Source organism: Schistocerca americana, chromosome 1 (assembly GCF_021461395.2).
Source record: "Schistocerca americana isolate TAMUIC-IGC-003095 chromosome 1, iqSchAmer2.1, whole genome shotgun sequence".
Classification (NCBI taxonomy): Eukaryota; Metazoa; Arthropoda; class Insecta; order Orthoptera; family Acrididae; genus Schistocerca; species Schistocerca americana.
In genome coordinates, this window is record NC_060119.1 from 551803950 (window position 1) to 552957382 (window position 1153433).

The 1153433-nt window shown below is 42.7% G+C and overlaps 1 protein-coding gene, 2 long non-coding RNA genes and 2 pseudogenes across 4 annotated transcripts; 3 read left to right on the plus strand and 2 right to left on the minus strand.

Annotated features, from left to right (window-relative positions):
• The first annotated feature begins 2735 nt into the window (after positions 1-2735).
• On the plus strand, positions 2736-2853 carry LOC124559852 (annotated as a pseudogene).
• Positions 2854-332468: 329615 nt separating this feature from the next.
• On the plus strand, positions 332469-915499 carry LOC124606087 (cGMP-dependent protein kinase, isozyme 1). Of its 2 annotated transcripts, none has more exons than XM_047138062.1 (12): positions 332469-332715; positions 807996-808201; positions 816772-816914; positions 823474-823611; positions 823700-823869; positions 831154-831514; positions 837988-838204; positions 840849-841080; positions 843194-843357; positions 856736-856921; positions 857014-857080; positions 913204-915499. In XM_047138062.1, exons 2-12 carry the CDS (start codon positions 808068-808070, stop codon positions 913297-913299), a joined length of 1908 nt encoding a protein of 635 aa, XP_046994018.1. In that variant the 5' UTR covers positions 332469-332715; positions 807996-808067; the 3' UTR covers positions 913300-915499. The 2 variants fall into 2 exon arrangements, with proteins under 2 accessions (XP_046994018.1, XP_046994012.1); XM_047138056.1 differs by lacking the exon at positions 332469-332715 and adding an exon at positions 356161-356220.
• On the minus strand, positions 860257-869537 carry LOC124606104. The gene is made up of 2 exons (XR_006978695.1): positions 869483-869537; positions 860257-861715 (listed from the first exon to the last, which is right to left on the minus strand). It is a non-coding gene; the product is annotated as an uncharacterized LOC124606104 (long non-coding RNA).
• A 52106-nt stretch (positions 915500-967605) lies between the features above and the next one.
• On the minus strand, positions 967606-1027129 carry LOC124547624. The gene is made up of 3 exons (XR_006967694.1): positions 1027002-1027129; positions 989382-989494; positions 967606-967854 (listed from the first exon to the last, which is right to left on the minus strand). It is a non-coding gene; the product is annotated as an uncharacterized LOC124547624 (long non-coding RNA).
• Positions 1009468-1009585, plus strand: LOC124558928 (annotated as a pseudogene).
• Positions 1027130-1153433: the final 126304 nt, after the last annotated feature.

Genomic DNA, 1153433 nt, shown 5'->3' on the forward strand with positions numbered 1-1153433 from the left:
ACGTGATGGTACGAATTTCTCCTCCTTACACGACGCGTCACAACAACGTTTCACCAGGCATCGCCGGTCAACTGCTGTTTGTGTATGAGAAATCGGTTGGAAACTTTCCTCATGTCAGCACGTTGTAGGTGTCGCCACCGGCGCCAACCTTGTGTGAATGCTCTGAAAAGCTAATCATTTGCATATCGCAGCATCTTCTTCCTGTCGGTTAACTTTCGCGTCTGTAGCACGTCATCTTCGTGGTGTAGCAATTTTAATAGCCAGTAGTGTATCTACGGTGAAAAATCGCAAAACTCGCGTAAGTCGCAGAATATAGAAGTAGCACTGAATGCATCCGAAGGGGTACAAGTTATGAATTCGTTAACTGTGATTCTTAATTGCAACAAATGGAAACTAAGAGTTACAATTGCACAAAAGTAGCTTCATGGAAATCACCGATATCGCAAAATCGCAGTGTAGCCCATTGCTAGCTGCGCTGTGGCCGCCGCCACCTGTTGGGCTAGGCGCCGGCGCGGCCGCGCCTGGGGAGCAGCCGTGACGTCACGGCGAGCAATCGCCGCCAATTGGCGCGGATGTGGCGGCGGGTCAGCGCTCACAGCCCACGCGGCGCCGAGCTGTCGCCCGCCGAAGGCAACCGAGGCTCATCTGTGCGTCAGCACCTCTCCTCAGTCGTGCGCCTCCACCTAATACAGCTGAACGACAAGAAGTTTTCTTAATAATTGCTCGACGCATGCTGAAACACTGCACAATGCACACAAACGGTATTGTCCCGTTCACGATTGGAGAGACTCCCCGCTCTACACTACAAGTTCACATCCACATCTACACCCACAGCTAAATCTACAAGCTTACTTTGCAATTTAACATAAGAGGGGATGTACGCGAAAGCGACGGAAATGGTGAAATTTTTTATTGGATCTTCATTTACTACGAGGGTCGTTCAATAAGTAATGCATCAAATTTTTTTCTCAGAACATATTTACTGCTAGGAGCCATAATTTAGTGACAATATACATCAACATGTCTTGTCCATCTCCTATTTTTCTACATAGTCTCCATCACATTCTATGGCCGAACGCCAACGTTGTGGAAGGGCATGTATTTCCTGCCGGTAAAAGCCCTTGTCCTGTAGGCGTAGCCATGTTTTCAGTGTAAGACATACTTTCGTCATCTTCAAAGTGTATTCTCTGTAAAGAATATTTAAGCAGCCCAAAGAGATGGAAGTCCGAGGGTGCGAGATCTGGAGTGTAGGGTGGATGAGGAAATGATGTCCAACACAATTTGGTGAATTGTTCCGGGATTTTCAGACTTGTGTGTGGGCGTGCATTTCGTGTAGGAGCAAGATTTCAGCTGGATTCTTGTCTGATCGAACAAGTCGGAAACGGTTCTTGAGTATATTCAGAGTCTTCATGTATGTCTATGAACTGATGGTTGACCCTTTTGGCATCACATCCATGAAATGACGCTATCACAATCCCAGAAGACTGTCACCATGACTTTTCCGGCAAAGGTGGTTGTCTGGAATTTCTTCTTTTGTGGTGAATGAGGATGATGCCACTCCATGGACTGCCTTTTTGTTACCGGCGCAAAGTGGTGCATCCAGCTTTCGTCCCCCGTAACGATCCATCACAGAAAGGCCTCTCCGTCAGTCTCAAAACGCTTCAACAATTCAGATGAAATGGACTTCCTTTGAATCTTGTGGTCCGCTGTGAGCATTCGTGGAACCCATAGTGAGCACCTCTTTGAATATCCGAGAGTTTGGATCATTTCAGACGCACTTCCAATGCTGACCGGCAACTATAGAGCCAACTGTCGAGTTGTGATGCGCCGGTCGGCACGAATAATGGCATCCGCACGATTCAGCATGTCTGGAGCAGTGGCTGTGACTGGACGTCCCGAGCGTGGCTGATAATGGAGCTCTGTTTCCGCATTTCCTGAGGCTGCAACTTTCTTTACCATCGTCCAGCTGTACTATCAACTTCAGCATCGCCATACACTGCAACAAACGTTTATGGATGTTCACCATAGTTTCTTTTTCTGCACACAAGAATTCAATATCAGCACGCTGCTTGTAACGTGAGTCGAATGCGGACGCCATTTTGACGCTGTACTACGGCTCTGCCACCTGCCATAACGGTTCGAAACTTCACCAGCGCACAGAACATCAAATGTAAAGAAACATTAATGACGTGTGTCTATGTATATAAATGGCTTTTTAAAAAAATCAGGGGTGTTATTTATTGAACGACCCTAGTACATGGTACTGAAATTTCAATACCTGATTTTGCGTTCCATTTCCATTCCCAAGTGTGATAAAAATAATAATTTACAAAACCCTGCCCAGGGCCATGCTCTTTTATTGTTCTGTATTACCTCATATTATTTATTCCTGTGGTGTTTTCTTGTAGTTTTATGCAGTCGCAATGTGGGGACTATTTCTGTGTTTAGCATATCCAGAACTTCTACAAAAGTGTGTGCATGGAAAAACTAAGAATCCCAATGAAAGTTACAACTCTCAGATAGCATAACCGTGCCCGAAGACAACATTTGTTTCCACAACTCCTGATGAAGTTGCAACGTATGGTGTTTGTTTAGTTTTTAACTGTGCTAATCTTAGCAGCCTACGGACTCTACAGAGTTTGGATTTGATCCAGGAGCTTTCACCAGCATGCAGTTAGTCAAAACTATACTGAAAGATTCTGTGGAAGGGATTTTCATTTACTATAATAGTAAGGGTCAACGGCCTTGCCGCAGTGGTAACACTGGTTCTCAACAGATCACCGAAGTTAAGCACTGTCGGGCTGGGCTAGCACTTAGATGGGTGACCATCCGGTCTGCCGAGCGCTGTTGGCAAGCGGGGTGCACTCAGCCCTTGCGAGGCAAACTGAGGAGCTACTTGATTGAGAAGTAGCGGCTCCGGTCTCGGAAACTGAGATACGGCCGGCAGAACGGTGTGCTGACCACATTCCCCTCCATATCCGCATCCAGTGACGCCTGTGGGCTGAGGATGACACGGCGGCCGGTCGGTACCGTTGGACTTTCATGGCCTGTTTGGGAGGAGGAGATAATAGTAAGGAATTTATGTAAGAGAAAAGCCCTAAGATTCGGTAAATTTTTTTTGCAGAAATTAGGAGGGCAGTAAAAATCTACCTGAAGAAGATATTAATATTCCGTTCCACAGATATTTGTTATAATGTTATACCAAAGTTTCTGAAAAGTACATTAATTTCGTTCTGAGAGATTTTTGAAAAAAGGAATATTTGTACTCACCTTGTTGAAGAAATTTCAACTCTTTGTTATTAAAAACATATATCTTCAATAAGCATAAAGACGTATGTGTGTATCCATATAACACTCCTTAACAACTGTTGCATGGGAGCTTAATTAAAAAAATATATACAATAAAAGTAATTTTAGTAGCTGTGTGTCCGGTTACGAAGTCTGTAACCGGTTGGCCCTGACTAGTATTAGTACGCAACCTGACTGCATAAAATAACAATAAAGAATGAAAGGAAATTTCCGTTAACACAATTGATCAATTAAGTCCCCTGCAACTATAAAAGCTACGAAACAACAAAGCACAAGTGTAACTGTTCTGTGTGTGGTAGTGTGGTTCAACGTACATGTATCTGGCACGGTTCTTCCTCAATACAAGAAATTTTAAACACCATTTACAATGAACTACTTGAAAAACCACAAATACTATAATTGCACATAAAAACCAGAATTACAAGTCTAATACATGAACACGAGCCAGATGCTTTTTTGACTGAACTTGTGACCAAGATGCATTATTATTTAGGAAATTTGAATTAAATTTTTTTTTGTTACCTTCATATATTGACGAAAAATACACTGTGATCATTGCAACATCTTCCATATATACATTACACCAACCGAACAGCATCACTCTCTCGCCCAACAGAACAATAACTGCACACGACATGCTCTCAACTAGTACTGCTCTCGACATCCCCTCAACAAGCACTTCCAACGGCAACCTCTGAACTACCACTGCCCTAAACATTCTCTGAACAACTACTGCGCCAGTGAAGGCGGCAGAATAATACTCTTTGTCGCAATCTCTGGCGCTGTGACTCAGTGTCGCCACCTTTCATATGCCCCTCCTCCACGGGCTAGAATTTGATCGTATTTTTGCCAGCATTGGTGGTGAAAATTCCACCAAATTCGTAAAAAAAATACAGACAAAAATAAAAGATGATGTTAATAAGTAAATATCACATAACTAAATAAATTTTGGCTTTGCACTGACCCTTCAATAACATAATGTATAAAATACAGCAAGGAATACAAATGCTTGCATACATGTGATTTTACATAATAGTTTACACAAATATTATTCAATCATTGGCACCAGCAATGACGAATAGGTGCAGGTAAGAGTCTCATAACATTTCATAAACAGTAAATACACAAAAAATCAGTTTATGCAAATATTCACGTAAAATCTTTTCAGTAGTTCAATAAACAAGTAGCACTCCTCAGAGTAGTTGACAGTTCCAACAGTAGCACCCAGCAATGGTCAACAGGTGCAGTCTCATAACATTTCATCAGCCGTACTTAAACAGTTCCAACAGTGGCACCCAGCAATGGCGAGCAGGCGCCAAGTTACATCATCTCAGTAGAAGCAGTTCCATCAGTGGCACCCAACAATGTTGAGCAGGTGCAAACAGCAACAAGTGACATCATTTCAGTAGAAGCAGTTCCATCAGTGGCACCCAACAATGTTGAGCAGGTGCAAACAGCAACAAGTGACATTATCTCAGTAGAAGCAGTTCCATCAGTTGCACCCAGTAATGTTGAGCAGGTGCAGACAGTAACAAGTGACATCATTTCAGTAGAAGCAGTTCCATCAGTGGCACCCAGTAATGCTGAACAGGTACAGACAGCAACAAGTAACATTATTTCAGTAGAAGCAGTTCCATCAGTGGCACCCAGTAATGTTGACAGGTGCAGACAGCAAAAAGTGACATCATTTCAGTAGAAGCAGTTCTAACAGTGGCACCCAGCAATGTTGAACAGGTGCAGGTAACAGTCCATAATATTCACTATCAATAATTAAACATTTCATCAGAGTTCATCAGCAGTAATTAAACATTTCCAAGTGGCACCCATCAATGTTGAACAAGTGCAGGTAACAGTCCATAATATTCACTATCACTAATTAAACAATTCATCAGAGTTCATTACCAGAAATTAAACATTTTCAAGTGGCACCCACCGATGTTAATATGTGTAAGCACGAACAACAGTTTGAATGCACACACAATTGCTTTTACAAAATTATTATCAATGCTCTTACACTAAACATACAAATTATAATAAACACACAAATAATATCAGATAATTGTCATATTAATTATTACAAATACACAAATATCAGTAAACCTATAATATTTATGGGTGTCAGTGCAAGCCACAACAAACAAGTAAAATAATATTTAGGAGGTAGGTCGGTAGCAATTATTTGGGATTAGGAAAGGAAAACACACAAAACACACTCACTCATCTTTCATCCACATATTAAGTACTACCGTGTAATTGAATTGTGTTAATTGTGTAAATGCAATTCTGTCAAAATTTGATGTTCAACATGTGTATAAAGTAGTAGTGGTAACAGTGTATAACAGTCAATAATAGTTTGTTACACCAATGTATGCCAAGCCAAATCAAAATTTACGGTTGCTGAACAACTGTCAGTGTGCCAAGATATGCAAAAACTTCCTCTCTCCAAAAAAAAGTATATACTGCTTATTGATTTAACAAAGTGTGTGTGTAGACAATCTTCCTTCCACTTGAGTGTTCTAGTCTTCCATCTTCATCCTCCTTGTTCCATATAAACCAACAAAACAAAACAAAAAATATGCTCCTCACTTACTTTACCTCTTATCCACCCAAACTCCAATAATCATCAGCATCACATAATCTTAATACATCAATAATACCTCTTACGTCGATACATATAAACCTTATCATCAATATCATTGACCTTACCTCTTGTCCACCAAAACTCCAATAATCATCAACTTCACACAATCTCAATACCTCAATAATACCTCTTCAATACGTCGATACATATAAACCTTATCACCAATATCATTTCACTTCCATAACAACTCTTTCCTCTAGTCAGTCTCCTCGAACAAGTACAGATAAAATCCTAGTGCAGACTTCAATTCATCATCCCATACAATCCGAAGACACAATGTCCACACACAACCTCTGTGTAATCCACCTGACCCAAATCTTCTACTCATTATGAATAATAAAATACATTTTGGTTACCTTGTCCATCATAAAATAAAAGAAATGCATACATGACCTCTAACAGCCTTTAGTTTGAATAACTTTCAGTAAGTAAGTACGAGTACGGAGTGTGAATGAATATATCGTAATATTTCACAGTGTGTACACCACTTCAAGAATCATGGCAAAACAGAAGCAAACATGGGGAGTATTTCTTGGGTCAAGTGTCACTTGCTATTTCAATTGCTCACGAAGAATGCAGTGTAATAACTGTCAATGGTCTAAACCTAGTGATGGTATTTTATGTCGTTAGCTTCCTTTCTATTAGCATAAATTTATACAGCTTCCATAAAACCTCCAGCTCATGTGACTTCAATGAAGTTTCTTGTACCAATGTCGTTCGTAGAATTATAGCAGTTCATTTTCTCATCTTAAAATATAAAGCACTGAGCGTAAGCAGAACATGCAATAGCGAGTAAATATACCAGTAGAGAACAGAATGTTAACAAATGGATGTAGCACAATCCCTACAACGAGGCTCTCCAAACGAACAATCTATAATTAATACCATAGTGTGACATAAACTCCATGATCGTACACAGTATATCAGCATTTCTATATACCAAATTAAAGAGTAGTTATGACAACAAAACAAAAATGTGTAAATATGCGATCCATACGCAAAGCAGCAAATATATATCTTACATAATAAACAGGTCATTAGCATCATATCAGCATAAGCAAATAAATGTTCATATGTAATCTTAATAAGTAAACATGAAGGCGCAAGCAGATAAATCACAAAGTATGACTTTCGTACGTAACCATATCAGCACGACTAATCAGGTGACAATTATAATTTAAATAAATAAGCACAGCAGGCACATAATAAAAAAATATGACATCAGTGAAAAAGCAGAGCAGCCAAGCGATGCATAATATACATAAGTAACAACCCTGTTCATTAATCAATCATTGTCAAAATCAGTCAACACAAAGTACAAATCACGTAATCGCGAGCAGGAAATTACGTCTAAAGTACGTACCTAAGTGGAAATATGTTACCTGAAAAATAAACTCAATTAATAGTTACCTTTTTAGTTTATTACTTTCTTCTTCGAAATTACATTCTTCCTGAAATTTTCTCGATAGCAAGTCCTCTTAACGTCGGACACACAGAAAATTTACCTGAAGTTCATAAATTTTTTTATACAACTGTATCCTGAAAAAAAACTGAACGTTAATAACATAATTTATCAAGTCACTATAGCTTTGTACTGAATTTAATCAGAGAAATTAGACTGTGTATTTGTTTACGGCTGTCAATGCATTCGCACTGAGCGCTCGATCAGCTGTAGGTATGCGTGACGTTGGAAGTAATTGTTTGCGGTCAACGACTGGCTTGTGCGGCGCGCAGACTTGACTGTTGCTTTGAGTATGTGCCGCCGCGGTATCCTTGTATTCTCTGCCTGTTTACGTATAACTGCTAGTTTCTCAAAAAGTATGTCATTCCACAAAAATTTTAACGTTCGATATATGATGTATTCTCTTAGAGCGCCGAGATTTAAGAGTTTCTACTTCGACAGTGTTATCATGAATAATTTTGCGAACTCTATATGGACCGTTATGAAGCAGAAAAATTTGCGACACAAGCCTTTTCCTTTGTGAGACAAACGATGAGACTTAATTAACACATTTTGACCAACTGACAAAGTTTTTAAACGACCAGGACGTTTAGCTGATTTCTCTCTTCTAGCAGTCGCAGATGCAATATTTGTAGAGCCAGGTTGACAACTTCAGAATGCCGCAGTTTCCGTGTAGGCGGAAAAGGAACGATTTCAGAAATGCGATTTGTCGGTGCTTTATTTTTTAATGTCAATATAGGCGGTAAAGATGTCGAATCATTAGGGAGTTCATTCAGAATGTTTTGAAAAATATGAAGATGCTGATCCCACGTTCTGTGATTCTGATGACAATAAAGACGACTCAATTTATTGATTTCCTTCATCCATCTCTCTGAAGCATTAGATTGAGGGTGAAAAAGTGAAATGAAAATTGGTTTAATCTTACGACGCCGTAGAGTACGAAGCCAAATTTTAGAGCGAAACTGTGATCCATTTTCTGACATAACTTTATCAACATGACCCACTTCTTTAAGAAAATGTTTGATGAAAGCATTAGATACTGAATGAGCTGTTGCTTCCGTAAAGGTGTAAAACACACATATTTTGATGTCAATTCCACTGCTACCAAAATGTACGCAAAACCATTAGTAGAACGAACCACTGGACCGAACAAATCGACTGCAGCCATCTCTTTTAATTTCGCTGGAATGATAGGAAACAACGGTGCTCTGTGAGAAATAATTGGCGGCTTAGCCTTTTGACATAATTTGCATTTAGCAAGAACAAATCGAATACGTTTTTCCGTATTACTGAAGTAGAAATTTTCTCGTAATTTATGAAAGCATTTCCTGGGACCAAAGTATGCATAACTGAAATGTGTATTCCAAATCAATTTATTAACCCACTCATCAGGAATACAAACTAACCAAACAGAGTTTTCAACCGATTTTCGTTTAAAAATAATATCATTGCGAACTAAATAATAGTGTCTAATCGCTACGCTTTCCTTTCTCCTCCACTTCTCCTTAATGTCCTTCCAGATTGGATCCTTGTTTTGCTCCTTAGCGATGTCCTGGAGCGAAGACGAAATAAAGTTTTCAAACGCAACACCTTGAATATACATCAAACAATAATTGTTTTCTTTGCAGTCCTCCTCAGCACTTTGTTTCAAACCCATAGGTGCACGTGATAAAGCATCGGCAACAATATTTGAAGAACCCTGTATGTAAACAATACTAAAATCAAATTCCTGTAGGTACAACGCCCATCGTGACAATCTGCCGTGAGTTAATTTTGTTGACATAAGAAATTCAAGAGCTCGATGATCGGTGTAAACCTTAGTATGTCTGCCATACAAATATATGCGAAATTTTGTGAAAGCCCATACAACAGCCAAAGCTTCAAGTTCCGTAATCGAATAATTCTTTTCTGATTTAGAGAGAACACGGCTTCCAAGTGCAATAGTTTTCTTTACTACAACGCCGTTTTCTTCTATCTCTTGAAATAAGTGTGCACCTAGGCCTTTGTATGATGAGTCCGTCGCCAAACAAAAATCTTTAGATAAACCCGGATGTGAAAGAAGTGGAGCTGCAACTAAAGCATTACGAAGTTGTTCAAATTCTAACTGAGCTTCCTCATACCAACACCAATTATAATTCTTTCCAGATAGTTCACATAAACGAGGTGTGGCCAAATTGTCCAATCTAACAAAGCGTGTAAGAAAATTGCAGACACCAAGGAAATTACGAACATCACGTTTTGTAGTAGGAACAGCATAATTACGAATAGCATATAGTTTCTCTGGATCTGGAAGAATACCTTCTGTAGAAATAATATGACCAAGAAATTTCACCTGAGAACGACCAAATTCAGATTTTTCCAAGTTCACTGTAATGCCAACTCTTGCAAAGATACGTAACAATGAATCCAAAATTTTGTTGTGCTCACTCCAAGAATGTTTAGCAATAAGAATATCGTCAACCTATGAAGTAATATTGTCACGAAGATGAACAGGTAAAATTTCGTTTAAACTACGAATGAATGCTGCTGAAGATACAGTAAGTCCAAACGGTAATCGAAATTGATAACAGTTACCAAAGGCTAAAAAGGCAGTGTATTTTCTACAATCAGGGTGGAGTTCTATTTGCCAAAAACCTGCGTGCATATCAATTGTGGATAAAACTTTAATTCCATGGAAATGTTGAAGAACTTCATCTAGATTTTGTGGACGGTCAGTTTCAGGAATGATGATATTATTTATCTGTCTGGAATCCAGAACCAAATGAACTGACCCATCCTTTTTAAGAACGACGTGTAATGGGCTGGTATAAGGACTGACTGCTGGCTCAATAATGCCTTGATCTAACCTGTATTGAAGTTCACTCTTAACCTTGTCTCTACAAGCCAAACGAATAGCGTACGTTTTTCCTCGAAATGGTGTGTGTTATTTTACTTTAAATAAATATTGTAAGCCTTGTATAGTTCCTGTATGATGACTAAATACTGTAGCATGTGAAGTCAAAATTTGGTGTAATTCTTCTCTTTGCAACGTCATCTGGCACTTCAGCTTTGTTAATCTTTTCAATTATTAATTCTTCACTATTAATTATATCATCTATCGCGTCTCTGTATCTATTGTCGTTGTCATGAATGAACACATTGTCGTCATAATGCTCGACGAAAACATCAGAAGTAAGAAACCTTAAACATTTTGTGTCTGATTCAGATTTCGTTAAACACTCGAAAAATTTCAAACATCTCGGCATTCCGGCAACAGTCAAGTTCACACTTCCTTCCTTAAAGTTTAAAATTGCCTTATGTGTGTTAAGAAACTTCATACCGAATATAATTTGTGTACTGAGTAATGGAACAATAATAAAATTAGCAGAAAATTCATATCCTTGGCAAATGAAATTTAAGTTGGTCTGTTGTTTGACTTCCACAAATTTTCCAGAAATAGCTCCTCGAATTGTAGTTTTAGAAACAGGTAACACAGGACAAGCAATAGTTCTTACACATATACGAAAAACTGATTCACTAATAACATTCAATAGGCTCCCAGAATCTAAAACCGTAGTGAACTTATTCTTACCCACACATACTTCAATAACAGGATGTAAAAATACGTCTACATTATTTTCCTTTTCGTCTAGCAAAATGTCTCTCATGTCTTCCAGGCGTACGTAGTGTAAAGTCGTAGTGTCATTACTTTCTGAAACGTCTCTATTGCTGCCAGAAGACGAAGCTACAAGTCATTGTCGATTGTTTGCGTCACGTCTTTGATTATTCGCGTCATTTCGCGGATCAATTTCTACGATTTGCACTTGTCTCTCTGAATTTCTGTCACGTGGAGGATGCCAATTAGGTCCCTCCTGTCTGTTACATGTAAATTCTTGGTTGTATCTTTTATTAAAATTTCTATTTTCCTGTCTATCTGCATGACTACTTGTTGTGTAATTTCGACTGTCACTTCTGAAATTATTGTTATATCTACTACCCTGGTTATTTCTGTAGTAAGAATTTCTATTATTGTATGAATAATTTCTGTCTTGATGATACCGATTACTGTTTCCGTATGACTGATCATTCCGGTAGGAATTTCCGTTATTATAATTGTCTGTGTAATTTCTGTTAGAACGTCTGTTATTGTCATTTGGCTGGTATCTATTGTCCTGTCTGTTTCGTCTGTCATTCTCAAAATTACCGCTATAACGTCCGTTCCGATCATTTTCCCTTTTCTCTGAAAATATATTTTGATTACCGTTACTGAAAAAATTACAAGAAGATCCGTCGTCGTTGTCATACTCAAGTTCTTGTAGCAAAGTCTTAAAAGTTTCAATGTCGTCTTTACATCTTCCGGCTAAAGCAATGTGTCTTATCGATTGTGGCAGCTTAGTTAAACAAATGCTATAAGGGTTGGAAAGGAATTGATTCTTTCGAATCATGTTTTAAAAGTATTCTGCCAGCGTGCGGAACTCAGACTGTTTAAAATTAAGCTGCATAATAAGACTATGTTTGACTCTGTCTTGCGTGTTTTCGGACCAATATGCCGATAGAAATTCATGATAAAAATCATTTAAATTATTACAATCTCTAATAAGTGCGTGCATCCGCGTCGCCGGTTCGTTTTCTAAATATCCACACATAAATTCCAGTTTGTGACTTAGTGGCCAATTTGGTGGAAGTGCGTACATAAATTGATCTAACCATGCACATGGATGTATGTCATTCTTAGAATTACGGAAGATCTTAAATTTCCGAACAGTCAAAAAGTGTTTATAGTCAAAGTTTTCGCCTCGTGGCGACAAAGACCTACCGCGTCTGTCCCAGTCCCAATGTCGATTATTGTCAAGTTCGCGCGCCTGGCGCTCTCTTGTTGCATCTCGTAAATGAAATAAATTATTTTCTTCAAAACCCGCTGCTATCTGTGATTCTAAATTTCTTCTACTGTCTTTTCCTACGATTTCGCTTTCAATTTGTTTAACTTGCTTTCGTAACGCCTCAAATTCCCTTTTAACGCGTTCATTAAATTTTCCTTGATTTTCAACATGTTTATTTATGTTCTGGTACTCTTCTGTTTCTGCAAATAGCAATGGAGCTGTATCATCTGAATCTCTGTCCCCATTTAAACCAAGACTTGTCAATTTATCTGAAATCTCCTCAACTCTTTCCGATAAGTCACCTACTTGTTCTTTCTGTTTATTTACGTATTCCGTAAGTGTCACGACTCAGGTTTCAATATTGACACATTTAGTAGATAACTGTTCATATTGTTGTGTTAGGTTATTTATTCTGTCATTTGGTACGGATTCCTCGATTCTTTCAAATTTTTCTTCCTTATCGTGTGCACATTGTAAATTTAACTCTGAAAATTTTTGTACTATCACGCGATCTCTTTCTTCCTGTTCTCTATCCTGTTCCTTTTGTCTAATTTCTATTGAAATTAATCTATTATAGTCAGAATTCAAAATCGGTTGTACTTCTTGTCTAATTTCTTTCTTTAATTCATCTTTCATGTTTTTGAAACATGTCTCTATTCGTGAGTCTAACCGAGTTTCCATTGTTCCCATATCAGTTTTAATTGTTCCTATTTGTGAGTCTAACCGTGATCCCAAATTAAATTTGCACTCATCAACTGCTCCATATTAACTGGTTCGAAATTCTTTTCACCCCTAGCATTTCCTGTAAAACTAACTTCCTTCGTCATAGCAGTAAAGCTATCTGTGTTCGATACTATTCCAGAATCTTCTGTCGTTAATATCGTATTCTGAAAATTTTTTGATTGTGAAAAATTTTGAACTAGTTCCGGACTATTTTCCCGGCTTATTAAATTGTTTTCTATTTCATTATTCATCATACTGATCTCCTGTGTTGGCGAGTTCGCCATGTTAACAATTTCGTCATTCTGACTATCCATCATTTTTGCCTTTTTCATCGATCGCGTAATCATTTACAAAACATACAAAACTCGTCACTATACGAAAATTACACACAATATAACACTTTATCACCAACAATACCATCCACACGAAATGCTTCCCGACAAACGCGATTAACGTGCAATTAAAATCTTCATAATTGTACAAAATTATGAAACCCGTATACGAGACATCAAAAATTAAATTCTGCAAAAATACCATTACAAGAATGACAAGACAACTACAAATGTTGACTTACCAAATCTACACATGCAATATAGACTACAATTACTAAACTACAAATTACTACAACAATACTACTGTCTGCTATTTTTACTGTCAAATGAATTCCAAGGGACGATCCGAAGTAGCGGTCGCCACGTGCATGAGGGCTTAGTTATTAAATGAAAATAATTTTAGTAGCTGTGTGTCCGGTTACGAAGTCTCGTAACCGGTTGGCCCCGACTAGTATTAGTACGCAACCTGACTGCATAAAATAACAATAAAGAATGAAAGGAAATTTCCGTTAACACAATTGATTAATTAAGTCCCCTGCAACTATAAAAGCTGCGAAACAACAAAGCACTAGTGTAACTGTTCTGTGTGTGGTAGTGTGGTTCAACGTACATGTATCTGGCACGGTTCTTCCTCAATACGACAAGAAATTTTAAAAACCATTTACAATGAACTACTTGAAAAACCACAAATACTATAATTGCACATAGAAACCAGAATTACAAGTCTAATACATGAACACGAGCCAGATGCTTTTTTGACTGAACTTGTGACCAAGATGCATTATTATTTAGGAAATTTGAATTAAATTTTTTTTTTGTTACCTTCATATATTGACGAAAAATACACTGTGATCATTGCAACATCTTCCATATATACATTACACCAACCGAATAGCATCTACTCTCTCGCCCAACAGAACAATAACTGCACACGACATGCTCTCAACTAGTATTGCTCTCGACATCCTCTCAACGAGCACTGCCCACGGCAACCTCTGTACTACCACTGCCCTAAACATTCTCTGAACAACTACTGCGCCAGTGAAGGCGGCAGAATAATACTCTTTGGCGCAATCTCTGGCGCTGTGACTCAGTGTAAGCCACCTTTCACTGTGCCTTGAAAACTTCTGACTTTCTAAGATTTTTTTAAAGTATTGCAACTTCACCTGCGTCTCCCCTCAATTGCACGGCAGACGGTTCATCTAACAGCTTTCGGACTATTTCCCTACCGTTCCACTCGTGGGAACTCTAACACATCTTTCGTAACAATGGTCATTTATTCCTATGTCAGTGGGAATCAACAAAATATTTTCGCATTCGCAGGAGAAAGTTGGTGCTTGAAATTTCCTGAAAAGATCACCACGTAATAAAAAAAAAAACGCTTTTATTTGGATGACTGGAACCTGATTTTAATGGATTAACTTTAGTACTCTTGTCCAGTTATACGACGAAACATGCGAACTGAAACTTTGTCGATTCAACTGAATACCTTGGAATCCAATTGCGAACGACTTAAATTGGAACGATCACACAGAAATTACTGCATGGAAGGCAAACCAGATACTTCATTTTATGGGGAGAACTCTTAGAAGATGTAACAAATCTACTGAAGAAACTGCCTACATTACGCTTGTTCGTTCTCTTGTAGAGAATTTCTGCGCGATATGGAATACTTATCAGATACGATTGACTGGGGACATCACTCTTTTTATTGTTCATGGTCGATTGCCACTTTTAGCATCATGCAGACGTCTTGTGGAAATAGTATTGTAATTGGTACTGATCATCTGGCGATTTTTGCTTGGTCGTAAACGACAGCGACATCTGCAAACAATGTGAAATGACTGCTTAGATTGTCTCTCCATATCGTTAGGAACAGCAGAGGGCCTATAACATCCCTGAGGAACGCTAGATATCACTTCTATTTCACTTGATGGCTTTCCATCAGTTGCTACGAACTATTACACCTTTCTGAGAGGAAATAACGAATCCAGTTGCACAACTGCGACGATATGTAGGCATGCAATTTGATCAAGAGCCGCTTGTGTGGAACGGCGTCAAAAGTGTGACCTTGCAACTTTCCAGTCATTAGGTACGGATCTTTCATCGAGCAAGCCGTTGTGAATGACTGCTAAAATGGAGCTGTTTCGTAAGTGCACTCCGGAAGGAACCTAACTGAATTACAATCTGGAAAGAAAGACCTTTATTAAGAGACTTAAGTTTCTTCGGTGCACTGAGGTTGTCAGCTTACAAGTTACTCGTGTTGGCAGCTATTATTGATTCGAATTCTGGAATATCTGCTGCATCTTCTTTGGTGGAGGAACTCCGGAAAACCTTATTTAGTAACTCTGTTTAGCTCACCGTCGTCGGTAACATTACCATTGCTGTCGCACAGTGAAGCTGAGCTGTTCTGAAACTGCACCTTTTATCTTACCTGCATTACACAACTGTCTATACATAGCGATTTAGTATGTGCAAAAACATATTGAGGAAGAGGTTTATTGAGAAAGAGGTTTCCATCAGAAAAAGCACAAGCAGTGATAGTCATCATAGTTGTGTAAGACTTCACACGCCATTATTTGGCCTACTTAAATAACATTTTACCCAGAAGCAAACTAAAAAACGTATGAAGCAATTATTGTTAAGCTACCAGAGGAACACTAATTAGCATGATTGCCTTTCTTATAACTTTTTTGTTACGAGGAGTTGAAAAACAGTACATATTTTTTAAATACAGATCTACATACACTCCTGGAAATTGAAATAAGAACACCGTGAATTCATTGTCCCAGGAAGGGGAAACTTTATTGACACATTCCTGGGGTCAGATACATCACATGATCACACTGACAGAACCACAGGCACATAGACACAGGCAACAGAGCATGCACAATGTCGGCACTAGTACAGTGTACATCCACCTTTCGCAGCAATGCAGGCTCCTATTCTCCCATGGAGACGATCTTAGAGATGCTGGATGTAGTCCTGTGGAACGGCTTGCCATGCCATTTCCACCTGGCGCCTCAGTTGGACCAGCGTTCGTGCTGGACGTGCAGACCGCGTGAGACGACGCTTCATCCACGCCCAAACACGCTCAATGGGGGACAGATCCGGAGATCTTGCTGGCCAGGGTAGTTGACTTACACCTTCTAGAGCACGTTGGGTGGCACGGGATACATGCGGACGTGCATTGTCCTGTTGGAACAGCAAGTTCCCTTGCCGGTCTAGGAATGGTAGAACGATGGGTTCGATGACGGTTTGGATGTACCGTGCACTATTCAGCGTCCCCTCGACGATCACCAGTGGTGTACGGCCAGTGTAGGAGATCGCTCCCCACACCATGATGCCGGGTGTTGGCCCTGTGTGCCTCGGTCGTATGCAGTCCTGATTGTGGCGCTCACCTGCACGGCGCCAAACACGCATACGATCATCATTGGCACGAAGGCAGAAGCGACTCTCATCGCTGAAGACGACACGTCTCCATTCGTCCCTCCATTCACGCCTGTCACGACAGCACTGGAGGCGGGCTGCACGATGTTGGGGCGTGAGCGGAAGACGGCCTAACGGTGTGCGGGACCGTAGCCCAGCTTCATGGAGACGGTTGCGAATGGTCCTCGCCGATACCCCAGGAGCAACAGTGTCCCTAATTTGCTGGGAAGTGGCGGTGCGGTCCCCTACGGCACTGCGTAGGATCCTACGGTCTTGGCGTGCATCCGTGCGTCGCTGCGGTCCGGTCCCAGGTCGACGGGCACGTGCACCTTCCGCCAACCACTGGCGACAACATCGATGTACTGTGGAGACCTCACGCCCCACGTGTTGAGCAATTCGGCGGTACGTCCACCCGGCCTCCCGCATGCCCACTATACGCCCTCGCTCAAAGTCCGTCAACTGCACATACGGTTCACGTCCACGCTGTCGTGGCATGCTACCAGTGTTAAAGACTGCGATGGAGCTCCGTATGTCACGGCAAACTGGCTGACACTGACGGCGGCGGTGCACAAATGCTGCGCAGCTAGCGCCATTCGACGGCCAACACCGCGGTTCCTGGTGTGTCCGCTGTGCCGTGCGTGTGATCATTGCTTGTACAGCCCTCTCGCAGTGTCCGGAGCAAGTATGGTGGGTCTGACACACCGGTGTCAATGTGTTCTTTTTTCCATTTCCAGGAGTGTATTTGCTTCGCTAGTCCAGTGCCTCTGACGTCCTGTTCAGAGATCCATCACACTGTACAGTTCACGTGACGTGACGTCAGTAGAAACATGACACACCTAAGGGACCCAGAGTAACATTACACGTCCACTTTCTCGAGTTGACAGTAGGAAAACGGAAACACACGAAAACTGGATTCCAGTCATATGTGTCCTGCTAACTTACAGTAGTTGGAAAAAAATGTTTAAACAGTGCAAGAAGTGCACGCTTGTACATAAATGCAGACGATAGCCAAGCCTGCATGTTGCGCTGTTGTATTTGAGCTGCAGCGGCGCTTACGAAACACCCTCGAAACGTTGCAAGTGTAAGTCGTGATCAGCAGTGTTCTGTCCAGTCTTCAGCGCATTATATCGGAGCTAAGCGGATTCGAACGTTGGCAGATTGTTGGTTCTTGTATGGCGCTTCCGTAAGCAAAGGAGCCGAAGTGTTTGATGTTTCTTGAAGATTTATATCGCTCAGAGGGAAAGCGGGGAAAAAAAATCATCCGCTGAGTCACAACGCGGTCGAAAGAGTGCGTTGAGCATTGTGACGAACAATAAGAGGACAACAGCTACAAAAATCACTGCAGAACTGAATGTCGCTCTCGCGAACCCTGCCAGCACCAAAATGACACGAAGGGACCTCCATAAGCCGGGAACAGGAGGGCTAACTGAAAGTCTAAAATTACTCGTCGGTGAAGCAAATGCCTCTAATAGGAAAACGTTGCTCCGGAGCCATAAAATTTGGGGTGTGCTGTAATGTAAGAAAGTAATTTGATCGGATGAGTCTTGCTAGGTGGCGCAATGGTTAGCACACTGGACTCGCTTCCGGCAGGACGACGGTTCAAACCCGCGTCCGGCCATCCCGATTTAGGTTTTCCGTGAGTTTCCTAAATCGCTTCAGGCAAATGCCGGGATGGTTCCTATGAAATGGCACGGCCGACTTCCTTCCCCATCGTTCCCTAATCCAATAGGACCGATGACCTCACTGTTTGGTTCCTTCCCCCAAATCAACCAGACAACCAATCTTGATTCACTCTATTTCCAAATTCTGGCTGACATTACGCCCCAAAAGCAAAACATGACGAGGGTTCGGTGATGACTGGGTATTTCGTGGACACTATCACTACTCTACAAGATCGCGTTACTGCCAAGGATTATACGACCAGTTTGGCTAAAAACTCCGTCCCATGGTAGAATGTTAGTTCCCGAATGGTGATGCTGAGTTCCAAGCGGTTAAGGCACCTGTTCACAGAGTTCGCATCGTCCAGAAATGGTTTCCTGGGCGCGAGGAATAATTGTTGAATCTCTCCTGGCCACAATAGCCACCACATCTCAATACTGTGGAGCCTTTGTGGCCTACTTACGAGGAAAGGGTGCCTAATCACTATACACCTTCATCATCATTAGCTGAACTTGCCACTGTTGTGCGGGAAAGAATGGGATTACATTCCTTTTACAACCATGTAGAACCTGTATTTGTACATTCCGAGACGACTGGAAGTAGTATTGAATGCCAACAGTTTCCCGACACCGGATTACAAACGGTGTTTTATTGTGTTTCTGGTGTTTCTTGTGGAATCCAGCAGAGAGCTGCTTTGGACAGTCTAATAACTATCTCATGTGTATAAGTCCCATTCGTTTTCATTTCCTTTTCATCGCAGTCATTATTAAATGTCTCACTCCTACTCCACCCCAGTCTGTTTCCTCACTCAACCAACTCCACCTTATTCCGTTATACAGGATGTTGGAAAAAGTGTGGTACGCACAGAAGGCAGTGTTAAAGTCGGAAAAAACTGCGTCAGATTACTTACGGAAAGAAACACCTGTTCATTTGTTAAAAGTTCATGGCACTATATACTTCGCTGAATCGTATATAAACGTCATTTCTATTGGATAAACGGAGACTTGTACAACTAGTGGTCCAACTGAGATCTGAAAGAGTCTACTTATGGTTGTACAACAGCACTGAAAATATCTTCGGGATAACATTGGTTAAATCTGAGATCTCAATTTTTTATTCTGTTGGAGAACAGACTGCACTATGTCAGCAAATTGTGTGTAAGATATTGAGGTGTACGGTATGGACATTTGATGTACCTACAGTCGACTACAAGACCCGCAAACAAGTTGTGAGCTTTCTGTTCACGTTATCGGTATGTCGTGCCTTTTCTTCTGCAGTTGGCTCTCTTTCAACTGTAGTACGGTTACTGCGGGTGATCAGGCATTGTTTGAGTCAAAAGTGTGGAGCGTGTCGAGTCCGGCGTCGGAATGCGTGGTACGATCGTGTTAACTACATTAAAGTGGTTACAAGGCATTTAGTTAACAGTGAAGTGACGAAATGATATAGCGACTGATTAACGCTGAATATACCTTATCTCGATGATTTCCTATGACTTGAAGAAATATCACTGGTAATAGACTCACGTGTATGAAAGAACATTGGTCTCAACAGTGTGCTATAAAAGTTAGAAATCATAGTGACTGATATTTGATTATAAATTCGAAAAGAGTTGTGAAGCGTGAACTGTTATCTTTCAGTATTTTCCCAGTCGTTAATAAACAGTGCATACTGCAAATGCAAAATGGCTCAAACTTGAAGAATATACTTATTCAAATTCCAAAGAAAACAGGTTCTGACAGGTGTGAATATTACTGAACTATAAGTTAGGTTGCAATATAATAACACGAATTCCTTTCAAAAGAATGGGAAAACTGGTAACAGCCAATCTCGGAGAAGATCATTTTGGATTCCGGAGAAATGTAGGAATGCGCTAGGCAATAGTGACTCGTACGACTTACCTTATAAGATAGGTTATGGAAAGGCAAACCTACGTTTATAGCATTTGTAGACTTAGGGAAAGATTTTGACAATGTTGACTGGTGTACTCGCTTTCAAATTATGAGCAGGTATAAAATACAAGGAGACTTGTACAGAAACCAGACGTCAGTTATAAGAGTCGAGTGGCATAAAAGGGAATCAGTGATTGAGAGGGGAGTAAGATAGGTTCGTGGCCTATTGCCGAATTTATTGAATTTGTACATGAAGCAAGCTGTGAAGGTAGGAATTGAAGTTGAGTGGGAAGAAATAAAAATTGTGAGGTTTGCCGATGACGTTTGAGTCTCTCAGAGACAGCAAAGGACTTGGAAGAGCAGTTGAACGGAAGGGAGGATATAAGATGGGCATCACCAAATGCAAAACAAGAATAATGGAATGAGTAGAATTAAATCAGGTGATGATGAGGAAACTAGATTAGGAAGTATCAGATGAGTTTTGTTCAAAATGGCTCTGAGCACTATGGGACTTGCTGAGTCTATGGTCATCAGTCCCCTAGAACTTAGAACTACTTAAACCTAACTAACCTAAGGACATCACACAACACCCAGTCATCACGAGGCAGAGAAAATCCCTGACACCGCCGGGAGTCGAACCCGGGAACCCGGGCGCGGGAAGCGAGAACGCTACCGCACGACCACGAGCTGCGGACTGAGTTTTTTTATTTGGGTAGAAAATAACTGAAGATAGCCGAAGTGGAGAGAATATAAAATGTAGACTGGCAATAGCAAAAAATGCTTTTCTGAAGAAGAGAAATTTTGTGAACCTCGGATATTTGTTTTAAGTGTTAGGAAGTCTTGTCTGACAGTATCTGTATTGCGCGTAGCCAAGTATGGAAGTGAAAAACTACGATAAACAGTTTAGACAAGAAGAGAATAGGAGCATCTGAAATATTGTTCTACAGAAGAATGATATAGATTAGATGAACAGATCACGTGACTAACGAGGATGTACAAATATAATTGGGGAGAAAAGAAATTTATGGCGCAACCTGACTAGAAGAGGGGATCGGTTGATAGGACAATTCTGAGACATCAAGGGGTCACCAATTTGGTAAATGAGGGAAGAGTGAAGGGTGAAAATCATAAAGAGAGATAAGGAGATGAATATAATAAGCAGATTCAGAAAGATTTTTGCTTCACTAGTTATTTGGAGATGAAGAGGCTTGCACAGGATACACTATTATGGAGAGCTGCGTCAAACCAGTCTTCGGGCTGAAGATCACAACAACAACAACAACAACAACAACCCGCATCAATTTTGCGGTACCATCTCATGGGACCAAACTGCTGAGGTCGTCGGTCCGTAAGCTTACGCACTACTTAATCTAACTTAAACTATCTTACTCTAAGGACAACACACCAACCCATGCACGAGGGAGGACTCGAACCTGCGGCGGGGGGAGCCGCCCGGACCGTGACAAGACTCCCTAGACCGCGCGCTACCCCGCACGGCCAACTCGAATTAATGACTTTAAGCATACTAATATTGGTTAGTAGCTCTGCTACTAATTAAACACTTTTGTTACCGAAAATTAATTAATTTGTGAGAGCAGTTTACACGTAGAGAGCTTAAAAAGTAAATAATGGATTCCAGAAAAAAAATTGTTACGCTGTTTACGATTATTGAAGTAACATTGTGGTGCACGTTGCTGCAATCTGTTTGTAGCCGAGAGAAGCGTCATTTGTTTGTGCTGAGCGGCTGTGAAGCTATCTGGAGTGAGGGCAGAACTGGGATCTAGACGGAGGCGGGATGTGAGAGGCTTCGTGAGGCGGGTCGCACCGATGCCGAGGCGGGCCACACCCGCGTCTCCGCTCGCGACACGGCGCGGCAGGGCGAAGCGAGTCGCGGCCAAATATTTACGCCTTGCCGCGCGCCCGCTATCGGGAGACCAGCAAAGTGCCAGCCAAACACTCTCAGAAGCGACCCGTAAACACCTCGCCCACCCACGTATAAATGCTACTGTGGTAAAGCCCCGCAAATGTGCGACACCTTTAGACAGCGTGCCACATCTCCGCCTCCGTTAATATTCATCCACTCGCACTCACACTATTTTTCTTGTGTCTCAATGTATTTATAAGCGCACCATCGTAATTGTTAGTCATACCCGTAAAAGAACACACTAGGCGCTTTGAGGCGCTGTAAATGACGCAGGGCGCTTTGAGGCGCTGTAAATGACGCAGAACTGGTACCAGGCAGTCTACATCTATATCTACATTTATACTCCGCAAGCCACCCAACGGTGTGTGGCGGAGGGCACTTACGTGCCACTGTCGTTACCCCCCCTTCCTGTTCCAGTCGCATATGGTTCGCGGGAAGAACGACTGCCGGAAAGCCTCCGTGCGCGCTCGAATCTCTCTAATTTTACATTCGTGATCTCCTCGGGAGGTATAAGTAGGGGGAAATAATATATTCGGTACCTCATCCAGAAACGCACCCTCTCGAAACCTGGACAGCAAGCTACACCGCGATGCAGAGCGCCCCTCTTGCAGAGTCTGCCACTTGAGTTTACTAAACATCCCCCTAACGCTATCACGCTTACCAAATATCCCTGTGACGAAACGCGCCGCTCTTCATTCGATCTTCTCTATCTCCTCTGTCAACCCGACCTGGTACGGATCCCACACTGATGAGCAATACTCAAGTACAGATCGAACGAGTGTTTCCTAAGCCCCCTCCTTTGTTGATGGACTACATTTTCTAAGGACTCTCCCAATGAATCTCAACCTGGCACCCACCTTACCAACAATTAGTTTTATATGATCATTCCACTTCAAATCGTTCCGTACGCATACTCCCATATATTTTACAGAAGTAACTGCTACCAGGGTTTGTTCCGCTATCATATGGTTCAAATGGCTCTGAGCACTATGGGACTTAACTTCTGAGGTCACCAGTCCCCTAGAACTTAGAGCTACTTAAACCTAACTAACCTAAGGACATCACACACATCCATGCCCGAGGCAGGATTCGAACCTGCGACCGTAGCGGACGCGCGGTTCCAGACTGTAGCGCCTAGAACCGCTCGGCCACTCCGACCGGCGCTATCATGTAATCATACAATGAAGGATCCTTCTTTCTATGTATTCGCAATACATTACATTTGTCTATGTTAAGGGTCAGTTGCCACTCCCTGCACCAAGTGCCTATCCGCTGCAGATCTTCCTGCATTTCGCTGCAATTTTCTAATGCTGCAGCTTCTCTGTATACTACAGCATCATCCGCGAAAAGCCGCATGGAACTTCCGACACTTATTTACTGAGTCATTTATATATATTGTGAAAAGCAGTGGTCCCATAACACTCCCCAGTGGCACACCAGAGGTTACTTTAACGTCTATAGACGTCTCTCCATTGAGAACAACATAATGTGTTCTGTTTGCTAAAAACTCTTCAATCCAGCCACACAGCTGGTCTGATATTCTGTAGGCTCTTACTCTGTTTATCAGACGACAGTGTGGAACTGTATCGAACGCCTTCCGCAAGCCAAGGAAAATGGCATCTACCTGGGAGCCTGTATCTAATATTTTCTGGGTCTCATGAACAAATAAAGCGAGTTGGGTCTTACACGATCGCTGTTTCCGGAATCCATGTTGATTCCTACAGAGTAGATTCTGGGTTTCCAGAAATGACATGACACGCGAGCAAAAAACATGCTCTAAAATTCTACAACAGATCGATGTCAGAGATATAGGCCTATAGTTTTGCGCATCTGCTCGACGGCCCTTCTTGAAAACTGGGACTACCTGTACTCTTCTCCAATCATTTGGAACCCTCCGTTCCTCTAGAGACTTGCGGCACACGGCTGTTAGAAGGGGGGCAAGTTCTTTCGCGTACTCTGTGTAGAATCGAACTGGTATCCCGTCAGGTCCAGTCGACTTTCCTCTGTTGAGTAATTCCAGTTGCTTTTCTATTCCTTGGATACTTTTTTCGATGTCAGCCATTTTTTCGTTCCTGCGGTGATTTAGAGAAGGAACTCCAGTGCGGTCTTCCTCTGTGAAACAACTTTGGAAAAATGTGTTTAGTATTTCAGCTTTACGCGTGTCATCCTCTGTTTCAATGCCACTGTTCACGTACACTGATGAGCCAAAACATGATGACGACTGCCCACCGCGAGGTGGAATGCCTCCTGGTTGTGGTGCGGTCACGTGACGCAGTAAGGAAGGAGTGTAAGCGGAAGAGAGATGAAATGGCAGTCACTATAACGAAGGTACGTGCCGCAAATGCGGTAATCCACTGAGATAAGCGGTTTTGGCTAAGGGCACATTGTTGTGGGGCTGCAGCTGGAACGGAGAATCTCTGAAACGGCTAAGCTGGTCGCCTGTTGGCGTACTAACGTCATGAGCACCCGTGGGAAGTGGTCGAAGGATGGTGAAGTAACGAGTAGGCCACATGATATTGGAGGACGCCGTCTCATCACAAAAAGTAGAGGTCGGGGGATCCCTCATTGTGCAATCCAGGGTAGAAAGCGCTCTGTGGCTGATATGACGACAGAGTACAATGATGGCGTAGGCGCAAGTGTTTCGGACCACACCGTTCGAAGGCCATTGTTGAACATGGAGCTCCACATACGTCACACGGCCCCTATCTGCTCCTGTGTTGACCCAGCGACATCGTCAGTTATGACTGCAGTGGGCACAGTATCACAGATTTCACGTGGATCGATAGTAATGTGTCGCCTGTCGAATGAATCGCATTTCTTGTTACACCAGATCGATGGTTGCGTCCTTACACGCCATAATCCAGACGGATGGCAGCACAAAACACGCACCGTGGCACAGATGCAGGCCGGTGAGGCCAGAATCGTGCTATGGGGTACACTGAGTAGGGCTTCCATGGGATCTGTGGTGGTAATAGAAGGCATCACGACAGCAGTGAACTATGTGAACATTATCGCGGACCACCTGCATCGTTGCATGATTGAAGGCTTCTCCTATGGCGGTGACTTCGAATGGTTCAAATGGCTCTAAGCACTATGGGACTGAAGATCTGAGGTCATCAGTCTCATAGACTTAGAAACTACTTAAACCTAACTAACCTAAGGACATCACATACATCCATGCCCGAGGAAGGATTCGAACCTGCGACCGTAGCAGCAGAGTGGTTCCGTACCGAAGCGCCTAGAACCACTCGGCCACAATGGCCGGCGCGATGACTTCTTCCAGCAGGTTAACTGCCCGTGTTGCAATACCAGAATCGTGCTACAGTGGTCTGAGGGGCATTGTAGTGAACTCAAAATGATATCTTAGCCATAAAATGTGTTCTGTGCTGGTTGAAACACACATCAGGCGCTAGCTGCCTCCCCGTAAAGAACCATCCCTTAATTTGCCGGAATTGCTTGGCCTTAGCGCAGACGTTTGGTGCCACATACTTTTCGAATCCTGTCAAGGACGTATAGATTCCATGCCATACAGAATATCTGTTGTAGTGTGTTTGAAAAGTGGAACAACACGCTATTAAACAGGTAGTCATAATGGTTTGGCTCACCGGTGAAAGTCGTGGTAGTGCACTGCTGTTTATGTCAGTCGACTGTATGGAATGAGTATCAATAAAATGGAGCTACGTGGAGACATGACAGTATGGTAGAAAGGAAAAGTAATTTTTCTAAGGTGCTTAAGCAGCCAGGTGGCAGCATGTCAAGACAGATTGTATAGGCGTGAAGCGTCCATTATATAGAGACAGCAGGTCATAAAATTTTATAGGCGAAAATGGCGACTAAAAACATTGTTTGCTGATCTCAGAACCTTGTGATGACGCCAAAACTCTTGCCGTATGTTCAATAGTCTAATAAAACTACATTTACGCCCCAATTTGGATATTATGTCCGGTTTTTACGGGTAACTTTGAACTTGTTGATCTCGATAACGGAAAATGATATGGAAAAAGTTTCAAGGTTAAAATTTGCCATGAATATAAATTATAGAAGTGGCCATCCCCACATTGATTCTTTTGGTACCCACAAATCATGATTTTTCGGGATTTTCTCAGGAACCGCCCTTGAACAGAAGCTGCTTTTATAAGCCGTCTAAGGCCCACCTTGGACTAAACCTAATGCAAAAGAACCATCTGATTTGCTCATTTCGTCTTGGTGGGAGGAAGTGTGTAGTGTTTGACCCTGTACTGTAAGTTGGTTATAGTACGCCCGTTCTTGCGATGGGTATGCGAAGAACCGCTATGCGGAACGCTCCGTATCTCTACGATCAATACAACTGCAGATATGACACCCTGAACAATTGCATTTTCGTGCGACTGTTTCGAAGATACTGGTACTGTGCACTGTCGTGCACTGACCGAGAACACAGTCAAAACAGTAGAAATCAACAATAAATTCATAGAAGCAATTCGTGACTTTTTGCTTTTAATTATGTTGAAGACAATGGTTGCATGTACCGTGAAAAAAAGAAACACGTGAATAAAAATGGTTTAAAGTGCTTTTGACATACAAATAGCGCTACCCTTAATATTAAAACCAGTAAATATGGGATCCAACAGCACAGGATATAATCCTATTTGGCGATACTTATTTAGTTACATGCTCCATAGATCATTTAAACGATTCTTTTTTTAGAAATGATGTCGAACGACTCATATGGTTAGTATTAACATTAGTGAACACATAATTGTTTTTGCTCTAATCATGCAACTAGACTATTTTTTTTTTTGCTGACTACCACTTTTTAAGTACAAATTCCTCAGTGGAACAGGCGAAAAACCAAGCTTTATTTCAGTGAAGGAAAACGCGTACAAATTCCTCAGTGAAACAGAGGTAGTTGTCCAGGATTTTAAATTGGATTTTTTAAAAATTGGATTTAAAACTTGCTTCGCTACCTTTCATACATTTTATATTATAGAGCAACTGATCAAAACTTTTTGTTGCTGCATTTTGAACTCCTGTCTGAGCCACTGACAGCGTTAACAGTGGATAATAAAGGTCATTTTTTCCTGTAGTGTTATAGGAGTTAACATCACTGTTCTTCTCAAACTGTGATAGATGATTAATGATGAATTTCGTTAGTGAATACATGTATTGTCACGGCATAATTAAAATGCTTAGCTCGTTGTAGACGTACCTGCATGACGTCCGTAGGGGAGCGCCACGGCCTACTCTTACTGGTTTCTTGTGTGCCGTCAGTACTTCCGTCCTAAGTGCTGAGTTACCCCAGAACATTATTCCGCTCGACATTAATGAGTGGAAGTACGAAAATATGTCAGGAGATTGATACTTTTGTTTACAAGATTAGCAATTATACGAAGTAGCTGTTCTTAATTGTTCGAGAAGCTCAGTAAATAAGCTTCTTCCAGTTCAGGTTTTCATCAATACGTACACCCATATATTTCGAGCGTTGTACCCTACTTACTGGCTCCTGCTCATGTGCTACATCAATTGTTGCTACGACTTTATTTGTTGTTCAGAACTTAATGTGGGGAGTCTTTCCAAATTTTGGAAGAGTACATTCTCAGAGAACCACTTAATTATTATTTGGAAAATATCATTTACCAAGTCTTCTGTTGCTTTCTCTCTAATTAGATTTATTGTAACATTAGAATCGTCTGCAAAAAGTACCAGTTTTGTTTGATGGATGTTAAGTTGAAGGTCATTCACGTACACCAGGTGTACACAGGTATGAAACCGGAATTTGGTTGCAATAATCACACGTCTGTTGTTTGAAACTAATAAACAATATTTTATTCAAAATAATCTCAATTGTTATTTATACATTTCTCCCACCTTACCGGCAGGCTATGAATTCCACGCCAAAAAAACAATTTTTCTTTTGAAGCGAACCAGTTAGCGAACCATTTTCGTGCATTTTCATACGAATTGAAGTGTTACTCAGCGAGAGCGTGTCCTAGTGATGCAAATAGACGATAATAGGACGGAGCCAGGTCTAGAGAATAAGCCGCATGCCCTAGCATTTCCCTACTGAACACCTCGATCGTTTTTCTGTGTGCGATGGGGCGTTATCGTGGAGCGACGTGACTTTGTGTTGCCTTTTTCCATATTACGACCGTTTTTCACGTACTATTCGATTTAAATCGATCATTTGGTTTTGGTAGCGATCAGTGCCGACGGTTTTATCAGGTTTTAGCAGTTCATAATAAGTGACACCCTTCTGATCCCACCAAACACAAAGCATTGTCTTCTTTCTAATGCGATTTGGTGTTGCAGTGGATGTCCATGGTTTGGCTGGACTCACCCATGATTTACTACGCTTAGGATTCTCAAATATATGCATTTTTATCATCTGCCAGAATTCGATGGAGAAAGTACTTTCTTTTGTATCTGGTTCAAAAAATGGTTCAAATAGCTCTGAGTACTATGGGACTTAACTGCTGAGATCATCAGTCCCCTAGAACTTAGAACCTTTTTATACCTAACTAACCTAAGGACAACACACACATCCATGCCCGAGGCAGGATTCGAATCTGCGACCGTAGCGGTCGCGCGGTTCCAGACTGTAGCGCCTAGAACCGCTCGGCCACCCAGCCGGCTTGTATCTGGCGATCAGCATTTCTCAACTGGTCTTTCGATTTGCTTGCTGTCTTTCATTCAGTTCATGCGGAATGCATTTTCCCACTTTCTGCACCTTTCCCATAGCTTTCAATCGAAGAGAAACGGCTTTCTGCGAGACATTCAGTTGTTCCGCGAGTTCCTGCTGAGTTTGAGTATCATCTTCATCCAATAAGGCCTGCAGTTCCTTGTCTTTGAACTTTGTCTGTGGTTTCCGGTGCTCGTCGTTTCTCACGTCAAAATTACCATTTTTAAATTTTTTTAACCACTCGAAACACTGTTTTTTCCCAATAGCATGTTCGCTAAAGCTTCGACAAGCATTCGATGCGATTATGCAGCAGTTTTCTTCAAATGATAACATAAAACCAATGCTGTCCGCAAACTGTAGTTCGTAGGCACAAAACTCGACGTGTTTACGAGTTTGAAACAGATGCCGATGTATGGAACTTGGGTTACTGTGTGCTGACATTCGTCTTCAGCCTTTACAGGCAGCAGATGGCGCTGCATACGCGATCTCAAGGGCTCTACACTGACGCCTAGCACCATCTATAGAGGAATTCCGGTTTAATAGTTCTACATCTGGTGTAAGGAATAGGAGTGGACCCAAAATTGAACCCTGCAGGATTACCTTTGTGATTCTTTTTTTTGCCCCAGTCACTAATTATTCAGCACAGCTTTTTGCATTTCCTTGTCAGGTACGATCCAACCATCTGTGCATAAAGCTTATAACACTTCGGTCCGTTACTGCTATACCATAACCTTAAAGTTGGAGGCAGGTCGTGAACTAAATCTATCTTGTTAAAGCAATTATGTTATAAAGCAACAGAGCAGTGTTACCCTCTGAGAGGAATTTTGTTATGTTGACCGTGTTGTACCTAACGGAGGAGAGTTATTGGAAATGAAAGTCAGAATTACGTAAATATTTAAACAGTAACAAACAATATTTTACCTACCTACACTGTTCAAAGAATAATGAAAACGGTCGCTAGCCTAATTAGGCATGAGAATGATTGGCATTCTTGTTCAAGAAAATAAGTATGAGTAACTTTAACAGACAAACACAACATATACTTTGCCACACGCGAGTGCAATGAACTCTGACACATGCATATGTTAATGTTAAGTTTGGAGTTGACAAATAGAGCAGAACAAAATATTTGCATAAATATAACAGATAACGGTACACACTACTATCTTCAGGGCTTAGTCACATTGAATGGTCTTTATAACATTACTATTAATATTCACTATAGAATCATAAATTGGACATAGGTTCAGTATTACTTTTCAAACATTTCCCTAGCTGACATAACATTGTAAATGTAGTTCACTGCAAAATTATGAACTGGTCACAGGTTAATTCTCTCTGAGCTAAATACTTTTCTATTTAGAATGAAAGTTAAATGGAATTCACTAAGAGGTTACTTCTCACTGTCTTTTGGATAAAAGTTATTACTGTTTTCATAGGTATAGGTCTTTCAAATTATTGTTATTTATCAAGAGCATAAAGGATAAACTATGGATCCTATTACACTGTTAATATGCACTTTCAATACACAAGGGAAGCAAGTACTTAGCAAGCATGAGTATATAACTTTCCACAATTGCAGTTTTCAACTTTTACTACAGTGAGACACAAAATTGACATATTTGTAAGATACTGACTCACCTTTTGCGATTTACAACAGGCAACAAAGTGATCATTTACTAAGCAAAACTTTATAAGCCTCAGTTTTAAGAACTTTTAATTTTGAAGTTGGCGACAACAACACACTAATATACAGTTTTAATAGAAAAATTATTTTCAGTAAGCTCTCTTGCCACATTAACTTTAACTTTCATTTTACTATGTTCAAGAGGCATTAATTAGTTAAAACACTAGGCTTTAATGTTCTTTCAATAAGGACACTCGATAATCACTTTAGTTCAAACAGAGAGGAGCCTGAGAGGTGTTATGATAAGGAAAAAAATCGAGGTAGGTACATAAATTCAGTTATAAATTACCTTATATTTGAGCACACTAACACATCCAATAAGTTGATCCTTCACTGTACATTACTATAGTGTTCCATTACAGTGATTGTGCAATGTGGTGGCGATTGCATGTTGGTAGATGGATTTTCAGGTAGAATTGCTGGACTCTGTCATTTCTTGGTGGTGATGATAGATACCAATTTCAGAATAGTTCCAGCTCTTTATCCATCCATTCGAGGGATTGGAAAGCGTCAGGAAAAGCCTCTCTCGGAGCCAGCACAATATACAACTTTTACATGGGCAGTTCACAGTTTGGTAGCTCGTCCCTGACTAACTCTTGGGTCCACCTTTTCTACCTAGGCCAACCACAACTTGCGCGCGCTACTCAGTTCCGTTCCCGAGGGGAACCACAATACCATTTACATACAAAATAACTAAGAACCCTAAGTGAAGGTCAGCAGTTTACATAACAGCAAACAAACATTTTAAATAAAACAGAAAATTTGCATATATTGGTAGTTCTACACAAAATTATTGAAATCAAATCATTTAGTTTTAAAGATAACCAAAGAACTTATATGACAAAGACAAAACATATAATTTGCTCATATTGTAAGACGTCAAAGTTGTTACAAAGAAAGGAGTATACAATTTTGTGTTATTGATTCAAAAAATGGTTCAAATGGCTCTGAGCACTATGGCACTCAACTGCTGTGGTCATAAGTTCCCTAGAACTTAGAACTACTTAAACCTAACTAACCTAAGGACATCACACACATCCATGCCCGAGGCAGGATTCGAACCTGCGACCGTAGCGGTCGTGCGGTTCCAGACTGTAGCGCCTTTAACCGCTCGGCCACTCTGGCCGGCTGTTATCGATTCAATCAAACACATTTACAGAAGCTCAACGATGTAACATTAAATAAAACAAAAGGCAAATTAAATCAGTAGAGCTATAGAGCTATGGTGTTACAAGCTGAGTATCAGTTTCCATAAAACTTGAGGTTTTCTAAGAGAGTTCGTGATCTACACAATCGACGGCCTTGGAGAGATCACGAAAAAACAACTGGCCATATATTATTTTTTAAGGTTGGTACTATTTGATAAGTGAATATATATAAAGAGGATTCTCGGATGAGGAAACTTTCTGCACTCCAAGCTAATGCATAATCGGACAGATCCCTCTACATGAAGCAAAACTCTGGTGTATCTGATTCTGATTCTCGTGCCTGGGAATGTTCCGCTACGTGAAATCCTACTACTTTGTGACGTGACTTGAGCAAACTTTCTGCAATCCAAGTTTATGCCTAATCGGACAGATTCCTCTACATGAAGCAAAACTCCGGTGTATCTGATTCTGCTTCTCGTGCCTGGGAATGTTCCACTACGTGAAATTCTACTGCTTTGTGACTTGACGTACCTCGACCGGCTCCACGCCCACGAGCACGCCCGCTTTCACGCCACGTGTGACGAACTGCGCGCCGCAGCCAGCGGGCCCTGGTGACGTCGCACGGTGCCCCGGGCTGTGACCCCATCGCCGGTCGCTCCCACGGCCACGCCGACCCGCGTCACCGCCTCTCGCAGCCTCCTAGTCTGTAGTCTCCACCCGTCCATTGACACCGACACTCCCGATTCCACTGGCTCCGACAGATGAGCGTTTCCTATCACTGGGTATACTGGGTGAGTACTCGCGTGCACTAACTGAAGTCGTACCCTACTGTCGTCTGCGAGCTGTAGTAGCAACGTATGACAGGGTAGCAAAACTAGATCATACTACTGACAGAAAACTACCTGTGTTTTCTTTAACGTTTAGCCAATATCACTTTCCTGGGCTGCGCAATACACACTGCACATTACTTTCTGTTTAAAAAAATAGTCTGGGCGTCGTTCCAGGCAAAACCCACGTAGATTTTTGGTATGATGCTCTTTTCGGCGCAGATCTTATTACGCTTGGCATCACGAGGGTCGATTTGTTTCACTAAAACAACGAGAGAAAAAGTAGTTTAGCACAAAACGGTCTTTTATATTTTCTAAATATTTGATTCTCACATTTATACATTTTTCCTTGCATTAGAGCAATTTTTTGTAGAGGCCCTGAGTGGTGCTCCCTAGAAATCACATAGTGCTTGGTACCAGAATTTTCATAGGCTGACGAAGAGTGGGACATGGACAAAGGGGTATCAAATTGACAAGCGTGAATTTTTGGCTTTGCAAAGAAAGATTTTAATTGCTTATAAGTAACCAGACCAATTAATAAAAACATGATTAGGATTTGGGGGAACATAACATGAGGCATTTTTTTCCGAATTTTCCTAGGCAAACGAAGAGTCAGAAATGTACAGCTGGAGTACCAATTTGACTAGCATCAGATCTAGTGTCAAAAATGTTTAATTGATTGAAAGTGCTCACGGTATGAGTGAAATATTTCACGAACATCTACAGCTATCTGTTTAAATAAAGTGTCAAAGAGTTCATTTCTTCACGGTCTAGGTATTTTAGGGATAAAAAGTTGGTTGATATGGAAATTGTGGAATTCTTTCTTTCGGTTGAAAAAATAAAATGAATATTAACAACGAAGAAAAGAACAGCAATCAATCGAAATCTGTCGTCTTCATTGCAGCAGATCTATATTTCAACTGTTACGTTGTTATCTTCAGCGCGTATAACAACAGGCGACATTAGTCCAAGGTGTCACGTAGTAAATAATATTGACTAATGTAGAGCATACAAGAGGCTAACGTGAGCTAATGTGATAAAACGACGAGGATGTGCAGCAGGTTGTTAAAGAATTTTTCACACAGCAGGTCACTGTGTCTTACCAAATGGGTGTCTTCAACGTCATGCGGCGGTGGGATAACTGACACAGTGCGTTTTACATGGCGCCCATTTGCAGGTTGTTAACGAAGGTACGAGCATATGGAATAATTTAGCAGATATGTGAGTGGCTCGAACACTTCTTAATAGAACCCAGTATGTTGTCCTCGACATCGAGCGTTCGTCGGAGACAAGGATATCGCCAGGAGTGCCCCAGGGAAGTGGCATCGGATCCAACTTGTTTTCTATATGCGAACAGAGTGGGCAGCAATTTGCGGTTATTTGCTGATGATGCTGTGGTGCACGGTAAGGTCTCGACGTTGAGTGACTGTAGGGAGATACAAGACGACTTAGACAAATTTTACGGTTGGTGTGATGAATGGCAGCAAGCCCTAAATGTGCAAATTTGTATATCAATGCGGATGAGTAGGAAGATTAAATCTGTAATGTTCGGATACAGTATTACTAGTGTCCTGCTTGACTCAGTCAAGTCGTTTAAATATTTGGATGAAACGTTGAAAAACTATACGAGATGGAACGAGCATGTGAGAACTGTGGTAGGAGAGGCGAATGGTAAACATCAGTTTATTGGGAGGATTTTATGAAAGAGTGGTTCAGTTGTGGAGGAGACCACATATAGGACGCTGGTGCGACCTATTCTTGAGTACTGCTCGAGTGTTTGGGATCCGTACCAGGTCGGACTGAAGGAAGACATCGAAGCAATTCAGAGGCGGGCTGCCAGATTTGTTACCGGTAGGTTCGAACAAAGCGTAAACGCTACGGAGATGCTTCAGAAACTCAAATGGGAATCCCGGGAGGGAAGGCGCGTTTTTCTTTTTTTCGAGAAACGCTATTGAGAAAATTTTGAGAACCGGCATTTGAAGCTGACTGCCGAAGGATTCTACTGCCGTCAATACACACTGTGCGTAAGGACCTCGAAGACAAGATACGAGAAATGGGCTCATGCGGAGGCATATATGTGTAGTTCTTTTTCCTTCGCTCTGTTTGCGAATGGAACAGGAAAGGAAATTAATTGTAGTGGTGCAGGGTTCCCTCCACCACGCACCGTATGGTGTATCTATGCAGATGTAAATTTGAATGTAGATGTAGAATGCTCACGGCGAATGAGCATGATTGGCATACCGGCTCCGGACTCTACGGAATTCGAACGGAAACAATTTGATCGTCCCTTACATTTCATACTGAAAACAGTGTCGGATCCTAACCACACATTCGCAGTTATCTCGCAAACAACTTTTTTGTGGATCTGTCTTTATTGGAACTTTTCAAAAAAAAAAAAATGGTTCAAATGGCTCTGAGCACTATGGGACTCAACTGCTGAGGTCATTAGTCCCCTAGAACTTAGAACTAGTTAAACCTAACTAACCTAAGGACATCACAAACATCTATGCCCGAGGCAGGATTCGAACCTACGACCGTAGCGGTCTTGCGGTTCCAGACTGCAGCGCCTTTAACCGCACGGCCACTTCGGCCGGCCGGAACTTTTCCACTTATGTTATTGAATACCATTGGCCTTACCAATTTTCGCTGGATATAGTGACGCACTGTGTATCCAAGTTACGTCTTCTGTTACGAAGGTGTATATGGATGATGCCGTTGTATTTTGTGACCTTCTCCTTACACCAATCTATTTTTGGGCTTCGATCTAATGCGCGGAATCCATTAGCAGCAGATTCTTTCAACAAATAACGGGCCACGCAAAATCGAATGTTCTACAATTTTTATGTGCCCAAGAATGCCACTCTGTCAAGTCATGTCAGAAAAACAGGCGTTTCTGGTCGATCTTAAAAAAATTCTTCTGTGACGGGAAGACGATCACTACAAATTTCTGCAAACTAGCTGTAAACAATTTGAATGATATTTCCGTCATTTGACTATACAAACCATTTGACTATACAAACTTTTTTATTTTATATTACTATCATGATTTCGGCCTTAAGCCATTATCAAATACAACACTAAGAATTTTTTTATACGAATGCATAGATGTGAGAGGGGCCAAAATTTAACATCAATATGCCATTTCAATGTCAGATCAAAAATTATCAAAATTAAATTGGGTATAATTAGACTTTAAGTGAAGTAATCGTAAGGATCTATTGAACTGGGTGACCAGGCGTGTAGACCTGTACAGATTCACCGAACCGTATGGCAGACAGGTAGCAAACATGTTTACCAGCCATAAAACAAAAAAGCCATAGAATGAACATCGCTTTAGTCAACATGGCCTGAAAATATGTTGTAGAAGCTACTGGCTGACTGGTGGTCATAGATGAACAGCATAGGTTTTAAGTCAATGTTGCATACGGGCATAATGTCGTTGGAAGAACTGTGTTATCTATGAATACCTATGTAAATATATCTCTGGAAGAGTAGTGTCGTCTGTGAATACAAGGTGTAAACAATATGCTTGTTGGACGAAAATATGACCTCATGCTGAAACGAGTACCCTACTGGTTTAAATGAGAAACACCCAACATCAGCTATAACCGCGGCAGAACGCAATCATCTGTCGAATCTTACTATAAAGTGGGACTATGTGTCATACATAAACACGGTACAGACAGTTAGGAAATTATGCCATTAAAATATTATGTGTTGTAGCCATTGTGTTATAGAAATACAATGCATGAAGTATAAGGTATTAAATGCAGAATTCATATAATGATAGGATGTTTATAAATATGGAGTGAGGTGTGTGTGTGAGGCGGGGGGGTTGGGGGGGGGGGGTAGCGGGATGGGAGAGTGGGAGAGGGAGGCGGAGGGGGGGGGGGGGGTGTGGAATAGGCGGTCCAAATGGCTCTGAGCACTATGGGACTTAACATCTGAGACCATCAGTCCCCTAGACTTAGAACTACTTAAATCTAACTAACCTAAGGACATCACACACATCCATGCCGGAGGCAGTATTCGAACCTGCGAAAAGCGCCTAGAACCGCTCGGCCGGCGGGGGTGGAATAGAGTCGCGAATAAAGCGTGTGGGAGTGGTGCTAGGGACCTGGAGAAAAAGTTGTCAATGTGATAACTGATCAGCCATTATAACGTGGTGACGTGCAATCAACGATGAAATGATTGAGAAGAAACCAGGTAAGTGGTGGAAAAGATGGAAGTGTAATGGAACCTAACGATTGGTGTGGGAGTATTTGATAATCCTCTGTTGAGGATGTAAAATTAACACTAGGCAGTGGAGTATGGGGGAGGAAAATAGGGGAGGGAGGAAAAAAAGTAAGGGAGGTAAAGTGAGACTATATGAAGTGAGCTTGTGTATTAGCAAATATATACCACATACCATGTTACACAGGCATAGTGTATACATCAGTCTCTTTGATTACGTATGTGTGAATTTCTAAGGGACCAAACCGCTGAAATCATCGCTCCCTAGACTTACACACTTTTTAAATAACTTTCACTAAGAACAACACACCCACCTATGCCCGAGGGCGGACTCGAACCTTCGGCGGGAGGCTCCGCGCAATCGGTGACATGGCGCTTCTAACCGCATGGCTCTTAGGTTATATTGTACAATTAGTGAAAGTACACAATAAGTTAAAGGATTAAAGTTATTTTAATTAAACTAATTACAAAATTTACTAGTTAATGAAGAGATTAAACTCGTATTATGCAGACCAGCAATCGAAAAATAAATTACTGTCGGAAGGACTGACCCATCACATAGGAAAGTCAAAATAACCTTCGGTGAAATTGAAAGAAAGTGTGGTAACTTTAAGCGTGCAACAGGAATTCCGCGGTTAAATACAGAGGGGAGAGCGGATAGGTTGAAAGAGTACATTGTAGGCCTCTATGAAGTCGAAGATTTGTCTGATGTGATAGAAGAAGAAACAGGAAATCGATTTAGAAGGGACAGCGGATCCAGTATTAGAATCAGAATTTAAGAGAGCTTTCGAAGACTTAAATTCAAATAAGGCAGAAGGGATAGACAGCATTCCATCAGAATTTCTATAATCAATGGGGGAAAGGTAACACAACGACTATTCACATTGGTGTGGAGAATGTATGAGTCTGGCAACATATCGTCTGACTTTCGGAAAAACATAATGCACACAATTCCGAAGACTACAAGAGCTGACAAGTGTGAAAATTATCGCACAATCAGCTTAAGCTGAAGCTGCTGAAAAGAATAATATACAGTACAATGGAACAGAGAATTGAGGCGGTGTTAGTTGAAGAGTGTTAGATCAGAATCAATTTGGCTTCAGGAAAGGTAAAGACACGAGTATTTGTATGGGGTGTAGCCATGTATGGAAGTGAAACATGGACGATAAATAGTTTGGACAAGAAGAGAATAGAAGCTTTCGAAATGTGGTGCTACAGAAGAACGCTGAAAATTTGATGGGTAGATCACGTAACTAATGAGGAGGTATTGAATAGAATATGGGAGAAGAGGAGTTTGTGGCACAACTTTACAAGAAGAAGGGACCGGTTGGTAGGGCATATTATGAGGCATCAAGGGATCACCAATTTAGCATTGGAGGGCAGCGTGGAGGGTAAAAATCGTAGAGGGAGACCAAGAGATGAATACACTAAGCAGATTCAGAAGGAGGTAGGTTGCAGTAAGTACTGGGAGATGAAGAAGCTTGCACAGGGTAAAGTAGCATGGAGAGCTGCATCAAACAAGTCTCAGGACTGAAGACCACCACAACAACAACAACAACAACAACAACAAAGACAGGAGAGAGGCAGTTCTGACATTATGGTTGATAATGGAAGCAAGACTAAAGAAATATGAAGACACGTTCATAGGATTTGTCGACCCGGAAAAATCGTTCGACAGTGTAAAATGGTGCAAGATGTTCGATATTCTGAGAAAGATATGGGTAAGCTATAGGGAGAGTCGGGTAATATATAATATATATAGAACCAAGAGGGAATAATAAGAGTGGACGACCAAGAACGAAGTGCTCGGATTAAAAAGGGTGTAAGACGGGGATGTAGTTAACTGTGCGTTGAAGAAGCAATGATGGAAATAAAAGAAAGGTTCAGGAGTGGAATTAAAATTTAAGGTGAAAGGATATCAATGATGCGATTCGCTGATGACTTTTCTGTCCTCAGTGAAAATGAAGAGAAATTACTTGATCTGCTGAAAGGAAAAACACAGATTATGGAGTGAGAATAAATCGAAGAAAGACGAAAGTAATGAGAAGTAGCAGAAATGAGAACAACTAGAAACTTAACATCAGGATGATGGTCACGAAGTAGATGAAGTTAAGAAATTCTGCTTCCTAGGCAGAAAAATAAACAACGACGGACAGACAAGGAGGACCTCAAAAGCAGAAAGCAGACTAACACTGGCAGAAAGAGCATTCCTGGGCAAGAGAAGTCTACTACTATCAAACATAGAGCTTAATTTGAGGAAGAAATTTCTGAAAATGTACGTTTGGAGCACAGCATTCTACGATAGTGAAACATGGACTGTGGAAAAACTGGAACAGAAGAGATTCGAAGCATTTGAAATGTAGTGCAACAGACGGGTGTTGAAAATTAAGTGGACTGATAAGGTAAGGAATGAGGAGGTTCTGCTCAGAATCGGAGAGGAAAGGAATATGTGGAATCACTAATAAGGAGAAGGGACAGGATGGTAAGACGCCTGTTGATACATCAGGGACTGGAAATGAGCGTTTGGCGTCATTGGCCGGGGGGCCCCTTGCAGGGCGGGTCCGGCCGCCTTGGTGCAGGTCTTATTACATTCGACGCCACATTAGGCGACCTACGACCCGGATGATGATAACACAACACCCAGTCCCTGAGCGGAGAAAATCCCCGATCCAGCCGGGAATCGAGTCCGGGCCCGTAGGACGGCAATCCGTCCGGCTGACCACTCAGCTATCGGGGCGGACATCAGGGAATAACGGTGCTTGGAGTATTAACGAGCGTGTTGTCCGCGTGTAGAACGGGGAAACCGCGGTATCTGTTTGAGTCTGACCGACGGCAGGTTGTGATGGCTCAGAGGCTCGGCACGAGCTTTTCGGAAACTGCACGAGTTATCGGATATTCGAAGAGTGCTGTGATGAGTGTCTTCGAGACGTTACGGAACCAAAGTGAAACCATGGCCAGACGTCGTGGGTCTGGGTGGACGCCCCGCGTTACACAGACTTCGGACGTCGTGGGCTGGGCAGACTGGTAAAAGAGAGCAGGCGACGACCTGTGGCGGAGCTAGCATCAGACTTTAATGCTGGGCAGAGTACAAGCATATCTCAACGCACAGTGCGCGAATACCCCTAACGTTGGGCCTCCGCGGCCAGCGACTCACGCATGTGCCATTGTTAACAACACGACTTCGTCATCTACTACTGAAGTGGCCATGTGACCATCGCCACTGGACGTTGGAGCAGTGACATTGCGTTGCATGGTCAGATGAGTCCTGATACCATCTCCATCATGCCGATGGAAGGCCACGGATCCACCGTCTTCCAGGGGAACAGCTCCTCGACACCTGTACTGCGGAACTGCTCCATTATGCTCTGGGAAACATTCACGTGCGTATCCTTGGGCATAGTGGAGCTAGTGCAAGGAACCTTGACAGCCAAGGAGTATCGTACACTGGTTACAGACCACGTTCACCTCTTCGTGACGATCATGTTTCCCGACAGCAGAGGCATTTTTCAGTAAGATAGTGTGCCATGTCACAAGGCCAGGAGTGTGATTGAGTGGTTTGAGGAACACAGTGGCGAGCTGCAATTGATTTACTGGCCCCCAAACTCGCCAGATCTGAACCCGACCGAACACATCTGCGATGTGTTTGAACGTGGCGTCAGAGCTTACCGCCACCCTCCCCGGAATTTACGGGAACGGGGTGACTTGTGTGTGCAGACGTAGTGCCAACTCCCTGCAGAGGCCTGCCAACATATCATTGCTGCCATGCCACGGCGCGTCACCGCTGTTATCCTTACCAGAGATGGGCATACCGTGTATGGGGATAATTCCATTGCAGAAAGCTAGACAAGAAAATGGTTTTCTCATTTTAAGGAGCATCGTTTTGACATTAGTGGCTCTCCACGTTCAGTAAGACCCTCGGAGTTTGATGAAGACTTTTTAAACCAATTAATCCACAATGATCCACGTCACTGCACTCGAGAAAGAGCTGGTTGATCAGTGTATAATTGATGAGATGCAATAGCAAATAGAGGTGAGTACTAAGGTGCACAGGCTGTTGTGGGAACAATAGACTTTTATGTTCATACTGTGTCTCAGATGACAATAAGTGAAAGAAAAATTAAAGACGACCTAATTCATGTGTTGACATGGGCTTATAGTCCACAAATGTCACATTTTTGCTGATGGAAAAGCCAAAAGCTAATAAAGTCAGTGAGAGTATTTTACAATTTAAACAGTATTTTCCGCACATAATTGATTACCACAGTACGAAGCATGGTTATCAGGTTAAGGCTATTGCAAAACTGTATAAAATCGTCTAACAAAAATCTTCTTGAGAACTCTAATTACTTTTGGCCCTAACGGCTACGTTTGTGAACCGTGACTGTGTTAGATAATTATTTAGTTGTAATTTCTGCTAACAGTCAATTTTTTATTTCTTGTTTTATTTTTAATCCAACATAATACAACGCGTTTCGAACATGTTTTGTTCTTCTTCAGGCGTTTATACATACATACAGAAAAATGTTACTTAAAAATAAACTGTTGTAAACTAGATTAAACTAGAACTCTTTGCCAATTGTTTGTTACTGTAGTGGCTGGTGTGGAATTTGGGGGGGGGGGGGGAGGGGGGGAGGAGGGAGGCAGTGGATGGACAGAAATCGGAATCAGTGATGTCTTCTGCTGGTTTTTTTTCCTTCTGGTTGAGTATATATGATATAACATCCTGTATAGGATGCAGATAGTTTTGCATCAGTGGTGTGTTACGAAAATAGCGTCAAAGGCTTTTATATGACAGTTTATCACTTACGATTTCATCACGTTGCAGCTTCACCTGCACCACAGGTGTGATGGTGGAGCTGTTGATTAACATTACACTATTGCACATTGTATTTTGTCAGTGCTTTCTGACGTAATTCTCTGCACAAATTGCTTCGACGTACATGTAAACATTATGCACACAACACAAGATGGCGGACTTGTAGCATGTGAGTCAGTATCGATTATCGAGGTTTTGTATCGATATTCTTGGTACTGATAGATTTGTAGTCCTTCTATCCCTAGATACCGTAAACATTAACAACAGTACACCTGTAGATGAAACAGTTGAGATAGTAAGAATGAACCTATTGAGAAGCAAGATAATGAGCAAACCAGAAATCATAGAACTTACAGATGTACTTAATTTAGTACTCTCGTATAATTACTTCTCTTTTAACAATAAAATTTACAAGCAGGGCCTAGGACTATCAATGGGAAGAACTCTCAGTGGCCTAATAGCTGAAATATTTATCAAACATATAGAAAGTAAAATACTGACACTAAATGATAACATCACAAGCAAAATTAAATTCTATAAGAGACATGTAAATGACGTCCTCATTCTTTTTGATCGCACAGATGATGAAGTGACAAACCTTTTTAACAAATTCAATAGCCTACATAAAAACATTCAATTCAGCCTTGAACAGGAAGGAAACAACACCATACCTTTTCTTGACATAAAAATATCAAAACAGAACCAAAAGTTAGCTTTTCGAGTTTACAGAAAACCTACTGGCACTGACACCACTATACCAAACTCCTCTACACATCCCCCCTCACACAAAAAAGCTGCTTATAGATCAATGCTGTACAGAGCACACAAATGTCCACTTCAACATACAGAACTCCAACAAGAAATAGAAACCATAACATATTCTGCAATAAACAATGGATATGACCCTTCTCTAATTAGTACCATGTCACATCAGATAAAATAAAAACCGAACAAACGACATCAAACTACACTCACAACTGACAGTGCCCCAGAAGTCAAATATGTAAAAATGCCATATCTTGGGACAGTATCCGACAAATTAGCAAGACTATTTAAAAACATAGAAGAAAAACTCAGCTTCAGTACCAACAACAACCTAAGTAGGAGGCTTATTCGCAATATAAAACCACCAGATACTAGTCTTGATGCATCTGGCATTTACAAAATTACCTGCAGCCAATGTAATAAATATTATATCGGCCAAACAGGCAGAAATTTCGGAACTCGATTCAAAGAACATTTAGACTGCTACAGGCTTGATAAATGTAACAAATCAACAGTAGTACCTCACATTAAAAACACAGGCCATCCTTTGAAAATCGAAGACAATCTGAAAATTTTACACAAAATAGGAAATAGTAAAAGAATCGATACCATGGAAGAAATGGAAATTTTCATTCAGAATACAAAGCATGGAGAAAACATTCTCAGTGAGATAACAGAAATCAAAAACTCAAAATTCTTCAACAGTCTTAAGCCAGTTCTAGCTCAATCATTTCAAGATGTGTCAATGTAAATAAAGGACTAAAAATCTGTCAGTACCAAGAATATCGATACAAAACCTCGATAATCGATACTGACTGACATGCTAATGTCCGCCATCTCGTGTTAGTTGCATAATGTTTACATGTATGTCGAAGCAATTTGCGCAGTGAATTACGTCGGAAATCAGCGACAAAATACAATGTGCAATAGTGTAATGTTAATCAACAGCTCCGCCATTACACCAGTGAAGCCGCCGGAGTGGCCGTGCGGTTCTAGGCGCTGGAGTCTGAAGCCGAGCGACCGCTACGGTCGCAGGTTCGAATCCTGCCTCGGGCATGGATGTGTGTGATGTCCTTAGGTTAGTTAGGTTTAATTAGTTCTAAGTTCTAGGCGACTGATGACCTCAGAACCATTTGAACCATTTTTGTACACCAGTGATGCAAGAGAAGCTGCAAGGTGATGAAATCGTAAATCATATCAAAGCCTTTGACGCTATTTTCGTAACACACAACTGATGCAAAACTATTTGCATCCTATACAGGCTGTGATATCATACATAATCAACTACAAGGAAAAAAACCAGCAGAAAACATCACTGATTTCGATTTCTGGCCATCCACTGCCCCCCTCCTCCCCCCTCTCCAAATGCCACACCAGCCGCTACAGTAACAAACAATGGACAAAGAGTTCTAGGTTTCTCTAGTTAAGGTGCTTTATTTTTAAGTAACATTTCTCTGTATGTATGTATGTATAAACGCCTGAAGATGAACAGAACATGTTCGAAACGCTTTGCATTATGATTAAACACAAAACAGAAAATAAAAAAGGGATTGGTAGCAGAAATAACAAATAAATAATAGAAACATAAGTGTTTCGTAAAACTGTTTCCTTAGATATTCACTCTCAGCGAACGCTTCGGCCAATTTATGAGTTGTCATTATTCTAACAATAGTAAAGACAAATTTCAGAACAAAACAATCTTATAGCGCAGTTGTGTGTCGTTGGTACAAACTTGAACGGCAAGCCTCGTGGCGGCGGCAGCGCGGTCGATTGCGCGGAGCCATTCATGCGGCGCTCCCGCGCCCGCGGCCGGCCTTGATCCTTAATGTAGCGCCAGCCGGCTGCTGACACTTGTGACTTAGTGTTAGCACCACCAGTCGAGACGCCCGGCCGCTAATTGCCTGCTGTAGCCGCCACCCAGCCACAATCCTATTCTCTGCTGTTGCGGACTGCCGTCTTTAACAGTGCTCGCTCACTGTAACGTCTAATCGATTCGCGACCTACTCCAATTAATTGCGCGTCTCTAATTCATTAACCCTATCTACAGCGTGCTAATGCGCGAATGGAGGAAACCAGTCTTCATTATCATTAACGCAATGAAGTTTTTCAGAGCTGCAACTTCACGTTGGGAATGTACACGGTCCAGTCACATTAATATGACCATATGGCAAAAATCTGAATAACCACTTTTTTCAGCTCGGACATACAGGAAGGGACTGAGTGAGGTTCTGAAAGGTACCAACAGGATTGAGGAGCTGTGCTGACTCCAGTGTCACGGCCATCTGCGCTGGGTTCTCGCTTGAGCATCCATGACGCGGACAGTACAATTGAGATGCACACACGCATTCTCCAATACAGCATTAATAGTGTCCTGCTTGACACAATCACGTCGTTTAAATATCTGGCGTAACGTATCAAAATGATATGTAATGGAACGAGCCTGTGAGGATTTTGATAGAGAAGCGAATGATTGACTTCTATGTATTGGGAGAATTTTAGGAAAATGTGGCTCATCTCTACAGGAGACCCACAGTGGACGCCAGAGTAACACATTGGGATTGAAGGAAGACATCGGCGCAGTTCAGAAGCGGGCTGCTAGACTTGTTACCAGTGGGATCGAAAACCACGCAAGTGTTACATAGATGCTTAGGGAATTCAAATGGTAATAACTGAAGGGAAGGCGACGTTCTCTTCGAGCAACGCAAATTTTGAAAATTTAGAGAACCGGCATTTGAGGCTGATTGCAGAACGATCCTTCTGCTGTCAACATACATTTCGCACAAGGACCACAAACATAAACCACGAGATAACAAGGCTAATACGAAGACTAATATATAGTCGTTTTTGTCTCGCTCTGTCTGCGAGTACAACAGGACAGGAAATGACTAGTAGCGGTACAGGATACACTCCGCCACGCACCATGCGGTTGCATGCCGATTAGGTATGTGGATGCAGATGCGGATGTACATGCTTCATGTAAAATTTTTAATTAATTTTAAAAGCAGTCATTCGCTTGAAGTTGTTTTACATTTGTGGGTGGAAGGTTTCAGGTATTCCATAACAGAATGCTGTGGGTTGAGTCGATGTTTCCGATAATGCCGGCCGCGGTGGTCTAGCGGTTCAGGCGCTCAGTCCGGAACCGCGCGACTGCTACGGTCGCAGGTTCGAATCCTGCCTCGGGCATGGATGTGTGTGATGTCCTTAGGTTAGTTAGGTTTAAGTAGTTCTAAGTTCTAGGGGACTGATGACCACCGATGTTAAGTCCCATAGTGCTCAGAGCCATTTGAACCATTTTTTTTGATTTCCGATAATACATTGGAAAAGAACTCAAAATATCAGTCATGTGCACAACATTTCTCCCACTGCCGAAAACGAATTTTTTTGAATTATCAGTCTTCTGACTGGTTTGATGCGGCCCGCCACGAGTTCCTGCCCTGTGCCAACTTCTTCATCTCAGAGTAGCACACGCAACCTACGTTCTCAATTATGTATTCCAGTCTGTGTCTTCCTCTACAGTTTTTGCCATTTACAGCTCCCTGTAGAACCATGTCTTAACAGGCGTCCTATCGTTATATCCCTTCTCCTTGTCAGTGTTTTCCACATATTTCTTTCCTCTCTGATTCTGTGCAGGAGCTCCACACTTCTTACCTTATCAGTACACTTAATTTTCAGCACTCGTCTGTAGCATCGCATCTCAAATGCTTCGATTCTCCTCTGTTCCGGTTTTCTCACAGTGCAAGCTTCACTACCATACAGTCCTGCGCTCCAAACGTTTACTCTCAGAAATTTCTCCTTCAAATTAAGGCATAAATTTGATTCTAGTAGACCTATCTTGGCCAGGAATGTCCTTTTCGTCAGTGCTAATCTGCTTTTCATGTCCTCATTGCTCCGTCCGTCATTGGTTATTTTGCTGCCTAGGTAGCAGAATTCCGTAACTTCATGTACTTCGTGACCATCAGTCCTGATGGTCTCGCTGTTCTCATGTCAGCTACTTCTCATTACCTTCGTCTTTCTTCGATTTCCTCTCAGTCCATAGTCTGTACTCATTGGACAGTTTATTCCATTCAGAAGATAATTTAATTCTTTTTCTCTTTTACTCAGGATAGCAACGTCATCAGTCAATCGTATCATTGATATCCTTCCACCTTGAATTTTAATTCCACTCCTGAACGTTCCTTTTATTTCCGTCATTGCTTCTTTGATGTACAGATTGAACATAGGGGTGAAAGACTTACACCCTTTTTAATACGAGTGCTCCTTTCTTGGTCGTCCACTTTTATTATCCCCTCTTGGCTGTTGTACGTATTGTATATTACCCGTCTTTCCTTATAGCGTACCCGTATTTTTTCTCAGAATTTCGAACATCTTGCATAATTTTATATCGTGGAACGCTATTCTAGATCAACAAATCCTATGAACGTGTCTTGATATTTCTTTAGTCTTGCTTCCATTATAAACTGCAATGTCAGAATTGCCTCTCTCGTGCTTTTACCTTTCCTAAAGCAAACTGATCATCATCTAGCGCATCCTCAATTTTCTTTTCCATTCTTCTGTATATTATTCTTGTCAGCAACTTGGATGCATGAGCTATTAAGCTGATCGTACGATAATTCTTGTAGTTATCAGCCCTTGCAGTTTTCGAAATTGTGTGGGTGATGGTTTTCTGAAAGTCAGATGATATGTCGTCAGACTCATACATTCCACACACCACCTTGAGTAGTCGTTTTGTTGCCACTTCACCCAATGATTTTAGAAATTCTGATGGAATGTTATCTATCCCTTCCGCCTTAGTTGATCGTAAGTCCTCCAAAACTCTTTTAAATTCTGATGCTAATACTGGATCCCTCATCTCTTCTAAATCGACTCCTGTTTCTTCTTCGATCATATCAAACAAATCTTTCCCCTCATAGTGGCCTTCAGTATACTGTTTCCATATATCGGCTCTCTCCTCTGCATTTAACAGGGGATTTCCTATTGCACTCTTAATGTTACCACCCTTGCTTTAATTTCACCGAACGTTTTTTTTTTTTTTTTTTTACTTTCCTATGTGTTGAGTCACTGCTTCCGACAATCATTTCTTTTTCGATTTCTTCACATTTCTCATGCAGCCATTTCGTCTTAGCTTCCCTGTACTTCCTATTTATTTCATTCCTCATCGACTTGTAATTCTGAATTTCCCTGAACAGATTTGTACTTCCTTCTTTCTTCGATCAACTGCAGTATTTCATCTGTTACCCACGGTTTCTTCGTTGTTACCTTCTTTGTACCTGTAAAACAAATAATCTCTCGATATTCCACTTCGTCAATGGGCTTTGACATTTTTTCTGCTTTTGAAGTGACTTATTGCGGTACTCTCGCGCTGGGATTGTAATGTATACCATGACTGAAGATACGTATCTGGAAACAAACAAAAATTAGTTACGTTACTTTACTTTTTCGAGATAATTACTTTTTTCCGAGGTAATAATTGAAAGCGGCCACAATAAATTATGAGAAGTACTAAAAACATGGGAGTATTAGATCATCTCATTTACCAGATACGGAATCTATTTTCTGACCAAGAAACTACGGTGAGAATTCTAAGTGGAGCAACTAAATAGCTCAAAATTCAGAAAAGAGTACGACAAGTCTGTATTTTGTCATTTATTGAATCTGTCTGGAGAGCTTATTTTGAGAAATGATGGATTAGACGAAGAGGAAACTGGAAGTAAAATAACTTAGATAAAAGTAATAACCTTAGATATGCGGGCGACACTATCCTGATGATGGAATGTGAAGAAGGTTTTAAGATCCTCTAACTGAAGGTGAAAAAAGAATATGCAAATGCTGAATGTAAGAAAACGAAAATTATGGCCGCTACACCTATCACTTCATGGCATGCAAATGAAGAAGCATTGGAGGTAGTTTCTATTTCCATCTATCTCGGCTTACATATTTCTGCTGATAGTAACTGCAGGCACAAAATCAGGAGACTCTTGTTACTTGATAGGAAGACAATTGCCAACCGTAACAATGTTTTAGGGAGTACAGAGAGAAAATTAACAACAAAGATCGTTATAGTAGGGTCTATGGTCTTCGCGTTGCGATTTACAGATGAAAGGCCTTGATTGCAAGGAAGGCTGAACGTTGTAGAATAGACTCCTTCGAACTGTGGTGTTGGAGGAAACGCATTGAGTTCCATGGGCTGCAAAGAGAACGAATAGATCGCTATTACAACAATTTAAAGCAGACTGCTCCTTCGAAGGTCTGATAATGAAACTGAAACTGACATACTTTGGGCACACCACGAGAAGACGTGATTCGCTGGAAAAGACCTTAATGCTTGGGAATATGGTAGGTATTGTGAACAATAAGGAGAGATGGGCTGCAGAATGGTGCAGCAACTGCTGTCGTAGGAAAGTTGCGCAGCAGCAGAAATGATTAGAGAACAAACACAGTAACAGAGGATTTACCAAACTTGTGTTTCTCCTGATGTTTGAAGTCTCATTAGGTGTCCATGCTGATGAGAATTTTAAATTGGAAGAAATACATTTTGGTACTCCTAAAACAACTTAGTTCAGCCAAATTTGCACTTAGCGTCATAGGAAAGTTTCGGGAGAGAGAAATCAGTAAGTTGACATATTTTTCTTATTATCATTCAGTAATGTCATATGGAATAATGTTCTGGGGTAACTCATCTTTAACAAAAGAAGGCCTTCATTGCCCAAAAACGTGCTGTAAGAGTAATATGTGGTGCTCACCCGCGATCATCTTGTAGACATCTGCTTAAGGAGTTGGGCATTCTGACAACCGCTTCACAGTATATTTACTCCCTTCACAGTCCATTAACGCCACATTTCGCCGCACTGTCACACCGGATACGCTCGTCGTACGTCCCGCATTGATTTTTGCTGTTATTTCACGCAGGAACAATGGTGTGCATAATTAATATACTAGAAGAAAAAATGACATTCGTTACTGAACATTAAGGTTGTCTTTATCACAGAAAGGAGTGCACAACGCTGCAACAGATATTTTTGAATACTTGCCTGGTGATGTAAAATGTCTAATAGACAGCAAGGTAAAATTTGAAAGTAAATTGAAAAAGTTTCTCCTTGAAACTCTTTCTGTTCCGTAGAAGAATTTCTTTGTTTGTAATGGGTAAAAGATGGTGGGTAGGAATCGCTAACTCAGTATGTATATTTTGTTTTTATTTCGGGGAAAAATAATTATGTGGTGATAGGCTACAGGCTCTAAGCCCTATGGGACTTAACACCTGAAGTCATCAGTCCCCTAGACTTAGAACTACTTAAACCTGACTAACCTAAGGACATCACACACATCCATGCCAGAGGCAGGATTCGAACCCGTGACCGTAGCAGCAGCGCGGTTCCGGACTAAAACGCCTAGAACCGCTCGGCCGCAACGGCTGGCAATTATATGGTGATGTTTAGAGTACAAATAGATGTACACATTAATTTGCAATATGAATGTAAAAGACTCGTTCCACATCATGACGATTTATCGTGCAAATGATCCACGGAACATGAAAGTAACTAAGTAACTAATGGAAAGAAATAAAGTACAGCCCGTACGATAGCAAAAAGGGTGAGGCTGCCTGAAGTAAAGCACGAATGATAGCGTCGCAACCGCAACTAGACAACGTCTCCATATCATCACATAGCGGAAAGGCTCCGCGTGCGAGTGGGCTATGTGGCTACCTCCGACAGTCCTATACCTTGGCGGCAGAAGGTGGTCAGGGTCCAGAGCTGCTGGAGGCATGGTCCAGCGGTCGTGCACCTTTGTGTTCGCTGGATCCCGCATGACGCTATCGGTGTCTGACGGAAACTTGCAGTTCCGCTGCCAACTTTGAGACGCCCGTGGGATGGTGTCTACATATGGTACCATAGAAAGCACAAGGGGAATAGGGCGGTAACAGATGAGATGTACTGATGGCGTCACAGAAGTAATGGATTACAACTTGGAAAGTCTTCGGGAGATAGTGCAGAACAGAAAGAATTGGCCTGTTTGAGTCTTGCGCGACTCGTTTTCGTGCCGTTTATTACTTGATCTTGTCTTTGCGGTACCGCCGTCCCGTTTCTTATTCGATTCACTAGCGTCACGAAGTTGCTGGCCTGCCTGCCCGTCAGTGGCAGCAGCAGCGCTATCGATAAGAGCACTGTCGTACTATCTTTGGAGCGACCCCTAGAATTTCCGGGTCGTGGTGTGCGGTGATTTCAGTCGGGATGGAGCTCCAGTGAGGTCTGCACAGCCAGTACTCGCTCGACCGCTGGGGACACACATGCACTGTTCGACCGTTGGTTAGTCGTTCGTCGGTCGTATCATCGGGCGAATTGTATTTGGTCTTCCGATCGCTTCTAGGCCGCTTCAATTGATAATCTTGCGGGACTTCGGTTAGTTGCTTCTTTGTGCAGAGATGTCGGGTGGCCAATGGGTCGGTGTTCCTTCTGCATGGTTGGGTCGCAGCCAGTGTGCCCGGGTCGCCGTGTCTCCAACAAGGGAGTCGGGATGGAGCTGCAGTGAGCTCCGGACAGCCAAGACTATCCCGACCGTTGCCGACACACATAACTTGAGTGGGGACGACCTTGGTTGGTCGTTCGGTCGGTTGTCTCATCTGACGACGTGTATTTGTTCGCCGACCGCTTGTGGAAACTCAGCGTGTGTCGACTTGTGACTGGTGCTTGTTGTTCCACAGTGATTGACTTTAGAATTGTCGCAGTTCTAGGTGCAAGCGTTTACGTGGAACTGTGTGTAGCTTGTGTGATTTCCACTGAGCAGTTATGAATGCTGTCTGGGTACTGGAGTAGGCAGTCGGTCGCTTGGAACAGAGCAGCGAGTGTGTGCTTCCTCGCCGTGTTGATGCTGTCCGGCACGGCGTGTAGTTCGACAGCCTCTGTGTTTGTTCATATTTTTGAGTGGTTATTGTGCCTTGGCTGTATTTAGACGCCAATATTTGAAGACGTAGTGCTGCTGATATCTTCGTCCTCGCTGACATTTCCCGTTGTCGTGCCATTGGTCGGGCGGAAGGGGATTGATTAGGTTGTTGGTCGGTCCTTCAGCCATCCCTGCATCAGGTTACCGTCCGATTATTTAATCTTACTTGGCTGCCTGTCTCACCTAACCTTACGTTAGAGCTACCTCCTCAGGCCGACCCTTGGAACACTTCTGAGCACTACTGTTCTGTTGGTTTTCAGCCGCCTACTAATTTAGTTTGTTTTAAAATAAGGCCTTCAGCCGACTTAAGCTGAACTTTCAAGATTGATTGGTTTAAAACTATTTTAAAAACGGAGATTTTGCTCTATTTGAAATCTTTGTTATTCAGGCCTTAAGCCTTCAGTTCCTTGATGTTCAGTATGTGGCCTTCAGCAGAGTTTTTATGTAAATATTTTTAAGATAAGGTCTTTAACCGTCTTAAATTAAAATTTGAAAATTCACTTTTTTAAAACCTTTTTAAATTTTCTTCGCTATTGCAAATTCTTGTTATCCAGGCCTTAAGCCTCCGTTCTTCTGTGTCTAGTTTGTGGCCTTCAGCTGAGTATTTATGTAATTTTTTTTTAAGTAAGGCCTTCAGCCGCGTGTGTTCCTTAAAGTTCTTGTAATAACTTGTGTTTGGGCTTTCAACCATATTGTTTTGAAACCTTTTTAAGGGCATGTGTGATTAAGTGTTTTTAGAAAAATAAAGTTTGAGTGTTTTGTGCAACTGACAGCAACTGATTCTGACCTCTTTCCACAGTCACAACCTGATCCGATCGGTCCTGCGAATCCAGATTTCACTGTTTAATAGCCGGCCGGTGTGGCCGTGCGGTTCTAGGCGCTTCAGTCTGGAACCGCGTGACCGCTACGGTGGCAGGTTCGAATCCTGCCTAGGGCATGGATGTGTGTGATGTCCTTAGGTTAGTTAGGTTTAAGTAGTTCTTAGTTCTAGGGAACTGATGACCACAGATGTTAAATTCCATAGTGCTCAGAGCCATTTGAACCAAGCCACTGTTTAATAGCTGAAGTTAATGACCAGCCCTCGTAAGTGGAAATTGGACTGTAAAAGTTAATGGAGTGGTATATCCTTCACGACTATCCAGGAGACAATATGCCACCGGGAAACAGTGGGTCATCATCCTCAAAGTGTGCTCAAGATTTAATTTTTGCTGGGGGAAAGCGTTTACATTGTAGCTACAAATTGCGGGACCTGAATGTAGGATGCGTCCTCGTTGCGAGTATTTACAGGCTCCGCGAAAGCAATCCGTTTCAAGGGATCGCGTGGCGCTGAGTAGGGGCTGCAGCCCAACCCCCTCCACTGGTGGCAATGGCGGTGGCAGGCCACGCGTGTTCAACCGCCGTAAGCGGCTCGGCGATACCGCCACTGCGTTGGTCAGTAGTGTTCTCAGCGCACGGTTCGCTGCGGGCTCGCGCCCTGCTTCACACAACGCCGCAGTGTACGGTTTGGCGCAGGGTCGGATCGAAGCCAGCCGGCAATCGTGCCTCACCGACGTAACGTCAAGTTACGCAAAGCAGGGTAACGACCTGCTCAAAATACACTGCTGGCCATTAAAATAGCTACACCAAGAACAAATGCAGATATTAAACGGGTACTCATTGGACGAATATATTATTCTAGAACTGACATGTGATTACATTTTCACGCAATTCGGGTGCATTGTAGTTGTTGTGGTCTTCAGTCCTGAGACTGGTTTGATGCAGCTCTCCATGCTACTCTATCCTGTGCAAGCTTCTTCATCTCCCAGTACCTACTGCAGCCTACATCCTTCTGAATCTGCTTAGTGTATTCATCTCTTGGTCTCCCTCCACGATTTTTACCCTACACGCTGCCCTCCAATACTAAATTGGTGATCCCTCGACGTCTCAGAACATGTCCTACCAAACGATCCCTTCTTCTAGTCAGATTGTGCCACAAGCTCCTCTTCTCCCCAATTCTATTCAATACCTCCTCATTAGTTATGTGATCTGCCCATCTAATCTTCAGCATTCTTCTGTAGCACCACCTTTCGAAAGCTTCTATTCTCTTCTTGTCCAAACTATTTATCGTCCATGTTTCACTTCCATACATGGCTACACTCCATACAAACACTTTCAGAAATGTCTTCCTGACACTTAAATCTGTACTCGATGTTAACAAATTTTTCTTCTTCAGAAACGCTTTCCTTGCCATTGCCAGTATACATTTTATATCCTCTCTACTCCGACCATCATCAGTTATTTTGCTCCCCAAATAGCAAAACTCCTTTACTACTTTAAGTGTCTCATTTCCAAATCTAATTCCCTCAGCATCACCCGACTTAATTCGACTACATTCCATTATCCTCGTTTTGCTTTTGTTGATGTTCATCTTATACCCTCCTTTCAAGACACTGTCCATTCCGTTCAACTGCTCTTCCAGGTCCTTTGCTATCTCTGACAGAATTACAATGTCATCGGCAAACCTCAAAGTTTTTATTTCTTCTCCATGGATTTTAATACCTACTCCGAACTTTTGTTTTGTTTCCTTTATTGCTTGCTCAATATACAGATTGAATAACATCGGGGAGAGGCTACAACCCTGTCTCACTCCCTTCCCAACCACTGCTTCTCTTTCATGTCCCTCAACTCTTATAATTGCCATCTGCTTTCTGTACAAATTGTAAATAGCCTTTCGCTCCCTATATTTTACCCCTGTCAGCTTCAGTATTTGAAAGAGTATTCCAGTCAACATTGTCAAAAGCTTTCTCTAAGTCTACAATTATAGCAACGTAGGTTTGCCTTTCCTTAATCTTTCTTCTAAGATAAGTCGTAGGGTCAGTATTGCCTCACGTGTTCCAACATTTCGACGGAATCCAAACTGATCTTCCCCGAGGTCGGCTTCTATCAGTTTTTCCATTCGCCTGTAAAGAATTCGCGTTAGTATTTTGCAGCTGTGACTTATTAAACTGATAGCCGGCCGTTGCGGCCGAGCGGCTCTAGGCGCTTCAGTCCGGAACCACGCTGCCGCTACGGTCGCAGGTTCGAATCCTGCCTTGGGCATGGATGTGTGTGATGTCCTTAGGTTTAAGTAGTTCTATGTCTAGGGGACTAATGACCTCAGATGTTAAGTCCCATGGTGCTCAGAGCCATTTGAGCCATTATTAAACTGATAGTTCGGTAATTTTCACATCTGTCAACACCTGTTTTCTTTGGGATTGGAATTATTATATTCTTCTTGAAGTCTGAGGGTATTTCGCCTGTCTCATACATCTTGCTTACCAGATGGTAGAGTTTTGTCAGGACTGGCTCTTCCAAGGCTGTCAGTATTTCTAATGGAATGTTGTCTACTGCTGGGGCCTTGTTTCGACTCAGGTCTTTCAGTGCTCTGTCAAACTCCTCACCCAGTATCATATCTCCCATTTCATCTTCATCTACATCCTCTTCCATTTCCATAATATTGTCCTCAAGTACATCGCCATTGTATAGACCCTCTATATACTCCTTCCACCTTTCTGCTTTCCCTTCTTTGCTTAGAAGTGGGTTTCCATCAAAGCTCTTGATATTCATGCAAGTGGTTCTCCTTTCTCCAAAGGTCTCTTTAATTTACCTGTACGCAGTATCTATCTTACCCCTAGTGAAATAAGCCTCTACATCCTTACATTTGTCCTCTAGCCATCCCTGCTTAGCCATTTTGCACTTCATGTCGATATCATTTTTGAGACGTTTGTATTCCTTTTTGCCTGCTTAATTTACTGCATTTGTATATCTCCTCCTTTCATCAATTAAATTCAATATTTCTTCTGTTACCCAAGGGTCTCTACTAGCCCTCGTCTTTTTACCTATTTGATCCTCTTCTGCCTTCACTATTTCATCCCTCAAAGTTACCCTTTCTTCTTCTACTGTATTTCTTTCCCCCATTCCTGTCAATTGTCCCCCTATGCTCTCCTTGAAACTCTGTACAACCTCTGGTTCTTTCAGTTTATCCAGGTCCCATCTCCTTAAATTCCCACCTTTTTGCAGTTTCTTCAGTTTTAATCTACAGTTCATAACCAATAGATTGTGGTCAGAGTCCACATCTGCCCCTGGAAATGTCTTACAATTTAAAACCTGGTTCCTAATCTCTGTCTTACCATTATATAATCTATCTGATACATTTTAGTATTTCCAGGGTTCTTCCATGTATACAACCTTCTTTCATAATTCTTAAACCAAGTGTTAGCTATGATTAAGTTATGCTCTGCGCAAAATTCTACCAGACGGCTTCCTCTTTCATTTCTTACCCGCAATCCATATTCACCTACTATGTTTCCTTCTCTCCCTTTTCCTACGCTTGAATTCCAGTCACCCATGACTACTAAATTTTCGTCTCCCTTCACTACCTGAATAATTTCTTTTATCTCATCATGCATTTCATCAATTTCTTCGTCATCTGCAGAGCTAGTTGGCATATAAACTTATACTACTGTAGTAGGCGTGGGCTTCGTGTCTATCTTGGCCACAATAATGCGTTCACTATGCTGTTTGTAGTAGCTTACCCGTACTCCTATTTTTTTTATTAATTATCAAACCTACTCCTGCATTACCCCTATTTGATTTTGTATTTATAACCCTGTATTCACCTGACCAAAAGTCTTGTTCCTCCTGCCACCGAACTTCATTAATTCCCACTATATCTAACTTTAACTTATCCATTTCCGTTTTTAAATTTTGTAACCTACCTGCTCGATTAAGGGATCTGACATTCCACGCTCCGATGCGTAGAACGCCAGTTTTCTGTCTCCTGATAACAACGTGCTCCTGAGTAGTCCCCGCCCGGAGACCCGAATGGGGGACTATTTTACCTCCGGAATATTTTACCCAAGAGGACGCCATCATCATTTAGTCATACAGTAAAGCTGCATGCCCTCGGGAAAAATTTCGGCTGTAGTTTCCTCTTGTTTTCACCCGTTCGCAGTACCAGAACAGCAAGGCTATTTTGGTTAGCGTTACAAGGCCAGATCAGTCAATCATCCAGACTGTTTCCCCTCTTCAGGAACCACACGTTTGTCTGGCCTCTCAACAGATACCCCTCCGTTGTGGTTGCACCTAGGTACGGCCATCTGTATCGTTGAGGCACGCAAGCCTCCCCACCAACGCCAAGATCCGTAGTTCATGGGTGCATAGATCCTGAGAAATCAGTACCCAGAACAACCACCTCTGGCCGCAATAACGGCCTTGATACGTCTGAGCATTGAGTCAAACAGAACTTGGATGGCGTGTACATGTACAGCTGCCCATGCAGCTTTAACACGATACCACGGGTCTTCAAGAGTAGTGACTGGCGTATTGTGACGAGCCAGTTGCTCGGCCACCATTGACCAGAGGTTTTCAGTTGGTGAGAGATCTGGAGAATGTGCTGGCCAGGGCATCAGTGGAACATTTTCTGTATCCAGACAAGCCCGTACAGGATCTGCAACATGCGGTCGTGCATTATCCTGCTGAAATGTAGGGTTTCGCAGGGATCGAATGAAGGGTAGAGCCACGGGTCGTAAAACATCTGAAATGTAACGTCCACTGTTCAAAGTGCCGTCAATGCGAACAAGAGGTGACCGAGACGTGTAACCAATGGCACCCCATACCATCACACCGGGTGATGCGCCAGTATGGCGATGACGAATACACGCTTCCAATGTGCGTTCACCGCGATGTGGCCAAACACAGATGCGACCACCATGATGCTGTGAACAGAACCTGGATTCAGCCGAAAAAATAACGTTTTGGCATTTGTGGACCCAGGTTCGTCGTTGAGTACGCCATCATAGGCGCTCCTGTCTGTGATGGAGCGTCAAGGGTAACCGCAGCCATGGTCTCCGAGCTGATAGTCCATGCTGCTGCAAACGTCGTCGAACTGTTCGTGCGGATGGTTGTTGTCCTGCAAACGTCCCCATCTGTTGACTCAGGTATCGAGACGTGGCTGCACGATCCTTTACAGCCATGCGGATAAGATGCCTGTCATCTCGACTGCTAGTGATACGAGGCCGTTGGGAACCAGGACGGCGTTCCGTATTACCCTCGTGAACCGACCGATTCCATATTCTGCTAACAGTCATTGTATCTCGACCAACGCGAGCAGCAATGTCGCGATACGGTAAACCGGAATCGCGATAGGCGATTTATCAAAGTTGGAAACGAGATGGTACGCATTTCTCCTCCTTACACGAGGCGTCACAACAACGTTTCACCAGGCAACGCTGGTCAACTGCTGTTTGTGTATGAGAAATTGGTTGGAAACTTTCCTGATGTCAGCACGTTTTAGGTGTCGCCATTGGCGCCAACCTTGTGTGAATGCTAATTGCATATCACAGCATCTTCTTCCTCTCGGTTAAATTTCGCGTCTGCATCACGTCATCTTGGTGGTGTAGTAATTTTAAAGGCCAGTAGTGTACATGTACTGCTCTGTTCGTACTCTGGTGCACTTGTGATGTTACCACTTTGGATGTCAGAAAGAGCTGTAGCGGGTGAACTAACCGATAATCAGGTGGCTCCCCATAGAATGACGTGAATTTAACTACAGATATTACGCAACGAGTAAGTTAATGGATATAATTTATTAATCAGGAGTGACCCTAGTGGTCGTGAAACATAAGTGCAGTAACTTGTAGAGCGCTGGGTGGTCACACGGCCTGGCACCAGTCTCTATTGCTGCAAGGTCCAGCTCAGTGACAAAGGGGAATGCATTAAGTTAATGAAATTAATACCTATGTCATACAGAAAATTACCTTTCGTTTGATATGCATCTCGAGTTGATTAAATTGTTATTTCAGCAGTCGCCATAATTAATCCTGAATTATCGCTACAAGACTAATTTTGCCCGGCGATCTGAGTCATCTTCGGCTTGCCTAACCACCCGACTACGGGCTTGTGGGGCGGAACACGTTTTCTGGGTCCAATTTGATTAATTCTACAAAATCGCAACGTGGCAGAGGCTATCCAGTCGTTAGTTTCAAATTCAGGCCGTGGCTACTTGCCGCGCAAGAACAGAAGAGTGGCCGCCGTTTTGGCTGAAGTTTCCGCCTCTTCAGCAGTCGCAACCCCTGGGCTTTTGTTTCTGACCGCTGCACAGGTGAGGTAAAGGTAACCACAGCGCTTGTTAGGTTGGCTATACGGCCCTCCTCTAGTCGGCCTCTTGTCCTCTCCTCGGCCACAAAAGCATCTAGAGACGCCATGATAGCGACAGTTGTGACTATTTGATCGAGTTGAACAGAGTCGTACAGCTACAACGGTCGTCAGTTCCGCACCAGCCACCATCTTAGCGTCAGCGAGCATGCTCCGTGCATAATTTGCCGCCATGGACCGTTCCGCTCGCGAAGTTGTAGGCACTTACATTCATCCCCGAGTTTACGTTAGGTAGAGTTTCCAGTTATGCCGCCAGTCGTTCAACACGCTATAGACCGGATTCTATTTAAGATCATACTGGACTACTTGTTTGAAGTGCCCTGTCCGGGCTTCTGTTAACTTTCACGCTAGTGAGGAAAGTACTCCACGTTTTCTCTCCTGACACTATTCATAGTTCAAGAGCTGGACCCTTTTAGTTCATAAACTTGTTGTAGCTGGGATTCACAGTCATAAATTTTTTTTTGAATTACATCATCTTTACGCCAGTGACTGTTATAAGTTTTTATTACACTATTGCAATTTCGGCCTTAGGCCTTTAACAAGTGCTACTGAAAAATACAGAATGTTTAAAAAATTATTTTACAGATTCGTTATGTATCTCGACGTTGTGCCGATTATACAAGAAATTGTAACTATGTAGCCATGTTACTTACATATTGTGGCTTTAAGCCATGTTAACGTAATGTAAGCTGACATATTCGTATGTCGTTGTCAATACTGTTAAATTCACTCGTGACGTTGTTACACAGTGGGCAAAAAAGAATACCTACAGTTATGTATAACGATGTTTAACCCTTATGTGTGTAATTCGACGTATAATCCTCACATTTATTCATGATGTTTTAAATATAAGTCACATAATATTTTATGCACAACGATGTATAACCCTTGTGTATGTAATTCGATGTGTAATTCTCACGTTTATATATGATGGTTTAAGAATAAGTTACCTAAGACTTTATAGCAGACTCAAAATTGTGCAACGAGGCTATACTCTTTGTTTCCTAGTACAGTCGTTGGACTGCAATGGCGCTCCACACATAGCAAAACAATATATGTAATCCGTTTACGCGCCAAAACGGTTGTTGGTAGCCTGCAAACAGTAGTCTGCAGCTGTGATCTAATGCATTTGTGACTAGTAATGGTTTAACGAACATGTGCACTTACAGATTATGTTGTTTTACGGTGTTTGAATACGTGTGCTCGCACTGTGTAACAACGTCACGAGTGTATTTAACGGTATTGACAACGACATACAAAATGTTTGTGCGTCGTGTCAACGGTTTGTAGTGTGGATTGTCATCGAGTGTGAACGGCTTCATGTTTTTTATGTTCATGTGTCTACTGTTTTTTCCCCGCCGTTTTGTTCCAACTCATGTGTCTTCTCTGTTTTACCATTGTAAACTCTTGGGCTGAAGAGCGGCGTATTGTGCTGCTGCCAGCCTACCTGTTTTTATACGGGCATTAAAATCACAATAAAGAAAAAAAAAGACATACAAAACGTACGGAACCTTATTACAGCAAAGAAACGCCGGGACTGGCGCCAGACCTGTACGCGACTCGACGCCAACTCCTCCAAGTACTGGTCCGCCTTCCATCGCCTTACTGGTTCCCATTCCGCACCCCCTTTTCCATAACGATTGCCCCTTTCCTGACAACCTCAGGAAGGCCAATCACTTCGCTTCCCACCTTTCCTAGGTCTTCTCCATCCCTGATGATCCCCAATTTGATTATTCTCTTTTCCCCACCGTCACGAAACGCGCCGATACCTCGGTCGCTCCACTTGCTCCTGGTCTCCAGTACTTGGGGCAGTTGCCCCCCGCCAACATCAACACTCCGATCACAGCACAAGACATTAAACTTATCAAAATGGTTCAAATGGCTGTGAGCACTATGGGACTCAACATCTTAGGTCATAAGTCCCCTAGAACTTAGAACTACTTAACCCTAACTAACCTAAGGACATCACACACACCCATGCCCGAGGCAGGATTTGAACCTGCGACCGTAGCAGTCCCGCGGTTCCGGACTGCAGCGCCAGAACCGCACGGCCACCGCGGCCAGCATTAAACTTATCCTCCAGTCCAAATGCAACACGGCCCCTGGTCACGGCTGTGTCACCTACTGCCACCTTAGAGAAAGCCCCTTCTCCTTCCTGACCGTCCTTGCCCATCTTAATACCGTCATCCTCTTTACTGGCTTCTACACCGACCTGTGGAAGACTTCCCGCAACCTCTTATTCCTCAAACTCAACAAACCCGCTTCTGTCGCCTCTTCCCATCGTCCCATCTGCCTCACCTCTGTCTTCAGTAAGGTCTTCGAATCCATCCTCTCCTATCGTATCCATCAACACCTTAATCAACACCACCTCCTCCCCCTTACCCAGTGTGGCTTCCGACTCTCCTTCTCTGCCGAAGACCAACTCCTTAACCTCGTTCATCTTCTTCCAGCTTAACTGCCGTTGCTCAGCCATTTTTTTGTTTCCCTCGGCCTCCAAAATGGCATCCTGGTCTCCTCTCTAAAACTCCAAACCTACGCCATGTCTATCAGTTTTGTCCATCTGGTTGCTTCCTTCCTCTCACGCCGTCCTTCCTATGTCACCCTCCACAACACCAACTCCCGTATCTTTCATCCCACTGCTGGTGTCCCCCAGGGCTCCGTCCTCTCCCATCTCTTGTACATCACTGATATGCGCAATCCTCCCCCACCTGTCCACCTTCTCCAGTATACTGATGACACTGCCTTCCTGGCCCTCTATCCTACCCTTCAATGGTACCAACGCACCCTCCAAACCCACCTTGACCAGTTCATCACTTGGTGTAATCAGTGGTTCAGTGGTTCCTTCATCTCAAATCCTCCAAAACCCAGGCAATCATCATTGGCCACACCACCCGCTCCTTCTGTCTCCATGATTTCTACCTCACCATTTACGGTCCTCCCCCACCCTGAGATACCTTGGCCTCACCCTCGACTGTCACCTCACCTGGACCCCTCACCTCCTGATCATCTAGCAGAAAGCCCATTCCTTCCTCCACCTCCTGAAATTCCGGTCTGCCCAGACATGGGGATTACATCCTTCCATCATCCTTCGTACCCACAAATCCCTCATCTGTCCTATACTCTGTTACACCATCGTTGTTAGAATGAGGTAGTCTGGAAAGTGAATTCCTAACAAAGATCTCTCCTTACATTTAATCATTGATAAACGGCGTAATAGAAGGCAACATCAGAATTTTTAATTTTTGCTTTTAGTTGCTATATACACCCTGTACAGAGTCCAAATATAAAAGTACTAACAAAATCGCTTCATACTTTTAACCAGCTATCCTACACTCAATACGCTAAAATAATCCACCCATACATCTGTCTACCTATTTTCTTCTTCTGTCTATCTTATATTCTATTCTACAGGTATATAAACTGAAGTCATGCCGCGGTTGTGTCTGTACGTCCACGCTAATCTTAGGAAGTACTGTAAGCATTTTGATACGGTTTTCACTAATAAAGTAGATGGACAAATTTCGAAGAATGTTCGTGTACATAATTTATAAATATTTCGTGCTTACTGGCTGACCTATGATAAACTTAAGTCCCTCACCGGTGTGAAAACGATGCCATAGCCGTCCAATGGTGAGTGGCAGAGTTTGCAATCATGGTAACTCGCACGACCTGGGACTATTAAATCACAGACTGCGCTTGGGTCCGATGTAACGTAGCAGAGGGTGCTTCGTAACACTATTAAGTAGCGAAGGATGCTCTGTGTCGGTGTTTGGAGGCAGAGGCTACTTTGTACCAATGTTTTACGGCGAAGGTTGCCCTGTACGGAAGTTGTATGGCAGAGGGTGCTTCGTACTATAGTCGCGTGCAAAGGGTTCTTCTTATCGATGTTTCTTCGTCAGAGGATGCTTTATATCATAGTGGTGTAGCAAAGGGTGCACCCTACCCCTGTTTCACGGCAGAAGGTTGTTTATGGCAATGTTTTGTGGTGGAGGTTGCGTCTGGCCATTGCCATGTGGCATAAGGTGCTCCCTATCACTGATGTTAGCCAAGAGTGCTCCATGCCGACGTTGCTTGGTTAAGGTTGCTTCGTACCAGTGTTGTGTGACAGAGTACTCTGTAAGATGTTTCATGGCGAATGTTGCTCCGTACTGATTGTGTGTAGCATGTTGCATGGCAGAAGGTGTTATGTATGGATGTTGTGTGGAAGAGGATGTTTTATTCCAATGTCTCATGGCAGAGGGGGCATCATGCAGATGTTGCTTGGCAGACAGTCTTTCTTAGCGGTGTTACAAAGGGAAGTGCGGGAGAAATTGAAGCAGAAAATAAAGCTCAGATCTGGCATCAGAGTCGGGCAGCCAGCAAAGTCGCCGTAGCTCACGCTCAACTCTATTGCAGGTTGGCAGGCCTGGTGGCGCAGTAGCTCGCAGCTCATATCATATCACTCCAAACGCCAAGTAAATATGGAACAGATAACATTTGTGCCTCCTGAAAACTTTATTCCAATGCACTGCTTAAATTGTTTAAGTTATGTGAAGGTGATGATATTAAGTTACCTAACGTAGTTCTCAGAAGTTTAGTCATAGCTCTATGCAGTGGCTACCAACAAAATTATCACTACGTCAGACAAGTCGTCTGGATGTAGATATTTAGTGGAATTGATGTCGCTTGTGTATATACCTCTGCCCGCCCGGCTAGCCGCGCGGTCTAACGCGCTGCTTCCCGAGCGAGAAGTCGTGCTAGTCCCTGGCACTAATCCGTCTGGCGGATTAGTGTCGAGGTCCCGTGTGCCGGTCAGCCTGAGGATGGTTTTTAAGGCGGTTTTCCACCTGCCTCGGTGAATGCGGGCTGGTTCCCCTTATTCCGCCTCAGTTACACAATGTCAGTGGCTGCTGCGCAAACACTGTCTCCGCATATGTGTACACCATAATTACTCTACCACGCAAACATTTGGGGTTACACTCGTCTGGTATGAGACGTTGCTGGCGGGGGGGGGGGGGGGGGGGGGGGGGCTGAACTGCACAGTGACCTCGGATTCGGAGTGGGGCAGTGGTGGAGTGGGTGGACGCCTGTGGCCTGTTGTGGGAAGCCTCTCTGTCGTTTCTACATCCCCAGTTCATTACGCAAATATACACAATATATACCTCGCCTCCCTATGTGCCCAACTCATCTGCCTACATCTCTCTGTCCATCCCCTCCCCTCTTACTGTCCATCTCGTCCTGCACCCTTTCTCTCTGTCCATCTCCTCTTTACCCCTCTCTCTCACCATCTTCTCCTCTGTCTGTCTGAACCTTCCTTCAAGATATGCACGTGTAGCCCTTGTAAAAGACATGCCTGTTGTGAAGGGCAGCCTACATAGCAGGGGCTGACAATAAGCGACGTTTTTGTCCACCTCAAGGCTCGTACTGGAGCTAGGAGTTTACAATCCTAAGTAGTGATATTTGTTAAGTTTGCTGCCTGTGTGCCAAATTTAGCTGAAATCGATCCACGTGTTTGGTGGGAGATTGTACATATCTATACAAACCACCATATATACATACACTCATGTTCAGAAAAAACAGAACCACTTGAACGACTTGAGACAGGACGTTAATATTCCCAGGACATATACATTAGTATGTTCTGAAGAAATGTTTAGCATTTGAAACATGTGAGCCCTCAGGTTCAAGGTCAACTTCGATATCACAGCGCAACACCATCTACTGGTAAAACGTGCCTGCGGCTCTCGTCCTTATAAATTGAAGGTAGTGGATCAGTTTGTCCTGAGGAGACATGCAGGATGTCTCGTAGACGTATGCATGAACCATACCGTTACATCAGTGAGTCTGAAAGGGGGCGCATTATTGGCATGAGAGAATGTGATGCATCCATCTGGGAAACTGCTGCTCATGTGGTACGAAGTTACTTGGCACTACAACTGGTGTGTGAACAATGATTCAGAGAAGGCCACAGAACGCAACGAGATGGGTCATTTCGTACCACTCATACCATCTACTAAGAAGATCGACACCTCATATCAATGGCACTGCAGGACAGATTCGCGTCCTTATCGGCTCTGGCGCAACAGTAGAACAGTGTAACACACCGTACACTATCAGGGGTGACAGCCTGTCACAGCTTATTATGGCATGGGCTACCTGCACATTGCCCAGTTTTCTGCCTACCTTTGATGAATGTGCAGAAGCATGCTATATGGCAGTTGCGTATGAAACGACGTCACTGGAGACAGGAATGCCATCAGATAGTGTTTTCGGACGAATACAGGTTCTATTTGTTTGAAAATGATGGCCGCATTTTGTTTCGCCACATACAGGGGGAGCGGCATTATAGTGGCTGATTCGCACAAGACGTACAGAGCCAGCTCAAGGCACCATGGTGTGGGGGGCTATTGGGTACAACAACAAATCACAGTTGGTGCATGTCCAGGGCATTGTGACCAGTGTGACCTATTGGAATAACGTCGTGCAACCGTAGCCATACTCTTTCTGCACAACACCCCAGACGCTATTTTTCACCAAGGTAATGCACGACCACATATTGCTGTGTGAACACTTCCCTTCTTGGTGTCACAGGATATGGCCCGCCACATCTCACCAGACTTGTCGCCAGTCAAAAATGTGTGGAATATGATGAAACGACAAGTTCAGCGCTGTGAGCAATGGCAATCATCGCAGATGAACTTTGCAACCAGGTGAATGGAGAACAGACTGCTATACCAGGGCCCAAGGCGGATCCTACTAGGCAACGGGACACATACCGGACGGAGGTGACTGAAATGCTAATTGTTTCTGCAGAACGTATTAATAACATGCCCTGTGAACATAAACGTTCTATCTCTAGACGTTTTTTCTGAACATGAGTATATATATATATATATATATATATATATATATATATATATATATATATATATATATATATATATACTCACTAGCAGAAAATTATGAAGTCTACACATGAGTTTCAAGGTGTGTTATTCTTGGAGGAGAATGAAAAAGAAGAAAAAGAAAATGCAGAAAACTTGTCACCATCAAGGCCAGCTGCCGTGCGTTGTTCACCGTGCCATGGTGCAGTTATCCGCTGCAGCAGTACTTTGAGCCTGGTTGATCGCCCCACCGCAAACTGGGCGTATCGACTGAGAGAATTTCACACGGCTTCTGGGGCGGGCGCTGTGTGTGTGGGACCACACGCGGGCTGAACGCTGAGCAGGCGGCCGCTTCAGGCGTGAGTTATGCCTCCTCCAACGCGTCTGAAAAATAGCCCGTTGGTCGGCGCTTGCGTACAAAAAGATCTCGTCTCTGACGCTTCCCAGGACACCATCTGTTATGCTTCTTGTCATTTTTAGTGCATCATTCACAGCAACATAAATTTCTGAAAAATACGACGTCTTGACGAAGTACAATTGTTTTGCTCTTTTCCTACAGCTTGAGATCTTCCTACGTTTCGTTTGTAAGTTTTACAAAAGACTACTATTCAATGTAAGTTTTATGCTTTAGCTTTCCTATCAGTGTAAATGTCTAAGAGTAACTTTTCAATCCTTACAATACTACTAGTGTAACATCTCAACTGTATTAACTTTTCAAAAGAGAGTTTTTACTTTTGCATCTTAGTGAAACCTTTAGACTTTAATCTAATGATGCAAATGATATAATTTTATGCTGACTAGTGGCTGTTTCTAACCATTAATTATTGTACTGCGCGTAATACTTCTGCTTTTAAAAGACGTACGACATTATTACGTACATTATATGCAATGCGTATGAAAATATGTATCTTGACTTAATTTGTATTACTGTATACACTTTATACGCAATCTGAATATCTAGATCTCTAACGTAAAAAATTTACACAACCATTGAACCAAATAACGTCAGAAAGTATTTCAGATCAGCTACAGTTTCACTGAATGTAATCTGAGCAGACAATCGCTGTCCCCTCAATACACAAAAAATTGTTGAATTCTGATAATAATTATCACTTTGGCTTACCTATGCGACAACGGATAATCAACTATGCCATTCAGTCGCATTTCTAAAAAGAATCACGCTCCTTTGCCATTAATTCAATAAGTCTTGCCATGTGCAAAGCAGAAGAGATACTCGCCAGCTTAATACGCATTTAACAGGCAGATCTCCCGAACTGCAACCGAGCCCGAATTATTTTCTTTCTAAACTTTTAAACAGCAGATGGGGTGTGGAGGCTCATTTCAATTTTGTATTCATTAGCAGAAGTTAAAAGATATGAACACACCTACATCACTGAACATTGCTATTAGCAAGTAGTCGAAATTCGGAAATAAACGGTCATGTCATGTGACAGCCAGAGCGAGAGCACCAGCAGCAGCGAGTACTGTTTGTATAAAGCGTTTTTGTACTTATTTGCTGCGCTTAGCTTTTAAATAGTTTTTCTGGGAAAACCTAGCGTAGTTTTCGCGTCTCGTATTTCAGTGAGTGTTTCTTGATTATCAGAGTAGCTCATCAGAAGATTATCTTGGGAATTTGTCACCGTATAGAGTAGGGTAAACATAGTCATGTGTAGGGACTGTGGTTGTTGTGAGCGGACGCAAGGAGAATTGGCCACTCTTCGGGGGCAGGTGGAGGCTTTGTCTGTTAGGCTCATCGAGCTCGAGGCGCAGGCGTCGGCTCGTAGTGGCGTTGGGGCAACTGTGGTGAGACCTATGCCTACTTCGGTGGCCTTGGAATCACATGGAACCCCTGATGTCGCTGCGTCTTCCGGCAGTGAGCATCTTACCGGTCAGCCATCACTCCAGGGTGAATGGCGGACAGTGGTGGGCTCGCGCGTGCCGAAAGGCAAAGGTGGGATCTGGCCGCGTGGCAGCTGCCTTACCCCTTTCCAACAGGTACGGGGTGCTTCCTAGTGGTGATGACATCGTTTCCGAGCCACCACAGGATGCCTCGCCTGTTGGGCCAGTGGCCGATTCTCCGGCAAGGTCCCGACAGTCACAGAGGGCGGGCCTATTAGTTATAGGGAGCTCCAACGTTAGGCGGGTTATGGAGCCCCTCAGGAAAATAGCGGGTAGGTCGGGGAAGAATGCCAGTGTGCACTCGGTGTGCTTGCCGGGGGGTCTCGTCCGTAATGTGGAGGAGGCCCTTCCGGCAGCTATTGAACGCACTGGGTGTGACCGGCTGCAGATAGTAGCACATGTCGGAACGAATGACGCCTGCCGCTTGGGTTCTGAGGCCATCCTTGGTTCCTTCCGGCGGCTGGCTGATTTGGTGAAGACAACCAGCATCGCACGCGGAGTGCAAGCTGAGCTTAATATCTGCAGCATAGTGCCCAGAGTCGATCGCGGTCCTCTGGTTTGGAGCCGTGTGGAGGGTCTAAACCAGAGGCTCAGACGACTCTGCGACTATAATGGTTGCAAATTCATCGACCTCCGTTATTGGGTGGAGAACTGTAGGGCCCCCCTAGACAGGTCAGGCGTGCACTACACACCGGAAGCAGCTACTAGGGTAGCAGAGTACGTGTGGCGTGCACACGGGGGTTTTTTTAGGTTAGAGGGACCCCCCCTTGGGCGAAACGATAAAATACCTGACGGCTTACCAGAGAGGACATTATCATCGTTGATAAAGAACGTCCGTCCTCAGAGACCAAAAACAGAAAAAGTTAACGTAATATTGGTAAACTGCAGGAGTATCCAGGGCAAGGTTCCTGAATTAGTATCTCTTATTGAAGGAAATAGTGCGCATATAGTATTAGGAACGGAAAGTTGGTTAAAACCGGAAGTGAACAGTAACGAAATCCTAGACACAGAATGGAATATATACCGCAAGGATAGGATAAACGCCAATGGTGGAGGAGTATTTATAGCAGTAAAGAATTCAATAATATCCAGTGAAGTTATTAGCGAATGCGAATGTGAAATAATCTGGGTTAAGTATCAAAGGTGGGTCAGATATGATAGTCGGATGCTTCTATAGACCACCTGCATCAGCAACCGTAGTAGTTGAGCGCCTCAGAGAGAACCTGCAGAACGTCGTGAAGAAGTTTCGTGATCATACTATTGTAATAGGGGGAGACTTCAATCTACCAGGTATAGAATGGGATAGTGACACAATCAGAACTGGAGCCAGGGACAGAGACTCTTGTGACATTATCCTGACTGCCTTGTCCGAGAATTACTTCGAGCAGATAGTTAGAGAACCAACTCGTGAAGCTAACGTTTTAGACCTCATAGCAACAAATAGACCGGAACTTTTCGACTCCGTGAATGTAGAAGAGGGTATCAGTGATCATAAGTCAGTGGTTGCATCAATGACTACAAGTGTAATACGAAATGCCAAGAAAGGAAGGAAAATATATTTGCTTAACAAGAGTGATAGGGCACAAATCGCAGAATATCTGAGTGACCACCATCAAACGTTCATTTCTGAGGAAGAGGATGTGGAACAAAAATGGAAAAAATTCAGAAACATCGTCCAGTACGCCTTAGATAAGTTCGTACCGACTAAGGTCCAAAGCGAGGGGAAAGATCCACCGTGGTATAACAATCATGTACGAAAGGTACTACGGAAACAAAGAAAGCTTCATCATAGGTTTAAGAGTAGTCGAATCATAGCTGATAAGGAAAAGCTGAACGAAGCGAAAAAGAGCGTAAAGAGAGCAATGAGAGAAGCATTCAACGAATTCGAACATAAAACATTGGCAAACAATCTAAACAAGAACCCTAAAAAGTTTTGGTCATATGTAAAATCGGTAAGCGGATCTAAATCCCCTATTCAGTCACTCGTTGACCACGATGGCACCGAAACAGAGGACGACCGAAGAAAGGCAGAAATACTGAATTCAGTGTTCCGAAACTGTTTCACTGCGGAAAATCGTAACACGGTCCCTGACTTCAGCCGTCGCACGGACGCCAAAATGGAAAATATTGAAATAAACGATATCGGAATTGAAAAACAACTGCTATCACTTAGTAGCGGAAAAGCATCCGGACCAGACGAGATACCCTTAAGATTCTACAGTGATTATGCTAAAGAACTTGCCCCCTTTCTATCAGCAATTTATCGTAGATCGCTGGAAGAACGTAAAGTACCTAGCGACTGGAAGAAAGCGCAGGTCGTTTCCATTTTCAAGAAGGGTCATAAATCAGATGCGAATAATTATAGGCCTATTTCGCTTACGTCAATCTGTTGTAGAATAATGGAACATGTTTTGTGTTCTCGTATTATGACGTTCTTAGATAATACAAATCTCCTTCATCATAACCAACATGGATTCCGCAAACAGAGATCATGTGAAACTCAGCTCGCCCTATTCGCCCAAGAAATTCACAGTGCCGTAGACACTGGCGAGCAGATTGATGCCGTATTCCTGGACTTCAGGAAGGCATTTGATACGGTTCCGCACTTACGTTTAGTGAAAAAAATACGAGCTTACGGAATATCGGACCAGGTTTGTGATTGGATTCAGGATTTCCTAGAAGAAAGAACACAACATGTCATTCTTAACGGTTCAAAATCTGCAGATGTAGAGGTAATTTCGGGAGTACCGCAGGGAAGCGTGATAGGACCTTTATTGTTTACAATATACATAAATGACTTAGTTGACAACATCGGTAGCTCCGTGAGGCTATTTGCAGATGACACGGTTGTCTACAAGAAAGTAGCAACATCAGAAGACTCGTACGTACTCCAGGAGGACCTGCAGAGGATTAATGCATGGTGCGACAGCTGGCAGCTTTCCCTAAACGTAGATAAATGTAATATAATGCGCATACATAGGAGCAGAAATCCATTCCAGTACGATTATGCCATAGGTGGTAAATCTTTGGAAGCGGTAACGACCGTAAAATACTTAGGAGTTACTATCCGGAGCGATCTGAAGTGGAATGATCACATAAAACAAATAGTGGGAAAAGCAGGCGCCAGGTTGAGATTCATAGGAAGAATTCTAAGAAAATGTGACTCATCGACGAAAGAAGTAGCTTACAAAACGCTTGTTCGTCCGATTCTTGAGTATTGCTCATCAGTATGGGACCCTTACCAGGTTGGATTAATAGAAGAGATAGACATGATCCAGCGAAAAGCAGCGCGATTCGTCATGGGGACATTTAGTCAGCGCGAGAGCGTTACGGAGATGCTGAACAAGCTCCAGTGGCGGACACTTCCAGAAAGGCGTTACGCAATACGGAGAGGTTTATTATCGAAATTACGAGAGAGCACATTCCGGGAAGAGATGGGCAACATATTACTACCGCCCACATATATCTCGCGTAATGATCACAACGAAAAGATCCGAGAAATTAGAGCAAATACGGAGACTTACAAGCAGTCGTTCTTCCCACGCACAATTCGTGAATGGAACAGGGAAGGGGGGATCAGATAGTGGTACAATAAGTACCCTCCGCCACACACCGTAAGGTGGCTCGCGGAGTATAGATGTAGATGTAGATGTAGAAATTCACAAGGTTATCTCTTTAGGCAAAACTTACACGAAGATTTACATTCACTATTCAAAAATAAAACTAGGCAAACAGTGTCGTATTCGTTTCCTGAGTCCAAGCATTTTCACGAGAATGAAACAAGAGTACAGTAATATACAAACAATGCGTGTTATGAAAAATTACGAAGTAAAACTGAAATTACTCTCTAAACATGACAGCCCATATTTTGCAAAGCTAGCACATCTGGCTGGATAATACCTTCTTTGATAAATTCCAGATTACAGCAACAGTATTCTGAAATCAGGCCCCCACACCAGCACACACACATCTGTTTCAGCCAACGCTATATACCCAGGTCTCTCGGACTGATTACTTAATAACAACATAAACTTTGGAATCCAATAAGTCTCCTTTATACGCGTAGTCAGGATAGTCAGGAAAAAAAGTTTATTGTGGTAAATATCGCATACAAAACTGCCACTTCCCATACTGCAACAACCATTCAAGTTTACGAATAGAGAGCCTCTATCAGAAGATTCTCAAATTGACAAGTGCCGTAGATCTACTGATCTTATGGTCGCTTGCTGTACAGGGTTAAGGGTACACGAATCCATTTTCTATTTGAGGTGATTTGTCTTCATAATTAATACACAAACACGACACCTTGCACCTGCTTCACTCAGTTTCATCAACACATCCCTACTAATATTATAAACGCGAAGGTAACTTTCTCTCTTACGTTTTTACGACTAAATCGCTGAGCCGATGTTCATGAAATTTGGCGTGAGATAGCTTGAACACTTATATTTATTGATTTAAAACATATGACGCAAATTAAGGAAAAATGTTTACTCTTTGAAAAATCTATTTACTCCTTCACTTTTAAACTTTACCGTATTTGTGAAAATGCTGTGTTCTGCGTAATATGATTCTACGTGATCAATATAATGCTTATTCAGTTGTCAACGTGTTTAATCCATACTTTCCACATTAATACCAGTATTATTAATTGCGAAAGTAATTCTGTTACGATTTCACATATCAGCCGAATATTCCTCATTCAGTGACATAAGCTGCAACTTAATGATGGAGAAATACTTTTGAATCTGTGTATAACTACAGCTTACTCCGCTCAAAACAAGAGAATATAAATACATATTCCATGCATGAGAAGAATATATTTCATTTATTGTCTGTTATTATTATAACAGGCTCTTCCCTTGACACGTAACAACTTTGTAGGGAGCTTAATGCTTCGCACAGTCTTACACTACACTCGTTTTATAAAACATAACTTTCCTGTAAATGTAATTACTTTTGCTTCCGAAGCGAATGTGTTGAATATTCTTCCCGTTTGTGGTTCAGATGCAGGAACAGTTGTGGAATTGGTTTCTTCTCTACTGGGAAACAGTTTTATTGATTTGTTCTTTTATTATCACGGCTGTGTGGTTTTTCCTTCAGATAAAGTTGTGGTATCTTAACCGTGCTTTAAATAACGTAGCTAATGTATTTCATACAAGTTTTCTACGTTCCGCATTCATTGATTTGACTGGACGAGGAGTGAAGGAAACTTCACTTTTTCGAGTTGATATACGACGCCTTTCTGCAAAAGGTCAGGTCTTCTGCTGTTTACTAGCAATTTCTTAGCTCTTAAAGAAAACTACGTCCTCCAGTAAATATCTCTAGGTCACAAGATAATCATAAATAAGCTGTTGTGCAATGTAGCGGTTCACACCTCCTAGGGTGTCAACTGCGGGTCCGTGATACAGATATTACTGTCGGTTTCAGTGTAACGACACTCTTTCCGACAGTTCCACTTTCTGATTCACCGGAACAGTGAAGTTCAACAATAGTTTCGTAGAACTTGTTAGGCACAGCCCGCCATCTGCCCATTTTCTATTCGTCGGAAAACATTATGAAGGAACCGATGAAGTGGTGATGGGTAGTCCGTTATCGTCTTATCGTAGCGAACATATACATGGAACACTTTGGTGAAAGGCCTTAGAAACTGTCAAGTTGAAACCAACCTCTGTCGTTACGTGGACGACACATTTGTAGTGTGACCATATGGAATGCGAAAGCTTCAGGAGGTCCTGGAACATTTAAACTCTACATCCATCGTCAACAAAATTCACGATGTAATTTGGAAAAGGACAACTAGCCTTCCTCGACGTATTCAAATGTTTCAAATGGCTCTGAGCACTATGGGACTCAACTGCTGAGGTCATTAGTCCCCTAGAACTTAGAACTAGTTAAACCTAACTAACCTAAGGACATCACAAACGTCCATGCCCGAGGCAGGATTCGAACCTGCGACCGTAGCGGTCTTGCGGTTCCAGACTGCAGCGCCTTTAACCGCACGGCCACTTCAGCCGGCCCTCGACGTATTAGTTAGTCAAAGTATACAAAGTGACATCGTAATGATGTTGGAAATTTTCAGGTGTGATGGAGAACCGTAAAAGCTTTGAGGCAAAGGACCCTGATCAGGACACGACCAATTCGAAAATTATAAGCGAAAATTGTTCTATTATCTATGACCGTAGAATACATGTACCGGTACTGTTGTTGCTAAGGCGGCATGGAAGGCAGCTTACGTAGGTGGTAAGTACGGACGAAAAAAAAAAAGGGGAAAGAAGTCTAATAAATATGGGCTCTAAAATGTATATCTTAAGAACGCTCTACTGCTGCAGGCTCTTTGATTTCATAGTTTTCGAGAAGGTAGTATGGGCCAAAACATGAGAAAAAAGTCCTGTAAATATGGGATTTAAAGTGGATGCCTTAAGAGCTAAGGACACTTCTTTTCAGTAGAAGAGATGTGTTTCACAGTATCGAAGATGAACAATGCGCGTAGTTCTTAAGGTGTCCATGTTAGATCCAGCGTTTGTTAGAATCTTTTATTTTTTTTGCGTCGTCAGTCTTCTGATTGGTTTGATGGACCCTCCACGAATTCCTCTCCTGTGCTAACCTCTTCATCTCAGAGTAGCACTTGCAACTTACGTCCTCTACTATTTGCTGAATGTATTCCAATCTCTGTCTTCCTCTACAGCTCCCTCTAGTACCACGGAAGGTATTCCGTGATGTCTTAACAGATGTCCTACCATCCTGTCTCTTCTCATTGTCAGAGTTTTCCACATATTCCTTTCCTCTCCGATTCTGCGCAGAACCTCCTCTTTCCTACCCTAACAGCCCACCTAATTTTCAACATTCGTCTGTAGAATCACATCTCAAATTCTTCGTATTTCTTCTATTCCGGTTTTCCCACAGTCCCTGTTTCACTACCATACAATGATGGGTCCAAACCAACATTCTAAGAAATTTATTCCTCAAATTAAGGCCTATGTTTGATAATAGTAGATCCCTCTTGGCTAGGAATGCCCTTCTGACAATGCTAGTCTGCTTTTGATGTCCTCCTTGCTTCTTCCGTCATTGGTTATTTTGCTGCGTAAATAGTAGAATTCCTTCACTTTATCTACCTGGTGACCATCAGTCGTGATGTTAAGTTTCTTGCTGTTCTCATTTCTGCTCCTTCTTATCACTTTCGTCTGTCTTCAATTTACTCTCTATCCATGTTCTGTACCCATTAGACTGATTCAGTGGATCATGTAATTCTTCTTCACTTTTACTCAGTATAGAAATATCATCAGCGAATCGTATCACTGATATCCCTTCACCTTGAATTTTAATTTCACTCCTGAACCTTTCTTTTACTTCCATCATTGCTTCTTCGATGTACAGATTGAACAGTAGGTACGAAAGGCTACATCCCTGTATTACACTCTTTTTAATCCGAGCACTTCGTCATTGGTCGTCCACTCTTACTACTCCCTTTTGGCTCTTGTACATATTGTACTGTGTATTCACCTTCTCTCCCTATAGCTTGCCTTGTTTTCTGAAAATTTCGGATATCTTGAACCATTTTACATTGTCGAACGCTTTTTTGAGGCCAAAAAACCTATGAAGGTGTTTTGATTTTTCTTTAGTCTTCCATTATCAACCGCAACGTCAGAATTGTCTTTTAGGTGCCATCACCTTTTCTGAAGCCCAACTGATCGTCATCTAACATATTCTCAGTTTTCTTTTCCGTTCTTCTGAATATTACTCTTGTCAGCGTGAATTGTTAAGCTGCTTGTGCGATAATTCTCGCACTTGTCAGCTCTTGCAATCTTCGGAATAGTGTGCATCATTTTTTCCGGAAGTCAGGTGATATATAGAGAGACTCATACATTCTACACACAAATGTGAATAATTGTTTTGTCGCCATTTCCCCTAATGATTTCAGAAATTCTGATGAAATGTTATGTATTCCTTCTGCCCCTTTTGATCTGAAGCCCTCCAAAGCTCTCTTAAATTCTGATTCTGTTACTGGACCCCCAATCTCTTTTAAATCGATTCCATGCTCTTTACTACCACATCCGAAAGTTTCCTACCCTACAGTCTTAGCATCAACAGCACAGGTACATGAATTCCACGATAAGAGTTATCAAACAAATGTCGCTTATAATTTTCGATTTGGTCGCTTCTGGATCAGTGTCCATTACCTCAGATTGACACAATTACCTTTTTTCATCATCGTGAAAATTTGTAACATCATCACGGAATCACCCTGTATGTAGAAAACTTATGCACGCTGATACCTTATTTGCACTTCTCGAGCCATCACATTACTTCACAAAGAAATTCCGAGGCCCACGAGAAAGACAGGCCGTGGCCTGTACGACACAACACGTGACTCTACAGGTCTCACGAGTACGAGGAGCCACCTCCGGTGCGGAGCGAGTCATTTCAGATGAGTTTAACAATTATTAACTACGCTTTTAAATGCATGGGAGATCTCTGCAGCACATGACGGAGTTAAGGGCTTTAGAGGGCACCTTTTCGTTGACATACTGATTTCCCATAGGACTTGCACTGAGTCTCGAGCATCCGTGATGTTTGGCTGGCGAGCCTATTAGTGTGACGTCACAAGTTCGTTGCGGAGCCCGTATTTCTCGTGGGCCCCACAAATTCGGTACTAAAGATTCTGGTCCACACATCCCATACAGTTTCAGACAAGGTTAGTCTCGCCGAATAATTACAACATCTAGCGTTCTGAAGGAATGTGTACTTAGATCGTCAAACTGAACGTGCGATGCAGTCGAAATCAAGAGCGCCTGAGAAAGCTGTTGAGACTGAGGTCGAGGAAGAAAAGCCAAAACTTGCTGTCTATGGTGCGCTGGCGCAGTGTCTAGAAAGATACGGAAACATGGCATACAGTGTACGCTGATCAGCCAGAACATATAACCGCCAACCTAGTATCGATATAAACCCGTCCAGACGATAGCACCGTCATCTGGTGAGGAATGACTGCCGTTCAGATACACGCACGGTGCATGTTCTGTCCATGTGTAGAATGGGGAAGGCGCGCGACATAACTGATTTTGACCAAGGCAGATTGTGACGGCCCAGAGGCTCGGCACGAGAATTTCAGAAACTGCACGACTTGTAGGGTATTTGAGGAGTGTTGTGGTGAGTGCCCTAAACACGTGGAGAAAAGAAGGTGAAACCACGTTCAGACATAGATGGGTTGGACGACGTCGCCTCATTATAGATGTCGGACGTCGTGGGCTGGGCAGATTGGTGAAACAGGACATGCGGCAAACTGTGGTGGAACTGACATGAGAATTTAAACCTGGGCAGAGTACAAGCGTGTCTGAGCACACAGTACAGCAAACACTCCCAACGATGGGCCCCTGCAGCCGACGACCCACGCACGTGCCAATGTTAACACCGTGACATGGGCATTTACAACCGAAAGAGACACGTGACCATCAGCACTGGACCACGGGTGGAGTGGCGAGACTTGCATGGTCTGCTAATTCTCGATACTTTCTTCTTCATGCCGATGGGAGGGCGCGAATCTGGGATTAGCTCCTTGATATCTGTGTTATTGGGACGGAGACAAGCTGGCGGCGACTCCATTATGGCGGGCCGCTGTGGCCCTAGAAGTTCTAGGCGCTTCAGTCCGGAACCGCGCGACGGCTACGGTCGCAGGTTCGAATCCTGCCTCGGGCATGGATGTGTGTGATGTCCTTAGGTTAGTTAGGTTTAAGTAGTTCTAAGTTCCAGCGGACGGATGACCTCAGATGTTAAGTCACATAGTGCTCAGAGCCATTTGAACCATTTTGAACGACTCCATTATGCTCTGGGGAACATTCATGTGGACACCCATGGGTCCAGTGTAGCTAGTGCAATGCACCAGAACGGTCAAGGAATATCGTACACTGATTACAGACCACGTACACCCTTTCGTGACGATCATGTTTTCAGACGGCGGTGGCGTTTTTCAAGAAGATAATGCTCCATCTCACAAGGCTAGGAGTTGTTCGGGAAACACAGTGGCGAGTTCCAGTTGATGTGCTGCCCCCTAACTCGACAGATCTGAACCCGAGCGAACTCGTCTGGGACATGATCGATCGTGGCGTAGGATCGTACGGGAATTATGTGGCTTGTGTGTGGAGATGTAGTGCCAACTCCCACCAGCGACCTACCAAGGCCACATTGCTTCTATGACAAGAGGCGTCGTCGCTGTTGATCCGTGTAGAAAGTGGACATACCGGCTGTTAGGTAGGTAGTCATAATGGTCTGGCTGACCAATGTATTTCGGTCCCATAAAATAAGATAAAAAGTTCCCTTTGTAATGTTCAAAACGATCTAGGTCTGCGAAATCCTATTGCATATCGCATTCCATGTGAATGTGGCATGTTTTATGTGGGGCAGATTATCAGAACAGTCGAAGAGAGATGCAAAGAACGTCAGCGACACAGTCGACTAAAAGAACCGAGCAAATGAGCTGTTGCCAAGCACCTCCTCGGCTACAATCCTGAACCGAAGTACGATGAGACCAGTATGGTGGCGCAAGCGACAGGTTTCCGAGACAGCGTAATTAAGAAGTTAATCGAAATAAAGCTGTCAGGGCCCGTAATAAAGAGGGACGGCGGTTTCACTTTAAATAACGCCTTGGGGCCTGCACTCGAATTATTAAAATCTCGTCGTCCATCACATCCAGCAGAGTTGGACGACGTTGGAAGAATTTGCGAGCTCTGAAAAACAAAGAAGATCGAATGGCGTAGTGGGTCCCGGGAATGTAACACGGTTATAAAGAGCGGTGGGAGACCAACAATAATATTAATTAGTTTACTCGAGTTGAGCAAGAAGGGACGATCTAGTGATTACTTAGAAGAAGAATAACTTCGTAGCAGAGATCGCTATAAAAAATTATAAAATAATAAAAAGAACTTTATTGTATGTAACTGGAAATTCAATGGCAGGATTTTGTATGTAGCTGGCACATGATGTTTGTAATGACCTTTATGAAGATCTGAAGATGGTAACAGTTTTACCGAAACCGGTTATCTACAACAAAGTTTTTTATAGCGATTTCGGTTAAGCAATTTTTCTCCTCTGAAGGCAATAGTACTAGTTCACAGTCTGGTTGGAGTCCAGGCAGCATCTGTAGAAGACCCCTAGGTCGGCCTTCTAAATATTGTGCATAAGAGAGAAATAACGGCTCGGCGGAACACCCGGAAGCACACGACTGCTACGAGTTGGGAACGGGTTTTTATGTGCTAGAAATTTTTACTATATTTTATTGTTTACCTAGGAAAAATATACAAAATATGCATAAAATGCAAAAATGTTTTGTTTCAGTATTACAAAACTGTAACAGTTATATTAAAAAATCACTTCCCAGTCATGCTGACTCAGTGTTGGATAGTAACAACTCGCTGTTGCATGAACCACGGAGACACTCTTCAAGTTTTCCATCACAAACCGATGTTGGTTCTCGAAACAATGCACGATGTTGGGAGAAGGACCTACGAATATTTCATGACAGTCTTGCCTGTTTCATCAAAGGAATGTCACTGGCACACACATTTTCAATTTCACCATGTACTTCCCTTCCCAAACGCTTGGCAGTTTTATGAAAACCATATTTTTTTTCGAACATATTTTTAAATTTATTTTTGATACCTTCCAGTTTTGGGCCTTTGAGTCAATTAATTTTTTTTCAACTTTGTCAGTCAACAAGCTGGTTGATATTTCTAATTTTTTGATAGAGTGAAACATAAAATTCAAATTTTATAGATATATAAGGGAATTCATTTTTTAATGTACTCTCGCTGAGTAAGTTCTGAAGAATGTTAAGAAAGCGTCATCCTTATTTAGTTCATCAATCAACCATTTAAAATTTTCGAAATTGTTTGCATAATACACTGCTACTTCCACCCACGTCCCTCACCGAGTGACTACGGGTCCATGCGGAACAGCAAGACCTAGAATTTTTACTCTGAACAGCTGTTGGCTCTTTCACAAACTAAGTCAAATTTCCTATCAAAAGGTCCTGCTCATTTTTTAGGAGCAATAGTTTGCAAGTAGCGAGCTAAAGAATATGAAAATCTCGCGTGTGGGTTTTGAAGTCCATATACAATATTGCGCCATGCATAAAATGACATCGGTAAGGACAGCTGTATAAAGTTTCGTAGACGAGAGCTTCATGTATCAGTCCTGCATATCCTGATATGAAAGCACTGCTCTTAATTTTGATACCTTTGTAGGAAATCCTTTTCAAACAATTAAGGTATATCAGTCGACGCACAAGGTCAAAATGCTTCTATCCTGATAACTGGTTTTACTTAAAACATGATGTTTTAATTACTGTTAATTAATTAAACATCAATAAAGATACCTCTATAACACTCACAAGTATGGAACTGATTTTTAGCTAAATCAATATTTTTTCTTGCTTATAAATAAAAAACCGTAACTAAGACAAATTCTCGAAGCAGAACACTTCAGTCGTATACAAAATTCCATTTCACATAAAAACACTTATTTTGTAATATTTTGTCCAAATAAATATTGTAAGAAATTTTGCTGAAAACGAATTAATTTTCCCCTTTCTTTGTTATAATTTTTAAATTTAACAAAAAGAATCTCATGCATTGTCATATTGTGAGAAAGTGTTTGAATGAAATTCATTCGTAAATATATCGCGTATCCCTTATTTATGATGTGGAAAAAAATTGAAAATTTGTGGTAAGTTCCCACGTGACCAAACAGCTGAGGTCATCGGTCCCTTGGCTTTACACTACTTAATATAACTTAAACTAACTTACGCTAACGACAAAACACACACACACACACACACACACACACACACACACACACACACACACACACCCATGCCCGAGGGAGGACTGGAACGTCCGACGGGGGGAACCGTACGAACCGTGGCAAGGCGCCTGGGACCACGCGGCTGTGATGTCGACGGTTGACGCAATGTACACAACAGTCTTCAGACATTGCCCTCGTGTTCTTTAAGGCAAAGCGTTAATGCAGTAAGGTATCTTAAGTAAAGATATTGGGGGTATAAATGTGGAAAATAAAGTCAAGTTTTCGTTCTCATTTGCAACAATATGTTTCTAAATTTTGTGGAAACTTTACAAGTGATGGAAGAATTCCATTCTGTCAAAAATGTGGGAAATCAGTATTTGGAGACGAGGGTTGTCAGGTATTGATGCATTTAGCAGGTAATATACATTGAATGGGCGCTTCATGTACAACTTCTAGATAAGTTCTTTAGGTGAAGCGGTTTCTTCTTCACATACCCTCGTTTCAAAAACTTCCATATAATAAGCAGATATATCCAACACTATTGTTTCGTCTGATATTTCCGTATATAAACTGAGAAGTCCAATCGCTCAGAAATTTTCTGAAGAAATACAGAAATATTGAAACACCAGAAGAATCAACATTATGAAAATTGTATCTTCCTGCCTGTATTGAATAAATGGTAACAGAGATCTCTACTCTGATCGTGAAAATAAAAACAAAATGCGTAAGAACTATGGAATTGTCTCCAAGGGGTGTTTTCTATTAGCACGTAAAATGTCGGCGTCGAATCGTGTAACAATGGCTCGCTTTTTCAATTAATCTCTGCTGTTGTTATGGCTGAATGGAGTGAAATTTGACAGTGTTTTACTCTTACTTCCGTATGCTGCGCCATATATGAAGAAGGCAGCCGAAGGCATTTGTGTAAGCTTCTCAGACATGATATGCGAAACTTGTGTAGTACTTGTTTGCGTAAAGAGTGAGCAGATTCGTACGTTGTATCGTGGAGTGAACAAATTGATCTCAAGTGGCAGAAAGTTAAATTTTATATTGTGATACGTTTTCGCAAGAGACCACGGATTTCGAATTATTCGAGAAAGCGTACAAAATTGACCTTCGAACACACCTCCATACTCACATTCATCCCTCCCCACTCAGGATTTCTAGCATGTTGTTGGTGTCTCTCGCTCCTACTACTGCAGAAAAATTTCGGACTACACGAACTGTTCCTGATGATCGACCTTTTCTGGTCTGTATTGATAACGGCTAATACGCCACCAGCGTAGTCGGCTATTCCCTTAACATTACTAATTTAAACGTACTCGTGGGTGTAATGGAAAAAAATCCCGATAAGTGCCAGTAGAACTCGCGCACAGAGAATTCCATACAAACTTAAATTATGTATATGGATAGTCCACCCATCAGGGAATCGAGAATCTCGGCGATTTTTTGTACACTATAGATATTGATAGAGGTAAGATATACGTCTACCCATTCCTGGGGAAAAGGGGTCTTAACTGTAGGTCACACAGACAATCGGAAAATAAATAGCAATAAAATTATTTTGTTTGTGTGATATAATTACATATTAACAATTTTCGTTTTTTTCCTTTACTTTTGCTGTTAAACCTTGCTGCTGGCACGATTTCACGATTCTACGCCAATGGGAACTGCCATATAGGTTTTGATTAGTGACTTTGCGAGTATCAAAATGTATGACGTAAATGGCCGTTTCATTTGCTTGCATTGACTTAAAAGCTTAAATTTTTACCCCGCTGAGGGACCGTATAGCTCAATGCGTGGCAAAAATTTCAGGCTGATACGTGTAAAAGTTCCTGAGTAAAAGGGTTTTTAACAGCAGGAGAGATAGATAGACGGGCAACAAAGTGATCCTATAAGGGTTCCGTTTTTACCTCCTGAAGTACGAAACCTTAAAAAACGACTTTTGTAAACGTTAAAGTAAACCTAATTACGTCGACAGTTCGATCCAAACTTAACACTTACAAGCACTTTAGTTTCGTAGTCAGAAAAACTGACAAATACAACGATGTAATTGCTTATTTTATGCTGTTAAAATAAAAAAAAACTGTTAGGTAAAATTGACACATACGACAATTATACAATTTTTAAATGCTCCATTAAGCCGGTGGCGTAATGAGGTCTGTTAATGAAGACCAAAGGAGGTCGAACGTGTGAAATAATTCACGCAGTCGCAAATTTTTGTGCTGTGGTAGGAAGGAGTGCCATGAACATACTAGGAATGCTGACTGGTGGGGCTGAGTGTGGCAGTGGGAGTGCGTTTGAAGGTCACTTGCGTACGTTTTTCTTGAATAACTCGAAAACTACTGCTTTTAATGAAATTTAACTACATTACGTTTCCTAAAAACAGGCCCTGTTCATTTATTTCTCTAAGACCAATAGTTTGCTCGTAGCGAGTTGGCAGAACAATTAGAAAATGCAACAGGTCTACTAAACAGACTGCTTACTCCACTCTTGTCCGTCTCTTCTGGAGTACTGCTGGAGTATTGCTGGAGTGTGGGATCTATGTTGGATGGGGCTGACGGAGGACATAGAAAAAGTTCAAAGAAGGACAACTCGTTTTGTATTGTCGCGAAATAGGGGAAAGAGTGCCACGAACATGTTACGTGAATTCAGGAGGCAATCATTAAAACAAAGGAGTTTTTCTTTGTGGCAGCATCTTTTCAAAAAATTACAGTTACCAACTTTCTCCGATTGCAAAAATATTCTGTTGGCGCCCTCCTATGTCGGGAGAAACGATCGTCATAATATAATAAGAAAAATCAGAGCTCACACGAAAAGATTTAAGTGTTGGTTTTTCCCGTACGCTCCTGGAGAGTGGAACCGTAGAGAAGTGGCTTAAAGGTGGTTCGATGAACCCTCTGCCAGGTGCTTAATTGAGAACTGCAGAATAATCATGTAGATGTAGAAAGCTATGCTGAGTTCTTGCATCTGTCCCAGTTCGCCCATTCCCTGACGATCGGAATACTTTAACTTTGCCGGCGGGTGTGGCCGAGCAGTTCTAGGCGCTTCAGTCCGGAAATGGTTCAAATGGCTCTGAGCACTATGGGACTCAACTTCTGAGGTCATTAGTCCCCTAGAACTTAGAACTAGTTAAACCTAACTAACCTAAGGACACCACACACATCCATGCCCGAGGCAGGATTCGAACCTGCGACCGTAGCGGTCTTGCGGTTCCAGACTGCAGCGCCTAGAACAGCACGGCCACTACGGCCGGCAGTCCGGAACCGCGGTGCTGCTACGGTCGCAGGTGCCTCGGGCATGGATGTGTGTAATGTCCTTTGGTTAGTTAGGTTTAAGTAGTTCTAAGTCTAGGGGACTGATGACCTCAGATATTAAGTCTCATAGTGCTTAGAGCCATTTGAACCATTACTATAACTTTAACTCTCTATACGAGCTCTCTCTTACCTTGTGTGATCCCTACACGAGACATACGGTCTGAACCTGACCTCCACATATAAAACTTCGGAGATGTTCAGGGATATTTTCTAAGTATTTCGGTATAACGATCACGTGGCTTTCACTGTCTCATTATACCATATCAATATAAAAAATGGTTCAAATGGCTCTGAGCACTATGGGACTGAACTTCTGAGGTCATCAGTCCCCTAGAACTTAGAAGTACTGAAACCTAACTAACCTAAGGACATCACACACATCCATGCCCGAGGCAGGATTCGAACCTGCGACCGTTGCGGTCGCGCGTTTCCAGACTGTAGCGCCTAGAACCGCTCGGCCACTCCGGCCGACCCATATCAATATAATTATGAGTTATGCGGTTGCCGCAGTTGCCTTTGTTTGTGTGAAAACACCTTCACATCAGTGGAAAAACTGTAATATTCAATTATAATATGCAGCTCAAAAGACAATGTAATGCAATAACACTCAGAGGGAACGGTGACGTGGAGACAGTGCAGGTAAGTCGATATGCTGCTGTTCCATTGAATTCGGTGCACCGTTTCACGAACTGCACGTCAGCTATCCCTTCAACGGGAAATCTATCCATACTGTTACATACCACTGTTAACGTACAGACGGCACTGCCGTTATAGACAAACCGGAGGCAGAACTGAGCGGGACTGAATTGAAGTCTGAAGGCTAAGAGTAAAGTGGGCATCACCGGCGACAATAGCAAGTATCGGGAGTGAGAAGAACAACTTTTATTTCCAAACAAGACACACAGTGCATACCGCCGACGTTTGAATTAGTATGTGAAGATATTTTCATTGCAATACTACGATAAATGAGGGTAAGAAATCAATTGAAACGCAGATACTCTTGACGAGCCGCCCCTCGGAGGCCACGTTGGCCTTGTAGCAGAATATTCAGAAAATAACCTTAATCGACCTTTCTTTGTCACAGGAATTCTGATTATGCTGTACGTCTCGCACACACATCGTACGAATAAGATAGGAGAGGTTAGGGCTCCTACATTGACACATAATCATTTTTCCTTCGCTCGACACGTGAAATGAATAGATCGGACAATCAAAAATATTGATACGAAATACCTCCAACACTACTGTACGGCAGCCTGCCTACCATATTTGTAGATGACTTAGTAGATTAGACTGTGGTATTATATAAATCTGTTTTATTAAATTAATTATAGACGTGCCACTTCTGTCTTCTAACAGATTCCAGCTGCCGTGATTCTACTGTGATGATTTCAATGAGTTTGAAAATAATTAAATAAATGTGTATGGAACACTTAAAGTAAGTAATTTCAGTAGACAAGGTGAAAGTGTAGAACGTAAATTTTTGACAAGAGTGGCAGAGTTGAGATTATTGGCTAGCCGAACTATAATACTGTACAAAACACAAGATAAAAAATTAAAGAAGTCTGTTATCTCGAAAGCAGAAACAGGTCGTAGCATTTGCATTTTCAAAATCGGAGGACTGTGGAAGCAAACAGTGGAACTCTACGAGTGTAGCATAGCTGAGTTTAGAAGAAAAATAGGAAAAGATAGGACTGGAAGCAAGAGACAGGTAACATTACAGAACGTACTACAAGATATAGTCTTCTAAATGGAGAGGCAATAAGCATATGGAGTCTGTTACTAAAAATAGTAGCAGTTCAGTGGTGTGTTTGCATTCAGGAATAGTAAGCTTGGATCTGGAGTAAGCAATGAAAAGTAGACAAAGCTTAGGATATTTCAAATGTTACTAAGGACATTCAGTGCTGTGTATGAAATATGTTTACATTAGATAGGGTGCAATTTTCGAACAGAAACAAACTAGCTTTAAATTAAAATCCTTCAAAATTAAAGCATTAAAATTATGTTACAGTAGCAGATAGATTTCAGCAAGAGACTCTTTATTTGTGTTCATTTACTCTGTCCTAAAGAGTGTCAGCAAGAGCTCTGAACGCCCTGTCAGCTCCCGTATAAAGTAGTCTGCTGCGGCATAGTAAGATGTATTCCCACTCTTGGCAGCAGAGTGGAGGACTCTTTCCAAGTAGCAGTCTGCGAGTTAAACGCTCCTCGCCTGCAGAACGACGTATCAGCCAAGACATGAACGCGCTGTGCGACAGGCGACAAAGTGCATCCGTAAGGCCGCCACATTACTCTGCGGCAGCAGACACAGTGTTTCAAAACACAGTCACAGCGGCTCGGTTGTTTCTTTTGCGAATTTCATTCTGTTACTCTTACTTAATGAGCCTCTACATTATAAACGAGACAACTCCCCGACTCTCTGCCAAAATCGCTTTACGATGTATTCTGAGCATACCATTTAATTTTGGCACTGCATCAGTTAGGCAACGAGAGGGAGATTTTTCTAAAATTAGAGGTTTTTGCTGGGAATAATATGTGTATAGGCAAGGAATACTGGTACTTGTCATACGCCGTCTTCATGCAATCAAAAACATTTATGCATTTTGACATCTTCTTCAGTCACACGTTTCGCAGCTACGACTCCATTATGAAGGACTGTCTATATCTGCATATATGCTCTACAAACAACCTTACGACGTGTATCGGAAGGTATTTTGTGCACCACTATCAGTTCCCCGTTTTCCTGTTCAAGTTGCGTATCGTTCGCGGGAAGAACGTCTGCTGCTGAGCCTCCGTGAGGGCTCGAATCTCTCTAATTTTATCTTAATGGCCTTTTCGAGAAATATAAGTAGGAGGATGCCACATATTGGTTGACTCTTCTAGGAAAGTACGCTCTCCAAACTTTAAAAGAGGCCAGACCGTGATGCAGAACGCCTCTCCTACAGCGTCTGCCACACGAGTTGGCTGAGTATCTCCGAGACGATTTCGTGCCTGTTAAATTAACCTGCAACGAAATGTGCTGATCTCCTTTGGATCCTCTCCATTCTCATTACCATTCCACAATGTACGACCTGCTATATAACAACAGGCAGCAGATATTTCTCGAGAAATAAATAAACAAATAAATATAATTCCTATCTTCAGAGTGTTTCAAAATCTCACCGAAAAATTTCGAGGGGATGTAGAAGCTGTCTAGAGGAACGATATGAGGGTAGGATCCCGTGTTTGCAAAAGTCAGTCAACGACGCTATAGAACGTCGAAATTACACACACCAGAAGAAGTTTTGCATCATCTCGGATCCGAGAGTTCCGGAACCTGACAGAAATTGAAATAGAGATCATCATAAACATAATTTCCACCCTTTTTATTGCTCATGAAAACCACACTTTGCATGTTGTACCACCATACAGAGAGATCTTCAGTGGTGGTGGTCAAGATTGCTGTACGCACCGGTGCCTCTAACACCCAGTAGGGCGTCCACTTGCATTGATTCATGCCTGTACTCGTCGTGACGTACTATCCACAAGTTCATCAAGGCAGAGTGTCCCACTCCTCAACGGCGATTTGGCGATTGGCGGCTCACGTCGTTCATAAACAGCCCTTTACAATCTGTCCCAGGAATGTTCGATAGCGTTCATATCTAGAGCACATGCTGGCCACTCTAGTCGAGCGATGTCGTTATTTTGAAGGAAGTCATTCACATGATGTGCACGATGGGGGCACGAATTGTCGTCCATGACGACGAAAGCTTCACCAATACGCTGCCGATAAGGTTGCACTATCGGTCAGAGGATGGCAGCCGTTTTGGCGCCTTGCATGACCAACAGCGGCGTACGTCGGCCTCACATTATACCACCCTAAAACAGCAGGGAACCTCCACCTTGCGACACTCGCTGGAGAGTGTGTCTAAGGCGCTCAGCCTGATCGGGTTACTTCCAAATACGTCTCCGACGATTGTCGGGTTGAGGGCATATGCGACCACCATCGGCAAAGAGAACGTGATGCAAATCCTGAGCGGTCCAATCGCCATGTTGTTGGGCCCATCTGTACCGCGCTGCGTGGTGTCATGGCAGCAAAGATTGATCTCGCCATGGGCGTCGGGAGTGAAGTTGCGCATCATGCAGCATATTGCGCTCGGTTTGAGTCGTAACACGACGTCCTGTGGCTGCACGGAAAGCATTATTCAACATGGTGGCGTTGCTGCCAGTGTTCCTCCGAGCCATAATCCGAAGGAAGCGGTCATGCACTGCAGTAGTAGCCCTTGGGCGGCCTGAGCGAGGCATTTCATCGACAGTTCCTGTCTCTCTGTATCTCCTCCATGTCCTCATCGCTTTGGTTCACTACGAGACGCCTGCACACTTCCGTTGTTGAGAGCCCTTCCTGGCACAAAGTAACAATACGGATGCGATCGAACCACGATATTGACCGTCTAGGCATGGTTGAACTAAAGTCAACACGAGCCGTGTACCTCTTTTCTGGTGGAATGACTGGAACTGATAGGCTGTCTAATAGGCGCTGCTCATGCATGGTTGTTTACAGCTTTGGATGGGTTTAGTGACATCTCTGAACTGTCAAATAATATCCACAGTCAGCGTGTATCTTCAAGAGTTCTGGGAAATGGGGTGATGGAAAACTTCTTTTGATGAGTGTATATGGGCCGATGTGCTTGAGGACAATATTATGGAAATGGAAGAGGATGTAGATGAAGATGAAATGGGAGATATGACACTGCTTGAAGAGTCTGACAGAGCACTGAAAGACCTAAGTCGAAACAAGGCCCCGGGAGTAGACAACATTCCATTACAACTACTGATAGCCTTAGGAGAGCCAGCCCTGACAAAACTCTACCATCTGGTGAGCAAGATGTATGAGACAGACAAAATACCCTCATACTTCAAGAAGAAAATGATAATCCTAATCCCAAAGAAAGCAGGTGTTGACAGATGTGAAAATTACCGAACTGTCAGTTTAATAAGTAACGCTGCAAAATACTAACATGAATTCTTTACAGACGAATGGAAAAACTGGTAGAACCCGACCTCGGGGAAGATCAGTTTGGATTCCGTAGAAATGTTGGAACACGTGAGGCAATACTGACCCTACGACTTATCTTAGGAGGTAGATTAAGAAAAGGCAAACCTAAGTTTCTAGCATTTGTAGACTTAGAGAAAGCTTTTGACAATGTTGACTAGAATACTCTCTTTCAAATTCTGAAGGTGGCACGGGTAAAATACAGGAAGCGTAAGGCTATTTACAATTTTAACAGAAACCAGATGGCAGTTATAAGAGTCGAGGGGTATGAAAGAGAAGCAAATAAGTTCCGTTTCTATCCACGGCAGCGCTACGATCGCAGTTCCGAGAATGCGCGGCAGTTACTCTGACTCAAGGAGAAGACATGTACGCCATTTTCAGATCACTGCTGTTGACGTGTGCTTTGTAGTGCTTCTTTATAATGTCAGCCGTAATTGAAAATTCCGCTGCGTGTGAAATCAGATCTGTGATTCGTTTTCTAAATTCAAAGAAATTTAAACCAAAGGAAATTCATCGTCAAATCTGCGAGGTTTACGGACAAAATGCTATGAGTGATTCAATGGTTAGAAGATGGGTGAGACTGTTCAATGAAGGACGTGATCATTTGCGCGATGAAGAACGAAGTGGACGCCCGTCCGTGGCTACTGATGAACTGTTTCACACAGTTGAAGGGAAGATTAATCACAACCTTAAGTTTACACGTAGTGCTCTTGCTATGGAAGTTCCGCAAATCTCACGATCACTAATTCATGAAATTGTTGCTGAAAAGCTGAAATTTCGTAAACTTTGCTCACGTTGTGTAGTCAAAATTCTTACTGAACAACACAAAAAAGAACGGATGGGAAATGCACTTCAGTTTTTGACACACTACAATGAAGAAGACGATGGTTTTCTTTCTCGGATAGTCAAGGGGGATGAAACTTGGGTATCGTACGACACCCCTGAAACAAAATGGCAATCAATGGAATGGGGGCACACTTCATCCCCAACGAAGGTTAAGCCTAAGCAAATCTTCACACCTTCAAATGTCATGTGCACCGTTTTTTGGGACAGAAAAGGCATTTTGCTGATTGATTTTTTAGCACGAGGCCAAACAATCAATGCACATGGTTACTGCGAAACCATAAAGAAATTGCGCCGCGCAGTACAGAACAAACGCCGAGGATTACAGTCAAAAGGTGTTTTTTTTTTTTTTTCACGATAATGCCCGACCTCACACGGCGAATGTGACCAAACAACTATTACTGGAATTTCACTGTAACGCGTTTGATCATCCTCCGTACAGCCCGAACCTCGCTCCTAGCGACTTTCTTCTTACACCTAAAATTTGTCCTTGGTGGTCAGTACTTCAACGATGATGACGAGCTGAAAGATTATGTGACGACATGGTTGAATACACAGGCGGCTACTTTCTATGAAGAAGGCATACAAAAACTTGTGCCACGCTATGACAATTGCCTACAAAATTTCGGAAGCTATGTAGAAGAGTAGTTTAACAGTTGCAGATTTTTGTACAATAAATATTTTTTGTGTATCTGTACACGTTTGTTTTATATAACCAAACGGAACTTACTTTGTGGACATAGCTCGCACATACATAAAGGGTGATTAAGCTGCCCCTACGACTGTCATATTACGCAACCCGCAAGGTTATATCTGACCACGCGCGAGATTTTCTCATATTCTCTCGATCCCTATAAGCAAATTACTAGTTCTACACAAAAATGGCAGGACCTTTTTTTGTAGGAAATATAATGTAGTTAAATTTTAAACGGGGATACGTTTTCGCTGAAGGCCATGGTTTTCGAGTTATTCAAGAAAAACTTATATAACTGACTATCAAACGCACTTCCATCCCACAATGATACTTTACCAGTCAGGTTTTCTAGTACGTTGTTCGTGGCACTATTCTCGATAAACAACGTTTTTTGGTCTTCATTGAGTGGCCTTATTACGCCACTGACGTAGTCAAGGATTCACAATTTGTGAAAGTGACGTTTGTGTAAATTTTACCTAACATTTTAGTGAATAATATAATAAATTACATCGCTCTATTCGCGAGACCTTCTGACTACGAAAGTATTGTGCTTGTAAGGGCTAAATTTGGATCGATTAGTCAACGTAATTAGTTTTAGGGTAACGTTTACAAAAATGTACTTTCTTTTATTCCTCTCACGGGCACATTTAAATTAGTAATGTTAACAAAATAGCCGACTATGCTAGCGGCGTAATATCCCAATCAGCAGAGACCGAAAGAAGGTCGAATACAGGGAATATCGCGTGTAGTCGTCAATTTTTGTACAATGGTAGGATGGAGTGCCAGGAGTAACATTCTAGAAATCCTGACTGAGTGTAGGGCCGGAGGTATCTCTCAAGGTCAATTTGTACATGTTGCTTAAATAGCCGGAAAACAGTGACCTTCAGCGAAGACATACACCGGTAAAAAATTTAATTACATTGAATTTCCTATAAAAAAAGTCCTGTTCATTTTTTCTATAAGATTAAGAGTTTGCGTCTAGAAAGAAAATCTCACGTGTTGTCGGATATAACACCGCGGGCTACACAAAACGACAGCGGCCGGGGCAGCTGAATCACCCAGTATACAGGTGTCGGCCCATATGTTGTTGTTGTTGTTGTTGTGGTCTTCAGTCCAGAGACAGGTTTGATGCAGCTCTCCATGCTACTCTATCCTGTGCAAGCTTCTTCATCTTCCAGTATCTACTGCAACCTTCTGAATCAGCTTAGTGAATTCATCTCTTGGTCTCCCTCTACGATTTTTACCCTCCACGCTGCCCTCCAGTACTAAATTGGTGATCCCTTGATGCCTTAGAACATGTCCTACCAAGCGATCCCTTCTTCTAGTCAAATTGTGCCTCAAATTTCTCTTCTCCCCAATTCTATTCAATACCTCCTCATCAGTTATGTGATATACCCATTTAATCTTCATCATTCTTCTGTAGCAAAACATTTCGAAAGCTTCCATTCTCATCTTGTCTAAACTGTTTATCGTCCAGTTTTCACTTCCGTACATGGCTACACTCCATACAAATACTTTCAGAAACGACTTCCTGACACTTAAATCTATACTCGACGTTAACAAATTTCTCTTCTTCAGAAATGCTTTCGTTGGCATTGCCAGTCTACATTCTATATCCTCTCTACTTCGACCACATCAGTTATTTTCCTTCCCAAATAGCAATACTCATTCAGTACTTTAAGTGTCTCATTTCCTAATCTAATTCCCTCTGCATCACCCGATTTAATTCGACTACATTCCATTATACTCGTTTTTCTTTTGTTGATGTTCATCTTACACCCTGCTTTCAAGCCACTGTCCATTCGGTTCAGCTGCTCTTCCAGGTCCTTTGCTGTCTCTGACAGAATTACAATGTCATCGGTGAACCTCAAGGTTTTTATTTCTTCTCCGTGGATTTTAATATCTACTCCGAATTTTTCTTTTGTTTCCTTTACTGCTTGCTCAATACACAGATTGAATAACATAGGGGATAGGCTACAGCCCTGTCTCACTCCCTTCCCCTCTTTGGTCCATACTACCACCCCTGAAAGTTACCTCCCGTACAAACTTCAGTATCGGTATACTTATTCGAGAGGAGGAGGAGATTAGTTCAAATGGCTCTGAGCACTATGGGACTCAACTACTGAGGTCATTAGTCCCCTAGAACTTAGAACTAGTTAAACCCAACTAACCTAAGGACATCACAAACATCCATGCCCGAGGCAGGATTCGAACCTGCGACCGTAGCGGTCTTGCGGTTCCAGACTGCAGCGCCTTTAACCGCACGGCCACTTCGGCCGGCAGGAGATTAGTGTTTAAAGTCCCGTCGACAGTGAGGTCATTAGAGACGGAGCACAAGCTCGGAGTAGAGAAGGATGGGGACGGAAATAGGTCGTGCTCTTTCAGAAGAAGCATCCCGGAATTTTCATGAACCTATGTAGGGAAATTACGGAAAACCTAAATCAGGATGGCCGGACGCGAGTTTGAACCGACGTCCTCCTGAATGCGAGTCCAGTGTACTAACCACTAAGCCACCTCACTCGGTATATAACTTTCGACACGTTCGTTTCGAGACCAGGGTCGCTTACCTCAAATTGATTCATTTATCTTTCTCCATCTTTGAAAGTTTTTAGCATCGTGACGGAGTCATCCTATAGATAGATACATATTCAGGCACCGGCACCTTTAACTTTGATGCTCTGTTGGGCGACGTTTCTGAACATGGGTTCCTATCCTCGCTTTGTTCCTCGAGACACTTACATTCCCTCGAAGTTTGTCAGTATACCCTCTACATTGACTGTATTGACGTTTTTGGACATTACATTTGATCCAGTTTATCACCCGGCAGAAAATGAAAGCGATATTACGAGAAATGCGTGTCAGACGAGATTAATAAACAATAACTTAGTAGTTATCTAATCTGATGGGTCGAAACATAAACGATCACTATTCATTACGAGACTGAATGCCACTTGGCTGACGCTCAGGTTAAGTGAAGTAGGATTAGGGAAGTATACAGGGTGAAAGTTATTTAACTCTGGGAGAGTGCACAGGACACCAGAACAAATATTTTTCTCTAATGTCATAAATTCCGCTCAAAAGTTTTTAATCCAGTAGAGGGGCTATTCGCCCTTCTGTTGTAATGACTGTTGTTGCAACGTTTTCTGTTGTACCGGCAGAGTGCGTACTTCGCTCTTCAGTACCAAGAGTAGTTTCAGATTCGCATGTAGTTGTACGTCTTGACCCAGCAGAGAATTTGTTTGTTAATAGAGCGATACAGCTGGGATGAGTACACTCACATGATTAGTGCTAACTACGCGGCGAACCACAATGGACGAGCACACAGCGGGTTGATCAACAACGATACCACAACGCCGTTCTCCGCATCATGCGACGTTTATTGCTGTATGCATGAGGCCGGTTCATTCAGCAGATTAATCCGTGACAGCGCGGTTTTCTCTGGCGTCCTCACGCTCAAGTTGAATATATCTGTATGCTATTTCAGATTATTTCATTTGATTATGTTTCACTGAGAAAATAAAAATAATGAAAGGAAGAATTGCGTAGATATATTGTTTTTCAGGTCCAGATAATTATGTCTTGTCACTCCGACCTGAACTCCCACTCCACTGGACAGGGACGAAGTCGCACACACAGACTGTACAATTTGAGGAAGCTGTCTTGAAGCATTTGGAGCAAAATCCTTCTATCGGTACTTGTACAACAGCGTGTAACACGGGGACGAATCAGACCGACGTAAGAAATGTCTTTCATGAGCAGTTGTTACATCCATTTCCAGGGCCGTACCGAGGACAGGGCGCAAGCGGACTGGGGGCGTAAATACTGACGGAAAATGACCCACAGTGTCTGAAGGACCTAGTTCAGGTCGGAGGTGGTTTTCTGACGTTTTGAAGACGTGTTTTCATACCATGTGTTGTCCGCCCCCGGTAGCTGAGTGATGCCGGCACGGTAACTCAGCGTGTTCGGTCAGAGGGTTAGCTGCCCTCTGTAATAAAAAAAAACTGAGTAAATGGGTCAACGAGGAACTGAAATGGGTGTCTTGCGACGTCTGCATAGAGCAGATGCAACGAACGAAAACGAACAAAATGAAAAAAAAAGTGGTCAGCGCGACAGACTGTCAATCCTAAGGGCCCGGGTTCGATTCCCGGCTGGGTCAGTGATTTTCTCCGCTCAGGGACTGGGTTTTGTGTTGTCCTAATCATCATCGTTTCATCCCCATCGACGCGGAAGCCGCCGACGTGGCGTCAAATCGAAAGACTTGCACCAGGCGAGCGGTCTACCCGACGGGAGGCCCTCGTCACACGCCATTTATTTATTTATACCATGTGTTGCGCCCAGTGATTCAAGTTACTGTGTGCATGAAACAAGATGTTAATTTCAAAGTTTTCAGAGATAAACTATTGCCCTATCTTCTACATCTTATTGATTCCCGTATTCAAAGACAACAATAGCTTTGCTCACGGGACTGCCTGCACGCACATATCACTGGCTTGACAAGGACACAGCTACTCTTTTTGCACATCTACTGACCCGCTAGACCACCCGAACGTAATCGTACAGAAAATGCCCAGAACGATTTGGATCATTGACTGAATCGTTTCTGCAGTTCTGTAGCTGTGAAGGGTCTCATCATCAATGAGGAGCCGGCCGTTGTGGCCGAGCTGTTCTAGGCGCTTCAGTCCGGAACCGCACTGCTGCTACGGTCGCAGGTTCGAATCCTGCCTCGGGCATGGATGTGTGTACTGTCCTTAGGTTAGTTAGGTTTAAGTAGTTCTAAGACTAGGGGAATGATAACCTCAGATGTTAAGTCCCATAGTGCTCAGAGCCATTTGAAACATCACTGAGGGGTATCGGCTGTACGTTGTATACCTGGAGAAACTTGTGCACTCCCTCGCTCGCCGAAATGAGGCAACTATCAAGACTAGAGAGTGCGTTACACAGTATTAGCTTCATCTGTGCTGGAGGCGACCAATTTTCTCGGTGTGCCTGCATACTGTAAAGTGAGCGTTGTTTATGTTACAGTATGAGATTGTCGTTACAACACGATTCAACAGCGGGGCTTCAGTCGCAGATTCTTAGGCTTCACAGCAAAGGCCAAAGTGATTAATTTGTGAGCCCACTGCAGACTGCAGTGCAGCCACATTACTAGAGCACTGCTTCAGAGTGATTTAGCTGCGGGTCGACGAACGCAGACGGAGCGGCAAGCGGCCGGGAACTACAAAGACTGGCGAGACGTCGGCGCGACATGTCGCCTGGCAGCCGCAGCGACACTTGTCGCCCTGAGCCGCCGCCCGTCACTGGCGCCGCCGCGCCGTCTGGCGAGGCGGGCGGCCAGCGTGGGCGTGGGCGGCGCCCCTCCCCCCTCTCCCCCTCCGCTGACCCATCGCGACGGATGCGCCGCACCTGGCCGCGGTCCGGCCGCGCTCTATTTCTGTCCGTCGCTGCCCGGCCCGCTGTATGCGACGCCGTATTTCTGCGTGGCCTCCACCCCACGGCATTTAATTAGGCGCTTCCCGCCGCACCGCGGCTACGGGCGCTGGCGAGGAGGTACTCGCCAACTCGCGGAGGTCAACGCCCGCCTGCGCTACGTATCGCGGCGGTCGAAGTCGTAAGGCACCACTCGAACGAACGTCAGATGGAAGTCGCTGCGTACTGCGATGGTGTACTCTGACGTCGCAAAAGTGAAAGTTCCTAACATAGTTTCGGACCTCCTTTTGCCCTGCGTAATGCAGCAAATCGACTCTGACATAGACTCCCCTGCAGAAATACTTGAGACATGCTCTCTCTACAGCCGTCCATAATTGTTAAAGTGTTACCAGTGCAGGATTTTGTGCTCGAATTCACCTCTCGATTATGTTCCATACATGTTCGATGGGAGCCATGTCGGGCGATCTGGGTGGCCAAATCATTCGCTGTAGTTGTCCTGAATGTTTTTCAGAACAACTGCGAACAGTTGTGTCCCGCTGATGCGGCGCATTGCCATCCATGCAAATGCCCTCCGGGTACCCGAACATAACCGTTTCCAGTACGATCTTTTCAGTTGGACCAGGGAGTCCAGTTCATTACATGTAAACACAGCCCACGCTATTTTGAGCCACCACCAGCTTACCCAATGCCATGTTGACAACCTCGGTCCGTAGGTTCGTGGGATCTGCGCCACACTCGAACCCTACCATCGTCCGTTACCCACTGAAATCGGGATGTTTTCACCACGCAACTGTTTTGCAGTCGTCTCGGGTCTAGCCGATATGGTCACGATCCCAGGAGAGGTGCTGCAGGCGACGTCGTGCTGTTAGCAGAGGCACTCGCGTATGTCGACTGCTGCCATAGCCCATTAACGCCAAATTTCACCGGACTGTCCTAACGGATACATTCGTCGTTCATCCCACATTGATTTCTTCGGTTATTTCACGTATTGTTGCTTGTCTGTTACTACTGACAACTCTACGTAAACGTCGCTGCTCGCTACCGTTAAGAGGAGGCCATCGATCAGTACGATGTTCACGGTGAGAGGTAATGCCTGAAATCTGGTATTTTCGACACCCTCTTGACGCCGTAGATCTCGGAGTATTGAGCTCCCTAACGATTTTCCGAAATGGAAACTACCATTAAGCTCTCAAAGTCTGGTAATTCCTATCTTGCGACCATAACCACGTCGGAAATCTTGTCACACGAATCACCTGAATGCAAATGACAGCCGCGTCAATGCGCTGCCCTTTTATACCTCGTATACGCGATGCTACCGCCATTGTACATGTGCATATTGCTACCCCGCGATTTCTGTCATCTCAGTGTCATTTACGTCTGGGATTCCGGTTTTGAAGTGCCGTTACTGTATTGTCCTAGTGTGTACAGATTTTGTAACCTGCGAAATTCAGCGTAACGAGATGTTCAACTCATACCTACAGATCTGTGCCCTGATACGCAACACCTTAAACTCTTTGCGCAGGGTGGGCGAGAAGCCACCGTACACCCTAGTATCTAATGCTTACTGATTTCATTTGTTTCACTTATTTACATATTAAATGTTCAATATGTTGTTATGTTCCCCATAATGCTGTAGTCACATTTCAATATGCCTCCATGTTCTTTTTGGCATGTTTTTGAGTATTTCTGGTGTCATAGTGCGAAGTGCAGCCTCAATAGGATAGCGTAGTTTTTAGTTTTGTAGCAAAATGACATGCAGATACATGCGCTTAATGACTCCCCATTACGTGTTCTGAGGTGTGATGAGGTCAGGATTTATTGGTGGCCATTTCAAGGGAGCTGGCATTGCTGATGAGCCACGACCTATCCATCGTCCTGGAAAGTGTTCATTTACGAACTCGTGCTCTTCAACAGCGTATTGAGGAGGCGCTTCGTCTTGCTCTAATGATATGCGTTCCGTGAGGCAGCTTTCTTCAAGGTGAGGTATAAACCATGTTTGTAATATGTGTAAATAATGTGCTCCATTCATATTCCCGTCAATAAACCACGATCCAAGCAGATGTTGTGATGTCATCGCTGCCCGTATCATTATAGGAGACGGCTTCTTTTCTAATTCTACTGTGTCATGAGGGCTGTACTTGACCCAAATGACAATATTTCTAGCACGTTAGCTGCGATAAATGACACATTAACCTGAAAGCGCAACCTCGGCGCGGTTCTCTGCATTTCGAAATTGAGTTAACAAAGCATGGTATGGTAACATGCGCTCATTCCGCTCTGTACACGATAACTCGTTTACGAACGTCGGCAGAAAGGGTCTGACCGTGGTCTCTCTTCATGTGACCTCGCACTGTTGTCCTAGGTGCACCGAGTAACGAAGCCCGTTTACGTGTCGACTTCCTAGGAGATTGGAAACTGGAAATTTGTGGTAAGGGCGTATGGGACCAAACTGCTGAGGTCGTCGGTCTCTAAGCTCACACACTATTTAATCTAACTTAAACTAACTTACACTAAGGGGAGACTCGAACTTCCGACGGGGGGAGCCGCGCGGACAGTTACAAGACGCCTCAGACCGCGCTCCTAGGAGATTGTTCGATCGAAGTAGAGACTCTGGAAAGTATTTCTTCCCGTTTCTTCTTCCTTCCACAGCACGGCCTCTCTTTAACACTGCCACAAGCAAAAACACGTTTTCCCAATCCAGAAGTGTTACCTATCGCGGTGGAGACTTATTGAATCTTTCCTGGAATGCTCCTACGATCTGTCTCATTGTCTGCTCTGTGTATTGTCGTTTGTGCATCTACACACTTGTCACTGACCGCTCCTCAGTAATGTAACTATGGCGTCTTACATCTGCTGCGGGAACAGATTAAAACGCGACTGCGACTGCGAAATGATGTAAACATGAATTCCAATTAATGATAGGAAGTAACACAGCTAGCAACTTGGCTAACAAACGTTTTGTCCTAACGAGGCTTACAGGGTTAGTGAGACTTCTCGTCCACCCTGTATAACCTCTGCAACAACATCCACAGGAAATAATAAAATGTCAAGGTCGCCACTGGATCCTAACCCTTCATAACAATGTTAGGATAGGACCGTTTTCGTTACAATAGTCACGCCCTATCTGCAACACTATTAGTATCTTCCACCAGTGATGCCCACTTAAACGACTAGGCCACAAACCGTTACTTGACAGTGAAAAACAATGCCACTGGAGCAAAGTAATGTAACTATGACGTCTTACATCTGCCGCGGTTACAGATTAAATGCCGACTACGATGTAAACATAAATTCCAAGAAATCATGAGAAGTAACATAGCTAGCAACTTGGATACCAAACGTTTGGTCCTAACGGGGCTCATAGGGTTAGTGGGACTTCTCGTCCACGCTGTATAACTTCTGCAACAACATCCGCAGGAAATAATAAAATGCCATTATTATACACCCTATACTCACGCCTATCTGTCTGCTCACGAGTTGAAGAAGTCTGGAACGTCTGTCACTCACGTCGTCACAAAAAGAAGTGCGGTTCACCAGCGGTACTGTCTCCACATTGGTTTGCACAACGAGTGTTAGTGCCAGCCTATCAGGGGCCAGCACCTCTTTCCACATCACTACACCTTTTAATATCATTCTATAGAAGCTGTCGCTTTGAAAAAGTTATTAATCTCCATATGGGAACACGTCCTCTCTACATATATGCCTCGAACATTTTAATTATTATTTATAGTAGGCAGAACGTACGCAATTTAAATGCAGGGCTGTGTTTAGTTGATCCGTTTTCCGTAGGACTTCGCCAAGTTAGGCTCGCAAGAAAGGATAGATCGTTTCCTGTGGCACTGCGGGCCATCTGGCGCTAAATCATCAACGCATTCCACCATGCAGCATACCTACCGCCGTTTTACAAAGGGATATTGTGTTCCCCCAAGCCCTTGCCAAGTCTATCGGGGCTGTTTCTACAGACATTCGCCCTCGTGTCAACTTTCTTCGTTTCCACAGGACCTAAAATTAAACTATCTGTCTCCATATTGTCCGTTTTGCACGAGAGACAGGCTGGTCAGAATCGACTTCTATGCGCGTCACGTGCCTGTGTGTGAATCGGCCACAAATCACAGATGGATCAGTGACGTTAATGATATATTTTTGCATCCGTACTGTGCAAACCTCTATGAAGTGGATGGCAGAGGATACTTTCCATTGTAGATTGCCAGTAAAGTTCCTTCCTGTTACACACCACTTAAGGAGCGCAGGGAAAATAACTTTAAACAGTTGTGAGCTCGCTACAGCTAGTCTAATCTCGTCTTCGGGTCCCTACAGGAGCGATACATACGAAGTTGTATATTCATTAATTTCTCGCTCAAAACTGGTTGTTGAAACTTTGTAAGTAGGGTTCAAGCTCTGCCAGTTCAATTTTTCCATTGTATCTGTACTCTTGTGAAAATGGAAAGCTAAGATCATATAGCGACAGCCACATCAATAGAAAATGTGATATACAAGTTTCAGGAGATCTAGTCAGACCGTCGTCACATGTTAAAAGAATTAATAAAACAGAGGATGAGTCAACAACTAAAAACACTTTAAAACCTCCGTCCTTGTAAATTGGACAGGAGTCCTGACTCCATATAAATTGTCAACAATTGTTATGCCATTCGTTCATCGTCGCCTGAAATGTCTCGTGAAAAGGCTCTAATGACCAAGCCGTTAAGCACGAAACAATTTTAAATCGATTAATCCATCCAGTATCTCCGTACCGGTCCCCAGTGGGTCAAACAAACATATGACCGAGCTCTCCTTATTTGTATACTTTCAATATTCCTTCTTACTCCTATTTGGTAAGGGTCCCACATATTCGAGCAGTATTCCAGGATGGAACCTACGAGTGTTTTATAAGCTATCTCCTTTATAAACAGATTGCATTTTCCTAATATGCTGCCAATATGCTTAAGTATGCCTCCATGTTTACCAACGATTGAGTATATGTGATCATCCCACTTCACATTTCTATAAATATTTATACCCAGATGTTTTTATGAGTTGATCGATATCATTTGACACAAATGTTATTGTAGTCACGCGTTACTATGTTTTTTCATCTTATGAAGTGTACAGTTTTACATTTCCGAGCAGCTAAAGCAAGTTGCAGTACTTTGGTTAATCAGCTTACTGCGGCACCTCTGGTGTACTATTTCTGCATTGGGTCGCGACTATTAGGAGTAGTCGTTGTTTGCACGTCAGTGTCGAAACTGTGTGTGTTGTGAGAGCTGTCTGCTGTGCATTTGACACCCGAATTATGAAAACCAAGGAAATGGTAATGCAACGGGCTGCAAAGACGGCAGCGATCTCAAGCTAAGCCACTATCTCCTCACAGCTACTGTCGCTGCATGCGATATGCGGTAGTTCCATTGCATTCAACCATATTCGCCGTCTCGCTTTGCTGTACTGCTGCGAGACTTCGTCGGCGGTACTTGGCAATAGGTGACAGCCGTGGGAACGTCTCTTGCAGATACCAGTAAAATTTCGAACTTGATCACGCTTTGCGATTAGCTGTTCAAAAAATGGTTCAAATGGCTCTGAGCACTATGGGACTTAACATCTGAGGTCATCAGTCCAATAGAACTTAGAACTACCTAAACCTATGTTATGTTATGTTAACCGGGGACCTAGAAACGACGGAGAGGCTCCGTCCCCGCCGCAGCCGCAGTGGTCCACAACCCCACGACGACTACCGTAGTCCACTTCATCCCACCGCAGTCCCACACCGAACCCAGGGTTATTGTGCGGTTCGGCCCCCGGTGGACCCCCAGGGAACGTCTCACACCAGACGAGTGTAACCCCTATTTTTGCATGGTAGAGTAATGGTGATGTGCGCGTACGAGGAGAACTTGTTTGCGCAGCAATCGCCGACATAGTATAGCTGAGGCAGAATATGGGGAACCAGCCCGCATTTGCCAAGGCAGATGGAAAACCGCCTAAAAACCATCCACAGACTGGCCGGCTCACCGGACCTCGACACAAATCCGCCGGCCGCATTCGTGCCGGGGACCGGCGCTCCTTCCCGCGCGGAAAGCCGTGCGTTGGACCGCACGGCCAACCCAGCGGCCACTTAAACCAAACTAACCTAAGCACATCACACACATCCATGCCCGAGGCAGTATTCGAACCTGCGACCGCAACGGTCGCGCGGTGCCAGACTGAAGCACCTAGAACCGCTCGGCCACGGCGGCCGGCGCTGCGATTAGCTGTGACTGATTACATCCTGTGATAGACACTGGACTTGAACGTCTACAGAGAAGGGCAGTACGAGTGTCACAGGTTTGTTTGACTCGTGGGAGGAGTTTGGCACGGAGATGCTGAAAGAACTGGACTGTCACACTCTTGTAGATAGACATAAACTTTACCTAGAAACCCTTCTTGCAAAGTTTCAAGAACTCACTTTAAATGATGACTCTAGAAACATACTGAACCCCTACGTAGGGATCATGAAGATTAGATAAATTACAGCACGCTCAAAGATATTTAAATATTTATTCTTCCCGCGATTCATATGTGAATGGAACGGACAACGCTCTACAAATTGGTACAATGGGGCGTACCCTGTGCCACAGACTTCAGTGGTTTGCACAGTATAGATGTAGCTCTGGAATTTCTGGAACTTAAACTGACAATTCGTTCTACTTCATATATTTTCTTATAGGCTTCAGTTTTTTTCTTGGACACTACGACTCGGTGATTTAAATTGTATTAATACTTTCATTTCATAGCATATATAAGCTATGACTGTAAAAGTGTTTATGCATTTTGGTATGTTACGGAAATAATCGCATATAACACTGCTTGTTCGTAAATTTTATCTGAGATTTTTCCTCATAAAACTGTGATATTTATTTACTGCTAGGTAATAAACTGAAGCAGATTTACATTCCAAGAACGTCGACATGGTGCTTGAAAATGGTGTTGTACCTCCCATATGCGTCGGCGATGAACAGAAGACATAAAGTGTTGTGACTAAAGACACATTCCCGTGCAAGCGCACTCGCGTGAGTGGCGTGCTGACACACTGAACTGTCGATGCGAAAGCAGCATTTTCAGACCGTTTTACACGACCAACTTTCTGGTCAAAATAGACTACTTGTGATAGTGACCGTTGCATGCCTGTGTGTAAATCAGCCACCAACCACGTCATGCGGTTCTAAAATCCTGAGTACGGTGTAGACCGCATATGTGCATAGACAGGAGATGCGGTCATCTAGTAACATCGGAAGTTAACCTATACCCTTCGCGCTCACTCCTGTTATAGAAACGGATTTTATCCATTCTTAATCCTCATTAACACGTTTTTATTAGCTCGTTTTCTTGTCTGTCTGTTTGCTACAAATTTTTCAGAGCTCAGAAATCAGTACTAACTATTTCTCTTGTCGGTCTGTTTGGTACAGTTACGGGTAGGGGCAAAAGAAGTTAGTAATAGCTGACATCTCGGCTACATTGCATCTGTGCTGTGTGTGTAGTATCGGAATGCTTTCAAGGCTGTATCCGACTAGACTGGCACAACTAAGCAGAGAAATATTGGGCAAGAGGAGATGAAAAGGGGTGGAGGGCAAATGGTTCAAATGGCTCTGAGCACTATGGGACTCAACTGCTTAGGTCATTAGTCCCCTAGAACTTAGAACTAGTTAAACCTAACTAACCTAAGGACATCACAAACATCCATGCCCGAGGCAGGATTCGAACCTGCGACCGTAGCGGTCCTGCGGTTCCAGACTGCAGCGCCTTTAACCGCACGGCCACTTCGACCGGCGGGGTGGAGGGGGTTGAGGTGGGAAAAGAGATGATCTGTGCAATATATGTGACATATGCATACAGGGGGAAATACATGAGTATTTCACGCGCACAAGACTAAATGAATTTTTAATATGATATGTTTTTAAATTGGACTAAAAGGTATAAAATAATTTTCCTTGCTCCAAAAAATAGTACTGAAAATTTATGCTTACAAGTTTTTAACAGCTCTGACAATACTTGTAAGATTTATAACGAATACAGTGCATACAACTGATAACAATTAGGAGGTGAACTATTCATGCATCAGTTATGTATATAATGCGCTGCACATTTTTCGTTATAAATCGTGCAAGCATTGTCAAAGCTATTAAAAATTCACACGCTCAAATTTTCAGGACTGCCTGTATGGGAGTATTAATCTGCATGGGGCTAGGAAAAATTATTTTATAGTTTTCAGCCGGATTTAATAACCTATTAGATTTAAAATTTAATTTCATTTAAATATTTACTTCATGTTTTGCCGTATCTTCGTCACACCTAGCAAAGGTTGTACCACGACGCGGTATTTTCCTGGTAGTGTTCTCTCACAAGAGAGATCAAATATCTGGAACCATTTCCAGGATCAAGAAAAAGCTTACACTGTGCATTAATATAATGTAAATAGAAAAAGTGCTTCAACAGTGAAAACGCCAGACCTATTGAAAGTGAATAATAATTGTCGATACTATTTGGTACTTAGAAAGAACTCAAACGATAAAGTAAAAGTGTGCTATTTACTGTTTTCGAAATAATGTCTGATGTGTTTGTATCCACATATTTTTTCGAGAATGCAAATACCGAAATCAGAAATGAATGTAAGCGTTATAGAACAATACTTTTTCTAATGCCATAAAAATAGAAACACTGCTGGAAACAAAAGTTGGGAGGCTACGGGAGAACAGCGCAACGGCCTAAAGAATGTACGATCGGAGACGGGCAGCGGGATGTAGGCGTCAGCTCGGTAGCACCTGTTACCCGTCTGTTAACAGCACGGCAGCGATGCCTATCGCGAAGTGACGGAACCGATTACAGTTCTCGGCTCGCACAACTCAGAAGACGGACGACTTTCCTACGGCCAGAGATTCACCGAGTTTATTTAAAGACCAACTCGCCGTCCCACAATGCTCATTTACCTTCTGTGGCTTCATGCCAGATTTCGAAGTCAACTTGTCGGACAGAGTTTTTATTTGGCTTGCGCAACGTTAAAGATGCCTTCATACGAAGTTAATGTCGCAGGGACATTATTTGTTTAAATGAGTGGCTTCTCGTCAGATGCCGGTCCACAGAGCAAGATGGCCTCACTGGTTAGGACACCAAACCTTAAGGAACTAGAGCCATGTTTTGGAAGAACAGGGATCAGAATAGGGTACAGTCATTCATATTTAGTTTTAGGTACCCCAGAACTCCATCACGGCGACTTCTGGGTTGTTTTGTTCGAAAAGGACGCTCTGTTCTCTTTCCCTATCCCTGTCCTTACCGAGCTTCGTATTCTCCTCTGATGATCTTGTCTTCAACGGAACTTAAACCTAATCCTTCCCCATTTTTCTTTATTATGAGTTGACCGTCTCTGTAAGTGGAATCCTACTTTGTGCAATAGCTGTGTAGCGCGTAGATAACGTATTAACTCGTGATTTTTAATCTTATGCTTATAAAATTAGTTGCGTTTAGCATTTGTTGTTGTTCTTTTGATTCCTCAGACGATTAAAGATCGAACACTAAAATATTCGTGGTAAGGCTTGCGGAAAATATAAGTTGGGTTACATATCTTACGGTTAATGAGATATACCCCAGAAAATGATGAAAGCTGAAGGAATTATTCGAATAGGACGGAAATCGGTAGATGTGGTGTACATGTAAAGATAAACAAATGGTTACAATTTCAGGTAAACTCTATGATTTATTCAAGAGAACGAGCTTCACAAATTGAGCAAGTCAGTAACGCGTTGATCCACCTCTGGTCCTTATGCAAACTGTTATTCGGCTTGGCGTTGATTGACAGAGTTCTTGGGTGTCCCCCTAAGGGACATCTTGCCGAATTCTGTCCAACTGATTCGTTAGATCGTCAAAATTGGGAGATGGTCGGGCCTGTTGGTATCCCACTGCTGTCTGGGGCGTCTCTATCACGCCTTCGCTTGTCGTCGGGGCTCAGTTCGAAGCGGGACTCATCGCTGAAGACAATTCTGCTCCAGTCAATGAGATTTGAGGCAGAAGACGTGTCTGGAGATGCCCCAGACAGTAGTGGGATTTTAGCGATGTAACGCATCAATGGGACAAAATTTGCATATATGCCTCAGGACGACATACAACAACTCCAGCAATCAGTGGCAACCCGAATAACAGCTTGCATAAAGGCCAGAGATAGACCGACGCATTACTGGCTTGCTCAATTTGTGAAGCTCTTTCTCTTGACTAAATTATCCAATTCTTCTGAAATTGTAATCATTTGTTTATCTGCTCATGTACATCGTATCTGCCGATTTCCTTCCCATTTGGACAATTCCTTTGTGTTGCGTCGTTTCTTTCGTTTTAGAGTGTATTTTACAGGTCAGTTTTATTTTACCTGCGCTGTGTTAATAATTGTAAAAATAAATGCATTATTACTCGTAAGATAGACGTAATGAGAGCGAGATTGGTTGGTTGGTTTGGGGAAGGAGACCAGACAGCGTGGTCATCGGTCTCATCGGATTAGGGAAGGAAGTCGGCCGTGCCCTTTCAGAGGAACCATCCCGGCATTTGCCTGGAGTGATTTAGGGAAATCACGGAAAACCTAAATCAGGATGGCCGGACGCGGGATTGAACCGTCGTCCTCCCGAATGCGAGTCCAGTGTCTAACCACTGCGCCACCTCGCTCGGTGAGAGCGAGAGTACAAAGTGCTAACTGCATGCTGTTACCCACACAGGCGAATAAGTGTTCGCATTGAGTTGAGCAACAGTTGCCTCGAGAATTTCTTAAGCAGAAGTCATAGAGAGGACTTCATACAGCTTCGTAGTACGTACTGCCGTCAAGTCGCCATTAATTATGTTTGTCACACTGAATCCAGTCATCATCAAAATCATATTCGCATCCGAAGCGAATGTATTCGGGTTTCCTTCTCATCGTTATCCTTCCGTTTCTGTTCGAGTACACTATTCATCGGTGGTGAGGAGAGGATTTACGATTTTTAGCCTCTCTGCTTGCTTCTGTAGCTTGATGGCGGTTTTGGCAGAATGCATGTCAGAAATAAACGTGTGCGCTTGACAATGCTAGCGGCACTGAACCCTTGCACGCAGATGGAAGTGCTCAAAATGGCTTTCAGCACTATGGGACTTAACATCTGAGGTCATCAGTCCCCTAGAATTTAAAACTACTTAAACCTATCTAACCTAAGGACATCACACACATCCATGCCCGAGGCAGGTTTCGAACCTGCGACCGAAGCGGTCGCGCGGTTCCAGACTGAAGTGTCTAGAACCGCTCGGCCACTCCGGCCGGCAGTGGAAGTGCCTGGCGGGGCTTTCTTCCCTGCACCACTGTCTCCAAGCGTGTTATTATATTCGATGATCTGAACAGCAGTTTTATCTCTTGCTGCTGAACGAGAAAGAGCATAATCCTCCTCCAAATAAATGTCAGGATCGTATGGGAATATTCCCGTTACTTTAAACGTTATTGCTGCCTTTTCTATCACTGCTGTCGGGCGGTAGGCACCTCTGCATAAACTAGTTCCACGTTTATGATGTGTTGCTAAACCCAGATTTGCAGATATTTTACCTAGGCCTTAACACCTTTAGAAAACACGCTCTTAAAATGGTCCAAACTACTGTATCTGAGAGTTGACGCTTAAGACTTGAATGTGGAGATAATGTCAGCAAGGTTATAATCTTCAAAACAGAATATTTCTTCTCATGTTCAGTGGTATCTATGGTAATCCGTTATCAGAAATGCTGGATCCCCGCTTAAGGATTTCGTGTGCTTCTCGTACTACTGTAGACGCTGTATGAATTAGTCAGTATTCCTAACTCACATATCGTGAAATATGTGCGAGAGTTTCCGACGGCAGATCTTAGTACAAATCATATTCCTCCGTTTCCTAGGAAACATCAGTGCCAGAGGAATTCGAGAAACAGTGGAACTGGTACAGCAGACTGACGTGATCCTATCACCACGTTGACCAGAAGAAACTTTACAAACAATTGGTTTCATCCGCTCGGAATAAACATTAGAACAGGGTTTAATTTTTTTTCCATAATAGATGCTGTTGATATCTGTGACTGCTCCTTTAAAGTGTACTGACGAAGAAAATCCGCTACAATCATAATTATTGAAGGTGATTTATTTCAGGCATGACCATTTTCGGGCCTACGTACATCTTCAGATGACTACATTCAGTTTCATCTTAACGCATTCAATGTTCCGGTTAAACATAAGTCGAGTGTCCAAATGATAAAACATAGCCTATTTGACTCCAGTCATTTGAAGCACCATATTTCTATTTTCACACATTAATTACATGTAAACTGCTATAAACAGCGGACAATATGTGAACGTGTTTTCGTCTGAATATGGCCATACGTACAATAGCGACCGTGTTTTAATTAAACGGGATTTTGTTGCGACTGGTAGCGGATTTTGTTCAACATTACGCTTCATTAGGGGGGAAAGATCGACCTATGTAAATACCTGTTCTAGTGCTAAAGATATTACTATAATCTTCACAGGCTGAGGTAAGAATAACAAGATTTTTCTTTATAGCGATCTGTTTGTTCTGATACTGCAATACAAATATTATATGCTTATTGTCCCCTGCTGTCTGAAAAATGTTGACACTTAAGCACAAAGAAATTTGTATGTTACTGAAACTGACTGCATTTTTTAATGGAATCAGACTGAATTTATTAACTGAACCTGACTGAATTTAATGTTACTCATAGGTTTGCGACATGTGAACAAGACTGACATTCCCCCATCGTTTTCATCGTATCAAGCAGTCTCTTGCAACGCCTGTAACAGCAAATACGTCGTTGCGCTGCTCTTCCATTTCATTCAGTGAACGCTTACAAGAGGTGCACATCGGCTAATTCCACTTCAGTAAACCTATCCATATTGCTGTCTGTCACTGTTAACATAGAACTAATACCTTGGAAAAAACAAATCCGAGGTGACACCATTTAATAGTGATTGCAAAGTTGAATGCGAAGAGTACTGTTGCTGCGCGGCCTGGGCGCCTTGTCACGGTCCGCGCGGCTGCCCCCGTCGGAGGTTCGAGTCCTCCCTCGGGCATGAGTGTGTGTGTCGTCGTTTGCGCAAGTTAGGTTACGTTAGATTAAGCAGTGTGTAGGCTTAGGGACCGATGACCTCAGCAGTTTGGTCCCATAAGCCCTAACCACAAATTTCCCAAGTTCTATTGCTATTACTCTTGTCAACAAGAGTGAATGGAATGAGTTTGCTTCCAAACAAGACACGCAGAGCTTACCGTTGACATCCGCAATATTGGAAAATCAAAGTGAAAGGTAAACGGGGTTTGAAATCAACGGAAACGGCCCTCTGGGGACCACGGGCCAAAATACTCACAAAATATTGGCGAATATCTGCGAAATCTTGCATGTCGATTTAGGTAAGTTTTATGCATTTGATTAACAGATTACAATATGTGTCTTGACAATAACTAACAGATAACGCTTTGCAATGAATGTGTGGTTTTTCTTTAACTTGGGTGTTGGATGCAACATTACCCATGCCACTTTTCTGCAGCGTTTTCTAATGGAAACTATATTTCTGCCTGAGATTAAGCCCATTCCTTGTTTTTCAAGGCGTCTCATTGAATAACATGCAACAAAATCAAATTTACTCATCATATTAACGAAAAAATACGAGTACTAACGTAAACATATTGCCTTTTGTCGGATAAACTGTATATAATCTCGAGACAATCTTGACCGATTTACTTATAATTTTTGCATGATACTCTATATTCAGAGATCAAATTACGCCGTTGTTACCAAAAATCTCGAAAAGTTCTCGACCCAATTTTCTTCAAATTTCTATTTTTTAGCAAAAATGTCGAACATTTATTGACCAGTTCACTTCAAATTTTTACACGATACTCTAATTAACATTCGGGAGTTCACACGCTGCAAACTGTTTCAAAAAAGAATGTACAGTTTTTGTTATAGAAAGAAAATGCTGTGCTGTACTCTGCTAGAAAATGTACATTTTTGTTTTCTTTCCCACAGTCAGTTTTAATAAGATTTCAAGGCCCTTAAACCATTAGACAAATTGTTTCTTCCATATATATTCTCATTAATGTATTTATAAACAAAAATTGTATACACAACAATGTGTTGTTTTTTTCCTCCCTCCCAGTCTGTTTTCACAGGAAACAGGAAAGTTTTATTTATAGCTTATCGGCATATAATTAGAATAATACTACGGTATCTTTAACTAGCGCTAACAATAAACAAGGCCCAAGATCAGAGAGAGGGAGAAAGAGGAGATGGACTGGGGGAGGGGGGGAGGAAATGGATGTGGAGAGGTGGAATGAGGAGATAGACAGAGAGAGAGAGAGAGAAAGGGAGAGGGATCAGGCGGTGATGGAGAGAGAAGAGGGGAGGAGATGATTTACAGGGACAGGGTGTAAGTGGCCACTGCGGGCCCGCCTCTCACTGTGTCTGTAGTGCCCCATCAGCAACGGTGGCCACACTGGCAGCCTGTGCTGCTCCGGGCATCGACGCGCGGTCTGTGTGCAGCACACTGTTCTTGGTGCAGACAAGCCCCTTCCTTGACTCAAGGAATGTGTCATGCCTGTACGATGTTGCAGACCCAAATGAACAATAAGTGTGTCCTTCCGAGGGCTAGTCGCATAGTGTCTCTGAAATCCTGCATTGCCTTTAGAATGGTGCTTCTGAATCTATCGATTCAATATTCGCATAGTAGTCGTAGGATCACGACCACTGTTAGCAGCAATAAAACAGAATGGTGAACTGCCCCTGCCGAGTTCCAATACTAGCTGGTAGGCGTCTATCTTTCGCAGTGGATAAGATGATCCTCTCACAAAGAACTAATATTCAACCGCGATTTCTGAATCGGAAACCCACTGCCTCATCTTTTTGTATATACAGAATGTAAATGGTATTACACCCACCTACTTTGTACAGTTGCAACGAATTGCTAAATATTTACATAATGCAGCTTTTAGTACGCTAAAAGCCAATTGGACTTTAGTTGCATGTCTGTCGCCTGCCAACCTGTGCACTTCGAACATTCTTGCTCTTTTTTTTTTTTTTTGGTAGGTGCAGAAAAAGTTCTTTATTACCTGAATGTGTGATTATACGCAATGTCATTAAATTTGTATGGAAAGAGACAAAAAGGGAAATAAATATTATTGAAAACTGTGCTGCCGATGGCTGCACGACCCCCACTAGCTAATGAAAACGCTCAATGAAGAGAATAAAGCATAGCTACAAGTACTTCCCAAGGCTTCACCGATTTGTAAGAACGCGAAAGGAGGAGAAAAAAATTTTATTTCTGGACTGTAGTGCTGAACAAATTGACACACAATTTTCACTGGCGTGGAAACTGACATACGGCCGGGAGAATGGTGTGCTGACCACATGCCCCTCCATATCCGCATCGAGTGACGCCTGTGACCTGAGGATGACACGGCGGCCGATCGGTACCGTTGGGCCTTCATGGCCTGTTCGGGAGAAGTTTAGTTTAGTTCTTTGTTTTATTTTGCAGTATCGTAGTAAGAGACGCTGTGCACTACGCAACAGTTTTGTACCACTGTTTAGTTTTTTGAGGTTTTCTTCTGAAAGCACATGGTTGAACCTGTTTTCTGTACTCCGGTGAGAAACCGTTGACTTAGAATGGCTATATTTGTCGAATTATTGCTCGTACTGATGTATCCTGTTAGTACGATAATCTACAGAATTGCTAACCGTAGCTTAAAAGTTTCGCAAGATATGTAGAATGGGAGCATATATTCTTCACCTGATTACAATAATCGATTTCTAAGGAAGTATGCCAGATATCGCTACGCGGTTTGTTGAAACTGGTAGGTTAACTCATATGGTTTGTTATGGCTATGTTGTCGCACGTGTTCCTTTGTCGTCTCAAGAACGTCTAAGCGAAAATCAGTTTCTCTGCACGTCTTTGCTAACATGTCTTCTGTCACTGTCTCCACAGGATCTCATCTTCGTGTCCCTCAAGCTGGGAAAAGTGGCAAGGCTGAAGTGTTCTCACTTTTTATGCTGAGTAGCAACAGAAAGAAATACATAGAAATGAGCGATTATAATCTACAGCTATTGAAGTATAATAGCCAGCAGTTTTAACTATTTTAAACAGTTCAGTTTTCACAATGTGGGAAAATGGCCACTTTGCCTGACATGTGTGGGCAAAGTGGCTACTTAGTTTTACACTCAGAAACAAGGGAGAAAAACTGTTTTAACGGAGAACTAGATTATTTTGTAGTGAAACACGGTTCTAAAAATTTATTTATACTTTTCAGAAATAAAAGTCAAAATGTGTTCCTCAACTCGTGTACAGGGTTCATAGGCACAAAGGAAGCACAACTGACGCTTAATCCCCTGCGTGTCTGACCTTGAATTTGAAAGATTTTCTTTGCAGTACATGCACTCTGTGCCGTAATTGTTGTTGTCAAGGGTTCTTCTAGGGTTGTTTTTTCTGCTCTTCACAATTTCCATTTTACTGCCTTTCTTCTCTTCAGCTGCTTTCATTTTTTCCTTCACTTTATTTTCTTTTTATTCTCTTTCTTAATTTGCAGCTTGTAAGTCACTCCTATAAGGAGGTGATGTAAATATTGCCGTGGAGTCGTTCCTTTGGCCACTGTAATTACATTTTATCTCCACAGAAAGTGGCCAGAAGTCACCACTGAGATGGCCACTTTACCTGCATTGACGCCACTACACAAAGCTGTATATCCCTCTAATAGCGTGACTGAGCTTTCAATAACTAAAGTAGAATATTGGGTCCAAGATAAGATATTTTGAACACAATTCCATTAAAAGACATAAGTCACATTCTCTCTCCACAATCAATACACAAACTGACACCTTACATCAGGATAATTAAAATCCATAAAAAATATCATAATTCGGAGGAGCAGCACAACAAATGGGTTAGACTTCATGGTATGATTGTTTCCTCCAGGAAAAATAAGTTAAGGTATTTCCTTTGTGATGCTAGCACCTCATAGGTCCTGCAACCCCCGTAACCACTTTTCCTGACTTGGGCACTTTGCCCAGCTTTTCCCTAATGAACAATTCATTCTTTGCATACCCCCCCCCCCAAAAAAAAAACATTTGCGAGTTGTTATATGTGGTGAACGTGGTAGCGATGGTGTTGGACTATATCTACCAATCCATTTTTCGAAAAAGGTTTATCCAAGAAATAGCGAACAAATAACCCTCCAGTGCATCACTGAAACATCTTGTTGAAACACTACACATGGTTGACATTCCTGTAAAGTAGCTGCGAGAGTACATGTAAAAGTGTATCTATAAAAACCTGATGAGTTAAGATAAAGTTAGCAAAAGAACTGCCTAGGCATCTGAAGTGCATCCATAAAAAATTTTGTCAGTTAAGCTACCATTTGCAGCAAACTGCATAGCTGTATCTAGCATAGGTCCATAGAAATGAATTTTTGTTCTCAGGGAGAGACTAAATGCTCACCCTGTATGTTTGTGTATAGGTTTCAGCTGCTGACCTGCACCTCCCCTACCACGCGGAGCCCCCACCATTAGCGTTGTCCCCCCCCCCCCCCCCCTCACCGAGTGCGCCGTCTGCGCAAGTACGGGCCGCGTTATTCTGTGCGCACTCCGCACTCCACCTGCTGTGCGGCCTCTCTAGCAGAGCGTCTTTGGCGGTGTGTGGCGGAGCGCCTCGCTATCTGGCACGTCAGCCCTGTCCCTCCCTGCTGCCTCTGTCACCGCTTATCGCGCCCAGTCCTCTCGAAGCCCATTAGGGCAGCGGACTGGCTTGGCGGCGCGCCCAGTTCCCAAATGATCACCGCTGGCGACGCATCACGTAGCTGCTTGTGGCCGAACCATGTCCAGTCTCCCTGTATGGTTTTCGCTATGTTATTGGTCGCAGTAAATGCTTAAAACCTTTCCACAGTAGCCATGTGTGTGAAAGTGTCGCTTCTGGAATGGAGACATGTGTCATCCCGGAAATTTTATTTGTCATTATCGGTGTGTGGGAAATGTACGACTTAACCTGTTGACACGACTCATTACGATATCATAGGTGACAGTCACGTACCAACCCTTTAAAGTCTTTTAAGACATACAGACAAGTCATCAAATAATATATATGAATAAACGAACTGGCTGGACAACCCATTGCGATAGCCTTGTGTGTTAAAGCGCTGTTTGTGTGACAGGGAGGTGCGCCAGATCTTGATCGAAGTCGTCCCATGGATTAATGACGAGGATCTGTGTGTCGGCCAGCCTGAATGTGGTTTTCAGGCGCTTTCTAACAACCCACTAGGTCAATATTGAGCTGGCAGCCAAGACCCACCTCACGCACACGAACTGCAAACATTTAGAAACCTTTTGCTTACGTAACATGAACAACAAACACTACATGCAAGCAGTTGTGGTATGCAATTCCGTCCCGGGAAGGGGAACGGGGTAGTAATAGGAAAGGAATTTGGCTCCCCTTTAAATTAACCATACCAAATGCGTAATATAACTGTACCAATCCTGAGATGATGTGTGAGAAAGCCACAGGAAAAAGATGAAAAATGCAGTAAACGTTTTTCCCTCAAACATGTTCATATACACTGCCGACGTCACAATGCATCCAGAACAGGGACGGCCAAAAATTCAGCTCACTTGGTAAACCCACTCGCCTTGTCTAGTTCTCGCCCTGAATCCTGTGACTTAGCGTTGGCAGACGCAGGCTCACTATACTCGGATAGGGCGCTGGCCTGCAGTGCACCCCAACTATCCGTCCATAAGTCTGACAGTCCAGACTAACAAGCCTAGTTCTAGTTCACCCTAACAGCGCAGTTAGTTCAGACTGTGCCCTAGCGCTCGGCCCGGACGCCGCATTTCCCCGACCGCCAAGCCACGCTGTCTGAGCATGAGAAGACAGAAACTGTGACTCCGACACATTTCAGTGGCAATGCGGTTGCAGTGCGTTCGACTTTGCTTTATATTTCACATTTCTGAACAACATAGATAAAAAACAAATTTTCAGTATTACTTAATTATTTTTAGTGTGCTGAAAACATAATTTTTATCTGGAACACACTGTAGCGTACTGCCAATACTGACAGTTTTCAAAGATTTTTGCACTGAGGTTGCCATGTAATCGTGACTTGTTCAGTTTGATAATCGAAAAAACATCTTTCACACAAAAATATTGTAGCACTTAAGCAACCTGCTTATGGAGATGTGAACCGCTATCAGAGCGAAGCAGTGCAGCTGTCCTGGACAGTTTTAACGTTGAAGGGATTCTTCTTTCTAATGGAAATGACATTACACATCAGTCAGTTACACATGCATTTACACAGGAGCACATTCAACTGACATGGCAAACGGCCTCGAAAACAGATGTAAGATTGACAGTGTCCTCAGAATGTTTAGGTAACTATCCTTGTAATTCTTTCAAGGCCACAATGAATTTTTCAAATCTCGCGTTTTCTCCAGTGAGATTAAGGAAATGAACTGTGTGTGTCAGAATGTGTCTCCTCAACAACGCGATTTTCTTTTTAAAATCATCCAGGAGGCCTCACATGCGACGCATGCGCTTCCTCCTAAAGGTGTCCTGGCAACTTACATGTTCCCACCAATGGCGCTTCCACCTCGAGAGCAGAGGACCACCACCTGGTGGTCACTTAGCTGGTGGGCGCGGCGCCTTCTTCTGCCTCCTCTCCTCGGAGCTGATGGTGAGGAGAGCCCTAGGATGCCTGGAGACAACCACCTACAATGGTGTCCCAGACCCCAGGTGAATGATGTCGTCCAAGGCTGAGAACCATGTGGCAGAGCACGGCAGTCCCCCGAGGTGTCTTCAGACTGCCTTGTCGACTGCACGTGTTGGTGCTGGGCGCTGCAGCCCCAGTGGAGATTGGGGTCCCTCCAGCAGCGACTCAACAGCGCGCGGACAACACTGCTAGCGATGCATCGATTGCTCAAATGCGAGAGCCACCACATACTCCCGCACCATGGTCTTGTGCATTACCAAACTCCTTCTGCCCTTTATGGCGTCCAGGGTATGACGCGGGAACAGGGTCAGCATTCACGGCTGATACATAAGAACTTTGAGTCGCTAGCATATAGGAATGTTGCCTCTGCCAGGGCGTGCTCCCACAACTCCTCCTTTGCCCACCGAGCTCTCTTCCTTTCACATTCACCGGCTCTGGGTGTGCCTTGCAGTGATGTTGATCGAGGCCGTTCTTGGTCTGGCATGTCGGCAGGTTCTGCAATGGAACCACAGCTCTCCGTCCTCTTCTATTGCAGGGATGGTTGGTGGGCTGGGAGTCGGGATAGTTGGGCCATGACTTTCAGTGGAAAGCCCGTTACCCGTATTTTCTTTACTGATGCTTCCAACAAATAAGGGATTAAGAGATGGAGGGCTGGTAACCACTCCAACGCCTCCAGTGTGGACTTCCACTCAGCTCGCTGGCTCTAAAAAGAGCCAGCATATCAGCGGTCTCTTGAGAAGGGGGGACGCCGCAGGTGAGTAAAGGCTAAGAGGGCTAGGCCCATGTATTGTGCAGCATTCATGCAGGACTATAATCACAGGAAGACGCCTCACTGTAGCAGCATGGTCGTGAGAAGACTGTACTTCGGGAAGCAAAAATCCGCTGCCAACTGATAGCCACAGTTTCGCTGCCTAAGAGAGTCATAGTTACTCCGCAATGCTGTTGTGCTGACGCACTTGGCTGCCTTAAGAAGGGACAGCTACGATGATGCATTTGGCTATTTTAGCCACCTTTATTCACAACCAAGTGAATAATACATAAATAAAAACAGATATTAGCTAATGGGCCAACGCCTCCTCCCTCCCCTCCCATGGGGGAGTTTACATGGGGCGCCAGCTACTTGTTGTAACTGCAAAATAAAATAATCACATGTTGATTCAAATTACAACCAGAAAGATATATAGATAAGAAAAGAAAAGAAACAATAGTATAATTTAGCAAAACGAAAATGGAAGCCAGTATTGCTCCTGAGTATTGAAACCCTAAGAGTCTGAGCAAACTAAACAAGACTGGCTGCCTAGCTTCCTCCATCCTGAACATCAGCCTGTGGACAGTCATTCTTTCGAAGAAGTTACACAGCCACTTGAGGAATTGGTAGGCAGATGAGGGCACCCTTAAGCCCCCCCCCCCCCCCAGCTCAGTGTCCCCGTGAATAAACCAATGCTTCTCAGTGCCGGCGGAAAGCTCCTGACTGATAGGACATTATACTTTGCTGCCTTCTGTCGGTGGCACCAGACGGTGTCGAGTGGGTCGCTGACGATCTGCATGTCGATGACGAGCGCTATGCCTTCCTTCGGCGCCATGATGTCAGGCTGTGGACTCCCTCTGGTGTACAGAGATGGGGCTCGATGGAGACGTCAAACCCCCACTGTGCCAGCCCACATGTGATGTGCTTCACGACAGTGTCACACACGAGCTCTGCTGGTAAGCCTGCAACTCTGGAAGATGAGGTTTGCTGTCTCAACGGCGTTGGACCTTGCACCCAACTTCTTCTCCCTGTCACGGCCACCCTTCCTACAGGCTTTAGATGGTAAGGCAGCCCAACAGAAGTGACTGGTGTTCTTGATCCATCGGTATTGTCCAGGTGCCTCAAAGACAGCAAAGCAGCTCTGTTCAAGGTGACAAGCAGGCGCATGGCCAACATCTCCCAAACTGTGCAGACATCTTCAGCAGATGGCTGTCTCATATTACGTGACACTCAAGCACCTCCACTTCGTGCTGCACATTCCCCGGGCCTGCGTCGATGACCTGCTCTGGTCACAGAAGGCCCAAACTTCAGCAAGGCAAGGACTCTGTTATGCCTCAGAATCGGCCACATCCAGCGGGCAAGCAGGTTTCTGAGCCCACTCTGGGCTATAGGAGTGTGAAAATAGCCAAGGAAATGTCTGTTGGGAGGCAGAACCATCTCCTCACCGCAGCCTGAATACAGATGTTCATGGGTTTGAGGGCGCCAATGTGGGGTGCGGCTGAAGGCAAGCCCTTGGTAAAGGTCTGGCAGAAGTACATCTCAGAGTGTGCAGAGCGGCAGCTTAGACTTCAGCAGCAGATGGAGTCCACAGTGGAAGGTGGCTTTGCCATAAAGAGGTCCCACCAGAAGTCCACCAACCCACTGATGTTTTGCGGTCAGTGGAGCAGGATGCTGTCCTGGAGGTCTCGCATGCAATGTGTGAGGTTCCTCCTGAAGGCATCCTGGCATCTTGCGTATTCCCACCAAGAGAGCTTTCGCCACGAGGCGGGCCACTTAGTAGGTGTCCAGGGTACGATCCGGGACAGGGGCAGCAGCTCTTGGTTAGCAAATAAGAACTTTGAGTCGCTGGCACAGAGGAACCTTTCCTCTGCCCCGACGAGCTCACGAGACACCTCCTCCACTCATCGAGCTCTCTTCCTCTCTCTACAATGATTGCCGCGTTCGCCGCCTCCAAGTTTCCCCTGTGGTGATGCTGACCAACGCCGTGCTTGGTCCGAAAAGCGCGTCGACAAGTGCACCACTGGACCCGCGACTCCATGTCTTCAAGTGCAGCGACGGTTGTTGAGCTGGAAGTCGGGATAGTTGGGGCGGGACTTTCAGTGGAAAGCTCTGTACCCATATTTTCTTCTCTGCTTTTCCGATCTGATAGTGGTTAAGCGATGGAGGGCTAGTAACTCTTCAAAGCCCTTGGTGCGGACTTCCACTCAGCTTACTGGATCTAAAAAGAGACAGCTTGGCTAAGAGGGCTAGGCCCATGTATTGCACATTCTCACCCAGTAGCTACAGCCCGAGGGAGAAGCCTCACAGCTGCAGTCCGGTCACGATAAGACTGTACTTCACGAGAAGCAAGTCCGCCCGCAACCGATACGCCGCTACTTGTCGTCGGATGTGACGAGTTATTTGGCTACCGTAAGTGATACGTGCTTTGCCGAGGCATTTGACTACTTTAAGATATAGGGAGAATATGACGAGGCAACTCGCTACTTTCTTTAAGAGTGTATTACGAGACATTATGGACCTTTAAGAGAGTGGAGATGTGATGAGGCATCTTCAAACCTGCATAGCCAGAGAAATAATAGGTGTAGACCACTGTGTTTTTCACCAATCGACAGAGTTCATGATTGTGCTTTCCGCGATGTACAATATGTTACGTTTCGTGTACGGATGGTCCCGCCATTCGCAAAACAAAAAAATCGTCAAAACAGCAAATCCAATTTTGAAAAGTGCCACGAGCGCACGTCACGTTCGTTGCGGGCCGATTGTCGCGTCTCCCCTACTGCGTGATACAAAGAAAGTTTTTCGATAACCTCCATTAATGCTATGAGGTACGGATCTCATACTGCACAGCAGTATTCCACAAGAGGGTGGACTAGCTTAGTGTAGGCAGTCTCTTTAGCGGATTTGTTGCATCTTCTAAGGGTTCTGCCAAAAAAGAATGTAGACTTTGGTTGACATTACTCACAGCATTATCTATACCATCGTTCCAATTTAAGTATGCGTTTGTGTATACGGTCTGTTACTCCATTTTCAACATAGTACAATACATATAAACATTTAAATTCCTTAAAAGTCGTGTAAGCCTTTAATATTTTACTGCTTTCCATTTTCATGTCACATATCGACAGGAATGCATCATTAGGAATTCCGGCGTAATCTTTAATATTTCTAACTTGGTATTGAATGTGCCAATATTACAAAAATAAGATGTACAGCTTCACATTTACAACTTCTACAAAGACGCAAGACTTACAAGCTTCTAGTTATGCTAGTTTCCTTTCAATTGAAATTACTGATTCAATATTCTATCACATTATGTGTTGTTCCCTGCAGATAAATCCGAAAGATCTCCTTTCTCCTCCGCATGATGCCTGAATGTTCCAGCGTTTGTAATTTCATACGCTTTCTTTGCCTGTATGCTTCCATTTTACTAAGTTTGTCCACATTAGTTTCTTTTAATGTGTGTCAGGGCGCTGATGACCTCGACGTTGAGCGTCCGTAAGTCCCAACACACACACACACACACACACACACACACACACACACACACAGCCCGAATTAAGACAGCTAGCTACTGGCTACTTCAGCTACGTTATACCGGGCACACATACAGTAATAATGATATAAGCTGATCAACATAAACCTCTGGTGATACTGTGTCAGACTGTAACATAGTAATAAATGTTTTGGAATTTTTAAAATTTTCAAATTGTTACAATATCTGTTTGCATTTGTTTTATGTAGTAACATAACGCGCAATTGAGGCAGACATGAGGTACACCCTACGGCATATAAGAGATAAAGAAAAATTGTGCCCTTTGTGTATATAATCTGTTACTGTCTTTTGTTAACGCAGTAAGCTTTTGTTAAACCTTCTTCAGAAGGTTGTAACTGTCGCATTGTTTGCAGTAGTTATAACCTTCTGAAGGAGGGCACCAGGTGGCAGAAATCGGTAAATAAAATAAAATTTCTTTTGTGAAACTGTTTGCTAATTATTTCAACAAACATAAATTTAGTTGCTGACGTTGGAAAAAATATTATATCACTCGAATTTCATTTTATATAATGACTGGCCTGCCCCATTAAGTGACCTGGAGTAATTTTTTGTATTTCTTACTAGGTACTGAAAATTCCAATACGACACATGATGCACGGGATTCGAATTTTTAAATTTTCAATAAGTCTCATAATTATGATTTTCTAGACACGCTAGTATCGTTTGATCTGTTGGCACTGCTTCAATAGTACATATGTGGATAAGTATTTTTGTGGGTTTTATGCAGGTAATTCCGATAAAACTACTTTTCCTTCACATGATACTTGAAGTTTCAAACTAGGGGCAGTAACAGCCAGACTTGAGACAGCTAACTGCTGGTATCATTTATTCCAATATCATTTATTCCAACTGTATTTCATCTGCTGCGTATTTTGTATACGTATTGTTATAGACACGGAAGTTACCACCTTAAATTTTGGCGGATAACTTGTCAAAACGTAATATACAGCAAATATAATGTATATACAATCATTTTGTTATTGTACCATATATTCTATCGATTTGTGTTCCATTGCTCTGCTTGACACGCTTAAGGTAACGAACGTGACGTGCTAGTTAATGCTGGGCCACAATCTTACGTAGTAACATCGACTGCCCATACATATCGTTCTAGAAATCTTTGGCTACACCGTAACAGCTACTCCTGTGTTACGATATGGCTGATTTCTGGATGCGTGTTGCTAATGATGTAATCTAGAGCACTGTATGATTGTATTTATGCTACACACTGACGTGTTGTCGGCTCCAGTGTTTGAATAATATGAGAGAATTTGTGATAATCACATTAGCAGATCAGTATAGTTTTTTGTCATTGAGCAATGGAGCAACGGTCATTGTTGATGGTAACTGGCAGTCTTCCTGTTGCATCTCATATGCATCTAAAAAGAATGCAGTGATTTCAAAATATACTTGGCTCCTGAAGTTTTTACCATTTACGACCCATAGTAATTTAACACCACCATTAGCTCTGTGGGACCTGTATCTGACAGAAGCGAGAGCAACAGATTCACAGTTCGGAAACAATAGCCAGATCATATGTAGTTGGTGCTTCCTCAAAATGATAGCAAGTCACTGTAAATGATCCACAAATAATCTCAAGGACTCGCTTTGCTTATAGCAGAATGAAGTCAGTAGCTGAACGAGAACAGCATTCGGCACATAGCGTCCCTTCAGCGTGATCTGCTGATCTCGTAGTTCAAGCTAGCTTTTCTGAAACAAATATAAAGAAATTATACATCATATACCACTTAATAATTGTGGGGAGAACATTTCCTTTTAAATCAAATATGAATATAACCCGTTTTTGACTTGTTCTTATTGTTGTGGTCTTTATTCCTGAGACTGGTTTGATGCAGCTCTCCATGCTGCTCTATCCTGTGCGAGCCTCCTCATCTCCCAGTACCTACTGCAACCTACATCCTTCTGAATCATCTGCTTACTGCATTCATCTCTTGGTCTCCCTCTACATTTTTACCCGCGCACTTCCCTCCAGTACTAAGCTGGTGATCCTATGATGTCTCAGAATGTGTTCTATCAAACGATCCCTTCTTTTGGTCAAGTTGTGCCACAAATTCCTTGTATCACCAATTTCATTCAGTTCCTCCTCATTACTTACGTGATATACCCATCTAACCTTCAACATTCGTTTGTAGCACCACATTTCGAAAGCGTCTGTTCTCTTTTTGTCTTAACTGTTTATCATCTGTATTTTACTTCCATACATAACTACACTCCAGACAGATACTTTCAGAAAAGACTTTCTAACACTTAAATCTTTGTTCGATGTTAACAAATTTCTCTTCTTCAGAAACGCTTTTCTTGCCATTGCCAGTCTACATTTTATATCCTCTCCACTTCGACCATCATCACTTATTTTGCTGCCCAAATAGCAAAACTCATCTTCTACTTTAAGTGTCTCGTTTTCTAATCTGATTCCCTTAGCATCAGCAGATTTAATTCGATTACATTCCATTACCCTTGTTTTGCTTTTGTTGATGTTCATTTTATATCCTCCTCTCAAGACATTTCGTTCAACTACTCTTTCAAGTCCTTTGCTGTCTCTGACAGAATTACAATGTCATCAGCAAACTTCAAAGCTTTTATTTCTTTTCCCTGAACTTTCGTTCTTAATCCAAACGTCTCTTTGGCTCCCTTTACTCTTTGCTCAATATACAGATTGAATAGCATCGGGGATAGACTACATCCCTGTCTCACTCCCTTCTCAACCGCTGTATCCCTTTCATGTCCCTCGGCTGCTATAACTTCCGTCTTGTTACTGTACAAGTTGTGAATAGGCTTTCGCTCCCTGTATTTTACCCCTGCTATCTTTAGAATTTCCCAAAGAATATTCCAGTCAACATCGTCAAAGGCTTTCTCTAAGTCTACAAATGTTATAAACGTAGATTTGCCTTTCCTTAACCTATCTTCTAGGATAGTTCGTAAGGTCAGTATTGCCTCGCATGTTCTTACATTTCTCCGGAACCCAAAATGATCTTCCCTGAGGCCGACTTCTGTCAGTTTTTCTATTCTTCTGTAAAGAATTCTTGTTAGTATTTTGGAGCCATGAATTATTAAACTGGTAATTTTCACACTTGTCAGCTACTGCTTTCTTTGGAATTGGAATTATTGAAGTCCTCTTATGGTCTGAGGGTTCTTCGCCTGTCTGATACATCTTGTAAAACAGATGGAAGAGGATTGTCATGGCTGGCTCTCCCGAGGCCATCAGTAGTCCTGACGGATTATTTCTACTCTCGTAGTCATGTTTAGACTGAGAATTTTCGTATCTGATTATGAATCAGATAATCTTTAATATTTGGTTATAAATCAAAACCAACTCTACTATAAGACTTACATAAAACACATCTGCTAAGTTCAATGGAGACAAGAGAAAAAAGTACCGTTTGTCGAGAGGAGCTTCGCTCCTCACTTCTTCGTTATAAAACATTTGAAAACACAATTCCTCCGATTCCTTTCTCTTATATCATTGATCTGAATCCACAGTTCATGCACATTTTATTTCATTTTTCATTGAGAAGATGATATATGTTTACACGAGATGTTGCATGTAGACAGGCAATGTATAAACCAATGTCATCATTTTTGTGGATGTACTTCAGGTTCTTGAAAACTAACAGTCGACATCAACTAACAGCATTGACGACAAATGTATTACCAGCCTGTTTAGACCATATTTTCTTTCTTAAAGCAAAATTACTGATGATTAATCACCGCTGGACATGTAATGTGACAATTTACTCCACCAGTCCAAAAACTTTTGAGACTGGAGTAATAAAGAAGCAGAGAAATGTTGAGATTCTGGTTTTAATGCTTCAGATGCTCTACTCGTTCATAGTCTCCTCCCACATGAGTACAACGAAGAGAAAGTTCGTGCAACCATGTGAAACTGTCATAAACGTCCTTGTATGGTATGTTGTTTTAACATGCGCGTCATGTTGGCTTGGATATCGGCTATGTCCTCAGATTCCTGACCCTTCGTGTGAATTACTGCATTTTGTCATTTTCCAGTAGCTTCGAATTGATAACATCAAGTATCGGCAATCAGGAAGATTTTATTCCAGCAAAGTATTGTCCACCGAGCGAGGTGGTGCAGTGGTTAGACACTGGACTCGCATTCGGGAGGACGACGGCTCAATCCCGTGTCCGGCCATCCTGATTTAGGTTTTCCGTGATTTCCCTAAATCGCTCCAGGCAAATGCCGGGACGGTTCCTTTCAAAGGGCACGGCCGACTTCCTTCCCCGTCCTTCCCTAAACCGATGAGACCGATGACCTCGCTGTCTGGTCTCCTTCCCCAAACCAACCAACCAAAGTATTGTCCACGTTTCGCATTTTAATCAAGTCAGGGCAGACGTCTGCGCGTCGTTGTTTTCGTTCGGGAGACGAGGTGTGCTGGCCAAGCTTCGAACGCACTTTCTCTTTTTGAAAACATCCTGGGGAATGTCTCGAGCACTTGATTTAGAGACACCGCTTCACTGCGATTTGCGACACGACAAAGTTGCCGCGCGACGGCCACACGTCCACTACTTAACACTGCCTGCTCACAGCGGACTGCTTCAATGCACATCCGTTGCTTATAGTTTTTAGTTCAAACTACTATCTTGTTTACTGCGCTGACAAAACGCATATACGCCAGGAATAAAAGCAGTCTCGGAACTTTTCGGATTGGCGGTGTACAGCAGGCTGATGGTTTCATTTACTGCTGTCATTCATTCTATTAGAGGGTGCTGTCGAGTTTTTCTTTTTTTTCTGAACGTGTCCGGTTTCGGATGTCCCCTACCACGTTTTAAGTCAGTGAAAGACTTATCTGTGCTGGGATGCCATGCCAGGACGGGGATCGCCGAAGCAAAAAGGTGCCGTGAAACACGAACTGTGCCTTTACTCCAGTCTGATCTTCCAGCTGCCGGACAGTAACCAGATACTACAGTGACCGCCTCACTAGAGACACTCGGCAGTGTGCTATTTTAAGAACTGTGCCGCCGGAGTCCCCTTACAAAGCTTTATGCAGTGACACAAACGAGGTAATTTTGAAAGTCCACACGTAATTGCACAGAGCACTCACTTAGCCGGATTTATGACAGCAGAGGAGATTTTTTTTGACAGGTTTGACCGCTGCATGTCATCCTGGGAAGAGGAAAAGAAGCCTGTCTTAAAGAATCAGAGTGAATTTAGCATAAACTCGAATCGTGTGAAACAACAGTTTGTTCCATTGATGCACGGCATCTTGCACACGGTAGCTGCAAATGAATCGATAACACGTATATTATCGATATGTATTTGCTGCTAGGTTATCTGTAGGTATTCGACATTGTGGATTATCGATAGGTATTCCACATTGTAGAGCAGGGCACAAGGAAGCCTTTGGTAACTCACAGGCCTGATTCGCATACCTACTTAAGCTCGCGGGTCTCCTTATCACGTGACACGACTGCAGCGCTCCTAGCACATAAAGTCAAAACTACAGCGAAAAAAAAAAAAAGGGAGGACTCGAATCTCCGCCGGGACCAGCCGCACAGTCCATGACTACAGCGTCCATGATATTAGTGCTTATGGACTAAGTCACAGACATGAATGGCACCGCTTTCCCGATATGCTACACCAGAAAATCGCACCTGAAAAGATGCGTTTTTCAGAGTACATTCATTTCATGGCCATCCCATTTCATATGTTTACATTTACCTATTCGTCGTGAACGTTGCTTCTTTATTTAAGGCGTTTTATAATAGCTGACTTAATAACCTCCATGGCTAAATTCTGCAATTTCGTTATCAAAGATGATGATTTTATTTTGTGGGGCGCTCAACGGCGTGGTTATCAGTGCCCGTACAAACTCCCAAGCTTTACATATTTCAGTCTCGCCCTTTCCTAGATGATGATGAAATGATGAGGACAATGCAAAGATACAGTACCTGTACGAAGAGAGTCCCCCACCCGTACGGGAATCGAACCAGGGACCCCGTGATCCCGAGGCATCCACGCTAACCATTAGACCACGAGCCGTGGATTCCGTTACCAAAGGAACAATGTTCAAAACATGGAAGTAAATGTATACTTCTCTTATTTGCTAATGCTAATAAGAGAAAGAATAGAAAAACTAAACATGGTAATGAGGTAGACAATTCTAGTTGACAGCAGTCAGTAGTAAATTTGCGATTTTCGGCCACAGGCAGGTCGTGTTGTTCAAATCGATCTGCGGTGAAATGACATTTTGCATCTGCAGAGTAAGCAAAACTTTCACTCGTCTGTGTTATGAGCTGCAAACGGGGCTCTTGGGAAATTCGGGCCCCGCAAAGAACTTGTGACGTTACACTGTTTGTCTTGCCCGACATACATCGCGAAAGCTCGGCTGCGTCCGGGGCCAGGCGGAAAAACCAGATGTCAGTGAGAAGATATCCACCGCATTCCTTAACTTCGTCATCGATAGGTATTCAACACTGCACCACATCGTCGACTACTGATCAAGATAGAATCGTACGGATTATCTTCGCAGATATGTCAGTGTTTCAACGAATGTTTGACTAATAACGCCCTTGACAATGTAACAGACCACGAATGTTCTACAGAAACGAGAGTAACATAGGCTGCGCCCCGAGCAAGCGTAATGGGACCTTTATGGTTGTCGATATTAATTCATGACAGAGGGCCCGCAGCATTACGAGATTGTTTTTCCTGGCAACGCTATTAACTACAGGAAAATTTTTCCGTTCGATGATAGTAAGAAAATTCGGAAAGCTCTGTAAAATGAAATGCAGCTCTTTTCGATGATAAGACACGCAATGTAATCCCCATAAGAGAGAGGAGTAACCCGATAGTATTCGATTACAAGATTACTGACTAACATTTAAAGCACGCCACTTTATTTAAATGCTAGGGGTAATTATAAGAACCGTTGCGAAATGGGATGAACACTTAAAATTATTGCTGCGGAAAGGCGAATGGAAGACTCGCGAGGAACTTCGCCAACTTGACTTCATAATTTAAGGAGGAAAGAGCACACTTGCAGGACATTAGCGCCACCAATCGATGCCCCGCGAAAATTTGGGCATAATTATGATAGTGTGCAGTTACTAGTTTATGAAAGTACAGCTTTTAATCTTCAGCGCGCACTGGTTGTGTGTCACTCGCTCCGCCCCACTGCAGCCACCTAATGCCCGAGCGCGACCGTTTCTTTCTCGCCCACGGGCATTCTCCTTGGATCCGTCACCTCTACAGGTATCACACAAGTAGGCACGCTCCAGTGACACCAGAAACATTTTTCATGACTATATCTGTAACATCGAATAGAGCAGATGAGGGAAACAACAGCAACGAAGGAGTGTATGAAATATTTTGTACTGTACTGGTTTTCCATCTAGCCTTACGGAAGCGCAGCCAGGAGTTACTAAGCTTATTGCATGACAGTGGTCTTGGAATCAGTTTGAAAAAATTTCCAAATGCGAAACACACACTCAGCGCTAGAGACATTGTTAATAGTTGTGATACAAAGTGTATTTGCAGGATCAAAAATCTTTTTAAAAGTTATTTTCCGCTTACATCCGCTAATTTTATACATATTCGTTTGTTACTGGGCAGTTTTGACGCAAGTCCGGTTATTACGCAGCAATAAACAAATAGAAAATTAAATAAAATCAAGCAAACATCTTAACAGCCCATCCTAGCTACATAGCAATATCATTGTATACGCTGAACAGGGCGTCCAAGGACGAATGGTCAATATCCATGGATATGACAGGAACGATCAGTCGAAGCTAGAAAGTGTGGTAAGCATGGGCTCTAAAATGCATAGCTTAAGAGCTATGAGCACCTGTTCAGTAGAAGAGGTGTGCTTCACAGCAACGAGGATGAACAAATGCTAAATTTCTTAAGGTATAAGCATTCGAGTCAATGTTTACTGGGCATTTCTTTCTTGTTTGGGTCCATTCTACCACGTCTCAAAATAAGGGAAGCAAATAATTTGCAGAAGAAAAATAGTTCGAATGGCTCTGAGCATTATGGGACAACATCTGAGGTCATCAGTCCCCTAGACTTAGAACTACTTAAACCTAACTAACCTAAGGACATCACACACATACATGCCCGACGCAGGATTCGTACCTGCGACCGTAGCAGCAGCGCGGTTCCGGACTGAACCGCCTAGAACCGCTCTGCCACAACTACCGGTTACAGAAGAAGAGATTTGCTTCAGAAAACGGAAGATGAAGAGGTGTTTAAACTCTTAAAGTATGTATTTTAGAGCCCATGTTTACTAGACTTTCTTGCTTCGAATGAGCGTTGCTGTCATGTCCCTGAGTATTCACTATTCCTCCTGGGACACCATGCATGCTCACAACAACATCATACTAGGGGCGCTATATAGATAATGCTACACATTTTTGTCTCAGCCAGTTTCGATTGATAATGTGCGGAATCTCCTGCGGAACATCGTGGAATATTCCCGATATAGAACCTACAGTTTCATGAAGTTGCGATAAGTCGCGACGCTATACGTAGCCTTCAAACTGGCGTCTTTAGCAGATGTGCGTTCGAAGCAAAGAGCTGTCATTGAGTTTCTTGTGGCGGGAAACAAGGACATTGCAGATTCTCATAGCCGCTTGGAGAATGTCTACGAAGACCTGTCAGTGAACAAATGCACGTTGAGTCGTTGTGCGGGGCGTCCCTCATCATCGCAACAAGGTCGCATAGACGTGTCCGATCACTCGCGTGCCGGCCCGCTGCACAAAACCGTGACTCCTGCGATGTTGGAACGTGCGGACACCATCATTCGAAGTGATCAGCGGATCACAATCACACACTTTGCTGCTCAACTGGACGTCTCTTCTGGTAGTGCTGACACACTCGTCCGCCATTTGAGGTACTCAAAAGTGTGTGCCCGATGGTTCTCCGCGCCAAACAGAAGACCATACAGACTTGCATGTAGAGCGACTATTTAAAGTTATTGATGATACGCACAACCGTTTCATTGTGCTCCATATTCAGGCCAGCGACAGAAACGATATCTTTACCAAGTAGTAAAACATTATGACCACTTGCCTAATAACGCACTGGTCCACCTCTGGAAAGCGCTGGAGCAGCGTTTCAGCGTGGCATGGATTCGCCGCGGCCTTAACAGGATTCCGGAGTCTTATGACACTAGATTTCTATGTGCAGGTCACAAATTACAGGAAATTACGAGCCGGAGATTTGTAGGCGCAGTTCTGGTGCCCTATAGCTTCCTATGTGTGTGTACCACCGGGTACAGGTCAGACAAATTTGGTGGTCAGTATACCCCTGAACTATCATGCTCCCCAAAACACTGTAGCACGATGCGAATCTTGCGTTTTTTTTTGTTTTTTTTTTTGTTTTGTTTTTTTGTTTTTGAGTCACCAGTCTTCTGACTAGTTTGATGCAGCTCGCCGAGAATTCCTCTCGTGTGCTACCCTTTTATATCAGAGTAGCAATTGCTTTCTAAGTCCTCAGTTATTTGCTGGACAATTCCAGTTTCTGTCTTCCCCTTCAGTTTTTATGCTCTACTGCTCCCTCCAGTACCATGGAAGTTATTCCCTGATGTCTTAACAGATGTTGTATCATCCTGTCCCCTCTTCTTGTCAATGTTTTCCTTATATTCCTTTCCTCATATTCTCCGGAGAACCTACTCATTCCTTATACATAATTTTCAACATTCTTCTGTAGCACCACATCTCGGTTTTGCGACAGTCCATGTTTCACTACCATACAATTCTGTGCTCGAAAGGTACATTCTCAGACATTTTTTCCTCAAATTAAGACCTTTGCTTGATACTAGTAGACCTCTCTTGGTCAGGAATACCCTTTTTGCCATTCCTGATCTGCTTTTTATGTCCTCCTTTCCCCGCCTGTCGTAGATTATTTTGCTACCTAGGTATCGGAATTTCTTGGCGTCGTCTACTTCACGATTCCCATTTCTGATGTTAAGTTTCTCGCTGTTATCATCTTTGCTATTTCTCATTATTTTCGTCTTTCTTCGATTTACTATCAGTCCATATTCTATACTCATTAGACTGTTCATTCCATTCAACAGAGCCGGCCGGGGTGGCCGAGCGGTTCTATGCGCTTCAGTCTGGAACCGCGCTACCGCTAAGGTCGCAGGTTCGAATCCCGCCTCGGGCATAGATGTGTGTGATGTCCTTAGGTTAGTTAGGTTTAAGTAGTTCTAAGTTCTAGGGGACTGATGACCTCAGAAGTTAAGTCCCATAGTGCTCAGAGCCATTTGAACTATTCAACGGATGCGGTAATTATTTTTCACTTTCTCTAAGACTAACAATGTCATCAACGATTCTTATCGTTGATATCTTTTCGCCTCGAATTTTAACCACACTTTTATTTCCATCATTGCTTCTTCGATGTATAGATTGAACAGTAGGTGTGAAAGGCTGCACACCCTATCGTACATCATTTTCAATCCGGGCACTTCGTTCTTTGTCATTAATTCTTATTATTCCCTCTTGATTCTTATATGTGTTATATATTATCCGTCTTTCGCTGTAGGTTACCCCTTTTTCCTCAGAATTTCGAACATCTTGCACCTCTTACATTGTGAAACGCTTTTCCCACATTGACAATTCCTATGAACGTGTCTTGAGTTTTCTTCAGTCTTGCTGGCTCTTTTGCGTAAGGGACTGTTATCATGCTGGAAGATGCCACCGCTGTCGGGGCAGACACCAAGCAGGAAGGAATGCAGGTGATCGACTATAACGTTCACGTAGTTGACAGCTGTCATGGTGCCTTCGATTACTAGCATAGATCCCACGAAAGAACAGCTGAATGAATGTTCTCATTCTGAGTGAACTGAAGGGCCACATGTTTAATTGTTAAGAACCATTCAACATCCACGATCGAATACTTTTTTTTATTATTTAAGACAACCGGTTTCAACGGACTATACTGTCATCTTGGGAAATATTTATGTTGCAAAACATTTTACGCTGACTTCATGCACTAGATGTGAAGTCGTTGAAAATAGCATATTATACAAGGTTTGTCATCGCTGAAATATTTAAACATAAAGCACCTTGTGCAACAGGCCATGTCCATATACATATTGCTCACAGTTGCTTGTTGCATCATACAAACAGGTACACAATAGCACAACTGTCTACATATGCTGGCCATATTCTGAAGAGTTCGAATCGCAGCTCAGTCTCCCGCATAATACAATACAGGGTAAGGTGACACGTTTCCACTGATCCACGGTCCAATCTAGATGATCGCGTGCCCACTGCAGTGGTAACTGAGTGTGTCGCAGGGTCCACATGGAGACACATAGGAGTCGGGGTCCTCTGCTGCAGAGCTGTGCTGAACGGTACGATCCGTAACATTTGTGGTGGTAGCAGCACTGTACTCTGTAGTCAGACCTGCCACAGATCGCAACCTATCCCTCTGTACAGGACAGGCGGGCGTCCGCCCTCCGTGCTCTGTCATTAGGCGTGGTCGTTCAGCAACTTGTCGCCTACTCGTGGTTTCGCTGTCTTACAGCTGCTTCCCGAACTCACGAACAGTCGATCAGATTTGCCGAGATGCTGACTCCTTAGGCGCTGGGCGTCGCAATCTGCGCTTCATCCAAGTCCCTAAAATCGGGTTTTTCTACGAGCAGAAATTTTCTGTTGCGCAGTACGCAATGCGCTCGGCGTAGTGCATCGTCCTCTACGCAGTGACAAAACAGGACAGAGCGCAATGCGTAACAGGCCAGCTGGTTCTGGACGCGTCTAATGCGTTTTATGCTGCGTACTAGTGAAGCAATTGATGCAGTTCAGGCCGGCCGAAGTGGCCGTGCGGTTAAAGGCGCTGCAGTCTGGAACCGCAAGACCGCTACGGTCGCAGGTTCGAATCCTGCCTCGGGCATGGATGTTTGTGATGTCCTTAGGTTAGTTAGGTTTAACTAGTTCTAAGTTCTAGGGGACTAATGACCTCAGCAGTTGAGTCCCATAGTGCTCAGAGCCATTTTTGATGCAGTTCTGGAATAAGCTCGTAAGAAAAATAGTTTCAAAGGGTGCTAAAAAGCTACAATTGCGTTGCAGTGTCGGGAAGATGACCTGTTAATCGACGCACTGTCAAAAATATTGTGCTGAGTGTTTTTCTTCTCTTCGCATAAGTCGGGAACAAATCGTGCTCTTCTTCATCGTCCATTACATGTATTACAAGTATAAGTATTGGCAAAAGACCGAGTTTCCTTTCCTCCCGCGCAACCCATCATTATGGTACGGTATACTAATCCTTTCGTTATAGAAACAACACTTTGTTTGAACACTCTTCCCATGCAGCACATATGGAGTCAATAGGTAGTACGTTAGTGGTTTCATTTTCTGGAGAAAAACCAATGCGCAACGCATTTAAGCTCTGCGTTCCTGTGCCGGCCAGAGTGGCCATGCGGTTCTAGGCGCTACAGTCCGGAACCGCGCGACTACGGTCGCGGGTTCGAATCCTGCCTCGGGCATGGATGTGTGTGATATGCTTAGGTTAGTTAGGTTTAAGTAGTTCTAAGTTCTAGGGGACCACAGCAGTTAAGTCCCATAGTGCTCAGAGCCATTTGAACCATTTTGCGTCCCTGTGCCGTTCACGCATCGCAAAATCCCTGCTTCTAGAAAAACGCATCTTTATTCTTGCTGCCCGTATCGTCGCCAGAATGATTCGTCATTCGTCTCTACTTTGCTTATACAGGTTGTTTCACAGCTATTATTACAGTCTTCCACAGGTGATAGAAGGGATTCTACACTAAACTCCGTCCGAACTGTACCGGCCGGCCGCCGTGTCATCCTCAACCCACAGGGGTCAACGGTCGCCGATATAGAGGAGCTAGGGGGTCAGCACACTGCTTTCCCGGCCGTTGTCACTTTTCGTGACCGGGACAGCTACTTCCCAACCAAGTAGCTCCTCAACTGGCCTCAAAAGGGCCGAGTGCACCTCGTTTGCCAACAGTGCTCGGCAGACCGGACGGTCGTCCATGCTAGTGGGAGCCCTGTTCGACTGCGCTTAACTTCAGAAGCGAACAGGTGTGACCACTGTGGCAAGGCCGTTGGCCATACAGTGGTCTCAGTAGATAAAATTTTGACATGGAACCTGTGTCCGGAAATGCGCCGTACGGATGTAAAATAAGTTTGAAGATTGAATCACTTTAAAACTTGACGCTTTATGGTAGGCCTACTCACTGAGAGGAGGGCGTCGTCGTGTGTCCCTGTTGTAAGTATGACATCTCATACCATTTTTGTCCGAGCAGAACGGTTACTCGAAACTGGTACTTTAGCAAGTGGGACGGTTGGCTGTGGTTGACCTCGGAACAGATTTTATGGAGCGGGTGTGAGATAGGATGCTTAGTACAGGGTGTTTCAAAAATGACCGGTATATTTGAAACAGCAATAAAAACTAAACGAGCAGCGATAGAAATACACCGTTTGTTGCAATATGCTTGGGACAACAGTACATTTGCAGGCAGACAAACTTTCGATATTACAGTAGTTACAATTTTCAACAACAGATGGCGCTGCGGTCTGGGAAACTCTATAGTACGATATTTTCCACATATCCACCATGCGTAGCAATAATATGGCGTAGTCTTTGAATGAAATTACCCGAAACCTTTGACAACGTGTCTGGCGGAATGGCTTCACATGCAGATGAGATGTACTGCTTCAGCTGTTCAATTGTTTCTGGATTCTGGCGGTACACCTGGTCTTTCAAGTGTCCCCACAGAAAGAAGTCACAGGGGTTCATGTCTGGCGAATAGGGAGGCCAATCCACGCCGCCTCCTGTATGTTTCGGATAGCACAAAGCAATCACAAGATCATCGAAATGTTCATTCAGGAAATTAAAGACGTCGGCCGTGCGATGTGGCCGGGCACCATCTTGCATAAACCACGAGGTGTTCGCAGTGTCGTCTAAGGCAGTTTGTACCGCCACAAATTCACGAAGAATGTCCAGATAGCGTGATGCAGTAATCGTTTCGGATCTGAAAACTGGGCCAATGATTCCTTTGGAAGAAATGGCGGCCCAGACCAGTACTTTTTGAGGATGCAGGGACGATGGGACTGCAACATGGCGCTTTTCGGTTCCCCATATGCGCCAGTTCTGTTTATTGACGAAGCCGTCCAGGTAAAAATAAGCTTCGTCAATAAATCAAATGCTGCCCACATGCATATCGCCGTCATCAATCCTGTGCACTACATCGTTAGCGAATGTCTCTCGTGCAGCAATGGTAGCGGCGCTGAGGGGTTGCTGCGTTTGAATTTTGTATGGATAGAGGTGTAAACTCTGGCACATGAGACGATACGTGGACGTTGGCGTCATTTGGACCGCAACTGCAACACGGCGAACGGAAACCCGAGGCCGCTGTTGGATCACCTGCTGCACTAGCTGCGCGTTGCCCTCTGTGGTTGCCGTACGCGGTCGCCCTACCTTTCCAGCACGTTCATCCGTCCCGTTGCCAGTCCATTGAAATTTTTCTAACAGATCCTTTATTGTATCGCTTTTCGGTCTTTTGGTTACATTAAACCTCCGTTGAAAACTTCGTCTTGTTGCAACAACACTGTGTTCTAGGCGGTGGAATTCCAACACCAGAAAAATCCTCTGTTCTAAGGAATAAACCATGTTGTCTACAGCACACTTGCACGTTGTGAACAGCACACGCTTACAGCAGAAAGACGACGTACAGAATGGCGCACCCACAGACTGCGTTGTCTTCTATATCTTTCACATCACATGCAGCGCCATCTGTTGTTGAAAATTGTAACTACTGTAATTTCGAAAGTTTGTCTGCCTGCAAATGTACTGTTGTCCCAAACATATTGCAACAAACGGTGTATTTCTATCGCTGCTCGTTTAGTTTTTATTGCCGTTTCAAATATACCGGTCATTTTTGAAACACCCTGTAGATACATCCTGTGCAGGGAACGGCATGATCGCGGCCCACAGCACAGGCCAGAGAACAGTGTGAGCGCTCTGTGTGAACTGTGAAGCGAGAGATTGGAAAATTATCCGACCTCCGAACTTATCCTGCACCCAAACGGATATAGTTCCCTTTTAGAAACTTGATCTGCTGAATCCCCCCTAAAATACCTAGAAGCCTTTAATAGGAATCGCGTAACACCCTGCATACTTTCCGCGGTATCGGCCGCTATCCGGTCGGTCGCACTTTCGAATAAGCGCGGCTCCAGTTACGCCGCCGCGTTTCCTACAGCCGCCACCGCAGCTCGAGGGCGCTGCCATAAACGATTACGCTGCTGCCGATGAGATGCAAGCACTCGCTCTTTGAAGCTACATTGGCGGATATACTTAAGTTTCAACATTCATGCACTTTCCCCATTCTGTGTGTTTGCCAGTTGGATAACATTTACAGACTTTCATACAGAGTGGCGCAGGAAATGTGTTACCAATTGTTTCTTTCACAATTTATGACGCACATTAGATATCCCGCTGGGATCTCTGCAACAGTACCAGAAGATCTTGGAAAAACAAATGAGTTACGAAATGACGTGTAATTCACGATACTGCCGCCAGGAGACTAGTAAGCAGCAATGGCTCACAATGGAAGACTGACGACACAGCAACGATCGGTAATTGTGTTACTTTTTCGTGAAACGAAAAGCCTTGTTGTGACTCAGAGGCGTTTGCGACAACAATTTAACACACGATGGGTCCCTTGCAAGAAGACCATCCACAGGTTGTACGATAAATTTGTACAGGAAGGAACAGTATTGGAAGCGAAGCGACCTCGGCCTAAGCCTGTTTGTTCGCCGGAGAATATTAAGCGGTACGAGTTGCTGTACAGAGAAGTCCCGGGAAATCGTGTAGAAAGGCAGCAGTGCAACTGGGAATATCCAGACTCTCCGTTCAACGCATTGTTAAAAGTGACCTCCATATGTACCCATCCAAGATGACCTGTGCACAGAAGCTCACTGAAGAACACAAGCAGCAGAGACTACAGTTTGCTCAGTGGGTGGAGGATAGGGGAGAACTCTCAACAACGTTTGGTTTTCAGACGTGGCGCATCTTCATTTACACGGTGTGGTTAACAAACAAAATGTACGCTTTTGGGCCACTGAAAACCCACAAGTGCTTCATGAACGACAGGATTACAGTCTGGGCAGCCATTTCCAGTCACGGACTTATTGGACCCTTTTTCTTTGAAGAAACTGTGAACAGCGAGCGTTATTTGAGCATGCTTCGCAATAGCTTCATTCCACAGCTTCTTGTTACTGCCTTGCGCTTCAACACGCAGTGGTTCATGCAAGATGGAGCAAGGCCACATACTGCAAACACTGTGTTGGAGTTTTTACACGAGCATTTGGACATGCCGATCATTTCATTCAAGTTTCCAGGTCGCTTGAATGACGGACAAAATTGGCCCCCCAATAGTCCAGACCTCAATCCATGTGACTTTTTTCTTTGGGGGTACCTAAAGGAAAAAATTTTCCAAGAACGTCCACGTGATTTAATGGAGCTCAGAAACTTATTCATCAAGTAGTTGCCAGGGCTCGACGTCATCTGTATAGATATTATATTGAAGAGTGACAGATTTATAAATATTTTGTATCTACGCATATTTCTATAGTCAAAGCTGCTGTTAACAACTGAGGTTGCATGGTTGAGCTACGTTTTATCTCTACTATTTGATATTAAATGTAGAATAAATGAACTTCTGAATTCTCTATCCATGGGCAGTATCCGTTCCTTGCTCCTGCATGCACTAAAGAACTACACTGCATGCAAGGAAGTTACAAAACTTACCTTACCGCCCACGTGCCCGCAAAGCCACTACGCGACTTAGAATCATGCGACGGGATACGGGCAACGGCCACAATTTTGTGTTGTGCTTGCTGACATAATTAGCACTGCGAGCACTCACGCAGACATTCAAATACTTATTGAGGATGTTCTATTAACGAAACCTATCGAACGCACACGGGGTATTTGACGGAAAAAAATACTAACGCCGACTTCTTGGTTTCACAAATTCTGGAATACCTGTGAAAACACTCTTGCTTATTTGATAGTTCCTTAATGCTGTATCAAGCACACTATGTATCCCCAAAGTAATTAAACAGTGTCTGGAAAGCGTCAAAAGCGCAGCAAGCCCTTTTCCATTCATATTCGGAGAAATAAGGAGACTCGAACTAAAATATCGTTTAACTTCCTTCCCCGTAAAAAACCGATCCGTCAGCAACGCTCCAGTAGATAAGGGGACGGACAAAAATGAGGAAACACGGCGAGGAATGCATGCTCGAACATAAATGTAGATGTTAGCCAAGCCAGGAGGTTACGCTGTTGTATTTGACCACGAACGCGTTGTTAAGTGTCAGTGGCGGTCGTAACAGCCGTCCGTTTAGTTGAAGATTCATTACGTCGGAGTTCAGTGAATTACAACGCGGGCAGATTGTTGTTACTCGTATGGTGGGTGCTTGCGTTACTGACGGTGCCGAAGTGTTTGGTGTTTCAGAAGGCGCCGTGTTGAAGGTTTATGCTGCATACAGTGTAAGCGGAAAAAAATAATCCTCTAAGCGTTGAGTGATCCTGGCAGACAGTTATTGAAGAGGATTACGATAAAAAGTAAGACGACAAAATGTGCAAATGTCGCTGCAGAACTGAATGTCGTCCTCGCGAACCATGTCAGCACCAAAATAGCAAGAAGGGAGCTCCATAAGCGGGGAACTGCAAGATGAAATGTAATTCCAGAATCACTCATCAGCGATGCAAATGTCCGCCACAGGAAAACGTGGTGCAGAAGCTATCAGACTTGGACTATGGAGCAGTGGAATAATATCATTTGGTCGGATGAATCTTGTTTCACATTGTTTACAACTTCCGGTCGAGTTGATGTCCCAAGAGCGCAACATGACCGGGGGGGGGGGGGGGCGGTCTGGGATAATTTTGGCAGCCACATAGTGCAAATCCATGAGCCCTACGGTTACTTTCCCCCGGCAAATCACAGTCACGAGATCTCAATATTGTTGAGCCTTTGTGGTCTGCTTTGGGGAGAAGGGTGCGTAAAATTGTCTGCTCTTATCATCGTTACCTCAACTTGCCACTGTTCTTTTTGGAGGAAGTATGGTATACCATTCCATTCGAAAACCATACAGGACCTGTGTTTATCCATTTCGAGACGACTGGAAGCTATTTTGAATGCCAACGGGTTTCCTCCACAGCTCTAGGCTTGGTAATCTGTTGTGTTTTTGGTGTTTTCATATTTTTGTCAGCGCCTGCATGAATTCGAAGAGGAGCGAGGTGACCCACGGTTAACCGGAACACAACGTTACCTGAGATCTTCGGCTTTTTCCTGGCTGAATAGCTGCACCGTGAACTCGTGGAATATGCCAGCATACTGTGGGAGGAATACAGCTCATACCGCTTGTCCAGAATCCTGTGCTGAAGTTGTCATTCCACTTTTCAATGGCTTGCGACAGCACCATCGCACCAATTACCACGTGGGATAAAGAGGAAACTGAGATTCTTCTAGTCAGCTTTGACTAGTGACTTAGTGAACATGCAGAAAGTGTTGTGTAGAACATGGCGACTATAACATTAAATCGTTGGCGATGTTTTCAAGTATAAATAATACAGACGGTTTTGATAGCTTCATTTTATGTTCTTAGGAATTTCAGAAAGTATGTTACATACGTCATCTCACGCTAAGATCATTCAGCAATAAGAGTGGCGCATTGTCAGAAGATAGTATAATTATGTTCTGGGTTTCCTGCGGAAACAGTTCTGCTGCGGTGTGTCCAATACGTCGACCACAGCGTGGAAGTGAAACGTCGCAGCAGCTGGAAGTGTACTCCAAAGTGAAGTAAGCGGGACAGTATGACTCTAGCGGACAAAATGTCTAAATTGCGCACAGATTCACCGCAAAATTCTGGCGATATGTGGACCAAATACAATGTCGCGCACAGCAGTCGCCAAATGGTGCTAACAGCTTGATCAAGATCTCACAGGCGTGGGTGGTACTGACCGCACTACGCAATTTCTATCCGTTCCGCATGCTGAAGCAACATCTGGAGGGAGAGATATTTTCCGACGATGAGAATGTTTACGCAGCGGTCCTCCATTGGCTCTGTGGCTAAGGACTGAATTTCTGTCGTCGAGGATCTGATTGCTAAAACGTTACGATCATTGTTTACAGAGACTTGGTGGCTATCTTAAAAAGTAGTGTCTTGTATCCGTTCACTTTGAAGTGTAGTGCAGCATTCAGTAAAAGTTACTTAGCCTAACTTCTTTTCTGAAGTCCCTCGTGGAGGAATTACAATTATTGTGATCAATCACACATAAAGAAAAGAATCATTTCTGGAAATAAAACGAACCGAGAATAGTAAATACAAGTTTTACAGCTGTTATGGGTATAAGAACGCATGATACGAAATAGAAAAGAAATATTTGTAGCAAATAAATCTTGGCTAGCGTCGTAAAATACACTTTCGCTTCATACCTCAAGTATAGAGAGCGATACATGGTTACGAATAAATGTAACAATCACAGACAAATCTAAACGGCTATCACGTAAGAACTTTAAGCATTCATTGGAAAGATCATAAATAGACACCCTTAAAAAAGCCGTGCAGCTCTATTGGAAACTACTGCAGACGGTACAAAATTTTAAAAAAATATATTTATCGCATAGAAAAAAGTCTAATAAACCGACTAAATTCGCTGCCAAGTCCCTCCAAAACAGAAGAAACAATTTCTCATACACAGCAGAGATAAAAAACATAATGTCTCTGGAAATCAACGGAAATATAGCAATGATATACAATTCAAAACACGCACCGGGAATTTACGCCACATCAGCCGTGATCAAAGCGGTCGGTGAGTATCGCAGATTCCTCTTGATCACCACAGCATTCTCCTCAGCGAGCATTTCCGGGACAGCACAATTTTTATTCGTGTGCTAATCGCACGACTGCCAAATCCAGGTGTTTACAAGGAGACCCAACAATTTCGACGACTTGCGGCGCATTAAGTGGGGGTCACTACAAAGTAACTCCTGTGACATCATTTAGGTCACTACGCTTCCGTTTTTCAAAAAAAAATCTAAGTTCATAGCGCAGAATATGTTTCGGACGAAGTAACATCGTTACAACACTCTAAAATTAGAAAATTTTATTCATTTATCTCAGTCCCGCAACCTCATAGTTCTGAGAAATGGAAGTGTAGGGGAAGTTGCCCCAGTGATGGACACAAAAGCCGTTTTGCACTTTTATAAGAATCTTATGAACGAATTACAATGAAACTGTTCCGGTGAAAATATACGACATGAACACTGAAAAAAACACAAAAATTAATAAAAAAATCGTTTTAATCTCACAAAGTACAATTTAAAAACATGTTTAAAATTACCCTGTTTCCAACGCAATACACAGCCTGAAAAACTAAACGCTTCAAATGTGAGTACAAAAGTAAAATTAAATAGTACAGTAATATTGACGATGTTGTAGTTCATTGCTCTCTGTTCAGACCCTGTTCTCTTTGAAAGGTAGTACAATGAGCACATCGTATGGAAAATTCGGAAAGCCGCTTCATGAAACCCAGAAAAAATTTATTCCAATTTTTGTGTGCTAGTTGACCTGGCATGACAACTTCAAATTATCAGCAGAAATTTCTTCTAACGAACCCTTGGAGACAGAAAGGAGCCCTGCAGCTTCCCTAATGCTAGGTTACACTGCTAACATGCCATTTTACATTGTTCCCTCAACCCATTTTGATTTATTTGAAACTGTCTTTCTGACAATAACCCCTAAAAAAAGCCAGAATCGGAATATTTGTCTGTAGAACTGATTCTCTGTCCGGAAGGAAAGAGATGAGGGTTTAATATTCCGTCGACAGTGAGGTCACTAGAGGAGGAAACGAGCTCGGGTTGTTCAGGAAATCGGCCGTGATCTTTCAGCGGAACCATCCCGGCATTTTTCTGGAGCGGTTTAGGAAAACCACTGGAAACCTATATCTGGATGGCCGGACGCGAACGTAAACAGTTGTCCTATATCTACACCTACGTGGATACTCTGCAAATCATATTTAAACGCCTGGCAAAGGGTTAATTGAACGACTTTCACAAAAATTCTCTATTATTCCAATCTCGAACAGCACGCGGGAAAAACGAACACCTAAATATTTCGGTGCGAGCTCTGGTTTCCTCTATTTTCTTATGATGATCGTTTCTCCCTATGTAGGTCGGCGACAGCAAAATACTTTCGCATTCGGAGGAGAAAATTGGAGATTGAAATTTCGTGAGAAGATTTGCCACAACGAGAAACGCCTTCTTTTAATGATGCCCACCACAAGTCCTGTGTCATTTCAGTGACACTCTCGTGTATGCGTGATTAGTGTGCTATCCGCGACTCTGTTCGTGGTCGCGCGCAAGAGCAGTGTCCGAGGCTGCGTCAGCACAGCCGTCTTTTCCCTAACAAAGGTTTGTTATCTCATGCTTAATTCATTAAAATTTTGATAAGCAGTATATTTGTTTCGTTAAACTTACAAAAGAGCGTCTAAAATTCCTATGAAGATTATCTGTGTACCACTAGTAACGGTGGATGCTCACTTAACGACAGTTTTCTCACCACTGACAAGGAAAAAAGAAAAGTGGCAAGAGAAGCGCAAGTCATTCCCGTTTTCAAGAAGAGTCATCGAACAGACACACGGAACTATAGACCTATATTGCTGACGTCAGTACATGAGATCCGTGGCCCGAGAGGAATACGGGTCCAGTAACGAACTTCTGACGTCACAATAATCAGCTTGTCCGCCATACTTCGCGACCGCTCGGCTCCGTAATATGTGGTATGTGATTTATTCATCTCATTACGTACAATTTTCAAATCTGTTGATTTGATGTACAGGAGACATGTCAAGATTTACAAAAAGAAACTTTTTCTCTTTTTTAAGAGCAATATAAAAGTTTTCATTATATTTTACATGTCTAAGTTACAGTTTCACAAGTACATAAAATAATACATGTAATTGAATCCTTGTATTCAGCCTGTGAAACTGTCCTCAATGAATTCTTCGACAGAATAATAACACTTTTCCACCAGAAGAGTAAAGAACAAAGCTCCATCTTAAATATATCACTATTTCTTACTTTATTGACAGTTTTTAGCCCCATATACTCTTGCGTTTGCGCATAAAGTTTTAAACGATGTGTTGGAAGCTTGAAATTATCTTTGTGGCGAGTGCTGTAGTTGTGGTCAAAACGGAAAGTGCCTAGTGTACGTTGAATTTTATATAAGAACATCACCACTTCATATATGTAAAGTGAGGGGATAGATAGTATTTTTAAATTTTTTACATTGGTCGACAGGTTTCCCGTTTTTTTGAAACTCACATGTTTCTAATTACTTTCTTTTGTAATACTGGGAGCCTAGTGACATTTGTGAATTTCCCCAGAAGATTATGCCAAAACGAATGACTGACTCAAAGCAGCAGTGATAAACTCTTTCTGGTATCCATGTTTGTGGCAACCGTGCAGGGTCCATGCGAAATCAATATGTCAATGAAAACGTACACACGTCGTGTGCTATCAAAAGCTTGCAATCCGTTAAACGCTCAGTCAGGAATCATTGAATTCGCCTGAAACAGTTAATTGTCCTATGCTTGAGACGGGCAATACGGCCTGTCTTTCTCATGGGCCTCGACGAGATCCAGAAGGGAGTAAATATCGGCGCCCCTGTTAATGCCGTACTGCTTGACTTCCGGAAGGTGTTCGATACAGTTACGCTCTGCCACCCAATGAACAAAATACATATATACTGAATACCAGGCGAGCTTTGTGACTGAAGAGTTCCTTGTAAATAGAAACAGCGTGTTATTCTTAAGGGAGAGAAATCCTCAGACATAAAAATCACTTCGGGCGTACAAGGGGGCATTATAGGACCATTACTGTTTACTTTAGATGCAAACGACCACGTGAATAACGCTGAAAGCTGCATGAGGCTTTTCGCGGATGATCTGCTGTACACACATAAGTTGTGGAAAATTGTAACAAATGCAGGCGAGCCTGCAGAGGCTCGATTCTTAGCGCCGGGGTTGGCAGTTGATCCTCAGCATAAACAAATATACAGTTTTGCTCAAAAATGGGAGAAAAGACTTGCTATTTTACGGTTACACGATTGGCCAACAATCAACAGTTACTTCCATTAAATACCAGTATTTGGGAATATGCGTACAGATTGATTTAAACTTGAACGATCGTACAAAACTAATCGTAGGAAAGGTAGATGCTGCACTAAGATTCATTGGAGAGTCATCAGGAAGTGTATTCCAGTCTCAAAGGAGTTACAAAGCCTTCAGTCGATCGATACTAGAATGTTGCTTGCCTCTCTGTGCTCCTAACCCATAGGACTGAAAGGGGAAACAGAAAAGATCGACAGAAGAGTCGAGAATTTCGTCACAGAACCCTTTAGTAAGCGTGAAAACGTCACGAATCAGCTCTTACAACTCCAGTGGCAAGCACTAGAACAGACGCTTTGTGCATCACAGGGCGGTTTAGTGTTAAGGTTTCAAGAGCTGTGTTCCTAGAACATTCGACCTAATGAAACGGATCGCATACTGCGCGCGTTAAAATTTATATTTATTCCAATTACGTGACCAGGTTAATAGAATTTTAATGACAAATGGTGCTGGGAAGTCGAACGATCTATAGGCGAGGGCAGTTTTGAGAGTACTGCGTGCTGCCGTCTACAGCAAGCACTACGATAAGAGGCAGCGCCCGAACGATCTATAGGCGAGGGCAGTTTTGAGAGTACTGCGTGCTGCCGTCTACAGCAAGCGCTACGATAAGAGGCAGCGCCCGGATGTCCACGCTGAAGAAAATGAATGCAGTGTGGAAACGCTATATGTTCAGTTGTTGTCTCAATTCTATCGAGTCACGACTGATGAGCCAGGCCAATGCTATTTTAACTGTTACTGGATTGTCAGGGTGTTTAATTCAAGTAAGTCGGGGATACTGCCGTGCATAGGCTGCATATTTACCCAAAATATAGGGACTTTACTGCAGAATTCTTGCTCTTCTGATTGATAAAGTTGGAGGGATGAAAGTTTTTGAAGTGACCGCAGTGAAATTTGATCATTAATTGGAGCTCTCTGTACGGAAAGATGTTATTTTGAGCGAAATTGATAACTTGAATTAATTGTGAATTATGCATTCTTTGGAAAAGCTGCAAGCTTGGTGGGTGCTGCACTTTGAGTAGTCATGTGTAGGTGCGATCTCGAACTCTAAACCTCACACAGTGTGATAAAGAGAATCTTGTTAGGGCTTATCAACTATTGAATACAGTAATTTAGGCCCTTCTGTGTGATTCGGCCCTGTAGTTGAATGGTCCCTTAATATGCCAATAAAAAAAAGAAAAACTGGTACTGCCAAGGATTTTTCATTGGTGGGAGGACTGGGACGAGTTGCACTAAGCCAATTACATTTTTATACACACGAGTTATGACTTCCTAAAAAGAATATATTTTAGCCAGTGCACAGGTATTGGCCGCTACGTACAAGACCAGCACCGTAAGTATCACGTAATTATAGGTTACTTCAAAAGAAATGCCTTAAATACTGTTTGTGTATTATGTAGTGCGACGGTGCTTCTGGTTCGACTATATTGAATACATACACAGGATTGTAGCGTCAATGGATCCAGGTTTATCTCGGCGGCGGGAGAATCAGATATATTGAGCAATCTCAGCCGGCAAACATTAGAAGAAACGATGGTAGAACGTCACGAAAACGACGTATATTAACCGTCACTGAAGTGAGAATTTGGTCTCTGTTTACTGATTTCGTAGCTACCATGAAGTCAAGATGTAATCAAAAAACAGTTGACACGGACATTGGCGTCCGCACAAAATATACTCATAGAGAGAAGGGGTGAGGAAAGACTCTAAAAATTTTAATTTTTTGCATAAATGAGTTGTTCAGTTTCGAGAGATGTCTTATCACAAGATGTGACACAAACAAGAACTGATGGTGATCCACTAGTTTCTAGAAGTTTATGAGAAGTCTGTAGTGAATAGAAGCCTCCCCCCTTCCCAAACCCCTCCTTACAGACGCCTATGGACACAAAACAGTGTTAGGATTCTTTGTGCATTCCATCCACGAGAACAAAATAATACTATCCCCCCCCCCTCCCGCCCTCCATCCGATGAACCGTGATTTACAAAATATTATTGTAGATGTGAATGTATTTGTAGAAGCGGTACTGTGAGGTCACTTAGCTACGATTTATATTTTATTGTGTACCAGCAAGATCGGTTTAACGTTGTTATTGTGTGACCTGTTAACACCCTTCCTCCTTCCTGCAACTATTAGCTGAACCATGCCTGACGGGCTCATAACGCGTGCTTCACTCTAGCGGCAGGGTGATAAACTGGGTTGGGTAAGCGGGTAGCCACCGCCAACGTCGCTATCTGGCGGTGGGGCGGGTAACTCGCTCGTTGCGTCAACAGGTGGTCTCTTCCGCAAGATTTACGATCTGTTTTCGATCGCGGTAATCCTGCGTTAGTAGCGTCAGCTGTGCATTAAAACTTCTTACATCATCCTGTAGCCGCTTTTCTAGAGATATTTCGGTATATCAGTTAATGAGTACTATTTGAATGATGGTATAAGACGCAATATCCCGCAAAGAGGGTGATTGTCGTGTGGTATGACCTTTGGATATTGACGTGATTGTCCCAGACTCAGTGGCAGCGATTGCTACAGCACTGTAAAAAAGCCATGCGCTATTGCAGAAACGGGCTGCTGGAGAAAAAGAAATTAATGCACTTGAAAAGTGTTGTGGGACTACGCAGAAGAACTCTACAAATAGGAACGCATGGTTGCCAGCATTAAAGACTGATTGAATAAATGATTGAAGAAGGTAGCCCAGAACCCTGGTATGTGCAATTTTTTAAATGAATTAGTTTTTGCATTACAACCCATCTATATAATGCAGCCAAGACACGGCTATGTGCCACAATGGTTAGTTTAGTTCATACATTCATCACAAGATAGAAGCTTTGCTATGTTGCTCATCGGTTTACCCAGAAGTCTGCTCAGCACCAATAGCTGATTCGAGAAACGAAGAGTCATGGTTCGGGCGCCTTGCATGTAAATGGTGTTGAAACTGCGTAGAAAATAAGAAAGATACTGGATGTAAGTTAATGTGCAGAAGAAACTAATAATTAGTGGCAAAGCATACATAACACCTACAGATGAGCAGAAACCAGAAAAAAAAGCCACCGGGTTTACAGGTAACATATATAACCTGGAATCTGAACGCATTTGTTGTTCTTGCATAATATTTCGCTTAAATTTTTGATATGAAACAGTTATTTCTATATTATTTTATACTTAGATCTGTACATCTTCATATAGGTTGCATACAAGTGTAGATAAAATGCAGTACTTTGTTACCTCAACATAAAGAAAACTCCTTTAATAAATTTTATACACGTGATTATACTACCCAGAACACATACCTGAAGGGGTTAACGGGAAGTATATCACTGTAGCGGAGAAGACGTGGTACATACACTGCGTCAGAAGACATTCGACGATTGTCTGTGGGTACATACTGTGTATCAGACGGCGAAAGAAATAGTGTACAGGTATGCCGGCAGACGTTTATAGACATTTTTACAGTATCTAGAAGCGCTTCAGAAACTCTAGCCTCGAGAAAAAGGAATGGAGGAATAGTATTTGAAGAAATAGGAGGGAAGTTCGCTAAGAGAAACAAACTTTCCATCGAGGTTATAGAGAGCGTTAAACAACACTTAAATAACGTAGCAGAGCGGGGTGTCACTACTTGCGTGCTAAATCTATGAAGGAGAACCTTAGCGCAAGACTCCATATCCAGAGCTTGTACCAATATTTCAAACAGACTTATATTTCAGTCAGTGTTGCATATAGAGATTATGCCAAAGTTTTTCAGGAAGAGTTTCCCAATCTTTCATTCGGGATACAACGTTGCTAATTTGTGATCAGCTTCAGAGTGAAACAAAATGTTGCAAATCCACTCCAGAATCGAAAATATTAAAAAAATAAGCTTGAACAACAACACAGGAAATCCGAAAAGGCAAAGAAACTCCTTAAAGTGAAACCTTAAAATCTCAGATGGCTGATAGCAACGGAAGTGGAGCGTGGATAGACCTGTAGCAGGTTTTATCTGTTCCGACACTTGTACATTCTGATACGTTTCATAACGGCGTGTTATCATACTATAATTTTGTGTCCATGGGTGTGATTTTAATAAAGGCTATATATGCTTCTGCCATGAACTTACCGCAGGCCGAGGAGGGAATGGGAGTACTAAACAGTATAGACCTAAAAGTAAATGGTACTATGGAGTGACAATTGCGCAGTACAGATTAAAAACAGAATGACGATCTTGTGTCACTTGGAATCTTTGACATCACTGTCGAATAGTTCTTAGTATCTGGCTATAGCTACTCTTTGTGCGATGGGTACTTCGAAGAGGAGGAGGCTGTGCAAAGCGAGACCTGCATGATACTGCACGATCTGCTAAATATTCTAACAAATTTGAAGTCGTTGATTCAACTGAAAAAAATCGTCGATATTCAGTCTGATATAACTCTGTGACAACGAATAAGTTTCAGATACAAAACGTAACGATGGTACGCTTCTCAGTAATGAATCACAGAGTCGTGGCGGCAGCGAATTAGAAACTTGGAAAAATGTTAATATTCTGAAAAGAGAGTGGAGGTTTCTGACATCACAAACGTAATATTCAACGCAGTTGACCATTTATGAGAACTTGTGTCATACTAATGTGGGAAGATTTGTATTTTGAGCTCGTTTCAAATAGTGGGCTGTTGGTAAGACTTCACTACCTTTAACCCTTAGCTGATTTCTGAGTAAGAGGGTACAGGCACTTAGCTACGTTTAGTGTTTCTGAGTCAAAAAATTCATACTGCCTATCTGGCATGTAATATCAGTAATTAAACATAGTAATCTAACTGCAATTGCCCTTCTGTTTAGTGTACATTATATTTAACAATAAAATTTAAAATGAAAATTCCTGTGATAGGTTTTTTAATATAACTCCTAACCAACTTTTTGTCACTTTGAAGATTTTTTCGCCTTACACTGTTCAATTATTACTACGACTGAAATGTAATTTTGGAAGTAATAAAAAAGAACAGGATAATACAGATTCTGAAAATAGTTATGCTGTAAACATAAAAACAAAATGAACCACAGTGAAAAGAATCGCTAGGAGAGACAAGGCTAGGAGAGACTGGGCTAAGTCGACGAGTGGGGTAAGTTGATTACTCACTCAGTCTAAGTCCATACTTAGAGATACCATCGTACTACGGACGCTGCCAATGCTTCAACAAGTGAGGCACTACAGTCTCTCACAGTGAAACCGCTGCCGCCAGTTCAATGCGTATCAGATGGCTCTCGTTTACGTTTTATATTTTTATTTTATTTTTTAAATCTTTATTTTATAATTACTAAGACATTAGGCATAAGCTAGAGTCTTTGATTCATAATCAAAACGTCTTCGGTTCCGGTTTCGAATGCCGCTGCTGCTTAAATTTTGATTAATAGTCAGTATTGGCGGCCGAAGACTTCCGGCATAAGAAGTTACCCACATTCTGCCAACGGCCTTGTCAGAGGGGGCAGAGGAGCAGACAAAGGATCAGGTCACTCTCTTGTCCTAGGGTTGGGAAACTGCCCCTAAAGGCAGAAGAATCAGCAATGATCAACCGCATGAGGATGCAGAAGACATTAAAGACACGTAACGTGTTTCGACAGGACATGTGGCCTGTAATTGAAGAAGTATCATGATGATCTCTCCATTGGCAAAAGATTCCGGAATAGTCCCCCATTCAGATCTCCGGGAGGGGACTGCCAAGGGGGAGGTTACCATGAGAAAAAAGATTGAATAATCAACGAAAGGATAACGTTCTACGAGGAATAGGCTAACCACTGGTTAGTTTGGAGTGCGCGTTGTGCGTCGCCATTTTATTCCTCGGTTAGTTATTCCTGGAATAGCATTGATATCGAGTTAAGTTGGCAACAACTGAAGAGCACTCTGGGTATTTTCGCCTACGTCATTTCATATTTATGTAGTCGTCGTCTGCAGAAATATTTGTCAAACGTGAGTGATAAACGTTCCAGATCGCAAAACTTCTCGCTTGAGTATACGTTTAGGCAGGTAGATACTGTGAATGAGTTCAAGAGTATATGGCAGTCTTATTCAGTGAAAATATTGGTGCAAAACGTTTAAATAAATTGGTAGGGTACATATATGCATAACTTCCGATCATGAGTTTGGTTAAATGATCAGGTATTTGTTACCTGACCAGTGAGATCTCTCTAGATTTACAAATAAAGTACACGAAAAAATATATGCAACAATTACCATTGACAAACAACTTCACATAGGCCGACGAAACAGCTACAGTAGACGTACGATTATTACTGTTACTATTATTATTATTTAAAAAAAGAAACAAATAAATATTAAGCACAGAAAAGGTAGCAGAGGCTGTAGATTGGTGCCCCATATATGTAATGCAAGTTCCAAAAACACACGATTTGATCAAGTTATCACAGAAGCACGCCACAGTCAGATTCAGATGCAACATTTCTACACGGTAATATTCCATCAAATTTAGCTGTAGGGTAGACGATGGATTAAAGAACTGAAGTGCAAGGAGACACATAAATAGAAGCAACTGTGAAATGCGGTCTGCTTTGTGAAATAGTTGACCTTTATAGTCTTTTACATGTTACAACATGGACATCGCGGAGATTGATTTGACTGAAGTTGTGCATCCACTTTTTCAATTCTTGGACATATATAAATCATGTTTCTGTCATGTGATGATTATTAATTACATTGAGGGTAAATATAAAGAATATGATGCCAACATTTAGATTAAGCATCCATTATCTTTTCTATAATCTTGGGGTGGAAATGTGCATACGGCACATACCAAACTGGAGGCTGCTGTTATTATATCTCGTCATAAATGGTTGAGAAACTGTTTCATACATAATTCTGTGTTATGCAATCATCTCTAGCAGCTGTATGTAATCTGGGAGGGGAAGTAACCAGTGGCCTGCCACCATCACTGTGTTCTTCCTTCTTTTCTTATCAGCTTAGAATTGTCAGATTTGTTTTCAGAATAAAAATACCTGTTCTTAAATGTGAAAGAATTAGCAGAGTTGCAGCTGGTGCTGCTTCAGAAGTACTTTGACAAGAACTAGAGAAGGGAGAAAGAACCGTATTGGTTAAGAAAGCATCATAAAGCTCAAAATTAGGATCAGTAAATAAAAACTAATACAAATGATTTCAGAATAAAACATATTAATCCATATACATTTGTTTATTTTATTTTATTTTAATTACATCAGAGAATTGAAACAATTAAAAAACTGTCTCTTGTGCATGTTGTTCAATGTGATACATATCCTTTTAATAATCATGCTGGCTGTCCCCTTGCTAATACCAATAAAGTCTGCAATGGACAGAAAGAAAACATTAGAGGCAAAATATTTGAGTGTCTGTAGTAGCTGGTTCATTGGCAGAACAGGCATTTCTAAAAGAAAGAAAAGAATGACATGAGACAATTCAAGAGAAATTAAAAAACACATTTTGCAGCCATGCCTTCCACTGTCATGATTATTTAGATCCAATAACTAAAGATTCGTGTTAACTGAATGAAAAGTACTTATGTTCTTGTCACACAGAGATAATTACGATAAATATGTATGTGGTTATGTGGATAATACTAGTAACTGAGAAATTTAACAGTTAGCTGCTATCCTATTAATTTTACTGTGTTAAATTTAGCTTGAGTAAACACAAATAATTAACATGTTTATGGGAATAATGCTAGTTGATGGACTATTTTGTTGATCTGAACCATTCACTAAAAGATGGAAAGCTATTGTCCCAATGGGATATAAGAATTAACAATACTTTCTGATATAGATTTGGCTAAGCGAACTATGGACTTTTTGCTACATTAAACAATCACAATAAACCATCAATTTCAGAACAAAGGTGCTTTACACAAGTACAATATAAGATATTTCCACATTCTCATGAACACTTCAGCCAAAACATCGTCATCACTCCTATACATCTATCACTATTCCTACCATCTTGAAAACTTATTTCTCGGCTAAGTTCACAAACCGGCCAGGTATCGCCGGTTAAGTTATCCCGAGTTCACTTTCCAGCTACTCTCCAGCTAGCTCCAGCTTCGTACAACGAGTTTCTCATGCTATTCCGAGAATAGCGCTTAACCGGCTGTTAACCGGAAAGTGTACAACCGGCTCTGAATGGCGCTGATGCATAAATTAAGCATGTAAACAATTGCAGCCACTAGAGCGCTCTGAAAATCTTTTCAAACACTCTTTTTCTTCACATATAAAATTACAAATGTTTTTAATGTAAATAGTTCTTTAACGGCATAACATTTGAGAGCTATACCAATATTTTAGTGATAAGTGTTTTTGAATTGTAACCACAACTATGAAATACATCACAGGCACCAGTCCATCCCTTACCTTATATAAAGGTCCTCCCTATATGCTCGCACATGTATCACATAGTCCTATAAATATTGTGTGTACTGCATTTAATATGACAAGTTGTGCTCATATTATACAGTACCTTGTAACTGAATTATACATACATTAAGGTTAAAAATTGTATGTGTGCACACCTTATGTTATATGATTCTATACGGTTAACATTTAAATTAGCATGTGTGTATCTTATTCACATTATACTATAACCCGCACAATTTGCCCATGAGAGTTAAGTCAGAAGTATCCATACATGTAATTTTATTTTTTAATGTGTTGATATTGTGCAGTCTAAGTTGTCTGCATTTTCCTTATCTTACACAGACTGCATAATTCATACAGTTTGTTCATGTAAAGTATGTCATAAGTGTTTGCATATGTGACTTTATGTTTTGAAGTACATACATTAATGTACCATATTTTACCCAGTTTTCATAACTAATACTGGGTACTCATATAGTTTATGTCAGATGTGATACATATGGGACTTTATATTTATAAAAATGTATCCCTATCTTAAGTCATCTGTGTAACCAGGTAATAATGTCGTAACTTTTTATAATTCGTTGAAATGGTAATATATGGAAAAGCTTGAATAACATTTTGCCCTATGATATTTTTACAACAACATATATGTGTTATATTCCTGTTTATGATGAAATAAAAAGAACTGTTTATTTTTATGATGAAGAGTAATATAGCTTCATAAAATGCTGTTTTGAACTCTAGAGTGCAATATAACGTTTATCTAGCTAGAATAGTTTTAGAAACTACACAGATTTCCAATGAAAGGAATGCTGAAGCGTTCAGATATGAGGTGGTGTGGTCTCTTATATGGCATTTTTTAAGTACAGTTCTATAGTGAAATCAGGCATTGTGATGTTGAACAGCTGTACATCAGTACCTTGCCACTCAATAAATTACAGTTCCATATACATAGTACACCAATATCATTATGTTATAGTTATGCACCACCCAGTTTCGGATAATCATATGATATATATTGTGACCAGGTTTGAGTGTCCATGCTATAAACCTTCCTCCTCTGCCTGACCCCTCTTCCGTGTGCTCTCCTCCTCCTTCACCCGCCCCCCACCCCCCACACTCAAACTCCCCACGTGGCTTAATGTATACATAGCCAGTTCTCAGGTTCAGTGCTGAAATTATATATATGCATGTCCCCCCTCCTCCATCTTTCAGGACTAATGTTACATGTTCTGTGTCTTGTAATAGTATTCAACAGTCTAGGTATATTGTGACAATATTAAAAAGATTGTAAAAAATAGGTGGTGTTGGAGGTATAAACTTATTAATATACTATAACATAAACACTAATATCTGACTTAGTAATGTATATGATGAATAAACCTTTTTGATGTAAATTACGAAAATATATAAACAATTAACACATAAAAATCAGCGTAGTTCTCAAATTTTATGCTGTTAAAGAACTATTTATATTAAAAAAATTCTTTTGTAATTCTGTGTAGAAAGAAAGGGAAAGCATGAGCAGATTTTCAGAATACCTACATAAAACCCCTCTAGGAGATGAAATTATTGACATGCTTGCTAAATCTTTGCATCAACGCTGTTCAGTTGCGTTATGTATTTCGAATGAGAGTATTCTGAGGTCTGCTTCATTCGTCGTGTAAATGTAGACCTCGGCATAAATGTGCAATTCTACTACATTTTGTGAATTTTAGCAACTGACAAGGATCAATGGAGCACAACATATGCTGACATGCCAAGTTCCACAAGGAACATTTTAGTTGTGTACACCTTACTTGTGACAAAGCCATTTCTAATTTTGTTCTTGACAAACTTCTGTGCAATGTGCCATGTACTCTCCACCAAAATGTTAACATGGCATGAGTAATGAGTGCGCCATGGAACATTACATACAACAAAAAAGTGTTTCAATGTATGCAAATGTACAGTTGCCATTTCCTCATTTATACTGTCTTAACAAAAATAATGATGGTAGATGTAGTATAAGCATAATGCTACGGATTCGAAGATGTCGTTCTTATCTATCGAATCTGGGTCAACAATAAATAATTTTGATCGGGATATTGGCTATAAAAATTTCTGTAAAGTACATACAGATTACTCCTTCATGTTTCTAATTATGACAAACTTCAATTCAAATAACAAAGAAAAACTTCCAAAGAAAGTATCGTGCAGGGTCCTGATACGATGTGCGCTACGTTGATATTCCAGACCAGCCACAAGGCTGAATAGTGTGTTCTAAATGTTACACGTGGTGGGAAGAGGATAGCTCAAACTTCGAATGAGGAAAGTTTGTATCTGATTTTTGTTGATGGAAAAACACGGATCTAGAGGTATATTAATTTGCAGTGGAGTAATCCGTTCATTAAATACTATTCAGTAATACATACATATCAATATTTAATTGATTAATATACTGGGCAAGTCATCGCAAGAATAAAAATGTATTCAATTTTTATCAGTATTGTCGTCTTGCTCCAAAGCTTTTGCATTTGTTTTTCAATTTGGCTAAATAACTGTGATTGTATTAAAATAAAAATTTAGGGAACTGTGAACAATACATTGTTAATAACAGCAAACAAAATCAAGCAATACCTATTCCAACGGTGAATTTATTAAAAACGCCTCGGTCTTCCTTACTAAAAACATTAAATGGAAACACCAACTAAAATACTCAAAATTAGCCTTTGGCACGCTATGTCTGGAAGAGGTCATCGCATTGTATTCCAGCTAAGAAGTTATTAGCGGAGTTTGCATCTTGCGAAGCCTTGTCCCAAACCTACGGGCTGCAGCAGTGCGCGACTGGTACTGACATCTTAATTAGCGTTGGAATCAAACTTACAGTTCCACCTACGGAAGATTACACAGTATTTACTTCGGAATGAGATATGCCTTTCTGCGATTACTCATTTTACATTAACGTAGGTTTTAACCGAAAACAGCGGTTGATTTCCGCTACAGTAACCTCAACAAACCCAACAAAGTTTCAGTAGAGCAATTTTCTCGTTAATTAATGAGGAGAACCCAGCTGTTTTAAAATCACTGTTAAGAATGTGACGAGGCTTCAGGGAACAAAAAGCAATGACTAACACAAGGGCAACGGTGATCATGGCCATGTCTCCATTCCACAGATTCACTCAGTTGATAACATTAGAGATAACCCAGAGTTGGTTATAGCATCACAGAGCCTCCGGAAAACCCATACAATATTTTTTTTCTGACAAGACTTTTCCCAGCTCCCACTACTGCCATAACCTGATTTTCTTTGTTGAAATACTTATAAATTTGTTCTAGGTTTCCTGTTACCTGGCTAAGACTAGAATCTGATTTCACAAATGCTGTGACCTGGTACCCTATACCCAGTTTCTTCCCCTCTCATAATGCCATCTACCAGAACAACTCTTGCCCGCATCTCGTGGTCGTGCGGTAGCGTTCTCGCTTCCCACGCCCGGGTTCCCGGGTTCGATTCCCGGCGGGGTCAGGGATTTTCTCTGCCTCGTGATGGCTGGGTGTTGTGTGATGTCCTTAGGTTAGTTAGGTTTAAGTAGTTCTAAGTTCTAGGGGACTGATGACCATAGATGTTAAGTCCCATAGTGCTCAGAGCCATTTGAACCATTTTTGAACAACTCTTGTTTTCTGTTCTGTTTCCCGCTCCTCTTACATGTAAATTTCTTATCATTGTTCTGCTACACCATACACTATGCTATATCTTTATAAGGCTCTCCCTTCTCTAACTCCGGTAGCAATCAAAATTTATCATTTACTGAATTTCGAATTTGCTAACGAAATTTCACTTTCTCCCCGTTCAACTGTCATAATTCAACTTTTGCGCATTCTAACTCTGTGTGAAGCGCACAAATCTTTGCCTACTGTACCTCGATTTTCTGGTCTTTCGGGCATAGTCTACAATTACAGGGAAGAGCATCATTGACCACACCATTCACCTTCCCACTGAGATCGGTCCAATGAAACCATAATCTACAACTTTCGCCAGACACTCCTTGTTTAACTAATCTGCGGCAACATCCACACTTATTACATATGGCTGATTGATTTCATAAAGCTTGAAGCTCTATATAATGAAATAGATTTATATTAGTAATTTCGTAACATTCTCGCGCGTAAAATTAGTGCTAAAGTTATGAATGAGTGTTCGGGAAAAAATAAACTTTTTACAACATTTTAGCTTATTTAACTCCTATACTAATCTGTCTACATTTAAATTATATTTATAACAACAAGAAACGTTGAAAAGTAGCTTCTAGTCTCTTATATATGTAATTATTTGCGACAGCAGATTTCACACTGATCTCTCGTGTGGATTGTCGCCTGCTGTGTAAGGAACAGTCAGCTTGGATTTTGAAATTGAAGATGACGTATAGGAGTTGTAGGGACTCGGGAACATGGGAATTTAGAAGCCTACCTATTACACGAAAAGACGTTAGCAGGAGACGGGAAGCGATGAACGGCAGCACTGGACTACTGCATCAGATCAGTCGTACCACTGGTGAAAAAAGAGTTGTTTCCTGATTATTGGCAACTGAGATTCTTGTACAGACCTTTTTCTCCCTCCGATTCATCCTTTTTCTTTTTCCTCCTCGTCTAATTCTCTCCCTCTCTCCCCTCTTTTCTCCTCCCTCTCCTCATTCCGCTTTAGCATTGTTACTGCCCCATTTCTCCCCCTCTTTTCCATTCGTTTCCAGCCCCTCTCTTTCTCTCTTATCTTTCTTCCTTCTCTTCCTGTCGCCCGTCTCTCGCCGCCTCACTTTCGCGTCTCTTCTCTCCATATTTACATTCGAGCACACTTCCCCCCTCCTTTTTGTTCTCTCACCTCCTCTTCACCCACTCTCTCTCTCTCTCTCTCTCTCTCTCTCTCTCTGTGTGTGTGTGTGTGTGTGTGTGTGTATGGGTCTGTGTGTGTGTATGTGTATGTGTGTGTGTCGTTTAGGCGGAAGTGTGTGTGCTTTTCTAGGATACAGATGTTGTGGGTTTCTTTAAGGAGCTGTAATAGATGGATACGAATTGTATCCAAGCATTAGCGTATAAGTGAAACAGTTTTGATGACATACTTTTTGAGATCTCGCAGCAGACACAAGACACACAAATTTCAGGCACAATTTCTGTTACAGCGACAGTAATTTGGACTTGAAGGATGTTGGGCGGCCTCTGCTTGTGCCTGCGCTCCGTAAGTTGTCTCCGTGTCTCGTTCCTCACGCTGGTAGTTTCTGCGTAGCGCCAATAACAGGGCGGTGTCGGTGGCTTTAATGTAGTTCTAGACTAGAACGTTACAGCTGTGTTCTTGTAACTGGACTGGAGGTCCCAGTTTCACGGTATCTGGTGAATGTCGAAGGCACTCTCACATCGACTGCACCAGTGGGTCTCGTAATGTAAGGCTGTGGTTACCATGTGATGGGTAGGCAGTCACACTCCTTGCTGTTTGGCGTTTGTCATGTGGTACTGCAGCGTTGTCAGATCTGCTGTCAGCTACTGCGTCTCTAACGGCACAGAGGTGCAGTGGGTCAGTTCAAAAGTGCTGTTATACGTGTAGCTATACCGGAGCAATGACAACATCGTCCGCCGTTACGTGTAATGAGAACTATATGCGCATGTTTAGGCTATCTCTTTGGCAACGTCCGGCGGGAATTGTGGATTTTTAAGTGACATAAATTCTGGTAACTGATTATTTAATAGTTTGTTTGTCAAGAGCAACTTTGTGTTGTCACAATCATTTCCTATCGAGATCACAGATCTAGAATCTTAGCAGTTATAAGGGAGTGGCACGGACCATTGTCGAGAGTAACCGTTTTTCTGGAATTAAAAGGTTCTCAAAGCAATTTAAAAGTGTGTCATGATCGATTTTTTTGTGTTACCCGATCGTTTTGTTCGAGATGAATTGTAGTGGACAGCCTGGAACAGAGCTATGGCGTGTACGAACTCGTAAGGGAATACTACTACTGTCACCAGTAAGGAGAGCCGTATTTTCTCTCTTGCGATCAGTGTAATCCCTAACCTTTGGTAAGAGTATTTGGTCAGCTGTTATCCTTGTTTAGTCGATCCAAAATATCACCACGAAGTTAATCTCTCTCATTTCACGTAAAAATCTACATCACCATGCGGCTTAGTCCGCTCTTACCACTAACATGTTACAGCCTGAAATATCTTTGAATTTCTTATCGAAATTTTTGAGACAAAGTCGGAACTACAATTTACGGTTTAGAAGAAGTCATATTTTTGTACCTCCAATAGGTGCTGAAAAAACATATCTTTGATTGCTACCAGTCTGGATCGCAAATATTTTCATCAGACAACATAAAATTGCTGTAGCAGCCCTAGTATATGGTAACACATTTACTATGGCGTCATGATTATTGAAGATTGCAGCGTGGTAAATGGAAGTGGGCAGTGCACTTAGATTTTATTCTCTACTAAAGAGACGTAGGTTCGTTTCTTCCATTACTAACAATACAATAACAGTGATGTACGCAGGCTGCAATTATAATTTATGTTGCCTGACGATGATGCTTCGACAGAAACTGAGAGCAAATAATGTTTTATCAGCAGCAGTTCGGCGATATATACACTATTGGCCCTTAAAATTGCTACACCAAGAAGAAATGCAGATGATAAACGGGTATTCATTGGACAAATATATTATACTAGAACTGACATGTGAGTACATTTTCACGCAGTTTGGGTGCATAGATCCTGAGAAATCAGTACCCAGAACAACCACCCCTGGCCGTAATAACGGCCTTGATACGCCAGGGCATTGAGTCAAACAGAGCTTGGATGGCGTGTACAGGTACAGCTGCCGATGCAGCTTCAACACGGTGCCACAGTTCATCAAGAGTAGTGACTGGCGCATTGTGACGAGCCAGTTGCTCGGCCACCATTGACCAGACGTTTTCAGTTGGTGAGATTTGGAGAATGTGCTGGCCAGGGCAGCAGTCGAACATTTTCTGTATCCACAAAAGCCCGTACAGGACCTGCAACATGCGGTCGTGCATTATCCTGCTGAAATGTAGGGTTTCGCAGGGATAGAATGAAAGGTAGAGCCACGGGTAGTAACACATCTGAACCGTAACGTCCACTGTTCAAAGTGCAGTAAATGCGAACAAGAGGTGACCGAGACGTGTAACCAATGGCACCCCATACCATCACGCCGGGTGATACGCCAGTATGGGGATGACGAATACACGCTTCCAATGTGCGATCACCGCGATGTCTCCAAACACGGATGCGACCATCATGATGCTGTAAACAGAACCTGGATTCATCCGAAAAAATGACGTTTTGCCATTCGTGCACCCAGGCTCGTCGTTGAGTACACCATGGCAGGCGCTCCTGTCTGTGATGCAGCGTCAAGGGTAACCGCAGCCATGGTCTCCGAGCTGATAGTCCATGCTGCTGCAAACGTCGTCGAACTGTTCGTGCAGATGGTTGTTGTCTTGCAAACGACCTGTCTGTTGACTCAGGGATCGAAACGTGGCTCCACGATCCGTTACAGCCATGTGGATAAGATGCCTGTCATCTCGACTGCTAGTGATACGAGGCTGTTGGGATCCAGCACGGCGTTCCGTATTACCCTCCTGAACGCACCGATTCCATATTCTGCTAACAGTCATTGTATCTCGACCAACGCGAGCAGCAATGTCGCGATACGATGAACCGCAATCGCGATAGGCTACAATCCGACCTTTATCAAAGTCGGAAACGTGATGGTACGCATTTCTCCTTCTTACACGAGGCATCACAACAACGTTTTAGCAGGTAACGCCGGTCAACTGTTGTTTGTGTATGAGAAATCGGTTGGAAACTTTCCTCATCTCAGCACATTGTAGGTGTCGCCACCGGCGCCAATCTTGTGTGAATGCTCTGAAAAGCTAATCATTTGCATATCACAGTATCTTCTAACCGTCGGTTAAATTTCGCGTCTGTAGCACGTCAACTTCGTGGTGTAGCAATTTTAATGGCCAGTAATGTAAATATATAAGGGTATGTATAAATATTTGTGAGCTGTGCAACATCTGCACAAAATGTATTTACTGTTTGATGCTCTCAAAACGTTCCGTTCCACGCAAAGTGACACGAAGCTTATCTGAAGTATTCTGCTTTCTGCGATGCTAAGAGCTGTATACCTGACGCCGAATCTCGTCTTGTGTGACAGGATGCAAACTTTCATGAAGAGTTTATTACAAATCTGTCACAGCTGCAGTACATGTGATGCCCAGGTGAAGTATATACATCTGTTGTGTGCATGGGGACGTGTCTCATCTTACCGGGTTTATCGTTCCACGGTCACTGCTTCACTGCCTCCCTTCGGGTACAATAAAAGACGCAGTCACTCAAGATGTCTCCTCCACGGCTGCTATTCGCGTGAGTACTTCGGGGAAGTCACTCCATTTTCCAGTTCCCTCTCAAAGTATGGTCGCACACATCACACGAATTGATACGATTGTTCTTAAGCGCAGTTCCTTGTCTGGGTATTGTTGTTTTTGAATTGCAGACTCCTGCTCTTTTCATCATACAGGGTGTACCAAATGATTTTCGCAACTTTGATAAAGCATATTTCAATAATGGGGGTAGATAGAAAGGTGCGGTTTGGGGAATAGTGTTCACACGCACCTCAAGTTTTGTCTTTTTTGGTTTTGTGGTTACTTTTTGACGAAAATAGCCATCCTCCAGCCGATGGCACAGTGTGTGGAACAATTGACACAGACCAAACCCGACACCCAAGTCCAGTGGATCTTGCGGACGCGTCGCAGAAGCATACCACCATCGCGTCAGAGCATTAGACAGTGGTACACAAGGTTCGAAGAATCCGAAAGTGTCATAAAGAGGCCATTCTATGCCGGACTACGGTGGAATGTTACTTAGATATCCCTCGCGCTGCAGATGGGGCACACATCAAACTATGTTTAAACGGCTACCAACGTTTTAGGTGTGTTTAAAAGTTGTGCCACATACCGCACCTTTCTGTCTATCTCGATTTGTTAAATACGCGTGATCAAAGATGTAAAGGTCATTTTGGGACACCCTGTATATCTCGACAAATATGATTACTGCGTAAAAATCAGCATCAGAAACAACCAAGTTGTTATAACACACAACACAGGTAACAGTAGTAGCATGTGTCGTACAGGGCACTGCTTTTATAATTTTATTTAATAGACTCACACATCCACATCACAACAACAGATAATAAACACAATTTATAAATAATTGTAATGCATTCACTCTTGTGTTTTGACTATGGAAGCTGTTAGTGTACAACTTCTGCTTCTTATGAAGCTTCTTTGTCTACGACCCTCGGAATTTACACATGCCTAGGAGGCACTAGGAGACTAACATATTTCATTCTTCAGAATAACTTACATCCAGGTATTTTCTGAATATGAATTGTTACTTTGATCAACTGTTCTTTTCTTGATACAACTCAGGAAGTCTGTGGTGAGTATTTGTTTGCCTTTTTGCAACTTTGAAACGTATAATATTATCTTGCAGCCATTTATTGCCTCATTTTTGGTGCTAGAATGAGACGAGTCTTCTGTTTTTAACACAGCCTGTGTCCGAATGTCGCAAACTTTATTCTTTGCATTATTGCTGATTTATTTTGATACCGTCACCACTTCTTCAAGTCTTCACCACAGACAAACTCGACGCACCATGCTAACTGACTCCCTGCCGTGGCAGTATGTCAACGATGAACATTCTATACTTTCGCTGAGAGCTCTGATTGGAAAAAATTGGTTCGAAGAGTCAAGTGCGAAATAATAAGTAATTTTAATTATACAATAGTGTGATTTGATTAATACAACAGTAAACATTCGTGAACGTGACATGAGAAACGTTGTTGACCTGAAACTTGCTGAAACATTAAAATTGAATGCCTGATTGGAACTCGAACACTGAATCTCGCCTTTCGCTGGCAATGTTCTTACCACCTGAACTATCCGGCACGACGTACAACCCGTCCTCAACGCTTCCCTTCTGCGGATTCTGCACCTCTCTACCTACACTTCATATCTTTCTGGACTAGCAGTGCCGGAAGAAAGGACGCTGCCGAGCATTAAATTTATTCCCAGAACGTTATTGTTCCACTCTGCAGTGGACTGTCCACTGTTTGGTAAACGTGAGGGAATAGGAGCAACTCGCCGGTGCCTGACTAGCTCATTTGACAGAACATTGCCTGCGAAATACTGTTTCGAACTCTGATGTGGTGTGCCGTTGCTATAATCGAGGAACTTCAAAACAGTGCACACTCTGCTATAGAGCCAAAGATTTATTTTGGACTGTTCACCACCTCACTGTTGCCAACTTTGTTTTATTATTTTGTTACAAGGATCCACATTCTACATATATCTACGAGCTCTATATGTAATTCTTCCACAGCGCAAATTTACGTATATGCCACAGCGCGAATTTACATATATGCCATTATGCGGCTAGATCTATTGCTTCTCACAGCTCGACTTCCAGGATATATACGATACGATATTGCAGTGCCTGTGTTATTCTGAATTACGATGCTACGATGCATAGTTCCTTTGGATAGGCATATATGTCCAAAGGAACTTTGCATCGTAATTCAGAATAACACAGGCGCTGCAATATCGTATTTATCCGCCGACACCGGTCAAGCGACTATCGAGTAAAATATCTCACTGGCACGGGAATATATATAATGTACAGGGCTATTACAAATGATTGAAGCGATTTCATAAATTCATTGTAGTTCCATTCATTGACATATGGTCACGACACACTACAGATACGTAGAAAAACTCATAAAGTTTTGTTCGGCTGAAGCCGCACTTCAGGTTTCTGCCGCCAGAGCGCTCGAGAGCGCAGTGAGACAAAACGGCGACAGGAGCCGAGAAAGGGTATGTCGTGCTTGAAATGCACTCACATCAATCAGTCATAACAGTGCAACGACACTTCAGGACGAAGTTCAACAAAGATCCACCAACTGCTAACTCCATTCGGCGATGGTATGCGCAGTTTAAAGCTTCTGGATGCCTCTGTAAGGGGAAATCAACGGGTCGGCCTGCAGTGAGCGAAGAAACGGTTGAACGCGTGCGGGCAAGTTTCACGCGTAGCCCGAGGAAGTCGACGAATAAAGAAAGCAGGGAGCTAAACGGACCACAGCCGACGGTTTGGAAAATCTTACGGAAAAGGCTAAAGCAGAAGCCTTACCGTTTACAATTGCTACAAGCCCTGACACCCGATGACAAAGTCAAACGCTTTGAATTTTCGGCGCGGTTGCAACAGCTCATGGAAGAGGATGCGTTCAGTGCGAAACCTGTTTTCAGTGATGAAGCAACATTTTTTCTTAATGGTGAAGTGAACAGACACAATGTGCGAATCTGGGCGGTAGAGAATCTTAACGCATTCGTGCAGCAAATTCGAAATTCACCAAAAGTTAACGTGTTTTGTCCAATCTCACGGTTTAAAGTTTACGGCCCCTTTTTCTTCTGCGAAAAAAACGTTACAGGACACGTGTATCTGGACATGCTGGAAAATTGGCTCATGCTACAACTGGAGACCGACAGCGCCGACTTCATCTTTCAACAGGATGGTGCTCCACCGCACTTCCATCATGATGTTCGGCATTTCTTAAACAGGAGATTGGAAAACCGATGGATCGGTCGTGGTGGAGATCATGATCAGCAGTTCATGTCATGGCCTCCACGCTCTCCCGACTTAACCCCATGCGATTTCTTTCTGTGGGGTTATGTGAAAGATTCAGTGTTTAAACCTCCTCTACCAAGAAACGTGCCAGAACTGCGAGCTCGCATCAACGATGCTTTCGAACTCATTGATGGGGACATGCTGCGCCGAATGTGGGAGGAACTTGGTTATCGGCTTGATGTCTGCCGAATCACTAAAGGGGCACATATCGAACATTTGTGAATGCCTAAAAAAACTTTTTGAGTTTCTGTATGTGTGTGCAAAGCATTGTGAAAATATCTCAAATAATAAAGTTATTGTAGAGCTATGAAATCGCTTCAATCATTTGTAATACCCTGTTATGTACAAGTACAAGTTGTAGACTCATGGTTGAGATATAGGGAAGTTTGCTCTGGCCGCTCACGATAAGTGGGAAATTAGGGTTCGATTCCCAGTCCGGCACAAATTTTCATTGTCGTTTTTCCAATCTACAGTTGATGGTTATCCACATTCGCAACTGCGAATGTATTTAACGTACCGAGGATGTATTTCCATCAGTGGTCATCCTAGCAGTGCCACACTTTTTTGGTCTGCTAAACCGACCGAATGCGCAGCAAGAGACAATATATGGAAAGACTTGAGATGTCATCGTACTTTAGCACCTGACAAAAAAATGAAAGCTCCCAGAATGCTCAGACGGATGTGTACTTTCATACACGTACACAATATGGGCGGGTATATGGAGAACGGTGTTGCAATTCTCTGTGAGATGTAGAGCGGTCTCGAGAGTGATTGTTGCCAGGCCTGGTGTAAGGGGCGTAAACAGTGTCAAATGTTGAGTGGTCACTGCGAAGGATACAGAGATGTCACGGACTCACCTTAGACAGCTTTATCAGCACCTGACAGAAACTGAAAGAGGTATGCTCTTGGCTGGCTGATCGAATCGAGCAATATCCAAGTTTGTTGGGTATGCGAGCGTGATAGGATCCCCACGTTGGACTGCACGGGAACGGGAGTGGAGGCACACTTGCCGCCAAGGTTCCAGTCTACCAGATCTACCAGCCACTATGGAGAATCGCCGTACTGAGCACCGAGCACATCTGCCATCCAACAACAAGCAGTCGCCCCCTGCATTGTTTTGTGTTATCACTCACCATTGGTTTAAGACTTACAGCACCCGGACCAGAGAAGTACTGTGCTATGCGCAGGTCGCCGTTAACACCGCAATACAAATGGCTGCGTATGGAGAGGTGCCGTGACGAGTTGTGATTCTGCATTTTCCCGGATGACCGTTGTCGGCGAGTATGGCGGTGACCTTGAATGAAAGTCCAAGCTTCCAATGTTTCGGAGAGGCACCGCGGTGTTACTGCCAGCATCACGACGCGGTGAGCTATCGGATGTGACTTCAGATCACGGCTGGCAGTGATTGAGGGAACTCTGATGGCACAACGGTACGTACCGGACATCTTGCGACCTCATGTATTACGTTTAAAGGGTGAGGATAGTGACATTTTTCAACACGGCAATACTCGTCCACACATGGCACGCTCATTTATGAGCAGTATGCGTAATGTTGAGGTAGTCCCGTGGCCAGTGAGATCTCCTTAACTGTCCCCAGTAGGAAGTAGGTGGGAGCAGTCTGACGTCATCTCTGTCTCGGTGACAGTATCTGGGCTATCAAGGACCATTTACAACGGTTGTAGGGGCAGACTTGTTTTATGAGAGGATACACCAACTGTATGACACCATTCTCTATCGAATCAGTGCACGTATCCAGGCCAGGGAGAGTCCAACGTGGTAGTGTGAATTCATACTATAATCAGAGAAATAACATCACCTACCCTCTCAACACGTAACAATGATCATTTATCCCTATGTGGGTCAGCGATAACAAAATATTTTCACATGCGGAGGAGAAAGTTGGTGATTGAAATATCATCAAAAGATCTCGGCGCAACTAAAAACGCCTTTGTTTTAATGTTTGCCACTCCAACACTCGTCGTACTCTCTCTTCCCTATTTGGTAATAAAACAAATCGAGCTGTCCTTCTTTGGACTCCGTCGTTGTTCTCCTTCTGTCCTATCTGATATGGATCCCACACCGCGCAGCTGTATTCCAGAAGAGGTCGGACAAGCGTGGTGTAGGCAGTCTCCTTAGGAGATCTATTCCTTCTTTTAAGTGTCCCCTCAATAAAACAAAATGTTTGTTCAGCTTTCCCCCCAACATTATTACGCCATACCAGAGTAAAATCTTATTTAATTTCAGATTTAGATGAGATAAAAACTTTTCGTGTAACATATAAATACTGTTGAAAAATAAAGAATATTTTAAAAAATCTCTTGTGTTTTAATTTTGGAATAAATAATGTACGTTAGACATATATAGAAGTTAAAAAGTTTACAATAAGATATTGTTAAACAACCATTTACGCAAGTGGGACACAATGAAATCGATAAAGATAGTTTCAGAGGCGAAAGTGGCAGCAATGCTGGTTAATACCAAATTAGTACGTATTTTATCCTAAAATCAACATTACAATAAACATAAGATACTCGGCAAATTCAGTTATTAAAATGAAAATATTAATTGCAGGCGATATAAAACAGTCTGATACACTTCGGAGACGTTAAAAAAATGGTTCAAATGGCTCTGAGCACTATGGGACTTAACATCTGTGGTCATCAGTCCCCTAGAACTTAGAACTACTTAAACCTAACTAACCTAAGGACATCACACACATCCATGCCCGAGGCAGGACCCTAGCTCGGAGATGTCTGCTAGTGTATGTTGCTGAGGTACATTATGAATGCAGTTTTCTCAGAGATTCACCTAGCTGATTAGAATTAGATTAATTACGGGTTATCCTTATGTTGCAAAAATACTATTTAGAGCTCTACTCCTAGGGTGTATCCAGACACATAGCGTCTGGAAACATCTATGGGTTACGTATTTTCACGTGTAGAAAGTAATTTTTAGTGGAGGGTATGGTAATTCCTCGGTTTTGTCTCTCTTAATGGTATAATAACGAATCTACATGGCACATCATTCATTCACAATGCATGTAATATCTCCCTGCCCTCTTGTTCTCAATCAATACTCGCTCACTCCACGTGCCACGAAAGTCGCTTGTGTCCATTGAACTGATGTGCTTACTAGACACTGACACGTTCATCTTTTCTGATGTAATAAAAAATACAAAAGAGAAAACATCATCGTAAACAATGTCCGCCCCCGGTAGCTGAATGGTCAGCGCGCAGAATGTCAATCCTAAGGGCCCGGATTCGATTCCCTGCTGGGTCGAAAATTTTCTCGGCTCAGGGACTGGGTGTTGTGTTGTCTTAATCATCATCATTTCATCCCCATCGACGCGCAAGTCGCCGAAGTGGAGTCAAGGGGAAAGACTTGCACCCGGCGAACGGTCTACCCGACGGGAAGCCCTAATCACACGACATTTACATTTTATCGTAAACAATTATCACATTTAATTTTGGATAAAGGTAAAATCTGCGAAGCTTATGCAGAGAAAGAGCAGGCTAGCTTAGCTTCGTGTATGAAGCCCTAATGGATCAAACTGAAAAACTGTGGCGGCTCTTCTAGTACCTAGTGATAGCGAACGCCTACGGTTTTGAGAGATGCTGCCTGCAAAGTTGCTATGTGCTGCGTGCTGCGTGCCACCAACGTTTTAGGAACTATGCCCACTGTTCTCTGTAGTTTTGTGAAACTGCAGAGTCGACGGGGAAGTTACTACCGAGATTAATCACACGATTGTATCTTATTGTACAGTTTCCTGTAGCGCGTAAACATTTATTCATTACGACTCTTGAAGACAAACAGAAGCTCCGTTCACAAGTTCGACAGCTATTTCCAAGGTCAACTCCCCTCTTCCTTCATCAAACGATGTGCCTCAGTGGTTAGCACACAGGAGTCGCATTCGCGAGGACGACGATTCGAATCTACGTCGGACCATCGTGATTAAGGCTTCACCTGATTTCCATAAATCGCTCCAGGCGAATGCCAGAAGTATTCCCTTGAAAGGGCATGGCCGATTTCTTCTCCGTCCTTGAACAAATCCGTCTCTAATGGCGGCGATGTGGACTGAACGTTAACTTCCTTCGTTTCTTCGTCTTGTGGCAGGTATAATAGGAGCGCGGAAGTTATCACCGTACTTATGATGGATCGAGTTCAATGATTTCGTATTTCACAGCTACTTGTGCTAGCTCGCTCGATTTTTTTCATGTTATAACAGCCGTAAAAAATAGATGAGTACGAATATCTTTGCGCCTGAGGGCTTCCATATCGCACAAAAACAGGTTTGGTCCCTATCTGTAAAACGTAAGGGTAATTCTGTAATTCATAGTAGTGGCCAATTATAGTCGATGGATTATATACGTGACGGTACGAAAATGAACAACTATCCAAACACCCCCATTTGATGGCTGGACGTAATTATCGACATCACACCATTTAATGTCATTATTAATCACAAAGGTACATTCACGATGTAGATAAAGGGTTTTGTCAGAGGAATTTTCATATAAAAGAGCAGATTACGAATAAACATATAGAGCTTTATTTTGTTACCATGGTCACCATGAATAAATTACAGTTGTAGGAGGACGCCGAAACTTAAGTTGACTGATAAGAAATGAGGAAGTCCTCTGCAGAATCGTAGAGAAAAGTGATGTGAGGGGAATTCCAACTAGAGGGAGTAACGTATCAGGGAAAATAATTTCTGTGTTTCTAGAAGGAGCCGTAGAAGACCAAAATTGTGGGGAAACATATAAATAGGAATATGCACAATAAATAGTTGAGGCTGTTAAGTGTAACTGCCAATCTAAGATGAAGAGATTGTCTGAGGAGAAGAAATCGTGGTGAGTTGCATCAAGCCCATCAGAGGACCAATGAAAAAAATTAAATAGTTTCATATAGGAACACCATAAACTGTTAAAGAATGTAACTTTCACTGGGCGAGTACTTTCGATCGCACTTCCATTCTGGCATGGTATACTTACCTATTTTCAAACTGTCTGATGCAAGGGTTTTTTCGTACTGCGACTTTCGTTTAGTGGATAGCTTCTGCATAAACCATCTGGCCAAAAGTAAAACGTGTTAGGGGACATTAATGTGGGGTGTGTCCACTTTTCACTTTATGACAGCTTCAACTTTGCTGGGGATACTCTCAGTGAGATGTGAGTGTCCATGGAGGAATGGCAGCCCATTCTTCCTCAGGAGCCTAAACCAGAGGAGGTAGTGAAGCTGGACGCTGGGATCTCGAACGAAGTTGAAAAGAGTCTGGTTTATTTATTCAGCCATCTTTCATGTGTTAAATTTATCACATTTTATAGCGTAATTCCCCTTTTTTTCTCGAAAAATGTTCTTCAGGAGGAAGTTATGCAAGTAGTATAGCGGTGCACCTAGGAATAAATAAAGGAAGGGAAACGATGTATTAGGTGGGTAAAAGTTATATTTATGATAATTTGTGTAAAAAGTGTTACCTACCGATATTTACTTTCAATTAACACAAAAGAACTGGATTCGTTCCACGGTTTCATTGTCTCTACAATGAGGAGAGGCAATGCATTGTTTCACATTCTCTTTTGTCTCACTACTGTGTGGCCTCGCTTTCGTCTCTATCATCACTATTTTCAGGCTCATATAGTACATCATCTTCATTTTCAATATTCCACAACATGTCGTCCTCGGGACCGACAATGGCACAAGAAATTCCAGTTTTTTTTTAAAACTCTTCTTAACTATATCGACACTAATTTTCTCTCATGCACGGATTATCCACTCGCACGTGGTCAGTATTGATGGCTTCCTCATCTTGCCTCCTGGACTTAGCTGATGAGATCCCGCCAACATCCATTCTGAATACAGGCGTAGAAGATGTTCCTTAAAAGTTTGCTGACGCTGACACGTACAAGTTGAAGAATGGACGTTAAAATTCCCGGGATGTTGACAGGACGGGACTTCATCTGTTTCATTTTCTTCTTTACAGCTTCCAAAAGGTGACCCCAGGTAGTGACTACGGAAAGAAGGGACTTCTTTTGTAATAATGCCCCTGGACGTCGTCCTCAGACTTTCCCCAACCAATCTACCATCAAATATGCTGTCATCCAGCTCTTTTCCTGAACACGTAAGTGAATTCCATGTGGGATAGCCTTCCTTTTGGAGATGGCATACGGTGGAAGTTTATTGCCGTCTGTTGTAACGTACATCACTGCGCATCTTAGTTTCTCCGCTCCAGTCATCTTCACCAGGACACTTCTTGAGTTAGCTGGAGCAACGTTGGTGTTAAGCGGCATATCAAAGAACACTGGCGCCTGGACAGCATTACCAATCTGAGAGAGCAGCTGTGATATTGCTGTCGCACTTGTAATACGTAACGATGGAACCCGATTATCTTATCTGTAACTTCTGGCACAAAGATGTTCACCTTCGTAGACTCAGATATTGCCGTCTCATAAAACGAATCACCCAACCAATGCTTGCTATGAAATACTTTCTATCAATGTTGAGTGTGGCAGCTATCTCGCGAGCTTTGTGCTGAACCATTTCGTAAGAGACGGCACAACCAGCATTCCGAAGTTCATTGACATAAGCAGTTACACCATTATCAGCTTCGGGATACTTTCATGTTTTAGGCTCACGGCGAGATTTGGAGCTTGCCTTTACAGTCACAATTTTTGTTTTGTTTCCGCCACTACCGTATTGCGTCCGTTTGTATCGGTGTAAGATAAGACATTTAACTTAAATTTTGCCGTGTAGTTTGAATATTTCGACATTATGACGACTTGTAACAAACTGACACAGACATACGTCTGCATCTTCACTTTTCAAATTTACGGTATGTTGTGACACTGTAAATATTTTTATGTCATGTACTGCTGCGTCTATTGTTGCCCATTGTCAAGTATTTGAAGGTCGCTTCAGTAAGAACGAACCAGGAGAGGGAATTATGGGCGATATTAATAAAATAATTTTTAATGATGAAAAATCATACGAGAGGGGAATATGCGAGGGGGGAGCTTATTCGATAAAATAAGTTTTACATTTGGATTATTGTCATGCAGTTCTGCTTTCGTATCGGTAACACATCGATCGATTTCCGAATTTTCTCCGCTACATCGGTTCCATTTGGGTCTTTGCCTGAGGTCTTTCAAGCGAGTTTGGCTCAAACAAACTAGAGAGGACATGGTCGCCTAACTGCGGTAGGCTAGTTTCCGGCCGGCCGCTGAGGACGAGCGGTTCTAGGCGCTTCATTCCGAAACCGCGCTGCTGCTACGATCGCAGGTTCGAATCCTGCCTCGGCTATGGATGTGTGTGATGTCCTTAGGTTAGTTAGGTTTAGGTAATTCTAAGTCTAGGGGACTGCTGACCTCAGATGTTAAGTCTCATAGTGCTTAGAGCCATTTGAACCATTTCTGAGCTAGTTTCCGAAACGAGGAGGTGGCAGTTGTAGTGTGTTTGTTGTTGTTAACGGGCACACAGTGCTGGCCAGAAAGTTGTACTTTATGGACAGACAGCTTCTTGTCTGAAGTATTCTGTCTTGGCACTCGTGTCGAAATGACCGTCGCTACAATAAGATCCACTGAAAGGGGTAGATAGATAGATAGATAAATAAGTATATATATATATATATATATATATATATATATATATATATAGAGGGAGAGAGAGAGAGAGAGAGAGAGAGAGAGAGCGCTATGCACGAATGCAGTAACAGGTTCGTATTGAGGACGTGAGAGAAACAAGCATCTTCTCTGTTTGTCTGCTCAGCAACAAAAGGCAAAGGGTAATTTCTTTTTATGACTTGGCATATTACACTGGAGCGGTGTGGTTGCTTTTGTGTTCTTGCCGAATGAGTAACAGACTGGCACTAACGGCTACGACCAATATTGATGGATCTTGCTCTGTTTATGATCTGAATTTACCTCGTGATAGGCTGTAGTAAGTCGGCACTTCATTCGCCAAATTGACTTTGCACTTCTCATTGCGCTTTCAAACGTGTATTAAGGAATTGGTCTTTGTATGCGAATGGTGAGAACAGCAGGTGTTTGTACGCTAATCCGTAAACTGTGTAAGTCTTTCGTAAATTCTGAAGTGCAGTAATAAATATAAAATTTGTGAAAATCATATATGATAATTTCAAATTGGCACTACTTGCAAATTTAGTTAACTGAAGCATCAGTTTTATCAAAGGGTAGAAGAGAAAAAGCATGGGACATGGAAAATTTTAAAATTATATTCCGAAACCACCTTCTTAAAACAGATCAGGTTTACCTTTTGCAAGTTTCTTCTTGTTATAGTTGGGAGGCGGCGCGCCAACCTCTCACTATAACAACACTGTCAGTAAGGTTAATATTCATATTTTAGATCATGATCTCAGTGTTCCAAACAATGGTTCAGATTGTTCTGAGCACTATGGGACTTAACATCGAGGTCATCAGTCCCCCCAGAACTTAGAACTACTTAAACCTAAGTAACCTAAGTACATTGCACACATCCATGTCCGAGGCAGGATTCGAACCTGCGACCGTAGTGGTCGCGCGGTTCCAGACTGAAGCGCCTAGAACCGCTCGGCCACACCGGCCGGCCATCAGTCTTCCCTATTACTACATCTCGTGTTTGTGGTTGTTGACTTTTTACATGAAGAGATTGTGGGCAGAATGTTCATATAACTGCTTGTGTAACCTGTAGAGAACTTGTACCCGAGGGGCCATGGTGGAAGAAACGGAGAACAGGGAGAAAGATGGATTGTGGGCCATAAATGCTGAGTCCAGCGACCTTGCTGTGTGAGTGATTCTGGGAAGCTGCGCTCTGTGCATCGCACTAGCAGATGGACTTCAGGCCTTCGCACTTCCCTCTTTCCGCTTAGGGTCAGAGCAGGAGGGTGCCAGTTCACAAAACGTTTTACCTGGGCCAGGCAACAGTCCATCGTGCGGTTGGCAAGCTGGTGAAAAGAGGGTGGAGGAAGCCATTTAAGAGAGACTACTGTAATATGAGCTTTTATGCATACCGTGGGAAGGTCACAAAACTCCAAGCATTCTCATGCTGGAAGCTGGGACGACTCAGACAGAGCAGCTGGTGCAGGTGTTTAGTGGAGGCAGCTCCCATGATGAACTCGGCAGGTTCTTTTAGCGAGCAGCAAAAACGACTGCCTGAGAAGCTTAACAGCTTTCTTTCAGGAATTGGAAACGGTCAGCGTGGAAAGATGAGATCTCTCCATAAAAAAGGGACTGTGGTACCGTCTAGGTAGATGGTTTTTGCCGAAACATGGCCATACTTACCATGAAAACGAAGCCTCCCTAATCTAAAATCTTCTTTTTTCAGACAAGAAAGAATTTGAGTCACTGGTTGGTGCCTCTCGGATTATGCAAAGCAGAGGGCTGCTCTCTCTCGGTGTTGTGTTTGGATTGGCTACCAGGCCAACAGATCAGTCGAGAGGGGTGATTCAATTCGTAGAGGTCAGTTCGATTGGTTTGTAGAATATGGAGGCGGTTTTGTTTTTGCTAATTCGGCTCCCGTACCGAGTATTGGTGGAAAGTGATTGTGATTCTTTACCTTTTTTGTCTTTGGTCCGTCCCATGGTAGAGCACTTCAGGCCTTTCGCTGGTGGGTGATACTTGTGGTCTGCAACTTGTGATGGACTAAAAGCCAATGGTAGTTTCCAACTGTACCGGCAGTGGATAGTTGCAAGGGTATCAGATGGATGCAATATTCCTCGACTTCCGGAAAGCGTTTGACTCGGTGCCCCACTGCAGACTCCTAACTAAGGTACGAGCATATGGGATTGGTTCCCAAGTATGCGAGTGTCTCGGAGACTTCTTAAGTAATAGAACCCAGTACGTTATCCTCGATGGTGAGTGTTCATCAGAGGTGGGGGTATCATCTGGAGTGCCCCAGGGAAGTGTGGTAGGTCTGCTGTTGTTTTCTATCTACATAAATGATCTTTTGGATAGGGTGGATAGCAATGTGCGGCTGTTTGCTGATGATGCTGTGGTGTACGGGAAGGTGTCGTCGTTGAGTGACTGTAGGAGGATACAAGATGACTTGGACGGGATTTGTGATTGGTGTAAAGAATGGCAGCTAACTCTAAAAATAGATAAATGTAAATTAATGCAGATGAATAGGAAAAAGAATCCTGTAATGTTTGAATACTCCATTAGTAGTGTAGCGCTTGACACAGTCACGTCGATTAAATATTTGGGCGTAACATTGCAGAGCGATATGAAGTCGGACAAGCATGTAGTGGCAGTTGTGGGGAAGGCGGATAGTCGTCTTCGGTTCATTGGTAGAATTTTGGGAAGATGTGGTTCATCTGTAAAGGAGACCGCTTATAAAACACTAATACGACCTATTCTTGAGTACTGCTCGAGCGTTTGGGATCCCTATCAGGTCGGATTGAGGGAGGACATAGAAGCAATTCAGAGGCGGGCTGCTGGATTTGTTACTGGTAGGTTTGATCATCACGCGAGTGATACGGAAATGCTTCAGGAACTCGGGTGGGAGTCTCTAGAGGAAAGGAGGCGTTCTTTTCGTGAATCGCTACTGAGGAAATTTAGAGAACCAGCATTTGAGGCTGACTGCAGTACAGTTTTACTGCCGCCAACTTACATTTCGCGGAAAGACCACAAAGATAAGATAAGAGAGATTAGGGCTCGTACAGAGGCATATAGGCAGTCATTTTTCCCACGTTCTGTTTGGGAGTGGAACAGGGAGAGAAGATGCGAAGATGCTAGTTGTGGTACGAGGTACCCTCCGCCACGCACCGTATGGTGGATTGCGGAGTATGTATGTAGATGTAGATATAGACCTCGGAGATATCATGTGTCATGAGTGTAAATTTATACGTCCTGAATCGGCCATCTGACAGTTGACAATTCCAGCGCTCGCTGTTAAGCCAGTGAGTCACATTGGGCTGGCCAGATCAGCGAACGGGTGCACCCCACACTGGAAACTGCCGGGATTTCGGGGCTCTGATAGGGAAGTTTCTCGTGTTCTTATAAACAGAGCGCCAGCCCGCGTAGTTTGGAAATTTTCGTCGACGCATCACAACATTACAGCTGCCGCAGCGCGCCGCTCTTCGCCCAATGCGCGCCGTTTTCTGCTGCCGCCAGAGTCAAGGTGAAAGGGTAAAGTATGGCTGCACTGGCGTACCGTTGTTAAATGATATTCACAGCTTCCCGTTGTCCGGTGAACCATAGTTTGTGGTGTACTTGGTCGTTGTTGCTTCAGTTTGAATAGAATTGTGCCTCGCAGTGGATTCATGTAAACAAAGTTAGACTGCGTTGTCAAAGGGATTAATTAAGCGGAGTATTTGTATAGCTTACACCCCAATGAATGCTTTGCCAACGAAGCACCATCTCTTTTCTGATTTGTAGTGGTCATTTTTTGTAAGATTTATCAGCCTGTTGTAGTTATAAAAGTATTAACAAAAAATATGTCATTCTTTTTGTAAACTTAAATACGCCACTGTTCTCATTCATACTCCCTCAACTATTCACTGTTTTTATTTTATTTTGGCAATGCAGGGGTACACCAGCAATTAAAAGTTCAACCTTATTAAGTTAGTAAAATAAACGTCGTTTGACTAGGGCCTCCCGTCGGGTAGACCGGTCGCCGGGCGCAAGTCTTTCGATTTGACGCCACTTCGGCGACTTGCGTGTCGATGGGGATGAAATGATGATGATTAGGACAACACAACACTCAGTCGCTAAGAGGAGAAACTCTCCGACCCAGCCGGGAATCGAACCCGGGCCCTTAGGATTGACATTCGGTCGCGATGACCACTCAGCTACCGGAGGCGGACATTAATTTAGATACTTTATTATTAATTTGAGGTCTGAAAGTGGCCGCAGACATAGGAAACAAAAGTACCATGAGTAGATTCACTATTGTCATATATAAAAATTAAGAGTGTAGATCACGATATGGTTACTGAGGAGATAATACTTTCCTTTATGTAAAGATAATAACAGTTAGCATCACTCACACATTTATTTATAGTTAAAGCAAGCGACGGCTTACATAGTTGTTTACTATGATAATAAAGGATATTTTGATGAAAAATTTTAGAATCATATTTGTTTACATATTGTTGGGAGTCAACTGCTTATCTAGCAACCACAAGAAATGACAAAATTTGCCAAAGGGCTCATTCTCTTATTGCTGAAACAATAGGAGATAGCGATGAAAGACCATTGACTGTAATTATTCTGAAATAGTTTTTCATCACTGTACAAGTCCAACCTTCGTTCGGTTGCACTGTTCCACTGAGGTCACTATTGATCACAGAAAATTTTTAGCTGTGTGGAACAGATTTCTACATAGCACTTAGAGGCACTGGATGCTGGGGATTATTAAATTTCCAACCCATTAACCTCCGATATTGGCGACGCGCCACATTTAATGCCATACATCAATAATGCGTGACGTGAGCGATAATTTTCAATACAAATTGCAGCACGTGAGAAAAAAACAGCACGTGTCTGTCACGGCATGACACAGAATGAGAGTGTCGTCTCGAGTTACGAAAGCACGCAATAAATATTATTCAGAGACAACCAAAGGAAGAAAAACAATTGCCCGCACAGAAACAAATTCTGTCTTTCTTTCACCTTGCCACGTATTCCTCATACCACTATTCCAATAACTAGACATCACCACCAGCGTGGGTTCTTAATTCCCTACTACAGACAGCTCACACTGAGCTTCGTATCAGACATCCTGTTGCTACTACAGAATCCATCTGCATGATTTTGAGATCTTTGTTGTTCATTGATTCAGTTTCCGTTTACAACCATCCGTCGGCGTCACATGATCAGTACACACCTGAAAATGAAACAAACACACGTTCGCGAAATGTGCGTATTCGAATTCCTCTGTTTCTATAAACAGCTTAAGGAACATCGTCTCAGTTATATTACTGGATTCGTGATTTCCTGTCAGAGAGGTCACACTTCGTAGTAATTGACGGAAAGTCATCGAGTAAAACTGAAGTTATTTCTGGCGTTTCTCAAAGTAGTGTTATAGGCTCTCTGCTGTTCCTTGTATATGTACGTGATTTAGGAGACAATCATAGCAACTGTCTTACGTTGTTTGCAGATGATGCTCTCGTTTATCGTCAGTAAAGTCATCAGAAGATCAAAACAAACGGCAAAAACCATTTATAAAAGATATCTGTATGGTGCGAAAACTGGCAATTGATCCTAAATAATATAAGGTGTGGAGCCGTGCACGTGAGTGCTAAAAGGAATCAGTTAAAGCTCAGTTGCACCATAAATAAATCAAATCCAAATGCTGTAAATTCATTTAAATATATAGAAGTTACAATTATGAACAACTTTAACTCGAAAGAAAACATAAAAAATGTTGTGGATGAGGAGAACCAAAGACTACGATTTCTTGGCAGAAGACTTACAAGAAGGAACAGATCTACTAAAGAATTTTGTCCGTCCTCTTTTGGAGCACTGCTGCACGGTGTGGGATCTTTGCCAGATAGGATCAAAGGATTAAATTGAGAAAGTTAAAAAAAGAGTAGCATGTTGTACTGTCGAGAAGTCGATAAATGGGGGAAAGGGTGTCACAGACAAGACACAGGACTTTCTTTTTTTGTCGAGCTGGGTGTCATCAATCATCTGACTGGTTTGGTGGGCCCGCCACGGATTCCTCTCCGGTGCCAACCTCTTCATCTCTTCATCTTATAGTCTCACTTGGAACGATCGTCCTCAATTATTTGCTACATGTATTCCAATCTGTCTTTCTCTGTAGTTTTTGCCCTCTACAGCTCCCTCTACTACCATGGAAGTCGATCGCTGATGTCTTAAAAGATGTCCTATCATCCAATCCCTTCTCCTTGTCAGCGTTTTCCACATACTCCCATCTTCGCAGAATCTGCACAGAACCTGCTTATTCCTTACCATCAGTCCATCTAATTTCCAGCATTCGTCTGTAGGAGCACGTCTCAAATGCTTGGAAGGTTTCCTGTTCCGGTTTTACCACAGTTCATGTTTCACTACCATAGAATGCTAAGCTTCAAATGTACATTCTCAAAAATTTAAGGCCTATGTTTGATACTAGTAGACTTCTCTTGCCCAGGAATGCCCTTTTTGCCAGTGCTAGTCCGCTTTTGATGTCTCTCCGTCCGTTAATGGTTATTTTGCTGCGTATGTAGTAGAATTCCTTAACTTTATCTACTTCGTGACCATCAATCTTGATAAGTTTCTCGCTGTTCTCATTTCTGCTGCCTCCCATTACCTTCGTCTTTCTTCGATTTACTATCAATCCATATTCTGTACTTATTGGCCTGTTCATTCCATTCAGCAGATGACGTAATTCTTCTTTAATTTCACTCAGTATAGTTACGTCATCAGCGAATCGTATCATTCATTTTAATCCAATTCCTAAACCTTCCTTTTATTTCCATCACTGCTTCTTCGAGGTACAGTTTGACCAGTAGGGGCGAAAGACTACGTCACTGTCTTACACCCTTTTTAATCGGAGCACTTCGTTCTTGATCGTCCACTCTTATTATTCCTTCTTGGCTCTTGTACATATTGTACACTGAAGAGCCAAAAGAAACTGGTACACTTGCCTAATATCGTGTAGGGCCCTAACGAGCATCAGAAGTGCCGCAACACGACGTGGTATGGACTCGACTAACGTCTGAAGTGGTGCTGGAGGGAACTGACACCATGAATCCTGTAGGGCTGATCATAAATCACCAAGAGTTCAAGTGGGTGGAGATCTCTTCGGAACAGCAAGCTGCAAGGCATCCCAGATACGCTCAACAATGTTCATGTCGGAGGCGTTTGGTGGCCAGCGAAAGTGTTTAACCCCTTGTCGCCGGTGCTGTGATTGTTGCGTGGTGCGCTGTGGACGAGCGGCAGTACCGCCGGGCCGTGCCGGATGTACGGCGAATTTTTCGCCCTGCCAGCGGCGCTACACTGTCCTGCTTTCACACTCGTAGTGTTATCGCTATTATTGGACTTTATACTACATATTTCTTCGGGAAAATAATTATACAAATCACACATGTTTTTGATAGCTTGTACAAGTAGTCATTGTCGTGAGGTTGTTCGTTATTGGCGAAATGTAAAAACCGCAAGATATGTTGAAATCGGTCTATGGGTAGCAGTTTAGAAAATATTGGTGTATGGATAGTGGCGCATAGGTCAAGCTTCCACCCAAGTCGAGCCTATTGAAACCAGAAATATGAGCGAGGCAGGCCTGCTGCAGCAGTCCACCGGCTGAGCAGCACATTCACTCTCAACTTCTACTGAAGTTCACCGTAGCGAAAGGGTTACATTTGGAAGAGTGTTCCTGGAACCACTCTGTACCAATTCAGGACGTGTGAGGTGTCGCATTGTCCTGATGGAATTGCCTAAGTCCGTCTGAATGCACATTTGACATGAATGGATGCTGGTGATCAAACAGCACACTTACGTATGTGTCACCTGCGAGAGTCGTATCTAGATGTATCAAGGGTCCCATATCACTCTAACTGCACACGTACCACACCTTTACAGAGCTTCCGCTAGCTTCAACATTGCGCTGCTGACATGCAGGATCAATGGATTCATGAGGTTGTCTCCATACCCGTACGCGTCCATCCGCTCGATACAATCTGAAACGAGACTCGTCCGATCAGGCAACACGTTTCCAGTCATCAACAGTCCAATGTCGGTGTTGACGGACCCAGGCAAGGCGTAAAGCATAGCGTCATGTAGTCATCAAGGATACACGAGTGGGCCTTCGGCTCCGAAAGCCCATATCGGTGATGATTCGTTGAATGGTTCGCACGCTGACAATTCTTGATGACCCAGGATTGAAATCTGCAGTAATTTGCGGAAGGGTTGCACTTCCGTCGCTTTGATCGATTCTCTTCAGTCGTCATTGGTCTCGTTCTTGCAGGATCTTTTTCCGGCCGCAGCCATGTCGGAGATTTGATGTTTTATCGGATTCCTGATATTTCACGGTACGTTCGCGAAATGGTCGTAAGGAAAAATCCTCACTTTATCGCCACCTCGGACATGCTGTGTCCCATCGCTCGTGCGCCGACTACAACACCACCTTGAAACTCACTTAAATCTTGATAACCTACCATTGTGACAGCAGTAACCGATGTAATAACTGCGCCAGACGCTTGTTGTCTTATATGGGCGTTGCCGACCGCAGTACCATATTCTGCCTGTTTACATATCTGCATATTTGAATACGTACGCCTATACCAGTTTCTTTGGCTCAATGGTTGAAATGGCTCTGAGCACTATGGGACTTAACTTCTGAGGTCATCAGTCCCCTAGAACTTAGAACTACTTAAACCAAACTAATCTAAGGACATCTGGCACATCCATGCCCGAGGCAGGATTCGAACCTGCTACCGTAGCAGTCGCGCGGTTCCAGACTGGCGCTTCGGTGTATATGACCCGTCTCTCCCTATAGCTTACACCAATTTTTCTCAGAATTTTGAACATCTTGCACCATTTTACATTGTCGGACGCTTTTTCCAGGTCGACAAAGCCTGTGAACGCGTCTTGATTATTTTTACTCTTATTTCCATCATTAACCACATTGCCAGAATTGTCTCTCTGTTGTCTTCACCTTTTCTAAAGCCGCACTGATCGTCATCTAAAACATCCTCAATTTTCTTCTCCATTCTTCTGTATATTACTCTTGTCAGCAACTTGGATGCATGAGCCGTTAAGCTGATTGTGCGATAATTATCTCACTTGCCAGTTGTTGCGGTCTTTTCGTGAGATTCATACGTTGTACACACCAACGTAAATAGTAGTTTTGTGCCGCTTCCCCCAATGATTTCAGAAAATCTGATGGAATGTTTATCCCCTCTGCCTTATTTGATCTTAATTTCTCCAAAGGTCAATTAACTTCTGATTCTAATACTGAATCCCCTCTCTTTTCCAGATTGATTCCTGTATCTTGTTCTATAACATCAGACAAATATTACCCGTCATAGACGCCTTAGATGTGCTCAAAGATTTCCTATCCACCCCTCTATAATTAACAATGGAATTCCCGTTGCACTTTTAATGTTACTGTCCTTGCTTTTAATTTCACCGAAAGTTGCTTTGAATTTCCTATATGCTGAGTCAGTCCTTCCGACAATTATTTCTTTTTAAATTTCTTCACATTTTTCATGCTGCCATTCCGCCTTAGCTTCCTTGCTCTTCCAATTTATTTCATTCCTCAGTGACTTGTGTTTCTGTATACCTTAATTTCTCTGAACGTTTTTGTACTTCCTTCTTTCGTCGACCAATTTCGTCCTGGAAATTGAAATAAGAACACCGTGAATTCATTGTCCCAGGAAGGGGAAACTTTATTGACACATTCCTGGGGTCAGATACATCACATGATCACACTGACAGAACCACAGGCATATAGACACAGGCAACAGCCTGCACAATGTCGGCACTAGTACAGTGTATATCCACCTTTCGCAGCAATGCAGGCTGCTATTCTCCCTTGGAGACGATCGTAGAGATGCTGGATGTAGTCCTCTGGAACGGCTTGCCATGCCATTTCCACCTGGCGCCTCAGTTGGACCAGCGTTCGTGCTGGACGTGCAGACCGCGTGAGACGACGCTTCATCCAGTCCCAATCATGCTCAATGGGGGCAGATCCGGAGATCTTGCTGGCCAGGGTAGTTGACTTACACCTTCTAGAGCACGTTGGGTGGCACGGGATACATGCGGACGTGCATTGTCCTGTTGGAACAGCAAGTTCCCTTGCCGGTCTAGGAATGGTAGAACGATGGGTTCGATGACGGTTTGGATGTACCGTGCACTGTTCAGTGTCCCCTCGACGATCACCAGTGGTGTACGGCCAGTGTAGGAGATCGCTCCCCACACCATGATGCCGGGTGTTGGCCCTGTGTGCCTCGGTCGTATGCAGTCCTGATTGTGGCGCTCACCTGCACGGCGCCAAACACGCATACGACCATCATTGGCACCAAGGCAGAAGCGACTCTCATCGCTGAAGACGACACGTCTCCATTCGTCCCTCCATTCACGCCTGTCGCGACACCACTGGAGGCGGGCTGCACGATGTTGGGGCGTGAGCGGAAGACGGCCTAACGGTGTGCGGGACCGTAGCCCAGCTTCGTGGAGACGGTTGCGAATGGTCCTCGCCGATACCCCAGGAGCAACAGCGTCCCTAATTTGCTGGGAAGTGGCGGTGCGGTCCCCTACGGCACTGCGTAGGATCCTACGGTCTTGGCGTGCATCCGTGCGTCGCTGCGGTCCGGTCCCAGGTCGACGGGCACGTGCACCTTCCGCCGACCACTGGCGACAACATCGATGTACTGTGGAGACCTCACGCCCCACGTGTTGAGCAATTCGGCGGTACGTCCACCCGGCCTCCCGCATGCCCACTATACGCCCTCGCTCAAAGTCCGTCAACTGCACATACGGTTCACGTCCACGCTGTCGCGGCATGCTACCAGTGTTAAAGACTGCGATGGAGCTCCGTATGCCACGGCAAACTGGCTGACACTGACGGCGGCGGTGCACAAATGCTGCGCAGCTAGCGCCATTCGACGGCCAACACCGCGGTTCCTGGTGTGTCCGCTGTGCCGTGCGTGTGATCATTGCTTGTACAGCCCTCTCGCAGTGTCCGGAGCAAGTATGGTGGGTCTGACACACCGGTGTCAATGTGTTCTTTTTTCCATTTCCAGGAGTGTATTTCTTCTGTTACCAATGGTTTCTTCGCAGTTACCTTCTTTGTACATTTGTTTTTGTTTCCGATTTCTGTGATTTACCTTTTTAGAGATGCCCATTCCTCTTAAACTGTACCGCCTACTGACCTATTCCTTTTTGCTGTGTCTATAGCCTTAGAGAACTTCAAGCGTATGTCGTCATTTCTTAGTACTTCTGTATCCCACTTCTGTGCGTATTGATTCTTTCTGTCTAATCTCCTAAACTTCAGCGTACTTTTCATCACTACTACATTGTAATCTGAGTCTAGATGTGCTCCTCGGTACCCCTTACAATTCATTATCTGATTTCGGAATCTCTGTATGATTTTGATGCAATCTAACTGAAGTCTTCCCATATCATCCAGCATTTGCCGAGCATACCTCCTCCTCTTGTAATTCTTGAGCAGAGTATTGGCTATTATTAGCTGAAAGTTATTACAGAACTCAATTAGTCTTTTTCCTCTCTCATTCCTTCTCCCAAGCCCATATTCTCCTGTAACCTTTTTTTCTACTCTTTCCCCTACAACTACATTCCAGTCCCCTACCACTATTAAATTTTCATCTCCCTTTACATACTGTATTACCTTTTCACTATTCACATATACTTTCTCTATCTATTCATCTTTAACTTGAGACGTCAGCCTGTACACGTGGAGTATCGTTGTTGGTGTTGGTTTGCTGTAGACTCTGAAAAGAACAACCCTGTCGTTGAACTGTTCACAGTAACAAACTCTCTGCCATACCTTCCTACTCATAACGAATCTTACTCTCGTTATACCATTTTCCGCTGCTGTTAATATTAGCCCATACTCATCTGAACAGAAATCCTTGTCTTCTCCATTTCACTTGACTGACACCTACTATATCTAGAATGCGCCTTTGCATTTCCCTTTTCTTGCTTCCCTACCCTGCTTAAGCTTGTGACATTCCACGCCACAAGTCGTAGACCGTTATCCTTTCGTTGGTTACACGTGTCGTTAATGCAGTGGTTTCTATTGTCTTCTGTATCCTCATGCCGTTGATCATTGCTTATTCTTCTGCCTTTAGGAGCAGTTTCCCACCCCAAAGACAGTAGAATGCCCTGAATCTCGGCCCGCCCCTCCACCCTCTTTGACAAGGCCGTAAACAGAATGGGGGTGGCTTCTTATGCCGGAAGTCTTCGGCTGCCGATGCTGATTACTAATTAAAACTTAAGCGGTAGCGGATTTCAAACCCGGGACCGAGGGAGTTTCGATTAACAATCGAAGACACTACCCTTGGGTGCACCCACGGGTTTGGGGTGGACATCATTAAAAAAAGCGTTTCGTGTTGCGCCGCAGGTCTTCTCACGGAATTTCAATCACCAACTTTCTCCTCCGAATGCAAAAATATTTTGTTGACAGAGAACTGCACATGGAGAAACGGTCATCATAATAAAATAAGGGAAATCAAATCTCGCAGGGAAAGAAAAATGTGTACGTTTTTTCCACGCGCTGTTCGAGAGTGGGCGGTAGTATAATTAAAATATTATTTTGCAATGATTCTGTCTGGTAACTACGTACACAAAGGGCTACAAACGATATTGCCGAGTCGCAGCAATTGCTTTAAATAACTCGTTTATTCACTTAAGACAACCGCAATGTTCTAGCTTCGTTATATACAGCTTTGACTGAAACATTACTGAGCCTAAACTTACAAAGCACAGTGTCAGTTAAACGTGAAGTATACTCTTTCACCAGAAACTGCACAGAATTGGCCAAGTCGCACATCGTATGCGCCTACGTTTCGTAAAATATACAGAGTTCGAAAACTTCTTCCTGCCTTTCCACCTCGTCCCTCTTCTCACCCAGGAAACAGTTATACATCATATCGCCTATACTCTCTAAGCTCCACGACACACCTGGTTGCCGAAAATTATTATAAGTGTTGAAACGAATGTAACCAAATAGCCGCCCAGAAAGACACAGATATGTCCTCTCACACGATCGGAACGCAACTTTCATCACCCTTTCCGCCAAGAAGTTATTTCGACCCCTGTAGTCGATTTTCTAAAACAAGCGTCAGAAACCGACGACAGCAACAGCAGACTTTTTTTAATACAAAACGAACCCTTAGGTTTAAATACAGTCCAAGATCACGGAGAGAAGCGTGTATTTTTACTGATTAACAATTAATAATAATGTAATTAGTGCGTGCAAAGATATTGGGCCATCATCTGTGCATTGAGATCTACAATTTCATATGCTGAAAGTTATCGTAGCTCAGTGTGTTCAAAAGTTATTAATTTTTAGAATTTTCAGTATTTTGTTGCATTCACATCATTCTGAAAGAGTATCATCTTCATGCACATTTTATGGTTAGATGTCTTTGCTCTTTATGAAACCAACCATTTTACAACTCATCGCATCTTCTTCGTGGGTGTCGTACCGTCCTCCTACCTTTCGATAGATTTTCCTTGGTATCAGGCTTTGATCCATACGTAACAGATGATTTTGCCATTTATTTCTGTACTGCTTGATCTTATCAACTATTCCCAAAACATTGAACTCCTCTCTTCTTTCACTTTTCCTCTCATGGATTTCTGATTTTCACCCAGCCATAGGTCTTATAAGTCTCATTTCTCTCGCTTCAATTCTCTTTAATTGTTTGCTCATCGAAGACCACTCTTCTTAACCACGGAGAAGTAAAGGCACATCCATAGTGTTACAGAATTTAAGCACAGTCTCTTTCCCGGTTTCGTTGAGGAGCGATCTTTTAACTATATCTGATAAGTGGAAGTTCCTTCATAGTTTCTTTTCAGGATCTTTGTCATAAGAATTAGAGATATCACAGCGTAGGTAGTTGAACATATGGACACGTTATTGTCGAGTATGTTTAGGTCTAAAGTGTTGTTTTCTATAAAAGCCATAACTTTATTTTTGGGGGGATATGGTTAAATTATGTTGTTTTGTAAGGAGCATACCGCGCTTTGTGTGTTCTCTTCCGCCGGCCGGGGTGGCCGAGGGGTTCTAGGCGCCACGGCATGGAACCGCGCGAACGCTACGGTCGCAGGTTCGAATCCTGCCTCGGCCATGGACGTGTATGATGTCCTTAGGTTAGTTAGGTTTAAGAAGTTCTAAGTTCTAGGGGACTGATGACCGCAGCAGATTAAAAACTGAGGGTGAAGAATTCTATTTTTCGTGTGAAATTTGCTGTTTTCAAGGATTACAAGTAGATAAAGGCATATTATGCTGACACAGGCAGCATATCAGCTAGTTTTTATTTTTGCTGTAAGCTATGAATCAATTGTGAAGTTTTTGATTCATTGCTGTCGTGATAACTTCCTTCCGTTTTTATTATTTTATAGAAATGACAGACAAATAAGAAGCTTTTATCTAAAACTTGTAGCGTTCTTTTTATTTAACATATATATTTATATTTTTGAGTGGGATCTCTTTTTATTAGCGAAAGGAAAAATGCTCTTCAAAAAAATTCAAATGAACAATTTAGAGAGTAGAAAAAATTTAGCACGTAGCAAGAACAATTACATGGCTATAGTTAAAATTTCAATAATATATTAATCAACTGGGCAATAGTTATGGTCCATTCTATGTATAAGTACACATTCTATGCCGTGTGATCTGTAAGTTGACCCCTTTCATCAATATGATACAAAGACATTAGCAACATTTCAGAAGCAACAGAACATCCTACCAGACATATTTAATAAAGTTCCATTTAAAAACCAAAAATTTAGGCACCACTGCTATGGCAAATCGATATATCGGTTTTATAACTGGTTATCAGTAAAAAATAAAAATATTGTGATAACTGAGACCAAAAAAATACCGAAAAATGCCGGTTATTCGAGGATATAAGATGAACATCAACAAAAGCAGAACGAGGAAAATGGAATGTAGTCGAGTTAACTCGGGTGATGCTGAGGGAATTAGATTAGGGAATGAGAAACTTAAAGTAGTAAAGGAGTTTTGCTATTTGGGGGGCAAAATAACTGATGGTGGTCGAAGTAGAGAGGACATAAAATGTAGACTGGCAATGGCAAGGGAAGCGTTTCTGAAGAAGAGAAATTTGTTAACACCGAGTATAGATTTATGTGTCAGGAAGTCGTTTCTGAGAGTATTTGTATGGAGTGTAGCCATGTACGGAAGTGAAACATGGACGATAAATAGTTTGGACAAGAAGAGAATAGAAGCTTTCGAAATGTGGTGCTACAGAAGAATGCTGAAGATAAGGTGGGTAGATCACGTAACTAATGAGGAGGTATTGAATAGGATTGGGGAGAAGAGGAGTTAGTGGCACGACTTGACTAGAAGAAGGGATCGGTTGGTAGGACATGTTGTGAGGCATCAAGGGATCACAAATTTAGCATTGGAGGGCAGCATGGAAGGTAAAAATCGTAGACGGAGACCAAGAGATGAATACACTAAGCAGATTCAGAAGGATGTAGGTTGCAGTAGGTACTGGGAGATGAAGAAGCTTGCACAGGATAGAGTAGCATGGAGAGCTGCATCAAACCAGTCTCAGGACTGAAGACTACAACAACAATAACAACCGGTTATTGATAACTAATGTGCCGATATAGGTTTTAAGCGGACTGTTTTTCCCATCCCTACTCGGTCCACAACCCGCCCAGTTGTTTCTAAACATGGCTGGTTGATAATGAGGCGTACTGAGTTACCACAAATGCTGACATCCGGAGCGAATCGTAGTCACAGCGTTGTGAATTTATGGAGTGCTTTAGTCGGTGTGGTGCGGACACGGCGTTAGCATCGACCTGCGGGCCGGCAGTGAGATAGGTGTTTATCACTCGCGAGATAGGGGGGGTGCGAGCGTGCGTCGGCGGGAGGCGCGCCGCTGCGGCCGGCCGGTCCGGCCGTGCTCTTGTTTACTGCGCGCTGCCCCTAATTGGCGGCGGGTCGATGTCGCCGCCGCCAATGAGCAGCCGGCGCGGAGGACACAGCCGCGACACGCCGCCAACCGCGCTTCTAACGTCTGACGGCCCCACAGCCAGTCCTGCATGCCAGGTGGTTCGCGCTCTTATTGACGTCTAATACGGTGCACACTAACGAAACTAGCAGAAACTGACACAGATACCGAGAGTGTAGCTGAACGGTACTACCAAACATTCTCTGTACGAGGAAGAAGCAAATAAGCATGATGGACTAGGAATTTGTCAGTGCCTGTAGATATCAGACTAATACCGTGTAACAACACAGCCTCTAAAGCCGTCGGCACACGGACCGTGCATCCGAGCGTTCAGCGTGCGAAGTTTCTATCGTCATAGCGTGGAATAGCACGTTCGGGAGTCCTTCCGAACGTATTATGTCAGATATTCTGAGCGTGCTTCTGAGCGTTGACCAAAGAGATGGCACAACGCCACCTACGTCACACGCACGCCGTCTCCCTTCAGTACAGACTTGTGAGGCGCCATATTGGCATTCATTTCCTACCTATATGTGTATATACCGTTTCTGAGCACCAGCAAATTGAGAATCACTAGAAAACCCGTTAACTGTGTGATTCGTTCCAATACAATAATGAGAAACATCATATTTGTGGCAAAAGAATTATTGTAACTTGCGTATTATGAGAGTGGGCTATTTGAAGGCAGCGACACACCGAAGATCCACTCAAAACGCATTGTTCTTGGTACAATTTGTTATAATTATATTGCAATTAGTAACATATCTACCATTGAGGTTTTCAGCAAGGGGTAGCAAACTACGACTAGATACAAGGAATGTGTTGTTGGTTCAGCGTAATGCGTAGCGTCACCGATCTGTATTTAGTTGTTTGTTGGGGCGGTGCTTCGTGTATTGACACTTCCAATTTTTTTTCCCTAACATTCCCATTTATATTAGGTTCTGATACATTATTATTAGTTTAATATGAGTATATACTATAATATTTGATGTTATGTAAATATAAGTTCACCTCTTTTTGAGGGGTGACTTTATTCGATTGACTTAATCTACTGGACAGCTTGCGCTACTTGTATAAAGATATTTTGCTCCTTTTTCTTTTACGCTTCGTAATTCACATGTTGGAAAGATTCTGCTACTGGGTGGGAACAGTGACCTTGGGGTTTTACTAAAATGTAGGAATCATGAAATAATGTTTATCTTATGCGGAGAAATATTCCAAATTTGTACCGCACTATTTGAAATTGCACTTTTATAACCCTGTGCCCTTATTGACTGGACATGGTACTTCCCTTTTCGTGGACGATGGAGGAAATGTGCGTTTTAATAGAGCTAACGTGGGAATTTTACGCGCCCCCGTTGAGTAAATGGTGTGATTTAAGAACTAGAAACATCCCTCAACTGCCGCTGGAGTGCGTTGCGACCGCGTATACCACGTTGGGGTCCACGTACCGTACGCACAAGTCGCATCGTTCCTGAGCGTTCAGCAGCACGTTGAACTTGGCACGCTCAACGTTAACGTTCGACAGCACAGTCCGTGTGCCGACGGCTTAACCCTGATGATAGCAGCAATTGCGGCGATGGGAACGCGACATACATTATGAAGGCGCCTGCTAATATTTATGTTACTGTAAAAGTAAGATGACTGGTAAGTACTAGAATTAACTGGTGAAACCAAAGACTTACCATCACGGTGTGGTAAAAGTACAAAATTTCTTATTATTTGCATAGATTTCGAACTTGGTAAATCTTGGGATGTACCCATACCTACTGGTAAAACCGTAATCATTTAAAAAAGATCAGCTTAGCAATTTATTGAAATAGTTTGTATTTATTGTAAATTTATGTATTTTAAACATTCTTGCAGTCCAATGTAATTATAATGAGCAACATTCCATATTAGTAAAAATGTTGTAAAAATGTTACCTTGTGAACGTTAATTTTTGTTACAAGGCTGACTGTTGTGACATTTACAATTACCTAATATGGAAGACGATTTACACAAGCCTTTTTTAGTTGAACACTTTTTTAAGCAGTTGCACTTTTTGAACCCTTGTCCTCCAACAACCACTTCAAATGGTTCAAATGGCTCTAAGCACTATGGGACTTAACATCTGAGGTCATCAGTCCCCTAGAACTTAGAACTACTTAAACATAACTAACCTAAGGACATCACACACATCCATGTCCGAGGCAGGATTCGAACCTGCGACCGTAGCAGGCTCGCGGTTCCGGACTGAGGCGCCTGCAACCGCTCGGCCACCGCGGCCGGCGCAACCACCTCCCGTAGACTAATTTCTTATCTTGCTAATTCTTCGACGTTGATAAAATTTTCCTTGCACAATGTGAAGGCTTCTTTCATTTTCTTTGCCTGCAACTGAAGACCTTTTTTGGCAGCTTCTCGGATCCGTTTCACTCTTAACACTGTTGGAAGTTGTCAGCGTCTCGTCACAACCATCAGCTGGTGCCGGTGTCCCGTTGTTAACTGCCGTCAGATCCTGTGTCTATGATGCCGCCTCATCTGCTGCAGCCGCACCTTCTACCTCCGTTCCTTTTGTTCCAGTACTTGATTCACTGGCATCATTTCCTTGGCCGTCCTTTCTTAACTGTCAGAATCGTTTCTTGTGTCAACAAACCTGTCCTCTTTTCCACATGTTTTTTCCTCATAGGTAATCTACTTAATTCCTCCACACGACTTTAATTTTCTGTCTTAAACTAGCTATGTACCCAAAACATTTTACTTGGTCCGAAGTCTTTCCTTCCAATGATATTGTGACTGAACCTCCATATAATTTACGAATTTATGACATCCATAATAATTTTGTGCTAGAACTACAAAGCTTTCGTTTCCAGACACATCACCGCAGAAATTAGTGTTATTACTGCTACGGTATAAAGTGTGGGCTTTACAGCTTTGAAATACTATTGTTGTAATGTGCCTGCAAATATGGATTCTGTAACATGCTGAAAACAACAGATCAAGATCTGCCTTGTGCTGATCGAACACGATTGACCCCCACCTATGTCTTCAGCTCTGTACCGTACAGCCCAACAGATACACCCAATACTCTGCATGCAGCAAGCGGAATAATATCAACAGTAAGGAATAACAACGGTAAGGTCGCCGCAGGATTAGGAACCCAAGAGAAGCAAAGCTACGTAAGGGTAAAATTGCTTTTTGACATAATTGTCATACCCCACCGACAACACATTTCTATTAAATTTTCTGGGGGCTATTTGTATCTAAGACTAATTGTTTGCAGTAAAGTGACTGGGTTACGAGTTGTTCCAGGATAGGGAAATCAACGTCAATGCAGGGTCGTAAGTAATTCACAAAATCTCAGAAATCTTATATAGCATTGTGACTATATCTGTCCATTAGCTGGTGAGTACAGAGGAAGAAGTGCGTCCACAGACCAAGGATTGTTTGACCAGCCCATCAGGGGCTTGTACCTCCTTCAACGATAGTTTAGCTTTCAATGTCGTGTTTAAGTAATATCACTTTCGAAAAAGTGTTTAATTTTTAGAGATTACTTGACGGGGAACTGACTCTCTTTTCCTATGTGTATTGAATTTAGAAACCGATTTTTCTGTTAAACAGGTCATACACAATTTAAACGTAGGGATGTGATTCGTTGCCTCAGTTTTTGGAGGACTCTGGTGTCTTTCAGGTATGCAAACTCACCTCGACCGGAGGGCACTATCCCACAGGCGATCAACAGCCAAGCGTGCATCCACTCTTCGGAAAGATCCGCAGAATACATTCCACCTGCCCGTGACCAAAGAGCTGCTATGTCTCCTGAAACACTTGGTCAGCCTGCCAAGCTAACGTTCAATTCCTATACCTGCCTGCACGTCAGATTTATGCGTAAGGACAGCTCGACATTAAACTTGTCTCCTTACAAATGTGTTCCATTCTATTACACTGCCCGAAAACAATGGATGGAGTTCGCACACGTAAAAAGCATCGGCGGGTATGTAAATTATTGGAGTTGCAATTCCCTGTGAGACCATAGTGCATTAGGGATATTTGTGTTTAGTAATGTTACCAGGTCTAGTAGGGAATATAAGGGGAGTGAACATCGTCAGATGTTGGGTGATCACTGTGGAGGGTACGGAGATAACGCACACTCCTGTGAGACAGCCTTATAAGCAACTGAGTGCGTTTGGAAGTGGTGTAATTGTGAGTCTCCATTTGGTCGGCTGGCCGAATCGCTTAACATCCAAATCTGTGGGGCACGCGGTTCAGAACCCTCCAGACGACCATCGCCGACGGCTATGGCGACGATTTGGGGAGAGATCCCAGCCGTCATATGTTTGGGAGAGGCAGACGTTGTTTCTGGGGTCATTATGTGACTTCAGGTCAAGCCAGGTAGTGATGGTAGGAACACTGGCGGCCAAACCGTACGGGTATCCTGTGTCCTCTTGTGCTACCTCTTACTCCATAGTGTCGTGGTGCCATTTTTCAACACGACAATGCTGGTCCACACACGGCGTGTGTCTCTGAACTGTCTGCGTGATGCTGAGGTATTCTCGTGTGCAACTGTTCCCATATAAGACGTGTGGTACCAGCTCGGATACTATCTCCGTCCCAGTGCCAGTATAGAGAATATCAAGGACCAGCTACAACAGTTGTGGGCCAGATTGCCTCAGGAGAGAAAGCAGTGGCTCTATGACACACTTTTCACTCTATTTATTTCATAGATCCAAGCCAGAATAGGCGTATCGTCACTTTCATATGTGGCCTCCTATTGTCAAGTTCTTCGTAAATTTGATTCGATACTGCAATCACTGAAATAACATCACATACTCACTCAACCCGTGAAGTTTCTTTATATTTCAGTCTCATCTTCTGGATACTTATTTTTTTTTCTCAGGTAGTACATAATCAGTTTCGCTGAGTCAATTGGGTCAACTACACGAACGTCTTTTCATATTGCTAAAATGCTGTACGTTATCGTTGATGCATACATCAACCGTTCGTCTCATTATACCGTGAACTACAGACCCATATCAATGAAGTCGATTTGCAGTAGGATTTTTGAACATATTACTGCGTTCGAACATTCTGAATTACCTCTACGAGGAAGAGATTAGTGTTTAACGGGCCTTCGACAACGAGATCGTTACAGACGGAGCACCATCTCGGATTAGGGAAGGATGGGAAGGAAATCGGCCGTGCCATTTTTCAAAGGAACCATCCGGCATTTGCCTGAAGCAGTTTAGGAAAATCGGGGGAAACATAAATCAGGATGGCTGGACGCGGATTCGAACCGCCGTCCTCCAGAATGCGAGTTCAGTGTGCTGGCCACCGCACCACCTCTTTCGGTTAATTACTTCGAAGGAAACGAATCATTGACAATAGTCAGCAGGGATTCAGAAAATATCATTCTTGTGAATCAAGTAGGCGCTACAGTCTGGAACCGCGCGACTGCCTCGGGCATGGATGTTTTTTTGTGATTTTTTTTTTGTGAATCAACTAGCTCCTTATCTTCACGAAGTAACGAGTGCTATCGATAGGGGATATGAAATTGATTTCATATTTTTTTAGATTTGCAGAAACAGTTTGACACCCTCGTGGCAAGCGACTTCCAATGAAATTGCGTACCTATAAAGTGACGCCGAAGTTGTGCGACTGAATTCATGATTTCGTATCAAAAAGGCCGCAGTTCTAATGTAACTGTCGGAAACCCATTGAGTAGAACAGAAGTAATCTCTGGCATTGCCCAGGGAAGTGTTTTAGGCCATCTGACGTTCCTGAACTGCATAAAGGATTCAGTAGAAAAATGGTTCAAACGGCTCTGAGCACTACGGGACCTAACAGCTGAGGTCATCAGTCCCCTAGAACTTAGAACTACTTAAACCTAAGGACATCACATACATCCATGCCCAAGGCAGGATTCGAGCCTGCGACCGTAGCAGTCGCGCGGTTCCGGACTGAAGCGCCTAGGAACCGGATTTAGTAGACAATTTGAGCAGACCTGTTAGATTATTTACAGATGATGCCCTCATTTGCCGTGTTGTGAAGTCATTCAGATGATCAAAACTGATTGCAAAATGATTTAGACATGATATCTGTATGGCGGGAAAAGTAGCAGTTGACTGTAAATAATGGAAAGTGTGAAGTTTTCCACAGGAATACTAAACGAAATCCGCTAAATTTCCGTTACACGATAAATCACTGAAACCTAAAGGCTGTAAATTCAACTAATTTCTTCAAGATTACAGTTAAGAATAACTTACATTGGAGTGATCACGTAGATAATGTTGTGAGGATAACGAACCAAAGACTGCGATTTATTGGCAGAACACTTAAAAAATGCAACAGGACTACTGAAGAGACTGCTTACATTACGCTTGTCCACCCTAATGTGGAGTATTCCCATGCAGTGTGGGATCCACATGAGATGGGACTGACGGTGGATATCGAAAAAGTTCAGAGAAGGGCAGCTCGTTTTGTATTATCACGAAATAGGGAAGAGTATGTCACGGATATGGTAGGTGAATTGGGGTGGAAATCATTTTTCGTTGCTGCTGGATTTCAAACACCAACTTTCTCCTCCAATTCCGAAAGTATTTTATCGGCGTCCACCTACATATGGAGAAATGATCATCTTAATAAAGTAAGAGAAGTAAGAGCTCGCTCAAGAAGAATTAAGTGCTCGTTTTTTCCACGTGGCGTTCGTTGATGGAATGGGAGAGAAATAGCTCGAAAGTGGTTTGATGAACCCTCTACCAGGCAATTATCTGTCAATGGCGGAGTAATTATGTAGACGTGAATGAGATGCGCTAAAGCATCTTTGGGTGTTGTATATGATTTTGCAGAATAATCTACCTTGGCTGCCAAGCAGGCAAAAACAGCATTACACGCCAAACTTGTACCAAGCTGCGAGAAAGCTCAGAGCTCCCACTTAAGACGAAGTGTTTATTGGAAAAATGGCAGAGTGAGAAAGAGAGAGAGGGTGGGGTGGATGTAGGGGGGGGGGGGGGGGGAGAGGCTGGGGATGATGTAGCTCATTCGTGCCCTAGTGGTCAATGGTCTGCAGGCTGTAGCGACGCATGTCGCTGTTTGTTGGCGGCGCGCAGTGCGGGAGGCGTCCCCCGCCGTAGTCTGAAGCGAGGAGGGCCGGCGCGCTGCAGAGACAACTGCTCTTCGTCTGCCGCGGGTTCAATTCGGCCGCGCGCTGCATGCGGATGAGGCGGGAGTCCCGTAGCGGAGAAGGCAATATACTGTCGTTTGGGGAGCCCCTCTGAATAGCTAAGGCCGGCGACCACTTGCCGGGGACTTGCCGAAGATACTCTTTCGGCCCAGTCAGTTTGCCACAGCCGCATACGCGTACGGGTTCTTGCTGAGTACTAACAAGCTACTGTTACGAATGCTGCAGTTGCGTTGTTTAAATTGTATCGATTTATTTAACGACAGTCAGAAGGAGCAGTCATAGAAAGAAATCGGAAGGTAATAAGAATCAAAGAAGACTTCTCGACTCTCACAAACTATGGCTGGAGACGATGCACAGTGTTGTCACACTCCGAGGAAATGCGTCACTGGATTCCGGTAAGGTGCCACGAATGATATCATCGGAAGTGGTGGTCTAGCTCTGGCGTGGAAAACATCACAAGCTTACTTATACGTGGTACTCATTTGAGACAGTACTTTCTCCAATGCTCTATGTTAATAGTGATGATGACAAGAACCTGTTACTCGTTTCTTGTTTAGTTTCGTCATCGCAATCGTCGTGGTGGTAGTCTCATTATTATAATCATCATCTGTTCAAATCCAGCATTGTATAAACGCCTTCTTTAGAATTTCCCATTAATTATTATTTCCAAGCCCATACATTCCATTTTTTCGTTCCGTTCCTAAATCGTTAAAAACGGAACCCTTATAGGATCACTTTGTTGTCTGTCTGTGCGACTCTTAAAAATCCTTCTCCTAAAGATCCTCAAGTCGAAATTTGTGTCACGTGATAAGGTATAAGTTTTCTTGGCGGTGTAAAACAAGACTGAAGCTTCTACATCAATGTACTCAAAAGATTCAGCCTTTTATGTCATATTTTGACACTCGAAAACTCGCTTAACAAAACCTGCCAAAACCTGTCGGACTAGAATCATGGCATTTAGCAAGAAGAAAGGCTTCACAGTACAAGTAAAGAGAAAAGCTGTTAATCTGCGCTTATATATTTCTTTTTCATTTGTTTTACGACTTCAGAGTTAAAATTAAAAACATCCTCAAGCGTTTTGGAATCCCCGGTACCAATATCTTGGCAGTATGAATGTCGATAACAGGCAAAAATCGTCGAGATTTTCGATTCCCATAATGGATGAACTGTCTGTACACATTACTGAGTTTTTATAAAACCGCTCACACGCACACACATTCTTTAATCTATGGTAAGAAACATTAAAATATTATATCATTACTTTCCTGTAGATAAATAGTTAAATATGCTACATCATTAGCTGCCAATAACCTTTGCACTCTGATGGGTAACTGTTGTCCACATTTCCTCATACCTGTAGTAAATGAGTCCTTTCTTTCTTGAAGACTCGTGAACTAATGGACCATTATTTTACCAGCAGAAACTGATTTTTTAAGAAGCTTTCACCACACGAGTACTTTTTTTACATCTTACTATTCGTTTCCAGAATTTCACCATTCTCCAACCGTGATTACTTTACTTCAGATTATCAGAATACAACAGTGTATTTACACATAAGAAGATGTATGCCTTACATGGAGTCTGACATGAGTACAAAATTGTAGAAGGAATTTGTTGCAGAATGGGAAAATACACGGTGCTTCCGTACAGTTGGGTTGCGTACGACTGAGTGCGCTGGGTACTGCGATGAAAAGGCGATTCCCACTTGCGCTCATTTTATGTAGCAGTTATGTAAACACTGAATTATGAACTAAATGCGTTTTTCTCCCTGTAGTATTACTCTGTATTTTCCGACTCTCTCACTGTCCTAACACAATGTTAAAATCTCTCTATTATATGGTTCAAATGGCTCTGAGCACTATGGGACTTAACATCTATGCTCATCAGTCCCCTAGAACTTAGAACTACTTAAACCTAACTAACGTAAGGACATCATACAACACCCAGTCATCACGAGGCAGAGAAAATCCCTGACCCCGCCGGGAATCGTACCCGGGAACCCGGGCGCGGGAAGCGAGAACGCTACCGCACGACCACGAGCTTCGGACCCTCTCTATTATAGTGCCGTTGATTTTCTCCTCAAATGAAAAAATACCATTCCCTCCTTCACACACGCAAAAAACAACAAAAATTAACAGACATAGGTTGGCAGCATTGTGCTCATAAGCACGACAAGACACGTGAAGAGAACCAGATATTTCACCAAAAATTCATTTCTCCCGTTATGATTCGTAATTGATTGCCAGTTAACCAGTGAAGTGTTTCGTTATCGTATACTTTGGGAAGGAAAACAATACTTTCAACGGCACAGTGTGTTCCAGTTTTCGGTAGTAAGTCTTTGACTTACGGACACATGAAAGGCAACGCAGAAATTGTGATGGCTGTAAGTACTATTTTAATTATATAAAGAACAGAGTGCACTATTTTAAATACACTGAACCGCCAAAGAAACTGGTACAGGCACGAGTATTCAGAGATAAGTAAACGGGCAAACAGTTATCTCCCAGTATGAAAACGGAAAATCTTTCCAAAATTAGCTGATATTAGACGCCGAGCAACTATTCAGTCCGTAATATCAAGATTTAGAGAAAAAAATACTTCTCATTAATAGTGAAGGAAGAGGTCCACCACAGAAGCTAACTCAATGGAACGAAATACATCAATAAGGATGCACAAAAAAGTTCCTAAACTGACAGCTTCCGCTTTGTCTGTGCATGTTAATGATCAATTCTGATGGAAACAACACCTAGGGCTGTTCTCTGTATTTAAGTTGTGCAGGCTGCGGAGCTACGGTAACTAGAAGAAAACTACACATCAGTGAGAAGAGCAAAAAACTGAAACTTTAGTTTGCTCGAGTGCATAAGAGCAAGAACTCAAGTTTCTAGGACAAGCTACTGTTCACAGATGAAAGTAAATTTAACATATTTGTAAATGATGGTAGAAATTTGGTGTGGAGACGACTAAATACTGACTTGGATCCGAGACACGTTAAGCCCAGAGCGAATAACGGTGGTGAAGGAATTATGGTATGGGGATGTACGGCTACATCTGATGTTGGGCAGTTTGCTTTCGATGAAGATAACGTGGATAGATTTCAGTATTTAAATATCCTAAGGGAAAATCCTCGAAAAGATGTTGATAGCTTGGGTTTAGGTACAGATTACTACTTTCAACAAGACTAGGACGCTAAACGTATAGCGGAAATTGCTCGTCTGGGGTTATTGTACCGTACTCCCCATGTTCTCAGGTTTCCGGCTGGGGTTGTCCTCTGATAATGTCCCGTATGTGCTCAATTGGAGACACATCTAGTAACTGAGCAGCCCACGGCAACATATCGGTGCTCTTTAGAGAGTGCTGAGTTACAACAAGCGTTGTCCTGTTGGAAAACATCCACTGGAATGCTGTTCATGAATGACAGCACAACAGATCGAATCAGCAGACTGATGTACAAATTTGCAGTCAGGCTGCATAGGATGGGCTCCTACCGTCATATGAAATGCCACCCGACCGTAACTCAAGGTGTAGGTACAGTATGTCTAGCACGTTAACAGATTGATTGCAGGTCCTGAACTGGCTTACTCCCAACCAACACGTGGCCGTCACTGACACTGCCTTGAACCAGCTTTCATCAGCAAACACAACACACCACCACCATGTTCTCCAATGAACTGTTGCTTCACACCACTGAAGTTACAAACGGCGGTAGTTTGAGGTCAGTGGAACGCACGGTACAGGGCACTTGGCTCGGAACTGCCCTTGAAGTAAACGATTCGTAACAGTTAGTTGTACCACTATGGGGCCAACAAGGCCAATAAGGCAGAAGGGATAGATAACATTCCATCAGAATATCTAAAATCATTGGGGGAAGGGGCAACAAAACGACTATTCACGTTGGTGTGTAGAATATATGAGTCTGGCGATATACCATCTGACTTTCGGAAAAGCATCATCCACACAATTCCGAAGACGGCAAGGGCTGACAAGTGCGAGAATTATCGCACAATCAGCTTAACAGCTCATGCATCGAAGCTGCTTACAAGAATAATATACAGAAGACTGTAAAAGAAAATTGAGAATGCGCTAGGTGACGATCAGTTTGGCTTTAGGAAAAGTAAAGGGACGAGAGAGGCAATTCTGACGTTACGGCTAATAATGGAAGCAAGGCTAAAGAAAAGTCAAGACACTTTCATTGGATTTGTCGACCTGGAAAAAGCGTTCGACAATATAAAATGGTGCAAGCTATTCGAGATTCTGAAAAAAGTAGGGGTAAGCTATAGGGAGAGACGGGTCATATACAATATATACAACAACCAAGAGGGAATAATAAGAGTGGACGATCAAGAACGAAGTGCTCGTATTAAGAAGGGTGTAAGACAAGGCTGTAGCCTTTCGCCCCTACTCTTCAATCTGTACATCGAGGAAGCAATGATGGGAATAAAAGAAAGGTTCAGGAGTGTAATAAAAATACAAGGTGAAAGGATATCAATGATACGATTCGCTGATGACATTGATATTCTGAGTGAAAGTGAAGAAGAATTAAATGATCTGCTGAACGGAATGAACAGTCTAATGAGTACACAGTATGGTTTGAGAGTAAATCGGAGAGAGACGAAAGTAATGAGAAGTAGTAGAAATGAGAACAGCGAGAAACTTAACATCAGGATTGATGGTCACGAAGTCAATGAAGTTAAGGAATTCTGCTACCTAGGCAGTAAAATACCCAATGACGGACGGAGCAAGGAGGACATCAAAAGCAGACTCGCTGTGGCAAAAAAGGCGTTTCTGGGCAAGAGAAGTCTACTAATATCAAATACCGGCCTTAATTTGAGGAAGAAATTTGTGAGGATGTACGCCTGGAGTACAGCATTGTATGGTTGTGAAACATGGACTGTGGGAAAACCGGAACAGAAGAGAATCGAAGCATTGGAGATGTGGTGCTATAGACGAATGTTGAAAATTAGGTGGACTGATAGGGTAAGGAATGAGGAGGTTCTACGCAGAATCGGAGAGGAAAGGAATATGTGGAAAACACTGATAAGGAGAAGGGACAGGATGATAGGACATCTGCTAAGACGTGAGGGAAGGACTTCCATGGTACTAGAGGGAGCTGTAGAGGGCAAAAACTGTAGAGGAAGACAGAGATTGGAATACGTGAAGCAAATAATTGAGGACGTAGGTTGCAAGTGCTACTCTGAGATAAAGAGGTTAGCACAGGAAAGGAATTCGTGGCGGGCCGCATCAAACCAATCAGTAGACTGATGACAAAAAAAAAAAGGGGGGGGGGGGGCAACAGCTGTTCAAATTGCTGCTAGGGATGCAGTACGAAGACCCAGAGCTATACGCCGAAGACGATGGTCCTCCGTCTCGGTAATGCCACGTTGTGGTCCGGAGCACGGTCTTCTTGCGACCGTTCATTCTCATAACTGTCGCTGCCAGCAATCATGTACAGTGGCTATATTTCTGGCCAAGTTCTTCTGCAATATTGGAGAAGGAAAATCCAGCTTCTCGTAGGCCTGTTGCACGACCTCATCAAAACGCAGTGAGGTGTTAATAATGGCGTCTTTGTCGTCTTAAAGGCATTCTTGACTAACATCAACTCGCCACGTCCAATCTGAAATGTAGGTAACGCTCACGACTGTTACAGCTTGTATTTAAAGCGAACGTGATCTGCATCCTTATAGTCGTGTTATCAGCGTGTTTATTATGCGACTGGCCTGAAATCTGAATAGCAATCATCTTTCAGATGTAAAAACAAGCCTACCTACCTTCGTTTCGTCAATGTATTTATATACTTAAAATACCTTAAAAGACTAAAGTGCAACCTGTTTCTTCTTTGTATTGCTCAGTGCGTCGACCAGTTCGCGAGAATGAACACTGCAGAGATCCAACAATTTTGTCAGAATATTTGTGGACCACCGATCAGTCCGCAGCGCTGAGTAATACAAATAAAGGACAATTTAGAAATTTGTGGTAAGGACTATGGGACACAACTCCTGAGATCATCGGTACCTAGGCTTACGCAGTACTTAATCTAACTTTAACTTACGCTAAGGACAAGACACACACCCATACCCGAGGTTGGTTGGTTGGTTTGGGGGATTAAAGGGACCAGACTGCTACGGTCATCGGTCCCCATACCCGAGGGAGGAATCGAACCTCCGCCTGGGGGAGGGACGCGCGAAACCTGACAAGACGCCCCAGACCTCTCTGCTACCCCGCGCGGCCACAAAGTTAACGTTGAAACCTCACCTTAGAAAAATTTATGAATTACTGTGCTGATAAACCTCTTACTTTATTTGCTTTTCAAACAGCTGAGCAGAACTGAAGTACTCAGACATTTCTCTCTTTACTTATTCTGATCAACACTAAACTGACACACAATATTTTTAGCGCAACGCAATCTTACTTTGAAAAATCCGTACAAAAGAATGGCCCTGACTAACATTAAACTATACCTTTCACATATCGCTTACCTCACAAAAATCTTCGTTACTCGAACTACTGCAATACAGCGAGCACCACTACTGCCAGCTAAATAAAAGATTCAAACTACTGAAGGCACTAACTACTGATAGGCATAGTTAGCAAATGAAAGATTTTGATAAAGAACAAACAATGTATTTACCTTAATAGTGTTCTAAAGCCATAATATATAAATCAGTTCATAACGTCCGGTCTTACAAATTTACTCTTTCTGATGGACACACGTCCGGATAATCCGTTCTCAAAACTCCGCCATCTCTCAGCCCACATCCACCACTGCTGGCGGCTCACCTCCAACTGCACAACGCTACGCGCTGTTCACATCCAACTGCCCAACACTACAATGCAAACCAACCACAGACTGCACACAGCACAGTCAGTGATTTTCATACAGAGCGCTACGTGGCGTTACCAACATAAAAACCTAAACAGCCTACCAACAACGTCCTCTGTGCAATCGCTTGATGTGAAACAGCGGAGAATCACGCACTTGAGGGCGAGAGCCGTTTTTCTCGAAACAATAATGAGTTACTTAAGATACCTCAAACAAAACGAAAGCCTACGGCCAGATACGTCGCAAAGGAAAGAAGCGAACTATTGTGGAATGTGTTTCACATTATCAACACCACTGACTTCAAGCTATGCGGAAACGTATCACCATACTGCCGGCTGATGAATCCTAAGATCACCGTAAACGTTGCTTACATGGTGATCTCTCTCTCTCTCTCTCTCTCTCTCTCTCTCTCTCTATTTATACAGAAGCGGTAAGCACAGGAACTGAGAAGAGGGCTCTCTCGTCAGTCCCTGTTGTAATTATAAGGGGGCGTGAAATGAAAATAATAGATATGGGAAAAAGGTCAGCAACGCATTTTTTTTATTTCAACAGTAATCGCCGTAACTGTTAATATTTTTGTACCATTGTCAAGCAAGACGGTCTACGCATCATGAAAAAACGTTTGCAGTTTCCTATGGAACCATAGTTGTACTCAGGCGTACACCACTTCCTCGGAAGCAAATCGTCAGCCACGAATTTCTTCAGGGCTCCAGTGGAAATCGCATCGGGAGAAGTCGGGAATATTGAGCACGTGTAAAGGCGTACAAATTGCCAAGATTCTACATCTACATCGATACTCTGCAAATTAATTACACTTAAGTGGCCGGCAGAGGGTTCATCGAACCACCTTCACGATAATTCCCTATTATTCCACTCTCGAACTGCGTGCGGAAGAAACGAACACCTATGTCTTTCCGAGCGAGCTCTGATTTCCCTTATTTTATTATGACGATCGTCTCTCCTTAAATAGGTCGGCGTCAACAAAATATTTTTACATTCAGAGAAGAAAGTTGCTGATTGAAATTTCGTGAGAAGATCCCGCTGCAACGAGAAACGGCTTTGTTTCAATGATGTCCACCCTAAATCCTGTATCATGTTCGTGACACTCTCTCTTCTATTTCTCAATAGTACAAAAGTGCAGCTTTTCTTTGAACTTTCTTGACGTACTCCGATTACCCTGTCTGGTAAGGATCCCACACGGCGCAGCAGTACTCCAAACGAGCGCGGACCAGCATAGTGTAGGCAGTCTCTTTAATAGATCTGTTTCATCTCCGAAGTGCTTTGCCGAAAAAATTGCAGTTTTTAGTTCGCCTTCCCCACAGCATTTTCTATGTGTTTTTTCCAATTTAAGTTATCCGTAATAGTAATTTCTAGGTATTTAGTTGAATTTACCGCCTTCAGATTTGATTGATTTACCGTGTAACAAAAGTTTAATGAATTCCTTTTAGCACTGATATGGATGACCTCACGCTTTTCATCAAATAATGAATGTGGTGATCCACATGAATCCAGAATGAGGTTTTCACTCTGCAGCGGAGTGTGTGCTGATATGAAGGCAGAAGAAAAGCTGTGAGGACCGGGCGTGCTTCGGTAGCTCAGATGGTAGAACACTTGCCCGCGCGCCCGCATCTCGTGGTCGTGCGGTAGCGTTCTCGCTTTCCACGCCCGGGTTCCCGGGTTCGATTACCGGCGGGGTTAGGGATTTTCTCTGCCTCGTGATGGCTGGGTGTTGTGTGATGTCCTTAGGTTAGTTAGGTTTAAGTAGTTCTAAGTTCTAGGGGACTGATGACCATAGATGTTAAGTCCCATAGTGCTCAGAGCCATTTGAACCATTTTTGAACTTGCCCGCGAAAGACAAAGGTCCCGAGTTCGAGTCTCGGTCGGGCACACAGTTTTAATCTGCCAGGAAGTTTCAGATCCACATGCATGCCAATTACCAATTTTCGCACCATCCAGATATCTTTTCTAAATAGTTTTGCAATTTGTTGTAATCTTTTGATGACATTACTAAATAGACGATAATCGACATCATCATCTGCAAAATACCTAAGACGGCTGCACAGATTGTGTCCTAAATCATTTATGTAGATAAGAAACAGCACAGGGCTTATAACACTAACTGAAAATATTTCATAATCACCAAACTTGATTACAAGTTGCTTGCGTCAAAAGCCTTATGGAACTATAGAAACACTGAATCAGTTTAAAATCCCTTGACAACAGCATTCAACACTTCGTGCGAGTTAAGAGGTGGCTGTGTTTCACAAGAACGATGGTTTCTAAATCTGTGTCGACAGTGTCAATAGACCGTTCTCTTCGAGGTTATTGATGATGTTCGAACACAATATATGTTCCACAATCCTGCTGCATATCGATGTTAGTGGTAAGGGCCTGTAACTTAGTAGATTACTTCTATTGTCTCTCTTGAATATTGGTGTATCCTTTGCAGCTTTCCAGTCTGAGTGCGGATCTTTCGTCGAGAGAGCGATTGTGTATGATTGTTCAGTATGGAGATATTGCATTAGCGTACTCTGAAAGGAACCTAATTCGTATACAGTCTGGAGTGAAAGGTTTCCTTTTATTAAGTGGTTTAAGATTCTTCAATACTCCTAAGGACATCTCCTTCTAACCACTCATGATGGTAGCTGCTCTTGATTCAATTTCTGGAATATTTACTTCGTCTTCTTTAGTGAAGGAATTTTGGATGGCGGTGTTTAGTAATTCTGGTTTAGCAGCACTCTCATCGATGGTACTTTACATACGACGAGGATCTCTTTGGATTTTTTGTGAAGTTGAGACAAAGTTTTGTTATGCAAACTATTACAAGCGCTAAATTTCGAGCTTATGTAAAAGATTGCCAACTTTGGGAATTTTGTGTTCGTTTAAATTTGGCATACGTTTTAGTTGTTTCTACAACACTGTTCTATCCGTTTTGTGTACCAAGGGCATCAGCTCCGTCGTTTGTTAATTTATTTGGTATAAACGTCTCAATTGCTCTCAATACTACTTCTTTGAATCAAAGGCACAGACATTCGTAGACATCGATTTGCTTAGGACGAAGTAGTGCACTCCTGGGTACAATCATTGTTCCATAGGCAACCACAAACATTTTTCCATGAAGGCACTGACCGCCTTATCTCACGGCAGCATAAATTTATTAACATTTATGGCGAATACTTTTGAAATAATATAAGACTAACTTACTTGTCTCCATCTGCCCCGTTTTCGTTTGACTCGCAGTTGTATAATATAGTTTGCAGCTGCTATTAAAACTGAGAGAAACTGGTACGTTCTCAACTAGGACGACTGACTATGGTCATTAACGGACACGGCACACTTTCAGCGGTGAAGCGGACCTCATTTGTCACGCAGAAGAGAATCCTACCGCGAGTGCCCCAAACATTGCCCATGTCATGGGCTCCTCGCGAGTTAACGAGCATTTCGCTCTCATCTAAGTATATGACCGAAAGAGTCAGTTTTCAGGAATTGTGAAACGAACCCAGTCGTCCAGGACCGGATGCCACAAAGGTCGCAGATTCACCAAGAGGTGGAGAAACTCACAGGCGTGTATTGTCTATTGCGGCCTACGCGCTGTAGTGTGCGAGTGAGACTGACGAGAACCTACGTCATAGGGAAACCCAGTGGAAGACTTTGGTTGGAAAGGAGACGCAGCTGTGTTAAATATGGCGGACCTAAGATCAGCCATGAAGGGAAACATTTATGAAAACTATTTAATTCTATAGCGCCCGAATACCTCAAACCACACACACACTGTAGTAATGTGGGAAATCAAGCCACAGTAATTTTAATCTACAATCCTTCATACATTTTATCCCAATAAAACTTGAATACTGGTTATATCTATAATAGTTTAGGATTTACTGATACAGTGAAATTAAAGATCTGAATGCTAAAATCTGAACGCTTTAGTTGATCTTAACGATCGACATTTCATATATAAGCGGATGATTAAAATGACAAATGTTGTAAATATCAACGCTATAACTTTATTTGTTTAAAAGATATAGTAAATTTAAATTATCAGTATTTTCAGTTAAGTATCAGATCATCATTTCCTCCACACAAAACACATTGAACGATGACAGCTTATTGAATCATTAGTTAATAGAATATTTGTTGTAAAGTTTAGTGCATAATAGTTCCTCAGAAAGCACATTGGTGCAAGGCTACTGGCCGTGACATTCAAAGTCAAGAAGGAAATTGTATTGGTTTTAAGTACAAGAATTTAACTATGGATATTATTGTTACTTTATTTAGAACATTAAAGTGGTCAAGCTTTGATTCTTTAAATATGTTAAAATGTAAAATAATGTAGAATAAGCTGTAGCCAATCAGATGGGCGGCTTCAGGAAAGGGAACTTCCCTAGTGAGTTGGGCGATGATGTTAGGCACGCGGGAGACACGGCCGGAGACGGGCAGAGGGACAGTGCTGGTGCAGACGCGAAAGCGGCCAGTTCGGCTGGAGACATCAAAGGGTACAGTTCGGATTGAGACGCGAAAGCGGACAGTCGGTCTTTAGGCAGCTAGGAAGTGAAACGACTTAGAAAACTTCGCATTGTGTGGTATCGCGGGACTTAGTCTCTGAGCGGTGAGCAGCGGTGCACCTGGTGTGAACTCTGACTTTTCGTGTAAATAACGAGGTGGAGTATTGGACGTGTTTGGCGATGACATTGTGAGTGATCGAACTGTGTCTAATGGATATGTGCTCGAGTGTAGCAGAAACTCTAAATAGGACCACTTTTGCTATTAGTTTGCTTTCTGAATACACATTACTCTAACCAAATCACAAAAGTGTGGTCTACATCATTTATAGGTTGTTAATTTAGTTCCCAATATTATTATTACTGTTATTATATGTACCGTTAACTCTGTATTTCGCAAACTTGCCACCAGCCAAGCAATTTAACCAAAGGATCACAAGTGCTTAATTTAGGGCGTGTAATGCGACACATGCGGTTCAACACCTAGACGAGCTTGAGCCAAGACATTTCGACGAAGAGGAACGACATGTGAGCCCCAACATCTTTTTGGATGTTAGCTCGCATCCTTCAGAGCGGACGGGTCAGAGCTCATTATCTCGGATGTGTGTTTTTTACTGTGAAGAAATGGCTCTGAGCACTATGGGACTTAACATATGAGATCATCAGTCCCCTAGAACTTTAAGAACTACTTAAACCGAACTAAACTAAGGACATCACACACGTCCATGCCCAAGGCAGGATTCGAACCTGCGACCATAGTGGTCGCGCGGTTCGAGACTGAAGCGCCTAGAACCGCTCGGCCACCTCGGCCGGCTTACTGTGAAGAGTGAGATTTGAAAATGATCCGATCTTCAAACTTACTTTACACCCAAAGGTTCATTTCCAGGCATGACTTCCTTGTCAAAACTTTATCTACTACGTCGCCTCAACAATCTCTAGAAGTGTGTAATAGCAATTATGAAATGCCCTGTATGACAGCTGATCACCATCGATAGACACACTGAAAATAAATAAGAATAAAACGAAATTATACTTCACTGTTTTGTGAAAAGAGTATTAAAGATTCGTTCAAAAATCGTAGCAGTCGGTAATTGGACTTCCAAAGAAGCGGAGGATTAGCGATTGAAACGTCAGTAAACTTACGTATCGTGTAAATGCTGCGCAGAATTACTGACCCACTGGATGTAGGCCTATGCTGTGGTGCTCGCTTGCCTGCTACTGCGACGTGGGAAGCCACGTACTCCGGAGAGCATTGGATCCCTGAGAAGACTGCCGCTCTGCTATTCTTGGAAGACAGCCAGCCAGCTTTCGCACAGAGAGCAGCGGGCCGGCGGCGACCCAGCTGCGCTGACACCCGCTGTCAAACAGGGGAGGGGCTGTGGCAGGCAGCGGCTTCTCCACTCACTCTCGGCCTCCCATCCGACTACCTCCAACTTTTCGTGTTTCCACTTCTACGAGCGCGTGCTGAAATATAATGCCTCCGAATTTTTTCTTCCGTTCTCAGTATCGGAAGACGCACCTCACGTCGGTCCTGTTGCTCTGTAAACCTTCCGCTTCGCCGATTCAATTTGCAGTCCTCTGCCCCTAGAGGGCTTCGAATTATACCGCGTAATTTGGCGGGCTGTAACGTAACTTCACTGAAACGCCAAAGAAACTTTTATAGGGATGCATATTCAAATACAGACATATGTAAACAGGCAGAATACGGAGCTGCGGTCGGCAACGCTTGTATAAGACAACAAGTGTCTGGTGCAAGTTGTTACATCGATTACTGCGGCTATAATGGCAGGTTGCCAAGATTTAAGTGAGTTTGATCGTGGTGTTACAGTCGGCTCACGAGCGATGGGACACAGCATCTCCGATGTACCGATTTTCACGTACGACTATTTCACTAGTGTACCATGAATATCAGGAATCCGGTAAAACATCAAATCTCCGTCATCGCTGAGGCCTGAAACAAAATCTTGTAAGAACGGAACCAACGACGACTGAAGAGCGTCGTTCCACATGTCAGAAGTACAACCCTTCCGCAAACTGCTGCAGATTTCAATGCTGAGCTAACAACAAGTGTCAGCCTGCGAGCCATTCAACGAAATATCAACGATATGGGCCTTCGGTGTCGAAGGCCCGCTGTTGTACCCTTGATGATTGCACGACACAAAGCTTTACGCCTAGCTTGGGCCTGTCAACACCGACAGTGGACTGTCCATGACTGGAAACATGTTGCCTGATCAGACGAGTCTCGTTTTAAATTGTATCGAGTGGATGGAGGTGTACGGGTATGGAGACAACCTCATGAATACATGGACCCTGCATGTCAGCAGGGCTCTGTTCAAGCTGGTGGAGACTCTGCAATGGAGTGGGGCGTCTGCAGTTGGAGTGATATGGGACCCCTGATACCTCTAGATACTACGGTGAAGGGTGACAGGTACGTAAGCATCCTGTCTCATCACCTACATCCATTCATGTCCATTGTGCATTCCGACGGACTTGGGCAATTCCACTAGGGAAATACGACACCCCTCACATCCAGAATTGCTACAGAGTGGCTCAAGCAACAGTCTTCTGCTTTCAAACACTTCCGCTGGCCACCGAACTCCCCAGACATGACCATTATTGAGCATATATGGGTACTTCTGGTTTCACAATCTTTTCCCCTCTTTCTTAAGGCGCGGGAAGAACTATTGTTTGTATACCGTATGAGCCCTAAATCATCTAATTTTCCGGTCTTGTTCATTTCGTGACAGGTGCGTGGGAGGAAATAGAATGTCGCTCGAATTTTGCTCGAATGTACGCTCTCGTAATTTCAACAATAAAACTTTCTACAGCGTCTCTCTTATAGTGTTTACCATTGTAGTTTGTTGAGTAACTCTCTCGTCCCTACTAAATGATCCCATAACGAAACGCTAGACTCTTCGTTAGATCTTCTATCTCTTCTGTCAATCCAGCCAGCTAATGACACAGACTGATGTGCAATACTCTAAAATCGGTTTTACAAGTTCATAAATAATGTAAATTTGTTCGCATTAAGCCATTTACTTATTTTTAGCCGCGAGGGATTAGTCGAGCGGTCTAAGGCGCTGCAGTCATGGACTGTGCGGCTGGTCCTGGCGGAGGTTCGAGTCCTCCCTCGGGCATGGGTGTGTGTGTTTGTCCTTAGGATAATTTAGGTTAATTAGTGTGTAAGCTTAGGGACTGATGACCTTAGCAGTTAAGTCCCATAAGATTCCACACACATTTGAACATTTGAACTTATTTTTACTGACTACTGCAGCTGTGCTGCCATTCTCAAGTGTCCACAGTACATATCAGATATCACATAATTCAAATACGAAGTATAAAACACACACTAGTCGTTCATTCGACAGAATGGAGAACTTACAGAGTACAACCAGATAAACGTCCATTTTGTGTATAATCTGCGTGCTTGTCTATGTCACCCAGTTGTAGAAGCTGGGCGTGGTAAGCCTAACATACAATGAAAAATTGTGTATTAACATGGTTTTTGTTGCTCTTCCTAAGGAAAATGTCGGAAATTGTGCTTCAGCCTGTCATATATCTCGCATTGTATATTGTGTAAAAAGTTGCAACACAGATGTTTTTATAATTCTTCATTATTCCCATGTCAAGATTAATTTAAACAGCGCCGTTGTCTTTTACACTTGTAATTAACTATGCTATGTGACTTGTTTTCTTAACATCTGGTATTATGCTCGCGACGTACTATAAAGCACCCCGCCACGATTTACTATTTGCATATGAGGTCTACTCTCAGGAAGTACTATAAGGATTTTGACATGGTTTCCGGTAACAGACTGACTCACGAAGGAATTTAACGTATATAATTTATAAATATTTCGCATCCCCGCATTTTGTGTCTGTGTGCGAAGGCTGGTCTCAGCATCTACTGTAAGGATTTTGATACGATTTTCGCAGATAAACTGATTAACAAGGGAGATTTGTGTGTGTAATTTATTCCTGGTACGCCAAACAAGCCTTCCAGCCATAGGCAACCATAGCGCAGGTTGCTACTGTAATTCTAATGTAGTTCAATATTTTATCGCATGTTATTAACCCTTCCGTATACTTACCATTTTTAACTTTATTTAATGGGTGTTTCGTATGTCAGGCCTACCACGCTCTGATTCTAAAATTGTGCCACGCAGACATGCAGATTGTGACCCAAGTATTTTGCCTTAACTGCTAAGGGATGTTAACATCGCTGCCAACATTAGCTACGCAATACTATCGTGCGCCGTAATAATAGACAATTGTTGTGAATAGAGTGCTGATCCGTATGCAGTGTTGTTCGTACTGATTGTTGCTATTATGTACAAAAGTGAGCCAAGAGGCCATACCTAGTCCATGTAGCGGCTCGCCGTCAACTTCTGTGTCACTTCTGTGACTCGTTAACCTACCACATTCTTTATAAGCTCTAATGTGGCTGCTTTGGCAGGAGGAGGCGGGGCTTGTCTCAGCAGCCAATGTGCTGCGAACCGATCCTAAGCTTTCCCTCCCGGCATTCTCCGCCCAAGCGCCAACTAAAAGTCTGAGATCAGTCAATGTAAGTGTAAATATGTCCAGTGGTCACAGATTCTTTTGTGTCATATTTACATAATTTAATACTTTACGCGTGACATATTAGAAATGTTAAGCATAACAGTTATCTTCTGAACATTGTGTGTGTGTGTGTGTGTGTGTGTGTGTGTGTGTGTGTGTGTGTGTGTGTGTGTGTGTGCGCGCGCGATCTTAATAATGCTGACAGCTGATAACAAAAGAGATGATACTGTTGTAAATGTTGTCATTTTTGCTATTTAGGATGGACTAATATGTAGGGCCAAAGCCCTTGCCATAGTGATCGGTTCCCGTCAGATAACCTTGAAATTAAGTTAAGTGCTGTTGTGTTGGCTAGCACTTGGATGGGTCACCGTCAGGGTCTGCCGAGTGCAGTTGGCAATGGGGTGTACTCGGCCCTTGTCAGGCCAATTGAGGAGCTGCTTGGCTCAGAAATAGCGGCACCAGTCACGAAAACTGACTACGACTGGGAGAGCGGTGTGCTGACCACTTGTCTCTGCGTATCCGCATACGGTGACGGCTAAGGGCTGATGATGTCACGGCGGCCGGTCGGTACCGCCGGGCCTCCAATCCTGTTGGGATGGTGTTTATATATATAATGCATGGGGGCTTAATTATCTGTAATGAAAATAATTTTTAATTTTGGTGGCTGTCTGTCCGATTACGCAGTGTCTCGTAAACGGTTGGCCCTGACTAGTATTATTACGCTATCTGACTGCATAGAACAACAACAAAGAATGAAATGTAAATTTTCGTTAACACAATTACTTAATTAAGTCCCCAGCAACTATGAAACCTACGAAACCAAAGCACAAGTATAACTGTTCTGTATGTGGAAGTATGACTCAACGCACATCTGGCACGGTTCTTCTTAAACAAGACAAGAATTTTGAAATACCAATTATACTGACGTGATAAAAGAAAATTAGAAATACTATAATTGCGCAAGAAACCCAGAATTACACTCTAATACAAGAACACACGCCAGATGCTTTGTTGACTGAACCTGTAATGATGCATTATTTAGGACACTGAAATAATGAGAGAGAGAGAAATAAAAAAAATTTTTACCTTAATTTATATTGATGGAAAGCGCTCTAAACATTACAATATCTCCACACCGACTTGCTACTACCACATCTCAACAAGAACTCTTCAGTACCACATCTCAGCAAGCACTCTTTGCTAGCACATCTCAACAAGCACTCTCTGCTACGAGTTCTTAACAAGCACTGACAGCTACGAGTTCTTAACAGGCACTGACTACCACGAGCTCTCCCCAAGCACTGTGTAGGCGGCTTAATAATACTCTTTGGCGCAATCTCTGGCGCAGTGGCTCAGTGTAGCCACCTTTCATATGCCCCTCTTCCACAGGCCAGAATTTGATGGTTTTTTTGCCAGCATTGGTGGTGAAAATACCACCAAATTCGTCCACAAAAATACAGACAAAAACAAAAGATAATATTAATACCTAAATATCACATAATTAGTTAAAATTTTGGCTTTGCACTGACCTTTCAATAACCTACTATATAAAATACAGTAAGCAATACAAGTTCTTTTCATACATGTGACTTTACATAATAGTTCACACAATACACAAAAAAATCAGTTTATACAAATGTTCACATAAAATGCTTTTAATTATTCAAAAAAAAAAAAAAAACAAACAAACAAATAGTTGATAATTCCAGCCCAGCAATGGTCAACAGGTGCGAACACCAACAAGTGACATCATTTTAGTAAAAGCAGTTCCATCTGTGGCACCCAGTAGTGTTGAGCAGGTACACACAGCAACAAGTCACATTATTTCAGTAAAAAAACAGTCCATCAGTGGCACCCAGTAATGTTGAGCAGGTACACACAGCAACAAGTGACATTATTTCAGTAGAAGCAGTTCATCAGTGGCACCCAGTAATGTTGAGCAGGTGCAGACAGCAACAAGTGACATCATTTCAATAAAAGCAGTTCCATCAGTTGCACCCAGCAATGTTGAACAGGTGCAGACACCAACAAGTGACATTATCTCAGTAGAAGCAGTCCATCAATGGCACCCAGCAATGTTGAGCAGGTGCAGACAGCAACAAGTGACATTATTTCAGTAGAATCAGTCCATTAGTGGCACCTAGCAATGTTGAGCTGGTGCAGACACCAACAAGTGACATTATCTCAGTAGAAGCAGTCCATCAGTGGCACCCAGCAATGCTGAGCAGGTGCAGACAGCAACAAGTGACATCATTTCAGCAGAAGCAGTCCATCAGTTGCACCTAGCAATGATGAGCAGGTCCAGAGAGCAGTCCATAATATTCATTATCACTGATCACACTGTTCATCAGAGTTTATTAGCAGAAATCAAACATGTCCTAGTGGCAGCAATCACGTAGAAAAAGTACAAGTAACAGTCCATAATATTTACTATCCTAATCACACAGTTCATCAGCAGAAATTAATCATTTCTAAGTGGCACCCATTATGTTAAAAAAAAGTGCGGGTAACAGTCCATAATATTCACCATCACTAATCAGACAGTTCAAGCATGAACAATAGTTTGAATACACATACAAATGCTTGTACAATGCTCTTACACTAAACATACAAATTCTAATAAACACACAAATGATATCAGATAATTGTCATATTAACTATTACAAATACTCAAATATCAGTAAACCTATAATATTTATGGGTGTCAGTGCAAGCCACTACAAACAAATAAAATAATATTTAGGAGATAGGTGGGTAGGATTAGGAAAGGAAAACACACGAAACACACTCACTCATCTTTCATCCACATTAAGTACTACTGTGTAATAGAATAGTGTTAACTGTGTAAATGCAATTCTGTCAGAATTTGATGTTCATCATGTGTATCAAGTAGTAGTGGCAGCAATGTATAACAGTCAATAATAGTTAGTCAACGTCATAGACATCATGTCAAGACCAATGTTTGCCAAGCTAGATCAAAATGTACTGTTGCTGAACAACTGTCAGTGTGCCAAGATATGCAAATACTTCCTCTCTCTCTCTCTCTCAAAAAAAAAAAAAAAAAAGTGTACTGCTTATTGATTTAACAAGTGTGTGTAGACAATCTTCCTTCTACTTTAGTGTTCTAGTCTGCTATCTTCATCCTCCTTGTTCCATATAGACCAACAAAAAAAAAATATGCTTCTCACTTACTTTACCTCTTATACACCAAAACTCCAATAATCATCAGCATCACATAATCTCAATACTTCAATAATACCTCTTATGTCGATACATATAACTCTTATCATCAATATCATTTACCTTACCTCTTGTCCACAAAAACTCCAATAATCATCAACTTCACACAATCTCAATAATACCTCAATACTACCTCTTCAATACGTCGATACATATAAACCTTATTGCCAATATCATCTCACTTCCATAACAACTCTTTCCTCTAGTCAGTCTCCTCGAACAAGTACAGATAAAATCCTAGTGCAAACTTCAGTTCATCATCCTATACAGTCTGAAGACACATTGTCAACACACAACCTCTGTGTAATCCGCCTGACCCAAATCTTCTACTCATTATGAATTATAAACAACAGAAATGCATCCATGACCTCTAACAGACTTACTTCGAATAACTCTCAGTAATTAAGTACGATTACGGAGTGTGAATGGTCATAATATTTCACAGTGTGTACACCACATCAAGAATTATGGCAAACAGAAGCAAACATGTGGAGTATTTCTTGTGTCAAGTGTCACTTCCTATTTCAATTGCTCACGAAGAATGCAGTGTAATAATTGTTAATGGTCTAAACCTAGTAATGGTATATCATGTCGTTAGCTTCCTTCCTATTAGCATAAATTTATACAGCTTCCATAAAACCTCAGCTCATGTGACTTCTATGAAGTTTCTTGTACTAATGTCGTTCGTCGGATTATAGCAGTTCATTTTCCTATCTTAAAAAATATAAGGCACTGAGCGTAAGCAAAACAAGCAATAGCGAGTAAATATACCAGTAGAGAACAGAATGTCAACAAGTGGATGCAGCACAATTCTTACAACGAGGCTCTGCCAAGCGAACAATCTATAATTAATCCAATAGTGTGACCTAAACTCTATGTTCATACACAGTATATCAGCATTTCTATATACCAAATTAAAGAGTAGTTATGACAACAAACAGAAATGTATAAATATGCAATCCATACGCATAGCAGCAAACAGGTCATTAGCATCATATCAGCATAAGCAAATAAATGTTCATATGTAATCTTAATAGTAAACATGAAGGCACAAGCAGATAAATCACAAAGTATAACTTACATACCTAACCACATCAGCACAATTAATCAGGTGACAATTATAATTTAAATAAATAAGCACAGCAGGCACATAATAAAAGAAAAATATGACATCAGTGAAAAAGCAGTGCAGCCAAGCGATGCATAATATATACAAATAACAACCCAATTCATTAATAATCATTGTCAAAATCAGTTAACGTACGCAAGCACGTCGCTTCACAAGTAAATTCATAGAACATGAAATTAGCACAAAGTATGAATCACGTAATCGCGAGCAGCAAATTACGTCTAAAGTACGTACCTAAGTGGAAATATGTTACCTGAAAAAATAAACTCAATTAATAGTTACCTTTTTAGTTTATTAGTTTCTTCTTCGAAATTACATTCTTCCTGAAAATTTCTCGATAGCAAGTCGTCGTAACGTCGGACACGCACAGAATTTACCTGAAGTTCTTAAATATTTTATACAACCGTATCCTGGAAAATACTAAATGTTAATAACATAATTCATCAAGTCACTATAGCCTTATACTGAATTTAAACGGAGAGATTAGACTGTGTATTTGTTTACGGCTGTCCGTGCATTCGCACTGAGCGCTCGATCAGCTGCAGGCGCGTGACGTAGGAAGCTATTGTTTGCGGTCAACGACTGCCTTGTGCGGCGCGCAGACTTGACTATTGCTTTGAGTATATGCCGCCGCCAAAACACAGCGCGGTATCCTTGTATTCTCTGCATGTTTACATGTAGCTGTTGGTTTCTCGAAAGTATGTCATTCCACAAAAATTTTAACGTTAGATATATGATGTATTCCCTTAGAGCGTCGTGATTTAAGAGTTTCTACTTCGACAGTGTTATCATGAATAATTTTACGAATTCTATATGGACCGTTATAAAGCAGAAAAAATTTGCGACACAAGCCTTTTCCTTTGTGAGACAAACGATGAGACTTAATTATCACCTTCTGACCAACTGACAAGATTTTTGAACGACCAGGACGCTTAGCTGATTTCTCTCTTCTAGCAACCGCAGATGCAATATTTTGCTGAGCCATGTTGACAACTTCAGAATGCCGCAGTTTCCGTGTAGGCGGAAAAGGAACGATTTCAGATATGCGATTTGTCGGTGCTTTGTTTTTTAATATCAATATAGGCGGTAAAGAAGTTGAATCATTAGGAAGTTCATTCAGAATGTTTTGAAAAATATGAAGATACTGATCCCAAGTTCTGTGATTCTGATGACAATAAAGACGACACAATTTATTGATTTCCTTCATCCACCTCTCTGAAGCGTTAAATTGAGGGTGAAAAAGTGAAATGAAAATTGGTTTAATTTTACGACGCTGTAGAGTACGAAGCCAAATTTTAGAACGAAACTGTGATCCATTATCTGACATAACTTTATCAACATGACCAACTTCTTTAAGAAAATGTTTGATGAATGCGTTAGATACTGAACGAGCTGTTGCTTTGCGTAAAGGTGTAAAACACACATATTTTGACGTCAACTCCACTGCTACGAAAATGTACGCAAAACCGTTAGTAGAACGAACCACTGGACCGAACAAATCGACTGCAGCCATCTCCTTTAATTTCGCTGGAATGATAGGAAACAACGGTGCTCTGTGAGAAACTGTTGGCGGCTTAGCCTTTTGACATAATTTGCATTTGGCCAGGACAGATCGAATACGTTTTTCCATATTACTGAAGTAGCAATTTTCTCGTAATTTATGAAAGCATTTTCTGGGACCAAAGTGTGCATAACTGAAATGCGTATACCAAATCAGCTTATTAACCCACTCTTCAGGAATACAAACTAACCAAACAGAGTTGTAGACCAATTTTCGTTTAAAAAGAATGTCATTGCGGACTAAATAATGCTGTCTAATCGCTACGCTTTCCTTTCTCCTCCAACTTCTCCTTAATGTCCTTCCAGATTGGATCCTTATTTTGCTCCTTACCGATGTCCTGGAGCGAAGACGAAATAAAGTTCTCAAACGCAACACCTTGAATATACATCAAACAATAATTGTTTTCTATGCAGTCCTCTTCAGCACTTTGTTTCAAACCCATAGGTGCACGTGATAAAGCATCAGCAACGATATTTGAAGAATCCTGTATGTAAACAATACTAAAATCAAACCCTTGTAGATACAACGCCCATCGTGACAATCTGCCATGAGTTAATTTTGTCGACATAAGAAATTCCAGAGCTCGATGGTCGGTATAAACCTTAGTATGTCTGCCATACAAAAATGTGCGAAATTTTGTAAAAGCCCAAACAACAGCCAAAGCTTCAATTTCCGTAATCGAATAATTCTTTTCTGATTTAGAGAGAACACGACTTCCAAATGCAATAGTCTTTTGTACTACAACGCCGTTTTCTTCTATCTCTTGAAATAAATGTGCCCCTAGGCCTTTGTATGATGAGTCTGTCGCCAAACAAAAATCTTTAGATAAATCCGGATGTGAAAGAAGTGGAGCAGCAACTAAAGCATCACGAAGCTGTTCAAATTCTGACTGAGCTTCCTCATCCCAACACCAATTAGATTTCTTTCCAGATAGTTCACATAAACGAGGTGTGGCCAAATCGTCCAATCTAACAAAGCGTCGAAGAAAATTACAGACACCAAGGAAACTACGAACATCACGTTTTGTGGTAGGATCAGCATAATTGTGAATAGCGTCTAATTTTTCTGGATCAGGAAGAATACCTCCTGTAGAAATAATGTGACCGAGAAATTTCACCTGTGAACGACCAAATTCAGATTTTTCTAAGTTCACTGTAATGCCAACTCTTGCAAAGATATGTAACAATGAATCCAAAATTTTGTTGTGCTCACTCCAAGAATGTTTAGCAATAAGAATATCGTCAACATATGAAGTAATATTGTCACGAAGATAAACAGGTAAAATTTCATTTAAGCTACGAATGAATGCTGCTGAAGATACAGTAAGTCCAAACGGTAATTTCCGAAACTGGTAACAGTTACCAAAGGCTAAAAAGGTAGTGTATTTTCTACAATCAGGGTGGAGTTCTATTTGCCAAAAACTTGCGCGCATATCAGTCGTGGATAAAACTTTAATTCCATGGAAATGTTGAAGAAGTTCATCTAAATTTTGTGGGCGGTCAGTTTCAGGAATGATGATATTATTTATCTGTCTGGAATCCAGAACCAAACGAATTGACCCATCCTTTTTAAGAACAACGTGTAATGGGCTAGTATAAGGACTGACTGCAGGCTCAATAATGCCCTGATCTAACATGTATTGAAGTTCATTCTTAACCTTGTCTCTGTAAGCCAAAGGAATAACGTACGTTTTCCCCCGAAATGGTGTGTGTTCTTTTACTTTAAATAAATAATGTAAGCCTTGTATAGTTCCTGTGTGATGACTAAATACTGTAGCATGTGAAGTCAAAATGTGGTGCAGCTCTTCTCTTGCAACGTCATCTGGCACTTCAGCTTTCTTAACCTATTCATTAATTAATTCTTCGCTATTAATTATATCATCCATCGCGTCTCTGTATCTATTGTCATTGTCATGAATAAACACATTGTCGTCATAATGCTCAACGAAAACATCAGAAGTAAGAAACCTTAAACATTTTGTATCTGATTCTGATCTTGCTAAACACTCGAAAAATTTCAAACATTTCGGCATTCCGGCAACAGTCAAATTCACACTTCCTTCTTTAAAGTTCAAAATTGCCTTATGTGCGTTAAGAAACTCCATACCTAATATAATTTGTGACTGAGTAATGGAACAATAATAAAATTAGCAGAAAATTGGTCTGTTGTTTGACTTCCACACTTTTTCCAGAAATCGCTCCTCGAATTGTAGTTTTAGAAATAGGTAACACAGGACAAGCAATAGTTCTTACACATATACGAAAAACTGATTCACTAATGACATTCAGTGGGCTCCCAGAATCTAAAACTGCAGTGAACTTATTCTTACCCACACATACTTCATTAACAGGATGTAAAAACGCGTCTACATTATTTTCCTTTTCGTCTAACAAAATGTCTCTCATGTCTTCCAGGCGTACGTAGTGTAAAGTCGTAGTGTTATTACTTTCTGAACCGTCTATATTGCTGCCAGAAGCCGAAGCTGCAAGTCATTGTCGATTGTTTGCGTCACGTCTTTGATTATTCGCGTCATTTCGCGGATCAATTTCTACTATTTGCACTTGTCTCTCTGAAGTTCTGTCACGTGGAGGATGCCAATTAAGTCCCTCCAGTCTGTTAGATGCAAATTCTTGGTTGTGTCTGTTATTAAAATTTCTATTTTCCTGTCTGTCTGCATGACTACTCCTTGTATAATTTCTACTGTCACTTCTGAAATTATTGTTGTATCTACTACCCTGGTTATTTCTGTAGTAAGAATTTCTATTACTGTTTGAATAATTTCTGTCTTGATGATACCGATTACTGTTTCCGTATGATTGATCATTCCGGTACGAATTACCGTTATTATAATTGTCTGTGTAATTTCTGTTAGAACGTCTGTTATTGTCATAAGGCTGGTATCTATTGTCCTGTCTGTTACGCCTGTCATTCTCAAAGTTACCCATATAACGCCCGTTCCGATCACTATCTCTTTTCTCTGAAAATCTATTGTAAATACTGTTACTGAAAAAGTTACAAGAAGTCCCGTCGTCGTTGTCATACTCAAGTTCTTGCAACAAAGTCTTAAAAGTCTCGATGTCGTCTTTACATCTTCCGGCTAAAGCAATTTGTCTTATGGATTGTGGCAGCTTAGTTAAAAAAATGCGAATTAATTCAGTCGGGCTATAAGGGTTGGAAAGGAACTGATTCTTTCGAATCATGTCTTCAAAATATTCTGCTGGCGTGCGGAACTCAGACTGTTTAAAATTACGCTGCATAATCAGACTATGCTTGACTCTGTCTTGTGTGTTTTCTGACCAATATGCCGATAGAAATGCATGATAAAAATCATTCAGATTATTACAATCTCTAATGAGTGCGCGCATCCGCGTCGCCGGTTCGTTTGCTAAATATCCACACATAAATTCCAGTTTGTGACTTAGTGGCCAATTTGGTGGAAGTACGTACATAAATTGATCTAACCATGCACATGGATGTATGTCATTCTTAGAATTGCGGAAGATCTTCAATTTCCGAACAGTCAAAAAGTGTTTATAGTCAAAGTTTTCGCCGCGTGGCGACAAAGACCTACCGCGTCTGTCCCAGTCCAAATGTCGATTATTGTAAAGTTCGCGCGCCTGGCGCTCTCTTGTTGCATCCCGTAAATGAAACAAATTATTTTCTTCAAACCCCTCTGGTATCTGCGATTCTAAATTTCCTTTGCCGTCTTTTCCTACGATTTCACCTTCAATTTGTTTGACTTGCTTTCGTAATGCCTCAACTTCCCTTTTAACGCGTTAATTAAATTTTCCCTGGTTTTCAACGTGTTTATTTATGTTCTGATACTCTTCGGTTTCTGCAAATGGCAATGGTGCTGTATCATCTGAATCTCTGCCCCCACTTAAACTAAGACTTGTCAGTTTATCTGAAATCTCCTCAACTCTTTCCGATAAATCACCTATTTGTTCTTTCTGTTTATTTACGTCTTCCGTAAGTGTCGCGACTCGCGTTTCAGTACTAGCACATTTAGTAGTTAACTGTTCATACTGTTGTGTTAGGTTATTTAATCTGTCATTCGGTACGGATTCCTCGAGTCTCTCAAATATTTCTCCCTTATCTTTTGCACGTTGTAAATTTAACTCTGAAAATTTCTGTACTATCACGCGATCTCTTTCTTCCTGTTCTCTATCCTGTTCCCTTTGTCTAATCTCTACTGCAACTAATCTATTATTGTGAGCATTCAAAATCAGTTGTACTACTTCTATGATTTCTTTCTTTAATTCATCTTTCATATTTTTGAAACATGTCCCTATTCGTGAATCTAACCGTGTTTCCAAAGTTCCCATCTCTGTTTTTAATTCAGATCCTAACTGTGATCCAAGTGAGTCTAACCGTGTTTCCATTGTTCCCATATCATTTTTTAATTCAGATCCCAAAGTTCCTATCTCTGTTTTAAATTCAGATCGTAACTGTGATCCCATTGTTCCCATCTCAGTTTTAATTGTTCCTATCTCTGTTTTAAATTCAGGTCGTAACTGTGATTCCACATTTAATATAGCACTCATCAACTGCTCCATAGTAACTGTTTCAAAATTCTTTTCACCCCTAACATTTCCCACGAAACCAGTTTCCTTCGTCATAGCTATTCCAGAATCTTCTGTCGTTAATCCCGGATTCTGAAAATTTTTTGATGGTGAAAAATTTTGAAATGGTTCCGGACTATTTTCCCGTCTTTTTACATTGTTTTCCACTTCATTATCCATCATACTGTTTTCCTCTGTTGGCGAGTTCGCCATGTTAACAATTTCGTCATTCTCACTATCCATCATTTTTGCCTTTTTCATCGATCGCGTAATCATTTACAAAATATACAAAACTCGTCACTATATGAAAATTGCACGCAATGACACTTTATCTCCAACAATACCATTCACTCGAAATGTTTCCCTCAAACACGATTAACGAACAATTGAAATAATTGCACTAAATCGTCAAACGCGTCTACAAGACAACAAATCAAATTCTGAGAAAAAAATACCATTAGAAGAATGACAGTTACCAAATCTACACATGCAAAATAGACTACAATTACTAAACTACAAATTACTACAACAATACTACTGTCTACTATTTTTACAATCAGAAGATTCCAAGGGACGATCCGAAGCAGCGGTCGCCACGTGCATGGGGGCTTAATTATCTATAATGAAAATAATTTTTAATTTTGGTGGCTGTCTGTCCGATTACGCAGTGTCTTGTAAACGGTTGGCCCTGACTAGTATTATTACGCTATCTGACTGCATAGAACAACAACAAAGAATGAAATGTAAATTTTCGTTAACACAATTACTTAATTAAGTCCCCAGCAACTATGAAACCTACGAAACCAAAGCACAAGTATAACTGTTCTGTATGTGGAAGTATGACTCAACGCACATCTGGCACGGTTCTTCTTAAACAAGACAAGAATTTTGAAATACCAATTATACTGACGTGATAAAAGAAAATTAGAAATACTATAATTGCGCAAGAAACCCAGAATTACACTCTAATACAAGAACACACGCCAGATGCTTTGTTGACTGAACCTGTAATGATGCATTATTTAGGACACTGAAATAATGAGAGAGAGAAAAATAAAAAAACTTTTTACCTTCATTTATATTGATGGAAAGCGCTCTAAACGTTACAATATCTCCACACCGACTTGCTACTACCACATCTCAACAAGAACTCTTCAGTACCACATCTCAGCAAGCACTCTTTGCTAGCACATCTCAACAAGCACTCTCTGCTACGAGTTCTTAACAAGCACTGACTACTACGAGTCCTCGGCAGGCACTGACAGCTACGAGTTCTTAACAGGCACTGACTACCACGAGCTCTCCCCAAGCACTGTGTAGGCGGCTTAGTAATACTCTTTGGCGCAATCTCTGGCGCAGTGGCTCAGTGTAGCCACCTTTCAATAATATACTCTTTAATATGTGTATTAAAGAGTATATCTGTCTACATGTAATATTTAAATTATAGTTCATGTGTTACTTTAACCGTTACTTAGACACAGCATGTAACAGATGTAATGCAGCCTGCCGTAACCAAAACTGTGCTATTTTTCCTTCGCTTCTCTCACCTTCTAAAACTCAGTCCCTCCTCCCCCGCCACACACAGCCACTGTTCCATAGTAAAAAGAAGTCATGTGTTGCTTACATATACATTTTTCAACTGTTATCAACATAATTATTATACTTAATGTTTCTAACATGTCATCTTGACTAATTTAATACGAAGTACAGACCACTGAAGATATTTAATACTTACATTTCTGTTCATCTGTGCGACCAAAGATTTCCACTATGCTTTGAGACTTTGTGCAAAGCAATGATTTCGTTTTGGTGTTTTTTCGATATGTTCTCTGTACTTTCTAGAATCAAGACGCCAACATTTCTCCGTTCAATGTTTACGTCGTGTGGTAATGTATGTGATGTAACTCGGCAGTAAAACAAGCCTGTGACTACTAGAGGTTTTTAATTCTTCTTTCTAATTTCACATTTATATTTTCGTTGATCCTTTTCAGCCAAAGTCTTCACAAAACTGACAGAAACAGTTTTCTGCATTTTTTTCTCAATTAGACAGCGCCATAGGTTACCCGAGTGTCGCAAACCATGTATTAATCCACGAAAATCCACCTGACGGAGGTTTAAACCACCTGAAGGTGTGGTGAAAAAAAAAAAAAGAAACATTGACCGGAAACAGCAAACATGTTTCATTCCATAGCAGTGACAGTCATGATAGAGCCTAACCAGAAATTTTGGTATTTAAAGTGTTGAATTTTTCTGAGCCCAATGACAAATCTTTTTCGATAATAGGTAAGTTCGTATTTTATTCAATAAGTGATAGTGTGGAACTGTACTGTGTGACTCCTTGAAGCGAAGGAATGAGAATCTTGTGGGGCACCTTGTCTACGCCGTTATGGTTCTCGTGAAAGAACAGCTGCTAGTTTCACAAGATCTCTGTCTGAACAATACATGTAGATTTTTATAGTAATTATCTTCGTTTTCCACAGACGTTATAATTCTTGAGCATAAAATCGGTTCTACAATTCCACAATATACTGACATCAGCGAAATAGGCCGATAATAACATGCACCTGTCGATGAAATTTCTTGAAAACGGGAATGACCTGCGATTTTTTCACATCGCTGGATACCTTTCATTGATGAACTTACAGGCGATGCCATAACATGTGCAGATAAAGAGTACATGATACGTGTTACGCAGGAACTTTCTGTTCAAAAATGTTCAGATGTGTGTGAAATCTTATGGGACTTCACTGCTAAGGACAAACACACACACCCATGCCCCAGGGAGGACTTGAACCTCCGCCGGGACCAGCCGCACAGTCCAGGAACTTTAGTTATCCAACTTTGGGGACTATGCGAGGCGTTCCATGGACAAAGATGTGCATCTGCTTGTGGACGTATTTAAGCAATTCCGAACCGTATGCCTGGAATTAAATAAACAAGCTGGTTGCAGTCTGCTAATGCAGCGCATGGGATGCGATGTCAAAACCCATACTTTTAACTGATATCTACATGCTGCTGCTCTTCCAGTGTGCGATTCGTGAGAGAATTTTGTCGATGTGTTCATAGACATGTTAGTGTACCTCATAGCTTCTCATTTTGTACTTTTCTAACCAAGCGATTCAAGGTAGAGTGATCATATAAACTTAAGCACAGGGGCGACAGACGCCAGGTTTATTGGGACATTCCCATGAAAGTGTAATTCACAGGAGAGAGAGGTCGCTTACGTAACAATGCTTCGAGGAATTCTAGAGTATCGTTCGTGGTCTGGGACTATTGCCTCTGACGATGATGATGGAGGCAATCATCGAAAGCTTGGAATTTCATCCGAATTTCACGTGGCAAGTAAAGAGAGAACTTTTGATGCAAGGACTCCGCCGTGAAAAACTTCATAGCCTTATTCTTCGCCTCTTACGAAGTTTTTCTAACCAAAGAGATACAAAATACTCAAAGAACAGTTGCTCCTCCTGTATTGTCAATCTACATTTCATGTCACCTTTACTTTTGCTCAAATATCAGTACTTATCTACTACTTCTAGTGTCTCATTTCCTAATCTACTTCCCTTACTGTCGCCAGACATAACGTGACTACACTCCATGAACATTGTTTTATTTTTACGAGGGCGTACTAAAACATAATGCCCCTGAATTTTTTATGTGAAAACTACAGATGCTTTATCAATAAAACGAACATTAATAAAATTCCATATATTTATTCTTCATGTCTAGATATTTTTTCTCAACAGTCACCCTAGCAACTCCCAACGAGAGAGACCAGTTTGTTCATACCGCCACTGTAGGATGTTTGACTTTGTTGACGGAGCCACAACCACACCTATGCTTGCGCCACTTCATTGCAATCAGAATTAAGTCGGGAAAGGGGTTCCTTAAGTTTTAGAAACAAATAAAAATCGGATGGGGCCAAGTCGGGACAGAATGGAGGATGATCGATGACATTGCACCGTAGGCGTCGGATTCTTGTAGATGTTGCAACGCTCGTATGTGGTCTGGCAACACCGTGGTGAAGGAGAGCGCGCTCCATGTGTGGACGAACTCTTGGAATTCTAAAATCGATTACAGCACGCTGTTTATCACGCACCGACATAGTCATATTAACAGCGCTATGTTATACGCTACAATTCGAAGCCCTCTAGCGGCGGAGGGGTACAAATATGCAGACTTAAAGAGTAGAGATATAGAATATTAATAAAGTTTCTCTATTTTAAAATCATTAAGAGTTTTCACATAAAATTTGGAGGTGTAACTTTCAGCATGCCCTCGTATCAACTTTCGTGTTAAACCTCTTTTCACGGTACCACACATTCTGCTTAATTTGTCTTCCGGCTTCTTTGCCGTGTCTAAATCGGTAAATCTTACAGGATTATTTCTTTTTTCTGGATTTCGATTCCCTGTCCTAATTTCTCGTAGCTTTCTTTTCATACCCGCTTAGTGCGCAGATTGAGTAACACCTGGGATAGGCTACAATCTTGTTTCCCTCCCGTGTCAGCTTCTGCCTCCTTTTCGTGCACATCGATTCTTTTAACTACATTCTAGTTTCTGCACAAGTTTTGCTCTATGTAGGTACATGTATGTATGCAAAAAGAAATGAATGCTTAACACCAGATGTGCTAAACGCTTTGTAATACAAACCTATCTGTCTCTCTTCTTTAATGAATCCCACGTCGCTTTTGCACATCTTGTAACTGAGTCCTTTGTCTCTCGATCTTCTTTCTATATACCTCAAAACTGAGAACAGATTACGCCAATAAACAGTGTAGGAATTTGTCTTATGATCTGACAGTTTCTCTTCTATTCCTGAGTAAAAAATTAGAATGGCACGCCGGAAACCTATACACCCGTCGAAGCCGCCCGTGTTATCTTCCAGAATTAAATTCGTCGAGTTTTTCCAACGTCGCAGCACCTCCGCACAGCGAGGGCAGTGTGAAATATTAAAAGCGCGAGCAGTGCTTCACCCACCCCTCTACTGCCAAAGTTTTCAGGCCAATGGCTCTTTATATTCCAGAACTTCCTTTTGTATTCATTATGGTACGCGACATCGTAAAAAGAAATTCAAGAATGTTCTCGTTTCGAAAGTTCAGAAAATGTATTCGTATCATCATTTCCTTTTTAACTGCCATAGTCATGAAAATCAGATAGCGTCCAATATAGAGCCTGTCGATCTTCTGATGTTTTTATCACAGACGAGTATTACTCGCCTCTGCACGTTGGTTGTATATTTACAGTGCAACACAAACAGTTCTTTGAATATCAAATAGAAGTTTCTGTGAAACAAATGCTGCTAATTAGACCGAATATCTAGTTCCAAGTACGTCTGTGAAGTTTTCCTTACTTTGCTGTGAAGCACGAATAAATGTTTCTGCAAGAAAGCGATAAACCGAAGATAAAATAGTTACATTTTTAAGTAAAATATTCTCATTTGCTTACCTAATATACGTTAACGATAGGAAGCATAATTTCTCCGGACTGACTGCGGAAGACTGTGTCTGACGTTAAAAAGCAATTACTTAACGACGTAATGGACTTGCGGATCATTGATATCCCCTAGCAACGTCATCAATTAATAGAAGCCCTATTGCGTCTTAGTTAAAACTGGCCATAGTCCCTGATGAATTTTATTCAAGGCATATTTTTGTGTCTAATATTCCGTCCCATAATGCTGGAGACAGCATGACAGGCTATGAAGATGCAGATAGCAGCTGTCACCGAGAGACTACGACTTAATGTCTGTTAATAGCGTAATCAAATAGTCCGCATAGCTGAGCGTGTTTAAATTTGAAATTGCTATCTGAGTCTTTACAGCCGATGATGATGTATCCAGCATTAACAGACGAAATTCTAGGCGAGAATTACACCTTAGACCATAGACTAATGTCCATAAAACAAATTTCAATAAGAGCACAAATACTGGCCATCAAAGCCTGTACTGTAAAAGCCGTAGGGAGCAGGCTTAAAATACAAGGAGCGAAAGGTTATTATACAGCCTACACACGGTTATAGCCTATCTCAGATATTATTCAATCTGTAAACTGATCGAAGAATAAAGGAAACGGGGGGAGGGGGGGGGCGGGAACTTTGGAAAATAAATTAGAGTTCAGTACAAGAAATACAAGCGTTGAGGCTTGTCTATGACTTTGTAATTCTGTCAGAGACAATAAACGACATGGAAGGACAGAGGGAAACAGAACGGACTGTGTCTTCAAAAGAGGTTGTAAGATGAGACTGGACGAAAGTAAGACAAGGTAATGGAATGCAGTCGAATTAAATCAGGCTACACAGCGGGCATTAGATTAGGAAATGAGATTCTAAAAGTAGAAGACGAGGTTTTCTATTCGCGTAGCCAAATAACTGACGACGACCGAAGTATAAAGGGTATAAAATGCAGATTGCCTGTTGCGACGAAAGCACTTCTGAAAGAGAGTTTATTAGTATATAATATACAGTGCGTTAAGTAATATGGGAAATGGGGGCTTAAAAAGACACAAAAAAGCTCATATGTACACATAGTGAATTTGTTTATTTGCTTACCTGCAGACACTTTTCGTCATTACATGTTTGCTCCGTTTTGTCTTTTTGTTATCAAATTTACAAAAATGGTTCAAATGGCTCTGAGCACTATGGGACTTAACATCTATGGTCATCAGTCCCCTAGAACTTAGAACTACTTAAACCTAACTAACCTAAGGACAGCACACAACACCCAGCCATCACGAGGCAGAGAAAATCCCTGACCCCGCCGGGAATCGAACCCGGGCGTGGGAAGCGAGAACGCTACCGCACGACCACGAGATGCGGGCAAAGTCAAATTTACAGATTGGTTGTGCACATACTACTTGTTTCAAATGTAGTCTTTTGACGGTAAACTGAAATGCTCAAAATGTCTACCATCAGCTCCAACATAAGCTGAATTGTACTCTCTGCTGTCTTCCAGTGTGTGTTGCATCTGCTGAAATCCTCATGCTCCCGGTATTTCATCGCTACGAACATAATAATTTCATGGAGTATAGTCCAATGAACGCTGTCAAAAGCTTTCTCAAAATATACAAACTCTATAAATGTCGGTTTACTTTTATTCTATGGTAAGTCGTTGGGTCAGTATTGCTTCGCATATTCCTACCCTTCTCCGCAATGCAAGCTGATCTCCCCGACGTCAGGTTCTACCACTGTTTCCGTTTTTCTATAAATAAATCGTTTCAGTATTCTGAACCCATGCATTACTGAGCTGATGGTTGGTAGTATTCGCACCTGTCAGCAACTGCCTTCTTTGGAACAGGAATTATTTCATTCTTCTTCAAGTCTGAGGGTAGTCCACCTGCCTCATATACATTGCACATCCGGTAGAATACTCTGAAGGACCTCCTTTCAATCCCATAAATCAGGAAGTGTTTTACCCTCGAATTCCCTCCTCAGTAATTGTTACTGAACTACTATTTTTGAAATTAATGGAAAAAGGAATAACAGTAGCTGCAACTGGCAATACTAATTTGCACAGACATAATAATAAATATTACACAGTATAAATATAAATCATAAATATTACGTGTGGAAATGGTATACTCACGAAGAAAGATGTAATAGTACGCGTTGCATTAATGGAATGTGTACTAATAGCGGAAAGATGAAACTACATTAGTAGTTGAAATGTGTGGCGGAATGTTCTTTCTCAGTTATGTGGATTGTAGGCTATGTGGGACGAACGGGAAATGAAACTTAACGTCTCTTTGACTGCAAGGGCAGATGGAACACGAACTCAAAGTGGACCCAAAACGTTTATAGAAAATTCACACAATCGCAGTATTTATCTTCAGTGATTTAGAAGAACCTTGCAGAAAACTTGAATGGTCTGAGAAGGATTTGAACTGTGCTCCTGTCGAACTAAGTCCACGGTCTTAAACATTGCGTTCCTTCACTTAGAACCCATCGTTAGCTCGTGTCCAGGGAGCGTGTTCCATATTCATGCCGTAGTTGTTATATGAGTCCGTTCAGCTTCTTAACCTCCGCACAAGCAACGTCCTCTTGAAAGCTCCTCCTCTGAAGAAGATTAAGCTACATTACTATCTTACTATTGTACTGAATACAAGAAAAGCCGAACATACATTCATGTGTCTACAGAAAATTCGACTATAGACTACCTAAGGTGCACAAACGAGGCGCAGCGCTGAGTCCAGCTGTCAGCAACAATGGGACGGCAACATAGCAACTGGCTGATGAGAACATGTTGCGAAGTCTGTTCACTACATTCATAATTCATTGGACTTTATAGAATGCCTCAAGAACCTATACATCTCAGAGTCGGATGCAGTCTCTATGTTTATCAAGGTGTCGCTGAAAGATTCATTGGAGCTTATTCCAGAGAAGTTTGACGATGCTTTGATAGACCTATTCATGCATATACTGAACTCTATGTACTTCTTATACCAGCTGGTTACAATCAAAGTGCAACTACTCACTGAAGTCCGGTGTGGACTGTAATTAACGTGTGGCAGCGAAACTTCATAGAAATCCTAATGCGTTAATGCGAAACAGATTAACGCTGGAAAAAATAGTTTCAATTCTGGCCACCAGGTGTGAATCTGGTTCTGTACGCTGTTTGTTTGACGGTATAACATCCACGCCGTCATTTGACAAGTCATAACCTGAGTGAACAGTCTAGCTCTTGAGAATAGAGATCGTGTAATGTTAGTGAAACTGTTTTATACGAACGACAGCAATTAACGTGCTGCAATTAGAGAGTATTGCCGACTGAAACGATGGCGAGAGGCTCGACGTCATTACATGATTTAAAGAAGAGGATAATGAAATTCTAAAACACGGGTGAGCTTGGTGTGGTACGCGGAGGAGGTAGGTGTTGCTGTAACTCACCACGCAACACGTGCCCCGGGTAGTGCTAGTGCTTGTGCAGTGTCAGGAAAATTGCCCATCCCATGGCAACAAGTACGGAAAATTTTGCAGTCTGTATTACTCTGGTACCCATATAAGATCGAATCGCTTCAGCAGCTCAAACTTTGGTATGATCCACTGCAACGTTCTGCATTTGCTCTTCCGTTTCTGATATGGATCGAAGTTGATGACGTGAGGCCGGGCAATATTCCATGGAATGATGAGACATTTTACACTACATGGTAAAATTTGCCCAATTTGGGGTACTGTTAAACCGCGTGTTGTGCACGAAGTGCCATTGCACTCTGCATATGTGACTCTGTAGTGTGGATCCACATGCACTTTTACTCTCGGCCCGTTCTTCTTTGAACAAAACACACCATAGGTCCCGTTAAGCGTCCGTTACGTCTGCTCTTTATCGAGACATTCTTGTATAGGATGTGATTTCTGCTTTGGAAGAGCGCTTTCCTGCTTTGGAAACCACGGTTTTCACGCAAGATGGGGCAACAGCTCACGTCACTTACCCAGTGAAAGCTCTGCTTAATGGAACCTTCCACGGACGTGTTATCTCCAGAGATTTTTCCAGATGCATGGCCTGCAGGATGATCTGAACCCATGTGACTTTTTGCTCCGGGGATGTGTAAAAGAACGAGTTTACCAGGCGCAGGTACGATCTTTACGTGATCTGAAGTCCAGTATACAGGAACACATTATTAGGATTCCATCGAAACTGCTGCGAGCAACTGTTGATCACGTCGTTTTGTGGATGCAGTATATCGTCGACGTCTCCGGTGTTCATGTTAACCAATTGTGTAACCGGCGGTTAACAATAATATCAACATTGTACCTTTCACACCTGTTTGAACTTTTTCCCCATATCGTGTTCCTGATCTAGTACATATAGAAACATTTCTGCACGTCTTTCTTGCATTGATAACGCTAGATTCGCACGTGTTGGCCAAAATTGGAATTAATTTGTAAGTTACACTGCCATCCGATAACTACAGCCGACACTGGACCTCTGTGAGCGGGTGCACTTTAATTATAACCACCTAGTGTGATTGTATGAGTATTACGACTGTAAGGGGCTAAAACGAGAACAAATCTTGGAGAAGAAGACAGAGTGGTAATCGGGCCACAGCCAGAGTCAGCTGGCACTCCGTGGTCACTGGAAGTGACCACACCTGTGTTGTCAGATCACCCATGTCCCCGTCGGGCCAGTCTCCAGGAAGAACAACTCTTTAACTGCTGCCGGTTACGACACCCGATCACTGCCTCTGCTCCAGACTGTTTGTCGCGAGGACAAACTCAGCTACTACCGCGAAGTGAGCAGGAAACAGCTGCATTTAAACCTAACTGAACCAGGAGTGGTCATCGAACAGTCGGGGCAGTTACGTGACGCCCAGTCTGTGACTGACAGTGCTCTGCCGATTATGCAGTCGTTTCTGCCGCCGTCGGGCCTTGAATGCCTGAACGTTGGCTGAGCACCTGGACACTTGGGCAACTCGGCCATGATTCGTCAGGGGATTTGACCTCCCTACGCAGCAGCAGTGACAGCTGGGCGCTTAGGCAGCAACAGAGGCTCTCTTAATGGGGTCGCAGAAACGGAGTATTCACCTCATTCCCCGTCGTTACTTGCAGTTACAAAGTTCCTTAATTGTAAACAAACTGCAATAAAAAAGTGACCGTAGCCCACCAGGGCCTTCTTCTCCTGCATCTGCATCCATCTTCGACGGAGAACCGCAGCTCACACCCAGCCATCACCGCTTCCCGTTATAAGACAGAGGAAGTAGCCATGGGCAGTCACCTCCTTCCGATGAAGAAATTCGAGGATGATCTTAAAAGATATCAAAGAACAAACTCATTTGTTTCTCTAGGTATGTGGATGACAGCTTTATGATTTTTCCCCACGATAGAAACAGCATCAGTGAGTTTTTAGAGCACATACAATCATGTCTCTGAATTTAATTTTCTCATCAAACTGGTGGAGGATGGTCCTCCACCATTCCTGGACGTGCTGGTATATCGGAAATCAGTAGGAATTTGATTAGAAAACCAACATCAGCCGATCTACACCCAGAAGCGAAAAGTTATCGTCAACCAGCATGGAAGAATGCTGTCCTAAAGACCCTGATCCACAGGGAAAGCTCGTTATGAGATGTAGACAGTTTGATGCCATTGATGGAACTTTTTCTCAGAGTGTTCGGCAGAAATGGGTGCACTACTAAGTAGATTGAGAAGGCGATTAACTCACACTCGATCACGCGACGAGAGAGAACAAAATGAGCCCAAGGCTGTGCCTATCTGCCCTGTGCAGTAACTGCCTCTGTCAAAGTCAGCAGCAGAGTGAGAAATTACGTTATCAATTATGTGCCGTGTCCACCAACCAAGATCGTGGAACTAGTGGGGCATGTTAGACATGATCTTGGTTCACGAAAGCCGGGAATATACAGTATACGTTGTCAATATGTTATGGCATATACTGGACAAATAACAAGAACTGTTGACACCAGATACCAAGAACAACAACGCCACACGCGTCTTCAACAGACAACCAAGTTAGCCATCGTTGAACATTTCTTGAAACTTCATCGTGCGATGACCGATTAAGCGACCGGAGTCCTCGCCCAGAGGTACACTTATTGAGACGGCGTAGTGAGGGATATATGCGAGGGTCACTCCAAAAGAAATGCACACTATTTTTGTAAAAATACAGTTTTCATTCTGCATGTGTGAAAGTTTTACAGTGTGTAGATGCATCCTTCCAGCTTGTTTTCAAACTTAGTTCAACCTGTTCCCGTTAGTGGCGCCGTCCACGCATGTCTTCAAGATGGCTGCTAGACTTGACGTTCGTCAGAAGCAACGTGCTGTCATAGAATTCCTGTGCTGTGAAAACGAGACAGTGGCAAACATCCAGAAGAGGTTGAAAAAGGTGTATGGAGATGCTGCTGTCGATCGCAGTACAGTTAATCGGTGGGCAAGCAGGTTACGTGATGAAAGCGGGCACGGTAATATTGAGGATTGTCCTCGCACCGGCAGGCCTCGTACTGCACACACTCCAGACAATGTGCAAAGAGTTAACGAATTGGTGACTGCTGACAGATGCATCACAGTGAACGAATTGTCACGCTACAGCCCGCATCTCGTGGTCGTGCGGTAGCGTTCTCGCTTCCCACGCCCGGGTTCCCGGGTTCGATTCCCGGCGGGGTCAGGGATTTTCTCTGCCTCGTGATGGCTGGGTGTTGTGTGCTGTCCTTAGGTTAGTTAGGTTTAAGTAGTTCTAAGTTCTAGGGGACTGATGACCATAGATGTTAAGTCCCATAGTCCTCAGAGCCATTTGAACCATTTGTCACGCTACATTGGGATGGGGGAAGGAAGTATTTGCAGAATACTGAAAGTGTTGGCGTTAAAAAAGGTTTGTGCCAGACGGGTTCCCAGGATGTTGACAGTGGCTCACAAAGAAACAAGAAAAACGGTATGCAGCGAACTTTTGGAACAGTACGAGAATGGTGGAGATGAATTTCTTGGAAGAATCGTGACAGGTGATGAAACATGGCTCCATCATTTTTCACCAGAGATGAAGAGGCAGTCAATGGAGTGGCATCATGCAAATTCACCCAAGAAAAAAAATTCTAAACCACACCTTCTGCTGGAAAAGTTATGGCAACGGTATTTTTCGATTCCGAAGGACTCTTGCTTGTGGGAATCATGCCAAGTAGAACCACCATGAATTCTGATGCATATGTGACGACACTGAAGAAACTTCAAGCTCGACTGAGTCGTGTTCGACCACATCGGCGAAAGCAGGATGTTTTGCTGTTGCACGACAATGTACGGCCACATGTCAGTCAAGAAACCATGGAAGTGATCACAAAACTCGGATGGACAACACTGAAACTCCCACCTTACAGTCCTGACCTGGCTCCATGTGACTAGCATCTCTTTGGGAAACTGAAAGACTCTCTTCGAGGAACAAGGTTTTAAGATGATGACTCCCTTGTGCAAGCTGCCAAAGAGTGGCTCCAACAGCTTGGCCCAGAATTTTATCGTGCGGGTATACAGGCACTGGTTCCAAGATGGCGTGAGGCAGTTGTGAGGGATGGAAATTATGTGGAGAAATTAAAATATTGTTCCTAAAGGATGTATCTACACACTGTAAAACTTTCAAACATGTAGAATAAAAAATGGATTTAAAAAAAATAGTGTGCGTTTCTTTTGGAGTGACCCTCGTACAATGGCCCCAGAAAGGCATGCTAATCAGTAAGGCTTTACGAGTCCTTCATGTGTATTTTCTCTTACGTCAAATGAAATGCGTTCCCCCGACACCTTGGCAACATAAGAGGATAGCGCTGACAAGTCTGGTACTGCGAGACACAGATATATACCGTGTTTCGAGGCTGTAAGAACATTTACTTACAAGTTGACTGTATTCTCTCATTTTGAGAAGACCGAAGGAACGACCTGTTTTACTTGCTAAAAATATTCAACAGCCATGATCGCATAAATATTTCTTCATTTAAAACAACCGGTATCGACAAAAGTCTGACTAAACCGGCTACTTCAAATAAAGTAATATTTATGCAATCTTGTCTGTTGTACGTTTTTAGCAATTATTTACAAGTTCCGGCGAAACGGGATGATGTTTTAACGAAATAGGATCTATGACAAGACGTCGAATAAATCTTCCTTCTTTTAGCAGCACACATGAATACTAATTTTTGGCCTCGAGTCGGTAAATGGGGACATTATAAATCTTAATAAACTGCAGACTTGGCGTCCACGCTTCTTCACAAAACGGTCACCCCGTTTTATTGAGGTGAGCCACTGCATATTTATCACATTCAGTAGTGCGTTCTCATTTAAAAAAGAGCTGAATCGTAATTAGATAAAGGTCAAAGGAGTCGAGTGGTAAAAGAAAGTTATTGTAAGCTTTAGTGTTATGGAACTGGTGGTGTAGGGAGTGCAATCTTAACAGATATGCGCTGGATTCGGAAAATATTTAACCGTGGCGTAGGGAATTTCTAGACTAAAATTCATTGTGCTCCTTGACTAGGTCGTTCTTTAAATGTATGTCCACACCTCCTATAGTCTTAAGCGTACGCTGAAAGATTTTACAAACAACTTTCTCCTGTCGTGGTCCCTGGCTTGACCTCTTAAGATGTGTGGATGGATTTGAAATTGTTGTACGCTATACGATGTGGTCATCAGTACACTTTCTCAAGATCGTGGTATTGGTGTATGAGTAGTTACCGTTATTAAAACGAAAAACAAAAGCCGAAGTACGATAGCCATAATCATAAAAAATTTCACTTTGATCTGCAGTGTGCGAGCATCTATTCATACCGTTGTCATATGTTAACAGCGTTTATAAGACAGTGGATAACATTAAAATGGCTGGTTGAACGTGGAAGTAATAGGGTAAGCCAATGCCCTAAAACACGATAAGACAATAGTGGTAGTAATTGGGCAGGATGCATTCCCACTGCTATATTTCAGCTGACCCACAACAGAATTATATGAAACTATGTGATGGTGACGTTGACTTGACCTGAACATACGCAATTTTAAAACATTCTGAAGTGCACTAATTTTTTGATACTTACCTAAAAGTGACTTGGAATTCATGGCACATATAATGCAGTATCCATAGTTTACGAGGAGCTGATGCTCGTTGAGGCAACAGATCAATCGATGCGGACCGTGGACAGAGTTTTAGGGCTCTGATACCGTTCGGTAGTAATATTCTCTGACGTGGTGACCATGTTATTCCAGAGACTGTGGGTAGAGAATTTATACGTGCGGGACTTTAATCAGTGGCGCCCTTCTTGTGTTCTAATCGCTCTTTATTAAATTATAAAAAATATACGACAGCTATTTCTCCCATTTTTTTGGTTAATTCGAGTTTTAAAGATTTATTTTACGTTCGCGTACTGTAGCCAGTTTACAATATGGTAGATTCTGGAGGCTAAATACAACTACGACACTAAGGTTAGGAGCATTTGAAAACAATTTTGTTTCTATTGCTCTTCATCCCCTCAAGATATTACTAACTTATTTATGTTTCATAGTTTATCAATCGAGGGCTTAGCAAGGAAAATTATAACGTAATCTTTGTGATGCAGAGTTGTATTTAAAACCGATCATGATTTAGCCATCTACGCTTTACTAATTTCATTAATTTTACTTGTGAATCTGAATTTACACGTAAGATTTGTCAGAGATTATTACCTCAGTTTATTAGCTTTCTAGCAAGTTTTAATCTCTGAGGTAGCCAGACGCTATATAAACGCTTACGTTTTAATGTGAGAATATCAGTTACAAGTGAATCATAATTATCTTCAGATGACAGAACTCAGTATATTGCCCTCAACGGCAAGGTTCATCAGAGACAAGAGCATTATCAGGAGCGCCCCAGGAAAGTGTACAAATGAATGACCTGACAGACAGGGTAAGCAGCAGTCGCGGCTGTTTGCTGATGACGCTGTGGTGTATTGGAAGCTGCCGTCGTTGAGAGACTATAGGATGATACAAGATGACTTAGATAAAATTTCTAGTTGGTGTGATGAATGGCAGCTAACTCTAAATGTAGAAAACTGTAAACTAATGCTGATGACTAAGAAAAAAGCTCTCATAATGTTCTAATGCAGTATTAGTTGTGTGCTGCCTGACATGCTCACGTCGATTAAATATCGAGGAGTAACGTTGCAAATCAATATGAAGTTGAGTGAGCGTGTGAAGACTGTGGTAGGGAAGGCGAACGGTCGACTTTATTGGGAGATTTTTAGGAATGTGTGGTTCAATTCTAAATGAGAGCGCAGTTAGGACACTAGTGTGACCCATTGTTGAGTTATTTTGGAGTGTTTGGCACCGCACCAGGTCGGATTAAAGGAAGATATCGAAGCAATGCAAAGGCGGGCTGTTGTATTTGTTAACGGTAGGTTCGAACAAGATGCAAATATTATGGAGATGCTTCGGGAACTCAAATGGGAATCACTGGGGTGAGGGCGACATTCTTTCCGACGAGCACTGTTGAGAAAATGGAGAGAACCGGCATTTGAGGCTGACTGCAGAACGACTCTACTGGTGCCAACGTGTATTTCGCATAAGGACCATAAAGATTAGATTAGAGAGATAAACGCTGTTACGGAGGCACACAGTCGCTGTGCTCCGCCACCATACATTGCCTGGGCTTGCGGAGTATGTATGTAGATATAGATTTAGATTTAGATGTATATGTAGATGAATTAAATATTATTCTGGACAGTTTTTATAGAAGGAAATGTCCGGTCTGTTGGAGATACGTGTGAACGTTAATTATGTTATCCGAGGACGTGTCCAACAGACACTTCCTGGACGACGGTTAATGGTGGCAGGACAACGGTGCCGACATATGTTTTGTCAAAACCATGTGAGGCTCGCCGGCCGATGTGGCCGAGCGGTTCTAGGCACTTCAGTCTGGAACCGCGCGACCGCTACGGTTGCAGGTTCGAATCCTGCCTCGGGCATGGATGTGTGTGATGTCCTTAAGTTAGTTAGGTTTAACTATTTCTAAGTTCTAGGGGACTAATGACCTGAGCAGTTAAGTCCCATAGTGCTCAGAGCCATTTGAACCATGTAAGGCTCTCTAGTTTTGGGGCGAAGTAAAACAATCTCGCAGTGAAGTAAGCTCACAAACTAAAGGATACAAAAATTACCTTACAGAACGGAGGACAATGACAAGGAAATTAATTCGTCTGAAGGAATGTAGCAAGAATAACCGAATTTTGATAGGAAATAAACGCTTCTTGATGCCATTAGGATGAGCTCCAAGAAAAGTTTAGTTATCCTTTCTTGACTGAGTTTTGTGTTTCATTGGAGAGAAAACAAATTACAAAACTTAATTTTATCCGTAGTGACGATTCTTTGCACCTCTTGTCGTCATATAATTATCTTAGCAATACCGAAAAGTGGCTGATCTCAACAAATTTTGCAAATACGTATTTTTATTTATGTATACGGCCACTTCAAGAGGAAAAAAGTATAAAAAGCAATTCCCTGCTAGTCATTAAGGTAATTTACTACGAAATGTCTGAACTTTCCCCTAACACCTATGCTACCAGCAACACACGCGGCTAGGGCTATCCGGTTTTAATCACATACAGGCTGACGAATGATGTCAGATGTAAAATACATTTAATGTACATTGTTACTAATTTTCTGTATTATTCAAATATTGTTAGTTTTACATTGTAGCGTAGATGAAGCTGGGACGAAGAATTGGGTGCAATATACTTGTGCTCTATCAAGTCGGGAAACTAAGACTACGTAAGCTACAGCACATTCATATCGGGGGAGGTTTTCTTTGCAGTAACTATTAGTCCTAGAGAAGAAATGTGTAGGACCTTCTTTTGTAGGAAATTTAGTGCAGCTTAATTTTCTACTGCGACTGGTTTTCGCTGAATGTTGCTGTTCTCGAGTTAAGGAAAAACGTAAAAAAAAAATGTTCTATCTCGGAAAATATTCGGAATAGGGTATAGGAGTATGTCCATACGCAGTATCACTCCTCCCCCGAAAGCAGTATCACCCCCCCCCCCCCCCCGGTATTTCCTGACTGTATAGTTAGGGAATTTAACTTGTGGCTAGAAAACAGAACGAAGGGAGGAGGAATGCAAGGAAGGGACTTGAGGAGTTTGCGTCCAGTCGACGACGACAGAAAGGAATTGGAGACTTGATAACAAATCCACACCAGTGACGTTTAGCAGCAGTAAAGTGAATTGACCAAAGGATAATTCTTGTGATCTCGTACAAGTGAGTGACGCGTTTGATTCTAACATCTGTTGTTACTAACTTATGTCACATTACGCCTTGTCTAACCACAATATGAACGATAAAGAGTTGCAGTTGGTAGGGTTTCAAGGCTTTGTTCATGTTAACGATGTGTAGGACGGTCTGCGGTTGGAAATATTAAATTCATTTCGTTCAGATAGTATTACAGAACACGTCATTGCTTTGGTGGTCTACAAATACGAACCCCTGTCAGTTATAGGTGCACCTTGACATTTCATGTAGATTATGTGGCTTAGGATTCACTATTGCTTCAACAGTTGGACGTCCGTTTTTCAAATAAGTGCTAACTTAACGTTGTGTGTATGAAGTACGTTACATACTTGTTTTTAGAAGTTCCAGTCACAATATGAAGAAAAATAGGTTCAGCTGCACTAAATCACTTCGCACTACTTTTGCTATCCGACATAACGATCGCCCGACATTACGATGCACGCGACTTTCTATGTTTCGCAACAGACAAAGTAAAATATATCGGTTCAGTACTATACCTTCTCACTTGATCTTTTTTGTATTGTGCCGGTGATTTTCAGAAATTTCTGTGTTTAAGTTGACACTGATGCTCAACACAGAGATCTGCAATAGTCGTTAGAGACCGCAGCACGTAAGAGGAATTGACGCGGTAAGTTATCCGAGTCCCTAAGGTAGTCCACAGTCAAGTACGGCAGCGACCTGGCGGAGGTGTGTAGCAGCGCTAGTGGGCAGTGTAACGGGCCCCAGCAGCAACGGCGGCAGCAGCAGCTGCTGTATTCGCGGGCGCCACCGCTTCCGATCGCGCGTGGCGGGCTTAGCCCGTCGCTCGTGTGAGAGGCCTGCGGACTCGCATAATGGCGCGGATTAGCGTCGTGCGCTGCAGCAAACTCGCAGTCGCGCCCTCTGGGTTAGCGTAACGTCACACAGGGCAGCGGCACACGTCGGCGGAGACGGCCACAGCCTCTCCACCCACCTGACAACTACCTGTCCCCTTGTGCTATTTTCCTTCAACAGTGAGATATTCTCCTGTGGAGATAATAGCACAGAATCGTACAGCTAGGAGCTACACCACTAAGAAGAATGCCAGCGGAAGTTGATGTGGGGAGCGAGAAACACAGACTCTCCCCTCGCTTCCTTCCGCTCAAAGGTCTGTGCTATTCTCCTTCCCTTACAAGTACACTTGATGTAATCAAGTTTGCTTCTAAGCCTTGTTGTGATTCACTGTTTGATGTTTATAGACACCTAGTTCCATTTACTCTTTTTGCACAGCCCCAGCGAGAAAGAGGTAAATTCTAGTTAACAGCAGATATTACGTCCACATTGTGAGCAAGAAACAGAAAAGAAAACTCTATCATTGGCGATGTTTTCACTGAACAAAATAAAACTTATATCGGGGCGAGAAAAGCGGATTTCATTAGCTAGATACCTAACATCAGTACTAATAAACTGATACAGCAGCTACTGATAACCTATACACACAAAAGGAAAATGCGACCGATTTCTTCATTTTGAGAAGCACCAGTACCGTGGGGAGGTGATAGTGTTTAACATATTTTGCGTGACAAAAAAGTAAAGTTCCCACGAAGGGAAAAGGAAGCGAAATGAAACTCCGCAGTTTGAGAGGTTATGTGACATTGTTTCAGTGACAGTAAAATAGTAGAATTTTTAAATAACTTGACAATATAAGACCACTTACCGTAAGAGGTTCCACCGTCTCTTACCGGGATTCATGCACCGATTTCGTTGGTTCAAAATGGTTTGGCTGGCTCTCAGCACTATGGGACTTAACTTCTAAGGTCATCAGTCACCTAGAACTTAGAACTAATTAAACCTAACTAACCTAAGGACATCACACACATCCATGCCCGAGGCAGGATTCGAACCTGCGACCGGAGCGGTCGCGCGGTTCCAGACTGTAGTGCCTAGAACCGCTCGGGCACCCTGGCCGGCGATTTCGTTGGGAATTGTGTCAAAAAGCTGTTGTATCCCCTCGTGAGGCAAGCTGGCCAACAACTGTCGTAACTCGTCTTTGATCTCGTGGATACTGGCAGTGGGACGGAGTAGTTGTGCTAGCTTGTCCCACGCATGTTCCATCAGGAATTATCCTATTGGTAAAGACGACATTTCAGCATCACGCAGACAGTTCACAGATACACGTGCCTGAATGGACTAGTACTGTGGGTGGACAAGTATTGTCGTGAAACTTCCTGGCAGATTAAAACTGTGTGCCCGACCGAGACTCGGGACTGGTCCTGAGTTCGAGTCTCGGTCGGGCATACAGTTTTAATCTGCCAGGAAGTTTCATATCAGCGCACACTCCGCTGCAGAGTGAAAATCTCATTCAAGTATTGTGTTGAAAACTGGCACCATCATATCGTCTTATGAGAGCTAACAAATGAGATCGCCTGATGCCCGTCACGTACCGTTGTGCGGTCGGAGTTCCCTCAATCACTACCACCCGTGACCTGAAGTTATTCCCTATTGTGTATCGTGTATTAAACCGGGGACCTAGGAACGATGGAGAGGCTTCGTCCGACCGTAGCCCTTAGTGGTTCACAACACCACAACAGGCCACATCAGTCCACCTAACCCACCTCCGCCCCACTCTGAGCCCAGGGTTATTGTGCGGTTGGGCCTCCAGTGTCGTATTAGGGCTCTAAATTTGCATCCGACTGCCTAAACACACCTATTTCTTACAATAAACAAAATTCTAAAGGGCAGCCAGTATAATCAAAGAAGCTGTAGAGCGCATATTAAGCTCTAAATAAAAATTAAATTGCACTGTTTCGTAATAAATGAAAACGAAAGTCATTGCAGACTCAAATATTCTCATGATGTAGAAGAAAACTGGACTGCTGAACAAAAAAATCTTGACTACATTCTGAAACCTCAAATCGATCTTTACGCCTTGTAACATGTAACTTTCTTTAACAGAATCAATCAATTATTCTGCCCAAGTGCAACTAAAAGCATTGCATTAGTCAGAAATGGACGCAGTGCTAATACTGACTCTGACAGTCACATGTCGTTCATACTGCAGATACCGTCGGTAGGCTGGTTGTGTAGCAACGCTTGCTTGATCCTTGATTCTTTCATGGCTGCACTGCCTCGTAATTGGTCAGCCGAGTAGTGTGTGCTTCAGAATGTGGTGAATATGTGGGGGCGACGTAGCGAGGTGGAGCAGTGGTTAGCACACTGTACTCGCGTTAGAGAGGACAACAGTTCAAACCCACGTCCGGCCATCCAGATTTAGGTTGTCTATGATTTAGCTAAATCGCTCCAGGCAAATGCCAGGATGGTTCCTTTGAAAGGGCGTGGCCGATTTCCTTCTCCATCCATCCGATTCGTAATAGGGCGTGTGATCACCGTGAACGGTAACGTATGCCTCGCAACGTGCTGTCGTGCGGGTCATGAGTCTGCTTAGGAGTTCTAATGCTGCGGTGTTTCATTCCTCCACCAGCACTCTTGAAACAGCTGCATGTTCGCTGGTGCATGTGCACCTGGAACATGAAATAACAGAAGGAGGATCTTTTAACTTCTGTGGCTGGTAAAAGCTGTACAGTGTACAGGGATTCGAGCCAAGACATTTGCTTATCACGAGAAACATTGTAATAGCCGTGCCATTCAAGCTGGGTGCACGGCCACACGCAAAATTTTAAATTTCCAGTACCATTCCTCCTGTTGATTTTATATGTGCTACATAAGACAGATAAAACATCGCATTCAGATAATCTGATGAGGGGGCCGGATGAGGGCAAGTGAGTTGATGAGATTGAAGAGGCTGACTGTTGCCGACGAGGTAATTACAGATGCAGCGCATACTAGTGTCATGGAAAAAAATGGTACGTAAATTGCCCGTCTCGATTTCAAGGAGACCATCACATCATTTGCCTTCATCGACCTACCAAACCGGGGAAAACCAAAATCTAGACGGTGGGACAGGAATCTGAATTGCCTTGCTACCGATCATAGTACTGAGATCAGTTACTGAAATTTCAGAAGACGCCATTCGTACAATGCAATACAGTAACGCGAAAAGGATAGGCGTTGCACGTGGAAAACTATCAGCAGTTTCATTCTGTATGACGAGCATGGTGACTTCTTGATGATGATTTCTGGTTTGTGGGGCGCTCAACTGCGCGGTCATCAGCGCCCGTACAAATTCCCAACCTTTGCTCAGTCCCAGCTCACCACTTTCATGAATGATGATGAAATGATGAGGACAACACAAACACCTAGTCATCTCGAGGCAGATGAAAATCTCTGACCCCGCCTGGAATCGAACCCGAGACCCCGCGCTCGGGAAGTGAGAACGCGACCGCAAGACCACGAGCTGCCGCACGTAACTTCTTAAATTCATGTCACTCGTAACTTTTCATAATGTAGTGTACACTTCTGGCCATTACAATAGCAGTGTCTGGAAAGATAGAAAATAACGAAGTTTAAGTTATTTTGCGTGTAGATCAGGCCTGGCAAAGTGTGGCCTGCGAGCTATTCGTCTGCAGCAAGTGTTTCCCTCTCCCAGCCCTACTCGCACAGTGTGGTCACGGCCAAGCAGGAGTATATGATGCGACTGTGTCTACAGCGGAGAGGGGCAGCGTCTTCCTTCGACCGCTTCCTGAACGCAACCTAGAGCGGTCTCGGACCTAAACAGGCATCGGTTGAGCTCAGCGATTTATTCGGATTTACTCTCCGTAATATCTATTTATCGCCCAGGTTTTCATATTTGTTGCTACAGTCGCTATAAACGGTTTCGACTCCGGTTGTCACTATGGCTGCTCTGGTTTTTGAGAATGTCGAAAAGAAATAACACTGAAAATCGTATTTTCACTGATGAGAGGGGGATTTAGGATTTTATGTATACAATTTCAGTGAAAATTTCGGACTTTTAATGTGTAAAACGTGCTTGGGTGACAACAAAGGTCGTAATATTGTTCGACATATCGCCTCATTCCACGAAGGAACACAAGGGTGTTACTGCCATGGCGGATGATGTGCTTTTAGTGGATCAGTTAAAAATGGAACTAAGAAAGCTGCGTGAACCATCAAGTCTTACAGAAAAGTGTTTAACTGCACGTATGCGATATGCTCAATATTCGGAAAAGATCAGAAATGCTTCGTTGACGGCATATTCGTGAAAGAATGTGCAATACATACGGGAAAAGCATTTGTTTAGGACTATGTCGCTAATATTTAAGAATAGCTGTGTTGTAATATGATGGTGTAAAAAGTCTACTTTTTGATACGTGTCAAAGTAGGCAACTAAACAATGTAATTACAAACTGTTGGTCGAGAGAACGACTGAACAGATTTCATTCAACAGCTAATTTCTATTCACATAATAATTCACTTCTTTAAGTTGGGTGGAGTGGTCCAGTGAAGGCCATAAAATGTAAATAAATAAATAGAGTACTTTTCTGTGCACGAAGAATTACTTGCTTCAGTTGCATTGCTAGGAAAAATGTTACATTGCTGTAAAAAATGAAAAATGTAACGAAATTTACGCACGTAATATGCTGAGGAAACCCATTACTATTTCGCCGAAGGCTTAAACAGTTTATTGTCAGAATTTGACATGGAATATGGAGATATAATTCTTCACTCTGAAAATAATTGGTTCAGTGCAGGAAACAAAAAAAAAAAAAAAAAATGGCTCTGAGCACTATGGGACTTAACTACTGAGGTCATCAGTCCCCTAGAACTTAGAACTACTTAAACCTAACTAACCTAAGGACATCACACACATTCATGCCCAAGGCAGGATTCGAACCTGCGACCGTAGCAGTGCAGGAAACAGTTCAGTTCCCTTTTCCCTTAGAATTTTTTAAGTTTTTGAGTAAAAAGACATCGTATACTCTGGAATTTGAAAAGAAACTTAATATTTTACTTTTATTTGTCATAATTAGCATTTCTTACACATCGCTTAACTAATCTGAAGGTACATTTGCTTATAGAGAGCTGGTAGTTCTCGCAATCCAGGACGACTGACACACCGTCGCAATTAGCTGGCTCAATTAGCGCCTCGTGTGGAGTACAGCGGACATCATACTCATTAAATTTGTAGGTCATAGAGGGTGTCGAGGGAGGGGAATTTAGGACACAGGGCTGCCACCTCTGGCAGCAACACTGTCTCTAACACGGCTTCGCAGCGGGGTGGACAGGGATTGCATCAGATACATGGGTACGTCATTCTGTGCTGCTTCAACTCCATGCCAGAGTCTGTCAACTGCTGTAGTTGGCGAGTGGAGAAATGCCACACTCTCAGCAGTCAAGCCTATTTTAGCACAGGGTTACGAGGGGCGAATTAAGGGTGAATAACGTGCAGAATGGCAACTTCAAAAATTTATTAATCAAAAACATACATTTGATAAATAAAACATCTTTTATGAAATAAAGTTTATCTGGCCAAAGATCAGCACAAAAAACCTATTAAATAAAAAAACAACTCGTTTAAAATGATTTTAAGAATTAAATAATAAACTGGTATTAAAAGCGATAAAATGGTTTAAAACTCATCCACAATTTGACTATTAAAACAATTTCAATTAGTTAATAAAATAATGTGAAGAAACCAGGTTCAGCGATTCATTGAAAGCAGAATTGAATTTGTGCAATCATAAGAGTATATTAAATGACGCTGAAATTTACTGAGACGGAGTGCGTCCATAGGCCACAAGGTTCAGTGCATAAATTCTGTAGGTCGATCACAACAGATTGCACATTAGCTCTGGTCATATGAAAAACAACAAGTATTAGCCTTCATTAAACAACGATTACAGTCACAATCGTACCAACTGGGACCCGTAACTGTTATATTCCACCACACTAACACACTGACGGAAAAAATGGCAACACTAAAAAAATAATTGATGTAAAATAATGAAGTTTCGGGAATTGTCTAGGTAACATATTCAAGTAATTAACACTGCAAAATCGCAGGTCAATATAGGGGCGAGATAAGCCATTGCCAATGTTAAATGCTGCTAAATAAATAAACGGTGTAACCACTGGAATGTTGAATGCAAGCGTGGAAGCGTGTATGCAATGTGTCGTACAGGTGCCGGATTCATTTATGGTATGGAGTTTCACCCCTGTTGTACCACGTCGGTCAATACACGGACGGTTAATGCTGTTTGTGGATGACTCTTGTTGTCGTCCGATGATGTCTCATATGTGCTGGATTGGAGAGAAATCTGGTGAACGAGCAGGCCGAGACAACATGTCGACACTATGTGCAGCATGTTGCATTAAACGGCGGTATGTGGGCCAGCGTTATATCGTTGGAAAACACCACTTGGAACGCTGTTCAGAAGTGGCAGCAAGACAATTCGAATCACCAGATTAACGTACAAGTTTGCAGTCAGAGTGCTTGGGTAAACTACGAGGGTGGCTCTGCTGTCTTACGAAATCGCACCTCAGACCATAACTCGAGGTGTAGGTCCAGTGTGTCCAGCGAGCAGACAGGTTGGTTGGCGGCCCCCAACTGGCCACCTCATCAACAGCACACGGCCATCATTGGCACCGAGGCAGAAACAACTTTCATCAGAAAACACAACAGACTTATTCCACTCTGCCGGCTCGGACCTGTCCTCGAAGCAATCTGTTTGTGTCAGTTCGTTTGGTCACGGCGGTGGTAATTGCTGCTCAAATTGCTGTTGCAGATTCAGTACGATGCGCCACAGCCGTACGCTGAATACGATGACATTTCCTGTCAATAGTGCCACATGGCCGTTCGGAGTCCAGTCTCCTTGCGGCCGTATATTCTCGAGACCACCGCTGCCAGTAATAATGCAAAGAAGCTACATTCCTTCCAAGTCTCTCTGCAATATCGCGGAAGGAAATTCTGCTTCTCTTAACATACACGTCTCCTTTCAAACTGGGTGAACTGTTGATTATGGCGTCTTCGTCGCTATAAAAGGCATTCTTGACTAACGTCAACCCACTACTTGCAACCTCAAAGGCAACTAACGCTCGCGACCGTTACAACGTGTATTTAAAGCAAACCTCATTTGCGTCATCAAAGCTGCGCTACTAATGCCACTACCATGCAACTGGCGGGAAGTGTGAATAGCCATCCTTCAGATAGAGAAACATGCCTATCAGATTTCGTTTATGTCGCACAATTGCCTCTTGATGATTTAGTTTCTTCCGTCAGTGTACAACGAACCACAGACACTCGCAATAACTCTTGAAAATACAGCAAGAAATTTTCCAATAAGTTTTTCAATTATCCTTATGTAAAATAGTTCCCCCCCTCCCCATTAAATATGAGGAGGCTTGCATGCCTCAGCAATACAGATAGCCATACCGTAGGTGCAACCACAACGGAGGGGTATCTGTTGAGAGACCAGACAAACGTGTGGTTCCTCAAGAGGGGCCTTTTAAGTAGCTGCAGGGGCAACGGTCTGGATGATTGACTAATCTGGCCTTGTAACATTAACCAAACCGGCCTTGCTGTGCTGATACTGTGAACGGCTGAAAGCAAGGGGGAAACTACACCCATAATTTTTCCGAGGGCCTGCAACTTTACTGTATGGTTAAATGATGATGACGTTCTCTTGGGTAAAATATTCCGGAGGTAAAATAGCTCCTCATTCGGATCTCTGGGCGGGGACTACTCAGAAAGACGCGTTATCAGGAGAAAGAAAACTGGCTTTCTACGGATCGGAGCCTGGAATGTCAAATCCCTTAATCGGGCAGGTAGGTTAGAAACTTTAAAAAGGGAAATGGATAGGTTAAAGTTAGATATAGTGGGAATTAGTGAAGTTCGGTGGCAGGTGACACAAGACTACTTGTCGGGTGGATACTGGGCTATAAATACAAAATCAAATAACGCTAATGCAGCAGTAGATCTAATAAAGAATAAAAAAAATAGGAACGCCGATAAGCTTCTACGAACAGCATAGTTAAGCCAAGATAGATACGAAACCCACGCCTACCACAGAAGTACAAGTTTATATGCCAACTAGCTCCACAGATGATGAAGATATTGAAGAAATGTATGATGTGATAAAAGAAATTATTCAAATAATTAAGGGAGACGAAAATTTAAGTCATGGGGGACTGGAATTCAGTAGTAGGGAAAGGAAGAGAAGGAAAAGTAGTAGGTGAATATGGGCTCGGGGTAAGGAATAAAAGAGTAAACCGCCTGGTAGAATATTGCGCAGAGCACAACTTAATCATAGCTGACACTTGGTTTAATAATCATTAAAGAAGGTTATATTCGTAAAAGAGGCTTGGAGACACGGGAAAATTTCAGGCAGATTACATAATGGTTAGACAGAGATTTAGGAACCAGGTTTTAAATTGTAAGACATTTCCAGGGCCAGATGTGGAATCTGATCACAATTTATTGGCTATGAACTGTAGATTAAAACTGAAGAAACTGCAAAAAGATGGGAATTTAAGGAAATTGTACCTGAATATACTGAAAGAATCACAAGTTGTAGAGATTTTCAGACAGAGCATCAAGGAACTATTGACAATAACAGGGTAAAGAAATACTATAGAAGAAGAATGGGTAGCTTCGAGAGATGAAACAGTGAAAGCAGCAGAGGATCAAGTTCAAATGGTTCAAATAGCTCTGAGCACTATGGGACTTAACATCTGAGGTCATCAGTCCCCTAGAACTTAGAACTACTTAAACCTAACTAACCTAAGGACATCAGACACATCCATGCCCGAGGCAGAATTCGAAGCTGTGATCGTAGCAGCAGCGCGGTTCCGGATTGAAGCGCCTAGAACCGCTCGGCCGCAACGGCCGGCGACGATCAAGTATATAACAAGACAAGGGCTCTTAGAAATCCTTGGGTAACAGAAGAGATATTGAATTTAATTGATGAAAGGAGAAAATATAAAAATGCAGTAAATGAAGGAGGCGAAAAGGAATAAAAAGTCTCAAAAATGAGATCGACAGAAAGGGCAAAATGGCTAAGCAGGGATGGCTAGAGGACAAGTGTAAGGATGCAGAGGGAAAATCACTAGGGGTAAGATGGATACTGCCTACAGGAAAATTAAAGAGACCTTTTGAGAAAAGAGAAGCACCAGTATGAATATCAAGAGCGCAGATGGAAAACCAGTCCTAAGGAAAGAAGGGAAAGTAGAAGGAGTATATAGAGGGTCAATACAAGGGCGATGTACTTGAGGACAATATTATGGAAATGGAACAGACGTAGATGAAGATGAAAGGGAGATATGATACTGTGTGAAGAATTTGACAGAGTACTGAAAGACCTAACTCAAAAAAAGGGCCCAGGAGTAGACAAAATTCCATTAGAACTACTGATTGCCTTTGGAAAGCCATCCATGATAAAACTCTACCATCTGGTGAGCAAGACGTATGACACACGTGAAATACCCTCAGATATCGAGAATAATTTAATAGCTCCAATCCCAAAGAAAGCAGGTGTCGACAGGTATGAAAATTACCGAACAATGAGTTTAATAAGTCACGGCTGCAGAATACTAACACGAATTCTTCACAGGTGGAAGAAAAATCTGGTAGAAGACGACCTCGGGGAAGATCAGTTTGGATTCCGTAGGACTGTTGGAACACGCGAGGCAATACTGACCTTACAACTTATCTTTGGGGATATATTAACGAAGGGAAACCTACGTTTCTAGCATTTGTAGACTTAGAGAAAGCTTTTGACAATGTTGCCTGGAATACTCTCTTTCAAATTATGAAGGTGGCAAGGGTAAAATACAGGGAGTGAAAGACTGTCTACAATTTGTACAGAAACGAGATGGCAGTTGTAAGAGTCGAGGGGCATGAAAGGGAAGCAGTGATTGAAAAGGGAGTTAGACAGGTTTATAGACTATCCCAGATGTTATTCAATCTGTATATTGTGCAAAGAAACAAAAGAGAAATTTAAATTTGGAGTAGGAATTAAAATCGAGGGGGGAGAAATAAAAACTTTGAGGCTTGCGGATGACACTGTAATTCTGTCAGATAGAGCAAAGGACCTGAAAGAGCAGCTGAACGGAATGGACAGTGTCTTGATAGGAGAATGAACATCAACAAAAGCAAAACGAGGATAATCGAATGTAGGCGAAATAAATCAGGTGTCGCTGAGAGAATTAGAGTAGGAAATGAGACACTTCAAGCAGCAGATGAGTTTTGCTATCTGGGGAGCAAAATAACTGATGAAGGTCGAAGTACAGAGAGGATATAAAATGTAGACTAGCACTGGTAAGGAAAGCGTTTCTGAAGAAGCAAAATCTGTTAACATCAAGTATAGATTTAAATGTCAAGAAGTCTTTTCTGAAAGTATCTGTGCGGAAGTGAAACATGGACGATAAATAGTTTATACACAAAGAGAATAGAAGCTTTCTAAATGTGTTTCTACAGACGAATGTGTAAGATTAGATGAGTAGATCATGTAACTAATGAGGAGGTACTGAATAGTATTGGGGAGAAGAGGAATTCGTAGCACAACCTGACCAGTACAAGGGATCGGTTGGTAGGACACGTTCTGAGACATCAAGGGATCACCAATTTAGTTCTAGAGGGAAGGATTGAGGGAGACCAAGAGATGAATATACCAAGCAAATTCAGAAGGATATAACCAGCAGTAATTACTGGATGATGAAGAGGTTTGTACAGGATAGAGTAGCATGAAGAGCTACATCAAGCCAGTCTCTGGACTGAACACCACCACAACAATAAAAAGCCGCTACGTGTTAAGATAAATAAACTTTTATAAATTGTTCGAAGATGATATATATTGGTGAAGTATCACTGCATCCAATACCCCTGCACAGCCGACCCTGATACATAGTAAAGTTTTTTTGTTACCGGCTCCACAGGTGGCAGCACGGTAAGGACGATGCGCTTGTAATAGTCCACTGTCCCTCATTCAGCAGCCGAGTTGTGCCTGCTATTTGCATTTCCGCCAACGGCAGCTAACGTCACATTCACTGATAAATCTCACCAAAGAAAAGGAGGTAACGCGCGCATGCCCTGGGTCCAAATACTTATCTGCTGCTGGTACATTTGTAATACACTAGTGTCCAAAATTTTGATAGGTTACGTTTATTTTGCCACAAAACAGCATAAACAGGTGGTGGTAATCTAGAAACAATGCAAAAAATACATAAAGTAAACAACTGCAACATGCATAAAGGTAGACAAAAAAATTTCTTCGGTTTTTTTTTTTCAACTTAACGGGTTTGCACACAAATTCCGACTACTGGTTAATGTGCTGAGTATAGGATGTGACCACCTCTGACAGCAATACGGCCCTGGCAACGATGGGGCGTGCTGTGAGTGCTATCATCAGTCTCATGTTGAGGCAATAACGCCCTTCTTCCTGCAGAACTGCTCGCAGTCTTGGAGAGTGGTTGGTGGATGCTGACGTGACGGAAACCTTCTCCCTAGTTCATACCGGACATGCTCTGTGAATTCAAATCGGGAGAGCGAGCAGGCCACGCCGTGCGTGCAATATGTTCCGTTTCCAAGATAACATCAACCACTATAATCCCTGCCCACACCATTAGGGCTCTTTTTCGATTCGGTTCTTTCCACAATGTTTACGTCCTGAAATCGTGTTCCACGTTCCCTCCAGATGCTTATGCATCTAAAATCACTCTACAGACAAAATCGGGCCTCATCTGTGTAAAGGCCATCGGCCCACTGTTCGACAGTCCGGTTGGCATGTTGATGACTCCACTCTGGACGTTCCCTATTGTGTAGACACGTCAGAGGTAGACATACAGCAGGTCTCTGACAATAAAGGCCACTCTACTGAAGCCTTCTGCACACTGTTTGTCTCGATACAACACGTTCACTGGATGCTGCGAGTTCACACGCCAGTTGCCGTGCAGTACTAAGGCAGTACTGTCGTCCCCTTACAGCCAAATAACGGTCCTCTCTTCTGAAGTCACGGATATTCGACCCAGCACTGGTCTTCGGGATATAGTTTCGGTCTCTACACACTGACGCCACATCCGAGGAACAGCAGGACGATTCACATTAAGCCATCAAGCCAAATCAGTTTGCGACTGTCCTGTTTTCTCTTTTTTTTTTTTTTTTAGGGCTCTTCACCGCAGAGAGTCTGGTAGGCATCTTCTCTGTGCCTTACTGCACCGTCTGTGACTGTATACAGCGATTGTGAATGTGGGCCTACCCGTTAAACGCGACCTCATGTCATAGGTGCCCTGATGTCATCGTTGGCATGGTTGTTAGTTGACCGGTATGCTATGTTCGGTGCAGAACACGATTGTACAGACATCTGGTTGACATTTTATGATTATATCGTGAGTTAGGTACAGAACGGGGAAAATAGCGGTTTATTGCTTTCGTTTTAGATACCAGTGTGTAAGTCTATCTCTGTTTCACGGAACATTTCGTCTGATGAAGCAGTAGTAGCAGTGTGATGAAAGTTTTTAAACAGAGATAGTGGTACTACTATGTGCGGTTGTGCTGAAATGCTGATCATTTGCATAACTGAGCATGTAAGTACAGTTCATGTCAATTTGACTTTTGCTGCACGTAGTCCTGACGGTGCTGCAACTTTAACGGATAGCAGTGTACATAGAAAAGACAAACTCGCAATACTTATTCGAAGTTTATTTCTGTCTGCAGACAGTCGATGCTCGCAGCCGATCGGCACGCTTCTCCTGATCCCCAGGACGGTTTGGCCAGAGCGGCTGTCGAGGTATTTTCGTGCTCTGTCTCCGGGGAACGAGCAGTAATCCCACTCATCCCATCCCTTGATTGCAGCCTTCTGCGCCCCAACCGGATCCCAGACGAGCGCTCCTTTCTCTGTTCACTCTTCATCAAGCCGTGCAGTTCTGGTTTGCTACCTAGATCATTTCTCTAAAGAAACAACTCGCCGCAATATACCTCTTAGCATGTTCGCTCGAGCGCTATGCAGAGGGCAGTTCTATGGAAGCTGCATTCAAATAGAACGGTATGTTTACATCATTCACTCCGCCTTTTTATATCTTTGCCATCGAAATTGGAAGACTTATGTACGCCGGAGACCGCAGACGCCGTGCGTTTAGCGGCTTCGCCACAGTCGGCAGTAACTTCAACATGTGACTGCCGACCACGCGAACTGAGGAAATGGCAGTTAACTGGTCGCAGAGCACGCTGGAGTCCGATCTCTTTTGGCAGCTACCAGGCTAAACGCAAACTGAGACGCGTATAACACGTGTGACGTGACACGACACCACAGCGTGACGCGCACGTTCCGCGCATGTCACGCTGGTCCAACGCAATTGCGACGCGTACACAAAATTCGCACGCGCCGATAGGCAACGCTCCGCGCTGAAAAAAAAACAAAAAAACAAAAAAAGTGTGTCAAATCTTATGGGACTTAATTGCTAAGGAAATCAGTCCCTAAGCTTACACACTACTTAACCTAAATTATCCTAACGACAAACACACACACCCATGCCCGAGGGAGGACTCTAACCTCCGCCTGGACCAGCCGCTCAGTCCATAACTGCAGCGGCTCTAGACCGCTCGGCTAATCCCGCGCGGCGACAGAACCAAAATGCGTGCACCCTGTTACCTTTCACAAACGGTTTTACAGAAACTATTCACTGAAAATATTTAATTTTTGCCTTATTTGTAGCGTTATGTCATCTGCGTGGCGAAGTGCCCATCTCGCTAATGGTCATGCTTATTGTGATATACACATTTTAGTAAGACACTACGCAAAACTCAAAAAGTTTGCAATGAAAAATAGCGGTCGCTATGATTTTGCGTTTGGTGGGTATTACACAATATGTTGCTGCGTATTAAATTTAATTAACATATTCAATTTTTGTTTAGACTTGGGTGGAGGTTTCTATCTCCGATCTCGAGAAAATGGATCCTATGTAGCGCATTCACTCCCGATCTCACGCGCACGGGAATGAAATATTCTTACATGCCTCGTATCTCCTAAACGTGTCTCGGGGCATCGAAACGAGATTCTGGCGAATGATGTCATACGAGGAGGAGAGTACTTTGCCAGGTCGTAAACACACTAAACTTTTATCTATCACGATAGATCAGAAGTTGTACTTCCTATTTTTTTTCATTCTAGTGACTAATTCTTTAAGAGTTATCGACCGATAGTGAGAAAAGAGTTTCCTAGTATGAAAATAAATATGAAATTTCTTCTCTTATATTACCATAAACCGACACAATGAGGTTTTTCGTAAGCTATTGAGCTCTCTGGTCCCCAGTTACTTGTTTAGTTGGTGCAAGTTATATTGTGTTTTGGCAAAACAAGTACTCTCAAACTTCTCAACAAGAGAAATGTGGTCGTCACTCGTAAATGGTGATGCTTCTAACAATAATAAATGGCCAATTATGTTGGAATTTTGGTTGAATCGCAAACCCGTCGTATTTTTAACACTGAGCGACTAGAATGGAAACTTACCAAAGGATTTTATTCCTTTTCTTCGTCTGAGCAGTATCAAGGTAATGACGAGCCTACATTTCAGATGGAATGACACGCACATGTCTGATGATGGTTACTCACCTACGCCTTGCCAAACTGACATGCATGATTCGTCATTGAAATAGTTGTTATTGACAAAAGTAAACTATTTACACGTGGCACAACACAATGGTAAGTGTGTCGTCAGCAGCTGAGAATAATGCGCGCGACAGGAATGCGGAAGCTAGCCAAGCGTGGTTTGTGAGAGGAAGAGTTCACATCGTTCGAAAAACATTGTCATCAAAGATGATCTGCCTTTGTCAGTAATACATTTCAAAAAAATAAATATATCAAATCACCACATTCTTTCACGATATTCACACTTTTGGAATAATACCGACCACTGCTTCATTTTTGTACTTGTTGTGCAATTAGTTTATTAGTGCTGATAGCGTGTATGCAACCACTGAAATGCTTTTTCTCGTCACGACGAGCCGATTAAAACATCGTTATTCGTGAGGGCTTCTCGACTTGTCTCTAGCTTATAGTGGAAATGTGATATCCACATGTACTAAGTACGTCTCTTATTAGACCCATATCCAAATAATGACAGTGAAACTTATGTACTTCATATTTCAGACGCTTTTTAACTGGAGCACAAAGGGGCATACGTGTGGAAATTAAACGTTTTCGACTTTTTGTAACAGATCGTAGAGATACGTCAGCATAACAGGCAGCAAGTGGATAACCTTGTTTTACTTTCCTGCCTTGCTTCTAGATCACATGATTTTACAATATTCCTTACTTCCTTATTCACTACCCTTACTATGAATCGTCTGTCCATTCTCACGATCTGAAAACATTGTGGAGGCAGTGACTAATGGCTCACCGTTATTGAACTGTGCATTGTTCTTGACAAAAGAATAAACAAACCAAAAAAGTATACAGATATATGTAACTGAAAACTATTATGAACTAACGAAAAGATATGGAGCGCTTAAACGGCGAAAAACGAAACACTACCCAGTGACAATGAAACTCAGTATAGCGTAAGGCTGATTTTTCGGATGGGCAATACTTCCGGTGCCCATATGCGCCATGCCGATGTGAGCATACGGCAGGACTACATTCCCCTCCCCGCCTGACCCCTCCCGCAGTGCTCGTGAGGCGCGCGGCGCGAGAAACTGTGCCTCAACCACACAACGCCGCACGACCTGGCGCAGGCGCGTGTCGCGTCCCAGTCGCGTCGCGCCGCAATTTGTGCGGTCCCATTTGAAACTGCGAAGTTACAAAAACGCGCGCTGCGCTGCGCCGCGCCACACGCGCTATACGAGTCTCAATTTGCGCCCAGCCTTTAAAGCCACCGTCTTCCTACCGCTACTGCCACTGGTCTCTGAGTACATCTGTCCTCTCTCCTGGACTGACGAATTCGTCAGCTGATACACTCGGAAACATTTCCTACGAACACCTGTGCTTATTAAAGACCCTAAGAGGTTTCGACTCACGTAAAATCAGTAAGCGATTCGACGTCAACTATCAGTCACTCAGTGGCCGTACTGACAGTGAAAACAAAGATAATAGAAACAAGTCCGAAATGTCAATTCGGTCTTTAACGAAATTGCTTTAGCGCCGAAGGTCGTAGTGCGGTCCCTTGTTTCAATCACAGTACGGGTGCCGATGTGGCAGATGTTATGATAACCGATCGCGGAATAGAAAGCAGTTACAATAGCTTAGTAGTGGAAAGGCACCAGAATCAGACGAAATACCTGTACGATTTTACAATAGTTATGCGGAAGAACTTGCTCCTCCTCTAGCATTAGTTTAATGTAGTTCTCTGGAGCAACGAAGGCTACCTAGCGACTGGAAAAAAGGGCAGACGTAGGAAAGAAGGATACAACCCTAGCCCTAGATCGTTGACGTCAACCTGTTGTAGAATTTTGCTAAATAATTATAACGTTCTTGGAGAACGAAAGTCTTGTCTATAAAGATCAACAAGGATTCCGAAAGATCAGCTCGCTCTGTTCCTCCATGAGATACACAGCGCCGTAGACGACGACGCTCAGGTTAATGCCGTGCTCCTTGACTTCAGGAAGGCATTTAACACACTCCTGAACTACAATTTAGTGAAAGAAAAAAAAACTATTAGCTTACCGAGTATCAGACCAGATACACGACTCAATTGAAGACTTCCTTGCAGACAGAACTCAACGCTTCGCTCTTAACGGAACAAAATGGCAAGATGTAAAGGTAATTTCCGGAGTACCCCAAGGAAGTGTGACAGGGCCGTTACTGTTTACATTGTATGTAAATGATCTAGCAGAAAGCGTCGCAAACTCTTTAAGGCTGTTCGCGGATGGTACGACTGTCTATAAGAAAGTTGCAACGCCAGAAGATAATATCCATTTGCAGACTGATCTACATAGGGTTCATGAATGGTGCAGGGACTGGTAACTGACCTCGAACGTAAATAAATCCAACATACTGCTCATACAGAGGAGAAGAAGTCATCTAATGTACAATGCACTATTGATGGCAAATTGCTGGGAACACTATCTACCATAAAATATGTATGAGTAACTATGCAGACCGACCTTAAGTAGAACGACCGTATCAAACGAACAGTAGGTGAAACAGATGCCAGACAGTCATAGGAAGAAACTTAAGGGAATGTAACTCCTCGGTGAATGAAATAGCTTACATGCGCCTGTTCGACTCTTGAGAAGTGTTTATCAATCTGGAATCTTTACCAGGTGGGAGTGATAAAAGAAAGAGGGGTTCCAACGAAGAGCGGCCTGCTCCGCCACAAGTCCGCGAGAGAGCGTTACAGAGATGGCCAACAAACGCCAGTGGCAGACGCTGCAGCAGAGGCGTTGTGTGTCACGGACATGTTTACTGTACAAATATCTAGAAAGTACTTTCCGGGAAGGGTCGGATAACATATTACTTCCTCCCACAAATATCTCGTTAAACGACCACAACGAGGTAATTCGAGAAATTAAAGCTAATTCATCGGCTTACAGTCATTCTCGTCTGGAGCAGGGAAGAGATGATCAGTTAGTGGTGTTGAAGTGTCCTCCTCCACACACCTTCCGGTGGCTTGTGGAGTACCGATGTAGGTGTAACGTGGGGCATGTCACGTGGAACAGTCCGACCCCTTTTTTTTTGCCAAGTGTCTCTGACTGCAACTTGTCACAGACGCTGAACCTCTGGCACTTCAGCTGTCATTTCCTTCTGCTTCGTTTATTTTCTTGTGAACTTTAAATTTTCCCAGGAACAATGATCCGGCGATTTAAGTTGTATTAAAATGTCTAATAAATACTGTATCTGCAAAACTAATGTTGAACAGAATCCGCTGATAGTCACAATTCAAAGTGAATTATTTAAATCTCGACCGGTTTTTGGCTATGTCCGTATTCAGGTGATTACTCATTCAGCTTCATATCGCCACTTTCATTGTTGGAGATCACTGGAATATCCAAATCGTAATTGCATATTCATCACCAAAGTATTGATTTGAACCAAATTCTAATTTCACATTTATGACCAAAGTAATCATTTATGTTACCATATTCAGACATTAATGTTATTAACTACAGGTGAGACGTGAACTCTCAGAATCCAACGTGTTTACATTCGAATACCGACAGTATGGTGAAATAAGGTTTGTGAATAAATTAAATGTAACTGTAGTTGTCTTGTCCAATACAATAATTGCTTTTGTTATTTCATCTGGTAACGAGCAACTATGATCACATTCTAAGGTCTTTTTTCTGAACTGTTTCCTTTTTCTCCAATATTCTCTTCATCTCTGTACGCAGTTTTCTTTCTTCCAGTCATACATTCCTGTTTTTTTGGAGTCCATTTTAACTGCATACATTTTCATAAAGAAGTTTGACTTACATTTTCCCTTGCGTCATGTTTCAAGCGTCATGTTTTCCTGTCCTGCTTTGCACTTTTCATCTCAGACCGTCACTTACAACCAACTCAGTGTTTTTGTTGTACATTTTCTAATCTCACCCTACGCTTTTTGTCCTCTACTGCTTCCTTTAATAACTTGGAAATTATTCCCTGACGACTTAACACTTTACCGACGGTTCAAATCCGCCTCCAGCCATCCAGATTTTGATTTTTCGTGATATCCTTAAATTGCACCATGCAAATGACGGGATGGTTCCTTTGAAATGGCAACGCCTATTTCCTTCCCCATCCTTGAAACACTCCGAGCCTGTGCTCTGTCCCTAATGACTTCGATATCGACGAGACGTTAAAGCCCAATTTTCCTTCCGTCCTTCACGTAAAACATTTACTATCATGCTGTCCCTTCTTCTAATTATTTATACTGTCTGACAAAGACAGTGAAGCATCCAGAAGACATTGTCCGAAGTCAAAGTAACTTCGTACATGTAGGGACGTACGGAGGGGGTTCAATAAGTAATGCAACACATGTTTTTCTCCGCCAATTTCGGTTGAAAAAATGCAAAGTTTGCTGTAGGACATCGTGGAATATTCCCATCTCAGTCCCTAAAGCCTCATTAAGTTGCTTAACGTCGCGGCGCTATATGTAGCCTTCAAAATGGTGTCTGTAATAGAGGTGCGTCATCGCAGATATTCATAGGTGACTGCAGAGTCTTCAGAGGTCTGGCAGTGAACAAAAGCGTGGTGAATTGTTGGGCGTGGTGTCTGATCATCGCAAAAAGGTCTCGAAAACCTGTCAGATCTCCCTTGTGCCAACCAGCCGCACACACTTGTGACTCCTGCATTGTTGGAACGTGCGGAAACTATCGTTGGAGGTGATCGATGATGACAATCAAACATTTTGCTGCTCAGGTAAACGTGTCTGTTGGTAGTGTAGACACATTCGTCCATTGCGGTACCCAAAGGTGTGTGGCCGCTCCGTTCATCGCCGCGTGATGTAAACCATAAACAGTAACGAAGTACCATCTGGCACTACTCTGAAGAAAGTGAGCACATAGACCGAATACAATACTTCCGTGAGGTTTGCGCTAAAGTTTGATTTTTATCTTCAGTAGGACGATGAAATTTTGAAACGCGTAACACTTAATAAAGTATTGTGCGATCAAGACCTTCATATATTTCAAAGTTGTGTCAAATCTGGATGGTCACCCACCTCTACTATGGAAAGTATTTCTACATCAAGTAATAAACACTACCATTTGTGTCGAATTATTTTCGCCTTACTACGTTGATCGTGACAATTTTTTGTCGAACATTGTCGCAGGCGATGAAACATTGGGTCATCACCTCGAAACGGAAACAAAACGTTAATCCATGTAGAAGCGCCACACCACCTCTCCTCCAAAGAAGAAGTGCGAAGCCCAACCCCAGCGGGTGAAATGGTGACGGGCTTCTGGGACTCAGGCGGCTATTCTGTTTCAAGTCCTCTCTCATGGTGCAACCATCAACTCTGAAGTGTATTGTGCTACCCTCAGGAAACTGAAGAAACGACTTCAGCGTGTTCACCGCCACAAAAACGGAAGCGAACTTCTCCTCCTCCATGACGACAGAAGCTTTTACACAAGTCTACTGACCCGAGAGGAGCTAACAAAACATCATTGGACTGTTCTTACTCATCTACACTACAGCCCTGAACTCGCACCTTCCGACTTCCATCTGTTTGGCCCACTGAAGGATACACTCCTTATTGATGCAGCAAGACGTAGTCTTCGACTTCGACCAGTAGAGCGGTACAATGCGGGCACACAGGCCCTTCCAAGTAAGGTGGTGTAAGGCCGTCGCTTTGACGGAGATAATGTTGAAAAATAGGGGCGTAACATGGCGGATTGGAGTCTTGAACACAACCAGTCTGCTTTTAGGGGAAAGGTGTTGCATTACTAATTGAACACCCTCGTAAATAAGTACAGCTGCAAATCTTTGTGACAGATAGAAACCCTACAAGAATACCCTTGTGTTATTCGTGTTCATTTTTGTTTCCAGGCTTGGTCGAGCAAACGGAGATGCCTCTTACTCGTATGAAACAGCGTTATAGACACATGACAGACTTTGAAATACACCTTATTGTGAATCTCCATTTGGGTGGCAGGTCGAATCGTGTAATGTCCAGATTTGTGCGGCATTCGGATGTGACAGTGGCCCGATGTGAGACTGCATGGAAACGTGAGGGCAGGCACACTCGTTGTCAACGTTCTGGTCCACCACGTCTGAGAAATATAAGGGAGGATCGCTGTATTCTACACCAAGCACATTGTACTGCGCTTGCCATCCGAGAACAAGTAAAGGACTCCTCGTAGCGTTTTGTGTCATCCCATATCACTGGTCGGAAACGCAGCAGTCGGACCAGGCTATTACCGTCGTATGTGTAGCCTGCACTTCACAACACAAACGACTGCCACACTTAGGGCACAAATAAAGGTACACAAAGAAGGCTATCCGATACGCCGCGTAGTGGATGGTAGGAGTAATCCTTTTTATAAGGTAGCTGGCTGCGATTTCTTAAAACGCATTATAAATTCTATAAACAATTTGCTATTAAAAATAGTTTCGAACTTATCAATAAAATCAGAAATACACCAATAAGTGATGAAATGAAATTTGTTTCTCTTGATATCGTCAATTTATACACAAACATACCTATTGATAAAACTGTGCAGGTCATTCAGCGTAATTTAAGGGGACAAATCAAACTTTCTATGAGGGAAGCAGATGAATTCATCGGGTTACTTACCATAATTTTGAAATTTAACTACTTTAAATTTGATGGGGACACTTACTCCCAACAAGACGGTCTCGGTATGGGGAGCTCAATGTCTGGAATGCTCGCTGACATGCTTATTATCTAGAAAACAGATTCTTTTCTGAAAATCCTTCGTTGGCAGACAAAATTGTATACTACTTTAGGTACGTAGATGTCACACTGCTACTAATACGGGGTAACGATGATGTCATCAACAATATAGTAGCTAAATTTAATAACTTGCATCAAACGATTAAATTTACATGTGAGACTGAAACAAATAAATCTATTACTTTTCTAGATCTATCAATTCGGAATGAAAATGGCAAGCACACATTTGGTATCTTTCGCAAAACGACCTGCACTGATGGCGTTATGGATTTCACTTCAAATCTCCGAGTTCAACATAAAAAGGCATTTTTCAATTGTGCTATCAATCGCTTGTTCAAAATATCTTTGTCAAAAGACGAACACGATGATGAAATGGCAACAATAAGACACATTGCAAAAGTGAATAACTATCCACATGACTTTGTAGGTACTATTTATAAGAACACAACTAATAAATACAAAAGTAGGATGACGCTTTACAATAATATGGCTTCTAAAGAAAATACGAAGTTTCTTAGTTTACCTTCTATGGAAAAATGAGTACAAGGATAGCAACTATCTTTAGAAAGTACAATGCGACAGTGTGTTTTGGAACCAAAAATAACTTAGGATGCATTTTGCAACACTCTGTAGATGCAAAGAACATATCTCATACTTCTGGAATTTATAAAATTGATTGCCCAGACTGTAGGGTCTCTTATGTTGGCGAAATAGGAAAAAGGCTGGAAAATAGGTTTGGGGAACACATCGCGTTGGGCAGAAAAGATACCACGGAGAAATCGAGTATAGCTGCTCATTTACTTACAACGAAACATAAGGTGCCGACTTTGACATCTAATGTGAGATTGCTGCACAAATGCGAGAAGGGCAGGTTCCACGACCTCCTAGAAGAGCTGAAGATCTGCCACCACAAGAATGCCAACAACAACCTGATTAATGATCAGGTCGTTATGAAAAATGCACTGTTCTGGGAATTGTTTGAAAACTTGTTGCTAGGAAACAGTGTAAGGTTTCAAGCAGAAAGTAGCGCCTGCCGTCTTTCCAATATGTAGCAACCATTAGCATAATACCGTACGAGTATGATTGTTATAGCATTGAAACTACAGAACTTTCTCCATGATACGTTAGCTTAGATGCATGTAAATCGTTAATAACAGCAATTCAGTGTATTGTTCTTGTTGTATTTATAAGTAAAATCTGTTTGAAGTGACACAGTCTTGTATTCTCTACACCTGTAACGGAATACGAAGTCACACCAACCATCCATCTGGCTGACATTTGGCGCCATCTATGAACTATTCAGTAGATAAGGGGAACAACACACCTGCCTTGATGTTTAAATAAAAAGAAAAAATAATACAAAGATAAAAACATTTAAATCAGATCAATTCTAATAGTTACATATAGCAGGTACCTCCTTGTGTCTTATAAATAATTTAAAAAAAAAGGTTTTACCCATCTGACATTACATATGTGTTTAAAGAATAAAACAACTGACTCACAAGGAGTGAACCTGGAAATTTTCTTATATTTTCTATGTTTACTGGCGAATGTGAAATAAGTCGGACAGCTGTGTAAAGAGTTTTATATATGGTTTATTTTATGTAATTCTCATGCATATTTGAATTTCTTTTAATTTTTTTAAATGCTATATACGTAGTTCATTTAGAGGGCGCAACACAACCAATCGATGTTTTCCCCACACAGCCTACCTTCTTTATTCAGCAGTATTCAAAGAACTGTGACTGACGCCCGAACAACAGGGAACTAACATGCATCGAAATTAGAAAATGTTGCTGTGTAATCTAATATACAGGGTGTTACAAAAAGGTACGGCCAAACTTTCAGGAAACATTCCTCACACACAAATAAAGAAAAGATGTTACGTGGACATGTGTCCGGAAACGCTTAATTTCCATGTTTGAGCTCATTTTAGTTTCATCCACCTACGCTCAATGGAGCACGTTATCATGATTTCATACGGGATACTCTACCTGTGCTGCTAGAACATGTGCCTTTACAAGTACGACACAACATGTGGTTCATGCACGATGGAGCTCCTGCACATTTCAGTCGAAGTGTTCGTACGCTTCTCAACAATAGATTCGGTGACCGATGGATTGGTAGAGGCGGACCAATTCCATGGCCTCCACGCTCTCTTGACCTCAACCCTCTTGACTTTCATTTATGGAGGCATTTGAAAGCTCTTGTCTACGCAACCCAGGTACCAAATGCAGAGACTCTTCGTGCTCGTATTGTGGACGGCTGTGATACAATATGCACATTCTCCAGGGCTGCATCGGAGCATCAGGGATTCCATGCGACGGAGGGTGGATGCATGTATCCTCGCTAACGGAGGACATTTTGAACATTTCCTATAACAAAGTGTTTGAAGTCACGCTGGTACGTTCTGTTGCTGTGTGTTTCCATTCCATGATTAATGTGATTTGAGGAGAAGTAGTAAAATGAGGTATAATATGGAAAGTAAGCGTTTCCGGACACATGTCCACATAACATATTTTCTTTGTGTGTGAGGAATGTTTCCTGAAAGTTTGGCCGTACCTTTTTGTAACGCCCTGTATGAGCAAGCCATAGACGTTATGTCATGAGTTGTAAGATTTTATTGCATCATCTGACCATTTAATTCTTGTATTTTTAGTATTGATAGTGGCTAGGCACTAGCTGAAATCTGGATTTGCGTAATAAAACCTACAAAAAAGGACGGCTGATTGCTGCGCTCTGTAATTTACAAACCACATAACAGTCGCTGAGTGCACCCACCTTTCTAAGGGAAGGTAACCTGACAAACGACTGCGTTTGGAGTGGTGTCGTGAACGGGAAGCACGGAATCTTGATGAATGGCGTCGCATTGTGTTGAACGATAAAGCGCGGTTTTGCACTACCATGGGCGATCACTGTCAGTCAGAATGGTGGCAACCTGGGGTGAGGTCTTCCAAAGTTGTGCAGGCGCGCAGTGGTTTTAAGCCCGGCTTCATGATGTGGGGAACCATCGGATATGGTCCCGGATGATAATGAGGCAACTCTGACAGCAGAACGGTTCTTCACGGACACCCTTAGTCTTAATGTGCTACATCTGACGCTACAGTATCATGATGCCACTTTTGGACAAGATAATGCTCGTCCGCACATGGTATGTGTCTTTATGAACAGTTTGTGTGATGACGAGGTACTCCCATGACCAGCAAACTCTCCCGATCAGCCCCCGATTGAACACGTGTGCTACCAGTTCGTACTTCAACTCTGTGCAAGTGCCAGTACTCAGGATATCAGAGACTAGTTACAACTGTGGGCCAGCTTGCTTCAGGAGTGGACGCAAAAGCTTTATGACACCCATGCTAACCGAATCAGTGCGTTCTTTCAGACAGCGTCTTACTGATAAGTATGCTCAAACCGACAAACTCTTTGTAAATTTGACCCTGTATTGCAGTTTAAATAACATCACACACCCTCTCAACACATGAAGTTTGTTTGTTTCCTCCTCCTTATGTAGGTGCTTCACGTTTTTGTCAGGCAGCCTATACACTCCTGAAGATCTCTCAGAGATCCTCTCCATATCTAACTTATAAGTATACTTAATCTTTAGCGTTCTTGCGCAACACTGCATGCCAAACGCTGGAATTCTCTTTCCTCGACCAATGGTTCACTTCTATACAATGCTGTACTCAATTCGAACCCCATCGTAAATATCTTCCTCGCCTTAGGTTTGATTCTAGTAGACTTCTTTTGATGAGTAATGCTCTTTCTTCCTGTGCTAGTCTGCTTCGACATGGCGTTAATTTGCTTCCTAGGTAACAATACGTCCAACTTCGTTTGCTGCGCTATCCCCAAGTTTTGATATATTTATCGGTAATCTCATTTCTACAATACTCTTGTCTTTCTTCGATTTACTCTTTGTTCGTAATGTGTGGCCGGCCGGTGTGGCCGAGCGGTTCTAGGCTCTTTGGTCTGGAACCGCGCGAACGCTACGGTCGCAGGTTCAATTCCTGCCTCGGGCATGGATGTGTGTGATGTCCTTAGGTTAGCTAGGTTTAAGTAGTTCTATGTTCTAGGGGACTGATGACCTCAGCTGTTAAGTCCCATAGCGCTCAGAGCCATTTGAACCATAATGTGTGCTGAGTGGGCTGTTCATTACATTCATTCTTTCTAAGTCCGTCAATTCTTCATCACTTTGTGAGAGGACAGCGCTGTCATCCCATGCCTATATTACCAGTGGAATGGCTACAGAAAAAATGCCAGAAAACTGAAAAATAATTTGTGGAAGGAAGCAGCGATTTAGCATACAGTCAAACCAACTTTCAGTGAAATTGAAAGCAAAGGCATCAGCACCCTAAGTGTGCAAGGAGAACACCACTGTCAACGCAGAGGACATGCCCGATAGGAGAAACGAGTTCATTGGAGGCATTAACGCAGAAGGCATGTATAGTATTACTTCGAAATTTATAAAATCATTGGGGGAAGTGGTAATCAAGTCGCTATTCACGATTCTTTGTGCACTCTGTGAGCCTGTAGACAACGTCAGATTCTCTGACGTGTATCATCCAAACAATCCCGAAGACAGTAAGGGTAAACAAGAACTATCGCACAATTTGTTGAATGGCGATCACGTTGGCTTTAGAAACTCTAAGGGCCCCGGGGAGGCAGTTCTGATGTTGCACTTTATAATGGAAGCAAGACTGAAGAAAACTCATAGGATTTGTTGACCTACAAAATTGTTAGTCAACGTAAAACTGTGCAAATTCTCAGGAAAATAGGTGTAGTCCATAGGGAAGCACAAGTAATATACAACATGTACAAAAAGAAAGAGAAAAGAGTGTCGATGGAAGACCAAGAACAAAGTCCAAGGATTAAAATGGACGTAGAACAGGTCTGTAGTCTTTGGTCCCTGCTCTTTTCTTTGTTACTAATATGCTGGAGTGTTATAGTACCTTCGTTCTCCTATCCTGTTACCTGACCTGGGGCATAGCCGTGTAGTAGTGACAGGGAGAAATTGTTCTAGCAACATACTGCACCAGAAGCCGTTTCTCGAACTCAGAAACTGGGCCTACTCTAACAGCAATGGCAACAGGCCTCCACAGCAGTAGCGACGACTCATTTAGAAAACTGGCGAATCGCATCTTTGCGCCTGTGGTGCTTTTGCCCTGGCTGTGTGTTGCTCGGACGACGCAGCACTATGTACAATGGGGATGAAATTATCTTGCAAAACCTTCACGTACCGTTCGGCAGTCACTGTGCCATCAAGGAATGTCGCACCGATTATTCTGTGACTGGACGTTGCACACCACACAGTCACCCGTTGAGGCTGAAGAGACTTCTCGACCGTGAAATGTCCGCAGCTCGTGATCTAGGGCTGACGCTACTGCCTCTGGATTACGGGGTCCCGGGTTCGATTAACGAGCGGGTTGGAGTTTTTTTTCTGCCCGGGGATTGGGTGTTTATGTTGTCCTCATCATCTCATCATCATAATTTGTGAAAGTGACTAGATTGGATTGTGAAAAGAAAATGGATTATGTAAAAGGTGAGACTTTGTACGGTCGCTGATGACCGCGCTTTTGAGCGACCAACAAACCAAACATCAACATCAACGACCGTGAAATGCTGATTCGCAGTCCCCCAAATGCGCCAATTTTGGTTGTTGACCCACCCAAATGAAAGTGACCGACAACAACAACAACAACAACAATTCCCATCATGTCCCACGGCCAACCGTGCAGTTTGAACGCCCTACCGCAAACCGCTCAGAAGTTATGACGACTTTATTTCGTATAATTCAATAATTTCACCCTGTACATACTAGCGTTCAACCACTGAGGTTGTGTGTTTGTTATGACACGTCCTGTGACGTAACATTAACACAGTGCCCATCACTATAAAAAAAAATGAAGAGTTTAATAAAATCCCCAGTGTAGTCTTATTTAGACTCAGAATTGCAGTCCACCGAAACAAGTTTTGCTATTGGCGCTCCCCGCTGCGCGCCGGACGACACGCTTGTTACGAACTTTGGACGCTGCCATTCCGGCGGAGCTGCAGTCAGTTGCGCTAGAGACGGACGCATTGTGTGTCGCTTCGTGTCGCCGGCGGCCCCTGTACTGCTGCCGGCTCAACCTCGGCCAACGGCGGACGCTGGTGATGCGATGCGATGCGATGCGGCGTGATGTGAATTCCCCGTCACCGTTCCCAGTCCTGGGGCAGCGGGCGCCCTTTTACCCTGGTCCGCGATATCCGCTGGCGAGCAGAAGGTCTGCCCCGCTACACAAGAGCCCGCATTCCAGACCTCCGCGCACTCTGACGCGATGGCTGTGTCCACCTCTGCCGGCTGAATGCAATAGTCGCTCCCCCCTTTAGTACGGGGCTAGTAATATTTCGCTTCGATCAACGTGTCGCAGTTTCTCTCGGTAATATTTGTGTGAGAGCGTCTGGAGTGGTCAAATGTCACGTGCGTGATCACACAGTATTGCAGAAAGCTAGAAGCGAGAATCATTATAGGGGAAGCAGATATTCGTGTAATAATTTTTTACTCAGGACTTCACCAGCTAACTGAAGAAGTTTACAGCGCAATTTTGAAAGAAGGCCACAAAACTAGTAACATTAAAACCAATTTCAGACGAGCAAATAGAGTTATCCTACGCCACTTTCGTAAATAATTTCCGAAAGATTCGATTATCATTTAAACATTTAAACGCACAAGATATTTCTAAAAACCACGACTACTGTAATTTTCAATGCTATTATTTAAAGGCTACCTAGTTTGTACAATTACTACATAACTTTTTACAAAATATCCATAGTTTGATTAAAAAAGAAGAACACTATTTCTCTCTACATTACAACGTACCACTCAATATAAAGTGTCATATTACTATTTATTCTACACGGTGGTTCCATAACGTTGTTACAGACCTTCAGGGATGATGGAGAAGCGTAAATGTATTAATTTCACTTGAGGAACTCTGGTTCGGAAACGACGGGCTTGAAAGTTGTAAGCGGGAATCGTTCTGATGCCACTGACAATGATACTGTTGTTGCTAAGGTTGTAGGGTAGGTAACTTTCAGATATGATAGTATCAACCAAAATAAGACAAAATATCCAGTAACTATGGGATCTAAAATGCATACCTTAAGAGCTATGGGTACTTGTTCATCTTCTCTACTGTAAAAACGTCCGCTCATAGCTTTTCAGATATGAATTTTAGAGCCCGTGTTTACCACACACTTTTTTATTTCGGTCATCTGACAATTGCCTAACCTACAATCTTAGCAACAACAGTAGACACTCCCCGTTACATAGATATACCTTTAGCTAAAATAAACAGAATCTACTCTTGCTGATACCCCAGATCATGTTAACATAACAACAGAAATGAGTCAACAGTTCATCTGAAGGTTTGTTATTAATTTAAATTTAAATATAAAGGTGCTAGTCATACAGACAGCTGCATCTCTGTTTCATTGACTCCTGGGTATTCATGTTAATGCCAGTCATGATTATATAATTATATATAAAAAGAAAAAATGTCATAAACTGCCTGTATTATACATAATATATAAATAGAAATAAGATATCAGATCACTTGAAGTTTGTTCTTGTAGTAATTTATTTATTTATTTGTGCTCTCATATTATCGCCAGTCTGATTAAAATATTTGCCCTTATATCGACTTTAATTCATGTAAAGAAGAACAAATTACATATCTGTGCAAAGTATGCCTATGCCATATCTTTTGTAAGTAGGCTGTTTAGGTTTTTATGCTGGTAACGCCACGTAGCACTCTGTATGAAAATCACTGGCTGTGCTGTGTGCAGTCTGAGGCTGCTCGGCATTGTTGCAATAGTCGCTATTGTAGCGTTGGGCAGCTGGATGTTAACAGCGCGTAGCGTTGCGCAGTTGGAGGTGAGCCGCCAGCAGTGGTGGATGTGGGGAGAGAGATGGCGGAATTTTGAGAGCGGACTATCTGGACGTGTGTCCATCAGAAAGAGTAAATTTGTAAAATTGGATATCATGGACTGATACACACTCCAGGAAATGGAAAAAAGAACACATTGACACCGGTGTGTCAGACCCACCATACTTGCTCCGGACACTGCGAGAGGGCTGTACAAGCAATGATCACACGCACGGCACAGCGGACACACCAGGAACCGCGGTGTTGGCCGTCGAATGGCGCTAGCTGCGCGGCATTTGTGCACCGCCGCCGTCAGTGTCAGCCAGTTTGCCGTGGCATACGGAGCTCCATCGCAGTCTTTAACACTGGTAGCATGCCGCGACAGCGTGGACGTGAACCGTATGTGCAGTTGACGGACTTTGAGCGAGGGCGTATAGTGGGCATGCGGGAGGCCGGGTGGACGTACCGCCGAATTGCTCAACACGTGGGGCGTGAGGTCTCCACAGTACATCGATGTTGTCGCCAGTGGTCGGCGGAAGGTGCACGTGCCCGTCGACCTGGGACCGGACCGCAGCGACGCACGGATGCACGCCAAGACCGTAGGATCCTACGCAGTGCCGTAGGGGACCGCACCGCCACTTCCCAGCAAATTAGGGACACTGTTGCTCCTGGGGTATCGGCGAGGACCCTTCGCAACCGTCTCCATGAAGCTGGGCTACGGTCCCGCACACCGTTAGGCCGTCTTCCGCTCGCGCCCCAACATCGTGCAGCCCGCCTCCAGTGGTGTCGCGACAGGCGTGAATGGAGGGACGAATGCGACGTGTCGTCTTCAGCGATGAGAGTCGCTTCTGCCTTGGTGCCAATGATGGTCGTATGCGTGTTTGGCGCCGTGCAGGTGAGCGCCACAATCAGGACTGCATACGACCGAGGCACACAGGGCCAACACCCGGCATCATGGTGTGGGGAGCGATCTCCTACACTGGCCGTACACCACTGGTGATCGTCGAGGGGACACTGAATAGTGCACGGTACATCCAAACCGTCATCGAACCCATCGTTCTACCATTCCTAGACCGGCAAGGGAACTTGCTGTTCCAACAGGACAATGCACGTCCGCATGTATCCCGTGCCACCCAACGTGCTCTAGAAGGAGTAAGTCAACTACCCTGGCCAGCAAGATCTCCGGATCTGCCCCCCATTGAGCATGTTTGGGATTGGATGAAGCGTCGTATCACGCGGTCTGCACGTCCAGCACGAACGCTGGTCCAACTGAGGCGCCAGGTGGAAATGGCATGGCACGCCGTTCCACAGGACTACATCCAGCATCTCTACGATCGTCTCCATGGGAGAATAGCAGCCTGCATTGCTGCGAAAGGTGGATATACACTGTACTAGTGCCGACATTGTGCATGCTCTGTTGCCTGTGTCTATGTGCCTGTGGTTCTGTCAGTGTGATCATGTGATGTATCTGACCCCAGGAATGTGTCAATAAAGTTTCCCCTTCCTGGGACAATGAATTCACGGTGTTCTTATTTCAATTTCCAGGAGTGTATATTATGACTTTTGAACACTATTAAGGTAAATACATTGTTTGTTCTTTACCAAAATCTTTCATTTGCTAACTATGCCTATTAGTAGTTAGTGACTTCAGTAGTTAGAATCTTTTATTTACCTGTCAGTATTGGCGCTCGCTGTATTGCAGTAGTTCGAGTAATGAAGATTTTTGTAAGTGATTCATGAAAGGTATAGGTTATTGTTAGTCATGGCCATTCTTTTGAGGGGATTATTAAAAGTCAGACTGCGTTGCGCTAAAAATATTGTGTGCCAGTTTAGTGATTATCAGAATAAGTAAAGTGAGAAATGTCTGAGTACGTTCAGTTTTGCTCAGCTGTTTGAAAATCAAATAACGTAAGAGGTTTATCAGCACAGTAATTCATTAATTTTTCTAAGGGAGCGTTTCACTTTCTGTCAAGATCTTTGTTACAAGCAACAGGTGTAAAGCGCATGCTGGATGCTGGAAAAGTCTCGCTGTCAGAGTGTAAACTAATATAGTTTGTGTGGAAGTGTGTGTGTAGTGATATAACAACTGGAAAACACAATGGAGGCAGACAGATGGACACTAACCGAAAAGGCTGCCTATGCTGTCGCAGTAAGTTAAAAAACTAAATTTGCTTCCATATCGACAGATAAGCTATAGTCATGGCGATACATTAAAGTGTGTTCCATCTTTTTGTCATAGCATTATGCTAGCATTATGCTAGCAATAATGATGTAACTTCCTGAACCCATCTGAAGACGAACCTGAAGAGGTTCGAAAACCGGTTCATGGAATAAAACATAATTATTCAAGAAAGTGACTGGTTGCAGTTTTGTATAACTTATTTACATAAATGAAAGTTTTTTACTTTGGATTTTTTAATTTAATTTTGGTCTTCTCTGATACAAAATTGAGAAAGTACGTGAAATGTCTTTTGTTGCTTTTTATTGCTATATTTCTGTACTTCTCTTATCGCGTGCAGAACTTAGTGCCTTGTGATTAATGGCACTTAAAAGAAAAACATTCTTATTGTCACTTGCAAGCAGTCAAATTCAAATGGCTCTGAGCACTATGGGACTTAACATCTGAAGTCATCAGTCCCCTAGAACTTAGAACTACTTACACCTAACTAACCTAAGGACATCATATACATCAATACCCGATGCAGGATTCGAACCTGCGACCGTACCGGGTCGCGCGGTTCCAGACTGAAGCGCCTAGAACCGCTCGGCCACAGCGGCCGGCTGCAAGCTGTCAGCTCCCTGCTACTTCACTTACAAGGGAACCTCCCCATCGCACTCCCCTCGGATTTAGTTATAAGTTGGCACAGTGGATAGGGCTTGAAAAACTGAACACAGATCAATCGAGAAAACAGGAAGAAGTTGTGTGGAACTATGAAAAAATAAGCAAAATATACAAACTGAGTAGTCCATGCGCAAGATAGGCAACATCGTGGACAATGTGAGCTCAGCAGTGCCGTGGTCCCGTGGTTAGCGAGAGCACCTGCGAAACGAGAGGTCCTTGGTTCAAGACTTCCCTCGAGTGAAAAATTTATTTTCTTTATTTTAGAAAAGTTATGATCTGTCCGTTCATTCATTGACGTCTCTGTTCACTGTAATAAGTTTAGTGTCTGTGTTTTGCGACCGCACCGCAAAACCGTGCGATTAGTAGACGAAAGGACGTACCTCTACAATGGGAACCGAAAACATTTGATCGCAAGGTCATAGGTCAACCGATTCCTCCACAGGAAAACACGTCTGATATATTCTATACGACACTGATGACGGCATGTGCGTCACATGACAGGAATATGTTGTCGACCCACCTAACTTGTACACTTGGCGAATGGGTAAAAAGATTCTTCTACCTTGCCCTATTAAGGTTTTCTTGTGGATGTGATAATCACTCCCAAAAAGTGACGAAAACATTAGAGTTTGTGACAAACTGAAAACAAAAAATTAAACTTTTCACTCGAGGGAAGTCTTGAATCAAGGACCTCTCGCTCCGCAGCTGCTCACACTAACCACGGGACCACAGAACTACTGAGCTCACAGTGTCTTTGATGTTGCCTATCTTGCGCATGGACTACTCGTTTTGTATATTTTGCTTATTTTTTCATAGTTCCACACAACTTCTTCCTGTTTTCTCGATTGATCTGTGTTCAGTTTTTCATGGCCTATCCACTGTGCCAACTTATAACTAAATCTGAGGGGTGTGCGATGGGGAGGTTCCCTTGTTAGAACATTCTTAATAAATTATTTATTTTCTAATTTTTACGATTATTTTTCGCAATGATGGCGTGTGCAGCATAATTCTATGGTCTCAGGAAACCTCAAATTCCTGAGTACCCAGAAATCATGTACAAAAATAAATACATTTTTTTATTCCTCTGAAAAATTTTGGGGTTTGGCTCTTGGAACATTTGACATTTCCAGTTTTCAAATGTTGCACTTGTAGTTGACTACAGTATCACCAGCTAGTTTAGTAAAATATCGCTGCTGTTACTGTTGACATCAATTGTTCGCACAATACAGACCTTCAGTAGTGTACGATGGCAGTCTTTACCATCCTACCTACAAATGGACCGAGTCATTCAAAATGAAGGACAGACTTCAGCAGTTTATTATAGAAAAACTATAAAGGATAGAAATACATTGCGCATGTCACTGGATAGTGCAAGGTTTTAAATTTTGACACAGGTACACTGTTGTTTGTTCGTCGGAACATGACGTCTACACCATAACAGAAATCATTTTGTATGTTGGAATTTGCGCGAAGTCAATCCCTTGTTCAAGTGCAACGTGCATTCCGCCATCGATTCAGCAAGAATCCACCTTTGCACAAGCAGATTTATGACTGGCATGAAAAATTCTTAGAAGTTGGTTGTATATGCAATGGGAAGAGCACTGATCCTTCACGCAGGTCTGATGAAAATGTCGGCCGCATCCGACATGCGTTCACACGGAGCCCTCGGCAGTCCACAAGACGGGCAGCCGAAGAGCTTCAACTTCCACCAACAACGGTGTGGCGTGTTCTGAAACGACAGCTGCATATGAAGCCTTATAATTTGCAGCTGCTGCTGAAATGATGACAATAAGAGAAGGTACGAATTTTGAATTTTGTTTCTCCAGGATATGTGCAGAGGACGCTTTTCCGAACGACTCATACTTTCGAACGAATCGACGTTTGATCTATCGGGTAAAGTAAACCACCATAATGGATGAATTTGGGCATCGCAATATTCTGGCGTCGCCGTCGAACGTGAGACTCACCGAAACTGAATGTGCTTTGTGAGTTCACGGACATTTCTTTTTTGCGAAGGAATCGGTGACAGGAAAATCATACCTGGACATGCTGTAAAATTGGTTGTTTCCTCAACTTTACAAAGATTCTAATGATTTCATTTTTCTGCAAGACAGCGCCCCGCCTCACTTTGTGCTTGATGTGTGGCGTTATCTTAACAACACCATGGCCCATCGTTGGATAGCGAGAAGTGGACAATAAGATCTTGTTCATTGCTTTTGGCCTCTCAGGTAACTACACCTCACACCTTGCCGTTTTTTTTCTGTAAAGGTACCTAAGAGAGTCTTTGTCCCATATGTGGCAGAAACTCTTCAAGAGCTGAGAAATCGAATTATTGAAGCTGTCGATGCAATGAACCTGTTGATTCGTGTGTGGAATGAAATACCGTTTCGTTTCGATGTTTCTCGAGCAATGCATGATGCTCATATTGAGTGTGTGGTATAGCGTCTGTGCGAAGATAAAACTTTTACCTTCCTCTACACACTGTCACGAGCTATGTGTTTCTAGATTTCTTAGTTTCTAATTAACAACTGAAATCAGTTCAATCTTTTTGAATCACCCTGTACTTTCATAAGGTGCAACGGTCGATTTGCGATGTCTTACAAAAAGGAGAAATAGTTTAAAATTTTGATTTTCATTTTCCGTCCAGTATGCTTGGTACTACTTTTGATTCCCCTGTCAAATGTCACGCTTAGAACTCACGACATTCCATCCATTCTTCACCCACGAACCCCACTTATAAGGTTTCATGAACCAGTATTAAATGAAGAATCCAGAAGAACTCATCATCCTCCTAGGTAACGCTCCCGTAGCGACCGAGAATACAAGGTTACACTAATTACAACCTGCACATACACATGTAAGCAGTCATTTTTCTCGCATTCCATATGCGACTGGAACACGAAGAAATATTAACGTGTGGTTCCATGCTAAGCATCCCCTGCCACGCACTTCACAATGGTTTGCTGAGTATCTGTGTAGTTGTAGAAATATGAGCATGGCTTGCAACCAGGTATACGACTCTTAAAGGATGGTGTAGGACATTGCAAAAATTGAGTGATTGATCCTCGTCAGCATGAGGAAACAAACCTTTCGGTATTTTTAACAAAGCCTTCGATGATCGAATCATTCTCGCCACTGCGGCAGTATGTTGTCTGATAACTTCGTTAAATAGCAGCTAAAACTGGAGATTTGTGGTAAAGTCTTATGGGACCAAACTGTTGAGGTAATCGGTCCCTAAGCTTACACACTATTTAATCTAACTTAAACTAACTTACGCTAAGGATGACACACACACCCATGCCCGAAGGAGGACTCGAACCTCCGACGGGGGGAGCCGCAGGGACCTTGACAAGACGGCCTAGACCGCGCGGCTACCCCGAGCGGCAAATAGCGGCTATAAAGGCATATTACTATGACTTGCGTTTCCACGAAACTCTGCTTTAACAGCACAAGATTTTCCAGTCACGTCATGAATCATACAAAGTGTGCCGTTTTTCAGGTAGGCACTTTAATAGAAAAAACTTAACCTTGTGCCTGAAATTAGTTTTACTATCAGACGCCTAAGATGTATACAATGAGACAGTTCTGTTTTATGTCGAATATTGGGTTTCACCTACTTTTTGCGTAACATCATCCCAGCGACGGCTAAGATCAATGGGTTTATTACGATAAACCGATGTAAACCTATAGCAAAACACCACTACCGCACCTATATTGCCTTTAGACTTAACGTGGATGAACCCAATAAGATTTTGAAGCATATACTGTGTTCGAACGTTATGAAATACCTGGAAAACAACCATCTGTTGGTCCTGTGAAACAGAACTAAGTCTTTAGTCACACGAAGTCATGAGTGTTATCGACAAATGTCCTCCAGTTGAATCCATATTTTTAGATTTCTAGAAGGATTTTTATACCATTGCTCACAAGCGACTTCGAATCAAATTGTGTACCTGTGCAGTATCTTCTCAGTGGTGTGTATGACTAGATTCGTGATTTCCTGTCAGAAAAGTCACAGATCGTAATGGGTCCTCTGCTGTTCCTAATCTACATAAATGATTTATCTGATGATCTGAACATCCATCTTAGATTCTTTGCAGATGACGCTGTCGCTTACCCTCTGGTAAAGTCGTGATAACATCAATACGAATTACAAAATTATTTACACAAGGTATCTGTATGGTGGGAATAATAAAAAGTCTGAGGTTCTTCACATTAGTTCTAAACGAAAGTTAAATTTTAGTTACACGTTAAATCACAAAAAATTTAAATGCTGTCGATTCAGCTAAATAGGTAGGGATTACCGTTATGAACAACGCGAACTGGAATAATCACGTACAAGGTGTTGTGCGGAAGGCGAACTAAAGACCGCGTTTTATTGGTGAAACGCTTAGGAAATGTACCAAATCCACTGGTCTTCCTACACTACGCTTGTCCGTCATCTTCTGAAGTCTCGATGAACGGTATTATATCATTACGAGATAGGATTTATGGAGGGGATCGAAAACAGTTCAAAGGAGGATTACTCTTTTTGTATTCTCTTGAAATAGGGAGGAGTGTGTCACGGATATGATACGCATATCTTTAAAACAAATACTTTTTCGTTGTGGCGAGATCTTGTCACGAAATTTCTCATCGGATTTCTTCTTTGAATGCCAAAATATTTTATTGACTGCCATCTACAAAGGGAGAAAACACTATCGCACTAAAATGAGAGAAATCTGAGGACACACGGAAAGATCTATATTTCATTTTTCCAAAGTGCTTTTCAGAGTGGAACGTTCAAGAAGTAGACTGACTTAAGTGGTTTTTGGAACCTCTGTCGAAGAATTAATTGTCATTTACAGGATAGTCACTTAGATGTAAAAGGGATCTCCCTGGTTATTATTTATTTTCGAAATTTTGACCATATTATTACTCGTCTAAGATAATTCAGTGTAAATTTGCTACAAATAAGATATTTTCTTTAGTGCGTACTAACAAGAATTTTGCAATAAGATTACTTCAGGCAATGTTTTTGTTTCAGGAATTAATTCGGCGATCTTAAATTTAGCTTCTTTTCCGTAAACTTATTGCCCCCCGTCCCGCCTGCAAATAACGTATCTCACTTAATTTTGAAAGAATTGGGATGGCTTATTTTCTTAGTGAAAAGTAGCATGCATAAGGATAAAATTTCAATCAACGTATCCTACAGGAATGGAAATGCTGGAGTATTGCAGTTAAGATGTGGATTGTGTATTACTTTTTCTTTCATCTACATCTACATGATTACTCTGCTATTCACAATAAAGTTGTTGGCAGAGGGTTCAATGAACCACATTCAAGCTGTCTCTCTACCGTTCCACTCTTGAACGGCGCGTGGAAAAAACGAGCACTTAAATTTTTCTGCGCGAGCCCTGATTTCTCTTATTTTATCGTGATGATCATTTCTCCCTATGTAGGTAGGTGCCAACATAATGTTTTCGCAATCGCAGGAGAAAACTGGTGATTGAAATTTCATGAGAAGGTCCCGCCGCAACGAAGAACGCCTTTGTTTAAGTGATTGTCACTCCAATTCACGTATCGTGTGTGTGGCACTATGTCTCCTACTTCGCGATAATACAAAACGAGCTGCCCTTTTCTGTACATTTTCGATGTCATCCGTCAGTCCCATCAGATGCGGACCCAATACCGCACAGCAATACTCCAGAATAGGGAGTACATGCGTAGTGTAAGCGGTCTCTTTAGTAGACCTGTTGCACCTTCTAAGTGTTCTGCCAATGAATCGATGTCTTTGGTTGGCTCTACCCACAACATTGTCTATGTGATCGTTCCAATTTAGGGTATACGTAATTGTAGTCCCTAAGTATTTAGCTGAATTTATAGCCTTCAGAATTGTGTGACTTATCACGTAATGGAAATATAGCGGATATCTTTTAGTACTCATGTGAACACACTTTTCTTTATTCAGGGTCAATTGCAACTTTTCGCACCATACAGATATCTTATCAAATCATTTCGTACTTCGTTTGGTCATTTGATGAATGTACAAGACGGTAAATGACAGCATCATCTGCAAATGATCTAATGGGGTTACTCAGATTGTCTTCTATGTCGTTAATACAGATCAGGAGGACCTATAACACTTCCTTGCGGAACGCCGGATATTACTTCTGCTTTAGTCGATGACTTTCCGTCTATTACTAGGAACTTGACCTTTTCGACAGGAAATCACGAATCCAATCTGACAACTGAGGCGATATTCCATAGGCACACAGTTTGGTTAGAAGACGCTTGTGAGGAACGGTGTCTAAGGCCTTCTGGGAATCTAAAAATATGGAATCAATTTTACATCCCATGTCGATAGCACTCATTACTTCACGAGTGTAAAGAGCTAGTTGTTTTTCGCCATAACGATATTTTCTGAATACGTGCTGACTACGTGTCAATAAATCGTCTTCTTCGAGGTACTTCATAATGTTCGAACACAGTGTATGTTCCAAAACCTTACCGCGAATCGACGTTAGTGATATGGACCTGTAATTCATCGGATTACTCCTACTTGCCTTTTTGGGTATTCCATCAGTTTAGGTTGTCTTGCCGTCCACACACAATGGAATATGGTATACAATCCGCCACCTGTGCTGCTCCGAGTTAGATCGCACGATCCGAGAAACAGCACGCTGTGTTTGTGCACGGGGATCCTCAGGGTACGCAGGCGTGAAACGTCGTGCCGACTTGCGCCACGATATCCACGTGCAGTGAATTCATTAGCTGCTGCTTAGCGGGTCTGCTGTGGACCCGTACCAGTCGGGACAACACACAGAGCTCTCGTAATGCCACCGGCGGCGGCTGTTCTCGGTACTTGGCCTGTCAGATGTGGAAGTTCACGCTACATTAATACCTTCCGATAAAGTAAGGACTGATTTCTTAACATTTTCAACTTTAAACTTCAATTACTGTCTCGCTAGTGTACATTCAATGTCATTTAGTGAGTTGGAGATAACGAAAAATCAAAAACCAAGTCACAAAAATACGAGACTGTACTCTTAACCACTGCGCTACTGGCTCTCTCGGTTTTGCGCCGCAATCGCGGACTGAGGAAGTGGTGTCGAAACTTTGACCATCATTTTCTCGGTAACCACTGAGTGTCGGCAGCTAAGCCAGCCTTCTGTCGTCGCGCGAAGTTTCTATTGTGTCGGAATGGGGCCTGTATTGGGTTCGTCTGTGAATTTTCCTCCGGAGCGAAAAGGTGAAATGGTTAGAGTAATCTAGTTCTCGAGAACGCAGATAGCAGGCTGAGATTAGCTGAAAGAATAGCAAGGATGCAAAGAATTTTGCATGTAAAACGGGAGCTCAGTCAAATAATTATAGGAAGATTATGACTTAATATCCGGTGGACGTTAGCGACGAAGCACCAGCTCTGAATGGGTAATGGCAAGCACGAAAATAAACAGTAGAAAATCTCGCCGCCTGCGGTCGCGAATTATCCTGCGTATAACAAGGCGAAAATCCCCATTAATGTACGAGTACAAAATAAATGCCCATTCTTTGGAAGCGGTAACATCCGTCAAGTATCTGTGTGTGACTATTCGAAATGATCCCAAATGGAATGATCAGATTACACAAGTAACGTGTAAGGCGAACTCTAGATTGTGGTTTATTGGTAGAATCCTGAAGTGATGCAGTCCTTCAACAAAGGAAATAGCTTACAATACGTTAGTTCGTCCAGTCTTAGAGTATTGTTCGTTTGTTTGGGACCTTTACCAGTTGGGTCTGACTCAAGAGATTGAGAAGGTCCAAAGAAGAGCGGCAAGATTCGTGACTGGTACATTTAGCCATCGTGAGAGCGTTACAAATCTCATAGAAAGTTTGAAGTGGGACACACTTGCAGCTAGACGGCGCGCTAAACGGAAAGGGCTGCTCACTAAATTCCGAAATCCGATCTTCACCGAGGATGTAGAGCATATATTATTACCACCAACTTTCAAATCGCGCAATGATCACCATTCAAAGATAAGGGAAAGTAGAGCTCGTACTGAGGCGTCCATACTGTCGTTTTCCCTCGCGCGATTCACGAGTGGAACAAAGAAAGGGGGGGGGGGGGGGAATATGACTTTGGCACGAATTGTGCCCTCCTCCACACACCGCTTGGTGGCTAGCGGAGTATATATGTAGAAATGTAAGTCCAGCATGGCTTGCCAAGAAGAGGAACAAAAAGAGGCGTGGAATATCGTCGACGACGTACCGCTGTGCCGAAAGTGTGTCGCCGATCTCAACCGAGGGTTCCTACTATGAAAAATGGCACCCCAGACCACTTCTGGTTGTTGGTCTTATGGTAGGCCAAGGTCATGTTGGTATTCTACTGCTGTCCAGGGCGTCTCCAAACACGTCTTCGGCCGAGAATCTCATTGACTGGAGCAGAATTGTCTTCAGTGATGAGTGCTGCTTCGAAATGAGCCCTGACCACCAGCGAAGACGTGCCGGCATTAGGTCTCACCCCTACCTTCTCCCATCATCTCAAACACCAACGCGACACTACACTACATATACACCGTTACAGCTACCTACACTTACCAGCTACATTAAGGCACATAGTTGACATACTTCGCGGAGGAAGGATGCCTGCGGACGGGAAGGACAGGCAAAACCTTTCCAGTTAAGTGGCTGTACCCGCCCTTCCGGGTCTTCCTGACATTCATGTCATACGACCTTAAATTTTACTACGATAATCTCTACGAAACTGAAGAAACTGCAAAAATGGGAATTTAATGAGATGGGCCCTGGATAAACTGACTACACCAGAGGTTGTAGAGAGTTTGAGGGAGAGCATAAGGGAACAATGGACAGGAATGGGGGAAAGAAGTACAGTAGAATAAGAATGGGTAGCTCTGAGGGATGAATTAGTGAAGGCAGCAGAGGATCAAGCGGGTGAAAAGACGCCGGCTAGTAGAAATCCTTGGGTTTATAGAAGAAATATTGAATTTAATTGATGAAAGAAGAAAATATAAAAATGCAGTAAATGAAGCAGGTAAAAAGGAATACAAACGTCTCAAAAATGAGATCGACAGGAAGTGCAAAATGGCTGATTAAGGATGGCTAGAGGACAAGTGTAAGGATGTAGAGGCTTATCTCACTAGGGGTAAGATAGATACTGCATACAGGAAAATTAAAGAGACTTTGGAGAAAAGAGAACCACTTGTATGAATATCAAGAGCTCAGATGGAAACCCAGTTCTAAGCAAAGAAAGGAAAGCAGAAAGGCGGAAGGAGTATATAGAGGGTCTATACAAGCCCGATGTACTTGAGGACAATATTATAGAAATGGAAGAGGCTGAAGATGAAATGAGAGATACGATACTGCGTGAAGTGTTTGATAGAGCACTGAAAGACCTGAGTCGAAACAAGGCCCCGGGAGTAGACAACATTCCATTAGAACTATTGACGGCCTTGGGAGAGCCAGTCCTGACAAAACTCTACCATCTGGTGAGCAAGATGTATGAGACAGGTGAAATACCCTCAGCCTTCAAGAAGACTATAATAATTCCAATCCCAAAGAAAGCAGGTGTTGACAGATGTTAAAATTACCGAACTATCAGTTTAATAAGTCACAGCTGCAAAATACTAACACGAATTCTTTACAGACGAATGGAAAAACTGGAAGAAGCCGACCTCAGGGAAGATCAGTTTGGATTCCGTTGAAATATTGAAACACGACTTATCTTAGAAGAAAGATTAAGGAAAGGCAAACCTACGTTTCTAGCATTTGTAGACTTAGAGAAAGCTTTTGACAATGTTGACTGGAATACTCTCTTTCAAATTCTAAAGGTGGCAGGGATAAAATACAGGGAGCGAAAGGCTATTTTCAATTCGTACAGAAACCAGATGGCAGTTATAAGGGTCGAGGGGCATGAAAGGGAAGCAGTGGTTGGGAAGGGAGTGAGAGAGGGTTGTAGCCTCTCCCCGATGTTATTCAATCTGTATATTGAGCAAGCAGTAAAGGATACAAAAGAAAAATTGGGAGTAGGTATTAAAATCCACGGAGAAGAAATAAAAACGTTGAGGTTAGCCGATGACATTGTGATTCTGTCAGAGACAGAAAAGAACTTGGAAGAGCAGTTGAACAGAATGGCCAGTTTCTTGAAAGGAGGATATAAGTTGGACATCAACAAAAGCAAAACGAGGATAATGGAATGTAGTCGAATTAAATCGGGTGATGCTGAGGGAGTTAGATTTGGAAATGAGACACTTAAAGCAGTAAAGGAGTTTTGCTATTTGGGGAGCAAAACAAATGATGGTCGAAATAGAGAAGATATAAAAAATGTTGACTGGCAATGGCAAGGAAAGCGTTTCTGAAGAAGAGAAATTTGTTGACATGGAGTATAGATTTAAGTGTCAGGAAGTCTTTTCTGAAAGTATTTGTATGGGGTGTAGGCATGTATGGAAGTGAAACGTGGACGGCTAATAGTTTAGACAAAAAGAGAATAGAAGCTTTCGAAATGTGGTGCTACAGAAGAATGCTGAAGATTAGATGTGTAGATCACATAACTAATGAGGAGGTATTGAACAGAATTGGGGAGAAGAGAAATTCGTGGCACAACTTGACAAGAAGAAGTGATCGGTTGGTAGGACATGTTCTGAGGCATCAAGGGATCACAAATTTAGCATTGGAGGGTAGCGTGGAGGGTAAAAATCGTAGAGGGAGACCAAGAGATGAATACACTTTGCAGATTCAGAAGGATGTAGGATGCAGTAAGTACTGGGAGATGAAGCAGCTTGCACAGAATAGAGTAGCATGGAGAGCTGCATCAAACCAGTCTCAGAACTGAAGACCACTACAATAATAATCTCTGCCCGCACACAACCAGAGTTCCTACTGCTTCTGTTGTTGCCTGCCAAACCCTACCTTGGCTAGCAATATCTCACCCCAGTTGATAACGTTTGCACCTATCTGGGCCGGACCCTCCAACCAGCTCGAGATTTTGATGACCTGACGCGCCACTTCAGCAGAATGACACGATATCCCTCCAGAGGATATCCAACAACTCTATCAGTGCGAAGCGGTATAACTGCTTGCGTAGGGGCAAACACGTTATTGACTTGCTCAATATGTGTTGTTCTCTCTCTTGAACAAATCATCCAATTTTTCTGAAATTGTGATCATTTGTGTGTACATGTACATCACATTTCGTTATTTCCGTCTCATTGGGATAATTCATTCGTTGTGAGTATTACATGTAAAGTGAAATGACTGGATATATCCCATAGCATTAATGCTATCGTAAATACACTCACATCATCTGAGTACGTTACTCACGCTCACACAATTTTTCCACGTTCAACGAAAAGTTCAAGGATGTAACTCATGCGTCTGATCGGTCGCACATTCCTCTGGAATGACCTGCCAACAACGTCCGACCAAAGCACAATGACTACCGACAAGCAAAAGACCAAAGAGAGCACGCTTCTTACAGTTCACTCTTAAATACTTTCTGTGACGTCTCTCACTATTGAAACGAGTTTTAACACTTCAATAGTGACAAGCATTCGAACTTATATAGATTAGTGCCTGCATGTAAGATATACAATATTACACAACTTATTAACAAAATTTACAACGCATGCCTATATATCAGGCTTTACAATGCGAGTAGGAATAACGACACCTAACTTACTGGACAGACATCGATTCTGTAGACAACTAATCGCAACGATGTAGAAAAGTGTTCATTTAATCACTATCGTGGCAACTGAATAAACTGTATACTTGGAAGGAGAGACAGCATTGGTCGTATTTTTTTTTTTTGTTTTATTAACCGCAAAATCGATTTTCCGTCACTTAGTGACCATCTTCAGTGCTGTAATATATAATTTAAATTGGTAGGCACTGGTATCAACAAGCTTACAGTGATCGCTGTAAGCTTGTTGACACCAGTGCCTACCAATTTAAATTATATATTACAGCACTGAAGATGGTCACAAAGTGACCGAAAATCGATTTTGCGGCTAATAAAACAAAAAAATACGACCAATGCTGTCTCTCCTTCCAAGTATACCCATTATCTGGTCGTGGTGCACAGGACACTCCATGGAGTCGCCAATCAATGAATAAACTGTCTTAATAAAGCACAAATAAATGTAACTACGAACTGCAATTAATATTGCCTAATCGAATCTATCATTCATTAACTTCTTTATTCTACTGTAATTCCAATCAAGCGATGAAATAGTTCAATCGTCATTCCTAAAGCAGAGAATCTATTTCTGAATCCAGTTGGCTCTAATCGAACTTAAGTTCCTGGGTAACAATCAGTTTTACACGTATTGACGGCGTCGGCCATAAAGTGCAGGAGTACTTTTTCATATTCAGACTATCAAAAAACTTTTAGATAAGACAAAGTTCAAACTCACAGCTTTAGAATTGTTTAAAATAATGATCAAGTGAAAACTGATTGAATCACAGCCGTATGTGACACAGTAATAATGAGATAACATAATGCGTCTACAATCTTAACTGTGAACAAATTTTGATAGAAATACTTTACCAGATACTTAAATCAGTCTCGATTTTACTTTATACAAAAATTAACCGCTACAAAACAAAAGGAAAACACTGTGGCATTGCTGGAATACGATAGCCAAAAGATCGATACAGAAAATTAACAAAAACAAAGAAAATTAGTTAACATTGTGAAATAGGAACTTAAGTTTTCTGTACATTGTCGGATTCAGTGTTATCAACGTTTTCTTTAACCATTAACTTCAAAAGAGGACTTAATTAAATACGAGCGATACGAACTTCCAGATACCAGACAAAATTTAGATTTAATTTCTTGAAAAGCTGTTGTCCTCAATCTTAACCAAATTAACTATTAATAAATTGACACTACAAGTATAGAGCAATAGATAATGAATCGGATCGTATTACAGATAATAAAGACTTGCGCTGTTGATGACTATAAAATTATGCTTAGGATCGTGCTAGATGTAATAATGACTCGCGTTAATGATGACTATAAAATTATAAATAAGTATCACACTAAAATTATATTGTCGATATCACTCAAAATCTCCTGCAAGCTTTTTAAGAAACTAAAAGTCTGAAACGATTTGGTCCAACAGATTTGAGTTCTGCAGGAGTACATAGTATATCAACAGCGACAACGTTCCATATTTAGAAATTATAATATCTCATCTCCAGATGCAAATAATCATTGTACTTACTGGGTCTAAAAAGAACTCTTCCTTTTATTCCTCTGGAAGCATCTTTCTAAGTAACGACTGCAGTGTGGCCCGTGGAATTTGCAATCTCTCTCGCAGACACGGGAAACTGCTGCACAAATTCGCTGCATAAGATGTAATCATACACTTTTGCCTCAACTCGCAGTTACAGCACCCACCCTGTCAAAGATCAACTACAGTCCAAAGATTTCATTTGAGCAACTGAGAGAGATTCGCTGACTGTACAGAACAAAGTCCCTGTCTTTGCCAGTGTGTCTACTATACAGGTTTCACGAAACTGTTCCTAATCATTTATGATGATACTAGCTGGAAAATCCGACAATGGCCGGGTATTCATTCTGCTAATTTTCTATTTGAAATGAAAGCAAAAAATGAACTTCGTTTGCACTGAAGTATCGAAAATATTTCATTTCCATGTATTTAAAAAAAAAACGCTTTGAAATTACGAAACAGCCCCATAATGAAACATACATAATGTACAAATATATAAATATAATATCAAAGTAAGAAACATGATCCCGAACAGTTTCTGTACGCTGAGCGCGGCTGCTTCGCATATCTTCAACGCGATTTTGTAAACGTTTGTGTGCCAACAACTCTTCCTGGCTCTATAGACAGCTACTGTTTTCACTTACGGCTATCTGTGCTTCCCAGTTGAAAGCTGTGAAACGCACTGTCTGCTATCAAGGATTTCATGCAATTGACTCGACTATACGAGACTTTTCGTAGTAATGAATAAATGTAGTAAAGTTTCATGCATGATGTGTCCATAATTTGCACATCTCATTGTTTACGTCGTCACATCTCATGACCTATGAGTCGTACAATCATATACATTTGTAGGTACATTCAGAGGTATATGTGGATACTGTCTGGAAATGTGTTGAGAATAGAATTAGTAGAACAGAAGTAATAAACTCAAACGTCATGCACAAGGCGGCAGTTATTCACGCATCTCAAACTTATGACGTCATATCTCTTGAACGATGTGTGGTACCATGATATACTCTAGTATGTGCATTTAGCGGCGTATGCGGATACTGTGTGCGAAATTTATTGCGAATACCGTAATTAGCACAGAGGCAATAATTTAAACGTCATGTATGAGGGACAATTTTTCCTGCATCTCATTGTTTACGGCGCCATATCTGCTGAACTATATTATATAGATGGTTCTTACCGCATACAGCTTGTTGCCTAACAGTAAAGGATATGTATACGAAGATTGGTTGAAATCGCTCCCGTGGTTTAGGAGGAGATGTGGAACACACACACACACACACACACACACACACACACACACACACACACATCTTTAAATATGTATGTATTTCAGTAATTAACAAATACATTTTTGGGTACATGTAGTGTTAGTAAAACTGATCATTCATAATATAGAAACAGAAAGTCCCATTTGTGGAAAGAAGTAAAATTATTTTAACCATAATGCTGCTTTGTAGCGTGACGTGTGTCCCACATTTCAAAGATCTCTTCTGACAAGAACAGATTCAAGGAAACGTCCAGACAATGCAGCATGGTTGTCTTTTCGCCTTACTCCCGTAATGGAACTGTCGGCTAGGCGACAGAATGTTGGTGCAAGCTTTACTCGCAGACAAAAGAGCAGAGTTACCGGAGATCCTGATGACGTGCGGCTGCAGCCGGCATGAAAGCACAAGGAAGTGGAGCAGACAATGCAGCACACGGAAACAAGAAAAAATATCACGTGTACCCGTTGCACGCGGCACTCTCTGCCCATCCTTGCTTTGGTAAATTCCACAGAGATTATGGTATAATAGTAAAATCTTAGTTAGGTAATATGACTGTTTATTATTTTTTGCAGATTGCGCACATCTTTCCTTGTAAAACAGTTTCCGAAATTTATTCCATATCGAGTCCAAACAAATAGATAGCTATAAAAGTACACTAATGGCCATTAAAATTGCTACACAACGAAGATGACGTGCTACAGACACGAAACTTAACCGACAGGAAGAAGGTGCTGGAAATGATTACATTTTCAGAGCATTCACACAAGGTTGGCGCCGGTGGCGACACCTACAACCTGCGGACATGAGGAAAGTTTCCAACCGACTTCTCATACACAAACAGCAGTTGACCGGCGTTGCCTGGTGAAACGTCGTTGTGATGCCTCGTGTAAGGAGGAGAAGTGCGTACCATCACGTTTCCGACATTGATAAAGGTCGGATTGTAGCCTATCGCGATTGCGGTTTTCGTATCGCGACATTGCTGCTCGCGTTGGTCGAGATCCAATGACTGTTAGCAGAATATGGAATCGGTGGGTTCAGGAGGGTACTATTGAACGCCGTGCTGGATCCCAACGGCCTCGTATCACTAGCAGTCGAGATGACGGGCATCTTATCCGCATGGCTGTAACGGATCGTGCAGCCACGTCTCGATCCCTGAGTCAACAGATGGGGACGTTTGTAAGACAACAACCATCTGCACGAACAGTTCGACGGCGTTTGCAGCAGCATGGACTATCAGCTCCGGAGACCATGGCTGCGGTTACCCTCGACGCTGCATCACAGACAGGACCGCCTGCGATGGTGCACTCAACGACGAACCTGGGTGCACGAATGGCAAAATGTCATTTTTCCGGATGAATGCAGGTTCTGTTTACAGCATCATGATGGTCGCATCCGTGTTTGGCGATATCGCGGTGAACGCACATTCGTAAGCGCCATACTGGCGTATCACCCGGCGTGATGGTATGGGGTGCCATTGGTTACACGTCTCGGTCACCTCTTGTTCGCATTGACGGCACTTAGAACAGTGGACGTTACATTTCAGATGTGTTACGACCCGTGGCTCTACCCTTCATTCGATCCCTGCGAAACCCTACATTTCAGCAGGATAATGCAGGACCGCATGTTGCAGGTCCTGTACGGGCCTTTCTGGATAAAGAAAATGTTCGACTGCTGCCCTAGCCAGCACATTCTCGAGATCTCTCACCAATGGAAAACGTCTGGTCAATGGTGGCTGAGCAACTGGCTCGTCACAATACGCCAGTCAGTACTCTTGATGAACTGTGGTATCGTGTTGAAGCTGCATGGGCTGCTGTACCTGTACACGCCATCCAAGCTTTGTTTGACTCAATGCCCAGGCGTATCAAGGCCGTTATTACGGCCAGCGGTGGTTGTTCTGGGTACTGATTTCTCAGGATCTATGCACCCAAATTGCGTGAAATTGTAACCACATGTCAGTTGTAGTATAATATATTTGTCCAATGAATACCCGTTTATCATCTACATTTCTTCTTGGAGTAGCAATTTTAATGGACAGTAGTGTATAAATAGTAGCGGAAATTAAGAAATATTGGCTTGCTCACTGTATCGACGGAACAGTCTTATTACAGCAGTGTGGTATACACGAATTAATTCGGCGTTGAAAGGCTTAGCACAACTGTAGCACTCAAATGTTTCGTTTCCTTTCCTTTTTAGGATTTCTCACTTCAACCGATTAAAACGGAACTCTTGTACGTCCGTCTGTCTGTCTGTCTGTTAAGAACGGGCTGAGGTATCAAGTTGAGACATACGTCACATACAAAAGTCTACGGTCCCTTGGCGTTGTAAGAAATTCCAACTTCTAAATCATAACAATCAAAAGATATGGCCGTTTATGGCAGTATTTTGATACTCGCAAACTCACTCATCAAAACCCATTTGGTACTACCTGTTGACCTAGAAACATGAAATTTGGCAAGAAGAAAGATTTCACGGGAAAAGTAAAGGAAACAACCGGAAACTGTTAATCTGTAATTATGTCACAAGAACAAAAATATTTTTTGTCGTTTTTTTATAAATCTGACTTTCTGTCCGTCTGTTAAGACCCCTTCTTCTCAGGAACAGGTAGACTTATAAAGTTCAACTTTATGTTAGGTATGCTTTTCCTTGGCGGTATCAAACATTTAAGCTTCTGAACCAAAGCAAAAAAAAAAAAAAAAAAAAAAAAACCCTTATTTATGTCATGTGTTTTGATTATCGCAAACTTATTCGTTACAACCTACATGGTACGTCCCTTTGTTCTAGAGCAATGAAATTTGGCAAGAAGCAAGGTTTTACAGTACAAGGAAAGGAAAAAAAATCTGAGAACTGTTACTGCGTAATTACATCACAGGAAAAAAGACTTTTTTGCCATTAGAGATTGCATTGCAGTCATCATCCGTCAAAAGCACGTAAATATAAAATGTAAGTTGCAGTCATGGTTTGGTGAATAAATAAAAATATTTTATTAAATCTCCTCCCTCTACACTAAATAAGCTGAAGTCTCCGGCTCGCTTCTTATTATGTGTTCGCGTTAGTCTGAGTAGAGATTTTGATACGGTCTTGGAATTTCCAGGATCGATATACTGCGAGTTCGACATCGAGAGCAGGTCGAGATTCTCGATTTCTGAGTGGATGAACTGGCTATACACCAATTAAGTTTGTATGGAACACTCAGTACACGAGTCCTAGTCGCGCCTGACCAGTTTTTATTTCTTCCTTCCAATGATTTCAATTATAAGCGGCTTACAAAGCTCGTACGGCGTGGTGTTTTGTAGTCGGTGTCTGCGGAGGCGACGAGAAATTAAAGCGAGGCGGCGTAGGATCGCGGCACGCCTGCGCGGCCAGTTTCCCCCCGCGTGCCGGCCTCCGCTGACACGCCGGCGCTGCAGTCTTGTTGCGGACGCGGGTACGAATTGCCGCTACCGACGGACGGATGTTGATGAAGAAAACAAACAGAGCTCACTGCTGTGTGTACCGGCGAGTCGGATCGCTCTTAATTGACTCAATTACCGGCACGGCGAGAGACAAAGAGCCGCGCGAGCATACACAAACGGCCGCGAGATTGCCTGCGGGGGGCCAATCAGGAACCGCGCGGGGGCGTCGACCCGCGAATGGCGCGCCCGAATTACCGGCGGTACGCGCCTTGCGGGTACGCTACAGGGCTTCCTGGCGGCGCGGCCGGCTCTTTTCAAGCGCTGCCCGAGAGCGACAGCGTTCCCCAACACAATAAATCGCTTTCACACCGAAAATAGCGTTATTTGTCTTTAATTTGTAAGTACGGCTTGCGTCCTAATTACTCGGCTAAGCAATCCTATATCAGATTATAATTCGTAACTGTCAGTATTAAAGCAACTGAGTTGTTCGACTGAACATCACTTTTTCTAAACATTTTTTTTGAGCTCAAACAGTGTCGATTACACAAAGTAAGACAACTAAGATGTGGCGATCAACTGCGCAAGGGGTTCAATGTGTCTGCAACCACCTTTCTAAAGCTAAAGCAGGTGTACAAACAGAAATTTTAAGTCCAGTAGCGTGAGTTGTTATCAACATGATGGCCATTTGGAAGCTGTCGTCTTGGATGCCATTCGTGATTTTCAAATTGAAAGAGGGCCATGCGACGTATGATGCAGATTGAGAATTACACCAGAAAAACAATGACGACTTTCATTTGAGCATACTATTTTTTTTACTCTCAAATTATCAGTGGTGTTTCTTTCCTATGGGCGATGTGAAAGCGGATGGAGCCGAATACCTTGAGACAGTCCAGGTAGCAGGAGAGATGAGCACCCGTGTTAGCGCAGGGTTTGCCGCTTAAGCCTTGCATCACATATACTGCTTTCTAATTGGTAGGCACTTCGTTATGATGTATAATGACGACGAGTCAAAACATTATGGTCCCGGTGGAGGTTCGAGTCCTCCCTCGGGCATGGATATGTGTGTTTGTCCTTAGGATAATTTAGGTTAATTAGGGTGCAAGCTTAGGGACTGATGACCTTAGCAGTTAAGTCCCATAAGATTTCACACACTTTTTTTGCTTTTTCGAAACATTATGACCACTGCCCATTACGACGTTGGATGCTACCTGGTGGCGTCGCACACATGACGCGGTAATAATAGTATGTAAGCCGATCAGACACGAACGTGGGATCACCCAAGTGAAAACGTGGGCTGCAAATGGGAAAATGCATTGAGATAAGCGACTCTGACAAAAGACAGATTACTATTACGCAGAGCCTGTCAATAAGTATCTCGAAAATGGCGAAGCTCGTCGAATGTTCACGTGCTGTTGTCGTGAGCATCTACGGAAAGAGGTGGAAGGACAGTGAAACTACCTACCACTAGGCGCTGAATGGTTGGATGTCCATGACTGTTCACAGAACGTGGGGTTCGGAGGCTTGTCGGCTCTGTAAAGTAGGATAGATGGTGATCCGTGTCATCTCTGCCGAAAGAGCACAATGCTGGTGCACGCACAAGTGTTTCAGAGCACACCGTTCATCGTACATTGTTGGTCATGAAGCTCCGCAGTAGACCGCCCGTCCGTGTTCACCTGTTGTCCCAACGACGTCGTCAATCACGATTGCAGTGGGCCCAGGATCGTCGGAATTCGACGTTCGATCAATCGAAACGTGTCGGCTCTTCGGATGAATCACATTTTTGCTACACTAGGTCAATGGTCGTCTCCTTAAACGCCATCACCATGGTGAACGGCGGCTTGAAACGTGCAGCGCACCACGGACGCAGGCTGGCGGGAGCAGTCTTATGCTGTTGTTGTTGTGGTCTTCAGTCCAGACACTAGTTTGATACAGCTCTCCATGCTACTCTATCCCATGCAAGCTTCTTCATCTCCCACTACCTACTGCAACCTACATCCTTCTGAATCTGTTTAGTGTATTCATCTCTTCGTCTCCCTCTACAGTTTTTACGCTCCACGCTGCCCTCCAATACTAAATTGGTGATCCCTTGATGCATCATAACATGCCCTACCAACCGATCCCTTCTTCTAGTCAAGTTGTGCCACAAATTTCTCTCCTTCCCAATTCTGTTCAATACCTCCTCATTAGTTATGTGATCTACCCATCTAATCTTCAGCATCCTTCTGTAGCACCACGTTTCGAAAGCTTCTATTCTCTTTTTGTCTGAACTATTTACCGTCCACGTTTCACTTCCATACATGCCCACACTCCATACAAATACTTTCAGAAAAGACTTCCTGACACTTAAATCTATACTCGATGTTAACAAATTTCTCTTCTTCAGAAACGCTTTCCTTGCCATTACCAGTCTAAATTTTATATCCTCACTACTTCGACCATCATCAGTTATTTTGCTCCACAAATAGCAAAACTCATTTACTACTTTAAGCGTCTCATTTTCTAATCTAATTCACTCAGCATCACCCGATTTAATTCGATGCATTCCATTATCCTCGATTTTATTTTGTTGATGTTCATCTATATCCTCCTTTGAAGACACTGTCCATTCCGTTGAACTGCTCTTCCAAGTCCTTTGGTGTCTCTGACAGAATTACAATGTCATCGGCGAACTTCAAAGTTTTAATTCTTCTCCATGGATTTTAATTCCTACTCCGAATGTTTCTTTTGTTTCCTTTACTGCTTGCTCAATATACAGATTACATAACATCGGGGATACGCTACAGCTCTGTCTCACTCCCTTCCCAACCACTGCTTCCCTTTCATGGCCCTCGACTCTTATAACTGCCATCTGCTTTCTGTACAAATTGTAAATAGCTATGGGAGACATTCTCCTGCCCCTGCCTGGGACCTGTGGTAGTAATCGAAGACATGCTGACAGCGTCGACCCACCTGCACCCTTTCATGCTTGATGTCTTCCAGATGGCGGTTTCATCTTTCAGCAGTATAGCTGTCCGTGTGTCGGAGCTACAGTAACTTGAGGAGCATTATAGTGAATTCACGTTGATGTCTAGATGACCAAATTCGCCTGTAGTAAATCCTATGGAACCCATCTGGGTCGCTATCGGGCGCCATCACCACGTACGCAAATCAGTGGCCCGTTATGTACGCCAAATACATGATCGGAGCGTAGACATCTAATGCCACGTATCTCCACAAACCTACCAACAAACTGTCGAATTTCTGACACGCAAAATCAGTGACGTATTTCTTTCCAAAGTTGCACAGACACGCTATTAAGCACGTGGTCATAAAGTTTTGGCTCTTCAGTGTATGGTTCAAATGGCTCTGAGCACTATGGGACTTAACATCTGAGGTTACCAGTCCCCTAGCTAAACTAAGGACATCACACACATCCTTACCCTAGGCAGGATTCGAACCTGCGACCGTAGCAGTCGCGCGGTTCCGGACTGAAGCGCCTAGAACCGCTCGGCCACCTCGGCCGGCCCTTCAGTGTATATCTATGCCTGTTCCACGATTTCGGAAGCATTGATGTACATTATACTTTAACGATGTCAATAAGATATGAGCCGGGAACATATATATCCAAACAAGAAGCTCTAACATTATCACAATCGCAATCATTTCAGGACGCTTGTCATTCAAACAGGCAGAGAAGTAAGAAACAGTCGAATATTGACAGTAGTAACAGCACACGAGGTAATCCATAAACTGCTTAATATCTCATTAACGAACATTGCTGCACACGAGTATTTGTTAAGGTCGTCGTAGCCGGGTTTCTATCCTTCATGATTCACTAATTCTGCGGGTAAGCGTGCAGAAAACAAAAATACTGTAAGTATCTCGTAAGCGTATGTTGACGTATATTCACTAGGAAAAATTAATCTTTTCTGCTTGAAGTACAAAACAAATTTGAAGGAAAAACTGTGCTGCTTCAGTGCAAAGCTGTGAAAGTATGTTTATTGTGAAAGGATATATGAAAACTACACCCGATGAAATTTCTACTCAGCCAGTAATCTGTATGCATGGAAACTACCTGCTCACTACGTCACAGCCAAAATATCTTACTACCGGAAAAAGGAAAGAGCATCACGAACTGTCTACATAACTATCTACGATATTCTGTATTACATATGGCCACATGGCATTGGTTTTACTTCTTTTACCATTTCTATCCTACTTTTTCTTCATTTGTGGCGCATAATTACATATGCACGTACATGACTACTCTACAATTCACACTTAAGTGCATGGCAGAGGGTTCATCGAACCACTTTCAAGCCATTTCTCTACCGTTCCAATCTCGACCACCAAACGGGGAAAATGAAGACTTAAATTTTTCAGTGGGCGCTCTGATTTCTTGTAATTTATTGCAATGATCAGTTATATGTCGTGCCAAAAAATTATTTTATCATCGGGGAAGAAAGTTGGTGATTAAAATTAGGTGGAAAGATCTCGCCGCAACGGTTTTGCTTTAATGATTGGGTCTCCAACTCCCGTTTCGTCTTAGTGACACTCCTCGCTTATTTAGATATACTACAGAAGAAGCTACCCTTCTTTGGACTTTTTCGATGTCCTTCCCTTATCTGATAAGGATTCCAATACTCTACCAGAGGATGTACAATCGTAGTGTAGGCAGTATCTTTAATAGACTTGTTGTATCTTCCAAGTTTTCTGCCAATAAAACGTAGTCTTTGGTTCGCCTTCCCCACGACATTATCTACACTCCTGGAAATGGAAAAAAGAACACATTGACACCGGTGTGTCAGACCCACCATACTTGCTCCGGACACTGCGAGAGGGCTGTACAAGCAATGATCACACGCACGGCACAGCGGACACACCAGGAACCGCGGTGTTGGCCGTCGAATGGCGCTAGCTGCGCAGCATTTGTGCACCGCCGCCGTCAGTGTCAGCCAGTTTGCTGTGGCATACGGAGCTCCATCGCAGTCTTTAACACTGGTAGCATGCCGCGACAGCGTGGACGTGAACCGTATGTGCAGTTGACGGACTTTGAGCGAGGGCGTATAGTGGGCATGCGGGAGGCCGGGTGGACGTACCGCCGAATTGCTCAACACGTGGGGCGTGAGGTCTCCACAGTACATCGATGTTGTCGCCAGTGGTCGGCGGAAGGTCCACGTGCCCGTCGACCTGGGACCGGACCGCAGCGACGCACGGATGCACGCCAAGACCGTAGGATCCTACGCAGTGCCGTAGGGGACCGCACCGCCACTTCCCAGCAAATTAGGGACACTGTTGCTCCTGGGGTATCGGCGAGGACCATTCGCAACCGTCTCCATGAAGCTGGGCTACGATCCCGCACACCGTTAGGCCGTCTTCCGCTCACGCCCCAACATCGTGCAGCCCGCCTCCAGTGGTGTCGCGACAGGCGTGAATGGAGGGACGAATGGAGACGTGTCGTCTTCAGCGATGAGAGTCGCTTCTGCCTTGGTGCCAATGATGGTCGTATGTGTGTTTGGCGCCGTGCAGGTGAGCGCCACAATCAGGACTGCATACGACCGAGGCATACAGGGCCAACACCCGGCATCATGGTGTGGGGAGCGATCTCCTACACTGGCCGTACACCACTGGTGATCGTCGAGGGGACACTGAATACTGCACGGTACATCCAAACCGTCATCGAACCCATCGTTCTACCATTCCTAGACCGGCAAGGGAACTTGCTGTTCCAACTGGACAATGCACGTCCGCATGTATCCCGTGCCACCCAACGTGCTCTAGAAGGTGTAAGTCAACTACCCTGGCCAGCAAGATCTCCGGATCTGTCCCCCATTGAGCATGTTTGGGACTGGATGAAGCGTCGTCTCACGCGGTCTGCACGTCCAGCACGAACGCTGGTCCAACTGAGGCGCCAGGTGGAAATGGCATGGCAAGCCGTTCCACAGGACTACATCCAGCATCTCTACGATCGTCTCCATGGGAGAATAGCAGCCTGCATTGCTGCGAAAGGTGGATATACACTGTACTAGTGCCGACATTGTGCATGCTCTGTTGCCTGTGTCTATGTGCCTGTGGTTCTGTCAGTGTGATCATGTGATGTATCTGACCCCAGGAATGTGTCAATAAAGTTTCCCCTTCCTGGGACAATGAATTCACGGTGTTCTTATTTCAATTTCCAGGAGTGTATATGATCGTTTCGATTTAACTTGTTAGTAACTCTTAACCCTAGACATTTAGTCGAATTGATAGCCTTAAATTTGCGTGATTTACCAATTCAACAGATTCCTATTACTTCTCACATAGATGTCCTCAAATTTTCACTAATTACGGTTAAAACTGCCTCTTTTCACACCATACAGATATTTTGTTTAAATCAATTTCCAACTGGTTTTGATGTTCTAATGACCTTATTAGACGTTAAATGATGACACTATCTGAAAACAATCGAAAATGGTTACTCACATTTACTCCTAAATCATTTATACAGATTAAAACAGCGGAGGGCCTATAATACTTTCTTGGGTAACGTCAGATTTCACTCTTGTTTTACTGGATGATTTTCCGTCAGTTATTATGAATTGTGACCTTTCTGACAGAAAATCACAAATCCAGTCGCACAGCTGAAACGATACTGCACAGGAACACAATTTGATTATAAGTCGCTTGCGAGGAACGGTATCAAAAGCCTTCTGAAAATAGAGAAATATGGAATCAGTTTGAGATCCCCTGACTATAGCACACTCATTAATTCTTGATAATAAATAGCTAGTTATGGTTGACAAGAACGATTATTCTGCATCCCTGCTGCCTGTGTGTCGTTTTCAGCGAGGTAATTCATTATGTTCGAACACAATGTACGTTCCAAAACCCTACTGCAAATCGACGTCAGTGATATAGATCTGCAGTTCAGAGGATTAGCTACTTCTATTTCCTTTCTTGGGTACTGGCGTGACCTGTGCAAATTTCCAATCTTTAGGAACGGATCTTTCATTGAGCGAGCATTTGTATGTGGTTACCAAATATGGAGCTGTTACGTCAGTATACTCTGAGAGGAACCTAATCTGAACCGGTAGACTTGCTTTTGTCTCTTCCCTTTAGTGGCAGTGACACTAGTAACGTTCCGATGCATATTGCCTTATGTCCCAGCATAAAAAATCGTTATGCTTCGTAAACTAAAAGAAAAAAAACAAGTTTTGTTACATAAGTTATGATAAGTAAGTTGTGATGAATATTCTGTTCTTTTAAAGTGTGTCTTACTTAATATACAATTTTATAATTCTCACGTATCTTCCATTTCGGATTGACGACAGTGGTATGCTGAATTGCCCAGGAGTAATTCTTTCTTACACAATTCTCGAACCAGTGGAAAGAGAAGTGATAGAGGTATTAACGTCAGTGGTGCTGAGAAACAGCTGAAATCGCAAAAGTATAACAACGTTTCGGCAACCGGTGGAATCCCTATTAGATTCTATATAAGATTTCCATCAGAGTTAGCCACTCTTTTAATCACAATCTATCATAGCTTCCTCGAACAAAAAACGGTGCCCAGTGGTTAGGAGAAAGTTTCTACCCGCAAGACGCGTATCAGAAGTGAATCAGAGAACTAACATCCTACAGTCTTGAGATCCATTTGATGCAGAATCTTAGAAAACATTTTGCGCTCAAAAGTAACGAGGTGTCCGTGCCAGACAGCATGGATTTCAAAAAAATTGGCTACGTTAAATGTAACTCGCAGTTTCCTCACATGACATCCTAAAAGCAATGGCAGTCGTACAGATGCAGTATTTCTCGATTTCCGAGAATCATTTGACTCAGTACCGCACTTACACTTACTATCAGCGGTACGACATATGTATAGGATATCAAGCGAAGTTAGTGATTGGACTGAGGATTTTTTGGTAGGGAGGACGCAGCAAGTTATCTTCCATGCAGAGTCATCAGCAGATGTGGAAGTAACTTCGAGTGCGTCCTAGGGAAGTGTGTTGGGAGCCCTTTGTAAATATTGTATAGCAATGAGCTTGCAGACAATATTTCAATAATCTCAGCCTTTTCGCAGACGATGTAGTTATCTATTATGAGGTACTATCTGAAGAAAGCTGCGTAAATATTCAGTTAGATCTTGATAAGATTTGGAAGTGGTGCAAAGACGGGAAATTTTCTTTAAATGTTCAGAGATGTAAAATCGTGTACATCACAAAACGAACACGAAGTTGTATCCTACGATTACAATATCAGCGAGCACAGATGGAATCTATCAACTCATGAAATGGAACGACAACACAGGTCCAGTCGTAAGTAAAGGACGGGGCAGACTTCTGTTCACTGGCAGTATACTACAGAAATCCAGTCAGACTGTATACAAAAGAATCCTACGACCCATCATAGAATACTGCTCAAGTGTGTGGGACCAGTACCAGATAGGGCTAACAGGGGGTATTCAGCGAAAAAGAGAAAGACGGCGTTATTCGTGACAGGGTTGTTTGACCAGTAGGAGAGTGCCAAGGAGATGTTGACGAAACTGAACTGGCAGACGCTTCAAGACGGAGGCGAACTATCCCGAGGAAGCCTAGTTAGTAAGTTTCAGGAACCAGCTTTAAACGATGAATGTAGGAACGTACTACAACACCCCACGTATCGTTCCCGTAGGGATCGCAAGAACAAGTTTAGAATTAATTACTGCTCCCACTGACGTGTTTAAGCTATCATTTTTCCCACGCTCCGAAGGTGAATGGAAAGTGAAGAACATTGATAACTGGTACAAAAGGGAGTACCTTAAACCAAGCACTTCGCAGTGGTTATCAGAGTACGAATGTAGATGTAGAGTTACTACTATAAAAAACAGTTTCCATGTTTTGACTACATATAGAGGACACTCACATTTAACGCTAGGAGTGGGAGGCGAAGAAGCTACGCACAACTCTTGTCACCTAGAAAGGATGAACCAGAACTCCACAGACAAAATTTCGGAGGTTGTTCAGAGCTACTGTCTGAATATTTTGATATAGAGATCCGTGGTCCCCGGTGGCTCGCTACAAAAAATATTCAAATGTGTGTGAAATCTTATGGGACTTAACTGCTAAGGTCATCAGTCCGTAAGCTTACACACTACCTAACTTAAATTATCCTAAGGACAAACACACACACCCAGGCCCGAGGGAGGACTCGAACCTCCGCCGGGACCAGCCGCACAGTCCAAGACTGCAGCGCCTCAGACCGCTCGGCCTATCCTGCGCGGCGGCTCGTTACAAAGTGAAAATGAAATTATTACTTTATTGACTTCTTACCTGGAAAGCTTGTAATACAGAACCCAATAGAAACGTAATAATACAAAAGAGTTTGGTTTTCGTGGGCGCCTATGTACAGATGCAGAACTGTTGTTAATGTCTCTGTCGATCCATTGTGGACATGGGACAGCGGCCGATCAAATATTTAACAATGAAATTCGCCAAACAGCCATGCAGTTGAGATATTATTTGCGTGCGGTGAATAGGACACCATTGTGATATGTTGGCGCAAGACAGTACCTACATTCATATAGAATAATATATTTTCAGAAGGTGGTGCCCCACAGATCACAAATATTTGAGGAACTTTACGATTACAACGAAGAGCTACTGATAAAATTTCATTTTATAACAACCAGTTTCGATCCACACACCATCATTACGTCCATAAAAATCATATGAGGCGATATAAAATTGTTGGCGTCCGACAATGGTCATTATCAATTAAAACAGAGATCAGTTATGCATTCAGGTGTAGTATGCCTCTGTTCCTAACGTTAATGCATACTGCTGATGTAGCGTGAATGAGTGCACTGACGATGTTATTTATATTACTATGTGACAACAGTGACGAATTTGTGGATTTTGTGATCTGATGCCAATTATTTTGTACCACCTGATATTGTGTTGTAAATGCTTTTATGAACCTGATGGTGGTGTGTGATGTGAAACTGGGAGTTAAATAAAAAATAAAAAAAACTGCTCTTTGCGATTATCATGACGATCTTCTTATATAGACTAACTATAACTGTTTCGGTAAGTTGTTATCTAGGCCTAATTTTCGCATTAAACTTTAATATATACTTCTACGTTTCTTGTTTTAACAACAGACATTAGCTACGTGATTATAAGTGAACTTCAAATATTACCTCTATTTTTGTAGAAATAATTTTATTATAATTTTATTAACATTTCCAAAAAACTTCAATTTCTTTCTAGGTACCTCAGTCACCCTGAAACACAGAAAGGATATTATTGTCCGGCAGTCGACCAGCGTTTAATTTATTTTCCACTATTAGACAATCTGGTCACACATGTGCAGCAGAAAACACATCTTTTATAACTGCAGTACGGGGCAACCGTGTTGTACATCAGTACAGCGTAAGAGATAACGACGTTAAAAAAGAAGAATCATATAATTGATTGTAACACTAACGATAAATACTTAAACATTGATGTTGTTGTTGTGGTCTTCAGTCCTGAGACTGGTTTGACGCAGCTCTCCATGCTACTCTATCCCGTGCAAGCTTCTTCATCTCCCAGTACCTACTGCAACCTACGTCCTTCTGAATCTGCTTAGTGTATTCATCTCTTGGTCTCCCTCTACGATTTTTACCCTCCACTCTGCCCTCCAATGCTAAATTTGTGATCCCTTGATGCCTCAAAACATGTCCTACCAACCGATCCCTTCTTCTAGTCAAGTTGTGCCACAAACTTCTCTTCTCCCCAATCCTATTCAATACCTCCTCATTAGTTACATGATCTACCCACCTTATCTTCAGCATTCTTCTGTAGCACCACATTTCGAAAGCTTCTATTCTCTTCTTGTCCAAACTGGTTATCGTCCATGTTTCACTTCCATACATGGCTACACTCCATACAAATAGTTTCAGAAACGACTTCCGGACACTTAAATCTATACTCGATGTTAACAAATATCTCTTCTTCAGAAACGATTTCCTTGCCATTGCCAGTCTACATTTTATATCCTCTCTACTTCGACCATCATCAGTTATTTTACTCCCTAAATAGCAAAACTCCTTTACTACTTTAAGTGTCTCATTTCCTAATCTAATCCCCTCAGCATCACCCGATTTAATTTGACCACATTCCATTATCCTCGTTTTGCTTTTTTTGATGTTCATCTTATATCCTCCTTTCAAGACACTGTCCATTCCGTTCAACTGCTCTTCCAAGTCCTTTGCTGTCTCTGACAGAATTACAATGTCATCGGCAAACCTCAAAGTTTTTACTTCTTCTCCATGAATTTTAATACCTACTCCGAATTTTTCTTTTGTATCCTTTACTGCTTGCTCAATATACAGATTAAATAACATCGGGGAGAGGCTACAACCCTGTCTCACTCCTTTCCCAACCACTGCTTCCCTTTCATGCCCCTCGACGTCGAGGAATAATATGGTCTCCGTCCAGCAGTACATCTGTAAAACCTTGGCCTCTACTGTGGCACTCGTTTTACACTTGTGTTGTTACGGACAATTTTTGCCGTGTAAAGTAACGTTCATCATTCGTCACAAATGCAGGTGTTTCCAAGCTCTACGACACATCTGGGGACGCGTTGGTCTAGCCAGTCACATTAATGTGACCACCTGCCAAAAGCCTGAACAGCCAGCGTTTGCAGGTCGAGGACGCTATGAGACTTGCGGGAAGAGGGGCAATGAGTTTCTGGAAGGTACCGACGGGGACGTGGAGCCACGCTGACTCCAGTGCCGTGGCCGCAGCGATAGGTTTCTCAGTTGGTGTTTCATGTCGCGAACAGCCAAATCGAGGTGGTCCCACCGGTTCTCCACTGGGTTTAAATCCGGAGAGTCTGGTGGCCAGGGGAGTACAGTAAACGCATCCTCTTCTCTTCGAACCACGCACGCGCACTGTGAGCTGTGTGACACGTTGCATTGTCCTGCTGGTAGATGCCATCTTGTCGAGGAAAAACAAACTGCATCTAGGAATGGACATGATCCCCAAGGATAAATGCATATTAGCGTTGATCCATTGCGCCTTCTGAAATGACGAGATCACGCAGGGAATGCCACGAAAACATTCTCAAGACCATAACGCTCCCTCGGCTGCTGCAGGGTGGTTGCTTCCAGACATTACACATCGTATACGCCAACGGCCATTTGTCCGATGGAGCATAAAACGCGATTCATCTGAGAAGGCCAACAGTCGACACTCAGTGGACGTCCAACTTTGGTGATAGTGTGCAAATTCTAGCCTTTGTCGCCGATGATCTGCAGTCAGCGTGGGTGCATGAACCAGGTGCCTGCCCATGTGCAGTAACGTTCGCTGAACGATCCTGGAGGAGATGCTGTTGGTAGCCACTTGGTTCATTTGAGCGGTCAGCTGGTCAACAGTAGCACGTCTATTCACCCGGACACATCTCAGCAGCCGTCGATCATCCCTGTCACCTATGGTCTGTGGTGCACCACATTTGTCTCGACGCTAGTTATGGATAGCGCCATTCTGTCATGCACGGTATACTTTAACCCGGCAGCACTCGAACAGTGCCGGCCGCCGTGGCTCAGTGGTTCTAGGCGCTTCAGTCCGGAACCGCGCTCCTGCTACGGTCGCAGGTTCGAATACTGCCTCGGGAATGAATGTGTGTGATGTCCTTAGTTAGGTTTAAGTAGTTTCTAAGTCTAGGGCACTGATGACCTGAGATATTAAGTCTCATATTGCTTAGAGCCATTTGAACCACTCGAACAGTTTACAAACTTAGCAGTTTCAGAAATGCTTCCATCACCGGACCGAAAGCCAACGATCAAGCCTTTTCGAACTTCAGATAAATCGTTCCGTTTCCACACTACGACAATGACTGCACTATTTATCAGGCCCAGCCGACACGCTTTATATACCGCTCACTGCTAGTGCTAACACCTGCCGTCTGTGAGCGGTTATTCCACGTTAACGTCGAACATAAGACTTGGTCATATTCACGTGTATTGTCCGTGTACCAGGAATGTGCTTAAGTACTTCATGTAGAATTTTTAATCACTTAAGTGACTGTCACAGTAGGGAATAGTGGTGTAAAAATCTTGGAACGCTTTTCGGACTTACCTCTCTATCCGACCCTGTAACAGAAGTATAAGATGAAGTTTTCTGGCAGATTAAAACTGTGTTCCGGACCGAGACACGAACTCGGGACCTTTGCCTTTCGCGGGCAAGTGCTCTACCAACTGAGCTACCCACGCACGACTCACGACCCCTCCTCACAATTTTACTTCCGCCAGTAGATCGTCTCCTACCTTCCAAACTTCACAGAAGTTCTCCTGCGAAACTTGCAGGACTAGCACTACTGGATGAAAGTCTCGGTCCGGCACACCGTTAATCTTCCAGGAAGTTTCAAAATCAGTGCACACTCCACTGCAGAGTGAAAATTTCATTCTAGAAATATAAGATGTTGTTATACTCGATTTTCAAATAATTTCATTAATTTTTTTAATGCTGGAATCTATTTTCAGAAATTAACAAAATTACTGTGCAAAAGTAAGGTTTTCTAAATGCGAAGAAATGTTCCAACACAAAACATGGTCATATACCTAGGAACAAATATTCCGTTGAAATTTAAAAGCGTTGCAATCGATAAAATTTCGTCAGTATTTTTATTTAATCGTATATCTTACATTAATACTGTTCTACAAAGCAGTAGACAGTAAGTGAAGTCAAAGTAAGTAGAAGTACGAGGGAAATTCCATAAATAATGCACAATGAATTTTTAATTATGCGTTTACTTTTTCTTCAATATCTCTTTACAGTCATTCAATACAGTCGTCCTGTTTCTCTATGATTGAGTCCCAACATTTCGGAAGCTGTATTATTCCATCCAGGACAAACATTTCTATTCATGTGTCGAATGGCTCGGGTAACGGTTGTAGCAAACTCTTTCAGAGAACGATAACGACGTCCACACATAGGTTTTTTCATATTCGGGAACGAATCGAAGTCTGGTGGACTCATACCCACGTTGTAGAGAGGAAGCGGCAACACTTCCCATCCATATTCGCGCAATTCTTTGCCCACAACATTGCCGACAAGTGGGCGAGCATTATCGGGGAAAATGAGTATTTTAATCACTTAAGTGGCTGTCAGGGTAGGGAATAGTGTTGTATCTTGGAACGCTTTGCCGACTTTTCTCTCTATCCGACCCTGTAACAGAAGTATAATATATTGTTTTACTCCATTTTCAAATGATTTCATTCATTTCAGCGGCTCAGCCTCTAGCAACTGAGATCGGTTTTTGGGCATTTCTTTGCGATGGTTTTGCATGAATTTACCGTAACACGCTGCTGTTACACAAGTTCCACATGGGACTCTTATCTGTCATGATGATTGCTTGTTGATCACAAACAAAAATCATCATTTGTTTGACTTTGATGGTGTTTTTGGCCTTCCAGGTCTTGGATTATTGTCTACGCGAATACGACCACCAATACAACGATTAACCCAACGTGGAACTATTCTACGGTTCACTGTAAACTCACCACAAACTTCACTTAACTCACTGTAGATTTCTATCGGATTTTTGTTGCATGAAGTTTAGATCTTAGTGTACGACCTGTGGTCTTCAACAGTCACGGTACCCGAGGCCCCTTGTAAAGTCCATTTCTACCTCTTGCCAATCTTATGTTAGAGCACACAGCGAAAACACAAAAACACGTGATTCTTCCTCAAGCTTCCAACTACATCTGACGTAATTTTCATTGCTGATGATTCAAACAATCCGCATTATACCAACCTGAGCGTTATTCATGAGATGTCCCTCATACTATCAAAAACAAATGGAAGCTACGGGAAACAAATACTAATTTTTATTTTCAAGACAAGTGAAACTGTAAACACATGAAGAACCCCAGTTCATCTGTAAATAATACATATTGCATGACAAAAGACCTTCTTCTCCTTTCGAGGTACAACATGATGCACAACCGACGAAGTATGACTGAACCCTCCGCACGCTATATAAGTAAGTCTAGACGTATACAGATCGTTACTTGCCATACAGGGCTGTAATTGAAAAATAACGTTTTCTTTCAAATAGCTGTAACATATTGTACAGCAATTAAATGTATAGAACTCAGAATATTTACAAACGCTGCCCGAAACGCAGCCTCATATCTCACAACAACAAAAACAGTAGAAAATGCTGATGACTGCTTATGGCGATCTCTAGTGTACATTCCTTCTTGCGATTCTAAAATCGGTCACTAGACTGAAGCACCGACAAAAAGCGTCCTGTGTTCCTAGGAACACTGAGCTCAAGGTACAACGATCTTCACTACTGGTATAAAACATTGGTATGTCATACTGATTTGATGTAAAACATTTTTGCATTCCTATTTGCAATGGGCATATGTGGCGAAATTGGGCGGCTGTCTAAACTAAATTACACAAGATTTGGTACGTAGGACCTCCGCGACTGAGAGGCATGGTAATTAATACAGAGAGATCCGCTTCAGTTTTACTTATTATTTATTCAAACCACGACTGGAAGGATTTTAAAATCCCATCTTCATGCTTATGAAATTACTATAAACTCATACATCTGAAGATGGGATTTTAAAATGCCGAAACCGGTCGTGCTTTGAATAAATAATTAGTACAACTAAAGCCGGTCTCTCTGAATTAATTAAATCAAAATAAGTGATACTAATTGGAGCAAAATGTTGTACTTCGAAAATTTCCAAAAGCTGTTCTCCTTCGACAGAAGTTTCAGGCAAATACGATCCGCTGAATATACGTAGAACTGAAGTTCCTGGAAGACGTGGACGAGAGTATCACGCGTCAGAGGGAATTTCCGAACCAAACACGGAAATAAAAAGAAAGGCGACATTCGAAAGACCAAAAAGGAAGCTTTATTTGACAAGAAAATGAAACTACATCCCCTTGGAGATTCATCCGAGCCGACCAATCGTAACTCGAAATTGAGGTGGGCTACGGACGTGGTGAGAGTCGAATCCGCAAACTTCGGAAGCGAGAGCATGTGGCTGGCGTGCGGACGCCCTGAACGCCGCATTTTACGACGGAGGCGGTCGTAAAGCTCCTCCTGCTTTTAGAGGCGAGCGGGCTCCCCCATTCCATAGAGGGTGGCAGCAGACAGCGGGCGTGGGGAACCCGCTGTGGGGAGGGAGCGGCAACTGCTGGCGGTTAGCGGTGAACGTTCCGGAGAGCTGACATTCCCATTTACATAAGATAAAGAAACGCCCAACAAGTGTGTGTTCATGAGTTGCCATTTGTACACCACACCATTTCGCACTGGAGTGACTTGATTATGAAGATTTGTGGATTCAGGTCAGTGACACTGAATCACTAATTGACATTGTTACAGACAAAAACAATAGCACCTGCTGAACGGAGTAGCAAATAATTTACCCAACTTGATAAAAAAAAAGTGAAGCATCAAGAATACCAGGAGGAAACTAAATGAAACTTCGCTAGTTGATAGCGTATGTGATGCTATTTCAATGATTAGCAAATCGAGTCACGTTTGCAAATAACTTGGCAGTATGAGACCCCTTGTCTCTATGAGCTTACACGCCCCCCTCCACCCCACCCCTCTCTCGTGCTTGGATACGTGCACTGATTCGATTGGAAAGGTGTAGATGATGGCACTGGGACGTTGACAACCGAGTTCGTCCCACATGTGTTCTATCAGTAACACGGGAGTATGTCAACATGAGCAGACAACACATAGAGACACGTTTCACGTGTGGACGGGCATTGCCGTTGGAGTATGGCACCATGGCACTGTCGCATGAGCGGTAAAACATGAGGATGGAGGCTGCCTGTGTCCATGCTGCACCATTGCACCATCTTCTCTGTATCACTACTTGTCTTGACTTGAAGTCATACCAAATGGCTCCCCACACTGCAGCGCATCTCCAGAACTTTGCAAAAATGAGACTTCTTCCCTGGTTGCTAGCATCCTGATTGACGATGGTCATTTGTGGTAGTACAGAAAGGTGATTCATCGCTGAACCCAATGCGACACCTTTCATCAGCAGTTCATGCTTTCCGGTGACGGCACTGCTCCAGACGTAACCGTTTCTGTTTTGAACGGCAGCCTATGCATGGAACTGCAGTGCCCTAGTCTTCTGCTGCTATAGTTCAATTCTTTTATCTTGGCGGCTCGCGCATGCCCGCCCAGACGCTGGAGATTGCTGCGTTGCCAGTTGCACACGACGCACGCGCCAATAGAAGCAGCGCCATAGTATAGCATAGTTCGCAAGCTTACGTTAGGGGGGAGCGCGCAGTTCATGAAGTAAAGCCACCACGGCCGCATTAACCCTTTCGCTGCTACAAAGACGTGCTCCCTGTATTCCGCGCTGTGGGCGATTTTGTCACTGCACTGCTCGCCTGTGCAGACACATTGTGTTCCGACTGCTTTGACACTCTTTATCATTCGATTCCACAAAAACTATTTGGCTCAAAAATTAGATTTTTACCTATCTTCTTGACTGATACCTTCCCCCCATAAATGATTTAATTTTGTTTCGATGTTCAACGCAGTTATTATGCAGCATTAAATATAGTAAACCTTTGCACGAAATTTTGAAGAGTTTGCAGAGGTAAAAGTCCATAGAGCATACTTTCCGTATGGTCGATTTTAGTTGCCACAATGTTGAGAATGAAATGTGGACAAGATACCTATATATTTCATTTAATTTAAGTACCACATAAGTGTCGTATGTAATATTAAGAAATATTCCACCTTTCGCGACTGTAACAAAAGTTTTACTTACACTGGGCACGTTTGGCTTTATTTTAAAGTACTTCAATCAATCAAAAGGAAGTAGACAAAATACATTAAACAAAACTGTGGACTTATAAAAACATTAGGACTTGAATATACCGTCTGTCAGTGAAGTGCTCAGAGCTATGTCAAATATAATTTTGTGTGTGGCACACACAAACAGCATTTATTTGCTAAAGCACTGATGAGCCAACACAAACGTTGAATATTGTGCTACCGTAGCACAAAACTACGAAAGGTGGCTTGGCAATGGAGGACACAAAATACAGTCCTCTTATGATGCTTCAAAAGAGAGAAACGCGTCTGGTCTAAATAAGTCGCTTATTACAGTTGCAGAAGAGGGATATATTACCATTGGTAAAACTGCGACTGTGGAACAAAAACAAGAAATAGAACATGAATACCATTGTGTATGTGCCATACCTTTCACCGATGGAAGTGCTTTAAAATAAAGCCAAACGCGCCGTGTGTATATAAAACTTTTATTACAGTCGCGAAAGACGGAATATTTCTCAATATTACATACGACACCTATGTGGCACTTAAATGAGATATTGTTATACAGTAAATATTATATGAAATTTAGGTATCTTGTCCACATTTGATTCTCAACATTGTGGCAACTAAAATCGACCATACGGAAAGTATACGCTATGGACTTTTACCTCTGCAAACTCTTCAAAATTTCGTGCAATGGTTTACTACATTTAATGCTGCACATCAAAACAAAATTAAGTCATTTATGGGGGGGAAGGTATCAGGCAAGAAGACGTGTAAAAATCAAATTTTTTGGCCAAATAGTTTTTGTGAAATCGAATGATAAGTGTGTCAAAGCAGTGGGAACACCATGTGTCTGCACAGGCGAGAAGTGCAGTGATGACAAAATCGCGCACAGCGCGGAATGCGGGGAGCACGTGTCTGCAGCAGCGAAAAAGTTAATGAAGAGGCAAAGCACTAGAAATTTCAATCAAACGAATAAAATTCGTGAAGTAAGGCACTCCAATATTGTTTTTAAATAAAGAAAATATTAAGCACCGCACAAGGTTTGAACTCATAACCATTCACTTGGCAGCCCAACACCTTAACCGTTCCGCTACCTCAGCTCATCGAACAGTGTAACTCCATAATGACTCTAACACCTCACGCAACTACTTATAAACACTGTTGGTATGACTATGAATTAATCACGCTTCGTCGAAGTACAATAGGAAATAAACAATTACCGCTGTTCTTTATTACGAAAAAGCGGTTCGTGAGAGTCATACAAACACCTTTCCTTGCTATCGCCTGAATTAGGAGTCTTATTGCTTGTTTGGTTTAATTAATTAATAGAATATGAAGCAATTGGTATAAAGAATGCTTTTTCCAAACTTTCTGTAAAAGAAAGTCTGCTATCAAGACATTGCTTTTGTTCTATTACTTTATTTATGACTGAACGTTTCTAAAACTGAAGACACTCGTCCGTGCTCTGGACTGCTGTCGAGATCTGGCAACGTCGTTCTCTGTTCATTGGCTGACTGTGTTTTGTGACGTCAGATGCGCAGAACGAACCTAAACTCGGCCGCCAAGATATATGACGCGCACTTTAGTTTCTGACTAATGGTCCAGGACGTTACATAATGTTGCAGGGAGTCCATTACTTATTCTCTGATGGCAGACACAGCTGTGAAGCGGTTAAGATGTGCCGATTAGATGCAGTTGAACAGTACCTTGCCGATGATCAGGCTGCCCTCAGGTTCCCATGTGGTGCAACATGGGACCACTGTCACATTCCAATGCTCCACAGATATGGATATTGCACGATTCGAAAAGCTGGCCAAACGGATACACTCGATAACGTCCTTTTCAAATTCTGTCAGTTTTTGATAAAACTGTCTGACACGAGTGCACGACATCTCCCTGTCCTTTACAATGATCACTCAACAACTGACGCTGTCCATGCCCCTTATATATCTTACCTCGCAACAACACTAAACACGAAAATCTCTAATGTACTCTGTTTGGTGTTCTACGCGTCAATCTCTTACATACCTGCCGATGGTGTGTATGTGTACGAAGTATACTGACATCCGACCAGTCCTTCCAGATGCTTTACTTTTCTTCTCAGGCAGACTATTTAGAAAATAAGTGCACTCTAAAATAAAACCGGAATGAACATGATAGAGATGAACTGAATTCTGTGAGTGCAGTGCACATCACCGGGCATTCACTTACACTGGAATTAACTCCTTCACGGAGTAAAACCAGTAGAATGTGGCAGGTACGGCAGAACCTGCAGATTAAATGATGGCTTATGTGAGTCTCCCCTAAAGAGCAGGCTTCTTGGTCGCAGGGGGAAGGGAGGGGAAGGGGGGAGGGAGGGGCGACGGATCCGTTAAGTCCCATTGGTTGACTACAGTGGCGGGATTGCGGACGAGGGGCCAGCTCAAAAAAATGGCTCTGAGCACTATGGGACTTAACATCTGTGGTCATCAGTCCCCTAGAACTTAGAACTACTTGAACCTAACTAACCTAAGGACATGACACACATCCATGCCCGAGGCAGGATTCGAACCTGCGACCGTAGCAGCCGCGCGGCTCCGGACTGAGCGCCTAGAACCGCTAGACCACCGCTGGCCAGCTCAGGACTGACACACAGTGGGTTCGGCATCGTTCGGAGATGGTATGGTTTTTTTGCAACTCCCTTTCTAGGGATATCGCATGTTGTTCCTATCTGTGGCAAAACCAATAGAATGGACAGAACTACTTAGTGCCTATTTACAACGTTGGTAGAATGACTACCCGGAGTGTATCTCATCGACCTACAGATCAGCAGAACAGGCGCCGAATATTGGCTCAGGAAAGGCAATTTTAAGGCAAATGACTTACAAGAAAGAGCTAAGAAGGTGCTCGATCGGTGCACTGCCAGTACCGGAAGAAAACGTTGTAGTATTCCCACCAGATGTGGGAAAATGAATCACCTAATTCCACCGCCGGGATTGATTCATACGCTGACGGGACCTTATCCAAATCATCTCGATGGATTTAATATAAGAAGTACCGACAGGTTTGGGTATTGATAAACTGCAACACGTGAAAGCGCGATAGTGTCTGAATCAAAGGCTTTCAGTCGATACGAAGACAGGCAGTATAAGAAGTCTCATGCCTGTTGTAATATGATATTTATTTTGTTTACCTTTTGGAGATGAGGTGCTTCCCTTGTAGTACCATAAAGGAAACAATGATATGCCCATTCTACTAGCAATAATTTCAGGATCACTTTCCTGGATTTTAGATCTGAGACAAACAACACCTGCAGGCAGACTTTCACTCAAATATGTTTGTGCAGTATGTTACCAGATAGTGCTTGCATGGCGGGTGTCGTCAAGAACACATGGCTCACAGCACGTGTGAGATAACAGGCAGCAGATCTGCATTTGGTGGCATCCTGGATGGACTGATCCACGTGTCTTTCAGCAGTAACTGCGTTATTATTATTTCTTATGCTGATGACCCATCTTAAGTAGAAATGCCCCTTTTCAATGCAGAAGTAAGGACTCACTCAGTAGAAACGAAGAGCCGGCCGCGGTGGCCGTGCGGTTCTAGGCACTTCAGTCCGGAACCGCGTGACTGCTACGGTCGCAGGTTCGAATCCTGCCTCGGGCATGGATGTGTGTGATGTCCTTAGGTTAGTTAGGTTTAAGTAGTTCTAAGTTCTAGGGGACTGATGACCTCAGATGTTGAGTCCCACAGTGCTCAGAGCCATTTTAACCCATTTAGAAACGAAGATATTTCTCTCTCTCTCTCTCTCTCTCTCTCTCTCTCTCTCTCTCTCTCTTGTCTCCAAAGTTCACTCTAGCCATGTCCTCTCCTTTGACTAGTCATCTCGGTTTCTTTGCCCTGCAAGTAGAACTTTTGTTGCTCTTTAATTACGTTCTTTATTGTCATGCTACAGAAACACACTTTTTAAAATATGTTGTGTCCGAAACTACTTCAGAGCAGTGATTCACTTGGTTGTACCTGCAGAAACTGCAAACTATGTGTCCTGTAGATCGACCATTAAGCGGCTGGCGGATGGGTCGATCTGTTATCGTCTATCGGCCAGTGGAGGCCTCTTCTATACAAGGCCACACTCAAGACCGTGCAGAATGTCAACAGCTCCAATAGAATAGCTCCCGAGAGGAAAGATATCGCTTGTTCACTCACATAGGATTTTACAGCCACATTATGTATCAAAAATTTTTTCAGGTGACTGTCAACTGCATCGATGTATTTGGAGAAATGCATGGTAAACAGTATTTTTCCACTGTTAAGACAATAAAAAATCGAAACCGGTCGTGAATAAATATATTGTAAGGCAGCACAGAGTTTACCACGCGTGTCTCCAAGCACATTATGTAACTGGAGTAGGAACGGGCAAGAAATGTGTCCACACGAACAGTGCAACGATGTCTGGAGCAGCGGTCTGTAATCAAACGAAGTAGTTGGTGGGCACGGTTTTTTTCGCGTTACGTTTCGTACCAAGTCACTAATAACGAAATTGGCCTGAATGACGTTATCGCAGACGGGAACAGAATTGAGGGTCAAGGCTCTAACTTTATGTCTAGTAACGTTATCACCAAAACTAAATTGAATTACGTACCAGAATGTAACGAAATAGTAACCAAGTAGAAATAACGTTATTTGGCCTGAATAATGTTACTGGCTTGTGGTACGGAAATAACCATCACTGGTAACGTTACGCTGTATTCCGTTAGCGTTGTAAATTAAGGGAATGACATTCCAGAACGTAACGCAATAGGGCAACAAAAAAGAAATAGTTATTTGGCCCAAATAACGTTACTGGGCTGTGAAACGGAGGTACTGCCATCGTTGGTAACGTTGCGCTATGTACCGTTCTCATTGTAAATAAATGAAATTCCATTCCTTAAATACAAATAAAATAACTAAACAAGTGCTGCAGGAATATTGCACATGCTATCTCGTACTTATACACTGAAGCGCCAAAGAAACTGGTAAAAGCATACGTATTCAAATACGGAGATATGCAAACAGGCAGAATACGGCGCTGCGCTCGGCTACGCCTATATAAGACAACAATTGTCTGGTGCAGTTGTTAGATCGGTTACTTTTGCTACAATGGCAGGTTATCCAGATTTAAGTGAGTGTGAACGTGGTGTTACAGTCGGCGCACGAGCGATGGGACGCAGCATCTCCGAGGTAGCAATGAAGTGGGGATTTTCCCGTACGACCATTTCAGTTTCACGAGTGTACCATGAATATCGGGAATCCGGTAAAATATCAAATCTCTGACATCGCTTCGGCCGGAAGAAGATCCTGCAAGAACGGGACTCAACGGCGACTGAAGAGGGTTATTCAAGGTGGCAGAAGTGCAGCCTTCCGCAAATTCCTGCAGATTTCAATGCTGGGCCATGAACAAGTGTCAGCGTACGAACCATTCAACGAAACATCGTCGATATGGGCTATCGGAGCCCAAGTCCCACTCGTGTACCCTTGATAACTGCACGGCACAAAGCTTTAAGTCTTGCCTGGGCCCGTCAACGCCGACATTGGACTGTTGATGTCTGAAAACATGTTGCCTGGTCGAACGAGTCTCGTTTCAAATTGTATAGAACGGATTCACGTGTACGCGTATGGAGACAACCTCACGAATCCATGGACCGTGCATGTCAGCAGGGGATGTTCAAGTTGTAGAGGCTCTGTAATGGTGTGGGGCGTGTGCACTTGCAGTGATATGGGACCCCTGATACGTCTAGATACGACTCTGACAGGTGACATGTACGTAAGCATCCTGTCTGATCACGTGCATCCATTCATGTCCATTGTGCATTCCGACGGACTTGGGCAATTCCAGCAGGACAATGCGACACTCCACGTTTCCAAATTTCTACGGCCTGGCTCCAGGAACACTCTTCTGAGCTTAAACACTTCCACTGGCCACCAAAGCCGGCCGGAGTGGCCGAGCGGTTCTAGGTGCTTCAGTCTGGAACCGCGCGACCGCTTCGGTCGCAGGTTCGAATCCTGCCTCGGGCATGGATGTGTGTGATGTCCTTAGGTTAGTTAGGTTTAAGTAGTTCTAAGTTCTAGGGGACTGATGACCACAGATGTTAAATCCCATGGTGCTCAGAGCCATTTTTGAACTGGCCACCAAACTCCCCAGACATGAATATTTTTGAGCATACCTGGGATGCCTTGCGACGTGCTGTTCGGAAGAGGTCTCCAACCCCTAGTACCCTTATGGATTTCTGTACAGCCCTGCAGTATTCATGGTGTGAATTCCCTTCCCTTCAGCACTACTTCAGACATTAGTCGAGTCCGTGCCACGTCGTGTTGTGGCATTTCTGCCTGCTCATGGTGCCCTACAAGATATTACGTAAGTGTATCTCTTTGGCTCTTCAGTATAGTAGCAAAATTCATAGTGGCCAAATAAACGGAATATGGTAATATCTGTATAAACTAATCATACAGTGAAGGCTTTCCAAAGATGATGTTACTGTTGTATTTGATGGATATTCAGAAAGTTCTCTGAACATGAAAAGCTATTGAACTCCAAAACCGAACGATGTACCGGACCTCACGAGAAATTTTCTTTAATGATGGAACGTTATTTGTTGAATCACAGTCCGTTTGTCTTAGCAATCTCAGCAATAAGGAAATTTTATTACACAGCTTGTGCAAAAACTAGACAGTTCTCTTATTGAATCCAGGATTTCGGATGACGATGCAGATGTTGAAATTGTTGCAAAGGCAATAAATGCCTCAAAATTTTATCAGCAAGTGGGTCAAGATGTAGATTTTCTTGTGCTACTTATCGCTCTTGCTCCAGATGACCCAGATATAATCCTGATGAAGGAAGGTAAAGGCAGCATCAGAACAAGGTGTTACAGTTCTAAAGATATAAGTAACTCCTAACTCAATTATGACAGTACTTCAGCCTTGATTGAGAAAGAATAGCTTGAAGCTTTCCAACCGTTCAGCCGGTATCCACAACTTCATAATATTCCACGGATATTCAACGTTCCTGCTTCCTCTCCTGATACCATTGCAAAAGCAAGAGAGGAATATGTACTCTCTCTCTACACAAAAATAGTAGAGAATCCTGATGATAACAACTTAAGGGGGCTAGGACGTCAAACGGGCCGACTTGGAGCAGGAGAGGCATCACAGGACATTTTAATTTGCACTGTCTATACTTTTACAAATAAATTCATAAAACTTTTTCAGCATCACCAGGAAGGATTCAGAATTTACACTCGTAGCAGTGGAAGTTCGAAAATATAACGAAGTAATGTTTTTTTACATGTGAAATTTCATCATTTTTTCACTTACTAATGGCAGCATTTGTTGCTATAGGTACACTTTTCTTCATAAGTAAGAGAGATTTTGCACAGCACACAAACCATACTTAAAGGTGTATGAAACTCTAGAATTTTTCAAATCTATTAAAAACTGTGGTAAAAAATGAGGTAATTAACTATAAAATTTGTGTTTTTCCTAAACATGAAGTTTGAAATGTAACAGCTCATTCATTTTTTCATAAATTAAATAAATTATAGAGTTTCATACACCTGTAAGTATGGTATGTATGGTGTGCAAAATTAATCGAAGAATCTCTCTAACTTATGAAGAAAAGTGTACCTATAGCAACAAGTGCAGCCATTGTAAGTGAAAAAATAATGAAATTTCGCACTTAAAAAAGAAAGTTATTTTGTTATGTTTTCGAACTTCCACTGCAATGAGTGTGAATCCTGAATCCTTCCTGGTGATGCTGATGAAGTTTTATGAACTTATTTGTAAAAGTATAGACACTGGAAATTAAAATGTCGTGTGAAGCCTCTCCTGCTCCAAGTCGGCCCGTTTGACGTCCTACCCCCATTAAATGCCATTCTATTTACATGTTTTAATGTACTTGTGGGTGAGGCAAACAATGCTGTCATACTCTCTCGTTTGTCACTCATTAATGACGCAGGATGCCTTTACTCTTACCGAGTTTACCTGCAAGTTCGGCTGTGGCTGGAGAACAACCTGGATCCTAGAAACTGGGGCTGGAGGGAATCAGACTCATCCCTCTCCCCGATTCACATGAAACGACCAAATGCTCCAGAGAAAGCACTGCTACTGATTTCATGAGTTGCTCTCAAGAAAGTGCAGAAGAAAGTGCGAATGTGTGAAGGCTGACCTACATTGCACAACAATGTGTAAAAAATTTCGTGGACAAAGCTTCACTAATGTGCCTCTCAGTGATTTGACAGAAGATTTGGAGATGGTTTTATGCAAAAAAAAGAAATATTTACAAGCGTTTATTTGTTTGATAGATATTGTGGTATTTTCATTGTGTACTGCTATTTATATGATTGTGAATATGTCACAGGAAAAGTAATTGTTGATTAGTTTTACAGTAATTCTTAATTTCCATGAAAAATTATTTTCATTTCAATAATTTAAGTTGCATAAATCTAAAGCCACTTTTCTCGCAATAACGTGCGAGTGTATGATATATTTTGAATCACGAGAAACGTCGGTATTCGCTATTTTTAACTAACACATGTGACGTTGGGGCTAGAGTGATTCATATATTACATAAATTACTACAATTTATGTACAACAAAACAATTAATTACTGATACTATGTGCAAAAATAGATACAAAAACATTAATATGATGCTGAGACTACTCCTCCCCCCCCCCCCTCCCATTCCTTGCGAGGTCCTACGAATGTACGATACTCCGCTCAGTAACCGCTACGCCGTCACCATAACCAATACCTGCCTTCCAGGGGACCGCACGCCCTTGCAAGTGAATGTGTGAATGTACCTCACCGCACCTAGCACCAGCTCGTGGTAATCAACCTTTCCGAAAATCCCACGGCCGTTCCTAATGATCAGACACGAGCATCTCCCCAATGCGGGAACCTTCCACGCACGGCACTATGGCGACAGGCAACCATTGGCGGCCGTGCATAGTGAATGCGCAATAATGTTACAAATTGTGTCTTCACCGCCCACCTCGGCACCACGCCGACGCCGCCTCGTCGCTCCATGCCCTTCACAAGCCAACCCTCCGTGTGCTGACATCAACCGTTAGCTACATCTGGTCTACGAAAAGTGTTGTCAACTGTTGCGACGCTAAACATAACAAGCAGGAATTATTCTCACCAAAGACCGGCGGTATAAAATCATGTCAAATTGTTTTAATGGTTTGCGCTGTAAATTACGTCGATTAGTACTTTAGAACCCTCCGCAAAGTAGGCTTATTGTATAATCATAAATATTTTATCTAAATGTAATCAACCTTCCATACGGTCGACGCTAAAAAAACATTCTATTTTGACTGGTTTTCTTTTCACAATAACAAATGAGTGTATGAGATACTTGCAAGCATGGGACACCTCAGTTTTGATGGTTATAGCTAACATATAACAAAAATAAATTTTATTTCATCTCAGAGTAGCACTTGCAACCTACACCCTCAATTATTTGTTGGATGTATTCCAATCTCTGTCTTGCTCTACAACTCCCTCTAATACCATGGAAGTTTTCCCTGATGTCGTAACAGATGTCCTATTATCCTGTCCCTTCTCCTTGTCATTGTTTTCCAAATTTTGCTTTTCTCTCCGATTCTGCGCAGAACCTCGTAATTCCTTACTTTATCAGTCCACCTAATTTTCAACATTCGTCTGTAGCATCACATCTCAAACGCTTCGATTCCCTTCTGTTCTGTTTTCCCCACAGTCCATGTTTCACTAACTATGCTCCAAACGCACATTCTCAGAAATTTCATCCTCAAATTAAGGCCTATGATTGATACTAGTATACTTCTCTTGGCCATGAATGCCCTTTTGCCATAGCAAGTCTGCTTTTGATGGCCTCCATGATCCGTCCGCCACTGGTTATTTTGCTGTCTAGGCAGCAGAATTCCTTATCGTCGTCTACATCGTTACCATTAGTCCTCTTCTCATTACTTTCATCTTGCTATGATTTACTCTCAGCCGATATTCTGTACTCATTACACTGTTCCTTCCATTATACAGATCGTGTAATTCTCCTTCACTTTCGCTCAGGAAAGCAATGTCATCAGCGAATAGTATCATTGATATCCTTTCACTCTGAATTTTTAATTCCACTTCTGAAACTTTCTTTCATTTCCATCAATGCTTCTTCGATGTACAAATTCAACGGTATGGACGAAATACTACATTCCCGTCTTACATTCTTTTTAATCCGAGCACTTCGTTCTTGGTCGTCAGTTCTTATTATTCTCTCTTGGCTCTTGTACATATTGTATATTACCCTTCTCTTCCTGTTGTTTACCAAACTTTTTCTCATAATTTCGAACATCTTGCACCATTTTACATTGTCGAACGCCTTTTCCAGGTCGACAATTCCTATTTCATTTTTCTTTAGTCTGGCTTCTACTATCAACTGCAACGACAGCATTGCCTCTCTGGTGTATTTTCCTTTCCTAAACTCGTGCGGAGTGACCGTGCGGTTTTAGGCGCCATGTCACGGATTCCGCTGCACCTCCCGCCGGAGCTTCAAGTCCTCCCTCGGGCATGGGTGTGTGTGTGTTCTTAGCATAAGTCAGTTTAAGTTACGGTATGTTGATGATGAGGAGGACAGGACCAAAAAATTGAAGATGTCAGTTTAAGTTAGTTTAAGTAGTGTGTAGTCTAGGGACAGATGACCTCAGCAGTTTAGTCGCTTCAGAATTCATACTCGTGTGAACATTTTTCTTTCCTAAAGCCAAACTGATCGTCAGCTAAAAGATCCTCAATTCTCTTTTCCATTTTTCTGTACATTATTCTTGTCAGCAATTTGGATGAGTGTGCTGTTAAGCTGATAGTGCGATATATCTCGCACTTTTCGTCTCTTACTGTCTTCGGAATTCGTAAGAGATGGAAAAGAGCCCCCGTGGTACAACAACTGCTGTGGAAGCAAAGGGAACTTCACAGCAAACATAAACATAGCCAAAGCCTTGCAGACAAACAAAAATTACGTGAAGCGAAATGTAGTGTGAGGAGGGCTATGCGAGAGGCGTTCAATGAATTCGAAAGTAAAGTTCTATGTACTGACTTGGTAGAAAATCCTAAGAAATTTTGGTCTTATGTCGAAGCGGTAGGTGGATCAAAACAAAATGTCCAGACACTCTGTGACCAAAACGGTACTGAAACAGAGGATGACAGACTAAAGGCCGAAATACTAAATGTCTTTTGTCAAAGTTGTTTCACAGAGGAAGACTGCACTGTAGTTTCCTCTCTAGATTGTCGCACAGATGACAAAATGGTAGATATCGAAATAGACGACAGAGGGATAAAGAAACAATTAAAATCGCTCAAAAGAGGAAAGACCGCTGGACCTGATGGGATACCAGTCCGATTTTACACAGAGTACATGAAGGAACTTGCCCCCCTTCTTGCAGCGGTGTACCGTAGGTCTCTAGAAGAGCGTAGCGTTCCAAAGAAAAGAGCACAGGTCATCCCCGTTTTTAAGAAGGGACGTCCAACAGATGTGCAGAACTATAGACCTATATCTCTAGCGTCGATCAGTTGTAGAATTTTGGAACACGTATTATGTTCGAGTACAATGACTTTTCTGGAGACTAGAAATCTACTCTGTAGGAATCAGCATGGGTTTCGAAAAAGACAAACGTCTGAAACCCAGCTCACGCTATTCGTCCACGAGACTCAGAGGGCCATAGACACGGGTTCCCAAGTAGATGCCGTGTTTCTTGACTTCCGCAATGCGTTCGATACAGTTCCCCACAGTCGTCTAATGAACAAACTAAGAGCATATGGACTATCAGACCAATTGTGTGATTGGATTGAAGAGTTCGTAGATAACAGAACGCAGCATGTCATTCTCAATGGAGAGAAGTCTTCCGAAGTAAGACTGATTTCAGGTGTGCCGCAGGGGAGTGTCGTAGGACCGTTGCTATTCCCACTATATATAAATGACCTTGTGGATAACATCGGAAGTTCACTGAGGCTTTTTGCGGATGATGCTATGGTACCTCGAGAGGTTGTAACAATGGAAAATTGTACTGAAACGCAGAAGGATCTGCAATGAATTGACGCATGGTGCAGGGAAACATTGTTTTGACAACGTCACGGCTGTCGGATCCAAACATAATGGAGAACGTTTCCGAATTAAAAAGGCCAGATTTTAGAAGTTTAACACATCAGCGCCCGTTACATTATTAGGACGAATACCACGTGGATATTTCTATGCGTCTACGCAATACTTCTTAAGGATGTTACCGGATACCTATTGCCACAAAATGTCACCAAAATGGAATTTACGTTATTTCATTTTATTCTTGGGTTCATAATAAAGGAACCTGAAACCAGCTACACGGGGTAGCCGCGCTGTCTCAGTTGTCTTGTCACGGTCCACGCGGCTGCCCCAGTCGGAGGTTTGAGTCCTCCTTCGAGCATTGGCGTGTGTGTTGTCCGTAGCGTAAGTTAGTTGAAGTTAAATTAAGTAGTGTGTAAGCTTATGGACCGATGACCTAAGCAGTTTGGTCCCATAAGATCTTACCACAAATTTACAAAGTTACAATCTGAAACCCTTAGGAAGTTTGACGGAAGCTTTAGTTTCAAAGAGAATGTCAGCTTACGCCGGCTCCATTGAACAATACGTTGACGTATTTACTTAGAAGAATTCATTTAATACACCGATACTTCTCCAGCTGATAAACTTTTTCCTTCAATGTGCAGTACAAACAAACATGTACTCCAGCTTCACCTCATTACCTGTGTTTTCATTTAGAATAGTTCTTGCACGTAGGTAGGTGACCAGCCCCCGCACCCATTGCCATCTTGCTATAACATCACCGACTGACGCTCAGTTTCAACATTCGTCTGTTCCACCACATCTCAAATGCTTAGATTATCTTCTGTTCCGGTTTCCCCACAGTCCATATTTCACTACCATACAATGCTGTTATTCCTCTTCACTTTCATTCAGGATAGCAATGTCATCAGCGAACCGTATCATTGATATCCTTTCACTCTGAATTTTAATTTCACTCCTGAACCTTTCTTTTATTTCCATCATTGCTTCCTCAATGTACAGAGTGAACAGTAGGGGCGAAAGGCTACATCCTTGTCTTACACCCTTTTTAATACGAGAACTTCGTTCTTGGTCGTCCACTCTTTTTATTCCCTCTTGGCTGTTGAACATTTTGCATATGACCCGTCTCTCCCTATAGGTTACCGTTACTTTTTTCAGAATTTCGAACATCTTGCACCATTTTACAATATCGAACGCATTTTCCAGGTCGACAAATCCTATGAATGCATTTTGATTTTTCTTTAGTCTTGCTTCCATTGCTAAACGCAACGTCAGAATTGCCTCTCTGGTGCCTTTACCTTTCCTAAAGCCAAACTGATCGTCTCTAACGGATCCTCAACTTTCTTTTCTATTCTTCTACGTATCATTTTTCTCAACAACGTGAATGCGTGCACTGATAAGCTGACAGTGTGATAATTTCCAAACTTGTGGGCTCTTGCTGATTTCGGAGTTATGTGGATGATGCTTTTCCGATGGTATGTCGCCAGACTCAGACACCAACCTGAATAGTCGTTGTGTTGCCACTTCTCCCAATGATTTTAGTAATCTGGTGGAATTTTATCCATCCCTTCTGCCTTATTTGACCTTAAGTCCTCCGAAGCTCTTTTAAATTCCGATTCTAATACTGGATCCCCAACTCTTCTAAATCGACTCCTGTTTCTTCTTCTATCACATCAGACAAATCTTCCCCTTCGCAGAGGGCTTCAATGTATTCTTTCCACCTATCCGCTCTCCTCAGCATTTAACAGAGGAATTTCCGTTGCACTCTGAATGTTACCACCCTTGCTTTTAATGTCACCGAAGGTTGTTTTGACTTTCCTGTATGCTGAGTCTGTCCTTCTGACAATCTTGGCAGTCCCCTCTCGGAGATCCGAATGGGGGACTATTATGGAATCTTTTGCCAATGGAGAGATCATCATAACACTTCTTCAGTTACAGGCCCCATGTCCTATGGATACACGTTACGTGTCTTCAATGCAGTGGTTTCCATTGCCTTCTACATCCTCATGTGGTTGATCATTGCTGATTCTTCCGCCTTCGGGGGCAATTTCCTACCCCTAGGACAAGAGAGTGCCCTGAACCTCTGTCCGCTCCTTCGCCCTCTTTGAGAAGGGCGTTGGCAGAATGAGGCTGACTTCTTATGCCGGAAGTCTTCGGCCACCAATACTGATTATTTATCAAAATTTAAGCAGCGGCGGGGTTCGAATCCGGGACAAAAGCCGTTTTGATTATTAATCAAAGACGCTACCCCTATACCATTTATAAGAAAAGCTAAATGGTCCATAAAGACTAATCATAAATGCCGCTGGCTGCCGGATAACATGTTCACTGCATTCACGCACATGACACGCTTTTACACTCTTGTTTCACCCTCTGTAACGCGCTTTGAACCATTTGTTAACTGTGAACACGTTTTGCGAGACTATGGCTAAGTAAGAGAAATGTGTTTTATTTCGTGGATTTAAAAGCGTAGCATTTTGATTGAGTGAAATGTTTGCCTGTAAACGTGGCATGTCACCGATGTTTAACGCAATTTTAATTCCAACCTCGCATTCCCAGAGAAAGCACCGTGGAAATCTCACGAAGCACATCCAAAGAGGCCACAAACATGCTTTTCAAAGGCTACACGAAACATTGAAAAACTAGCCCTACAGAAACGGAGTGGGCATGGAAAGTGTTCTTAATGGCGTCAAGATGCCTGGCTCACAGGTGAAATCTCTGTATCTGCTGTGGGTGGCGGAATACGGACACGAGTTCATTCTTCTGGACAGTGACGCCTTCCAAAAAAACGTACTACCAACGGTTGAAGCCATGCCAGCTTCAGTTAGGTAAGCAGATCTTGACATATGTCCGACAGAAGCTGAAGTGCTAACACCTACAAATTGTGCAGCCCAGAACCAGTTTTCCTGTATTATTGGATAGCCGCCCGGAGTGGCCATGCGGTTCTAGGCGCTTCAGTTTGGAACCGCGCGACCGCTGCGGTCGCAGGTTCGAATCCTGCCTCGGGCATGGATGTGTGTGATGTCCTTAGGTAATTTAGGTTTAAGTAGTTCTAGGTTCTAGGGGACTGATGACCTCAGTAGTTAAGTCCCATAGTACTCGGAGCCATTTCAACCATTTTGTATTATTGAATACAGTCTGTTTTCCGATATTTAGTAGCATGTGGTCTAATGGAGCCGGCAAGGTAGCTCAGCGTGTTCGGTCAGAGAGGTGCTGGCCCTCTGTAATAAAAAAACTGACTAATGGAATCAACGACTCAGACCAAATGCTACGAACATTACCGAAAGAAATAAAAAAATTAATAAAAGTATAGTGTGCGTGATTAATAATCAAAACGTCTTTTGTCTCGGGTTCGAATCCCGCCACCGCTTAAATTTTGGTTAATAATCAGCATTCGCGGCCGAAGAATTCAGGCATAAGAAGTCACCCTCATTCTGCCAACGGCCTTGTCAAAGAGGGCGGAAGAGCGGACAGAGGTTCAGGGTAGTCTCTTGTCTTAGGGGTTGGAAACTGCCCCTACAGGCGGAAGAATCAGTAATGATTAACGGCATGAGGATGCATAGGAAACCATTGCATTGAAGACACATAACGTGTATCCACAGGACATGTGCCCTATAACAGAAAAAGTGTCGTGATGAACTCTTAATTGGCAAAACATTCCGGAAAAGTCCCTGTTTGGATCTCCGTGAGCGGCTGCCAAGGGGAAGAGGACAATGAGGAAAAGATTCAATAAGCAACGAAAAGATAACATTCTAAGAGTCGGGACATGGAATGTCAGAAGTTTGAACGTGGTAGAGAAGCCAGAAAATCTGAAAAGGGAAATGCAACGGATCAATCTGGTGTAGTAGGCGTCAGTGAGGTGAAATGGAAAGAAGAGCAGGATTTCTGGTCAGATGAGTATAGGGTAATATCAACAGCAACAGGTAATGGTAAAACGGGAGTAGGATAGGATAGGAAGGTAGGGCAGAGAGTGTGTTACTGTGAACGATTCAGTGATAGGGTTGTTCTTATAAGAATCGACAGCAAACCAACACCGACAACTATGGTTCAAGTATACATGCCAACGTCACAAGCTGAATATGAAGAGATAGAGAAAGTATATGAGGGTACTGAAAGTGTAATACGGTACATAAAAGTGAAATGAAACTCTAATAGTCATGGGAGACTGGAAGGAAGTTGTAGGCGAAGGAGAAGAAGAAAAGGTTACAGGAGAATATGGAGGTGGAACAATAAGTGAGACAGGAGAAAGATTAATTGCGTTCTGTAATAAATTTCAGCTAGTAATAGCTAATACTCTGTTCAAGAATCACAAGAGGAAGAGGTATACCTGAAAAAGGCTGGGTGATAGGAGGTTTCCGTTGGATTACATCATGGTCAGACAGAGATTCCGAAATCAGATACTAGTTTGTAAGGCGTATCCAGGAGCACATATAAACTCAGATCACAATATAGTAGTGATGAAGAGTCGGCTGAAGTTTAATGCATTAGTCAGGAAGTATCAGTATGTAAAGAAGTGGGATACGGAAGTACTAAGTAATGACGAGATGCGCTTGAAGTTCTCTAAGGCAGTAGATACAGCAATAAGAATAGCTCAGTGGGCAGTACAGTTGAAGAGGAATGGGCATCTCTAAAAAGGGCCATCACAGAAGTTTGAAAGGAAAACATAGGTACAGAGAAGGTAACTGTGAAGAAACCATGGGTAACAGAAGAAATATTTCAGTTTATAGACGAAAGAAGGATGTACAAAAATGTTCAGGGAAATTCAGGGAAACAGAAATACAAATCTGATGAATGAAATAAATAGGAAGTGCACGGAAGCTAAGAGGAAATGTCTGCATGAAAAACGCGATGAAATCGAAAAAGAAATGATTGTCGGGAGGTCTGACTTCAAGCGTATCTCGTCATTACTTAGTATTTCCGCTTTAGGAAAGGTAAAGGCACCAGAGAGGCAATTCTGACGTTGCGTTTAGCAATGGAAGCAAGACTAAAGAAAAATCAAGATGCATTCATAGGATTTGTCGACCTGGAAAATGCGTTCGACAATGTAAAATGGTACAAGATGTTCGAAATTCTGAAAAAAGTAACGGTAAGCTATAGGGAGAGACGGGTCATATGCAAAATGTTCAACAGCCAAGAGGGAATAATAAGAGTGGACAACCAAGAACGAAGTTCTCGTATTAAAAAGGGTGTAAGACAAGGATGTAGCCTTTCGTCCCTACTGTTCACTCTGTACATTGAGGAAGCAATGATGGAAATAAAAGAAAGGTTCAGGAGTGAAATTAAAATTCAGAGTGAAAGGATATCAATGATACGGTTCGCTGATGACATTGCTATCCTGAATGAAAGTGAAGAGGAATAACAGCATTGTATGGTAGTGAAATATGGACTGTGGGGAAACCGGAACAGAAGATAATCTAAGCATTTGAGATGTGGTGGAACAGACGAATGTTGAAACTGAGCGTCAGTCGGTGATGTTATAGCAAGATGGCAATGGGTGCGGGGGCTGGTCACCTACCTACGTGCAAGAACTATTCTAAATGAAAACACAGGTAATGAGGTGAAGCTGGAGTACATGTTTGTTTGTACTGCACTTTGAAGGAAAAAGTTTGTCAGCTGGAGAAGTATCGGTGTATTAAATGAATTCTTCTAAGTAAATACGTCAACGTATTGTTCAATGGAGCCGGCGTAAGCTGACATTCTCTTTGAAACTAAAGCTTCCGTCAAACTTCCTAAGGGTTTCAGATTGTAACTTTGTAAATTTGTGGTAAGATCTTATGGGACCAAACTGCTTAGGTCATCGGTCCATAAGCTTACACACTACTTAATTTAACTTCAACTAACTTACGCTACGGACAACACACACGCCAATGCTCGAGGGAGGACTCAAACCTCCGACTGGGGCAGCCGCGTGGACCGTGACAAGACAACTGAGACAGCGCGGCTACCCCGTGTAGCTGGTTTCAGGTTCCTTTATTATGAACCCAAGAATAAAATGAAATAACGTAAATTCCATTTTGGTGACATTTTGTGGCAATAGGCATCCGGTAACATCCTTAAGAAGTATTGCGTAGACGCGTAGAAATATCCACGCGGTATTCGTCCTAATAATGTAACGGGCGCTGATGTGTTAAACTTCTAAAATCTGGCCTTTTTAATTCGGAAACGTTCTCCATTATGTTTGGATCCGACAGCCGTGATGTTGTCAAAACAGTGTTTACAGGAATTAAAAACAGTATAATAACAAATTGTCATATCTAAATGGGAACATGCAATTAATTTTAAAAGTAGGCAATACGTTTGGGGCCGACTCGATCCGATGCTCTGTCTCATTTAAAGTACACGATAGGACAGCATTGTAATGGAGTATGTAATAAACAGGGTATATAAATAAGTTTTACCTACTGGTAATCTGTAGGTACAGTCCGAAATCAAAAACTTTGATTCGCCGCAAACTTATTCGTAACTGTAAATTTCATGTACAAGATGAGACCTCTTCCTCCGTGCTGCTGATGATTTTGCACGTACACTAGCCAAATCGGTAACTCAAATTAAAAAGGAAACAAACGGATAAAGAATGACCGAATAGCGAATGCGAAAAACGTTTCTGACCCCACACATTGAGGTCAACCTCTAACTAGCGACTGGCACCTGGCATAGGACGCCCTGTCACTGAGTGTGGGTTGAGAAAGGCAGAACTAATCGTCACGGCAAGCAGACAAGGACACGCCCGAAATTTTCCGAGTCCGACCTGATGGAACACGTTGGTCTGTGTCCTACACGGTTGTCCGTGTGCTGGCGAAGACGCCCATTGCTACTAATATTGTCCTTCGTCCGACCGCGCATTGCATCTCTTTATCACCAGGGGCCTATAGGATGAAATTATGTGCACTAAAAAACTGGAGAATGCAAAAGTATGCATGCTTTTCAAAACCTAAATATATGTATTCAAAAACAAAAAAAGACTTATTAAATATTCATAAAATTCATTCATTATAAATCAAAATTTGTAATACATTAATCAACACATAATTCATTATTATGTATCTACGTAACTAATTTCCACTACAATTGCAAAACCTTACTTAGTATGTGTACAAATTATCTGGGAGTAAATACTTCGTATTACAAAAAAAAAAAAAAAAAAAAAAAAAAAATTCAAAACCCAGCCGAACCAAGTGGAGTTTGTGGTAGACAAAACAGACTCGCGGCAGGCTTTTGAGGGGTTCTCCCGTTTCCCTTTGCTTTATTCCAAAAACATGGCTCTGAACACTATGGGACTTAACATCTGATGTCATCAGTCCCCTAGAACTTAGAACTAATTAAACCAGACCAACCTAAGGATATCACACGCATCCATGCTCGAGGTACGATTCGAACCTGCAACCGTAGCGGTCGCGCGGTTCCGGACTGAAGCGCCTAGAACCGCTCGGCCACACCGGCCGGAGCTTTATTCCACCAATTCCTTATCGTCATACCATCACTCGTTCATCCCTCCGTCTCTATTAGCGTTATCAGTAAAAGTGTAGGACGTTCAACTAAAAAATAAGTAAGCAAAAATATTTTTTACCGATGAAAAACTCTCTCAACATCACAGGGTGTTACAGGCCAATACTTAACCATTGCACAACTTTATAGCCAGATATGTGCTTGCTAAGTTTTCCTTATAGAGTTTTACATCATCGCGAAGAAATATTGGTCTGTGATTTCAAACCTCTACTTTTTTAAGTTCTGTGTGACATAAACCTTCCTACGATACATGGTGGTGGGTCATTATCAGTTCTCTTAGCGAGTACAACTCTAATGCATTATACAGCGGGAGTCCTCATGTTTCTATGACATACATAGTAGACGACAATTTACCAAAATTACACTTAAAATAGTTTTCCCTCTAGAACAGGAGCAGGCACGCAAGTTTGAGCCCGCTTGGGCAGCCTGCTTCTTGCTTCCTGCTATCGACCCGTCGGGCATAGCCGCGCAGCACAGGAAAAAAAAAGGTCCAAATGGCTCTGAGCACTATCCGACTTAATTTCTGAGGTCATCAGTCGCCTAGACCTTAGAAATAATTAAACCTAACTAACCTAAGGACATCACACACATCCATGCCCGAGGCAGGATTCGAACCTGCGACAGTAGCGGTCGCTCGGTTCCAGACCGCAGCGCCTAGAACCGCGCAGCACAGGACACAGGAACATGCTCCACATTTTTCCCTTAAAATTTTACAATTTAAAGAGAATAATTACAAAACTGAGTGATATGGTCCAAATTAAATTGCAATGTTAGTTCTTGAGGAAATAGAAAAGAGTTCAAAAAATCTTCGATGTTTGTTCCCTCTCGAATATGACTTGTATGGCGGGTTTATTTTGTAAATCAATTTCATCAACTAACATATTTTATTTAAATAACATTTTTCAAACGTATTTACCGTTCCCAAGATACAGTGATCCAAAAATTTGTATTTTCAAAACAATACTCTAGGTCGATTGTCTAGAAAAACGGCTCGATAAATTTTATTTGGAAAATTTTCCAAATCTACTTTACGAATTGTTCTTAACATCGTTGCAAACAATTTCAAGTTCATTAAAATACTAGTTGTCTAAATATGAAAAAAACATTAGAAAGATTTTGCCACTAGTCACTCCCAGAATAACGTAAGTTCGAGAAGATGTGTGTATTGTTCGTGCACTCATGTTTTTTTTTAACTATATTCATCAGAAAATTTCCTTTGATAATGCTTCTCTAGAAATTTCTTTAAATTTGTGTTATTTTGTTTTCTCAACTGTGTTCGATTCAAATTGAGCTCTTACCAAAACGGATTAATTTGTTACAAGTCCTGAATAACTTTCCAACAGGTTTTGATGAGTTATGAACCCCCGATTGATAGTTATGGATACAGTACCGTTCTGCCTGTACCGCAGGACGGTTCTTGCCGTCAATAACGTTATTCCTTTTGTAGGACCACACTGCATTTCGCTACTTACCGAAATTCATTTCGTTACTGCAATAACGTTACACGGCATAACGTTTCAACCCATAATAACGTTATTCCAGTACCGTTATTTCTTTTCTGTTACCCAATATTGTTACGTTATGTATCGTAGTTCATTTCGTTACTGCAACAACGGTAAACCATATAACGTTTTAATCCATAATAACGTTTTCCGGCACCGCAGGACAACAACGGCACTAGTACAAGTGGAACGTGTAACCGTTTAATTGATAACGGGCCCGTATAACGTTACTGATGTGTTACATAAGTTACGGATCTTCGTCTGAAGCGCTACAGATTCTCACAACGTAATTATTGTTGCAGCTTCACTTGATGAGGCAGCAGAGATATGTGCGACTACAGCAGAGCGGGTATAACATTTCTGAAGTATTTGGACCGGTCGATAAATCCTGTCTTCCCTGTATCTGTGACGTGAAATTTCAACGAGATAACACAAGAACGCATGTTCTTCGTGCTGACCTCCCCAACGCAGTGTGTGCCGGACTGTTGCCTTGGCCACCGAATTCTGCAGATCTCCTAACCACTGAAAGCATACACTGAGGAGCCAAATGTACGCCCAGTTGTTGTACGGCTTCTTGGGCCATCTTATTTAGAAGTGATCCTATTTGGCACGGATTCGACAAATCCTTGCTAGGTTTCCGCAGGTATTTGCCATCAGACTTTTGTGCACAGGTCAAGTAATTTCCGTACATTTTGGAGCGGTGGATTTAAGGTGTGAGGCTGGCCCCAAATAGCATCTAGATGTGATCCACTGGTTTCTGCTCTGGAGACAATGGAAGTCAATAGATCAGCATGAGATCACTATCAGCGTGACTGTCATGCACCTCAAACCACTGAACCACTGTAGCATGACTTTTACCTTGAGATACGAAATTTATTCTGCTGGAATATGCCATTCCTGTAGGGGGGAGGGGGGGGGGGGGGGAAGACATAAAGTACGAAGAAATGCAGGTGGTCTGCGATAATGTTGACGTAATCCACTACTACCAGAAGTCTTATGGAATGTCCAATGAGTATCCCCGAAAGCATAATACTGGTTTAATAATGGCTGAAATTTTTACGATATATTCTTAAAATATCCTAATAACCTTGAAAATTTTCTTGATATCTGTATCTACGTGAAGTCCGATGTGAGGAGAAAATGTTGTTTATAAAGTGACATAGAACAAAGAAATATGCTGTAAAGTGTCCGTTATCATCACAAGGGGTCTGAGTACCGTATGTTGTTGAAATAAAGTACATGCAAAACTTTTTTGCGTGAAAATTCAGCCTGAGGTGTAAAACTGGTTTTGGCTTATTTCAGTTTCACATAAGTAAACTGTCAATATTTTACTGACGCAAACGAGTGATATGCTCTATTGCAGCAGTGAAAAGAAGGGAAACCAGCGGGAAAATGCACCTATCGGAGCACAAAAAGAAGCGAATATGCTATTGTTTAAAAGACTGTGACAGGAAAGTGGAGTACCAGCTGTCACATTCTACCTTCCTCAGCACCTTTAAAAATTTTCCACAAGATTTTTGCATGCGAAGATAATGCGATTTTTATGCTGAGATAGGAGGAGACAATGGCAGTGGAAAAGAGATGGAAATGTAATAAACACTGGAAGATAATAGGCAGCGGTTGCGATGTAGAAATAGTGAAGGAGACAATGACAGTGTGACAAAAAAAAGGGACTCAGAGGCAGTGGACTATAGTTGACAGTGACAGAGCAGTGCTTGGAAAAGAGTGAAGGAGGTAGTGCCAGTGGGACAGGAACAAAGAGAAGGAGAAAGCAGAAGTGGGTGAGAAGATGTGATAATAAGAAACAGAGTCTATGGTAGTGACAACAAGGAAGAAAGATAGCCGGAAGATACAGCATCAGTGGGAATGAATGAATGAGATAGGTAGTAATGGACAGAACAATGGTGATCGTGGCTGTGAGACAGGAGACAGTGATAGGTAGAGAGACACAAAGAGAGAATGTGCATGAGCAGGGCTGAATGAGTAAGTGTTTACGGGCATTTGGGAATACATGGGTATGAGCGACTTAAAAGCGATGGAGAAGTGCTTCAAAATGGTTCAAATGGCTCTAAGCACTATGGGACTTAACATCGGAGGTCATCAGTCCCATAGACTTAGAAATGCTTAAACCTAACTAAACTAAGGACATCTCACAAATCCATGCTCGAGGCAGGATTCGAACCTGGAGAAGAGGGTGTGAGCGAGTTAAGGTAGGGGAGAGTGTGGGAGTGAGAGGTGAACTGCATGTTAAAAAGAGCGCGAATGTGCTCGTTTGTCAAAATTTAAAGTTGACGAGGAAGGCAGAATAAGGCAGCTGGTACCCCAGTTTTCAGTCAGAGTCTTTGAAACCGGAGCATATTCCTCATTGTTTGTGCTCCGATAGGAGCATTTTTCCCGATGGTCCCGTGCACGGAGGTGACGGAGGTCATGGGATGTCTCCCAAAATCGTGTCGGATCTCCTTTTGCCCGGCTTAGTGCAGTAACACGACGTGGCACGGTTCCAAAAGTCATTGGAAGTCACCGCAGAAATGTTGAGCCATGTTGCCTCTATAGCAGTCCATAACTTCGAAAGTGTTGCGAATGCAGGATGTTGTGCACTGACCTCCTCATTATGTGCCATGAATCATCGATGGGATTCATGTCGAGCGATATGAGAGGCTAAATCGTTCGCTTGAACTGTCCAGAATGTTATTAAAACCAATCACGACCAACTGAGGCCCGATAACATGCCAAATTGTCATTCATAGAAATTCCGTCATTGTTTAGGAACATGAAGTCTATGAATGGCTGCAAATGGTGTCCAAGTAGCCTGACAGAACCATTTCCTGTCAATTATTGGTTCAGTGGCTCAGAGGACCCAGTACATTCCGTCTAAACATAGCTCACATCATCATGGAGTCAACACCAGCTTTCACTGTGCCTTGATGACCACTTGGATGTACGGCTTCGTTGGGTCTGTGCTACGCTCGAATCCTACCATCAGCTCTTATCACTTGAAATCGGGACTCGTCTAAACAGGCCACGGTTTATTAGTCGTCTAGTGTCCAAGCAGTATGGTGACAATTCCAGAAGAGGCGATGTCGTGCTGTTAGCAAAGGCAGTCGCACCGGTCATCTGGTGCGTTTTCACGGCACTGTCGTCATACGTCCCACATTGATTTCTGCGGTTATTTCACGCAGTGTTGCTTGCCTGTTAGCGCTGATAGCTCCACGCAAACCCTGCTGCTCTCGGTCGTTAAGTGAAGGCTCTTGGCCACTGCGTTGGCTGAAGCAGGAGGTGATCCCTGAAATTATGGGCACAGTCTTGACCCTATGGATTTCGGAATATTGAATTCCCTAACGATTTCTGATATGCAATGTTCTAGTGTCCAACTACCACTCCGCGTTCAAAGTCTGTTAAATCGCGTCGTGCGGCCATAATCATGTCGGAAGCCTTTTCACATGAATCATCAGAGAACAAATAACAGCTCCACAAATGCACTGCACTTTTATACCTTGTGAATGCTATACTGTATTTGTCCACATCGCCATCCCATTACATTTGACATCCCAGTGTATACGCACAATAAGCAAAATTTCGTTATTTGCTATATTTCGCGGCGTTACAATTTTAATGGACAACAGTGTGTAATTGTACAATGATGGATAGATGAATAAACATCTACATCTACATACATACTCCGCAATCCACCATACGATGCGTGGCGGAAGGTACCTCGTACCACCACTAGCATCTTCTCTCCCTGTTCCACTCCCAAACAGAACAAGGGAAAAATGACTGCCTATATGCCTCTGTACGAGCCCTAATCTCTCTTATCTTGTCTTTGTGGTCTTTCCGTGAAATATAAGTTGGCGACAGTAAAATTGTACTGCAGTCAGCCTCAAATGCTGGTTCTCTAAATTTCCTCAGTAGCGATTCACGAAAAGAGCGCCTCCTTTCCTCCAGAGACTCCCACCCGAGTTCCTCAAGCATTTCCGTAACACTCGCGTGATGATCAAACCTACCAGTAACAAATCTAGCAGCCCACCTCTGAATTGCTTCTATGTCCTCCCTCAATCCGACCTGATAGGGATCCCATACGCTCGAGCAGTACTCAAGGATAGGTCGTATTAGTGTTTTATAAGCGATCTCCTTTTCATATGAACCACATCTTCCCAAAATTCTACCAATGAACCGAAGACGACTATCCACCTTCCCCACAATTGCCATTACATGCTTGTCCCACTTCATATCACTCTGCAATGTGACGCCCAAATATTTAATCGATGTGACTGAGTCAAGCGCTGCACTACTAATGGAGTATTCAAACATTACGGGATTCTTTTTCCTATTCATCTGCATTAATTTACATTTATCTATATTTAGAGTGAGCTGCCATTCTTTACACCAATCACAAATCCTGTCGAAGTCATCTTGTATCCTCCTACAGTCACTCAACGACGACACCGTCCCGTACACCACAGCATCATCAGCAAACAGCCGCAAATTGCTATTCACCCAATCCAAAAGGTCATTTATGTAGATAGAAAACAACAGCGGACCTACCACACTTCCCTGGGGCACTCCAGATGATACCCTGACCTCCGATGAACACTCACCATCGAGGACAACGTACTGGGTTCTATTACTTAAGAAGTCTCCGAGCCACTCACATACTTGGGAACCAAACCCATATGCTCGTACCTTAGTTAGGAGTCTGCAGTGGGGCACCGAGTCAAACGCTTTCCGGAAGTCTAGGAATATGGCATCCGTTTGATACTCTTCGTCCATGGTTCGCAAGATATCAAGTGAAAAAAGGGCGAGTTGCGTTTCGCAGGAGTGATGCTTTCTAAAGCCGTGCTGATGCATGGACAGCAGCTTCTCTGTCTCAAGGAAATTCGTTATATTCGAACTGAGAATATGTTCGTGAATCCTGCAACGAACCGATGTTAAGGATATTAGTCTGTATTTTTGAGGATCCGTCCTTCTACCGTTCTTATATACAGGCGTCACCTGCGCTATTTTCCAGTCGCTCCGGACTTTACGTTGGGCAAGAGATTCAGCTATCTGCATTCGCTGCGTGATATCATGAGGCAGTTGTTGACTGTGTGCGTGTGGCCCGCAGCACCGCGACGGGCCGGATGGCATGGCGAGCGCGCCGCAGCAGCCGCGCCGGCCTCCGGACGAGGGCGAAGACGAGGAGGAGCGCCAGGCGCCCCCGCGTGGCGGCGCTGGCGTCGCCGGCGGCTGTGGCAGCTGCGAGTGCTGCGAGGCGGGCTCAGACGGCCGCGGCCGCTGCTGCGAGCAGCATGCGCTGCTGCCCCACGCCGACGCCGACGCCGACATGGGCAACGGCGCCTCCGGACGCGCTGCCGCCGCAGGGGCCGCCAAGCTCAGCGCCGGCGCCGGCGACCACCTGCGCCGCCTGCACCTGCACCACCAGTCGCCACCGCCGCCGCCGCCGGCCGTCGTCTTCCCGGACGACTACGAGTACCTGCGCGGGCTGGTGCCGCAGCTGAAGCGCGAGATTAAGGAGCTGGAGGGCAAGACCGACTCACTGGGCGCCGAGGTGGTCGACCTGCGCCGACAGCTCGCCACCAAGGAGCAGCAGGTGCTGCGCCTCCAGCGCGAAGTCCACAAGCTCAAGGTAGACGCGCAACTGCCCTCGCTATTATTGCTTCATTCTGGCTTGCCATAAATCTTCCTTTACTGACTGGCTTGTTTTGAAGATCGCGATAGTCCCTCTATGTTACGACACTGATCTTTGGCGTTACCCGAGATCTAGGCTAGACTGAAAGGTGACAGTCGTGAGTTGGTGAATTCAGTGAATGTGTGATGACAGTATTATATACATGCACTAACACTGATTCCTGCTATCTGGCTCTGAGCGTCTTCTTTCTAATCTCCTTCAACCTTTTCGCTTCCCTCCCAGGGGAAAGAATCATACTGTTCTGAAAGATACGATTTTATGAAAATATCCTTTTACGTTCAGTACATAAAACTGCGCCTCTTCTAGGTAAGTACTGGCCACTTTTTCTCCGTACTTTATGTACAATATCATTCACATACTGCAGTTACATTTATGTTGTTGCTTTACGATCTTTACTCCGAAGACTCATTTGATGCAGCTCTTCATGCTATTCTATCGTCTGCAGGCCTCTTCATCTGCAGGCCTTCTGTATCTGTTTACTGTATTCATTCTTGGTCACACCCTGATATTTTATCGGCCCCACCCCTCCCCACATGCACCCAAACTCCTCTCTAATGCTAAATTCTAATACCAAATTCTCCCCAATTCCATTCATTACAACCTCACTGGTTACGTGATGTACTCACTTAATCATCAGCATTCTTCTGTGCTAGCATATTTAAAAAGTTCTAATTCTCTTCGTGTCTAAATTGTTTATCGTCCATATTTCACTTCCATACGTGTCTTCACACTCTAACACTTAAATCTATATTCGATGTTGAAAACTTTCTCTTCTTCTCTCTACATTGCAGTATACATTTACATCTCGCATCAGAACGCCTTCTATCCCACTAAGATCCGATATTTTCAGGTTTTTAATGTATTTGGACTTGTTGCATACGAGAACATCCCCTATATTACCGTGGGGTTATAGGTACTTTCATAGTTAAAATTCGCTTGACTGTGTGACATTTGAGTCTCCACATTGCTTGATAGCTTCATTGGTCAAAGCTCGCCGGCTGATTCGTATTGTTCAATACTTCCCTTTTCTAATTGCCACCATTGAGTGTAGGAATCCAGGGTGGGCTAGTTGATTTACTCCTTTACTGCAGGAACAAAGTCAGTTTCATACGTCTGTCGTACGCGTTTTTTTAATTTTTATTTTTTAGTCCATGTACAACCGGTACCAACCCTCTATAGTCTCGTTGACGTGCCTGAAAAATTGAATGCTGTAAGTACTGCTAGTGATCATACATATCAGTAAGACGCCAGTCTCGAATTCACCGTCTAGAAGGAAGCCAAATGACAAACCCATAACACTTGAAAGCTGTTAGTGCTTCTACTGTTGCTGCTACGGGTGGGAGTAATCTTGTGGTACGTTCGCCAAGCAGAGTCCCACACTCTGAATGATTCCCATTGTCGACCACCTGGTCTGGACCAAATCTTGGGGTAGTAACGGCATTCAGTTTTCGTGGCATGCTATACACGCTGTTTAGGTTACGTATTCTTTAAGTCAATTATACACGGATTAAATACCAAAGTGATTTGCATGACACAGCTGTATGGAGAAGTTAATACTGTTACTGGAATTAATACCTTTCGCAAATATTAGCGAGTCTGATGTTTCACCCATTCATGAAAATATGTCAGTCTCTATGCTGTCATTATCAGAAGACTGAAATGGTCTGGATGAAAGTACATTGCAGCGTGGATGTAAATGAAGTTTTTGGCGCGAAGAAGGCAGCCTAATAAAATTAGAGCCATGTGTAACAGCAAGTTGCGTCATAGAGAATGATACAATGTGGATATAATCCCAAACTAAAGTGACGTGTTTCACAATAACTTTCCTGTACAAGTGCTTCGTCTCTGTTTGAATCGCGGAAGGTTTATATACCACATACATCGGCTGTAATGGATAGTTATGGCCGTGATAAGTGGGTATTTAGGAGGCACCAGCAGTGTCATCATTATTGCTGCCAACTGCCGAAATACGAAGCAACTATATACGAAGGCTTCCGCGGCTATTGTCACATTCAATAATCTTTTTCTGGGTTTTGTGACCGCATAGACAATATATATATAAAACTACAGACGTTTCGGTCCCTGTTGCAAGCGACTTCTTCAGAGTGGTGTTTTTTTTTTTTTTTTTTTTTAATCTGCAGGCATGGCTGTTATCTAATTCTGATGGCTGTTAAGCATAAAGAGAAGGGATGTTAGAAGTCTTTATTGGTGTTTTTATTATTTCTTTTCATTGGTGGAAACCCGACGTTTTGATTGGGGTTTGCATTACTGCTTGTGATTGGTGGGAATTGGCGAATGGAAAACTAGGCGGCAGCTGTGACGTGGCGTTGTGTTTCTGCTTTCTAGCGCCGGCAGAGGCGCGCCAGTACTCTATGTACCTGCGGCCGCTGCGGTCTCTCGCGCACCTGTATGTGTTCCTTCACGTGAGTTATCGTCCCGTAGCGCTGTTATTGCTGACAGCCAAGACGTAGGAAGTCGGTACCCGTCTTCTCTGTTCATGTTGGCCGGAAGGCGCAAGCACTGCTAAAGCAAACTAGAAAGAGTTTCGACACGGCCAGAAGACTCATCCCAGAAGTTCCACAGGCACCAAGAATATATGGTGTTCCGAAGGTCTATAAAGAGCCCATTCCTTTACGATCTACTGTGAGTACAATTAATTCACCAACGTACAGTCTAGCAAAGGAACTGGCTTCAAAGCTCCGACATTTGGTGGGCAACACAAATTCGTACGTTAGAGGCTCCACCCATATTGTGCAGCTTTTAAAAGAAAAATATATCTCGGCAACAGACCCGATGGTTAGCTTCGACGTAAAGTCTTTATTCACAAATGTACCGGTACAAGACACCTTGAACATCTTAGATGAACGTATGGCACCCGATATCTACGATCTAGTGCGCCACTGTTTAACGACCACCTATTTTAGGTGGAAAGGGGAATTTTATGAACAGACAGATGGTGTAGCTATGGGCTCCCCTCTCTTGCTTGTTTGCAGCGGACAACTTTATGGAAGCATTTGAAGAAACAGCGCTCTAGTCCACACAATTACGCCCAGAATGTTGGCTACGGTATGTTGACGATACTTTAGTTATCTGGCCACATGGAGACGAAGAGCTACGAAGTTTCCTCCAACACCACAACCAGCAGCACAACAGAATCCAGTTCACTATGGAGATAGAAAAGAGTGGGGTGCTGCCTTTCCTCGACTTGGAAGTGTACAGAAAACCTGGGCCATAGAGTGTATAGGAAGCCAACCAGTACTGACAGGTACCTTCTTGCCTCCTCCCGTTTTATTTATTTATTTATTTATTTATTTATTTACACGTCAAGTTCCGTAGGACCAAATTGAGGAGCAAATCTCAAAGGTCATGGAACGTGTCAGTACATGAACTTACAACATAAAAGTAATAACAGATAAAAATAAATGTTCGTGAACCTGAAAAAAAGTCAGTCCATAAGTTTAAGTAAACGCTATCAGCAATACAATAAGAATCAGCTTAATTTTTCAAGGAACTCCTCGACAGAATAGAAGGAGTGACCCATGAGGAAACTCTTCAGTTTCGATTTGAATGTGCGTGGATTACTCCTAAGATTTTTGAAATCGAGTGGCAGCTTATTGTAAATGATTGCAGCAGTATACTGCACACCTTTCTGCACAAGAGTTAAGGAAGTCCGATCCAAATGGAGGTTTGATTTCTGCCGAGTATTAACTGAGTGAAAGCTTCTTATTCTTGGAAATAAACTAATATTGGTAACAAGAAACGACAATAAGGAATATACATATTGAGAGGCCAATGTCAAAATACCCAGACTCGTGAACAGAGGTCGACAAGAGGTTCGTGAACTCACACCACTTATTGCCCGAACCGCGCGTTCCTGAGCCAAAAATATCCTTCTAGAATGGGAAGAGTTACCCCAAAACATAATACCATACGACATAAGTGAATGAAAATAAGCAAAGTACTAATTTACGTGTCGAAGTGTCACTCACTTTTGATACCGTTCGAATAGTGAAAATGGCAGTATTAAGTCTTTGAACAAGATGCTGAACGTGGGCTTTCCACGACAGCTTACTATCTATCTGAACACCTAGAAATTTGAACTGTTCAGTTTCACTAATCATATGCTCGTTCTGTGAGATCCTACGCAGAAGAAATCCACTTTGCACACTTTAACCCAGAGGGCTCACAGGATCAGCGATAAGGAACATATAAAAGGTGAACTACAAAACCTCAAGTCCATTTTTGGTGCCAATGGTTATGGAATGAAAAAAATTGATAAAACTGTGGCGACAAGGAATGACGGCAGTAGAGGACAGCAAAAGGAAGCACAAAACATCGCTCTATTACCATATGCTCAAGGTGTCTCTCAACGGGTGGGCAAGATCCTCCACCGCGCAGGCATCAAGCCGATTTTCCGAAGCAGCGACAAAATAGATGATGTTCTTCTCACAACGAGAGATGTAGTTGACAAACTACATGCTGCTGGAATTTACGAAATCAGGTGCGAATGTGGATTAGTGTATGTAGGCGAGACGGGGCGACACATCAGCACACGGATATCTGAACACGAAAGATATATCCGACTAAGGCAGCACACCAGGATAAGTGCGGCAAACAGATTGATTTTGGTGAAGCACGCGTACTGGCGAAACAGCCTCTTACTTTCAGGAGGAAGATTAGAGAGGCAATAGAAATAGCCAAGCGACTGGCCAACATTAACAGAGAAGACGGGTACCGACTTCCGACGTCTTGGCTACCAGCAATAACAGCGCTATGGGACGATAACTCACGTGAAGGAACACATACAAGCGTGTGGGAGACCGCAGCGGCCGCGGGTACATACAGTACTGGCGGGCCTCGGCCGGCGCTAGAAAGCAGGAAAACAACGCCACGTCACAGCTGCCGCCTAGTTTTTCATTCACCGATTTCCACCAATCACAAGCAGTAATGCAAACAACAATCAAAACGTCGTTTCCACCAAAGAAAAGAAACAATAAAAACACAAGTAAAGACTTCTAACATAACCTCCACTTCATCCTTAACAGCCTATCAGAATTAGATAACAGCCATGTGTGCAGGTATATAAGAAACAAAGTTTTCTTATTCAGCAGTAAACAAAAACACCCTGAAGAAGATCGCTTGCAACTGGGACCGAAATGTCGGTAGTTTTATGTATATTGACAGTGCGATCACAAACCCTGAAAATTTTTGTTGAATATGAAGCAACTAATTGTGCCCCAGTCTAGTGAGGTATGTTTAACTTTTATCTATTGGTGTGAAGAAGATTAATTAATGAGGTGCCGATGTATACGCCTCTTTCAGGTTTTCAGGTGGTGTGCAAACAATCTTATGGAAAAAATAACAATGTCTTTTTTATATGCTGCAGTTGAAGCTTGTGTGTGTGTGTGTGTGTGTGTGTGTGTGTGTGTGTGTGTGTGTGTGTGTGTGTGTGCGTGCTCGTGTGATAGTCTGGGAATTTGGATTCTTCAGATTGTAAATGATATTGCCCTGGGCCGTTTGAAAAGGGAAGGTTAAGCAACGTTTGCGTACAGACTACATTCATTTCTGATGTACATGTTGCTTTAATGCGTAGATTCGGAACCCTACTGAAAATAGGGCTGATCGTAAATTATAATCTAGGCTGTCAACTGTCACGTCGCTTCAACGACGCTGTCGATATCCATTACCAAAGTCGTAAGTTGCCCGATTGCTTCCGATGGTTTTATTGACTATTTTGCTTGAATTGTTGCCTCATGTCGTAGTGAAGCGGCATCACAATATTTGTAGACAGCGTTATCGGACAAACTAACTTCTGAGCTACAAGTACCACTTCCATAACCGTATGCTTAACTGAATCTGCCGGCCGCGGTGGTCTAGCGGTTCTAGGCGCTCAGTCCGGAACCGCGCGACTGCTACGGTCGCAGGCTCGAATCCTGCCTCGGGCATGGATGTGTGTGATGTCCTTAGGTTAGTTAGGTTTAAGTAGTTCTAAGTTCTAGGGGACTGATGACCTCAGAAGTTAAGTCCCATAGTGCTCAGAGCCATTTGAACCATTTAACTGAATCTGCTACTTCCACTCTTCGACATAAGTAACTCAATAAATATGCTATAATGAAAAAGGGTGAATTAAACAGTTTCTGAATAACACTCGATTTATTAAGTCTTGAGTACTTAAAGAGGGTCCCTACGTCGACTTAAAAGTCCACTCACTTTATGCGAAGACTATTCACCTTTTCGCTGGAGCTAGCCTTTGCCATTTGATGTTAGTCTCGGTCGCCGAAAAGAAAAATATTCTGACTCATGCTGCGCGATACTAACAAAAGACAGATTCTTCGTGCCCCTGCGGGGTGCCACACCCCGACTCGTACTTGTTCATGAGCTCACCCCTCGGACTAACTGCCTACGCCCCTTTCACGCAGACGTCAAAGGCTCTCTCCACTACCAGGCCAATGCGACATCCCCGCCCACCTGTGATCTCGTGTCTAGCAGACAACGGCAATGGCAGCATTCGATTCATCTTAGTGGTATCGATATCTGCACTCCTACGAAGTACATCTGGCAGCTGCCCGCAATACAGGGAGCAACAGCAGTGACTAACGAATTTCGTTTCTTCACACAGCTGACTTTCTCCCATTCCTCAATTCTGTTTCTTCATCATTTGTAATTCATTGAATTATGAGAGGGGCTGATAATATATGGCATTCTAAATGTCTGCTTCTCATGTGGCGTCGTTCCTGTACACAATCGAGATCTGAACAATAGTGAATGGGATCAATTCGCCTACTTAGAATTTGGCAAAGTATCTAGCCTGCAAATTAAGACGTCAAGGTGGCAAGACGGACTCTTATGGGAAGAACTCGACGCACTTTATAGAACCTCTAAAGGTAGAGACAATTTTACCTACGGACATCATGGTCAGCTTTGACGTGAAGTCACTGTTTACGAACGTGCTAGTAGATGAAACTATCCGCCGCGTCCTTCAGGAGCATGTCCCACCAGACATATGCGACCTGGTTCAGTTCTGCCTGACTTCAACATACTTCAAATGGAAAGGAAAATACTACGAGCAGACAGACGGCGTAGCAATGGGGTCTCCCCTGTCTCCGCTGGTAGCCGACATATTCATGGAAGCCTTTGAAGCAACGGCCCTCGGTTCAGCTCCTTTACGCCCACGTTGCTGGTTCAGATACGTGGACGACGCGTTCGCTATATGGCCTCATGGTGAAGCGGAGCTACACAAGTTTCACGAATATTTGAACAATATGCACAGGAAGATACAGTTCACGCTCGAAGTAGAAAAGAATGGTGCAATTCCATTTTTAGACGTCGAAGTATACAGGAGAACGGAGGGCACACTGGGGCACAGAGTATATCGCAAGCCTACACATACAGACAGGTATCTGCACGTCCAATCCTACCACCAACCAGTGCAGAAGACCTCTGTCATCCGTTCTTTGGTAATCCGTGCGCAGCGCCTAAGTGATGCTCAAAACATCACACCTGAGCTTAAAAGGCTACGCACAACGTTTCTAGCCAATGGCTACAGCCATAAGTCGATCCACACAGGCTTGTCGACGAATACAAGTAAGCAAGATAAGCAAGAAATAGACAAACTGCAACCAGCAGTGCGCTTAAAAAATGGTTCAAATGGCTGAGCACTATGGGACTTAACTTCTGAGGTCATCAGTCCCCTAGAACTTAGAACTACTTAAACCTAACTAACCTAAGGACATCACACACATCCATGCCCGAGGCAGGATTCGAACCTGCGACCGTAGCGGTCGCGCAGTTCCGGACTGTAGCGCCTAGAACCGCTCGGCCACTACGGCCGGCAGTGCGCTTACCTTATGTGAAAATTGTTACTGATCGAATAGGCAAACACCTTCGCCGCGTCGGGGTGCAGCCTGTCTTCTATAGTGGTCGTAGGATCCAGGGCGTGCTAGGCTCCACTAAGGACAAGGTGGATGCATTACACACTGCAGGCGTTTACAAAGTGGATTGCGAATGTGGAGGGGCATACATCGGCGAGACTGGGAGGCCAATAGCAACGTACATTCAGGAACACTAGCGCTATTTTCGTCTAGGGCAACACAACAAATCCGCAGTGACAGAACATCAGCAAGATTATGGAAAAGAAATAAAATTCAACGAAGCCTGTGTGTTGGCCAAGCAGCCAGTTATGACGAAACGCAAAATCAGAGAGGCCATCGAAATACTTAAACTCCCTAATAACATGAACAGGGAGGATGGACTCAGGCTTGCCCCATCTTGGCTGCCAGCAATCAGAGCCCAACAGACCGCAATGTCAACACGAGGCACGGGCACTACCGGCGAGCAACGGCCGCCGCGCGGCCGACGTCCAGCAGTTGGTAAACAGCAGCCAGCTTCTCATTCGATGGTGACCACCAATCATGGCACAAAACACAAGAGCCAATAGACAACAGAGGTTACGTTCTCCCTCCACCGCAATAACATATTAAAATAAAGTTCCCTCTCCTTCTCCCTTAACTGACCAATGAAACTAACTACCTTTTTAAAATTATGACGTAAATGCATGCGCAGTGAACAATAACAACAAAATATAAAGGACCCTGCATAGCTAGAACGCACCATTAGACCCAGAAGAAGGCCGCTGCAACCGTGGCCGAAACGTTGGTTTTTTTCTCCAGCAGCAGCAGCAGCAGCAGCAGTAGTTTTTACATTATGACGCGGTACCATACCCAGAAAACTTTTGTGTCGAGATCTGAACAGTTTGTAGATACTATCTCCGATACTGACTGATAATACAGCATGTCGATTTGCAGGGTTGCTTCGACGTATGAAAATTTCTTCTTAATATTACGTGTGACAGATGTAAACTAAGCGAAACGAGAGAACTTAGGTTCAACAAGAATGTACAGGGGTCAGCCAGAACATCATGACCGCTGCCCACCGCGACGCTGGATGCCGCCTGGTGGCGTTGCGGGCAAGTGACGAGGTAACCAAAGTATGTAAGCGGAGCAGACGCGGAAGGGGGATTACCCCAGCGAAGATAAGGGCTGCAAATGGGGAAATCCATTGAGATAAGGGGCTTTGACAAAGGGCAGATTATTATTACGCAGAGACTGTGAACGAGTATCTCGAAAACGGAGAAGTTGGTCGAATGTTCAGGTGCTACCGTCGCGAGCATCTACGCAAAGAGGTAGGACAGTGAAACTACCACTAGGCGCTAAATGGTTGGATGTCCACGAGTCTTCACAGAACGTGGGGTACGGAGGCTTGCCAGCTCTGTAAAGTACGATATATGCTGCTCTGTGGCATCTGTGCCGAAAGAGGACAATGCTGGTGCACGCACAAGTGTTTCGACTCCGCTCATCGTATATTGTCGAACATGGAGTTCCACACCAGACCACCCGTATGTGTTCACACGTTGACTCAACTACGTCGTCAATTACGGTTGCAGTGGACATGGGACCGTCGGAATTCGACTGTCGATCGATGGAAACGTGTGGGCTCTTCGGGTGAATCACATTTTTGCTACACTAAGTCGATGGTCATCTCCTCAGCCGCCGTCACAGGGGTGAACGGCGGCTCGAAACATGCAGCGCGCCACCAACGCAGGCTCGTGGGAGCAGTAGTATGCTATGGAAGACATTATCCCGCGCTTGTATAGGATCTGTGGTAGTAATGGGAGACACGCTGACAGCTGCGAACCACCAGCATCCTTTCATGATCGATTCTTCCGCTACGGCGATGTCATCTTTCAGCGGTATATCTGTCCGTGTCTCGGAGCCAGAACCATGCAACAGTGGTTTGAGGGTCATTGTAGTGAACTCACGTTGATGTCTTGGAGACCAAGTTCGCCAGTGTAAATCCCATGGAACCCATCTGGGTCGCTATCGAGCGCCATCACCGAGTATGCAAATCAGCGGTCCGTTGTTTACGCGAATTACATGACCTGCGCGTAGACATCTAACGCCACATAGCCCCACAAACCTACCAACAAACTGTCGGATCCCTAGCACGCAGAATCAGTGACGTATTTCGTTCCAAAGACGGACAAACAAGCTATTGAGCAGGTGGTCATAATGTTTTGTCTCATGAGTGTACATCTGATATACGTCAATAATTATTATCAGTGAAACACGAAATATTTTTCCTTGCTCAGTGGACAAGCAACTGAACGAGTCAGAGATTTACAAACTAAATTTGCTAACAATTAACCACGGCAAAACTTTTGCGTGGTTTAGGGAGTACATCCAGTACACCGTTTTCCAACACCGAAAAAATTATTCAGTCAGTGACACAATGGAAACTTTGCAACTCTTTTCCATGATTGGAATAAGAATGACAGTTTGAGCCTGGGGAAAAGCAGCTTCGTTTGGTACCATTAAAATAAAAACTTGAAGTATTAGTGACAAATTTGTAGAAACCTGCACATTTTGCTGACACAGAAGTGGTACGTTGGAATACCTAATAATTCATTATTCATCGTAACTAATCAAATTAATCTAGAAATATTGGTTAGTCCACAGTGCTCGTACAGTGTGCTAATAGCACCTTACTGTCAATAATTAGCATACTGAATAAAATAATTTGTCAAAAGACAATCATGTATAACTTTGACGAGGTGATGTAGCAATACTGATGTAAGCTAGAAGGAGACTGAGTTAATTATTAAGGCAAATAATTTATGACGAAAGATTCACGAGGGTATGATGTATTATCAAATAGGCTTATGAAAATCACAGTGCATTAGCACTACATTCGGTCACCTGTCCTTCGCGTCTCCCAGCTGCTAACATTTGCTAGACGTACTGAGGTATTAATGAGCAAAATAACTTTATCTCTTTGCCCTTTTCGTAATGTAGACAATTAGAAATTAATTTCCTCACACATCCTCATTGGCAGTGTGATCATATATTACATAAAAGCACCCTGTTTTAGAGAGACGACGATGTTAAATATTTCGATGATTGATTGTGTCGTGTAGACGATAGGTACTACGATTAGGTGAAAAGTAATCTTACTTTTTACGTATGAATGCAATGTTTGTGCATCTGAATGTCGTGTTTCAACCTTTGTATTGCTCTCTACGTATAGCAGCATTCTGTGCTTATCGCCGTACATAATAGAAAATGTCCTGCGTGATTCAGTGACTTATCATCGCCCAGCCCAAACCACTGTGAATAGAAACTTGAAATTTGGAGAGGATGTTGGTCCTATACCGCAGGCATCGTTTAAGGAGAGGCTTTTCGAAATTCCACTCCTAAGAGGGCGAAATAGGGGTTAAGGTTTTTGAAAATATTCTGTTATTAAGGCAATTTTGAAGCTAGAGCTAGGAAAATTGGTAGGACTATTTGGTTTCTTGGTAAAAAATTAAAAAATACGTTTTACTGCATTTTTGGAAAATCATCTTCTGCTGCACAGAGTAATCATTACTGTCGATAAAATAGGTATCTCGTTTATATGAGAGTCCATATGCAGGAATATCCGTTCGAGATGAGAGAGTTCAGTACCGAATGTAAGACTGGCGCTAATAACTATACAATGATTTATCCGATTTCTTTATCGCTTTGTTTAACTCGCTATACAAAATTAAATTAAAGTCATTGGATTACTTTAATTATGCAGTGATGGCCAGCCAAAGCGTCACTAACTCTCTTATAGTGTGTAGTTGTTGTGTACATAGTTCTGCGTAGTCAGCGCGTACACAACTTTCCCACTAGAGCGCGCCCCGCTAAGCACAACAGCGCAGGGGCAGCGCTCGTGCGTCTCCGCACTACGAGATGGCGCTGCCTTAGAGATGGACCAAATTCTGCTTCCGCTGATCCGCATATTAATATGTAACGCAGCCAATGAGATTGCTGCTAACGTAGAACCTTTTCATCCTCGCGGATCACACTCGTGCAGTGATACCTGAATGCGCGAGTAATTATAATGAGTGTACAGACCTCCGATTAGTCAGTCTGCATTAGCCTGTACGAGTCTGCATTTGTCTGCACCAGTCTGTACAAGTCTATAGTCTAGTTTCAGTCTGCGCCTAATAACATTACCGTATTCCTGTACATAGCCATGAAGATAAATGTATAGACACTTTGTCAAGTATCAGAGATATGTGAGAATAAGATTAACATACCAAGACCAAAGGAACGTCAGATTGTCAATTGTAAACAGCATCCAGAATCAAGTTACGTAATGTCTATGCTTTTTATTATTTTAATAAATGTGTGTGAAAATTAATCAAGTTCGGTTTAAAGTTGGTCACCGTCAATCTGCTACTCTAAGCATGCAAGTGGCATTTCTACCGTCTGACCTAACGGCAGAAGATAAACACACGACGATAAGACCACGACACATATTGCTGACACTCGCCTACTTCGTCAGAGCGACAAGTCAGATAATCTGATGGTGTGTGTACCGAAGGTCTTACAGTACGCACACCACAGTAGATTTACACATGAGCAGTGGGCGTAACAACACACAAATTCGATGAAAGAGAAAGAAAATCTGTGCTGATATTGCAAGCTACACGAGCAAAGCTGTGGCGCCAAGCTAGTTGTTCAGTATGGAACGAGAAATACGTCATTCGTACATGACCATCCAGCGCCAACAGAAACCTAAGATTATATAATTTATAAGGATGCACAAGTGTAAGCGTTTCTTTTTTTTCTATTTTCGACTTATAAATTTTTCATCACTCAGTTTCCTTGGGACCACGTGAGCCAGAGCTACTTGGTCATCGAACGCGTCAGTACATAGTTTACAGAGTGCTGTTTAGAAAATTTATATAAACAAATAGTTCTATAATTAATAAAACACAAAACAAATTGTATACTAATACATGACACATTACAGTGAAAAGTTCTCAACTACTGCAGCGATCTCATGTACAAAATAGGAGTAGTCCAGGAGGAAACCTTTCAACTTGGATCTGAATGCTTGGGGTTTATCAATCAGCTTTTTCAGCTCTGCTGGAAGGTTATTGAAAATGAAACCCGCTGAGAACTGTACATCTTTGTCTCCACTGCTTAAGGAAGTGTTATCCAAGTGCATATACTTTTTCTGTCTAGTGTTCAATGAAAGAATGTTGTGGTCTCTTCTGACGAGTTAATACTGTCAACAACAATTTCCATTACGGAATATACTGCAGGGACGGCAGAGTTATAATTCCGGGGCACCTGAACGACGGCTTGCACCAAATTCGCGAACTAACACAGTAGATAAGTCTAATCGCCGTTTTTTTTGAGCTAGTAAATTTTTTGGTGAGTGCGCAGAGTTGCCCCAGAGGTATAACATCTTACGAGACAACAGAGTGAAATCAAGCGAAGCCAACAGGTCTACAGACGTTAAAGTAACCTCTGGCGTGCCACAGGGGAGTGTTATGGGACCATTGCTTTTCACAATATATATAAATGACCTAGTAGATAGTGTCGGAAGTTCCATGCGGCTTTTCGCGGATGATGCTGGAGTATACAGAGAAGTTGCAGCATTAGAAAATTGCAGCGAAATGCAGGAAGATCTGCAGCGGATAGGCACTTGGTGCAGGGAGTGGCAACTGAACCTTAACATAAACAAATGTAATGTATTGCGAATACATAGAAAGAAGGATCCTTTATTGTATGATTATAAGATAGCGGAACAAACACTGGTAGCAGTTACTTCTGTAAAATAGCTGGCAGTATGCGTAAGGAACGATTTGAAGTGGAATGATCATATAAAATTAATTGTTGGTAAGGCGGGTGCCAGGTTGAGATTCATTGGGAGAGTCCTTAGAAAATGTAGTCCATCAGCAAAGGAGGTGGCTTACAAAACACTCGTTCGACCTATACTTGAGAATTGCTCATCAGTGTGGGATCCGTACCAGGTCGGGTTGACAGAGGAGATAGAGATCAAGAGAAGAGCGGTGCGTTTCGTCACAGGGTTATTTGGTAAGCGTGATAGCGTTACGGAGATATTTAGCAAACTCAAGTGGCAGACTCTACAAGAGATGCGCTCTGCATCGCGGTGTAGCTTGCTGTCTAGGTTTCGAGAGGGTGCGTTTCTGGATGAGGTATCGAATATATTGCTTCCCCCTGCTTATACCTTCCGAGGAGATCAAGAATGTAAAATTAGAGAGATTCGAGCGCGCACGGAGACTTTCCGGCAGTTGTTCTTCCCGCGAACCACACGCGACTGGAACAGGAAAGGGAGGTAATGAGAGTGGCACGTAAAGTGCCCTCCGCCACACACCGTTGGGTGGCTTGCGGAGTATCAATGTAGATGTAGATTGTGTTTCAGTGTCAGAAACACCAGATCGTACTTACAGAGAAGTTAGCAGCATTCAGTTTCTGCAGATGTTGAACGTGACGCTTCCAAGAAAGTCTTGCATCTACCCTCAGTCCTACGAATTTAAAATGATCGACTTCATTGACTCTTTGAACAACCTTGGACAATAAAATTTCACTTTTATAAGAGTCACTTGCCAGGAACTAAACGTTGCGTTTGATGCAGTTACGCGTTAATCTGTTCTCTGAGGTCCATTTGGTTGGTGCATAAAGTCGCAGCGTTTTTCCATAAGTTTAATAAACACGTGTATATAACAGGGACCTTACTCATCAATAATATCTTCCCGTCCAATACTTCAACAGTCTGCCAACGCTGGGGGAACTCTTCGATTCGGCGCCACCAGAAATCGCGTGGTTCTGAGGCGAAGAACTCGTCGAGCCAAGTTTGGAGCGCATTTTCATCCCTAAAGGAAGTTCCTTGAAGGCCGTTCGACAGAGAAGGGAAAAGGTGAAAATCTGCGGGAGTAAGACCAGCTGAAAGAGGGTGCAGAATTATTTCCAACCCAACTCCTGTGTAGAGTTTTTGGTCAGTCTAGCAGAATGCGGGCGGGCGTTATCGTGGGGTTGTTGTTGTTGTTGTTGTGGTCTTCAGTCCGGAGACTGGTTTGATGCAGCTCTCCATGCTGCTCTATCCTGTGCAAGCTTCTTCATCTCCCAGTACCTACTGCAACCTACATCCTTCTGAATTTGCTTAGTGTATTGATCTCTTGGTCTCCCTCTACGATTTTTACCCTCCACGCTGCCCTCCAATGCTAAATTTGTGATCCCTTGATGCCTCAAAACATGTCCTACCAACCGATCCCTTCTTCTAGTCAAGTTGTGCCACAAACTTCTCTTCTCCCCAATCCTATTCAATACCTCCTCATTAGTTACGTGATCTACCCACCTTATCTTCAGCATTCTTCTGTAGCACCACATTTCGAAAGCTTCTATTCTCTTCTTGTCCAAACTGGTTATCGTCCATGTTTCACTTCCATACATGGCTACACTCCATACAAATACTTTCAGAAACGACTTCCTGACACTTAAATCTATACTCGTTGTTAACAAATTTCTCTTCTTCAGAAACGATTTCCTTGCCATTGCCAGTCTACATTTTATATCCTCTCTACTTCGACCATCATCAGTTATTTTACTCCCTAAATAGCAAAACTCCTTTACTACTTTAAGTGTCTCATTTCCTAATCTAATCCCCTCAGCATCACCCGATTTAATTTGACTACATTCCATTATCCTCGTTTTGCTTTTGTTGATATTCATCTTATATCCTCCTTTCAAGACACTGTCCATTCCGTTCAACTGCTCTTCCAAGTCCTTTGCTGTCTCTGACAGAATTACAATGTCATCGGCGAACCTCAAAGTTTTTATTTCTTCTCCATGGATTTTAATACCTACTCCGAACTTTTCTTTTGTTTCTTTTACTGCTTGCTCAATATACAGATTGAATAACATCGGGGAGAGGCTACAACCCTGCCTCACTCCTTTCCCAACCATAGCTTCCCTTTCATGTCCCTCGACTCTTATAACTGCCATCTGGTTTCTGTACAAATTGTAAATAGCCTTTCGCTCCCTGTATTTTACCCCTGCCACCTTCAGAATTTGAAAGAGAGTATTCCAGTTAACGTTGTCAAAAGCTTTCTCTAAGTCTACAAATGCTAGAAACGTAGGTTTGCCTTTTCTTAATCTTTCTTCTAAGATAAGTCGTAAGGTTAGTATTGCCTCACGTGTTCCAACATTTCTACGGAATCCAAACTGATCTTCCCCGAGGTCCGCTTCTACCAGTTTTTCCATTCGTCTGTAAAGAATTCGCGTTAGTATTTTGCAGCTGTGGGGTAGCATCACTTAACGCAGTCTTCCTGGTCGTGGCTCTTGGACTGTGTCTGCAAGACGTCTCAGTAGCTGACAACAAATGTCAGCAGTGATGGTTACACCTCGGGGAAGCAATTCGTAGTACAGTGCGCAGTCGCTGTTCCACCAGATGTATAACACTATCTTTTGTGGACGCGCGCAGGTTTTTGTACGGAGAATGGCTGCTTTGTTTGGGCTCAGCCATTCCTTTCTTTTCCTTATGTTACCATTAAGACATCATTAGTCTCCATCAGTAACGATAACTGATGACGAGCAAGCGGAGATGCACATATGGCCACCCGCTGATTTTTATGATTTTGGCTTGCGGTGCAGATTCACTCGATTTGTGAACCTTCCCCATTGCATGCAAACGTCGCTCTGTGATGGAATGGCGACATTTCATCACATTCGCGAGTTCTTGAGTAGTCTGACACGGGTCATCGTGGATTAATGCGTTTAAACAATCTTCGGCAAGCCCCGAAGATATTACTAAACGTGGAGAGTCGCTAATATCAAAGCGATGCTCCTTAAGACGAGAAAACCATTTTCCTGCCGTGCTCTGTCCAATGGCACGAACACGGTGCAAATGTTTCTGGCTACCTGCACTGCGGGTACCTCTCTATTAAACTCAAACAGGGGAATACGTCGGAAATGTTCCATTTGCCCACTTGGCTTCCACAGCTCCACTCACAAAATCCAGATGACAAAAGACAATAAGTAGACTCAAATGTCATCAGTAAACTACAAATAAAAAATGGCAATCGATAACTGAAACCACAGCAACCGAAATACCAACCAGTAAAACGAGAACATCACGAATTTATGCGCCAACCTAAGACATTACCTCCATCATTTCCATCAGGTTCCATGTCTTTCACAATAACAGTTGAGTCATCTGCAAAGAGCGAAATCTCTGAGTGACATGTCACGTGTAGTGGTAGGGCCAAGAAAAGAGACCTGTCTCCCCTCCCCCTCCTCCCTTCTCCCTCCCTTCTTTCTCATTCACACACACACACACACACACACACACACACACACATTACTGCAATCAAATTCAAACCTTTTCCCTGATTGTTGACGCTGGAGGGCAACCTTCTGCTTCCTATGATAAGTGAACCATTGTTGACATTTCTCCCTAGTCCATAACGTTCTAACATATGGAGAGGTATTACATGATCCACACCATCAAATGCTTTTCTTAAATCGAAAAAGCACCTACTGTCTTCAATCGGCCGTTCCGTCCTAACTAAAATAGCAGTCGCGTTGTCGGACATTTGCAAGTTTTCTTGACGACTGACGGGTAAGCCTGTGATGTAACGATTGCAGTTTGAGCTCTGAGGACTGTCCCAGCTCTAAAGAGTAAAAACTACATAAATGTTGTACTATGAGACAAGGAAGTTGCTTGAACTGCAAATAACCCATTGCGACTATTGATCTCTGACTTCAAAATCGTTTGACCCCGTTACTTGCAAACGTCGTTTATGCTAGAGATGTCCTTGCTGGTTCACCAAAGTTCTCGACAAAATATTCTTCGAAGCTTGTAATTCACTGGTATGTTGACAAGTGTTTCAATAATTGCATGAGTAGGATTGAAAAGTAAAATGCTGATTGATGTTAGAACTAATCATATACATATATCCTGTAGACTGATTCGTTCCACATCATTTCGACGTTCTCCGTGTTTCTATATAGACGGCTACAGATTTCTTCCAATTTTCTCTGTCCATACATCCGGCTTCGTGTGGCTGCCGTGTCCTGCATCGCACATTAAACACATGCCTGCAAGTTTCCGTAAAGAGTAATTCTCCTTCTTCGACAACCAGTCATAAACTGTGAGCTGTGGTAGACCCCGGCATGGACACATCACGGAAGATTGGGCATTGTTTTGTAGCCCCACAAACGTCAAAAGACAGCTTTTTTCTATGAAACATAAGAGGCGTACAAATATGTCCCCTACTACTCATTCAGGACCTCGTATTCCCTGCGATATTCATTTCCGATAGTTAATTCCTTCTCAAAATATCAAGTGCAGTAACCCTTAACATTTGTGCGCCTGTTAAGCTAAATGTTGGGCACCCAGAGACAAATGCCAATATATTGTCTAGTCAGCGGGAAACTGACCACCAGATGTCTCGAGAGCGGACTCGCGAGTGTAAAAGGAGGCGAGGAGTATTACGTTGGTGGTGGAGGATCAATAACAACAGAATGAGTCAGGAAGAGCTCAGGGGCTCGGAACGTGATTGAGTCACTGGATGCCACTTAATAAATTAGGAATGTTCCAACCCTTTTTAGGCTGCCCAGATCGACTGCTGTTGATGTGATTGTAAAGTGAGAACGCGAAGGAGCAACTACGGGTAAACCCAGACCAGGTAGATCTCATCTACCGACGGACGGTGACGGTCTATCGATGCTAAGGGCGGATTTAAAAATTGGGGAAAAAAACCCGCAGAAGGAACCACTCGTGAGTTCCAGAGTGCTACCACTAACCGCCATAGTGCAATGACTGTGCGTAAAGAGTTAAAAAGAATGGGGTACAGTGGTCGGGCAGCTCCTTATAAGCCACACGTTCTTGTATTCCGTTCTGCGTGGTGCTTGAGGTGTTATAGAGAGGGGCACACGCGCGCCGAACACTGGATGACTGGAAACGAGTGCTTTGGGTTGATGATTCATGCTATGTCCTTTGGTAGTTCGATGGAAGCATTGGGTTTAGCGAATGCGTGGAGAAAGTTACCTGCCACCATGTGTTCGGCCAACAGTGATCTACGGAAAAGATGGTGCTACAGCATGGGGGTGTTTTGCTTGGTTAATGAATGATACAATCGGTGTGCTTAAGGAAACGGTAAGTGAGGAGAGATTTTACAGCACTGTGCGCTGCGCACAGTAGAGGAACAATTTGGGGGCGATAATTGTTTCTAACAGCCTGACTATTCAGCCTGTCATTAAGCACCATCTGTGAAGCAATGGTTTGTGGGTAATAACGTTCCTGAAATGGACTGTGCTGTCCAGAGTTCCGAACGGAATCCAGTGGAAGATTCTTGGATGAATTAGAATTCAACTTCGCTCCAGTCCCCATCTGCAAAATCACTGTCTTCTCTGTTATTGGTTCTTGAGGAAGAATGGGCTGCCATTCCTCTATAGACGATCAGTCACCTCACTGAAAGTGCCTTTAACAGAGTTCAGTCTGTGAGGAGGCGAAAAGTTGATGCACCAGATATTAATGTTTGGACACACCAGATATTAATGTTCACTATTAATTGTCAGGATACTTTTGATCAGATATGGTATTTTTTAATGCTGTAAGTGAATTAAGGGATTCGGAGAAGGCGTCGCTGGTCCACAGTCGGCTCCTCTTCAATAATATCGAATGCCAGGTTCCACTGGACGCATCAATATCCTCAGTGCCTTATTCCGACAGCCCACAGCACAGCAGATAAATCTACATTATATAACGACTCCTTTTCTTACTAGGCTAATTACTGCTTAGCTCTACAGGGCCATTATACTGAAATGTTTCCCTGTCTTTCTATTTGTGTGAGTGACTGTGTGTTCACTGTTGTGGGTAAATACATACAGCGTACACAGGGCGGTGTGTGAAACTGATGGCGATTACAAGCTTCTGCTGTTGTAGAAATCTGCTCCAGATGCTGCAGATACCGTGTTGAGCCGAAAGTGGTAACCAAAATACGGAGAAATATTCTTCGGGGCTCTGTTGCATAGCAATCAGATTGCTTTCAGTTCTGAGAAATGTCCAGTTACTATTGTGGATTTGAATGATCCATGAAGTGACTTCTTTTCCGAAGAAAACATCGAACTATTTCACTAGAACTGAACGCTCCCGTCGGAACTGTTCTCAACTGGTGTTTATTAGTAAATCACAATAGCAGTACATCGCTGGGTGTATAATAAGACGTACCTTCTTGAAATGAACAATATTTTATTGTTCTTTTAACTGATTTCCTTCCATATGCACTTATATTTTACAATGTGAATCAAAAACTCGCAATGGCGTCGATTTTTTACATCACAAGAATGGCTCTCCTCCCCTAAAAAATTACTCTTATCAAGAACAAAAGAACTCTATATCCTAAGAATAATTATGTGAGCGCTGACCGCCACAGAGTAATAAACAATATCTTTGTCTCTCTATCGCACTGTCACAGCAAGTTACGCTGCATGATACATCATAATTAGACAGATTATGCGAAACTGAAACCGCACCTCTCCCCTCGTTGCTACATAAATTATATTAATGATTTTTTTCCATTACCAGGATTCGAACCAGAAGTCTGCGTGAAACGCCGCCTTAGTATCAGGGACGTTACATCGTCCACAAAGATTCGCTCCAGGGCACTGTAATACAAATATTGACGCCACTTTGCCCTGTACTGTAACGGATGTCCTCACCAAACAAGGTCATCAAACGCTGAAGATTACTCTGACCTGCTGTGTTATTAACATACGACTGCACGTTTCAGTCGTGTCAGCTTTGCCACATTCCAATATTTGAATATTTGAGAAGTGTTTCAATTTTGAGCTCGAAGTGATTGCCTCGCTGTGTTTAAATCCAATAGTGGCTGTAGGCCGTGTGTTGTGAATATTTTCTGACCATATAAATTCTCTCTCTCTCTCTCTCTCTGTGTGTATGTGTGTGTGTGTGTGTGTGTGTGTGTGTGTGTGGCGAGAAACACTTCTGCATGGTACTAAAACGCATCCAATTTAAAAATTATTCAATAATTTTTCTAATTGGCTTAGAGAAAATAAATAGCTGCCAGCTATCTAAACTGCATCGATTCCGTATTCCTGGATTTCCGGAAGGCTTTTGACACTGTACTACACAAGCAGCTCGCAGTAAAATTGCGTGCGTGTGGAATATCGTCTCAGTTATGTGACTGGATTTGCGATTTCCTGTCAGAGAGGTCACAGTTTGTAGTAATTGACAGAAAGTCATAGATTAAAACAGAAGTGATTTCAGGCGTTCCCCAAGGGAGTGTTATAGGCCCTTTGCTGTTCCTTATCTATATAAACGACTTGGGAGACAATCTGAGCAGCCGTCTTCGGTTGTTTGCAGATTACGCTGTCGTTTATCGACTAATAAAGTCATCACTAGCTGGCCGGAGTGGCCGAGCGGTTCTCGGCGCTACAGTCTGGAACCGCGAGACCGCTACGGTCGCAGGTTCGAATCCTGCCTCGGGCATGGATGTGTGTGATGTCCTTAGGTTAGTTAGGTTTAAGTGGTTCTAAGTTCTAGGGGACTGATGACCTCAGAAGTTAAGTCCCGTAGTGCTCAAAGCCATTTGAACCAAAGTCATCAGAAGATCAAAACAAACTGCAAAATGATTTAGAAAATATACCTGTATGGTGTGAAAATTGTCAATTGATCCTAAATAACGAAAAGTGTGAGGTCATCCACATGAGTGCTAAAAGGAATTCGTTAAACTTCGGTTACACCATGCATGAGTCAAATCTAAAGGCCGTAAATTCAACTAAATACCTACCAATTACAATTACGAACAACTTAAATTGGAAAGAACACAGAAAATGTTGTGGGGAAGGCTAACCAAAGGATGCGTTTTATTGGTAGAACACTTAGAAAATGTAACAGACCTACTAAGGGGACTGCCTACACCATGCTTGCCCGTCCTCCTTTAGAATACTGTTGCGCGGTGTGGGATCCTTACCAGATAGGACTGACGGAGTACATCGAAAAAGTTCAAAGAAAGGCAGCACGTTTTGTATTATCGCGAAATATGGGAGAGAGTGTCACAGAAATGATACAGGATTTGGGCTGGAAATCATTAAATGGAAGGCGTTTTTCGTTGGACTGAATCTTCTCCAATCACCAACTTTTGTTGACACCGACCTACATAGGGCGGAACGATCACCACGATAAAATAAGGGAAATCAGAGCTCGTACGGGAAAATATAGGTGTTATTCTATCCGCGTGCTATACGAAATTGGAATAATAGAGAATTGTGAAGGTGGTTCGATGAACCCTCTGCCAGGCACTTAAATGTGATTTGTAGAGTATCCATGTAGATGTAGATGTAGATGTCCGTCCAACGCTGCCTCATGGTAGAGACACAGCAATACTACTTTTTTAAGCTGCATCAGTTCGTCCGACAGATGCCTTTACTGGGCTGTGAAGTTAAATATCATTACAAAGAGACCTTGAAAATTATGGACAATATTGCTCTCGATTTCTCCTTCATATAATAGTAACTCCCTTGCGTGTGTACAAATAACAGTGAACACTGGAAATGCATATTTAATTATTTCAGTTTCTTTTCCAAGTTTACGATGATTGCAGAGAGGGGCCGGATTCGGTACTATCTGGTGAAATAATTTCGGAAGACCGAATCAGTGTTTCAGTCTTTTCTCTGTTATCAGTTGCAAGGCAGTGAAACATTATGCGAAAGCTACTTTCGTCCCTAAATTGTGGCCACTGGTGTCTTACTAGAAGACTTTTTTGAGGTAGTTTTTTTTTAATATGTTGGCCTTCGGGTCGTGCCCATTCAGCCATCTCAGTAATGGCAAGACGATGCGATAGTGTATTGGAGACGATTTTCTTACCATTTACGACGATACGACAGTAAGAACAACACAACACCAGTCTCCGAGAGGAGAAGATTTTCGATCCGGCCGGGAATCGAAACAGGGCCCCTTTGGATAGTTTTCAAGATCATAAATGCAATTATTATTCCTCAATTGCAGCTTTACTTCCATTAGTCACTAAATAATTTTACATCACTGTCGCTAGCCGGTGTGGCCGAGCGGTTCTAGGTGCTTCTGTCTGGAACCGCGCGACCGCTATGGTCGCAGGTTCGAATCCTGCCTCGGGCATGGATGTGTGTGATGTCCTTAGGTTAGTTAGGTTTAAGTAGTTGTAAGTTCTAGAGGACTGATGACCTCAGATGTTGAGTCCCATAGTGCTCAGAGCCATTTGAACCATTTGAACATCAGTGTCTCAGCATTATCACCTCGCGGGAGAACATAAAAGGTCGATATAGTCGGACCGTTACAGCCTCACAAGCTATTGGATCCCCGCTCATCTTTTTGAGCGCGCCTTAGCGACTAACGATTTGAAGGACGTATCGACGTGACAGCGGTCAGTGTGCAGTTTGGCTGGCGCGCGCTATCTCAGGAAACTGGACGGACTTCCGCGGCGCGACCGCAAGCTGGCAGCGCGGAGCCTCCGCGCCGGGCCGTAGTCTGCAGCTGTCCGCCGGCCGCCGCGGGATGCACCGCTTCGCCACGTTCGCCGTGCCTGTCTTCCAGCCCTCGCACATGGTACGACACACCGTGCGCCTGCGCCCTCACGCTTTCTTCATGTGATTAAACACAGCGGGAATATTAAGCAAGGGGACAAACTTATTGAGAGTCGTAACACTGCTACCGAAGTGGTAAAGTCACATTAATCTTCAATTGTTCTGGTCGTGTTTTATCTTTCCTGGCTGTGCTGATAACATTTCGGCTCGTCATTGTAAGTACGAGGGTCACTCCAAAAGAAATGCACACTACTTTTCTTTAAAATCTATCTTTTATTCTACACGTTTAAAAGTTGACAGTGTGCAGATACATCTTTCAGGAACAATATTTTCATTTCTCCACATAATTTCCACCTCTCTCAACTGCCTTACGCCATCTTGGAACCAGCGCCTGTATACCCGCACGGTAAAATTCTGGACCAACCTGTTGGAGCCACTGTTTGGCAGCGTGCACAAGGGAGTCATCATCTTCAAACCTTGTTCCACGAAGAGAGTCTTTCAGTTTCCCAAAGAGATGATAGTCACGTGGAGTCTGGTCAGGACTGTAAGGCAGGTGTTTCAGTGATGTCCTTCCGAGTTTTGTGATCGCTTCCATGGTTTTTTGACTGACATGTGGCCGTACACTGTCGTGCAACAGCAGAACATCCTGCTTTTGCCGATGTGGTCGAACACGACTCAGTCGAGCTTGAAGTTTCTTCAGTGTCGTCATATATGCATGAGAATTTATGGTGGTCCACTTGGCATGATGTCTACAAGCAAGAGTCTTTCGGAATCGAAAAACACCGTACCCATAACTTTTCCAGCAGAAGGTGTGGTTTTGAATTTTTTTTTCTTTGTGAATTAGCATGATGCCACTCCATTGATTGCCTCTCCGTCTTTGGTGAAAAATAATGGAGCCATGTTTCATCACCTGTCACAATTCATCCAAGAAATTCATCTCCATCATTCTCGTACTGTTCCAAAAGTTCGCTGCATACCGTTTTTCTTGTTTCTTTGTGAGCCACTGTCAACATCCTGGGAACCCACCTGGCACAACCCTTTTTTAACGCCAACACTTTCAGTATTCTGCAAACACTTCCTTCCCCTATCCCAACGTAGCGTGACAATTCGTTCACTGTGATGCGTCTGTCAGCAGTCACCAATTCGTGAACTGTCTGCACATTGTCTGGAGTGTGTGCAGTACGAGGCCTGCCGCTGCGAGGGCAATCCTCAATATTGCCGTGCCCGCTTTCGTCACGTAACCTGCTTGCCCACCGACTAACTGTACTGCGATCGACAGGAGCATCTCCATACACCTTTTTTAACCTCTTGTGGATGTTTCCCACTGTCTCGTTTTCACAGCACAGGAATTCTATGACAGCACGTTGCTTCTGACGAACGTCAAGTTTAGCAGCCATCTTGAAGACATCCTGTGACGGCGCCAATCACGGGAACAGGTTGAACTAAGTTTGAAAACAAGCGGGAAGGATGTATTTACACACTGTAAAACTTCCACACATGCAGAATGAAAACTGTATTTTTACAAAAATAGTGTGCATTTCTTTTGGAGTGACCCTCGTATATTGTTTTTAATGGTTCGATGAAAAATTTACTCAGGATCGGATGATATTGCAGAACACGAAGGATTTAACTTAGAACAGTTAATTACGCGCAACGAACTTTTTTCAAGCGGGACTATACACTGTGGTAACAAAAGTCGTGGGATAACGATATGCGCATGTACAGATGGCAGTAGTACAGCGTACGCGAGGTGTCAAAGGCGACTGTATTGGCGGAGCTGTAACTTATACTCAGATGATTATGGCCTTGGGATGGGAATTAGCAGATTCTGAACGTGGAACGGTAATTGGAGCTAGACGCATGGGACATTCCATTTCGGAAATCGTTAGGGAATTCATTATTCCGAGAAGAGTGCGCCGAGAATGATACATTTCAGATGTTACCTCTCAGCACGGATAATGTAGTGGCCAACGGCCTGCACTTTAACGACCGAGTGCAGCGCCGTTTGCGTAGAGTTATCAGCACTTACACACAAGCAACACTACTTGAAATAACCGCAGTATTAATGTGCGACTACGACGCTAGTATCCGTTAGGACGGTGCTGCGAAATATGACATTAAGGCGCAGCTTCTCTCGTGGACTCGTTGACCGTATCTGTTGGAGCCTAGACGACTGGAGAACCATGTCCTGGCCAGATGATCCTACTGAAACGATCATTGACTGGAAATTGTTATATTCGGCTACATGGAGACCATTTGCAGCCATTCGTGGACTTCATGATGCCACACAACGATGGAATTTATATGGATGGCAATGCGCCATATCACCGGGCCGCAATTCCTTGCGTTTGATTTGAAGAACGTTCTTTACGGCTCGAGAAAATGATTTGGCCACGCAGATCGCCCGACAAAAATCCCATCGAACATTTATAGGGCGTAATCGAGAGATGAGTTGTTAACGAACTGCTGCACCGGTAACACTTTGGCAATTATGGACGGCTATACAGGGTGGTCAGAAAATGTGTGAAATGCTTGTAGGGATGTTACAGGGCAGGTTGTACTGAGACATAAATGTTAAGAAAGAAATTCCATACGTTGCTCCGTTTCGAGTTATTTTGCATAGAATTTAGCCAATCGGGGCGTCGCGCGCTCACATTCAAGCGGCCTGCCAGGGGCGGTGTTGCCCAACGAGTGTTTTGACTCGTTAGCTGAAACTTGAATTTAAGCGCGCGACGATCTGATTGGCTAACTTCAATGCTAAATAACTCGGAAACGGCGCAACGTATCGCATTTTTTTCTTAACATACGTGTCTCAGTACAATCTGTCCTACAACAACACGACAAGCGTTTCAGACATTTTCTGACCACCCTGTAGAGACAGCACGGCTCAGTGTTTCCGCTGCGGACTCCGAACCACTTGTTGAGTCCATACAACTTCGAGGTATTGCACTATGCCGGGAAAGAGGCGGTCCGACAAGATATTAGGAGGCATCCCACCACTTTTCTCACCTCAGTGTATGCTTACAGAGACGTCTCCAAGTCTCGAGATCTACGATAATACCTAATAGATGTTTGAGATTTGAAAAATACCCATTTCGTTCGATGCTGAGATACTGTTGCAATACAGCTGGAGAGCCTCTGAAATTCTGTATGGCTTTGGGGAGTACGCCAGTTGGGTTGAGGCGTGAACGGGAATGTGGATTGAGGAAGGAGGCACGCTAGGGTAGTTTGTGCAGTGGTTTAAAAAGACTGTACGAGGGTGGCGTAGTGATTAGCTCATCTGCCAAGTCAGCAGGAGACCCGGTTCGAATCCTGGTCTTGGTACAAATTTTCATTTGTTGCTTCAGTCTACGTACATGCAAAAAACTTTTTGTTTACTATCTTCTTTCGTACACGGACACTAATAATCGAAAGTACGTAGTGTCTGAAAAATGCCTGTAAGCGTCGTATTTATATAAATTCTTCTACACTGAAATTTCAACTCATCTTGCAATTCATCCCTGTCTTACGCTCAGCGCGCGCTCATTACGACAAACAATGATAAAACTTAAAACATTGTCTGCGGGCAACGGTAAACGTTTGCCACTGGACTCAGCGGAACCAGTTGTTGTTTGACTACCGATAAATACAGATACAGCAAAGAATAAAATTAGCAAGAAATGACAAAAATATTAAATATATATGTGACATGTGGGGGTGTAGCTTTCTCACAATGTGATTCCTGACAGAAAAAGAAAGAAAACAGTTCTTGCCAGCTTGAGGTCTGGAAGTGTGCAGTGAGTCTGAATAAAGTAACTAATACTGGTACATAAAATTACAAGCTATTGTTTTTTTCTGCTTTAAAAAAGTCGTTTTAAATAGCTGCCATGGGATGCAAACTAAACGCTCACACTTCGCATAATGGAACACCGGTCTCTTTCCAGAGTTCCAGGATGTAGCCGAATAGCGTCACAGACTAAACGGGGAAACGCTGTTCAAGGATCTGCACGTCAGCAACTGGTTCCGCGTACACAATACTTTGCAGATGCTTCCACAAGTAAACAGGATGGAGGCAGATGTAGATAATACATAGATCTAGACTCAAGTCCAGTGGCCGAGGTGTCCAGACACAATGATCTACTCGTACTATCCATCTCCTAGGAGAAAAGTAGTGTTGACGAAATATAATATACAAGTGCTCTGGTGCTCCATCATGCATCAGCGACTTTACCTGTCGTGTTGCCAAAGGCACATTCTTCATCAGAAGAGGCGGAGTGTTTTTCAGGGGCCGGCCGAAGTGGCCGTGCGGTTCTAGGCGCTGCAGTCTGGAACCGCGAGACCGCTACGGTCGCAGGTTCGAATCCTGCCTCGGGCATGGATGTGTGTGATGTCCTTAGGTTAGTTAGGTTTAACTAGTTCTAAGTTCTAGGGGACTAATGACCTCAGAAGTTGAGTCCCATAGTGCTCAGAGCCATTTGAACCAATGGTTCAAATGGCCTTGAGCACTATGGGACTTAACATCTGTGGTAATCAGTCCCCTAGAACTTAGAACTACTTAAACCTAACTAACCTAAGGACATCACACACATCCATGACCGAGGCAGGATTCGAACCTGCGACCGTAGTGGTCACGCGGTTCCAGACTGAAGCGCCTAGAACCGCACGGCCACACCGGCCGGCGAAAGGAGTACAGTGAGGGCTTCTACGTCCGAGAGGAACTATCACCTGACGTGGTAGGAGAAGAAGTGGGAGTTAGTTTAGAGGACGTAGAGAATCCAATATCGGATAGAGCTTTACAAAACATGTGACACAATAAGGCACAAAAAATTGATAACACTCCTTCAGAATTTCTAAAACCATTTCGGGGAGTGGTAACCAAACGACTATTGAATTGGTGTGCAAAATCTTTGAGACTGGAACAGTACCACCAAAGTTTCCAAAAATTATCATCCTCACTATCTCAAAAATACCAGAGCACATAAGTGTGAAAAAAATCAGCTTAACAGCTCAAGCATCGATGTTTGGGCACAGGCATGCACTCAAAGTAACTGCCACGGAGTTACATCTTCAAAATAGGGTTTCTTGACTCCGAGGACACGCCATATTGACAACACACAACCTCTCTGTGAGATTTATAGCATTCGCCTAGGTCTGTCGCAACCCTGAACTAGCACTACACACACTGTATTCTCAGATACCAACACGAACGGATATTTTCCAGAAGTTGGAACGAATCAAGACAGGTACTGACAGAGAGGAGTTTCGAAGGCTCCTTGAACACCGAAATATCTTTAAAGGTACTTATTATATTACCTTTAGCCTTAAAAAACCTCAAAGAAAACATAAAATAAGCATATACACTGCTGTGCCACATACACTAAATAGTTACTGATTATAGGAAGGCTAAAAATGGTAAAAGTAGACACTTATCTACATAAAAATATTATTACTGTTCCAAATTTCCCATCTAAACATCTGGATAAGCAAAGAGATCACGATAGGGGTGGGAAATGATACAGAACTGAAATTTTCATTTCAGATTGCAGGAACTCACAGTATCATTTCTTAGGACTTCATACAGTTTGTCAAAGATCTTTGTTTCAGAAAACTTCTACGACTAGATACACATTCCAAGGAATACACGTACTACAAAGTGAATGTAAGAAAAATGTGCGTCACTTAATTCACAAAATATACTGTTTGATCACATGTGCAGAAGTGAGACGCTGAAATTAATAGACGAATTTAACACTTGGGCAACAAATTAACTGACAACAGCAGAAATAAAGAGCACATAAAATGTAGACAGGCAATAGCAAGAAAAGCTTTACTGTAAAGGAGAAGTATGTTGCCACTGAACGTAAATTAAAGTGTTCTATCTTTTACTAAGGCCTTATATTAAAGTGAAACGTTGATTACCGACAAAACAGACTAGAGGACAACAGACACTTTTGAAATGTGATGCCGTTCATGAAAGTTAAAAATTAGAAGGCTAAATCCAGTAACTAATGAAGTCATACTACTCATAATAAGGGAGAAATTCGCTTTATGAAAGAATTTGACGGAAAATGGACACGTAAAGGCAGAGTTAATTTGGTAATAGAGGCATGTAAAGTGTGTAAAAATTGTAGAACGTGAGAAGGGTTTGCATACTAGGCAGGTCCAAGTGGATGTAGGTTGCAGAAATTATTCAGAGATGAAGACACTTTCGCAGGGCAGATTCAAGTGGAGAGCTGCGTTTGACGTGTCTTCGGACTGAAGACCACAGTAACAACGTATTGCTTTCAGTGGCATTACGACAAGAAGTAAAGAGAATAACACGAAGCATTCGAAACGTATTCTGTGTTTTTGTGTGTGTGTCGAAGGCAAACAAATGCTTCTAAGAGCAAAATTTCTTCTTCTTTCAAAACACTAATCCTTGTCTCTGCGGCCACAAAAATGGATCAAATGGCTCTGAGCACTATGGGACTCAACTGCTGAGGTCATTAGTCCTCTAGAACTTAGAACTAGTTAAACCTAACTAACCTAAGGACATCACACACATCCATGCCCGAGGCAGGATTCGAACCTGCGACCGTAGCGGTCTTGCGGTTCCAGACTGCAGCGCCTCTAACCGCACGGCCACTTCGGCCGGCCTCTGCGGCCACAGATTCCTCTCACCAGCAGTCCTCTACACCTCCATGTATGAAGAAAATCCCATCTCACTGATCGAACTTTTAGTAAATATGGTGATTTCGATCGCCCCCCCCCCCCCCCCTCGTTTTCTTCCTTTGCTTCAGTTGCAGTATTTGTAGACGAATATCATGTCTAATTAAATGTCCCAATGAGTTTTGTTTTGAGTTGATCTTTAACTTTAAGCAGTTATTTATTCTCTTCTATTTGCTGTCTACCCATTTTCTTCTTTTTGAGTCGCTCCAGATAGTTTCTGCAGTTCTCCTCCAGAACCACATTGCCACAGCTTCGAGGAGTGCTTTCTCCTGTTTTGCTGACGTACGGGTTTTGCATCCATATGTCAGCATACCCAACACAAACATCTGTACAAATCTTGTCAAAGTGTTGAAGTTGACGTTACAATTATTATCTTGAATCCTCCATTTAACTATTGACACTAATATTTTTGTTTCATGTGAAAGAAGGACTAGTGTTGTTTAATGTGTACAGTCATTTGCATTTGCCCTCTTAGGTAATGCAATAGTTCTGCTTTTTGTGAAGTCAGGTGGTGTGATACCATCTTCATAATATTTATATATCACAGCAAATAAGTTATTTTTGATGTTGTCACAAATGTAATGTAGGAGTTTGTAAGGATGTCATCTACACTCTTGCTTTATTTGGTTTTAGCTATTATTGGTGGTCCCATGTTGTCTTCATCAATTAGATTTTCCACTTTCAGTATAGTCATCAAAACTTATAATTTCAGAATCACTGTGCTGGCCTTCAGTATACTAAGCATCTAGTGAGTGTTGCTGTTCTTCTCATTTCCGTTTTTGCTCACAAAATTGGAGAGAAATTCCAACTTGTAAAAGACGCCTTTATAGTTTTGTTTTCACACAGACATGCTTGAGCTCTTTTTGTGTCAACGTCAGTGCTTTATTGGTTTATTTTCCTTCTCGCATAAAGCTATTGGATGTTTATGCTACTAGCTTTAGCTCTACCAAGAAATCTACCAACCTGACATAATTTTTGGTGTTTTAGTGTTTCTGCTTTCTTATTCTTATTTCTTTCGCTTTTTTGTTTCACAGGCATTCTCTACGATCTGTTCGTCATGTTACGTCGGCACAAACAAAGTAAAAACACCACATCAAAAACTGCGACAAGTTGGTAGACCTAAAGCTATTAGTATAAACATCCAACAGCTTCGTGTGAAAGGGAAAATAAACCAATAAACCCACTGAAGATAGCACAAAAACTGTTGAAACATATCTGAGTGAAAACAAAACTACAAATGTGTCTTACAGAAGGCGAAATTCCTCTCCATTTTCAATATACTCTGTCCATCTGTGAATTACAACTTCTATGTCATATAGCGGTTCCCCTCTTTTATCTCTCACTGTATTAATATTGGTTCTCTGTCTGTGTTGCAACAGTTTAATCTTGGAGTAAGTTTCATGCTGTTTTCCATCTTTAAAATCGTCTTGTTTTTCATGCTCTTTTTTGCCGGCCTCTTCTTTTACTAAATGGAAAATTATTGTAATTTTGATTTTGATTGCTATATAATGATCAGAGCTTTTGTTTTCTTTTAGTCTGTTATTTTTATCAAGACGTTCCGATATTTATGGGATCATCAAAGGTTTCCTAAGCCCTGTGTTTGTTATTCCTAATACGAGTGTAGCTGCATTTGCTACATTTGACTTGATTACACCTCGAGTGTTTTCTTCCCTGTCTTATTCCACTGCTGCATTCCTTTTATCAAATAATAAGTACGCTGGTTCTGCTTCAGGTTGGATGAATCCTCTTGGCAGTTTGAAAAACACATGAATTTGCTTCAGTTGCACTCGTTTAATGCTGTTCTTGTGTTACATAGGCAACCAGCCTCTTAGTTCTTCTGCCGAGTTTACGAGAGGACGTTATCTGCCGTATTTCGAACGATCTCGCAATACCGCAGAAAAGCATTCTGTCGTGCGTAGGTAAACGTCTGATAGGCCTTCAGGAAGAAGTGCAAATTGCTAGCATCAGCGCGTCAATTTTAGCACCGGCTCTTGTGAAGCACACAAAGTCTGTGTGTGTTTGTGTGTGTGTGTGTGTGTGTGTGTGTGTGTGGCCATCGCGAGACTGAATGCCGCCTGATAGCGGTGAGCGCACGTGACGCTGTAAGGAAAGAATTTCATTGTGTATGAAATGGAGGAATGGGAAGGAAAGGGTGGGTGGGAAACTATTGACTTCCAGCCACCCAGGCCTTTGTGGAAATGCAATGGCTAAAGCTGAAAGTTTTTCGCGGACGGGGACTTAACCCGGATTTAGCGCCTCTCTTGAGCGGTTTCCTTAACTGCTTTGGCAATCCAGTCACGGCCTCTGTCCGGCCCAAACTTCCAACTTGCCGCACGCCGCAATACAGCCCCTTCGTCCATTAACCCCTACTTACAAATTATTGACTCCCGTAGGAGTTAGGACATAATCAGTGCATCAGCACTGAAGCAGATTTCATGAAGCCGTCCCGCTATCACACACACACACACACACACATATATATATATATATATATATATATATATATATATATATATATATATGAGTAGTGTCTGCTGTTTAGATCATCCACAATGCCCTTTGCAGCTGGAAGTCACTAGTTTCCCGTCCACCCTTCCCATTCCTCTATTTCATACACAGTGTATACATCAGTCGCATCATCACGAGTGGTGCCTCTTCTATAGACACTACTTTTTTATACAAGGTATTTAAGTGGGCCGGCCGATGTGGCCGAGCGGTTCTAGGCGCTACAGTCTTCAACCGCGCGACTGCTACGGTCGCAGGTTCGAATCCTGCCTCGGGCATGGATGTGTGTGATGTCCTTAGGTTAGTTAGGTTTAAGTAGTTCTAAGTTCTAGGGGAGTGATGACCTCAGAAGTTAAGTCCCAGAGTGCTCAGAGCCATTTGAACCATTTTGAACCATTTAAGCGGAGGGAAGTGCGACCGGGATCAGTGTAGCGACTCAAATGGCGAAATCCACTGACAGTAGTGACTTTGGCAAATTGTTCGTCCGTTCACTTGATCTGTGGTGAATCTGACCACAATTTACAGTGCTGTGGCAGGCGAAGTGTTTGGAAACACATAGTTGAACGCACGCTGTTGAACAGAGGGCTCCGCAGCAGGCGACCACTACGTGAGTCCCATGTTGACGCAACGACATCATCAGTTACAGTTGCAGTGGACAATAGCTCGTCTAGATAAGACCGACGATCAATAGAAGCGCGTCGCATCGTCCGATGAATCATATTTCTGGATAAACAGGTCGATTGTCGTGTCCGGATACGCCCCATCTCGGTGAATGTCTGCGCGGCAATGGCGCAGGACGGAGGGAGCAGTGTTACGCTATGGAGGACATTCATGTGATTTCCCACAAAATTTGTTGTTATAATAGAAGCCAAAAAACCCAGCTGTGGTCTATGTAAACATTAATATGGACAACCTGCATCCCTTCATGCTACATGTTATGCCACGTCCCTAAATTTTATGAATATTAAGACGACGTAGCCTGCGTTTGGGTTTTGTATTTGCTTCTAAATCAGTACCACAAAAGGGACAGGCATCAAGTGCTTAACTATCGGTACTGCTATATCTGGTAGAAATTATCTTTATGTAATGGTGAAATAGTTACTCACCCAATAACCTTGAACCTAGATATAACAAGATTCTCTTAATTATCACATTTAGAAAATGTTTCGTTATCTCTATAGAATTAGAACAGTTTCTTTAAGAGCTCCAAGGCAATAACTTCCACTCTAATTCATCAGCAGTCTGAATATTATCGCTGGTTAGTTCCCGATTCAAGTTTGAAATTTTTACTGACGTGACAGAAGTCAAGTGATAGCGATGTACACATGGCTGTAGTATCGCGTACACAAGGTATAGAGGGGCAGTGCATTGGCAGAGCTGTCATTTGTATTTGGATGGTTCCTGTGAAAAGGTGCCCCACGTGATTATGGCCACACGACGGGAATTAAACACTTTGAATGCGGAATGGTATGGGACATTCTATTCCGGAAACAGGAAAATCAATATTCCGATGTTTACGGTGTCAATAGTGTCCCGTTTCAGGCATTACGTCCGACCAGTGGCCAACAGCATTCACTTAACAACCGAAAGCAACGGCATTTGGGTAGAATTGTCAGTGCTAACAGACAAACAACACTGCGTGAAGTAACCGCAGAAATTAATGTGGGACACTGCGGCGAAATTTAGTGTTAATGGGCGATTGCAGCAGACGGCTGATTCGAGTGCCTTTGCTAACAGCACGACATCGCCTGCAGCGCCTCTCCTGGGCTTATGACCATGTTCAAAAAATGGCTCTGAGCACTATGGGACTTAACATCTGTGGTCATCAGTCCCCTAGAACTTAGAACTACTTAAACCTAACTAACCTAAGGACATCACACACATCCATGCCCGAGGCAGGATTCGAACCTGCGACCGTAGCAGCCGCGCGGTTGAAGACTGTAGCGCCTAGAACCGCTAGACCACCGCGGCCGGCTTATGACCATGTCGGTTGTATGCTAGACGACTGTAGAACCATGACCCGCTCAGATGAGTCCCCATTTGAGTTGGTAAGAGCTGATGGTAGGATTCGAGTGTGGCGGGGACCTTACGGAGCCATGGACCCAAGTTGTCAACAAGGCACTGTGCTAGCTGGTGGTGGCTCCATAATGATGTGAGCTACGTTTACGTGGAACACACAAGGTGCTGTGGTCGAACTGAACCAACTGTCGACTGGAAATGGTGATGTTGAGCTACCTGGAGACCATTCATGGACTTCATGTTCCCAAACATGTCACTGCACCTCAACTGTTCGCGAGTGGTTTGAAAAACAGTCTGGACACTTCCCTCGAATGATTTGGATACCCAGATAATCCGACATGAACCCCCTATCGAACATTTATGGCACGTAATAGAGATATCAGTTCGTGCACAACATCCTGTACTGAATTTCGCAATTATGGAGAGCTGTAGAGACAGCATGGCTCAATATTTCTGCAAGGGACTTCCAGCGACTTGTTGAGTCCATGGCACGTTGAGTTTCTGGGCAAACGGACGTCCGACACGATATACTCCATTTAGGAACTAAAGGCAGAAAACTAACATTACTCGAAATTCTGGCCTTTAATAAAAACCAATCAAAAAATCCTGGCCTCTTCCTTAATGACCACACAGATTCATTACTCACCGTTACAAAAGTACCAGCAGACGCTTATTATATCTTTCACCGTTAGATAATAAGTTTGTTCTAACTGTTCCACACCCACATTCCACAGACTTCTTCCCCCCCCCCCCCCTTCCTCCTCCCTCCTCTTTTGGACAGCCAGTTCCTCACATTCACCAGTTTGCCCATGTAACGTAGTAGCCTGTGCCATTAATCACTTGTTCGACATATTTGACTTACACATTCACATAGTTTTAACACATGAATGTATTGTAATATAAGATTTATTTGTTCAAATAATGCTTGTGTTTTATATCAATAGAATAATAAAATGTAACACATCTTTGTGCAACAATTCTTGTACAGCTTTGAAAACTCGCTGAAGTTGGGACTATCTCTTTAGTAGTAAGTTATCTGACGATGGCCAAGGAAGTCGAAAGCCAGTTCGTAGCAACAAAAATGTGTGTGAAGTCTTATGGGACTTAAATGCCAAGGTCATCAGTCTCTATGCTTACACACTACTTAACCTAAATTATCCTAAGGACAAACACACACACTGGACTCGCATTCGGGAGGACGACGGTTCAATCCCGCGTCCGGCCATCCTGATTTAGGTTTTCCGTGATTTCCCTAAATCGCTCCAGGCAAATGCCGGGATGGTTCCTTTCAAAGGTCACGGCCGACTTCCTTCCCCGTCCTTCCCTAATCCGATGAGACCGATGACCTCGCTGTCTGGTCTCCTTCCCCAAAACCAACCAACCAACCAACCAACAAACACACACACCCATGCCCGAGGGAGGACTCGAACCTCCGCCGGGACCATCAGCACAGAGTTCGTAGCGAACTATTAAATAAATATTATTGTGGAACATTAGTACTGTGCATTCAAGTTTTTAATAACTGTTACTGAGTAGATTATGATAGCATTTAAAATTTGTAAATGGGGTCAATATTTATGTGAAATATTAAAAATAAAATTTTTGTTGCCCTTGGAAGCAGTTACATACGGAACCTGTAACAGGAGCTGGGTGCTGTGAAGCGGTAATCTCTTATTAATATAGATATGTAGAGAGTATTGAAAAAATAGGGTGCCCCTCTGCATCTTGCGAGATAAACTTGGAAAAAAAAACAGCGACCCCAAAAAACAGTATAGTCGATGTGGACTCGTGGCAGCAAGTACTCGGAAGACTGTTCCTCACGGGACCGTATAAGGACTGCACGCCTATCCGCCTCGGTAGCTGCGTGATCAGGGCGACGGATTGCAAACCGAGGGGGTCCGGGTTCGATCCCCGTCCGAGTCGGAGATTTTCTAGGCTGTGGGCTGGGTGTTGCGTTATCCTTATTTTAGTATTGTAATAACTGACGTCTCACTATTTAGATGGCTCGATGGACACGTCCCGAAAGCCAATAATAATAATAATAATAATAAGACGAAAGCCTCCGTGATCAACATATTGTCCGCAAAAGTGGAGCAACTCGAAAACATAGAGTGCAGATGGAGAACTCATTATAGTTTGACGAAGGAAATGTGCACGAGAACGTTCAAAAACATCTGGTAGCAGGAAAATATCCGAGAAAAAAAAAAGTTCAAACGTGTGTGAAACCTTATGGGACTTAACTGCTAAGGTCATCAGTTCCTAAGTTTACACACTACTTAATCTAAATTATCATAGGGACAAACACACACACCCATTCCCGAGGGAGGACTCGAACCTCCGAGAAAAAAGTTTTCATGCTTTACTTCAGCATCTAAATATAGAGGGTTTCCCAGGAGGAATCACCAACATTGAGGGTTATGAAAGGAACCATCACCGGAAGCAAAAATATCTTGCAAACATTGGCTTTAAAATGCACACATTAAGAGCTATGAGCAATACTTTATCTTCGACAGTGTGAAATAAATCTCTTCTAGTGTTGTTTCCAGGGCTCTTGGGTGTCCAGCCGGATGCGATCGTTGAAGTCCCACGATATTTCGGAAAATAACCTTTTCACCATCATCAGGTGGTTCTGATGGAATGGTCTGTGGTCTGTCTGCCCCCCCCCCCCCCCCCTCTCTCTCTCTCTCTCCCTCTCTGTTTCTATCCATCTCTTCCCCTTTTACTTTCCCCTAAGTGTATGGAGGAGTTTGTTGTAGCCTGTTGGCTTTTACTCCACATTGTATGTTGTGTGTGTGTGTGTGTGATTATCTTGGATAGTTTTGGTTGTCTGTGTATTGTGGTGGTGTTCTGGTGGTGTCTTGTACTTGCCTGAGGTTGGCGAGATGTTGAGTGTACTAAGGATTGGTATTAAGACTTGGAGATTTTGGGATTTTTCTCTTCGACTTAGTCGTTGAAGATCGTCATATGGCGTTTGTGCTTATCGTGGGACATGTCATACCGACCTAGGGAGAGGATGAGGTTATTCTCAGATCTGGAAGAGCTCTCCTAGAAAGCCCTTGCCAGATCTTGGAATCTTTATTGGAGGAAGAGGATTTCGGCAGCGGCGTGCAGATCGTCGGTGGGGATGGGTAGATGCAGTGCCCTCCTGAGGTCGCGATTCTGCAGCCTCCGGAGTTTGTCCAGATGCTGCTTCGTCGCGTATCCCCAGGCAGGGCATGCATACTCCATTACTGGCGGTATAAGGGCTTCATATACATTTACTCCTACAGAGGAGGAAAGGGAGCTGGTTGTGTTGAGGACTGGGTATAGGATGGACATTCTGGCACAGACCTTCCTGTGGACTTCGTTTATGTGGGGTTTCCCGATCCCTGTGACACCCCGGTTGCTGTTTCTACCTTGACAGAGAAAGATCTGTTCGTGAGATAGCTTGGATTAACCTGACTATGCTCCCGGGGAACCCCTGTGTGTATAACTTGTATAATAGCCCTTTATGCTCATTGTCGGTGTTATTTATGTCCGTCAGTCGAGCTTCGAATCCCTGCGCCGACGGTCCGATTGCGGCCGCCGACAATCCGTTTGTGGGCGCTGTTGCAGGTCCACGCCGTTCCCGGCGTCGCAAGATGCAGAATCCCGTGGAGTGTCCCCGGAGGCCGTCTAGGAAGGATCTTGTGTCCGCTTGAGGCGTGACTCCTTGATGGAGCTGAGGCATAAAAACCTGAGACTGGTGGAAGCAGCCGCGGAGGGCTTCAACCACAGAGGCTACTGCAGGATAGTGCTATCTGATGTAGCCATAGCCTTCGACTCACTATGGCATAAAGGGCTACTATACAAGTTGTACAAACTGTGCTTCCCCGGAAGCATAGTCAGGTTAATCCAAAGCCATCTCACGAATAGAACTTTGCCTTGAAATTTTAAACGTTGTTATAGGCTGAAGTCCAGCAACTATGCATTAACTTAATTACAGAACGTACGTATAGCCGAGGTAGCTATACGTTCATTCTGTAATTAAGAACTTTCTCTGTCAAGGTAGAAACAGCCACCTCCACCAAAAGGCGTATTCGTGCCAGGGAGCCACAGATATTGGTCCTAGAGCCCGTTTTGTACAGTCTGTACACTGCGGACAACCCCCCCCCCCCCCCAATAGGCTACAAAAGGTTTTAGATGACACTGAAACCTGGGCCCATCGCTGGCGCGTCACCATCAACCCTGAAAAGACACAAGACACACGGGCTATGCTGATCACCCGGAGGCTCGGGAGACGCGGTCCCCCTCAACGCTCCCCCCCTTTCACCTGCACCAACATGGATCCCGACTCCCCTGGCGCAGATCCGCCAAGTATCTCGGCATAACCTTGAACTCGAAACTAACGTGGAAGCCCCATACAGACGAGGTCCACAGGAAGGTCTGTGCCAGAATGTCCATCTTCAACACAACCAGATCCGTTCCCTGCTCTGTAAGAGTAATGGACATCAGACACTTACACGGCCAGTAATGGAGTATGCATGCCCTGTCTGAGGATACGAAGCGAAGCAAAATCTGATCAAACTCCAGAGGCTGCAGAACTACGCCCTCAGGGGGGCACTGCACCTACCCATGGGATTCCCCACCGACGATCTGCACCGTGCTGCCGAAATCCCCCTACTCAAAGAAAGGTTCCAAGATCTAGCAAGTGCTTTCTATGAGAGCTCTTCCAGATTTGGAAATAACCTCATCCACTTCCTAGGTCGGTATGACATGTCCCATGATAAGCACAAACGCCCTATGACGATCTTCGACGACTAAGTCGAAGAGAAAAATCCCAAAATCCTTGAAATACCCAACGTCTCTCCAACCTCAGGCAAGTACAAGAGGCAACCAGAAAAGCTGACAGACCATTCTATCAGAACCACCTGATGATGGCGGAAAGGTTATTTTCCGAAATATCGTGGGACTTCAGCGATCGCATCCGGCTGGACTCCCAAGAGCCCTGGAAACAACATATACTGGTAAAGCCTCCGATCACAAATCTCTTCTACTCTAAGTTTTTTTTTTTGGTTTACATGTTTGGGAGTAGATAGTATGGACCAGAACAAGAAAGAAATCGTTTAGTGGAATGGGCTCTAAAATGCAAACCTTAAGGACTATGAACACTTGTTCATCTTTGCTAGTGGAAAACGCCTCTCTTCCATTGAACAAGTGCACGGAGCTCTTATGGTATGCATCTTAAAGCCCATATTTATTGGACTTTGTTGCTTCGCATTCCTCCTGGGACACTCATTATACAGAGTATCACTATTAGTTTCCTGTTTCATTGGTGATAGAAGTTCCTTCGAATGTATTACTTGACCACGGCACTGTACAGAAGTGAAACATGGACTGTGGTATAGGAGAGACTCGAAGCATTTGAGATGTGATGTCGCAGGAGTGTGGTGAAAATTAAGTGGGATAATAATAAATTAAGTTCGCTTGACAATTGGCGAGTAAAAAAATATAGTGGAAACACTGACTAGAAAAAGTTCAGGATGAAAAAAAAAAGAAACATTATGACATTAGGGAATAGCTTTCACAGTAGAGGGGGCCATAGACTGGAAAAACTGTAGAAGAAGACAGAGATCGCGGTATGTGCAACTAACGACCTGCCCCAGCTTCGCACGGGCGTAAAGATAATAAATTACACACAAACGTTCCTCTTCAATCACTCTGTTAGCGGGAACCAATCAAAATCCCTGCGGTAGATCCTGAGAGTAGCCGTCACGTACAGATAGAAATCGTGGCGGTGAACTTTAATTTACAAACGTATCGATAATGAAGTGAGTAATTTGCGGTAAATGAAGACACCGGCTCAGGAAAGGAAATCGTGACGCGTTTTCTCAAACAAATTCAGAAAACTGATGACCCATAACCATATTTCACTCGTGGTAGGGCTACGAAAAATTTCAGCCGCGTCTGTGTCGACGTGAAATCCTATAATTTTACTGGCATGGCCATTACGAGAGATGCGTGCGGAATGAAGTATATTAACGTTTGATGACTCGAATTGGGGCAGTCAGCATTTCTGTGCTTCGCGTTCTACGTCGTGTTACGTAACTTGCTGGAGATGTTTTGACGCACTCTCGCTGACTGAATAGACTGTAACGAAAGCTACATTTTGTGATTTCCCTTCCCCTCATCCAACCAGCCTATCTCCGGTAATCCAACTTGACAGTAGTCCCTACTGGCGCACTGATGGTCGTTTCTCAAGAACTGATTGTAGATATCTTTGAAAACGGTTTCTTCTTTGTATTAGCCGCACGTCCTTAGAAGTCTTCCTCTGAATTTGTCTGCGTATATCTATCATACAAGTAGGTTCACGTGATCATTCTAGCTTACGTTGACCGTATACGACAGCTGTTATTGATTGCACGGATTGACTGGCGATACTGTAACCAAACAATAACAGATATTCTCCGAACGGATTCTCTGTTCCTTAGTGCGTGCCACAAGGTACAGGGTACGAAACATAGAGCGCTTGTACGTTGCAGAAGGTAGATGACGCTGCAGCCAATACTGAGAGCGACGATCACTAGCATTTATGCTTCGAAGACAAATGCTAGTTGTTGGGAAAAGAAACAGGAACACCAACAAATACTTCTCCAATTCGATAGTGAAGCTTAAGTCTGATGGAACGTACATAGTCGGACATCACCAAACCAACCATTCACGTTTGGCTTCCAACTATTGGCGAGCAATGATGTAATTATACTTCACATAATCGATTTGCCGTCGTCACTTTCCCTTAGGACCATATTGTGTAACAACCGGGCGAGGTGGCGCAGGCCTTTGAATTGTATGGTATTTCTGAAAATGCTTTTATTGCTTAATAGGTCCTACATGACCGTGCAAACCCGTTGCATTTTAGCCGCTAAACGTCAGGCGTGAATCACAGCTTCAGAGACTCTTGAAGACTCACAACTACGGTCTCATTTAAGTGCTGCACGACAGAGAGACGTCGTGTCTCTACATGTAGAAGGTGGTAGGGTTTTAGTGAGGCTGGATTTGATTATGACTCGCGAGCGTATCCGCTGGTAACAGGCACACGCTTGTGCGCAGATAAGGTTGTTGCAAGCACGGATATTATCAAATTTGCGCCGCACCGAACTATAAATTGATTATTTTCTTTCTTCTTCAGGTTCGTATGTTTGTTACTTCTTCGTGCTGAAGCGGCCATTTTTTTTTCCTTGGGTCATCAGTCTTCTGAGTGGTTTGATGCGGCCCGCCGCGAATTTTTCTCCTGTGCCTATATCCTGAAATAACATATAGGTCTCATTTGAATGCATTAAGTTTAGCGAAGAGATTACTTTCTTTCCGTAAGTAAGTGCTTGAGTTGCGAGCGACATGTATTCTGTCAGCGTCTCCCGTCTTCTCAAAATTTGATTTTTTTCCTGGGTCACACAGGTGCCTTCTGCCGCAATGGCTCCAGGAGATAACTTTTGTGATGGCGCATACGCGAGGACAGTGAGTTTCAGTATTAACATTTTCTTAAAAATAACTGTTTAAAAGCTGGTAGGATGCAACTATTACCAATTTAATAACAACACTAAATAATAATGTCCTTATAGATTGGTTGCTGCTACAAACGTTCGTGATTGGTAATGATACTTGTAATGTGTGTGGCAGCTGTAATTGCAAAAGCAATATGTAAGAAATTCCCGCTATGTGATCTGCTGTTCCTTGCATTTCCGTACTCTTAGACAGCTGACAGGAAAAGCTACTTGTTTTACACACGTTTATAAAATAATTGATTTCTAAGTGTGTGAGATGGTGAAAGTATTGCCTAGGCTGCTATAGCAGATGCTAAGCTTCTGTAATTGTCAACTGTCGAAGCTGCGTTGGTAAAGTACCGGAACTTCAAGCGCTGATAGAAAGCACCGAAGCTGAAATCGTTATAGGTACAGAAAGCTGGCTTAAGCCAGAGATAAATTCTGCCGAAATTTTTACAAAGGTACAGACGGTGTTTAGAAAGGATAGATTGAATGCAACCGGTGGTGGAGTGTTCGTCGCTGTTAGTAGTAGTTTATCCTGTAGTGAAGTAGAAGTGGATAGTTCCTGTGAATTATTATGGGTGGAGGCTACACTAAACAACCGAACTAGGTTAATAATTGGCTCCTTTTACCGACCTCCCGACTCAGTAGCATTAGTGGCAGAACAACTGAGAGAAAATTTGGAATACATTTCACATAAATTTTCTCAGCATGTTATAGTCTTAGGTGGAGATTTCAATTTACCAGATGTAGACTGGGACACTCAGATGTTTAGGACGGGTGGTAGGGACAGAGCATCGAGTGACATTATACTGAGTGCACTATCCGAAAATTACCTCGAGCAATTAAACAGAGAACCGACTCGTGGAGATAACATCTTGGACTTACTGATAACAAACAGACCCGAACTTTTCGACTCTGTATGTACAGAACAGGGAATCAGTGATCATAAGGCCGTTGCAGCATCCCTGAATATGGAAGTTAGTAGGAATATAAAAAAAGGGAGGAAGGTTTATCTGTTTAGCAAGAGTAATAGAAGGCAGATTTCAGACTACCTAACAGATCAAAACGAAAATTTCTGTTCAGACACTGACAATGTTGAGTGTTTATGGAAAAAGTTCAAGGCAATCGTAAAATGCGTTTTAGACAGGTACGTGCCGAGTAAAACTGTGAGGGACGGGAAAAACCCACCGTGGTACAACAGCAAAGTTAGGAAACTACTGCGAAAGCAAAGAGAGCTTCACTCTAAGTTCAAACGCAGCCAAAACCTCTCAGACAAACAGAAGCTAAACGATGTCAAAGTTAGCGTAAGGAGGGCTATGCGTGAAGCGTTCAGTGAATTCGAAAGTAAAATTCTATGTACCGACTTGACAGAAAATCCTAGGAAGTTCTGGTCTTACGTTAAATCATAAAGTGGCTCGAAACAGCATATCCAGACACTACGGGATGATGATGGCATTGAAACAGAGGATGACACGCGTAAAGCTGAAATACTAAACACCTTTTTCCAAAGCTGTTTCACAGAGGAAGACCGCACTGCAGTTCCTTCTCTAAATCCTCGCACAAACGAAAAAATGGCTGACATCGAAATAAGTGTCCAAGGAATAGAAAAGCAACTGGAATCACTCAATAGAGGAAAGTCCACTGGACCTGACGGGATACCAATTCGATTCTACACAGAGTACGCGAAAGAACTTGCCCCCCTTCTAACAGCCGTGTACCGCAAGTCTCTAGAGGAACGGAGGGTTCCAAATGATTGGAAAAGAGCACAGATAGTCCCAGTCTTCAAGAAGGGTCGTCGAGCAGATGCGCAAAACTATAGACCTATATCTCTGACGTCGATCTCTTGTAGAATTTTAGAACATGTTTTTTGCTCGCGTATCATGTCATTTCTGGAAACCCAGAATCTACTATGTAGGAATCAACATGGATTCCGGAAACAGCGATCGTGTGAGACCCAACTCGCTTTATTTGTTCATGAGACCCAGAAAATATTAGATACAGGCTCCCAGGTAGATGCTATTTTTCTTGACTTCCGGAAGGCGTTCGATACAGTTCCGCACTGTCGCCTGATAAACAAAGTAAGAGCCTACGGAATATCAGACCAACTGTGTGGCTGGATTGAAGAGTTTTTAGCAAACAGAACACAGCATGTTGTTATCAATGGAGAGACGTCTACAGACGTTAAAGTAACCTCTGGTGTGCCACAGGGGAGTGTTATGGGACCATTGCTTTTCACAATATATATAAATGACCTAGTAGATAGTGTCGGAAGTTCCATGCGGCTTTTCGCGGATGATGCTGTAGTATACAGAGAAGTTGCAGCATTAGAAAATTGTAGCGAAATGCAGGAAGATCTGCAGCGGATAGGCACTTGGTGCAGGGAGTGGCAACTGACCCTTAACATAGACAAATGTAATGTATTGCGAATACATAGAAAGAAGGATCCTTTATTGTATGATTATATGATAGCGGAACAAACACTGGTAGCAGTTACTTCTGTAAAATATCTGGGAGTATGCGTGCGGAACGATTTGAAGTGGAATGATCATATAAAATTAATTGTTGGTAAGGCGGGTACCAGGTTGAGATTCATTGGGAGAGTGCTTAGAAAATGTAGTCCATCAACAAAGAATGTGCCTTACAAAACACTCGTTCGACCTATACTTGAGTATTGCTCATCAGTGTGGGATCCATACCAGATCGGTCTGACGGAGGAGATAGAGAAGATCCAAAGAAGAGCGGCGCGTTTCGTCACAGGGTTATTTGGTAACCGTGATAGCGTTACAGAGATGTTTAATGAACTCAAGTGGCAGACTCTGCAAGAGAGGCGCTCTGCATCGCGGTGTAGCTTGCTCGCCAGGTTTCGAGAGGGTGCGTTTCTGGATGAGGTATCGAATATATTGCTTCCCCCTACTTATACCTCCCGAGGAGATCACGAATGTAAAATTAGAGAGATTAGAGCGCGCACGGAGGCTTTTAGACAGTCGTTCTTCCCGCGAACCATACGCGACTGGAACAGGAAAGGGAGGTAATGACAGTGGCACGTAAAGTGCCCTCCGCCACACACCGTTGGGTGGCTTGCGGAGTATCAATGTAGATGTAGATGTACCCTTTTACTTGCCCGAAAATAGCTATTTATGAATAAATATTGAACAGCAACCTCGACAAGGCAGTACAATGTGGAGGAATTTTTGTCTTTGTGCGTTGTCAGTATTGCGAAGCAGTATGGGAGAGTTTCTCTCCTCTTCCAATATACCACCGGCGACGGGAAACGACCTTTCTGCATTCTCGCTTTGCATAAAAGAGTTAGGAGATCTCTGATTGAATCGAGTTCTTATTACCGAACAGGCTAGGTCCATCGGGAAGGAATGTTACCCTGAAAAACTTGTCAACACTTTCGAAGTAAAAAATGTTCTTTCCTAAATGTCTCGCATCGTTTCATGTTCTCCAGGTGTTTAGGGTTTCGATATTTTGGAAGGGAACTTCATTAAACTTTCCTACCACGATCGCGCTTGGGTTTCAAGGCACCGGTCCCTGTGTAGTACCAAGCCAGCAACTTCTGACTGTAAGCAGTGGCTACCATGTATTTGCTTATGACGATTAAAGGCTTCTGATTAATTGCTCGTGCCTTCTCAAAATTTATGTTCTCGCTACCGTAATGATGGCAAGGTTTTATTTTTAATATGTAGAAAAATTGCTTGCCTCTTACTACGAGGGTCTTTCGCTAAGTAATGTCCCACTTTTTGTTAAAAAAATCATAAATATACACAGCCAAACGTCCTTCTTGGTGCTTCACATTTGATATTTGTTCTGTGCGCCGGTGAAGTTTCGAACCGTTCTGGCAGATGACAGAGCCGCAGTACATCGTCAAAGTGGAGTCTACATACGACTCACGTTACAGGAAGCGTGCTAACGGCTAATGGCTCTGAGCACTATGGGACTTAACTTCTGAGGTCATCAGTCCCCTAGAACTTACAACTACTTAAACCCAACTAACCTAAGGACATCACACACACCCATGCCCGAGGCAGGATTCGAACCTGCGACCTTAGCGGTCGCGCGGTTCCAGACTGTAGCGCCTAGAACCGATCGGCCAGACCTGCCGGCGGAAGGGTGCTCTTATTGAATTCTTGTGTGCAGAAAAAGAAACCGTGGTGAACATCCATAAACGTTTGTGTGCAGTGTATGGCGATGTAGCAGCGGGGCATTACTTACTGAACGACACTCGTAGATAAAAGGCTTTTACTGAAGTGAATCCATAAGTTATGAAGCTTAATTATTTTGATATTAATTTTAAGAAGAAGATTCAATAACTCACTCACTAAGCTTACTGTCAAAATTCGTATTTGTTTGATCTTCGATCACATGTGAAATGATTAAGTTAGATTCATTCCAAAAAAGTTCCGGTACTGACAGATGATTTGTAGTGAATTGTTTAAAGAAATTACAAACACTTATCGGTTGTTATTATTTAGACTGTAGTGAAATAGACTATCATTGGTACATAGCACGTTATTTGACGCCATCAGTGCCGCCTCCGCATATTTCGCAATGTCAGTTTTTGTTCTTTCTAAGAAGTGTGTTATGCAGGTAGATTTCTAGGTGCGGGATCAACTTACATAACAATGAATGAGGATGAACTGCATCAGCTGGCACAGTGTTCACAACGAGAGAAACGTATAACAATTCTCTTGTAACCATCCTGTGCCTTTTTAGTTTCTCCTCGCTTTTCATGAATGACGTCTGCTGAACGATGGAATGCCTCCCTCAACAAGATAGCGGTCTGTTCCTTCTCCCATCCTTGTTCATCTGTCTCACCCTAATCAGGCCTGCATTTAAGGGCAGGCTATCTAATTGCGTCCTAGGGGCCCACACCACAAAAATTTAAAATGTAAGATTGTCTTGATATGTGACCTAATATTTTCATGGCGCATGTCGAATTACAGAACTCTCAGTTGTCTTCTTGGGGTCACGTCGTAGCTTCTCCACCATATATCGGCATACAAACAATGTTCCCTTCTTCAGGTAGTTCCTGATGACTCCTGCTTTATTTGTTAACCTTTCATTCTACTCTTGGGCTGGACGGGGAGCAGCGGGGCCGAGGGGTGGGGGGAGGGGGCAGAGAATTGTTTTAGGACATCGTGACTTCATCTATGGGGATTTACAAGGTTATGGTTTTTTATTAGTTCACTATTTGTTACATGGTTATATGGTTATGGGGGGGGGGGGGGAGAGGGAAGTCGGCCGGTGTGGCCGAGCGGTTCTAGGCGCTTAAGTGTGGACCGCGCGACCGCTACGGTCGCTGGTTCCAACCCTGCCTCGGGCATGGATGTGTGTCCTTAGGATAATTAGATTCTAAGTTAGTTAGATTGTAAGTTCTAGGGGACTACTGACCTCAGATGTTAAGTCCCATAGTGCTCAGAGCCATTTGAACCATTTAAACCATTTGGGAGAGGGGAATTATATCTACCAGATGGGAATTTATTTGGAGAGGTTCGTGGGGACGGTCAGGTACTCACCTTACCAATAAGGAAAACTTCCAAAACCCTGCCGGAACTGCTGCTACCTAACACGCCTTCTAATGTTATGGGAAGGAAGTTCTTCGTGGTGTGTACTGCTTCTTGATGTTCTTTTTTTTGGTGGGAGGACAGCCAGTGTTACTGATAGCCGCCTCGCTGCGGCCCCTTCGCCACTTTGAGGTCGAGTATTTCACTGTTCACCTTCTTGTCGTACGATTTGGTGAGGGCGATGGTTGTACTTCTTGGGCTGGCGGCCTATATACGTTGGCCTTCATCCCCTCCACAACTTTGCTCCTGTCGCTGTCCGTACAGTCGTCGTAGTGGGTGGTTGGGGATGGCTAGACTAGGCAGCGAACTGGTGCCGCTGGGTGCGGACCTAACTCTACGGGAATCGTGATTTGCTTATTGTCGGCTCTGTTCAGCTCAGTGTGAAAAAAAATGGCTCTGAGCACTATAGGACTTAACATCTGAGGTCATCAGTCCCCTAGAACTTAGAACTACTTAAACCTAACTAACCTAAGCACATCACACACATCCATGTCCGAGGCAGGATTCGAACCCGCGACCGTAACAGTCACGCGGTTCCGGACTGAAGCGCCTAGAACCGCACGTCCACCGCGGCCGGCAGCTAGGTGAGGTACCAACTATAGGCAGCTATCTTTGAAAATTATACCGTCATGGACCCTAACTTCAATGGCTTCTTTTGTCATGCAATATCAAAAGGAGGAACACTTCCAAATTATTGTACATTGTTTTGTTCTATAGTATATTATGGTCAGTTTTTGCACCACTGATTTGCTGTCTGGTGTAATGCATCGTGGCATATATGTTCATGGCACCTCTCCTCTACCATCTGGTCAATCGTTGAAAGATTCTTCAGACTTTTCATAGACGCTGATGATGCAAGAGAAGTATCTTTTTGCTCAACAGTCTTCTGACTGGTTTGACGCGGCCCGCCACAAATTCCTCTCCTGTGCTAACCTGTTCATCTCAGAGTAGCACTTGCAACTAACGTCCTCAATTATCTGCTGGATGTATTCCAACCTCTGTCTGCATCTACAGTTTTTGCCCTCTACAGCTCCCTCTAGTATCATGGAAGTCATTCCCACATGCCTCAACAGATATCCTATCATCCTGTCACTTCTCCTTATCATTGTTTTCCAAATATTCCTTTCTTCTCCGATTCTGCATAGAACCTCCTCATTCCTTACCTTATCAGTCCACCTAATTTTCAACGTTCGTCTGTACCACCACATCTCACAAATGCTTAGATTCTCTTCTGTTTCGATGTTCCCACAGTCCATGTTTCACTATCATGTAATACTGTGCTCCACACTTACATTCTCAGAAATTTCTTCCTCAAATTAAGGCCGATATTTGATATTAGTAGACTTCTCTTGGATAGGAATGCCTTTTTTTTGCCAAAACTAGTCTGCTTTTGATGTCCTGATTGCTCCATCCGTCACTGGTTATTTTACTGTCCAGGTAGCAGAATTCCTTAACTACATCTACTTCGTGACTATCAATCCTAATGTTAAGTTTTTCGCTGTTATCATTTCTACTACTTCTCATTACTTTCGTCTTTCTTCGATTTACTCTCAGTCCATACTGTGTACTCATTAGACTGTTCATTCCGTTCAGTAGATCACGTAATTCTTCTTCACCTCCATTCAGGATAGCAATGTCATCAGCGAATCGTATCATTGATATCCTTTCACCTTTAATTTTAATTCCACTCCTGAATCTTTCTTTTATTTCCATCATTGCTTCCTCGATGTACAGATTGAACAGTGGGGGCGAAAGGCTACATCCTTGTCTTACACCCTTTTTAATATGAGTACTTCGTTCTTGGTTTGTGTGTGACCCTCCCGAGAGTTTAAAGTCCCAATATTTTTTCACTGCCTTGCTGAGGTTGCCTTGCAACTGTTGTTGATTTGTCTCTTGTCTACCACACTGTACTGCTGTTTGGTGCGGTACGGTATAGTCGAAGAGTTCAGTAGTATCGCATCTAGTCCCTCGCCCGCTTTAAGATTGGCGGGCCGCATCCACATCCACGTATAATTCCAGTATGCAGTTTGTGTAAGTTGGTTGCGCCCTGTTAATGTGTTGTACATCGAAGAAAATCTTTTCCGTGCTGCATGTGACCTTGAAGGAGAGCACAGTGCACAACAGCGCATGACAACGACGAAATCGAAAGATACGTATTGCGTATTTTTTTAACGGATGTATTCACTGAGATGAAGAGTTGATTTGTGTGCTTTTTGATTTATTTTGAAAAGAAAAGATTACATACGTCGTTAATTATAGTACCTATACTTAATTGTCATAATCTGGTGGGTGTAGTATGCATCACATATAGGGAAGGTTATGGTGTAAAGTGTTTAAAAGGAAGGAAAATATTTTGATACGGTGCACATCGTTGAGGCTACGGGGTTTGAGTGTGCGTTGAGAGATTTTATTGGATTTTAGTTTTTTCAATTAAAAATTTTGTGAAAAATATTTTATTGTCTGTAGAGATATCTATGAAACTTTCGGTATTGCCACGTGGCGTTAGAATCTTTTATTTAACCTTGCATTATGCAATTTGTATTTTTTTTCCTTTGCTTGAAAAGGGATTTTGAGTTTTAAGCATTGTAAATTGATTCTTAGAGCGGTTCTTAGATCTGTTAAAATAATACTTCAGGAACTTTCATTAACAAACTATACTGAGGATCTTGTTGTTCATGGAAACGAATGTTCACTACCTATTTTTAAAATCAAGCTAATAAAGCTGTAAAATTTTAAAGGTAAAAGAATGGCTTTTATTAGAGAAACGGTGCTTGCCCGTACGCCCCACAACTTCCACCTATTCAAAGCATTGGGTTTCGAGCGTTGTCTGCTTTTCCCCGGTATCTATCCTAGCTAACGCCTGCCGGGCCATGTCAGATATACACTACTGGCCATAAAAATTGCTACACCACGAAGATGACGTGCTACAGACGCGAAATTTGACCGACAGGACGAAGTTGCTATGATATGCAAATGATTAGCTTTTCAGAGCATTCACGCAAGGCTGACGCCAGTGGCGACACCTACAACATGCTGACTTGAGGAAAGTTTCCAAACGATTTCTCATACATAAACAGCAGTTACCGGCGTTGCCTGCTGAAACTTTGTTCTGAAGCCTCGTGTAAGGAGGAGAAACGGGTACCATCACGTTTCCGACTTTGATAAAGGTCGGATTGTAGCCTATCGCGATTGCGGTTTATCGTATCGCGACATTGCTGCTCGCGTTGGTAGAGATCCAATGACAGTTAGCGGAATATGAAATCGGTGGGTTCATGAGGGTAAAACGCAACGCCGTGCTGGATCCCAACGGCCTCGTATCAGTAGCAGTCGAGATGACGGGCACCTTAGCCGCATGGCTGTAACGGATCGTGCAGCCACGTCTCGATCTCGTAAGTCAACAGATGGGGACGTTTGCAAAACAACAACCATCTGCACGAACAGTTCGACGACGTTTGCAGTAGCATGGACTGTTAGCTCGGAGACCATGGCTGGGATTACCCTTGACGCTGCATCGCACACAGGAGCGCCTGCGATGGTGTACTCAACGACGAAGCTGGGTGCACGAATGGCAAAACGTCATTTTTTCGGATGCATTCAAATTCTGTTTACGGCATCATGATGGTCGCATTCGAGTTTGGCGACATCGCGGTGAACGCACATTGGAAGCGGGTATTCGTCATCGCCATACTGGCGTATGACTCGGCGTGATGGTATGCGGTGCCATTGGTTACACGTCTCGGTCACCTCTTCTTCGCATTGACTGCACTGTGAACAGTGGACGTTACATTTCAGATGTTTTACAACCAGTGGCTCTACCCTTCATTAGATCCCTACGAAATCCTACATTTCAGCAAGATAATGCACGAACGCATGTTGCAGGTCTTGTACGAGCCTTTCTGGATACAGAAAATGTTCGACTGCTGCCCTGGCCAGCACATTCTCCAGATATCTCACCAATGGAAAACATCTGGTCAATGGTGGCCGAGCAACTGGCTCGTCACAATACGCCAGTCACTACTCTTGATGAACTGTGGTATCGTGTTGAAGCTGCACGGGCAGCTATACCTGTACACGCCATCCAAGCTTTGTTTGACTCAAAGCCCAGGCGTATCAAGGCCGTTATTACGGCCAGAGGTGGTTGTTATGGGTACTGATTTCTCAGGATCTATGCACCCAAATTACGTGAAAATGTAATCAGATGTCAGTTCTAGTATAATATATTTGTCCAATGAATACCTTCTTATCATCTGCATTTCTTCTTACTGTAGCAATTTTAATGGCCAGTAGTGTAGATGTAGAAGGAGATTACCCCTGGTTGGGTGTCGCTGAAAACCTGGAAGCTCTGCGATGTCTGGTCCTCGAGCCAGACGTGCATAGTTGAAGCAAGGCGAGCCTCGGCCCTTGGTATTGTGAGCGGGCACATTTGCGGTGAGGCTCGGGTGGCCTGTGTGGACTCGGCTCGTTAGCGCCGTGGCCGGCCGGGCGACGGCCGACCGCATAGCGCACCGCGCAGGAGGCGACGTCACGGCAGCTTCGTCAGTCTCCGCTGCAGCGTGGCGGCTAACAACGACCTCCGCTGACCAGTCGCTTTACAGCTGCTGCCGGAACACGGCTCGTGCGCATGAGCTAACGCGCTAATGACAAGTTATTATCATCATGCGGAATCGGCGCTTTTTGCAGACGATAACAGTGCTATCATAAAAACCATTCGTAAGAAAGTTTGCAGTTGTATGAGTAGGATTGAAAAATAGTAAGTTTAGTAATGTTACTTTTAAATGAGCATATAATGTACTGATTTGTTAATGGCCAGCTTCTAGCCGTCAACTGAAACTAATCATGTACACAAGGTGGTCCATTGATAGTGACCCGGCCAAATATCTCACGAATTAAGCATCAAGCGCAAAAACTACAAAGAACGAAACTCGTCTAGCTTGAAGGGTGAAACCAGATGACACTGCCATACGTCAAACGGATATCAACAGCGTTTTTTTAAAAATAGGAACACCATTTTTTATTACATAATCGTATAGTACGTAAAGAAATATGAATGTTGTTTTAGTTGGACCACTTTTTTCGCTTTGTGATAGATGGCGCTGTAATAGTCACAAACGTTTAAGTACGTCGTATCACGTAAAATTCCGCCAGTGTGGACGGTATTTACTTCGTGATACATTACCCGTGTTAAAATGGACCGTTTACCAATTTCGGAAAAGGTCGATATCGTGTTAATGTATGGCTATTGTGATCAAAATGCCCAACGGGCGTGTCCTATGTATGCTGCTCGGTATCCTGGACGACATCATCCAAGTGTCCGGACCGTTCGCCGGATAGTCACGTTATTTAAGGAAACAGGAAGGGTTTATCCACATGTGAAACGTCAACCACGACCTGCAACAAATGATGATGCCCAAGTAGGTGTTTTAGCTGCTGTCGCGGCTAATCCGCACGTCAGTAGCAGACAAACTGCGCGAGAATCGGGAATCTTAAAAACGTCGGTGTTGAGAATGCTACATTAACATCGATTGCACCCGTACCATATTTCTATGCACCAGGAATTGCATGGTGACGACTTTGAACGTAGTGTACAGTTCTGCCACTCGGCACAAGAGAAATTACGGGACGACGACGACGACGCGTTCTATTTAGCGACGAAGCGTCATTCACCAACAGCGGTAACGTTAACGGGCATAATATGCACTATTGCGCAACGGAAAATCCACGATGGCTGCGACGAGTGGAACATCAGCGACTTTGGCGGGTTAATGTATGGTGCGCATTATGGGAGGAAGGATAATTGGCCCCCATTTCATCGATGGCAATGTAAATGGTGCAATGTATGTTGATTTCCTACGTAATGTTCTATCGATGATACTACAAGATGACAGAATGACGATGTGCTTCCAACATGATGGATGTCCGGCACATAGCTCGCGTGCGGTTGAAGCGGTACTGAGTAGCATATTTCACGACAGGTGGATTGGTCGTCGAAGCACCGTAGCATCGCCCGCACCTTTCACCGGATATGACGTCCCCGGATTTCTTTCTGTGGGGAAAGTTGAAGGATGCTATCGTGATTCACCGAGAACGCCTGACAACATGCGTCAGCGCATTGTCAATGCATGTGCGAACATTACGGAAGGCGAACTACTCGCTGGTGAGAGGAATGTCGTTACACGTATTGCAAAATGCATTGAGGTTGACGGACATCATTTCGAGCATTTATTGCATTAGTGTGCTATTTACAGGTAATCACGCTGTAACAGCATGCGTTCTCAGAAATGATAAGTTCACAAAGGTACATGTATCACATTGGAACAACCGAAATAAAATGGTGAAACGTACCTACGTTCTGTATTTTAATTTAAAAAGCTACCTGTTACCAACTGTTCGTCTAAAATTGTGAGCCATATGTTTGTGACTATTACAGCGCCATCTATCACAAAGCGAAAAAAGAGGTCCAACTAAAACATTCATATTTCTTTACGTATTACACGAATATCTAATAAAAATGCGGGTTCCTATTTAAAAAAACGCAGTTGATATCCGTTTGACCTATGGCAGCGCCATCTTGCGGGCCAACCATAGCGCCATCTGGTTTCCCCCTTCAAACTAGACAAGTTTCGTTGTTTGTAGCTCTTTCGTTTGACGCTTATTTCGTGAGATATTTGGCCCGGTCACGATCAATGGACCACGCTGTATATAACATGTAGAGTGGGATCCTGCCCATTTATCTCTTACAGGGTGCCTTGGAAGCTGAGTTTTCCGATAGCTAAACAACAATTCAGGCAAATCACATTAATGGTTTTTATTACAATAAAGTAGATTGAGAATACTTAACTTTGGGTCGCAAGCGATTGGCGACATGCAAATAATCAGTGTCCTTCATTGTATACAATGTCTATGTAAGTTAATCACACAAGTTCATGTGGATCACAAGACACGATTCTTCTAGTGCCTCTCTTCTATCGCAGGTCTACTAGTGCGGCTCTTCTAGTGTGGCCGAGGCAAGGTGGCGCGCCGCTTTTATTCTCTTCGTATAGGTACCGCTCCTGTCGTGGTGACGTCCCAGTCAGCGTACTATTAGCTGACGTCGTCTCACAGCCCTCTCTGCTGTGTCGTTATCGATCTTCGTGCCGGTGTCTGCCTGCTTAGCTGGCTGGTAACGTCCTCGCCTCACATGCATGGCGCCCGGATTCGATTCCCGGCTAGGTTGGAGATTTTCTCCGCTCGGGGACTGAGTCTTGTGCTGTCCTCATCATTTCATCCTTATCACAATATACATAAATGACCTGGTGGATGACATCGGAAGTTCACTGAGGCTTTTTGCAGATGATGCTGTGGTGTATCGAGAGGTTGCAACAATGGAAAATTGTACTGAAATGCAGGAGGATCTGCAGCGAATTGACGCATGGTGCACGGAATGGCAACTGAATCTCAATGTAGACAAGTGTAATGTGCTGCGAATACATAGAAAGATAGCTCCCTTATCATTTAGCTACAAAATAGCAGGTCAGCAACTGGAAGCAGTTAATTCCGCAAATTATCTGGGAGTACGCATTAGGAGTGATTTAAAATGGAATGATCATATAAAGTTGATCGTCGGTAGAGGAGATGCCAGACTGAGATTCATTGGAAGAATCCTAAGGAAATGCAATCCGAAAACAAAGGAAGTAGGTTACAGTACGCTTGTTCGCCCACTGCTTGAATACTGCTCAGCAGTGTGGGATCCGTACCAGATAGGGTTGATAGAAGGGAGAGAGAAGATCCAACGGAGAGCAGCGCGCTTCGTTACAGGATCATTTAGTAATCGCGAAAGCGTTACGGAGATGATAGATAAACTCCAGTGGAAGACTCTGCAGGAGAGACGCTCAGTAGCTCGGTACGGGCTTTTGTTAAAGTTTCGAGAACATACCTTCACCGAAGAGTCAAGCAGTATATTGCTCCCTCCTACGTATATCTCGCGAAGAGACCATGAGGATAAAATCAGAGAGATTAGAGCCCACACAGAAGCATACCGACAATCCTTCTTTCCACGAACAATACGAGACTGGAATAGATTGAGAACCGATAGAGGTATTCAGGGTACCCTCCGCCACACACCGTCAGGTGGCTTGCGGAGTACGGATGTAGATGTAGATCACCGGCGCGCAAGTCGCCCAGTGTGGCGTCGAATGTAATAAGACGTGCACTTGGCGGCCGAACTTCCCTGAGTGGGAGCCTCCCGGCCAACGATGCCATACGCTCATTTCCATTTTCGTGCCGGTGTCTGTCGTTACCCCGGAACATGTACAATGACTCGTTCTACATTATTTCGACAGAAAAATCGTTCCAATGAACTCTGGAACGTGAAACTAACTAAAGAAAAGGCCCAGTAAGACCATATTTGCACGTGAGATTGATAGAGGGCAGTACAGCCGAAAATACAGAGTCTTACTGCGGACGGAAGGGATGCCATGTACTGGGCATGAAAGCACAAGGATCTTAACAACTGTGTTGTCTCACAGAGAAAACAAGCAAAGCATGTACGCGTTGATTTGTACATTTCATTACTTGACTTCTCCATACCACCAATTAGCCACGGTAACGTACATTAGCAATTGTTTCCCAGGTTGGCATATTTCAAATCGTCGTTTAAAACTAATCTAAACACAAAAAGAAATTCTCATTTGAGTTCACGGAGCATTTCCGTAATAATTATGTGTTGATCGAACCTACCGGTAAGAAATCTAGCAGGGCGCCTCTACATCGTTTCCAAGGTTTACCTTTAACCCGAGCTGATGGGGATTCCGAACGCTCGAACAGTACTCAAGAATGAATCGCACAAGGTTCTGTACTCGGTCTTCTTCATAGATGAGCGTCGCTTTTCTACAATTCTCCCGTTAAACCGAAGTCGACCATTCGCCTTCCTATAACCCACTTTCCGTGCTCGTTTCATTTCATGTCGCTTTGCAACGTTATGCCAAGTTATTTAATTGAAGTGACTGCCAAGCATTGCACGACTAAGAGAGTATTCTAACATTACAGGAATAATTTTTCTACTCATCTGCATTAATGTGCATTTTTCCACATTTGGAGCAAGCTCTCTAGACTGCTCAGTTGTACCCTGACGAGTTACCACGTAACTTATTCAAGTGTATGTAGTACTGAGTAGAAGTCAGTTTGATTTTCTTATTTATTTTCGTAGTATGCTGCTATATTTTACGTTACGTCTTTTTCTTTCTCTTATAACAGATCATATGATGACTTCCTAAGGTCCCAACCAGTTACAATGATATTTGTTTCACGTGACGTTCAAATATACAGTAGAAGAACATAGTCTATGTCAACTGTATTTTCTCACTTCTGCAGCACTTATCAGATTTGAGAATTATGGCTTCGGAAATGTAACGTATGTTGGAATTTCTTTTTCATCAATCTGGTATTCAACAGTGACAACTGAAACAGTGCGCCTCACAGCGCCTTTAGTAATTTTGGCGCTAACGGCTTCGTTGTTGAACACTTTATATTTTCGAAAACACATCCCAAAAATACATCCCAAAAATATATATTTTGTTGCATCGACCGAAATAACACCCGTCGGTTATAGTGGCGGGTACTTAGCTGTACTTCTGGAGAGAGCCAAAACATATAAAAATTAGATCACTTTCTTACAACTTGATCAAGATAAACTTTCGTTTATGTCGCACAACTACTTCTTGGTGTTTCGATATTTGTTCCGTCAGTCTGTAATTACATATGGATCGTACAGAAAGGAATAGGCAGTGGTAAAGTCATATAAGCTAGTGATATATTAGTGACTAACTTCGTGTGAGTGCGATCAGAACAAGAAAGGATGTGTTACTTCAATTTAAAGTGGAATAAATGAACTGCGTCGTACAAAGGTATTCACATATTAGAACCTCTTCATTATTATTAGAATATATTGGAAGGAACCGAATTATAGTACAGTATGGGAGAATAGATAGGGCATACGTCATAGACTTTCTGTCAGAACTTAAGTTATCGGTGCCTCGGGAGTAAGTTCGCCCTCCAAAACTGGCTACTTATGAATGTCCTATGCCTATATTTGCAACCAGCCAGTCTATTCCAAGTAATAATCAACAAAAAATAATAAATATCAGGGGGCGGCCTAAAAGCCGTTAACATACACAATGTCTGCATATTCTTCGTTAGTCTAGATGTATGGTATTTTAGCGAAGCCCTTTCAGTACTTCACTCACAAACACCATGGACAGCTGCGCGTTCAAAGGGCTAGTTTAGTGACAGTAAGACATCTCGAGCAAAAACGTTAAAAGCAGCGAGGTAGGTTGGGCTAGAATAAAACGTCGAAGAGACTGGGTGCGTAAATCACATACGCATGCGCCACTAGCCCAAAAGCAAGCGTACATTAAATGTGTTGTATCTCGGAAACGATTCGGAATAGTGTATATATCCATATGAAGTTTTTTGTTTCACATGAACGTTCCTGTCATATCCCTAAATACTGGCCATTCCTCATTCCTCCTCGAACACCTTATGTATCTTGCACATCAAGTGGAATGGTTTTATCATGGCTGGTTCTACCAAGGACGTTAGTAAGGCAGACGAAATGTCGTCCACTCCAGAGGCCTTATTTCGAAATATCTTTCAGTACTCTTGTCAAAATCTTGCCGCAGTATCCTGTTTTTCAACTCATCTTCATCTTCTCTTTCTATAATATTGCATTCAAGTTCATTTACGTTCTATCCCTTCTCTATGTTCCTAACATCTATTAGATTTCACTTCTTTGCTTAGTACTGGCTTGCTATCTCAGCTCTCGATATTCATACAGCAACTTCTCTTTTGTTCAAAGGTCTCCTTACTTTTCATGTAGGTCGCGCCTATCTTTCTTTTTGCCATGAATGCTTCTAGAGCCTTTCATTAGTCCTCTAGAAAGACCTCCTTAGTCGGTTTTCAGTTTCTGCCAATGTAATTTTGGTACCTCTGTATTCCCTTTCATCTGCTTCATTTGCTGCATTTATTTTCTCCTTTCGTCGGTTAAATTTAATTTCTCTTGACTATGCTGGCACTGGGCAGTAGGATGAAAGTATGGAATCGATTGACTGAGTTATAACTAACAACCTTTGGACATTTATTAAATCACAACTTAGGAAAAAACACACAACAAAATACTGTAGTTGGCAACATAGAGCATCACAACAAACACCTTTCACGTCAGCACAATTAAACACAGACAAGATGAACGGGATGAGCAATTGTAAAAAATGAAGATCACAAGCGTAGTGACTTCATCTCTTAAGAATTTAAAGGGATTAACAACCGAACAATCACCTTGATTAACAGAGATTTAAAAAAAATACAACTTAGTTGCAGTAAAATCAGACCTTATGGAATTTCATGACTTTAAAAATGAAGCACTTAAAAGTTTTATGTATGTTGTGTTTGTTCTGTGAGACACAAAAGAATTAAAGACATTAGCTACCAGTGGACGTTGATTTATATCAATGAGCAAGTTGGAAATTTGTGAGGAAACGGGTTTAGAACCGAGAGCTCTTGCTTAATAGGAAGAAACACTGATCACTACGCCATCTGGACACAGTGGTTATCATAAACGCACCGACTACCACAACATGCCTTCCATCAGACCCAAATTTTCAGCTTCTCCCTTTGATATAAATCAGTACCCACTGACAGCTAATGTCCTTAATTCTTTTGTGTCTTGACACAACAACTTGTTATAACATCAGTTTAAATAGATTTAAATAATAAGTGGTTCGAAAAGGCTGCACCCACTAAACATACAAGGCAACCTGCGGCATGTAACCTGGCCAGTACATAAAAAAACAAGTTGCACCAGTTACTACGGAACCGAAAGTGCAATCATTGCAGCTAACGAAAGGCAAAGTTATCAAAACATCAGCTTACAGTACCTGGACGGAGCTCTACCTCCCTAGGCACACGGTAAACACATTAACTTGCGGTATTCGCCGTAAGGTAGCTTGTGCAGCAAGTCAGAAACCACAGCTCCAGTTGCCCACACTACACCAGCGAGCCACACCTTCCGAACGCCAAGTCTGTACTTCGGCCGACAGGACGCGGGGCTGCCTTGGTTGCTGACGCACGTTGACGCTCGCACTCCTCACTCAACAACTCAACAACACTCTACTATGCCCCCCCCCCCCCCCCCCAACCATTCCCGTAGTCGCGAGATATCACCCTTTCCATCGGGGGGAGCAAACACTATCTCTGACCAGCAACCTAATTAATCAGGGTAGTGCCAAACTTGTTATCAAAAAATCTTTCTACCCTGAGTTATCCATGGATATGTAGTACGCCTTATTTCGGATCCCTCTTTCATTCCAAATTCAACATACATTGAAATTAAGCATTTCACACACGTGTGTAATTATTTTGTATCATACTGCATTATATACAGGGTGTCCCAGCTATCTTGTCCACCCAAAATATCTCTGGAACAATAACAGCTATTGGAAAACAACTTTCACCGGTATCAATGTAGGGCTGGGGCCCATGAATGTACATATTTGGAAACATTCTAAAACGAAAGCATGTGTGTTTTTTAATACAAACTTATGTTTTTGTAAATGGACTTCCTATATTTTTTCTTCAGCAATCCATAGCATGACAAAGCACATACACAATGGCGTTGATTGCGTCGCAATATTCCCATTACATCCCGAGATATTAAGACGCGAAGTTGACGCTGGAAACACCCGACATGCGCTGCTAGCGCACGTCCTGAGGCTCAGGCGTGAACCCCATGCTGCCCGTAATCGCGATGTGATTGACATGCGTAATCACACTTCCCTACTTATCAAGAGGTCCGAAACGAATAATACGGTCTGCTGCCACCCTGCATTAACGTCGTACATTCCAGCAGGTATTTATCCCATAGGCTAGGGGTGATGCGGTTCTGTAACATATCTGTGTACCGCAACGTTAGTCACAAAGTTAACTTCGCTTATCGTTAATCCGTTACTAAAAAGGTAATGACGTTCAACGTTAAAACTTTACTGTAGATCTAGCGCAAGAGACTGTTAATCATTCACTCGTAATAGCAAAATTCATGTTGATGGTTTTAGTGAAACGAGCAAGTGGACTAAAAGTTTTACCGTTGTTTAGGTAAAAATGTTTAGATTTGGGAAGTTCAGGTAGGACATAGAAGATGAATGTAAACGTGTTTAACCAATTAGTTTTATTATCACATAATTATCAATGTTATGTTTATCTAATGCGTTAAATGACAAATTGTTGCAAACAAATGTTTCTTAACATCACTGGGTAAAATGGCCCTTTGTAGAAACTTCCACTGTGATACCAGCACTACATATTAAACATAGCGTTCACATCTCATGCTGAAAGTGATGCCCATTGGCTTGCATACATAGGGTCACTCTGCGGATGAAGGATGCCCTACTTCGTGCTACTGTTTCCTCTTTGATGGCTGTACAAGCATCAATAATGCGTTGCTTCATGTCCTCTGGTGTTGTTGGTACATGTTGGTAAACAGCATCCTTCACTGCTCCCCAAAGAAAATAATCCAGCGGTGTAAGGTCCGGAGATCGGGCAGGCCACCTAACTGGGCCACCTCGTCCAATCCACCTACCAGGGAACTTACGGTTCAGAAGTCGTCGTGCTCGTAAGGCGTTATGTGCAGGGCATCCGTCATGCTGATACCACATGACCATTCTCCGGTTCAGAGGTACGGTGTCCAAGAGAACAGGAAGATTGTGTCGTATAAATCTGGAGTATTGTCTGCCATTTTGGATGCCATTTATAAAGAAAGGTCCGATAATGGTATCTCCAATAATCCCATACCAAACATTAACTTTCCACGGACGTTGATGCTCTACCTGACGGAGCCATTCTGGATTGTCTGCGGACCAATAATGCATATTCCTCATATTGACAATTCCTTTGTTGGAGAATGATGCCTCGTCGGTAAAGGGAACATCTGCAAAAAAATTTGGATTAGTCAGAAATTTTTGCTGAGCCCACCGACAAAATGTTACCCTATTGCGGAAGTCATTTCCATGAAGATCCTGGTGTAAATGAACATGGTAAGGATGAAATTTATGACGTTTAAGAATACGCTGTGCACTTGATTTCGACACACCAACTTCACGTTCAATTTGACGTGTGCTGATTTGAGGAGTCACAGCTATGGTAACGAGCACAGCAACTTCAGCACGTTCATCTGTGCGTGTTCTAGGACGATGTCGAGGTCTTGGATTTAAGCTTCACGTAGACGAGATGTGAGACGACCAAACATCAGGCGCGAAGGCGATGGCTTGTCAGCGAATCGTCTTCTGTACAGTCGTTCTGCCTGAACAGCATTTTGTCCACCTACAACAGGGTACAGTACAGGAATGTAGAGTAGGGTAGAAAACAGACATGTTAACTTAATAATCATAATGTTCGCTAACAGTACTATCAACAAACAAGCAATCTCATAACGTATTTTCCGTCAACGTACATTCTCCATGGATCAACAGCATTTCTACCATATCTTCATGTGTGTACATTATACTGTACAGTATAAGTTCCACAACACAACGTTTATTCACAATGTGTACTACCTCCGTGCCGTCACTAGATTACTCTGATGCACGACTACACTGGCAAGCGGTGTACTGCACGCCAAAGCAACAACAAATTGGATGCTCGGAGGGTGGTGGAGTACAGGAGTTTGCATGGGTCGCAACTCATAAACAAGGCGAAGTGGTAACTGTGGCAGTAGTAGGAACTACGTTGGACACTTGAATAGGTAGAGCCAGGCCCTGCGCGACAGGCACAATGGGTCATATAACGCATTAGATAAACTTTATTTTCGGTGTGCAGGATAAATAAGACAACCTGACGGGTGTACACCGATCGGTACTGGTTCATATTGTGTACGTAGATACGTAAAACGTGCAAGAAGGAAACCATTATGTGCTTAAGAGATTTGATGGCAGTAGACCGTATTATTCGTTTCGGACCTCTTGATAAGTATGGAGGTGTGATTACACATGTCAATCACATCGCGATTACGGGCAGCATGGGGTTCACGCCTGAGCCTCAGGACGTGCGCTAGCAGCGCATGTCGGTTGTTTCAAGCGTCAACTTCGCATCTCAGTATCTCGGGATGTAATGGGAATATTGCGATGCAATCAACGCCATTGTGTATGTGCTTTGTCATGCTATGGATTGCTGAAGAAAGAATATAGGAGGTCCATTTAAAAAAAAACATAAGTTTGTGTTAAAAAACACACATGCTTTCGTTTTAGAATGTTTCCAAATATGTACATTCATGGGCCCCAGCCCTACATTGATGCCGTTGAAAGTCGTTTTCCAATAGCTGTTATTGTTCCAGAGATATTTTGGGTGGACAAGATAGCTGGGACACCCTGTATATTGCAGCAACGCAAACTAGCACCTCATTTAAAACCTACATTCATGTTCGATGACGGTGTCGAACTCAGTATATTAACATTCGGCAGCAATATTGAGGATAGATCGCTGGAAACAGTAAGAGCCGTAAAAATACCATCAGTAGAGACCTGCAGTTGAATGACTCCATTAGACTAGTTGTAGGAAAAGTAGATACTAGGCTCAAAATGGTTCAAATGGCTCTGAACACTATGGGACTTAACATCTGAGGTCATCAGTCACCTAGAACTTGGAGCTACTTAAACCTAAGGACATCACACACATCCATGCCCGAGGCAGGATTCGAACTTGCGACCGTAGCGGTCGCGCGGATCCAGACTGAAGCGCTTAGAACCACTCGGCCACATCGTATTAGACTGAGATTCGTTGGAAGAATCTTGTGGAAATGTAGCTCATTCACATAACAACTGGCTTATAAAGTACTGCTTTGACCGATTCTTGATCATTGCGATTTTCGTGTTTTAGTTAATATAATCAGGGACGTTACCACGAAGAACTGATAGGGCAGACAGATAAGATCCAACGAAGAGCTGCGCTTTTCGTTATGCTTTTCTTTAGAAAACGAGAGCATTACCATAAGGCACTTCAAATTTTAGTGAAACGGTAAGAGAGGCGCATTGTACATCACATACGGGAGTACTGTTACAATGAGGACACCGTAATTAGACGAATAGTCAGGCAATATAGCACTTACTGCCACATGCGTCTTGTGAAATAACGACGATGGTAAAATTAGAGAAATTCGACCTGTTTTCAAGGCTTACCGACAGTCATGTTTCCTACGCACCGGTCCGACTGGAACAGGTAAAAGGGGGGGGGGGGGGGGGGGGAGATGGTGGCAAGTGTTACACGAAGTATCCTCCGCTACACACCGTGAGGTGGCTTGCGAATTATAGGTGTGGAAGTCGATGTAGGTAGATGTATTGATCTGAGACAGCAAAGAAACGTCATTCCCGCACAGGCCAGCAGGATCAGTATTTGAAAACTGCATGTGTCTTCTGTTTTTGTTTCCCTTTTTTACACGTGGCAACTAATATAAGGGTCGGAAATATTTTGTTCATTAGAATACTTTCTTATTTTACTTAACGTAATAGGTATGCAGACTAATATTAACTCGAAAACGGTACTCGGTTTGCAACATTACTTGTCAAGCAAAACGTAAAGGAAAACGTTACGTATTCGACCGAACAAATCTTGTTTTGCTGGGGTGGTTTGTAATTACGCCTAAATTGAAACAGGCAATATGGTAATGTGAAAACTCGTTACATCTGTAATTACGATCAATTGCGCGTAACTACAGGAGCCCGCACCTTTCATTTAAAAACGCCTGTTTCAGCTACACAAATCGGTTGCTTATTAATAATCCGGGAGCGCGCTGAACAGTAATGCCTTCGGAGCTTTTATGTGAATGCCTTTAAAGCATTCTAAGTAAAACAAGCGTTATAAACATTTTACATCTTTATTCCTCAAGTCTACACGTTTATTTCCCAACATAGTGAAGCTTGTCGACGAACACATTTCTTCCAACGACAGAGAGGTTTGTTGATACTGTCAGTGTACAGTGTTTGACTTTGTTGACGGAGCCACAACCTCATGTCTATTTGCACCTCTTCATCACTATCAAAATTAAGTTCTCGAAGGTGTTCATTAAGTTTTGGAAACAGGTGGAAGACGGATGGGGCCAAGTCGAGACTTTATTAAGGGTGGCTGATGACAGTGAACCCTAAAGGCCGGACTGTTACAGATGTCGCACCGCTTTTATGTTGTCTGGCAGAGTCATGCTGAAGAAGAGGATACTACACGTTTGCACGAAGTCTTTCGATTCGAAACTCGATTACGGTACGCTCTTTCCAAAGCACCTGCATAGTAACGTTACACATCGCCATTTTAACAATACAAATCAGAGTCCTCTAGCGCTAGAGGGTTGAAACTTGCGTCAGTGAATCGGAAAAGTCGACCGAGTAGTATGCATGTCATGCAGTAATACAACGGATACTGAGAAGAGTATAAAAAATTCGGAGACATTGCTGTTCAGCAGGCCATCGTGTATCCAACCGAAAGCTGTTATCGAGATCGCAAAAGTGTACCACTGCGATGTCGTCGTGGGAAAAATAATCGCGTAAACTATAGTCTTCTAGCAAGGAAGAGAGACTCGGTGGCGGTCAAAATATTCTGCTCAGCATAGAGTGTGTGGTTCAAATGGCTCTGAGCACTATGGGACTTAACTTCTGAGGTCATCAGTTCCCTAGAACTTAGAACTACACTCCTGGAAATGGAAAAAAGAACACATTGACACCGGTGTGTCAGACCCACCATACTTGCTCCGGACACTGCGAGAGGGCTGTACAAGCAATGATCACACGCACGGCACTGCGGACACACCAGGAACCGCGGTGTTGGCCGTCGAATGGCGCTAGCTGCGCAGCATTTGTGCACCGCCGCCGTCAGTGTCAGCCAGTTTGCCGTGGCATACGGAGCTCCATCGCAGTCTTTAACACTGGTAGCATGCCGCGACAGCGTGGACGTGAACCGTATGTGCAGTTGACGGACTTTGAGCGAGGGCGTATAGTGGGCATGCGGGAGGCCGGGTGGACGTACCGCCGAATTGCTCAACACGTGGGGCGTGAGGTCTCCACAGTACATCGATGTTGTCGCCAGTGGTCGGCGGAAGGTGCACGTGCCCGTCGACCTGGGACCGGACCGCAGCGACGCACGGATGCACGCCAAGACCGTAGGATCCTACGCAGTGCCGTAGGGGACCGCACCGCCACTTCCCAGCAAATTAGGGACACTGTTGCTCCTGGGGTATCGGCGAGGACCATTCGCAACCGTCTCCATGAAGCTGGGCTACGGTCCCGCACACCGTTACGCCGTCTTCCGCTCACGCCCCAACATCGTGCAGCCCGCCTCCAGTGGTGTCGCGACAGGCGTGAATGGAGGGAGGAATGGAGACGTGTCGTCTTCAGCGATGAGAGTCGCTTCTGCCTTGGTGCCAATGATGGTCGTATGCGTGTTTGGCGCCGTGCAGGTGAGCGCCACAATCAGGACTGCATACGACCGAGGCACACAGGGCCAACACCCGGCATCATGGTGTGGGGAGCGATCTCCTACACTGGCCGTACACCACTGGTGATCGTCGAGGGGACACTGAATAGTGCACGGTACATCCAAACCGCCGGCCGAAGTGGCCGTGCGGTTAAAGGCGCTGCAGTCTGGAACCGCAAGACCGCTACGGTCGCAGGTTCGAATCCTGCCTCGGGCATGGATGTTTGTGATGTCCTTAGGTTAGTTAGGTTTAACTAGTTCTAAGTTCTAGGGGACTAATGACCTCAGCAGTTGAGTCCCATAGTGCTCAGAGCCATTTGAACCATTTTTACATCCAAACCGTCATCGAACCCATCGTTCTACCATTCCTAGACCGGCAAGGGAACTTGCTGTTCCAACAGGACAATGCACGTCCGCATGTATCCCGTGCCACCCAACGTGCTCTAGAAGGTGTAAGTCAACTACCCTGGCCAGCAAGATCTCCGGATCTGTCCCCCATTGAGCATGTTTGGGACTGGATGAAGCGTCGTCTCACGCGGTCTGCACGTCCAGCACGAACGCTGGTCCAACTGAGGCGCCAGGTGGAAATGGCATGGCAAGCCGTTCCACAGGACTACATCCAGCATCTCTACGATCGTCTCCATGGGAGAATAGCAGCCTGCATTGCTGCGAAAGGTGGATATACACTGTACTAGTGCCGACATTGTGCATGCTCTGTTGCCTGTGTCTATGTGCCTGTGGTTCTGTCAGTGTGATCATGTGATGTATCTGACCCCAGGAATGTGTCAATAAAGTTTCCCCTTCCTGGGACAATGAATTCACGGTGTTCTTATTTCAATTTCCAGGAGTATACTTAAACCTAACTAACGTAAGGACATCACACACATCCATGCCCGAGACAGGATTCGAACCTGCGACCGTAGCGGTCGCGCAGTTCCAGACTGTAGCGCCTAGAACCGCTCGGCCACCCCGGGCGGCAGAGTGAGTGTGTGTGTGTGTGTGTGTGTGTTTGTTGTATTGTAAACGTTGAGCTTGTTTTCTCCTTAGTCTGTCCCACTTGGTCGTGTTCAGATGTATGAGAATTCCTAAGGGACTAAACTGCTTAGGTCATCGATCCCTAGACTTACACACTAACTTCAGCTAACTTCTGCTAAGAACAACACACACACACCCATGCCCGAGGGATGACTCGAACCTCCGGCGGGCGCCACTTAGTAATCGCCAATACAAGCACTGCACCAATTATGGACGAACTGTTTGGGATATCGGTATGGATTCTCTGCTAGAAATATTAGGATGGATAGTAGTGGAAAAATAGAATCACAATATACGCTGAAAATCTATTAATTTTAACCGCTGGGGCAGCTCTAAAAAGAGAGACAGTTGCTATTTGGAAGGAAATGTCATCATGAAAGAACTGTGCGCTCTCGGATGGACGATTTTCAGGACCGTAATCAGAAAAATTCGGAGTAGGAATTAAAATCCGTGGAGAAGAAATAAAAACTTTGAGGTTAGCCGATGACATTGTAATTCTGTCAGAGACAGCAAAGGACCTGGAAGAGCAGCTGAACGGAGTGGACAGTGTCTTGAAAGGAGGACATAAGATGAACATCAACAAAATCAAAACGAGGATAATGGACTGTAGTGGAATTAAATCGGGTGATGCTGCGGGAATTAGGTTAGGAAATGATACTCTTAAAGTAGTAAATGAGTTTTGCTATTTGGGGAGCAAAATAACTAATGATGGTCGAAGTACAGACGATATAAAATGTAGACTGGCAATGGCAAGGAAAGCGTTTCTGAAGAAGAGAAATTTGTTAACATCGAGTATAGATTTAAGTAAGTCGTTTCTGAAAATATTTGTATGGAGTGTAGCCATGTATGGAAGTGAAACGTGGACGATAAATAGTGTAGACAAGAGGAGAATGGAAGCTTTCGGCATGTGGTGCTACAGAAGAATGCTGAAGATTAGATGGGTAGATCACATAACTAATGAGGAGGTATTGAATACAATTGGAGAGAAGAGAAATTTGTGTTGCATCTTGACTAGAAGAAGGGATCGGTTGGTAGGGCATATTCTGAGGCATCAAGGGATCACCAATTTAGTATTGGAGGGTAGCGTGGAGGGCCAAAATCGTAGAGGGAGACCAAGAGATGAATACACTAAACAGATTCAGAAGGGTGTAAGTTGCAGTAAGTACTGGGAGATGAAGAAGCTTGCACAGGATAGAGTAGCATGGAGAGCTGCATCAAACCAGTCTCTGGACTGAAGATCACAACAACAATCGAGAATATCAGTGTGAACAAATCCCCTTTTATCAAATTGAATACATAACGTATTGCCTGTTGGCTTCTGTGTCGGGACCTTCGGTGGACGTTTGTTTAAAATGTTTCCTTATGTTTCGTCATATCGAGGTGGCTGGTGTTGTCAGTGGTTCACCCTGCGCTTCTGGTGGCGGAATGGAGTCGGTCTGATATTAAATATACACTATATAATCAAAAGTATGCGGACACCTGGCTGAAAATGACTTACAAGTTCGTGGGGCCCTCCATCGGTACTGCTGGAATTCAGTATGGTGTTGGCCCACCCTTAGCCTTGATGACAGCTTCCACTCTCGCAGGCTTACGTTCGGTCAGGTGCTGCAAGGTTGTCTCCCTATTACACATTATGACCCTCCAACTGTCGGCGGTCTCTGTCAGTCAACAGACGACGTCGACCTGTATGCTTTTGTGCTGTACGGTCCCTCCACGTTTCCACTTCACTATCACATCGGAAACATTGGACCTAGGGATGTTAATGAGTATGGAAATCTCGTTTACTGACGTATGACGCAAGTGACACCCAATCACCTGACCACGTTCTAAGTCCGTGAGTTAAGCGGAGCGCGCCATTTTGGTCTGTCACGACGTCTAATGACTACTGAGGCCGCTGATATGCAGTACCTGAAAGTGTATTTTTGGGAGTGTCCGGATACTTTTGATCACATGGCATACCTGCCGCGACTTCGTCTGACGACCTTTCCCTGGTCATTACCGCCATAGTTCTGCCCTTACTACCTGAAACAGTCGTTCAATGCAGAACGGGAATCCAGGATTCGTTTAATTCGAGGCTCTGTTCTTTTTTGTTGAAACTGTTGTTATGTTTGCGAATTCCTACGGCTTCTATCAACAAGTGGGTATGGTAGCTGCTTTTCTCCACGGCTAGGATCTCTGTATCGACGAACTTTATTATGCGATCGGTCTCACATACCACGTGCTCCGCCACGGCCGATTTCTCCACCTCTCCCAACCTGCAATATCGTTTATGTTCGCTGATCCAGTCATTCCAGCATATACTTTTCCGCATGTAGACAGTATGCGGTATACAATTGACGTTGTGGATGGGTCCGTTTCGTCCTTTGCCGTTTTGAGACATTGTTTGATCTTCTTGGTCGATTTGTGAACCGTCTTTACGCGGAGTTTGTGCAATATGCGACCGATTCTGTCCGTCATCCTGAAGATGTGTGGCAGGAAGGCCGTACCCGACATTTCTTCTACCGATGTGTCACTTTCCGATGTTTTAAGTCTCTAGATACTTTTCGTGCATTTGGTGGCGTATCCGTTCCTCCTCAGGCTGCATTTCCCCGTGCTACACCCCGCGTCCGAGATGTTGCGCGGGCGTTGCGATCGTATTAATAATTCCTCTGTTCTGTCACTTAAATTCGTAAAACTGATGAGCATTGGTTTATGAGGTAGAGTTTCAAACTTACATCTTGATCTTTTAGGTAAGCCAAATATTTTTTGGAACGTTAGATTTTCTAATATCAGTATTTCAGTAATTATCATCTTATTTTTGAAAAGTTAAACATTTTTGGAATCAGAATATCAAATTCTAAGATACATTAACACTGATATAATGAGAGGATTACATTTTAAGATTGGTATATTCTGTCAATCGACAATTTTGAATGAGTAGAGCTTTTGAATTGCACAATTTTCAAGAAGACATAACGTGCTTTAGAAAGACGAAATTAAGGTCTTTCAAATAAAATACGTGAATCATAAAATAATGAATTGCACACGTCAGAAAAAGTTTTGCATCGCCCCGGTTCCCAGAATTCCTGAAGATAACCACAGTCCCTCAGACTGCTCAGAGATGTCACTAAATCCGCCCAAGGATGCAAACAACAATGCATGAGCAGCGCCTATTAGACGGAGGGGGTCCGACAGCCGATCAATTCCAGTTACTCCACCAGGAAGGAGGTACACGGCTCGTGTTGTCTGCAGTTCAACCATGCCTAGACGGTCAATATCGCGATTCGATCGCGTCCGCATTGCTACTTTGTGCCAAGAAGGGCTCTCAACAAGGGAAGCGTCTAGACGTCTCGGAGTGAACCAAAGCGATGTTGTTCGGACATTGCGACTGCTACGGTCGCAGGTTCGAATCCTGCCTCGGGCATGGATGTGTGTGATGTCCTTAGGTTAGTTAGGTTTAAGTAGTTCTAAGTTCTAGGGGACTGATGACCACAGTAGGTAAGTCCCATAGTGCTCAGAGCCATTTGAACCATTTTTTTTTTGTTCGGACATTGAGGAGACACAGAGTAACAGGAACTGTCGATGACATACCGCCCAAGGGCTAATACTGCAGTGGATGACCGATACCTACGGATTGTGGGTCGCAGGAACCCTGACAGCCACGCGGCCATTTTGAATAATGCTTTTCGTGCAGCCACAGGACGTCGTGTTAGACTCAAACTGTGCGCAATAGGCTGCATGATGCGCAACTTCACTCCCGACGTCCATGCCGAGGTCCATCTTTGCAACCACGACACCATGCAGCTCGGTACAGATGGGCCCAACAACTTGCCATATGGACAGGTCAGGATTGGCATCACGTTCTCTTCACCGATGAGTGTCGCATATGCCTTCAACCAGATAATCGTCGGAGACGTCTTTTGAGGCATCCCGGTCAGGCCGAACGCCTTAGACACACTGTCCAGCGAGTGCAGCAAGGTGGAGCAAGCGAGGGAAGAGACAAGATTAAAATTTTATAGACAATGGCAGTGCCAACTCTTGTTTACGATAGCGAATCGTGGGTTATGATTAAACGTCAAGAAAGTCGTGTAAAAGCCACAGAGATGAGGTTTCTAAGAGCAGTGGAGGGATGCACAAGAGCCGACAGATTTAGAAATTCGGATATTTAGGAAGAATTGAATATATTTAACATCCTCAATAAAACAGAAGAAGACAGGAGGAACTGGAATGAACTCCTCGAAGCAATGATTGAGGAAAGATACACTTCGTCATTTGGAAGAAGTAGTCAAGGAAGACCGAGGAAGCGATGGGTACCGTAACAGGATTAAAAAAAAAAAAGGCTTGAAGTGAAGTTGATGATGAAAGTGCCATCGTAGGATGCAGGAGGAAAATTCATAAACGTTAGGCCATTTGGACACCAACACAACAGTGCCGATCTCCGGAACGAAGCCCAATTATTCAGAGTTGCTGGTGTGCGTATGTGTGTGACCCAGCCAAGAGGGAGAGTGGTATTTGGCTGATAACTCGGACGCACGCACGCGGAGCGCGGAACGGGCGCCGCTCAAATTGGGAGCTGTGGCGCCCTGTTTGGGCGTTTGTCTCCCTGGAGTCGAGCCGCGTGCCATTAGCTAATGAGAGCAGAGGACAGCCGCCTGCCTGCGGCCCGCGCCTGTCGCGAGCGCTACCAGCCTTCCGCCAGGCGATCCCCATGGCAACACGGCGATTTCCGCAATCAGGGAGGCGTGCACAGGCCCACAGGCCCACCCATAGTGCTGGCCTCATCGCGGCAGGTAACTGAGCTACACCTCCCATTAGTTTGTGGAGCGTATGCTCAGCCAGGCAGCAAAAAATGAAGCACCCAGAAGGGAAGGGGGAACCGAAATGAAGCTTCACGCTTTGAGATAATACGTAAAGTTATTTCGGTGATGAGAAATGCAGTCCAAATTTCTGAGAACTTGACAATATGAGCCCGCTTATCAATAAGACAATGCACACCCTCTGGCCTAGACCCATGCACTGATTTGGTTGACGTGGTCGTTGTACCCTCTCCCGTATTGGATACTGGCAGTGGGATGGATTTGACGACAGAACTGGTCCTACACATGTTCTGTCGACAACAGATCTGGGTGCGTCAACATCACGCGGGCATTTCATAGAGGCACATGTAATGTAAGGACGGGCATTGTCCTGTTGAAAGATGACCCCACGATACTGTCGCAAGAGAGGTTATACGTAAGGACGCAGGATGTCCGAGACGTTCCTTTCTTTCAGTCATTACCAGCCGTGACGTGAAATCACAAAAAATGGTTCAAACGGCTCTAAGCACTATGGGACTTAACATCTGAGGTCATCAGTCCCCTAGACTTAGAACTACTTAAACCTAACCTAAGGACATCACACACATCCATGCCCGAGGAAAGATTCGAACCTGCGACCGTAGTAGCAGCGCGATTCTGGACTGAAACGCCTAGAACCACTCGGCCACAGCGGCCGGCTGAAATCACACCCATAGCTCTCCACGCCATGACGCCAGCACAAACACCACTGTGCCTCTCCCGAGATCGTCATCATACCTGCCGACGATGGTTATCCGCGACAGTACAGAACTGCGAGTCATCACTGATCACAACGCGACACCGTTCATCAGTGAAACCCGGTAGTCAAGGGAAGGCAGGATTCGGTTACGGTTGTGGACGGGGACGTAATCAGCACCTATTGGTTGCCTTTTATAGTTACACACAATTTATTTTAAGCCAGTAATTTCAGATTCAACAATAAATAAAAATACCACACATTATTAATGAAGGAATAAACAACTGTGTAAATAATAGTGTTTTCAGTGAGTTACAAACAGCAAATCACCATTAAATACAGATACAGCAGATAACGTTTTAAAAGCAAGCTACTGTGATCTGGGCAGAAGGCCTTACATGCCATGAATGGCAATACATTACGAATTGTTTAAAACTCGCTGCAGCTTACAAATTACAGGTATTGAAATATGAAAGGCAAGTCGCCACAAACACAGTAGAAGCCATCAGACGCCAGAAATGGCAGTAAATTAGGTTTTAAGGCTTACTGCTAAAATACAAATACCAAATTAGAATTTTAAGGCAAATGACCACAATCACGTCTGAAGGTCTTACACGCCAGGAACGGCAATAATATGAAAAATTTAGAAACCAGCTGTAAAACAGCAAATACTGTAGCAAAGGTCAATTAAAAAAGCAAGCAACTGATCACCAAACGGGTGAAATAAGATGCAACACAGCCTTTAATATCCACTGAACACTACAATGCTAGATTTATTCCAGAAGGCGACCAGAACTATTAACTATACATATATAACCTTTAATGTATATGTATGTATATAACCTTGTAATAAATAAGGACCAGTACATAATTTCCTTAAAGGGTACTGAGGCAGATTATACCCGCAGAAGGCGTGGACTGAAGGAGCGTTACACTGAATTACTGGCCATCAGACCCCCTTTTAGAACACAAGAATCAAGGGGCCACAGACGGTGCTCCACGAATCGACCTCTGAGAAGGTCCTACAACAAACACTTCCGCGAGCGGTGAGATAAGCAGCCAAGAGTTGCATTCACTTCACAGGATGGTAACTCAGACTACTGGCAGTCTAACGACTGACTAATGATAATCTTGCTGAAGCTACCTGACGTCCGATAAACCAAATGCAACGATGTAATAATACGCCAAAGCCGGAACCGGCGGTCTGCATTACGTTCCCAGAATACTGTGTTTAGAGCACCCGGAACGAGAAAGGAACCACCACCACCAGAATAGAAGAATCACCAACCGGCCTACAATCAAGAAAGCTGTCAAAACTACACGCCTTACCGGACAGCAGCGGCAAGGCGAGAAAACGTACACTGCCGTTACATATACTAAACCCCAGGGCAGGTAATTGTGGCGTTAGCGGCCACCAGGCAAGAAAAATTACCACTGGTTGAACTTAATAAATTGTGACAAGTTGAACGCAGTAAATAGTAATAAGAAGTCGAGGAAAGCTAATCAGATCCGCCTTCCCCAAGCACTCCACTCGCTGCTCTTCGCCTCGGCGACACTAGAAGCAGCAACACGAACCCAAGTCACTGGAGAATCGCGAGTTATCACAATGGTGGAGGTTTCTCTACTTGGATTGAAATGCATTCATCTTAAAGCTTGCTGGATCCGGTTTACGACGAGGTCGTACACCCTCGTGACTACAGCCCTTCCATCCGGCAGTCCTTGCGTGCCGCCAGCGGTCCCGGCGCGTTCTGGTACTGGGCGGACCTGGCTTCTCCTGAGTCGCCAACCGAACTGACCTACTCACACGACCCGAAAAAATAACGTCGTCGCCCCAAAGATAGGGTAACAGTTACTACATATCGATAAATGCCCGCTGCTGCCACTAGCGGACAGGCAACGCTTGCGAAACCGAGTGGCGCCAGTCAACACGAGAAGAAGACAAACAACCGCAACCATGCCAACTAAACGATACCGCCTGGCTTCCAACAGAGGGCGGAAACCTACAAACAGCACCAACGCGATAGGAAGCACGGCTCAATCAGCAATACATGCTTTCCTGTCACGGAACCACTCTAAACGCAGCCGTTTCTGTTCAGCTATTAAATGCAGCCTACACGTGGGATGGTAATTCTCTAGTCTTATTGCAGCTTGTTTCTGACCAGTGCTGTGGGATGCCACAGAATGTTGCGAGGAGTCTCTTCTCGAGTGACAGGAGAGGTCCAACAATGAATACCCCACAAATCTCCTCATTGCAGGATTCGCCGAGACGACAGATTGGGGATCTGTAATGGGGACCCTCTAAAACTCAATCACATGCTGATAACGCTGCCTCACATGATTACGATTTGAAGATTGACGATTATATCTTTGATTTGTCGGGCGCTCAACGGCGTGCTTATCAGCGCCCCTACAAATTCCCAATCGTTTCACTGTCCAGTCTCGTCATGTTTCTGAATGATGCTGAAATGATGAGGACAACACAAATACCTAATCCCTGGGTGGAGAGAATCCTCGACCCGGATGGAAATCGAAACCGGGACCCCATGGTCTAGAAGCAGAAACGCTAACCGCTAGACACCATCTGCAGACTCACATGAGTACGTGGCATCTCCGTGTCCATTACACTGATCACTCAACGACTGACCTATTCACGCGCCTTGTATGCCCTATCTTACCTGGTAACAACGCTAAACATGAAAAACACTGATCAACTCTGATAGCCATTCTACCCGTCACAGAGAATTTTAGCTCTACTCATTTAAATACCCACTTTTAGTGTGTACGTGTGTGAAGTTACATTGACATCCGACCGTACCTTCTGGGTGTTTCATATTTTCGTTCAGGCAATGTCTACAATGCTAGAAAGAAAATTAGAACACCCATTGAGAATTACCCATTACGTTCAAAGTTTACTGCAGAAACCATACGTGTAGAGCACACGGAGTGATTAAATGCTGCCTGGGATTATCCGAGCGGTCTTGGCGCTGCAGTCATGGACTGTGCGGCTGGTTCCGGCGGATGTTCGAGTCCTCCCTCGGGCATGAGTGTGTGCGTTTGTCCTTAGGATAATTTATGTTAAGCAGTGTGTAAGCTTAGGGACTGATGACCTTAGCAGTTAAGTCCCATAAGATTGCTCACACATTTGAACATTTTTTTGAGTGATTAAATTTACAAGTCAATAGCTCAAGCGATTCTCGGGTACAAGGCATGGATCCGTGATGAAACATCCTCATTAGTACGCGGACGGTAATGCAAGGACTGACTCTGGTACGCATTTTATCATAAAGGTGACTAACACTGTCGTCTTCCCACATCAGCTGTACCTGTTCGCGTGGTTCTGTAAGAGTTGTGGATGGACGAGTCACATGAGTAACTTGTCGTCCCATCATGTCCCACACGTGATCGATTGGAGACAATTCCAGAGATCATGCTGTCCGGAGAAACTCCTGCACGTCTTGCAGAGCACGTTGATTTTCGTTGACAGTCTGTGGGTGAGCATTATCGTGCTGGAAACGCACATCGCCTTCCTGTAGCAAGAACGGCAGAAGAACTGGCCGAACAAGATTCTGTGGTAGCGTTACGGAGATGTTTAGCAAACTCAAGTGGCAGACTCTGCAAGAGAGGCGGGGACCGATGACCGTAGCAGTCTGGTCCCTTTAATCCCTCAAACCAACCATCCAAGAGAGGCGCTCTGCATCGCGCTGTAGCTTGCTGTCCAGGTTTCGAGAGGGTGCGTTTCTGGATGATGTATCGAATATATTGCTTCCCCCTACTTATACCTCCCGAGGAGATCACGAATGTAAAATTAGAGAGAGATTCAAGCGCGCACGTTGGCTTTCCGGCAGTCGTTCATCCCGCGCACCGTGCGCGACTGGAACAGGAAAGAGAGGTAATGACAGTGGCACGTAAAGTGCCTTCCGCCACACACCATTGGCTGGCTTGCGGAGTATAAATGTAGATGTAGATGTATCCAGCGCTGATAGCGTTCCCTCCAAAACCACCGAAGATGAACGATTTGCTGTTATCGCACTCCAAACTATAAGGCCTGAGGTGAAACCAATGTGATTAAGACGAATGTACTGTCCGAGACACGTCTATTCCGTATGGGCAAACCACAGTCACTTGCGTGCAGGCAGAATCTGCTTTCGTCATTGAAGACCATGGTGCGTCATTGAGTCCCTCCAGGTCATTGTCTGACGGCAACAATTGAGCCGTGCACGTCGACGCAGTGGAGTGAGTGGAAGAGGGGCTAGAGGTATGCGTGCCCGTAGTCCAGCTGCAAGTAATCGGTTCGTAGTAGGTAGTGTTGACACCTATAGGGTCACAACTGCTCTTATCTGTGCTGCGTAAGCTGAGCAATCTGCCACTGCAGACCACACAGCACGACAAGCGCTTGTGCTGCGTGGATGTCCAGAATCTCGTCTCCGGGTGTGAGCTCATGTATCAACAGTTGCCAGCATCATTGTACAATTGACGTGGCACGTTCAAACTTCTGTGTCAGGTCTCCGAAACGACCACTGCACCACCATAAATGCCAAAATTTGACCCCTCTCAAAGTCTCTAAGCTGTCTGTAGAAAAACCAAGAGTCTTTCCGTGGCGTGGTACCTGCTTACTTCACACATCTGCACCATAATGAGCCGTATATTCATGGGAATTCCATTTTAAATGGTGGACACGAATAGCATTCTCGTAGCTAAGTCACTATGCCCCCTGCTGACGGAACGACGTTGAAACAATTATCAGTATCTACCACCCTTCCCAGGTTACATATTCTGTCATCGGATCAAAATTGACATCGTCTTTCAAGATATTCTATTTTTTTTAACATACGTTGGTGTCATATGTTTCACTTTTATGTAAATTTATTGCATAACGTACGGGATCTCGACTGGCCTCAACAATGGGCCTGGTTGGGTGTGCGCCAGCGTGCAGCGAGTTTTGTGTTGGACCAGTGGTCTTTCGCGTTTATTGTCTAGCATGATTTTCTTTACGTGTAGGGATGTAAGTATACAATGGCACATGGTCTTTAAAAAATGTAATACCAGGCAGGGTGGATGTTTTGTAAAAATGAGATGAAACTGTTAGAATAAACGTAGTCTTCATTTCGTACTTGACAACTTGTGTGTTAACCTGCAATCCTCACTGACATCTACTGGACATAGCATAAAATGTTCCTACCATCAGTTAACAGTAGTAAACTTGTCACCATTGTCCACGCGCCGGACAAGCGAACTTGCAGCTATTAACTGATGTTAGGGTCATTTTCTGCCACGTTCAGGAAAGGTTCGCGGCGGTCACGTGTCGTCTAATACGGATCAAAGGCCAATTTTATTTCAACAGATCCATCTCATGTCTACAAAACGTAAACACTAACAGCTATTAATTTTTTAAAGAACATTTGTCACTAACTTAATGACATCCTTATACGTAACACAAATCATGCTAGACAATAAACAGGCCAGATTAGTGCGACTTGCTAACAAATGCGATCAACCTCCCCTTACAGAGACTCCTTCTCGCTTCTACTATTATACAGAATTTTTCAAACTCTTTGCAACGAACGTCTAGGGGTGACAGATCACTTCATGGGGAACAACTTTTGTTAGAATGTTCGATAACGCTTCCCGCCAATGCTGGGCCTCTCTTATTTATTGGTAACGTCCTTGAGAGGCGGTAGAGCGCAGGCACTCTGTAGCCTGTGTGTACCCTGATTGGTGCTTGCAGTCCAGTTAGGCGCTCCCTATGAAACGGGATAAGCAGATAAAAATTAAAGTTTTTCATTCTATTTTAAAATAGTGTTCTCCGCTTCGAGACACTCGTTCTCAAGGTTTTCTTGTTGACAATCACTTCGGAAATTTACTGTCGTAGGTAGCACGCAGATGCAGCGCACCTGGTTAGTAGACCCTGCGAGTTCGGCGAAATTTCGCCGACACAGGGCTGACGAATTCAGTAAAGCTACACCTAGTGTAGTCGGAAAGCGTCGGCGAACATTTTGTCTCCGTGGTGTGATCTGCCACACCTAGACGCTTGGTGCAAGTACTTAGAAATTACTGCGTACGTAACAGTCGCTGCACACTGCTGCGCTTTGCAACAGGCCCACTGTTGGCTCCAGCACAAAGCGGTACTCATAAATCTACATACAGTATACAAAACACTAATCGAAATCACACATTACGTTACATTATGCAATAAATTGATGCAACATGGAGAAGTGTAAGATACAAAATATCTCTCGCAAGTTCCTTGTGAGAAATGTTTGTAGGTCTCTAGCTACGGCTGCAAATATCCACAAATAGTCTGGATTTCTATGGACTCTCACGTGACACGGGAAGGCTTTGAATGCCTCCAATGCGCATACATTGATAGCAAAAAGTAGAACCAACAATATTAATGAAAGAATAACCAAAAAATCGTCCTACAGTATTTTTAAAGATAACGTCTGTATTTTAGAATAAACTTTTGTAAATAAATTCTTGTTTACCAATGTTGATTCGAAGATTTACATAAAATCAAAATTGCAAATGACCGCACGACTCGGCGAAGTGTTTGGAAGTAAAAGAAAATAGCGTTTTAGGCGCGGGTCGGGCGATGTTTGAGCCAATTATGGTAGCGTAGTTCACAGGCGGCGGTCGAAGAAGCGCAATGAGTAGAGAACGATAGCACGAGGGTCGTTGGGTCGACTCTCAAAGCGGAAACTTTTTTTTATTAAAACGAAATAATCCTCAATGTTGTGTATTTATTAATATTTGCATAAAAGGCATGAAAAGAAATTGAATGGCCAGAGAATATCACGTTGTCTGCTTTATTCACAGTTGCTCAAAATGCACATGTTGTTGGCTACACTATCTGTTCACATGTGTTTGAATTCCTAAGGGACCAAACTGCTGGGGTCGTCGATCCCTAGGTGTTCACCTTTCGTCTTTATGATGGCTTAATCTCTGCTGGGGATACTTCTAATAAAGTGTCTGAATACCTGTGCAGGAATGGCAGCTATTCTTCCCCAAGGGACGAGAGCAGAGAAAGTACTGGAGCCTGGACCGAGGTCGACCTAATTCATCTCAAAGGTGTTCCATAGGGTTCAGATAGGGACTGTGTGCAGGCCAGTCGATTTCCGCAGACCACTGTGTCACAGATGCTGCTTTGTGATAGGATGCGTTGTGACGCTGATACAGTCATCGCCTCCGAGCCGTTTCTCTACACAACGTACACAACACTGTAAAATTTGTTCATTTCCTTCTACATGTAGAGTTTTCTAAGGCTCAATAGGGGAACCACACCATGACCACGAAAAATATCCCCATGCCGTGACACTATCTCCTCTATAATCTTCTATTAGAACTAGGCATAACGCTCTCCAGACAGTACAGATTACAGTATGATTCATTAATCCAAATCGTTCATTTCCAGTCACCCACTGACCAGTGGCGTCTCACTTTAAACCACCTCAAGCGTCGCTTAGCACTGACTGGACAAATGTGTGGCTTATGCTGAGCTGCTTGACCATTGCGCACCATTCTTTGTAACTCCGTACCATTGTGCTCGTTATACTGCTGGTAGTACTTGGGAACTCACCAGCCATTCCTTCTGCTGATTTCATGCGATATTGTACAACAGTGCTCCACAATGCTCGACGGTCCATTTCCGTAAGTACATGTGGTCTGTCTTGTCTTTGTTTATTTGTGTATTTTACTCCGCGTTTCCACTTGACAGTCATATCACCAACAGTCGACCTGGGCAGATTGTGAAGTATTGAAATGTCCCTGACTGATTCGTTACCTATGTGACACATGGATAGACCACGTTCGAAGTCACTGCCGGACAAACGTGAACAAGCCATTTTGCTGTTACTGTTTTTCTACCACCAACACAGTACTTCCCGCATCCTTTTATACATCTAGCGGCCCGGATGCTTTTGACAGATACTGTATTCCGCAAATGATGGTCTTTACATTAAGTGAAGAAATAGTCGGCAGAGAACTATATATTTAATGTTTAAATTCGCTAGTAGCTTCTCTTAAGTCACATATTTTACATAGATCACTGTTATTTTTCTTCTGTAAGAAGACAGATTTAGCAGAGATGTTGGGTAAACGCATATCCTGTTTGATGCTCTGAAGTCCGTTTGCTCTTCTCATACGTGGTGTCTGTCTGACTTCATTAACTTCATCTCTGAAAGCTAACAGTGTGTTTTTTACCCACATTGATAATTGAAATTTTTCCCGATATTTATACTTTCAATTGTACCAGTGATGCAGAGGCAGAGAAGGGAAGGACACTGGTGGCAATAACCATTCTGCTATTCAGCATTATTACAGTTCTCAAAAGGAAGCAATATTTACAGTTTAATAGCGTTAATACAGAGACTGTCTGTTGCTTAAGAATGGAATTCAGATTTTGTGTGGTGATCCCACTGTTGTCGTTTGTTTTAACATCGATGACAGGGATATTTGTGAACGACAATAAGCTGCTCCTAGTGATGTTGAAACTTTTGTTGTCGATACTAGATGTGTAGTATGAGCAGTTGCTGCTAACATTGCGAAGAAATGAAAAACAGGTCACTACAGGCTGTGTACGCAGATACAACATAATACGATCAAGTAGTGTGGAAACCAGGAACCTTTGGATGTTATAAGAGAGTACAGTAAGTAGAGAGACTGATGCAGATTAATGACGGTTCAGAATTAAAGTAACTGAATGAGAGTAGTGGTGCAGAGGAATTGACATTGACAGCAACACGAGCTGTAGAGTGGAACTGACTGAGGATCTCGAACTTGTTATGATAATTTCGCAGTGGTACTGTTGATTAAGAACACTATTTTTAAAACATTCATTAAACTATTAAGTCAAATTCTCCTAAAACAAATATTTTAAAGAGAACAATAGTGTTAGAAAATCTCATTGGTTCGAAATGAATAATACTAGTAATTCTCAAAAATGCTTCAAATGGCTCTGAGCACTATGGGACTTAACTTCTGAGGTCATCAGTCCCCTAGAACTTAGAACTACTTAAACCTAACTAACCTAAGGACATCACACACACATCCATGCCCGAGGCGGGATTCGAACCTGCGGCCGTAGCGGTCGCGCGGTTCCAGACTGTAGCGCCTAGAACCGCTCGGCCACTCCGGCCGCCAGTAATTCTCAAAACAGTGATACAGTAACGTTCAGTAAGAGAAATAGCATTAATAATAGCTCACTAACAGTGGAACTAAATCATTCTGCACGTTTGGCACAATCCTCACAATTGATAAGGAGTTCTAAATCAATAGAAACTCCCAACCAGAGACGAACTAGCAAACTAATACCAAATCTGAGCGCGCCCGCTTAGCCGTGCGGCCTAACGCACGGCTTTTCGGAGTGGGAAGGAGCGCCTGGTCGCCGGCACGAATCCGCCCGCGGACTTGTGTCGAGGTGCGGTGAGCCGGCCAGTCTGTGGATGGTTTTTAGGCGGTTTTCCATCTGCCTCGGCGAATGCGGGCTGGTTCCCCTTATTCCGCCTCAGCTACACTATGTCGGCGATTGCTGCGCAAACAAGTTCTCCACGTACGCGTACACCACCAGTACTCTACCACGCAAACATAGGGGTTACACACGTCTGGTGTGAGACGTTCCCTGAGAGGGAGGGGGGGGGGGGGGGGCGAACCGCACAATAGCCCTGGATTCGGTGTGGGGCGGCGAAGGGGTGAAATGACTGCGGTAGTCGTCGTGGCGCTGTGGACCACTGCGGCTGCGATGGGGACGCAGCCTCTCCGTCGTTAACATACAATACAATACAATACATACAATACCAAATCTGTAACCTAAGAGGCGTGAATTAATATTACAATCAGAACTTAAATTATACAGAATAAATACAACATAATCAAATATTGCACACACATACGCATGTGTCATCCGACGTTATGAATAGCATCAGATCGTGTAACAAGTCCTTAACATAGTTAGATTTCAGTACGGAAATCTATAGTGACAGCAGACTTGAAAAACTTCAGAATTCAAGAACAATGATGTACCAGTACAAACATGAATTTGCCCTAAGCCTTTCCCACGTACAATAACAATGGCACTCAACGAGGCAGGCAAGGTCACAGTGCATGCCGCTTTGGTTCTACAGTCGCTTGTAGTATGTCAAATGGAAACGAGACAGATGGAAAAAAGCAAAAATTTTATTTTTCCAAAAGTAATCGCCATAAATGTTAATAAATATTTCCCACTATGAGACAAAACGGCCAGTGCAGCCATGGAAAAATGTTTGCAGTTGCCTACGAAACCACGATTGTACACAGTTTGCCGGAAGCAACTCGACGGCCACGAATGAAGTTGTAATCTGATGCTTCAGACATGAATAAAAGAAATAGAAATGAGTTTATGTGAAGAATTTTCGTCTTGATAAAAGAATTAAGTACAAAAATGCCTATGACGAGCAGCAAGAAGGATAAAAAATTTACTTACATATGTAAAATGTGTGATTGCAGGCTTTCACGGCGTATTCCAATGATGAAATCGTTTCGGATGATCAGCCGAGTAATAATGTTGTCTTGAGGCGAAGTTGCGGTGAGTTCCGTGCCCATCATCTTCACACATCGAAACGATGAGACATGACGAAGCCACCCTTTGACCGATCACCCCAGAAGATTTTGTCATGTGCAAAATTGTAGAGCACTTGAAACATTTCCAGCATAACCTTGGTGTGAAGACAGCATCTGTCCTGTAACTAACTAAAGCTACACTACTGGCCATTAAAATTGCTACACCAAGAAGAAATGCAGATGATAAACGGATATTCATTGGACAAATATATTATACTAGAACTGACATGTGATTACATTTTCATGCAATTTGTGTGCATAGATCCTGAGAAATCAGTACCCAGAACAACCACCTCTAGCCGTAATAATGACCTTGATACGCCTGGGCATTAAGTCAAACAGAGCTTGGATGGTGTGTACAGGTACAGCTGACCATGCAGCTTCAACACCATACCACAGCTCATCAAGAGTAGTGACTGGCATGTTGTAACGAGACAGTTGCTTGGCCACCATTAACCAGACGTTTTGAATTGGTGAGAGATCTGGAGAATGTGATGGCCAGGGTAGCAGTCGAACATTTTCTGTATCCAGAAAGTCCCGAACAGGACCTGCAACATGCTGTCGTGCATAATCCTGTTCAAATGTAGGGTTTCGCAGGGATCGAATGAAGGGTAGAGCCACGGGTTGTGACACGTCTGAAATGTAACGTCCACTGTTCAAAGTGCCGTCATTGCGAACAAGAGGTGACCGAGACGTGTAACAAGTGGCACCCCATACCGTATGTGCGTTCACCGCGATGTCGCCAAACACGGATGCGACCATCATGATGCTGTAAACAGAACCTGGATTCATCCGAAAGAATGACGTTTTGTCATTCGTGCACCCCGGTTCGTCGCTGAGTACACCATCGCAGGCTCTCCTGTCTGTGATGCAGCGTCAAGGGTAACCGCAGCCATGGTCTCCGAGCTGATAGTCCATGCTGCTGGAAACGTCGTCGAACTGTTCGTGCAGATGGTTGTTGTCTTGAAAACGGCCCCATCTGTTGACTCAGGGATCGAGACGTGGATGCACGATCCGTTACAGCCATGCGGATAAGATGCCTGTCATCTCTACTGCTAGTGATACGAGGCCGTTAGGATCCAGCACGGCGTTCCGTATAACCTTCCTGAACCCACCGATTCCGTCTTGTGCTAACAGTCATTGGATCTCGACCAACGTGAGCTGCAATGTCACGATACGATAAACCGCTATCGTGATAGGCTACAATCCGACCTTTATCAAAATCGGAAACGTGATGGTACGCATTTCTCCTCCTTATACGAGGCATCACAAAAGTTTCACTAGGCAACGCCGGTCAACTGCTATTTGTGTATGAGAAATCGGTTGAAAACTGTCCTCATGTCAGCACGTTGAAGGTTTCGCCACCGGCACCAACCTTGTGTGAATGCTCTGAAAAGCTAATCATTTGCATATCACAGCATCTTCTTGCTGTCGGTTAAATTCCTCGTCTGTAGCACGTCATCTTCGTGGTGTAGCAATTTTAGTGGCCAGTAGTGTAATTCGTTCCCCGAAATACGATGAATGGGACACTCGTATAATATCTGTGTATTATTATATGATACATGTGTGAATGCTAATTTCAAGGGTTACAATCTTTTTAAAGTCTCATATTCTTATATAATTTCTTATATTAGTTATTGTGTTTTATTATTATGTTTATTTTCCAGAAAACATTGGTGCATTTCTTGGATTATACCGATCTTAAAAACATTCGAAACATAGAGGTTCCGAACACCACAAGCATCGTGTGAACGCAAGTTTACCACAGTGATATTTCTTTATATGAATCTCACACTTGAATGAATCGTGGTTAACACTGCTGAAGATTTCACGCGATGGCAATAATTTGTCTTCAGACCACGCATAACGGATCACTTTACCGAAAATTGGAGCTTTCAACTGATTGTGAATCAATATACAGTACAGAAATTTTACCTAAAGCAAATTCAAATTATTTTCTTATATATTTATGTTTTTTTTTGTTTTTTAAAAGAATTTATTCACCAGACAAACAATTAGTGGATGTATAAGGACAATTTTATTTCAGTATACACTGAAAAACATTCGTCTGGTAATGTTATTTAGTCATGCGCAGATAAACGAAAAACTAAAGTGGAAATAGTAATCAGGTCGCAAAAGCTGTGAATCCGCGACGTTAGCCACTGGGCCATTGATTAAGCTGAAGTATCTACACTCTCTAAAAGGCACGTGAAGATACTCGGAAACTCTGGCCGTCGTTTTCTCAGAAATGGTCGAGTGTCTACGGATAAGGCGAGACACGCATTCGCTTATTTTGATCCCTGGCCCAGTGTGCGAAGTTTCTAGAAAATCGAGCTGTGGCACTTGCCGTGTTCGCATCAAGAGTATAAGAAGGTCCGATGTAACCAAACAGCCGAATGTCGCATCCATATCTTAAGTCTTAAGCAAGCGTTCCTTGCTAGCTCGAGTCGTCTGGCGTTTTCGCTCTCTGTACCGTGTTGATCTGCATCAGAATACTAAAGATTTGGCAGGACTGAGGACTACACTAATATTTCCCAGCCATGTAGTCTACAATTAGCTTTGCAAAAAACAATTAAAGACTTTGGCATAATCGTGAATGAGCATCTAATTGAGAGGAACAAACTGTTGCAGCGAGCCGGAAATCTCTTCCCTGCCCATATGCACCTCATAAAGTTAGAATTGTATTTGCTTCTCATGGTGTTTTTGCGAGTTGTATGTAGGAGGAATATTATATCAGCTGACTCTTCTAGAAAAGTACGCTCACGTAATTTGAACAGCAAACCCCACTCTGGTGCTGAATACCTGTCTTATTTCAGTATACATTGAAATACATTCACTGGAAATGGGTTAGCGTCTCTGTGACGCTTTCTGGCTTACTATAAGAACATGTAGCGAAACGCGCTTCTCCTATTTGGATGTTCTCTGTTGGCTCTATCAATCATTTCTGGGAAGCTACCTACTTAATCGGTGAACTATATAACCCGAGGATTCATCCAAGCCGGCCGCGGTGGCCGTGCGGTTCTGGCGCTGCAGTCCGGAAACGCGGGACTGCTATGGTCGCAGGTTCGAATCCTGCCTCGGGCATGGGTGTGTGTGATGTCCTTAGGTTAGTTAGGTTTAAGCAGTTCTAAGTTCTAGGGGACTTATGACCTAAGATGTTGAGTCCCATAGTGCACAGAGCCATTTGAACCATTTTTGATTCAATGAATCTCAGTTTGGGCTTTTCATGAGATGTCCTTTCTGTGGTCTTTGCAATCCAGGCCTGTTTCGCCGTCTTATCCCGCAGGATTGCGCACTGTGCCTTACACTATACGTTGTGTCTTGGTAACCATCTTGGTAACCACGGTATGCACTAAAATGACACCTCACCTACAATTACTGCAAGAGCCTAGCTGCAGGTTTTCTACCCGCAATGTCATATCTCCATTCCGACTCTGATATTCGAAAGCTCTCCTCGAGATAACTCGGTACGTCCTGCCTGCTTCCGACACACTATTTGAGCATAACATCATTAATGCCTTACAGTGCGAACCCTTTTCTTCCAGACAATACACGAGCGAATTTCTTTTATTTAAACGTAGACCTACATTTATCGAAAATATCTATCGCCCACTGCCTTAGGGAACGGAAAACAATAAACAGTCGCTTTTAATTTTCCGATAGTGACCAGGCGATTGCGCGGTAAAGTAATATTTATCGCATTATCGAGAATGTTTGCTTTGACGAAGACGTAATTAAATTTCGCGGAGAATTTCTGAGCAAGCGCGGATAGGGATACCAATGATCAAGACTTGATTGCAAATAAACTAAGGCTGTGGTCGTAGGGAGAGAGGAGAGTGTGGGAAAAGGCGTGGAGTGGAAGGGGGGAGAGCGGAAGCGAAAACAGGCACTGCTCCGTTCAGGGTACCCGCTAGTAAAACAGTTATTGTTTTTAAGTTCCTGTTTGAACGTAACGATAGCTGCCTTCCAAACTGAAGTAGGGCTCAGCCACTAGATTAACGTGGAATTTTAAGTTCTGATTGTACCTCAGAAAATTCTTGGAATCTAGCAGCAATCAAACTTCTATCATCAGATATGTACTTTGACACTATAACTAGGGAAGAAAGAAGTTTCCCAGTCGATGCCGAAGTTGACAGTGGCATTTTACTCATATTACACAAAAATATTGAAATTACACGGCTGTACAAAGCGATTTAAAACTGTCTTTTTAAACAGATTTTTTTCATTTTGCACAAATTTTTTTCAGCACAAGCATTTAGCAAACTTTTTAATTTTGTATCGATACATGACTATCCACTTCTACATATACACAAACTTTATGAAAACTGGGCTCAGTAGTATTTTCCGATTGTGTACGGTGTTGTTGTACGTTTCGATGAGAATATGTTCGGAATTGCTGATTTTTCAAAAACGTTTTAGCGTAAAACTGTTCATATTTCTCTTAAATGTGCTTGATAATATTTGGAGTGTATCAAGCGGGACTTTACTTTTATTACCTTTGCCCGTTTGTTTTTATGTCAAGAATTAAGGAATGTCTGAGCCTGTTCTTGGTGGAATTATGATGTTTCCATTGTTGTGACTCATTGCGATATGGCGTCTAATTACGTGATACTAATGTCTTTAATTTTCTGTACTGCGTTAGATGCTTTACTATTTTGATACTTTTCGATCGCACTTTAATCCAAAATGTCCTTTTCTTCACCACTATTCCTTCCAATGTTTCGACTTCCGGGTAATACCCGTGTGTGCAGTATGTGATTACAAAGAAGGGATGCTTGTGTGTGTTGGGATGAAAGTAAGAACTACCTACAGTTAGGTCGTGATATATGTGGTGGCTGTTCAATCCTTGACAAATTAAGAATGCATCTATTGTTTCATGAGTTGGTACTTTAGTAAACAGGTTAGTCAAGCTAAAAAGAAAAGATAGCACTCATAGCAGCTGCTACATGTGCAACTTTATTTGTTATTTATGAGTATGAATTTCTTAACTGATTGTACCGTTTCAGAAATTCATTTACCACCTGACGACATTTACGAAAAGTTGCAGTTTTACACTTAATAATAGTCCTTACTTCATCTTGGCTTGAAAACTTAGTATTCTGGAGTAATGTTCATTATAATTAAATGTTTTTATTGTTATTGTGTGGACAAGAAACTGATTTATCAACCAGGTCTCTGATTTAAATCTAAAATTTTACTGTAAGATGCTGCTTAAACTTACTATGTTGTTTCCAGGAAAGAATTTTCCTACATTACTGATGCATTTATTCTTATACACTTTTGCTACGAAACATTGTCAGTTTGCAAGCATAGCATCACTAAAATTGAGTTTCTAGTTGTGGAATTCTCGGACTTTCACTGCTCACAGATTGTGTTGGAAGTTTATTTCACTGTGACTTTTGCAACTGTGTGCAGTTTTATTGATGCTATGTATAAGAGTGCTGAGTCCACATGACTTCTGTCAGCTTTCTTGTGAGTATAGTAACTTCCGTTTTCCTAAAATTACGATTTGTTAATTTGGAACTTACGTTGTGCTTTGAGTCTGTTCCTAAATAAGAACAGTTCTGTTTTACTGAAGGGATGTCAATATCACTGAAAAACTTTTATAACTTTTTATGTTTTGATTTGCTATCTTTCACTGAGACAATTTTATTTTGTACAGATGTAGTTTTCACTTGTGTCTGCATGACATAGTATGTTGCACTTTTTTTTATAATGCATATACCACAATCCTCAAGACATTCTAGATATAATGGAAGCAATGATTTAGCTAATAACTGCATTTATTAATTTCATCTTACTATTTGTACACCGTTGTTGTTTATGATTGTAACCAAAGTTTTTCACACTTGCTTTTAGCAAACCGGGCTGCACGTGAGTTGTTTTTTAATCTAAACTTGGATATAATTAGTTATAAAAATTCAAGACAGGCATTCTTTTTTGACTTTGGTATTAGCTACTATTTAACAACTATTAACCAATTTCAGTTTCTAGTTGTTGTATTACTGGTTTGTATTTGTGCCTGTCTGGATAGATTTAACTTTATTTTATCCCAGTTGTCCACTGTAATCGTGACTGTAGCACACACAAAAAATATTCTCGAATTAAATTGCTGTAGACGTAAATAGGTGTAGGATTATATTATGAATTTACAAGAGTAGGTGCATTTTCTGTGATTATCAAAATGTATTTGTTAATATTGTACAGATTTAGGTGTTTTAAACTATGTTGATGTTTCGTTTGTGGGGGCGGTCATCAGCGCAAACTATGTTGAAACATATCTGTTGAATCAGTGCTCAGTTCTTGCTGTTGGCCTGATGGTGTGGCACTAAAACATAGGACACAATTGCCGATATTGATGAAACATTTTCGCTCGCAAACACTGATATACACTGCTCTTTCCATTCGCAATAGTCTATTAATATTACAAGTACAAGGCTTCTGTCAATACTTATAAGCTTGTCTCATAATCTCGTTATCCTTGTATTTTTCGTACTATGTCGTTTGAGTTTTAGCAGTTTTTCTCACACTATCATTTCTCAACATAAGAATGCTTTCACGACCAGGGTTCACTGAAAAGCCTAGAAATCTAGGTAAATAAAAAATCACACTTGAAGTATCAAAATGCTTTGTGTAATGCGTAGAAATGTGCGTAAATGCGACCCATGAATGTTTTTACAATTCGAGAAAGACTTCGTATGTATGTCATAGTCATGTCTAAGCACGATAATATCGCGTAGAACCAAGTAAAAATTGTTAAGTTATGGTAAATAGCTAAACAGCCATGGAAATAAAATTGAAAATCAAATAATGTAAACAGACTCCCATAAAAATAAGTATTTGCAATAAACTTAACACACCTACAGGTGCACTTGCTTGGTTAAAAGTAGTCTTAGTACCTCTAGTGAGAACTCCCTTTCCCTTCCCCATACACTGCATTCTTTATCTAGCTTTTGTGGAGCACAGTGAGGCTGCGTCTTGTATCCTCGTCTCCTAAAGCTACACTCAAAGAAAAATTTGGTGGTCTCTCCTCAGCTCAGGAACATTATAGTAAAAGCACCTCAGAGGACAGACATGGTAATACAGGGTGTTGCAAAAAGGTATAGCCAAACTTTCAGGAAACATTCCCCACACACAAAGAAAGAAATTATGTTATGTGGATAGGTGTCCGGAAACGCTTACTTTCCGTGTTAGAGCTCATTTTATTACTTCTCTTCAAATCACATTAATCATGGAATGGAAACACACAGCAACAGAACGTACCAGCGTGACTTCAAACACTTTGTTACAGGAAATGTTCAAAATGTCCTCCGTTAGCGAGGATACATGCATCCACCCTCCGTCGCATGGAATCCCTGATGCGCTGTTGTAGCCCTGGAGAATGGCGTATTGTATCACAGCCGTCCACAATACGAGCACGAAGAGTCTCTACATTTGGTACCGGGGTTGCGTAGACAAGAGCTTTCAAATGCTCCCATAAATGAAAGTCAAGACGGTTGAGGTCAGGAGAGCGTGGAGGCCATGGAATTGGTCCGCCTCTACCAATCCATCGGTCACCGAATCTGTTGTTGAGAAGCGTACGAACACTTCGACTGAAATGTACAGGAGCTCCATCGTGCATGAACCACATGTTGTGTCGTACTTGTAAAGGCACATGTTCTAGCAGCACAGGTAGAGTATCCCGTATGAAATCATGATAACGTGCTCCACTGAGCGTAGGTGGAAGAACATGGGGCCCAATCAAGACATCACCAACAATGCCTGCCCAAATGTTCACAGAAAATCTGTGTTGATGACGTGATTGCACAATTGCGTGCGGATTCTCGTCAGCCCACACATGTTGATTGTGAAAATTTACAGTTTGATCACCTTGGAATGAAACCGCATCCGTAAAGAGAACATTTGCACTGAAATGAGGATTGACACATGGTTGGATGACCCATTAGCAGAAGTGTACCCGTGGAGGCCAATCAGCTGCTGTACATGGCACGGAAACAACTGGTTCTCCCGTAGCACTCTCCATACAGTGACGTGGTCAACGTTACCTTGTACAGCAGCAACGTCTCTGACGCTGACATTAGGGTTATCGTCAACTGCACGAAGAATTGCCTCGTCCATTGCAGGTGTCCTCGTCGTTCTAGGTCTTCCCCAGTCGCGAGTCATAGGCTGGAATGTTCCGTGCTCCCTAAGACGCCGATCAATTGCTTCGAACGTCTTCCTGTCGGGACACCTTCGTTCTGGAAATCTGTCTCGATACAAACGTACCGCGCCACGGCTATTGCCCCGTGCTAATCCATACATCAAATGGACATCTGCCAACTCCGCATTTATAAACATTGCACTGACTGCAAAACCACGTTCGTGATGAACACTAACCTGTTGATGCTACGTACTGATGTGCTTGATGCTATTACTGTAGAGCAATCAGTCGCATGTCAACACAAGCACCGAAGTCAACATTACCTTCCTTCAATTGGGCCAACTGGCGGTGAATCGAGGAAGTACAGTACATACTGACGAAACTAAAATGAGCTCTAACATGGAAATTAAGCGTTTCCGGACACATGTCCACATAACATCTTTTCTTTATTTGTGTGTGAGGAATTTTTCCTGAAAGTTTGGCCGTACCTTTTTGTAACACCCTGTGTATGTAAGAGAGAGAGAGAGAGAGAGAGAGAGAGAGAGAGAGAGGACGTGCGCGCATGCGTGTACACGGAGGGATACAAATTCCACTTACAAAATTTCCGCCGTTGGTAAAGAAATTATATGAGCATTTTGGTATAATAGTCCTGTTGTCTCCTAGGGAATTAATCAGCCTAGGTGCCCCAATTAATAACGTCCGCAGTTCTCTACTAGGAAGCCCTCAAAGCCTTCCAGTTGGCGTCTTAATTAGCAAATGTTCAGCTTTTAACTATTGCCTCTTATGTCTCGTTAGTATTTTGAAGACGTTATGATTAATATTCGGAGACTGTCAAGAGTAATTTGAAATACTTGGAAACATTATCTTCGGAGGAAGGTAATCGAGCAAACTCGTAACTGCACGGGTCGAGATCAAAGACGGCATTCAACCAGAGCAAAGTTAAGGACTCCGAAACGCCCTCATCTCCTGTTCGGTGGACTGTGGTTTCTAGTATGGAACTTTGTGACATTCTGTCTAGTTTGTCGTCGGAGCGTGCATCAATGAAGATGCGGACTAATTGTTAACACGGCTTGCGATTAATTAATATCTGCTTGGGGAGGAACTATTTCACAACTGTAACTTGACGCTCATGACTTGCTATAGTTCAATTCTTTTATCTTGGCGGCTCGCGCATGCCCGCCCAGACGCGGGAGATTGCTGCGTTGCCAGTTGCACACGACGCACGCGCCAATAGAAGCAGCGCCATAGTATAGCATAGTTCGCAAGCTTACGTTTAGGGGGGAGCGCGCAGTTCATGAAGTAAAGCCACCACGGCCGCATTAACCCTTTCGCTGCTACAAAGACGTGCTCCCTGCATTCCGCGCTGTGCACTATTTTGTCACTGCACTGCTCGCCTGTGCAGACACATCGTGTTCCGACTGCTTTGACACTCTTATCATTCGATTCCACTAAAATTATTTGGCCCAAAAATTAGATTCTTACACGTCTTCTTGACTGATACCTTCCCCCCATAAATGACTTAATTTTGTTTCGATGTTCAACGCAGTTATTATGCAGCATTAAATATAGTAAACCATTGCACGAAATTTTGAAGAGTTTGCAGAGGTAAAACTCCATAGAGTATACTTTCTGTATGGTCGATTTTAGTTGCCACAATGTTGAGAATGAAATGTGGACAAGATACCTAAATTTCATATAAAATTTACTGTATAACAATATCTCATTTAAGTACCACATAGGTGTCGTATGTAATATTGAGAAATATTCCGTCTTTCGCAACTCTAACAAAAGTTTTATTTACACTGAGCACGTTTGGCCTTATTTTAAAGCACTTCAATCAATCAAAAGGAAGTAGACAAAATACATTAAACAAAACTGTGGACTTAGAAAAACATTAGGACTTGAATATACCGTCTATCAGTGAAGTGCTCTGAGCTATGTCAAATATAATTTTTGTGTGTGGCACACACAAACACCATTTATTTGCTAAAACAATGATCAACCAACACAAACGTTGAATATTGTGTTACCGCAGCACAAAACTACGAAAGGTGACTTGGCAATGGAGGAGACAAAATACTGTCCACTGAAGATGCTTCAAAAGAGAAAAACGGGTCTGGTCTAAATAAGTGGCTTATTACAGTTGCAGAAGAGGAATTTCAGTACCATTGGTAAAACTGCGACTGTGGAACAAAAACAAGAAAGAGAACATGAGTACCATTGTGTATGTGTTATACCTTTCATTGATTGAAGTGCTTTAAAATAAAGCCAAACGCGTCCGGTGTAAATAAAACTTTTATTACAGTCGCGAAAGACCTAATATTTCTCAATATTACATATGACACCTATGTGGTACTTAAATTAAATGAGATATTGTTATACAGTAAATTTTATATGAAGTTTAGGTATTTTGTCCACATTTCATTCTCAACATTGTGGCAACTAAAATCGACCATACAGAAAGTATCCGCTATGGACTTCTACCTCTGCATACTCTTCAAAATTTCGTGCAATGGTTTACTACATTTAATGCTGCATAATAACTGCGTTGAACATCGAAACAAAGTTAAGTCATTTATGGGGGGAAGGTATCAGTCAAGAAGACGTGTAAAAATCACATTTTTGGGCCAAATAGTTTTTGTGAAATCGAATGATAAGCGTGTCAAAGCAGTGGGAACACCATGTTTCTGCACAGGCGAGCAGTGAAGTGATAACAAAATCGCCCACAGCGCGGAATGCGTGGAGCACGTGTCTGCAGCAGTGAAAGGGTTAATGAAGAGACAAAGCGCTAGAAATTTCAAAAAATTGCATTCAAACGAATATAATTCGTGAAGTAAGGCACTTTGATATTGCTTTTAAATAATGAAAATATTGAGCACCATACAAGGTTTGAACTCATAACCTTTCACATAGAATCCAAACACCTTAACCGTTACGCTGTTGCAGCTCGTCCATCTATAGGATGCCATGAGGACTCTAACACGTCACACAAAATACTGAAACACTGTTGGTATAACTATGAACACACTTTGTCAAAGTACAATAGGAAATAAACAATTACCAATGTTCTTTATTGCGAAAAAGCAGTATAAAAGAAAGTCTGCTATCAAGACATTCCTATTGTTCTATTACTTTATTTATGACTGAACGTTTCTAAAACTGAAGACACTCGTCCATGCTCCGCACTGCAGTCGAGATCTGGCAACGTCGTTCTCTGTTCATCGGTTGACTGTGTTTTGTGACGGCAGATGCGCAGAACGAACCTAAACTCGGCCGCCAACATAAATGACGCGCACTTTAGTACTCGAAGAAACACTTCCTGTCTAAAATCTTCCTCTCAACAGACAGGAAGTCAATATTGGAACGTGCTAGTTGCGTCCAATAATACAACAGGAAGCAACAGGTCCACAATGACCAAACATACGCAGATAATGGTTATTAGCTTGCACATTTTAAATACAATAAAAAAGGTAAATTTAACAACCTCACAGGAGCATAATGAAAATTTTTCTTAAGCCCCTGTTAAAACCTGCATAACAAATGCATAAAACATTAACAAAATTTCTGTTGGTGTAAATACTTACCACAATCAAAACTTGCAGAATTGTGAACCCTCAAGACTATCCTGCACAATGATCTCTTTTGTAACATAAATTCATACCTAGGTATAACGTTACGGCATAACATAAGGTACACAAGTAACAATAAAAGCAACTTCCAAAACTTCAACGCTCGGCAATGAAGACACCGGACACGCTAACTTTTGACTAAGAAATAATCCAATTGATGCCATTGTAGGGAGGCACTGATTGAATAACAAACAAAATAACAGCGCCTCAGCATCTAAACATTCCCTGAGAACATACGCACATAAAACAGTCCTTTATAAAAATTAAACTTCACAACCAGCAAACAAGGTATAAATATCAAACAAACGGCTGAGAAGGGAATGCAGAATTAATAAGGCGGAGCCTGCAACAATCTGATCCGGCACTAATTACAGAGTGAAACCCAGTTTTACAGCTTTAAATTCATATTTAGAGCCAAAGGTGCATTCACCAAAGCGGCGGAGGAACGAGCTACAAAGCCCAACGACCCGACAGAGCCAGGAACAAAGAGAACACCAATACTCAGCTTAAGGACGAGACCGAGACAGAAGGCCAGCAAGATGGAGCCCGGTCTAACGAATCGCAGTTCCACTGGCAACGGCCAGGTCGTCAAGCCGCACCGTACCGGACGAAACACACTGCTCTCCGCACAACTGAAACATAAATCAACTACAACAGCACACTTGCAATTGCACATTCATATTACATCAAAACAATAAAACAGGAAAGCTCGCCAAAATTTTTTTAACTCAACACTTAGGAAGTCATTGAATCATTTCAATACACGCGTAAATAAGATTGTTCCTTGGAACGTAATAGCAACAGCTGAGTATTGCCTCAAACGGGCAAGAACCCACCAGAACTAAACTTTCATGTGATGTAGTTTTACAGTAGTACTTCGTTACTCGTTAATTAAGGTGCAAATTTTGGTACTTAATCACCAAGGTTACAACGATTTTAGATATAATGAGGAGCTCACCGGGCTTCCTTGCATATAGCTGCACATCCTTCATCAAGTGGTAGAAAACTAAGCTGGAAAGATCAGTCCCCGTTACCATGCCACGTGTGACATAACTCGTCACCAAATTCACACTGAAGGCAACATTAGTTAACCATTAACAAATGTAGATAGGCACACAATTGCACCTATTTGAATCAAACACACACCATACGCCCAGGCGAGCGGGTAATTCCACGCGACGCTCCGGCAAACTCTACTTCTCAACATGCACTGCGTAGCGAAAAAAGGCAAACACCACGCCTCGTACCGGAACCCAAAACCGTCTCCCGCCTCATCACTCCAGTAATACCACGCGCATTGAGCATGCGCACCAAATAAGGGCTAACCTCCCGACCGTGGTGGAACCGCAACCGACAGGCCACACCAACCCATGCTGCCTCGACGATGCAGACTTCAATAGCTGAACCCGCGATGAACAACTGACTCGCGGCCGGCCAAAGCGGAATCGAGTAATATTTGCTGCATCACCACAGCCTATGCAGGGAACGCACAGTTGTCTTACAGCCACGAAATGACAACCAAAGATGATCAAGTGTGTGTGTGTGTGTGTGTGTGTGTGTGTGTGTTTTGAAATGGTTCAAATGGCTCTGAGCACTATGGGACTTAACACCTGAGGTCATCAGTCCCCTACAACTTAGAATTACTTAAACCTAACTAACCTAAGGACATCACACACATATAGGCCCGAGGCAGGATACGAACCTGCGACCGTAGCGGTCACGCGGTTCCAGACTGGAGCACCTACAACCGCTCGGCCACACCGGCCGGCTCTGTTTTGAAGCTAATGCGCCCCAGCTAGTAACTCTTTTGCTAATGAGCCCTATTATTGTACGATTATATATGTGTTATTGTACCATTAACCCTATTACACGTTACGCCATTTCATCCAAACGCTCAAAATCAGGCAAACTTTAAATTCTTATCACGGCTGGTTTCATTAGACGCGGTTTCTCTGTGATGTCTACTAGCGGAAACTTGACTATTAAATCAACTGCGCTACAAAACTACAGCAGTTGCAAAACCTTATTAAAATAATAAGCTGCGCTACAGAAACTGAACTGCTTTAATGTTCTTGACGTGTGGTACAGTAAAGTGTAATATACTCAGTAATGAAATCTAAAGGACGACTGTTTTGATTTTATATGGAGAACTTTTATTGTGAAAAACAGACCAGTTACTAAGAGCTACGGTACTCAATTTTGCTCAGTATGACGTCTCCCACCCGGATCTGGTTAGCTTACTTTCTTTTGCATCCTACATAAAAACACGAAACTCACTAAGTCCTCTTTTCTGGTATAAATTTTTCCATTGCTACGTGCACTGCCACACGGCTGGAAAAGGGCGCAAGTTACTCCATTATATCAGAAGAGTTGCAACACCGATGCGTGTAACTGTAGACTGTACCCCTGACGTCGGTTTCTTGTAGAATTATTGAATGTATACGGTCGTCGGACGTGGTGGCCTTTGTAGACACTCAACAACAACTACATAGAAATGAACATGGCTTTTGCAAGCACCGATTGTGTGAAATGCAGCTTGCTACGTGTTTCATGACTTCCAGAATGACGCAGATAGTGCAGTCGGGTTGACGTTGTTTCTCTTGACCGATAAAATCTCTCATCATCGCATGGAAGACACAATACACGCATGCGGAGTATACGAACAGAAGTGTGACTGAAGGTTCCCATCAGTACATCGTGCTAAACGGGGCAGCCAGTAACTAAGGGTAGTGTGATAAGGCACTATCAAAAAAAAAAAAAATGTTCAAATGTGTGTGAAATCTTATTGGACTTAACTGCTAAGGTCATCAGTCCCTAAGCTTACACACTACTTAACCGAAATTATCCTAAGGACAAACACACACACCCATGCCCGAGGGAGGACTCGAACCTCCGCCTGGACCAGCCGCACAGTCCACGACTGCAGCGCCCAAGACCGCTCGGCTAATCCAGCGCGGCCCGCCACTATCCAACTGACCTGCAACGTAGCATTTGTGAATCTACGAGACAGTATTTCCAAATGCAGAGAGACTCGGAGATGAAAATAGTAGAGATGATGGTGCAAAGATTGGCAGCTGAAAATGAAAGTAAATGAATATAATGTAACCCGCTTTAATAAACTGAAAGATCCGATATCGCTCAATAGAATTAATGAAGATCTTGAAATCTCAAGAAGTATCTGCTAGAGTGATTTAATCCTTTCTCTATCAATTTCTTTTCGGAGTGACAGACACTGGTGTATCATTACTTTAATTACTGCCATAGTCAGAAGTAAGAATATGAAAAAAAATCATTTTACAATGCGCGAAAGAGTGGAACATACAGGGTTATTCTCAAATATTTCCAGGGTACTAGAAGATGACTGCACGACAGAGCCAGAGCAGCTCTGCAAGTTTGCACCTCTTGGTACAGGCGCCCAATGTGGGGACTGTTTGCGACGTTCAAACCTGAATGTGTGGGTGAAAACAATTGGTACGAATTGTCCGGCAAGGCGAAACAGCAGCCCGCTTTGCAAATCCGTTCACTGGATTGCCTAGCTGCATCTGGGAACTAATTCGATACGACAATACGCGGAGTAGAGAGCAATGAAACTCGCAGACAGCACAACCTAAAGGTGCAGGCAGTAATTCTAAGGATTCTGCAAACAGTGGGCGGACTTACCTTTACCAGCGCGACACTGAGACGTAGTAATAATATGTAGCCCACTGTTTCTCCGATAATATTTTACCAACTCTGGCCTGGATGTGTGCGCTGGTACGATTGGGAAAGACTTCATGAAGCGGTAGTATCCTATTCTAATTGTAAGGAAAGCTGGTCCACAAATATTGTAACAAGTCACTGGCATCCTGCGTACTCGCAATGGGACAAAGTGGAACTCCGAGCTGCTCCCTCACATGTTCTAGCGGGAACGGCTCTGAGGATCGTGCTGGCCACGGGAGTACCTCAACATCACACAGGCTGTTCATAGAGCCACATGCCATGTGAGAGTAAGCGTTGACCTGTTGCAAAATTCCACTACCACACTGTCACCTGAGAGGTAACGCATGAGGACACAGTATGTCCTGAGACGTATTGTTGTGCCGTCAGAATTCCCTCAATCACTACTAACCGCGACTTGTAGTCATACCCAATGGCTTCCCACACCATGATGTCAGGAGTAAGACAGCTGTGCCTCTCTAAAACATTGGAGGAATCGGACCTCGCCCCAGGTCGCCGCCGTACTCGTCGACGATGGTCATCTGGGGTCACGGAGAACCGCGATTCATCGCTCAACACGTTGCGACGCCATTCAGCAGCATTGCATGACACCTAATGGAGGTACCAGTGCATAGGCAGCCGCTTTTTTGTCTACGTATGACACGGTAATTTCTTTGCCCTGCTGCTGCTGCTAGTCTCCGACCAATGGTGTGGGAGGATACAGAATTTTGTAGAGTGTCTATTACTTGCTCTCGGATGGCAGGCGCAAATGCGAAGAAGTTACAGTGCGTTTGCTGCGCAATACGCGATCCTCTCTTAGGGTGGTGAGACATAGTCGATCAGGTCCCTGAAGACAAGTCTGTCTGCCCACACGTTGCAGTGCATTCCAACGTGGGGCCATTGTCACGTAGAGATGCCCGACAAATCTGGATATGGCCCAGTTCGACCAATGGAGACCCACAATGAAGCCCATATCATACTCTTACAGAATATAGGTAACAGTTTATCACGTGAGTACGCGCCATCTCCGTGTGCTTCAGGGCGATCACTCAACATCAGATGCCGTTCTCCCCTCTTTCACCCCCGATTAGGCTGGTAGTAACATGAACACGAACGACGCTAGTGCGCTATAATGACCATTGTACCTGTCATACTGAATTGCAAATCTAATCATTTACATATAATCATTTACGTAGTGCCGCCGATAGCGTGTATCTGTGTGTGTGTGTGTGTGTGTGTGTGTGTGTGTGTGTGTGTGTGTGTGCGCGCGCATGTGCATGAAGTTACACTGACAAGCAACCATGTCTTCTGAGCACCATACGTTTTTGCCACACATCGTATATGAAAACGGGGCTTGAACAAAAATATGGAAACACAGCCAGAAACGGCTTGCTCGAACATAAATACAGATGCTAGCCAGTCTTGCAGGTTGCGCTACTGTGTTTAACCACGCACGACGCCGGCCTCTGCAATTTTCTCAATACGTTGCAATTGTCAGTCGTGGTTGGAACAGCGTTCTGTGTAGTTGTGAGTGTATTGTGTCCGAGCTAAGTATCCAATATGGGCAAATTGTCGGTCCTGTTATGGTGGGTGCTTCCGTAACTGAGGCACCGATCAAGTCTCGAAGGTTTGAAGGTTTATACGGCGTACAGGGAAAGGTTAAACACCATACGCTGAAGCACAATGCGGACGAAAGTTACAACTGCGTGATCGTGATAAATCGTCATTGAAGAGGATAAATGAAACTCCGCCCGAACAGGCCATGAAGGCCCGATGGTATCGACCGGCCGCCGTGCCATCCTCAGACCACAATCGTCACTGGATGCGGATATGGAGGGGCATGTGGTCAGCACACCGCTCTCCCGGCCGTTTTGTCAGTTTACGAGACTTTAGCCGCTACTTCTCCATCAAGTAGCTCCTCAGTTTGCCTCACAAGGGCTGAGCGCACCCGTCTTGCCAACATTGCTACGCAGACTGGATGGACACCCATCCAACTCTTAGCCCCGTCCGACAGTGCTTAACTTCGGTGATCTGACGGGAACGGATCTTACTACTGTGGAAAGGCCGTTGGCCGTTGAAGAGGATCGTGTCGAAAAATAAGGGAACAGTAGTAGGAATAGTCACTCGCAGACCCTGTCAGCGACAAACCGTCGGGAAAGGACCTCTGTAAGCAGCAAATTCCAGGGTGAACAGGAATTCCATTACCACTAATCAGTGAAGGAAATGTGTGTAACAGGAAAATGTGTTGCCGAACCCGTTAACGGTTAGATTATAGATCAATGGAAGAATTTAATTTGGTCGGATAAGTCTTGTTTCACACTGTTTCCAACTTCTGGTTGACATTACGACCCAAGAACAAAAAGTGACGGGAATTCGGTGATGATTTGGGCAGCCATGTCGTGCTATTCCATGCCCCATGGTTACCCTGCAAGGTCTCATTACCGCCAAGAACTATGTGACAATTTTGGCTCATGAGGTGAATGCCATGGTACAATGTGAAGTGTTGGTAGAAGAGCCAACACCGTGTTGCTAGAGGAGGCCGAAATGCACCCGTTTACGCTCACGCAGACTGGCGTGAGGTCTGGAACAATTAAAGGAGTTGAGTCTAATCAATAAAGAACGTAGTTCTTGGAATACTTAACTTTAATCCATAATTGGAGACATCGCTCTTGTTGATACATTAATAACAATCTCAATATAAACTGGTAATGGCGCCTTACTAGGACGTAGTAAATGACGTAGCTGAAGGCTATGCTAACTATCGTCTCGGCAAATGAGAGCGTATTTGTCAGTGAACCTTTCCTAGCAAAGTCGGCTGTACAACTGGGGAGAGTGCTAGGAAGTCTCTCTAGACCTGCCGTGTGGCGGCGCTCGGTCTGCAATCACTGACAGTGGCGACACGCGGGTCCGACGTATACTAATGGACCGCGGCCGATTTAAAGGCTACCACCTAGCAAGTGTGGTGTCTGGCGGTGACACCACACAATGTGTGTTCCCCAAAGGATAGGGCCTCTTACTCAAACAGCCTGCCTTGTCAAGGACTGGTTTTATGACCACTAGTATGGAGTGTCGCATCTGCTCTGGCCACCACAGACACCAGATCTCAATATTATTGTCTCTCTGTGGTCCTTTTTCGAGAGAAGGATGCTTAATCTCTGTGCATTTCGGTCATGGTTAGCTGAATTTGCTATTATTTTGCAGGACGAATGGTACAAGATTCCCTTAAAAACCTGGAAGGATCTGTATTTATCTGTCCTTTGACGACTGGAAACTGTTTCTAATGGTGTTTTCATGTTTTTAACCAACCGCTGTATCTTCACCATATCAACGAGTATCAGAAACTACGTCCTAACCAAACAAGAACCAAAGATTAAAGATATACAGTGCCACAATAGATTAACTAAAACTGGCTGGAACGGACTCGCCCTACACGAGTCGTCATGTCCTTTGGAGAATAAGTGAAAAATTTAAAAACAAAGGTTCACGGAATCACAATGATGCCTTACAAGAGTTCCACTGGACCACTGATGCCCAGTCAAAGTTCCCCAGACCATAATGGAGCCGCCACCAGCTTGTTTCCGCGCCTCAGTACAGGTGTCAAGGAGATATTCCTCTGGTAGACTAGTTTCTTTTCGTGAAAACACGACAACAGTAGCATATCTCGTTTGCTAAATATTTGCGATTGTAGCCGTGAGTGAGTCATCCGGTGTATTGGCCGTATCGCGGTTCATTGGCTCTTAACTCGTGTTTGCACATGAAAGCGAGCTGTCTGTCTAGCGGATGGACTGCCGAGGCGTCAGATGACTGCAAGTAGGGCGGCGAGTGTTTCCGTTATTTACGGAGGACGCGGACCGCTGGTAGCTGGGATCTGCGCTGCCAAAACACGCCGCCCGAGTGTCAAACACACCGCCGCTCTCGCCAGGTCTGGACCGCCGCCAAACTCAGCAGCCAAAGAGCTCGGCTGCGCCTTCACTTTCCCCTCGTGGGTGGCACATCCCAAAACCGCCCACCCGCGTCATTGGCACCGTCCCATTCACACTACACCGCAGCTTATGGTGAATGTCTCATAGCTACTCATTCTCAAACACCCAGACACCGTAAGATCAAGAAAAAGACTCGCGTATAGTCATGTGTGACAACGATTATATCTACATACAAAGGAAATTAAAAAATGTCTGTTATGTCTTGAAAGGCAGTGGTATTAACCGAAACAGATAAAACAAGTCTAACAAACATGGGTCTAGAAACGATGTTGTTGGATGTTTCAAATTTACTTTGTGTCTATCAAACTGGAAAATCTTGGGTTGTTACTTTTATTTCACTGCAACTGAATACACTGATTAGCTAGAACATTATGATCACCGAACTACGCCGGCCGCGGTGGCCGTGCGGTTCTAGGCGCTCCAGTCCGGAGCCGCGCTGCTGCTACGGTCGCAGGTTCGAATCCTGCCTCGGGCATGGGTGTGTGTGATGTCCTTAGGTTAAAGTAGTTCTAAGTTCTAGGGGACTAATGACCACGGCAGTTGAGTCCCATAGTGCTCAGAGCCATAGAAGTCACCGAACTACTACCGACATAAGCCCGTCCAGGCGATAGGAGAGTAACCTGACGAGGAATGACTGCTAGTCAGAGACAGTCACGGTGCATGTAGTATCAGTAAGTGTGCTGTCTGTGTGTACAATGGGGAAGGCGCGCTGTCTTTCTGAGTCTGACCGAGGACAGATTGTGATGGATCGGAGGCTAGTCACGACCATTTCGGAAACTGCACGACTTGTCGGGTGTTCCAGGTATGCTGTGATGATTATTTTCAACACGTGGCGAAACCAAGGTGAAACCACGTCCAGATGTCGTAGGGTTGGGCGACCACTCCTCATTTCAGATGTCGGAAGACGTAGGCTGGGCAGGCTGGTAAAACAGGGCAGGCGGGCAACTGTGGCAGAACTAACATCAGACTTAAATGCTGGACAGGGTACAAATGTGAACACGTAGTGCACCGAACACTCCTAACGATGGGCCTCCACAGTCGCCGATTCATGCATGTGCCAATGTTGACACCACATCGGCAACTACGACTGAAATGGGCAAGTGACTTTGGCGCAGTGGCAGGGCGTTGCATGGTCTGATGAATCCCGACAGCTTCTTTATCACGCCAATGGGAGGGCGCGAATCCGTCGTCTTCCAGAGAAATAGCTCCTTGACACCTGTACTGCGGGACTGCGGGGCGGAAACAAGCTGGTGGCGGCTCCATTATGGTCTGGGGAACTTTCAGTGGGCATCAATGGTCCAGTGGAACTCTTTTAAGGACATTGAAAAAGGTCTGTTACGTCTTGAGAGGCTGTGGTTGCAGACCAAGTACACCCCTTCATTACTATCATGTTTTCCGACGGCAATGGCATTTTTCAGCAATATAATGCGCCATGTCACAAGGCCAGAAGTGTTGGAGTCGTTCGAGGAACACAAAGAGTTCCAATTGATGTGCTGGCCTCCCAAGTCGTCAGATCCTAACCCGCTCAAACACATCAGGGAGGTGACTGAACCTGGGAATTATGTGACTTGTGTCCTGATATCTTAACAGGTATCCTGTCATCCTGTCCCTTGTTCTAGCAGTGTTTTCCATATATTATTTGTCTAGCCGTTTCTGCAGAGCGCTACCTCATTCTGAACCTCATCGGTCCACCTAATTTTCGACATTTGTCATTAGCACCACAGCTCAAATGCTTTGATTCTCTTCTTTTTCTGTTTTCCTCCCATAGTCTATGTTCCGCTACCGTACTATGGTGTCCTCCAAAGGTGCATTCTCAGAAATTTCTTCCACAAATTGAGGCCTATGTTTCTCAGCCTTTCGCAATAGAGACATAGAGACTCCTAGCATCTTATGCCGACATTCGACACAAAACAGATTTTGAAACGCCCCGAGAAATTATAGTGGGGTGAGAGCTGGAGAACGTGGAAGCCAGGGAACCTGTTCTCCTCCTCCTCTTCATTTGTCACGCTATCTGTTAAACGAGGGGCTCCGTCACGCATGAATTGCAGGCAATGTTGAAGACACTTCTGCTACCATATTATGTGGAATTTCTACATTGATGAGATAAAACACTACGACTTCCTGCTTAAGAGCTTGTTTGTCCATCTTCGTAACGAAATACACCACTGCTTCTGCGCATCAGGAATCCGACAGTTTTTTGGTAGGTTTGTGGAAGTACGTAGCTTTAGATGTCTACACATAGGTCACGCAATTCGCGTAAATAAAGGGGCGCATATATGCGTACGCGTTGATGGCGCCCGATAATGATACGGGTAAGTTCCATACGATTTACGTCAGCCGAATTTGGCCATCGAGACATCAGCACCATAATGCTCCTCAAACTACTGTACCACGGTTCTGGCTTCGAGTCACGGAGAACTATACTGCTGAAAGATGACATCCTCGTTGGGAAAGACATTAAGCATGAAGGGATGCAGATGGCTCCCAGCTGCCAGCGGGTCTTCGATTACTACCACAGTTGTCTTCCATAGCTTAATACTGTTCCCACCAGCATGTGTCCATGGCGTCCTGCACGTTCTGAGCCACCGTTCAACTCTATTACGGCGTTTGTAGAGACGACCATTGACCTAGTTAACAGAAGTGTGATTCACCCAAAGAGCCGACACTTTTCCATCGATCGACGGCCGAATCCCGATGGTCCCGTGGCCAAAGCAATCGTAACTGACCATGTCGTAGGCTCAGCATATGAACAGGCAGGGACGGTCTGCTGCAGGGCTCCATGTTCAACAATGTACGTTGAATGTTATGTTACGAAGCACTTGTGTGTGCATTGTGCTCCTTCGGCAGAGATGCCACAGATCACCGTCCATCCTACTTTACAGAGCAGACAAGCCTCCTAACCCCACGATCTGTGAAGAGTCGTGGACATCCAACTATTTAGCGCCTGGTGGCAGTTTCACTGTCCTTCTACCTGTATCCGTAAATGCTCACGACAGTAGCACGTGAACATTCGACCAACTTCGCCGTTTTCGAGATCCTCGTTCACAGGCTATCTGTTAAAGCCGCTTATCTCAATGGATTTCCCCATTTGCAGCCCATATCTTCTTCACGGTGTCTTCTTCCGTGTCTTCTCCTCTTACATGTTTTTGCTACCGCGTCACGTGTCCGCAGAGCCACCGAGCGAGGTGGAGTAGTGGCTAGCACACTGGAGTCCCATTCGGGAGGACGACGGTTCAATCCCGCGTCCGCCCATCCTGATTTAGGTTTTCCGTTATTTCCCTAAATCGCTCCAGGCAAATGCCAGGATGGTTCCTTTGAAAGGGCACGGCCGACATCCTTCCCTAATCCGATGAGACCGATGACCTCGCTGTCTGGTCTGCTCCCCCAAACAACCCAACCCTCCGCAAGGCCACCAGGCTGCATCCAGCGTCACGGTCGGCAGTGATCATAATGTTTTGGCTCGTCAGTGTATATGAAAGCAATGTAGGTGCTCAGGTACCCGGGTGCCTGGTTGAAAGAGCAATGAAAAATATGTTTCAACATGGAATACATGGTTGCCATCTCAAGCCCGTACAGTATGTTTTCTTCTTTTGTGTTGATGGCTGTGACAGCATGAATGGCCTTACAACATGTGTACAGCATAGAAAGTTCCTGACAAAAACTGACCCAATTAAACTAAGGTTCTTTCGTTCTTAAAGAAAGACAAAGAGACTACCTTAAAAATTACAGCGGCATTAGTTTACTGAATAATAACAACAAGCAAAGTAATAGTTGATACCACGCTACAAGAAAATTTTTTTTAATGGAAAATTTATTTCGATACAATGCGTGTTTTATAACAAATTGTACAAGAACACCAGGAATACAAGGTGGAATCCTCGTTAGCTTTCATAGACTATAACAAGGTATTCAATGGAATAATCGTTCCAAAACTTCGGAGATTACTAGGAGAGAGAGAAATACCGAGATATCTAAGAGACATCCTCACAAGTCAATACTTGAACACTTCAATTTAAATATATCTTAATGATACCAAAATTTCGGGAGCATTGTATATCAAGTAAAGAATACTACAAGGATGTTCCCTGCAACTCATTCTGTTCAGTTTGTATTTAGCTGATTTAAATGATAGGAAAGCCATGTGCCTGAAGACATGCAGCTAAACGACGTATTGCAGTATTTCAAAATCGCGGTAGCCCTCACGCGCATTTCAGGCAGGGTATGGAGCGAGTATTGAGACGATATGAAAGTGATAGCGAAAAAATTCTGTGAAAATTGAAGATGCTGGAGGCGTCAACAATGCTTTTACTTTACCACCTTTCCATGAGCAGTTAATTCGTCCATATCGCTATGAGCGTGCTCATGATTCCATGCCGTATGGACACCACGCTCTCTGGCAGTTGTGATAGTGCCGTCTCAGAAAGTGCTTTTGCAGTTCGCAGCCAGCATTTTATTTTCGGATGAGACGGGATTCGCACTGCTAAGTATTAAATTACCACAATAGCCCCGTGTAGGCAGATGCAACTACTCGTGGCATCATGGAATCAAAGTGTTATATTTTCTTTGGTTATAATGCGTGTGCAAGACATGCAGGTTAATAGTTCATAGGGACCAACAAATTAACAGGTGCTGATTATCAACAATGTGTGTTCAACAAGTTAACCACTGCGTTGGAGAACGGTACGAATGTATAAAGACAACGAAAATCATTTTTGCACGACGGTGCGTCATTTCATTTCTACGTGTTGTGTGCCATGACTTAATCTAAACGTTAAATTCCTGATGGGTTGATCAACAAGGTTCAATACGAGCATGGCCTCTCGGTTCACCTAGACTTAAACAGTTGAACTTCTATGTATGAGGACAATGGAAAATGTTGACGTATGCTGCATAATGTGCCCGTCTTAAAGTATCGTGTTTAAGAGCCTAAATGTAAGGGCAGCCCAATCAGGTATACCCCTGATGTGTGTGATGTCCTGAGGAGGATTGAATAATGTCTTGTAATAAAAATTAAATATTCTGTATTGTCAGTACACCGAGTACTATCTTGGAACAGAATGGACTATACGTCAACAACTTTTTTTCGCAATATACGCTTGTACAGTTTTTTTTCTGTTTTTAACTTAGAGTACGCCTTATAAGAGTATTAGAACACTTCACCGAGCTAGATGCCGATACCCTCTGGCACTTCAGAGTTAGGTTTTCCACAGTTTCTCCAAAACGTTTATGGTGAATCATGGGATGGTTCTTTGAAAAGGAGACGACCGATTTCCTTCCCCAGTCTGCCCTAATCAGAGATTGTGTTCCGTCTCTAATGACCTCTTCGTTGACGGGACGTGAAACTCTAATCTTCGTTTTCTCCTTCCATACGAGTCTTTTTTTTTTACTCTTTGCAGACAAAGAAACCTCCTTTAAGGGAGGTAGAAGAGCTGCTAACCGACATTGGGCTTTATGTTCGCGCAGTGTGGTGATGCTGGAAGATGACCCCCGTATGCAATCAAACAATTGTCAAACTTAACTAAGTTTGCGGAACATTTGACATTGTACACTACTATCTGATGCGTTTGTCAAGCACAGATTGTGTCTGACGATTTTGCGAGAAATTTTGACCGTCGGAAAATTTGACGTTGTTTGTGACGATGGTTCGCCACATGTTTTTAGTGAAAAATAGTTTTATTACAATTTATTTCAGTTTATCGTGAGTTTCTACAAAATGGAAGCTACGATCAAGGCATTTACCAAAATGGTGGCGCACCTTTCCCAGCCATATGAAACAAATCAGCAAGTCTACGCATAAAATAGAATTGGGAGTACAATGAGGAAAAAAAAATTCGAAGGTCTCCGGTTCTTCTACGGACGATGAGGTTTATATTTTTCCACGTTGTGGTATTTTAATGACATGTCATTAGGCGAGAATAAATTTTCGCATGTTTGTGTATTTTTTTCAGTGCGAGGGCTAAGTAATTCTACATAATTTATTTAAAGTTTCACTGTCAATCTGCAGAAACATGATGTAATGTTTTGGTTCTGAGTCCTTTAACTGGTTTTCAAGTGTTTATTTCTCTCTCATTTTAAGCCATTCCATGGACCAGCGTCTTGTTTCCTTCACTGCCGAAATAGATGGCAGAACTGCTTTATCTGCATTTTTGGCTTTGCCCACTCCTGTCAAAATGTTAGGTTAGGCTGAGAAACGTTGAGTGTACGTGTGCGAGCTTGTTTAACAAATCAACAACTGCACAAGGGCGAATTTGACAAACGCGTTTGTTTGTTACGGGGCCCTTAGCACTGGTCGTTACTTTAATCATTGTATCAAAGATGATCATTGAACTCACAGTAGTTAAACTGAGGATTATAACCATCTTACACTAAGAGTGCGTTGTTGTACACTTGACATCCAAAACAGCTGCAATCGTTGTTGACTGTGAACAACTGTCGTTGGGTAACGTGAGTAGTATACAGGTTACGGGTCGCGAATATTTTATGTGTGTATACAAGAAATCTAAGGTCTCGTTCAGTTTATGAAATGCGCCTAAAATTAGAGGTGTTCGTGACCCGCCTGCCTAGGAGTGGGCGATGGCTGGCGCTCGGCTGCTGCCGTGTCACGCTTCATCGCCCGCCCGCAGTCGGGTGCCACAGACAGGCTGGGGAACTAATACCGGAGGGTTGGCAGCCCTGCCAAGTGCTTCCCAGTGCCTGTGCCTGTCTCCTCCAGGCTTCGTGGGGCCGTCTTCTCTCTCTCTCTCTCTCTCTCTCTCTCTCTCTGCAGATGCACCTTGGACGGTACGTTCCCGTCTTTGTCCTGGCGCAAGTCCATCATTTCTTTACATAGCCAGCGAAACGAGTTTTATTAGGGAACGAAGATCACTGACACAGACTCCGTTTCACGAGGCTTAAAAAAATTCCTTAATATGCTTCCATGCCTTTCGTCGGCTTTTAATTTAACTCGCCAGCTGTAGAACTGCCACCTGAGAGCTACTGACTGCGCAGAGCGAGGGGAGATGCTGAACACAGGTATCGTAAATCACATCCTGTCTTGCTTTTGAATTACTGTAGACAGATATTGCATTACAGAAAAAATCGCATCTAGATAGCTAACCATTTGAATTAATCTTAACATGAACATTTATTGTATTTGGCAACATTTTCAAAAAGGTGATATGAAATTAGAAAGGAATAAGAAACGAAAAACGAAATATATCGATGTGGAAAGTTGTTCAACAAGGTGACTGTACCAAATGTGGTGGCAGATCAAGCGAATTTATTGTACAGGAAAGTTGTATAAGAATTGGCCTCTCTCTAGGCACGACAAACAAAGAGTGCTTGGATTCCTTTGAGAACGCGACGCCCAGTTTTCAACTCCTTTCGGGTCACACGTGAGCCAATGGTCTTAAGTCTAATTACCTCGTTATCGAGATCTGGTTAAATCTCATATTTTCTTGTTCATCATCTGAAGCACCTCTGTAATTGGACGTTGAGCTAAATATCATAACAAAACAACTCATCTGGCTCCAAACCATCCAGAAAGTAAGGAAGTGCATGTACAGTCATGGAAATAAGTTTTGATACGCCGTTGTTCATCTGGAATAACTTTATTTATAGGAGCTAAAGATCACAACCAGAGATGTCATTGGTAAACTAACAGTATGAGGTTTCTTTCCTTCTAATAAAAGGATAAACTAAATCAGCCTTTTGCAACAAAGTAAATAAATATTGTGTACCAGCTGGCTAAACACAGTGGGGAAAGAAGTAGTTATACATTAGAAGTAAATTACAGTATACAAAAACATAATGACAATGTTAACACTCTTGATGTATCACTTCTGTTAACATCCTTGGCATGATATAAACCAGTATTTTTCTAGTCTCTCAGGTAATATTTTGCCATTCTGATTGTAGAAATTGTTTCAGAGCAGTCTTACTTCGTATTTCATGTTTCCTGACCATTCTTTTGAGCCTACTCCAAAGACGTTCAACTGGATGAATGCCTGCGCGCTATGCTTGAAAACTTAGAACATTGGGTTTATGGGACAAAGACCAAAAACAAACAATTTCCGCCGCTGTATGCTTAGGGTTGTTGTTTTATTGAAAGTAGGAATGTATACCGAAACCCGAATTATCAACACTTCTTGCAGATTCGCTTTTAAAATATTTAAATACTGAAATCATTGCATATTACCTCCAACAGAAAAGCTGCTCAACACGGTATGTAGCCACAGATACTCATACCGTAATTCCTCCGCCACGGTGCTTCACTGTGCGTTGAATGCGTTTGAGATCCACCTCAGTATTTGGTAGTCTCCACACCAAATATGTTGAATTTACTTTCATCTGTGAAAAGTACCTAGTCCCATAAAATTGTGTTCTTGCTTGTATGCTCTCAAGCGAATACAGATCTCAGTTTCGTGGTCCTCTTGTTGATATATTGTTTCCTTCATAGCTTGCACTGCTTAAAAAAAATAAAAAAATAAAAAAAATATGGAGAACAGCTTTTGGTGTGATTTCCTTTCGGAACTGACAATGCAGAAGCTGTCAGTTTAGGATAATTTTTAACCATCGTTATTAACATGTTTCGTTCTCTTTGCATCAGCATCTTTAACCGACTTCTTCTTCCACTATTAATGACTATCTTTCTCTAAATCGTGATGTTATGGACTGTAAAGTTGCTCAGCTTCCTAAAATAACATTAGCTATTTGTGAAAATGATTTTGTCTTTACATATCGGGAGATAACTCTTTGCCTTTTCTTTACAGTTGTTACTTCCCTTGTCCGCAGCTCGTGGTCGTGCGGTAGCGTTCTCGCTTCCCGCGCCCAGGTTCCCGGGTTCGATTCCCGGCGGGGTCAGGGATTTTCTCTGCCTCGTGATGACTGGGTGTTGTGTGATGTCCTTAGGTTAAGTAGTTCTAAGTTCTAGGGGACTGATGACCATAGATGTTAAGTCCCATAGTGCTCAGAGCCATTTGTTACTTCCCTTTGCGGCCTATTCTGTTGTTGTACGGCATTCACCGCGTATCAGAAGCGTCATGCAGCATGTATTCCTTATTGCAAGCAGTTCGTTAGTTGTAGTGGCTGAATACCTATTTTCTTTACTGAATGAAGCCCCCTGGTGCAGTTTTATTTGCTTTTTCCAGAACTCTAGTTTACTGAATCCTTTTATATGTACAGAATACGAAGGAAGCCCCATAATGTTAGTTTACTAAATAACATCTCAGGTTGTGATCTATGGTTCTAACAAATATGTTATTCTGCGCTAATAATGATGTGAGAATACTCTTTTCCATGACTGTGGACCACTCAGAGATGACTGACTTGCAATCACACTCAATTATTCGTCGGTCGTTAGCAAAACTCTGATACAGGTCATATACAATTGAATTCGAAGAAGCATGACAGGCATCAAATAATTTTGTAACAGTTTTCATACGCACATTTTAATGAGACTTTTGCTACCTGCTTTGCCTCGTCAGACATAAATTAAACGACACTGAATATAAACACATGCGCCTATTTATGGAGAACTTTCGCTGCACGTATGGACTGTGGGGCTGTGTTTTGCAGGGGCTGATTCAGCTGACCCTATCCACGGATTTCATGTAACCCGCAACGCCTTCAAATACCACATGCACAAATTTCATATTCTCTCACTCGTTATGCATAAGCTGTTAGTGCTACAGACATTATGAACATGCCTTTTTTGTTGAAAAAAGTTAGTGTAGTTAAATATTTTGCTGGGATATGTTTTGCATTAAAGGCCTCAATTTTCGAATTATTCAAGAGAAAACGTGCAAAAGTGACCTTGAATTGCGTTTTTCTTGAATAACTACATGTAATTTCCTAGGGAACGGTCCTGTTCATTTTTTTCTGTAGGACTAACAGCCTACAAGAGAATATGAAAATGTCGCTCGTAGTTTCGAAAGTGTTGCAGGTTGCATGAAACGTATTGGACATAGCAACTGAATCACTTTGCATAGTACAGGGATAGGAACGACATTCCTTGAAGAGTGCAGCTCGGCAGGTGACAGGGAAATGAGGTGGCCGCCTGTTCTGAACAAAGGAATGGATTTGCCCTGCGCTCGGAACGAGAATGCGTTTCTGCGCGGGAGCCACGTGATTGTACGAGCTCCATTCACGAATTGGTCATGATATCCTCTACAGGTGGCCTGTACTTCTTCATAATACTTGCTACAAACTGGAGACTTCCATTTGCCTTTCCTCACACAGATTTTAAGTGTTCGTCCCATTGCACATCACATTTCAGTGTAATTCCGAAAAACACTTGTGTGGATTAATTGAGGATGAAAGTAACTTTCACATGGTGTTTCACTGCTAGAAAACGTCCCTCGATGAATCTTGGACCCATATGCAGAAAGAACTGCTTCAGTATAGTACAGAAGATAACGGTAATAAATAGGCGATGTAACAAACAGAAATTTAGAAATACGCTGGAGTCACCGCGATGTATCGTGTACGGATGGACATTACAGAATACGCGAATTGGTTCTTAATAGTGTGGTTTGTGTATTAAATCAGCGACCTAGAAAGGATGCAGAGCCTTCGTTCCGCCCTAGCCCTCAGTGGTTTACAACCCCACAACAGGTACAGAAGTCCACTCACCTCACCGGCGTCCCACACCGAACCCAAGGTTATTGTGCGGTTTGGCTCACAGTGCCCCCCTCCCCCCCCCCCCCCCCCCACCCCCGCACCCCTCTATCCTGGGAACGTCTCATGCCAGACGAGTGTAACCCCAAATGTTTTCGTGGTAGAGTAATTAGGTGTACGCGTACTTGGAGACAGTATTTGTGCAGAAATTGCCGACATAGTGTAACTGAGGCGGAATAATGGGAACCAGTCCTCATTCGCCGAGATAGATGGAAAACCGCCTTAAAAACCATCCACAGGCTGGCCGGCACACCGGACCTCGACACTAATCCGCCGAGCGGATTCGTGCCGGGGACCAGCACAGCACGCCTTCCCGCTCGGGAAGCAGCGCGTTGGACTGAGGGAGCAATAGGGTGTGTGGTCACCATGGACGATCGTCCATGCAGTGCTACGTGCTCTCACGCTGGTAGCCCTTGTGGTAGGGCTTTCCTATCTTCCACCATCGTGGTTATCAACTACCGGATGGTCGTCGGTACGTGTGGACGTGCTGAAATACGTGTCACCGACGCACCCATCCGTGCTAGATGGGATTTGAGACGGAGGAACGGGCAGGCCAATCCTTACACGGGGTACCCTCTCCTTCCAAGAGTAGCTCCACCTGCGCTGTTCGATGCGGTCGCGTATTACCGCCCAAAAGATCGAACTCAGGGCTGGATGCACCCCTGTAGAGACACACATGGTGAAGGAGTGCAGTGTCCCAATGACGTCGACCAGCGAGTGTACCGTGGTCAGAGATCTGGAGCTTAGTACTCCAGTGTGACATTATACCGCTGCACACTACAACAGATGAACTGCGAAAATCATGATGTTCGACAATGTTCCTGGGTGCATTACGTGTTCCCACCTCTCACCGTATGAATGTACGATCAACATTGACGAACATGATCGCTTTATTGGTCTAAGTGTTATGCTGTGGGGAGGCATAATGTTACATGGCCACGCTGACCTCCAGATCTCTGTCCACGGTACACTCACCAGTCAATGTTACTGTGACACTATACTCATAGCTCATGTGCGTCTTTTCAGGAGTTCTTTCAACCCTGATTTCGTTTTTATGGATGAAAATATGCTACCACATCAAAGAGTGCAAGTGGAGATGCTCCCGAAACGAGAGGATATTCGGTGACTGGACAAGCTTGCCTGTCTCCTCCCCCCTCCTCTTCTCCCCCCCCCCCCCCGGATGGGTTGGTGAAGTACCGTGTATCAACGACTATCCATCAGTAGTGTCGACCTCATTAGTGGAGGAATGGAACGCTCTACCATAAGAGCTCCTTAACACCCTTTGCGGCCGGCGTAGGAGCGCGTTGCGTAGCATGCGTTGTCATCCGTAGTGATTGTCACACTATTAAGAACCATGGCTCGCCTTTTGCAATGACCAAAGGACCATCATAAACCGCCGTGACTTCAGTGTAATTATTGTTTATCAATAAAAGCGACAGCTCTGTTCGTCTGATTTAGTATTTCTTTCAGTCACTTCCTGTACTATAATCTAGCAGTTCTTTGTATGTTTGGTCCAAGTTTCATCGAGCTGTGTTAGTTGGCAGTGACACATCATACAAAAATTGCTTCCGTCCTTTTTGGTACACTACTGTATTCAAGCGATTTGGAGGGCTTCAGATGTTCATTAACCTTGTTTGTAATCGGATACTGTCCAGGGTTTTCTCTTTATTATGCGCATTATCTTGCTTCCGGATTCGATTCCCGACCGGGGTGGGGATTTTCTCTGCTCGGGTATTCGGTGTTTGTGTTGTCCTCATAATTTCTCCATCATGATCATTCGTGAGCGTGGCTCGATTGGACTGTGTAGTGTAAAAATTGGGACTTTGTAGGGCCGCATTTTGTCCCGGTATTTTCACGTTCCATTATAGTCATACATCGACGACACTTTCGTGTAGAAACAGCTGATAACTCGTGTATGTATATTCAGAACATTATTGGCCATGTCACGCTTCACTGGGGCACACCTAGAATTGCTTTCTTTCCTGTTGAAGACTCGCCATCAGTATAACGTACAGGGTTCTATAGGCGAAAAAATCGTAGGCCCAACTGCACATCTGTGATGATACATCGTGTTATCGTATCTTGTTTATTAGTAGACTGTACCCTACGATGTGTTCGCCTCTGTAGCATTACCAGACGGGTGCGAAGATGGCTTTTAGGGTTGGTTGGAGACCCGATAAAAATACAAAAGGAAAAAACAAATAGCTGAGACATATGCATGGGTGACTGTCAAGCTGAGGACCGGTACTGTCAGAGGTTTTTGCTTTGTGGGAGAAATGGAACGGGTTCCACTAGGTGTTGTGATGCCCATTTTTTTTTCTCAGCCGAAAACAATGCTACGAATGCGACACGTTACGTGTGTATTATTTGAAGTCTCCTGAGTAAACACGCCGAGTCTTCGTCACTTTCGACCGATAGCGTAGCTGCAGGACAGTTTCAAAATGGCGTCTGTAGGTGTTGTACGTTACAAGCAGCGTGCCGTCATTGAATTTCCCACTGCAGAGAAAGAAACTATGGGGAACATTCACAAATGCTTGTGCAAAGTCTATGGAGCATATGCTGTCGACAGAAGTACAGTTGAAAATGAAATGTCGTGTGACGAGGGCCTCCCGTCGGGCAGACCGTACACCTGGTGCAAGTCTTTCGATTTGACGCCACTTCGGCGACTTGCGCGTCGATGGGGATGAAACGATGATGATTGGGACAACACAACACCCAGTCCCTGAGCGGAGAAAATTTACGTCCCAGCCGGAAATCGAACCCGGGCCCTTAGGATTGACAATCCGTCACGCTGACCACTCAGCTACCGGGGGCGGGCAGAAGTACAGTTAGTGGCTGGGCACGGAGGCTGAGGTCATCAGAAGGCGGTTGGGCGGAGCTCCACGATTTGCATCGGTCGGAGGGACCATCCACGGCTGTCACACCTGACATCTCGCAGCGAGCTGGTGTTGTCATTGGTGAGGGCAGATTTAAGGTTGCCATTCGTGGAAGACATTTTGAAGACGCTGAGGAGGTAATTCACACAGTGAAGCACCGCCGGCTCCGTCACGAGGACGAGGATTGCTTCCGACACGACCTTGTTTCGCGCCGGAGGAAGTCCATATAACGGGATCGAGATTACGTGGAAAAATAGGGTGTGTAGACAAAGCACCATTCTTTCGTGTGTGTCATTCTCATCATTTCAATAAAGACTTGCTGGAGAAAAGAAACGTGGTGCACTACTTTCTGGACAACTCTTGTATATGACGCCACTGACTGATGAATGACACAGCGGTAGGTCGACCCGATTGGTCCCTTGTTGAGAGAAGGGCGGTGTTTATTGATACAGTGTCGAATGCCTTTCGGAAAGCTGGAAAAACGCAGTCTACCTGTTCAGCCGCATCTGCCATTTACAAGCTATGGTGCGTGGATAAAGTGGCCTATGTTTCACACAACTCATTTTTCCTACATCCTTGCTAATTATTCTAATTAAGCTTCTCTTCCTTGAGCTCAATGTATGCTCTAGGACTTTGTAGAACACGGACGTCAGCGATATTGGTCTGTAAATTTTAGCCTTTTCGGAATCAGGAAAGCGCCGCGAACGTTTCGTACGTTCGGAAACAAAACTGTAACTGCGTGAGTTCCGAATATTGTGCACTGACACTCGTAGGAAGAAATGAATTTTTCTTAGAATTACAGAGGAAATGACTGCAGGTTTAACATTCCGAGCAGCACACGATCGCGTGTGTGACCGAGACGCGCCTGCTTTCTTTGCCGTCAGGACAAACATTTCTCTTTGGTCAGTCGAGCGCTATGCAGCACACAACACGTCAGTGCAAAATCCGTTCGTCTGTGCAATATGTGCGCGACGAGATACATGTCAGCTGGCTGTCGCGGTAGGTATGTCACCCCGCGGAAGAGGAGCAAACGTTTGCGCACTTGGGCTAATGTTTGCGAACGACCGGAGACCGGATACAAACAGTTTCGCTTCCGACCGAGAGCGCGATGTTGTCAAACACCAGAGACGGGCTGTTGCCTGCGTGAGCAGCTGAGATGATACAAAAATTACGGCAGCAACACACAAAACACTGTGGAGAACAGCGTCCAAGTGAAAGTGTCTTCCTGCAGTTTGCACAATCTTTATTCAACGGACAGCAGAAGCAAAGCAATGTCGACAGATACTCCATCAACTCTAATTTGTAGAGCTGTTTTCGTACGTGACGGCACACGAGGGGGTACCGTAATAGACAACTTTAAAAAAAAACTATGTACAGGATGTTCAAAAAGTCACCTGGTTTAAACAATTCATATTCATTAACGGACAATTACTACAAAATATGGACGAATTAAAAAATACTAAAAAAATCTTCAAGTTTTTTTTTATATTACTTACGTCTGCTACGTTATTAGAATTCCTCTATGACACCATTATAAAATGTTCTAAATTATGACACAACGGGTACCGTGGGAACGAAATGTATGTTGGTAGGATGGGCGCGGACATTGATGTCATTAATTTATGATCTCTCCCCAAGAAGTCGCCATACTAACCGATGATGGTCATACGACGCAGCGTAGAATCGCGATTCACTGATGAACAGGATGCGACGGCAATCATCAGCAGTCCATGTTCGTCGGTCACGGCACTACTCTACTCCAAACGCAGCAGTTGCTTTTGTGATGTTAACAGCAGTATACGCATGGGACGATAATTCACTAGCTCGATTGCTTCTGGTCTACGGCTAATGCTGCTGAATGACACAGAACGCTGCAGGGAGTCCGTTGTTTGAGACTTCTTGGTAAGTATGTCAAGCCAAGACTCGAACTCGGGACCTTTGCCTTTCGCGGGAATGTGCTCTACCGACTGACCAAGCCAGGCACGACTCACAACCAGTCCTCACAGCTTTGCTTCCGGCAGTACCTCGTCTCCTACCTTCCAAACTCCACAGAGGTTCACCCGTGAACTTTGCAAGACTAGCACCCCTGGAAGAAAGGATATTGCGAAGACACGGCATAGCGACAGCCTGGGGGATGTTCCCAGAATGAAATTTCCGCTCTTCAGCGGAATGTGCTGGCGGATTAAAACTGTGTGCCGGACCGAGTCATTCTGGAAACGTCCCCCACACTGTGGCTAAGTCATCGCGAAAGGCAAACGTCTCGAGTTCGAGTCTTGGTCCGGCACACAGGTTTAAACTGCCAGGAAGCTCCATATCAGTGCAAACTCCCGCTGCAGAGTGAAAATTTCATTCTGGTCGATTACTTGTTCTCAGACTCAGGTGCAGATGTGAAGGGGTTACATTGTGCGTGGCACACGTGTGTCTGGCGGTTGTCAAACACGGTTGACTGGAGCCTTGACGACGAGTACGTCTGCCCTCAGTTCACATGCAATCCAGCATCCGAACTTCCCACAAATCTGGATATTGCACGATTCGAGCAGCCGGTCAAATGGAGACCCACAATGAGGACCCTTTCACTCTCTTGTCAGATGATGATAACGCTGTGCCACACGACTAAGCGGCAACTCCGTGTCCTTCAGAGTCATCACTCAACATCCGACAGTGTTGACGTCCCACAATACACCCTACTAGTCCTCGTAATAACGATAAATATGCACAACAGTAACGCACTTGAGTTCCCGTTGTGTCACAGAGAACTGCAACCCTTAATCATTTACATACCCGCCGATGAGGCGTATGTGTACGAAGTAATATCCTGTGTGTATCACTTGTTCTCTCAGGAGGGGTATTTTTTATAGGAAAGCCCATAAGAAACGTCGTATTACCTCTATGTACGGTAATTATAGCCTATAGACTTCTTTATCTTTCCGTATGTCAAGCAAAATAGACAGTAGTTTTCGTCACCTGAAGAAACCTGATGAGGTACCAGCGTAGGAGTCAAGCTATGTTGTCAGAATTTGTATAGGCGCTTGCAAATGATCTGAGAAAGAATATGTCAATATTTTAAAAAAAGGCAACAAAATAAACTTATAGTCCTTTGTTTTACTCGAATTGCTCTTTGGCAGTAACAGTAGTCAGACATTACGTTGACTGGTCTCTAAAATTCAACTGTGGAGAAATTCTTTAACGTAAATCCAAATATGGTAATATTATGAACCCCTATGAGCCGGAAAATTCCTGTACGTTTTTGTCTTTAATTTTGGTCACTTACTTCACAAATTCATACGGGTATGACAGTCACAATAATAACGCGCAGTTTAAATATTGTTGGGTACTCTGGTGCGGAGCAGACTAAACTGGAAAAACGGCATGAAACCAAACGTTAGAGGCTAATGCTAGACCAAGATTTATCCGGAGATTTCTCAAGAATCAAACAAGGTAGGCAACTTGTAAAATCGTCGTTCGGCCGGTATTTACGTATTGTTGCTCTGTGTGGGTCCTTACCAAGTAGAATCGATAGAATAAATAGAGAAGACACAAAGAAGAGCAGCGCTTTTCGGACAGTAACTGTGAAGGGGTCACGAGGATAACTCATCTACTCTTGTGCCAGAACCTGCGACAGAGTCATTGCGCAACACGAAGCAGTTTTCTGTGAAAATTCCAAGAGCGCACCAGGCCTAATATGGTGTAGGAAATCCGTTTGCATACAAAATAGATTTCAGTCGTCTCGGAATGGAAAAATACAGGTCATGAATTATTTTCAAGGGAAATCTAATTCATCCTCGTGCTTACAAAACCATTCCTGGACGATGCGAGCTTTGTGTGTAGGAACACTGTGTTCTTGGAACACAGCATCACCATTGCGGAACAAACATTGTGCCATGGGATGGAAACGATCAGCCAAAATGGTCACATAATCCTTCGCAGTAATGCGACCTTGCAAAATATCTACAGACCCGTGGAAAACCAAGGTACGGCTTCCCGTATCATCACAGTACTCTCGCTGAGTTTCACTCTAAGGACGTAAATTCGACCAGAAGTGGGAAACAGAGTGAAACAAGACTCATCGGAATAAGTAACTTTTCTCCATTGCACCATAGTCCAGGTTTTAAGGCTTATTCTGCCGTAATTGTCGTAAGGAGTGTGACCAAAATATAACTTATATGTTTATTTGACACTACAATAGTGAAGCCACACTCACAGTATATAAATTTTTTTCTTTAAAAAGAATGGGCTACAGTAACCGTTTCAACGAACTAATTGTAAGTCGTCATTTTCAAACGTTAAATATCAGCTGGAGTATATATAATGGAAATTATGACCATGCATGTAACAAAAATTACCAGAAACAATGAGGCAGGCAACCGAGGCAGTGGTGGTACAATCAAGTCACTACAAGTTATGCCCATGCTTTCCGAAACGTACATTCCATGTCCTAATGTAGAATAGATAAAAACAAGACCTTGGTTAAAATTGCCAAGAACCCTTGCAACTTGTCCTGCTGTGACACAACGCTTGTATGGCTGATTTATCTCATGGGAATTTGCGCCATGACAATGATTAAATATACATATATGTCTTTAATTTTTAGACTCGTGAATTTATATCAGATCGTTGTGTCACAGCAGGACATATTGCAAGGATTGTTGACAATTTTCACCATGGTGTAGTTAATATACACTCCTGGAAATTGAAATAAGAACACCGTGAATCCATTGTCCCAGGAAGGGGAAACTTTATTGACACATTCCTGGGGTCAGATACATCACATGATCACACTGACAGAACCACAGGCACATAGACACAGGCAACAGAGCATGCACAATGTCGGCACTAGTATATCCACCTTTCGCAGCAATGCAGGCTGCTATTCTCCCACGGAGACGATCGTAGAGATGCTGGATGTAGTCCTGTGGAACGGCTTGCCATGCCATTTCCACCTGGCGCCTCAGTTGGACCAGCGTTCGTGCTGGACGTGCAGACCGCGTGAGACGACGCTTCATCCAGTCCCAAACATGCTCAATCGGGGACAGATCCGGAGATCTTGCTGGCCAGGGTAGTTGACTTACACCTTCTAGAGCACGTTAGGTGGCACGGGATACATGCGGACGTGCATTGTCCTGTTGGAACAGCAAGTTCCCTTGCCGATCTAGGAATGGTAGAACGATGGGTTCGATGACGGTTTGGATGTACCGTGCACTATTCAGTGTCCCCTCGACGATCACCAGTGGTGTACGGCCAGTGTAGGAGATCGCTCCCCACACCATGATGCCGGGTGTTGGCCCTGTGTGCCTCGGTCGTATGCAGTCCTGATTGTGGCGCTCACCTGCACGGCGCCAAACACGCATACGACCATCATTGGCACCAAGGCAGAAGCGACTCTCATCGCTGAAGACGACACGTCTCCATTCGTCCCTCCATTCACGCCTGTCACGACACCACTGGAGGCGGGCTGCACGATGTTGGGGCGTGAGCGGAAGACGGCCTAACGGTGTGCGGGACCGTAGCCCAGCTTCATGGAGACGGTTGCGAATGGTCCTCGCCGATACCGCAGGAGCAACAGTGTCCCTAATTTGCTGGGAAGTGGCGGTGCGGTCCCCTACGGCACTGCGAAGGATCCTACGGTCTTGGCGTGCATCCGTGCGTCGCTGCGGTCCGGTCCCAGGTCGACGGGCACGTGCACCTTCCGCCGACCACTGGCGACAACATCGATGTACTGTGGAGACCTCACGCCCCACGTGTTGAGCAATTCGGCGGTACGTCCACCCGGCCTCCCGCATGCCCACTATACGCCCTCGCTCAAAGTCCGTCAACTGCACATACGGTTCACGTCCACGCTGTCGCGGCGTGCTACCAGTGTTAAAGACTGCGATGGAGCTCCGTATGCCACGGCAAACTGGCTGACACTGACGGCGGCGGTGCACAAATGCTGCGCAGCTAGCGCCATTCGACGGCCAACACCGCGGTTCCTGGTGTGTCCGCTGTGCCGTGCGTGTGATCATTGCTTGTACAGCCCTCTCGCAGTGTCCGGAGCAAGTATGGTGGGTCTGACACACCGGTGTCAATGTGTTCTTTTTTCCATTTCCAGGAGTGTATTTTCTACATTACGACATGGAATGAACATTTGGGCAAGCATGGGTATACCTTGTAGTGACTTGGTTGTACCACCATTGCCTCAGTTGTCTGGCCTCATTATTTCTCGTAATTTTTGTCAGATGTATGGACATAATTTCCATTATATATTCTCCAACTGATGTTTTGCATTTGAAAATGACGACGTAGTTTGTTGAAACCGGTAATGTAACCCTTTCTTGTTAAGGAAAAAAATTATGTACTGTGACTATGGCTTCACTATTGTAGTGTCAAACTTTTAAGGTTTAGACACCGCGTTTTCCTGTTACGGGCATTTGCATCATAGATGTGCGGTTTTGGAATTCCAGTTCGCCCTTCAATTCCATGCCTCTGGAGCTTCCTTCGTGTTTGTTTTGGGTCCGACAGAGTTCGGGAGTCCGACATTGAATTATGAAGCGAATGTTGCAGCTGTCATGTTATTTTTCGTTTCAGCCATCTTCAGTGACCTACCATCACGATGAACCAGACACACACATCCGTACATGTTGTGACTTAGATAATATTTTGTGACTTTATCTGTACGTGGCATAAATCTTCGATAGGGTGCCTATTGCATCATCCAAAACTTCGGCGATTTCCTTAGTGTAGCACCTAACATACTTCCTCTTTTTACGCCTTTGTCCCACAGTTTCGCAGGATCGGCGTGGTTACAATCGGATCTGGCAAGGTTAGTTTGAAGGGGTGGCCATATGCCCCTCTTGCCTCCACCCCGTACCCCACTGGATGGAATCAGTATACTCCAGCTGTCTGCGTCTAGTGTAAATCATAAAATAGTGCAAATGTTTTCCAAATGTCTACAAGTCGTGTAACTGAGGCGGGACGTGGCGGCGAGCCTGGTATTCACCTAGTGGGATGTGAAAAACCGCCTAAAAAGCATATCCAGGCTGGCCAGTGGACCGGCCCTCGCCATTAATCCGCCGGGCAGTTTGATCCGGGGCCAGCGAGCCCACCCGAGTCAAAGAAACAGCGCATTAGTGCTCTCAGCTAACCTGGCGGGTTTGTAGCACCTACATACTAGCACCACCAATTTCGAATTCACTTACCTGCGACATAATGCCCTTACCATTATACGGAACTCTGTTCTGGCCTCGACGGACACTTGCAGCGTGTTGAGGACCTCGAATAGGCGCCATTCGTAGTCAGATAAAACAGCACAGCCTGCAGGTTTGGCTAGTGTCTGCATCTGTGTTGAAGCATGCATTTCTCGCGGAGTTTCCACATTTTTGCCCATTGCACAGGACACTGCAATGGCGAAAGCTGGAAATTTGCGGTGGACCGTGACTTGTATCTGGATGTACCGATTCTCATGAGAAGTTGCCTTAACCGCTTCTGTCATACAGAAGAGCTCCCTGAACTCCCTCTCCAGGCCACAAATTGTCCATCGGAACCATCCGACCGCCATGTCACTCAGCTGAGGATGCGGATAGGACGGGCATGTGGTCAGCACACCGCTCTCCCGGTCGTTATGATGGGTTTTTTTGACTGGAGCCGCTACTATTCGGTCAAGTAGCTCCTCAATTGTCATCAAGAGGCTGAGTGCAGCCCAAGAGCTCCGTGAGTCACTCAAATTTCCAACTCACCACACAGCGATGCAGTGCGTCTCGCCCATTAAACTCACTACTCTCAAGTTCTGATTCCTGTGGGAGTTCGGACGATACTTGTGCATTAGAATCGAAAGAAACGCCTAGGATCTGTTATCCTTTTTTTCAGAAATGTGTATATCTGAGTTGTGCCTGTTATTCTTTATCTTCTACACTGTGAAAGAATCACTTCTACTGTAAGCTCTTTGCTTTCCATAATTTGAGATGTGGCAGAATATGGACCAAATCAAGAAAATTTTTTTACAGTAAACAAGGGCTCTAAAATGCATACCTTAAGAGCTATGAGCACTTATTCATCTTCGCTAGTATGAAACGCATCTCATCTACCGAACAACTGCTTACAGCTCGCTAGGTATGTAATTTGGAATCTATGTTTACTTTAATTTTTTCCTTTGAATGATGGTTCCTGTTATATCCCTGAATATTGATAATTTCTCCTGGGACACTGTATTGCTTCTTCAAATACATTTGCCGTGAGAAGACCACAAACAGAAAATCGGAGAATTTAGAGCTCTCACACGGAGACATACGAACAGTTGTTCTTCCATTACAATATTTCCTACTCGAATGGGAAAACGGGGAGTGGGGGGTGGGGGGGGGCAACGACAGGAGTACGCGTGTAGCTGTTTTATTTCTTTTGTTTCGTATAAAGGCCTCCTATTCTTAATTGTTGAGTGTGTATATATTCTAATATGAACATACTTTCAACTGAACAATGCAATCAGTATACTTACGTGAACACCATATGGTGAAAGGAGTCGCCAAATTCATCTGAAATTTTGTAACTGTATTGCAGTTCACTTTTAATGAAAATAATTAAGAAATCTAAAACTGTATATTAAACAAGCTATCTTGTGAAACTTTGCATTATGCAGTGAAGTGAACAGTGCTGCAGTACATGACGTCGCAGTAGGCACCTCGCAACGCTGACATAAAACTAACAGCTTAAAAATCCTGCATAAAATTACAAACTGAACTTTGGAAGAATAAATGCCCAAAACGCTTCTGTTAAAATGCCCTGCAGATTTACTTACCCAAACCGACTAAGTAAAATTCCGAACACTGAATGACACACATGTGATTGTGTAATACAGCACTATAAGATCAAGAATATATGACAAAACAAATGAGATCTGGACTACATTTTAACTGAATTGACCCTGATAATAATTTGTGATGCAGTGCTTGACTGTAAATGATCTTACTGTGCCCTAACAGTGATGCTGGATTGGCCCCAACAAACATTAGTGTGTTATCTTTTGGCAACGGAAACTCGGTACTGCTCCAAAGTGGTGAATGTCAGAATGCAGCACAGCAGCAGAGCAACTAAAGAAAACTTTACACAAGAGCAATGCAAGAAAAAGCAACTATGCTGAACACATCATACTTCAAGCATTAAGTACCGTGTTTCGTTAAGTGCAATGCGGTGACGCTCGATTACAAATTAAAATTTTAGTAAGGGAACTGTGAAAGAAACTGAATCTAATGAATAAAACAGAAGAAACTGGCATCTAACAAAACTCCATTATCGAACTGACTTTTAACTATTACAAAAACTTTACAAAATTCACTTCTCATAAAAAATTTAACTCTGCCATATAAGTTGTTAATCGAATGGAAAAAGAGTGGTGAATCTATGGCTCTGAGTCCAAGCCATGCGAGCAAATAATTTTGTTTAATCTCGTCTCGAGAATCAAACCAACCGACCCGAATCAGTAAAGGAACACCATACCGAAGACTTGCCATTTTCAAACTCATCATAAATTACTTGCGAGCGATCAGTGCAGTGGTAACATTACCTGAATATCTTCAAACTTCTGAAATCAGTCTTTACAGAACCATTTTTCCCAAAAGCAGCATGTTTTGCGTCTGCATCTCTGTGTTCTGCTAGTTTTTTTCCCATACAGCTCAGCAACGGTGGCCGACATCAAACAATTTCACTTAATACACACGAATGCTACTGGTAACGATAAACTACCGAAAAATAAACATAACATTGCTTGTACACGGAATCTCTGTGGCATAACATATCGACTATTAAATCATCTCTCTGAAAAATATGCAGTGTACAAGTAATACTTGTCGAATAAAAGGAGAACTCACATCCCTCTCATCGACAAGCAGACATACGCTAAACATCTTAGATCACCTTTCATATAGAGTACCCTCCGACTCGAAACGTAAGGTGACTTGCGGAGAAGTAGATGTGAAAGACTGTAAGAAGATCTGCGAAGACCTACAGAAGATCGACGTTTGGAGTAGGGACTGGCAGTTGCCCATGGACGTAAGTGAATGTAAAGTTTTGTGCATAAATAGATGAAGAGACCATTACGGATCGATTAACTGTTGTCGCCAAATTACTGGATACAGCGATAACCGTAAAATACCTTGGAGTAACAATTCGGAGTGACCTTATGCGGAATGGTCACACAAAACGAACTGTAGAAAACCACATATCAGTATCAGATTCATTGGAAGAATATTAAAGAAATGCAATACATCCACGAAAGAAGTGGTTAACAAAATAAACTTTCGACCGAGTCTTGAGCATTGTTTAACTCCCTAGGACCCTTAGAAGGTTGGATTAATGGGACAAATGTAGAATATCCAACAACGAACCTACGCTTTCGTTACTGGATCATTCAATAAGTGCAGAAGCGTTATGACGATGTTCAAAAAAATCTAGTGGCAAGCACTACAAAAGGGGCTTTGTAAATCACGCTGAAGCTTACTCCTAAAATTGAGAAAACTTATTCTCCGGGGAAAGAGTCGGATGAGATATTACGAGGTCCAACATACGTCTGACGAAATGAGCACGGCAAGAAAATCGGGCAAATTAGAGCCCATACGGTGGCTTTTAACGATTAAAGGTCAATTAAGGCATAAGGGATCGATAGCATTCCATCAGTATTTCTAAAATCATTGCTGAAAATGACAGCAAAACTAGTATTCACGTTGGTATTTGGAATGTATGAGACTGAAAATATACTATCAGACTTCGGTAAAAAGTCATCCACACAGTTTAGAAGTTTGCAAGAGAATTACCGCACAATCAGCTTAACAGCTCATGCATCCAAGTTCCTGATAAGAATAACGTACAGAAGGATGCGAAAGAAAATTAAGGTAGTATTAGATGACGATGAGTTTGGCTTCAGCGAAAATAAAGGCACCAGAAAGGCAGTTCTGAAGTTTCTGTTGGTAATGGAGGCAGGATTGAAGAAAAATTAAGGCATGTTCTTAGGATTTGTCGACCTGGAAAAAGAGTTCGATAGTTCAAAATGGTGTAAGATGTTATAAATTCTGAAAAAAAACAGGGGTAAGCTAGAGGGAAGACAGGTAATGTATAATACATACAAAAAACGAGAGGAAACAATATTACTGGAAGACCAAGAACGAAGTGCCCGGATTGGAAATGGTGCAAGACAGGGATGTAGTCTTGCGCTTCTACTGTTCAGTCTATGCATCGAGGAAGCAGTGTCACAAATAAAAGAAATGTTCAGGACTGGTATTAAAATTAAAATTCAAGGTGAAAGGATACCATTGGTTAGATTCGCTGATGACATCGCTCTAGTCAGTGAAAATGAAGAAGAATTGAGTGGCCGAGCAGTTCTAGGCGCTACAGTCTGGAACCGCGCGACCGCTACGGTCGCAGGTTCGAATCCTGCCTCGGGCATGGATGCGTGTGATGTCCTTAGTTAGGTTTAAGTAGCTTTGAGTTATAGGGGATTGATGACCTCAGAAGTTAAGTCCCATAGTGTTCAGAGCCATTTGAGCCATTTGAAGAAGAATTATGGGAACTGTTCAATGGGATGAACAGTCTAATGAGTGCAAACTGTGGACTGAGAGTAAATCGAAGAAAGACAAAATTAATGCAAGGTAGCCGAAATGAGAACCGTTATTAATTTACCATCAGGACTGATGGTCAAGTAGACGAAGTTAAGGAATTCTGCTACCCAGCCAGCAAAACAACCAATGCCGGTCGGAGCGAGGAGGACACCAAAAGTAGACTAGCACTGGCAAAAAAGGGCATCCCTGGCCAGAAAAGTCTACTACTATCAAGCATGGGCCTTAATTTGTGGAAAAAAATTCTAAGAATTTACGTTTGAAACAAAGCATTCTATGGTAGTGAAACGTCGACTTTGGGAAAACTGGTAAAAGAAGCGAATCGAAGCATTTGAGATGTGGTGCAACAGAAGAATGTTGAAAATTAGGTGGACTGATAAGGCAAGGAATGAGGAGGTTCTGCGCAGAATAGGAGTGGAAAGGGATATATAAAGAACATTGACAAGAAGAAGAGTAGGATGATAGGACATCTCTTAAGGCATCATGGTATGGCTTCTACATCTACATCTACATCCATACTCCGCAAGCCACCTGAAGGTGTGTGGCGGAAGGTACCCTGAGTACCTCTATCGGTTCTCCCTTCTATTCCAGTCTCGTATTGTTCGTGGAAAGGATTGTCGGTATTCTTCTGTGTGGACTCTAATCTCTCTGATTTTATACTCATGGTCTGGAGTTTATCTATCATCTCCGAAACGCTTTCGCGACTACAAAATGATCCTGTAACGAAGCGCGCTGCCCAGCAGTGGGCGAACAAGTGTACTGTAACCTACTTCCTTTGTTTTCGGATTGCATTTCCTTAGGATTCTTCCAATGAATCTCAATCTGGCATCTGCTTTACCGACGCTCAGCTTTATATGGTCATTCCATTTTAAATGACTCCTAATGCCTACTCACAGATAATTTATGGAATTAACTGCTTCCAGTTGCTGACCTGCTATATTGTAGCTAAATGATAAAGGATCTTTCTTCCTATGTCTTCGCAGCACATTACACTTTCTACATTGAGATTCAATTGCCATTCCCTGCACAATGCGTGAATTCGTTGCAGATCCTCCTGCATTTCAGTACAATTTGCAATTGTTACAACCTCTCGATATACTACAGCATCATCCGCAAAAAGCCTCAGTGAACTTCCGATGTTATCCACAAGGTCATTTATGTATATTGTGAATAGCAACGGTCCTACGACACTCCCCAGCGGCACACCTGAAATCAAAAAATGGTTCAAATGGCTCTGAGCACTATCGGACTCAACTGCTGAGGTCATTAGTCCCCTAGAACTTAGAACTAGTTAAACCTAACTAACCTAAGGACATCACAAACATCCATGCCCGAGGCAGGATTCGAACCTGCGACCGTAGCGGTCTTGCGGTTCCAGACTGCAGCGCCTTTAACCGCACGGCCACTTCGGCCGGCACCTGAAATCACTCTTACTTCGGAAGACTTCTCTCCATTGAGAATGACATGCTGCGTTATGTTATCTACGAACTCTTCAATCCAATCACACAATCCGTCTGATAGTCCATATGCACTTCCATGGCAGTAGAGGGAGCTGAGGATTGTAAAAGCTATAGAGGAAGAAAAAGATTGGGAAATAACTGAGGACGTAGGTTGCTAGTACTGCTCCGTGGTAGAACGTTTGGCACAGGGAAGGAATTTGTGGTGGGCCGCATCGAACCAGTGAGACTTTCCGTGAACCAGTCTGTAATGAAACAGGCAAGGAGGGAAAAGTATGTGGTGGTTCTGAGCATTATGGACTTAACTTCTGAGGTCATCAGTCCCCTAGAACTTAAAACTACTTAAACCTAACTAACCTAAGGACATCACACACATCCATGGCCGAGGCAGGATTCGAACCTGCGACCTGAACCGAAAAGTAAGTGGTACTGGAAGTGCATTCCACCACGCGCTGCACGGTGGCTTGCGAGCATGTGGACTTGGATGCGTTATATCAAAATAAGATTCTCTCCTATGAGAGAGTCAAGAAAAATAACTGCAGGATAAGAAGCATCCGCGTTACTACTGAGCAAGAGGGACAGAACCTGTGTCTGAAAAAGAGTCTGCGTGAGAAGGCTGTGTGGGACACGCTGGTGCAGCCACAGAGGAGCACAGAGACAGGGGTAGGGGCAGGGACAGACACGGGGGAGGAAGAGCAGACCCGGCGCCGGAAATGAGAGCCGCTAATAGCACGCTGATCCCACTCAGGCGGGCGCCGGTAAACACCGCTAAAAGGAAAGCCGGGGCAAGGCGGCAGCGCCACCTACTGCCTACTGGCGCCACACCTCTGGTGGTGCCGCGCCAGTCCCACTGCCACGGGCTGCGGCTGCCTGGCGCCCTCGCCGAACCACGTGCTACACGTCTGCATCTACAGGGGTCGGGCGAACACCACGATTCAGGCACGCTTGAACATAGATGCAGACGCTAGCCAAGGCTGTCGTATTTCACCACGCACGGCACCTGGGCAATGTCCTTGATACGTGTCAGTCGTTCTCGGTATTCTGTGTAACGGTGAGTGCGTTATGGCGGAACTAAGTGATTTCTGATGTGGGCAAATTGTTGTTGCTCGCGCGATGGGTGCTAACACAAGCAAGGGAGCCGAAGTCTTTGGTGTTTCAAGAGGTACCCTATCGGAGACTTATTACGCACACAGGGAAAGCGGTAAAGCGTCAACCGCTAAGTCACAACTCGAATGTAAGTTCTCTACTGGCCATTAAAATTACTACACCAGGGAGAAATGCAGATGATAAACGGGTTTTCATTGGACAAATATATTATACTAGAACTGACATGTGATTACATTTTCAAGCAATTTGGCTGCATAGATCCTGAGAAATCAGCACCCAGAACAACCTCCTCTGGCCGTAATAACGACCTTGATACGCCTGGGTATTGAGTCAAACAGAGCTTGGATGGCGTGTACAGGTACAGCTGCCCATGCAGCTTCAACACGATACCACAGTTCATCAAGAGTAGTGACTGGCGTATTGTGACGAGCCAGTTGCTCGGCCACCATTGACCAGACGTATTCAATTGGTGAGAGATCTGGGCAATGTGCTGGCCAGGGCAGAGGTCGAACATTTTCTGTATCCAGAAAGGCCCGTACAGGACCTGCAACATGCGGTCGTACATTATCCTGCTGAAATGTAGGGTTTCGGAGGAATCGAATGAAGGATAAAGCACAGGTCGTAACACATCTGACATGTAACGTCCACTGTTCAAAGTGCCGTCAACACGACCAATAAGTGACGGAGACGTGTAACCAATGGTACCCCATACCATCACTCCGGGTGATACGCCAGTATGGCGAAGACGAATACACGCTTCCAATGTACCTTCAAAGCGTTGTCGCCAAACACAGATGCGACCATCGTTATGCTGTAAACAGAACCTGGACTCATAAAAAAAATGACGTTTTGCCACCCGTGCATCCAGGTTCGTCGTTGAGTACACCATCGCAGGCGCTCCTGTCTGTGATGCAGCGTCGAGGGTAACCGCAGCCTTGGTCTCCGAGCTAATAGTCCATGCTGCTGCAAACATCGTCGAACTGTTCGTGCAGATGGTTGTTGTCTTGCAAACGTCCCCATCTGTTGTCTCAGGGATCGAGACGTGGCTGCACAATCCGTTACAGCCATGCGGATAAGATGCCTGTCATCTCGACTGCTAGTGATACGAGGCCGTTGGGATCCAGCATGGCGTTCTGTATTACCTTCCTGAACCCACCGATTCCATATTCTGCTAGCAGTCATTGGATCTCCACCAACGCGAGCAGCAATGTCGCGATACGATAAACCGCAATCGCGATAGGCTATAATCCGACCTTTATCAAAGTCGGAAACGTGATTGTACGCATTTCTCTTCCTTACAAGAGGCATCATAGCAACGTTTCACCAGGCAACGCCGGTCAACTGCTGTTTGTGTATGAGAAATCGGTTGGAAACTTCCCTCGTGTCAGCACGTTGTAGGTGTCGCCACCGGTGCCAACCTTGTGTGAATGCTCTGAAAAAATAATGATTTGCATATCACAGTATCTTCTTCCTGTCGATTAAATTTCGCGGTTGTAGCACGTCACCTTCATGGTGTACCAATTTTAACGGTCAGTAGTGTATGATTGCGAAGGGCGGTTACTGAAGAGGACTGCAACGAAAAGTAAATGAGGACAACAATTGCAAAAGTCACTGGAGCCCCCACTGTCGCATTCGCAAACTCTGTCAGTACCAAAACGGCGCGAATGGAGGTCCGTAAGCAGCGAACTGCAGGACGAGATGGAATACCCCAGCCAGTCACTTGTGACGCAGATGCCCGTAAAAGGATAACGTGTTGCAGAAGGCGTTAAACCTGGATTGCGATGCTATGGAAGAATGGCATTTGTTCGGCTGAGTTTTGTTGCACACAATCTCCAACTTCTGCGCGAGTGATGATTTGGGTAGCCACACCGTATTCCATGGGCAGTGTAATTACCCTGCAAGACTGCAATTACTGCCAAGGCTTACGTTATCAGTTTGGCTGGTCATGTCCATTCCACGGTGATGCTGTCTTCCAAGACGACAGGGCCTCTTTACACACAGCTCGCATCGTCACGGACAAAATTTGTAAGCACGAGGATGAAATGTCGCATCTTTCCTAGCCAGCACATTCACCAGATCTCAATATTATTCACCCTTTGTGGTCTACTTTGGAGAGAAGGGTATATGTTAGCCATCCGTCATACTCATTACCTGGATTTGGCACTATTTTGCAGGAATAAGAGCATAAGTTTGCCTTCGATACCACACAGGACATGCATCTATCTAGTCCGAGACGGCTGGAAGCTCTTTTTAGTGGCAATGATTTCCCCACCCCGTATTAGCCATGGCAAGTGTTGCGTTCGGGTTTTCGTGCTTTTATCTTCCCTCTGACTTTACTCTGGGGTTTCGGGCATTGAAGGAAACTATGTACAAAACGCCACTAACTGGAGGATGGAGGTTAATAGTAAAATAATTGTCTAGCATCTCTTAAAGTAGGGGCAAGGTCATAAATCCCTCTTCTTCATGAATCTATTCATCTCAACAAGAACCCAACGAACTCAGTTAATTTGCTGCGTATGTCTTGTCGTACAGTTTTAGTCTCTACCGCTTCCTCTACTAGTAGATATGTTTGCATATAAAGCTCAACGCAAATACATTGTCCTAGTTGACGAAGATGGAACCATTACATGCCAACAAACACTGCGCAACGCCAGATTGATTCGAACAAAGGTTAACCTTCAGCCCTAAAATTTGCCTCAGACTTTATTTCATGCTATTCTCTGAGACTACGAAGGTAGATTGACAGATCTCGCAAAAAACCGTATATATTCCTCTATTCCTTCTTTGCGAAAACTTTCTGTGTTAGTATCATCTCCACTGAGTTCAATGCAGTAGGTCTAGCAAGCTACTTCAGAAAAGAATGTACGTTCAGCTCTAAACGGTATTCGTTTGGAAACAGATAAAAATGACTTGTTACCAAATCTGGGAGAGATCTGGATTGGTAACTCTCGCGGTGCAAGGGCGCTTTAATATTCTTTAACAATGAACGCTTTTGCTTTCACTATGACGATGCGTACTAAGGTAAGGTCACTGTTTTTTATTTTCCAAATACTCTATCGATATGGTATCATAACACCAAAAAAATAATAAGAAATAAGAACATTCACCAACGCAGTTTCTGCATTAGTTACTTATATTGTCTTTTTGTTGTGCCTATCTGCGACTCAGCATCTGCGCTATGTGGTGGGTGGTAACTTTCCTTTCCATAATGTTGTTACTTTCCATCGTGGATTTTCCATTATTTGACTGTTTGTTATATTTTAGTTGGAACGTTTAGACTTTTCCGAACATAATTTTGAAATTAAACTCTTAGAAAAATTTAAGTGAACCAATCCCACAAACATAGTTCTCAGATGGATAACTTCAGTCAGAATCTTGTGTACCCAGCCACATGAGACACTAGCGATCTCAATTTATTTAGAAGAAACCATAATCCAGCATTGGGACTGTGAGACATTGTATCTGTCTCACGCCTAAGTTTAAATTCATGAACGATGTTGACCACATCACAGGCATACTCTCTCCATGATCGTTCTCAGCTCTCTTTGTATGTGTGCTGCAGTCTCCTTATTTACAATAAATGTCTTTGAATTCCATCTGTTGTAGAATATTACATATTCTGATCTCAGACATAATAAGGTATCTCGAAAATAATGATCCCTACCATGCCAGCCAGTACAGATTCCAAAAACTTAGATCATGTGAAACCCAACTTCCGATTTTCTCACCTGACATCTGGAAAGTCATGGACTATTTCTTGATTTCCGTAAAGCATTTGCCGGAGTAACACAGTAATGATTTTTAACAAAAGTACTATAATATGAGGCATCAAACGAAATTCGTGACTGGATTGCATTTTGTTGATAGGGAGAACGCTGCGTGTTTTCTTGGATGCTGTATAGTAAACAAAAATAGAGATAATTTTAGGCGTTACGAAGGGAAATCTTGGCACCCTTGCGGTTCATGTTGTATATTAATAATCTGGAAGAAAACAAAAATAGTAATCTCAACCTTTTACAGATGATGCAGATATCTATAACGGATACTGCATGAAAAAAGCTGCACAGAAACTCACTATTTGAAAGCAGAATAAAAATTGCAGAAACTTGCAAAAATGGAAAATTGTGCTCTTCAAAAAACGTAAAAACGGACTATCCTATATATATAGTTAAGGCTCACCGGTCATTTGACCATCTTCTTCTGTGCGGATGCACAAATAGTGTCCGAACTCTTACGGGAATCGGCGGTAAAGCCGCGAGTAATGAGTATGATGGGCAGGGGCACTATGAATATAGTGCGGGACAATAAGTTGCGAATGTGGGTCTCACGGGAGGCGTGTCAGAGATAAGTCCTTGCAGTCGCACTATCCTTTGTGTCCTCGGTGGCTCAGACGGATAGAGCGTCTGCCAAGTAAGCAGTAGATCCCTAGGTTCGAGTCCCGGTCGGGCACACATTTTCAACTGATGCCGTTGACTTCTATCAACCCCTGTATGCAACTAAGGGTGCTCATTTCATTATATTATCCTATGACTACAATAACAGTGAGTCACTAGTGGAATAAACCGTACGAATACCTCGCTGTAATAGTTAAAGGGGATATGACATGGCATCTACATCTATATAAGTACTCCGCAAATCACTGTACGGCGTGTGGTGGAGGGTACCCTATACCACTTCGCGTCATTTCCTTTCCAGTTCCACTCGCAAATAGAGCGAGGGAAAAACGACTATCTATATGCCTCCGTATGAGCCCTGATTTGCCTTATCTTTGAGGTCCTTACCCGAAACGTTGGTGGGCGACTATAGGATCGTTCTGCATACAGTTCCAAATGCCTGTTCTCTAAATTTTCTCAATAGTGTTCCTCGAAAAGAACCTCGTTTTCCCATTTAAGCTCCCGAAGCATCTCCGTAGTACTCTGCTGTTCGAAACTACCAGTAATAAATCCTGCACCACACCTCTGAACTGTTTTGCTTTCCACCAATCAGACCTGGTGGGGATCAGAAACACTTGAGCAGAAGTCAAGAGTGGGTCGCACTAGTGTCCCATATGATGTCACCTTTGCAGATGAACAACACACTTTCCTGAAATTCTCGCAACAAAGCGAAGTCAACAGTTCGCCTTCCCTAGGAGCTCTTTCCATTTCGTATCGCTTTGCAACGTTACGCATTGATATTAAGTCGATATGAATGTGTCAAGAAATTTACTAATAATTCTGTATTCGAACATTACGGGTTTGTTTTTCCTGCTCATCTGCGTTAACATATATTTTTCTACATTTACAACTAGCTGCCATCCATCACAACAACTACAAATTTTTTCTGTGTCATCTTGTTTTCCCCTACAGCCACTCAACGACGACACCTTACCGTACACCAGAGCGTCATCAGCACACAGCAACAGATTGCTGCTCACCATGTTCTCCGTTTTATTTATTAATGTAGAAAATAACAGCGATCCTGTCACACTTCCCTCTGGCGTTCCTGTCTGTAACCTCGTCTATGACGAACACTCGCTGTCGAGGACAACGTACAGTGTTCTGTTAGGTAAGAATTCATCGAGCTACTCACATGTCTGGGAACCGATTCCATTAACAGGCTGCAGTTGGGCACTGTGTCAAATGCTTTTCGGAAATCTAGGAATATGGAACTCGCTAGTTGCTCTTCATCCATGGTACGCAGGATATGATGTGAGAAAACGGCATTTGTATTTAGAATATCTTCAAAAACGCTGCAGGAAACCGATGTTAGAAACATTGGTCAGTGTTTTACAGGTCCGTTCTTTTATCTTCTTACATGCAGAAATCAACTGCACTTTTTCCGGATCAGGTAGGCCCAAACGTAGGTAAAGCAGGTGACAGATTTCAGTTCATCGCTACGATACAGGGAACATACAGTTAATCTAGATAGCTTACAAAGTACTCCTAGAGCACTTCTGAAGGAGTGGGACCCATACTGGATTAGATTATCGGGGTTTGTTGAAAATATACAAAGAAGGACACCACGAATGATCACAGGTTTCTTCACTCAAGGGAGAACGTCATAAAAGCAGTAAAAATTGTGAATTAGCACACATTTCAAAAGCTTCTGACCTCTCCTTGTGTCCGCAGCACGTGGTCTAGTAGCTTGCGTTGCTGCCTTGAATCACTGGCTCCCGGGTTCGATTCCCGGCCGGGTTGGTCTTTGTGTTGTCCTCATCATTTCATCATCATCATTCGTGACTAGGTTGGACTGTGTAAAAATTGGGACGTTGTACGGGCGCTGATGACTCCGCAGTTGAGCGCCCCACAAACGAAACATCATCATCTCTTCTTGTGTAATCTGTTAATTGTCCTTGTTTCACTAGCGTTGGATGATATACTCCATACAAATACTTTCAGAAAAGATTTTCTAATGCTTAAATCTATATTCGATGTTAACAAGTTTCTCTTCTTCAGAAACGCTTTTCTTGCCGTTGCCAGTCTACATTTTACGTCCTCTCTCCTTCGGCCATCATCAGTTATTTTATAGCCGAAATAGCAAAATTCATCTACTGCTTTAAGTATATCGTTTCCTAATCTAATTCCTTCAGCATTATCTAATTTAATACGACTACATTCCGTTATCAGCGTTTTGCTTTTGTTGATGTTCATCTCATATCCTCCTTTCAAGACACTGTTCATTTCAACCGCTCATCCAAGTCCTTTGCTGTCTGATAGAACTACTACAAATTTTTCTTTCGTTTCCTTTAGGGCTTATTCAATGTACATGTTGAATAACATCGGCGATACGCTACAAACCTATCTCACTCCCTTCTCAACCACTGCTTCCTTCTCATGCCCCTCGACTTACATAACTGCCTCGACTCTTATAACTGCCATCTGGTTTCTGTACAAGTTATAAATAGCCTTTCGTCCCTGTATTTTACTCCTGATACCTTCAGAATTTCAAAGAGAGTATTCCAGTCAACATTGTCAAAAGCTTTTTCTAAGTCTACAAATGCTATAAACGTAGGTTTGCCTTCCGTTAATCTTCATATACAAGCAAAATAATTAGTTCGTCAGATTGAACTGAAACTTCGTATAGTAGCTGCTACCTCCGTAAACACGCGTCAGTTGATAGATGTACCATCCAGGAAAGAAACACAAAGCGAGTACGAGTTTCTCAAGGAAACGAGGATCGCCAAGCAAGCAACAAATCAGATCGTTTAGCTGTTGCACAATCACGTGCTTCAGAGTCAGGTCAACGCAAAGGAAGAAATTCATCTGGCCCTTTATGAGCTGCTCGATCGCATGCTTTGGACTCTATTATACTATCTTCTAAAGGAAGTCTTACATCGCTCCGGAATTCATACTGATCTTCCTCGAGGTGAGCTTCTACCATTTCTTCCATTCTTCTGTAAAGAATTCGTGTTAAAATGGTTCAAATGGCTCTGAGCACTATGGGACTCAACTGCTGAGGTCATTAGTCCCCTAGAACTTAGAACTAGTTAAACCTAACTAACCTAAGGACATCACAAACATCCATGCCCGAGGCAGGATTCGAACCTGCGACCGTGGCGGTCTTGCGGTTCCAGGCTGCAGCGCCTTTAACCGCACGGCCACTTCGGCCGGCAATTCGTGTTAGTATTTTACAGCCGTGACTTATTGTACTGCTAGTTCAGTAATATTTACGCTTGTCAGCATCTGATTTTTTTGAATTGGAATTATTGCGTTTTTCTTGAAGTCTGAAGTCTTTTCGCCTGTCTCACACATCTCGCATACCAGTATCACTTAATAAATTTGTCCGATAATTTCGCACAAACGTAACAGATGTGTCTACCCTCATTCGACCCATTCTGCCTTTAATGACGTAGCCGTAAACGGAACACTGAACTCCACTCTCCCGCCTCTCGCAACTTCTGTCGTTCACTAAGTTGAAACAGGACGCGGAAGAAGCACGAGGACTGAGCCCACACTCGTTTGGGAGGAAGAGCGGTCTGATGGCGGGGTGGGACTGGCTGGAGTTGGGAGTTTGCCAGTAACGAGGTGGCAGCCGCCGGTTCGGTCGCGCCTAACCGCACGCGGCTTGCATCCGGGGGTTGACGAACTTAGGTACGAGGAAGCGAGATGCGGAAGCAGCAGATTAATTCCAACTGGGACGGAAGTCGCCAAGATAGTGATACAATACGATACGGCGTGTCAAAACGCGACCTGCTTACATCCGCTCTAAACCAGTCGTGGAGAAAAGCCACGTTCTCCCACGAAGCCAAGTTAGAGCGTTGCTAATCTAACACAGCATCTTATCTGAAACACAACAGCAGTAGAGGAGCACCGATCCATTTCATTACTGCCAATATTTTCACAAATTTTCGGAGATCATGTACATTAGACTTCATAAACATAATTTTGTATATATTAATGGTAGTTGAGCTGGGTAGCATTGACTGAATTACTTGAAGACCTGTAACAGCCGGATACTTTTGTGTGTAGCTTTATTTATACCTAGATGTGTTTCTGGCTTTCAATAATCTTTATCTGGTGCAATACATTTACGTATTCGTGACTGTTGCGGTTATATCGACTGCATTTTGAATGCTACATCTGCCTTGTGATATAACAATGCATGTAACTGCCACCTGTCGCACATAGCCTACGTTTAATTAATAGGTGCACTTACTTTTGTGCTGATGTCGGTCCGTAAACAGTGCGAATTACAGTTGCAAAACGCCATCTCTTCGGTTTCTAGGTAATAGATAATACCTACAGCAGGCGATTCCAAGAGTAGACGAAGTAACACAAGCACTGACCTAATTGCCACATTTTCATCCTAAATAACCTCAGTTATACTGTAGATTTTTTTCTTTTGACAGCCCATACTGGTTCGACTATTCTGAAAAATAGTAATTTCGCGCTCGCGGATTGTACAGAAAACAAGTTCTTTCATCATTATGCCCGCCGAACTAGTCTTGAAGATTTTAGCTACATTAGTTCGTTATTATCATCTTTCTAAAAGCGATCCCGTATCTACATTACTAACGAGGAGAACATGCAAGGAGCCATAACCCGATTCCCCAGAAACCACTCTCAGTGGAAGAGGGGTCAAACTAAACGAACACGTGTCTATTTATCCATTGATATTAGACTGTATCTGAGAAACCGACAGTCAAAGTTTTCGAGGTAAATCATGTGCTTCCTACGATGTAAACAGCCCAACTGAAGCGTTGGTGACACAATGGATAGCATTGACTACATCCCCGTCTTACACCCTTTTTAATCCGACCACTTCTATCTTGGTCGTTCACTCTCATTATTTCCTCTTTGGTCTTGTACATATTGTTTATGTACAAGATAGAACTGTAAACCCGATGTGGCTTGAATTCAAAGAAATAGGATCGGCAGCAATTGAGAGATTTATACCAAACAAATTGACAAATGGTAGAGCTGATCCTCCTTGGTACACAAAACGGGTCAGAAACTGTTGCGGAAACAAAGAAACAAACATACCAAATTTAAACTGATGCAAAATTCCCAAGACTGGCGATCTTTTACTGAAGCTAGAAATTTAGCGCGGACTTCAATGCGAGATGCTTACAACATTTTCCACAACGATTGTCTCGAAACCTGGCAGAAAATCCAAAGACGTTCTGGTCGTGTGTGAAGTATGTTAGCGGGAAGAAACAATCAATGCCTTCTCTGCGCGATAGCAATGGAGATGGTCTACATCTACATGGTTACTCCGCAGTACACATAAGTGCCTGGCAGAGGGTTCATCGAACCATTTTCATACTACTTCTCTACCATTCTACCCTGGAATTGCACGTGGGAAAAAGGAACACCTGAACCTCCCGTTCGAGCTCCGATTTCTCTTATTTTATTGTGATGATCATTTCTCCCTACGTAGGTGGGTGTCAACAAAACATTTTCACATTCGGAAGAGAAAGTTGGTGATTCAAATTTGGTAAATAGACCTCGCCGGGGGAAAAAAAAACCTGCCTTTATTTCAGTGACTGCCACCCCAACTCGCGTATCATATCAGTGAGACACTCACCCCTATTGCGCGATAACACGAAACGAGCTGGCCTACTTTGCACTTTTTCGATGCCCTCCGTCAATCTTACACGGTAAGGATCCCACACCGCGCAGCAATATTCCAGCAGAGGACGGACTACTGTAACGTAGGCTGTCTCTTTAGTGGGTTTGTCGCATCTTCTAAGCGTTTTGCCAACAAAGCACAGTCTTTGTTTCGCCTTCCACACAATATTAGCTATGTGGTCTTTCCAATTTAAGTTGCTCGTAATTGAAATTCCCAGGTATTTAGTCGAACTGAGAGTCCTTATATTTGTGCGATTTATCGTATACCCTAAATTAATCGGATTTCTTTTAGTACCCATGTGGATGACCTCGCACTTTTCTTACTTTAGTGCCAATTGTCACTTTTCGCACCATACAGAAATTCTCTCTAGATCATTTTGTAATTGGAATTGATCGTCTGATGATTTTACTAGACGGTAAATTACGGCGTCATCTGCAAAAAATCTAAGGGGCAGCTCAGATTATCACTTAGATCATTTATGTAAATCAGGAACAGCAGAGGGCCCATGACTCCACCTTGCGGAATGCCAGATATCACTCCTGTTCTAGTCGATGATTTACCGTCTATCACTACGAACTGTGACCTCTCTGAGAGGAAACCACGAACACAGTCACACAACTGAGACGATATCCATATGCACGCAATTTGATTAATAGTCGCTTGTGATGAACGGTATCAAAAACCTTCTGGAAAACTAGGAATATGGAATCCCTTGTCGACAGCACTCATTACTTCATGGGACTAAAGAGCTAGCTGCGTTGCACAAGAACGATATTTTCTGAATCCGTGTTGGTTATGTATCAATAAGTCACTTTCTTCAAGGTGATTCATAATGTTCGCTTACAGTATATGCTCCAAAATCCTACTGAAAATTGAGGTCAGTGATATGGGTCTGTAATTCAATGGGCTACTCCCATTTCCTTTCTGGAATACTGGTGTGACCTCTGCTACTTTCCAGTCTTTAGGAACAGACCTTTCGTCAAGTGAGCGGTTTTATATGATTGCTAAGAAAGGCGCTATTGTGTCTGCATACTCCGAAAGGAAACTGATTGCTATGCCATCTGGACCGGAAGACTTGCCTTTCTTAAGTGATTTGAGATTTTTTACAACACCTAAGACATATACTTTCATGACACTCATGCTAACAGCTGTTCTGGTTTCGAATTCTGGAATATTTACTTCGTCTTCTTTCGTGAAGGAATTACGGAAAACTGTATTTAGTAACTCCGCTTTAGTGGCACAATCATTGATAACATTGCCATCGCTATCGCGCAATCACGGTATTGACTGTTTTTTGCCACTGGTGTGCTTTAAATACGACCAGAATCTCTTTGAGTTTTCTACCATATTTTGAGACAATGTTTCATTGTGGAAACTGTTAAAAGCATCTCGCATTGACGTCCGCACTACTTTTCGAGCTTCTGTGAAACTTAGCCAGTCTTGGATATTTTGCCTTCTTCTGAATTTGGCATGCTTTTTTCGTTGCTTCTGCAACAGTGTTCTGACGTGTTTTGTGTACCATGGTGGATTAGTCCCATCTCTTATTAACTTATTCGGTATGAATCTATCTATTGCTGTCGATACTGTAGCTTTGAATTTGAGCCATATCTGGTCTACACTTACATAATTAGCTTGGAAGGAATGGAGACTCTCTCTTAGGAAGGCACCAAGCGAATTTTAATCTGCTGTTTTAAATAGATTTATTTTGCGTTTATTTTTTGTGGTTTTGGTCAATATGGTTTAGAGCCTGGCTATAATGACCGTATGTTCACTAATCCCTGTATCCGTCATGACGTTCTCTATTAGATTTGTGGCTAAGAGGTCAGTTGTGTTTTCGCAGCCATTTACAGTTCGTGTGGGCTCATGAACTAATTGTTCAAAGTAATTCTCAGAGAAAGCATTTAGTACAATTTCTGGAGATGTTTTCTGTCTTCCAACGGCTTTGAACATGTATTTTCACCAACAAATCGAGGGTAGATTGATGTCTCCACCAATTATAGCTGTATGAGTGGGTGTACTTATTTGTAGTGAGATTCAAGTTTTCTTTGAACCGATCAGCTATTGTCTGATCTGTGACGGTGGGTCGGTAAAAGGAGCCAATTATTATTTTGGTACGGCTGTTGAGTATGGCCTCTACCCAGTAATTCGTAGGAACTCCTCTACTCATAGTAATTCGCAGGAACTATCTATTTCAACTTCACTACAAGATAAACTACTATCCACAGACAGAAACACACCACCACCTACTTTATTTGATGTATCCTTTCTGAACACGGTTTATGCCTCTGTAAAAATTTCGGTAGAATTTGTATCCAGCTTTAGCCAACTTTCTGTTTCTATAACGATTTCAGCTTCAGTGCTTTCTATCAGGGCTTGAAGCTCTGGTACTTTTTCAACACTGCTACGACAATTTACAACTACAATACAGACTGTTGCTTGGTCGATTCTGTCGTTTCTTTGCCCTGTACCCTTTGAGACTGGAGCCCTTTTTGATCTTTCCCGAGACTGTCTAACCTAAAAAACCGACCAGTTCACGCCACACAGTCCATGCTACCCGTGTAGCCGCCTTCTGTGTGTAGTGGACACCAGACTTATTTAGCGGAACGCGAAACCCCACCATCCTATGGCGCAAGTCGAGGAATCTGCAGCTTGCATATTCGCAGAACCGTCTGAGCCTCTGATTCAAACCCTCCGCTCGGCTCTGTACCAAAGGTCCGCAGTCGGTCCTGTCGACGATGCTGCAGATGGTGAGCTCTGCCTTCATCTCACTAGCAAGACAGTCTTCACCAACTCAGAAAGCCGCCGGAAACCAGAGAGAATCTCTTCCGCTCCATAGCAACACACGTCATTCGTGCCGACATGAGCCACCACCTGCAGTTGGCTGCACCTTGTACCCTTCATGGCATCCGGAAGGACCCTCTCCACATCTTGGACGACTCCCCCCGGTATGCACACTGAGTTCACATTGGCTTTCTTCCCGTCCTTAGCTGCCATATGACTAAGGGGCTCCATCACCCGCCTAACATTGGAGCTCCCAATAACAAGCAATCCCACCCTCTGCGCTTGTCCGAACCTCTCAGGGAGACCGGCCACTGCCGCAACGGGCGAGGCCGCCCTTGCTGGCTCAGACTATCGAAGACAGTGCTGCCAAAGCAGAGTTACTAAACACAGCCTTCCGAAATGCCTTCACAAAAGAGGACGAAGTTAATATTCCAGAATTCGAATCAAGAACAGCTGCCAACATGAGTAACGCAGAAGTAAATTTCCTCGGAGTGGTGAAGGAACTTAAACCACTTAATGAAAGCAAGTCTTCTGGTCCAGACTGTGTACCAATTACGTTCTTTTCAGAGTACGCTGATGCCTTAGCTCCATACTTAACAATCATATACAACCGTTCGCTCGACGAAAGATCCGTTGCCGAAGACTGGAAAGTTGCACAGGTTACACCAATATTGAAGGAAGGTAGCAGGAGTAATCCACTTCATTACAGGCCCATATCATTAACGTCGATATGCAGCAGGATTTTGGAACATGTATTGTGTTCGAATAATACGAATTACCTCGAAGAAAACGGTCATTGACACACAGTCAAGACGGGTTTAGAAAGCACCGTTCCTGTGAAACACAACTAGCTCTTCATTCGCATGAAGTGTTGAGTGCTATTGAGAAGGGATTTCAGATCGATTCCGTATTTCTGGATTTCCGGAGGCTTTTGACACTGTACGACACAAGCAGCTTGAAGTGAAATTGTGTGCTTACGGAAAATCGTCTTCGTTATGTGAGTGGATTTGTGATTTCCTGTCGGAGAGGTCACAGTTCGTAGTAATTGACAGAAAGTCATAGAGTAAAACAGAAGTTATTTCTGACGTTCCCGAAGGTAGTGTTATAGGCCCTTTGTTGTTCTTTATCTATATAAACGATTTGGGAGACAATCTGAGCAGCAGTCTCAGGTTATTTGCAAATGACGCTGTCGTTTATAGACTAATAAAGTTATCAGAAGATCAAAACAAATTGTAAAACGATTTAGAAAAGATATATGAATGGTGCGAAACTTGGTAGTTGACCCTAAATAACGAAAAGTGTGAGGTCATTCACGTGAATGCTAAAAGGAATTCGTTGAACTTCGGTTATACCATACATGAGTCAAATAAAAGGCCGTAAATTCAACTAAATACCTACCAATTACAATTACGAATAACTTAAATTGGAAAGAACACAGAAAATGTTGTGGGGAAGGCTAACCAAAGGCTGCGTTTTATTGGTAGGACACTTAGAAAATGTAACAGACATACTAAGGGGACTGCCTACACTATGCTTGCCTGTCCTCCTTTAGAATACTGCTGCGCGGTGTGGGATCCTTACCAGAAGGGACTGACGGAGCACATCGAAAAGGTTCAAAGAAGGGCGGCACGTTTTGTATTATCGCGAAATAGGGAAGAAAGTGTCACTGAAATGATACAGGATTTGGGCAGGACATCATTAAAAGAAAGGCGTTTTTCATTTATCTCACGAAATTCCAATCACCAACTTTCTCCTCCGAATGCGAAAATATTTTGTTGACACCGAGCTACGTCCGGAGAAACGAACACCACGATAAAATAAGGGAAATCAGAGCTCGTACGGAAAGATATAGGTGTTCTTTCTTTCCACACACTATACGAGATTGGAATAATAGAGATTTGGGAAGGTGGTTAGATGCTTCCTCTGCCAGGCACTTAAATGTGGTGGCAGAGTATCCATGTAGATGTAGATGCAAATGTAAATGTAGAATTCCAATTCCACTGTTGCTCCTTTGATGTATAGATTGAATAGTAGGGGTGAAAGACTACATCCTTAGTCCGAGCTCTTTGCTCTTCCAGTCTTATTTTTTCTATCTTGGTTCTTGTATGTATTGTATATTACACGTCTTTCCCTATGGCCTACTTCCGATTCTTATTAGAATTTTGGACATCTTGCACCATTTAACACTTTGAAACGCTTATTCCAAGACGACAAATCCTATGAAAGTGTCTTGATTTGTCATCAGTTCAGCTTCCATTATCAGTCCTAACGTCAGGACTGTCTCTCTGGTGCCCTCACCTTTTCTAAAACTTTACTGATCGTCATCTAACAGATTCTCAGATTTCTTTTCTATTCTTCTATGCATCATGCACCGATAAGATGACTGTGTGATAATTCCCAAACTTGTCGGCTCGTGCTATCTTCAGAATTGTGTGGATGATGTTTTTCCGAAAGTGTGATGGTACATCGCCGGTCTGATACATTCGACACACCAACGTGAATAGTCCTTTTGTTGCCACTTCCCCCAATTTCACCAAAGGCTTTTTTGACTTTTCTGTATGCTGTGTCAGCCCTTCCGACAGTCATTTCTTTTTCGATTTCTTCACATTTTCATGCGGCCATATCCCCTTATCCTGGTGGCACTTCCTATTTATTTGATTATCTTACTTATCAGGCATAAATAGACGGAAAGCTGGCATTGTTGATTCATCGCCGGAACCAGTAATAACCGTTAAATTTCTATAAGTACAGTAGAGCGTCGATTATCCGAAGTAATTGGGGGACATGGGTGTTCGGAAAACTGGCTTGTTCGGATAATCGAACTGTACATGTTTATTTGCCAAAACGACGTACTGTACAGTAAATTTATTCATAAAACAGGCATCTCTTTTAGTATTACAAAGTAACATACAAAGGTAACTTCAGTAGGCGTATATAGTGTGTGACACAGTTTATTAAACAAAAATATATACATATTTTATACGCATTTTGCATGAACAATACACACAGTATACAAAATTAACGTTTAAAAAATCCTTTATTTTGGTCTGTCTAAGCAAGCGTACACGCTTACGAGCGGCTAAGTCACGTACTTTTTTTCATTACAGATATCTGAAACTGGTCACTTTCATCTTGGGCTTGAAACCATCGCAAGGCAGTATTTAAACAAGTGAACGCTTCAGAAGTTGTGGGTATAATTTCATCTCCACTTTCTGGAGCACTGATTGATGAGATGCTGACGGCGCCATCTTTATCAGTGACGACGTTTACAATCTTGCTGTCCTGCATGATTTGGTGTCCTGGATCTGCATCATCGATATTCATCCATTCATGAACGTCTTCTTCATCACATTCGTGGCAATCTATTTCTTTTAGCATACCGAGAACTTCGGACATATCGTTCTGTTCGTCATTTTCAATCATACCTTGTGAATTTTCTTCTGTGTCCAAAATTTTATTCCAGGGTTTCTTCAAATTCTCTTCCTTTACACTATTCCATGCTGCGCTGATCATGTAGGACGCGTCTTTAAAGTCAATATTCTTATGATCTCTTAAGAGACTTTCTTCTCCATCCTCTTCTCTTTCTACAATAACTTACGCAACAATCCTTTCCTGTAATATCGTTTAATAGTCTCAATAACGCCTTGGTCCATGGGCTGTAATAAGGAGGTTACGTTAGGTGGAAGAAATATTATCTTTATGAACTCATCTTTTTCGTTTAAAATATCACATGACGGATGAGTGGGTGCATTGTCAAGGAGAAGTAGTGTTTTCTCCCTCTTCCCATTCTTTAGCTGATGATCTTTTACAGAGGGTACGAAAACGTCCAGAAACCACTGGCGGCTTGGCCAGGACCGCACAAGCTTGATCTCAGCAACACGAGATGGCACTTTGAGATTGATTGGACCAAGCGTAAGAAAATGTAACTCCATACGAAAGAAACAAAAATGGTTCAAATGGCTCTGAGCACTATGGGACGTAATATCTGAGGTCATCAGTCCCTTGGAACTACGTAAACCTAACTAACCTAAGGACATCACACACATCCATGCCAGAGGCAGGATTCGAACCTGTGGCCGTAGCCGTCGCTCGGGTCCAGACTGAAGCGCCTAGAACCGCTCGGCCACAGCGGCCGGCACGAAAGAAACAGAATCCAAAGCAAACGTTCGACTGATTATAAAGTATTCCTCGTCAGTCTGCAATCTTTACCAGCTAGGATTAATGCAGAAGATGGAGAATATTCAAAGAAGGGACGCGCAGTTCTCCACCCTTTCGTTTTTTAAGCGCAGGAACGTTACAGAAGTATTCATCAAGCTCCGGTAGCAAGCGCTCCAAGACATGCGTTACGCATCACGAAGAGCATTACCGTTGAACTTCCTAGATCTTATGTTCCAAGAAGATTCGGGCAATTTATTTCTTCCACCTGTAGGCGTCTCGCGCGTATATCACAACAGGAGCATCAGAGAAATTGCAGCTAGTGCGGAAGCTTGCCTGCCGCCGTTTTCCCCGCACCCGCACCCCATGTGCGAATGGTACAGGACAGTGGCGAACTAAACTCTGCCACAAACCGTAATGTGCCTTGCGGAGAAGGAAGATCATGTGCTGCGACAATGTCGTAGCAAAATTTAAAGTATCCAGGAAAACGTTTATGCCCCTTACGACCACAATGTTACGTGACAGGTAATTAATTTATGTCTCTGATTACCATCTTCAAGGCCTAGCCACAAACGCTTACCTACCACATCCAGCCAACATACGAGGATTATCCAGAAAGTAAGTTGCGATGGATGCCGAAATGGAAATACCAGTGAAAATCAGAAATGTATTATTTGCACCTTCAAGCTACATAGTTGCCACTCCGACTTAGACCTTTGTCATTGTACCAGCTTTCCAATACCCTCGTCATCGAAGACAGTCGCCTGTGCGTTTCGCCAATTGTCCACGGTGGACATATCAAAGACATATACCGCATACAGTGAAAGAGAAAAAAAAAACATCGTCCACTACATTACAACGCAGGTGAAAGTGTTTGTTGAATGATCGTGACAGACGGTCAGTCAAGGGGATTGTGATGAAAAATAAGTCACCGGGAATTTATTGTCGCACTCGCGAACCCCGTCAGCTCAGTTGCAAAACAATACGAAGAGAGATCCATAAGCGAGGAATTGCAAAGGTGAGCTGGAATTCCAAAACATGTCATAAGTGACGCAAACACTCGTGATAGGAAAACTTGGTGCCGGTACCATGAAACATGGCCTGTGGAGTAATGGAAGAATGTCATTTGGTCGGATGGGTCGTCTTACACAATAGTTGCAACATCTGGCCGAGTTTTCGCCCCAATAGTTCAACATGGCGGGAATATTTGGGTAGCCATAAGTGGCGTCCCACGGGCCCCATGTGTACTCCGTAAGGTCACGTTAGTATCACAGGACTACGTGACAGTTTTGGCTGACAATGTCCAACGTGTGGTAAACTGCTTGTTTCCTAGTGGTGATGTTGTATTCCAAGGAGACAAGACTCGCATCGTCCAGGACTGGTTTTATGAGCACGAGGGTGATTTTTCGCACCTTCTTTGGTCATCACAGTCATCATATCTCAATATTATTGAGCCTTTGTGGTCTCCTTCGGAGAGAAGGATGCGTGATCGTAATAACCCTCCGTCATCGTTGCCACTGTTTTTTAGGAACAACAGTATACGAAGACTCGAAGATGTTTTGAATGCGAATGGTTTTCCTACACCATACGAGGCAAAGTAATGAGTTGTGATTCTAGTGTTTCCATATTTTTGAAGGTTCTCGTCCTCGCGCATTGTGGCTATTATCAAGCCTAGAGACAGCGTCATGTCTATCGAAAGTGACAAATTTTTTGTCCGGGACTTCTATTACTTTAATTACCTTTAGCCAATGACCTACGGTTTAATTTAATTTCTGAGTGTGGTGCCTAATTTCACTTTACGTCTCCGTTTCTGAGGTGCGTAAGAAGCTGCCTTCAGGCACAAGTCTGACTTGTTCCAGCACCATCTGCGGGTCATCTGAGGCAAGTTGACTTCATTCCCAATTTAGAGTAGACTCGACGAACAGATGGTTATCGTCACAGATGGTTATCGGTGACACCAATTTATTGTAAAATCATGGGACACGTTTTGTGCTGTCGTATGGCCGTTATCTTGACATTGACAGTACATAAAAATAATCTGCTGTAGGATGTAGAAAGTTCGGTGAGGGTTTTTGCGGATTATGTTATTGCAAGTAATAAAGTTACACCGCCGGAATACTGCAGCGAAATGACAGAAGACCTATAGAATTACGACGCTTGTTTGAAGATCTTAACAGTTTACCGTGAACTGTAAAAAAAAAAGTGATGTATTGAGAGTAAATATGCGGAAAGGCACATTACTGCCCGATTACGTCACGATCGTAAAACAACAGAAAGAAACCGCCCGGAGCAACCTTACGTGCAAAGACCTCCTAGAATTATCAGTGGGGAAAACATATACCACTATGATATTCATTCAAATAATTCTAAGTAAATATAATCTTTCCACAAAAGTTCGTTAGATTCCTGAGTACATTTGGGAGCCTACCCATAATGGTTAAATGTAGGGGATAATACAGAAGATTCAACTAAGTGCAGCGCGTTCGTCGTGGTTTCACTTAGTAAACGCTAGATAATCGACAAACTCCAGTCACAGAATCTACAAGAGGTGCCGTGCGTCATGGGACAGTTCCCTGATAAAGTTTCGAAAGTGTAAGTTCCAAAAAGAGTTGGCAACATATTACTTCCTCCCTCATATGTCCAGAGATGTTCACTTTCCGCTTTTAACTTGCTTATGCTTGCTTGCCAGCCACTGCCGCACATCATCAGCAGAACAGGCAAGCTGCTTTACTCTCATCTATGCCAGGCTATGCCCAACCCAAGCAGGCTAAAGCAGTTTAGCTTGCCTGCCCGACTTCCCTCTGTGCCACACCACCTAGCAGTTTATTCTGTACGCTTCCATTGTAGTGCTATGACTAGCGTTCAGAGGTTGATGAAAAGTATTTTTTTATCCGAGTATCACAAGAGAAGGCTCAATACATGTTCGTTTGGAGTCATTGTAGGTCAGAAAATTGTTGATTTTATTTGTCCTTTTTTCCTTTTCGCGCTAATGTTTTTTTTTTTCAATATGAATGGTTTTCTCTGAAATTTCACCTTCTTTCGATAATACCGGCTATTTTCGTTTCGAACCATCGTCAGGTCACCCCTAATACACGTTTGCTTTAGTAAGCAGAACCATCTCTGAAAGTCGAAACTCTCTGCATCAAGAACCTGAAGATATCTATTACACAGCAACGCCAGCTAAAGTAAAGTTTTGAAAGTCTAATTTATGTAACCTTAGCTTACTTCAGCCAAATATGACCAGAGATACAACGATTTGAATTACTTTTTCCAGGACGTGTATTGTGTGTACGCCTGATTCCTTCTAAGCGGCCAAAATAGTTGTTTCTAAGTTCCTCAAATGCATTTTAGGAACCACGAAGTTCGTTTTTCATATTATGTTAACCTAAAAAGTACATGTCTAAAATAAGAAGTTTTTCTTTCGTACTAAGCTTTCTTCGCACTACGTTGCATGCCACGAGAATGTGGTTTTTGATATCCAATGAGTCATATTTCTTCCCTATTTACATTAATGTTTGCTCTACATTTAGAATGGCTATACACTGCTAAATGGCCTCAAATCCTTAGCACACATTTCCAAACACTTGTGAGCCGCTAAGTCTTTGTCCTCTTTCACTGGTCAAATTTACGAACATTTCTTTCATACAGGAGTTCCTGAATGGGTGTTTAGTAGCTTTTTATGCAACTTGTAGAGCGAGACACTTACATATTTAATTGAAGGTACCTCATAAACACACGAAAGCGTTTCCCCTTCTGGGCTTGGGCTCTGTTTCGTGACTGATATGTTGTTGTTGTTGTGGTCTCCTGTCCTGAGACTGGTTTGATGCAGCTCTCTATGCCATACAGTAAAGCTGCATGCCCTCGGGAAAAATTATGGCTGTAGTTTCCCCTTGCTTTCAGCCGTTCGCAGTACCACAACAGCAAGACCGTTTTGGTTAGTGTTACAGGGCCAGATCAGTCGATCATCCAGACTGTTGCCCCTGCAACTACTGAAAAGGCTGCTGCCCCTCTTCAGGAACCACACGTTTGTCTGGCCTCTCAACAGATACCCCTCCGTTGTGGTTGCACCTACGGTACGGCTATCTGTATCAATGAGGCACGCAAGCCTCCCCACCAACGGCAAGGTCCATGGTTCATGGGGGGAGGGGGGGACTGATATAGATTCCCCAATTCCTAATTTCTTCTTGATCTCCATTAAGTTTGATTTGTTCATTTTGCTGCTACCAACGTCATGCAAAATGAGCTACAGCAAAACTACGTACGCGAAAATACACCTGGCTATTCAGTAGTCATGTTATACTGAAAGCGCTACCTATTGTCAGGTGCTGCGGGCTGAACAGGTCCCGTGTAGCTTTCCACGCTTTTGGAAGCCTAAGTTTGGCCACCTTTTACCACCACGCTTCAGGACACGTGTACTCTTGCGTCTCCGTCGTAACATGCTGAGCCGCTTTAATGGTTGCGGCGAAGATAGGGGCAGGCAGGCTGGAAAGAGAATTTGTACACTTCTGCATCAGTCTCGCGAAATGACCGCAACGAGATAATCAGAGGAATGAGAGCCTATGTGGAGGCTTACCGACTATTTATTTCCCGGCACCTTACGAGACTCGAACAGCAACGAGGAAAGTGATAGTATCAGAAATACTCTCCCCCATGGACTAGGAGGTTTAGAGCGGCGTACAGATGTAGACGTGGCACTTTGATATTGCCAGTCTCTACAGTAACTCATCTGAAAGTTGTAAGCGTCAATAATAACAGCATTTAATCATTATTATTCCACAGTCTATTGGAACATGGCACCACATCACCTAATTCGAGAATCACGGTGTTCTCTCACGTAAAAAAACCGTTTCCTGTGTTTTGTTTGTAAACCAGTAAACACATGGTCCCAAAATTCAAAAATTACTTGGAAATATCCTAAATTAGGTTGAGTACGAGGAGCCTGAGTGTGCTATTTTTATAATTGCTTCAAGCATTGAGAGGCAGTCCTGTGTGACTGGAAGGTTTACAACTAAAACAGCCGGCCGCGGTGGTCTAGCGGTTCTAGGCGCATAGTCCGGAACCGCGAGACTGCTACGGTCGCTACGGTCGCAGGTTCGAATCCTGCCTCGGGCATGGATGTGTGTGATGTCCTTAGGTTAGTTAGGTTTAAGTAGTTCTAAGTTCTAGGGGACTGATGACCACAGATGTTAAGTCCCATAGTGCTCAGAGCCATTTGAACCATTTGAACAACTAAAACAACATGAGTCACTTAAAAGCGGATGCTGTACAGCTAACAGAAGCTTAGGTGTGGACGCCACCGTTTCCTACCAACCAAGAATTTTCCAGAGTTCAGGAACATCAACCATGCATGCATTTCATCTGACACCATTTACATAAAAGTACTTTTGTAGTTCACCATATGGCGCTAACATAAAGCGCAAAGTTGCAGGAAACGGGAATGAAAAGAGATTAGTTTCGGACGAGACTACCCAGTCGCCATGCTCTCCGCTGTCTCCTGCTCCTGCATCCGATTTCAGACTAATGACGCCGACCGCTGTGACCGAGCGGTTCTAGGCGCCTCAGTCCGGAGCCGCGCGACTGCTACGGCTTCAGGTTCGAATCCTGCCTCGGGCATGGATGTGTGTGATGTCCTTAGGTTAGTTAGGTTTAAGTAGTTCTAAGTCTAGGGGATTGATGACCTCAGGTGTTAAGTCCCACAGTGCTCAGAGACATTTGAACCAATGGCGATGATGTGTCTGACAAATAAACTGAAGTAGGTTGGCGCTGAGGCTGCAAGGAATTATATTCTCAGCGATGTCGATAGGGGAACGATCTCGTGAAGGAAATGACAGTTGGCCCCACTGAAGATACTAATGACCCTTCACCAGATGAAATACTATAAATTAACAGGTGCGTATACATGACCAACCATAAACTCCGCCCCTATGGCCAAGTAGGGCCAATCGGGACCGTCGTGTCGTCCTCGGTCAGTGGTGTCATTTGGGTACGCTATGGAGGTCGCTGGCCAGCACACTGCTCGCTCGGCCGTTGTCAGCTTTTCAGACCTTGGAGCCGCTACTTCTCATCCAGTCAGCTCCTCATCTGACAGAATACGTAACTTCCACACCCAATCGAGTGAGTTTGCGAATATTTTCCTATTATCTTTCCCTTATACGAGGCGTGTTTTTTAAGTAAGTACCGTTTTGAAATTTAAAAAAAATGTGCTAAGAAAGCTCAATAATTTTATTTTTACATGAAATCCTGTACCTTAATCTACGCACTGACGGCATTACAGTATGATTCTTCCTTGTTTACGTTGTGTACTGAGTGTTTAAGATGTCTCCGGTAATCGTGAGTCCCGCCGGCTGTCAAATACGGGCTGTTCTAAGATTTCTTAGTGCTAAAGGCCTAAAAGCGATCGATATTCATCGTGAGACCTGTGCAGTTTACGGAGAAAACATTATGAGTGATGGAATGGTAAGAAAGTGGGTGAGAGCATTTAAAGATGGCCGCACAAATGTGCATGATGAACAATGGAGTGGGCGTCCTTCGGTCGTTAATGAAAGTTTGGTGCAGGAAGTGGACAATAAGGTGAGAGAAAACAAACGCTTTACGATTTCCTCCTTCCTGGTTTACTTTCCTTAAGTTTCTCGTAGTGTTTTGTATGGCATTGTGACCGAGCACTTGAATTACCGAAAATTGTGCGCTCGTTGGATACCGAAAATGTTGACGAATGTGCACAAAACCAAACGCTTAGACAGTGCATTGACTTTCCTTGAGCGGTACCACAACGACGGTGATGATTTCTTAAGCCAAATTGTTACGGGCGATGAAGCAAGGGTGGCCTACGTCACATCAGAATCAAAGCAACAGTCCGTGGAAGTTGAGCAAGGGCACAGTTTTACTGCAAGACAATGCCCGTCCGCATGTGGCGAATCAGACCAAAGATCTCATCACATCTTTTCGGTGGGAAACTCTAGATCATGCTCCGTACAGCCCCGATCTTGCGCCCAGTGACTACCATCTGTTCCTGCACTTGAAGAAACACCGGGGCGATCAGGGTCTTCAAGACGATGACGAAGTCAAATAGTGGTGATGCAGTAGTTAACAAGTCAGACAGTAGGGTATTCAAAAACTGGTACAACGTTATGACAAGTGCCTCAGTATTGACGGAAATTATGTATAAAAGTAGATTAAGGTACAGGCTTTCATGTAAAAACAAAATTGTTGAGATATCTTAGCACGTCTTTTTTTAATTACTTACTTACTTACTTACTTAAAAATCACACCTCGTATATGAGCCCAACAGAGTTTTCATTTTTTATTTCAAAGTCGAAACAGACGGCTGAAGAAGCATGCTCATTGGCTACCATGTTCCTTCTCTTTTTCGTCAATTGTGACGCGATTGTTCTTTGGGACCACACAGAACGAATAGTTTTCCTTCAGTTTCTTTGAAGCAGATGTTGTCCTCCTGCTTCATTCCGCTGCGTAACAGCTATAGTTGGAGTCACGAACGATGGTGGACAAACTTAGGCGTATTCTGCGCACTTACGTCACGCATTCTCTGACAGCCAATGAGAGTTCAGCAGTTTCTGCACGCTCTGCCGTGAATGTCGTAGCCAGTGCGAGCGTTAAATATGATCGTAGCGATTTATTTAGCGAATTTTTATTCCAGTTGTCGGTGATAGCAAGCGACAAATTCTACATATGCAAGTGACAGACATAACTTGCGGGATACACGCTTTATTTAAATGCAAAGCACCAGTGTGCGCGTACCACAGATTTCGCTTGGAACCGACGACAATGCGCACTCCGTCCGTACCTCGAGCTGTGTGAACCGCCATCGTTCATCAATCGGACTGTAACGAAGTTTAAACTATGACAAGCGATAGAAATGAGGCCCTTTCATGTGCGTTCAAAAGCCGACCAGTGCGCCTGCCTTGTCGCGAAACAGTCTCCCGAAACACGTTTCACGGTTTAGACTACCTTTACGCTCCGCGAGACTCTTTCACAAAGTGTAAACCCACTTTCAGATCTTGATTTATTTTACATTTTACAGTTTGGATTGTTATTGTTCAGTGCGTCTACGCAGCGAGCGGACAGCAGTAACTTTGAAGGACCCAATTTCAGCTCCAAATACTGCCATACATTATTTTTCGTTAGTGCGAGGACTGGAATGGGAAGCACTCAGCCTCGTGAGGTCGGTTGAGGAATGCCTTCAAGATATGGAAAGTTGAAAGCTACTCGGAGAGCGGCGTTGTTTTCGTGTCCCAATCCACACCACGTCCTAATGACACCACTTGGCCGAGGATTACACGGTGGTCAGACAGCAACGCGTAATCCTATACGTGCGGTGGATTGATGACCGTGGACTGGTTTCCTACATTCGTTTAGCCAATTACTGGGCTGTCCCCAAAATCCACTCCAGTGAATGCGATTCTCAGACTTTTAAAAATACAATAACACATGGAACAAAGTTCTCACGATTCACAGGCAGATGGCGTACACAACTCCCTTCCTTAGATACCCTGACTCTGTGGCGACAGGAAGAGCATCCGGCAACAAAATCCTATATCCTGCAAAAGCGTATCCCAGACAGGATAAACGCTAGGGAAAGGAAGAATCGCGCAAGGAATTCAGCGTATTTAACGTTTTACGTAGGCGGTACGTGTGGGGCAGGATATGGTCACGTATTTACTGAGACGGCATCATGGATCATGTATGCGGCATTTCAATGCAGTGTCGATCAGACGCTGCGGCTATAGCGTGACGTAAGCAGCACTCATTCTTCGAGGGCTTGTGCGGGCAGCCGTAAAGATTTCCATACATACGAATTCATGAGGCGGGCACCGGGGAGCCGGCTGTAGTTCGTCCTGTCGTCTGGACACGTGGGAAGCAGCCAGTTAAGCGTGCTTCCGAACCGCTGCCCTGTCTCGCAGAACAAATGCCAATGACGTGGCGTCTTGAATTAGTCACGCTCATCCGCTAAACGCACACACACACACACACACACACACACACACACACACACACACACGGGTGCTCCTTCTAAGAGTCTTCAGGTTACTGGGCGTTGAGAATTGACAGGTAATACTACATATGTAGTGGAAGCTTTCCTATAAATCTTGCACACAAAGCAGGAACAACAGGTGTACTCCTTTCTTCACCCTGTTCTTGACCCACCACCTAAAGAACACAATAACTGGTGCACAGTTCCTTGTTTAGGAAATTCCCTTCAATCCAGGAATATAAAAACATCGTCTTGACGTGCACAACACTGTTGGAAACCTTTTTACGACCGCTAAAGACAGCACTCAAGCTTTGGAAAAGGGTGGAATATATAAAATTGCTTGTAATTGTGGCAAATTCTGTATAGGTCAGTCTGTCAAATGCACGCACTTCAAGTTAGAAATTTAGTAAAGGACACTCTACTTTTGCAGACCACCTGCTTAAAGAAGGCCATAGTTACAAGGTGAAACATGAAGTATTACATCACATCCATAAAGGAAGAAAGATGAACTATTTTGAAATAATGGAAATTTATAACCACAAGACCGTCACCCCAAGCTTAGTAGTGAATGACTGGGCACAGTTTCCTTACTTGCTACTTCTAACTGCAGATACTACTCATAATTCCATCCAGGCCACGTTGTAAATTTTCCCTCTTATTCACATGACCCGTTTTCCTTTACTTCAGTTTCTATAATTTCTCTTGTTGTGTTAAAAAAATTTCTTTGCATGTCACAGCCGCTTCATTTACCTGCTTAATCTCACTAGTATATCTTATCTTTATCTAATTTAGGGCCAATTAAAGACAAGATTATTTTGTAGGGCTACACCTTTGAAACACATCACCAAATTTTATTGTTCAATTTATCTTCTTTTATGAACAGCTGCTTATAATTTTTATGTAGTTCATTAGGAAATGTGTGACATATTTTATCTTAGTTAGATAACCTTACTCCGCATATGCACAGAAATAATCCCTCTTATTTTATTCCTAAACCTACCGTTAACATTTTCATTTCTGGAAATGGAGGTACTCTGTAGATGCACTATTTTGAATCCTTTGATTCAACAATGTCAAAATTCAAATGCCTGTGAGCACTAAGGGACTTAACACCTGAGGTCAACTGTCCCCTAGAACTTAGAACTACTTAAACCTGACTAACCTAAGGACATCACACACATCCATGCCCGAGGCAGGATTCGAACCTGCGACCGTAGCAGTCGCGCGGTTCCAGACTGAAGTGCCTAGAACCACAAGGCCACGGCGGCCGGCAACAATATGTCAGTGTCATTTTCTCTGGTGGTTCGCAGATATTTGCAGTTTTGTTTTTACCACGTGTAGCTGGTATCACCTCAAACAAATGCTGCTCATCAAACCGTTCATGCGGCTCCCAGTGCCGACGGAATTCGTCTGTTTTTTCCCGTTACAAATGAAATGATTTTTAAAGCATAATTTTACGAACCGACTCGATAGACCAGTCCCAGATCAGTGTAGTGCAGCGGTCATTTTATCGATATTTATTAATATGGTCAGGAAGACATGATGGATAACCAGTACTCCAGCTGCGACAGCACTGCTCTAGCCTGCAACCACTGTGCAACACTGCTGCTCTTTTGCTGGTGGAGAGCTGACTATTCTTCGTGTCTTACACTCCCTGTTAATAAATATCGATGCAACTGCTGTCGGGCACATAAAATCCCACTTTAAAAATCGTTTTGTTCGTAACGGAAAACAAATGGACGCTTTCCTTCGACTTTTGGAGTCGCATGAAAGACGTGATAAGCAGTATTTGTTGGTGGTGACATCTGATACACATTTTAAAAACAAAATCGCCAGTATCTCCCAAAACCCCAGAGAAAATGTAACTGACGACTCAAGGTACACCATAATGGAGTTTCACAATCTTTCTCACAGGCGTATAGGAGCTGTAGAGAGGACGTCGACAGAATTTTGGTAAGGATCTCATAATAAGATTGAAAATCACATCACTCCCAAATCTCCCTCTTCACGGCATGCAAAAGGCTGAGAAGAGAGCGTCTAACAGGTCCCAGATACTTGGAATTCCCGCAAGAGGCAGAATATCTGCCATTGACACTCTTTCAGCCAATGAGGCTACAACATGACGGTGCGGCAGTGCGTTTCACAGGTAGAGTCCACGAACAGCTCAACCAAACATACGGTGAAAAGTAGATATATCGATGATGATGATGATGATATTCGGTTTGTGGGGCGCTCAACTGCGCGGGTATCAGCGCCCGTACAAAGTCCAAATTTTTCCACAGTCCAGTTTTTTTTTGTCCACAGTCCACTACATCTACATTTATACTCCGCAAGCCACCCAACGGTGTGTGGCGGAGGGCACTTTACGTGCCACTGTCATTACCTCCCTTTCCTGTTCCAGTCGCGTATGGTTCGCGGGAAGAACGACTGCCGGAAAGCATCCGTGCGCGCTCGAATCTCTCTAATTTTACATTCGAGGTCTCCTCGGGAGGTATAAGTAGGGGGATACCTCATCCAGAAACGCACCCTCTCGAAACCTGGACAGCAAGCTACACCGCGATGCAAAGCGCCTCTCTTGCAGAGTCTGCCTCTAGAGTTTGCTAAACATCTCCGTAACACTATCACGCTTACCAAATAACCCTGTGACGAAACGCGCCGCTCTTCTTTCGATCTTCTCTATCTCTTCTGTCAACCCGACCTGGTACAGATCCCATACTGATGAGCAATACTCAAGTATAGGTCGAACGAGTGTTTTGTAAGCCACCTGCTTGTTGATGGACTACATTTTCTAAGGACTCTCCCAATGAATCCCAACCTGATACCCACTTTACCAACAATTAATTTTATATGATCATTCCACTTCAAATCGATCCGCACGCATACTCCCAGATATTTTACAGAAGTAACTGCTACCAGTGTTTGTTCCGCTATCATATAATCATACAATAAATGATCCCTTTTTCTATGTATTCGCAATACATTACATTTGTCTATGTTAAGGGTCAGTTGCCACTCCCTGCACCAAGTGCCTATCCGCTGCAGATCTTCCCGCATTTCGCCGCATGGAACCTCCGACACTATCTACTAGGTCATTTATATTCTAGCCACTGTCACGAATGATGAGTATGAAATGATGAGGACAACACAAACATCTAGTCCCCGGGCAGAGAAAGTCCTCAACCCGATCGGGAATCGAACCCGGGACCCCGTGATCGAGAGGTGACAACGCTAGCCACTAGACCACGAGCTGCGGACCAGATAGATCGAGGTGGAACAACTACTTAGCCATCATAGCCGCCAGAGTTAACTTCACTGGCCTTTACGTATGGTGTAATCTGGAAAGTCGTGTATCAGACTGAAGTGCTGGTATCCCGCGCCTGCGGAAGCTAGGCGAAGCAAGAGCGCCACCGTCTCCCGCAGCCAGCGCCCCGGCCGCGAAAAACGAACACGTGGGAACAATGCCAACAGGGTGTCGCCCATCTGCATCTTTTGCGCCCCACGCATACGTTCACGGGTCAGACATGCACCGTGCCGGTTGTATTCAGTTGCCAGTGATAGGCCTCCGTACTTGGACAGTTAACAGTTATGTTAATGTTTAATTAACCTTTTCATTATTCGCCATATAGTTGTCCGCTGACTTATTTTTATGTATGTACTGGTTGTCAACAAAGAGTGTAGACGTAGAGGAGACTCGTGCGCAGTCGGAAGAAGAGACCTTTGCGTCAGTTCTGGCAGCAACAGAAATTATTCAGCACAGTCTAGGATTTGTGGATCGTTTGTATGAAAGCATGCCTCACAAATACATTTGTGGAAAGAATAACTGGTTCTGCTATGCGCATAATGGGAATTTGGAGTTTGAAAGTGATCTGATCCTCAAACTTATTTTTATTCCAAATGGCACATTTCCAGACAAGGATCGGTCATCGGAGACTCTAACTCCCCTCCACAACCCCAGAGGCCTGTAATAGGAACTGTGAAACACCCTGTAATTAATTCAGGTCTGTTCGTAAGTCCGTTTCAGAAGATGACTGCTTAAAACTAAACTACTGGCCATTAAAATTGCTACACCACAAAGATGACGTGCTACAGACGATAAATTTAACCGACAGGAAGAAGATGCTGTGATTTGCAAATGATTAGCTTTTCTGAGCATTCACACAAGGTTGGCGCCGGTGGCGACACCTACAACGTACTGACATAAGGAAAGTTTCCAACTGATTTCTCATACAAAAACAGCAGTTGACCGGCGTTGCTTGGTGAAACGTTGTTGTGATGCCTCGTGTAAGGAGGAGAAATGCGTACCATCACGTTTCTGACTTTGATAAAGGTCGGATTGTAGCCCAGCGCGATTGCGGTTTATCGTATCGCGACATTGCTGCTCGCGTTGGTCGGGATCCAATGACTGTTAGCACAATATGGAATCGGTGGGTTCAGGAGAGAAAACGGAACGCCGTGCTGGATCCCAACGGCCTCGTATCACTAGCAGTCGAGATGACAGGCATCTTATCCGCATGGCAGTAACGGATCGTGCAGCACGTCTCGATCCCTGAGTCAACAGATGGGTACGTTTGCAAGACAACAACCATCTGCACGAACAGTTCGACGACGTTTGCAGCAGCATGGACTATGAGCTGCGGTTACCCTTGACGATGGATCACAGACAGGAGCGCCTGCGATGGTGTACTCAACGACGAACCTGGGAGCACGAATGGCAAAACGTCATTTTTTCGGATGAATCCAGATTCTGTTTACAGCATCATGATGGTCGCATCCGTGTTTGGCGACATCGCGGTGAACGCACATTGGAAGCGTGTATTCGTCATCGCCATACTGACGTATCACCCGGCGTGATGGTATGAGATGCCATTGGTTACACGTCTCGGTCACCTCTTTTTAGCAATGCGGCACTTTGAACAGTGAACGTTACATTTCAGATGTGTTCCGACCCGTGGCTGTACCCTTCATTCGATCCCTGCGAAACCCTACATTTCAGCAGGATAATGCACGACCGCATGTTACAGGTCCTGTACGGGCCTTTCTGGATACAGAAAATGTTCGACTGCTGCCCTGGCCAGCACTTTCCCCAGATCTCTCACCAATTGAAAACGTCTCGTCAATGGTGGCCGAGCAGCTGGCTCGTCACAATAAGCCAGTCGCTACTCTTGAAGAACTGTGTATCGTGTTGAAGCTGTAAGGGCAGCTGTACCTGTACACGCCATCGAGGCCGTTATTACGGCCAGAGGTGGTTGTTCTGGATACTGTTTTCTCAGGATCTATGCACCCAAATTACGTGAAAATGTAATCGCATGCCCGCATCTCGTGGTCGTGCGGTAGCGTTCTCGCTTCCCACGCCCGGGTTCCCGGGTTCGATTCCCGGCGGGGTCAGGGATTTTCTCTGCCTCGTGATGGCTGGGTGTTGTGTGATGTCCTTAGGTTAGTTAGGTTTAAGTAGTTCTAAGTTCTAGGGGACTGATGACCATAGATGTTAAGTCCCATAGTGCTCAGAGCCATTTGAACCATTTTTTGTAATCACATGTCAGTTCTAGTATAATATATTTGTCCAGTGAATACCCGTTTATCATCTGCATTTCTTACTGGTGTAGCAATTTTAATGTCCAGTAGTGTACAAAACGTACAGGAAAGACACATGTATTAATGGATAAGCATTGCTCCAAGTTTTTAACTAACACAATGGGGTTCAATGTCAGCATAATTTGTGATGCGTCAGATGTCTATACGATAGCCGAAATTTTAACATACGTTTGCCAACTTTTCCTGGTCGATATCAGCTTCTGCATTAATTATCCTTATTTCCAACTACACCAGACTAAATGGCAGTGGAAGCAAGAAAACACGATTTTTGACATTACTCCATAAGAAACAATCGCCTGTTTTCAGTTGAAGAATAGGAGAGAACAGTGAAGAATAGGAGAGTAGTGATAGAAGCATGTCCCTTCCAACTAAAAGGCAGCTCTACACTGACGTAATCACGAACGTCTGGAAGAAAATGAAGTGGAGCACTGTCTTTTTGGAAAATGTAGTCTCCACTGTCTTGGTGTGATTGTGGCGTAAAGAGTGATATTGTTCGCAAAGTAAACTGCTACGTAAACTTTCGAAGAGAAGATGACATGAGTTAATTTTACGTGAATAAATAATGTATTTCACATTCTCGTGTGGATGTTCTGCGTCCCAAACACGCTGGTTATGCATGATGCATGTCCAGAAGAACGTCGCATCGTAATTCGCAATTATACAGGCACTGCAACATGGTATTTTCTGCTGTAGGTCTCGGTCAGCCTGTTTTCTTCAGCCCACATTATCAGCCAATCTCGCGAAACATGTTGTGCTACCTGTGGCTTGTTTTTTCTAATAGAGCTTTTCTCTGATGTTTAGTACGAAATGGTTACTGAACCGACTGGGCCACATTTAGCGTATTCAAGAACACAAAACGCACGCACCACTTCTCTATACGCCCCCTCGCGATCCTTTCTGCAACTACGCCACGGAGCGTAGTGTGCATCGAAACTTTGAGAGATACTCTATCTGTTTTCTGTATGTCTTGCAGTTTCCACGCAGTCGTGTTCTAAAACCTGGAGGTGCTTATGAATATACACATAAAATGTTGATTTTTGTTTGGGACAATGGTTCTGATTTCCTGCTTCTGACTTAGGATATCGGCTGGTTTTCCTTGGTCATCAGCTGAATGCCAAAACTCGAAATTCCCTCCCAAACATTCGCAATTTGTATTCCCAACATTCGCAATTTGTATTTCTATTCCACCCTCTGAGCCAACTGGGAGATTCAGCTGACCATGATTGTCTCTAGCCTACTTTTTGAAGTCGCCTCGTATTTATCATTTATGATTGTCTCACCTGTATTAGTAAACACGAGACCCATCAACGGTGCTGAAGCGAAACGTAAATACAAACATTTACACACAATCAATCGCAATTACAGATGTAATTAATGTCAACACTAATTGTTATACTGTTTGTCTTAATTTGTTTCTAATTACACTTCGTCCTATCTTGCCGTTTACATTTTCAGGCTAAATCGCAGTTCGTGTGTATCAAAGACGGGCATTAGTGTTGTTCGTGTTTAGTGCTGACAGAGTTTTTGAAAAGGACTTCATTGTGGGTCTTCATGGGATGGTTGTGTTGCACAGGAAACGCTCCATCATATTTGCGCCTTTCACTCGAGAACAAATACTGGTCTCCCTGGAATGTTCCGTGTCAACTCACACAATTGTCTGGGGACAAGTAGCAGCCGTACTGGTTAACTACCGTCCCATTAGTAGACTGCCGTTAGCACCACTTCCACAAACGACAGCTTTTGGAGTGATATTGCGACCGAGAAGCATGGACCGCTAATACGGCGTTCCATTGTGCTCAGTGATGAACAGCACTTCTGTACTGCCCTGAATGACCATCGTTGGCGGTTGTAGTGGTGACCAGGGGAGGGGGCCCATTCTGTCAGTGTTTTGAGGACGCACAGCGGTGTTAGTCGCAGCTTCATGGTGTGGGGAGTTATTGAGTATTACTTCAGGTCATGGCTCGTAGTAGTTGAGATAACTCTGACGGCACAAAAACTCGTCCGTACAGCATGCTGCATTCTCATGTGTTACGTACCTCTCATGCGAAAATATCATGGTGCCTTTTTTCAACACGACACTGGCACGTGTATTTTGGACTGTCTGTGTGATGCTGAGGTCCTCCCGTGACCAATAAGACCCCCAGGTTTGCCCCCAATAGTACAAGACATGAACGCCTTCCCACTGCCAGTACCCAGGATATCAAGCACCAGTTACAACTGTTGTGGGTTAGTTTGCCTCAGGAGAAGTTAAACCCTCCCCAACCGCAGCAGCGCATGCACAGGGGGTGTACCAACATATTGATAAGTGGGCTCATACAGGCATCTTCTTTGTAAATCTGTCTCGATTTTGTAGTCACTGAAATAATATCACATATCTTTTCAAACAGTGAAGTTTCACTTAGTTTTCTCATCCTCTTCTGTGTGCTTCATCTTTTTTTATCAGTGAAAATGGAAGGGATTGGTCATTGCAGAACGTAGCCTACTTCGACAAAAAGAGACCTTTCAAAGATTGAGGTGTCGCAAAATGTCATATCTGAAATCTCGATATTTTTGCGCGAATGCGAATAAAACTGTGCGCTGCGTGTAAACTTCCGTTCTTTTTAGTGTGCTTCGCGCAGCCATTTGTGTTCTACGAATTATAGCTATTAGAGTAAGTCGCCAATCTCAATGCAGTATTTTTTTTAAATTTATGTCGTTTCAGTCTAAAATCAGTAGCCAATTAAGGAAATATGTAGGGTATTCTTTATTTTTATTTATGTTTGTACCTTTCATTCGATGGGGTATTCTGATCCTTCTGATAGCGTGTCACTAAAGATGGAAATGTTTTAACGTGTTCACGTTGGAAGGCGATTAATATAGTAAGTGGCTGAATTGAAATATTGCCTTAAATTGTTTAATTAAAAGTGCGGCGTCGCTTGCGTCTACGCTGCCTGACAACTACTGCGACTGGAACCCAAAATCAAAACAAACAGGAGGGAAAAGTTGTGTTTTAACTTTACGACTACGCCCGCCCTCATGCTACTAGGAGAGCAACCCACTTCATTTAAAAACTTGGATTTGAGCCCCTGCGGCAATCACCTGATCTAAGCTCGATTTTCGTCTGTTGGGCTGAAGATGGAGCACATGCTTGAGTCGCGTTTTCGTAGTAAAATGGGGTTGTGGAGTTGATGCATTGCGGGGGAATGTTTCTTCCAGGACGGGAATATGAATCACGTCAGGAGAAGGTCCAAGTGAATAGAAGTAGAGACAGGTGAACAAATGGTTACCTGAAATGTTGTTTTCCCAATTGCTTTTTTAAATTACCTTTTTGGTCTGCCCTCGCTTAATTGTTTCGTAAAAAAATGAAACAGTCAGTTGATGTTGTTGTATTTGCTGTTGTAGTCTTCAGTCCTAAAGCAGCTCTCCATGCTTGTGCAGATCCCTTTATTCCTGATATCTACTGAAAGCTAAATCCATCTGAACATGCTTCCTGTATTCACGTCTAGCTCTCATACAGTTTTTACTCCCTACATTTTTTTTTAATACCAAACTTATTATCCATGGTGTCTTAGGATGCGTCCTATCAGGCTATGTTTTATTCAATTTGTACCAGAAATTTATTTTATTCCTAACTCGATTCAGTAGATCGTCATTACTTAACCGAACTTCCCCTCCTTAGGAAGTGTCAGTGAGTTTGCTTCATGATGAGAAATAGCCGGCTTGGACGTGATCTGTTTAGCTACTGTTACGGCTAGCTATATATAACTTCTATGCGTAATTGCCGTAATTATATAGAACCTGCTCCTTTTTATATTCACGAAGTCCTATTTAACAGTGCGAAGAAGACTGGCGCACTTGAGATATTTAAAATTCACCGTCACAGAATTGCCAGGACAATTACTTCTAAAAAACAATATCTCGTGTATTTCTTTTAACAATTGATCTGGGCCTTCAATTTAACATTTCGTTAAAAGGCCTACATCGTGAGTGAGACTCCTCACTGCCTTGCTGTCCTGTCTGCGTCAGACTCCTCACTATTTCTACTGTCCTGGTCGTATATGTATACGAAGGTACTTAAGAAAAAAAGTTATACATTTTTACGAGGCGCCAAGGAATTTTTATTTAATGCTCATCAAGTTGTCGGTGATATAAGTGCAATCGCTGGTCAGGGAGCCATTCGAGAACAGCTGTATGAATATCCTTATCGTTTTAAAATCTATGGCCCCCTACCCCTCTCCCCAAATGGTTTTACAACTTACCGACAAAATGGACATCTTATGGTGCGAGATCTGGACTTCCAGATTTGCATCACTCACGTCTGTGCGACCTTGGTCAAATAGTTGGCACCATTTCACATTGCATTTGGTCAACTGGTTGGTTGTTGGCCTTTAGTCTGAAGACTGTTCTGACACAATTCTCCATGCTACTCCATCCTGTGTAAGCCTTTTCATCCAACTAGCTGCTTCGGCATACACCATTTTTAACCTGCTTATTGTATTAGTCTCTGTGTCTCCCTCTATCATTTTTACCCCATCCCCTCCCCCGTCCACCCATTCCCACCAATACTAAACTGGTGATCCCATGGTGTCTCATAAAGTGTACTATCAAGCTTTTAGTCAAGCTGTGCCTTAAATTTCTTTTCTCTCCAATGCTATTCCGTACCTCCTGATTAGTTAGTCCTGCATGACCACATTTTAAAAATTTCTATTCTCTTCTTGTCTGAAATGTTTATCGTCCACATTTCACAAACCTACATTCCAGATAAATACCTTCAGAACAGACTTTCTAACGCTTAAATTTACATTCCATGTTAAACAATATCTCTTTTTTCCGGAACTCTTTTCTTGCTGCTGTCTATCTCTCTCATGACCGTAGCTCGTGATCCAGTGGTTAGGATTGTCACCTCGACACTTACGATCCCATATTCGATTACCGGCTGGCTTGGAGATTTTCTCCACTCGGGGACTGGTTGCTGCGTTGTTATCATTTCGCCATCACCGCGGAGCAAGTCACCGAAGTGGGCTGTAATAGAAAGGCTTGCACTGCAGTAGGCGTCTAACTGTCCCAGGCTGTAACTAACTGCCAATAATGCCATACAATCATTTCTTTCACGTTTTCTTTTCGGTCATAATCATTTATTTTTCTGTCAAAAAAAGACCTAGTTCTGCTTTTAGTGGCTCGTTTCGTAATCTAATTCCCTCACTTTTACCTGATTTAATTCGACTGCATTCCCTTACCCTTGTGTTACTTTTATTGACGTTCATCTTACAACATTTTTCCAAGACACAGTCCATTGCAGCCTGCTGCTCATTCAAGTCATTTGTATTCTATGACAAAATTCAGTGTTATCGGCGACCTTCAAAGATTTTCTTTCTTCCCCCTGAACTATAATTCACACTCGAGATTTCCCGTTGGTTTCCTTTGCTGGTTGCTCCATCTCCAAATCACCATAGGCTACAACCTTGTTCCACTCTATTTTCAACTACATCTTTGCCTTTCAAGTTCTTCATGTCTTGCAACACTAGTTTGGTTTCTGTACAAGTCGTAGGCCAACTTTCGCTTCCATTATTTTATCGTTACTACTGTCAGAATTTCGAAGAATGTATTCCAGTCAACTCTGCCAAAAGCTTTATCTGAACATACTGAAAGTTTATTAATGGTCGCCCTTTGTCTACAATGTTGCTGCTCACTTCGTCTGAATACTGCGAGGGTGATAGTCAAATAGCCATGAAACGACACGCAGTAAACTTGTTATACTAGCGGAAAACGACACAGCTCTCCCTAATCAGTAAAAAAATTTAAAATCAAACAAGACGAGCGAGTGCAATGCTCGTTACCTTCAATGAATAACAAGACAATGATCGTCAAGTTTGTCACTGTGTACAGCGGCAGCGCCGTCACAGTGGTAACAAGTTTAGGACTGCACCAGGCTATATTTATTGTCCGTGGCTCGGTGACGATGGAAAACGTGTTGGACGGCTCAAAGGATCTGAAAGTCAAATTAAGACTGAGTGATATTTATATGCTCTATCGACGGACGTAAATCAAAAACTACCACAGAAAAAAGTTGTTTAAAACTCAAATCAAATTACAAAAGGACGCAAACACTGTGGGGACGTACCAAACGTGAGGGAAGATTGTATGGCAAAAGCGAGAGATCATCTGCTCATCTGGGCAGCCCGCGATATCAAAGTTAATAATAAAACAAGAAGCCACAAATTATACTCAAACGAAGCAGCACGAGTTGCGTGTCAAACTGAGCAAGTGACTAGCGTTTAGATTGTAGATCGCTTTATCGTGACTGCAACATGTAAATTTCCCCAATAACAGATGGTGGGTACTGGTTTGCACAAGACAGCGGTCCGCAGAGGAAACGCCCTGCACAGCGGCCGAGAACAGAATAGCCCAGAATCTTCGTTCAGGGCCCTCAGCTGCATAATTTTCGTAAATGAAATAGGCAGGAGATGGCGCAGTGCTATTGCCGTTGTGACAGACGGGAATACCTCTTATTTCGTGCACTAACAGGGGAACACAGCAGAAACTTCCCACTCTTGACATAAAGAACGCACATTAACGAACATAGGATTGGTGCCAGACGTAGCAGTACATACTCTATTGATCGGCTTCTTCGCGCCAAGAACGGTGGTAGAGCGACTCATTTCGATAGGGTGACTAAACTTTTGGAGTCGAAGCAACTAGTTATTCTCACACTGCCCAGGTGGAACCGAAGCGTCTCGACATTTGATGTTCGTGCAGAAAAGGCAAAAATTTCGGTCTCAGTTATTGTCTGGACGGCAGTAGCAGCACAGCGTCCCCCGCCCTTAGCGTAGTTAAGTGCTGGCTTTGCTCAAAAATACCCGAAGCAGGCCACAGCCTCTCTTCCGCGAAAACTGTCGTCTCCATGGGGAGGTGCGCCTCCCCTCATGAGATTCAGTGACTGCATGCTGCCGAGAGCTGTACCCTGAGTACATCCACTACTCTCAATAAAGTGAAGCCGATGTTAGTGGCAGAAAATAAACAATATTGCTTGGCGATATGTGAAAGTAATGTCACAACACAAATGCTATTAAGTTTTATCTGTTTTTCATCTCCTAAGACGAAGAGTCAAACTGAGCTTCGCCTAGGTCGGCGCTATCAGTTTCATTTTTTTCATAATCAGTGCAGTGGAGTGTTCGCTGATATAAAACTTCCTGACAGTTTAAAACTGTGTGCCACGCAGAGAGCCGAAGCCGAACTCGGGACCTTTACTTTACAGAGACAGGTTCTCTATCGAAAGAGCTACTCAAGCACAACTCATGACCATCCTCACAGCTTTACTTCCTCCGGTAACTCGCCCCCTGTGTGTTTCCCCTCTCTTCTGCAAACAGTTTTCAGTTATTTGCAACCATGAAAAGTTGATGGTTTCAAATCCGTCACCGATCAGTTGATAGTACTAGAAAAAAGTTCATGTACTGTACCCGTAAGCTGAGGCGAGCGTGCATTCCGCTACTACGGCCGCATTATATCACAGGGACGGCAGAGCGCATACGTCGCACGCAGAGCGCAGCGCAGGCGACCGGGGCGGCGCCGGCCTGTAATCGGGGTTGCCTTCCAGCCAGGCGCCACTGTGCGGAGCGCCGAACACGCCAGCGACGACAATCCGCGGGGAGGGCGACATGCCACGTGCAGGGCTCAAACAAAAGCCCGCCTTCACAAACGTGGACAACTGTAGAGGACGGTGTGGTCTTACTTCGGTTTAATTTCACGTTACCAGACTGACGAGGGATTTTATTTCTTCGAGTTAATCTACGAATCGTAATTTTTTAAGTTGAAATTTCATCCTACGCGCTCCAAATCGGCAGACGAGCTTCAGCGGTACAACATTCCGCTCCATAGCCAAGAGCCGTCTTAAAAATTTAAACAAAGACGAACCACTCAGAATATACGAAAAGCTTACAGACGTTTTTAAGAACTGTACAGAAAGGGGATGACTCTTTGGCATTCACATTAAAAATTTTAGTATTGTTGATTTTTTATTTTTAAATTAAAAATCCGAGAACTAGAAGACACACTATAAGATATAAAGAACGACGTACCACGACGAAATTATCCGAATGGGACGAAAGTCGGTGTATGTACATATACAGACAAACAAATGTTTACAATTTTAGAAAGAGAAAGAGCTTCACAAATGAAGCAAGTCAGTAACGCGTCGGTCCACCTTGCAAGCAGTTACTTGGCTTTCCACTGATTGATATCGTGCCACTTGTGACCAGTTTGATAGTCAAAATCCCGAGTCCGCTGGAGGATCTTGTCCGCAATGCTCCAAACGTTCTCAACTGGGCAGAGATCCGGTGCCTTGTTGGCCAAGGTAGGGTGTGGCAAGCACGAACACGAGCAGTCGAAACTCTTTCTGTCCACGGGCGGGCATTATCTTGCTGAAATGGCAGCCCAGGATGATTTGTCATGAAAGGCAACAAAACTTGATGCAGAGTATCGTTGACGTACCGCTGTACTGCCGTAGGGTGCCTCGGATGGCAACCAAAGGGCTTCTGATGTGAAAACAAATGGCAAAGAAATGATTGTCGGGTGACAGTCAGGTTGGAATCCCGCCGGTGTCCAAGGTGTCTGCAGCCACATTTTCTGCCTGGAATCTTATTGACTAGAGTAGAATTGTCTTCAGTGGTGAGTCCCGCTACGAACTTAGGCCCGATGACCAGCGAAGATGTGTCTGTGGACGCCCCGGATGGCGGTGAGATTCCAACCTGATTTTCGTCCGCAATACGATAACCAGGGTAGATAGTTTAGGGTGCCGTTTCTTGTCATAGTAGGACTCCTTGGTTGTGATCCACGGCAGCCTCACAGCACAGAGGTACGTCGACGACATCGATTAAAATTACTTGACATCTGTCATTTTCCGCTACAGTGTTGCCATATCGGCTGCCATCTACCGCTAGACTATAGGCGATACACAAATACGGTGGGTTATTTCACAAACGCTGCTAGTGTGTAACACGAGGCAACGTTGAAAGTAAAAATATTACGAAAATGCAAGGTGCCGTGTCGGTAGCTGATTTTAAGTGACCGATGACTGAACGGCGGCAGACGTCGCGTTTTGTAGCCCTGAAGGTAATCTCCTCACCTAGCACTCGTGAAGTGCAGTGTATCCAAGAAGACAGTGGTCAACAACCTGTGGCAGAACTAAAATCACGATCGTTTTCTTCTCGGCGAAGAATAACCTCTATGAGTAAACTGAAGACAGAATAATTTCAGTTCCTGTGCTAATATCAAACTGTAATTTTTCGTTATCATTGGTTGCTTGAAGCTGTCCTTACACTGACCACAGAACTGCCGTGTTACCAACCGATGGCCACTCCTGGTTGGCAGTTGGCTGCAGATTATAGGCGACACAGACAGATTATAAACGAAAAAAAGAAAAAAGATAGGAGGAAAACTAAGAGCAACACGAAAAAGTCAGTATAACGAGGGGAACGACGCGAAAAAGTATTAGAAATAAAAGATTACATTTAAACCAATTAATTGAATAAAAATAATAATGTCAATAAAAATCTCGCTGCATTTGACGAGATTACAACCTACGGCCCTTTAATCGTCAGGCTTTACGCTAAGCACTAAGCTACGTCACTTCTGTAGGTCGGTTGATGTATGTTTAACTGAGGTGATCCAGTTGCAACGATTAATTGCAGCCTTCGGAAATTCTGCTTTACTCATTGCCGTGTGAAGTTTACCCCAGTGTAAGCCGATCTCTGAGGTAATATCTATACATGTGACACAGAATCGCGTCCTGTGCCGAAGGATCCAGTAGTGTTTGGTTAAGTGCTGTGCATGAAACATGTGTATCTCGTTAGCATCATACTGTGTGTGTGTGTGTGTGTGTGTGTGTGTGTGTGTATGTGTGTGTGTTGTTTTTGGTACGATTATCAAGTGTGATGAGATACAAAATAAAAGTTCCAGACCCCAGATTCGGTATCCAAAGACGTCGAGAAGAAAACCAGACAAGTAACTGGAAGTGAGCTGACCAATTTTTGTGGCAGTTTGGCAATATTGAGGTCTCTGATTGGAGAAAGCCAGCTCCCAAGCGTAAAGTGTCAAGTAATTTTAATCGGACTACAGTTTTCTCTTGTATGCAGCCTGGTTTTATATCAAATGAACTGCTACCATATAGATGAATGCGAACATTACTGACAGTAAATTTTCTACACATTTGTCGAAAGCGATCGCTGTCTTTATTCGTTAAACATCAGACATAATTCTAATACTTATTACACCTGATATGAATTTATTTCTGTAATATTGTATATATGTGCGTCCAAGCTACGTTTAAAACGACTGGGTTAGAAGAGAGTTAATAGCATACGTACAACTTACTTTCCACAGCTAATAAATCACATTAGTAAAACGCCAATTCAATAAAAAATATGAGATAGCTAAAGCCACATTTAATAAAAACAATCTAATTTAATTATATGAGTTCATAATAGAAAATTTTTTCATGTCAATTAATATTACTGTTATTTTATCACTCAATATTCTGGACTGAAAATGTAAAAGTCAGTTTTCAACTATTTACAGATTTTATAAGACGTAGCATATCGACTGTTATACCTTATGAATGTACATTTGCCGGTAGGATGGCAAGGACTGCCATTGTACACTTGAAGAAACGCTGTGTTCTACAAAACTTTGATGTGAGCAGCATCAGTAGAAGGGTTTTATGAAATCAGCTTTTGGTGCTGTACTCAACACCAAATGGAACGTGTAAGGACTTACTTCGCATTTTCTGTGGCCACAGTCCACGCTAGGTATGTCGACAGCGAGAACTGCGATTGGATTGTGGTCAGAATGTGTGGCGTTGCAGTTGACAGCGTCTTACTCGCATGCGGATAAACGCGGCATCGAACGTTTCGTCATATCTCCCTCCATCTTCAATGGACACGTCGCGTGCGCCACCAACCTAAAGGGCTTATCGCGGTTCATGCATAAAGAAATGAGAACACCTGACAAGAAAAGCGTGTGTGCGCCACCAAACAACAATTTGGTTTTTTATGCGAACGGTATTCCCGACTACGTCTGAAAACTATAACAAGTAGATTAGACAGCGTAAATTTGTGCTAAATAGAAATCTGATCCATTTACTTGCACGAAAATGCGGCTTCATAAGGACTATGTGATTCAAGGCTCGATGTTAATAAGGGGAGTCATCGACTGGCTTTGAAAGAGTGAAGAAAAAGGGTAAAGTTTCATGAACCGTCTTTGGAAAACTGATGATGTTTTCTACCAGTGGGGATCTGAACGACTCAAGGATTAACAGTTAGTGTACGAAGTGTATGAAATTGGATTAAAGAACGTTTTAATTCAAGTGATTATAGTTGCTGAGATTCTCCTAACGATTTGTGAGCAAAAATGAGCTTATGTGTTTGCGATAAATGAGGGATCAATGTAGCCTTTTACTGAATTATGGCGAGAAATGATTATTTACTAAATAATGATTTTGTAAAGACAAGGCACATTTGTTTTATGTCTCTTAAGTACCTTTTCTGTTTAATGAAAGGTCATTCCCCCACAGTTATAATGGGCTGGTGCGTAAGTTCGTAGCATTTTCCGTAAGTTCAATAAACACAAGAGACACACATAACAGAAACTTTGTTTATCAGTAATATATTCTCCTTCATTTTTTACAATAGTCTGCCAGCGCTGGGGAAGCTTGATTCCGCAACTTTAGAAATCACGCGGCTTTGAGGCTAAAAACTCGTCGAGCCATGTTTGGTGCGCATTTTCATCCGGAAAGGAAGTTCCTTGAAGGTTGTTCGACAGAGAGTGGAACAGCTGAAAATATGAGGACGCAAGATCAGGTGAATGAGGTGGATGCGGAATGACTTCCAAACCAAGCTTCTGTACAGTGTTTTTCTTTAATACCAGCAGAATGCAGGTGAGCGTTATTGTGAAGAAGCATCGCTTCACTCACTCTACGTGGCCGTTTTTCTTGGATTGCGTCTTCAAGACGTTTCAGCTGTTGATAACAAATGTTAGCAGTGATGTTTACAACTCGGGGAAACAATTCGCGGTACACCACACCTTCGCTGTTCCACCAGATGCATAATATCATCTTTGTGGATGCGTGCAGGTCTTTGTACGGGAAGTTGCTGCTTTTTTGGGCTCAACGATTCCTTATCATCACAAAGACACCATTTCTTCTTACCCGTAACGATACAGAATTGGAATGTTCCGTGTTGTGCGCGACCCAATTGATGACATGGGAGCAGAGATGGACATATGGACACCCGCTCATTTTTGCTTAGGGCATGCATTACCCATATACTCGATTTTTGAATATTTCGCATTGCTATAAATCTTACACAATGGTGGAATGATCATAGTTCATCGAATTTGCCAGTTCTCGAGTACAACGACGTGGATCATTGTGAATGAATCGTCTAAACGATCTTCATCGACGGCCGGAGTGGCCGAGCGGTTCTAGGCGCTACAGTCTGGAACCGCGCGACCGCTACGGTCGCAGGTTCGAATCACATGGATGTATGTGATATCCTTAGGTTAGTTAGGTTTAAGTAAGTTCTAGGGGACTGATGACCACAGCAGTTAAGTCTCATAGTTCTCAGAGCCATTTGAACCATTTTGATCTTCATCAAACCCCAAAGAGCTTCCTGAACATGGAGAGCGACTAATGTCAAAACGGTCCTCCTTAAAACGAGAAAATCATTTTCTTGCCGTGCTCTGTCCAATGGCACACACGGCGCAAATGTGTCTGGCCGCCTGCGTTGCTGTCACCCCTCTATTGAAATCAAACAGAAGAATATGTCGCAAATGTTCCAATTTCTCCTCTTGGCACTCCATTTTCTAGCGTCCACAGCTCCACCCATTATCTGCAAGTGACAGGATGACACTCTATAAATAAACTTGTAGCAACCGGAATAATAACATGAAAAAAAGGAAAAAAGCGCTACGAACATATCCACCAATAAAGTTGTTGAGTCCCCCTCCTTCCCGTAACAGGGCTTAATGTTTTACTAACGTATGTGCACCTGAAGATGTGATTTGAAACCACGAAACGCGAAACGCATCATGTTCCTGTAAACGTTCGTAGACATCTAAAAGCGGTTTATTTCAGAAACATTGGTTACTTCAGGTGCGGATATCCTCAACAGAAAACTAGTTAAAGTTGTAGCAACATGTGTTCTTGTTTCGAGGTGGAATTCATCCAGATGAACGAGAAAGTGTAACAGCTTTTTATTTCACGACAGATACTTTATTTGATAAATTAAGCAAAGTGTTTCGCCCTACGCAGTGTCAGTGGCGCTCAAGCACCGAAAAGCCGTTACGACAGCCAAGCGGCGAGTGTCTCAGCCTCCCAATTGGGATACAACAGAAAGTTTAAACAAGCTCATGCGACATATGATTCGAAGAATTTTGTTAGAAAATAAATAAAACGTTTGATACAAATTCTCAACGATTACGCTTACTGTGGCGTCATCCGAAGAGCGAAGTCTCACGTTACGGTCGGTACTTCACGACATTTACATCGATACTCTGCAAATCACATTTAAGTGCCTGGCAGAGGATTCATCGAACCATCTTCACAATCCACTATTGTTCCAATCTCGTATAGCAGGCGGAAATACCGAACACCTACGTCTTTCCACACGATCTCAAATTTCCCCTATTTTATCATGGTGATCGTTTCTCCTTATGTAGGTCAGTGGCAACAAAATATTTTCGCATTCGGAGGTGAAAGTTGGTGATAGGAATTTCGCGAGAAGATACCGCCGCGACAAGAAACGCCTTTGTTTTAATGATGTCCACCACAATCCCTGTATCATTTCAGTGACACTCTCTCCCTGTTTCTACATCTACATCCATACTCAGCAAGCCACCGGACGGTGTGTGGCGGAGGGTTCACGATAGTACAAACCGTGCTACCCTTATTTGAACTATTTCGATGTACCCTGTCAATTCTTTGTGGTAACGATACGACACCGAGCAGCAGTATTCTAAAAGAGGATGAACAAGCGTAGTGTAGGCAGTCTCCTTAGTAGATCTGTCACATTTTCTAAGTGTTCTGCCAATAAAATGTAGTCTTCGGTTAGCCTTCCCAACAACATTTTCTGTGTGTTCCTTCCAATTTAAGTTGATCGTAATTGTAATTCCTAGGTCCTTAGTTGAATTTACGACCTTTAGATCCGACTGACTTATCGTGTAACCGAAGTTTAACGGATTCCTTTAAGCACTCATGTGGTTGACCTCACACTTTTTTTTATTTAGGGTCAATTGAAAATTTTCACACCATACAGATATCTTTTCTAAATGGTTTTGTAATTTTTTTTCGTCTTCTGATAATTTTATTAGTCGATAAACGATAGCGTGATCTGAAAACAGCCTAAGTGGGCTGGTCTGATTGTCTCCCAAATCGTTTATATAGATAAAGAACAGCAAAGGGCTTAGAACACTACCTTGGGGAACTCCAGAAATCACTTCTGTTTTACTCGATGACTTCCCGTCAGTTACTACGAACTGTAACTTCTCTGAGAGGAAATCACTAATCCAATCGCATAACTGACACGATATTCCATAAGCACGCTGAACCGTGATTTATTTTCAAAGAATATTCTTAAGAATTTATTTTATTTACTAGCGATTCTTCAAGAACATTAACACATTTAAGCACACTATGTAAGCATGGATGTAGTTGCCAGGGAGTAACTGATGAAATCATAACCAAATTCCTTTTAACAAATGGGAATTTTATTCAAGTTAATAGTGCCTAAACGCATTTTTTTAAAAGAAACAGATTTAAAATTATAATCAGAATGCACCTTGTTAATATCAAAGTTACAATTTATTCAGAGGCAGAAACAAACACGTTTTGACTGTATGAGCTTTCTGGCAGAGTACCTTCCCGCTCCCTCTTGACACGGCCGTAGTTACGACCGCTCACAACAGCCTCTTAAAGACTACACTGGTGCAAATCTGCAACACACCAGATAACTTTAAACTAAGAGTTTCAAAAATTTACACAAGCACACAAACCATGCACCCCCCGTAGGAGGGATTTAAATGGTACAAAACACTAACAATTAAAATATTAACCTTGCCACCGAAGGTGCAACATGATTTTAACTTCTAAGAAAAGTCTTACGGTGATAGGGTGGCAACTTTATATACTAATATGATCATTTAAATAAAAGCCCATGAAATGCAATCTTACATAAAATTCTACAAGGTTGGCCAAACAATAGTTAAGATGCTCTACAGTACATAGATACCGCCTCTCAAGATCATAGGCAGTAATATCAAAGTTTCCAAAGATCAAAACATATTTCAGGTATTAGGCCGATACACTCCAAGCAATAAATTCGTTAACACACCAAATCCGAGGCAGCTACTAACATGCGGTAGATTGATAGGGAGATTACCGAACAATCCGAACCGCAGGTTGCTCTAACCCTTCCCTACTCTGCAAGGGAAAACGGACCACCCAATTTATAAACAATCATCTTCCCGCGGTGGGTAAACGGAGAAGAATGGTAGGACGGCCCCAAAGCAAAACGGCTGGTGACCTCACTGAGAAAATAAGTAGAATTTAACAAGAGTAAATCAAACAAGATATCACCAATCACTTAACTTCTAATAAACTGCGATTTCCCGAGAAGACTTGGCGCAGCACCCTAAATCGCTCTCCCGAACCGTCCGCTGCCAGCCACTTCAACGCCGGCACGGTAGCTCAGCGTGTTCGGTCAGAGAGTTAGCAGCCCTCTGTAATAAAAAAAAAACTGAGTTAATCGATCAACAGCGAACTTAAACGGATTTCTCACGACGTCCGCTCAGAGCAGATGCAACGAACGAAAGCGAACAAAATGAGATTAAAAAAAAAACCGGACGCAGGAAGGCGCGCCGATCTCCCGTCTCACGGAGTCGCAGCTCGCACCGGCCAGACTGATGTCGTGGGTTGACTCCTGTTGCTCTCGTGTCGACCGCGAAGTCACTACCCCTCGCTATACGCCGCGGCCCACTGGATTCACGTGGCGACCTCACATGCGCCGACGCTCAAGGCGGACAAGTCATCTTGTGTCTCAGTGCACGACCGACCAACAGATCGATCCAACCGCCAACGACCATTGCCTGAGCAAACTCTAGGAGACTGGCGGCCCAACGCGCAGACTCAGATGAGATGCAGGAACTAAGCCCCGACCGGGCGACTACTCGCTTTTTTTTGGCGGAGTGGAAAGACTCTCATTTTGCCGGCTTTAAAGGTTGATCCAAACGACAGACAGACACTAGGTGCCTAAGAAATGCGGACGAGAGACAGGCTAGCAAGATGGGGACGAGAGACTGAGACCAGATTGACCGAGTGGCGAGCTCATAGCGCCCCTTAAATGCACGTGAACAGGCAATCTTTCCCCTTTCCCACCAGAGGGAGACACCAAAGCTGCGATTGCCACAGCGGCGCCACCGTCAAGAAACGGAGGGCGACTGCTTCACACTACGCGCTGCGGAGCGCTCTTCAAAACAGCAATTTTTACCACGGCTCACACGCAATTTCACTACAATCCGCTTGTGTAGTACTGTGCCAAAAGCCTTCCGGAAATCCAGTGATACGGAATCGATCTGAAATCCCTTGTTAATAGCACTGAACAATTTATGCGAGTAAAGAGCTAGTTGGGTTTCACAAGAATGATGTTTTCTATACCCATATTGACTGTGTGTCAGTAGACCGTTTTCTTCGAGGTAATTGATAATGTTCGAGCACAATAAATGTCCCAAAATCGTGCTGCATATCGACGTCAATGATATGGGCCTGTAATTTAGTGGATTACTCCTGCTACCTGAATATTGGCGTGACCTGTGAAACTTTCCAGTCTTTGGGCACGGATCTCTCTTCGAGCGAACGGTTGTATATGATTGTTAAGTATGGAGCTAATGCACTAGCATACTCTCAAAGGAACCTGTTGGTATTCTGTCTGGAAAGGAAGACTTGCTTTATGAAGTGATTTAAGATGTGTGCAACTTTCCAGTCTTTGGGTACGGATCTCCCTTCGAGCGAACGGTTGTATATGATTGTTAAGTATGGAGCTAATGCACTAGCACACTCTCAAAGGAACCTGTTGGTATTCTGTCTGGAAAGGAAGACTTGCTTTTATGAAGTGATTTAAGATGTTTCACTACTCCGAGGATATCTACTTCTACATTACTGATTCTGGCAGCTTTTCTTGATTGGAATTCTGGAATAGTTACTTCGTCTTCCTTTGTGAAGACACTTCGGCAGGCTGTGTTTAGTAACTCTGCTTTGGCAGCACTTACTTGGATAGTATGTCCATTTCTATCGCGCAGGGAAGGCATTGATTGTGTGTTGCCCCTAGCATACTTTTATATAGGCCCAGAATCTCTTTCGATTTTCTGCCAGGTTTCGAGACAAAGTTTTGTGGTGGGAACTATTATAAGCATCTCACATTGAAATCTGCGCTAAATTTAGAGCTTCTGTAAAAGATGGCCAATCTTGAGGTTTTGCGTCTGTTTAAATTTGGCGTACTAACCAAAGACAGCCGCAGCCAGACGCAACCACAGACGAGAGACGTCGGCGAAGACACGTCCTCAAGAGGTTCCATATGCCGCCGCTGTTGGAAGACTACTGACGTCAGAAAGCAACGCCGCTCGCTGCACTCGTTGATAGATGACTATGAGAGCAGCAGCGTCATAGCTCAAAATGGTTCAAATGGCTCTGAGCACTATGGGACTCAACTGCTGAGGTCATCAGTCCCCTACAACTTAGAACTACTTAAACCTAAGGACATCACACACATCCAAGCCCGAGGCAGGATTCGAACCTGCGACCGTAGCGGTCTCGCGGTTCCAGACAGTAGCGCCTAGAACCGCTCGGCCACTCTGGCCGGCGTCATAGCTCAGATACGGCAGCAGTAGTATTATTGGAATGAACTGTTTACTAAACTTTGTTGTTAAATGCAAATTGATATATGACTGCCATTGAGTACTATTCAACAATATGAACAGTTATTCTTGTGCTCTGCGACAACAGTAGCTACATATTGTCATTCGAGTGAACAAGTACTGCATCCACGTTAATTATTCGATGTTAAACTGTTTTACTAAAGTTAAGTAACATCTTATCTGTGTTCTAGTACCCACTCCATCTCCTGTTGAAATAAACCTAGGCTTGCTACGACGCACAACACGTACGAAACCATTTACTGCTAAAATAATTTGACCGTTTCATGAGGGTGTTCAATCCATATCGATAACTAACAGGATTGTGTTACAGGTAACTCAATTGAAGGTATCATAGAACCAGGTAAAAGAGTGGGATTTAGAAAGCCGTGAACAGAATGCAAAGGAGACCATTATGCAATTACATTTTTGAACAACGGACTCTGCAGAGAAACTGATCTGATTAAAGCTGCCGAACACAATCTTTGGTGATCGTTAGGCCTAGGTTTCGTTACAAACCACATATATTTAATCACTGCGATGAATAAATTGTTGAATCCTTTAATGAAATTTTCAAAACTTCTTTTTGGCCAGTTACTCCCCTACTTTGCGTAATTAATTCGCATGTATTTGTAATTGCTTCAGGGATTTTTTTTTCTCGCAGGAAATACACTGAGGCTACAAAAGTCGTGGAGTGCCTCACAGTATCGTGTCGGACCTCATTTTACCCGGTGTAGTGCAGCACCTCGACGCTGCGTGGACTCTACAACTCGTTGGAAGTCCCCTACGGAACTACTGAGACGTGCTACCTCTGTAGCCGTTCATAATTGCAAAAGTGTTGTCTGTGCAGGTTTTTGTCCACCAGCTGAACTCTTGACTACGTCCCATAAATGTTCTATGGGATTCGTGTCGAGCGATCTACGTGGCCAGATCATTCGCTCAAATCATCCAGAATGTTCTTCAAACCAACCGCGAACAGTTCTGGTCCGCTGATATGGCGCATTGGCATCCATAAAAATTCCATCGTTGTTTGAGAACATGAAGTCCACGAGTAGCTGCAAATGGTCTCCAAGTAAACGAACATAATCGTTTCCAGTCACTAATCGGTTCAGCTGGACCATAGGACCCAGTCCATTCCACGTAAACACAGCCCACTTCATTATTAAGCCACCACCAGCTTGCACAGTGCCTTGTTGAAGCCTTGGGTCCATGGCTTCGTGCAGTCTCTGCCACTCTCGAAACCTGCCATCATCCCTTACCAACTGAAATCGGGTCTCCTCTCACCAGTCGTCTTCGATCCAACCGATATGGTCAAGAGCCCAGGTGAGGTGCTGCAGGCGATGTCGTACTAATAACAAAGCCACTCTCGTCATTCATCTGTAGCCGTAGCCCATTAACGCCAAATTTCGCCGCACTCTCCTAACGGATACGTTCGTCGTAAGTCTTATATCGATTTATGCAGTTAATTCACGGAATGTTGCTTCTCTGTTAGCACCGACAACTCTACGCAAACGCCGCTGCTTTCGTTCGTTAAATGAAGGCCGGCGGTCACTGTTTGCCAGTAATGAGAGATAATGCCTGAAATTTGGTGTTCTCGGCACACCTTAACATTGTGGATCTCGCAATACTGAATTCCCTAACGTTTTCCTAAATGCGGTTCCATGTGTCTAGCTCCAACTACCATTCCGCGTTCGAAATATCTTAATTTCCGTCGTGAGGGAGTAATCACGTCGGAAACCTGAGCTCCGCCAACGCACTTGTGTACGCGATACTACCGCCCTCTGTATATGTGAAAGTCGCTATCCCATGACTTTTCTCATCTCAGTTTATATGTCGCACGATGTACGCAAAGGCGTACACACCAAAAGCATTGCTTTTTCATTCTTCCGGATCTTAAAAACAATTCGTCCCAAAAAATGGAATTTGTTTGCCAGCCGCATTAATCGAACAGCAGCAAGATACGTTTATAACAACCACGAGGAATTCACAGTTAAGGGCATGGCATAGGGTTCGTCGAACCACCTTTAAGCTACTTCTCTACCGTTCGACTGACGAATAGCGCGCTGTAGAAATGGTTCAAATGGCTCTGAGCACTATGGGACTTAACAGCTGTGTTCATCAGTCCCCTAGAACTTAGAACTACTTAAACCTAACTAACCTAAGGACATCACACACATCCATGCCCGAGGCAGGATTCGAACCTGCGACCGTAGCAGTCGCACGGTTCCGGACTGCGCGCCTAGAACCGCGAGACCACCGCGGCCGGCACGCTGTAGAAACGAACACTTCAATCTTTCTGTGCGAGTTCTCATTTCTCTTATTGTTTATGATGAGCATTTCTCCCTACGGAGGTGGCCGCCAGCAAAATATTTTCGCCGTCTGAGGAGAAAGTCTGAAATCTGATGAGAAGATCTCGCCGCAGAAAAAAACGCCTTTGCTACTGGTAAACTTTTCGCGATATAAGGTTGTGGTCCACGAAATTCTTCTGTTCCTAACGTTTCGTGCAGAATTGTGCTGGAATTGTGCGGCAAGACTCAACGGAGGAACAACGCCTCTGAAGATGTCCAGCGCAGTTCTGGACGAAAAGTTAGGAACAGAAGTTTCAAGGACCACGATACCCCGAAAGATTTACCAGCATCTATAATCAAAAATGCCTTTGTTTTAATGACTGTCACTCTCTCCCATGTTTCGCGACAGTACAAACGAGCTGCCCTTGTCTGAACGTTTTCGATGTCCCCGTAAATTCCGCGTAGTGTAAGAAGTCTCTTTAATAGACCTGGTAAATTTTCGAAGTGTCTTGTCGATAAATCACAGTCTTTGATTTGCTTGCCTCACAATATTATCTATGCGATCGATCCAGTTTTAGTTATTCCTAATTGTAATCCCTAAGTATTTAGCCGAGTTCACAGCCTTTACATTTGTGTGATTTATTGTGTAGCTGAAATTAAGGAGATTCGTTTTAGTGCTCATGTAGATGACTTCACACTTCTCATGATTTAGAGTTATTTGCCACATTTTGCACCATACAGACATCTAGTCTAAATCATTTTGCACTTCGTTCTATCATCTGATGACTTTACAAGACGGTAAATGGGAGCATCACCTACGCATAATGAAAGAGGACTGTTCAGATTGTTTTGTACATCGTTTATTTACATCAGGAAACTTCTTTGGGGAACGCCAGTTATTACTTCTGCTTTACTCGATGACTTTCCGTCAGTTATTACGAGCTGTGACCTTCCTGACAGGAAGCCATGGATGCAGTCATACGACAGAGAAGATACTCCATAAACGCAATTTAATTAGAAGTCTAAAGCCTTCTGGAAATCTAAAAATATGCTTTCAGTTTCATAGCACTCTTTACTTCGTCAGAAGAGCTAGTTTTTTTTTCACAAGAACGATATTTTATGAAACCGTGTTGACTATTTGTCAATAAATCGTTTTCTTCGAGGTGGTTATGATATTCGAGCACAGTATATGTTCCAAAATCATACCGCAGATCGACGGTAGTGATAAGGGTCTGTAATTCAGCAGATTTCTCCTGTTTCCTTTCTTGTGTTTTCATGTGACTTATGAAACTTTCCAATCTTTGGGTACGGGTCTATCTACGAGCCAGCGGTTGTACATGGTCGCTAAATACGGAGCTGTAGTATCAGCATCCTCTGAAGGGAACATGACTGGTATGCCATCTGGACAGGAAGCCTTGCCTTTTCTGTTTTAAGCTGCTTTTCTCCATCGAGGATACTTTCTTTTAAGTTACTCACGTAGGCTGTTGTTTTCGATTCGAATTCTGGAGTGTTTACTTCGTCTACTTTTGCGAAGGAATTTCGGAAAACCTTATTTAGTAACTCTGCTTTAGTGGCGTTGTTGCCAAGAACATCACCACTGTTATCGCACAGTGAAGGTACTGATTGCGTCTTGCCACTCGTGTAATTAACGTACGACCTGAATCTCTTTGACTTTTCTGCAGATTTTGCGACAGAGTTTAGTTTTGGAAATTATTAAAAGCATCTCGCATTGATGTTCGCCCTAAATTTCGAGCTTTTGTAAAACTTCGCCAATCTTTTGGGTTTTGTGATCTTTTAAATTTGGCATGCTTTGTTCGTTGCTTTTAGTGTACCATGAAGAATCAATGCTATTTCTTATTAATTTATTTGGTACATATCTCATTTGACGTTGATACTATTTCTGTGAATTTAAGCCACATCTATTATATGCTTGCATAGTCAGATTTGATTGACTGCAAACTGTCTCTTAGGAAGGTATAAAACGAATTTTTATCTGCTTTTTTAAATAGATGTATTTTGCGTTTATTTTTGGTGGTTCTGGATGTGACGGTATTCAGTCTAGTTAAAATAACCTTGTCGTCACTAATTCCTGTGAACGTCGTGATGTTACTGCCGGAAATGTTGCGTACCAGATGCACACTCAAATCCGTATGCTCCTCCCAAACTTCAACGCAAGTAACACAGCGCAGTGGACAGACGCTTTACTTTATTTTTTTAAATAAACTAACTTTCTTGGAATAAAATACTAGTTTTTTGTTCCTTTCGATAAAATCCACATGTAACCAAAAATTTATGTCTTTACAATAACTTTTAAATTTAAGCATTTAATTTGTAAATAATAGGCTGTTGCATAACGGATATTACGTAACGGCTGTAGCTTTGTAGCTGTGCGCTACATTCCCGGTCAATTTTACTTTGTTACATTGGACGCTTAGAAGCATGAGCTCCCAGAAGGAAACTCCCCTTGCAAGACTTTAATCGTGACATAAGCTCGCCATGCCTTTGCAGTAGTTATGTAAAGCCACTGTCCACACGGACGAAAGAGAAACCAAGTTTCTGTAGGGCACAGATAAAATGATTGACAAGGAAACGACCTGCGCAGTAGAACTGCTGCTCTTGACGAATGTCGGTAGCCACTACATTCTAAAAAGTATTGATACTACACGTGACGCGTTTTGGGCTCTCTGACCATCTTTAAACATGTATGTATGACTAATAACTAAACACTAATAAACATAGCAGCTGTAGTGTAGAGGAGTGTGTGTGTGTGTGTGTGTGTGTGTGTGTAAAAAAGAGAGAGAGAGAGAGAGAGTAGCGAGGAAGATTAACGTACCGTTTTCAATTGCGTTGACAGATATGCTAATTCATGTACACATCATTGGCAGCATATCGTGGACCTCGCGATGTTTGTTGCTTTTTCACGAATTCTTTTCTTAACACTGAGTGCACAGTTGTTCACTTCTTGCTGCTATAGGTGAGCTGAAACTAGATTTTAATGTTTTAAATGATTTGATGCCTCCTGAAACTTTCATTTTCCCTTTATTCGTTGTAGTTCCACACAATATGATAAAATTCGCTGATGAAATTGCTGTACTTAATGAGAGTGAAGAAGCATTATAGGATCTATTGAATGAAATGATTAGTATGATGAGTTCAGAACACAGATCGAAAGTAAATCGAAGAAAGACGAAAATAATGAGAAGTGGCACAAATGAGAACAACAAGAATCTTATCATCAGAATTGATCACTGAGTGGACGAAGTTAAGGAATTCTGCTACCTACGCCGCAAGATAACCCATGATGCTGCAGTCATGGACTGTGCGGCTGGTTCCGGCGGAGGTTCGAATCCTCCCCCGGGCGTAGGTGTGTGTGTGTTTGTCCTTAGGATCATTTAGGTTAAGTAGTGTGTAAGCTTAGGGACTGATCACCTTAGCAGTTAAGTCCCATAAGATTTCACAGACATTTTTTGAACCCATGACGAATGGAGCAAGGAAGACATAAAAAGCAGACCAGCACTCGGAAAAGGGCATTCCTGACCAACAGAGGTCTACTACTATCAAATGCTCGTAGAGATCTTAATTTTAAGAAGAAATTTTTGAGAATGTATTGTATGCTAGTGAGATATGGACTGTGACAAAACCTGAAGAGAATCGAAGCGTTAGAGATGCGGGGCTATAGAAGGATGTTGAAAATTAGGTGGACTGGTAAGGTAAGGAACGAGGAGGTACTTAAAAATTCTCCAAGATCTAAGGACACTTGAAAATGCTCAGTAGTACAACGAATAAGGAAAAAAATTTAAAGTTGCAGGCACTATCATGTCATAAAAAGAATTCATCGTTACAGGGGGCCCAAATTCAATGAAGCTCATGAAATTATAATCGCTTCGGAGTCGAAGTGACTGATATCGTTTTCCGGCAGAACCTGAGCATGAGCACGCTTGTCCCACACTCAATGCTCACAAACAAGCATTGTATGAAGAAAACAAACAAGTTTACATGTTTTTTGTAATGAAAAAGTTGCTATAGAACGTTATTTTGTCACACTGAGCTACAAAATAGTACAGTATTGTTTTTTTAGCTAAAACTGTGTAATTTTTTTCCATTTCCTTGCTGTTAAACTCAGTCATACGACAGCTCAGTTGCTCAAGGCCTTTTGCCTCACAGCGGTTGACGGCAGGAACAAGAGAGCCTGCATTTCGGAACCACCTGGCAAATGAAAATTTAAGAGAGGTCTCTCGTACGACGCCAGACGCTGGGGCAGGTCGCTTCGCAAGCCCATCATCCGCCGCCGTATGTTTACCGCTGACGATGTATTTTCAGCGAGCGTTTATCTGTCATTCGTCGCAGGGAATTTCGGTTCCGGCGAAGGCAGAATAAAAAAAAGAAAAACACGTGCGTATAAACTGCGGCGTAGAAAGTTTTAAATTTCCAGTGCATCGTAAATCACTACTTGTGAGCATAAGCGACGGTCAAGCTCAATTTAGAATGCTGCAACCCTAGACAACGAGCCTAGGTGCCTACTGGACGATGTAACGAAACGCAGCCTAGCTGCTAGGCATTATCAGCGATTATATACCGGGTGATCAAAAGGTCAGTATAAATTTGAAAACTGAATAAATTACGGAATAATGTAGATAGAAAGGTACAAATTGACACACATGCTTGGAATGACACGGGGTTTTATTAGAACCAAAAAAATACAAACGTTCAACAAATGTCCGACAGATGGCGCTTCATCTGATCAGAATAGCAATAATTAGCATAACATAGTAAGACAATGCAAAGATGATGTTCTTTACAGGAAATGCTCAATATGTCCACCATCATTCCTCAACAATAGCTGTGGTCGAGAAATAATGTTGTGAACAGCACTGTAAAGCATGTCCGGAGTTATGGTGAGGCATTGGCGTCGGATGTTGACTTTAAGCATCCCTAGAGATGTCGGTCGATCACGATACACTTGCGACTTCAGGTACCCCAAAGCCAATAATCGCAGGGGCAGAGGTCTAGGGACCTGGGAGGTCAAGCATGACGAAAGTGGCGGCTGAGCACCCGATCATCACCAAACAACGCACGCAAGAGACCTTTCACGCGTCTAGCAATATGGGGTGTTTTTTTGGTTCTAATAGAACCCCATGTTATTCCAAGCATGTGTGTCAATTTTTTCCCTCTCTATCTACATTATTCCGTGGTTTATTAAGTTTTCAAATTTATACTGACTTTTTGATCACCCGGTATATTGTATCCATTCTACTAACGTTAAGGAAAAGCATGTAACTGTACGAATAACAGGTTTTTTTCTCATGGGGAAATGAATTTCTGCAAGCAGTTACTTTGGGGATGTCCTTTTATTTTGAGACCTAGGACTTGTTCCGAGAATTAATTACTTTTGGTTTCTTATTCTTACACGCAGGAGTGAGACAAAATATGGAAACACGGCAAGACGTTCCTACTTGAATATAAACGCAAACGCTAGCCAAGCCAGTAGGTTGCAATGTTGTATTTGTCCGTGAACGGCACTTTTACCGTGTCCTCAATATGTTGCAACTGTCAGTCGTAGTGAGGAGAGTGTTCTGTGTAATTGTGAGTGCATTATGTCGGAGCGTAATGAATTCGAACGTGTGAAAATCGTTGGTCTTCGTGTGGTCGGTGCTTTCGTAACTAATATATGTGAAGTGTTTGGTGTTTCACGAAGTAAAGATCAAAGATGTATACCACATACAGGGAAAGTGGGAAAACATCGCGTGCTAAGTCACAAGGCGGACGAAAACTGACTGTTGAGTAATCGTGACAGACGGTCATACAGGGGACTGTGACGAAAAATAAGACGATGACAGCTGCAGAACTGAGTGTCGCACTCCCGGACCCCGTCAGCACCAAAGCAACAAGAAGGGAGCTCCATAAGCAGGGAACTGCAGTGAGTGCTGGAATTCCAAAACCGCTCATCAGTGATGTAAATGCCTGTAACAGGAAAACACGATGAAAATGCCGTAAAACCTGGACTGCGGCAATGGAAGAATGTCATTTGGCCGGATGAGTCTTTTTGCACTATATGTATTTACAACTTCTAGCCAAGTTTGGCTCCAAAGAATGAAGCATAGCGGGGGTCGTTCAGTGATGATTTGGGAAGCCATATCGTAGTACGTCATGAGTCCCATGGGTACTCTGCGAGGCTGCATTACTGTCATGGGTTACGCGATCGCCGGCCGCTGTGGCCGAGCGGTTCTAGGCGCTTCAGCCCGGATCCGCGCTGCTGCTACGGTCGCAGGTTCGAATCCTGCCTCGGGCATGTGTGTGTGTGCTGTCCTTGGGTTAGTTAGGTTTAAGTAGTTCTAAGTCTAGGGGACTGATGACCTCAGATGTTAAGTCCCATAGTGCTCAGAGCCATTTTTCGATTCCGTGATCATGTTGGCTGATCAGACCCGTTCCATAGTACAGTGTTTCTCTCCCAGAGGTGACGACAGGTCCTCTGTTCACGCAGCTCTATGGCTGGTTTTGTGAGCTCAGGTATGATTGTCACATGTCGCTTGACTACCACCGTCGCCATATCTCAATATTGTTGAGCCTTTGTGGTCACATTTCGGGAGAAGGGTGCGTGATCAACGTTATCTGATCTTTTCACTGCTTTGCTTGAAGAATGGTATAAGATTTCATTAAAAGCCATACAGAACCTGTATTTCCCATTCGAGACAACTGAAAGCTGTTTTGAATGCCAGTGGTCTTTCTACGCCGCATTAGGAATCGTAATATGTTTGTAGTATGTATACTTTTGTCCACCGCTTGTATTTATTGTACGTGATTCGCTGACTGCGTACTATTCCAAAGAGAGGAGTTGCTTTTTATCTTTTGCATAGTCTTTTCTTTGTTAGTCTGAAGAGAATAACAAATCTAAGGTCTCTATTTCAAAACTATGCAACGTCACAACCTTATAAAGGTAATATTTATTTACTACGCTATAGATGTTTGGAATGAGATTGAAATTAATATTACCTACGTTATCGTAAATACGTACATTTCTGTGTATTTAAGTACATTTTCTATTGCAAGGGTGCTATGTACAGAGAGATCACTATCTTTGTAAAGTCAGAGCAACGGTCAGTTGGAGGAGGATGGGAGAAGGTAAAGGAAAAGACATCGAATGTATGAAAGTGAGGATTTCAAGGACTCAAGTGCAAATATTTAGTGAAAGAGGGAGTATAAAGATGGAATAAAGAACGTGTGGTTGCAGGTGATTAAAGTTGTAGAGTTTCTGTAGGTGATTTATGAGCGTAGAGGTGCAGGTGTGATGAACGTGTCTGCCAAGGTTTGGGCAAACTCGTTTCATTAGACGAAAGATTAACCTTCACCTTATTTGTGAAATTGTAGAAATTTCTCTGAATAGAAGAGATAACTGATATCCGTAAGTAATTGGCATCCTTATCCAGCACTTTTGTGTCCTGAAAAAGTAGCAATTGCCTGGAAATCAATGAACAGCTTCCATTATCTGCCATTTTGCAGTGGGCTTAATAGAAAAAAAAAATTGGTTCTGTGGATAGCCAGAGAGATCGCAGGCCTAAGAAGTCAAATATTTTAAGTTGAGTGTCGGATAATGAGAGGGACTGCTTTTCTCAGAGTGACCTTTCAGGATAATGAAACGCTTTGCGAGCGGGGATGCCCGACGCGGCGCAGCAGACTTCAAGGATTTTTCCGTCAGATGTAACGGATCAGGATGACGGAAAAGGGGATTTTTTTTTAACGAAAGATGGCTTTTTAAAGGGAATTGTTATGTTTTTCTTAATGAGAAATCTGCTTTTGGTTGTAGGTTCACTGTAAACATATTAAATTTTGAGGTTCTTCATGGTTGACTAATGTTCAGTAATTAATTTGTTTCTGTAGCAGAACTACTGAGTGTAAATAGTCTTTCACCAAATTCATGATCTATCAAGCTAGCCTGGCACTCCTCTTACTGAAAACTGATAATACAGGACTTAAGTTGTCACGCCTCTCTAAACGACGCATAGTAAAGTTGTGGCAATTGGGCTCATACCACCGCGTTCTTTGCTGGTTTCGCACGATTTTGTAGTCATTGAAATAACATGACATGTCCTCTCAACCCGTGAATTTCCATTTTGTTTCCGATTCCCCTTCGGGGCGCTCCACATTTTTCCCCGGGTGGTGTATATCAACTGTGACATCCTGTTGCAATGTTCTATAAAGGTTTTGGATTTATTTCATGTAATTATTTAGAATTTACTGATGCCAGTGGAGGAGCTTGTTTTTGAGCCTCTGCTAAATTGTACACAATACATTGGGGATATCATTCCCTCAACTATGTATTAATGCGACATCGAATGTACTGCAGTTTCCTATATCCTCTGGTAAGTCACATATCTCCATTTATGTTGCGCACACGACGATTCTTTCTTGGAGCAACAACCAGATTTGGTGAACCTTGATGCAGTTCATCGCCGAGAGAAGCTCTGCAAAGAGTAAATCCTGCAATCCGTCTATTCACAGGACGACTATTACCAAATATTCAGTGAAGCGATTCTGGTTGTTCATGTTGAGCTGTGAAAACAGTAATAGAAAAATCAAGTGAATACCGTCCCAAGAAATTTCCATTTTTTCACAACAGTGTTTCTTTAAATGCTCTGTATAAACAAATTGCTATTGTAGTTTCTGAGCTGCCACATTTCAACAATAACAAATGTTGTAACGACAGCAAAATAATCTCAATGTCATTTATGCATGTTGTTGCGGGCGATCTAATGTTTTGATTAATAATACTAGAAGTCAAGATCGCTTGATGTGAAATAGTTTATTTCATGGTCGATATGTAGTGGTTATCCTCAGAGTCTCAGATCTACAATGCACGGACAAAACAACGTTAATGTAATAATCTGCATGATTGTACAACAGTTATACGCAAGGGACAATATTATCTGAAAAATAAAAATTACATATCTCCCAGAACTATGTTCATACGTTTCCATTTACTAACTGTCAGTTATGTGACGTAATTATCTTGAGTGCTATTGACAAGGATTTCAAATCGATTCCGTATCTCTAGATTTCCAGAAGGCTTTTGAGACTGTACCACACAAGCGGATTGTAGTAAAATTGCGTACTTATGGAATACCGTCTCAGTTATGTGACTGGATTCGTGATTTCCTGTCTGAGAGGTCACAGTTCGTAGTAATTAACGGAAAGTCATCGAGTAAAACAGAAGCGATTTCTGGCGTTCCCCAAGGTAGTGTTATAGGCCCTTTGCTGTTCCTTACTATATAAACGATTTGGGAGACAATCTGAGCAGCCGTCTTAGGTTGTTTGCAGATGACGCTGTAGTTTATCGACTAATAAAAGTCGTCAGAAGATCAAAACAAATTGCAAAACGATTTAGAAAAGATATCTGTATGGTGCGAAAATTGGCGATTGACCCTAAATAACGAAAAGTGTGAGGTCATCCACATGAGTGCTAAAAGGAATTCGTTAAACTTCGGTTACACGATAAATCCGTCAAATCTAAAGGCTGTAAATTCAGCTAAATACTTGGGACTCACAGTTACGAACAACTTAAATTGGAAGGAACACACAGAAAATGTTGTGCGGAAGGCTAACCAAAGATTGCGTTTTATTGGCAGGACACTTAGAAAATGTAACAGATCTACTAAAGAGACTGCCTACACTATGCTTGTCCACCCTCTTATACAATACTGCTGCGCGGTGTAGGATTCTTACTACACAGTATTGACGGACTACATCGAGAAAGTTCAAAGAAGGGCAGCTCGTTTTGTATTATCGCAAAATAGGAGAGAGATTGTCAGTGAAATGATACAGCATTTGGGGTGGACCTTATTAAAACAAAGTCGTTTTTCGTTAGGGCAAAATCTTCTCACGAAATTTCAGTCACCAATTTTCTCCTCCGAATGCGAAAATATTTTGTTGACACGCACCTACATAGGGAGAAACGATCACCACGATAAAATAAGGGAAGCCGGAGCTCGTACGGAAAGATATAGGTGTTCGTTCTTTCCGCTCGCTATACAAGATTGGAACGATAGAGAATTGTGAAGGTTGTTGGATGAACCCTCTGCCAGGCACTTGAATGTGATTTACAGAGTATCCATGTAGATGTAAACTGATGTGTAATTATTTTTCTTGGAGGTAACGATCATGATAATAAAATAGGGAAATCAGATCTTGCACGGAAAGATATAGGTGTAAGTTTTTTCCGCACGCTGTACGATATTGGAATAACACAAAATTATTGTGAAGGTGGTTCGACGAACCCTCTGCCAGGCACTTGAATGTGATTTACAGAGTATCCATGTAGATGTACATGTAGACTGATGTGTAATTATTTTTCTTGGAGGTATGTAATTTTTATTATGCAGGTAATGGCTCTGAGCACTATGGGACTTAACAGCTGTGGTCATCAGTCTATTATGCAGGTAACAGTGGTTCCTTGTGTATAATAGTTGGATAGTCATGAACGTTATTCTTTCCGTACACTGTGGATCTGAGAACCTGAAGATGACAGTTAGTTACTGTCGAAACTAATCATGAAATAAACTATTTGACATCAAGCGATATTGGCTTTTAATATTATAGTTTATAACATCTCAAAATCGCTTTCTGGTGACAGTAAAAATGTAAGTGGCGAGACTCCGTATCTCTGTAACAAAAGAAATTTTACCTGTGGACATCTGAGGGGATACGGTTTTGTAGACTGTAGCGGACACTTCGTTTCCCTCTGTTCCATCTACTTTCTGCGCAAAGTACCTCGTAAATTCCAGTGACGTTCGGGGAAACACGTTAATCCCACAGCAAGATTGTAATCACTTCAAGAGCCACCATTTATGTCTCATCATTGAGCGGTTAATGAACAAGGAGCCATTTTATATGCTGCGCGACTGTAAATTAAATGTCATCCTTGAGGTCGTAAACCTGACCTAGCTTACCAGTTTTAATTCGCGTGCATGTACGGTCCGAGTTCAACGATAAACCTTAAGGGGAATTAACAGAAGATCAATATGACTATGGGAACGTGCTCTTTGATGGAACTCTACGTGCGCACACTTGAGCTTTATGCGTACAGGCAGTTAGAAATAACTATTCCCGTTATTTAAGCCGGCGCTGGTGGTATTTTCGAATGTAAATTAAGCCAGACCACGTTCTAGTAATCGAGGAAGGCTTTACGTAAAGAACGGTATCTAGCACACAGGCCCTTAATGCGTTCAGGTATTGCAGAGATACTCGAAGGGTGAGACAGCCCTGTTCGGCGACTCAACTTCAGCCTGCCAACCTCCGTGTCCGCCGATCAAAATTTTTCAGCACAGGATTGTTTTACTTCAAATGTTTCCTTCCTTCTGTGGCACTGTTCATCGAGATACGTTTACAGGGATAGTTGGAACAGGCCAAGCGATGTTGCGGCCTGGTTTTCGCCCAATCACACATGTTGTCACATTCTTCGATAAAGTCCCACTTGATCAGTTTTGCCTTCAGTAGTGCTAAGCCCGTCTGAAGTGATTCAGGATCTTCCAAATCTTCCCTCTTACGTCTCGCCTTTAGGAGTCTCCTGTGTTGAAGGGCAAACATATGGAAGCTCGGTAAGTTCAAGAGTCTGTCGCAGATTTTAGCTCTTACAGCTCCACAAGAAGCGTCAAATGAGTAGTGGCGTTCATCGAAAGTATCCTAAAACTTGTCAGTGTGTCTGTGGTCAGCTGTGTGATCTGCGAGTAAGGCCGCTTTATGTAGTTTCTCGAGAGGCGTTGCATTCATTTAGCCTGGTATTAGTCGACCTAAGCTGAAGTTGACCTTTCTGTCATGTACAGATCTGGATCACACAGAACAAGGTATTCTGTCGTGGAGCAGTACAACGTCTGCGCTGCGGTTTTCAGCTCCCCGTTTGCTGCCACCTAATTTTCCTAGTAGGCACGTGTTATTTCATACTGCAATTTCATGCCGGATATTCTCGCTGTGATACATGTACGTCAGTAATAGAGCCAGTACGAAACACAGGTACGAAAGTTTATCTGTGGTTTTCCGGGATGATGTCTTTCCATGTTACATTAAGTTTTGCAATTTACTTGTTCTGGGCGAAGATGGACGCTACTGACTTGTGCCTTTGAGGTATTTGCTTGAAAAAAATATTCATGGTGCTAGGGGACTTCAAACTGTAGGTTACACTTTATTATGCGAGGACAAGAAACATTTACCGAATGCTTCACTCCACTTCAAACTGACACAGATACATGTTACTATTTTTCGGCATAGTCACCAAGTTCCTGGAAATAGCGGCTGGAATGTACTGCCAATCGCTTAGTTCCTCGACGACAACCGAGCGAGGTGGCGCAGTGGTTAGACACTGGACTCGCATTCGGGAGGACGACGGTTCAATCCCGCGTCCGGCCATCCTGATTTAGGTTTTCCGTGATTTCCCTAAATCACTCCAGGCAAATGCCGGGATGGTTCCTCTCAAAGGGCACGGCCGACTTCCTTCCCTAATCCGATGAGACCGATGACCTCGCTGTCCGGTCTCCTTCCCCAAACAACCCAAAGCCCCCAAAACCCTCGATGACAGAAATCCGCCCGTTCGTCACGGATCCATTGGAGAACCGCTACGTGAATATCCTTATCTTCGGAAAATCTACAATTGGTGCAAAACAGTTCTTCGATTACTGGACGTTGTCGTCTGTGGTCGATTTCGATGGTCTTCCTACCCGACCATCGTCTGTTACATCTGTGCGGCCTCGGTCAGACTGTTGGCGTCATTTCACTACTTAAGGGCGCGACACTGCATTTTTTTTTTCATACGCCGCAAGGAATTCTCCGTGGATCTGTGTGCAACTTAACCGTTTCGTCCACAAAAATCGTACTGTCCTGCGTGCTTTAGCTTTGGAAGAAGTTTCCAGTTGCCGCGCCATTGAACTCGCTCACTGTCACGCACCTGTTATCCGTATAGCGTCCGCCCCCGGTAGCTGAGTCGTCAGCGCGACGTAATGTCAATCCTAAGTGCCCGGGTTCGATTCCCGGATGGGTCGGCGATTTTCTCCGCTCTGGGACTGGGTGTTGTGTTGTCCTAATCATCATCATTTCATTCCCATCGACGAGCAAGTCTCAGAAGTGGCACCACATCGAAAGACTTGTACCTGGCGAACGGTCTACCCGACGAGAGGCCCTGGTCAAACGACATTTATTTATCCGTACTGCAGCGGAACTATGTCTGCAATGTGACATTCTTTTGCGAAGGCCGACATGTGTAACTTACTGTTTGAAGCACCCTGCTCGTATTCTGAATGGAGCCTGGAGCACATTCACGCATCCCACAAAGCTTTCAGTGTGATACGTTAGAGAACAGCACTCAACACATATAGGGCGCCTTCTTGTTTACTTGTATTATAAAGACGGACAAGTGTATGGTTTAATTGGACTTGAAGGTGGTGAACAGAATAAGAAACGCCGACAGTACGATTGTACCTCATTGTAAAAGTAAACTGCAGGACTGCTCTTCAAAAACCTCGTAGCCATAATCAATATATCTGTGTATCTGTACAAAATATTAAATACTGCAATGGATTCGTATGCGGAATATTCATAAGGGCGCTATCGTTGTGATTTTCCTGCAAATACTGTCCTTTATGAATACATGCCATCGGAGCGGGCAATGAATAACAAACACTTCTGCGATTTATTTCAGGTCGGCGTACAGGGTTTGGATACGCATTTAACACCGTTGTCTTTCGTTCGGTAGGAGCGAGGGTTCAAACCCATTATGGCGATTCAATTTTTACGTAGTTTCGTCAAATGCATGAGTGCCACAGTCTTTTCTTGTAAAGATCAAGGCTATCTTACCTCCACACCCTAGTTCATCCGAGCGGGACGATACAAGCTAACTACCGAAAATGTTACGCAACAGTCGTCGAATATATGATTTATTTACCACAACAAGTTTCCGGGTTGCATTATTCCATTACCAAGTGCTATAAAACAAGAAAGCACTTCCAGGTGCTGTCTGCGGCTGCCACTGTCGCTGGGCCGGATGCTGTCGCCTGTCCTGTTTCAGAGGAAACCTCTCAGCCTGCAAGATCCGGACAATCGCATAGGGTGCGATTATTGATAGTTGGGAGCTACAAAGTTAGGCGAATTAGGGATCCCCTTAGGGACATGGCTGACAAGAAGGGAAAGAAAACCAATGTGCACTCCGTGTGCATACCAGGTGCAGTAATTCCGGATGTAGAACGGGTCCTCCCTGATGCCATGAAGAGCGCAGGGTGTAGCCAACTGATGGTGGTTGCTCACGTCGGTATAAATGATGTGTGTCACTTTGGATCAGAAGAGATTCTCTCTGGTTTCGAGCGGGTAACGGAAGTGGTAAAGGCTGCCAGTCTTGCTTGAAAGCAGATCTGACCATTTGCAGTATAGTTGACAGGACCGATTGTGGACCTCTGGTACAGAGCCGAGTGGAGTGTTACGCAACAGTCGTCGAATATATGATTTATTTACCACAGCAAGTTTCCGGGTTGCATTATTCCATTACCAAGTGCTATAGAACAAGAAAGCACTTCCAGGTGCTGTCTGCGGCTGCCGCTGTCGCTGAGCCAGATGCTGTCGCCTGTCCTGTTTCAGAGTTCAGTTCTGCGACAGTGTGGTCTGTAGATTCCTCGACTTTCGCCAAAGGGTGGTTGGGTTCCGAGTTCTGCTGAATAGGTACGTGTCCACTATACGCAAGAGGCGTCTACATGGGTAGCAGGGGCTGTGTGGCGTGGACTGGGCGGTTTTTTAGGTTAGAGGGTCTCGGGAAAACACAAGAAGGGCTTCAGTCACAAAGGGTGCAGTCCGAACACATGAAGAACGTAGATACAGGAACCAGCGGTATAACAGTTGTAAATTGTCGAAGCTGTGTTGGGAAAGTACTAGAGCTCCAGACGCTAGTAGAAAGCACTGATGCACAAATCGTTGTAGCTGGGTAAAGCCGGATATGTTGGCGAAAGTACACGTTTAATTCCGGAAGTACGCATAAAACATCATCCGAAATTGTGCTAAATGCATTCTCTGAAAATTATTCGAGCAGTTCGTTCATGAGCGCACGCGATTAGTAAACGGTTGTGGAAACACACTTGACCTCTTCGCAACAAATAATCCTGAGTTAATAACGAGCATAAAAACGGATACAATGATTAGTGAACACAGGGTTATCGTAGCGAGATTGAGTATTGTAATCTCCAAAATCTCCAAAAGTAAACGAAAAAAATAACTGTTCAGAAAAGTAGATAAAAATTCTCTTGACGCCTTCCTGAGAGACAATCTCCACTACTACCAAAATAATAAAATAAGTGTAGACCAGATGTGGCTTGAATTCAAAGAAATAGTATCGGCAGCAACTGAGAGATTTATAGCAAATAAATTAACAAACGACGGAGCTGATCCTCCTTGGTACACGAAACGGGTTAGATCACTGTTGCAGAAACAACGAAACAAACGTGCCAAATTTAAACACACTCAAAATCCCCAAGATTGGTGATCTTTTACAGACGCTCGAAATTTAACGCGGACTTCAATGCGAGATGCTTATAACAGTTTACAAAACGAAACTTTGTCTCGAAAATCCAAAGAGATTCCGGTCGTATGTGAAGCATGTTAGCGACAAGAAACATTTAATGCCTTCTCTGCGCGATAGCAATGGAAATACTATCGAAGACAGTGCTACCAAAGCAGAATTACTAAACATAGCCTTCCGAAATGCCTTCACAAAAGAATACGAAGTAACTATTCCAGAATTCGAATCAAGAACAGATGCCAACATGAGTGACGTAGAAATAAATATCCTCGGAGTAGTGAAGTTACTTAAGTCACTTAATAAGAGCAAGTCTTCTGGTCCAGACTGTATACCAATTAGGTTCCTTTCAAAGCATGCTGATGCATTAGCTCCTTACTTGAGAATCATGTACAACCCTTTGTTCGACGAAAGATCCGTACCCAAAGACTGGAAAGTTGCACAGGTCACACCAATATTCATGAAAGGTAGTAGGAGCAATCCATTTAATTACTGGCCCAAATCGTTAACGTCGATATGCAGCAGGATTTTGGAACATATATTGTGTTCGAACATTATGAATTACCTCGAAGAAAAGTGTCTATTGACACACAGTAAATATGGGCTTATGAAACATCGTTCTTGTGAAACACAACTAGATCTTTACTCACACGAAATGTTGAGTGCTATCGACATGGGATTTCAGATTTATTCCGTATTTCTGGATTTCCGAAAGGCATTTGACACTGTACCATACAAGAGGCTTGTAGTGAAATTGCGTGCTTATGGTATAACGTCTCAGTTATGTGACTGGATTTGTGATTTCCTGCCGCGAGGTCACAGTTCGTAGTAACCGATGGAAAGTCACCGAGTAAAACGGAAGTGATTTCTGGCGTTGCTCAAGGTAGAGTTACTGTTCCTTGTCTATATAAACCAATTGGGAGACAATCTGAGCTGCCCGCTTAGGTTGTTTTCAGATGACGCCGTGGGTTATCTACTAATAAAATTATCAGGAGGTCAAAACAAATTGAAAAACGATTTAGAAAAAGGCATCTGAATGGTGCGAAAATTGGCAGTTGACCCTAAATAACAAAAACCGGGTCATCCACATGAGTGCTAAAAGGAATTCGTTAAACTTCGGTTATACGATAAATCATTCAAATCGAAAGGCTGTAGATTAAGCTAAATATTTAGGAATTACAGTTACGAACAACTTAAATTGGAAGGAACACACAGAAAATGTTGCGGGGAAAGGTAGGGTAACCAAACCTGTGTTTTATTGGCAGGACACTTAGAAAATGTAATAGATTTACCAAGAAGACTGCTACACTACGCTTGTCCATCCTCTTTTAGAATACTGCTGCACGGTGTGGGATCCTTAACAGATGGGACTGACGGAGTACATCGAAAAAGTTCAAAGAAGGGCGGCACGTTTTGTATTATCGCGAAATATGGGAGAGAGTGTCACTGAAATGATTCAGGATTTGGACTGGACGTCATTAAAAAAAGGCATTTTTTGTTGTGAGGGAATCTTCTCACGAAATTCCAATCACCAACTTTCTCCTCCGAATGCGCAAATATTTTGTTGACACGGACCTACGTAGGGAGAAACGATCACCAGGATAAAATAAGGCCGGCCGCGGTGGCCGAGCGGTTCTAGGCGCTTCAGTCCGGAACCGCTACGGTCGCAGGTCGAATCCTGCCTCGGGCATGGATGTGTGTGATGTCCTTAGGTTAGTTAGGTTTAAGTAGTTCTAAGTTCTAGGGGACTAATGACCTCAGAAGTTAAGTCCCGTAGTGCTCAGAGCCATTTGAACTGCGGTTTTCACCAAAGACATACTTGCAGCCAGTGCCACCTCCGAGTTAGCAGCGGTAGAGTACACCTCAGCTTTTATGCAGCCCCAGAGAAAGCAGTCTAATGGGGTGAGGTCCTGTGATCTTGGCGAGCAGTGTGTAGGTCTGCACTACCGATCCCTTGATTGCCAAAAGTGCCGGTTGCTACTGCTAGGACAGATTCTGCAGCGTGCACTGGGGCTCCATGAAGCTAAAAGCGCGACCTTCCCCTTCTTTTCTCCTCAGCCGCACCGTAAACAATGTGAACGTCTCGCAGTTCTCATGTTTCGCGCTCCACGTTCACACTGCAGCAGTCATACGGGCATTAGTGCTACCCGGTGTTCACTAACTCAGTGTAGAAGAGCATTTAATCACAACGTATTACGTACCTCAAACTAACATTTGCTGTAACAACGTTATACACACGGACTTTTATCTGCACCATTCGTATAATACCCACGCATGCAAGTGCTCACGCAATAGAGGCTTCCAACATATGTTTTTTTTTTTATGAAATATGTTTGTTTTTGTCTCCTGTATCATTCCTGTTAGTTTGGGGTTTGACTTTTTGAATGCCCTGTATGGCCCGGCCCCCAACAATGCTACTGTCTACAGTAAAATCTTAGAGTGTTGTATGTAGACTCCTAGCAAATCCTGAAAACCAGCTTTGCACCTATGCTACAATGTAAAGATCCAAACAAGATAACCAATAGGAAACAGTAAAAATTAACGACCACTGAGAGTGGAGGGCACTGAAGTGAAAACAAGACAAATAGAAAAAAGTAAGTAAAATATTTATTATTTGAAAAGAAATCGTCGAACCTGTTAATACATTTACCGAAGTGTGAGACAAGACGGTCAATTCCTTCATGGTATTCGCGGGTGCCTGCGAAACAAAACTGTTCAGAGAAATTCAGGAAAACAGTAATACAAGTCGCTGTGGAATGAAATAAATAGGAATTACAGAGAAGCTAACACGAAATGGCTGCACGAAAAATGTGAAGAAATCGAAAAAGAAATGACTGTCGGAGGGAGTGACTAAGCATACAGCGAAATCAAAACCCTCGGGGAAATAAAAAGCCTTGGTTACAACATTAAGAGTTCGACAGGAATTCCATTGTTAAATGCAAATCAGAGAGCGTATAGATGGAAAGAGTACATTGAAGGTCTCTAAGACGGGAAGATTTGTCATTTGTCTGATGTGATAGAGGAAGAAACTGGAGTCGATTTAGAAGAGGTAGGGTATCCAGTTTCAGAATCAGAATTTAAAAGAGCTTTGGATGGCTTAAGGTCAAATTAGGCAGAAGGGATAAATAACGTTCATCAGAATTTCTAAAATCATTGGGAAATGAGGCAACAAAACGGTTATTCACATTGTTTGCGGAATGTATGAGTCTGGCAACCTACCATTTGACCTGCGGAAAAATATCATCCACACATTTCCGAAGACTACAAGAGCCGACATGTGCGAGAGTTATGGCACAATCAGCATAACAGCTCGTGCATCCAAGCTGATAACAAGAATCATTCACGGAAGAATGGACAAAGAAAACTGGGGATGTGCTAGATGATGACTAGTTTGGTTCTGGGAAAGGATTTGTCTGTCTGGAAGAAGCGTTCGACAATGTAAAATGGCGCAAGATGTTCTAAATTTAAGAAAAATAGGGGTAAGCTATAGGGAAAGACGAGTAATATACAACATGTACAAGAGCCAAGAGCCAAGAGCCGAGCGGCTGCCCCCGTCGGAGGTTCGACTTCTCCCTCGGGCATCGGTGTGTGTGTCGTCCTTAGCGTAAGTTAGTTTAAGTTAGATTAAGTAGTGTGTCAGCTTGGGGACCGATGACCTCAGCAGTTTGGTCCCATAAGACCTTACCACAAATTTCGAAATTTCCAATAGCCAAGAGGGAATAATAAGAGTGGACGACCAAGAACAAAGTGCTGGGATAAAAAAGATTGTAAGATAGGGATCTAGACTTTCGCCCCTACTGTTCAATCTGTTCATCGAAGAACCAATGATGGAAATAAAACAAGGATTCAGGAGTGGAATTAAAATTCAAGATGAAATGATATCAGTGATACGATTCGCTGATGACATTGCTGTCCTGAGTGAAAGTGAAGAAGAATTACGGGATCTCCTGAATGGACTGAATATTCTCATGAGTACAGAATATGGATTGGTAGTAAGTCGCAGAAAGACGAAAGTGATGAGAAGTAGCAGGAATGAGAACAGCGAGAAACTTAATATCAGGACTGATGGTAACGAACTAGTTGAAGTTAAAAAATTCTGCCTAGGCAGCAAAATAAACGAATGACGGACAGAGCAAGGAGGACATAAAAAGCAGACTAGCACTGGCATGAAGTTCATTTCCTGGCCAGGAGAAGTCTACTAGTATCAAATATAGGCCTTAATTTGAGGAATAAATTGCTCAGAACGTACTTTCGAAGCACAGCATTGTATGGTAGTGAAACCCGGACAGTGGGAAAACCGAAACAGAAGAGAATCGAAGCGTCTGAGATGCGGTGCTAAAGACGAATGTCGAAAATTATGTGGACTGATAAGGTAAAGAGTAAGGAGGTTCTGCGCAGAATCGGAGAGGAAAGGAATATATGGAAAACACTGGCAAGAAGAAGGGACAGGATGGTAGGACATCTGTTAGGACATCAAGGATTGTCTTCCGTGGTACTAGAGGGAGCTGCAGAGGTCAAAAACTGTAGAGGACGACAGAGATCGGAATACATCCAGCAAATAATTGAGGACATATTCTGAGATGAGGTTGGCACAGGAGAGAAAATTCGTGGCGGGCCGCATTAAGCCAGTCACAAGATTTATGACTCAAAAAGGAAGAACGGAACCGTAATTGTGTTCAGGCGTGGACCTCTTTGTCCGAAACAAATAGGTGGCCTCTGATGTCTTCTTTCAGGACTCCAAAAATACAGAAATCGCATGAGTAAATGTCGAGAATGTATGGAGGATGTGTAAGGGCTTCCCAGTGCTACTTCTGCAGCGCACTCGAAAGAATCTAGGCAACATGACGCCTCGTCCTCGTCTATGCAGCTCCGTGCTCGATTCATCAAACTGAGGGACACGCGTAGCAGCTCCGACTGAGGAATAGCAGAAATAGGGTTTTCAGTGTCCGCTGTAGCTTCTAGAGTGGGGGGATTCTTTGAGTATAGTTGACCCTTCAGTATCGCCGTGGCCAGGTAACCTCACCTCACCTCACCTCACCGAACACCTCATGCGCTAGTGACGAGATTGCAAGGCGGTGTGATCTGTTACTCCGTCTTGCTGGAAATATCCGTAGAGTCGTTCAGCTTCTATGAGTTGAAGCAGATATGGGTTAAATAGTTTCCGACCATACTGGTTAGCAATAACAGTTTGGTGACAGAATCGTGTTTCGTTGGGGACTGAAGAAATTGCGCACCTGTCACAAACCTTGACATTATCCAACGGCTCTTCAAGGAACAGCTGGTGATTTCTTGATGCATAAAGGCACATGTTCTATGAGTTTACATGCTCTGAAAGGCTGAACCACATATGAAGAAATGAAAACCTGAGGGTCCAAGAGTCTTGATCTCACTTCACTCAGAAACCACTGACAGAATTCAAAATGCTAAAGTTCGTCTACACGTTTTAACTCACGCACAACAGTACATTTGTAAGGACACAGACGCAGGTCCATTTTGATGACGTTTCAGCACGTCAATATATCAATTTCTACATATGCAGATTAAACAGCATTCAGATTTCGTTTGCCGGCCGGTGTGGCCGAGTGGTTCTAGGCGCTTCAGTCTGGAACTGCACTGCCGCTACGGTCGCAGGTTCGAATCCTGCCTAGGGCATGGATGTTAGTTAGGTTTAAGTAGTTCTAAGTTCTAGGAGACTGATGACCTCAGATGTTGAGTCCCAAAGTGCTCAGAGCCATTTTGAATCAGATTTCGTCGGACATTCCTCCAGGTTTTCCTTCAATCGTCAACGTTTTCTGATATTCGAATTCGTTTCGGATAATTACGGTTTTTATTCGGTACAGAGCCCACTTCGTGCCGTTTTGCGACTAAGTTTGGCATTTCTGACTTTGCTGGAGGTTTCGTCAAAACACATCCAGTTTTAAACTCTTGCGCAAACACTGAATAAAAAGTTCTCAAGTTTCCAGCGCGTCACGCGATTAAAATTATGCGAGCTTTCGGCGAAGCTCTCCTTGGCCATTGTCAAGTGGTATAAGCGCCAGTGGGTTGCCTGTACGCCCCTTGTATACACCAGCTGCCCACGGCATCCCCACATATACGGGCATAAGTTGACTCGGCGTTCGATGCGCCAGGTTCAACCGCGCGCAGCAAAATAATATCTACCCGCACACAGAGAGATTTTCTACTACTTGTCTTAGTGCTTGCCAAACCCTACCTTGCCTAACAAGGTCGCCGGATCTCTCCACACTGAGAAAGTTTGGAACATTATGGGCAGACCCTCCGATATCTCGGAAATTTGACGATATATAGCACCAAATGGACGGGATTTGTCACGATATCCCTCAGGAGGACGTCCGAAACCAAGCGGAATAACTGGTTGCATAAGAGGCAGATGTGAACCAATGCGGTATTGACTTTCTCAATTTATGAATCTCTTTCTCTCGAACAAATCATTCAAGTTTTCTCAAATTGTAATCATTTGTTCCTCTGTACATGTACATCACGTCTACCGATTTCCGTCTCATTTGGATTATTCCACTTAACCTTCATGGGTACCCGTCTGATCAGCTGTTCAAGGTAATTTTCGGGTAAGGCGTTTAGAACAATTTCATATTATTTCATCATATTATTTCATCACTTGTGTCTTCCAGTCTATAGCTGGTAAGTTCTACTACATCTACATATATACCCCGCTAGCCACCAATCGGTGTGTGGCAGAGGGCACAATTCGCGCCAAACGCATATTGCCCCCCCCCCCCCCCCCCCCATTTCTGTTGCACTCGCGGATCGCGCGAGGGAAAAACGACTGTCTGAACGTCTCAGTACGAGCTCTACATCTACATCTACATGGATACTCTGCAAATCACATTCAAGTGCCTAATTTCCCTTATCTCTGAACGGTGATCATTGTGTGATTTGAAAGTTGGTGGTAATAATATATGCTCTACATCCTCGGCGAAGAACGGATTTCGGAATTTAGTGAGCAGCCCCTTCCGTTTATTGCGTCGTCTGTCTGCAGGTGTATACCACTTCAAACTTTCTATGAGATCTGTAACGATCTCGCGATGCCTAAATGTACCAGTCACGAATCTTGCCGCTCTTCTTTGGACCTTCTCAATCTCTTGAATCAGACCCAACTGGTAAGGGTCCCATACAGACGAACAATACTCTAAGACTAGACGAACTAACGTATTGTAAGCAATTTCCTTTGTTGGAGGACTGCATCGCTTAAGGATTCTACCAATAAACCGCAATCTAGAGTTCGCCTTGCCCGTTAGTTGTGTAATCTGACCATTCCATTTGAGATCATTTCGAACAGTCACACCCAGATATTTGACGGATGTTACCGTTTCCAAAGACTGGGCATTTATTTTGTACTCGTGCATTAATGGGGATTTTCGCCTTGTTATATGCATTAGGTTACACTTGAGAGATAGCTGCCAGTCATTACACCATGCATTTATTTTCTGCAAATCCTCATTGATTTGTTCACAACTTTCGTGTGATACTACTTTCCTGTAGACTACAGCCTCATCGACAAACAGTCTAATGCCGCTGTCAGTACCATCAACCAGATCGTTAATGTAAGTCGTAAAAAGCAGCGGACCTATTACGCTGCCCTGGGGCACACCTGATGTTACGTTTGTTTCTGTTGAAGTCACTCCGTTCAGGACGACATACTGCTCTCTGTCTGTTAGAAAACTTTCTATCCAACCGCATATGTGATCAGATAGACCGTAAGCGCGCCCTTTTTGGGGCAAGAGACAGTGCTGAACTGAGTAGAACACCTTTCCAAAGTCTAGAAATATAGCGTCTACCTGGAATGCTATAATATGGCCAGGACATTTACAGGAAACCTTCTCCAAGTTTTCTCTCACGTATTCGGCGACTACTGGTGGGGCAAGGAGTTTGCAAAAGCATCCGATAACCATGTTTGATCCACCTTCAACACTTATTTTCTCTTTCTGCGGCTTATGGGCGAACAGAAAGCGTGAAATCTGATGAAACTGAATATATAGCCAGCCAAATTTAGTCTACTTATCACTGTCAAAAACGTTACAGAGGATTTGTTTTTAAAGTACCACGTAATTAGGTTTCCTGCCGTCGGACGCAGGGATGGAACGTAGGAGGAATGCTTCTGTATGATCTTCAGTCTAAGTAATTCGGGAGGTAATTCTCCCTGTGCAGCGCGACAAAGACTTGGATTATAAGTACACTCCACCTGTTCTCTCTTTATCCTCGTGCTCGCGTTTTCCAATATGCTCTAAATCTCAGTATTTGTATCCCTCCGGCTACTGAAGCAACGCGCACTTGTCTGGCCGTTCATTAGTAAATTATATGACGCTACCGCCGTCGGCAGCTGCGAGTGAACGTGAACAAAGGGTAATACCGGTGTCCGCGTAGCGCCGGGGGCCGGAGGGTTCGCAATGCATACGAAGCGTGCAAAAGTCTTGCCCGTCGGAGTACACAAGGTTAATTGGACGCTGCCTCACGGTGCCGCTCCTGATTCGGCGTTGCTTTCATTCCACAGAGAAACGGCGAGTAGAACACTCGGTGGTGCCTCTTCCAGACGAGCTTTTGGCTGTAATAATTTTACAGACCAGAGCACAGCGGAGACGGCCGAATGGAAATGTGTCGCCACGCGTAAAAGGGAAAGTGTCAAAGAGAATTTTCAGCTAACATATGGAACCCAAAGTAGATCCAGAACAAGCTAGTAAGATATACTACGGAATGGAGTGCAAAGAAGTTAGTGAAACAGCATGGAAAAAGCTAATGGTGCTGGTTTGAAAATAATACCGAATGTTAAATATAACACGATTAAAATAATGTTAAAATAACGAACAGCCAACAAATTACAAAGTAAACAGCACACATTAACAATGAACTAATAGAGCCAGATGATGAGTTTTTGTGTTGACGATAGTTGAAGAGAACTACTGGCTGACAGAATAAGAAGAAAACAAGTGATGAAGATGCGCTGGACAGTTGTTCGTAAGCTAAACAGATCATCAAAAATGTCGATTCCGTGTATTCTGATTACCTGAAGAAATTCTGAGATCGTTCCAAGATGAGACACGCAAGATATTACTTACTGACACAAACATTAAAGCACTCGTCTTCAGGCCACAAGTGGCCCATCGGGACCATCCGACCGCCGTGTCATCCTCAGTTGAGGATGCGGATGGGAGGGTTGTGTGGTCAGCACACCGCTCTCCCGGTCGTTATGATGGTTTTCATTGACCGGAGCCGCTACTGTTCGGTCGAGTAGCTACTCAATTGGCATCACGAGGCTGAGTGCCCCCGAAAAATGGCAACAGCACATGGCGGCTGGATGGTCACCCATCCAAGTGCCAGCCACTCCCGACAGCGCTTAACTTCGGTGATCTCACGGGAACCGGTGTATCCACTGGGCAAGGCCGTTGCCGACACAAAAATTGATGGGCTAAACTATTGCGACCACTGCCCATCGCAAGACTGAATGCCGCCTTGTGGCTTCACGAGCGCATGACGTGATAAGGAAAGCCTATTACTGGAGCAGAGACGAACAAGGTATCGTTCCAGCGAAATACGAGTCGCAAGTGGTGAACTACACTGACATAAGCGACTTAAGCGGAGTTTTCATTAACAGCTGCAGTACTTATATTTGGCAAAATTAAGCGACTTTGATTAAGGGCAGATTGTTATGGCCGTGCGTCTGGGTAAGAGAATCACGGAAATGGCGTAGCTGGTCGACCGTTCTGACGATAGATTACTGTGCTCGTGCAGGTACAGTTGTCCCGGATAACACAGTACAGCGCACATTGTCGAAGATGGGCACCCGCACCGGACGACCCCTACGCCTTTCCATGTTGCTCCAACGACATCCTCTGTTACGACTGCAATTGGTATAGGATGGTCGAGATTGGACCGTGAGTCAATGGAAACGTGTTCCCTGATCGGATGAATCGCGTTTCTTGTTACACCAGGTAGACGGTCATGTTTGGATAAGCCATCAATCAGATGAACGGCTGCTCGAAACTTTCACCGCACAACGACGCATGCCTTTGGGAAACAGTCACCTCCAGGTCCACTGGGCCTGTAGTTACCATCGAAGGCACCATGGCAGGTGAGGACCATGTCAGCATTGTTGCGGACAGCCTGTATCCGTTCATGCGTGATGTCTCCCCCGAAGATGCCGGTAACTTCCAGCAGGATAATTGTCCCTATCGTAATCCCAGAATCGTGCTACATTGGTCTAAAGAACACGATAGTGAACTCACTTTGACGTCTTGGTCACTTAATTCACCCCCTCTGAACTATATGGAATACATCTGGGTCTCTACAGGGTGCGAATTCAACGCATACAGTTCATGGGAACTGTGTGCCCAGTGTGTAGACATTTGGAACTACACAGCCCTCCCGGCTGGCCACGCGGTCTAACGCGCTGCTTCCCGAGCGGGAAGGCGTGCCGGTCCCCGGCACGAATCCGCCAGGCGGCTTAGTGTCGAGGTTCGGTGTGGTGTGCCGCCCGGCCTGTGTATGGTTTTTAAGGTGGTTTTCCATCTGCCTAGGCGAATGTGGTCTAGTTCCCCTTATTCCGCCTTAGTTACACTGTGTCGGCGTTTGCTGCCCAACACCGTTTCCACGTGCGCGTACACCATAAATACTCTACCAAGCAAGCATTTGGAGTCACACTCGTCTGGTATGAGACATTCTGGGGGGGGGGGGGGGGGGGGCACTGGGGGCCGAACCGCACAATAATCCTGGCTTCAGTGTGGGGCGGACTGCTGTGGCCTGTTGTGGGGTTGTGAACCACTGAGGGCTACGGCGGGACGAAGCCTCTCTATCGTTTCTAGGTCCCCGGTTTAATACAATACAATACAATACAATGGAACTACACAAACATACCAAGCACTAGTCGAATACACGCCATGCAGAATCGCTGCTTTATTGTGTACAAAACGTCTACCAACATGTTGCGTTGTCAAGAACGTGACCATTATGTTTTGGCTCATCATCGTATATCTCATGAAATAACTACGACTCATCAGAGAAATTTGAGGTCATATGGAGTTTTATGGACAGTCGTTCTCCGCAAACACTATTTATAAATATAACGGAGAGGGGGGGGGGGGGTGGCGGGACAGGGGGATGATAGCAATGATAGCATTACCAGACGCATCCTCTGCCAAACACCATAAGATGGCTTCCTGAATGTATATGTAAACGTAGGAGTAAAATATAACATGTAACACAGGTAGCAGCGATTACGTTTCGTCGACGGCATTGAATATGCATGAATATTCGTACAGGTATGATGAATTCAGCCACCCATTTTGACGATCTCACAGTGGACTATTTGTATCCGTTTTTTACCATGTTTTTTCTTGGGTCGGTTTCTTGTCTTTCTGTTTGGTAAAAACTTTACAGTTGGTTTTTAATTATCTGGGAGATAATTTAGAGGTCACTGTACAGAAAGGAACAAAAGAAATCCTTTCTTTGACCAACCCTGAAGGGGTTGAGAACATTACAGTTAGCGCCAGTTGCAACGCAACAGGTGCGTATCTATCACCGCTTGTTGGATAACTATCGCCTCAAAGTCAGAAGCCGGAGCTGACTTAACTTGTCCAATGGATCTATTTCATATATGAGTTAAAGCAGACGGATAAATGAGGAAATATTTCCGAAATGGCTCAGACTTTTTCAGTAAAATAGAGTACCGGTAAAAGCACTGTTAATTTCGATGGCTGTCTGTCACATTCTTTAAGTATGGAATTTTGCCAGAATAATAAAATCGAGATTTTCTCTTTACCGCCACGCACTGCACACGTACTTCAGCCCTTAGACAGTTGTGTGTTCAAGACCCTCGAGACACAATGCTTTGAGATGACAGCAAAGAAATCTTAATACCAAGATGGGCAATGTTTATTTCAATGACATTTTTACTGAAGCAGGTAACTGCGTCAGTCCGCTTAGCTGTAAATGTATTTTCCTGTACTGTGATCTATCAGTTTCACTCAGATGCGATTGAGGATTGGGAGGTTTCTCCTTCTCAAGCCCTAAGAGTAATCACGGAAAGAAACACAGAAAATGGTGCAACAAGCGGTAATCCTTCAACAGCTACCCCAGAAGCCTCCACCCGGGATGTCCTTCCTTCTCCACAGAAACAACCCACAAGAAAACCTCCAGAGCTGTACCAAACACTCATGAGACAGCATTGCCGGGAAACATTGCAGTTTCTGAAATAATTGACCCATGGAAAAGAGTAACGGTACCAGAAAGAGAGCCAATGTAGGCCTATTCAAGAAGACGGCTACTAAAGTCAAAAGAACAGTTTAGACACAGATTCAGATTCCAGTTTCGACGATATTGTGCCACTAATTGATTCAGAAGAAGAGGCAGTGGAATGGAAATAAGAATTCTGCAAGAAAAAATGATCAGGTGTTGTAGACGAAGATAAAAGGGAGTGGATGCACCGCCAAAAGCGTACCAGCTGGTATCATGAATACTGCCTCGGTGCGGAGGTTGCAAGCAATTTCTCTGTGGACCCTGACGATGATTTATGCAAGTCACGAACATTTCACAAAGGTCAGTTTCTATTAATTTGAACTGATTTTTGTATCATTAGACATAGTGTTAAATAGAAATTAGTATTTTTCCAGCTAAACGTCCATGTTATTTTATTCTAAATCTGCCTATAATTAGTCTTATTCAGACCACTATCCAGATAGTCCCACTCAAAGGCGATTTTGCCCAATCGAGAGGGTAGATCGAATAACAGCATAAGATAAATGTTTTACAGTCTTGCACAACAACTTTTCTTAGACAGGATTGGTATATCCATAGAAGTATTACTACATGACTACAAGGAAAATTTAGTTAATAATTTCCCGGAAAAAAATTATGTAAGTTTAACTTATTCTTGCAGCCCCGTTATAGCCTACGTTTGATCTGCGATATAAGTGTACTCATGCGTTTGACAGGATCTACTGTGATCCTGGGATGCTACTAGTAGTGAAGTATTCAACGTAGTGGCGTGGCGAAGCTTGTAGTGAAATGGTTGGAATGCATTTTGAACAGATACTTCGAAACAGAGCGGAAGAAGTATGGCGAAACATCATTTAGAACTTGTCAAGGGTTATTACCTCGAAGTAGAAACGTTTCCCCCTTCGTATGTTAATGCAAATTTTTCTTCCCGTTTCGGACCCACGAAATACGTTTCTGAAGTTCGCATAACTATGTGTAAGACACTGCACACAGTTACTTACACACGTTATACAAATTACATGCGTGCTCTACTCAGTGTGTGGAAGTTTGTTCCCCGGAACTGTTTTTGTTCCTCTCTGCTTACTGCTCTGTGGTGAGCCCGCAGAAGATGTGTGCTCTCGCATCTCTAGTGGTGTGGTGGTGCTCTTAACAAAACTGTTGATCAACTCGGGCGCTACGGAATCTGACCCCGTGGCACGTAACACAATCCCAGCCAATTTATGGACGGCGACGGACACGCCGTGTTATAACACATGACCCGCCTCATTGAGAGTTCAACGACCCACAGCCGAAGTTTTAATAAAGGGGGCTTCATACCCGACCCGAGCGCCTACAGGAGGAGAGTATTTGTTTGTCCTCCAAGCAGTTTAGAAGTTTCTTCACAAAGGAACCATATACATACAATCTTCTAAAAAACGCGTATCTTATTTATTAATACATTAACACGATTACCAAGGTGAAGGATCTGCGAATCACTATTATCTCTAAATGATATTTTTCTTTTTGTCCAAGCTAACGTTATTCTGAACATTTTACTACAATGACACTCAATCAGTCAATCAACTTCTAAAGACAATACCTTGTCGCTGCATTTATATCTCTTCATTTTGTGCTCTAATGATCGTTTCTTGAAGTTTTTTAGACTTCTTTACCATAAAATAAATCTTTCTCTACTTTCTTTCTCGTCTTCGCATCGTTGTTCTTCCTCGAAGTTTATCCTCCTAACAAATTTGGTAAAAACTTATTATGTTATTTAGCGTATGGCAAGTACAAATCACGTATGAAAAATCTAAAAGTATATAACACACAAAACAGTTACAATATCACAAACAAACATCTAGGTTAGAAATATAATCGATTGCACTGTTAGTCGCATCCATGAAGTCCCTTGTTGGCCCAGGGTAGGCCCTCAGAGGGCATTCTACCACGATATGCTGAATTGTCTGCCTGTCAGCGCCGCAGTCGCACTGTGGTGATGGCACTATGCTCCATTTGTACAAGGAGTCCGTACAACGGCCGTGGCTCGTCCTGATCCTGTTAAGGGTAGACCAGATTTTGCGGGGCAAGTCAAAGCCCCGAGGTCTGTTAGATGTTCCCAATAAGGTGTTAACCTGAGGCGGTGTCTTTTCCTCCCATTCTTCTCTCCAGCGGTCCTCAAGAATAAAAGCGTTCTTTACCAGATCTTTGGCACTTGCGAGAGGGGGGTGTCTGGATTTCAATCTATTTTGCTCAGTTCCATTACTCAGGGTGTGGATAGGAAGATCTGGGCTATTTTGGATTTTTCGACACTCCCTGACAAGTGCGTGTTCTCTGCGCAAATGTGGCGGCGGGATATGGCTCAATAAAGGCAGCCATTGGACAGGAGTTGACCTGGTCGTTCCAGAGATAATCCTCATCGTTTGGTTCAAGACTGCATCCACCTTCTTGATGTGAGCACTATTTAACCATATTGGGGAACAGTACTCTGCTGCAGAATAGACAAGTCCTAGTGCAGAGCTACGCAGAACGGAGGCAGTGGACCCCCAACTAGTGCCACAAAGCTTTTGGACAATGTTGTTTCTAGTTCTGACTTTTTCAGCAGTGTTTACAAGGTGTTGTTTATAGCTCAATGATCTATCGAGTGTCACGCCCAGATACTTTGGTGTTCTATTATATGGAAGAATGCCGCCATCAAAGCGGATCTTGAGCTCTTTGTTTGCTAATTTGTTATTCAGGTGGAAACAAGTGGCCTCTGTTTTGGATGGGCTGGGTTGGAGCCTCCAGTCACGGAAGTATTTTCCTAGAGTGGTCAGATCGCTGGATAGTGTGATCTCAGTTTCCTCCATCACTCGGTGTTGTGTGGCCAAGGCCCAGTCGTCCGCATATCCGAACATTTTGGATCTCGTCCTAGGCATATCGGCTATATACATGCTGAAAAGCGGTGGAGCCAGTACTGAACCTTGGGGCAGGCCATTATTAAGTTTCATGAATTTACTTCTGTTGTTACCGATGACAGCCTGGAATGGTCTATTGCAGAGCATTTCGTTGATAAGGTTAGCCGTTTTTAGACATGGCACGATGCGGAGGAGCTTATAAATCAGGCCCTGTCTCCAGACAGCGTCGAACGCCGCCGTCAGGTCAACAAATATCACTGATGTTTTTTGCTGTCTTTGGAAGCCCGCCTCGATGTAGGTTGTTAGAGCGAGGACCTGGTCCGAGCAGCTTCTTTTCGGCCGGAAGCCCGCCTGTTCTACCGGTACAGCCTCCAGGATGACTTCGCTCATTCTGTTGTACATAAGTCTCTCCAGTAATTTATAGATCATGCTGAGTAAGGCGATTGGGCGGTAGCTCTGAGGTTGGTCACTCGGTTTGCCCGATTTTAATATGGCAACAATTTTAGCCTTTTTGAGAGTGTGCGGAATTTTTCCAGTTTGCAACACGTTAGAGAAGAATCGCGCAAGCCATAATCTTGCAAATTTACCACAGTGGAGCAGAAATTCTGGGTGAATCCCATCAAACCCTGGAGCCTTTCCTGGTTTTATATCGTTCAGGGCCATATTTAACTCTTCGACTGAAAAGGGTTGGGAATAAGATGTATTGTTCTCTGCTGTCGATTTTAGCTCTTTAAGCTCCTTTTTAATTTTTATAGTATGGGCTCGTTCCTTTGGGGCCTTGGACGTCTTGCTGATGTGAACCGCAACTGTATTTGGGGACATAGCGCTGGTCATTCGCAGATTTTTACCTCCACCCCCAAGTCTCCGAAGCAAAGACCACGCCCTTCTGCTTGATCTTGTAAAATCCATTTGTTCCACGGTCTCCATCCACTTAGCACGCCTGGCCGCGTCTAGGCTATGTAATAGATCGTCTGCAATTTCTTTATCCCCATTGTCCAGAAACTGTCTATAAAGCCGTTCACTTTCCTCGCTCCATCCTGGCACATATTCGTTTCTGAATCCTCTGGGCATACTAACTTTAGCTGAGCTGATGACGGCTCCAACAAATCTTTCGTAGTTCTTATACGTTGGGGGTATCCATCCAAGGCATTTATCAAGTTTCTCCGAGAAAGCAGCCCAATCTGCCCTCCCAAAGTTCTATCTAGGACGAGGATAAGAGGATATCAGGGGAATAGTAAGACCTATTTCTAAGAGCACTGGACGATGCTGAAAGTGGGGGAAATCCTCAAGTACCCTGCGAGAGACCGGCAGGGGTTTGTTGTTCTTGTCAGTTGTAACAAAACTGAGGTCAGGGCAGGTCTCAGTTAGCCAAGCGGCTGATTTAAATGTACCTCGGTCTTTGGCGTCAGAGATTAGTTGAGTATTATGATCTTCTGTCCATTTCACCAGGTCTTCGCCGTTTTGGTCAGATATTCGATATTTCCACAGTTCATGGTGGCTATTAAAGTCACCCACGTATATTGCTGGGTGAGGCAGGATTTGAAGGGCTTGTGGGGGCCACGATTGCCCTGGAGGCTTGTATATATTATTTATTGTGACTTCACCCACTTTTATAATGACTTCGTGAATCTCGTTTGTGGCAGATGTTGATATGAGAGCCACTTCTTCGACATTTCTCCTGACGTATGTTGCCGTGACATAATGTCTGTGGTGTGTGGCGCCTATTAGGTCATAGCCAGATATTATGCCCCTTGATCTTAGCTGCTCGTCATCTTCAGTATGGGTCTCCTGAATTGCGACTACGTCAATGTCGTTCTTTGTTGAAACTTTATGCAAGTACATGCATTTGGCTCTACTTATGCCTTCAATATTCAGGTGGCAGACTCGAATCAGCGATCCGAGTTCTCTAGTCAAAGGGTTCGTTTTGCTAGAGTTCATCGTGATTTGCCGTGACCAGGAGATCAACTAAGCATTATATGGTCGCCTGTACTTTGCTAGTTCATTTAGCGTTACCCAGGGTGCACGTGTAGTATTCTACTACAGACGCGAACTAGCTTTACACCCCAAACTTATTATGTAAATAAATAGAAAGGAAGTTTTGATTGCTTTTTCAAATACCAGTTACGAGTTTTGCGACCGACTTCTTTCTTTGGTTTTGAAAGAAATAAGTCGGACGCAAAACTCGTAACCTTCATTCAAATGTCTTTCCGTCCTGCTGGTCCTTGTTAAACATCTCCCAACCCACGTTTCCATCACATTCAAGCAGTTTAGCTCTTTGTACAGTCACACAGTAGTCATTTCGAAAAAATAATATTTCCTTTCCAAAAACTAAGAAATAGTAGGTTAAACCATGCATAAAAGGCAAACTTTTTACACTGCTTCTGTGTAGCATCTCTTCAGCTTTAATTTAGCTTCCGCTTTACATAAAATGCAACATTAAAATTCATTTCTTTATTGATTGTTTATTTATTCTACTGTCCATTCATCAGCTGCTTTTCTATAAATACAGAACCTCAACTGTTCCTATGACTTCATTGTGAATTTTATTGTCGATGTGTGATTTCAATTGATTTTCGAGCGCACACTCAAATTGGCTGTATTTTCTTTCTTCTCCAAATGATGGAAACACTACAACGTCACCATAAACACGAAAACGTTTGTCTACTTTACATTCAGGTACGTTCGTTATTGCTTTTCCTATCTTAAAACCTGTAAACTTCGTCTCCTGCTTCTGAGAATGAATTCGATGACACGGAATTCATTAGCGTCCCTCCGTAATTCCCCGCTATCATTGTGGAGTGTAAGAGTGTATAATAAAATAGGCCGAAGCAGTGCATTGTTTCTTAAAGGCTGTTCATACAGAGCCGGCCAGGGTGGCCGAGCGGTTCTAGGCGCTACAGTCTGGAACCGCGTGACCGCTACGGTCGCAGGTTCGAATCCTGCCTGGGGGCATGGGTGTGTGTGATGTCCTTAGGTTAGTTAGGTTTAAGTAGTTCTAAGTTCTAGGGGACTGATGACCTCAGAAGTTAAGTCCCATAGTGCTCAGAGCCATTTGAACCATTTTGTTCATACAGAAATTGTTTACAAATAGCAATTAACTTTCTCAGACTATGAGAATCGCTGCCGAAATTCATCACTCCGTCCAATATTAACTTTCACGAATTGCAAATGGTTGATTGTCCGGTATACGTGGCAAACTGTACCAAGCCGTATCTCACTAGAACACCCTTTAGAAAAGAGCTTCCGAGTGTCGTTATATAAAACACCTCTGTTTTTCTCTTAAAAGAAGAAACTTAATTGATCCATTATGTGTCTACATACTTACGAGAATTAAACGAACAGAAAAACACTCGTCGTTTTCGTCGTTTTGCGCAGTGTTAGCTTACAGAAACCGAGGGACTCAACATTCACCGTAACGATGGGAAACGGTTGATGACATGCAGATAAATTAAACAGATAAAAATACATAGAATAATGACAGACGGACAGACTTCGAAGAAAAGCAAGTAAGATGCACTAATAGGATTAAAATAGGGCAGAAACTAAAAAGCAAAGTATCCAAAAAAAAAAAACACTCTTGTGCCGTATTGTTACGGAAAAAATATAACAACAAATGTTTAAGTGCGACTTTCACAACAGAATTTAAGTGTCGAATTATTCGTAAGGCGTAAGATAAATTAATTCCTAAGAGACTAAAACGGAGCGGGAGTATAAGAACGTTTTCTTTTATGTATGAGCTGAGCTCATTATTTCGCAGATTCATATTAAGCTGTAAGAATTTACAATGTCTCAGAAGACCATGCCTTCGAGGAATATTAAACTCTCGACAAAATAACGGTTTTAATGTGACAAATTGGAGAAAAGGGACAGATCGCCAAGGGTGGACACTCTCCTAAAAGCAAGGATTACGAGCTCGCTACAGGTAGAATCACGAGGCAGGGCCCTATCTCAGAAATTGGTCCACAGTACTGTCTTACGCTTTTGACGTCCACTAGAGTTTACAAGGAAGGTCATTCTTCCCAATAGTGATGCTTGACAGCTCCTTAGTATAGATACTGCTTGTGTTAGAAATATCACTTTAAAATATCGGCACGTAACTACAATGGGATAGCCTGTTAAAAATATTTTCTCGTTTGCTCAGTAAGTGTTCGATATTGCCCGATAACCTATAAAGACCCTTAATAGACCTTTCCATGAATTTAGACTTTTATGCGTCACTTTTCTTATTCTTTTCATTTACTTATTTACTTATTTTACTGTGAGTAGCTTTCTAGTGCCAACATAAATTCATATTTGATCATACACCTCCTCTAATTTGGTATCGCATTTCTCTAAATAAGTTTCACTTCTCTATGAATTTTCGAAATAAGTTCGTTTCTGCCACGACAATAACAAGGAAAGCTACATAGCTGACTGATACATGTTTTAAATAATAAATTAACACAACAGTAACTTTTTTTCTGCGCAACACAACGGCTGCCGAGAATATTTTCTCATTCTGAAGTTCAGATATTTACATTGGTATATGTTTTCATGTGTGTTGTTCCACCACTCTTCCCCTGCAGTCGTTTTTTCGTAGTGTTACTGCAAACTAAAAATAGGGATGCATAAATTTTGCAATTTTTTGTGTGTTAGTGTAGGAAAACAGTATTATATTGTCTGTCTGCTTAGAGGTTTTTTGGCTGCCTCATTGTGCACATCTCCACACACATGCACAAAACATCACTTACACTATTTTTTTTATGTAAAATCAAGATATGGTACCAAAATTTTACGTCAGCTTGTCTTCCCAAGAGGTTTGGATACAGTCAGAGGTGTCCCGTTTTTCGTGCGTTACATTGACTCATCAAATTGTCCGTTCTAATTTCTGTCTTAACATTACAATATGAATTATCGATTATGCTTTATTTCACACTATTTTGTTTCATTTTGTGACTGAAGAAGATTTGCTATGTTTCAGGAAATGTTATCTATATAATATAATATAGCCTTGCCACACACCGAGCGAGGTGGCGCAGTGGTTAGACACTGGACTCGCATTCGGAAGGACGACGGTTCAATCCCGCGTCCGGCCATCCTGATTTAGGTTTTCCGTGATTTCCCTAAATCACTCCAGGCAAATGCCGGGATGGTTCCTCTGAAAGGGCACGGCCGACTTCCTTCCCCATCCTTCCCTATTCCGATGAGACCGATGACCACGCTGTCTGGTCTCCTTCCCCAAACCAACCAACCAACCTTGCCACACATTTTGTTGTATTACAAGTACCTTTAGTACTGGATGTAATAAACCACAAAAAATGCAACATGGAAAAGTCTTCCAGTTCCGGCAATGTAAACCTTCCCAAAATCTTGGTCAGAACCGGAAGATTGGGCTATATTAACTTATTTCTGGAACAATGGTGTCAGTTGTGTGCATTATGACATACCACTTTTAATACTGAGCAATACTAAATTGATATATATAACTAAAGACGTATGTCAGTTAAGTCGTTCCTTGTAATTTTAGGACTATACTTGCCCACATAAAGTTTAAAGTCTGGAACTTACAGTTTTTGTGTTGGGTTTGTTGTCTTCTTCGGGGTATCACCTACGCGTCGCGTTTATTCCTGTCCGAAAAAATCTGAAGCCATTCCAAAATCATCATGTTTTAGTGCGTGACTTCAACTATTAAGTAATAGAAATTCAGTCTTTTTTAGCTTCTGTGTTTTCAAACACTTAAACCACTGGTTGAAAATATGATTTCCGTCTATTTTCTAGGATTTCACAAACATGCCCGATCTTCTTTTCAACCCACTCAAGAAAGCTACTTCTTACAAAAAAAATCTGAGTTAGTTAGAATATAGCAAATAACAATTTTAAAATAGACATAGTTATGTTCTGTTGACATGGGATGTAAGAAGCAATGCAAAAAGAATTACATTTACAGGTAAACTGTTCTATTTGAAGTAATTGTTTTACAAATGAAATAATCGATACCCACAAATAACAAAAGGTTCCTAAAGTACATTGCGCTTGATTACATCACAGCATATGTGTCAGTGTGAGTGTGTTGTGATGTGTACTCTGGCTCATAAATACACAAAAAAAGAAAAGAAAAGAAAAAACGACGCGTTACGACGCAGTCGTGCGAAATGATTACAGTTTCAGATAAATTAGTTGATCTATTCAAGAGAGAGAGCTTCATAAATTGAGCAAGTCAATAACACGTTAGTCCACATCTGGCCCTTCTGTAATCAATTATTCGGCTTAGTATTGATTGGTAGAGTTGTTGGGTGTCCTCCTGAGTGATATGGTGCCAAATTCTGTCCAAATTGTGCGTTAGATCGTCAAAATCCCAAGACAGTTGGAGGTTCCTGCCTGTAAAGTTCGATACGTTCTCAAATGGGGAGAGATCCGGTGACGTTGGTAGCCAAGGTAGAGTTTGGCAAGCGCGAAAACAAGCAATGGGAACACTCGGCATGTGCAGGCGGGCATTATCTTTCTAAAATGTAAGCCCCGGACGGCAAGCCATGAACGGCAACAAAACAGGGTGTAGAATAACGTCGACATACAGCTGTACTCTAAGGATGCTGCAGATGGCAACTAAAGGGATTCTGAAACGAAATGAAATGGCACTTCAGCTGTCGAAGTTATTTCAGCTTCCAGCCGTTCTCTGTACTATCCGATGGTCGTAAATTGCTGAGCCGTATGGCGGGCAATAGCCATGTTGGTATTCCACTACTGTCCGAGGCACCTCCAGACATCTCAGCCTGGTATCTCATTGATTGGAGTAGTCTTGAAAAATGGGTCGCGCTTCGAACTGAGTCCCGATCAACCGCGAAGACGTATCTGGAGACGCCCAACACAACAGTTGGCTGACAACGTGACTGTCGCCCGTCAGACAGCCGAAAAAGCAGCAGTCATGGGGTGAGGTACCATTTCTTTAGTTGTCATCCGCGACCATTTCTTTGGCTGTGATCCATGGCATCCTTACAGTATGACAATACGTTGACGATATTCTACGCCCCGTTTTGTTTCCATTCATGGAAAGCCATTCTCGACTTATATTTCAGCAAGATAATTCCCGCCCGCACACAGTGAGGAAAATGGTTCAAATGCCTCTGAGCACTATGGGACTTAACTTCAGAGGTCATCAGTCCCCTAGAACTTAGAACTACTTAAACCTAACTAACCTAAGGACATCACACACATCCATGCCCGAAGCAGGATTCGATCCTGCGACCGTAGCGGTCGCGCGAGTCCAGACTGTAGCGCCTAGAACCGCTCGGCCACTCCGGCCGCCACACACACGGTGAGAGTTTCGGGCACTTGTGTACGTGTTCTACACCCTACTTCGGCTGGCCAGGTCCCCCGATCTCTACCCAACCGTATTATGGGCGGTGCCTTCGAAGCAGGTCGTGATTTTGACAATCTAAGATGCCATGTTGACAGAATTTGACACGATACCTCTCAGGAGGACATCCAGGAAATCAATGGCAATCCGAATAATTACTTGCATAAGGGCCAGAAGTGGACCAATGCCCTATAAATTTGCTCAGTTTGTGAAGGTCTTTTTCTTGAATAAATCATCCAATTTTACTGAACTGTAATCTACCGATTTGGATAATTCCTAATGGTGCGTCGGTTTTTTTTTCTTCCCCTTGGGGTGTATATGACATATAGAGATAAGTTGTTTTATCTGAGCTATTTGTTATGTAAATTAAATGCTCGATACTCTATCAAAGATCCTAATATGCACGAGGCTTGATTACATCACAACATGTCAGTGTGTGTTTGTGCTGTGATCTGTGCCCTGGCTCACACACATACTAAACCGTAATTTTGGACTGTAGAAGGGTACAGATAACTGCGGGAAGCTGAAATAAGTTCGACAGTGGAGGAGTGACGCCGCTTCGTCAGAAAATAGGACACCAGCGTCAGGGCACCAGTGGTGCGAGCAGGTCTCTGCTCGTGGGCGCACGCCCGCGTTTGCATAGGTATGCGACAGCGACCGTCCCGATGAGAGCAGGCCCGGGCGCCTGGATTTTATGATGATCGCGGAACCCAGCGCGGCCGCATGAGTGACTGGGGTCGATAGCGGCGCCTCCCGGAGGGCACGGCTGCTGGCGCCAACTGCTTGCAGCTGCCACCGGGCACGGGAATTCCATTTCCGGCCCGGCACCTCCAGAAAGCCCGAGGAAACACACCCGCCAGATGGGAGGTGCCGTGTCGAGATCTGTGCGCGGCGCTGTGTCACTCCACTACCAGGTGCGAACCGTCGGTTTTTTCTGAAGTTATAGGCCAGAAAATAAAATTTGCCGGCAGATTGAAAGCATTGACCAAGTTCTGCTGGAATCTTCTGTAAACATTGCTGCAAAGCTACGATTAATTTAAAGAACGGCTTCAGCAAACCACCAACATCAGGAGTTGGAGCAATGTAACTCGGCGCTTATTTTCTTGATGCTGCACCCGCCAAGCTAAAGCAATATTAATTAACGAGTCGTAGATTAGGTGGCTACACACACTCAGGTGCAGAATTATCTGTCAAAGATCCAAGTGTCTATATTACTAAAACAACATTCCGGAATCCGGAACCAATTGCAGTGTAAGAGTAATATAATTCCGATTTTCAGTATTTTGCTTAATTATTCGCCTAATTTAAAATTTTAAAATGCTATCACAATGTACTCGTTAAGAGGTATATTCTTATGTTAAACGCTTAACATAATAAGACAAGTACTACTGTTAGCAACTAAGTGCTTGTCTTTAGGCAGCGTAACAGAAGGCTCGAAAATACCCCGATTTCATTCAGCCAGTATTTGAGAATGAGGCCACATAGCGACTTCCAACAAACTTTGCACATAGTTACAAACTCTTACGAAACTTCTTCTCGCTGATTCCTCCCACAAAATGATGAAAGTAAATAAGTTCATCCCTCACTACATTTTCGGTGTTCATGCAGGCAAATTTCTGCGTCAGGCGTGAAGTTTTCATTTATTACTTCTGTACTACTAATTCTTCGCAATAAACTTTTCGTACAGTATAAAACTACTACATCACGGAACGTGTCTGCAAAATCACTTCACTGCACGACGTGTAGGACAGGAGATATTACAACGTGCGTGAAAAACTAGCATTTTGTAGCGCAAATTCCCAGATTATATTCATTTAGAGTTTCATACTGATAGCGCTTAGCGACTTCCAGAAAAATTAAAGCATAATATCAGACCTTTCGTAAACTTCTCGATTACGCGCTTAAAAGCGAATATGTAACACATTAAACGATTTGTAAAGTAATAGGAGAAAAGGGGATATGTACGTCGACAGCTGTAGAGAAAGCGATTCATCAAGGGGAAGGTTACACCGAAATCAAAATCCCTGGGCCAGCCGGGCTGGCCGGCCGGTGTGGCCGAGCGGTTCTAGGCGCTACAGTCTGGAACTGCGCGACCGCTGCGGTCGCAGGTTCGAATCCTGCCTCGGGCATGGATGTGTGTGATGTTCTTAGGTTAGTTAGGTTTAAGTAGTTCTAAGTTCTAGGGGACTTATGACCACAGCAGTTAAGTCCCATAGTGCTCAGAGCCATTTGAACCATTTGATCCTCCAGGTGGGGGGTTGGTGGTGCATTATTATCCCTTCACAGAAAACTTGTTGACGGCAAACAAACTACAAGAAGGCCTTGGAATTTCATAATACACAATAGACGAAAAGTTCGAGATCAACGTACACTACGTGATCAAACGTATCCGGACATCCCCAAAAACATACGTTTTTGATATTAGGTGCATTGTGTTGCCGCCTACTACCAGGTTCTCCATATCAGCGGCCTCAGCAGTCATTAGATATTGTGAGAGAGCTGAATGGGGCGCTCCACGGAACTCACGGGCTTCGAACGTGGTCAGGCGATTGGGTGTCACTTGTGTCATACGTCTGTAGGCAAGATTTCCACACTCCTAAACATCCCTAGGTCCACTGTTTCCGATGTGATAGTGAAGGACAAACGTGAAGGGACACGTACAGCACAAAAGCGTACGTCGTCTGTTGACTGACGGAGACCACCGATAGTTGAAGAGGGTCGTAATGTGTAATAGGCAGACATCTATCCAGACCATCACACAGGAATTCCAAACTACATCAGTATCCACTGCAAGTACTATGAAAGTTAGGCGGGAGGTGAGAAAACTTGGATTTCATGGTCGAGCGACTGCTCATAAGCCACACATCACGCCGGTAAATGCGAAACGACGCCTCTCTTGGTGTAAGGAGCGTAAACACTGGACGACTGAACAGTAGAAAAACGTTGTGTGGAGTGACGAATCACGGTACGCAATGTGGCGATCAGATGGCAGGCTGTGGGTATGGTGAATTCCCGGTGAACGTCATCTACCAGCGTGTGTAGCGCCAACAGTAAAATTCGGAGTCGTTGGTATTATGGAGTGGTCGTGTTTTTCATGGAGAAGGCTTGCACCACTTGTTGTTTCGCGTGATACTATCACAGCACAGGCCTACACTGATGTTTTAAGCATTTTCTTGCTTCCCACTGTTGAAGAGCAATTCGGGAATGGCGATTGCATCTTTCAACACGATCGAGCACCTGTTCTTAATGTACGGCCTGTGGCGGAATGGTTACACGACAGTAACATCCCTGTAATGGGCTGGCCTGCACAGAGTCCTGACCTGAATCCTACAGAACACCCTTGGGATGTTTTGGAAGGCCGACTTCGTGCCGGGCCTCACCTACCGACATCGATACCTCTCCTCAGTGCAGCACTCCATGAACAATGGGCTGCGATTCCTCAAGAAACCTTCCACACCTGATTGAACGTATGCATGAGAGAGTGGAAGCTGTCATCAAGGCTAAGGGTGGACCAACACCATATTGAATTCCAGCATTACCGATGGAGGGCACCACGAACTTGTAAGTAATTTTCAGCCAGGTGTCCGGATACTTTTGATCACCTTGTGTATACGATCTGGAACATGGAATATTCATAGTTTGTGTTATAAAACATGTGCCTCAATCAGCCCAGTCAAGTAGATCGAAAGAAACTAAGATGAATTTAGCCACTTTACGGAAGTTATTTTCGAGGACATTTCACCTTTGATGTTGTAAAGAATAGAATCTTTCATACAAGCTGTGAGACAGGACACAAATTTGGCATGGGATTTTGTGCGAGTAAGGCTGCATAAGCTAACGTACCTGGTTCTCAGTGGCCCCTAGAATAGCATTGCTAACAACAGACATGACGATTTATAAAATGTAATTTGTGGATTGCCACGTCCCACAGAAGAAAGCACATGCCAAATGAAGGATGAATTCTTCGTAGAAATGGAGGCTGTGATGGACGCCATCTCCAACAGCAATACTGAAGTCGTATTGGGTGATATGAATGCTGAAGCTGGAAGACACAATTTTCAGGAACTCAGCACTGCCAATGGCATCAAGTTCATAACCTTTTCAACATCAAAACGGATGCTTATCAATGGCACAAATTTCCAACGGAAGGATATGCATAAAGAAACTTGGGTGTCACCAGACGGTAAAACAGTTAAAGAGGCAGATCACACTGCAATTGACAGCAAAGCAAAGAACTTGGTGATGGGCGTAAAGACAGCACGGGGTGCAGAAAGTGGGAGCGACCACGTCCTAGTAAGAAGCTGGCTACAAGTACAACCCACAGCCAGAGCTAGAAACAGTCTTAAGAAAGTAATACGCTGTCACGTCGAATTTCACGACGAATTTCAGCTCCAGCTCAGCAACAGCTTTTAAATTCTTGCAGGAAGAGGAAACAGGACAAATGTGGAAAGAAGTCAAGGATGAAGTAACTAAGGTGGCAAATGGAGTCATCAAGAAGCGTATCAGGCGCAACAAGATTTGATTTGGGGACAAACGCATTAAGTCATTAGCCCAGAGAAGAGAAGCCAAGGACAGCTGGCTACGAGGCACAGATTTTGCTCAAGACAAGCAGTACTGAGGAGAGCAAAGAAAATGTACGCTAAAGGAATGATAGAGCAGGCTCAACAAGATTTCTCGGGAAAAGCGGCGCAGAAGATGTACCGTTAAGTTAACTTCTTTAAGAAGGGATCGCAGAGCCGCCAAAAATTCGTCACGGACAGTCATTGAGCCATACTTGCCAATAAGTTCAACATTTATGAGAAACTGGAACAATATTTCAGTAACTCCTGAACTGTGAGGCACCTAAAGATCTGTTTGAATTATAACCTCATAACATTGAACATTTAGATACACCATGGAGGAAATAAAGATTCAGATAAAGAAGGCGAAGAAGAAGTCCAGTCAGAAGCCATTCAAGCTGGAAAAGAGTGACTCCTCAAGAAAATTCAAGAGGATTTATATTTTTGAGGAGATTCCTGAAGACTGGAAGACAGCTTTCATCTGCACCATACACCGGCGAGGTGACAAAATGGACTGCTCCAGCTACAGAGCAATCGCCCTCCTGAACGTCTGCTATAACATATTGTCCAACTGTATACTGGACAGAATCCAGGCGTTTGCGGAAGTAATTGGTGAATATCAAGCGCGTTTCAGACATGGCCGTTCGACAATCGACGACAACTAGGTGCTGCACAACTCACCCAGATGTGAGAATATGGCGAAGACATGCAAGTGCTATTCATGAATTTTAAGAGGCCGTATAAATGCATACACCGGGAGAGCTTGGTGAACTGCCTAACCGAATTTGGAATACCCAAGAAACTAATAAGCCTAGTTCGAGCTTGTCTCACTGATTCAAAAGGCAAAGTGAAACAAGTGAAACACAGGGCTGATTCAAATGGTTCAAATGGCTCTGAGCACTATGGGACTCAACTTCTGAGGTCATCAGTCCCCTGGAACTTAGAACTACTTAAACCTAACTAACCTAAGGACATCACACACATCCATGCTCGAGGCAGGATTCGAACCTGCGACCGTAGCGGTCGCGCGGTTCCAGACTGTAGCGCCTAGAGCCGCTCGGCTACCCAGGCCGGCCACAGGGCTGAGACAAGGGCATGGTGTGTCAACGATATTGTTTTGCCTGGTGCTCGCAATGATAATGAGGGAAGCTTTCCATCAGAACTTTCAGGGAATCAAGGTAAAGGGTGAGAAAATCACAAATATCGTATTTGCTGCCGATGTGGCCCTATTGTCCAGATGTAAGGAAACATGCGAATGAGCGACAGTACGCAGGCGGCAGGGAGTAGAAACCTTGAGAATGAATCGAATACCGAGTATCTGATGATGAGCAGGACTCATGCCTATTCAAGAAAACCACTACAATATCTAGTAGTCGGAGCCCGATCGTACATAACAGTTCATAATTTTAAATATATGGCAGTAATTTTTACAGAGGACGCATCATGTGAGGGAGAAATTAAGACAAGGCTCGAAGTCGCAAATCGATTAGGGAATCTCAGTCAGCTTTTTAAATCGGGCAGGCTCTCAAGGAATTTCATACTCCAGCTGTACAAAACAGTGGCCGAACACGTAGTGCTAGATGGTTGCGAAACTTGGAGTATCCGGAAAGAAGACTTAAATTATCCCGTTTTCGAGCGAAACGTTTTAAGGAAGATATGTGGCCCGGTACTACATGAGATCGCTGAAGAGTGGAGGAGCTGGCATAATTGTGAGTTGGAGGAAATCTACAATAGAGCGAACACTGTAGGCATGAAGAGAAGCAAGTGATTAGTACGGGCAGGACATGTCGCTCGAGGACTTTGAAATCCACGGATTTTACACCCTGCGGAAGAAGACCACTACAAAGAAAAGGTAGACAAATAGAATCGATGAGGACGGTCTGCAGATCGCCGTAGAGGGTGATTGGTCGCAGAAGGCACTAAACAGAATCTAGTAGAGGAGCAGCTTTATAGTAGCGAGTGGTCCTCTTAGTCTGACCGCATCAAGTAAAGTAAGCAATCGGGCGTTTGAAGCTGTTTTGTACGATAGAGTTCTATTCTTTTAAGAGGTGGAGGCTTACTGGTAGTCTGCTAGTAAGGCTCAGTAAATTGAGCTGCATTGTTCGTAGCTGATTCTGTCATACAATTTACGTAATTACACTCACATTCAGAAAAAAAACCGAACACCTTGAACGACTAGAGATAGGACGTTCACATTCATCGGATATGTATATTAGTATGTTCCGTAGTAATGATAAGCATTTGAACCGTATCAGCCGGCCGGGTGGTTCTAGGCGCTACAGCCTGGAACCGCACGACCGCTACGGTCGCAGGTTCGAATCCTGCCTCAGGCATGGGTGTATGTGATGTCCTTAGGTTAGTTAGGTTTAAGTAGTTCTAAGTTCTAGGGGACTGATGACCTTAGAAGTTAAGTCCCATAGTGCTGAGAGCCATATTTTTAACCATATCGCCCTGTGGATTCTAGATCAACATCGATATCGCGGCGCAACACCACTTACCGGTAAAATGTGACTGCGGCTCTCGTTGTCGCTATAACCCGAAGGTAAAGTGTGTGACTTGAGCAGATGTGCAGGATGTCCCGCAGACATATGAGCGAACCGTGCCGTTAAATCAATAAGTTTGAAAGAGGGCGCAGTACTGGCATGAGAGATTGTGGTTCATTCATCCGGTATGTTGCTGCTCGTGGACGAAGTGTTTCGGCGATGGAATGTGTATGCGCAGGAAGGTTAACAGAAGGCCATAGAACTCGACGAGATGGGTTAGGACGCGCCACCCAGACCAAATCCCCGTCCTTCCTCCCGCCACGTCCGCACTCTGTCTCAGTTTTCTTTATTTGTTCTTTTTCATCAGCAGTATTAGCCTTTTTGTAACATTTGGTAGATTTTAAGATGTAAATAGAAAATAAGTAACTGCCATAGATTTGTTAGAAGGACCGACTGCACATCAATGTACACTTGGAATGGTTGTCCGTCGACTAGAAATGAGACCACAACGATATAATGTGAGCTTGAGGAAATAGCAATAAGATCGTATGGAATACGAATTACTACATCCAGTATCAGAAAATGTTATGTAAAGCAATACGTTCGATTTTAATCACATAGGTGACTATGATCATCTATACGTGGGCTAGAGCCCAGATTATTACACTTCGCGACAGTGTCCGTGATAAGGCTAATGAGCAAACAAGATGCTTGTCAATACAACAGAAAACAGCCAGAATTGCAAATTTCACTTTTATTTAGTTGATGACTAGTTCCTCGTTGGGACCCACTTGCAAATCATCCAGATAGTCAAAATGGTATTTCCCAAAATATAAAAAACATGTCAAAGTAGCCAACATATACTTATAACAAAGTGCAAGTCACCAGCTACAGAGCACTACAGAGCATACGGATAACTCATTCCTAAGGTGCTTGCCGTTGTTTTTCACCAGTACTCTACATTCCATAGGCACTCCCCTACGTAGCTGGAGAGTCAGGACCTCTGAGAAAATGTGACCCTTGGTCTTCCGGAATAGTAGGGAAGGAAAGGAAGATTCATGGTTTAACGTTCCGTAGGCGACGAAATTAGAGACGCAGCAAAAGTTTTATTAGGACATGGACGAGGAAAGAAATCGGCCGCCATACTAGATTTTTATCTCATCAAATGTTGTGTCACACACTACACTGACACAATCTCTGCATACATTGTTTAACTTTGATCGCTGCTTAGCCTGGTTGTTTGGTTACTGAGACCATCACATCACAGTGACGCAAAAGGTAAAGATTTAAATAATTGGTTTTTTATGACGCAGCTCGATACATAGAACAACATACAGTCTATAGTCGCATTGGCCACATCAATAAAGCGATTCCTTTCGTTGCTGTACAGTGCAAAACTGCAATAAAAAATGCCACAAATTCAAAAATATTGTTTACACTTTCGTTGCATTGGCTCACTTGGCATAACAAACCTGATTTTATGCACTGAAAATAAACAAACGTCTCACTACCAGAAACGGCATGTCTTAGAGAACTACTGCTCATCACAATCCAATCTTATGACTTCAAAAAATGGCTCTGAGCACTATGGGACTCAACTGCTGTGGTCATAAGTCCCCTAGAACTTAGAACTACTTAAACCTAACTAACCTAAGGACATCACACACATCCATGCCCGAGGCAGGATTCGAACCTGCGACCGTAGCGGTCGTGCGGTTCCAGACTGTAGCGCCTTTAACCGCTCGGCCACTTCGGCCGGCATTATGACTTCCTCAGATATGTTTACATCTAGGTACTTCCCATCTGAGTGCCAGAAAATCCTTCCCCTTCATCACCTTCTTCTTCTCATCCTTGTTCTTCTCTTTTTCTCTTTTTCCCTTCCTTAATTTCTATCATCAGTGAAGTCATAGGGATAAGAAAACTCAACAAAATGAATCGCGACAGCAGCTATACGTCCTTAGTGGTGCATGGAAGTGGGCACTCGCTGCTTAGAGGCTACAGGATGTAAATAGAGCTGTTCACTTTCATCGAGATCGGTGGCGCCACCACCAATACTCTACTCCACTCAGACGTCGGCATAGTAATGCTGTGTAGCAGAGAAACCTCTAAGTTCTAGTTTTCGTGTTTTACTCTTCTCCTTGTTTCTTTCATACTCATCTAACTTTTATTCACTATTTCTGTCTTTATCGCATTCAACTGACTTCACCGGTTTCGACTCTTATGATCATCAATACCAATATTCAGGTGACCAGGATGGGCGCTAGATGACTCCTTAATAAAATCACCACAGAAAGAAGTCGCGGAATCTGAAATTAAATGAAACCAGAAGCCGTGGAATATCATCATTATGTAAAATGACGCTCCGTTCAAACAAGGGGTAAATAAAATTTACCTTGTAGATAAAAATAACTCATACTTTGCAATGAATTTTGCTAACAAAAACGTGTTTACCCTGATGGTTTAAAGAGTATTGATAGATCTACAGTGGATTTCTTTATCAACAGTACTTCATACTTATTATTGTTCAAATGTGTGTGAAATCTTATCAGGCTCAATTGGTAAGGTCATCAGTCCCTAAGCTTACACACTACTTAACCTAAATCATCCTAAGGACAAACACACACACCCATGCCCGAGGGAGGAATGGAACCTCCGCCGGGACCATCCCAAATTATTATTATTATTGTTATTGCTGTCTTTATAAACCACTGAGGACGATTAAAACATTTTGCCGAAAGATATGCTCGACAAAGAAGCAAAATTATATTGAGCTGAAAAAGATGGGTAATAGTTCTTATTTATCAAATAAACACCATCTAAAAACTCAGGAAGAACCGCTGAAAATATTAACTATATAAATGCCAAATAGCTTGCATTGACTGTTTTGTCTGTGGCGTGGCTCAATAGTGTTGAAACTACATGCTGTCGAGTAGGTAGCTCTGTGCGACGAATGAGCTAGATCGTTCAAACATAGCGACATACGGAGTGAAGAGCTATTTCTGGAGTTTTTAAACATTTCAAATAATGCTGACACATACGTTTTGGCATTCATGTTTGGTAAGGATCCCACAAATACAGTATCCATTTTGAACTATGCTTCCAAATAATTAATTCTTCGGATGAAATGTCGAAGATATCAGTTGTGTGAAACATCATCAGTCTCTGATTGTCTTTCATTATACTGAGCAATTTCTCTATGATTTCGTCTGCTATTTAAGTTTTATGACGTCCTTCGTGCGGTGGAAAACGGACGCTGAATTGCATTCGACGTGACATCTATCATTAAACTGACAAAATGGCTTATGGGACAGAGAGAGAATGTGTCAACAACCTCGGCATAAACGCCGGCTTGTAGCTAAGTCAGGTTCGGAACCCGATGGACGCGCAACGATACCATGATAGTGACACAGGATTGGGCGCCAGTGTCGTCACGGCTATGCGAGGATGGAAGCAGCCACCACACGATAATGGCCGAGCTGTATTCGTCCGGAGGCTCATGGGTATTTAAACATTTGACGTGGCTGGGAGGCATGATAATTTTATTAGTGTTCTGAACATTATGATGCTGCCCATGACGATTTCATCTCCAGAGACAATCTCTTCATCTTAGAGTAGCAGTTACAACAAATTTTCTCAACCACATGTTGCATACATTCCAGTCTCTATCCCTTAAATTCCAAAGAGGGCAGGGGCTGACGGGTGAGAATTTTACCGAACCTAAATAAGACATAGTTATAAAATACTGACAAGAATTATTTGCATAAGAATCGAAAGAGTGGTAGAAGCGGCCCCTGGGTGGTAAATTTGGATTCCATAAAATGTAGGAACACACAAAGCCGTAACTGATCCTACGACTTATCTTAGAAGAAAAAATTAAGAACGGCAAATCTACGTTTATAGCATTAGCAGATTTAAATAAACTTTTTGACAATGTTTACTACAATGCACACCTGGTACACTAAGGGGATCCATATTATAGTTTAATGGCCCGTCTATGACAAAGTCTTTCAAGCACTAGCTCGGATAGACGACCTTCTTTTCGTAAAGGACTACTGTGGAAATTCAGAGAACAGGTATTTGAGGACGATAAAATAACGATTCTGCTGCGTAATAACGATGAAGATAAGATGAGGGAAATTAGGGCTCACACGTAGGCCTTAATTTTTCTTCCAACCCCCCCCCTCCCCCATCACACTTTGTTTGCGTGTATAACAGAAAGTAAATGAGAACCAGTGGTACACAGCGCCCTCCGCCGCGCACCGTACGGTGACTTACGAAGTACGCATGCAGATGTACAAGGGGCGATCAATGAGTAATGAAACGCATTTTGATCGCCCAATTTCCGTCGAGAAAATGCGGAACTTGTTGTGGGACATCGTGGATACTCGCGCTTCAGTCCCTTCAATTTCATGAAGTTCCTGTAGATGGCGGCGCTATGTGTATCCTTCCGAATGGCGTTTGTAACGGGGGTGCATTCGAAGCAGACAGCCGTCATTGAGTTTTGACGGAAAACCAAAGTACCACAGATATTAATAAGCGCATGCAGAATGTCTACGGAGATTTGGCAGTGAACAGAAGCATGAGGGGTTTATTGTCATCGCAACGTGTCACGCAAATCTTCCGCTTACATTCCGTGCGCACAAATCCGTCCCATCCTCTGTTATGGCAGTTCCGCCTGGATATCCACCCACCCCCTGCCCCAAATTCTGTAAGTCCCTCCACATCCTCGAGCACCATGCACTCCACCTCGCCTCCTGTATACACTTCCCATCCCCCACGCAGGTCCTCCTTAAACATATCCGTGTCCTGTACATCTCCCTCCGCCTTGATCCCCCTCGTCCCCTGGCTGCTCCTCTCCTCTCCAACCCCCGCCCTCTGCCGCGCCTTCACCGCTGTGTCCCCCCTACCCTCCACCTCAGCACCCTTCATCTCCTTTCCCAAGGTGTCTCCCGTCGACTCCCCCTCCTGGATGATGCCCTCTCTACCTCCATTTTCCCCTCCTATCAACTGTGATCCACACCTCCCGCTATCTTCCTCTGTCCTTTTCCCAGGCTCCCTCACCCTCCTCTTCCATCCTGTATTTTCCCCGCCTACCCTCTCTCTGCTTCCCTTCTCTCCCCTGAGTCCTTATGCATTCCCCTCCTCTGCCTTTCCCACTCACTCTTGCGTCTGCCCTGCCCCCCTCAGGAGTCCTCTCCCTCTGTCTTCCCCCCCCCCCCACTCCGTTTTTCCTCTCCTCACCCCTTTTTCTCCCCTAATCTGTCCAGGTCCCCCCCTCTCCCACCTACCCTTGACTGTGGTGTGTCATCTTGTGCAGTGTTAAGTGTTGTGCGTCTTTTCTGAAGTGTTGCGGACGGAAATCATACTGTTACTGGGTGTGACTTTTATATCTCTTGCGAACAGAAACCAGACTGTTTTTTTAATTGTCTGTCTACTGTTTTTACCTGTCTGCTTCCTGTGTATTTTATTAGCATTGCCAACCTTTTGTTTTAACTTCCACATTTTACCACCCTTTTACAATTTAAGTCACCTTTTTTATCGCCTGCTTTTACTGTTTATTATCTTCTTCCTATGTTTTAAAAATTCTCTAGGCTGAAGAGCGGCATACTAAGCTGCTGGCAGCCCGCCCCCTTTGGGGGGAATCGAAAGTCAGTAAAGGGAAAGAAAACGAAAACTGGCGCACTACTGGAGTGTTGGAACGTGCAAATAGTCTCATTCGAGGTGATAGACGGATCACAAACACTCACTGCTCAAATGGACGTCTTCGTTGGTAGAGCTGACACAGTCGTCCACCTGTTAGGGTACTCAGATGTGTGTGTGTCCGCTGGGTTCCTCGCCAACCAACAGAAAAACCATAAAGAGGAACGAAGAACCATCGGTGCGGAATTGCTTGAGCTTTAAGAGGCTAATCGTGACAATTTTTTGTCGATCATCATCACAGGAGATGAAATATGGGTTCACCACTTCGAACCGGAAACAAAGCGACAATAGATGGCGTGGCGCGACAGCAACTTTCCTCCGGAAAATCAGTTCAAAGCCGCAACCGCAGCCGCGCAGTCTTGGGCGTTTTGTCACGGTCCGCGCGGCTTCCCACGTCGGAGGTTCGAGTCCTCCCTCGGTCATGGGTGTGTGTGTCGTCCTTAGCGTAAGTTAGTTTAAGTTAGATTAAGTAGTGTGAAAGCTTAGGGACCGATGACCTTAGCAATTTGGTCCCATAAGACCTTACCACAAGTTTCCAAATATTTTTTCGTAACCTAAAGCCGTTGCGACGGTCTTCTGCGACGCCGAAGAGGTTACTCTGTTTTATGTCCTCCGCCGTGGTGCAACAACCAACTCGGAAATGTATTGTGCTACCCTCAGTAAATCATAGAAACGCCTTCGGTGGGAAGCAGACCGTCGATGATGTGGAGCTTATTGATGCAGCAAGACGTTGGCTCCGATGTAACCAACAGAATGTTACCATGCAGCCATACGGCAGTTCCCACTAAGGTGACGTAAGGCCGCCGCATGGAACGGAGAATATGTCGAGAAACAGGGTTTTTTAGCCAAGAGTGGGGGTTAATATGGTACATTGAAATTCTGAATAAAACCAACTTACTTTCAGAAAAAGTGTCGGATTACTTATTGAATGCCCCTCTTACATTTCGTGTAAGGACCACGGAGATAAGATGAGAGAAATTAGGGCTCACACGATGGCTTTCATTTTTCGTTGTTCCCTCGCTGTGATTGCGAGTGGAACAGAAAGGAAATGACTAGCAGTCTACCAGTGGTGCGGTAAGTACAGTGGTTTCCGGTGTATGCATGTAGATGTAGATGTAGTTGGGACATTGACGAGGAAAAATACGAACTGTATCCTTTTCAAGGGATCTATCTCGTCGTTCGTCTCAGTAGATCAAAAACCATGGAAAACCTGAATTTGGTTAGCTGGAACAGAGATTAGACACTCGAGTGGCCCCGATGCCTTGTGCATTGCTACAACTCGGTCAGTGGCATGGCCGAGGGGTGCTCATCCGAATATTTGTAAATATTTAACCACTTGTGGCAGAAAATTTTGTTCGTTTATATCGCCACGTGATCATGCAATTTCCAATTCAGAATATGGATTTAAAAAGAGAGAATGAAAAAATAAGAAGAAGAAATCCTTGCACGAAGGTGACGGAAAAGAAGCGCCCGTCGTGTTCCACGCTGAGGAGGTGTGTCCTTGGCCCGGCGTCCGTTCTCTCGGGGAGGAGGTCGGGACGTCGGCAGCTGTGTGTGGTGCGGTGTGCCAGAGGCGGCCGGCCTCGTGCCTTTCCGCTGTGGCTGCGCCGCCTGCTCGCCCGCTTTACGACCCCCGGACGGCGCTGCTGGGGCATCGCGTGCTGCCGCCCGGCCCGCAGATGCGGACGCCATCAGCGTTACGTAAAACCAGCACAGTCCGCCCTGGCCCACGCTCACACGGCTTCCACGTCACCGTGCTGCTACACTCTGTTCAACACCGGAATAAACATTGCGCTATGCACTGGAAGCGACAACTACCTGCTCTGTTTGATCTATGACTACACAGCTTATTGCGTCTCCAGTTTTAATGTCTTGAAAACGTTCCCATAAGCCGGCCGGTGTGGCCGAGCGGTCCTATGCGCTTTAGTCAGGAACCGCGCTGCTTCCACGGTCGCATGTTCGAATCCTGCCTCGGGCATGGATGTGCGTGATGTCCTTAGATTAGTTAGGTTTAAGTAGTTCTAAGTCTAGGGGACTGATGACCTAAGCAGTTTGGTCGCATAGTCCTTAGAGCTATTTTTTTTTTTTTTTGTCCTTTCGCGCAAATTTTCTTTACATAAACGGCAGTATCTTCATATTGCTTTACATAGAAGTTCACTTTTTTACACCACCAAGGGACCATATACCGCAGGAAGTGTGATACACTTCCGCTTATTATGTCTACCTGTACTCGGGGTAAACAGGTTTTAAGGTTGGCTAGACAGATAGACGGTCAAGAAAGTGAGACTAGTAGGGTTCCATTTTTGCCGATTTAGGTGACGAAAATAGCTACGACAGTTACTGAAGATGAGGCCCGCATAAATAATTACCCCTACTCATTATTCGAAATGTTCTAGTTGCAGTCGGTACATCAGCATATTAATCGTAGTTACACTTTCGATCCAAATCACGTTTACAGGAATGCAAATAAAATCCGTTTGCCTATACACGTGGTAATTCAGATTCCAATATTATTGCCACCGCGTTTTAGAAGTCCGAGCGTTCCCATTGCTAGCTAACTTAAGAAACACTTCGGCTAATGGACGTTTTCTGGCTGTGGCGAGTCTAATGGAGAATTCGAAACCTTGTATAACACGTATGGCAGCTTTGCAGCCGTTTATTTCCTGGTGTGGTGCAGAATTATCGTACTATATTTACTCGCTAATAACAATATTTTGTTATTTCGATTAACATCCCGAATGATTGTCACTTAAGCGGTGACATAAAGGTAGACAATTCATGTTTTTGAGTCAAGAAAGCTCTATGCAACAGAAACTGCGGATCATTTTGCCGACTTATTCATGTCTGGGGTAACAATAGAGGGCTGTTTGCCTGGGTTGTCTGCTAACGTAGTGAAAGGTGTGTACTACTGCAAGGGAAGTCTGGTTTGTTTTCGGTTCTAACCTCGATGGAGGCAGATAGACTATCAGTAAAGCAATTTTAAGAAATTATCGCGCCCCCAATACGTTTTATTGCTACCTTCATTCTGTACCGACGCCCTGTGGATGTCAATATGAATTAACTTAAGTGTGGCACTGATTAATTTTTAACTTAATTTCGTTATGAATCTTCACGCATTGATAAATTTGCACACTTTCATGGTAGGTCAGCAACGGTAATCCAGTATGACTGATCTGAACGCTAACACAGACCGTTTCGCGGCCGAGTGCGCATATTATTTTGCTAATTCGTAACGATCTGGGGTACTTTGTATTACTAAAACAGTTATGTTATCTCGATAAGCTGAAATTCATTTTTATTAGTACAGTTCATACTAATTTGGCGTTTCTTCTTTCATTTATATCTTATATTTACATGTTGTGTTTAACACACTAATCAGCATTAATATAGTCTTACACATGATTGAAAACAGTTTGACATAGTTCGGATGGTTATTCAATTTCACGCCTGTGCATAGTATGTTGGTAGCACTTCGTCTCCTTGCCTGTTATGCTGTGTAGCAGACTTTAAAGCTGTGCGGATCAGCATAACGAAAAGGCGAGGCGTCTCGCTCATTTTGTCCACGACTATACCTGGTGGTTATAATTTAAGTGCAGCTATTCACAGAGGTCCGTTGTGGGCTGTAATTATCATATGGCAACGTAACTTGGTAGATAGTCTAATACTTTAATGTGGAACCGATTTACGCTGAAAAAAAAAGTTCCAACTGGCCACCAGGTTCAAATCTGACCCTGTGAATGCAAGAAAGACATAAAGAAGTGTTCCCATATCTAATGGATTAGGAACGGGACGTGGGCAGAAAAGGTCAAACAAGTGATAAAGGCACAGTTTAGATGTATTTTTAACCGCCGCCTACACAATTTGTTCAATATGAGCACCGGAGACGCCGACGAGATGTTCTACAGCGCCAGATATGCAGCTAATGGCCAAAATCGGAACTAATTTTTTTCCAGCGTACATCGGTTCCACATTACCGCGTTAACATTTCTCCTAAGTTTCGCTGCCATACGATAGTTGCAGCCCCCACTTGACCTCCGTGAATAGCTACACTTTAATGATATCCACGTTCTAAGTTTAACCTATAAGCACGTGTCATAGTACGTCTCCGATTTTAATGCCTTTAAAAAACGTCCCCTTTGCATGAAATTTTATCCATTAGTGAGCAATACCACGATGTGACTATATTCAGCGAAAGTAGTACCAATTTCGAAAGTGCAACGAAATAATAATGAGACATTTAACACAGCATAAATTCCAGCCAAAATCGTCAACGGGCAAAATTCTCTTGGGCTTCCAGGGGTGTCAAGCTGTTTAATATCCACGAGCTTTCAGCTGACCGCTCCGCCTCCGTTGTCAAGTGATAACACTCTCGAATGATTGCAGCTGCCACGCTCATATAGCCGCGCCGCCTTCAGTGACGTCATTGGTGCTCTCTCCAGCTCCATACTCTTATATGGTAACGTCTTCGCTGCACGCCTGCTTCATCTTACCGATGGCCGGGTCCCAAGCGGTGCTTAGCTGCGGACCACCGTCTTTATTGAGGGAGTTGCCACAAATTTTTATTTCGATCGCTTCTTTTATGACGCTACCTCAGAAACTATTAGTCCGTGTAATAACAGATATATCAGATAATTCCGTTTTCAAGAGCATGTTCTGCTACCGCCGATTTCTCAGTATACTGTAGGCGAAAACATCTCTCGTATTCTACGTAGTGCTGTTCAATTGTGCGCCATTCTGTCCGACATGAAACAATTCACACACACACGTTATTTTATATACTCTTGGTTTACTGGCCTCCATAGTCTTTCACAGGCCTCATTAGCTGTCGAATTTTTGCAGGAGCCCTGAAGCCCGAATTGATTTGATGCCTCTTCAGCAGCCTGCTAATATTTCCTGTTATTGAGTCACAGAAAGGCAGAAACGCAAGCTTCTTCGTGTTCTCCTCGGAGGCCTTCTGCTTACGTTCTTGCGAAAGCTGGCGGTTGTTGTAGCCGTTTTCCTAGAATACCTTTCATAAGTTACGAAAGGTTTTCAGCTTCTGGAGCGGCTTCCGTCCGATGCAACAAGTGCCTCAGAACGGAACTTTTCTGAGAAATGTGGCGATAACTGGCAGCGTGCAGATATCGGTCCGTTAACATTGTGGCCGAGACATCAAAAACGGCAAGCCACCATGTGTCCAGGGCGATGTTTTAGTCTGTGGTATCCTGAGGAATCAGCGGAAGCAGAACACGCTCTGGAACACGGACACAGTGTTACACTCGCCGAGACGTCTGTTATTACATCGAGAATAGTTCCTGGGATAGTATCAAAAAAGAAGCGACCGAGGTAAATATTTCCGACAATTGGAGCGAGCACCAGTGACGTCACTGAACGCAGCGCGGCTGTATAAGGACGACAGCGGCAATCATTCGACAGCCACCTCTTGACTATGTCCGTGAAACAATCGGCCGAAAGCTCGTGGATTTTAAAACATTTGGCGCGGCTGGATGCCCGAGAGAATTTTAGCAGTATATGTCGCCGCGAAACAGTGCTTTCGAAAAACCTTCAACTGTTCTACTACAAATCCTTTTACTACACCCTTTGTAGAAGTGGTATGTGCCATAGAGATGTAACAGCATATTGCATTTTCTAACACCTAACAAGTCGAAAATGATTCACTCGAAAACAAGGTCTGCGTGTAGTTTTCGCTGCAGCAGGTGTCTTCAACATCTCTGCAGCTCGCACTCACCGTAGTTAGCTGAAAATTGAGAATAAACTCAGAAAATAACGTTGCTGCCGAAGATGGTTTAAGAAATGTTCCCTCTGCCGAAGACAGTTCAAGGAATATTTCACCTGAGCGTGGTGCTTTCATGAACAAAGCTTAAAACACCACATGTGCTGAAGAGCAGCTATGGTCGGAAGAATGCAAAAGTACTTCGTGAGGGTAAGAATTCATCAGACATTTGTATTTAAAATCTGTTATTATTCAGAAGACAGACACAAAAAACTAATGAATAACACGTACAAATGTACTTAGCGGACTATGTCAGTGTACAAATCCACATGCTTAAAAAAGAAAAAAACGTAACTCCACAGTAATAACGAATGGAATAATGAGTGGAAAATTAATGTGATAAGCCACTCATATGCTAGGATGACCTAATGAAAAACAGATGTTGACCCCCACCTATTATAACAAAAATGCAGATCAATACAAAGAGCTAACATTGCTCACGTGCAACACTATTGGAAAGCACGTCCCTTAAATAAACCTGAAAAATCACGCAACATACAATTACGCCAGTGTAGTAAGAGCAAGCAACAATCTCACAAATAATCACGGACGACATAACTTCAACAACAATTTCGTACATCATATTAGATGATGCAGGAAAGCCTACAACTCTGTCATTCGTGATTTAAAAATGAAAACTCCATCAGTTACTTATTTTTCGATGCATAGCACAACGCATTTCGTTAATTTATTCTCATTTTCAAGCGTATTTGTGTACATGAATATGTTTGGTCTGTTTGCATTTGTGTCCTCCATTATACACAATATCACACACACACACACACACACACACACACACACACATACACACAAACACAAACATCGCTTACACTAGTTGTTTTCAAAATATGCTACAAAGATATTACGACACTATGGCATGACAAAGAGTCTGTACACAGTCAGAGCTGTTACAGTGCTACTGCATTATAAAAATTGTTATGGTTATCATATGCATGGGAAACATTTGTAGAAATTAACTGATCCATTATCTAGTTTGTAATTGAGGATTTTTCCTCCTTTTCAGTGGGTGTCCAGTGTTTTTTTTTATGTGTCATGCTATTGCCGATTTTGTAAATTGGTTGTGTGTGTAACAGTTGATGTGTTCATGGTATCTCATTTTAAAATTCCTGCCAGTTAGTATTGTTTAGTAGCTTGAGCAAGTTTTACGGGTTTTTTTTATATTTCTGAGTATGAGAATTTATATTTTTTATTGTTTAAGGTGTGGATTATTTTACGTTGTAGTTTGTTGATTGTGAAGTAGCTTGCTATTTTCTGGTAAATCTTACATACATAAGGTATGGTAGCAATACAGTTGATTGTATCAAGGGATCCTTTTAAAGTTCCAGGAATTTCCTTCGTATTTCTTATTTGTTTTTGCACACTATCTATCATTGTACTGTTGAAGTCACTGGCCACTGCAGTTTGTTTAGTGATGTCTAATTCTTTCTCCTTGTCTTCTTGTTTCATTGCGATTTTCTTTGCTCGGTGTATCATCGTTTTATATGCTAATTTTACTCAAAGGTGACACTATAGACAGTAATAACATCATAAATTTGCTTCATAATGTACACATGAAAATAAATGTCACAACTCGATACCAAAAAAACAATACCATTAATTTTCTAGATTTTTGCATACGAAACAAAAACCAAGCACAATTTCAAGAAATACAGAAAAAAGACAACTTCCAGCAACACAATCCCCGCCACATCATGTCACCTAGATGCGCGGAAGAAAGCTGCATACAAAATGATGATACACAGGGCAAAGAAAATCCCAATGAGAAAAAGAAGATAAGTAGAAAGAATTAGACATGATCAAACAAATTGCGGTCGCCAATGACTTTTCTAGCTCAGCGACAGACAGTATGCAGAAACAAATAAGGAAAAAGAAAGAAATTCCAGACACGTAGAAGGTACAAATAAGACAATCAACTCTGCTGCTAGCATACCTTACATATGTAAAATTTCCCATAAAATAGCAACTCTACTTCTTCTTCTCTACAGTCCTTGAAGAACCTTGGCCTCCTGTATCTTCTCAGCCCATCGCCTTCCTTCTCCAATTTCTTATTCCCATCGCCTTCAGATCTTCTTCCATATCGTCCAGACCTTTTCCTGGGTCTACCCCTTCTCCTCCTCCCGTCAGGTCTTTCCATGAAAACTTTCTTGACACTCTGGCATTGTCTATACATGTTCTGCCCCTCTTATTCTTCCCTGCTTAATTTTAGCAACCCTACTTAGGTCATATAAAGTGAAAGCAGCTTTCTTCACAATCAAAAAACTACAACAAAAACTGGTCCGCACCATAAACAAAAATAGATAAATTTTCATACTCAGGAATAAACAAAAAACACGTAAAAATTGCTCAAGCAACTAAATAGAACAAACTGGCTGGAATATTCAAATGTGATAAAATGGACATACCAACTGTTACACACATAAGCTATTTACAAAATCAGCGGTAGCAACACACATAAAAAGCGCTGGACAACAATTCGAAAACATAGAAGAGGATATTAAGATACTGTACCACTTGCAAAAATCTCATACAATGGATTCAATGAAGGAGTGTGAAATTTTTTTGCGCCACAAAAAGCAGGGAGAAATAATTCTGAGCGACAAACTAGAAAGTGTATCGGTTAATTTCTTCAAACGTTTTTCCTGCACATGATAACTAAAAGTTTTGATAAATCTGTACATTTCTTAATTAGAAAAATAAAGCAATTCTTAATTTAATAGTCAGTAGTGGTAAAAATTGCAGTCTATTTTCAGAAAGACGTGAGACAGGCCGAAAATCAAACATACAAACATCACGATAATATTCATGTAAGCAGATGCACAAATACACCTGAAAAGGAGAAAAAATTCTCGAAACGCATTGTGTTAAGCATTAAAAAATAAGTAACTGGTGCAGTTCTCATTATTTTAATCATGAAATTTAGCAAGCTGATTTTAGTGGCACAATACAAATTTCTATACAAGTCGGCAGCGCGCAGGTGTTCACAACTCCAGACGGAAAGCAAAGTGCTTTGTCGGCCTGTCGACGATACTCTAGCGATTTCAAACCTCGGCACTCCGAGTGTATTAGGCTGGCGCGATTCAAAGTTCAAAGCGTTCGCCAGAAACAAGCTTTGCACCATCAAAACAAGGCTTAGGCTACTTTAACAGTCGAAAACCTTGTCTATAGTGTCTCTGAATCACACAGGTGCTTCGCAACTCGCGCAGGAATACACAACGTAACAGTTGCCCCCTCCTGAAAACTGGAACACAGGTTTTTTATTCATTACAAACGATTAAAGTATTTCTGGAAATGAGTGATCGAAATTCTGGTGACCCACAGACTTAGAATGTAGGTAGCGGGAGGGGGGGGGGGGGTCCTCTGTGGCTTAAAGAATACTACACGACTTTGGCTAGTTCAGTTGTCAGACAGTTCACGGGAGATTACATCTTTTTCTTGTCGCAGTGGCTATTTGCCGCTGGTTTGTAGTCGTAGCGAATGTGGGTCTTACAATAAAACTGTCGGAATAGAATCCCAACACTTCTTTCTCACTTCCTCATACATCTCTTACCCAGCTGCAGAAAGCGACAGTTGGAACACGCAGCCCAGCTCAAATAACGGTACAGTTCTCCTACACGACAATCATCCTCAAATACCAGTGGGACACCCTCTTTCTCAGCTGCCCATAGCAATTAAATCGTAGTTCATAACCTGTTCAGCACAAACAAGATATGTCATGCCTTGCTGAGAGTGCAGTCAGTTTTATCAGAGTGATTGTAGTAGACTCCGACGAACATGCTGCTGTGTAGTCGGAAAGAAGAACTGCCATTTTCTGTTCTAGAAGAGAGGAAAAAACTATACGATTTCGAGATCAAAGGTACCGGGTGGTTATAATTAAACTGCAGCTTCATACGGAAGTCCATTGCGGGCTGTAACTATCGTAAGGCAGCGAAACTTGGTTGATATTCCAATGTGGTAATGCGGGAGCGATTAAAGCTGGAAAAAAATTGGTTTTAGTTGTGGCCGCCAGGTGCAAATCTGGCGCTGTACACACTTTGTCAGACATTATGACATCCAAGCTGTCATTTGATAAGCCATAACCTCTGTGAATAGTATGGTTGTTGAAAAGAGAGACCAAGCGTCGTTAGTGAAACTGTTTTATGCGAACAGCAGCAATTACAGTGCTTCGTTGAGAGATTATTGCCGACTGAAAGGTTTGAGGAGGGGCCCGATGTCATTATATGATTTGAAGATGATGGTAATGAAATTCGAAAACACCGATAAGCTTGGTGTGGCACCTGGAAGAGGAAGGCGTCCTATCCCGTTGGGAGTTACTGACGAGGTTACTCTTACTGTAACTGACCATTCAGCATATGTGCCGCGTAGTCCTAGGGCTCGTGCAGTGTCACGAGAATTGTCCATTCCATGGTCAACAGCACGGAAATATAAGTGTGCGGTACCACGCTGTATCGCCACAAATCCATCTTCTATCCGTCTCTGAGTCTTTCCGTATGCAGTTCAGGATCTTCTTAGTCTTATACACAGGTACCCGTACAAGATCCAGACGGTGCAGCAACAGCAACCTCATCATCCGCAGCAACATTCTGAATTCGATCTTTGGTTTCTGGCACTAGGGCTGTAGCTAGTAAACTGGTAGATGTTGTGGGTTGACTTGTGGGCCAAGAAGAGGGAGTCTATAGAAGTTACCTTTGGATAAGATGTGGAGGGTAGCAGCTGCCCAGAGTTGTTTAGGACTGGGGAAAAAACCGACTAATGATCAAGTTTGTAGAGTGTATAGGATTTGCAAGACGACTGAGAAAATTTTAGGATAGGAAATAAGTTTTAACAACTGGTGGAGGATACGTGTAGGAGACAGAAGGCGGACACGGAAGGCGAGGACAATTGCACAGCGTACCTAGGACTTCCTTGGAGTGGAAAAATTTAGGGCATGCGGAGGTCGAGCTGTATTGGCGAAAGAGAGGTGCTTCGTATAACCATCTGTGCATCATTATTGAGACATCTGCAGTACATAAATCTTGTTGGTTACAAGTTGTTTTGCCACGTTAAGCATTACTTTATACTCTTACTAAAACATGTTTTACATAATCAGTAGTTTGATCTATATTGGGTGGATGCAAACATTTCTTATGACCACTCCCAGGTGACCCACGCTGACTACTCAAAGCATTCCAGCCATTGCAGTACAGACGCTAAACGACTAAATAAATATTGGTGATAAGTGTGCGGTACCACGCAGTATCGCCACAAATCCATCTTCTTTCCGTCTCTGAGTCTTTCCGTATGCAGTTCAGGATCTTCTTAGTCTTGTGTTCAATCATTTTACAAGGCCCAGCTCAACTGCATTTCACTTTCCTGGCAATCACTGTCACGTTCTCAACTAGTTTTGCTCAAATGTTTGAGCAGAGCGAGGACAAAATACCCCAAAAATTTCACAGTCCATTTTTGTCCCAGTTCTCATAGCCAAACGAAGAGTGGAAAATGTACAAATGGGGTATTAAATTGGAAGCACATCGTATAGTTCTGAAAAAAAAACAACATTTAATTGGTTGTAAGAAATCAGGGTAATAAAGAAAAATTTAAGGGAAAACTGAAATATTTCATTCTCTTGATATATACAGTGTTAATAATAGTAAATAATAATAATAATAGCCAGCCTGTGTGGCCGTGCAGCTCTAGGCGCTTCAGTTTGGAACCGCATGACCGCTACGGTCGCAGGTTCGAATTCTGCCTCGGGCATGGATGTGTGAGATGTCCTTAGGTTAGTTAGGTTTAAGTAGATCTAAGTTCTAGGGGACTGATGACCTCAGATGTTGAGTCCCATAGTGCTCAGAGCCATTTGAACCAATAATAATAAAAATAAAAATAAACCCCGTGGACGCCTGCGAAAAGAATAGGCCTCCGTTATATTCTGCCAGTCGTAAAAGGCGATGAAAAGAACAATCCACTAATAGGGCTAACCCCCCTTTTGTGTGATTCGTTGGTTCGGGACAGAACTAATGAAGCCTCGTACAAGTGCTGTCATGGTCGGGGACGACGCTTGTACCCTATGCCCGTCCACAATGGTAACGACACTGCTAGCCACATGGAAAATGATTTAAATCCAAATAGAGGTGTTTTGCAAGGTTATGCTTCCTGCAACCACTCTAGAAGGAAAACAAAGACAGAGGATGAGATGGTCAGATGAAGTTAACCGACACCTCATGTTCTGTTATTACCAAGCAACAAACTTAGGAACAAACACAACTGGATACAGATCACAAGTATATGCAACATTTATTACCAGATACCCAGAATTAAAATTTTTAACAGAACAACGACTAGCTGATCAGATCCATGTAATAATCAAAAATAACAGGATACCCCAGTCAGAATTAGAAAACATCAAACAACAAGTACAACAAATACTGGAACAAAATAATGTGCAATCAGAAGAAGAAGAAAATACAGTAATCGACTCAAACATCCCAGAACAAACAAACAAATAACAACATGCATCAATTAAACAATCAGAGGAAAACGAAATCTTAAGACAGCCACCAGAACAGGCACAAATAGAACACGAAGTGACACACTTTAGATATAGAAGAAAAATTTCAGCTGACATATATAGAAAACAAAGACACAAATACAGACATTAGACCATTCTTGCATAGACCACCAAATAACCCACAAGTCGAAATAACAATAAAAACTATCAACACAATCATACACAACAAAATATATGAAAACAAAAATATGGAAGAGTTACAACTACTGGTTTATATAGGAGCACTCACTTCACTAAATATAAACACTAGGCAGAGATCAGAACTAACCAACACACAGAAGAAACCCACAAAACCAGCATGGCAACACAGGCTACAGATCAGAATAGAAAAACTGAGAAAAGACATTGGACAGCTAACACAATTTATAAGAAACGAAATATCAGACAAAAAACGAAAAAGGTTAGGTAAAATCTCACAACAAGAAGCGATAGAGCAATTAGATGAAAAGAAGCAGAAATTGCAAGCATTGGCCAAACGACTTAGGAGATAAAAAAAGTGAAAATAGAAGGAAACAAAACCAAACATTCAACACAAACCAAAAGAAATTTTACCAGACAATAGATAACACACACATTAAAATAGACAATCCACCAAACATAACAGACACAGAACACTTCTGGAGCAACATATGGTCAAACCCGGTACAACACAACAGGCATGCACGGTGGATACAAGCAGAAACAGACACATACGAGATGATACCACAAATGCCTGAAGTGATAATTTTGCAACATGAAATCACCCGAGCAATTAATTCTACGCACAATTGAAACGCCCCTGGAAAAGATAAAATAGCAAATTTCTGGCTAAAGAAGTTCACCTCAACACATTCACATCTAACTAAATTATTTAACAGTTACATTGCAGACCCATACACATTCCCTGATACACTTACACATGGAATAACCTATCTGAAACCTAAAGATCAAGCAGACACAGCAAACCCAGCTAAATATCGCCCCATAACATGCCTACCAACAATATACAAAATATCAACTTCAGTAATTACACAGAAATTTATGACACATACAACACAGAACAAAATTATAAATGAAGAACAAAAAGGCTGTTGCAAAGGAGCACGAGGATGTAAAGAGCAACTGATAATAGATACAGAGGTGACATATCAAGCAAAAACTAAACAAAGGTCACTACACTACGCATACATTGATTACCAAAATGCTTTTGATAGTGTACCCCACTCATGGTTACAACAAATATTGGAAATATACAAAGTAGATCCTAAATTGATACAGTTCCTAAACATAGTAATGAAAAATTGGAAAACCACACTTAATATAGAAACAAATTCAAATAATATCACATCACAGCCAATACAGATTAAGCGTGGTATATACCAAGGAGACTCATTAAGTCCTTTCTGGTTCTGCCTTGCTCTGAACCCACTATCCAACATGCTAAATAATACAAATTATGGATATAATATTACTGGAACATACCCACACAAAATCACACATTTGCTATATATGGATGATCTAAAACTACTGGCAGCAACAAATCAACCAATTACTAAAGATAACAGAAGTATTCAGCAATGATATAAAAATGGCTTTTGGAACAGACAAATGTAAGAAAAATAGCATAGTCAAGGGAAAACACACTAAACAAGAAGATTACGTATTGGATAACCACAGCGACTGCATTGAAGCGATGGAAAAAACAGATGCCTATAAATATCTAGGATACAGACACAAAATAGGAATAGATAATACAAATATTAAAGAAAAACTAAAAGAAAAATATAGACAAAGACTAACAAAAATATTGAAAACAGAATTGACAGCAAGAAACAAGACAAAAGCTATAAATACTTACGCTATACCAGTATTGTCCTACTCATTTGGCGTATTGAAATGGAGTAACACAGACCTAGAAGCACTCAATACACTTACACGATCACAATGCCACAAATATAGAATACATCACATACATTCAGCAACAGAAAGATTCACATTAAGCAGAAAGGAAGGAGGAAGGGAATTTATCGACATAAAAAACCTACATTATGTACAGGTAGACAATTTAAGAAAATTCTTTATAGAACGAGCAGAAACTAGCAAAATACACAAAGCAATCACTCATATAAATACATCGGCTACACCTCTGCAATTTCATAACCATTTCTACAGCCCTTTAGATCACATAACATCAACAGATACAAAGAAAGTAAATTGGAAAAAGAAAACGCTACATGGCAAGCACCCGTATCATCTAACACAGCCACACATCGATCAAGACGCATCCAACACTTGGCTAAGAAAAGGCAATATATACAGTGAGACGGAAGGATTCATGATTGCAATACAGGATCAAACAATAAACACCAGATATTACAGCAAGCATATTATTAAAGATCCCAATACCACAACAGATAAATGCAGACTTTGCAAACGACAAATAGAAACAGTAGATCATATCACAAGTGGATGTACAATACTAGCAAATACAGAATACCCCAGAAGACATGACAATGTAGCAAAAATAATACATCAACAACTTGCCATACAACATAAACTAATAAAACAACACGTTCCCACATGAAAGTATGCACCACAAAATGTACTGAAGAATGATGAATACAAATTATACTGGAACAGAACCATTATAACAGATAAAACAACACCACATAACAAACCTGACATCATACTCACCAATAAAAATAAGAAATTAACACAACTACTCGAAATATCCATACCCAGTACAACAAATATACAGAAGAAGACAGGTGAAAAAATTGAAAAATACATCCAACTGGCTGAGGAAGTCAAGGACATGTGGCATCAGGATAAAGTTGACATTATACCAATTATACTTTCAACTACAGGAGTCATACCACGTAATATCCACCAGTACATCAACGCAATACAACTGCATCCAAACTTATATATACAACTACAGAAATCTGTAATTATTGATACATGTTCAATTACCCGAAAGTTCCTAAATGCAATGTAATGTATACCGTACAGTTAAAAGGAAGTCACGCTTGATCACGGTCCGCTTCACTTTCCATTTTTAACCAGAAATAACGTCTGAGAAAAGGATAATAATAATGATAATAATAATAATAATAGAATACCGATTGATATTTAAATATAATATATTCATATTGGCTAAACAAAACTTAAAAATAAAAAACTTAAAAATTGTCAAATGTTTTGTCAAATGATTTGTCTAAAGTAAGAGGTAAGATATGTCAGACGCGCCGGTGAATAACGCTCGAAATCACGCCCAGCAAATGAGGTGGCGATTGAGTATTTAAATTTCAATGCTTAGCCCGGAATCTTGGAGGTTATTTGTTTCATGGGTTATGTGGACAGTACAGTGTTGTTTGCTGTACTTGATTTCGTGCATCATTCAAAGTCGCGTCAAATGTTTCCCTAAACAATTTCATTTCTTATTTTTAGACAAATCATTTCACATAACATTTGACCGTTTTCTTTTTCAAAACTTGTTCCTTTATCCAATGTTTTTTGGTATGTAGTTTTTCATTGCTTGTTGGACATCATCAATTTCGGGAATTTTGTACCCTCTTAGCGATGATGCTTCATTTCTGTAAGTTGAATAATGCGCTAACTGTTCAATACTTACGTAAGTCTGTAGAGTGTAGTGGTCACTGTCATTATAGATAAGATGTTCTCAGTTGCTAGATCTCTTCAATCTCTTCTTAAACGATCGTTAGCTGAACAAAACTAACCTGAGACATAAGAAGGTGCTGGAGAAGATCCCAGTAGAGGCGTAGAAAGATTGCGTAATTAGGAATTGAAGAAGAACGTAACGCTACCTAACAACCTAGACGATTCTGCCTTTAACGTTCAAAAATTCACAATAACTACACTGTATATACGTTTCACTCGTACCTTCAGAATAGATTTAGATAGATTCCAATAAAAACATCAGAAAACACAGGAGACCGTTTTTGAAGCTCCACTCATCTCGGCTTTCCCTGACACAGAGCAGAATCTGTAGCGAACACTTTTTCTTTCAGGCACACGGTAAATACTGCGCTGTGCGAAGTAATTAAGTTCCCAGGAGAAAACAGAGAAGTATCAGTAGGGGCAGGAGAGGGGGGGGGGGGGGGCGTTGGAGGGGACGTGCCCCTTTTGTGGGCGGCGAGACGTTCGCCTTTCGGAGGCTCCATCCTCCGCTTCCGTGAACAAATGACTTCCGTCTTCTTCCCTTTATTCATTACCTTCATTTAGTGCTGAAATAGATTAAATGCTTTTTCTGCCTTACTCGAACTGTTTGCAGAGAGGACCGAATACGACTAACGTCTCTGCAGTTTGACAAACGAGTCTAATCATAACATGATAATATGTTTTTATTTTCTGTACCGTAGAATTAGAGGCAAACTCTTATCAGTCACTTTATGCGCTTAAATAATTCATTACGCCGAGGGACAATAAAATAGTCAAAGATTGTCGTAAATTACACGAAACTTTCACTGTATGACAATGTTCGTCAAGAAGAATGACCTCGCAGGGTACACTCAAAAATGTAATGGAAAATGCGCTTGCAATCATACATAGAAATGTATAGGGTGTCCCAAAAGCCAGTGTGCGCCCCTCGACCTCGTACACTTGAGGAAACAAATAATTGTTTTGTTGGTGTTCATTTGCAACCAGATGGTTACATAGTTTTCATGTGTGAGTACTCCAATACGTAAGGGAGAATTCAATTGAAAACTAGATGGATGGGGAAAAAGTAATTAAACCGTTTATAATTTCAAAAGTAATCGCCTTAACTATTATTATATTTATACTACTCTGATACAGGATGATCAATGCCTTCTTGGGAAAATGTTTGCGTTTGCTGACGGTACCATGGTTGTACCCAGACGTGCACGTCTTCGCCCGAAGCAAATCTACGGCCACGAATATCTTTCTTCAGGGCTCCAAAAGTATGTAAATCGTATGGTGAGAGGGACTGCATGGGGGGGGATCCCACATTTTACCAAGGTTTTTTCGTCTACGCTGCAGGAGCTTCGCTGGCAACCCGTTTCATATCCTCCACGCAGATGGCGAGCACGAAGAGAAGTAGTATAAACTCTGGCAATATCTTCCTGAAATGTAAGCTATGGATGGCTTGCCATGAAGGTCAAGAAAACGGGGCGTAGGATATCGTCGACGTAACGCTGTGATGTAAGGGTGCCGTGGATGACTACCAAAGGGGTCCTGCTATGAAAAGAAATGTCACTGCAGACTATCATTCGTGGTTGTCGGACCAAATGATTGGTGGGATACCAATCTGACTTTCGCTCGCCTCTGTTCGGGACGTCACCACACACATTATCGCTTGTCATCGGGGCGCAGTTAGAAGCGGGACTCACCACTGAAGACAGTTCTACTCCAGTCAGTAAGATTCCAGGCCGAAGACTTGTCTGGAGACACACCGCACAGCAGTGGGATACCAACCTGACTGTCGACCGCCATACTGCCCGATAACAAGGAGTGATACTCTGGGATCCCATTTCTTTTCATAGCAGCACCCCTTCGTTATCATGCGCGGCATCCTTACACTACAGCGAAACCTCAACGACATTTTGATCACTGTTTTGTTGCTCTTCATGGTAAGCAATCCTGGGCTTACATCTCAGCAAGATAACACCCGCCCACACATGGCGGAATGTTTCTACTTCTTGTCTGCCAAATCTTACCTTGGCCAGCAAGGTCGCCGGATCTCTCCCGAATTGAGAGCGTTTGGAGCATTATGGGCAGGACCCTCAAACTAGCTCGTGAATTTAACGATCTAAAGTGCCAGTTCGATAGATTTTGGCACGATACTCCTAAGGAGGACATCCAAGGACTTTATCAATGAATTTTTTGGAGTGTACTATTGTAACTAAGAGGCACAGGGACTTCTGGCACGCTTTTTCTAATCCGGTGGACGATTAATTCCCACAACGATTGCTTACTGCTCACCAAGCAGTGTACCGTGATTTGAATAGTAGATCTCCCAATGACCAACTCCCTTTGAAGTATCGCTGTTGCCCTGACAGATTTTTCGTTTCTCTATCAATATCTTCTAAGATAAGCTGTGCAGTGTGTGAGAGCATGCTACGAACTTTTATCCTCTCGCGAAGGAGCATGTTACAGAACAAAGGAACAGGATAAGAGATGGGTGCCGGCAGCCTCGTAATTCCCCACAAAATACATCAACGGCTTCGACGACCTTCGGTCTTTGTGTCAATTCATTGCAGTTGTTTCAAGAATTATTTTTTTCCTCTAGGGACCTTCACGGTAAGACTTAGATTACGTAGTCTTAAAACCTATAACGCTGTCTCTGTCTGTGATAGCAAATCACATGGCGTTCTAGGGCCTATTCATCATTTGATTTCCATGAACTATGTCCCTTGTCAGCTCTTCCAATGAACTGTTAATCGTTTAGTAATACTCTTTAAGGATACAATTGTAGGCAATACATACAGCAGATATACTTTCATTTTCCTAGGGGAACCCGAACTCTAACGTAAAAATTTGGGAAGTGTTCAGAGAAATTTACTGTTTCCAGCATCTCTACTGATACAGCAGTGGTTGAGACTACCATGATTCATTATCTTGTATTTTCATTCTGTTATAATAATAACAATAATAATAATTGCGTGTGGTTCAGTGGCCGGGTGCAAGTCTTTCAACTGAACACTACTTCAGCTACTTGAGTGTCCCTAACCTATCCCAGCCATACAACTGGGGAAACGGGGGACTATGGTTTAACATGGAATCCGAACCACGTGCCGTTCCTGACGACTCCTCACTTTGTTGAGAAGTTATGATTGGATCAAAGGCAGCCAACATTTGCCTGGTCCCGCATCGCTTTACCGTTGAACCACTAGGCCTGAAATTTATGTTGAATTTCAAAGTTAGTACGTTGACTGTCTGCCTTTCCTCGTTCTTCGTACTGAAACAATTTGCAGTCGCTTTTCTATTTTTCAGACTACAAACGCCTTTGCTTACAACGGTCAAGGCGGTCGCCAAGCATTTCGAATTTTCATTGTTATCATTGGGTATTCGCTTGGTTTGCGCTAAATTTAAGCAACAGTTTACTGCTGTTGTATCATATGTTCTTGTCACGTGCTCCTATTAATGGAAATTTATTGCACTAAGATGGATCAAATCCGTACTTACAATATTAATTTCGTCCTTTGATTCTGTGGTAAAAATCTTGTCACAAAATACTGTTTGCTTCATACAGTCCGTTATAACATACAGTTGGCCTAAAAATTATTTTCTTTTCTTATCTCCTGCAAAACCTTTTCCGTAATGGACATTCTTTAATTATAACTTAGCTGTCGACGTATCCTTGCTGCGGCTGAAAGCCGTCCAAACGTCTTAGCAAAATTTGCGGCGTTCGAATTTTGTCCCTCAGGGAATCTGGAGTGAACAATCAGCTCATCAATGATGAACGGAGTTCGTTAAATCACCTTCTGCTGGCTCACAATGGAGACCCTAAAGTTTCCGAACAAAGGGGAACCAGGATGCTTCAGCGAACTTACACCCTTCATTCAGATCTCGTTAAGGCTGAGGGCTACGGCTGGCCGCCACTCCACCACATAATTCTCATCCCCGTGTCCCCACGAAAAGCCAGGAGGTAAAGCAAAACATTGCCACTGGTCCGCGTGCTCCGTAACAACCAGACTAATCAGTGCAAATGTTGCTGTCCTCTGGGAATTTGTACCAACGCGAAATCAGTACTTTTTACATAAATCTCGCAAGGAGTATTGCAATCACGTTTTCCATAACAGGTTTTTGTTTATCAATCTCTGTTCAGAGACGAAAACGACCCATTTTTTTATCCATCCTTATAACAAAGTTACTGGTCAATTTAAAAGCAAAATAGTGTCCACATGATGATGCTATTTTGACATATGGCAGCTACTTCGCTCGTAAATTAACGAGTTACTTTGTAACAAAGAAAGATCTGAACATGTGCTTTTTGTAATCTGGAACCCCTAATATTTGAAAAGAGTTTGAGGCTTCTCTGCTAAATACAAACCAATTCTGTCTCTCCTTTTTAATACGTTATTATCATTATTTAATTAATTAAAAATTTATTCTGTATTTATTTATTATTATAAATAAATATTCTTTATGTACGCTTTTGTTTTAATTTTTGTTGGTTTAGCTTATTTCCTTATTTCCTTTTATTTTTAATCTCCTGGAAACCTGGAAAATATAAACATTTCGTTTTAAATCCCACAGGTGAGCAAAAGATGTGTTCCGCAGCGGGGGTCTCGCCGAAATTCCTCGTCGTTATCTGCTCCTCCTGAAATTTCTAAAACCTTTACTCGCTTCGAAAATCGTTCACCACATCTGTGTGCTATGTTGTTTGATGAACCTGGATGATAGGTCCAACAATTTACCAAGTTAAAGTTTATTAACTCGGAGATAATCTCTCGACGAATTATGACTGCTGAAAATACAGGTTCGCACTATCGTTCCTAACTTCACCTCCGAACGATCTACGTCTCGTAATATCTGTACCGTGATAATTAACTAATTTCGGTATGGAGATATACACCCTTGAATACTTGATGTTAGTTATTGGATTTTATTTCGTGTAAAAAACTATTTGAACATTTACTATATACAGTAATGGCGTCTCGCAACAATACAGTCTCTCTCCTCGTTTCACACGTCCGATCTCTCCATTTCCTTCACAAAGAGTCACAAAAACAAAATCTTTGGTTCGGTTACACACAGAGATGCGTTCGTAGCACGAAGCGTCTGATTCTCGCAGTCAGTACATGCCATTTACCACAATATAAATTCGTCGCACGCGACTTTGGGATACGCATTTAATGTCACTCATTAACCTCCTTCTGTTGGACGTTGCTTGATTGATATACCATAACATTATCTGTTGCATGTGATCAGAGAAGTCTGCTGGACCCGCTCTACCCTACAGCAATAAACAAATTTACCGTTACTGGAGATGGGTTCTCCCCCATGAACCATGGACCTTGCCGTTGGTGGGGAGGCTTGCGTGCCTCAGCGATACAGATGGCCGCACCGTAGGTGCAACCACAACGGAGGAGTATCTGTTGAGAGGCCAGACAAACATGTGGTTCCTGAAGAGGGGCAGCAGCCTTTTCAGTAGTTGCAGGGGCAACAGTCTGGATGATTGACTGATCTGGCCCTGTAACACTAACCAAAATGGCCTTGCTGTTCTGGTACTGCGAACGGCTGAAAGCAAGGGGAAACTACAGCCGTAATTTTTCCCGAGGGCATGCAGCTTTACTGTATGATTAGATAGAGTAGCATGGAGAGCTGCATCAAACCAGTCTCAGGACTGAAGACCACAACAACAACAACAACAGAGATGGGTAAACTGAAACACGTAACTGTTTCGAAACAAATGAAACAGTGCAATGAAATGTTTCGATACGCTTTTCGAAACAGTGAAAACAGTTTGTGTTTTGTAATCTAATAAACCTACACATTTTATCATCTTGAATGTCTACTGTATAAGTATGTCCATATAAACAAAAATGAGGTGCGAGAGCGATAATCATATCACTTAGGCGTCTTGGCAGTTTCGTATTTCCTGCAGCAAATGCGGTGCTTTCGTGTCGTGTGACTTTCATACTTTTCAATTGGCTGAGGACAGTCATAGCTGAAGACATAAGAACCACCTCGAACGGAACTGGAGGTGGGAACAAACTACAGAAACAACGGGTATGCTACTGGGATTCCCGCATTCCGTTAGTATGGGTAATATACCCATCCTGCTAATTTCCATGCACACAAGGGGAATCATTGTGGATAATAGGCACAGTGACAATAGACTCACAAATAACGCCAAATAATTCGAATAAATAACAAAATATAACAGAAAAAATTTTGTCTTTCAAAGTGTTTTGAACCGTTACTATAAATTCACCATGCTTCCCAGCCCTTCCCGTTCACCATTACACTATCAGTGATATGTCAAACAGATTGCTTGCAATTATACCTACATCAAATTTATGTATATGTCTAATAATTGTCACTCTACACCTTTTTTATTCAAAATGTTGTAGGCTTACTTGCGTTTCTTAATATGATTACCGTACATGAACAGAGAAGCGTATGTTATAAAAAAAAGTGTAATTTAACTGAATGATTTTCACATATTTGTTATTTTGAATGTGAATAGTATGCGTTGTTTTACTGTTTGGTTAGTGTTTATAAAGCAGATGTTACCCCCATTTCGAAATAGGACAGTCAGCTAGAAACGAAGCTTTATTTTCGGATATCTTAAGCTTCATGCTATTGCTTGTCAAAAAGATTTCGACACTCTAGAAAGAGTTTCATGAAGTGGTATGTTGTGTTTCAGTACCTGTGCCGAGCCCGAATCTCGTCCGACACAGAGCGGAATGAAACATCACTGTTTCGATACAATTAGCCGGTCCAAGCATAGGTGGACTGAAACAGCCTTATTTTGAAACAACGATACAGTTTCTGTGTCTGGCTCGAGATCGAATCTGGTCCGGTTATCCGAGACAGGGACGGAATGAAACACCACTGTTTCGAAACAGTGAACCACAGCCGTTCCGAAACACTGAAACAGTTCCACGTATCGATACACTGTATCGAAACATAGAAACAGTGGCCAAGTCTAACCGTTACTATATTCGCTGTGCATCAATCATAATTTAATGGCCGAGTGCTTGTAACCGCATATATTAATATCAAACAAACACTTTATAATAGTAAGAGCAAGTTTCATTAGTGTTCCACACCACCTAGGTAACGATAGCGAAAATACTGAAAGGGAATGTTTTCAGTCTTTCATCAGTAGTGGAGAACTTTGATAGCGTGGAAGTCCCGCCACTGCGAAGCAGAGTCACACGGGGAATTCGGCCAGGTACAACGGATCGGACCGGTCTTTTACTCACAGCCCAGCGGCAGCGGCGGCGAGAAGACGATGGCGTAGTGCAGCTGACGGTGATGTTCTTGAGATGTCTGCCCAAAGAGCGTTCCGCCAGCTGTGCGGCCGGTGTTATGTCGCTTTTCTCAGTCACCCAGTCTGCCGACCTGCCTGGCCAGCGGTCAAGCGGAGTAGTCGCCGCCGCTTGTGACGGAGCCGCTAAACCCTGCATGTACAAGGTCTCCGCTATCGGTGCGTTTTCGTCCATCGAAGGCGAAGGTATATTGCCGCGACCTGTGAAGGATGCAGTGTGACATAGCTTTAGCGTCGTTGACTGACGTTCTCTGGATCGCTATTTAAAACCTGGCCACCAGTAGTTATTCGTTATCCCAGAAGCTTCCCGAAATTTCTTACGTTTCTAATGTTTGTGTATTCTGGAATATTCGATGCCTGTATAAGCGGCAGCACACACTGTCCAGGATTTCAGTTCTGTTCTGGCTATACCTCAGTGTCCGTAATAAACGTGCTTTCAGTGATAAGAGATCTACTTCATTGAAGATCCTTCTTCCGGAATTTGACTTTACTGTGGCTACGAGGTGACGATATTGTCACGTACGCTGACTCGATAATGAATACTAAGCCCTCATTTAACCTTCTTCCATAGCGTCATACACTGCTGCATTCACAGCTGATGTTGCCTTATCGATGTGCGGCCTGTAAGGGTCATGTTATGTGAGTATCTATTTTGTCTGCACAGTGTTCATCTACTTACAAAGAGAAAAATTATGTGGCACGGGTTAAATTAGAATCCAAATAGATGGGGACGTAATCTGAAAGTTTGCGTTTCAGATACACTAGTGAGCAGAACTTAAGAACGAATGTAAGTGCCAATTAGCATAGCTCGATGGGACTTTTAGCATACAGCTGGTACAGTAAGCTACAGAAGGTAACTGAGAGAAATACCCAAGAGACGAACAGAAATGGCACTTTTATTCAAGGGCCATAATTACACTGAATTCACCGCGAATCGTGATGGTTTCCTGGACATTACAAATGACGGGACAAGGTTCTTAAAAGGGTGTGTGATCACCACGGACGGGAATGAATGCTCTGCAACGTTCTCTTAGAGACACCAAGGTCAGTAAGGGCGTTTCGCGATAAAGCGTTCCATTCCTTCACCAGATCGGTCGGCAACTGCCGAATGGTCAGAGGTGCATGTTGTCTTGCTGCAATACATCCCCGCAACGCATTCCACACGTGCCCCGTGGCTTTTAAGTCGGAGGATGAGCAAGCCAGTTCATTCGCCGAATATCCTCTTGTTCCAAGAGCTTCTCTACCTGCGCTGCTGTCATCTATAAAAATGAATCCAGGGCCGGGAGCACACTTGAAAAGACGAACGTGGGGAAGCAGTAACGCACATGGGGAATGAATACAGTGCCACAAAAACGTTGACCGGTGAGCGTATCTTTTCCAGAGATTTTAAGGTAAGTATGCCAAGTAGCATTATGGCTCCCCACACCACAACACCTCGACCAACAAAACAATCATGTGCGGCAATTTTCCTTCCCCCGTTTCGCCATAAGAAGGCACGCACAGCATCGTCGAACATGATCGATTTGATGGCCCGGTGCTATGGTGTGTGTGGGAGGGAGGGGGGGGGGTTCGAGCACAATGTTGCAGTGGCGTACTGACTTCCAAATGTTTGAACCCAGTACATTCATTGGGCAACGTTATTGTGACACTGTAATACGTCCCCGTGTGCGTCTTCTAAGGGGTGTATCGCCCTGACTTCATTTTCATGCATGACGACCATATACGAGGTGCGACAATAAAGTAATGAGACTGATTTTCTTTGCGAGATGTGGCAACCCTGCAGGATTGCGAGGGCACAATATCTTTCACCTTGGTCTATAAGCTGCTTCTAGTCCAAGCATCACATCGATGCAACTGCTCAGTACTGAGTTGTGCTGTAATAAGTTAACACGTGTTTGTGTCTCTCGTCACGGAAATGGAACCGCATAATATTTCGCAACGGTATGCCTTTTCTTTTTGCTTTAAATTGGGTGAAAACGCTATGATAACTTACGGTAAGCTTCAGAGGGCTTTAGGAGGGGAGGTTATGTCAAGAGCTCAAGTTTTTCATTGGCATAAAATGTTTAGTGAAGGCAGAATAAATGTTGAAGATGAAGACCGCAGTGGACGACCATCAACCTCACAGACGGATGTCAACTTGGCCAGTGTGTTCATAAAGAGTGGGTGCCTCCTGGACAAACAGTTGACCAAAGAAATTTTAGAAAGACTTCGTATAAGAGTTCTTCGCGTCCATGTCTACATTGCTGATAATTGGATTCGGCATCACGATTATGCGCCATCCTATACTACTCTGTCAGTTGAGCGAGGTTTAACCTCAAAACGAATTTCAGTACCACCACAGCCACGTTATTCACCAGATATTGCTCTGTGCAGCTTTTTTCTATTTCCAAGAGTTAAAACGGTGGTCAAGGGACACCATTTTCAAACAACACAAGATGTCCAAAGAGCTGTGACGAGGGTCTTGGAGGATATTACAGAAGATGAGTTCCAGAAATGTTACCATCAATGGCAGAAGCGCTGGAAAAAGTGTGTGCAGTCAGAAGGGAAATACTTTGAAGGAGACAACACTAAACTTGACTAAAATAGTAAGCAACTTTTTTTCACATCTGTGTCATTACACCTCGTAGAACAGAGGTTGTTGAGAAGTACCTCGAACGAGAGGATATTTGACGAATGGACTGACCTGGCCGTCCTCTCGACTGAAAGATCATAGAGGATGCGTTGGGAAGACATATTGCAGCACTTCCACATGTACCAACTAATACCCGGCTGTTATCAACCGCGCTGGTAGAGGAGAGGAAAGCCTTACCACTAGAACTGCTACAAACCTTGTGGGCACCACGGCAGCACGTTGCAGAGTGTGCATTGCCGTCCGTTGAGATAACACACCGTATTAAGAACAATGTCCCCTCTTTTGTTACGTCCAAGGGGCCATCATAAATTGCAGTGACTTCATCGTAAATTGTTGCTTTGAATAAAAGTGTCGTCCTGTTCGTCTCACTGCGTATTTCTTTCCGTTGCCTTCTGTACTACGCTTTGCAGTTCTTTCCACGAATGGTTCAAGTGTCGTCGAACTTTATTAGTTATATTTGTACTATCTAGGACACCATATCATACTGAAGTCCTTTCTTAACTACTCGTTCGCTATTATATCGGAAAGTGATAGTTTCCGAACCCTTACTCGCCGGAATATTTCTGCTTCTATAAGGGACGATCAAAAAGTTTCTGTTCAAAAGCAACATGAACCCCTTACCTACGTGTCGGCGCGTATAAACCCGCATCGGAGTCGCACTAGGTTACATACATGCTGCGGCAACGGCCTCAAACTGGAACTCTTTATTGTCCATTATACACTGCTAGCCATTAAAATTGCTGCACCAAGAAGAAATGCAGATAATAAACGGGTATTAATTGGACAAATATATTATACTAGAACTGACATGTGACAGAACAACCACCTCTGGCCGTAATAACGGCCTTGATACGTCCGGGTATTGAGTCAAACAGAGCTTGGATAGCGTGTACAGGTACAGCTGCCCGTGCAGCTTCAACACGATACCACAGTTCATCAAGAGTAGTGACTGGCGTATTGTAACGAGGCAGTTGCTCGGCCACCATTGACCAGACGTTTTCAGTTGGTGAGAGATCTGGAAAATGTGCTGGCCAGGGCAGCTGTCGAACATTTTCTGTATCCAGAAAGGCCCGTACAGGACCTGCAACATACGGTCGGGCATTATCCTGCTGAAATGTAGGGTTTCGCAGGGATCGAATGAAGGGTAGAGCCACGGGTCGTAACACATCTGAAATGTAATTTCCACTGTTCAAAGTGCCGTCAATGCGAACAAGAGGTGACCGAGACGTGTAACCAATGGCACCCCACACCATCATGCCGGGTGATACGCCAGTATGGCGATGACGCATATCCGCTTCCAATGTGCGTTGACCGCGATGTCGCCAAACACGGATGCGACCATCATGATGTTGTAAACAGAACCTGGATGCATCCGAAAAATGACGTTTTGCATTCGTGCACCCAGGTTCGTCGTTGAGTACACCATCGCAGGCGCTCCTGTCTGTGATGCAGCGTCAAGGGTAACCGCAGCCATGGTCTCCGAGCTGATAGTCCATGCTGCTGCAAACATCGTCCAACTGTTCGTGCAGATGGTTGTTGTCTTACAAACGTCCCCATCTGTTGACTCAGGGATCGAGACGTGGCTGCACGATCCGTTACAGCCATGCGGATAAGATGCCTGTCATCTCGACTGCTAGTGATACGAGGCCGTTGCGATCCAGCACGGCGTTCCGTATTTCCCGCCAGAACCCACCGATTCCATATTCTGCTAACAGTCATTGAATCTCGACCAACGCGAGCAGCAATGTCGCGATACGATAAACCGCAATCGCGATAGGCTACCATCCGATCTTTATCAAAGTCGGAAACGTGATGGTACGCATTTCTCCTCCTTACACGAGGCATCACAACAACGTTTCACCAGGCAACGACGGTCAACTGCTGTTTGTGTATGAAATATCGGTTGGAAACTTTCCTCATGTCAGCACGTTGTAGGTGTCGCCGTTGGCGCCAACCTTGTGCGAATGCTCTGAAAAGCTAATCATTTGCATATCACAGCATCTTCTTCTTGTCGGTTAAATTTCACGTCAGTAGCACGTCATCTTCGTGGTGTTGCGATGTTAATGGCCAGTAGTGTATTAAACTTGTAGGTTTTGCTATTAACTACGGTACACGCTGTATAACTGAACTGCCAGCCGGAGTGGCAGTGCGGTTCTAGGCGCTACAGTCTGGAAACGCGTAACCGCTACGGTCGCAGGTTCAAATCCTGCCTCGGGCATGGATGTGTGTGATGTCCTTAGGTTAGTTAGGTTTAAGTAGTTCTAAGTTCAAGGGGACTGATGACCACAGCAGTTAAGTCCCATAGTGCTCAGAGCCATTTGTATAACTGAACTAGTGCGTAACGTCAAAACCTCCATAAGGCTGTCCTATATAGAGAGAAAGAGTCAATTAAAGTGTTGTTTCTTCCTACATATACCTCACAAAAAGATGACGACGGTAGAATCAGACATACTCGAGCTGATTCTGAGGCTTATCAACGGTCGTTCTTCATGCGGACCCCTGGAACAGGATGGATGGAAACTGAAACTGGTACATGAAATACCCTCCACCGCACACTGTGCGGAGTGTCGGTGCAGATTTGAATCTAAATAATACCGCGGCGCTGAGCGGTCGCCTGGGAATTGCAGCATCAGAACGCAGCAGTTAGGGGCCGGCAGTGAGGGGAAGGCAGGGGAGAGATGGGTGGGGGTTAGCTGAGGTGGGGAGCGGATGAGGTGTGGAGGGGAGAGGCTGGGAGTGGGGAGGTCGGTAATTAGAGGTGGCGGTAATCGCCTTAGCACGGCCTTTGTAGCCGGCGCGGCCGAGTGTCACCAAACGAGCCAGCTGCGTGCGGCGTGCTGCCTGCCGAGTGGCCGGTGTGGCGCGTCGCGGGACTGCAGATACAGCCAGGCGCGCACGGACTGGGGAAATGCAATCCGCTACATGCAGTTACGTCCGTGGGCTAAAGCCGTCCCCATACGTGACTTTAACGCGAATTTGAGGCTTGAAAGGTGTCTGACGAGCGCTCAGAAACGGTCGCGGTAGATGTGCTAGTCTCACGAAAACACCTGGTAAAACTCTAATGCTAGATGGAAGGCAGACACTTCGCGACATTTTAGCTGCTCCCCCCCCCCCCCCCCCCCCCCAACTGCCCGTGGTACGACATCAGAAAGTGTAGTCGAAGTTTCATACGGACAGTTGCTCGTTACGATTTAACTTTGGAATCTTCTGCCTGTGCCTACATCTACAACTATACTCCGAAAGCCAGCTTATGGTGTGTGGCTGGGATACCTCTGGAATCACTATCGTTTTCTTCTTTTTCTTTTTCATCCGTATGACCTCTGAGTTCTCTGATTTTTTCCGTCGTAGTCATTTCGCGAGACATGTGTGGGAGGATGTCGAGCTCTTCTTCCAACGTATGCTCTCGGAACTGAAACAGTACCACTCTCCGTGGAACACAATCCTTCTCTTGTAGCACCTGCACTCGTGCCTGTTCATCTCGGTAACACTGTCACACTTACTACAATTATTATTTGGATCTTCTCTATCTCGTCTGTTAATCCTAATTGCTAGGCGCTCCAGACTGATGAACAATATTCAAGAATCGGTGTAACAAGTGTTTTGTAATCTACTTGTTTCGTGGGTGCATTTCTTTACGATTCTTCCAGTGGATCTAGCCTGGCATTTGCTTTTCATGCAGTTTGTTTTATGTGGTCATTTCGGTTTAGGTCGCTGCAGATGGTTTCTCCTAGGCGTTTTGCGGGGGTTACTGTTTCCAATGATTTCTTGTCACTAGCGTAATCGACAGTAAATGGATCTCTTCACCTGTTTACATGCGATATGCTACATTTATGTACATTCATTGTCGATTACCGAGATTCTAAAGGCAGTTGGCAATTGTAAAATTAACTTGTGCACTCCCCACGATTGTCTATTCCTTTCTTGCAACTTATGGCCCGCTCGGTACCGATTTTCGTACGCGTTTTTAATAGAAAAACCTATCATGTGTAGTGGAGTCTTTTAATTTTAAGAATGTATTTTAGTGGTATATTATTGTTTTATTGTGAGTCTGTTGATTATGTTGCAATTTCACAGTGTTATTTGTTTGTTTCTGTGTATGTACGAGGTGGTTTAATGGATACACTCCCGAAAGGCAAATTAAAACGACAACAAAAATTGGTCTGCAACCGAGACGCTCTCCATTGGTTGTTGTTGGCTACACCTGGTGCCCTACACAGCTTTTGCTGTCATAATGGACACATGTGCAAGATATCTGTTTGTTTCATAGTGATTCTCTGGTATGTCCATAGAAAACCCCGAAGAGAATTGTGATGTCAGAGGGTACAAAGACGTTTAACACAGTGAAATGTTAAAAAGAGAGCTTTAAACAACCAAAACTATTCCGTAAATTAAGATGATTCGTAACTTATGATGGTGGACAACCTGTACCTAGAAAAGAAAACTAAACTTTCACCCATATCAGTGTAACATTTGTCTCACGCTGAAAAATTATCTCACATTTCTCTTATATATTTCTCTTTATATATTTCTAAAACGACGTTTATTTTCGTCTGCTAGGAAGGGTCAAAATTTTGAGCTGCACCTGTGAGAAACATATATGTACTCAAAAGCAACGAAATTATAACTGTTTTGTCAGCATAGAAGACTTGTTTAAAGTAATTAGAGCAATGTCAAGTACCACTGAAGCTCAATCGCATTGCACTCGTTATCAAATGAAAATTTATGAATTGAAATTCAGTCATTTGCCAATGTAAACAGAAGGGTTGTCATTGCAAGGTAATTTATGATGAAGCTGGAACTAATTACTGCAAAATTTTAATCGTTTAAAGATAATTACATCGAGTTCCTTTCAGTACTAACTCATTTGCCTATTAGTGGAAAAGCCCTGTTTGTTTTACCTGTTTCCAGTGGAATACTGTTAAAAGTAGCATGCATGCAGTTGTTACAGCACTGTACTTAGATCCGGATGGACTGTAGCTCCATCGACTCCTCCCCCTGCCCTGTGCATTCAACAAAGTGTGTGTTAAAACTGCCGTCGTATGCACCCACTGGTGATTTTAAACAGTCACATAACTACAGGGTAGCTGACACCCAGCGAAAACTTCGTCTTCGAAATCCATCCCGGCTGATATCTTCTCATCACTATTTAATATTCGTTGCTGTTTGATTTTTGTTCGTTAATTGAGATCGAAACGACTTTACATTAAAGTGAAAGACAAATATTGCAATAGTTCTTTTTTGTGTAATACAGATCAAAACGAGTAATAACCTAGTTTACAAAAAAAAAAAAAAAAACAAGAAACCTCTATCCCTTTATAAGTTTTTCTTTGCCGGTCAATGCAAAGACGACATTGTTCGAATGGCCTGTCTATTAACCAGAAACGTGCGTTTCAGCACCAGGGAGAATGGAAATGGTGCTCATCACAGTCCATTCCAAATCCCCTCATGATTTCCATTTCATACAAATGCAATCTTTCATCGTCTTCTTGTTCTTTTCTTCCTCCTCGTCCTCCTCGTCCTCCTCCTACTTTATCGCCCTTCTTCACCTTTTCTACGCCTACATAGATACCTCATAAGCCACTATACGGTACATGTCGGATGTTGCCTTGAGCCACAAGTAATCAGACCCTATCCTCCTCGAATCGGAAATGAAATGCTGTGGATGACGACTGTTTATGCTACCGTAACTGCCTCCGTAGCCGTGGTTGCTAAACCAGGCTTGCGCAGCGGACCTCGAATCGGAGGTACAAAGGTTCGAAAACTGGTGGTGGAAAATTTTCTCTGTTAGTATTTAGCCGACAATGGAAGGGGCAGTGGCAGAGTAAAGTTCCTGATCACGGGTCTTCGTGCCAATGCTGTGGATTGAATTCCAAACGTCACCGTGGTGTCCCATGAAGTGATGGCATGTGACACTGTTGATGGTGAGCCGTCTGTCGGATGGGGATGTTGAACTCGGAGTCCGCCTTGGTGCTACTCGGCTATACGAGAGAACTAGACCGAGCGCCCGTACCGGTTTTCGCCCTCAGCATTCGATTCATCCATAATGACATAAATCCAACACTACATTGTAGCAGCAATCATAACAGTCATCCACATAGCACTGTTGCACACTTGACACTTTATATAGGATGAGTCACTAACAATTGCCATGAAGGGTAACTCCGAAAGTAAGATGAAAAGTTTGTGGGGCAATAGTTGCATGGGACAACGGGGGACATTGTATGACGTTGGGTTTTTGTTGCTAGATGGGATCGCTTCGGAGATATGAAGGTCAACTTTTTTTGTAAAATGGGACGCTGTAGTTTGGTGCTTACTTTCTGATAGCGGCTATCGAGACGAATCCAATGATGTGTAACAGTAAGGTCTTTGATGATCAAGAAAGGTCACGAAGGTGGCATGAACGTCCATTTACAGAAGGTGTTCGAAGTGATGACCACTGGTATCAATGCAGTACTGCAATCTTCTTATCATGGATTGAGTGGAATTCCTTATCACATCGGCACTTATCGAAGCACATGCTCTGACAATTCTCTCTCGCACACATTCAGGTGTAGTTGGACCGTCTTTATAAACAATGTCTTTTACGAATCCTCACAAGAAAAAATCCAAAGGCGTCAAGTCTGTCGGACGAGCCGGCCACGACACGCCTCCTCCGCTTCCAATCCAACGATTTGGGAATTGTCTCTGTAACTCATTTCTAGCCATCAGCGAAAAAACACCCATCGTGTTGATACCACATTCTGTTCCTTGTTCCTAAAGGTATTTCTTCAAATAACAGATCTAATGTTTCTTGCAGGAATGTGGTGTACTTCCTACCGTTAAGATTTCCTTCGATGAAATAGGGGCCTATAATTCTGTCCTCCAGAATCCCACACCACACATTCACCGACCACGATTTTTGGTGTGCAACTTGCCGCAGTCAACATGGATTTTCAGTTACCCAATAATGCATGTTATACAAATTAACGTTTCCATGGTTCGTGAATGTAGCCTCGTCAGTACATAAAATCAAATTAATAAATGTCATCCCTCTGAAAAGGAAGTTGAGTCAATCGGCAGAACTCAATGTGACGCATACAATCCGTACCAGTTAATTCTTGGTGGAGACTGATACGGTAAGGATGATATTTACGGCGATGCAGAACACAAACAACACTACTCTGGCTCATGCCAGATTCCATTGGGATTTGACGGGAACAAACACAAGGATCTCTAACCACAGCGGTAGGGGTACCAATTTCCGATTTCTCGTTGGTAACTTTCCCTTGCCGGATATGTTTCTGATGCGTTAAGTATCCAGTTGTTCTCAATTTATAATACACATATTTAAATGTACGACGTGTAGGGTGAGTACATTGAGGATATGTTTCAGCGTATAAGTCTCTAGCTCCTACTGAATTTCGTTGGCATTCTCCATAAATGAGAAGCATATCGACTTATTCTTCGAAGGAATACATCATTCACATTCGCTTGATTCGACGATACTAGTCTTACCATTCCTGTTAGTGTTGTATTGCGAAACCGTCGAATAGTATTTGCATGTCAATGGCACGATAGATGGATGAACCGTATTCGGCGAATATTTACTATTTTCACGATACACGAGAGAGAATTGTCAGCGCATGTGCTTCGATAAGTGCCGAAGTGATAATGAATACCACTCAATCCATGATAAGAAGATTGCAGCGCTGCATTGATACCAATGGTCATCACTTCGAACACCTTCTGTAAATGGACGTTCATGCCACCTTCGTGACCTTCGTTGACCTTCAAAGACCTTACTGTTGGACATCACTGGATTCGTCTCGATAGCCACTATCAGAAAATAAGTACCAAACTATAGCATCCCATTCAAAAAAAGAAAAAAGAAAGAAAACGACTTTGACGTTCATATCTCTGAAGCGACCCCATCTAGCAACAAAAAACCAATGTCATATTATGTCCCCCGGTGTCCCATGCACATTTGCCCCACAAACTTTTCATCTACCATCATACTTTCGGAGTTATTCTAGGTGGCAATAGTTAGTGACTCACACTGTATAATATGTCGGGGAAAGTCAATGGAAAACCAACTCCCCTATGACCTTGGAGATACAGGGTTCTTGCGTCTAGTCCTCTTCCGTCACTCCCAGAGTATGGGACTACTTCGGTTTTGATATTCTTCCGTGGAATCCCCCATATCTCCTAGCTTGTCTTTATGCAGGATGCAAGTTGGTGGCGGTACAATCGATCTGCAGTCTGGTTCAAACAGCTGTTCTCTAAATTTTCTGAACAGTGTTTCACGAAAAGAACGTTTCTTCCCTCGACGGATTTTCACGGAGTATTTTCATAATACCCGCCCGTCGATCGAACCTACCAGTAAGTATCAGTCAGCAAGCCTTTAAATTGTTTTAAATATTTTCCTTTAATATGTATTTGAGGGGATCCAAAACAGTCTAGAAGTGCCCAAGAATTGTCCGTACATATGATCTGTCTGCGGTTCCCTTTATGGATGAGTTACAGGTTCCTAGAATCCTCGCAATAAACCAAGGTCGGCCACTCGTCTTGGCTACAACCGACCTTACCTGCTTGTTCCAATACATATCTCTTTGCAGCGATACGCCTAGATATTTAATCGACGTGACTGTAGCAAGCGACACACCACTAACACTACATTCGAAAATTAAACGTATGTTTCTCCTGCTCATCTGCATTAACTTACATTGTTTTGCATTTAGAGCAAGCTGCCATTCATCACACCAAACAGAAATTCTTTCCAAGTCCTCCTGCTTCCTCCTATAGTCATTCAACGACGACACTTCTCCATACACTGCAACGTCACCAGCGAACTGTCGCGGATTACCGCTCATCGGGTCAGACAGATTATTTATGTATATAGGGTACAATAGCAATCACACTTTTCTGGCTCATCTCTGACGATACTCTTGTCTCTGATGAACACTCGCCGTGTTCTAGTACTTAAGAAGTCTTCGAGCCATTCACATTTCTGGGACCTTACTCAGTATGCTCGGAACTTCTTTAACAGTGTGCAGTGTGGCACTGTTTTAAATGCTTTCCGGAAATCTAGGAAATGGAATCTGTCCTTCATTTCTTTTCTCTCGTCACAAAACTTGGCCCCCAAGGAACGGGCTCTAGCAACCATACCCCAGCAACGCCGCTGCCTCTGACTGCAGTACTCTGCGAAACGGGCAGCAGGACGCTGATTGTTCGTGGCGAGTCGCGCTTTCCTTCGGGCAGATGCCAGAATCGTACAAAATTTCCGCCGTCGGTTGTATTTATTGCTTATGCTCCATTATTGGCCAGTCTCAGCTGTTATGCCATTGTCAAGTATTAGTTTGGATGAGGACAGGCCACTGACCAGCTCCGAGCATATAGCGAACAAACATAAAACTTACGACAAGCAGTCGTGCTTAAATTACTATAAAAAAAAAACGTTCAAAAGCAGTATGAGGAAGGATAACACTGCCGGTGCGAGTCAACTGTAATAAAATATGAGGCCACTTCAAAAAGTATGTTGTTCAAATGTGTGTGAAATCTTATGGGACTTAACTGCTAAGGTCATCCGTCCCTAAGCTTACACACTACTTAACCTAAATTATCCTAAGGACAAACACACACAACCATGCCCGAGGGAGGACTCAAACCTCCGCCGGGATCAGCCGCACAGTCCGTGACTGGAGCGCCTCGGACCGCTCGGCTAATCCCGTGTGGCTCAAAAAGTTAGTTACACGTTATTGTGCAAGCCAAGTAACTTTTATTGAATGTTGCACTGCCCATCAGAGTGATGCAAAAACAGAACACTATTTTTCAACAGTCATCAAATCTTTGTAAACAAGATCGGGACATTCTACCAGTTATTCAGTTCCTCGACGACAGAAATACGCTCCTTGGTCTCGGAGCTCTTCGTGATACGCTACGTATGCAACGTCCTCGTCCTTGGAAAATCTTTTTTTCTCACAGATTTTCTTTCAGTTTGCCGAAGTGCTGGAAATTCGCATGGCACAAGATCTGGAATTCTCTATCGGCTTCACCCGTGTCTGTGCTATGCTGGTCAAATCGTTGGCATCATTTGACAACAGTTAGAGGCGACATTGCTTTTGGTCCATATAACGTGAGAATTTCGTGGTAGGTGTGTGTGAAAAAGATTCGTATGGTCCCACGTATTTCAATTTAGGATTGCGTTTCCATTTGCTGTGCCATTTTTGTTGCACACTGTGATGCATCTGTTATCCGTACCGCAGCAATCTGTGTATAAAACATTTCCTCTCTTCTGACAATCCGCCACTGTTGTTGAGCAGTAGCCTTAGTTTCTGCAGATGATTAAAGATCTGAAGACAATAAATGTCAACAGTGTCTATGTCCCATCTCCCTCCCACCGTCCCCAGTATGAAATTAGTCTTCCTAATGAAGAGAGTTAACTCTCTGTACAAGTGTTGGAACGTTTTCTAAATGTTGGTCTTAGCTTCTGAAGTCCCTACGTAAATCTTCCACAGAAGTCACACCATTTCTGATCTTCCTTCTTCATTTTGCCCTTCCTGCAATAATAAATACGTCTCACCACGCTAAATTCATTCATTCGCCGATGGATTTCAGTAGATTTCGCACCATCACTGTGCATAAACCGCGCAATGGCTAGCACATTGGACCCGAATTCGGGAGGACGGCGGTTCAAACTCGCGTCCGGCCATCCTGATTTCCCTAAATCGCTTCAGGCAAATACCGTGATGGATCCTTTTACAGGGCACGTCCAACTTCGCAACTTCCTTCCCCATCTTTCCATAATCCGATGAGACCGATGACCTAGCTGTTTGGTCTCCTCCCCCAAATCAACCAATCAACAGAACGCTCTCCTTCGTTGGTACATGTCACAAGCGTGGCAGTCATTGCAAACTGTTCTTTTCACAGTGTTTCGCTTGTCTTCAGTATCCTGCCATTCTTTGGGCAATTTACTGCCAACTTACAGAAAAATGGCGCTGCAAATCGAATGTTTATTACATTTTTAATGTTCTCGTTTGACTCCCCTCTCGTAATAACTCGCAAATTTCAATTCTGCATTGCCCGTTTTGGCACCAAGAAAGTTGCGAAATTTGAAGAAAAGTGTTTAACTGAGCGCACGTACGAAGCAAAGCCTTCTCTTTCTTGGAAAGGTACGTCTAATAATTGTTGCAGGTGTTATCGATAGATGACAAGACCTCCTAACTATGAATGTCACTACCTCTGCTCTAATGAAAACGACCTGGAAACAATGTTTCAGAAATATGTGAACTTCTGGAGACTTTCTGCACGATGCAAATGACTACCGTCATACCGAGAGATACTGTGAAGGTGACCAATAAATATTTAAGATGCAGTATGAGCGAGACTAGGTTGAGAGCATTGGCACTGACATCAGTGGAATAGGACATAACCGAAAGCCTGTTAGGTATGGTTAATGAATTACTTGCAATGGAAAGGTCATTGAATTGTTTGCTCTAGAGTAAGATTACAGATCTTCCGCACATGATGTATATGTAGGCGTATTTATCAGTCATGTACTGATGTTACTCTTGGCCAACTTATTCCATTTTTAAACGATAGAAACTCCAGGTTGGAATATCAACAATGTAGGAAAAGATAAATTGCTACTTATTCAAAGACATGTTAGGTTGCAGACAGGCACAATTAAAAGACGCTCACAAATAAGCTTTCGGCAACAGCCTTCGGCAGAAAAAGAAAAAGAAACACACACATTTATTCACACATGCAAGTACTCCTCTTGTAGACATCGTTATGGCAAGGAGCAATCTATTTAGTCCATTTTTAGTTATATTTTATAACACAACTGCACGTGTTTCATGTGAATCCTTGTAATGACTTTCATATATAAGGACGATTTTTGCTTACGCATATGAACTCTATCAGTTGTATTAATCACGAGCAACGACTGGTTACGGTGGTTGACGGCTTGGACAGAGCATCACGACAGACTGCTGCCGCTGGATGTAATTGAGCCTTCGCTGCTCAGCCTGTGTGCGCCACTTGAACAGAGCGCCAAGTTGGTGGACGGGTGCTTGTGGCTGTCGCTTCGGCAGACAGCTGTCTGCTCCCGGCATGGAACAGAGCGAGCTTCTTACTTGTGCTCGCTTAGCAACAACTTCGGCAACGTGTCTGCCGGACTTACAGAGTTTGTTCCCACCTCTACCGGCCGTGATGCCATGTATTGTGCACCAACCCTTTCCCTATAATAATATAATCATTAACTCATTTTTGCAAAACATGCGACTAGATAATTTTTGCTTTGCATTCTAGCCTGCTGCCATGCTAATCAGCAGAAAACATTATACATGAATCGGTGCCCTCCTACGCAGTTCTTCAAATGGTTGAGATGGCCCTGAGCACTATGGGACTTAACATCTGAGGTCATCAGTCCCATAGAACTAAGAACTACTTAAACCTAACTAACCTAAGGACATCACACACATCCATGCCCAGAGGCAGGATTCGAGCCTGCGACCGTAGCGGTCGCGCGGTTCCAGACTGAACCGCTCGGACACACCGGTCGGCTACGCAGTTCTTCGCGTAGGCGAAGGAACTGTTTATAGAGAGAAATAACTCCTGTTTTTTGGACCAATCTCGTCGACGTCCATAAATGAACTCATATTGATGATGCCTCATGTGTCTCGTCTTATCTTTCACCTGCATAATCTGCTTTACGAACTGTAGTGTAACAGGGGTGAAACGTGGACGATAAACAGTTTACACAAGAAGAGAATAGAAGCTTTCGAAATGTGGTGCTACAGAAGAATGCTGAAGATTAGGTGGGTAGATCACATAACTAATGAGGAGGTATTGAATAGAATTGGAGAGAACAGAAATTTGTGGCATAACTTGACTAGATGAAGGGATCGGTTGGTAGGGCATATTCTGAGGCATCAAGGGATCACCAATTTAGTATTGAAGGGCAGCGTTGAGGATAAAAATCGTAGAGGGAGACCAAGAGATGAATACATTAAACATATTCAGAAGGATGTGGTTTGCAGTAGGTCCTGGAATATGAAGAAGCTTGCACGGGGTAGAGTAGCATGGAGAGCTGCATCAAACCAGTCTGTGGACTGAAGACCACAACAACAACAACAACAACAACAACAATGTAACAAGTACAGGACAGACACTACGATTCCCCGGTATCGACGAATTTCGATGTAACTGTTGAGAGCCGCTAGAAAGTATCTACTGTGGCAGATTTGAGGTAACCGTTCATGTGAAATAGTTGCAAAACTCAAAAGTAAGGAAATTTTGTTACATATGTCAGACCCGGAGCACACTAATTTCCGACCAGTCGAAGAGTTAGGAACTTCGGCCAGTTGCAAATATATACCTGAAGAGTAAAAACATGCTAACTGAGACAGTACCCAAGAGCTTCAGTCCAAATTAATTTCTTCCCGGGTTCGATTCCCGGTGGGGTCAGGGATTTTCTCTGCCTCGTGATGACTGGGTGTTGTGTTAGGTTAGTTATGTTTAAGTAGTTCTAAGTTCTAGTGGACTGATGACCATAGATGTTAAGTCCCATAGTGCTCAGAGCCATTTGAACCAAATTAATTTCCAATCGAAATTTTTTTTATTCTCTCTTTAGCTTGAGAACGAAGGCTGTTGGCAATTTTATATCTCATATTTTTAAATGAAATAAATTTTACTGTGCACGAGTAGAACAGTGATCAGCTTACATCTATCTTACTCTGACGACAATGGTTTGATTATTGTCTCTTTTTTGTTTTTGCTTTTTGTGTGATCTTCCCCTCACAAGATATAATTACTTTTTTAGGAAATGTGAAGATGAAAAAGCGACTAAAAGCTAAAAGCAAAGTTGGAGGGCCTGTGTTGTGAAGATGTGCGATGTAATGTTATTTCTGATTTGCATGCATTTCCGAAGGAACACAGCATCGCACTACTTCACAATACAGGCACTGCAACTCCGTATTTATTGGCCGACTTACAAATAAGATATATCCTCTATAAGCGTATAACTAATTGGAGGTACGAGCACATGTGGAAGTTTGGGTCTGACAATCAGTCGCGCTTGGACAGACGAAGCGGTAAAGGCGAGTGCTCGCTTAATGCGGGAAATCCGGGTTCGAGTCCTGGCCCAGCACAAATTACCATTGTCGTCGTTCCATTACAAATCTGGATGGGGTTCATATTCGCAACTGCGAATACATTCGAAAAGCTAAAAGGGTTATACACAATCATTACTGGAATTCCAAGACCCCCCCCCCCTCTCTCTCTCTCTCTCAATTAACCTGCTACGAACCACAGCGGATAAAGACGCCGAAAGTGGGTACAGAAATCCACTAAAGTACACCTGGGTACCGTTGTCCGTACGAAAGTATTCCCTATTGAAAATTCCATCAACTTACTACCGAGAACGCAGACGACATATCAACATGCACTGTTATCGTTTGCTTAAATTAAACGGGCATGCATGGTACTTAGATATACGCCACTACTATAGTGCCAGAAGTGTACTTCGAACCCAAGAGCTAGGAGGCTGGTCGTGATATGAATGCAATCCTCATGTTAGTTGGCCTCTGCTCCAGTTAACCAGCGGAAATCCCTACATATATCTGTAACGTATCCAGACCACTAAGTCTTCTATTTCTCGCAAAATTTTATTTCTTGCTTCACATCTACAACAAAATTTCCTTATTTTTGATTGTGCTGACGAACTTCACATCTGTGATAGGTGTACCGTGTCTACTGTGGCTGTCCTGGAGTCTTACAAGGAACGCCATCACACTTTTTAGCCACGCTGCTATGTGTACGGTAGTATATTTTAAGAACAACAATGTTTTTAATGCAATACAGCTTTATAATTTCAATGGGCGACATTATCTAAACGTTAATAATGAAACGATAAAATAAGAAACACACTTCACTTGAAAATTACCCCATTTTAGGTACATATTCTTTACATATCTGGTGACTATGATGCTCGTGAGATGCGATTTTTGAGGTACCACCTGTGGAGGTTATAGATTTTGTTTAAATCAGCCAAATGTAAGAGCTTTTTGTCTAACTCCATTTGCAGAAGCTTTCAATTGATTTGGTACTTTCTAGGTGTAAATCAACACTTTACTGGCGAAAAAGTTCATGACAAGCTCGTTTTGAAATGATAGATGAAAACATTTCCCCTATAACGGCTTGGATTCTGCTGGTGATACTTTCAATGAGGTGTCAGAATGCCTGTGGAAGAATAGCTACCCATTCTTCCTCAAGAGTCGAAACCAGGGAAGCTAGCGATGTCGAACGTTGTGCCTGAGGCGAAGGTGTTCCACTGGGTTCACATTAGGACTCTGAGTAGGTCAACCCATTTCAGGAAAGTCACTGTTCCAAAACATCGGCCCATAGATGCTGCTTCGTGACAGACTGCATTGTCATATTTTGTAGGGTGTATAATAATTACGTATAATAATTATATGTTATTTGTGGTTGTTCAAAGCAGAAAATGCGTAAAGACCTATTTTAGGTTAATTGAACATTTTAGAGACTTGGCCACGTTAAGCCACAAATTCGGACGCGGCAGCACTCAAACAAGGAAAGCCAACACATGTGTCGACTTTGGTCACGTTTCCGCCCAATCTGAGAAGCATAGATCAACGACTGAACATTCAGTCGCTGTCCTAGAAACATCATGACATTGGCAAGCAGTTCCTCACAGATGGTCTTTCGTTACTCTTTATGGTCGTTTGTTAGACGGCGAGGAAACCAGCGGGCACACACATTTGAGTACACAAACTGGTGGACCAATGTGGCAGCACTAGTAACACAGACGCCCAGTTGAACAGCGAGGTGTCTGACTGTGATCCGTCGATCACCTCGAGTGAGCGTGTCCGCAGGTTCCATCACTGCAGGAGTCACGCCTCTGTGCGGCCGGCCGGCAGGTAGGAGATCGAACAGGTGACAGATGGCTCGCCGCGACTCACCGTGATTTTGTACACTTCCAGGTTTCTGTAGACTAGTGCTTCCCAACCTGGGGGTTATTACTTCCCTTGAGAGGTAAAATGAAATTTTCTGAGGGGCAAAATCTAAACAATTCGATTCTCTTTCAGTCACGAAACTAAATTATTTTCAAAAGAACATTACTGATATCACATTTTTAAGACTCTGATGTTGATTATATACGTTATCAATAATTACTTTTTCTCAATTAGCAGCATTAATGCGGTGGACGTTACAAGTTCATCACGGAGTCCATATGTTGTACTTTACACGTACATCGCTGATGATAGAAGTGATACATATACGTAACAAATGCTAAATATCTCAAGAAAAAGTCTTCTCCAAGCCGGCCGCTGTGGCCGAGCGGTTCTAGGCCCTTCAGTCCGGAACCACGCTGCTGCTACGGTCGCATGTTCGACTCCTGCCTCGGGCATGGATGTGTGATGTCCTTAGGTTAGTTAGGTTGAAGTAGTGATAAGACTAGGTGACTGAAGACCTCAGATGTTATGTGCCATGCTGCTTAGAGCTACTTCAACCATTTTTTTTGTCTACTCCAAGTTATAGACAGTAACTGCAGTAATCCAAGAAATTCTTCATTACTCGTTTCGAAACACATTAATGAGTTAATTGACAGCATGACACAGCGGTAACTACAGAAGGGCTCCTATGGTGCTGTACACAGTTTTGTTATTGTTGTTACTATCATCATCATCATCATCATCATTAGAGTAGTTAGAAACAAAGCATTAACAGCCTGAAGTCCTCTAATTTCTGCCAGTTCAGAAGTGAGCAGTGCAGCAATGAAGTGATTTACGAAGAGTAAGTACAGAGCACACATCTGAACTTGTCTGATTTTAAATGGGGTTGCAGTGTGAAGATCAAGTAACTGCTGCAATGGAGTGGAGTGATCTATGGGAAGCATGTTTTGTAACAAGTATGTCTCCGCACTGTTGGTGGTTTGCTTTTTTATTTGAGAAGGCGTTGTGGGTAGCACTTGCGAACACCACGAATTCCTTCGCCATTCATTCTAAAACACACACACACACACACACACACACACACACACACACACACACACACATATATATATATCACTCATCTTTCATAATTTTAAAAATAAAAACTTTCCAAGAAAAGTTTTTCATACTACATTTTAGTTAGGTGCTGAACTTGGTGATAATGTGGAGAAGGGAAGGGGCAAAAGATGCCAGGGGAAGGGGGGAGGGCGAAGGCACTAGCTAATGTGTAATTGTACCCAGGGTAATGGTGTAAGAAAGGTTGGGAACCACTGCCATAGACATTCTGCGAGCACCTTTGAATATCTGTGATGCTCTTATTCTCTGCCGAAAGATCTCAATGACAGCTCTCTGCTTGAACGCACCTCCGTCATAGACGCCATTTTGAAGGCTACGTATAGGGCTGCCACCCATCGGAACTACATGAAACTGTAGGTCTGAAGCGGGAATATTCCACGATATCCCACAACAAATTCCGCAGCTGTTCAACCGAAACTAGCTTAGAAAAAAAATGTGTTGCATTACTTATTGAATGCCGTCATGCAAATAATACTTTTGGGTTCACAGAAATGATAATGAGGTAGTATTAACAATACATAAATTTGGTAAAAAAATTTGGGTGACAGATCTTTATTATAATGTCACAGAGTGTCAGTCTGGTAGCGTTCGTTGAAAGTTTTCGCGGTATAATGCCATCCATTTCGTCGATATATTTTTTCGCAGATATGCAGTGGGATGCTTACGATGCGAACACTGAATGACGCTTCTAATCATCAAATGTTTTTTATTCGAGTCATTGATCACAATATAGTGCATAGATGCCATTATGGCATCGTCACAATAGGACATGGCGTAGAACAGATCTGAAGATGGTCATTACTGACTGAAACCGGTCATCGTCGAAGGACTTTGTATTGTGATTAAAGACTCGAATAAAAAACATTTGACAGTACCTGGATCACTGTTTATATTTGCGACTATGTCGCAGCTTGTGAGACTCTAATCGTGTCACCACCAAGTAGGGTAGTGGGGCTAAACGACTGTTCCTCCGTTTGCCGCGCGATTGTTTACAGTACCTCCTATCGAGTGGCTGGACGGCACGAGAGACAATCATTGTTGGGATTCGTCGCAAACTCCACGAGCTCAGCAGTATTTACAATACAAGAGGCGCTGTTGGTAATTAGGGCGGCGGCCCTTGTCGCTAATAACGCTGGCTGGCACGTTACGCGCGGTCCACAGGGCCGGAACAAGGCCGGCTCCGCGCCGCACACCACCGCAACATACGCCTCTCGCCCAATCGCCGAGCGCCAACATTAACAGTTAACGACGCGCATGTACTTCACTGTGCTGTACTGTTCTGTTGGCCTCACACCGAGTACCCGCTCACCCAGCTATCGCCAGTGCAAGTTGATAATTATCGACGCTTCGCTTCGCGGTGCCATTAGTATGCAGTAGAGGCGCAGCACCACTACCCCGACGGTAATTCTCAGATTAAATTACGCATAGTAATCCGTTGTCAATGGAAGTAGCTGCAGATTGTGTGTTGAGACTGGTCTCAGCACCGAGATAATACTAGGAGGTACTGAATACGACTGGAAGTCCTTGGGGAGATCAGCGATCATTGTTATCACTTACAGAAATTATCTAGATCAAAATGCGTTTCTCATTCCTTCATGACTAGATTTGTAAAATCTATAGGCTATCGTTAGTAAGAGTAGATTACGGTAGTTTTCCTAGTAGCTTTGATCAGTTTAGGCTATGTCCGTATTACTTGTATGTTAGGAGTGTTGCGTACCCGTCGGGCGCTACCCCATAACGATGGGTTTCCTTACATATGCGATCAGTGTCTTACTACATTACCCTAAAAACCCGAAACGGTAAACAGTCTGGAAACTGAGTGAGGACAAATAAAGGGCCTTTTAACATATGGATCATTTTTGCACTACATAGTCATCTTGCTGTCTGTTACTTAAAAATAAATAGTATTTATAGCAAAATTAACAAGTTCAATGTTGTTGATAACGTGAAACAGAGGGATGTTATAGTAAAAATAAAGAAAACAATACATATTTGTCATATACCGCTAAAAAAAATACAATTTCGACTACAAAAAGGTAAAAGAAAAAAACTAAATGAAAATATATCAAATATCGCTTCAATTCTTCTTCGAACTTACATAAACGTGTTTCTGTTATTCATAAACAACTTCCGCGTTTATCAATAAAAAAGGAAACTCCTGCCTTTGATCATGATGAAGAATGATCAGTTGAGTTCAAAATAACAATAACAGTAATAATATATATTTTTATGTTAGTGCATGTAAACTGTACTTGCATCAAAAATTTGGTTTCATATAAGGGCAGGAGTTTCCGATCAACTGACTCTTATTACTTATAAAATGTAATTTATATTCTGTAACGATATAAAATATACAATGGAATAACACTACAAATGATATGCGGTTCTAATTACATGCAAAACAAACAACCAAACAAAAAAAGGAAAAAACTAAGAGGAGTTGTCTGCTACCAGTTTCTCTCTTACTCATTTATTTACGTTTCTTTCCCTACCATTGCTACCAACAATGCCGGTAATCCTGCCATTTACTGTATCACTTATGTAGTGTGCCAAAACTACCAAATCGTAGTTTTGGTAGAGCGCAACTCTACTTATGACGCGTTTCGGGCATATCCATGGTCAGAGCAAAGTAATGAGAAGGACATCTCGTCAACAACTGACAGTAACATTCAATGATAAGTGCAAAATGTATTTTGTGAAGATGTTGCCCCACAACTCATAAATATTTTAAAAATGTCATAGCTAACCCGCCAACACTGCTAGTAAATTATCCTTTATTACAGTCGGTTTCAGTCGTCAGATCATCATCATTAGGTATACTGTATACCATGAGAGTAAACACATGATATTCCTTTCATTTTTAAATATCAGTATAGTGATATCCACTGTATATGTTCTTGAAAAATGTCAGAACACGTTATCATATACTCAATTAAAGTAATTTATAACAATTAAAATGACGGTATTAAAACGTTGGTGACAAATAGCATGAAATTCATTGAATGTCACCGAAATTAAAAATACAAGACGTAAACTAATGGTAGTGACAGTGTTCATACGCACAGCGAAATACTTGAATACCACGCATTCGCACCGTATTGCTTGTTGTCAAGTAAAAAATACATCCATAGCTAATAACAAATGTACCAAATGCCAGTAATCTTCTTTCTACACACAGGGCGGTCAGAAAAGCTTGTAAGGGCGTTGTAGGGTAGGTTGTGCTAAGAAATAATTGTTAAAAAAGGATTTCTACACATTCGCCGTTTCCGAGTTAAGTAGCAGTAAAGTCAGCCCATTAGGCCGTTGTGCGCGCAAATTCAAGCGGCCCCCGAAATACAATTAGTGTCAGTTGCCCATGTAGCGTAGATGATAGAGCACGAGATTACTAAGCCTTTGTATGGGGTTCGATCCTTGTTACCGACTCGTGTCCAGTTTTTGTGTTGCTATCTTGTCTGGTTTAAGGAAACCAAACGAAGAACACGTTAGGCTGCACCATCTCAAGTGGGTCTCTTGAATTTCTGCGCGCAACGGTCTGGTTGGCTAATTTCAATGTTAATGAAGTCGGAAACGGCGCAACATATCGAATTTTTCCTTAACAATTATTTCTCAGCACCAGCTTTTCAGATTGTTTCTGAGCTCCCTGTATGCAGTTTGGTTCAAACATTTCGTGTGGAGACGCTTTACATACTCTCGACTACACAGCTGATTATTATTTACAAGTGAAACAAAAGATGGTACAGATGGTCTACATGTATATTTACGCTAGGATTCCAGTGATTGATTTTCTTTTGATTATGTATGTTTTATATCATATGTAACAATGAGCATTTGTGACTATCGTAAATTAAAAAAATATTTACGATCTATAAGTCGCACGCAGTAGCATATGATGTGTGCTAAAACGACATTAGCATTGAAGTAATTAAGTTAAAATAAATACCTGCTTGTATTTATGCATTCTTGTCTACGTGAAATAATTTACACTGTCAGTTTTAAATATAGTGTTTTGGTTTACTGCGACCTTTGAGGGACAGAATACACTTCATTTTTAATATTAATGAAGTACAAGACAGTACATTTAAAAGTATGGGAGGTCACTGGCTCGATACTTACATCATGGATTTTAAGCTATCTGACTCCAGTGTTTTGATATTGCCGTATAAGATATTGTAAATAATTTCGACTGTATATGTGAAGATGTTTATTAGATAAGTTGTATTACCACTTAAATATGAAATGTATTTTAAGTATTCCCTTCCTTGATGTACAGGGTAAGTGATGATGTGAAGATTTAAATAAGTGCGAGAGTCTAGTAATCAACATATTGAGATCTACAGGTAGATGTGTTTTTTGTGTAAGCACTAGCAACGTTTCAAAAAGGGGGAGAAGAGAAAGACAACTGAACTATGGCTACAATCAATGCGTGACTTTTCAGTGGCGGGGGATCTGTTCGGGATGTTATAGGGGGATAGAGTTAGTAAAATTTGAAGCAATAGAGATTTAGAAGTTTATATGTGAAGGCTTAGAAATTAAAGTTGATTATATTGTTGTAGCCTTTCTTTCTCATTGCTATTTCAGTTACGTTTATCATGTAGGTAAAGGGATGTCGAAAGAGGGATAGTGTTTATTTTTGTCTACATAATAAACATATTCAAAACTGTAGTCTACGGGTTCCAGTACTGAGATAGTGTTGAAAATTACCTATCTGAAGGCCGGCCGTGGTGGCCGAGGGTTCTAGGCGCTTCATTCTGGAACCGCGCGACCGCTACGCTCGCAGCTTCGGATCCTGCCTCGGGCATGGATGTATGTGATGTCCTTAGGTTAGTTAGGTTTAAGTAGTTCTAAGTTCTAGGGGACTGATGACCTCAGATGTTAAGTCCCATAGTGCTCAGAGCCATTTGAACCATTTGAACCTACCTGAAACTGTTTGTCTGATACGGAGTACAGCATGGAAGTGAAGCGTGGGTTTTGGAAGAAATGGAACTCATTAAACTGAAATAATTTGAAATTTTTAGTCACAGAGGGGAAGTGCAAAGTAACAGGATGGTTATATAGCGTGTACTAAAGCTTTGGTCTCAAAATTGTACAGACTGTTCGGTATCCTAAACTCAGTGATTTGAGATAGTTAACCAAAGGTCTTAATGGACTGGCTTAGATTATGTGTCTTGAATGTCAAATGCATATTAGACTTACGTCTATGAACTACCCTTGTTTCATAACAAGTGGCTGTCTGCTGCCTTGATATTGGTGGCGATAAACCTCGAAAAAAATGCACAATCGCGTGTGAAGCGCCCATGGTGGAGCTAACGATTGCTTACAGTTCGTTACTGGTTGTCAAAGACGGAGCGTTATTCACTACAGGAACTTGAAGATATGCATTAAACATACGATGCAGCAGGAAGAAATATCTGGGATGTCTAACAAATATATAAGATGATTCAACTGCCCCTAAATGGATTTTACGCAACCTGCAACACCAAATACCACGAGCAAGACTTTCATATTCTCTCGCTCGCTACGTGCAAACTATTAGTTCTATAGAAAAAGTGAACCGGCCTTTTCTGTACAAAATTTAATGCAGTTAAATCTTGTACTGGGATACGTTTTCGCTGGAGGCCACGACTTTCGAGTTATTCGAGAAAAACTCGTTTGAAGGTCACTTTTGTATGTTTTTCTTGAATAATTCGAGAACTACAGACTCCATCGAAAACGTGTCCCAGTGCAAAAAGTAACTACATTAAATATCCTACAAAATCGTCCTGTTAATTTTTTTCTGTAGGACTAATAGTGTAGTGCGCTTTTTGAAGTCGTTGTGGGTTGCATAAAACCCGTAGTTATGGGCAGCTGAATTGCCCTGTGCAGAGAAAGTTCCACATTTGGTGCCATCTTAGTTGCAAGACAATTGATGCTCTTGATAGGAACTTGCATGAACGTGGATCATTCAAACCACAGAAAATAGGTCGAGGTTCTCGACATAGAACTACTCACGAATTCGAGGAGATGATGTTACATCGTGTGGGATAAAATTCATCAATAATCACCCATCAGTTTCTCGTGAAATGAACAAACAGTACAGTGTAGAGAGTACTAATGAAGCAGCAAATCCATCCCTATCGTACATGACTTGTGCAAGCAGTGGGGCAAAACGATTCTGAACGTACAATTCAGCCCTGTCACTGAATTACGTTTTAACGCGTGTATTGAGATTAGATGTCGTCACTTTGAACGGTTGTTGTAAGCATCAGTTATTTTTGTTAGATGTACGCATTAGGTTATTTATATCAAGAAGAAACTAAATAAATACTGAGTGTCTGAAAAAGGTGTCATGTATTGCTACGGAAGTTCAAAATTAAAAGCAAATTTCCTGTAATTATATTTCTGAAAACAAATACCTGCTAAGTTATGGACCATTCTTGTGACGGGTAATGTGTAGTACTCACAGCCTACATTTTATTTACACATGTGGCAGCAATCACAACAGATGTCGCAGTAAATCATCACAGTATGCACATGTGGGCGGATACAAATATCCGAACAATCATGGAGATGTGGCGTCATGATAGCTTCAGTATCGATGTATTGACAAGAATTGCCGGAGACAGACTCATTTGGCCGTAATTTCTACCAAACACCTACGCAAGTACCACCGATTTCAGCTCGATGAAGTAACAGGGCACCATCCTATTTCCTACAGATTGTATGACGTTATCTCACCGAAATGTTTCATGGAGACGCACTGGTCGAGGTGATCCGGTAGCAAGGCCTTCCCGTTCATCAGACCTGAATCCTTTGGGTTTCTGGTTACGGAGAAATTTGAAGACACTGGTGTAAGCCCAACCTTTCGGCAACGTGCAGAAGGGGCATGTGACGCAATCCAAATGGAGCCACGAATACGCAAGGGATATTGGAGGAATATGAAGGCCAGAAACTTTGCCCGAAGCGTGCGGCGGAGATGACAGGCGAGTAACGAAAAGTTTCCGTTCCTCTGAGTGCACTGAGGATAGCGAGGTTGAGAATGCGAAAACTACTGACTCGGCTCAAATCGGGTAGGAAATATGTGTGGGGAGGAAAACAAGCGAGTAACGAAACGATACTTTGAGTCTCATTGAATATTCTTTACTCAATGAAGAATACATACGACATACAGAAATGATTTTTTAATTTACCACGTTTCTAAATCTGACTAAAAAGCATAAAATGATTTCTTCTAGCCCCACGCAGATCGCTAGACCCGTATGGATATTCGTCAAAATCTCTGATCGTGAATTTTTAATGGACATAAGAATTCTTGTAGGATTTAAAAAGACAAACGCGGGAAGCATCCAATAGATAACAGTAAGGAGGTTAACTATTAATCAATCAATTAGTAAGTACTGTGATAGTAAAGAGATGAACTAGTCACGCTTAAATTAGTATTGCTTGAGCCCCATGTTATGCGTTTTAAATCTTACAACTATTTTCATAACTATTACAAATCTACAATCAAAAATTTTCGTACTATCCGTATGGTATTAGGAATCTTTGTGAAGCTAAGAGAAAACGTTTTATACTTTTTAGTCCGATTTAAAAACCTGGTAGATTAAAAAGTATTTTTTATTTAAATTATCATTTTCTGTTTTTTAGTCTCTTGTGTGTAAAATTTTTCACTCGATGTCAAACATTTTGATGAAATTACAACAGAAACATATGGTGAATTTCAGGTTTATTTCACCTCAATCAACCAATATATTGCTTCCTCCAACGTATATCTCCCGAAAAGACCGTGAAGGTAAAAAGTCGGAGAGATTCGAGATCGCACGGAGACTTAGCAGCAATCGTTCATACCGCGATCCGTTCGCGAGTGCAACAGGAAAAGGGAGAAGGGATAGCGAAACACAGACTACCCTCCACCACTCACCAGACAAGAAAGCGAGATAATGCAACATTCTCACCCAGTTCAAGTCTCTAGTTGGTCGGGAAGTTATTGTAAAATCAGTTGCAAAAAGTTATGCTGAACAGACAGACAAGAAAGCGACGTAAGGGCGCGTACACACTAAGCCAACGAAGTCCAAACCGCTTCGTTGGCAGAGATTTGCTCAGTGTATACGTGTGGCAAATCGTTTGAGAGATTTCCTTAGTATGTACGGGCGGCAAATCGTAGCCAACAAAGCGGTTGGTCTCGGTTGCGATTCGATCTACCTGTGGTAACATCAAAGCGTTGGCACGTTGGCGATTGGTTGGCATTGGGACTCCTCTCCCAATCTGAACGCCGGATTGAATGTGTATTATCCTCGTCGCCAACGTGGTATCTTGTACTGTAGGGAAGCAAGGGAGAGGATGTTGATGTGAGTGGCCGGTATCCTCTCTCTACAACACAAATGCACGCGTGGATTAACATGGTTCTTTATTTACATGAATTGGAAGTATTTATTTATCTTTAATAGAGTCCATGTGTTATGGTACAATCTCATCCATAATAGTCCTCTTGCAGGCAATATCGGTAGTCTCGTTATAGTTTAATTCTGTTCGCTATGCACTGTCGCAGCCTGTGAGTAAACTGACGGACACCAACTGGAGTGTGAGTGAGCCAGTAACATTCCAGTCAGCAACTGCAGCCTAAGTACTTGCTGCCGAGAGGGCGTTGGCGTCATGTTGCTTGTCGGTGTGTCTCTGGCGTCTCTTGTGATAGGCGCACTTGATCCAGCATCTGCTATCGATCTTCGCGCTAAATATTTCCGGACCAGTGTGCTGGCGACAGTTAACACCAGAACACAATGTTCGCTGGTTCAGTAGCTATTTGCTGTATCTCTAGAAGATGTGTACTTAAGTTAAGTGTAAGAGTAGCCAAAGGTCACAGTTTCGTTCACCAATTTCGCTCTTGAATTTAACAAGAGCATCATCAGAAACTCTAGAATTTACAGTTTCAGGCAGAGCAGTAGGCTGTTAAAGTAAAGTGTGAAACCTGTCAATAAACCATACTGGATATGACTTGTGACTGTTCTGAAAAACTTAGTTACAACAGTCGCTGTTTCCCCTGGAGGCAATGCCTGCTCTCTCTAAGGGTTTGTATTTATTGTGTTTAAAATGCTGAAATATAGAGTCCAATACGAGAGACCATTAAGGCTGATAGACTTTTATAGTGAACGGAAGTGTTCAAATGGTTCAAATGGCTCTGAACACTATGGGACTTAACATCTCAGGTCATCAGTCCCCTAGAACTTAGAACTACTTAAATATAACTAACCTAAGGACATGACACACGTCCATGCCCGAGGCAGGATACGAACCTGCGACCGTAGCAGTTGCGCGGTTCCGTATTGAAGCGCCTAGAACCGCTCGACCACCGCGACGGGCCCAACGGAAATGTGTATGAGCCCGTAGGGACTGCGATTACAAAAACAAATCGGAATGATTAGACGCTTTGTGAGAAATAACTATTTAGTAAGTTATATGCACGATGTGAGAAAGAAAATGGTGTCTTCATTGATATCTTTCCGACGTGAACGATAAAGAGAAAGAAACGTAACTGAGAGCGACTATTAACTTTATGCTGCAGGTACTGCTCTCTGAAACAGATGTTATCTTTCAAAATTTTAGGGCCTACATAATGCAATAACAATTATAAATGTGTAGCTTTCATTAGGCAAAAAATTATGAAATAGCCCATATTCGGATTAAACTTTAAGGTAGGCATTAATTTTGTCCCACCACACTGCTCCCTACTTTTCAAAAAAGAGGGGCACCACCAGTGACATTTATTACACAGGTCTGCGACATAAAAATTGTTTCAAATTTGTTAAGTGACTTTTATAATGTTTTCAACGCTGATTTTGGGGAAAACAGTGAAAAAATTCCATCACGTACAGTTATTTCACAAACTTCTTGTCCAGTTTTAGCTTTTTTCGATACTTCAGCACTCTAGTAAGTTTGAATTTTGGTTGTTAGGATCTGCATAAACTGTTGTTTAGCCGTTTTGGAAGTAGGTATACGTAAAACAAAGAGTAGTAAGGAGAAACCAGCAGTATTTTCATGTCAGTGCCTGTCTGTCGCGCTGCCCCTTCCCCCGCCACCACCAATCAGTGAGCTTCTGCTGTTGTCCTTCAGTTCACAGTACCTCTTCACTCTGTGCTGTTCACGTGTTGTTGTTACTAGTGCTTTAATGTAGTGACTGGTTTCTAGTGTTGTGAAGTTGTTTAATGGACAATGGACAATGGCTACCAGAGGATGTAAAACTTGCCAGATTGCTTCTGCTACATTTGTGGTAACTATGCCGTTAAAAAGCAACAAAGACAACATTTCCTATTTTGTTGAAAAAGTATATTTCGCCTATTTTGGTATAAAGTTAGGCGATCAAGATAAGCCTTGGGTCCCACACAAAGTTTGTTCAGTGTGTGTTGAAGAACTGAGGCAATGGTTTCAACGTAAAAAGCAGTCCTTACGTTTTGGAATACCAATGGTTTGGAGGGCGTCCAAAAATCATAGTGATACCGCTATTTTTGTTCTTGCAAGGTACGAGGTTTCAATTTGAAAAACAAAAAGGATATTTCTTACCCTAACATTCAATCAGCCATTCGCCCTGTTCCTAATGGACCTGAAGCATTAAAGTTCATTTTCTCCACTCACATCTTGACTACTTCCCTGCAATTCTTGGTGATGTAAGTGAAGAGCAGGGCGAAAGATTCCACCAAAACATCAAAGAAATGGAAAGAAGACAGCAAGGAAGATGGAACGTCAACATGATAGCGGGCTACTGCTGGATGATAAAAAGAGATGTTCCTCAACGAGTCCACAGCTGGAAAAGCAATAAAATAAGCTTCGACAGAAAGCGGTGGCGTTATTATAAGGACTTACGAACTTAAAGAGAAATGGGAGCGTACTGGGAATATAGTTTAGAACATGATTTATAAATAAAATAAAATTTTGTAACGTTGGAAAAAATGTGATAAATTGCTTAAATTTTGTTGTTATACCCAAAAATACTCCCTTTGTTGTGAGAAAACCTGACGTGATGGAAAAAATGGATTGCATTTTTGAAATCAGCACTGAAAAGTACATAAAAGTCAGTTATCAAATTTCAAACAACTTTCAAAAAATATTTTTTTGCAGACCTGTGTTATTTTTCTTCTTTTAATATAGGCCGGTGAAAATGCGACTATAACGCTACTTGATAACAACAACAAAACGGGAACAACGTTGGCAAACCAAATGCGATTTCACGAGGCCGAATCCATTGCCCTCAAGCCTTTCGTTTGGTGTGGATGATAAACCGAACGCCAACGCATTGGCGAACAACGTTCTGCCGAATCCAGTGTCTGTCGTTCGTTGGCCTTCGCTGACCTAGTGTGTAAGCGCCTCAATAAGAACGTGGAAAAATGAAGTCAAGGAAAAGAAAAAATCCTTCGGCGACGGTGACAGTGGAGAGAGAACGTCGCCCCCAGTGAATCGAAAACCAAATAAGAGAAAATGAGTTGTTTCAAATATTAAGATCGTCCTAGTGTCGCATTACGGCACTTGACGCTAGCAGAGATACTCAGCACGATTTAATTTTGCTTCGAAGTGTGTGTCGACAGCGTGGAATAGCAGCCGCGGCGCGCCATCGTAGCGGAGTGCGAGCTTTAATTTCCTGCGGCGCAGACAAAGCGACGGGCCATCTCGCGTCTCGCGCTACAGCCGGGCGCCGTCTCCGTCTGCGTCTCTCGCGCCCCCCGGCTCGCTCATTGTCGCTGCGCCCCACAAAGAAAAGTTGCCCGTCGCGGCCTCCCCCGCCCCCGCCCCCCTGCCCCCGCCCTGCTCACGGGCCTTATAGCACACTCTGCCTCTGAGGCGGACCCCGGCAGTTGCTGGCGTGCCTCGTCTAATTGCTGACATCTCCTGCTGTCCGGCTGACATCTGCTGACGGTGTTCTCTCCCCAGTCTGGAAACGTCTGAAGCGCTACTACTGCTGGCCTCATTGTTTACTTTAATTAATCCAGGAGACAACACATGAACGTCTTAAGGGCTTTAGAGGCTGTTCCGAGAAGTATCCAGATGTGTAGGTTGGTAATAGAGTTGTAACTGTGACTTCCAAAAAATCTTGCTCTGACCGTCTATGTGACGCTGTTAATCCTTTTCTACACATTGACCCTGCACTATGACACATTTCTTCCAACAATACATTATTTGGTGGAGATCTCAGGTGTATAAGTGTGCACTTTTTGCTGTGCAGAGAATATTCAACCTCGAAAATTACGTCATAATTCTGGAGATATTTGCCATGCAATGGTTTCTGCATTCAAGGAAAGATAAAGCCACGGGATGCCATGACAGTAGAATATGGGACAAATAACAGCCAAAAGAAGCAGCATGTGTGACTGTGTCGTGCGCTGAATGAGCTGAGACATAGTTGTACAGCAAAAACTTCTACGACAGCTTCCTGCGACGTTTTGTCTTAACTGCCTGCTATAAAATCGTCAGAAGATTACGGTGGTATTGTACAGATGGTCGAGCAGTCGGAAATGGGCGTCTACGGCTGATGTTAAATGAGAGAACAGGAAATTTAGAGAAATAGAGATCATATACACTGAAGTACCAAAGAAACTGGTATAGGCGTGCGTACTCAACTACAGAGAGATGTAAACAGGCAGAATACGGCGCTACGGCCGCAGCACCTACATAAGACAAGTGTCTGGAGCAGTTGTTAGATGGGTTACTGCTGCCACAATGGCAGGTTGTCAACATTTAAGTGAGTTTGAACGAGCGATGGGACACGACATCTCTGAGGTAAAACATCAAATCTCAGACATCATACGGTCAGAAAGAGATCCTACAAGAATAGGCCCAACGACGACTGAAGAGAATCGTTCAAGGGGACAGAAGTGCAACCCTTCCGCAAATCGCTTCAGATTTCATTGCTGGGCCATCAACAAGTGTCAGCGTACCAACTATTCAACTAAACATCATGGATATGGGCTTTCGAAGCCAAAGGTCCAATCGCGTACCGTTGATGACCACACGACACAAAGCTTTACACTTCGCCTGGGCCCGTCAACACCGACATTGGACTGTTGATGACTGGAAACATGTTGCCTCGTCGTACAAGCCTCGTTTCAAATTGTATCGAGCGGATAGACTTGTTCTGGTATGGAGACAACCTCTTGATTCCATGGACCCTGCATGTTTGCAGGGGACTGTTCAAGCTGGTGGAGGCTCTGTAATGGTACGGGCCGTGTGCAGTTGATATGGGACCCCTGATACGTCTAGATACGACTCTGACAGGTAACACATACGTAAGCATCGTGTCTGATCACCTGCATCCATTCATGTCCATTGTGTATTCCAGCAAATTTGGGCAATTTAAGCAGTACAATGCGACACCTCACACGCCCAGAAGTGCTACAGTGCGGCTCAGTTTAAGCACTTCCGCTGGCCACCACACCTCTCCAGACATGAACATTATTGAGCATATATGGCATGCCTTGTAACGTACTGTTTAGAAGAGATCTCCAGCCCTCGTACACTTGCGGATTTATGGACAGCCCTGCACGATTCATGGTGTCAGTTCCCTCCAGCACTACTTCAGACATTAGTCGAGTCCTTGCCACGTCGTGTTTCGACACTTCTGCACACTCGTGGGAGCTCTACACGATATTAGGCAGGTTTACCGGATTATTTGGCTCTTCCCCTTATTTCAGTGTACGGTATACACGGGGCGCGCCATGGAAGGAAGTTACCAGGTGCAGGTCAGCCTAGCAGGTCAAACAAAATAATTGGGCAATGGGAGTGGTGGCGGTTCACGTTAAGCTCTGCTGGTGACCGGTAATGGAGCGCAGAACCAGAGGTTTTGCCTCCCAAGAAGGACGTCTGTTCTACTCGAAGTGTGGGTCACAAGAGCGAGAAACGGCTGAGTTCAGCTCTCGAGAACTCTCCAGCGTCCACGCAAATAACCCGCCACCAAAGCTCGCTATTGGCTAAACCATTGGTGTGAATTCGTCAAAAAACTTTGGCAGAGGGTTGAAGGTGTCTGTTGTCAGCAGATTTAACTGGTCAGAATTGTCTTGGTTGTGAAAGGCAAGTAGGTTGGGTCACGTAAGCACAGCCGAAGATTTTTTTTTTCCTTTCGTTTTGTGTGAATTCCTAAGGGACCAAACTGCTGAGGTCATCGGTCCCTAGACTTACACACTACTTAATCTAACTTAAGCTAAGAACAACACACACACCACTGCCAGAGAGAGGACTCGAAACTTCTACGGGAGGGGCGCACAATCCGCGACATGGCGCCTCAAACTTCGCTGCCACTCTGAGCGGTCAGAAGTTATTCTGAGAGAAAATGTATAAAGACAGCTGAGGCCTTTGAATTAAGCTTTTTGAAACCCAAAAAACTTGCTTGATTGGCTGCACCTTATACAGTACACTATCGCGACTAGTACAGTCTGTTAAAAGCACACCATGGCAGTAACAAAAAACCATCACTGACTGTCTACAAACTTCCGTATGAGCTCTTGATTTCTCTGTTTTTATGGTCACGGTCAAAAAAATAGCTCTAAGCGCTATGGGACTGAGGTAATCAGTCCCCTAGACTTAGAACTACTCTAAACCTAACTAACCTAAGGACATCACACACATCCATGCCCGAGGCAGGATTCGAACCTGCGACCGTAGTAGCAGCGCGGTTCCGGACTGAAGCGACTAGAATGGTCGCGGTCATTTCGCGAGAAATATATGGGAGAAAGTAATACGTCCCCGACTCTTCTTTGTAAATACGGTTTCGAAACTTCAATAGTAAGCACCTCCGCGATGTATGAGGAGCGTTCAGTAAGTAATTCAACCCGTTTTTTTTCTGAAAGCAGGTTGTCTTTGTTCAGAATTCCAATAAACCATATTATTCCCCACTCTATTAGCAAAAAAACTTGTGTTTCAAGATAATCACCATTCAGTGCTACGGCCTTACGTCACTTCACCGGGGAGTCTGTATGCTCACACGATACCACTGTATTGGTCGATGTCGGAGGCAACATCTTTCTGCATAAATAATCTGAAGCGTAAGCAATTCCGGACAGACGGTTCTTCGTTGCTTTACATGATTTTCTGTTAGGGGGCGTGGAACCCAGCAGGCAAACACCTATGAGCATCCCACTGGTGGAGGTATGTGTCAGTCCTACCAACAGAGACGTCCAGTTGAGCAGGGAGGCGTTTAATTGTGATCCATCCATCACCTCGGATAAGAGTGGCCACAAGTTCCAACGTAGCAGCTGTGTGCTACCGGCCGGCACGCGGAAGTTCGGACAGGTTTGCGCGACCTTGTTCCGATGACCGACGCCTCGTCAAACGACTCACTGAGCTTTCGTTCACTGCCAGGTCTCCGCAGACATTCTGTAAACGTCTCTGAATATCAGCGATCCTCTGGTTTTCCGCCAAAAGGAACTTAATGACAGCTATCTACTTGAAACGCACCACTTCAAGAGACACCATTTTGAAGGCTACGTATCGCGCCACCACATATAAGAACTTCATGTAACTACATGGGCTCAAATGGGAATATTCGACGATGCCACACAACAAATTCTGCATTTTTCAACTACAAATGGCCGAGGAAAAAATTTGTTGCATCACTTACTGGAAGCTACTTCTTTCCAGGAGCGTGCCGGTAGTGTTTGCCGTGCGTCTCCGTAGCGCTGTCACGCCGAGAAAACGATTCTGTGACGAAACGTGACGCTCTTTGCTGGATCTCTGCTATCTCTTTGTTACTCCTACTTGGTAAGAGTCCCAAACTGGTGAACAGTACTCCAGAATCGGTTAAATAAGCGTTTTGGAAGCCACTTCTTTCGTGGACGACTTACATTTCTCAAGGATTCTTCCACTGAATCTCAGCCATTTCGGCGATGACTGAAAGGAAGGAAACTGACCAATGACTAATTTTTAATTTTATCCACTATCGCCTCGATTGTGATACCGCAGATCTTCAGCACAAAGGCCTCCAATTCTCTTGCAGTTTTCGGTTTTTCCCCACAGAGATGGTCTGTCACTCCGTTCTTCAGACTTGTCTGATCGCGCAGGGGACGACTGTCCACCTAACCAATGTGTCTCTGCTGCTGCATTGTGGAAATGGGACAGTAGCTGGTCAAATATTTAGCAAATAGCCGTGAAAGAAGGTATTTTGTTGTATTTTTGCTACCAGTTTGGCAATTCATTATGCCATCTTCAGGCCCCACATGCACTTCTCAAAAACAATCGATGTTGGCATACTGGTGCACATGTTCCTGGATGTCGTGATTTCTTAAGTGCTTCCTTCGAAGACTTGAATGCAACTGATAAAGCCATGCCAACGGTCTTCTGGGACTGTGAAGAGGTTATTCTGTTTGATGTCATCCCTCTTGTACAGCAATCAACGCTGAAGTACACTCATGCTCATGAATTAAGGATAATGCTGATTCATGATGAACTAACGCTCTGGTGGGCTGTTAGCGGGTTTAATTCACCTCGGGGTATGACCATGCAGTGCATTTGACCTGCGGTCGTCTCACGGTGGCGCTGGCAGCAGTCCACGTACGCAGAGGTGTGTTGGTACATGTCAGAGTACGGTGCAGCTAGTAAATGTGCTGACGTTTTCTGACGTGCTAATGGTGACTGTGTGTTGAAAATGGCTCAAAGAACACATATTGATGACGTTGTGAGGGGTAGAATCCTAGGGCGACTGGAGGCTGGTCAAACACAGCAGGTCGTACCACGGGCCCTCCGTGTGCCACAAAGTGTGATCTCAAGATTATGGCAACGATTCCAGGAAGCACGAAACGTGTCCAGGTGGCACAGTACGGGACGTCTACCATGTACAACTGCGCAAGAAGACCGACATCTCACCATCAGTGCCCGCAGACGGCCACGGAACAGTTGTCTCCAGACACACAGTCTACAGACGACTGAACGTATATGGTTTATTCGCCCGGAGACCTGAAAGATGCATTCCACTGATCCCTGGTCACAGGAGAGCCCGTAAAGCCTGGTGTCAAGAACACAGAACATGGTCACTGGAACAGTGGTCCCAGATTATGTTCACGGACGAGTCCAGGTGTAGTTTGAACAGTGATTCTCGCCCGGGTTTCATCTGGCGTGAACCAGGAACCAGATACCAACCCCTTAATGTCCTTGGAGGTCGTGCTTTGATGGTGTTGGGTGGGATTATGATTGGTGCACCTACACCCCCGCATGACTTTGACCGAGGAACTACAACAGGTCAGGTGTATCGGGACGTCATTTTGCACCAGTATATCCACTTTTTCAGGGGTGCAGTGGGTCCCACCTTCCTCCTGATGGATGATAAGGCACGGCCCCAACGAGCTGCCATCGTGGAGGATTACCTTGAAACAGAAGATATCAGGCGAATGGAGTGGCCTGCCTGTTCTCCAGACCTAAACTCCATCGAGCACGTCTGCGATGCTCTCGGTCGACGTTTCGCTGCACGTCTTCAAACCCCTACGAGACTTCAGGAGCTCCGACAGGCACTAGTGAAAGAATGCGAGCCTATACCCCGGCAGCTGCTCGACCACCTGATCCAGAGTATGCCAACCCGTTGTGCAGCCTGTGTACGTGTGCATAGTGATCGTATCCCACATTCATGTCTGGGTACTTGCGCAGGAAACAGTGGCGTTTTGTAGCACGTGTGTTTCGGGACGGTTTTCTCAACTTATCACCAATACCGTGGACTCACAGATCTGTGTCGTTTGTGTTCCCTATGTGCCTATGCTATTAGTGCCAGTTTTGTGTAGTGCCACGTTGTGTGACACCACATTCTGCAATTATCCTTAATTTATGAACATGAGTGTGTATTGTGGTACCCTTGGGAAATTGTAGAAACGGCTTCAGTGAACTCGTCGCCACAAAAATGCAAATGAACTTCGTCTCCATGACAACCAAGGCCTCACACAAGTCTTCGCACGCGAGAGGAGCTCACAAAACGTAATTTGACTGTTCTTCCTTATCCTCCAAACTGCCCGGATCTCTCACCTTTCGACGTCCATCTGTTCGGCTCGATGAAACACGCACCCTGGTGTAAGCAGTACGTGGATCACGTGCAGGCTGTCGATGCAGCAAGACGCTGGCTCCGACGTCGAGGAGCAGAGCGGAACCTCGCAAGGATACAGGCACTACCAGAGAGGTGGCGTAACGCTGTCGCACTGAACGGAGATTACGTTGAAAAATTGGGTTCTGTAGCCAAAATAGAGGGGAATAACGTGATGTGTTGGAATCCTGGATAAAACCAACGTGCTTTCAGAAAAAAAAGTGTTGCATTACTTCTTTAACAGCCCTCGTAAGTACGTGACGTATATATATATATATATATATATATATATATATGTGTGTGTGTGTGTGTGTGTGTGTGTGTGTGTGTGTGTGTGTGTGTGTGTGTGTGTGTGCGTGTGCGTGTGGTGTTCCACATTTCCTCCTAAACCACTGGACCGATTTCAACCAAATTTGATACACATATAGCTTACTGTCAGGCAATTGTCGCAGTAGAGGTAAGAACCAGTTACCTGTCAAAGCGATAGGGGTGCAGAAGGAGCATAGCCAGTAACACGTGAATTCTTGGCCTTTCTTTACCCAGGATTTGAGAATGAGAACATTTAGCGTCTTACAACAAACATAATACATAATTTTAAACCCTTACGATTTTTCTCTTGCAGACAACCCATATAAATGACGAAAGGAAAAGTTTATCGCTTACTGTAAACGTACCGCATGTGCCATGACGTTGTATTTTATTACTTCTTTACTACATACTATATTCACTTTTGTATCCCACCTGGAAGGTGGCGCGTGGGTCTGCTCCTGTAAACTGAAGGGTAGGCCGAATATAGGAAGTGAGTAGGAGCAGGAAAACGTGAAATGCCCCGGTACTGCGTTTAAGTTTGAATCACCTTTACTATAGGAAGAATTAGGATTACATTAGGTTTACGTAACTTTGGCTGAGATGAGCACGTAGGTGCGAAGTCGTACATCAGGTTACAAAGGCAAAATCTGTAGTGGCTCGCCCACTATGGAATAGAACAGTGTTGCTTGGTCGTCTGCTAGGAATCAAATGGGGTGAACTGGAACGGCGCTCTTAGAGCTGCACAGTGCCGGCTAGAGGTCGCTGTCGTGGGTGTCGGTGTTGTAGTGCCAACCTACGAACTTGCACCTACGCCGTGGCATCGTAGCTATCGATACCACGCTCACGACTATTTTTTCAGACAGTATGAACATATAACAGTGAATGTAACGAATGTAAGTGCAAAATTATATTCATTATACGCACATAGTTCAGGAGATATGATGTCATAAGCAACGAGAGGCGTGAAAAACTGCCGCATATGCATGACGTTTACATTTATTATTTCTTTGCTGCTAACTCTATTCTCAACAAATTTCGCAGACAGTATTCTGATATGTCGTTACATTCGCGTAAAAAATTAATTCATTTTACGACTCATAGCTCACGACGTATGACTTCATAAAAATTAAGCACAAGGCCAGTCGCTGCGTGGTACACGCGTGGACGCACAGCTATAAATGGCCGCGCAACATCGAGTTTCTCTGCTAACAAATAAATCTCGTGTGCAAGGTACTCGGTCTGACGCGACTTCGGTGGCTTGACTGCCACTAACATTGTTTATTTTATCACACAGCTTCTCACTTCCGCTAAAAATGCTGAATATACCATATTTCAGACTTTCCTAGCACAAAAAAAGCAATTAAGCAGCAATGCTAAGAAGTTTTTTCACTTCATATTTCACCTGAGACTCTTTCTGACATTAAACACTTTGTAATCTTACCGCGGGAGATAATTTTCGTCACCCTTCTAGCAAAACTTCTTTACTCTCGAAAAAAAACTGAAAAGGAAAAAAAATTTCTCTTTTACAGACTAAACTCTTTCTCTTAAATTAATTTTACTTTTTTTTCAAATGTAATTTCTTCCCTTTAGCAACTGAAGTTTCTTGAACCATCGAACTGCACCATGCCAATGCTTTTTTTCTTTTCTCTTTCATTTCCTTAATAGAACTTTCTCTTTACACACAAATCTGTTTGAAGACAATTTGATAAATTTGTAGTGTTTGCATATTTGAGTTGTTGCAACATTCGTCTTGTATCTTTTTCTGTCTGGTGGAGACGGCTTCTTTACCACGGCCATAGAGGCGACCATGTTATTGCAGAAAAGTAGTGCAATAAGATTATTGAAATCGAGATTTACAATGATTAGGGAAATGTCATGGAAGGCTAACATCATTTATCCTTGAACAACAACATTTATTTTATATACATTTTTTGGATTATAACACGTCCCCTTTGAAAAACAGGGAAGAAAATTAAAGTCGATTTGACATTAAAAAGACGAAGACGATCATAATGGTGAATAAGACAGTTGTTGAATTACAACAATAATAATTTCAAACCAATACAGAAACTAAGATCTTCAGAAAATTTGGCCTTTTTAAAAATTTTAAAATGAACGATTTTAAATAAACCAGCCGATCAAAATAATTAAAACAGTTCTAGATCAATCTCTCCAAAACAATAGGCAGACTCGCAAAAGGTTAACATCAAAAGATTTACAAAAAAACTTTGAACAAGATTACAATACCCGTAAAACCTTAAGGGGGAAACTCCTTGCGCGAAGCCAGTTAATCGAAGGCCTCTTGGCCAACAGCAAAATTTAATTAACAATGCAAGTCAGATAACGTAAGATACTCAGCTCGACTGCAAACAAACAGCAAGCCGCGCTAGGAAATGCAAGTAAGCCAGACCCAGACGGGGAGAAGCCGCCGGCACGACTTCGATTGAGATTCTTTCCTGTCTGAATTTTTATGTGGTGTTTAACAAACTTTGAGGCGAAAAAATATAATAAGTAAAAATTACGACACAACGACGTCGAAAAACCACATTAAGTAAATGTTGATGACGACAGAAACTGCAAGTAGTTTGGTACAAAGAAGAAACACACAGTGTTGATAATTAATAGTAAAAACACACAGTGTTGATAATTAATAGTAAAACACACAGTGTTGATAATTAATAGTAATAAGGTTGTAGTTTTATACTAAAATTCGTCACCATATAGAAACAAACGCTTCCTCTGCGAGTTAGCCCGATAAAATCTTCTCGGACTGACAACGGGCGAACCGGCGCTGTCGCAGAGGAAGAGGTTCTGAAGAATCTCTTACAAGAGTCAGCATCCTGGAAAGTTGCTTGATCCGTAAATATTAACCAGCGCCTTGCTCCACTCTTCTTCGCCAGGACTGGGCAGGAGGCAAAGGCCGGGTTCGCCTATGTTGTGCGCAACTAGTTGTTCAAGCTCAGTGCACCGACTTACCACTCCACATGCTGTTTGGGCAGCACCCTCCCAGCAACTCAGTAAGTAGTAACAAGAAAGATACGTGACTGGATTATACTACAAGTAAAGTTATGATTTAACCAGGAGTGCACCTATAGAACGTTGCCAGTAAATACATACGCCCTAGGAAAAAAGTTTCGCTACAGAAGGGAAGCTGTACTTTCTTCCAGGAAGTAATATAATAAACAACTCGCGCGGGTCCTACCGTTGCACATACTGCAAACGACTGGAAAATAGTGATGCCAGAGCCCAGCAGCTTCTAAGACAAGTATTGAACCTTGAAACAGCTGGTTTTCTTGCATATGAGTATTAAGAACCAACATTTAAAAAAAAAATAAGAGCTAGATAAGACGTAGGCACTTTACAAGCCCATGGCAAATTTTTTGAGAGAGAACGCTGGTCAGCAGATTGAGACAAGCTACTTCTAAATCATTCAGAGCGGAAAAAGGCGTGCGTAACTGCATAACGACTCGATGAACATAAACACGAACATCTGCTCAAACAGCATGTGGAGTGGTAAGTCGGTGCACTGAGCTTGAACAACTAGTTGCGCACAACATAGGCGAACCCGGCCTTTGCCTCCTGCCCAGTCCTGGCGAAGAAGAGTGGAGTAAGGCGCTGGTTAATATTTACGGATCAAGCAACTTTCCAGGATGCTGACTCTTGTAAGAGATTCTTCAGAACCTCTTCCTCTGCGACAGCGCCGGTTCGCCCGTTGTCAGTCCGAAAAGATTTTATCTGGGTAACTCGCAGAGGAAGCGTTTGTTTCTATATGGTGACGAATTTTAGTATAAAACTACAACCTTATTACTATTAATTATCAACACTGTGTGTTTTACTATTAATTATCAACACTGTGTGTTTTACTATTAATTATCAACACTGTGTGTTTGTTCTTTGTACCAAACTACTTGCAGTTTCTGTCGTCATCAACATTTACTTAATGTGGTTTTTCGACGTCGTTGTGTCGTAATTTTTACTTATTATATTTTTTCGCCTCCAAGTTTGTTAACCACCACATAAAAATTCAGACAGGAAAGAATCTCAATCGAAGTCGCATGTCCATTGGTGTATCCCGAAATTCTTCACTGAATGATGGTATTAATTTCCGCTTTTAGAGTATTAGGCTCGGCTTTGCACTGAAAGAAAGGACAAGATAATAAGACACGTAGAGCAGGGATGTGAATTGTCATAAACTCTGAATGTATCAGTCGTCCGTGGTTTTCAATAAACCGCCGCTGAGCGGCGCAGAACCTCTGTATGTGGTTAAAAAATAATAAATCAGTTATTCTCTCTTAAAATTGTCATAATATGCCTAAATGAATCACCAACCTATCGTCCTGTCTTCCATAAACTCTTCTCCAGGATTTGAAGTGTAATAAAAATAAAATTAGCTTTCCCGTTAAAAATTACGACCCCCTCCACAAAATTCGGTATATGGAATTGTAGAACAATTCTAGAAGCTATTTCTTTATCTTTCAATCTTCAGTAGAAACGTATTGATGTTATAAGCTTTTTCCACTAAAATGAACAAGACAATTTGATAAACCGAACTGCAGTTGCTGAAGATTGACATAATAGTAAAGGAGAAGTTATTAAGTTTCTATACGTAGTGACGAGAAAGTTTTGAACGATGCGAGAAAATATTTGCGGTACTGAGAACCATAAGGGTCCAAAGCACAGAAACAAAATTTTCAGAAAAACAGACGTTTGTGAAAGTCAGATTTATGGAGGAGCTCCCATTCTCATAGGTTTGAACTGTTTTTTAATCAAGTCTCAACATCCAACACTTCCTATGAAAAACTTAATGTACCCATTTTATGCTATAAAATATTAATTATTTTTTTTATTAACGTTAATTCTCAAAATTTCCATATATAGGCTAGTGACAATATTACCTTTTGACAGTTGTAAAGTTTGTAATTAATGTGAACTAGAATACGAGCACAAAGAACAAAAAATCTAAATGCACTAGACACACACATTTATGACCTATTCCAACACTTCATGAAGCACATTCTGTGGCCTGAGTTTCAGATAAAACTGACGATATACCTCCGATTATGAATTATTACTGCGTACATGAAGTTGACACTAAATTATGATGTCAACCCTAGATAACAATTGAGCAGTGCAGAGCAACAAAATAATGTTTGGTGCCTTGATCCTTATGGAAATGAACCTTCGAGAAAGCGACGAGACAAATTTTCGTGGACGTTCGTACACATTGTGTGGAGCCACAGATATAGCTAAAACTGGTTCACCATTAAGATCAACAGAATGAGAAGCAGGCACACATCACATCCTACAATCTCGAAACCGATGATGGACGATGCACTTTAGACCCTTATGGTATCACAGCCTCATTTGTTTTATTATAATCATAAATAGAATGTAACGGAGTCTCTGTTCACGCTTTATGCTGTGTAACTGAGTCGCTATTCATGTGTAGTTTGTGCGCTTCAGTGGCGCTCTTTACAGACTATAATTTTGTTTGTTTGACGAAGCCGAAATGTCTCAATGATTTTGACTGACTGCCACATGTAATGGGGTGGTAAACGCAATGCAACATGTTTCTGCTCAGGTCTGAAGAGAGTCATTACCGACCGAAATCACTAATCTGATTACAAATAAATATTGTGATCCAGGATTGGAGTTATTGTAAAGCAAGCAATTTATATAAACTCATGAGATACACACATATAATTCGAAATAGTAAAAACTTGACTGAAATGCGTTGACTGCTGCGATAAATGAGCATCACAGTTATGTCTGTGACGCTATAGTATTCGTACACTTTCATTGCTGGTTTCACGCTTTGACAATCTCTGTATATAAAAGGCAGTGTACTCACTGACTGATTCATCATCGCAGGCCCATACCACTAAAGACAGGAACTTGAAATTTGGAGGAGGTGTTGATCTTACACTGTCGGCGTCGTTTAAGAAGGGGTTTTGAAACTCCTGTCCTAAGGAGGTAAATTAGGGGATGAAGGATATTGTGTCGCTATTTAGGCAATTTTGAATCTAGACCTACAAAAAATGGCATTTGGTTCCTCCGTCAGAAATAAAGAAATACATGTTTCAGCATTTTTGGAAATTTAAACTTATGGGAGTGAAAAATTGGGTAAAAGCCCTAAATATTAGATTTTGACTTCTCGATTACAAATAATCAAATACGTATTTCAGTGTTTTTCAAAACCGAACGCCAAGATGGTGTAAAATAGAGGATGAGATTTTTTTATGAAAATATTTTATTATGAAAGCATTTTTAAATTTAAATTTGGCTTCTCAGTTAGAAATTTAAAAAAATACGTGTTTGATTGGTTTGGAAATTCAGCCCCTGTGGGGATGAAACGTGGGATAAAAGTTTTTTATGGAAATATTTCACTGTGCAAGCATTTTTGAAGCGAAAACCATGGAAATTTGTATTTGGCTTCTCTGTTAGAAACAAAATATAAGCATGTCGCTGTTTTTGGCAATTCAACCACTAAGGGGGTAAATTAGTGGGCGAAAGCGTTTTGAAAGTAAATAATTACTAAAGGACTACTAAAGGATTTGTAAGGCTACATCTATGACAGTTTGACTTCTCGGTTAAAAGTAGAAAAATAAGTATTTCAGTGTTTCTGGAAATTCAGTGCCTTTGCGAGTACAGAAAGGGATGACAATTTTTAAGAAAATATTTCGTAACGTTAAAAAATTTAAAACTAAATGTATGAAAGTTGGTATTTTACTTTTCGGTTAGACATAAAGAAATATTTGTTAGGGAATGAAAACTGCTACGGAAATACCTCCACAAGAAAGCAAAAGGCATGATTAACAAAATTTTTGCGTTCCAGCTACCAGAATCGCTTTTTGGTCAGAAGTACTATTCGAAAAGACAATGTTTATTTGGCCTTAATTAGCGTGAAAAGCTTAGAAGGTGTTGCAATTTGTTAACAACATAAAAATTCGATTAAATAAAAACAAAAAATCTCTGCGGCCCATACAATTCACGCGACCTAAGCTAGTACCCATATAATGGGTCCGTTGCAGCTAATGAAAAGTTGCCAACCTTTGTTTGTGGTTTCATTTGCTTTTAAATAGAACACTGATTAATTTCGGAATGCATTTCGCTTCCTGACCGCATTACCTTATCCGGGGGCGTGTGGCATAAGCAGTGCGTACGGTTATGAAGACAGAGGAGCGTACTCTCAAAGACGTCTTGCCCCTTAGCTCTTTATTTCACACAGAAAGTTGCGCGCTCTGTTTATTTCTCAAGATTGCGAGTTGCTCCTTATTTACATCTGACGTGCGCTCACCAACCAGACTTTCTGCAGCTAGAGCTCCACGGTGCTGCTCTCTCTCTCTCTCTCTCTCTCTCTCTCTCTCTTTCTCTCTCTCTATCATTCTTTCCTTTTGACCTCACTCAGTTGTAAAATGGGAATCTTACAATTTTCTAAGGCAAATGTGTAGCCGAAACATTATGACTATCTGCTCAATAGCGTATTCGCACACCTTTGCAACGCAATACAAAGCAATTCTTCTTGGCATTGATTCGACGAGTCCTTCGTAGGTTTCCGGAGCTGTGTAGTAACACAGGCCAAACACACATTCTAAGAAATTCTGCAGGTATTGGTGCCAGATGTCTACGCACAGTCCAAGAAATTCCCGTAAATACCAGTGGTTTTCTGGCACCGAGGTGGTCCCCGATAGCGTCCCATGAATCTTTCATCCGATTCAGATGAGGCGAATATGCTGACCAAGACATAAGCGGGACTATTCCATTTCTCGCTCTCAAAACTGCTGTAGCACGATTGTATGCTTGCGACATGGACGGTTATCCAGATGGAAGATGTCGTCATCGTAAGGGATGACATCAAGCACGAAGGGATGCAGGTGGTTCGCAATAATTTTCTCGTTGTCACAGCTGTCATTGTGTTTTCGGTTACTGCCGAAGGTTCCTTGGAAGCCCATGGTGAATGTATCCCGCAACATAATACTGCCTCCTCGCTCCCGGCCTGCGTCCATGCCGCTGGGTGTGTTTCGAGCAGTTGTTCGCCTGAAATACAGCGTATCCCGATGCGATAATCGACCTAGCGCAACGAGAAACGATGATCAGGCTGCACATTCACATTGACCCACTATCGATTCTCGACGATCCCGAGCTCCGACGATATGGTTGGGTCAGCGTAGAACACCAGAGGCCGTCTTTCGCAGTACCGTGGTCCGTGTTCAGCGATCTGTAGTGAACGGTGTACTTGGAAAAACATACGGCTCCACCACAATGGTACTTTGTCGTCAAATATGTCACAGATCGCCACCTACCGTGCTTTACGGAGCGGTCAGATCTCTTATCTCAACATGCTGCTATGAGGGGTCCACGTCCAACACCTAGTCGCCTAATCTTGACTTCACCGTCCTTCAGCCTCTTTCCACTGATGCTCACGACAGCAGCAAGCGAACAGTGACCAGCACCGCTGTTTCCGAGATACCTGTTTCCACGCGTCACACCATAACAGCCGGCCGGAGTGGCCGTGCGGTTCTGGGCGCTACAGTCTGGAGCCGAGCGACCGCTACGGTCGCAGGTTCGAATCCTGCCTCGAGCATGGATGTGTGTGATGTCCTTAGGTTAGTTAGGTTTAAGTAGTTCTAAGTTCTAGGGGACTGATGACCACAGATGTTAAGTCCCATAGTGCTCAGAGCCATTTGAACCATTTGATTGTACTGCCGCCAACAAGAGTCTCGCGTTAAGTTCAGTAAGGAGGCATTGAGGAGACTAGTTTCTTCAGGGTACGCACCACAGCGTTAATAAATTTGAACTAAAACATCGTTTCACTAGGTTATGTTTGAAAGCTGTGCTTTATTGAGTACTAACAGTTACAAGCTTATATCTATCACGGACGTATTTAACTGTGAGGATTTATCCACATTTGTAGATGTAGTAGAGAATGAGAAACGCACGAAAACAAAACTAAGAAAAGGAACCATCCTTGTAGAAAGACCTCTTTCTTCGTGGGAGACTAGGGCTTCAACAATCGCACACAGACAATTTATTTTTCTCTCATTCCGTTTTGGAGTGGAACGGCAGAGGGCATGACTATGTTACAAAGTACCCTCTGCCATGCACTGTTCAGCAACTTGCAGAGTCAGTCTGAAGACAAAGTTGTAGATCTACTGCACTCACACCCCCCTCCACCTCTCTAATTATCATACCTGTGTGATCATTACGATCTCTGGTAAGCTTCGGGTAGCTGCGTGGCTGACACTGAATCACTAAGCTGGTAACAGAAATTCTGTGTTATCTCCTTTAGGTGTCAAAGTGATTTTAATTAGGAATTTTAATAGGAAGAAGAAGCATAAATTAGAACAGACATGAGATAAGGAGGTGCTCTGTCTCATGTTATTTTCACTATTTATGTCCAGAAAGCTATAGACCAAGTCTGCGGAGCAATCGAGATGTGCGTCAAAATTAATGGACAGATGGTAGCCATGCTGTGTCTACGCAGATAAGACTCCTGTGATCAGAGACACGAAAGAAGATATAGAGAAGGTCCTCAGCACAATGGAAAGGATTTTGTGTAAGGAGTATGGTTTTAAGAATAAAGTTATGGTATGCCGTACTGAATAAATATGAAGCTCTAAGAATGAACACTAGAAGAGAGCAATTAAAAGTGATAGAGGAATTCATCTGTTTGGAAAGCAAGATCAAGAGGGAAGGTAGAATCCGGAAAAAATGAATATAATACAGCAGGCCAAAATTGCATTTAATTTGAGAAAGAACTTACCAGAAAGACCATCAGTCTGGAAACAAGGAACCGAATCATAAGAGCATTTGTTTGAAGCATGGCCCTAAGCGGGTGTAAAGCTTGTACAGTACGGAAACGAGACAGAAGACGCCTAGAAGCCTTGGAGATTTGGTGCTACAAAAGGACGGTGAAGATGATCTGGTGAGATACAGTTCCCAATGAAGAAGTCCTTAGTGGACTACAGAAAATTAGACCTCTGTGGAGGCCTGAACGCGTAGGACACATTTTAAGATACAATAATATAACTGACGCAAAAGCAGAAGGAGCTACTGAGGGAAGGAATCACCGGGAACGACCAATGATGTCAAACATTTGACAAATTGAGTGATGTGGTATATGGTAAGTATGCGGAAATTAAGAGGAAGGCAGACAGAAGAGCAAAATGGCGTACTGCTGCAAACGCCGGCGGGGGTGGCCGAGCGTTTCTAGGCGCTACAGTCTGGAACCGCGCGACCGCTACGGTCGCAGGTTCGAATCCTGCCTCGGGCATGGATGTGTGTGATGTCCTTAGGTTAGTTAGGTTTAAGTAGTTCTAAGTTCTAGGGGACTGATGACCTCAGAAGTTAAGTCCCATAGTACTCAGAGCCATTTGAACCATTTTGAGCTGCTGCAAACTAACCTCGGAGTCGAACACCAAAAGAGAAAAACCATAATAATATGTCGACAACACTTTCAAATTAGTGTTCTGAACTTACCAGGCATCGACAGAAGAACGTAATAGACATTTGCATAAGGGGTAGTCAAACGGAAACCGAACACCCGGCTCGACGGGACCATACAGTGCTTCCATTCAAAAGTAATCACAACTCACATAAAGACATTTATCTCAATGAGAGATGAGACGATGAATTCCTGTTTCGTAGGACGCGATCGGGCGCTGAGGGGTCCACAGCCGCATCCATTTTTGTACTTTCTCGCCCAACTGAGAGCGACGCCCGCGCATGTAGCCAACGATGTGAAAATCACACTGTAAAAGATCGCCTCCGTCCGGGTGGTAGTGTGGGGGCGGGCGTTATCGTGCGACGGATTGTTTTCGTCCGAGGGCTTTCCTGGGCGTTTTGACTTTCTGGCACATCACAGTTTCTGCAAAGTGTTTTCATAGCGCTGCTTACTGACTGTGGTTCCATGCTCGAGAACCTTGAGTCGAATAGGAAGGTCATCACGAGCTTACAGAAAATTGTATGAATAGCTTTGGATCTCTTTGACGGGGAAGATGTGGGATGTGTACACTGTTGACTTTGCCCTTTTCCGTCGGACTGTCGAAATGCTGTCGGGAGGAATCGTCCAGTTGCACGATAACGCCCGCCCACACACTGCCAATCGGACGAAGGCTACCCTTCAGTGATTTGGTTGGGAAACAGTGCAACATCCATAGTACATCCGAGATATTTCACCGTGTGATTTTTGCTTCGTTGGCGATCCGAATAAAGACATGCGTGAACATCGGTTTCAGTCAGACGAGGCAGTGCAAAAGTGGGTGCGCTTGTGGATCCATCAGTGACCGATCACATTCTACGAAACAGGAATTGATCATCTCGTCTCGCTTTGGGATAAATGTCTGAACGCGTGTGGTGATTACTTTCGAATCGAACCATTTCATGGTCCCCTTGTGACGGGTGTTCGGTTTTCATCTGAGTGCCCCTCATACTTCATTCCACCCAAACTAGATGTTACAAAGAACGGAGAAATGTCGCGCCAGCTGGTATACTGTGTCAACGCTAATTTACTTCACAGAATAAGTAGATCTTGTTAAACGAAAACTATTAGGATCTCCTTATTCTGGGCTTTTAATTGCAATACTGGATCGAAGATGATGGCAGGGTACTGTGGATTCGTAGCAAAAAGGTGATTGGAAAATACGCCCACGTAGCTCCGGTTCTTGCGCCTTCGTCAGGGTATTCCGTGATTCAACTGCCACTCAGATTTGGCTGACAGTTCCATCGAAAACGTAAGAAATATTAGCTTTGACCAGAGTGCACCCACTTAGACACGGAAATCAGGACCTTTTGTCCTATCCACTTGGCTATCAAGTACGCATGTACCCCTGCAAGTTGCGTATAATATAGTTTGTTATTAGGTTTACTCTATTAAAGAGAGCATCTTCAGATTTTAGTTGCCTTGATGGTCTGTTGACGGTGGTGCTGAACAGCTTTTTCTGTGTCTGATAAAATGTCCAAGATCTGTTCCTTGCAGAGGCGGTCTTTTACAGTGCAAGAAATATTTCGTATTTCAAGACGTTCGATTAAAGAAGTAGGTAGCACTTTTTATGGACGTGGGGTGGTCCCTTACTTCCCAGATGGTACAACGTCCTGGCAGATTACAATGTGTGCCAGACTGGGACTCGAACCTGGGACATTTACCTTTCAGAAGGCAAGTGCTCTGCAGACTATCCAAGAACGACTCACGACCAGGCCTCACAGTTTCACTTCCGCCAGTATCTCTCCTCCTACCTTCCAAACTTTATAGAACACGTCCTGCATACTTTACAGGGCTTACATTTCTGGAAATAAGGACATTGCGTAGAAATGGCTTAGTCACAGCCCATGGGAATTTTTTCCGAATGAGTTTTCACCCTGCATAAGAGTATCCAACGATTTGAAACTTCCCAGCCAATTGAAACTGTGTGCAGGGTCGGGACTTGAACCTGGGACATTTGTTCTTTCTTCGCAGATGAAGACTCACAAGACTCGGGTTCACCAGCAAACGCAAGTGGCCACAAGGTAATTGCGTACGGTGTCGAGATCTTTTTACAGGAAAACGAGGCACCTAATTACAAGCTGGCGATTGGCTGTTGTCTGCCAGTCACGTGCTACAGCAGCACGCTCCCTCTACGGGAGTCTTCACTTTGAATTGTCCAATGACATGCCCTGAAGTGTATCGCTGCAATCACGGTCGAATAAAAAAATGGCTCTGAGCACTATGGGACTTAACTACTGTGGTCATCAGTCCCCTAGACTTAGAACTATTTAAACCTAACTAACCTAAGGACATCACACACATCCATGCCCGAGGCAGGATTCGAACGGTCGAATAGATGGTTTTGCAGTTGCGTAATGTGTCATAATGATGCGGCCTAACACCCAAATGGATTTTATTCAACCTCTGCAGTATCTTTCACCCAGCTTGAACTGCTTCAGCTGAAGGCTCGAAAAGTGGATCCAGGGCTTTTCATCTTCACTCTTCGTATAGTCTGTGTTGCCACATACGCAAGTTCATTAATTAATATATGCCAGGTTCCATTTTGTCCACTACAGTGATTCTCTTCGACATACCAAGGGTCGACAGACGTGCCGAGGTGGATACACAGGTTTCCTTCACATCATCGAAGTTAAGTAACGTCGAGCGTATCCAGAACTTTGATGGGTGATCGTTCAGCTACGCCGCGCGCTGTTGACAATTTTCCCTTTGCCTTTATGGCAGCGGCGACAGGAGGTAGTAGTAGTAGCACTTGTAGCAGCTTTATTCATCCGTAGACCTCTTTTTATAAGGACATAGGACATGTCAAAGTATTTACAAATTTAGACCAATTTAAAGTAAGCTAATTCGCATACGCACACATTTACAGACTTAGATTTGCTCCTGATATACAATACTTTTTTTACAAATAATTTATTAAATAATGTAAAGTCACAATGTTCACTCCGATCTCACTATGAGTCACTAGACACACTATATATACATTGTTTCATAACACTTCACTCACTACACACACAAACTCACACACACTGGTGATCCCTGGGCCATTTTCCGTACCACAATATTCCATTTGCTACCCTGAAAAACTGAGTCAGCATCCCTCTATAAAGAGTGAGATGTTGAGCTCGGAAATAGGAAGAGGTGTTAGTACTGTGCAATGCATAGCTTGAGGGTAAGTTTCTCTAGAAAAGGAAAAAAGAAGGAAAAAATATAGTATGTTTTGTTCCTTGATAGAAAATGCTGTTTTGAGTTTTGTGTTTATTTTTGCTTAGCAAATGTAAGTTGAGTCTAGCTCTTGTTCCATGGTCACGGACAGAACTGTTTGTGCAGTAATTACCAATGTTATTTTTGATGTGTACAGCTGACTGGTAAATGTATTCACACGGAGCAGTTAATATCGCCAGGGTTTTGAACAGATCTTTCCAATGAGCTCGACTACCATTATCGGTTATGATTCTTATAGCTCTTTCCTGGAGTTTGAAAATTTTTGTGCATTCGTTCTCCAGAAAAGAAATCGATAGCTAAGAATTGAGTGTACATATGTATGGTGGCCTATAGTACCTGACCACCAGTCTATGCGCCAACGCGCTGAATTAAATGCCAAACCTTTCCGCAGTGTTTCATGAAGTGAGGGAATGTGACACTATTGATAGTGATGGGGCGTTAAGTTCGGCGGTCCTCTTGGTGCTGGCACCGGGTTTCGTCCTCTCCCTTCTCTCGCCATCTCCAACACGAACATGACACTCCACTGCACTACACACACACCAATCACAGTCACCTACACTTAACAGATATACTTACACACACAGTTCTCATATTTCTTGAAGGAAAGGTGACTGTGGGCACGAAGGATAGTGAAAACGTTTACAATTAAGGCAGCTGAACCTGCTCTTGTCGCTCGGGATTAGCCGAGCAGTCTAGGGCGCTGCACTCATGGACTGTGCGGCTGGTCCCGGCGGAGGTTCGAGTCCTCCCTCGGGCATGGGTGTGTGTGTTTGTCCTTACGATGATTTAGGTTAAGTAGCGTGTAAGCTTAGGGACTGAAGACCTTAGCAGTTAAGTCCCATATGATTGCACACACATTTGAACATTTTTTTGAACCTTTTCTTCGAGGTCTTCCAGCCATTCACGCCGAATGATTTAGCTTTTTTAAAGATGCTAGTTAAAGGTTACGATAGGCCGCGTAGTTTAGTTACTTCGGTTATCAGTCAATGTCAAGGTTGACTGATAACGTCTGCAATCAAATTTAGTGAGCCTACAGTCGCTATTCACCATCAATATGGTAAATAGGAACAGTTTTAATCTACTGGAGAAGTACACACACCGTCTGGGTAACTTTTTATGCACTCGTATATAGCATAACTCGTAAATAGCATAACACATCTACTGCTTTTAGCATACCATTCCTTAATCTAATTCGTCCAGCATCTTGTCACTTAATTCGACTACATTCCTATCCCCATGTTCCACTTTTTTATGTTTATCTTATAATCTCTTTCAAGATACTATCCATTCCATTCAATTGCTCTTACAAGTTCTCTCACGTCTGTGAAAGAATAGAAATGTCAGAGGCAAACATCAGAGTTTTTATTCCTTCTCCCTGGACTTTAAATCCACCTCCTAATTTTCTTTTGTCTCCCTTACTGCGTGCTCAATGTGCAGAATGAATAACATCAGCTACAACTCTGTTTCACTCCGTTCTCAACCACTGCTTCCGTTTTGTGTCCTTCGATTCTTGGAACTTTAGTCTGGTATCTGTACAAGTCGTAAATAATCTTTTGTTCCCTTTCTTCTATAACTGGTACCTACACAATTTCAAGGAATGTATTCCAGTCAAAATTTTCTATTGCTGTATCTAATGATACTGAATTAGGTTTGCCTTCCTAAGGCAAGTCGTTGGCTCAGTACTGCTTTTCAGGTTCCTAATTTCTCCGGGACCCAAACATATTTCCCAGAGATCAGCTTCCAGCAGCCTATCAACTATTCTGTAAATAATTCGTTCAGTTTTTTATAACAGTGACATGTTCAGCTGCTAGTTCGGTAATATTATCACCTGTCAGCCCCAGCGCACTTTGGAATTTAGGGGAGATGGAGAATGGAATATAAGCAACACACGACTGAAGACGTTTCGTGTAACATCTTCTCCGACGGCGGCTTCTACCACTTTTTCATTCTGGTGTTCGGAATTAATACTTTCTCCTTCGTTAACGCATAATACACAAGTATACGTATAGCTCAACAATTAAACTGGGGGAAAATGCATAAGACTTAATACTGTATCGTGGCTTTGAAAAGTATCGCGAAAAAACTTTGCTCGCCCCCCGAAGTTTCTTTCTGAAACCGTTAGAAAAACATCAGTGGAGAGAAGGGATTACATTTATGGCGAAACGTTCTCAGACTTGCGCCGTCGGCCTGGCAGGAAGTTTGCTCCGCCCGCGGCGGTCGCTACAAAAACAGATGCCGGCCGACTGCGGGCTGCAGAGCGGGAAATGGCAAGGAGTGTAGGGCAAAAACGGGAAGAAATTTCCGACGTGGTCCAGGACGACGCGACGCCCGTGGTCGTCTCCGCAGGGGCTGTTTCCTCAGCGCTCTCTGACACTGCTCATCCGATTACAGCCGCTGAAATAACACGGCGCCCCTCAGCTGGAAACATCTCTCTTTTCCTCCTGTTTCACTGATCACACAACTGCTCTCACAGTGCAGAGCCTACGTAAAGCTATGGATCGCATGCATTTGACATACGTCATCTGCTTCCGTAGATATTTCTGGCAGGAGGGATGTATTTCGAAGCTAGTGGATAACTGCATCTGTACTCCGCAAGCTACTTTGCAATGTGTGGAGGAGAATATTTTAGGTACCGTATTAGTATTTCCTTTATTTCTTGCAACGGGGCTTACATTGTAGGTATGGTTAAATGTACTCCAGGTTACATCCAGCTTGCTGAAGAGTAAGCCTAGTGGATTCAGTGATTTTACAATACTTTATGCAAGACGTTTGCAGTTCCGAACAGGACTAATGTTATGTAGGTCTGCAGGCTTTCGCCGCCATTGTCACTGAAGGTAAGATCTTCTGGGTTGTAAGGCCGCATCATCCTTCTTCCATACGATCGACGATTTAAACCCACTGCGGAGGATCTTCTTCAGGATCCACAACTGACTGAACACTTTCAGAGACCAGTGTCGCGTTCTCTTAAAAAGGGAGAGTTTCCCTGCGTGGAGAAGTGGGATCATTGGGTAAATTTACCTTTCTAACCAATAACGATGGCCCACCAATGACAGTCACAAGAATTTTAGCTGGTAACCCCACATCTTCAGCGTTACCGCAGGAAACTTCTCTTACCATCCAATAACGATGGCCCACCAGTAGCAACAACAGGAATTATACACAGTAATCCAACTTCTCCAACATAAGCGGGCAAAACTCCGCCTTTACTAAGGGAACGCGACATTGGTCTTTGAGAATGTTTAGCCAACCGTGGACACCACAAGATCCTGAAGAGGGCTCTACCAAAGTGGTCGAAACGCCAGTCGTCTAGAAGAAAATGACGCTGCCTAACAACCCAGAAGATTTTACCTTCAGCATCAATCTGATTTCACTGTCTTAACTGCATCGTGCTATCCCATTTTTGCTGCAACGCAAGATAACCAATGCCCTGAGCAGCAAGTCACACGTGTGTGCTTGACAACTAAACAGCGACTTAATCTAGATGGAGCACACAAGGATTAATACTTTATTATAGGTACATAATGGCTGCAGCGGAATGAGAATATAATCTTCAACTATCAGAGGTTGAAAATGCCGCTACAGTTGTAAGGTTCTTTTATTTAGAACACGATAGGTTTCGTGCTCAGCAAGAGATCGGAGATGATAATAATAATTTTTACACGCAGTAATACACATAAAAACACATAAATAAGAAAGTTCCATATAACATTTTAGAAACCACCGGTCGAGCTAGGTGCTGTCAAACCTAAGTCAATGGCAAAGTGACACCAGACAGTACTACGGGCGACTGCTTGGGAAAGAAATATGCAATGAATACCAGGATACTTACACTTCGTGCTGTGACCCCAAGCCCCGCGCTGGACGAGTACAGAACTCGGTGTACTACCAGCGAGTGCGGGGCACGGAGTAGTGTACGCGAAGGGGGAAGCAAACTGGTAAACCAGAGTGGCAAAAGTACTGCCATCTGTCGACGGGAAGAAGAATGCGGGGCCACAAGTCCGGCCGTTCACAATTTGAATTACTGATTTACATCTAGCATGAAAGACAGCACATCACATAGAAAGTTACATGTAAAATACTAAAAGTGCACTACGAGTGGTAAAAGAATATATTGAACAGGGTAGAACAGAGCAGTAGTAAAACTGACTGGAAGTAGGCGACATAAAATCTATCTATAAACCACAAAAGGCAATGAAAATTTTCCCTTTCCACGAGTGGCATGCAAGTTTTTAATTTAGTGCGGATATATAAGGCGACATGGAACAACACACCACAGTCATCACTTAAAAAAAACATACACATGTGCCACTCATATTTAAAAGCATTTCGCTACTGAACAAAGTGGAAGATAGCAAAACCCTATAGTCCACACTGTCGAAAACTATTATGCCAGTTAATAGCTAGCAGGAATAGCACTAAAGGGACGCGTTAAATTGAGATCAATTTAGAACCTGCTAACTAAATTTCGACAACTAATCGAGACATACATAAGACAGGACCTGAGACGAATTTTACGTCATGAAAGACAGGTAAAAGTTAAATTATTGAGGACACTGATAATGACGCAGCACCATAATACGCCATAGTCATAGGATGAAGAATGAAAAACATGAAAACTTCTATTAAAAGTGGACATTTTACAGCTACTTAAAATAAATTGGCTGAAACTCGTAGACCTCACTATAGAGACAGGCATATTCCGTACATTCGATAAGCCTAATTAAGGGCCACAAAAGTAATGGCGAAAACCACTGACCCAGTTAATATATATATATATATATATATATATATATATATATATATACATATATATATATGTGTGTGTGTGTGTGTGTGTGTGTGTGTGTGTGTGTGTGTGTGTATGGTGTACAGTAATCAGAAACCAGAAAGAGAAGGATGTTGCTTCAAAAAAGGAAAGTTATGCAGCAGAACTGCGTGCTTAAGCGCAGTTTGCTCATTCAAAATGTCCGACGGATCACGGCAAATACTGCGGGTAATTTCTATTTCTTCTAAAATGTTTAAAACCATACCCTTACGCTGAATATGTAGAATACTGCAATTTGTGATTATATTAGAAATTGAATGAATATGATCCTATACGTGGTTAGTGACAGCGAATTTGAAATTGCTGAGGTACTAAAGCTCTCTCAACCGTATGTTAAAGGATCGGAAGGGAGAAGGATACTCACTACACTGGATGCGATAGACGCCCGATTGTGCGTAGCGATTGTATTCTCCGGTTTCTTCACCTATCATAAGAATCTCAGCTAGAAGTAGTGCAGCACTTTTTAATGATGAAACATAACGAGTTCTTAGCAGCATGAAGATATTTTTATGTACTAGACCAGAACATTCCTAAATATTCAATTCTTCACGTTTAACATAATGTTAAGTATTTGCTTCTAGAAATACGGGATGTAGTTAAACTTATTTCACAGATATCCATAAATTTTAGGTTATTGCTTAAGAAAAATATTGTGCTCATAGATATCGTTCAAATAACATTCAATACAGCGTAGAATAGTTGATACATTAGTTGTAATCTGGAAATTACATGGGACCGAGAGAAACAAAACAAACTCTTTAATTAATATTTAGACTCGTGCGCCTTCACTGTGAACGTGTGTGGATCTCTAAAGATAAATCTTGATTTATAGGGTACCAATCGCATGAAGTGTTTCAAACGAGCTTTCGAAGCAGCACCCACAGGCCACTGTCCAATGGCAATTGCTGGCTACCGTTCGGTTTACGGCACTCTACCTGTGAAAGCACGGCTCTGGTCTTGAAGTCTATGGTGCCTTCTATACTGCCATATACATTCATGAGCCTTTGAATTTGAGATAGGTGCTGTCGTGGAGAGAGGCCGCTGGGGCCAATCCACAATGTAGGCTATGTTCTAGCTATAAGCAAGCACATCGCGTCAGCAGGAACTAGAGGTGGGTTTTCTTTGGTGCCCCAGAATCGGACTACAAGTATTTACTATGGCACCCGTAGTTAAAAAACCGTATTTTTCCCTCTATGTAGTGGCTGCAGACTTGAGACTACCGCCGTTGCGTGTCACATGCATTCGCTACGGATTAAGGCTTACTCAACGAGACTCGACGTAATGTTTAGTTATTGTGTGAAAGTTACCGTTACTCGTATGTTTCCATCTCCGGGAGCACTTTGTGCACGACTCGAAGTTATTCTGTAATTACATTTCGTTAATGAAAACATTTCGTATTATAAGTCTTTTCTCTCAGCTTTGTGCTGATTCAGTTGTTTTTGCATTCCTCAGTTTTATCACAGCGAAACAAATCTGTAGTGGTAAGGTCAAACGAATACATTTTCTCCTCGCCATGTTTCTTTCTCGCATGCTATTCGTGTTCGATTCGGGCGGAGTCGTTAGTATTCGTAATCCTCTGATTCTTTCGTTTCGCAGGCTACGGTTTCCGTCCTGCTGCGTAAGCCGTGCCACGGCACTGCAGATGCGGGCCGCCGTGTCCGCCTGCAGCGGCCTGCATGAGGCGGCGGCCTGGCGATTCAATTTGGAATTATTGTTATAAGACTGGCGTCCAACTCTTGCCTCTTCTGCTGTTATGAATACTGCCAGTACAGCCATGTTGCCTGTGCGTTAGTATATAGAAGAGGAAAATCTGTTCAGGAAAAAGAACCTACTCAAATGGCGCATTCAGGAGCACGGTGGTACAATAGCAAAAACGTATTCATGTGTAATCCCTTCATCCGTAATGAAGTTTCAAAACGAAACTAACGAGTAATGACTACTTGTAATGAGTATGATGGGTCCGACAATGCCGAATGCATACGGTTCAAAATGATATGATCTTGTCGTGTTCCCGCAGATTCTCTCAAAGTTTTTTTCTCTGTTCATCTATTTACATTGAATAACACTGTTTTCCGAAGTTCAGAGAGAGTATGCACAATGGACTTCACCGGCGTGCACAGCAGGAAATTGGAATAACGTGAAATAAACTGCATTGGGTACATCGGAGGGTCTTTCTTACTTTTTCGCATTGAGTTATTTGATCCAGCTGCCTCTAATTTCTGTGTAAACATTTCCATCTATAGGTCAGCGGAAAGTAACTCCACATTTTTAGTAAATTTTCCTTGCTAAAATATTGTAGGAGTAAACTCAATATTTTGTACACATGTAGTTTATCACATACCATTATCTTTACAAAATTTACAACTCCATGTCTGCTTCAATATTTTCAAACACTGTCTTAAACGAACACATACGTTCATTACGATCGTTCTCAAGAACTCAGTACGAACACCAAGAGTTTGTGTTTGTTGAGATACACTTTTTCCTCAGCCACGCCAGTACAAAGAAATCGCGTGGAGTGAGATGCGGACTGACTTGTCTGGGACCTCGACCATCTAGCCAGCGTTCAGCAAACCATTTTCTTATAGACAAGGGGGGGGGGGGCTCCATATTGCATAAATAACAGATCGTGTGAGTCGTCCCATTCAGAAATTGTAGGCCATACAAAATTGCGTATCATTTACAGGTATCTGTCAGCGTTCAGAGTGTCTCTCAACACATAGGCAGATAGGCTCAAACAATGCGGGAAGAAATTAATCCACACCGTACTGTCACTTTTGGCTTGCCCAGCATTGCTTCAACGGTCTTACGGAATCAGCTTCTGTCCACTAATGGTAAATATGACGATTAATGAAACACAGCTTCGCCACTCCACAGAATTGCTTCAAACAGGTTTGGGTTATCTGTATGCCATATGAGCACCGTTTCATAAAATTCAACACTCCTTCCACAATGATCTGGATGCAACGTTTGGACATAATTAGGCTTTCACGGTGTGTAATGTAACTCTTTGCGGAGAACTGTACGCACAGAAAGCGTGTAATGCCACTCTCCCCTGAGCCTGTCATGTTGATTATGTAGGTATTCGCTCGAACATACCCTCCACACCATCCCCCACCCCTTTTCGTTTAATACTGAAGTTGAGGGTCTACCTGATCTCTTAATCACGGCACGTCCGGTAATCATTAATTTTCTCTGACAATTTTTGTTTTGCATCCAGGTCCGGATCGGTTTGCCTCCCACGTAGTGACTTCCACCACGATTGGACCTGAATTACAGACTGCCAGTCCTCAAATCTTATTGCAGTTTTGGCTCTCTCCTCATTGCTTAATGTTCTGGCATCTCGGTGACTTCAAAGGAATATCAAAAGTTTGAAAGGATCTGGAAAGGCTGTATAAAAATGTCACGTATTAGTCTGTAACATATGTAACTCTCATAACTGTCTATACATAATATCAATAGTAATTCGCCGGCCGGAGTGGCCGTGCGGTTGTAGGCGGTACAGTCTGGAACCGAGCGACCGCTACGGTCGCAGGTTCGAATCCTGCCTCGGGCATGAATGTGTGTGATGTCCTTAGGTTAGTTAGGTTTAATTAGTTCTAAGCTCTAGGCGACCGATGACCTCAGAAGTTAAGTCGCATAGTGCTCCGAGCCAATAGAAATTCAAGATAGAGAGTTATTTTCCGCCCATCGCGTAGGATATCGTAACAACGAAGCTGCCGTCTCCTCGTGGCCGCTGGCCATCGACTAAAAGATCGCATTGTCCTGCACGGCGAAAGTCCGCCTGAAACAAAAAAGATGGTACCACTTTCACCAACAACCTTGCAACGTACTTAAAAGCACGTCGTGCACGTCCTTCAGCTTTTATGTGTTTTTTAGACATCCGTGCCTCAATCGTTGGCAACTGAACCCTAATAGGATCACTTGGTAGTGTAAACATATAATCTTCTAAATCAATTCAATTAAAATACACGCCACATAATTTTTGATACTCACCAACTCTCTCACGAAAATCTAAAGTGTACGTCGCGTTGTCGTAGAATCATGGCATTTGACAAGAAGCAAGCTTCTACAGTAAAAGTAAAGGAAAAAAATCCGAAAACAGTTAATATGTTATTATATCACATAAAAATACATTCTGCCATTTTTTGTCCTTCTGCCTGCCCGTTCATTCGCTAAGACCCCTTGTTCTCAGAAAGGGGTAGAGCTATCAAGTTGAAATGTATGTGTGATGCTGAGGAATACAGTACCTCGGCGGTGTAAATAATTTAATCTTGTAAGTTAATGCAGTCAAAAGATACGGCTGTATACGTCACGGAATTTGATACTCGCAAACTAATTCACCAAAATCTGTAGATGAACTCTCAGTACAAAGAGTGAGTCAGAAAGGACTTCACAAATTTGGAATCATATAGAAATTTATTGAGATAATTTAAAGAATCGGTAGATGTGTCATTTTGTAGCAAAAAACCTCAAGTTTGATTAACGTAATGCATCAGTACCCTATTTTTCCATCAGGAGCGCTAGTAGCTTAGTCAACAGTTAAAATGGCTAGTGTCACTGTTGCGGAGCACGCTCATTGTGTGTTATGGTTTCACGAAACGAACTCTGCAACAACTGTTCGCCGTAAATTTCGCACCGAATACACTAAAGAACGTCATGAGAGGCGCAAAATTTACTCTTGGCACAAGAATTTTGTTGAGACAGGTTCTTCTGCCGAGAGGATAAATCACAATGTCGCCCGCGTCTTGATAATTATGTCGCACAGGTTAAGGAGAGATTTGTTCCCAGTCCACAAAAATCAACGCGACGTGCGTCTCGCGAAAGTGGCTTTCCACAAAAGCGTTTAGCGAGTACTGCTTAAAAGTTTACAATTCGTACAGATTCACAATGGCACAGCACATCAGTGATGCAGATAAAGGTGCTCGAGGAGAACACTGTGCGGAAATGTTGCATCGGTTAGAGGACGACCTGACACTCCTGAATACAACAATACTCTTCAGCGCCGGCCGCTGTGGCCGAGCGGTTCTAGGCGCTTCAGTCCGAAACCGCGCTGCTGCTGCGGTCGCAGCTTTGAATCCTGCCTCGGGCATGGATGTGTGTGACGTCCTAAGGTTAGTTAGGTTTAAGTAATTCTAGGTCTAGGGGATTGATGACCTCAGATGCTAAGTCCCGTAGTGCTCAGAGCCATTTGAACCATTTGAATAATCTTCAGCGATGAGCCAACATTTCATATAAGTGGCGTGATGACCACCCACAACTGCAGAATATGGGACAGCAAAAATCCACATGCAACCTTGGAACACGTTCATGACAGCCAGAGAGCTAATGTGTTTGTGAAGTTAGCAAATTGAAAGTAAAAGGCGCTTTCTTCTTCATGGAGTAAACTGTCACTGGTATTGTGTACCTGGATATGCTTGAAAACTTTTTAATTCCACAGATCGATGAAGATGGCCGACATGGTTTACTACCAACAAGACGGTGTGCCATCTCATTCCCTTACGGAAGTTCGAGGTTTCCTCGAACAATCGCTTTCCAGGTCGGTGGACTGGCCTATCCCATGGCAGTCTCGCTCCCTAGGCTTGACACAATTGGGTTTCTTTCTCTGAGGTTTTATTAAAGACCGTTATTATGTTCCTCCCCATCCAAACAAATTAGCCGACCTGAAAACTCGAATCTAACCTGCCGTTACACAAGGTTCGCCCGATTTGTTGCAACGAGTTTGCGATGAAATTGATACCGGTGGGATGTTGCATCACAAATGGTAGTCACATCGAACCGAAATGACATTTGACACTTTTTCGTGAAATTTAAGATTGTTTGCTACAAAATGACACATCTATCGATTCTGTCTATATCATTCCAAAGTTGTGAAGTCCATTTTGTCTCACCTCGTACACGTGGGACCTGATGGTTTAGCGGCACCCAACCTGCTAGCTCAACGTGTTCGGTCAGAGGGTGATGTGCCCTCTGTAATAAGAAAAACTGAGTGAATGAGTCATTGAAGAACTTGAACGGGTGTCATGGGACATCCACCCCGAACAATAACGAAGAAAATTAGATAAAAAAGGCGGTTAAGTACGTGCCTGGAAACCGAGTGGTTGCAGGATCGAATCTCGTTTGGACCACGGATTTTTCAGTCTTAGTTTTAACCTGGCCTTCACCTCTCAGGGATATCTCATCGGCAGAAACAGTGTCCCTAGTCTTTCCTCGTTGTTTCTTCCTGACTCTTCTCGTAATCTTCGATGTATCTTCATCACTACTTAGTTGTGGCCCGAGTTTATTATCTACTCCCGGGTACCTCTTACAATCCAATATCCGTTTGGGAATCCCTCCATCACCATTATGTAATCCAGCTGGTATCATCTCGTGTCTCCAGGCATTTTTCACTGTTTTATCACCAGCATTTGCCTCTTTCTGTACAAAATGCGACATAATTCCAGATTTAATAAAGCTATGCTCAAAGTAAAGATGGACTCCTTTTCCTCTTGTAATTCTCTGTCTTATATGTCACATGATCGCCTTTCCATTTTAAAATTCAGAATTGCGTATAAAAAATTTGCTTTCCAACTGACCACCATTCTGGTAACATAACCTCACAGATTTTCCCATTCCCCCATCTCACAGCTTGCCTTTGAATCTCTCTTTATCCATCTGTTCTCGTTCTAGAAGTGTGGTTCCCGTGGTCTGTCAAGCGGAAAAGGCAACAGTAACGTGCGACCCTACAGACAGCAATCATGAAACGGCTTGCTTTGGTCGTGCTGCGCAGCGAGTTGAGACGCGGGCCCGGTCTCAGTGCGTCACTGAGAGGCTGCGTCCTCCGCACAGTTGCAACTGCCGAGCGCGCCGCAGGCTCTGCAGCCGAGGCGAAAGGCAAATAGCGCGGCCCACACAAGCCGGCCTCGACTCGTAAGGTCCTGTCCGACGGAGCAGCCACTGCACAGTCATCAGGAGGCGAAGCTGTCGAAACTGCCAACCAATCATTGGCATCAAAGCTGTCTGATCAAAAGTATCCGGATACCCGTCTGTAATGCGTAGAGTTGTGAAAACTACCGTAAGCTGTCATACACTACCATCAATAAGCGTAGACTACAGTAGATTTCCCAGTAGCTCTGGTCAGTTAACGTCGTACCCACGTTACCTATATGTTGGTTGCGTTGCACACGTATCAGGCGTTACCTCACAATGATCGCTTTCTTGAAGCAAGCTATCAGTATCTTAGTAGATTTCCCCAAAAACCGGAAGCAGTGAACCATGTAAAAACGGAGTGAGGATATATTAAGGGCCGGGCAATAGTTCTAATAGTTATCCTCTGGGCTGTTACTTAAGAATAATATTATCCATAGTAAAACTGAAACTGTCAATGTTTAATTCAGGTTTTATTCGAAAATTGTTGATTTGTAATGTGAAACCGAGAGATATTGTAGTAAAAATAAATAAAATAATACAGATTTATCAAATAGCGCTAGACAACACAATTTAGTCAGCAAAAAGGTAAAATAAATAAACAGGAAACAAAAATGTTTCAATACCTCGTCAAATTTACGTAAAACATGTTTCTGTCGTTCATAAAGAAGTTTCACACTTATCCGTAACAACAGGAAACACTTGCCTTTTATCATTATGGAGATCATTCTATTGAGTACAAATTAACAACAATAATTATGAATCTTCCTGGCAGATTAAAACTGTGTCCCGAACCGAGACGCGAACTCGGGACCTTTGCCTTTCGCGGGCAAGTGCTCCACCATCTTTTTTTTTAAGTTGCAGGTAAGGAGAAAACAAATAAAAACCTCTTGTGTATGAAAATAAAAGACAACATTCTTCATAAAATAACACAATATCCTTTGAAAACGTAAAACATAAAAGGTAGCTGTATTTCCACAACGGCCTTCTTTTTTTTATTTAATATTTTATTTATTTTTTGTTAACAGAAATGTGTAATACAGTCTCACTATCAGCAGCAACCCAAATTTTTTGTATGGTTTTTTTTTGTGGGGGGGGGGGGGGGGGGGGCACAGGAGAAAGAAAACAAATAGGTTGCAGATAGAGAGCTATGCGTGAAAAGGATAAACATGTGTAAGGAAAAAGAACTTAGACGGGAGAAAAGAGAAGTGAAAGAAAATAGGAATACTTTCCGCGCCATGCTCCACTTTGGCGCGCCATCAGAACAAAATGCATTCTATCACTGACCATGAAAGGGGAACGTGGGATCGTCCAGTCCTGGTTGGCACAGTTCGTTGAGATTCCAGCTTTGAGGCGGGTTGGTGAAAATACTCTGTAAATAGTTCGCTAAAGTGGTCCGATAGTGTCGATGTCGGCGAAGGGTGTGGTGATGTACTTGGAGGCGTGTCCAAAAGTCCGCCGGATCGACGATGTCGTTCCGGAAGAGGTACTTGATAGCCATGCCACTGATCCATGGTATGGCGTGCCACTTAGCCGATGGAAAGTAGGTCGAGTCGGGATATATCATCATGGTAGGAGAAACGAGATGTGGTGGTACTCGGAGGCAGAAAGCCACAATCTTCTGCGCGAGGGTCCAGACAGCTGCAGCTGGCCCACACTCGAAACGATGTAAATCTGTATCTTCGACATTGCACTTGAGGCACAGGGGTGAGTCCACCAGTGCGATGCGATGCAGTTTCTGTCTTGTAGTATACTTGCCGTTGACGAGAAGGTACCACATAGAGGTGGTGTGATATAGTTGGGGGTGACGTGTTTCGACGGGGTTGCGGGGTGGAGACTTTCGGAGAAGACAATAGATGTCGCGGGTGGTCGCCTTCCTGGTCCTGGGGAGCTAGGTGCATATGTAGCTGTACTCCAAAAAGAAAAGGCCGATATGTGACATCGGAGGTGGGATGTGTGCCAGAGACGTCGGTGGGCGTCTCGAAACAAGTGCGAGCTCAGTGGTCAACATTCCAGTAAAACTAGCATTTTGGCTTTTCCATAACCGGAGCATAGTATTGGTGTAAAGTTCCGTAGTCCTGGCCCTCACATTAACCAGATCGAGGCCACCGTCCCGCTTCGGTAAGGTGAGAGCTTCATACTGGACTTTGAAGATGTGTCCAGAACAAATAAAATAGCCGAAAGCCGCCTGTAATCTGGCCGCCATTGTCGCAGTGATGGGAAGAATCTGCGCTATATGGGGTATCCGGGCTGCCAGATGGGTATTGACGAAGGTGACTCTCTGGCACATATTCAGCGGGCGTAGTATGTGATTTTGTATGTTGGCCCGGATGCGTTGCAGTAGCGCCCGAAAATTGATCGCCGAGGTGCGGCGAATGTCTCGGGTGTAAACCAGTCCGAGACAACAAAGGGTGTCCACCAGTTGAAATGGGACTACGCTGTCTGCGGGAAAGCCGCGGCGGATCTTCATGGCGCATGATTTTGCCACGTTCATAGCGCTCCCTGCCCCTGCACTGCAACTGGTAATCCACTGCATCGCAGCTTGTACGTCGGCCGCTGAACGTACGACGAGGGCCAAGTAAAATTCGAGAGGTAAACCATCCGGGCCGGGAGATCGATTCAGAGACCCTTTGGTGACAGCCCCTTGGACGTCGTCGGTGGTCACTTCAGAAGTCAGGAGGTTTGCAGCTCCTGCGTTTAGAGTACCAAGTGTCTCCTGGGCAACCTCAGCAATGGCCTCTGCACCGGCAGGTACTTCTTGATAGAAAAGTCTGTAGTGCGTTGTGAATGCATCCGCAATGGTAGCTTGCGAAGTCAGTCGTCGTCCTTCAGGTGGGTCTAAAGTTGACATTAAAGCCTGTCTGCGTCGACGAACATTTTGAACAATATGATGCATAGAAGGTTCTTCACCGTTAATCCTATCTTGGCTGCGTGCTCGTACAATGGCTCCCTCTAGACGGCATCTGGTCAAGGTTAAAATCTTTGCCTTGATGCGTTGAGCTTCTTTTAGACGATCCGGGGATGGAAGAGCGCTATAGTAGGAATCAGTTGTGTTGTGATTCCACCTGGCTTTGGCTCTGCCATAGTGTGTCAATGTGCGTCGGATGGCCGGTTTGGTGCACAGCAACCACCACTGCAGTGTGGTCTCGTAACGCATACTGCGTTGAACACAGTTGTGCCACGTGTCGGTGACCTGTTGTCGACATTCAGGGTCCCGCAGTAGCGTGACATTGAGTTTCCAATGTCCTGCACTGCGCCATATAGATTGTCGACGTAGGTTCATGGTACAGATGTAGATGTCATGATCCGAAAAGGCAGACGGCCAACGTTCCGCGTCGAGGAGAACTGATTTTAGAGCGTCAGAGATGTATATTCTATCAAGTCGGCTGGCGGAGTGGCTCGTGATGTGTGTATACCCCGGGCGGTCGCCGTGTACCACTCGCCAAGTGTCGAGGAGACGAAGGCGGCGGACGAGGAAGCGAAGTTCCAGACATGTGGTGAAATGGGGGTATTGGTCTGTGCGCTCGAGAACACAGTTGAAATCTCGACCTACGATGAGATGATCGTATCGACCGAGGAATAAAGGCGTGATATCTTCGGCGTAGAACTGGGAGCGATCCCTCCGTTTATCAGTGCCCGATGAGGCGTAGAGATTTATGATTTTGAGTCCTTCAACTGTTATGGTCACCCCTCGCGCCGTTGGGAGGTATGCGACATCGGAAACTGCAATCCCTTCTCGTAGGAGGATGGCTGCGCCTGTGTGTTCCATAGCTGCAGGGGCGGCGTACGTGTCATATCCATAACTTCCGGTCCAAGTTGCTGTCCTCAGTTCTTGTAACAGGGCGATGTCGATGTCCGCTGCTCTTAGCGTGTCACGGAGCAGTAGAAGTTTAACGTGGGAGCCGATATTATTAGTATTGATAGTAGCTATTCGGTACGCCTGATGGGAGATCCGTGCTGCCGATAGGTTCGTAGCTGGTGAAGATTGTCGTGGTGGATGCGTGAAGTCCATAGAAGTCGCAGGAGTCTCCGTAGAAACTTCCCCCATTTTAGTGTTGGTCTAACGGAGGAACAGATCTCATTTCCGCATCAGATGGAGGTGGGAAATCCGTGTCATCCACCCATGAAAAATGTCCGACGGGTTTGACATCGGCGAGAGGTGGCGGCGCTGGCCGAGTCAGCTCAATTGCGTCGGTGACAACAGGCGTGCTATGTTCCATGGCTTCTGGGCGCGGGGCTTGCGCACGATCTCTGTTGGACGGTTCACCGTCTTGCGGATGACGCGTCTCCGTGGCAGAGGAGAAAGTGTTATCGTGTTCTCCGTCAGAGTGATATGCCATCTCTTCGTCCTGCGGAGGGGGTCAATGGTCGATTCTGATGTCTTGCGGCGTTTTTTTCGTCGTTTGGGCGACTTCTGCTTTCGGCAATGAGTTTCGGTGTCTGAGGAAGGAAGAGATTCACGTCGTTCCGGTACAAAAGCCGCGGGTGGTATGATGCGGTCGTCATTCTCCAGAACAGTCTCATTGGTATCTTTGTGATCTTCTAGCGTGGGCGTGTCCGGCTGTTAGACATGTACACGGGCGGCATCGCCGGTGTCAAGGTGCTGGGACGCCTCCGGGTATATCGGACCAGAGAGACGCTCATGAACGGCGTCTTGTGAGGGCTGGACGTGTAGTGTCGCCGCATAGGTGACTGGAAGGGTGGTTTTGGTTCTGTCGGTGTTCGTATCGTCGTGCCTTAGTTGTGTTATGCGGCGTTGCAGGCATTCGTTACGGACGTGGCCTTCTTTGCCACAACCGGAACATGTTCGTGGTTGTCCGTCGTAAATGACCACCGCACAGCAGCCTCCGATATAAATGTACGATGGAACGTGCCGTTTGAGATCGATTCGGACTTGTCTCAGACCATTAAGCACCGGACACGTCGTAAACTGTGCCCATGTCTCGGCTACGTGGCTCTGGACTTTTCCGAACGGGCTTAGCGCCGCGATGATTTCATCTTCATTCACCTCGAAAGGCAGTTCGAATACACGGATCGTCCGAAGGCCAAGTCCTGCATGGTCGACATCCACAGGCCCGACGTTTCCGTCGGAGTACCGAAATTTTAGTCCATGCCGTGTCCTTTGAATAATCTCGTTGCAGGCAGCGTCCGAAGTCATCTTAACATAAACGACGCTGCTAATGATAGATAGGTGTATGCCGATGAGTTCTTCACGGGGGATCTTCACGTCTTCGCGTAGGAAGCGTTCGACGGCCAGTGCTTTGGGTCGTGCGTATTCATTTGAGAAGGTGAACTTAAGAGTGTTCTTCCTGTAAGAGTTGGCCATTAGAGCTGTTCGACTGAGAAGCGCGGTGACGAGGAAGTAAACAAAACACTCCGCGCGCGCAGCGGCGCGGACGGCCGAGCGCCGTGCGCACTGCTGCCCTGCCGAACGCAGACTGCGCCAACTGAGCTACCCAAGCACGACGCACGCCCCGTCCTCACAGCTTTACTTCTGCCAGTACCTCGTCTCCTACCTTCCAAATTTTACAGAAGCTCTCCTGCGAACCTTGCAGAACTAGCACTCCTGAAAGAAAGGATATTGCGGAGACATGGCTCAGCCACAGCCTGGGGGATGAGTCGTGCTTGGGTAGCTCAGTTGGTAGAGCACTTGCCCGCGAAAGGCAAAGGTCCCGAGTTCGAGTCTCGGTCCGGCACACAGTTTTAATCTGCCAGGAAGTTTCATATCAGCGCACACTCCGCTGCAGTGTGAAAATCTCATTCTGGAAACAATAATTATACACATTTTTCACGTGTGTGCATGTAAATTGCATATGCATCAAAAGCAATTGCTTTGATTTAATAAAATCACAGAAATTAAGCGATCAATTAATTTTTATTACTATTAAAAAGCAGTTTATGTTCTCTAAGGATGTAAAATACACAATGTGCTAACACAGAATCTCTAGAGAAGCAATAACAGCAGAATGGTTTGGCTGGGAGACCTCAGGGACTTCTAACGTGAGTTAGTCGTTCTATGTCAACATGAGCGTTAAATCAGACGCAGACGGTTGCCTGTTGGCGATGCGATTGCGATGTGGAAACGAGAAGGAACAAGCAAAACAACGGACTTCTGCAGAGATTTTTCTCAGACCTTAGGTCTGGTTAAAAATGGAAAGTGACGCGGACCTTCATCAAGCGTGACTTCCTTTTAACTGTACGGTATATGTTACATTGTATTTAGGAACTTTCGGGTTATTGAACACGTATCAATAATTACAGATTTCTGTAGTTGTTTATATAAGTTTGGATGTAGCTGTATTGCGTTGATGTACTGGTGGATATTGTGTGGTATGACTCCTGTAGTTGACAGTATAATTGGTATAATGTCAACTTTATCCTGATGCCACATGTCCTTGACTTCCTCAGCCAGCTGGATGTATTTTTCAATTTTTTCTCCTGTTTTCTTCTGTATATTTGTTGTATTGGGTATGGATATTTCGATTAATTGTGTTAATTTCTTCTTTTTATTGGTGAGTATGATGTCAGGTTTGTTATGTGGTGTTGTTTTATCTGTTATAATGGTTCTGTTCCGGTATAATTTGTATTCATCATTCTCCAGTACATTTTGTGGTGCATACTTGTATGTGGGAACGTGTTATTTTATTAGTTTATGTTTTATGGCAAGTTGTTGATGTATTATTTTTGCTGCATTGTCATGTCTTCTGGGGTATTCTGTATTTGCTAGTATTGTACATCCACTTGTGATGTGATCTACTGTTTCTATTTGTTGTTTGCAAAGTCTGCATTTATTTCTTATGGTATTGGGATCTTTAATAATATGCTTGCTGTAATATCTGGTGTTTATTGTTTGATCCTGTATTGCAATCATGAATCCTTCCGTCTCACTGTATATATTGCTTCTTAGCCACGTGTTGGATCGTCTTGATCGATGTGTGGCTGTGTTAGATGATACGGGTGCTTGCCATGTAGTGTTTTCTTTTTCCAATTTGCTTTCTTCGTGTCTGTTGATGTTCTGTGATCTAAAGGGTTGTAGAAGTGGTTATGAAATTGTAGTGGTGTAGCCGATGTATTTATATGAGTGATTGTTTGTGTATTTTGCTAGTTTCTGCTCGTTCTAGAAAGAATTTTCTTAAATTGTCTACCTGTCCATAATGTAGGTTTTTTATGTCGATGAATCCCCTTCCTCCTTCCTTTCTGCTTAATGTGAATCTTTCTGTTGCTGAATGTATGTGATGTATTCTATATTTATGGCATTGTGAACGTGTAAGTGTATTGAGTGCTTCAAGTCTGTGTTACTCCATTTCACTACTCCAAATGAGTAGGTCAATATTGGTATAGCATAAGTATTTATAGCTTTTGTCTTGTTTCTTGCTGTCAATTCTGTTTTCAGTATTTTTGTTGGTCTTTGTCTATATTTTTCTTTTAGTTCTTCTTTAATATTCGTATTATCTATTCCTATTTTTTGTCTGTATCCTAGATATTTATAGGCATCTGTTTTTTCCATCGCTTCTATGCAGTCACTGTGGTTATTCAATATGTAATCTTCTTGTTTAGTGTGTTTTCCCTTGACTATGCTATTTTTCTTACATTTGTCTGTTCCAAAAGCCATATTTATATCATTGCTGAATACTTCTGTTATCTTTAGTAATTGGTTGAGTTGTTGATTGGTTGCTGCCAGTAGTTTTAGATCATCCATGTATAGCAAATGTGTGATTTTGTGTGGGTATGTTCCAGTAATATTGTATCCATAATTTGTATTATTTAGCATGTTGGATAGTGGGTTCTGAGCAATACAGGACCAGAAAGGACTTAATGAGTCTCCTTGGTATATTCCACGCTTAATCTGTATTGGCTGTGATGTGATATTATCTGAATTTGTTTGGATATTAAGTGTGGTTTTCCAGTTTTTCATTACTGTGTTTAGGAACTGTATCAATTTAGGATCTACTTTGTGTATTTCCAATATTTGTAGTAACCATGAGTGGGGTACACTATCAAAAGCTTTTTGGTAATCAATGTATGCGTAGTGTAGCTACCTTTGTTTGGTTTTAGCTTGATACGTCACCTCTGTATTTATTATCAGTTGCTCTTTACATCCTCGTGCTCCTTTGCAGCAGCCTTTTTGTTCTTCATTTATAATTTTGTTCTTTGTTGTATGTGTCATTAATTTCTGTGTAATGACTGAAGTTAATATTTTGTAGATTGTTGGTAGGCATGTTATGGGGCGATATTTAGCTGGGTTTGCTGTGTCTGCTTGATCTTTAGGTTTCAGATAGCTTATTCCATGTGTAAGTGTATCAGGGAATGTGTATGGGTCTGCAATGTAACTGTTAAATAATTTAGTTATATGTGAATGTGTTGAGGTGAACTTCTTTAGCCAGAAATTTGCTATTTTATCATTTCCAGGGGCTTTCCAATTGTGCGTAGAATTAATTGCTCGGGTGACTTCATGTTGCAAAATTATCACTTCAGGCATTTGTGGTATCACCTTGTATGAGTCTGTTTCTGCTTGTATCCACTGTGCATGCCTATTATGTTGTACCGGGTTTGACCATATGTTGCTCCAGAAGTGTTCCATGTCTGTTATGTTTGGTGGATTGTCTATTTTAATGTGTGTGTTATCTATTGTTTGGTAAAATCTCTTTTGGTTTGTGTTGAACGTTTGGTTTTGTTTCCTTCTATTTTCACTTTTTTGTATCTTCTGAGTCGTTTGGCTAATGCTTGTAATTTCTGCTTCTTTTCGTCTAATTGCTCTGTCGCTTCTTGTTGTGAGATTTTACCTAACCTTTTTCGTTTTTTTTCCGAGATTTCATTTCTTATAAATTGTGTTAGCTGTCCGATGTCTTTTCTCAGTTTTTCTATTTTGATCTGTAGCCTGTGTTACCATGCTGGTTTTGTGGGTTTCTTCTGTGTGTTGGTTGGTTCTGATCTCTGCCTAGTGTGCATATTTAGTGTAGTGAGTGATCCTATATAAACCAGTAGTTGTAACTCTTCCATAGTTGTGTTTTCGTTTATTTTGTTGTGTATGATTGTGTTGATAGTTTTTATTGTTGTTTCGACTTGTGGGTTATTTGGTGGTCTATGCAAGAATGGTCTAATGTCTGTATTTGTGTCTTTGTATTCCATATATGTTAGCTGAAATTTTTCTTCTATATCTAACATCTGTGTCACTTCGTGTTCTATTTGCGCTTGTTCTGGTGGCTGTCTTAAGGTTTCGTTTTCCTCTGATTGTTTAATTGGTGCGTGTTGTTCTTTGTTTGTTTGCTCTGGGAAGTTTGAGTCCGCCGGCCGAAGTGGCCGTGCGGTTAAAGGCGCTGCAGTCTGGAACCGCAAGACCGCTACGGTCGCAGGTTCGAATCCTGCCTCGGGCATGGATGTTTGTGCTGTCCTTAGGTTAGTTAGGTTTAAATAGTTCTAAGTTCTAGGGGACTAATGACCTCAGCAGTTGAGTCCAATAGTGCTCAGAGCCATTTGAACCATTTTTTTTGTTTGAGTCCATTACTGTATTTTCTTCTTCTTCTGATTGCACATTAATTTGGTCCAGTATTTGTTGTACTTGTTGTTTGATGTTTTCTAATTTTGACTGGGGTATCCTGTTATTTTTTATTATTACACGGATCTGATCAGCTAGTCGTTGTTCTGTTAAAAATTTTAATTCTGGGTATCTGGTAATAAATGTTGTGTATACTTGTGATCTGTATCCAGTTGTGTTGGTTCCTAGGTTTGTTGCTTGGTAATAACAGAACATGAGGTGTCGATTAACTTCATCTGACCATCTCATCCTCTGTCTTTGTTTTCCTTCTAGGGTGGTTGCAGGAAGCATATCCTGCAAAACACCTCTATTTGGTTTTAAATCATTTTCCAGTTGGCTAGCAGTGTCGTTACCATTGTGGACGGGCATAGGGTTCAAGCGTCGTCCCCGACCATGATGGCGCTTGTCCGAGGCTTCTTTAGTTCTCTCCTGAACCAAGTAATCACATTAAAAGGGGGGTTAGCCCTATTAGTGGTTTGTTATTATCTTTATTATTATTATTATCTTTATTATTATTATTATTATTATTATTATTATTATTATTATTATTATATATCCCAGAGAAACGATGGTTATCCACCCAATATTTTTGACAGATTATATTGATACATGAAAGGCCAGCATGATTTCCTGCTTCTCTTCAAACCGCACGTTTTCGTCACTCGAAGACAAATCGTGAATATCGGAATACCTGTGTTTGAAGTGAATTTTGTTATGGTAACACTACTGCTTGCGCGCGCTGCTGTGGAGTCGCCATTTTCACTTCATGCGACCATGCTGCAATCTGGTGACGATACTTGGCATTTATGACGCGGGAATATAAATTTTTGAGATGCTGTACAATGTGGTGCATTTTTCATTGTCGTATCTACTGTGATTTTTCCATCCTGGGTCCTTGAAATTAGGGAGGTTTAAGTGGGACACCCTGTACTTTGTTTGCAGATGTTGTGGTTTATCATCTAGTAAAGTAATCAGAAGATCAAAACGAAGTGCAAAATAATGTAGATTAAATACTTGCGTGTTGCGAAAAGTGGCAGTTGATGGTGATCTATAAAAGTGTGAAGTCCTCCATATGAATATTACAAAAAATGCGTAAAATTTCGGTTGCTCGATAAATTAGAAACTTTATAGTTTCTGCTCCATACGAATATTGTCCAGTACATTTCTTAATATTCATGTGGAGGATCTCACACTTTTTATTGATCAAGATCATTTGCCACTTTTTGCACTACGCAGATATCTTATCTAAATTATTTTGCAATTCGTTTTGATCCCCTGATGACTTTTCCAAATGGATAACTACAGGATATCTCTCGAATCAGCTAAGTACTAGGGATGACAATTACGCACAACTTGAATGGAACCATCATATAGAAAATGGTGTGGGGAAGGTGAACCACTTAGAACACTTAGAAGATGCAACGAAACTGCTAAAGAGACTGCCTACAGTACACTTGTCCGTCTGCCTTTGGACCTTTGATTGACGGTATGACATCAGAAGCTTCCAGAGTGGGCAGAAGTGACGCATGCGCTGAAGGCTCATAGTAGCTCCTTCCAGCCGTGGGACCGGCTGACGTCAGTTGGCTCGATATGCCAGCGCCACGTTAGAAACTGTCTCTGTCGCGTCCCTACAATCTTCAAGTCTCTGTCTTTGCTTTCGCTCGATGTCCAAAGCCCGCCCCATGACCTAATAAGTAAATAACCTTCGTGTCTATTAAAACTGTTAATATTATTCTAACTTCTGCATCTTCTTTTATGGCAGAATCCCAGTATGAAGTTTGACCCAAAACTTTAGTCTTTTCAGATTGTGTTTTATGTTAGTTTTCTAGACAATACACAGCCGACTTCTTAAGTTCCCTTTATATAATATGTCGTGAGTGCTCTGCACAACGCTCAGAAACAGGGAGAACAGTTTGTCCTACGTAAATACAACGACATTTACACGGACACCACACATTCCACGAACTTTAAGACACTTCAGAGAAGAGTAGCATATTACGCATATTGGAGACAGGCCGGAACACTGGTCTCAGACTGTGTCTTTTCAGCAAGCGTCCTATCTCACAGTAGGGACGGAATGCTGCCGTTTTGGCCTCTTCCGTGTCCGGTGCCGCCTGAAAGCGAGCAGGGGTGCCAAGCAGCTCGGGCATACGTAGAGCGCACGCGCAATGCGGCTGTATGACGAGTAGCCTACTCCACCCGCGCAAGCCATTTCCGTGTTTCTGGCGGAGGAACAACATCCACGTTGAGAGAACAATGCCACGAAATGGATTCTGTAAAGAATGTGACGCGTAAGGGACCTGAAATGACCGAACAGCCAGAAAATATCCTACAAATACTTGCAGCTCTGCAACGAAGCCCACAGCGATCCGTCAGTCGCCACTCCACAAATTATACATCACTCGCACGTCTTTACGGATGATTGTGAAACAAGGTTTATAGTTTTAAACTACAACTGGTGCAGCAGTTGCGGTTGTAGGTGCGGGCACTATTTCTGCCTGACACTGTCAATTTTTCTCGTGGCACTTTGGAACCCTCGGCCGGCCGCGGTGGTCTAGCGGTTCTAGGCGCTCAGTCCGGAACCGCACGACTGCTACGGTCGGTGGTTCGAATCCTGCCTCGGGTATGGATGTGTGTGATGTCCTTAGGTTAGTTAGGTTTAATTAGTTCTAAGTTCTAGGCGACTGATGACCTCAGAAGTTAAGTCGCATAGTGCTCAGAACCATTTGAACCACCATTTGGAACCCACGAATGATTCAATCCGTTGATTTCATGTGATGTTCTAGATCTACCCTCCACAACGCTCGACGGTCCCCGACCGCAAGTACGTGAGGTTTGCCTGGCCCTCATTTAGCTGCGCCCACAAGCGTCTGCAGTCGGAGACATGAGGGGGCGCCCTTCCTCCTCCTTCCCCCGTCCAACACCCCCACTCTACCGGAGTATAGTGTTTTTATTCATTACAAAATTCTCAAAGTCTTCTAGAACTGATCTCAGAACATAACAATAAACACGTTGCTGTGCTGCAGATCAAATTAAAGTGGTAAATAAGCCATTCCTGCGTGCCGTGTCGATTTACTTTATTGACTTCTTCCAAACATTGTTTTCATGTTGGCTACAAGGCTTTCGTTACTGTAGCGGAATCAAATTTTCCGTCGCAGTCTTCAACAATAGCTAAAAATAGAGCTTCATGAGCCGCGCGGAGTGGCCGCGTGCTTAGAGGCGTCATGTCACTGATTGTGCGGCCCCTCCTGCCGGAGGTTCGAGTCGTCCTTCGGGCATAGGCGTGTCTGTGTTGTCCTTAGCGTAAGTTACTTTAAGTAGTGTGTAAATCTAGGGACCGATGACCTCAGCAGTTTGGTCCCTTAGGGATTCAAACACATATGAACATATAGACCTTCATGGAGCACTGTTTCATTACGCACAACGCCCTGAGCTATGCCTCAATGGCCGCTTTCACAGCAGCTTCGTCGGCTTCATTGCGAGAATATATCCAAGTGTTTCGCCATTTCATGTGTTGAGAGTAAGCGCAGCCTGCGTAAGGAAGCTTGATGAATTAATTTAATATATTCTATTTATTTAACAACGAGGTCACGCTACTGTCAGGTTCGGACATTCAGACACGAAATGGGACTAATCCCGTACGATGCAGTATGCTAAAGCAGGAATCTAAGACCATTCATATTTTTTAGAGTTGGTGTGGCCTGGCGGGAGTCATCGAGTGATGTAATGGGAATATCATCAAGCAAATACGATAACAACAGCAGTAGGAGTGGTAATAACGACTGTCCACGCATAAATTCATTTTCTGGTCACAGACGCTTTCCCATTATTTATGCTAAATTTCGACGCTAAACGCTTGAATGGCAGCCGGATGGAGAGACGAACAAAATTCGATAACAGTCCTATAAAATGAGGTACTTCCTGCTGGCCGATTGCTGTGCAGTTTCATGCAAAAGAAATCAGAATTTTCTATATCAAATTAAAGAAGAAGTTCGTACAAGGTGAGCCGACGACATACTGCATGTTTATAATTCAAAACCCACTGCACCTAGGAGCTCGCATATTTTAACGAGGGTTGCTGTATGGATTTAATCATCACTTTGTAACTTCCTCCGCTTATATCCTCTCGTTGGATGAAATCCTGATCCTGTTTCTCGTATGGGCTGCGTAAGGAGCGAGCTTACAATAATTATGGTAGGATTCTGCCCGGTTCAGGTCTATGACGGCCACAGGTTAACAAAGAAATCGTTAAATACGGATCAAACACTATGTTCATTTTTCGTCTCATTTAGGCAAAACATCAATTCAGACAGCTATCAGTTTCTTTAAAGACCGTGTGTTATTAACGTAATGACATGTCTTCACGTAATACAAATAACATCAGACAACGAATAGGCCAGACCACTGCAGCCTTCTACCGAGCGCCATCAATGTCTCAGATACGCCTCCACGTAGGTATTCATTCTCACGTATACTCCAACACTGCCGGCCGGAGCGGCCGAGCGGTTCTAGGTGCTACAGTCTGGAAAAGCGCGACCGCTACGGTCGCAGGTTCGAATCCTGCCTCGGGCATGGATGTGTGTGATGTCCTTAGATTAGTTAGGTTTAAGTACTTCTAAGTTCTAGGGGACTGATGACCTCATAAGTTGAGTACCATAGTGCTCAGAGCCATTTGAACTCCAACACTAGGTCCGCTGCTCGCTAACGCGAGCCAAACAACGCCCATTCTTGAGGCCAGAAACAATCATTGTGTAGTCTTTAAGTTACGCAAGAGCACATACTTTGAAAATCTGACTGAAATCCCATAGATATAGGTACATTATTCAACGAATTGATATAAAATGTCACGGGATCGCTTAGCCGGCGCGAGAACGCTACAGAGATGCTCAATGAAATCCATGGGCAGATTATACAAGAGAAGCATTTTGCATCACGGAGTGTTGTAAAGCGATTTTCTTCCTCCCAGATGCCCCTCACGAAATGACCACAACGGGCAAATCCTGGAAATTAGAGTTAATGCAGAGTCTTGCCGACAATCGCTTTTCCCAAGCGCCATTTGCGAATGGAACAGGGAAGAACGGAAAGAAAGTCGCAGCAGAAGTACCCTCCGTCATGTATGTTACTAAATCGCTATTGCGGAACCGGACACCAGTTGCAGGTTGCTATCTAAACAACAAAAATTCGATTTTCAGTATTTCGCGTTGTCAGTGACGGAATTTAAAAATTTGAGATGGTGCATAATTTGCTCATTAAGAACTTTAATCCTATACCACAAGTTTAAAACAAGAAGCCAAGAAGTCAAGTATTAGAGTTAGAAACTGTGTAATGTCTTGAGGCAGGCCAACTCATGACGCACAAATCGCCCTGACTACGCTCATCCCGTATTTGACAAATAGAGCAATCAGTGACTTACAACAAACTTTACACATGATTTCAAACCTGACACCACCGCTAAAATGATAAAAGGAAGAAAATCGCTTACTATCTTTTTGCTGTTCGTGCAACCAAAACATCAGCGTCAGGCACAACGTTTTTAATTTATCACTTCGTTACTACCGACTCTATTCACAACACAATTTGCAGACAGTATCCATATTTACCACTGAACGTACCTACAAAATTACACTTAAAACAGTATGCAGTAAAACGTCAAAGTCAGGCATGACGTTTTAATTTACTACTTCAGAACACAGTTTGCAGCAAGTATCTACAAATATCACTCAAAGACCTGAAAAAGTATGTTACATAGTTCAGCAGATATGACGTCATAATCATTGAAAGATGTGAAAAACTAGATTTTGCTTAAAATAAAGTGCGAATTACGAAGACTATATTCATCCACTATTTCATAACGAGAGCACTTAGCAACTTCCAACAAACTTTAAGCGTGATTTTAAACCTTTCCTAAATTTTTTTACGGGGTGCATGCTTAATTCAAATATTTAACACATTAACTCATTTGTAAATTAATATGACGTTTGAAGTTGTTTTATACAAGGGACCTTGATTCCTTAAAGGGTTGAAGCTTTCCTGGTAGACCATCGGGTGACTTGTGAAGTATAGATGTAAATGTAGATGTAACGCTGGGAACAGTTCCCGGGTCCTACATGAAACACTTTATTTTTTGAGATGCAGTTAGATTTTTGGATAGTGATCATGGAGTTTCACAATTTTTTGAAGTAGTAAGCAGATTGACACTCATGATTACCACTAATACCGTATTCAGATATAGCATATTCTGCGCATTGTTGATTTTAGGTTTTTCTATCGGCTACAGTGGTTTATCATGATACTATGCGAAGGTCACACAGGTAGGGATGCTCAATTTTTTTTTCACAATCATCCGACAACAGTGTTGCGAATAAGAAATGATAGGCATGAGAAATTTCTTGAGAGCGCCCCCAAAATTTCCAGTCCCTCCGACATATAGCGTATCTGCAGCAATGTTTCAAAATGGTATCTGTATTTGATGTATTTACAATCAGCGTATGGTCACTGGTTTTCTTATTGCGGAGAGAAGTATTTACGAAAGAGCATCTCCAATCGACAGGAGTATAGTTGATCGCTAGGCACGCGGGGTAAAACCATCGGAAGTCGGTTCATCGTAGCTCCATGTTTTGCAGTGAGCGGGAAGGCCATCCACAGCTGCCCACGTGACAAATCACAGCGTGCTGACGTTCTCATTCGTGGGAATTGACGCATTAAGACCCGCACTTGGATCTGGTGCTGTCAGTCAGCAAAAGATTTTGATTCAACACGACAACACTTGACGTCACCCAAGATGAGCACTTCTGAACACATCACTAAACAGTATTGGACTGTGATACCCTATGCACCCTACAGACCTGACCTAGCTCCTGCGGACTTCCAGTTGATTGGGCCATTAAAGGATAACATTCGTGGTACACATTATGAGGACGACGAGGAAGTGATTCACGTAGTGAAGAAATGGCTTCGCGACCTGAAAAGGTACTGGTACCAACAAGGTATACACGATCTTGTGTCTCGCTGCAGAAAGATCATAGAACTGAATGGACATTACGTGGAAAAATAGAGTGTCAAGATAAAACACGAGTCTTTCATGTATGTAATTTTCTTTGTGTGGAGTAAATAATAACTGAAAAAAAAGTTCGGTGTTACTTTCTGGTTGACCCTTGTATAAGGGGAAATCAAATATAACGAGACGGATGTAACGAAAGTAAGTAAACTGTTTATTATTTCAAAGTTATTTGCCACAACTATTAATAAATTCATCCCACTGTGAGATAAGGCGGCAAATATTTGCGACTACTTTCTGAAACGTGACTGTATCCAGGCGTGAACCTCTTCGTCGGAAGCAAATCGACGGCAAAAAATGACTTTCTTCAAGGCTCCAAAAATATGAAATTCAATTGGCAGGAGGTCTGGACTGTAAGGAGGATGCGTAAGCGATTCCCAGTGAAACTTCTGCAGCGTACTCAAAACAACCTCGGCAATATTTTGACTGGCAACATGACTCCGTAGGCAACCACAAACCTTTTTTTACAGTGGAATAAATGTATTAACAGTTACGGCGATTACTTTTGAAATAACAAATAATTTACTTGCTTTTTTACTATCTGCCTCGTTTTCATTTGACGACCCGTTAGGTTTTGATGCAATTTATTGTGATTCTTCAAGTTCTACGGCGCAATTCGTGACGAAATAGTTCAGTGATGATGGCGATGTGCTCGCTTGCCGAAACGTTGTACCCGTTGGACACCGAAATCCGGCTGTTCAACCCTGAACTATTTCGTCATAATTCGCTGAGTCACATTATGTAAGCGCGTGTTCATTCACGTGTAATTGTATTGTTAATTGCGTAAAATATACGTATTTCAGGGTGTTTCGTGGCCGTAACTATACGCTAATGAGAGATAAAGGGATGTCAGGCATTCTCCCAGTTGTGGAACAATTTAGTCCTTCAGAAAAATGACGTTGTCTGAGGAAACACGTAAAACCATAACCGGTATCTGGTATACGCAGGAAGCGGTCGCTGAAGCATATTAGAGCTGTGAAATCTGACATTGTAGTGAGGAGTACGTCAACTGGGTGAGCAGAGGCTTGGGTAGCTGGGGGCACGACGTCGCCGGCCAGTGTTCGTCAGGCGAGGAACGCTGCCCCGGGGCGGGACACCCGAGTCGACGCTCGTTTGTCACCCCGTCCACGGCCCTAGCGGGCAGGCGGTCATAGCCGCCCCTACATAGCGGCTACCGCGCACAGCATACAGCACGGTCTGCGGCACTAGCTGACAACGGAAGACAACTCCGTTCGGATCACAGATTGACTTCGAACTTTGTACACTTTCAGTAGTCCATTAAGACAACTCAATGTGCAGGTCGTAAGGCGTACTAATTAGGCGTTTCGAGCAAATCGCAATAGAAGTTTTACGCGTCAATGACGTGCTGGTGCGTTGCAACACAGAGCACGAGCTGGCGGCGCTCCTGCGGCTAGTGTGCAAGCTCCGCAACCTGTCGCTGGCGGGACAGAGCCCCCATCATCTTCTTTTCTTTTATTTTATTTTATTTTTCACTAGCAGTATTATTTCGTACGAGTTACATTTGAAAGTTGATATGATGAAAAGACACGTGTAGATGCATGAACTTTTATTGAATTTCCATTGTTATTTTTACTGTTGCAACTAGTATTATGTGACTTTTATTTCTATAGGAAAGTTCAAAACTTAATCAATTCCGTTCATATTTGTTCACATTTGATTGATAGTGAACGAGAATTTCTTCTCGTGAAGATGCTATTAAAATACATTCGATCGTACATCGCCATTTTTCGGTACCAGTATTTACGGAATGTTGCATTACGCATGGTTTGCACCCATATTGTCGGATGAAGGGAAGTTTTTCAAAGTGTCTACAAGTTTTGTTTTTCCATAGAAACAAGATTCCTTGTCGATGCGGAAAAATTGCATTCACTCGAGGTAGCAGATGCCGTTTTAATTTGTTTTCTGTCTCTGTATCAAAAATGGCATCCTGCAAATAGTAATATCGAAAGCACATCCAAAGATTAGTCGTTCATTACCATCACATTCTGGGTTATAGTAACTAATTGTATTACTGAATAAACTTACTTACTCCTTTATTATCTATGTCTGACTTGGGCTTTCCAAGCCTGTCCCTCGTCCTTGAAACCTGTGTATGTGGATCGAAGCGTCCAGGTGCAAAGTAATTCTCTGTACCTTATTCAACTGCAGATATTGTCAGGAAAATTTAGTGCGTTTGATCGTTTACTTGTCGAGAGGTATAAATATAGTATTTAGATGTTTGGACAACATGGTTGTCGAGTAACAGCTACTGATATAAAATTAACGTTAATATTAAGAAAACAGCCTTGATCGCGTTTTTTTATTTATTTAGTGCCAACCGATTTCAGCCCATCGCAGGGGCCATCTTCTGGGCGAAGATACCGCTGGTCGACTGCTGGTGGCGTCACGTCTACCAAGGCGTGACAGGAAGCTGTGACTACCACTCCTTGGTCGACGTGACGCCACCAGCAGTCGAAACGCGTTTAAGACTCTTTTCTTAATACTAAGTTAATATAGTATTTGTTATGAAACTCAAACTTAGCAACAACCAAATAACATTGGAAATTCAATAAAAGTTGACGCAAATACACTTGTCTTTTCATCACATCACCTTTCAAATGTAATATGCATGACTTAATATGATTAATATCCAAAGAAATATGAATTGAAAAAATATAAGTTGGAGTCCATCCAGCAATCCACCGATTGTAGAACTTTGAAGGTTAACCACACGATCGCCACCATTTCGTGGTTAGGGCTGCGACGCACCGGTACAAAACTTACGCTTAAAAGTTCTCGTGCTGTTTTTTTTTCAGAATCGTCTAAGTAATACTACTTGCACATTATGTTGACCTAATGAACTACAAAAAATGTGAAAAGTTTGAAGTAAATCCGTGATTCGAACGGTGTGGCCTCCGCATCTCATCAACCCAACCGCTCTCTGCATATTCTCAGATTCATAGCTTCCGTGAATATACTTCCCTTGTGTTCGTTAGTTCCAGCGTTGCAAGTCTACAGCTTCATATTTTGCGTTTTTTAACTTTGCTTGTATGGCTCCCAAAATAATAAAAATAACAAGGCTAGGGAGATACAATCCGCTATTTCGCTGCATCGTCGTTGCCACATGCTTGCTGGGCAAAAACAATATGTACTCCGTTACGCGAAACCTGTCTTTTCCGCCAATTATGCATGCTTCTACATCATTGCATTTCTCGTCTAGCCATTCCTGCTCTGCCATTTTACTCTTCCTGTCACTCTCATTTTTAGATGTCTCTATTCCCGTCTGCCAGCTTCATTTGCTGCATTTTTATATTTTCTCCATTCGTCAATTAGATTCAATAGCTCGAGCCTTATCGAAGGATTTCTACTGGGCAGAATAAAAGAACTAACGAGATAGTCACGCGAATTTCACCGCACCTACTGTGTATAGAACTGTACGAGCTGTACCAGGCGAGACTGCTTGTATTGAGAAATTACTTAACTACTGAACAGAGTAAGTACGGTACTCTAACTGGTTGGCGCATCCTTTTAAGCAACCGCAATTCACAGCTCGCCCCCAAATACAGTGCACCAATAGGCTTACTAACATCAGCGTGGAAGACTGCAGTGAGGACAATATATATATACGTAGCACGACCCTACAAAATATTGTTAATAATCCAGAGACTTAAACAGGGTGGCCAGAAACTGTCTGAAAAGTTTGTATGGGTGTTGAAGGGTAGGTTGTGCTGAGAAATAACTGTTACGGAAGAAATTTGAGGCGTTTTCGAGTTAATGAGCGCTGAAATTAACCAATCAGGCCTTGCGCGCCAGTTTATTAATGTCCGTGGAGTGAATAAATTTATTGGTACGTTACCTTTTAGTAGAAGGCCCAACTGTATTTATTGGCCATCTCAGCTAACGATACACGGTACACGTTTCATTGTGGCGTTTGTAATGTCACTCAAACACTTGCCACAACTTATTGATGAGTAACTTCTCACTAGAAGAAGTAGCAAGTGGAAAATTTGTGTACTGGTTTATCAGAGTAAATGATACTATTTACCCCAAAAAGTGGACAACGTCTGGTCTCCTTCTCTAGAATTAGTGGAATTTGTGTTTGTGTTTGGAGGACTCACGAGTAAGCACAGCTGAACTGTGTTTAATATTTTAGCAGTGTACTGGTGCGTCCAGTATTTACTTATTTCTTTCAGCTTTTGAGCTTTAAATACTGATAATCCGCAATAATGTCCTCTTCAATGACGGCAATTAAAACAGAAACAGAAACGTGTTACGTGCCGTCTAGTTGACTATCGTATGGTGAATCGCATATCGTGTTGCACCACTGGAAACGCGGGTTTAGCACCGCACGGAGTGTCGCGTGGCGCAACGTTTATTGCAACGTGCCGAACCGCACCTAACGGAATGCGCAAAGGAGTGAATGAGAAATAATGCATGTTTCTGTCTGGGAAAGCGGCCAGTGCATCTGAGTTCGGGCTGTGTAATTCTGATGCGGCGAGGGTATGCCGGGAACCCAAATACAGTGTCTGTTTGACAGACTCGTTTGCACTCTTTCTCTGTTTGCTTGCTCAGCATGAGCCATCGCTCGCTGCGCTGAAGCAAGAATGAGTTATTTAAATGCATGCCGCGAAGCTTCGGAACTTGGGTTGGCGGTCTTTGCTTTCGCTCGGAATAATGTTTCTCTGGAAACATTTCCGGTATTATGTTAACAGAATCTTCCGTCGGTTCTTGCTAGAACAACATTATAATAAATGAAACACAATAAAAGTAATATTTTAGAACAAAAGCAAACTGGTGCTTTTTATTGTGTTACAATAAAAGTAATATTGTAGATCAAAACCAAACTGGTGCTTTTCATTTATTATTTCCGATATTATTCTGGAATTCAGATTAGACGACGTGTAACATACAGAGGCAATAATAAGCATAAAAACCGCGCGGATTATAAAAATAATTTAACAAGAGAGTGTTCGCTTTGAACATAATTTAAAACCGATACTTCACGTCCGCTGTCGTACTTGGACAACTCATTTCTGCGTCTCATATGATGTCCTCATATATTTTGGTAACCCAGGCAGACAGAGCTACGCGTGGGATATGTTGAGAATTATGTCGTACTGCTCCCTCACAACCACTGGTTTGGCCTCTGTTGGCAAGTAACTGCCACACAGTAGATGGATTCTTCTGAAAGTAGCACAACTGCATCAGCAATTGGACTAAGGATTGTTGATACGTCATCAACACGTTTTCTTACCATTTTATTTCCTTGTGTGGATTGTATTGTATTATATGTATTGTATGTTAACTGGGGACCTAGAAACGACGGAGAGACTCCGTCCCCGCCGCGGCCGCAGTGGTCCACAACCCCACGACGACTACCGCAGTCCACTTCACCCCTCCGCTACACCACACCGAACCCCGGGTTATTGTGCATTTCGGCCTCCGGCGGAACCCCCAGGGAATGTCTCACACCAGACGAGTGTAACCCCTGTGTTTGTGTGGTAGAGTAATGGTGCTGTACGCGTCCGTGGAGAACTTGTTTGCGCAGTAATCGCTGACATAGTGTAGCTGAGGCGGAATAAGGGGTACCAGATCGCATTCGCCGTGGCAGATGGAAAACCGCCTAAAAGTCATCAACAGACTGGCCGGCTCACCGGATCTCGACACAAGTCCGCCGGGCGGGTTCGTGCGGGGGACCAGGCGGTCCTTCCCGCCCAGAAAACCGAGTTTTAGACCGCGCGGCTAACCTGGCGGGCTTCCTTGTATAGATAGTCATATAATTTTGAAGGTGTAATTAATCCACATGGCGGCCGATGGTGGCTGGAAGAAGTCTTAATTGTTGCTTCTCGATCATAGATTTTAGACATGATAAAACACATATTTTTTCCCTTTTTGAACATGAAATGATAATAAAGTACCTGATATACTATTGATGATGTGCATTGTTATGCGACGTACAGAGACAGTATTCTGGAGATTCCTGATCATTGATTGATAGGAATTTTGATGGAAATAAGACTTACGTAAATGTTTTGTGTTAGGGTATGGAGGCGCGTAGGGGTTGTAACACCGAAAATACAGATAAAATACCTTCTACAACACCCAAAATTTTCACCGTTTAATATCCGTTGGTAAATTGTACTGTACTTTTGTTCTGAATCTGTAAACTTTATTACAACAGCTATATTTAACATGTAATCGATGTTATAGTGTGTTTATTTGTGATTGTATATAATTGATTGTAATTGTAACGAAAATTTTGTAAATTTATGGCTATGTATGTAAAGCATGGAATACCTAATAGAAAAGTAAATCAAGTAACAATTACGTCAGAGGACAAGGGATCTTTATTTAAATGTATCGATAGCATTGACGAAACAGCAATAGCTGTGCCGGTGTTTATCTTTGTGTGTGGAGAGTCTCTGTCGGGTTGCGAGCAGAGAGGAAGCAGAGTAGCTTGCGTCACGAAAGAGTGCGGAAGTGTCTATTGGGCGCTCCCGCAGACGCGGGTTGCCGCTATGATCGAGCTAGTGTAGGCGCGCCTAATTCGTTAACCCGCGATTATTGAGAGCACCGTAGGTGTGGACAGGTGCAGGAAGCTGCAATTCTGACTATTGCCTGTACCATTATTGTGCGTGGCTCTGGAGAGACTCAGGGGTTCCCATCCAGCAGCAGCAGCACCAGTAGCAGCTCAGTATTGTCGTCGGCTAATTCTTCATCGTCCGCACATCTACAACATCGTAAGACTGTTAACTAACAGATATAGTAATGTAAAGACTTTACCCACTTGCATTTCTTTCGAAAACATGACTAACTTGGATAACAACCTGCAATAGGTAAAACTTGTAGGGAGCCAGTGTTGTCATTGTCCTTAGACATTATTGCCAGGCAGGCTGAAACATCGTTGGTATATACACTAACCAGTGCGCGTGTGGAGCATGCTGAAAAAATAATATTCTACTTTTGCCACCAGGTGAAAATAAGGCGCTGTAAGCAGTCGTAGTGTGAAGTGTTTCCTGTTTTGACGTCAGTATGCTGTTCATCGCTTGGCGATGCATACTCACTTCTTTTGTGAAGTGACTGTTGGTGTAAAGAGTTAAGGAGACTAGCTTTTCGTACGAAACGCAGTGTCGATGGAGACGAAAGAGCGTGTGCACTGCTCGTAATGTTAATTTATCAGAACGGCAACAATAGCAGCGCTGGACTGCGGCAATATCGCCGACTGAAACAGCTGTGAAGAGGCACCATCTCAATAAATGGGCTAAAGAATATGATTTAGAAATTTGAAGCAGCAGGTGAATTAGGTGGTGCAGCATGGACACGACGGCGGCCCATTCTAATGGCAGTTGTTGATGAAGTTGCTGTACCTATAGCCGAACGTGGAGCACATATGCCTCAGATTCTGCAGCCAGTGCTTGGACTGTGTCACTGGAATTGTTTCTCCCCTGGTTAATAGTTCAAAAGATTTTGCAGAATGTTTTACAATGGCATCCCTACAAGATTCAAATCCGTCACTTTGCCCTTCGTTTTTTGTACTCATGGAAATGGATGACACGGAACCAGGGAATAGTCTTTGGATGAACGAGCTGTATTTTACTGTGCACAATGACATCAGTGCACAGAACTGTCGCATATAGGGGTCTGCTCCGCTACATGTTGTCCAGCAACGTCCACTGTACTTAGTTTATGTGAACATGTGATGTGTTTTCAGAAGCTCCTTTATTCTCGGTCCTTTTTCTTCAAGGAGATGACGCTCCGCAGTCCCGTTAAGTATACAGTGATATCTGCACGTTATAAGGACCTCCTTGGGCAACTCGTGATCCCAGCTTTTCAAGAACGCAACTATGTCCACACAACTATTTGCAATAAGGGACGGCACCACATGTCGCTTGCTACGTCAAAGATATGCTTCGAGAATCCTTTGATAACGATTGCGTCGTCTGTAGACAATTTCAAGATGTGTGGCTTTGCAGACCCCAGACCTGAATCCATATGACTTCTGGTTGTAGGGATATCTGAAAGATAGTGTCTACAGGAATATATCAGGAATCTTCTTGATCTGAAGGATTGCATAAGATTACATATCGCTCTGATTAAGTAGGATATTCTGCGAGCAACTGTAGGTCATGCTGTGTTCTGAATGCGGCACGTTTTCGACTAAGCAGACCATATTGAAGACATGTTGTAACTTATGAGTATATCCTAATAAATGTCGCAGTCTTTTGTTTGATCGTTCCTTCCCTTTTCCTGCACCCATACCACATTCTTATTGCTTACAGTAGTATATTTTCTTCTAGTGGCAAAAAGTGGGAATATTATATCGGCAAATTCCGTGAGCACACCGATTAATGAACATACTTCTGATGTTTCAGCGACCTACGATTTGCACAGCCGGCACTGCAACTCTGTACACTTTCAGGTTAGCTGCGCGGGGTAGCCGGGCGGTCTAGGGGACCTTGTCACGGTCCGAGCGGCTTCCCCGTCGGAGGTTCGAGTCCTCCTTCGAGCATGGGTGTGTGTGTCGTCCTTAGCATACGTTAGTTTAAGGTAGATTAAGTAGTGTGTAAGCTTAGGGACCGATGACCTCAGCAGTTTGGTCCATAAGACCTTACCACAAATTTCCGAATTTACACTTTCAGTTTCATCATAGCCACACAGTACTTTAATACTTTCCTTATAACGACATGTGCCTTCAACACCACCTGGTAGCGTGCAGTCTGGCCTTGGACATTGGTCATAATACGAGAGCAATTTCTTTTTTTTTTTATCAGGCTTTGATCGTCACGAAATAGAAACCGCAATGAAAATCAAAATCATTTTATGTACAACATTTAGCTACAATTTCATCTGTTTCTTTATAAAGTCGCCGCTCCTATCTAGACATTTCTGGTGCCAACTTGCCACTAACCTGTACTTTCCACAAATTTTCTGCATTGTCCTGTAGGGCGATGTCTGTGCCAAAATGGTGTTCTTATAGCCAGCGGTTCATGCGAACAGCGAGATGAAAATCAGAGGGAAAGGTGTCCGGGCTGTATGGTGGTTGATCAAAGACCTCCCATGGAAAACGCTGCAAGAGCGTCTTTGCCAATGCTACAGTGATTTCCTGCACCATTGCCGCACTCAGCTGTCACGCATGACACTTACGTTATGTGGGCTGCATGAAATCAGGCGGAAACCCTCAGCGAATGACAGGGCACATTTCACACTTGGCGGGAGACTCTATTGCTCTATTCATATTTATTTGCTCACTGTGCAATCAGAAATGGAAAGTGCGACATGACTCAAGCGACGGACGTACTAGAGATGCTGCGCTATAAATCTGCCCAAAGGTGCATCGGATTTTCGCTGTGGTTCTCATTTCACGACCGATCGGAGCTTGGAGAAAAGTAGCCTACGTATTTTGGCTCATCTCTGTATAGTGATAAAACACACAACTATCTAATGAAAAATGTTTGTTATCTAGAAATAAAGGTCGCAAGATGTTCACCTTTGCGAAAAAAAGAACTCTGTCGCGAATTCCGTCTAGGACATCTCGAGCGTTTTTCATTATCGTTGAAGCTGCATCGTTGTATGATTGTATTATAGAGATCTGAAGAGCATAATATGAATTCTAATAGGCGTTTTGAATATAAACCATATCTGCTACTTCTGTAACTTCCATTTCGGAACTCACAATAGCCCCTCGGCAATCTGTAGGAACTGCCTTACTTAGCTAGTGCAATCCAGTTCACTTCACTGTCAGTGACTTGCAGAAAGCTTATGGGTGCAGAGATTCGCATCCCACTGTCAGACTAAAGCGCTGTCAGGCGCGTAGTCGTGTTGTTGTCGAGAGGCTCGGCAGTTTACGAATGGAGTGCCGGCAGAGTGCGTTCCCTGCAGATAGCTCAGAGGCAGCACGCCGGGAGACGTCGCACTTCCGCAGTCACCAGAGGAGAGGCGCGCAAGTGGTTGCCGCACCTCCGGGAGTTCCTTTCTGTCAGCCATGAATACCTGCCTCCCTGCACGCTGCCAAATTGTCTCCAGGTTGAGAGCCCAGGCTCAGCAACTAGAGGAAGCTCTGAGTCCGTGTAGACTCCCACGCTACACAGCGTACGTCACTGTCCGTTCCCTAGTAGCTTCTTTCACCGTTGCAAATATTCTCTGCTTAATAATTTATCCATATCACTGGGTGTTGAGTTCCGTGGCTGTGGATTACACTGCGGTGACAAAAGTCATGGGATACCTCCTAACAACGCGCGGACCTCCTTTTACCCGGCGTAGTGCAGAAACTCAACGCGCCGTGGACTCAACAAGTCGCTGGAAGCCCCCTACAAAAGTATTGAGCCATATGGCCTCTGTAGCTGTCCATTACCTCTGTACCTGTCCATAATTTCGAACGTGTCGCCGGTGCAGGATTTTGTGAACGAGCTGTCCTCTCGATTCATCATCATCATCTTCGATTCCCCACAATCCAACATCTGGTCGGGTTGGGTTATCAGTGGTACTTCGCCACTTTCCTCTGTCTTTCCACCATTCTTCTCCCACAATTTGGTTCAAAAAAATGGTTCAAATGGCTCTGAGCACTATGGGACTTAACATATGAGGTCATCAGTCCCCTAGAACTTAGAACTACTTAAACCTAACTAACCTAAGGACATCACACACATCCATGCCCGAGGCAGGATTCGAACCTGCGACCGTAGCGGTCACGCGGTTCCAGACTGATCCGCCTAGAACCGCTCGGCCACTTCGGCCGGCCAATTTGGTTCCACAGCAGGTTTCTCCTCCTTAAACTCGTCCTTATTGTATCAATCCATTTTGTTCTCGGTCTTCCTCTTGGCTTCTTGCCCTCAATCTTGAACTCCATCATTCTTCTTGGTATTCTTCCCTCTCCCATCTTCTTCACTTGCCCAAACCATTTTAATCTATTCTTTTCAATTTTCTCAGTCAACTTCTCCACTCCAATTTCGTTCCTAACATCTTCATTTTTCACTCTCTGTCTCTCTCTTCGTTTTCCCTAGCATACGTCTCAGAAACTTCATTTCACTGGATTGTATCCTTCTCTCCTCTGTACCAGTCATAGTCCAAGTCCCTGAACCGTAAATTAGTATGGGTATGAAGCAAGTCTTGTATATCACCAGTTTGCACCTCAATGGCACTTCCGTTCCCCACACCATCCCCTCACACACTGTTAAAATGTACTACTCTGTTGTATTCTTTTGCTTATTTCTGTTTCCAAACGAGCATTCCCCATTAATACACTTCCTAAATATTTAAAGTTGTCCAGTATTTCAATATCCCGTCCCTTAGTATGAATTTGTCCCTTGCCCTCTCTATCCCCTCTGGTTACCACCATGGTCTTGCTTTTCTCTACACTAAATTTCATTCCATATTTCTCGACCTTATCATTTAGGATGTCTATTTGTTTTTGTACCTTCTTACTGCTTGTTCTCCACACCACAATATCATCTGCAAATAGCAACAGCGTCATCCCCCTTCTTCTGCGGGCTTGTTTCGTCTCTCTGACTATTTCATCCATCATCATTATAAATAGTAGTGGTGATATCACACTTCCTTATCTTAGTCCCGTAACATTCTTAAACCATTCAGTTCTTCCAACTGCTGTCTGCACACAACTAGAGCTTTTTCCATACATTGCCTGGATGACTTCAAGTGTTTGCTTTCCAACTCCCTTTCTCTTCAAGGTTGCCCGTGCCTCTCGCTTATGTCCCATAAATGTTCGATGGGACTCTTGTCGGGCAATCTCTGTGGACAAATCATTCGCTCGAATTTTCCAAAATATTCTTCAAACCAATCGCGAACAATTGAGGATTAGTGACATGGCGAATTCTCATCCATTAAAATTCCATCGTTGTTTGGGAAAATGACGCCCATGGAAGACTCCAAATTCTCTGCAGATGACCCAGTCCATTCCATGTAAACATGTCCCACACCATTATGGAGCCACCATCAGCTTGCACAGAGCCTTGTTGACAATTTGGGCCCATGGCCTCGTAGGCTACAATCGAACCCTACCATCGGCTCTTACAAACAGAGATCGGGACTCATCTGACCATGCCATGTTTTCCAGTCGTCTAGGGTCCAACCGTTATGATCACGAGCATAGGAGAGGTGCTCCAGACGATGTGCTGTTAGCAAAAGCACTCACGTCGGTCGTCTGCTGCCACAGCTCTGTCAGCCCGAAACGCATATTATCAACCAAATGGCTCGTTGCAATATTTATCAAAATAATATTCTCTGCTCATCGACGTTCTGAACAGTAGATGGCCTGTTGCTAGTGAACCATACGAGACCTCAGACGTGATCACAAAAAGTAAACAAATTGCACCACACAGCTGCAGAAGCATCGTAAAAAGCATGCCAAATTTAAGAGTACGAAAGTCCCAAAGATTGGGGAAGTTTAACAGAAGCTCGAAATTTAGTGCGAACTTCAATGCGAGGTGTTTTTATAATTTCCACAGCGAAATTCCATCTCGAAATCTGGCAGAAAATATAAAGACATTCTGATCATAATTAAAGTACCCCAGTGACAATCATAGCAGATACCTCCACTGTGTAGTAACGAAGGTGATGTTATCAATAACAGTGCCATTAAAGTGGAGTTTCTAAACTCGGTTTACCGAAATTAGCTCACCAAACAAGACGAAGTAAATATTCCAGGATTCGAATAAAGAACTACTGCGAACACGAGTAACTTAGTTGATATTCTTTGCGTGCGGAAACAACTTAAATCACTTAGTAAAGGCAAGTCTTCTAGTCCAGATTGTATACCAATCAGATTCTTTTCGGGCTACGCTTATACAATAAACAAGAGTTGGGGAACATGTGTATCAGCGTCCAGTGGGTTAATTCTGTTTTGAGATAGGCGGTACCCGTGGTCATAGGGAATAGCCTGAGATCTTCGCAAGGACTAAAGTTGTTCGCCATCTACCGACTGTGTGACGCATTACAGTATTTGGTGACCTCTCAAAAGGAAGTGGTTTCCCGTGTCTCAGTGTTCTCTAGTGATGTACACAAACGGCAGTTGTCATTTGTGGACGTTTTATTCAGCCAAGCACGTGCAGTGCGACATCTTAATGCAGTACAATTTGCAATGACAGTCTGTTTCATCTAAAATGGATGGACGTTCCGTCATGCTGCTGCACAAGCCATTGTTGCACCATCTGTCATCCGTAATTTGTGGACACGCTACAGGGAGACGGGTCAGCACACGAGGGGAGTTGATCAAGGTCGCCGACGCAATACAACCCCACTCGAAGACCGATATCTGACCATCTTTGCACTGCGGCTTTGTAAGGCTACCCCCAGAGCACTGCCGGCCGCGGTGGTCTAGCGGTTCTAGGCGCTCAGTCCGGAACCGCGGGACTGCTACGGTCGCAGGTTCGAATCCTGCCTCTGGTATGGATGTGTGTGATGTCCTTAGGTTAGTTAGGTTTAAGTAGTTCTAAGTTCTAGGGGACTGATGACCTCAGATGTTACGTCCCATAGTGCTCAGAGCCATTTGAACCAGCCCAGAGCACTGTAACATGATCTCAAAGGGGACACTGGAGTCGCTGTGTCCCATCGAACTGTCAGGGAAAGATTACGAGAAAGGACCTTATAAAGTAGGCGTCCTGTTCTAGTACCCTGCTTGCCACGCAACATGTCGCAGTTCGTCTTCAGTTCTGGCGTACCCATGGTTTGTGGAAAGCGCTTATTACTTGTTTGTATTGCAAAGGGTCAGTCTGAAAATGTATGGTGAGTTCCTACAGGAAATGATGGACCATCACTCATCTTGTTTTCTGATTCAGCGAAAGAAAATCCAAAATTTTCTTGAGTGTTTGTCGGTGACCATGTACCTCGACGTAAATTCGTCGCCAACAGCGTGTCTTCATCGATAACTTTTATCTGCTCTAACTGAAGAAAAATCTCTTGGGAATAAATGGGTGTTCCGAACAATGGTACTGGAGTCAAGTCTAAAAATGAACGACATGCACTTCATTAATGGATAATCGACATAGACATTCGTAGAACATAAGCACTCTCGACATTATCACGGACAGTGTACAAAATCAGAAAAACCGATCCCACAAATGTGTTGTTTACAGTCAAAACTTTTTGTGTTGTGTCAAATTCCGTGGAATTCCTCTTTTCTATCGCGTAGCCTACTTTATACTCACATTTTCTTATCCGCTGTGGAAATTAGGCACTCACAATTAGCGCCTGGCGTAATTTACAAAATAATACATTATTCATTAATAAAATACCATTATTTATTTACCCCTGATTATCAATTTCTGTTTAGGTGGAGTGTTACAGTCTTCAGTCGATAGTCTGCTTTGATGCAGCTGCCCATACTCATTTTTATTATACGAGACTCTTCCTCTCCGAATAACAACTGGAACCTACATATTTTAATGTACTTTCTGTTTTGAATCCTTAGCTTCTCTCTACAATTTCTGTCTGTCACATCTCGTCGAAGCCTATTAACGTGTCTTATCAGTCTATCCAATACTTTAGTCCACTTGCATAAAAAAAAATTGGTCCCCGATCTGATTCAGTACATCTATCTTGGTTATTCGACCTACTTCTCTAATCTTCAGAACTCATCTAGGGAAGGTTGATAGCGTTGAAAACCTAAAGAAAATGTGCAATAAAATCTTGAGGTTTTGTAATAAATACTTACTTTGAGTTTAACTTGTACATTATCTTTCGCATTTCACTACAGTGGACACAGAAGTCATAAATATTCACGGTTAATGAAATAGTTGGAAAAATAAAAACATGTATCATTGGGCCAATCAAGGGGACTGGTTTCCTTTACTGATTCAGGCCGTTTTCGTGAATGGGGTATAGTGTCACAACTGTTAAATAACATACACAGTTAAATACGTGTCAGTACGCTCCCTTTTTTATTTTTATTATTTTTAGGAGTTGTTTCAAAAAATGGTTCAAATGGCTCTGAGCACTATGGGACTTAACTTCTGTGGTCATCAGTCCCCTAGAACTTAGAACTACTTAAACCTAACTAACCTAAGGACATCACACACATCCATGCCCGAGGCAGGATTCGAACCTGCGACTGTAGCAGTCCCGCGGTTCCGGACTGCGCGCCTAGAACCACGAGACCACCGCGGCCGGCTAGGAGTTGTTTCTCGGTATCTGATATCAAATAATAAAAATTTAAAAAAGAAAAAAAAAGAAAAAAAAATTGCTTAAAGTACAAACGTTACCTGCGGAGACACAGAATTTGACTGATTATCAAAACACTAACGAACTATTAGAAAAGAATTAGAACCATTGCTTGAATGTTGTTCATAGTGGCCAACTTGGGCCTATCATTTGACAAAATTCGATGCGACCCATTCAAGGTATCTCGCACGGCACCAGTTTACAATGTCTTGTCTCTGTGCACAGCTCGTAACTTTGTGTTGAGAGTATGGTGAAATGGTGTGGAATGCTCGTATTTTCCAAAGTTGATTGCAGAAATTTAATCACCATCACCGCATCACTACGACGTTCAATCAGTAATACTAGTCAATTACAATAACATAATGCAAATCTTACCTTTTTTCGGTACTGCTTTGCTTCTTTGTGGAACAACTCACTACTAAGATGGCCAACCTTTGGGAACTCTGGGTACACTAAATGACCGCTTGAATGCAAGTATTGTCAATATGCACAGAGAAATCGAGCCGACCCATCGACAGTAATCTCTACATGTACATCTACATTTACATACATACTTCGAAAACCATCGTACTGTGCTGGGCGGGGTACCCGGTAACACTACTAGTCACTCCCTCCCCTCTACAACTCGCAAATAAAGCGAGGGAAATACGACTGTCTGTATGCTTCCATATTTGCTCTAATTTCTCGTATCCTATCTTCGTGGTCCTTACCCGTAGTGTATGTTGGCGTCAGCAGAATCGTTCAGTGGTCAGCTTCAGATGCCGGTCCTCTAAACCTTCTCAGCAGTGTTTCTCGAAATCAACGTCGCCTTCCCTCTAGGGATTCCCATTTGAGTTCTCGAAATTACGTGTTGTTCACACCTACCTGCAACAAATCCAGCAGCCCGGCTCTCAGTTGCTTCGAAGTCTTCCTTCAATCCGACCTGGTACGGTTCCCAAACACTAGAGCAGTACTCGAGAATAAGTCGCATCAGCGTCCTATGTGCGGTCGGCTTTACAGAAAAACCACTCTTTCCGAAAATTCTCCCAATAAACCGAAGTCAACCATTCGCCTTCTCTACCCCAGTTCTAAAAAAATGTTCAAATGTGTGTGAAATCTTGTGGGGGGGTTAACTGCTACGGTCATCAGTCCCTAAGCTTACACACTACTTTACCTAAATTATACTAAGGACAAACACACACACCCATGCCCGAGGGAGGACTCGAACCTCCGCCGGGATCAGCCGCACAGTCCGTGACTGCAGCTACCCGAGTTCTCCATGCTCGTTCCATCTTATATCGCTTTGCAGCGTTACGCCCAGATATTTAAAAGACTTGATTGTGGCAAGCTGGACACTGATAATACTATATCCGAACATCTGTTCTTTCTACTCATCCCCATTACAATTTGCCACAATGCCATTTATCACACCAACTGGTCTGTCTAGGTCGTCTTGCATCTTCCTACAGTCACTCAACTTCGACACCTTATCGTACACCACGGCATCATCACTAAATAGCCGATGATTGCTGCCTATCTTGTCCACCAGATCATTCATGCATACAGAGAACAACAGCAGTCCTGACACTCTTCCCTGGGGCATTCCTGACGATACCCTTGTCTCCTACGAACACTTGCCGCCGAGGACAACAGGCTGGGTTCTGTTACTTAAGAAGTCTTGGAGCCACTAACATGTCTGTGAACTTCTTCCACACGCTCATATCTTCAATGCCACATTTTGAAAGCTACCATTTGCTTCCTGTCTGAACTGTCTGCTTTTAGTTTTGTGGTGTGCTTACTGTAAGACCTTCAGTACACACACCATCAGATTATTTGACTTGTCGCTCTAACGAAGTAGGCGAATGTCAGCAATATGTCTCGTGGTCTTATCGTGACGTGTTTATCTTCTGCCGTTAGGTCAGACGATAGAAATGCCACTTGCACGCTTAGAGTAGCAGATTGACGGTGACCAACTTTAAACAGAACTTGATTAATTTTCACACCCATTTATTAAAATAATAACAAGCATAAAAATTACTTAACTTGGTTCTGTATGCTATTTACAATTGACAATCTGAAGTTCCTTTGGTATTTGTATGTTAATCTTATTTTGACATATATCTCTGATACTTGACAAAGTGTCTATACATTTATCTTCATGGCTATGTACAGGAATATGGTAATCTTATTAGGCATGGACTGAAACATGACTATAGACTGGTGCAGACAAATGTAGAACTCGTACAGACTGGTACAGACTAATGCAGACTGGTACAGGCTGGTGCAGACAAATGCAGACTGACTAATTGCAGGCCTGTACACTCGTTATAATACCTCGTGCATTCATGTATCACTGCACGAGTGTGATCTGCGAGGAGAAAAGGTTCTACGTTAGCAGCAATCTCATTGGGTGCGTTACATATTAATACGCGGATCGGCGGAAGCAGAATTTGGTCCGTCTCTAAGGCAGCACCATCTCGTAGTGCGGAGACGGACGAACGCTGCGCCTGTGCTGTTGTGCTTAGCAGGGCGCGCTCTAGTGGGAAAGTTGTGTACGCGCTGACTACGCGGAATTATGTACACAAGTAGTTTCAATAGGTACTCAAATTTACATGGCCCGAACGCGATAAACACAGTGAAAAATGACTCTTGCTGTGATGTGGGTTACGCGTATTTTGTTCACTTGCAAGGTGAAATACTAATTTTCACAGCATATGAATACGACATAGAAAAAGAAGTGCCGCCATCCGTAAAAATGAAAAGAAAAAAAAGTATTATTTTTCAGTACCCTACCGTTCATGTCGAACTGAAACATAAAGGATTCCCCCGTGGACAAAAAAATTACTCTCCCTTTGTGAAAGCAACGTGGCAGAAAGAAAACGGGTCAAATGAAGAGTACCTGTTGGACACACGAGACGTGTTCTTATCAAAGCAAACGTGTTATGTCTGAAAATAACAGGCGACCGAGTGCCGGCAGCCGCCTTTTCTGCGCCCTGTAATCGCCGTTTCCTCGCCCCCGTTTGCTATTGACAACCGTCCATTCTGCGAGGGTGGTGACAGGTGCCAGTATCCAGGCGAAGTGGGCCGAGGTGACATTGATCCCCTGTGAGGGCGCTCTCAATTAGCACGACGCCGTGCAGAGGGCGGGCCCTCGCCAGCAAACACATTACCACCGGCTGCGCGCCTACCTGCGCCGCACGCAGCCACTGACAACCGGTAGCCGGGGTCGCCCAAACACACTCCTGAAGGCGAGATCAGTTTGCTGCTTCCAGCAACGTAACGCAGACACCCGTCTGATCACCTTCTCCAGTCTCACAAGTGGACCGTACGAACACGCCCTCACCTATTTGATTCATGTTGATAGTGTGTGTAGCACACGACGAGGGCTTTAAAATGTGTAAACAGGAAGATGCAACTCTCAATCGTTGATGAGAAAATCGAATTTCAAAATTATAGGCGTGCTAATTCTGCGCGGCTTGTAGGGCCGCTAGTGTTCACAGAGACCTCAGCGGAGCGATTAAGCGCTCAGTTTCATAAGCGTGAGGTCTCTGGATCTAACCTCGCTGCTATTATATCTTTCTTCCATTTCCATGTAATTCTAACAACACATTTATTATGACGATGCAAATTATCATTATTTAATAATGGAAGTGAAACATGGACGATAAATAGTTTGGACAAAAAGAGAATAGAAGCTTTCGAAATGTGGTGCTACAGAAGAATGCTCAAGATGAGATAGGTAGATCACATAACTAATGAGGAGGTATTGAATAGGATTGGGAAGAAGAGGAGTTTGTGGGACAACTTGACTAGAAGAAGGGATCACAGATTTAGCATTGGAGGGCAGCGTGGAAGGTAAAAGTTGTAGAGGGAGACCAAGAGATGAATACACTAAGCAGATTCAGAAGGGTGTAGGTTGCAGTAGGTACTGGGAGATGAAGAAGCTTGCACAGGATAGAGTAGCATGGAGAGCACCATCAAACCAGTCTCAGAACTGAAGACCACAAGAACAACACCAACAACATCAAAAACGAGAAAAAGTTTTTTTCTTTAAAAAATTGGAAGTGAAGAATCATACCCAAGAAGTTTCAATCAAATCAGTGTAGTCACTTTATTTATACACTGAAGAGCTAAAGAAACTGGTACACCTGCCTAATATCGTGTAGGGCACCCGCGAGCACGCAGAAGTTCTGCAACACGACGTGCCATGGACTCGACTAATGTCTGAAGTAGTGCTGGAGGGAACTGACACCATGAATCCTGCGGTCTGTCCATAAATCCGTAAGGGTACAGCACGTTGCAAGGCATCCCAGGTATGCTCTATAATGTTCATGTCTGGGGAGTTTGGTGGCCAGCAGAAGTGTTTAAACTCAGAAGAGTGCTCCTGGAGTCACTCTGTAGAAGTTCTGGACGTGTGGGGTGTCGCATTGTCCTGCTGAAATTGCCCAAGTCCGTCGGGATGCACAATGGACATGAATGGATGCAGGTGATCAGACAGGATGCTTACGTACGTGTCACCTGTCAGAGTCGTATCTAGACGAATCTGGGGTCCAATACCACTCTAGCTCCTCACGCCCCACACCATCAAAGAGCCTCTACCAGCATGCTGAGTCCCCTCCTGACATGCAGAATCCCTGGATTCATGTTGTCTCCATAACCGTACATGTCCATCCGCTCGATAAAATTTGAAATAAGACTCGTCCGACCAGGCATGATGTTTCCAGTCATTTATAGTCCAATGTCGATGTTGACGGGCCCAGGCGAGGCGTAAAACTTTTTGCCGTGCACTCATCAAGGGTACACTAGCGGGCCTTCACTTCCGAAAGCCCATAGGGATGATGTTGCTTGGAATGGTTCGTACGCTGACACTGGTTGGTGGTCCAGCATTGAAATCTGCAGCAATTTGCGGAACGGCTGCACTTCTGTCATGAGTCGTTGGTCCCGTTCTTGCAGGATCTCTTTCCGGCCACAGGGACGTCGGAGGTTTGATGTTTTACCGAATTCCTGACGTTCACGGTACACTCGTGGAATGGTCGTACGGGAAAATCCCCACTCATCACTACCTCGAAGATACTGTGCCCCATCGCTCGTGCACCGGTTATAACACCACGTATAAACTCACATCTTGATAACGTGCCATTGTACCAGCAGTAAGCAAAATAACAAATGCGCCAGACACTTGTTGTCCTATGAAGGCGTTGCCGACCGCAGCACCGTATTATGCCTGTTTACATATCTCTGTATTTGAATACGTATGACGCACGCCTATACCAGTTTCTTTGCCGCTTCAGTGTATTATTGTATCTACATATGTGAAAATGTAATATGTAGCCTATGCAGCACTGCACGAACCACGATGATACTGATCGTAGGAACACGGAAAAAAGATGGTTCAGATGGCACTGAGCACTATGGGACTTAACACCTGAGGTCATCAGTCCCCTAGAACTTAGAACTACGTAAACCTAACTAACCTAAGGACATCACACACATCCATGCCCGAGGCAGGATTCCAACGCGCGGTTCCAGACAGAAGCGTCTAGAACCGCTCGGCCACACCGGCCGGCAGAAACACGGAAAACAATAGTTATTGCGAAATACTGAAGATGTAATGAATGCCAAATTCTTGCATTTCCATGGATTATTTCAATTTGTCTATTGCAGAACAAATTTGCTTTACAATCGTGAACGGTTCTGTCGTCACACAATATCGAAGCGCGAAACATAGCCCCGAATATTGTTGCAGGTAACTCACACGAAGAATTAGTACCGGCAGCGAGATTCGATCCAGAGACCTCGCTCTTTATGAACCTAAGCGTCTACTCTTTTTTTATATTGTTATTTCGCTCGAGAGGATGTTTTGGGACAAAGAGGGCAGCGGTCGCTTTCCGGGGCCTGGCCACAACATCCCGTTCCCGCCCTCCTGGAGCCAAGGAAGGAAAGGATCAAGATATTTTTATTTGGACAAATTTAATTTTTTTCTCCACCGGATCCTACTACCACCATCTGAAGCTTCCGAGTCGTCTTCTCGCAAATTAATGGATGGCCGCGCCTCTTTCTAAACAGTTTCCTCGGAGTATCGATCGTGTTCCGCGAGTCGTCTTCAAGTGTATCTTGTCGTAATCGGAACGCACCAATGTGCAGGAGAATCTTCGAGTAATGCGCCTAAATAATTTGCTGCTCGTGTCCGGTACAATGCATGGCGTGGAACGCCTCGTGAGTCGTCGTCAGCTGAAACCACAAGTCGAGAGCTCTTGCGAAACGTTATACAGCGCCACGCCCTTCAGCCCATTGACAGCGTTCGTTCTGGCGGTGAAGAAGTAAACAGTATCTGGGCGTAGGAGTTTGTCCGGCGTTATAGACTCCGGCTGTCGCCTCAACAGGAGCGCCAGCATACACTGTAGAAGATCCCAGCAGCTGCCCGTCGCAGCGCAGGTCAAGCGGTGCGCGTCCGAATCGACGACTGGGCAAAAGAGTCATCCTCGCCTTGGCTGCTGAAACCGGGAACGCTAGCAGTCCCACAAAGCGTACAGCGTAAGCACGCCTATGAATGTCAGACTCAATTTTCTCAAAAACTGTTGAGAGTTGCGTCTTCCTGTTTACATATTTTAAAGTTCTAGTCGTCCTCTCTAAATGGATGTTTTCGAAAGAAAAGTAATGAGAAAAATCTGGAGACCGGCGTTGGAGAAAGGCGTGTGGAGAATTCCAAAGAACAATGAAATTTATCAGTTAATGAAGCAACCCACTATCATCCAGAAATTTAAAAGTAGGAGACTGCAGTGGGCTGGACATGTGGCCAGAATGGAAAACAAGAGAATCACCAAGAAAGCATTTGAAGGAACTCTCCAGACAACAAGACCATTCGGCCGACCTCGTACAAGGTGGAAAGATGACATAAAGAAGGACATCGCAGCATTATGAATTTCCGCAGGGTGGAGAGAGGCTGCGAGTAGAAGGCGGTGGTAACAGATTGTTGATGCAGCTCGTGGTCTACAGGGCCTTTGATCATTGAGAAGAGAGAGAGAGAGAGAGAGAGAGAGAGAGAGAGAGAGAGAGAGAGAGAGAGAGAGAGTCGTCCTCTACAAAACCTGTCAGTATGAATCAAATTGGAGAGGGAAGTTTGTACGGTCGCCTTGTCAGCCACACAAGAATTCACGCTGGTGTCGAAAGATCGATAATACAGGGTGAAAATTTTTTAAACCGACAAACGTGGGGAAGTGGCGCGGTGCACGAAAACAAATATTTTTCTGTAACTACCTGAAACCATTATTTAATTCGGTAGAGGGCACATTCGCTTCTTAGTTATAGCGACTGATTTTTGTTGTTGTAACGGTTCTTGTTGTACCAGTAGAGGGCGTATTTCGCCCTTCGGCACGTCTTGACGCACCTCAGTATTTGTATGCTAATGGAGCGGTACACGTGGAGTAAGTACACTGATATAGTTGGTGGTTACTACATAGCGAACCACAACGGATGAGCAGCACAGACAGATTAAAGTGAAGCGTACTTCTTATTAACTTTTGAAGACAATCGAAGCGACGTAGACGGCGCTGTGACAAGTAATTCAATATAAGACACATAGGGCCTCGAATATCGGGGAATACCCCAAAAGTGGATGACAAATATTCAAAATGTGACGTCACCAGATGACGTGCCTCACCGCTTGTCGATCCTACTCTCGCAAGCAGGGGGCAGAGCTACACACTGCTGCACACTGGTGCAAATTGGGAACACCTCTTATAAATATGTAAACGTAGAAGTTACAAAATTTCCGTCTCGCTGTAACCAATTAACAGCTGTTCCTATTTTGTGTTTCATTCCTTTTGGCTCTTATTTCTTTTTGTTTACAGGCATTATTTAGTAAATTAGCTCAGTTACTGGTAACGACGAAATTCGAGAGCTTATACTCACACTTGTGAAGCAGCGATAGGGTTTTGTCGTACTGCATGTCACAATAAACCTGAGGAGACCGCGAGGCGGTAAATAAAATAATAAATCTTACCTCAGTGTAACCACTTAACTGTTTAACGCAATGAAAAAAATACTGCCTGCCCGGCGCAAGACGCTAAACCTGAGCCCCACGCGCTAGTCACGCAGGTAGGCCCGGAGCAACAGCGACGTGAGTACTTGACTCGGGTTGGGCTAATCAGATGCGACAGACCGAGTGCATCAACCGCTGCAAGTGCAGCGACGTAAGTCATCTGGTGACTTCACAAGTTCAACATTTGTCATCCACTTTTGGGGTATTTACGGACATTTGGGGCCTCATGTATCTTACATTAAATTACTTGTCTCAGCATCATCTGCGCCGCTTCCGAGGTTTTTAAACGTTAATAAGAATCTCCTTGTATATCTCAATCGCCGTACCCCGCATCATTAAACTTTTACTGCTGTGAATCAACGTCTGCGTGAGACCGGGTCATTTAGCAGGTTGCCCGGACAAGGAAGAAGTCGCACAATATCAACTTTGCAATTTGAGGAAACTGCTGCAGCGTGTAGAGCAAGATCCTTCCATCAGCACTCTTGCAACTGCGCGTGACACGGGGAAAATCAGACGAACGTAGTAAACGTCCTTCATGAGTAATTGTTACATCCGTTTCACTTAAAGCGTATGCACACCCTGGTACCAGACGATTACTACTTAGAGCACAATTTACGTGGTGATACATGGAACACTGTCAGATGCATCCTACATTCCTATCCAATGTGCTATTTACAGATGAAGCAACATTAGGGCGTGATTGGCTCTTCAGAATTCACAGTTCGCATGTCTGGAGTGAGTCTAATTCACGTACCGCATTTACTCGCGCTCATCAAGTGCGGTTCTATGGGAATGTGTGAGCAGGTGTTGCTAGCAACTGTTTCATTGGGCCGTATCTCCTACATAGGCCGCCAAATCACAGGCATTATTACAAGTTCCTCACCAGAGCATTGCCAGAATTGCTGGATGACGTGCCTCTCGCCTCAAGACAGCGCATGTGGTTCCAGCATGAGGTGGCGCCGGCACATTTCAGTCGTCGTGTGCGTCGATTCTTGAACCGACAGTTTCCAGAAAATGAGTTTGTAGAGGTTGACTAATACAGCCCCTCATTTGACCCCTCTGGACATTTTTGGAGTGGGGAGAGGTGGGCAATCCTATTTACAAAACCTCTACTTAGTCGGAAGAGGATTCGGTTGCTCGAATAGAAGCAGCAGCAGCAGCAGCAGGGGAAATTAAGGACACTGCTGCAATCTTTGACCCCGTTAGACAGGACTTGACCCGCCAATATAACCTTTGTTTGTGGAAGCACTTTTGGACCTCTACCCTAAATTTGTACTTGTGTTGTGTTAATATTGTTTTCACTTAGTAATAAATAATTAAAAATTGTTTGTATCGCCACACAAAAATAAGACATTAGAGAAAAATATTTGATGTGGTGTCCAGTGCAAATTCCCCGAGTTTGTCGCTTTAAGTAATTTTCACTTCTTCTTATTTTGATTATTTTTCTAGCTATACAAGAAGTTTGGCGAGACACCATTATAATCTGCCGATACAAACAGTATGACCGAGCGGGATGACGACGGTTCAAATCAGCGTGCCTTCATCCGGATTTAGGTTACGAGGCCGTTGGGATCCAGCATGGCGTTCTGTATTACCCTCCTGAACCCACCGACTCCATATTCTGCAAACAGTCATTGGATCTCGACCAACGCGAGCAGCAATGTCGCGATACGATAAACCGCAATCGCGATAGGCTACAATCCGACCTTTATCAAAGTCGGAAACGTGATGGTACGCATTTCTCCTCCTTACACGAGGCATCACAACAACGTTTCACCAGGCAACGCCGGTCAACTGGTGTTTGTGTATGAGAAATCGGTAGGAAACTTTCGTCATGTCAGCACGTTGTAGGTGTCGCCACCGGCACCAACCTTGTGTGATTGCTCTGAAAAGCTAATCATTTGCATATCACAGCATCTTCTTACTGTCGGTTAAATTTTGCGTCTGTAGCACGTTATCTTCGTGGTGTTGCAATTTTAATGGCCAGTAATGTAAATTAATTCTATTAAACTAACACAATTTGAGTTTCCGTACGTACGGGGGTGCTTCATGTCTACACATTTATTTCTCAACATAGTCAGCCTGGCGACGAACACATTCCTCCCGATGAGAGACCAGTTCGTGCCATCGTGACTTTACAATGTTTGACTATGTTGACGGAGGCATAACCTCGCCTCTACTTGCACCGCTTCGTCAGTATGAAAATGAAGATCTCTAAGGTGTTCTTTAAGTTTAAAAAACAGATGAAAATCGGATGGGTCCAAGGCCGGACTGTATGGAGGATGATCGATGACAGTGAACACAATGCGTCGCATTGTTGCAGATGTCTCTGCACTCATGTATGGTCTGCCGCTATCATTCTGAAGGAGAGGGTGCTCCATGTGTGGGCGAACTGTTCGAATTCGTAACAGGACTACAACACACTGTTTCTCACTTACTGACATAGTATGTTACACATTATGATTCGGAGCCCTCTAGCGACAGAGGGCTGTAAACATATAGACATGAAGAAACGTTAACAACATTTGTTTTATTCAAAAAGCGATAAAATTCGGAGGCTTCACTTTTCAGCACGCCCTCGTGCATGTGCCCAGCAAAGTGTAAAATCTTAACAAACGCAAGAACTACCGATAGTATGTACACATCTTCATTCATAGAGTGTCACACACATATAGGGTTACCCACACTAGGTACTAGTTCACATATTAGCTTACTTAAGCGAGTTGGGAGGAACACAGTAAATACTCATACCTAATCTACTACAATAGTAGCGACCCCCTTCAACATCGAACGGGTAGCACGAACCGTCTATGGCCAGACAACTTGTCTGCCATAACGGTAATTTTATTTACGGGATGATGCCAAGAGCTATGCATGAAATTCACAGAACAACGTTAGCTAACTTAGTATCATCACTTTCACAAACTTTAAACGATTTTAGCAGCACAGGTGAAGAAAATTCTCAGAAGGGATGAATGTTACCTGTTCCATTTGTAATTCGCTTTTAGAGTGACATCTCGTGAGTATTATGGAAGCACACCATGATTTAATTAATCTCTTACCACCAACGTAAATATTATCTGTGCATCACGAATGTAAGTCAGTGTGACTGGATATACAGTGTGATTCGGTGATGATGATACAAATTTTCAGGGATGATGCAAAATTGTAAATGTATCAATTTGACGTAAGGAACCCTGGTCCGAGAACGACAGAGTTGGAAGTTTCAAGCAAAAATCGTTCTTATACCTCTGACGGTGGAACACATGTAATAGTGCAGGACTACACTGGACTTGCGTTATGTTATGGAAAGCGACAGGCGACTCTGAGTTACGCCCTGACAGCAATCACTTTATCCAGTAAACCCACCACTTTACTGACTGCCCCAAACGCCTGCTAAATTGATTTTGCCCTGTACCTGTGGTTGTTGTTGATAGGCTGCATTAGAGGTTCTCACAGTTATCTGAATTTAGATGAATTTGGATCCTGAAGGAATGGTGGCTCTCTCATAATTTTTGTCGACAGACGATTGGTGATTAAATATCAACACGACATTGATCTTTTATAAAAGTAATGGCACAAGTTTATTGATTAAAAATTATACAAAAATAATGTGATGACATAAAAATAAAACATGATCTGATGGAAGCACAAATATGCAATGAACAGTTAACAACCCTGTGTAGCGGCTGGTTGCAAATACTAAGGTTTGTCTGATTGAAATATTCTACATTGGTGAAGCTGAGAAGAAGTGGCGAGATTGTGATCCTGTTTGCCCCAACAAGCCAGAGTAGCAATACAACTCCCCTACTCCGGATGTGCAGTAGTGCCTCAGGTGATAGTCGTGTTCAATCGTCTGCATAGCAGCGATGTGCAGCACCTGTAACTCACTATCGCGGGTACAGAATATGCTAAATGTGGCTAGTGATCTGTTAGATGGATTACAGTTACTCTCTAATGCGGCCCTGAAATCTCGACAGATTCCAGTATTTGACAGTCATACCATGGACCAATCTGACTCACTTAAACGGCTGTGCGCACAAGAAGATCAAATGTCAAAGAGGCAGATCAGAATGCCCTCAGCACAGCGAGTTGTTGGAGATGACTGAGATCTAAACCGTTGGTGCAGCTATGTCCTCACCACAGGCTTCCCAGCCAAGACCAGCGTTAGTGCAGAGTCACACCCAGGACAAGAGTCCCTAGTGCAACCCACTCGTAACAAAGTTCAAGACTAGACTTGTCTCCAGACCAGTGTCTGAATCAAAAGACCCACTCCAGCTCAGAGTCTGATTCACAAGATCAAGTATCTCTTCTCCTCACATTTCATCAAGCCTTGGTAAACTCTGCAGAAGCACTCCCGCAACCACCCCCACAAGGGTTTCGCGCAAATCGCAAGACTCCACGAGCTCCATGTCTGCCCTCTAACTCGTCTGCTCTACTCATCGGCCAGTGCTAATCTAAGTTAACAATATTCTTCTCTTTTCACGAGAAGTGGCCAATTCCCAAGCGGAGTAGAGGAGATGTTGTGCTCCCGACTTGTTTTCTTTCCCGCAACCGCTTTAGGAAGCATGTTATTTTGAGTTTCTGGAAACTCTAAAGTGAACAGCATATTTATCATGGAGATCATTATCTGGAGGACCTGAACATTACGGCACGTGTGACCTGGGGCTCCAGCTAAACTAAGAGAAGTGCTTTTGTGTTCCAATACAGATCAGTTCAGAGCCACCATAAATGTTGTGTTCCTTCTAAACCTGTTCTGAAGACCTGAGCCTTCCCAAAAAATTATGCAGTACGAGGGCGACACCAAGTGACGACTCCCTCGATTGCGTCCTGTCCACGGTGAACACGGAAACTCATGAATTTTTATGGTAGCTATCCTTGTTCACAAAGGGCGTCCATGATGCTGTCATAACACACTGGCAGGGCGACCTAGACTCCTCTTGTGCCCCTGGCCTCTGCTGTGGCAGGAAGTGCCTAACAGGTAGGTCCAGATAGGCTGTTTCTCCGACACTTTGACTGAACGCATTGTATGCACACTGCGAGAGAAATTCTTGGGCTCTGCATTCTGTCGCCAGTAAGTGCTTTGAGATGTTCCTAACAGCTGCTCGTGGCTTTCAAGCCCTAAACGTCCACTGCAGGATTTACTGTTAAATGACCAAACTGCCTGCTTAGTATCAACTCTAGAAAAATACTATTCGAAAGAGAGCCACCATGAAGGGCCCACTTGCATTAATAATGTACATGCTTCCATCAATGCCTGCTCATGCTGAAACCTTCTGTTGTCTCATAAACATGTCTGCATGAAAATTCATCATTAAATTGTTACCTTGATATGGAGAATAGTGAGAGAGTGACTTGTCCTCTCTCAACGGTACTGTTGTTGCTGAGATTGTAGGGCAGGCAACTTCCAGAGGTGGCAATATGGGACAAAACTAGAAAAGAAATCTACTAAACATGGAATCAGAAATGTATACGGTAAGAGCTATGTACACTTGTTCATCTTCTGTACTGCGAAACATCTCTTACACTGAACAAGTGCTCATATCCCTTACGGTATGCATTGCAGAACCCATATTCACTGGACATTTTTGTCTTCTTTTGGTCCATACTACCTCCTCCAAAAATATAGAAACCGGAGAGCTGGCAAGAGGCGAAGAGCAGAGTAAGGGTGGTGACAGAAAGGGCATCCGGCCACCCTCTAACATTTTCAAATCCTATAACTAACACACTGACCCCGTGAAGATACAGAATACAAAGACCAGGAAAAAGAAGAAAAACATTGTTTTCGATTCTGACAATTGCTTCAGTATCTTGTATTTTTCGCAGAATTACCTACTGTCATGACAATTTTGACTGTAAATATTTAGGACAACCCTGTGAATTTGCTTTGGATATTTTCCCATGTTTTCTATGAAGATGTCCGCAGCTCGTGGTCCCGCGGTAGCGTTCTCGCCTCCCGGGTTCGATTCCCGGCGGGGTCTCGGTTTTTCACCTGCCCAGAGATGACTGGGTGTTGTTGTCGTCGTCATCATCATCATCCATCCCCACTACGGTCGGAGGAAGGCAACGGCAAACCACCTCCATTAGGACTTTGCCTAGTATGGCGGTGCTTGCATAACGATTTTCTAATTTTGTTGCTTATGTCTGCGTAGAAAAATCATTTTTTACTCCGAAGACTCAGTTGTCAATGTCTGGTTCTTATTTACGTTGCTCTCCATTCTGCGTGGCCTCTATACTAGTAACCTGAGTAATAGTTCTCGGATAGTTTTGTTTCTGCTCATTTATTCAGGCAGGAGAAGTGTGTGTGTGTGTGTCTTTGGCAATACAGCGATCCCTGGAGCAGCTCGCTAAACTACAACGTCCCAGCCCCTCCCCACGCCGCACGCGGTCGCAGCCGTGTTGACATGTGTTCACGGCTGGCTGGCTCGTCACAACCGCACGACACTTCTATTAAGGCTGCGCAGCGCGCTGACTCAGTGCGCCGCTCTGAGCATGCGCGTGTAGCTGCAGTCCACAAACGTTTCTGCCAGCAACATTGGCGTTACGCTAATCACACAGTTCTGTTGTCCATACGGGTTAGTTTATAGATTCTGAAGAAGATACCATTATTGGAATCGAAACCTAGGTAAACTAATAAAATTTTACCTTGCAACTGAAGGCTGATATTCTTAATTTCTGAAAAAATCATGGTTGCTGAAGAGCTGCACTATGTTAATGACTTGTACACATTAATTTGGCTATTCTTCATCTCAGAGTAACACTCCCGCCCAGCTTCATCAGTTATTTATTGTAAATATTATAATCACTGTGCCCCCATACAAGTTTCCCGTCTATGGTTCCCTCTAGCACCACGAAAACTATTCCCAGAAAACATAACAGGCGTCCTGTCATCCTGCCCCTTCTTTTCCACGTTTCCTTTTCCCCACAGATTCTTTGAAGTACCTCATATCTTATTTTACAGCCGGCCGGGGTGGCCGAGAGGTTCTAGGCGCTACAGTCTGGAACCGCGCAACCGCTACGGTGGCAGGTTCTAATCCTGCCTCGGGCATGGATGTGTGTGATGTCCTTAGGTTAGTTAGGTTTAAGTAGTTCTAAGTCTAGGGGACTGTTGACCTCAGATGTTAAGTCCCATAGTGCTCAGAGCCATTTGAATCATTTTTGAACTTGTGTAACACCACATCTCAGACACTTAATATCTTTTCCGATTTTTCCACGTCTAGGAATCACTTTCTTACGCTGTTATGTCCCACAAGTGCATTCGAAGAAACATCATTCTCAAATAAAATCTCACATTTGATGTTAGTAGAGAGGGTTTTGGTACGTAACACAAATGAAGTAGCAAATGGTAAGATTACATGTAGCATTAATAGCATCGGTAGGGAAATAAACAGGAATGAATGTGTAAGAGAAACTGGGAGCCGACAACTTGGCCTTGTACGTTTGTCTGTCCGGTTGTTTGTTTTGTGCATGATTAGAACCGCATATCATGCTGAGTTAGTCCATTATAATCCTTACAGTGTAGAAACGGTATTTTCAAAGCAATAAAACTTAACTGATCGCGAAATTTCGGCGCTTTCACTTAACCAAAGCAATTATTTTTGACGAAAGTACGGTTTACATCCACAAATACAAAAAATCTATGTATTTGTTGTTGTTTTGTACTCAATAGAATGCAATTCATCATGATCAAAGGGAAGAATTACTTGTTACTACTGATAAACGAGAAAGTAAAGAATAACAAAGACATGTTCTCCATAAGCTCGACGAAGTATTGAGGCCATGTTTGATATATTTTAATTTTGCGTTCTCTAGCACTATATGAAAAATCTGTATGTTTGTTTTATTTTTACTCTAACATCCCTCTGTTTGTCGTTACAGATCAAATGTTTTGATATAAAACCTGAATTAAACCTTGACAATTTGAACTTTGCTATAAATACCGTTTATTTTTAAGTGACAGACAGGATCATAACCATGTAGAACAAAATTGATCCTTAGGTTACGTAGTTCATTAGACAACCTGACTCAGTTACTAGATGATTCAACGCTTTCGGTTTATCGGGGAATCTAGTAAGACACTAATGACTTACGTTAACAAAGCGATCGATATGCCGTAACGCCTGATACGTGTGCGACACACACCCAACGCACAGGTAACGCGGGAAGGATCTTAACTGACCAAGGATACTAGGAAAACTACCGAAGTCTGTGCTACTCTACGGTACTTTTAAACTCAACTCTCAATTATTATTCTTTGTTTTGTGCTGTCTATTGTAAATCGTATATGTTCCTTACAGTGGACATAGTGAACCACTGTCAAACGTGTTCACTTCACATTGGCAAACCCAATTTTGCGCACTAATGTTTACTGTATGTTTGTGTACAGTTAAGTTTCGATTCGTTCATTAAGGTAACGGACAGCTGCAAGCATATAACCGGTAAGTATTATACAATTAGTAACATTCGTATGGACAAAATAATCCACATGAATCACTGAGGAAAATGTTACGAAAACCAAACAAATGATTCAAGAAACTAATTCATTATGTTGCGAAACCCCGTTTGCTGTTAGAGTGAGAGATGATGTTAGTTAAGTATCTAGACCTCCGTCGCCTCCCCCAATGAACCACGATAATTAAACTGTGCACAACGGAGTTAATGAACACTAAGTTTCGGCCCAACGACGGAACTATAGGTAAGGGTAATCACGTAGCTTCGTTAATTATGCACAGGGATGACTAACTACGAAATGAAATTCAAAGGTACTATAAATTCCTGGTTTCTTTAGTACAGGTTGATTTCATTAAAAACATTGTTCAGTAATTCAGTAAAAGTTACTTCAAATGCAACGGCAATAATAGTATACACAAAACAAGATGAAATTGAAGTGATTTCTGGTCGCCAAGTTTCAGAAAGGGAAGCTTGTGATGGTAAGTTCAGCTCTTTAACATATCAAACTTCCACTGACTCTTATCTGCGACTCTTGCTTATACAAATCCAAATATACTCCACAGACGTTTAATCGTAACTATGTGAACAGTCTTACCCGCGACAACAGTGACTGCATGTATGCTTGCAATGTAAGTGAAGTTGTGCAACTGTGCGAGTGTCGAACAAGCAGCCGGAGCGCGTGACTGCCATTCCCATGGACTTCCTGTGTCTCTCGCAGAACTTTCGAGATCGGTATCTCCCCTAGAAAGTTTTCTCTTAAGAATGGCTCGCAAGAACCGACCACGTTATTTACCAAATCCACGAGGGAAACGGCTTACAGATTGTCCTCGGCAGCAAAGTGTCACAGAGTGCACCTGGCTAGTAAAGTCTCTGCAGGAGGCACATAGAGCACAATGTAACGGCTACCTCCAGCATCCGTCCTCCCCCTCCCCCCCCCCCCGTCCACCCCCCACCCGACCTGCTGAGTCCAGCCCCAGACGCCGACGTATTCCCTGCCTGCTAAAACAGCGGCGGTTGGAACGATCCTTCTGTTGAACTGCCCTTGTTGCTATGTGGCTGGCGCAGCACGCAGAAATCGTCTTAACCGCTACCCAGAACACACAATGGAATATCTGCAAGTTCGAGGTGGAAGAAATGGAAAAAAAACTAGGAAATCATCTACGCAATCACTGTTGTAATGCAATTGAAAATAAACGTGCGTTTCTGTAGTCTCCCCGTTTTCAACTGGATTTAATTTGGAATATTACTGAATATTTAGTTTATGTGCTCACTTTCGTGAGTTCTGTACTAAAATTTGACTTGTACCTTCAACTTGGTGATGAAATTTCGAAACGCCTAACGCTTAATAAAGAATTGTGCGATCAATACTTTTTTATGTTTCAGAGTTGTCGCAGGTTCGAATAGCGGCCTGACTCTATTATGCAAGTATTTCCACATCAACTAATGGAAAAAAATACCTGTTTCACTGTTTTTGTAAATTCAACCTCTATCGGGGTGAAACGGGCGAGAAAAGTGTTTATGGAAATATTGCACTCTGCAAGCATTTTGAAGCTAAACATACGAAAATTTGTATTTGGTTTCTCTGTTAGAAATAAAACATACGCATCTCACTCTTTTTGAAAATAGGGGGTGAAACGTTTTATGAAAATAGAGCTTGTAATTAAATTTTTCTCTAGACATTTTATGAAAATATTTCATTGTGAAAGCATTTTTAATTTGTGTTTGGCTTCTCGGTTAGAGAGGAAAAAAATATCTGTTTCACTGTTTTTGAAAATTTCACCTGTTTTTGGAAATTTCACTCCTAAGGGGGTGAAATTGCGTCAGACTGATTCACTGACTAATCATGGCCCATCCACAACCGCTAAGGATAGAAACCTGAAGTTTGGTCAGGGTGTGGATCTTGTACTGTAGGCATCGCTGAAGAAGGAATTGTCCGAAATTCCATTCCCAAGGTGGAGAAATAGGGGATAAAGGCTTTTTGAAAATATGTCACTATTAAGGGTATATTGAAGCTAAAACTACGAAAATGGTGTTTGGTTTCTCCGTCAGAAAATGAAAAAAATATGTGTTTCAGAATTTTCGAAATTCACTCGCTAAGGGAATAAAATATTGGGTGATAGTTTTTTTAAAAAAAATCAATAATTACTAAAGAGCTACTGAAGGATTTTAAGGCTTTGTCTATGACAACTGATATTTGACTTCTCGGTTAGAAACAAAAAGTACATGCCTTAGTGTCTCTGTAAATACAGCCCCTATGGGAAGACAATGGGGGATGAAAATTTTTAAGAAAATATTTCGCTACATTAAAAATATTTTAAAGCTGAAATTATGAGAATTGGTATTTTGCTTCTTGATTAGAAATATTTGTTAGAGGACGAAGGCTGTCATGGAATTATCTCCACAAGAACGCAAAAGGTATGATTAACAAAAACCTTGGACTCCAATTACTAGAATCGCTTTTTGGTCAGAAGTACGTTCGAAAAAGACCATGCTTATACGTCCTTAATTAGCGTGAAACGCTTAGAAGGAGTTGCAGTTTGTGAACAACAAAAAATTGGATTAAATAAAAATAAAAAAAATCCCTGAAAGCAACACAGTCTACACGAGCGAAACAACGGGCGTTAGGCTAAATTGCATATAAAATGTGGCTGGTTCGTATAATGATGTATAGCCGATTGAAAAGCGATGAGTCCTGCTGCTTCGATGCTTTTCAAAGTATCCTGTAGTACGAGCAGCCAGAAGATGTAAAATTCCTGGAGAACGCAATGTATAACAGTCCGAATATTTTGGCAGTAAATATTTGGTCTATATTCATGAGGCATTCTATTTCTTTTTCCTCGGTCTTTGACTAGTTTGTTGCCAGCCTTCACCTCTCTCTACCTTATGCTATTATTCCCTTCTCTAGCTATCTACTTCGTGCCAGAGGCTCTACCCTCCCTGTTGTCTATTCTATTTTTTGTCTGCCTAGACAATTTTCCCCTCTACTGCTCCTCACAGTACCCAAGAGAAAATGATTCTTGAGTACGTTTCAACTTTTTATATGCCCTCTTCTGTTCGACGGATTTCCCTCACTTTGGTTTTATTCATTGTCATCCAAGGCCATCCCAATTTTCTTCCTACATTGTGTTAACCCTTTCACCACTTTCTGTGCAAAGTTAGCCATATCTGGATGCCATAGAAGATATCACGAAAACTGTTATTTCTTCTGGTAGTACTTTATGTGCAAATATTGTTAGACGCACGTAGTTAAAGGCCTATTTCGTTGACCTCAATCTGTTGCAGAATTGTGGAACATAATTTATGTTCATGTGTTATGATGTTTTTGGGGAACGAAACTTTCCTCCAAAAGATACACTTCAGCAAGGCGTTTGACACTGTCCTGCACTGCGTTTAGTGAAAAACATAAGAGCTTACCGATTATCGGAGAACTTACGCCTGGATTTAAGACTTCTTTGCAGAGAGAGCTCAACACGTCTATTCTATTTTTTTCTGCCTAGACAATTTTCCCCTCTACTGCTCCTCACAGTACCCAAGAGAAAATGATTCTTGAGTACGTTTCAACTTTTTATATGCCCTCTTCTGCTCGACGCATTTCCCTCACTTTGATTTTATTTATTGTCATCCAAGGCCATCCCAATTTTCTTCCTACATTGTGTTAACCCTTTCACCACTTCCTGTGCAAAGTTAGCCATATCTGGATGCCATAGAAGATATCACGAAAACTGTTATTTCTTCTGGTAGTACTTTATGTGCAAATATTGTTAGACGCACGTAGTTAAAGGCCTATTTCGTTGACCTCAATCTGTTGCAGAATTTTCAGAAGGACTTACAGAGAATTCATGAACGGCACAGGGACTGGAAGTTGTCGCAGAACGTAATTACATGTAACGTATTGAGCATACATAATAAAAGAAAGTCACTTCTGTACAACTACACTATTAATGACAAACTGCTGTATGCACCGTAAAATATGTAGGAGAAACTATCCAGAGCTACTTTAAGTGGAATGGCCACATAAAACAAACAGCAGGAAAAGCAGACACCAGACAGATTCATATGAAAAATCTTAAGGAAATGTAACTCATCCACGAAGGAAGAGCTTACAAAACGCCTGTTCTACCGATTCGTAAATAGTGTTCATCAACCTGGGACCCTTACCAGGTAGGATGATAGAAGAGATAGAGAAGATCGAACAAAGAAAGGCGCATTTTGTCACGGGAGCGTTCAGTCCGCGCGAGAGCATTACGCAGATGCTCAAGAAACTCCCGTGGCATGCGCTACAAGAGAGGCGTTGTGCGCCACGGAGAGGCTCACTACTGAAATGTCGAGTGAGTACTTTCCGGGAAGAGTCGGACAGAATATTACTTCCTCCCACAAAAGTCTCACGAATTGTCCACAAAGAGGAAATTCGAGAATTTAGAGCCTGTACAGAGGCTTGCCAACAATAATTCTTTCCATGTGTCATTCGCGAGCCGGCCGGAATGGCCGAGCAGTTCTAGGCGCTTCAGTCTGGAACCGCGCGACCGTTACGGTCGCAAGTTCGAATTCTCCCTCGGGCACGGATGTGTGTGATGTCCTTAAGGTTAGTTAGGCTTAAGTACTTCTCAGTTCTAGGGGACTGATGACCTCAGATGTTAAGTCTCATAGTGCTCAGAGCCATTTTTATGTCATTCGCGAATGGGACATGTGCGCTGGGATCAGGCAGTGGTACTGCTGGTACCAGCAGTACCCACCGTCACAGACTGTCTGGTGGCTTGCGGAGTATTGATGTAGATGTCGATGAAGACACCTTACCTTTTTACTACCTCTTATTTCGCATGTTACCTGCCCACACAACGTGCAACATTCTCGTGTAGCTCCCAAGTTTTGACAGTTACGGTTTCTTATTCTCCAAATGTCCCTTGGTCTGCGTACGAATTCCGTATAATTCTGTGTTCCATACACTCTTAGGAATTTCTAACTTAATATTACATCAGAAAAATGAACCAGTAGTGGATTTTATTGAACAAACTTTTCGCCGCCTTCATCAGTCTGCTTATGGTCCCTTTTTTGTTTCAGTCATCATGTTTCTTTCAAGATGGGAAAATTATTTCATCATCTTCATCGTCGTCATTTTCTTCTGTTATTACTTTTTCTTTTTGAGCTTCTTACGATGCAGATCCATTATGTGACTCCACGAGCAAATGGTTCATCGTATCGCTATGTGAAGAAGGAATTTGAAAGTCGTGTTTTTTGCGTACTGTAACTACGATATCTCTTACTCTTTCGCTAAATTTTTCCTTATATGATGAATTACAGGAAACGATACTTTGAATTTTACAGGAAGGGGACGAAATACATAGTTTGTATTCACTATGTTGTGAGAAACAACTACCATTTTTATTGTATTATCACAAAAGCCTGTATTTTTTCTGTAGTCCGTGGTATTTTGAGGAGCTTGAGCTTCAGCAAGCCAGGTTAACAGGAATTCACGTAAGGGCTAGGCCCCATATTATTACATCATTCACTATTTGCCAAGTGATTCACATTTATTAAACAATACTTTTTTAAAAAGCAACAACAGTAAAACACAATTAAATATTCTTTTACAAATCAGCAGTTCTTTAAAGAGTGAGTGGACTGCTTTAAATTCAAAGGAGCACAATGGCTTAACCACTTTAACAACGATAGCAAAATTTTTAAACAATTACGATACCTTAAATGTTCCAGGCTAACACAATGGTTTTAAATTATAGACCCAATATTTAACACGCTCCTTTAAGAGACCTGACAAATTTAAAGAAAAATTTTTGAAGGCCAAATGTAACAACGATTAACAGAAATTTAGTAAGAGGTAAAATGTTTAACCAAATTTAAATATCCCAAGGTAGCAGAATAGTATTCAATTACAGACCAAAATTTTTAAAGGTCAAACGTAAGAACGACTAGCACAAATTTAGCAACAGGTAAAATGTTTAAACGAATTTAAAATTTCAAGCTAACAGAATGGTTTTAAATTACACACCGAAATTAACACGGTCCTTTAGGATACCTGACAAATTTGAAGCAAGGTTTTAAAAGCCAAATTTAACAACGACTTGCATAAACTTAGTATAAACGTTAAAACAAATTTGAATATCCCAAGTTAACATAATGTTTTGAAGCTACAGTCCAATATTTACCACGGTCATTTGAGAGAGTTCACAAATTTAAGCAAATACGAAGACCAGCAAATCGTCCGGGTGACTAGGGAAAACATGATACACAAAGGGCACGGCACCAAAAGGGATCCAGGCCAAAGGGTAAAAATGAGCGAACTCTGAAAACATTTAGGCCCATGCGAGCTAGTAACGACAAGACGTGCAGTAGAGTAGATTCACAGAAGGTAACGGCAGCGGGGAGTCCCAAATTCCAGCCAGTAATATCGTTACACCGGTGTGCTCAGCCTTGTTAGGCCAGGCCAGTTGCACGCATAAACTGCAGAAACAGAAGCTGGTCCACCAGGCAACAACAGGGAGCTCGTAAAATAAGCGTCAAGTGACAAGAAGATGTCTGGAAACACCAACAGGCCAAGAGCTGTATGATACACACTTTCAGCAAACAGCTGCCTGAACAAGCAATCCGGAATAAGGTCAACAGCCGGCAAACGGCGATTAAGAGGCTAAACTAAAAATTCCAAGAATAGTACAATTTGAACACTGGTGAGAACCAAGAATAGTATTGTAAATTACCTAGCTACAAAAATAGTTTAAGTATATTTTAAACAACAATTCTGAACTTCCCTTCCGGGTTGAAATCCTGGTTCTGTTAACACTACAACAGTCAGATACCGGAATAAGACGGCCCGCAGAACCAATCAGGCTCCAAGAATCAGATAAAGAATCTCGTCTTTCAACACCCACGTGTGCCAACAGAGAAAATTTCATAACTCTCCGGCAGCGCACCCGATGTACTAATAGATCTGGACAAATCAGAATCTAAAACATAATTGAAAGAGAGCATTAATCATAAATGTTCATGTCAGCAACAGTAGCACCTGCGACCGCTGTCAAATTCCCACAGCTTGCACAGACGTTGACAGTAATAATGTTAGGCATCATTTGGCAAGGAGAAACACTATTAATGGAGAAAAATCGCCACAGCTAAAATAACTCCACTGTCGGGGGTATCTTAAAACCAAACAGTAAAAAGCTATCACCACAATCGACACCCCGGGGATCACAATTTACTTTTCAGAAAAGCAACGCAGGGTGCCCGGTGAACACAGAGACGGACAAACAGTTTCTATAAGCGATACAGACCACACTAATGGAGGATTCAAACTTTCCGAAAAACACAAATTCACAACTAAGGGAAGAGTGACATAGGGCAGGGCAATAATAACAGAGCCCCCTAACGCAGCCAAACTGGAACACACAACATGGCCCGACAACAGGAGAGAAGTGCCCTTTCAGAACATCTGAATCAGCTAATCATAATCAAAGTCGTTCCCGTTGCAAAACTTCAGAGCGAATTGGTCAAGACATCGACCACCAGCACGTGACAACGCACATTTTCTCCAAACGATTTCCTTCTTCCTCCTCCCGGGTAGCTGTCTGTTCTGCTCTCGCCTGCGTCGCAAACATTTCAAACCGGAAGGCGCGACGCAAGAGCGCCGCCCGACGACCAGAGGGAAAACGAACCAGAGATTCGACCCACAGACCGCAATCGATACGAGCCGACACGGTTCAGAGCCGACGGTAGATCCATATCTCAAACTGTGTAAACTTTTTCGTGGTAAAAGCTTTCAACGTCCAGGCTTCTACAACCATAGAAGTACCAGCCAGAAAGAGTATTTTTAATTCGGATTCTAAGGTTTAATTTGATATTTTTATTACTGAGAATGTTCTTAAACTTTATAAAAGTACCACTATTGAGTTCTATTCGACCTACATCGTGGCTATGTAATTTCATAGCCATTGCTTCCATTTCGTAATAATGTGTGTCCGCCAATTGTGATGTTCAGAAAGTCTCTATTCTGCTTTTTTTCGCCACTTTCATCTTAGGGTTGTTAACAACTACCCAGTAAGCTAATAAAAAGGCCTATTCCACTTCATATGACTTAGCCTTCAGAACTTGCAACCTTGCAGGTTTCCTTATCTGCGATCGTGGCGCTAATATCTGCCCTCCTTGAACATTTATTCCCATTCTAAGTTTTCCTTTCACTTCCATCATTGCTTTTTAAACATAGAAGTCACACAACAGCTGAGATAACTGTTAAAATGTAACATTGCCTTAAATTGTTGCATATTGATAAAAATAGAAACAAAATAATTATGAGAGGCAGATCTATATACATAACTATTATGCCCACAGGTATTATATTTAGCTTTATTAGAAGTTGTTAACAGTTTGTATTATCGTACTGATTGTAAATTGTATACTAGATAAACGATAGATTCAGCTTTCAAAAATAGACATGAACAGCCTCCTGATGAAGAACAAGGGGGGGGGGGGGGGGGTCCAAACCTTTAATGGCGAAATTTTTTTGATAAATATTGTTAACGTCGGCTAGTTGCTGCTTTTACTTTTTTTAAGCATTAACCTGCATTTCTACCCAGCTAAAGCCTCAGCATGTCAATTTTCGACAGATATTTGTTTTCTTGAAATGTATTCGCATTTGCGGATATAGACAACTATCAGCTGTATAATGGAATGACGACAATGCAGATTTGTGCCGTACCGGGATTCGAACCCAGATTTCCCGCTTATTGCGAGTGGTCGCCTTACCATTAGGCTATCCGTGTACGACTCACAGCCAGACCCAAAGTTCCATACGTCGTGAACCTTACGTCCACAACCTGCACTCGTACTTTCATGATATATATTACTGTACAGGAGAGACATTTCAATTGAAAGTCGCTTGCTCTATGTCGGCGTATAAAGACAATATTCTAGTGCTTGTGTTGTTCAGAAGTACGACGCAAACTATTTCATGACGGCTGTAGTCACGACAGTGCCTATTCCTTCGGACATAACGTAGATATTTAGTAACACGAGCTGTCACGTTTCGTTTGTGTCAGAGCTTGAACAGCCCTATCGACATTCTTGTATCCGTTAACAGGCAGCTTGCCTGTATGCTGAAGGTTCACGGGGGCTTCTTCGTCTGTCTAGTTTAGTGGCATTCAGGCAACAGATTTATGCAGCTTCATTAGAATAAAACAGAACTCTTCTCGCTTTCTAAAGAAAAACTATTTATTAGGACCGTGGAGCTCTGTTATTCATCTTCTGCTTCGGTCCATCTTCTTCACCAGCCACGTCGCCAAGATGTCTGCAGCGCTGATTCTTTTCTTTTCTTTTTTCAAGTGCAGCGTGACGTCACGTGAAGCTAATCTGCTTACTCACAGATATCGTCTTACTGCGGTTCACTTCCACTCTTCTGCTCCCCAGAGATGCGCACTGTTCGATTCGGCCTTGCACCACATCGTTGTTTGACTTATCATGGGTAACAGGCCAACGGTACACTACGCTCCAATGCCTAAAGGAGTCGTCGCATCCCCAACACGTCAAAAAAATAAGAAACTGCAAACACTATCTGATCAAAAGTAACCAGATAGCCCTATGTAAAGCAGAATTGACCACTAGACGGCATGAGAGGCGGACCAGGCAGTATAAAAGAAGGCGTGGAGTATTGTGTGGTAGGTAGAGATTCAGTAACAGGAGAATGGAGGTCAAGAGAGCTCGGTGACCTCGAACGTGAACTAAGTAGGGGTATGACACGTCACCTGAGTGACAAATCCATCCGGGACACTTTAACCGTTCTAAAGCTGCTTAAGTCGATTGATGGTATGTGACGTGAAGTGGGAACGCGAAGCAGCAGCCACTGCAACCAAGACCAGCAGACGTGATGTACCGACAGAGAGGGAGCATCGATCATTGCGGCGGGTCGTTGTAAAAAAAAATGGTTCAAATGGCTCTGAACACTATGTGACTTAACGTCTGAGGTCATCAGTCCCCTAGAACATAGAACTAATTAAACCTAACTAACCTAAGGACATCACACACATCCATGCCCGATGCAGGATTCGAACCTGTGATCGTAGCTGTCGCTCGGTTCCAGACTGTTGCATCTAGAACCGCACGGTCTCTCCGGCCGGCTTCGTTATAAAATATCGCTTGAAATCTACGGAAGGAATCACTCGTGAATTTCAAAATGCTCAGCCAGCTCAGTGACTCTGAGTAGGGAGTTAAAAAGAACGGGTTACAGTGGTCGAGCAGCTGCTCTTGAGCCATACATTTCTGTAGTCACTGCTAAGCGACGCTTGAGGTGATGTAAAGACCCGCACTAGTGGACATTGGATGACTTGAAATACTGATTTAGAATGATGAATCACGCTTCACGCAGTGGCAATCCGGAGCAAGAGTTTGCGTTTGGCGAATTCCTTGGTAACGTTATCTGCTGTCATGAGTGGTGAAAAACATTGAGCTATTGAGGAGGTGGTTTTAACTCGCGGGATGGTTAGGTATGGTCCCCTTATTGCGCTTGTGAAATAGCTGAATGCTGGATGAGGTGAATACATTTTTTGCAGCATCGTGTACTGCGTACAGCAGAGGAACAGTTCGGAGATGATGTTTTCTTTTTTGTTTATATCAGCGTTACAATGCACTCTTTCATAAAGCTGCATCCGTGACGCAGTGCCTTTTGGACAATAATGTTACTGAAACAGAATTCCGACCTGAACACCGTGGAACTCCTTTACGATTAGTTAGGACGTCGACGTCGCTCCAGTACCGAACGTCCAACATCAATGCCTTCTCTGTGTTCGTCTCTTGAGGAAGAACGGTCTGCTATTCCTTCACAGACATTTAAAAACCGCGTTCACTGTCCCCCAAGGGAATTCAAACCGTCATAAAGGCGAAGCGTGACACGCCCCGTTTTAATGTCTCTACTAGATGTCTGGATACTTTTGAACACATAGTGTATTCTCGAGTCAATGTCCTGTTCAGATATCAGGTTAATTAGTTTCTCTTGGTCAACTATCCAGTAACTAGAAGTAAGTTCTCTACTCGTCCCAAAACTCTGTTCACAGAATTTTTAAGGAATCCATCATCTCATGTACAATTCGCACTTTTTCCTCGTTTGATATTTACATTGTACGTTTCTTATAGACCTCCAGGACACTATAGCACGTGTTACAGCTACTCTCACAACTCCTAAAACTTTCATTTGGTTATGTGATAATACCAGGGGCGTTCAGTAAATAATGCAACATTTTTTTCTGACAGCAGGTTGACTTTTTCAAGATTCAAACACATCGTTTTATTCCCCACTGTTTTAACTTCAAAATCCTATTCATCATGTCTGTTCAATGCGACGGCCTTTTCGCCACATTGCTGGGTGGACCTGTATGCCCACGGGGTATCACTGTATTGGGCGACGCCGGAGTCAACGTCTCGCTAGTCAATAGCCTCCCCATCATCCACGTACTGCTTCCCTTGGAGGGCATCTTTCATTGGAACAAACAGATGGAAGTTGGAAGATACGAGATCCAGGATCCGGGGTGAATGAAGAAAGACATTCCAATGAACTTTTGCGAGCTGCTCTCGGTTGCGCAGACCTTTGTGTTTCTTTAGTTTCCTGAGGGTAGCACAATACACTTCCGAGTTGACCGTTGCACCATGAGGGAGAACATCGAATACAATAACCCTTCAGAATCTCAGAAGACCATCGCCATGACTTCATCGGTTGAGAGTGCGGCTTTGAATAATTTCTTCGGAGGAGAGGTGGTGTAGCACCCCTCCATGGATTGTCGTTTTGTTTCCTGTTCGAGGTGATGAACCCATGTTTCATTGCGTGTGACGATGTTGGACAAAAAAAAATTGGCGCCATCAGCCTCGTAACTCACAATCAATTCCACACAGACGGTCCTTCGTCGTTCTTAATGGTCTTAGATGGGGAGGGCTCAGTGTGCACGCACCGTTGAGTACCCCTGTACGGCAGCACTACCAACAGAGACATCCAGCTGTGAAGCGAGTTGTTTGATTGCGGTCCATCGATCTTCTCGAATGAAAGTGTCCTCACGTTCCGACTGGCACGCGGGAAATGGGACAGTTTTGCGCGACCTTGTCACGATGATGACAGACGCGGCGACTCAAGGTGCTTTTGTTCACTACCTGGTCGTCGCATCCAACTAACACACTAAAATACCTTGCACTAACCTTCGACCTACAACAAACGTGGAAACGTCACCTTCTAAACATCATACAGAAACTACTTAAACCACTAACCGGCCGAACGTAGGGACTACACCCTTCCACTGTAGTTCACATGTACGAATCCCCGATGCGCCCCATCCTTCGCTATGCAAATGCTGCATAAATATCTGCCCCTGCTAAGATCTACAAGTCTTTCCAGACCCTCGAAAACCATGCTCTCTTCAACCACTTGCCTTTCCCCACAAGGGTCCTCTAGTAACTAATCAAATTCTCACCTGTCCTCACTCACATTGAATGAACCACACCAGTCGGCTCCAACATTCCTATTGTATCCCCTCTCCTTTCCAATACTAGATTGCTGCCGCGGTTCTACCTACACATCCCACCAACCCTTCACCTGTACACCCTTACGTCTTCTCCCAAAGAAATTTCAACCTTCTCTTTCTCTCCCAGACCTTGAACTTCGCCCTGACATACACCCAAAACGTACCAACTCTGATTCCATCCTACCCTATCCACCCACCCTCCGCACCCCCCCCCCCCCCCAAAGGCTCCTTCTCCCTTTTCTCCCCCTACAGCACCTCTTTCTTTCACACTTTCCTGACACCGCCACCCTCTTTTCCTCTCCATCTTTAGATCCCAGTACCTCTCTCCTTGTCCCAAACAGTTACCACTGCTTCGTCATCAACTCCTATCAGTTCTCAGTCCTCATCATCACCACTCCACTATCTCCCTCCATACCCACCCTTCTTTTCATCTACAATCTACCGTCTCAGGGCAGGTCCTTTCCCAGTTTTAGTGAAATTTCATGCTGCTGCGATATAATGATTAGTGTAGCTTCCGCCATGTTCAGTGTTTTTTTAAAAGTTTTCAAGCATTAAGTGTCCCTCAAGCGTTCCTCAACTACTTTTCACTGTACTTTCTGTCCACATTTTTCGCACTTGTTTTAAACAATTCATGAAGACAGAAATATGTTATTTATATTTCTTCAATTTACGTCACCTTTTCGAGTAATTCTAAATTCATAGTGAATGTGTCTCCTTGTTTCTTTTTATTTTATTTTATTTTATTTTATTTTAGCATCTTACTTAACGTTAAGTTCTACTGGCTGAAAAGCGGATTATTTGTACCGCTGCCAGCCCCTCCCCTCGCCCCACCGCCCGCCACAACAACAATAAAGAAAAAAATCGCAGCAGCAGGAACGTTTCGGAAGAACGAAATTTTACTTTTTGTGAGCATACAATACAGTAGGTAGCAAATGTGACTAAATTTATAGGTGATTTGGAGGCACACAGCGCTCGAAGTTCAATACACAGAGCTGCCACCAGCTGTTCTTGTGTGGTAGATGCAGTACGTGATTACTTGCTGCTTTAATTCTAAACCAGAGTTCGTCAGTCGTGGCTGGCGAGTGGTGACCGTCCAGTATGTTAGCAACCCATAGCCAGATATTTTTAATTCTAAACCAGAGTTCGTCAGTTGTGGCTGGCGAGTGGTGACCGTCCAGTATGTTAGCAACCCATAGCCAGATGTTTTCAGCAGGCGAGAAATCTGGAGAACGGAGGATGTACCGACCAGGGCAACACTCGGACACCCTCGGTATCGAGTTATGTTAGAGAAGCACGACCAGCACGACATCTTGAGCTGCCTGTTGAAAGACAACGTCACCAAAACCTTGAAGATACGGCACTGCTGCGGGCCTTCACACGCACCAGATGTCAAAATGATCGGCTATGAGAACCAGATTCGATAGCTTTGTGTACCCATTGACATCTCGTGTCATCACACTAACAAGGAGAGGTCCACAGGAGTGACGTTTCAAAACTATCTTTAGAGTCATGTAGGTTAAGGTCCCAGGTATCACACCACGCAGCCGTTGACCTTGGTGGGTCCTTGTTTCCGAATAATCAACGTACAAGAAATTTTTATTTCGCGTGCTGTTCTAGAACCATGAAAGTGATAACAGTACACAGATTGGCATTGTCGTGTTGTTGTTAAGGTACGTTCCTGACGTACAGAAGGTTGAGCATTCGAAATTCGTCATTGCTCAATTAATAGATTTAAGGGTACTTTTTAAAGTTTCAAATCGATCATGTCGTATTAATTATTTTATATGCCGTAATTTTTTCTTCCAAGCATTCTTTTTTATTTGTAAGCTTTGTATATCTGATTTTACTTATTTTTTGTAATAATTTTTGTTTAATTTCCTCCGTTTTAGCATTTTTATATTTTCGTTCATGTTATTAAATTTATTTTTGTATTCCTCATGTTGCTTTAATTTTGTTTTATTTGTAGAACGTCTTTCGTCCAAATCTACATCTGCATTATTTTGTTCACAGTGCAACAAGTATTTATGTTTTCAATGTTTGCATGCCGATTATGTTTTCGTATGACGATTACAACGCAAAACACGCACGTCGTGCAACGCAAAATACATTTTTGACACCATTGCACAAGCAATATAAATACATTATTTCCTCGTTTCTTTTTTAACCGATAGATCGACATTTTAAAGCCTTTCATTGTTATGATAGATAAAAATAATTAAAATCGCATGCAGAAATCCACAAATATCCCGTCCTTCTTTTTTCAAGACAAAATAAAGCCAAATGAAATAATTAATACTGTGATTAAAATGGCATAACAAAGGATTAGAAATTTAAAAAGTACCTTTAAAGCGATTAACTGAATAATAATAACGCTCAAAGTCATTACGATAAAGTTTTGAAAATAAGCAATTTTTTAGCACCTGAGAAGATTCGAACCCACAACCTACTGCACGTCATGGACGTACCTTAACCAACTCACTGCTCTCTTTACTATTACCAGTTTATGGCTCTAGAATAGCACACGAAATTAAGAATTTTCGTTTCTTCGATTACTCGTAAACAAGAGCCCACAAGGCTGAGTGACTGCAAAATGTGATAACTGGGACCCTAATAGATACCACCGCATAGATCCCTTCAAAAAGGCGATCCCACCACCGGAAACATCTCCTTGCAAATGCTGGCCCATTTCACGATGACAAATGCTGTCGGGCACCGTTTGCACTTCTCTGATCTTCTATATACGGATACCTCTATAGTAAAGCTATACCCTGAACCAGTAGTCGTTTGAAAAGACGAAGTGGTGCCACTTCTGTGTCGAATGATGTCGAAGGGTGACCACTGCCAGCACTTCAGAGGAATCCGTAACAAGGGTTGCCTTGCTGATAGTCTGTGACGCTCCACATGTCGTCACAATGTCCGTGTGGATACTTTTCTTGCTGCAGACAAGCTCATTTTCTTATTCAAGGTACGTGCTGCAACTGTACGATGTAACACAGTCGAGGAAACTTGGTGTCTGTCCTCTCAGGCGTTATACGCGTGGGGCCATTGGGATTCGGTATGGGGATGAGTACGGCGTTTCTAAACCTCAGTGATTCTGACACGAGCTGCTAGACATCCCCCCCATTTAACGCGATTTTCTCACAAACAGTCAAACTTCAAGTGTGATTTCTGAATGAGAAACGCGCTGCGCAACCTCTCTGCATGTAGAGAATGGAGATGACGTTTCACTCCTGTCTAGTTTGACGGTGCGATGATATGCCAATTATTTGCATATTTCAATATGTTGTACAGTTCAGTCCAAATTTACGTTCGTTATATGAGGCCTTCATGGTGCTGCAGCTTTAATGTCGAGTAGTATACTTCCACATTTTGTGCAACTAGCGGCTACTTGTAAGTGTAGGCTTCAGCGGCCGTTGTCACGGTCAGTACAATTCTTCTTGGTATGTGATCGCGTTTTCCAGGCGTAAAATTCTTCGACGTTCGGCCGCTGTTTCAAATGGCGTTACTCAGGGTACTTTTGCTAACCGCTGAATGAGAAAAGTTTTGGTTCTTACATAGTGGCGGAAGATGCTGTTGTCGTAATCTAAAGGGTGTTGAGGAGTGTTAATATTTGTATTATTTATTTACATTGGTGGAAACAGACGTTCTTGATTGGTGTTTGCTTAATTCCTTGCCCGGGGTGCACTCAATCCTTGTAAGGCAAACTGAGGAGCTACTTGATTGAGAATTAGCGGCTCCGGTCTCGTAAATTGACATACGGCTGGGAGAGCGGTGTGGTGACCATGTCCCTCCATACCCACATCCAGTGACGCCTGTGAGCTGAGGATGACAAGGCGGCCGGTCGGTACCGTCTTCCAAGACCTGTTCAGATGGAGTTTAATTTTTTTTAAAATTCCTTGCCACTGGTGGAAATAGGAAATGGGAATCGGGTGGAAGTTGTGACGTAGGCTGTTTACTTGCTGCCTAGTGCCGGCTGAGGAGTACTCTGTGTACGTGCGGCCTGTTGTAGCAGACATCTTCATGGAAGCATTTAAAGAGGCTGCACTCTAATCTACACCACTGCGCCCACAATGCTGGCACCGGTATGTTGATGAGATCTTCGTTATTTGGCCCCGTGGAGAAGAAGACTACAGTATTTGCACCAACACCTCAGTCAGCGGCACAGCTAAATCCAATTCACTGTGAAGAGAAGGGAGTACTGCCTTTCCTCGACGTGGAAGTTTGTCGAAAGCCTGAAGGTAAACTTGGCCGTAGAGTACACAGGAAGCCCACCAGCATAGACATGTACGTACGTGCCTCCTCCCACCATCACCCTACGCAATCCGATCCTTCCCACTTTAAACAAGAGGACACACAGGATTAGTGATGAAGAATACCTGAAGGCTAAACTAAAAAACCTCAGGTCCGTTTTTGGTGCCAGTGGATATGGGATGAATACGACAAATAGAACTATGACGACAAAGGATGAGGAAACTCGGGAAGTTCAGAAGGGAGCACAAAACATCGCCCTATGGCCAAATGTTCGAGGGATTACTGAACGTATGGGAAAAATTCTCCAGTTGCAGGTATCAAGCCTCGAAGCAACAATAGAATAAAAGATGTTCTTGGCTCAACGAAAGATGCTGTTGACAAGCTACACGCTGCTGGAATTTACAAAATTGGGAGCGAGTGTGGATTCGCGTAAGTAGGCGAGACAAAAAAAAATGGTTCAAATGGCTCTGAGCACAATGGGACGTAACATCTGTGGTCATCAGTCCCCTAGAACTTAGAACTACTTAAACCTAACTAACCTAAGGATATCACACACATCCTAGCCCGAGGCAGGATTCGAACCTGCGACCGTGGCGGTCACGCGGTTCCAGACTGAAGCGCCTAGAACCGCACGGCTACACCGGCCGGCTAGGCGAGACAGAACGACCGATCAACACAAGGACATGTCAACATAAAAGATATATCCGACTGAGACAATGCGCCAAATAAGCGGTGGCAGAACAGCAGAATGAGTGTGCTAAACAGAGAGAATTACTAGAATCCCGACTACTGGCGAAACAGCCTCTTATCTTCAGGAGGAAAATAGGCGATAGGAACAGCCTAGCGACCCACCAACATGAACAGAGAGGACGGGTTCAGACTTCCGGCTGCCAGTAGTAAAGGCGCTACAGATCGGTGCTCACGCTAAGCAACACACACATACACACACACACACACATGCACACACACACACAAACACACACGGCGCGGCCGCAAGTACACAGATAACTGGTCACGCCTCAGCCAGCACCAGGGAGCAAGTAAGCAACTCTTCTTCCTAATTGCCGCCTGTCTCTCAGTCGCCTATTTCCGCCAGTGGCAATCAGTTAAACGAACACGAATCAAGAACATATGTTTCCACCAATGAAAAGAAATGATGCAAACACCAATAAAGGACGTCTAACACCCCTCCTCCTCACCCTCAACTCGCTATCAGATTACGTTACAGCCTAACAGCTTTTATATAAGAACCGAAACATTTCTCATTCAGCGGTAAGAAAAAACACCCTGAAGTAGGTCATTCACAACAGTGGCCGAAACGCCGGAGAACTTTAATCATTGAAAATGCAGTCACATTCCCAGAAGAAGTTTATTGACTGTAACGGCTACTTTCAAGCATCAGTTAGATATGGCTCTCACTTTGACTGATTGTTCGTATTTTCACACTGGCGACTGGGAGGCGTCGTGTGTTCCAAACCGCGTGTCAGGCCCTGCCGAAGGCGACCCGGGTGTCTGGCCCCCCGCAGACGGGCAGTTTAATTAGCGCCGTGTCTCCGGTATCTGGCCGCGATAGCACACTCTCAGCACCCACGCCATTCGACGCCTCACAATCACTCCGCCTGCTCGTTCTGACGGCACGACCTCACTCACGTCCCAAGCCGGAAGGTGTGGCATAATTACAAATCCGACATTAAAGACAAAACTGAACATTCCCGGCCGCTACAGCCGTCGCTTATAAATTAAACTTTTCTTTTCGAGAGTGGTGTATTTCTTGTGTTAACAACACACATAGAGAATAAGGGTTACCCTGTCACACTTACATGGGATACTACTGACGATACCCTTCTCGCAGATCAACACTTGCCGTCGAGGAAAACGTACTGCGTTCTGTTACATCAGAAGTCACTCACACTTCTGGGAACTTATTCCGTATGCTATCGAGCACCTTGTGAAACGCTTTCCGGAAATACAGAAATATGGATGCTTCCTGTTCCCTTCATCCATGGTGAGGGGTCACTAACATGTAAAAAATTATTAAACAGAGTCTGCATGTTGCGACATACGGATTACATAGGGAATCCACAATGAAAGCAGAATTTAACTTATCCGGAATGTCATCGTATGAACTCTGGAGGTGGGTCACATTCAAAGGATGCATGACAATTTTAAGGCAAAAGCGATAATCGGTGACAGTTTTAAGATAAAAGCGACATCGTTGTTGTTGTGGTCTTCAGTCCTGAGACTGGTTTGATGCAGCTCTCTATGCATACAGTAAAGCTGCATGCCCTCGGCATAAAAGCTACACAGTAAGAAAAAAGGAAGGGCATATCCAAAACACAAGAGACAGAGAGAGAGAGAGAGAGAGAGACTGAGAAATTGAGAAACTTTCCTGTACAAGACGTCGCATGTCAGTGCACTGTTTCTGGCATCGGGTCACGCCGTGTTGAGCCATATTTATGCCTTCAACAAAGGAGAGAAACTTAAATAACTATTTTTCCGAATTTCACTGCAAACCTTAACAAACAGTGTGTCAGTACACCACCCGCCTCCTTAGCCAAGTGCAGTGGCTAACGACTCGGAGGTAGCCGGTTAGAATGCTGGGAGTAGAAGAAAACCGAACCGCAAGTATCTAGTCAGCAAGGGGAGAAGCGCTGGTGACGTGCAGCTTCTCTATTCCAAACTGGCGCCAATATCGTGGGTTCTATTCCAAAATACTTCGCTGCATCTCTTTAAACAAGGCGATGTGATACCGTTCATGATCATCCGTTGGTCGGATTCGGACGTTAACTTTTCCTGTTGCCTTCGTGCTATTCGCTTGGAATAGACTATGTGGCACTAGTGGGTTTTTCCCTACCCATTCCATTCATCCATAACACAAATACAACACTACACTACATTGTACAGCCATTCATCACTACACAACACAGATTCACACTTGAGACTTCAGCTGCAGGGTGAAGACTGCAGAAAACCACCTCCGTTAGGACCTTACCCAAGACGGCTATGTAGGTTTCCCCAGTTTAGCCTCAAAACTTATATCCAGAGTACCGGAATTGCTTTTATGAAAAGGTGAAACAGCGTTCCCAACTCTGTAGCTTGGGAAAGGGCACCCACTGCCGTACTGTCCATCTTGATCATCCCTAATGCGGTTTGACATATCAATACCACGCCACAGCCGTCACAGTTGACAACAGAATTGCAAGTTTCCATTTGACGCCGACAGCTGTCATATGGGATCTGGCAGACCGATGGTGCACACCTCCAGCATACCACCCCACAAGCGTCACAGTTGGCAACAGAATTGCAAGTTTCCATTTGACACCAACAGCTGTCATGTGGGAACTGGCAGACTGATGGTGTGCACCCACTGAACAACACCTCCAGCATACCACCCCACAGGCGTCACAGTTGGCAACACATTTGCAAGTTTCCATATGACACCGATAGCCGTTACATGGGATCCGGCAGACCAATGGTGCCTGCTCACTGAGCCACACCTCCAGTGGCTCCATACCAAGAGTACCCTCTACCGCTGCAACTTTGAGTGGCTGGTGGCAGCAATTCCTCCCGCTTGTGATTGGGTCCTCCTCGCTACAACACCATCGTTTGTGCTGACTTCATGGAGCCCCATCCTCGTGATATCCGGACTCCATTTCTTGCTGCATTATTTGTAATGAGTCTTCGTATGCTTGGAGAAATACAGGTTAAATAAATTTTCAGTTTTCTATGTTAACTTGTTCGCTGATCACTTCTGCTCTTGTTCAGCTTTCCTAAAAACGACAGCTGCCACACCACTCTATAGTCCAGGTCTCCTTACCAGTTCATCTCCTACTACAGGCGAGACTCAACATTGTCTACTCGATCACAGGAGAGTATATCAAGTATAATGACTAAAGACTTGGGGTAGTACAACTTCACTTAAATAAGAGTCAACCACAGACTTTCAAATGGCATCGAGGTTAGTGGTCAGGACACGATCGTAATTGCAAGTCTCCATTGTAATTCCGGATGATTTGATCTCACCACTAGCGAGCAACAAGATAATTAGCTGTTTCTCCAAACAACTGGATACTTTCACGAACCTGTACCTGCAGCACTTAGTTGCCTGCCTAAACGGTAGGAGCATGCAGTCTGGAGGCTGGCCTGTACCAGCCATGGAAATGCGTCTTGATGGTAGAAAAACTCGGTTGTCAGTGACGCAGATCTCTTACTGTTGGGGTAATTTAAAACCTCGTGTTTCGAAGAAATCGCCCGACTGATTTTATAGCCAACATTACTGTGCTCTCTTGCATAATTTTTGGAACACTGCTCGGTTACGCTAAGTTTGTAGACACTGCCCATGAACCGCTTCTCTGGCGCCAATGTAGTGTGTTCATGTGCGAAGGACCATCCAAATTTAGCCCAAACGGCTCCCATACAATGGAGAACGCCACCTTGGAGAGACTTATTAACTTCTGAATGACGACTGTAATTGTGACCAGCAAAATTTATGGGCAGTAACTCGATACTGTTACTATCTGTTCGATATATCTCGTACGCCAATGCAACACTAATAAAATCACCAATCAAATTAAATCAAAAATTAATTCATAAAGGAATATTATTGCTAGCCTCAAAGGCTTGTTATTCTCAAATCAACCTAACTCTGGTGTCGCAATAATAATATTTTTCTAACCCTGGAGACAGTGGCATCCCTTCTGATCACTGAACCACTATTTCGAGGAGATTTTGCATCCTACTAAAAAGTGTATTGTTTCATATTTCGAAAATAATAAGTTGCTCTGTATCTCAGTAGATAAAAGGAACTCGACAGCTACAAAATCAGCAAATTACTTGCTCTTTACGTCATATTTATTTGAGAAAACATCTTTCCGATACCTAGCCTCGTTATGAAACATGCATGATGTTGGAGTTATATGGCTTAGCCGGTGTGTATGACGGTAACCCATGGGGCCAACAACCATTTTACTTTAACACTTTAATAAATACAAGAAACATATTTCGTTAATAAAAAGCGTGCCACTTGCAGAGATGGAGCTTAAATTATTTCTGTATAGTGCCCGTTTCGCTATCGAAGCTTTTTTCAAATCTGAACCTTAGAATTCTCGTGTCGCATTCGGCTGTCGCCGCCCATTGACCCCGACGCCACCTCCAGAAAATTTCGAGCCCTCGTACCTTTTGAGCTTCGTGAAAAGATGAAAAGCTCTAGAAACAAGTTACGGTCTGTAGGGTGGGAAGCCAAAAATTTGCTATCGAAATTGATCCAGCAAGTTTGTGGTGGTAGCAACATCATGAGGGTGGCATTATAGTGGAGAAATATAGTGCCAATAGAAACCGTTCCATTCTTACGATCTTGGATTTCTCGCCGCAGTTTTCTTTGAGTGTCATGACATCGACAGGCCTTCATCGTAATATCTTTTGTCATGAAATTCACGGAACGAAGACTACTACCATTACAAAATATCTTTACCGTAAGTTTTCATGTAGTGAGAGTTCGTTTGAATTTTCACCTTTTTGTGGGTGATGGGTGACGCTACTCGAGTGATTGGTGCTTGGTCTCTATGGTGAAGTCAGAGACGCGTGTCTCATCCCCAGAAACAGTTACATCCACAAATCCACGGAATCTTCGCCATGCCGTGTTAAAAATGTCAATCCTGCCACCATTGTGTCCGTTTTTGTGTTGGTAACTCAGTTGCCGAGAAAAATCATCGTGATCAAATTTTGCTAACGCCAAGATGTTCGGACAATTCCGCGAAGCAAACAGTGACAAATATTTTGGAAAATAAGTGAGTAACTCGTCTAGGATTAAGCGTCTGTGTTGCACGATTCTTCGTCACTTTATTCTTCACCTGTGATGTGTGGACGACGTCTGATTCGAGTTTCGTCATTCATAATTATCTCTCTGTTGCTGAACATCTTCAACACTTGCTCAGATTTCTTTCGCCCACTACTGTATTATCAGACACTTCAGATGCCAGTAAATTTCTGGAGTTTTGATGTTCCGAACATTCAGAAACCGAATAACACCCCTAACCAAACAGTCAGTTGTGTGTTACAGTCTGTTTTAAACAGTCACGAGATGTCGAGGAAACCATTTTTACCTTGGATAGAAGCCGGATATCTATCTTCACAACGGCGATGCGTAAGGGTTGTAACTTCTACGATTACAGTCATAGGTGAATTTACAAAAAAAATGGTTCAAATGGCTCTGAGCACTATGGGACTTAACAGCTATGGTCATCAGTCCCCTAGAACTTAGAACTACTTAAACCTAACTAACCTAAGGACATCACACAACACCCAGTCATCACGAGGCAGAGAAAATCCCTGACCCCGCCGGGAATCGAACCCGGTGAATTTACACGTAGCCGTTCTATCAGTGCACATTTAGCACGTTCCGGACACCCACTGAGATTCCTCCTGAAGAAAGTATCGATAAAATTTACTGTGCCATTGGAAAAAGACAGTCACGTTAACCTGGGACAGATTACTGAAGTAGTAGGCATCTCACACGGACGTCCGCAATATCGCAAAGGAAGTTTTCCATTCAGGAGACAAGTATGACACAGTTACTCTTGTAGCAGTTCTTGTGCATAGTTTGATGCGTCCAGTTCTCACTCAATTTCCTTAAGCTACGCGGTTGCAACTGATGGGGTAGAAAGTTAGTTGCTGCCGGCTTCTAAATGTTGATATGCGTAAGGAGTTACAGTACTTAATGGAAAACAGATAGAGTTTTGATTGTTTCAAGTGACGCATTAACTATATTATGCAGAATTTTGAGACTCAAGTTAGACAAAGTAGTGTGTCCTCGGTCACCATCTTGCTGACTTGAGGAACAGGTTCCGCCGAGCTACCGCATTGTCCTGTTTTTGCGACCATGTATCCGCGTATTCGTCAATTCTACATACGGCAGCGTACAAGAAAATGCTTTCAGACCTATGCTGGTACCCTCGTTCTAGTGATCAGGCAGATAACGAAACAGGAAGGCATTACTACGCGTAAAATGCAATGGTATGAACAATGATGGCGTATTTTAGTTTACGTATATCAGTGACTTTAGCAGTTAGCGGGTATCCTATGTCTTATAGACTGGGGCTAAGACTACTTTCTTATATAGGAGACGAGACAGAGAACGTATTATGCAATATTACTATACTTCTTGGTCAGGAAAGAAGAACTCGTATAACTGGAACTGCAAACGCCATACATTTTGTTTACAACCATTAAAACTGACGTTCGGAAAAAGGAAGTGTGGTTAGGGTTTAATGTGTCGTCGGTGACGAGGTCATTAGAGACGAAGCAAGCGCTCATATAGGGCAAGGAGGGGCGGTAACCAGTCCAAAGGGTACCGTTATGGCATTGTAATCGATATATAGGAATTACAGAAAACGCAAATCAGGGCGGTTGCGCAATGGTTTAAATCACGCTCTTCCATCAGGCGTGTGTAGTGTTTTAATCTTTGCGCCAACTCACTGAAGTTAGTGATTCCGAGTTTATGTCTGTTATTAGTCTTATCCAGTCCTGCCATGAGAATTCACCCGTGGTATTTATCGGTACAAATAACTGTTAGTGATACAACTGAAATGGGAGAAACACAGACAAGGGGGACCTCAGCCTCGCCCAACCGATTCGGCTCATATTTGACAGGTCGCTTGTGTATAACCTAAAATGAAAGACTGCAAGGTATTTTAGCTCAATCTCCCACCGTTTGTGAGAAAATCGCCCCTAACATCCATGACCCGCAATCGACTCAGAATTGAAGGGAGCAATAGATAATTCAAAACTGAGTATTATTCAGCACCGCCCATACGGCCCACAACGCATATTTTCGTAGAAATCGAGGAAAGAAACTTTTTTGACTGTCGCTTATGTAACCAATGGGTAAGCGCTGTGTGACGAAAGCTCCGCTGACTTTGCGATATAAGCATCTGGTTGGGAAGTAGAGAACTTCTGTTAGATTTACGGATTCATTGATTCTTTTCTCCGTTTTTTGCGAAACTGATAGGAATAGGAGGGTTAATAAGGAAAGCAAATCAGCCAGGAATAATAAGAAGAAAGCCAAGCGGTCTAAGGCGCTGCAGCCATGGACTGTGTGGCTGATCCCGACGGAGGTTCGAGTCCTCCCTCGGGCACGGGTGTGTGTGTTTGTCCTTAGGATAATTTCGGTTAAGCAGTGTGTAAGCTTCGGGGCTGATGACCTTAGCAGTTAAGTTCCATAAGATTTCACAAACATTTGAACATTTTTTGAATAAGGAGAAAGTCAAATCAATTTCTCAAACGACTTGGATTAGTAAAGAATTAAAAATTTTATCCTAGTCGCCTTAGAATGGCTCATACGCCCACTCTGTTACAAGTTCTCAATTTCCTTGGAATATCTAGATGGATAAAATGAAACTATATGATTCCATAGATCTTTTTAAGTCTCGAACGTATATGATGTATATTTAGAGAGTGAAGGGATGAACGAAAATTTGTAGAAAGGGCAGAATTCGAACCGGGGTCTCCGAGTTTAGAGGGAATACCAAGTGGGCTGAGACGCGAATAGTAATTCGCATTGAGGAGGAATGCGTGCTAGGGTAGTCCATGCAGTTGTACAAAGCCACAGTACCAGGGTGGCGTAGTGGTTACCGCACCTGCCTGGTGATCAGGAGACACGGGTTTGAATCCCGGCCTTGTAACAAATTTTCATTCGTCGCTTCAGTCCGCATATATAAATCTAGTGGGTGGTACTTGTCATATAAACAATCTAATGAAATAGAAAAACAGTTGCTGAAAGTTGATAGTAAATTATGCTGCGAATCATTATTGCACCCACGCGGTTGTGCAGTTTCCGCTGGGTTTCCTAAAACACATTTCACTTTTTAAGCCTCGAAATAATTTTTTTAAAGTAACACCACATTGTTGGCACACAAGTGTGCAGTTTAGCGGTATTACTTCTACCGTTCAAGTCGGTTGACCCTCATCACCTATAAGCATGCTATCATACATGACGATTTTAATTTGTCCTCCCCAGTAATGCAATATCAGAAAAAATCTTACCATCTACTAATAGTTTGAAAATGTTCTCAAGATGTGTTTCATAAACTCAGTTTGTCAATTTACTGGATTTGGAACAAGTATCGTAAACTTCTTCTAACGAGTGGGTTAAACGATTGACTTCTTCTATACCCCGGGGCCAAATTCATTATTCGCTCCTTCTAAATACCGGAAACTTAAAGCAACAATTTTCTAAACGCTGTGACGGAATACTGCACCATGTGCGAAAGCGTGATTTTATACATACAGCAACTGCGATAATGATTTATTTCCTTATACGATATCGCGCGCCGAATGCTTCTCTTCGCAGCAGTCTTCCTCGGAATTGTTTTGTACAATCAGGCTTAAAATTCCTATTCTTAACTTATTCAATTCGTTTGAGTAACGTATTGTCTGCCTTGTTATTATTTCTTATTACTTAGGTTACTAACCCTCCTATTCCTAACAGTTTCGAAACGGATAAAATACGAATGAAAAAAAGAATATATATGGGGGAACCGAACACAGCTTACCTGCTCCCCAGCTACATGTCTTGTACGCTACGCCGCAGGGGCTTTTTCGTTGTACAACGTTTAACTCGTAGGTGGATAAACGGTAATTTAAAAAAGTTAGTTTCCTCGAATTCTAGGAAAATATGCCTTTGCGGATCCCAGATATCATGATCAATTATGTATCGATCTCGTCGATTTGGGTCCGTTGCGCGTCACGAACTTCAGGTGATGAGTGGTTTTCTCAAAAGTGGTATGTGTGTGGTCGGGAGGGGGGGGGGGGGGAGGAGGGGGGAGTGTTGAGCCATAATATCTTAGTATTTCATTTCATGTTGTGCACAAACGATCTGGCAAATTGATATGAGCCAAATCGGTTGGCCTTGAGTGAGGTCTTCCCGTTGTAAGAATCTTTCAGTCTATAAATTACAAATGTGTTATGTATGAACTGTCTTAAGTGTGAGTTACGAACCAGCTCCACATATCGATCCTGAAGGTCCATTCAGTACCGACCGACCGCCGTGTCATCCGCTGTCATTGGCATCATCCGGGTGCGGCAAAGGGGAGTACTGGGGTCGACACAACACTTGCCCGGCCGTTGTCTGCCTCCCAGAGCTTGGAGCTGCTACTCCTCAATCCCGCACTCATCAGTCCGCATCACGACGCTGAGTGCACTCCGTTCCAGTCCTCTCAAGGACATATACCTGGAAGTTGCGGGAACTGAACCCGTGTCCTCCAGGCACCAGTCAGATCCGCGCAGAGCCAGTCATGCTGCCCACTTAGCTACGGTAGGGGACTATGATTTACATGGTAGGGCCAAAAGATGCATTTGTGTGCAACATATCGTCAATTTTTTATTTACTTTATAGTGTTTTACGCTGAGGTGTGTCTACATCGTAAACCAAGGTATCTCCAATTTATTTTCTTCGCTCCTGGACGTCAAGTTGCTCGCAACGTTATTCTGAAACTTCGTGGAGTGTTCAAAATAACTCAGCTTGTTCTTGTGTACAACAAGTCACAGATACCATAGTGCGGGAATCAAACAGTGTTTTTACGAAAATCTGTCTTCAACAAATACAGGAGCAGAGATTGGAAAATTATCACCTCGAAAACATCTGTTTTGGAAAATACTGTATGTTCAGGTATCACGCAATGAAATAATGTACATTACTTCACTAGTCAACCATTCTGTCTAGCTAATTGGTATTCCACCCTATTTTATCCAAAGTATTGGCTGTGTACTTGTTTGCCTACGGATCTTTGAGCGTGACGAAGCAGCCAAAAAGCCGAACTCAGGTTTCTCTGATGCAAAACGATCCTCTCCTTCTACTGCCATCTATCAAAGATGTTCCAGGAGGAATGGTAAATATCTTAGAATCTGGTACTCCAGACTAACTCGAATAAAACATTTCATGTAACACGTGTCTAGTTTTATTTGTTGCAGAGATACAGCTGTTAAAATGTAACTCAAACAAGTACTCAGTGTTGATATCCATAAATCCCTGACTCCAGTATGAATCCTTTTGACAACGCCACGGCAGCTCTTCTGTCATCTTGGCGATTTTTTATGGGGAAGAAATGTTCATAATTCCACCGATGGATTCGTTTATCGTGCTTACTTTTCTTTGTAGACTTTACCTTACAACAATACCCACAGCGATCTTGCTGGCGAAAACGAGTGACCATTTCTGCGATGTTAAGTTTACATGATGTCGTGACACCTGGCAACTGTTATGTGTAGGAGCCCGTCATGCTAGACCAACACATCTTTCCTTGCAGCCAAATAAGCCTTTTGAAATAGTGATAGAAGCTCGTTTTCAAGAAAACCTAGAAATCGGAACACTATAAACGACACTGTAACAAAACAGGCATAATCAATTAATTTTCTGATGTACCACGTAACCATGTTTACAGAGACACATCTAGACGCAGCAAGTTGGGGTTTAATCCCTTCTGTTATGTTTCCTACCCACAGAAGTAGAAACTTTTTTCGCTTTTTCATGCCATGCTGTAGATGCACATATAATTCATCTCCAGTACAGAAATAGGTAAAACTGATATTTATAAAAAAGCCCAGTTCATCCTACATCTCAGTTTGTGGTAATGTTCTTATCACAATAATGCAAATTAGTTTTTCTGAAAGCCTTAATAAGTAAAAGACACAGATGATTAAAGTTAGGACAACACCTTGTAGTGGTTCAACTTTGTGAGCTAATCAGCAGCTGAAGAATCATCGACAATCACTCATTCGAAAGCAGGCATCCCCAGCGTTCCAAGAACATGTTTGGAATTAGCTTTTTCATGCCATGATGTAGATGCACATATAATTCATCTCCAGTACAGAAATAGGTAAAACTGATATTTATAAAAAAGCCCAGTTCATCCTACATCTCAGTTTGTGGTAATGTTCTTATCACAATAATGCAAATTAGTTTTTCTGAAAGCCTTAATAAGTAAAAGACACAGATGATTAAAGTTAGGACAACACCTTGTAGTGGTTCAACTTTGTGAGCTAATCAGCAGCTGAAGAATCATCGACAATCACTCATTCGAAAGCAGGCATCCCCAGCGTTCCAAGAACATGTTTGGAATTAGCTAAAAGTAACTGACTTATGAAATAATTAACGTGAAAAGTTCAGACCCTCCGAATTGCAATTGCCTATTTCACTTTAATAATTGCAAGATTCGGAACTTTGAGAATATACCTTTCTTAGTGTATTTTTCTGAATCAGGCAACATCACTTAACTCAGTCAGTAATTAATATTTCGAATAATTTAGAATCTTAAAAGATATATTTCGAGATTGATGCCAAACTCGTAAGTAGGGGATTCCAAAAATCGCGTAGTAGTAACGTTCCAAGTGCTGTTGTGAATTACTAACCTGGAATATTCTGCATAAACTAAATCGTAATAAAATGTTAGAGACCATGCAGAAGAGTTGAATCCAACCTAAACAAATTTCAGAGCATTGTGTAAGTTCAAAATTCAGATCGTGTTCTTACGTCTGTCTTTAACCACTCATCCCCCTCCGAAAACCGGCAGTCAGCGACAGGCCAAACTAATGTGAACATCTCTACGCCGTATCGCGTTAGAGTCCGCAACCTGCCGGTGTGCGATGTAATATCTCAATGGCGCGTTGTGTTAATGAACACACGTAATTATGCTGGGTCCCGTCGGAGTCAGCATCCGACTAGTATACCGTCAGCAGATATATGTCGGGGCGCCACTATCGGCAAATTATTGTCCTAATGCTCAGTTCTCTGTGTCGGTTAAGGCGACGACTTGCGCTACAACGTAATATGCGTAATGAGTACATTTGAAAGGAATACCATTTCTTTTGGACACTTCATGTGAACTGTAAACTTGTGACTTTTGAGTATTAATGTTGCAATGACAATATTTGTAAGACCGTATTATGAATTACGTGACCATTTAGCTATCTATGTCGTGTGCGCTGTGTTAATGATTTATCTATGCTGATACTTCTGTGCTGCCACTGAGAGCTCTCACTAGATCTGCATCGGTGTTGGATAGTTGGATGATTCTCCTTCTTCATGAGATTGTAATGAATGAGATTTGCTTTCATTTACCTGCGTACATTGTGAACTGTGAAACCAGAGCTGACCACGTAATTGAATACGGGGAAAATGTGTTGTGTAAAACGACATTTAAAGCTTATTCCGTGTACAGTCTAAATCACTGGAATCTCTCCCACCAATTATCAGTTCTCGGTATTTCAGTCCAACGAATTATGAGACTTAAAGGTTCTGCAAAACAGAGTGCAACAATAAAACCACCAATAAGCGGAGAGTCGCACTTCCTTGAAAATGTATTTCCACAAAGGTATTTGTGTTTTCGTCGGACCGCCGATGTGAGTTACTGGTGTTATTGATACTGTCACAAGTGAAAGCGCCTTCATCGGTAAAAAGTGTTAGTAAGATTATTCGACAATGTGCAATTAGTCAACAACAAGAAAATCCAGTCGTCTACTTTCATCTCCTTCTGCAAGGTGCGGAATCCACTGTAAGCCATTGGATAGAGATCATACATAATGTTCATCATATTCTTGGTCGTGGAACACTCACACGTGTAGGAATTCTACGTATGCTTGTTGAAGGGACACGTTCTACCAGCTGAACAATGTCTTCCGCTACACCCACACTGTTCATCTTCACGTTCAGATGAGAGATGATTGCTCGTCTGTGCACAAGTCTCACGCAGTTAAGGAAAACACGGGTAAACACTCTTGAATCTGTCACTATTGGGTTAGGAAATCTTCTACTGAATTCTCTATAAGGAGCAGCAGCGCCTCCATTACAGACCCATACACAAATTCCATATCGGCATACTCACAGTTTGTAAATACACTCTGACAAAAAAGCGACGCACCAAGAATGATTTATCCGAATGTAACTGAAATCGGTAGTTGTGGAGTAGATGTACAAACGAACAATTGATTGCTATTTCAGAAAAACTGGATGATTTATTCAAGAGAAAGAGCTTCACAAACTGAGTTCTCAATTACGCGTTCTGCAAGCAGTTATTGGGCTTAGCAGTCATTAGTAAAGTTGTCGGCTGTCCTCCTGAGGGACGCAGTGCCAAATTCTGCCCAGTTGCAATGCTAAAAAAAAAAAAAATGTTCAAATGTGTGTGGAATCTTATGGTACTTAACTGCTAAGGTCATCAGTCCATAAGCTTACACACTACTTAACCTACTTAACCTAAATTATCCTAAGGACAAACACACACACCCATGCCCGAGGGAGGACGCGAACCTCCGCCTGGACCAACCGCACAGTCCATGACTGCAGCGCCTGAGACCGCTCGGCTAATCCGGCGCGGCAGCTGCCGTGCTAGAGCCTCTAAATCCCGAGCTGCTTGCCTCCAGACGTTGTCAACTGGGGAGAATTCCGGCGACTTTGCTGGCCAAGGTGGGGTTGGCAGTGATACCTTCTCCAAAGGATTCGAAAGGGAAAGGTAACATTTGGAGTTGGTGAAGTTAGAACACAACACTTCTGGTGTGGTAAGCGGCTGAGCGCAGTAGCTGAACATTTACTGGTTTACTTAGTTTACACATGCGTAAACAGGTATACAGAAAATTCATACTTGTTTTTTTTTTAAGAGCAAAGAAAATTAAAACAAATAATCGCTGGAACATTGTCATGCACATTTTTTTGAATATAAAATCTTTCAAAACATCTAAAGGTAATTACTGAAATTCTAAATTCCCCAAAATTTTCTCTTTAACATCAGAAGCAATAACTTTAAAAATTTAAAACCATCCAAGGTATTCTTTCTTTACCAAATACGTTTAGAATTTTTTTCACGTTAGTGCACTGTAACTTGCCATAGGAGCACTGACATGTGGATTACTTAATGCTAGTTCAACCAATCTGTTTGTGAGAAAACAAACTTTATCGTAATTGCGGAAGAACCAATAAAAATTAATTAAAATTCTCTGAAGCATAACATGCGCTAAATCGGCCGCACACAAATCAACTTTTCATCAGTACCAGGTACATCAGTACATGGCTCACCTTGGCACAGCCCCACGCTAAGGACAAACTCAGTAAACAACAAATTACCCCTCTCTCTTTTAACCAACTTTACGTCCACCCTGCCTCTTTAACATGTGGCAAATAAGTTAAACCTTGATGGGACTGATTGACAACTTTGTAATCACAGAAATTAATTAACTCCCTTACACATAAATTCCGACAATTGGAACCTGATAACATGTATCCATAATTACGAAAGAGCCCATGAAGCTGACATAACTTCTCTAGAACATCACGGATATAGTTCAAGGTGATTTACGCACTCCGGAAAGTCTGCCTCAGAAAGAAATCCGATAAGCCAATTTGCATAACACTGCGAAGGTACAATTTCGTGACACTACAGTCAACGATGAGACCAACACGCTCTTCGGCCAACGTCCAGTGTTATGTGTCCCAGAGGAAACAGGAGAAATGCTTCCGAGACTTGCTAACCGAAAACAGTTCAGTTTAAAAATGAACCTGCACGCGATCGCAGTCGATCACAGACGGACGAATTACTGTTCCACCCAAGGTGAACGACCCAGTTCAAATTGAGGATGTCACGGCGGCCAGTCGACGCCATTGGGCCTTTACGGCCTGTTTGAACGGGGTTGTCGTTTTAGAGATCCAAACAAAGCAACTTTCCGTCATATTGTATGCAGAAAAAAGTAAGCACGCAACTTATCAACCACAACAATCGATCTCCCGCTAATATTTGGCCATATTATAATAGTTCTCAGTTATGAAGTTTTGAAAGCACAACTTTTAAACTTTCGTACGCCTCGTCTGTTTGTCACCCGCTACTGCCCATTTCTGCCGCCATAATAGCCAAGCGCGAAGTACTGCACGTTTGAGTGACAACCTGAGCTCTCCTGTTCGCTGTACGCTGAAAGAAGGGGTGAGGAGGGTGAAGGTGAGGAGGGTGGGAGTGGGGAGGAGGAGGTGGACACATCTGCCCAACGAGTTTTGAAATATTGTTCAACAACACGTCATTTTAAGCGAAAAATAATACATAGTAATAGTACGTAATATGTCAACATTACAGACATGTAAGTTTAATGTTATTTTGACAATATCCTCGTGCTAACATTCTGCAGCTCTATATATATATATATATATATATATATATATATATATATATATACTCATGCTCATAAATTAAGGATTATTGCAGAATGTGATGCGCACAACGTAGCACTACACAAAACTGGCGCTAATAGAATAGGCACATAGGGAACACACACGACACAGATCTGTAAGTCCACGGTATTGGTGATAAGTTGAGAAAACGGTCCCGAAACACACGTGCTGCAAAACACCACTGTTTCCTGCACATGTACCCTACATCAGTATGGGATATGATGACCATGCACACGTACACAGGCCACACAACAGGTTGGCGTACTCTGAATCAGGTGGTCGAGCAGCTGCTGGGGTATAGCCTCCCATTCTTGCACCAGTGCCTGTCGAGCTCCTGAAGTGTCGTCGGGGTTTGAAGACGTGCAGCGATACGTCGGCCGAGAGCATCCCAGACGTCTGGAGAACAGGCAGGCCTCTCCATTCCCTGATATCTTCTGTTTCAAGGTAGTCCTCCTCGATGGCAGCTCCTTGGGGCCGTGCGTTATCATCCATCAGGAGGAAGGTGGGACCCACTGCACCCCCGAAAAGGCGGACATATTGGTGCAAAATGACGTCCCGATACACCTGACCTGTTACAGTTCCTCTGTCAAAGACATGCAGGGGTGTATGTGCACCAATCATAATCCCATCCCACACCATCAAACAACGACCTCCGTTCAGGTCCCTCTCAAGTACATTAAGGGGTTGGTATCTGGTTCCTGGTTCACGCCAGATGAAAACACGGCGAGAATCACTGTTCAGACTATACCTGGACTCGTCCGTGAACATAACCTGGAACCACTGTTCCAATGACCATGTACTGTGTTCTTGACACCAGGCTCTACGGGGTCTCCTGTGACCAGGGGTCAGTGGAAAGCACCTTGCAGATCTCCGGGCAAATAAATCATGTCTGTTCAGTCGTCTGTAGGCTGTGTGCCTGGAGACAACTGTTCCAGTGGGTGCGGTAAGGTCCCGAGCATGGCTACCTGCAGTACTCCGTGGCCGTCTGCGGGCACTGATGGTAAGGTATCAGTCTTCTGGCGGTGTTGTATACTGTGGACGTCCCGTACTGTAGCGCCTGGACAAGTTTCCTGTCTGCTGGAATCGTTGCCATAATCTTGAGATCACACTTTGTGCCACACGGAGGGCCCGTGCTACGACCTGCTGTGTTTGACCAGATGGCTCTGAGCACTATGGGACTTAACATCTGAGGTAACTCACTTTAGCAGGCAGCGATTATTTTTTTACATCCAATACATGTATGAGTGTATCGTTGGCTACTGTCACCGCTTTGAGCACCTTTGATAGTTGTAACCGTTTTTGTTCCCACTGCGGGAAACAGTACTACAAAATGACGTTAAATAATCCCGTTCCTGTTTCTCTTTAAGGGGGTTAGGACGTCAAACGGGCCGACTTGGAGCATGAGAGGCACCACAGGACATTTTCATTTCCACTGTCTATACTTTTACAAATAAATTCATAAAACTTTGTCAGCATGACCAGGAAGAATTCAGGATTCACAGTCATCGCAGTGGAACTTCAAAAACATAACAAAATAAACTTTTCCTACGTGTGAAATTTCATAATTTTTTCACTTACTATTGGCTGCATTTGTTGCTATAGGTACACTTTTCTTCATAAGTAAGAGAGATTCTTTGATGAATTTTGCGCACCATAGAAACCATTCTTACAGGTGTATGAAACTCTAGAATTTATTTAATTTATGAAAAAATGAATGAACTGTAACATTTTAAACTTCATGTTTAGAAAAAACTCAAATTTTGTTGTTAATTATCTAAATTTTTACCATAGTTTTTAATAGATTTTGAAAATTCTAGATTTTTTGCATTAAGGATTTTATGTTTAATAAGCATACCATGTTTGAAAGTAATAGGATATTTATTTTGGATGTTACATGTACCTAAGGACAGAAATTTGTGTTTTGCGGAAAATGGCCGTTTAAGATTCTGCCTGTATTTGGCACTCTTTTAGAACTGTTCAGCACCATATACAAGTTCTTTTTCATTTAATAAATCATTTTCCTTCCTTCTCACATTCCTATTGCTTTGCACACCATCATTAACACATGAAACTGCATCATAAACACCAATAGCAAGTGCATTTCTTCCCAAAAAACTGTTATTTGGCAATGTGTCCCATTTCACATTGGTTAAAACTTTCATTTGGGTTTTGGGTACCACCATCAAGACATATCTTCAATAAATTTTCATTTGCAAGGTCCCTGAATGTAGGTTTGATGGCTTCCATTACAGCAGTTCGTAGAGAATTCCTGTGATGATATTCTTCCCCACCAGCAATTGACCTTTCATAGCCACACCATGATTCACTTCCTTTTGAGCACATGTTTGGATAGGGTTATTGTCTGTGTACGTTTTGTGGAAGTATAAAGCCCAAACAGCTTGCTTCATATTTTTCAAGTCCCTCGTATTCCTTTTCATTGCACAACCTTGTCAATTTCTGCATCCTTTTATTCCCTTCCCAGCAGATAATTTTTTCCTGACAAATCTTGTCTCAGGCTTCTAAGTCGATAGCAGCAGAGAAAGTATCGATATCAATACTCCTTCGTTTCACGTATGACAATCTCTGGCTCAAATTTAAACATTCGAATTCTACAGGGCATATTACACTTACTTATGACAAAAGAATGCTGTGCAACAGGGATGTGGTGCTGCATTTTCGTATATTTAAGACCAAATAACGTGACTTATAATCTCTCAAATATATATGTTTTATACATCAAACTATTCAAGAACATGTACAGTAAAAAATATTTTTGAAAAATCGAATTTTTTTAAATTTTTGAGCCCCCCCCCCCCCTCAAGCTGAAAATTGTGTTTACTTGAATACGTTATATAATGAGGTGGGAAAAGGCATGGGATACCTCCTAATATCGTAGCGGACCTCCTTTTGCTCGGAATAGTGCAGCAACCGGACATGGCATGGACTGATTGAAAGCCCCTGCAGAAATAGTGAGCCAAGCTGCCTCTACAGCCATCTATAAGTGCCGGTGCAGAATTTTAAGCACGAATTGATCTCCCGACTATGTCCCATAAGTCATCCATGGAATTCATGTCGGGCGAGCAATCCATTCGCTTGAATTGTCCAGAAAGTTCTTTAAGCCAGTCGCGAACAGTTGTAGCCTGGTGACATGGCTTGATGTCACCCATAAAAATTCCATGCTTGTTTTTGAACATGAAGACCATGAATGGCTGCAGATGGTCTCCAAGCCGTTCAGTTGGTGCAAAGGATCCAGACCAGTCCACGTAAACACAGCCCACATAATTATGGAGCCACCACCAGCTTGCACAGTGCCTTGTTGACAAACTGGGTCCGTGGCTTCGTGGATTCTGCACCACACTCGAAACCTACCATCAGCTCTTACCAACTGTAATCGGTACCCATCTGAACAGGCCACGGTTTTTCAGTGGTAAAGAGTCCAACCCACATGGGCACAAGCCTAGGAGACGCATTGGCGTAGGTCTTCTGCTGCCGTAGCCCATTACCGCCAAATTACGCCGCACTGTCTCAACAGATACGTTCGTCGTACGTCCCACATTGTTTTATGCGATTATTTAGCGCAGTGTTGCTTGTCCATTAGCACTGACAACTCTACGCAGACGCCGCTGCTTTCGGTCATTAAGTGAAGGCCGTCGGCCATGCGTTGTCCGTGGTGAGAGGTAATGCCTGAAATTTGGTATTCTTGGCACACTCTTGACACTGTTGATCTCGAAATATTGAATTCCCTAACCATTTCTGAAATGGAATGTCCCATGCATCTAGCTCCGCCTACAATTCCGCGTTCACAGTCTGTTAACTCTCGTCGTGCGGCCATAATCACGTCGGAAACCTTTTCATGTGAATCCCCTGAGTACAAATGGCAGCTCATCTTCGGACGCCTAGTTCACGCTAAGGTACATTTTACATTAGCTTCCACTTTTTGTTTTCCCAAATGACGAAATTTCCGTGGAATGGTGGTGCCCTACAATCATAATAAGAGGCAATACAATGTCTTTCTAACTGTTATTGTGCCTTACAACGATGTAAACAACTTATCCTAGTGAAGATGTTTTGGTTACTTACGTTGAAAAATCCGCGCCATTTCGTTCCAGTGTTGACTGCTTGTAATCACTCAGCAGCGAAGACCGTATTATGCACTTTTTGTAAGTGTGTGTATACACATAATCTAAAGGACCGAAGTTTCACCACATAGAAGTATGTATGCAATGATGGCGATATCGCAACCATAACAATGCCAAGGCTTCCACTCTCACAGATATTTCGATATATAAATATATATGGCAGTAGGACTTTACAAATCACTAATGTTCCACTACTTACTATGTATATTAAAAGAGAAGTGATTAAAATTAAGATAAACAAATAAGACATTACTTGGGTTCCAATGTATACCATAATATTTACATAATATCAGTGGACTAACACTTTATAACAAACTGGCTGCCTTATTTGTTTATTTTAATTTTCAAATGGTTCAAATGTCTCTGAGCACTATGGGACTCAACTGCTGAGGTCATTAGTCCCCTAGAACTTAGAACTAGTTAAACCTAACTAACCTAAGGACATCACAAACATCCATGCCCGAGGCAGGATTCGAACCTGCGACCGTAGCGGTCTTGCGGTTCCAGACTGCAGCGCCTTTTTAACCGCACGGCCACTTCGGCCGGCTATTTTAATTTTAATCACTTCTCTTTTAATATAAATAATAAGGAATGGAACATTAGTAATTTGTAATTTCTACTGTCACATATATGTATATACATCGAAATATCTCTAAGAATGGAAGTCTTTGACATTGTTATGTTTGCGATATCGCCATTTTTGTGTACTTACTTCCATGTGCTGTAACTTCTTGGTCTGTGAGTGGTGCTTTAGATTATGTGTACACATGTGCTTGTGAAAGTGCATCATACGGTCTTCGCTGCTGCATGATCACAAGCAGTCAGCACTGGAACCTAATGGCGCTGATTTTTCAACGGAAGTAACCAAAACATCTTCACTTCAATAATTTGTTTACATCATTTAAAATAGTTGTGACGCACAATTACAGTTAGAAAGACATTGTCTCACATCTTGTTTTGGTTGTAGGGAACCACTACCCAAGTGAAAGCTAATGTAAAATGTATCTTAACGTGAACTTGGCATCTGAAGATGAGCCTGTCGGTTCGAAACCGGTAATGGCACTTTAAATAAATAAATAAGTGCCATTGTGAAAGTTGGGGGTTGCTGTTATCTTCTCTGAAAGAATCAATCTATATTTTTTGCACAGCCACGGGCTGTCAGTTTTCGACATACTACAGTAATATTGCCACAACATGTTTCAGGACAACATTATCCCATTTTCAAATGCTGTATGCGAGGAAACCAGATAAAACATTCCTCCCATACCGACAGACATATAAGGATTACAGACGTCCTGAGTTAGAATCTACCTTTATGGATATTTATGCCAATAGGCCTCATCACAATTTAAAAAAAAAAGATGGACAAGTGTATTTTCAACTCAAAACACAATCGTCACAGACCGGTGCAACCACTGTTCCCGAGGTACAGTTGCAAACTGAAAGCCGCTGCCATTATCTGCCAACAATGATACTTATTTAAAGCCTAATGCTAAGCATGACACTACTGTCTATCATAAAATCTTTGAGAAATGATTGTCTGGTCCTTACTAACTTAAAACTACCTCTACGCTGCAATCTGAACGGAAATAGTATGCTTAAATTCTGTTTCAGTAAGTAAAATGTATTGGTGGCTGCTTCTTAAGGAGTGTGCCTAGAAATGCCCTTTAGCCACTTCTTTCCTCTCGTTTAAAACGCCGAAGCGCTCCTTTTTCAAGGCACAATAAATCTCTACCTCCTGTAAATTAGATAGCAGCCATACTTTTTCTTCAACGTGCAACACCCTCATGCTTTCCATTATATTCCCCAACAAATGCTGCTACAACTGAAGAGCCTTCTCTCTATTATTATGCACTTTAATTTTAAAATTCCGTCCCGTCTGCACCATATATCTCGCCTCATAGTCCTGACATTTTGCTTCATACACTCCTGATTTACTCATCCAGTCGTCATCTGTGTCGGTCTTATGCCTCAGCCTCTGTCCTTATTTGTTGTCCGTCTTCAAAGCAATTCTGTCCCCTTTCTTGTTAAACCACCTCACTAATTTATGTGAGGTGGCCTTCCAATACAGCATGACTGTATTTATCTGATGTTTTATCATTTTGCAGGTTACCATGCCTAGCTGCTACATCCAACCTATCTATCAAACCCGCGCCAAAACCAGTTTCTACCGCTATTCATCTAATAGTTTTCATTTACTCATTCTTATTTTCCGCACTTACAAGTATGGAATTAGCCCTGCGCACAGCATTTTTCAAAAATGCTCGGGAGCGGTGGATGCACCGGTCTGTGATATTTTGTGTGTTATGGTTTGAGTTGAAAGTACTTTATGTTTTATGGTTTGAGTTGACAGCGCACGTGTGCAGTTTATTTTTAAGTTGTGACGAGGCCTAATGGCATAGAAATAGTTTTAATGTAAGTTATAGCTCAAAACGTCTGTAATACTTATATGTCTGTCGGTATATAAGGATTGTTTCATCTGGTTTTCTTGTTTTTAGCACTTGATGATGGGATAATGATATCCCTAAACATGCTGTGGCAATAATAACACGGTTTACAACTGGTCTGAATATTCTTAACATTGTTAGTTAGTTAGGCTCGAAACGTTAAAAGTTTTAGGGGTGGGTGCAATATGCTGTACGCAGCTGACTGTTCAGATGGATGTTCTGGTGGCGGTATATTTATTTAAGTGAGGTGCTGAAACGAGGGCCTGTTTTCCTGAATGCAAGACAAGCTTTCTCGATGCACTGTTTGAAATCATGTTCGATTAGATTATAGAATGTGTTCTTACACTGTCACATACAAGGCAGGCAAGGATGCACAAACAAACGACGTTCAGTCAGCCTCGGATACTGACGTGGAATAAACATAGCACACACATCCAACGAGTACGATGACATGTTGATGCTCGGCGAAAGCCGACACGATGCGAACCAAGCAGCCACGGCTTATACCGTGAGATGTCCTGGTCGAAGGGCTCCGCTAACTAACGCATTCTTGCGTGCTTAACGATTTCGAGAAACAAGTAGTTTGAGGAGGTGCGGTGGTAATAGAAGTAGATCAGCAAGAAGTGAACATATGGAAATCTCTGTTTTAACTAAAATACGCCGCTGGAAGTTGCTGCGGTCCTGGTATCAGCCCAACATTTGTGTGGCGAGTAGTGCATGGTCACAAGCTTCACCCATACCACCTATTATTGACACAAGAGCTGCATGGGAACGATTACGACCGAAGAACTGGCCGTGATTAATTTCACTCTAAAATGTTATGCTCTCTGATGACACCACGTTCAGAAGTTGTGGTACAACTCATAATACGCATTACTGGAGCACAGAAAATCCTGGATGAGTAAGTCACGTCGATCGTCAAAGAAGGCGGTCCATTGACATGTGGTGTGGAATATGTTGGGATGAAATCACCGATCCACACTACTTCGCATGTATTCCAATAGGTGAGATGCATCAAAATTTTGTAGCTGACAATTTAGGTGCTCTTCTTGAAAATGTCTGCTCATACATAAAATACCGAATGTGGTTGCAGCATGAAGGTCACGAAACCCATTTTGCGCGTGATGTGCAAGAACAGAATAAGGGACTTGCTGGTAAATGGTCAGGACGCGGTGGTCCTCAGGAGTGGCCCACACTGTCACCTGGCTTAACACTAGTAGCTTTCTCTTTGTGGGGATATCAATATCGCGTTTACGTCACCGAATCCTAAACTCCAGTCACCTCAAGCAGCGCATCGAGAAAGTTTGTTGCTCCATGACATCGTCAACTCTAGATTAGGGATGGGAAAAACCGACCGATTAAAAACAATACTGGTATTTTAATTCCGAATAACCGCTGTTTTTCGATATTTGTTTATTCTCAGTTATTTTTAACTAAGAACAGGCAAAAAATCGAAATATCAATTACCCGTGGCAGAAATTCTATAATTTTTTGCTCTTTAAAAGAGGAGTGACTTTTATCCGTAAACTTTCCGTTGCTTTGAAATATTGTATTATTATAGAAAATGCGAAAAGCGATCGTGATATTTTAATGTCAATGGTGACAAAACTGAGCAATAAACAGACGACATTAGAATTGGTACAGCGTTGCTGAGATAGTATTGTACCTGTCAGCATGTAGGGTAGCCTACTGGACAGTACATACAGGGGACATACAGGGGACAGGACTCACTCACCTGCTCTATACGATAGTTTCTCGCTGTTGTCATCGAGTGTCAGTTATATTACGGAAAGGCACCATCCCTAGTCTGGAAGTATTTTACGAAGTGTGGTACCGACGACACAAAATGCCCCATTTTCTTAAAAAAATTAAGGTCGGGACGTCATATAAGGAGAAATCTTAAAACTTAACAATCCATTCATAGTTTACAATAAAAACAGGAAGTAGCTGATCTGTTGCCTGTGCCTGTATAATATGCCTTTGCCTGTATGTAGCTTTTGAAACGGACAAATTAAAGTGAAAAATAGTTCCTTAGCCATAGTTTTCACCTTTTAGCGCTGACCATTCTTAATGTCCAAATAGTGGCATGATCCCCGTCTACATCATGAATTTTGAGCAGAGTTTCAAAAAATTAGGAGTAATAGGAGAATACTGGTGGTTTCTTTTTTTCCTTTTTGTAGTAGTATTCAACCTCGTATCACTTTTGGGGAAAAGTGGCGAACACTGGGCGAACTAACTTTTCTTTTATTTGACCATTTAATTTAATTTTTTTATTCTATGTATCTTGAAACTGAAGGAGTCAAAATTTCTCAGTCTTTGTTCGATTTCTGCGATTATTACAGGAAAAAATAGGAATAAAAGACCGAAAATCTGTTATTTTGAGCGGCTTCACACTCAGATTAAACTGGCGATGAAAAAAACCGATACAACAGATAACCGGTTGTTTCAACGATAACCACCATTCTTACTTTACGTGTCACCTCCAGCTCGTTTAGAAGACACATTGAGTTTTGCGTTGGTCCCGGCGGAGGTTCGAGTCCTCCCTCGGGCATGGCTGTGTGTGTTTGTCCTTAGGATAATTTAGGTTAAGTAGCGAATCCCCTTAATTATCTTCCATTGCGACATATACGTGTGAAATTTGGTTCAAAAGCGCCTACAACCTACCTCTCTAATGGTGCACAAGTGTGGCGGCCTGTTACATCACCTTCAGGCTAGGCGACGCTGCAAACAGCAGGTGTCGACACAGGTGAAAAAAAGACCATAGCTCAGAATTTCATTTGGGATGTTAAGTGGGTTAATGATGTCAGCTGGCACCAAAGTTCACTGCAATTCTAGCCGACACTACCGTGGAGTTACCAAACGATGGGAAGATCGTACCACCCCCTCTTACCCACATTTCAGCCCTTCTCTTGACATTACTTTTGAATACATTGTGGGAGTGAACAGTGATCAATGGGTTACAAATATTTACTATGAGAAACAGTCTTGATCACAATTTATTTATTACCGTAATAAATAAATTGTGATCAAGACTGCTTTTGATAGTAAATACTTCTCTTGACACTTCTGCGATGGAGGCCCGAACCAAGACGCCCACCGTTTAAATGATGCTCTTTTCTTGTGAATGGCACAGGAAAGCAGTTCAGACAGACCGTCGCTAAGAAGCGACACGAAAATCCTCAGAGTGTCATAAAGAGCTTCAATGAAACTACTCCTTCCGTTAGTGCGCCCTTTTTCACACATTTAGCGGTCGAAATATACAGTTAACACTGAGATGAGCAACAGAACGACGATCTTGAAAACGTTTGACACTGCTGACACCCCCGCCCCCTCCCCCGTGGACGATTCAATCCTTCTATAAAGACATCGTGGGGATGCAGCCCCACTGAAAAACTCAGCTGACCCCTTTGGAGTGTAGTGCGACATCAATTTTTGCTCTTGTATGCAGGATGGAACCACTGGGGACCATTCAAAATCATTGGACGAAATTTGAACCAGATCGGAAGCTACAAAGAGTGTCGAGCCTTTACAGCCACCCTGTTTCGCGTTTTCCAATGGCGTGATCGCAGGGTGAGAGTGAGGGCGGTGCGACATTGACACGTGCGTGAATAAAATAGCAAAGGGTTCCACTAAGACCCTCGGTTCGGCAACACCTTCGATGCTACCGGCACATTTTTGTTGGGCACTTGAAGAATGTCCCTGTACAGAGGCAGCCACTCACTGATGACCAGGCGTCGGTGTGACAGGCAAACATTTCGACACCACTCAGATGGGTGACGCTACGTCGATGAACTAGCGCTTGCTGCTTGCATGCGAAATCTAAGATTTGTCTCAAGGAATGTGTGTCACGCCGCCACTTAGGAAACAGTGAATCGCTGACTGCCTATAGGAACATTTCTAAAGTGCCCAACTAAAGTACACGGGTGGCACTGAGGGTGTTGTCGAACCGGCGGTTATGCTGTTTGAAGCGCCGCCGAGCTCGAGGGCGACGTTGTAGGGCGCCAAACTTTTGCACCGCTAAAGGGTTGTAGACACCTTTCAGCCACATTTCAAACTTCTCCGTCAATATGGTAGAGAATTACCTGGTTTCACAAAAGTGATCCTTTAATTGTCTACATCGCCAGTGTTAAAGATAAAATAGTACCATACTAAAAAATTACAGCTCGTTGCTGTAACTGTCTGGAAATGAGGAAAAGTATGTTAAAAAAGCTGAAAAGAGTTACGTTTATGACATTTACCATTCTTTTCACTTACTACACTGAGCAACAGAATTAAAGGATGACGTTTTTGAAACTTCTTCGTTACCTCACGCAGCGACGCCGAAGTTAGAAAATTGGCACAAAGTTGCCTATAACAAAAGAGTGGCGGCCCTGGGACGTTATCTTCGAGCTCCCGGCGCTTCAGACAACAAGATGTCGACATACGCGAAAAAAAGGCCACAGCTCAGAAGTTCATGTAAGCAGTAGGATTAGTTAATGATGTCACATTGGCATCCGTTTTCGCCACAATATTTCCCAATGCAATCGTCGCCAAGTCACGCGATGGGAACATCATCACAGCCTCTTTTACTTTCTTACCCACATTTCATCCCTTCTTTTTAGTCTGTGCGATGGAAGTCAAAACGGCAACGCCCGCTGTAGGTATCACGCGGTACTGTTAGGGGTGGCCGAGGAAAACATTTTGGGACACACCTCCGCTTGGAATCGAAACGAAAAAGTCACAAGGGGCGCCATGCAGGGCGCCAATGAAACAAATCCTTTCGTTGGGGAGTTGATTCACACTCATTTCGTGGTCGAAAACGATAGTTGACAGTGCGATGAGCAGCAGGAAGATGTTCTTTGACAATATTGGACACTGCTGACACCCTTCTCTAAGGACATTATGGGGCTGCATCGCCATAAGGACATTATGGGGCTGCTTCGCCACAGAGAGTGATCGCACGCCTTTGGAAGGCGTGTGACCGCAATTATGGCTCTCCTCTAGGCACCGTTCAGAACCATTCAAGGAAATCTGACCGTGATCCGTAAGGTACTTATGCTTTTTCAGATCTGTTTCCCGACCTCCTCTGGCGTGATCACGTGGGAGAGCAATATTAACGTGTGCGTGAACAAAACGGCAAAGGGCGCCTACCACCCACCCAGTTATGTCCCTCAATTTACAAATGTACCTGTCAGAAACGCTGACACCATTTGAGCCTGGCTTCTGCTCCAGCGCCTGAAGGTGGCTAGACCTCACCCAAAGGATGTCGAAGTGGTTGCCTAACCTCGCTAGGAGCGGGGGTTGGAGGAAGGGTCTTGCTGGGTCCGTTTGCCAATTGATTCACGCGCATGTTAATGTTGCGCTTCCGCATGATCTCGCCACAGGAGGGTGAGTAAGAGGAGGATTGAAACTGCACAACTACCCTTTGGTGCTTCAAATGACATACAGACTTTATCGAATGGTTTTGAACCGTACCACCTTGTATATCAGAGCAAAAATTGCAATAACTCTACACACAAAAGGGGTCGGATCACGTTCAATGGGATTGTAGCCACACCATATCCTTAGAAAAGGGTGAATTGTCCGGGGGAGGGGGGGGGGGGATGAGCACTGTCGACCGTTGCTCACCGCACTGAAAACTGTCGTTTTCGACCGTGTAATGAGTGTGAATCGACGCCCAGAGAGAAACGGGTGGTTTCATTGACGCCCTTTATTGCACCTCCTGTCGCCTGTTCGTGTTGATTCTGAACGGTGGTGTGTCTGAAATGTTTTCCTCGGCCAGTCATGGAGGGGCGCGGGATTAGCCGAGCGGTCTCAGGCACTGCAGTCATGGACTGTGCGGCTGGTCCCGGCGGAAGTTCGAGTCCTCCCTCGGGTATGGGTGTGTGTGTTTGTCTTTAGGATAATTTAGGTTAAGTAGTGTGTAAGTTCAGGGACTGGTGACCTTAGCAGTTAAGTCCCATAAGATTTCACAAACCTTTGAACCAGACATAAAGTCCTCCACTGAAGAGATGTGAAAAGAAGGGGTGAAACACGGGTAAGAGGGGCTGAGACGACCTTCTCATCGAATGACGTGTCCACGGGGGTGTTAGCTAGACCTGTGGTGAAATTTGGTCCCAGTGTGACATTATTAACCCATCTTACAGTTGATACTAACTTTAACCTAGCATACAGCTGACGTTAATTTCCGAACTGTGGCCTTATTTTTGCACGTGTCGACACCTTGCTGTTTGAAGCGTTGCCGAACCCGAGGGCGATGTCGCTGGGCGCTTTTCGACCAGTACAGAGGAATGTCGAGGAAAACATCTTTCAGCTGTGCAAATTTCCAAATTCTTATTTCATTGGGCAACCAGTTTCGACGATACATTACGCCACCTTCAGGCCCCCTAACGGCCGTGTAGGGAGATTCCCACATGTAGTCCAGTCAAAATAGGGGGCAGCATTCCTTGAATGGTATCCGTAGGTTTTTGACGAAGCGATCACTTTGATCGTCGCCTTAGTCGGCAAGTGATAATCGAAGAGACCACTTTGTCAAAAATCTGCGGATACCACATATGAAAAGCTGGTCCCTATTTTGACTGGACCAGAGGTGGTAATCTCCATACACGGTCGTCTGTGACCCTGAAGATGGCGCAATATATCGCCGAAAATGTTTGCCCACAAAAATAATTTGGAGGTTAACGCGGCAGAAAGCGTTTTATCCCGACGTTTTATGCTGAATAACCGAGGTCCCGCAACCATCTATGTTGAGATGGACGTACAGAGGTTAGAGAGGAAGTTTGCAGACACCTTCGGACCAATCTTCAACTTTATGTGTCGCAATGGGAGTCAATTACGTGGTTTCTTGAAAGTAATCCTTAAATTGTGTTACGCAGTGTATTTTGTAATCCATGGGGAAAAACAACGCATCTAAAACACCGTGTACGATTATCGTCTGGGTCCAAGCTCACCGTTAATTCCGGAGCCGTAATTAAAGCCTTCGCTTCGCGGCAATAACGGACGGCATATCCGGCAAACATCACGATTGCGATGCCAATTTTGTCGTCTGTGGTTAGAAAAAAAAACGTACGGACCCCGCATTCGCTTCCGCGTCGCTCGAGTGCGCCGAGGGCGTTCGTAGCACGTCCGGGACCGCAGCTGGCCGATTACCGGGGCTGCGATAAGATATATGTACGAGGGGGAGGCGGCGGCTGAGACGGCGGAGTGCGATGGCGGCGTGCGGGCCGCTGCTGCTGGCGCTCGCCCTGCCCAGGGCGCGCGGCCGCTTCCGCCTGGCGCAGGGCTGCCGCCGCCGAGGCTCCAGGGCGGCGCCGCACGGCACCTTCACCGCCGTCCCGCACCCACCACAGGTACGCCGCCGGTGCGCTGCTGCGTCCACCTCTGTGCTACGCACAGTACCTCACCTCACGGCGTGTGGCTGAGGGTACATTTGGCAGCACTCCCGTTCACCCCGTTCTTGTTCCATTCGCAGTTGGTAGTGTGGGAAACAACTGTCGGTAAGGTTCGGTTTTTCTTCTTATTTTTTTATGATTCCGTACCTTAGTCGGTAAAAACGGAACCGTTATAGGATGACTTCACTGTCCTCTGTGTGCCTGTCTCTCCGTCCGTCTCTTAAGACCCTTTTTCGCACGAACGGGTAGAGGTATCAAGTCGAAATTTATGTCAAATACTAATATCTGCGGTCCCTTGGCGGAGCAAATAATTGAAGGTTCTAAATCGATGCAGTTAATGTCGCGCACTTTGATATGCGCAAAGTCAGTCATCGAGACCTTCAGATGAACTACACTGAAGCGCCAAAGAAACTGGTATAGGCATGGGTATTCAAATGCAGGCAGAATACTGCACTGTGGTGAGCAACACCTGTATACGACAAAAAATGTCTGGCGCAGTTGATACATCGGTTACTGCTGCTACAATGCCAGGTTATCAAAATTTAAGCGAGTTTGAACTTGATATTATAGTCGGCGCATCAGCGATAGGACACAGCATCTCCGAGGTAGCAATGAAGTGGGGATTTCCCCATACAACCATTTCACGAATGTACCGAGAATATCGGGAATCCGGTAAAACATCAAATCTCCGATATAGCTGCGGCCGGAAAAAGATCCTGCAAGAAAGGGACCAAAGACCATTGAAGAGAATCGTTCAACGTGACAGAAGTGCAACGCTTCCGCTAATCGCTCCAGATTTCAGAGCGCGCGTACCATTCGACGAAACGTCATCGATATGGGCTTTCGGAGGCGAAGGCCCACTCGTGTATCCTTGATGGCTGCGCGACACAAAACTTTACGCCTCTCCTGTGCCCATCAACACATACATTGGACTGTTGCTGACTGGAAACATATTGCCTGGTCGGACGAGTCTTGTTTCAAATTATATCCAGCGGATGGACGTGTAGCCCGCATCTCGTGGTCGTGCGGTAGCGTTCTCGCTTCCCACGCCCGGGTTCCCGGGTTCGATTCCCGGCGGGGTCAGGGATTTTCTCTGCCTCGTGATGGCTGGGTGTTGTGTGATGTCCTTAGGTTAGTTAGGTTTAAGTAGTTCTAAGTTCTAGGGGACTGATGACCATAGATGTTAAGTCCCATAGTACTCAGAGCCATTTGAACCATCTGATGGACGTGTAGTGGTATGGAGACAACCTCATGAATCCATAGATCCTGCATGTTAGTAGGGGACTGTTCAAGCTGGTGGAGACTTTGTAATGGTGTGGAGCGTGTGCAGTTGGAGTGATATGGGACCCCTGACACGTCTAGATACGACTCTGACAGGCGACACGTACGTAAGCTTCCTGTCTGATCATCTGCATCCATTCATGTCCATTGTGCTTTGCGACGGACTTGAACAATTCAAGCAGGACAATGCGACACCCCACATGTCCAGAATTGCTACGAAATGGCCCTAGGAACACTCTTCTGAGTTTAAACACTTCCGATAGCCATCAGACTCCCCAGACATGAACATTATCTAGCATATTTGGGATGCCTTGCAACGTGCTGTTCAGGAGAGATTTATGGACAGCCCTGCAGGAGCCGTGGTGTTAGTTCAGCACTACTTCAGACCTCAGTCGAGCCCATGCCACGTCGTGTTGCGACACTTCTGCGTGCTCACGGGGACCTTACACGATATTAGGCAGCTGAACCAGTTTCTTTGACTCTTCAGTGTATCTATACACGGTGCTTCTTGTAAAAACCGAAGCGACGTAGATGACGCATAGACAAATAATTTAATATAAGGCACATGACGTGGCAAATGTCTGGAAATTTCCGAAAAGTGGATGACAAGTGTTCAACATGTGATGTCACCGCGTGCAGCAATTGGCCTTGCCGACCCTATCCTCGTCCACTGAAGGGGGCTGTGTTTCGCATCACTCTCGTAGGCTGCATTTTTTTCCAAACATTCTTGTAAATGCGATCTGTTCTAAATGTAGAAGGTACAAAATTACGGTCGTCGTTGCAACCAAGCAAAATCTGTTTTTGTTTTGTGGTTCTTCCATTAAGCCCTTCTCTTTCTGTCTACAGACTTTATTTAGTAAAGAAAACACATGTCACTTACTGGTAACGACGCATTTACTTGAGACGCAATACGTTAATTCTTTGTGGTACTTCACTTTGCAGTTAATCAATGGAGACTGCGATACCGGTAAATAAAATAATAAATATTGTCCAAATTTAACACATAACAGTCTAACCCGACGCAAAAAGATACTGCCTGCCACACACAAGGGTCGAACTCTGAGCCACACGAGCTATAGTCACGAACGCAGGCCCAGAGCCACACCGACGTGAACAGTTGACGTGTTTGGGAATATCAGGTGCGACACACTCAACCGCCACTGTGCAGTGAGGTATACCATCTGGTGACGTCACATGATCAGCATATCTCATCAACTTTTCCGGTATTTCCTGACATTTGCGGCCCCGTGTGTCTCATATTAAATTACTTGTCTCAGCGTTATCTACATCGTTTCGAGGGTTTTTAAACGATAGTAAGAATCATGCTGTATACATGTCAGGCTAGTGGTCTAGTGGTAGGCCGCGCGGGATTAGACGAGCGGTCTTAGGCACTGCAGTCATGGACTGTGCGGCTGGTCCTGGCGGAGGTTCGAGTCCTCTCTCGGGCATGGGTGTGTGTGTTTGTCCTTAGGATAATTTAGGTTAAGTAGTGTGTAAGCTCAGGGACTGATGGCCTTAGCAGTTAAGTCCCATAAGATTTCACTTTTTTTTTTTTGTCTAGTGGTGAAGTGCATGCTTGGGAACCGTGAGGTCACGGGTCGAATCTATGTCGGACGACGGATTTAAACCAGTGAAAGAGCAAAAGGTTGCTACAGCGGCTGATGCAAGATTCGGTTTAATAGTTGCAGCTCACAACTACAGTTTCTGTTCAGTTCAACATGTCATAGAGACAGCCAAACTCAATTTTAAGGATTCAACAATTGCAAAATCAATGAGTCACAGTCGCACAAAATCCATAAGCATTGTTAAGAACCTAGTCTCCGCAGATTTTAACGACGAATTAAATAACACTCTAATATAAAACACATTATCCATCTTACAGATAAGCGTTCAGATATCAGGAATATCAGGTTAATGTGATGTAAGTGAGATATGTAGACAATTTCTGAAGTCAAAACACAATTTTTTCTCTAATTCCCATAGGTAGAGGCAAAGGTAAGGCTAGGGGTCTTTTATTTCGTCATCAGTCTTCTGACTGCTCTGATGCGAGCCTCCACGAATTCCTCTCCTATGGCAACCTTTTCGTCTCAGAGTGGCGCCTGCAACCTACGTCCTGACTGTTCGATCCATTCATTGTCTACTGCACTTCTCCCTTACATTCACTGACGCATGCAATGTCATTAGCGAATCTTACAGTCGATGTTATTTTACCCTGAATTTTAATCCCACTCCTGGACCTACCTTTTATTTCTGTGCTACCTTCTCCGATTCACAGACTGAAAAGCAGGGGAAAAACACTTCATCCCTCGTAGACCATTTTTAATTGCGGCACTTCATTCTTGGCGCGCCATTTTTATTGCTCCTTCTTGCCTCTCGTCTTCTTCCTTCTAGCTTCTATCCCGTCTAGTTCGGGATTTGCTTTTTCGGGATTTGCTAAATCTGATTTTATTGCCTGACTTCGCGACCGGATGCCCTCTCTGGTGCTACAAACGTCAAGATAATCTAAGGGAAGCAAGTCCAGTAGACCATCTTGTCCGTGAATGTGTTACCATAATTTAACTGTTTGTGTATTGTATTCTCAGAAGCAGAATTTGGGGAACAGTCCGGCATTTACCTACACGAGCGTGGGAAATCACATAAAAACCACACTCAGGTTGCCTCGTAGATTCGATCTGCGTCTGGGTCACCTCTTCGACGTGCATACTAACGCGGCGCGTTACGCAAAACTAACAGGTCCTTTCTTCGTTCTTAAGCACCTATACACCTATACTTGTATTTATCTATAGTTTATACCTATTTTTCTCACTATATACAACTTCTTGCAGTTTACATTATCGAACGTTATGCTTGATGATGTTAGCAAGACCTGAGGAAGTCAAGACACCTTCATAGGATTTGTCACCGTAGTTTTTCTACGTTATAACTCTTATGAAGGTGTCCTCACTTTCTCAGACCTTGCTAACGTTACAAAGCATAACGTTACAACTGCCTCTCTCGTGCTTTTACCTTTCCTAAATAAAAACTGATCGTCACTAAAGATATCCACAATTTTCTTTTCCAGTCTTCTGCATATTATTCTTGTTAGCAACTTTACTCTGCATGAGCTCCAATTTCTCTGGCTTGCTCGAGATGTATGTGGGAGGAAATATTTGTTGCCATTCAGCTGTTGAAAGCATCGATCCTCTTAACGTTTCCTTGCTTTTCGATACAGTTTTTTGGTGTTGTAATTTTCCTTTTAACGACAATATCGTCTGTAAACAGCCTTTCATTATTCGCTATAGCATACAGTTTCTGAAAAATTTCTTTCTGCTGGTTCTAAATCTTTTTTTACTATTGAATGCAGGGTATAGTTTTCAGCTGCTCTGTGAGTGTTAAATTTTTTTAGGTAAGTCTTGTTGCTTTGACTCTTTAGATGAGTGCATAAGTTTTTAATCTTTTCTAAATGTCTTCTGCGGGAGTGAATAATTGTTTTGTTGTTTTTCAGGATTTTAGCCTTTAGAGGCCTTTTCGTTCCGTTTGGAACGAGAATCTCTCTCATAATTTTGCGTTCCTCTTACAGGAGGCTTGGCATGACGGCTTTCATGTGAAGCGTGAGGGTTTCGCTGGAATATAGGGCTCCTGGCTTGATAGGTGTGTTGTAACAGGCCGACATGTTTTTGTGTGTGTGTGTGTGGGGAGGGAGGGAGACACATTCTTTGTTCTAGATGTGGTGAACCTTCCACATTCATAGCCATACATATGCAAGATACTAGTTTTTACGTTGAAGAGGGGAGGGAGAGGAGCGGAGGAGGCTCACTGATATTGTTATTACTGTTCCTGGGTATCAAAATCCTAAGCGCTACGGCATACACAATTTTAACTAATGAGGGAATAGTCAATCACCAAACCTCAACTCATATCACTAAACATTGTACAACTTTGTGCAACGGAATTCTCAATTTAGGCACTGGAGGAACAGTTAAACCTCAAGACCCATCGGAAATAAGTAAGGAGAATAGAATAATTAAAGTATTTCACCTTTCCTATCAAAAAACGAAACGAATACCGAATAACTCTTCTAACTGTGAGAAACTCTCTCCCTATTTTTGCTTTTACTGTACCGTAAGGTACCGATAACTATAAGTGAAACGTAACCGGGCCCATGTGGGAACAAGAGGACCTTATTCCACTAAAATGCAATCTTTTTAGCAGGGTATTCTTCGCTGGAACCGTACACTGAAACAGAAGTAGTAGTGAGCAGTACTTTCTAATAAATGGTCGTATGTATTATGGTCAACTCCGTCCTGAACACGTGAGTGAAGACAACATAATTTTTATGAAAATATCCTTGATAGCGATTTTATGTTCTGAAAGTGCATATTTATACTACAGAAACAGTATAAATAGCATACACTACAGACGACTGAGTCAAAATCATTATCCTCGAGTTATGGATAGTAATGAGATATATCTCAATTTTTTTCTATTTCACGAATCACACTGTCACCGCGTGTTCGGAGCGGTTTCTCTCTACATTAATTCCTGAAGATCACTGTTCCCCATCAGGCGATAGCCGTGATCATCAATATCATCGGAAGAGTGGAGATCAAAAACGTCCTAAGTTCCATTTCTTCACAAAACCGGCTTGCAGTGCTATTGTATTATCGGTGCTCTGTTGCGTGCCCCTGATCTTGATCCAGGTACCAAACCACAGAGAAAGTCTTTCAAATTTGGGTAAGTAGGTAGCGCATGGTCTTTGTGCCAAACTGTGTTTCTCTCCGGATCTCCAAAATTTAAAACATAAGAAAAGTGATTTTTGCTGTCGGCAGTTCTATTACAGTGCGCAAGAGAATTAAAGCATCACGTTTTCGAAACCCCGTAATTCCCGCTTAAGTTTGAAATTTGGCTCAAATGTACCTACAACCTTCGCCTGCAGTGGTGCAAGGACGTGGCGTCCTGCGACGTCACCATCGGGCTAGACGACGCTTCAAACAATAAAGTGTCGACGTACGCGAAAAAATGTCCAAAGCTCAGAAGTTCATGCGACGTTTACGGTGGATTAATGACGCCACACTGGCACCAAATTTCACCACAAATCCGTCCAAAGCCACCGCGGACGTATCTCACTCTTGGGAGGCCATCACACGCCCACTTACCAACTTCCACTCCTTCTTTTGAAGGAGTCAGAATCGCGACGCCTAGCGTTGAAATAACGCGATTTTCTTATGAGTGGCCGAGGAAATCATTCAAGGCACACCGCCGCTCAAAATCGGCATGAAAATGCCGCAAAAGGTGGCATAAGGTGCATTAACGAAAGCACCCCTTCCCCCGGGGCGTTGATTTCCACAGATTTCGCGGTCGAAAGCGACAGTTCGCAGTACGGTAAGCAAAAGTAAGACGTTCTTCACAACCTTTGGCACTACTGACCGCCTCGTATTTTTCCACCCTTCTCTAAGGACACTGTGTGGTTGCGTCCACATCGAACGTGATCGCACCTGTTCGGAGCGCAGCGCGACCGCAATTTTTGCTCTCGTGTGCAAGCTGGAACCTCTAGGGACCGTTCAAGACGATTCAATGAAACTGAATCGAAGGGCCATCGATGCTTGCTATTTTGTGTCCTCCTGTGACGTGATGACGGAGGGATGAGATATTGACGTATACGTGAATAAAAAGGCAAAGGGTCCTTCTAGGACCTCACCCCCCCCCCCCCCCAACTCCCTCTCAGTTCGGCAAAACCATTAGCGGCATTCGCCAATCTTTAGTGAGAATTTTACAAACACCTGTGCGGACAGAATTTGTATTATCACAAACAAAACATAGTGCCAGATTGTAAATACAAGAGTCGCAGGATGTGAAAGGGCAATAACTGAAAAGAAAGTGAGACAGGGTTGTACCTATCCGCTATGCTGCTCAGTCTCTATATTAAGCAAGTAATAAAAGAAACGAGGGGGAATTTGGGAAGGGAATTAAAGTTCGCCTATAAGATGGCATAGTAACTCTGTTAGACATAAGAAAAGTATGGAATGGATGGTGTCTTTAAAAGTGGTTTTAAGATGAACATAAATAAAAGTAAAACAAGGGTGATGGATTCAAAACGTCATATGGTTTTGGGGGAAACGGATTAGAGAATGAGACGCTAAAAGTAGTAGACGAGTTTTCTATTTGAGAATCAAAATAACTGACGAGGTCAGAAATAAAGAGAATATAAAATGTAGACTGCCAAAGCAAGGAAAGATTTGCTAAAAGAGTAAACCGCATTTGACTATGTATTACTATATTTATCTTCCGTATCGTTTAGATTTCGGTTTTTATACCATTGTCAAGTAAAATACTTAAGGTTGTTAGACCATTATTATGTCATATACGTTAAGGCAATCCCGTCCTACTTGAATTACCTTAACAGGTACGACATAATAACGGTCCAACACTTTAAGTATTGTACTTGATAATGGCATAAAAGCCGAAATCTAACTAGTACAGAAGATAAATATAGTAACAGTCAAATGGACGTCTACTCTTTTCAAAAATATTGCATGATTGTGGCTCAACACCATCGAAAACTGTTCACTAAAAGAAAAAGAAGGTGTTGACACGGAATGTAAATCTAAGAGTTGGGTTGTCGGACTTTGAAGTGTAGCCTGATATGGAGAAGTTGACTATAACCGAAACAGAAACGGATAGTTTTTGCAATGTGCCGCTGCAGAAGAATGCTGAAGATACAATGAATTTAATTGAACCTTTATGAGACATCATGACAAAAAGAAGGGATCCTGCAGAATAAAAGGGTAGCTAATTTGGTAATAGAGTTAACTGTAGGGCTGAAAATTGCAGTCGGGCATTAAGGTTTGACTACAGTAAGCACGTACAAGTGGATGTACACTGATCGGCCATAAACTAGGACCACGTACCTAAAAGCCGGTATGTCCACCTTTGACACGGATAACAGCGACGAAGCGTCGTGGCAAATAAGCAGTGAGGCCTTAGTAGGTTGGTGGAGGGAGTCGGCACCTGGTTCCCGTAAATTCCGGGAAGGGTGGTTTGCCTCAGACTACACCATCACACTCCTAGCCTTGTAACACGGGGCATTATCTTGTTGAAAAATGCCACTGCCGTCAGAAACATGAGGGTCATGAAGGGGTGTACGTGGCCTTAAACCAGTGTACGGTACTCCTTGGTCGTCATGGTGGCTTGCACGAGCTCCACTGGACTCATGGATGCCCACGTGAATCTTCCCCAGAGCGTAATGGAAACGTCGCCAGCTTGTCTCCGCCCCGCAGTACAGCTGTTCCTTTGGAAGACGACGGATTAGCGCCATTCCATCAGCATGAAGAAGAAGGTATCGGGATTCATCAGACTATGCGATCTTCTGTCACTGCACCAACGTCCAGTGACAACGGTCACGTGTCCATTTCAGTCGTAGTTGCCGATGTCTCGGTGTTAATATTGATACTTGCAAGGGTCGTCGGCTGCGGAGGCCCATCGTTAAGAGTGTTCGGTGCACTGTGTGTTTAAACACATTTGTACTCTGCTCGTCATTAAAATCAGTTTTTAGTTCCGCCAGATTTCATCGCTTGTCCTGTTTTACCTCTCTTCTCAGCCAACGACGTCCGACATCTGTAATGGGCGTGTCTTCCCAACCCCACGACGCCTGGATGTGGTTTCATTTTGGCTCCGACACGTGTTCAAGACACTCACCACAGCAGTCTTCGAACACTCGACAAATCGTGCAGATTCCGAAATGCTCTGCTCTCGCTCAAGCTCAGATAGATCGCTCTTCTTCCCCATTCTACTCACGGACAAGACGCTCACTGATTCTGCGTGCACCGAGCGTGTGTCTGACTAGTTGTCATTCCTCTCCGGGTGAGATTGCTATCGCCTGGCCGGGTTTATATCGATAGCACGTCGATGGTCATAATTTTCTGGCTGATCAGTGCAAGTTATGGAAATGAGGAGACTTGCACAGCGTAGAGTAGCAAGGAGATTTACATCAAACTAGTCTTCACACTGAAGACCAAAACAAAAACCATAAAAAAATAAAATACTCACACGCACGTGCACAAACACAGGTGCGCACACACACACACACACACACACACACACACACACACACACACAAAGGAGTACCGTAGGTCAGTAAATCCGGTCGTTATCCCTTTCAGCCTGTATCGACGAAATGACGTCAATGCACGGTGCTGATAAGGGAAACTACGCATCACATCAAAACACGCTGAGTACAGGTACTCTGATAAACAAAGTATGAGTCCTGTGCCTGTGTTAGAAAATTGTGGCATCCGTACTGCGTGCACACCGGTACAGCGTGTGCTCCTAGACCCTACAGTATTTCTGAGTACTTCAATATTTCATACATACATACATACATACATACATACGTGCATATAATGATAAGCCAAAACACTGTGTCCACTGCCCACCACGAGACTGAAAGCCACCTGCTGGCGTCTGAGTAAGTGGCGTGGTAAGGGAAGAACATATGTGGAGCAGAGACAGCAGGAAATAATCCAGGGACGACACGACCAGCAAATGGAGAAATCCAGTGACACAAGGCCCGGCGCTTGCAAACGAACATCTCGCGAATGGCGAAACTGGTCGGCTGTTTGTGTGCTGTTGTCGTGAGCATCTACGGAAAGTTGTTGAAGGACAGTGAAGTAGGCGCCGAGGTGTTGGACGATCAATTGTCAGGTGCAAATCAGACGGTAGCTCGCTGTGTAAAGCGGCGGGCCAGGCATTGAGAATAGACAGCGATCTGCGCTAAATCTGACGACATTAATAAGCCGATTTAAGTATACAACCCACTCAATGCGCAACATAAAATAAATGAATAGTTCTACATAAGATCAAATTTAGATACATAACCTCTCTGACGGACCCAGGAAACAGTCTTCATACAGTCTGTAAAATTCTTCAGGGGATGTTACCGGAGTGTTGTAAGCGAAACACCCCAAGGAAGACCACTCGCAACAGCGGCCGAAATGTAGGACAATTTTACATACTGACAACGCGGTCTCATACCCTGAAGAATTTTATCGAGTATGACAACAGCTGCGTAAGCCTACGCTTACAATCCTCATTACACTGCACATTAAACCGAGCGAGGTGGTGCAGTGGTAAGCACACTGGATTCGGGAGGACGACGGTTCAAACCAGCGTCCGGCCATCCTGATTTAAGTTTTCCGTGATTTCTCTTAATCGCTTCACACAAATACCGAGATGTCTTCTCTGAAAGGGCACGACCGACTTCCTTCCCGTCCTACCCTAATCTGGTAGGACCGATGACCTCGCTGTTCGGTCCCATCAAACAACCAGCCAACCTTCCTTCATATTGATGTAGATATAGCTGTGATGCATCTGATAATGGCCGCATGCTATCGAAAAGCGTCGTGCTAATAAATTTTCGTAAAAAGTTGCTTAACCAGTGGAAATTATTTCATAAATTTATCGTACAGTCGCTGCCTCAACCAATTCCATACAACACGACAAATTTAAATAAAATATTGTTTAGTTTTCGGTTCATTATAATGCACCTAAGTTTAATATGAAGTAACGATATTCTATAGGAAATCTTCACCTTCAGTCTCGTAAGTCTGCGGGCTTTTATGTCAGATGTGACTATCATAGCAACCCATACGGCGGAGATTTTCCGGCAGTGCAGCAGTGCGATAATGTGAGTCACACACTGTCGCGAAATTCTGTGTCAAATTTCCTATTGAGTGAGTCTCCTGAATCAGTTCGTCGACTCTTTTCCTTGAGAAGCACGTCAGCTGCTAACAAGGTCTTTCAACTCTTTGTTTATCACATATCCCCATAGTTTCAGATCTGCCAGCTTTATGTAGATTAATCCAGCGCTGTCCAGTGCTAATATCAGCTCACCCACTACCGTAAACTGCTACCATTATTCGGTAAATTTCGTCTGGTGAAATTTCCCCTGCTGTTAGAAACACCAATAAAGAACGCTGCTCCAAGCGCAAAGACGAGCTACCCCTCACACCGTTCTGTTTTGTCCGGAATAACTGCGCATCCAGTCACAGCAACAGTCTGCAGCTACCTGAGATTGAGGTTGTACCAAAGAGTACAAGGAAGATTTTGAAGCGAGTTAGGATCCAGCGCTGGATGTCTTGAGAAGCACAGCACACGGTGGCATCACTTATCAAAAATGGTTCAAATGGCTCTGAGCACTATGGGACTCAACTGCTGAGGTCATCAGTCCCCTAGATCTTAGAACTAGTTAAACCTAACTAACCTAAGGACATCACACACATCCATGCCCGAGGCAGGATTCGAACCTGCGACCGTAGCGGTCTCGCGGTTCCAGATTGCAGCGCCAGAACCGCACGGCCACTTCGGCCGGCCCCCATCACTTATCAGTCCTCGTCCTCTTTGCGTATTATTCGTCGTGTGTCGCTGAAATGAAATGTCGAGTGACGAGGGCCTCCCGTCGGGTAGACCGTTCGCCTGGTGCAAGTCTTTCGATTTGACGCCACTTCGGCGACTTGCGCGTCGATGGGGATGAAATGATGATGATTTGGACAACACAACACCCAGTCCCTGAGCGGAGAAAATCTCCGACCCAGCCGGGAATCGAACCCGGGCCCTTTGGATTGACAGTCTGTCGCGCTGACCACTCAGCTACCGGGGGCGGACGTCCTGTGTCGCTGTGAAGAGGGAGTTCACGTCGTGCTCAATGTTTCACTCTACTATGTCACTCAGATTATCCTGAATATGTATGTTTCAAGCACAGCAAGGTACTGATGTTAAACTTGTACAATTGGAAATCAATAGAAGAAACTAGAATCTTTTGCTATGGAGTGGTATCAAAAACAGTTAAAACTTTATGAACATACACTAATGAGGCAAAACATTGCGAGCACCAGCCTAATAGAGTATTTGAAGATGGTATCAGTTCCTTCGGACATGTCCGAACGAACAGATACCATCTTCACATAGTTGGGGCTAAACGGGCATTGACCTTCTTCTGTGCGGATGCACACGCATTGCCCGAAGTCTTACGGGACTCGGTAAGATTGTCTGGCGCGAGTAATGAATGTAGTGGGCAGGGGCACTACGCATGTAGTGTGTGGACATTAAGTTGGAAATGTGGGTCTCACGGAGAGTGTGCAAGGGATTAATCCCTGCAGTCGCACTATCCTCTGTGCCCTCGGTGGCTCAGATGGATAGAGCGTCTGCCATGTAAGCAGGAGATCCTGGGTTCGAGTCCCGATCGGGGCACACATTTTCAACTGTCCCCGTTGATGTATATCAACGCCTGTCGGCAGCTTAGGGTCTTGATTTAATTATCATTTCATAATAGCGTATCGTTCCACCTCTGGAATGCAATTCAGAAGCGATTCCACTTGGCATGGATTCGACAAGACCTTAGTGGCTCTGCGCACAGGTCATGCAAGTCTGGGGCACGGTAGTGGCGCCCGATAGCGTCCCGGATGTGTTCCATCGGGTTCAGAATCGGAGAATTTAGTGGACCAGGCATCAACGCTGGGCCACTATTACCCACCTCAAATCACTGTTGTACAATTTTGACCCCGAAACACGAACAGTTATCCTAATGGAAGATGCAATCGCCTTCGGGGAAACCATTCTGCACGATGGAGCACAGGTGGTCCACAATAATTTTCAAAGTCTAATTTGCAATTTCTTTATTTTACAGTGTCCGCGTAGTACTATTCAATGACTTTGAGACACGCGTTTTTGTCTAAACAACAGTGAAGCATGTCTGAAGGGCATTGCACAGTGCTGTAGAGACAGTGTAAAATACAGACATCGCAAACTTGTATCACATGCCAAGAGAGGCCAAACCAATGATAATAACGATGTCTGTCCCTGTGCGGGAATGACTCAGTGTGTGCGAGTACTAACGGGCGTAAACACACTGTAACTTATGGAGGTTTGGATCAGTCCTGGAGACGTGCTCGGGTAGCCGAAGTGTTTAGGGTGATCGACGCGTTAACTGGGAAATCCGGGTTCGAGTCTCGGATCGCCACAAATTTTCATGTCACTAACAAACTGGACGGCTGGTGTCTAATCGTATTCGCAGTTTGCGAATACATTTCGTCAACTTCCACTTAGTTCACAGCTGTCAGGATGCATCCGAATACTACAAGAAGTCCATTGGAAGCGCAAGTGATTGTCCTCATACGAGGGTTCGAACTTTAATAGTGGCAACTATTAATTTATAGCTCGTACAAAATAGATACGTGTTTCAAAGTTTTACTGACCTTCAAAATAGTCACCAGCATTGTATATAACCCGTTGCCAGCGATGTGCACATCTATTTTGTACGAGCTGTAAATAAATAGTTGCCACTATTAAAGTTCCGACTCTCGCATAACAGTGCCTAAACCTATATGCGTCCGTGGTGCGGCGCTTGTTTCAAATAGCCGTTCGCCTGTGCGATGGCGTATCCGGACACCACAATCGACCTGGTGCAACAAGAAACGTGACCCATCCGATCGGGCGAAACGTTCCACTGATCCTCGGAACATCTGCCACGGATCACCGCCTGTTTTGTTTACAGGGAGGGAGTTTTGTGATGCGCCCGGCAGGTTATCGTCTATTCGCGGCTTCACCGTACTTCGACCATTTTCAATAGATGCTCACGACAGCAGCACGCGGCAGCCGATCAGCTTCTACCCCTACGCGCTCGTTACCAGGTGCTGGGCTATAACATGCAGCCCTATGTCTAAGCCGCTTATCTCAGTGAATTTCCGCATTTGCAACCCTATTGCCGCGCCTGCTACGCATGCATATGAAGGCTATTCGGAAAGTAAGGACCGTAAGTGGTGCGAAATAGAAACGACAATAATTATCCGATGAGGCTTTGCACAGACGTGTTGGGCAGCGTCTCTTGTGTGCCTGTCGATCGCGTCATGTCGCTCTTTTCAGTCCTGGGCGCACAGTGAGAACGGGAAGATGCGTAGATAAATAGCGTCTCTCGCTAAGTATGGATGCCACCCTCAAGGCTTCGCCTGATTTTATGCAACCTCATACAACGTACTGTCATGCATTTCCTTCCCCATTACAATTGATATGCTCATTTCCAAAAGGTACCGTATCCATGAAGTCTATTATAACAGCAGAGACAAAAAAACGTTTTACCACTACAGTAGAATCAGAATATGTTTTGTAGCTTTGTTATTATATTCAAGCAGATGTTGAGACACTTTACGTCAAGTATCTCTCTGAAATGTTTGTTTGATTGTTACTGTGTAAACAAATTGAATTTGGTACCTTTTGGCAGCAAATTCTGTTAAATCTAGTAACTGTTGTTCTAGAGTTTCTGTTAGTCATTCACAATGTTCGTCTGATGTGACAGACTCCATAATTTAATTAAAAACTCGCAGTGGACTTTGAAAAAATCTAGACACATCCTTAAAACGCACTGACATATAAAAAAATGTCGATCATGTTGTGTGTGACGTTATTATCAAGAAGAGTAACGATTGGCCCCTGGGATTTTGTACTCCTTGAAAACGAAATAAGACTGGATCAGGTGCTCTTCGCCATAAACTGCAAATGTTAAGGGGAAATATAGAAGGATCTGGTATGTTTTGGCATACAAAACAGTTCTCATTGAGGTGATGGTTTTAAGTAGCTCCGCGACCTGTTATCTCATTTTTCGCATTTGGTTCCTTTTGGAACGAGCTTCTCAACTACCGGTCGCAGACTGCATCAGCAATGAGGACGCGCCTGCAGCGTTTGCGAAAGGTAGTGTTTCCATCACGCGTCATACAGCCCAAACATGGCTCCCTGTGATGTTCATCTCTGCTCACGTGAACCGCTGGCAACGAAGACGACATTTTTGCGCAGACAACGAACTGCAGACCAGCGTAGAAAAGTGGTGGAGAGCACAGGCAGCTGCCTTCATTAGGGGTATTGGAAAGCTGGTACAAAGATCTAACAAATGTCAAAGTAAGGAAGTAGCCGGAAGGTGTAGCGAACTGTTACAAATAAAACCGATTTGATTTTCGCTGTGGTTTCCATTTCTCGACCTATCATGCCTTATTTTTCGAGTAGACCTCGTGTATTCTTTACCACGTCAAGTGCCCGCAACGTTATCAGACGGCATTCAATCTCGCCATGGGCTGTGGTCGCAAGGTTTCGTCTCACCAGTGTACGTACCAGAAAACTATTCAAAAGGACAAGTGCATAAAAGCCTAAGAAAGAAGGGGCAGACTACTGCGACATCAGCTACGACAACTAGGAATAATTGACTTGCTAATTAAGTCGCAGGTGGAACGAGGTGGAATAGTGGGGGTGCGGGAACCTGGGGGGGGGGGGGGGGGACGGATAATAGAGGCAGACAAAAACCATGTTGTGGATGAACTGAAGTTCCCGGACCAGTCCATGAGTGTTCAGCTCGAGCTTAGTTTTTCATTTCTTTACATGATATCTAGTCCAACCTGTCTAGGTATACACTCATACGATGGGTAATCACGAAGTTTTCATTACCACTTGTCCACCACGACAATGGGCCGCGTCATTTGCCTTGGCTGCTTTAGTGGCGTGCTACAGTAGGCGCTACAGTGGCGTGAAGATTTCAGTGCGTGCCAGAACTGACAAAGTGTATCTGCGGCCAAACAAAAATTTTACTACCTCAGTTCTGCTCTTCGAGTTGATAAAACTTTGACTACCGCTCGTAGTATATGAAAACCATGTTACAGAGGCTGTATGGTCGTAACAGTTACGTATATATAAAGATTTTAGCTCAAAGTACATGCAGAATGAAGAAATCATTATACCAGTTGAAAGGATAATGACAAAATCTTCCATTCTGTGAAACAAGGTCCAGTCCATGGTGGCTCGAGGGAAACCTGGGAAATTTTCGGGGTTACACTACTGGTGGCTTCAATCACAGCCCATCCAATAGCCTTGATTTAAATTAGAATGGCTAAGTGCCTGATCAGTTCACCTAAAAACCTCTCAAGCATTGTTTACCATGCATGAGGATGTACGAAAACAAATTACGGGCTCATGTATATCAGTTCGTAGTGGCAAGCTTTCATTAAAGGTAAATCGCTGTAATAGTAGAAAAGGGGGTCTACTTACGCTATTAGTTACATCGTTGGCGTATTTAGAAAGAACAGCAACGGATGGAGGGGCACGTGTGGTCGCATAGTACGAGGTGCATTCAAGTTCTAAGGCCTCCAATTTCTTTTCTCCGGACTGGAAAGAGATAGAAACATGCGCATTGTTTTAAAATGAGGCCGCGTTCATTGTCAATACGTCCCAGAGATGGCAGCACTATACGGCAGATGGAATTTTACCGCCAGCGGCGAGAATGAGAACTGTTTTAAATACTTAAAATGGCGACGTTTTCCTTACTTGAACAGCGTGCAATCATTCTTTTTCTGAATTTGCGTGGTGTGAAACCAATTGAAATTCATCGACAGTTGAAGGAGACATGTGGTGATGGAGTTGTGGATGTGTCGAAAGTGCGTTCGTGGGTGTGACAGTTTAATGAAGGCAGAACATCGTGTGACAACAAACCGAAACAACCTCGGGCTCGCACAAGCCGGTCTGACGACATGATCGAGAAAGTGGAGAGAATTTTTTGGGGGGATCGCCAAATGACTGTTGAACAGATGGCCTCAAGAGTTTGCATTTCTGTGAGTTCTGTGCACACAATCCTTCATGACAACCTGAAAATGCGAAAAGTGTCATCCAGGTGGGTGCCACGAATGCTGACGGAAGAGTACACGGCTGCCCGTGTGGCATGTTGCCAAGCAATGTTGACACACAAGGACAGCACGAATGGGACTTTCTTTTCGTCGGTTGTGACAATGGATGAGACGTGGATGCCATTTTCCAATCCAGAAACAAAGCGTCAGTCAGCTCAATGGAAGCACACAGATTCACCGCCACCAATAAAATTCCGGGTAACCGCCAGTGCTGAAAAAATGATGGTGTCCATGTTCTGGGACAGCGAGGGCGTAATCCTTACCCATTGCGTTCCAAAGGGCACTACAGTAATAGGTGCATCCTACGAAAATGTTTTGAAGAACAAATTCCTTCCTGCGCTGCAACAAAAACGTCCGGGAAGGGCTGCGCGTGTGCTGTTTCACCAAGACAACGCACCCGCTCATCGAGCTAACGTTACGCAACAGTTTCTTCGTGATAACAACTTTTAGGTGATTTCTCATGGACCCTACTCACCTGACCTGGCTGATAGTGACTTTTGGCTTTTTCCAACAATGAAAGACACTCTCCGTGGCCGCACATTCACCAGCCGTGGTGCTATTGCCTCAGCGATTTTCCAGTGGTCAAAACAGACTCCTAAAGAAGCTTTCGCCGCTGCCATGGAATCATGGCGTCAGCGTTGTGAAAAATGTGTACGTCTGCAGGGCGATTACGTCGAGAAGTAACGCCAGTTTCATCGATTTCGCGTGAGTAGTTAATTAGAAAAAAAATCGGAGGCCTTAGAACTTGAATGCACCTCGTATAATGAACACACCACGATCTGGTAACATCAGCGCTCGGCCCACCAATGGACCCGCCTGAGTTATGCGATTTGACTCCTGATTTCCTGTCACACAGTTCATAGCGATTGACGGAAATTCGTTGAGTAAAACTAGAAGTGATTTCTGGCATTCCCCAGTGTAGTGCTATACGGCCTCTGCTGTTCCTTATTTTTATGAACAATTTAGGAGACAATCTGAGCAGCCGTTTTAGCTTTTTCGCAAATGATGTTGTCGTTAAACGTCTAGTAAAATTAGAAGGCCAAAACCAATCGCAAAACGATTTAGATAAGATATCTGTATGGTGCGAAAAATGGCAACTGCCCCTAAATAATGGTACGTGTGAGGTCATCTACATGAGTGCTAAAAGGAACCTGTTAAACTTCGGTTACAGAGTAAATCGGCCAATCTAAAGACCGTATATTCAACTCAATACTTGAGAATTACAATTACGAACAACTTAAATGGGAAAAACATTTGAAAAACACATAGAAAAATGTTGTGGGGAAGGCGAGCCAAAGACTGCGTTTCATTGGCAGAATACTTAGAAGATGCAACAGATCTACTAAAGTGACTGCTCCCACTAAGGTTGTCCGTCCTCTTTTGGAGTACTGCTGCGGGATGTAGGATCCTTACCAGATAAGATTAATGGAGTATACCGAGAAAGATCAAAGAAAGGCAGCATGTTTTGTATAATCGAGAGATAGGGGAGAGTGTATCATGAACGTTATGTTGGAGTTCAGGCGTTTTACGTTGCGGCGGGTTCTTCTCAAGGAATTTTAATCATCCAATTTTTTCTCCGAATGTGAAAATATTTTGCTGACGCCGACCTGCTTAGTGAGAAACGATCAACATAATAAAATAAGGGAAATCAGAGATAGCATGGAAAGATGCAGATGTTCCTTTTTCCGTGCGTTTTCCGAGAGTGGAATAATAGTGAAAGTGATTCGATGGACCCTGTGCCAGGCACTTACAGGGTAACAGTTATTGAACAGTATGAAATAAAATCGTCAAAACTTCCGAAGGGTTTGCGTTACAACGTTCAAAATGGTTCAAATGGCTCTGAGCACTATGGAACTTAACATCCGAGGTCATCAGTCCCCTAGAACGTAGAACTATTTAAACCTAACTAACCTAAGGACATCACACACATCCATGCCCGAGGCAGGATTCGAACCTGAGACCGTAGCGGTCGCGCGGTTCCAGACTGAAGCGCCTAGAACCGCTCGGCCACCAGCGGCCGGCAACAACGTTCAAACTCCACGATTGGCCGCGGGGCATGATCGGAATTAGTATCGTTTGGTTTAGCGGTGAAGCCCACTTTCATTTGGATGGGTTCATCAACAAGCAAAATTGGCAAGGGGACTGAGAACCCGCATTCTGGCTCTAGGGTACCCAGAGGCCACTGGCATGGGCCTCGATTGGCAGCCATATTCTCCGGATCTGATCACATGCGACACCTTTTTGTGGGGCAAAATTAAAGACAATGTGTACAGCAATAAACGGAACACTATTGCTGAGCTGAAAACAGCCATTCAGGATTTCATCGACAGCATCAATGGTCCGACACTTCAACGGGTCATGCAGAATTTCGCTATTCGTCTGCGCCACATCATCAGCAATGATGGCAGGCATGTCGAACATGTCATAACCTGAATCCGAATAACTGTAGTGACGTTTAGATGTCGAATAAACCGTGTGCACAACGTAGTTTGTAACTAATTTAGGTTTTTTATGTAGTTCAATAATCGTCACCCTGTAAGTGTGATTTACAGTGTAGTCATGTACATGTTGATGCAGATGTAGATGACCCCTTGATTCTGGATTGCTGTGGCGTGTGAAAGTTTTGTCGTTTAGTCATTAGGTCCTGTTGTTCCCCAATTCGATCGATGTCTGCACGCGTGTCATAATACCTCCAAGAGGCTACGATAAGATTATAGGGGAGCTTATCAGCATTATCGGGGCGGTAATTTTGTGGTAACACGAGAATGGATTCTGCGCCTTGCATACTCTATCTACGCCGTACTTTACATCCGCAGGGTGTCGCAAGCCTTTAGTGCAAGATTTATACAGATGAAACGGAAGATGACTGTTTTTCCATCGCTGATATGGCTGGTTTGAAGCGTCAGTCCAGGAAATCCAATCATGTGTCAACCACTTCATCTCAGAGTAATATTTGCACCCAATGCCGTCTATTATTTGTAGGATATATTCCAAACTCTGACTTTCCCTACAGTTTTTACCCTCTGCGGCTCCCTCTAGTAACATGGAAATTATTTCCTGATGTCTGAATACCTGCCCTATGATCCTATCCCCTATTGTTGTCAATGTTGTCCGCTGTTTCTCTCCTCGACAGTTCTGCGGAGGACTACCTCATTACTCATCTTACCCTAGATTTCCTTTTCAAGCCACCTGGATATTGATTTTGTCGTTAACTTTGGAGCATGAACCGTTAAGCTGATTATCCTGTAGTTTCCGCACGTATCTGACCTACAGAAGGTAGTATACCGATGCCTCTTCTTTTAGTCGTCTTCTTGTTTGCTCTTGTTTGTCCCGGCTTTTTGAGATCTCTTGATGAAGAGACACAATATAATAAGTGCCGTAGTGATACAATGAAGTTACACGACAGTTGGTGATTTAACTTTTGAAACTTCCGATTTATTGACATTTATGGAAAGAAAATCACTCTCATACTCTCATGCAGTAAACAACTTTCGTGTAACTTCTGTGTGTGTAATGGTACTTAGTGCGTCGCAAATCGTTCTGATAAATTACTTAAGCTGCATTAAAGTGTTGCAAGGCAACGAAATCAACACGGTGTTACTTGTCTCAATTAGAACTGAACCTCGATATTTTAAATAAACTTTCGGTTCATTTTTGTCAAAATCAGTACTCGTCTCAAAATTAACTTCCAACTTAGTGCATTAAGTCCTAGCGCATTGGCAAATATTGTATGCGATTTACAGGACAGATCGATTACGCACTGGCGTGTAACGTATTTTAAATCGAACGCACAAGTTTCTGTTTTCCTTAATAGGCTAAACGACTCTTTTGTAGTAACGTGATCTCACGCAAAGTCTAACTAGAACTGGATTTGTGTCCATCCGAGTCAAAATCATAAAAAATAAAATTCACCGCACAGGTCAACGAACTGAACACGCGCACTTTTTCACTCTAAGTGATAACTCGTCTCAGAGTAAAAGCCGCACATAAATTCACACTTCTTTAATGCGTGCAAAAATCAAAACACCTTGATATTAAACAGATAAATTATAGCATGCAATTACTAATTAAATATTTCTGATTCTGAATAAACTTCAAGAACTTGTATTTCATAATCAATAAAATTTATCGCCTGAGAGAAACTATTAGTTTGCTGAAACGGATTCAGATTACAGTCAACTCGTGTCTGAACGATGGCCTCACGAATCGACACTTTCATGGAATGAACGAAAAACCTATACTGAAAAATACAGTCCATTGAGTGGTTTACGAACTTTTACGACAAATTTGATACCCCTCGCATCGCGACAGTAGGGGATCGTAAATTCACAACTTCGTAATGATGTGCCAATGGTCGGAAATGAATTTTTTACTGGTGTAAACAGTTTATACCTTACAGCAACAACTGAATCTCATAGCAACTTTTTAGATTTACGACCACCAGTGTCACTGTATGTCTTGAAACGGATCATGAAATTTATCTGCGCTCTCCCGTGCATCCCTGTTGTCATTTCATGCGCTGACATGAGAAGCATAGGGCCACAGTGGCAATGGTTTTACTCACCTGCAACGTAACTGTAGTACCTACTTTGATGCAACAGATATTGCTCTGGTATGATACGTTTCTCACTAAGTCTTAAGAGCAAGAGAATGCCAGTACGAAAGCGCTATTGGTCGAGCAGCGACTTTAGTACATCCGTCTAAGGTACTCTGATTCTTAAAATTTTAAGTTTTCCATCAGCAGTTTTTCAGGATGCCCGCTGTAGGTATGTTGTACTACAGACCACTGGGGTGAACTCGGCCCCTGCTTATAGCCGTTACTACCGAAACAGAATACATGGACGAATTCCCGTGCGAATGACGCGCTCCCGAGTGATATTGACGCAATTGTTCTTTGTTTCGCGCACGTCAACCGGCTGGGGCATGATTTGCAGTGCCACTGTTTGGGTATCACCGCCTATTATTATGCATGCGGCGTTACGAACAAGCGGTAATCGCCACGTGCGCTGTCCAGGCCTCAACCTGCGCTGTTTGCATGCCGTCAGTCATGGTAAAACTCGCAAACTGGAAAATACTCGTCGAGCACAAGCCTTCTCCCATCTACATCTACATCTACATCTATATGGATACTCTGCAAATCACAGTTAAGTGCCTGGCAGAGGATTCATCGCACCACCTTCACAATTCTTTATTATTCCAGTCCCGTATAGCGCGCGGAAATAACAAACACCCATATCTTTCCGTACGAGCTCTGATGTTCCTTATTTTATAGTGGTGATCGTTCCTCCCTATGTAGGTCGGTGTCAACAAAATACTTTCGCATTTCGAGGAGAAAGTTGGTGATTGGAATGTCGTGAGAAGATTCCGTTGCAATGAAAAACGCCTTTGTTTTAATTATGTCCAGACAAACTCCTGTATCATTTCAGTGTCACTCTCTCCCATATTTCACGATAGTACAAAACGTTCTGTCATTCTTTGAACTTTTTCGATGAACTCCGTCAGTCCTATCTGGTAAGGATCCCACACTGCGCAACAGTATTCTAAAAGAGGACGGACCAGCGTAGGGTAGGCAATCTCCATAGTAGATCTGTTTCATTTTCTAAGTGTTCTGCCAGTAAAACGCAACCTTCCCCACTACATTTTCTGTGTGTTCATTCCTATTTAAGTTGTTCGTAATTGTATTTCCTAGGTATTTAGTTGAATTTACGGCCTTTAGATTTGACTGATTTATCGTGCAACCGAAGTTTAACTGATTCATTTCAGTACTCATATGGATGACCTCACACTTTTCATTATTTAGGGTCAACTGCCAATTTACGCACCATTCAGGTACTTTTTCTAAATCGTTTTGCAATTTATTTTGATCTTCTAATGACAGTGTCATCTGCAAACAACCTAAGACGGCTGCTCAGATTGTCTCCCAAATTGTTCATATAGATAAGGAACAGCAAAGGGCCTATAACACTACCTGGGGAAACGCCAGAAATCACATGTTTTACTCGATGACTTTCCGTCAGTTACTACGAACTCTGACCTCTCTGACAGGAAATCACAAATCCAGTCACATAACTGAGACGAAATTCCGTAAGCAAGCAATTTCACTACAAGCCGCTTGTGTGGTACAGTGTCAAAGGCCATTCCGAAATGCAGAAATACGGAATCAATTTGAAATCCCTTGTCAATAGCACTCAACACTTCATGCAAATAAAGAGCTAGTTGTGTTTCACAAGAACGATGTTTTCTAAATCCATGTTGACTGTGTGTCAATAGACCATTTTCTTCGAGGTAATTCATAATGTTCGAACACAATATATGTTCCAAAATCCTACTGCATATTGACGTTAATGATATGGACCTGTAATTTAGTGGATTACTCCTACTACCTTTCTTGAATATTGGTCCCAATCCTCAAACACTACACACAGGTTCTCACTTTTACTTTTATTGACACACAGTAACGTAAATTCGAAGGTAGCGAGAGGCAGTCATCGAGGTCAGTGTGATAGAAGAGAAGGCCAGCACAACAAATTCGACACGCCCCATAATGCCTTGAGATCATTCCAAACTGCATGAGTCATTTAGCACTTCCGCAAGACTTTGAAGAAATTATTTTTTTTCTTTCTCATAGTCTTCGCTATGTATTTAAAACGGCAAATGCATATTGTTGTATCTTTTTCTGGAGTTCTTTCAATTTTGTAGCAAGTTATTTTTTGGCAAGTTTGGGAGCTCCAGGTGGCCTTGTTTTTGTTAGTGATTAATATTTTCTTAATGATCCTGAATGGGAGACTGGTTGACCAGACGGCGGCCAGACTGAATTCTTCTTTACTGGCCGATAAGATAAGATAAGATGCAGCGGCTAACCTGTGTTATGGTAATTGTAAGGAGTGTGTCCCCTTTATTACCAATCACATGATTGATGTTTTGGTGTCTAGTGCTACACTTGAATCCCCTGTTCTGCCGTACAATGGCTGTGCGCTGTTAGTTACCGTGGTTGTGGATATATGAGTGAAGTGTTTGCCATCGCACTGTGATGTTCTCCAAGACATCTTCTGTCTCATTCCATCAATTTATTTTTCAGGTGGAGAAATTGAAGATTGTTCTACAACGTTCTGAGCTTTTACGAATACTTCAGAATTGTAGAATACAACTGGGGAACGGCACATGTCTCACTGATCCGCACTCCGGCAAAATCATCTTAACAGAAGAGTTGTCAAAAGTCGTAAAGGCGGAGGAGCAGCGCAACGAAAAAAAAGATGTATACAGTTATACAATGAAACTACATATAAACAAAGAATGGGTGTGTCAGTGAAATATTTTTGCAACAAAAAATGACGTATTTCAACAAAAATATCAGATTGTATAGTATATGTTGCCAAGGAAAAAAAAACATATAAATTCGTTGATACAGTGTTGAACCAAGACTTAAACTTTCCAACAGAACTGCAAAATTCGCACAATTTTTCTAAATAATGTCAAAGAAGCGGAAATATTAACCGGAAAATTAAACGCAAGTCACTATTCGTACCATGCATTGCATTCATTTCAACTCACTTATCATTCAGTTTTAAAAGGCTCAAATTTCCGGTAAGATTAGCGTTCAGTATGTCTATCTTGCCTGCACAAGGGCGTACGTTCCAATGTTGGAGAGCGAATTTAAGGGCACCGTGTCCCTCGCAAGGCATAGGTGCCGCTCAAGCTCACCGGTCGCGGGAACAGAGACTGGCACCTCTACACTGACGTGTCAAAAGTCATAGGATACCAAGCGATAAGCACGTATAAAGATGGCGGTGGTGCTTCGTACAAAAGGAATGAAAGGGCAGTGCATCAGCGGAAATGTCACTTGAACTCAGGTGTTTCATGTGGAAAGGTTTCCCGCACGACGGGAATTAACAGCCTTTGAACTCGGAACGGTAGATGGAGCTAGACACATGATACGTTTCGTTTCTGGTAAGGGAATTCGGTAACCCAAGACCCAAATTGTCAACAGTGAGCCGAGAGTAAAAACTTTCGTGCGTTACCTCTCACTACGGACGACGGCCTTCACTTAACGACGGAGAGCGGTGGGATGTGCGTAATTTTCAGTGCTAAAAGACAAACAGCCCTGCGTGAAATAACCGCAGACATCAATGTGGGACGTACGACGGACGTATCCGTTCGGACAGTGCGAAGAAATTTGTCCTTAATGGGTTATGGCAGCAGCCGATTGACGCGTGTGCCTTTGTTAACAGGATGGCATCGCCTGCAGCGCATGTTATGGGCTCGTGATCATATCGGTTGGTCCCTAGACGACTGGAAAACGGTGGTCTGATCAGATGAATCCCGACTGCAGTTGGTAAGAGCTGATGGTAGAGTTACAATGTGGCGCACACCCCAGGAAGCCATGACTCCAAGTTGTCAACAAGGCCCTGTGCATGCTGACTGTGGCTCCATCCTGGTGCGGGCTGTCTGGTCCAACCGAACCGATCATTGAGTGTAAATGGTTACATTCGGCTACTTGGAGACCATTTGCAATCATTCAAGGACTTCAACTTCCCAAACAAGGAAAGTATTTTTATCGACGACAGTGCGCCATGTAGCTGGATCAGACTATTTCGCGATTAGTTTGAAGAATACTTTGAGTAGTTCGAGCGAATGATTTGGCCACTCAGATCGTTTGACTTGAATGCCACCGAACCTTTATGGGATATAATCGAGAGCTTGGAGAGCGGTTGAAGGGGAAGAAGTAGAAGAAAGATTTACGGAAGGAATATGGGCTTCGTACTAGGAATGAGAGAGGAGAAAGACTAATTGAGTTCTTTAATAAATTTCAGCAAGTAATAGCGAATACTCTGTTTAAGAATCACAGCAGGAGGAGATATAGTTGGAAAAGGAAGTTTTCAGTTAGATTATACGTGGTCAGACAGATATTCAGAAATCATATATTGGGTTGTAGGGCGTACCCAGGAGCAGATATAGATTCAGGTCACAATGCAGTAGTGCTGAAGAGTAAGCTGAAGATTAAGAGATTAGTCATGAAGAATCAATATCCGAAGAAGTGGGACGCGGAAGTACCAATGAATGAAGAGAAACGCTTGAAGTTCTCCATGGGTGTAGCTATTGAAATAAGGAATAGCTCAGGAGGCACTGCAGTTGAAGAGGAATGAACATCTCTAAAAAGTATAATCACAGAATTTCGAAAGAAAAACATTGGCACAAAGAAGGTAAGAGCGAAGAAACCATGCGTAACAGAAGAAATACTTCAGGTGATCGATGAAAAAAGAAAGTACAAAATGTTGTGGGAAATACGGGAATGCAAAAGCAAAAGTCGCTGAGAAATAAAATAAATAGGAAAGGCTGGAAGCTAAAGGAAATGGCTACATGGAAAAATGTGAAGAAAAGGAAAAAGAAATGATTGTCGGAAGAACTGACTCAGGATATAGTCAAAACAACCTTCCGTGAAATTAAAAGCATGCGATAGAAAAAGAAACAGGAATCAGTTTAGAAGAGATAGGTGATCCAGTATAAGAATCAGAATTCAGGCGAAAGACGAAAGGCGAAAGTAATGGACGTAGCAGAAATGACAGCAGCGAGAAATTTAACGTCAGAATTGACGTTCACGATATAGATGAAGTTCAGGGATTCTGCCACCTAGGAAGTAAAATAACCACTGACAGACTGAACAAGGAGAACATGAAAGACAGACTAGCTATGGCAAAAAGGGCATTCCTGGCTAAGAGAAGTCTACCAGTATCAAACATAGGCCTTGATTTAAGGAAGAAATTTCTGAGAATATACGTCTGGAGCACAGCGTTGTATGGTAGTGAGACATGGACTGTGGGAAAACCGGAAGAGAAGAGAATCGAAGCATTTGAGATGCGGTGCTACAGGCGAATGTTAAAAATTGGGTGGATTTATGAGGTAAGGAATGAGGAGGTTCTACGCAGAATCGGAGAGGAAAGGAATGTGTGGAAAACATTGACAAGGAGAAGGGATAGGATGATAGGACATCTGTTAAGACATGAGGGAATGACTTCCATGGTACTAGAGGTAGCTGTAGAGGGCAAAAACTGTAGAGGAAGACTGATATTTGAATACATCCTGCAAATAATTGAGGACGTAAGTTGCAAGTGCTACTCTGAGATGAACAGGTTGGCGCAGGAGATGAATTCGTGGCGGGTGGAATCAGACAATTCAGAAGACTGGTCAATTGGTGCACAAAATCCTGGATCGGCAACACATTCGTAACTATGGACGGCCATAGACACAACATGGCTCAATATTTCTGTAGGGGGCTTACAAAGAGTTGTTGAGTCCTTGTTTCGTTGAGTTTCGGCACAGTGCTGGACAAAAGGAGGTCCGTTACGGTATGAGGATGTATCCAATGATTTGGGCACCTCTGCATATGAGAAATCTGTATCGAAGTAATACTTAAAAAAAACAGCTATAGGAAGTACAGAAAGGTCATTGTGGATGAGTTTTTATATTTAAGGCACTTTATTCTGCAAATGAAAGGGTGTAGTCAGTATGTCTTACCAGTTAGTCAATGAGGCATATACTCTTAAAGCGGAAGCCATCCCAAAATTGAGGGTTGGTCAGCAACCAATGGAAAGACGTATCTTGCGTCCTTCATGACTTTCGTTTTATGCGCTTTTGGCCATTGTGCAAGGCATTTTATCTGCCTAACGTCCCTTTCCTAGTTCTGGAGACATCATCACATGCTGTGAAGACTTCGGATACTAACCCATGCAGTCCTAGACGATATACCTGACTGGTATACAATCTGGAGCGGAGCGACTTAAGCTGCTTTGCTGTATCTAGTATGTCTACTTCTAAGTTACTTAGGTTGGTAGTTATTCTTGATTCGAATTCTGGAATATTTACTTCGTCTTTTTTGGTGATGGAATTTCGGAGTGTTTAGTAACTTTGCCATAGAGGCACTGTCATCAGTAATATTACTACTGGCGTTACACGATGAAGGTATTTATTGATTCTTGCTACTGCGTACTTTACATAGGATCACAATCTTTTTAGATTTCCTGCCAGATTTCGAGACAGAGTTTCGTTGTGGAAGCTGTTAAAAGCATCTCGCATTGAAGTTCGCACTAAATTTCGAGTTTCTGTGAAACTTCGCCAATCTTGGGGATTTTGTGTTGTTTTAAATTTGCCATGGTTTTTTCGTTGCTTTTGCAATAGTTTTCTGAACTGTTGTGTGTACCATGAGGTGTCAGTACCACCTCTTATTAACTTATTTGGTATATAGCTCTCAATTGCTGTCGATACTATTACTATGGATTCAAACCACATTTCGTCTACGGTTACATAGCCAGACTGGAAGGAGTGGAGCCTGTCTTCTACAAAGGCGTCAAGCTAATTTTGATCTGTTTTTCGAAATTGATATATTTTCCGTTTATTTCTGGTGGATTTCGATGTCACGCTATTCACTCTCCCTACAGCGACAGTTTGGTCACTAGCCACTGTGTCCGTCATGATGCTCCCTCTTTGCTCAGGATTATTTGTAGTTGGGGTGTGGGGGTGGGGGTCAAGTACGTTTTCGCAACCATTTGTACTTCAAGTGGGCTCCTGAACTAACTGTTCGAAATAATTTTCTGAGAAAGCATTCAGTACGACTTAGGGCGACGTTTTATGCGTACCACTGACTTTAAGCATGTATTTTCGCTGACATATCGAGGGCAGATTGAATTCAGCACCATCCATAATCGTGTGTGTGGGGTACCTATTTGAAATGAGGCTCAGGTTTCCTTTAAACTGTTCATTTAATTGTATAATTTGAGTCGAAGGGTCGGTAAAAGGAACTAGTTATTAATTACAAATCTGTTCTTTTGGAACAATTATGGTTAAATGAAAGTCTTTGACTTACTTTATACTTTGGGCAAATCTGGGAGGCTTCTCTCCAGTTGAAAATTGTGTAACGTTTGTTATCAGCATTAAGTTTACCCATAAGCACAAGATTTCACATAATTACACAAGAAAGTTGCGCGAAGCACGGCACTATTATTGGCTAATGGCTAGCAACCGTCGTATTGTATTTTGAACAATGAAATAAAATTTTCCAAAAACAGGGTTCGATCCGAAGCAACACTAAATCACTTCCCAACAATTACTCGACTCCGCAAGCTGTATACGCTCGTCAATCTGGCTAAGGAAATCGCAAGAAGAAACTCGACGATATTATTCACTCACCTCAAGTTAATTCCTGACAAAATACCCTACTGTACCCTCGCTTTGTGTATAACGTGAAGGAAATTAATCTGGTCCACAAATTAGATAAATTTCAAATAATTACAAATCAATTTATCGAATTAACAAGAGAGAAATTCTGTTTTACATTCAAGATCGCTAACCACAGAGCGATCTTTCCTTTGAAAGTAATTCCATTCCATTGAGACACGTTGCAAGAGCAAGCAGTTTTAAACTTTTTCAGTATAAAAACAATCTTATTTGTCAGGTTAATGACGCGTTTCACCCTTTTGGGGTGTTTATGTAACCCAGCTACTTTTACGCAATATGATAACGCCCCAACAGGGTGAAACGAGTCACTGATACCAAATAATTTAGCAACCAAGACTCGTTTTATTCTGAGCTTTCCATTTTATTTTTTCACCCTAAAAACACCGCATTAAAGGAGTAGCGCAGAACACTGAACTTCTATTTCAATGCACGCTCGCAGGCAGCAGACTCTAAATTTCTTTGGCGTATCGATTGGGAGCAGTATTTAAAGATATATTACATAAAGTTAGCCTTTTTTCAGTCTATCTCCTGAGGTAAGTCGCAGGATCAGAATTATCTCGAGTGTTCCAACATTTCTCCGGAACCGATGATCCCTGAGGTAGATTTCTATCGGTTTTTCCATTTTTGCGTTTGCTTCTGATAAACGTTTAGATGGCTCTGGGTACACTCATCTTCGCATCATATTCCTTTGCCTGCAACTGCAGACACTGGGTTAATCACAGTAACATTAGCCCTTGAAGGACAGGTAACACGAGCCGCAAGGGCGCGTAGCCCTAGCCGTGGCGAGCAGAGACCTCTGTCGGCGCACAACTTCCCCCTCGGCCGGCACAACTCAAGAGCTCTAGTGTCCGGCAATTACACTCGCCGCCCTGCTGCCACTCATTAGCACGCCACACGATAGCCTCCAATTGGCTCCGTTAGTCTGCCGCCGCTCCACTCTAGCTGCTGCTTGACAGCGCTGGTGGAATGTTCTGCAACGTCACGGGCAGCTGCCTCGTCTTACAAGAAGACCATCAGACCTCTTAATCACTGATTTTGATGAATCTTCGGTATGCTGTAGACCAGGGCTTCCCAACCTTTTCAGCAGGTGGACCCCTTCTTCAGTCGAAAATCCATGGCGGACCCCTACTCAGTCAAGACCACAGTAACTTTAAATTTCAGAGCGAAACCCAGTTATGCAAGTTCCATGTTCCCAATGACCCACCACCTTTCCCCCCCCCCCCCCCCCCCCTGCTGACCAAAGTGGCCGTGCGGTTCTAGGCGCTACAGTCTGGAACCGAGCGACCGCTGCGGTTGCAGGTTCGAATCCTGCCTCGGGCATAGACGTGTCTGATGTCCTTAGGTTAGTTAGGTTTAGTTAGTTCTAAGTTCTAGGCGACTGATGACCGCAGAAGTTAAGTCGCATAGTTCTCAGAGCCATTTGAACCATTTGAAGCCCCCCCGCCCCGGAAGTATTAATAGTCTTTGGTTTAGAGATGAATGAAAACAACTTGAAGGTCAAAAATCGACTTACGATTCAAAATGGTTCAAATGGCTCTCAGCACTATGGGACTTAACATCTATGGTCATCAGTCCCCTAGAACTTAGAACTACTTAAACCTAACTAACCTAAGGACATCACACAACACCCAGTCATCACGAGGCAGAGAAAATCCCTGACCGCGCCGGGAATCGAACCCGGGAACCCGGGCGTGGGAAGCGAGAACGCTACCGCACGGCCACGAGCTGCGGACATAGGACTTACGAAATAGGTAGTGCACTGACAAGGCAAGTTTAACATTTAATGATGCCTGGGGCCGCATACGTGCCAGCGAGCGCTGTGATTGGTCGACAAAGCTCGCTCCGCGCATGCGTAAAAGGTTTCATTGCATCTACCGCCGTGAGCCGGCGCACAAACGACCCCCGTATTGTTGCGAAACAGTCGATCAGAGAAGCCGCATTCTCCGGCACTAAACTGTGTATGCGTTCTCACTTAGGAACCGCAAAGGCTGCTTGGGAATACGACCTGAAGTAAAAGTACACATGATTTTCACACGAAAAAAAATAGTGATGAATTTTATTTTCACATTTTTGTTCAATAATTTTACTCATTATTTTACACGATTTGGTGAAGGGTGGCCGCGGACCCCCTAGAAAGAGCCGGCGGACCCCTAAGGGGTCCGCGGACCACACGTTGGGAACCCCTGCAGTGTAGACTGTCATGCCCTGAGTACTCGGCTAGCGGCGTTTCATCGACGGCCCCCACTTTCCGAGAAAGCCAATGGTTCAAAAAAATGGCTCTGAGCACTATGCGACTTAACTTCTGAGGTCATCAGTCGCCTAGAACTTAGAACTAATTAAACCTAACTAACCTAAGGACATCACACACATCCATGCCCGAGGCAGGATTCGAACCTGCGACCGTAGCGGTCGCCCGGCTCCAGACTGTAGCGCCTAGAACCGCACGGCCACTCCGGCCGGCTGAGAAAGCCAATGTTGAAGTGTACCCACGGCGTTGGCCGTGTTTCGACTAAGAGAGCGTAACTCAGCGGCTAACGTCCACAGCTACCCCGCTGATGGTAGCCAACACTGTAGTGTTTAGTTTTAGAGGCAGGTCACAAAAAAATCAAAACGCCCTCGCCTTACTAAAGACCGATAGAGAAAACGCTTCGAAGGAAACACATTACTTAATTCTGCATCAGTTTATGCATCTGCTTTCACACGCATGATCAAACAACGAGTGGTTCACATAGCGGATGATCGAAGACAGAACAATATTTTTATGTGATTCTTCAACTTCTCCCGGCGTATTTCTTGCTCGAACAGTCTACGGGTGTACTGCCGGTCCATAGTGTCCAAAGGACACAATATTTCGGCGATCAGACATGTCGCCATCGTCAGGTGCGCTGACGAACTGAGCTCCTGAGGGCGGGCGGCCGTCCTAAATCCCCTTCTCCCGCCTGACGATGGCGACATGTCTGATCGCCGAAATATTGTGCCCTTTGGACACTATGGACCGGCAGTACACCCGTAGACTGTTCCAGATATATTTTTATGTTTAAAAGAACCGTGTTTTATGGCACCGCTTCTGAAAAATGCGTGTGTCTGCAAGGCAGGAGCTTTATTAAACATACGTGGTGCTCTACTAATTTTTGTTTCAGCTGCTTCTACAACAAATACGTACCGGAATTCTGTTCTAGCACAGCACAACATGCAAGCGATAGCAGGAAAGACTGTCTGTAACCTGTAACAAACGGAATACACATTTCAAGAAAGTTTATTGTAATGATTGATTTACGGATCGAATTACTACTGCGGCTACTTTTGAATAATTTTGGATGACTTATGCTAATTAATGATATTATTTACGATGAAACTGAAACAAAGAAATAAATAAAAATGCACCGGGAAGGTTTGAACCCCTCCCGTCAGCGCCATAGTCATGAATCTTAACCGCTGCGATAAACACGCTTGCTCAAAGCATGACGAACACCACGCGTATAGAAGGTACGCATAAAACTTGGACAACGATTTTCTCACAAAGCTAGCCACGTACTGAGGAGCGTTCCTCTACAACACACCTGACCCTCGTGGAAATCCATCATTAACAGGTTTCATGGTCCACTTGTTAGTTCACAGGTGCAATCAACATAAAACATCAAAAAAATAACAACATTACGTCGTCGCTTGACATAGCACAACATTAATATTAAAATAGGATAAATCTGTCTGATAATCCGCAAAGGATTATTTATTTCGGTTTCTTAGGCTGACAATCAAATGTTGCAACCACACGTCATTTTACGTGTGATACCCTAGATTGTTGATACTGATACCACAGATCGGGAATGTCTGTTGATTCAGCATTCATATGCGCAAAGCAGAATTTTTATCGTCAACATGCATTTATTAAGACTCAAGTGCCTCTAGTGTGGCGTAAAATTTTTCCGCAAGCGCGCTCAGTACAGATAGACCACCTTCTAATGTAACGTGAATTGTATACGAGCGTTCAGTAGGCATCTTAATAATTTGCTTTCGGTATCGGAAATGGAGTTCTCTAAAAGCATTCAAGAGACGAACGCAACGGCATTTTGCTTGTATGCGGCAGCTCAGGAGTCAACTTCTTTCTTTTGCAGGAAGAGAATGGATAGTCAGTGCCTATTGATGAGAAATTGCTGGAAACAGTATCCACCGTAAAATATCTAGGATTAACTATACAGAGCAATCTCAAGTGGAATGTCCACGTAAAACAAATAGTAGGAAAAGCAGGTGCTAGACTAAGATTCATGGGAAGTGTCTTAAGAAAATATAACTCATCCATTAAGGAAGTGGCGGTGCTTGTTTGAACGATTCTGCGTATTTTTCATCAATCTGGGATCCGTAAGAGGTAGGACTGATAGCAGAGGTAGAGAAACTCCAGCGAAGAACGGCATATTTTATAATGGGATCGTTTAGTTGGCGCGAGAGCATTACAGAGATGTCCAAAAAACTACAGTAGCAGACGTTACAAGAGAAGTGTTGTGCATCACGGAGAGGTTTACTATTGAAATTTTGAGAGAGCGTTTTTTGGAAGAGTCGGAAAATATGTTACATCCTCTATCGCTCATCTCGCGAAACGACAACGACGAGAAACTTCGCGAAATTAGAGCTAATACAGATGGTACCACAATCATTCCTCTTACACGCCATTCTCGAGTGGAACGGGGAAGGGGATATCAGTTAGTGGTAGCAGAAGTATCCTTCACCACACACCGTTGAGTGGCTTGCGGAGTATGATGTAGATGTAAATTTAGATAACAACGTCACGTAACTATGTTTTAATGATGACTATGTATTAATGATGCCCACCCCAAATCCCGTATCATTTCAGTGACACTCTCTCCCCTATTTCGCGATAATACAAGACGTGCTGCCTTTCTTTGAACTTTTTCGATGTACTCGGTCAGTTTTATGTGGTAAGGATCCCACACGGAGCAGCAGTATCCTGAAATAGGATGCACAAGCGTAGTCTAGGCAGTCTCCTTAGTAGTTTTGTTACATTTTCTAAGTGTCCTGCTAATAAAACGCAGTCTTTGATTAGCCTTCCCCACAACATTTTCCATATGTTCCTTCCAATTTAAGCTGTTCGTAATTGTAATTCCTAGGTATGTAGTTGAATTTATAGCCTTTAGATTTCACTGATTTATCGTGTAACTGGAGTTTAGCGGATTCCATGTGTATGACCTCACACTTTTCGTTATTTAGGGTCAACTGCCAGTTTTCTCACCATGGAAATATCTTTTCTAAATCGTTTTGCAATTTGTTTTGATCTTCTGATGACTTTATCAGTCGATAAACGACAGCGTCATCTGCAAACAACCTAAGACGGCTGTTCAGCCGGCCGGGGTGGCCGAGCGGTTCTAGGCGCCTCAGTCTGGAACCGCGCGACCGCTACGGTCGGAGGTTCGAATACTGCCTCGGGCATGGATGTGTGTGATGTCCTTAGGTTAGTTAGGTTTAAGTAGTTCTAAGTTCTAGGGGACTGATGACCTCAGCAGTTAAGTCCCATAGTGCTCAGAGCTACTTGAACGATACCAAATACTTTTCAGAGAATGCGTTTAGCAGAGTTTCGGATGATGTGTTATGCGTACCTCCGAAATTAAACATGTATTTTCGTCAACATATCGAGGGTAAATTAAAGTCCCCACCAGCTATAATCGTATGAATCGGGTACGTGTTTGAAATCAGACTCAAGTTTTCTTTGGACCTTTCAACTACTGTATAATCTGAATTGGGAGATAGATAAAAGGATCCAATTATTATTTTATTCGGGTTTGTGTAATTGATGTTTATGTCACGTAATACTTTCCAAAGCCTTTTTGTAGGTAGCGCGACCTTGAAGGTCTGCTAACATATGTTGGGTTTCTTGGTAGGCGTATCATCTTTTCTCTATTACTTCCTTCAAACAAAACACATTGTCGGAACGAGTCCTACCAGCTCTGAAACCTGACTGCTCTTCTTCACCTTTGTATTATGGCTCTATCGGATCTCTTGTAATCCTTCCATACAACCGTCTCGCCGTACTTGTCATTTAAAATGCCTCTTAAGTTGAATTTGATTTCTTGCCCAAATTTATCTTTGTATTGATGTCGCACTGAAAATATCTGCATAAGAGTGCAGACATCGGACGGTAGGCGCTGTGGGTCCTGTTTGTAAACATGACAAGCTGGTTCCATTCAGTCGTGGTGTTTGTGTTTGGCAACAGTAATGGCCACTTTGTTCTCGCGCTTGATGTTTGCATTCAGTACTCCTCGATCATGTCATCGAACTAGGTAACGCAGTGGTTAGTACACTGGATTCAAATTCGGGAGAACAACGGTTGAAATGCCCGTCCAGTCACCCAGATTTAGGTATTCCAGGAAAATTCGTTCCTTTGAAAAGAGCATAGTCGATTTCCATCCCCATCCTTTCGGAATCCGAGCTTGGTCTTCGTCTCTACTGGCCGCAGTGTCGACAGGGCGTTGAACTCTAATCCCCCTTACTTCCCTCGTTTCTTCCATTGTTTCTCGAGGTTGTTTTTCCGGCTGTGTTGGTTGTACGATAATAGTGGAACCCAGCAGCATGGTTCGCTTTTCTAGTGAGGGCTTGGCCGACACGCACTTCGTTTACAGGTTATCTGCATCCAGTGGTTCACTGCATGCAGTGGTAGAGAGGGACAACAGCGCAATGGTGAACCGACGTACCACGAAGGAATTATTCGAATGGGACGGAAACCGGTACGTACAGAAAAACAAATGATTACAGTTTCAGGAGAACTTGAAGGTATATTCGAGAGAAAGCAAAAGAAAGAGCATCACAAACCGAGCTAGTCAATAACACGCTGCTTCACTTCTGGCCCTGATACAGGCAGTTATTCGGCTTGGCATTAGAATTGCCGGATGTCGTCCCGAAGGATATCATGCCGTATTCTGTGCAATTGGAGTGTTGAACCGTCAAAATCCCAAACTGGCTGGAGGGCCCTGCCCGTAATGCTCCAAACGGTCCCAATTGGAAAAAGATCCGGCAGCCTCGCTGTCCAAGGTAGGGTTTGGTAAGCACCAAGACAAACAGTGGAAACACTCGCCGTGTGCGGGAGTGCAATATCTTGAAAGGTATCTGTTGGATTCCTTTCATGTTAATTTCTTAAATCTGTTGTCATTTACGGCATACATCCCACTACTGAATTTACTGTGGTGTTTCTGACTCCATCTGGGAGGAGACTGAGCAGTGGAACGTGTTACTTTTACACATAAACAAGAAAGATCTGTCACACTACTACACTTAAAAACACAGTTTATATGTAATTCATGTCACACAGTCTCATACGGGACCTACATCCGCTTTCTTTTATATACAGTATATGATAAGATAGTGTCATCCCCCTTCCCTTCTGTGTGAAAGTATGAGTGAGCAAATGTATTTCTAGTTGCATGCTTGATGGTAGCAGACAATCCTGTCTGCTAGAGAACAGTAGGACCAACGTCGGAACAGGTAGCTACGCTTTCTAGAAGCAAAGAGGTTTCTATTCTTAGTATGGTCCTGTCCATCCCTTGTCATGTTGGTATAGGAAGTTGCCTCTCTGGTCATTTCCGTTTGTATTTGTGATGCACCCTTGGTAGGGGCCCATGGTAGTTTGTCCGCGGCGAGCGTCTGAAGTGGTAAGATCTCTGGCTAAGCGCGTCTCTGCTAAGTCTGTAGGACAATGGATTTCTTAAGTTCAGCCTAACTGAAAATTTAATCACCTTTATTTCAGGTTTAGATGTAAAATATCTAATGTTATCTTAAATTGCAACGCAGTGTAATTCGAGTGTGAAGTTCAGAATATCTTCCAGTAGTTGCTTTGTCACTACTTTGTGAGTAAAGTGGAACAACGTGTTGATGATCCTTAACTCTAACTACGATCATCAATCTTCAATGCAAATGTGCGTGAGATTATAACGTCTCGTCTTGACAATATTTTTCAATATAGCAACTTTTCTTTATGTTCAACCCACGTGGGGTGTACTTTGTGGGACCAGTACAACGTGCTTATACAATTGTTTGACCCATCAGGTTAATATTAAGACGATAGTAACCAGTTCGAAGTTTTTCTTTTGTAAATTGCGTTTCGATGTAATTTATTTTAATTATCAAAATTATTGTGGAGTTACACTCTTTGTGTGAACCAAGTTGACCACGTGAAACATGTGGTGTAATCATCAAAGTAGCCCTCAGCTATTCTTTTCAGGAAGATTTCACAGAGAGTTAGTATGAATTTAGTATACCAGTGTGTGATAATTTCATGACGGACAGGATTGCGCTACGAACGTAACTTCTTTGGGTGAAAATTGAATCGGTTGGTTGTGGTTAATTTCCTCTTGCATATGTTTCAACGTTCTTCGTGTGTTATTTTATGAATGCAGTGTTGTATGCAGTCTCCCAATCTTGGCTCCATATTTGATGTGTTCCGTAAGATTACAAATTCACATTTTCACAACACTAAATAAGGCTCCAGTTTAGTTATGAATCAAGTATAATATGCTGAAATTTTAACGGAACAATGATCAATGTTAAAATAAATGTCCAAATATAGACTGCTTTATTTCTTTTTATTTAAATTCGCTTTATACATATATATATATATATCACCGGTTGTCATAAGATGACTATTAAAAGATTATAATTAATGTTAGTCTGGTTGGGAATTTGGTAAGCTAGACTGGATACCTGGTGAAACAGTTGCTCAGTAATGCAAGGTTAACTTCCCCAGATAGCTCACAGCTTTTAACCCGCTTTTATTGTCTTGAATATCAGCACCGCTTTCAGAACAACTTAATGCATCAACATTACAATCTTGCTGAAATGTAGTCAATGAAGGACAACAAAACGGATCGTAGAATACCGTCGATCAATGTCAAGCCGAATATCTGCTTGCTTAAGGACCAGGGGTGAATGAACGCGTACTTTACTCGTTCAATTTGTCAAGCCCTTTCTGTTGAATAAACCATCCGCTTTTTCTGAAATTGTAATCATTTGTTTGTTTATACGCGTACACCACGTCTACCGATTTTCGTCCCATTAGGATAAGGCTTTCGTGGTGCGTCGTTTACTACATGTTAGAGTGAATTTTCTCACAAACAAAGGTAGCTGCGACAACAAATCGAATAAATCGTAATTATTCGTTGCCTTATACGGTAACGAAACACCGGTGAGCACGGGCTCCTTATACGAAAACACCCAGAAAATATACGTGGAAAACCTCCGCTATTTTAACGGTGACAATCGGCTACAATCTGCATATGCACTTCATTAGTAACCAAATTGTGGTGTTCTGCTTTCAAGAACAGATTTTGCAGTGACATTTGCAGAAAATCATACATTGTCTACAGTTGGTGTCGAAATATGAACTCCTAATGGAAACTCAAGTTCCTTGATAGTTTTCAGTGAATTCGAATGTGGCGAGGAATGCCATAAAGGCATAAACTGAGCTGTGAGAGAACTTTATTCGTGAAAATGTTTAGAATGTGTTTGTGTTACTTCATGGCAGTACAGCTTCTAAGCAAACATTTTGGACTGGTCAAATACTATGTACTGCCGGAAAGCGTATACTAACAACCGCTTAAACCTACTCTGCGCGCGTGACCTATGCTGAAAATTATACGTTTATTCCAAGTAACGCCCATATATTTCCGTCTAAAGTTTGTACTCTTTTGTGCGTGGGCGTGGTCGAGAGAGTTGCTACATTACCAGCAATTTCATATTCCGTAAACTGAAAAATATGCCTCATATTCGAATCTACAGAGAACGAAAATTTTGCTGCCTATGCTCTCTCTTCACTCTGCAAATTACTGTAAAGTGAATATAGAACAGCTGCGTCTACAGTGCAAGAGATATAATGCTACTCCCGTCGTCGTTTCAAAGACGCAAAAACACTACTTACAAGTAAAAACCGTATCTGAAAATCTAGATGTGCACCTGGAGGTCGATATCACATTGCACATGGACATGACCAGCGGTTCCAACGGTTATTACTGTACTTCTAAACCGAAATGAAACTTCAGTTTCTCCTCACTTCCGAGTTTCTTATCAGCCAGTAAAATCACTTGTTCAAAAACAGACTTCACAGCACTAGTCGATACAGCACGAGGTCTGTGTAAACCTCAACCACTTTCTGTTGCACATGCCTCATGAATGGCCAAACTCACTATGTACTAAATTCAAATATAGATGATTCGTTTCTGACTATTTTTCTCCTTGAAACACTTTAATTTGCCTCTAGTGCCCTCTTCCCTTCACGACTTCCAGAAAAGTTGATATTCTCGCAAAGTAGTGAAATAAAAGTTTCGGTACGGGCCTCCTCTTTGGAAGCACTTTGTTCAAGTGTTACTGGCGTCGACATTAGGAGGGACTCAATGAATGAACACACACATGAGAACAGCTAGTAATTAATTTATCCTCTATACATTTCGTTTCTTTAAAGCCGTTCGTTGTAAAAAATAAAAAAAAATATTTTGTATTCATTTTTTTGGTCACCCGATCACTTTCTATCAGCCACAAAAAGAAACTGTGGGTGTTCTATGGAACTGCGAAATAACCATAGTACCGGCTTTTCTCTTATGAATATAACATTATTCTACCGAGCAGCGACCGAAGGAGTCATTAACATCGCCTATTCGTGTTTGCCACTTTCTGTAGGCCCCAAACGATTTCTGAATGATTGTAATTCACATTTTTATTTCACAGGGATACATTCTTCGAAAAAGGGTGTAGATTGACATGAGATTTCTCAGCGACATATTAAATACCTTTTTAATTTTATTTCTACTTCTCATTTACCCCTTTTTTATGTAACATCTTTCATTAACATAATTTCTTATTCATATTTATTACTTTGACTCTAACCTAGTTTTCGGTAGTACGGGTCAGGACAAAAGCGGAGAAATCTTAGAAGATTCACTAAAAAAAAATTTAGTTTTGTTGCTGTTACTCTGTTCGTGAAAGAGAGACAAACAAAGAAGGCGCCCCTGTAATTTAAGGTATGAACGATATATTAAATAATAAAGTAACGTCTTTATATTATGTTAATAGGGACCGAAATCTCTCTGACTGACTAATTGAACGAAGGATTTTGTTTTTTACAAAAAGAGGATTTATAAAAATCAAATATGTTTCACAAACATAGGTAAAAAAAAAATAAAATCATTAGATGAACGTCGGCCGAAGAACCCGAGACAGAAGCCAATAGGCAGTTTGTCAACAAGTGGCCACGAAAGCCTTAACAATTTTGTATAAATAAAATAAATTCAACATTCAGAAGGGTGATTATATTAACTACTCTCTTCTGTGTAGGTGTTCCTCAGCGTAGTTAAGGGCCTTTGCTGTGATGTGTTCATCGATTTTTAGTTAATCAGTAATCATTTCCTGATTTGTTTATTTTAAGGTTATCATTTTTCAGACTTCTGTGGATTATGTGGTGACTCATTGACTTTTACTCACAGTTTTGAATGGAACACGAGGGAAAAGTAAAATGCACATATTTAATGTTAAGCAAGCACTGAAAGTCCTAAACTTAAACAAGGTCCCAGGAGTAGACGACATTCCGTCCGAGCTACTGATAGCCTTGGGACACCCATGACAAAGTTCTTCCATCTGGTGTGCAAGATGTATGAAACATGCGAAATACCCTCGAACAAAATTAATATAATAATTACAATTCCACAGAAAGCGGATGCGGATAGGTCTGAAAATTAACAATTTAATAAGCCATGGTTGCAAAATACTAACACGAATTATTTGCGGAACAATGGAAAAACTGGCCGAAGCCGACCTCGGGGAAGATCACTTTGGATTTCAGAGAAATTTGGGACACGCGACCTTACAACTTGTCCTAGATGAGAGGTTAAGCAAAGACAAACTTATGTTTATAGCATTCGTAGACTTAGAGAAAGCTTCCGACAACGTTGGCTGGAATACGCTCTTTGTAATTCTGAAGGTAGCGGGGGTAAAATACAGGAAACGAAACGTTATTTACAACTGGCACAGAAACAAGGCGGCAGTTATGAGTAGAGAGGCATGGCAGGTAAGCAGTGGTTGAGAACTGAATAAGATAGGGCAGTAGCCTACCTCCGATGTTATTGAATCTGTACACTGAGCAAGCAGTAAAGGAAAACAAGGAAAAATTTGGAGTAGGAATTAAAGTTCAGGGAGAAGAAATAAAAAATTCGACGAGGTTTGCCGATGACATAGTAGTTCTGTCAGAGACAGCAAAAGACTTGGAAGAGCAGTTGAACGGAATGGACAGTGCCTCGAAAGTAGGATATAAGATGAATATTCACAAAAGCAAAACAAGGATAATTGAATGTAGTCGAATTCAATCAGGTAATACTGATGGAATTAGAAATAGGAAAGGACACACTTAAAGTAGTTGATGAGTTTAGCTATTTAGGCACCAAAATACCCGATGATGGCTGAAGTAGAGAGGTTATAAAATGGAGACTGCCGACAGCAGGACAAAAGTTTCTGAAGAAGAAGAATTTGTTAACATCGAAAATAGACTTAAGTGCTAGGAAGTCTTCACTGCAGGTATTTTTATGGAGTGTAGCCACGTATGGAAGTGAAAAATGGGCAATAAACAGTTTAGATAAGAAGAGAATAGAGGTCTTTGGAATAAGATAGATGAATGCTGAAGGTTAGATGAATAGATCACGTAACTAATGAAGAGGTACTGGATAGAACTGGGGCAACAAGATATTTGTGGCACAGCGGGGCTAGACGGAGAGATCGGTTGATAGGACACATTCTGAGAGATCAAGGAATCACCAATTTAGTACTGGAGGGAAGCATGGGGGATAAAAATCGTAGAGGGAGCAAGAGATGAATACATTAAGCAGATTCAAAAGAACATAGGTTGCGGCAGTTATTCGGAGATGATGAGTCTTGCACAGCATAAAGCAGGGCGGAGAATTGCATCAAACCAGTCTTCGGGCTGAAGACCACAACAACAACAATTTTAAGCCCTAATGGTTAAATGCACACATAGTTCAAAATCCTTAAAGTCAAAATTATGCAGATGAAAGAATACTTTGTAAACGCATCAATTGTTAATATGTCGACGGGCTTCAAAAGTGAATCCATATTCAGCTTTGAAAAAGCTACAAAGTCGTAATTAATCAATTCGATCGTAGGAATGACATATGTTTTGCACTACTCAGTGCGCACGTTTTGTGCATTTTCTTGTATCAAGATAATAATAGCAGTTTGGGTCTCCCAGCTATCTTCAAAAATCCCGCCAGTAGCTCAGAGTAGCTGGTTGTGGGTCTCTGGTTCTCCGTTTTGCACACACAGACGCTAGGCAGAGAGCTCGTGGAGGATCCCTTTGAGCGGATGTCGGCAAACACTCGTGTGTGACGGTGGTCCCGCGCCCTCCTGGGGGGTATGGTCCGTTATTGGGGACAAGGGCTTTCGTGCGGTTAGTCTGGAATGTCGAGAGCGGGGAGCTGAAGTGACAGGGCGCACGTGACCGCTTCTCTGGTGCGAAGGTATCTGTGTTGTGTGAAACTGGTTCTGTCTTCTGCGGATAACTTACGATGTGCCAAAATGAGGAATCTTGTAGGAACTCTGTTTAAACTATTCATAACTAAATGTTGGGTTAGTTTCCAGGGTTTTTTTTATTACGGGTTGTGGGGGAGCTCTTCAGGAAAGGCGTTGATTGAATATCTTGGTTATGACTGTTCAAAATGGTTGGAACATTTGCGTCGCTTATATTGTTTCGATGTTTATTCAATATCCTGGATAGTTTGTTGGGCAAAGCTAAGGGTCTCTGATAGCTGTCTTTGTTTCACTGACCACTTGGGTGCAATCAGAATCTGTCGGTGTTCTGCTATTAATAGACCTATCATGGACTTAATAAGTGAAACAAAAGAGCTCTCCGTAATATGCACATCTTTTTGTAAATCTTTTATGGGAATATTTGGTAAACTGTAGCATTTTTTTGTACTGTAAGCCATTTGTTGGAGCTTCAGAAGGTCCGCTTCACACCAAACAAGTGCATTAGTGTCTTCTTCTCCCTCTATTCAATGTTTAGTGGACTTGCGTGCTATTCTTGTATAAATTCCATATTTAATTGATTGATTTCTGGTTGTTCGTTTGCGAACGCTCGAGGACTGTGCTTTAGGACTGTCCAATTGCTATTTTTTGCTCTATAGTTACTTATATTTGAATTTACCGACTGGATGTCTTTTCTGATGTTGAACAAGTGAAACTGTTGTGTGTATAGTACCCTCCTTTCCATAGTTCTCTACATTCTGCAACAGTGAGTCGTTTTTCCAACCAACGTAATATAATTAAGAGCCTCCTAAGATCCTTCTTCTTCAATTTTGCTTCGCGCCTGGAACACAGATTTTTATTTATTAGTTGTATAATGCGTTTCCCACTACCCAAAGAACTGAAGTTATGGTGGTTTTAATGAGTGTGCTTTGTTAATTGACTTGGTTTTTGTGTGCATAAATAATGGTGGTATGGGATGTTGGATTCCCGTAAAAAAAAAAGTCAGCATAGTTTCCCAGTGCTTCAATTGCTACCCAATCCTATCACCCTGTTCCGTAAGTAATGCGTAACTATTGAAGGTGCCTGGTGAACGGAATTAACTACATCAGTAACTACTAGTACCCCGAGTTCTGTTGCACTTAAGACTAGAAGAATCACGATAGATAAATTACTCGATTTGGTTGCTTAAACCTGAAGCAGCGTCAGAGTTTTGGGACCTGACACTTTGCAGTTTCCTAATATGGATATGGCTACTTCACAAACCAACCCCCCCCCCCCCCCCTCCCGCTTCCCACTTGGCCGGATGGCTTATAGGAGACATAAATGATTGATTGCACTTCTAGACTGACTGGGTCCACAATAGCTTAAGTAAATTAAATGGCAGTACCCTCCACTTTGAGATAAGGAACTGATAGTTGGAAATGTATATTCCGTTTTTTGTTGATATAAACATATCTCACATATTATTTAGACCACTCGAAGTCCTGGCAGCTGTGCGTAGTGATGACGGTCGGGTTTAATGCACACATTAAAATGGCGCTTAAATTTTTTTCCACATTCATTTAATCATACCTATCGAGGTGGCGCGGTGGTTAGCACACTGAACTTACATTTGGAAGGAGGACGGTTCAAACCCGTGTGAGGTGATTCAGATTCGGGTTTTTCGCGATTTCCCTAAATCGCTCTAGGCAAATGCGGGATGGTTCCCTCGAAAGGGCGCGGCCGATTTCCTTCCCCATCCTTGACACAATCCGAGTTTCTACTCTGTCTCTAATGACCTCGATGTCGACTGGACGTTAAACTCAAATCTTTCTTCAATCTCTTAATCACGCCTGCAGGCGTCCAGGCACTCACAGGCTCTCACAGGGACAGGCGGGCGGGGGTGGGCAAATAGGTGACACGTGCGCAGCAATGATGCTGGGCTGTAGGTAGTGCCTTGAAGCTCAGTGGCTACAGTAGAATTGTCTTCAGTGATGAGTCCCGCTTGGAACTGAGCCCCTATGACCAGCGAAGACGTGTTTGGAGACGCCCTGTACAGCGGTGGGATACCAAACTGACTGTCGCCCGCCATACGTTTCGGCAACCATGATTGATAGTTTGGGGTGCCATTTCTTTCATATGAGGACCCCTTTGGTTGTCATGCGCGGAACCGTTACAGCACAACGGTACGTAGAAGATACCCTACATCCCGTTTTGTTGCCCTTTGTGGCAAGCCAACCTGGCCTTACATTTCAGCAATATAATGCCTCCCTGAAAGATGGCGAGAGTTTCTACTGCTTTTCTTCGTGCTTGCCAAACCCCACCCTCCCAGCAATGTCACTGGATCGCTCACCAGATGAGAAAGTGTGGAGCATTATTTGTAGGACCAGCTCGGGGTTTTGACGATCTAACGCGGCAGTTGGACAGAATTTCACGAGATATCGCTCGGAGGACATCCAACAGCTCTATCAATCAGTACCAAACCGGATAATTGCTTGCATGAGGGCCAGAGGCGGACCAGTACGTTATTCATTTGCTTAATTTGTGACACTCTAGGCGCTTCAGTCCGGAACCGCGCTGCTGCTGCGGTCGCAGGTTCGAATCCTGCCTTGGCCATGGATGTGCCTAATGTTCTTAGGTTAGTTAGGTTTCAGTAGTTCTAAGTTGTAGGGGACTGATGACCTCAGATGTTAAGTCCCATAGTGCTCAGAGCCATTTTTTTGTGAAACTCTAACTCTTCAATAAACAGTACAGTTTTTCCGAATTTGTAACTACTTTTTTCTGTACGTGTACATAACATCTACTGATTTCCGTCCCATTCGGATACATCCTTTCTGGTTCGTTCGGATTTTTTTTGTGTTAGACGGTATTTTATCGTAATGGTGCGGAATTTAACCACTTGGCTTAGAGCACTGTGATTTATTTGTGACGAGTTTCCTAATATCCAGATGATTTGCTCCTAGTTTTGAAATTTCCTTCCAGAACTTACGTTGTACCTAAAAAACACCGTGGAGCCTTTCGAGGTCGTTTAAACATCACGAACTTCGTGAAACCCAAATGCCCGTTCGCTAAGGCCCGCCTCCAACGCTTCCGCCGGCTTCAGTTCCGCATGGGCAGCGCCTGTGGTGGGCGTGTCAGCTCGGGCGTCCCCTTTAGCTTTTAATTTCGCGCTATGGAAATGATGGCCGCACACAATCAGCCCACGTAATGAATTTTATGCGGCGCTTAAAAACCCATCCCCTCGCGCCGCCAGTCTCCTATGTCGCCTGCCGGGAAAGCCCCATCGTCCACAGACGCATAGACCCACACTGAACACTAACTCGAACAGAATGCGACATCTTATCAAAGTCTCGACTAATGAAGGAGATGATGTACTAAGGACGTATTATAAACACTTTCTCTGTACCGTTACAAAATATAAAGGTGGAATGAAATTGGCGTCGAAAATGATACACGTGGAGGACAAGATGCCGTCGATAAGCTAATATCCTCTACCACATATTTAAATACGATCGCTATAGTTTTGGAAAATTAAAAATCTTTCATGATGGTCTTTCCATTCGTGAAAGATCCCTGATAACTCCCTGACCGTATGTACGGGAGAAGACTGCCAAAAGAAATATGCACACGAGGAAAAAAAAATTGGAGCATGAAATGGCCGGATTCTGTGGCCGAGCGGTTCTAGGCGCTTCAGTCCGCAACCGCGCTGCTGCTACGGTCGCAGGTTCCAATCCTGCCTCGAGCATGGATGTGTGTCATGTCCTTAGGTTAGTTAGGTTTAAGTAGTTCTAAATCTAGGGGTCTAATGACCTCTGATGTTAAGTCCCATAGCGCTTAGTGCCATTTGAACCATTTGAGCATCGAATGTCAGAAATCTGAGTAAGGCAAGGCAGCTATAAAATCACAGAAGCTAAATACAGAGACTCAGTCTTGATATAATACGAGTCAGTGAAGAAAAATAGAAAGAAGAATATCAACAGCAGAAAAATATAGGAAGATAGGACAAAGTGAGAGTTACCGTGAACAGTTCAATGATAGTATTATTCTCATAAGAATCGACACCAACAACAATACACTGCTGGAAAAAATTAGTACGCCCTTTTAGAGGTTTCCAAATCACTCAAGATTTATTGCTGTGACATCTCATATGGAGTGTATGAAATGATTGCATTTAAAGATCAATAGCACAAGAGATTCTGAGGTAGCAAGTATCGATCCATAATAGTACGTGGTGTAACATCCACTGGCGGCAATGCAGGCGCTCACTCTTGCATCCACTCGATCGTACAGATGGCGAATACTCTCCTGGGATATGTTATGCTACGCCAGCTCGATCTCTTCAGGTAGTTCTCCAGGAGTCAAACGAGTCGCTTTTTGTCCCATCATAGCCCACACGTGCTCGGTTGGAGTCAAGTCTGGAGATCGTACTGGACAGGCAAACTGCTGCACATCTTGCAAAGCTCCTTACGTTCCACAGGCAGGTTTTGGACCAGCATTAACCTGTTGGAACAACACATCACCTTCTTGTTGCAAGGACTGCAGAAGAACGGGTCTAACTACATTCTGCGCGTACCGAGCGTCAGTTAGCGTCCCTCCAGAAACGCCAAAGGTGTACGAGAGTTGTAGCCTATCGCACCATAGACCTTGATGCCTGAGGCCTAGCGTCAGGTCACGAGCCACGTGAGTAAATAAGTAAAGTATGGGGAACGCTATAGGCTCTGAAGTTGATAGCAGAGATTCTGGAGCAACTTAAAATACTCTTAAAGCCGTGAGGATGCAGTCAAGACTCTTCGATAGATACCTGCAAGTCCACTGAATTCCGCACAACAGTCTACACCGCATAACAGCGCGAGAATGACCAAAGAAGTATTATAACTTGTCGCAAGTTGCTTTTTGCGTTGAGCTGCACATCGATGTACGGTATACTAGACACTGTTAATGATACAAAATAGCTTCCTCGCGGAATTCGTCGCTGTAGACAACATTACTTACACAACAACAACCTGTCAGAATGTACACCTCAGAACGTCTTGCTGTAAAACTATACAATATTGGCAACACTTAGACCGTGTTGATGCAGTCGTATTCCAGGTGACAGCAGCCAACGCTGTTGATCGTAATCTAGTTCTTCATTTCTTTTAATTTTGTTCTGCTTTGACCATCGTACACCAATTTCACATTCCGTACAGTTACCTTTTGTTTTCAGGATATATTCACATAAGTATTTCATATGATTGCGCTGTTTCTATATACACTTTTCCATATACACTTGAACATGACGCCTTTTAATTTTGTGACTCTTGCGCCAGGTGCTCGCAGAACAATAATGTGTTTTGTTTATATCGTAATCAATGGAAGTAAATGATCAAATCTTCATTTACAGTCCTTCATCTTCACTTACCATCATCTAACCTGTCCGCCGCTCGTGGTCTCGTGGTAACGTTCTCTCTTCCCGAGCACGGGGTCCCGGGTTCGATTACCGGCGGGGTTAGGGATTTTCACCTGGCCCGAGAAGACTAGGTGTTGTTGTGTTGTCTTCATCGTCATCATTCACCCCCGTTACGGTCGGAGGAAGGCAACGGCAAACTACCTCCATTAGGACCTTACCTAGTACGGTGGTGTGGATCTCCCGTATCGTTCCCCTACGTTCTGTCAAGAAGCATGGGACTTTATTTCCACCTAACCAGGGGCATTTGTTTAGTTTTGAACTGACTACTAATTAATATTTTTTTAAAACTTAGTTTGTTATTTATACGTGGCGTGCACTTCCAAAAGATTGTCTAGTGTGAAGTGTTTCCTCTTCGAAGCTTGAATACAATTTGTTTCACGCATCACGAAATTGCGCCAGTCTGATTCATATTCGTACATATCGGAGCTTTTCCATCAATAGCCCTTCAGGAGCTATACAAACTGATATCATGTATTAGTTCTCTCCTGTTTTCCACATCCCACTAGGTGAATACCGGGCTGGCCCTCACGTCCCGCCTCAGTTACACGACTCACAGACATTTGAAATCGTTCGCACTATTTCGTGGCTTACACCAGACGCAGACAGCTGGGGTACACTCATTCCATCCCGGGGGGTACAGGGTAGCGACATGAAAGGCATCCGGCCACCCTCTGTCACCGTCGCCACATCCATAGTAATTAGGCCGACCCCGCGTTCAAGTGGGACAAAGGCCCAAAGAAAATGATAATGATGATATATTAGTTCGCTCCTCTCACATTACAACATAAAATTTTACAGGTCTTTTACCTTTACGTATTGAAATTCATAAAATATGTTCAGTAACAATGCATTTTTATAATGTTGCTTACATTATGAACATTATTTGTTGGAAAATGTTCCTAACATTTGAATCTGTTCATCTCATAAACACCAACAAAAAGCAATTTTCACTTCTAAGGGTATTCCGAAACTACAAAATGATAATTATTTATGTTTTTGTTCGAGTATCGATTAGTAACAGTCAAACCAGTGCAGACATATACATATGCTTGCTAAATTTGAAACAAAATTAATGACAGAATTTGAATCAGTATAGTAAACTAAGTTCTAAAATGACCAAATAAATGAAATAAGATTGTTAAAAAATTTATATAAGCTTTTATATGAGGGCTGTCCAGGAAGTAAGTTCCGATCGGTCGCTAAATGGAAACCACAGTGAAAATCAGAAACATTTTATTTGCAAGAGTTATCTACACTTTCCAGATACTTCTCTACATAGTCACTGTTCTGACTTAGACATTCGTCGGAGCGTTATACCAAATTTCCAACATCATCGTCGTAGAAGGAAGCCGCCTGTGCTTTCCGATAATTCTCTACGCTGGTCTATAGCCCGTAGCCTGCGCCCAAGTGATGTCTTCGTATCCAGCATCTCATGTGAACAGAGATGATACTCAGGACAAGCCAATTAGGGCTGTGTTGTGGGTGATCGAGCACTTCCCATCGAAAAGGCTACTGGAGCGTCTTCACGACCCCTGCAGAGTGCGACTGAGAGTTGCCATGAAGAAGGAAGTGCTTGGCAGTTGTGTTAGGTGGGCTACATTCATTAAGGCGAAGCCTCTCAGCGGGCCCTCCTACTTGACAGTGAGCTCACAACTGAAAAGAGCGTCTTGATGCGATCGATGGTCGTACTAGAGACACTACCCAACACATCTGTGCAAAGCTTCATTGGGTTTTCATTGTGGTGTCCATTTCCCGACCAATCGGAATTTACTTTATGGATAACCCTCGTGTATGGCAGCCTGGCATCTGAGGTCAACACTTCGTCTCACACACAGCCTAACGATCTTACATTGGTACGTTTCACATGGAACCCCAGGTGAATGTCCTCCATAGGATAATACTGCTCTCACTAGCTTGCACACGTGGGGACGTGCATTTTTCGAGCAGCCGTTTGCCTGGATGTCAGCACATCCGGACACAACTGTGTACCTGGTGTGACAACAAACGTGATTCATCTGACTAGGCTGCACGTTTCCATATATGCACGGTCCAATGTCGATAATGCCATGCCCATTGCAGTCTTATTTAACGATGTCGTCGGATCAACATGGGAAAGCGTAGTAGTCGTCTGTTATGGAGCCCAACGTTCTGAAACAAATCGCCTCCTGTCTTGCTTTAAGAGCGGACAAGACTCCCAGCTGCACGTACGGTGATGAGGGATGGACATCCTACACCTTGTCTGCTACTCGTGGTTTCAACGTCCTTCAGTTATTTCCTATAGGTACTTACGACAGTAGCAAGCGACCAGTTGACTACCTTCGACCTTTTCCGAGATGCTCTGACAGTCCAGACAGCAATCGCTAATGTTGTTACTAAGAATGTGGGGTATGCAACTTTCAGAGGTGGTATTGTGGACCAAAACAAAGAAAAATGTCGAGTAAACATGTATCCTAATAATCGTTCCTGGGGATCTATGAACACTTGTTCATATTAATTACTGCGAAACACATCTCGTCTATTGAATAAGTGCTCATAGCTCTCAAGTTATGAATTTTACAGCCCATGTTTATTAGAAATTGTTTCTTGTTTTGGTCCATACTACCACTTCTGAAAGTTGCATACTGTACATTCTTAGCAACAGTTGTAGCGCTACATATATTCCACTGTCAGAGGTATCAGAATGATTTTCGCTTGTTTCGACTTGTGGGTTCCGGAACTAGGGACACTTACCTCAAATTGATATATTTATTCGTCTCCATCATCCTAAAAAGTACGTGACATCATCACGGAATCACGCTGTATACACATACGCTTACATGTACCGACGCTAAAAACTTCGATGCTCTGTACCATCGGTCGATGACGTTTCCGGGAATGGATTCATACACAAAATATTATGTACTCACTCCCCTCTACAAGTCCCCTAAACACAATGTCTATCTTTTCCACACTGGAATTCCTAGTTTCTTTACTTCTTTGCATCCCAGACATCGTCTCGTATGTCTGAATGCAGAATGTCTGACGGAATCGCCAGAAACTAAGAAACGCCACGTACAGATACGTATAGACAGTCGGACACCGAACGAGGTGCCGCAGTGGTTAGCATACTGGACTCGCATTCTGGAGGACGACCGCTGAAACACGCATCCGGCCATCCTGATTTAAGTTTTCCGTGATTTCCCTAAATCGCTTCAGACAAATTCCAGGGTGGTTCCTTTGAAAGGGCACGCCCTACTTGCTTCCCCATCCCTCCCTGATCAGATGGGACCTGATGACCTAGCTGTTTGGCCCCTTAGATCGAATCAACCAACCAATCAACACTTAGACAATAATGAGGGAAATCCAAGGGGCCACTTTCGCCGATCCGGATACAAACAGAAACGCCACAATTCTGCAGTCTTCACGCTGGTTCCATTCGCCAGTGCTTAACGGGCTGCCTGCATCGCTACGGTTAAGGAACTTGCCGCGCGAACACCAAACGGCGACTTCCTCCAAGCGCTATTATGCTCGTCACTAAACTTGGCACCTGTAGGTTACATCAATTGCTTGCAGGGTTGCAAATACATGATAAATTAAGATAGTAAAAATCTCTGAAAAATCAAATACTTTTATCAACAATTTTGTGGGCCTTTATCCAACCGCAAAACGTCGGCCACTAGTTAGGAATAAATTTTTAAAACACTTAAATATTTATTTTCGTAATAGCAATAACGTCTTTTTATTTTTAATACTGTTCGTATGACGATAAACTGATTGTTTGATACAGGCATGCGAAATGCCTCATTGCAATGGATAAGAATGAAATTCTTTTATTAAGGCTGAAAGAATTTCCAGTGCATCTGTGGGTGGAGATTTCCGATTAAAGTACCTAACAGGTTCAGTCTCATGTAGGTTTGAGAGACACCAAGAAATCAAAATGCAACTATATGAGCATCATAATAACGTCAGAACTATTTTGTCATATTTTGCAATGTTAACTTACAGAAAATTGTTTTATTTTATGGTCTGTAATACAGCTATGTCTTTACCCGATAGTCGTGCAAAAGACGAGCACTGGACTCAGAAAATTTGACCAACTAGAATGTCTAAATTACTATTCTATTCTTTGACAGACCCAGAAAAATACGCCTGTCCCCGCTTCATACAAAATGTGAAGTTATAAAACAATTTATTAAAGCTCCACCAAAAGATGCTGACGCCTATAAGTATGAGAAAAATAGGTTAACTGGGCTATCAAGGGGCAAGGTGAAAGAAGTTTTCGTCGGCTCTGACATTCGGAAACTGACGAAACACGAAACTTTTGAACGTAAAATTAGGCACTGAAATATCAACTTGGATATCCTGTAAGGAAATTATCAACAAAGTCTACGGCAGCTTTAAAGTATAGAGTGCTTTCATGAGCATAAAGTTACACTTCCTAGATTCCTATGTCAGTCGCTCTGCAGAAAATCTAGCTGAGAAAGACCGATCAAGAGATTATAGAAGTGTAGCGAAATTATCAGTTCAGATGAGATCAGCATCATAACTGACTACTGCTCGATGCTGCACCGCGAGTGTCCTCAAGCAGTAAAAGAAAGAAAAATTTCGAACCGGAGTTTTTCGTGGGAAAAGAAGAGAAATGAAGATTGTATAGGAGAACATAATACTTTATTATGCTGGGAATATCTTATTTTATCATGTTTTAATGCATATTTTTGAGTATATGTCATTAATTTTCAGAATCTTCACCATTACTTTCTGAAAAAAACTCTCGACATTTCTAAACTTAGCATAGAAAAAATGACTACAAGATTTTCTAAAGAATTAATTTGTAGACAACTATTAAATGAAGAAATTATGTAGATCAATGAGGTTGTTCAGTTTCTAAAAAAAAATTTTGTGTATGCCCTTTCACAATTCCTGTAGGAAATTTCAATTTATTGTGAGTACTGGCATTTTCAAACGGTCACTATATAAAGTAAAATGATGTTATTTTTATTAAAAAGTATTATCTGATATTTGTTAATGAATATTTCTACGTGTAATTATGATAATAATTTCGTGTGAGTCAGTGACGCCGTGCAAATCTCTCTATAGGACGCCACTTCGGTGACTTGCGTGTCCCTACCCTGCACCAGTTATCCAATCGGGCAAAGGGGACGTACAGTTTAACGTGGAATAAGAAACACGTGTTTCAGATGACTCCTCACATCGTTGAGTGGTGAAGACTAGGTTGAAATGCAGACTCAGACAGCCGTGTTAATAAATGTGAAATTTAAATAAAAGTAAAAAGAAAAAAATGTTACATCTAGCAAGATTCGACCCAACAACTTTGCGATTATTGTACTTCTACGCTACGCACTCAGCTCCCAATGAATTTGTCAATAACGTACACACATTTTGTACGTAACAACACTCGGATAGCTTCTAATTTTCAAAGTCGATTTTTTCGAGTTTTCTTGAGAACTGGATCGTACTGCATTAGAAAATTGACGTACGTGCACTGAGCTTCATCACGAATTTCTCTCTTGCGCCATTCTCTTCATCTCATAGATTGTAAACGAGAACACAAGGTGCAAGTGTTACTCTGTCTTCCTCTGTGTTCCCTTACAGTTTTTACCCTTTACAACTCCCTCTGGTACCATGCAGATATTTCCTGACGTCTCAGCAGATGTTCTATCATCCTGTCCCTTCTTCTTGTCGGTGTTCTCCACACACTGAGGTGACAAAAGTCATGGGATACCTCCTAATATCGCATGGGCCCTCCTTTTTCTAGGCAGCAACTAGGAGTGGCATGGACCCAACAAGTCGTTAGAAGTCCCTTGCAGAAATATTGAGCCATGCTACCTCTATAGCCGTCCATGATTTTGTGCACGAACTGACCTCTCGATTATGACTCATAAATGTTCGATGGGATTCATGTCGGGAGATCTGCGTTCTTCAACCCAGTCGCTAACAGTTGCGGCCAGGTGACGTGATACTCTGCCATCTATAAAAATCCCATGGTTGTTTGGGAACATGAAATCTATGAATGGCTGCAAATGGTCTTCAAGTAGCCGAACACAACCTTTCCAGTTAATGATCGTTTCAGCTGGATCAGAGGACCCATTCCATGTAAATACTGCCCATACCATTACGGAACCACCACCAGCTAGCACAGTGCCTTGTTGATAACTTGGGTCCATGAGTTCGTGTGGTTTGGACCACACTCGAACCCTGTAATCAACTCCTACCAACTGATATCGAGACTCATCTGACCGGGCCACGGTTTTCCAGTTGTCTAGGTTGCAATATGATCACGAACCCTGGAGAGGCGCTACGGGCGATATCGTGCTGTCGGTAAAGTCACTCGCAATGGTCGACTGCTGCCACAGCCCTTTGACGCCAAATTTCGTAGCACTGTCCTAACGGATACATTCGTCGTACCTCCCACATTGGTTTCTTCGGTTATTTCACGCAGTGTGGCTTGTATGTTAGCATTGACAACTCTACTCACCGGCCGGTGTGGCCGAGTGGTTCTAGGCGCTTCATTCTGGAACCGCGCGACCGCTACGGTCATAGGTTCGAATCCTGCCTCGGGCATGGATGTGTGTGATGTCCTTAGGTTAGTTAGGTTTAAGCAGTACTAAGTTCTAGGGGACTGATGACCTCAGCTGTTAAGTCCCATAGTGCTCAGAGCCATTTGAACCATTTGAACAACTCTACGCAAACGCAACTGCACTCGGTCGTTAAATGAAGGCCGTCGGCCAGTGCGTTGTCCTTTGCGAGACGTAACGCCTGAAATTTGCTCTCGGCACACTCTTGACACTGTGGGTCTGTAAGCAACAAATATCCTAACAATTTCCGAAACAGAATTTTCATGTGTCTAACTCCGACTGCCATTCCGCTTTCAAAGTCTGTTAATACGAGTTTTACGGCTATAATCACATCCGCAACCTTTTCTCATGAATCACCTGAGTCCAAATGACAGTTCCGTCAATGCACTGCACTTTTATTTCTTGCGACGCGATAGTACCGGCATTTGTGTGTGTTTTTATTGCTATCCCATGACTTCCCAGCTTAGTGTACGTTCGTTTCTTCTCCGATTCTGGAGAGGACCTCCTCATTTCTTATGGGTCTAACTAATTTTCAACACTGTTCTGCATCACCGCACCTTCAGAGCGTCGACTCACTTCTGTTCCTGGAAGTACGGAGAAATTCAAGGGCAGTCCGTGAAGTGCTGCTGTTAGAGTCGCTGCCTTGGAATGGCTAGTCCCACGACGCCTGATGTACCCAGCTCAGGTCTGTGCAGGCCACAGCAGTGTGCTACGCTCCTCCAGGTTATCAGAACGGGAGAGGAGTCCCCGAGGTTAGGCGACACGCAGGGTCGTGGCCGTGTAGAGTGGTGAGCCCGTCCCGTCCCGGCCTGACGTAGCCTCGCTCGTTATCCGCCGCCACAATTAGGCGGTGCGGGCCACGGCCCAAAGGCAAGCCTCGTTACCCAGGGAAACGCGGAAAATAAAACACGCTCACACCCGCCCCGGCGCAGCACGGCTTTGTGGCCGTTCCTGCAGTGAGAGTTCTCTTTGTGGCTGCTACATGTCGCTGCGTGCTTCTCTTGTGTTTTTATTATTATTTTCGTTCCGTTTTCCACCCGCCGCTTTCCCTATGTATGCACGTCACAGCTTAGGTAGCATCCTAAGGAAGCAACGGACAGCTGGTTCCCCGAGACACTGCGGCCTCAACGGAGTGGTGTGCATTTTTGCTAAGGCCGGTGCGCAGTACCTGTGTAGAGAGACAGAATACTTCACGGCGCCACTAGCCGTACGTACTGTAGCTGTTCTCCTCTTAGCAAGTGGTAGCACACTGGAGCTGGACCCACATATAAAGGGTGTCCAGTTTGTCAGAAGCAAAAAATAACAAAAAACTTATCCAGCATGATACTCATCTACATATCTACATCTACATATATACTCCACTAGACACCAAGCGGTGTGTGGCGGCGGGCACAATTCACGCCAAAGACGTATTACCCCCTCCCCCCCCCGCCCCCGCCTCTGTTCCACTCGTGGATCGAAAAACGACTGTCTGAACGCCTCAGGACGAGCTCTAATTTCCACTATCTTTTAATGGTGATCATTGCGCGATTTGAAAGTTAGTGGTAATAATATGTGCTTTACATCATCGGCGAAGATGGCATTTCGGAATTTAGTGAGCAGCCCCTTTCTTTTAGCGCATCGTCTATCTGAAAGTGTGTCCCACTTCAAACATTCTATGAGACCTGTAATGCTCTCGCGATTGCTAAATGTAACAGTCACGAATCTTGCCTCTCTTCTTTGGAGCTTCTCAATCTCTTGAATCAGACCCAAGTGGTAAGGGTCCCATACAGACGAACAATACTCTAAGACTGGACGAACTAACGTATTGTAAGCAATTTCCTTTGTTGGAGGACTGCATCGCTTCAGGATTCTACCAATAAACCGCAATCTAGAGTTCACCTTACCCGTTACTTGTGTAATCTGATCATTCCATTTGAGATCATTTCGAATAGTCACACCCAGATACTTGACGGATGTTACCGCTTTCAAAAACTGGGCATTCATTTTGTACTCGTACATTAATGGAGATTTTCGCCTAGTTATATGCGGTAGGTTACACTTACTAATATTGAGAGATAATTGCCAGTCATTACACCACACATTTATTTTCTGCAAATCCTCATTGATTTGTTCACAACTTTCTTGCGACACTACTTTCCTGTAGACTACAGCACCATCGGCAAACAGTCTAATGCCGCTGTCAATACCATCAACCAGATCGTTTATGTAAATCGTAAAAAGCAGCGGACCTACTACGCTGATCTGTGACACACCTGAAGTTACGCTTGTTTCTGTTGAAGTCACCCCATTCAGGACGACATACTGCTCTCTGTCCGTTATGAAACTTTCTATCCAACCGCATATGTCATCGGATAGACCTTAAGTGCGCACTTTTAGGAGCAAGCGACTATGAGGAACTGAGTCGAACGCCTATTGAAAGTCGAGAAATATGGCATCAACCTGGGAGCGGGTATCTAGAGCCTGCTGTATATCATGCACAAAGAGGGCCAGCTGTGTCTCGCATGAGCGCTGTTTCCTAAAACCGTGCTGGTTTTTGCAGATGAGCTTCTCAGGGTCTAGAAAGGTCATTATGTCTGAACACAAAATATGTTCCATGATTCTACAACAAATCTATGTCAGTGAAATTGGCCGGTAATTATGTGCATCCGATTTTCTCCCCTTTTTATAGATTTCTATGACCTGGGCCTTCTTCCAATCTCGTGGAACTCTCCGCTGTTCCAATGATCTCTGATAGATGATGGATATGGATGGTGCTATACTTGTAGCATAGTCAACTACCAGGGGGACATAACCAAGATTTCCTCCCCTGTAACTTTGTTCGTTACAGAAATACAAGGGCTGAATAAAAAGTAGTGGCAACACTGTTGTAATTCATACAAGACTTTATTCACCCTATTACATACCCTCAACATCAACGCCCCGCATCTCCATCACCTTCGCCCACTCAGATGGAGAGTTTCGTATACCATCAGCTCGTCCACCTCCGTTGATGTCTCTCAAGGGTTGCCCTACAGCACGGATGATGTCTTCTCTTGTGCTGTAGCTCGCGCCACAAAGAGGTTCCTTTATTTTGGCGAACAAGTCGTAATCGCGCTGACGCATATCGGGTGAATACGATGGATGTTGCAGTGTCTTCCAACCCACGTACGTAGGAGATCCTGCACGGGTCCGCCGTCTGACATCGTGCACTGTCCTGAAAGATGATGGTATGCAGTGTCAAAATGTGCTGTCGCTATCTTCTCAGTACTGGATGAAGGTGATGTCGCAATGGTATCCATGAATCACGTACCGCAGGGGCACACGGTCACTGTACCCTGCTAATGCAGTCCATTGTGATATCACCTTCGTCCCGTACTGAGAAGAAAGGGACGGCACTTTCTTTACGGCTCCAAAAAAGTTTTGTGCAGCAACGAAATACTACTGTGTAACATTCACGTTAAAGTTAACGTTACTATAAACATAACACACACTTGCCTGACGCCGCTGTACCAGTAAACAGTGTGTGTGCGAGAGCGAGGTAACTCGTCAACTTACTGGAGGTGACAGTAAACAAATGGAAACATGGAAAATCCACACGGGTCATTCAGTCGATCGTCTTCAGCTGAAGGTTTGTGTCAGTACAATGTACAACAACGAAGACAAGGTAGAAATGCTGCTCATATGTGGAGGTCGACGGTCGACTGAATGAATGGTGTGCATCTTTGTTGTGTTTCCATTTGTTTGCGGCCAACTCCAGCAAGTGGGGAGTTACGTTACTTTCATACACACACTGTTTGCTAGTACAGCAGTGTGAGTTAGTCGTGTGTTATGTTTGTAATAACGTCAAGTTTACTCGAATGGTACACGGTGATACGTTTTCGGACAAGTCTTTAGGAGAGAAAGCGGATTACCACACAAGAAATAAAGGGTTTTGTGGTGAATTCCTCAGTGAGTTAATGTGTGTAGGTCTGCTGTTTGGAAAGGAGGTGAGGGGTGTGGTGGGGTTTTACGTGACGACGAGTATGGTTGAATGTATGAGTTAGTGTGTATAGGGTTTCCTTTTCAGGAAGGAGGGAGGATATGTGTGTGAGTGTTCATTGTAGGTGGGTACACATGTGTGGATATGTAGAGGGATAGCTGCATAAGTTAGCACTTGTTGGCCATCTTTGTTGTGAAGGACAGGGGAGGATATATATACATATATGTATGTATCTGTAGTTAGATAGTTGCTTGACTGGGTTCATTTATGCAGGTCTCCTCTTTTATGTGGGTGTGGGGTGTATTGTGGATAGGTATATATATATATATCATTGATAGGTATATATGTATGCATAGCTGTTTGACTTTATGGGTTAGTTCATGTGAGACTTCACTTTGAGGAATTTGGAGGTATTTGTGGAATGGTATATATAACTAGATTGGCAACCACCCCTACTTACAGGCTGACCATTATTGAACTATATGAAATAAAATCATCGTAACTTCTGAACGGTTTGCGTAACGACTTTCAAACTGCATGGTTGGCCTTGTGGTGTGATGGGAAGTAGTATGCACATGCACACGCACCTTGGTTAGGCTTAGTAACGAAGCCCACTTTCATCTAGTTGGGATTGTCAGTAAGCAAAATTGGCGCGTTTGGGGGACTGATAATCCGCATTTCACGATCGAGAAGTTACTTCACCCACAGCAGCTGACTGTGTTGTGCAGTGTCCAGTCACTGAATAATTGGTGCGATAATCCTTGACGGCACGGTGACTACTGAATGTTATGTGAAGGTTTTGGAAGATGATTTCATCCCCATTATCCAAAGTGACCCTGATTCATGCACGATGGTGCTCGATCCCATAGAAGCAGGAGAGTGTTTGATGTGCTGAAGGAGCTCTTCGGGGACCGCATTCTGGCTCTTGGGTACCCAGAGGCCACTAGCATGGGCCTCGATTGGCCACCATATTCTCCCGATCTGAAAACATGCGACTCTTTTTGTGGGGCTATATTAAAGACAAGGTGTAGAGCAATAGCCCCAAAACCATTGCCAAGCTGAAAACAGGCATTCAGAAGATCATCGACAGCATCGATGTTTCGACGCTTCAGTAGGTCATGCAGAATTTCGCTATCCATCGCCAACGATGGCAAGCATTCGGACTTGTCACAACCTAAATCCAAATATCTGCAGTGAGACTAACATACTGAGTAAAGTGTGTTTATAAACAATTTACGTTTTTTGAAATATACTTAAAGAATTGTCACCCTGTACAAGGATGTGCCTAGGTAAGTGTGGATGGGTATGTACTGTGAGTGGGAATGTGTGGGTTGTTGGCTGTACGGGGTAGTGTGTGTGTATGCTTCCTCTTTTGGGAGGAGGGTGTTATTTGCAAATATGTGGATGGATATCACTGAGCTGGTGGGTGACTACATGGAGTAAAGTTGCTAATCTCCTCTTTGAGGAGGTGGGGGGAGGGGGCCATGGGAGCATGTGAGAACAGGGAAGTGTGGATGGATGGATGGCTATGTAACTACAGATATGTTGGACAGTGTGTACAGGCCTTTTCTTCATTCCACATTTTCCTCTTGCCTTTGCTGCAGCTGTTGTAATACGAAGTGCTACACACATGAGCCTCCGCCTCGTTGCTGTGTAGCCTGAGTCTAGAGACACCTGTTTGTGTGTACAGAGCGTGCTGCAGCAGGCGACCAGCTTCAGCCAGGATGGGGACCTGCTGGCGTCGCTGCACGAGCACCACAGCATGCCGGGGCAGGCGCTGCCCCCGGCCGCCTCCGCCGCCTCCTCCAGCAAGAAGCAGGGCGTCTCTGGCGAGAGCACCGACGTGGGCCAGACTGCCGATGACATCCAGATACAGCGTTACGATAAGGATTTCCGGTCAGTGCCACTCACCCTCACCACTGACAGCAGAGCTAAGAGAGCCTTCGTCTTCGCTAATGTAGGACTAGTCACGAAAGTAGGCACATGGAAGTCACATTGCACGCCTATAGTGTTGTAAATATGTAGTACAAGTTTTCACATTCTGGGTACCACAGCCACAAATGTATTAAAAAGCAATCCCATTTTCCACATCGGTTGTGTTACGATGGCAGTCGTTTGCTTCACACGCCCGGGTGGTTTTTGGCGATGTTACATTTTCAAGACTTTGCTCCTAGCATGAACGTCTGTCATTTAAATACACTGCCTGACAAAGAAAGTGAAGCACCCAGAAGGGTAAGATAAACGTAAAGAAAAGTTCACAGCCTGAGACAGTATATGAGGTCATTTCAGTGATGACGAAATCAAGTCGTATTTGCAAAGAACTTGAATGCACGAGCCCACTTTTCAGTCTGACGTGAATCCCCTCTGGCATGGATGCATGTACTGATTCGGTTGGCAAGTGTGTCATATCTTTTTTGAGTCATCAGTCTTCTGAGTGGTTTGATGTGGCCCACCACGAATTTCTGTCCTGTGCCAACCTCTTCATCTTAGAGTAGCACTTGCAACCTACGTCCTCAATTATCTGCTGGATGTATTCCAATCTCTGTCTTCCTCTACAGTTTTTGTCCTCTACAGCTCCCTGTAGTACAATAGAAGTCAGCCCCTGATTTCTTAACAGATGTCCTATCGTCCTGTCCCTTCTCCTTGTCATTGTTTTACAAATATTCCCTTCCAATCCGATTCTGCACAGAACCTCCTCATTCCTCACCTTATCAGTTCACCTAATTTTCAACATTCGTCTGTAGTACCACATCTCAAATACTTCGTTTCTCTTCTCTTTCGGTTTTCCGACAATCCACGTTTCACTACCCTACAATGCTGTGCTCCAAACGTATATTCTCAGAAATGTATTCCTTAAATCAAGGCATATGTTTGATACTAGTAGATTTCAGTTGACCAGGAATACGCTTTTTGCCATCGCTAGTCTGCTTTCGATGTCCCCCTTGCTCCGTCCGTCATTGGTTATTTTGATGTCTAGGTAGCAGAATACCCTAACTTCATCTACTTCGTGACCAGCAATCCTGATGTTAAGTTTCTCGCTGCTCTCATTTCTACTACTCCTGATTACATTCGTCTTGCTTCGATTTAGTCTCAATCCATATTCTGTACTCATTAGACTGTCCATTCCATTCAGCAGATCATGTAATTGTTCTTCACTTTCACTCATGATAGCAATGTCATCAGCGAATCGTATCATGGATATCACTTCACCTTGAATTGTAATTAAACTCCTGAACCCTTCTTTTACTTCCATAATTGCTTCTTCTATGTAGGGAATGCACAGTAGGGGCGAACGACTACATCCCTGTCTTACACCCTTTTTGATCCGAGCATTTCGGCCTTGTACATACTGTATATCACCCGTCTTTCTCTATAGCTTAACCCCATTTTTCTAAGAATTTCCAACATCTTGCTTTTTCCGGGTCTACAAATCCTAAGAACGTGGCTTGATTTTTCTTTACTGTTGCTTCCATTATCAACCGCAACGTAAGAATTGCCTCTCTGGTGTCTGTACCAAGGCCAAATTAATCGTCATCTTACACATCCTCAATTTTCTTTTCCATTCTTCATAATATTATTCTTGTCAGCAACTTCGATACATGATATATATACGAAGATGGTATCTGTTCTTTCCGACATGTGAGAAAGAACAGATACCATCTTCATATATATACACTCCTGGAACTTGAAATAAGAACACCGTGAATCCATTGTCCCAGGAAGGGGAAACTTTATTGACACATTCCTGGGGTCAGATACATCACATGATCACACTGACAGAACCACAGGCACATAGACACAGGCAACAGAGCATGCACAATGTCGGCACTAGTACAGTGTATATCCACCTTTCGCAGCAATGCAGGCTGCTATTCTCCCATGGAGACGATCGTAGAGATGCTGGATGTAGTCCTGTGGAACGGCTTGCCATGCCATTTCCACCTGGCGCCTCAGCTGGACCAGCGTTCGTGCTGGACGTGCAGACCGCGTGAGACGACGCTTCATCCAGTCCCAAACATGCTCAATGGGGGACAGATCCGGAGATCTTGCTGGCCAGGGTAGTTGACTTACACCTTCTAGAGCACGTTGGGTGGCACAGGATACATGCGGACGTGCATTGTCCTGTTGGAACAGCAAGTTCCCTTGCCGGTCTAGGAATGGTAGAACGATGGGTTCGATGACGGTTTGGATGTACCGTGCACTATTCAGTGTCCCCTCGACGATCACCAGTGGTGTACGGCCAGTGTAGGAGATCGCTCCCCACACCATGATGCCGGGTGTTGGCCCTGTGTGCCTCGGTCGTATGCAGTCCTGATTGTGGCGCTCACCTGCACGGCGCCAAACACGCATACGACCATCATTGGCACCAAGGCAGAAGCGACTCTCATCGCTGAAGACGACACGTCTCCATTCGTCCCTCCATTCACGCCTGTCGCGACACCACTGGAGGCGGGCTGCACGATGTTGGGGCGTGAGCGGAAGACGGCCTAACGGTGTGCGAGACCGTAGCCCAGCTTCATGGAGACGGTTGCGAATGGTCCTCGCCGATACCCCAGGAGCAACAGTGTCCCTAATTTGCTGGGAAGTGGCGGTGCGGTCCCCTACGGCACTGCGTACGATTTTACGGTCTTGGCGTGCATCCGTGCGTCGCTGCGGTCCGGTCCCAGGTCGACGGGCACGTGCACCTTCCGCCGACCACTGGCGACAACATCGATGTACTGTGGAGACCTCACGCCCCACGTGTTGAGCAATTCGGCGGTACGTCCACCCGGCCTCCCGCATGCCCACTATACGCCCTCGCTCAAAGTCCGTCAACTGCACATACGGTTCACGTCCACGCTGTCGCGGCATGCTACCAGTGTTAAAGACTGCGATGGAGCTCCGTATGCCACGGCAAACTGGCTGACACTGACGGCGGCGGTGCACAAATGCTGCGCAGCTAGCGCCATTCGACGGCCAACACCGCGGTTCCTGGTGTGTCCGCTGTGCCGTGCGTGTGATCATTGCTTGTACAGCCCTCTCGCAGTGTCCGGAGCAAGTATGGTGGGTCTGACACACCGGTGTCAATTTGTTCTTTTTTCCATTTCCAGGAGTATATATATATATATATATATATATATATATATATAAGGCTCACCGGCCACTTGACCATCTTCTTCTTCTGTGCGAATGCACAAACAGTGCCCGAACTCTTACGGGAATCGGCAACGCGCCGCGAGTAACGAGTTTAATGGGCGGGGGCACTACAAATGTAGTGTGGGGCAATACGTTGAGAATGTGAGTCTCGCGCGAGGTGTGCCACAGATAAATCCCTGCAGTCGCACTATCCTCTGTGTCCTCGGTGGCTCAGATGTATAGAGCGTCTGCCATGTAAGCAGGAGATCCCGGGTTCGAGTCCCGATCGGGGCACACATTTTCATCTGTCCCCGTTGCCGTATGTCAACGTCAGTAAGCAGCTAAAGAGGAGGAGGAGGATATTAGTGTTTAAGGTCCCGTCGACAACGAGGTCATTAGAGACGGAGCGCAAGCTCGGGTGAGGGAAGGATGGGGAAGGAAATCGGCCGTGCCCTTTCAAAGGAACCATCCCGGCATTTGCCTGAAACGTTTTAGGGAAATCACGGAAAACCTAAATCAGGATGGCCGGAGACGGAATTGAACCGTCGACCTCCCGAATGCGAAGCAGCTAAGGGTTGTAATTTCATAGTAATTGGATACATGAGCCGTTAAGCTTATTGTACGATAGTTCTCGCACTTGTCAGCTCTTGCAGTCTTCGGAATTGTCTGGATGATATTTTTCAAAGTCAGATGGTACGTCGCCAGACTCATACATTCTACACACCAAGGTGAATAGTCGTTTTGTTGCCACTTCCCCCACCGATTTTAGAAATTCTAATGGAATGTTATCAATCCCTTCTGTCTTATTTGATATGAAGTCCCCCAAAGCTTTTTAAATTCTGATTCTAACACTGGATCCCCTATCTCTTCTAAATCGATTCTTCTTCTATCACATCAGATAAACCTTCCCCTCATAGAGGTCTTCAATGTACTTTTTCCACTTATCCGCTCTCTCCTCTGCCTGTAACAGTGGGATTCCCGTTACACCCTTAATGTTACCACCCTTGCTTTTAATTTCACTGAAGATTGATTTGTCTGTCCCATATGCTGGTCTAGGGGTAGTGTCTTTGATTCATATTCAAAACCTTTTCGGTCCCGGGCTCGAATCCCGCCGCTGGTTAAATTTTGATTAATAATCAGCATTGGCGGCTGAAGACTTCCCTCATTCTGCCAACGACCTTGTCAAAGAGGGCGAAAGAGCAGACAGAGGTTCAGGGCACTCCCTTGTTCTCTTGTCCTAGGGTTAGGGAACCGCCCCCAAAGGTGGAAGAATCAACAATGATCAACGGCATGAGGATGTAGAAGGCCATGGAAACCACTGCATTGAAGACACGTAACGTGTATCCACAGGACATGTGGTCTGTAATTGAAGAAGTGTCATGACGATCACTCCACTGGCATAAATTCTGGAAGAGTCCCCCATTCAGATCTCCGGAAGGGGACTGCCAATGGGAAGGTTACCATGAGAAAAAGAAAAATATTGAATAAACAATGAAAGGAAACGTTCTACGAGTCGGGGCGTGGAATGTCAGAAGCTTGACTGTGGTAGGGAAACTAGGTATAGTTATAGGTATAGTAGGGGGTCAGGAAGTGAAGTGGACAGCAGCAGAAAATGGTATAACAGGAGTAGGATTCGTTATGAATAGGAAGGTAGGGCAGAGAGTATGTGACTGTGAACTGTTCAGTGACAGGGTTGTTCTTATCAGAATCGACAGCAAACCAATACCGACAACGATAGCTGAAGATGAAGAGATAGAGAAAGTGTATGAGGATATTGAAAGGGTAAAACAGTATGTAAAGGGGGATGAAAATCTAATAGTCATAGGGGACTGGAATGCAGTTATAGAGGAAGGAGTAGAAGAAAAGGTTACAGGAGAATATGGGCATGGGACAAGGAATGAGAGAGGAGAAAGACTAATTTTCTGTAACAGGTTTCAGCCAGTAATTGCTAATACCCTGTTCAAGAATCACAAGAGGAGGAGGTATATTTGGAGAATGCCGAGTGATACGGGAAGATTTCAGTTAGATTACGTCATGGTCAGACAGAGACTCCGAAATCAGATACTGGTTTGTAAGAGGTACCCAGGATCGGATATAGACTCAAATCACAATATAAAAAATTGATGAAGAGTAGGCTCAAGTTTAAGACATTAGTCAGGAAGAATCAATACGCAAAGAAGTAGGATACGGAAGTACTAAAGAATGACGAGATACGGCTGAAGTTCTCTAAGGCTATAGATACAGCAATAAGGAATAGCTCAGAAGGCAGTACAGTTGAAGATGAATGGGCATCTCTAAAAAGGGCCATCACAGAAGTTGGGAAAGGAAACACAGGTACACAGAGGGTAACTGCGAGGAAACCATGGGTAACAGAAGAAATTCTTCAATTGATCGATGAAAGGACGAAGTACAAAAATGTCCCGGGAAACTCAGAAATACAGAAATACAAGTCGCTGAGGAATGAAATAAATAGGAAGTGCATGGAAGCTAAGACGAAATGGCTGCAGGAAAATTTGAACACATCGAAAAAGAAATGTTTGTATGAAGGACAGACTCAGCATACAGGAAAGTAAAAACAACCATCGGTGACATTCAAAGCAAGGGTGATAACATTAAGAGTGCAACGGGAATTCCACAGTTAAATGCATAGGAGAGAGTGGATAGGTGGAAAGAATACATTGAAAGCCTTTATGAGGGGGAAGATTTGTCTAGTGTGATAGAGTCGATTTAGAAGAGAGAGGGGATCCAGTATTGGAATCAGAATTTAAAAGAGCTTTGGATACAGAGAGTGGGAGGAGTAGGAGGTGTGTTCAGCACAGGTATGTCAAACGAATACGCTGGCGAAGCCGCAGCGAAAAGGCTAGTTACTACAATAACAGCAGCATTTGTAATCACGCAACAATAGGAAAAATTAACTTCAATTTTTCCTAGAACAAATAAAACAGGAGGCAGAGAAAATCAATTTCTACAAGGCAATCAAGTTGTTCAGTGTATTGTCAGATGTAATTAAAAAGACAACTAAACTCCAGATATTTAAAAATCTCATTAAAGGCACATCTCTTAAATAAAATATACCACTCTGCCAAGTACTGTATAGAAACAATGTAAGCATTGTTAAAATGTTAACACTGATAATGAAGACGTCTGCCACTGACAAATATACAGTCAACAATAGTGCATCATATGGTAAAATGTTATGCCCAAAATCTGTGGTTTTGATATACTAATTTCCTTCCATTTTCCCGAACCCAATTTATTGTTTATACACGTATGTGTAGTAGATTTTGATTCGATTATTCAAATAGACAAATTGGGAAACAGAAGAAGATAAAGACAACAATATCGTTGTTAATCTGATGTAAGATGAAAGTATCTGCAATGCAGAGAGAGAGAGAGAGAGAGAGAGAGAGAGCAGGCCAGTGAACATTGTCGAATAAACAACACTTTTCCAATTATTGGTTAACTTGTTTATAGATATGTGCAAACAAAAACCAATGTTGTACACAATATACACTCCTGGAAATGGAAAATAGAACACATTGACACCGGTGTGTCAGACCCACCATACTTGCTCCGGACACTGCGAGAGGGCTCTACAAGCAATGATCACACGCACGGCACAGCGGACACACCAGGAACCGCGGTGTTGGCCGTCGAATGGCGCTAGCTGCGCAGCATTTGTGCACCGCCGCCGTCAGTGTCAGCCAGTTTGCCGTGGCATACGGAGCTCCATCGCAGTCTTTAACACTGGTAGCATGCCGCGACAGCGTGGACGTGAACCGTATGTGCAGTTGACGGACTTTGAGCGAGGGCGTATAGTGGGCATGCGGGAGGCCGGGTGGACGTACCGCCGAATTGCTCAACACGTGAGGCGTGAGGTCTCCACAGTACATCGATGTTGTCACCAGTGGTCGGCGGAAGGTGCACGTGCCCGTCGACCTGGGACCGGACCGCAGCGACGCACGGATACACGCCAAGACCGTAGGATCCTACGCAGTGCCGTAGGGGACCGCACCGCCACTTCCCAGCAAATTAGGGACACTGTTGCTCCTGGGGTATCGGCGAGGACCATTCGCAACCGTCTCCATGAAGCTGGGCTACGGTCCCGCACATCGTTAGGCCGTCTTCCGCTCACGCCCCAACATCGTGCAGCCCGCCTCCAGTGGTGTCGCGACAGGCGTGAATGGAGGGACGAATGGAGACGTGTCGTCTTCAGCGATGAGAGTCGCTTCTGCCTTGGTGAGAATGATGGTCGTATGCGTGTTTGGTGCCGTGCAGGTGAGCGCCACAATCAGGACTGCATACGACCGAGGCACACAGGGCCAACACCCGGCATCATGGTGTGGGGAGCGATCTCCTACACTGGCCGTACACCACTGGTGATCGTCGAGGGGACACTGAATAGTGCACGGTACATCCAAACCGTCATCGAACCCATCGTTCTACCATTCCTAGACCGGCAAGGGAACTTGCTGTTCCAACAGGACAATGCACGTCCGCATGTATCCCGTGCCACCCAACGTGCTCTAGAAGGTGTAAGTCAACTACCCTGGCCAGCAAGATCTCCGGATCTGTCCCCCATTGAGCATGTTTGGGACTGGATGAAGCGTAGTCTCACGCGGTCTGCACGTCCAGCACGAACGCTGGTCCAGCTGAGGCGCCAGGTGGAAATGGCATGGCAAGCCGTTCCACAGGACTACATCCAGCATCTCTACGATCGTCTCCATGGGAGAATAGCAGCCTGCATTGCTGCGAAAGGTGGATATACACTGTACTAGTGCCGACATTGTGCATGCTCTGTTGCCTGTGTCTATGTGCCTGTGGTTCTGTCAGTGTGATCATTTGATGTATCTGACCCCAGGAATGCGTCAATAAAGTTTCCCCTTCCTGGGACAATGAATTCACGGTGTTCTTATTTCAATTTCCAGGAGAGTATAAGTCGTTGTCAGCCACTAAGGTGGCATGTATGAATTAATAAATTTTGAAATTGTTAAATCCCTTGTCTGAAAATGACATGTCAAATAAGTGATCCGCGAATGAATAACATGAATAATATTACTGACTTACTGACGTAGTCACCTATTTACAGCCGCACGGGATTAGCCGAGAGGTCTCAGGCGCTGCAGTCATGGACTGTGCGGCTGGTCTCGGCGGAGGTTCGAGTCCTCCCTCGGGCATGGGTGTGTGTGTTTGTCCTTAGGATAATTTAGGTTAAGTAGTGTGTAAGCTTAGGGACTGATGACCTTAGCAGTTATGTCCCATAAGATTTTAAAATTAAAAAAAATACTTATTTACAGTAAGTCTACGAGTAACTTCATTTACATCGTATTTATTGATAACTCTCTTTGCAGGTCCAAACAGCTGATAAAAGACGCTATTATGGACAACGATTTCCTGAAAAATCTGGATTCCAGCCAAGTGCGAGAGATTGTGGACTCCATGTATCCGTTGGAATACGGGAAGGGGAGCTTTGTAATCAGAGAGGGAGAAGCAGGTAATATTCTGACACTTGTGAAGCGCTGTGACGCCCGATGGCAGTTTACAATGCACTGTAATAACATATCCATGTTTGCGCGGCGGTTAACGTCACTAATAGGCCGTCACCAGTTTGACAAATTTACTCTGACCGCGTTAATCGCATCAGAATGATGAATAAATAACGAAGGGGAATTATTCAAAGCAGCAGATAGACACCGTAATGGGCAGTAGACCAGAAAGTTGTAATACGCATACTGTGTTTGCGTAACAAGCGCATGTAAAAAAAAAGAAAAAAAATGAAAGCATGGCCACAGTTGAAAAAATATATTCGAAAGGCTTACGTAGTGGTTAATAAATCAATACATAACGAATGAAGCGAGCAAAATAATGCAGTAAGCTCTCAGTATCCATACTTTCATTACAGCGTATTTCACAATCTCATCTCTGATGCTTGAATTTGGCACTCTTATCGCTTGTAACACATAGTGTTCTAGATTTTCGTGCATTGTATAAACTTCACCTTGGTTTATTTCCATGTTTTGTTTTTAAGTATTTATTTAATGTTCTTGATGGAGTTTACTCTGCAACATCCTCTTCCGGTCGCTTTGCACTTCAATTTGAGTACATTTTCCGGATAATCTTGAGCAAAGTTTCAACGCAAACGTTAGCGACCATTATATCAAGGAACTCCTATTTCCAAGCGCATTTGAATGCCGTTAATAAAAGTAAATAGTTCCATTCAATAGCTCGCTTGTTAAAAAGTATTTATCATGTTATGAAATTACGTACCTTCCTCCCTAACATTATTTGCCGATAACCTCATTTAGACATTTTAAACCGTTCATTAAATATAAGGGATGGAATCCCTTTCGTGACTCACGTGTGTATCACGCCAACAGCAGTGGGTAGTCATCACATTCGTAAGGTACGTGACATACTACATAATTTAAGGAATTAATCTCTAATTTCCGCAGAATGTTAGTTCAGACAATTGGCAGTCATCTGAAGTCCTGTTTCTCACGATTACAGGCACTTCGCCATCTCTCTCGGTTCTAAGTGTTGGAGAATCACTTTCGTGAACAGCAACTATTAGTTTCATGAACAGATAACGTTCTTCACGTTTCGTGTTGAATTTAGAAACATTGTTGAAGCTCCCTACCTGACTACTGAGTTCATGTTGATAAAATAGTTATTTTACTTTAGTAAACACTGCCTGGTATACAGTAGCCTGTGATGAAATGACTGAAGGTAGCAAAAAATGTAGTGTCAAAACGGACTTGTTACTAAATAGTAGCATACTTATCATGAAGTTTGCGTAAAACTAGTTTCCTTTTTATGTACAAAAATCCTTGCTATATAGTTAATTTGCCATAACGTTTGACGCATTAATGAAAAAAGAATGCTCCTAAAGGTAGTACAGCTCAATAAAATATTAATTTTGGTATCATCAGTGACCAAAAAACTACACCACATGTGAAATGTTCGCCATTTTGGCCATGTTGGTTGCCAGCACTGAAATTTGCATGACCATCTTTTACATTCCTGGTGACTAGGCGTGAAACGCTACATGAGGGAATACATGCTCGTGTGGTAGGAATGCGACACCAATGCTCGAAATGCGCAATGGCTTTCCAGGCGTTTGATCGACAAAGTACATTTCATAACAGCTAGTTATACGAAGTATGATAGTACTGTATATGTGGACATTTAACTTGCTGGCATTCACGTGCAGCTAATTTGTTGAATTTATCAACATCGTGACAAAATGATCCTGTCAGTTCTGACAAAGAGATCCGTTGACGTTTGCAGTAACTTGGCTCCGCGGGGATCAACACGCGCCAAGTTCTGAAAAATAATCTGCAAATGCATCGCTATAAGAAAGAAACCTCTTGAAACACAGCAATTAGTCAGTTTCATGCCTGAGAAACTGAGTAAATAAGGACAACCATTTCAACATGACCGTAGGAGCAAAGCACTTTTGTGTCAACGACTAAAGACATCGGATGTGGGCCACGAAGGAATCTCGCCTAACTTTCCAGGAAACCATTATTTGATGTGAATGTAACATTTACACAGTTATTAAACAGTATGTATTTGAAGATGGTGCCAGAAATCTGGTAGCAATGAAAGGCTAACATTGTCGTTAGATGCCAACGCAACTTCTGGACTCACATTTCGTTAATGTGACCGATCAAAATGTTTTATTTTAACACGGTGACACTATCGGCCACACATCATTTAGTATGACGTACTTGTTGAGACAGAACTTCCCACGCCACAAAATTTTGTGTGATATAAAATGCGTAAATCAGTAACACCTAACATTCGCGACAGGCAGCGTAGAGTCCTGCAACAGTTTCTAATCAAAAATAATCAGCACTTTCCTTGCGTACGCGAAGACCATAAGTGATACGAAACAGATTCAACATTTGACCGTCCATCGCGGCACGGATATGTTACTCAGATAGCGGCATAATAGCAAGTCTAAAACACTTACTAACTCTTCGTTATGAAAGCCAGCTACATTATGGTCAGCCTCGACAGGGCACTACTACTTCCGTGGTGCTGCTTTAGCATCTCTTAATTCAATTATTTACGTCATTAATAAAATAAGTCATACTGAAACTCTTTTGCTAAAAGAGCGTCCCATACAAAGGGTGGCAATTATTGAACTATATGAAACAGAATCGTCGTAACTTTTGAACAGTTTGCGTTAGGACATTCAAACTGCACGGTTTGCCGCGGAGGATGTTGAGAATTAGTATGCACATGTGTCGTTTGGTTTAGCGAGAAAGCCCACTTTCATTTTGATGCGTTCGTCAATAAGCAACGGTACCTGAGGTTTTTGGAAGATGATTTCACCTCCATTATTCAAAGTGACCATGATTTCGACAAGAGGTGGATTATGCAAGACGGAGCTCGACGACATCGAAGCAGCAGAGTGTTCGTTGTCCTGGAGCAGCACTCTGCGGATCGCATTCTAGCTCTTGGGTACCCAGAGGCCACTGGCATGGGCCTCCATTGGCTGCCTTATTCTCCGTATCTGAACACATGCAACTCCTTTTTGTGGGTCTATATTAAAGACAAGGTGTACAGCAGTAGCCCCAAAACCATTTCTGAGCTGAAAACAGCCATTAAAGAGGTTATCGACAGCATAGGTGTTCCGACACTTCAGCGGGTCATCCAGAATTTCGGTTTTCGTCAGCGCCAAGTCATCGCCAATGATGGCAGGCATATCGAACATGTCATAACAATAAACTAGAATATCTGTAGTGACGTTTACATGTTGAATGAAATGTGTGTACGCCGTAATTTGTAACTAATTTACGTTTTTTTCATATAGTTCATTAATTGTCACCATGTATTTGTGGTCTGAATGTTGTTGTCAAATTCATAATAATGTTATGGAGGCTCTAGATTAATCCCCGTAATCAGAAGACGGCTGCTACCTCTGTTGTCCCCTGTAGCGATGCATATTCCCCGCCAGGAGGATTCGCAGCAGCTCGTAGTACGTCAGACTGCGCTGCCTGGAGTACAACATTAGCCCACAATGAGTTGGCTATGTTCGCCGCTACGAGTGTTACACATGCTCGCAGGACACTCTCCTATTTCCATGGCAGTTGCTCTTCCGTCTTCGGACATCTCGCGGCGCGACCATACCAGGTTCCCATCCACTCACACTACGAAACCATCCTTTTTCCAAGGTCTTCAGTAACTTGCTGCACTGACAACCATTTCTAGCGTCATTGCAGCCTTCCTGAATGCAACATCTTCAAACTGTCTCCCTCAACAAATAAAATAAATGCTGGGTGTATAATTGAAACGAATCACTTACTGCAGAAAGGCAACTTGTCCAATACTTATAAATTTCCATTTTTGGAGGGTTATGGTTCTGACTGGATCAATGCGCTGTTTACCGCGAAAAGGAAACCTGTTTGCACGATGACACTGGTCAATTTTCCGTTTACATTGATGGAAGGAGCATAGACACTGTACAGTGGATGACGTTGTTTAACTCACGAAACGTTTCTCGAAAAACGGAAACAAGCTTTCCATTGGTCGAATGAAGGAGGATTCTTTTATCGACTACAGTTCCTGCTGGCTTACGTTCTACTCTGTGCAACAAAATTAAATGATCACTTTTTCGAAACCCCGTACTTGCCTCCCACTGCGACGCAGAAGTTTGAAATTCTGCTCAAAGGTGCCTGCAGCCTTCCTCTGTAGTGGTGCTATAGCAAAGCGCCCTTCGACGTCACCCTCAGGCTCGGTGACGCTTCAGACAGCAAGGTGCCGGCACATTCGTAAAGAAGGGCCACAACTCATGTGAGGTGTAAGGTGGGCACCAAATTTCATCACAATTCTAGCCAATACTTTCATCACAGAGGCGTCAAATGAGGGGTGAAATGTGGGTGAGAGGGTTTATGACAACTTCCAACCGCGTGAGATGTCTACGAGGACGTTGTGCCGTTTGTGGTGGTAAAATTTTGTGCCAGTGTGACGTCATTAACCCTACTTACAACTCACATGAACTACTACTGAGCTATGGCCCTTTTTTCGCATGCTTGCTGTTTGTAGCGTTTCTGAGATCGATGTTGATGTTGTGGGGCGCCACATCTTTGCACCATCACAGAGGACAATCTTTGAGTCTAATTTCAAACTTCTGCGACGCAATTGGGGGGCGGGGGGAGAAAATTATCCTTTAATTTTGTTGCGTAATATATGAAAGAACCTTCCTGAGCTATGGTAAAGTTGTTTCTGAAACACGATTTTCACTACTTCATAATACGGTGAGATGACCTTTCCAGCTGTAAATGCGTATAGCGTTACGTGTAACATGAATATTGCTAGTCTGACGATGGACACTTTTAGGTTGAAAAAAGCTGTACAACCTTTCGAGCTCCCTCCAGCGAAAACCTGCATATGAGCGCTGCCTATAAACAATAACAAAATGGATGATATCAAGAAATATTTGATCTGTATCCCTCAAGACAAGATGCCGTTTTCGAATGCGTTCACAGCACGGCCGACACATCTTGTGATGCAGATGAAGACAACTAATGCAACCATGCAAAACATCAAATATTATTCAGAAATATGTAACAAACAATGTTCATTACAATGAAGGGCGTTTATACGTATAATTGTTTTAAAAAAAGTGATCTAACCTTAAAATTAATCCGAAAATCCAGTGTACTGCAGGACAGGAACATGTCCAACACAAAGTCGTCCCTCTCTTTCCCCTTGTTTATGTTAAGAAGCATGAAATACATGTCAACGGATATATTGCATTAAACTGGTTTTATTCACTGTGTGTCTCTACTGAAAAAGAAGGAAATACAGGGTGTTTCAAAAAGGACTTTACAACTTTAAAAATTCATGTAAATTTATTGAATGAAGTGGGTTTAGTGTTATTTTGTAGAGAAACAAAGTTTTTTTTTTTTTTTACCTTAAACTAAAGATGTATGTGGCTGCCGTTGGTTATCCTGCACAAGTCCCATGGGAACTCAATTTCTTCCCAATGTGCAATTTGCACATCACGACCAATCCATTGAGCTGGAAAGCGGTCACTGAGAAAATCCCGGACGTCAGCCAGGTAGTGGGGTGGCGCACCATCTTGCATGAAGTAAACATTTCGTTCTTGGTCATCCTCATCGATCTGTGGTATCAAAAATTGTTGTAACATATCCAGGTACATTATCCCGTTGACGGTTCTCCCGCTGAAAAAACGGGGACTTTCTTGCTCACTGCACAAAAAAGTTCACTTTAGGGCTGTCACGAACATGTTGCAATGTTTGATGTGGGTTTTCATTGCCCCAAATCCTACAGTTATGTGTGTTAAACTTGCCACTCAAGTAAAAATTCGACTCGTCAGAAAAGATCATGTTCGTCCTCATGTAATCGATTTGACATACCCGCACAGAAGTTCTTGTGAGCAATTTTACCAATGTCTTTTATTGCTTGTACGATCGTGAATCTGTATGGTTTCAAATGCAAACGGTTTCTCAACAGACGGAAAACAGTCGTATGTGGGATTTGCAGTTCGCGAGATGCATGCCGGGTCAATTTCGTAGGGCTGTTGACAAAACGTTGTCTCACTTGCCCAACGACGTCGTCAGATGTGCCTGGACGACCTGATGATTTCCCAGGTCTTACCGAGCACCCAGTTTCTACAAAACATTTATCACACTCATAAATTGTAGGCCTACTAGAAGGATTTTTAGCGTACTTAGTGCGGAAGATATGCTGAACTGTTGTCGCCAAATTCAATTCTTCAAATCAAAACACACAGCCAGCACGCTCGTGTCCAGTGAAGACAGCTATCTTTAACGCAAATGCCGCTAGCGCTCCTTACGGTGCGATTCGGTACTAGCGAACTACACGAGACAAAACTTTACGTATTTCCCTACAAATTGACTTTACAGTCACCTCTGTAGGTACTATGAATTAATTTCTATGAATTTTCAAAGTTGTAAAGTCCTTTTTGAAACACCTGAATGAACATGTTGCCTTTCTGCAGTAAGCGGTATGGCTGAAGAAGCCACAAAGATTACACTGTTTTTTTTTTATATTCACAGGATCACATCTCTACGTGTCCGCCGAAGGTGAATTCGAAGTTATCAAGGAGGATAAAGTTCTTGGAAGAATGGGACCCGGGAAAGCCTTTGGTGAACTTGCCATTTTGTACAACTGTACTCGGACAGCATCCATTAAAGGTAGTATGGAACTCCTCACATCGGCCGACCTCTTAATTTTGTCGCCTGTTGAGGGGTTCGCGAGTTAAGCGTGTTTTGTGTGCCTCAGTGGTGAACGACGCGAAGGTGTGGGTGCTGGACCGCAGAGTCTTCCAGCAGATCATGATGCGGACCGGCCTGCAACGGCTCGAGGACAACATCAACTTCCTGCGCAGCGTGCCTCTGCTCCGCAACCTCAGCAACGACGTTCTCGCCAAGATCGCTGACGTCCTGGAAGTTGTAAGTCTGACAGCTCACCGCGATACGTTTAATAAACGTCCTGCCGCCTAGGATATAGCAGTTCGTTTTTTGTTTGACTACTAGTTACAGCTTATTATTCATTTAGCAACAGAACTTGAACATCAGCTACGTGACGATCAGATTAAATGTGGTAAAAGCACAAAGGGGGCAGTACTCACAATACGCCTGATAATGAATGTCAGAGTCACTTTCAAACTATTTTTCGATCTAGAAAAAGCCTCCGAGAACGTAAATTGGCGCAATTCTCAGAAATCCTCAGAAAATAGATACATGTAGTAGGGATATACAATTGGCACAAGAACCAAGAGAGAACAATTAGATTATAAGACAAAGGGAAACGTGTTCGGAATAAAAACAGCCTCAGAAAGTGATGCGGTTTTTTTCTTCCTCCATCCAATCTGCACTTCAAGAACTAAATGAAGGAAATAAAAGAAACATTCAGAAGTGGGATTAAAATTCAGGGTGAAATGATATCAATGACAAGATTTGTTGATGACATTGTTCTTCTATGTGAAAGTGAAGGACAATTGTAGAACACGTGTAATGGAATAAATAGTCTACAGAGGACAGAATATGAATTGTGAATATATCAGAGACGATACTATTGAGTAGTAGCAGAAATGAAATTAGCGATAAATTTATCAAAACTGGAGACTACTAACTGCAAGACCTGAAGAAATCTGCTACTGTGGAAGGAACAAAATGCTCTACGAAAGTGTTAAAAAGGACACAAGAAGCAGATTAGCTCGTTCAAGACAGCGGTCCTCATCAAAAGAAGTCCACTACTATCAAACATAAACCTAAATTTAAGACAGAAATTTCCGAGAACGTTCCCCTGAAACCCAGACTTGTATAGAAGTAAGAATTGTATGTAAACAAAACTTACTCTGTGAAGCAAAAAGAAGAGAATCTAAACGTTTCAGATGCTGCGGAAGGATGATGAAGATTAAGTTAACTAATCGGATAAGAAATGAGGATATTCGTCGCTGAATTAGCGATGAAAAAACCATATAGGTAACATTAACTAGAAAAAAGGATATGATCATAGGACTTGTATTAAGATATCAGGGTATAACTTACATGGAACTACAGGGACAAAAGTTGCAAATAGATACACAACTGCAAAATATATGGCAATGGAGTGAGGACGTTGCGTGTAAGTACCACTCTGAGATGAACAGCTGACACAGGAGAGAATATTGAGGCAGGTCGCAAAAAACCAGTCATAAGACTAGCGAACCAAAAAAATTAAATAGACAACGAACAGGGTGTCTCACTATAACTTATAAGGTCTTCTTCTTTAAAAGAGACATGTTTAATCGTTCAACCAATCATTCAGATCCGTTGCTGAGATGTGCAATGTCATCATCCGACAGTAAGTTGTTACTTCTTCTTCCCTAGCATTAATCCCTGTGTCAAATTTCTCCTTGGTTTCCTTAACTGCCTGCGCTATGTACAGACGGAATGACGTTTAGAGAAGGCTGCAACGCTGTCTCGCTTCCTTCTACATTTTCATTTCCTTCGACTCGTATAACTGCAGTCATTTCTCTGCAAACGTTGTAGATTGCTTATTGCTCCTTGCATTTTATCCATGATAACTTCAGAATTTGAAAGCGTGTATGCCTGTCAACATATTTTTATTTCTAAATCTTCAAATGCTGTGTACGTGGGTTTATCCTTCTTTAGTCCATCGGTTAAGATAAATCATAGGGTCAGTATAGCCTAGCGTGCTTCTGCAATTATCCGGATTCCAAATTGATCTTCCCCAAGCTCGGCTTCTGCCAGTTGTTCTAGGCCTCTACAGATAATTCGTGTTAGTATTTTGCAACTCTGGCTTAATAAACTTACAGTTCGATAACGCTCAGACTTGTGGAACGGCTACTGTTACATTATTCCTGAAGCATGAAGTATTTCGCCTTCTTGATACCGAAAGGAATCATCTCCATAGCGATGAATAACGACGTGTTGCGATATTTTTACTTTAAACTACTTTCAAAGTAGTAAAGAGAATAAGGAATAGCTCATCGTCAATGCTGGAAGCCACTCAATAGTGGAAAAGGTGAAAGGCTTGTTCTTTGTAGAGTTAAGATTACACGGAAAGGCTGAAGAAAGACAGACATCAGAAGTGGATCTGTTGAGGTAAAGAAGGCTTTCTTCAATAAAAGAGCTCTGCTGGTATCAGATATTGATAGATAATTGAGGAAGAAGTTCCTCAGTGTGTACGTCTGGAGCACGGTATTACACTACTGGCCATTAAAATAGCTACACCAAGAAGAAATGCATATGATAAACGGGTATTCATTGGACAAATATATTATACTAGAACTGACATGTGTTTACACTTTCACGCAATTTGGGTGCGTAGATCCTGAGAAATCAGTACCCAGAACAACCACCTCTGGCCGTAATAACGGCCTTGATACGCCTGGGCATTGAGTCAAACAGAGCTGTGATGGCGTGTACAGGTACAGCTGCCCATGCAGCTTCAACACGATACCACACTTCATCAAGAGTAGTGACTGGCGTATTGTGACGAGCCAGTTGCTCGGCCACCATTGACCAGACGTTTGCAGTTGGTGAGAGCTCTGGAGAATGTGCTGGCCAGGGCAGCAATCGAACATTTTCAGTATCCAGAAAGTCCCGTACAGTACCTGCAACATGCGGTCGTGCATTATCCTGCTGAAATGTAGGGTTTCGCAGGGATCGAATGAAGGGTAGAGCCGCGGGTCTTAACACATCTGAAATGTAACGTCCACTGTTCAAAGTGCCGTCATTGCGAACAAGAGGTGACCGAGACGTGTAACCAATGGCACCCTATACCATCACGCCGGGTGATACGCCAGTATGGCGATGACGAATACACGCTTGCAATGTGCGTTCACTGTGATGTCGCCAAACACGGATGCGACCATCATGAAGTTGTAAACAGAACCTGGATTCATCCGAAAAAATGACGTTTTTCCTTTCGTGCACCCAGGTTTCGTCGTAGAGTACACCACCGCAGGCGCTCCTATCTGTGATGCAACGTCAAGGGTAACCGCAGCCATGGTCTAAAAAACGTCGCCAAACTGTTCGTGCAGATGATTGTTGTCTTGCAAATGTCCCCATCTGTTGACTCAGGGATCGAGACGTGGCTACACGATCCGTTACAGCCATGCGGATAAGATGCCTGTCATCTCGACTGCTAGTGATACGAGGCCGTTGGGATCCAGCACGGCGTTCCGTATTACCTCCTGAGCCCACCGATTCCATATTCTGCTAACAGTCATTGGATCTCGACCAACGCGAGTGGCAATGTGGCGATACGATAAACCGCAATCGTGATAGGCTACTATCCGACCTTTATCAAAGTCGGAAACGTGATGGTACGCATTTCTCCTCCTTACACGAGGCATCACAACAACGTTTCACCAGGCAACGCCGGTCAACTGCTGTTTGTGTATGAGAAATCGGTTGGAAACTTTCCTCATGTCAGCACGTTGTAGGTGTCGCCACCGGCGCCAACCTTGTGTGAATGCTCTGAAAAGCTAATCATTTGCATATCACAGCATTTTCTTCCTGTCGGTTAAATTTCGCGTCTGTAACACGTCATCTTCGAGGTGTAGCAATTTTAATGGCCAGTAGTGTACATGGGAGTTAAATATGGAGCACTGGAAATCCAGAGAAGAAGTAACTGGAAGCTTTCGAAGTGTGCTACTATTGAGTAATGTTAAAAATTAAGTTAGATAAAGGACGAAATGAAGGGGCACTAAAAAGAGTAGATGGAGAAAGATACCTGCGGAAGGCACATTCCAGAAGTAAGGATATGTTAGTGGGACATCCGCTACGGCATCCAGAACTAATTAACTTGGCGCTGGAAGAGTAGCAGAGGGGTAAAACAGCAAAGACAGATAAAGTCTATGAAACACAGCGTAGAGGATGCTGGGTGTAGTACACTAACTTATCAAAGGTACTCGGAAACTCCTCAGTGGACATTAATATGGGATGTGTTAACCTTCCCTTTGCAACGTCTTAAAATCTTTTGGGGACACTTTCAATGAGTGTGTGAATGACTGTGGAGCAGTGGCCGCCCATTCTGCCTCAGGAGCCAAAAACACAGATGGAAATTATCTTGGACGCTGGACTCTGGAGGGAAGTGGACGTTCTGATTCCAAAGTGTTGCATTAGGTTCAGCTCGGGACACCGGCCAAGCTAGTCGATATAAGTGTTATTGTCCTTACAGATTCCGCTTTATGACAGGGTTCAGTGTCATGCTCATACAAACCATCATCGTCTCCACAATGTTCCTCTACTGCATTCAGTACTCACTGCTCTAAAATATGTTCGTAACTTTTCGTGTTTTGCGTTTTCTTAAGCGCAATAAGGGGATAACACCCTAATCGAGAAAAACACCCCCATTCCGTAACACAGCCTGCTCCGTACATTGTTGGCTGTTCCTTCACTTCTGCACTACACCTTCACATCACCAACAGTCGATTTGTGCAGCTTTGAGAGAGTTAAAGTTTCTGTGATGGTTTTATCACTCAGGTGATATCCAGTGACTAGTCACGTTCGAAGACAATGAACTTAATAACCGACCCATTCTGCTGTCAGAGCTTCTCTACTGGCAGCACAATTCCTTTTTCCTCCTTTTGTACTGGCGAGTACTCCTCTCTTAACGTCTAGTGGTTAATTCCGCTTTACTTAGAAGTGTCCGGATAGTTATTATCAGATAGTATAGTTATGTAGTAATGAAAAAATTATCATAATATCGCAAAAGACGTCGGACAGCATCCAAGAGTGCCGGCCGCTGTGGCCGAGTGGTTCTAGACGCTTCAGTCCGGAACCGCCCTGCTGCTACGGTCGCAGTTTCGAATCCTGCCTCGGACGTGGATGTGTGTGATGTCCTTTGGTTAGTTAGCTTTAAGTACACTACTGGCCATTAAAATTGCTACACCACGAAGATAACGTGCTACAGACGCGAAATATAACCGACAGGAAGAAAATGCTGTAATATGCAAATGATTAGCTTTTCAGAGCATTCACACAAGGTTGGCGCCGGTGGCGACACCTACAACGTGCTGACATGAGGAAAGTTTCCAACCGATTTCTTTCGGTTAGTAGCCTATCACGATTGCAGTTTATCGTATCGCGACATTGCTGCTCGCGTTGGTCGAGATCCAATGACTGTTAGCAGAATAAGGAATCGGTGGGTTCAGGAAGGTACTATGGAACGCCGTGCTGGATCCCAACGGCCTCGTATCACTAGCAGTCGAGATGACAGGCATCTTACCCGCATGATTGTAACGGATCGTGCAGCCACGTCTCGATCCCTGGGGACGTTTTCAAGACGACAACCATCTGCACGAACAGTTCGACGACGCTTCCAGCAGCATGGACTATCAGCTCGGAGACCATGGCTGCGGTTACCCTTGACGCTGTATCACAGGCAGGAGCGCCTGTGAAAGTGTACTCAACGACGAAGCTGGATGCACGAATGGCAAAACGTCATTTTTTCAGATGCATCCAGGCTCTGTTTACAACTTCATGATGGTCGCATCCCTGTTTGGCGACATCGCGGTGAACGCACATTGGAAGCGTGTATTCGTCATCGGCATACTGGCGTATCACCTGGCGTGATGGTGTGGGGTGCCATTGGTTACACGTCTCGGTCACCTCTTGTTCGCATTGACGGCACCTTGAACAGTGGACGTTACATTTCAGATGTGTTACGACCCGTGGCTCTACCCTTCATTCGATCCCTGCGAAACCCTACATTTCAGCAGGATAATTCACGACCGCATGTTGCAGGTCCTGAATGGGCCTTTCTGGATACAGAAAATGTTCGACTGCTGTCCTGGTCGGCACATTCTCCAGGTCTCTCACCAACTTCAAACGTCTGGTCAATGGTGGCCGAGCAACTGGCTCGTCACAATACGCCAGTCACTACTCTTGATGAACTGTAGTATCGTGTTGAAGCTGCATGGGCAGCTGTACCTGTACACGCCATCCAAGTTCTGTTTGACTCAATGCCCAGGCGTATCAAGGCCGTTATTACGGCCAGAGGTGGTTGTTCTGGATACTGATTTCTCAGAATCTATGCACCCAAATTGCGTGAAAATGTAATCACATGTCAGTTCTAGAATAATATATTTGTCCATTGAATACCCGCTTATCATCTGCATTTCTTGTTGGTGTAGCAATTTTAATGGCTAGTAGTGTATTTCTAAGTCTAGGGGACTGATGACACGACATATTAACTCCCATAGTGCTTAGAGTCATTTCAATCATCCAAGAGTCGAAAGGCTAATGACGTCAAAAGTTGCCCTACATTAACTACCTGGATTTTAAAAATTCAGTAAAACAGCCTCGAACTCAACAGAAGTTTGTTTATGTTGGCACATGGTTTCGGTCTATAATTTAGAACATCTTCAGGACCAAGTAGTTGACGGCCGTACTCTTACGGCTATTGCTCTGTCCACTGCTACCAGCCACCATGATGGTAATTACACCCTGAAGATGTCTAAATTGTAAACTGAAATCTGTTGCCAATTTAAATACTCTTCTGTTGCGATCGAGAGTGCTTTGCTGAATTTTAACATCGCTGTTTACGCTCCATTGATAGAACGCTTTCTAAAATTTTAAACTCCATCTAGATAGTTTCTGCATGCTTTTAGAGTTGTAATGGGCGATTGCCATGCAGTCTGTTTTTACTCGTATAGTGCACCACAGCTTGTTGTTGTTGTGGTCTTCAGTCCTGAGACTGGTTTGATGCAGATCTCCATGCTACTCTATCCTGTGCAAGCTTCTTCATCTCCCAGTACTTACTGCAACCTACATCCTTCTGAATCTGCTTAGTGTATTCATCTCTTGGTCTCCCTCTACGATTTTTACCCTCCACGCTGCCCTCCAATACTAAATTGGTGATCCCTCGATGCCTCAGAACATGTCTTACCAATTGATCCCTTCTTCTAGTCAAGTAGTGCCACAAACTCCTCTTCTCCCCAATTCTATTCAATACCTCCTCATTTTGCTCCCCAAATAGCAAAACTCCTTTACTACTTTAAGTGTCTCATTTCCTAATCTAATTCCCTCAGCATCAGCCGACTTAATTCGACTACATTCCATTACCCTCGTTTTGCTTTTGTTGATGTTCAAGACACTGTCCAATCCGTTCAACTGCTTGGTCATTAGTTATGCCTTACCTCAGACTAAAATCTGCTACATTACACACCACAGCGTTTTTGATTGTGACGAATTTTTTTGTTACGATCGACTCGTCAGGAGTTCTACCCGGCCGGAGCGCACATCATACGGCAAGGCGCGAGCGGGGACACGTTCTTCATCATCAGCGGCGGCTGCGTGAAGGTGACGCAGCGGCTGGCGGGCCGGCGCGAGGACGAGGAGATCCGCACGCTGGAGCGCGGCGACTACTTCGGCGAGCAGGCGCTGCTCAAGGAGGACTGCCGCACGGCCAGCGTGATCGCGCTGCCGCCCGGTGTCGAGTGCCTCACGCTCGACAGGGACTCCTTCATCCAGCTCATCGGAGACCTCAGCGAGCTGCACGAGAAGGACTACGGCGACGAGACGCGCGGCCTCTCCAGGCCCTCCAGCTCCTTCAGTCTCTACGCCGACGTCGAGGCGGGTGAGTGTGTTAGCAAGGGCTCGACCGCTCAACTACAATCTCCGTTGCTTTCACTGTTGGCATTTGTGGAGCAGTACGTGAGCCTCGCTGCTTTTCGCGGATGATGCTGTAGTATACAGAGAAGGTGCAGCATTAGAAAATTGCAGCGAAATGCAGGAAGATCTGCAGCGGATAGGCACTTGGTGCAGGGAGTGGCAACTGACCCTTAACATAGACAAATGTAATGTATTGCGAACACATAGAAAGAAGGATCCTTTATTTTATGATTATATGATAGCGGAACAAACACTGGTAGCAGTTACTTCCGTAAAATGTCTGGGAGTATGCCTACGGAACGATTTAAAGTGGAATGATCATACAAAATTAATTGTTGGTAAGACGGGTGCCAGGTTGAGGTTCATTGGGAGAGTCCTTAAAAATGTAGTCCACCAACAAAGGAGGTGTCTTACAAAACGCTCGTTCGGCCTATACTTAAGTGTTGCTCATCAGTGTGGGATCCGTACCAGGTCGGCTTGACAGAGGAGATAGAGAAGATCCAAAGAAGAGCGGCGCGTTTCGTCACAGGGTTATTTGGTAAGCGTGATAGCGTTACGGAGATGTTTAGCAAACTCAAGTGGCAGACTCTGCAAGAGAGGCACTCTGCATCACGGTGTAACTTGCTGTCCAGGTCTCGAGAGGGTGCGTTTCTGGATGAGGTATCGAATATATTGCTACTTATAACTCCCGAGGAGATCACTAATGTTAAATTAGAGAGATTTGAGCCCACACAGAGGCTTTCCGGCAGTCGCTCTTCCCGCGAACCATACGCGATAACATGAAAGGGAGGTAATGCAGTGGCACGTAAAGTGCCCTCCGCCATACACCGTAGGGTGGCTTGCGGAATATAAATGTAGATGTAGATGATCTAGATGTAGAAAAAGTTTCCCCAAGTAAAATTACTCAGCACAACAAGCCACCTCTCTTCATGCTCGTGCCGGCCGGTGTGGCCGTGCGGTTAAAGGCGCTTCAGTCTGGAACCGCGTGACCGCTACGGTCGCAGGTTCGAATCCTGCCTCGGGCATGGATGTGTGTGATGTCCTTAGGTTAGTTAGGTTTAAGTAGTTCTAAGTTCTAGGGGACTGATGACCACAGAAGTTAAGTCCCATAGTGCTCAGAGCCATTTGAACCATTTCATGCTCGTTGATCGCGATTAAACTGAAGTGAAAGAATCTTATTCTTCCCTAGCATGTGTCCTGCATTGTTGTGAAGACCGCTTCCTTGGTTCCCTTACTATCACAAATCTCTGTTGGTCGGATCCTTGGATTTGAAGCTGTAGAAGAGAGTTGCCTAAACTGCACACCTTTTGAGATTTCATTTGTTACAGTTAACAAAGGTACAAAATTGTTTGAATCTTGCGATCCTCAACTGTAGTGGTGGTATCTGATTTTAATAACGCTAATTCTGAGTAAAATATACTACACTTCATTCTCTGAACATCTCTAAGCAGCCTACAATTTAATAATCTGGTTTCCTAAGTTGCATCAGTGGGCGCATAAATTGTACCGTCCTTTTAAAATATGCCCCTGAGTTTGAGGTTATGTACTAGTCTACGGAAGTGTTCCAGAAATTAGTTCCTATATCATTTTTGCAGGCATTGCAATATACCCTGATCAGCCAGAACATAAGGACCGCCGATTTGCTATCGGTGTAAGCCCGCCCAGGCGATAGCAGCATCACTTGGCAAGGAACGACTGCTAGTCGGTAACAATCATGGTACATGTACTATCAGTGAGCGTGCTGTCCGTGTGTAGAATGGGAAGGCGCGCGATCATCTGAGTTTGACCGAGGGCAGACTGTGATGGCTCGGAGGCTCGGCACGAACATTTCGGAAACTGCGGGACTGGTCGGATGTTCGAGGAGTGCTGTGGTGACTGAGTGCCTTCAACACGTGGCGAAACCAAGGTGAAATCACGCCCATGTGTCGTGGGGTTGCGCGATCACCCCTCATTATAAACGTCGGACATCGTAGGCTGGACAACTTTTTTATTTAAACCAGGACAGGCGAGGAACTGGCGGAACTAACATCAGACTTTAATGATCGGAAGAGTACAAGTGTGTCTGAACACACAGTGCACCAAACACTCCTAACGATGGGCCTCCGCAGCCAACGACCCATGCATGAGCCAATGTTAACACCGAGACATTGGCAACTACGACTGAAATGGACACGTGAACGTTGGCACTGAACGTTGGCGCAGTGGCAGAGAGTTGCATCTTCTGATGAATTCCGATACCTTCTTCATCATGCCGGTGAGAGGGCGCGAATCGGTCGTCTTCCAGGGGAACAGCTCCTTGCCACCTGGACTGCGGGGCGGGAACAGGCTGGCGATGGCTACATTATGCCCTGGGGAACATTCACTTGTGCATCTGTGGGTCCAGTGGAGCTCGTGCAGGGCACCATGACGGCTAGGAAGTTCCCCACACTCCTTCATGCCCTCTCTTAGCCTTTATGACACCTTCCACTCTCGCAGGCATGTGTTCGATCAGGTACTGGAAGGTTTCTTGGGGAATGGAAGCTCATTCTTCACGGAGCACTGCACTGAGGAGAGATATCGACGTCGGTCGGTGAGGCATGGCACGAAGTCGGCGTTCCAAAACCTCCCAAAGGTATTCTATAGGATTCAGGTCAGGACTCTCTGCAGGCCAGTCCATTACAGGGATGTTATTGTCGTGTAACCACTCCGCCACAGGTCGTGCATTATGAACAGGTGCTCGATCGTGTTGAAAGATGCAGTCGGCATCCCCGAATTGCCCTTCAGCAGTGGGAAGGAAGAAGTTGCTTAAAACATCAATGTAGGCCTGTGCTGTGATAGCGCCAGAGGCTGTCGACCATGAGATCCAAGTTTTCTCACCTCACGCCTAACTGTCATAGTACTTGCAGTGGATCCTGATGCAGGTTAGAATTCCTGTGTGATGGTCCGGATAGATGTCTGCCTGTTACACATTACGACCCTCTTCAAATGTCGCCAGCTGGAGTGGCCGAGCGGTTAAAGGCGCTACAGTCTGGAACCGCACGACCGCTACGGTCGCAGGTTCGAATCCTGCCTCGGGCATGGATGTGTGTGATGTCGTTAGGTTAGTTAGGTTTAAGTAGTTCTAAGTTCTAGGGGACTTATGACCACAGCAGTTGAGTCCCATAGTGCTCAGAGCCATTTGAACCATTTTGAATCTTCAAATGTCGGCGGTCTCTGTCAGTCAACAGACGAGGTCGGTCTATACGCTTTTGTGCTGTACGCGTCCCTTCACGTTTCCACTTGACTATCACATCGGGAACAGTGTACCTAGCGATGTTTAGGAGTGTCAAAATCTCACGTACAGACGTATGACGCAAGTGACACCCAATCACCTGACCACGTTCAAAGTCCGTGAGTTCCGCGGAGCGCCCCATTCTGCTCTCTTACGATGTCTAATGACTACTGAGGTCGCTGATACGGAGTACCTGGCAGTAGGTGGCAGCGAAATGCACCTAACATGAAAAACGTATGTTTTGGGGGGTGTCAAAAAAAATGGCTCAAATGGCTCTGAGCACTATGGGACTTAACTTCTGAGGTTATCAGTCCCCTAGAACTTAGAACTACTTAAACCTAACTAACCTAAGGACATCACACACTTCCATGCCCGAGGCAGGATTCGAACCTGCGACCATAGCGATCGCGCGGTTCCAGACTGTAGCGCCTAGAACCGCTCGGCCACCCCGGCCGGCTTTGGGGGGTGTCCGGATACCTTTTCATCACATAGTGTATATGGAAGTTTGCGTATGCAGTGATTTAATGTGGAACGATGACATAGGCCTCATTGTAGGGAAGCCAGGTGATAGTTTTAAGAATCTTCAGGAAGTGTGGCCCGTCCACGAAAGAAGTAACTGGCAAATCCTTGTTCGACCGATATTAGAGTACTGCTCTTGAATCTGGGACCCAGAGCCGATACGACTGATAGAGGAATATGGAAGATCCAAAGAAGAACAGTGTGTTTCATAACAAGTTGCTTTAGTAGGCGCGAAAGCGGCACACAGGTGCTTGCCAAACCTCAGTGGCAGACGCTACGAGGGAGGTTTTGTGCACCACCGTGTGGTTCACTGTTAGAATTCTTAAAGAGTCCCATCGAAGAAGAGTCAACGCAAATGTTGTTTTGCCCTCCGTATATTTCACTAAAAGACTATGAAGATAAGATTACAGAGATTCGACCGTTCTTCACGCGCACCATTCGCAACGGGAACTGGAAAAGAGGGAATTGGCACTGGCACAAAATGACCGCTTTACGACACACCGTAACGTGGCCTGCGGACTGTGGATGTAGCTGTAGATGTAGATGTAGACGTAAACCACGTAGGACGTGGTTGCTCTCACTCCCACCCATTCCCTTACTGGTTCGCTTTTCGTGTGGTCCAGCCTGGTGACATCCATAAACGAGGGCATCATTTCCGTCTTCTTTCCGTGAAAGCACGTGTTCGTATTTTGTTGTTGCTGCTGAACGTTCTGAGCTCTACAGGTTAACACGGCGAACGAAGGATCTACAAACTTTCGTCTAAAGATAGTTCTGTACTTCGTCCTCAAACAACTATCCAGTAGCTTGACGCCATTTTAGCCAAACACCCCCCCGCATAACTGGAGCATCTGTGTTCGTCAAACCAGACGAAATTATTAGGAAGTTTAGGTACTTAAGCTGTGTACTTTTATGGGTGATACGTTTTGGGAGGGTTTGTTCAATAGGTAAGCCAATACATTTTCTTTTCCTCCGCCAATTTCATTTGACAAAAGGCGGAATTTGTTGCGTGACATCGTGGAATATTCCGGCGTCAGCTCCTACAGTTTCACGGTGACGGCTCTATATGTAGGCTTCAAAATGGCGTCTGTAACTGGCAGTGAATCAAGGCACGGCGAGGATTTGGGCGACACGTCTGTTATCATCGTAACAAGGACGCGCAAACCTGTCCTATCTCCCTCGCCCCGGTCGGTCGCACACAAATGTGACAGCTCCTATGTTGGAACGTGCAGACACTCTCATTCGAGGTGATTGACGGATCACAATCAAACACCCCGCTGCATAACTGGACGTCTGTATTTGCTGACACACTCGTACACCAGCTGGCGTACTCACAGTTGTGTGTCCGCTGCCTTCCTCCCCGCATAACACAAGATCATAAAGAGCAACGAGGGCCCACCTGTGCGGAATTGGTTGCGCGTTATGAGACTGACCGTGACAATTTACTGTCGAACATCACAGGTGACGAAACATGGGTTCATCACTTCGAATCGGAAAATAAACGGCAATCGAAAGGGGGCCGGCACTGCACTTCTCCAATGCCGCACCGTCGAACAGTGTAATTCATAGCGACAGTCTTCTGGGGGTCTGAACGGGTTATTCTGTTCAATGTCCTCCCTCGCGGTGCAACGACCTACTCTGAAGTGCATTGTGTTGCTCTCAGGAATCAGAAGAGACGACTTCAGCGTGCTCGCCAACACCAAAATGCAAACGAACTTCTCCTTCACCATGACAACGTAAGGCGTAACGCAAGTCCGCGTACCCAGAGGAGCTCACAAAACTACACTGGTCTGTTCGTCTTCATCCACCTTACAGCGCGGATTTTATAACGTCATCCACGAACAGGGTGTCTGAGTATCCGCGACCACTATGTCCACAAACAGGATGAATAGGAGGGGTAAAAGCGCAAATACTTGGTGCACACTAACAAAGATTGGAAAATTGGGTGACATTTCGGCTAATAGTGAACAGCATTCATAACGTTACAAAAGAAAGGCTTGATACATCGCACGTATGTCTCTAGAATATTATGGTCGCGACGCGTTTTCCTGAGGAGTTCAAGAGGGGCCCTGATGAAGGCTTTCTCGAGGTCCTTAAATTCCAGATGTAATGTCAGATTCTTTTATCGGCGTTTTCCTTAAAGAGGCTGGCTACATAAACTGCATTTGCACTCTTGACAAAAATATACTGATATGCGAGAATTTAGATGATGCTTCCAAAGGAGAGTGCTGTAAACTTGCACAAGAATTTTCATCGCGTGGGAGAGCAAGTGGACTGGGCGGTAGCTGGAAGAATCGTTGATAATTTGTTTACGTTGCCAGAGAGGTACGGTGATAGTAGCCTGTCAGATTGCAGGGAGGTTGCGACTGAAGAGTGCGCCCTAAGAGCTTTAGCTCGTCCGTCAACTTCTTGCACTGTATTCTAATTACGATTTGGCTTAACGTCTTCCGAGAAACCGTAAATCTTCTCAAAGTATACTTTCCAACTTGGACGTCTTTAAATGTACGATATTTAGAGAATTTCGATATTTCTAAAACGTGAACATGTTTTTCCGCCATTTCTCAGTGATTTCAGAACAGTAGCTGACAAAATCATACGATATTCTAGTCAGTGTTTCCTTTGTTGCTACAGTTGGCTTATGGCATTGTAATGTAGAGACGTGTGTTTTCCAGAGTACGACTACATCCGGCTGGACGACCTGGACGTGATCGCCACTCTTGGTGTCGGGGGATTCGGGCGCGTCGAGCTGGTGCAGTACATGTACGACAGGAGCCTCACGTTCGCTCTCAAGTGTCTCAAGAAGCAGCACATCGTCGACACGCAGCAGCAGGAGCACATTTACAGCGAGAAGAACATCATGATGAGCTGCCGCAGCCCCTTCATTTGCAGGTATCCGTACTGAATCAGGACGTCAGTAAAATGTAACTACGAGAGTTTATAAGGAGAGGTCAGACCAGCAGCCAACCGATTTCGTCAAGCTTCAGCAGACTACTCAAGTAATCTCTGTGAAAGAGCTGAGGTCACTAAGCTTACGCTTACAAATAAATCGAGTTCAAATCTATGACGCAGAATCCGTTTCGGACCAGCAGGAATGGCTAGAACACTCGAAAAGTAGGGAAATTTTATTTATATCTATCAGTAATTCCCAGTAATTAACGAATTATTTGTTTCTTTGCAAATATACTTACGTAAGGACGTCGTTGTCAACCACGGCAGTGGCCAAGTGGTATTTGGCTTGGCATGAGACTAGACTAGAGGCAACTTCTGCGCGTGTACGTTCGAACGTCAACTGTTGCAGATGATTATATTCCTTGGCAGGAGAATGAAAGCTGCCGCGAAATTTATGTGTTTTACTGTAAACTAAATTAGAAGACAGAACACCTAAAAGTTTTATGCAATTATTGGTACGCTCTCTCTTTCTTTCTCTCGCTCGCTCATTCACTCGCTCTCTGCTGCTCCCTCTCCTCTTTTCGCTTTTACATCTTCACTTCCCCTAACTTTTACATGTTCAAATTCCCTAAGAAAAGGATTGTTTTGACAAAAGAAACAGGAAACATTATGTGAACGAAGATCAAACTTGTTGTTAAAGTTCGTAATCACGTACGCAGAAATTTTTTTCCCTTTGTTGATGACAAAATTTAGTCTCTTCCTTAGCAAGATATTTTTCAAAGCCGTTAACCAAGTTACTTAGGAAATCAACTATTTATGTTGGGTTGGTGCACAAGTTCGTAGCGTTTTTACGTAAATTTAATAAACACAACAATAAACACAACAGAGACACATAATATACATTCTCTGTCACCATTTACAACAATCTGCCAAAGCTGGTGTAACTTTCCGTTCCCCGACTGTAGAAGTCACGTGGCTTTGAGGCAAAGAACTAGAAGAGCCAAGTTCGGAACACATTTTCATCCGGAAAGGAAGTTACTTAAGGGTTGTTCGACAGAGTGGAAAAGGCGACAATATGAGGACGCGAGATCAGGTGACCAAGGTAGGTGCGGAATGACTTTCCAACCCAACTCCTGTATAGCGTTTTTCGTCAGTCTATCAGGATACTGGAGGGCGTTATCGTGGAGTAGCTTCACTTCACGCAGTCTTCCTGGTCGTTGTTCTGGGAATGCGTCTTCAAGGCGTCTCACTTGTTGGCAACAGATGTCAGCAGTGACGGTTACACCCCTGGTGAAGTAATTTCTAGACCTCTACATCGTCGCTGTTCCACCAGATGCACCACATTATCTTTTATGGATGTGCACAGGTCGTCGTACGGAGAGTCGCTGTTTCGTTTGGGCTCAAACATTCCTTTCTTTTCTTTATGTTAGCATACGATACCATTTCTGGTCACCAGTAACGATACAGGAAAGAACGGTCGATATTGTTCACGAGTCAATTGATGACGAGCAAACAGAGATGCACATATGGTCATTGATGATTTTTGGGATTTTGGCCTAGAGCATGCGGTACCCATACAGCCGATTTTTGAACCTTCCCCACTCCATGCAAATGCCGCAGGATGGTGGAATGATCATAGTTCATAACATTTGCTAGTTCTTAGTACACTGCCGTGAATCATTGTAGATTAAAGCGTTAAACGATCTTCATCAAACCCCGAATGTCTTCCTGAACTTGGAGAATCATTAATGTCAAAGGATCATCTTTAAAATAAGAAAACCATTTCTTGCTGTGTCCTATGGCATTATCCCCATATACGGTGCATATGTTTCCAGCTGCCTCCGCTGCTGTCTCCTCTCTATTAAACTCAAACAGAAGAACATGTCTGAAATGTTCCGACTTTTCCACTTGGCACTGCGTTTTCTAGCGTCCGCAGCTCCACTCACTATCTCCGAATGACAAAATGGCAATATGTAAACTCAAATAGCAACAGTGAGCCGCAAATTATAAATGGCAGTCGATAAATAAAGCCACAACAACAGGAATACCAACATTCAAAACAAAAACGCTGCGAACTTACCCACCAACCTAATGTTTTAATACTCTGACTTGTCGTCTGTAGTTTGTCGCTGAAGATGCGCGTATGAGCCGGTACCAGCCTGGCGTACAAAATATCGAAAACAAGTTCTTTGCAGCCGATGCCAGCTACTAATCATTATGAAGTTCTTAAGATTTAATATAACAGCAAATAAATTTCGCTACTGCTTTCATTAATTTGTAGATGAGAAAATGTCCTTTTATAAAGGGCGAGTCGTACCGATGCACAAGAAAGTTGATTTTAATTTGAACAATAAGTCACCGCTCTAGTTAGCAACGCTACCCTCCTCACTCACAAACATTTCGTTTTATCGGAAATTTTTGGGTTGCTTGCGTGATAGTCACAAACGGAATTTCTTTGTATTCACCCAATCGCAAACAGATTCTGCGCTATAACATTTGACATCCATTTTTTTAGAAACTGAAAGCTATGTGACCTAAATTCCGTCCAGCATCTACACCACAGCTCGTCGAAATCGATGGGACACAGAACTGGGCTTCATCCAGTGCAGCAGCTATCGGTCTTACGCGTATTTTTGTTTTCCAGGTTGTACCGGACGTTCCGAGACTCCAAGTACGTGTACATGCTGCTGGAGGCTTGCTTGGGAGGCGAGGTGTGGACCATTCTCAGGGACAGAGGCTGCTTCGACGATCATACGACTCGTTTCGTCACAGCCTGCGTCGTCGAAGCGTTTGAGTACCTGCACGCCCGAGGCATCATATACCGGGACCTCAAGCCCGAGAACCTCCTGCTAGACACTCAGGGTTACGTCAAACTTGTAAGTTCGCTTCTGCTTAGCTACTTACTGACTTCCGACTACTGATACTAAAGAGTGTATGCGGTCATCAGCGTTGCGCGTAACTATTGCAACCTATATCCGTTTGAAACTGTCTGCTGTATCCAAACCTCAGTCTCACTCTACAATTTTTGTCCGTCTCCCACTTATATTTCCAACGTAACTATTCCTACATGCCTCGAGATATGTCCCATCAAATTATCCCTTCTTTTACTCAAGTTGTGTCCTGTTCTCTCAGGAATGCTATGCAGTAGTTAAGCGATCAACACATTCAATCTTCAGCATTCTTCTACAGCGTCGTATTTCCAAAGCTTCATTTCCCTTCTTGTATATGTTATTTTTTGCCCACGTTTCAGTTCCTAATTAGGTCACACTACAGGCAAATGCTATCAGGATATTTATATTCGATGTTAACATATTTCTAAATGTCTGAAGAGATTTTCTTGCTGTTGCCAGTTTGAATTTTACATTTTTTTTCTTTTGCCGGGCTTAATTATTTTGCTGTTCAAATATTACTTTTAGCTCCTCGTTTCATAACTTAATTTCCCATTATCGTGTGATTTAATTCGATAACAGCTCATGACTTTTGTTTTACTTTTATTGACACCTGTCATTCACTGTAGTGACAAAAAACATGGAACGGCACATTTACCGATGGCGGCAGCATCCCGTACACAAGGCATAAATGAGCAGTGCGTGAGTGGAACTGTCATTTGTACTCAGGTGATTGATGTGAAAGATTTCCGACGTGTTTATGGCCTTACGATGGGAACTAACAGACTTTGAACGCGGAATTGTGGTTGGAGCTAGACGCATGGGACATACCATTCCGGAAATCGTTAGGGAACTCAAAATACCGCGATCCACAGTGTCAAGAGTGTGCTGTGAATACCGCATTTCGGGCATTACCTCTCACCACGGACAGCGCAGTAACAGAATGACTGGAAAACCGTGGCTGGTCAGATGAGTCCCGATTTCAGTTGTTAAGAGCTGATAGTACGGTTTGAGTGTGGCGCAGATGTCACGAAGTGGGGTGGCGTCATAATGGTATGAACTGCTCAAATGGTTCAAATGGCTCTGAGCACTATGGGACTTAACATCTATGGTCATCAGTCCCCTAGAACTTAGAACTACTTAAACCTAACTAACCTAAGGACATCACACAACACCCAGCCATCACGAGGCAGAGAAAATCCCTGACCCCGCCGGGAATCGAACCCGGGAACCCGGGCGTCGGAAGCGAGAACGCTACCGCACGACCACGAGATGTGGGCGGTATGAACTGCGTTTACATGGAATCGACTGGCTCGTCTCGTCCAAAAGAACCGATCGTTGACCGGATATGTTTAACTTCGGCTAGTTGGAGACTGTCTACAGTCATTCATGAACTTCACGTTCCTAAACAACGATAGTATATTTATGGATAACAATGAGCCATGTCAGCGGACCACAACTGGTGATGATTGGTTTTAAGAACATTCTTGACAATTTGCAAATGGTTTGGCCACACAGATGGCCCGACATGAATCCCATCGAACATGGTTCAAATGGCTCTGGGCACTATGGGACTTAACTTCTGAGGTCATCAGTCCCCTAGAACTTAGAACTACTTAAACCTAACTAACCTAAGGACGACACACACGTCCATGCCCGAGGCAGGATTCGAACCTGCGACCGTAGCGGTCGCGCGGTTCCAGACTGAAGCGCCTAGAACCTCTCGGCCACTCCGGCCGGCCTCCCATCGAACATTTTTGGGACATAATCGAGAAGTCAGTGTACAAAATCCCGCACCGGCAACACTTTCGCAATTATGGACGGCTGTCGAGGCAGCATGGCTCAGTATTTCTGCAGGGGACTTCCAACCACTTCTTGAGCCCACATCAAGTCGAGACGCTGCACTAGGCCGGGAGAAAGGCGGTGCGACGAGATATTAGAAGGTATCCCATGACTTCTGTTCCCTCAGCGTAAATTCTAATTTACTTGTAACGCTGTTAGTATCACACGATCATGCTTCAGGAACAATTTGAATAAAAGGATGAAATAAAATAAAAATGAGCAGAGTTCGCCCATTATTAACTTCATTTTTGTGTTGTAGGTGGATTTCGGTTTCTCGAAGAGGCTCGGGTACAGCGCGAAGACCTGGACTTTTTGTGGAACGCCGGAATACGTAGCGCCGGAAATAATACTGAATAAAGGCCACGACCGAGCTGTGGACTACTGGTCGTTGGGTATCCTCATGCATGAGCTCCTGACTGGCACGTAAGTACAATGTTGACATGTTGAATTGATGTTGAGTTCTTCGCAAGCTCCAACACGGTTAAAACACTGTATATACAGTTACCTCTGTCTTGCAGTATCACAGTCACACAGAATACAATTATTTATTTATTTGCTTTTTACATTTAATCAGTTATATAAGTTCTAAAAGATACCATATGTTGCTTATAAAATTGTATTTACAGGGTGATATTGCAAAATGGACACAAACTACGGGAAACAGTCCCTGAGAGAATAAGGAGAAAGAAAGGCAAAACAGACATAAGGCCGGAAATGCGATCGAAGGTTTCAGGCGCTGTGTGTGGCTCATAAAAGATCCTGAGCCAGATGCAATCGCTTGCCCTGTTTCAGAGGTGCCTCTCAGCCACAGAGCGCGGGATTGCGAGTAGTTGCGAGCTCCAATCTTAGGCGCGTAATGGGGCCCCTTAGAGTAATGGCTGCCAAGAAGGGGAAGTTCAGTGTGCACTATGTGTGCAAACAGGCAGGAGCCGTTCCACATGTGGAAAGGCTGCTACCAGACGCCTTGGAGAGCACAGGGTGAAGGTGGTGGCCCATGTCGGAACTAATGATATGTGTCGCTTTGGATCGGAAGAGATTCTCTCTGGTTTCGGGCGGCTAAATCAATTGGTACAGACTGGCCGTCTTACTTGCGAAATGAAGACAGAAATATCAATCTGTAGCATATTCGATAGGATAGACTGAGGACCTTTGGTACAGCGCCAAGTGGAGGATCTAAATCAGAGGCTCTGATGGTTTCGCGATAGTGTAAACAGCAAATCCCTCTATTTGAGCCACAGTGTGGTGGGTTTTTGGGTTCCACTAAATACGTCAGGGTCCATTACACTCAGACAGCGGCTACACAGGTAACAGGGGCAGTGTGGAATGGACGGGACGGTTTTTTAGCTTCGAGGGTATCAGGAATTATAGAAAGGATATCAGTCTGAAAGGGTGCAAGGCAAATTGAGGGCGGGGGTAGACTTAGCAACAACAGGTACTGTAACTGTTGTAGCTGTGTTCAGAAAGAAGCGCTAATAGAAAACGCTGAAGCTCAAATCGTTATAGGTATTGAAAGCTGCTTAAAGCAGAAGACAACTTCAGCCGAAATTTTTTCAAGGGGCCTGTCGGTGTTCAAAAAGGATAGATTAAACGCAGTTAGTGATGGAGCGTTTATTGTTGTTAAAACAAGCTTGCCTTGCAGTAAAATTGATACAGATAGTTCTTGCAAGTTGATATGGGTACAGGGTGTCCTTCATAAGCGTAGTAAATTAATAATTGATGCCGAGTTTGTTTGCGTGGCCATCCTCCGTAGCAAGCACAGAAGTATTTGTTTTGTAAATAAAAAAGCCTCCTCTTGCTTCAGCAAAACAAGTATAACAAATTCTTCCTTTTACCGACCGCCCAGCCTCAGATGATACAGTTGCTGAACAGTTCAAAGAAAAGTTGAATCTCATTTCAAGCAGATGCCCCACTAATGATGGTGACTTCAATCTACCCTCAATATGTTTGCGAAAATACAAGTTCACAGGGGTTGTACGTATAAAATATAGTCCGAAATTCTACTGAATGCTTTCTGCGGAAATTATTTTGAACAATTAATTCAGGGGCCCTCTCGAAGTGTAAATTGTTGCGAAAACAGACTTGACATCTTTGCAACGAATAATTCTGAGCAAATAGGAAGCATTATAACGGTAACAGGAATTCGAGACCACATGAACGTTGTAGCAAGACTGAATACCGTAACATCCAAATCAACCAAAAATAAAAACAAAATGTATCTGTTTAAAAAAGCAGATAAAAATTCGCTTTAGCCTTCCTAAGAGAGAGTCTCCAATTCCTCTCAAACTATGTAACCAAAGACCAGAAAATGTATCGACGGCCTTTAACAGATACAGGGTGTTACAAAAAGGTATGGCCAAACTTTCAGGAAACATTCCTCACACACAAAGAAAGAAAATATGTTATGTGGACATGTGTCCGGAAACGCTTACTTTCCATGTTAGAGCTCATTTTATTACTTCTCTTCAAATCACATTAATCATGGAATGGAAACACACAACAACAGAACGTACCAGCGTGACTTCAAACACTTTGTTACAGAAAATGTTCAAAATGTCCTCCGTTAGCGAGAATGCATACATCCACCCTCCGTCGCATGGAATCCCTGATGCGCTGATGCAGCCCTGGAGAATGGCGTATTGTATCACAGCCGTCCACAATACGAGCACGAAGAGTCTCTACGTTTGGTACCGGGGTTGTGTAGACAAGAGCTTTCAAATGCCCCCATAAATGAAAGTCAAGAGGGTTGAGGTCAGGAGAGCGTGGAGGCCATGAAATTGGTCCGCCTCTACCAATCCATCGGTCACCGAATCTGTTGTTGAGAAGCGTACGAACACTTCGACTGAAATGTGCTCGCGCTCCATCGTGCATGAACCACATGTTGTGACGTACTTGTAAAGGCACATGTTCTAGCAGCACAGGTAGAGTATCCCATATGAAATCATGATAACGTGCTCCATTGAGCGTAGGTGGAAGAACAAACTAAAATGAGCTCTAACATGGAAATTAAGCGTTTCCTGACACATATCCACATAAAATCTTTTCTTTATTTGCGTGTGAGGAATGTTTCCTGAAAGTTTGGCCGTATCTTTTTGTAACACCCTATATCCACCAAATAAGTTATTAAGTGATGGTACTGGTTCCCCATGGTACACAAAACAGGTCGGAACCACTGTTGTGGAAGCAACGAAGAAAGAATGTCAAATTTAAGAGAACACAAATTCTCCTAGATTGGAGGAATCAGACCGTGCACTTGACCCAACAATTTTATATTTAAAGGAAAATATATCCATAAATAATTCCAAGTTTATGTAAATTGTCATCACCGTTACGACTAACAAAACATAATGCTTAATTTCTGACTGATGAATGACGTCACCCACCACGACAGTACTCCATGATAGCTCAAAGTCGACGGATGGTATCAAAGACACAAGTTGACCTAAAAATGGTTCATCAGTAATATTGATTTAGTTTCCAAACAATGCGGTTTTCTTCGAATCAGTTATTATGGAGGAATTTGTGTGCGTTATTTTTCGATTGTGTCATTGTTTACTGGAGTGTGTCTGGTATCGCTGTCTTTGTTTGAACTATATAGGTAAAGCGAAAGATGCTATTTCACTTGTGCGTTTTTTGCATTCTTTTGTCCTGTGTGAGATCATGAGTCTACTTTGCGAATAATGTAAGCTGCCTGTTATTAAATCTTATCTGTGGTTATCTTGTTTGTGAACTATGCTGTTTATTCCAAATATGTCGTGATTTATGAAGGTGTGGTTTTGTGTTATGTGAGAGCTTAAATTATTGATAGAGAAACTAGTAGAGATTAATTTTTTTTTCTCACAAATATTTGGCTGTTTCTTTCCGTCTTTGACACAATTTCCGAGGGTAGGGTTAGGCACGAACTTACGAGCATAGCTTAAATTATTACATGTGAAACGATTAGATTGTAATTATCGTTCTGTTCCTTACAAATATTTGATTGTTTTGTAATGTGGCAAGTTTATTGAGGGTGAGGCTAGCCAGGAACATAAGTGCATAGCTCAGATTGGGGAATACTGAAGACTGGGATCCAATTCGCCGGCTTTGACCAATGACATCACAGATAAGTCACAGACGCTAAGTGACAAACATTTAAAAGCACAAACGAGTGTTCAGAAACTAAGGAATGTAGCCCAGAGAACAGAGATAGTGCATGTACATCACGAAAACCCATAATTGTAAAAGAATCTTGTGTAAAGAAAGAAAAAGAAAAAGGATTTATCAAGTCCACAAAAAATTTAACAGGGCAGGCAGCGAATTGGAAGGTTTCGGGACGAGCACGACCTAAAAACAAAACTACAAACATAGCCGCAAAACCATACAGTAACAAAAATTTCAGGAAAACCAATTACGCAGGACCAAAAATACGACAAACAGAATACCGATATCCTGTTCTTCCACTGAGGAAGAAGATACCAATGTTACCCATGAAGATAAAAGCGACCAATCAAACATTGCTATTACCAACGACTAAAAGAACAACGTATCTATCATTGGTATCCTATTTCTCAAATGACCTATATAGGTCAGCTGAACCGCAAGCTCGTATTACCATCAGCGAAAGGAACAATGTGCCTCAGACCGGTATCCTGGTTGACCTGTGTAGGTCAACTGAAAAACATGATACTAGTATTACCTTACCAACGTCGTGAGTGAAACTAGTCGTGATGTAATTTATAATTTTGGTTTTTACAAACATTTAGCTTTTTTTCGAATGTGACATCATGGAGGCGCTTTGTATATAAAATCGATTGTTTTATAGGGGTCGTGTTGTTGATACCGGTGGCTCACTCTTGTGGTGGATTTCTGTTTTCATTAAGTGGATTGTATTAATGATTATGCTGAATGGTATCGATTCTTTGGTATTTATTAGTTATATATTTGTTATCAGTTTTTGACTTGTTAATTTTCGTTTGTAGTGCGATTTCAGTTTTTTAATATATTCTCTCTCGGTTTATTGTGGACTAATTTTTTGTGCTATTTTTAGATTATGTCGTTGTTTTGTGGGGGTGTGTATGGTAACCTTGTCTTCGTTTGAGCTATATACGTCAAGCAAAAAATTCCGTTCCAATTGTGTGTATTTACATCTTTTGTTTGTTCATTCTGACGGAATATATGTGTGTTTTTTCGATCATGCGGTTGTTTTGTAGGGGCGTGGGGGACTGCTGTATTTGTTCGAGCTGTGATATTTTACTCGTTGGATTTGACTGGTGTCGCAACTGTGTCACACCGTGTGAATTGGTGGATGGCGGGCGTAGTTGAAGGGGCGTGTTGTAATGCTAAAATGTGTTTTACTAATGTAATAATATGAAATGATTTTTGTCGTATTGTTAACGTTATTTGCAGTTGCGAGTTTTTATACACGAATTGCCATCAGTTTATGTTCACATAGTTATAAGAGTGATAGAATCACAACACTGCTGTAAGAATACCTAATTAATAATGTTCGTCCCACAGTAAGGAGGACTTCCTAATGAATGACTAGCAATGATCTAAGTGAGACGTTGTCCTATTCACATAACAGGAATATTTCGGTCAGGAGCACTCTTATTTACACGGAAAATATGGTCCTCTATATGTGTTGCTAATGTAATGTAGCTTTTGCTTAAACATAAAGACAACATTTAACACTTTTGAAAGAAGATAAAAGTGTTAGCTGCGTCACTGCTGGAACATACTCGGCAGTCTGCGATCTGATTCACCTAAAATTCTGGAAAATCTTATTAGTAGTACTTCCGTAATAACTCGTCGTGAATAACGACGTAGTTTTTCTCTGAATAAGCTGGCCATTGCGGCCGTATTTAAACAAATTATTAATCCAGGCAGTAATGGTTGCCAACAAGGAAACCTCCGTCTGAAATTAATGCTGCAAAAACTCGGAGAGAAGATGTTAACTTCTGTTGTTTTTGTTGTGGTCTTCAGTCCTGAGACTGGTTTGATGCAGCTCTCCATGCTACTCTATACTGTGCAAGATTATTCATCTCCCAGTACCTACTGCAACCTACATCCTTCTGAATCTGCTTAGTGTATTCGTCTCTTGGTCTCCCTCTGCGATTTTTACCCTCCACGCAGCCCTTCAATACTAAACTGGTGATCCCTTGATGCCTCAGAACATGTCCTACCAACCGATCCCTTCTTCTAGTCAAGTTGAGCCACAAGTTTCTCTTCTCCCCAATTCTGCTCAACACCTCCTCGTTAGTTATGTGATCTACCCACCTAATCTTCAGCATTCTTCTGTAGCACCACATTTCGAAAGCTTCTATTCTCTTCTTGTCCAAACTATTTATCGTCCACGTTTCACTCCCATACATGGCTACACTCCATACAAATACTTTCAGAAACGACTTCCTGACACTTAAATCTATACTCGATGTTAACAAATTTCTCTTCTTCGGAAACGCTTTCCTTGCCATTGCCAGTCCTCATTTTATATTCTCTCTACTTCGACCATTATCGGTTATTTTGCTCTGCAAATAGCAAAACTCATCTACTTCTTCTTCTTCTTCTTCTTCTTCATCTTATTCTTCTTGCGTTACGGCCTTTGTTGGACCACGGGTAGCCCCTTCGTGGACTGCATTTTCCTCTTCTTCACCCAGAACCTCTTCGTTCTTTCTCTTCTTCTCTACCGCTCCTCTTCCGAGATCTTCAGTGTCCGTTTCTCCTGTCGGCTCCACTGGTGACACTCTAATCTTTTCCTGTATTCTTCTCTGTCATTGATCTCCGGCATATTGGTCGGTGAATATTTGTTCCTCTAATTTTCCTTTCCTTCGACCTTGATCCCCAGTTCCAACCAGTCCTTCCGAAGTTCAACAGCCCACTTGGTTCCTGTCTTTCCCCTTGTCCTCCCTGTTGTTTCCCACACTCTCTTCGTCATTCTCTCCATACTCATCTACTACTTTAAGTGTCTCATTTCCTAATCTAATTCCCTCAGCATCACCCGACTTAATTCGACTACATTCCATTATCCTCGTTTTGCTTTTGTTGATGTTCATCTTATATCCTCCTTTCAAGACACTGTCCATTCCGTTCAACAGCTCTTCCAAGTCCTTTGCTGTCTCTGACAGAATTACAGTGTCATCGGCGAACCTCAAAGTTTTTATTTCTTCTCCATGGATTTTAATACCTACTCCGAACTTTTCTTTTGTTTCCTTTATTGCTTGCTCAATATACAGATTGAATAACATCGGGGATAGGCTACAACCCTGCCTCACTCCCTTCCCAACGACTGCTTCCCTTTCATGCCCCTCGGCTCTTATAACTCCCATCTGGTTTTTGTATAAATTGTAAACAGCCTTTCTCTCCCTGTATTTTACCCTTGCCACCTTCACAATTTGAAAGAGAGTATACCAGTCAACATTGTCAAAAGCTTTCTCTATGTCTACAAATGCTAGAAACGTAGGTTTGCCTTTCCTTGATCTATCTTCTAAGATAAGTCGTAGGGTCAGTATTACCTCACGTGTTCCAACATTTATATAACTTTATATTAACTCCTATATAAGTAAAATCACATATCACTTTAAAAAAGTTATATTTTGAAGATAACAAATACCTAATTTCCAGCAGTACAGAACTTTTCTCAACCTAGTAAAATACACACATCCAGATATTACTAGTCTGCGCATCAATAAGACACAAAGCAGAATGATCAAAAAGAAGACCATAGTCTATCACATTGCAAAAGAAACAAGTCTCTTTAAGTATTGTTTGGTTTGGTCGCATCATAGATGCGACTTGTATATCCATTCGCAAACTCCTATAAAATTCCTGTGTCCCACGTCTCTCATTTTTACGTCATTTTGACACAATTCACATACATTTTGCACTAAATTTTTCTAGATGTTGAAGTAAGCATGGACATACTATTGTGGTGGATGTTTGAGTCTTGGTTTCGTTTGTAGCAACGGTGTCGGAGCCTTTCGTAGTCATTTATTTTTCGCTTTTGAGCCACCAGCTTTCGTTCTTAGTTTGTTCATTCTTTGGATTGAACGTTGTTTGTCTTTTAAACAGTTTTTCTTCAAGCTGTCATTGACTATTTTCATTGTCTGTAGTACGGTTGGTACGTTGTTCACATTTCAGTGATTTATTTTAATTTTTTGCAGTTACATTTCACTTTTTCCTTTCTTCTTTTTCTACATTTTGAGCTGTCAGTCCACGTTGGTTGATATCTCTTTCAAAGAGAATTGTGTGAGTTTGTCATTTTTTTGTATGTTGTTTTCCTTGAAGTTGTGTCTGTACGTTCATTTGCTTGCCGAACAGTTCGTTTTTGAAAGTTCTTGTTCTCCTTTAAGAGGAGACAATTTTTTGTTTTTTAATTTACTTTTCGTGTTTGAGCTGCCAGTTCCCTTTTCAAGATTCATGGTTATTTAGATTTAATGTTGCGTATTTGTCCGTTTGTTTGTAGACATGGAACTGACTTTGAAAATGTGTTCGAGGGCGCTCAGCATTTCTATGGGCGAAGACGTCCATATTGAGATTAGAGTTTTCCAGGGTATTGGGCTTAGTGCCAAAAGTATGATCTGTCGGCAATACAGGCAATTTATGAAGTTGTCTCGAGTTCCTCCGGCTCGGACAAGAGACCTACACTTGTGGATATGTAAACGAGATAACGTGAGAGATTCCTGGATCGAGAAATCTACGTTGGCCTTGCGTGATGTACTTGTGAAGTATTGTTGGTCTCGTAGGCATCCCCTGTGGTAGTGTTCGCATGAGAGTGATGTGAGTAGCAGGTGTGTTTTGGACTGGTGTTCATTCTGTAGGGAAGTTTGTAGTGAACTCAATTAGAGGATCTTTAGGAGGCCCGAATGCATGAGTGGTAGTGTGATATGTCGAAACTTGGGAATTGCGAGGCGGAGTGGCTTCTGTGAATTAAGGTCTGGGAGTTCTGTTGTTTTCGTTGGTGGTGTTCATATATTATTTTGAAGGTTGTGAGTCAGCGTACAGAACGGGCTTTGGTGAGATTAATTGAGCAATATGTTGATAAGGCTCTGATATTATTTCAGATTGTTTTTCTACTGGGAGGTAGTGGTTGCACTCGTCTGGCAGTTAACCATAGTTTCGAAATTAAAAATTACGAAACGGGCCATGTCTTTGTTGGTATCCTTCTTTTGTCGCTTATGTTCTTTAGATTTGTGCCTGTTGCTTTTATATGTAAATTGTTGTTTTCATTTGGGTATTTTGTTGAACATGGATATTTGTGAGTGGGTGTGTGGGTGGTGATTACATGGAGGTGGAGAGGCATAGTTCTTTCGGGCGATTTTCTCTCTCTCTCTCTCTCTCTCTCTCTCTCTCTCTCTCTCCCCGTCCCTCTCCCTCCATCCTTCCCTGTGTGTGTGTATGTGTGTGTGTGTGTGTGTGTGTGTGTGTGTGTGTGTGTGTGTGTGTGTGCGTGTGTTTGGTAGCCAACCTACGATAATTTGGAGTTGACTACGCTTCAAGGGGAATTTATTTGAGGTAATGGTTTTCAGGTTCGTGTTTGGTTACTTTCATTTAGAGGGGCTGTTTTTGGTAAGTATGTATGTGTTTCAGTTATTCAGGATCATTCAAAAAAAAAAATTACAAACTGTCATACCGGGTATACAACAAGGTTCAGTAATCACATAGGAACCGAGGGTCACAAAGACCATCCAGGGCTACTAAATGGCGCTGCAGTTATTTAGACACCTGATACAAATGGACACCCACTACAAGAGATGCTCAAAGTTTTGTCCAGATCCGTCAAAGCACGCCTGACATCGATGCTGCGTTGAACGGCGCATCGTCTCAAAGATATCTGGTGTCTCTCAAAGAGGTCCTGCTGCCCCAGCAGTGCTGCACAGTCGGTCCTCCGGCGATGTAACGGGTGTTTCATACACAAGGCCTTTCAGATACCCCCACAGGAAAAAAAGGACTGGGGACAGATCACGTGATCGTGGTGGCCATGCGACTGGTCACCGCAATCATTCGAACGACTGCGAAAGTTTGCCTGCAGATGTGCGCTCATTTGTTTGCTGAAATGCGCTGGGGCTCCGTCGTTCTGAAATCGAAGGCGGCGACGAATAGGTATGGAAAAATCGTTTGGCAACAAAAAAAATGGTTCAAATGGCTCTGAGCACTATGGGACTCAACATCTTAGGTCATAAGTCCCCTAGAACTTAGAACTACTTAAACCTAACCAACCTAAGGACATCACACACACCCATGCCAGAGGCAGGATTCGAACCTGCGACAGTAGCAGTCCCGCGGTTCCGGACTGCAGCGCCAGAGCCGCACGGCCACCGCGGCCGGCGTTTGGCAACGGCCCAATTAAACAGTCTCCTACGGTGCCAGCCCACACGATATCAGTAAATTTGCGTTGTGACGCATGCCTATGTGTAGCATGTGGATTCACATCCGCTCACGTACACAGGTCATGAACTTCATCACATCCTCGTTCATGTAATTGTTGAATCATTTGACTTAGGCCCAATGGAGAGAAGAAATTTTGTGGTCGTAGCCCCCTGCAATTCGAAAGCATCACCTTACCCGAAGTGATACAAGTGTGTTTATTGTGAAGGGTTATTCGCAGCCTCATCGGTGAAGAGGACTGTCGCTGTAAATCTTCGGTCTGCAGCGGATTCCCGCAGAAACCAGCGCGCAAATCGCATGCGCTTGTTGTAGACCCCCAGTTGCAATGCCTGAAACAGATGCAGTCCTTCGTCATGCACAAGGCGCCAGACGGGGGTTTGGGGGATGACAGTGAAGCGGGATACACCTCGCGTACTTGTTGGCTACGTATGCTGCACCCTTTCAAGAACGCTTTCTTCCGTATTGCTCACTGGCGACCAGCATCCGGCTTGTGCACATGGAACGAGCCTGTTTCACACAATTGGCAATACAAGATGACGAATACTGTGTAGCACAGCATCTTTCTATCGGGATATTTCGCATGATACAATCGCACGGCTTCTCGTCCACTGCAGTTGGACGCCCCATAAATCAAATACATCTCAGCCACTTCACAGTAAGTTGTTTTCCTAACGCTTGCAAGGCGTGAATGGCGACGGTCTCTGCACGCTCCGGCCGTGTTTGTATAGCAACGTCCTCTCGTGACCGCAGCGCCGTCTCATGGCGTTTGTGATCCCGGTTCCTGCGTGATTACTGATCCTTGTTGTATGTCCGATGTGCCTTGTCATTTTGTAAACGTTTCCTTTAATCACCCTGTATAGGCCTAATGAAAACTGCGGTATTGGTTTTCACGGTTCGGTGTGGGGTCCCGGTATCGCTATCTTTGTTTCAGCTGTATATGTCATGCGAAAAATTTTAATCCAGTTTTTTTTTTTTTTTTTTTTTTTTTTTTTTTTTTTTTTTTTTTTTTTTTTGCGGGGAAGGGTAGAGGAGGACAGGGTGGCTGGGGTGTGTCTGGTATCGCTGTCTTCGTTTGACCTACACAGGTCAACAGAATTATTGTATACCAAATTTTTATTTTCTGTATTTTTTTCGTACGGTTTACTCTAGACGAATTCATATCGCGTAATTTTTAGATTTTTTTTGGTTGCTTTGGAATGACCGTACGTGTTTATTAATGTGGTGTCACCGCCAGACACCACACTTGCTAGGTGGTAGCCTTTAAATCGGCCGCGGTCCGTTAGTATACGTCGGACCCGCGTGTCGCCACTGTCAGTGATTGCAGACTGAGCGCCGCCACACGGCAGGTCTAGAGACACTTCCTAGCACTCGCCCAGTTGTACAGCCGACTTTGCTAGCGATGGTTCACTGACAAATTACGCTCTCATTTGCCGAGACGATAGTTAGCATAGCCTTCAGCTACGTCATTTTCTACGACCTAGCAAGGCGCCATTATCATTTGCTATTTATCTTGTGATGCATGTACCGTCAGACCGATGTTCACCAATTATGGATTAAAGTTAAGTATTCCAGAAGCTACGTACTTTTTTTACTAGACGCAACTCCTTTACTGTTCCAGACCTCACGCCAGCCTGCGTGAGCTTAAACGCGTGCCTTTCGGCTACCTCCTAGTGGCTTGGCTGTCTTGCCAAGTCACAACAATTAACTTTTTTAATTTGTCCCCACCCATTCCCCCTCATTGCGACGGTTATTCCTTTAATTTCATTTTAGTAGCTTACTGAGACACTTCGTTTGTTTTTATAATTGTCTTAGACCGTAATGCTATATCTTGCGATCATCATCTTGAAATATGTAATTGGCCTATTATTAAATGTTTTTCGTGGTCGTCTTAGTAACGCATGTAAACTATGCTGTTAATTTGAAACATGACGTCATGAGTCAAAATGTCATTGTTAGGTAAAAGCAGACGATGGAATCAGACCTTGATTATTTCCAAATTCTTACCTGGTGTGCTAGTTGCTTTGAGACTCAGAGACTCAATTTTTATTTTATATGACTGCTTTGCTTTATTTCGACACTTCATTTCGTTGATTGGTGCGGTTTTTTATGTGTATTGATATTGCTTTTTGGCTTTTTGCACTGGTGTCGATCTTTGAAGTCGAGCTATGCAGGTCAAGTGAATGCTTTCGATGCCTGTTAACTTTGTCCGCGCTAATTGTGTATTCTTTCCGTATTTGAAAGCAACCATTCTATAGCATCGTGTTTTCTGCTTGTTTCGTTTTGTATATTTGGGTACTGTTGTGAGTTAGCGGTTATAGCAGTTTGACTCAGATCAAAACCTCCAATATCCCTTGGTAATCACATTAGTTCCTATATTTATTATTAAATATCTGTGCTATTCTGTATTTCATGTCTATACTTCGATGCCTTGAGAATGGATAATGTCATTGCTCGCCATTTATAAATCATGTTTTGTTGCATTTTGGAGCTTGTTATGATGGCATTGCTCAAAAGCAATGGTAGTATTCAAGGATCTGTTATATCAAAATTTTTATTTGATTTTAAAACTAACATTATTGAATAACATTTCATTACAAACACTAAGTAAGTTACTTTAGCTGTGTGGTGTGTCCAGTGTTCACCACCTCTCTTGCAAATGTTATGTTGTGCATATACTAAATTGTGCCAAAAATTAAGACCAGTCTTGGCACACTCTTCTGTTGACAAGCAGTTTACTTCTGAAATCTCCAGCCAAACTTATACAGTTCAACAAATATCTCGTTTTAGTCCTTGTAGTCCTTCGTCCTCTTGCAGTACCAGTAGCTTCAGATACATATTTGGCGAAGCAGGTTACCCGTCCCTGCCAATGTCAGCACCAAACAAAATTTAATAAAGCCATTCTTAAACTAAAAAAGAAATTATTTCTTCAGTGAAGTCATAAACTTTACACAAAGTAATCTCCCAGCCGACTGGGACCTTATAAAATGTTTCAAAATTTTCAGGAAACGTTTGCAATGAACGAATGTTGTACTTTCAAATTATTCCTGAAAGATTTTAAGCTGCTGTGAAAGCTAAACACAACCTGCTTGTGTACTTGCAGATTTGCCAAGTCAAGAAGAGCTACACTTGGCTTGGTAAGATCGCATGAAGACGCAAGTCGCGTTGTGACTACCCCTGGATTAATACCTCTTAAATGACAAAGAATGAAGACACTTCATTGAAACTTGGAAAATTTTTTTACAGGAGTGATTATGTAGGATAACAGGGGCACAGTACAGAATTTTTCACTCTGTGTGTCAAATTGTAGAAGGTTGCCTCACTCATTTCAGATTATTGTTATTGCATTTAACATTTTCATTGTTAGTATTTTAAAACTTGTAATTTTCTCGTCTTTGTTTTCACCTTTGTTGCACTCAATGGTAACACAGCAAACATTTTGCAGGCCGCCGTTCACTGCAGCTGATCCTATGAAGACGTATAACATAATTCTGAAGGGAATCGACATGGTGGACTTCCCTCGGCACATCACGCGAGCTGCACAAAGTTTGATTAAGCGACTGTGTCGTGACGCCCCCTCCGAGAGGCTTGGCTACCAGCGAGGAGGCATTCAGGACATCAAGAAGCACAAGTGGGTATCTCTTTGCTTCTCATAAATACGAACCTGCGCTTGAAGCACGAAGTGCTGGAAAATCAACGCTTTTGTCAACTTTTAATTTTCAGGTGGTTCCAGGGCTTTGACTGGGAAGGCCTAAGGCATAGAACGTTACCAGCTCCCATTGTCCAACAGGTGAGTTGCACTATTATGCTCATACCATATGTCTGTTATTAGCTGTCCATCATCTTTGCTGTCCAACTCACTAGCTGGTGGTGATGTGGAGAGGTACACCAAACACACGGTGGTGTACCCAACTTTTTCACTGCAAATAACTTTTGACTTGTTAGGAAATTTGTAGTCTCGATTTGTAGTCTCAGCCTTTTTGAACCGAGAGCATTCATGCCACCTTAGAACTCTTAGAACTGTGGCCGCCACAACTTTCCTCCATATCGGCCGCTAACACCTTAAGTACTAATCCCAGAGCTATATTTAGAAAACCTTGCTCTATGCCAAGTATTGCCATAATCGCATCTGAAAAATGGCGAATTTTTATGGATAACAACTTCATTTTAAGAGAAATTGAATGTGTCCAAAATCATTATTAATAATTTCAGTCATTGTTTCGAAGTTTACATTTTCCAAATTATATCAGAGACCTGAAAACATAAATTGGCTTACCCACTTTGCCTATGTGCAATATTTCAAAGTGATCACTAAATTTGATAGGCCTTTATTGCTTAATTTGGAAATATGTTTACACAAAGATATAATAATGGCAATTATTCATTTTTTAAGCGAAGGAAGAATCCTTTGGGCAGCACTTTCTCTCTGCCAGCTCGAGGAAATATGTTCCAAAATGTACTATGGATGTCACTGATTAGATGCCATAGATTTTCTCTGTGCTTCACCAGATACAGGCATGTACGAAGGGTTCCTAAAAGTATGTTCCAATCTGTCGCAAAATGGAAACCACAGTGAAAATCCGATTAAGCTTTGCACAGATGTGTTGTGCAGTGTCTCTAGTATGCCCGTCGATCATCTCATGCATTTTGCAGTTCTGAGTACACAGTCAGCACTTAAAGATGCCTAGAAATTAGTGCCACTCGTCAAGTATGGGTGTCTGCCGAGAGATGTCACCTGATTTAAATGCAGTCCCACATAGCGCAAATGTCAGGCTTTTCCTTCGTGACTTGTCTAGGCCACACACTGCATAAACAATGAAGACGTTCCTGCAGCATTTCTGTGGGAAATGTTTGGTCACTCACCACACAGCCAGGACAAGGCTCCCTCTGGTTTTCATCTCTGCTGACTGTGAAGACAACATTTTGGCCCGGACAATGAGCTGCAGACCAGCACAGAGAATTGGCAAAAGGCACAGACGGCTGCCTTCTATGGCGATGGTATTGCAAAGTTGGTACAACGCAGCAATAAATGTCTATATCGGAACGGCGACTTTGTAGAGAAGTAGCTGGAAGGTGTACCGTAGCTGTTGTTGTTGTTGTTGTTGTTGTTGTGGTCTTCAGTCCTGAGACTGGTTTGATGCAGCTCTCCATGCTACTCTCTCCTGTGCAAGCTTCATCTCTCAGTACCTACTGCAGCCTACGTCCTTCTGAATCTGCTTAGTGTATTCATCTCTTGGTCTCCCTCTACTATTTTTACCCTCCACGCTGCCCTCCAGTACTAAATTGGTGATCCCTTGATGCCTCAGAACATGTCCTACCAACCGATCCCTTCTTCTGGTCAAGTTGTGCCACAAACTCCTATTATCCCCAATTTAGCTAGCTGCTGCAAGTAAAAATTTTTATTTTTCCCTGAGGTTTCCTATTCACAACCGATCGAACTTTACTTTCTGGGCAACCCTCATGGTATATAACAAACACATGGTTCCATCAGACTCACCACTGATGCTTCACTGTTGATAAATGAGTAGTATGTACGAGGCTCTTCGGGAAATTTCCTTGGAATTTTGCATGAGTGTGAGCTCATCCACTTCGAGGGCTGATTTTACAGTGGTTTGTAGCAGATAAAGTATTAATTTTTACAAAGTTGTGTGAAACAGGTTCACATTTGTATGTTTCCATTTTTTATTATTTTTTTATTTATTTATTTTTCTCTCATTTTTATAGTAACTGGTGACCGAATTACCATTTCCATTAATTAAATCCATGTACATCTTTATCAAATACAGAAACTTCCCTTATCTTCCTCCCACTCCTTTCCTCATCCCCAGTGCACTCTTTCCATTACAAATCTCCCACCTTTAAGTTTTCCATTCCACTGCCCCTATGAGAAGTGAAAACGCCTCCCAGAGGACGATAAGGCCCAGGTTGAGAACCAATGACCTAACCAAATAGTAGCCAGGCGGCTCAAGAGGAAGTCAGGAATGCCTTTTGGAACGTTATTAAATCACTGAGGTACAGGTATCCACTTTGGTTCCTTTAGGGCAATTACGGTATTTTTGTGCACCGGAATAGTGGATGAAGATCAGACAGATTTAGTGATGCAACTCTTTTGTAAGTCTTATAGGAAATTAAGAGTAAAGATACATTGAATACAGGAAAGAATTTTCGCACTGTTTTTGCAGACATTTGAATGACGTGTCGTCCGGAGGTTTACACCATTTCATGACAATAGTATGATTTAAATTAGGTGTAGTACCAACCTAAAGTTTAACTGAGAAGTTGAGATGTTCTCGTGACGACTACTATCTACAGCAACGGCCTTAGTACATAACACTCAGTGATGATAAAAATTGAGCTAAAATCTGCTAGGTCCGGCAACAAACACGAAAAATTCTGAACTTCATGGGTGGTATAAATCTCTATAGCTTCTTAAATACGTCATCGAGTGAGATGGCACAGTGGCCAGCAGACTGGGCTCACATGTGGGAGGACAATGGTTCAAATCCGCCTCCTGCCATCAGTATTTAGTTTTTTCCATGATTTTCCTAAATCACTCCTGGCAAATGCTAGTATGGCTCCTATGGCTCCTTTAATAAGGGCACGGCTGCTTTCCTTCTCCATTCTTCCTTAAATGAGCTCGTGCTCTGTCTTTAATGACTTGCTGTAAATTTTTTTTTTAAAGTTCAGATGTATGTGAATTCCTAAGGGACCAAACTGCTGAGGTCATTGGTCCCTAGACTTACACACTACATAAACTAACTTATGCTAACAACAACACACACGCCCATGACCGAGGCACGCCCATGACCGGCAGGAGGGTCCGCGCAATCCATAACATGGCACCTCAAAAACGCTCGGCGACCTTGCTGTCGATGGGGCATTAACTCTTAATTTACTGTAACTGTATAAAATATAAAAAATAGGGTTCAAAATTTTTACATTAATACTTGATGAGTTGCTACTGAATTAACAGCAAATTATTGTATTTGTGCAATGATACAGAGCCATTAAAATACATAAAATGTTCAAAGGACTTGTAAGTCCTGACATTGGTACACAGGCAAAGTACATTAAGGGACGGAGAAGTCCCAAAAGAATCATACAGCTAGGCTTATTGCTTCTCGTGATACTTACAAAAACATTTCAGTGTTTGACTAACAGACAAACCAAATAATATTATGCTCCGAACACTTTGAATGGGTCTATATTCCACCTTTGCAGATGAGCAAAGTTCACATCTGCCTCTTGAATTGGCAAATGTTGGCCAGTAAGATACTGTATTCTGAAAAGTATATCATCTAGTACAGAAAATGCTATCTTTTTTCTGCTTGGAGTTGAAAGAGGAATATTTTGACACCCTTTCGCCTTCCCTGTTTTTTTGGACACTTGCTCTCTAAGTGTGAGTAGACCAAGCATAGTTCTACACTTGAAATAAATCAATGGAAGTGTCTCATTTACGTCACAGTATGAAATACAGGAATTCTCAAGGGTCATTTCCAGCAGTGCATAAAACAGTCTGAACCAACACTATTTTTGATTTTCGGCGTATTTCATACGCAGGCCTCACCTTTATCTACGCCATCCACTTGTTCATTAAAATCGTTTACAACTGTTAGTGACCGAGCAAAGTGGCGCAGCGGATAACACACTGGACTCCCATTCACGAGAATGACAGTTCAGATCCGCATCTGGCCATCCAGATTTAGTCTTTCTTTGATTTCTCTAAGTCGCTCCAGGCAATTGCCAGGGTGGTTTCTTTGAAAGGGGACAGCCGATTTCCTTCCCCATCCTTGACATGATCTGAGCTTGTGCTCTGTCTCTTAACGACCTCGCTGACGACGGGACATTAAACCGAATCATCCTTCCATAATACTTTCTCACTACTGTTATTGCCCTCACTTCAATCTTCATTCTACTTTTCTCCATACTTCATCTCCACGATAATTTAAAAGAAAGTGAACTGCACAGTTGTCCGTCCATATTCTATGAAGTACTAAGTACATACCTAAAGAGATACAGTTTGTATATTTTCTTCATTGACTGCCTCTTCCTCATTAGCTCTTAGTTGACGTTCTGTAATATTTTGTGAAGTACTAGCACACGCTTGAAGACTTTTTGTGTTATTATTTTATTTATTTTTCAATATATTTGTGGTAAGTTCCTTGGGGCCAAACTGCTGAGGTCATCAGTTCCTAGACTTACACACTATTTAATCTAACTCCGACGGAGGCAGCTGCACGAACCGTGGCAGGGCACCTGAGACCTCACAGCTGTCCCACGCGGCGGGTTATTAGTCTGCGGAGTACCGCACATCATTCTGTCTTCACTGTCATCATGATGTTCAAATGGTATATCAATATTACATTGAAAATTTTCTAGTTAAGTACAAATTTCTTCAGCTGTAAGATCTGTGGGTAGCCATAGCCTGCAACAAAACAAAATCTTACTAATTTCACCAATGTTCTATGAGTCACACATTATTTCAGTTATTTTCTGTAAAATGAAATGACATATTATACTCAACAAGGATATGTTTTTATTCATAAAATATCATAAAAGCAGAAAAAACTATAAACATCGAAGCAAAGCAACGAAAAGTCAATGCAACTTCAACTTGTGAAAACACTGCCCGATCATATTTTATGTTATAATTGCATATTACAAGGGTACTGTACTGATACTTTATCAAAATTAACATTAATATGTATAAAGGTAGCCAACGGCCTTGCCGCAGTGGTAACATCGGTTCCCGTCACTTCACCAAAGTCAGGTTAGTCTAGCACTAGGATGGGTGTCCATCCGGTCTGCCGAGCGCTGTTCGCAAGCGGGGTGCATTTGTAAGGCAAACTGAGGAGCTATTTGATTGAGAAGTAGCGGCTCCGGTCTCGTAAACTGCCATACGGCCGGGAGAGCAGTGTGCTGACCACATGCCCCTACATATCAACATCCATTGAGGCCTGTGATCTGAGGAGGACACGGCGGCCAGTCGATACCATCGGGCCTTCGTGGCCTGTTCTGGCAGAGTTTAGTTTAGTTTATGAATAAACGTAACTACATAGAAATTATCAACCTTACTTTTATTTACGTATTCTTGCAGCGTCATTTCACACACAAAGAAGGCATTTATTATACAATTGTCCACATTTTAGGCTGGTATATAGACTTCAGAATGGTGTACGGGCTGTACTGGCATCCAGTGTAATAAACACAATCAGTATGGAATGGGACTTTTAATGAAATTAAATTTAAAAAAATAAATTAAATAGTTAATGAAATGATTTTGTTTTCAAATGTTATCTTTTTTAAATTGTTTTTGTTATTTGCTCTTTCTTTCTTTCTTTCTGTACGTTCGAACTTTGTTATAGAACCCCTTATTTACGTGTGGTAATAAAAATTCATTTATACAGAATTAAGTACATTTAAAATTACGTGAACTTAGTCAACCCTCTCATGCTGATAAATTCATATTAACTGATTAAGAATATTTAGTTGAAAATTAAATCTTTTACTTAATTCGGCCTGGGCACACATTTTCTAAATGCAGTGGTTTTTTTTTAAATATTTACTGACTTCTTTCCCGGCGTTAGCTATGGAACACAAGACTGTCTCTATTAGCAGAAAATGGTTAAATATTGCCAAGCCGACCTGAACGTTTAATTATCATTGATAAAACACACTTCACTATACATTTAAGTTATTTGAAAGAACCAACAAATTGTTAAATTTCAACGTTAACTATCCGCCTATGAATGCACAAATGTGAAACTAGTAATAAATTCCGTCAGTCTCAGGATCGTTGTAAAAGAAAAACATTTTCTTAATTCACTGCTAATTTTTATCTGCTCCCGATTTACGGGTTTGGTTAATTTTTCTTAGCGGAACAATTTTTTAAATGTGCCGCCGCTGCATATCGTTCGGTCGCGGCACAGCCCAGCAACACCGCTAAAAGTGCTGAAAATTCTTTAAAGAAATATTATGGATGACATGGGCAAGCTAATTTACATTAGTAATACACACTTTTGATAAATTATAATGTATTTAGACCACAACAATAATTCAACTTACATTAGTTTGTAATTTCTCCTCTAATGGCGACTAAATCTAGATACAGACAAATGAAGTCTACCCATTCATAAAATGCTACTCACGGGTTCCTCTCTCTCTCAGCTCTCGAGGAAGACGACAAAGAATGCACACTATGTATTCCTATTTGTACGACTATCAACCGTTAATGTCTCTTTGCATACTGCGGCTGTATTTTATATTTTTCTTACCGCAGATATTGACACATTTCGTAATTACATTATGAGTATAGAAATATTACAATCATAAATACATCGAGAATATTACTACAGAAAATATTACAATAATAACGAATGTCTTTTACACAAAATTAAATAATATTTTTGTTAAATAAATACAGTATATACAAATTGCTTCATAGCGGCGTATATAGTACAATTAAATTTTAGTTTATTAATAGCGTGTGTGTTGCCAGGGAACGTTACATTGCCCCCTGGCAGCATTTGGCAAAGAGTTTCTATACTATGACACAATGGTGCCAGTAACGTTCTTTACAATTCTGTATTTTTTATATGAAATGGCTCTTTTAATTAGTCCCAGGGTTATATATGTTCATGGCTCCTCCATCTGGGCGAAGGCAGGCAGGAAACCTGGGCAAAACTGTGGCGGAGCCCCGCCATCCCAGTTGGTTCATGATTAATCTTGTCTCTTTAACAGTCATTCTTTTGAATTGATTTAGCATTTTGTCATCAACAGTTACATAATAGCACAGTCACATACAGTTCAACGAAAGTTTGTTGTGTGTGGTTAACAACTCGTAATTATCATTTTTGCGATATACTGCAAGGTCACTTGTCCTAGGATATATCACTTAGTTTTTTTGAAATCATTTAGCACAACGTCACTTTTCATAATGTTCCCACTACCTATATGTTACAAATCTTGTTAGTGTTCATTTTCTCTTGTCAATTTACGGGTATACATAACAAATATTCACTGTTTATCAAAAATCGAGTTCATTGACATGTTATGAGTTTATGTAAATATTTTGGAATATGTCAATAATGCTGTAGTTGGTGAGCGGTGCGGAGTGATAGTTGAGCGGCGCTCGGCGCGGCGCATCTGCTCCGTGTAGGTCACCGCCCCCGGTGTTGACAGCTACGGCGCGGAGAGGCGTGTGGCTGTCTGGTCTGCTACTGCCTGCTGCGGCCGCTGCATGGCTTAGGTAGCCGGATGCGCGTTGTATATCAGCTCGCCCGTGAGACATTTTCTTACAGTGCTCCAGCAAACATGCAACCACTTGCACACACGGCGATGATACAGTTTCTTATTGCTTGTTCAGAACAACCTCGTGACGTATTGCTGCAGGTTTAACAGTCACTGTCTGTCTCTGCCACACAATACTACACTTTTGTTTAAGTTCTTTCAGTTACAATGTCCGTTGTGCAATTTTTTGTAACAGCACATTCGTAATTTCTTTGTTCGCTCTTTACCAAGGTGTGTGATAATTGCGTACATGGTAACAAATATTAAAATTGCGTATTAGTTTGCCCAAAAATCATCTATATTTATGTTCGAGTAGATTTTATTTGTGCATTCCAGCAGGATTCAGGCATATTGTTCAATAACTCCTTTGAAATCATGTCTCACTTTACTTGCAAGGTCCTACGTAACTACAGTGTAGTCTCTGTAGGCTAAAAGTGACTTGGACTGTATCAGGCTAGCTCTTTTTTACTGATTGGATCTGCACATGCTTCAATTGAAGCTTCTTTGTGCGTAACTTTGCGTTACTTAAATTTGCAATAAGTTTGCCTCCCATGGTGCCCTCGGGTCACTACTGGGTGCATTATTCTCTTTGATAACACTGGTTTGAAAATAAAGTTCTCAGGGTCTCATATTATTGATATTATTCTGGGTTCGAGTCTGTCAATCTGATATATATATATATATATATATATATATATATATATATATATATATATATATATATATATATATATGTATGTCTAAAAACAAAGATGATGTGACTTATCAAATGAAAGTGCTGGCAGGTCGACAGACACACAAACAAACACAAACATACACACAAAATTCAAGCTTTCGCAACAAACTGTTGCCTCATCAGGAAAGAGGGAAGGAGAGGGAAAGACGAAAGGAAGTGGGTTTTAAGGGAGAGGGTAAGGAGTCATTCCAATCCCGGGAGCGGTAAGACTTACCTTAGGGGGAAAAAAGGACGGGTATACACTCGCACACACACACATATCCATCCACACATATACAGACACAAGCAGACATATGTCTGCTTGTGTCTGTATATGTCTGTATATGTGTGGATGGATATGTGTGTGTGTGCGAGTGTATACCCGTCCTTTTTTCCCCCTAAGGTAAGTCTTTCCGCTCCCGGGATTGGAATGACTCCTTACCCTCTCCCTTAAAACCCACTTCCTTTCGTCTTTCCCTCTCCTTCCCTCTTTCCTGATGAGGCAACAGTTTGTTGCGAAAGCTTGAATTTTGTGTGTATGTTTGTGTTTGTTTGTGTGTCTGTCGACCTGCCAGCACTTTCATTTGATAAGTCACATCATCTTTGTTTTTAGATATATATTTCCTACGTGGAATGTTTCCCTCTATTATAACTATATATATATATATATATATATATATATATATATATATATATATATATATATATAGAGAGAGAGAGAGAGAGAGAGAGAGAGAGAGAGAGAAAAGATTGTACCAAGAAATATTTCAAGTTTGACACACATATAGAATATTGTGCAGTACACAAACTAATCACTACTAAAATGTTCCTCCTGACTGATCTGTCACAATTTAACACTACAAATAATTGCACTAATCAGGTTATCTGTGCAGACATTTAGAGCATGTTTAAGCTAACACTAATTAAAAGAAGACATAACACAAATATTCATAAACAAAAGAGAAAGTCAATCATATTCTTATAACTAAATACTTCTACACTAGTACATTATCTCTACAGATCACACATCATTAATGTTCATTCATTTTCAAAAGAATGGTGTGCCTTTTTTTTTACACATAACACATAGGACTATTAGTCATTTACTGTAGGAATGTTTTCACATCCTTACGCGGATACAGTCCCCGTACTCTCCCTGAGTGGGGATCTGCTAAGAGATAGCTACTATTTCCTTCTTGGACTAAGGAATGGAGTATGAGGCTCGACAGTAGGTTTTGTGAGGCTTCACCTCGATATTGTATTGATATCCCTTAACAATTCCTGTACGTTCTGAAAATACATCTGCATAGTTAGATAATGACTGTACCAAATCCTGCTGTTGCATTGAGTTCAAATTTTCGGACTGTGATACTTTGTTCACAAGTGCGTCCACATTTGCTTTTAATTGATCACTTTGTACATCTGGATAATAGAGATTTTGTCCTAGAGAATGATTGTCTAAATGTAGTATCCACTGATTCCTACATTTTATGTTAATAGCGTTACAATTAGGCACAGGTACCTCTTCAGATCTGAGCATGGACAATTCTATCCTCCTACCCGCGTTCGTCAAACTTAATTTTCCCTGAGAAAGGTCGATTACTGCGTCCCTTTGTCTCAAAAAATCTACCCCAAAAATGCAGGCTACCTTTAAACCCTTTACTACCAGGAATGAGCACGCCAGGAGTTTAATTATTTGTCGCTGTGCACTGATGGCACCAGTGACTTTGCAATTGTTCACAGGAAAAGTCAGCATACGCTTTTCTTTCCCCAGTACTCTGAATAAGTCCATACTCATGATACTGACAGTAGCACCTGTATCTACGATTGCTTGCACATCAATATTGTTAATTTTGATCTCTATTATCGCTTGTACTTTGCCTCTGTGCTCCTTTATGCACGTGGTTGGTTCAGTTATTAATTCATGTCCCATCTGTACCCCGTCATTATATCTGAGGATACAGATTTCCGATGTTTTATTCTGTGTCGGGCTGCTCTCACTCCAAACCTCAGCCGACGATGGAGAGCGTATCTCGGCTGAATCTAGTTTGTTGGATTATTGCTGGTGGATGGGTGTGGCTGCTCTGTGTCGCTGACCTCCACTATGTGTAAGTTGTGTTGCGTCGGCCGCCACGGTTGCACAATTGGCGCGTTTTGTGGTGGCGGTCGGTTATTGTCATATCTTTCACTGTTTTGCCGGTCCGGATTGGGCCTCTGGTTCTGTGGCCAAGTTCGGTTTGCATCGTTATAGGTATTAGTGTTCCACGTCCCCCTGGCATTTTTCCATCTACTATTGCTTGGTGGGCCTGTTTCATATCGGTCATCAGACCTCCTTTTCCGATCATTATTCACCGGCGGACTATTGCCGTTCCGGTCTCTACCTCTATTCTCGTTTTGTACATAATCTTGTCTCCTATTGTTACCTCCGCCGTTTCCATTATTTGGTGGAGGCGTGTTATTTCGACCATTTCTGTAACCGTTTCCATTACTTCTAGCCTGTTCAGAGGCTGCCTTAACATCCTCCTGAATCAGGTCAATTGAGTCCAGAACAGACAAGAAATGTTCCATGTCGTTCTCCAGTACGTGTATAAGTTTTTCCTTTACGTGTATCGGCAAGTGTGATTTCAAAAGTCTGATCAAATCCCGGGATGAAATCTGCTCGTCCCAGTAACGGGTCTTATTAATGTACTTGTCAAAATATTTTCGCAAATTGCTTAATCGTGGAGAATACGGCTCTGGATTATATACCTCTTTCCGTAATCTCTCCTGAATACATGTTGACCAATATTTGGCCAAGAATGCCTTTTCAAATTGCTCATATGTGTCGCAACTGTCAGCTACTTCGGTTGCCCATAATGCAGCATCTCCTTGTATGTAAGACATAACGAACTGTATTTTCTGTGTGTGACTCCAAACGCTAGGCAAAATATTTCTAAATCCCTTGATAAATACTACAGGGTGAACAGTTTCTTCTCCGTTGTAAAGATCTGAAACTGTCGGTTTTTAATCAGGCTTTCTTCAATCACTATTTTGGAGTGACATTTGTTTGTTTCGCTAACATTGGTTGCCTGTTCTGTCTCGCAGTCGCAATTTTTCACTGCTGTATTTATATGCCTATCATTGTTGGACGTGGCTGGCGTGACACACGCCTGTGCGTCGCCGTGCAGCAAGCTGCTTTCCAGCTTCGCGAGACGACGGCTGACATTCCGCTGCCACAGCGGGAATGTCAGTGTGCACCGCCTTTTTTAGGTCCTGCAGTTCCGCATCGGAGCCCACGTCTTTGGCCTCAATTGCGGCGTGCACCTTCTCGTCTATTTTTTTTATAAATTGGTTTTCAATTTTGTGAACTTGTTCGGACATTTTCTGCTCAATTGCTTGACTTGTGTCAATTTCTAATTTTAGCCACCTGGATATTATCCACTCTTTCGCTCAGTTCTTGCACCGCTTTTGGTATGGTTTCATAGTTTTGTCTCAAACTAACAATCTCACTTTGCATAGCTTCCAAAGATTGCATTATCTGCAAGTCTCTCTCATGCTGGCGTCGATCACGCTCTGCTTGTTTAGCATCACGTTCTCTTTCGCGTTCTGCTTGCATACGTGCAAATTCAGCTACCAATCTCTGGTCACGCTCTGCTTGTTCATGCACAAACATATCTTGGAAATTGAGCATGCGCTCGAACATAACTCTTAATGATTTTACTTCTGACACCTCACCACTCTCTGGTCCGTGTCTAGTGCTTGTGGGTGGCACAGTATTTCTACTTTCAACTGAATCACTGGCTGGCAGTGGCAACATTTCTTGCCCTTCTGCCCCCAGACTCTCACATTGTACTTCCTGAACTACGCCACTAACATTACTTTGTGCCTCACTTTCTAACTCGGTATCACTGCTTGCTAACTGTTGTTCATTATCCATGTTTATATCTTTCTGACTACGCAATCTAACCATAGTCAACAAAAGAAACAAAATCTGAACTAAATATCCTAACACTCAGGTTTCACTGACATAATCACACAAGAAATTGTCATTTGTTGAAACACACTTATTGTATACTACGATGACTAACTACTCAAATGTCCTGTTATTTTAAAAAAAAGAACACTAACAACAAGCACACCACTAATGATCCGAGAACACTGCACTGAGACTACTTTACTACCCACAGGACAACTACACTGTAGCTTTACCTTCAGGTGTTCTATCTTGGGTGCAGCTGCCCCCTGGTATTGTGGTAGGTAATTAATTTTTTGATATAATGAGCTTTCTTCTTCAGCTTGCCTCTGGGTATATAGTGTTCTCATGCAAAAAATCATATACAGGTATTACCACACAATATTGGTTAGGCAATACATACAATACATGAAAAAATTATTAATTGTTCTCCAACAAAGTTCGACTACAATAATTCCCTAGTTATCTCATGGGTATTTTGTGGCCACTGCATATTCGTCCCCCACGTTGGGCGCCAATTTAACGAAATTAAATTTTAAAAAATAAATTAAATAGTTAATGAAATGATTTTGTTTTCAAATGTTATCTTTTTTAAATTGTTTTTGTTATTTGCTCTTTCTTTCTGTACGTACGAACTTTGTTGTAGAACCCCTTATTTACGTGTGGTAATAAAAGTTCATTTAGACAGAATTAAGTACATTTAAAATTACGTGAACTTAGTCAACCCTCTCATGCTGATAAATTTATATTAACTGATTAAGAATATTTAGTTGAAAATTAAATCTTTTACTTAATTCGGCCTGGGCACACATTTTCTAAATGTAGTAGTTTTTTTTTTTTAATATTTATTGAATTCTTTCCCGGCGTTAGCTATGGAACACAAGACTCTCTATTAGCAGAAAATGGTTAAATATTGCCAAGCCGACCTGAACGTTTAATTATCATTGATAAAACACACTTCACTATACATTTAAGTTATTTGAAAGAACCAACAAATTGTTAAATTTCAACGTTAACTATCCGCCTACGAATGCACAAATGTGAAACTAGTAATAAATTCCGTCAGTCTCAGGATCGCTGTAAAAGAAAAACATTTTCTTAATTCACTGCTAATCTTTATCTGCTCCCGATTTACGGGTTTGGTTCATTTTTCTTAGCGGAACAATTTTTTAAATGTACCGCCGCTGCAAATCGTTCGGTCGCGGCACAGCCCAACAACACCGCTAAAAGTGCTGAAAATTCTTTAAACAAATATTATAGATGACATGGGCAAGCTAATTTACATTAGTAATACACACTTTTGATAAATTATAATGTATTTAGACCACAACAATAATTCAACTTACATTAGTTTGTAATTTCTCCTCTAATGGCGGCTAAATCTAGATGCAGACAAATGAAGTCTACCCATTCATAAAATGCTACTCACAGGTTCCTCTCTCTCTCTCAGCTCTCGAGGAAGACGACAAAGAACGCACACTATGTATTCCTATTTATACGACTATCAACCGTTAATGTCTCTTTGTAATCTGCGGCTGTATTTTACATTTTTCTTACCGCAGATATTGACACATTTCGTAATTACATTATGAGTATAGAAATACACTCCTGGAAATGGAAAAAAGAACACATTGACACCGGTGTGTCAGACCCACCATACTTGCTCCGGACACTGCGAGAGGGCTGTACAAGCAATGATCACACGCACGGCACAGCGGACACACCAGGAACCGCGGTGTTGGCCGTCGAATGGCGCTAGCTGCGCAGCATTTGTGCACCGCCGCCGTCAGTGTCAGCCAGTTTGCCGTGGCATACGGAGCTCCATCGCAGTCTTTAACACTGGTAGCATGCCGCGACAGCGTGGACGTGAACCGTATGTGCAGTTGACGGACTTTGAGCGAGGGCGTATAGTGGGCACGCGGGAGGCCGGGTGGACGTACCGCCGAATTGCTCAACACGTGGGGCGTGAGGTCTCCACAGTACATCGATGTTGTCGCCAGTGGTCGGCGGAAGGTGCACGTGCCCGTCGACCTGGGACCGGACCGCAGTGACGCACGGATGCACGCCAAGACCGTAGGATCCTACGCAGTGCCGTAGGGGACCGCACCGCCACTTCCCAGCAAATTAGGGACACTGTTGCTCCTGGGGTATCGGCGAGGACCATTCGCAACCGTCTCCATGAAGCTGGGCTACGGTCCCGCACACCGTTAGGCCGTCTTCCGCTCACGCCCCAACATCGTGCAGCCCGCCTCCAGTGGTGTCGCGACAGGCGTGAATAGAGGGACGAATGGAGACGTGTCGTCTTCAGCGATGAGAGTCGCTTCTGCCTTGGTGCCAATGATGGTCGTATGCGTGTTTGGCGCCGTGCAGGTGAGCGCCACAATCAGGACTGCATACGACCGAGGCACACAGGGCCAACACCCGGCATCATGGTGTGGGGAGCGATCTCCTACACTGGCCGTACACCACTGGTGATCGTCGAGGGGACACTGAATAGTGCACGGTACATCCAAACTGTCATCGAACCCATCGTTCTACCATTCCTAGACCGGCAAGGGAACTTGCTGTTCCAACAGGACAATGCACGTCCGCATGTATCCCATGCCACCCAACGTGCTCTAGAAGGTGTAAGTCAACTACCCTGGCCAGCAAGATCTCCGGATCTGTCCCCCATTGAGCATGTTTGGGACTGGATGAAGCGTCGTCTCACGCGGTCTGCACGTCCAGCACGAACGCTGGTCCAACTGAGGCGCCAGGTGGAAATGGCATGGCAAGCCGTTCCACAGGACTACATCCAGCATCTCTACGATCGTCTCCATGGGAGAATAGCAGCCTGCATTGCTGCGAAAGGTGGATATACACTGTACTAGTGCCGACATTGTGCATGCTCTGTTGCCTGTGTCTATGTGCCTGTGGTTCTGTCAGTGTGATCATGTGATGTATCTGACCCCAGGAATGTGTCAATAAAGTTTCCCCTTGCTGGGACAATGAATTCACGGTGCTCTTATTTCAATTTCCAGGAGTGTATTACAATCATAAATACATCGAGAATATTACTACAGAAAATATTACAATAATAACGAATGTCCTTTACACAAAATTAAATAATATTTTTTGTTAAATAATTACAGTATATACAAATTGCTTCATAGCGGCGTATATAGTAAAATTGAATTTTAGTTTATTAATAGTGTGTGTGTTGCCAGGGAACGTTACAGACTTTTCATTCCCTACAGGTCTAACGGGTTTCTGAGTTCCGTAATTCCACCCAGAATCTGCTGGTACTCCTAAGTCCCTTCTTTCCTTCCTTCCTTTCTTCCTGAGTATGCAAAAAATCTGTTCTTAGTTATAATTGCACTGCTTTAGACACCTGCTGTTGGTCAGTGTGTGACATGGGTAGTTCCTTTGCTTATTTGAACTGACACAGCTCTAAATGTGTATCGGTAAATGTGCTGTCATACATGCGGTTTTGCAAGTATGCAAAGTTACAAAAAATATACACATATTTCAAAAAATGTAAATGTGATATTTTTAAAACTTTTTTCCTGTATTCCTTGTCAAATCCTGCACAGAAAAACAATTATTAACGGTCATTTATAAAAAGTGCGTAACGAAGGTTAAGTAGGGCTGGAGCTACGCTTTTCTAAAAATTACCTCAGATCTTTGCGTGCGGAAAAATTTCCTGCTTGAAAACTGGCAGGCACTATTACTTGTGCAGTGGAAGTGGAATACAGGACATGCCAACTATAGGTTACTCCCACTGGTGTGTGGTTACACAGGGTGTAGGAGATGGTTACAATGAATAACCACACGATCGTAATACTCTGAAGAACAATGTTTATTAATGATATGACCATACACAAACAAAAAACTGAACACAGTGAAGTCATTAGACCAATTGATCTCAAAGGATCTCGTCGACTGGCAGCAACGTTCCTTCGTGAAACAGAGTTCCAACAGAGTCCCTATCCCCCCCTCCTCAACTTCCGTGCGCAAACCGGCAAGGCAAAGGACGCTGTGTGATATGACGGAGCGGTCATCGGGTTATGAGGACAAGACACGATCGTTGGAGAAGTGGGATTCGGGGGCAGCTACATCAGTGTCATGCGGCAGTGCGATAGTTTTAAGGAAGTGCACATGATGGAACCATCCATGGTCTGGCGATCCCAGTGTTTTCCTTTGATGGTGAGGCCGTTGTCTATCATTTTGACATGGAGATCTTCAGGAAGGAAATCATTGACACCTAGATGGAGTTTAAAGGTCATCCGGCAGTACAACGCTGATAGTTAGAGGGTCATTGGGCATTGGGAGGGAGGGTACTTGGCTACATCATCGTCGAGTGCGGCATCATAAATGTCCACACAGGTTTGTCTGTTAATGGACATGGCTGTTGGTTTACCGTTCAGTTAGATGGTGAAGGTTCGATCATCTTGTCGAAGCACTTTCAGGGTGTATACGACCCGGGACAACCGGGAGATCCAGGAAAATCTCGGTAATTTTTTCATCCGGTGATAACCGGGGAAAACCCGGGAATTTTTTGAATTCCGGGAATATTTCATTGTTTTAGTCTTCAGTTAAATTTTTGTAATTTTGACTGGTAAGAACCGATACTCTAAAAAAGGATATTACTGTATCCCGCTACTGTAGAATAATACTTCAACAATAAAACATAAAAGAGAAAAAAAAAACAAAAATAACTTAAATTGCAAAGGAAATACGCCATATACAACAACGACACACAGTGCTCGTGCAAGCGTCTGCCAACAGCAAAATGTGTCAAAGGCTTTAGGAAGACTGTGCAATGCTTCATGACAACAAATTCTTTCTGATGAGTGTGAAGTCACAACTGTTTACATTAGATTCGTTTTAGCAGTTACGAGCGGGCTCTTGTGCATGTGCAGTTGAGTCGCATTTGAGTAGTAGAGTCTCCCGCTTCTGGCTACAGGAATGTGGCTGTTGGCTGTGCAAGCAGTCGCAGCAAGCAGCTAGATGCTACCGAGAAAGGGGGCGCCAAATTCATTTTCTTGAGAAAAAAATCTTGTTTCACAAAGCGCCTAGCATCCAGCGCACGTTGGTCTATCGATTATTCATATGATTTTGAAAGGCATCCCTGTTGGTTTTTGAGCATTTTTGAACACATTTTAAGTTGATTTCTGAATGAATCATAAGTTGATTTTTGAATGCGTGCCTAGTGTACGTGATGCCTTTGTCACGAGAATCCTCGTCGCTTCTAGAAATAAACTTTCCCCAGACAAAAGGGGACGGGGCTATACCAGCTGAGCGGAGTAAAGCCGAACAGATGAATGCCAATCGCTGTCTGATTATGTGGTTGATTGGGTTTGCGAACGGTCAGCGTTGTTATAATTACTAGCGAAATGAACAGATTCAGACTACCAGAATGGAAATAAACGACTGACAGGAATAACGGGTGAGAAAGATTACGTATTATCTTCTCGGTGTATCCAAGAAAATGAATTTTGACAGAAAAGTTTTGGCCACATCGCTGCACTAATTAGCACTAGTTGTACAGTCCTCGGCTAGCAGCCGCTTAAGCTCTATTCTGGAAGTAACGCGGAAAATTCGTTGTACGAATATGTAACAATACCTAACCGGAGAATAATCGCGGGATAACTAAACGGGTGATTCTGGCAGGGTTAATCGGCGAATAAATTTTGACAACGGCAGGCATAGCTACAGAATTGGTGATGACAAGATTGTTAAAACAAGGAAGGAGAAGAAACGGGGACATCACACAAACTCTGGAAGAATAAGACGATTCCAAATTTATATAAAAATTTCGTCATATTACTTTTTGATCTCATGCTTGAGAAACTGGTGCGTATGAATGAAATATGAAACTATTTCCTAACATAAAGCTTTCTGCTTGTAGTAGGCTTAATAGGCATTTGATATTGATACTTCGTGAATTACATTCTGTCGTGTTACAAAAATGACCATTTGTACCAAAACAGTCTCGTTTATTTGGTGTGTGTTACAAAATTGCTGCAATATTAGAAAGGCCTATTCTGTTTTATCTAGCAGACAGTGACAAAATAGATGTAATAAGATTGAGGAACCACACCAGTCTTGGGTGTTATTTGTAGTAACAGCTTTTTCAGTATTAGAGAACGAAATATAGATTTTTCATGTGGCAAACGTTTGACGAACTTTGATGAGATAATAGATTCTTTCTCAGAAAGGAAAGCACGCCATGTAAAGCTGTAGCAAGATTAGGGAGAAAAAAATGCTAGGAGCTAAGGAATGAAGAAATGTGTACTTTCTTGCTTGTATCTTGTCTTTATTGGTTTTACGTATCCTATATTTAATTTTATGTCACAAAAAAAGTAGCGTTATTATCTAATAGGCAATAAAGATTGCAAATTTTCTGAAGACTTCTTGTTCTCCCGATTATAAATAATCCCATCCGCTATTAATTGCGAGATTTTTTTAAAGAGGGGCAGGCTGTCAAACCGGCCGACTAGGAGCAGTATAGGCACCACAGGACATTTCAATTTCCATTGTCCTGAAAATAGTTTGATGGCATCCATTATAAAATATACACGTTACAATTCGACAAAGCGCAATACAGTGACGTGCGATAGGATGCTGTATGAAGAGGCATGGGACTGCACTGTGTCACACTTAAGACCAAATAACATGTCTTACATTTCCTAGAACACAAATGTTCTATGTTTCAGATTTTTCAGAAAGATGTGCGCTACAAGATGAACATATTTTTGAAAATTCGATTTTTTTGGTATTGGCCCAGTTCGCAAATTTCGTAGATCTGGGGCTGATGCGCAGAGCAGTCAGTTACAGTGACCCGTCTTTACATTTAGTGATTGATTTTGCTGTTTCCCCTTCGTTTACTCTCTCGTCAAATGAAAACAAAACGAATATCTGTGGCCGGGAGCTATCAAGTGAATTAAAATACAGTCACATAATTACGGAAGGCTAAAATATGTCACTAGTTTCAGATTTTATTTTCTGACAGTCAAGCATTAATCACCTTGCAGAACAATGAAGTTACCTTTGTCTGTTTGCTAAAGAAATTTGACTTCTGTTAACCTTCCGCAGAAGCAGTCAGTGTATTTGAAACAAAATGTTTAATTCCACAGTACTGGCTAGTTTCAACTGTTCGCTGCATTTCAAGTGCACGTTTTCGTCTTCTAGCACCATGCCATAATAAAGAACCAAATACGACATAATACAGAACTAGTGTTCCAAGAAAATTTATATCCCGAAAACCACACTGAAAAGCTTAATATCAGGTCGAGGTCTACTTCATTGGGAACCTGGACATGCGAATGTGCACTTTAAGTATGCACTTGAAGTTTGCACATTTTAGTATGGTTCACGAAATTATGATGCTCTTGGAGTATCCTCTGATGTCTTGTTTCTTTTATGACATAATGTATGATCTTTTAATGTTTTACACATATGTACATGCGGGCTTCCTACGTCATGGTAACTGCGCAAGCGCGGTGTCGCCTGTTATCTGCGCTCTCTGGCAACTGCTGAAACGAACCTATTTCTAACAAGTCGCGGGAAAATATTGCGAATTACTTTCAAAGTAAATAGCCTTTTTCGTAAGTTGAATTATGTGCGAGAATGTAGGCCAACCAAGAATTTCTTAAATCACAGAGCGTTTGACTCTCATTTAAAAATCAACTCTTTGATGGCGAGCCATTTAGAAGAATTTTGAACCCTGAAGATCAGACATTTATGTCATTATTAAAAATTTTACTCCCACATTTGTGTGATATGTCTTAAAGAGTAACACGCGCAAAAAAGATCAACATTATTAATTGCGAAAGCTTAGCTTCTCTTGCAGCTTATTAAACTTAGAGGCCAATATTATATGTGAAAGCTTTGCTTTTCTTATAGCAAGACTATGTATATTAATTTAAACTATTAGGTTTTTACCTGTTTGTGTGTTCGTGCTACTTAAGAGTGATGTTGCTGTTGGCTGATTACATCACGTGTCCTATGCTCTCAATATCTGCTGTCATCGGCTGGCGAGGTCACGTGACATGAGCTACGACGCTTACAAAAGCGCATCGCAATCTCGATTTCAATGATTCGGAAAGTAACATGCAGTGTTTGGTGGAATTCCAATGTATACTTTCGTAATTCGAAAATACATAGCGTACATGTTGCTGCGCATCAAAGATATTTCCAAAACGTGTCTTTTTCCCTGAGTTTAGTTTTCTAAAGTGCCGGGAAATTCTGCGCCCGTGTATAACCATTCAAAGGATTGATAAGTTTTGCAGTTCGACGGGAAATGTACTGTCACTTAACATGGAAAAAGTGTTTTCACCCCGGAGGAAGTGTATTTTTAACCGGGAAATCTGGGAAAAATCCGGGATTTTTTTTCCTTGTCCGCGTATACACCCTGACTTTCGGTGGTCTTATCTGGGGGTTTGTTGTGTGGGATGTCATCCCTCAACATGACGAAGCTGCAGTCTGCGAAAGTTTTGTGGACAAACACTTTTGGTACTGTGTGTGAGAGGCAGCAGAATTCTGAGGTGTGCTAAATCTTTTTTATGGCGAGCAATTTATGTTTGGGAATTGAAGTATGAAGTCTGCTAGGAGAGACAGTGTCTTGTCATACAGGAGTTCAGCAAGTGACTCTCCAAGATTATGTCTGTATGCTGAATGGACGACCCAAAGAAGTGCCTCTGACCAAAATCCAATGTGGGATGGCTCAAATGGCTCTGAGCACTATGGGACTCAACTGCTGAGGTCATTAGTCCCCTAGAACTTAGAACTAGTTAAACCTAACTAACCTAAGGACATCAAAAACATCCATGCCCGAGGCAGGATTCGAACCTGCGACCGTAGCGGTCTTGCGGTTCCAGACTGCAGCGCCTTTAACCGCACGGCCACTTCGGCCGGCTCCAATGTGGGACATGAGGGTCGCTTTTAATGTGCAGTACCAGCATTCCACAAGTCTTTTATTTTGTAGATAATATGCAGTGGTTCAGAATCATGGGGTGGCATAGTTTGGAGAACAGTGCCAACTCAAACTGACTTGCTGGTCAGTTGTAATTGACGTGGGACAATTATATCTCGATGTCCATGTTTCAATGAATGCTTTGGTGGTGGCTTCAGCCCTAATTTCTTTAAGTGGTATCCCTCGACCTATCATGTGACTCAGTCAATAACTGAAAGAAGGGATGCAGTGGTAGCTGTCGGAGGCTGGCAATGGGCCGATGAGGTTGATGTGAATGTGCTGGAAGCATCCTTTGGGAATGTTAAACTGACCTAATGGTGGTTGCACTTGGAAAAAAATTTTACTATGTTGAAATGGTACACATGTGCAAGCCCAGAGTTTGCAACCTTTTTTTAACATTAAGCCAAACAAATCTGTCTGTGACTAGGCAGATGGTAGGCCAAATGCCTGGATGTGCTAGATTGTGAAGCTGTTCAAAGATTGTTCAATGGAACCATTCAGGTATATGAGAGTGAGTCCTGTTTTGAGATGTATCACATAGCATTCAGAGGATCATGTCTGGGAGGAATGTGGGTGAGGGCTTGTAAGTGATGTTCATTTTATTGTGCATCATCAAACTGCTCATAATGGATTGTGGACAATAAGGTGCTGATGCATGTAAAATAATTCGCTATGACATTCTCTGCACCTTTGAGGTGGTGGACAACCATTGTAAAATGAGCTATATAGTCCAAGTGTCAGTGTCATTGGAGTGAAAGGTCTTTGGATGGGTTGGCAATAGAGTCCGCAAGAGAGCAGTGAACAGTACAAAAATCAGGGGGCATTCTTCAGTGTCCTGCCTGAAATACTATTGCCTTGTAGAGTGCCAGGAGCTCCCTGTCATAAGGTGACCACCTGCTTTGAAATGGTGGGTCTTAACACAACCCTGATAGCGCAGATGCTTGCATCTGCTGCTACGCCAAGCTGTGCATCAAGGTGACGGCTTGTGTTAGGCAGTCACTGATGTGCTCAAATGCAGTCGGCATGTCGTCCATCTATATGTGTTTACATTTGCTCATGGTATGTTTGCTGGCAGGGCTTGTGTTAGCGGTGCTTGCAAAGCTGCTGCTTATGGAAGATGTCTCCTGAAGAAGTATATCACACCTATGGATCTGCATAATTACCACTAATATTGTGGTGGAGGCAGTTGACAGACAATCTTAACACATTGCGGCGTGGGCCTAATTCCCGATGCATCTGTGGTGTCCATGAAGACAACTTCTTTGTGACGAAGTTGACATCTGTCTTCATTTATTGTGACACATTTGTGAGTGAGATGTCGAAAACTTGTGTGATATGGTGGTTGTGCTGTTCCTCTTTGCATGAGAAAATGTAGGTGTGATCTTGGGTAGGCATCAGGAAATGGGAGCTAGAACAGCAGTCTGTCAATAAACTGAACATGTTTATACATGTGTCCAAAGAATACTGCAACGGACTTATTAATGACACAGGCACTGCAATGACGTATTTTTCCATCAATGTCAGGCGGCAATTTTCGATTAAAATATCCTCCCTTTGTACAGGAATTACATAATGTGTACGAGTGCAGGTTGTGATGCGTGAACAACAACATATGGAAGTTTGAGTCTGGCTGTGAGTCATACGCAGATAGAAATCAAGACATTCAGGTTTGAGTTCTGGTCCAGCACACATCTTCATTGTTGACATTCCATTATACAGCTGAGGGTAGGTTCAAATGGCTCTGAGCACTATGGAACTCAACTTCTCAGGTCATTAGTCCCCTAGAACTTAGAAATAGTTAAACCTAACTAACCTAAGGACATCACACACATCCATGCCCGAGGCAGGATTCGAACCTGCGACCGTAGCGGTCTCGCGGTTCCAGACTGCAGCGCATAGAACCGCACGGCCACTTCGGCCGGCTGCTGAGGGTTGTCTGTGTTCACAACTGCTAATACTTTTCCTGTGTGTCAAGGAAGCATTGCCAAGTTTAAGCTGCATTTTTAAGTCCGTATGATGTGAACATAAATTCGAATAGACTGAATGGCGTGATTATGACTGCTTTTGGAAGTTCATCAGGGAGCACAGGTATTTGTAGATATGCCATATTACAATTGATAATGTGGTTGTCTATGGTGATGTAAGCATTAAAAATTCTATAGTAGCCACGTAGCCTGACAAAATTATCTTTCTTTGGAACCAGTTTTATGGATGAAGCTCAGGAACAGTCAGAGGGGTGTACTATGCCTGATTCTAAGAGCTCCTCAACTGATATTTTGACAGTGGTTAACAGGTCAGATGGCTGTTGGTGTGTTCGGTGACATACCAGGGGGTCAGAGTTGGAGATGATTTTGTGAACTGTTACATTTGTAACAGCATATTGTCTGACACAACTTGCAGAGGGTCACATGAAAACTTGGCAGGGAATGAGCAAACGAGCTATGCTGCTCTAACTTTCGAAGTTACTGCTGGAAGCAATATTGTGACCATCTCTGTGGGGGCAACAGAGGTACTGCATCAGCATGCTGTTTGTGAGGTAGTGAGGAGCGAACGGTGCATGGAGGCAGTTGGTGTGGATGGCCAGGACACTGCCAGGCCATGAGGAGTTCATGTTCAGCATCTTTAATCTTGTCCTTAATGACATTGTTGTTGTGACATAATTGAAGTTCTCTACACACAATTTAAAATAAAGTTGCTGGGCATGCAGCTCAATTATACTGATGCAATCCTGATATGTCTGATGATTGCCCTGAGTGTCGACAGGTAGAGGAGGCTGGGGTGTAGAGAGAATTGTGCTTTTATGCTGAGCCATCAAAGAGACATGTCCAAAGACACTGTAGCTAGAGTGGCCACTGTTAGTGTGGATGGGCCTATTACTTGAGAGGTCTGAAATCAAGCTGAAGTGTCACAAAAAATAGCTGTCGATAACAGGTTCTGCCACATCCATGATGAGAAATGTACAGATGAATTGTTTGGTAAAACTTAGATGAAGTGTGTGAACCTGGGTTGTCAAATTGCTAGCTGGATGGAGATGAACTGGTATGTAGACAGGTTGTGCACATGATGAAGATGGTGGCACAGTGCTGACCCTCAAACCTGTATCAATAATGTGTAGCTGACCGCTAGTGTTGTTGTGCAATAAAAGTCTGTTGTTATAAAGTAGGTGTGATGGATGTGATCTGTGCCACCTCCTTTGATGTCAAGGCAACTTATACGTTCAGCACAGTGCAGTGTGACTCTGGCAAACCATGCATTCAGGTTGTGAAATCACATGGTTGTTGACAATTGTGGGTGGCCACCGCATATGCTGCATGATATGAGCAGAAGTGGTTCTGGTCAGGTGGTTGACCAGGTGTAGCAACTGTTTGGGCATGATGGTGTTGACCTTATTCAGTACAAAGGCAGTGTGCTTGGTGGTGTTGTGCACAGGCACGGGTGTGATATGGTTAGCGGTATTCTGTGCAGGTGCAGACATGGCATGAATCATGGGAAAGCAACAGTTTGTTGATGCCCCATGAAGGTCAGTGCTCTGGCAGTGTGAAGCGAAGTCAGTCAGTGGGGATCGGGTGGAGTCGGCTCAACTTGTGGTTGGCAACCGTTGCTTGTACTGCCATTGAAATTGTGAGTCATGCCTATTATGATTGTTAAAAATTTATTAATGCTTTGTCTGTGTTGTATCATTGAGTATATCTGATCAGCAAGCTTAAATGTGCATCCAAAGATTCATGTTCATGGTCAACCATCGGCTGTTGCATTTGTGAGAAGGTAGTTTTACAACCAACAGGATCCATAACGTGTGGTTGGTCATAAGATGGATGTTGATCTGTGTGTGAAGATGATGCCATAATTGTGATGATGTGTGTCACTTAAGGCATCAGCATAGATGATGTGATGGATTTGCTCCTCCGGGGAGTGGGTGAGGAGACAGAGTAGTGCAGCTTTCACCATGTCATATTTGTTGTCTGCTGGAGAGGCAAGAATTATATCACTCACTGTGTCCAGATGCCCTTCTAAGTGGGTTAATAAGGTGCCATCATAAATGATATCACTCAATGTGAATATATTGTCCACAATAATGAACCACAGATTAGGTTAGTCTGGACGGAAAGGCAGTGGGTGGAAGATTGCTGGGCAATGTTCATAGTGGTAGAATGGCCAAGGCAACATACAGGAAGTGATGTGATGTGCAGGATGTAACCTGGTAAGTGATGCAGCTGACTGCATGTGTTCCGAAGTGATTGTATTTGCACATGGCATGGTTGTTTCATTGAAAGCAATTAAAGATGTATACAACTGGTAGGATTGCCATGGCTCAGGGATAGTCCAGTTTGTGAAAGATATACGATCCCAACTGAAATCGTAAGTCTATTATTTCTCATCTTCCACTGTTTGGCATTGTTGCACACTAATGTAGTGCTGTGCCAGAAAGTGCCACTGTCACTTTTCACAAGAGCTGCATGTGAGGTGTTATCCATAGTGGCTGGCATCCTGGGTGGAGAAACATTGTCTACCAGCGAAAACTGCATACCACAATGTGGCCACACTGGCATCATTGTCTTTGTGGAATAGACAGACAAAGTCAGACCAAGATCATGTTAAATCTTGTTACATCCGGTTGGCTGTATTTTATAAATCAGAGACATATATGTTGAATTTATACACGATCATGATCATTGGGAGTTTCCAGTATGGATCCACATGGTATAGCATGGTCACAATGAGTAACCACACTACCCTACTACTCTGAAGAACAATATTTATTAACAATATGACCATACACCAACAAACATCTGAACATTGTGAAGTCAAGAGTCCGAATGATCTCAAAGAGTCTATTGCGCCTGAACAGTGTTGACTGCCAGAAATGTTTCTTTATGATGCAGCGTTGCCACAGATTGTTGCTAGCCCCAGCATGCTGTAAATTGTAACTAATTTAAATAGGACTGTAACACCAGAGTAGCATGTAATAAATAAAGACTCCATTGCAAAAGACTTCATAGTCATGTAATAAATAATGTTCACACCACTCTCGATGGAGAGCAGTGTGTGGTGTGAATTGAAGATGGTGCTCTATTCATATGGCTGCAACAACATTTCCTATGCCCAGTGTAATATTACTGAGTAATTTCTTGTCAATGGCCTTGCTGCAGTGGTAACACCACTTCCCATCAGAACACCAAAGTTAGGCACTGTCAAGTTTCGTTGGTACTTGGGTGGGTGACCGTCCAGGTGTGCCAAGCGATATTGGCAGCTGGGGTGTACTCACAAGAATAGAGTGCACCCTCTTGTGAGGCCAGGTGAGGAGCTACTTGACTGAGGAGTAGTGGCTCTGGTCAAAAAACTAATAATGACTGGGAGAGAATGGGCTGACCACGTGCTGCTCTGTATCAGCAGCCAGTGACAACTTTTGTCTGAGGATGACATGGCAGTCGATTGGTACTGTTGAGTCTTCTGAGGCTTGTTCAGATGGAGTTCTTCTTTTTAAGTACTTTATTATTATTATTATTATTATTATTTCTTTTCTTTCTCAGATGTCATGTCTGGTTAAAAATAGAAAATGAGTGGATCTTGATCAAGCGTGACTTCCTTTTAACTGTATGGTATATGTTACATTGCATTTAGGAACTTTCAGGCAATTGAACAAGTATCAATAATTACAGATTTCTGTAGTTGCATATATAAGTTTGGATGTAGCTGTATTGCGTTGATGTACTGGTGGATATTGTGTGGTATGACTCCTGTAGTTGATAGTATAATCGGTATAATGTCAACTGTATCCTGATGCCACATGTCCTTGACTTCCTCAGCCAGTTGGATGTATTTTTCAATTTTTTCTCCTGTTTTCTTTTGTATATTTGTTGTATTGGGTATGGATATTTCGATTAGTTGTGTTAATTTCTTCTTTTTATTGGTGAGTATGATGTCAGGTTTGTTATGTGGCGTTGTTTTATCTGTTATAATGGCTCTGTTCCAGTATAATTTGTATTCATCATTCTCCAGTACATTTTGTGGTGCATACTTGTATGTGGGAACGTGTTGTTTTATTAGTTTATGTTGTATGGCAAGTTGTTGATGTATTATTTTTGCTACATTGTCATGTCTTCTGGGGTATTCTGTATTTGCTAGTATTGTACACCCGCTTGTGATGTGATCTACTGTTTCTATTTGTTGTTTGCAAAGTCTGCATTTATCTGTTGTGGTATTGGGATCTTTAATAATATGCTTGCTGTAATATCTGGTGTTTATTGTTTGATCCTGTATTGCAATCATGAATCCTTCCGTCTCACTGTATATATTGCCTTTTCTTAGCCATGTGTTGGATATGTCTTGATCAATGTGTGGCTGTGTTAGATGATACAGGTGCTTGCCATGTAGTGTTTTCTTTTTCTGGTTTACTTTCTTTGTATCTGTTGTGATGTTATCTACATCTACATCTACATTTATACTCCGCAAGCCACCCAACGGTGTGCGGCGGAGGGCAATTTACGTGCCACTGTCATTACCTCCCTTTCCTGTTCCAGTCGCGTATGGTTTGGGGGAAGAAAGACTGTCTGAAAGCCTCCGTGCGCACTCTAATCTCTCTAATTTTACATTCATGATCTCCTCGGGAGGTATAAGTAGGGGGAAGCAATATATTCGATACCTCATCCAGAAACGCACCCTCTCGAAACCTGGACAGCAAGCTACACCGCGATACAGAGTGCCTCTCTTGCAGAGTCTGCCACTTGAGTTTGTTAAACATCTCCGTAATGCTATCATGGTTACCAAATAACCCTGTGACGAAACGCGCCGCTCTTCTTTGGATCTTCTCTATCTCCTCCGTCAACCCGATCTGGTACGGATTCCACACTGATGAGCAATACTCAAGTATAGGTCGAACGAATCTTTTGTAAGCCACCTCCTTTGTTGATGGACTACATTTTCTAAGGGCTCTCCCAATGAATCTCAACCTGGTACCCACCTTACCAACAGTTAATTTTATATGATCATTCCACTTCAAATCGTTCCGCACGCTTACTCCCAGATATTTTACAGAAGTAACTGCTACCAGTGTTTGTTCCGCTATCATATAATCATATAATAAAGGATCCTTCTTTCTATGTATTCGCAATACATTACATTTGTCTATGTTAAGGGTCAGTTGCCACTCCCTGCACCAAGTTCCTATCCGCTGCAGATCTTCCTGCAATTCGCTACAATTTTCTAATGCTGCAACTTCTCTGTATACTACAGCATCATCCGCGAAAAGCTGCATGGAACATCTGACACTATCTACTAGGTCATTTATATAGATTGTGAAAAGCAATGGTCCCATAACACTCCCCTGTGGCATGCCAGAGGATACTTTAACGTCTGTAGACGGCTCTCCATTGATAACAACATGCTGTGTTCTCTTCAATAAAATTCTTCAGGGTATCAGACCGCATCGTCATAATTTTAAAATGCGCCAACGTTTCGGCCAGCGTTGCAGCTAGCCTTCATCAGGGCCTTACGTTAACTGCTAAATGAACACACTTGGTTCCTTAAATAGCTGCACGAGAAAACCGTGACGTTACTTGATTGGCTGTAAAAGGAGGAGGAGGAGGGGTGAAAGGTATGCTTTATTGGTGTTTCCTTTATTATCTGTCATTGGCTGAAATAGCTGTTTTCTATTGGTCTTTATATTAATCCACCCCATTTGAGGAGACGGACGAATAGTGAACAGGTGATGGCTGTGACGTCACACTGTTTCCATGCTGTCCAGAAGCCGGCTGCGGCGTGCCATTGCTTTGTGTGCTCGCGACCACTACTGCGGCTCTCCGCGTGTCTGCATGGGCCGCCATGGCTCTGCCGCCGCTCCGTAGCCCTGCTATTGCAGGCAGCCAAAACCTCTGAAGCTTGTACCCGTCCTCTCTATTCATGTTGGCGGGTCTTTTGGCTATTTCTATCACCTCTCTAATCTTTCTTTTGAAAGTGAGAGGCTGTTTCGCCAGGACGCGAGCTTCTTGAAAAAATATTGGTTTCCCGCACTCGTCTCGGTGTTCCGCCACTGCTGACTTAGTGTGTTGTTTCAGGCGGATATATCTTTCATGTTCCGAGAGCCTTGTGCTAATCGGACGTCCCGTCTCACCTATGTAGACTAATCCACACGCACAACCAATTTCATACATGCCAGCTGTGTGTAGTGGTCGCGAGCACACAAAGCAATGGCACACCGCAGCCAGCTTCTGAACAGCATGGAAACAGTGTGACGTCACAGCCATCACCTGTTCGCTATTCGTCCGTCTCCTCCAATGGGGTGGATTAATATAAAGACCAATAGAAAACAGCTATTTCAGCCAATGACAGATAATAAAGGAAACACCAATAAAGCATACCTTTCACCCCTCCTCCTCCTCCTTTTACAGCCAATCAAGTAACGACACGGTTTTCACGTGCAGCTATTTAAGGAACCAAGTGTGTTCATTTAGCAGTTAACGTAAGGCCCTGATGAAGGCTAGCTGCAACGCTGGCCGAAACGTTGGCGCATTTTAAAATTATGACGATGCGGTCTGATACCCTGAAGAATTTTATTGAAGAAGACAATGGCCGCGGAAGCCTACGCTTACATGCTGTGTTCTGTTTGCTAAAAACTCTTCAATCCAACCACACAGCTGGTCTGATATTCTGTAGGCTCTTACTTTGCTTATCAGGCGACAGTGCGGAACTGTATTGAACGCCTTCCGGAAGTCAAGAAAAATAGCATCTACCTGGGAGCCTGTATCTAATATTTTCTGGGTCTCATGAACAAATAAAGCGAGTTGGGTCTCACACGATCGCTGTTTCCGGAATCCATGTTGATTCCTACATAGTAGATTCTGGGTTTCCAAAAACGACATGATATTCGAGCAAAAAACATGTTCTAAAATTCTACGACAGATTAGTCTTTGTCTATATTGTTCTTTTAGTTCCTCTTTAATATTTGTATTATCTATTCCTATTTTTTGTCTGTATCCTAGATATTTATAGGCATCTGTTTTTTCCATCCCTTCTATGCAGTCACTGTGGTTATCCAATATGTTATGTGATCTAGAGGGTTGTAGAGCTGGTTATGAAATTGTAGTGGCATAGCCGATGTATTTATATGAGTGATTGCTTTGTGTATTTTGCTAGTTTCTGCTCATTCTATAAAGAATTGTCTTAAATTGTCTACCTGTCCATAATGTAGGTTTTTTATGCCGATAAATCCCCTTCCTCCTTCCTTTCTGCTTAATGTGAATCTTTCTGTTGCTGAATGTATGTGATGTATTCTATATTTGTGGCATCATGTTTGTGTAAGTGTATTGAGTGCTTCTAGGTCTGTGTTACTCCATTTCACTACTCCAAATGAGTAGGTCAGTATTAGTATAGCATAAGTATTTATAGCTTTTGTCTTGTTTCTTGCTGTCAATTCTGTTTTCAGTATTTTTGTTAGTCTTTGTCTATATTGTTCTTTTAGTTCCTCTTTAATATTTGTATTATCTATTCCAATTTTTTGTCTGTATCCTAGATATTTATAGGCATCTGTTTTTTCCATCGCTTCTATGCAGTCACTGTGGTTATCCAATATGTAATCTTATTGTTTAGTTGTTTTCCCTTGACTATACTATTTTTCTTACATTTGTCTGTTCCAAAAGCCATATTTATATCATTGCTGAATGCTTCTGTTATCTTTAGTAATTGGTTGAGTTGTTGATTTGTTGCTGCCAGTAGTTTTAGATCATCCATGTATAGCAAATGTGTGATTTTGTGTGGGTATGTTCCAGTAATATTGTATCCATAATTTGTATTATTTAGCATGTTGGATAGTGGGTTCAGAGCAAGGCAGAACCAGAAAGGACTTAATGAGTCTCCTTGGTATATTCCACGCTTAATCTGTATTGGCTGTGATGTGATATTATTTGAATTTGTTTGGATATTAAGTGTGGTTTTCCAATTTTTCATTACTATGTTTAGGAACTGTATCAATTTATGATCTACTTTGTATATTTCCAATATTTGTTGTAACCATGAGTGGGGTACACTATCAAAAGCTTTTTGGTAATCAATGTATGCGTAGTGTAGCAACCATTGTTTACTTTTAGCTTGATATGTCACCTCTGCATCTATTATCAGTTGCTCTTTACATACTCGTGCTCCTTTGCAACAGCATTTTTGTTCTTAATTTATAATTTTGTTCTGTGTTGTATGTGTCATTAATTTCTGTGTAATGACTGAAGTTAATATTTTGTATATTGTAACTCTTCAGGCTTTCCCGGTGATCTAATGACATCTTGGGTTGTCAGGTGTTCTGCCGGATATCAGTGTCGTACTTGCACGATATTTTGGTCACGTAGCTCGTGACCTTCATCAGGTGCGAGCTGAGACTGCTCCTCGAGTGGACCTGGTCCAGTATTTATGCCTATGGCCTTCCCCCTCCACCAACGGCTGCAGGCACTTCCTCTGTGGTCCGCACCCATTCCCTGTGACCTGCTGGAGCATTGCTGCTCCGTTTTCCATCCGCTGCAGTTCTAGGTGTTCCCTCTGCGGTCCGCGCCCACCAAACCCGCTCCTGGGGGTTTCATCTATGGTCTGGGGTACCAACCGTTCCCCCTGCGGTCCGCGCCCACTCACCATGACCTGTTGGAGGGTTGCCGCTCCGTTTTTCGTCCGCTGCGGCTCTGGATGTTCCCTCTGCAGTCTGCGCCCACCAGTCCCACTTCTGGGTGTTCCATCTTCAGTCTGGTGCGCCTGGCAGTCCATCAGAGGCTCGTTTTCCATCTCCATGTCTCTGGTTCTTCTGTTTGTGTAGTGTTGCAGCTGGCCCCGTTGCTCCTTTAACAATTCCAGAGCCGGATCCCAAGCTCTGCTTAGTTGGTACCCTGTGTCACGGTTCATAAGATCGTCAGGCATTTTAATTTCTATCGATTCTCTTATAACACTGTCCCAAAATCTGGGTGTTTGTGCTAGAATCTTGGTATCCTCATACTTCATGGCATGATCTAGTTCTAGACAGTGTTCAGCAATGGCTGACTTAGTCACCTGTCTTAATCTAGTGTGCCTCTGATGTTCTTTGCACCTGATCTCCACAGTTCTTGTCGTCTGGCCAATGTAGGACATGCCACATTGACAAGGTATATTGTAAATCCCTGGTTTTTGTAACCCCAGGTCGTCTTTGACACTCCCCAGCAGTCCCCTGATCTTGTTGGATGGACAGAAAACACACTTGATATTGTGTTTACGGAGGATCCTACTGATTCTGGCAGAAATAGAGCCAGCATAGGGCAGATATGCCACCTTCTTTGCTTCATCTTGGTCTTCTTCAGGAACCTGTGGTATAGTGGCTGGTTGGAGTGCCCTCTCAATTTGTCTGTCCGTGTATCCATTCTTGGAGAAAACTATTTTGAGACGTTCTATCTCTATAGGTAGATTCTCGTGGTCTGACAGGGCACATGCTCTGTGGCCCAAAGTCTTCAGAACCCAATTCTTCTGTGCAGTGTGGTGACAGCTGCTGGCCTGCAGATATAAATCAGTGTGTGTTGGTTTTCGGTACACACTGTGGCCAATTGATCCATCTGCTTTCCTCTGGACTAGTACATCCAGAAATGGCAGCTGGCCATTCTTCTCCAGTTCCATGGTGAACTTGATATTAGGGTGGCATGAGTTAAGATGTTCAAGAAACTCATTGAGCCTGTCCATCCCATGTGGCCAGATCATGAAGGTGTCATCCACATACCTAAAGAAGCATGTGGGTTTAAATGTGGCTGTCTCCAATGCCCTCTCCTCAAAACTCTCCATAAACATGTTGGCAACCACAGGGGACAGTGGGCTGCCCACAGCTACACCTTCAGTTTGCTCGTAATATTGGTTTCTGTACAGGAAATACGTGGATGTCAGTGTATGACTGAACAGGTCCAACAGAGCACCGTCAAATTTCTCTGCAATCAGTTCTAGTGAGTCCTTCAGTGGGACCCTGGTGAACAGCGATACCACATCAAAACTAACCATGATGTCCGAATCTGTGATGTGCAGTTGCTTGAGGCGCTGCAGGAAATCTTCTGAGTTGCGGATGTGGTGAATACATTTCCCCACATATGGAGACAGGAGACCTTTAAAGTACTTGGCTGTTGTGTACGTAGGTGCCCCAATATTACTGACAATAGGACGTAGAGGCACGCCCTCCTTGTGTATTTTAGGCAGACCATACAGTCTAGGTGGCACTGGCACTTTTTCCCGTAGTTGTCTGATGATCTTATCGGGCATTGCTGTTTCCTTCAAGAGAGCACTAGTCTTCTTGGCCACCTTGTCCGTGGGGTCACACTCCAAAATTCTGTATGCAGGGTCCTCCAGAAGTTGGCGTACTTTCTCATCATAATCCCCCCACTGCAAGATGACAGTGGAGTTCCCTTTGTCTGCTGGCAGTACCACAATGCTGTTGTCCTCCCGTAGTTTCTTGAGTGCAAGCCTCTCCTCGGTTGTGATGTTCGATTTCGGCGGCCTGGCCTTGGTGAGGGCCCTGCAGGTCTCTCGGCGGACTTCCTCTGCCACATTAGGTGGAAGTGTGGCTGCAACTTGCTCTACTGCACTGACGAAACCTGAGATGGGTACGTTTCAAGGAGTCGTAGCAAAGTTGAGACCCTTGCTGAGTACCTTTAAGGTTGTATCATCCAACTGTATGCCACTCAGATTCGTCACAGTGCATGTCTCTTCCATCTGCTGTGCTTTCTTACTCATGCGGTCAAACTTTGCAGATTGGCAAGATGAGGCATTCCTTATAGCACACTCAGCTAAAGACCAGGCGGCATGGTCTAATAACACACACTGATTTATATCTGCAGGCCAGCAGCTGTCACCACCCTGCACAGAAGAATGGGGTTCTGAAGACTTTGGGCCACAGAGCACGTGCCCTGTCAGACCAAGAGAATCTACCTATAGAGATAGAACGTCTCAAAACAGTTTTCTCCAAGAATGGATACACAGACAGACAAATTGAGAGGGCACTCCAACCAGCCACTATACCACAGGTTCCTGAAGAAGACCAAGATGAAGCAAAGAAGGTGGCATATCTGCCCTATGCTGGCTCTATTTCTGCCAGAATCAGTAGGATTCTCCGTAAACACAATATCAAGTGTGTTTTCTGTCCATCCAACAAGATCGGGGGACTGCTGGGGAGTGTCAAGGACGACCTGGGGTTACGAAAACCAGGGATTTACAATATACCTTGTCAATGTGGCATGTCCTACATTGGCCAGAACTGTGGAGATCAGGTGCAAAGAACATCAGAGGCACACTAGATTAAGACAGGTGACCAAGTCAGCCATTGCTGAACACCGTCTAGAACTAGATCATGCCATGAAGTATGAGGATACCAAGATTCTAGCACAAACACCCAGATTTTGGGACAGTGTTATAAGAGAATCGATAGAAATTAAAATGCCTGACAATCTTATGAACCGTGACACAGGGTACCAGCTAAGCAGAGCTTGGGATCCGGCTCTGGAATTGTTAAAGGAGCAACGGGGCCAGCTGCAACACTACACAAACAGAAGAACCAGAGACATGGAGATGGAAAACGAGCCCCTGACGGACTGCCAGGCGCACCAGACCGAAGATGGAACACCCAGAAGTGGGACTGGTGGGCGCAGACTGCAGAGGGAACATCCAGAGCCGCAGCGGACGAAAAACGGAGCGCCAACAGGTCGTGGTGAGCGGGCGCGGACCGCAGGGGGAACGCTTGGTACCCCAGACCATAGATGAAACCCCCAGGAGCGGGTTTGGTGGGCGCGGACCGCAGAGGGAACACCTAGAACCGCAGCGGACGGAAAACGGAGCAGCAACGCTCCAGCAGGTCGCAGGGAATGGGCGTGGACCACAGAGGAAGTGCCTGCAGCCGTTGGTGGAGGGGGAAGGCCATAGGCATAAATACTGGACCAGGTCCACTCAAGGAGCAGTCTCAGGTCACACCTGATGAAGGTCACGAGCCACGTGACCAAAATATCGTGCAAGTATGACGCTGATATCCGGCAGAACACCCGACAACCCAAGATGTCATTTTGTATATTGTTGGTAGGCATGTTATGGGGCGATATTTAGCTGGGTTTGCTGTGTCTGCCTGATCTTTAGGTTTCAGATAAGTTATTCCATGTGTAAGTGTATCAGGGAATGTGTATGGTCTACAATTAACTGTTAAATAATTTAGTTAGATGTGAATGTGTTGAGGTGAACTTCTTTAACCAGAAATTTGCTATTTTATCATTTCCAGGGGCTTTCCAATTGTGAGTAGAATTAATTGCTTGGGTGACTTCATGTTGCAAAATTATCACTTCAGGCATTTGTGGTATCATCTTGTATGTGTCTGTTTCTGCTTGTATCCATCGTGCATGCCTGTTATGTTGTACCGGGTTTGACCATATGTTGCTCCAGAAATGTTCCATGTCTGTTATGTTTGGTGGATTGTTTATTTTAATGTGTGTGTTATCTATTGTCTGGTAAAATTTCTTTTGGTTTGTATTGAATGTTTGGTTTTGTTTCCTTCTATTTTCACTTTTTTTGTATCTTCTGAGTCGTTTGGCTAATGCTTGTAATTTCTGCTTCTTTTCGTCTAATTGCTCTGTCGCTTCTTGTTGTGAGATTTTACCTAACCTTCTTCGTTTTTTTCCGAGATTTCATTTCTTATAAATTGTGTTAGCTGTCCGATGTCTTTTCTCAGTTTTTCTATTTTGATCTGTAGTCTGTGTTGCCATGCTGGTTTTGTGGGTTTCTTCTGTGTGTTGGTTGGTTCTGATCTCTGCCTAGTGTGTATATTTAGTGTAGTGAGTGCTACTATATAAACCAGTAGTTGTAACTCTTCCATAGTTGTGTTTTCATTTATTTTGTTGTGTATGATTGTGTTGATAGTTTTTATTGTTGTTTCGACTTGTGGGTTATTTGGTGGTCTATGCAAGAATGGTCTAATGTCTGTATTTGTGTCTTTGTATTCTATATATGTTAGCTGAAATTTTTCTTCTATATCTAACATCTGTGTCACTTCGTGTTCTATTTGTGCTTGTTCTGGTGGCTGTCTTAATATTTCGTTTTCCTCTGATTGTTTAATTGGTGCTTGTTGTTCTTTGTTTGTTTGCTCTGGGATGTTTGAGTCCATTACTGTATTTTCTTCTTCTTCTGATTGCACATTATTTTGTTCCAGTATTTGTTGTACTTGTTGTTTGATGTTTTCTAATTCTGACTGGGGTATCCTGTTATTTTTTATTATTACACGGATCTGATCAGCTAGTTGTTGTTCTGTTAAAAATTTTAATTCTGGGTATCTGGTAATAAATGTTGTGTATACTTGTGATCTGTATCCAGTTGTGTTGGTTCCTAGATTTGTTGCTTGGTAATAACAGAACATGAGGTGTCGATTAACTTCATCTGACCATCTCATCCTCTGTCTTTGTTTTCCTTCTAGGGTGGTTGCAGGAAGCATATCCTGCAAAACACCTCTATTTGGATTTAAATCATTTTCCAGTTGGCTAGCAGTGTCATTACCATTGTGGGCGGGCATAGGGTTCAAGCGTCGTCCCCGACCATGACGGCGCTTGTCCGAGGCTTCTTTAGTTCTGCCCTGAACCAACTAATCACACTAAAAGGGGGGTTAGCCCTATTAGTGGTTTGTTCTTTTCGTCGCCTTTTACGACTGGCAGAACATACCGAAGGCCTATTCTTTTCCCGGGCCTCCACGGGGATTATTATTATTATCTTCACTTTCTCAGACGTTAAGTCCGGTTGAAAATGGAGTGACGCGGACCTTGATCAAGCGTCACTTCCTTTTAACTGTACGGTATGTGTTATATTGCATTTAGGAACTTTCGGGTAATTGAACATGTATCAATAATTACGGATTTCTGTAGTTGTATATATATATGTTTGGATGTAGCTGTATTGCATTGATGTACTGGTGGATATTGTGTGGTATGACTCCTGTAGTTGATAGTATAATTGGTATGATGTCAACTTTATCCTGATGCCACATGTCTTTGACTTCCTCAGCCAGTTGGATGTATTTTTCAATTTTTTCTCCTGTTTTCTTTTGTATATTTGTTGTATTGGGTATGGATATTTCGATTAGTTGTGTTAATTTCTTCTTTTTATTGGTGAGTATGATGTCAGGTTTGTTATGTGGCGTTGTTTTATCTGTTATAATGGTTCTGTTCCAGTATAATTTGTGTTCATCATTCTCCAGTATATTTTGTGGTGTATACTTGTATGTAGGAACGTGTTGTTTTAAAAGTTTATGTTGTAAGGCAAGCTGTTGATGTATTATTTTTGCGACATTGTCATGTCTTCTGGGGTATTCTGTATTTGCTAGTATTGTACATCCGCTTGTGATGTGATCTACTGTTTCTATTTGTTGTTTACAAAGTCTGCATTTATCCGTTGTGGTATTGGGATCTTTAATAATATGCTTGCTGTAATACCTGGTGTTTATTGTTTGATCCTGTATTGCAATCATGAATCCTTCTGTCTCACTGTATATATTGCCTTTTCTTAGCCATGTGTTGGATGCGTCTTGATCGATGTGTGGCTGTGTTAGATGATACGGGTGCTTGCCATGTAGTGTTTTCTTTTTCCAATTTACTTTCTTCGTATCTGTTGATGTTATGTGATCTAAAGGGTTGTAGAAGTGGTTATGAAATTGCAGTGGTGTAGCCGATGTATTTATATGAGTGATTGCCTTGTGTATTTTGCTTGTTTCTGCTCGTTCTAGAAAGAATTTTCTTAAATTGTCTACCTGTCCATAATGTAGGTTTTTTATGTTGATAAATCCCCTTCCTCCTTCCTTTCTGCTTAATGTGAATCTTTCTGTTGCTGGATGTATGTGATGTATTCTATATTTGTGGCATTGTGATCGTGTAAGTGTATTGAGTGCTTCTAGGTCTGTGTTACTCCATTTCACTACTCCAAATGAGTAGGTCAATATTGGTATGGCATAAGTATTTATAGCTTTTGTCTTGTTTCTTGCTGTCAATTCTGTTTTCAGTATTTTTGTTAGTCTTTGTCTATATTTTTCTTTTAGTTCTTCTTTAATATTTGTATTATCTATTCCTATTTTTTGTCTGTATCCTAGATATTTATAGGCATCCGTTTTTTCCATCGCTTCTATGCAGTCGCTGTGGTTATCCAATATGTAATCTTCTTGTTTAGTGTGTTTTCCCTTGACTATGCTATTTTTCTTACATTTGTCTGTTCCAAAAGCCATACTTATATCATTGCTGAATCCTTCTGTTATCTTTAGTAATTGGTTGAGTTGTTGATTTGTTGCTGCCAGTAGTTTTAGATCATCCATGTATAGCAAATGTGTGATTTTGTGTGGGTATGTTCCAGTAATATTGTATCCATAATTTGTATTATTTAGCATGTTGGATAGTGGGTTCAGAGCAAGGCAGAACCAGAAAGGACTTAATGAGTCTCCTTGGTATATTCCACGCTTAATCTGTATTGGCTGTGATGTGATATTATTTGAATTTGTTTGGATATTAAGTGTGGTTTTCCAATTTTTCATTACTATGTTTAGGAACTGTATCAATTTACGATCTACTTTGTATATTTCCAATATTTGTAGTAACCATGAGTGGGGTACACTATCAAAAGCTTTTTGGTAATCAATGTATGCGTAGTGTAGCGACCTTTGTTTAGTTTTAGCTTGATATGTCACCTCTGTATCTATTATCAGTTGCTCTTTACATCCTCGTGCTCCTTTGCAACAGCCTTTTTGTTCTTCATTTATAATTTTGTTCTGTGTTGTATGTGTCATTAATTTCTGTTTAATGACTGAAGTTAATATTTTGTATATTGTTGGTAGGCATGTTATGGGGCGATATTTAGCTGGGTTCGCTGTGTCTGCTTGATCTTTAGGTTTCAGATATGTTATTCCGTGTGTAAGTGTATCAGGGAATGTGTATGGGTCTGCAATGTAACTGTTACCTAATTTAGTTAGATGTGAATGTGTTGAGGTGAACTTCTTTATTATTATTATTATTATTATTATCAATTTCTTGGCAGGTCTACAAGAGAGCCATATCACTGAATTTTGTCTCATATTTATCAAATATTCTGAAGCAAAGAATATCATTGTTACACTCAAAAAACCATAGTAGATGCCTGTATTTTGGTATTTAATGATATTCAAAAATGCATCGGTCTTTATTTCATTAGCCGTCTTTCTGCTCAGATTAAATAGACTACACATATCTTCAACATCCCAAAAGTTGTTTGAGGTGAAAAAGTTAGGCACCTCACTCATTCATTAATGAGATGAAGTGCCCGAAGAGAATAATTTTGTTTCTTCTATAAGTTGTAAGCCGACAAGCAATTCATCTGTTAGCTATGTCAAATACTGCTACATTATTATTCTCATGGAATCAGAAAATTACCATTACCATGTAAAATACACTGATGATCGTATACATTAAGACCACTGTCCACTGCAAGATTGAACACCACCTAGTGGCACAGATGTCATGTGCCACATACCTCCAGTAACCTATGAAAGACTTGTCACATCTATGCCACACAGAATCACAGCTGTACTGCATTTCAGAGGTGGACCAATAAGCTACTAACCAGGTGGTTATAATGTTTTGCCTCATCAGTGTGTGAAGAATGAATCCAGTTGGAATTAAAGTTGAATGCTGTATGAATCATAGTACCTCATAATAGACCTATACAGCTGTTTACACCATTTTCTACATTTTAAAGCACAAGGATAAACAAGTATTATTAATTAATAATCCAAATGCAATCTATCAATGCTAGTTAAACTGATCACCAAGCATTTGAGTGTCAACTGACAACCTGAGACTAACAAGAGTTCCTGCTTAAAGAGACTGTGAAATATGATACTTCACACAATGTTATGCGATATTACACAGGCACTGTGATACAATGAGTTCCCTCCACCCTAAAATAAAAAATATAACAAAGTGAAATGGACCATTGTTATGCTGAATTATCTTATCCACGTCCCTCTATATCATGCTCCTACACCACTGTTAGCAGTTAATTACGGCTTGCCATCCCCTACATTAGTTGCAAGACAGTATTTATGTTCCTTTCAAGTCAACTAGTTTGTCTTGATATCAATGTGAATGCAATAGGATATTCTACAGCCATACCTTTGGTACATCTCTGCATGGAAATTTAGTAAACAAAGCACAGTTCATGAGAACAGGTACATAACTAGAGTGAAGGCTTTTTAGCCAGCCTAACTCAATATGCTGTTGTTAAAGGGTTGACATTATCAGAAGTCTAAGTAGCATCCTATCAACATTGGGGAAGTTTCATAAAAATGCTACCCTTCCTAATACTTGTAAACAACACTCTGAACAATGTTCTGATTTCTCTTGTTGCAAAATATGCAAGTGCTTACTTCAAAGAAAGCAGCTGACCCTCAGTGTCATTAAATCCAATGCAAGAAGAATAAAGAGAAGAAAAGACTCAATATCATTTGACTAACAATAGACAATCAGTAGCTGTAATTTGCCTCCATTATATACTGTCTACAAATATGTACCTGGAGGTGGAACATAAACATACACCTATCCATCAGGAAAGAAGGCACCATGCACTTTTATAAGGTAAAATAAAAGATAAGATAAAATAAATCCAGTTCACTCATGAAGGAGAGCAGTTACAAAAACATAATTCAATCAGTTCATGAGTATAAGTAATCTGTCTGGGGCTCATCAGGTTGGATTAAGCACCTCAGTCTTCAGCTCAGATTTTTATTGGTAGTCAGTACATTGTTCTGTAACAGAACAAGGCTAAAACACTTAATTTAAAAAATTGTTGTGATCATTGAAATATTAGAGCATGTAACACATACAATAAAGCAGGATTCAAACACATTTTTTATTCTAGTAATGAATGACATGTTTTTACAGATACCTTTCATGGATTTCATTTATAAACTGACAACTGAAATATATAAGTACCACAAAATGTTACTTTTTTTAGGCCCACTTTCGAAAATGCAATCAGAAAATTTTTCATTTGAGGTGGCTTCAAAAAGTAAGCTACACATTATTATGGCAGACCAAGCAACCTTTTTTTTAATGCTGTGCTATACTTCATAGTGACACAGATACATGACACCATTTCTCAATACAGTCTCAAGTTCTCTGTAGACAGCAGTTGGAAGTTCTAATCACTCAGTACCTTGATGATAGAAATTCGTTCCTTGGTGACAGAGACATTCGAGAACAGTTGTGTGAATGTCTTCATTGGCAGAAAATCTGTGACTGCTGTGACTCAGTTATTTGATTGCCTTGATTTTGTCCCCTGTGGTCAATGTCACTGACCTTCCTTCTCAGTCAGCATCACCCACATCTGCATTGCCTTGGTCAAATTTTTGGCATTGTTTCACTATAACTGGACACAGTAATGTACACTACTGGCCATTAAAATTGCTACACCAACAAGAAATGCAGATGATAAACAGGTATTCGTTGGACAAATATATTATACTAGAAGTGACATGTGATTTTCACGCAATTTGGGTGCATAGATCCCGAGATATGAGTACCCAGAACAACCAACCCTGGCCGTAATAACGGCCTTGATACGCCTGGGCATTGAGTCAAACAGAGCTTGGATGGCGTGTGCAGGTACAGCTGCCCATGCAGCTTCAACACGATACCACAGTTCATCAAGAGTAGTGACTGGTGTATTGTGATGAGCCAGTTGTTCGGCCACCATTGACCAGACGTTTTCAATTGGTGAGAGATCTGGAGAATGTGCTTGCCAGGGCAACAGTCGAACATTTTCTGTATCCAGAAAGGTCCATACAGGACCTGCAACATGCGGTCGTGCATTATCCTGTTGAAATGTAGGGTTTTGCAGGGATCGAATGAAGGGTAGAGCCACAGGTCGTAACACATCTGAAATGTAATGTACGCTGTTCAAAGTGCAGTCAATGAGAACAAGAGGTGACCAAGATGTGTAAGCAATGGCACCCCATACCATCATGCCTGGTGATACACCAGTATGGAGACGATGAATACATGCTTCCAATGTGCATTCATAGCGATGTCACCAAACACGGATGTGACCATCATGATGCTGTAAACAGAACCTGGATTCATCTGATAAAATTACGTTTTGCCATTCGTGCACCCAGGTTCGTTGCTGAGTACACCATCGCAGGCACTCCTGGCTGTGATGCAGCGTCAAGGGTAACTGCAGCCATGGTCTCCAAGCTGATAGTCCATGCTGCTGCAAACGTCATCGAACTTATTCGTGCAGATGGTTGTCTTGCAAACGTCCCCATCTGTTGACTCAGGGATCGAGACGTGGCTGCACGATCCGTTACAGCCATGAGGATAAGATGCCTGTCATCTTGACTGCTAGTGATATGAGGCCGTTGGGGTCCAGCATGCCGTTCTGTATTACCCTCCTGAACCCACCGATTCCATATTCTGCTAACAGTCATTGGATCTCGACCAACGCGAGCAGCAATGTCGGGATACGATAAACCGCAATCGCGATAGGCTACAATCCAACCTATATCAAAGTCAGAAACATGATGGTACGCATTTCTCCTCCTCACACGAGGCATCACAACAACATTTCACCAGGCAATGCCAGTCAACTGCTGTTTGTGTATGAGAAATCGGTTAGAAACTTTCCTCATGTCAGCACGTTGTAGGTGTTGCCACCGGTGCAAACCTTGTGTGAGTGCTCTGAAAAGCTAATCATTTGCATATCACAGCATCTTCTTCCTGTTGGTTAAATTTCGCGCGTCATCTTCATGGTGTGGCAATTTTAATGTCCAATAGTGTATATGGCCCATATACCACCAGAATTTCAGGGCAAATCTGTGTGCAGCTTGGACATTTTGTCCCCCAAGAACCATACTGTGTGCTTCAACGTTGAAGTGTATTTATAATTGCTTTGCCAGCTCACTCACACACTGTGGTGTACTTTTATTCACACTGCAACAGAACTGTGTCTGCAGGCCACCCAGAACATGTACCCTCTTTTGACAATGGTCTTAGTTTGCGATGAAAGTCATAACTTACTTTTTGAAGCTCCTACATATGTGATCCATTCCGCTGTTTTTGTATGGAATTGCATAAAACATTCCCTTTTTTCTCTGAGACAGAGATATATTTTGCATTTAGTGCACTGAAAAAATTTGAAACTCTGAAATACAGGCAAACCACATCTGAAACAATTTTTCTGGGTTTTATTCATTATCTCAGGTAGACAGATGTCATGGAAAATCCTCACTGTTGGTAATCACAAAGGCTTTTGTGTTCCAGGGTTTCATTGGCAATGCTTCATCTTTGTCATCGCATTTCTCCTCTCTAATTCTTCACTCTCTTCTTCCTCTTGTATTCTGTCTTGTGAATGCAAAAATATACATCATTGGTAAATGTAGACACAGTGCTACACAGGAAAAATATTGTTGTGAGGAAATAAAGAATCAGTTATTCAATAGCATAGGGTATATTAGCATGTTACAGCTTATTCCAAATGCATTCTAGTTCCAAATTACCAAAAAAGGCATAAATTACCTTTATCTCTCAAAGCCATGATAACACTGTGATATAGAGTTTTCTTCAATCATTTTCTGAAATCTACAGGGAGCTTCCAGAAACAACAAACAAGCAATGTGCAGAAAGCACATGGTGTAAATTACGTAATACAGTTAGGCATAGAAAGTTTAGATATCTGTCTGATCTAGGGAAAAAAAATTGGATGTAGTATATGTGTTATATGGGGACTGAAGAGATTAAGACAGAGGAGGCTGAAAGATGATCTTTATGTTACCACAATTTTTGTTTAGTCAGATTGAAAATTTCAGGAAAATAAACAAATGCTGTGGTTGCTTCCACAAAAAATGTGTTGCACTTTGTAAAATTTATTGCAACCAAGAAATGTATTACTTTCTCCAGCTTCTATAACATGCAATAAACGTTAGGATGAAATTAGAGAAATTTAGATGTATGCATTGGGGATCTCACAGTCTTTCTTCCCATCCATTAATTAGGGCAAGGAGAGCAAAGGGGTGAATGAATCTCATAGCTGTTGTCTTTAGCACAATTCAGTATTATGAAAAAAAGTTTCAGGCTATACTAAATGTACTGGCATCAGATGCTTTACTTTTACATAAATCTGAACACAGTATGCCACATTTTGATATAAGTCATATAATTAAAGATTTTAGTGATGTGTTGTTGCCAGTACTGTGCTACATCTCATGCCTGCTATGGCTGGGAAGTCACTCACACTCCGCGTTCATGGCTAATTGACATATGGGTAGTGTGCAAGAAGTTGTGTTTGCTACTTGGTGGGATGAATGATCATTTAAATACCTTTGTTTGTTCCTTAATTAGTCTAATATTGTCTTCACAAACCCAGTGAGAGTGATACATAGGAGGCTATAGTAGCCTTCAAAATTCTTTGCTTAATACTGGGTATTGCAACATTGTAATTAGGCTTTTAAAGATAGCTGGCATCTCTCTTCCAGGCACCTGCCAATTCAGATTTTTCAGTGTCCACATGACACTTGCTCATGAACTTCAGAAACTTTTGATCATTCATGCAACCTTTGTATAAGTTCAATACATCCTACTAGTTATATTCGATAAAGGTTCCAGTTATAACATCAAGTTTAACAAATATATTTCAAGGACGACGCAATACATGAAAGTCACAGATCAAGTAAACAAAGTAAGATGGGTGTACACTTTAACAGTCAAATCAGAACTGAGTCTGAGTCTAGCGGCCACTGGCTGGTTGGCTGCTAAGGTGGCACTGCTGCTGCATGGTTGGCAGACAGCGCCGCATGTAGAGGATGCACGTAACTGTGCAGCAGCACTCTGAAAGATCGGCGAGTCACAACAATTTTCCCCCCTTTGAAGTTTTTGCACATGTCTTGATGGAGGTGGCCTGTAGATTGCTAATGTCCATAGGTGTTGTTTGGCTGGCTGTAAAGTCTCGAGGAGGAGGCTTCCTGTACGGACGGAAGTGTCCCCGATGATAACGGATCGAAATGACAGGAGACGTGGGGGTCACATCTGCTGGGGCCCTGTGCACCAGTCTGCCCATTGTGGCAAGTCCGTTTGTTATAACAGGAGACATGGGCGATGTGTCCGCGTCTGTAGAAGAAGGAGGTGAGTAGAGTTGTTCCGACAGATGGTGGTCATCTGGTTCCTGCATGAGCACATCTCCTGTTGGCGGCAGTTCTTGTGCTGGCACCAAGATGATTGTGAGAGGACTGTGTTGTGAGTAATGAGAAATTTTAGGATCCCGAGCATCAGGTAGAGTTGAAGGTGGTGTAGGGGCATCCGGAACAGGCGTTGCCAGCACACGAGGCCGAAGCTGGTCCGAATGATGCACTGCAACACCCGTGTCCGTCTGGATTTCATACAGGCATTGGCCACGGTGTCGTAAGATGCGGCCAGGACTTCATTTTGGCCGCCTGCCATATCCCCATACCCATACAAGGTCACTGGCTGTGAACTGGCCAAGCGAGGGCACCCACAGCCGTGAGGTGGAAGGCCGCAGAATTTGAAGTAGCGTGCGGGGTTGTCGGCCATGTAAGAGCTCAGCCGGGCTGTGGTCGCCCATGGGGGTGAAATGGTAAGAAGCCAAAAATTGGAGAAGCGCATCATCATCAGCAGCAGCAGAAGTAGTCAGGAGTTTCCTCATCTGAGCCTTAAATGTGCGGACCAGTCATTCAACCTCACCGTTTGGCTGTGGATGGAACAGAGGGGCCGTGACGTGCATGACGCCATGATGGGCACAAAAATCTGCAAAATCGGAAGAGGCAAATTGTGGACGATTATCAGTAACAAGAGTAGAGGGAAGGCCTTCCAAAGAGAAAATGTGAGCTAGAGCATTTGTGGTTGCCGCGGTGGTAGGAGATGTGCAATGGACAATGAAAGGAAAGTTAGAGTAGGCGTCAATAACGCAAAGCCAATAAGTACCTAAAAAGGTCCTGCAAAGTCAGCATGAAAATGCTCCCAAAGCTTCTCAGGCGAAGGCCATGGTGACAAAGATGACTTCGGGGCGGCGGCCTGTGATGCATAAGGGCCGCAGGCAGCGACCACGTGTGTGATTTCCGAGTCGATACCAGGCCAGTACACATGACGGCGCACCGGAGATTTTGTGCGAGAGACACCCGAGTGCCCTTGGTGAAGGAGGTGCAAGGCTGCAGCACACAAAGACGCAGGTACCACAACACGCAGCGAAGCATTTTCGGTGGAAAGGAGGATAACACCATCCCTAGACATGAGGCGGTAACGCAAAGCGTAGTAGTTCCGCAATGGATCAGAAGTCTTAGCGGACGGATGATCTGGCCAACCCTTCTGAATACAGCGTAAAACCCGGGAGAGGGTAGGATCAGAACCTGTAGCAGCCGCCAGCCAGTCCCCGGTGATGGGGAACCCGTCCACAATCTACTGCTCGGCAACATCCAGGTGGAAACACAAAAGTTCGTCCCTATCGAATGCCAGATCAGGACCCATGGGAAGGCGAGACAGTGCATCAGCATTCGCATGTTGAGCCGTCGGCCGGAAATGAATCTCATAATTGAAACGAGACAAGTAAAGAGCCCAATGCTGGAGGTGGTGTGCGGCCTTGTCGGGAAGTGACGTTGATGGATGAAACAAGGAAACAAGTGGTTTGTGATCCGTAACAAGATGAAATTTGGATCCATACAGAAAAACACCAAACTTATGAAGAGCATAAATAATGGCCAAAGCTTCTTTTTCAATTAGAGAATACTTTCGTTGGGCATCCGTGAGCGTTTTGGAGGCATAAGTAATGGGTTGTTCAGAACCATCAGAAAAACAGTGTGCAAGGACTGCACCTACCACGAATTGAGAAGCGTCCGTGGCAAGAACAAGATGTTGGCCAGGTCGATAAGTAGCCAGGCACGGGGTCTGTTTCAGCATAGTCTTCAATTTCTGGAAAGCCGCATTGTATGACGCGGACCAGCGAAAAGCCACGTTTTTATGCAACAGCCACGGCTGAGCCACCGAAGCAGCAGACAGTAAAAACCTGTGATAGTATGCTATTTTCCCCAAGAAGGCCTGCAGTTCATTAACAGATGTAGGGCGAGGAAGGGCATCGATCGCAGCAACAGTTTGCTGAAGCGGACGAATACCATCCCGAGAGAGTTGAAACCCTAAGTACGTGATAGATGCCTGAAAAAAATTTTGATTTCTGAAGATTACACTTAAGACTGGCAGTCTGTAAGACATGAAAAAGTGTGTGGAGATTCTAAAGATATTCTTCAGTGGTGGAACCAGTGACAACAATGTCGTCCATGCAAATTATATACCCAGGGACAGTGAGCAATAATTGTTCCAAGAATCGCTGAAAGAGAGCAGGGGCACTAGCAACCCCGAATGGCAATCATTGGTACTGATCGAGGCTGAAAGGCGTGTTAAGGACCAGAAACTGCCGGGAAGCAGCGTCAAGAGGAAGTTGATGATAAGCTTCTGACAGGTCAAGTTCAGAAAAATACTGGCCTCTAGCAAGTTTAGTGAACAATTCTTCAGGTCGAGGCATATGGTAAGTGTCGATGAGGCATTGAGCATTTAGAGTGTCTTTGAAATCGCCACAGAGATGAATATCACCATTCGGCTTAGCAACAACAATGACAGGAGAGGACCGCTCACTGGAAGTGACAGGAAGCAAGACCCCTGAAGCAGTGAGACGATCCAGCTCCTGTTTGACCTGATCACGAAGGGCGACAGGAATGGGCCAAGCCCAAAGAAACTTAGGCCGAGCAGTCGGTTTGAGCGTGATATGAGCTTCAAAGTCGTTTGCACTGCCTAACCCAGGAGAAAAAAGGGACAAAAATGTCATTGACAAGGAATCCAATTGAGCATAAGGAATAGCATCAGAGACGATATTGACAGAGTCATCTATGGAGAACCCAAAAACGCGAAAGGCATCGAAACGAAAAAGATTCTCCACGTTACTATGGTCGACCACAAATATGGGAACAGTGCGAATGACAGATTTGTAAGATACCTCAGCATCAAATTGTCTTAAGAGAGAAATCTTCAGTTTATTGTAAGACCGTAATTGCCTAGTGACAGGTGACAGGATTGGAAAACCCAACTGAAGATACATCTGAGAATTGATGATAGTGGCAGCAGAACCAGTATCCACCTGCATGTGAACATCCCGACCAAGTATTTGGACAGTGAGGAATAACTTCCCTGAAAGGGAAGAAGTACAATTGACAGACAACACTGAAGCAGAATCAGCGTCATGTGCATGAACATCAGGTATGCGGTCAGATTTGCAAACGGATGACACATGACCCTTCTTTTTACATTTGTGACACACGCCCCAACGTTGGGGACAATCCTCTTGTGAATGTTTCATAAAACACTGCGGACATGAAGGAAGTTGCCGTGGGGTTTGCTGCAGTTTCTTAGAGGTTTGTTTATGGTTAGGCCAAGGCTGCACTTGGGAGCATACTGCGGTCACGTCGGACAGCAGGGACACGCCGCACGCGTGAATGGCATTGGATGTGAATTTCTTGACCTCCACTATATGGTGCAGAATTGTAGTGTTCCCCCTTATGTACTACACACAGGGAGCAGCTACTACAGTGGTGGAGAACATGTGTCATGCAAATGGGGATTTTTAGGTTAGAGAAACACTCTTTTGAAATCAGGAATGAATTGTTTATCAAAACTGAATTTACAATAGCCACAAAATTCTGTGTGTGCTCATATATTAGTTATAGAAATGGTTAATATGACATTAGTAACCTGCAGGAGCATCCAAGGAAGGCTCTCAGAATTATTATTGTTTATTGGAGTTTATAATGTCCAGATGGTATTAACAACAGAAAGTTTGTTGAAACCAGCAGTGGATTGTGGTAAAATCCTATGCACATATAGGAATATTTATCATAAGCACACGTTAATGACCATTAGTGGTGGTGTATTTCTTGCAGTAAAGAGCCCAATAATATCTAGTGAGGTTACCACAATATATGAATGTGAATCAATCTGGGTGAAGTTAAGCATCAAACGTGAGTCAAAAATAGTAATTTGATGTTTTATAGACCACCTGGGTCAGGAGCTGTAGTACTAGAGGGCTTCAGAGAGAAACAACTAGCACAATATTATTGTTAATAACTTTTCTCATCATATTGTTGTAATGGAGAGTGTTAGATGGGGGCGGGAGCGGGGGGGGGGGGGGGGGGCAGACTTCATCTTGCCAGAGATCATTGATTGGGAAAATCATGTTAGGGATTTGCATGACATGATTCTCCAAGTCTTGTCCAAATATTACGTCAAGCATATGGAGAACCAAGTCATGAAGGAAATGTCTTAGACTTCCTAGCAACATACAGACCTTAACTAATTGGATCGCTTAACACTGAAGAAGGTATCAGTGATCATAAGGCTGTAATGGCAACAATGACCATGGGTCTTACGAGGAATATTCAGAAAAGTAAGTAAATATTTTTGCTCAGCAGGAGTGACAGGATACCAACTGCAAAGTATATGAGTAGTCAGCATCAAATATTCAGTCATGAGGACAAATATGTGGAGCACTATTGTTCAATATGCATTAGAAAGGTATGTTCCAAGCCGGGTCTTGAAAAATGGGAAAGACCCATCATGGTCTAATAGGCATGTTAGAAAACTGCTATGTAAACAAAGAACTTTCACCAGATTCTAGAGAAGTCGGAATCCAAACAAAGGTAGAACAAAGTGAAAATGAGTGTAAGGAAAGCAATGAGAGAAGAGTTCAGTGACTTGGAAAGTAAAATTTTGTCAATCAGTCTGACAAAAAATCCTAATAGGTTTTGCTCTTACACAGAATCAGTAAGCAGTTCGAAATTCTTGATTCATTATCTCAGTGACCACACTGTCACTGAAATGGAAGATAACAGAGAGAAGGCCAGAAACTGAATTCAGGTGTTTTGGAATTATTTCAGTTTGGAAGATTGTGACACAGTCCCTCGTTTCAGTCATTGTATGACAGGCAAATTGCAGATATTGAGATAACTGATCACAGAATGGAAAAGCAAGGACATTCACTTAGTTCTTGAAAGGTATCAGGACCAGATGAGACAGATGCAAAAGAACTTGCTCCGCTTCTAACAGCAGATTACTATAGATCGCTGAAGCATCAAATGGTACCTAGCAACTGGAAAAATATGCAGTCATTCTCATTTTAAAGAAGGGCCATGGGACAGATACACATAATTATAGGCATATATTGTTGATATCAAACTGTTGTAAAATTATGGAACATGTTTATGGCTCAAGAACTATGACTTATTGGAGAATGAAAATTTCCTGTATAAAAATCAACCTGGATTCTGCAAACAGAGACCTTTGAAACTCAGCTCACCCTGTTCCACCAAGAGATCTGTAGCGCTGCAGCCAATGGTACTCAGGTTGACATTGTGTTCCTTAACTTCAGGAAGGCATTTGACACTATCCCACATTTCCAGTTATTGAAAAAAATATGAGTATCATACTAGATTAGTGGCTGGATTGAAGACTTCCTTGCAGATAGAATTTGACACATTACCCTTAGTGGAACAATATCCACGTATGTAAAGGTAATTTCTGGAGTATATCAAGGAAGTGTGATAGGACTGTTGGTGTTTACAGTGTACATTAGTGATCTAGTAGAAAGTGTTGGAAGCTCTTTAATACTGTTTGCAGATGAAGCAATTATCTAAAAGAAAGTAACAATGCCAGAAGATAGTATCAATTTTTAGAATGATGTGCAGTGGACTGGTGAATTGTGGAGGCTTTGAGGCTTTGGCAGTTTATCCTGAATGTAAATAAATGTGACATATTATGCATATGTATGAAAAGAAATGTACTTCTGTAAAACAGCACTATAGATTACAAATTGCTGGAAACAGTGTTGAATGTAAAATATATAGGAGTAACTGTCAGGAATGACATTAAGTGGAATGACCAAATGGAACAAATAGTAGGAAAAGTAGAAGTCAGACTGAGGCTCATAGGAAGAATCTTAAGGAAATGTTACTCATGCATGAATAAAATGTCTTATAAGCTGCTTGTTTGACTGATTCTTGAGTATTGTTCATCAGGCTGGAATCCCTATCTGATAGGACTAATAGAAGACATACAAAAGATCCAAAAAAGAACAGCACATTTCTTAATGAGATCATTTAGTCAGTCTGAGAGCATTTCAGAGATGCTCAACAAACATCAGTGGCGGACATTACAAGATGTGTTGTGCACCTCAGAGAGGTTTACTATTAAAATTTTGAGACAGCGCTTTCCAGGGAAGCTCGTGATAGGGCAAGCTATTACTTTCTCCTGAACACATCTCATTAAAAAAAAAAAAAAAAAAAAAAAAACCCTCATAAAATATTTTTTCAAACCAAAATTTGTTTCTACAAGAAAGATTTTCTTAAATTATTTTTCTGTTTAGTTTTCACTATTGTTCAGACATTTATCATAGTGGGAAACCAATTTTGCTATGCCCTCTTCCAAGAATGGTGCCACCAGTGAAGAATCCACAACTGAACACTATTTTTTGTATTGTTTTCTGCTTGTTTAGGCCCTTGCCAGAGGTGAAACAGTCACTGTGGTTTGATACTGTGAAACACTGAGAAAACTTCAGAGTGTAATTCAAAACAAAGGGTGTGAAATGCACAGTCAAGGCATTGTGTTCTTTCATGACAATACACTTCCCCATTCTACTGGTGCACTCAAAACCTTATTTGATCATTTTAGATTAGATTAGATTTACTTTCATTCCAATTGATCCGTAGTGAGGAGATCCTCCAGGATGTGGAACATGTCAGAAAAACAACAATACATGACAAATATTTAAACTAAAACAAATAAGCTAATGTACCATTCCACAGGTCCCAAGTGGAATGATCGTCATTTTTTAATGAACACTAAGAGTCATTTTACAAATACTATTGCACTGAATTTAAAATAAAAAAGTTTTATATTTATTTATAAGGTAAGAAACATGTAATACAACTACTGTAATACTTATTTACAATGAACACATTACTGCACTGAAATGGTGCAGAAGTTAGATTATACTTACACACACACACACACACACACACACACACAAATTTTCAGTGAACACATTACTGCACTGAAATTGTGCAGAAGTTATGTTGTACTTATATACAAATCAGTTGGTTTTCCTCAGAAATTCATCAATGGAGTAGAAGGAGTTGGCCACCAATAAATCCTTTAGGCTTCTCTTAAACTGAATTTCATTGGTTGTTAAGCTTTTTATGGCTGCTGGCAAGTTATTGAAAATGTGTGTTCCTGAATAATGCACACCTTTTTGTACAAGACTAAGTGACTTTAAATCCTTGTGAAGATTATTCTTATTTCTAGTATTGATTCCATGAATTGAGCTGTTGGTTTGAAAAAGTGATATATTTTTAATGACAAATTTCATTAAGGAATAAATATATTGGGAAGCTGTAGTTAGTATCCCTAGTTCCCTAAACAGGCTTCTGCAGGATGTTCTTGAGTTCACACCACATATAATTCTTACTGCACGTTTTTGTGCCCGGAAAACTTTAGCTTGGCTTGATGAATTACCCCAGAAAATAATCCCATATGACATTATGGAATGAAAGTAAGCATAGTATGCCAGCTTTTTCATTTTTATATCCCCTATGTCTGACAAAATTCGCATTGCAAACAGAGATTTGTTAAGACGCTTCAGCAGTTCTGTGGTGTGCTCCTCCCAGTAGGAGCAGGTCAACACCTGCCATATGGCCTCAGTGTAGCACCTTCTGAGTACCACTTGTTCTTGAACTTGAGCATGATTTTGGAAGAAGTTGCTTTGACTGCAATTACAACACAAAAAATACTTTTCTATGTCCTCTTCTTAGAAAGATGATGCCAGTGAAGACAGTACTGGCAACACAATGTGTTCAGCAGTAGATGTCTTCACTGGCAGCATCTTTCTTGAAGAGGCCATAGAAAAGAAGGTCTCCCACTATGACAGATGTCCAAATGATGGTGACTATTATGTAGAAAAATAGTCCAATAAATGACCTTTCTTGTAAAAATAAATTTTGGTTTGAAAAAATGTTTTCATGAGTTTTATCCAAAATGGTACCTACGTTCCAGACATGTCTCATAATAATAGATTATAAAATTGAGGGTTCTATATCCAGAACATTAGAAGGAAGCAGTCATTAAAGTTTGTTATGTAAGTTAAGATGCAAAAGCTGAACTGTAATCAGAGATGAAAGCAAGATATTGGTGGAAAAAGTGACAATAATGGGACAAGGAAAGAGTAAAAGGAAGGAAATAAATTTTGAAAGTAAGAAGAAAATGCAAGCAAGAAAACAGGGAGATGATGCTGATGTAAAGACAAATCAAAAACCAAACAGAAAAAGCAAATACAAGAAAAATGTAGAGATAAGGTTGCGTAAAAAGTGCAGAATAGTACCAGCATAATTAGAAAGCACTTGAATAGTGAGAATCAGATATGTGGTAGAGTGATATCCATTTATTCATTGTGTTGCATTGTGTTACATAAACAAGAAGAACCCTCATGGATGTGAAAAGAGATAATATATAGACTGATAAAAGAGAAACAACTTTTAGAAACTGTATCTGTATGCTGCTTAACAATATCCACTGCACTGCTTACTGCTATTTGTAATTATGCCAGCTAAATATAACCCAGTACATTACATGGGAAGTCACTACTCTGGAAAAAACTCTGTCATTTCCTGTTTAATGTTACTGAGGAATTAACAACATTGTTTTCCTTCAAAGTAATGCTTAGATTAAGTTTAACAAGCATAATGACAAATAGTATTAAGCATTATACTGATATTCTTTTGTCAATGTATATATTGACATGTTCCACAGCTCTGAAGATTTTTTTCCTTCTTACTGGGATACACATAATACAGCTTCCACCTTCAGAGTTCAGTTAAACAAGGTGAAGAAAAATGGACTACCTTTACAAAGCGAAGTAAGCTGACTGGAACAGCAACTTTTTAATGATGATACATGCTAATACAATACTACATGGAAAGATGCAAGTAACTGTATGAAATTGATCTGCAGATGAAACTGGTGGAAAGCACAGTTGCAGATAGAAATTTGTGTTCTGATAAGTACTTCTCAGTAAGAAAGATTAGACTAATGAAATACTATTTGTATAAAAGAAAAATTTGTCGAGATCAAATACACAATTATGTCAGCAGCAATTAGAGTGAAGCTTGATTTGAGTGATGAAAACAATGAAGAGAAAATTGAGTGATGAAAACAATGAAGAGAAAAGTTTGTTTTGGGTTGAGGGGTGGAGGGGGTGGCGAGGGGGGAGGGGGGGGGGGGGGAAGGAGAGCAGAAAACTCTATGCGAAGAAAAAAGACAAGACAGAATTTACAAATCTAGGAAGAGTGCAGCAAAGAAGAGGAAAGGACAGTAATCAACATGAAGGACATCCAAATAAGTTCAGAAATAAACAAAGAAGTAATGGAAATACTGAAAAGCTAGGGAATGACAGCTATAGTTGAAGGTAGGTGAGGAAAACTGAAAGTATTCCTTCTATATATTGTGCACGAATTGTAAAATGATACTAAAATTGTAATTAGACTGGTGAAGGCAAAGTAAAAACATGTATTGTTACAATTGTTTGATAAAGGTGCTAAAGAAAGTTTGTTATTCTATTTGATTGCATGGGAAAGTCATTTTAAAACAAACAAGAACGAGAACATAAAACATCAGCACAATCTACTCTACAGCACATAACTTTGTGACATTATAATCAATTTTACATATAGAACAATACAATTAGATAGGGTGCAGATAGTAAACATATCTCCATACCTGCATTTAATGTATTTAGTTGTTGGTCAGCTAATTCAGAAATTCATTCTTTAAAATCTGCTTCATGTACATAAAGGAAGACATATTTTACATACTACATCACCTATGTGCCTTAATTTAAGATATGTATCAAAAGAACTGAGTGATGTGGCACAGTGTTTAGCATAGTGGAGTCGCATTCGGGAGGTTGATGGTTCAAACCTGCATACAGCCATCCTGATTTAGGTTTTTCTTGATTTCCCTAAATCACTTCAGACACATTCCAGGATGGATCGTGTGAAAGGGCATGGCCGACTTCCTTCCCCATCCTTCCATAATGAGATGGGACCAGTGACCTTGCTGTTTTGTGCCCTCCCCAAAACCAGCCAACCAATGTAGACCTACTTGCCTTCAGTGTTGCTGATAGGCACACATAAAAACAGAAGTGATGCACTTTGTAGCTGTCAGAACTATTAGTTTCTTCCTCTGGGAAGAGAGAGGGAAACATCTGGGAAGTTTAAAAAGAAAGGGCACGTCACTCAGACCCGAGGATGCGAAAGAGAAACCCGCATGCAGTGAACATGAGGATAGATGAGCCTTTCCTTTGTAATGTTCCCCTCCCACAGGCAGGAACTATTAGTTCTGAAAGCTAGGATGTGCATAACCTTTACTCTTATACACATCCATTGGAAATACTGCACAATTCACTTCCTGAAGCAATTACTGACCATCAGTTCTGTCTCATAATTCATTAAGATGTGAAGTAATTCATATCCACTAACACAGCAATTATTAAGATGTAGTCAATCTGTAGTACCAAAGCACTATTACTGTAACAAAGAGTTATTGTTCTTTTTTAATATCATAGATAAATAATAAATAGTAGCTGCTACAACCCCCATACTATTTCATATAATCAAACAATGGAAAATCCAGGATGGAATGTAACAATATATTCTCTAATATTGTTACATAGTGGTTTCAGTTGCCTGAGACTGCAGACGTGTGTGCGAGTTGCTTTTGTGTGTGTGTGTGTGTGTGTGTGTGTGTGTGTGTGTGTGTGTGTGTGTGTGTGTGTGTGTTGTTGACAAAGGCCTTAATGGCCAAATGCTGTAATTGTGTGAATCTTTTTGTTGTGCCTATTGTGACTCAGCACTTCCACTATTTCATATAATAAATTTCTTCTTTTTTTCAGATAAGAGGCCCTACTGACACATCAAATTTTGATTCATATCCAAAGGATTTAGACATCCCTCCAGATGAATTTTCAAATTGGGATTTGGATTTCTGATATTTCTATGGGTAGTATTAATGCAGCATTTACAAAATGGGCCAAAGTGCTTGCATCTTGCTGTAAAACAAAGTATTTCCCCTTTGCAGCAAGCTAAGCGGAAATGCTATGTTGATATGAATCTAAAAGAGTATTTTTATTGCCATTATTTTCAAACACAAATAACTGAACACCAAATACTTAGCTTATTGAAATGAAAATGTGGTGTATGTGAGATGCTCTGGATTTTTATGTCTGAATGTGTGTTTTACCTAGTAAACATAACTGATTGAAAGTCAGAACCTGTGTACACTACTCCAGATATTAATTTAAAAATTTAACAGTTTATATTTTTGAGAATTTTTGGAAGTGTAACCATAACATCACTTTTAATTTTCAATAATTGTAAAATGTTTTGTAAATATGTAAATAATTTCAAGCTCTAACTTTTTGCACTGCCAAACAGTATTGATAACAAAACCATATAATTCCAAAGGAAAATGATCACTATAAAAAACCACTACAATTTTGTGTAAAGCAGATGATGAAAAACAGAGTTAAACAAGTGTCCACAAGAAAATAATGGTCTATTTTATGATAAATGCCAGTTTCTTATGAAGTTATTTCTCACTGAAAAGAAACACTTGAAGTTGATAGTCTCCAATCTATCTGTTTGAAATTAAATAAATATCTGAAAAACATATGACTGTATTGGTTCATACGTAAAATGATTTTCATTGCTGTTTATCAAGATTACCTTTATTGTTTTTAATCATGAGCTTTTATGTTTTTACTTTCTCATCAGTGCTATTACCTTGCTATTTTTTAAATATCTGGAGCTGATATTAACATAAAATCTATCAGAAGTAAAAGATATCTTTTCAGAAACTGACTGTCAGATGTAAATTTTCCTCAGATGTTTTCTTTTGATTATATATATCACATTTCCTGTGTTACACATTTGAAATCATAACTAGCAAGTTCCTTAAAAACTGTACTAATCATTATTATCCTCTGTGCCACCTATTATGTGACAGTCATAACTGTACTGTGACATTGGTAATAGAGGGCGAATAGTCCTGAAATAGTCATGAGATCTTTCTGTGCAAATAAATAAACCATGAAAACTGTACTAAAGCAGGCAAGTTTATAATAACAAAGTCATTTCAAAAAGAGAAATGCAACACTAATACACAGAAAGTGTTAATGGTAATGTTTTGTGATAGTTGCAAAGGTGTGAATTTAATTTATTATAATGTCAGCAAAAGTAATGAAAGGTGCAACAATGGGAAAAACATCTCTCAATATATACAGATAGCATTTTTACCTCCTTGATCTGAATTTTGCCTCTTTAAATGAATTTGAAATTGCTAGTGTTACACATTTTATTGCTAGTAATATTAATTTCAGAAGCCCTTATAATAAGGTCATGAGTATGCCATTGATGCATCTCAATTCCTCCTCTTGCCCACAGTTATTTTATGTTATGTCTTATAATAGTTTTTTTGCTACATGGTTTGTGCTTTTTATTTAGTTAGTAGTATCAGCCAGTAATCTGACTGTGTAAAGCACCTTCCTGATTATGTACACATCTTTTTAATTAGTGCTTTAATGATTAATTTATCATTGTGCTACAATCTTCTCAATAAATCTGGAGTTTGGCTAGAGTGGAAAAGAATAATCAGAATGATTTCCATTTTATAATGCAATAATTCTGGAAACCACATTAAATATAATTGTACCAGTAATGTCACAACAGTGACTGAAGGGATATTCTTAATAACTTTTCTTCTGTCCCAGAACTATTCTTACTTTCAGAGCATGATGCTCTTCAGAATACAAACTTATATTTTACAAAAAGAGTTCATATTTTTTGTATTGCCATTGTCCAATTAATTACTAAATGGCAATTTTTTCAAGTAAATAATATTTTCTTTAAGCACAAAGGTTTTGTTAATACAAACTATAGGGCAATATAACATTTAAGCTTTAAAAATATTGTTTAGTTTAGTGCAACTTTATGAAATGTCCTCATCTGTTCTTGTAGATCTGGACTTAACATCACTAACAATGTTAGTATCAATTCATTAGTAACAATTGTTGCCATTTGTTGAAGTGGTTGATACATTAAAAAAACAAAAAGTGTCCTTCAGTATAAAAAAAATGTATCATTTTTACAAATGTAAAATAAAATATAAGAAATATATTTTTAATCTTAAAATTCTTGTGTTTTGTCATTATTTATTAACTATAAATAGCACTTACCAGCTAATCTACTGCCCTGTTTGTATAAAAATTTCATCAAGGGCACATACATGATACTTCTTGTGATCACAGACAGAGATATACAATTAAATTACATGGAAAAATTTCTTATAACAGCTTGAAAAGTGACAAAAAATCATGTCATGCACATGAAAGGATGAGTGAACCTTAAACTGGATAACCAGTTTCTGTAAAGGATCAGAAAAAATTATACGAAGAGAATGGTGTTTAGAAGTTTTAAATTTCTAAAGACATTCTTCAACCATGGCCTAAGAGAGAAACTGTAGACTGTAGAGCAATAAAGGATGTTTAATTACAGAATGAAACACAGGAGACCAGAAAACCTGATAACTGAAGTGTGATAAAAGAATTTTAGCAAGTCATTGCTATGGGCATACGAACTTAAAGTACCATAAATAAATAAATAAAATGAAAAGAAGAATTAGCCAAGGCAATCACAGAAAACGAAAGACTACAGAAAATAGTACCTCAAAAGTCCAGAGAAATAACTCAAACAAGGGAGAATAGCAAACAGAGAAAACCAACATGCAAACAATAAAATGAAAGAAGACAGGAAATGAGAGAGATGGAGATGAAACATGGATAAAAAATAATGTTACACAGCATACTGGCAGAAATATGTATGATGGAAACTGATAAAATCTAATAAAAATACTGAACATCAATTTAAACCCAGTGGTGGCAGAAAAACTCTTGTCATGGAAAAAATTCCCCCTTGATGAGTTATAACACACTGTTCCTGAAAAGAAAATGGCTGCTGATAATGCATAGTGATCCAGGTGCCTTGTTATTCTACAGAACATTCTGCACAAAAAGATATTGTCTTTTGCTACTATAGATCTGTATCTAAACCCATTTATACTGACAACTTTTTGTATGTCATTCTTATGTGGTAAGAACAGATTGGTGTTGGTGTTGAATATGTCTCAGCTCACAAATGTCTCTCCTGTTACTGAATTAGGTCTTACCAATGATTATGCTGGAATAGTGATTGTTGATGGTAAGTAAAAGAGTAAATTTTGGAGTGGAAGCAGTTATAAAAGTATGGATTATGTGACAAAAAATTAATTGAGAAATGTCTCACCACCACATTTTAAGCATTCCTGGAGTTAAACAAGGAAGACAAACACGAAAATGGCAGCCAGGACATCTAAGTAAATTAATGAATACTTATTAATATTAAACTCTGATATCATCAACTGAAATACACAATATTGATTATTTAGTACACTGATTTCAGTCCTACTTTTGAAGAACTCTGCCTCATTACTTGGCAGTAAATCTAGTAAGTATGTTCCCGTGTTGATGCAGGCTGCAATATCAAAAGAATCTCTAACTTCTGGAGTGTTCTATAATTCATTTCATTCTCTTTTGTGATTATCAAAGCTTTTTTTGTCCATATTTAGTGTCTTTTTTTCTCCTGACCCCTCTTTCCCTAGTCTTGAATCTATTCCACAAACTTTAAATGTATTTAGTTCTGGTGAATCTGCCAGGTTGAATGGCTGTAGTCTATAAAATTCTACTGTTCCTAAAGTTTCATCCAAAGCTGTGTTAATCATATTTCAGAGGTGCTCTTGGATCTGTTGAGTGTTGCTGACTGATGGGTTAGATTTTGGAGAGTGACTTAAATATAATGAAAAAGAGGCATGCCCAGCAAAGAAAATGCTTGTGAAATAAAAGTTTAATTATTGGACTGTTGTCTGTCAAAGCTAAAACTTGTACCAAATAAGGGAAGGGCAATCACTGACCTATAGTACACTGATGTGTGGAGCATAGAAACGCATAACAGAAAACAGTAGTCTATTGAACTCTTTCTCTTTTTCTAACAAAAGTTCACACATTCACACATACAGACACCCACATGTTTGTGTATGTGAATGAATGTACTTTTTCTAGAAGAAGAGCAAGAGCTCAAAAGCTAGTGTGAATAATGTTTTTTGTTATGCGTTTCTTTGCTCCACACATCAGTGGCTTCTTCTTTTCTGATAAAACTGACTTCATGTTTATATATTTTGAAGGCTTCTCTACATAGCTACAGATAATAGTTCATCACTGCAAATTTTGGTTTTGGAAATCATCATCTCATGGTATACTAATTGAAGAACATACTGTGCCACTGTTGATTATTTTTACTGTCCCTAGTTAACAAATATTTTTGTGCCCTTCAGGTGCATTTTATGTCTCTCTTTGTAGTTTCAATGTGGACCTTATCAGAGACTTAAATAACCCACATGCCAACAGAGGACTATGTTTATTCTTATATACCTGAGGATTTGTTGACTTAATTTCTTTGTTGGTCTAAAAATGGGCCTGATGTTATGTTTCTGTAAAATCTTACTGATCTCATCAGTTTTGCATTTCTTTGATCAGTCATGTTTTTAAGAAAAGGGAGAGACACTGTATTCTTCTATCACTGTTTTTCATCCTTGTCCTTCAGCCTACTTTTATTTAGTCACAGAACTCTATTTTCTTATTTTCCTGAATAGTCATTTTTCTGGAAGCTCCACTTCAGATGTTCTAATTCGGTGTGTATGTATTCTGGTGGGCAATTTTTTTGGCTCTGCCAGCAAGACTTTTAGTGACACCTCTTTTTTGCTATGTATGATGATTGGAGCTCTTATGTAAGTATCTTTTTGAATTCATGGCATTCTCAAGAACTTCATTTTCTGACCTTCCATCAGTTTGTCTCACAACTACAACATTCAAGAAGAATATTCTGTTGTCATTTTTCATTTCCATGGCAAACTGGATTTTTTTATTTATATTATTTATGTAATGAAAGAATTCTTTTAGCGTTATCTACCAGGTGACCAAACCACAGAAGCACCGTCCACAAACGTCATCGAGGTAGTTTCCTATTTGCTTTTTCTATAGCTGACTGTTAGAAATATTCCGTCTAAAAACTAGTGTTCACAGGATCCAGTATGTTACCCATTGCAGCACCATTGACTTGTTTATTGAATGTATTGCCCCATAGGAACTGACTAGAAGTAAGGCAATCCCTGAATTCCTGGGTAAAATGTCTGTTGTACTGTTCAAGATTTAAAACTGGAATCATATTAAATAAAGACACTATGTCAAAGCTTACAAGAACATCTTTAGGCGCTAAAGTCAGCCTTCCCAGTCTCTCAGTGAAATAATATGAGTCTTTTATATATGAGTCAGTTTTCCCAGTGTACAGTTGTAAATGAGTTGCCAAATATCTTGCTTTTTGAGGCACAGGGGAATTGGTGGCAATAACACATGGATCTCACAGGAATATAAATTTTATTGATTTTGACGTAGACCATAAACTCTGGGACACTTTAAAAGGAAAACAGAATCCATGAAATGTAATGCTATATGGACAGTATCTCTACAGAACAGACAGATAAGTTTTATCTCTGACAGAGAACAATTTGATAGTTAAGTTTTATCTTCGATATTACACATGTCTATCATCCCTCTTTTCACAATATTAATGTTGCTCGCCAATATCTGACAGCTGCCTCTATATCTGAGAGTTCATCTTGCCTGATTTCTCTGTGGGGGACCCAGGTACAATTACTGGTACCACCAAGGATTTTTCCTTAATGAGAGGATTGGATGCGTTGCATTCAGCCTCATAATGCCCCTGAGGAGCTACTTGAATGAGAAGTAGCAGCTCCAAGGTCAAGCAAGCTGACTATGGCTGGGAGAGTGGTGCACTGAACCACACACCTCTATGTCATGTCTAGTGATGCTGCTGGAAGACAGTGGTCAGTCAGTCCCAACTGGCCCTTTAGGGCCATAATGCAGAGATTTACTTTTCCAGCATCTGACACATAAGTGAGCAAGACTCAACTGAACAAGGGGCTCCTCTAAAGATGTCCAACACTGCTCAACAAAACATTAGGGACAAAAGAATATTGTGGAATCCAATCATACAATCCAAAAGATTTACCAGCAACTAAGACAACCAGTAATGAAAGCCTTCATTGCTTAACTACATTTATTTAGTGTTGGAATATGCCTCACAGAAAACATTCTTTCCCTTTATATTCATCCTTATACAATTATTAGTGTCACAAAGCACTTACTATCAAGTTTTCCATCATTAATATGTTATGCATGTTTCCTACATTGCCCCATAAATGTAGCCCATGAGATGAAACAATACAAATTTTTTGAACAAATTGTTTGTATAATGATTCTGGTTTTGTTTGCTATCCATATAAACACAAAAAACTATTACAGAAGCATCAAAAGATAACACAAAACAGTGGCCCATGCTTGGAAAACTATAAGTTGATGGGCAAAGAACACAGCAGCACTTTATTTGGCATGATTCAATTGGAGGTAGCATGCTTTGCCTTTCTCTGACATTTGAATGGACTTGCCCATCACATATAAGGCTACCAACAGGTTAAAATTGACTCCATGCTATGACGTAATTTGACATTTCCACATGTAAAAATCATTGCCAGGACAAAGACAGTGATAAGTGACAAAAAATACTACAGCTGACTCAGGTTAGAATAGGATCCTGTGTAGTACCAGCCTATGCACTGTTTATGGTGTGTTATGTGTTTTTTCCTCTTTTCTTATCAGATATAAGCCCAGCAGTGTTAACCAAGCAGCATCCAACTGTGCAGACAATGTGGCTAAATACTCCACCAGGGTGGTGGGGTAGACATGCACATGTGGAACCATCTGGTAAGCAAGCAGCTGCAGCCTCTTTAAGAGGATTCTGGGGCAAATGTTTCAATACAAGAAAAAACAATGTGGTTTCCCCAAAATAAATATGTGGCTTTAAATTGAGCAGTGATGGTTGATTGTGAGAACTGCACTGAGAAAGTAAATGAAGTATTTACAGTATTCTTGACTGGCATCAATTAAATTCATGTACAGCATCTTTTTATGAATGTAATTATATGAAAGAATATAAAAAACACTTTTTCACTAACATGCTTCATGCTGTTGCAATTTTTTTGGCTTACTCTCTCTTGTTTTCTATAACTGTATCATAAACATTCAAAACCAAGTCCATAGACTTTCATATGTCATATTTCACTTAGTTATTTATATTTTTTATCAGTATATAACCACAAGTTTACATCTTTTCTGCCATGGACTTCCATACCTCAGACTGTGGGGGACACTGGGAGAAAATCCTGGACCTTTGGATATGTGGTCTTACACTTATCCATTTAGGCGCTAAGTCACACAGCATTTACAAATAGCCCCTAATGTAACCTGTAAGGTATTCTGAGGTATAGAAGCCATTATCCTAAAATAAATGGGCAAAGATGGCATGTAACTACTGGTAATCAACATCTGAGTTAGTTTTTTGTTGGCAACAGAACTTAGCCAATGTAGTGTGCACACTGAAATGCATTAATTATTTTCATTTTTGATAACAAAGAAGGAAACGAGTGCCATAAACTATTTTTCAGTTTTTGTAAAACCACTTGTGAGATATTGTGACCAGCAACCTGATATTTATAGTTTTTTGAAAGAACACTTAAATCCAAATGTGATGCTTTGGCTCCAGATCCCACACCGAATCTTCTTTGAACACACTCAGTGTTACAGAAAATACAGATATCACAAACTGCACTCTCATCTTGTGGTAATAACTGAAATTCATTATCTGCTTCATTCTCATTATTTCATGACTGCTTATTTTCACTCAGAAACTACTCTCTTTTCCTGAAATAGCTGGTGATAGGTTACAGGCAAGAACACTGGCTGTACCATCAATCTCTTACTAATCAAAAACTGGTGATCATTTTAGTAGTAATTATATTCAAAGCATTATTGTGAACTATGTTATTTGTAATTTATTTATTTTTATCCATCTTTAAGCATTTTTATGCAATCAATATCATCATAAGGAGTTTACATATATTGTAAAAATACATTTTGTTGACATTAGAGTACACATACTAACAATAATACGAGATACATAAAATACACATTAGAGAACAATTTCTTTATTTTACAGTACATTGAAAATAATATACAGAAGTACCAAATAAACTATTGAGATACTAAGGTATATACAAAATAGTTTACAGTTAGGAATAATCTCAGGTCATCCTTGGAACAGTTCTGAAAATCCAAAATATTGTAGAAAGTGAACATGATGCACTAGTATAAGTAAAATATTAATTTTTTATTTTATTTATTTATTTATTTATTTCGTACTCTGTCAATCCAGCTGTGATGAGCTCACAATGATATAGAGTGTGTCAGTGAATAATTTTATGTCTAGGTATTCATAACTAGATTTTGTTTTATTTAATCTAGCTGTGGACTTACCTATCTCATTTCATTTGCCTAGTTTTATGTGGGTGTACAGCTTCCCTTAAGATGTAATTGTTTAAGGTTCTTTTTAATCTTTAGTAGGTAACAGCATATACAAAGTGAAGGAACTTTCAATACTTTTAAGTCTGCAGGACATTTTAGAATTTATAGCTCCAGAAATACAGTTAATAGTTCCCCCCCTCCGCAGAATTTCCCCATAAAAGGATACAGATGCCTTCCTTAGCAGTACACCCTAAGGAAGGCATCCTGCAACAGTCACCAAAACATCAGAGTTTTATAGTTTACAATGTGGCCTCAAACCCAGAAGAATTTTAAATTGGCTGTGACAATGTCTGTGGAAGCCTACATTTACATGTTGTCACACATGTCTGTACTGCAGTCAATAAAAAGATAGCACATGAAATCTTACTGCACACGTGGTCTGTGTGTTTGTCACAACTTAATTTGAAATCAAGTTATGTACCAAGTAGCTTAATAATTGAGAACTCAGTTTCACTGCTTGCTAAACTGAAAGTGATGTTCACTGTCTTTTCATAGTTGATGGGTAGTGCATTAGCTTTGAACCATGTACCAGTTTTTGAAAAATGTCTGCTTCTTTTTGTTTAATAACATCTGACAGTCCTGCAGCATATTTTTGTAGTTCAAACAATGCTTCCAATTTTAGTACATGGTTTCTCCACTTCTGAATTAGAATTTTCCCTAGGAGTCATCACTTTCTGTACAGTAATATGTCAGTTTCATGTGCAGTTAATTTACACATCCACCGGTTTTAAAATAAAACCAGGTGGCAATTTACTTTCAATGGTGTCATGCAAGTAATACCCAAATAAATTATTTTCCATTAACAAACTGAAGGTAAAGGCACTGCCATTTCTATGAGAACTACTTCCCCTTGAAAGCGAAAGACTTCTGGGGTAGTCTAGATAGGGTCAAAGGAGGGAATTGCTTGGCTCACTCTGCCCCCAGTCTTAGGGTCACTGATTCATCACATGAGTCAAACACTGTGATCTCTAGAACAAGAACACATACAGATAAGGACACTGAAGAAAATAACATGCCTACTTATGTTGATGAATGCAGATGTAGTATATTGTGAAGATTTTTTTTTTCAGGTTTCCTAATTCTGAAGGGCCAGGGACACCCCATCCTCTTATCCTACTAATCCCAAATTTTACACAGTTCATTTCAGGAGTAGTCAAATAAAGTGGAGGGAAACTAGGTTTTAAAAGTGTCACATAAAAACCGCATCAACACATATAGGTGGTGCTCATTTTCCAATATGGGCTGATTGCCACATTTCAGGAGAGTAATAAATGCAGTAATTTTGTTCAATGACTAAGGCATTGTTGAGCAAGAAGTTATTGAAAACAGCATTATTCATCTATGCATCTATGCAGGAAGGTTCCATATTTTGTATGGTGCAGTATATCATACTGTACTTGCATTGTCACACTTTGGAAACATCAATGCCACCTGGGTGCCAAAGAATCAAATAAACTGCCATAGGATTGTGGCATAACTTGACCATTTAATATTACATGACAGCCAATCATAACTTTCTGGATGCATCACCATTGCATTTCAATAAGTGTTGAGGATTTCAGTTGTTTTATTTATTGTATTTTTAGTTCACTGTAATACGAGGTGAAATCCAAAATTTTCAGAACTGGTGCTGTCATCTGGAAAGTAGGATTAGTAGCTCTTTGCACCACTAGGTGGCAAGAGCTGCATATCCAATGAGTCAGTGTGTGGAGTGCCATTCAGCTGGGAGGACATGTTGTGTGTCCACAGTGATTTCCATAATACTCTGTGTTTGGTGTGTGGCGATTTTACAATGGATCCACAAACAGAACAGTGGATCTTTGTTAGATCACATCTGATGACCCAACCTTCTTGTCACGGGCTATCACCAGCAAAGAGAGCTGGATTTATGGGTATGACCCAGAGACAAAGCAACAGTTGTCCTGGTGGAAGAGCACGGGCCCTCCAAGGCCCAAAAACATGAGACAGGTGAAGAGCATAATTGCCATTTTCTTTGATACCAAGGGAATCATGCACAAAGAATTCATCTCACTGATCCAAACAGTGAATTCCATGTACTACTGTGATGTTTTGTGATGGCTCCGTGAAAACATGTGGCGATGACGGCCCGAACTTTGGTGTCAAGGGAACTGGCTGCTGCATCACGACAATGTGCCCTGTCACATGTCCTTGCTCACCAGGACCTTTTTGGCAAAAACAACATGGCGGTTGTACCCCAGCCACCGTACTCAGCAGATGTGGCACCTTGCGACTTTTCATAATATTCTTCCATTTAATTTGTCACATTTGAGCTTCATCCGAAACCTGACCATGGAAACCTACTGAACTTAGCTGCTCTAATTTATATTTTTCTATGCTTATGATCTTGAAGTTACACACTTAGTTATTACTTAAATAGTTTGATAGTGGAAGGAGTAAATGCTGCATTACTAGAGAAACCCACTCAATTTTCTTATTGCAGTGTGTTACAGAACTCTCCATGAAAATGACATAAACTATATTTGTACAGCATAACATTCTTAAAGCCTCCTGTAATGGGCACTTGACAGTTATGACTACAACTATAATTCAGTTAATACATAATTATTTGGCTAAAGATATTATTTACATTATATTTGTCTGTTGTTGTGGACACTAGTGCTACATTTTTTACATTCATAACAGACAGATATGACCTCAGGTAAATTTAACCCATTGTCTTCTATCATAAAATAAGAAATTTACTGTTAAACTAAATTATGTTTTAAATTATTACTTTTCTTTTATTGACAAAAGTTGTGATATGACAGTAAGTATCTTGACTGCGTTGAATATGTCAAAGCAGAGCTTCTGGAAATTTTCAACAGAGAGGGTGTGACTGTCGTGTCACCTCTTGCACAGTCACGCCACACGCATCATGGTCAACATCTGAATGTTTCTGGTAAGAGGTTACTTGTGCATCTAATTTCCAAATGAATTCAGTGTTACCTGAGAACTGTCTCTCACATGTACAAAACATTCTTGGTTTTTTGTTGCATCAAATCTGAGTAAAATCCTGAGGTATTGATGAAATCCGCCATTGCTCTTGTCAGGAGCAACTGACTGTGGTGTTATGGTGGTCATTTATAGCCCACAGACAGCTTGTTATTGGTCAGCATACATCATCATTATGTCATGCAGCCAAGTCTTTCATTGGAACATAAATTTCTTTGAACCTGATGTTTGTTGAGACCTCAGGGTCTGCAGAATTTATAAAATTTCTTGTAACTATGGAAGCTACTAAAATAGTCAGTCCAGCCTCACCTTTACCAACTGGCTTGCAGGGCGCCAACGGCACATTAAGAACTGAGAGCTAGAGAAAACAGCACTTTCTAATGCCCCCACAGATAAAAATAGAACTATGTTTGATGAATTAAAATCTTGTCCCTCACTTCTATGTTCTGAGACTCTTTTATTAAAGAAGCAGTAGAAATTAGAAAGTGTGAGAACAGTTCCAACCAGGAGAACGGCTATAATATTAGGGGTGCATGGAAGTGAGCTCCTGACACAGAAGTTACAAAGCAATGCACTGAATTTTTTGCATTCCCACAAGAGCTTTGACACCACCAGAGCAGATACTGACACAATCACTGACAGTATGACATATTTCAACCTATAAAGCTGTATGTGGGCTATAAATTGTCAACACAATAAAAGCATGACAGTCAGTTGCTCCTGATGATGATAATGAGGATGGAGCATTTCATAAAAAGCTCAAGGTTTTTATTAGATTTATTGAGGCAAGAAAACCAATAATGTTTACACAAGGATGATGTTGCAAGAAACTTTACTCTCTTATAACTACAAACGTAGCTAAATGATCAGTGCAGAAACAAAAAACAGCAGCTTAGACAAAACAGAGGCTAGCAACCATAATAAATTTGGACTTTCCCGTCAAAACATAAGAAACTATTAAATATGGAAGATGAGCTGCTCATATCACTATGGAAACTGAAAAGTATAAAAGCATTTCTATTAATGTCCCGTGCATAACATAACTATTTTGAGTCTGCCATATATCACTGGTTCACTCACTGAAACCAAAACTGTCATTTGAGTGGGGAGTAAAGACAGTACTGAATTAGGTAAACAGACAAGCCCATGTGCTAGCCAGATATTGACAGTAACAAATGGCTCTGAGCACTATGGGACTTAACATCTAAGGTCATCAGTCCCCCAGAACTTAGAACTACTTAAACCTAACTAACCTAAGGACATCACACACATCCATGCCCGAGGCAGGATTTGAACCTGCGACCGTAGCGGTCGCGCGGTTCCAGACTGTAGCACCTAGAACCGCTTGGCCACTACGGCCGGCAAATAAGTAACAATGAAGCCCAAATTACAGTCCAGGAGAAAATCACTCAGTGAAATGTCATCAACAGATACACTAGAGAGCTTCTAGCAAACAAGGGCTGGTTGACAAATGTGACAATTGCTGTCCGTGGTAGCTCTTAAATCTGCTACAGGTGTTTTCCACATGACCTGGTGCCAGCAGATATATCCTAAGCATAGTGACATTGTTAGATGCATGCATAATTACATCAACTGATTCATTAACACATCCAGTAGGATTACAAGATCCCTCCCTCCTTTACAAGGCCCTCCTTCCCGTGTTCTCAAAAATTTTTGTAATGTTAGATTACAATGGAACACTGAACCAGCTTTCTGAGCTTTTAATAAACACTCAATTTGGTATCTATAAGACTCCTCAACTGAGAAAGCAATGCATGATCTGACAATCTCAGTTTTGGTAGAACTAAATCGAACCACCCAGGATGCCCCCATTCATTTACTGTGCTTCAACTGAGAGAATTTCTGTTCTCATAGACTAACACCTTCAGCCTATTACCCACAACCTACCCTCGCACATAAAAGATACCAACAATTTCCTCTGCCACAGCTCCTGCTCCTTTACCACATAGCACCCTGTTCATCACTATTGATGCCACTTTCGTTTGCACTAACATCCCTAATGCCCAAGGCCTTACTGCTGTTGATTACTACCGTTCCCAATGCCCAACAGATTCCAAACCAACAACCTCCTTTCTGTCTGCCGTGACCAACTACATCAACACCCACAGTTACTTCTCCTTTGAAGGCATCACCTACAAACAATCCAGGGTATGGCTATGGGCACTCACATGGTACCATCATATGCCAACCTATTCATGGACCATCTGGAGGAATCCTTCCTAAACATTCAGAATCCCAAACCCCTCACCTTGTTCAGATTCACTGATGACATCTACGTGATCTGGATCAAATGAGAGGATATCCTATCCACATTCCTCCAGAACCTCAATACCTTCTCCCTCATTCACTTGATATGGTTGTACTCAACCCAACAAGCAACTTTCTCAATGTTGACCTCGACCTCAAAGATGCCTTAATCAGTATCTCTGTCCATGCCAAACCTGCCAACCACCAGCAGTACCTCCACTTCGACAGCTGCCACCTATTCCATACAGCAGATATCAATGGGTACACAATGGATGGGGCTCCATGAGTCAGGTTCCAATGCATATCTCTCTTTCTCTTTTGGTCATCAGTCTTCTGACAGGTTTGATGCGGCCCGCCACGAGCTCCTCTCCTGTGCTAACCTCTTCATCTCAGAGTAGCACTTGCAACATACTTCCTCAATTATTTGCTGGATGTATCCCAATCTCTGTCATCCTCTACAGTTTTTGCCCTCTGCAGCTCCCTCTAGTAACATGGAAGTCATTACCTGATGTCTTAACAGATGTCCTATCATCCTGTCCCTTCTCCCTATCAGCGTTATCAACATATTCCTTTCCTCTCCAATTCTGCGCAGAACCTCCTCATTCCTTACCTTATCAGTCCACCTAATTCTCAACATTTATCTGCAGCATCACATCTCAAATGCTTCAATTCTCTTCTGTTCTGGTTTTCCCACAGTCCATGTTTCACTACCATACAATGCTGTACTCCAGACAAACATTTCAGAAATTTCTTCCTCAAATTAAGGCCAATATTTGATATTAGTAGACTTCTCGTGGCCAGGAATGCCCTTTTTGCCATTGCTAGTCTGCTTTTGATGTCCTCTTTGCTCTGCCTGTCATTAGTTATTTTACTGCCTAGGTAGCAGAATTGCTTAACTTCATCTACTTCGTGACCATCAATCCAGATAGGTACATAATAAACTGAGAAGTCACCAGCATGTGAATAGCATAGAGTCACTCAATATTGTTAAAATAATCTCAGACAAAGCTGAAAGCATTTATTCCATACAAGTGTGCTGTAAGAATATTATGTAAAGTTCCGATTCATTTACTCTCTAATGGTAGTTACAATTAATAATAAGAATGAATGGACTGCACATTTCACAGCTGCAATACTAGGAATAAAAATAATTTCCATACAGAACCCTATCTAACAGATGATAACAATGTGAAAAAGACTGATTGCTACTCACCTCATAATGGAGGTGTTGAGTGGAAGACAATGAAAAAGAGTGCTAGATGTTATCCAGCTTTACTACCCACTATAATAACTATGCCACTCCCATCATGCACTGGTGCTGCTGCTCGCAGTGTGGTTTCAGTTCTCTGAGACTGCAGACGTGTGTGCAAGTTGTGTTTGCATGAGTGTGTGTGTGCTTGTGTATATGTGTGTCTACTGCTGACAAAGGCCTTAATGGCCAAAAACTATAATTGTGTGAATCTTTTTGTTGAGCCTATCGCAACTCAGCATCTCCACTATATGGTGAGTAGCAACCTTCCTTCTCTGGTAATGTTACATTCCATCCTGGATTTTCCATTGTTTGATTTCTGTTTCAGTCCATTTTATTTTCAAGTCAGTCAGCACCCAGCACCATCAGGTGAATTTCTGTGTCAGTCAGTGTTATGAATAATCTATTGTTAAGTTCTCTCTGTCAGTCAGTTCTCTCTGTCAGTCAGCAGCAAGTTTTCATAGAGCACAATTACTATGTTACTTGTAAGTCCTTATTTGGCCTCCAGTGTGTAAATTACCATGTTAACAGTGTATAAATGAACTACAAAGGACACCCTGAAATTAGTGCCCCAAATATTTTTTTTTTTTTTTTTTTTTTTTTTTTTTTTTTTTTTTTTTTTTTTTTTTTTTTTTTGCCTCAATATAATTTGAGTTTATCTCATGTTGTGCATATTATTTAGTCAAGCCCTTAAAGAACTCTGATTTGTAGTGTGTAATATGACAATGTGTAATATAACTATGTGAATGCATGGGAAACAGCATGCTCTAAACGAGTTTCATGAATTTGAGGAATTTGCCCAAGCACTGAGTACTCTCTCCTTCTGTTTGACAGCGCCAGAGCACACAAAAAGACAGTGACATCTGCAACAGTCTGACACTCTGGATTCACTATCATCAAACATCCTCCATAAAGTCCTTACTTGGCTCCATCCAATTTGCATTTGTTTCCATAACTTAAAGAGAACCGTTGAGGGCTTCACTTTGATAGTGATGACCGCTTTGATAGTGATGAAGCAATGCAGGAAGAGGAGAGGTTGTGGGTCCATCAACAAAATCAGACATTCTACACAGTGGTATCAACAAACTGGTCTCTCTTTGGAAGAAATGTTATCATCGACAAGGTGACCATTTTGAGAAATAAATATGCAGATGTGAAGAATATAGATGAAGAATGTTAATAAAACACATTTTATTTAAAGCCCTTCGAAGAGTTTTTCACATTAAAAATTCAGAGGCATTGTTTTTCGGTATGCCCTTCTATTTACTGCTTTTACAGTCCTTTGAATGGAACAATCATTTTGTGGAAACACGTATCTACTGTCACTCATACTTAAGATAACTGATCTGTTGGGTGAATACTAAACTGAGTAATAGTACGCTGATCATCATGGTGACAGAACTGTTGAGGAAAGAAATATGTGAAAAAGATTGACAAGAAGAAGTATGAGGATGATATGCCATGCTTTAAGGCACTAGGGAATAGCTTCCATGGAACTTGAGGGAGTTGCAGAGGACAAAAAGTGTAGGAGAAGACAGTGAAATATGGTTTCCCGGCTATTACACAAGTTGAAAATATGGTCACTATTTTTTTATAAACTTAAATTTGCCATATTTCGTGACAGTACCTTTTCCATTAGACGTTTGCAAGCAAATATAAGTCTTGGCTTCAGTTGTCTAAGTATGATTCCACAATGCATCGTTGTCGGCTGCAGAAAATTACGTGGTTCAGCGTGTTTCTCTCATTTTGGTGTTTCAAATACAGTTTCTTCCAATGTAGCTTCTTCTTTTCAGATAATACAAAAATAATAGTTAACATAATTCAAAATTATCTATGACTGCGACCTTCACATTGTTCTTCCATCAACACACGCCAAGAGTTAGCTTCCAACTCGGGCTGACTATAGTCAAAGACGACTCCAACGTCAAAGATATTTTCACAATCAGTTTCTTTGCTATTCTTCGATACATTTTCTAATAGTAATCAATATGCTTTTACTCTCAAAAACAGAAGTAAATTAACATATAATAAGACAAATTATAATAAATTCTGACAAAAATATAAGAAAACATTTTCAATTCAGTATCGACAAATACGGTAAAAAAAAATAACATCTCCCAGATCCATTACAACAGGCACTGAAATATCCAACAAACAATTGAGGACATTTGGTGCAAGTACTACTCTAAGATGATGTGGTTGGCACAGCAAAGTAATTTTTGGTAGGCTGGCTCGAACAGTAAGAATAAATATGACTTTAAAAAAATCTAAATCCAAACGCTGCAAAACATTTCGGAATGCATGGCAGAGGGTAGTTCCCATTGTATCCCACATTAGAGTTTTTTTCATTCCATTCACATGTGAAATTTGGGTGAAATAACTTCTTAAATGCCTCTGTTCACACTGCAGTCTTGTCTTTGGTGCACCTATATGATGATACACATGGTGCTATAGTATATTCCTTGCTCCTCACTTAATACTGGTTCTTGAAAATTTGTAAGCAAGGTTTTGTGAGATAGTTGAACCTAATTCCAGGTGCCTGTAGTTCAGTTTTTCAGTACTTATTTAGTCAGTTTCTTGTTCTGTATAATTTATTGTAACAAAGTGGAATGAAACATTTTATATTCACATGTAAATATGGCTACATGTTGATCATCTACAGTTTTTTTTATGTGGGGCTCTGCCATACATGAAACAGACTTGAGACAGATTGTGCTTCTCTTGCTTGTATACATTCAACATTCCCTGCTAGTCCTATTTGGTATGGGTCCCACACATCTCTGCAGTTGCCACAGACTGCATGGGCATTTTGTAAGAAATCATCTTCTTAGCCTGACAGCATTTTCACAGTCGCCTACCAATGAACTATGCAATTACTGGGCCTACAAAATCCGTCCATTTCATATTCCTATAAATTGTTGTGTATGGGTATTAGTACAAGTTGTCTGAATTCAATTGTGGGTCACTGATACTTTAGTCATACGCTATTTCATAAAGTTACAATATTACAATTCTGAAAATTTAAAACAAGTTCCCAGTCTTTGCATGACTTTGAAATTTTATCTGATTGGATATTGGTGCAGATAACTGCATTATCAGGAAAGAAGTCTGAGGTTGGTGCTATTATTGTCTACAAAGTCATTAAAGTAGAATAATAACAGCAAGAATCCCAACACACTCCCCTGGGGTAGACCTGAAGTTACTTATGCTTGTGCCTGTGACTCTTCATCCATCATTATCTTCATTCTCATACCAAAAAATACTTTGCATTTCCCTTCCAACAAATCCTCAAAATAGTCACAAATTTCATTTGATACCCCACATGATCATACAGCAGTAATACATACTGGTGAGATAAAGAATAAAATGCTTTTCTGAAGTCAATAAATATTGCAAATTATCTTGGATGGTGAGTCATTGATAGATGCAGAAGTAATTAGCAAGTGTGACCCAGGAAATTGTGTATTGGATCCCCTGTTGTATTTTAATGAGTTGAGGACAATATTAATATTATCTTCAGCCTTTTGTACATTCTGCAGTTATCTAGAATAAAGTACTCTCTGAAAGAAAGTGCACAAATATTCAGTCAGGCCTTACATAAGATTTCAAAGTGGTGCAAAGATTAGCAACTTGCTTTACATATTCAGAAATTTAAAACTGTGCTGTTCAAAAAACAAAAGACCACAACATCCTATGACTACATTATCAGTGAGTCACAGCTAGAATTGCAGCCATTCCCAACTATTGTGCTGTTTTGCAGAGCTGTATTATTTTCAGTCATTATCATGTATACATGTTATTATGATTACTGATTTTGCTGTTAGCTCTCTTCAGATCTATTATAGCAAATACAAAAAATCTACAATTAACAACTTTATTACAACAAACATAAAAAATTACAATTCACATTTATATAGCTTACATGCAGGTACAGAGTGAAGTTTTTCCCACTGCGCAATCCAAAATGTGTCCTTTTGTAAGGTTTCTGTGCAGCACATACATGTCACAATTCACAATGAGTGTTACTGGCGTCTTTATATTGTTATAAAGAACTATGTTTAAAATTTTTATGGATATGAAATGGAATGATTAATAATCTCAGGTGTAGGTAAAAATGTGGCACACTGCAGTTCATCGGTAGGATACTAGAGAAACGTAATCAGTCTACAAAGGAGACTGTATACAAAACACTTGTGTGACCCATCCTAGAAGATTGCTCAAGTATGTGGGATTCATACCAAATAGGACTACAGGGCATATTGAACAGATGCAAAGACATGGAATTCGAATGGTCAGAACTGAATGGGCAAATGCTTGAAGATAGCCCAACTTTAAGTAATGGTTCCAGGGATATATCACAACCCCTTATGTATCAATCCCATAGCGATCACAAAGACAAGATTAGATTAGTTAGTTGGTGAATGATGCAACCAGCCACAAATACTTCTTGAATGTTTTATTTTACTGCTGTAACCAGTTTGTGACTACCATGCCCATCTTCAAGTGGCTGACATTTTTCATTACATAGATATATTGATCAACAGCTTGTCATCTGCTCCACACTGAACAAGAATATTTGAGTATTTAGTGCCACTTTATCAGTTGTTTCATTAATAAAAATATGCTAAAGTGCTTGCAGTATTGCAGAATGGTTGTGTTCAGTCTTGCATACATTCCAGTAGATGGCCATTCATTTTGTTGTGGTTCATGTGGTTTTCTACCTCAGTGGAGATGTTCTTGAATTCCACCATGTGAATTGAGCATTGCACATGTGTTATAAACTTGATGTTTTGTTTTATTTTTTCCATAAAGTGTACAACACATACACAATGTACAACATGTATTTCAACAATATTATGAAGTGTATCACAGTAAGTACATATAATAGAGTTAAAAAACCATGGACCACAACAAAATGAACCGCCAACAACTATAACGTATGTAAGTGAACATATACATAATGCAAGCACTTAAGTGTATTTTTATTAATGAAACAATTGATAATATGGCACTAAATACTCAAAATATTCTTGTGCAGTGTGGAGCAGACAGCATGATGTTTGCCAAAACATCTATGTAATGAAAAATGTTGCCTGAAGATGGGGCACGATAGCCCAAAACCAGTTATGACAGTAAAATAAAACATTTAAAAACTATTTGTGGTTGGTTGCGTTGTTCACCAGCTATCATTAACAGCCTCGGAGTTCACAAGATCCAACATGGATAAAATAAGATTAGATTCATTAAAGTGTGCACAGGGCCATTTAAGTAACCATTCTTCCTGCACTCCATAAGTGAACAGGACAGTGAAAAGTCCTAATAACTGACACAATGGAGTGTACTTCACCATGGTTTGCAGAGTATAGATATAGATATTTGGGGTGCCTCATTACTTTTACCACAGTTATATTGAGTCATTGAGCACAGATGTACTTTATTATGACTTTCAGCTCTGGTATTAGCCATCTTTAGATCTGTTACAGCAAATATAAAAGAAAATCTTCAGTTAACAACTGCATTACAATGAACATAAAAAATTACAGTTCACATTTGTGTAGCCCCCATGAGTAATGTAGGTGTAATGTACAAACATGTCACTGCTTGATACAAAATGTATCTAGTTACAAGATTTTCTATAAAGCATATATGTATTATAATTTAAGTGCTACAACTCTTACTTTGATATTTTTCAAGTGCTGTTCATATATGGATGACAAGCAAAGTGAACATATAAAATGGCAGGTGGACACTGGTAGTTTGTTGAGAGATGTGACATTGCTGTATCACCTGCACACTGCACAGAAAAGAAGGGGATGGCATGGCTGACATTTGAGGAAAATAGGCATCCCAGATAACACAAGACAGCAGTTGTGCTACAGCACAAATGAAGAAACAATTGAATAGTTAATAACAAATAAAAAATTGTTTAGCTGTAAATGCCTACATTAACTTTGGACCATAGAGATTGTTTCAGTTAATGTTTCCTTTATTTTAAAGAGAAAAAGTTGGGAAACACACTTGTTACTATTTTACCTTTCTTTTATTTTTATTGTGTCTGTAATCATAAAACATAAATGAATATTAAGGTAATTTTTAATGTGCTTGGACCAACATGTTAACAGTCATGAAAAGGATAAATTGCTACTCTCTGTCAACATGACACATTGATTTGCAGACAGGCACAATGAAAAGACTATTACGCATAGACCTTTTGGCCAAAGCCCTAGTCAGAAAAGAAAGGAAACCACACACACCTTCACACAGCTAGGCACACCTCATGCACACATGACCACTACTATCACTGGCCGCTCTTGCCAGACGGCTAGAGTGGCCAGAAAGAGAAGTCATGCGAGTGTGAGTCATGCCTGCTTGTGTGAATGTGTGTGTGTATTTTAATTAGTTTTGTGAAGATTTTAGCTGAAAGCTCAGTGTCTATAGTCTTTTCATTGTGTCAGTCTGCAACTCAGTGTGTCATGTTTACAGTCAGTAGCAATCTATCCTTTTCATAATTGTTGATATTCCAACCCAGTCTTTCCATTATTTGATTTTAAAATCTTGTGTTATATTTTAACTATCATTTATTTTAAAAGTATATTATTCACTGTCCCAGACATTATGAAAAATGACACCTATTTGTCTAGTTATTGTTATCAGTTTATTTATTGTTGTCAATACCATGTATCTGAAGCATTTGTTAATTGTGACCTCGCATGCTGTATAGAAATTTTACAAAAGGATACATTTTATATTGAGTAGTTGAAAGAATGATTGAAAAAAATTGGAAGGAACACACAACCTGAGCGAACTTTAACTGGCTGTAATATAGACAGACCTTCAGTATTCAGTACATATATTCAGCATTTAACATTCGTAAACTTATGTACATCCTTTTCTTGTTACCACTATTGTGCATGGAGATTGATATGACAATACTGGTTCCAGGTCACCCCTCCTTTGCTCATGTGAATTCTTCTTGTTAGCTTCAATTCTCTCGATGCAGGATTCTCGGCACGTCGTGAAGAGATGAACAGACTGGTATCATCACCGTGAAAGTACAAATAAACTCTGCTATTTTGATAACACTTTTCACTTATTGAGACGTACAGACTTTTTAACAATATTAACTTAGCGGATCGCGTAATACATCCACCCGCTATCACGTATAGACACAGACAGACAGATGAATCTAAAGCAAACTGATATTTTTACACCTCATATCTACATCACTCATACAGACTGTACAATGTGAATTGAAGTTCTTTTGTGTTCATTGGAATGCAGTCGTTAATTTATATTTTCTTTCATATTTGCTATAGCAGATCTGAAGATGGCTAACAGTGAAACTGGTAATCATAATAAAGTGCATTTGCATTCAGTGACTGTCTTTTAAAAAAATACCTCATTATTTTTGAGCTCAGAATATGTTCTAAGGCTCTACAGCAGATAGATGTCAGTGATAATGAATGCTAGTTTTGTGAATCACTTCTTATTGATAAGTACAACTTGCACATTCTGCAACAAGCACATTCTGCAACAATGGTACTAGGCACAGCTCTTTGTTTGAAGAATCTGCTGTATACTACAATTAATTGAGGAGCTAGCTGAGAATCTGCAAAGGAATATTTGAAAATAGAGGTGAGCATTTCTGATTTTGCTGTCCCACACTAAATATCAATTCTATTGTCATCCATGAGTGTCTAGACACCAACATTGGTGAGACTACTTTCTCAGTTTTTGTTTAAGACTGGAAAGAATGAAGTTAGATAATACATAGGGATGATGAGTATTGTCAGTGATGAGGGCTATCTTCCTTGTGAACTTTGGAGTACTCGTTGTCGTATTATTATTATTATTATTATTATGTACTGTAAAGGTGATCTGCATGTATTTTACAATAAATGTGTTCTTCTATGTGCAATGCGCTGTGCATTTGTGTGCATCACTGCCAATTTTGTAAAGAAGATTCACATATCATGGGCCTAGATCACTGATCCATAGTGACAGGAAGCAAGAGTACCACTTAACTACATTACAAGACATGCTGAAAGACTATTCAAAAAAGTGAGAAACTGTAATTACTGAAACTTTTCCCATTTTTGCAGATTGCAAAGAGGATTCATAAGTGATATTTACAAAATTTGTGTGAAAGTGATAGAGTTGATTGATGTTGACAAAAATAAACATGAAAGTTTTTTATTATGTGATATATCTGCAGCATATACATAAATGATCAAACATGTCAGATGAGCAAAATATCAAACTGTTGAATAAAGATAATTACCACCACTGGTCACAAAAAATTAGGGAATTCTCATAAATACAGTAAACAGTGTTGGCTTGCTATCAAGCCTAACATGGGAGATACACACAGAGCAGACAAACGAAAAGCAAATGAAAGGAAGATGGAAATTCTACTAATAACAGATGATCATAATCCAGTTGATAAACAAGACTGCAAAAGAAATATGGGATGTGTTGAAAAATCCCTGTACACATTTAGATTTGCAGGACAGAGTGCTTCCTTTAAATGAATAACCAAAGACTGAAATGAAAATGCATGAATCAGTGTTAGATTGCTGCACCTTGCAAGCCACGATGCACTGCTGGGAGAAGCACCTGAGTTCTTCTACCACACATGTTCCTATCTTCTGCCGAAGACTGTAAATGGAAATTGTCACAATGTCACTTTGTCCAAGTAGTATCATAAGGAAACCACATTACATGGGTTATGTGTCAACAGTGCACTTGGTTCATACATTTTTCACCTACAAAGCAAGTTTATGTTCAACAACAGAACTTTCCACTACAGAACTGTCGGATCTCAAAGATCAGTGACCAAGTGCTGAAGTAAATTTGTATGGTATTTGCCTGAAGGATTTCAATTTTTGCAGTTTTCTGGCAACCAAGGACTACAGTGAAACTGTTTCAGGTAGGGTCTGTTCATCATCAGCAGTTCAATGTATGGCGAATGATGGTACCCCATAGGAAAATGGTAGCAAGGGACAGAAAAGATATCAGGTGCACTCAGTATGTATGGGAGCCTCATTCAACATGCTGAAGAGGCTATTTCAGCAGCCACTGAGTGAACAGGGTGCAACCAACTGCAGATTGTGGTCCACGTTGGAACAAATTATGCCTGTCGTCCGGCTCTGATGTCTTGCTTGGGTCATTCCAGCAACTGGCAAAGAAGGTTGAGAAGACCAGCCCTGCTCATGGATTTTCAATGAAGCTCACAGTCCGCAGTACTGTGCCCAGAACTGATCATGGGTCTTTGGCTCTGAGTCAAGTGGAATGGCTGAACCAGAGACTTCGAAGGTTCTGTGACAAGCTAGACTGTGACTTCCTGGACTTGTGCCATAGGGTTGAGAACTGTAGGGTCTCCCTAAATGGGTCACATGTGCACTACACATCAGTAGTTTAGGCAACTCTCTACCCAATCCAGATACTGATAGCTGTAGGAAACCCAGAAGTATCAGTGCAAAATTAAAATAAATGCCTCCCACAGGTGAAAGTATTAAAATCCTAATGGTAAACTACTGAAGCATTCACAACAACATGTCAAAGTTCAACATGCTCATGAAAAGCAGTGAAGCTCACATAATACTAGGTACAGAAAGATGGTTGAAACCTGAAAATGGTAGCAGTGAGATTTTTGGTAAAAATTAAGTGTGTATTGAAAGGATAGACAAATGGGAAATGGAGGTGGTGTATTTGTCACAGTTGACAAGAAACTCAAATCCACCAAGATAGAAATTGAAGCTGCATGTGACATTATTTGGGCAAGACTCAATATCAGAGATGGGCAAAAAATGATAACTGGGTCTTTCTGTCACCCACCAGACTCATCTCCCGATGTATTCAAAAACTTTAGAGAAAACCTCAGTTTACTTGTGCATAAGTTTCCCAATCATACTGTAATCATTGGTGGAGACTTTAATTATCCAACAATTAATTGGGAAAATTACAGTTTTGTTGGTGGTGGCATGATAAGACATCCTGCAAAACATTACTAAATGCCTTCCCTGAAAGCTACCTATGACAGATTTATGTAAATGATTTGTCCAATATGATGCCTTGTAAGTCCATACTATATGCAGACAACACCACCTTTCTTACAGCAGATAGGGCCTTGGACATACTCAAGCACAAAAGTGCAGAACAACTCAGAATATCCAATGTATGGTTCGGAGCAAATGAATTACAACTTAACCACCCTAAAACTGTAAACATTCTATTCAGCCTATGTAACAATGACAACTGTAATTCCTCAGTTAAGCTTCTTGGCATTCATCTGGACCCAAAATTAACCTGGGAATCTCACACCAATTATGTATGCAAAAAGTTATCCCGAGTCACCTATCTGCTAACTAAGCTCAGGACTTGTGTGACGGATGAGCTACTGCTAAATGCCTATTATGCTTTTTTTCATAGCCATCTCATGTATGCAGTACTGTTATGGGGCAACGCCTCTGGGGCAAAAAGAATTTTTCTTTGGCAGAAAAAGGCCATTAGGTGCATTGCTGGAGTGAGAAACCATGTATCATGTAGAGACTATTTCAAAGAGTTAAAAATACTGACACTTACATCACTGTTAATTCTCAGTTGCTATAGTGATTTGATTTGATTTTTTATTGGTCCAGTTTTATCATATAGCACAAATTGTACAATTGATATTGGACAGGTCAAAGATAAGTTACAATAATACATAGTATTAGCAATTAAAATTAGGTACCTACTACAATTAATTTTGTTACTTATTCAGAAATTCTCTGACAGAATAGAAATAGTGCTTTATTAGAAATGCCTTTAGTTTAGCTTTAAACATTGGATGAGTAGTATTTTTTATTTCCTCTGGTATCTTATTGTGCAGTAATACAGCAATGTTAATTATGCTCCTCTGATAGGTGGTTGTTCTGTGATATTTTTGATGTACATTTGATTCCCTTCTGGTACTATAGTTGTGTACACTTTTGTTCTGTAGCAGTTTGCCTGTTTTCAGCAGGTAGTCCCTAGTGAACAAGATAGTTTCATAAATGAATAAACTTGGAACATTTAGAACACCAAGCTCAGTAAAATGGAATTTACAGGACTCAATCTTTTTAAGGCCACAAATTATTCTTAAAGCTCTTTTTTGCATTGTAAAAACCTTTACACTGTGAGTTGAGTATCCCCAGAAAATGATCCCATATCGGATTAGTGAGTGGAACTGTGCATAGTATGCCTGCAGTACTGTTGTTTTGCTTGTTGTAGCCTTTAAAATTCTTAGGCCATAGCACACAGATAATAGTTTTCTACACAAGTTATTTATATGTGTGTCCCACTTTAAGTCTTGCTGAACCCAAAGACCCAAGAATTTTGTGACACTTACATTTTCTAGGGGATCATTTTTTAATTGGGCTTGAATAGACATTTGATTAGTTGGAGGAATTAAATGAAAATCAACACACACAGTTTTTTCAGTATTTATAATGAGTTTGTTTTTTGTGAACCACTCAGAAAGTCTTTTCATGCACATAAAGGAAAACGAAGAAAGCTATAAACTGCACGAGTCTGTACATAGTCATTAGACATGCCAAAGGCAGATGATGGATATCCCAGTTACTAGCTTTAAAAAAACCCAAAACAGTCACACATACACAGGGATACAATTATTTAACATGCTACCACCTACAGCACACAGTGTATCACTGAATGTCTTCAAAAATATTACAAAATGGTGGCTTGGACAAAAGCATTCTCTACAATAGAAGAATTTAAAGTATGTTATAAAAAATGATCTAATCGATTAAAACTGCTGTATGACATGACCACCATATTACATGAGCACTTCTGAAAATGTTATTGTATCATGTGGTTGTGCTTTACTTACATAATGTATTTCTACTCAATAGTTAACTGCTGTATGACATGACCACCCTATTACATAAGTTCTTCTGAAAATGTTATTGTACCATGCTGTTTTGCTATATTTACATAATGCATTTTCCGCAGTGGTTGACATGTATTAAGCCTGTCTCATTTATATTTGTTAAAATGTTTTTTCTTAGCATGTGTATTGTGTTACACATACAGTATCTCCTTTTGTCATTCTGCACGACACATTTATGTTTAATGACTACTAAACATGTGCAGTATAAAACATATTCACTCAATCAGAATGTTAAAAATGTATGACTTATTTTGTAATTATATAATGTATGTAAAATGACGACATCAATTGCATGAAAAATGCTTAAAGATGGATCAATAAATCAATCAAATCAACCAATCAACCACACATGAAGGAAATTATTGGGTCTAATGGCAATAAACAGACCTGACCTCTTTGGGGATGTGCTTGTCAAAACAGGTAGCAGTGACCACGACACAGCTGTGGCAACATTCATTACCAAAGTACATAGGAAAACTTAAAACATATATAAACTAGATAAAAAATCAGTAGTGTCATATCTCAATGAGGAACTTGAAACTTTCAGAATAGGGCAGGAGCATATAGAGGAATTGTGGCTCATGTTTAAAAGAATAGTTACCCATACATAGGATAGATATGTACCCAGTAGAACAGTTCATAATGGGAGGTAATCCCCATGGTATGCAGCCACTGTGAAGAAACTTCTAAAAAAAACAGAGATTACTGCATAACAGGTTTAAAACAAAGCATAGGGCTATACATAGAGAGATACTGAATGAAACACATTTGGCTGTCAAAAGAGCAATGCAAGATGCCTTCCATGACTACCGCAGCAGAATATTGTCGTATGATATTTCACAAAGCCCAAATAAATTCTGGTCATTTGTAAAGGCTGTTAGTGGCACCAAAGTTTGTCCAGTCTCTAGAAACTGAGACAGGAACTGAAACTGATGGTAGCAAAGCAAAAGCTGAAATGCAAAAATCAATTTCTAAAAGCTGAAACACTTAACTCCATTTTCGATTGTTCCTTTACAAAGGAAAATGCAGGAAAAGTGTGCCCCAATTTAATCACTGTACCACTGAAAAGATGAATTAAATAATTATTAGTGTCAATGGTGCTGAGAAACAGCTGAAATCATTAAAACTGAGCAAAGCTACAGGGCCTGATGGAACCCCTGGTAGATTCTATACTGGATTTGCAGCTGAGTAAGCCCCTCTTCTAAAGAAAATCTACCATATACATAGCGCCCAGTACTTGGAAAAAAGTATAGGCCACACCTATCTACAAGAAAGGTAGTAGAAGCAATCCACAAAACTACCCTCCTACAACATCGATCTTCGTAGAATCGTAGAACATATACTTATGCTGAGTTCAGAGGTAATGAGGTATCTTGAACAGAATGATCTGCTCAGTGCCAACCAGAACAGATTCTGAAAATATAAATTATGTGAAACCCACTTGAACTTTTCTCACATGACATACTGAAAGCTTTGGATCAAGGCAATCATGTAGATGCAGTATTTCTTGATTTCTAAAAAGCATTGGACTCAGTACCACACCTAGGCTTACTGTCAACAGTATGATCATATGGGGTATCAAGTGAAATTTGTGACTGGATTGAGGATTTTTTTGTGGGGAGGACACAGCATGTTATCATGGATGGAGAGGTAATGACTTGAGGTGTGCTCTAGAGAATTGTGTTTGGACTCTTCCTGTTCATGTTGTATATTAATAACCTTGCAGACAATATTAGTAGTAACCTTAGACTTTTTGCATATGATGCAGTTACCTGTATGTACACAATAAAGAAACTTTTGCATCGCCCGAGTTCCCAGAACTCCTGAAGATAGACGTTGACTGTAGATATTGTATCACAGACACAGTCCCTTTGACTGTTCAGAGATATCACTAAACCCACCCAAAGATGTAAACAACCATGCGTGAGCAGTGCCTATTAAACGGAGGGAGTCTGACAGCTGATCAGTTCCAGTCATTCCACCATGAAGGAGGACCACAGCTCATGTTGTCTGTAGTTCAACCATGCCTAGACAGTCAACACTGTGATTTGGGCATCCACATTGTTACTTCGTGCCAGGAAGGGCTGTCAACAAGGGAAGTGTCCAGGCATCTCGGAGTGAACCAAAGCAATGTTGTTTCGACATGGAGGAGACAAAGAGAGACAGGAACAGTTGATGACATGCCTCACTCCGGCCGCCCAAGGCCTACTACTGCAGTGGATGACTGCTACCTATGGATTATGGCTCGGAGGAACCCTGACAGCAACACCACCATGTTGAATAATGCTTTTCGTGGAGCCACAGAACATTGTGTTATGATTCAAACAGTGTGCAACAGGCTGCACGATGCGCAACTTCACTCTCGTTGTCCATGGTGAGGTCCATCTTTGCAGCCATGACACCATGCATCACGGTACAGATGGGCCCAACAACATGCAAATGAACCGCTCAGGATTAGCATCATGTTCTCTTCACCGTTGAGTGTCGCATATGCCTTCAACCAGACAATTGTCATAGATGTGTTTGGAGGCAACCCGGTCAGGCTGAACACCTTAGAAACACTGTCCAGCAAGTGCAGCAAGGTGGAGGTCCCTGCTGTTTTTTGGGGGGGGGGGGGGGGGGCATTATGTGCGGCCGACATACACCACATGTGGTCGTGGAAGGCACTGTAACAGCTATACAATACGTGAATGCCATCCTCCGACTGATAGTGCAACCATATCGGTAGCATATTTGTGAGGCATTTGTCTTCATGGATGACAATTCACGCCCTCATCATGCACATCTTGTGAATGAATTCCTTCAGGATAATGTCATCGCTCGACCAGGGTGGCCAGCATGTTCTTCAGGCATGAACCATATCAAACATGACTCGCATAGATTGAAAAGGGACAATCTGGACCAACAGTGCCTTGATGAGGATGACAAATACAGGCATGCATCAATGCAAGAGGACGTGCTACTGGGTATTAGAGGTACTGGTGTGTACAGCAATCTTGACCACCACCTCTGAAGGTATCACTGTATGGTGGTGTAACATGCAATGTGTGGTTTTCATGAGCAATAAAAAGGGCCATTTGTCATTTTAATCAAAAAGTCAAAAATGAAATCTGACACATTTATTGCATTTCTGTAATCAGTTTTATACTGGTATGGATTATGTTGACATGCTGTAAGAATTTGCAAAGTTTTTCACTCTTCTGTTCTAAAACTACAAAGCTTTGGCTGTACTCTTCTGTCATCCTACCAATGGCCAAATATGCATGTGAGACCTGGAAAATGTACATAAAATCAGCATGAAAACTCATTGTTTTGCACCATTGATGCTTGAAATGAATTTTGAAGTGCTGGAAAGAAGTGGTCTCTGCAGCCTGCCGAGAATCATTGCAGATAAAGACTGAAACTTGTTGGGCATGATCTGTGCATAAAATTTGGAAGAATCCTGAAATCAGCTCTTCTGGACACAGAAGTAGAGGAAGACCTGGAAACAAACTCTTCCAAAGCTGTCACTGATTACTGCCTCAACTCTAAGTATGATCTGAAATCTGAAGACATATAATTGCTAAGACAGTATAATGGAGAAGGTGATCAGAATTATAATGGATAATTTAATCAACAGGGATGTTAACTTTAATTTAAGTAAAAGATTGTACATGGCATTTGAAATGCATCAGAAATTGAATAGATTCTGTATGGGAAACAAATAAAGAGAATAGTTGAACCAGAAATGAGGAAGGGCAGCAAATGATACATTGGTGACATTGTATGCAGTATTGCAAAACTCATTAATAAGCTTTTTTTACCAATACTGAAAAGATGGAGTTGCTAGGCACAGTAAATGTTTTCATGGAATACCTGAAACTAGCTAATACAAAAATCTGAAGTAATATGAATATGACCACTGCTACCCACCACAAAAACATTAAATTTAAATAAAATCAAGTGGTTATGATAAAATATCAACAAAATTAATCAGTCTGTGTTCTTTTGAGCTTATTAACTATTTACTGTCATTTATCATTGTAACATTCTCTGATTAGTTGAAATATGCTGAAGTTAAGACACTACACAAGAAGGAAGACAAAGAACTACCATCAAATTTAAATATGTTTGCATAAGTCACAATAAATTTTTAATAAATTAGAATAGTATGGTGTTTCAGAAAATGCCATAATCATATAAACTATCTGGTCAAAAGTACCCACACAATCCTATGTAATAATGAATTGACCAGTAGATGTCATTAGAGAGGAACCCTCTAGCATAAACAGTGGCAGGAAGTGTTATGTTGTCGGCACTGAAGCGTGACAGCTCGGCGACTTACAATGTGGACAAGCTATTGGATATCATATGGGTAACAAATGCAACAGTGATATTTCAACCCTTGTAGAGCTGCAAAAGTTGACTGCTGGTAACATGATTGTGGGGTGGAAATCCAAAGGGGGAACCACAGCTAAATCAAGACAATCAGACTTCTTGAACCCACAAACAGGGACCATCAAGCATTGCAGAGGGTGGCTGTAAAAAATTACACAATGTCAGCAGAAAGAATGACATCAGATCCAACATTCTACCAGCAGTCCATCTAGCACAATGACAGTGAGTAAGTTTTTAAAATATATGGGGTACAATGACTGAGCAGTTCCTCATAAGCCACATATTTCTGTAGTCATGATAAGTGACACTTGAGACTGTGTAAAGAGCAATGCCACTGGACAATAGATGACTGGAAATGACTGATCTGGTCCTGGCAATCCAATGGAATGGTTTAGATTTTCCAAGTACCTGGAGAACATTACCTGCTGTAATGTGTAATGTTAACAGTGAAGTACAGAGGAGGTGGTGTTACAGTATGGGGATATTTTCCATGGTTAGTGTGTGGCCCACATATTGGTCATAAGAAAACGCTAAATGTGGTGGAAGAATATGAACACATTTTACTAAATTGTGTACTGCATATAGTAGAGGAACAGTTTGAGGGATGATGATTGTACAAACATGGTTATGTACCCTGTCATAAAGCAATGTCTGTGAGGCAATGGTTTGTGGATGATAACATTCCTGAAAGGGACTACCATGTCAAGAGTCCCAATCTGTACCCAATGGAACACCTTTGTGATGAGTTAGAATACCAGCTTCATTCCAGACCCCAGCATCCACCAATACCACCTTCTCTGTGTTGTTGTTTTTTTTTTTTTTTTTTTTTTTCCTGGGAAGATCACTCTTCCATTCCTCCTCCACAGGCATTGAGACACTGCACTGGAAACATACCCAGTAGAGTTCAAGCTGTCATACACAAAGGGTGAACTCACTCCACATTAATGTCCACTAATAGGTGCCCAGATACTTTTGATGAGACAGTGCATCTCTAACAGGAAACAAATGGTGGCAATAAGAAACAACCCTACATGCAGCTATTAGGCATCACTCAAATGGGAACTAATTACTTGCGGTACTCCACAAAGTTCCATCTTTAGGCTTTTCATTGAATATATTAATAACTGCCTGTCATTAACATTCCCAGTTCTTAAGTTTGTTTTGTATGCAGAAGATACAAGTATTGCAACAAATTTAACCTCGAGTATAGTTTAGAAAAAGCTGTTCATAAAATTTCCATGGACATTAATAAATGGTTTCTAGTCAGTCTGTGGTCACAAAACTTCAAAAAAGTACACTTTATGACATTCAGACCTTCTTAGAAGTTTATGTTCTGCTTAAGTCTAAAACATAATGACAACCTTTTAGAAGAGGTTGATAGTATTACATTTTTTGGAATTATAACGTTATAAAAAATTTGGTATGGAGGAGCATACCACAGAAGTTCTGAAATATGTCAACAAATATTCATGTGCAATGCAGATGCTGTCACTGGTGACATAAAAATTAAAAACTCTTGCGTACTCCACCTGCTTTCATTCCATAATATCATAAGGCAAATAAGATAAATTATTTGTGATGTCATGTAGAGGGCTGTTCAAGGAACTGGAAATACTAACAACTGCTTCCCAGTATGGCACATTCATTCCTTAATGAGAGTGTCATAAATAATATATCTTGTTTTCAAATCAACTTCTCAGTTAAAGGAATCAATACTTGAAATAAGAATAATTTTTCCTAAAGATATAAAGTCATTTAAACAGGTCTACAAAGGTGTTCATTTTCAGGAGCATAGTTTCACAGCAATCATATGAAATTTAGCTCCTAATAAAGTAAGGTTTAAGTGAAGCCTGAAGGATTTATTGGAAGCCAATTCTTTCTACTTCATTCATAATTTTTTAACAGAGCCAACTGATTTATAAAAATCAGTACCCTGTGTATTATCACTATCAAATAAAGTGACAAAAAATATGAAATATGCATCTTAAATGCAACAGTGTAGTCTGTTTAAGTAAGTTTTGGAAACTGTTTTCTTTTTGATGGCGTGTGGCTACAATAGCCTAAGAATTATCTTACAGACTTGGTATTATTTTATATGTGAAAATATAGTTCAGATATGCAGCAGGGAAATTCTGGTAGGGTGCAAATACTTTGCGGGTACAGGTAACCACTCACCAAAAACCAGAAGTGTTGAGTTGTCCTCAGACATATACAAAAAAGGAAGCTTACTACCTTTTGGAGTAATTCTTTTTTGAGCTGAGTACAAATAGACATAGAAAATACACAATGGTACTTCCAGCCAGTGCCATATAGGGTCATAGGCAAGGGTACACGTGTATGTCCAGCTGGCACCACGTAGAAGCATAAAGAGAGAGAGAGAGAGAGAGAGAGAGAGAGAGTGAGAAGGGGGGGGGGGGGGAGGGAGGGCACGTAGGTGAGTGCGTGGGTGTGTTCTTGAGACCATTGCTCTTACAATCTATGGAAGGAATCTTAACATATTGAGTCTTTTGTAAATAAGTATTATCATTTTTGTTTGTATGGCATATCCTATATCTCTGAACATCTTCTCCCTACGGATCTATGGAATGAAAAGCATATCTATCTATCTATCTATCTATCTATCTCTATGCTCCCTGTATATTATTAATATCAAAATAATTAATCTGGTACCCTATCAGGGAAAGACTTCCTATGGAACACTATTTATGACTCAGCAAAAAAACAATACATATTACAAAAATGTGTGTGTGTGTGTGTGTGTGTGTGTGTGTGTGTGTGTATTCCACATCTCCTCCTAAACCACTGGACCTACACTTTACTCTCAGGCAACAATCACTGTGGGGGTGGCAACCATTTACCTATTAAAGGGATGGGAGTGAACAGAAGCGTAGCCCATGGCGTGAACTCCCAGACTTTATTCACCCAGTTTTTGAGAATGAGAGCACTTAGCAACTTGCACCAAACTTTACACATAATTTCAAATCTTTATGAAATTTTTTCTTGCTGATGACCCCTAAAAAATGATGAAAGGAAAAAGATTATTGCTTACTACTTTTATGCTGTTCACACAGTAAAAATATAACATTAGCATGATGTTTTAACTTTTTACTTCTTTGCTACCATTTGTGTTCACAGCACATTTTGCATACATTATGCACATATACCACTGAAAGTAACTGCATAATTATGTCCTTGTACAGTACATAGTTTGGGAGCTATGATGTCAGAAACATGAGATACATGAAAAATTGCCACATCATGTATGACATTTAAAGTTATTACGTCATTGCTACTAATTCCATTCACCACACTTTTTCAGACAGTATCCACGTATGCCACTGAATGTGCCTGAGTTATTGAAAAGTTACAATTCTTTTGACTGTAATATTAAGTGTAATACATTATTGAATCTTATGTTCACGTATGGAAACTGTAATACCCCTTCATAAAAATTATTTTCTGTATGTATGTAAAAGTCCAATGTATCAATTAACAGTCAGAGATTCCATACATAAATGCTTATGTAATAGAAGAAGGAGTGGCCTTCAAATATTTTAGAGAGCAGCTAGGAGAAGCCTAGCTGTACACACTTCTCTTCCATCTTCCAGCCATCAGAATGTAAGCATCGTGGGCTTGAACTATAAACGATTTATAATATAAGGAACTGATTTTGACTTACCAACTTGTTTATTTATTAATACACCAGATCACATGTTTATCTCAATGTTTATTGTGTTACAAGTTTTACTTTCCAGCTTTTCTCACAGGGAAGAAGCAACACTGTAATGTGGCACCATTTTTCCATTGGCTTGATTTTATTACTAGTTTATAATGTTAATTTTTGCTCATCATACAACCACAGTCAGCAGTCATTCAAATAAAAAGTCCAAGATTTTTTAAATCAATCATTCGGCATAGAGTGGTTATCAAATCATGATATGCAGTTTACATTTTCTAAAATTCCATCAGTCCACATTCTCTGTTGCGCTGCTTCCAAAACCAATCTGGGACAATTACAAACTTCATTCTGGTAAAGTTTTATCTGAAACATTTGAGTGAGCAGCAGTGGAAGCTGACTCATGGGCAACTGCACCTGTAAAATTATTATATAATGTCTATTGTATAAAGCTGTAACAGTTTTCATTGTTCTGTTCCCTTTTTTTCTATTCATGGTCAAGCAATCACTCACAATATTATTGTATGAAAACTAGTGAATGGAAATCTGAAACTGGAAAATAAAACTGAATGAAAAATAAAATAAGCAAGGAAATATACACTGAAATGCCAAAGAAACTGGTTTGGGCATGCGTATTCAAATACAGAGATATGTAAACAAGCAGAATACAGTGCTGCAGTTGGCAATGTCTATATAAGACAAGTGTCTGGCACCACTTTTTGATCAGTTACTGCTGCTACAATGACAGGTTATCAAGATTTAAATCTGTTTGAATGTGGTATTATAGTTGGCACACAAGCGCTGAGACACAGCATCTCCAAGGTAGTGCACAACCATTTCACAAGTGTACCACGAATATCAGGAATCTGGTAAAACATTAAATCTCTGACATTGCTGTGGCCAGAAAAGGATCCTGCAAGAATGGGACCGATGACGCCTGAAGAGAATCGTTCAGGGTGACAGAAATGCAACCTTTCTGCAAATTGCTGCAGATTTCAATGCTGGGCCATCAACAAGTGTCAACATGTGAACCATTCAATGAAACATCATCCATATGGGCTTTCAGAGCCAAAGACTCACCAGCGTACACTTGATGATTGTGTGACACAAAACTTTCCACTCACCCTGGGCCATCAACACCAACATTAGGTTGTAGATAACTGGAAACATGTTGCCTAGTCAGACAAGTCTCATTTCAAATTGCATTGAGCAGATGGACGTGTACGGGTATGGAAACAACCTCATGAATCCATGGATCCTGCATGTCAGCAGGGGACTGTACAAGCTGGTGGAGGCTCTGTAATGGTGTCGGGCATGGGCAGTTGGAGTGATATGGGACCCCTGATACATCTAGATATGACTCTCACAGGTGACATGTATGTAAGCATCCTGTCTGATCACCTGCATCCATTCATGTCCAGTGTGCATTCCAATGGATTTGTGCAATTCCAGCAGCACAATGCGACACCTCGCACATCCAGAATTGCTACAGAGTGGCCACCAAACTCCCCAGATATGAACATTATTGAGTATAACTGGGGTGCCTTGCAACCTGCTGTTTAGAAGAGATCTCCACCCCTTCAAACTCTTATGGACTTACAGACAGTACTGAAGGATTCATGGTGTCATTTCCCTTCAGTACTACTTCAGATATTAGTTGAGTCCATGCCACGTCATTTCTGCATGGTTGTGGGGGCCCCTACACAATATTAGGCAGGTGTACCATTTCTTTGGCTCTTCAGTGTAGAAAGAAATTAATAACTATCTGAAACCAAAATTACAGGAATTAATATCAGAGAAAATTCATTATTACACTTTACTGTTTCAAGAAGTGAGTGCTAGGCTGCAGTCTTATGCCTTTTTATTTAAATAAATTAGCAGTACATCACTTTTCTCACTTAGTCTGTCACATGTTTTCATACAATGCAAACACAACAATACACAGTCTACCTGGTCCAAATTGAATGATCTTGTTGCATTTTGCCCTTAATGACATATTCCATTACTGAAGTGAGTGCAATCAGTATTGCGGTCATTCAGCAATGGTGTTAAATTTTCCATTGTCAGTTAATCTCATTTATTATAAAAACTCTTAATCCTGAGGTGAAAAAGTCACAGGATAGCTCCCAATATCATCTTGGACTTTCTTTTGTCAGACATAGTGCAGTAACTCGACATGGCATGGACTCAACAAGTAATTGGAAGCCCCCTGCAGAAAGCCCCTTAATTGTGAAAGTGTTGCCAGTGTATGAGTCAGGGCATGAGCTGACATCTCGATTATGTCCTATAAATGCTTGATGGGATTCATGTTAAGCAATCTAGTTGGCCAAATGATTCACTCAAATCATCCACAATGTTCTTCAAACCAATTATGGACTATTGTGGCCCAATGACATGATGCATCATTTTTTGGGAATATGAAGTCCACGAATAGCTGCAAATGGTCTCCAAGTAGCTAAACAAAATCATTTCCAGTCAATGATTGTTTCAGATGGAGCAGAGGACCCAGTCCATTGCATGTAAACACAGCTCACACCATTATGGTGCCACCACCAGCTTGTACAGTGACCTGTTGACAATTTAGGTCCATGGCTTCATGGGGGTCTGTGCCACATTTGAACCCTGCCATCAGCTCTTGCAAACTGAAATAAGGACTCATCTGACCAGACCACCATTTTTCAGTCATCTAGGGTCGAACCGATAAGGTCAAGAACACAGGAGAGGCCCTGCAGGCAATGCTGTGCTGTTAGCAAAGGTACTCAGTACTCACACTAGTTGTCTGCTGCTATAGCCCATTAATGCCAAATTTCACCATCCTGTCCTATTGGATACATTTGTTGTATGTCCCACACTGATTGCAGTTATTTTATGCATTGTTGCTTGTCTGTTAGCAATGACAACTCTGCCCAAGCACTGCTGCTCTTGGTTGTTCAGTGAAGGCCATCAGCCGCTGCACTGTGCTTGATAAGAAGTAATGCCTGAAATTTGGTACTCTGACTACACACTTCACACAATGGATCTCAGAAAATTGAATTCCCAAATGATTTCAGAAACAGACTGTCCTATGCATATAGCTTCAACTACCATTCCACGTTCAAAGTCTGTTAATTGCCATTGTGTGGCCATAATCAAATCAGAAATCTGTTCACATGAATCAGCACCAGCTCTGCCAATGCCCTGCCCTTTTATATCTTATGTACATGATACTACCACCATCTGTATACATGCATACCGCTACCCCATGACTTTTGTCACCTCAGTGTACTGTGATTCATCAGTCCTTCATTATTATGGTCAACGCTGGTAAAAAACAAAAAAAGTCGAAAATGAATTTCAGTAATTCATCATCAGAAAGTAGCATGGTTGAAATGAATTTAAACATGAGGAATATTAGTGCTGCTGTGAAAGAAACCAATACACAATCTGAAGGTGAGGCATTTCAGTCAGATGTTCAACCACCCACAAGTAATTAACAGAACTGACCTTGCATTCCTGCCAGCACAAGCCTTTTGTGAACTCAAATTATGATGAATGTGACAAAAGCTTAGGTGAAATGACTGAAATTACATCAATGTTCCATGTAGTAAAGAAAAAAATCCCAACACATATTTCAAATGTACACAAACAGTTACAATACTCTATGCATGATTTCTCACAATCGCCTTTGGAAAATACGAAAAACTAAATGAACATAATCTACAAAATAATAGAAATGACTTCTCTATACAATCATTTTCCACAGGAGAATTGGCAGATGATTGCAAGAATACAGAAAAATTTGAAAACTGTTTGTCTGTCTTGCCATTTGCAGACGATTTGTTTTGTGAAAGTGGAAATGTTGACTAAGTCAGACAGAATGCAAGTGATGGACTATCACAAAGTAAATTTCTCAGTGATGTGAACTATGCCACTGCAGTAAAGAAATTTAAAAGAATTTATATTTAAAAAATCCACTGAAATGGCCATCCAGCCTCACATCACTCATGAATGCAATGCAACATGAATTGAATTTTGACACATTCAGTCCAAGTCCTCACTTAATGTGAGTATCCAAATTTCAGTAATGGTTTAGTAAACAGGAAAGATTATTTTTAAATGAATCACTATAGAAATATTTCATACAGAAATGTATTTTTTGCAACATGCCTCATGATCTGCAAGCAGTGTTTGCTTTTTTAGTAATTTCATGCTATGATAATGTACGTGATATCAACAAAGCCTAAAACATGCATGACAAAAGGCATAACAGAGGCAACAATAAAAATTAGGTGACAAAAAAAGAAAAGAAAAAGAAAAAAACAAGCCAAACAATATGCCAAGCTACATTCCACTGCAGTAGACAGTGTTACCAATCTACTGATAATAAAAAACAAACATTACATAATGGGTGAAGTTGCAATATGACATGTCACAAGCTTCAACAGGGATCATAAAGGGGGCAACACAATGCCGTATATTAATTTCAAGAATCAGACTGTACCAAATAGCAATCAGACAGACCTTGTGTTCTTATTATGGTACAACAAAAACATGGATCTTCATGACGAGCTAACCAAAGAAAATACAAAATATCATGGCCCTGAGAGTGAATTAATACAGGCCACAGCACAAGTTATTGTAGGTGGTGTACCAACCACAGTTGTTATAGATACGTGGGCAGTAATACGTGCTGTGTCACACAATTTGTATAAGAGAATTAGGGAATTAGGCCCCATTCCATGTTTTCCTGCCCAGAAATGCCGAATCATGACTGTGGTTGGCATTATGTCATGTGAAGTTAGTGCTGTGTTTCCTCCTAAGTGTTTACCATATCTTGGCTGAAACACCATGAGTATGGAATACTATGTGGCGGCTCTGTCAATTCAATATGGCCTAAGTTACCTTTGATTGTTCTTCAATCAATACAGTCACGTTTTAGCTTTTGTTCTGATTGTCCAGCGTGGACATGAGCTACTTATTCTCCTTGCCTTTGTGTCCAGGCAGGGCGATGCTATAACAACATGTTTCACTACTGAATGACAAACACATCTTTAATGATAACCTCCTGTATTATTCCAATTATTTACATCAATCGTGAAGATAGATCCAAATATTAGTAATTCATTAACTCAAATACATCAATCTGTACATCCAACCACATCAAACTCTACTTTAGATCTAAGGTTTACAGTCTTCATTTGCTGGAGCATTTACATTGTACATTGTACATTTACACTGCACATCTTCTCTGAGATGTTCATGACATCTTCAAGGGGCATCGTCAAGACATAAATGTGCACATCCAGCAAGTGCTACTGCAATTTCCATGCTGTGCCTTGCCCTGCTGTGTTACATATGTGTCACATATGCACCAACCGCAGAGATCACAGTTAGTCATGCACACGGTGGATATTTTTTTTTACTACATAAAGTGTTTATGAAATATATGACTATCTTTGGCCAGTGTGGCCATCTTCAGTGGAACATAGGTCTCCTTTTACTAAAAACCTATGTCATACTACACTAGGACATAGGTTTTTGTGACAATTAAGCTGGGAATGGAGTGATAGAATGACCTTTTACACTAATGGATTATTTTGTTACTGACGGCTTGATAAGCATAGATTTTCTGAGAGAGAAAGATGGAATAATTGATTTCTCCTAAGCTAAATGTTTCTTGGTGCACAATAGTGAAAGGACTGAAGTAAATTTGGACAGACAAAAGTTAAATTATGGCAAATACTGCCAAAGCTATTTCAGACAACTCTTAGGCAATCATGACAGCTATAATGTAACCCAGCCCATAAAAAATGAAATATCAGACTTAAAGGAACTTGTAAGTGGTAAAGTAACTGAATCTACAGCAACAGCAAAGGAACAACAAGGTAAGTTATCTGATTTATTACTACACTATTTACGTGTATTTACACAAAAACCAGGTTCACTCCCACGATGTATTTTGCCACAACACATATATGATCCCCTGGCCAAATTGAGCAGCAGTGTGAGATGGGATCAGCAAATGCTAGACTGAAGCCTGACTGAACCATCTACATATATCACCATTCTGTAGCCTATTGTTAACGATAACCAAACCTTATGGGAGTATTCAACTTGGTTACATGCACAAGCCAGAAAGAAAATTAATGTACCTCTACGCACAAATCCTGAAAATCTTGATGAACAGTTACAAAGATTCCATGGCATCAAGTACCTCACAACTGTTGATTCAAAAAGTTCATATTGGCAGGTAAAACTAATACTAGAATCTAGAAAATATACATCCTTTGTTTTTAGCAGTTGGAGTTATCATTTTTGCATCTTACTTTTCAGACTTAATGATAGTTATGGAGTGTTCATTACTGCTTTACACACAGTTCTAGGTCCGGAACTGCTAGAAAGTTTATGCTGTATGCTGGTGATGTTCTCATAGTAACAAATACTTGTGCAGAACACCTACACATTCTTGAAAAAACAATACGAGTGGCGTTTGAAAAGTCCGTGCAAAAATAAAAACTACTTTTGTGTTTGTGGCAAAACTTTTTTATTTTTTGACATAGTCTCCTTTTAGACTTTTAGACTTATACAATTTGTCCAATGCTGTTCTAATTTGTTGATCCCTTCCGAATAATAGAAATTGTCCAAGTCTGCAAAATGGCTATTAGTTGCTGCAATCACCTCCTCGTTTGAATAAAATCTTTGTCCCATCAGCCATTTCTTCAAATTGGAAACAAATAGTAGTCCGAGGGAGCCAAGCCTGGAGAATAGGGAGGATGTGAAATGAGTTGAAATCCTATTTCCATTAATTTTGTGACCACAACTGCTGAGGTGTCTGCTGGTGCATTGTGATGGAAAAGGGCTTTTTGCGGTCCAATCGCCAGTGTTTTTCTTGCAGCTTGATTTCCAAATGGCCCAATAACAATCAATAATATGCACTTGTACTAGTTTTACCCTTTTCCAGATAGCCGATGAGGATTATCCCTTGTAAATCCCAAAAGACGGTTGGCATAACGTTTCTAGCCAAAGGAATGGCCTTCTCCTTTTTTTGTGCAGATTCTCCCTTGGTAACCCACTGTTTAGATTGTTCTTTGGTCTCAGGAGTATAGTAATGTATCTATGTTTCATCCACAGTGCCAAAATGATGCCTAAAGTCCTGCAGATTCTTCCTGGACATCCTTGCAACACTTCACGATTCTGTTTTTCGTCAAGTCTGAGCAATTGCGGAACCCATCTTGTCGATAGCTTTCTCATGCCCAAATGTTTATGCAAAATATTATGTACCAATTAATTCGAGATGCCCACAGCACTAGCAATCTCACACACCTTAACTCTTCTGTCATCCATCACCATATCATGGATTTTATCAATGATTTCTCGAGTCGTAACCTCTGCAGGGTGTCCAGAATGTTCAGCATCACTTGTGCCCATATGGCCACTCCAAAAATTTTGAGACCACTTATAAACTGTTCTAATCAAAGGTGCAGAGTCACCGTAATATTTATCAAGCTTCTCTTTAGTCTCCTGAGGCATTTTGCTTTTCGTAAAGTAATGTTTAATCACTAGACAAAATTCTTTTTCATCCATTTTTTGACAATCACTCGACTTCCTTGATTCACACGAATGGCAGACACAAAGAAATAGACCAATATGGCTGAAACTTGGTGTGTGTTCTTTCCAGAGATACTACTAACTAAACATGACCTTGATACGCGCCAGTGGTGCCATCTTTCAGACTTTGCACGTGCTTTTCAAACGCCCCTCATAGAGACGTTTTATTTAGCAGGAGTAATGACAAATTAACAAAAATCTAAGTTTGCAAGGAAGATCAAATTTTTAGGTCATATAATACCCTCACAAGGAGTACAGCCATGTCCTGATATAATTATCGCAATCAAGAATTTCCCATATCTGCTGAGAACAAGCATTTAAAAGCATTTTTTGGTGTCTGCTCTGTCTTCTGGTGTTTTATTGCTGATCAATTATTAAACAGCACAGCATTATTTTTAGGTTCACTTAAGAAGAAATCTTTATGGTGTTGGACACAAGACATCACCAATGATTTTAGCACAATAAAAGAAGCATTAGTTAATTCAGATATCTTATGTCACATTCCTACAGATGCCTCATATACAGGTTTGGTCTCATCTTTGATTCAAATTTAACTAGAATAGGATAAGCTTTGCAAGCAGAACACTCATTGAATTCAAGCATTCTTACTCAGTAATAAATTAGAAACACTAGCAATCATGTGAGCACTCAAAAACATTTGGTTACTACATTTATGGTAGAAACATAAAGGTATATACTGATCACCAAGCTTGGAGATTTTAGATGTCATGCAGATTATTACACCTCAGCATACTGCACAGGGCATTGTCTTTACAAGAATACTCATTTAAAGAAATTCACATTGCACGAAAACAAAACACTGTAGCTGACAATGCAGGAACACTGGAACAAGAAACAGAATACCACGTTTTATGTGTGAAAGGCAACCACTACTGATAATATTATATTGAGAAATGGAGAAACATGAAAGAACTACAAGAAGTAGATCCACATTGGTGCAAGGTGAGAACACAGCTGAAACAGGACAATTCAGGTGGATTGGGACAATATTACACCTTACACAATAATGTATTATTGTATATGATACTCCCCAATATAGACACTTGTTTTCTTTGCATTCTGTCTGAAAATGTAGATAAAATTGTGTCCTCTGGGTCTTTTGAGGTGGTAAGTCTGAATAAAATCTTCTTGGTCTTCAAGCCATCTCAGTTCGAACAAAATTCTCAAACTTTCGATGGCCATCTCCGCCATTGTCATCAGGAGTAAAAACACTGACTGCTGGCACTGGCACGGTTTTAAGCTAGGCCATGATTGCAGCCTTTGTCACCAATCAGAGAAGGGCAAAATGACTTGCGCACGAAAGCTGGTTGGGCAGCTCATAGCAGCTCTGGCCCACTACAGGACTGAGTGATGTCAGGTGGTGTGATGGGCTGGCACCATGTTTGAAACTGCTGCTCCTGTCTCACTACAAATATCAAGCATTCATTATTGCTTCCTATCCCGACACCCTACTTAGTGTGTATCTCTTGTCTCTGTTGAAACTGTTGCTGTTCATGTAATCTCAGCTGCTTCATTTATAACAGAATACTAGTATATTGATGCATGAGCTAAGTTTCCCATGTTTTCAAATTGTATTTTGTGTCCATTTTCTGACTTCTAAAGGCAAAGTACTTCTTGCACTGTGACGAATGTTATGAAATGACAGATGGTACAGCCATGAGCTCACCACTGTCTCCAGCAGATATGAATTTCTTCATGGAGCACTTTGAGGAGCAGCATGATGTAAATACACTGCAGTAGTTCGTCAATCACATGAATGGTATCCATCCCAGCATTAACCGGAGGGAAAGCTACTGTTCTTGGATGGTTCAGTTGAGCAGAAGGCAGGAGGCCAGTTTAGCAACTCACTGTACAGGAAACCAACGCACACTGACCGATACTTGAATGCTAATAGTTTTCACCACCCAGTACACAAGAAAGCAGTCCTGAACAAGTTAATACACAGATAAAATGTTATTTCTGACAATCATCACATACAATATGGATTGCAGCACTTGAGACACATGTTAAAAGAGAATAGTTATACTAAGAGAGACATTACACAACATTTTCAGATGCCACCAAAGAAGAATGCCTTATGAGTGGGCAGAAGAGGCCAAGCGGGTTGCTTTCCCATCATACTGTGGGACAACAAGCAGCAAGTTAGGATGTGTGCTGCAGAGATATGAATGAGACCAGTATTCTGGCCTGCTCCCAAGATATGAGACATACTGCGTCCTGTTGAAGATGAAATAGCTCTTTGTGTGCCCAGTGTGTATAGTGTCCCTTGAGAATGTGACAGCATCTACATAGGTCAGACATTTCGCACAATTGTAGAGCACTGTACTGAGCACAAGGGACATATTTAACAATGGGAACTTGACAAATCTGCCATAGCTAAGCATTTCCCAGAAAACAGACACAAAATACTGTTTGAAAACATGAGAGCCTCATGCGCAAACATATTGGGATTCTGTTATATAAGAGGTGGTTGAGAGAGACCTGGAGTACACACTTATTTGGGCAGTAGGGTGGGCTTTGGATGTCAAAAAGAAGCAAATGCTTGATGCTTGTAGAGAGATGGAAGCAGCAGTTTCAAATGTGGCGCCAATGCATCATGCCACATGACATCACTCAGTCCCATGGCAGGTTGGAGCTGCTATGAGCTGCCCAAACAGCTTCTGTGCATTCATAATTTTGGTCTCTCTGTTTGATGCAAGAGGCTGCAATCAAGGCTATATAAGCAGAAATCCATGCCAGCTTCGGCAGTCAGTGGTTTTACTCCTGATAGTACTGATGGAGATAGCAATTGAAAGCTCAAGAGTTTTATTCGATTTGACATGGCTTGAAAAGCAAAATTTTATTCTGTAGATAAACTTATCTGGTATACACATCATACCTGGGGGCACTACGGTACTGCAAAGAGTGAAGGCAAACTTAATCTATTTAACTACTTTCCCTGTATATGACGAAAAGTACATTGCTTATGAAGAACTTGTATTGTATGTCAGAAAGCAAACTTCATCAACAAATCTAGTAAAACTGAATTGCACTGTATTTTGCCGAGCAAACCACTTGATATCATAGCTGTTGATATTGCTGATCCATGCACAACTGCTCACGGAGGTATCAAATACATTATCACATTATATGACTTTTTTTCCAAGTTTGTAAAGCTATATGCTGCTAAGCCCACTATGGTTACATTCCCAAAGCAGGGAAATAAAACCTTGCAAACACACATGCATTCCATGCCCAGTTCATTATATACTTACAAATCCTAAAACCAATGTGACTCCAGGTCTGTACTCACACAGAGATTTGAAGAAGTTTCAGCATACACAAAACATACAGAAAACACTACAAAAGGTAGGTACCAGTTATGAGAGTATTCATCCTACTGATCACTAAACAAAAGTTAGGAAGTACGTTATCACATTGCATATATGAAACATAATATATCTGAACTTCTTTGGAATGAGCATTAAATTTTTGACACATGCATATGTATTAGTGGGACAAGATCTAAACTATCTGGGGTTGTATTTATCCATTTGCATCCATATACATGCATTAACTTGAAGATAATATGCAGTAAGAGCAACTCACTTTTATCTATGGTTTTTCTATGTTTATTGTAATGCCAAGTATTTTCACTTGTCTAGGTATAAGGCCGTTTTCTCTGTGTGCAAAAGTGGACCTTGGACTTACACATGGCTCAATATCTTCTATTCTTAGCACATTTGTATACTGCCATTTATTTTGTGAAGAGAGTAAAAGATGGACAGGAACTGATAAAACTGAGTGAATAGTAAAATGCCAGAGAATGATGTCATGTCAACAGGTGAAAACATTTTTGTTGTATGCTGCACTCTGTGCCATGTGCCATCTAACTGCAACATGATTACACACAAATATGTTATGCACTAGCCTACTCTCAAAGTAAATATCAGTAGTACAGTTTACTTCCTGTGCTCCTTTTGGATGAGCATTTGTTTGTTTTGTAACTGAATCATTTATAAAAATAGATGCTTTGCTATTTTGCACTCACTTACTTTAGGCAGTGATGTGTCGTAGATAAGTACATGAAATATTCGCTTCATGATATATGAATCCTACACTGGGATTCTAAGGCCATTTCAAAATGCTGGAGCTAGGTTTAAGTGAAGATTGTGAAAACAAATGACTGTTTAATGGAAAAATTTTAGGAGATAAAATAACCAGTAAATATAAAAGCCCAAAGTAAATAAGAAATTATATATGAAAGTACCTAGACTTCTGTTAGAGTGAAAAACAAAGTAGTGGTGTGTATGGGATAAACAGTGACCAACTGTGCACTGGGGTAGAGAATTAGTGCGTTATCCTTAACCCTTATTCCTGGTGGGGTGCTAAGAAAACTTAACATCACATATAAACATGATGTGACACATTCGGTGATCATGGCTGAATTAAGCCACTGGAATGCCAGAAACAAAATGTAATTGTCGCTGGACATCTGTGTGTGTGCATTATTGAACATTCAAATGTATATGCTAATACACATACAAGTGAACAAAATTATAGACACATTGATATTTGTGTGAATTTAACAACTTTTGGACTTTGTATTTAAGCAATGAATTATCCAAAGAAAGACTGAACTTTAAACTTTGTCTGAATTTACATCATTCTTATGCTGTGAGCAATGTCCAACTCTTTCCAGATGACAAAAAATTGAGGAAAAAAAATGAATAATTGTGCATTCTGACCTTATGTTGCTATCTATTGCTAAGAAATGAATCTAAATTTTTGTCTATAGTATATGTATTTATCCATTTATTTTAACTCTTTATGCACCATAGTAGTGCATCCTTTCAAAAAATAGATTTAATGATACAAATGTTTCACAAATCGTGGAGCCTCAGCACTGCTGCATATACGCAAGCAGACACTGGGGTGAGAACCAATAAGGCAACACTACGTGCGTGGACTGTGGGTGTACTGATGAGATCAAACCAGCTAGCCTGATACCGCCTGGGTGATGTCACGCATCTGATGCCACAACCCTGCATCTGGCATCTGATGTCACTCGTCTGATGGACTCACAGCCAGCACTGCAATGCCTATTGAAACTGACAAGTGTTTGGAATCAGTGTTCACTCCCAGAACATTATGCTGTCTATATACCATGTTCACATGTGCAAATAGAGAAGCCTGTGGCAAGGACTTCATAATGTACAGATTGTACACTTATTTAAATTTTCCTTATCAAACAAGTAAAAAAATGTACGCATATTTTAACTTTTCTTCCTAGATGTATTAAAGTTGAATTATGACACACATTCAATGGGCACTGTAATACCCCTTTTTAAAAAAATATATTTGTATTTGTGTAAGAATCCTGTGTATCAATTAACAGCCAGAGATGTGTAAATGTCTGTGTAACAAAGGCAGGTGTGGCCTTCAAACTTTTTAGAGAGTAGCTAGGAGATGCCTGGCTGTTCACATTTGTCTTTCAGCTTCCAGTCATCAGAATGTAACTATCATGGGCCGTAGCTATACATGATTTCTAATATAAGGGACTGATTTTGACTTATCAATGTGTTGTATCTTTATTCATACACCAAATCACATGTTTATCTCAAAATTTATTGTGAACAAGTTTTATTTTCCAGCTTCTTTCGCAGGGAAGATGCAACACTTTGATGTAGCACTGTTTTGCCACTGGCATGATATTATTACTAATTTAAAATGTTCATTTTTGCTTATCATATGACCAGAGCCTACAGTCACTAAGGGAAGAAGTCAGAGATTTTTTTAAAAAGAATCATACAGCACAGAGTGGTTATCAAATCATGATATGCAATTTACATTTTCTAAAATACCATTGGTCCAGATCCTCCATTGTGCTGCTCCCAAAATCAATCTGGGACACTTCTGGTAAAGTTTTATATTAAATATTTGAGTGAGCAGAGGAAGAAGCCAACTCACCAATCCTCTTGAGCTACTGTCATGATCGATCAATTAAGATGTATTCAATGGAGGCACATTTCCTGAAAACATGAAGCCAGAACATGGCCACATTCATTGGCAAGTTACTTACTTCTTCCTGTTTAGTTACTGAAAGTGTGGATACCTACAAAGAACAGCTTTACAGAAATTATTTCAAATTTCTATATTCTCCAATAATGTTTTAGGTCACAATTACCATTTAACAAATTTTACATTTCCATAGGTCCATGGTCTGAATCTTCAGGTGTCTTAGTCCCTCTAGCCCAGGGCCGGCCAAATGCTGCACAGTGTGCAGACGTGCGGCAGTGCTGCACATGTGCACACGTGTGCGACAGCGACATCTGTTATTAGACATGTGTCCTAATTGAATGGTGGCGGCTCCACTTCCCTGTATATGTGGTACAAGCAAGAGCGCAACATACCCAGTCTCATTTACTCCTGGTGACCGTAATCTTAACAGAGAAGTACTGAGAAATGGCAGGTACTGTCAAAAAGCAAAGGACGGGAGATCTATGTTCTCAGTCGTTTAAAAATGACTCGGAACTGCAATTCTTTTTTGTAGCCATTGGCAAAAACACACAGTATTCACTGTGCTGCCGAATAATAGGCGGCCAATGTAAGTTTTCAATTGAAAGACACTGCAATACATATCACAAAGACGAGTGTAGTGTACTCAACAGTGAAGAACGGCAAGCAAAATTAAATGTCCATAAGAAAATGGATGAGACACATCAACTCGATTTTACTGTACGTCAAAGAAACTGATACTTCTTGAACTCTTAGTTTCTTATGTTACATTTATGTCTATTTTACTGTACGCTGTACAATGTACTGTTTTCAATTTTCCAGATTGGCAACCACACTAAATCTTCACTGCGAGCAAGTTTTAAAATCGAATTAAGAATTGCACAATCTGGGAAACCCTTTTCCGAAGGGGAGTTTGTGAAAGGGTGACTGATTGATGCTGCAGAACTTGTGTGTCCCACGAACGTTAGCAGGTTTCAAGAAATCAGTCTGTCCAAACAAACAGTGACAAGACGTATCAGTGCTATGGCCGGCGATAAGCACAGGCAGATAATTAATAAGGCTAAAGACAGTGTTGCTTTCTCTGTTGCGCTAGATGAAGCAACAGATCTTACAGATACAGCCCAGGTTCTGATATACATACGAGGTGTCGATAACGCACTTTGTGTAACAGAGGACGTTTTGGACTTAGTACCTTTGAAAGGGACTATTATAGGTGAGGACTTACTCCAAGCTGTTGAGCAAGCCATTGATGGTGTCGGTATGGACCGGAGTCGGTTAGTCTCAGTGACCACAGATGGAGCACCATCAATGCAAGGCCATCAGAGAGGACTCATAGCATGTATGCGCAAAAAGCTAGGGCACACAGACGAGACGTTGTATGGAATTCACTGCATTCTGCATCGAGAGCCGCTTTGTGGCAAATCAGTAACATTAGCAAACGTCATGCAAATTGTTGTGCGTACTATAAATTATCTGAAGACACATGGGCCGACGCATTGCCAGTTTCGCCAGTTCTTGGAGGAATTAGGAGCGGAGTATGGTGACATACCTTGCTATACCGAAGTATGCTGGCTCAGTCGCAGTAAAATGCTGAAAATATTTTTTGATTTACGTTTGGTCATAGCAACATTCTTACATGAGATGGGAAAAAGTGAACCTATGTTGGAAGACCCTTGTTGGATATCAGACCTTGGATTTCTCGTGGACGTTACGTCTCACATGAACAGCCTAAATGTCAGTTTGCAAGGTGAAAATAATTTAATTTCTGACATGTTAGAAAAAGAAAATGCCTTTGAAAGGAAGCTTGCGCTTTGGGAGAGCCAGCTATTGACAGAAAACACTGCACATTTCCCAACTCTTGGACTGGTCCATGAAATAATTGTAAAAATTAAGGAACAATTTCGAGCACAATTTGCAGATGTTACTAGTTTGTCTCCTGTCATTCGCCTCTTTGCTCGATCGCTCTCGTCGTCAGTTGAAGATGCTCCAAATGATCTACAGATGGAACTGATCGACCTACAGTCAATACAAGACTGAAGGACAAGTTCTTTGCAGTGCAAAGTACAAAAGAATTCTACGAAAATTTTTCACAACAAGAATTTCCACACCTGCACCGAGAAGCCACGAGAGTTATGTCCATGTTCGGGTCGACATATGTTTATGAAAGATTTTTCTCAGTGATGAAAATGAATAAATCGAGGTTTCGATCAAGCATAAGTGATGAAAATCTTCACAACTGCTTGCGTTTGTCAATGAGCCATGCTTTTGTGCCTGATATTAACTATATGATTTCTGATGACCAGTGATAAACATGTTTGGATTTATTCCTTTCATAATTAAAAATATTGTTTACTAACTGTGCATTATTGTCTCATTCTGCTCCATGTTACATTACTATTAGGAAAATTGGTCATTAAACCGATTGTTCCAATGTATACTTACATTTAGTGTGTGGTTTTTTTTTTTTTTTTTTTTTTTTTTTTTTAAAAAATGTGTGGAGGGCTACGCTCAGCTGAAGTCGATAAAACATAACATTCATCTAATTGTCGGTTATTATGCAGATTTCAGATGGAACTGATGAAAGATATAGCAATAATGGTTTTGAAATCCGCATGACTGCTACGGTCACAGATTCGAATCCTGCCTCAGGCATGGATGTGTATGGTGTCATTAGGTTAGTTAGGTTTAAGTAGTTCTGAGTTTTAGAGGACTGATGACCTCAGATGTTAAGTCCCATAGTGCTCAGAGCCATTTGATTTGGTTTTGAAATAACAGGTGATCATCGAGAGGTCTGCGGTTATCGTTCTGTTCAGAGGCCAGTGAGACAGAAATTATGTGGGTGTAACTGAGGGCACCGAGAATTAGTTATAGGAAACCTTGCATTAGTTTAATGTTGTTTGAAATCATGAATAAGGTTCAGTGGGAGTCGCTAAATGCTCTCTTTCTTAAATACTAGATCAAAAACATCACGCTTGTTTATGTGCCGTGAGACGAGCTGCCTTAATAAAAACCCACGGTTGTTAACTGTATTACTTGTCTTACTGGGTTAAACTGTTAACAGAAAAGTAGATGTCTCAATGAGTAGACTGTGACGTATTTTAAATGTTTAATACGCGAAATACCTTCCCATGGTTGGCTTACAAGCTGTGGAAAGAGCACTAGAATGCGCCGGTACAGAGTATCCCAGCAAGTGGATAAAGCGACATCTGTGTGTAGAAACATGCACTACATGTATGCTGATGGTTGCGGCGTGCACGCTGTGACCCGAAAGTTGCACATGTGCAGGAGCACCGCACACGTGCAGAATTTCTGGCCGGCCCTGCTCTAGCCCCTCATTTTCCCAATACTTCTAAATTGTTCACTTACTTCAGACGGCTTGTCTTCCATCTGTATTCTCATAACATTGTTAATTTTATCTCCTGTTTCTGGGTATGTCTCTGTATTTGCTTATGATCTACCTCAAGATCTTTACATTTTTCTTCACCTGCATTTCCTCCCTTGTTTCCCCATTTCTGTACCAACAGGAATCCTTTACACATAAAGAAACTTCATTCAGAATTTTTTTTAATATGCTGTATACTTCCTCCATTTCTCTTGTCATGCTCCTCTTCATCTCCCAATAAGATGGCACTGTCTGATTTCCCTCTGTCACAACTACAACTTTCATAAACTTCTTGTCACTAGTCCTTATCCTTGCTGTAAAGGTGTGTATCTTTCAATGATTATAATCTTCATGAGCTACATAAAAAAAAAAAATCAGAACAAGCCAATTTTAAAGGTAAATAATCATTTCTGCTTGTTTGTTATTTCAGTGAACAGTCTATTAGTGTACATAAACCTTTATTTTTTCACAATGAACAACATAGAACTTGAAACAATAGAAAATACATAGTATTTATGAAAAAAAAGTGCAGAACTTGTCCAAGTGGAGAAAGCGATAGACCTTAATACTGTACAGAACACATAGATTAAGGGTCTGCCACACAGTGTAACAAATGTAAAATGTCCCCTACAGTGAAACACAACCTGAAAATATCACATCCACAAGCATTATAATTTAAATACATTTCAACACTGTAGTGTAGTAAGATATAAGCTAAAAATTATATGTTTAATACTAGTAATCTCACAAGACTGAGTATTACCATAATGAGGCACTAGCATAGGAATCATCTTCAAAAACATCAAGTATATAAGTATTGACATTTCTTATGGAATGATTCAGACATGTAATTTTTGATGGACGGAAACAAAATTAGTAATACTGAAATAGGGCAAAAAATCCAAACACCACAAACGAAAGACATTTAAAAAAATCAACATACCATAATATATTGCTTTCAGAGGAAATACTGTGGACTACTGTACCTAATTTGGACAATTTCAAAAGTTTTACAATCATTTAAATTAATGTTACATTCCTCTAATAGAAGTGAATATACTGTCCCAACTTCTCTCTTTTTGTGGCATAAGATACATTTGTGCTTCATGCATTGTTAAAATATATATTGCATATTTCTCACACATTTTTCCATACCATAGTTAAACATACAGTAGTAAAATAATCCCTGAGAATAAGGCCTCATATGTTTGCTAGATGTGCAGAATTTTTGCAACCAAAAAAATTGAAGCTGAAGGAAGTCTTTCATTTCTACTTTACACCATATGATATGTGACTGAATGGTATGGTGGTTTACAATAGGTATTGTTATACTATATAAACTGCTGCATTACAGGTATGCCTGTTTACTTTCATTTCAAAAAAACAAAAACTTTACCATTCACTGATATAATGACACAGTGACTATAAATATTTTGTTCCTCTGAATAGCTGGTGTGGACCTACTTAACATATACTACACATATATTAATCACTTTGGAACTTATAAATCTAAAATAGGGAATATTTATCAATATCTGTCAACAACACACACTGAGATAAAAACAAAGACATTTATTTATGAATCTTATATCTACTCGAAATGGCAGGCAGAAATGCTATGGGATGAGTACAAAGATAAGAAAATCTGATATTCGGAGGAAACACAATACAAAGCATTGGATACAAAAAACTAGAAAAATGAGCATTATCGCCATACTGCAGCCAGAGTAAATTCTGTGTCACCAGTATTGCCATAAACCAATGAGCATTTATTCTTTTACACACTGGCTGGATAAATTATGAAAAGTAGTATAAATCCTTTGTCATGAAATAACAGACAGCATAAGATTTATATGATTAAATGTTATAAGCACATGAATTGGTAACTTCTAAGTCCACTTAAAAATTTAATATGTGTAACTTTTCAAGCAAAGGTACAAAAAATTAAAATTATAGTGTTTCAAATAATTTCTACAAGTAACACCGAGCCTGCATAAACAATTAAACCACTAGATATGCTAATAAAAGTGAATCCAAATTTTTTTCAACAAGAATTTTCAGTATGAAAAATTACAAGGAAAAGGAAACGGAGGAGAAGGGGCAAAGTTAGTACTATGAAATTCTTCATTTTTCTAAGTAAATATGAAATAATAATGGTAATAACAGTTAACATCCTCAAACACAAAAAAGAAAAAAAAAATGTTATGATCCACAGTCATTACTCAAACTGTTTGGAAAATATATACCTATTGCATTGGTGGTTTGCATTATTTTAGACATTTGGTAACATTTAAAAGAGGTAACAATAAAAGAAAGGATAATTGACAAAAGTTACACTTTGTTAGTACCTAAAAGTTCTTTTGGTAACTTCTTGTATTCACAGATGACAATTTCTGTCCATAGTGCAAAAACTGTTTGTATTGTATGATTACATAAAAATAAATGGTACCTCCTTATTGATGAAGAACTGCCACTTCTGAAGGAAACACAGATCAAAATACCTACAAAAATACGAAACATTAATCATATTTATAAATGATAATATGATAAATAACAGAAAAATACTAAAGACAACCTACAACTGGCAAGTGTACAAATATATTTAGTTTCTATTACTATAATTCGCAGAAAGCACTTTTGTGCAGCAAAAATATAAGAGACTCATATTATGAGGAGAAATAGGTAACAAAAGGTTGCCTTTCAGAAGAAATAAGATCTTTGTATCAATGACTGACTAACTTTGATGTTGATGCTGAATCTTGTTCTAGAGCCACAGTTTTCTTCTTTTAGAAATGAAGATTAAAATTAAAGTGACGAAAACATGTTAAAGGATCACAAAAATCAGAAAATGTTACAGAGTAGCTACTCCATATTCAAGGGGCTCCAGCAGGTATAAAGAAAATTATTTTTCTGGTGTTTTTAAAACTGTAATACATATAACTACCTAAAACACTGAATGAATTCAGATGACACTGCAGTTGTTACAGCTTCAAGAAGATCTGTAAAGACAAATAAATGATAAGACTTTATGTCACTTGTGGTTGAGGTGGCTACCATTACCAGTAAAAACAACCAGTGTGGCATGTGAGAGAAGTGATATACGTTTGTGTGTGTGTGTGTGTGTGTGTGTGTGTGTGTGTGTGTGTGAAAAACGTTTTTAGGTAGTTTTAAAAACACCATGATTTTAAAAACGTTGTGGAAAGAACCAATTTCAGATTAAGATGCAGAGTGTATCTTATTTGTTCTTGGGACTGCAGGCACATCTTACCTCTTTTATGTTTACTCTTTGTTTTTATGTTTGACAATTCATTGTTTACTTGGGTTTCTGTCAAGTCTCATTTACCTAACTGTGTAAAACAAAACAGTTAAATTCAATATTGCTGGCTTATTGTATCATTATTATTGAGTAGTGAAATGCAACTACCAATTGGTGACCCCTGGGATACTGAAGAGCTCAGAGACCCCAGAAAATGTGCAAAGGAAGACAGTGATGATGTGTCAAAGCACTGAGTGGGTTCAGATTACACTGCAATCGTTATAGCTGCAAGAAGATCTGCAAAGACAAACAAATGACTTTCAAGCTCAAAGCAGAATGTGAAACATCACACTGTTATCTCTGCAAATGGCAAGATGGGCTGAAAAATGAGAACAGTTTATTCAACGAGTCTAACACAATTTCTTATACATGAATGAAAGGGCAGATTCCTCAATCTTTGCCAAAAAAAAAAAAAAACAAAGTCGTGGTTTGCATTACTGGATGTGGCACTTATGCAAAACAATATCACCACTCACTGCATGAAGTTTGCTGTAGGCATCAATAATTTAGGTGTCCAAGCAGTAGCAATGATCTTGGGCATTATACTAAAGCCACCCCCAGAGCAAAACTACTTCCATTTGAGGGAGATGGTCGGCAGCCGAAAGTGCAAATCATTAGACCAACATATGCAACAGATGTTACAGAGTGAGTGTACTGGTGATATTTATTTATTTATTTATTTGTCCATATAAATCTCTTTTTCAGTACATATAGGGTTATTACAAATGATTGAAGCGATTTCACAGCTCTGCAATAACTTTATTGTTTGAGATATTTTCACAATGCTTTGCACACACATACAAAAACTCAAAAAGTTTTTTTAGGCATTCACAAATGTTCGATATGTGCCCCTTTAGTGATTTGGCAGACATCAAGCCGATAATCAAGTTCCTCCCACACTCAGCGCATCATGTCCCCATCAATGAGTTCGAAAGCATCGTTGATGCGAGCTCGCAGTTCTGGCACGTTTCTTGGTAGAGGAGGTTTAAACACTGAATCTTTCACATAGCCCCACAGAAAGAAATCGCATGGGGTTAAGTCAGGAGAGCGTGGAGGCCATGACATGAATTGCTGATCATGATCTCCACCACAACCGATCCATCGGTTTTCCAATCTCATGTTTAAGAAATGCCGAACATCATGATGGAAGTGCGGTGGAGCACCATCCTGTTGAAAGATGAAGTCGGCGCTGTCGGTCTCCAGTTGTGGCATGAGCCAATTTTCCAGCATGTCCAGATACACGTGTCCTGTAACGTTTTTTCCGCAGAAGAAAAAGGGGCCATAAACTTTAAACCGTGAGATTGCACAAAACACATTAACTTTTGGTGAATTGCGAATTTGCTGCACAAATGCGTGAGGATTCTCTACCGCCCAGATTCGCACATTGTGTCTGTTCACTTCACCATTAAGAAAAAATGTTGCTTCATCATCGAAAACAAGTTTTGCACTGAACGCATCCTCTTCCATGAGTTGTTGCAACCGCACCGAAAATTCAAAGCATTTGACTTTGTCATCGGGTGTCAGGGCTTGTAGCAATAGTAAACGGTAAGGCATCTGCTTTAGCCTTTTCCGTAAGATTTTCCAAACCGTTGGCTGTGGTACGTTTAGCTCCCTGCTTGCTTTATTCGTCGACTTCCGTGGGCTACGCGTGAAACTTGCCCGCACACGTTCAACTGTTTCTTCGCTCACTGCAGGCTGACCCGTTGATTTCCTCTTACAGAGGCATCCAGAAGCTTTAAACTGCGCATACCATCGCCGAATGGAGTTAGCAGTTGGTGGATCTTTGTTGAACTTCGTCCTCAAGTGTCGTTGCACTGTTATGACTGACTGATGTGAGTGCATTTCAAGCACGACATACGCTTTCTCGGCTCCTGTCGCCATTTTGTCTCACTGCGCTCTCGAGCGCTCTGGCGGCAGAAACCTGAAGTACGGCTTCAGCCGAACAAAACTTTATGAGTTTTTCTACATATCTGTAGTGTGTCGTGACCATATGTCAATGAATGGAGCTACAGTGAATTTATGAAATTGCTTCAATCATTTGTAATAGCCCTGTATATTGTACACAGGATATTGGACAGAAAACCTTTTTAGCTACTGGTTTTTCAAATGCCAAACATACATTTTATGAATTTTTATGACAAATTGGATCTATACAGTTAATAATTACAAATTTTTGAAATACTGTATATTTATAACTTATTTCTACAATTAAAGATACAAATTACATTTTTTCTTGCATAAGATACTGTGAGATTGAATAGTAGCAGTTTTCCAGAAGGTAGGATGTCACAGACTTTTTAAAGCTTTATAGTTCAGGAAGAGATTTTATATGTCTTGGTAATCTGTTGTAAAGTTTTGTTCCTGCATGATATACACCTTTTTGGCACAATGTGGTGTTGCAATGATTAACTTGTATGTCACTGCCTGACCTGGTACTGTAATCATGGACACTTTTGTTTTGAGGAAAAAGGTTTTCTTTTCTCAGTATGCTTTTTTTGACACCTGTGACTATTTCCAGTACATAAATGCAGGGAAGCGGTAGGATGTTTAGATCTTTAAAGAAAGGTTTGCATGATTTTCTGCTGCTCACTTGTTTCATTATTCTTATAATTGCCTTTTTTTTTCCTGAAAACCATTATGGCCTGATGTACATTTCCCCAGAAAATGATACCATACTTCAGTATTGAATGTACACAAGTGAAGTATACAGCCCTAACAGTTTCTGCACCAGTACTGTTGCAGAGAATTCTTGCTACATAGCTCATTTTTGCTAGTTTTGAATTTAGGGCTGTGATATGAGTGCTCCATTTAATATTTTCCTGGATATGAATCCCAAGAAATTTAGTTTCATTGATAGCACTACTGTTTTGGTTATCTATACATATTACAGGTTGTGCCAGGTTTTTATTTTGATCAGTGTGGAAATTCATGAGTACCGTTTTTCGGGGATTAATTATTAGCCTGTTTCTGGTAAACCATTCAGACACTCCTTTTGTAATATCTTTTGCAGATGCAGAAAGATTTTCTTTTTTATTCCCTTCAATCAATAGACTGCCATTGGAATTTTGACTACATATTAGGAGCATCGGTGGAGAAGAGGTAATATATAACAAGGCACTATGTCATGTATGTTTGAGGAATGTACACAATAACAGATCAAGTAAGCACTATGCCAGTGCTTCAGGCAACCAACTACATCAGCTTAGGGGAGGCAGCCCCTATTCAGAAGGAGCAGGTGTGTCACATCATGAAATTCCAAAAGAGTATCACATTACAAGTAAAGGCACAGTGTTACAGATTGGCTCAGAAATTAATGGCAGCTCAATCATACATACAGAGAATTGTTTACACTTTCTCATATTATCATGCCAGTTACATGTAAGGGACAAAAAGCTAGTTGTTGCTACCTGGTTGACTGGGGTTCTGCTGAGGCATGCTACCAGTCAGTCAGGATGAGAATGCATTGGTAGTTTTGGAGCAGCGAACTTGCCTGTAACAATACACTATGTGATCAAAAGTATCTGTACACCCCAAAAAACATTTTTTTTTCATATTAGGTGCATTGTGCTGCCACCTACTACCAGGTGCTCCATATCAGCAACCTCAATACTCCTTACACATTGTGAGAGAACAGAATGGGGGGCTCTGCGGAACTCACGGACTTTGAATGTGGTCAGGTGATTGGGTGCCACTTGCGTCATACATCTGTATACGAGATTTCCACACTCCTACACATCCCTAGGTCCACTGTTTCCGATGTGATGGTGAAGTGGAAATGTGAAGCGACATGTAAAGCACAAAAATGTACAGGCCGACCTCGTCTGTTGAGTGACAGACACCACTGACAGTTGAAGAGGGTCATTATGTGTAGTAGGCAGACATCTATCCAGACCATCACACAGGAATTTCAAACTGCATCAGGATCCACTGCAAGTACTATGATAGTTGGGTGGGAGGTGAGAAAACTTGGATTTCATGGTTGAGCAGCTGGTCATAAGCCACTCATCATGCCAGTAAATACCAAACAATGCTTCGCTTGGCGTAAGGAGTGTAAACATTGGATGATTGAACAGTGGAAAAACGTTGTGTGGAGTGACGAATCGTGGTACACAATGTGGCGATCTGATGGCAGGGTGTGGGTATGGCGACTGCATGGTGAACGTCATCTGCCAGCATGTGTAGTGCCAACAGTAAAATTCGGAGTTGGTGGTGTTATGGTGTAGTCATGTTTTTCATGGAGGGGGCTTGCAGCCCTTGTTGTTTTGCGTGGCACTATCACAGCACAGGCCTACATTGATGTTTTAAGCACCTCCTTGCTTCCCACTGTTGAAGAGCAATTCAGGGATGGCGACTGCATCTTTCAACACAATTGAGCACCTATTCATAATGCATGGCCTGTGGAGGAGTGGTTACATGACAATAACATCTCTGTAATGGAATGGCCTGCACAGAGTCCTGACCTGATACACTTTTGGAATGTTTTAGAACACCGACGTTGCGCCAGACCTCACCGAATGACATTGATACCTCTCCTCAGAGCAATACTCTGTGAGGAATGGGCTGCCATTCCCCAAGAAACCTTCCAGCATATGATTGAACATATGCCTGCAAGAGTGGAAGCTGTCATCAAGGCTAAGGGTGGGCCAACATCATATTGTATGACAGCAATACCGATGGAGGGCACCACGAACTTATAAGTCATTTTCAGCCAGGTGTCCAGATATTTTTGATATGGTACTTGCAAAGAGGAGGTGGAACTGGGTTTCAGTAGGAAGATCAAGAGGAAGTTTGTACTCACAAATATGGTAGAATCAACATTAGGAATGGACTTTATTAGTCAACAAAGGCTGCAAATTGATCTCAGTATGGCACAGGTTACAATGGGTGGTGAAATCATTACAGGTGCAATAGGAATAGGTGCTCCAATCAAAATGCCACTTGGCCAGGCCAGGCTCTCAATGGTTGAGAAGATTAAAACCTGGCCATTTTGCTGCACCAAATACCGAGTTTGAAGAGTTGCTGCAAGATAGCATCATATGCCAGTCAGGCAGCCTGTGGACATCACCATTGCATTTGATAAAAAAGAAAGATGATACATCAATGCCCCATGGAGATTACTGAACATTAGCTCTTTAGCTGTTACATACATCCTTTCTCCATTCTGTGCTGAGGCACCTTAGAGTTGACATTCTTGGAGATATGAAATACTTATTATCCGATTTTTCAAAAACTACTAAAAACAAAAAAAATGATTTTTTTTCACATCTTACAGTCTGATTTATTCACTTGATAAAGAACTAAATTTCTTTTTGTTATCTGTCATACTTACTGTGCTGCATCAAATTAAGTAAAACATTGTACGAAATTTTAGAGCTTGAAAAAGTAATAACGAATTACATAAACTTTATGTATGGTTGGGTTTTGCTTATATATTTCAATGAATGAAATGTAGATAAGATACTGAAATTTCATTTAAAACTGAGATGAGAATGATATCTCATTTTGTTCTCGAGTTATAGGATTTTAGATCTGAAGGATGGGTGTGTGCGTAATGTGCCCATTCACATCTGTACAAATCACGAGTCATGTGATAATAACAATTATCATATCACATAAGCAATTCTTGACATCAAAATGAGGCCTTTTTGCAAATGATAGCTCGCAATGAATCACATATGTTGTTTGACAAATACTCAAAATTTTGTTCACCGAGATGTTGAAGTAGCTCATCTGCAGCAGTCAGAGGTTGGTGATTCAGGATGCATTCAGATGTCCATAGCACTGTAGCAAAACCTAAGTGGCATCCATGTACATGGTAACAGCACCTGGGGAATGGCATAGCATGGCATCGCGTTTTCGCTGTCCAGCTCACATCACTGCACATCATGGATGGCAACTGAGTCAACACTGTTTCTTGAGCTGTCCACGCTGCACAGTGTGCAACCCCATCATACGACCAGCTACTACCCAACAACCACTGAGATGGCACAGTGCTGGCATAGAACATTAAAAGCTGCACTTACATGCCATGGAAACAGTTGTCCCCTGCACTACTGCTGTTCTTATTAAGCCTTCACACAGCACAAGCCAGAGTTGGGGCATCAACACAGAGATGATTTTCAGAGAAACATTATGCCTACCACTGAAATTTTTTCCAATATGTCAGCTGCCAGTGGAGACACAACTGCCATACCTGATACAGCAAATCAAAGTCCAAATATTCAAACTACAAGCTTCAATGGCACCATTCCATGGTGAGCAGGAAACTTTTGTACAGAGAGATCTTAAAACATGCTCTCACATAATGTTAAGAATGATGCAGTGCAGCCAACAGGGGTGTTCAGAGTTTCAACGTATAATGATCACATGCTGCAGGTAATGTATGATGATAAGTCACCGACAGTGTCACTTGGAAGAGTAAAAGCAGCACATTAGCTAACACCAGGCTTGCATATAGAACATCAGGAAACTGAGGACTACGCATCAGTGACTTCAAGTCCAACTGGTGGTGGGGCTGTCTGGGTATTAGCCTAACAATTAAAATTTATCAAACGACTTTGTGTTAATAAAGAAGCAAATTTTAGTCCTGGTTACCTTACAATGGCTCATTCACTCAATCTATTACATGTCCTCACTTTCCTTTGAACAACTACTTGGATGGCACTTGTCATATACATATTCAAAACAAATCTACTCATATCACCAAGAACATATAATGAATGCTGTTTTTGCACAACTACATCATTCCTTCCAAAGATTTGGCATAAAACAGACTTGGTTTACATTTTAAGATATTTCTTATTCAGGACTGTTGCTGAATGTTGATGATAAATTATGCTATGAATCATTGTTACATCCATGTTTTGTGCAATTACTGCTAGTTTCCACAAGCACACTACAATTTTGAAACCCCAAAATGAAGTTCTGTACTACACCTCACTTTAAACATGCATTGGCAGTTACCTCTGTCTCGCTACTCACGACAAATTCACAAATCTTGATGTTTCCCAACGGTTAAGATTAGGAACTGCTGTGATGGTTGTGTAAATTATTAACAAATTATGGTTTAAGGGTTTTGGATATTCTTCCTTTTCATTTAATATTTGATACATTTCCTTTTTTCTTTATAATTAATTTCACTAATGACTAAAACTATCTTAATTACAAATCTTGTAGTAAATATTAATAACTGTTGAATACAACTTTCTGTGAAATTACGACCAAAATTAGACTTCAGGTGGTGGATATCGAAAAGGTATGGAATAATAAATAAATAAATGAATAATCCAAGTCATTTGAGAAATTCATTTGCCTATCCTGTTACTGTTCCTCGCAGATTATCTTATTAAATTTCCTATTCTTAAAATTTCAGTTGTTGTTGTTGTTGTTGTTGTTGTTGTTGTGGCCTTCAGTCCTGAGACTGGTTTGATGCAGCTCTCCATGCTACCCTATCCTGTGCAAGTTTCTTCATCTCCCACTACCTACTGCGGCCAGCCGAATTGGCCGTGTGGTTAAAGGCGCTGCAGTCTGGAACCGCAAGACCGCTACGGTCGCAGGTTCGAATCCTGCCTCGGGCATGGATATTTGTGATGTCCTTAGGTTAGTTGGGTTTAACTAGTTCTAAGTTCTACGGGACTAATGACCTCAGCAGTTGAGTCCCATAGTGCTCAGAGCCATTTGAACCAGTACCTACTGCAACCTATATCCTTCTGAATCTGCTTAGTGTATTCATCTCTTGGTCTCCCTCTACGATTTTTACCCTCCACACTGCCCTCCAATGGTAAATTTGTGATCCCTTGATGCCTCAGAACATGTCCTACCAAATGGTCCCTTCTTCTCATCAAGTTGTGCCACTGGCTACTTTTATCATAAGAATAACTGCCAAAACTAGGAATACGGAAGTCAGTAAGTTAACATACTTTGTAAATCTACATTCATTAATGTCTTGTGGGATAATATCCTGGGAAATTCCTCACTTAGCCAATGTGTTCACTGCACAAAAGAACGTAATTAGAATAATTATGTGTGGAGTTCACACACATACATCTTGCAGGTATCACTTTAAGCAGCTGGGAATATTAACCAAATTCTCACAGTTCATTTATTCACTTACGGAATTTCTTATTAGCAAACCACTGAAATTTGAAGGTAACCGAGATATTCACAAGTACAACACTAGAAACTAAAATGATATGCATTACCCTTTAATGAATTTAGCTTTGGCACAGAAAGAGATGACAACTCCTTCTATACCATGGTGAGATTGTTGACTAGAGATAATTAGCCATTAAAAAATTGCAAATGACTAAAGTGCGCATCATATATCTTGGCGGTCGAGTTTAGGTTCGTTCTGCGCATTTGACGTCACAAAACACAGTCAGCCAATGAACAGAGAACGACGTTGCCAGATCTCGACAGCAGTGCAGAGCACGGACGAGTGTCTTCAGTTTTAGAAACGTTTTCGCAATAAAGAACAGCGGTAATTGTTTATTTCCTACTGTACTTCGACGAAGCGTGAGTAATTCATAGTCATACCAACAGTGTTTGTCAGTAGTTGTGTGAGCTGTTAGAGTACTTATGGAGATACACTGTTCGATGAGCTGAGGTAGCGGAACGGTAATAGTGTTGGGCTGCCAAGTGAAAGGTTATGAGTTCAAACATTGCGCGGTGCTTAATATTTTCTTTATTTAAAAACAATATTGGAGTGTCTTACGTCACGAATTTTATTTGTTTGAATGAAATTTCTAGTGCTTTGCCTCTTCATTAACTTTTTCGCTGCTGCAGACACGTGCTCCCCGCATTCCGCGCTGTGCGCGATTTTGTCATCACTGCACTTCTCGCCTGTGCAGACACATGGTGTTCCCACTGCTTTGACACACTTATCATTCGATTTCACAAAAACTATTTGGCAAAAAATTTGATTTTTACACGTCTTCTTGCCTGATACCTTCCCCCCATAAATGACTTAATTTTGTTTTGATGGGCAGCATTAAATGTAGTAAACCATTGCACGAAATTTTGAAGAGTTTGCAGAGGTAAAAGTCCATAGCGTATACTTTCCGTATGGTCGATTTTAGTTGCCACAATGTTGAGAATGAAATGTGGACAAGATACCTAAATTTCATATAATATTTACTGTATAACAATATCTCAGTTAATTTAAGTACCACATAGGTGTCGTATGTAATATTGAGAAATATTCCGTCTTTCGCGACTGTAATAAAAGTTTTATATACACATGGCGCGTTTGGCTTTATTTTAAAGCACTTCCATCGGTGAAAGGTATGGCACATACACAATGGTATTCATGTTCTATTTCTTGTTTTTGTTCCACAGTCGCAGTTTTACCAATGGTATTGAAATATATCCCTCTTCTGCAACTGTAATAAGCGACTTATTTAGAGCAGACGCGTTTCTCTCTTTTGAAGCATCATAAGAGGACTGTATTTTGTGTCCTCCATTGCCAAGTCACCTTTCGTAGTTTTGTGCTGCAGTAGCACAATATTCAACGTTTGTGTTGGCTCATCAGTGTTTTAGCAAATAAATGCTGTTTGTGTGTGCCACACACAAAATTATATTTGACATAGCTCTGAGCACTTCACTGACAGACGGTATATTCAAGTCCTAATGTTTTTGTAAGTCCACAGTTTTGTTTAATGTATTTTGTCTACTTCCTTTTGATTGATTGAAGTGCTTTAAAATAAAGCCAAACGTGCCCAGTGTAAGTAAAACTTTTGTTACAGTCGTGAAAGGTGGAATATTTCTCAATATTACATACGACACTTACGTGGTACTTAAATTAAATGAAATATATAGGTATCTTGTCCACATTTCATTCTAAACATTGTGGCAACTAAAATCGACCATACGGAAAGTATACTCTATGGACTTTTACCTCTGCAAACTCTTCAAAATTTCGTGCAAAGGTTTACTATATTTAATGCTGCATAATAACTGCGTTGAACATCGAAACAAAATTAAGTCATTTATGGGGGGAAGGTATCAGTCAAGAAGATAGGTAAAAATCTAATTTTTGAGCCAAATAGTTTTTGTGGAATCGAATGATAAAGAGTGTCAAAGCAGTCGGAACACAATGTGTCTGCACAGGCGAGCAGTGCAGTGACAAAATCGCGCACAGCACGGAATGCAGGGATCACGTCTTTGTAGCAGCAAAAGGGTTAATGCGGCCGTGGTGGCTTTACTTCATGAACTGCGCGCTCCCCCCTACACGTAAGCTTGCGAACTATGCTATACTATGGCGCTGCTTCTATTGGCGCGTGCGTCGTGTGCAACTGGCAACGCAGCAATCTCCAGCGTCTGGGCGGGCATGCGCGAGCCGCCAAGATAAAAGAATTGAACTATAGCATGTAGCCACATAAGTAATAGTTTTTCTTGACTCGTATATAGGTATTCTATGTTTGTTCTGTTGACAAATGCCACATCATAATGTTTATCATGAATTTGACCTAAGGAACAAGTAGCCCACTAACTAGCCAACAATTACACTGTTGTCAGATCTGGATTTTATCCAGCTTTCTGTGCCTAGTACCACACACTGAGGGCCAAAACATTATGAACACCTACTTAATGCTTGTTTGTCCACCTTTGGAATGAAATACATCACTGATTCTGCATATCAGGAATCCAGCAGTCTGTTGGTAGGTTTCTGGAGGTATGTGGCATCAGCACAGGTCAAGTAATTCGCATAAATAAAGGGGCGCTTATTTGCATACACAATGAAGAGTCCAATAGCGAGCCAGATGGGTTCCATAACATTTACATCAGGGAAATCTGGTCACCAAGACATCAATGTGAATTCACTATAATGCTCCTCAAACCACTGTAGAATGATTCTGGCTCTGAGACACAGACTGATAAAAGAGGACGTTGTTGTCGGGGAAGACATCAAGCATGAAGGAATGCAGGTGGTTCACAGCTGTCAGTAGGTCTTTGATTACTACCATAAGTCCTTTGCAAGTGCAGGAGAATGTCTCCCATAGCATAATACTTCTCTCACCAGCCATGGAGACCACAGTGTGCAGCGCGTTAGAGCTATTGTTCATCTCAATGACGACGTTTGTGGCGACGACCATCGGCCTAGTGTAGCAAAAATGTAATTCCCATGAAGACTGACATGTTTCCATTGATTGACAGTTGAATCCCAATGGTTCCATGCCCAATGAAATCATAATTGATGATGTCGTTGAGTCAGCATGTGAGCACATAGGGGTGGTCTGCTGTGGAGCTCCATGTTCAACAACGTACAATGAACTGTGTAATCCAAAACATTTGTGCATGCACCAGCATTGTGCTCTTTCAGCAGAGATGCTACAGATCACCATCTACCATACTTTACAGAACAGACAAGCCTCTGAATCCCATGTTCTGTGAAGAGTCATGTATGTCCAACCACTTAAGTGTCCAGTGGTAGTTTCATTGCCCTTCTACCTCTTTCTATAGATGCTCATGACAGTAGCACACGAACTTCCAACCTGCTTTGCCATTTTCGAGGTACTCTCTGCTCCATGTACATACTTTTGTTACCTACAATGCCACCAGACAGCATCCAACATCACTGTGGGCAGTGGTCATAATGTTTTGGCTTATCAGTGAATGAGTTCCAATGCCTTTCACAACTTCTTTAAAATGGGAGGGGGGGAGCAACACAGAGTTAACTTCCTGGGTAGTGGGTAGCACTCTCTGGTTTGTAATGGACCACTGGTACATTTCAGTGGATCATACAGTTCTCCCCCCAATGGAGAAGGCATAGGAAGTCACAGAATATTCGAAGTCTGTGCTTCAAGTAATCTACTTAGCTCAGAACTAGAGGACCACTATCACTTCTGAGGACAATGATGTGGACTGTGGGCTTTGTTGAAATTCTGTGAGCAAGTCTGGTCTTCTCAAATCTTCTCTGCCAGTCACTGGAATCAACCGATTGCATTCTAGATGCGCAGATTACAGGCATCGTTTGTCCTAACATCTGTCACAATCTGCAACTGGCTGTAACCTGTTCTCACAATAGCTATCTGAACAGCTTCCACAATGTGTTTAAAGAGGACCCAGGCATATACACTGAGTAGACAAGATCATCACACCCACCCCTTCTAGCTACTTCCCTAAGAGGTACCATTATTCGCTATAACGTTCGAACTTCTGATAATTAACAGACCTTAACCTTTTTGTAACTGCCTGCCCAACACTTGTGAGTTCTTAAAAAAACATGTATACTGTTAATTACAACTGATGATATAGTATGAATTTTGTGTGAGATTTTCAAATGTTCTTTGTACATATACACCTTTACACAATTACCATACTTTTATGCAGTAAAATTCTTCTATTAAGCTGTACAGCAGATATGATTTCAGCCTGTGTTAAAAAGTAAATGCATTGTAAAGCTATTGTAGATCTGTCAACTTACTGTTGTGCCTTCATGGTATTCTAGAGTGAACACATTTTGTCCTTATTATACACTTTCCTTATTATACACTTGTGTGTGATACACAAAACCTCCTTCAGTCGAGAGCTACACTTCCTCCCTCGCCCAGCCTCCTTAAAAAAGTCTGTCATTTTCTATAATGGAAATGTTGCACTGCTTAAACATTTAAGAAAATTTATAACGTGTTACTTCAATACCAGGTTCTTATCAGTGTAAATACCTAAGAGTTTAGGTTATTTTGTTTAATTTATTGATTTTTTTATTTCATCCAATGATCATAACACAAAAGTTAGGTTATTTTGTTTAATTTATTGATTTTTTATTTCATCCAATGATCATAACACAAAAGTTTCAGAGCTTAGATGTTTAAGAAGATCTATGAGAAAAGACTTTTCTTCAGGTTGTTGTCAGTATAAATACAAAGAATTTAGAATATTTACACTACTGACCATTAAAATTGCTACACCAAGAAGAAATGCAGATGATAAAAGGGGATTCATTGGCCAAATATATTATACTAGAACTGACATGTGATTACATTTTCACGCAATTTGGGTGCATAGATCCTGAGAAATCAGTACCCAGAACAACCACCTGTGGCCATAATAACGGCCTTGATACGCCTGCGCATTGAGTCAACCAGAGCTTGGATGGCATGTACAGGTACAGCTGCCCATGCAGCTTCAACACGATACCACAGTTCATCAAGAGTAGTGACTAGCGTATTGTGACGAGCCAGTTGCTCGGCAACCTTTGACCAGGCGTTTTCAGTTGAGAGATCCGGAGAATGTGCTGGCTAGGGCAGCAGTCGAATATTTTCTGTATCCAGAAATGCCCGTACAGGACCTGCAACATGCGGTCGTGCATTATCCTGCTGAAATGTAGGGTTTCGCAGGGATCGACTGAAGAGTAGAGCCACAGGTCGTAACGCATCTGAAATGTAACATCCACTGTTCAAAGTGCCATCAATGCGAACAAGAGGTGACTGAGACATGTAACCAATGCCACCCCATACCATCATGCCAGGTGATATGCCAGTATGGCGATGACAAATACACGCTTCCAATGTGCGTTCACGGTGATGTCGCCAAACACGGATGCGACCATCATGATGCCGTAAACAGAACCTGGACTCATCCGAAAAAATGACGTTTTGCCATTCGTGCACCCAGGTTCGTCATTGAGTACACCATCGCAGGCGCTCCTGTCTGTGATGCAGCGTCAAGGGTAACCGCAGCCATGGTGTCCGAGCTGATAGTCCATGCTGCTGCAAACGTCATCGAAATGTTCATGCAGATGGTTGTTGTCTTGCAAACGTCCCCATCTGTTGATTCAGGAATCGAGACGAGGCTGCACGACCCATTACAGCCATGTGGATAAGATGCCTGTCATCTCGACTGTTAGTGATACGAGGCCGTTGGGATCCAGCACGGTGTTCCGTATTACCCTCCTGAACCCACCGATTCCATATTCTGCTAACAGTCATTGGATCTCGACCAACGCGAGCAGCAATGGTCGGATACGATAAACCACACTCGTGATAGGCTACAATCCGACCTTTCTCAAAGTCGGAAACGTGATGGTACGCATTTCTTCTCCTTAGACGAGGCATCACAACAACGTTTCACCAGGCAACACCGATCAACTGCTGCATGAGAGATCGGTTGGAAACTTTCTTCATGTCAGAATGTTGTAGGTGTTGCCACCGGCGCCAATGTTGTGTGAATGCTCTGAAAAGCTAATCATTTGTACATCACAGCATCTTCTTCTTGTTGGTTAAATTTCGCGTCTGTAGCACGTCATCTTCATGGTGTAGCCATTTTAATGGCCAATAGTGTAGTTAATTTATTGACTTCAGCTATCTCATATACAGTAAGACTCATGCTCAGGGTCTTATCAATATAAATACCTAAGAATCTCTTGTTGTGTCTGTCCTAAACTCAAGACTTTTTTTGGATGACATAATTTAGAAATTTGGAAGCAACGTAAGAAGAGAGTTGTAGATAATGCAAAATCACTTACTTCTTAAGATATATTGAGAGCCAACAATCTCAAAAAACGAATGAGTTAACAGATCTAACTAGAAATCTACTCTGCAGGAATCAGCATGGGTTTCGAAAAAGACGGTCGTGTGAAACCCAGCTCGCGCTATTCGTCCACGAGACTCAGAGGGCCATAGACACGGGTTCACAGGTAGATGCCGTGTTTCTTGACTTCCGCAAGGCGTTCGATACAGTTCCCCACAGTCGTTTAATGAGCAAAGTAAGAGCATATGGACTACCAGACCAATTGTGTGATTGGATTGAAGAGTTCCTAGATAACGGAACGCAGCATGTCATTCTCAATGGAGAGAAGTCTTCCGAAGTAAGAGCGATTTCAGGTGTGCCGCAGGGGAGTGTCATAGGACCGTTGCTATTCACAATATACTTAAATGACCTTGTGGATGACACCAGAAGTTCACTGAGGCTTTTTGCAGATGATGCTGTGGTGTATCGAGAGATTGTAACAATGGAAAATTGTACTAAAATGCAGGAGGATCTGCAGCGAATTGACGCATGGTGCAGGGAATGGCAATTCGATCTCAATGTAGACAAGTGTAATGTGCTGCGAATACATAGAGAGATAGATCCCTTATCATTTAGCTACAAAATAGCAGGTCAGCAACTGGAAGCAGTTAATTCCATAAATTATCTGGGAGTACGCATTAGGAGTGATTTAAAATGGAATGATCATATAAAGTTGATCCAACGGAGAGCAGCGCGCTTCGTTACAGGATCATTTAGTAATCGCGAAAGCGTTACGGGGATGATATATATACTCCAGTGGAAGACTCTGCAGGAGAGATGCTCAGTAGCTCGGTACGGGCTTTTGTTAAAGTTTCGAGAACATACCTTCATCGAAGAGTCAAGCAGTATATTGCTCCCTCCTACGTATATCTCGCGAAGAGACCATGAGGACAAAATCAGAGAGATTAGAGCCCATACAGAAGCATACCGACAATCCTTCTTTCAACGAACAATACGAGACTGGAATAGAAGGGAGAACCGATAGAGGTACTCGGGGTACCCTCCGCCACACCGTCAGGTGGCTTGCGGAGTATGGATGTAGATGTAGATCTCTGTCATTGTCAGGTAGTAGAATGACTTCAGTATAGCAAATCAGAAATGGATGTCTAAGCCGCTCTACATACTACCTAACAAACTGTTTTACTTCACATATTTAAAAGCAAATATTCTGAAAGGATCCAAGCCCTATGGCAACAAATGTTTTAACAAAGAGTTTCCAAGAAGTCAGCAACTGCGTATCATTACCATCACCAACAGACTCAAACTGTGTTGCTTTTCAAAGTCTGTTCAATTGCATGAGGAGTATATTTGGTTTCCATGCCTAAGTAGCTGCCATAAACCTTCAATAAACCTACAAGCCGCTTGATACTTGATACAGCTCCACTTTGAGTGTAGAGCTATGCCTAAAGAATACAGAAGAATGGGAAGAAAATTTTTGCTGTCACTAGCCACAATATGCAATGTGGGGTTCCAGTGGGAGTTGGTGAACTTGAAATTTCATATTAACAGTGACCAATGAAAGAGGCAGTGCTCACTGCACGTAAGGTAGTTACAGTTTCATCCTGTTTCCCATGGAAAGAGCTTTAAACTCCATTGCTACAAGTGATATACCATGGCAAATGGTTACAAAAATATTTTCAAGGCTTACTTGCTGTTTACCTACAAGAATTGTTTGTACCAACTCTACGAAAATGGTTGAAATGGATCTGAGCACTATGGGACTTTACAGCTGAGGTCATCAGTCCCCTAGACTTAGAACTATTTAAACCTAACTAACCTAAGGACATCACACACATCCATGCCCGAGGCATGATTCGAACCTGGGACCATAGCGATCGCGCGGTTCCAGACTGAAGCGCCTAGAACCGCTCGGCCACACAGGCCGGCCTATCAACTTTAAGAGAGCTCATTTATGTTACGTAGTTACAAGGCAATGAACAATAAAAATATTCCAGATACAGACCAGCAGTTTGATGTTAGGATGGAGCTATCCATATCTGCAATGTCCTTAGCGAAATTTTTTCACAAACAGTCGGTTACTATTCTCTGTGAACCCTGGTTGACTGGAACTATACCTGTGAATATAAGGCTTTCATGAAGCTACTACATGAAGAAGACCTCTTGCTGAAACCCAGACGAAAATTTGAAATGTGCTTCTGTCTTTTTCTGTCTATATATATGTGAGAAAATTACTTTGACAACCATTTGAAATTTATGTCTAGGTTATGTTGAGAAGTCTGCTTCATGGTTTGGTTTTTATAGCGAGTTGTAGCTCCCTCTGAATATGGATGGATGAGCCAGGTTGGAGGAACATACTGGCATATCATCTACATTAATGAATAGGATAGAATTTATACTTGATGCAGTTCACTTCAAATGTGGATAAATGGAAGTTATGTGTATGGGTGAGATAAACATTCAGGTAATGTGCAAATATGATATTGATGGTATGCTGCTTGACTCAGATATGGTGATTAATTATCTAAGTATAATTCTGTCAAACAATGTGAAATAGAACAAATACATAAAAGTCGTTTGTAGGTAAAGCAAATAACCTACTATGATTTACTGTGAGATTTCTGGAAAAATGTTGTACATCCGTAAAGGACACTGTGCCCATTACAGAGAACTGTTTCAGTGTTTATGTTTCCCATCAGGTAGGAATAAAAAAGGAAGCACCGAATTAGCTCAGAGGAATACTGCAAGACATGTTACTAGTCAGTTTGAACGAACATGTTCACGAAAACAGACCAAAATCTTTGGAGAGATAAAGTTGTTCTTTACACAGAGCATTACTGTGGAACAATTACCGTATTTTGACAGATGGCAGACTAATTATACAGACTCCCTTGTTCAAAACACAGGGAATCGGAGGTAGTGCAGAGGCATAGAGGCAATCATTTTTTCTCTTGCCCCATTTTCGAATGGAACGGGAACGATAATGACTACAATTTGTACGCTGTATCCTCCATCATTCTGTATCTAGAGGATTGCAAAGTGTGTATATAGATTTGATTACGATCATGTCCATTAAAGCACTGATGTGTTCAAACTAACTTTGATAACTGTACGCCTGGTTCTTGAACAAAAGTAACAATCATAATACAAAGTCATTTCTTCTGAATAATTGCTGAAAGAAGGCAACACTAAGGTATGTTAATGGTAAGTCCAGTACAATTAGTAACAGGAAGCTACGCACAATGTGTCTGTTTGTACTGTAGGTTCACTCACATTGTAGTACAGTACCGGGACATTTATACTATTATTATTATTATTATTATTGGTGTTTGCGGACCCATTGTCTCCAGCCTGTACATCTGACATTCTCCTGTATAGCATGAATGGTAGCTATGACAGTGAAATGGAACATTGTGTTTGTATTGTTATTGGTAGGGTTGGGAAAATTCCTCAAAAACGAAAACGCGAAAAATAACCAAATCAACTGTTTTTAGCGAAACAACACGAAATCGGCGACTTTTATGATACATTGTGAAATTTGAAATTTAGCCACATAAAAGTGTTATAGGTAAATCTGAGGACAGCTGCTTACTATTATTCGTAACTGACAGTCATTCAGTGTTAAAAATGCATTTCGACATCGTGTATAATCTCAAAATGACAGTTCACGTGCAGTGTAACGAACTTCGTTGTGGCAATAAGAAGAGCACCAAAATTGGCAATAAAGTAACACCGAATTTGGCAAAAAATAACACGGAAATTGCAAAAAAACCGAATTTGGCAGAAAAATGTCAATGAATTTGGCATAAAATAACTCTGCCTTTTGACCAAAACACACCGAATTCGGCAAAAAACAACACAAAATACTGAGTCTGGCACCAAAATACATCTGAATTTGATAGAAAATGCAATGAATTGGCGAAAAACAACGTTGACTTAGGGAAAAAAAGACACCTAATGTGGCAAAAATAACACTAAAACTGAAAAAAAAAGAATTTGGCGAACATTAACAATGAGTTAGGCATAAAATAATAATGAATCTGGCTAAAAATAACAACGAATTTAGCAATAAAATAAAACTATTTCTTCCTGTCCCCCGTGTCATTGGAGAAGAAAAAGGAGCAGAAAGAAAACATGAGGTCCAAATCTGATTTTTAAATGGAGCATATCTATGTTGGTGAACACTATAAAAAATGTCAATTTTTTTTAAAAAAAACGTACATCTTTCTCTAGAATTTTATGTGTAAAACATACGTAAATGTAAGCCACGTTATTTGGTCGTGAGTTTGCGAAAGTGCAGTGCCACGCCTGTTCACACAGCATTCTTCTATTGCACTTCTTTGCATTTCGCTTTGTAAAATTTAAATGTGTATATTTTTTAATGGAAGCCATCAAACATATATTCAGGGCAGTGGAAATTAAAATGTCTTGTGGTGCCTCTCCTCCTCCCAGTCGGGCGATTTGACATCCTAGCCCTTAAAAAAATCGTACAATACTGGGTGGGATTATTTGTGACTGGGAGAATAAGAACTCTTCAGAAAATTTGCACTCTTTACTGCCTATTAGCTAATTACTTTCTCTTTTGTGTGACATAAAATTAAATATAGAAAACATAAAACCAGTGAAGACAAGAGACAAGCAAGACAAAACACATTTCGTCAATCCTTAGGTCCCAGCATTTCTTCTCTCTATATTGCTACAGCTTTACATGTTGTGTTTTCCTTTCTGCGAAATAATTTACCTCATCAAAGTTCGTCAAACGTTTTGCTGCATCAAAAATTAAAAAATACTAATCTAGTACGAATCTAATCTAATATTAATCTAATACTGAAAAAGCTGTTAATTCAAATAGTATCCACGACTGGTGTGGTTTCTCGATTTGATTAATACGTCTATTTTGTCACAGTCTGTTAGATAAAACGAAATAGGTCTTTCTAATATTGCAGCAATTGTAACACACGCCACGTAAGCAAGACTATTTTGGCACAAATAGGCATTTTCATCTACCTCATGTACATAAATAACACAACAGAATAGAATTCATTAAATACCAATATCAAATGCCTACCACAAGCAAAAAGTTTTATATTACGTAAGTAGTTTCACTTTTATTCATATGCATGCGATCCAGCCTGCCATCAGTCAACTGATCACTGGGAAAAGATTTAGAATTTACTGTGGGAAATGATATTAGCTTGTGATCAGAACTTGCATTCCAATTTCTCATCTCTATATATCTCCACACATATTCATAGATTAAAAAAGATTGGAAGAAATTTACATCTGTAAAATTTTTGTGAAATACAGGTGATAATGAGCTCCAATGGAGATAACTTACAATGTCTGTTGGAAATTAAGCACCATAATATTTACTAAGAAACAGATTGCACATTATGCTAATAAGCAACTCCTATGTACAGTATACCTTCCACTATTTGAACATAACTTACAATATCGTATTACTGTCTGGGGAAACTCCAACACCAATAACAAAAAAATAATTTTTCCATTGCAGAAAAGAAACCATTAGGGCGATTCTGAATTTAAAAAAACATATTCACGTTTCCTTCCATAATATAAAAATACTGACTTTTCCATCGATTTGCATACACAAAACAATAGTTTTGTTAATCAAAGGCAATACATTACTAGAAAAAAATGCAGACATTCATGTACATGACACAAGAAATAAAGTCCAGCTGAAAACTATGCCTCAAAGAATGAGAGCTGCTGTAGAAGGTCGTCAGTACTCTGGTGCACGATTTATAAAGCATCTTCCCAAGAGTCAACAGGACAGTAGGTGTGAAAGAGTATTCAAGAGACTTCTAAAGGATTACTGAATGGAAACAGAATTTTATGGTGTAGAGGAGTGTATATGTAAAGAGTGAGGAAAGCTAGTAATACTAGTATATATGTAATGTAATCAGTTGAAAATATTGTAGTATCATGTACTGCATGTAAATAGGTTGACAGTATGTTGTTTCATACTGCAAATGTATGTTGAATATTTTAAGTTATTATGTTTAAGTTGACCTGTCCTCTGTTACAAGTACACACCCTGTACATAATGTAATCAAATGGGACCAAATAAAAAAACCAATCATCAAGATGTCATCAAAGTACTGATGTAAATCATTTGGATGTCATACAACCAATTAAATAAAAAGTTTGAAGTATTCTAATGCATACAAGACAATGACAGTCTTTAAATATGACTTAAAAATGTCAACATATTAAATAACTTACCATCATTTTGAGTCTGGAGAAAAATCTCTAAATGAAGTATCATCTGACACAAAGTCAGATGATGTTACAGGCCCATCAGGAAAGTATTTTTCCAATATTTGGAGTGGATGAAACTATAAAAAAAATGAATACTGTAAATCTTTGCTTATTCACCAGAAACAGAGACAACATAATGTGAAAACTGTGACCAAACATGTATCAAACCCACACAGTTAAACTACTGAATATTTCACTTTATCATCAAGGTCTCATGTCAGATTCACACTTCCAGCCATTAGCATTGCAAAATCAGGAAGGATAACAAATAATAAATACTGCAAAACGAGAAAGATATCAAATAATAAATTTTTAGTTATTGTACAATAAAGTATAGCACATGACTAAATTTTTAGGTGATTTGGAGATATACAGGATGTGAAGTACAGCTGTTTTCAATGGATGATAAATTGGAGAACATGATGGCCAGGACAACAGTGATTTAGGTCAAGATAGCATTAGAAAAATACCATTTTTTTCAAAGATAACATCACGGCGGGCTCCAAGGTACAGCACAGCCCCTGGTTTTTCATGTCAGAAGTATAACACCTGGTACTCAGATTATTGGTTACATAGAACACAAGTGATTGTGCTACGTATCCAATGGCATTCCATACCATCATGGCATGTGCTGAGCTCCTGTGACATTGACAAATGCAATCTGGCAACATTCATTATAGCGGAAGTTTCCATACATGGATACATCTATCATGATACTGCAGGTAGAACTGAGACTCATCTGAAAAGATGTCATGGAGCCACTTCTGCGCCCTGAGCCGTCACTGAGTACCGCTATTGGCCATGCCTTGTCCGCTGCCCCATCGTCTGAAGCCACGACAATGATCACCAGTTGACTGTCCATCATGCTCCAGATGTCACTCCAGTTTTCGTGTAGTTCCTTCTCTTGCTGCAAACAAATCCATTTCTTAACTCAGAATGTGTGAAATGGCTCTAAGACCCTGCACAGCCAAATGAACAATACCTCAGTCCTCTTGGGAATTCTGGCCACTGAAATCCTGCAATGCATTGAATATGGTCCTACATAGCCTATTGATTTCACATTCTCATCACAGTTGGGGGAACCCAATGAATGTGGGCAGAAATAGCATGGAACAATAACTCAGCTTTGACAGGCCACGACCATGTTACTATCGAATTGTGACATACGCTGGTAGATGTTTCTCCCTTTCATCCAACTTGTAACATGAACTTCTCACAAACAAAAAGCATACAAATGTGATTCCTGAATGAGAAACCTGCACATCTTGCATATACAAAAATTTAGTAGACTTCCACGCAAATTTGACGTTTGTTACATATTGCCTCATTGTGCATTGTGTAACTATTTTAATGATCATCAATCTTTCAGTGTATGAGGGTGTGCTGAAAAGCAATGCTCCCAGTTTTTATGAGAAAACTCTCAAATCTTTTTAAATGAAACAAACGTTATTAACATTCGACGCCTTTATTCTTCACGTCTATGTATTTATTTGTCAACATATTCATCCTGGTGAGGAACACATTGCTCCCAACGGAAGATTAGTTTCTTGATACCGTCACTGTAGAACGTTTGACTTTGTTGACAGAGTCACAACTTCAACTCTGTTTGCACTGCTTCATCACTATCAAAATGAAGTCGTCGAAGGTGTTCTTTAAGTTCTGAAAACAGACGAAAAACTGATGAGGCCAAGTCGGGACTTTATGGAGAATTATCAGTGACAATGAATCCAAGGCATCGAGACTGTCCTAGATGTTGCAGCGCTTGTGTGGTGTCTGGCATTACTAAGCCGAAGGAGAGTTTGCCCCATGTGCAGAAATTTTCTGCGGCTAAAAACTCGGCTGCAGCACGTTGTTCCTCACACACTGGCATAGTTATGTTACACACCGCCATGTTACACAATACATTTCGGAGCCCTGTGGTGGCAGAGGGTTGCACATTGCATCAGCAGAGAAAGAAATTCGACTGAGTAATGTGCATGACACGTAACACCTCAATCGATATTGAGAACAAAATAAAAATTTCGGAGGCGATACTTTTCAGCATGCTCTCGTAATAATACTGAAGAAGAAATTAACTGCTGTAATGTATGAAATTACTTGTTCACAAAAGTCAGATATGAGAAATGAGAACTGTGGCCACTGTCTCAGGGACAGTATTATTTAGTAGTCTGCAGTCACCATATTTCCTCAGAAATGCACTGCTGAACAAAAAGCATTGAGCATCCAAAAGACATGAACAGTTGTCTGTGTGACTTCATATACATACACACCACTGGCGGATATATGAATACGTAAATTATAAGAGTTGCTGTATAGCAACCAGTATCCATTAGTGTCATTTGAGCCTAGCGTTGTTACCACCCATGGTATGGTATGTAAGGACCACGAACAGGAACAGATGTTGAGTGATCATTGTGAATGACATGGAGAGACATGCCCATATGATTCGGAGTTATCAGCAACTGACTGAGGTTGAACAGGCCTCATTGCGGGTCTCAATTTGAACGGCTAGTGAAGTCGTGCAGTATCCAGATTTCTGGGGCATTCAGATGTGACCATGGACTGATGTCAGAGCGCATGGAAAATAAGGGCAGGCATACTCGTCATCAAGGTTCTGGTTGACCACCTCAAGATAGAATTGCCATATTGTGTGCTAAGCGAATCATTGTCTCGTTTCTCTGTAACCTATACAAACTGTTTTATAGAATGATTCTGAACTACATATCTGTATATGAGGACCACACCATTATCAAACAACAGGCAGGATTCGCCCAGGAAAATCATGCTGTGGCCAGATCATCAACCCGACACAGAATACTGTGAACAGATAGGAGAGAGGGCAGACTACAAGTGTGGCATTCATCGACCTAACAGCGGCGCATGACAACATGCACAAAAAAAGCGAGGGAGAATCCAGAAGAATGGTCTTCCTCAAGGCAGTGTGTTAGTATCAATGTTGTACATTACCTACACCAATGACCAACCTGTCGGAACAGACACATGATCTTTCATATATGCCGAAAACACAGCAGCTGCAGGCCAACAAACAAAGTTCAGGGAGGTAGAAGTGAAACTGACTAGAGCCCTTGAAGATCTGGCAGAACACCATGACAATAACCACCAAGAGCCTAATCCATCCAAACCAAAGGTCTGTGCGTTTCAATTGAGGAACAGACAAGCCAGGAGAAAACTGTAAATAACTTGGAGGGGAAAGCAATTACAACACTTGGACACCCTACGTACCTTGGGGTAAAGCTCGACCACAAACTTACTTTCAAAGATTACTGCGAGAAAATGAAGCGCGAAGTCTGCAGCAGAAACAAAATTATACGCAAGCTCACTAACAGCACATGAAGGGGGGGCTCAACCAAATGTTCTACATACGTCTGCTCTAGCTCTATGTTTTTCTGCAGCAGAATATTCTGCACAAGTGTGGCAGAACTCTGTACACACCATTCTTAACGAGACAGGCTGCATTATAACTGGTTGCCTACAACCAACTCCAGTTGACAAAATCTACCGTCTTGTAGTCATAGCACCCCGGATGTCAGATGAAGAACAGCAAAAGAGGTTGAGAAGAAGAAAAAGAAAAGTATTCCAGGCATTCCATGTTTGGAAGCGAACCATTATGTCCCACGCTGAAATCGAGAAAGAGCTTTCTCCAACCAACTGAAGCCATTACATCATCACCTTCCGCTCGCTGAATGGAACTGCGGTTAAATAGGGCAACTGGAAATAAAAAATAAAAAAAAAACGTACAGGAAGAACCCCTTGTTAGTTTCTAACTACCCTACCACACATGGAAAACTTTGAAATAATGTGAACTGGAGTGATGTGGTGCAAACAAAACTTGAAGTGGTGGGGCTACATTACTGGAGACGCAACATGAAAATTTCGAGAACTTCAAGATAGTGAACACTTTCTGGTCTGCCTGAAGCCTGCACACTGGAGGGCCTGGTTTCAGCAAATGTCCCAGCAATCAAGACTGCTGAATTTTGGGCCACAAAATCATTTTGACATATACAAAGTCTAATGTATATATTGTAGATATTGTGTCGTATTGTATATTTTTACCTTGTAATTAACTGTATTGTACCGTCCTGTACACGAAAACATAACAATCGCACATCATAACCCCTCCACATCTGAGCCTACCATTCGATAACAAGTAACGGACACCCAGCAACACTCTGTGTCATGCCACACCATTGTCAGATACTAAGAGCAGCCGGGCTACACTATCATTTTCCCATACATAGGTTGTTATTAAGATCATAGCATAAACGATTGCATTTGAAGTGGTGTCATGGCTGAGAAACATGGAACTACTGACGAATGGCATCATATTGTATTTAGCGATAAATTGTGATTCTGTACTACTGTGGATGGCCATCACACGAAAGTATGGTATGGACCTGGGGAGAAATCTCATTCTTCGAATGTTTTAGAGAAGCACAGAGGTGTTACTCCTGGCACAATGGTGTGGAGAGCCGTTGGGTGTGACTTATTGTCATGGCTGCTGGTGGTTCAGGGATCTCTGATTGCACAACAGTACTCATGGACATCTTCCATCCTCACGTGTTACTCTCATGTGACAGTATCATCGTGCAGTTTTCATTAAGGTAATGAAGGTACACACACAGCGCATGTCTCCACGAACAGCCTGTGTGATGCTGAGGTACTCTCGTGGCCAGCAAGTTCCCCAGATCTGTCCCCAATAAACATGTAGTGTTTGGGACCATTTTGGACGTCTATTCTGTTGCAGTGCCAGTATCCAGGATGTGTAGAACCAGTTACAGCTGTTTTAGGCCAGTTTCCTCAGCTTAGGATACGATGGCTCTTGATGCCCTTCCCAACCAAAGCATACATCGACGTCAAAGTGATTCAGTGTCATACAGTCAATGGGCTTGTACTGCCAAGTTCTTTGTAAATTTGACTATTCTGTAATTACTGAAATAGCACTTCTCAACCTGTGAAATTTCAATTTGTTTCCTCCTCCCCTTGTATGTGCTTCATTTTTTTCCAGACAATATACTCAGAGGACAAACTGTTTCTAAAACCCAAACTGATGATATGTGGAAAGTTCTCCATTGCTCCTCAGGAAGCTACATTTACTCATGATTCTATTAACAAGCAAAATTTTCTTGCACATTCTTAGTTTTGGAATGGTGTACTATTTATGTTGCACATTTGATACTCTCTGCATTCAGTTCAATGGACACTTTGTGGTTCTCAGTTACTGTTTTTCTTCTTTTTTTTGTTTCTGTTACAGCTACCTATCCCTCATACAATGCACGCTTCAGTGCTTCTTTGAGGTACAGTTTGGGCACAGAGGAAAGAGGATGCATCCCTTCCAGGTACCCTTTTTTATCAGAGCACTTCTCTCTTGGTCTTCCATCCTCATTGATCCCCTCTTGGTTCTTATGTATTGTATGTTATCCACATTTCTCTGCAGTGTATATCTGTTTGTTGAAAGATTGCAAACGTCTCTCTTCTTTTTATACTGCCAAACCTTTTTTTGATAAATCCTATGAACGTGTCTTCATATTTCTTAAGTTTTATTTTGTTGCCAAACATAATATCAGAATTGCCTCTCTGTCATATTTTCTTTTCCTAAAGCCAAACTGAGCACCATGTCATAGGTCTTCAATTTCTTTTCCATTCTTCTGATACTAGTCTTGTTGGCAATTCGAATGCTCTGTCAAACTCTGAACGTAACCCTGGATCCCCAGTGTCTGTCAGACTGACATCTGTTTTATATATATATATATATATATATATATATATATATATATATATATATATATATATATATATATATCACGTCAGCAGGAAGTTCCTCCTATTTATAGAGTCCTCACTACACTCTGTACACCTTTCCGTTCTCGCCTCCGCATTTAACAAAGGAATTCCTTTTGCACTTTTAATGTAAGTATCTTTGTGTGTAAAAACCCTAAAAGGTATTTGAAATTTTCTTCCACTTCTTAGTATTTTCACTATTAAGAGACTTAAATCGCTCTATTTATTTCCTCCTCTGAACATTTTTATATTTCCTTCACTCGTTCGTCAGTCATTTAATATATTTCTTGTTCAGCCTAAAACTTTTTCGCAGTTACCTTTATCTGTCTAATTTTTGTGATTGCCCTTTTTACTGGTGTCCATTCCCACTCTACTGAACTACATACTGTGGTGTTCAGTATCACAGTATCTATAACCTCAGAGAACTTCAAATCCACATACCATCCCTTAGAATTTCAGTATCCCGCTTCCTTATATGATGTCTTTCCTGCGATTTGCATGTACTTCAGCCTGCTCTTCATCATCACTAAATTGTAATCTGCTCCTGGGCACATCCTACAATCGAATATCTGAGTCTGGAATCTCTGACTCATCATGATGTAATTCAACTGCTGTCTTCCCCATCTACAGACCTCTCTCAGGTATGCCTCCTCCTCTTGTACTTTCTGACCAATGTATTTGCCATCACTAGCAGAAACTGATGGCATAACTCACGGAGCTTTTTTCTTCTGTCATTCCTATTGTTGATCCCAATTTTTCATATAACTCTGTTTTCTTATCCTCCCCCAACTGTAGCGTTCCAATTGGCCATGGTTATTAGATTTTCATCTCTCTTCCCATACCGAATTATCCATTCCGTAATCTCTCTATCTCATTACTTTCTGCTTGTGACATTGGCGTGTATAACAGAATTATACTCGATTCCAATGAAAATAATCCTACCATCAATTTGTTCACAGTAGCTCATTTTTGCCCTCCTTCCTATTCATAACGAATCATATTCCCATTTTATCATATTCTGCAACTGTTGATGTTAGCCTATATTTATCTGACGAGAAATCTTTATCTTCTAACCATTCCACTTCAGTGGTCCCTCCTACATTTAGATTCAGTCTCTGCAGTTACCGTTTCAAATTTTCTAGCCTTTCTACCATATTCGCACATCTGATATTCCACACACAGACTCATACGACACTCTTTCGTTCATTTTTAAATCTCTTTCTCATGATGACCTACTCTTTGGAAGTTTCCTCCCTGAGATCCAAATTGAGGTTTAATCCAGACTCTTTTTACACTGGAGCAATCATGAGACATTTTCATTTCCAGGCAACATGTCATCTGTCCAGACTTCATGTATCTAATGCAGTGGTTTCCTCTGATTTATGTATGTTCATGTCACCAATCATTGCTGATTCTTCCACTCTTAGGGGCAGTTGCTCACATGAAGGGGAACAGGTACTCCTTGAACTTCTGTCGTCTCCTCTGCCCTTTTCTGACAAGCCCACTGACAGAACGGTGGTGATACCTTAGAATGGACTCCTCTGAGATCAAATTTGTAACTACGATTTCTTGATTGGTACCCACAGATGGTACTTGATAGGTCTCAGAATTCCCATTATTTATTATTAACAGAGTTCCAAAGACTGCTTTCTGCTACCCAGATGCAGATCATCCATCTGAGTAATTTCTTGTAGTCTATCAGCAGTCAGTTATCTGCTGGTTTCATGTCTGGTGTTACCCAGTATTCGAGACTTGCCATGCCACAGAAGCTAGCTAAAAAAATTGACCCATTAAAGGGGACAGATAATGAAACAAGAAGCACCTTACTAGTGGGGCAACAGGATTATCACTCCACTTTGTTTGTGTGGGTTGCAAACATTCAGGGGCAAACTTGATTGATTTATGACCCAATCTCCTTAACCTGTTGTTCTGCTAAGTGATTTATGACCCCCTGGCGGTTGATTTACGACCCCATGTGGATAATCTGTCCTTCTGAGAAAACCCCTCCCCTCTCCACCAACTCCACCTCCCCAACCCCTCGGGAAAACCCCCTCAACAATACAAGCACACTCGTGATATCAAAGTAATTGACTAATTCATTAAATTGGTCAATTAATTAACCCCTCCCCCTCTGGTAAACCCCCCAGGCTTCCCATTCCATACCACTTCCCACTTCCCTTCCCACATATGGAAATTGGTGGGCCTGTGCTGAAGAGGTAGGATCTCACTATACAAAATTCAATTACATAGCCCAGAGTATACTGTTTATTTATAAAATTCAGTCTGCAGGGGTTGGGTCTCTATTGCTCATCATTCGCTGCTGTTTTGGAAGGTGCAAGTCTTGTAAAATGCATTAAAATAAGCAATTAAATATATCACTTTTTACTGATCGCACAAGAAATACTGCCTTGAAATTGACATCAACATTACTCACCACATGTAATTACAATGTTAAAAATCTTTCGCATCGACCTCAGGGCATTACGCAACTTCGTCAGACTGCCCCATGCACCAGTGTCCAAGAGACTAGACTATACCCGCTCAGACCCAGCAACAGCTGCTGGCTGCCTTTCCACCAGCTGGACTGTGCAGCATACACTTTTCTCTCTCTCTCACTCAAGTGGTTGCTTCCTATTTATGTGAACCAATATATGCAAAAACACACAGACCAAGATGTCCCACCCACCCCTCCTCCCTTCCACCCCTCCCCTGCCGCCCTCCACACTCATGCAGACCAGGCATTGGCAGTCGGTGCATCCCCACTTCTATGGAAAGCTGTAGCAGATGAAACAAAGACATTCGAGAAGAGGTAGGTAGCATCTGTCGCATGCCACACTAACACGACCTTCGACCTGAACAAAGTAGTCGATAACTGGTAAATTCCAGTTGTGGATGTCTTGGAAATATTCCCCCACTCTATCAGATTGATTGACTAATTAACCAAATCGATTGTGTGCTGCCAATTTTTTCCTTGCATCCTATAGGTGGATAACAGGACTGGTACATTTGCCAGGATTCTAACTCACAACTGCCCAGTTTGCAAACCCTTTTGAATGTTTACACTCTTGCCTCCTATTGGTGGATATGGGCACAGTTAGGTCGTTTGGTAGAAAGTACTTTATGTTGAAGGTAGCTGATAATTTCAAATCTTAGTTCAGTTGCATGCTATGTGCTTTAACACTCTGCAGAGGAGTTGGATATATGTGTATGCTCTCAGTACCATTATTGGAAACAATAAATTGATCAGATGGGAATCTGACATTGTCATTGGGTTTTTAAAGCACTACAGTATTCCTAAATTGATTCTCTCCACTACATTCGGAAGGAATAGGACGAAGGGCCTTTTGCTTGATAGGATAGAGACAACAGCACATACCACTGCGAGACAGAGTCCGCTGCAATGTACTGAGAAGCACTAAACACGACACAAAAACCATGATCCAGTTGGTAGTAGCAGTCGTCATGGCTAGATGTCGGAGATCAGTGTCAATAGAGAATTTGATGGTGTGACTGTGTTTTCAAAGCACTACAGAATTCCTGAATTGGTTCTGTCCACTATATTCGGAAGGAGGAGGAAGGACCTACTGTGTGATAAGACAGAGACAACATCAAATACTGCTGAAAGACAGAGTCCACTGCGATGTATTGAGAAGCAATAAACACGACACACTTAAATCACGATCCAATCCGTAACAGTAGTCGTCATGACTAGATGTCGGAGATCGTGGAAACACTCATACATGCCACATACTTATGTCCCAGCGTCCATCTGCAGCGCACCCATCCCTTTCTACACCGCCAGTGCCAGCGCTCAGAGGTCAGAGAAAACTGCCGCCTTGACTGCAGCCGCAGTCATGAACATGTGCCTATGCCCGAGTGCACTACCCAGGCCGTGGAGGACATCTGGAAATGATTGGAGTGGTAGGAATTCAGATGTTGTCAATAAGTACAGTGCCAAAATTTGGCAGTGATCGACATTGAATCGCTCAATCTTCCATGTAGAACACACACGATCGTGTACACAGACCAATGTATACTGAGTATTAGTTAGCTATTCAGCTATCGAGAGGGCGCCGCCGCCGGAACTCTCGCCCGCAACTGCGGGCAAGAACCGACTAGCCGGCTAGCTGGAACTTTTCTTTGTACCCACAGCTCGTAAGAGTCTTAAACCAGAAATTCCCATTCTTTCTGGCTATCGGTTACCTCTGCCACACGCCTGAACTCTAGGCAGAGCTGTCCTCGGAAACCAATCACATATTTATCAGTGTAATTACAATTAAATATTAAGGTCGTAGCGCCAATCTGGTGACATGCAATAATGAGCGAAGTATCAGAAATAACTCCTCCTGACGGCTGTGCCTCTGGGACGAATCTCACGCTGAAATATCATTATCTATATCCTCCATATGACTGGTTATCATTTTCGTTCCCTGGTAAGGCTATCGATCCACTGAAATTGCTGTTTTCCACGTCAGATCCGTACCTCCCTTAAAACCACACATAATCATTTTGTTTGCACATGTCAGAACACTGAGCACAGTAACTTTACATCTCAAAATGTACTTTATAAACCGGCTGATCACAGCGAATCTACCACACGTCCTCTACTAAGTAAAACACTTTGCCAATAATTGAATGCTTGTGACACCAAAGAATATTGAGTGAAAATCCGAGATCGATGGACATGCTACATTTGTCATCCTTGCGAGTGGTACCAGTGGATCATAGTACGGGAGAAATAATAGTCTTATAAGCGACCAGCTATTAAAAACACAATCGCAACGACCATTTTGATGACACGCTGCATCAAAGGCGGTCTTGGTTGAAACGAAATGGCTCTGAGCACTATGGGACTTAACAGCTGTGGTCATCAGTCCCATAGAACTTACAACTACTTAAACCTAACTAACCTAAGGACATCACACACACCCATGCCCGAGGCAGGATTCGAACCTGCGACCGTAGCAGTCCCGCGGTTCCGGACTGCAGCGCCAGAACCGCTAGACCGCGTACTTGGTTCCACAGGCACAAGCAGGTATCGCTAACGATATCCGAGTTAAAAACTATATATCCTTTATAAATCGAGGTAAGGTATTGCTTCAAGATGAAGTAGTCTGCCACACAAATACCATGACATTCAATAAAGATACTGATCGTCGGGTGTGTATTAACGGAGTGAAAGTGCGGGTGCACATGGCCAGCAGTGTAAGTTTCTAATAACATCGCATTTATCACCGAATTTAGAAACATGTTCAGCTAAGGAACATGATATTAAGCCGACATTTGGAACCCCCTCATGCCGCTGCTACATATCTCCCACGCTGACAAACAGTATTTGTAACGCATTCTTTCTCAATAGCTTGTAGACACTGTAACAGAGGTTCTACGATACATTCTCGGGTTTTAGGCTGGGAGGATGATGGTTGATTGTGAATGATCACATACAGTAGATATACAGCAGATGGAATACAATGTGAGGACGCTAGCTTGGAGTCATAAATGTACAAAATCCATTGACCAATAAGCTGGTTCAAAAATGGTTCAAATGGCTCTGAGCACTATGGGACTTGACATCTGTGGTCATCAGTCCCCTAGAATTTAGAACTACTTAAACCTAACTAACCTAAGGACATCACACACATCCATGCCCGAGGCAGGATTCGAACCTGCGACCGTAGCAGTCGCGCAGTTCCGGACTGCGCGCCTAGAACCGCTAGACCACCGCGGCCGGCACCAATAAGCTGGCTTTTCTGATCTATGGTGTTACGCTTTCTGGTGGAAATGCTGTCTGTGATTTGGAATAAAGTCTCTCCATTCAACCACATACTTGCATTGGATCCTATGGAGAGTATTTAATGATTACAGCCACTGGTGATCACATTCATGGCACTTTCATATCTCGAAACGAGGCACCTTTCCGAACCTACTTGCTAAGGTCCCCATGCAGCATAACTCTAGCATGGTTTTAGACAGCACTCTGCATCTTGTAACTGTTCCTCACTCTTTGAAATGCCTTCCCTGTAGTGATCGATCCAATTTAAGTCACAACTGTGAGAGAATCGGAGACTGCTATATCTACGACTTTTTGCGTCCCATGGAGAAACAAGGGGAGCTGAGTTAATGCGACAGGACTGTATTCTGCAGCTGCAGTGCATCTGCTCTGTCTTCCATGTGTCTGTGTCTGTGCATATGTCATGGATGGCTCGCATGACCCAGAGTAGACTTGAGTTAGTGTTCAAGTGTGGACCCACCATGTAGTACATCCAGAGCAATGTTCAGATGCACAGCCTCAATATGGCTCGTCTTGGATAGGGTTTGAAGGTGGTTCGCTGTGCATCATATCCAGAGTGATGTTCAGAGGCGCATCCACATTATGCTACTTCCAAGATACGGTTCGAAGATGGATCCACCATGCGTTACATGGAGATGTGTTCTGTCTCCAAAGGTGGATCAACCAGCGAAAGGACTCAGTCATGGGAGCTATCCACGACACATGGACAGACACAGACATACAGAAAACAGAGAAAATGCTCTGCAGCTGTACAATATGTGGTTGGAAGTGACTGGATGCAGCTGGCCGTTGTGGCCGAGCGGTTCTAGGCGCTACAGTCTGGAACCGCGCGACCGTTACGGTCGCAGGTTCGAATCCTGCCTCGGGCATGGATGTGTGTGATGTCCTTAGGTTAGTTACGTTTAAGTAGTTCTAAGTTCTAAGGGACTGATGGCCTCAGATGTTAGGTCCCATAGTTCTCAGAGCCATTTGAACCATTTTGGACTGAATGCAATCGAGTACAGTGCTACACTATACTATACTGTCCGACGACAGAAACAGTGCATTTGCACTCGGTGTTGACAAGAAACATGAACATTGCCGTTGGTGGGGAGGCTTGTGTGCCTCAGCGATACAGATAGCCGTACCGTAGGTGCAACCACAATGGAGGGGTATCTGTTGAGAAGCCAGACAAACGTGTGGTTCCTGAAAAGGGCCAGCAGACTTTTCAGTAGTTGCAGGGGCAACCGTCTGGATGATTGCCTGGTCTGGCCTTGTAACATTAAACATAACGGCCTTGCTGTGCTGGTACTGCGAACAGCTGAAAGCTAGGAGAAACTACAGGTGTAATTTTTCCCGAGGTCATGCAGCTTTATTGTATGGTTAAATGGTGATGGCGTCCTCTTGGGTAAAATATTGCAGAGGTAAAATAGTCCCCCATTCTGGTCTCCGGGTGGGGACTACTCAGGAGGACATCGTTACCAGGAGAAACACAACTGGCATTCTACGGATCGGAGCGTGGAATGTCAGATCCCTCAATCGGGCAGGAAGGTTAGAAAATTTAAAAAGGGAAATGGATAGGTTAAAGCTAGATATAATGGGAATTAGTGAAGTTAGGTGTCAGCAGGAACAAGACTTGTGGTCAGGTGATACAGGGTTATCAATAAAAAATCAAATACGGGTAATGCAGGAGTAGGTTTAATAACGAATAAAAAAACAGGACCGTGGGTAAGCTACTATGAACAGGATAGTGAACGCATTATTATAGCCAAAATAGACACGAAGCCTACGCCTACCACAGTAGTAAAAGTTTATATGCCAACTAGTTCCGCAGATGATGAAGAAATTGAAGAAATGTATGATGAGATAAAAGAAATTATTCAGATAGTGAAAGGAGACGAAAATTTAATAGTCATGGGTGACTGGAACTCGATAGTAGGAAAAGGAAGAGAAGGAAACGTAGTAGGTGAATATGGATTGGGGGGAAGAAATGAAAGAGGAAGCCGCCTGGTAGAATTTTGCACAGAGCACAAATTAATCATAGCTAACACTTGGTTCAAGAATCATGAAAGAAGGCTGTATAGAGACAGAGATTTAGGAACCAGGATTCAAATTGTAAAACATTTCCATGGGCAGAGGTGGACGCTGACCACAACATATTGGTTATGAACTGTAGATTAAAACTGAAGAAACTGCAAAAAGGTAGGAATTTAAAGAGATGGGACCTAGATAAACTGAAAGAACCAGAGGTCGTAGAGTGCCGACCAGCTGGCCAGTCGGTTTTTGTCGGCAGCTGTGGGAAGAAGTTCCAGTGGCGGCCCTTGCGACGCTCTCTGGACAGCTGAATAGTGAACTAATACTCAATATGTATAGGGCTGTCGCGTGTGTTGCATGTATTCTCTGTAGAAAATTGAGCGAATCAATATCGATCACCGCCCAGTGTTGGCACTGGATGTATTGACAGCATCCGAATTCCTACCACTCCAATCACCTCTGGATGCCCTCCATGTCTGGGGTGGTGTAATCCGGCATACATGCACGTCCACAACTGCAGCTGCGTTCATTGTGGCAATTTTCACTGATCTCTGAGCATTGGCAATGGCAGTGTACGAGGCGATGGGCACACTGTGTCACTATGTGTGGACAAAAGGGGGGGGGGATGAGTGGGTTGTATGTACAAGTATTTTCCGCGATCTCAGACATCCAGACATGACAACTACTAGGATTGTGGTTTAGAGCTTCTCAATAAACTGCAATACAATACACTCTGTCTTGTAATGGTTATTAAGATTTTGAAATTTGTGGTAAGGTTCTATGGGACTAAACTGCCGAGGTCATCGGTCCCTAGGCTTTCACAATAATTAAACTAACTTAAGCTAAGGACAACACACACACTCATGCCCGAGGGAGGACTCGAATCTCCGACGGAGGGAGCCGCGCGAGTCGAGACAAGCCGCCCTAGATCGCGCGGCTACCCCATGCGGCGCGAACGGTTATTGTTGTTGTTACTATCCTATCACACGGTACACCCTTTCCTCCTCCTTCTTCGTCCTATCGAAGCTGAGGGAACAAACTTAGGAATTCTACAGTTCTTTATTAAATACACTTAGGAGACCTGTAGCAGTGGGTAATCCCACAACCATGGTGTTATAAACTCGAGCAGAAATTTGAAATTCCAGGTATCATTTTATATAGTACTGCTTCCAATCAAGATGTCAAATCCCCAATTGGCCAATTTATTGTTTCTAATAGCGGTACTGAGAGAACAAACATCAAGCCAACCCCTCCACATATTGTTTAAGTACATATCACGCAACTGAGCTGAAATTTGAAATCCTCAGTTATATTCAACGTGATGGACCTCCTGACAAATGATCTAACTGTACCATTACCCGCCAACATGACGCAAAGCAAAAAAAAAAAAAAAAAGGGGCTTGAAAACCAGGCAGTTGTGGGATCGAATCCCAGCAAACACACCTGTTCTAGTATCCACCAATAGGATGCAAGGAAAAACTGCCCTCACACAAAGTGTATAGATTTAATTAATTAATTAATCTGACAGAGTGAGGGAAAATTTCCGAGACATACACTGCTGGGGATTTAAGGTACCCACCACTTTGTTCGGGACAAAGGAATAGTTAGTGTGGCACAATACAAACGCTCGTTGGGCATGAAATAGCAACCTGAGCGAGAGAGAGAGGGGGGGGGGGAAGAGAGTCAGAGAGAGAGAGAGAGAGAGAGAGAGAGAGAGAGAGAGAGAGAGAGAGAGCATATGTTTCGAGAGGAATTTCACAGGTATCGACATCAAACAGTTGCGCCACCTGATTCTGTGTCTGGTGGTAAACGAGGACTGAAGGGGAGAAGAGTTCAAATGGCTCTGAGCACTATGGGACTTAACATCTGAGATCATCAGTCCCCTAGAACTTAGAACTACTTAAACCTAACTAACCTAAGGACATCACACACATCCACGCCCGAGCCAGGATTCGAACCTGCGACCGTAGCGGTCGCGCGGTTCCAGACTGAAGCGCCTAAACCCGCTCGGTCACAGTAACCGACCGAAAGGGGGGGGGGGGGGGGGGAGAGAACGGAACTGGAGTGAGGAGAGATTGGAGGGTTGCTGTCAAAATGGCCTTTGCCGACAGAATTGGAAACTAATTCAGTCAGTATCTGCACAGCAGGGCGATCATATTGAGCAGCTGCTTCCACTGACCTGGTATGGAAGGTATGTGTTTGGGAGCAGATTGTAGAGGTGCTGGAACCAGAAGTAGCCACTTGAGATTGCAAAGGACACTATCTTGGATAAACGGGACAGCGGTTGTGGGCTGACCTGGCTGCTAGACAGTTAAAAAAAAAAGAGCTCAGTATTCTGAGGCACTATGGACTGCTGGTTTGGATATGTTGGTCCGAATTACCCAAGCAGTGGCACACAACAGCGTGTGGGCAGTTGAGAGAGAGAGAGAGAGAGAGAGAGAGAGAGACTTATCAATATCAAAGGGTTGCCAAAACGTGAAGCTTCCGGTCCGCGCGCCGCATGAGCCGGGTCGCTGACAGTGGTCGCGGGACCTGAGCGGGTGTCGTGCGGTCACTTGGGACATCGGCGCATGGTGCAGCCTAGCGAAGCAATCGGGACGCGTTATGTTGCCATAAATTTTGTGACGGTATTCCTTGCACAATGGGCAGAAGCGATCTATTTAATTACTTCTTTTTGATGTATTTACAAGACCTGGATCATCCAATAAAGCAGAGAATGATGAGCAAGGGAGATCTAACCCCTACAAATTGAATTTTACAAATAAACAGTACATCCTTTGCTACGTAACTGAATTCCCTGTCATGAGATCCCTCCTCTCCAACACAGACTGAGTCCTTTTTGCCGCAAGTTTCCAGGTGGGGGAAGGGAGGGGAAACGGAGGTGGGAGGGAAGGGCTGGGGCGATTTCCCAGGAAAGTAAGGGATTAATTAATTTATCGACTTCAAGAATATTGGAAAACATGTTGAGATGAAACAGTCCTTAACGCTTGTAAATTAAACTTCGTTGCAATACATGAGACTTCAGAAGTCTTTTCACACTTATTAAATGACATTGACATGATGAGTTGTTACTAGTGATCCGAATTTGAACCAAACAAAGATTGCGTGTTTGATGGAGACTTGACTAGGCATAAAGAGACGTAAAACATCGACGTGTTCAGCAGTATCAGTTTACAAGGCCGAATGTTCGAACCTGGTAATAAATAACGATACGTTTAGCACCGCAGCGGGAACCCCATGAAGCTTATATTGCACCTGAGAAGTGCCCACGAAAGGTATGTAATAAAGTGCAACGCACAAGTTAGAAACGCCATGAAGTAAAGTTGTGCTGATGGACGGGGAGTAGAATCCAGTACCTATATGAAGCACAATCAAATGTAAGATTTTAAATATGCTCACCAATAGCGTGATATTGGAATAAGAAACGATGATACAAATGATTTTTGATTGACAGGGATTCGAACCCGGCACTTTTCACTACTGTCTTATAGCTACAAATAGCCATGAAATAGATATTGTTTCTTCTCAGTAGCGAGATTTGCACATGTTCAGCTAGAGGTAACGCGACGAATAGTTCTGTGGTGCATGGGACTCCAACCCCACACATATCGTCGTTGTTGATACCACAGGAAGGGGCGTCAACTATCAAATTCCCTCTCACTAGTACTTAACAACGTGCCGTTTGCAGACACCTGGAGTTACCGGTTTAGGCGCTTCAATATGGAACCGCGCGACCGGTACGGTCGCAGATTCGTATCCTGCCTCGGCCATGGATGTGTGTGATGACCTTAGGTTAGTTAGGTTTAAGTTCAAAATGGTTCAAATGGCTCTGAGCACTATGGGACTCAACTGCAGTGGTCATAAGTCCCCTAGAACTTAGAACTACTTAAACCTAACTAACCTAAGGACATCACACACATCCATGCCCGAGGCAGGATTCGAACCTGCGACCGTAGCGGTCGTGCGGTTCCAGACTGTAGCGCCTTTAACCGCTCGGCCACTCCGGCCGGCCTAGGTTTAAGTAGTTCTAAGTTCTAGGGGACTGATGACCTCAAACGATGGCCTATATAAGTCCATGAAATGTAGTGTTATTGATATACATCTAGACATCTAGTGGTACAAAGAAGGTGTTTTGTGTTATGAACTGCTTCACAGAGAAGTGTCCTTCGTAGTTGACACTTGTTGCCAACAAACGAGATGCCTTGCAGTCGAAGAGTAACAAATCCCATAGCGCTCAGAGCCATTTTCTTTAGGAAACAATTAAATGGTGGGACAATATCATCTCGAAGGGTTCAAATCCAGAGAAATATTGTAATCGCAGCTCGAATCCCACCCCAGTGCCAATAATTTCAATATCTCAGTGTCACTTAAAATAAGAAAGGCAGGTCCTATGACCTTATATGATGGTTCGTGAACTAAAATAACACTACTAGTGTAAGAAAGCTTACTAGAGGCAAAGTATCTGCTGACACCGACTTCCGCCTCTGACAGCCGTAACCAATCCAAATCTATTGCAGTCAGTAGCGAATGGACATCTTTACTTTTGTTTTGGAACCAAGGCACAGTCCTGCGGTCTTTACTTAGCCGTTACTGGAGGTGAAGAGGGTACGTTTGTGGCTATTAAAAACTGATATCCCCGTTGTGAATAACCTATTCGTGGTCTAGTAGTCAGTGTCATGCAGTGCGAACCCAAAGCCATGATATCAAATCCATCATTTTCCTTTCCTTTTTAAGCCGTATTCTGTCCAACTTCTATGAGCATCAGTCTTACAGAAGGTCAAAGACAGTTTCGTTCATTTTCTAACTAGCCAGTAATAGAAAAATGTTATGGAAACACGTTTGTGAACGGGCTCGAGGGCGACTGTCATGGTAAGATCAATTTCAGCCAGAATCCGCTTGATAGAGACCGACATGCGCCCAAGTGATCGCGACGCATTGGGCGTACAGTCTATGATCTACAGCAGACTTTACTGCACTCGAATTAGCAAGTATAACATTATGTAACGTTATGTATAATACAATACTGTTTCATCATGCTCCGTGGCGATTTTTATACGGCATGTTATTATATGCGTTTTTAACTACGGTCTCATTTTTTTCAAGTTTGTAGTATAGCTCGTGCCATGACAATTTGAACGTTTCTCATTTCTGATGTTACGACGATCGTCGTTTATGCATTAGAAAATCGAGTCTAAAACAGACATTGTGTTCCATTTATGTTTAATAAGAGGTTGAAAGCAGTGGAGACAATTCGAAACACCTGTGTCCTGCATGGAGTGAGTACTACCGAGAAAGTCAAGTTGTATCGTTTCAAACACAATCGTTTTGACATAAATCACCAGTTTCAGGAAGACAAACAGGCACTGATGAACGTTTCTGCGATTTACTACTATGGTTAGTGTATCTGATAATTGGCAAGTGTGACGACCAATTAACCTCCGTGTGACACTTGCCTTCAGTAGTCATACTGAGGCTGAAAGAAAGGAAGGAGGATTACGGTACAACGTATGGTCGAAAACCAGATTAGACGCGAAGCAGAATTTTGATCTAGTAAGGGTGGGGAAGGAAGTCGTCTGAGCCCTTTCAGAGGATTGATCCTACCATTTTCCACAATATATTTAAGGAGGTCTCCGCAAACCTAAATCAGTGCTGCCTGTTGGCGATTTGAAGTACCGTATGTTAACTGCATAAGGAGAAAATGGTGGGTAAACCATAACAAACATTATCTCAAACGACGGCCTATATACGTCCATGAAGTGTAGTGTTATTGATATACATCTAGACATCTAGTGGCACAAAGAAGGCTGTTTGTGTTACGAACTGCTTCACAGGGAAGTGTCCTTCGTCGTTGAAACTTGTTGGCAACAAACGAGATGCCTTCCAGTCGCAGAGTAACAAATGCGACCTGGAAGACAGCACCTAGAAGCTTGGTTGGAAAACATACCTACCGCACATCTTCTAGTCTGGCACTCGCATGTGTGTACCTTTGTCGCCCCTTGTCGATCAGCCACCAATAAAGTTAGTTTTTTTTTCTTTTCTTTGTTTTTGTTTGTTTTGTTTTGTTTTGCAAGGGATCTAAACATGGCCTGCGCATCTTCAGGCGGTTCTCGATAACAGGTGAACTATATTGTTGACAATTTCTCTGATATTTGTGTCTATTTTGTTCAACAACCTAGCGGGAAACATTATTAATGCGCACTACACAAATACAACTGGTGTGTGTCATCATAGTGCCATACAAAGATTGGCTATCTTAATTAAATGTGAAGTCTTTTGCCATACTCAAGTAGCTTTACCGGACTACAATGATAATACGTCAATGTGGCTGTGAATGTAATTGCTGAACGAAACAAGTTAACAGTGTAATCAGCGACAAGATTTCATTAACAAATTTATGTATTTTCAGTAACAGTTTCGCAACATTTTATGTTCCTAACCTCTAGATGTGCCAACTGCCTTGCCGCAGTGGTAACACCGGTTCCCGTCAGATCATCGAAGTTAAGCGCTGTGGGGCTGGGCTAGTACTTGGATGGGTGACCACCCGGTCTGTCGAGCGCTGTTGGCAAGCGGGGTACACTCAGGCCTTGTGAGGCAAACTGAGGAGCTACCTGACTGAGAAGTAGCGTCTTCGGTCTCGTAAGCTGACATACGGCCTTGAGAACGGTGTGCTGACCACATGCCCATCCATATCCGCATCCAGAGACGCCTGTGGGCTGGGGATGACACGGCGGCCGGTCGGCGCCGTTAGGCCTTCCAAGGCCTTTTCCGACGGAGTTTCGTTTTAGTTTTTACCTCTAGATGCGCTGGTAACTGAACGTAACGGGACGTCTTCTCGATGACAAAATTTCTAAAGACGTCGTTCTGAATTCGATATACCTGTTTGTAGCTCTGTCACAGAGGAGGTAAAATGTTACTCTCGCACCACTTCTGAACTGAGCGCTACTGTCTCTTACTCTTTACAGTGCGTCAACATTTTCATGGAGCAAGAGACCAACTGCAGCGTTCATTGCCTCCTCATTACCCTGTGATGGCTGATACAGATAATTCGCATAGCAGACAACGCGACTAGTTATAGTTGCTACATGAAAGTAATCTCCCATGTCTGTAAACGTATACTTGATGAATCGACGGTACACCAAAGTGGACGTCACTCAGAATTTTTGATTGGTGCACCTCGAATACATCAAGCGAATCTTATAAGATAATTATTTGTCATTCCAGGAAGTAACAAAACTATCACAGAGTCACCAGACATGTTCTGCTATGTTCCATGACTCTATCATAGCGGGTCTATTATGGTTCTACAGGCAATGTCTTTCTTGAGTGGGCTAACAATTTAAGGGGAGGTTCACTATCTTTTGGTTCAAAAAATCGATTTTTTTTAAATTGCATGTTTGGATCCATAAAAGTGTTTATAATCCCTCCCTGAAACGGTTTTTCCGAATAAGGAACGGAAATGTTTGTTATTCGCGGTTGAACAACAAAATGCACCTGCCTGAAATCGGCATTTTTCACGCACCAGTTTTTCTTTTTCTTTCGGAGGACGAGTTACTGAACGGAAATGTTTGTTATTCGCGGTCGAACAACAAAATGCACCTGCCTGAAATCGGCCTTTTTCACGCACAAGTTTTTTTTTCTTTCGGAGGACGAGTTACTGTACCGGTGTTTGGGAGGAAACACACAAAATTCGAATGAAAGTTTGAACACATGTGTTTGGAAGTTAGCCCCCAAGCATTTGCATTCTGGTGCGAAGACCGTGGAGATTGCGACTTTCGTTTCAGTGAGCAGGTTCAACGAAGGGTATTCAGCAATTCTATAACCCATGGCAACGATGGACGTCACCCTGGGACACAATTCGCCGCAGTTCGCCAAGTATTCGGGCGACCGGCGGACTCAAGCGGCCGAAAACCGATTGTCACCGACCGTACGAGCGGCTCTGGAGCAGCGCAGGATGGCCTAAATCGAGCAGAACGCCCTGCATGAGGAAGAGGAAGGACTAGTTTGTGAGCCCGGAATAGCAGATTGTACGTACGTTGCAGAATATTGCATTTATATGTAGTCAAAACTTCCAACGCGTTTTTCTCGAAATGGCATTTTTTTTATTTTTTTTATCGCGCGGTATGGTAACTTCAAATCTACTGAACCTATTGGTATGATTCTTTGTTTCCGACGAAGCTAACTAAATTGTTTAGGAGATGTACCACTTTTATCCAATCCATCAACTATAGATATTTTTACTTGGCCGATGAAGTCGAAAAATCGATGGAAAAAACCCTATTTTTTTCAAATGGCCGCCATTTTGTTTCCTATGGTCCAAATAACTTAAGCGAGGTACAACTCCTAAATAATCTTATATACTTCGCTAACGTCAACTCAGTTCTGATTTCAGACAAGTCGGCTGACCTGTGACTAACCGCGCGTGGAGGTCCACATCGAAATTTTGTTTCGTTCTGACGGCATTTCAGCCTTTACTCTTCGACATTTCCGGTCGAAAAAATTCCAGTTTGTAGAGGAAATATCAATAAACATGTTGACCAAATTTTACATTGATATCTATAACACATCCCGAGAAAAAAATTCTCAAAGAACATGCTTTTTTTCCTTTTTTCGGGCAAAAGATAGTAAACCTCCCCTTAAGAGTGCATCTTGTGCATCAATGATGCAGCAGCTTCATTACTTTTCCTACGACTTCATGAGGAGTATTCTAGTATTCATGGTGAGGGAAAAGAACGGAAAGTCGCACAGACCGCCGCAATACATATGAAAGAAAATAAACTTAATCCACTGAGTTAGCGAACCATTTCATTGAAATCGACATGTAGTAAGTCGTGTGAAAAAATGCTTTATTCAACTGTTATGAAACACCCCGAAATATTGACATCAAACCAGCAAGGATTTGGAAAGCACCACTCTTGTGAGACACAACTGGCACTTTATTTGCACCTTGCACTGCGTACAGAGGCTCTGAAATTGATTCCGTATTTATAGAGTTCCAAAAAGGGCTTTAATATCATTCCTCATATGCTTTCCTATAGACTATCGTCTCAGTTGTGCGACTGTATTTGTGATTTCCTGTGTGAAAGGTCACTGTTGGTAGTAACTAACGGGCCTTATGCTATTTCTAATATATTTAAACTATTTAGCGGACATCCGGAACATTTCTCTTAGAGTTATGGAAGGTAATGCTGGTGTGTAGTAAACTCTTTAGATAAGCAGAGCGAATAACAAAATGATGCTGACAATATATATTCACAGTGCAGAACGTTAGACTGAGGCGACCTTGTAACGGCTAAGGTGTACGTTCAATTCCCATGGGGATACCAGTTTTTAACTGCCACAGGACTGTGCTATGGTTCAAAATCAACATTAAACACGTCCATTCGCTACTGACTGCAATAGATTTGGATTAGTTATGGCTGTCAGAGGCGGAAGTCGCTGTTTGCAGAAACTCTGTCTCTAGTAAGCTTTCTTACACTAGTAATGTTATTTTAGTTCGCGGACCAATCCTCATATAAGGTCATAGGACTTGCCTTTCTTATTTAAAATGACATTGAGATTTTGAAATTATTGGCACTGGACTGGGATTCGAGCTGCGATTCCAATATTTCTCTGGATTTGAATCCTTCGAGATTATGTTGTTGTTGTGGTCTTCAGTTCTGAGACTGGTTTGATGCAGCTCTCCATGCTAATCTATCCTGTGCAAGCTTCTTCATCTCCCAGTACCTACTGCAGCCTACAACCTTCTGAATCTGCTTAGTGTATTCATCTCTTGGTCTCCCTCTACGATTTTTACGATCCACGCTGTCCACCAATACTAAATTGGTGATCCCTCGATGTCTTAGAACATGTCCTACCAACCGATCCCTTCTTCTAGTCAAGTTGTGCCACAAACTTCTCTTCTCCCCAATCCTATTCAATACTTCCTCATTAGTTATGTGATCTACCGATCTAATCTTCAGCATTCTTCTGTAGCACCACATTTCGAAAGCTTCTATTCTCTTCTTGTCCAAACTATTTATCGTCCATGTTTCACTTCCATACATGGCTACACTCCATACAAATACTTTCACAAATAACTTCCTGACATTTAAATCTATACTCGATGTTAACAAATTTTTCTTCTTCAGAAACGCTTTCCTTGCCATTGCCAGTCTACATTTTATATCCTCTCTACTTCGACCATCATCAGTTATTTTGCTCCCCAAGTAACAAAACTCCTTTACTCCTTTAAGTGTCTCATTTCCAAATCTAATTCCCTCAGCATCACCCGACTTAATTCAACTACATTCCATGATCCTCGTTTTGTTCTTGTTGATGTTCATCTTATATCCTCCTTTCAAGACACTGTCCATTCCGTTCACCTGCTCTTCCAAGTCCTTTGCTGTCTCTGACAGAATTACAATGTCATCGGCGAACCTCAAAGTTTTTATTTCTTCTCCATGGATTTTAATACCTACTCCGGACTTTTCTTTTGTTTCCTTTATTGCTTGCTCAATATACAGATTGAATAACATCGGGAATAGGCTACAACCCTGTTTCACTCCCTTCCCAACCACTGCTTCCCTTTCATACCCCTCGACTCTTATAACTGCCATCTTCTTTCTGTACAATTTGTAAATAGAATTTCGCTCCCTGTATTTTACCCTTGCCACCTTCAGAATTTAAAAGAGAGTATTCCAATCAACATTGTCGAAAGCTAACTCTAAGTCTACAAACGCTAGAAACGTAGGTTTGCCTTTCCTTAATCTTTCTTCTAAGATAAGTCATAGGGTCAGTATTGCCTCACGTGTTCCAACATTTCTGTGGAATCCAAACTGATCTTCGCCGAGGTCGGCTTCTACCAGTTTTTCCATTCGTCTGTAAAAAATACGCGTTAGTATTTTTCAGCTGTGACTTATTAAACTGATAGTTCGGTAATTTTCACATCAGTCAATACCTGCTTTCTTTGGGATTGGAGTTATTATATTCTCCTTGAAGTCTGAGGGTATTTCTCCTGTCTCATACATCTTGCTCACCAGATGGTAGAGTTTTGTCAGGACTGGCTCTCCCAAGGCCGTCAGTAGTTCCAATGGATTGTTGTCTACTCCCGGGGCCTTGTTTCGACTCAGGTCTTTCAGTGCTCTGTCAAACTCTTCGCGCAGTATCATATCTCCCATTTCATCTTCATCTACATCCTCTTCCATTTCCATAACATTGTCCTCAAGAACATCGCCCTTGTATAGACCCACTATATACTCCTTCCACCTTTCTGCTTTCCCTTCTTTGCTTAGAACTGGGTTTCCATCAAAGCTCTTGATATTCATGCAAGTGGTTCTCTTTTCTCCAAAGGTCTCTTTAATTTTCCTGTAGGCAGTATCTATCTTACCCCCAGTGAGATAAGCCTCTACATCCTTACATTTGTCCTCTAGCCATCCCTGCTTAGCCATTTTGCACTTCCTGTCGATCTCGTTTTTGAGACGTTTGTATTCCATTTTGCCTGCCTCATTCACTGCATTTTTATATTTTCTCCTTTCATCAATTAAATTCAATATTTCTTCTGTTACCCAAGGGTTTCTACTAGCCCTCGTCTTTGAACCTATTTGATCCTCTGCTGCCTTCACTATTTCATCCCTCAAAGCTACCCGTTCTTCTTCTACTGTATTTCTTTCCCTCATTCCTGTCAATTGTTCCCTTATGCTCTCCCTGAAGCTCCTTACAACCACTGGTTCTTTCAGTTTATGCAGATCCCATCTCCTTAAATCCCCACCTTTTTGCAGTTTCTTCAGTTTTAATTTACAGTTCATAACCAATAAATTGTGGTCACAGTCCACATCTGCCCCTGGAAATGTCTTACAATTTATAACCTGGTTCCTAAATCTCTCTCTTATCATTATATAATCTATCTGATACCTTTTAGTATCTCCAGGGTTATTCCATGTATACAACCTTCTTTCATGATTCTTGACCCAAGTGTTAGCTATGATTCAGTTCTACTCTGCGCAAAATTCTACCAGGCGGCTTCCTCTTTCATTTCTTAGCCCCAATCCACATTCACTTACTATGTTTCCTTTTCTCCCTTTTCCTGCTCTCGAATTCCAGTCACCCATGACTATTAAATTTTCGTCTCCCTTCACTACCTGAATAATTGTCCCACTATTTAGTTGTTTCTTCACGATAACTCCAGGTATCTACAAACGGCACGTTGTTAACTATTAGTGAGAGGGAATTTGATAGTTGGCACCTCTTCGTGTGGTGTCAACAACGATGATATGTGTAGGGTTGGAGCCCCATGCACCACAGAACTATTCGTCGCGTTACCTCGAGCTGAACATGTGCACATCTCCCTACTATGAAGAAACAATAACTATTTCATGTCTATTTGTAGCTATAAGACAGTAGTGAAAAGTGCCTGGTTCGAATCCCTGTCAAGCAAAAATAATTTGTATCGTCGTTTCAGGTTCCAGTATCACGCTATTGGTGAACATATTTAAAATCTGACATTTGATTGTGCTCCATATAGGTACTGGGTTCTACTCCCTTCCATCAACACAACTTTACTTCATGGCGTTTCAAACTTGTGCGTTGCACTTTATTACATACCTTTCGTGGTTACTTCGCAGGTGCAATATAAGCTTCATGGGGTTCCCGCTGTGGTGCTAAACGTATCGTTATTTATTAGCGGGTTCGAACATTCAGCCTTGTAAATTGATACTGCTGAACACGTCTATGTTTTACGTCTCTTTACGCCTAGTCAAGTCTCGATCAGACACGCAAGCTTTGTTTGGTTCAAATTCGGATCACTAGCAACAACTCATCATGTCATTTAATGAGTGTGATAAGATTTCTGAAGTGCCACTTATTGTAATGTAGTTTAATTTACAAGTGTTAAAGGCTGTCTCATTTTAATAGCATGTTTTCTAATATTTGTTGTATCACGGTATTAGTTCACATCTGAACTTACTGCTATAACTAGCGGTATACTCTAGTGGTCTTTTGTGGTAACCATCGTCTATAGTCAAATGATTCTATAACCTGTGCCAGGCACTTAAATGTGATTTGCAGAGTATCTGTGAGAAGTATCCATGTAGATTGTACCCCACAGTGTTTCGGCACTTAGAGAACCTGCGACACAGCTGTGCTGCGTTGGTTGAATACAGCAGTGGCTCACTTTTTATGTTAGCAGGATCAACCACAAACAGAGATGTAATAATTTCTATGTTGCAAGTGGACGGTTCGAACCCTGGTGGTGAGAAATATTTTCACAGTCCGTATTTGGCCTGCAGAGGGAGGAGAGGTAGTGCATAAAGTTCCGATCATCAGACTTTGTGCCAGTGTCCTGTTTAAATACCACAGCTTATGTAGTGACGCTATGTGACACTGTTGATAATGATCCATCCATTGGATGGGGATGTTAAGGTTGGTGGCACCCTTGGTGCTATTTGCGAGAAGTAGGCTATGTGCTGGCACTGGGTTTCAACCTACCCTTCTCTCTTCGTTGTCTTTGTCATCGTCATCGTCATCTTCATCATCATCATCATTATCCAACACAAACATTACACTCCACTCCACACACACACACACACACACACACACACACACACACACACACACATAAACACATAATGTACATAGATGTAGTATTACAAATAAATAAACAAACAATAGTACGAGTGGAATTTAAATGATGATTAAGTACCCCAGACATTGGTAGGAACGAAGGACATTTCATAAATAACGCACAGGCTGGCTTTAGTGCGAACTGTTTGATGCAGCAACAATAAAAATACGTCAGATGTAGTTCGGGACTTGAGGAAGAAGCACGTGTTCTCGTTTTTTCACTGTGCGCTCTAATATAAAATTGGCGAGAGGTAGACATGGATCCTGCAATACTGTGACTGTTGAGGACCAGAGGACGTACATGAAGATCGAAATTTTACGTGGCAAAACCGCGACAGATATCCACAGGGCGTTAAGTGAAACCGAGCGAGGTGGCGCAGTGACAAGCACGCTGTACTCGACTTCGCGAGGACGACGGTTCAAACCCGCGTCCAGCCATCGTGAGTTAGGTCGTCCGTGGTTTCCCCAAATCGGTTCAGGCAAATGTTGATATGGTTCCTTTGAAAGGGTGCGGCCGATTTCCTTCCCCATGCTTCCATAATCCGAGCTAGTGCTCCGTCTCTGCTGACCTAGTTGTCGACGGGACGTTAAACATTACTCTCCTCCTCCTCCCTCCCATTAAGTGAAGTTTGTGATGAATTATAGTTTTAATTTATTGTGATGAATTATAGTTTCACGTTGAGTTAATCGTTTTCGTTGTGGTCGTGCGAGAATAGACCATAATCAAGACCAAGAGGGCCAAAAACGCCAACAGCTGAACGAAGTGTGAAACTCGCGCTTTATCTGAAAACTACCTTGAGCAGTTAAACAGAGAACCGACTCGTGGCGATAACACATTAGACCTTCTAGTGACAAACAGACCCGAACTATTTGAAACAGTTAACGCAGAACAGGGAATCAGCGATCATAAAGCGGTTACTGCATCGATGATTTCAGCCGTAAATAGAAATACTAAAAAAGCTAGGAAGATTTTTCTGTTCAGCAAAAGTGACAAAAAGCAGATTTCAGAGTACCTGATGGCTCAAAACAAAAGTTTTGTCTCAAGTACAGATAGTGTTGAGGATCAGTGGACAAAGTTCAAAACCGTCGTACAATATCCGTTAGATGAGTATGTGCCAAGCAAGATCGTAAGAGATGGAAAAGAACCACCGTGGTACAACAACCGAGTTAGAAAACTGCTACGGAAGCAAAGAGAACTTCACAGCAAACATAAACATAGCCAAATCCTTGCAGACAAACAAAAATTACGCGAAGCGAAATGAAATGTGAGGAGGGCTATGCGAGAGGCGTTAAATGAATTCGAAATTAAAGTTCTATGTACTGGCTTGGCAGAAAATCCTAAGAAATTTTGGTCTTATGTCAAGGCGGTAGGTGGATCAAAACAAAATGTCCAGACACTCTGTGACCAAAATGGTACTGAAACAGAGGATGACAGACTAAAGGCCGAAATACTAAATGTCTTTTTCCAAAGCTGTTTCACAGAGGAAGACTGCACTGTAGTTCCCTCTCTAGATTGTCGCACAGATGACAAAATGGTAGATATCGATATAGACGACAGAGGGATAGAGAAACAATTAAAATCGCTCAAAAGAGGAAAGGCCGCTGGACCTGATGGGATACCAGTTCGATTTTACACAGAGTACGCGAAGGAACTTGCCCCCCTTCTTGCAGCGGTGTACCGTAGGTCTCTAGAAGAGCGTCGCGTTCCAAAGGATTGGAAAAGGGCAGAGTTCATCCCCGTTTTCAAGAAGGGACGTCGGACAGATGTGCAGAACTATGGATCTATATCTCTATCGTCGATCAGTTGTAGAATTTTGGAACACGTATTATGTTCGAGTATAATGACTTTTCTGGAGACTAGAAATCTACTCTGTAGGAATCAGCATGGGTTTCGAAAAAGACGATTGTGTGAAACCCAGCTCGCGCTATTCGTCCACGAGACTCAGAGGGCCATAGACACGGGTTCCCAGGTAGGTGCCGTGTTACTTGACTTCCGCAAGGCGTTCGATACAGTTCCCCATAGTCGTTTAATGAGCAAAGTAAGAGCATATGGACTATCAGACCAATTGTGTGATTGGATTGAAGAGTTCCTAGATAACGGAACGCAGCATGTCATTCTCAATGGAGAGGAGTATTCCGAAGTAAGAGTGATTTCAGGTGTGCCGCAGGGGAGTGTCGTAGGACCGTTGCTATTCACAATATACATAAACGACCTTGTGGATGACATCGGAAGTCCACTGACGCTTTTTGCGGATGATGCTGTGGTATATCGAGAGGTTGTAATAATGGAAAATTGTACTAAAATGCAGGAGGATCTGCAGCGAATTGGCGCATGGTGCAGGGAATGGCAATTGAATCTCAATGTAGACAAGTGTAATGAGCTGCGAATACACAGAAAGAAAGATCCCTTATCATTTAGCTACAATATAGCAGGTCAGCAACTGGAAGCAGTTAATACCATAAATTATCTGGGAGTATGCATTAAGAGTGATTTAAAATGGAATGATCATATAAAGTTGATCGTCGGTAAAGCAGATGCCAGACTGAGATTCACTGGAAGAATCATAAGGAAATGCAATCCGAAAACAAAGGAATTAGGTTACAGTACGCTTGTTCGCCCACTGCTTGAATACTGGGATCTGTACCAGATAGGGTTGATAGAAGAGATAGAGAAGATCCAACGGAGAGCAGCGCGCTTCGTTACAGGATCATTTAGTAATCGCGCAAGCGTTACGGAGATGATAGATAAACTCCAGTGGAAGACTCTGCAGGAGAGACGCTCAGTATCTCGGTACGGGCTTTTGTTGAAGTTTCGAGAACATACCTTCACCGAGGAGTCAAGCAGTACATTGCTCCCTCCTACGTATATCTCGCGAAGAGACCATGAGGATAAAATCAGAGAGATTAGAGCCCACACAGAGGCATACCGACAATCCGTCTTTCCACGAACAATACGAGACTGGAATAGAAGGGAGAACCGATAGAGGTACTCAAGGTACCCTCCGCCACACACCGTCAGGTGGCTTTCGGAGTATGGATGCAGATGTAGATGTACTTGGAGGAGATCGCAAAAATATGGTTCAAATGGCTCTGAGCACTATGGGACTTAACTTCTGAGGTCATCAGTCTCCTAGAACTTAGAACTACTTAAACCTAACTAACCTAAGGACATCACACACATCCATGCCCGAGGCAGGATTCGAACCTGCGAGCATCGCGGACGCGCGGATCCAGACTGTAGCGCCTAGAACCGCTCGGCCACTCCGGCCGGCGAAGGAGATCGCAGTGAGACTTGTGAGGAACTCTCTGAAGCCACGGGAATCCCCCCAACATCAGTATTCTGACAAATGGTTTAAAGAACAGAAACATTTCTGCAAGATGGGTCTCTCACTGTTTGACTGCCGAAGACAAGCAGAAATGCCGGGGCATAGGAACCCTGCTCAAACAGCGATTTGACCCTGAATGTCGAGGATTCTTGTGTCAAATTGTCGCTACTGATAACACGTGGATTAGAAACTTTGAACCGGAGTTGAAATTACAGTCCAATAAAGTAGAAAGCTTCAGGTTCTGCAAGTCCAAAAAAAATTCGCTGTGGTCAAACAAAGCTCAAGCAAATTATGATTGCTGCTTATGATCACCAAGGAATTACATTTTGCGGCGTGCAGTTGCAGCTGTAGCGGTTATAAAGCCAAGTACTGAAAAACTTATTTGTGCACTGTTGTATTGTTATTACATTTAATAGTTTTCGGTGGTGTTTCGTGATGTTTGTGGCGAAATGACGATTCAATAAACTTTTGGAAACGTTCGCTTGCTGTGTTTTGTAGAGCTTTCAGTGCGTTGAAGTCGTTTAGTAAATTTCGTGATTTAGTTTTCAGCTGACGTTTCTTATTGTATCTAGTGAAATATTTCAGTAAAATTTTCATTCAGTGTTTTAACCTCGTTGAGTATTCCAGTGGCCGCTTGAATTTTTGGTTTTAGCTAATAATTTTGTGAAGTTTTCTTGATATTGGTATTAGCTGTGGTGTAGTAGTATTAATAGAAGTAGTTGCTTTCTTAGTAGACAGAGAATTTCGAGATCACTAATGTTAGTTCCATAAATAGTTCTGCTGGTATAACTGAACTTGGGTAACGTAGACGTACAGTTTTTTTTATCAGTAACCGTAAAATTTTACCACGAGTGAGAAGTGTGCGCTCTGTCGTAGGTTTGTGAGTAGTGGGTTACAGTGTGGGATTTGTTCAAAGTATTTTCATTGGGGGAAAATGCAGTGGGTAAGCCAGTGGGCATTCTAGCGAGATCCTCTCCTGGGAATGTAGAATCTGTAGTAGAAATAAGTTGATAGAGGAGCAGGAGTGTAAAATCTGTGCCTTTCAGGTGCAGTTACAACGCGCAGAGGAGGAACTAGATAGGTTGAGGAGGGTGAAGGGTGATGGGGAATGGGAACTGGCAGTTGGCAAGAAGGCAGCTAGGAGGAGGAGGTATTCAGACGGTTATACTTTGCGTATATGCAATAGATTTGACCAACTGTCCGAGACGAGTGGAGAGGAGCCTCTTGCAGCTGTAGACCTAGGGAACATGCAGCAGTCCTCAGCTGCTAGGAGGCCTAGGGCAGCTGCAAAGTCTAACAGAAAGAAGAAGGTTCTGCTGCTAGGTAGTTCGCACGGTAGAGGTGTGGGCCAGCAGTTGCACGAAGTGTTGGGCAGTGAGTACCAGGTCACCAGCATTGTGAGGCATAGTGCAGGGTTGGCTCAGTTGACTGACAGCAAAGGGGAGTTATGTACGAAATTTACGAAGGAAGATCAGGTAGTGATATTGGTTGCAGCAGGAAACAGTCTTAATAGGGACGGGGAATATGATGTTGGTGGTGACCTGATAAAGATAGCTACTCAAACTGGTGGCACTAATGTGCATTTCGTGCAACTGTTTCAGCGTCATGATCGGCCTCATCTTAATGCGGCTGTTAGGCGCGTTAACATGGGGCTGGAGAGGGCGCTGATGGCAGAGGGCATGGGTCACATTTCAGCGGTGTCAGTCGAGTCTATCAGTAGATCGTGTTTCACTAGGCATTGCCTGCACATAAACGGCTGTGGGAAGGGGAGGCTAGCAAAGCTTATAGGTGACAGTGTAGTGGGTGCTGGTGGCAACACTCATGGAAAAATTCCTGCAGTAGTTGGTGTTAGAGGTGCACCTTTTTTGATTGAAGTCAACTGATAGATATACCTGCTTAAAGGAAGTCCCTCTAACTAGGGGCTCACCTTCAGAGGACGTAATGTTTCCAAGGAATTAGTATATTTCATGAAAATATAAGAGGTATTAGATATAAAGTTAATGAACTGCTTATAGATGTTGACTCTGAAAATATTGGTATATCGGAGCACCACTTAAATAGTTTGACAATTAAGAGGCTTCCTTTACCATGGTACAGATTATCTGCTTGTTTTTCAAGGAGTTCGTTGCAGAGTGGCGGAGTGGCCATGTACGTAAAAAACAATATTCCATTTGAGTCCATAGACGTATCACGGCACTGCATTGAACAGATACTTGAATGTTGTGCAGGGGCCGTTGAATTTAATGAAACTAAAATTCTAATTTTTGTTGTTTAAAGGTCGCCTAACACTGACCTCAGAGCATTTCTGCTTAAGTTAGAGAGGGTTCTTGATTCACTTTATAGGAAGTACCAGAAATTAGTTATATGTGGTGATTTCAATATTAATTTTGTATATGATTGTAAAAGAAAGGATGTTGGTAGATCTCCTAAATTCATATGATCTGATGCAGACAGTGTTTTCTCCAACTACAGAACAGTAGCGGAGCTATAGACAATATTTTTATTAATTCTTCATTACTAGATGGGCGTTCTGTTAGTAAAAGGGTGAATGGCCTTTCAGACCATGATGCACAAATTTTACCACTAAAAGCTTTTGTACTCAAACAAATGTCACATATATAGGAAAGTTAATCCAACGGCAATAGAGAGGTTTTTAATACTCATCAAGGAACAAGAGTGGCAGGATGTTTATAGTGCCGATAACATAGAAGACAAACATAATATTTTCCTTAACACGTCTCATTCTCTTTGAGAGTTGCTTTCGATTATAACGTTCTAAACGGGATACTAGTAGTACCGAGTGGCTCACTAGTGTGATAAGGATATCATGTAGAACAAAGCGGGATTTATATCAAAATGTTAGAAGTAGTCACAATCAAGCTACAGTTTCCCATTACAAACAGTATTGTAATGTGCTTAAAAGGCAAAGAGTATGTGGTGCGCAAATAGAATACCTAATTCACAGGATAAAATTAAAACCATATGGTCAGTTGTGAAGGAAGTGTCTGGTCAGCAGCACAAGGTCGACGATATAGTCAGTTCGTAGTAAAAATATTTCTGTTACTGATAAATCAGATACATGTACAGTATTTAACAATCAAACAATCATTTTCTGAGCATTACTAATGAATTAAATAAAAATTTAGTTTCTACAAGGAATCAAATAATTTTCTTGGCAAACGCCTCTCCGAGATTGATGTCTGAAATACTCCTCTGTGATACAGACCAGGGGCAGATTGAGTCAATAATTAAATCACTGAAGACTAAGCACTTTCATAGTTATGATGGAGTGCCTAGCAGAATATTAAAGTACTGTGCTGCACAGTATTTAGCCATATTTGTAATTTTTCCTTTAGGAATGGTCAGTTTCCAGAACGATTAACGTACTCAGTAGTAAAGCTGCTTTATAAAAAGGGAGGAAGGGATATTGTAGACAATTTTAGACCTATTTATATGCCATTAGTGTTTGCTGAAGTTATTGAAAAGGCTGTGCATGTAAGGATAATAGATCATTTTATATCATATGATTTGCTATCAAATGTACAGTTCGGCTTCAGAAGTCGTTTAACAACTGAAAATGCTATATTATCTTTTCACTGTGAGGTACTGGATGGGTTAAACAAAAGGTTTCGAACGCTAGGCACATTTTTTATTTAACTAAGACATCTGATAGTGTCGATCACAAAATATTGCACCAGAAGTTGGACCATTGCGGAATACGGGGAGTGGCTCACAATTGGTTCACTTCTTATTTTAGCACCAGACAGCAAAAGGTCATTATTTACAATGTTGAGAAAGCTGTGATGTGGGGACTGGGTGGGGTGCAGTCAAGTATGGGGTGCCCCAGGGATCAGTGTTGGGGCCACTCCTGTTCCTTATTTATATAAATGATATGCCCTCTAGTACTAATGGTAACTCTAAAATATTCCTGTTCGCTGACGACACTAGCATGGTAGTAAAGGATGTTGTGTGCAACACTGACATAAGTTCATAGCTTGTAGAAAATAAACTAACACTGACATAAGTTCATAGCTTGTAGAAAATAAACTAACGCTAAACCACAGTAAGACTTACTTTTTACATTTTCTAACGCGTAATTCAATAAAACCTGACGTTTTAATTTCACAAAATGGGCATATAATTAGTGAAAGTAAACAGTTCAACTTTCTGTGTGTTCAGATGGATAGTAAACTGTCGAGAAAAGCCCACGTTCAGAATCTTGTTGAAAGAGTTAATGCTGACATTTTTACTATTCGAAAGGTATCTGAAGTAAATTATCGTTCGACACACAAATTAGTCTACTTTGCTTATTTTCATTCGCTTATGTCGTATGGTATTATATTTTGGGGTAACTCTTCCGATTCTTAAAAGATAATTTTGACTCAGAAACGCCCGGTTCGGGCAATAAGTTGTATAAGTTCACGAACATTTTGTCGACCCCTTTCACGAGTATGGGTATTTTGACATTGGTCTTCCATTACATATATTCCTTACTGTCATTTCTTGTTAACAACATTGGTTTATTCCCAAGAATAGGCAACTTTTACTTAGTTAATACCCTGCATAAATCAAATCTGCATTTGGATCGGACTTCCTTAACTCTTGTGCAGAAAGGTGTGCAGGATACTGCTGCATCCATTTTCAATAAGCTGCCATAAGAATTCAAAAATCTTAGCAGTAGCCCACGCGCTTTCAAATCGAAACCGAAGAGTTTCCCCATGGAACACTCCCTCTTTTCTGTCGAGGAGTTCCTTGATAAATTAAGTTGATTCTTGTTGTATTGTAGATTGCGTTTACTTAAAGTTATGGATTGAATTTTTCGGGTTTATAAACACTTTATTTTTATCTGTAATTACATTTATATTGTTATTTGATATACTAACACCTCCCATGACCTTGGAGATTTGCTCCTCAATTTGGTCCTCTGCAACTTGACGTGTAAATAAATAAATAAAATTATTACAGAGTCCCGTGTGGAACAAGTGTCGCAGCAGTGTATTACCGTAACTTCGTGCAAGACCTACACAGAAAAATGCGCAAAACCCGACCTCAGTTGCTCGAGGCTGGGCCACTCATTCTCGACGACAATTCTCGCCCGCATATCGGAATGTTGTAGCCCAAAAACTGAGCGGAAACGGATGGGAAGTGTTGCTACATCCTCCCTACAGCCAAGACATGAGTCCACCAGACGTCGACTTGTTCTCGAAATGGAAAAAAGCCTACGAGTGGGCGTCGATATATTTCAGTGGAAAAGCTTTCTACGACCGTCACGAGAGAGATTCGACAGATGCAGACAAATTGTGTCCTGGATGGACTAATTCACTAATGGCCATTAAAATTGCTACACCAAGAAGAAATGCAGATGATAAACGGGTATTCATTGGACAAATACATTATAATAGAACTGACATGTGATTACATTTTCACGCAATTTGGGTGCATAGATCCAGAGAAATCAGTACCCAGAACAACCACCTCTGACCGTAATAACGGTCTTGATACGTCAAAAAGAGCTTGGATGGCGTGTACAGGTACAGCTGCCCATGCAGCTTCAACACGATACCACAGTTCATCAAGAGTAGTGACTGGCGTATTGTGACGAGCCAGTTGCTCGGCCACCATTGACCAGACGTTTTGAATTGGTGAGAGATCTGGAGAATGTGCTGGCCAGGGCAGCAGTCGAACATTTTCTGTGTCCAGAAAGGCCCGTACAGGACCTGCAACATGAGGTCGTGCATTATCCTGCTGAAATGTAGGGTTTCGCAGGGATCGAATGAAGGGTAGAGCCACGGGTCGTAACACATCTGAAATGTAACATCCACTGTTCAAAGTGCCGTCAATACGAACAAGAGGTGACCGAGACGTGTAACCAATGGCACCCCATACCATCCCGCCGGGAGATACGCCAGTATGGCGATGACGAATACACGCTTCCAATGTGCGTTGACCGCGATGTCGCCAAACACGGATGCAACCATCATGATGCTGTAAACAGAACCTGGATTCATCCGAAAAAATGACGTTTTGCCATTCGTGTACCTAGGTTTGTCGTCGAGTAGACCATCGCAGGCGCTCCTGTCTGTGATGCAGCGTTGAGGGTAACCGCAGCCATGGTCTCCGAGCTGATAGTCCTTGCTGCTGCAACCGTCGTCGAACTGTTCGTGCAGATGGTTGTTGTCTTGTAAACGTTCCTATATGTTGACTCGGGGATCGAGACGTGGCTGCACGACCCGTTACAGCCATGCGGATAAGATGCCTGTCATCTCGACTGCTAGTGATACGAGGCCATTGGGATCTAGCACTGCGTTCCGTATTACCCTCGTGAACCCACAGATTCCATATTCTGCTAACAGTCATTGAAACTCGACCAACGCGAGCAGCAATGTCTCGCTACGATAATCCGCAATCGGGATAGGCTACAATCCGACATTTATCAAAGTCGGAAACGTGATGGTACGCATTTTTCCTCCTTACACGAGGCATCACAACAACGTTTCACCAGGCAACGCCGGTCAACTGCTGTTTGTGTGTGAGAACTCGGTTGGAAACTTTCCTCATGTCAGCAGGTGGTAGGTGTCGCCACCGGCGCCAACCTTGTGTGAATGCTCTGAAAAGCTAATCATTTGCATATCGCAGCATCTTCTTCCTGTCGGTTAAATTTCGCGTCTGTAGCACGTCATCTTCGTGGTGTAGGAATTTTAATGGCCAGTAGTGTAGAACTTCCGAGAAGTTGGGATTCAGTCATAGAGAAGCAGTGAGACTATAATGAAGGACTCTAAAGAGTTATTGACAAAAAAGTCGAAGTATAAAAAAATAGTGTGCATTATTTATGAAATATCCCTCATAATTTTGTGATAGGGGTTACGTTGCAGCTCCAACAGGTGTGATCGCAGAGAGTTAGCAAAAAAATATCAGGAAATTACATGTGTCACGAAAATACGTTCCTTTGTCTTACTTACGTTAAGCTGGTGCGTATTTGACCCTGTCAATGTTAAGAAAATAATGAATGTAAGAAAAATTAGATTGCCAGTAAACAGAGTGAGGCGGTGCTCGGCGTACCTTCTTGGATCTGGCGTCGACGAAGGAGAAGTCCTTGAAGAAGGGCTGCTGCTGGAGGGCGAGCAGCGAGCGCAGGCGGGCGCGCGGCTCCGGCTCCAGCAGGCGGATGAGCAGGGCGCGCGCGCCGTGGCTGAGCGCGCAGCCCGGCGGCAGGGAGCCCGGGGCGCGCGAGCCGCCGCCAGAGCACGACGACGAGGGGCCGGCCTCCGCCAGCGGCGCCGCCAGCTCGCAGTCCGGCGTGCGCGACAGCCCCGGCGCCGGGTACTGCAGACACAGCGCGGGGCGCGCGCTCACAACACGCTCCTGATTCAGGCAAGTCAGAAACATAATGCTCGTTCCGAAAGCCCGCTGCAGAATATTTTCCAATCCTACTCTGCTTACTTGAACAGTTTTCACTTTGATCTCACTTCAATTCTTACAACGAAATCACTCGGTTATTGGATTTACAAAGAAACTGGTGAAGGCATCCGTATTCAAATACAAAGACATGTAAACAGGCAGAGTACGGCGCTGCAGTCGGCAACGCCTATATAAAACAACAAGTGTCTGGCGTACTTGTCACATCAGCTACTGCTGCTACAATGGCAAGTTATCAAGCTTTAAGTGAGTTTGAACGTAGTGTTGTAATCGCCGCCGCGAGCAATAGGACACAGCATCTCCGAGATACCGAGGAAGTGGGGATTTACCCGTACGACCATTACACGAGTATACCGTAAATATCAGGAATCCGGTAAAACATCAAATCTCCGACATCGCTGCGGCCGGAAAAAGATCGTGCGAGAACGGGACCAACAACGACTGAAGAGAATCCTTAAACTAGACAGAAGTGCAAGTCTTCCTCAAATTACTTCAGATTTCAATGCTGCGCCACCAACACGTATTAGCGTGTGAACCATTTAACGAAACATCATCGATATAGGCTTCCAGAGCCGAAGGCCCACTCGTGTACGCTTAATGATTGCACGACACAAAGCTTCACGCCTCGCCTGGGCCCGTCAACACCGACATTGGACTGTTGATAACTCAAAACATGTTGCCTGCTCGGACGAGTCTCGTTTCAAATTGTATCGAGCGTACTTACGTGTACGGGTATAGAGACAACATCATGAATCCATGGACTCTGCATCTCAACAGGGGACAGTTCAAGCTGATGGAGGCTCTGTAGTAAAGTGGGGCGTGTGCAGTTGGACTGATATGGGGCCCCTGATATGTCTAGATACGACTGGACAGGTGACACGTACGTAAACATTCTGCCTGATCACCTACATCCGTTCATGTCAATTGTATATTCTGACGACCTGGGCAATTCCAGCAGGACTATGTGACACCCCACACGTTCAGGATTGCTACACAGTGGCTCCAGGACCACTCTTCTGAGTTCAAACATTTCCGATGGCTTCCAAACTCTCCAGATGTGGACATTGCTGAGCGCATCTGGGATGCCTTGAAACGTGTTTTTCATAAGAGATATCCACCCTCCCGTAATCCTGCGGATATATGGGCAGCCGAGCAGCATTCATGGTGTAATTCCCCTCCAGCACTACTTTGGGGGACTGATGACCTTAGCTGTTTAGTCCCCCTTAAACATCCCAACAACCACCACCACCACTACTTCAGATATTATTGGAGTCCATGCCAGGTCGTGTTGCGGCATTTCTGCGTGCTTGCGGGGGCCCTACATGGTATTAGGCAGCTGTGTATATGGTACGTTAAATTCACCCAAAGCAGTCCGATACAATTCTAATTGTTGAGAAGATCTACTTTCAAGTTTTCCGACCCTCATTAATTCCCCTAGTCAAGGTCTAGCTATCGAAGAGCCTCGCTTGTCCTGTGCGTGCCATGGGTTCGATTCCTGACTTCTCTAAATTTTTAAACAAAAGTGCATGTTCTAACAGCATTTCGGAGGAGTGTAAAATATATAAAGATAAATAAATTTAATTTTAATCCTTTTTTAATTTAAACAATCTTTGTTAACAATTTGTCATAAAAGATCGGTAATTAAGCATTTATATTTCCAGAGAAAAGAACATTTTTGTGCACGATGCGTAATCAGAAATAAGAAGAGGGGAATTTTTCATGCAAAATTAGAATTAGATACGTAACAATTACCACACATTTGATAAATTTCGTATCTACACTAGCTTATCGCCCTCTGCTTCCATTTTTTACGTTTTTGACAAATTGCAACATCTTCTTTTCCTTAACCGAGAAGTGAAATACCGGTTTTCGTCCACTTACCTTTTTTAGCTAACGTCATTTTTCTGAAAAATATGCACCCCATATTTAACCCCCTAAGGGGTCGAATTTCCAAAAATAATGACACAAGTTTTTTGTACATTTCTAATAGAGAAACCAAACACAAATTTTCATAGATTTAGCATTGAAATTGCTTTCATAATGAAATAATTTCATACAACTTTTCCTCCCATTCTTCATTCCCTTTGGCAGCTGAATTTCCGAAAACAGTGAACCACGTATTTCTTTTTTTTTTTTTTTTTTTTTTTTTTTTTTGTTTCTGACTGAGACATCATATAAAAATTTTCATACATGCAGCTTTAAAATGCTTTAGTAATTCTTTAATAATGGTTTATTTCCAAAAAAAACTTTTACCCACTATTTTACCCTTTAATGGCTGAATTTCCAAAAAGGCTGAAACAAGTATCTTTTTACTGCTGACTGAAAAACCAAGTACCAATTTTCGTAGTTCTCTCTTCATAACTGCATTAATAGAGGTATATTTTCAAAACGCCTTTCATCCCATATTTCCAAAAACAGTGACAAACGTATTTTTTATTTCTAACCAAGGAACCACATGCAAATTTTCATAGCTCTAGCTTTGAAAATACATCCATAACGAAATATTTCATGAAGCATTTCGTACCCTATTTAGGTCCCTTAGGGGGTTGAATTTCCGAAAATACTCAAAGACGTATTTTTTTTTTATTTCTAACCAAGAAGTCAAATACCAGTTTTTACAGATGTAGATTTAAAACTGATTTAGTAGTTATTTAATAATGATTTATTTTCAGACAAAGTTTCACCCACTATTTTACCCCCATAAAGGTTAAATTTCCCAAAATGCTGAAACATGTATTTATTTCTGACCGAGAAACCAAATACCAATTTTCGTAGTCTACCTTCGAAATTTTTCCAAAAAAAAAAAAATATTTCATATTCTATTTCGATAAACTCCTTCTTAAACGATGCCTTCACCGTGAGATTGGCAGCGTCTCCAAATTTCAAGTTGGGCTGTTAGATGATGAGTCAGTGAGTGAGTCAGTCGTGCGAGACATGACCTTTTATGCATGTAATTCACCTAAATGAAAAACAAACAAAAAAAAGATCGAAATCAGCTCGAACCAGCGATTACCAGTCTGGAACGCTATCGGTACGCCTTTTTGCATCTTTGTGAGGAAATGCTTGTAGAACATGTACCTTAGTTTAAAAGTTTGCATCACCCAGAAATCGAACCCAGACTGCCCACATCACAAGCAAACTTTCTACCAGTAAACCACATATACCTTTGAAAATTGGACCTTGATTTGGGAAATTAAAGGCGCTCGAAAGTCTTCAAAGTCCATTTCCTCGAGAATTTTTGAGAGTTGCGTCGAACTGCTTTCGTTGGTTGATATTTGATTTCTGCACTTCACGTACCATAAATACAGTGTAATAAATAAGAAAAAACGATTGCTATGTGCTCTCGCTGTTAGTTCCTTCCAAAGAAGAATTTTTTTCACGTTTTTCTGAAGAAAAAGTTTGATCCTTGTGAGAAGAGTATCATTTTTTTTTTCGAAAAAAACATTTAAATTTTTCCAAACAAGAGTTTTCATTTGTAGTTTTTTCCGAAGAACAGTCTAGTTTTCTTTGAAGGAAAGTTTTTTACCCGAGGAATTTTTAGTTTTCTTTCTCAAGAACAGTCTAATTTTATCGGAAGTTGAGTTTTAGTTGTTGCGAAGAAGTATTAATTTTTCAAGAAGACTTCTTTTTTTGTCGAAGAACAGCTGTGATTTTTACGAAGAACACTTAATTTTTTTAGTGAAGATCTTAATTTCTTTTGAAGAAGAGTTTTATTTCCTCGAAGAAGAGTTTTAAATTTGACTACCAAGAGTTTTGGTTTTCCCAAGAAGGGCGTTAATAAGTCATACAATATATATTAGTTTGCGGAAAAAACTAATTATTTTCTCGAAGACGAGTATTTCTGCATTTCAGTTAACAGCTGTCCTATTTATGGAAGAAAGGTTCTAGGCGCTACAGTCTGGAACTGCGCGAGCGCTACGACCGCAGGTTCGAATCCCGCCTCGGGCATGGATGTGTGTGATGTCCTAAGGACATGTCCTAAGGACCTGCGACCGTAGTGGTCGCGCGGTTCCAGATTGTAGCGCCTAGATCCGCTCGGCCACCCCGGCCGACAATCCAGTTTATACCCCATATAAACTAGAATGGGGTATAAACTAACATGTGGTACGGACATGTCGGCACGATCAGTCGAAGTACAAGTCTGCAAAATTGTGGGAAATGGGTTTCATGGAAAGATAGCTGCTGCATGTCATTTACAATCCTGTTATGATTAGACTTCCAATGAGCAAATATCCGGTCTTTTGGTACCATGATTTCACGAATCAGATTTACAGTCGCAATAACAATAAACCAGAACATTCGTTTAATCAACAAATTTACTTCAGAAAATAACATCTCTACGATGTTCTCTCAGATATAGTTTTGATTGTAACAGTTACAGAGCACTCTTTTGCCCTTCAGTTATACTGGGTGTATCAAAGCGATACCGACAAACTTCGAAGGGTTTTAGAGGGTGTTTTGGAAAAAGAATTAAAGATGGGAACCCATGCCTGGAATTGCCATCCAACGATGCCACAGAACGTCAATTTTGCGGTGTTAGGTCACTCCTTTGACAGCAAAAGTGCGTTAATGAGCTATAATATTGGTGTTTCGACGCTGAAGATCCTTACTAGGACTGTTTGGACCGTTATACAATTGTAGTAGTGTCAAGAATTGGGTCATTTCGACATCTAGCGAGAAACTTTCAGCAGTTGAGCAGCGTTGTTTGCTCCGTGCTCTGAAACCAATAACCATACCTCTGCGGTGGTCTTTTACAGTGTAATTCATTTGGTTTGTTGCCGCAATTACCTTTGTTCTGCAATCCGTTCTGCAATCTGCACATCTGTGGAAAGAAGGCATAATGCGGTATGTTGAAAGGTAAATACCATTCACAGACTAGGCCTTAGGCGGCTGACTGCTGACCTGTGCTAATCTCTCCAGCTGAATACTAGTGACGACGATACTTGTTTATTTCAACCACTTTCTCATTTGGCCTCGCGAAGTTGACTGGATACGTTCAAGACAGTCCTACCTCAGAAAACCCTGAGGTGATACCTTTCGCACCAAAGGCAGCGACGCTGACCATTCGCCTAGGGAGGTTGGTTTAACACGGAATGTGTGTCGCATTTACAATGCACTGGTAAATGCCTTCTTCGCTGTCGGATGTCAATTGTGCCCTGTCTTGAGTTTTCTTTCTGGCAGGGATACTAGTAAGTAATTAGTGACACATATTAGGTTACTTGTAACTGTTGAGAATGTAAGACAGTGCATGTTGCGTAGCTATACACTATGTCATGATCATGGTGGTCAAATGGTTCAAATGGCTCTAAGCACTATTGGACTTAACATCTGAGGTCATCACTCCCAAAGACTTAGAACTACTTAAACCTAACTAACCTAAGGATTTCACACACCTCCATGCTCGAGGCAGGATTCGAACCTGCGACCGTAGCATCAGCGCGGTTCCGGACTGAAGCGCCTAGATCAGCTCGACCACAGTGGCCGGCCATGGTGGTTATATTTTGGGCAACTTCTCTACGCAGGTAACTCTCTAATGATATGTTCTGTAATCTACGGCAGCAGCGTTGTTTCACTGATGCTCGCTTAGTAAGTTTTCGTGTCGTCAACTCATAGTACCATGGATCAGTTGTATAACTACGACGCACTTTCCATATCGGGGGTGTCTGCTGTGGTGTGCAGCTATTCTTGGTGCAGTACAGTCAAAAGGTAATATGGATAAGCTACCAGACAAATGATTTCGTATGAGCCACTGAAGAACGAAGAGTCTCTTAGGTCAAAACAATCAACAAATAAAGTTGATCTCCCCGTGGACGCATTCCAATTCACTTCCCCAATTGGCCATTCAAATTTAGGTTACCCGTGGTTTCCCCTACATCGCTTGAGACGCATGCCAGTATAATTTCTTGGAAAAGGATTCGGCCTATTTCCTTCCTTAATCCGAACTTGCCTTCCTTACCTGACGACCAAGCTGAGTGCACTTCTCTCTCTCTCTCTCTCTCTCTCTCTCTCTCTCTCTCTCTCTCTTTTCCTTTCTGGCAGTAAAGTTCGAAAATCACAGGAGGAAACATCAGTCAGGCCTGGAGGCATGATCAGTCAGGTCACTTTGTAGCGTATACAATCACAGAAAAATACGAATCGCGACACAACTTCAAAACATAGTGCAGTAGAGTTCCGGTATATATTTCAAAAACTCCAACGCAAAAGTTCCCCTATCCACATTTCAAAATGGATAACGATGTAAAAAGAAAACAGACGAAAAAAATAATGAGCTAATAATCTAACGGCAGATTATTGTATTGTTTTTAATTTGATTTTTATTTTATTTCAACCTGTTTTTGTTTCATTGCGAGAAATATTTTAACTACTAGCTTGATACTAAAACAGAAAAAGAAGATAATCCGATGAGTAGACCAGCTCGTATAGCTTAACGTGCAGCAAGCTAAGTTTCGAGACAGGGAGACAAGCCACTCGCGGATCTAATCCACGGGGAGGATTAAAGCCCGTTGGCATGGAGCATCGGACAAGCTGAGTGCACTTTTAAGGCAGTTTTAGACGTTAGTTTAAACAAACGCTGGGCTGCTCCAAATCAAGGCCTCAGAAAACACAATACACAAACAGTTAAAATGATATCACGCAAAACACACTTTATTTGGTTCAGAGACAGGTTGAGCACACGACTTCGCTCTGTTACGGAAACTGACGGCTGTGGCGGCACGAAGGCTATCTGTCAACCAACATAAAATATAATAACTTTGCATAGCCACGCGGGGTGGCCGCGAGGGGTGTGTGTGTGCGTTGTTCTTAGCATAAGATAGTTGAAGTTAATTTAAGTAGTGTGTAAGTGTAGCGACCCATGACCTCAGCAATTTGGTCCCTTAGGAATTCACCCACATTTGAACATTTGAACTTCTCCTAACTATGTAAACAGTGGATCCTGAAAGACAGGCTACACGCCAGGAACGAGAAAGAGAGAGATACAGGTGTGGCGGGAGGGGGGGGGGGGGGAATCTCATACCTACACGCACTGTGAAGACGAAGCTAAAGGCTGAACCACATACAAAAGACAAGCTTCATAATTGTTGTAAGAGGTTTTATCTACAGAGAGCGTTTGCTGATAAGGACATCCCAGGCGAATGCGTCATGGTCTACAGAAAGTGTATTTAAGGCCTGGGTAATTATGAAGACGAACCTGAGGATAATTAAGAAGAAGAAGACAATGAAGGTACATAAATGACGCTAATTAAGAGTGACAACGAACACATCTGTCCGTTTCTCAGTCGTCGCTCACTGTAAACTATGTTATTCAGGAAGACTACAGTGATCCAATCTTTGGTAAATTCCACAGTGGACACATCCTAGACGACTGCATATCGTTTGCTAAGGAAATGCCACCAACGTCGACGCGTTTGGCAATTAAATGTTCTGAAACTTAAGCAATTTCCAAGTACGTGACTCATAAGAATGAGGTATTCAAGACCTCGTACGGCCGAAATATGCATTTCCGATCGCTGGTTCCTCTCCTCTCCTTAGCTGAGGCTTAGGATAAACTGGTAGAAATCGGCCTCGAGAGAAACCAGTTTGGGTTCCGGAGAAGTGTGAGAACAAGCGAGGCAACACTGACCCTACGATTTATCCTAGAAGACAGGTAGAAGAAAGATAGAATTACAAAACGCCTTCCGCGATGTTGACTGGAATTCTGAAGGTAGCAATGATAAAATACAGCAAGCGAAACGTAATTTAAAACTTTTACATGAAACAGACTGTTATTATGAGAGTAGAAGTACATTAAAGGGAAGCAGTAGTTGATAAAGGAGTGAGACAAGTTTGTAGCCTACCCCCGCCCCCCTCCCCACCCCAGTGTTATTCAGTCTGTTAAAAGGCATCCTGCTGTAGACCATAAGCCGCATTTACAATACTCTGCTTGATAGTTGTCAAATAAAAACTGACACTTGCTAAGCAACATCTGCCAACTGCTCCGGAACAATTGATAATTGCACGGAATCCTGGATCAATGATAATAAAAGGAAATGTAGAGGGCGGAACGTGTTAACTGCAGCAAAATCCGCACAAAAACTCTGTACACATTCGACAGTTGACGCAGTGTGTCCAAAAGAGTCATCTCGGATTAAAAACGGCCGCTGAAAGTGGATATGCTATGCGAAAGCATGACGGTGGTCATATACGGACTATCGCAGTGGAAGACGATCTATGTGTAGTCCCAATGGCGAAAACAGACAGCCGGCGTGGTGGCCGAGCGGTTCTAGGCGCTAAAGTCTGGAACCACGCGACCGCTACGGTCGCAGGTTCGAATCCTGCCTCGGGCATGGATGTGTGTGATGTCCTTAGCTTAGTTAGGTTTAAGATGTTCTAAGTTCTAGGGGACTGATGACCTCAGCAGATAAGTCCCATAGTGCTCAGAGCCATTTGAAAACGGACAGACATCGCTGCAGATTTTGCAACCGCTACCGGTACACGTGTCTCTGCCAGAACCATTTCGCGACTATAAAACTAGACCGGTTTGTACGCTCGAAAACCTGTTTTAAATGTATCACACATCAACCATGCCACCGTAGAGACAGAGTTCGTTGGTGTGGGGAGCATGCAGCAACAGAGGTCCAGAGTGATGTTCTCCGACGAATCCCGCTTCACTGTGGGAACTGATTTTGGCCACTAGTTAGTGTGGAGTGAGAGCGACGTACAAGTTCACACCACAAAATGTTTATGAACGGTGCGGCCTAGCTGTTATGGTGTGGGTAGGCAGTACGCACAATGGCCGAACTCCGCTGCATATATTTGCGCGAGGAACCGTTACAGCACAGCGGTATTGCAGGGAGGTTATTCTGAATCATGTCTGTCTGTTTAGCGGTTCAGTAGATACCGACTCTCTGGTTTATGGACGACCGCTAATGTGTCGGACACACAGGAAAGTGAAGAAGTTGAACGTATGAAAAGGCCTGCTTACTCCCTGGACCTAAACCGTATGGAATCCTCTTGGCAGACATGTTTCTCGGAGAACACCCCCTTCCCGTACCATACAAGAACTGAAAACCGCCTTGAGAAAGGAGTGGGACAGTCTCTCCGAAGGGCGAATAAATATCTGCAATAAGAAGCCCAACCATGTTTAGATTCTGAGGTCGCTTCCAATATAGCTGACAGTGTCAGGTAATCATCATTCCCAAAGGACACCTCAACAGTTTGGTGGTCACCATGAATGACAGGTGCAAAATGTGCAGTAGTGTACGAGGATGGCATATTTCTTACCGAGAGTCAGATTAATCGGAAGAATCTTAAGGAAATGTAACTTATCCACGAAAGAAGTAGCTTATAAGGCGCTTGTTCGCCCGATTCTTGAGTACTGATCATCTGTCTGGGATCCCTATCAGGTAGGGCTGATAGAGGAGACAGAGAAGATCCAACGAAGAGCGGCGCGTTTCGTCACGGGATTGTTTAGCTGGCGAGAGAGCATTACGGAGATGCCAAACAAACTCCACTGGCAGACGTTACAAGAGAGACGTTCTGCATCACGGAGAGATTTACTACTGAAATTTCAGGACAGCGCTTTTCAGGAGGAGCCAGACAACATATTACTTCCCCCACATACATCTCGCGTATTGACCTCGAGGAGAAAATTTTAGAAATTAGAGCCAATACAGAGGCTTACCGACAATCATTCTTCCCACGCACTATTCGCGAGTAGAATAGGGTTGGAGGGATCAGATAGTGGTACCCTCCGCCACACATCATTAGTTGGCTTCGGAGTAAGATGTAGATGTAGATGCAGATGTAGATATTGACCTTTACGTTGGGAGTCCGGACAGTGCCAAACATAAATGTTATTTACGTCTCTTATTCTTCTTTCCCATGTGGTGAAATCTGTACCATTGTTCCTTGCCAACTGTCAAGCAGGGTATGTAATTGCCAAGCCGGTATTCGTCCATATAGCCCTTTGTCAGTGGCGTATACGTATTGTGGACATCCATGTCAAACGATGTGTTTGTCAATTATAAAATATCCAAGGTGCCAAAACTCGTGCGTGTATAGAAAACATAGAATCCCGTGGATAATGAAGATCTAATTTTAACTATACCTGTGTGATCACAATAGGACCCATCATCCGTCCCACCCCTGCTGTACACAATGTCCGCCGCAAACGTAGAATACAGACTAAAGTGTTAGGAAGTCTTTTCTAAAGGTATTAGTGTGGAATGTAGCCTTGTATCGAAGTAAAACGTGAATGATGAACACTTTCGACAAGAAGAGCACAGAATCTTTTGACATTGGTGATTCAGAAGAATACTACAGATTATATGGGTAGATCATGTAACTAATGAGGTAAACCGGAAACATGGATTACTTCAGCTGCGGTTGCCCTCAACAAAAAAAAACTAATGAGGGGGTGCTGCATGGAATTGGTGAGAAAAGAAATTTGTGGCACAACTTGACTAAAAGGAGGGATCGATTGATAGGAAACATTCTGAGACATCAACGGATCACCAGTTTAGTAGTAGGGGGAACATCAACTACAAAACTACCACTGAGTGGCAGAAGAGACTTAACGACAAATGCTGCCCAATAATGCCTCCTGTGAAGAAGACGCCGCCTCCTGGTTTCAACCTCCCTCGCAGACAGTGGTCGACACTAAACAGAATCCGAAACAACCATGGGAACTTTGCAACCTCCCACTTCAGGTGGAACATAACTTCAACGCCTGAGTGTGACTGTGGTGCTACACAACACGAGATCCAGCACATCATCACCGAATGTAGGACAAGAAAGTATAATGGCAGTGCTAGTGACTTTGCTCTCGCGATTCCACAAACTATAGACTACATTCGTAATCTAGACATACAAGTGTAAATTTCAATCATGATAGATGTTGTATCTCCAGCCATACGCTAAATAAATAAGTAGGGGGAAAAGTGGGTGATAAAAATTGTAGAGGGAGACCACGAGGTGAATATAGTAAGCACGTTCAAAAGGGTGTATATTGCGGTAGTTACACAGAGATGAAGAGGTTTCGACAGGACAGAGTAGCATGGACAGCTGCATCAAGCCAATGTTCGGACTGAAGACTCTAGCAGCAACAACAACAGCAACGTGGGAGGAAGAAATACCTTCTCCGGCTTTTCTTGGAAGTAAGCTCTCGAAATAATGAACAGCAAACCTTTCTTCAAAGCGCAACGCCCCTCTTGCAGCGTTTGCCAGTAGAGTTTGTACTGACGCGAATTGGGGAGAAAAGATGTTTATGGCATAACTTGACTGAAAGAAGGGATCGGTCGATAAGACATATCCTGATGCGTCGAGGCCAATCAGTTTGGCAATGAAGAGAAACGTGTGTGTGTGTGTGTGTGTGTGTGTGTGTGTGTGTGCGTGTGTGTGTGTGTGAGAGAGAGAGAGAGAGAGAAAGAGAGAGAGAGAGAGAGAGAGAGTGGGTGTGTGGGTGGCTGGGTGGGTGAGTGGGTGGGTTGGGGCTTGGTTAGAACTGTAGAGGAAAAGCAAAGATTGACTCCAGTAGGCAGGTTCGCAGGTTCAAGTAGGTGTAGGTTGTAGAAAAAAAATGACTCTGAGCACTATGGGACTCAACTTCTGAGGTCATTAGGCCCCTAGAACTTAGAACTACTTAAACCTAACCAACCTAAAGACATCCCACACATCCATGCCCGAGGCAGGATTCGAACCTGCGACCGTAGCGGTCTCGCGGTTCCAGACTGTATCGCCTAGAACCGCACGGCCACTCCGGCCGGCATAGGTTGTAGATACGTAACATCGAAGAGAGCAGCTGCTTGAAACGACCACAACCACAACAACAACCACGACAACGAGAACGTCGTCTGTATACAGGATGTTACAAAAAGGTACGGCCAAACTTTCAGGAAACATTCCTCACACACAAATAAAGAAAAGATGTTATGTGGACATGTGTCCGGAAACGCTTAATTTCCATGTTAGAGCTCATTTTAGTTTCGTCGTCCACCAACGCTCAATGGAGCACGTTATCATGATTTCATACGGGATACTCTACCTGTGCTGCTAGAACATGTGTCTTTACAAGTACGACACAACATGTGGTTCATGCACGATGGAGCTCCTGCACATTTCAGTCCAAGTGTTCGCACGCTTCTCAACAACAGATTCGGTGGCCGATGGATTGGTAGAGGCGGACCAATTCCATGGCCTCCACGCTCTCCTGACCTCAACCCTCTTGACTTTCATTTATGGGGGCATTTGAAAGCTCTTGTCTACGCAACCCCGGTACCAAATGTAGAGATTCTTCGTGTTCGTATTGTGGACGGCTGTGATACAATACGCCATTCTCCAGGGCTGCATCAGCGCATCAGGGATCCCATGCGACGGAGAGTGGATGCATGTATCCTCGCTAACGGAGGACATTTTGAACATTTCCTGTAACAAAGTGTTTGAAGTCACGCTGGTACGTTCTGTTGCTGTGTGTTTCCATTCCATGATTAATGTGATTTGAAGAGAAGTAATAAAATGAGCTCTAACATGGAAAGTAAGCGTTTCCGGACACATGTCCACGTAACATATTTTCTTTCTTTGTGTGTGAGGAATGTTTCCTGAAAGTTTGACCGTACCTTTCTGTAACACCCTGTATTTTTGATCCTAGTCTTGGGACCACCTGTACTTATCGCACTGGAGAAGTTGCCAAACGAGTGGTTAATTCCCTTTCGACGAGCGCGCACACTGCTATTTCCGTCAGTCACGCGTTATTTGCGGAGCTCGGCGTCCCCGTTAGCCTAGCAGCCACGTCCAAATGGGAGCCGCCGGTCCTGCGGTCCGGCGCCGCCGTAGCGCGCGCTACCCGGCAGCGAGGCTGCGGCTGGCGTCCGGTGCGTGCCGCGCGCAGGCAGCGGCGCCGTGCCGTTAGCCCGCGGCAAAAAGCTGCCGCGCTGTGTCAACAACCTCTGCAGCCATTTCCCTTATTTAGCGCCGAGGCGGCTAGTCCGATCCATCTGGGAACCGGTGCGCTCGCCGCTTCTTACTCGGCCGGGACACGCGACCGCCATTCGTCGGGCCGAGGCCGCAGTCGTCAGCGGCAGTGGCCGCGCCGCGCCGACCCAGCCGCCAGCTGCTCGCCCCCACTCACCGCTCGTGTCGCTTCCGTGTCAATTGCAAGCGAACTAACCGGAATGCCGGAGATTTGCGGAGAGGCAGTTTCCAACCGCACGGCCTAAGGAAGTGACGTCAAAACAAACGCCCGTATACAGAGTGTACCGTAATTATTCGTTCAGCGGTGTGGCCTGGAATTCTAACACTAGTGCTGTGTGGGGTGTAGTACACCCCATGCAGTTCTTTTTTTTTTAATATTTTCACATCGAAATTAGTGGTTTAATTAACTGTAAGCTACTACTATGGATTAACAATACTGTATATTATTAATATACAGTGACAATAATAAAATGGAATTTCATTTAATAATAATTAATGACATACAAATTTGTAGTCATAAGCTTCTCTCATCCAATGTAACACATTCACTGACAAAAGTTTCATACGGTTAGTCACAAACTGGTCTAGAACGTCTCTAATTGAACCTCCTTCGTGGCTGCTCGAGTATCTTGGTCATTAAAGCGAGGATACTGCGAGGATAATCTGAATCCTTGGAGGGACACAGTAGCCCCAAAAAATATTTATGCCAGTTCCATCAGATGCCCAGATGTCTTCCAAATTTGCATTGTAGGCTCCTGCTAAATACAGGGGATCAGTGACGTCATTTCATGCTTCGCTACAGGTTTCAGTGTCTTTCTTTTTGTGAATACTGCTCTCTCTGACTGTATGTGCATTTATTTGTAAACAAATCAATTTCGTTCAATAATATTAGGAAATATAAAGATATTTAATCACGCTAATGGTGTAGCACACTGTTTGGTATCACTGACGACGCCTGGAAGACGGGAAATAATATTGTCGATCTCGTTCTAACATTAGGTCGTAGAACTTCTTTTCTCCATCTAGTCGTTCCATCTTTTCCCACATAATAATTATCACTGACTTCACCTTCATCGTTTTCACCTTCTTCTTGCTCTGATGATATGTACCGATCACTAACAATAACAGACCCTCTTCATCTCCACGGCCGCAATTAATTGGTCCCTCCGCAAGTAAGACATCAATCAGTACTCGCAGTTTGTCCCCTTCTCGCTCATAACAATCCATATACTCTATAACAATATTTGCTATTAATTATACGGTCGTATGTCACATCTTATGCAAATATGTACAAATATACAGTGAAATAGCTTCCTTTACTTCTTCTTATTGGACGAGAGAGGTGTGGAGGGGTTTACAAATAGCAGCATGCTCAAACTTGTTTCAACAGTATCTCACGAAATCCTGTTCACAACTAAAGTTACAAAATCCCTCTTGTACCACTGTACTGACATCTCGTAGCAGCTACTAGGAACCACAAAGCAATATAACATGCCATCTAGCAATTAACTATGGAAATTCATCATATGGGGAGCACCGCACTCCTACGCGCCACTGCCGAGATAATGGCGTTAAGGACGTACTGTTGGAAGTATACGATACGAGAAGCAACAAAGTGTCAGCAAACGTAGGCCAGCAAACGAACAGTTTGCGAGTCAATTGCGACTCTGTTCTTACCAGCAACCACTGACTTGATACTGTGTGGACGTCGCAACAGTTAGGAAAAGGTAACAAGACTGTACAATATTAAGAAAAGCATTTACAGATACTCTGGTAGAATTGCGGGTTTTGGAATGAACGTGACAACAGTTACATGATTGTACTCCTAGTTAAAGGAGGAGTTCAGAGTGTCGTCTTTGTGCCCGTCGCCCCTTCAAGCATGCCTGGATCATTTCGAAATTTCTGACAAGTCTCATCTACGCCAGTCCGGTTAACGGGTTTGAAGAATTGGAGCATACACCTTTAAAGTGCCCCAACCCAAATATGCATGGGATTCAGATCCTCCTCGTCTAATCCATCAATCACCATATCACCACATTAGGTGTCGTCTCACCACAGTAGCAAAATATTGCTAGGGTACCATCATGTATTAATTACATCCTACGGCGTTCTTCTGAGGGGACATCCTCAAGGAGTCCTGCAAAATGAAGCCACAGAAACTGAAGGTAAATTCGTCCATTGAGCATGTTTGGGTAACATGTACGGCCCAGTAGGACGATCACCTAGTACCTCTAAGCACACATTCAATGAAGAACGTCGCTGATGTGGAGACTCATGCATAGCACATGCGTTAGAGCCCAAATGACTCCAAAAGCGAGAATTGTGATAATGAAACACACCACCAAGAGTGAACCCCGTTTCATCTGCAAATAAAATGTTATTGTCAAACTTAGTGTTGCCTACGGCTTGTTGTTGCATCCAATGACAGAACGTTAGTCTAGGACCAATGTTCGCCTCACTAGGACACTGGGCTCGTTGAAGGTGGTGCGGGTATATTGCACTGCGAAGCATTATTCTCCAAACACTACTGTCGCTCATTCCAGGAATTTCTGTGGCAAGTCTGCTTGTGTAGATTCGTCGAGAGTGTTCGACTGTTTCCAGTACCACATCTTCAAGCACAGGTGTCATTCGTGCAGACCTATCCGCTCCCGCAACATGTGCAAATTTCACATTTTGTCGGAGGCTCTGATGCAACCTTGCAAACGTTCGACTCTTGGCGCTTGCCGTTAGCCCTACAATAAAAGAAATACATATCCTCATAGTTCTCCTTACTGTAATGTTCAATGTTACCACCAACACTCGTACAACACAACTGCCGTTCTGCAAACGGCTGACATGAGTAGTACTCTCACTGTGTACTGTACTATATCGTGTCCGTTTTGTTTACAACTCCACATTTCTAAAATGTAAACAAAAACCACAACACAGACTGGCATGCGGTGTTTACATAGAGTCAAAAAATGGTTCAAATGGCTCTGAGCACTATGCGACTTAACTTCTGAGGTCATCAGTCGCCTAGAAATTAGAACTAATTAAACCTAACTAACCTAAGGACATCAGACACGTCCGTACCCGAGGCAGGATTCGAACCTGCGACCGTATCGGTCGCTCGGCTCCAGACTGTAGCGCCGAGAACCGCACGGCCACTCCGACCGGCTTACATAGAGTCAAGTCAGTAGTGGCTGGTAACCAGAAAATTGCCATTATCTCACAAACGGTTCCTTATAAACGTTTACTGACACTTTGTTGTTACTACACTGAAGAGCCGAAGAAACCGGTACACCTGTCGTGTAGGGCCCCAGCGAGCACGCAGAACTTCAGCAACACGACGTGGCATGGACTCTTACTATGTCTGAAATAGTGCTGGAGGGAACTGACACTAAGAATTCTAAGAGCTGTCCATAAATCCGTAAGAGTACGAATGGGTGGAGATCTCTTCTGAACAGCACGTTGCAAGGCATCTCAGACATGTTCAATAATGTTCATGCCTGAGATGTTTAGTGGCTAGCAGAAGTGTTTAAACTAAGAAGAGTGTTCCTGGAGCCACTCAGTAGCAACTCTCGACGTGAAGGGTATCGCATTGTCCTCCTGGAATTTCCCAAGTTGTCGGAATGCGCAATGGACATGAATGCATGCAGGTGATCCGACAGGATGCTTACGTACGTGTCATCTATCAGAGTCGTATCTAGATGTATCAGGGGTCCCATATCACTCCAAGTGCACACGCCCCACACCATTACAGAGCCTCCACCAACTTGAACCATCCCCTCCTGACATGCAGGGTCCACGGATTCATGAGGTTGTCTCCATACCAGCACACGTCTGTCCGCTCGATACAATTTGAAACGAGACTCGTCCGATCAGGCAACATGTTTCCAATCATCAACAATCCAACGTCGGTGTTGACGGGCCCAGCATTGAAATCTGGAGTGATTTGCGGAAGGGTTGCACTTCTGTCACGCTGAGCTATTCTCTTCAGTCGTCGTTGGTCTCGTTCTCGCAGGCTTTTTCTCCGGCCGCAGCAATGTCGGAGATTTAATGTTTTAGCGGATTCCTGATATTCACGGTACACTCTTGAAATGGTCGTAGAGGAAAGTTCCCACTTCAGCGCCACCTCGGAGATGCTGTGAGCCGACTGTAACAACACGTTCAAACTCAAATATTGATAACCAGCCATCGCAGTAGTAGTAACTTATTTAACAACTGCGCCAGACGCTTGTTGTTTTATATAGGCGTTACCGACCGCAAAGCCGAATTCTGCCTGTTTACATATCTCTGTATTTGAATACGCATGCCTATACCACTTTCTATGGCGTTTCAGTCTAATACCGTAAACTTTCAACTCTATGCCATTAATTATTAAATTCAGTCTCTACTCTTAGGTTCCTACCTAACAACCATCTTGGAAATTGCCACTTTTATGGTTCAAATGGCTCTGAGCACTATGGGACGTAACATCTGAGGTCATCAGTCCCCTAGAACTTATAACTACTTAAACCTAACTAACCTAAGGACATCACACACACCCATTCCCGAGGCAGTATTCGAACCTGCGTCCGTTGCGGTCGCGCTTTTCCAGACTGTAGCGCTTAGAACCGCTCGGCCATCCCGGCTGGCTCGCCACTTTTAGAAACGAATCAAAAACGTTTTTGAAAGGAGCATTCTTCACATCGTTTGAACGCGAGGGTGGTTCCATACTCATGATCGCACTGGGAACTTCGGAAGCAAAGCAAGCACAGGAACTTCTGATCCATGTTTATCACGCATGAGTGAGCTCGCAGGTCGGTGCTGCGTGTAGCTTAAACAATTCTACTTGCAGCCGCTCAGCGCTGCATATTGTTACGTAATCTTACTTGCCCGCAAACCTCCACTTTCCGCGTTCGCATATTTCCGCACACACACTTAACAGTCGCGTTCAGACACACATCCTTCTGTTCCCCACCTTGGTGCTATCTCGGAGACGTTGTATCTCGTCGCCATGGGCGCCCACAGGTGTTCATGTCGGTTGGGGCAAACCGCTTCTCCAGAAACTTAATTCCATATTCTGAGGATCCTGCTATGTGCTCATCATTTTTTACTATTACTTTCTACAGAGCACTTACAGTACGTGGTCAATGTTATAAACAAGTACATAAGTTAACATTACAATTAGGGGTCTATAGTAACACTTGTTTTTACATTCTCAGGTTTCACATTTTCCCGTCATTTACATTAGTTTCTGTTGGTATCATCGTAAGCACTTTTGTCTCAATTAACTGTTTTCATACCATTAAAAATACTGTATGGATAACAATTCCTATATTTTGCATTTCTGAACCACTAACACAAGCTTCAACACCGATTTCACTTGCAACAATCATTCATAATCCAGTTGGGTTATACTGCCCATCTTGGAGTATGCGCGTTCCTTGCGGGACTACACTGCTTCTGTCATTATGACTGCTTCAGACAAGGTACATAAGCTGCTAGTGCTACAGAACGTAGCCTTGCGGCAAGCGTTGCACGCCCTGTACTTCAATAGGGTTTCTGAGTTGCACGGCGCACACTTTTAGTAGTTTCGTCATTCACTCGATCGGAAGCTTTATTTTATTTTATTACAGTTTATCAGTAATGCCCAGAGCTTGCTGGCATTAGTCGTTTTTTCCTTATGAAATATGCATTGTTAAGGAGTACTAAAATCTCGATAATCTGACTATAGAAACGTAAATTTAATTTTCCATTTTTCGTCTTATAGGCGCTGTGCTGTATTTAATTTTTCAAGAATGATATTATTTTTAAGATTTTACTCCAGTTTTTTACATGTTCTTGTTTAACGTCCATTTATGACAAAAAATTCATTCTCTTGAAGCAGGCAAGAAAGAACAATGCACGTCTCTATGAAAATAGCAAAAAAAGTAGCTCCATAATGTACTTAGGCATCTGGAATATAAACTGGTGTTTCATCTGATTAGCCGGCCGGAGTGACCGAGCGGTTCTAGGCGCTACAGTCTGGAACCGCGCGACCGCTACTTTGAGCATGGCAGGGTGTGCTCCTGTCGAAATATCGGCGGTGGTCGACGACGTCACCCGGCAACAAACCTGTAAGTAATTTGAACGTTACGGAGATGCTTCGGGAACTCAAATAGAAATCCATGGAGGGAAGGCGACGTTGTTCTCGTGGATCACTATTGAGAAAATTTAGAGAACGAGCACTTCAATGTGACTGCCGAACGATTCTATTGCCGCCAGCATACATTGCTCTTAAGGACCACCAAGATACGATACGAGAAATTAGGGCTCATACGTGGAATATAGACAGTCGTTCTTCCCTCGCCCTCTTTAACCGAGCGAGGTGGCGCAGTGGTTAGACACTGGACTCGCATTCGGGAGGACGACGGTTCAATCCCGCGTCCGGCCATCCTGATTTAGGTTTTCCGTGATTTCCCTAAATCACTCCAGGCAAATGCCGGGATGGTTCCTTTGAAAGGGCACGGCCGACTTCCTTCCCCGTCCTTCCCTAATCCGATGAGACCGATGACCTCGCTGTCTGGTCTCCTTCCCCAAAATAACCAACCAACCTCGCTCTGTTTGCGACCGGAACGGGAAAGGAAATGACTAGTAGTTGTAACGGGTACCCTCCGTCACGCGTCATACCGTGGACTGTCGGATATTTATGTAACGTAGATGTAGAAAGTTATGGAAAATTCAAAGAGTACGCTCCAGTTGTTTCAGCAAATCTTGAAAGATTTTTCCGACTACAAGCACGTATTGTCCGACAACAGACATTCCATCACTTTCGAGAATCCCTAAATGCTGACTGTCATTCATTGCAATACCTCTAAGATGGTTTTACAATAATTGTTGTGTACCTTGTAAGAATGTGATTTCTTAAAGAAAAATGTATCGCTTTTAAATTAATTATCCATTCTGTAAATTCAGTTCCAACTTCCTACGAAGTTCTTCATTACATTTATTTCGTATCATTTTACGTCATTTTTTCGATGTTGTCAAAATACGGACCCTGGGGTTACATGTCTTCTTTCATATTCACAAACTGTCACTAGAAGCCTCCTCCCGCACATCTTCAAAGAATGAAATTTCTCAAGGACAAAATTCCCGATTTTAAATTAATCATCCGTTCAGTAAGTTCAGTTCCGGATCACGCGGCCAAGGTTTGGGTATATAACAAAAATGTAATACATCATTACTAGGAACATTCGATACGATACTTGCTACAAAGTGCACCGAACAAGAGGGCGATACAAATACTGAACATGGGACGGCAGTACAGATCGAACCCGACTCGTAGCCTGAGCACTCTCGTCCACTAATTGTATCTGGCAGGCCGCTTGAATATGAGCGCGCAACGGCCTGATTGGCTAACTTCGATGGTAATTAATTCGGAAACGGATCAACGTACCGAATTTTTTGTTAACAATTACTTACCGTACAGCGTACCCTGCAACACCCTTGCTAGCTTTTCAGACTGTTTCTGACCACCCTGTAAGTTTTGAGGAGCCGTTCGCATGGTTGACGGCGTATCTGAACACGGACGTCAACTTGGTGTAACAAGAAACGTTATTCTCATCAGCAGGCGAGATGTTTCCACTGGTCCACGGAACGTAATAGAAGATGTCGTTCGGTCAACATAGAAACACATAGGTGTCGTCTGTTGTGGATTCCCATGTTCAATATTGTACGCTGAGCGTTGACAGCGAGACACTTGTGGCTGCACCTTGTAATTTACTCTTGGTTTCAGCGTCATCAACCACTTTACATCTGTTTACGACATTAGCATCCAAACAGCCGATCAACTCCGCCGTTTGTGAGGTGCTCATTCAACTACATCTACGTATCATACACTCTCCGCAAGCCACAGAATTGTGGGTGGCCTGAGGATATCCTGCACCACTACTGGTCATTTCCTTTAATGTTCCACTCACAAACAGAGCGAAGGAGAAACGACTATCTGTAAGCCACCGTGTGAGCCTGTAAGAGGTCCGAGCAGATGTAATTTCGATGTATTGCTCATGCGCTGCCTGCGATATGCAAGGTCTCTGACCAGAGAGCAGTGTTGACTGCAGTAGGAACTGTGTAGCTGTAGCAGTAAGTTGTTGCTAGTCTGGAGTCTGCTCTCGTCTGGTCTGGTGTATCGTGTTGGCTGGCCCGGTCGCGGTGCAGCGATGCCGGAGCCTGAGTATTATTGTACAAGGTAAAAAGCAGCCTCACGCATATGTAGTAATGTTATCTCAAGTCGCATGTAAATGTTTTAAAACTCTCGTAATAATAATCTTCATCATAAAAAGTAACTTTTAACAACCATTCATTTCAATTTAAAGAATTTACTAATTTCTCCCATCCATGATCATCCCGATTATTGCAATAGAAAAGTCAGTTGCTTTCTTTCATAAATGACAGATAGGTCGGCCAGCATTGCACAGAGCTGTGCCGGAAAAATTTATTTTAAGAGCAGATATATCCGGCGACTTCATTGAGGTAAGAATTTTTCCTTTTTTATTCAGAATGATCTTTCAGGGCCATGACGCAGCACTGCTGTCGTCCAAAATTTACCATGTTAAATTCACAGTGAATTATTGAAAAGTCATAAGTGAGCGACAATTTAATTGAGAGGTTAGTTACATTGTTTTATTACCATGTTACTGAATTTATTTTTTTATTGGGACGTTACACTGAATGTGAACGACATAATTATAATTTTTACTGTTGAGAGGTTTAGGAATTTTTCTGTTGTGGGGTTACGCTAAATGTGAATGAATTTTGAGCTTAGATTAAATCAGAAAGAATTTTGTGTGGAGGTTAAATGTGAATGAATTTATGTAGGGAGGTTATAAATGGGAACGAATTTTGTGGGGAGGTTACACTGTGAAAGAATTTTGTTTTGAGGTTACACTTGGAGACAACCGGCCAGGATCGTATTTTCTTTGTGAATTTCTGAAAAGTAGTCATATATCTGCTCTTATTTACTTAAATGTATTTTGCATCTGACGCAACGCATTTACGAATTTGTCACTCTTTCTTTTACAGATCATCGGCAATTTATTGCTCTTTGTTGTAATTGTGTTTGTTCCATTTTTTATTTCGTCTTTGTTTCATTTTTGTGCTTAATTTTGATTTGTGAAAAATGCCGCGAAAAACTGTTAACAGTACATTGCGATGTGCAATGAGTGAAATAGCCGACTCGAATAATTTGACCGATAGTACTTGAGACACTCAGTGTAATAGTGTTAATCGTCTAATTACAGATAATCAGTGCCTACCGATCACTAGTAATGATTTTGATCGTAATGATGAGCAAACAAATTCAATTGTGTCCTCTGTTAATTTAACGACAATTGATGACGCGGCACGTTCCGTTACAACGAACGTTGCCCAGTTTGACTCGCCTGATCTGCAAAATTTGCATAGTGAACAGGCAAATGTTTCTAACGAAAATGAACAATGTACTCAAAGTACATCAGATTTATTTGATTCCGGTGTAGTGACCAACAGTGCACATCCAATTGGCGAACCTTTTCAAGATTCAGAGAATGGCCAAATGGTTACACAAAACGTGACAATTGCAGGTACGCCATCAAACAGCACAGAGAATAGAGTAGGTAATATTGGCTGGGATCAAGTTATGGCAGTATTGCTACAAATTAATGAATCGTGCAAACAACTCAATGAAAAGTATGACAGGTCGATCAAACAATTTAATGAAAGTTTCAAACAGGTGAATAAAAGACACGACAACCATAATGAACAGAACAAACAACTTAGTGAACAGATTACAGCCGTTACCGTGCAACGCCATGATACTAAAGAACAATTACGTGAGGAAATTAAGGCTTGTGCTAGGAATAGTAGCGAAGAGTTACGTAATACGCATGCAGCCACAACAGAATCACTTAAAGATGAAAGTAGTGCAGTCGCTGAACAATGTTCTGAAAACGTAATACAGTTACGCGACGAGTTTAAATTAATGTCAGCGGAAGTTTCACACACTCTGGATACGGAAGTCGATAAGAAATTTGAACAACAGAACAGCCAAATTGACGAACGTTTTAAAGTGACAGAAATTAAAAATGTTTCAGTCTCTAACATGACACAGCATACGCCACATTCCGAACATTTCTCACACTCACACAGCCAGTATAATTTAGGTAATTTACAGAGACTACGTGACGTAGAATCCGAACAGACACAGACAAATAGAGTCTCATGCAATCTTGAACCTGCTCAGACACTCAGAGACGATAATTTTGATTACAAACAGTTTATATCGCTGAGAAAATTTAAGGTATTTAAAAATGACAGAGCACAGGTACACGCTTTGGACTGGATACGACAAATTGCTTTTGTAGTTTTATCAGCTTGGCCTGTAATGCAGAAACTAGAATTGGACTGGATACAACAACTTGCTTATGAATTTTCACCGGCATTGGCTGTAACACAGAAACCAAAATTTATTTGTAGCGTGTAATTGACCTCAGGGGATTCATTACACTACGATGAATATGTGCCGTAGCGTGCACAGGGCACTATCAATCTATCTAGGATTAAGAATGAGTGAAGAAAACCTGGTATGACAAGTTTTTTCGAAAGTGACAATTTTCATTAGACACTCCAGAACTATCAGCGTAATTTTAATGAAAGACAGAAGTGTAATCACCGGTATGTACAAAATATTCAGCTATCGCAGACGCATTTTTGGCAACAATAGAGGGTTTTCCCCGCAACAGCATCAAAACCAGCCGGTTAGCATACCTAACCAACAATGTAGTCTGCAAGATCAACCAAACTTTAATGTTTCGCCACCTACACGTATAGCGTCGGCGCCGCCAAATAGTAACGCACAGCAACAAAGAAATAACTACGTACAGAAAACACACCATTTCAACTCATATCGCAATGCACCGTATAGAAATGACTATCATGACTGACATAAAAGTAATGAGCACAATTTTCAGCGTACATTTAATAAGAGTCGATCTTACCAGCAGCAAAATCATCCGCAACAACAGATTATCATGAATGAACCAGACAGTGGATATCATCCCGAACGTAATACGTCAGGACGAAATAAAATAATAGTACAAATAGTTGAAATGCCACAGCATCCTCCCGAAAATAACAGCACGTCAGAAAGAATTTGACTAGATTCAGTGCAGAATGAATCTTCCAGCAACGCAAGCAATACATTTGACACAGAGAATCTTGTTCACGAAAATGTTATTACTTTTGACGACATCTGAGACACACTTTTACATGAAAAACCAATAGTCTGAATTTGCTAATCTGAAACAAGCTTTGTTGAATGCACCTCTTTTATCACACCCAAATCTTACTAAAAATTTTTCCATTGTCACCGACAGTTCTAACACCGCTTTAGGCGTACACATTTTTCAGGAAATTGAAGAAGACGGTACTACAGTAATTAAAAACATCGCCTTTGCGAGTCGCATTCTGTCACCTGCTGAGCGCAATTATACTGTTACAGAACTTGAAACATTATGTGTTGTATGGGCATTTACGAAATTTCGGCATTTTCTTTATGGAAGACATACGACCGTTTACACAGATCATAGAACTATCCAGTTTTTACTTTCCGCTAAATTTACACACAACAGATTAAGCAGATGGAAACTTTATTTACAGGAATTTAATTTTACAATTGTTCACATTCCCGGTACACAAAATGTTGTAGCAGACGCACTATCCCGTTCTCTCAGCAACAATCAGCAAATTTTAGCGTCATGTATATTCAACAAGTTGCATTTGAAAATTTTATTTCGGTATCATTACGAGATATAGCACAAGAGCAGAGTAAAGACAACGTGTGGAAAGAAATTAAACACCTTTGGCAAGATAGGAATAATGTTACCATTAGAAACTATTACACTGTACGCAATAATATTCTTTTTCGCCGCTCTCACCCTGACAGCAACAATTGGTAACTATGTATTCCTGACGAGCTTGTTAACAAATTAATTTGGTATACTCATTTAAGTTACGCACATTACGGAGCCAGAAAATGTTTTCTTATACTGAGTCAGAACTGTTATTTTGCCAACATGGAGAAACGTATTCGACGAGTTTTAGCGTCATGTAAAATCTGCCAGAAAGCTAAGTCAGACACGACTTCACATATTCCTCCGTTACATCCCATTGTATCTGTTAAATTGAGACACATGGCCGCTGTAAACATTTTTGGTCCGATTCCCAGATCTAATAGAGGTTTTTGTTACATCTTTGTCGCTGTTGAACTCACTTCGAAATTTGTTACCTTCACTCCGTTACGCAAAGCTACTGCTAAATCTGTTTCGAAAGCATTTATAAAACATTTTTTTTTCATGTAGGGCATGTATTGAAAGTAATTTCCGACAATGGATCACAGTTTCGATCTGCTATATGGACTTGTACGTTACGAACAAGAAACATTTCTCTGATTTATATATCCAAATATCACGCTTCTTCGAACCCTTGTGAACGACTAATGAAAGAAATTGGTAAACTATGTAGAATATACTACCATAAAAAACATATTGATTGGGACACACACATACTGTCATTCCAGGATGTAATTAACTCGATACCAAATGAATCTACTATGCTATCTCCGACTGTTATACTGAAAAATGTTGAACCACCTAACAAAATTAAAGAATTAGTATCCTTTCCTACATCTCGTCGACTACGCCACCATGAAATAATTGACATTGCACTCAACAACATCAAACGTGCCGCAGAGCACCGGAGAAGACAGCAAAAACAGGTTTGTACACGCCGTGACTTTCACATTGGACAGAAGATATTAGTACGCACACATTATTTATCCAACAGAGGAAAGAGTAGATGCAGTAAATTTGAGCTTCTATATGCAGGTCCATACAGAATTCGCAGCATTCCTCACCCCAATGTGGTACACGTCGAAACTCTGAGAACCAGAAAAAGTGAAGGCAATCACCATGTCTCCAATATTAAACCCTTTATTAAATGAACATACTCTATGATTTATCACACTGTAATGCCATTTCCTGATTTTTTATATGACCAATTATGCAATTATATTTATGTGACTACTTACTGATGATTATCTTATTTTTTCTTGGCAAGTGCCCGGCAAGGTAAGGTTAGCAGGTCGCTTTTCTTGTTGTTATACATCAGACCGTGCACATTTTTCCAGATAAACTTACATATTTTATGACCAATTATGCAATTCTATCTAGTGACATATTAATTTTATTAAATTCTTTCTCCATTAAAGTCTTCAACTCTCGCCTCTATCAACTACACAACATACAAGCTGAACACAAAGAAAGTCATTTCTTGTCGTTATATATCAGACTGTGCACATTTTCCATTTTAGTGTATGTATGATTGTTTTCCTGTTTTGTTTGTATGCACTACGAAATCTTTATATAACAAACATCAGTTGACTTTGACATTTTGCCTTATGATATCTCAACATCGTGACTATTTTACATTTTTTTTTGCTACTACATTATGAGACTGTGTGTACATTTTTGCACCTGAACACTCTATATGTTTTTGACATAATACGTTTTCTGTCATGCTATGCTGTTTGCTTAATTATATCACTAGAAACCACTTTTTATTTAATGGGCATATGATTTAAGTGCAAGATATTAATCCTTCAGAAAGCAATAACGTGTAAAAGAAATAAATTAAGCAAACCACAGTGGATTACTATGAAGTGGAAATTTCAGCTTTGGAATGAACAAAATAAAATGCAGTACCTCGTCATGAAGAGTAAATGGATCAGAACTAACAAGCATTAACAAGAATATACTATACACATCGTATGATAGCAGTCTTAACTAATTATTTTTCTTTCAGAATACGAGGCGATTGATACAGGCTGTTAGACAGAACTACACATCTTAGTTTTAGTGATGAAATATGCAAGAAATAAGAAACTCTATACTATGAATAGTTGTATGAAGTAAATGGAAATATGAATAATGAAGTGTATTTTTTGCAGATGATAATAAATGATGATGAATAGTTATATGAAGAATATGGTAATATGAATAATGAAGTTTTTCTTTGCAGGTGATGATAGTGATGAATTTTATATGGCCAATTAACGCACCACTTTTAAGTTTTTCTTTGCAGATGAGAATAATGATGAAGTTTATATATTTACTGTTAGTTAAGAAATGCTATGTAGTTATTTAAGTATTTGTTGCAGTTCGTTTTGACAGTATGTCTTATATTGCATGGTACAATGACTGAATGTTTTGGAAAGGACAGCTAGAGTACATACATATTGAGTACACGTTTCATTACCTTTTAATTCAAAGTTCACTACTTTTCAGCATAATATGCGTTTCTTCTTTCAGCTTAATAATTCATTTTGTATTTTTTCCAGGAGAAGCTATTCATGAAAGTAATGTGCTATAAGCAGTTAGTTATTAAACCTGTTCTAGTACTTGCATTTTTATTACCCATTTGTGTGTGTCATTCATGAATGTGATCACATATACTCTACTTGTTCATAACCTTGCTACAGCTGATTCATGACGAATGACATTACTAATCCTTATTTGCAGCAATAGGTCAAAAGCAAATATTTTCATGCTCCAGCAATTAATTATCGATCCCAACGCAATGCATTGCTGGCACAAAAAAATGTATTACCAGTCCCAAATAATGCTACTAGTTTAAGAGATATTTATAGTACTAAATATAATGCAGATTTGTCAGATGTATTGAATCCATTATATCTATGTATTATTGGAACACAGACCTTGAGTAATAGTTACAGTGTGTTACATTTTAAATATGTCTTATGTCACTTGAATGATGAGTTCTGAGTAATACTGAATGATGTTTTCTAGCCATAGACCTTGAGTAATAGTTATAGTGTGTTACATTTTAAATATGTCCTATGTCACTTGAATGATGAGTTCTGTGTAATACTGAATGATGTTTTGTAATAATGCATAAATGCTATGCCAATAATTTCTGTAAATAATATTTTTGTTATACTCTATAAATGCTATGCCAATAATTAACTCTCATTTTGAATGATGACTTCTGAATAATACTGAATAATGTTTTATAAAACTACATGAATACTTTATAACTGGCCAATGAATGCCACTGTTTCTTATATTTTAAATTTGTCTTATGTCACTTACATGCTATTATACATGAATACCAGTAGCTTGGTGCTACACTCACTAACTCCTGTTTTGAATGATGACTTCTGAAGACTGCATAAAAATGTTTAGTAATTGGCCAATGAGTGCAAATGATTACTATAACTAGATGAATTATGTTAATGCTATGCCATTAATTAACTCTTGCTTTGAATGACCACTTCTGAATAATGCATAAAAATGGTTTGTAACTGGCCAATGAGTGCCAATGATTACTATAACTAGATGAATTACATTAATGCTATGCCATTAATTAACTCTTGCTTTGAATGATCACTTCTGAATAATGCATAAAAATGGTTTGTAACTGGCCAATGAGTGCCAATGATTACTTTAACTAAATGAATTATGTAAATGGTATGACATTATTAACTCTTGCTTTGAATGATCACTTCTGAATAATGCATAAAAGTGGTTTGTAACTGGCCAATGAGTGCCAATATTTAGTGTAGTCAGATGACTTATGAATAATGTTCTGTAATACTCCATATATAGTACAGAAATGTTTAGTAACTAGGCAATGAGTGCCAACAATTACTCAAATCGGTTAATAGCCTAGTGTAATTCTCTATGATGACTAGCATAAGACTTAATGTCCTTCACCTTCTGACCTAATTACCAGAAATTACTGCAATATCCGTTTTTCCTGTCCATCCTCATGATCATGGAGCACTATATTTGGATTTTGCACTAATTCTACGTTGGTGAAAAAGTATCAGTTCTGCAGGAGTGTGGTGTTGACACATCATGCTGTCCACCACCTTGAACGATGAAGATGGTATTGTGGTCCCACTGTTTCGTGTACCTAATGTACTTCCAAAATGATAACATTGAATATTAACACGACAGTTCAGTGTCTTGGCTACACTGATTAATACTTCTGGGAAGAGAACTTCAGATTGTCTCACCTGGTGTTGTGCTTCTGTAGAAAGATATGCAATGCCATTAATTATATATATATATATATATATATATATATATATATATATATATATATATATATATACAGTGTGTGTGCACTTTATGTCATTTATTAATATGTTTTGTACTCACTGTGTATCTTAGTTCTTGTAAAATGGTAAAAAATATATACAGTGCATGTGCACTTTATGTCATTTGTTAATGTATTTTGTACTCATTGCATATACATTTTGTCATTGCTTGATATGTTCTCTACTCAGTGCATGTGCACTCTATTTCATTTCATGTTCTGCACTTATATATATATACTCTGTGACTATAAACTTAGTTAATTAAGTAGATTTTAGAAAAATTTGTTGCTCATGGCAAGTCCAACTGACTCACCATCGCTGCCAAATTTTTGCCCCCCCCCCCCCCCCCCCCACCAGTGGAGGGTTATGTAAGAGGTCCGGACAGATGTAATTTCGATGTATTGCTCATGCGCTGCCTGCGATATGCAAGGTCTCTGACCAGAGAGCAGTGTTGACTGCAGTAGGAACTGTGTAGCTGTAGCAGTAAGTTGTTGCTAGTCTGGAGTCTGCTCTGGTCTGGTCTGGTGTATCGTGTTGGCTGGCCCGGTCGCGGTGCTGCGATGCCGGAGCCTGAGTATTATTGTATAAGGTAAAAAGCAGCCTCACGCATATGTAGTAATGTTATCTCAAGTCGCATGTAAATGTTTTAAAACTCTCGTAATAATAATCTTCATCATAAAAAGTAACTTTTAACAACCATTCATTTCAATTTAAAGAATTTACTAATTTCTCCCATCCATGATCATCCCGATTATTGCAATAGAAAAGTCAGTTGCTTTCTTTTATAAATGACAGATAGGTCGGCCAGCATTGCACAGAGCTGTGCCGGAAAAATTTATTTTAAGAGCAGATATATCCGGCGACTTCATTGAGGTAAGAATTTTTCCTTTTTTATTCAGAATGATCTTTCAGGGCCATGACGCAGCACTGCTGTCGTCCAAAATTTACCATGTTAAATTCACAGTGAATTATTGAAAAGTCATAAGTGAGCGACAATTTAATTGAGAGGTTAGTTACATTGTTTTATTACCATGTTACTGAATTTATTTTTTTATTGGGACGTTACACTGAATGTGAACGACATAATTATAATTTTTACTGTTGAGAGGTTTAGGAATTTTTCTGTTGTGGGGTTACGCTAAATGTGAATGAATTTTGAGCTTAGATTAAATCAGAAAGAATTTTGTGTGGAGGTTAAATGTGAATGAATTTATGTAGGGAGGTTATAAATGGGAACGAATTTTGTGGGGAGGTTACACTGTGAAAGAATTTTGTTTTGAGGTTACACTAAATTAGAATCTTATTCATATTATTTATTTATTTGTTTTTTATTTTGTGGGAAGGTTACAAGCCCTAATTTCTCTTATCTTCGTGGTCCTTGTGCGAAATATACGTTTGCGGTATTAGAATCGTTCTGCAGTCAGCCTCAAATGCCGATTCTCTCAATTTTTTCAATACTGTTCCTCGACAAGAACGTTGCCTTTCCCCCAGTAACACCCATTTGATTCCCGATGCATCTACGTAGTACCTGCACATTGTTCGAACCTGCCGGTAACAAATCTAGCAGTCCGCCTCTGAATTGCTTCGATGTCTTCCTTTAATCCAAATGGTGCGGATTCCAAACACAGGAACAGAACTCGACAACGGGTCGCATTAGTGTCCTATACGCGGTCTCCTTTACTGATGAACCACACGTTCCTAAAACTCTCCCAATAAACCGAAGTCCACCATTCTGCTTCCCTGCTACAGTCCTTACATGCTCATTCCATTTCACATTGCTTTTCAACGCTAGGCCCAGATATTTAATCGATTTGACTGTCAAGCAGCACACTACTAATACTGTATTCGAACATTATGGGTTTGTTTTTCCTATTCATCCTCATTAACTTACATTTTTCTGCCTATCGAACAAGCCACCATTCATCAAACCAACTAGAAATTGATTCCCTGGCACCAGGTCAAAGTCGCTTACGTAAGTGGATTTCCCTAAATGTTGGTTCGTATCGTCGCTAGAATCATTGCCCATTCGTCTCTGCTCCGCTTACACGCTTTCCTTACTTCGTCAGTGCCCGCAACGCCACCAGGCGGCATTCAGTCTCACGCTTAATTTTGGCTCATTAACATATGTCGCTCTTCACTCATGAACTTCTATTTTTCAGTATTAACGCACTAATTTCAAGCTTTTTCATGACGACATTTATACTTTCTTAAGTTGTCTTTAACACTGTAATTCCGAGGGCAGAACTTAACAAAACCACCTGTAACGGGGGACTGCCACCTAAAGGTTCGTACACATTCGGATAAGTGTACGAGGCGTATTTTTTAAGTAAGTACCGTTTTGAAATTAAAAAAAGACGTGCTAAGATATCTCAATAATTTTATTTTTACATGAAAGCCTGTACCTTAATCTACGTACTGACGTCATTACAGTCTGATTCTTCCTTGTTTACGTTGTGTACTGAGTGTTTAAGACGCCTCCGATAATAGTGAATACCGCCGACTGTGAAGTACGGGCTGTTATAAGATATCTTAGTGCTAAAGCCCTAGCTGGTCGGTGTGGCCGTGCGGTTCTAGGCGCTTCAGTCCGGAACCGCGTGACCGCTACGGTCGCAGGTTCGAATCCTGCCTCGGGCATGGATGTGTGTGATGTCCTTAGGTTAGTTAGGTTTCAGTAGTTCTAAGTTCTAGGGGACTGAGGACCGCAGATGTTAAGTCCCATAGTTCTCAGAGCCATTTGAACCATTTTTTTTGCTAAAGACCTAAAAGCGATCGATATTCATCGTGAGATCTGTGCAGTTTACGGAGAAAACATTATGAGTGATGGAATGGTAAGAAAGTGGATGAGAGCATTTAAAGGTGGTCGCACAAATGTGCATGATGAACAACGGAGTGGGCGTCCTTCGCTCGTTAATAAAAGTTTGGTGCAGGAAGTGGACAATAAGGTGAGAGAAAACAGACGCTTTACGATTTCCTCCTTGCGGGATGACTTTCCTAATGTTTCTAGTAGTCTTTTGTATGGCATTGCGACCGAGCACTTGAATTACCGAAAATTGTGCGCACGTTGGGTACCGAAATGTTGACGGATGTGCACAAAACCAAACGTTTAGACAGTGCATTGACTTTCCGTGAGCGGTCCCACAACGAAGGTGATGATTTCTTAACCCAAATTGTTACGGGCGATGAAACATGGGTGGCCTACGTCACACCAGAATCAAAGCAACAGTCCATGGAAGTTGAGCAAGGGCATCGTTTTGCTGCAAGACAATGCCCGTCCACATGTGGCGAATCAGACCAAAGATCTCATCACATCTTTACGATGGGAAACTCTAGATCATCCTCCGTACAGCCCCGATCTTGCGCCCAGGGACCACCATCTGTTCTTGCGCTTGAAGGAACACCTGGGCGGTCAGCGTCTTCAAGGCGATGGCGAAATCAAAACAGTGGTGTTGCAGTGGTTAACAAGCCAGGCGGCAGACTTCTATCAGGAGGGTATTCAAAAACTGGTACAACGTTATGAGAAATGCCTCAATATTGACGGAAATTATGTAGAAAAGTAGATTAAGGTACAGGCTTTAACGTAAAAATAAAATTATTGAGATATCTTAGCACGTCTTTTTTTAATTTCAAAATGGTACTTACTTAAAAAACACGCCTCTTATAAAGGCCAAAAACTGTCTAGTACGACTTCCGTAACTCAGACACTTTTCTGACCGGCACTAAGCAGAGCACAGTCTTGCACAGTTGTTTAATGGACCGCGGCTTTCAGGATATTCTATAAGTGGTAACCGATCTGGGGAGAGGGGTGTAGAGTGGTGGGAGTAAATAGTGTTACAGATAATTTTTGCTTGTACTCAGAACAACTAGATCAGCAGTCAAAAGTCTGCGGAAAACTGCAGGGAAATAAAGCTCATGATAGCCTGACTATCGTAGGTGACCTACGTGTGTCTAAAAAGTACGGATAATAAATGATCATACGCTAAAATGGGTGCATAGACAGACACGTCGATAAGCACAGCTTACTACTGTACATCTACATCCATATATATACTCACAATAAGCCAATGTAAATTTCATGGCGGAGAATATTTTGTACCATTGGTAGCCACTACTTTTCCTGCTCCTCTTCCAGAAGATGCAAAGGAAAATAGCTGTACGCCACTGTACGAGCTCTCATCCCCTTATTTTATCCTTACGTTCCTTACGCCAGATGAATGTTGTGGCCAGTGCAATCGTTATGTAACTCTGTTAAAAATACTGGTTCTGGTTCCCTTAGCTTCCCAACAGCCTTTCATGAAAATATCGTCTTCTTCCTTCCAACAATTCCCGTCTCACGGAGCATTTCTGTAATACTCTCGTTCTGATAGGACCGGCTAGTAACAAATTTAGCAGAACAGCTCAGAAATTTCTTCAGCTTGGTGGGGTACCCTAACCGTAAAGCTGTACTCAAGAACAGGTCGTGGAAACATTTGGGTACGGTCTTCTTTGCAGACACGCCACACTTCTCTGGAATCCTCCAAATAAACTATAGTCGGCGATTCCTCTTCCTTACAACTAACCATGTATATTTGTTGCATTTCATATCGTTTTGCAAACTTACACTTACATATTTAATCGAAGTGGCCGAATGAAGCTGCATAGCATTAGTACCGTATCCGAATATTACAGAAGCGTTTCTCCTCCCCATCGATATTAACTTCCATTTACCGACACTTAAAACAAGGTGTCATTGTACGTAAAAAGCACAAATTCTGTACAAGTCATCCTGAATCCCTACACTGCCAATCAACGGCAACACTTTCCCATACACAACAGCATCATCAGCAGTCTCAGATTTCTATACGCTCTATCCGACAGACCATTTATACAAGGTGTTTAAAAATAATGTCACATATTCCTACAGTAGACATTATTGCCCAAAACGAGGAAAAAGCTGTGTATTGATATGTCCGGAAACCAATACCAGTTGAGATACAGGCTAATCTGTCCCGTCATTCCCATCTGCCTGTTACATAGAAGAAGACACTACAGGCAATGCTGCAAATCGTTGCCACGCATCCAGACATGTCCTTCGGCCTTTCTTCGCAGTGAACCATGCACTCTTTCAGGTACACCAGGTTCCACTCAGACTACGTCACATCCATTGGTCACACGCTCCTGTAACAATGTCGATGAAATGGGCATACACCATTGATTTTAAATGTCCCAATTAGCCAGGAACCCAACAGATTCACGTCCGTTGGACAGCGAGGCCACGCTACCGCATCTCCTCGACCAATCCATCAATCATGAAACTTTGCGGTGAGGTGATATCGCACGATCCGGTAGAAAATGGGTGGTGCCCCATCGTGCACAAACCACAGTCGTTGTCTTTCCCTAATGGTAACATTCTCCAGTAGCGGTGGTAATTTATCGCGCAGAAATCGGTATAAACGGTATTTATTACTCTGTTTGGTAAAGAGTATGGCTGTGTAAGTCGCTCACCGACAGTTGCTACCCATGCGTTGATACTGAAGTGATCCTGTTGCCTCGCCTCCATAATTGCTCGAGGATTTGCATCCGCCCACACGTGCGCATTGTGGTAATTTACTATGCCATCTCTTGTGAATCCTGTCTCACCTGTAAATAAAATGCAGGCTGTGAACTAAGGATCTTCAACGCCGCATACGTCAACATGAATTCGTTTCGGGACATATAATTATAGGAACTTTTCCTGCAGGGGCACACCACACGTTGCCTTTGTTTCTGATTATCAGTCACCGTCCAGGTTATGTTACTCAAAACGAACCAGTCACATGTTTGAGAAACTATTCTGTATGCTCGGACCTCTATTACAGTCATCACACCAGAGGAAGGGAGGCTGCATTAATTGGATATGCTTCTGGTGGTAGGTCACATCGATCATAGTGATAAGCTACTCGAAGATGGAGCTATAATTGCTTCAAAATCGATAGCAAATAATCTAATTGTGTTGCAGTTCCGAGCGCTTTATTGAAATCTTGTAGTACTACAAGATTTCAATAAAGCGCATATTGTGTACTTACACAATATCCCTGTGTGTCCGCAGTCGTGGTTGGCGGCGTATCGTGTGTGAAAAGGGCAAGCTGTGTTTCGCACAGGCGATGCTTAATAAATCCTCAGGCTTCAAAAAGAATGTAATTTAACAAGTTAGTTGTTGCAAATTACTGACACGAATTATTTGCAGAAAACTAGAAAAAAGGTAGAAACCGATAACGGGGGAAGATGAATTTGCGTTTCGGAGAAATGTAGGAACTCGTAGGCAATACTGACACAACGACCTACCTTAGTAGATAGGTTGAACAAAGGCACCCCTACTCTTATAGCATTTGTAGATGAGGAGACAGATTTTGGCAATGTTGACTGGAATACACTCTTTGCAGGGATAAAATACTTGGAACGAAAGTTTATGTACAACTTGTACAGAAGCCAGACAACAGTTATAAGACGAATGGCGTGAAAAAGAAGTACTGGGTGAGACTTGACCGAGATAGTGTTGTAGCTTATCCTTGGTGTTAGTCAGTCTGTACATTGAGCAAACTGTGAAGAATATTAAGGAGAAATTTGGAAAGGGAATTAAGTTCAAGGAGAAAAAATAAAAGCTTATATTTGCTGATGACATTGTAATTATGTCTGAGGTGGTCGTAGAGCAGTTGAACGGAATGGCCAGTGCCCTGAAAAACGGGTTATAAGATGAATACTAAGAAAAGTAAAACAAGTGTAATGAATGTAGAGGAATTAGATCAGGCGATTTAGAAAGAACTAGGTTAGGAAATGGGACACTTAAATTAGTACACAAAATTTGCTATCTGGGCAGTAAAATAACACAGATTGGCAACAGTAAGAAAAGTGTATATGAAACAGAGGAATTTGTTAACATAGAATATAAATTTGTATGTTCGGAAGTAATTTCTGCAGATATTTCTGTGCTTGTACCGAAGGGAAACGTGGAAGATAAACAATTCAGAGAAGAGGAGAATAGAAGCTTTCGAAGTTTTGCTATAGAAGAATGCTGAAGATTAGATGGCTAGGCAGAGTTAGTTATGAAGAGGTACTGAATCGAAGTGCGAAAATCAAATTTCAAGCACAACTTGACTAAAAGTGGGGATCGCTTGATAGAACCCACCCGGAGGAATTACCCAACTGTCAGTTTGGTAATGGAAGGAAGCGCGGGGGTGGAAGACAAAAATTGCAGAGGAAGACCAACGTTCGTCTGCGGTAAGCAGGTTCAAGTGTGTGTAGGTCGCTGTAGGTATGCAGAGGTGAATAGACTTGCACAGGACAGAATAGTGTGATGAGATTTACCCAAACAGTTTTCGGACTGAGGACTACAACGACAAAAAGAAAAAAAAAAGTTCAAATGATCGGACGTTTCTTAACAATATACGTTATAGAACAGCGTCTAATGTTTTCCAGGAATCCTGGATTACGGAATCCCCTACTGGCCTGCATTTATGGTCGCAGGATATCGTGCGTGAAAAAGGGCAAACTGTATTTTGCAGTGACGATGTGTTCTAAATTGATGCTGATTTATGGACAGAGCCCGCCTGCGTACCTGTGCTCGCTGCTGCTTACTGTGCAGCAGCACTGGATTCGAAACATAAAATGTTTCACCGCCAATATTTGGCTGGCAACTGTAGGAGCGATGGTGGAATAAAGTTCCTGATCATCACACTTTGTGCCAATGTCTTGATTTAAAATCTAAACCTCTCCGCTCTCGTGTAAAACTGTTGATGATGATCCGTCCGCAGAAGGAGATATTAAGAACGTTCTCTCCTCCTTCCTCCCCCTTCCCCCTCCCGGTGTTTTGTAGAGGGCTAGCGTATGTTCCGTCACCTAGTTTCAACCTCTTCTTTCTCTCACGTCATGTAACGCAAATAGAATACCACGAGATACATCTACAAATTACAGTCACCTATACTCAAGAGCTACACTTAATACGATAACGCACGGCTTATGTTGTTCAGATGTACGATGCAACCTTCGGACATGCATGGATGTCTGAAGTAACACCACTGCAGCAACTACAGCCGTTACGAAACACACGAAATGTAATCGTAGTTGCGAAAATGGATAGTTATCAGCTGTATAATGGATTGACGACAGTGAAAATTCGTGCCGGTCCGGAACTCTACATTGCATCTCCCGCCCATCGCGAGAGGTCGTCTTACAATTTGGCTTTCCCAGCACGACCCACGGCTAGATCCAAACTACCATACGTCGTCAACCACGTGTGAGCCGTGGCGAGCTGGCGCCAGTCTTATTTTGTTCATGTATCGTTGAGATCAATTGTTTTTTAGGTAAGATATCTTTGCTTTTCGCTTGTCTTATCTTGCGGCTTGGCAGGCGAAGCGAGTGGATTGTTAGCCTTCGACGGGTAACCCTCGAGATCTCGTGACATTCGCGGGAAGACGAGTATCAACGGCTGCCGAACGAGCGTGATGACCGTTACACGTTGTGGTGTGAAATTGGTTGGATGTTTTGCCGACATGGGCAGCTTGGAGATACAAGTACTGTGACTTCGCTGGGAACTAAATTTGAAGGGAAGCGATGAAGCTGTGGAACCCGCTCCCTCGTATTGTGTACCTGAAACGTAGTAAGTCGTCGTAATTGTTTGTTCACTGACGCACTCACACATTTTAAACTTTATTGTTATGGTGAGACTTTCATAGTCGAACCTTAATACGGTGTGGAAGAGTTCAGTTGGCCTAGTGAAATTGTGGCCATTATTTGAAAATTTTCTCAGAAGTTATACTAGTGCTTTGTGTCTCTTGCAATCAAATGATTTTATGTTGCCGTTTTTAAAGCCTGCACTCTATTAATACAGTTGTCCATGTGTAAGTGAGTCAAAGGCTCTGCTGAGTGTTTCTATGTTTCAGAGTAATTGGAATGTCTTTGTGATTCTGGCAGAAACTTTTGATTATGCCAGCACCTTGGCAGGGAGTGAAATGTCATCCGAGGTCTAGGCCTGGCAGTGTTTAAGAACCTGGCCACTACCGACCGGAGTTGTTGACATATCGCCTTCCAAAGTTTAGTATTTATCTTACTTCCGTCAAGGCGAGTTAAGCTGGTAGATATATATATATATTGTATGTAACCTGCTTGTATTTGAACTTGTTTTCTTAAATATTAGGGACTGGCAACCGGCTAAACCTCAAAATTGCATAGCAGCTGCTGAGTTCCTTGCGCAGTTCTTTCTAGTATTTTTTAAACACGTCTGAGCACGTAAACATTTACTCTTTTTAAGATAAAATGTTTCTGTTGTAGTTTTTTTATTTAAGAGGTTCTGTCATGTTATGTAATGGTATCTCAGCTTGGCACTAGTGTTCAAGTGTTATTAAGTTACCCTTTACCTATAATTGTTTCATTATATCTATTTTGAGGGAAGTCCTATATGGGAGTTTGAAGTTCTGAAGTCAGTAACCCCCTTTTCTTAATTTGGAATTGTTTGTTAGAATGCTGAGTACGTTGGGTTTTTAACTGTATTTGCAAAGTTTTATCTACTGGCTCCTCCACAATTTGTAATTGTCAATTTTTAAAAAAAAGGAGGTAATGTCAATAATCTGTCTTAATTATAAATTGTGAATACCAACCATGATTCCATCCCGCTGCCTTTTTTATGGTATTTAAGATACGGTGTGTAAGTGTGGTACGATTAAGGAATCACGTATCAATGTGTCTACAACCTGCAGTTGAACATTAATTATGTATGTCACCGTACAGGGGAGATATTTAATCGAAAATCGCTTGCCCTGTGTCGACGAATAAATACGTTGCAGTAACTACGTTGTTCAGAATAACATTCATATCCGAAGGAACATTGCGTCATACTTCTAAACAACAAAGGCACTGAAATACCGTAATTACTCGCCGACACCATGCAAGTGACTTTCAATTAAAATGTCTCCCCTGTATAGGAATATACGTAGTGGATGTGCGAGTGCAGGTTGTAGACCCGTGGTCGACATCTGGCAGTTTGGGACTGAACGTGAAGCGTGCTTGGATAGCGTAATGGTAAGGCGACCCCTCCCGACAAATGGGAAATCCGGGTTCGAGTCCCGGTCCTTCACAAGTCTGCATTGTCGTATTCCATTATATACCTGACGATTACCCACATTTTCAACTGCGAATACATTTCATGTATAGATACAATTGACATATAGCTTCCATTGCAAAGGAGCCATTGTGCGCGGTGGATGATAAATCTTTCTGATTGGGTGGCTGAACCCACTCCTCGGGATCTCCTGTCCATTAATGCCATCCGAATCTTTCTCTTTCTTTACGAATATAAATATTTTCTTGTCTCTAGGAAATTCATTTACTCGAACTTGAAACAGTAAACCATCGTGCCTCGTCCGGGTCGCGCTTTGGAACAGAAACACGCTGCAGCAATTACATGTCGGTGCCCAGACATGCAGTACAAGTTCCAGCAACAGCTCTCGCGCGAAGAGTTCGTTCTTGTCGGCTTGCGGAAGGCGCCAAGCTGGAAATAGTCGTCGCTGACCGCTGGCGGCTCGCCGCAAGAAGTAAGCTACCAGATGGACCGGGAAGCAAATATGACGTACAGCGCCGAGAGCCGGCCCTGCAGAATGCCGGCCAGCCGGTTCTCGGCTTCGGGAACACCGAAAGCGGTCTCGTGAAAAAAGAAAAAAAGAGGATACATTGCTTTTCTTAGCTGCAACGGTGCGTCCATTTTCCTGGCGCCAAAACTGGGAGGAATGAGCCGTCAGAGCGTGCGTGGAGCCACGCGCAAAACCAAATTCGGAAACCTGTCGCGGTCACCATTATCGCCGGGTTCATGTTTCAATTCGAGGAAGACGCGTAACATTTTACGAGCGAACGGAATGTAATGTATGTTTTCGTATCGGGAGCCGATAGGAAAGGATTCTTCCGTGATTAAAGCTGAATTACAGTAATTTTAATCGTAGGAGTTGTCGCTTGCATATCAGAGAATTTTGGCCAGAATTCAGCAGCTGTATCTGTACCACGGATGTCATCGTACAGTGCGTGGCGGATGGAACATAGTGTACCAGCTCATTTGCCCCCGCCCTTTTCTATTCACAGATGATATACGGCAAGACAGATTGTCGGTAGCCCTCAAAACCCGCTCAAATTTCTCTCATTTTAAAGTCGTGTTAATGAGGAGAACTGTTTGTTGAAGAAATTAGTATGTTTCACGGCTTATCTTCTAACGTGAGAGATCGGAATCATGCGAGTAAGGATCTCTGAGAGCCGGCTGCAATGACCGAGCGGTTCTAGGCGCTTCAGTCTGGAACCGCGCTGCTGCTACCGTCGCAGATTCGAATGCTGCCACGGACATGGATGTGTGTGATGTCCTTAGGTTAGTTACGTTTAAGTAGTTCTAAGTCTAGGGTACTGATGACCTCAGATGTTAAGTCCCATATTGCTCAGAGTCATTTGAACCATTTTTTTTTATCTCTGTGATGCACATCTTCCATACTGAAACATCTATCCGTGAAATTTGTTGAGGACTTCCGTAATGCTCTTATATGATTAAGCGAACACGTTAGGAAACGTGCAGCTCTTCTTTTAGTCATTTCCTTCCCTTCCGATAGTCCGATTCGTAAGGATCCCAGGCTGAAGAACAACACTAATTCATTCGTGAATTGTTCTTATTAGCGTTTTTCCACTATATCTGAGTTAAGCATCTGCCTTCCCTGCGACAGGTATGTGTGGCCCTTCCACCTTAAATCATGACAAACATAAACTTCTAAATTCTTTGCAGTTGCGCTAAGGTTGCTAGGCGTGTTTCTACATCTGAAACATGGTGTCTCTTCACACTTCTAGCCGGTCGCATGAGAGTGGCGCTAGTAGTGTCACTATGAGGATGCGTATCAGGTACGCTTTTAAACACACGCTGTAACGGTCATTAATGTTAGTTACCTTTAAGCTTGGACTTGGTGAGTTGGGCCGGCCGCGGTGGTCGTGCGGTTCTAGGCGATGCAGTCCGGAACCGCGGGACTGCTACGGTCGCAGGTTCGAATCCTGCCTCGGGCATGGATGTGTGTGATGTCCTTAGGTTAGTTAGGTTTAAGTAGTTCTTAGTTCTAGGTGACTGATGACCACAGTAGGTAAGTCCCATAGTGCTCAGAGCCATTTGAACCATTTTTTTGGTGAGTTGGTGTTGGTCAATAATGCCTTTATGGCGACAAAGACGCCATTAACAGCATCTCACTGAATTTGAACGAGGTCGGGTAATGGGGTTCCGAGAAGCTGGATGTTCCTTCTGCGATACTGCAGGAAGACTTGACAGGAATGTAGCCACTGTACATGACTGCTGGCAGCAGTGGTCAAGGGAACGTACGATCACAAGAAGACCACGCTCCGAATGGCCACGCGGCACCACGGAAAGGGAAGATCATCGAATTCGGCCTATGGGCTCTGACGAATCATACTGCACAATAGCAGCAATCTGAAGAGCAGCTGGCACCACAACTCCCCCAAACCGCTACCATTAGCGACTTCAGTGATGTCAAGAGAGAGCTCATTGGAGGGCAGGCTGAAGATCTGTTGTATTTCCTGGTGAAAGCTGGTTCTGCCTCGGTGCAAGTGATGAGGGCCATTTGAGGGACTCCAACCAACCTGTCTGCGTATTAGATATACTGGATCAGCACCTGGAGTTTTCATTCCGGGTTGCAATTTCGTATGACAGCAGGACCACACTCGTCGTCATCATTCTACCTATTGTGCTGCCATTCATGAACAGCACTGTAGGTTGTGCTTTCCTCCAGCTCGCCCACATACTACTGTTGTAACCCAACATGCTCTATAGAATGCCGATATGTTGCCATCGCTTGTTCCATCGCCCCATCTGTCTCGTCGAGTACGTACGAGACATCAGACGACAATTCCAGCGTCATCCGCAAAACCATTAACAACCCCTGTGTTGAATGGCCAAGTGCAACAGGGATAGCACTCCATCCTACAAAGTGACATCCGTCACCAGTACGACAATGCACCCATGTTTGGATGCCTGCATTCGACATTCTGGCGGTTACACCGGTTATTCGTGTACCAGCATTTCACATTTGTGATGGCTTATCTCGCGCTTACATCAACCTGTGATTCTTCAATGTTAATCAAATATGTTACCTATACAAATGTATTTCTGAAATTTAATTACTCTAAATTAATTATTTTTTGGTGTTGCAAATATTCCCGTCAGCGTATTTTCATTTAGAGTCAGCTGCCAATGTTACCACTAGGCGCCGATCATCTTCATGTCCTAATGCTTCCAGGTCCCCACACACAATTTCATATTCTGCGAAAGGCTCCGGGAGCTAACGTTTTCTGCCAAGTCTTATACAGGATGAATTTGCTAAATGCGCACAAACCGCAAGAAACAATCCCTGAGAGACGAACAGGAGCAAAAACAGTTTGGTGATATACAGCCGGAAGTGTCCCTCCAGCGTGGAGTAAGCCAGATGACCGTATCGAACATTCTCCACCGTAACTGCCGCTATTCGTATCATTTACATTCGTTTCTGTAAACATTCACCGTGCAGTATACCGTATGGAGTTGTATTATTCAGATATTAATCGAGTCAGTTACATATTTGAGAAAACACTCTGCATAATCGTAATTTGGTTGGTTGTCGACGACATGGTATCATGGAACGTCTTTCGGAACTCTAGGGAGACCGTGTTCAACTACACGTACCGCTTGAAATGTAAGTATATCGTGTATGAATGAAGCAAGCTGTGGTCACACGAGTGGTTTTTCTCTGAATCTGTGCCGGTTCTTTGATAGAAACTTGCTTTCCTCGAGAAACGTCATAACGGTTTCGCTTGGACTATGGTCTAGGATACTGCAACGGATCCACGAGATCCATTACCCTTTTTTGTAAATACGAGTGACCTTTGCTCTTTTCCTGTCACAAGCTATTCCCTGCAGAAGCGTTTCACGATAAATATGAGCTAGGGAAGAAGTTAATATGGTCGCATTGTTATGATCTTCAGCCCGAAGACTGATTTGAGGCAGCTCTCCAAGCAATCTATCCTGTTCAGGCCGCTTCATCTCTGCATGACTATTGCAATCTACACCAATCTGGACCAGTTTACTCTATTCAAGCCGTGGTCTCCCTCTACAATATTTACTCCCTACACTTTCCTCCAGCACCGAATTAACGATTCCTTCATTCCTCAGGAGGTATCCTATCTATCGATTCCTTCTTTTAGTCAACTTGTGCCATAAACTTCCTTTTTCCCAATTTGTTTCGGTACCTCATCGTTATGTATTCGACATAGTAATCTAATTTTCACCACTATTCTGTAGCACCACATTACAAAAGCTTCTATTCTCTTCTTGTTTGAACTGTTAGTCGTCCAAATTTTGCTCCATACAAGGCTACACTCCAGACAAATACCTTCAGAAAAGATGTCCCAAAACTATATTTGACGTTAACAAATTTAGTTTTTTGAAAATACCTATTCTTTTCCACTGACAGTCTGTCTTTTATATCCGCTCTACTTCGGTCATTGTCAGTTATATTACTGCTCAAGTCGCTAAAGTCCTCTACTCCGTTTAGTATCTTATTTCCTAATATAATTCCATCGGCATCACCTCATTTAATTCAACTATGTTCATTACCCTTGTCTTATATGGTGACGTACATCTCATAACATTTTTTTGAAGACATTATCCATTCCCTTGAAGCCTCTTCCAAGTACTTCCCGTCTCTAAGAGACTTACAGTCTCACCGGAAATTAGATCACTTGCGTTTGGTTTTCTTTACTGGTTGCTCAATGAGCAGTTGTAAGAGGGTTGGAACTTAAATAGAGGCAACTATTTATTCACAACCGATACAAAAGAGTTACATGTTTGCATCTGTTAAAGTCCTTCAAAGTAGTCACCAGCGTTGTGTAGAGCCCGTTGCCAGCGATGTGGAAGGCGTGGTATACCGTTAGCAGAGCCTGTTCTGTTGATGGTGCGAATGTGGCGGTCTACTGCCTGTCGAATCTCTGGAACAGTTCTGAAACGAATGCCACGAAGTTGTTCCTTTATCTTCGAAATCAAATCAAATTCACAGAGACTTAAGTATGGAGACTTTGGTGGATGGTACAGTACTTTTTCGTCTCATCGACGAACAGAGCAGCCACAATTAACAAAGTTAGCCATTTCAGAAATGCCTCCGCCGTTGGCCAGAAACATAATGATCATGCTCTTCTGGACGTCAAATAAATAGCTTACTTTCCGCATTACGACAACAACTGCATTGTTTTGCCCCTCCGACGAATACGCTATATATACCCTCACTGCTATTGCTACTTGCTGTCTGTAAGTGGTTATTGCACGATGGCGTCGAATATAGGTTCTTGTCATATTAACGCGACTAGATCGTGCATGTAACACCATCCCCGCTAGGTAATGGCTCCACGCTCTGTTCTGAGGTCTCTCTTTCTATCGAACACCTTCAAGCTCACTAATCCGGTACACACGCCGTCAAGCAGAGTTCGACGCCCGTGCATGGGAGCGCACTTTCGAATGCTTTGCGGGTTTTCAGTACCGGAAAAGTAACCTAATTGATCACGAGGAATCACAAACTCCAGACTTCCGCAATGATAACCAGTTTAAAGCACAAAATTTGCCCCAGAGGGCCCACCACTTGCCGCTACAATCTCACAAATGGTGCCGCCTGACCTCTCGATTTCACGAGCTGCAAAAACCACTGCAGGAAATTATTTAACACTTATGCTTTCGAACCAGTGAGAGTCGTGAGCAGAATGTAAAAGTTTTCATTGGGCAATTCCTTCTCCTGCTTACCGAGATTCGGCGATATGGAGCCTTCCGGCAGGAACTTTTTCTGCTTCAGTCCGGAACCACGCGGCTGCTACGGTTGCAGGTTCGAATCCTGCCTCGGGCATGGATGTGTGTGATGTCCTTAGGTTAGTTAGGTTTAAGTAGTTCTAAATGTAGGGGACTGATGACCTCAGATGTTAAGTCCCATAGTTCTCAGAGCCATTAGAACCATTATTATTGTTTTCTTTTTCTGCAACGGATATTGGAAACACCGGCACTCACGAGGAAATTAGTCTCCCTGTAAGATAGCTATGTAGGCTCCGTCCACAAACCAATTAGGAGAATTAGGGGAATACCGGATCATCAGCTCAAAGCTGGATACTGGTTTAAGCGACTTGTATAGCGGGCATGGATAGGCGACTAGGAAATGATTCATTTATTATTTATCTTATGATAACAAGAGAAAATACTAAACAATTGCTTATAACAAATATATAAATTTGTACATAGATACACATAATCTCAAGTTCGTAATAGCTCTAAATCCAGGTTTGAAATCCAGTCAGAAGCCTCCGCGGACAAATTGTGAAGGTTTTCCACTGTTCCTTTGAATGCTCTGAAGGAACACTAAAATGTTAGAGGAAATACAGTTTGCTACTCTTCGCCTCCAGTCACACACAGGGGAGGACTACCATTCCAAATGGTACAGCAACGCTCCGTATCTGCCTTGGTCAGATCTGATCCGATTCAGTGTGCACCACTGTCGTCGTGGTACATGAAAACATACCGGTCGGTTCCAGAGAGTCTGAAGGTAATTCACCTATCTCATGTCATTGTCAACGTAAAATCTGATTGTAATTCCGAAAGGGCGTTCGCTTTAAATAGTCATAAACGTTGTTTAATGCCGTGGGTGCTAATACCGATAGCGCTCACTTGTGAGCATGTGTGGTGGACCAAATACGGTTTTAACGGTTAGAGCTGGCGTGCTTCCCCTGCGAGCAGCGTATTTTTTGGAGCCCGTGTAACACGTAGGCAAGAGTGTCAAGACGCAGGAAGATGTGGCGCGGCGTCTAACGAATGGCAGCGGCGCTGCGGCTGCGGCCGGTGGGAGCGGCGCGGCGGCGGATGCACGTAGCCGGCAGGAAGTGCGCGTCCTGCGTGCGCGACGCCCCGACACTCCACTCCACTCCACTCCAGTGGCCGCCGCCGTCTACACTGTGCGTCCAGCCACGCCGCGCGCCAACTGCTACACACTCCTACCGTGGACGCCTTTTAACTTTGCGGTACACATACGCTTGTTCTGAAGGGAAAATCGACCGACGTATATGTAATTTCAAGAGTACCGCAAGGAACTGTGGTAGGATCGTTACTGTTTATAATACACTACTGGCCATTAAAATTCCTACACCGAGAAGAAATGCAGATGATAAACGGGTATTCATTGGACAAATATATTATACTAGCACTGACACGTGATTACAGAACAACCACCTCTGACCGTAATAACGGACTTGGTACGCCTGGGCATTGAGTCAAACAGAGCTTGGATGGCGTGTACAGGTACAGCTGCCCATACAGCTTCAACACGATACCACAGTTCATCAAGAGTAGTGACTGGCGTATTGTGACGAGCCAGTTGCTCGGCCACCATTGACCAGACGTTTTCACTTGGTGAGAGATCTGCAGAATGTGCTGGCCAGGGCAGCAGTCGAACATTTTTTCTATACAGAGAGTCCCGTACAGGACCTGCAACATGCGGTCGTGTACTATCCTGCTGAAATACCGGGTTTCGCAGGGATCGAACGAAGGGTAGAGCCACGGATCGTAACACATCTGAAATGTAACGTCCACTGTTCAAAGTGCCGTCAATGCCAACAAGAGGTGACCGAGACGTGTAACCAATGGCACCCCATACCATCACGCCGAGTGATACGCCAGTATGGCGATGACGAATACACGCTTCCAATGTGCGTTGACCGCGATGTCGCCAAACACGGATGCGACCATCATAATGCTGTAAACAGAACCTGGATTCATCCGAAAAAATAACGTTCTGCCATTCGTGCACCCAGGTTCGTCGTTGAGTACACCATCGCCGGCGCTCCTGTCTGTGATGCAGCAATCGCGATAGGCTACAATCCGACCTTTATCAAAGTCGGAAACGTGATGGTATGCATTTCTCCTCCTTACACGAGGCATCACAACAACGTTTCAGCAGGCAACTCCGGTCAACTGCTGTTTGTGTATGAGAAATCGGTTGGAAACGTTCCTCATGTCAGCACGTTGTAGGTGTCGCCACCGGCGCCAACCTTGTGTGAATGCTCTCAAAAGCTAATCAGAGGCTGTTCCTACTATTTGTTTTATGTGGTTATTCCACTTAAGTTTGCCCGGGATAGATACTCCAAGATATTCTACGGTGGTTATTGTTTCCAGAAATTTATCACCTTATGTGTAATTGTGCAGCAGTGAATATCTTTTCTTCTGTATGCGCAATAATTTACATTTGTTTACGTTTCTTGTGAACTGCCAGTGCCTGCTCTGTTCATGAGTCCATTGCAGATCCTCCTACACATCTGCACAGTCTTCTAGCGCTGCTACCTTCATGCAGACAACTGCATCATCTTCAAACACTTTATTTAGCTTCCAACATGTTTTACTATATCATTTGTATATATACTACTGGCCATTAAAATTGGTACACCACGAAGATGACATGACGTGCTACAGACGCGAAATTTAACCGACAGGAAGAAGATGCTATGATATGCAAATGATTAGCTTTTCAGACCATTCACACAAGGTTGGCGCCGGTGGTGGCGACACCTACAACGTGCTGACATGAAGAAAGTTTCCAACCGATTTCTCGTACACAAACAGTAGTTGACCGGCGTTGCCTGGTGAAACGTTGTTGTGATGCCTCGTGTATGGAGGACTGTAGCCTATCGCGATTGCGGTATATCGTATCGCTACATTGCTGCTCGCGTTGGTCGAGATCCAATGACTCTTAGCAGAATATGGAATCGGTGGGTTCAGGAGGGTAGTACGGAACGCCGTGCTGGATCCCAACGGCCTCGTATCACTAGCAGTTGAGATGACAGGCATCTTATCCGCATGGCTGTAACGGATCGTGCACCCACGTCTCGATCTCTGAGTCAACAGATGGGGATGTTTGCAAGACAACAACCATCCGCACGAACAGTTCGACGACGTTTGCAGCAGCATGGATTATCATCTCGGAGACCATGGCTGCGGTTACCCTTGACGCTGCATCACAGACAGGAGCGTCTGCGATGGTGTACTCAACGACGAACCTGGGTGCACGAAAGGAAAAACGTCATTTTTTCGGATGAATCCAGGTTCTGTTTACAACATCATGGTGGTCGCATCCGTGTTTGGCGACATCGCGGTCAACGCACATTGGAAGCGTCTATTCGTCATCGCCATACTGGCGTATCACTCGGCGTGATGGTATGCAGTGCCATTGGTTACACGTGTCGGTCACCTCTTGTTCGCATTGACGGCGCTTTCAACAGTGGACGTTACATTTCAGATGTGTTAGGACCTGTGGTTCTACCCTTCGTTCGATCCCTGCGAAACCCTACATTTCAGCAGGATAATGCATACCGCATGTTGCAGGTCCTGTACGTGCCTCTCTGGATACAAAATATGTTCGACTGCTGCCCTGGCCAGCACATTCTCCAGATCTCTCACCAATTGAAGACGTGTGGTCAATGGTGGCCGAGCAACTGGCTCGTCACAATACGCCAGTCACTACTCTTGATGAACTGTGGTATCGTGTTGAAGCTGCATGGGCAGCTGTACCTGTACACGCCATCCAAGCTGTGTTGGACTCAATACCCAGGCGTATCAAGTCCGTTATTACGGCCAGAGATGGTTGTTCTGGGTACTGATTTCTCAGGACCTATGCACCCAAATTGCGTGAAAATGTAATCACATGTCAGTTTTAGTATTATATATTTGTACAATGAATACCCGTTTATCATCTGCATTTCTTCTTGGTGTAGCAATTTTAATGGCCAGTAATGTATGATGATAAATTGCTGGAAACAATAACTACCGTAAAATATCTAGGAGTATCTATCCGGATCAGACTTAAGTGGAATGACCACATAAAGCAAATAGTAGGAAAAGCAGATGCCAGACTGAGATTCATAAGAAGAATAAAATGAAGGAAATGTAAGTCATCGTCGAAGAAAATGGTTTACAAGGTGCTTTTTCGACCTATTCTCCATTCTGCGAACCTTAACTGGTAGGAATGATAGAAGAGATAGAAAAGATTACCCGAAGAGCGGCTCGTTTAGTCACAGACTCGTTTGGTCCGCGCGAGAGTTTTAGAGAGATGTTCAACGAACTCCAGTGGCAGACGGTACAAGAGAGGCGTTGTGCGTTACAGAGTGGTTTGCTACTGAAATTTCGAGAGAGTACTTTCCAGGAAGAGTCGGATGACATATTACTTCCTCCCACAAACATCTCTCGAAATAACAACAACGAGAAAGTTTCAGAAATTCGAGCTAACAAAGAGGCTTGCCGACAATTATTCTTCCCAAGCGTTATTCGTGAATGGAACAGTGCTGTCAGAAGTATCCTCCATCACACATCGTCAGGTGGGTTGCGGAGTACTGATGGACATGTAGCAGGAAGAAGTGTTCCCGTTCTCTGGAAGAGCACAAGAGAGGGGTTTCTCATCAATAGGTGATTAGGTTATAGGATGTCATTGTTCCACATACGTTGTATTTCCGTGCTATATTTTATTTTCTGCTGTTGGACACTTTAGCCTTCCTAAGCATTTTCAGACTATTCCAGGGAATATATCAAAGAAGCTTTCAAGACATTGTCTCACGATAATTTACAGATTAAAAATTGTACTAAAAATCTGGAAGTGGGCGTAAACAATGTAGAATACCACATCATAAAATGATTAAAAGCTACGCACATGTACATATGATCGAACATAATTTGTTGCCCGATCTTACGTGCATCCTGTGTTCATCAGTCCCAATACAATACAACGCAGGTTAGTACTGATATAAGCACGCAGCCCAGTACCCCAGCAGGTCGTGAGTAAACGAAGTCCAAAACCGGCAATCGGTTCCTCCACTATGCCTCATTACAGCTTGTTGTGAAATCGTTTTCACTAATCTATGCCCACGTTTTATTTTATTTTATTTTTTTTCCCCCGCAGGAGTCTTTGCTATTTTGCAGTCGAGTGGCTGTGGCATGTACGGTACCCCCCTCCACACGCACACACGCATTACAGTCACCTATAGTCAACAGAGTCTCTACACTTCAGACACTACACTCATAGATGCCTGGATAGAGGCCACTGTACGTTGAGGAAGAAAACACTTTCCAACTAGGCGGCTTAACATCCCCTTGGACTCTCTCAACCAACAATGGCATACGACTCTTTCTTTTAACTGATTTGGTTCAACCACCGCGCACTTGCCGAGACTGGCGTTCATGTCATACTCAGCTGTGGCGTTGAAAATGCGCCTCTAAGGCTATTGACAGGAACGTCACAACATAAACGCGATCAGGCCTTGAAGTGATAGTCGACCGGCCGCTCTGCCATCCGTATGCTACCATCATCAGTGCGGTACGTAGGAGCCCGGGGTCAGCACACCGTGCTCGCAGTCGTTGACGATGCTCCGGCCATGTAACCGCTTCTACTCGGTCAAGCAGCTCCCCAACTGCTATCACGAGGCCGAGTGCATCCCCGGCCAGTCCTCCCGACTGTATCGGTAATCGTACCCGGGTCCCCAGCACGAGGGTCGCTCGCGCTGACCGCTCGACTACGGAGGCGCACATAACGAGTCAGACGTTATCGTTTTCCACAAATCGATACCGGGGTTAGTCCTATGATAAGAACGCAGCCTACTTACTTTCGCGCCCATCCCACAAACAGAGCTACTGGTAAATCTCTCTAATGACCTCGCAGTAGACGTCACGTTAAACCTTAATGTTCTTCCTATCATATGTTATTCGTAATCCGCTGAAGCAAACTCGCAGACAGCGCGACGGGAGCCGACGAATCCGAGGCTCCAATTTCCCGAGAGTCGTGTTATCCTCAGGTTGCTGGTCGGCTGCGGCAGCCACCGTTTAATTGGCTAGCGTGGCGCGATGGGGGGAGGGGATGAGGGAAAAAAAACGACGATCGAGGGGAAGGACGCCAGACGCATCTTTATAGTAGATCATGCTACACGCAATTATAAAGCAAGGCGAGGCGAGGAGGAGGGAGCGCGGCGTAATCCAAGAGGCTATTTGCATTCCTGAGTAATGGCCAGGTGGGAGATCTATTTATAGATAGGGAACATGTTCTGGCTTCACTTTCCGAGTAGCCGGCCGCGCGTCGTGGGCCGCGGGCAGCCACCGTCTTCCGGCGCTTTTTGTGTGCGCAGCAAACAGCGGTCCTCAAATTACGCGCACCACAGGCCGCACCCGCTTCCGTCTACCTACGCAGTTCCTTATCCCGCTAGTTCTAGCAGTTCCCGCAACTTTTTTGCGCACCGATAGGTAAATCGGACTTCGCATCCGTACAGCTTAATCTAACACGCCTAAATAATAACATTTTATCACATCAGATGAGGTAAAACTTCCGTATATTTTGAATAAGAAGTTCTCGGGTTTTCAGCCGCGTCAGTTGGTTATGAAGGTTTTCAACCAAGCATTTCTTGGCCACTGTCAAGTGGTATGACTGCCAGTGGGCTGCTGGTACGCCCTTCTATACATTAGTTGCCGATTGTGACGTCAATGGTGCTCACGAAATCGCCATATCTGGGCATCGGTTGACTCTGCGTTAGCCGGTCGCGGTGGCCGATCGGTTCTAGGCGATTAAGTCCGAAACCGCGCAACTGCTACGGTCGCAGTTTTGAATCCTGCCTCGGGCATGGATGTGTGTGATGTCCTTAGGTTAGTTAGGATTAAGTAGTTCTACGTTCTACATCTACATCTACATACATACTCCGCAATCCACCATACGGTGCGTGGCGGAGGGTACCTCGTACCACAACTAGCATCTTCTCTCCCTGTTCCACTCCCAAACAGAACGAGGGAAAAATGACTGCCTATATGCCTCTGTACGAGCCCTAATCTCTCTTGTCTTATCTTTGTGGTCTTTCCGCGGAATATAAGTTGGCGGCAGTAAAATTGTACTGCAATCAGCCTCAAATGCTGGTTCTCTAAATTTCCTCAGTGGCGATTCACGAAAAGAACGTCTCCTTTCCTCCAGAGGCTCCCACCCGAGTTCCTGAAGCATTTCCGTAACACTCGCGTGATGATCAAACCTACCAGTAACAAATCTAGCAGCCCGCCTCTGAATTGCTTCTATGTCCTCCCTCAATCTGACCTGATAGGGATCCCAGACGCTAGAACAGTACTCAAGAATAGGTCGTATTAGTGTTTTATAAGCGGTCTCCTTTACAGATGAACCAGATCTTCCCAAAATTCTACCAATGAACCGAAGACGACTATCCGCCTTCCCCACAACTGCCATTACATGCTTGTCCCACTTCATATCGTTCTGCAATGTTACGCCCAAATATTTAATCGACGTGACTGTGTCAAGCGCTACACTACTAATGGAGTATTCAAACATTACAGGATTCTTTTTCCTATTCATCTGCGTTAATTTACATTTATCTATATTTAGAGTTAGCTGCCATTCTTTACACCAATCACAAATCCTGTCCAAGGGATCTTGTATCCTCCTGCAGTCACTCAACGACGACACCTTCCCGTACACCACAGCGTCATCATCAGCAAACAGTCGCACATTGCTATCCACCCTATCCAAAAAATCATTTATGTAGATAGAAAACAACAGCGGACCTACCAAGTTTCCTGGTGCACTCCAGATGATACCCTCACCTCCGACGAACACTCACCATCGAGGACAACGTACGGGGTTCTATTACTTAAGAAGTCATCAAGCCACTCACATACTTGGGAACCTATCCCATATCCTCGTACCTTACGAGTCTGCAGTGGGGCACCGAGTCAAACGCTTTCCGAAGTCAAGGAATATGGCATCCGTCTGATACCCTTCATCCATGGTTCGCAAGATATGATGTGAAAAAAGGGCGAGTTTCGTTTCGCAGGAGCGATGCTTACTAAAGCCGTGCTGATGCATGGACAGCAACTTCTCTGTCTCAAGGAAATTCATTATATTCGAACTGAGAATATGTTCGAGAATCCTGCAACAAACCGATGTTAAGGATATTGTTCTGTAATTTTGAGGATCCGTCCTTCTACCCTTCTTATATACAGGCGTCACCTGCGCTTTTCTCCAGTCGCTCGGGACTTTACGTTGGGCAAGAGATTCGCGATAAATGCAAGCTAAGTAAGGATCCAATGCAGTAGAGTACTCTCTGTAAAACCGAACTGGAATTCCATCTGGACCTGGCGATTTATTTATTTTCAACCCATTCAGCTGCTTCACAACCCCAGGGATGTCCATCACTATGTCCTCCATAGGGGAATCTGTACGAGACTCAAACGGCGGTATGTTTGTACGATCCTCTTGCGTGAAAGATGTCTCAAATGCTAAATTTAAAATTTCAGCTTTCGTTTTGCTGTCTTCCGTTGCCAGGCCAGACTGATCAGTGAGTGACTGGATGGAAGCCTTCGACCCGCTTACCGATTTCACGTAAGACCAGAATTTACTTGGGTTTTCAGCAAGATCTTTTGCTAAGGCATGACGGTGGTAGTGGTTGTATATTTCGCGTATCGCCCTTTTTACAGCAGAAAGAATCTCTACTAACTTTTGCCTGTCCTCATTCTCCCGATCTTTCTTGTACCGCGAGTGCAACTGTCTTTGCTTCCTGAGCATTCTCCGAATTGCGCTGTTAAACCACGGTGGGTCTTTTCCGTCCGTAACCCACTTTTTCGGCACAAACTTCTCCAATGCGTGATTTACAATGTGTTTAAAATTTGCCCACAATTCTTTCACGTCCATCGTACCGGAAGTAAACGAAGTCGATTCACTTACTAAGTGGGATGCTAAGAACTGCTTATCTGCTCTTTCTACTGAGAATAGTCTCCTAGCCTTCTTGACCGACTTTTTAACTTTCGTAACCATAGTCGTAATGACAATATCATGATGACTAATCCCTTTTTAGGGGACTGATGACCTCAGATACTAAGACCCACAGTGCTCAGAGCCATTTGAACCATTTGACTCTGCGTTAGAGGTGCCTGCTTCATCCACGCCATCACTGGACCCCACGCCGCGCCTAGCTGCAGGCCGCCGTCTCTATTAAGAACGTTGTCGGTGACTTTTATTTCGATGGCTACTTTAAGTACCCAGCCGTTCGCGCGAGCCATGACAGAGGTTTCGCCAGATTTGATTCGGTGAACGTTTTCTAAAGCTTGCTCAGTTGAACTGGACTTCTCGATGTAGGCTATAAAAAATCTCATGCTCCTTCCTGCTTTCTTGTACAGTAGGTACTGTTTGTCCAACGCAAGACTGGACACACTCCCAATACGGACTAGAGATATTCTGAGATCTGCTGCATCTTTACTTAGTCTCAGTAATTAGCGGATTTTTATCGGAGGCCTGAAGATCGATCTAATTTTGTGTCTTTTTCAGGAGGCGACTTATCTTGTCTGACACGGAGCCACAGAACAGCAAGAAAGCAAGTTTCATTTCCTGCTCCTCGTCGTTGGTTTTATTGTAAATCTTGGTTGCGATAACTTCAGATTTTTGGTTAACGTTGTAACAGCTGTAACTGAAGACATTGCGTGTGTGGCTCAGCTCTTGGACCAGGTTATCGGCATCTGAAATCGTTCTTACACGATGCACCAATGTTTGTAACACTGTGTTCTTCTGCGCCAGTCGATGATGGCTGATGGCGTGCAAGTGCAGGTCGCGGTCGGTATGTTTTCTATAGACGCTGTGGCCAAGGCACCTCTATCGTATGCGGCGAACGATGATGTTGAGGAGGGGCAGTACATTGTCTTTTTCTATTTCCATGGTTTATTGTGTGTTACTGTTAATGCTGCTGAGTTGTTCCAAGAACTCGTTAAGTTTCTCACATTGGTGCGGCCAAATTACGAACGTGTCGTCAACCTACAGGAAGAAACAACTAGGATTCAATGATGTCGTGCCTAAGGCAATATCCTATAAATTCTCCGTGAAGAGGTTTGCAACAATTGGAGATAACGGGCTTCCCATCTCAAGGCCGTAATGCTGACCGTTGTACAGAAAATAAGAAGGCTCAGGAGTGTGCCTAAATAGTTCGACAACGTCACTTACAGGAACTGGGATACTAAGTCCAAGGAGTCTTTGATAGACACATTAGTAAACAGCGCCACCACATCAAAACTGACCATTAAGTCACCTTCACTAAGACGAAGACTGTTGATTCGGCTGCGGGAGTTTTTAATATGATGTTCACAGTGTCCTACACATGGAGCGGCGAGACTGGCTAACTACTTGGCTAGCTTGTATGTCGAAGAACCAGTGGTGAATACGGTGAGGCGAAAGGACGTCCCTTCCACGTAGTTCTTCAGTAAAGCATAAGCAGTCGGTGGTATACGTGCTTGAGGAAGAAGATTTTTGATCACATTTTCTTCCACCGAAGAGTGCTTGAAAAGTTCAGTTTTCTTTCTTACTATTCTCAGTGTTTGGTCACGTAGGAGATTCCGTATCTTCGTCCAGCAGCGTGCAAATTTTCGTATTGTCGTTCACGTATTCCATATTTACGGCTGAATAGCCTTGTCAGCGAGAAGGACCATAGCGCTTTAATCATTGCGCACCGAGCGCAGACCATTGCGCTCGGCCCTGATCATTGTGGGTGCTGGTACCACTGTTTTCGTGAGAATACGGTTCGTATCACGCCGTACTTCATTCTCTCTTTTAGTGGCGAGCTTGCGGACTGCCTGTACGAAGCCGCATATTATTTCACAGACAGGAATGCTCTGCGACGAAGGTGTGAATTTAAGTACCTTCTTATGTGCCAACATTGCACTTGTGTCTACATCTCCTACGCTCTGTAGACCAACGCACGAAGGAGCATGAGAGGTTTTATCGCCTATACTGCCCTTCGAAATCCGGCTTCGCTGAGCATGCTTTAGAGAACGGTCACCGGATCAAATTTGATGAAACCTTTGTCGTGACTCTCACTTCTAGCACTGTGTAATTAAAGAAGCCATCGATCTAAAAGTCGCCGATAACACCCTAAATAGCGGTGGCGCCTTGCAGCTCAGCGCAGCGTGGGATCCTGGGGTCGCGAGGCTGAAGGGGGCACATCGGAGGCCGAGTCTACGCATACCATAGATTGCGATGCCGTGAGCACGGAGCCAACGAGATATACGGGCCGTGCAACGAACTTGTGACGTCATATTAGTCGGCTTGTACGCCACATTTTGCGAACGCTCGGCTCCGTGCAGGGCCCATGGGAAATCAATATTTAACTGAAAAGGTACCCACTGAAGGTCTTAATTTTGTCGTGTGCTATCGAGAACTTACATGCATTTAAACACAGTGTCAAGAATTATTAAATTCGTCTGAAATAATTACTATCTCCCCGCCGGAAACGGCTACTCGTACTCGTAAGACCAGCAGTGTCACGTACTGTGACGTACGAACCACAGCCTGTCTTTCTCGTGGGACTCGCGTGAGCACCAGCGACGTCACATCCAGCAGCTAGTGTATATATGGCGTACCAGCAGCCCACTGGTTGTCATACCACTTAGTGCTTAGTCGAAAGCTCGAGGAATTTTAGCCATTTGACGCGGCTGAAAACCCGATAACTTTTATTCAGTATGAAATGTTATGAAGATGGTATCTGTTCTTTCGGACATGACCGAAAGAACAGATGCCATTGGTGACTGTGCAGTTCTCTGGAATGAAATCACAATTAAATCAATACCATTATCTGCTGACGCGCGTTGATATACATCAACGGGGACAGTTGAAAGTGTGTGCCCCGATCGGGACTCGAACCCGGGATCCCCCTTTTTCATGACAGACGCTCTATACATCTGAGCCACCGAGGGCACAGAGGATAGTGCGACTGCAGGGATTTATCGCTGGCACGCCCCCCGTGAGACCCACATTCTCAACTTATAGTCCACACACTACATTCGTAGTACCCCTGCCATTATACCCATTACTCGTGGCAGACAATCCACCGAGTCCCGTAAGAGTTCAGGCAAATAGTGTGCATCCGCCTTAAACGATATGAATATGACATCTGTTCTTTCGGACATGTCCGCCATATTCATATCGTTTAAGGCTAACTGGCTGATGATCTTCTTCAGTGCGGATGCACACGATTTGCCTGAAATCTTACGGGACTCGGTGGATTGTCTGCCACGAGTAATGGGTATAATGGCAGGGGTACTACGAATGTAGTGTGTGGAGTTGAGAATGTGGGTCTCACGGGGAGCGTGCCAGCGATAAACCCCGGCAGTCGCACTGTCCTCTGTGCCCTCGGTGGCTCAGACTGCCGGCACGGTAACTCACGGTAAGCGTGTTCGGTCATAGGGTTAGCTGCCCTCTGTAATAAAAAAAACTGAGTTAATGGATCAACGACGAATTGAAACGGGTCTCTTGCGACGTCCGCCCCGAGCAGATACAAAGAACGAAGACGAACAAAATGAGATAAAAAAGATGAATAGAGCGTCTGCCATGTAAGCAGGAGAACCGGGTTCGAGTCCCGGTCGGGGCACACATTTTCAACCGTCTCCGTTGATGTATATCAACGCCTGTCAGCAGCTAATGCTATTGATTTAATTGTAATTTTATTCAGTATTACTGCAACGAGTCTCTGTATTCTTTTATTCCGTATATTTTTTCCCATTACTGTCCAGTATTTAGGCTGTGTCAGCAAAATGTAGCTTGCCATGCGAGTAAGCGAGTAAAACGTAATGACAGTCGTGTGGAATCAACATACCTTGACTTACGGGCCCTCCCGTCGCTGTCTGGCGTCTCTTTGGAAGAGATAATTTTGTTATAACAAGTCATGGATCAAATCCTGACAACAGTTATTTATAGAATGTTAGAAAAACTAGTAGAAGCCGACTTTTGGGGAAGGTCAGTTCAGGTTCCCGAGAAATGTGGGAACAAGCGAGGTAACACCGACCTACGATTTAGCCTAGAGAATAGGTTAGGGAAGGCCATATCTTTGTTTAGAGCGTTTGTAGACTTAGAGAAAGCTTTTGACAATATTGACTGGAATACTCTCAGTGAAATTCTGAAGGTAGCAGGGACAAAATATAGGGAGCGAAAGGCTATTTACAAGTTGTACAGAAATCAGGTGGTAGTTATCAGTCGAGGGGCATTAAAGTGAAGCAGTTCAAATGGCTCTGAGCACTGGGGTCATCAGTCCCCTAGAACTTAGAACTACTTAAACCTAACTAACCTAAGGACATCACACACATCCATGCCCTAGGCAGGATTCTAACCTGCGACCGTAGCGGTAGCGTGGTTCCAGACTGCAGCGCCTCGAACCGCTCGGCCATCCCGGTCGGCGTGAAGCAGTTGTTGAGAAGGGTGTGAGACAAGGTTGTGGGCTATTCCCGGTGTTATTCAGTGTGCGAGCTGAGCTGGGAGTAAAGGAAAAGAGAAATTTGTGAAAGGAATTAAAGTTTAGGAAAAGAAATATAAACTTCGAGGTTTGACGATGACATTGTAATCGTGTCATTGCCGGAAAGGGAGACCAGTTCAACGGACAGATAGTGTCTTCAAAATACGTCAAGAAAGGCATATCAAGGGTAATGGAATGTAGTCGAATTAAATCAGGGGATGACGAGGGAATCAGATTAGAAAATTAAATACTCAAAGTAGTAGAAAAGTTTTGCTTGTTGGGCAGCAAAATAAGTGATGATAGCAAAACTGGAGAGTGTATAAAATGCAGACGGGTTTCTGAAGAAGAGATCGAATACAAATTTAAATGTGTTCAAAGATTTTCGGCAGTCCGGATATGTAATGGAAGTGAAACGTGGACGTTAAAAAGTTCATATAAAAAAGAGGTTAAAGTTTTACCTGTGCTGCAGATTAGATGGACATATCAAACAACTAAGGAAGTAGAACAGAAGTAGTGGAACAGGAATTTATTGCACTAACAGCCAAAAAGAAAGAATTTGATGGGAGACATCCTGAGGCATCAAGCAATTGTTCATTTGGTAAGGGAGTAATGTGTGTGTGATAAGAACTGTAGAGAGACCAAGGCTTGACTACAGTAAGCTGCTTAATGTGGATGTAGGGTGCAGTACTTATGCCGAGACGGAGAGCCTTGCGCAGGGCAGACTAGCACGGAGAGCTACATGAAACCAGCGCTCGCACTGAAGACCACAAATACGCAAGTACTTATTTCTCCGGCCGATTTGTACCGGCGCACTTTCAATACTCTAAATGGTAGTAATTTTTCGTGACATCTTGTGGATACGCGGGGCTCATATCCGACTTGAAGACAGTAGTTTATTATTTCCAGGCCTCTTGCTAGCGTGATTTGCAACCGCTTAATACGGTTCTCGTAGTCTCTGACTATTTACTATCGATATTTATTACTCTTATTCAAGTTATTACCTTGTCAACGCGGATTAAGACTAGTGCAACACAACCAACTACATGACTGATGGCACTAAATACCGCGAGAACATAACTGAGCTACAGAATACGTCTATGTAGCTGCAAGTATATGTACTATTTTCACACCCTTCTGGTAGGAAACGACCGCCGCGTTGATGCTCTTCACTATTGTTTATTTTGCTACAACAGACTTCAAATTTCTTGAACATCCTCCCTATAGTTCTAACCTTAGTTGAAGTAAAGTGCCTTATTGTTCCAAGTGAAGACTTAATTGAAGAACAGTGTGAAGAGTTTTTGTAAGTACGTGAAATAGGTGTATTCAGATGCCAGTCAGTCAGTCTGACCCATAAATAGGAAATGAGTGAGGCATATGCAGTAACTCCGCATTGTCGTCTTGGGCAAGGTACTAGTGCAGGTGGTTTATCTTTGCCTTCCTCTTTATGTTGTTAAGTGTCAAGTGGCTCTGTATGGATGATTGTGACGATTGCTTGTACACTGCATCGTCGAGTTTGTGTGGTTACGGATGAATGGAAGGCAGAGGGAAGGGGGACTCGTAGCCGCCACGTAGCCCACTTCTCTTGAATACCACAAAGTCGGTTTTAATGTCCCCATCCGAAGGATGGGTAATCAACAGTGTCACATGCCCTCACTTTATGAGACTGCGGAGAGTTTTTTATTTTGACCCAGAGCGTCGGCGCCAAGTCTGGTCATCAGGAACAGTGCGCCATCCTTCCTTCCCTTGTCGACCAAATACTAGCGATGAAAATTTCTTCCGCCGCCATCTGAATTCAATGTTGAAAGAAAGCAGGAAAGCCGCTACCTTGATAAGAGCAACAGCTTCCTCAGTTATACTAAATCTCAGCTTTTTACTGGTAGTTTGACACCTACATGAACACAATGGAATTTTTGAAAGAAAATAGTAACAACATTGGCAAAGTTTACAATTCACGAATCGCCCCCCCCCCCCCTCCCAAAATTCAGATCAAGAACAACTGCCAACATGAGTAACTTAGAAGTAGATATCCTGGGTGTAGCAAAGCGTTTTTGTGTTCTACGTTTTGCGCAGTGCAGATCAATATTAACTGTTCTGCGCGACTTTCGTACTAGGAGGGGTTGGATCCTCCTACAGCAAAGAGCATTTGACGATGGCATGAACAATTCCGAGAACAGGTTGTTTGTGTAAAGGCAAATCGCCGGGCCGTCCACGTGTGTTTGACACAGATGTTGAACTCGTCCGCCATACCGCAAACACCGCATTGACATACGCCATGCTTCTGAAGGGAGGCATATTGAACACCTATGAAAAAGTACGGAAAAAAATATTTTGAGTTTCCCGTTAATAAAAAAACAAAATTCATTTTATATGACTATTAGTTTCAGAGATATAGACATGCCAAATTGGTTGATTCTTTTTTTATACACCCTGTATACTATGCTCGAGCATCACGAATTACGTCGAAGAAAACGATTCATTGACAAACAGCCGACACGGATTCAGAAAATATCGTTGTTGCGAAATCACAGCTAGTGTTTTATGCTCACGAAGTAATGAGTGCTCGATTCCATATTTCTGGTCACAAATGACTTCTAATCAAATTGCGTGCCGATGAAGTACCGTCTGAGTTGTGTGACGATTCGTGATTTCGTTTCAGGAAGGTCACAGTTCGTAATAACTGACGGAAAGTCGTCGAGTAAAACAGAAGTAATATTTGTTCCCCAAGGTAGTGTTACACACCCTCTGCTTTTCCTAATCTACATGTTTGCAGGTGTCTTGTAGAGTGATCAGACGATGAAAACAAATTGCCAAATAATTTAGAAAATATATCTATACTGTGCACAAGTGCAAGTAATGAAAAGTGTGAAGTCATCCACATGAGTACTAAAAGGAATTCGCTAAATTTCTGTTACGCGATAAATCACACGCATCTAAAGGCTGTAAACTCAACTAAATACCTAAGGATTACAATTACGAATAACTTCAATTGGAACGATCACATAGATTATGTGGGAAAACCAAATCAAAGACTGCGATGTACTGGTAGAACACTTAGCATACTCAACAGATCGACTACAGAGTCTGCATACACCATGCTTCTCCACCCTCTTCTAGAGTATTGCTGTGCGGTGTGGGATCCGCATCAGATGGGACTAGCGGAGGACATCGAAAAAATTCAAAGAAGGGGAGCTTGTTTTGTATTATAGTGAAATAGGGGGAAGAGAGCAACAGACATTATGCATGAATTAGGGAGGCAGTCACTAAAACAGCCTCTCACCAGTCTAACTTTTAGCAGCAATGTACAGTAAATTTGTATTTAGCAAGTAATTTTAGTTTCTTTTATTTATTTCATATCTTAGTGTAAATGAAAATGTAACGAAAAATGTTATATGAATTTGTAATATTAGTCTGTCAATTCTATGATATGTAACATCTTCGTATTCTGTATTTCCAGTAGGGAAAGCTTAATCTATGAAAAACACTGGAAGTGCCGAAGTAACAGTGAATTAGTTAGTCTCTGTCAGAACCAGGATGTGCATGGACGGACAGACAGAAGCGAGTGTGAAGTTAATTAGTGAAAATTAATTATTTTTATGGGAGGCAGAACAATACTCGTGGCGGTTGAAAGCGAAGTAGTTTAAGGGGATACAGAGATGGAAAATATAGTAATAACGTGAGGAGGGAAGAACTTAGAACTTTCTCGACCACGACTAGTTCACAATTGTTGCAATAGCTTACCAAAATTTCGAGAGGAGAACTAATTCCGAAATTCGACGCAAAGAGGATATAGCAAGAGGTGCAGACTTTGAGGAAAAGAAGAAAAACAAGAATCAAGTGTTGTAACAGAAAACACTTTTCAAGATCCAGCGCAAAAGACATATGCAGGCAAAGGCAACGAGTACATTGACCAGCATAAAAGCAGAAGCAGTCTCATCAAGAAAATGCAAACGCATCGTGATATTTCTTAGCAGTATACTGAGCTGTTATTTATGGTATCCATGTTATTTTGGACAGAAAAAGACTGCGGTTTCTCCCATTTCGCCGACAGTGTTACGAGCGGAGGTGTAGCGAACTGTGGAACGCTTCAAAAGTTACGTTTAATCAGTACAAGGACCAGAGACCGTTACAAAGGTGAATCCAATAAAAGAGACGGCTCGCCATTTAAAACATATAATAAGGCACTCGTTCACTGTTAAACTATAAAATCGGGTCAGTGTACAGTACAGTATTTCAGTCCAGAATAATACAGTTCCACATTCAGTTTGGAAATAGTTTCAAGATTTTACAGCGTGCATTCAGCCAGGAGACAACGCGTTGGAGCAGCTTGCAGGAGCGTCATTTTTATTTGCTATTCATTAATTAATTTTTCCGTTGACAAGATAGCTCCTGCTTCTTGTTGTGATCCAGCGATCATCAAAACACAGATGCAGCGTGCCGCCATCAAAGAGCATCAACTTGGCCAGTACTCCGTGAATTTTACTGCATACCATTTTATTATCAGCACATAACTCTCTCGCAGTGAGAACCTATAATCATACGATATAAGATGAAGTGTGTAAGACTCTATGCGTTATAAACGTAAATTATGTCTTAGTGAAAGTAAGTATCTTATGAGGTTTCACGAGTGTATCGAAGTGTTGTTGCAATTTAGCCAAGGGCGAATTGTGTTAAATGTATAACTTGGCGCTATTAATAGCACTAGTATATCAGAGTGTAACATTCACTTTCTAACTATCTTGAGTCTTAGATCTTGTTCAGATGGTTGTGTCCTTCTGATTCTAATTCCCCTTAGTTCACAACATAGCTGGGGCAATCATCTACATCTACATCTATACTCCGCGAGCCACCTTACGGTGTGTGGCGGAGGGTACTTATTGTACCACTATCTGATCCCCCCTTCCCTGTTCCATTCACGAATTGTGCGTGGGAAGAACGACTGCTTGTAAGTCTCCGTATTTGCTCTAATTTCTCGGATCTTTTCGTTGTGATCATTACGCGAGATATATGTGGGCGGTAGTAATATGTTGCCCATCTCTTCCCGGAATGTGCTCTCTCGTAATTTCGATAATAAACCTCTCCGTATTGCGTAACGCCTTTCTTGAAGTGTCCGCCACTGGAGCTTGTTCAGCATCTCCGTAACGCTCTCGCGCTGACTCAATGTCCCCATGACGAATCGCGCTGCTTTTCGCTGGATCATGTCTATCTCTTCTATTAATCCAACCTGGTAAGGGTCCCATACTGATGAGCAATACTCAAGAATCGGACGAACAAGCGTTTTGTAGGCTACTTCTTTCGTCGATGAGTCACATTTTCTTAGAATTCTTCCTATGAATCTCAACCTGGCGCCTGCTTTTCCCACTATTTGTTTTATGTGATCATTCCACTTCAGATCGCTCCGGATAGTAACTCCTAAGTATTTTACGGTCGTTACCGCTTCCAATGATTTACCACCTATGGCATAATCGTACTGGAATGGATTTCTGCCCCTATGTATGCGCATTATATTACATTTATCTACGTTTAGGGAAAGCTGCCAGCTGTCGCACCATGCATTAATCCTCTGCAGGTCCTCCTGGAGTACGTACGAGTCTTCTGATGTTGCTACTTTCTTGTAGACAACCGTGTCATCTGCAAATAGCCTCACGGAGCTACCGATGTTGTCAACTAAGTCATTTATGTATATTGTAAACAATAAAGGTCCTATCACGCTTCCCTGCGGTACTCCCGAAATTACCTCTACATCTGCAGATTTTGAACCGTTAAGAATGACATGTTGTGTTCTTTCTTCTAGGAAATCCTGAATCCAATCACAAACCTGGTCCGATATTCCGTAAGCTCGTATTTTTTTCACTAAACGTAAGTGCGGAACCGTATCAAATGCCTTCCTGAAGTCCAGGAATACGGCATCAATCTGCTCGCCAGTGTCTACGGCACTGTGAATTTCTTGGGCAAATAGGGCGACCTGAGTTTCACATGATCTCTGTTTGCGGAATCCATGTTGGTTATGATGAAGGAGATTTGTATTATCTAAGAACGTCATAATACGAGAACACAAAACATGTTCCATTATTCTACAACAGATTGACGTAAGCGAAATAGGCCTATAATTATTCGCATCTGATTTATGACCCTTCTTGAAAATGGGAACGACCTGCGCTTTCTCCCAGTCGCTAGGTACTTTACGTTCTTCCAGCGATCTACGATAAATTGCTGATAGAAAGGGGGCAAGTTCTTTAGCATAATCACTGTAGAATCTTAAGGGTATCTCGTCTGGTCCGGATGCTTTTCCGCTACTAAGTGATAGCAGTTGTTTTTCAATTCCGATATCGTTTATTTCAATATTTTCCATTTTGGCGTCCGTGCGACGGCTGAAGTCAGGGACCGTGTTACGATTTTCCGCAGTGAAACAGTTTCGGAACACTGAATTCAGTATTTCTGCCTTTCTTCGGTCGTCCTCTGTTTCGGTGCCATCGTGGTCAACGAGTGACTGAATAGGGGATTTAGATCCGCTTACCGATTTTACATATGAATCTTCCTACCACGAAGACGTCTTCTATAGCAAACACCTGAACTGAAGCGTTACCCCAGAACATTATTGAATCTATGTACGCAAAATAAATGTCTTAGTGAATTGTCTATCCACATGATGTGCAATGATAGAAGTACATATCCGAAAGTACAGGTACCATCTTAATATAGATAAGGCGTACTGGCCAATGATCTTCTTCTTCAGTGCGGATGCAATCACATTGCCCAAACTCTTACGGGAATCGGTAGATTGACTGCCGAGAATAATGAGTATAATGGGCAGTAGTGTGTGTACAATTAAGTTGGGAATGTGAGTCTCACGGGGAGCGTGCGAGAGATGAGTCCCTGTAGTCGCACTATCCTTTGTGTCCTCGGTGGCTCAGACGAATAGAGCGTCTGCCACGCAAGCAGGATATCCTGGGATCGAGTCCCCGTTGATATTTATCAACGCCTGTAAGCAGCTAAAGGTCTGGATTTCATTGTAAATTCATTCTTCGAGAGCTGCAACATCGCCAATTGTACCTGTTCTTTCGGACACGTCCGAAATAACAGACACCGTCTTCACATTTTACTAGTATACCGTGAATATCAGGAATCCGGTAAAACATCAACTCTCCGACATCGCTGTTACCGGAAAGGGATCCTACAAGAACGGGACCAACGACGGCTGAAGAGAATCGTTCAACATGACAGAAGTACAACCTTTCCACAAATTGCTGCAGATTTCAATGCTGGGTCATCAGCAAGGGTCAGCGTGCGAGCCATTCAACGAAACATAATAGGTATGGGCTTTCGGAGCCGAAGGCCCACTCGTGTACCCTTGATGACTGCACGACACAAAGCTTTGCGCCTCTCCTTGGTCCGTCAACAACGACATTGGACTCTTGATGACTGGAAACATGTTGTGTGGTCGGAAGAGTCTCGTTTCAAATTGAATCGAGTGGATGGACGTGTACGGGTATGGAGACAATCTCATGTACCCATGGGCCCTGCATGCCAACAGGGGACTGTTCAACCTGGTGGAGGCACTGTAACGATGTGAGTCGTCTGCAGCTGGAACAGGTGACACATACGTAACAATCCTGTCTGAAAACCTGCATCCATTCATGTTCATTGTGCGTTCTGACGGACTTGGGCAATTCCAGCAGGACAATGCGACTCCCCACACGTCCAGAATTGCTACAAAGTGGCTCCAGGAACACTTTTCTGAGTTTAAACACTTCCGCTGGCCACCAAACTCACGAGACATGGACATTATTGAGCGACGCCTTACAATGTGCTGCTTAGAAGAGATATCTCAGCCCCCTCGTATACTTGCGGTAGCCCAGCAGGATTCATGGAGTCAGTTCCCTCCAGCACTACTTCAGACATTAGTCGAGTCCATGCAACGTCGTGCTGCGGCACTTCTTTGGCTCTTCAGTGTGTGTGTGTGTGTGTGTGTGTGTGTGTGTGTGTGTGTGAGAGAGAGAGAGAGAGAGAGAGAGACTGATGGACGGAAGATGAGTTTTGTGGAACGCCATAAGGCGATTTCTTCCCAGTCAAAATAATTTCCCCTATTGTAAATCACTCTACAGCCGTCGGCACACGGATCGTGCATCCGAACGTTTGAGCGTGCCGAGTTTCTGACATCATAGCGTGGAACAGCACGTTCGGGAGACTTTCGGAACGTGCAGAGCAATACTAGCGTGTCAGATATTCTCAGCGTGCGTCTGAGCGTTGACCAATCAGATAGCACAACGCCACCTACGTCGCACGCACACCATCTACCTTCAGTACAGAGCTGAGAGGCGCCCTTTTGGCATTCACTTCAAGCATATACGTATACATGCCGTTTCCGAGCACCAGCAAACTGAGAACCATTCGAAAACCCCTTGATTAACTGTGTGATTCGTTGCAATAAAATAACGAGAAACATATCCGTGGCAAAAGAATTATTGTAACTTCCGTATTATGAGAGTGTGTCATTTGAAGGTAGCGACACATTGAGGATCCACCAAAAATCCATTGTTCTTGGTACAATTTGTTATAATTAAGTTTCAGGTCCCCCCCCCCCCCCCCCCCATGAACCATGGACCTTGCCGTTGTGAGAGGACAGACGAACGTGTGGTTCCTGAAGAGGGGCAGCAGCCTTTTCAGTAGTTGCAGGGGCAACAGTCTGGATGATTGACTGATCTGCCCCTCTAACACTAACCAAAACGGCCTTGCTGTTGTGGTACTGCGAACGGCTGAAAGCAAGGGGAAACTACAGCCGTAATTTTTCCCGAGGGCATGCAGCTTTACTGTATGATTAAATGATGATGGCGTCCTCTTGGGTAAAATATTCCGGAGGTAAAATAGTCCCCCATTCGGATCTCCGGGCGGAGACTACTCAAGAGGAAGTAGGTATCAGGACAAAGAAAACTGGCGTTCTACGGGTCGGAGGGTGGAATATCAGATCCCTTAATCGGGCAGGTAGGTTAGAAAATTTAAAAAGGGAAATGGATAGGTTAAAGTTAGATATAGTGGGAATTAGTGAAGTTCGGTGGCAGGAGGAACAAGACTTTCGGTCAGGTGAATACAGGGTTATAAATACAAAATCAAATAGGGATAATGCAGGAGTAGGTTTAATTATGAATAAAAAAATAGGAATGCGGGTAAGCTACTACAAACAGCATAGTGAACGCAATATTGTGGCCAAGATAGACACGAAGCCCAAACCTACTACAGTAGTACAAGTTTATATGCCAACTAGCTCTGCAGATGATGAAGAAATTGATGAAATGTATGACGAGATCAAAGCAATTATTCAGGTAGTGAAGGGAGACGAAAATTTAATAGTCATGGGTGACTGGAAATCGACAGTAGGAAAAGGAAGAGAAGGAAACGTAGTAAGTGAATACGGATTGCGGCTAAGAAATGAAAGAGGAAACCACCTGGTAGAATTTTGCACAGAGCATAACTTAATCATAGCTAACACTTGGTTCAAGAATAATGAAAGAAGGTTGTACACATGGAAGAACCCTCGAGATACTAAAAGGTTTCAGATGGATTATATAATGGTAAGACCGAGATTTAGAAACCAGATTTTAAATTGTAAGGCATTTCCAGGGGCAGATGTGGACTCTGACCACAATCTAGATTAAAACTGAAGAAACTGCAAAATGGTGGGAATTTAAGGAGATGGGATCTAGATAAACTGAAAGAACCAGAGGTTGTACAGAGTTTGAGGGAGAGCATAAGTGAACAAGTGACAGGAATGAGGGAAAGAAATACAGCAGAAGGAGAATGGGTAGCTTTGAGGAATGAAATAGTGAAGGCAGCAGAGGATCAAGTAGGTAAAAAGACGAGGGCTAATAGAAACCCTTGGGTAACAGAAGAAATATTGAATTTAACTGATGAAAGGAGAAAATATAAAAAGGCAGTGAATGAAGCAGGCAAAAAGGAATACAAACGTCTCAAAAATGAGAGCGACAGGAAGTACAAAATGGCTAAGCAGGGATGGCTAGACGACAAATGTAAGGATGTAGAGGTTTATCTCACTGGCTCACTGGGGATAAGATAGATACTGCCTACAGGAAAATTAAAGAGACCTTTGGATAAAAGAGAACCACTTGCATGAATATCAAGAGCTTTGATGGAAACCCAGTTCTAAGCAAAGAAGGGAAACCAGAAAGGTGGAAGGAGTACATAGTGGGTCTATACAAGGGAAATGTTCTTGAGGACAATATTATGGAAATGGAAGAGGATGAAGATGAAATGGGAGATATGATACTGCGCGAAGAGTTTGACAGAGCACTGAAAGACCTGAGTCGAAACAAGGCCCCCGGAGTAGACAACATTCCAGTAGACCTACTGACAGCCTTGGAAAAGCCAGTCCTGACAAAACTCTACCATCTGGTGAGCAAGATGTATGAGATAGGCGAAATACCCTCAGACTTCAAGAAGAATATAATAATTCCAATCCCAAAGAAAGCAGGTGTTGACAGATGTGAAAATTACCGAACTATCAGTTTAATAAGACGCAGCTGCAAAATACTAACGCGAATTCTTTACAGACGAATGGAAAAACTAGTAGAAGCCGACCTCGGGCAAGATCAGTTTGGATTCCGTAGAAATGTTGGAACACGTGAGGCAATACTGACCCTACGACTTATCTTAGAAGAAAGATTAAGGAAAGGCAAACCTACGTTTCTAGCATTTGTAGACTTAGAGAAAGCTTTCGACAATGTTGATTGGAATACTCTCTTTTAATCTGAAGGTGGCAGGGGTAAAATACAGGGAGCGAAAGGCTATTTACAATTTGTACAGAAAGAAGATGGCAGTTATAATAGTCGAGGGGTATGAAAGGTAAGCAGTGGTTGGGAAGGGAGTGAAACAGGGTTGTAGCCTATTCCCGATGTTATTCAATCTGTATATTGAGCAAGCAATAAAGGAAACAAAAGAAAAGTTCAGAGTAGGTATTAAAATCCATGGAGAAGAAATACAAACTTTGAGGTTTGCTGATGACATTATAATTCTGTCAGAGACAGCAAAGGACTTGGAAGAGCAGTTGAACGGAATGGACAGTGTCTTGAAAGGAGGGTATAAGATGAACATCAACAAAAGCAAAACGAGGATCATGGAATGTAGTTGAATTAAGTCGGGTGATGCTGAGGGAATTAGATTTGGAAATGAGACACTTAAAGTAGTAAAGGAGTTTTGCTATTTGGGGAGCAAAATAACTGATGATGGTCGAAGTAGAGAGGATATAAAATGTAGACTGGCAATGGCAAGGAAAGCGTTTCTAAAGAAGAAAAATTTGTTAACATCGAGTATAGATTTAAGTGTCACGAAGTCATTTCTGAAAGTATTTGTATGGAGTGTAGCCATGTATGGAAGTGAAACGTGGACGATAAATAGTTTGGACAAGAAGAGAATAGTAGCTTTCGAAATGTGGTGCGACAGAAGAATGCTGAAGATTAGATGGGTAGATCACATAACTAATGATGAGGTATTGAATAGAATTGGGGAGGAGTTTGTGGCACAACTTGACTAGAAGAAGGGATCGGTTGGTAGGACATGTTCTGAGGCATCAAGGGATCACCAATTTAGTACTGGAGGGCACCGTGGAGGGTAAAAATTGTAGAAGAAGACCAAAAGATGGATACACTAAGCAGATTCAGAAGGATGTAGGCTGCAGTAGGTACTGGGAGATGAAAAAGCTTGTACAGTATAGAGTAGCATGGAGGGCTGCATCAAACCAGTCTCAGGACTGAAGACCACAACAACAACAAAGTTTCAGGTAGGAACATAGCTACGATTAAAGCATTTATCATGTGGTAACATGTTAGAATTGGCCACAAATGAACTGTTGTCACTTTAGCGTGGTGAGTAACGTCAATGATCCACAACCAAATGGATTGTAAGACGACGGTTCGTATCTCGCGAAGCTTAAATATTTTTTTCCCTATCGTTCGCATATTTAATAAGTTCTGATGCTTCATTTTTAGTTTAATGTAAATATATACTACATATTTGATGTTACGTAAATATAAGTTCACCTTTTTTTTATTTGAGGAGTGAGTTTGTTCGATTGGCTTAATCTAGAGGACAGCTTTCGCTACTTGTATATAGATATTTTGTTCCTTTTTCTTTTGAGTTTCGTGATCCACGTCTTTTAAAGATTCTGCTACTGGGTAGTAACAGTGATCAAGAAGAATGACCTTAGGGTTTACCAGAATGTGGGAAAGATAAAATAACGTTTATCTTATGTGGAGAACTATTGCAAATTTGTGTCGCACTGTTTGTAATGGAACTTTTATAAGCCTGTGTCCGTATTGATTGGCCATAGTACTTTCCTTTTTGTCTCAAAACATGTACATCGATATTGAAGATTTTGTGTATATTGGTTCAAATGGCTCTGAGCACTATGGGACTTAACTTCTGAGGTCATCAGTCCCCTAGAACTTAGAACTACTTAAACCTAACTAACCTAAGAACATCACACACATCCATGCCCGAGGCAGGATTCGAACGTGCAACCGTAGCGGTCGCGCGGTTCCAGAATGTAGCGCCTAGAACCGCTCGGCCACCACGGCCGGTTGTGTATATTACGTATAGAACAATGTGACTAGGATATAGACAACCGAGGAAACGTGCGTTTTAATAGAGCTAACTTGGGAATTTTACGCGCGCCAGCCGGCCGGTGTGGCCGTGCGGTTCTAGGGGCTTCAGTCTGGAACCGCGTGACCGCTACGGTCGCAGGTTCGAATGCTGCCTCGGGCATGGATGTGTGTGAAGTCCTTAGGTTAGTTAGGTTTAAGTAGTTCTAAGTTCTAGGGGACTGATGACCACAGATGTTAAGTCCCATAGTGCTTAGAGCCATTTTCTGACGCGCGCCCGTTGAGTAAACAGTGTGATTTACGAATAGAAACATCCCACAACTGCCGCTGGAGTGCGTCGCGATCGCGTATACCACGTTGGGGTCCACGTACCGTATGCCCAAGTCGCATCGTTCCTGAGCGTTCAGCAGCACGTTGAACTCGGCTCGCTCGATAGCACGGTCCGTGTGCCGACGACTTGAGGAGCCTTCCAAATATGTCTACGCGACTTATCGATCGAGTAAAGTGAAGCTGATGCCTCGAGCAACGACGGTGCAAAAAACTGCAGACCAGATGAAGTGGGTTTAGTTCTTTGGACGCACTCCGTCGGCGCGACGTGTTCCAAATTGTGAGTCGCGGATAGGTAGTTAGAGAGAAGCATTGTGCGTCGCTTGTAATTACTGTGCTACCTACCGAACGACAATAGGACGCGGGAGCGTGCTGGCAAATGGATGCTGCAGGAACCCCTCCTCTCGTGTTTTTCTGATGCAAATCGACCTCTCGCCGCGCTCTTTTTACGCCCCCAGCAGACACGTCACAGCCCGGAGCACCTAGCATCTCGTCATTATAACGGAGACGGCCCACCGTATGTATTTACGCTATCCTCTGCGCTGTGATTACAAACGGCGTGTGTCGGAATGTCGTCCGCGCTACTGCTGCAGTCTTTTTATTCGCTAAGGCCACCTCCCCCCTTCCACCCTTTCCACAACCCTTCCCCCACGCCGCTCGCCAATAAGATCTTACGCCACGAGGGACATTGCGCAGCTCCGCCGTGACGAGCGCCGACTACTGCGAAACTGCCCGTCTAGCGCGTCCCTCTATTTGGAGTTAATTAATTTTTTTCATCGCACGTAATGGGATCACTGACAAGCACGTAACGATGTCTCATAAATACAAAGGGCACGCCACTAGAGCCAGCGCAGGCGAGTCATTCGAGCAAACATAATATCAGGAATTCCCATCAGCATCGGCCTGTGTAACAGAGTATAATGACCCTGCTAACAACTGTGGACATGCCAGTTTGACAACGGTTCCCACGCGCTGATCACAAGCGCCAGGCACTTCTGCTGTTCTGTAAGGGTTCAACAAGATACACACGAAACTTGGCCACAAATGCCTCCTTCGCTCTGTCTATAACACAACCTTTGTCTACTACCTTCCAGTATTTATTATTTTTCAGTATCTTTGCCACTGTCTGCTTCTCTCTCAGCATAAAAAAGCGCGCGTATGTTCACACGCTAAATTTTTTGGGAAGATTTTCAGAGGTGCTGAGGGAAATAGAATGATGCAGCTAGTACTCCACTTTACAGTGAGAGTTTTTAAACAGCAGCATATTCGTCTTTTTTGTGCTCCGGCAGGAGCATTTTTCCGCTGGTTAGCTTCATTTCCTTGCTATAGCAGGGCATGTCACTCATACGAAAACAAGTACACAAGATTTTGCTTGTCCTTCAGTAGTACAACATGGAACACCTAGAACCCTTCTGACGATAAAGGAGATCCTTTACAACATATTCCTCCGTGCTGCGTCACTTTATAAACCACGTCTTCACTTCACACCGGATTTTACGCGTACAGGCAAGGTAAGTTTGAACCTTTGTAAGTAGGAAACGGATAAAGATATCAAGAAAATTTTGAAGGCGGTTCGAGATTTGGGTCTTAGGAATACGCCGTAAAAATTACAGCAATCTGCTGTGCATAGCCGTCACGGAATCAGCGACTGGGTTTTCGTACCCAAAAAAACAAGTCTTTGGGGTGATTCTTGATAATGAATAGACATTTTTGAAAACGGGATAGTTGCTGCTGTCGGCGAAGACATGGTGAAAAACGCTTTTTTCAGATTTTCTCAGGAAACGCATATGAACTAAATGGTACCTCCATAAACCCCGTACGGCGCACTGTAGGCAACATCTGATACAAAAAAGAAGCAACTGATTTGCTCCATTTGCCTAAACTGGTAGAAGTGAGTAATATTCAAACTTTGATCTTTACTGTTGGATGGTTGCAGTAAGACGATTCTTCTGTTGGGTATACAAGCGATCCCTACCTTTCCATCACCAACAGAACGCGAGGTGTGAGCCCTGTAAAATCCAGTTTTTATGGGCTGCGTTTTGGAACATATTGGTAGCACATGCTGTTACCTGCGTACCGATTACGCAATGGGTTTATTACTCAGAAATCGTATCTGAATATTGACTTTTTGTGAGAAGATTGTGTCACGCCTAGTAAAAGGAGGTTAATCAACACATGTCGGAATTCGACAAAATCGTGGACTATCAAGGCTTCACTTAAACGTTCCACAACATTACTGCTCACATTGAATGGGATAGCACACCTGTTTTGCGAACAGAGAATTGATGGGTTCAGAAAGGCCGTATCCGAACACCACGCAGAACCTCAATGACCCTGCATGAGTAGTTGTTGAGAGGACGAACATATTTCTCTCTAAGCCGTGCAGGGTTGTACTGTCGCATGAGGTGTTTAGAGGCAGAAAATGGACCTGGTGGCAGCAAGACAAGTACTCAAACAGTGTCCGGAGATACTCGATCACAAATACTTGCAGACATCGTAGATTTGTGGGCGCATAAGATTACGTAAGAATATTCAGTAAAAATGCAGTAAAAATCCGCTGAAGCTTTGCGCACTGTTTTTTGTATGGCCATACACCGTGTCACGTTGCACTTTTCAGATCTGTGCACAACAAGAGCAGGTAAAGAGGCCTAGAAAATAGTGTCTCCCGCCAAGTGTGAAGTTCTGCTGAATGTTTCGCTTGATTTCATGCAGACCACATGACGTAACTGCCATGCGTTTTCTTTCTTCGTGACACAGTTCTCGGCTGCATACTGCAGGTGCAGCGAACAAGTTTCTGCAATGGGAAGTGTTTGATCACCCACCATACAGCCCGGACATGGCTCCCTCCGATTTTCATCAGTTTGCTCACACAAACCTCTAGCTAAGAGGACAGTATTTGGGCACAGACAACAAGCTGCAGAACAGCGTGGAGAATTGGCGGAAATGACGGGCGGCTGACAAATTTCTAAGTCAGAACGGCGACAATGTGGAAAGTAGCTAAATGTTGCAAATAAAATATTTTCGATTTGCACTGCGGTTTCCATTTCGCAGCCGATCAGAAGTTGAAAAAAAAATAAATAGCCCTTGTAGTTTAAGCTAAACAGAGAACTGACTTACAAGCTCACTTCCGCATGATTAAATGGTTCAAATGGCTCTGAGCACTATGGGACTCAACTGCTGTGGCCATAAGTCCCCTAGAACTTAGACTTACTTAAACCTAACTAACCTAAGGACATCACACACATCCATGCCCGAGGCAGGATTCGAACCTGCGACCGTAGCGGTCGTGCGGTTCCAGACTATAGCGCCTTTAACCGCTCAGCCACTCCGGCCGGCCCGCATGATTAACATGGATATGTACATGTGCATTGTTGAAGTGTCACATGATAGCTCATTTAACAATTAATATTATACAAGTCTCAAAGGAACCTTGTAATCAGGTTAGATAATGTGCACAATCGTGCATGATTCTACTGACATCGATTGACATTATAGTTAATTAACTTCTTTATTTACTCTTTACGTAACACCACAAATGTACACACACGTGAATCAGGCTTACGGGATACAGAGAACTGAAAAAAGTGATAACGAGGCTGGCTACTCTAGGTTCTGAAAAAGGAAAGACATTTCATTTCAGGAGATGGTGATTTACTTATCATCAAGTTTTATTTATTTTTGCCAGGATCATTTTCTAATGACGATCTCAATGGCCATCGTCAGATGCCGTGGGTAGCATTTGTTGAACAAAAGTTCATATGTTGTCGAACTCGTTACGACAAATAGTTTCTTAATAGTGCGTGCTGAGTCTGTTCGGTTTTCGTAGACATTACCACCACCACCATCAACGGTAGCAGCATGGTTGAAGACTATGCCATGTTACTGCAACCATTATACCCTATTTAGCGCCGTTCTCTTCATTTAGTGATAAGTTTGGCGTTTCGTTACTTCCAATATACACTGCCTCCCAAAAAACGTGAAACACCCGGAGGGGAAGGAAGAAACGAAACTTCACGGGTTGAAAGGATGTGTGATGTCATGTCAGTAATCAGAAAATGGAGTCAAATTTACAATTAATTCAGCAGTATGTGCCCACTTATGATTATAACGTTTGCCATGTCTGGGTTGGACGCATGCACTGATTCGCTTGGGAAGGGCGTCAATAAAGCCGTTGTATCTTCTCATGAGGCAAGCTATCCACATGTGTTGTAAATGGTCCTTGATATCCTGGATACCAGCACTGGGACCAAGTTGATGTCCGAGGTGGTCCCACACACGTACCATCGGGGATGTGTCTGGAGATATCTAGCTAGCAACGGCAGTACCTTAACATCAGAAAGGAAGTTCCTCTGGGCGAGCATGGTACCACGACACTGCCGCACGAGAGGTAACACATGAGAACTCAGTATGTCCGTGACTGACTGTTGTGCCATTAGATTTCCCTCAGTCACTACCAGCTGTGACCTGGAATCATGCCAAACGGCTCCCCAAGAGTAACATCGCTCTGCCTCTGTAAATCACTGTGAGAGTAGGACCTCTCTCAGGTCGCACCAATACTCGCGGACCATGGTCATCTGGGTAGTGCAGAACCGCGATTCACCGCTGAGCACCACGTGATGCCAGCAGTGCCACTTCCCAGACACGGCACCACTCCAGACGCAGCCGTTTGTGTTCTGTTGTTAACAGCAGCCTAGGCATGGTACGGGATGACACAGAAAGTTTCAGGGGTCTATTGCTTGTTCTCGAACGGCAGTCTCAGATGTGGTTCAAATGGCTCTGAGCACTATGGGACTTAACAGCTATGGTCATCAGTCCCCTAGAACTTAGAACTACTTAAACCTAACTAACCTAAGGACAGCACACAACACCCAGCCATCACGAGGCAGAGAAAATCCCTGACCCCGCCGGGAATCGAACCCGGGAACCCGGGCGTGGGAAGCGAGAACGCTACCGCACGACCACGAGATGCGGGCAGTCTCAGATGTGATGGGGTTATGATGTGCTAGGTGCAGATACTCCCCTGTGGTAGTCAGGGGTTGTCGACTAGAACCTTGACGATGAGTATGCCTGTGCTCACTATGCCATGCAGTTCAACATCGGGCTATAGTCACATCCATATGCCCCGCAAATCTGTATATTCCACGATTCGGCTAGCTACCCAAATGGAGACCACAATGATGCCCCTTTCAGAGCCTGGCAGATGCTGTTAACGCCATCTCACACGAGTACATGCCATCTTTGTGTCTTTCACAGTGATCAGTTAATGTCTGACATTGTTTGCGAGCCGTATATATCCTAGAAGGCCTGGTAACAACACTAAACACGAACAACACTAATGCACTCTCGTGGTTGCTCTACTTGTCGCAGAGCATTAAAACTCCAATAATTTACATACTTACTGATGGTGTGTAATCTACGAAGTTATATAGAAATTTGATCATGTCTTCTGAATGCTTCACTTTTTTTCCCAGGCGGAATATTTTCGATTTTTTTATTTCATGGTCTTCTCTAGTTTTCTTCTCCAAATTTTTTCTTCCTATTAAAAACTAATTGTGTCTCAATAAATGTGCAAAAAGTTTTGTTTCCCTTTTTTTGATATTGTGAACAAACAGCGTAAATTACTTATATATTATGTATGCTTATATGTCAATAGTCATTCTAAAAACTTTTCACCAAAGCTTCACGTCCTAATGATTTCTTTGCAAAGCGTGAATAACGAAAACTACAGACTTTTTTTAATATTACATAAAAGGTACTACTTGCACATAGACTCCGATAGAAGGTATCAATTACGGGAGTAAAGTCATCAACAACAACTAACACTTTAGACTGAAAGCATGTTTATTTAGTACACAAGAAACTACAAACGGTCTGCCTCAGCAGCGTGTTCAAAATGGCTCTGAGCACTATGGGACTTAACATCTGAGGTCATAAGTCCCCTAGAACTTAGAACTACTTAAACCTAACTAACCTAAGGACATCACACACATCCATGCCCGAGGCAGGATTCGAACCTGCGACCGTAGCAGTCGCGCAGTTCCGGACTGAAGCGCCTAGAACCGCTTGGCCACCATGGCCGGCTCAGCAGCGTGTGCTCTTGTTTATACGTACTTAGCATGTTCTAGCAAATTACAGAATCCGATCACTAAGGAAGTAGCAGAATCTTCCTAAAATAAAAAGAAAGTTTCACTTCAACCAAAGCAGGCATTGTAGTATAAACGTTATCAATTAGACAATGATGTCTTCATTTCTCTCGTCAGTTTCATTTCAGTATCTCTTGATTTTTGTACATCGTTAGAGAGAAATGCCGAGACGGATTCTTGAACAATGGCACTGGAGATTTCTTTCCGCCAAAATCGACCTCTTATACATGAAATGTATTCGCAGTTGCGAATACGAACAACCATCAGATGTATAAGGGAATGATGACAAGGAAAATCTGCGACGAACCGGGACACGAACACGGACCTCCCGCCTGTACAGCTGATGGTTGTCCGTATTCGCAGCTGCGAAAACATTTCATGTATTTCACGACGTCTTTAGTCGCAGCAGTGGGACATCTATGTGTGTCCGAAGGAACATTGCATCGTTCTTCTTAAAAATACAGATACTACAATATTGTACCGACCTCTTGTATTGTTAATAAATTACGTAAAGTTAGAGTGACAAATTCTAATAGAAGAAAACAATTATTCATCACATTTCACGAAGGGGATCCCGTTCAAGAGATACAGAAACAGTCTGCCGTCTCACGCAACCTGTTGACATTAGGATCGTGAAGAGGGAAATAAAATAATTACATCAATGAGAGATGACAAAAGCGATTACGACCTTTTCCGCGCTCCATCCGTGATTTCAAATGGCAAGGTTATCTAACGGCACCGATGCAGAAGGTACCCTGCATCTGAAGCCAAATTGCAGAGTACACAAGTCGGCCCAACTCGTGCTCCTCACTAACATAGGCTTCCCTCTTACTTTCTTTATTTATTTCATATGACTAGTAACCAAAAATAAAACGACGCTATTTTTATTAAAAAACTGTGATTCAATATTTGTTTATTATAATTTCCATTTGTTAATACATAAGAAATTTAATTAAAAATAAAAAGATAATTACTGTAGAGATCAGAGCCAAAGCCTTTAGGATTACAAATATTTTACATTAGACACTCAGCAATCAGTGCCTAGTTGAGGATCCTCTTTTCTACTTAACGGACTTAGAAAATGTTCTAATCTTTAAAGAAAATTTTTCTTTTTGAGAATTGTGTCTTACTGCTTTACGTGACATCTGCGCACTAAGAGGATGAATCCGTAAGGTCCCTTGTTAGATAAACATTGCATATACGTCAAACTCAAGTGAGATCAGAAATTTTCGAAATTCAATCCAAAAAAAGTTGGTGACTTGAGTGAACGAAACATTTTAAAAAGGGCTCCAGTTACTCCTATTGCTCTTTAATCCCTTCAGAGGATTACTAACGGTGCTTCAGAGGCCGAAAACACAGAATACTACAGGGAACTGTTTGATAAATTCATTTAATTTCGCCGGCCGGTGTGGTCGAGCGGTTCTAGGCGCTTCAGTCTGGAACCGCGCGACCGCTACGGTCGTAGGTTCGAATCCTGCCTCGGGCATGGATGTGTGTGATGTCCTTAGGTTAGTTAGGTTTAAGTAGTTCTAAGTTCTATGGGACTGATGACCTCAGATGTTAAGTTCCATAGTGCTCAGAGTCATTTGAACCACTTAATTTCATTTTAAAATGTTACCATTTAACAGCTCGTAGAAGACTTACACAAACTTAAAATTTGGCAGATATATAAAAAACATTTGTAAATCTCAAAGTGGAAATTATGGGCGCTTTGTTTTCAATAAAACGTATTAGCATACCGAAAAACAAATTCTAGCGAATTCTAACTTTTTGTTTTAATTTTAATAGATAATTATAACAAAATTGACTTACCGGTCTTGGGCGCTGAAATGTATAAGCATAGAACTAGAAGCCGTGATTTCTAGAACTGTTTGAAATTAAGAATAATCGATGAACGCAACGAACGAAAGAAACGAGGAACGAGTGACCACCCGAGAAAGAACTAGACCGACTGAACGAGACCGAGGCGGTAACGGTGAACCACCGTTCTTTAGAAGCTGTACGTCGATCCTTCCGCATAGTTCGGTGAATCGTTCCTTTGGACTCGTTTCTTCGCGACCGACCCATCTCTACAAGGGAAGCGGGTGGGTAGGAGTATTTCCTACATATTACGCTCCTGTATTTTTGACAGTCGGCAACAGAAACCAAAACATTGCTTTAAAACAAGCGTTCAGTGCATAGTGTTGTGGAATGGGGAAAAAACCGCAAATTGGCGTTCATAAGAAGAAGAACAACACCAAAAATGCAACAGGAGCGTAATATGTAGGAAATTGTCCACGTAACCTGCCACTGGTGATGCCTTGCAGAAAATAAAGGCGAAACGCGTATGGCGCTAAAATTGTGTTTTATTCAGTTGCTGTCAGACGGTCCATAAGTAAAAATTATTAATATACCGTAATATTACACGCAACTGAGGAAGACAGGACTATAAAAGTTGAAAAAGGTACATGATTTTACTTTCTTATATATCGATACGGCAATAGATGACATTTGAATAAAACATAATTGATTTGCATGATATATAAAAATGACGTCAGGAGTATTTAAAAACACAAATAAAACACGAAAATGCTTTTGAACACAATTTCGTAATAATTAATACTTAAACTTCCACAAGACACTGTATATCAGCAGATGTTCTGCCAGAGAATCAGTACACGTGCACCAGGCCAGTGAGTCCGGACACAGGCAAAGTTCCTACAAAAGAATTCCCCGAAGCGAACGGGCAAGGACCATGCACTTGACAGCAGCGAAGAGTCGGTTTAGAGACTGTAGAAGCTGCGTTTATTTTATCATTACGGTAAAAAATCTGTAGCACATACTCAATGAAATAACCAGGGAATTTTGGAAGTACTTTTTCCTTAAAATGTCCAATAAGAAGGACTACAAATAATCGAACGACCTCACGAAGTATGGTTTATCTCTTCGCTTACGTATGGACAACTACTATTGTGCCTTATTTGTAAAAAAACAAAAAAACTTCAGATGAAGCTACGAAACCTTAAAAAATAAGTGGTCACCTTGGAAAATTGCTTTCAGACAGTTCCATTTTTCCACGCTTTAGAAGTTCGAGAAACGTAACATTGAAAGCAAGTTATTTCCAAATCACTCTCAGCACAGACGAAGACCGTCTTGCTTCTTATGAAGTCCCATTACCAACAGCAAAATGTGGGAAATCACGTGTATTGTCTATAGTTAACGAAATTTTCAGTACAATGTTAACGACGAGGTGCATGTTCCTCTAAGGAATAAATAACTTTCACAAATGGCACATTTCAAGATGATTTTACGAGATGAGGTTTAATCATGGGCAGAATCGTGTTACAATGGTTTGCGGAGTATGATACTGCACATACGTTGAAGTCTTGGCTATCAAATATCGCCTGATCTGAAACCGGTGGAACACATCTGGTACGCTATCGGCTGCCAGTTACGCGGCTACGAACTACCGTCTCGTAATGTACGAGAATTGCGTGACCTGTGCGTACACATCTAAAGCCACATACCTCTTTATACTCGGGGGTAGACTTTACGCTCACCATTAGACCTGCTTCATTTCTACGAATATGTTCCGTACTTAGGTAATCTTCATTTCGTCTGTTACATGACTGTCACATAACGAAGGGTATTTTTCGTGTATATTTTGTAGTAAATCCGCCATCAATGCAGAGCGCATGCGCTCAAATATAACGGTCTCTGCTTCCCACTTTCGAGTGTAAAGAATGCGGGAAGAAATCGCTGGAACTGAAAAAAAAAGCCCGGATCCGCCCGCATGGCGACACGATACAGTCAAATGTGGCGCGTGATTAAAACGTACCGCTCAAAATGAAACTTCCTGACAGAATTACAGTTGTGTGCCATTCTATGACTCGAGCCCGAAACTTGCCTTTCCCGTTCAATGCTCCTTCCAGCTGTGATACGCAGGCACGATTTACAACTTGTTTTCACAGCTTCAGTTCTACCTGTAGCTCTCGTCCATTTTCCAAATTCCTCAAAAGCTCTGCTGCATAGCTTGCAGAACCAGCCTATTGTAAGTAAGGATGTCGCGGAGAAAAGTTTTAACCACAGTCTACCGTGTTGTTTCCAGAAAGGTACCTCAGTCGGCACAAATTTGCCGCTAAAGGCTGTCTTCTCTCGCAGCACTGTTTTGGTAACAACATTCTTAATTTTGGTGCCAGTCGTTTTGCTTCCTCTGCTTTATTATAGTTAATAGGATTTTTTCCATTTTAGAGAACTGAGAAAAATGCTGTAATTGCGTTTAATTCAGCAAATAACATACAAGTTATACAGTACAACAAACATTCAAGGGTGTTGGAGAATAAGAAATGCATTAATTTGAGATTAGCAATCTCCTCCTGTTCCCCAGCTCGTTCTCCCCCCCACCCCACCCCCCACCCCCACCTTCCTTCCTCTTCTCGTGTCTATAGGGTCGTCATTGTAATATGTAATATGGGTTGTGGCAATGTTAGTAGCAGTTGGTGGCCGGATTGCCTTCCTGACGCCACACGTAGGCGTATTTGCACTCTAAAACCGATGAAAAATTAAAGTTAATTTAAAATCGTTTCAAAAATGTTAATCCTAAAGGACGATAACCTGCCCGTCTTTCGGCAACCGGAACCTTCATCTACGTTTACGGCAACTGTTGCAAAGTCAATCGCAAACCAAACACAGTGGAAATTACATGCGCTCGTTCTTGCGCTCTTGTTTGTGACCAAGGTATCATACGAAAAGTGACTCATTTTCGAAAGAGGCAATCAGTCTAAGGGTCGCAAGCACATCGTCTTTTTCTCTAGATGAAAATGATCGAGATGAAACTACACAGGAAGGCAAAGATGACGAAGAGGACGATGACCAACACATTGACACTGAATTAAGATATTCGGTAATGGTTTGCAGATTTGGCGAATAAACACACAATGAAGGTCAAAAAACGTATTTCATTTTATCCCATTGCGTATAAGGGCATTGTTGTGTACATATTTCCGCGTAGTCAGCGCGTACACAACTTTCCCACTAGAGCGCGCCCCGCTAAGCACAACAGCGCAGGCGCAGCGCTCGTCCGTCTCCGCACTACGAGATGGCGCTGTCTAAGAGACGGACAAAATTCTGCTTCCGCCGATCCGCGTATTCATATGTAATGCAGCCAATGAGATTGCTGCTAACGTAGAACCTTTTCTCCTCGTGGATCACACTTGCGCAGTGACACCTGAACGCGCGAGGTATTATAACGAGTGTACAGACCTCCGATTAGTCAGTCTGCATTTGCATTAGTCTGTACCAGTGTATAGTCAAGTTTCAGTCTGCGCCTAGTAAGATTACCATATTCCTGTACATAGCCATTAAGATAAATGAATAGACACTTTGTCAAGTATCAGAGATATGTAAGAATAAGATTAACGTACCAAGACCAAAGGATCTTCAGATTGTCAATTGTAAATAGCATCCAGAACCAAGTTAAGTAATTTTATGCTTGTTATTATTTTAATAAATGTGTGTGAAAATTAATCAAGTTCTTTTTAAAGTTGGTCACCGTCAATCCGCTACTCTAAGCGTGCAAGTGGCATTTCTATCGTCTGACGTAACGGCAGAAGATAAACACCCCACGATAAGACCACGAGACGTATTGCTGACACTCGCCTACTTCGTTAGAGCGACAAGTAAAATAATCTGATGGTGTGTGTACCGAAGGTCTTACAGTAGGCACACCACAGGCATAAAATAATTCTGACCGGTTTTTAGTGTAAATACTTCTACATGCACCACCACTCCCCCAAGGAATATGTGTACACCATTTGTGTGCATAGAGAGTTTAGCCAATGTTCAAGTGTGTGATCGTTTTTCTAAATATTTGCGTAGCGCGTATCTGAGGCGCGTTGTAGGTACCAGCCCGATATTGACTAAGCTGGATGTGGGTCACTACATAAGAACCACATCCAAGATGGCCGTCTCATCAGTCCTCGTCATTAATCGGCGAAACGGATTCGCCCCGGAGCTCGCACGCCTTTCCGAAATTCGGGGGCGGCGTATTAACTCTCTCTACTATCCTAGCAGGCCAATGTGATATAAGCAGCCCTGGACTGGAAACGACTAAATCGAAGTTACGAAGACAGAAGTGCTCTAGGATAATTCCGCCAGCGGAATACGAATACCTGCAATTATTGTTTGTACGATGCGATAAACTGACTTATGACGAAATCAGCTGCTAACATTGCAGACAAGGCAAGCCCGAATGACATTCAGGTGCACATCGTGAGGGTAGGGGCAGAACATGCCATTAACGCACTGTAGATGGCGTAATTTGTTCCTTTCAGTAAAGACCTCTAAACCTTTAGAAGTGCAGTTCTTATTTACCAGTCGAAGTGATAGAACAGAAGTAGTGAAAAACTAAATGCGTTTTATCCAGTTACGGAATTAGGAAAATTGACTTTTTGTAGAGAAGGCGAACGGATAGCTTACAGGTTGAATCGTGCCAAGTAAACATTGGGGAGATAACAAGTTCAAATGGTTCAAATGTCTCTGAGCACTATGGGACTTAACATCTGTGGTCATCAGTCCCCTAGAACTTAGAACTACTTAAACCTAACTAACTTAAGGACATCACACACATCCATGGCCGAGGCAGGATTCGAACCTGCGACCGTAGCGTTTCCGTGATTTCCCTAAATCACTTAAAGCGAATGCCGGTATGGTTCCCCTGAAATTCTTCCCCAGTGCGAGCTTTTGCTTCATCTCTAATGACAACGTTGTCGATGAAACGCTAAGCGCTTATCTTCTTTCCTTTTTTTTCCTTAATACAACGACTGGGGAAGAAAACTATCTGTAAGTGCTCCTAGGTTGGAAGAAGAAGAGCTCCTTAATGTGGCTCAGGAGCCTTCAGTCAACGTTTGGTCAGTTTCACACGAAATGAGAATCACGCACATTAGCTTGTGGAAAGAAATAGGTGAATGCCGTTGCCTTCTCAAAGAGTGGAAGCCTTAACTGCTGTTCTCTCTAGTTTTCGTTTGAAAACGTCGCAAGGTGGATCCTAGAGACGGAATGCACAATAGTAGCAACAGACACGTAAGGGCCGCTGAAAACACTGAGGCGAACGGTACGCAATGCGACGCGGAAGAAACCTGAGACCGAGCGCATACGTACATAGTTGAAGCGACTTAGCTGATTCCACTGGGACGACAGCGATATGATGGGAACACGTTACCTCCGTCGTATCGCCCGGCCCAACTTGCAGTGCTAATCGCCCTGAGCCAACTTGTGCCGTACGATAGACAGCGGGGTAAATTTCAAGTCATACTTTGAGCGTAAACAAAATGCTTTAAGCGGGTTAAGTAAAGTTATATCCGTCTCTGTAGTTAGTTACTCAGTAACAATTTTACTTTCCGTGGAAAAAATTCAGGTTCATGAATGTTCTCTGCTATGTAGCTTTTCTCATTCGAGTGTGAGAAAACTGTTAGGTAAAAAATGATTTTTCAGCCTCTTAGATTCTAAAAATATACCAGGAGTAATCAGCTGATGATGCTGACTGGGTGTTGTTTTTGTCTATACTCCCTGATTTCAGGAAACTTTGAGACAGGCACAAAAGGCGATCAGGAAGCTATATTCCTGTTACTTCTGAATCAGCAGCTGGACGAAGCCCAGAAGGAAATGTAGGAACTTTTCTTATCAAAGGCTTCTTCCATTTCTTTTCCATTTTGTGTATCATTTCCTCTAAAGCAAACATTTTTAAACCGTTTTCTTGAGTAGTCGCCCCCAAATATTTGAATTTTGTTAAGTTTTCTGTTACTCAAATACATATTATAAAATATTTTGGAGCACTTTTTATATCCTCATCAGTTTCGTTTTCTCTGGTGAGATTTTCTACCCTTTTATTATTTTTTATGGACCGGTTCGTGCTTTTATTCGTCAGGGTGTTCTGAATGATTCTTGTGGTGGTTTGTGTTGCAGATGGAAGCTACACCGTCAGAAAAGCATCAGTTTTAATATGGTGAGATTTTAAAGCTGTAAAATGACAACCGCAAACCCACTTCCGTCGAGCTATGGATAGAAATTAAAGTATATAAAATTTGTAAGTCTAAATAAAGACAACTTGATTGAGACTCCCTACAGACATAAAAGCCTATTTTTTTATGACTAGGAGTGAGCAACGGGTGATTAGGATTTATGTGGGTGAGAGTTTTGGATGGATGTCGGATGGAAAAGATAGGTGTTTGAAAGGGAAGTGGAAGTGTAGGAAAAAAGATGCCTAACTTGGGGAGGAGGAGGATTGCTCCGCTGAAGGTTAGGCGGATATCTCTGGGAGAGTATGGTGGTCCTGTTGAGGAAGAAGTTTCGTTGGGACAGGATGTGAAGAGTTTGTAGGTGTAGGTTTTAAGCGGATTTGCTGGTACAAGCGCAGCAAAGTAAGACAGTTAGTAATCAGAAATGAATTGACTGGGAACAAGTTTGCGGGGAGTGTAGGAAGTATGTAGGTGTTCACTGATGTGCACAATTCTTTTCTTGTAGCCCTGTCACTGAAGTTAGCTAGGCACCTCCTTGACCTTTTCGCACTTACTAACCAAACCCGTGACGAAGTGCACTGCTTATCTTCAGAACTTTTCAATTTCCTCTATCAACCTGCATGGAAAAGTTCCATAGAAAGATTTTCTTGGTGCGGTGTACGATATCGTCCATGACGTGTTGAAATTTCGTAATGTTAGTGCTCGCTGGGTGCCTAAGAGCTTGACAGACAACCAAAAGGACCAGTGAATGTTGACAGGCTGGGATTACTCAACGCGTTGCGTCGCAAAAGGGCATGGCTTTCAACGGAATCGTCACTAGTGATGAGTCGTGGGCGTATCACTACACGCCCGAAATCAAGCAGGCCTCCGTAGAGCAGAAAAATGCTGGTTCCTCAGTACGAAAAACATTCAGAGTGACTCAGTCTGATTTGAATCACTAATGCCTATGAGACTAATAATGCGTTAAGAATGGTTGAGCCCACAACGGATAGATCACGTCTGTATGTGTTTGTTACGCTGTAATTGTTTTGACGCTGACGTCATTGCACTAGTGTTTGGCGCTTGCGACTGATCGTTACGAATTAGCTTTGTGTAAAGCTATAAATTGGCGCAGCATGCAAACACGTTTAGCTAGGGCATGGATTCAGAGTCATTGTGAAGTGCTAGCGCAGCACTCCTATGACTAAAGGTGAGATACTAAAAATAATCGTCGGTATATAACTGAAAATCGGTATTAATTAGAAAATTACGATTATATGACTCATAAATATTCTCGGAATTACGGAAAACACAAGTCAGAGGAAATCTCAATGCGGAAAGCAATTCAAAGAGCCTCAAAAGTCCAGTGCCGAGCGAATACGAAACGTATCGGCAGCGCCGCAAAGAAAAGAAAAGAAAAGAAAAAGGAAACGGGGCGAAGCGATTACGTAGCTGGCCGCACTGAAATATAGCGGCTTGCGAAACTGTAAGCATTAACCTATTCTGTGTAACCACTGTATTAAAGAGACTGATAATTAAATCACACGCTATGGCTTTATACCGGCGTTCTCACAGCTTGTCTACGGCGCAAACTTGAACTGTACATCCCAGTATCTTTTTTTCTTCTTTTTAGTTATGGTGGTGCGATCATTGTGTTCAAGTCAGTTGCCAAATAATTTTACGCAGTTCTTGTTCGATGTTCTAATTCTACGAGGGGCGCTCAAGAAGTAATGCAACAAATTTTTTGTCGGCCAATTTCGGTTGAAAAAACGCGGGATTTGTGCGACATCGTGGAATATTTCTGCTTCAGCCCCTATAGATTCATGAAGCTCCAATGGGTGGCGGCGCTTTACGTAGCCTTCAAAATGGCACCTGTAATAGGTGCGTGCCGCGCAGAGAGCTGTCACTGAGTTTCTTTTGGCGGAAAACCAGAGCATCGCAGATATTCACAGGCGCTTGCAAAATGTCTACGAAGACAGGGCAGAGAACAAAAGCAAGGTGATTCGTTGGGCGGGGCGTCTGTCATCGTCGCAACAAGGTTGCACAAACCTGTCCGATCTCCCGCGTGCCTTCCGGACGCACACACCTGTGACTCCTGCAACGTTGGAACGTGCGAATACTGTCATGCGAGGTGATCATCGGATAACAACCAAACGCCTCGTTGTACTACTGGACGTCTCTGCTAGTAGCGCCGACATACTAGCCCATCAGTTGGGATACTCACAGGTGTGTGCCTGCTAGGTTCCTCGCCGTCTAACACAACGCCATAAAGAGCTTCCATCTGTTTCGCCCAATGAAGGATTCGCTCTGCGGGAAGCAGTACGTTGACGGTCGGGAGGTTACTGATGCAGCAAGACGTAGGCCCAGACGTTGGGCAATAGATCTGTACCATGCGGGCATACAGGCTCTCCCAGTAAGGTTGTTGCACTGAACGGCGATTATGTTGAAAAATAGGGTTTTGTAGCAAAAGAGTGGAGAATAATACAGTCTCTTGAAATGCTGAATAAAACCAACATGATTTCAGGAAAAAATGTGTAGCATGACTTGCTGAATACTGAATACACCTCGACATATGAATAATACACTACCGGCCATTAAAATTACTACACCAAGAAGAGATGCAGATGATAAATGGGTATTCATTGGACAAATGAATTACACTAGAACTGACATGTAATTACATTTTCACCCAATTTGGGTGCATAGATCCTGAGAAATCAGTACCCAGAACAACCACCTCTGGCCGTAATAACGGCCTTGATACGCCTGGCCATTGAGTCAAACAGAGCTTGGATGGCGTGTACAGGTACAGCTGCCCATGCAGCTTCAACACGATACCACAGTTCATCAAGAGTAGTGACTGGCGTATTGTGACGAGTCAGTTTGTAACGCCGGAAATGCATATCCTCCTATTTCCATCTATTGTACTATTATTTTTTTTCCTTGTTTTGTTACCTCAACATATGACATTTCTGTCTCTTTATATATTGTAATTGTTTTACTGTTTGTATATATATATATATATATATATATATATATATATATATATATATATATATGCACTTATGTCGATGTATAATTGGTTTGTTTCGTAAATATTATTTGTATTTTTACGCTGGGTATTGCCTAGGGAAAACTACTATCGAACGATTACATCGATGGGTCGTGTGAAGAATCAGTGTGTAGGATCTTTGGTAGTGTTAACTCTGCCGCATGGAGCGCGGGCAGGAGGAGTCTGGCTGGAGTAGCGAGTGGAGGAGGTGTTGTGTGACGCTCCCGCGAGTTGCCGCGCTTTCCGGCTTCAGCAGCATGTAATTGCGCTCGACTTGCGATGATAGTTTCTGACATGGTGTCGCGGACGGGAAGCATTAGCTGGCGGACATCAAGAGCCCGTTTCGCCTGGTGACCGTGTCGAGAAGAAGGCGCGCCAGCTTCCAGCTTCTGCAACAGCGACGGCCGACAATGAGTGACTGTCACCACCTCCTCGATCGACGACTTCAAACCTTCAATCAACCAACAAGGAAGACTAAAAGCACGTAAAGTTTCAGAACTGTATGGCAGACCTCAGCTTTTCAAACTGTTCAAATCACAAAATTACAGCAACGTAGCATGGACCTTTGTTGCTCATTGTCCCAATTGCATTGCCAAGCAGGGTCCCTTCCTTTTCCGAAATGAACCTGAGTGTCGTTGAAATTCAAACGCCAGCATTAAAATAATATAATTCAATTTCACTGCTTTAATTTCAAAGTTCAGTTAAAGTATTCATAGCTGGCTACAATATTTAGATTACACGAGCACAAATTAAGAGTGCGAGTTTTGTTAGCATATTTTAGCTTACCGGTGACTGCAGCTCAGCTTGGTACGTACAAAATTTTACTATTGTTAATTGTTCAGAACCATTTAATTCAAGTTCAAAGTTAAATCTCTTATTTCTAAATTGCGTAGAGTCAAGTTGCTTTTGAAATGATTGTTGAGGTAGTCCAAGACTAACCGTATTTTACTGAATTTCGATCTGCTTCAGAAAGAAAGCTCACTGTTAACTTCAGTCACTAAATTAACTTTCGATTTTCCGGTTTTATTATTTCTTTTGCTAAATTAAATCAGAGTGTAGCGAGATTTATTACTTCTGACAAACTTTCAGTTTTCACACTACACGTGTCAACCTTCAGTTGCCACGCTTCTAGTGCTAATTATATGTGTAATAACCTTTCGTTTTCAGTTACTATAGTAATTGTCCTTAGGACTGGCGACCGTAATTTTCCCCAAATCGCAAATATCTAATTACCGCTAGTTAATTGTTAACGTAACGGCCGCACATTTACTTTCTTTATTAACTTTACCCCTTTTCAAAATTAATTTCCACCAGTTTCATTTGCATTTTTCCTTTCATTTAGATGTAACCCTTTCCTCCCTCTTTACCGACAGATTAACTTTGGTGACGATTGCTTTCCCAAATTTCCATTAGGTACACGCGGTTTAATTTTTCACTGTCATTAAGGTCGATAAGTCAGGGGGAGGTTACAAGTTGCTCGGCCACCATTGGTCAGACATTTTAAATTGGTGAGAGATCTGAAGAATGTGCTGGCCACCTCGAGCATTTTCTGCATCCAGAAAGACCGTACCGGACCTGCAACATGCGGTCGTGCATTATCCTGCTGAAATGTAAGGTTTTGCAGGGATCGAATGAAGTGTAGAGCCACGGGTCGTAACACATCTGAAATGTAACGTCCACTGTTCAAAGTGCCGTCAATGCGAACAAGAGGTGCCCGAGACGTGTAACCAATAGCACTCCATAGCATCACGCCGGGTGATACGCCAGTATGGCGATGACGAATACACGCTTCCAATGAGCGTCCATCGCGATGTCACCAAACACGGATGCGACCATCATGATGCTGTAAGCAGAACCTGGATTCATCCGAAAAAATGACGTTTTGCCATTCGTGCAGCCAGGTTCGTCGTTGAGTACACCATCACAGGCGCTCCTGTCTGTGATGCAGCGTCAAGGGTAACAGCAGCCATGGTCTCCGAGCTGTTGTCTTGCAAACGTCTCCATCTGTTGACCCAGGGATCGAGACGTGGCTGCACGATCCGTTACAGCCATGCGGATAAGATTCCTGTCATCTCGACTGCTAGTGTTACTAGGCCGTTGGGATCCAGCACGGCGTTCCGTACTACCCTCCTGAACCCACCGATTCCATATTCTGCTAACAGTCATTGGATCTCGACCAACACGAGCAGCAATGTCGCGATACGATAAACCGGAATCGCGATAGGCTACAATCCGACCTTTCTCAAAGTCGGAAACGTGATGGTACGCACTTCTCCTTCTTACACGAGGCATCACAACAACGTTTCACCAGGCAACACCGGTCAACTGCTGTTTGTGAATGAGAAACCGGCTGGAAACTTTCCTCATGTCAGCACGTTGTAGGTGTCGCCACCGGCGCCAACCTTGTGTGAATGCTCTGAAAAGCTAATCATTTGCATATCACAGCATCTTCTTCCTGACGGTTAAATTTCGCGTCAGTAGCACGTCATCTTCGTGGTGTAGCAATTTTAATGGCCAGTAGTGTAGTTGTTGAAAATGGCTAGCCGACTGTGAATTATGTAAGTGGTCGTGTGTCCGATCATCCATATGCGCGAACGCGTCGAGACCGTTCCTGTAGACGTGTGCAGCGAGCAAACAAAGCCTGACCGACTGTGGCGATTTATGTGACGTCGCCTAGTGACACAACGCACACGATGTGCAGCCGGCCCGGAGCTGCGGACGCGCCGTCTGGTGTCGCGCCGGCCGTGACCGTCGGCTAGAGGTCCAGGGTTCGAGGACCCCACGCACGTCACAACACAGGCAGATGCGCCCGCGTATTCAACGCGCGACCCATCGGCGCCGCCGCCCGCACAGTTCGTGGCCGCGCCGGGCTGCGTGAATGGCGCCTTCTCGGGCCGTGCGCATGCCCGCGGCGTATGCTGGCCGGGCCCTTACGAATGCAGCGGCCTCGGCGTCCAGTACAATCCGTAATGGATATCCCGACGGCGCGCCAAGCCGACACACCTAACTGCCAAGACCGTGTCCGGTACACAAACACGTCAGGGTAAAGTTGGCGGCGCAAGCATTCCGCCAGGAGCCTCCTCTGCCTCCCTGGGTGTGGTCGCGAAGTCTCGACGGCACTGGACGAGTTAGAGCCACTGCCAATCAGACAAGGGAAGGGATTGGGTTAAAAAGCAGATCGCAGTATGCAGCACACCTTTCTCAGTTATCTGAAGTTGTGCTGATTAGTCTCTGACTTTTGGTACAGATATAATGTAATTCATTAGTTTTTTTCCCAAAAACGATGTTTTGTTTTCCATCGCTGGATACATGTTGGACGTACTAGACTGCATATGGTGGAGTACATACACTAATAGGCCAAAACATTACGACCACCTAATTAACAGCGTGTTGGTCCACCTTTGAAATGCAATAGAGAAGCCATTCTGCTTGATCTGAATACGACAATTTCTTGGCAAGTTTCTGGAGGTATGCAGCAACGTACGTCTATGCACATGTTACGCATTGCCTGTAAATTACGGACTAGTGATTTGTGGGAGCGAAACTGGTACCAACAGTGTCCCAGATGCGTTACGTTATCTACAGATCAGACCAGTTTGGTAGGCAGGACATCAATGCGGGTTCTATCAAGCTCCTCATACCACTGTACCACAATGCTAGCCTTGTGAAACGGATAATTATGCTATTGGAAGATGCCATTAAGCTGGGAAAGATATCAAGCACGAAGGTTCAAATGATTCAAATGGCTCTATGCACTATGGGACTAACATCTGAGGTCATCAGTCCCCTAGACTTAGAACTACTTAAGCGTAACTAGCCAAAGGACATCACACACAACCATGCCCCAGACAGGATTCGAACCTGCGACCATAACAGCAGCACGGTTCCAGACTGACGCGCCTAAAAGCGCTCGGCCACAGCGACCGGCAAGGACGAATGGATGTAGACAGTATGCACTATTGTTCATGTAGACCACATCTGTCATGGTGTCTTAGATTACTACCGCAGGTCCCATTAAAGCCAAGGTGAATGTTCTCCAGAGGATAACATCGCTTTCCCCCCTCCCCTCTAGCGACTGATAAAACCGATTCCGATATTTGTTTAGTCTCCGTTATGACAGCTGTATCCACGTTTTACTACTAATTGTGTAAAAAAAAAGAAATATGAACTAGACATAGCTTCAGTGCAAAAGTATTGGTTTTTCTATATACCTTATTAGAAAACAGTGATTTTTATTCGTAAAATTTTCGTTGCTTTGAAATATTGCGTTATTACAGGAAATGGGAAAGGAAATCAGTGCTATTTTAATAACAATGTCGACAGACACGAGCAACAAACATTTGGCATAAAAATTGGTAAAGCACTGATGAGATAATAATGAACCTGTTACATGTGGTGCATTCTATTATATGGTACGCGTGTACATGCAACGTGCAAGACTTGCCCATTTCGCTATGTGATAGTTTCTCACTGTCGTCGTCGGACATCAGGTGTATTACAGAATGGTACCATACCTAGACTGGAAATACACTCAAGCGCCAAAGAAACTAATATAGCCATGCGTGCTCAAATACAGAGATTTGTAAACAGGCAGAATACAGCGCTGTGGTCGGCAACACGTATATATGACAGCAGGTGTCTGGCGCAGTTGTTAGATCGGTTTCCGTTGTTACAATGGCAGGTTATCAAGATTTGGGTGAGTTTGAACGTGGTGTTGTAGTCGACGCACGATCGACGGGACACAGCATCTCCAAGATAACGATGAGGTGGGGATTTTCCCGTACGACCATTTCATGAGTGTACCGTGAATATCAGTCCACCGACACCGCTGCGGTCGGCAAAAGATTCTGCAAGAATGAGACCAACGACGATCGAAGAGAATCGTTCGACGTGATAGAACTGCAACCCTTCCGCAAATTGCTGCAGATTTCAATTCTGGGTCGTCAACAAGTGTCAGCATGCGAATCATTCAGCGAAACATCATCGATATGGGCTTTCGGAGGCGACGGCCCAGTCGTGCACCACGAGCCATTGATGACAGCAGCAAACGGCGGTTGCGGAGATATGTACGGGCGAATATACATGCAACTCTTAAGCAACTGTCCTCCCAGACGAACCAAGGGGCTACCAACATCGAGTCCTCAACGGCCGTTCAGTGAACGTTGCTGCGTATGGGCCTCCGCAGCAGGCGTCTGGTACATGCACCCTTGCTGACTGGTGGTCATCGCCAACGAAGGCTGGAATTTGCACGCCAATGCCGCAACTGGACGTCTAGTGAGTGGTGACAGGTGGCGTTTTCAGATGAATCACGTTTTATGCTCCATCGGCGTGAAACATGATGCAACAATCATCGGGAGGGTCCAGGCCGGAGAAGAGAATGTTATGGTCTGGAAAATGTTTTCGCGGTATTCCCTTGGGTGACCTCGTCATTGTGGAAGACACAATGGATCAACACAAGTATGCACGTATCGTTGGTGACCGTATCTACCCCAACATACGGTTTCTTTGTCCTAGGGATGATGGCATCTACCAGCAGGACACTGCAACGAGTCGCACAGCTCGCAGTGTACGTGTGTTGTTCAAAGAGCACAAGGATGAGTTTACCGCACTCCCCTCGCCACCAGACTCCCGGGATTTAAATCCTTCGAGAATGTGTGGGACCACCACGATCGGGCTGTACGTGCCACTGATCTTCAACCGAAAAACCGAGCGCCGCTGGCCACGGAACTGGGGTCGGCGTGGCTCCACATCTGTGTCGGTGGCTTCCAGAACCTCACTGACTGTTTTCCTGCATGTCTCACAGCGGTCCACGCTGCAAAAGACGATTGTTAAGGATTTTGACAGGCGGTCACATTGATGTGGCTCGACAGTTTATGATATGCTTCTTTATTGGGTGCCCACCACTTTACATTATAGTTGAATTGTATTGGCCTATTTCCAACAACTGCAGTATTACTGGAGCTGCGTCCCAAGTATTGACATACTGATGAGATATACTAATGAATGTGCTCTTGCGTAAATTCCTTCGACAAAGCAACATGTGGTTATTTTACATTATAACTATCTTACACTATATTACTCCAGACACACATTTGAAGATGGATTCACAGCCGACACTATACATTACTGAGAATAAAATGTTTGTCATACGATGATAAAAAAATTGTGGTAAGGTCTTATGGGACCAAACTGCTGCGTCCGAGAGGTTCCAGGCGCTTCAGTGCGGAACCATGCTGCTGGTACGGTCGCCCTTAGGTTAGTTTGGTTTAAGTACTTCTAAGTTCTAGGGGACTGATGACCTCACATGTTAAGTCCCATAGAGATCATAGCCATGTGAAACATTTTGAACCAAACTGCTGAGGTCATCGGTCCCTAAGGCTACACACTACTTAGTCTAACTTAAACTAATTTACGCTAAGGACAACACACACACACACACACACACACACATGCCCGAGGGAGGACTCGAACCTCCGACGGGGGGAGAGCCGCGTGGACCGTGACAAGCCTCCTCACACAGCGTGGCTATCCCGCGCGGCCCATACGATGATAGCTTATGTTGTCAAGACAAGCTATTCAAGTAATTTGTGGTTGCTGTGAGCAATGTTGCAAATAAAGCTTTCAGCGAATCACCACATTATTTTAACTTACTTTTAGTGGCTAAATGTGATCGTACTTTTTCTTTATTTCAGAAAAGATACAGGAAGTACTGAAAGGAATCACAAGTGTTTCACGTTCAACACTATACCTGGTGTCGTGCAACAATAAATAATATTGTCCATTTGTATTGCATATATTTGTAATATTATGACCTGAATCGTTTCATCAGGCTTGAGTATCACGGCTAGAGGAGAAACCCGCCAATCACACAAGCAAGATTCATGCTACGTCGAAGAATCGTATTGTCCTAAAACGTGACATGTATCTTTCCTGTCGAGTTTGACGAGCTGTTCTCGAAGCTTGTAACGCCGGAAATGCATATCCTCTTATTTCCATCTATTGCACTGCAATTTTTTTCCTTATTTTGTTACTTGAAGATATAACATTTCTGTGTCTTTGTATATTGTAATTGTTTTACTATTTGTATATATATGCATTTATGTCGATTTATAATTGGTTTGTTTTGTGAATATTATTTGTATTTATACGCTGGGTCTGGCCTAGGGAAAACTATGCTATCGAACGAATACATGCATAGGTCGTGTGGAGAACCAAAGTGTTTAGGATCTTTGGTAGTGTTAACTCTGTCGCGTGGAGCGCGGGCAGAGGGAGAGTCTGGCTCGGGTGGTGCAGTGGAGCAGGTGTGTTGTGTGACGCTCCCGCGAGTTGCCGCGCTTTCGGGGTTGGGCAGCATGTAATTGCGCTCGACTTGCTATGATAGTTTCTGACACGCTGTCGCGGACGGGAAGCATTAGCTGGGCACATCAAGAGCCCGTTTCGTCTGATGACCGTGTCGAGAAGAAGGCGCGCCAACATCAAGCTTCTGCAACAGCGACGGTCGACAATGAGTGACTGTCGCCACCTCCTCGATCGACGGCTTCAAACCTTCAATCAACCAACAAGGAAGACTGGAAGCACGTAAAGTTTTAGAACTGTATGGCAGACCTCAGCTTTTCAAACTGTTCCATTTCCATAACTAAATTACAGCAACGTAGCATGAACCTTTGTTGCTCATTGACCCAACTGCATTACCAAGCAGGGTCCCTTCCTTTTCCGGAATGAACCCGAGTGTCGTTGAAATTCAAACGCCAGCATCATTCGATTTCACTGCTTTAATTTCAAAGTTCAGTTAAGGTATTCATAGCTGGCTACAATATTTAGATCACACAAGCACAAATTAAGAGTGCGAGTTTTGTTACCGTATTTTAGCTTACCTGTGACTGCACCCCAGCTTGGCACGTACTAAATTTTACTATTGTTAATTGTTCAGAATCATTTAATTCAAGTTCAAAGTTAAATCTCTTATTTCTAAATTGCGTAGATTCAAGTAGCTTTTGAAATGATTGTTGAGGTAGTCCAAGACTAACCGTATTTTACTGAATTTCGATGTATTTCAGAAAGAAAGCTCACTGTTAACTTCAGTCACTAAATTAACTTTCGATTTTTCGGTTTTATTAACTCTTTTGCTAAATTAAGTCAGAGTGTAGCGAAATTTATTACTTCTGACAAACTTTCAGTTTTCACACTACACGTGTCAACCTTCAGTTGCCACGCTTCTAGTGCTAATTATATGTGTAACAACCTTTCTTTTTCAGTTACTATAGTAATTGTCCTTAGGACTGGCGACCGTAATTTCCCCCAGATCTCAAATATCTAATTACCGCTAGTTAATTGTTAACGTAACGGCCGCACATTTACTTTCTTTATTAACTTTACCCCTTTTCAAAATTAATTTCCACCAGTTTCATTAACATTTTTCCTTTCATTTAGATGTAACCCTTTCCTCCCTCTTTACCGACAAATTAACTTCGGTGACGATTGCTCTTCCCAAATTTCCATTAGGTACACGCGGTTTAATTTTTCAGTCATTACGGTCGATAATTGAGGGGGAGGTTACAAGCTGACGTACTCAGGTTTCATTATGGTCCGCTGGAATTGAACCAGGCCATAAATTAGAAATATATCCAGCGTAGAGGAACAATAATTTTTTTTGTACAATCATTGATTGTAGATTTTCTCTTGAAATGACAATGCCGTTTGTTGCCGGTACTCCTTAAGTAGGCTCCGTTCCCCGCATGGCGCTGCAGTCAGTTGTTCGGATGTGTGGCAATGTGGCGTATCGGTTTTACCTAAGAAGACTACAAGAGTTAGGAAAGCTTTGGAAAGAATTCTGAAAAAGTCTTTACCGCTGGCGTGCCGGGGGCATCTGCTCTGCACAAACTCAAACAGAAACCTTACAAAGCAACGGTAATGCAGCGACTGGCTGATTCACATTCTGTTGCTCGACGCCAGTACTGTAACCGGTTATTGCAGTCTGTGCATGACGGAGAGGCAGATCCTGAAAACACTCGGGTTTCGTAAACTTGCAGAATAGTCGGTGTTGAAGTTTTCAAAATCCTCCTCACTACATCTAGATCCTGAGCAACTATGAACGCGCATATATTTAGTAAAACAGTAAACATTCGACCAATCTTTTACCATCAAACAGCGAAATCTGACAGCTACGTGTACAATACATTTCAATCTTTTCCTCAGAGAACTAAACAACTAACGAGGAGACGTATGGCTATTTCATGCAAGACAATGCAACACCACATATCACCAATGCGTCTGTGACGTTTATTATTTATTTACCGGGGGAACCGTCGAAACTTTCGCACTCTTATGTTTTAAAATGATAATTGTATTTGAAATGAGTGTAGTCATTGGCATAAGGGTAGCTGACGGAATGAAAGGAAAACATCTTGAAAAATGAACCGAACGGCGTGAAATAATAATCCCGTACTTATGACACATCCTTGTATATGCATTTTCATCTGCATATCTTTGAACAAAACTCTTTACAGACCACAGCAACAACTCGGGGTAAACGAATGTAATCTTCGTGTACTTTTTGTTCTTCATTTTCTTTAAAGGATACTAAAATGGTAGCTGATTTAGTTACCCTTGGAAAGAGTCCTTGAGGAAAGACGGTATCTGGTAAATACAATCCTGTTCTTTGAAGTGTTTGCCTTGCTGCTTGTTTATAGCGACCGCGAATGCAGTTTTAATAGGCAACCGTCTTCTTATAATTGATAATTATGCTTAGATCAGATGATCTTAAGTTTATCCGTGATATTACCAGAGTTTATTCGGTGGCAATAAGCTGAGCATTAACTGTAACTTCATTGAGTTTTATTACAAACGTGCGTGCTCAATCGACTAACCCCTCTTAGCGTTCAGGTTTCTTATCAACATGACAATTGTGTTTTTCTTTAGTATAAGTTTATGGACAGTAATCCTGGAGGGTCAAATGAATGAAAGAAGTCTACAGGATATATTCGTTTAGAAAAGTCGACTTGCACGACGGGAAGAGATAATGGACTACCGGAGTATACCCGTTTATTGTCCATGACAATGCTGAATACAAAATTATCCAGTTAATAAGTACTTTAAAACAAATAACATGGTGTTTGTAATAAGATAATATGAAACGGGAGTCTCTTATTCGTGATTAAGAAATTAGCTCAGTAAAATACAGGTATAAATCTGGGCATCCATGTTCCTCTTTTATCTATGATAGTTAAAATATTTTTATGTTAAAATTTACCACAAATAGTATGTTTTAGCGCAAAATCGGTATGGATTGTCAGACGCCGGTTAGAAACCCTTTCTAATTATACCTCATACATGTGTGTACGATTAGTATGTCTTCAGAAAAAGGGATGTTGACTTGGAAAACATATATAAGATGATCAGGTCCCCTGTGACCATGTGATCCAAAGATATTTGATCGCGGAACGAATCGGTCCGGTCGACAGTTTTAAATAACTCTGATTAAAAGATTTTATAAACCAAAGAATTAATAAATTAATAAAACACGAAAAGCTGTTGAGAGGCTCTAGTAATCCAGTCGCTTCAAATGACGAGAAGTCGTGTGAAGTAGCTGTGAAATTTAAATCGTGCGACGAGTTCAGCTCGCAAATATCTGAAAGCAAGGAGTTGACTTTTTCGCTAATATATGGCTCTTAAACGATTCTAAAACGAAGCACACGAAATGTGTGTCACGTGGTAGCTAATCTTAGTAAACAAAGTAAGAAATCAGCTGGGTGGCGTAGCTACACCTTCAAGACAAAATGACAGCTGTCTTTCCAATCATGCAACGCACACTGGATGGGTACCAAAAGATATATTTTATTTTCTTCATAAATATATTTTCAACTACTTCATTGTGTACCACAACACGAGTGTAAAGAAAGAAACAAACCTGCTACACCGACTTAGGGACTAACATTGCACAGCAATTGCCAGAGAGTGCACTGCTGCCCGAGTAGTTTGTTCGCGGGCGACCATAAGCGAGCACCCATTCCTATGAGACTTCAGGCAGATACATAGGCTCATTTCCTGATGAAAGCACCCAAAACTGAGGTGCGATGTGTGCTAGGAAGGAAGTGAAAGTGCACGGAGGTGTAAAAAGTGTGATGTTGCTCTACACTTAGAAGACTGCATTGACGTCTACCATACTCAACATTCATATTAGCTGATATATAAAACAATCATACTACCTAATATGCATTGAATCCGATTTCAGCAACCAGTAGGATATTTAAGTACGTTCTCATTTGGGTAATGAATAACACATTACGGAGAAATGTCACTACTACTCCGAGGAACTCCTGTGCAGCATAGAACGGGTGCACCACAAAGAAACCTTTCAACCTGAATTCCAATATTTGGGGTTTATCCTATAAATTTTTCACTTCTGCTCGAAGCTTACTGAAAATTCAATTGCTGAACAGTGCAAATCTTTCTGCACGATGCTTAAGGAAGTGTTGTCCAAGTGCATATCACTTAACGTTTAGTGTTCGCTGAGCGAAGGTTGCATTTCCTCCATAATGAGTCAATACTATCAACAACAAATCCCAGGATGGAATATATGTACAGGGATGGCGGAGCTCAAATTGAGAGCCACGTGAAGAACGGCCTACACGAAGTTCCAGAGCTGTCACTACATATTATGCAGTATGACGAATGTTTCTGATCAGAGAAACTCCCTTCTCTTCTTTGTCAGGATTCAGATTTCACAGCTCTGTAAGCAGACGTTAAAGTAAGAGGTAAAAAGCACCACGGATTTCTCAAATCTGTTTCAAAAGCTGCTCGCAACTCCTGGTTCTCTCTCTCTCTCTCTCTCTCTCTCTCTCTCTCTCTCTCTCTCTCCCTCTACGTCTCAATTTTTTTGGAAATTTGTGGTAAGGTTCTATGGGACCAAACAGCTCAGGTCATCGGTCCCTAGGTTTAAACACTAATTAGTGTAACTTAAACTAACTTACCCTGAGGACCATGCCCGAGGGAGGAGTCGAACCTCCGATGGGGTGAGCCGCGCGAACCGTGACAAGACGCCCTAGATCGCGCGTCTGTGTTAAAGTCGATGTGTCACTGCCACACAATAGGAATGGGAAAAATCGATCTCGTACAGCCGATACCGGTATTTTACTTCTGAATAATCGGTATTTTTCAGTATTTGTTTGATCTCGCTCGTAATTGGTGCTTTTTTTTTTTTTTTTTTTTTTTTTTTACTAATAACCGAGTAAAAACCGAAACATCAATTGCGCACAACAGTAATGATGAATATTTTCGTTTTTAAATAACTTTTTTTTAATAGTAGTAATTTTTACACACAAAATTCACATAGTTTTGAAATGTTGCGTCATTATCGAATATCAAAAAGGCGATCAGTGCTATTTTAATGCCAAAGCCGACAGAAACAAGCAACAAACACCTGGCATAAGAATCGACACAGCATTTCTTGGACAATAATATCCTTGTTGGCTTGTGCCGTGGCTTAAGGTACACGTGTACAGACAAATTAACACAAAAAACACGAATTCTACAACCTCAGTTTTCACCCTTTAGCACTAACTATTCGTAATGCCCAAATAGTGGTTTGATCCCCGATTCCGCGCTGCTGCTACGGTCGCAGGTTCGAATCCTGCCTCGGGCATGGATGTGTGTGATGTCCTTAGGTTAGTTAGGTTTACGCAATTCTAAGTGTAGGGGACTGATGATCTCAGATGTTAAGTCCCATCGTGCTTGGAGCCATTTTGATCCCCGATTGCAACATGATTTCTGAGCAGAGTGGCAGAAAATTAGAATTAATAGAAGAATACCGGTAATTATTTGTAACACTGAACCACTTATCACTTTTCGAGAAAAACAGTGAACAGTGGACATACTAAGTTTTCTTTTATTTGCCTATTTAACATTTTGATTCTATGTACATTGAGCTGAGAGGATCAAAATTTTTCAACCTCTGTACGATTGCTGCACTTATCATACGAAACAACAGGAATAAACATCGGTTATTTTGAACAGTTTTCAAACTCAGCTTGTTTCAAAGATATCCGCCATCTCAATCACAATGTCAGAACAACGGCCGGATCGTCGTGCAGTGATGGTAGCCTGCCTAGGGGGCACTGGTTTCGGCCAGAGACAGAGGTTGCGTCTTAGTGAAACGTCTTATTCGAATCATCAAGAGTTTTGCCACGACGGGTTCTCACGGCAACATTACGCTTAAGTTCTCTTAAAAGAAACGTTCTACGGATGCTTAGCCTCGCAAAGTGGATATTTCTACTGCGGTCATGGTGATACTGTATTTACCAGCGATGTGGGCAGCATTTTACCTAGGATACGCTCTGGAGCTTGGGAGCATTCAGATTTCGCACTGCCTGCGGTCGGCAGAGAGGTGGCAGCTGAGTAATGGTCCAGTCGCAGCCGTAGCCTGCTTGTGGCGGCACGGTAACCGCGACAGGCAACAAACCTGGTAAAGGCAGCTGGCAGCGGGCAATGCTAACGTAACGGTGCTGACTGCTGCGCAGGGGCTGTTTCCCGCACTCTAGCGCGAGTCGCACCTCATTGGCCCCGCAGCCTGCCCTGCCGGCCGCCAGACCTAGATACAACCTCCGCCGTCCGTATACTCTCCACCAGCTCACAACGTCCTAATCACTTGCTGTGGAATTTTGCAGAACGTTATAAGATAGCGTATTATGACTCCGTCATGTGAGAAACTGAAGCGCCAAAGATCTGGTATAGGCATTCGTATTCAAATACAGAGATACGCAAGCAGGCAGAATGAGGCGATGCGGTCGGCAACGCCTATATATGACAACAAGTGTCTGGCGCAGTTGTTAGATCGGTTACTGTTGCTACAATGCAGGCTATCAAGATTTAAGTGAGTTTGAACGTGGTGTTATAGTCGGTGCACGACCGATGGGACACAGTATCTCCGAAGTAGCGATGAGGTGGGGATTTTCTCGTACGACCATTTCACGAGTTTACTGTAAATATCAGGAATCCGGTAAAACATCAAATCGACGACATCGCTGCGGCCGGAAAAAGATCCTGTAAGAACGAGACCAACGACGACTGAAGAGAACCGTTCAGCGTGACAGAAGTGCAACCCTTCCGCAAACTGCTGCAGATTTCAATGCTGGGCCATCAGCAAGTGTCAGCGTGCGAACAATTCAACGAAACATCATCGATATGGGCTTTCGGAGCTGAAGGCCCACTCGTGTACCCTTGATGACTGCACGACACAAAGCTTTACGCCTCGCCTGGGCCCGTCAACACCGAAATTGGACTGCTGATAACTGGAAACATGTTGCCTGGTCGGACGAGATCTCGTTCAAATTGTATCGAGCGGATGGACGTGTACGGATATGAAGAAAACCTCACGACTCCATGGACCTGCAAGCTGGTAGAAGCTCTGTAATGGTGTCGGGCCTGTACAGTTGGAGTGATATGGGACCCCTGACACGTCTAGATACGACTCTGACATGTGACACCCGTATGTAGTAGGCATTCTGTCTGATCACCTGCATCCACTCATGCCCATAGTAAATTCCGATGGACTTGGGCAATTCCAGGAGGACAATGCGACACCCCACACGTCCAGGATTGCTACAGAGTGACTCCAGGACCTCTCTTCTGAGTTTAAACACTTCCGCTGGCCACGAAACACCCCAAACATCAACATTATTTAACATACCTGGGCTGCTTTGCAATGTGCAGTGTTCAGAAGAGATCCAACTCTTACGGATTTATGGACAGCTCTGCAGGTTTCATGGTGTCAGTTCCCTCCTGGAGTACTTGAGACATTAGTTATGTCCATGCCACGTCGTGTTGCGGAACTTCTGCGTGCTTTCGGGGGTCCTACACATTATTAGGCAGGTGTACCAGTTTCTTTGGCTTTCCAGTGTAATTACAATTCCAAAACAAGTGGTGACAGGAGGACAGGAGCGGGTATTAACGAAATATTTAAGTAACGGCTGTAAAATACTGACACGAATTATTTATAAAAGAATGGAAAAACTGGTGGAAGCCGACTTCGGGAAAGATCAGTTTGGATTCTGGAAAAATGTAGTAACACTCGAAACAATACTGACTCTTCGACTTGTCTTAAAAGATACATCGAAAAGAGGCAAATATTCCGTTCAGAACGGACAGGACAGGTAAATCTAAGAAAGAACAGAGAAATTAGTACACACATTGTCTGATTTATTCCTTGGTTCGGTATATTGCGGCGCACAAGGGAAGCAGCCTCTGTCTGAAGGACCAACACGGCCGAATTCAAAATTAGGTACGGCGAGCATGTTTTCAGGCCGTAAGACAGTAGCAGAGAGGGCATCCGTTCTGGATATTGCCATGTAACGAGGCCTCAAGTGATTTCCTCCTACACTCTCATTGGTCAAGAAATGCTGGCAGAGGATGCCAAGCGTTCATCCGCCAGTAATGCTTGCCGTGGGAGCTACACTTAACTCAGCAATACAGCTTGGTGCCGTACGGTGTGGCCAATCTACTAGCCAAGTGACAGCTCTTAACCTGAAGCGAAGGATGTCTTCAAATTCAGAAAATTTCGCGACAGTTACCCCCGGTTCCCTTTAGAAGTGGCGATATGAACACTACGATTATAGATTTTTAGAGAAAGCTTTTTACAAAGTTGACTGGAATACATTCTCAGAAATTCTACGGTTACAATATCAAGAATAAATTACATGATGCGAAAGGGCAACTAAAACTTGGCCAGAAACCGGACTCCACTTTCAAGAATCGAAGAGGACATGAAAGGGAGACAATAATGAAGAAGATCTACATCTACATACTTTGTCCGCAAGCCACCATGCGGTGCATGGCGGAGAGTACGTTGCACCACTACTAGTCACTTTCCTTCCTGTTCAATTCGCAAATATGGCGAGGTGGAAACGACGGTATATATACCACAGTAGGAGCCCAAATTTTTTAAAATTTATGTTCGTGGTCCTTACGCGAAATGTTCATTGACGCAGTTGGATCGTTCTGCAGTCAGATTCAAACGCTGGTTCTCTAAACTTTCTCAATAGCGACCCTCAAGAAGAACGTCTATTTCCCTCCAGAGATTCCCATTTGAGTTCCCAAATCATCTCCGTCATACTTGCGTGTTGATCGAACGTATCGGTAACAAACCTAGCAGTCCACCTTTGAATTGCGTTGCTGTCTTCCATTAACCCTGGCGAGTGTGGACCCTAAACACTGCGGCAGTACTCAAGGATGGGTAGCACTAGTCTTCCATAAGCGATCTCCTTTACAGATGAACCACACTTTCCTAAAACTGACCCAATAAATCGAAGTCGACCATTCGACTTCTCCTTACATGCTCGTTCCATTTCACATCGCTTTGCAATGTTACGCCTAGATATTTAATCGACCTGACTGGGACAAGTAGAACACTGCTAATAGTGTATTCGACTATTACAGGATTGTTTTTCCTATCCATCTGCTTTAACTTTTATTTTTGTACATTTAGACCTAGCTGCCACTTCTCACACCAAAAACAAATGTTGTCTCAGTCATCTTGTATCTTTCTACAGTCACCCCTTTCCGTACAGCACAGCATCATCAGCAAACAGCCACAGACTGCTGCTCACCCTCTTTTATGTACGAGGGTTGACTTAAAAGTAATGCCTCCACCTTCGCAACTCTTCACAGTTGGCAGCATTGGTATGCGGCAGGTACTGGCTTGTTCCGTAGCCTCTTCTCTACAGCTCTAGTTGGCGGGAAGCCTTAGCATTCAACGATTGTATTGTTAGAGTGTAAAGTATGGAACCCCGCGCAGACGGCCGATCAATGCGATTTAAGCAACGTGCAGTCATTGAATACTTGACAGGAGAAGGTGTCACCCCAAAGGAGATTCATCAGAGAATGAAAGCAGTTTATGGTGATCGTGTTGGTGCGAGTACTGTGTGTCGTTGGGCGAGTAAGTGTAAAGATATTGAGGCGGGATCATCTGACCTGTGTGACAAACAAAGATTTGGACGTCGTGTGACAGCAACCACCAAGTTCCACAAGCAAAATGTTGACAGACTGATTCAGGACGATCTTCGTGTCACTCAGAGAGAAATTGCAAGCACAATCGTCATTCCACAAGAACTTGTGGGTCGCGTTATTGCTTTGCTTGGCTATCGGAAGGTCTGTGCACAATGGGTACCCCGGATGCTGACTCCTGAAATGAAAGCGCACAGACTTGAAAATTTAACAGGAACTCCTCTCGCCTTACGAGATCACCATAAACTGCTTTCATTCACTGATGAATCTCCTTTGGGGTGAGACCGTCTGCTGTCAAGAATTCAATTGCTGCACGTTGCTTAAATCGCACTGACCGACCGTCTGCGTAGGGTTCCATTCTTTACACTGTAACAACACAACCGTTCAATCCTAAGGCTTCCCGCCAACTGGAAATGTAGAGAAGAGGCTACGGAACAAGCCAGTACCTGCCGCATAACAATGCTGCCAGCTGTTGAAGAGTTGTGAAGGTGGAGGCATTACTTTTTAGTCAACCATCGCACATAGACAATAACAGCGCTCCTAACGCACTTCCCTGCGGCACTATTGAAGGTACTCTAGTCTCTGATGAACACTCGCCGCCTAGGACAACGTTCTGTGTGCTATTAGTTATTACTATATAGCTTGCTTGACAACGACTAAAAAGTCGAAATTGGCCAGTAGCAAATAAATTTGAAAATCATAAAGTCCCTAACGGACAATATACTCATTTGAAAAGTATATGGAGGAAAAGGAACAAAAGTTTAGGCTGAAGAAATAAAATTTTTAAGATTCGCCGATGATACTCTGATTCTGTCAGACATGGCAAAGGGCTAGGAAGATCATTAGAAGAGAGTGCATAGCATCCCGAAAATAGATTACAAGATCAATACCAATAAAAGTAAAACAATGACAATGTAATGTAGACGGATTAAATCAGCCGATGCTGAGCGAATTATATTAGACACTGAGATGGTAACAGTAGTAGGCACGACTTGCAATCTGGGAAGGAAAGTAACTGATGACGCAGAAATAAAGAGGATATCAAATCCAGACTGGCAATAATAAAAAAAATATTGCCAAAATTTAGCCATGCGAGTATCCCCGTTCCTTATCTCATGAACAGAGAATTACTTTTAATGCATACTAGCTGCGAGGTATACGTTATAAATATACACCTGTAGTTTAGGAAAGTGTTTGGTAGTATCTTTGCTATAGTTTGGGAGTTTTCTACTACAACCTGCATGTGGATATACTGCGCGAATAAGTTTGCTGTTGGTGGCTGAAATAACCTGTATTCTCAATTGCCTGTTCTTCAATGTGTATCTATGTTACACTGTACATGCATTATAGACAGTGTGTCCCTACTTGATACCGTTCACGTTAATCTTATAAGTGGCTTTATCCTTAGGATACTGAACTGATTTACATAGTGTTACTGTTGCTACATGAACATAAACGACATATGAAAGCAAGCAGGCCTACAAGGTTGTTACGTCGACAATTTTGCCATTTGTTGCTTTTCATGTTTCTTTCATTTTTCTTTCTATCTGTGTTTTGGTGTATTTAAAAAAAGTCGAAATTGGCCAATATCAAATAAATTTGACAATTATGCAGTCCATAACGGGCAAAACATTCATTTCAGAAATATGTGGAGGTTATGGACCCATGTGAAACAAAGGCCACAAAAGGTCACTTGGTAAAGAGAAACATGGTAACTTCAAACATAAGTGAATTTTTTCAAAAATCACAGAGTCTAGCCTTAAATCGAAGTGAAATGCAAAAGACAAGCAGCATAAACCAAAGAGATCAAGCCTTGAATACTGTAAGCAGGTTCAAGTGGATGTGTACTGAACTAGCTACGTAAGGATTAGAAACGAAGAGACTTTCACAGCACACACTAGCGGGGAGACTTGCATCGAAAAAGTCTTTGGACTGAACAACAACTATAACTATGTTCGTTTAGAAACCTCAGCCAGGTACGTATGGAGGACAATGAGAATTTATTAATTATATTTTTTTTTCAAAATTAACAACCTGTTATCTCGATAGCTAAAAAGTAGGCCATAGAATCATACAATGAATAGAATAAAAGTGTATGTGATAAATACGACTCCCTGCTAATTGCTAGTCTCAGTAAGCAGAAATTAATATGTTTCTATCGACGTTCTTAGCGAATCCGTATACTCCTTACCACAGATTCTACGTGCAGCCACCCAGAAATTTCGAGCACCATCACTTTTGTTTTTGTTGAACGTTCACCATGCAGTAAAGCGTACTGAGATCCATTACTCAATTATCTTCGAGCCAAAGATTCATTTTTGGAAAAATTCTGCGCAAAGGTTTCTTTCAAGTTTATGTGTGACTATTAGACCGGCTGCTTTTGCCTCTAGTGACACTACGTTACCACCATTTAGTGCTCTTCTACATAATGGAAGTCGCGAAAGAACGCTGTTATGAAATATGACGTAATTGCAGATTTTTGAAAACGCCATGGATGGGAAATGATTCATTTTTCTTTTATTATCCCTGGCGATAGTTACTTGTGTTATTTTTAGAATGAATAGTTTGAAATGCGAACTGCAGCTACCTTCAGACCACTATTGTAGCATAAGAAGCCTACTAATACAGAGGCGCTTGCGTTGTTGTACGATAGAAGTTGCGAAGCATGTTATGCTACCACTCTTATCAGAAACGGCTGTAGATCAAGACCGAAACCGGTCAGTGTAAATGAAAAATCAGCGAGTGTTGTCAGGTGTCATATGAGTGAAAGAAAATCTTATGTGATAGTGCTGGCTCCGGGCAAAATTCCAGTTGGTGTAACGAGTGACAACTCTCTTTAATTACGTATAAATGCACCACAGTGCCTCTAACAAAGATAAAGAACCCAATAGTGTCTAATATCCGTTTACAAGACTAGTGCCGAAACTTTTGTGGGTGATACTAAAAAGCGATATGAAATGAAAGGAAAACATGAAATCAGTATCAGGGAAGGCGGAAGGAAGATTCATATTTGTTGCAAGGGTGCTGCGAAAGCACAGCGCAACTGTAAAGAAAGTCTTATACAAGACTCTGGTGCGACGAATTGTAGAATATTGTTCCAGTGGTTGGAGACTTTATCAAGAAGCCATGACAACAGACATTGAAAGAAGTCAGAGAAGCGCAGGTGGGATCGAATGAGGTCGAAATAGTCATAAAGGAAATGTAAGAGAGATTCTCATAGAGCTTAAATGAAAATCTGAAAAAGAGGCCACATTGTTCTACGAAACCGTGCTAGATAAATTTAGAGAACTTATTTTCAAGAAAAGCTATGCGAAAATTCGGCTGTTACCATCGAATAACTTCCTTAAGGTGTATGAAGATAACACGAGATTAAGGCGCGTACGGAGGAGTACAGAAACTCATTTTTTCCTCGCACAGTACGCGAAGGCAACAGAAAATAAACCGATACTGTTGGTAGGATGTTCCCTCCACTGTACACAGCACAATAGCTTCCGGAATATAAACGTAGATGTGGAAACGTAGATTATAGGTAAATTAACATATTTTCAGTCTTTTACTGCTGTATGTCTTTAAGAAAATAAGGTAGCAAATCTAATTACTGTTACGGTAATCAACAGTGACAGATCAGGGAAAGCAGGTCTTTGATAACCTGCAGGGCCGCGCGGTTTGAGGCGCCATGTCACGGATTGCGCGGCCCCTCCCGCCGGAGGTTCGAGTCCTCCCTCGGGCATGGATGTGTGTGTTGTTCTTAGCATAGTTTAGTTTAAGTAGTGTGTAAGGCTAGGGACCGATGACCTCAGCAGTTTGGTCCCTTAGTAATTCACACACATTTGAACATAACCTGCAGGTTTAGCTAAGAAATATTATACCAGCAGAGGTTGTAGCCGTCGCAGCGACCTGCAAGTCTTGTAAGGAAAAGGAGACCGCAAGGCGCCTGAAGAAACACTTACAGAGTTAAAATTATCCATTTGTCGTATGTGACGAAGCCTTTGTTGTGCTTTATAAGTAATAACTGGTAGTTTTCAGTACACTTTAACTCAGCTCACATAATACAACATGTTTCCAGGAAGAACAATCTCATCGCCACGATGCCGACAACTACATTTAGTCATATGAGCTGAGATTCGGTTACCGGACTAGGAAACGTGTTTTTGAACATGGAGTTATCATAAGTATTAATTATAATCTAAAAAATAAAGTTAATTTTTTGTTTGTTTGCAGAATACATGTCTGCAGTGCCAGCACATATTGAAATCCCCGCGCCAGAAAACTGAAACCAGAGGGGGGAAAGTTGGCGCGGCTGATTGATAAAGTGGAGTATAGTGCGGTAATTCGTTTTCTAGATCTCAAGAGGAATCAGGCTGCAACAATCCATGCTGTGGAGGCGTATGGCAATAATCTACAATCATACGTCACATTGTTTAGTTGGTGAAGATGTCTCCAGTTTGGATGACAAGGTGTGAATGACGAAGAACCAAGTCGCTGACCATCTCGCTGGAAGAAGTGGAAATCATAGGAGAAGTTCGCCTATCACAATCGAGTCGACAATGAACTGTGGAAAAAGTGCTGTGCTAACAGTCTACGTTCGTTACGAGGTAATCCGTCACTGGGGCGTACTACTGAGATCTCTTGATCGCGAGGTGGGACGTTTCCTGACCAGCCAGAATATACTCTTCTAAATCCAAGGTCTCCGCAAAGCCATCCATCGTCGGGACAAAAAATAAATTCTCCATTCTTCACTCACATCAATGTGACCATCTGTCGAAAGCCTCAATAGCCTCATTTTGAAGCGCGGACATTGCGAGACCTGAAGGTAGAGAGTCAACGAGGTTCTGGAAGGCACCAACAGAGATGTGGAGCCATGCTGACTCCAGTGCTATGTCCAGCGGCGGTCGGTTTCTCGGTTGATGATTCCAAGGCGCGAACAGCACAATGGAGGTGGGTCCACAGATTCTCGATTGGGTTTAAATCCTGGGAAACTGGTGGCCAGTGGAGTACTATAAACTCATCCCAGTGCTCTTAGAACCACGCATATATACTGCGAGCTGTGGGAAACATTGCATTGTCCTGCTGGTACATGCCATAGAAAAATAAGAAGATGAGTGTTTGACGTCCCGTCTACATCGAGGTCATTAAGGTCGGAGCACAAGCTCGGATTATTTCAAGGATGCGGGAGGAAACCGACCGTGGGCTTTCAAGGAGTCATTCAGGCATATGCCTAGAGTGGTTTAGGAAAATCTGGATGGCAGGACGGGGATTTTAACTGTCGTCCTACCGAATGCGAGTCCAGTGTGCTAACCACTGCGCCACCTCGCTCGGTGAGTAGATGACAGACTGCACATAGCGGTGGACGTGGCCCCAAGGATAGATGCATATTTGTGATGATCCATTATGCCTTCAACAATGACGAGATTACTCAGAAAATACCACGAAAACATTTCCACATCATAATGCTCCCTCCTCCGGCCTTGATCCTTGCGACAATTCCTGCAGGACCGTGCACGCCATCAGCCATCTGTCCGATGTAGCATAAGACGTGATTTATCAGAAAAGTTCACATTCCACCGCTCAATGGACGTCCAATTGCAGTGTTGGCGTGCGAATTCCAGCCTTCGTCGCCGATGAACTGCAGTCACCATGCGTGTATGAACCAGGTACCTGCTGTGGCGGCCCATGGGTCGTTGAGCAAACACTGTTGGTAGCCCTTGGTTCACCTGGGCGGTCAATTGCTCGACAGTCACACTTCTATTCACCAGTACACACCTCCGCAGCCGTCGTTGATAAAAAAAAAAGTTCAAATGTGTGTGAAATCTTATGGGACTTAACTGCTAAGGTCATCAGACCCTAAGCCTATACACTGCTTAACCTAAATTATCCTAAGGACACACATCCATACTCGAGGGAGGACTCGAACCTCCGCCGGGATCAGACGCACAGTCCATGACTGCAGCGCCCGAGACCTCTCGGCTAATCCCGTGCGGCCGTCGTTGATCCCTATCATCTATGGCCAGTGGTGCATCACACGAACCTCCGCCCCAGTTTGTGATAGCGCCGTTTGCCATGCAAGATATACGCGAACAGTTTACAAACATAGCCATTTCGGAAATGCTTTCATCCTTGACCCGAAAGCCAATAATCATACCCTTTTGAATACAAGTTTAAAAAGTTCAAATGGCTCTGAGCACTATGGGACTTAACTTCTGAGGTCATCAGTCCCCTAGAACTTAGAACTACTTAAACCTAACTAAGGACATCACCCACATCCATGCCCGAGGCAGGATTCGAAACTGCGACCGTAGCGGTCGCGAGGTTCCAGACTGTAGCGCCTAGAACCGCTCGGCCACCACGGCTGGCGGACACAAGTTAAATCGCCCCGTTTCCGCATTACGATAACGATTGACTATTTTCCGCCTTCCCAGAACACTGCTAGTGCTGCCACAAACCGTCTGTGTGCGCTTACTGCACGCTGACGTCAAACTTATGCGATGGTCACATTAATGTTGGAGCGTGTACATCGCGCTGAATGGTGAATCTGTAGAGGACTCATACCATCAACAAATGTCACAGTCGCATGTTGTTTCTTTCAAGGTGATGATTAAAACTTTATGATTAACCTTCTTACCGTGTAGTGTACAGGTAAACTACACTACTGACCATTAAAATTGCTACAAACGAAGATGACGTGCAACAGACGCGAAATTTAACCGACAGGAAGAAGATACTGTGATATGCAAATGATTAGCTTTTCAGAGCATTCACACAAGGTTGGCGTTGGTGGTGACACCTACAACGTGCTGACATGAGGAAATTTTCCAACCGATTTCTCATACACAAAACAGCAGTTGACCAGCGTTGCCTGGTGAAACGTTGTTGTGATGCCTCGTGTAAGGATCTCGAACCATGCGTACCATCACGTTTCCGACTTTGATAAAGGTCGGATTGTAGCCTATCAGGAGGGTAATACGGAACGCCGTGCTGGATCCCAAAGGCCTCGTATCACTAGCAGTCGAGATGACAGGCATCTTATCCGCATGGCTGTAACGGATCGTGCAGCCACGTCTCGATCGCTGAGTCAACAGATGGGGACGTTTGCAAGACAACAACCATCTGCACGTACAGTTCGACGAAGTTTGCAGCAACATGGACTATCAGCTCGGAGACCATAGCCGCGGTTGCCCTCGACGCTGCATCACAGACAGGACTGCCTGCGAAGGTGTACTCAACGACGAACCTGGGTGCAAGAATGGCAAAACGTCATTTTTTCGGATGCATTCAAATTCTGTTTACAGTATGTTGATGATCACATCCGTGTTTGGCGACATCGCGGTGAACGCACATGGGAAGCGTGTATTCGTCATCGCCATACTGGCGTATCACCGGCGTGATGGTATGGGGTGCCATTGGTTACACGTCTCGGTCACCTCTTGTTCGCATTGACGGCACTTTGAACAGTGGACGTTACATTTCAGATGTGTTACGACCTGTGGCTCTACCCTTCATTCGATCCCTGCGAAACCCTACATTTCAGCAGGATAATGCACGACCGCATGTTGCAAGTCCTGTACTGGTCTTTCTGTATACAGAAAATGTTCGACTGCTGCCCTGGACAGCACATTCTCCAGATCTCTCACCAACTGAAAACGTCTGGTCAATGGTGGCCGAGCAACTGGCTCATCAAAATACGCCAGTCACTACTCTTGATGAACTGTGGTATCGTGTTGAAGCTGCACGGGCAGCTGTATCTGTAAACGCCATCCAGACTCTGTTTGACTCAATGCCCAGGCGTATCAATGCCATTATTATGGCCAGAGGTGGTTGTTCTGGGTACTGATTTCTCAGGATCTCTGCACCGAAATTGCGTGAAAATGTAATCACATGTCAGTTCTAGTATAATATATTTGCCCAATGAATACCTGCTTATCATCTGCATTTCTCCTTGGTGTAGCTATTTTAATGGCCAGTAGTGTATGTTGAACACTATTAATTGATATTACACTCACCGATTGTTAATTACTTTTTACTACGACAATAACTGAGACTGATTCTCCAGGCAGGGTTCTTTCTCGCTTCCTTTGTGTTGCAAAGCTTAACTTATTTGCCAGCTGCCGCGCTCCCTTTGGTATTCTCTACCGGCTGGAGTTAACTGGCTCGCTGCCAGTAGGGAGTACCGCATGGAGTCCATTACCGTAAGGCAACGAGACGAGCCATCAGATAATAGATTACCTAGCAATTCGCGGCTAATGCACTTGCGTTAACGGCACCACCAGTTGCACAGTGTCCGCGCGGGAGGTCGACGTCGCCGGAGAGGTCAAGAACCACGGGCGGGCATAAACACGGTGGAAGAGCTGTTATACAGCGGCTGTGTCTTCGGCTTCGACACCCCACAGGCAGTCGTAAACGGGGCGCTCAGACACACACGCACCGGCAGCGCCGCCGGCGAGTGCCGGCCATTTGTACCGGCGGACAACGGTCCGTAGCTCACGTCCCGCGGACATCGTTTCTCAACTCTGACAAATGGCTCGTTTGAACCTGAACCTGCGGCGTGGCGTTCTTGCAAATCCTGTACTGCGCGAAGCTTGTTTTTCCGCAGTTCCTGACCGTAGACAGTGAAGAAATCTTCCACAGCTGCTTGCCTGCATTCCGGGAGGGGAAGAGCCTTGGCTGAACACAATGATGCACTGCTTTACAATGATCGCTTTACTAAGAAGTTTATATTTTAACATGTATCAGTTTCTCAGATGATTTTCGTGAATAAAATATGAAAGTTAGAGTCTCGAAAAAGACAGGGCATTCTAGAAAATTACAAGGTACATTAATGAGCTAAACATTATGACCACCTGCTCAACAGCGTGTTACTCCACCTTTGGAACGCAACACAGCAGCAATTCTGCTTGCATGGATATTGCACGGTTTCTGGAGGTATGTTTCACTAGATATATGCGACCAGGTCACTCAGTTCCCATAAGTTAGGCGCAGTGGGGTGGCGCAGTCGTTAGCACATTGCCCAACGTCCGGCCATCCAGCCTTGGAAGAAAGTAGGTTCTAATTTCACCACAGTTGCCCTGAATGCCGATACATCCACAACTCATCCTTAGCTGTAGCTCAGCTCTCGAGCTCTAACGCTCACAATATCGTCACAGTTTCGAAACTACAAGAAATGACTTTAAGGCTAATAACTGAGAGTAATCGGGCGCATTGAAAAGGAATATTTAAAAAAAATTGTAGCCGTGCTGCAACAAGCGAATTCATCCACCGAGCCGTTGTTTTTTGTAAACACTAGTAAGTACGTCAAAAGAAGTTGTATACATCTTGGATCAAGCACCAGTTTCAACTTACATTTCCCAAGGAAAAACAAACAAAAAATTCTAAACAGTATTTTCTATAAGGAATTATAATTCTTTAATAATTTTCTCAAGAAGATGAAAGAGATAGCTAAATACGTGTATTTAGAAAAGCTGTCAGTGCGTGTTTCTTGAATACTGCGAAAGGATACTTAGAGAATTTAAGAATAGGAGTTAATAATTAAATATAGGTTTCTTGGGGAATGGCAGTCCATTCTTCAAGGAGTGCTGCACTGAAGAGAGGTATCGATGTCGGTCGGTGAGGCCTCACACAATGTCGGGTTCCAAAACATCCCAAAGGTGTTCTGTAGGATCCAGGTCAGGATTCTGTTCAGGCCAGTCCATTACAGGGATTTAATTGTCTTGTAAGCACCCACCACAGACTACGCATTATGAACAGTTGCTCGATCGTGTTGAAAGATGCAATAGCCATCACCGAATTGCTCTTCAACAGTGGGAAGCAAGAAGGTGCTTCAAACATCAATATAGGCCTGTGCTATGATAGTTCCACGCAAAACAACAAGGGGTGCAAGCCACCTCCATGAGAAACACGACCACACCATAACACCACCGCCTCCGAATTTTACTGTTGGCACCACACACGCTGGCAGATGACGTTTACCGGACATTCGCCATACCCACACCCAGCCATCGGATCGCCACATTGTATACCGCGATTCGTCACTCCAATGTTTGCGCTCCTTACACCAAGCAAGGCGTCATTTGGCATTTACCGGCGTGATGTGTAGGTTATGAGCAGCCGTTCGACCATGAAATCCAAGTTTTCTCACCTCCCGCCTGTCATAGAACTTGCAGTGAATTCTGATGCAGTTTGGAATTCCTGTATGATGGTCTGGATAGATGCCTGCCTATTACACATTATGACCCTCATCAACAGTCGGCAGTCTCTGTCAGACAACAGACGAGGTCGGCCTGTACGCTGTTGTGCTGTACGTGTCCCTTCACGTTTCCACTTCACTATCACAACGGAAACAGTGGACCTAGGGATGTTTAGGAGTGAGAAAATCTCGCGTACAGACGTATGACACAAGTGACCACGTTCGAAGTCTGTGAGTTCCGCGGAGCGCACCATTCTACTCTTACGATGTATAATGACTACTGAGGTCGCTGATGTAGAGTACCTGTCAGTAGGTCGCATCACAATGCACCTAAAATGAGAAACGAAAAACGTATGCTTTTGGGGTGCCCAGATACTTCTGATCAAATAGTGTGTGTTTTTCTCGTATAAGCTGGCGAATTCTGTGTTGTTATAAAACGTTTCTTGGACGGATAAATTATCAATACACAGGCATAAATGGGAAATATAACACCATGAAGCGCCAGTTCGAAATTTATCAAACTTAGTGGAGATATTTACCACACAATGCGTGCTACATGATCAAACTTTAATTCCATTCAGAACAGATGTCCATCATAATCATCAGTATGAGGTGTGATGTTTAGGAAATCGTTCACGCAGAAGAATCGTACAAACATACCATTGCCTCACCATCGAACAGATTCTTATACGGACGACATTGTAATAAGCATCCCTGGAGTAGACAAACGCCTAAGAAAGTTGAAAATAAGTAAGTCATCAGGTCTGGATGAAATCCCAATTCGGTTTCACAAAGAATACTCTGCGACATTTGTCCCTCACTTAGTTTGCATTACTGCGAATCTCTCGCCTAGCGCAAAGTCGCAAACAACTGGAAAAAAGCCCAGGTGATTCTTGTAAACAAGAAGGATAAAAGAACGTTTCCGCAAAATTACAGATAATATCCTTAACATCGGTTTGTTACAGAATTCAAGAACATATTCTGAGTTCGAATACAGTACATTTCCTAGAGACCGAAAAGCTATGTCCACGAATCAGCACGGTTTCAGAAAGCATTGCTCATGTGAAACTCAGCTTGCTCTTTTCTGATATGGCATACTAAGGACTGTGGATGAAAGGGAGCAAGCACAGTCCATACTCCTAGATTTCTGAAAAGCATTTGACACGGTACTGTTAACGAAGGTACGAGCATACGGTATAGTTTCCCAGATACGTGAGTGTCTCGAAGACTTCTTAAGCAACAGAACCCAATATGCTGTCATCGACGACGAGTGTTCTTCAGATACAAAAGTATGTCAGGAGTGCCCCAGTGAACTATAATAGGTCCGCTATTATTTTCTATATACATAAATGATCTGACGAAGTCCGCCCCCGGTAGCTGAGTGGTCAGCGCGACAGACTGTCAATCCAAAGGGCCCGGGTTCGATTCCCGGCTGGGTCGTAGATTTTCTCCGCTCAGGGACTGGGTGTTGTGTTGTCCTAATCATCATCATTTCATCCCCATCGACGCGCAAGTCGCCGAAGTGGCATCAAATCGAAAGACTTGCACCAGACGAACGGTCTACCCGACGGGAGGCCCTCGTCACACGACATTTCATTTCATTTTCATCTGACGAACAGGCTGGGAAGTAAATCTTCGGTTGTTTTCTGATGATGCTGTGGTTTATGGGCAGGTGTCGAAGACGACTGACTCTAGGATGATAACTGAGGGAAAATTTCTAGTTGGTGTGATGAGTGGCAGCTGGCTCTAAATGAAGAAAAATGTAAGTCAATGCGGATGAGTAGGAAAAATAATCAGCATTAGTAATATCCTGCTTGACACAATCACCTCGTCTAAATAACTGGGCGCAACGATGCAGAGCGATATGAAATGGAACGAGTATGTAAGGTTTGTGATAGGAAAGGCGAATGGTCGACTTCGGTTTGTTAGGAGAAGTGTGGTTTATCTGGGAAGGAGACCGCAAATAGGATGCTAGTGCAACCTATTCTTGAGCACTGCTCGAGTGTTTGGGACAGGCACCAGGTCGGATTAAAGGAAGACAGCGAAGCAATTCAGAGGCGGGTTGCTGGATTTGTTACCGGTAGGTTCGAACAACACGCAAGTTTTATGGAGCTGCTTCGGGAATTCAAAAGGGAATCCCTGGAGGGAAGACGGCGATCGTTTCGAGGAACACCATCGCGCAAATTTAGAGAACCAGAATTTGAGGCTGACTGCAAAACGATTCTACTGCCGCCAACATACACTTCGCATAAAGACCACAAAGATAAGATACGAGAAATTAGGGCTCATACGGAGGCATATAGACAGTCGTTCTTCCCTCGCTCTGTCTGTGAGTGGAACAGGAAAGGAAACGGCTAGAAGTGGTACAGGGTACCCTCCGCCATGCACCGTACAGTGGCTTGCGGATTATGTATGTAGATGCAGATGCAGATGCAGATCACCAGGGGCACGAATACACTCTTCAATACTTTGAGACACGGAAGCAAACAGCATCTTAATGTCATTTTGAGAAATTTCTTACTGTGCGTAAAACACTTGCTGGTTGGAGACTTGTATAAAAATGTAGTCTCCCCATCGCACCCAGAAATGCTCAATGCGTAACAAATCAAGGAATCTGGCAGGCCAGTCCGTACGTTACTCATTGCGTTTACGGTATTAACTGCAGTGTGGCAACTTAAATAATCTGATGGAATATGCCAATTGGTACGATGCTCATCAAGGGTATAAATAACAGGGTTTATCATTCTTCTTGTATGCTGGCGAGGTTCAACAGTTACCAAATCAGTCCTCTTGTAATATACAATAACTCCCCACACCTTGATTTCTGGAGCTGGGTAGATACGGGCCTCGAGAATAGATGTGATCTTTCATCGCATTATCTAAAGACACGTTAGCGTCGACATGATTGTCACAGAAGTGTGACTCATCACTGAAAAACACAGAATGCCACACAGTGCCCCAGTTGATTTTAACTCTACACCCTGAAAGTCTCTATTGTCTATGGTACAGTGTCAGTGGCAAAGGAACGCAAAGAAACTCGTGATCTCAATCGACATTCCAGTAACCAGTTCAATCCACGTTCCAGTAACCAGTTCCCGACAGTTCGTGATGTCACTCTGCCTTTAACCACTGCCTGGATATCAGCTGTTAAGAACCATCTATTCGTTAGAATCAGTCGAACAATCCTACTATCCTCTCGCGGTGTGGTCCTCCTGGAGGGACTCTTGTCCCTCTTTTCTTTCACGTTGTTGTCGTGAGTCCATCTAGTCACCGTTAGTTCTGCAGTCGTCACACTACAGACAGCTGTTTGTGTAGTCTGTCGGTGCGATGACCTCAAGCCCGCTTGCCAGTAATTCGACCTTCGTCAAAGTCCGAAAGACGGCAATAAGCTGCACGTGCAGGTCCTCTGGGCAAGCTGTACTCCGTGCACTTGAATAATCTCTGGGTAAGCTGTTGTGCAGTTTCCACACGAAAAGTTCCAGTACTGTTCCACCTGAAAAGTAAGGCTGAAATTTTAGTCATCATGTCCCGCAGACGTGGAAATACGGCAGTATGAGTTTGTTAGCGTTTGACCGAGGTCTTCGTGGTGTAACACTCTGAGCTTCCATCGGCGTTCTAATAGTAAAAGGCGCACAGGAGGATGACAGCACAGAGCTGCCTGCCGTGTGAGCCACGCACGACTGCTGGGTCCCGCTAGGCGGCCTCCGGTGCGGCCGGCGCAGCTGCACGTGACTTGCTAAATGTCACGAGCGCAGCTTCCCACCGCGGTGCGAGACAATGCTCTTCCGACCTATCAGCGTTACGTACGCTGTAGAGCACCTAAGGTCAGCAGGAGCGAACGAAAATTGCCGACTACAGTTTACAGTGTCAGTTCTGGGAGAGTGTAGCGCACCAGTGAAGGTGGTCGCGAACGCGATGCCTGTGTGACCCATTCTTGAGTACTATTCGAGTGTTTGGTATGATCAAAAGGTTCGATTAAAGAAAGAAACCGAAGTAAATTCAGTATCTTGCTGCTACACTTGCTCTCACTCGCTTTGATCTATATTTACATGATTACTCTGCAGTTCACAATTAAGTGCCTGGCAGAGTGTTCATCGAATCACATTCAAGCTTTATTTCTTAACCGTACCACTCTCGAACAGCGTTCGGAAAACACCAACACTTAAATATTTTCGTGTGAGGTCTGATTTTTCTTATTTTATTACGATGGCCTTTTTCCCCCATGTAGGTGGGCGCCTACAAAATATTTTCACACCCCGAGGAGGAAGTTGGTGATTGAAATTTCATGAGAAGATCCTACTGCAACGAAAAACTCGTTTGTTTTAGTGATTGCCACCTCAATTCGCGTACCATATCTCTGGCACTCTCTACCCTATTTCACGATGGTACAAAACGAGCTGCCCTTCTTTAGACCGTTTAGACATTTTCAACGTCCTCTGTCAATCCTAACTGATGCAGATCCCATACCAAACAGCAGTACTCCAGAAGAAGACGGACAAGCACAGTGCAAGCAGTCTCTTTAGTATCCCTGTTGCATTTTCTTCCTGCCAATAAACTGCAGTCTTGGTTTGCTTTTCCAACAAAATTATCTGTTTGATCGTTTCAGTTTAAATTATTTGTAATTGTAATTCCTAAGTAGCAGTACGAAAGCGTTAGTGAAATGTTACGTGAACTCTGATGGGAACATTTGTAGGAAACGTTACTGAATAACTTTGGAGAAGCAGAATCTGCGACGTAAGTAATGCACAACAGTTGTACTGCCTGCAACCATATTTCACGTAAAGAGCGCAAAGGAAAACTAAAGGAGATTAGGGCTCCTCGTAAGACCTGCTTAGACGATAGCATCACAAGATATTGCTCATTTTTCCGTTTCATAGCTACTACATCTTACCGCTCTGTACCTAGAGATAACATGATCAACATTGCTGGTCACATTACTTAATTGTTTAATTTTTACATACATGACGTCACTCGTAACTGGTAAAAATTTTTGGTTTTGGAGCACAACAAAGAGCTAACAAGGATTAATTTAGCTTTTGCACACAACAAGATAGTCACGTAGAGGGAGACGTTTGACACGAAAAAAAATCTTAATATTAACAAACCAACAGTTACATGTTCCACCGGCCATGTGAACGATTCTTTTATCGAAATGAAGTGGAACGACTCAGTTTGCAGGATACGTACACATGATTTGTGTTGACATAAACAACCCTTGCTGCTTCGGATTCGTTGCACGATTTTTAACAGTTCCCAGTGGTTCCTCCCGGTATACCAGAGCAAAAATTGTGGACGCCGTACTCTCCAGACGAGTGCGATCATGTTCAATTGATCTGCAGGCCCAAGATGTCCTTAGAGAAAGTTAAATGGCGAGCAGAGAGCGGGGAGTGTTGGGGGTGTCAAAAATATGTTCAAATGTGTGTGAAATCTTATGGGACTTAACTGCTAATGTCATCAGTCCCTAAGCTTACACACTACTTAACCTAAATTATCCTAAGGACAAACGCACACACATCCATACCCGAGGGAGGACTCGAACCTCCGCCGGGACCAGCCGCACAGTGCCCAAGACCGCTCGGCTAATCCCGAGCGACCGACATTAATGAATACATCATTATTTTTAGTGTTGCTCATGCAACCACACAATTTTTTTTTTTCAGACTGTGAATTTAGCGTTTTTGATAAGCGGTGGTTGGTTATATTCTAAACTGAAGAAATATTTTGTATCAAGGATGTGAATATGGTTTATTTTTTAATCACAGCCCGTTAATATTTGGATGGAATTTACAATACTAGACTTCTAAATAAGTACCCTGGTTATGTTTTGAGTTTATATAAAAGTACTGGAAGCACGTTCAATCATTATGTAGCTTATATGGCATAATTAAGAATCATTGTTGAGGCAGTACTGAAATTGTATAAAACTAAGGGATTTCCGACAGTATTTTATAAAACAGAATGTTGGATCCTGAGAGGAAAACAAACAAGCATAGAACAAAAATGAGGTTTCTACATTCGATATTAAGATAGGTGTAAAAAGGACACCGAAAAAAAATGAAGGGAACCATATAAAATAAATAAATCATGTGGAAAGATTAGGCGATAAGAAAGCTCCAAAAATAGTAATTAGTAGAGAAAGTGTAGTGTGGTGGTCCAGCGATAAGGCGCGTGCCTTGAAACCGTGAGTTCGTGTGATCGAACCTGGCCGGAACAGGGAAATTTTCAGCCTGACTTTAATCTAGGCTCCACCATTAAACGATGTGATGAGTCGATAGAAACGGCATGTGGTTCGGTAGCCATGTTGAACTGTAGGTCCCCTTTTCCAGCTTCGATATCTGGGATACGTTAGGGACACACAAGTATCTGCAATGGTGTCCAATCCAACACTTGCATTCGGCCGTTCAGCTACAGGCAATTCTTGTTAATAGTAGAGAATGACCCCACAAAAACTAAAAGATCAATTTCGAAACAACTGAAGAGGGTAACAGTCTCAACAATACCTTTGTTGTTGTTGTTGGTGGTGGTGGTGGTAGTGGTGGTATTTAGCTGTTTTTTTTTTTAAGCTATCAACTACTTACTGATTCCTGCGCTATGATGTTCAATTTTTCTCGAGGCGCAAGATGTACCGTCTAAAACGACAAGCCTGCTCCATCATTAGCCTTCCTTGTAACTGATTGGCATCTTCCTACTGTGAAAATCATGTACTGACTACGCACGGATCACGTAAGCTTTTTGTGTAGGAGGCGATTCGAAACATCTAATACAATGTTCTAGTGCTTGTAGTTTCACAAATTGAACGATGAACCTGCCTCAACAGGACATACACACGGTATCATGGCGCTATTACAAGTGTTAACGTGAACCTCGTATGAGGAAGCTTTAGTGGCCTACAGTGGAGCATTGGTGACGCTTCAGTCTCTTCGAAAAACGCATAACACCGTTAACGACAGTGGATTGCACAACCGTAGACTCGTCCATTAGCGCACTGTATAAGATACTACATCTACGCTTCACCTGGCAATAAGGGAGATGTACTGTAGGGTCAGTGACCCTGTGAACAAATGTTTCGTCAGGTCTTGATAAGATTTCAACGACCTCGGATAGTCGAGTACGTTAACGCACCTCTTCCAGGATTCGGGGAGTCGAGTGCCCCTGTATCGAATCCGCCTCGCGGACTGACGATAAGCACCGTTGAGTCAGCCGGCTTGGATATGGCTTATAGGCGGTTTCTCGCATCCAGCTTAGTAAATACCGGGCTGGTCCTGCCGCAGATACATGCTACGCAAACATTCAGAACACTCTCTCACGCTTGATCATGAGATTTAACGATACACGTAAACATAAGGGAAACACATATTGCGTCACGTGGGCAGTGGAAATATCACGAAGGGCATCCGGCCACGAACTGTCAGTAACATTGACAAAAGCCATACGACAATGCCGACACCGTTGAGATCTGGGAAGAGGCAAGGACGAAGAAAAACAAGACCTTGATAACATTTCAAAGTGTTGCAAAGATTGGCAACAAACTTTAAGTGTACATAAATGTCGAATTCTGCACGTCAAACAACGCAAAAACGTAGAATTCCCATTCATAAATGGAATGAACCAGGTGATGCAAATACAGGGCGATTCAAAAAGAAAGGTTAGATTTAGATATTTCAGACAAACTACAAAAGATAGAAACACATTGCGCATGTCACTGGATAGAGGAAGGTTCAAAGTTTTATGTTCGCACAGACGCTGTACCATACACTCAAAATAAGCATCATGCGCTGTTCGAGAAACATCGAAACAGTCGTCCAGTGCCACAAACGAATCAGGAGGTCCGTGTTTATTGAATCGACAGCTTCAACAATTCGATTTCTCAGATCTTGAAGAATTGCTGCCATACGTGGGACAAAGAATCGGTTTTTTATGTACCACCACAGAAAAAATAACAAGATGTGAGGTCTGGTGACGTGGCAGGCCAATAGCAATGAACAAGATCTTGCTGCCATCCTCTTCCAGTTCAACGTTGTGGAATGTTGTCGTTAAGATGACGCCACCCCTCAAGTTGGAAGTGAAGCGGGGTGCCCTGATACATAAAAATGAAATTACTGGAATCCTCGTGAAGTTTAGGAAACAGTCAATTTTGCTGTATATCCAGGTATGACATTCTCGTCATAGTTTCCTCCACAAAAAAGAAAGGCCCATAAAAATTTTGAACAGAAACGGCATAAAAAAAACATTCATTTTCGCTGCGTTTCTTTCATGTTCCACGACGACGCCTGTATCTTGTGACGCCCAAATTCTTACATTAAGGCGGTTTATATTAGCCGACAGATGAAACGTCAAGTTGTCAGAAAAAAAATTTTGTTCGGAAAGAGTGTCCTCTGCCGTACCCTGGAGAACTGAAATGCAAAATTCGTACTTTCTGTTATAGTTGCAGGGACGCACTTCATCCAGTAACTGCAACTTGTAACGCTTCATGCGCAGACGTCGGTTCAGAACGCGGCACAGCATTGTCAGAGGAAGTTGAAATGGTTCAAATGGCTCTGAGCACTATGGGACTTAACATCTGACGTCATCAGTCCCCTAGAACTTAGAACTACTTAAACCTAACTAACCTAAGGACATCGCACAACACCCAGACATCACGAGGCAGAGAAAATCCCTGACCCCGCCGGGAATCGAACCCGGGAACCCGGGCGCGGGAAGCGAGAACGCTACCGCACGACCACGAGCTGCGGCCGAGGAAGTTGAAGTTCCTGGCCTGCCCGTCTTGTGGACTTCCGAAGTTAGCGTATGCAACCAAGTTTCAAGAATTTTGTACGCCAGTCATAATCTGCTTGTGTAGATGAGGCTTCTTGCTGAATCGACGGCGGAACGCATCTTGCACTTGAATAATGAATTGACTTCACGCAAATTTCAACACACAAAATGATATCCCTTGTAGTGTACACGCCGTGTTGCTATAAACAAACAACAGCGCAGCTGTGCCAAAACTTTGAACCTTCCTCTGTCCAGTGACATGCGCAGTGTGTTTCTATATTTTACAGTTTGCCTATAATAAACAACTAAAACATGTTCTTTCTTTTCTGGGAGTAACAATTTGTAAGGATGTAAAATGCAACTCATCAAATAGGTAAAACAGGTGGCGGACTTTAGTTGACTGGTAGGAGACTGGAAGCTTGTAGGCTGTGACGGCTCCAGCCTATTCATAGCTGGCGCCAAGGGACGCGCCGCCAGGCCGGATCCTTCATATATCGGGCATTCAGAAGGCGCCAAGCTCGCCACTGCCATTTGTCTTAAACGGTTGGCTGCGCAGTGCGTGCGCCAGCCGCGACAGCGGAACAGGCGGGCTGACGCGTGCGGTGCGTGCACGCACGACACGGAGCTGCTTCTCGCACGGCTGGCCACTGGTCGCCAAGCGCCGTCTGGGTCGCCGCCCCTGCCCCTGCCCCTGCCCCTGCCCCTGCCCCTGCCCCTGCCCCTGCCCCGGCCACAGCCATTGCCGCAGCCGCTTTCCCACGAAATTTGCGAACAGCCTTCTGTCTCAATCGAGTTCCCGCCCCGCCGTCCGCTGGAACGCAGTCCGGCCGCTCAGCTCCAGGCTAATGGGCTACTGCGAAACACCGGCGCAGAAGTAACGCGTCGCGGAGTGGAGCTCTCAGACGACGCATTACCGCAGGCTGCCTTTACGATATCCGCATCGGCGAGCTAATGTGAGGGAACGCGATAGCCGTGCGGTTCTCCCCCTCCCCTGCTGCTGCCTACTCTCGCCCTCCCGCAGCGGGAAAGCAAAGGTCTCTAATTCCTTGACCCTAAACGCAGAACGAGTGACGTGATCAGCGGCTCTTCCCAGCCGGTTTCACGTCTCTGTCTCTGGGACTCATACGAGACTCGTGTAAGCAAGAACCCAATCTATCGGGTGATCAAAAAGTCAGTATAAATTTGAAAATTTAATAAACGCCGGAATAATGTACATAGAGAGGCAAAAATTGACACCCATGCTTCGAATGACGTGGGGTTTTATTAGAAAAAAAAAAAAAAAAAAAAAGTTCACAAAATGTCCGACAGATGGCGCTGGACAGCAAAACGTCAGTGACGGCGCATGACAATCGTATATAAAAGGAGCTATAATGAGAGAGAGAATCAGATGCGCCAGCAGTCGCAGTATGTTGACGTTACCTGAAAACGCGCTTTTAGTGAAGCTGTATTACCAGAATGGGGAATGTGCTAGTTCAACGTTACGATCCTATCGCCATAGGATAGGGATTCGAAGGGGTAAAGGTCCATTGACAAATGCAGTTGTGGCGAGAATGATTACGAAGTTCGAAGCGACGGGTTGTTTAGACGATAGACCCCGTAGTGGCCGACCGA

What these genes read in the sequence shown, in the direction of transcription:
- LOC124606087 (XM_047138056.1), top strand. Translation starts at nt 356,170, where the DNA reads ATGCACCGCTTCGCCACGTTCGCCGTGCCTGTCTTCCAGCCCTCGCAC. An exon ending in AATCAGAGAGGGAGAAGCAG is followed by an intron (nt 816,915 to 823,473) that starts GTAATATTCTGA and finishes TTATATTCACAG; the next exon opens with GATCACATCTCTACGTGTCC. An exon ending in CTACGCCGACGTCGAGGCGG is followed by an intron (nt 831,515 to 837,987) that starts GTGAGTGTGTTA and finishes TGTGTTTTCCAG; the next exon opens with AGTACGACTACATCCGGCTG.